The 1,153,433-nt window shown below is 40.3% G+C and overlaps 4 protein-coding genes and 3 long non-coding RNA genes across 23 annotated transcripts; 4 read left to right on the forward strand and 3 right to left on the reverse strand.

Annotated features, from left to right (window-relative positions):
- Positions 1 to 218,853: 218,853 nt before the first annotated feature.
- On the reverse strand, positions 218,854 to 247,077 carry tmem183a (transmembrane protein 183A). Of its 2 annotated transcripts, none has more exons than XM_069941642.1 (8): positions 246,827 to 247,077; positions 245,224 to 245,313; positions 240,991 to 241,158; positions 239,506 to 239,662; positions 233,136 to 233,316; positions 229,803 to 229,883; positions 221,922 to 222,077; positions 218,854 to 221,346 (listed from the first exon to the last, which is right to left on the reverse strand). In XM_069941642.1, exons 1-8 carry the CDS (start codon positions 247,071 to 247,073, stop codon positions 221,161 to 221,163), a joined length of 1,266 nt encoding a protein of 421 aa, XP_069797743.1. In that variant the 5' UTR covers positions 247,074 to 247,077; the 3' UTR covers positions 218,854 to 221,160. The 2 variants fall into 2 exon arrangements, with proteins under 2 accessions (XP_069797743.1, XP_069797742.1); XM_069941641.1 differs by having other exon boundaries at positions 240,991 to 241,153; positions 246,827 to 246,916.
- ppfia4 (PTPRF interacting protein alpha 4) lies at positions 235,574 to 695,951 on the forward strand. Of its 12 annotated transcripts, XM_069941638.1 has the most exons (30): positions 251,286 to 251,738; positions 553,215 to 553,316; positions 563,315 to 563,479; positions 575,794 to 575,868; positions 598,597 to 598,713; positions 605,808 to 606,029; positions 610,264 to 610,410; positions 618,508 to 618,642; positions 625,755 to 625,838; positions 630,550 to 630,681; positions 636,947 to 637,009; positions 641,338 to 641,429; positions 642,392 to 642,533; positions 645,918 to 646,144; positions 646,475 to 646,715; positions 651,128 to 651,157; positions 655,432 to 655,571; positions 656,937 to 657,112; positions 664,136 to 664,229; positions 666,449 to 666,530; positions 670,148 to 670,348; positions 673,210 to 673,272; positions 676,273 to 676,299; positions 678,589 to 678,764; positions 681,859 to 681,956; positions 684,397 to 684,572; positions 684,660 to 684,728; positions 688,298 to 688,472; positions 690,804 to 690,898; positions 692,437 to 695,951. In XM_069941638.1, exons 1-29 carry the CDS (start codon positions 251,499 to 251,501, stop codon positions 690,860 to 690,862), a joined length of 3,750 nt encoding a protein of 1,249 aa, XP_069797739.1. In that variant the 5' UTR covers positions 251,286 to 251,498; the 3' UTR covers positions 690,863 to 690,898; positions 692,437 to 695,951. The 12 variants fall into 12 exon arrangements, with proteins under 12 accessions (XP_069797737.1, XP_069797739.1, XP_069797730.1 ...); XM_069941629.1 differs by lacking the exons at positions 673,210 to 673,272; positions 676,273 to 676,299 and adding an exon at positions 663,309 to 663,323; XM_069941630.1 differs by lacking the exons at positions 673,210 to 673,272; positions 676,273 to 676,299; positions 692,437 to 695,951 and adding exons at positions 663,309 to 663,323; positions 692,237 to 692,425.
- On the reverse strand, positions 261,635 to 270,396 carry LOC138765020 (uncharacterized). The gene is made up of 3 exons (XR_011358420.1): positions 270,141 to 270,396; positions 268,179 to 268,348; positions 261,635 to 262,592 (listed from the first exon to the last, which is right to left on the reverse strand). It is a non-coding gene; the product is annotated as an uncharacterized lncRNA (long non-coding RNA).
- Positions 270,325 to 272,895, forward strand: LOC138765021 (uncharacterized). The gene is made up of 2 exons (XR_011358421.1): positions 270,325 to 270,670; positions 272,654 to 272,895. It is a non-coding gene; the product is annotated as an uncharacterized lncRNA (long non-coding RNA).
- myog (myogenin) lies at positions 689,480 to 724,444 on the reverse strand. 4 transcript variants are annotated; one of them, XR_011358416.1, is made up of 5 exons: positions 723,006 to 724,444; positions 721,861 to 721,960; positions 717,545 to 717,685; positions 690,759 to 690,963; positions 689,480 to 689,569 (listed from the first exon to the last, which is right to left on the reverse strand). XR_011358416.1 is itself a non-coding variant. In XM_069941644.1 (3 exons), exons 1-3 carry the CDS (start codon positions 723,513 to 723,515, stop codon positions 717,561 to 717,563), a joined length of 735 nt encoding a protein of 244 aa, XP_069797745.1. In that variant the 5' UTR covers positions 723,516 to 724,444; the 3' UTR covers positions 715,190 to 717,560. The 4 variants fall into 4 exon arrangements, 2 of the variants coding, with proteins under 2 accessions (XP_069797745.1, XP_069797744.1); XM_069941644.1 differs by lacking the exons at positions 689,480 to 689,569; positions 690,759 to 690,963 and having other exon boundaries at positions 715,190 to 717,685; XM_069941643.1 differs by lacking the exons at positions 689,480 to 689,569; positions 690,759 to 690,963; positions 717,545 to 717,685 and adding an exon at positions 720,003 to 720,388.
- LOC138765019 (uncharacterized) lies at positions 722,418 to 750,081 on the forward strand. Of its 2 annotated transcripts, none has more exons than XR_011358418.1 (3): positions 722,418 to 725,265; positions 738,163 to 738,292; positions 748,631 to 750,081. It is a non-coding gene; the product is annotated as an uncharacterized lncRNA (long non-coding RNA). The 2 variants fall into 2 exon arrangements; XR_011358419.1 differs by having other exon boundaries at positions 722,420 to 724,056.
- A 307,924-nt stretch (positions 750,082 to 1,058,005) lies between these two features.
- On the forward strand, positions 1,058,006 to 1,121,198 carry LOC138765022 (adenosine receptor A1-like). The gene is made up of 2 exons (XM_069941646.1): positions 1,058,006 to 1,058,432; positions 1,119,955 to 1,121,198. Exons 1-2 carry the CDS (start codon positions 1,058,071 to 1,058,073, stop codon positions 1,120,610 to 1,120,612), a joined length of 1,020 nt encoding a protein of 339 aa, XP_069797747.1. The 5' UTR covers positions 1,058,006 to 1,058,070; the 3' UTR covers positions 1,120,613 to 1,121,198.
- Positions 1,121,199 to 1,153,433: the final 32,235 nt, after the last annotated feature.

Below are 1,153,433 nucleotides of genomic sequence, written 5' to 3' on the forward strand. Positions count from 1 at the left end.
CTTCTCGGATTGTCATGAATAGAACAAATTCCAATCCTAAAGCAAATGCTTTGTTGATTAAGTGAGTTTGAAAACTGATCATCAGCAGGTTGAATGAATCAATTTAACTTTGAAGTGACTTTAAGAGTCTTATGTCTTATTCCTGCTTTTTCTGTGCTTTAAGAAAATGCAGGGCAAAACTCCAAATTTTCCCAAAAAGGCATCTCGGAGTGCAGATACATTGGTAGCTGAAGGTGGTGTCGCATGTAGACAGGGTTGTAAAGAAAGCTTTTGGTATCTTAGCCTTTATAGATCAAAGTATTGATATAGGAGTTGGGATGTTAGGTTGAAGTTGTTTAAGACATTGGAATATTGTGTGCAGTTCTGGGTGCCTAACAACCGGAAGAATAGCAATAAGATTGAAAGAGTGCAGAGATTTACTAGAATGTTGCGGGGTCTTCAGGGGTTGAGTTACAGGGAAAGATTGGACAGGTTAAGACTTTATTCCTTGTAGTGAAGAAGAATGAGGGGAGATTTGATTGAGGTTTACAAGATTATGAGAGGTATGGACAGAGTGGACGTGAGTAGACTTTCTCCTCTTAGATTGGGGGAGATAAATACGAGAGGTCATAGTTTTAAGCTGATGGTGAAGTTCTTCACTCAGAGGGTTGTGGGAATGCGGAATGAGCTGCCATCTGATGTGGTGAATGTGGGCTCGATCTTGAGTTTTAAGAGTAAATTGAAGAGGTACATGGATGTGAGACTGGAGGGTTATGGAGGTTAGTGGGACTAGGGAGTTGATGGTTGGCACAGACTAGAAGGGCTGAACGGCCTGTTTTCTGTGCTGTAGCGTTCTATGGTTCTATGAACCAGAAATAAAAATCTTAGATCATATTTTTACACCTTGACACAAATTAAATACACTCCTGATCGTTTCACATTTGCCTTTGCTTGGAATTAGTTTGAAATTTCATATGTTTATTTAGCGGAAATGATTAAAGAAATGCTTTCAATCTGATCAAAAGATGCTGGATTTAACCCAATGAGAGTTTGAGATGGAAATTATAAAAATCATCTTCTCAAAATCTGAAATGAAAACAGGAAGTTGGAAATGCTCAATTAGCTACTCCCTCTGGGTATGTGTTTTCCAAGAAGATCTGGAAAGGACTCCCTGCTCACCCCCATCTCTCATCTTTCCTCCAGCTCTCCACCCACTTTCTTCTACATTCACAGAGCCATGACCCCCCCCCCCCCCCCCGCCCCCTGATATTTGCTGTTGTGCCCTCCCTCCCTTATCCACTTATTAACTCTTGCCTGTGGGACTGTGCTCCTCACCCTACATCCCTTCCCCCAGTCATTTTGTTCAGGCACCTGCCTATATTTTGTTCATACATTTATGAAGGCCTCAAGCCTGAACTGTTGATTATGTATCTTTATCTTTGCTATATAAAGTACACTGTTTGACCAGCCGAGTTTCTCCAGTATTGTTTTTACTTTCATCAAGATGTCTGCAGACTTCCGTATTTTACTCCTGGAAAGGAATGCAATGGTTCTTGCTGAGGTTTATTTGGAGTAATTGTGTTAGACCGGACCCTGTGTTCTGCAGAGTGTTCCCAGGGATGCATTAACAGATGCTGAAAGATCACAAACTCAGTTGAAGATACTATTTAGCAGGCAAGGCTACCGGCCACCATTTATGTTAACCTTCTATAAGAGCTCTATGGACATCATCCTGGCCGACTGTATCACAGTGCGGTATAGTTTCTGCAGAGAAATGGATCTGAGGTTAATTCACAGGACCATAAAAGTGGAAGTGAGGATCACTGGCATCTCCCTCCCCCCCCCATCCCCATCCTCAGCCATCGACGTGATCTACTAGGATCATAGACTGAAGAGGGCCGCAAAATCATTGAGGACCCCTTCCACCATGCACATAGCATCTTTCAAACTGGATTGATCTTCCATAGCAACAACCTAAAGTCAAGTTAAATCAAATCAAGTCAAGTTTATGACCATCTGATTATACAAGTACCACCCAACGAAACAGCATTCTTCGGTCCTCGGTGCAAAACACGCAGACATACAATCAGACTTAACTCACATACAAACAATATACAAATCATCTATACAAATAAATATTGTTTCATGAATATATGGTTAGTGTGAGCAGTTCCTTTGATTACTCAGTATTCTCACTGCCCATGGGAAGAAACTGTTTCTCTACCTGGTGGTGCTGGGTCTGATACTCCTGTATCTCTTCCTCTACAGGAGCAGCTGAAAGATGCTATGTGCATGGTGGAAGGGGTCCTCAATGATTTTGCATGCCCTCTTCAGTCTACGATCCTAGTAGATCACGTTGATGGGTGGGGATGGGGATGGGGGTGGGGGTAGGGGGTGAGGGAAATGCCAGTGATCCTCGCTTCCACTTTTATGGTCCTGTGAATTAACCTCTGATCCATTTCTCTGCAGAAACCATACTGCACTGTGATACATCCAGCCAGGATGATCTCCATAGAGCTCTTATGGAAGGTTAACATAAATGGTGGCCGGTAGCCTTGCCTGTTTCAGTCTTCTCAAGACATGCAGTCATTATTCTGCCTTCCTGTCAAGTCAGGAGATGTTGAGTGTCTACGATAGGTCACTAGTTACATGAAGGCCAAGGAACTTGGTGCTCTCCACTCTCTCTACTACAGAATTGTTAATGTGTAGTGGATGGTAGTCCTTCCTGGTCCTTCTGAAGTCCATGATTATCTCCTTCATCTTGTCCACATTGAGCATCAGGTTGTTAGTCTCACACCATTTCACAAGGTTTTCCACCTCTTCTCTGTGGTGTGACTCATCATTGTTGGTGGTGAGGCCGACGACTTTTGTGGCATCTGAAAGTGACGACTCTGTGGGAGCTGGACCTGGTGATGCAGTTGTGGGTCAGTAGTGTGAACAGATGTAAGCCATAGGCTGGCACTTTCCTTTTAGTTCACAGTTCCCTACATTCACCTGACCTCTTCTATCAATCTCCTCATTTCAGTGTGGCTTCAGAGTTTATGCTCATGCATTTCATCAACACTGCAGAGCAATTGAGGCACTGACCTTTGATTCTTTTGTCATTTTTCTTACAGAAGCAAATGAACCCTCCAGTGCATCTTTGGTGCATGAGAGGAAACTGGAGCACCTGCCCCAAGCTCACTCAATCATGGCCAATTGACAGAACCCAGGTCCCTGGAGCAGTAATCGCTGCACCACCAATCCGACGTTGGGCTATGCTGTTCATTCCAAGGTGCTGATGTTGGTGCAGCATGGGGATGGTCACAGTACAAGGTCCTCCTACCAGTGAACACTGAGGGGGTGGGTCCTTTGTTCAATGTTTGGAAACATATTGGAGCTAAAATGTTGACATAATGTTTGCATAATGTAAGTATTCATACAGTGAATGAAGACAATACAACATCCCACATGAAATAATTACATGGAAAAATATATTTTTTTGTCTGTAGAGAGTTTATCTGTTCTCCCAGAGCCTGCGTGGGTTTCCTCCCACCATTCATAGCATAGGGATTGTAGGTCAATTGGGTGTAATTGGGCAGCAAGGGCCTGTTACCGTTCTGTATGTCTGAATTTTTTTTAAATATGAGTAGTGGCAGCATTTGTTTGTTAGTTACTGAACTGATATGTTTTCCTCCATTGTATAGCCCAGGGGTGGCCAAACCATGGCTCACGAGCCACATGTGGCTCTTTGACATGTAATGTGCAGCTCGCGGCAATACCTTACATGCCATTGCTTAACGATAGTTTTAGTGGGTGTGGCTTGCAATCGCGTGGTTGCTACGGCTCTCAAACATTGAAATTTATGGTATGCGGCTCTTATGTTAAGCAAGTTTGGCCACCCCTGGTATAGCCCTTACCAGTTACTGTATATATGAGGCTGGCCCACCCACTAATGACTCATACCTTATGTCTCCTCCTCTTTTGCCCTGGCCATAAAGGTCACTTTACCTACCCCTTTCCGGCAGTCCTATACCCGGATCCAGGCCAGCCAAAGTCTTGTGTGCATTAAAGCAATAGAGCCTAGCAGTTACATCAGAGAAACTGCTTAAATAGAGCTGGGTAAAACTGGCAGCAAACACACTTGCATTCATTTACAATAGCTTATCAGAACGTCATTCTATTTGGACTAGATTTAAATTTCTTGATAAAATACTTGAAGGTCAAGGTGGAAAAATCTATATTTTGTAATACAATTTTTTTGCAGTTCAAAATCCTAAATATACAATTTCCACCTTTTAGGCTAGATAAAAAGACCAAACCCTGTACAGACTGAGATTAATTATAGATGTGCTTTATCAAACTAAAGCAGCTTTTTTTTTGCTGTTTAAATGCTGTAATATGTGTCTTGATAATTTAGTCAAATGAAACCAAAATATAATTAAAGTTAATATTTTGTATAGAATCCTGTCCTCATTAAATAGTGTAAAAGTTAATTTCCAAAGGTGAATAATGTAGGAGCGGTAATAGGACAATGTATATTTACATAGGTGGGAGAAATGGACATTAATTTATGAGGGCATATAGATTTGCAAGTGCCTTGTAATTAATTCCCAGTCAATAGCACAAGTGCTAAATATTAGTGGCCAGAATAATTCCCAGAGAGAGGTCAAGAAGAACACAGTGTATATAAGTTCATGCAGAACATCAACAGATATGCCTAGGTGTGTAATATTTGTTCATTTAAAGTGCCCCTTCAAAAGCACTCAAATTTAAATTACTGGATACTTCCCTGACTGGCTGTCCCAAAAATTCAATTCCATTTGAAGTCTGTGAAACTAGCATTTTGATAGTAGAGTAAAATCTTTGGTATCTGGAGTTCAAACAAGTAACAAAAAAAGGAAGGAAAAAAAAATAGATAAATAAATAACCAGAATAAATACTAGCTATTTGAATAAAGTTTCAATAAAGTTGCATTTGAATAAAATGGTGGTGTCCTGGATGAAGAGCCGACTGGTGCATATCACTACTGGTTGACTCTTGCAAAGTGTCTCCCTATCCCTGCCTGGTAAGAGTCTTTATCTATATTAGTAAGGTTTTATCTGTGAACATGGGGGATGGGGGATTAATTATGACAATGGCATGATTAGTGTAGCAGCTAGCGCAATTGCTGTGACAGTGCTAGTGACCCAGGTTCAAATTTAAATTTAAATTTTGTAAGTTACGGGAATTACAAGTGAACTTTACATAATTAAGGTCTACAAAACTGATTTTTTTTTCAGATTATTTTGCACTGTCTTTGTCATTTGAACTTTATATTCTTAATGCAGATATATTTGTTAGGCATTGTAAGAGAGTTGAAGTCAACTGGAAAATTTGCATATCTGGTATTGCCTGTACATGCCAGAGATGGGATTTTACTGCACCTATAACTAGAGGTGCTTCAGAAAAGGTTCTCCCCATTGATTCCTAAAATGCCTGATGTGGAAATGTTATGTAAATCAGTTCTATATTCATCAGAGATGAATGAAGATTTCAGATCTATTGTCAGAGTACATATATGACATCACATACAACCCTGAGGTTCCTTTTTTGGACGCCGCAGAATTACCACTAATTGGTAGTGCAAAAACTAAACTGTACACAGTGTAAACAAGTAAACAAATAAAAGAACTGTTAACAGATAACAAATGTAAACAAACTGAGTGTGCAATACAGAGAGATCAAAGGAAATCAATAAAGTGCACTAGTAAGAGCCCTTAAATGAGTCTATGATTGATTTTGATGTTGAGGATTCTGATGGTGGAGGGGTAGCTGCTGTTCCTGAACCTGGTAATGTGAGTCTTGTGGCACCTATACCTCTTTCCTGATGGCAGCAGTAAGAACAGAGAGTGTTCTGGGTGATGTGGTTCCTTGATGATTGCTGTTGCTCTCTGATGCCAGTGTTCCCTGTAGGTGTACTCAACAGTGGGGAGGCTTTTGACTGTGATGTTCTGGGCTGTGTCCACTTCCTTTTGGAGGCCTTTACACTCAGGGGTATTGGTGTTCCCAGACCAGACCATGATGAAGCATGAAAAAAATGACTAATTGGAAATACTAGACTGAAGGGGATTGACAGATTAAATTTTTGGGAGATCTAGAGCCTGGAAAGGGCTTTGGCAAATACTAGAGCGCCAAGGATGCCCCCCAAAGTTCCTCAACATGGTTATCCAACTGCACGAAAACCAACAAGGTCGGGTCAGATACAGCAATGAGCTCTCTGAACCCTTCTCCATTAACAATGGCGTGAAGCAAGGCTGCGTTCTCGCACCAACCCTCTCTTCAAAGCCATGAAAGACCTCAACAATGATGACGCTGTTTACATCCGGTACCGCACGGATGGCAGTCTCTTCAATCTGAAGCGCCTGCAAGCTCACACCAAGACACAAGAGCAACTTGTCTGTGAACTACTCTTTGCAGACGATGCCGCTTTAGTTGCTCATTCAGAGCCAGCTCTTCAGCGCTTGACGACCTGTTTTGCGGAAACTGCCAAAATGTTTGGCCTGGAAGTCAGCCTGAAGAAAACTGAGGTCCTCCATCAGCCAGCTCCCCACCATGACTACCAGCCCCCCCACATCTCCATCGGGCACACTGAACTCAAAACGGTCAACCAGTTTACCTATCTCGGCTGCACCATTTCATCGGATGCAAGGATCGACAACGAGATAGACAACAGACTCATCAAGGCAAATAGCGCCTTTGGAAGACTACACAAAAGAGTCTGGAAAAACAATCAACTGAAAAACCTCACAAAGATTAGCGTATACAGAGCCGTTGTCATACCCACATTCTTGTTCGGCTCTGAATCATGGGTCCTTTACCGACATCACCTATGGCTCCTAGAACGCTTCCACCAGCGTTGTCTCCGCTCCATCCTCAAGATTCATTGGAGCGACTTCATCCCCAACATCGAAGTACTTGAGATGGCAGAGGCTGACAGCATTGAATCCACGCGGCTGAAGATCAAACTGCGCTGGGTAGGTCACGTCTCCAGAATGGAGGACTATCGCCTTCCCAAGATCGTGTTAATATGGCGAGGTCTCCACTGGCCACCGAGACAGAGGTGCACCAAAGAAGAGGTACAAGGACTGCCTAAAGAAATCTCTTGGTGCTTGCCACATTGACCACCGCCAGTGGGCTGATATCGCCTCAAACCGTGCATCTTGGCGCCTCACAGTTCGGCGGGTAGCAACCTCCTTTGAAGAAGACCGCAGAGCCTACCTCACTGACAAAAGGCAAAGGAGGAAAAACCCAACACCCAACCCCAACCAACCAATTTTCCCCTGCAACCGCTGCAACCGTGTCTGCCTGTCCCGCATCGGACTGGTCAGCCACAAACGAGCCTGCAGCTGACGAGGACATTACCCCTCCATAAATCTTCGTCCGCGAAGCCAAGCCAAAGAAAAAGAATTTTCTCCCCATTTAAAAAAAAATCATTTTTTTTCTACCAAGGTGCATGACCATATACTTCCCGACATTATATTTCATTTGCTATTTCTCTGACCATTCTCCTAATCTAAATCCTTCTTCAGCCTTCATGCTGCCTCTAGACTACCTACTCCTCACCTATCTTTTGACCTAGATTAACTGAGGAAGCCTCCAAAAAACAGCAAACTATTTCTTATCCAGCCTTAATCAGTTTTAGATTTAAAGGTCATTATTCTCATTATTCTGTATTTCATGGATTCTGTAATTAATCTGTGCTTACATGGATTGAGAATTCTGTCATCTTTTACACTTGACTACAGTTTTAACTTTGGAAATCCTGGTAATGGCATAAATCTTCTTTTAGTGTCTCTTGTCAGGGAAGGAGACATCCATTCCCATTCTGATTCCAGAAATGCAGGCATCCACTTTCCTCTACAGAGCAATGAACTAAATGCAAAATAATTCATTCAATCACTGAATGGATCAGACTTTCAGCACTTGAGGAACAAATAATTGCCTTGAATAAAATCAATTGATGTGGAGTAGAACTGAAAACAATAGACAATACCTTCAAATCTATTATTTATAAATTCAATTCTTTCTTCTTCTTTGGCTTGGCTTCGCGGACGAAGATTTATGGAGGGGGTAAAAGTCCACGTCAGCTGCAGGCTCGTTTGTGGCTGACAAGTCCGATGCGGGACAGGCAGACACGGTTGCAGCGGCTGCAGGGGAAAATTGGTTGGTTGTTGAGAAAAGCACTGATACATTGTTAAAGCAGTGTGCAAAATGGTTAAGCACTAGTTTATGAGAGTTTGCAGATTTTGTAAGGATCATATTTTTAGGATGAAGGTCATTTACAATTGTTTGAATCTGGAATTGGTCAGTGAGGGGTGATTCACACCTCAGAAAGGATCACCGGAGGACAGAGAGATATTAATGTGAGGCAATGATGGATTCCTACTGAGGTTAATGAACCTTTAATGCTGTCAAATGAAGCATTCAAACTCTATGTTTGCCAAGTTTTTAAAAATTTGAGTAAGAGATTGATTAGTACTAGGTGAGAGTCAGCAGAAAGGACCTACATGATGGTAGTACCAATGAGCAAAGAGGATTCCAAATGCAAGGAAAACCATGATATTTATTCTTTTAATTTGTGTCTTACATTCAAGAATCAAGGTTCTTGTGTACTAATAAACAAATTGGTAATAACATACAAAATTCAGGCCTTAAAGGCACACAAAGAGCATCCCCAACAATATGAGAAAAAGAATCAAAAGAAATTCCCTTCACAGACATTGGGTGTCCAAGGGTTCGCCACCAGCGCTGCAGCTCCACTGCCTCCTGTTCAATCCATTGGCGAATCCAAGCTCCATGATCTTACCCTCCCTTTGGGAGCCCTTGTTCTCAGCACCCTTCAAATCTCGGTCCTGACACCCGATTCCCACAAGCTGGTATCCTGCTGCTCGCAGGCTGTGTGGGTCCTTCAGCTGCTGAGCCCCTCGCTGGTCTGCTGCTGTGGTCACCCCCCCAAGCTTCTCCTTCTCAGTGGAGGGTGTTTCCCTCTCAAGGGCCCTGCGCCAGTCCGCTGATCTCCCCATGTCCACAACCCTCTGCCAAGCATGGATATCACCCTCTTGGACACAGATCTCTGTGGTTTTCAAGATGTTAAAGAAAAACACTGTTTTTTCCCATTAAAGTGTGTACAGGGCAGTTGGCACTATGACCAGGTATGAGGATCCACTGTGGAGTGCTGTGTCCCCATTCCACTCTCTCCTGGGTCTGCACCAGTAGCCATGCTGCAGTTTCAGCACCAGGATCGACACACTTGTCACAAAAAAACCCGGCAAAGTTACAATGCATAAATAAGTGTCCAAGAAGAAAATATAAAATGGGTAGTGTGTGCATTATGGTTAATAGCACTTCATATCCCTAAGCACACTGTTTGTTGGTTATTAGATATTCACAATTGAAAATGATGGTGTAATTGGTAGAAAAAAACCCTCCTGCAAAGGGCTAAAGGGTCATGATTTGATTCAAAAATACATTAGAGTGGAAGAAGAAGGAACTCGATGAACTCTTGTTGGCCAATAAATTACACAGGCATGAGTAGGTTACACCAGTTTAATTGTAAAAAAAAAGTTTAAAAAAATTAAAAATAATTGCATAGTCCTCTGTCCTTACAGATAGTAGAGTGGTGGGGAGAAGGGGTTAGGGGATGGGGAGGTAGATGGGATAGGATGGTGGATGAGATAGGATGGTGGATAAGGGATATCTGGAACCCAAAGATTCCCCTGTTTATTAGGTTGGGACATAAGGAGGTAGGGATCTGTTCAGGTGTCTGAAGAATAAAACTTAACTTAGAAACTTTATAATAACATTGGATAATAATTTAAAATAGATGAGAAATTTACACAGGCAACATTTTTAATATTTCACCCTTCCCTTCTAATCTCTGTTCAAGATAGCGCTAAATATTTAGTTGTGTATCTTCTAATTTCCTTCTGCTTGAATGATCTTGGAATTCTTTAATCGAGTACAAATTCTTTCAGAGTATTTAAAGTTCAAATTTATTGTCAGAGAGAACATATAACCCTGAGATTCTTTTTCCTGTGGGCCAGCAAAATTTCGACTTATTGGTAAATGTAAACTGTACTCAAGAAGAAAATTGTGTATACAAAAGAGAGAAATGTAAACAAATAAAGAAATATAATCAAATTGACTGGGCAAAAATGAAAAAAAAAAGTTATAAATTATGTGCAAAGTAGGTGTCCTTAAATGAGTCTCTGATTGAATATGATTTGGAGACCAATGGTAGAAGGATAGCAATTGTTCCTGAATCTGGTGGTGGGAGTCTTGTGGCACCTATACCTCTTTCCTGATCGCATCAGCAAGAACAGCCCATTTTCTGGGTGGTGTAGATACTTAATGATTGCTGCTGCTCTCTGATGGTAGCATTCTATGTAGATTGTCACAGAGATGCGGAGAGTTTTGACTGGATTGCACTGGGATGTGTGCACTGCCTTTTGCAGGGCTTTCTGCTCATAAGTATTGGTGCCCTATACTAGGTTGTGATGCAGCCAGTCAGCACACTTTCCACGACACATCTGTAGAAGTTTACCAAGGTTTCCAATGTCATATCAAACCTCTACAATCTCCCGAGGAAGTAGCTTTCTTCACAATGACTTTATTATGAGTTCAGGAAAGTTCCTCTGAAATAGTGACTCCCAGGAATTTAAATTTGCTCACCTCTCCATCTCTGATTCCCCAATGATCACTGGATCATACACCATTGGTTTTCCATTTCTGAAGTCTACAATTAGCTCTCTCTCCCTCCTGAAAACTGACTCATTGCCCCCTTTTCATTCAACCCATTTCTGAGGCTTCATCAACAAACTAATAAATGGTGTTGCTGTCGTACTGAGCCAAATGGTTATAGGTATAAAGCGAGTAGAGATAAATCCACAGCCCTGTGGTGCTCTAGCACTGATTTCTGATGGAGATTGTAGAGATGATGTTCTTACCAACCTGCACTGATTGGGGTCTGGAGGTGAGGAAGTCAAGGATCCAATTACACAGTGCTGATTTGAGGCTCAGGTCTTGGTGTTTGCTGATTCGTTTTGAGGGGAACATGGCATTGAATGCCAAACTGTAGTCGCTAAAGAGCATCCTGTTGTATGCATCATTGCTGTCCAGGTGCTCCAGGGTTTTGCGAAGAGCTAGTGAGATGGCATCTGCCATAGTTTCATTGCTGTGGCCAGCAAATTAGAAATTGGAACAGATCCACGTCACCGCTCAGACAGAAGCTGATATGCTTCACCACCAGCCTCTCAAAGCACTTCATCACTGACAGTAATCCCTCCCAAAGTGCTAGGAATAGGATTTGTTGTAAAAACACAATGCTGGAGAAACTCTGCAGGTCAAACAATGTACTTTATATAGCAAAGGTAAAGATACATAACCAACGTTTCGGGCTTGAGGCCTTCATCAAACCCTGAGCAAAATGAAGGCAGGTGTCCAAACAAAATGGTTGGGGGGGGCAAGGGGCATGAGGAAGAGCACAATCCCACAGGCAGGAGGTAATAGGTGGATAAGGGAGGGATGGCAAACCAGCAAACAAAAGAAAGGGGGGATAGCTCTGTGAATGGAGAGGGAAAGGGGTGGAGAGCTGGAAGAAAGAAGACAGAGGGAATGGGAGGGAAGGGAGAATGGGGAGCAGGCTAGCAAAAACTGGAGAAGTTATGCCATCTATTGAAGACTATGTGATGCAATTGTGTTATTATTATAAATCTTTAGGAAAATTACTGTATGCATATTTCTTAGAAAAGGCTTTGTGGGTGGACAGGGACATACAACAGACACTTGCACACACAAACCATTTTGAAAGTCAAAATGTCTGCTAAATCATTGTTGACTCCAGCTATGTAAACAGCCATAAAGCCTGAAATGATTTTCCATTGAAATGTTGAAAACAATGCCATTTACTCAGAGAAGACCCAATGTACACAAAGCAGACTTTTCTGTCAATAATCTCTGTAGACACAAAACCATCTGCTTGTGACCTAGACAGACAACTCTGAAGCATTTTCTCATTAACTTATGGAAGAGAAGAACTTCAAATAAAATTAGCAGTGAGGTCATGTCATGTGATTAAAGACACTTCAAGGAGACAACTTTAATATAACACTAGTTTTCATCTGAGGTCAGAAATGCAGTTGCCTCCAATTCGAGAGGTACTGTTCTTGTTGTATGGGAGATAGATAAAATCACTGGTAAGCAAGAACCACTTTAGCCGTCTCTTTGAAAAGAGGACAGTTCCACCATGTCCATTTTTACATGGCGACATCATGAAATCCTTGACGGGGCTTGTGAAATCATCATGGAAGAAAACACAAGTTCTGAAACCTCCCTGGAAGTGTGGGAAATCATTTGTATGAAGAAGCAATTTTCTGAACGTAACGCTACAAGAAATTTGTGAGTTTTGAGAAGTCTGATGCCTCACACCTACTCCAGAATTACTTTTGAGCAACAATTTAAAGAATCTGAGTTTCAACACAAAACTGACAGAACTTTAAAAATTGATTCATTTTATAATCATGACTAAACTGTAATGGTTTATGGGACCCCCCCCCATACACACACACACACACACACACACACACACACACATTTGTGCATAGTGGGTTTATGTTTAGAGTTAAGTAAGAAGTGTTATGTTCTTAATAGTTATTAATCAAAATCATTGTTTTGAAGGTACCATTATCTTGGTAAATTTCTATTGCTGCTGGTTTAGGTCATCACAGAGTGCCAAGACTGAAAATTAAGTTCTGTACCTCCAATTAATGTTAACATTGACTTCTCCAGTTTCTGCTAGCCTACTCCTCTTCTTTCTTCCCTCCCATTCCCTCTGTCTTCTTTCGTCCAGCTCTCTGCCCCCTTCCCTCTCCATTCACAGAGCCACCCCTCTTCCCTCTGTTTTGCTGGTGTGCCCTCCCTCCTTAATCCACCTATTACCTCCTGCCTGCTCCTCCCGTTCCTCCCTCTCTCCATTTTGTTCGGGTGCCCGAATAAAATTTTGTCATCCCTCGATGAAGGGCTCAAGCCTGAAACATTGGTTATGTATCTACATTAAGAACACTGTTTGGGCTACTGAGTTTCTCCAGCCTTGTGTTTTACTTCCTCAGGATTCACTGTGATGATTCGAAGGGCTGGAAACACTTGTACCAGCAGGTCTAATTGTATGCTCTGGAGCCACAAGGTATGATAGACTGAAGAATCAGTCTTGAGCAGTTTGCATGAGTTAAAACATGCTTTACATGGACTAGAATCTTGCCTCCTCCTGAGAACAGTGTAACATTTTTTGATTATTTTGTCCTGAGGAAATGTTTCGAGGCTTTCTCTGGAATCCTTTTAATGACTGACAGCCAGCCAATGTTTCATGTCGATCACTCATCATATATGTACCGAAGTGATGCGTTGCAATCAAAATGGATCTAACAATAAACTGTATTCTAAAACAAACGAATAACTTAAAACTGTTGCATGGTAGGGACTAATTCTGTATTATATTGGGTAGACATTGACAGATTAATGAAATAGCACTCCATTTTTCATCTCCACTGATTTTACTTTTTTTGACCTCAAGAGCTTGCTGTTGACTTTCACCTATTGAACACTATCACATCATGTCAAAACCTACCCCAATATGTTTTTAAAGACCATTCTTTAAGAGGACAGATAAGATAAAACATATTTAATGTTCAGTGGAACATTCGTATTCAGCATTTGTTTGGCCGTAGCAAGCAAGCAAGCTGCCATTGTAGCTCTTCCTAGAAGAAAGCCATGAATGCAGATTAAACTGAGAGGACATATAGGTCCAATGCTTTCAACTGTTTTATAAGTTAATACAACAATCAGACAATGCTCATGCAGTTCTCTAATCCTCATAGTCAAGGACAAAATCCTTCCCACTGTTATAGTTTCAATGTATTTCTGCTGCACACAGACATAGATCTCACATTAAGTAAACGTGAACTGGCTAATATTTTCCAATCAAATTCTGAGTACCCGATTATTTACCCGATTTAGTAACTCTACTTCGACAAAATAAGTGCAACAGAAGAAATCGTGAATCGGGAGTTCAGAGAATGCCTATAAAATTTGGACCTCTCCTGCATCGGATCAGCGGCCCAGTGCAGGTATTGGTCCTGGCAACTAACAAGAGGGGCAGAAGGCTAGCACCAAACTCGGCCTCTACTAAGACAGCAGAGAAAGACAACAGTTTGCAGTTATGACATGTAAATGAATGCATATGATGTTGATTGATGTTGTGGTGATATGGCCACCAGCCTACTGCAGGGGGCGATCTCTGTACCTGCAAGAAGACCACCTAAGTGGCTGACTTCACCTGGCCGGCTGAATATAAACCTGAGCTGGCCCCTCCTGAGCCAGTCACATGGGGAGCCATCAAGGCTTGAACTGGTGTTCAGACTTTTACTGGAATAAAGCCTGTTGTACAGTTTTTTTTGAGTTTTGTGCTTGCTCGCTGCTACCTCAGCGCACCACAGTTGTTTTGCAGTGTTTGTGTTGTAGTAACCATTTTATTTGGAAGTGGCTCTCTTTGTTTCACACTAAGAATGATCCTCAGCCACAGTGAGGAACCATGATTTCCAAAACCACAGCCTGAAGCTTCAGGTTAACACACTGACCCTGCAACCCCATCTCCAACTGACCTTCATTTTAGAGCAAGACTCCCTCAGAAAAAATGAGGAGGGAATTGTCAAGAACAATAATCTGTTCTACTGGCAAACCTGATTGCGCTAACAACATGAAAATAACTTTGGAAGTTTGCATGATACAATTATTTTGGCTTACATTTACCTTTGAAAATGTTTTCTTGCAGGTTGGTCTCTGCAGGCCAACAAAATAAAAAGCTCCATTAATGGCCTAAAGGTTGAATGCGCATCCTATACCTAGCCATAAGTTTATTATGTTAACCTCAAAGAGCACAAGTGAGTAATTGTACAGTTAAAGAGCGAAACATGAAAGTCTGCAGATGCTTTGATTGTACTAAAAACACAAAGGCTTTTGGTTCGGATGCCTGTCTATTTTCACTCATACCTTGAGGAAGGGCTCAAGCCTGATACGTCAGAAATATATCTTTACCTCCTATGGATGCTGCGAGACTGGCTGAGTTGCTCCAGCATCTCTATGAATTGAACAGTAATTGCAAGTTTATTTACATCTGGCCACAATCTCTTTCTTTCAGTCATAAAGTAATCATTGATGATTATATCATTGGTGTGAGATTTCTTACAGAAAGGCTTGAGGCCTTTGAAATCAAACCAAGCACAGCCACCCAGTGATGCCAGGATTTTGGCAGCCTGTGGTGTAGCCACGTTGTAGATCCTACCACTTGTGTCATGGTCACAGAGGGTCTTTTCTGGTCCATTATGATCCAACCCATTAATGTGGATCAACATCCCCAAAGATGCATCATACACCACCGTCAAGGATGCTCTCCAGATGTACATTTAACTGAAACAATCTCTGCTTCTGGATGTACAATGTTTATGGCAGAGAAGGGTCATTGTCCACTGTGTATTTAGACCACAATCAACATAACTTGAACAAATTGCCCTTTGTAGATGGCACATGTCCTTCATCACAACAGTTTCAGAGCAGATCAGATTCTCTTTATTGTCATGTAACTAAACAGAAATGTAATATTACATGAATTTGCATTTGGTCTGCCATAAGGCAAAGAATCACCAAAAACATTGCCTGGTGCCCCTTACAGTACCAGAGAAAGATAAGCAGAAGAGAGTCTGCCCAGAGTCACAGAGTGTCCATGGATTTGTCTCCTGTATTGCTGTATCCCCTGCAGCCGCACAAGATTCGAATTCAGTTAAAAGCCATTGGCAACATGAACTCAACTGCAAACTTCCAACATGATGAGGAAGCTTTCAGCACCCAGGGCCCTACTGGAGCCTTCCTTCCCCTCAGCATCCTCACAAATTCCGGCTCCAATACTGGGTTCCCATGAGCCCGACTCAAGAAGCCAGCAGCCTGCCCAATCAGAAGCCCCCGATCTGGTGTGGGTCCTTTAGCTGCTGAGCTGCACGTTGGTCCACCACTGTGGCCATTGACCTTAGGGTGGTCTCCTCTGCTTCTCCTTCTCAACAGGGTGAGTTCTCCCCATTATAGGTGCCCTTTAACGGACCATTTAAAGCCTGTATGGAACTGTAAGCAGTGGGATTGGGCAGTAGGACCCCCGACAGGAGAGCACTGCTGGAGCCGCTTTAATGGCATAGGTTGTTGCTGGTGCAGACCGAGGAGAGTGGGAATCGGAGAGGCTGAGCGGCTGAAGGACCCACACAGGCTGCGCCCTTTTCTGGTGGCTTGAGTTTGAAGGCTTTACATAAGCCATGGCCCGCTGGTGACTGGCTCATGAGATCCAGGTATTGGAATCAGGATTTAAGAGGGTGCTGAGGACAATAAGGGCTCCAAAAGGGCCTTTGGTTTCCTGATTGTATGGAAGGTTTGGATTTGGAGTTTGGGTTGCTGATGGTATGAACTGGAGTCAGTGCAGCTGCAGAGGCCGCATGAGCGCTGGAGGAGACTCGGTGACTCTGAAGGGACTCTCTTTCTCTTCTGATTCTCCTATTGTTAGGGGAACTTGACAATGCTTTATTTCCTTAAGGCAGATAAAAGTTGAAGTACTGTATATCATGAATATTACATTCTTATGTACTATTACATGACAATAAAAGTAATGTTTGAAGACCTGTGTCAAGGTAATATATTCAATAAATTATTAGACTGGTAATCCTGTGACCTGGATTAAAAATCTGGAGACACTAGTCCAAAACTCACCATCAAAACAGATATTTCAAAGTTTGTATTTCAATAACACTGGACAATAATTTTTTTTCAAAAGATTGCTTCCAGAAAATCAATTTAAGATAATGATAGACAACTTCAAGCTGAACACAAAGCTAATTTCAGATTTGTTGTATCGCGTAGGAAGTTGGAGAAATATTAAATTAACTTTTATTGAATTTAGCAGATTTAATCACATAATGATGCTGACACTGACCTGAAAATATTTTCCTGTTCTACTTGGCATCTGATGCCTCTCTTGCCAGAGTCCAACAGCAGTTGGCCAGCATTTTTTTTGAATATTTGATTTAAAAATTTTCCAAACATGTATGATCAAATTCAACCTATTAATACAAAATACAAACAAGTAGCAATCTAAAATGACATAGATGGGGCTTGTGAAATCATCATGGAAGAAAACACAAGTTCTGAAACCTCCCTGGAAGAGTGGGAAATCATTTGTATGAAGAAGCAATTCTCTGAACATAACACTACCAGAAATTTGTAAGTTTTGAGAAGTCTGATGCCTCCCACCTACTCCAGAATTACTTTTGAGCAACAATTTAAAGAATCTGAGTTTCAACACAAAACTGACAGAACTTTAAAAATTGATTCATTTTATAATCATGACTAAACTGTAATGGTTTATGGGAACCCCCCCCCCCCACACACACACACACACACACACACACACACACGCACACACTCACACACGCACACACACACACAAACACACACTGATTTTGTCTATCTCCCATCTCCCCCCGCCCCCCCCCCCCCCCCCCCGCCCAGAATAATCAGTATGAGAATAAAATGTAGTTATACAGAAGGAAAAAAAAGAAGAAACCTTCAGGATTGCACAGAGGAATATCTTCCAATTGAATCTTAAAAATGTTTAATGAAATAGCCTCAACCACTGCATAGAGAATTCCACAGATTCATGACTCTCCGGGAAAAAACAGCTTTTCCTCGTCTCTGTCTTAAATTTACTCCCCTGAATCTTGAGACTGTGTCCCCTCATTCTGGTCTCGGACTAGTCAGGAAATCGCTGAAATAATCAAGTTGTCAGTTAGTAAAAGGTTCAGCAGTAGGTAAGTTAGGCTTGGGAAAAGGACTGCACTGGGCTATCAAGGCACAAGATTTGATTTTCAAACTGTGGGCAATATAGATGGACAGGAGCATGGTGATAATGGATACAGGGTCTCAGTTCTACTGGGGGGAAAAAATACTTTTGGTCAAGATACCAATTCATATGGGGGGGGGGGGGGGAGCTATTGCAGGTGCAATCTGACCTATGTAGCTTTAGAACCTGACAAAACTTGTGCCAGAATAACAACCTGTTAGTTGAGGAACAAGGGACAAGAAATTGCTCCTGGGGCATAATTGAAGCAGAGTGTTAGCTCCAAACAATAGGAAAAGGGAAATGGTAAAGGAAAAAAAATAGCCGTGAGGCAATTTTTAAAATAGTTGGCAGTGGCACCCCAACTTATCTTTGTTTTTTTAAGTATGATGGATGGGGCTAAAATATTGCAGGAGTAGGGGTTGGTGTTGAACCATTGTGAAGACAACTCTCCTCCCTCCCTATTTACAGGGAGAATAATGAGGGGTATAGACTGTGCGAAGTGCCTTCGCGTTCACAAAATATGCTCGAGACAAAAGTTGAGAACAAAGAATATTTATTTATATTTACAACATTGCAAGGTTGGGTACTCTCCCCTTACCTCGGGAAAGTACCCCGAGGGCGGGAAGCCTCTTTGTTTTTATACAATTTTCACTTCACTTCCCCTTACATTTGTCTTACGTTTGTCCTTCTTGGATTGGTTTGGCACTTTTCCCTATTCGTCTGACTCTTGACTGACTCCAACTTTCTCTTATCCCGTGCTCACACCTCCTTTCCCCACCCCCTATTAAACAAGCTCTTTGTGTGTGCGTGCATATTTCTATGTCTGCTTAAATTTCTCTGCTATCTTGTTTACTCTGTTCTGCTTTTTCATGCTCCATTTTACACAAAGAACATTTTAGCTTTTTCCTTGCTTTTTTTCTTTCTACCTTCTATAACTGTTTCAGAACTCCTACCATTAAAATAATAACTGTTTGTAAACTCCTACATAGACAGAGTGGACAACTGCTAATTTTTCCCAGGATAGCAATGGCCAATGTTATGTTGTAGACCAGCAGCAATGGAAAATCAGCAAGGCGTTGTTATTTTTTCTTTTAAAACACTATATTTATTAAAAACTACTAATAGATATAACAAATTAGTAAATTAGTCAAATCGTGTGTGTGTGTGTGTGTGTGTGTGTGTGTGTGTGTGTGTGTGTGTGTGTGTGTGTGTGTGGACCATTACAGCTTAGGCTCTATTCTGGAAAATAATTCCAAAGTTCAGTCCTAGAAATCCATTGTTGGAACATAGACTTTTAAACGGATGCACAGAAGTAATCACAAAGGAGATGGGAAAGACGGAGTGACCAGACTGCCAAAAATTCACAAATCTTCATTGAGTTTCTTCTAGAGAAATATCCTTTTATATGAATGGTTGTCACAACTCTCTCTTTCCTTGCAGAGGGGAAACAAAGCATGTGACTTCTATGATGTTTCCAAATCCCAGGGACAGGTCACGGTGGGCTTCAATAATTCCCTTGTCAGGGAGAATCAGCCGAATTGTCCATAATCACACAAAGTAATTCCTGTTCAGTTCGATAAGATGGCTGGTGGTCATAAAGTGCTGTTCCTTCAGTGTTTCTCTCACCACCTGTGTCCCTGGAAAGAGCACCTAATGTCCTTTCTCCTCTGCAAAGTAGTGAATTTGAGTACAGCCTGCACTCGTTCTTAAAATGATTCACTAAATGAAACTGGAGCTTGTAATACCAATAATAGAGGATATATGTTTAAGGTGCGTAAAGTTTAGGGGAGATATCAGAGAAAGTTTATTTTTACAGAGAGTGGTGGGTGCCTGCCAGGTGTAGTGGTTGCAGATGATATAATAGAGATATTTAGGAGTCTCAGATTGGCATATGGATGTAAGTGTGTGTGTGTGTGTGTGTGTGTGTGTGTGTGTGTGTGTGTGTGTGTGTGTGTGTGTGTGTGTGTGTGTGTGTGTGTGTGTGTGTGTGTGTGTGTGTGTGTGTGTGTGTGTGAGTGTGAGGGGGGGGGTTAATGGACTGAGGGAAGGAAGGGTTAGATAGATCATGGAATAGTTGTACTTCAGTCAGTACAACATTATGGGCTGAAGGGCCAGTATGTTCTGATAAGGAATGTTTTTTTTATATATTTTTATTAATTATATCATTTTTTTTAGAGATAGTTCATACTCTAAACTGATCTAAATTTTTTTTTATGATATATTTTTATTCTGCAATATTATTGTTTAATATCTCTGTATTAATTTGTTATTTACTATGTATTTTTCATATCTCTTTGAACTGTATGTGTTTATAAATTATAATAATAATAAAAAGATTGGAAAAGAAAGAAAAGGAATGTGTTTATGACTGCAATGCAAAAAAATCTGCTGGTTTCTTTTTGAGACAGTTCCTCCAGGGTGAAGCTACAATCTATTACAGGAAAAGGTGAACAATTGGATACCAAAATCACCTCACTCACTGACAGCTTTTCAATAAACTGGCTGTTGATGTTACAAATGCAAATAATTAGATGTCAGAGAATTGAGTACTGTAATGCGAATTGTCTGACCAGACCTGACCTTTGATGTGCCAGTGTTAACCATTGATGTACCTCAGAGCCAAAAGGCAATTTTCTATAATGGACATGAGGAAACAGTTGGGATATTTTAAATATATGTATTTAGTGACTTTTTTTATAGAAGAATTAACAAAATGTATGCATTCTAGTCACTGAAATGCAGAAGATTGAGAATACCCCATTCTAACACAACACACATAACTCCTCTGCCAGCAGAAAATCTCCGACAAAATAAACATTTGCCCTGCTCCCAGGGGCAACCTTTCAGAGAGAATCCAATGTATAATTGCATAAATTGCTTGGCCCATTTCAATTATTCAGTAATTAAATTTGTAATAAAGTGAATATACCTCTGCTCATTGAAACAGCCTTTGGGCAAATTTACTTTCACTAGGAAACAAACCACAAGAGACTAAACAATGGGTCTGATTAAATTTTCTAGTTGCATTGTTGATTTGGATGAGAGCATTTCTGATCCTGGCTTATAGGCCACAATGACAGAAATCCTGAAAGTAGAAACTGACCCTGTTCATTCAATCAGTTAGCGCTTTGACAAAACAACTGCTTACTCCTTCAATTGGATTTATGCAAATTTGATAAGAATCTACATTGATTAAAAATGCAGCCATTTCATATATTACTATATGAGACAGGTTAAAGACCTTACTGGTTTAATATTGGCAAAGACTATGAAGGAAATATATATCTTCAAAGGATTCAGGTTAGGTCTGCAATAATATTCGCTGAAATTAGGTCAGCAACAAACGAAATATTATGTCTACATCCAATTAATCTCAAATCAAAACCGAGCAAACTGAATTTGTGTTGATGTAAATTTTATACATTAATGACAATCAGCCAATGTAGCTGTTTGACCATTGAGACAGAGAACATATTAAATCACATCTTGTCATACAAGTATTCCGGGACATTGGGATTGGATTAAAATATGAAATCTGCAGACACCGTGTTTGAAATAAAAACACAGAATGCTGGAGAAGCTCAGCAGGTCAAACAGTGTCCTTTAGATGTCAAAGATAAAGATACAAAACCTGAGCCCTTCATCAAGGCCTGAAAAAAATGTAGGCAGGCATCCGAACAAAATGATGGAGGTGGGGAGGGACGGGGAGGAGCACAGTCCCGCAGGAAGGAGGGAATAGGTGGATGAGGGCACACCAGAAAACGGTGAGGGAAATGACTCTATGAATGGAGAGGGAAGGAGGTGGAGAATGGGGAGTAGGCTTGCAGAAACCAGAGAGGCCGTTGACAGATATTGATCATTCCTGTTCTCTTGAAAATGCTGAATTTTAGTTATGATGTACTGTAACTAATAAAATAATCAAGATTGGATATGAGAAAAGCAAATTCTACTCTCTTAAAATACACAGACAATTGTAATTTGATTTTTATTTAGTGTTTGGTGGCTTTCTTGAAGCACCCTAAAAATTCATCAAAATACAGTATTGTCTTAATGCTGGAATGACAATAGCTGATATGTTGAAAGAAAGGTGCTATAAAAGTGCAGATGGCTTGCACGTCGGGAAGACTGGTCCATTGTTTTCAGGAAAGTTTTTCTCGAACATTACGTAGATGCTACTATTTGAGAGGGAACAATATTGAATCTCCAATTAAGAAACGAGGCTGGGCAAATGACAGAAGTGTCAATGGGGGAAACACCTTGGGACCCGTAACCATAATTCTATTAGTTTTAAAATGGCTATGGTGAAGGATAAGACTGGTCCACAAATTAAAATCCTAAAGTGGAGCAAGGCTAATTTTGATGACATTGGATAGGAACTTGCAGAGGTTGTTTGGGATTTTTGCAGGTAAAAAGGTGTTTGGTAAGTGGGAGGCTTTTAAAAATGAGGTAGGGAGAGTTCAAAGATTACATGTTAGATTGATGGGCAAGGCTGGCAGGATTAGTGAACCCTGGGTGATGTAGGATACTGAAGTGCTGGTGAGGAAAAAAGAGTGTGTCACTCATAGGCAGCTGGGATCAAGTGAATCACTTGAGAAGTGCAACAGAGGTAGGAGTACACTTAAGGGGGAATCCAGGAGGATTCCAATAAATCCTACAAGTATAAGCAAAAGGGAAATTATAGCAAAATTGGGTTCCTATAAGAATCCATGTGGATCCATGTGTGTGGTGCCACTGGAGATGGGTGAGGTATAAATTAATATTTCTCATCTATATATTCTGTGGAGAAGGTCAAAGAAGCAAAGGAATTAAGGGAAATGAATAGTGATGTCTTGGAGCTCATCCACAGCTCAAAAGAAGAATGCTGGTGGTTTTAAAGCATATTAAGGAGAATAAAGTCCTGGAACCGATCAAGTGCATCCAAGGACATTGTGGTAAACGAGGGGAGAAAATGCTTAGTTTTTGTCATGGGTGAGGTACCAAAGACTGGAGGGTGTCTAATGTACTTTTATTTAATAAAGGCTACAAGGACAATCCATGAACCTACAGGCTGGGGAGTCTAATATTGATGGTGGAAAAGTTACTGGAGGAAATTCTGAGGGAAGAAGGTCTATCAGCATTTGGGATGGAAAGGACTGACTAACAGCAGCTAGCTTGACTTTCTGCATGGGAAATCTTGTCTGATTAATTTGATTGCATTTTTTTTTGAAAAGGTAATAAAGAGGATTGACAAAGGCAAGGAGCTAGTTTTGTCTACATGAATTTTAGCATGACCTTTGACAAGTTCCCACCTGGTAGGCTAGTCCAGATGGTTAGATGCATGGGATATGGAATGAGTTACCCAATTTGATTCATGGCTCATTATTTCTTGAAAGTGGCTTGCTTTCAGAGGCCAGGGCATTGAGTAAAGGAGCTAGGATATCATGTCTCATCTGCACAGGATATTAATGAGACATCACGGAATATTGTTCGTTGTTCTGGTTGGCCAGCTATATGAGAAGGTGTCATTAAATGGGAAGCGTGCAGAAAAAATTCACAAGGATGTCACTGGGACTGAAGAGGTTGAGTTATATGAAAAGGCTGAATAGGCTTTTTTCTTGGAGCATTGGTGGCCACGTGATGACCTCAAAGAGGTATATAAAGTATAAATTCAAGAGAAACATAGAAAAAGTGAATAATGTATTTTATTACAAAGTTGGGTAATTTAAAACTAGAGGACAGAGGTGTACAATGAAAGGGGGAAAGACCAGAGGGTGGTGGGTATATGGAATGAGATGACAGAGGAAGCTATGGATGGAGTTAGATACACTTAAGAAATTTAAAATACATTTAGGTAAATACATGGATAGGAAAGGTCTGGAGGGATATGGGCCAAGTGCAGGCAGATAGGATGAGATCATGAATTGGGCCAAAAAGACTATTTCCATCATGTATTGTTATCTTCTTCTTTCTTCTTTGGCTTGGCTTCGCGGACGAAGATTTATGGAGGGGGTAAAAAGTCCACGTCAGCTGCAGGCTCGTTTGTGGCTGACAAGTCCGATGCGGGACAGGCAGACACGATTGCAGCGGTTGCAGGGGAAAATTGGTTGGTTGGGGTTGGGTGTTGGGTTTTTCCTCCTTTGCCTTTTGTCAGTGAGGTGGGCTCTGCGGTCTTCTTCAAAGGAGGTTGCTGCCCGCCAAACTGTGAGGCGCCAAGATGCACGGTTTGAGACGTTATCAGCCCACTGGCGGTGGTCAATGTGGCAGGCACCAAGAGATTTCTTTAGGCAGTCCTTGTACCTCTTCTTTGGTGCACCTCTGTCACGGTGGCCAGTGGAGAGCTCGCCATATAACACGATCTTGGGAAGGCGATGGTCCTCCATTCTGGAGACGTGACCCATCCAGCGCAGCTCTATAAACACCCTGTGATAAATTGCCAGATAACGCATCCATCATAATGTTTACTCTGAATAAAATATATTCCAAAATATTAGGAAATTTATTCCAGTGTTCTTATATTTCCATAAGATCTGTGCATTCCAAGTCAGCCTCGGTTTATCTTTTCATCCATTTCCATCACTGCCACATGCCTTTAGAGCTAGACTCACGTGGTTCTAGAACCTTTAATATTCTGGCTCAGTAAGAGAAGATCCATTGAAAATGACTTACTCCTTATGAAAAATTAATTCAAGATGGAGAAAGATTTGGATTGTGGGATTTTAATGATGAATAAAGACAATAAGCATGTAATCTCAAGATCCATTAATTTACAGCATACATTTCTGTACTTCTATGCAAGCAAGATCGGGGTGTTCAAAAGTGCTTTTAATCAGAAGTAATGGTAAAGGTATTTTATAAGTTGGAGTTGATTAAAAACCTTACTGTCTATTTCTTCACTACAAAAACCAGATGTTAGAAGCTATTGATGGGCTGAGGAGAAAATGCATTCATTGCTCTTAGTGTCAATGGAGCCCACACCCACTTGGATCAGTAGGTATGATAATACATTTCTCTTTATTAATGAAGAAATATACTTTGAATCCCATAAATTTTTTGTTGATGGTGTGAATATTTTGTTGAGGTAACTGCCCCTATTACAATGTGTCATTGCATATATCTGGTTATGCTCCATGCATAAGTATTTTTACATTTATTGATATAGAGCTGGAAGTAAATTTGTGCACTCATCTAAATATTAAGTCAAGGTCTATCAACATTTCAGTACCCAGTTAGTGGAACGCAAGGCAAGATATAAAAAAACATGAACGCAACTATAGTAACATTGTTGTGGGAATTACCGCAGCAAGGAAGTGCAGTACAAAACGGTTAAGTTATAAACAGTACCAAAATAATAAATCTACAAGACCAGCAATCCTAAGCCCCAGACTAATGACCCAGAGATGAATGTTCAAATTCCAACAAGTGCATTTGAGAATTTTTAGTTCAGTTAATTAAATATATGTAATCAAATGAAGTAGGTGTCGATGATATGTATAAAATTCCAGACCTGCAACAATATGGTTGACTCTTAACTGCACCCTGTTATGGCACTCGGTTAAGGAGTGATAAATACTGGCCAAGCCAACGATCCCCACATCTCGAGAGGATAAAAGTAAACCCAGCTGGTATAGGCAGATCTCATCCTACTGTGTTCCACAATGTACGTTTCTTTCAACTTTTTCTTTGTCAAAACTAGACGCCACTGGTTCCTTTTGAACATGAGTGACTATTGCAGTTTTATTGAATATTTCATGAGAAGGTGTACAACTTTCAGTTTCTGAACTATTTTCATGCATCACTACTGGTTTTACTAAACCATTAGCTTCCCATTCTGCTCTGTGGAGACATCAAGTGCTGAATTTACAGAAGATATATGTGAATACATTTATTCTGCATTGTGCTTCTGCTTGAGATGTACACTGGAAAGGGTGTTTGGATCTTCATGCCGAGAAGGGCAGAGACAGATAAAAATTTCCACTCGCCTACTTGTTTTATTTTCGGTTTTATATAATAGGTCTTCAGACTGGCTAAATTGTCGATACCTTTCACAATAAAACACTTTAAAAAGGAGATGCAGTCATGTAATTGTCCCTTCTACCCACCTTCAAAGACATTTACAATAACTCTCCTCATATTCCCTCCAACACCCCCACCTCTCAGATTTCAATCCTCAGCTCCTCACCAGGATCAATTTCCAGTGGCCATTTCACAGCCAACCCACATGTTTTTTTTTCTGGAAATGTGGAGGAACCTTCTGGAAACTCAGTCCCTGAGAGAAGGTGGAAGATCCACACAAACGATACAGGGTCAGGTTTGCACCCAAGTCACAGTGCTGACTTTTCTTTCAGTCATTATGTACCATGTGTCATGTACCATGGCTATGAATCCTCCAGTTCTGCCCCATAAAGCATTGCTGTGTTCCATCTCCTGCTACCTTTTCATTTATTCCTATTGGGTCCTCTCCACCTCTTCTTCTTTAAGATGATCCTTAAGTTCCAACATTTTTAATCAGCTTATTGACACAAAATCTATGCTTCATTGGCTCTCTGACAGACTTTGACAAAATTCCCAGAGGCGTTATTTACGTGCAAAGTATTTGTAAACTAAAATGGTTGTGCTCAGTTTGGCAAGAATACTGAAATAATTTGGAATACTGTGGGCAAGCCAAAAGTTCTTTCAGGAATAAGTTATCCCTCAGCGAATAGAAGATACTTTTTGCATTCATATTTATCTGGTGGCATACAAGAAAGAGGAGCAGAAGTACGTCATTTGGCCCGTAAAGCTGCCTCCGTCATTTAATAAGATCATGCCTGATCTGATGATAGGCTGATCTCGAGGTACCTGCCATTTTCCCCAATATCCATTAATTCCCCAGCTTTGCAAAAATCTATCCAATCTTGTCTTAAATATGTTTACTGAGGTAGCCTCCACTTCTTCCATAGATTCACCACTCTCTGGGAAAAGCAGTTCCTCCTCATCTCCATCCTAAACCCTGACTCTGGAGGATATGTCCCCTATTCTTTCTCTCACCTACCAGTGGGAAAAAACTTACCTTCCTCCATCGCATCTATTCCTTCCATAATTTTATATGTATCTGTAAGACCTCCTCTCATTCTTCTGAATTCCAGTGAGTATAGTCCCAGACGATTTAATCTCTCTTCGTAGACTAACCCCTTCATCTCTGGAATCAATCTAGTGAACCTCATCTGGATTGCCTCCAAGGCCGGTACATTCTTCCTCGTCAGGATACCAGAACTCTATGCAGTACTCCAAATACTGCTTCACCAATACCCTGTACTGTTGCAACATTACCTTTCTGCCCCTAAACTCAAGCAATGAAAGTCAACATTTCAATTACCTTCCTGATAGCTGCTACATAATTTATAAAATATCAAATATAGAAGGGGATATAGCTTTATCTTATCAGATGTCATTAAGCATGAATTCTTGAATTGGCTTCCTTTTATACATATTTCCCAACACATTGCTTCATTTCACATGGATTACATTAATAGTTATTTTCTCCATTTCACCTATTTTTTTTAATCATTAATTTTTACATTTGATGCCTTTGTGGTGAACATGAGTACAGATCTAAAATTATTATTCCAAATCCTTCAGAAGAAAAACTTTGCCAAAATTTCATGACCGTTCGTGTTTGAAATTTGGTTTGTGTTCCACGGATTCAAGTCACTTGAAGGGATAAGCAAAATTAAAGGTGGAGCGTAAAGCAAATTTTGCCCTATAATCATTTAGATTTCTCATCGGTTATCATACTTTCAAGTATAAAAGGAAATTTATATTTTCAGCCTGCCTTTATCATTGTGAATTAATTCAATTGAAACACCTTTACGGAAGAAGAAAAATTTTCAAACACGATCTGCCTTGAAGGTCCACTTTCTTTAGACTCCTGATCCACAGGCCCAATCCTCCTTGTCTGGGTGGATTTCCTCCAGGTGCTCCACTCTCCTCCCACCAAAAACGTTCAGGGGTTGTAAGTTAATTGGTGTATTTGGTGGGAACTTGTTACAATGCTGTATGTCTAAGTTCAATTTTTAAAAAAATCTTCCCATTCACAGCTCTCCTCATTGACTTGAACTTGGATCCTCCCCCATATTCCCCAGCAAGGACCTTTATCCTCCAAGTCACACAGAACCAACAATGGTCCCGCGCTGTTCATTTTCTTGATGGAATATGTTTCTGGCCCCGCTGAAATTTAATAGCAAGGTCTCTGTGACTGACATTGTTGTTTGTAGTCTAGTAAAACTCCCCTTTGGGTGTAGAATAAACCCTGAACCTGTACATTATAAAAGGTGATCTGGCAGTTAAGCTTAACATATTGGATTGAAATGAGGAGAATTTTCTGCAAATTCAGCAAAGCTCTGGAATTCATTTTCCTGGAAGATTGTAGACATTCTTTTCATGACTGCATTCAAAATGGAGTAGATGGGTTTTGAGATATTGGAGAAATCATGCGATAAAGCAGGAAAATGGCGTTGAGTTAAAAATGATGATATGCTGCCCCTGGTTTAAAGGGTTGAATGGCCTTCTCTTCCTCCGACCTCTTGTACTTGTGCAGTAAGTGCCGCTCACTGGATACAGTCAAATGAACCAAGTCAATTTGCTTTACAATTTGACAATATAAATTGAACAGTGAATGATATGATTGATAATAGATTTCAAAGGTTGTTAGAAGGTTCATAAACCATGATTGTAAGGTTAAGCACACGTACTTGGAAGGGATGAAAAATTATACAGCTGCAGTTTATGCCCATCAAAATGGTTCAATAAATTCTATTGAACTGTTTAAAGTGTTCAAGAAATAACTGATATAACATAAAATCACAGCATACTCATAAAAGTAATAAGGTTCATGGGTGTATTTAAATAAAGAAAGGCTTCCACAAGTCCAGGGAAAGTTGAAAAGCCACAGCCAGGAAATGCAATAAAAAGGTACAAAAATAAAATGAAAGAGCTCCCCTGAAATGTGCTGTAATGCACACAACTTGCAAAGAGATTCAAAGGCATCGTCAAAGCCTTCAATGCATTAAAAAGCGAGTTCAATGGCAGAATGCAGGTTCATTGGTGTAACAATCAGGAAATGGCAGTCAGAGTCAAAAACCTCAAAATTGGAGCTTCTTTTTATTAATATTCCTATTGTGTATATTTTAAGGCGCCTCTATCAATGACATCAATGTGTGTGACATTCATCTCTGCCTTGCCATGAGTAAGTGAGAAAGTACAACCCATTACCTTGAATTTTTGCTCTCAGTAAATGGAGAGAAGAGATGTGAATTAAAAGCTCCCAACAGGGATATTGATGCTATTTGCATATAACCAGCCTCGCCTTCCACTGAATGTATCTGCAAAACACACACGGGGTTTGACAGTGCTTTATTACAAACTTTGAAGATCAAAGAGGCAACTTTGAAGTTACCTCAATCTATTTCTGAAAGAAAATGACGTCTGCATCATAGTAGCGTATAACAATCCAATCTGTCGGTGAGATTGGAGGATAGGGGCATGGGACCACACGCATCTCTTTGTCTGCTACTTTGGAGACTGCTAAGTTTCTGTCTCAACTCCCCTGGGCTTGTAGCAGCAAACTTCGAACAGCTGCAGGCAGCTATCATTGGGAACCATGGGGACTGGATTTAACAAAATGCAAATCACCCCACTGATTCTTTTAAAGGTGAATTTCCAATTTTTTTTGATCCTTTGCTTGGACATCAGGGCTAAGTGCAGCACCAATTTAGTCCTCAACACAAGATTTAAATCCAATTTCTTGGCTATTGAATCAGAGTTTCATGACACAGATGGAGCTATTCTGACCACATTATCTCTCAGTGCAACAATCAAATTAATCTATTGCCCCACTCATTTATTTCTTTGTGAATCATTAGTTATCTCCCCATCCCCCAACTCAGGTATCAAATTCCACATTACTACTCAATACAGAAAATAAGTTATTTATAAGCAACTCACATGATCTCGTCTTTATCCATCTCCACTGTATTTGTTCCATTAACTAATGGGAACTACTTTTCTTTTTAAACCTTATCTAAACTTGCCATAACCTTGTACATCTTCTTTTACATCTCTCTTCAACCTCCTTTGTTACAGAAAGAACATCCTCAGCATCTCCAACCTAATCTCATCCCAGAAATTTATTTTGGTAATCTCCTTGGCACTCGCTTAAGGACCTTCACATCCAACCTAAAGTGCGGGGTCCTCAAGAAGTGCTGTATAGATTCAACATAGCGGATCTGCCCATTCTGCTAGTCTATCTATGCCCTATTTTTGTCAATTGGTTCTATCCTCATTGTTTGTTCCTCTTCCAAATTTGATAATCTCGGCAAATTTTGAAATCTGGAGCTGTATCCCCAAATCCAGATTATTAGCAAAAATAAAACACACTGATCACTGCATTCACAACACTGCTGTCTACCACACTCAATCTGAAAATCAAACATTTGCTGAGATCCACTGCATTCTATCATTAAGCCTTTTAAAAAAAAAATTGGGTTGATATTCATCTCCTATTCCTTGAGCCTTGGTTTAGTTGACTAACCTTTCATGTAGTACTTATTCAGAATCCATATGGACATCATCTACTGCATGTCTCTTATTATCCTTGGAAAAAAATGGGTCATTAGTATTTGACCGGATAGAAGATGAAAAGTAATAATACATACCAGTAAGATTTATGAAAGACAAAACTCTAGGTTTCTACTTAAAAATAATAAAAGAAATGGATAAGTATTGCAATATATTTATCAGCATTTTCTAAAGATCACTAGATTCAGGAGTTGTGGATTGGAACATTGTTAATGCCACTCCATTGTTTAAGAAGGAAATTTAAGATTGCAACTGCATAAGGGCAATTGAGGGGATCATTTTGGAATCATTTATTGGAAACAGCCACAGTATTTGGATGTATGAGCAGGAGAGAAGGGAGAAGGGAAGGAGAAAGGAAGGGCAGGGGAGAGGAAGTTTTAATTATCTAATTCAAGTTAAGAGTAGATGTCTAGCAAGATAACATAGTTGGTCAATATGGATGGTATTTGATACTGTTTTCAACAAGAAATTAAGAGGAAAAATCAAGAATAGAGATAAAGAACATGTAGGCTTCTGTCAGATTTCAGATTCATATTTCAGTTTTTTCAGGTTAAAGATTTATTGTCAGAGTACATCATATAAAACCTTGAGATTTTTTTTTTGCAGGCATGGCAGAATTTTGGTAGAGCCAAAAAACTGTACACAGCATATACATGTAAACAAATAAAGAAATGGAAACAGGTAATGAATGTAAACAAATTCACTGTTCAATACAGAGAGAAAAAAGAAAACCAATAAAGTGCACGAGTCCTTAAATGAGTCTCTGATTGAGTTTGTCATTGAGTCTGATGGTGGAGGGGCAGCAAATGCTGCTGAACCTGGTGGCATGAGTCTTGTGGCACCGATACCTCTTTCCTGATGGTAGCAGCGAGAACAGAGCGTGCGCTGGATAGTGTGGGTCTTTGATGATGGCTGCTGCCCTCCGATGGCAGTGTTCCCTGTAAATGTTCTCAATAATGGGGAGTATTTTGCCTGTGATGTCCTGGGCTGTGTCCACTACTTTTTATAAAACTAGGGACAGCGTGTAGGTAAATAAATCTCTTTTGTTTAACGTGATCAATTGTGTTCATTGGGTCCCTTTCCACTCTTTCCATCATTGGAACCAACCAAACATATCATAGGCAATTTGAGCAAATGGAACAAACCATTCATAATTTTTACTTAAGCTAATTTCAAAAGTACCATTTAAAATGCATCTGTTATTTTGTGTAAAGGCAGATCAGACTTGGTAGTAAGCAAATATAACATAACTAAACCATATGTCAAAATAATCATCCATTTAACAGGAATGCTGCTATTTGTGAGATGACTTGAGCCATTAGGAATTAAAACCTTTCATTTCCATGTTGAAAGGTATGCCACAGGATAGGTCTTTCAATTCACTTGAAGACCATAATCATCATTCAAAGCTTATCCATCTTAAAATTCATGCAGATCTGAATGTCCAATGAGAGATAGATAGAGAGAGAGAGAGAGAGAGAGAAAGAGTACTAAGATTGGTAGGGATGGGTTGAATTAGGTGAGGTGTTCTGGGTGGATGGAGTCAGGTGGGGAAGGGGAATGGAGAGTTTCTAGACAGAGGCTGGTGGGTGATGTGGAAGCAGAGAAGGGGGAAAATGGGCAAATGGAACCAGGTGTAGGGAGGGGAGGAGAAAGGTAGAGACTATGACTGGAAGGTGATAAGTGGAAACAGAGAAGGGAGGAGTGATGGGCAGATGGAACCAGGTGTGGGGAGGGGAGAGGGGAGAGGCTGGAAGGTGATAAGTGGAAACAGCCAAGGGAGGAATGATGGGCAGATGGGACTAGATGGGAGACGGTTAAAAAGGGAGAAAAAAGTCAGGTAAAAAGGTGGATGGGAAGACAGATGGAACCCAGTAGGAAAAAGAGAGGGGGAAGTTTAGAGATGGAAATCACTAGGCAATAGGGAAGGACCTTCCCCAAGGGATGAAGTAATATTAATAAACTAGTGATCACCATGAAAGTTTAAACATCCTGTCTAATATTTTAAGAACAAAAATGGTTGGTTTTCTTGCCCTTTCAAAATATACATTTTTTGTAGCTTCAATGTTCATGAAGGAGTTTAAAGCAGGAATCACAATACGTAGCTATTGTGAACAATTTCGACACACCAGAGACCAGACAGAACAAGAAGGTCAATCCCAGGCACTGGAGCTATGGGAACATGGAAAATAAGAGTCCCAGTGAAGTTCAAAGAATGATTGAAAACAGAGCATCAGTGGATAAAAGGGTTGCAGGGTAGAGTGTTCAAGTGAGATGAAGTGTAGTGCATGTGACAGGTGCTTTCAGTGAGTTTAAAAGTAGCATGAAAGTCATTCCAATAAGTAAAGAAGTGCAGGGGACAGGCCCAGTTAAGTAGCAGGGAAGCATGAAACTGAGCTGTAGGTTAAACAAGGTCTTTGTTTAAACAAAGAGTCAGGGAATTAAAAGCATTCATTCAGGGTAAGGGATATATGTCTTATTTAAATAGTAAAGGCATTTTAAGTCTGTCCTTTATCTATACATTAAGGTAATTTAATTGAGGCATGCTATGGACCTTTGCTGTAGCAACACACATCCTATGCCATATTGGAACTCCTGGACGCTTCCTTTGTCCTGGACAATTACAGGTAGCATCAATTGGAGGAACTTGAGCTCCAGATTTCGGAGAGCTTGATATCGCTGATATTCATCTGTGAAGCTAAGGTTTTCATGGATAACACATTCCAGGTGTAGTCATCCTTTGACCCAAGATAGCATAGAGAGGGCAGAAAAGAGTGACCAAACAGATAAATTTTTAAAAAATAGGGAAGCATTTCAGAAGGCCACAGAGGGCACCTGGTCTCTACAATTCCAAGTACATATAGGGAGAGGTTTTCACTGGACCACTTCACCAAAGATATCTCTACTGTATAGGGATCAAGGAGAAAGATTATAAAAATTGTTAGGAAAATTCTATAGTTAGTGAAACACCTGTGGTTGCAGGGGAAATTTCGGGATGGTATGTTGTCTCTTTGATACTGGACGTAAACATAGGAACATAGGAACATAGGAAGTAGGAACAGGAGTAGGCCAAAAATGGCCCATCGAGCCTGCTCCGCCATTCAATACGATCATGGCTGATCTAATTTATGACCTAATTCCACCTACCTGCCTTCTCCCCATATTCCATAATTCCTCTATCATGTAAAAATTTATCTAACCGAATTTTAAATATGTTTAATGAAGCAGTCTCAACCACTTCCCTGGTTAGAGAATTCCAAACATTCACCACTCTCTGGGAAAAACTATTTTTCCTCATCTCTGTCCTAAATCTACTCCCCCAAATCTTGAGACTGTGTCCTCTCGTTTTAGTTTACCCAGCCAGCTCAAAAAACCTTCCTACATCTACCTATCCATACTCTTCATAATCCTATATGTTTCTATAAGATCTCCTCTCATTCTTCTGAACTAGAGCGAATACAATCCTAGACGATTTAATCTTTCATCATAAGTCAACCCCTTCGTCCCAGGGATCAACCTAATAAACCTCCTCTGGACTGTCTCCAAACCCAGTATATCCTTCCTCAAATATGGAGACCAGAACTGGACACAGTACTCCAGGTGAGGTCTCACCAGTACCTTATACAGTTGCAACATTACCTCCCTACTCCTGAATTCAATTCCTCTAGCGATGAAAGCCAACATTCCATTTGCCTTCTTAATAACCTGCTGCACCTCCAACCTAACTTTTTGCGATTCATGCACAAGCACTCCCAAGTCCCTCTGCACAACAGCATGCTGTAGTTTTTCACCCTTTAAATAATATTCAGTTCTTTTATTTTTCTTGCCAAAGTGGATAACCTCACACTTACGTACTCCATCCACCAGACCTTTCCCCATTCATCCAGTTTAACTATATCCCACTGCAGACTCTCCACATCCTCATTACAATTTGCTCTTCCACTAAAGATATTACTAAGTGGTTGCAGGAAATTTTGGAGATGGAGAGTTAACAGCCATATTTTGTAATCTTTTTCAGTGGCAATTATTTAACCAAACAAGGAAAGATGCATCTTAAAATGGTTTTTAAGAAGTTAAGCAAGATATTAAGAAATACAGTCTCAAAAGGAACAAATTTCTAATTGCATCATCTGGAACAAAGCCAGTGAGTATAGAAATAGGAAGACTGAATAGGGGCTCCTCTACTTACGATGAGGTTACATTCTAAAAACCCTATTATAAGTGGAAAAACCATAAGTCGAAAATGAATTCCTCATCTACTGAACATCATAACCTAGCCTACCGTTAACGTACACAGCTGAAAGAACACTGGGCCTGAAGAATGTTTGAAGCATTGAACTAAACTTATTTGCTGGATGGTGAGGATGGTGGTGATGCTAAAGCAACAGGGTCATCGATTTCTTTCTCTTCTAATGTTCTGGAGAGCAGCTCGTAGAACGCACTGCATCATCGACACATCAAATTTTGATTGGACAGTTTGTTTCTTCTTTTCATTGTAAAGTTTCTCTGTAGCAGGCAAGAGCATCCTGTATCTGCCTGTCAGCTCTTGCAAATCTCTTGTAATTGACTTCCATTTCTTCAAATTCTGCACATCACTATTAACAGTAGAAAATGCCTCAGCCGGTCTCTGCTGTGAACTTTATTGGTGCATCGGGTATAACTTCCGCTTTCTCTGCCTCAATTTCTTTATTTCTTGCTTCCTTCAGTTCGATCAACTCCTCATTGGAAAGCTCTTCAGCCTCAATGCCAACAAGCTCATGAACATCCTCTCTCTTCATCCATTTCCAATTCTAGCTGTTTCCCAAGCACCAATATCTTGCCATGTACTATTTTGTCAGCAGTAGAATCTTTGTTTTTTTTTTGTTTTTTTTTTTTTAATTTTTATTTTTCACACCATAAATCACATTAGCCATGATATACACTTTTTCTTTTTCACACATATACAGTGACTTTTTCTCCCCCCCTCCTCCCTCCTCCCAGGCCACCCCCCCACCCCCCGCCCCATCCATTTTAGGTATACAATCTAGGTTGCATTAAACCAATCAGACAATGTTGTCATTCAACAAAAATACACCAGAAATTCTACTGAGTCCATTCTTTTCTTTCCTTCTCCTTCCATCAACTTAGGTAATGTTTGTCCCCGGTAGGTTTTCGCTATTGTATTTAATGTAAGGCTCCCATACTTGTTCGAATATTTCAATATTATTTCTTAAACTATATGTTATTTTTTCTAATGGAATACATTTATTCATTTCTATATACCATTGTTGTATTTTCAAATTATCTTCCAATTTCCAGGTTGACATAATACATTTTTTTGCTACGGCTAGGGCTATCTTAACCAATCTTTTTTGTGCATCCTCCAAATCAATTCCAAATTCTTTGTTTTTTATGTTACTTAGGAGAAAGATCTCTGGATTCTTTGGTCTATTGTTTTCTGTTATTTTATTTAATATCTGATTGAGATCATCCCAAAATTTTTCTACTCTCTCACATGTCCAGATTGCATGAATTGTTGTTCCCATTTCTTTTTTACATCGAAAACATCTATCAGATACTGTTGGGTCCCATTGATTTAACTTTTGCGGTGTAATGTATAGTCTGTGTAACCAATTATATTGTATCATACGTAGCCTCGTATTTATTAAAGCATTTGAAAGTGCTCTCAAATGTCTTAAAAACTTTCTGCATTGGTTTGTGACTTGTAAAAAAACCCACTTTCAACACAATGTCAGTTGTTCACAGTCGTTCACGTGATCACTACAGAGACTGCAAGTGTGGTTGAGTCAGCATCACAAGAGGGCGCTGTCCTGGGTAAACTTGTACCTCTCACTTTGTTCGTTTTAGATTGGTCACCAGTGTTTGAGTTACCGAAAGAAAATAGACACACACACTGAGAGCAGTTCAGTTTATACAAATGTTTATTACAAATTCAAAAGCTGATTTCACACTACAATATGCAAGCTCTTCCCAACTATACTTATCAACGCTTGGACTGGTCCCAACTGCCGAAGCGAGGCAATGACTGCACACTTGTAGTTGGTTGTCAGGGCGCCGGTAGCAGCTTCTCCACCTCCCCTGACCGGGACGTTGGCTGGACTCCAGAAGTTCTTCTTCTTGCTGAGAGATGTTGCCACCTCTCGGAGAGTCTCAAACTTCAGCAGCGGGACCACGGCTTATATTACCCAAAAACTGCTTACCTAAGTATCTATTCCCAGCACAGCAAGAAAGATAAGCGAGCAAGCTTCATGCTAGGCTTCTAACAAATAACATAATTTTCAGCTTATCACTTTGAATACAATGGTTTATTTTGCATCAAGGCTAGGCCTCTGACAGTTTGTGACAAAACAAGCAGGAAGATTTAACGTTCTTGGTACACAGACGTCCTTTCGTCAGATAACAGCATCTCTGGCCCCTTGGTGGAATTTAGCTTATGTCTGCTGATTCTAAAACACAAGCAGGTTCTCAGCCTTGCAGAACCCAGAGCTGCAAGTTTAAAAAAACAGGTTAGAATCATCCATTACAGGTGGCATACCACATATCACAAGTGCGGGAACAGATCAAAATTCAAAATTTGAAGTACAGATTCTACTGATCGAAACTTTGAAAAATTGTAAGTTAGGCCATCATAAGTCAAGGAGCATCTATGTAAATAAATGCAGAAAGAAGGGTTTCAAATATCCATGGCATCAGAACCAGTTCTTTTGAAGGTGAGGTCTGTACATACCAGATGGATTGCAGCTCAACAAAATAGGGATGATTGATTTGTGCAATCATGAGGGGGTAGAAGTATAAACTGATTTGAACACAGATAGTTTGGAATGATAAAAAGAAAAAGATATAAAAAGCATTGGGTAAAGATAAATAGCAACAAAGGAAGAAATAGAAAGTTTTTAGACTGGATCAGACAAAGAAAGACCACAAGGAGGTCACAGATCACTTACAGTTAGTTAATGCATGTAAATGAAAAAAAAAATGTATTGAACTGCAGACATAATTAAGGGATTATAATATCATAACAGATATCTGGTTAAAAATAGAAATAATAATTTCTAAGTACTCATGTTTACAAGGTGTTCAAGCAAAATTGGGAAGGGAAGAATAGAAAGAATGTGTCCGTACTGACCAAGGAAATATGAAAATGCTTGTGAGAGGGTGAGAGAAAAATGTGAAAAAATAAGCAATATCTATAAAAGTTAAGGCAGAATAGAGGTGTGATTTCACAGCTGGGATTCTTCAGAGTTGTTATTAACTCTCTAAATATGGATTGGGACAACATAATTCCAACAGGGGTTAACAAAACGAATGCAGAGAAGCAACATTTTCAGAATGTGTTTCAGGAATTTAATAGATTGAATGTCAGGCCCAATGAAGTTGATAGCATTGCTGGATATGTTGTTTGAGAAATGATGCAGGACAAGTGGTGTAAACGTCAATGAGGTTACAGGGAACAATGATCACAATACCATAATATTAGGGTAGCTATAGAAAGGGATATAGACTATTCCAAGGTGAAAAAATAATCAACTGAAAGGGCCCAATAAGACTGGGTCATTAAAGAACAATTATAATCAAACAATGAGGGTCTTTAAGATGGAAAATTTTCACTTAGAACAAGGATACATCCCCATGTGAGAAGAATAGGGAACAAAAGTTAGCAGGTCCCTGGAGTAGCATAAAATAGGGACTCGAGCAGTGCAAGGCAGAAGACAGATCCCAGATTGATAACATAAAGTTCACAGGGAAGTTCAAGAAGGAAATGCAAGTGGAAAATTCAGAGCTTGAAAAAAGACTGGCAGCCAACAGGAAAGGGGATCCCAAAGTATTTTTGCAGGCATGTGAACAGATAAATGGTTGTGCAAGGAAAGAAGAGACTGATTAGAGACTAAAGAGAAAATTTCTCTTGTAGGCAGAATACATAGGTGTAGAGCGCGTCGAAAGAACCAAAGACTTGTTGATCCAAACCAAGGCTTTTATTAACTAAAAGACTGGAGCATATCACAAGTAGGTTGACCAGTCCAGAATGACCTGGTCTGGCTAGGAGCAATCCTTTAAGACCTGCCAGCAGGTGTGGCTATGCCACTCTCATCCTGCACCACAATCTGTACATATACACATTGGTGATAGAATCTGTACTATCACAACAGGTGAAGTAATTAAAGAAAAATGGATGAAAGTGAGTGGAAGTTTAACACATCGTCATAACCATGGTTCTTTCCTCTCTGTATTTCCTTGACCTTTCTGAAATATATCTTCCCCCATTAAAAACTGACCCAAGAGGATCCTTTAGAATATCTCTGGACATCCATTATTGAATGTAGCAGCTCACTCCAGCCATGTTTAATGAGGCTAGTACGGGCTTCTCATTCTACCTCCTACTCATTACCTTGCTTTCAAATGCTCCTTGCCTGAAATTAAAACCCCTCCCTCCAGTGTTAGTCACCCAACAAAGTTTAGGCATTCGACACAGAGTTGGCACCCTTCTACCTTTTAATGCAGGAGTGTCACATTTTTCTGTTTCCCTCCCTGGTCATCTTGCGAGCTCTCAATGTGTGATTAATGCTAATTGGCAATTGGAAGTGCCGGGGTGGGGGGCAATGGGATGGCTTGAAATCTGCCTGTGTTCATTTCATGGAAAAAAGGCCAAGAACTGCACCAATGATGAGGGTCCCAGTTCGAATCCCCTGAGGGTCCCAGTTCGAATCCCCTGAGGGTCCCAATCCCACGTACAACTCATATTCAGACATCATTCAGCAGTTAAGAAAGGCCTCTTCATTAACTGGAAAAACCATCAAAACAAATCTCCCAGCGAGTGCTGATTGTAAATTTGACATTACAAGGTGGAGTTTAAGAAAAACAACATCAAACTAATTGTAGATGCCAGCCTGCTGAGTACGCACGCTGTGTGTTAAGGACATCCACTGGTTTTCTTTTAAACTCCTTTTGTTACTTATTTCCTGGATGCTCAGAGCTGCCTTCTAAAATGATTAAAGCATAAATGATGCATGAGCTATATAAAAAAAAATGCAACTTCTATCATCCTGTGTTGGGCATTAATGCAGGGCTGAAAACTGGCACACCAGGAACAAAAATAAACTGAGAAATCACGAATAGCCAAGTAATGCTAACAACACATACCCCTGATAATTTGCCTTTTTTATTCTTGGTTTCATTTATTTCATAATACTACTCCAAGCAGCATTGGGAATTCTCAATGGTTCAGCATTCAATTCTTCAGGTGATGCTTGCACAATCTCTTTCCCCTCCCCAGGGTTCCACTTCCCACACTCACTGTATATTTACAGAAATGCTATTACAATACATAGTCATATGGTAGAGAAATAGGTCCCTCAGCCCATCTTGTCCATGCAGACCTCTCTGGACCATCCACACAAATCCCATTTGCCTGCACAAGGATATTTGTCCCTCGATGCCTCTTGACTATTTAAGTGTTTGTCTAAATGTCTATTTGATTCCATCATCTCTAGCAACATGTTCTAGATGTCCACCTTTTTAATCTCCTCCCACTTTCTTTAAACTTATGCTTTGTTTTTGATAGCCCAAATATGGGAAAGAAACACTGACTGTCTCCCATAATCTGATATGCTGCCATCATGTCGCCCCTCAACTATTTTTACCCCAGGGAAAATAACCCCTGCTAATCCAATCTCTTTCTGTAACTAAAATCCTCCAATCCTGGTAAATCTCCTCTGTGGTCTCTCCAATGAAATCACATGTTTTAAATAATGTTTGGCCACAGTACTCCAAGTGTTTCGTAAAGTTGCGACATCGCACCCAACTTTCCTATGCTATGCCCTGACAAAGCTAAGCATGCCATATATAAATTCTTCACCATCTTATCCATCTGCGTTGTCACATTAAGGGAACTATGGTCTTGAACCTTTCTCAGTACTTTACCATTTACCCAAAATGTGTCACCTAAGGTCTTTTTTAAATTGAATTAAAAGTGCATTTGGGTACTATCAAAATAGTACTGGAAAATCAGTCAGTCTTCAAAATCCCAAGCATTTCAGAATGTCTGAATTTTAATGTAATTTTTATGAATACAATTCATCATAATCCCTCATCTTATATCACACCTCAATGAGCACAGCAACTCAATATCACTATAGAGTTAAACAAGGAAGTCTGCATTTAGTTACAGAAAGAGATTGGATTAGCAGGGCTTGTTTTCCCTGGAGTGAAAATAGTTGAGGGGCGACATGATGGCAGTATATAAGATTATGGGAGACATAGTTAAGATAGACAGTCGGAGTCTCTTTCCCATGTAGCAAATATATGTAACCGATGTTTTGGGCCTAAGTTCTGCATCAAGGTATGAGCAAAATGCAGGAAGACACCTGAATAAAATTGTGTGTGCGTGAGGAGGGGTGGGGCATTATATAAATATTATAAATAATATAAAATATTATAATAAATATAGATAAATATTAAATAAAATACTACCTTACAAAGAGCATTAATAGGCAGAAAATTAAATGCCTCCTCAGACTGTGAAGCCTACATCTCTTGTGTGTCCTCTAGGCCCAATGTCCATTTTTGAGAAGTACGTCACAGATTTAAATTTTGTTTTTAACGTCTAAAAATTGAGACTTGTCATGTCGATCTGTATATCGTAATTATGTATGTGTCGATAAACTTTCATCATCCATTCCTATCTCAATCTTGACCTTTGCCACTGGGGATAATGTTCAGAGCAATGTGTTTAGATGCCAAGGTTTCAGGGAGAAATTCTGAAAGTGACAACTTAAATTTATATATTAAAAAATGAAGGAATAAATGGAATGTTGGTATGGAGAAATGAACCCAACTCTGGTGGTGATGCTTTTTAATCAATATATCTGGAAACAATGGCTTGGATTCAACTTAAGATTCCATCTAAGAAGAAATCGGTTGACTGGATTCTTCAGGGAGTTCAGCCTTTATATCTGTGAACATGTCTTTGATGTTGCATTGGCTCCTGTTTTCACACTTTGCAACTTACCTTTACAAACTACTGTTCTGCAATTCTTCAATTGTGATCAATTCTATCGAGAACAGATTCACCATCGTGCATCATTTAAGCATTTTCATATACATTTCTTGTTGTGATCATGTTGAATCATCTAAAGCACCAGCAAAACTGTAAGATCCAGCCCATGAATATTTTAAAATTTATTTTCAATTCTATGGTCTTGGAGAACTTCACCAAAATCTCATTTTGGATTCTCAACTTTCATCCTAAGGTGTTGCCTGGGCAATCTCCATGACTGTGACCAGATCATTCTCATTTACAAGTTTCAGTGTGAAAATTGTGCTTCACAGCATTTATTTGAATCTCCATGTGTTAATCTAGATAGGGAATCTCCAATTTGATGAAGGAAGGATATTGGCTTTGGAGGGAGATTTACTCAGACTCCAAGAATTAAATAATGAGGAGAGATCATTCAAATTTAATTTAATTTCAATTTAGGCACACAGTGGCGTCACAGACTCTTCCTGCCCACGAGCACATCCTGCCCAAACATCCCAATCAAAGTCAGTATATTTTGAAGGATAGGAAACCAGAGCACCCCAAGGAAACCCACGCAGACACAAGGAGAACATACAAACTCCTTATATACAGTGCCAGATTAAAAACGGGTCGCTGGCGCTGTAATAGAGTTGCTCTAACCCCTATGCCCTTATCACAGTATTTTCTGAAATTCAGAAGGGTTAAGGGTAGATTTGACATTGTGGTTAAGGGTGACTGCATTCACTATTTTCATTTATTGAGTTCTTTTGGTCAGAGGGCTCAAGCAAAATATTAGTCCCAGGACTATTAAGTACAAAATTGGATGCTAAAAAGTTGAAATTTATTCCAACAAATGGCGACTGGTTCTGGTGTGATTGTTAATCTTAAAACAAATACAGATTGATTTATTTTGACAAGGAAAAGTATGCACAAATACAGGTGTGTGGCATTAGATAACTTGCTGAATGGCAGAACAAATTTGAGGGATTAAACAAATTGCTGGTCCATACCATCTTCCTACCCTGTGCTCACCACAGATCCTTAAATAAGACAGTAGTGTTCAAAACATTTGCTCTTAATATACATCTTTATACATTTAAATTTTGAGATCTTTTGCCATAACTATATCGCATGAGTAGACATTCGGTTTGTTGCCACAAACACATAGAAGATGATGATGATGTTTGTGGTGAATGATTTCATAAACGTTCATGAAGAATGAAACTTGAATAGAACATTAGAGAAACAGTGGTTTGTTTTCCGTCAATTAAATTGACAATTTACAGTTTTGTAGTGCAATGCTGGAATCTCTATGTTAACGCTCGATGTGTCAAATATTTAAATAATGCGCTCCCCATATTCCCAGTGTTTTCCACTAAATGGATTTATCTTAGGAAATTAAGCTAATTTGGCAAGAGTCAGATACACAAATCAACTAATTATGATCGACCAATTATACAAATCCAAATGCTCAAATAAAACTTGAGCATCCCTCCCTCAATGACACTAATGTACCTATCAAAGAATCCAAATCCGAATTTATTGTCGTGAACATGTGTCATAAAATTGGTTGCTTTGTGGCAGCACTGCAGGTGCAAAAATTGCTGTAAATTATAATTTTAAATAAATAAATGAGTGCAAAAGAAGAGAGAAAGTGAGGAAGTGTCTGTGGTTCATCGTCCATTCAGAAATCTGATGGTGGAGGGGAGAAAAGCCATTTTTGTAACATTGGATGTTCGGCTTCAGGTTCCTGTTTTTCCTCCCTGATTGTAGCAGTGAGAAGATGGCACGGTGAGGGTCCTTGATGATAGAGGCTGCTTTATTGAGACAACACTTCTCGTAGATGTCATCAATGGAGTGAAGATCATGATAGTGCTGGCTAAGTTCACAAATCTCTATAACCTGAAGAAATTTTCAAGAGTTATTGGTGATGTACCAAATCTCCTCAAACTCTTAATGTAGTATAGCTGCTGGTGAGCCTTCTTCTTGATTGCATCAACATAAAGGACCCAGGATAGATCTTCAGAGATGTTGACACCCTTTCCACTGATGACTCCTCGTTGAGGACTGGTTTGTGTTCTCCTGGTTTCCCCTTCCTCAAGTCAACAATCAGGTCCTTAGGTTTGCTAACGTTGAGTACAAGGTTGTTGTTGTGACACCTCTCAACTAGTTGATCTATCTCATTCCTTGTCACTTATTTATTGTCATCTCTGATTCTGCCGACAACCATGGGTGCCATTGTCATCAAATTTGTAGGTAACTTTTCATCACAGAATTATGGGAGAGAATAGAGCAGTGGGCTAAGAACACATCCTTTTTTTAAATTTTTAAAAATTTTTCACACTATGAACCATACTGACCAAAACACACACAAACATTTCCCTCTTGAATATACACAGTGTCATTTTCTCCCCTTTTCCCCCCTCCCTTCCCTCCCTTCCCTCCCTCCTTCACCCCTTCCCCACCCACTCAACGTTCAACATATATGATATATTAAACCCATTTAACAACGTCATCACACAATAAAAATAAACAAGAAATTTGTGTCATCTACTTTTACATACTGGGTCAGTTCATTTCGTCTTCTTCTCCTTCTGTCATTTTAGGTGGTGGAGGTCTGCGGTAGGACTTCTCTGTTGTGTTCCATGTACAGTTCCCAAATTTGTTTGAATACTGTGATGTTATTTCTTAAATTATATGTTATTTTTTCCAATGGAATACATTTATTAATTTCTATGTACCATTGCTGTATTCTCAGGTTATCTTCTAATTTCCAGGTTGACATAATACATTTTTTTGCTACAGCTAAGCCGATAAATCTTTTTTGTGCTTCAACCAAATCGAGTCCAAGTTCTTAACTTCTTATATTACTTAGAAGAAAGATTTCTGGATTTTTTGGTATGTTGCTTTTTGTGATTTTATTTAATACCTGGTTCAGATCTTCCCAAAACGTTTCCACTTTCTCACATGCCCCAATTGCACGTACTGTTGTTCCCGTTTCCTTCTTACAGCAAAAACATCTGTCTGATACTGTTGGGTCCCATTTATTTAACTTTTGGGGCGTGGTGTATAGCCTGTGTAACCAATTATATTGTATAATGCGTAACCTCGTGTTTATTGTATTTCTCATAGTTCCAGAGCTTTTCCCGTGTTTCATTCTTTATCTTTATGTTTAGATCTTGTTCCCATTTTTGTTTGGGTTTACAGCTTGTTTCCTCGTTCTCTTTCTCTTGCAGTTTGATGTACATGTTTGTTATAAATCTTTCAATTATCATTGTGTCTGTAATCACATATTCAAAATTGCTTCCTTCTGGTAACCTCAGACTGTTTCCCAATTTGTCCTTCAAGTAGGTTTTCAGTTGGTGGTATGCAAACATTGTACCGTGAGTTATACCATATTTGCACTTCATTTGTTCAAAAGATAATAATTTATTTCCCGAAAAACAATTTTCTATTCTTTTGATCCCCTTTCTCTCCCATTCTCTAAAGGAAAGGTTATCTATTGTGGAGGGGAGTTTGCGTCAATATTAATTTTGGTAGTTGATAATTTGTTTTTTTTCCTTTCTACGTGAATCTTCTTCCAAGTGTTGAGCAGATGGTGCAGTACTGGTGAATTCCCATATTGCACCAGCTTTTCATCCCACAAGAACGCATCCTTGAGGTGCACCTGTGTCAATTATCAGTGAAGAGATGATGTTACCGATTCTCACTGACCGTGATCTTCTGATGAAGTCAAGAGACGAATTACAGATGGAGGATCAAGGCCCACGTTTTGAAGCTTTCTGACCAGAACTGATGATGGTATTGAAATTTGACGTTTAATTCAATGAAAAACAGCCTGATGTGCATATTGCTGTTGTCTAGGTGATCCAGGACTGAGTGGAGAGCCAGTGAGATTTCATCTGCTGTGGAGTGATTGTGGTGCTAGACGAATTAGTTAATTTTACTAGTTAATTTTGGAGATGATCAACCTCTTAAAGCCTTTCATCAGTGTACATGTAGTGCTATTGGGCAATAGTCATTGAGGAAGCTCTCACTCTTCTTGTGCACCTGTATTATTGATGCCCTTTTGAGGGCAGTTTTCCAAAATGAGATTTTGGTCAAGATTCCATTCAGAAACATGTGCAGATTTCTGCATGTAATGAACAGGTACGCAAATTGGGTGTGACATGTATAGAGAGAGAAAATAGGAAATGGCAGGCATTTTGTCAGCTCAGCACATTTTTAAAAAAATGAGCACTGCACCCCTGGTTATGGTGACTTTTCTCAGTGGTTTTAAACAAATCAACAGAGCCATAACTTCCTCAAAATGCATCTGTTCCCTTAGATCAAGTTAACTAGCAGCACCAACAATGCTCAAATGTATGTATTTCTTTAACAAAATTATTCAAGTTTAAGCTTCATTCTTGGTGCAAGAATACAAGTGAATTGAGCAGTAAAATTGGTCAGTCATTTATTATGCACTATTTCACTTTTTGCATACTCCAGCACAAATAAAGGAAATGAACTTGACAACACAGCTGAAAATACTTTACTTTTCCACACAGAGCTTGAAACTTCAATAACTGGAATTTACATTAAAATATGACTGTTAACTATCTACAATTTTTCTTTTGCTGCAGTATGATTTTTAGCACTTGTATTCTTGCACCAAGAATGAAGCTTAAACTTGAATAATTTTGTTAAAGAAATACATACATTTGAGCATTGTTGGTGCTGCTAGTTAACTTGATCTAAGGGAACAGATGCATTTTGAGGAAGTTATGGCTCTGTTGATTTGTTTAAAACCACTGAGAAAAGTCACCATAACCAGGGGTGCAGTGCTCATTTTTTTTTTAAATGTGCTGAGCTGACAAAATGCCTGCCATTTCCTATTTTCTCTCTCTATACATGTCACACCCAATTTGCTTACCTGTTCATTACATGAATGGGGCAAGGAAGTTACCCAGTACATCTGGTCCTGGTGTCATCTGCTGATCTGTGGTGCCGCAGCCTTGATGTGACATTCAGCTCAGGATTCCACGGAACTAGAGGAATCCCGTGTGGTTTAGCAGACATAAGTGCTGATACATAATTTATGAGAATTGCTATTATCAAGTGACTGAATCCCCTCTCACATCAGTACTAAAAGGAATCACTTGTGACTGTTCAGAAATGGGCGCATATCTTGGGAGATGCTGCGTCCACAGTCCTCCTCTGAAGGCATTTATTACAGAGAAAGAAGAAAACTTAAACCTTTTATAGAGATGATATTGCAGCTTCTCTATAATTAGGCGGTATTTGAGCAGGGCACTAGTTTTTATCGAGGGCGCACATTTCATTTAGCAGGGATTTATTCATACTTTGAGGTTCAGAAGTTTGAGAACCTTTCAAGAACGTTGTTGTGAACTTACAGCACTGCAAATGGTTTATTAGTAGGAAAATGTGGATAATTAATGTTTGTGGTTGTTAAGGTAATTTCTCCAAATTTCCCCTCGAGCTTTTTTTGTACCAGGTTGCTCTTTCAGTTGATGCAGTGACCTTATGCTCCACTGGATCAATTTGTCTACATAAACAATTGTGGTAGTGCATTTCTGTAAACAATCCGACAGTCAACCAAGTTCATGCAACGTGTTATACATTAGAGCTTTGAAGAGAGTTTTTTCAACAGACGTTCATAGGTTTTTCTGCCACTCCCAGATCTTGTTTCATCTTTCATTGCTTTTTCAAAATGAAAACACAGTGCCTCATAATTTTGCCACGCTCCTGAAACTGTTAGAAATGAGCTATAGCTGCCTACCCTAGTGCCCAGAACACGACCTATTTTGAAAATTTGTTGTTCAAGTTGAGAGGCACATTCAGACAGTTTATTTTGGTTTAGGTGAGCTACTGTAAACAGTACAATTTGTCCATAAATGATTAAAAAAATGATCAATTCCATGAACTTCTCTCATGAATCACCTACTGCAAGTTCTAATCTGTGATTAAGACAATGCCAAATTATCACCATCAGTGGTGAAATCACTTGTGTATGTAAACACCATGACCTTATATTTTCGACCCTGCTCTCACTGGCCAACTTGTGACTCCTCGCTTTTATTCCCCGTAAAGGCTGTCATGCCACAACCCTGTCACCCAACTCAAGGAAAGGATGCTGTCCCTGTCTCGCTAATAAAAAGTCTTCAGTTCCTGTTACTTCAGTTTTTTGGTTAACTGATTGTGTATCAACATCAAGGTAACATTCCTTGAGAATTGTAGCATCAACAGATTTGACACCAAATATCACGCTCGCCCTATCACTAGCAAATGCTACAAGGTTCTGTTTCAAGCAAGAGTCATCAAACCTTTGGTTATTGAGACAGTTCAATAGATGTTTAGCAATAGTTGCAGCTTTCTGATCAGACAGTTCAATTAGATCGAAAAACATAAAATGGGGATCACCTTCCTTATCACTTTCACATTTCAAATAAACTATCAGGGCAGTCTTCATGCTCAGGCTTGTTGATTCATCAATAAGAACAGAAATTTTGCCATTCATCTGCTTGATACCCTAGAATTTTTTTTTCATATTAATGGCTATGTGACTAATCATCTCTGTAGCACAAGTGTGGGAATGCAGTCCAATTTCAATACCATTTTTGTTTTGAAGTTCCAGTAAGCCAAAGTGATCAGAGTATGGCCTGTCATTCTGAGCTAAATAATATGTACAATGAAAAATTGAACCAGTTGCCTTTAGCTGTGAAGAATTCATAGTGTCATGTAATTTTCCAAGAGCATCTTCACTAGCTGTATTTTCAACACGTAGAGCTGCAGTGTGAGCACTTGATAGCTTGTGATCAAGTATTTTTTTTTCTGAGAGACTTCAAGCGTGTACTTCGATCAGCTCTTTAATAGGATACCTGGTACATCTGCCATTCATTTGACAACCTCAATCACTTAGAAGTGAAAAGTGTCAGCGATTGCTTATGTCTGCACATACTTTACACCCTACTTTATCATCCTTGAAGTCTAACCAGGGATAAGTTTCCTTTTTTTCCCCCCCACATTTCTTCAGTCTAAACTCCTGAACAGGGATACGAGCCTGACTTTGAAGCACCTTTACTTTCAGAACTGCATTTGGACCCGGTTAGAAAATTTGAACTGGAGGCAAGTGAAACTCAGCTTTTGTCACTCTTTTACTGTTGTCACCGTCAGTCTCTTGTACGTTATTCTTGTTACATTCCTCAGCTATGAAAGAGAGAAGTTAACGTTGTTTGCTTAGAAGCCATAAGGTTGTTCGTGAGAAAAATTTACTTTTGTATTATTGAGTAATCCACGGACCACCAGCCACCACCGATGAGGCCTTATTAGTGCAACTGAGTCAGAGCAGACAGCAGGGCCCACAGCTCTTAGAATTGCTCATAAACAAGTATAAAAATAACAGAAATAAAGCAAATAAGTTTTTTTTTACACTTTAAGCCACCTTAATTGGAAACAATAAAAAAAAGTCTAATGACCTATTGCTAAAGCCACAAATATTGCTGAATATTAGTATCAAGAGCAACTCTGCCTTGTACAGTTTCTCTCGCAGAAATGGTTGGACAGGAAGTGTACCTGTGAGTGTCGATACTCAATATCCCCACACTTGTCGGTTATTACATGGTTTATACCAGTATAAATCCTATTGAATCTTTAAATATATAAAAAGTTAAAGAGGCCTGAATCTTTACATAAATTATTATATTATCTATATAAATAAAAAATACCATATCTCGGAAATGACAAATATTAACAGGGGAGGGGAGCAACCATTTGGGAGATTTGAAAGTGTGTTTTGCCTCGTTCATTGCCTCACTAAATTAATCATTTTCCTATCAACGCTAAGAGAAAAAGAGCCTCTTTTCAATCAACTATAGTTGGTGGAGCTAGGCCAAGCCATCGTTCTGCTATTAATGATAGCTGAAATGGTGTAAAACCAATTTATAGCCTTGACATTTTTTTTCCCCAAAAACTAAATTTATCCAGGTGTAGAAGAGAATTTTGAATGATTACATTCATAAAAATCAGGCCGAAGAGAAGCAAGTCACAAATTCCTTGCTTAATATTTTTCCTACGTGGGATCCATCAGTCCTCACTGGAAAGAGCAGAAAAATGCATACATTTGTGTATTTCCTAGGCTCCTTGGCTTGAGTGAGGAGGAATTTCACCAGCTCCAGGATTTCTTCAAAAATTATCAAGCATCTTGAGTTATTCATGATATGTTATTCCCCTGCCAGCCACCACCTATCCCAACACCTGCTTCTGTGAAATCCCCTGTATTTAACATACAGCCGCTGTTAAATTCCCCACTAGTTTAAAATTCCCTGGTGGTTTATTTTGCCTTTTTTATTTACAGCACTGCACTCCTGACCATAACTCAAGTTATTCTGAATACAACTTGAACATTTCCCATCTCAGTCTGGCTAATTTCAGATGAATTGCACCAACACTTCTGGTACAACCTCAGGAAATCTCCAAGTTCCTTTTTAAGGCTGTGCTCAGTACAGGAACTGAGTCAACCATTAAAAGTAGATGTCATGCATCATTAACCCTTAACCCAAAGATATTAACTGAATGACAGAATATACAGTATATGAATGTTAATTACCAATTCTTTCTACAAATGATTGATTGATAACTGACAGGTTTATCAGCAGCTTTCAGCCATTGGCTTCTCTTTTTTTGAATATTTTATTTAATACTCCATACATGCAATTATTATAATATACATTTATCAAAAAGAACAAATTAATTGAATACATGATGGTTTTCAGCCCATCACATATTCCTTCCATCCCACCCTGTAAAGAAAATTGAAAAATTGAAAAAAAATGAAAAAAGAAAAACAAAAAAAAAACAAAGAATCTTGGATTGCAGAGAGATGCCGTGCAGCGCAACTTATCCCTTCTAACATATAGAGGAGGATTCTGCAGGATCAGAGGGGTTAAAAGATATAACTATAATTTAATCCCATTACTTGAGTATACGGACACCAAATTTGTAAAAACATAGAATATTTATTTCTGAGATTATTCAAACTTTGAATTTCATCATGCCACTGTGGCAAAGTTAAAGATGTGTCTGATTTTCAAGTAATTGCAATACATTTTCTTACAATTGCTAATGCTAATTTAACACATTTCAATTGATAAATTGACAATTTCAATTTAGGAACTGTACCTTCAATATTTCCTAATAAAAACAGATCAGGATTTAATGGAAAAGTAACTACTGTAACATGCTGTATAAAATTACTTATAGAAACCCAAAAGGGTCTCACATTTGGGCAAGACCATGTTGAATGTATGAAAGATCCTACATCCTCACCACATCCAAAACATTGAAAAAACACACAAATGCTGGAGAAACTCAGCAGGTCAAACAGTGCCTTTATGTAGCAAAGGTAAAGATAAATCATCAACGTTTCAGGCTGGAGACCTTTATCATGGTTTGGGGAAACATGAAAGTTGTCTGAACAAAAGGGGGAAGGGGGATGGTGAGGTGAGAGATAATAGGTGGAAGGGAGACAACACTGAAGGAAGAGGAGGAGTCTAGGCTAGGTGGAGAGAGAAAAGAAGTGGGATCTGGAATAACTAGTTAAAGGCGGTGGGAGGGGGAAGGCAAGCTGATGTGGAATGCAGTTAAGTCAGTGTTCATGCCCTGGGGTTGGAGAGTGGTCAGACGAAAAACGAGGTGTTATTCCTCCAATCTGCAGGTGGTCAGTGTGGGGTAATGTGAAAGGCCATGGATAGATATGTGAGCTTGTGGGAGTGTGATTCAGAATTGAAATGATTGACTACAGGGAGGTTGCTTTTGTTGTGGACGGAAAGGAGGTGCTGGGCGAAATGATCTCCTAATCTGCGACCGGTCTATCTGATGTAAAGAAGGCCACCAAATGGAGTAAATGAGTTCTTTGGAGGTACAGGTGTAATGTTGCTTAATCTGAAAGCTCTGTTTGGAACCTTGGACCTCAAACTTCATTTACTGCATCCGGTGCAGCTACTGTCAAAGACATAATTTCACTTTTATCGGAATTTATTTTATAACTTAAAACTTTTCCATATTCTTCAATTTGGGCATATAATCTATGTAAATATGATTCAGGTTTAATCAAATATAATAAAACCATCTGCAAAGAAACTAATTTTATGTTCTTCTTTACCTACCCTAAAACCCTTAATTTGTAAATCTGAGCAAATCATCTGGGCAAGCGGTTCTATAAAGCTGGTGACAAACAACATCCTTGTCTACTTGATCTTGTTAAATTAAGTGGCATAGATTCCTGTCTATTTGTTTCTACTTTAGCTTTAGGACTATTATATAAAGCTTTAACCCATTTAAAAAAAAATCAAAATCCAAACTTTTCTAATATTTGAAACAAAAAAAATCCCATTCTAATCTATCAAATGCCTTCTTTGCATCCAAATCCACTGCAACATTCAAGTCACTTTTTTGTGCTAATCGAATTGTGCTAATTAATCTAGCTGCATTTTCTGATGATTGCCTTTTTTTAAAAAAACAAATCCAGTCGATCCCTATTAATTAATTTGTGTAACAAGCCATTATTTCTACTTGCCAAAACATTTGCTTCTATTTTATAATCTACATTTAATAATGAAATAGGCCTATACAATGAAGGTTTCAATGGATCTCTGTCTTTTTTAGGGATCATATTAATTATCACCATCAAAAATGATTCTGTAAGACTATAAATTTGCAATGTTTGATCCAATACTTGTATGAATATAGGAATTAATAATTCCTTAAATTTTTTATAAAATTCAGATGGTAAACCATCTTTTCCTGGAGATTTATTATTATGCAAAGAATTTATTGCTTCTCTTACTTCAACCTCAGTAAATGATGCATCAAGTTCAATTTGTTCTTCTAAACTTAATCTAGGCAAAATGATCTGTGAAAAATAATCATTTATTTAGTTTAATCTTCTAAAGATTCCAAAGTATAATAATTCATATAAAAATTCCTAAAAGATTCATTTGTTTCTTGAGGTTTATGTAATTACATTAGTATACTTTTTTTATTGCATTAATTATTCTAGGTTTGCTCTGCTTTTAACTGCCAAGCAAAAATTTCATGCAATCTGTCACCCAATTCATAATAACTTTGCCTCATCCTAATAACTTTATCTGTCCTATAAATGAACAATATATTATAAAGAAGTTTTTTATTAATCAATTGTCTTCAAAAACTGACCTTTGAAGATCTTTATCTAAAACTATAATTTATTTTTCTAATTGGTCTACTTCTTTCATATAACCTTTAATTTTAGATGTAAAACTTACAATTTGCCCTTGCAAATATGCTTTTAAAGCATCCCATGTAATAAATGTATCATTTATAGAATTCAAATGTGTATCAAAATATTTTAATATGATTTCAAACAAAATCACAAAAATCTTTCCTTTTCAACAGCAAAGAATTTAATCTCCAACTATATATCAACTTCTCTTTATCAGGCATTTCCATAATTCCATAACAGCAAATAAGCAGATAAAATCCTTGGCTTATAAACCACTTCAAGAATCCTAGCTTGTATTGAGCCAAAATCAAAAATAAATCAATTCTAGAATAAAAATCAAACCTACTGGAATAAAATGAATAATCTTTTTCTCTAGGATGAATTCTTCTCTATACATCAATCAAATTCAAATCTCTCATCAAACCCAATATAGCTTTAGCTGGTTTTGTTCTTGCTACTACTCAAGTAGATCTATCTAACAAAGGATATAAATATAAAAATTAAAATCTCCTCCTATTAAAATGTTTTCATGTGCCTCTGCTAAATTCAAAAAAGTATCTTGAATAAATTTCTCATCATCAATATTTGGAAAGTACAAATTCAAATATGTCCACATTTCCAAAAATATTTGACAATGTATCATTACATTTCTATCTGCAGGGTCTGTAATAATATCATGAATCTTAGCAGGAAGATTTTTTTTTAAATCAAAATTCCTACCCCTTGTGCTTTAGAATTAAATGAAGAAGACATCACATATCCTACCCAATCTCTTTATAATTTCAAATGTTCTTTTTTCGTTAAAAAAAGCTTCTTGTAAAAAAACTATATCTAGTTCCAATTTTTAAAATATATGTTAACACTTTCTTTTTATTACCCTTTTAGTCCATTAACATTAAAATTTACAAACATAATTACTTCACTCATGAAACCAAATATACAAGAGATATATAGATAACTGTACTCATAATAATACAAGGGAAAACCCTCCCAACAAGTGTTGTCTAAAACCACAGCATTTCCCTCCATTTTATGGATTGTGACCAAGGTCACAAACACACACATAATCACGCAGAAATCAACACTCCCCACTCTCTTGGTATATTCATTTTATTTAATTCAATTGATATAAAAATACAAAGGAAGAAATAAATCACCAAATTCAAAATAAAGGTTAAAAGAAGAACTGATTCATTGCATCATGTCCATGGCAATCAAAGGTTGAAATTGAGGAAGACTCCAAACATATTCTTCACTGTGCAAAATTTGTAAAAGATATATTCTATTGTCCTGAAACAAAGATCTTCAAAGTAAATTGGTATAGTAGAACAAACTTGTAATCTTTCTCATATAACATCTTCTTAGCAGTATTAAATTCTTTCCTACTCTTCAACAAATTCTCACTAAAATCAGGGTAAAACAAAATCCTATTTCCTTCCTATAAGAAAGTACCTTGCTGTTCCTTCACTCTTTTCACAGCCAAATTCAAAGCCATCTCTCTATCTTAATAACGCAGAAACTTTATTAATATTATCAAGGTTTCGGATTTGGAGAGGGTTTAGTTCTTAGGGCTCTATCAGCTCTCTCAATAATTTTGAGAATAAGATTGAAATTTTCTCCAAATATTTTAGGAATCCAATCATGAAAAGAAAAGCAACATCTGGGCCTTCTTTCCCTTCTGACAGATCCACAATTTTAATATTATTTCTTCTGCTAAAATTCTCCAAGATATCTACTTTATCAGAAAGATTTTCATTTACTGTAATTAAATCAGTAGTTGTATCTTCCACATTAATCAACCTGTTTTTAAACACATTGTACATCATCTTGCACTTTTGTAATTGTTTATTCCATTTTCTCTAATTTCCTTTTCATTTTATTTACTACATCCAACATTTTATTTCTTCTTTCAACTTTAATTTCAGCCTTAATCTCAGATTTAACTTCCTATCACCCTTCCTTCATTTTCCCCTTTCATTGCTTTAAATTGTTCTATTAACATTATAGTTAAGTCCTTTTTTTAAAATATAAAATCCAAATTTATTTTCCTCTACTTCCTCTTTTGTTTCACTTCTTCAGCTAAAGAACCTCCTCTTGAGCCCGATTCTTCCACCTTCTCGCAGAGGTCGAAGTCCCCGACATTTCTCCAAAGGACTGCTGCACTCCCAGTAGTGCTTTGGGTTTGGATACATGCACAATACACGCGCGGGTTTTCCACCGGCGCCATCTCTCCACACCAACAGTGGGGAGGCGCCGACAGAAGTCACCTCCAGCAGCATACCAGGTTGGGAGGCAGAACAAAGTCCAGGTAGGCCCCAAATCTTTTTTCTTCTTGTCTTCTCGACAGGTTCCCAATGTCGTCAGTATGACATTTTCTCTTTTTTTTGGAGACATCGTAAATGTAAAGGGAAGAGGTTTAGATAGACTTTTAAAATATTTTAAGGTTAAAACAGCACTTGTTTAAAACTTTTTTTGTTAATTTCCCAAGGAGCCTACTTATCGATCCTATGGCAAGCCTTTTGCTTCTCAATAAATTTATAAAAACTACAAGAAATCTTTCTGTGATTTGAAAGTGAAATATAAATATTTTAGCTATGACTAGAAATTTATGCTGAATAACTGAAAGTTAATGAGCAAGAATTTGCTGCAACAGCTAAAAGTTAATGGATAAGGAGAACCTTATGGCTTGAACTATCTGATAGACTTGTCCCTGGGCATTTAACTTCAAAGTAGGTGGTTGAATGTGCAAATTGACGACAGGGGATCTGGGACCTTTTATGGGGCATCCTCTTCACTAATAAGATCTGAGGACCAGAACATTAACTCAGCAAGAATGGGCAGGAGAAATGAAGTGAAAGGATTGAATTCAATGGCATCAGGTGCAGAAAGAGAAATGTAGAGAGGGAAATAAAAATTGAGGAAAACAGACCAAGCATAAAGAAAAGGAACACCGAAAAGAAAGGAAAAAACAAATGTTAAAATTACAACATTTCTACACACTGAATAAATTAAACTCCACACATACAATAATTTAATTTTCTCTTGCAGAATCTTTGGTGAGCAATACCCTCAATATTATTATGAAAGTGTATTTTCTTTTTAATAATTAATATCACTTCATTTTTTTGGTACAATTAATGGTCAACAATTAAACAAATATAGAACATTATTTTTTTTCTAAAAAGTGAATATTAATTAAAGAGGAAGTTGCTATTTTTTTTCCCCAGGTCAACATTAGAACAGTAAAATTTGAAGATCAACTTTATCACTTCCACATTGAACCATGACTCAAGAAAATGCCACACTTAACTATATTTCCTGCTGTTATCAGATTTAATGGATTTCTCACTGGCAATAGATGATGTCTGTGCATCGCTTTTAACTTGTCTTTTCTATAATCCTTGCATTTTTCGTACTTTTCTCTACACCTTGCACTGTTCGACTTATTGCAGCACTACCCCTACACGGAGGTCTTGTATGTTTATTTGTTATTACTGCACTATCTGCTGTAGGAGTCCACCTGCCTGGATAGCATGCCAAAGAATGTTTTTTTTTGCAATAAACAAACCATTCAATAATACTGACAACCATTCGCTTTAATTGGGCAACAACGTTTGGTTCATTGCCACTGCAAGTGTGGTACCAGTAATATCCACAATATGAAAATCAGTTTTTAAAAACTTCCCCAAAACAAGGAGATTGTAACATTGCAATGACTTCTTAAAATTCCATAGGTAATAAATCTTAACTACATGAAAAAGACTGCAGACTAAATTCAACACCCTTAGAGAAATATTGGCGCAGCGAGTGTCAGTCACAATGCCGACTAAAATTTCAAATAGGACATGGAACAAAAAAAACCTAGTTGTACTTCCTTTACATTAGCACAAAAATAATATCCCCCCCCTCCCACCCATCAATTTTGTTGTCGTGTTGACAACCCCCCAGAATGGACACAGATATTCTCTGTAAATATGATCCATTGGGACGGATTTTTAGAAAATGCAGAAACTAAAACTGGATCATAAGACTTGAAAATGAATTGGAAGGTAATTCTTGAAAAGACCATCTTTAAATGCCAAGTTGGAAAATAACCATACATGCCAAACACCACAAGTTCCAGGAAAATAAAGCAAAAGTAACTTGAACAAATTAAGATCAAGACAGTTGTCATGTAATGCCTGTTTCCACCCATAAAAATATCAACTGGGCTTAAAGCTCATTAGACCACCTTAGAATGGTTTCAGACGAATCAGGGATTAAACAGGAAAGACTGCAGATGCTCTGATTGTAGAGCCAAAGTTCTGGAGAAATTGTGTAAAGGAGTAAAGCCAACATTTCGACCCGGAGCCCTTTGTCATGGTATGAGCAAATAGTAGGCAGGCATCTGAATAAAAAGATGGGGAGGAGCAGAGCGGAAAGAGGAGGGGACAGGGGAAGACTGCAATCTACTATGCAAGAGGTCATAGGTAGATATGTGTGGGAGGGTAGAAGAGATTGAAGCTAAGAAGTGATGGGGAGGGGTGAGCTCTCTGATAGATCAGGAAAGGGGAGCTGGATGAAAGGAAACAGAGAAATAGGGAGGGGTTTATTGGAAACAGGAGCAGTTGATGTTAATGCCATCTGGTTGGTGATGTCCTGGGTAAACTTATACCTCTCGTTTTGTTCGTTTTAGACAGTGTTTGAGGCTACCGAAAGAAAATAGACACATACACCGAGAGCAGTTCAGTTTATACAAGTCTTTATTACTAAATCTAAAGCTGAATTCACACAACAATATACAAGCCCTTCCCAATTATACTTATCAACGCCTGGACTGGTCCCAACTGCCGAAGCGAGGCAATGACTGCGCACTTGTAGTAGGTTGTCGGGGCGCCGGTAGCAGCTTCTCCACCTCCCTCGACCAGGACGTTAGCTGGACTCTTGAAGTTCTTCTTCTTGCTGAGAGATGTTGCCACCTCTTGGAGAGTCTTGGGACCATGGCTTATATTACCCAAAAGTTGTTTACTTCAGATCTTATCTCTTTGAACAAATGATTTAATTAACTTCAAGGTCTCCTGACAGTCTGTGACCAACAAAAGAAAACTCCATCTCTGGGCCTCATGGCGGAAGTTGGATAATGTCTACTGATTCATATGCATCCCTGGGTCCCATAGTGTAAATTAGATAATGTCTGATTCAGCATCCTGGGCCCATGGAATTTAGGTGTGTCTACTAAATATGCATCCTGGGCCTCATGGTGTAAATTGGATTATGTCTGCTGATTCTAAAAAACAAGCAGGTTCTCAGCCTTGCAGCTGCAGAAGTAAAAAGCAGTTTAAATCTTCCATTACAGGCGCGTGTACAGGGTCACATTGCATTCTATTCATTTTTATTTACTTTGAATTTAACAGGTACAACTTACAGACAATGGAGGCCTGACAGGACCACTTCAGAATTGATTGAATTTTGTTCAAAGACCTCCCAAAGTCCACAGGATATATTATAAATAACATTGATGCAACACTTACTGGTGGAGATACTCATTCTATGGTTCCCTCTGAGATGAAATAATTGCTAGCACTCCATTACTGGAGGCCTCAAGAAAGGGATGGGTTAGGAAGATCAGCATCCTCAGGATCAGAGGCAAATGTATGTATAATCGGTGAACACCAATTCACAAAACATCTTTAGAAATGTCACATTGTTCCTGGTCCTGCCCTTTGAGTATTTATTCACAGGGATAGGCTTTCAACCTCATATGGCATCCTGCACATATGTTCCAGCCACGGTTTTGTGCTTGGACTCTTCTTTCTTAAGGTCGAGGCAATGGTTACTCTCAGTTTCCTGATGACTGGAGCACACCAGGCAACGGCAGATCCATGCCATGCTTCTAATCTAATTTTCTGAGATATACATTCAGCACAGTAACCAGGCCTTTTGGTCCATGAGCCCTTAGTACCCAATTACACCCAATTGACCTACCGCCCCTGGTACATGTTGAACGGTGGGAAGAAAACAGAGGACCTGGAGGAAACCCATGCAAACACGGGAAGAATACACCAACTCCTTACAGACAGCGTGGGGTTTAAACCCTGGTCCCGATCACTGGCACTGTAACAGCATGGCACTAAGCAGTACACTAATTGGATTCTCACCTCAGCATTGGAAAGGTCACCAGGGCTCACTCTTCATGAAGGAAACACCTTCATCTCCTGCTAAACTTGTTCTGCTGGAGGAACTCAATGGGTCAAGCTGAGTCAGTGGGATAAAAATTGTCGGCATTTGGAGCTGAAACACTCTAGTGAGACTGAGTAGATTTTGAGAAGTCCGTGTAAAGAGGACAGGATGTGTGGGGTTAAATTTCTCCCCACCCCCCTCCCCCCTGTATGGGACGGGTGAATCAGGTGGAGATGAAACTTGGTGGATGGAGGCAGAAGATTGGCAGATGCCAGAGAATATAATAATAGAATGCTCCCACCAGGAGAGTCGGGGATGGGGTGCGTAGCATCTGGGAAATGTTGCACATTGGGAAGGCTGTGGAATCTTGAGCAGATTCAAGACGCATGCCTTCACGTGAGGTTTGGCCTCTTAGCGCTGGTCATTTTAGTTAATAAATCTACTTGTTTAAGAATTCAAGTTTAAGGTGATAAAAGGAACATCACAAGGGGGAAGGAGAAAAAATAGGGGTCAGGTGGAGGAGGATGAGAATTAGAAGGAAAATGCTGCCAGTTCTACAATTTGATGGGAAGAGAAGGTGAGAAAGAGAGACCAGATGGAATTGAAGAAGGTGGAGGCTGAGAAAAAGAACAATTTAGGAAGGTAGGGATGGAGGGAAGAGATGAGAATGGTGGGGGTGGTGGAAATAGGGAAGTGCAGAAGACGACGACCAAAAAACACATTGGATTATTGCAATTTAATAATCTGTGGCAATTGGGAAGCTTTCCAGAATGATCTTTTAAGTTTACAAGATTGAATATCTATGCTTTTACAGCACCACCAATTGGGGTTCAAATCTAGTGTTATCTGTAAACAGTTTGTACATTCTCCCCATGTCTGTGTGGTTTTCCTTCGTTGCTTCGGTTTCATCTAACCTTTCAAACCACCAATTAGGGTATTTGGGTGGCATGTAGGCCAGAAAGGCTTGTTACCCTAGTGTTTAAAATTAAAATCAGGAAAGGCATCACAGATCAATAACCTAAGACCAGCTGAGTTCTTCCAAAATATTGATATGATTTTACTACAATCACAGTGAATGCAGACTTTCACATTTCATTTAATGGGGAGAAAACACATGTGACTATTTGAGCACACACACACACACACACACACACACACACACACACACACACACACACACACACACACACACACACACACAAAACTGAGCAGGTCCATTCTCTGCATTTTGCTCTGTGGAATGTTGCCTGACCTGCTGACAGTTTTAAGCATCTTCTGCTTTCATTTCAGATTTTTGGACTGCAAAACTTTTGGCATTCCTGTATTTTCCAGCTGGTTTTATTACTCTGTTCCTTGAACATGAGAAGAGAAAAGCAAAAAAAAAAATGGATTGTTGTTTCTTTCACATTAAATTGTATCTGCAACATGCTGATGTTATGAACTTGGCACCCTTCCCCAGTCAGGGGTGTAACTTGCTTTCCCCATCTTCTGTTCTATCTGTTGGACATGGTCTGTAATCTATTCCAGAAGAGTTTTGTTTCTTGGAGCTTCCATTGATTTGCCATGCTGTAATTGGAATGAATCTTGATGGTCTAAATAGATTTTAAATACCAATTATCTAAGAACAGCAGGTTCCCACTGAAGACTAGCATTTTATAATTAATTTACAAAGGATCCTTTCATCCACTTTATTAAGTTGGATCCCCTGCAAACAACACTTAAATAGAAAAAAAATAACTTCAGTTATGTAGCATTTGTTTCTGATAAATTAACAAGCACAAAGCATAGATTTCTTTTTAAGGCTGAGGGTAAAAAAAAAGCCCCAAACCAGAAAATGTTTCAGAAGTGCACAACAGTGAGAATTGCACATGAGAATTATTGTCATAAATGCAATGGTCTTTGGGAGACAGACTTTATAAAACTGCCAAAAGTTACTGAATCTTAAATAGGAAGCAGAGTTCAAATTTATAGACCAGCCATTCTCAACAAGGACCCTACCTCCAAGCAGCCCCACCCATCCCCCTCCCCAGGGGGATTTAAGTAAAGGCTTTGCTTTCATTTCACCTCACGTAATATTAATATTTTTTGTTATGTAGTTGGCAGGAGAGAAGTATGGAAGAATCCAAAACTTGACTGGTTCACAGGGAAGGGGGCCTTTGGGTAGAGTACTAAGTGGGGGGGCATTGCCAACTAAAGGTTGAGAATGGCTGGTATAGACAGTAGTCAGAGCTCAGTGATAGCACCTCTGCCCTAGTCACAAACTATTCAGTTGTCACGTTATTACATTGGCCTGACATTTCCTTCTTGGGCACTAGCTGAGTGTTAGTCTGAAAATACAGGATTCAATTATGCCTAAATATCTTCCCAAAACTTGAGAAAATAGACAAATCAGCATTGCTTCTCAAACTGGAGGCCTGTGATTAACGGTATGCCAAAGGGATCAGTGCTGGGACCACTGTTGTTTGTGGTCTACATCAATGATCATGTGGTAAATTAGATCAGCAGGTTTGCAGATGACACAAGATTGGAGGCCTTGTGGACTGCAAGGAAGGTTTTCAAAGCTTGCAGAGGGATCTAGACCAGCTGGAAAAATGGAATGAAAAATGACAGATGGAATTTAATGCAGACATGAGTTGTGTTGCATTTTGGAAGGACAAACCAAGGTAGGACATACACGGTAAATCGTAGGACATTGAAGAGTGTGATAGAACAGAGAGATCTGGAAATATAGATACATAATTCTCTGAAAGTGGCATCACAGGTAAATAGGGTTATAAAGAGAGCTTTTGGCCTTCAAAAATTAAAGTATTGAGTACAGGAGTTGGGATGTTATGGTAACATTAAGACATTGGTGAAACCAGATATGGAGTATTGTGTGAAGTTTTGGTCACCTTGTTGCAGGAAAGATATCAATAAGATTGAAAGAGTGCAAAGAAGATTTACGAGGATGTTGTCAGGATTTCATGAACTGAGTAACAGGGAAAGGTTAGACAGGTTAAAATTTTATTCTCTGGAGCGTACAAAAATGAGGGGAGATTTGATAGAGGTATACAAAAGTTATGAGGGCCTTAGACAGAGTAAATGCAATGTAGTATTACGTGACAATAATGGAACCTTAATCTTTACACCAGCATCTACAGACTTTCTAGTTTAATGACATATTTCATTTCCACCTCAGTTTTGTTTATGTCTGCTTCTCTGGCAAAATCAACTTGTTCTCAACTGTTTATAAAGTTTTAACCAGTCAGATTAAAAGGTACAACACAGTTAAATCTCAAAAGCACATTTAAACCATAAGATATTTGTTTGATTCCCTTGGATTCTACTACTTCTATAAAAGATGCAACTTCACAAGCTAGAGGTTACCCAAGGAATTGACAAATTGAAACCATGGAGTCTGAATTACTTGGAACGGATCCAGGTGTCTAACAACTGCAAATTGATCAATTCAACCTCTAAAAGCATGGCATCTGGTAAACAGCAAATGGCAGATCCAATTTGCGATTCACTGATGTTTGCAAAAGTGACATAAAAGCATTCAGAATTGACCACAGCACCTGGCAGAAGTAGATGGCAAAGTGACCAGTTGGCAGAAGGGAGGGCCACAGATCAGCAAAGAAAATAATGGCCTACAAGTAGAGGTAGGGTGATCTTCAAGAAGGCACACTTGCAATATTTATTTGACACAGTTTATATCTATTTCTTTAACTGAGCTTTTAGTCATTTGTGGAGTAAAACACGAAAGTCTGCAGACAGTGTGATTTGAAGTAAAAACAATGCTGGAGAAACTCAGCAGGTCAGTGCACTTTCTTTAGCAAAGATGAAAGAAACCCAACATTTTGGGCTTGAGCTCATTTGCTACATAACATCTCCTGATGTGGTTCAATTTTAAAATCTGTATGAATGCAATCTTGTGTGACAATTTGAAGACATGTCCTCATTCCCCCTCTTTGAATCTATTCCTTCAACTTGCTGCCATAAGTGACCCTCAGTGCAGTATACTGTTTTATACCATTCCTGTGAAGCTTTTTGGTAATATTTACTACATTAGAGGCTCAATGTCAACACATTGTTGTTTTAACTATTTTGATGGTTGCACAGGGGCAAATGAAAAACTTGAACTGTGTCTCATCTGATGAAAAGAAAATTGAGGAACAAATTTTAAAAAAAAATATGTTGGCATTGTAGAATATTTCCCATAGTTAAAAAATTCAATAAATTTGGAATAAAATCAGCTTGCACCAAAATGAATCACATATAAAAGGGCAACAACATGATTATGATGGTATAATACACAAGATGGTTAGCTCAAAGGTGTTGAAAGCTAAATAAAAAACTTCCCATGGCCATAAAGTGGAGATATTTAAAACCATCCTCAAATGAGTGTGTGATAGTACAGATTCGATCACCAATGTGTCTATGTACAGAGGGTAGTGTACGATGACTGTAATTGGCTGAGAGCGTAGCCACACCTACTGGCAGGTCTTAAAGGATTGCTCCGAGACAGACCAGGTCATTCTGGACTGGTCGACCTACTTGTGATATGCTCCAGTCTTTCAGTTAATAAAACCCTTGGTTTGGATCAACAAGTCTTTGGTTCACACCTACTGGCAGGTCTTAAAGGATTGCTCCTAGCCAGACCAGGTCATTCTGGACTGGTCGACCTACTTGGGATAGGCTCCAGTCTTTCCGTTAATAAAAGCCTTGGTTTGGATCAACAAGTTTTTGGTTCACACCTTCTGACAGGTCTTAAAGGATTGCTCCTAGCCAGACCAGTCATTCTGGACTGGTCGACCTACTTGGGATAGGCTCCAGTCTTTCCGTTAATAAAAGCCTTGGTTTGGATCAACAAGTCTTTGGTTCACACCTACTGGCAGGTCTTAAAGGATTGCTCCTAGCCAGACCAGGTCATTCTGGACTGGTCGACCTACTTGGGATAGGCTCCAGTCTTTTAGTTAATAAAAGCCTTGGTTTGGATCAACAAGTTTTTGGGTCTTTCGACACGCACTACAGAATGAAAACATCAAATTACATTTCAATGCCTAGGTTGGATGTTTTTTAAAAAAAAATCATTCAGATGAAAAAGTCTCAAAAACTTCAATAAGGCAATGACTTGCCAACCATCTATCTGCCTTGAAGGATGGCATTTTGTACCTTCATCCCAGTTGAGGATCACCTGATGGGCTCAGGGGAACCAGGCTGATCTGTAGCCTCGGGCATTGGGCTCTGAGCATGAAGAAAGTTGCTAGCTTCTGTTTCCACTTCTCAATCATCAGAACTTTCTACTCCTCCTTGCCCTTTCTATTGAGGGTCTGAGTCCAGAGGTCTCAATCCTGATGGCAATCTCCCAACTGTCGATGACTATGATTTACTCTCTCTCTCTCTCTCTCTCTCTCTCTCTCTCTCTCTCTCTCTCTCTCTCTCGAGGAGTTTTTACATTTTCCTGTATCTGCATGGGTTTCATCCAGATGCTCGGGTTTCCTCCCACCCTCCCACATACGGGGATTGGTGGTTAATTGGTGCATTTGGGGGGGCATGGGCTCATGGCCAGAAGGGTCTGTTATCATGCTGTATGTCTCAAAATTTGCAACGCTACAATATACTTGTGTGTCAGGCAACAACTTTCATTCATTCAATTGTCAATACCTGCAACATCACTTATAGCAGAGATAAAAATTGATTAAAAAAATAGTGGCAGTGCCAGAGCCGCTGTAACGGCAGAACTGCCGCAGGGAGCGGAGGTACGATGCTTTCGTGGGGTCTGACCGTCCAGTCAACTGTCGACAGCCCATTAAAAGGAGCCGATGGCAGTTTTATTTAAAGTCCCGCAACCACTGGGTCTGCACCCAAGATGGCGATGCCTCTGATCGGCACCAGCCACAAGGGGGTTGCAGGCTCCAGGGCATCAGAAAATGGGGAGACCACCCCCCCCATCTGAGAAGTAGAAGCAGGGGAGATGACCCATGGGATGGTGAGCAAGGCGACAGACCAGTGAGGGGGGCTCTGCGGCCGAAAGACCAATGCGTGCGGAGGGCTGCTGGCGACTTGAGATAAGGAACCCACAGAGGATGTGGGCTGCTGTTGGAGGACTCGCGCCGGGCTGCGGACTGCTGGAGACTGGCTTGAAATTAGCTGAAACGGTAAAGATAAAGGTCCCATTATCCAGGATATTGGAACCAGGATGCGAAGGGGTGCAAAAGGGTTCCTGACTGTGTCAGAGGTTCGGATCTGGAACTTGGGTTGCCATTGGTTTGGACTTTATTGCGAGGCTGTGGAAGTCCTGAAGCTTAATCTACAGACACTTGGTGACTCTAGGGGACTCTCTTTTGCTTCTCTTTCTCGGACTGTAAGATGCACCAGGAAATTTCTGCTAATGGTGAATCTGTCTGCCTTACAGCAGGCAAAAGCAATATGACACTGTTTTATAGAAGCATCCAAGCCAGGACCACCAGAGTGAGGAACAGCTTCTTCCCACAAGCAGTGAGAATGCTGAACAACCAAAGGAACTGATCACACTAACCCTCTGAAGCTCTCATAATTATGAAACTAATATATACTTGTCCTGGAATATGTATTGTTTGTTTGCATGCATGATATATCTGGTTGTGTGTCTACAGGTTTTACACTGAGGACCAGAAATGCTGTTTCTTTAGGTTGTACTTGTGGAATTGGACAATTGTAAAATTGATGACTTGGCATGAAGAGTGAAAAAAAGTGAGGAAGAGCCAATAGGTGACGGAAAGTGGGTGGAGATATAGGTAGAGAGAGAAAGAGACCACTGGGAAGATGGGTGGGATAGGTACGTAAGTTGTGGAGGAAATAATTTGGTTTTGTGTTAACCTGTTCTCTTTGCTCAAGGCCCTGGCAAAGACTTAAAACACACAAACTTTTCACTCAGGGCAATTGAGTTACCAGCAACATTGAAGCCTAAGGCAGAGCTCATTGCTGATGGCTTCATAACTCATTAGCTACAGGCATTCCTGAAAGACGGTGACACCATGCCAATATCGGTCCTCAGAAGAGTGACTTTGGCAGAGTTGGCAAGTCCCTTTGTGCACAGTAAGCCATAGTTCATGTTCACATGCCAGAGTCTAATATGAAAACATGACAATTCACTCACTCCAATCTGTGTGTTTTCAAACGTTTGTTAAATGCAGGAAATGGAGGTGATGCAGGTAAGAGTGGAGTTGATGGTGGTAGAGGGGAAGTCATACCTTTGGAAGAAGGAGGATATTTTGGATGATCTGGATTGGAACACCTCATCTTGGGAACAGATGCAATGGAGACATTGAGAGAAAAGAATAGAATCCTTGCAGAGGACTTGGTGTGAATAAGTGTATTGGAGGTAGGTGTGGGAGTTGGTAGATTTGTACAAAATGTCTGGAGACAGGGAGAGATCTAGAATGGGTAGAAGGAGTCATATGGTGGAGGGGCAGCAACTGTTCCTGGACCTGGTGATACCAGTCTTATGGCACCAATTCCTCTTTCCTAATAGCAGCAGAGAGAAAGAGCATGTCCTGGGTGGTGTATTACCTTGATGATTGCTGCTGTTCTCCGACAGCAGCGTTCCATGTAGATTTTCTCAGTTATGGGGAGAGTGTTTCCTCTGATGTACTGGACTGTGTCCACTACCTTCTCCAGGGCTTTTACACTCCAAGGTATTGCAGCCCCCATAGCAGACTGTGATAAAGCTGGTTAGAACACTTTCCACTACACATCTGTATAAGTTATCCAAGGTTTCTGAAGTCATACAGAAGTAGAGACACTAACGTGCTTTCTTCCTGATGACGTTAGGGTGTTGGATCCAGGAACGTTCCTCCGAGATGGTGACTCCCAGAAATCTGAATTTGCTCACTCTTTCCAACTCTGATCTCCCAATGATTATTGGATCATACACCTCTGGTTTTCCCTTCCTAACGTCCACAATCAGTGTGTTTGTATTGATCTGCACAATAAAACATCAGGCAAATACAACCAAACCATTAACAACATTCCAAAAAAAAATGAATATGCAGAAGTGAGGAGCTCCAAAAAAAGCTATAAACATTTTTCTTGCTCTACATATCTCTGCAGGATGAATTGACGAAGGAAAAAGTGACAGAAATGCTGTCACAAAATTGAAGTGTGCCTCGGTATGAAGCAATTGTAATGTCCCTCTTGATTAAGTTTTAGGGATGTGGCTGTATATTATGCTTTACTCACTTGTTCAAAGGCAATAAAAGATAAATAGCAAATCTGTGCTGAATTCTGTAAAGTCCAAAAGCAAAAAGCTACATTAAAATATTTTTAAGTAGTAGTTACACAAACCACTGGATTAATAAAAAAAATTATTTTACATTTAACATCATCAATCACCTAATTGTAACTGAAATTTATCCATCAAATATGTGGTAAAGTTGGATTCCACAGAAAATTCAGTTTGTGGAGTAACATGATTCTGAGAGTTGTGGATTGAATTTTACCTTCCTAATAGGCATTTTTTTTAAAAAATATATACAAATTAGGCATTTTGTTCAGTCTAAATTCTCTATTTTTCCTCAAATTCCCAATACCAATGTTCTTGATTTATTTTTTTATTCAACATTTTCCCATGGTGGATCGATAGCAATTATCCATAGTAATTTGATGGACCTAAGAATATGTTCAGGGATGGGAATCAACAATGGATGGGAACAAGATTTGAATACACCAATTGAGATAACATGCTTGATCTGATTAATAATACTTCATTTTGGGCACAACATTGTTTAATACAATTTAAAGTTGTACATGGAATATACATGTCCAAAGTTAGATTATCTCATTTTTATCCTGATATTGATCCACTATGTGACAAATATAAAATTTTTGAGGCCTCTCTGATTTATACGTTTTGGGAGTGTCCAGAACCAAAAGAATATTGGGAACAATTCTTTAAAACTGTATCAGAGATTTTCTTAGTATTAAATTAGAATAGTGTCCTTTTATTGCTTTGTTTGGTTATTCTCAAGAAGGGAGGATTTCCTTGAATTCAACTCAAAATAGTAGCTTTTACTTTATTGTTGGCCAGATGAGCAATTTTGATAAGATGGAAAGGCAACAGAGCACCATTGTATGCAATAGTTACAGATGTTATGCCCTGCTTGAGTTTGAATAAAATTAGATGCAAGGTTGATTAAAGAGATTAAGGTTGAATTTGACAAGATACAGGGCCCATTCGTGGGCTATTATCATAATTTGATTACTTAGGCCAGGGTGCTCTGGGGGTTTTCCATCTGATTTCTCTTTGGCTTGGCTTCGCGGACGAAGATTTATGGAGGGGGTAAAAAGTCCACGTCAGCTGCAGGCTCGTTTGTGGCTGACAGGTCCGATGCGGGACAGGCAGACACGATTGCAGCGGTTGCAAGGGAAAATTGGTTGGTTGGGGTTGGGTGTTGGGTTTTTCCTCCTTTGCCTTTTGTCAGTGAGGTGGGCTCTGCGGTCTTCTTCAAAGGAGGTTGCTGCCCGCCAAACTGTGAGGCGCCAAGATGCACGGTTTGAGGCGTTATCAGCCCACTGGCGGTGGTCAATGTGGCAGGCACCAAGAGATTTCTTTAGGCAGTCCTTGTACCTTTTCTTTGGTGCACCTCTGTCACGGTGGCCAGTGGAGAGCTCACCATATAACACGATCTTGGGAAGGCGATGGTCCTCCATTCTGGAGACGTGACCCATCCAGCGCAGCTGGATCTTCAGCAGCGTGGACTCGATGCTGTCGACCTCTGCCATCTCGAGTACTTTGACGTTAGGGGTGTAAGCGCTCCAATGGATGTTGAGGATTGAGCGGAGACAACGCTGGTGGAAGCGTTCTAGGAGCCGTAGGTGGTGCCGGTAGAGGACCCATGATTCGGAGCCGAACAGGAGTGTGGGTATGACAACGGCTCTGTATACGCTTATCTTTGTGAGGTTTTTCAGTTGGTTGTTTTTCCAGACTCTTTTGTGTAGTCTTCCAAAGGCGAGTCTGTTGTCTATCTCATTGTCGATCCTTGCATCTGATGAAATGGTGCAGCCGAGATAGGTAAACTGGTTGACCGTTTTGAGTTTTGTGTGCCCGATGGAGATGTGGGGGGGCTGGTAGTCATGGTGGGGAGCTGGCTGATTTTCCATCTGATATCAGAGAGCTGATACTCGATTCTTTACAATTTATTTGCTGGGGACTATGTTTAGTGAGAAGGATTAGATTAGTATGGGATTTTTTCTTTTGTTCTTAATTACTAGAAGAGATCAGTCTGTTTAAATAATCACAATGTATATCTCAGTGTTAGAATATGAGGTGAAATTCTCATAAGGATATTTCACTTTTCTTGAGAATTATATAAGACAATGTATAATATGTGACATATTCTGTATTATATAAAGCTCTACAATTAATTAATATCCAAAGAATATATACAGGTAACACCTCTCTATCATATTAATAAAAATATTTTAAAAAGAAACGAGTTGTGGATTGAACTGCTTTTAGAACTGGAATGATATCAGATGTGCCATTTGTTACTTAAATGCAGTAGCTGGCCATTCAACCCAAGAAGTCCTTGCCTTTTTCCAATAGAATAGTTCCCATCAATCGCATTCCTTCCTCTTTATTCTCTGTTACCCAACAACTTATTCTTTCCTACATGGTCTTATTCTTTTTTAATCACTTATCTTAAGTAAGACCTAATTTACAATGGCCTGTTAATTTACCAGCACATTTTTGTGATGTGGAACAGAACGCAATCACCAAAGGAGACACCTACAGTCACAGGGAGAACACGCAACCTCCGCTGAGTCACTCTCCAAGGCAATGATTGAAAAGGCAAAAATAAAAAGCATCGGATTCTCCAAAGGAACTTAATTCTCCAGTTTTTTTTTAATGCATGGGGTATGTCTCAAAATAAAAGGGAAGATCATTAGATTTGCACAAAAGAAGTTAGATCTACTATTTCATCCAAAAACGTACCCTTGTTATATACACAAACTCATTAAACCAATGTTTAATAGCATAATTCCTATACCACATTACAAAACTCTATGAATAAAGTGATTGTCAAATATTAAAACATTGACAAATATGGTGCAAATATGGAAACTTCCATCATGAAATGGTCAGTATAGAACACGCAAAATATTTTAGTGTAATACTACTATAGCACCATCGACCTGGGCTCTTATCCAGGGCTGTCTATAAGGGGTTTGTAGTTTGTATACCCCCACCCCCCCCCCCCCCCGTGTCTGCATGGGTTTTCTCCCACCCTTCAAAATGTGTGGGTTTGTTGGTCATTTGGGGTATTTGAGTAGCATAGGCTCATGGGCCAGAAGGGGCTGTTATCATGCTGTATGTATGTCTAACTAAAATGTCTAAATACTGTATTTAAAGATTACAAAGTTGCATGTGGAGAGTTGCCTTCAAACGTTTTGTAACTACTATGCACTCAATTGACAGCCAAGACGTCAAGTGTCCAAATAGGGTTTGAAGTTACCAATTACTTCAGTGGTGAGTGTTACCCATATGGCCAAGGCTGACACATACGTCTTTTTCGGCTGTTAATCTGATTAGCAGAGATACATAGCAAAGTAGCACCCCCATGAGTGTATTTGGTTGCTCAAATAGTGAGCAACCATAATAATGCGTGAAGTAGGAGCACAAGTAGACATTTTAGCCTTTTAAGTCTGCTCCATAATTCAGTTAGATCACGGCTGATCCCAAGCGTGCCTTTTTTTTCTACCCATGCCTGCATCCTTTGTCCCCTTTAATATCCAGAAATCAAGCACTCATGGTTTTGAGTGCAATCAATGACTGATCTCTCTTGGGTAGAGAATTCCAAAGATTCACCAACCTCTCATGAAGAAATTTCTCCTTATTTCAGTCCTGGAGACGGTAACCTCTCATTCTTTACTTCTCAGCCAGGGAGAATATCAACTGTTGACTCCTCTAACAATTTTGCACATTTCATTCAGATCATCTCAGTCTTCTCAACTATATAGCAAGAGTCACAGACAGTTGCAGAATATTTCATGAAAACAACATGGCACTGAAATATATTTTTTCCATACTGTTAATTCTTGATTTGGATCCTGAACCTCACTTTGAGAGGGCATATTCCTCAACCTTAGCATGCATGCTTGTACAGTTCTCCCAGCATTAGGACCGGGCATTGGAACCCTTCAGAGGAGCACAGTGTTCTCTGGTCTCCCAGATCTGCACCAGCACAACCATTTTTTTTTTGTTTAGAAAATGCTTTATTTTCCCCAGAAAGAACCATGATGCAAATTGTTTGGTATCAATACTATAATATGGATGATACCAACAAATTGTTGGTGCCATGCAAATACTCCTCCAGAGAGGAAATCTGCAGTAAAGCTCTGAAAATCTGGCACTCAGTTGTTCAGAGATTCCAAGAGTTCAGCAATTGGATCATTCATTAGTTCGGTGGGTGAGACCAGATACAAAATGGGAGTAGAGTATAGACTAAGATCCAGGGATCAAGCAGGGCCAAATTCCAGACTATGGGTCAGATATACAGCCAGAACAGGGATTAGGGTCCAGTTCACCAGGAGCTTGAAATAGGAGTAGGTTTGCCTGCTGAATAATTACAAGCTTCCTTTAAACTCACTGGTTTTATCAAAATAAATTATTATACTTCTGTGTAACATGATAAAAAAAATTAAAAATAAAGTGTTGTGGGGCATTATAAGGAGTAACATGGAAAATCGATTAACCTGGCAGTACCAAAGTCCCAAGGGTGCAAGATTACCAAAATTTTACTGTTTCTAGATTCCATCCAATGAATTAAGCTAGTATTTATCTCCCTTCATGGTGGTGAAACTGTCACAATAACCAAACACTTTGACACTACTGGCCAAAGCAAATTCTCCAAGAACACGGGTGCATTTTTTTTTTGTTATTCCTGGCAAAGGGTTCAGGTCAGAAACATTCATTACCCTTTATTTCCTATGGATGTTGCAATGATCTGCTGAGGCACATTTCTGTATTGCACTTGACACCATCATCTGCAGATTTTCATGTTTAACTTCAACCACATTAGATACTGACCGAGAGCAACATTGAGTGGTCATTAGATTTAGTTTTCTACCTGCAAATTGTTGAACCTGATTGCAATCAAATCTGGTCTACCATCCACAAGTCTGAGTGACCTGATGCTGTTGCATCAAAAAAAAAAATCAGCGAGTATACAAATAAGGAGATTATTTTCAAAATAAAAACACAAAACGCTGGAAAAACTCAGCTGGTCAAATAGTGCCCTTTATGCAGCAAAGATTTAAAACTGCATCGACAATGTTTCAGGCTTGATCTCTTTATCAAGAGATGGAAGAATGTCCGCAGGCATCCGAACAAAAGTGTGGGGGTGGGTCTGGGGTGGGTGGGGGGAGAGAAAGCAAAGGCAGGAAGGGATAGGTGGAGAAGGGAGTGAGGAGACAGCAGCATTTAGGGAGAGGAGGGATGGCTGGGTGAGTGGAGGGGGAAGGGAGGGAGGAGAACTGGAAAAATGGGAAAGGGGAAGGGGAAAAAGGATGAGCAGGTTAGCAGAAAGAAGGTCGATGTTAATGCCATCTGGCTGCAGAGTGCCCAGACAGAAAATAAGGTGTTGTTCCTCCAGTCTGGGTGAGATAGTACATTAGTTTGAGATCAGGGTACAGATTGGGTGTGAAGTGGATGAAGTTGACAACCTCATCACGGGGGTATGATGCACTCCTGATATAGTTGTCGATATACCAGAGGAAGAGTTGAGGGGTCTTGTCCAAGTAGTGCAGAATGGATTGCTCCACGAAACCCACAAACAGGCATACGAGCATGGTTGTGTGACCCAGAATTGAAATGGTTGGCTACTGGAAGGTCTCTGTTACAGTAGTGGAGGGAGCGGAGGTGCTCAGCCAAAGCGATCTCCCAATTTGCGACCTATCTCTCTGACATAGAGAAGGCCATAAAGGAAGCACGGATGCAGGAAATCTGTCTTGCGCATACACAAGTGAAGTTTGGCTTCAGTTGAAAGGTCTGTTTGGGGCCCCAGACTATGATGAGGGAGTAGGTGTGGATGCTAGTATTGCATCTCCTGCAGCCACATGGGAAGGTGCCGGGGGCAAGGGGCGGGTGCAGGATGAGTGTACAAGGGAATCACAGATTGAGCAGTCACTGCAGCAGGCAAGGAGGGGAGCAAAAGGGAAAATGTGTCTGGTGGTGTGATCCTGTAGTAATTGCCGGAAATTGCAAAGGATAATGTGTTGGAAGCGGTGGCTGGTGAGGTGATAGGTGAGGATGAGGGGCATTCTATGTTTTCTACATTTGGGGGCAGAGGGGACCAGGGCAGACGAGAGGGAAATGGAGGAGATGAGGGTGAGGTCAGATGGTGGTGGAGGAAAGCCACATTTGTGGAAGACAGCAGACATTTCAAAAAACCAGGAAGACCTCGTCCTGAGAACAGATGTGGTGGAGGTGGAGAAATTGAGAGAAGGGGATAGAAACCTTGCAGGGGACATGGAGTGAGGGTGTAGTCGAGGTAGTTGTGGGAGTTAGAGGGTTTGTAATACATGTTGGTGGGAAGCTTGTCTCCCGAGATGGAGAGAGATCCAGGAAGCAGAGAGTATTGTCAGAGATGGAACAGGGGAGTTTGAGATCAAGGTAGAAATTGGCCGTGAAGTGGATGAAGTTGACAACCTCATCACGGGGGCATGAGGCACTCCCGATGTAGTCATCGATGTACCAGAGGAAGAGTTGAGGGGTCTTGCCTGAGTAGTGCAGAATGGATTGCTCCACGAAACCCACAAACAGGTAGGTGTAGCTGGGACCCATGAGGGTAGCCATGGCTACTTTAATGATTTTCAAATGCCAGTAAGCACAATTTTGTAATAGAAGTATACAAAAGCTGTAATATGTCATCAAATATAATGATATTTATGATACAATTTCCCCTTTAACAAAACACATGGTTCTGTTGGATGCGCACAAAATAATAATGGCTTTCAGCTGAAGGATGGTGTTGACAAGCCACTTAGCTAGGCCATTAAAAGATTCAATATAGAGTGAATGAGTAGACAGATAAGCACTCATCATTAAAAACAGATCTTTAATACATTAAACATGACCTTGGTCTTGTTCTAATTCTTTCTGCAGCACTTTACAATTACAGGAAATTGATGCCACATGTTGGATTTTGGGAAATACAAGCAACTAACTTTGAAATTTGTCTAATACAGTATTTTTGATACCAGACACAACAGATAAGCAGGGTAACTTGCAGCTAAATTAATTTCTTCTTGCTTTTGATCTATTGCAAGTATAAGAAGCAACATTCTATGTTTTGAGATACTGCAGAATAGGTTTTATAATGGATGCAAATAATTTTTTGATATCCATTTGTAATACTTTCCAAAGGTCAAAAAGAATGATTCCCTCATCAGCATATTTCTGATACACTAATAATCACGAAAGCAGTGATTTGATGTCTATCAATGTTGAAATAACACATTGATTATCAAGGATCAATTCTAAAAATCTAAAAGATAGAACTGTCCATTGTTACTTTAAGCAAGAAATATTCTTTGCAACAGGAAGCAAATAAAAACTGCTAGAGAATTTCAATGCATCAAGCAAGTTACTCTGCTTATCTGTTGTGTCTGGTATCAAACAGGGCCTGTGGGGAGGAAGGAATGGTTGACGGTTTGGGTCGAGACTAATGCATTGTCTCCAGCCTTTTGTTCTTTGTTCCAGATTCCAGGATCTGCAGACTCTTGTGTTGCAATAATCTTGCAGCACATTCCTTATGCATTCATTTGCATGTGCACATCTTAACCAATTAGAAAACTGAAAACAATAAATACAATCTTGCCAGTATTAAAAAAAGTCACATGTCTTACTTTATGGCCTTTCCATCACCCATCTCCAACATTAATAATTAAAAGACTCACAATGCACAAATAATTTGATTGGTCTGAAAACAGTGGCCCATATTCTCTGGTTCACAGTGAAGTGACAGAACACTCTGCAGAAAGATCCAATGATCTTTTCATCCTTCTTAGCCACAGAGGAGGTGGTGGAAGATTGGAGAATGGCAAGTGTGGTCCCCTTGTTTAAAAAAGGCAATAGAGAGAATCCTGGAAATAAGAAATCAGCGAGTCTTACATCAGCAGTGTGCATAATAATGGAGAGGATTCTTAAGGATACGGTTTATGAGGACTTGGAGAAGCACAGTCTTCTCAGGGATAGTCAGCATTGGCTTTATGAGAGGAAGATCATCTCATGGGCCTAAATGAGTCTTTAAGGAGATTACAAAAGAAATTAATGGAAGTAGGGCGGAAGATCTGGTGTGTATGAATTTTAGAAAGGCATTTGACAAAGTCCCCCATGAGAGTCTTGTTCAGAAAGCCATGAGGGTTGGAATCAATGGAACCTTGGCTGTGTGGATTCGGAATGGCTTTCCTATAGAAAGCAGATAGTAGTGGATGAAAGGCTCAGTAAGTTTGAGGATATGAAAGTTGGAGAACTTGTGGACAGGGCTGAGGGTTGTTGTAGATTACAGAATGCAGAGCTGGGCAAGAAAATCACAGATGGGGTTCCACCTGATGTGTGATGTGATGCATCTTGGAAGATCAAATCTGAAGGCGGAGTACAGGGTTAATGGTCAGATACTTAACAGTGTGGAAGAACTATTATGGTGCTGGACCTCATAAGTTGAGAGATTGAGTTTGGGAATCGAAAGGTCATGTTGGGACTCTACAAATCCCTGCTGAGACCACATGGAGCATTGTGTTCAGTTCTGGTTGCATCATTATAGGAAGGATGTGGAAGGTATGGAGATGGTGCAGGGAAGATTCACCAAAATGTTGCCGGGAATGGAAAAATAGTCTTATGAGGCAAGGTTAGCAGAGCTAGGACTATTCTCTCAGGAGTGAAGGATGAGAGGGATACAAGATTATGAGAGGCATAGATAAGATAGACAGTCAGCACTTTTCCAGGACAGGAAAGGGAAACGCCAGAGGACACAAGAACAAAATGGTGTGGTGATAATACAACCAGCCTACTGCAGGGGGCGATCTTTGTACCCGCAGGATGACCAGTTAAGTGGCCGACTCCACCTGGCCAGCTGTCAAGCAGCCAACCTGAATATAAACCTGAGCCGACCCCTCCTGAGCCAGTCACATGGGGAACCACCAAGGCATGAACTCGTGTTCAGACTTTTACTAGAATATAACCTGTTTTACCGTCTTCTGAGTTTGCACTTGCTCGCTGCTACCTCAGCACACCACAGAAGGGAGGAAAGTTTAAGGGAGACATCAGAGGTAAAAAAATATTTTTTTTTAAATAAATGCAGAGTTGTAGGTGTATACAATGCCTTTCCAGTGGGTGTGAGTGGAGGCCTGACCATCAGGGGCATTTAAGAGACTCTTAGTCAGGCACAAGGTTAGAATAAAAATAGATGGTTACAAAGTAGGAAGGGTATTTTTGGTAGGAATATATAGTTCAGCAATAACATCAAGGCCCAAATGGCCTGTACTGTTCCATGTTCTTCGTTTTTCCATAGATAGCTACTGTCGGCTATTAGTTCAAGGGAAACCCTAGATGATCACTGCCATTGAAGGACACTGCAAAAAGCCTGAAAGTGATGCCTGATTGTAGATCACCTCTGTGAAAGCAAAATTCATGCTATGGAGGTCTTTTCTTCTTAATCAGTTTAAAAATTGTCACAGATGTAAAACCAGAACATTTTCAGAAAATATTGTATGGGGAAAAAATAAGTCTTGGACCATGCAGACAGGATTAAGAAAGAGGTTAAATATCATAGTTCTTTTAAACAATAAATAATTTTAAAATAACTATAATTTAAAATATTTATCAGAGGGATTATAATCCACAAACATAAACTATTTTTTAAAAACAGCCAATATCAGACTCAGGTTTATTTTCAGAGTACATCACATACAAACCTGAGATTCTTTCTTCCCACAGGTGAAGCAGAATTACCACCAATCGGTAGTACAACAAAAAGTACTCAATGTACACCAGCAAATATGTAATGTAAATGAACTGTCTATGTAATACCGAGAGAAAAAAAATCAATGAGGTGCAAAAGTAAGAATCCATAAATAAGTCCCCGATTTAGTTTGTTATTGAGGAGCCTGATGGTGGAGGGATAGCAGCTGTTCCTCAACCTGGTGGTGCAATTCTTGTGGCATTTATACAGGTACACGATCCTTTATCTGGAACCCTTGGGGGACAGTGTGTTCCGGATTTTTGAAAGCCCGCCAGTCCCTCGGCCGTCGTCTCCAGCCCCGACCGCCCGCCAGTCCCTCGGCCGTCGTCTCCAGCCCCGACCGCCCGCCAGTCCCTCGGCCGTCGTCTCCAGCCCCGACCGCCCGCCAGTCCCTCGGCCGTCGTCTCCAGCCCCGACCGCCCGCCAGTCCCTCGGCCGTCGTCTCCAGCCCCGACCGCCCGCCAGTCCCTCGGCCGTCGTCTCCAGCCCCGACCGCCCGCCAGTCCCTCGGCCGTCGTCTCCAGCCCCGACCGCCCGCCAGTCCCTCGGCCGTCGTCTCCAGCCCCGACCGCCCGCCAGTCCCTCGGCCGTCGTCTCCAGCCCCGACCGCCCGCCAGTCCCTCGGCCGTCGTCTCCAGCCCCGACCACCCGCCAGTCCCTCGGCCGTCGTACCGCCAGTCCCCACTTGCTGGATTTTAGATATCTGGATAAAAGATTATGTCCCTGTACCTCTTTCCAGATGGTAGCAGTGAGAACAGGGAATGTGCTGGGTGATGTGGGAAGAGGGAACAGACCATGTGCTGGGTGAAATTAATCCTTGATGATTGTTATTGCTCTTCAACAGCAGCTTTCCCTGTAGATGTTCTTGAGGAGGGTTTTGTCTGTGATATCCTGGGCTGTGTCCACTACCTTTTGCAGGTATTTAACCTATTGGTGTCTCCATACCAGACCATGATGCAGCCAATCAACACAGTTTCCACCACACAGCTGTAGAAATTTGCCAGGGTTTCTGATGTCACATGTTGGAAGCAAGGGGTTAAGTAATCATAGAAAATATGCCTATGTACTATTCATTATGTATTCATTAATCCAGTACTATGTAACAATTTACTATTTACTTCAAGTATACTGTTTAAGGGAAATAGGAATGCAATTAAGTAACAGCCACAGTATGTAGCAAAGTTGGCTGAGTATAGTACGTGCAGAATTTGCTGTCTCCAAAACAAAAGAGAGAAAATGTATGAACCAATCTAGGAGGAATGCTAAGACATGAGGAGGTGTTGAGTAGAACAGAAGACTATGGCCAGATGAGAACAAAGAAATAATTAGAAATATATGGGGTATGAATTGATTTCTGATCAAGCCAACAGGATATTCTGGCCTTGAGGATTAAGATGGGAGATCTACACCCTAGATAACTGCAGAGCAGGAAATTGCTTGAGATAAATCTTAGGCAAGGAATCTAGCAAAGAAAGCCAACTTTTGTTCAGTGTAATAATGTTGATTTATATAAACAGAAGAGACTGGAGAGTAGGAGTCAGTCTTGGGGAATAGCACTGAGCAGGTGACCTATGAACTAACGACTGAACCTGAGCTCTGTTAATTTTATTCTTGTGCTGTGTAATAAACTGATTGTTGAAACGAATACCTTCTTCTATCACTTCATTCAATGAGCATGCTGGACTCAGACGACACATAGACTAAATTGAAGGTAGGGTAAAGCCAGAGTCCGACACATACTAAACCTCCACAAATTCCTGAAGAATTAGAGCCGCTGACATTCTTTCTTCGCGATGCCATTGGTGTGTTGGATCCAGGAAAGATCCTCAGAGATAGTGACTCCCAAAAACAAATTTTCTCATCCTCTCCATTTCTGATTCCCCATTGATCACTGGATAGCTTCTGGAGATTATACGGGTGATCGCTGCAACACATCACAGCCCACTTTGAAGATTCAACTCATTAATGGCAATTTATGAATTTCTTTGCTTATCATTTAACAACCAGAACATCTGGACCAGGTTCAGTTGCTGGTGACCTCAGTGCCTGGACACAGCTCATGAGAGTCTTGTCAAAAAGTGTTCCAAATGTGGCTAGCCCTGATGATTCCCCATTGTATATTCAGCGAATTCTTGATGACTACAGAATTCATCATGTTCTCCAATTCTGTTTGCAACTTTTCATGGATTGAATGCATGTTTCTACACAGTTCTTGTTTCACCAGTGGCTATATATTATCTGAATTATGAAGCAATCCCAGCAAGGTCTGTCCCAAATGTATCTCGTATTAATAACCAATTATTCACCATCAATACACATTATCCACACCAAGTTTACTATTCTCTATCAGCATACCTTCAAAGGCACGAGTGGGGAACTTAAACAAGAAAGTCTGCAGATGCTGGGGTCAAGTGCAGTTGGGTGGGGAAGAGTGCATTCAAAGATTACAATACTACATTTGGGTCATCTTCCTGCCAATATTTTCCGTTCTTTTGTGAAAAAAATGGCACAAGATGCACATTTTCACAAGTGCACATTTTACATGTGTATGTGACATTTCACACAGCAGTTCGAGAATGAAATAAACGTAATGCACACATGCACTTCAAACCTCCTTCTGGTCTCTTGCCAATTCATTATGTTCCTGACACTTGTTAGAATAAGAAAACAGACAGATGTCCCAAATTTACAAGGATTAAATGAAAGCTCCCAGTGAGAATGCAAATCAGATTGTGTCAATCAAGGCTTACCCAAGAGTCAATGGTGTGGGTCAGCATTGTGTTCATTTGCACCAGCTGTATTGTTGAGCACAGTAGGTGATAACCCTTTGTTGTGTTCAGAATAGGTTTGACAGCCAGCCGCAGGCGCACCCAGCCAGCCGCAGGCGCACCCAGCCAGCCGCAGGCGCACCCAGCCAGCCGCAGGCGCACCCAGCCAGCCGCAGGCGCACCCAGCCAGCCGCAGGCGCACCCAGCCAGCCGCAGGCGCACCCAGCCAGCCGCAGGCGCACCCAGCCAGCCAAAAAAAAACCTGCTGAACAATCTCAACTCCCGATTGTGAACTGAAGTTTAAACCTACTGAGCCCACCACCCATAGGCAGGGTATACCAACTAACAAGTATATACACAAGAAACTTGTTCCTCCATCGGCCATGGTTCAGGATCTGGTTGGGCAGTCACCCAACCAAGGCTCACAGCCTAGACGTCAGCAATGGTCTTGAGGGAGAAGCAAAATGAAAACCAGTGGTTCCACATGGTGGGCTTTTCCCATCTATTTGACCAGCAAGGACCAATCACACAAGAGCCTCACCTGTGGGCAAATTTAACCAATTATGGGCACCTGGAGGACTAATCACACATCAGCTGTGAGGACCAATGATGCAGCAACCTCACAGGTGGGTGGATCTCACCCATCTAACGTGGGTCTCATGGCCCTCCTATTACACTCCTTGACTTGGTATTGGCAATGCTGTGGGCCAGAACCTCAGCCAACAGTGAACAGTAATTTACCTTTCATTTCTTAGACTTTCAACTACTATTATTTTACCAATGCATAAATGGCTTCCTTGAACTTTTGCTGCCCATCCTCTTTGTATCTTCGTGTAGTTAGCATTTCCTTAAAGTAAAAACATTAGGAATTTCAGTTACAGTATTCCCGGCACTTAGATCCCCGTAAAACTTTCTGGCATCTTTTGTCCCTCGTCCATCTACTTACTATTTCCAGGTTGTCGATTTGATAATCAACACATTTAAGCTTGTTGGAACTTTACTGATGTCCTCCTGAACAGTTTCAAGACAACATTAGGGCTCGTGATGGTTCACAGGGGAGTTTCCAACCTCAAAATGTGACAGTAAGGATCTTGCAGGCACTCGAGATGCTCCTGGATAAGATGGGGATAAGTGTACCTCTTGCAGAAAAGACTGAAGACATAGCTGGGGTGTGATTCATTCTTTTGAGTGTGAGTGTATAATGCAATTAAGCTATTCATGACAGATTCCACAGTGCATCAATGGCTATGTAATCAGTTAAAAGAGTCCGAGTGTGCAGCTAATTATTTAAATAAACTCTGATGCTTCAGGAAGCTTTGTGTATGATTGCATTAATTTTGCTGAAATATAATATCACATTTAACACATTTTATAATTCTTAAAGATTAGTCTTCTGTAACTTCCTTCTAAAATCAAAATAGTGTGGTGTTATAGCTCTGTGAATTAAATCTTGGATAACAGCCTGATAGTTCTCTACACCATCTTTGTGGCTTATGTGTTCCCTGGTGCTTAATAATTAGAATATAATCCTCAAAGTAGCCTGACCATAGCATTATTCAACAGAGTGCACTGACATATGCTTGTAAAGATTTGGAAATCTAATGCAGCCTTCAATTTATTGCTGGTCAGCATTGAGATTCTACAACAAAGGTCAAAGCACAACACTGGGACAAGTAGCATTGTCACCAATTCTGTATCTTTTTCTGTTATTCTCTGGTGAACAGTAATCTACTCTTTTTTTAAAGTTTCGGTTACTATTATTTTGCCAGACTTTAATCAACTTCCAAATGGACTTGGACTGCCCACTGTATTTGTATCTTCAGGTAGTCTGCAGACAAGTCCAGCATTTACTTGAATTAAAAGCAACAGGCATTTCATTTCCAGTATTTCCAGTGCTTTGATTCCCAGTTTGTCTTATCCCTTGTACAATTGTTTTCACATTGATTTGAAGATTACAACAGTGAAGCTGATGGGAACCTTGAAGTGTTCTCAACAAGAGGCTCACGATGGTTCACATGGGAGTTTCCAATCTCAAAATGTAGGTGTTAGACAAATGACAGAAAGAATCACGTTTCGCAACATTAAATCTTTGACAGTGACACAAAGATTTCATTTCTCTTCCCATTATATATAATCTGTGCATGTCTCTACAATGTTGAAGATGGCAAATACTTCATCAGCACATATTGTTAACTCCGTATCCACCCAAGGCTACGTTTAATGTTGGGCCAGTCTGCTGATTGGTAAACACTATTCCTTCCTCAACACCAAGCTAACTGCATCCATCAATAATACGAAGCACATTAAAAAAATAATGGGTCTTTCTGTGAACCATTCCCTCTATTGATGCTCCAGTTTGTTCTTTCAAAAGCTGGATTGCTTTGTTGTTAAAATCTAGAGCAAACCTTTAGTGCAATTATTGAGGACTGGCAGTTCAATTGCACGTTGAATAGAAGAAACAAGTTTTTAAAAAAAAAATCAATATCCAAAAAAAAGTTGAAACCAGAACTGAGGAAGAAATGCTGGAAACACTCCGTAGGCTAGGCTGCATCCATAGAGAGAATAAAAACTATTTAATCTTTCATATTGATTATCTTTCATCAAACAACTGATACTGCCTGATCTTGTCTGGAGGGCATTAGGAATGAAACCTTTAACAGAAACAATAAACAATTCATTCAAAAAGACCATTATGCCACAAAGCACCTTTCAAAGTACAGTATGTTTCCACATATCCGAAAATCCATTAACCAAAAAGTTCTATTAACTGAACAAACCCCCCCCCCCGCCCCTCCCCACCAGTACTGACATAATGACACAAGTTGAAAATAATTTATTACCCTATTTGCCCAGGAGGGGCTCTGATGGTACCAGTTTGGTAACAAAAGAGCTCAGAATCAGGCGGGAAAACAGACGCTAGACGACTGGATGTCGGCTCAGAGAAGCAGGCTGGAATCTCGAGCTATCAGTGAGTAACTGGAGGAAGTCAGTGGGTCAGGCAGAACATGGGGAGAAATTAAAATGCCAATTGTCCTCTTTTCAGGCAACTCCCTCCATTTCTTCTTTACCCTCCACTGTACTTGGTTCTCTGCTGTCATGGCTTCATCAAGGAGAGCAGCCACCCGACTGGAGCAGGGACCTCGGGATCTGGTGGGGAGGTGTTGAGGATCAGCCTCCCGGCTGAGGATGTTGAGGATCAGCCTCCCGGGCTGGAACAGGAACCCTGGGATCTGGTGGGGAGGTGTTGAGGATCAGCCTCCCGGCTGAGGATGTTGAGGATCAGCCTCCCGGGCTGGAGCAGGGACCTCGGGATCTGGTGGGGAGGTGTTGAGGATCAGCCTCCCGGCTGAGGATGTTGAGGATCAGCCTCCCGGGCTGGAGCAGGAACCCTGGGATCTGGTGGGGAGGTGTTGAGGATCAGCCTCCCGGCTGAGGATGTTGAGGATCAGCCTCCCGGGCTGGAGCAGGGACCTCGGGATCTGGTGGGGAGGTGTTGAGGATCAGCCTCCCGGCTGAGGATGTTGAGGATCAGCCTCCCGGGCTGGAGCAGGGACCTCGGGATCTGGTGGGGAGGTGTTGAGGATCAGCGGCTGAGGTAGGGAGGTGACGGCTAATTCTACTATGCTGTTTTGGGGTTTTTTCAGTTTTGCTCCGTTAACCAAAAAAAAATCCAATAACTGAAAACCATCTGGTCCCAAGCTTTTCTGATATGGGGGAAAATGTACTGTATTGAGTTTTACAATTGGTTCCCTTCATAAATTAAACAATCTGCAACTTTAACATCCTGTGAAGTGTTTTTCACAGATATTCAAGTTTAAGAAAAATCTTAACGACATGCCTCATTCAGCACATGATTTGATTCAGGTTTGGCTTTCTGTCTTTGAAAAAATTTGCCTAAATTTCAAGAACAAAATTGTTGAAAAATCTCAATTCTATTGAACTGACAAAATTCAAGTCCTATAGAAATATATAGCTTGATCTTTACATCCTTCAACTTTTAGAGGAGGTATTAAATTGAACATTTCAGGAAATCTTTAAGGTGAATTTAGATGCTTTGAATAGAACAAACAAAATAGCCATAATTTATCAACTAACTCAAAAATATTAATAATATAATCAAAATACTTCCAGTGGAAGAAAAATAAACCAAAAGAGGCCTCAAAATATGGCACAGACATTGTTTATTTTGGTGTCACATGCATGAAAATTGATTCCTTACCCCCCCCCCCCCCCCTCCAACCCCGAGTGGAATGCAATTGAGAATATTTCCTGGTGGAATAATCCCACTCGGGAAATTATATATCAGATGTACATTAAATGAAGATATTCCTCAAGCAACAAGGAAATCAGTGATATCGTTGCTAGTAATATATCTGGGACACTCCCGTAATAACCAAGTTTTAGTAGCTGTACTCGAATGTGTGGCAGGGTTCTGTTCACACCGCTTCTGCTTCTAGGCCCTTAATTCTCTGGTGCCAACTACGTGACCTTTTCATTGGCCGCTGCTCTGATCCCTGATCTAACACCCTGCCAGTACTCACTCCTAATTAAATCCCCCATTATCTCATCCGACAAGGAGGCGCTTCACCAGACTCTATCTTGATTGGAGAGATTGGACAAACGTGGGTTGTTTTCTTTGGAGCATCTGAAGCTAAGTTGCAATCTGACAGAACTCCCACCCCCCAGAGTGAAAATGTCAAAAACTGGGGGGCCTGAACTTAAGGTGAAAGGGAGAAAGTTTAAAGGAGATTTAGAAAACAAAATATATTTTTGCACAGTGAAATGCGCCTATGAGAGGAGATGGTAGAAGTTTAAAATAGTTTTTAAAAAAGCAGCATTTAACAGACATCAGACAGGGAATGGAGGGATATGGTCCATGTGTAGGCAGATGAGATTAGTTTAGATTGGCATTATGACCAGTGAAGACAGGGTGGGTCAAAAGACCTGTTCCTTTGCTGTTCTGCTTCATGTTTTAATGTCCTAAGGTGTCAACCACATCAACTTTACCCAACTCAGGTCCTAAATGGTTCCTCAAAATCCATTTAACTGCCACCATTCCACCATGAAGAGATTCACTAGGTTAATTCCAGAGGTGAGGGGGGTTGCCTATAAGAAGAAATAGAGTCCTGTGGGACTGTACTCACTGCAATTCAGGTAAGAGCAGATCGTAAAGAAACAAAAATTATGAAAGAGATAGATAAGATGGAAAGTGGTTTCCACTTGTAGTTGAGACATAGCATCAAACTGGTTGCCTTTTTGTTGGTTATGTAGAGCATTCCTTGATAAAAGCTTACACAGGAAAGGCTCCTCAACTCTTCTTCCATTACATTGATGACTACATCCAGGATGAGTTTGTCAACTTTATTGACTTTGCTGCTAACTTTCACCCTGACGTCAAATTCACTTGGTCAATTTCTGGAAAAAAAAAACCTCTCTTGTTCTCTCTGTCACCATTTGGGCAACAAACCTTCCACAGACATGTTCTACAAACCCATAGTTACCTCTTCACACTCTGTCCCCTGTAAGGATTCTATTCCTTTCTCTCATTTCCTCAGCCTCTGTTGCATTTGCATTTGCTCCCAGGATGAGATCTTCCTTTGCAGAACATCCAAGATGTCCTCCTTCCTCTCAAAATGTGGCTTCTACTCTCCTGCCCTTACCTGCTTCTCCTATTTCTCCCCCTACATCTTCCCTGGACTACTCTGCCCTGAGATGCAACAAAGACAGTCTTCCCCTGGTCCTCAACTACCATCCCAGCAGCCTCCACATCCAACATATATTATCCTCTGCAATTAATTCCCCCCCCTTCAAAGTGATCCCACCGCCAAACAGGTTTTCCTTTCCTCTCTGCGGTGGTCACTCCATCCAGGTCTCCCTCATTCACTCATCCTTTCCCCTCTCTACCTACCCCTGTGACTGCAAGGAATGCTGCACTTGCACCCACACCTTCACCCTCACCATTTTTTTTTTTTACGGAGATGGCAATAGTCTCACAATTTTCACTCATAGCTTTCTGGGTTTCATAATGGAATTATTTTTTTCACGGCGCTGTATTTCACACAAGTGATGGGAAGGAATTTACGAGCCATCTTGAATAATTTTCTTACTTTTTGATTGAATTTTGATGGTTTGCGGATTAGGTCCTTCAGTTCTTTTTCTGAACACTACTCAATTAAATATTGCAGTTCTGGTTCACTGTCAATTTTTCACTACTCTTGATAAGATTAACTAGAGATATTTTTGAATATCCACTTTGCCAGAAGATTAATTTCAAAATTCTACTTAATGTTGGTTACCCTTTAATTCCAAGGGAGATTATGTGACCCACTGGGCTTCACTTGCACTTTAGTGCCATCTTATTTAGATGACACAAAACTTAGTTTGATATTTAATGAACAATTAGATTCATAATGAGATTCATAATGACAATGAGATAGACAACAGACTCGCCAAGGCAAATAGCGCCTTTGGAAGACTACACAAAAGAGTCTGGAAAAACAACCAACTGAAAAACCTCACAAAGATAAGCGTATACAGAGCCGTTGTCATACCCACACTCCTGTTCGGCTCCGAATCATGGGTCCTCTACCGGCACCACCTACGGCTCCTAGAACGCTTCCACCAGCGTTGTCTCCGCTCCATCCTCAACATCCATTGGAGCGCTTACATCCCTAATGTCGAAGTACTCGAGATGGCAGAGGTCGACAGCATCGAGTCCACGCTGCTGAAGATCCAGCTGCGCTGGATGGGTCACGTCTCCAGAATGGAGGACCATCGCCTTCCCAAGATCGTGTTATATGGCGAGCTCTCCACTGGCCACCGTGACAGAGGTGCACCAAAGAAAAGGTACAAGGACTGCCTAAAGAAATCTCTTGGTGCCTGCCACATTGACCACCGCCAGTGGGCTGATAACGCCTCAAACCGTGCATCTTGGCGCCTCACAGTTTGGCGGGCAACAACCTCCTTTGAAGAAGACCGCAGAGCCTACCTCACTGACAAAAGGCAAAGGAGGAAAAACCCAACACCCAACCCCAACCAACCAATTTTCCCCTGCAACCGCTGCAATCGTGTCTGCCTGTCCCGCATCGGACTTGTCAGCCACAAACGAGCCTGCAGCTGACGTGGACTTTTTACCCCCTCCATAAACCTTCGTCCGCGAAGCCAAGCCAAAGAAGGAGATTCATAATGAACTCTGAAACATTTAATTATTATATTTGTGTCATAACTTAAGCAACTGAATTTTTTTTAAATTAGAGAAAATACTCAAATTTCGCAATCAGCGAGGATCGGCGACAACAGCTCCTCCACAATAATCTTCAACCCTGGTTCTCTGTACAGATGTTCTATAATCCTTTTCCAGGGAAAAATAAAGGCATCGTTGTTATGGTGCTGCTCATTCAGAGACACTGCACTGCTCCTCAGGGTCCTACTGCCCTGTCTCAGTACAGATTTTAAACGACTGGTTAAAGGAGCCAACAGTGTTATTTTTTTTTTAATCCAATAACCACAGAGGTCTGAGCCAGACGCGAGGGGCTGCAGACTCCAGGGGACCAGTGAATCAGCACAGGACACCAAAAACAGGAGGAACACCTGAGAAAGAGAAGCATAGGAGACAACCGCGCAGAGGACTCGCACGGGGCTCAGTGGATGAAGGACACACACAGGTTATGAGCTGATGGTGACTTGCATTTGAAGGACCCACACAGACTGTGGATTGCTTGAGATTGGCAATGGGGACCAGTCTATACTGTGGGATAAAAGAGTTGCTGAGTGCAAGAAGGGCTTCCAAAGGGCCTCAGGTATACTAATCATGTTGGAGGTTTAGACCTGGAGCTCGGGTTGCCAAGGGATAGAATAGGGATCTGTGCAAGGCTGCAAATGCTGCAGCAGCACTGGGGGCTCATCCACTGGAGGGACTTCTTTTTTGCTTTTCTTCCACTTACTGTAAGGAACACCATTCAATGCTAATGGCAGCTCTTTGTTTGCCTTACAGCAAGCAAAAGGAAACTTCGAGTAATGCTACATTATTTTGTATTCCTCAAGATTCCATTTATTGTCATGTAAAAATACAGAAAATGTAATATTACAAGAAATTTTCTTTTGGCCTGCTGCAAAGCAGTCACCATTAGCATGGCCCATTTCCCATTACAGTACACCTCACTGACAAAAGGCAAAGGAGGAAAAACCCAACACCCAACCCCAACCAACCAATTTTCCCCTGCAGCCGCTGCAACCGTGTCTGCCTGTCCCGCATCGGACTTGTCAGCCACAAACGAGCCTGCAGCTGACGTGGACTTTTACCCCCTCCATAAATCTTCGTCCACGAAGCCAAGCCAAAGACATGAAGGAGAAGGAAATGAGAGTCCCTTCAGAGTCACTGAGTGGAGGCAAACCCTCCAGCACTTGCACAGCCTCTGCAGCTACACAGACCCCTGTTCGATCCATTGGCAACCCAAGCTCCAGATCCAATCCTCCAATATGATCAGAAAGCCTGCAGCATCCAGGTCCTTTGGGAGCCCTTCTTGCCTATCGCACCATGTCAAAATCCAGTGCTGATACCTGGTTCTCATGAGCCAGTCACCAGCAACCTACAGCCCGTGTGGGTCCACCAACCTCAGGTTGCCAGCAGCCTACAGCCTCTGTGGATCCTTCAGCCTCTGAACCCCTCACTGGTCTGCTACCATGGCCACCTTCCTGTAGGGTTGTCTTTTATTCTTCTAATTCTCAAGGTTGGGGGGGGGTTCCTCCCCACTTTTGGTCTCCTCACGGCTGCTACCCACCACAGGCACTGCCATCTTGGGCACAGGTCCCGCAGATGTAGGATTTTAATTAAAAACACTGTCGGCTTCTTTAACAGGCCATTTAAAGCCTGTACGGAGCCATCAGCATTTGAACCATGTGATTGGACCCTGTGGGGCAGCGCAGTGTCTCTGCATCCCCACTCTCCCGGGTCCACACCAGCGGCAGGGCTGCCGTTACTGCAGCTCTAGCCATTTTTGTTTACATGACAATAAAAGGATTCTTGAATCTTATACAATTATGACTGTGTTGTCAAATACTTTTCTTACTGCAGCTCCAAGCTTGCAGAAAACCAGATTGCAAACAATGATGAGATGGAATACAGGAAGATCACTAATGGTGAAATAGTGTCAGGACAACAACATCTCCCTCAGTGTCAACAAAATAAAGGATTTCTTTATCAGCTTCCGAGAGCAGGTGGTCCACGCTACCAATATGTATCAATGGTGCTAAGGCAGAGAATTGTAGAGAGATTTAAGTTGTAAATGACATTAACAATTTGGCTTGGTCTAATTCCATTGGTACAGTATCCATCACATCTGCTTCTTTAGAACCCTAAATAAATTCTACATATCCCCAATGTCTCTGAACCATTTTTTTTATATATATATAGATGTATCAGGGAATCCTGTCCAGATACAGAAGAGTTCAGTACAGGAACAACTCTGCCCAAGATTGCAAATTACAGAGAGTTGTGAATGCAGGTCAGGCCATCATGAAAACCATTCTCCCCTCCATCAACTCTGTGGTCACTTCACACTGCCTTGGGAAAGCAGCCAACATATTTAAAGATTAATTTCACCTCAGTCTCACTCTGTTCTCCCCCTTCCATCAGTCAGTGGATACACGAGCTTGAAAACATACCACCAAATTCAAGAATACTTCCTTCTCCACTTTTATCAGACAATTGAATACATTCATGAGTAAAATTCCCTTGAACTTTTTAAAACCAAACTTTTCCTCCGAAACACTGTATTCAGCATGACCTGCTGTACACAAGGATAGGTCAACTTGCCTAGATAAGAGTGAAAAACTTTGATTTGGGAGCTATCTTGGTGTACATGACAAACGCTAGAAAAATTGATGGAAGAGTTTAAAATCAAACTCAATATTAACAGTTTTTTTTGAAAACACACATTTTATAAATGCACCATTTGCAAGAGGAAATGAAGATAACAAATTGGCTTTTAAACTAGTGTAACTTTTAGGGAGATTGAACTTGACGATGGAGTGCCTACAGTGCAATACTCACACGACTCTTGGACATTTACACTATTCCTCAACAAATGAAGTGTATGGTTTAATTACTATGTGGCAAGCACCAAAAATAAAAACAGCAGTTACACTGTTAAAAAAATGACTGGGCAGCATTTTTGCTTCAAGTCATTTATTGCTAATTTTAACAAAAGCTGTTTAAGCCTGATGTCCTAGACTGGAGACTTGCTCCCACCAGCATTAATGGTTACATGTAGAATAATTAACTGCAATAAGTAGAAGGAAATGCCAAAAGGTTTCCAACTCCACTGTGCTAATTACACATTGTGCAGTTTGGTGTCTCTACAGCAGAAACATCTGTGCAATATTTTGTCTTCAGGGGAAGACTATTGCATTCAAATTGTTCTGCCAAAATTCTCAAAACAAATCTGTTTAGAGATTGTTCTGCCTTACTGTTTTTACAGAAGCATTAACATTATTTAAATTTAATAAAATTGAAATATGTTATGCAAATCTAAAAATCTCTCTGATTGGGGAGATATGAAGCATTTTGTTTCTACTTCCAATATCTGCAAGTGTTATTATTTTCCAAACATGTTTAGTTTTGGCCGAATTGACTGTTTTTATTTCTATGGCTGAACACGTTGGTTTTAAAGAAATCACTTCATCTGTATTGCCATTTTTTTTGCTTCATTATCTGCCTTTTCTTTTGATAAAGGATGAAGGATGGCCGGGAAAGTTTCGACCAAGGAATACTGATTGGATGTAATCTTTACTGCGTGCAATCAGTATGGATCAGCAGACTTCACGAGCTCCTGTATATCCTTTCTTTCTGTCACCCTGTGCCCCTCCTGCTTCCACCACACGCTCTAACTCCTTGTGCTTTTCCTCAAATTAAACTGAGGAGGGACACAATGCACATCCACTCATGCCTCCACAACATGGACAACTATTTCTCAGAGATTTACTACAATTTTAGTACATTTTTCCGAAGGCTGAAAGAGCTCAAAACAAAATTTGCATTACCAGGCATCATCTTCTTTCCCCTTGCATGCTTTGCTCTCTTTGTAATGAGTAGTAAAACATGAAGAACATGAAGAAATGGATGTCCAGTACCTTAAATCAAGAAATTATCAACCATCTTACAAGCACTTAATGATCTTTAATATATCACTGGCAAGGGATCCTTCTTGGCAGGTAGCGCCATTGGTATATTTTGAGTAATGCGATAATCTGCTTTAAAATAGAAATTGAACCTGCCCTTAACCTCACTGTTCTGTTATTTTGATACCATCAGCATACTTCAGACACCAAAAGATATGGCAGGTGGAACAGTGCAAATGGAAACCTACAATCCTTTCAGCTTGCTCTATTAAAATATACATCAACCATTTAACATCTGAAAGACAGACACTTTTTTTGCAGTTCCATGTCAAGGGGCACTGCTCTGAATTTCATTTCACTAATTGGGAACACATTAACAATGAGACCAATTTTCAGTTAGTCATCAAATTCCCCAGCCTTAATTTGGAGTGAACACATTTAACTGCCCCTCTGGTACTCAGCAGAGAGATTTTATTGTTAAGAATCTAAGTCCGTGAATGATAACATGCTGCCTATAAAATGCCGCAAGTTGAGGAGATTAAAATTCTTTAATCCACACAGGAGGTAATGCACTTTTAATTTTATGCCATTCTCACTAATGGTCTGGAAGCCATTTGTAACCACACTCTGAAGATCTACTGCATTACATAAATACATCCAGATGATAGCAAAATCTGAAGAAACATTAATAATACATTGTGTTATTATACAGAAAGATACCTCACATTGAAGTCAGAATAACCAGCGGTATATGACATTCAGACCATTTGTCTTCTGCAAAGCCTCACACAGTCATTAGAAATGAAATTAATGGAGATTAACACTGCTTGCCACCAATAGAAGGTCAGAAAGATAATGTAAAAGTGCACTTTCACAAGAACCTGAGATTAGTAAATGATAGATGAAGCTCATCTTGTATTAGAGAGCTAATAGCATCCATTAGAATATTATTACATAAAAACAAATCCAAAACTGATAAAATTTTAATTCCTAAAATAGTGCGCCCCCCCCCCCCCACTTCCTCCCCTTTTGCTCATACCTTGATGAAGGGCTCAAGCCCAAAATGTTGATTATATAGACTGTTTGACCTTTTGAGTTTCTCCAGCATTGCATTTTTACTTCAAACATGGTGGCTGCAGACTTTCAGGTTTTATTTTAGCTTTAATTCCTATGTTTCTAAGCATTTCACCAGACCTATCTCATTACCATCCTAGGACTAATTGCTCATTGATGCTTAAGAGCTAACCTCAGATCTAGCCCTTTCCTCCAATTGATTGTTTCTCTCTCATACGCACAAAGGCCTATCACCAGCCTGAACCCAGTCCTGTCTTCAATCGAAACTCCTTGATATAACTCGATCAGAACAATTAAGGGAAAGTAAGCCCCAGTCATGGCCCAATTGATTGATCTTCCAAGACATGATTTCTAACCCTCTGCTGGCTTTTCATGTTGGATTTTTAAAATCTCTGTTGCTCTCTGATTTGGATCTGATGTTTCGACCACAAATCTTCTTGTGAAAATTCAAATAAAAGTACATGTGAAATAATTAATGTATTTTTTTTAAAAACTAGGCAGCTAAAATTAATAAAGATTAAAATGATGTTGAGTGCAAACAATATATGGGTAACTATTTTCATCTGGGCTTTAAAGATAAAACATAATGTGACATAATTGGGCCTTTGAAAAAAATGACCACATTGAAGACAAAATCTATTCTCACCAATTTATCGCACACAAAGCTCATCATCATGTAGTGCAATTGTTAGTAGGCTTTTAATCTTCTGTCACCGCGTGCCAGTTTTAAAAAAAGGATCAGCAGGGGAAATCTTTCACATAGCAATCGTTACGCAACTTGTCAGGCAATTAGCGCCCACCACTATATCAATGGCAAGGGAAACATTAGAGACATACTGTAAAACAAATTTAATGGATTCCACTTCTTGATTCTGTTCATTGGTTTTGTGAATTTGGGTGAGTGAGATGCTAGTTTAAGAGTGATTAAATGGCAGGGTGTGAAAAGCATATACTTATAGTTGTAAAGGTGCTGCTTATGCACTCAACATTCCAAAACCTTTTTCTCAATATGGATCACCATCCATACCCACAGCTAAGAAAAGTAATGGTCCTGCCATTACACTGGTCAACAATTTTATTCAATAGGTTTGCTTCCTGAAAAAAATTTGGAGATTAAGAGAGACATCCTCAAGCTAAACACAAAGATAATTTCAGATATGATGCATCATGTAGAAAGTTCTTTCTTTGGCTTGGCTTCGCGGGCGAAGATTTATGGAAGGGGTAAAAGTCCACGTCAGCTGCAGGCTCGTTTGTGGCTGACAAGTCCGATGCGGGACAGGCAGACACGGTTGCAGCGGCTGCAGGGGAAAATTGGTTGGTTGGGGCATTAAATGTTTTATTGAATTTAGTAGTTTAATCACTTAATGACGCTGACACATTGCATTAGTTTGACTGACCTAAAAATGTTATGCCACTGATTTTTATTTGTACTCAGCATCTGATGCCTCTCGTATCAGTGTCCAACAATAATTGGCCTGCATTGACAGATTCCAGTTGCCCTGATACTGTTTTTCCATGGTCTCAATGTACTGGTGAAACTTTTCACCATGTTCATCACTGACTGCACCAAGATCAGCAGGGAAGACGTCCAAGTGCAAATGCAGAAAATGTCTTTTCAATGACATGTTGCACTTTGTGGTTTTGTAGGCCTGAAGCACAATAGAAATATGGCAGGAAAACACAAAAATGGGCTACATTCAAATAATCCATAAAATCCACTTAAAAGTGTTCAGGAAGCAAAATCTTCATTGTCTAGAGTTATGTATATCCATGAAGTACTTTCTAGAACCTCCTGGACCTGCTAGTTAAAGGAGAGTCAGAAAATTGAGTCACATGGGGAACCAGCACAAAGTTTACCCATGAAATAGTTAGGAGATCTTAGAAACATCACACTCATAGCAATGCAGTCTCTCAAGGTTGTGAAAACCGTTTAAAATTTATGGAAAACAAAATTTATAAGTACATTTAATTTTAAAAAATGAAATAGAAACCTGGAATATATAAATATTATTAATTATTCATTGATCATTGTTACAAACTTCTTCTTCTTTGGCTTGGCTTCGCGGATGAAGATTTATGGAGGGGTAATGTCCACGTCAGCTGCAGGCTCGTTTGTGGCTGACAAGTCCGATGCGGGACAGGCAGACGCGGTTGCAGCGGTTGCAGGGGAAAATTGGTTGGTTGGGGTTGGGTGTTGGGTTTTTCCTCCTTTGACTTTTGTCAGTGAGGTGGGCTCTGCGGTCTTCTTCAAAGGAGGTTGCTGCCCGTCGAACTGTGAGGCGCCAAGATGCACGGTTTGAGGCGATATCAGCCCACTGGAGGTGGTCAATGTGGCAGGCACCAAGAGATTTCTTTAGGCAGTCCTTGTACCTCTTCTTTGGTGCACCTCTGTCATGGAGGCCAGTGGAGAGCTCACCATATAACACGATCTTGGGAAGGCGATGGTCCTCCATTCTGGAGACGTGACCTACCCAGCGCAGTTGGATCTTCAGCAGCGTGGATTCGATGCTGTCGGCCTCTGCCATCTCGAGTACTTCGATGTTGAAGATGAAGTCGCTCCAATGAATGTTGAGGATGGAGCGAAGACAACGCTGGTGGAAGCGTTCTAGGAGCCGTAGGTGATGCCGGTAGAGGACCCATGATTCGGAGCCGAACAGGAGTGTGGGTATGACAACGGCTCTGTATTCGCTAATCTTTGTGAGGTTTTTCAGTTGGTTGTTTTTCCAGACTCTTTTGTGTGGTTTTCCAAAGGCGCTATTTGCCTTGGCCAGTCTGTTGTCTATCTCGTTGTCGATCCTTGCATCCGATAAAATGGTGCAGCCGAGATAGGTAAACTGGTTGACCGTTTTGAGTTCAGTGTGCCCGATGGAGATGTGGGGGGGGGGGCTGGTAGTCATGGTGGGGAGCTGGCTCATGGAGGACCTCAGTTTTCTTCAGGCGACTTCCAGGCCGAACATTTTGGCAGTTTCCGCAAAACAGGACGTCAAGTGCTGAAGAGCTGGCTCTGAATGGGCAACTAAAGCGGCATCGTCTGCAAAGAGTAGTTCACGGATGAGTTTCTCTTGTGTCTTGGTGTGAGGTTGCAGGCGCCTCAGATTGAAGAGTCTGCCATCCGTGCGGTACCGGATGTAAACAGCGTCTTCATTGTTGAGGTCTTTCATGGCTTGGTTCAGCATCATGCTGAAGAAGATTGAAAATTGAACAAAAATTACCTTATTTTCAGCTCCATTCAAGTGAGAAATTTGTTTGTTCTCTGTGGCTGGACTCCACACATAATCAATTGAATGGTGAGGTCGGGTAGGAGATTCACCAGCTTGAATCCATCAGTAAGACGTGGACTTCCTAATTTCCACTTGCTTATGCTGAAGTGCTGACATTTTCATTGATAAATAACAGCTACTTTCTACAGAACCACCCACAAAACAGCAAAATCCAGGCTATGGTGATGCTATGGGCTACAGATGGAATTTAAAAAAGCAGATAGAAAGGACCTGATGGAGTCAGAGAGAAATACAGCACAGGAACAGACCCTGTGGCCCGCTACATCCACACTGACTCTCAACCACCCATTTGCACTCATCCTTTATTAATTCCATGAAACAATTGTCTTCCTGTTTTCTCATCAACTACTTCCAGAATACACACAGAATCTTGAACTGTGTGGAAGGAGTTTGTACAGTCTCACTGTAATCTATGTAGGTTTCCTCTGGATTCTCCAGTTTCCTCCCACATTCCAAGACGCACAGGGTTGGTTGGTTAATTGGTCACATGGGTGTATTTGGGCAATGCAGGAGTGTGGTTTGGAACGGCCTATTACTGTCCTTATGTCTAAAAAGATTTTTTAAATTGCACACAAGGGACTCACACCTGCCAACCTGCACTCTTTGAGATGTGGGAAGAAACTAAGGAATTCATGAGAAACCAATAGAGACACAGAGATTTATTGTCAGAGTGCGTACATGACATCACATACAACCTTGAGATTCTTTTTCCTGGGGATGAAGCAGAATTATTGGTTGTGCAAAATAATTGTACTCCACTTACACATGGAAACAAATATAAACAAACTGACTGTGCAATACAGAGATTTTCAAAAATCAATAAAGTGCAAAAGTAAGAGTCCTTAAGAGTCCCTGGTTGAGTTTGTTGTTGAGAAGTCGGATAGTGGAGGGGGAGCAGCTGTTCCTGAACCTGGTGGTGCAAGGTCTGTGGCACCTATACCTATTTCCTGATGGTAGCAGCAAGGACAGAGTGTATGCTGGGTGATCCTGTGTCATTGGAAAAGCTTACTGCCATCAGTCAATGTGTCTCTTTATGGCTTGTTCCGTGAGGTAAAGCAAAGCAAGCTAACCAAGAGTTTGAATGTAAAAGCATTAATGTTATTACCGCCAACATAAAGCCCTCCCCCCAAAAAAAGTGGAATGAATGAACGTTGAACATTTAAACTGCCAAAATCTCTGAGATGTTCTGCATTAGACATCTTTTAAGCAAACAATTTTTGTCCAGAAATTACTCCACCACAGGGGAAAAAAAAGCATTAAATGACAATGCAAAATGGTCAGATCCATGGTTTCATGTGAACATGGGCTAAACTCTCAAAAAGCTTCGCTGCAAATGTTTTACAACAATCACAAACACATATTTAAATATGACCTTTTCCTTCGTATCATAGTCTTCTGAAAAAAAATACAACTGAAAGCAATAAAGGAAGATTAGGACATCTAGAATGAAATTCAACTGTAAATAGAATGGAATATTAACAAACAATCTGACTGTCTTACTGAACAGAACACCTAAGTATCAGTCATAAAAATAAAGAAATCATTGTGTCCCTAGGCACAATATTTATCTTCCCAGTTCATCCAATGTTTTAGACTGCACCATTTTCAGTATCAATCTATTTCTCAGTCCATTACCCTCTCTAATATTGTGCTTATTTTCTCAAGTGCTCTGCACACAATCAATTGAGATAAAAAGAGACACTCCTGTGTTGAGCCAGGACAACAGAGGTGTCACCTCTGTCATTTGTTCATGTGATCTGGATCTATTAAATCTACTGACTTAACAGGGGGATAATCAGGTGGGATTGTATTGTGTCAATGAAGACATGCTGGCACATGAAGAGTGGTCAGCCAGAGGTTCAAAGTTAGCCTCAGATTTCAGATTTATTGCCAAATTACCTACATGACACCACATACAACTCTGAGAATCTTTTTTTTCCTTCGGGTGAGGCAGAATTATCACTTATTGGTAGTGCAAAAAAACTGTACTCAATTAACACATAAACAATAAAGAAATGTCAATAAATTGACCATGCAATACAGAGAGACAAAAAAATCAATGAGGTGCAAAAGTAAGAATCCTTAAACGAGTCCCTAATTGAGTTTGTTGTTGAAGAGTCTGATGGTGGAGGAGAGGTAGCTGTTCCTGAACCTGGTGGTGTGTATCTTGTGGCACCTACACCTCTTTACTAATGGTAGGAGGGTTTTTGCCTGTGATGTCCAAGGCTGTGACCACTACATTTAGCTGGTGTTATGTACCAGACCAGCAGGAAAAGAAATCTATCAAGACAATGGTCTGTGGTGTCTGTGTGTGTCCCTGTTTGTTCCAGCCCATGAAGTCGCTTACTAAGAAATATATAATATATATATAACATTATATACCTAAAGATTAATATTAGTACAAATCCATCACAGCTGCCACTCAGGAGTATTGGTGCCCCCATACCAGACCATGATGCAACCAGTCAGGGTTTTTGATGTCATACTACACTTCCTGAGGAAGAGGAGATGTTGAAGTGCTTTCTTCATGATGCCATTAGTGTGTTGGGTCCAGGAAAGATCTCCAAGATAGTGACTCCAAAGAACATAAATTTGCTCACCCTCTTGCTATGGTTGGGCAATTCCATTTACACTTGACTCTATCAATTAAATGGGCCACCTTTGCGTTGTAATTTTACCAATCATTTATTCTACTATAATCCTTTAATTACTTAAAATTCTTAGGTAGCTTTTGGCTTAATTTTAGAGCACCTTGATTTGATTTGGAAGTAAAAGGTATTCGACAATAAAGAATAAGGTGAGAATTTTATTTTAATGCTCTGTATCTATAAATATTAGAATTATGGGATGCCTCACTGTAATGCACTTACAATTAAAATGATTCTTTATTAGTTCTAGAGTTTAAATATTATGAGGAATACTAATGAAGATTTCTTCTCGATGTTTCCTCCTTGGTTAAATCTGATGGCCATAATTTTATAGACCATTTCACTTTTTAAGATCTGACTTTTCCCAGATGGAGATTTCTGCTACTGCGAATCAAGCATGAGGATGAAACAATCTCCTTGAATTTAAATAGATGCATCTTCAGTGAATGATAACCAGAGAATTCCTGGTTAGATGTGTCCATCACTCCATTAGCAGAATGTATGGCAATATGGGCAGTAAATGTAATACCCATGTCCATTATGGCTAAAGGAATCAAGGGGTATGGGGAGAGAGCAGGAATAAGGCAAGTCACGATCAGCCATGACCATATTTAACAGTGGTGCCTGCTTGAAGGGCTGAATGGCCTCACCCTGCACCCATTTTCTATGGTTTCTATGATATTGAAGGCAAACCATTTTGTAAAGCATCCTTTAGAATAGTAAAGAAGACAATGCGATCGGCAGTGTGGCAATTGCAGGTTTGCTGTCATTCTCAGATGGATGGTTGACTCTGTTTCCTCTAAGAAGTGGGATCTCTTGTGCCCAGCGGGATCTATTAGTTGCTATTCCAACTTGCAAAAGTGAAGGCCTTTTCTAGATAAATGAATTTTCCACAAGGTGAGTCTTCTTTTCACATCAGGTAATTTGTTTTGCCAAATGATTGTAAAGGGAATTGCCTTTTGTTGGAGGATAATTTATCACTAGGATTCTCTGCTGGAAAATTATCCTGGAGTGGAGATCAATGGGGATATTTAAAGAGGAATTAAATAAATGTTTAACAGATGAGGTAATTGATGACAATATAGAACTGGCAAAGAAAAGGAGATAAAGCTTGCACCGATCAGCCAGGATCATGTTGAAAGAGGGGCTAAGTGTCTATTCCTGCTCCTATTCCAATTGTGAGCCAGGAAATAGAGCGCTCTAACCCATCTGTTGCATGCACCTATCAGCTCTGTGGAAATATTTGATATTCACCCATTAGACTTTTCTTCCACACACTGCTGTTAATCAGCATTGACAGACTTACATTGCCATGTCTCATCTGCCAAGACATTGGGTTAGAAAATTAATAGTCCTCACAGATTACTTTAGTTTTACAGTGACCTAACAAATAAAGCTGAGTAATCCTATCAATTGTTGCACTGTTATCCCACATAATTGCGATTCTACCAAATGAGACCTTCAATGGTAAGTCTGCAGTTTCTATAAAATTTAAGTCAAGTAAAAATAATTTATTTCCAGATCATTTCCTTTTTTAAGAATTAACTCCCTCTGATTAATCAATTGATTAAACTTCTCTCAAACTTTCGGATTATAGTAATACACATCTATAATTTTCTTACTTCATTCCAAAACTGAGAAGGATTAAGGTCTAAGTTAGTCAGACAATTCTTCAGACTAATGAGCTACAATTTTGCTTTCCAAATTGCTCTGAAGTAAACCTTCATGTGTTGAACTAGGTGTTTGGATCTTGTGTGGAAGAATACATCAGTGATACACACATGAAGGAAAGTTGTTCCGTGTCTGAAGAATGGTACGTAAAGTAAGTAAGCATAGAGTGATACATATAAGTCGAGGCAAGCTGTTGTGTACAAATGCATGGAAACATGTTAGTTGAAGAAATCCCTGGAGGAGCAAAGGAATTGGATCATAATACATAAAGTGCTTCAGGCTATTACTCAAGGAAATAAGGTCGTAGGAATCAAAAGGCAAATTACTGCAGGTGCTGAAATTTGAGCAAATAACAAAAAATGCTGAGCATACTCGACACACTGTTCCCTGCTCTGCTGACTGTTACCAGCATTTTTTCCCTCCAATATCTCTTCTGGTTAGGATCTAAGACTTGTCCTATTGAAATGCATTGAAACTTGTAGCACTGACATCCCCTGAAGGAAAGGCAAGTTACTTTCTCTTGACACTCTGTCTGGATTAGATGCCTGCAAGATAAATGGGCAAATGGCAATACTTGCATTGTATTTATTATAAGTGGTAACAACGGGAACCACTTGTATCCATTTATGCATTAAAACTGAACTAATGTTCCGGTTAGGAAGATATTCTGGGAGATAATGCTGTCCACAATAACAATAAATAACAATAAATTCACATCTTCATATTTGGATGGATAGTTCAGAATCACATTTGCAATGAGGAGCTGGAGGGAATCATCAGGTCCGGCAACATCTGAGGAGACAAATGGACAGTCCATATTTTGGGTTGGGATCCTTTGCCAAGACTCGAAATATTGACTCCCCATTTTTCTCCATGGATGCTGCCTGTCTTACGATGGTACAGATGCTGCAGAGAAATAGATCAGAGGTCAATCACAGGACCATATTGAGGACCCCTTCCATTCTGCAGACAGCATATTTCAACTGCTTCTGTTGGGAAAGAGATACCGGAGTATCAGAGACAGCACCATTAGGCTGAGGAACACCTTTTTCCCATGGGCAGTGAGAATGCTGAACGACCAAAGGAATTGCTCACACTAACCATCCAAGACTCTCATATTCATGAAACAATATTTATTTGTATCGATGAAATACTTGTCCAGCATATGTATTGGTTGCCTGTATATGTTACGTCTGGTTGCACCCCAAGGACTGGAAAATGCTGTTTTGTCCGGTTGTACTTGTATAATCAGGTGTCACTAAACTTGACTTGCTGAGTCCCTCCAGTTCATCATTAGAAGGACAGCTTATTTTTCTTAGCTTCAATAGTTGGTGGCTTATGAATCCCTGTAATTTAAAATCTTACCTGCTGGGTTAATCGGAGGTTTACTTCAGACTCACTGTTCTAGGCCAAACTTTCTGCAGTACGCAGAGATAGCCGGCCAGCATAGGAGCCACAAATTCTCAGAAGGTAAAGTGAGAATTTAGAGACTGGAGTCAAGCCATTTCATTATTTATTTTTAGATCCTGATGGCTGATACAGATTGAGATGCACACATTTAGATGTTGACGTAAATCACATTTGATGAAGGAACACCAAGACGTAGAAATCTGACCATACAATCATATAGGCCAGGAACAAGAGTGGACCTGAAACACGAAAGTCTGCAGATGCTGTGATCATAATCAAAACATAGAAATGCTGGAGGGACTCAGCTGGTCTCACAGTGACCATAGAAGGTAAAAATATATTACATACCAGTGTTCCTGGCCTGAGCCCTTCCTCAAGGTATGAGTGGGCCTCTCAACTCTGCAGCTACTTCCATCATTCACTAAATCCATCACCAATTTCACAGAGACTTCAGTTCTGCTTCTATTGGAATAACTGCCAGTGATAGCACCAAATGTGACAAAAATGTTCTTCCATGTTTTTTTTTGTGTCTCACTGTTAGATCATTATAATGGCTTCCTCTGTGATGGCTGATTAAACTGTAAGCTTGAATGGATCACATCTAGTATTTAAAAAAAGTCAATCCACATCATTCAGGACATGCTCTATTCTTGCTGCTGCCATCAAGAAGAAGGTACAGGTGCCACAGGATTCATACCACCAGGTTCAGGAATAGTTGCTACCCCCTCAGCTATCAGACTCCTGAACAACAGATTAATTCATACACTTTATTGATTTTTTTTCTCTCTATATCAATAAGATTGAAAGAGTGCAGAGAAAATCCACAAAGATGTTGTCAAGACTGGAAGAGCTGAGTTACAGGGAACAGTTGAATAAGTCAGAACTTTATTCCCTGGAACGTCGGAGAATGAGAGAGGGGTTTTGATAGATGTGAGGAGTATAGATAGGGTCATTGCAAGCAGGTTTTGTCCATTGAGGTTGGGTGAGATGGGAATTAGAGGACAAGGATTAAGGATGAAAGATGAAATGTTTAAGGGAGCATTTGGAGAAATTTCTTCACTCAGAGGGTGGTGAAAGTGTGGAATGGGTTGGATTTCAGTGTTTAGGAGAAGATTGACAAGGTACATGGATGGGAGAGGAATTGTCTGGATGCAGGTGGATAGGACTAGGTGGAATAATAGTTTGGTACATAGATGGGCTGAAGAGCTTGTTTCTGTGATGTAGTGTTCTATGATTCTCTTCATAGAGAGGCCACCAAATCTCTCGGAGAGAGACACAAAGCAGAAAGGCTTGACACTGCAGTGGCAGAATATTCTCTGATGCATTGACTTAGATTATGTAGTTATAATAAATATATAAAGTTAAAGGTAAAGGTTCCATTATTGCCATGTAATACTACATTTAGAAGGTAACAGAGAGTTACCACTTTGTCCAGCGCCCCTCACAGAAACCTACTGCACCTGGTGTTCCTGGGTGGTCTCCCCTCCAAATACTGCTTAGCTTCTCACATCAGATAATCTGAGGTGTATTCAGTCTAATAGGATAAATGTTCAAGTCCATTTCATCAGTAAGCTTTGAGATTACTTGCAGGATGTGTTCATTTTGTGTTCAGTTCTGGTCACCTCATTACAAGAAGGTTGTGGAAGCTATGGAGAGGGTGCAGAGGAGATTTACCAAGACATTATCTGGATTGGAAAATAAGTCTTATGAGGCAAGGCTAGCCGAGCTGGGATTTCTTTTTGGAATGTAGAGGGATGAGAGGAAACAATAGAGGTCTACAAGATTATAAGAGGCGTAGATAGGGTGGACAGCCAGTACGTGTTTCCCAGGGCAGGAAAAGCAAACACCAGAGGACAAAGTATGTACAAAGTGAAGGGAGGAAAGTTTAGAGGAGACATTAGGGATAAGATTTTTACACAGAGAGTTGTGAGTCAATTCCTGCCCTGTGATTTAACCAGCAGGAGCCCTACAATGTTCTGGAGAAAGCCTGCAGTGTACATCGTACTGGAAAAATTAGTTGACCGTCATCCACTCTACTGCACGACCAACTACCTGGACTGTTTCCATGGATGGTGGTGGAGGCTGAACCATTAGGAGCATTTAAGAGACTCTTAGATAGGCACATGGATGGAAGAAAAATAGGTTACAGGGTATGGAGGAATATATGGGTTGGTACCACATCGAGGACCGAAGGGCTGTGTTCTAAGTTCTATGTCCTATGAAGGTTTCCAACATAAATCAAATTAAAACACATTTTCATATTGCATTTGTTTACCTGTGTGGTGATACAGGCATTAAACTGTCTGCACTCCTACCAGCCGACTGCAGGGTGCAGTCACTGTACCTGCATGTCAGCAACCTGGGAGGATGGTCCCACCTGCCTGCTGTCAATGTATAAAAACTCGAGCTGGCCCCTTTGGGGACAGTCAGGCATGTGGAGCCAGCAGTATACTGGACTTGGTGAGTTAAAGCCTGTTGTACAGTCTGTGGAATTTGTCTCAAAATTATTTGTTCAGCAGCGCTCACTCCTGTAAAATGTGAAGAGTCATGCTTGTTAAACTTGTGGCAAAGGAAAGAACATATTTTCACAACTTCTGTTTCAGAAATTCACTTAATAGTCAATCAGAATGCAGTCCCTTAGTATGAGATCCTTTTATGGCCCCTTTAAAAGAAGCACAGAAGATCTTCATCCTCAGTGCACACTGAAATGAGATGCTCCCAAGGACTATTTGTGATAAAATATGTTACATACTTGTAAAATATTAATCACCCTGTCTTGCAGCATCAGTTAACAGTTGGTAAAGTCTATTGTCCTCTATAACTAATTTTGGAAAATGACATCAAGTCACTTCAGTGTATCAGTTGTTAAAGAGACCAAAAAGAAACAGAGTTAGTGAAGTGTGAGCAATGGGTCAGTTTCTTTTCTCTGAATGATTATATTTGAAAAATACCAGAACTTGAATTGCAAGGGAACAACACAACGGATTGACAAATTGTTACAGAATTGAACTTTATCTTCCTCTCCACAAAGAAGAAGGCATTCTGTTAATGACTCAATCAAGATGACATCTTTTGGGGTTAAACACTGTCAATCCCCTTTCTTGAAATGACTAAATTACATTTAATGGACACAAAAAAATGCTCTCATACTTCAGGACTCAATGTCAAATTCAACAATTACAGATGACTCACTTTTCTGGTTGAAGCTGATCACCTTGTAATAGGACAACCTTTTTTTTTAATAACATTAACTCGGTTTTTGTCTCTCCCCTGACACTGCCTGATCTGTGCATTTCCAGTATTCTTTTTTTGTTATCGGGTTCAACAACATTTCTGAGGTCCATTTCATGCCCCTTGTTTTCTCTATATCTAACTGCCGAAAGTTTGGAATCACTTCACAAACCTTTGTCCGATCATTCCTTACCCCACCTGCTCTATGAATTAAAACTTACTTGTTGTCCCAGTTTTGGTAAAAGGGTCTTTGACCTGAAATATTCATTCAGTTTCTCTTTCCACAGATGTTGCATGATCTGTTGATGCTTTCCACGAGATCCCGTATTTATAGCTGAATGCCCCACGTGATTCTACTTCATTAAATGGTAATAATTAGGAGGTGTTGGAAACTGCACCACAGTTATGTTTTTCAGGCTGCGATGTCAGGATATCATGGAAAAAAATCAGAATAATTACTGCCCGTGTGATCATTCACACTGGGCGCCTTTTTAGACTGCAACAGTCCAGGTAGTTGGTCGTGCAGTAGAGTGGACGACAGTCAACTAATTTTTCCAGTACGATGTACACTGCAGGCTTTCTCCAGAACATTGTAGGGCTCCTGCTGGTTAAATCGCAGGGCAGGAATTGACTCAAAATTCCTGCACATTCCTTTTAAGACGGCCCGTGTAGCGGCAAAAACCATGTGTGAACATAAGCCCTGATGTTGCCCGAAAATCTCTATTAAAGTTGGATCAAATATTTGTTACAACTTTATACATTACTTAGCATTAATAAATCAGTGTTTAATCTCACAAGCCCAAGTTAAAGTGATGCAATTAGGTAAGCCACAAACTTCTCATGAGGTATTGGCCAAAATCACATGCAAAGCAATTTAAAGCACATTCAAATGTTTTGTTTTACTCACATGGAAATCGAGAATGAGCTACAATGTGAATTCTAGGAAAAAGTAAAGGCAGATTTTTAGTTATGCTGGATGATTTGGATGATTTATTTATCAATATTTTGGACAGGCTTTTTAAGAACATATTATTTGAACATTACTCTAATGCTGTCTTCTAGTATATAGTTTTCAATGACCCTGTAATGAGTATAGGTATACTGGACATGACCAGAGACTGAAAGTATTTAGAGAAGCATCTTTCAAAGATATATAGGGAAGATGAGGAATGGAAGAAAGTGTAGCTTCTAGAATATTGAGTAAACAAAGTGAGGAAGAATTCGGTAGGTCAGGAAACATCACAAAGTGGGCAGGTGAATGTTTTGGGTTGGGACCCTTTTTTGAGACTAAGGTGGGAAAATGGAAAGCATAAAAGAGAGGAGTGATGGGGTGGGGATAGACAGCTAGATCCTAGGATGCTTGATTTTAAGTTCTTGGGAGTCACTATCTCGGAGGACCTTTCCTGGACCCAACACAGCAACACACCAATGGCATGGGTACAAGAGGCAGTCACCAATGTCGTGGAAAGAAGTTAGGGAGTTGTACTGGAGCAGGTTCAGAACAGGGGATGCTCCACACATCTGACATAAAGGCTCATTTGTGTGCTCATGGACGCCCCCTAGATTTGAGAAAATAGGAGGAATTAGTTGTTGAAGGGAGAGAACAGCTGATTGGATCTGTGTTCAAGGAAGAAGCATAAGATCTTGATGGGGAATGGAATTGTGCAGAGATTGCGTATCCATGGTGTAGGGGTGGGAGGGGGCAGGGAATTGGAAGTTTCCAAAAAGATGAACGGCATACAAGATACCACAGCTGTAGGTAGGGAAGAACTGGAGAAGTGGGGGTGGGGGAGGAGACAAGTTCAGGGGGAGCAGCAAGTGAGAATCAATGGGTCTGGTCAGACAGGGTAGTCCTGCTTGTGAACCTTGTGTAGGAGAGAGATACTTGCAATAGTAGATTGCATAACTGTGATGAGATTGAAGCTGTAGCAAGAGGATTGAAGAAGATATGAGTTCTGTAATGGTATAGGAGATAATGTTCCAAAGATAGCTGATGGGCTCCTGGTCCAGTGTAAATACAAGGAGGTGTCCGAGACCTGCAAGGAAGAGGTCAGTCTGACATCCCATCCCTTGTCTGTGGGTTTAATGATTACGTCAGGGTTGGTTTGGTGCGAATAGAGAGCTGCGTGCTTGGGGTAGGGGTGGGAACCAAGATTAGAGTAGGTGAGGGGATGGAGAAGTCCAGGCAGTCATTATTTCATCAACAATTAGAAATGAAAAGGTGGAGAATAGGAAACTGACTAGATTGGGGTTGTCCAAGAGGATGTGTTGGAGACATAAGAATCAGAATCAGGATTATTGTCATGAACATGTGTAACAGCTTCAATCTCATCGCAGTTACCCAATCTATAATTGCAAAGTTGCTTTAAATTACAGTTCCATAAATACATGATTTAAAAATAAATAATGAGTGTGAAAAAGACAAAAATGAGGTTGTGTCCATAGATTCATTGTTCATTCAGAAATCTGATGGCGGAGGGGAAGAAGCTGTTTTTATAATGTTGGGTGTGGGTCTTCCTGATGGTAGCAGTGAGAAAAGAGCATGGCCAGGGAGGTGAAGGATCTTGATGATGCAGACTGCTTTCTTGAGACATTGCTTCTTAAAGATATCCTTAATGGAGTGATAATGCCCGTGATGGCATTGGTGGAGTTTGCACGACTCTGTAGCCTGTTCCTGTCCTGTGCATTGACACCTCCATACCAGACAGCAATGCAACTTGTCAGAATGCCCTCCACGGTACACCTGTAGAAATTTGCAAGACTCTTTGATGTCGTAGAAAATCTCCTCCAACTCCTAACAAAATGTCGCTGCTGATGTGCCTATTTCATGACTGCATGACATTAGTCGGAGCAGTGGGGTGAAGGAGGGGGGAGGGGGGATCAGGATTGCCTGTCAGATAAACAGGTACGTAGGAGGAGGTGGTAGAAGCAGAGCTCAGTATCAATGCCGACATGGCATTGTAGAAATGCAAGCACAGTGGTCCAAAAGGGAGACAAACAGAACCTGTTGCAGGAACTCTGTCGATCAAGCAGCGTTGGTGGGAGAAAAGGAATGATCAGTGTTTTGGGTCGGAATCGCTTTCTCCCGCCGATGATGTTCAACCCGCTGAGTTCCTCCAGCAGAGAGTGTTTTGCTCCAAATTTTAACATCTGCAATCTCTCCCGTATCTCCAGGAAAGTGAGATCTTTGCTGAGTTACTGATCATTCCTACAGAATATGCAGACATGCTTTTGGCAAACATCTGTCAGCAATTCAGTCAGCCAATATTTCTGCATTTGAAAATAGAAGCACCAAGTAAATATTCTCGACATCATTGCATTCTGCTCAGTATGAAATTATGGTCATTTTTTAAAATAGGACATTCTGTCCATTTAAGTATATGATTCAGGGAGCAAACAGACACTGTAAATCAAATTATTGCTAATTGCTTTCTCAGACGCAGCTGATGTTAGAGTTTAAGAGTCATCAAAGTCTTTGTTAGCAGTTCTGTTGGATACAAAAGAGTCCAGGAGTCTTGTCTAAATCATACTGCAAATGATAGCTGCATACTGCATGGACAATCTTTGATCCATTAATCTCGGATTTAATAATGGAGTGAGCTAAGTAAAAATGGAATACACAATTCTCTGCTAAACATTTGATAATCAGTTCTACAGTCAGGGACCCTAGATGTGGCTTTATTCTTTTTAACTTTTTTTTTGCAAGATATTCATCTATTGAAATGGCACCATTGAAAGGGCCAATACACAAACCTTCAATTTAAATTTCAGATCTATTGTCAGAGTCCATACATGACATCACATACCACCCTGAGATTCATTTTCTGTAGGCAAGGCAGAATTACCACTTATTGATAGTGCAAACAAACACATCTAAACAAATAAAGAACTATAAACAGAAAATGAATGTCAACAAGCTGACTGTGCAATACAGAAAGAATAAAATAGTAATAAAGTGTACAAACTAGAGTCTTTAAATGAGTCCCTGATTGAGTTTGTTCTTGAGGAGTCTAATTGTGGAGGAATAGCAGCTGTTCTTGAACCTGGTGGTATGAGTCTTGTGACACCTAGACCTCTTTCCTGATGGCAGCAGTGAGAACAGAGCGTGTGCTGGGTGGTGTGGATCCTTGATGATTGATACTGCTCTCTGATGGCAGGTGTTCCCTGTAGATGTTCTCATTGGTGGAGAGTTCTCATTAGTCACAGAGCCCTGTGATGTCCTGGGCTGTCCACTAACTTTTGGTGAGTTTTACACTCAGGGTTATTGGTGTTCCTATACCAGACTGTGATGCAGTCAGTCAGCCCACTTTCCACCACACATCTGTAGAAATTTGCCAGGGTTTCTTGTGTTACACCAAGTCGCCTCAAACTCCTGATAGAGACTCTGAAGTGCTTTCTTCATGATGCTATTAGTGTATTGGATCCGGGAAAGTTCCTCCGAGATAGCGACTCTCAAGAATTTAAATTTCCTTACCCTCTTCACGTCTGATCATGCAATGGTCACTGGATTGTACACCTCTGGCTTTCCCTTCCTGAAGTCAACAATGAGCTCTTTAGTTTTGATGATATTGAGTGTAAGGTTGTTGTTGATACACCATCCAGCCAAGATTTCAATCTCCCTCCTTATGCTGACTCATTGCCTTTCTTTATGCAACCCACTAGTGTGGTATGGTTGGCAAATTTGTAGATGGTGTTAATATATTACCAAGGCACACAGTTGTAGGTGTAAAGTGAGTAGCAGAGGGGACTAAGAGTGCAGTGGTGCTCTGGTACTGATGGAGATTGTGGTTCTCACCAATCCTCACTGATTGAGGTAAGGAAATCCATAATCCAATTACACAATGGGGTGTTGAGTCCCAGGTCTTGGAGTTTGTTGATCAGTTTTGAGATGATGATGGTGTTAAATGCTGAACTATAGTCAATAAAGAGCATCCTGATGAATACACCTTTACTGTCCAAGTGTTCCAGGGCTTTGTGTAGAACAAGTGAGATGGCATCCATCATAGACCTGGTGCTACGATAGGCAAACTGAAAAGTATTCATGTCACTACTGAGACAGGAACTGATATGCTTCAACACCAGCCCTTCAAAACACTTCATCACTGTTGATGTAAGTGCTACTGGTTGATAATCATTAAGGCAGGTTACTACATTCTTCTTGGGAACCGGTATGATTGAAACAGATGGGTACCATGCCTGACGGCGGGAGATATTGAAAGTATCTGTGAATACATCAGTGAGTTGGTCAGCACAGATTTTTAATTGCAAGTGCACCATTCAGTCCTCTTTCAATATTACCAGTAATCGATCAAGATTAATAATCCAGACCGACTAATTGAAATACATGCTCACCTCAGAAAGACAGCAGAGGCAAGTTTGATAAGTTAGTTATCAAAGGTCATCATACTGTTTGTCTATTGACAGTTATCTCATTAAGCAGCTTGTCAAAAATGAAGAGGAAGGGAGAGAAGGGGAATTAGAATCAAAACAAATCAATCCATCTTAAAATCAAATGATACGAGAACCAATTAATCAATTTGGATTGATGAGCACTCCTAGAAATCTCACTGCCTTCAAGTTATTACTCCACTAATGTAAAACACAGACATGGAGAAATATCTCAGCATAATAGCTCATCAAATACTGGAATAAAAAATAAATATGCCTTTGACAAGCTGGCATGGTTAGCCTAAGGGGTGGCACTGTTAGCCTAGGGGGTGCGTGCTTAGTGCAATGTTATTACAGCACCAGTGACCTGGGTTCAAATCTGAGGGTGTATGTAAGAAGATTGTCTGCTCTCCCAGTAACCTATGTAGGTTTCCTCCGTGTGCTCCAGCTTCCTCCCATCCTTCTATAACATAAGGAGTTTGTAGGTTATTTTTAAAAAATATTTTATTTAGAATTTTAAATCATATAACATTGATTATAATATATTGATATTGGTTAAATAAACCCCTCCCCCAACCTCCCTTAACCACCCCACTAACACCCTCCCTCCTCCCTTACCCACCTACAAAGAAAGAAAGGAGATCTTCAATAAAAACTATCATAATCATTTTTTTTTTAGCTGTGGAAGCAGAGATAGCCACTGAAGCGGATTAAGAGGTCAAATTTCAATACCAAGAATTTTTAAATATGGGCTCCATACTTATACAAAAAAAAAATTCTCTCTCAAGTTATACGTTATCTTTTCTAATGGAATACAAGATTTCATTTCAATGTGCTATCTATTCATACTTAAAACCAAATTAGATTTCCATGCAATAGCTAGACATTTTTTTTTAGACACAGCCAAAGCCAAAAGTAAAAATTCAATTTGATACATTGGCAAGGCTGTCCTTTATCTCCTGCATTGTTTGTTTTAGTAATTGAACCATTGGCACAATTAATAACACAAGATGTTGATATCAAAGGGATTAAAGAGGAATATAAACTTAGTCTTTCTGCAGATGCTGTATTAATTTATATAACAGATCCGGAAAATTTTTCAGTTTCATTATATAAAAAATCACCAGACTATGTGGAGCAACATCAGGTTATAAAATTAATTGGGATAAAAAGTAAAGTTTATGCCATTAGTAGAAGGAAATTATGATCGTTTGTACTGTCACCGTATAATATTAAATTAATTATTTTCTTCATTGATGTGGGGAGAAAAGTTGGGATGGTTTAAAGAAAGCAAAATAAATTGAAATCAAAAGGGTTTTGGATGTCTCCTTAATGTTTAAAAGGATCACGGAGTATGGAGAGTCTGTATGATGAGCCACGATCGTATTGTATGTAAGAAGATTGTCTGTTCTCCCAGTAACCTATGTAGGTTTCCTCCGTGTGCTCCAGCTTCCTCCCATCCTTCTATAACATATGGAGTTTGTAGGTTATTTTTTAAAAATATTTTATTTAGAATTTTAAATCATATAACATTGATTATAATATATTGATATTATAATTAGCAGCATCGAAGCTAAATGGGCTTCTCCTGCTCCTATTTCCTATGTCTTTTGAAATAATTTGATGATCAATCTTCAATTTCCTGAAGCTTCCAATTGAAATGATTTCACTTCATGGTGTGAAAGGCAATTGTCTATTACAGTAAACATCCTAAAATCCAGACTGCTTGGAGAGTGGGTTGGTCTGATTTTCTAGATTTTCGGGAAGAACAGCTGTGGTGCTTATGCAATGCATGCCCACACGCGCAAAAGCCAAGAGCTGTAAAGAAACCCAATGCTGGAGAAACTCAGCAGGTCAAACAGTGTATTTTATGCAGCAAAGAGAAAGGTACATAGCCAACGTTTCAAGCTTGTGTCCTTCATCAAGGTAAGGACCAAGATATCAGGGACTCATTTAAGCCATCTTACTTTTGCCCTATTTTTCTTTCTGTATCACACAGTCAGGTTGTTTACATTTCTTTATTTGTTTACGTGTAGGCTCAGTTTTTTTGGACACTACCAATGAGTGGTGATTCTGCCTCGCTGGCAGAAGAAAAGAATCTCAGGCTTGTATGTGATGTCATGTATGCACTCTGACAATAAATCTGAGTTTCGATCCAACTGAGCTTCAATCTCTAGAATACTTTAGAGAACAGCTAACCGGTGCACAATGGAGTACAAGTTCAATCTCTGCCGCCCACGCTAATTGCGTGTAATTAATGGAATTGAATTTTGGCATCAAAGTTCATTGTGACATCACATGGCAACATTTCCCATTCTGAGCATGCAATTGGTGTGTTTCTAAGCCAACTACTTGAGTATCTGGATTAATATACAGACAAGTAGATTAATGAATAAGAGACATTTGTGAACTATTCACTGTTTTTTTGTCAAATTATTTCTGCTTCAAGATTTATTTTTAAACTAAATCAAAATTCTTAAATTACATCAATTGATATTTTCCATGGCTTTTTTTTATTTTGAGTAGAATAAGCATTGCACAGCCTTTCAGAGAGACACTCAGAATCCAAAGCAATTCAGAGCAAAGGAAAGAGAGAGAGACTTGGCAATCTCCCTGCTGATGGAGTGATGGAAAATGGGATTTTGACATTCTCGTTCAACTCTTCATTTAGGATGGTCCGCAGCAGATAATCAACCTTAATGGGAAATTAGTTGGCAATTTGACTTAAGTGATTATATAATGAATAAAAGGTTAGAGCTGAGGCAGATTAAATAGCTCAAATCCCCCAAAAAAATCATACTTTCTTTAAGTTTGATGCCCAGGTTAGAAACACATTTTGACATTTAAAATTAAATGAATAATTTTACTTGGCAACAACAGAGTAAAGACTAAAAAAAAAATTACCTTAAACGCAAGAAAATAGGAGCATAAGAAGGGCATCCAGAACCTCATCTATCATGTCTTTCCCCTCCCAGACCTTCCATGTCCATTTCACAAAGTCCTGAATTCCCTGATCTTTCAAAGCATGGTCTACCTCCTGTTACAATACCTTCAATGATCTTACCTGTACAGACTTTGGGGTAGAGAATTTCAGGGATTCACTACTTGTTGCAAGAAATTGCCATACGCTTGAGTCTTAAATGACAACTCCCTTATCTGGTAATTATATACCCTTGTTTGAAACACTGGCACTTTTCAAACATCTCACCATCTACCCCCATCATGTCCCCTTGCAATCTTATATGTTTCTATAAGTTCACACCTCATTCCTCCAAACATTGAAAAAACTGAGATACAACTTTTTAATTGTCTATGATGAGTCAATCCTCTATTTGGCTAGCTTTTGCCATTAAAATTTAGATTCATCTTAATAAACATTGATAAATTCAAAATGGAAAGAAACATTTGGTGTTCGTTGTTTTAAAACTGTAAATTCAAAGTTAAAATTAAACCTCTTAACAATTAAAAAAACATGTAATCCAATCCCCATTATAATTTAATCAGAAACATGATCCTAAATTTGACAGCAAAATCTTATTTAACAGCATAAATTTGATTCATGTGTTGTTTCTGTGGCAATTCACTTGAAATTATTTCTTTGGGTTATGGCTGGTTATAATCTCCTGAATTATCACAACACAAACATGTTAAGTAACACGTACTCGTGAATGGATTCAAGGTTATATCTTAATTTTAGGATTGAAACAATTTTACAACTCTTGCTTCATTTGTGAACACTAGTTACCATTCTTGGCTGGATATTAAATGTCATGATAGTCCCATTACTTATTTTGCTAAAAGATGGCAAACATGGGGGTAGGGTGGGGAATTTAAAGTAAATGTGTGGAACATTTTCTTTCCACACAGAGGTGGTACCTATCTGCAATGGTCTGCTATTAGTGGTGGAATCAAATACAACAGAAGCATTTAAGAAGCTTCTAGATAGATGCATGAATATGCAGGGTATTGAGAGTGTGCAGACTGAAGAAATTTTGTTTAATATGGCTTCATGTTTGGTGCAGACATCGTGGACCATTCGTGTGCTGTACGGTTCTATGTTCTAAAATGTCAGGTATTTCTACAATTTTTTATTGACAGAGGTCACTTTTGCTATTAAAAAATCACCAGGTTCAAGCACCACAAGAGGAGAAAGGATATAATCTAAGCCGATATATCAGTTCAGTAATGGATTGTTGGAGATTGAAAAACCAGCAGATATAGAGAGAGGAACCCTTGACACAAGGAAACAAGTGAAAACAGAGTATTTTTAGCATAGAAACAGACCACTCAGAGACATTAGTATGTACTTTCAAGCAGGGAAAACACCAGTCTGTAAAGGCAGAGGATCTTCACCCTTATGGCTAAAGATGTACCTTTCTGAATGTGCCGTGGCTGGCTCCAAGGCGCCAATTCCAACCCTTCTCAGGGAAGGATAATTGGCGAGTGCTGCGCTCCTCCGCCAAACCCGAATGTACAGCCACTGCAAGCAGCTGTTTAGATGCAAGCTGATGATGCCGTCAGTCCCCATCTCCCCATTCACCCCTCTCCCTCCATGACCCCCATCAAGGCAGGGGGCCAGCGGGGCAGTGGGAACCATCAGGGGGTGGCCAGTGAGGGCTGAGACAGCCACACCGGGCCTTCTAGGCCACTCTCTGTGGTTCAAAACAAGGCAGTGCAATTGCCGTCTTCCCTACCCATAATCCTCCACACATCTGGAACTGTTCTGGGAACCACAGAGCAACTATAAGGTGCCTCTGGATATGAATGGGATGCTGGAGCAGCCTTTCATGGCTGCTGTCTGAAAGGCAAGTTTTAAATTTTCAATCCACTCTTGTAGCCGGCCTCCAGGTGGAGGCCTGACATGAAATGGCCTAGTGTTTTATGCTCTACATGAGCCCCATCCCCCCTCTCCTTCAGCATTTAGAAGAGAGTTTTGATCTTCCTCAGTCAACCAGAAATGCCAGGTTAGATGATAATTTAGTTCATACTGTTTGTTCTTGACATTGAAACAATGATTGCACTCAAAAATAGTTCATTGGCTTTCAGGAATGCTTGCAGAATGTTTGTCGATTACAATGCTTACAACAGATTTGCAAAATGAGTACCACAATGGATTTTTCTTAGAATGCACAGAGTGTGAGGTGCTTGCAAATACAACTGGCTTACATACTGGGTTGTGAAAATACTCCCTGAGGTAAGTGCTCACTACTACAGAGGTTATATTTCATGTAGAAATTCTAATACATCTGGGGCAAGTAATTAAAAAGATTTTGGAAGATAAGGAAGTCACTATGCTGAATCATCAATATTATATTGCAGCACGTATGTGAAGGAGAACTGTTAATTATGTTTAAATGCCAATATCTATAGTGAGAGGAAATTAGTTCCCAAGCTTAATTTACTTGGAAAGAACAAAGTCAGTTTGAAGCAGGGAGACTTTGTAGTATTATTGTACTCATTACAGCTCATTTCCAAACACAAATAAAGCATCTGTAATATTTGATGCTGAACAATTTAAATTGGTTGCACACAGATGAATTTATGTTATATATAGCACAGTAGACACTTCAGCCCACGATGTTGTGCTGACCTAGGTAAACCTACTCCAAAACAATCTATTTTTCCCTAATTCACACCCACAACCCTCTTATATCCGTGTTTATCTAAAAGTCCCATCGCCACCCCCAACTATATACTCCCACCATTTTCTGTGCAAACTACTTACGAATTATATACTCCCACCATTCTCCATCCAAACTACTCTCCTAGACTTTCTTCCTCTCACCTTAAACAGATGTCCTCTGATATTTGCTATTGTCACCCTGGATAAAACGGTGCAGGCTGTTCAGGTGACTCGCATGGATCCATGCTGACTACCTCCAATCAGTCCCTGATTATCCAAATGTACGTAGATTCTGACCCTCAGAATTCCCTCCAGCAATTTTTTAACCACTGATGTCAAGCCCAATGGTTTACAGTTGCCTGGTTTGTCTTTGTAATCCTGTTTAAATAATGTGACAACATTGGCTACTCTCCTGGCTCGTCACCTGGGGCCAAAGATGATGCACATGATGCAAAGGCCCTCATGATTTCTTCTCTAAATTCCCACAAGGTGGCTGACTCAGTTAAGATTGTGGTCAGTAGTGTGAGAGAGGAGTAAAACTAATATGAAAATATGAGAGATGAAGGAGATGAAGAAAACTAGTATGGATATATGTGTAATGAATAAAGCCAGTATGAATAGGATAAGGATAGATAATAGAATGTAGGAAGTAAAGTTAGTCTGAATAAGATAAGGGTCTTCTAGCCTTAGACAGAATTAGCAAGTTCTGCATATAAGAAGGTTGTAGCCCTGAGAGTCCGGAAGGTGTGAATTAGAACAAAGACAAGTTTGTGAATAAGGACAATGACATGATGGGACACCTACAGGATACCCCCTGGTCCTCCAAGTTCACAGAAACAGCACGTAGACAGACAGGATTGCCTAATGCCAAACTCATCCAGGAGGCAGAAGAATGTAAGGGGGAGGGTACTTCTATACTGAAATAAACTATATAAAATTTGGGTGAGCCCCAGTATGTGTGTGTATTCCCAGGGTAAGGGGAAGTACCCAACTTTGCACTGTTGTATAATAAATGTTCTTTGTTCTCAATTTTTGTCTCGAGCGAATTCTGTGAAGGCACTTCTGTTTCTCACAAATGGGGGTCGTCTGGGATCCCACTCCCTCCGCTGACAGAGTGCCCGACGACGAGGGTAGGTGCACCCTGCTGATTCAGCTGGACTCACAGACAGCGGGTGACTTGTCAGTGGATGAAGCGAGTGATATCCGAGAAGAGGCATTGAGAACAAACGACAGGAGGACGTTAAGGAAGCGCGCTAGGAATAGCTACTGGATCCCGGTAAGAGGAATTTTACTTACCTTAGTATGAGAGGTGTGAGTAGCAATGGAAATAGTCCTAAGGAAGGACGGGACAATCAGATAACTAAGCAAAGTCCGTTAGGATTAATGCTATCTGATTGGGGTGCGGGGAAAACCCGTGGGAAAGACAAACAGACCATGGTCAGGTATTGCTGTCTGGAATGGGTTAAAAAGCCCGATAAAAGGGAATTCGGTATATTGGCCAAAGTTCAGATCCGAAGATGACTGGATGTGTCAGGCATTGAACATCTGGCTCTATCAAAATCAAAGAGATAATATTGAGAGCAGAGAATATGCAGCCTAGCCTGCTGGCTCAGTGGATTGGTTGATCAACTGGTTTTGAATGAAAAGGAATGTAAGGACAAGAAGGATGAGGAACCTTTTGTCCCTGAAACACAAAGATGGGATGTGTTACATTCCCTTCCTCCACCTTATGCTCCTCCTATGCCGGCTCCTATCTTTCCCCTCTCTCCTATGCTCTACCCTTCTTCACCTTCCCCTCCTCCCCCACAGCTAAAGAAAGGAGAAGAAAGTAGGGGTGGTATGATGACCTGTTCACAAAGTACTAGATTACCACCTCAATTGACAAGAGAGGGAGGAGACTTTGATTCAAAACAGTGTGAGACCCTCCGAGAGGGAAGGGCAGAACCCTTTGATTCATTTCCCGGAGAGCAGGCATCTAGATATTATAAAGGAGAGGATAAGCCAGAAATTAACTGGATGAGACCTTTACGGGAAGTTTCCATGCGAGGGGGTCTCGGTTTCGTAAATGTGCCCCTGACTAGTACGGAGGTGCGTAATTTTAAGAGAGAATGCCCAATAAACAGAAAGGAAAGGCTAAGATTTTGATGCAGGCAGTCAAGGAAGTAATGGAGGGACAGCAAGGAAAGGGTAGGGGCTGTGTGCCAGCTCCTGGACATTGGGAGGAGCTCCAGGAGTGGGAGAGTAGAGACCAGAGCAGGGGCAAGGGTAGAGGGACCTCGTGGTAATCCCGGTAGGAATTGGGAAACAGGAGCATTAGTTTGCTACCATTGTAAAAAGGAGGGACATTTTAAGAGAGAATGCCCAATGCGAGCCAGGGAGACGTGATCTTATGCACTGATGTGTTGGAATATAGGGGTTAATTAATCATAGAAAATATGTAGAATATATGCTTATGTACTATTCATTTTGTATACATGAATCCAGTACTATGTAACAATTTAATATTTACCTCATGGTGAAGGGAAAGAGTAATGTAAGTAAGGGGCAGCCACACAGTATGTAGCAAAGTTGGCTGATTACAGTAGGTTTAGAATTGCCTGCTCCCAAAATACAAAAGAGAGGATATGAAACAATTTAGTAGGAAGGTTAAGGCAAAAGGAGGTGTTGATTAGCACAAACAAACAGAATCCTGACAGAGACTGTCAGAAACAAAGAGAATGGAATCAGTAAGAAGCTAAAGACAGAAGGAGGTGTTTAGTAGAACAGAAGAATATGGCCAGATGAGAACAAAGAAATAATTAGAAATATCTGGGGTATGAATTGATTTCTGATCAAACAACAGGATATTCTGACCTTGAGGATTAAGATGGGAGTTCTACACCCCAGATAACTGCAGAGCAGGAAATTACTTGTGATAAATCTTATGCAAGAAATCTAGCAAAGAAAGCCAACTTTTGATCTGTATGATAATGAAATCTAGCAAAGGAAGCCAACTTTTGTTCATTATGATAAGGTTGAGCTATATAAACTGTAGAGACTGGACAGTAGAGGTCAGTCACTGTGCAGGTGACCTATGAACTAACGACTGAACCAGAGCTCTGTTAAGCTTTATTCTTGTGCTGTGTAATAAACTGATTGTTGAACCGAATACCTTCTCCTATCACTTCATTTAATGAACTTGCTGGACTCAGACGACACATAGACTAAATTAAGGGTAGGGTAAAGCCAGAGTCCGACAGATGGAAGCAGATTATGAATAGGGGGGGGGGGTCATGGTTCTCAGTCAATACACACCGTGGGGCTGCACAGAGAACCGTTGGTAAATTTAAGCATAGAACCCCACAGTGACAAGATGACCTTTTTAGTAGATTCTGGGGCAGCCCGGTCTAGTATTTTACAAGATAGAGGGGACAGTGATGATTTCGGGAGTAGGAGGAAGAGATTTTACAGTCCCTGTATTAAGGGATGTAAGAATACAAATAGGAGAAAAGATAATAATAGAGGACATTCTACTGGTTCCCCAAGCTGGAGTTTGTTTGTTAGGACGAGATTTACAGGACCAATTGGCTATCAGCACCAGACCACAGGAATCAGGTATCAGGGTTCAATTGTATGTATTAAGCGAGGAAGATCGAGAACTAATAAATCCTGGAGTATGAGCAGAAATAGGCAATAGAGAAGTGTTAGATATTCCTCCCCTGCAAGTTACTTTAAAAGATTCTGAGCAAGTAATTAGATGAAAGCAGTATCCAATTCCGATGGCTGGCCGAAAGGGGCTGCAGCCAGTAATTGACCAGTTGGTGAAAGATGGTATACTCGAACCTTGTATGTCATCTTTTAATACCCCTACCCCTGAGGCGAACGACCAGTACATATCCAAATATTTAAAGGGACTTTCTGCCTCTCTATATGAATTAAAACGGAAGGGTTTATTAGCTCAAAACCCACCCCTGGAGCATCCTATTCATTTTATTAAATCTGGTGATTGGGTATATGTAAAAGCATGGCAAGATCACCAACTAAAACCTGTCTGGGACGGCCTCTATTGTGTACTTTTGATTACAGACACTGCAGTGCGAACGAAAGAAAAGGGGCGGACTCACATAGAACGAATTAAACAAGCTGCTGATCCACGGACTAAAGACATTGATAATCTGCCCTCCACCTGGCCTGCAGTCCTTCATCCTTCTGATCTGAAAGTTACACTACGCCGGGAAAAAGTGCTATAATGTTGTATTTACCATTTGCTGTTTTGTTTACTTGTTGATTCCCAATTTTTGGGAAATTACCAAATTGCTCACAATGTATTAAGTCCTCCTGGAATAGGGGCAGCAGAGGTGACAATTATTTACCTTTAGAATGCAGACAGGCCGCAGGTATAAAGTATAGTCATAGTGGGGTACCTTATTTAGTATGGGTTAATATAGGATCCCAACATGGACCAGGGGAACAGAATGGCCCTAGGGGAGTAGACTTGGTTTGTATTCTGGGCTCTACTCCAGCTCTACGCCCTGCTCCAGCTCCCTCAACAGCCCCTAAGGCTAGAGCTGGATGAGGCTCTCACCCTGGATGAGACATATAAGGCAATCGAACAACTGAAAAGTGGCAAAGCAGCAGGTATGGATGGAATCCCCCCAGAGGTCTGGAAGGCTGGCGGCAAAACTCTGCATGCCAAACTGCATGAGTTTTTCAAGCTTTGTTGGGACCAAGGAAAACTGCCTCAGGATCTTCGTGATGCCACCATCATCACCCTGTACAAAAACAAAGGCGAGAAATCAGACTGCTCAAACTACAGGGGAATCACGTTGCTCTCCATTGCAGGCAAAATCTTCGCTAGGATTCTACTAAATAGAATAATACCTAGTGTCGCCGAGAATATTCTCCCAGAATCACAGTGCGGCTTTCGCGCAAACAGAGGAACTACTGACATGGTCTTTGCCCTCAGACAGCTCCAAGAAAAGTGCAGAGAACAAAACAAAGGACTCTACATCACCTTTGTTGACCTCACCAAAGCCTTCGACACCGTGAGCAGGAAAGGGCTTTGGCAAATACTAGAGCGCATCGGATGTCCCCCAAAGTTCCTCAACATGATTATCCAACTGCACGAAAACCAACAAGGTCGGGTCAGATACAGCAATGAGCTCTCTGAACCCTTCACCATTAACAATGGCGTGAAGCAAGGCTGTGTTCTCGCACCAACCCTCTTTTCAATCTTCTTCAGCATGATGCTGAACCAAGCCATGAAAGACCCCAACAATGAAGACGCTGTTTACATCCGGTACCGCACGGATGGCAGTCTCTTCAATCTGAGGCGCCTGCAAGCTCACACCAAGACACAAGAGAAACTTGTCCGTGAACTACTCTTTGCAGACGATGCCGCTTTAGTTGCCCATTCAGAGCCAGCTCTTCAGCGCTTGACGTCCTGCTTTGCGGAAACTGCCAAAATGTTTGGCCTGGAAGTCAGCCTGAAGAAAACTGAGGTCCTCCATCAGCCAGCTCCCCACCATGACTACCAGCCCCCCCACATCTCCATTGGGCACACAAAACTCAAAACGGTCAACCAGTTTACCTATCTCGGCTGCACCATTTCATCAGATGCAAGGATCGACAATGAGATAGACAACAGACTCGCCAAGGCAAATAGCGCCTTTGGAAGACTACACAAAAGAGTCTGGAAAAACAACCAACTGAAAAACCTCACAAAGATAAGCGTATACAGAGCCGTTGTCATACCCACACTCCTGTTCGGCTCCGAATCATGGGTCCTCTACCGGCACCACCTACGGCTCCTAGAATGCTTCCACCAGCGTTGTCTCCGCTCCATCCTCAACATCCATTGGAGCGCTTTCATCCCTAACGTCGAAGTACTCGAGATGGCAGAGGTCGACAGCATCGAGTCCACGCTGCTGAAGATCCAGCTGCGCTGGATGGGTCACGTCTCCAGAATGGAGGACCATCGCCTTCCCAAGATCGTGTTATATGGCGAGCTCTCCACTGGCCACCGTGACAGAGGTGCACCAAAGAAAAGGTACAAGGACTGCCTAAAGAAATCTCTTGGTGCCTGCCACATTGACCACCGCCAGTGGGCTGATAACGCCTCAAACCGTGCATCTTGGCGCCTCACAGTTTGGCGGGCAGCAACCTCCTTTGAAGAAGACCGCAGAGCCCACCTCACTGACAAAAGGCAAAGGAGGAAAAACCCAACACCCAACCCCAACCAACCAATTTTCCCCTGCAACCGCTGCAACCGTGTCTGCCTGTCCCGCATCGGACTTGTCAGCCACAAACGAGCCTGCAGCTGACGTGGACTCTTTACCCCCTCCATAAATCTTCGTCCGTGAAGCCAAGCCAAAGAAAGATATTAAAAAGAGTTTTAAAGAGATAGCACAAAGAAGGTGGTGGGACAATGACAGACAGAATGTTAGTCAGGATTGTACATGTAGCAGAGATAGAGTGAATACATATGCTAATGTTCACAGTCAGGCTGCAACTCACAGGTTCAGTGATACTTATGCTAATGTTCACAGACAGGCTGCAACTCACAGGTTAAGTGACAAGAAACACCCTTCCCCAACTTTGTCTCCTGTAAATCATCCTTTGCGTCACACAGACATTCGGAATGTTAAGAACCACCACTGTAAGGGGAGTTCCAGTTGTAAATGACGTAAGCTGCTCCAGAACACCACAGCTGCTTGGCATTTAAATCGTTTAATCAGACTCCAGCCTTGGAGATCATCACCGAACAAACAGTGATGGCCCTGAATTTATGGGCTGAAGAAAGACGACAGATACGAGCCACAGTTCAACAAAACCGCCTGGCTCTCGATTACTCGTTGGCTGCTGAAGGCAGCGTTTGTGAAAGACTGGTTAAGGACAATGCTCACAACGGTCAGGCGGTTAAAGACACTTCTTCAGGAGTTCGAAAATCTTCCCATGCCCAGGTTCAGACTTGGTAACCTTGGTCCGGTGTGGGATGGACTAGACTTTTTATTGGTAACTGGAGTCTGATACCCACAGCCCTTATAGCAGCTGGACTCACTATTCTGGCCATTATGGTGCTCCCCTGCCTAAAGACGTGTGCATTATTTAATTCAACGGACCCCTCATCAGAACACTATAACCCAAAGGATGTAGGTTTCCCAAATTCTGTCTGATGATGCTGAGACTGCAGTTCGTTTACTGACCCACTGGGAAAAAGACCAAGTTTACAAGTAATACATTCCAGTTGAGAATTCATGAAGCGTAGCTAAAAGAAAAGTGAGGATTGTGAGAGATGAGTAAAACTAATATGGAAATATGAGAGATGAAGGAGATGAAGAAAACTAGTATGGATATATGTGTAATGAATAAAGCCAGTATGAATAGGATAAGGATAGATAATAGATGGTAGGAAGTAAAGTTAGTCTGAATAGGATAAGGGTCTTCTAGCCTTAGACAGAATCAGCAAGTTCTGTATATGTAATTAGTAAGCCTTAGACAGAATGCCTGTCCCGCATCGGACTTGTCAGCCACAAACGAGCCTGCAGCTGACGTGGACTTTTACCCCCTCCATAAATCTTCATCCGCGAAGCCAAGCCAAAGAAAGAAAAGACAGAATTAGCAAGTTCAGCATATAAGAAGTTAGTAAGCCCTGAGAGTCGGGAAGGTGTGAATAAGGACAATGACATGATGGGACACCGACAGGATACCCCCTGGTCCTCCAATTTCACAGAAACAGCACGTAGGCAGATAGGATTGCCTAATGCCAAACTCATCCAGGAGGCAGAAGAATGTAAGGGGGAGGGTACTTCTATACTGAAATAAACTGTATAAAAGTTGGGAGAGCCCTAGTGTATGTGTGTATTCCCAGGGTAAGGGGAATCACCCAACTTTGCATTGTTGTATAATAAATGTTCTTTGTTCTCAATTTTTGTCTCGAGCAAATTCTGTGAAGGTACTTCTGTTTCTCATAGTAGTAATCTCCATCTCCCCTTACCATGGTAGAGATTCAGCAATAGTGATATGAAATGCCCAAATAAATTCAGTACAGATACCAGTTTACATATATTTAGACATGTTAGAGATGGTCAAAATCTCACTAGTGATGCATCTATTGGCATTAACCGGCCCATGCCTGAATATAGTCAAGATCCTGCCTATCATCAGTTTTTGATTTGACTCAGAATAATTTTCCAGCTGATAACACTTGTGTGAAGCATCTTTGAACAGTTTTTGCACTAAAAGCAAATTTCTGCAGTATTTTCAGCTGATGGTGATGTTCATCATCTGCGAAGTGATTAATGTCCAAATCAAAAATATTGAGATTGCATATTAAAGATGGTAATAGATAACACTAGACAATGAAGACTTTGCTTCCTGAACACTTTTGGATGTATTTTAAGGATTTTGGGCTGGTGGTCATGAAAATTATCTATTTTTGTTATTTCCAGTCATATTTAAAGTCTACCAAGCATATAAAACCATGAAATGCAACATCATTGAAAATTCATTTTCTGCATTCACACTTCTTCCCTGCTGATCTTGGTGCAGTCAGTGACTAACATAGTGAAAGGTTTCACCTGGATTTTTGTGACCATGGAAAAGCATTATTATGGCAACTGGAACTCATCAATACTGGTCAACTATTGTTGGACACTGACACGAGCGGCATCAGATGCTGAGTGCAAATGAAAATCAGCGGCAAAATATTTTTAGGTCAGTTGAACTAACACAATGTGTCAGCGTCGTTATGCAATTAAACATGCTAAATTCAATAAAATGCAAGTTACTGTTTCTCAAACATCCTACCTAATACAGCATATCTGAAATTATCACTGTGTTCAGCTTGAAGTTGTTTATCATAATCACCAACATTTTGTCATGAACCAAACCTTTTTTTGTCCAGTTTAACCAAAGTGTTTGCCAGGTAAAGACTCTCTATATTGTGATGTGCAAGATAAAGAGGTTGAATAGTTTTATTACATTTCACAATATCTGTGTGCGTTATGTTTGGGAAAGTATACGGTTCAGTGGGTTTACAGAGCGATGAATCTGGGCACAAGTGTTATATAATCAAAGGTAACTTTATTTAACACATGAGACAAATATCTAGGTTTCCGGCAGGTGGGGGGTGGGGGGGGGTGGAATCGTGTTGGATGTTGTGGTGAAGCATATTAACAAGTTTTTTCTTTTATTTGAGGTCTAAATAAACACATATGGTTATTATATTGATAACTTTTGCTGCCATGTTTGTTTCTATTTTATGGATACATTTATATTTTGTACCTTATGGTTTACATAAGGTTACACTGACTCAAGCATTTGGGGACATTTTTTAAAAAAGAATTCAATAAAACTTAAATCATAAAAACTCAGTGTAGCGTACACCTTACCTGCAACTCCTCCAGCAATGTCCAGTATTGACCTGGCATGGAGCAATGTCTGGAGTTTGGACCACAAGGCAGAGAGAAAAAAATGTGGTGTGCATTGATATTTTAAACTGTTCTGAGCTGGGTGTCTGGCCAATAATGATACTGAGTCATTTAAATAAGCCAGTGGTAAGGTGTGGCTGCCGTGGCTGCCGTCCAACCTTTAATTGGCAGGTGATGTGACTTCTGAATAAGTTTCAGACGGAGAGGTCACATGACCCTCCACAATCCACAATGTTTCAGACAGGAAGGACACAAGTTCCTCCACAATCCACATACAATAGGGTGTCAGTTTTGTAATACAATTTCAATAACAACATGCAACATATGCCTGGACACCTCTTTTGTGATTTTAATCCTGACGCATGGACCATTCCTGCCTCTAACGGAAAAATGATCACTCTTCCTAAGTATTTGATCATGCTTCTTGCTCAGTTTTCCAATTAAATACTCTGAGGTAGAAATTGTGTCAAGATGCTTGAACTTTAGGCCCTTTTCTCTTCCGTTAACTATTACTCTCCACTGGCCACCGTGACAGAGGTGCACCAAAGAAAAGGTACAAGGACTGCCTAAAGAAATCTCTTGGTGCCTGCCACATTGACCACCGCCAGTGGGCTGATAACGCCTCAAACCGTGCATCTTGGCGCCTCACAGTTTGGCGGGCAGCAACCTCCTTTGAAGAAGACAGCAGAGCCCACCTCACTGACAAAAGGCAAAGGAGGAAAAACCCAACACCCAACCCCAACCAACCAATTTTCCCCTGCAACCGCTGCAACCGTGTCTGCCTGTCCCGCATCGGACTTGTCAGCCACAAACGAGCCTGCAGCTGACGTGGACTTTTTACCCCCTCCATAAATCTTCGTCCGCGAAGCCAAGCCAAAGAAGGAACTATTACGCTTGATGATCTCTGCAGTGGAATCAAACAACATTGTAAAATGGAGACAAACTCTTCCAGTTAAAATGATGCTTGGTATGTGATGGTGTTTCTTTCAACATATACATAATGAATGAGAATTCAATTAAATTGCCTTTGCAGAGAGGAATGTTAAGGATATGCATGAATTAAAACCTGTTTGGAATAGAGATTCCATTGTCTTATATGGCTGGAGGCTATTTGGTGCATTTTTCAAAAAATGTTCCATAGATATCCTGAATAGATTGATGTCACCTGCTTCATATAGATCACATAAAACTAAGATACAAAAATAAACCAGCAAAAAACATTTTGCAATGCTTGGAGACATTACAAAGCAGGATGAACATGTGGCCCCCCATTCTCGGTTGATATTTATTCTCCCATAATTCATGAAACCAGTTTCAGATCATATGCAAATAAAATACACTCCATGCTTAAAAAAAGAATTTTCAAATACAAATCCCTGTGGCAAATTGAACTGCTGTGTGGAATGAGATCAATTTCCATCACAAATTATGCACTGGGTAAAAATAAAAGGCAGTGAAAAGAAAACAGAATCATCCATTGGCCAGTTAGAGAACAGACATCCATATTCATTGGAATTTGTATGTACTTGAACCTCCAAAAAAATCAGCTTTGGTAGGTAATATGTTGGTGTGAAGTTTTGCTTTTTGTTTGTTGTGCTTAAAGAGAAGTTCAGCAACGTATGGATTTGCCTTCTTTTGGATTTTTGAGCTGTTTGTCAACTAAATCAACCTCTTAAGTCAAGAAACCATTTTTAAAATTCTCTCTGTATTCTTGAATATGTTATAAACCATTAGTACCTATTTGTCCACCATTCAGAAACCTTGAAGTCAAATTGCAGGCTACCATGCAATACTTTTCTATGCGGCTGCAGAGTCTGTGGGACCGCTGGAGGTGAATCCACGGACATTCAATGACTCTGAAGGGTCTCTCTTTCTCCTATTGTTTGGTCTTCTCTTTCACCTATTGTAAGGACACTGAGCAATGCTCATAGAACATAGATAGAACATTACAGAACAGTACAGGTCCTTCGGCCCATGATGTTGGGCTGACCTATATATAATCTAAAAATAACTTAAAACCTCCCTATCTCATAACCCTCTATTTTTATTTCATCCATGTGTCTGTCTAAAAGTCTATTAAATGCCCTTATTGTTTTGGACTCCACCACCACCCCTGGTACTACATTCCAGGTACCCACAACACTGTGTAAAAAAAAAAAACCCTCATATCTCCCTTAAACCTTCCTCGCTTAATTTTGTACAGATGTCCTCTGGTGTTTGCTCATCGAGCCCTGGGAAAAAGGTGCTGGCTCTCTCCAAGCTTATGCCTCACCTCTCATCCTTTCCGCTCCAAAGAGAAACCTTGGCTCATAAGACATATTTTACAATCCGGGCAACATCCTGGTAAATCTCCTCTGAACCCTCTCCATAGTTTCCACATTCTTCCTGTAATGAGGTGACCTTATGCTGGACAAAAGTTAAAGTGTATCATGTATGTTACATTTTTTTTCATTTTTTTTATTTTTTACACAATAAACCATACTGACCAAAATACATACAGACATTTTTCTCTTGAATATATACAGTGTCATTTTCTCCCCTTTTCCCCCCCTCCCTTCCCTCCCTCCCTCTCCCCCTTCCCATTTATTCAAAGTTCAATCTATAAGATACATTAAATCCGTTAAACAATGTCGTCACTTAATAAAATAAACAAATTACATTTTTAATGTATTAAAAGGAACCTTATACCATGCCAAAAAAAATAACTTTGATCTCTATGCTGCCATTATAATTTCTGTCAATTCAACAGCCCTAAAGGGAGTATTTTAATTCAAGTTCTGTTCATGATGTAGCACAATTGCAGAAATCTGCATGCAAAGGTTACCAGCTGCATAAAAAAAATCACATGGTTCTACTCTGTTAATAATGATAATACTTCAGAACCCATACTTACTTGTAAATCCAAAGTGATCATTGAGGCACAAGTTGTATTCTCCTCAGGTCTTAAGAACCAATCTTATTTTGAAACCTTACCTCTGAATTGATCCTACTCTAAGCTTTTATTCAGATGATGGAAAATATAAAAAAGAACTAATGTCAAGAGTCCACAAGATTAAATCCAAATCCACTCAAAAAAATAATCTTAGATCCCAATCACATTCACTTTAAGATAATAAAATCTGCAATCTATTACTTGCACTGTTAACTGTGTAATTACAAAACAAAGTGTCATCAAGCAACAGACTCATTGGAACTGCAACTTAATTCTGCAGCTAAAACACCACATATGGACGTGGAGTCGCATTCCTCGAGCAAACACAAATGTTCCATATTTCTCTTAGCACCAACTTGAAACTTTAAAAATGCAACACCCCCACCACTGGCATGTATCATAAAGATCATTCTAAAATTAGATTAAAAAGGATCAAAAGATCGACAGAAACATAACTATTCTCCAGATGAAAGGCTTAGGGCCCAAAATGTCAATTGCCTTTTACTTTCTATGCATGCAACATGACCCGTTGAGTTTCTCCAGCATATTTTGGGCACTGATTTTAAAAATAGAAGATACTTGGATGCCCCTTTGATAAGCAGAACTCAATAGCTATTTTGCTTTAAGCAGTCAGCTGATATTTAATCTTATTGACCAAATTCATGTTCTATAACTTGATTCAGCCCATTCATCAACTGAATTAATGTCCTTGTTGGATACTGCAATTTTTTTTTTGGACACTGTTTACTGAAAATCTCCTTCTTCAGCCCCTACACTTAATTAACCATGGGAATATTTGATCTATTCTTTGTTTCAATAAGCATAGGGCTCATTTCCAAATAAATTGGTTGCTTAGAGAATAATATATTTCTGAGAGCAAAATACAGATATAGCAATTCAGAGAAAGTTGACCTCTTGCAAATTCAGCAGGACTTTCTACTTTAAGAAAATTCTTAAAGAAAAACCAACACTGATTAATTTGTGTTGGCTTTGGGACTTAAACAACTCAAATTTTGTTTCAAGAATACCTCAGCAGGTGTTAGTGGATCTTTCTCCGTCTTTGGTATTACTGTAATTATTGCTGTTTTGCATGAATCTGGCATGTTTTGTGTCTCTTCAATCTGGTTCATTACTTCCAGGAGAGGAGGAATTAATAAATCTTTAAATGTTTTATAGAATTCTATTGGGAGTCCATCCTCTCCCAGCGTTTTATTGTTCGGTAGTTTCTTTAATATATCCTGTATTTCCGCTATTTCAAATGATTTTATTAATTTATTTTGCTCCTCTTCTTGCAATTTCGGTAGTTCAATTTTAGCGAGAAATTCATCTATCTTGTCTTCTTTCCCTTCGTTTTCAGTTTGATATAGTTGCTCATAGAATTCCTTGAAGTTTTTATTGATCTCTGTTGGGTTATATGTAATTTGTTTGTCCTTTTTCCCTTGATGCCAATACCATTCTTTTAGTTTGTTCTGTCTTAAGCTGCCTAGCTAGTATTTTGCACGTTTTTTTTTTCTCCTAGCTCATAATACTTCTGTTTTGTCATCATTATGTTCTTTTCCACCTTGTATGTTTGTAGTTTTTTCATTTTTTTTTGTCCGCCAATTCTCTTCTTTTTGTTGTATCTTCCCTTATTGCTAATTCTTTTTCTGTACTTGCTTTTTCTTTTTCCAGCTGTTCTATTTCCCGATTGTAGTCCTTCTTCATCTTAGTTACATAACTTATTATCTGCCCTCTGATGAACACCTTCATTGAATCCCATAGTATAAATTTATTTTTCACTGATTCCATATTTTTTTCAAAGTACACTTTAATTTGTCACTCAATGAATTCTCTAAAATCCTGACTTTTAAGTAGCATGGAGTTTAATCTCCATCTATACGTTGTCGGTGGGATGTCCTCCAGCTCTATTGCTAATAACAGGGGTGAGTGATCTGATAACAATCTAGCTTTATATTCCGTTTTCCTAACTCTCCATTGGATGAGGACTGACAACAGGAACAGGTCTATCTTTGAGTATGTTTTATGTCTACCCGAATAATATGAGTATTCCTTCTCCTTTGGGTGTTGTCTCCTCCATATATCCAAAAGTTGCCTTTCCTGGATAAATTAAACCATAAATTTGGTTACTTTGTTCTTTCTGCTAGTCTTTTTTCCAGTTTTATCCATCTTTGAGTCCAAATTAAGGTTAAAGTCCCCTCCTATCAGTAAGTTCCCCTGCGTATCTGCAATCTTCAAAAAGATATCTTGCATAAATTTTTGATCCTCTTCATTACCATATAACCGTTTACAGCACGGAAACAGGCCATGTCGGCCCTTCAAGTCCGTAACGGTTCACTTGAACAACTCCACTAGCTCCTCCGCAAATGCCTGAGGAATTAGAGGCTTTCTTCGTGATGCCATTGGTTGGTGTGTTGGTTCCAGGAATACAAGTTTTATTTTGTACATTGCAATTACTGACTATTTTTGACATTCATGCGATGAACTCAATTAATTTCCTGCCATTATTTCCATTGCATGGGAAGTGATATACAGCACCAATGTGCCCAGAGTGAGTCTACTGATGGGGAAATAATTTGCAACGAATGATCAAATGCATTGAATCTGTTTCATATGCAGCTAAAAATGACATCAAGTGGCTATTCAGTCATCAGAGAAGTTCTGTATCTCCTTGTGGCATGAAAGGAGCCAACTTCAGCCAGTGCTGTGGATGGTCCAGATCACTTCAGGGTCCACAAGTTGAGACATCTGTGACTGGGTGATACCAGTGTAAGATACTTCAGTCTGTGCTGAGTGTAGCCAAGATTAGGAGTTGTCATGCTTTGAGGTGACATGAGGCCGAACGATACAAACGACACAAACTGTCACAGTTATGTCAATTTAAATCATGCTTTTCAGCATAAAGACTTTTCGACGCCCTTTTCTATTTGTAATAAAATGTGACACATTGATGATATCATCAGCTGAAGAAAAATTAGTTAAAAAAATGACATCAGTATTAGAGCGAATCATAATTGAGGATGTCCTGGCCAATTTCCTGAGGTATAGGACTTCAGCAATAAATAGGTATAAAAACTCAAAACTTAAAAAAAAAACACTCCTCGTGTGTGATTTACCCTTAAAAAATGAAAATAAATGGATGTAATTTGAAGATCTCTTTTTTTTTTTCGTTCATCTCCCAGAAAGTACATTTGCTCATTTACATGATGCCTGGTTTCTTTTGGATCTAGTAGTACAACAAAAGTTAGGCCATGTAATATGGTCCTTTCCTGGAAAAATTATATTAGGTGCATATACATTGAGTAAATTCCAAAATTCTGAATATATCTGACACTTTATCATTACATACCTCCCTGCTGGATCTATTATTTCCTCCTCTATTTTGATTGGTACATTTTTATTGATTAATATAGCTACTCCTCTGGCTTTTGAATTATATGATGCTGCCGTTACGTGCCCTACCCAATCTCTCCTTAATTTCTTGTGTTCCACTTCAGTTAGATGTGTTTCCTGCACGAATGCTTTATCAATTTTTTCTTTCTTCAGTAAATTTAACAGCCTCTTCCTTTTAATTTGGTTATGTATTCCATTAATATTTATAGTCATATAGTTCAACATGGCCATTTCATTCACCTAACAGAGAAATTCTTCAAGGAGCTAAAGAAAATAATAAGGAAATTCTTATGGAAAGGGGGGAAACCAGAGGATAGCAGTAGATAAATTAACAGAATGATACAAACAAGGGGGCTTACAGCTACCAAACTTTAAGAATTATTATAGAGCAGCACAATTAAGATACCTATCAGATTTTTATAAAACAAGGGAAAAACTAGATTGGGCCAGATTAGAGCTAGATAAAATAGGGGATAAGGTACCTGAACATATACTATATAAGTGGGATGAAAAGCTGGTTCAACATAGGAATTCACCAGTACTGCACCATCTGCTCAACATTTGGAAGAAGATTCACATGGAAAGGAATAAAACAAATTATCAACTACCAAAATTAATATTGATGTAAAATCAACTAATCCCTTTCACAATAGATAACCTTTCCTTTAGAGAATGGGAGAGAAAAGGGATCAAAAGAATAGAAAATTGTTTTTCGGGAAATAAATTATTATCTTTTGAACAAATGAAGGGACAAATATGGTATAACTCATGGTACAATGTTTGCATACCACCAACTGAAAACCTACTTGAAGGAAAAATTGGGAAGCAGGCTGAGGTTACCAGAAGGAAGCAATTTTGAATATGTGATTACAGACACAATGATAATTAAAAGATTTATAACAAACATGTACATCAAACTGCAAGGGAAAAAGAACGAGGAAACAAGCTGTAAACCCAAACAAAAATGGGAACAAGATCTAAACGTAAAGATAAAGAATGAAACATGGGAAAAGCTATGCTCTGGAACTATGAGAAATACGATAAACACGAGGTTATGCATGATACAATATAATTGGTTACACAAGCTATACACCACACTCCAAAAGTTAAATAAATGGGACCCAACAGTATCAGACAGATGTTTTCGCTGTAAGAAGGAAACGGGAACAACAGTACATGCAATTTGGGCATGTGAGAAAGTGGAAAAGTTTTGGGAAGATCTAAACCAGGTATTAAATAAAATCACAAAAAGCAACTACCAAAAAATCCAGAGATCTTTCTTCTAAGTAATATAAGAAGTAAAGAACTTGGACTCGATTTGGATGGAGCACAAAAAAGATTTATTATGATAGCCTTAGCTGTAACCAAAAATGTAATGTATTACATCAACCTGGAAATTAGAAGATAGCCTGAGAATACAGCAATGGTACATAGAAATTAATAAATGTATTCCATTGGAAAAAAAAACATATAATTTAAGAAAAAACATCACAGTATTCAAACAAATTTGGGAACCGTACATGGAACACAACAGAAAAGTCCTCCACCACCTCCACCACCTAAAATGACAGAAGGAGAAGACGAAATGAACTGACCCAGTATGTGAAAGTAGATGACACAAATTTCTTGTTTATTTTCAATGTGTGATGATATTGTTTAATGGGTTTAATGTATCATATAGGTTGAACATTGAGTGGGAGGGGAGGGGGGGGGTGAAGGAGGGAAGGAAGGGAGGGGGAAAAGGGGAGAAAATGACACTGTTTATATTCAAGAGGGAAATGTTTGTGTGTATTTTGGTCAGTATGGTTCATAGAGTGAAAAATTTAAAAAAAAATAAAAAAAGAATACCTCAGTAGAACTGAGCCTGTTTATTATGCAAGAGTTTGATATGAGGACAGTCCCTAAATGATCTTAGAATGGAACATCCTCCTTGCTGTGGCACCTCAGGGTGATGAGCTCATAAAGAAAGGCACACGAAGGCAGATTGACAGAGGCATGAACACACATATATGCATCTGACAAATTTAGATACACAATTACTTGTTTAAAAACTAAAAGAGTGAGTAAATTCTTCACATCAATACAATATTTAAATCCTTGTATATTATCTTTCTTTGGCTTGGCTTCGCGGACGAAGATTTATGGAGGGGGTAAAAAGTCTACGTCAGCTGCAGGCTCGTTTGTGGCTGACAAGTCCGATGCGGGACAGGCAGACACGGTTGCAGCGGTTGCAGGGGAAAATTGGTTGGTTGGGGTTGGGTGTTGGGTTTTTCCTCCTTTGCCTTTTGTCAGTGAGGTGGGCTCTGCGGTCTTCTTCAAAGGAGGTTGCTGCCCGCCAAACTGTGAGGCGCCAAGATGCACGGTTTGAGGCGTTATCAGCCCACTGGCAGTGGTCAATGTGGCAGGCACCAAGAGATTTCTTTAGGCAGTCCTTGTACCTTTTCTTTGGTGCACCTCTGTCACGGTGGCCAGTGGAGAGCTCGCCATATAACACGATCTTGGGAAGGCGATGGTCCTCCATTCTGGAGACGTGACCCATCCAGCGCAGCTGGATCTTCAGCAGCGTGGACTCGATGCTGTCGACCTCTGCCCTTTCATCCTTTTGGTTACTGTATTCTCAAAATAGTCTTGTTTAATTACAAAAGTAGAATGATTTACCTCTGATCCAGCAAGATGGCAGAACAGGAGATTAAAGAGTAGTAAAGTGACTATTTTACTTGTGTTCAAGTTAATGTTCCCAAGTATGTAATAACCTGTTTGGGTGCCAATTAGTTTTCTCTCCATAAAGGAATAAATTGCTAACTAACTAGTTGGCCTAATATCCCCTATTGAGGGTTATTGATTGCTGCAGGCACAAACACAAATATCAGCGAATGGCGTTTCCACTGTTAAAAAAAAGTTAACATACCAATTGAAGAATGGAATAGAGCAAATCAGAGCAAGGGGCAGCATGTTTTGCCATGGAACATATTGACAAAATGACTATAAAATAGTAATTTGTTGCATTTCACACCCACTAAAGTCAATTTTCTTATCTATAATGCTGAACTAAATTGTCTTAAGTGCACAAATTTCTAATGTTCTTTTGTTATCAGATTGTGTGATTTATCTCAAGAATTCCAAGATAACCCTGCTACATTCAAAAGCATATTATATTTATAACTGATTGAATAAAACACCATTTGAAGAAATACTCGCATTTTCCTATATTATTGCTGACATTTCCAATCACAGCTCTGAGAAACTTGAGGAATTTCTGTGCAATCAGAAATCCTAAGGTTGCATTCATTTTATTTTTCCTTTGATTTGTCTCTGAATGCATCCCTGATGCCCAATATGAGATCACAAGTTTGGTAAATTCATTTGGCCCTTTCAAACTGCTGTGTAAAATGTGGTTAACCAGGCACGGTCAGTGCCCCAGTTACACGGCAGTTTGAAAGATTCCAACTGGGACAACCCCGTCGGAACTCAACCGGGTCCCTGACCTACCTTGGAGGTAGTCAGGGAACCCAGTTAAACTTACCCAGGTCTCATCCACGGCCAATTTCAAAATGAAAATGGCCAATCCGCTTATTCCAGTGACATCAGCGCTTGTGTGTGTCACCAGGCAGCCAGCATCCAAACATCCGGCTGTACTTCCAGTGAGTACATGATGCGTCATTGCAGGGACGGGGTCCCCCTTAAACAGTCGGGTGGGCAATTTGAAAGCTGCTTCCAGCAACTTTGTCCCAGTAATCGCACCCAGGCTATTGCTTAACTTGGAGACCTACATGAATTACAACAACATTAATGAATTTCCTTCACGGCATATCATCCCTTGAAACTAGTTATTTCCTGGTATTTCCTGCAGGAAATTTGCATGATGTGAATTTGATACTGTAGAGTTCAATTCATCATTTTTTTTTAGAGATACAGCACAGTAATTCTGGCCCTTCTGGCCCATGACACCATGCCTCCCAAATTCATCAATTAATTTACAAACCATGTTTATTTTTGGGAGTGTGGGAGGAAACTGGAACAGCAGAAGGAAATCCACACATTCAGAGGGAGAATGTGCTGTATCCTCACAGATATCACTAGATTTGGTATCAATTTCACAAAATGTTTGGAATTAATTAAAATAAGGGCATTTTTTGAGAGATTTGGATATAGCACGGCATGGAAGGCACATGATATTCTGTCAAGTGGCATCCACTGGGACAAGGAAAACAATCCTTCTTTAGTAGAGAACTATTAATTTCTCAGATTTATCAGCAATAATTATTTAAAATGATTTTATCTTTCCTGATCTAGCAAGGCCACTAAAGATTTCAATTATGGAAATTAATTTTTGATATCAAATGATTTCAAATAATTTCAGATATATTGTCAGATTACATATATGACACCACATACAACCCTGAGATTCTTTTTACTGCAGGCGAGGCAGAATCACCATTTAATGGCAGTGCAAAAAAAAACTGTATGCAGTGTACACATGTAAACAAATATAAAGGAATGTAAACAAACGGACTGCGCAATACAGAGAATTGCAGAGAATACTGTGCAATCAAGGAGGCCAACTTTGATGGCTTTGTCCCAGAATCTGCAACTATTGCATGCCTCATTCTACTCTGATGCAATAATATTTCCATCAGCTTGAAGATTTGAGCTTGTTTTCTTACACCTTCCATAAGACAACTGAGCCACTTAATGGCATTCAGATCTTTGTATTCATAGATCTTCCATTATTCCATTCTTTCCAAATCCATACATTCTTCCACATTACCACCATCCCCTCCCTCATCTTTCAACTCATCATATCTGTTCCAATGATTAAGTCCAGCCAATATTATGCCATTTTACCCAGTGGAGTTCTCTAGGGTTCTGTTTTGGGAGGCTTGCTCTTTGTAATTTTTATGAATGACATCGATGAAAAAGTGGAAGGATTGGTCAATAAGTTTGCGAATGATACAAAGTTTGGAGGAGTTCTGGATAGTGTTGTCGTAGGATATAGACAGAATGCAGAGTTGGGCGGAAAAGTGGCAGATGGAGTTCAATCCGGATAAGTGTGAGGTGATGCATTTTGGAAGGTCAAACCTGAAGGCTGCCTACAGGCTTAATGGTCAAATACTTAACAGTGTGGAAGAACAAAGGGGCCATACTCCTCTCAAGGTTGTTGGTCAGATTGATAGACTAGTTAAGGCCTATGGGATGCTGAGCTTCATTAGTCAGGGGATTGCATTCAAGAGTTGAGAGGTCATGTTGCAGTTCTACAAATCTCTGGTGAGATATAGAACTTATAGGAAGGATGTGGAAGCTATGGAGAGGGTGCAGAAGAGATTGCCTGAATTGGAACACAAATCTTATGAGGCAAAGTTAGCAGAGCTAGAACTTTTCTCTTTGGAGCATAGAAGGCTTAATAGAGGTCTACAAGATTCTGAGAGGCATAGATAAGATAGACAACCAGCACCTATTCTCAGGACAGCTGCAGCAAACATCAGAGGACATCTGTACCAAGTGAAGGAAAAAATGTTTAGGAGAGGCATCAGGGGTATGTTTTTTCACACATAAAGTTGTGGGTGCCTGGGAATACCTTGCCAGGTATGGTGGTGGAGGCTGAAATATTAAGAAACTTCTAAACATGGAACAATGAAAAAGTAAGGGTTGAGGTCAGGAGGGTTTAGGTTTTTTTTTTGGTAGGTTGGCACAAGATTGTGCTGTAGTGTTCTATGTCCTATGTTTTCTAAGATTTTGGAACTGAATGAAAACAACTCCCTTTCTGTTGCACTTATGCCACTATACAATGGGATACAAGAATTTGAAGCCAATTAAACCACTCATGCAAAAAATTAGCTTAGTTGATGTATTGTTTCCACTTACACAGGGTCCAGTGGAAAAAGAAAACAATCAGAATGCCAGCGTCAAATGACATCATTTCACGTCGGGGATTGACGGCCTCTAACACTACTCATATCCCCGACGTCAGCTGACACTGGCATGCCAATTGAGCCAGTGACAAAACGACAGCTTGAAGTCACCCGTTTCCAGTTGAAGGTAGAACACTCCAATCCCCGGGGATGAGTATGTTCAGTGGAAACGCAGTCACTGACCCAGTTAAAAGTGGCCCAGTGGAAACAGCAGAAATGGCCTCTTATCCCAGGATACTGCACGGCCAATTAACTGGGATGCCAGTGAAAAAGGGGCTTCTATCTCCAGTCCTGTCCCTGCTCCTCACCCTCCCACTCTGCATCTTGAAACTCATCCAAGTTCACTTAACATCCAGTGCTGCCCTTATGTTTGATGCACTCCACCTCCGGTCCTGACAATAATCCAGAAACACCACAGGTTAGAAATAAAGTTATATGCCCCTCCTCCTCCCCACCACCTTTTGCAGTGTGAAGATCATAAAATTCATTGCTAGAGGAAGAGCAGAAACTGAGGGCTATGTAAGAAAGCCTGAAGACTACAGGAGCAAAAGAAAGGGAGGAGCTACCAGGCTAATACCCCATCCAAGCATCACTAACCTCACCTCACAGCTGCTCAGAGAAGGGAAGTTTTGTGGGAAGAGTCTCTGCAATGCTCTGCAAGAGATGCTTTTGCTTCTTGAGGACATCCCGCAATCTCAGTTGCCAATGAAAGCCACGTATCTATCCTCACAAACCTCACAGGCCAATAACCAAATGAAATTTAAAATCCATTAGGTTTGCAGGTCCACTTATACAGAGCACATAACATAAATGATTGAATGGGAGATCCCATTACTTCAATCGCTTGCTTAAACATCTCTAATTTCCTAATGAAACTGCTTTGTGCAGTTGAACCTGCATAAAGCACACTTTCCAGTGACGACCTCTGCATTGGCAATACCGGCATATCCTGTTCCATTGTGTGGAGATTCTGACTCCTGGAGGAGAGGGCAGTAGACTGCAGGATTCCCGAACACCCCCCCCCACCCCCCACCCCCCGCAGCAAACAATCTGTCTCTTGGTGTGTTGATTCCCGATTAGCAGTTGAGGGTCAAGAAATATCACCTAATCTAAAACAAAATCAGAAAATCCCAGGAGATCTCAGCCCTCGTTAAAAGAGTAGTGAAATACCGACTGGAGAAACTCAGCTGGTCTTAAAAGTGCACCTTATATAGCAAAGGTAAAAGTACATAACCAACATTTTGGGCTTGAGGCCTTCATCAAGGTTTGTTCCTTGACGAAAGACTCAAGCCCAAAATGCTGTTTATCTTTGGTCCATAAAGTACAGTGTTTGGACCTTGTGAGTTTCTCTAGGATTGTGTTTTTAAGATATTTCTCCCAGTCAGGTACCCTTCCTCAAACAGATGCTGCTTCACTGAGTTCTTCCGGCATTTTCTGTTTTTGTGCAAGGTTATTTTGAGTGAAAGTGGGAGTTGTCTTCCTCTTATCTGCAACAGTTTTCACCTCCATGGTCGTCTCAATGGGTGCTGCAGATGTACAGCTGCCTGTGGGGAGGCTGGTTTTAAGGGGTGATCCTTCAAATGCCAAGTGCTGCATTGATCATGAAAATGATCCCTATCCAGTGTAAGCATTTATTTCTGACTTCCAACTACTAACACTGTTTTATCTTGGATTCTGGTCAGCTTGGTGATGATTGTCACTTTGGTGTTAGTGCCAAATGTAATGACGTCTCATTGTGCCAAAAATAACTGCAATCCAATTCATCCTCACTCCATCCATCCTCACCTTCAGTGCACCCTCTCCTCCCCATGCACTCTCATTTCTGATCCCCCAGCCCTCCCAATCCATCCCCACCTCTGATCCCCCTCCTCATCCATCCCACCTCTGATCTCCTTCCCATTTGCTCCCATCAATAGTGCCCCTTCCTTCTCCATCTGTCCCCACCTTCAGTGCCCCTACCTTCCCTATACACTCTCAACTCCGATCTCCCACCCCTACTCATACATTCCCACCTCCAGTGACCCCTCCCTTACTTATGCACCCCTCCCCATCTGTCCCCACCTCCAGGGTCCCCTCTCTTCCTGTCACAACCTCCTGCGACCTCCATGACTCAGCACATCACAGGCAAAATTCTCTCCACCATCAAGAAAATCTATATGGAACACTGCCATCAGAGAGCAGCAGCAATCATCAAGGATCCACACTCCCTAGGTCATGGTCTGTTCTCACTGCTGCCATCAGGAAAGAGGTATATGTGCCACCAGACTCGAATCATCACTTTCTGGAACAGTTGCTACCCCTCCACCATCAGATTTCTAAACAACAAACTCAATCAGACACATATTTAAGGACTTTAACTTTGCACCTTATTTATTGCTGAATATATATATTTTTTGATATTGCACAGCCAGTTTGTTTACATTTCTCTCTTTTGTATACATATCTTTCCTTGAGTACAGTTTTGCTTTTGCACTACTGACAAGTAGGAATTCTGCCAGGCCCGCAGGGAAAAGAATCTCAGGGTTGTACGTGACAAAAAATGTGAAATTTAACTTTGATCTCTCCTCATCTGTCCCCTCCTCTCGTGGCCCCTCTCCTGCCCAAACATTCTCACCTCCAGTGTCCCCTCCCCTCCTGTCACTACCTCCAGTGACCCCTGTTCTCCCCATCTGTCCTCACTTTCAGTTCTGCTCCCCCGAGTTTTATTCCTTTCAGCCTTTTGTTTGCAATGGGAGAGAGCCATCTGTCGCATTAATATACTGCATAATAAAATAAGTACTTATAAATTAGCAATCAGCCATTCCTAATTGTTCTCCTTTCGTTCATTTATTTTTTACTGTTTGAAAGGTTACTAACCTGGAAATTAAATCAAACACTTTAGCATCTATTTGAAATGCAGATGTTAACAAGGTAAACGTGAAAAAAATTGACTTAATAAAAGGCGTACATTTACTTCAGGAATGAGAATTGGATAAAAAGTTGAGAAGAAAAGACTTGAAAAGAGCAGAGGAATGGGACAAATTGGACAGGAGTTATATGCCTTTCATTCCAAACTCTCAAATTCTACTATATAAGTGGTTACATATATGCTATCCTTTGTCTAATTGATTAAACAAATTGGCAAAGCCACAGTAAGTTATCACAATTAAAAGTTTGTGGATTTAAAAAAATATATTGCTTTATTAAAAAAATAGTATTGTTTCTCAATGGTTACAAAACAATAAATGAGACATGGGAAATACTGTACATAGATCATTAAAAGATCAGAAAATAATCTCAGTTAATTTTCCAGCTAAGGGAATACTAGCCTTCATTCTTCAATATGAGAGGGTTGAAGGGACACGATAACTCATAAAGGCTCAGACCTGGAGGTCTGCAACTGTCTGATGAAATATTGGCCTTAGAAGGAGTACAGCACAAATATAGCAGAATGAAACTTGATCACCAAGGTTTAAATTGCAAGAAGATGCAAACAAATTAGAGTTAAATTGCCTGAATGGCTAAGGGTCATTTGATGATGTCTAATAATATCATATCAGAGAGATGTTGTGGGACTTGAGGAACTGAGTCACAGGGAAAGTTAAACAACTTAGGACTTTATTCCCTAGACCTACACAATGAAGGCCCTTTCCACTGACAATAGGTGAGACAAGAATTAGAGGACATGGGTTCAGGGTGGAAGGTAAAATGTTTAAAGAGAACATTAGGTGGAACTTCTTCCGGCAGAGAGTTTTGATAGTGTGGAACAAGTGCCAGTGAAGTGGTGAGTGCCAGCTCGATTTTGACACCCAAGGAAAATTTGGATAGGAACATGGGTGGGAGAGGTATGGAGGGTTATGCTCCTAGAACAGGTCAATGGGATTAGGAAGAATAATAGTTCAGCAGAGACTAGATGGGCCCAAGGGTCAGTTTCTCTGCTGTAGTGTTCTTTGACAGAGGGAAAAAGAGAAACTATTTCTACTGTTCATGCAGTGACTGGGGACCAGGGGCACTGTCTTAAAATTACTGCCGGATCTTTCAGGGAAGAGATCAGTAAGACACCACAGGGTGGGATATATTGGAGGTCTTTATTACAAATGGTAATTAAGGCTAACTTGACTGATAGTTTTAAATCTGAGATTGATGAGTTTCTGTTAAGCATAGGCATTTGGGAATATGGCCAATGTATAAAATTCAATCACATATCAAACACAACATGGATCTCACCAATGATCTCAATAAAAGGGCTTGAAATGTTAAATTATCTCATTGTGCCCATGTGAATACTTTTACCTGGTTTGGTTTTATAAAAATAAGTAGATCCAGCCAATATTTAATATTCTTGGAGTGCTAATTACCCTCATTGCCTCTGGAATCCGTTTTATTTCAAAACACCACATTATTTGTCAATGTAACACATAAAAATGTTTCCGAAATCTGTGCATGTAACTGACATTAAAGAAGATGGTAAAAACACAAAAATGTGGGAGGACTTCAGCAAGTCTCATAACATCCATCGGAGGTAAAGCAATTTAACCAACATTTCAGGCCTGAGCTCTTAGTCAAGGAATAAGCAAAAAGCAGGCAGGTGCCTGAATAAAGAGATCGAGAGGAGGGAAGAAAGGGCAGGGAGAGGAGTACCCATCCATAGGCAAAAGGCGATAATTTGAAAGGGCAGGAGGAAAGGTGAGAATTGATCGGGGGAGGATGGTATGAATGCAGAGCTGGATGAAAGAAGAGATAGGGTAAAGGGGAGAAATGGTGGGGGGGGGGGAGGGCACAATGGAAACTGGAGGTCAATGTTAACGTCCAGATGGAATATGAGGTGTTGTTCCTCCAATTTGCCAATGGCTCCAGCCTGTCAGTGCACAAGACCAGAGACAGAGAATGAGATGGTAAACTTAAGTAGGTTATCTCTGGGAGGTCCCCGTGCTTGCATCAGACAGAGGGAAGATGCTCAATAAAGAGATCTATCGGTCAGCATCCAGCCCCTCCAATGCAGAGGAGACTGCAACGAGATCATAAGGTGCAGTACACGACCCCTGCATATTCACAAATTAAGTTTTGTTTCACTTGAAAGGACTGTTGGAGGCCCTGAATGGTGGTGAGAGAGGAGGTATGGGCGCAAGTAGAGCATTTCTTGTGGTCACAGGGGAAGGTGCCATAGGGAAGAACGGTGGGAAGGATGGACAAGGGAGCCACAGAAGGAGTGGTCCCTGCAGAAGGTGGAGAGGGGAAGATGTGCCTGGTGGTGGGACCACATAGTGGGTGGCAGAAATGATGCAGGACGATATATTGGATGCCAAGTCCAGCAGGATGGAAGGTGAGGACTAAGGGAATCCCATCCCTGCTGCATTTGGGGTGGAGGGGGCCAGGGGAGATAACCAGGTAATGGAGGATACGAGGATGAGGCTGTCCCTGTCCCTGCAGCACTTGGGAGGGTGGTGGGGGGGGGGGGTGGGGGAGGAGGGCCTGTTCCTGTCCCTGCTGAGAAAATAGAGGAGATAGATTCATTCAGCCCAACTCATTCCTGCTGACCAAATTGGTATTCTAAGCTAGTCCAATTTGCCTGCATTTGGTCCATCTCATTCAAAGCCTTTCTTATCCATATATCTTTCTAAATTATTTTTGAATCTCAACACTGTGGGTTCTATGGGTCACTCTGGAATTTTATTCTCTATATGGACCATCTTAATGCACTACAAAGTTGCCAGTACCTTCTCTCAAGTATAACTTAGATGGTCCAACTCATTTCCTTGGTCTCCGTGATCTTCTCTACCGTAAAAGCTGATGAGAAATAATCATTTGAAATCTCACCCAACTCCTACAGTTCATACAATGATGGCCATGTTGTCAAAAGGTCCTGTTACCTCCCTATCACAGATCATCAGAGCATTAAATGAAGAATTGAACAGTTAAAAACCCTCTGGAGTTTTTTTCCTGTCCTGAGTATTGGCACCTCCATACCAGACAGTGATGCAACCTGGTAGAATGCTCTTCACAATACATCTGTAGAGGTTTTTGAGAGTCTTTGGTGATGTACCAAATCTCCTCACCAAGTTTAGCCACTAGTGAGCCTTCTTCATGATTGCATCGACATGGAGGCTTTAGGACAGAGATGTTGTCACCCAGGAATTTGAAGTTCTTGACCCTCTCAACTAGTTGATCTATCACCCTCCTGTACTCAATTCCTGGAAAATACTTTTGTTAATGAACCAACTACTGAGCTCAATGACATGCCTCAGCTTGTTCTTCTCACCCTCCAATATTTACCTACTTAAAGTAAATGTCTGATACATTTTCAGTTAGTATTGCATGACCAACAGCATATGGCAGAGAAAGTCAAGTTGAAACCTACCCTTGAGCAACAAAATATCTTTGATAAGTTCTCCGACAATTTGTTTTTTAATAATCTTCAATATACATCCTCTCATTTCTGCCCTTTGAACCAATGTAATCAATCTACTGTGTTGGCTTTACCAGATACATTCTGAATCCTGAAGGTTGTGTGAGAGATGGTAAAATTGATCTAAAATTATGAACATGGAAGAAACTAAAGTTCATCAGTAAATGGCTGTAACCAGTACAAACAGGATGAACTTGGGGATTAGGATGCAGGAAAGCAGAGTCAGCACGATTAACATAAGAATCTTCTAGTCTTTGTGACAAGACCATAAGACTAAGATAAGGAGTGGTAAGGAACAATAGAATGTAGGAAGTTGAGGTAGTCTGGATCAGATAAGGGTCTCCTAGCCCTGGACAGAAGTACCAAGTCCTACATATCTAATTAGCTAACCATACACAGATTTATACATATGAAACTAGCCAAGCCTAGATAGAATGAGTTAACTCCGCGTACCAAGAGATTGTAGCGCCGAGAATCAGGAAGGTGTGAATAAGGACAATGACATGATGGGACACCCACAGGATACCCCCTGGTCCTCCAAGTGTACTGAAACTGCACGTAGGCAGGAAGGATTACCTATGCCAAACCCATCCAGGGGGCAGAAGAATGTAAGGGGGAGGGCACTCTGATACTGAAATTGACTGTATAAAAGTTGGGTGAGCCCCAGTATATGTGTGTATTCCCAGGGTAAGGGGAAGCACCCAACTTTGCATTGTTGTAGTAATAAATGCTCTTTGTTCTCAATTTTTGTCTCGAGCAATTTCTTTAAAGGTACTTTAATTTCTAACAGTTGGTAACAAGTCACCCATCAATCTTCTAAGCTTCCCAGCAAATAAACACATTTCTTGAGTTTTCCTTCATGAATGTCACCCTTCATTGTTGTAACTTCTGTTAAAACAGCAATAAATCCACAATTGTCCATTGTTTCATGAAGATTGAATGCGCCTAATGGAGGCCTTATACAAGTCCATCATTAACTTCTGTGCTTCAGTATTCTTGTAGAAGTTTCTCTTTACTATTATTTGATTTCTAAAATAATACATTTTTGTATATCAAATTGGATTTTGATGGTTTTAGGTATATGTCATGGAAATCTCAATATTCTGTATGAATGACAGCATTGAGGATACATACAAGAGGGAGATAGGTTATCTAGTTGAGTGGTGCCACAACATTAACCTTGCACTCAACGTTAGCAAAACCAAGGAGATGATTGTGAACTACAGGAGGAAATCAGGAGAACACGAATCAGTTCTCATCAAGGGGTTAGCAGTGGAGAGCATCAAGAACTTCAAATTCCTTTGTGTAAACATCTCTGGAGATCTGTCCTGGAGTCTCCACTCACAAAGAAGCCCCGCCAGCGGCTCGGCTTTGTGAGGAGTTTGAGGAGATTTGGTACGTCACCAAAGACTCTCGAAAACTTCTACAGGTAAACCATGGAGAGCATTCTGTCTTGTTGCCTCACTGTCTGGTATGGATGTGCCAATGCTCAGCACAGGAACAGACACCAGTGGGTTGTTAACTCGGCCTGCAACATCACAGGCACCAGTCTTCACTCCATCGAGTACATCTTCAAGAGGTGGTGCCTTAAGAAAGTGCCTTTATCCTCAAGGATCCCCATCACCCAGCTCATGTCCTCTTCACTCTGCTAACATTGGAAAAAAGGTACAGGGAGCCTGTAAACGAGCACTCAGTGGTGCAAGGTCAGATTGTTTCCCTCTGCCATCAGATTTCTGAATAAACAATTCAGGCACTATTTGTCTTTTTATTTTTCTTGCACTATCTTTATTTTGAAATGTGGTTTATAGAAATGTTAGCTGCCACAAAGCAACAAATTTCATGACATTTTCTTGACAATAAATTCTGATTCTGAATTCCTCAGGGCGCAAAGTTTTACATGGCACTCTGGTGCTTCTGAAGTCAGATGCAATGTTTGGTGAGTAAGGTGCAATATGTAAGTCAGTACTCCATAAGTCGATGCTTATTCCCAAAAACTGGATCATCTCTTCTGGTTTTGAAATGTCATTGGCCTCTTAAATGAGGACCATGCTTGCACAGCACTCAGTTCACTGAAACTATAATACTTAATGTCTTCTCAACTATTTGTTACTAATACAGTCTGCCATTGAGTTTTCTAGCTACATGTTCTGTGTTGCCTGCCTGAGGGAATATTTCATTTGAAATCCTTAACATGTCCCTTGTGCAGCGAGAGATTAGGAGATGCACGAAATTGGATGACCTCATCCTGGGAATTGTGCAGAACTCTTTTTGTTCCTCTTGCACTAGAAGCTTATTGGAGTCATAAGAATGGCACGATTACCACAGCAGATACGCTATTACAGTGCCAACGACCGGAGTTTGAATCCAGCACCGTCTGTAAGAAGTTTGTATGTGTTCCTCGTGTCTCCATGGGTTTCCTCCCACCTTCCAAAACATATGGAGGTTGTGATTTGATTTGGATATTTGGGAAGCACGGCCCTATGGACTGGAAGGGCCTGTTACTGTGCTGTATGTCTAAGGACATTCAGGAGGATCTTTCCTGGACCTCACCACATTGATAGTATCATGGAGAAAGCATGTCAGCGTCTCTACTTCCTCACAAGTTTGCAGAGGTTTGGAACGTCATTGAAAAACCTGACAAATTTCTGTAGCTGCGTGTAGTGATCATTACCTATACCACCGAGCATAAAGCCCTGCAAAATGTAGTGGACACAGCCCAAGACATCACAAGAAAAAAACCTCCGTACTATGGGGAACATCGACAGGGAGCGCTACTATCAGAGACCAGCAGGGTCCACACCACCCTGAAGTCACTCTATTCTTGCTGCTACCATCACAAAACTCACACCACTAGGTTCAGGAACGGCCGTTACCCTCCACTATCAGATTCCTCAACAATAAATCAATCAGGAACCCTTTTGCACTTTATTGATTGTGCAATATAGAGATATAGAGAAAAAAAAAGTCAGTCGGTTTACATTTATTTATTTGTTTACATGTATGCGTTGAGTACATTTTATTTTGCACTACCAATAAGTGGCACAGTTTGGCGGGCAGCAACCTCCTTTGAAGAAGACCGCAGAGCCCACCTCACTGACAAAAGGCAAAGGAGGAAAAACCCAACACCCAAACCCAACCAACCAATTTTCCCTTGCAACCGCTGCAATCGTGTCTGCCTGTCCCGCATCGGACTTGTCAGCCACAAACGAGCCTGCAGCTGACGTGGACTTTTTACCCCCTCCATAAATCTTCTTCCGCGAAGCCAAGCCAAAGAAGAAGACCAATAAGTGGCAATTGTGTCTCACCCTCAGGAATAAGAATCTCAGGGTTGTATATGATGTCACATATCTACTCTTGACAATAAATCTGAAATCTAAATCTAATCTACGTAAATTAAAAAAAAAGACTGCTAATGCCAGAATCTGAAAAAAGAAAGAACAAACTGCTGGAAGAACTCAGAGTAAAGCTGTGGAGGCAAAAGGATGTTTCAAGTTGAGTCCCTGAAGCAGGACTGAGTTTGGAGAGGGAAGATAGCTAGTATATAAAGAGGTGACAGGAAAGGGTGAGGCAGGTGTGGCAGGTGAATGGTGAAACCAGGCGAGGAAGGAGATGATGGGCAGATGGAACCAGATGAGGGGAGGGATGGAGTCATGAGAAGCACATCTATGAGAGAGGCTATTGACTCTAAAGACAAGGTGTGCTTATGCTGTGAGTACTCTAGAAGGTACTATCTGTTCATTTCCATCATTGGATCCTTTATTTATTTCAGAAAGGAACCATTGCTCAGTATAGCATGACACTTAACTTGATGGGATCTGTGCAGATCAACACTGTTTGTTTTGCCAAATGCTTGGTAATTTCCTCCTTTTTTTGCAATTGAGAGTGAGACTATTGCCAGTTTATTTTTTCCCTTGAACACATTATGAATCTTTATTTGTTAATGTTCCTGTGGAATACCATAAGACATTTATTGCATTAAAGGGACAAATTAAACAGATTTTTTTTGTTTTTGGAAAATATCCATGAATTTTGGGCTGCACATTTTGCCATTTGAAGTGGCTATAAATATTTGTATTAAATTGTGTGCCCATTAAATGGCTTTGGTTGAAGTAGATGACCTACACCTCTCGTGGGGCTCAGGAGACTGGAAAAAGACAAAAATGCAAAACCAGACATTTTCCCCCCTCTCCTTAGGGAGCAAATGACCATGATTTGTTCTTTTGTGAGAATGACCCAGGGATAAGAGGATGTGAGGAGTATTTGTTGGTTCCAAGCTTGTCTTTCCTGGACTTTCAAAGACTGAGCAGGGATCTTATTAAAACCTACTGAATGTTGAAAGGGGTAGAGAGAGTGGATGTGGAGAAGGTGATGTCTCTTTGCGGGAGTGCCTAGGGCCATAGGGCACATCCTCAGAAATAAATGGATGTCCTTTTGAATAGAGATAACGAGAAATTTCTTCAGCCAGAGTATGGTGAATCTGCAGAGATTTTTGCCATAGGCAGCTGTTGAGTCCAAGTCATTGGGAATATTTAAAGGAGAGGTTGATTAGTAAGGGTGTCAAAGGTTATGGGGAGGAGGCAAGAGAATAGAGTTGAGAAGAAAACTATATCAGCCATTATTCAAATGGTAGAGGAGACTCCATGGGCCGAGTGCTCTAATTTTGCTCCAATATCACCTGTCTCCTTCAGCAATATGATTTTACCAGATCAGTCTAGGAAGAGATGCTTTGGTATTTTGTTGTTCATCCCCAACGGTTGCTCACCCTAGGATTTTGTGTTCTCTGATCAGCTCCCAGGAATATACACAGAGATAAATATCAACCACCATTGAAAAAATGTCCTCTGGTGATGTTCCAATGCAAAATCCAATGACACACAGATTTCAGCTGCTGTAAAACCTCAATGTGTAAAGGGCATGGTCTAAATAAGGCACTCCCGTCATTATGTGGAGAGGCAGCAAAACTCAGGTAAAATACTTCTGATCATGGAAATTATACAAAAAGGAATATTTGTCAGACTGATATGATGTGAATCTTGTACCACCATCCAAAATTGTGACTGATAACATGACATTTGTACACTACAATTCTTCTGAATATCCATTTGGGAATAGATTTTTTTTCTTAACAACAATCTCTGAATGATTACATTTCTCTTCAGCTGTCACAGGGACTAGGTTTGTTTCAAATTTAAATTCCTTCCGTGCAGAACTTGAATTTTTAAATGTTCTACCAGTGCCAGAATTTCAGACTTTTGACGTTCAAGTTTCATTTTTGGATTGCAGCAGGTGGAAAGATATTCCACACTTCTTCAAGCTTTCTTGAGCCGGCAGAACAAATGAGCTTGTAAAATTCCCTCGGGATATCCATCTATTAAAATATTTTCTGGCTCTGATAGGATGCAGCTGTTATTATTAGCATAGAACTCCGACATGGTATCTTTCACTAATAATTAGCAATCAGGCCAAATGTTGCTCATCTGCTCAGTTCAAATAATAGTATTACAATATGATGGGAGAGGAAAATTACAAGTAGGTTTCCTTTCTATATCTTTGAAAATGAGCTTCAGTTATCTAAATGTCTAATGTACAAGAAGAGACATAGATTTTTAAAAGTGAGGTTGAAGAGGCTCACTGAACTTTAGAGGAGGAAGTCTGAGATTAAGGGTAGCCCGGTTAGCGTAGTAGTGTGGCACAGTTAGCTTAGCGGTCAGTGCGATGCTGTTACAGCGCCAGCAACCTAACTGTGTGTAAGATATTTGTACTCCCCAATATCTGTGTTGGTTTCCTCGGAGTGCTCCAGTTTCCGCCTACCCTTCAAAACATACCAAAGTTGTTGATTAATTAGGTGGCATGGGTTCGTGGCCTGATAGGGCCCCTGTTCCTGTGCTATATGTCTCAAAACTATTGAAGCCAGTGAATGTTGATTGATAGCTCAATGACATGTACATGTAAAGAAATTTTTAAAAAATTATTAGTGCATGTAATACAGAATAGGAGGTCAAGACCCACTTACATTTACTAAACAACACTTTCTTCCAGGAAATTAGTCTGATTCTGCTGTTCCTTTCAATTGTTTGTTCCTCCTCATGGAATGGAATCATACAATTCCACATGGTATTCAATGTCCTCAATATAGGAGGAAACAGAAAATAGATGCAAAATAAATTTCTAGCCGGGAGCCTTTTTTTTGTAGATGATGTTGGAATCTAGGGGTTAAAACAGTATGAAATAAATGATTAATCAATAAGTTTATTTGTACTGCATGAGTCAGGGAAAGAGGAATGTGGCTAAGTGGCTGTCACAGCATGGAGCAAAGTTGGCTGAACAAAATTGGCTGCTCCCAAGATACAGGGAGAGGATATGCATAAAACGATTTAGGAGGAATGCTCAACTGAAGGAGGTGGGAAGTAGCACAGGAGACACAGGCCAGATCAGAACAAAGAATGGCCCGCAAGAATCAAAGGGAATGGAAAACCAGTCTAGGAGGAAGATTAAGGCACGAGGAGGTGTTAAAGAGAACAGCAGAAATTGGCCAGACAGGGACCGAATGGTGATTAGAAATATCTGGGGATGAATTAATTTCAGATCTAAACAACAGGATAGTCTGGCCTGGAGGATTAACATGGGAATGCTACACCCCAGAAATCTGCAAAACAGGAGATGACTTGTGATAACCCTTATGCAAAAAGATCTAGCAGGGAAAACAACTTTTGTTCTGTGTGATAAGATTGACCTATATAAACTGTGCCAACTGGACAATAGGGGTCAGTCTCGGGGAGTAGCTCACTGGCAGGTGACCTATGAACTAACAGACTGACCCAGAGCTCTGTTAAGTTTTATTCTTGTGCTGTGCTGTGCTGTGTGGTGTAATAAACTGACTGTCGAACCGAATACCTTCTCCTATCACTTCATTCAACGAACGCGCTGGACTCAGTTCACACATAGACTAAATTAAGAATAAATAAATTAAAGCCAGAGTCCAACAATGATGACGTTATTTGTAAAATGCAAGTAGCAACTAAAAGCCTTCCTTTTAATCTGACATCCAGTAAGTTAGATGAATTCAAGGATTTACAATTCTAGAAATAAATTGCAGTAACTGGATGATTTTTGGCTTTGTTTACTATTACCTTATTCCAAATTTTCTCTTGCCCCCTGCTTTTCTAAAGGTATTATTTCTTTGCATTATTGTTTTTCTCTTTTACTTTCTGTCCGGCTCTCCAAAATTTATTTGCAGTATACAGGCAGGAATTGTTTCAAAGCAAGAGAGTAGTAAAACATGAAATTATCCAGACACAGTGATTGAAGTAAAAGCACAATGCTGGACAAGTAAAAATACTTCTTTTCTTTAAAATGGAGTTTCTCCATATATTTCAAAACAGCTGGGAGTACTTAAAAAACAAGATAAAATTGCTGTTCAGACAGGCTTCCAGTTTCAGAAGCAAACCACTGAACCTGGCCACAAATGCTACCCCAGTACATGCAAATGCCAGTTATGCAACGGTTTCATTCCTGAGATCTGTCCACAAGCTAATTTCTCTTTAAATCAGAAATGTCTGGTTTCTTTTGTAATCCATATCACATTGCTCTAAATACACTTGGTACAATTCTTTTATTCCCTTGATTAATCACTCTAACACTACTTATAATTAAACTAATGAATACATACACTGTATCACGTCATTAATGAATAAATAAAACTAGTTTGAACAATGCTTTAAAACTGTATGGGATAATTTGCATAAAGTCAAACCCTTTGTAACCTGGGAACCATTGTATTTGCTTTGTGCTGTTAGGTAACACAACATGTCAGTCAACTTTGAAACCTACTATTTCCCCAAAGGGAGAATGCATCTTCTGTGAAGTGAAATTTTTGAATTTAGAAGTAGTGGATGAACTAAAGTTTAACATATTTTACATAAGACCACAAGACATAGGAGCAGAAATAGGCTATTCAGCCCATCAAGTCAGCCCTGCCACTCAACCATGAGCTGATCCATTTTCTCACTTAGCCCCACTTTCTCCCTATAACCTTCGATGCCCTGGCTAATCACGAGCCTTTCAATATCTCCCTGTATCTTTTAATGAGCCTCCAAAAGCCATTTCAACATAATCAATCTTTCTTTGAAACCATCCAACATTCTTAGAAGAAATATTTCTCTGAGTCAACCCAGGTTTGATGCATTGTCCCCCTTGGATTTCATAAAAATGGGTTTGGGATTCAATACAATTTAACCACAATTTGAAATAATCTGCTGAAAATAACTTTGTTAGGTCAGGTTCATTATGAATGAACGGAAAGGGCAGGAAACTGCCCACCTAAATCATGTTCCTGATGAATGAACTTATACCGTATGACAGAGAGTGTACAGTGATATTAAAGGACCCATTTAGATTCTGTATGGACTCTTTAAATATCTGAACAGTGATGAACCAAGCCCAGCTTTTCACCATTTTAGTTCAGTAAGAAAACTGATTATTTTTACAATTATACTTGAACTCGTTAAAGCAGTGGTTCTCAACCTTTTTCTTTCCACTCACATGCCACTTTAAGTAATCCCTTTGCCATTATTGCCCTGCGATTAGTAAGGGATTGCTTAAGGTGGTATGTGAGTGGGAAGGTTGAGAATCACTGCTCTAGACCCAATAGTTACTGAAATATTTTTGCTTGAGAAGAAATGGTCATTGGCCCATTTCCTTTAGAGTTGTGAAACCTTGCACATAATGAGTCAATTAGGTACAGTGGTTTTCAAACTTTTTCATTCCACTCACATAACACCTTCAGCAATCCCTTACTATTCACAGAGCATTTATGGCATAGGGAATACTTAAAGTAGTATGTGAGGGAAAGAAAAAGGTTGAGAAACACTGCTTTGTTTAAACAAAAACCAAGGTTAACGGAAATCTTTGTATTCCCTTTAGCTACGGGTCAGATTCCAGAGGACAGGAGAATAACCATTTTAGTTTTTCTGTTTAAAATGGGCAATTAGGACAAAAAAAAAATCATCAGCTTGTTTGCCTTACATCAGTGATGGGGAAACTGCTAGAGAAGATTCTCAGGGTTAGGATCTACTAACATCAGGGAAAACGTAGATATTAAGAGTTGAACAAGTAAGTCTACTGCTGCTGTGGTCAAGTGCAACATGCTGGAAAAACTCAGCAAGTCACAAAGCATACCTGGGCTCTTTGTCAAGGTATGAAGAAAAGCTGGCGGATGCCTGAATTAAAAGGATAGTAAACATGAGGAACTTCATGTCTTACGAACGACTGAGTTTTTTTTAAAAAATTTTATTTTTCACACCATAAATCACATTAGCCATGATATACACTATTTCTTTTTCACACATATACAGTGACTTTTTCTCCCCCCCCCTTTCCTCCCAAACCACCCCCCCCACCCCCCCCCCCCCTCATCCATTTTAGGTATACAATCTAGGTTGCATTAAGCCAGTCAGACAATGTTGTCATTCAACAAAATTACACCAGAAATTCTACTGAGTCCATTCTTTTCTTTCCTTCTCCTTCCATCAACTTAGGTACTGTTTGTCCCCGGTAGGTTTTCGCTATTGTATTTAATGTAAGGCTCCTATACTTGTTCGAATATTTCAATATTATTTCTTAACCTATCTGTTATTTTTTCTAATGGAATACATTTATTCATTTAAATTTAGTAGTTTCTTCCTTTTAATTTGGTTATGTATTCCATTAATATTTAAAGACATATAGTTCAGCGTAGCCCTTTTATATTTTGTTTATCTTCTCTTTCCGTTTTTCCATCATTACCTTTCCTCCTTTTCCATTTCTGTTTTCTTATTTTCAACTCTTTATAAGATAACATTCCTACAACATCCAACATTTTCCTTATTCTCCTATTTCTATCTTATTTATCCCCAATCTCCCCTTCACCTCCTGAGTTGTCCTTTATCCCTTGTCGGACAACCACATCTCCCCTCTCCATTTGGATTTGCGAATCCACTCGCAAGCGTCAACTGATTTTGCAGTGACCGCTATTTCCCCCCACCCCGCCTCCCCCAGAAAAGATTTCACTTTTCATATGTCACAAAGGTCACTCTTTTAATTCCCTCCTTATTCTCTCTATTCCATTACCTTCCCTTATTAATTCTTGTCTATACTATCTATATTTTCCTCTAAGTACAGATACATTCATGTATGCTCATTGTCTCTATTCACTCTTATACCTCTTTACCGCATACATATCAATCGTGATCATTTTTACTCTCATTACCCGTCTTCATCCCTCAGTCTAATTTTGTCTTTACCCACATACATATCAATCGTGATCATTTTAACTCTCATTACCCGTCTTCCTCCCTCAGTCTATTTTTGTAATTGTTCTGCAAATTTTCGTGCTTCTTCTGGATCCGAGAATAGTCTGTTTTGTTGTCCTGGAATAAATATTTTCAATACCGCTGGATGCTTTAGTATAAATTTATACCCTTTCTTCCATAAAATCGCCTTTGCTGTATTGAACTCTTTTCTCTTCTTTAGGAGTTCTAAACTTATATCTGGATAAATGAAGATTTTTTGCCCTTTATACTCCAGTGGTTTGTTGCCCTCTCTTACTTTTTCCATTGTCTTCTCCAGTACCTTTTCTCTTGTAGTATATCTTAGGAATTTTACTACAATAGATCTTGGTTTTTGTTGTGGTTGTGGTTTAGAGGCCAATACTCTATGTGCCCTTTCTATTTCCATTTCTTGCTGTAGTTCTGGACATCCTAGGGTCTTAGGGATCCACTCTTTTATAAACTCCCTCATATTCTTGCCTTCTTCATCTTCCTTAAGGCCCACTATCTTTATGTTATTTCTTCTGTTATGGTTTTCCATTGTATCTATTTTTTGAGCTAGTAGTTCTTGTGTCTCTTTAGTTTTTTTATTAGATTCCTCCAATTTCTTTTTTAAGTCTTCTACCTCCATTTCTGCTGCTACTGCCCGCTCTTCCATCTTGTCCATTTTCTTTCCCATTTCTGTTAAGGTCATCTCCATTTTATTTATTTTCTCTTCTGTGTTGTTTATTCTTTTTCTTAAATCCTTAAATTCCTGTGTTTGCCATTCTTTAAATGACTCCATGTATCCTCTAACAAGAGCAAGTATATCCTTTACCTTGCCTTTCCCTTTATCTATTTCACTGTATTCTTCCTCTTCTTCTTCCTCTGGGATGGCCATCTGTTGTTTCTTTGGTGCCCTTTCCTCCTCTTCTTTCTTGTTTCTATTGTCTTCTGTGGTCTCTTCTTGCTGCAGGTGTTCTGCAGCTGTCGTTGCCGGCTGTGGAGATCGACTCCCCAGCTGGTCCCCCCTCCCGTCGCGCATGCGCGGTTGCGCACTTTTACTCGGCTCTGCGAGCCATTTTTGTAGTCCATTATTTACCGACCTGAGGGAGCGGGTTTCTCTCTCCGCAGCGGGCCTCTTCGGACAGGTAAGGCCTTCACCTTTTTCCTCCTTTGTCTTCTCTTCCTCTCTTCTTACCGTTGCTTTCGATTTTTCTTTTTTTGTCGCCATCTTCTTTCCACCTTTATACTCACTTTTCTGTAACTTTTATTTCTGTGCCTTTGTGTTTTCCTTTGTTTTTCCCGACTTTTCTGGAGAGGGCTGGAGTTCACCGTCCGGCCACTACTCCATCACGTGACTCCTCTCTCGAACGACTGAGTTTTTGAGGAGGCAACAAAGATGGTGGATGAGGGTAGGACAAGAAGGGCTCCCAAAGGGCCCTGGGCACGGGAGGCTTCCTCATCATGTCATCGGTTGGGATCTGGGCACAGGTAGCCAATGGTTTGAACTGAACTGGAGTCTTGTGTGGCTGCAGAGACTGCAGGAGCGATAGATGGGAATTTGTTGATGAGGACTTGAATAAAGATTTGACGAAGTTCCACTTGGCAAGATGATCCAGAAAATCATGGCATATGGGATCCATGGAAAATTGGCTTGAATGTAGAAGACAGGATGCTGATGGAGGAGTGTTATTCTGACTGTGGTGTTTTGCAAGAGTCAGTTCTGGGACTTCTGTTGTTTGTGATCTAACATAAATAATATACAGGGAGGGACAGAGAGTTAGAGGAATAGAGACAATGTGCAGTTTAAATTGGCATTGTGGGCAGCAGTTTTCAGTGGGTGAAGACTGTCCTATGTTCCAAATGTACAAAACCCTCACTAAAGCTCCCTTTAAACTTAAAAAAAATGACAAAGCCACTCCTCCCACAGCTAGGCTTAATAAAGAAATATCTAAATTGTATGTCTAATGACCTCAAGATGCCCCACAGTACTTCAAGTGTAGCATTAATAGGATAGAAGAAACAAATGGGAAATTTGTTTATTGCAACAGCCATTAATTATCTACATCATCTCATTTTTTACTGATTCTAATCAACGAATAAATATTGGTCCAAGTTCCACTACCATTCAAAAATAAGAGGGCAAGTGGAGCAGATGGGGACAAGCAAGTTACACTCAAACAGGCTTCAGAACCAAGGTTATTTCTGCAATGTGCTGGCAGAATCATAAGGATGAGTTCCAAGGCTGGATTACTGGTCACAGATCAAATCTGGGTTGGCACATCAGATGGAGAGTGGATGCAAAAGGAAAAGGCATAGAATGTGGAATCTTCAGTAAATCCACAGGTTTTCTTTGCAGTTGTTAGTTTGAAAATAAAGTTCCATACAATTTCTAGGACTTTCCATTTGTAACATACCAACATTTTACTAGCAATGTAGAACTGTCACAATCCATCAATCTCATCTTCAACTTTTCATTACAGTAAAGCTTCACCGACCATTTACATTCCTATTTGCTAAGCAAATATTTCTGAGGTACTGAGAGGAGAAATTGTTTTCTGCTTTGTTGTCTGATCAGATCAGGTGCTATTTATTGTCATATAATAAAACAGAAATGTAATATTACACAAAATTGCCTTTATTTACCATAAGGCAGACCCAGATTTACCATTAGCATTGCCTGACAGTACTAGAGAATGAGAAGCAAAAGGGAGTTCCCCGCCAGAGTCACTGGGTGCCTGTGGATTCGCCTCCAGCGCTCCCACAGCTTCTGTAGCCACACAAGACTCCAGTTCAGTTCAAACCATTTGCAACCTGAGCCCAGATCCAAGCTTCCAACACGATGAGGAAGCCTTCAGCAGCCAGGGGCCTTTGGGAGCCCTTCTTGCCTTCAGCACTCTCTCATATCCAGGTTCTGAGACCTGGTTCACATGAGCCAGTCTCCAGCAGCCCTCAGCCTAGTGTAAGTCTATTGACCTCAAGTTTCCAGCAGTCTATGTGGGTTCCTCTCCCACAAGTCACCGTCTGTGTGTGTCCTTCTGCCGCAGAGTCCCTTGCAGGACTGCCATTGTGGTCACTCTCCTTTGGGTTATTTCCTCTGCATCTTCTTCTCAGTGTGAGGGTGGAGAGGGGGGGATGCATTCTCCCCATTTCTGGTGACCTGCAGAAGTCCACTGCTCCCCAAAGTATGCAACTCTTCATGGTCGCTGACGAGCGCAGGCACCGCCATTTTGGGCAGAAGCACAGGATTTGAAATAACCACCATTGTCTCCTTTAACAGGCCATTTAATGCCTGGATGGAGCCATCAGCAGTAGGACTAGGCAGTAGGACACTGTGGTGGAGCACAGTGTCTCTGCTATCTGCTCTCCCGGGATCTATACTAGCAACAGTACTGCTATTACAGCAGCTTTAGCCATGGCACCAACAGAAAAGCTACAGCTACTGTTCTTCCTGCTGCTCTTAGCAAACCAGCTTTGTCCCTGTCTTGAAGGTCATCATCCCAATCGTCAGTGGATAACTGTTTTCCATTTCTTTGAAGAGAGCTGAGCAGTGAGAGGGAGTTCACGGACCTTTCTCTTTCCTTCAGAGCTTGTCAAACCGAGCAAAAACTCAGGCAGGGACAGATGCCCGAGAGTGTCAATCAAAGCAGAGGCGAGTTTCAAAACTGCACCAGTCCTCCTAGCAAGAATGCACTGATCTTGTTGAAACTCTTCCACTGTGCCTTCTAGCAAACTAAAGTATATTTGCATGTGTGGAAATCACTTAAACTTATCAGAAATAAAGGATTTTCAAAAATGAAGCTAAACATTTATAATCGTCACGAGTAATGAAGTAGGAATCTTGATTTTGATGATGAATAACAGATTATTAGGAAACTAAATGCTTTCCAAGGAACTGAGTTGTTTGGAAGCAGAACTGCAGAGCAAATAAAGCTTATATTACATTCATTAGTCGATATTACCCAAAGGCTAACATTCTTGACTTGATTTAATTTCATGCAAATATTTTTCAATTCCCACAGCTTCTTAGAAGTGTGGAACTCCACAGCTGCACTAAAAATTTTATAAAAATTCCTTGTTCATCACAGTTAATTCTTACCAATAGGATAATCCACTGGGATTCACCAGAAAAGGATAATAACCTTGAACTCTGGCCATTGGTGTACATTGAAGTCTCCTCCAGATGAACAAGTAGCTGTCCAGCTGAGACAGATGGTGTCATTGCAAGACCTAGACTTGATAATTAATTCATATTCTAATCACAAGATTTTATGAGTTATGTACTTACACTTGGAATTAATCAAAGGGGTATAAAGTATTTTCTCAAATGCACTGATGGTGTCAACCCAACTTGTCCACTGTGAGATTTTAAACTTTTATCTCCAATAAATTAGAACAGTGAAATTGTAACTTTCCAATTTAATGCTAACTGCAAAAATGCTGAAACCTTTGAGAATTCTGTTTCTATTTAATGGGGCTTATCAAAGTTTTTGTTTAATTTTCAATATGCTGCACTAAAAACCACAATATGGAAGAAGTTTTGCATACTAATTTATACAAGGTATTTCAGACATCAAATGTTTGCAAAATCCCTCATTTCTGTATGTAACTATAATTGAAAGATCAGTAGTAATGTTTTCCTACTCTTTTCCCATCATAAAAATAAAATCATTATCAACCACTAAAACTGGGAGGGAAGGGTGAAATATATTGTTAAATGGTAAAATAAACCGAATAGCCACTGGAGTTAATGGAGTCAGAATGGAGATTGGAAATAAGTCTACTGTGAAAATATTTCAATAAAGCTAAGTATCTCAAATTTTGTTTCATCTCCCTCTTAAAATTGACTGAGCAGGATTCCTGAATCTCTAGAAAGTTTGGAACTGAAGGCAAGTGGATTGATTTTTAAAAAAAATTTAGACATACAGCACGAAAACAGGCCCTTCATTGACCTGCAACCCTGGTACATTTTGAAGGTTGGGAGTAAGCTGGAGCACCTAGAGGAAACCCTAGCTGACACAGGGAGCAAATATAAACTCACAGACATCGCTGGATTTGAACCCTGGTTGCCGTAGCAGCATTACGCTAACTGTGCAGTCCTGAACTCTGTTACAGGTCTTAGAATAGCTATAAAGTTATTGAATCAAACAGAAACAGGTCCTTTAGTTCACTGAGTTGGTGCTGAACATTAATAGCCTATTGACATCAATCCCACTATATTTTATTCCCCCCCCCAACACTACATTCCCATAAGGTCCCCCAGATTCTCCCATCCATCTCTTTAAGATGAGCAATTTATAGTGCCCAATTCAACTACCAATCTGCAAATCCTTGGGATGCAATGGGTAAACCGGAGGAGCCAGGGAAAATTCAATGTGGTCACAGGGAAAAAATGCAAACTTCATATAGACAGCTGCCGAGGTCAAGATAGAACTCTGGTTTCTGGTGTTGAGAAGAGGCTGCTCTACAAAGAAAGCTAATGAACTGCACAAAGAAGAGACAAGTCATTTTTCAGCACTGTTTGCCACCAGGAGTGGCATCATTTCTCCCAGGTTACTCTGTTCTCTCCTTGTAATCAGAAGCCCCTGTCTTTGCCGGAGATTTCCCAGTCCTTTTTTTTTTTAAAAACCACAGAGAGCAGCGGGTGCCTGAAATGCATTGCCGGCAGGCATAATAGGGACATTTAAAACAGTTTTAGAGAGGCACATGGATGAAAGAAAAATAGAGGATTATTTAATTTTAATTTAGACATATAGCACAGTAAAAGGCCAACGAGACCGTGCAGCCCAGATACGCAAATTAACCTGCAATCCTGGTCTGTTTAGAAGAGTGGGAGGAAACCGGAGCACCTGAAGGAAACACAAGCAGGCATGGGAGAATGTATAAACTCCTTACAGACAGCACAGGATTTGAACCCTGGTCGTTGGCGCTATAATAGCATTGTGATAACCGTTACGCTAACCGAGGGAAGGTTTAGGTTTTTTGAGTAAAAACACAAAGCTGGAAAAACTCAGCAGTGTCCTTTATATAGCAAAGGTAAAATATCAAACCGACGTTTCAGGTTAGAGCCCTCTATAAACCTACTCAAAAAATAAGTAAAATCTTGTTAGAGGTCGGCACAACCTTGTCGACCTACGGGCCTGTACTGTGCTGTATATTCTATGTTCTATGTTTGTCCTAATTCACTTCTCAGCACAAAGTATCATCTCAACTTCTCCCCACTGTATTCTCAACTGCAGCAACACGAGACCCACATTCTCCAAGCCTGCAGCAAAGAACCAAGCCAACTTACAGAAGGAAAAATACTCAAAGAAAAATGTCCTCACTGCAGCATTTGGGAGAAGCCAGACTTTCTGGATTCGAAACCTCAGGCGTGTGGGCCATTATTAACATGTATAATCTGAATAAAATAAATCAACATTAAAAAGCAATCTGCCACCTCATCTCTATATTGCATCATTCCCTGTGTGCAATTGTTTGGTAGACCGAGTGGCAGTTGGAGCTGAATCTGATTTCCAGTCACCCTTTGGTTCTGGTCTTGTCTCCTGTTCCCAGGTAATGTTCATTATTTCCTGTGAGATGTAAATCTTTGAGCTACAGTGGAAATCACTGCCGAGGACAGCATTTCTGGTTGGGCGTAGCATGGTCTTTTTTTGGAAACTGATTAATCGCCTCAACAAAAAGTGGCAATAAATTAAAAACAATCTTTTCACATTTAATAGTGTACCTGCAATCTGGTGTCGCTGAAGTATTTGAATAAAAATTAGCTCATGAAGGATTAAGTGGAGAATTAATCATATCTGTTAATATGGATTGCAATTTAAGGTTTAAAAAGATTCAAGGCTTCATCTATCACTTATAGTCGATGAAGATAATAATTAAGAGAAACATGCAAAAATCAGAATGACAGAATAAGGATTTTTTTAATATACCCTTGATTAAATTTTGATCTGAAATGTTTAAATTTGCATTGAAATGCATTTTTTTTTCCCATTGCAAAGTTTGGGATATTAAAAGGAAGAGACAGAATAACAGCACTAAAAAAAAATGTATCCATCAGAGAATTTTAACTGGAATGAAATCTCAAAGGTTGAGGTGTGGAGTTCAAGTGAATTTTTTTGTGGTAGGGTGTTGGATGGATTCTTATGTTGGGAGCAACTAAATCCATTCACTTGAGGAAACAATGGGGGGGACAATCACACAAAGAAGGCTCCATGTTATGATATAAGACAGCCACATTCTAAAAACTCTAAAGATTAATTCTAGAACACTGATAAGGATACATAAATTCAAGCAGATCAATTTCAGTATAGTTACCTCGAACAGAGTAATAATTGTCTAAGTCCAAGAAACTGGGACTTCAAAAACATTGAGGTGTGGTCGGTGTGATGTGCAGTGAACAAAAGGAAAAAAACACACAGAAGCTGTGAGTGAGTTGAACCAACCAAATGACTTCACTGGAACTCTCCGAGAGCCTATCAGCACCACTCCCGTGATCTTTTTTGGCCCCTCCCACTGGGACCATTGTGATGTCAGCCCAGTGCGAGCCTGTTCCGCTGTGACCCGACTCACTTCGAGATCAATGCAGCCCACTACACATTTTGAGTGGAAGAGGATTTTATAAATGAATTCGGTCTTCCTTGCTCATTGGGATATGGTCACATAATGGTAAGTTTCTGGACTGGTCGCTGTGCGTCAGGGTCACGGATCTAAGAATACACATTCAAATCCAACCATGGAAGTTGCTGAATTTAAATTCAAGTCAATGAATATCATCTGGAAATAAGAAAATGTGTATTTATGATGCTGTTTAAAACCCTATCTGGTTCATTTTTGTGCTTCAGTGAAGGAACTCTCCCCATCTTGCTCTGCCTGTGATCCTTAGTTTGGGGCAAATTAATAGTAGCACTTTAAATTTAATCCAAATCCTCCTAACAAATAAAACAGACACTTCACAAGAATAAGGAGCCATGATATACCATCTGCTCTTTGGCTCACTCTTTATTGTTCTAGAACATTTTGTACAATACTGTTTACTCTAATAGATTGAGTGCAAATGATCAGTCAGAATTTTTTTTAATCTTCCTGGATGATCGCAGGACATTCAAACTTTGATATTATTTAATCTTAAACCCTGACAAGTATTAATCAACAGCAGATGTGCAAATTTATGCTATTAACTCACTGATATGCAAAGATGGGCATAATGAGGATTCAGAAATCACTTCATGCCAGCTTCAATCTTCATGCATAATTATTTGCTCAATATCTGCAGGCTTCAGCAACCACATAATACATCTTGTTTCCAATCAACCTCTGCAGCTTTAGAAAGGTCAGATAATCTCATAATTTTCTTCCAATGTTATCTCTGCTCTATTTTGGGTCATGGCAAGGGACTGGTCATTCTACAATGAATAATCTGGTTTCGCGGTTCAATATTTTAATCGAAAATCTGTTTATACGTGACATCGGCTGTCATTTTCAGATGGCATACGTGAGATTTTTTTTTCGGACCTCAGTGTTAATGTCTGCATTCTTGACTTTCGGCCACATCTTTTTTCAAGTTTAAAATCCATGAAACAGGTTCACATTCACCCATCTTACTTTATGATATAGAATCAGTCATCTCTGAGCATTCCAACATGTAGTTGTTGGAAATGAATGACCAATAGACCAAGAGATATAGGAGCAGAGGTAGGCCATTTGGCCCATCACATCTGCTCTGCCATTCCCACTCAACCTTTCTCCCTAACGTTTGATACCTCGACTATTCAGATACCCATCAATCTCTGCCTTAAATACCCTCAGTGACTTGGGCTTCCTCTCTCTGACACCTAGTACTCAGGCATCAGGCTATGCCTTGTCTCATGTATGTTAATTTCTGCACCCTTTGGAAATCTTTTTATAAGCACGGCAATTAATTAAAACCAAAATTTCCCTTGACTGGCGTGGGTTTTCCCTGAGAGCTCTGGTTTTCTCCCACCCTCCAAAAAAAAAAAACAGGGTTGGTAGATCAATTGGGCAGCATGGGTTTCATTGGCTAGAATAGCTTCGACCGTGTTGTAAATAAATTTATAAATTGGTCTCAGCTGGTACAGAGAGAGCATCTGGTTCTGAGCGCCTTACTTTTGGAAAGATGTGAAGGTTTTGGAGAGAAGAGGAAATTTACTAAAACAATTCTGGGGATGAGTTTCTTCCGAGGATGATGGGAACCAGACGGATCAAATTAGTGTTCTTCTTAGAAGAGGTGTAGCGAATCAATTGTGAAGATAGATAGAAATTGTTACCCATGGTGGGGTGGGAACATCATATTCTAAGTAGCACTGAATGAAGAATATTAACAAGAGAACCAGAAGTGACCTGAGAAATTATTTTTAAGTGGTTAGGTTCTGGAATTCATAACCAGTGGTAGAACTCAAGAAGCTTAAATTATAACATGGTTTGAGGATAATAGGCAAACCATTTAGGACTGAGATGAGGAGGAATTTATTTACCCAGAGGGTGGTGAATCTGTGGAATTCATTGCCACAGAGGGCAGTAGAGGCAGGTTCATTAAATATATTTAAGAGGGAATTAGATACATTTCTTCAGTACAAGGGTATTAAAGGTTACGGAGAGAAGGCGGGGACGGGGTACTGAACTTTAAGATCAGCCATGATCTCGTTGAATGGCGGAGCAGGCTCGAAGGGTCGAATGACCTACTCCTGCTCCTATCTTCTATGTTTCTATGTCTCTATGTAACATTCAGAGGGGAGCTGGTTAATTATCCAAAAAGAAAGTTGCAGGACCACAAAAAGAGACCAAATGAATGGGACCAGCTGGACTGTTCTTACAGACAGCTGGTTAGTACCAGACAGGCTGAAAGTCCTCGCCCATGTTACAACTCTTTGGTGATGCTGAGATCTGTCTCTGACATTTTGTTATTCATTTCCTCAGTTCAAAGACTCAACCCAAACATGATGCCATTTGATTGAAATGAAAATAGACAAAAAAATGATAATGAGGAAAATTCAGTAACTGTGAAGTTTAAGGTGACTCCATCAACAAGAACTAAATCTCTGTGGCACATTTTTTCTTCCTAATTGTTCACCACAGAGAAGTCCTGGAATTTAGATCGGGAATGAGAAGTGATTGGTGATTCCGCACCAAGTCAGATTGCTGTGTAAACTGAAGAGCGTTGGAAGGCAATATCATGATAATCCTCTTCCTGCAGATTTCACATGCCTTAGCTGTCCTGCATGAGTGATGGAGACATGACAGAGTTAAGAAAATTTAGATAACCAGAATTCCGAATAGAAGAAAGAATGAGAAGGAAAAGAAAAAAGATGGGGAAAAAAATGAAGAAAAGACTCACTGAGAGTGGTAGAGGGGAAAAGGCCAACCTGAGGCCTATTAAGACAGCACCAGGGGTGGCAGCAACAGCAGAGCCCCAGAATCTTCCTCAAGAAGAAGACATGCCCAGGAGGGAGAGACAGGATGTCCCTGATAAGGTTAGATTGCAAGGGGGCCGGGGGGGGGGGGTTAAGGCCACGACCGAAGTTGCAGGAAAGCTGTTGGGTGCACGAAATTCAGGTTCCTGAGGTTGGAGGAGCCAAGCCAAGGCAGAGTCAATGATGATGTGGATGGTGACGGGACCATTGTCAGGCACAGGAGATTCAGGGGCCGAGATCGGTGGAGCCAAGCTGAGGAGGAATTGACTGGAGCACTGACGGGTGCAGATGGTTCAGGGACACCAAGCCAAGGAGGAATCGCCAGCAGCACTGCCTGCGATGGGAGTGCTGTTGGGCACAGACAGTTTGGGACCTCAGGTCAAGGAAGCTGAGCCGAGGTAGAGTGGACAGCGATGCCAGCGGCAGTGGGAATGTTGTCGGGTGCTGACAGTTCAGGGACCCGAGGTTGGGGGAACTGAGTCGAGGCGAAGCGGGTGACAATGCTGGTGGCAGGTGGAGAGAAGGACTTTGAAGACACTGGTGGCAGGACAGGGGGCAATCAAAGAAATGTTGGATAACTTGACGGAAAGGGTATCGGAAATGGAAATGAGAATTGAGAGGGTGGAGGAAAGATTAGATAGGAGGGAGAAAAAATGGAGGCGAGAGAAAGGGATAGGGTAAAGATGTGGGAGAAGATAGGCACCTTATAAAACATCAGCAGGAAGAACACAGTCAAGATTGTGGGGATGAAGGAGGGGAGAGACACAGTGGAGTTCCTGAAAAAGTGGATTCCAGATTTACTGGGGAGGAAACTAATTGAAAACAACCTAGAAATATAATGGGCCCACTGGTCTCCCGGGGCCAAACCAATGGCCACACTCAATCCTGGTAAGGCTCCTTCACTACCAGGAGAGAGATAACATTTTAATGGGAGATGGTGGTGGTTACGAAGGCAACGCAGTTGGGGGGGGTGGAATATAAGGGATGGAAGGTTTTATTCTACCTGGATATAAGCATGGCACTATTGAAACACAAGTGGGGTTATCTCCAAAAATGCCTTTGACCCAGAACAACTTAATAACCTTGACTCTGGGTAATAACATTCTGGACACCTGGTGCTAAAAGGGGATCAGATGTATCGAGGATTGTTACAAGAGAAGGCAGCTCATGTCATTTGAGTAGTTGAGGAACAAATACTATTTATCTAATAGAAAATTCTACATCTATCTGAAAATAGTCCCAATTTTTCTCTAAAGATCTTATCTATGACTCTACCTAGAAATGTGTGTAAATTTATCTCCAAAATTATTTACTTATTCCTAACTAAGGGCTCGAAGCCAGGCTTACACAGGTTGAGGGAGAGATGAGAGTCGGACTTGGGCACCACAATCAATGAAGACTGGTGGCAAGACTTGTGTCTGGACAGCATGACTGGAGTCATCACTGCCAGATACAGGTTGGTACAGAACAATTTCTTGCACCAGCTGTACCTCACACCACAAAAATTACATAAATCAAAACCAGAAATTTCAGAAATGTGCTGTAGATGTGGTGTGGAAGTTGGAACCTTTGTCCACTCCACCTGGCTTTGAAGTGTATGGCGGTTTAATGAAAGTCCGACTCCCAACTAAATACCACATGATGGAATGTGGAAATGCAGAGTTGGATTCACCTGGAGAAACTCACAATCTAACGAAGAAAGATAACGCATTCGTTAAGTTGTGGCAACCTTACTTGGAATACATTGGCACACAGATTGATTAGTCCACCCCCTTAGAAATAGGGTTACTGTAGCAATCTGTCCCAGCAGAGAACTGAATGTGATCAAAGAAATGAGATATTGCACAGGCGACGTGTTTCTTTCAGTTTCATTTTCTTTAAACTTTCTTTTTAATTGAATGTAATTATATCAATGTAACTAATACAGAATCTATGTTATATGAATGATAAAAAAATATGGTTTGTTTGAATATTAAAATAAAATATTCAAAAAAAAACAAGAAATAGCAGGATTTAACCATAAGTGGCTGAATTTCCATTTTGAGAACAGGATTGTCAGATACCCTGTCAGATACTGATATTCTTTAATTCCCCAGTGTTTGAACATCAACAATAAATATAAACAATATCTGAACACACATTTCCTTCTGAGATAAGGATTTTGAATGATCTACTTCTTCCAATTAAAGCAATTTTTTAATCTGTCCTAAATTCACAATCTTATATCCCAATCTAGCAGAAAACAAAGCAATGTTTGCTAAAAACAGGATAGTCTGTAGACACCGTGATTGATGTAAAAACACAACGCTGGAGAAACGCAGCAGGTTATATAGCAAAGATAGATACGTAACCATCATTTCAGGCCTGAGCCCCTTCATTAAGGTATGAAATGATTACTAAAGGTACATATGTTCTCATGATCCCATTTATAAGACACAGGATCCCATTCTCCTTTTAACCACTTTCTCAATCTACTCTGCTGTTTCAACAATGCTCCTTGCTCAAGATTCTCTGTTCTCAGAAGTAATGATAAAGATAATTGCTCCATCTTGCTCCTTCAGTAGACTTTGCTGCAGCCATGAAGGCAATTATTTTCCTGGCTTGAGGCTTGTGGATTTGAGGAAACATTGTCGACTCAGGAGGAGAGAGATGTGATTGCTAACTTCTGGTCAATTATTGTGGCCGTCGTCTTTACACGCCTGATTAGTTAACCTTCCATTCAACCATGAACTCAAGGATATTGGTCGCCATGCCTTTTCTCAGTCCTGACTAAGATACAATCTGTGTACTGCCACTGACTAACATAAACTCAGGGTTGGCGCCAAGGGAGGCATCCACATGCATTGCACCCCTAAGCGAGCTGTTGTGCCCCCCCATAGGTTTGCAGCCATCGCTCGCCGTCAGACTGTCCCCGGCCCACACTCATGACACTAGCATGCGTCAAACGACACTAGCATGGATCAAGTGTCACTCGCCTCTAGCTTGGATGCTAGTGACTCTCCCAGCAATAAAAGCACCACTTTTGTTGGAGGGATGAAGGGCTATAATGTTCGTCAGCCCGCAACCCCCCCCCCCCCCACCCTGCTGAGTGAGTTTACGAGCAATGCACTGTGTCCACCCCAGTTATGCTAATGCCCCTCTAACACTTGGTCTGGTGCCGACCCTGCATAAACTGCCTTGTTTCAGAAACATTTCTAATGGAGCTGGAACGCTGGTATTATCTGACAACCTTCAAGTTTATAATGTAATGTGGTGATTAATGAAGCTCTGAGGATATTTGGGCTGAATGCGTTTTCCTGATGACCTCCTGCAATGCTAACCTTTTACAAACCACAACCTTCTTCGATTCTGACAGCAGTGACTGGAGGCACTGGCCATGCCCTGCAGTGAACACAGTTAAGCAAAGGTTCCTTTGTGTTGTCTTCAGGCAAATGTCATCTGAATCACCACATGAGATTGAGGTCTTAAAATCATTCCTCTGCACCGCTATTTTTAATTTAAATAATGAGTTGCTGGGGGAATTTAGTTACATTTTAGACTAATTATGAAGTGGCCTTCTAGTGCAATGCTGCATTGCCCTTGCTGCCTTACTCTCTCTTTCAGCTGCTCTAACACAATGTAAAATAGTAGTTAATTAAAATGATAAACAAAAATACTTTATTGGGCAAAGGGGTAAAATTGATATTATGGCTCTGCTTCAATTAACTCTCTCTAGAACTTTCTACATATATTGTTGACTGCACAGCAGATATGTGGCACAATCCTTAAAGTGTTGATGAGATGACTTGAGAGTTTATTGTCATATACACAAGTAATTAAAACCCCCAGTATATGGCACCTGTGGGGATTGGTAGATGCCAGATAAGTACATTTTCCAGTTACTTGAGACTTCCTCATGAATAATAAAGTTTAAAAGACAAAAGAAATATACTGTACTTATACTGAACAACTTCAGCATGAATATATAAACCTTAAAGCATTTTACTTTTAATCACATTCTTTGAAAACATTTAACCATTGTGACATCTACAGGCTCCTCCCCTTTCATGGAGCCATCTGAAAGATGAACAATGACATTATAGATAATTGACACCCTCTCCCCCAAGTTTACAGATTAAAGCCTCTGACCGAGGAAACTCTTACTAAACAGGGATAAGACACGATTGTTGTTTCACTCAACTTTATTCAAACCACTGTGATTCTGTGAATCACAGTGCGGCTTTCGCGCAAACAGAGGAACCACTGACATGGTCTTTGCCCTCAGACAGCTCCAAGAAAAGTGCAGAGAACAAAACAAAGGACACTACATCACCTTTGTTGACCTCACCAAAGCCTTCGACACCGTGAGCAGGAAAGGGCTTTGGCAAATACTAGAGCGCATCGGATGTCCCCCAAAGTTCCTCAACATGATTATCCAACTGCACGAAAACCAACAAGGTCGGGTCAGATACAGCAATGAGCTCTCTGAACCCTTCTCCATTAACAATGGCGTGAAGCAAGGCTGTGTTCTCGCACCAACCCTCTTTTCAATCTTCTTCAGCATGATGCTGAACCAAGCCATGAAAGACCCCAACAATGAAGACGCTGTTTACATCCGGTACCGCACGGATGGCAGTCTCTTCAATCTGAGGCGCCTGCAAGCTCACACCAAGACACAAGAGAAACTTGTCCGTGAACTACTCTTTGCAGATGATGCCGCTTTAGTTGCCCATTCAGAGCCAGCTCTTCAGCGCTTGACGTCCTGCTTTGCGGAAACTGCCAAAATGTTTGGCCTGGAAGTCAGCCTGAAGAAAACTGAGGTCCTCCATCAGCCAGCTCCCCACCATGACTACCAGCCCCCCCACATCTCCATCGGGCACACAAAACTCAAAACGGTCAACCAGTTTACCTATCTCGGCTGCACCATTTCATCAGATGCAAGGATCGACAATGAGATAGACAACAGACTCGCCAAGGCAAATAGCGCCTTTGGAAGACTACACAAAAGAGTCTGGAAAAACAACCAACTGAAAAACCTCACAAAGATAAGCGTATACAGAGCCGTTGTCATACCCACACTCCTGTTCGGCTCCGAATCATGGGTCCTCTACCGGCACCACCTACGGCTCCTAGAACGCTTCCACCAGCGTTGTCTCCGCTCCATCCTCAACATCCATTGGAGCGCTCACACCCCTAACGTCGAGGTACTCGAGATGGCAGAGGTCGACAGCATCGAGTCCACGCTGCTGAAGATCCAGCTGCGCTGGATGGGTCACGTCTCCAGAATGGAGGACCATCGCCTTCCCAAGATCGTATTATATGGCGAGCTCTCCACTGGCCACCGTGACAGAGGTGCACCAAAGAAAAGGTACAAGGACTGCCTAAAGAAATCTCTTGGTGCCTGCCACATTGACCACCGCCAGTGGGCTGATAACGCCTCAAACCGTGCATCTTGGCGCCTCACAGTTTGGCGGGCAGCAGCCTCCTTTGAAAAAGACCGCAGAGCCCACCTCACTGACAAAAGGCAAAGGAGGAAAAACCCAACACCCAACCCCAACCAACCAATTTTCCCTTGCAACCGCTGCAATCGTGTCTGCCTGTCCCGCATCGGACTGGTCAGCCACAAACGAGCCTGCAGCTGACGTGGACTTTTTACCCCCTCCATAAATCTTCGTCCGCGAAGCCAAGCCAAAGATTCAAACCACTGCTATGAGCAAAGCACGACCAAGGCTCTCCGCTGGCTGAACATTTGCTCCCATCTTCACCAAAGGTTTATGTATGACTTCAGAGAACTTTGCCAGTTTTAAACTTGTGCATTTTAAAAAATTTTCCTTGATTTTTTTTGCTGGTTGCTTGAGGCTGCTGGTGGCTTGAATTCCAGATACCAGGGGCTTTACTGTACCATGTACAGATGCAATTAAATTCAGCAATATTTGTCCATAAACCAATGACATTTATTATGTTCGGATTTAGATCATTCATACTTCCACAAGTTGTGCAAATGCCCTTCTGCTGTCAGTCAAAAATCTCTTCCTGATTCTTGCCAACGCCGTGTTAATGTAATGGATAAATATTTGGGAGAATTTTGGTAAGATTTAGAGTAAGGTTACATACATACATACACACATTTTAAAACAGATCTTATTTGAAAGACCAAGGAATTCATATTCAATAACATTACAGGATCTCTGGAGAATGTGAAGCACATTTCACAAGTAGGTGCTAATTGAAATGATGTCATGAAATGAATGGACTGGAGACACTCTGGCTTTTGGAAGCTCCATTCAAGGGTTTTGACAGTGCACAGAAAGGTCACTCCTGGGTTTTGTTTATCTAAGACAACATCTTGACCAAGGAGAAGAACTCCTGTTGTTTGCTGAAGAAGGTGGGGGTTTTTGCAAGTGAGAGAGTCACATGGTTTTTCTGGCAGTTGGAGAAAGAGAGAGAAACAAGTTAACAAACTCTCTCAGCTGGTATGGGTGACACTGAAAAAGAGCTGAACAGAACAAGCCAGGAAGAGCTGGTTGGTAGCAAAGTTCCAGAGCAGTGGATGGTCGTAAGTGCTATATGTCTGATGATTCTCTTGGATTAAGAGGAACAGAATGGAACAGATGGTAGCCTGAAGAAAGAGGTTACCATCTGGAGAACCCTGATGGGCCAAGTTTCATCGGCGAGACCTTGACGTGACTAATGGTGGTACCTCAGTTGTGGAAATCCTGGAACAACAAATCTCTCTCTGCAAACCCTACAAGAACCTTCCTGAGCGGTAAACATTTACCTTTCAAGTGTCAAAGCCTGGTGAACTTTATACATGTTAAATTCTGTGCACAGTATAAGAATTACCTGCAACCAGAGAACTTGGAAGAAGGAGAAGTGAGATTGAACTGTGAACCAAATTGAGATGGAATTAGGAGGTTTTTTTTTCTCTCTTTTTTTTTCTTTTTTTTTGGGGGGGGGTTTCTCTTTTCTCTCTCTTTTTTTAAGAGGATGATGTCACAGAAGATAAGTCAAAAATTGAGGATGTTGAATTAGATGAAGAGGAAGATGAGGGGAAAGGTGATAAGAAGAAAAAGAAGAAAATCAAGTACAAATACATTGAGGGAGAAGAGTTTAATAAAATTAAGTTAATTTCGATGGAGAATTTTGAAGATGATATAAATGAAGAATATGGAGAATTTTATAAGAGTTTGAACTTTTTTTTCTTTTTTATATAAGGGGAGGGGAAGGGAATAAAAAGTTTATCTGATTGTTTTTCTAAGGGATGTTTTTGTTCTCTCGATGAATTATAAAGGAAACTTGATATTAATGGAAATTCTGTATTTATGTATTATTAATTATGATTTTTTTGTATAACAGATATGTGGTTGATATATGATTTTGATATTTGAACTTAGTTTTAAAGTGGATTTCATTTGTTAAATACATGTATTATGTTTGATTTAAATATATGTTTAAGGGTATTATTTTAGTATTGATTTTTTTTGTTGTTAGTAATTTTTTTTGTTGTTAAGATTTATCCTTTTTTTGTAAGTGGGGTTTTTTCTATTTTATTTACAACATTGTTAAGTAATTCTTCACTCTTTATTTTGGGGGGGAGGGTTGAACTAATTTTAAATTAGACGATTAATGTTGTGTTATAATTATTGGGGGGGGTTAATTTGTGTAGTTTAATGATGTAGTATTCTAATTTTTATTATCTTATTTTTTATTATTTCTTTAAATGTAATTTTTATTTTATTCATGTCATAAAATTTTAAATAAAGTTTAAAAAAAAGAACTGTGAACCAAAGAACTTTTCTTCAATTTACACGCACATCATACACATGCGCTTAGAATTAGAAGGGGGTTAATTTGGGTTAGTTAAGTATAGAGATAAGTTAAAAGTTTGATTCTGTTTTCATGTTTAAAGTTGATTAAAAATAACTTTTGTTTTAAAACCACTTGTCTCGTTGAATGTCTATTGCTGCTGGTTTTGGGGTCCTTTGGGCTCGTAACACTAGCAAGAACTGCTTCATCACTCTTCAAGACCATGTGCAGCGCCTTCCAATGCCATCAATGATCTTCCACTAGCTGTGTCACTTGAGTAACATTGAGTAGGAGTCGTCCGACAAGTTTTGGTCGACAAATTTTGGTTTGGAATGAATAGTTGGTTGCAGAATATTTTGTTTTCCTTTGCAATCAAACAAATGTGAGCTATTTATTAATGGGAAACTGAAGTTGCATTTATCCCAAGGAGTTGTTCAGAAGTGCAGGCAGTAGAAGGGTGTCTACCTTGCATCCTCCTGCTTACCATACAGTTGGTGGCTAGAGTTCTGCCTCATAGACTCCAGGTCTTGGAGTTGTACAACACAGGAACAAGTCAAGCTACCCTAATCCCATTTGCCTGAGGAGTGCATCCTTCTTTGCCATGTCTCTAAGTGTATTTGTAAAAGCTTTTTAATCATATTGACTATCTTTCAGCAGAAGTACAATGAATCTTATTGCTTTCTTCCTTACAAGAGTCAGAGGCGGTATAGTCAAGGCAGCTATGGAAGGCAGTGGGTTTACTGTAAATTTAGATTGTCTTATTTACATCTCAGGACCACCAACATTCTAGCCTCTGAATCCAAACCTCGAAAATGAGTGTCAAGAAACATTCCTTGGTCCGAAAGGAAAACTTCACATTTTGAGATGAACTGTCCCCGTGCTGATATTGCAGCCCATACATAATAGCAAATGACTGCTCTGTTCCCTTTTGAGAATCAATGAATTAAAATAAAAATCAGAAGTTCAGATTACAGAAAAGGTTGTTTAGTCTATCAGAATTGTGGGATCAGAAGAGTGATACAATACTGGTTTTTCTAGAATACATCATCAATGTTTCCTTGATCCCCAAAATACAAGTTGAGCAATATTTGATATATTTTTAAAAATGCCAAACTACTTGCACTTCCATTGTCTCCCATCCCCAAGTACATTACCTTAGGCTTACTCACACCCTGCCCTCCATGCTCCCCACCCACTGATCTCCTCTTCATTGACCATGCCCCAATTCAAACCCCAGACTCTATTCACAATCTTCATTCCTCGATCCACATGTTCTCTGAACCTTCAGGTTCCGACTCACCAACCAAGCCCCAATCCGCAGCCCTTCTTAACTCCCAAGTCCTGATTTATGACCCCTCACCACCGCCCCCCACCCCACCACCCTTGTCCACCAGACCTCGAATCTGTCTGTAAATGAAAATATTTTTAAAAATTCTGACGCTGAAAATCTGAAATAAAAGCAAAAAATTCTGGAAGCGCTCATGGAATGAGAAATATTCAGGTTGAGGAACTTTCATCAGAGCTGAAACCCTCTGAATCCCCAACTGAGTATTCTCAAACCCTGATCACCCCTTTCTTAGATCCAATCCAATTGCCTAACTCCCAGCCACTGGGCCTCTCTCCTAGCTGAGGAAATTACTGTAATTCAAAATACTACCAGGAAATTATAATAACTTACCAAACAAGTTAATATTCAATATTATGGCACATTGATCACTAAAGCCATCTGGCGCAATGCACAGAGAGCAAATATAATGTTGGGTTGTCCAGCCAGAGCAATGTGCTAATCTGGCTTTGCTTGGCTAATGTTAGGTAAAAACATCATGAGCTGGGAATGTAGAGGGAGTCACCCAGTGCTGGGCCGTAACAAGATGCAGTTGTGACCTTGTACTCTCAAGATAAGAGTGGGGATGACAAATTGATGTGCAGGAAACTAGCAGAGAAGGATAGCAACAGTTTATTCATTGGACAATGTCATGATATGATAATTTACTAAGTATGTATCCTAAGGTATATAAAAAACACCACTTGCTGATAACAGCAGAATGCGCCTTCTCCAACTAACACTGTTAGTTGCAAGTGTTACAATCCGGCAATAAAGAACAAAGAACCTTGATTTCGACTCAGTCTGGTGTTTGACTCACTCATTCATGAACAAAGCAGACCTAACACTAATTATGTTGGCAATGCTTAAATGTCTTTCTCATGTGAAAGACAGAGATGGTACAATCAAGGGAAATCTGAATTATTGATTGGGCAGCTTGACTGATAGAAGAGTCTGGATTTTGACATGGGATAACAGATTGCTTAAAGGTGATTTTATTAAAATCTTCAGGGGTACAGGGAAGGTAAGTGCCAATATGTTTACCAGATTACAGATATTCTAAAAATGCCATAGACTTAAACCCATGAGAGGGATAAGATTTAATTACTTTCTGCAGAGATGTGCCAAATTGGTGGGATTGACTTATTAAACAATTCAGATTTGGAGAAGCATTTAAATAGAAGTCAAGTGACTGGATCAACTTGGAACCAGCCTGCTGCCCCGACACATTCAACCTATACTTTCAATCAGAGTCCTATCTCTAATAGTCATGACATTTGAAAACTATTCATACACATTTAGAATCACCTCAAACCACTGACAAACAATCCAAGGGCATTCAAATAAAAGTAACACAACTCAAGCATCTACAATGAATGGAGTCACTGATCCTGTGTAAGAGTTAGCCCTTCCTTATGTAAAGAAAGTACATTCTGTCTCTTCCTTCAGTGAGCCACTTTTCCACCATTGGTTTCAATCACGCATCCAGTGGTGAATCAGTCAAATGCATCAGTAGCTGACCCACTCTTGCTCTATTGAAATCTGAGGCAGGCCACGGAACAACCTTGGGAACAGCCCGCCACCAGTTACTGCAATTTGCCGCAATGTTCCCTTTCAATATTTTTGTCTGCTTTGATTGAAAATGATGATGGAAAGGACATTATTTTTCTGTTCAGGTAAAATATGAAGGTAAATAAGGACCTTTATTTGGGATTAGTATCTTTGATGAGGGGGATCAAAATTATATCAGAATTATTGAAATGTTGAACTAGGAAATAAATCCAATAATTTATGAATTGGGAACATTTAATAGTTTTATATTCAGAAGTTTCAGCAGAAATTTTTATTAAACAGACAATGCCGTTATCTTTACTCCTGAAAATGTGCCTGGACCAGATTCAACAAAAAGTGGGAATTGGATATACCTGAATAGTAAAAGTTCAAAAATCCAGATGCCAGAAACCGGGATCACCTGAGAACTCAGATTTCTCAAAAATACTTTTAAAATTTAGCAGGCTTTTGTGTGCATGCATAAGCATCGCAGATTCACAGAAGTTGCAGAAATTAATGAATAAATATTTATTTGTTTTCTTTGTATCTTGAATTTTATATGAAAAGATGTTTCATCAATAAACTATCAAAATGTAACTATTCATCTCTTCTATATTCTCCTTAAATTTAATTTTTTTTTTTAAAGTACTACCTGATAATCTGGAAGATCCAAAAGTTCGGATCTATCCAATCACCAAGCAGTCCGGATTTTAGAACTTTTACTGTTTGCTTGTAAAATGAAGTGTCCGCAGGGCTGTGAGGATAGAGCAGAGAAATGGACAAAGTGGATAACTTTTCCAAAGATGGAGTAGAGGTACTGAGGGCTAAATGACCTCAATTCATGCTCCAGCATTCAAGGGCTAAATTGGAAATCGTTTGAAAATGGGGCCCAAGGATCATAATGAACAATAAATAGGGAATCGTTAGACTTACTGCATGATGCACACAAAACAATCCCATAAATAACGAGGTCAGCAATCTGACAGTAATATGCACTCTGGGATCATACTGCCCAATTTTCTGAATGGCTGATCCCACTTCACACAAAGTAGCAATGATTAAATCCAGTATCCATCTCTTAAAGTGGAACTATATTCAGATGGAAAGAGTGGTGAAAAATTTTGGATGCCTTGAGAGCAAGACAGAAGAATGGACAGAACATCGGTGAGAACAGAAATCCATCCACCCGTCTTCTATTGTAACTCTAGAGGCATTTAATGTTTTAGACAGAGGGGGAAAAGTGCAGAGAACCAGAAAGGCCTTCTGGTTCATATTTAATTGTAGGAGTATACTCGAGAGCAAGTAAAAGCCTCCACCACCCACAAATCATCTGAAAGAAATAATCAACATATTGTTATGGACATGTAAATGCCTATTTTGAACCACTATCATTATCATGTATCTCCAATAGTTGACATATCTGAAGACCTGTTAACACAAATGAACAATGGGAAGGTGTGGCCAATTAAGAAGGATATGAAAAGCCAGGTAGCAAAGGTCAAACTGCAAAATGTATAATCCCCTCACAGGTACGGTCAAGATCAGTGAGTATTTCATTGAATTGCATCTCCTTCCATCTACATTAGTGGACAAATATTGCACACATCCTTAGTGATAGATCTACAATTTATTTCCATCTACCAGCAGTCCCATGGTACCTGCACACACTTACCTCCACTCAATATCTCTGGCTTATCTCTCACAGCCTCTATGCCAGGCACCAAAGACATTGCCACATTCATTCACACATTTTATCTCACAGGACAAGATGACACAGGATTGCTCCCAGCCTCAACAAACCAGCAAGAAGAACCAGCTGAATCTATATCCTAGAACATTAGGACTTTCCATATTCATCTGAAATTTGAAAAAGGTGACTGAAATTCACTGAAAAGTGTCATTCTCCCATATAAGAAACTCGGACTTAAGTTTAGGGACAATATTTCCATTCTTCTTCCAAAGCTAAAGTTAGGTGAGTTTCAATCTTAATTAATCAAAATATTCCATTTGTACTCCATAATAGTGTTTTAGACAAAGAAGGTCATTTTAATATTCTCTCAGGTAAATTATATAACAAGTTGGTTGTATTGGCAAATGTTTGTACTCCAAATGTCGATGAGCCAGCATTTTTTGATTTTTCTTTCAGATTTGTCTGACTTAAATCAATATTCATTGATTTTGCATGGGGATTTCAACTACTGTTTATATATGGTTTTAAATTGGTCATCTTTGACATCAACTACTCTCTAAATCTGCAGTTGTGATTTAATCTTTCTTATCTAATTTTGGTGTTTCAGACATTTGGCATTTTTTAAACCTAATAATAGAATATTTCTTCTCAAATATACATCGATCTTATTCTAGAATTGATTATTTTTTATTGATAATCAATTAATTTCTATGACTAAAACATGTGAATATCAAGGAATAGTTATATCTAATCATACTCATGTTATTTTTTAATTTTTTTGGTATACCCTCTATAAAAAGGCAGTGGAGATTTAATACCTTACTACTTGCAAATAAATAATTTTTAAGCTATATGGAGAAACTGTAACAATATTAATATTTGGGGAGAATTTATAAGATTTAGAGTAGGTCACATACATTCACACATTTTAAAACCTATCTTATTTGAAAGACTGAAGATTTCTGGAATGGAAGCACCTTTCACAAGTAGGTGTTAATTGAACAGAAGTGATAAAATGCTTGACCATTGTCTTGCTGGAGTCATGCTGTCTATCAGTACCTTTTCTGCAAAGTGTTTGCAGAAAGGTCAATTCTGGATTGTTTACCTATAACAAGGAGAAGAAGAAAGAACTGTTGGAGAAGGTGGAGGTTTTGCAAGACATGAGTCACATGCTCTCTTTGGAGTTTCAGTTGGAGAGAGAGAGAGAGAGAGGACACAAGTTCTCTCAAGGCTCTTATGTGTAGCCAATTGCCCCACATGTAAAGCTGCATGTTTAGGCAATATGCGGCTGTTTTGAAGCCACCTGAATGTGCAGGAGGTGTTCGAGGCGAGCTACGTAACTCTCCTCCGAGAGGGATAATCAGCTCAGCGGCTCCCCACCCACCTGAATGCAGCTGGCTGAAAGCGGATGTTAAAGGGTCAGGCTGCTGATCACAGCTGTCTCTGGGCAGGAGCCGGCCGTGTGCTCAGAGCCGCATCCTGTGCAGCTGTGTCCTTCAGGTGGCCAGTGTTGCACTTTAAACGCTGCCACCTGAACGGCAATTTAAAGGGCCGCTTCCGCTTCCTCAGGCGCATTCTTAGCGTAGAATGCACCTGAAAAAGCCTTCAGTGTGTGTGGGACACTGAACAGTGCAATCCAGGAAGAACTGATGAAAAGTTCCCAAAGCAGTGGATGGCTGGAAGTGCTATCTGTCTGACGTTTCTCTTGGAATAAGAGGAACAGAAGGTTCTCTGTCATAACCTGAAAGAAGAAAGTTACCATCTGAAAGACCCTGATGGGGCAAGTTTCATCAGCGAGACATTGAGGTGACTAATGGTGGTACCTCAGTTGTGGAAATCCTGGAACAACAAATCTCTCTCTGCAAACCCTACAAGAACCTTCCTGAGCGGTAAACATTTACCTTTCAAGCACCAAGCCTGGTGAACTTTATACATGTTAAATTCTGTGCACAGTATGGTGATTGCCTGCAAGAATTAGAAGGGGGTAATATGGGTTAATATAAAGTACAAGTATAGAGTTAAGTTAAGATTTGATTCTATTTTCATGTTTGAAGTTGATTAAAAATAACTTTTGTTTTGAATGTCCATTGCTGCTGGGTTTTGGGGTCCTTTGGGCTCGTTACAAAGCAAATACAATTCTTTTTACCATCAGCTCTTCTCCAATGGTATTGAATTTGATTGTGTGGGATACAATTAAATTCTATTTAAGAGGACAACTTATCTCATATCTTACCAATATTAAGAAGACCAATAAGGGAAAGTTGGAATTAATTAATCTGATCAAGCAAATTGATTTATTAGTGGCTCAAGATAAAAATCTAAATTTATACAAAAGAGTAGAACTTCTCACCACTTACCCCACTGAAAAGTAATTGTTAAGGAGTAGGAGCTATTTTTACATCCATGGAGAAAAAAAACTAGTAAATTATTGGATGAATAGTTACAAGGAAATTCAACTAAAAAGCAAATAAGTAATATTCAAAAGAAAGATGGTATAATGACTGCAGATCATTTTGAAATAATCGAGCCTTAAGGAATTTTAATCTAAACTCTACACTTCAGATTTTGATAATGATATTATATCTTTGGTGGATCTGTTAGATTGTTTAAATTTACCAACCATTCCACAGGATAAATGCATAAGTCTAGAAACACCTATCGTATATTTTAGCGTACAAGTCGACCGGCAGATTGTTCGACCCCCCCCCCCCCCACTTTTTTAAGCCTCATTTTAATGATTTTATGGTATATCCAGCATACAAATTGATCCCATTTTCAGGCTGTTTGGGCCTCCCAGCAATAACCTAATTTTTTTTTTTAAAAACACCCCAATCACCAAGTAACAAAGTTGTAAATTTCCACAAGCAAGTTAAAAAAAAGGAAGAGAAACCTCAGCCTTATTCTCCCGGCAGGAGCAGGAACTTTGGCAACCTCAGGCTCTTGGGTAGGAGCAGGGACCTCTGGCTCTATAACTGTAGAATGGGTTATGGCAGTGCCTGGTGGTGGGGAATAGCGGCACTGGAGGTGGGGTCATGCTTGCAGGGTCGCCTAATATGCTGAATTGGCGCTTCCAGGGTCAACTTATATGCCGAATCAGCATCAAACAGCTTTTGACCCAAATTTAAGGTCTCAAAAGTATATCCAGCATATGTCAACCTCCATGTTTTGAATGATATTTTTTAGGTTTTTATGACTTGATTTATATATGGTATTTCTCAAGAAATACTTAGATATTTCTTCATTGCAGTCTTTTAAAGCCCCAGGACCAGATGGGGCTTTATCCTGTTGAATTCTATAAATCTTTCTCCAACCTCACATAAGCTCTGTATTAGATGATTTATTTAGAGAGGGAAAACTTCCTTCCTCTTTTAATGAAGTAAGTATATCTCTTATTTTGAAAAAAGGGAAGAACCAACTGAGTGCACTTCTTATAGACCTATTTCATTACTTAATGTAGATTTGAAGACGTTATCCAAAGTTCTTGCTCGAGATTAGAGAATATCTTACCATTAGTAATTAATATTGTTCAGACTGGTTTGATTAAAAATTGGCATTCTTATTAAAATATACATTGATTATTGAATATTTTATCTTCCACTCCAATGACTATGTTCCCTCTTGGATGCTGAGAAAAGCATTTGATCGAGTGGAATGGGAATACATGTTTGCAACTCTAAAGAAATCCAATTTTGGTCCAATTTTTAATCGTGGATTAAACTATTAAATTTATGTCCTAGTGCTTCAATATTGTCAAATTTACAACAATCATCATTTTTTAGGCCACGTAAGAGAACTCGACAAGGCTGCCATTTAAGCCCTTTAGTTTTTGACCTGAGTGTGGAGCATTTAGCAGCTGCTCTGTGTGATAGTAGAGATTTTAGTGGTATAATTAGAAAAGGCTCTCCTCACTGACAAAAGGCAAAGGAGGAAAAACCCAACACCCAACCCCAACCAACCAATTTTCCCCTGCAGCCGCTGCAACCGTGTCTGCCTGTCCCGCATCGGACTTGTCAGCCACAAACGAGCCTGCAGCTGACGTGGACTTTTACCCCCTCCATAAATCTTCGTCCGCGAAGCCAAGCCAAAGAAGAAGAAGAATTAGAAAAGGAATTGAACTATTTGCCGATGATCTTTTGCTTCTTATTTCCAATCCTGAGATTTCTTTACCAATTATATTAACTTTGTTTGCTCAATTTAGTTTGTTTTCAGAGTATAAGATTAAATTTTCATAAGAGTGAATTATTACCTACAAAGACATCTTTAGCAATTTATGCTAATTTCCCTTTTAAAATAGTTAAAGACCAATTCAAATATCTGGGAATTACACTGACTAAAAGTTGTAAAAACTTACTGAAAGATAATTTTTCAGTATTTGCAAACCAGTCTAAAGAGTTATTATTGGGATGGTCACCCATGTGCATAACAATGACTGGGCGTATTAATGTAATTAAAATGAATATTTTACCTACATTTTTGTATCTGTTTCAATCTTTACCAATTTGAATTCCAGAACTTATTTTAATTCATTGGATTCGATTATTTCTTCACATATATGGCAAGGTAAAGCAACCCCATATAAACAAGGCCTATCTTCAAAAGACCAAAAGAAATGGGAGCTTATCTCTCCCAATTTAGATTTTATTAATGGGCAGTTAATATAAGAAACATTATTGCTATTTCAGATGATTATCCCCCTTGGGTAAAAATGGAACTGAGTCTTACAAAAAAATCTAGCTATGTTGGCAGTTTTAGACTCTTCCTTACCCTTTTCCTTTTTGAAATTTATGGGCAAACCGATAATGAGGCATAGACTGAGAATATGGGCACAATTTAGGAACATTTTTGGTTATTTTAATGTTTCTCTGGCTATCTCTATTGTAAAGAACCATCTTTTTCAATCTTCTATCTTGGATGCAGGTTTTTGGGAATGGGCTAGATTGAGAATAAAATGTTTTAAGGGTTTATATATTCGCGGCAATTTCATTTAATTTGAACAATTAACAGTCAAATTCAAACTTCGTAATAGGCATTTTCTTTTTGGATATCTACAAATTAGGCATTTTGTTCAGTCTAAATTCTCTAATTTTCCTTGAATTCTCAATACCAATGTTCTTGATTTATTTTTTTATTTAAAGGTGGATCGATAGCAATTCTTCATAGTAATTTGATGAACCTAAGAATATGTTCAGGGATAGGAATCAAGAATGAATGGGAACGAGATTTGAATACATCAATTTCAGATGAAAATTGGGATAACAAACTTGATCTGACTAATATTACTTTTTTTCTGTGCACGACATTGTTTAATACAATTGAAAGTTGTACAAAGTTGGATTATTTCTTTTTATCCTGATGTTGATCCACTATGTGACAAATGTAACATTTTTGAGGCCTCTCTGATTCATATGTTCTGAGAGTGTCCAGAATGACAAGAATATTGGGAACAAGTCTTTAAAACTCGAGCACAGATTCTGAGGATTAAATTAGAACTGTGTCCTTTTATTAATTTATTTGGTTATTCTCTAGGATTACCTTGAATTCAACTCAAAAAATAATACTAGCTTTTACTTTATTGACAGCCAAATGAGCAAAGATGGAAAGACAGCAGAGCACCAACTCGTATGCAATGGTTACAGGATGTTATGTTTGGAGAAAATGAGATATAATGTTAAAGAGATCAAAGTTGAATCTGGGGACCATTCATGGACTATTATCATAAGTTGATTACTTAGGCAGGGGTGCTCTGGGGGTTTTCTATCTGATGTCTGAGAGCTGATACTCAATTCTTTACAATTTATTTACTGGTGACCATGTTTAGTGGGAAGGGTTAGAGTAGTATAGGATTTTTTTCTTCTTTTCTTTTTAAAATAATTAGAAGAGATTGGTCTGTTTAGATAATCTCTCCCTCTAACTGAGGTTAACTTGTAGGGATGTAAAGATATGGATCGAAGAGCAACCTTCAGACCCCAGACAGAGTGTCTTGGAGCATCCAAACTTCTTAAATCTTGAAGTGTTTTCTAACCTCTTTTAATTCAACACATGAACATCAGTGGCAATTTCTCAATTTCCTGGATTGAGCATTCTTATCTCTTTCAAAGTAACTGTGATGTTTTGTTCTGTTTAACTACTTGGATTAAGATTTGATATCAATGAATAAAAGTGCTTATGGCAACCCAAAGCTTTTCTTTTGAAACAATTCTGAATTGTAAATGAAAGAGGAGAACTTGACAACAAAATATAGTTAGGCTTCTTAAATTACTCTGGACAATTAAATGCAAATAATATCAATTTGCTAAAGAGGCAATTAGATTTTTGGGAAGAACCCTAACAGAGACACTGGGCCCATTTCAATTCACTTATAGAAGCAATAGTTTCATATGCTATAGCCTTGTCCCTTCACTCTGTCCTGACCCACCTGAAGAATGATGCTTCATACATCAGGCTGCTATTCATCGACTTCAGCTCAGCGTTTAATACAATCATTCCCCAGAGACTGGTGGAGAAGTTGACCTTATGCAATCTGATGACAATAAACTTGACTTGAAAAAGAGAATGAGATGAGGTAACAAAGTGGTGATGAGATCTACATATGAGACAACAGTCAGGTTGTAACACTTTCATTTTTTTAAAAAAGATACAGCAGGTTAACAGGCCCTTCCAGTCCACGTTTGTCCTGCCTCATGCACCAATTAGCCTACAAACTGCATACATGTTTAGAGGGTGGAAAGAAAGCAGAACACCTGAAGGAAACCCATGCAACTCATGGGGAGAGCATTGAAAATCCTTACAGTGCCAGATTAAAAATTAGGTCACTGGTGGTATAATAGTATCGCACTAACCATGCCATATGGAAGCATGATTAGTGCTGTTGTAGGCGCCAAAGGAAAAACACAGGCACAATACTGTTTGGGGAAACACAGCTTTATTCCACTCACATAAAAATCTAGTTGACTGCTAGCTGTGCAGAGAGAGAGAGAGAGAGAGAGTACTAAGATTGGTAGGGACGGGTTGGGTGTAGGTTAATGAGGTATAAATTGGGCAGCACGGACTCATGGGCCGAAATAGTCTGTTACCTTGTCTAAATTTCTAAATGTCTAAATTTAAGATTTTAATTTAATTTAAAACCTGCTGCCTCACCTCTCCGGTGAACTGGGCTCATTCCTGACTTCTGATGCTTTCTGTGTGGAGTTTGATGCAATACGCAAATGTGCTAGAGAAACTCAGCAAGTCACATCGCATCCATGGGAAGTAAAAGGTAACCAGCATTTTGGCCCTAAGCTTCTGTCAGGAATTCCTGAGGAACAGCTCAAAACAAAGAGTTGGATCAAAAAAGGATAGAGAACTTGTACCGAAATCATTGCAACCTTTAGAACCACATCCTGACTGAGGAGTATGAGGATAAGTGAGTTTAAGAAATCACTATCAATAGCTACGTTGGTGTAGGTGTCTGAACACACATGTGCGATACTCATAATGTTTCCAAACATGTTGGAGAAATGCAGCAAGTCACACAGTATCAATGGGAAGTCAAGTGTAACTTATATTTCAGATATGAACCCTTTATCAGGCATAAGCAAAAACAGACCAGCAGCTGAATAAAAAGGTGGGTTGGGGGTGGGGGGTAAGATGAGAGGAGTGGAGGGAGGAAGGAGCAGGGTGCAGACCACAGCTAACAGATAGGAAGTCATATGTGGATATAGCTGGGAGGGTAGAAGACAAAGCTGAGGTGAGTGGGGGCTTTATAGGTTTCAGTCTAATAAATATTCTGTTCTCAAAACTTGTAAATGACAGAATATTTCAAAATTGCCAATGTGTGTTGAATGTGTGGGCTTCCTCAGAAATGTGCCAAATCTTTTATATTTTTATGTTCTTCCTGTGTCTGTGTGGGTTTTCTCCAGGTACTCAAGTTTCCTCTCACCCTTCAAAAATGTACAGGTTGTAGATTAATTGAATGGAATTGGGCAGCACAAGTTTATGGGCCGGAAGGGACTGTTACTGTGCAGTATGTTTACATTTAATATTTAAATTTAAAATTTATGCAATGCTCTATGTCCCATCTTCAATCAAATCACCAGCTCCCTCAAGTGGTAAACCAGGAAAATCTTTTTACCAAAAGTCTATAACAAAGTTCGGCGGGCAGCAACCTCCCTTGAAGAAGACCGCAGAGCCCACCTCACTGACAAAAGACAAAGGAGGAAAAACCCAACACCCAACCCCAACCCACTAATTTTCCCCTGCAACCGCTGCAACCGTGTCTGCCTGTCCCGCATTGGACTTGTCAGCCACAAACGAGCCTGCAGCTGACGTGGACATTTACCCCCTCTATAAATCTTCGTCCGCGAAGCCAAGCCAAAGAAATAACAAGGTTTATAATGTCAATATGAAACTAAGGAATTAAAGCACAAGCTGCTAGATGTCAAGTCATTTAATATGCAAATTAAATGCTAGAAGTTAATTTCAGCTTCATGAGACCAGATTTCAGATTTAATTCGTCCAGCGAAAGGCAAGTTAAAAGCATTCCAATCCTGGATTATACTGACCTAGCCCCAAGCTCTGAAGATTTTAAAAAAATGGACAAAGTTAGGTCTGCAGTTCATAGTTAGACAGGGTCAATAAATGTTACGAGTTTTGTCTCTACACCCTGCTATTTGAAACAAAAATCAAAAATATGACAGATAAAAAACAGAGAGGCTGGAAGTACTCAGTTGTTCAGGCCTCACCTGTGGAGAGAAAAACTGAGATCAAGTTTTAGGTCTAAGGCACTTTGTTAATTCTGATGATGTGGAGAATGACGTTCAACCTGAAATGTTATCTCTGTTTCTCTTCCCACAGATGGTCTTTTAAGTATTCCCAGCATCTTTTAGTATTTGAAGTTCTCAGTTACAGATCCCATCCATTTATCTAACTTTAAAAGGAATATTCTCAAATCACTCTTCTTATTGGCAATTTCAATGGTTACACATTGGCTAAATTACCAAATCAGTAGTTCAAAAGCAAGGATTAGCATTTCGGTGATCTGAGTTCATGTCCCACTGTAGCTTTTTGGGAATTTAAAATATAAATATGACTTGGAAGAAGCAAGTACACAGAACGTACTGTGACCAGGGAATGTCAACGTTTTTCATCATTGCTTACAGGTCCCTGAAGGACATTGGTGACAGCCTGGGTTTATGAAAAGTTTCACTCATTGGGACCATTCTTCAGACTGCATCGTGGGACAATCCAATTATGAATCAAACAGCTGAATTCCAGGGGAACATGAGAGCAACTGCTCTGGACATTGATGTACCTGGTTCATGGGACATTGGAACCCCTGGTAAAATGGAACTTAACAAGGATTAAATCATAAACAAACTGATGGGTGGAATTATGTTCACATAAAGATAGATGCAGTTGTAAAATGGGGGACAGCATCAAACAAAATTCACCAGACTCACAGGCGAAGGTTAGTGGCTGGTTATCCTGAGACAAATTATGTCCTGAAACCTATGCAAGAAAGAAGTCCGGGGTCTGATGAAATGTTCTCCATTTTCCCAGAAATGTGCTACCTCAAGCTCGGCAGCATTCAAGACAAAGCAGTTCCTTTGCTTTGTTCCCTTCTTCCATCCTGAATATTAATTCTCCTCCTCCTTGAATGCACAATAATTAATGTACTGTCACACTCACCTATGGTGTGCTGTCAGTCAGAAGCAAATACACAAAACCAAAAGACTGTACAACAGGCTTTATTCGACATAAACTTCCACAGAGCCAGCTGTGAGGAGAGCTGCTGTAAACTCAGTGTCTTCGAAGGGCTATCCCAGAGGATTACTGACACCTGACTGGGCGGGGCTTGGTCTATTTAGGTCAGCTGATTGACAGCCAGCCAGATGTTGTTTTGTCCCCGAGCTTTTCTGCAGGTACAGAGGTTGTCCCCTGCAGTAGGGAAGTGGTGTATTACCACACTACTACAACAGTACCCACAAATTCTGTCACTAAATAGGGGGAAAAAAGGCAGCAGGTATATGGAAACACAATGTTCAACGTAGGTTCCACATCATCCCTACCTGGGCCTACATTATTATCCATTCAAACTCACTGGTCATAATCCTAGAACTCCCAGCCAGCATCAGAAAAACTATAGCAGTTCAACCAGTTCACTCAAGGATGTTGCTGGTAATCCATTGATCCCAAGTGACTCCATTTTTTTTTCCTGGGACAACTTTTCAATCACTGCTTTTCTTTTTGAAGATATGCAAAATTCAGAATGGTCAGTGTGCATGGTGAGCAGCCATTTTCTTGTGCTTTGTAATTTAAGGTTAAAATATAGCATAAAACAGACTCATTCTACATGAATATACTTAAAGTGAATATATAAAAGGATTATGGTTAGAGATATGTATTTGCTTTGGCCATGTGATCCACTGAGTAGAACCCACACTTGCTGAAATTTCATTACATTTCTTTGATTAAAAGCACATCTGAGATCGGGGAACATTACAGGAAATCTTCACACAGAGAGTAGAGGGAGTGTGGAATGAGCTGCCAGTGGTGAAAGCACTGCAAAAGGTAGAGGACACGGCCCAGGATATGACAGACTGAGCCCTGTCTATCATTGAGAGCATCGAAAGAGAATGCTGCTGTCGGAGAGCCGCAGTAATCATCAAAGCTCCACACCACCCAGCACACACTCTGATCTCACTGCTATTATCAGGAAGGAGGTCTAGGTGCCACAAGACTCGCACTATCAGGTTCAGGAACAGCTGCTACCCCTCCACCATCAGACTCCTCAACAACCAACTCAATCAGGGATTCATAAAAGGACTCTTACTTTTGCACTTTAATGTACTTTCTCCCTCTGTATTGCAGTCAATTTGTTTACATTTTATTTGTTTACATGTATACATTGTACAATTTTATTTGCACTACCAATACGTGGCAATTCTGCCTCACTTGCAGGCAATAGAATCTCAGGATTGTATGTGATGTCATATATGTACTCTGTCGAGAAATCCGTACATAAGAATATCTGGACAGGTGCATGGATAGGAGGGGTATAGAGAGTTACGGACCGGGTGCAAGTCAGTGGGACTAGGCAGAATAGTTTGGCACAGAATAGGAGGGCTGAAGGGCCTGTTTGTGCTGTAGATTTCTATGAATACACACATTCCAGAAGAAAATCCTGTTAGTAGCAGCTGACTGGGTGGGAATTACAGAATTATAGATTTGATTGGAAATTTCAGCCTCCTTAAATTGAGCTGACTGTTGAGGGATGACAGGAGATTCAAATCCAACTAATCCAATAATTTAAATCCATTGTAGAGATGAAATCACCAGACATGCATTTGACTGATGAACGCACAAGATTGTAAACAGTAAAACTCGTCTGAGCATGAAACAAGTACAATTTATCAAGGTTTGTAAGAATGGGGTAACTCAACTAAAATACTGATAAAACAAAAAATGTGTTTGCTTTCTAAATACCTGCAATTATTGCGCATAAATCCTAATCTATTCATGATGCAAAAAACAACATCCAAACTGTTCTTTTTTTCCTTGTGTTTTCCATATACCCAGTATTTAAGGAAGAAATTCCCTCCTTAGCATTTGTTTTTTTTTATTTATTGAATTGAGACATATAGCACAGTAATTGGCAGTTTCAGCCCATGAGCCTGGGCCACACACACTCAATGGAGAGTGGGAGGAAACCCGAGCACCTGGAGGAAGCCCATGCAGACATAGGGAGAAGATACAAATTCTTTATAGGCAGCACGGGATTCAAACCTCGGCCCCATAAGCTGTTGCTGTAACAGCGTTGCTCTAAATGCTATGCTAACCATGGTGCCCACAACATATTAAACAGCACAAGTCAAAAAGCTACCTCAAAGCTCCAAAGTATCATAATTCAATTCTGCAAATCCCAAAAATTATTATTTGAAACAACATATTTGAATCATCCATTTCCTACTATATACCATTGTATGTTCTGAAAACTGGAATTATACAACATAAAACGCAATTTTAGTGATTCAAGCACTTTCATTGAATATTCAATTACTCTAGTTTAATGCTGGTGTAGGTTGAACGTGATACGAGTTAACATATTACGATAAATAGCTTTTCAAATAATTGGCAGTTATTATGTGGTACATGTTTAAAATCTTGACCCACAAAAGTGTCTTGATAACATAAACGAAGGAATTTTAATCTAAATTACAAGTTTGAGATAAAGCAGCAAGTTGGAAGTTGGATGATAAATGAACTTACAATAGCAAGCAAGAGGAAGGGAGCAATTAATTCTCTTTATAACCTTACTCTGTGAAGTACCCCAGGGATTGATTTTGGGGCCTTTATTAATGATCTTTATTATTTCATTTCTGCTTCTGGAACATTGTGTGGAAATTGGATGCTGTCACTTATAAGACAACAGTGGCTACATTTCAAAAGTACATCACTCATTTGAACTGCATCATGGCTTCCTAAGGTTATGAAAGAGACCCAAAAATGATGTCATTTATAGATTTTAAATAATTTAGACATTGTGAGATAGGCAGTGGGTTTCACTGAAGGAGTTGAAGAGAGCAAAGCTCAAGAATTAAAACTTGTGTTAATGGCAGGGGAACATACAAAGAATACAAATGGTTGAAGACTGGTGGGAGTTCAGGGAATTGATGACTAGGTGTCATTGGTATACTGAAAGAATTTCACCTATACACCAGACAATGCATTCAGACAGGGAGGTAGACACCTAGAATAAATTTGAATCAACCATGAAAATTAGGAAAACCAAAATCTGAAATGAAAACCGAATGCAACTTTAAAAAAAAATAAACAGAATGGGCTGTGTACAAATTGATAGACAAATAAAAAAAAGTATTGACCAATGTAACAACTTCAGGTTAGCTTGCTTTATCAAAGATGCCATTACGTGTAAACATGGACGGTATATGCAACAGGCAAGGCGAGTTCTTTTCTGTTGTTAGAATAAAGCAAATCCATTGTTTGAAGCTCTCATGTCCTGTGACGTTTCTTGCAAGTAGAATGTTCCAGGACTCCAATAATAACCAACTCCTCCTTGGGATACATCACACTCTCAATTCAATGTATTGGATTTGGCTACCCAAAATGCAATCTCGTCCATGTGGGGAGACCATGTGCAAACTGAATGATTACTTCCTGATCCAGTCTGGCCTATTGGCAAGCTTCCAGGCTGCTATTTTCAGCACATTTCTCTAGGTCCATCTTTTGCTTCTTCAGTAATCCCTGAGTTTCCCTCCTTTGCCTAGACCTATCAATTCTCTTGGCACAATCTCTCCTGCCTTTCACTTTATCATAGATGTTCCATTTTGTCCTTCCATCATCTCACTTTCCTTGTGTGTATATCTTTATTCCAATGTTCCCATCACTGATGACTCAGGTGGCAGTGATGAGGGAATTTCGCATGATTTAGACTGTTGAAGACCATAACCTGGCATCAATATTCATAAAACCACAACCATTAAATGGCAAAAGTTAAGGGCATTTGGTGCTCACAATATGGTCTCCTCTGTAATGAAAAACCCAAACACAGTTTGGTTGGCTGCTTTAAAGAACATCTCTTTTCAGTCTACACAGGTGACTTGGAGTTTCACCACTCATTTTATGCCTTTGTTATATTTATGCTGTAACCTAAAGGATAATATCTTCAGCCTCTGATATTATTCCAACAAAACCCAGTTTTAGCTGAGGGAATCATCGATTTTTGACAAAGCACCTTCAAGATAGTGAGTTAACAATTTCATGGAAACCTCATGTGGCGCATCTTTGTTTCACTTTGTCTCAGTTTTATTTTGCCAGTTTTAATTTTAATTTTAGATACATGGCAAGATAACAGGTCATTCTGGTCCACAGGCCCACCCCCGTGTCCAATTACTAACCTCAAACACCTTTGGAATGTGGGATGAAACTCATGCAAAACAGGGAGAACATACAAACTCTTCACAGACACCGTTGGATTCAAACCCAGGTCGCTGGCCCTGTAATAGTGTTGATCTAACCATTACACTAACTGTGCTGCCCATACATGACACATTTACACATATTCCCTCTGGCCTCTCCACCTCCCCTTTCTGGAAGTTTGCTTCTCACTTTTCCATTTCTCCTGAAGGAGCTTTTACCTTTCTCCCTGCTGATGCTTCATATTGTTTCCTCCTCTCTGTAGTTCTTTGCTCCAATATTCTCACTTTTATTTCCATTGGGCCCTCTAAGCTGTGCATACACATTTTGCGATCAGTGCACAAAGGAAATAGTGTGCACAAAAGTTAGTTACCTAAAATAATGTAGTGGCTAATGAAATAAATTCTTAACTAAATAAGTTACTTCATAAAATGCCATCATACTTGTATTATAGTAAAATATGTCAATACAGTTTTATTAGCCATGAGCAATAGGCTGTGCAAAAATTATCTTGACAATTTCAAGTTTGCATTTGCACAAGCTTTCAGTGCACATTCTTTTGTCACAGGAAAACAAAATTGGACCAAATAAGATTTTTGTGCCCACTGACTACTAAAAATTAGAAGGAACATTGCACACAACTTCTCTTCTTCTTCGGCTTGGCTTCGCGGACGAAGATTTATGGAGGGGGTAAATGTCCACGTCAGCTGCAGGCTCGTTTGTGGCTGACAAGTCCGATGCGGGACAGGCAGACACGGTTGCAGCGGAAAATTGTTTGGTTGGGGTTGGGTGTTGGGTTTTTCCTCCTTTGTCTTTTGTCAGTGAGGTGGGCTCTGCGGACTTCTTCAAAGGAGGTTGCTGCCCACCGAACTGTGAGGCGCCAAGATGTACGGTTTGAGGCGATCTCAGCCCACTGGCGGTGGTCAATGTGGCAGGCACCAAGACTGCCACAACTAATATCATTTGTTAAATACACCTTGCATAACTGTGGTGTTGTGAGTGAGGAAACCGGTTTGGTAGGTCTCAAAGGCAAGGACTCCGAGTACAGTTTTGATGGGGAAGTATTTTATTTACAGAAGGCAAGTGTGGGAAATGGTAACTGATGCAGTGCACACACACACACACATTTTACAGTAGCCATGGGAACAGCAGCCATGGGAAAGAAATAGCAGGCAATTAATAACGAACATGGGAAAATAGCATGGGGACAAAATACACACACATACAATGAACTGGTACATACAATGAAATGATCAAGGAAAAATCACTACAATGCCCCACCACCCTTTGATCCAGTGCAGACATGGTTCTATGCTACAAGGGACACTAATTAAACACTTCCAACCCTTTTAATAGTGCACATCTTACCAACAGTTTCTCCAGCACCCTTCCACATTTCTAGGCTTGGAGTGAAGCAGGGTGTCCCAAGCTGGAAGAGAGAGAAAAAAAAGCACATGACACATTTATAGTGCTGGAAGGACACGCCCAAATCATTTCCAGGGGGCCAATTGCTCAGTGCCAGGAGGGTTAATCCAATTACAACAGCCAATGGCCCAAGGCTAAATACATGCAGGGTGGAGAGTGCCGACCAGGTAATTTACATTGGACCAACAACAAGATGTGCAATGGGTGGGCGGAACCAAACCTTGATTGGCAGGTGGTGTGTCCTCTGACTAGATAGGGGGCAGTGCTGTCACAATGGACATTGCAAATATCTGGCGCATCTTGGCGTATCCAACAGTGCCAGGTTCAAACTTAGAGGAAAAAAATGTTTGTTCATCCAGAGGAGCTATTCTGGAAGGACATTGACCAAGCTCCAACTTATCATGCAGTAACTGTGTTATTATGGATATTCAAATTGTAATTCCATTGGAACTATCAATCCCTCCCTCCACCTTCTAACAATAATACTTGAGAAGTTTTGCCATTCATTAAACTCACAAAATGAGGAAATATTGGCACAGAATTTCTGGACAGTGACAAAGAACTTTGAACAAAGCTGCCACAAAGATATGGCAACATCTACAGCAAAAGGACATTTCCTTTTCTGTCACTGGTTCATAAAGTATAATTCATTAGAATGCGTTAAACTGCTTCAAACCCATCTCATTGCAAAATTCTTGTAGAAGGCAATTTTCAATTAGTGTTTTAAAGATGGTAGAAAGTACTCAAGAAAGATTGGTACAAATGTGTGATTGTACCAGTAGATGCAAATCTTCAATAAAATTCTTGAAAAAAGTCATAATTTCATTATGACTTACAATTTCTCAAAGGTTACAATTTCTCAAACTTCAAAATATTCACATTAATTCATCACATGCACATTCACAAAAATAAGATTTGGAATCAGTTTGTTTGTTGAATAGTATGGTTTAGCAACCTTAGAAGTACTTCCTTAGACCTATTTAAATGTATTAGATGTTCAGGGTAGTTTACAACAATCTGAAATTCATGGCAGTGATTTCTCTTGCGTTATAATGGGAACAAAATTAATCAACATAGATTGCTTGAAATGGGACCTCAATCAAATAAATCAAAAGTACGTTTAATTATAAATTCATTTTCAGTGTAGATAGATTTTGCTGGAACAGCCATACGGATGCAATGGTAAAACAACTCACAGGGATGCAAGATAAATAGTAATTTATAATTTAGAAACCAGGGCCTCAATTATGATGATGGATGGTATGATGGAACGGAAGATGGTTTCGTCTTGAAACCTTTTCACTTGCTGCTGTAAGTGGCCTGGCCCATCTATATTGTGCTTTGTGTTATTGACTTTGTTGAGGGCTTCATTTCCTTTGCATTCAATTGTAATTCTGTCAAATTAGGCGTGGCAATCAGATAGAGCAATGAGGTGAAAACTAATTTCAGAAGATATATTCAGTCTGAATCATGAGGTCATTCCATTTGGCTGAAATTATTTTCACATTGCTGCCCATACAGTATTGACATGTGAAACATAACATAACATAACAATTACAGCACGGAAACAGGCCATTAGGCCCTTCTAGTCTGCACCGAAACCAACACCCCTTTCTAGTCCCACCTCCCTGCACAATGCCCATAACCCTCCATCTTCTTCTCATCCATATACCTGTCCAACCTTTTCTTAAATAATACAATTGACTCCGCCGCCACTATTTCTCCCGGAAGCTCATTCCACACGGCTACCACTCTCTGAGTAAAGAAGTTCCCCCTCATGTTACCTCTAAACCTCTGCCCCTTAATTCTTAACTCATGTCCTCTTGTTTTAATCTTTCCTCCTCTTAACGGAAATAGTCTATCCACATCCACTCTGTCTATCCCTTTCATAATCTTAAATACCTCAATCAAATCCCCTCTCAACCTTCTACGCTCCAAAGAATAAAGACCTAATCTGTCCAATCTCTCCCTATACTCTAGATGCTTAAACCCAGGTAACGTTAGGCAGTCAGAAGGGCTATGCAAGGAGAAGGTCAAAGGCTGCTTGTTGCTAAGGAGCTGTGAACATGATCATAGCTCATTAAACGTCCATGCGTAAAGTCAAATAGGTTTCTAATTGATTAGTGGTAATATTCCATCCATTTATTTTAGGATTTTAAAGATTACCCATCATAACTCTAAGGGTATAAAGTGCATTTCCTTTAGGTAGAAGACTAGATGATTTTCAGTCTTTCAGCATCAAAGCTGCTGCAGATGGGATTCCCCAAGCCATTAGGACAAATAAGGTTACTGCCCTTATGAGTTATGTGGCCTTCTTCTGTGTCATTATGAGAAACAACCCCAATGTTTGCTCTCCATTTTATGTCTTCTGTATTATCATTTAGTGATTTGTGCATCTTGCACTCTAAGTGATCTTTTACTAAAATATTCTGACCATGCAACACTGAGAGGCTTCTCAAAGCCAATCACTGGAATTTTCTACACATAATTGAACTCTCACAGAGTCTGGGGATCCTGCCGCAACTCCAAAGCGAGAATACAGGCTGTGGTGATATGACCACTAGGTTACTGCACGGGACCATCTCTGTACCTGAAGGAGGACCACCTGGGGTCTGACTCCACCTGGCCAGCTATCAATCAGCCGACCTGAATATAAGCCTCAGCCGGCCCCTCCTGAGCCATTCACTTGGAAGCTACCACAGCTGAAACTGGGGTGTACAGACTTTTAGCAGAATAAAGCGTGTGGTACAGTCTTTTGTGTCCGCTTGCTGCTACCACGGTGTGTCACACAGGTACGTGGCTTTGGACCAAGAAAAACCTCATGGATTCTGAGATAGTCCCAGTTATATTTTAAAGATTCACCTTCTCTCCCCCATGTGCCAAGTATGAATAGACTGAAAGCAATGCAATGGTGAAATGATGTGAAATACATCAATTTAAACAAACTCCCTGAATACTATTCAAAGTTAATATATTATGTGAATTTCTGGCCAGTTTATATTGCTAGCCTGAGTTCCAGGAGGATAGAGGTGACTCACCATCATTGTACATTCCAAAACACATTCTGAGCTCAATTTTTGGCATTGTTTGTGCAGCTGCCAGGACTTTCTGTACACAGTAGCAGGCAGAGCGCCTCTGACTGTGATGGACATTCTGACATTGACATTCACCAAAAGGCATTGATGACTTGTAACAAACATAAAAGAACACGAAGAAGCAGAACTTAGCACACTCATTATTTGCTTATCATGGTTTAATGAAAGGCACAGGAAATCAAAGCACTTAATCTTATTGTTGCAAATTTGTTCTTTGGGTAACCTAGTTACATATATAGTTCAGCACAGAATTAAAAGATGGTCAATGAAGTACATTGTGATTGTAATTTTTCTTTTGTACAGAATGTTTTGAATAATATAGCTGTCAGGCAATGAATTATTAATGCTGGTAAAAAGGAATTCTCACAATGCCTTTTGTTAGTCTACGTTGATTGACTTCACAGAGCATCAGCAAACTTGTGCAGTAACCTTTCAGACAAATCAAATGCAAAATCGAAAAGGTATGAAATTTAACCCATTCGGAGAATTAAATAAAACAAAATTCATTAATCTCTGCTTTTGTTTGTAATGAAATTACAGTAAGAGTCCTAAAATCCGGTCTGCTCGGGGATTGGGTCGGTCCGGATTTATGGATTGTCCAGATTCTTGGGCAGTACTTAAAAAATTAAAATGTGAGGATAACAATGAAGAGACAAACAGGTAAATTTTGATAGTTTATTAAGGAAACATTTTATTCATAATAAAATACAAAGTATGAGAAAACAAATAAGTCATTTCTGCGACTTCTGTGCCTTGGTGCTACTCATGCATTCTCGCATGGACACAAAAGCCCACTAAATTTTGAGAGTTTTCAAGAGGTCTGTATGCTCAGGTGGTCCAGATTTCTGACATCTGGGTTTTTGGAACTTTTACAAGTTGAAATGGACTGCTAAAATAGATTATATCAAACTATACCATAAACACTGTTTTAATCTGTAATATAATCATTTAATACATTGTTCTGTTAACTACAAAGAAACATTTTACATTATTTAATTCAACAATGTTGCTAGTTCCATCTTGAAAAATAAAAATATTCATCTAATGTGCTGCTTGTCTCATAATCTGGTATTATTGGTAATATCGCAATAATTTGAAGGGCATCGGTGAGGCCTCATTTGGAGTGCAGTTCCATTTCCCTAGCTACAGGAAAGATGTTAAGTTGGAAAAGGTACATCATAGGATGTTGCCAGGAAAAGGCAGCTTGAGATAGAAGAAGAAATTGTATCAGCCAAGGTTGTTTTCTCTGAAATGTAGGAGGCTGAATCTTGAATCCACCTTGTTACCAACACCTATGTTAAGCCCTAACCTTAAATATGAAGCAGAAATATTCAGGTTTACACCACCATATCTCACTTTGAGCCAAAGACACTCTTTTACAACTTCCTTGGAATTTGCTATTCAACAAGAAAATGTTGCATTTTGCATGACGTTACACCTGATAGGTGACAGTTAGCATTCTATTGCATACAATATTCACAAGGGCGCATCACAGCTTTAATGCAAAATAGAAGCTCTTTCCAAAATTTAGATTGCGTACATGCATACAGGTACATGTTAATAGCCATGTTAGTCAAATTAACCATTGAACCAATGTCAGCAACAATATTTATGGTGTAAGAATAATCTCCCCGGTCAATGTCATAGTATGTTATACGAAGGATCAACTGAGTATGCAAGCCGTGTAACACATAGGAGACCATTGAAACGGTAATCAGGAGGACAATGGATTTTCTCTTCTGAGCCCTGAAATTAAGAGAATTTGTTGAGTTACTATTCCCCTTTGCTTTACAAGAGTTGTGCACCTTATTGCTCTGAACAATTAGCCTGAGTGTCAAGTGGAACAATGTAATCCAAGGCTGTTTGAAACCACACCAGACCATGTACAAAGAAATGTGGGATATTTTGTTTGTAAACGACAATGGGCGCCTCCTGTTGGAGCTCTGCGCAGAACAGCGGCTTGTCATTACAAACACCCTTTTTCAGCAGAGGGACAGCCTTAAGACCACCTGGATGCATCCCCGATCCAAACACTGGCACCTCCTGGACTACATCCTGGTGCGAGAAAGTGACAAACGAGATGTGCTCCACACCAGGGTCATGCCTAGCGCGGAATGCCACTCTGACCACCGGCTGGTTCGCTGCAAGCTCAACCTTCACTTCAAGCCAAAGCCCAGGAACAATAAAGCCCCCAGAAAGAGGTTCAATGTTGGAAACCTGCAGTCAGACGAAGCGAGAGGAAACTTCCAGGCAAACCTCAAAGCAAAGCTCGACGATGCAATCCGCCTCACGGACCCATCCCCTGAAACCCTCTGGGATCAGTTGAAGACTACCATACTGCAATCCACTGAAGAGGTACTGGGCTTCTCCTCCAGGAAAAACAAGGACTGGTTCGACGAAAACAGCCAGGAAATCCAGGAGCTGCTGGCAAAGAAGCGAGCTGCCCACCAGACTCACCTTACAAAGCCATCCTGTCCAGAGAAGAAACAAGCCTTCCGTCGCGCATGCAGCCATCTTCAGCGCAAACTCTGGGAGATCCAAAATGAGTGGTGGACTAGCCTCGTCAAGCGAACCCAGCTCAGCGCGGACATTGGCGACTTCAGGGGTTTCTACGAGGCTCTAAAGGCTGTGTATGGCCCCTCACCCCAAGTCCAAAGCCCGCTGCGCAGCTCAGATGGCAAAGTCCTCCTCAGCGACAAGATCTCCATCCTCAACCGATGGTCAGAACACTTCCAATCTCTTTTCAGTGCCAACCGCTCAGTCCAAGATTCCGCCCTGCTCCAGCTCCCTCAACAGCCCCTAAGGCTAGAGCTGGATGAGGTCCTCACCCAGGATGAGACATATAAGGCAATCGAACAACTGAAAAGTGGCAAAGCAGCAGGTATGGATGGAATCCCCCACAGAGGTCTGGAACGCTGGCGGCAAAACTCTGCATGTCAAACTGCATGAGTTTTTCAAGCTTTGTTGGGACCAAGGAAAACTGCCTCAGGACCTTCGTGATGCCACCATCATCACCCTGTACAAAAACAAAGGCGAGAAATCAGACTGCTCAAACTACAGGGGAATCACGCTGCTCTCCATTGCAGGCAAAATCTTCGCTAGGATTCAGTGCACATTCTTTTGTCACAGGAAAACAAAATTGGACAAAATAAGATTTTTGTGTACACTGACTACTAAAAATTAGAAGGAACATTGCACACAACTTCTCTTCTTCTTCTTCTTTGGCTTGGCTTCGCGGACAAAGATTTATGGAGGGGGTAAATGTCCACGTCAGCTGCAGGCTCGTTTGTGGCTGACAAGTCCGATGCGGGACAGGCAGACACGGTTGCAGCGGAAAATTGGTTGGTTGGGGTTGGGTGTTGGGTTTTTCCTCCTTTGCCTTTTGTCAGTGAGGTGGGCTCTGCGGTCTTCTTCAAAGGAGGTTGCTGCCCGCCGAACTGTGAGGCGCCAAGATGCACGGTTTGAGGCGATATCAGCCCACTGGCAGTGGTCAATGGGGCAGGCACCAAGAGATTTCTTTAGGCAGTCCTCGAGTATTACAATTAGGAAAAACACCAGCGTGTCTGCCACTGATATTGCCATTAAGTAGTAAGTGCTTGATTTGGAAATCATACAATGGCGTTGCCAGAGAACGAGGAATGTAATAAAGTTTGCTGCAAAATAAAAATAAAAATAAATTAACATTGCAGTGACCATTAATCAACGTTATTGCAGATGAATTTTCAAAATCTTTGTCAGTTTTTAAGGGATCAAATCAAACCACGCACTAGGGTTTTGAGTGTACAGTTTCGTCAAAAATCCTGTGAAAGGAAAAAAAAAGCATTCTATTGCCAAAGAGAGATTTCTTTGGATGAGATGTCAAATGCCATTGAGTTAATATCAATAATTCATAAGGACATAAACATCGTATGGCACTATTTTGCATAAGACTGTCCAATGCCCTGACCATCAAAAAAAGGATAGGCTGATCATTCACTTTGCTTTTTGTGGGATCTTGATATTTATAGAGGAACATGACTAATGTATTTGCATGGAAATGGAGTTAGTGAAACAAAATGATACCACTTATGCTATTAATAGTAAACTTGATGTGGCTTGATGTAAATAACTGTAAGAAAATCTTATGGCCAGGGTTATTTATTCCTCAATGAAAAATCTTCTGAGCACATTTTTCATGAAAATATAAGCATGCAGAATTATAATAATAATATGACAAAATTAAAGGGCTTTATCCAACACCAGCCAATGGTCTACGATACGATGCAACCTGAGAGTTTTTTGCCATAAAATTTCTCAGGGTGTTTTGCACCATCTTGAAATGCATTAAAAAAAAAATTGAATTAGATGTGTCGAATATTTGGCAGCTTTCTCCATAACAAAACTACTACATGTATAATTTATTTTTTAGATAAGTTTATCTTTGACGAAAATTATTGTTGATCAGATCTGTCTTTGATTTTGTAATTTAAAATTAAATTATTTTGAAGGCATCCCTCCTTAAAGATGGTATGATCAGAGGATATCAGTGGAAATCAAGTCCTCAAGAAACCAATCAATGAATGATACATTCTTCTTAGTTTTAACCCATCTTCTTCTTTAACAATCTTTCACAATGAAGGATATCTTCTCATCAAACTTATAGTATATATTTTTTAAGTAAAACAGTGTAAATGATGGAATGTATTTATGTCCAAATTACTTCAATGGCTTTAATATTTTTCGAACACTTTCCCTGCTGTAGCCTTTTGACCGGGCACTTAAATCAAAAGTATACTTTCAGATAATATTTTTTGCGTAATTGAACCATTTGATTAATGTAATTTATTTAATACCATAATTCTACACATTTGTATTAATAATTTATTACATCGTTGAGATAATTTTATCCAAAAATTACAGTCAGGTATCTCTGACTGTAGCATTTTCTGAGGAGTTGGTTTTGAAAGGGGTTATTCATTCAAACTGGCTTTAAAACTGTCTTTGGAATTCTGCTTTGATCTGCACAGTGCAATATTATTGCATATTTTTCACGTTTTTAATTGTGTCTTTTAGAATTAAAGGTGAAGACAAATTGTGACATGAGACACAATCAGAAATAGAATCACAAATTTGCAGATAAATATACTTGCACGATATCATATTACCATACGTTAGGTACTGTGCTCTCAAATCACTTTAACAAGCGTAAAATATATACAAATATACTCACATGGAATTCCAATCACAGCAAGAAGAGGATAGAACATTTTCTGCAGCATTATCATCCAATGTTCTCTATCCATTTTTAATTGTGAAGTTCCCCATCTCAGGAAGATATATTAACAATGGCTGAAGCCTGCTCACTTTAGACATTTGAAATAGATTTTATTGCTTTTTCTAATTTTTAATTTCTCCCTGCAAACATGGCAACACTAGCTTTAATTTAACATACATAAGTAGTAGTCAAAGCAGACTCCAATTGTTAATGATTAACAGGATAATTGTGAAGGTACACCACGTGATGCTAAATTTAATGACAATGTACTGACATCATGATTAAAATCACTCAAATTGGACCATTGCAAAATCCTCTAATTGCTGAATGTTCCTAGCAGCAGCTGGTGAAGTCATAAACTGGCTGGAATGTGTACTTCAACTTCCTTTAAGCTGACTTTGTTTTCCAGTCTCTTCTGCCATACAGGTATATTCCAGGTATTATTTTTTTTACAAAATTAAGTAAATTTATTCTGCAGGTAAACTACATTGGAATGTAACATTTTATGTGATCAAACACTATTGATCATATACCAGTTGATTTCCTGGAACATTTATCTGAGCCACAAATTTAACAGTCTTTCCTGAAATGAGGCCCTGCCTTACTGGTAAATCCCAGCATTTTGTACCAAATTTCCTAGGTGCAGAATTAGAGATCGCTTCGCTGAACACCTTCACTCTGTCTGCATCAGTGACAGGTATCTCCCAGTGGACAACCATTTCAATACCATGCCCCACTCCCATGCTCATGTTTGTCCATGGTTTCATGTTCTATACCTCCAAGACCACCAATAAATTGGAGGAACAACACGATTTTCCATCTGGGCACTCTCCAACTGGATGGCATTAACACTGACCTCCCATTTCTGTTAGCCTACTCTCTGCTCTCCTTCCATTCCCTATCCCTTTGTCTTCTTTTCTCCAGCTCCCCACCCCTCCCTCTCCACTCACAGAGCCAACCCTCCTCTCCCTGCTTGCTGGTGTGCCTTTCTTCCCTTATCCACTTATTACTTCCTGCCTTTGGGACTGTGCTCCTTTCCTTGCCCCTCCATTCTGTGATGTTTCTTCCATTGTAATAAACTTATATTTTATTATCCACTCATGACCTCTTGGGACACATCTATTTTGTGCATCTAATCCAAGGTGGGACATTCCATCTCTGACACCCTCTAGTGGTCAGGAGGATCACCAACTTCCAGTTGCCACATCCCCTTTCCTTAAGACATTCAATTCAGCAAGATCACACAGTAATGCAGTATTCATTTCAAATAAACACAAACATCTCACCTGGTTCCTTAACACCAGCAGCACCTCTACTTCCTGTGAAGGCTGAGGAAAGTTCATCTCCCGCCCTCCATCTTCACTACATTTTACAGAGGTGTATTGAGAGCATCCTATGCAACTGCATCACCGCCTGGTTTGGAAGTTGTACCTCCTTGGGACACAAGACTCTGCAGAGGATAATGAAGTCAACAGAAAAGATAATTGGGGGCTTTCTTCCTACCATGAGGGGCACCTACAACATTCAATGTCGGTGAAAGGCAGAAAACATTGTGAAGCACTCCAGACACCACTCATGTAAACTGCTCTCCCTTCTGCTGTCTGCTAGGATGTACCATAAAACTCAGGTTGTTATGTCCAGATTGGGAAACAGATTTTTTTCCCCAAGCCATCAGGCCACTGAATTCCCAGAACATTTGTGGATAGTGTACGTGGACTTTTACTTTATACATATTAATATTTAATATTCTAACTTATATTTATGTAAATATGCTCCATGGTCATGGAGAAACACTATCTCATCTTTACTGTGCTAGCATGGTATGAATGATAAGTAAAGTTGACTGGACTCTCTAGTCTCACTGTGTCACGTTGTGCCAGTGGACCTAAGCTTCTTGCTAACTTGTCATAGTTGGCTTTTTGTCTCCTTTGCAGACACTTTTGTTTCCATTTGACATCTTGTTTGGGTCTACAGAATAGGGAAGTATGGTGCATAGTCATCAGAACCTCAGCAGGTGACATGCCATATTCAAGTGGTAAAGCTTGGTAACTCAACAGAGCTAGATAGGGATCTGAGCTACTGTCTTGTGCTTTCTTGAACAGCTGTTTAACTATGTGGATTTCTTTCTCTGCTTTACCATTTGACCGGGGATGCAGAGGTTTTGAAGTCACATGTCAAAAATCATATTCTTCTGCAAAGTACTGGAATTCTCTACAATTGTAGCATGATCCATTTTTCCATTTTCACTGTAGATAATTTGAAGAATTCCATATCTTGCAAAGATCCATTTCATGTATCTGATCACACAGGCAGCAGACACGTTGGGAAGCAGTGCTATCTCAGGAAAGTTCAATAGATAATAAATAACCAGCATGTAATTCTTTCCATCCAGGTGGAAGATCAGTTCCAACTTTCTGCCATGGCTCCTCTGGTAAGTCAGTTATGATCATGGGTTTCTTTGGCTGCTTTGCATGATGTTTTAGACTGGTATTATAGTTTGAGTCCATTCTGTCGATATCAGTATTTATCTCTGGCCCTCCTCTTGCCTTTTTCCATTCTAAGCTGCCTCTCGTGCAATCTTTTCGGCATCTCTTGTCACAGTGACTGAGGAATGATAATTCTGCTCTGTCTGAGTAGAAGCTCATTGACAACACTCAGCTCTGCTCTGATGTTGTATTATTGCTGACATTCACCTCTAGGCCAACCTTCATTCAGATTCTTGATGACCTTCTGTAGAACTATGTCCTTTTCTATTTCAGCTGTGATCTGCTTGGATTTCATGTCAGATATGGAAAGAGCTTCAGTGATCAGATTCACATGGAGATTCACACCTGTCTCTGTGGAACTCTTTGTGTGATTCACTCTGAGTCATTGCCCTGGATAGACCATCAGCCAGCAGTTTCCCTGATGTGGACACCAATTTAAAGTCCATAATGTTGTAGCTTCAACATCAGTCTTTGGAATTGCAGTGACATATCATTGAAGTTTTTCTTGATTATGGCTATTAATGACTTGTGGACTGTCTCTGCCACAAATGTTGATTGACCATACACATAAGTAGAGGTGCTGTGGAATTTCTTGAGTCCATAGACCAGACCAAAACACTGTTTCTCTATCTGCACATATTGACATTCTGATGTGGTCATCGCCAATGATGCGTATGCAACTGGTCTCCAATCTTCTCCCACATCCTGAAGGAGAGCGTCCTCCCAGGCTGGAGCAGGGGCGTTGGGCTCCAGCAGGAGCGGGGATGTCGGGCACTGGCAGTAGCGGGAACTTTGAGCTCCCAGCAGCAGCGGGACCTTGGGCTCCCAGCATGAGCAGGGCCTCGATGGGGAGGTGTCAGTGATTGGCGGTGGCCAGCATTTTTTTGATGAGAATTAAACATTATTTTAATGGTTAAAACCCCTTCCCTTGTTGTCTGTTGTTGTTTAAACACGATTACAAGTTGCTACTGGACTGTTTTTTAAAAAAATGACAATTTCTCTGAAACAAACCATTTATCTGACTATTTTGGATAATTAGAGTTGTGCTGTACATTGTTTTGGAAAAGGTTTGGTATGAATTTACTAATGAAATTCATAATTCCCAGCTCTCTCAATATGCCTTTTTCCCTTTGGGTCTGTGCATCTCTAGAGTTGATTTCATCTTGCTCTTGTCTGGCTCCACACCTGCCTCCGACAGCTTATCACCCAGAAATGTGATTTCCTTCACCCCAAGCTGACATTTTGCTCTGTTTAGCTTTAATCCATACTTATGGATAAATTATAGCATTTTGATGAGCCTCTAATATTGCTCCTGTGTGGATCCACATAGGATCAAGTCATCCATGTACACACATACCCCATTTATGCCTCCATTGTCCTGTGGAACATTTTGGAGATGAGGAAATCCCAAAAGGCATCCTCAGACAGGAGTATTGGCCAAACAGTGAATTGAATGTATAGTGTTTTGTGCTATCATCATGCAGTTTTATTTGCCAGAAGCCCAGATGCATCCATTTTGGTGAAAAACTTTGCATCAGCCATCTCACTTGTACTTTCATCCTTGGTTGGAATCCGATAATGTTCTCTCTTTCTAATGGCATTCAAGTCTTTTTAGTCCATGCACACCGTTCTTCTTTTTGACACACACCATTGATTTCACCCATTCTGTGGGCTCCTCCACTTTCTTTTTGAGCCCAGTGATGTCGTTCAGTCAAGATCCTTCTTGAGCTTGTCTTTTAGTGGTGCTGGAACTCGCCTTGGGGCATGCACTACTGGCTGTGTGCCCTCTTTTAACCTCCTTTGATCACGGATCATTGAACCTTGCAGCAATCTAAAATTGCACGTTCTTGATTTCAACTTCAAATCTGTTAAAAAAATCAAAGCCCTCTGCCTGCAGCTGCATGTGTGATTGAAACACGTACCTCTTGAACCACTGATGATTAGTGTTCATCAAATACCTTAAAGATGAATGGTAAAACACCAAACTCCTTGAAGATGTCTGGAAATTGATCCAATATTTTCTCTACACTGTTCTGTGCATTGGTGCTGTTAATGCAGTATACTCTCTTGACTAGGCCAACCTTTTCACATGCTTTGTCACCAAGCAGTGATTCATGTCCATCTGGGACTACTGCAAACATGAGGCAGTGCTCTTTACCTTTAACTTTCACCTTGAGTTGACATGTGCCTTTCGTGTCAGTCTATTGTCCATTGTAGGCCTCGAGCTGAACAGAATTTGGTTGATGTGGGGCTTTATCTTCATTGCCTTGAAGTTGTGTTCACAGATCAAATTGGCCCTTGCTCAAAAGGAATATCTGCTCCATTTGCATGCAATGGCACTGTCCACTTGTTCAGCTCACAACTCTATTCACTCCTGGCTGTTCAGTGCCTGTTGGTTTGAAACCTTCCTGCACTACCAAACCATGAAGAATGTATCACTGAGGGTCGTTTCTTCTACACTGTGTACACTTTCACTTCCTGTTTTGTTTCCCTTTGGAAAAACATTGCTTTGCATAGTGATTCTGCCTTTTTCACTTGTTACAGACTTTTCCATAGTCTGGGTGTTGTTTGCTGCATGTTGAGTGCCACATCGTTTACAACTGAATGGCTTTCCATCTTTTTATGTGTGTGTCCAGACACTGTGGCTATGACTATGTCTTTGTTTGCATTGGCCCTTGCATTCTCACCATACTTTTTTGTGAGCTCAGAGCTAATCCACTGGCATGGCATAACTTCACAGCTCCGTCTCTCATAGCAACCTCTCTCACACTTTCTTGTCAATAATTCTGAATACGATTTGATCATGGATCATTGAATCTTGCAGCAGACATTCAACTTCAAATCCATTAAAAAAAAATCAAAGCTCTCTGCCTGCAGCTTCATGCATGATTGAAACATGTACCTCTTGAACACTGGTGATCAGTGTCCATCAAAATCTTGATAACCTGTCAAACATACCCTGTTCAGCTGCCTTGACAAAAACAAACGTGTTGGAAACCTCTAGTGCTTGAGGTCCCGCCACGGAAAGTAGCAGTGCAAACTTCCAGGCACATGCTTTGCTATTGAGTCCAATCATTGCTTGAATAACCGCCACTCATGGTTGACATTCCCAGTCCAATTCACAGCAGCAGGAGGCTTCACACTTTCTATTTCACTTGTTGATCCTCACTGATACCCACTCCTGGTACCATGTGATGTTTATTCCATTGTGATAAAGAAACTTGGGTTCTTTTCTATCACTTTTATTTTATTATCAGTTCACATTGATTTTGTGCACCTAACCCGAGGTGGGACATTCCATCTCCAAAGCCCTTTAGTGGTCAGCACGATCACCAACTCTCAATCACTACACCCCCTACCATTTTGTTCGGCACCTACCCACATTTGTTCATACCTTAATGAAGGGCTCAAGCCGGAAACATTGGTTATGTATCTTTATCTTTGCTACATAAAGTACAGTTTGACCAGCTGAATTTCCCCATTATTGTTTTAACTGCCTGTGTTTGCCCATCCTACAAATGCAAGGATATTTGGGATTCCTATGGAAGCATGGAAATCTCAAAATTGTTGGCCAATCTCCACCAGAGATTCGTAAGATGACCTCTGTGATATCACTTTAAAAGTTGTTATTGTATTGTTATTATCTCCCTCTAGTGGTCAGATGACATCAGGAAAATGAAATTAATTTGTGCAAAGGAATGATGTTCAAACAATTTTATTATCATTTGATTACTCCTTTTTTGCATTGTTGAATGATTCTGGTATAAGTATTGACAGAAGAATAACCAGGATCATTTTGGGGATAAGTCATAAATAATTCAATTTTGTGAGTGTTTTGTGGGTGTTTTCTCTGGACACTGAGAACAATTTGTTTTTGAATTGGCACTGATTTTAATTGTGCTAGTATCTTTGTCAAGGTGACTGCAAGAGGAATTTGGAATCCAAAATTATTTCAATAATTTAATCAAATCATACAATGAATATGTGAAAAGAATGGAATGGAATTTTTTTTCTACTGATCACGATATTTCAAAAGGGAAGAAGTCCTATAATTACATTTCAATTATGATTGCCTTCATAGCTGTGAAGAAATTGAGTAAAGGTTAATTTTGTTTAACTCAGTCTGCTGCACCAAACGACTGATCTTTGTTCTCTGCCAGGTCAACTTTCCAATTTCAAAGGTTGTCTTAGTGACAATGCTTGAAACGTCACTGCCTGCTGCAATTATTTTCTGCTCAACTGAGCAAAGTATCTTTTTTTTCCTAGAAAATGATTATTCACCAGAAATTTGGAGAGTGGACTTAAATCATTATTTTTCAGATTACAGTTTCACGGATTGCAGTCACAGGAGAGAAAAGCGTTACAAATGCCATCCCATTATTCTCTTGGATATAGCGTTAATAGGAATAAGAAATGAAAATCACACTTTATTTCCTTGTTAAAAATACAGAAACAGGAATTTCTTCAAAATGTGCAAGGTGCACCCTCAGCCCCATTCTCAGGTCCAGCCTGGCATTTTCACACATCGTCAGGACAAATTGCCACTTGAAATAATCTTGGTCCATACTGAAAATATTCCCTATCAAGGGATAGTATCTTAACAGTTAATACATAGGCCGAGTTGCAATTTAATCCAAGTTACAGCTATATTTCATTCCCATAGCACAAAAAAAAAACTGGTTTCCTGAGAAAAATATGTAAACTGTTGGTTGCAACATTCAGGTAGTATCTCATTGGCGGAGACATCGCCGCGACTGATCAGTCACGGCAACTCGGGCGACCAAAGCACGGCTTGCATTCTCACCAAGGCGACGCCTCCATCAGTCGCGGCGACTAATGTTGTCCGTGACTGGGGAGACGTCTTTGCGATCTCTCCTTGGCGTTGCCGCGACCTCTCCTCAGTCTCCTTGGTCTCCAGCAGGTCGTGGCGACATTGCAGAGAGGCTGCAGAGATGTCACAGAGAGGTCCCGGCGACACCGTGGAGAGGTCGCGGAGACGTCTCCCCAGTCGTGGACATTAGTCGCCGCAACTGATGGAGACGTCGCGGAGACCTACTGGAGACTGGAAAAAGTCTCCATAAAAATTGAACATGTTTGATTTTCCAACGACTCCCCGGAGACTCGAGTCGCCAGCAGGTCTCCACCTAGTCTCCAGGCCAGTGAGATAGGCCCTTTCCTATGCAAAGAAAGTTACTTAAATACTGTGGTAAATCTGTGTCATGCTGTCAATCTCTCAGTATGCTTAGTCTGCATTACTGGCATTGGACGTGGATTATCTCTACCACCAAGGGCACACCCCTTGACTATAACTGTTTACGGACCCATTATCATTCATTATTGTACTACTGAGTTTCTACTAATAAAAGCCATATGTGTTTAACTACACTGCATTTGATCTCTTCATTATCTGGCACATCAAATACAAATTTTGATATTCAAGCATGCTTCACTCATTGTCAGTATACAACTGTTAATTTTAATTATGCACTTTCATTTGCTCACATATTTGAGGATTATGTTTCTTGCTGCTTTTGACATCCTTTTGGAAAATAAGTTTCATTCACCAGCAAAAAATAAGGGAGGGAATTGATATATCCAGCGGTGGCAATTCAAATGCGTATACTTTCTTGACTGTAAAAGCATTCTGAGATGATCTAAGGCAGTTGGAAATGCTATACAAGTATAAATTCCTTCTTTGAGATAGAAAGAAGCAGGAATGCAAATGTTAAAAATCAGGATAAAGTTACAGACAAGGCCTTAAAAGTTAACATCAGAAAAATAGGATGGAGGGTGAAAGATGTTAATGTTATCACCAATTGAGAGTTTAAATTAGTTGATTATTTTTTATTTAAAAGTAAGATTATTAAGGAATTTGAATAAGGAACAGAGAGAAAATAACTTGACATGTCAGATAACTTTCTTAATTTCCTTTACAGCAAACTAGCAGGATATCACTAAATTTCAATCCCATTACACTCCCAAAGCCATCCAACTTATTTTACTTCAGTAATTGGAATCAATTCTCCCTCAACTGCTAACATTGGAAGAAAAACCCACAGTCTTACAAGCTGGGAATGAAGTATCTCCTATCCTGAAGTACTAAAGATATTACTTTTTAAATCCAGTTTTTAATGACCCAATTATTGTTTCCTTCTATCCATTCTGATATATTGTTGAGTACTGTCATGCTCCCTCTAACCTATATTTTAATGAATAAGACCTTTTTTTAGGTGTTTTTTTTCATTATTGTATTTTCTCATGGCAAGAATTAAATGGTTGAATATGTTTTATGCATTGCATCTCAGGGTCTGTACTGATGGAATTGCCCATATTAGATTTATGCAATGTAAAAAAAACTGGAGAATAGTCTATATATATATATATATATATTTTCTTTTAATAATGGTTAAATAATCAAATCTCACCTGTATTTGTTCAGTGCATATTCAGCAGTACTGAAAACTGAAAAATATGAAATATATTCAAGACAGTAATAGACTGCCACCTAGTGGCCATATCTGTAACAGTACAAAACATTTGCCTACAAATTGGATTTCAATTTATCTTTTAAGGTTTAGCACCAAAGCCAACTTAGGTTATTGGCTTAAAAAACCCCCAGCATCATTGCCAATAGCACCAGAGTGGTTTACATCCAGACAAATGATGCACATCATTTTGAAAAAGCACACTGCGCATGACAGCAGAAGAAGAGCATCCAATCCCACGGCTGCCATGAGAGAAAAGCTGTCGGAGAGAGATCCTGGATTTGGTGAAAAGCACTCAGACATTCTCACATATGACTTAAATACCAGAAGGGTGTTGGGATGTGCTGAAGGCTCATTAAGGTTGATATAAGAAAGCCCCCCACCCATCAAATAATGGATTTAAAAACTGAAAAACTGGCAAGAAACTGCCATTGGGGAAGAGATTCACCAATTTATAAGTGAGGTGGAGGAATTTATTGCAGCAGAGAGTGAAGAACCTGTGGAATTTGCTATTATGGCTGGCTGCAGAGGCCAGGTGTATTTAAGACAGTGATTGATAGGTATCTGTATAGACAACGTATCAAAGATTATTGTGAGAAGGCAGGAGAGTGGGGCTGAGTAAGAGAATGGAGCAGCTCATGATGGAATGGCCGACTCGATGGGCCGACACAGGTCTACTGCTCCGACATCTTGTGGCCTTATTGTGCTTGTTTCAGTGGAATTGGACCAGCAGTTAAGCAGGCAAGGGATTATGATTATGATGTGCACAACTTTACCTCCAGTCCAGAGTGGCCTGGAATGGAATGTGGGGAGCATCACCATGACTGAGTCACCAGATGTAGCTACGATAATTTTTTGTGTGCTCACATAGGACTAAAAGCTCTTTGGAGATATCACACTCCAATTCTGGCCCTGTGAGTCCTTGATTTTAATACCTGGACAAATAGCTGCCAATTCTTGCAATCATTCCCTAACTTTGTCAACCTCTCTCATGTACTAACACTCAACTAGAGATGTACTAATCATCAGCTTACATGTCAAAAGGTGTTAACAGCATTCTTAGAAAGCACAGGTGATCGGGATGGGGAGGCAGTTGGGAGGAGTGTTCAGCCATATTAAGATTTATTATAATTGCTAACTTTTCTGTTCTATACCACTGAATATTATCTTCTATTTTAGTTTGAAAATAAACCCACATATTATCTCCAATAGCTGAAAATTCTGGATATTTATGCTGTAGCAAACAAAAGCAATCAGATAGAGGTAAAGAGATAAACAGACTGAGAGAAGCACGACAGGCTGCAGATGCTGTGATTGGGGTAAAAACACCAAAATGCTGGAGGAACTCAGCTGGTTTATTCAGCATCTCGGATCTTTTTGACAAAAATATATTGCTGATGTTTCGGGCCTGAGAGAAAAAACAAAGCAGAAAAGGCAAGATTTAACAAAAAGACTCAGAATCCAGGCCAACAACAAAAAAATGTTCATTTGATATGATGAGGGTCTACGTGGAATTTATCATGTCTCTGCAGAATGAGACAGGCAATGGAAAGACAAGGGAGGAAGCAAAGGGGTGGGTGAAAGGGAAATTCGAATGAAAGCCAGAGAAGTCGCCATCACTGCTATTTGGTTGGAGGGTGCCCAGTTAGAAGATGAGGTGTTCCTCCAGTTTACAGGTGGCTTCAGTTTGGCAATCATGAGGCCATGGACAAACATGTAAGCAAGGGAATAGGGTGGAGAATTGAAATGGGTGGCCACTGGGAGATCCACATTATTGCTGTGGACAGAGCAAATGTACTCAACAAAGCAATCTCCCAGACTACTTCCAGTCTCTTTGATTTAGAGGAGACCACAGCGGGAGCACTGAGTGCAGTAGATGACCCCTGCAGATTCACAAGTGAAATTTTGCTTCACTTGGAACTATTTTCTCAACCAATGGCAGCGATATCCATGAGCCAATTTTAAAATGGCTTTCACATGCACTACAGATGAAATGTGAGGTGTTAGTCCTTCAATTTATGCATGTTTTCAGTCTGGCAGTGCATGAGGCTATGGACAGACATGTCAGCATGTGAATGCGGTGTGAAATTTTCTCTCTTTCCTTTTCCCTGTCCCCTTTTCTCCTGATCTACATTCATAGAGCCTTCCCCTCCTCATATTAATTCTCCCCTTTCCTCTCCTGTCCGATCTACGTCCAAATATCACTTTTTGATTTGATTTCAGATGTATTGCCAGAGTACATGCGTGACATAACATACCTTTTCCTGCAAATAAGGCAGAACCACCAATTATTGGGAGTGTAAAAAAAATGACTCAACGTATACATGTAAACAAATAAAGAAATGCAAGCAAACTGACTGTACAAAACACAGAGGAAAAAAGAAAATCAATAAAGTGCAAGAGTTTGTAGGTAACTCCCTGAATGAATTTGTCATTGAGGGATCTTATGGTGGAGGAGGTAGCCGTTGTTCCTGAACCAAGTGGTGTGAGTCTTGAGGCTCCTTCCTGATGGTAGCAGTAAGAACAGAGCGTGTTGGGTGGTGTGAATCCTTAATGATTGCTATGACTCTCCAATGGCAGCTTTCCCTGTAGATGTTCTCGATGGTGGGGAGGGTTTTGCCTGTGATGTCCTTGGGTGTGTCCACCATCTTTTGCAGGGTTTTACGCTCAAGGGTATTGGTGACCCCCATACCAGACTGAGATGTAGCCAGTCAGCACATTTTCCACCACACATCTGTAAAAATTTGCCAGGGTTTCTGATGCCTTAGAAAACCTTCACAAACTCCTAAGGAAGTAGACGGGCTTTTCTCACTATGCCACTTGTCTGTTGGGCCCATGAAAGATCCTCTGAGATAGAAACTCCCCAAAACTTAAATTGACTTACCTTCTTCACCTCCAATGATCACTGGATCGTACACCTTTGGATTACCCCTCCTGAAGTCAACAATCAGCTCCATATAACAATTACAGCACAGAAACAGGCCACCTCCACCCTGTGTCAAACCACTTTTTCTTGCCTAGACCCATGTCTATGGCCCTCCATACCGCTCCCATCCACGTACTTGTCCAAATTTCCCTTAAATGTTAAAATCGAGCCCGCACCTACCAATTCAACTGGTAGCTCATCCCACAATCCCACCACTCTCTGAGTGAAGTTCCCACTCATGTTTCCTCTAAACTTTTCCCCTTTCACCCTTAACCCATGTCTTGTTTAAATCTCACCCATCCTCAATGGAAAAAGCCTATCTACATTTATAATTTTAAATACCTCCATCAACTCACCCCTCATTCTTCTAATCTCCAGGGAATAGTCCTAACCTATTTTACATTTCCCTATAATTCAGTCCCTGAACTCCAGGCAACATCTAATAAATCTTCTCTGCACTCTCTCTCTTATTGATATCTTTCCTGTAGATAGTGATAAAACTGCAAACAATAACTCCAAAATTGGCCTCACTAATGTTATACAACTTTAACATAACATCCCAACTCTTGTACTTAATACTTTGATTTATGAAGGCCAATATGCCAAAAGCTTTCTTTCCAACCCGTGACACCACGTCAGGGAATTATGTATCTGTATTCTCAAGTTTCCTCTGTTCTACCTCACTCCTTAGTGTCCTTTTTTGGTTTGTCCTTCCAAAATGCAACACCTCACATGTGTTTGCATTAAATTTTATCTGCCATTTTTCAACCCATTTTATCAGGTGACCCAGATGCCTCTGCAAGCTTTGAAAACGTTCCTCATTACGCACAACTCCAAACTTTGAGTCATCTACAAATTTGCTGATCTATTTTACCATGCTCTCATCCAGATCACTGATAGAGACAACAAAAAAAAACAAAGATCCCAGCACCAATCCCTGAGGCACACCACAAATCATTGGGCCTCCAGTCCAAGAAGCAATCATCCACCTCTACTCTCAGGCTTCTCCCATCCACCTCTACTCTCAGGATTCTCCCATCCACCTCTACTCTCAGGCTTCTCCCATCCACCTCCACTCTCAGGCTTCTCCCATCCACCTCCACTCTCAGGCTTCTCCCATCCACCTCCACTCTCAGGTTTCTCCCATCCACCTCCACTCTCAGGCTTCTCCCATCCACCTCCACTCTCAGGCTTCTCCCATCCACCTCCACTCTCAGGCTTCTCCCATCCACCTCCACTCTCAGGCTTCTCCCATCCACCTCCACTCTCAGGCTTCTCCCATCCACCTCCACTCTCAGGCTTCTCCCATCCACCTCCACTCTCAGGCTTCTCCCATCCACCTCCACTCTCAGGCTTCTCCCATCCACCTCCACTCTCAGGCTTCTCCCATCCACCTCCACTCTCAGGCTTCTCCCATCCACCTCCACTCTCAGGCTTCTCCCATCCACCTCTACTCTCAGGCTTCTCCCATCCACCTCTACTCTCAGGCTTCTCCCATCCACCTCCACTCTCAGGCTTCTCCCATCCACCTCTACTCTCAGGCTTCTCCCATCCACCTCCACTCTCAGGCTTCTCCCATCCACCTCCACTCTCAGGCTTCTCCCATCCACCTCCACTCTCAGGCTTCTCCCATCCACCTCTACTCTCAGGCTTCTCCCATCCACCTCTACTCTCAGGCTTCTCCCATCCACCTCTACTCTCAGGCTTCTCCCATCCACCTCTACTCTCAGGCTTCTCCCATCCACCTCTACTCTCAGGCTTCTCCCATCCACCTCTACTCTCAGGCTTCTCCCATCCACCTCTACTCTCAGGCTTCTCCCATCCACCTCTACTCTCAGGCTTCTCCCATCCACCTCTACTCTCAGGCTTCTCCCATCCACCTCTACTCTCAGGCTTCTCCCATCCACCTCTACTCTCAGGCTTCTCCCATCCACCTCTACTCTCAGGCTTCTCCCATCCACCTCTACTCTCAGGCTTCTCCCATCCACCTCTACTCTCAGGCTTCTCCCATCCACCTCTACTCTCAGGCTTCTCCCATCCACCTCTACTCTCAGGCTTCTCCCATCCACCTCTACTCTCAGGCTTCTCCCATCCACCTCTACTCTCAGGCTTCTCCCATCCACCTCTACTCTCAGGCTTCTCCCATCCACCTCTACTCTCAGGCTTCTCCCATCCACCACTACTCTCAGGCTTCTCCCATCCACCTCTACTCTCAGGCTTCTCCCATCCACCTCTACTCTCAGGCTTCTCCCATCCACCTCTACTCTCAGGCTTCTCCCATCCACCTCTACTCTCAGGCTTCTCCCATCCACCTCTACTCTCAGGCTTCTCCCATCCACCTCTACTCTCAGGCTTCTCCCATCCACCTCTACTCTCAGGCTTCTCCCATCCACCTCTACTCTCAGGCTTCTCCCATCCACCTCTACTCTCAGGCTTCTCCCATCCACCTCTACTCTCAGGCTTCTCCCATCCACCTCTACTCTCAGGCTTCTCCCATCCACCTCTACTCTCAGGCTTCTCCCATCCAGCCATTGTTGAATCCAGCTCACTACCACCTAAATACCTAGTGCTTGAACCTTCCTGACTAACCTCCCACGTGGAACCATGTCAACGGTTTTACTAAAATTCATGTAGATAACTTTCATCAAATTTCCAGGTAACCTCCTCAAAAAAACTAAGATTGGTTAAACACGATCATTGAGTATCCATAAACAGTCCCTAGCTATCCAAATAATTGTATATCCGATCTCTTAGAGAACCTTCCAATAATTTACCTACTACTGACGACAAGCACACTGGCCTATAATTGCCAGGGTTACTTTTGGGGCCTTGTTTAAACAACGGAACAACACAAGTTACCCTCAAATCTTCCAGCACCACACCTGGACTATAATTTCTGTCAGAGCCCCTGCGATTTCTACACCAGCCTCCCTCAAGGTTGCTGGAGTGCCATTCAGCCAGATTTTCAATCTCCCTTCTATATGGTGACTCATCACCCTTTTTTCTACAGCACACCACTATGAATTTGTAGATGGCGGTGTTGTTGCATTGAGTCACGCAGTCATCAGTGTGCAGCAAGTAGAGCAGGAGGCCAACCTTCTGCTGTTGGTTTATGATTATCCCCCTCGTCTTTCTTTCCTTCTCCCCACTTATTTCAAACACCTGTCTATTTTTTTTTACTCACACCTCAAAAAAAAAGGGCTCAGGCCCAAAACGTTGGTAATATATTCCCCCCCCCCCCCCCCCCCCCATGGACACTGTGAGACCTGCTGAGTACCTCCACCAATTCTATGTTTTCACTACAATCAGAGCATCAGCTGACTTCCATGGTTCACTCGTGTAAATAGGTGGTCAATGTGGACTGTGCTGCATCTATTTGAGTCTACAAGAGCAAAATGGCTTCTAGACCTCTTGGGTAAGTTTAGCAAATACACACATATACACTTAAATAAACCAGTGACAAACGAGAATGGAGCATACAGGAGATCGATCAGCTCATTGAGTGGTGTCACAATAACCTTGTGCTCAATGTTAGGAAAACCAAGGATATGATTCTGGTCTTCAGGAGGAAGTCAGGGGAAACACAAACCAGTTCTTGAGGGGTCAGCAGTGGAGGGGGGGGTCAAGAACTTCAAATTCCTGGGTGTCAAAATCTCCAAGGATCTGTCCTGGAGCCTCCATGTTGATGCAATCACAAAGAAGGATCACCAGCAGGTGCACTTGGTGTTTGTGGAGATTCAGTCTATCACCAAAGACTCTCAAAAACTTCTACAGGTGTACAATGGAGAACATTCTGCTTGGTTATATCGATGTCTGGAATGCAGGTGCCAAAGCTCACAACAGGAAAACAAAACTCCAGAGGATTGTTAACTTGGCCTGCGACATTACGGGCTCCAGTCTTCACTCCATCGAGGACAAGAAGAGGCAGTGTCTTATGAAAGCAGCCTCTATTCTCAAGGACCCCTCTCAGCCAGGTCATGCCCTCTTCACCCTGCTACCATCAGGAAAATGTTCAGGATCCTGAAGACAAGCACTCAGCAGCACAAGGACAGCTTTTTCCCTTCTACGATCAGATTCCTGAATGAACCAAACAGTTCCTGATTTTGTCTATTTGTTGCACTAGTTTTATTTTAAAACATGGTTTATATAAATGAACCATAAACATGACCTCACTTACTCCTTTTTTTGTTACGCACAACAGGGTATTTATTTATATTGAAATGTAATTTATCTTAATATTTGCGCTCAGATGCTGGTGGAAAACAAATTTTTTGACATATTCATGATAAATTCTGAAATTCTCAAGCAGCTCTCCAAACTTCTCTTTCGACAGCATGAGGACACATTTTTTGGAATCCAACAATGCCAATCATCCTCCCACATCCTGACCCATTGCTCAGATGGACAAAGATTGATTTTGGGCACTTGCCAGTGCACTAATATCCAAGTCCAACATTCTCCTGAAACACCCATCAGTATTTTCTTTCAGCAGTTTGATTATACATTCAATGCTCGTCAAGGCAAAAGTTGAAAATGTAATAATCTACTATTATTATACATCTTGAGTAACTTGGTTGTGAATTGTTGTCAACATAAAATATGATTGCTCTTCATTTTTATTGTTGCACGTTTAATCACTGATGCTGCATTCTAGAGAAAGGAATGCAAAATATGTTTAACTTGGGTATCATTTTATTAAAATATTACATATTAATGATCAATAATTTTTTAAATTTTGCCTCTTTTGGAAGGGACATTAGAGTTTACAACTTTTATAAATTATTTACAAGAACTAAAATATTGTAGCAACTGTGTTGCTGTGCAATGTAGTCGAGTCAAAGTTTTTTCCCAGTCACACGCAGCTTTTTAAAACTCCGTGCGTTCCAAATGACATCATCGCTTTGTGACATCATGACGTCACTTGGAACCTCCCAAGCCAGTTCAATTGAGCCGCTACAATATCAATATTTCTGAACTAAAGTATGGATTGTCTTGCCTGGATAGCACACAAAAAATAACTTTTCATTGTGTATTTGTACACACAATAAACAATTCATTTTTTCCACTTTTGTCCTTCTGAGAACCCCAGACTATAATTCTAGCGATTATAAAGTCAGTGGTTTAGTTACAATTTCTGGAATTATTTCCCTAAAATGCTGCCAAATTGCACTTGGATGCAAGGTTTCACATTTTATTGTATATATTTGTGTGAATAAAAACATCCCTTCGCTTATCTCCAGAATAAAAAAAATCGTAATTTAAACCAAATTCTTCAGTAAAATGTTGAATCTTTCTTGATTTGCTGGTCCTTCCTTCAGTTTCCCATTGTGCCAAGGAACAGTGAAAAGTTATTTTGTGTGCTATTATACAAGTCTATCATTACCCAAGTTCAGCAGAATGAAACAGTGCTAGACATAGTTTCAGTGAGATATCAATTTAAACAGGTGTGAGAGCAACATTGGTGTCAGGCATGTTCAATAATGTGATGGCAGCAGGGGAGAAAAAAAAAAGTCCTTTAATCTGGTGGTGGAGGATTTCTCTCTTGAAACTTCCTGATAGAGAAGAAAGAGGAGCGTGATTGGAGATGAATGAATCCCTTTAAAACGTTGGCTTTTTTTTTCTGAGGCTTCAGGGGGTATTGATGGAGAGAAGGGAGGATTGTGAGATGGTCTGAGCTCCTTTCAACATTGTCATTTTAGCAATTAATTGATGCAATTTGAAGTCAAGAAATATTTTACAACATCAGATGCTCTTGCATACCTTTATTGAGGTCTGAAACTCTAAAAAGTGCCATTCAAAAGATGATTCACTTAGCAAATACATTGGTCCATAAAATTTATCTTCTACATTTTAAAATAAACATTCTAATTGCCAATGAACGAAACATTCTTGAGGTGAATGTGGGGAACCATACTTATAACTTGTCAACCTACATTAAGTTCAATACTTAGTTACGTAGTTCATTTGCAGTAACCATGGTAGAATACAGTAATTTTGAACAATTCAAGGATTTCTGGCTTGTTGCAGGAACATGTTCAATAGCAATGAAATTTCAGATTACATCATGTGAATAAATCCACATATTTTGCTTATTCAGTGGTACTTTAAATATTCAATCTCATCAAATAAATCAGCTTCAAAATAGGCCATTAACATAACTTTGCAGATTTCAATTTTAAAATCACATCGTAACATGGCAACATATTTAGTTGTAGTTGATGGTGCAGCTACGTTTCCTCTGATACGTGTTTACCTCCAACTGCACATATATTAACTCGCACACAATGGACCAATTCTATCAGAAAATTAAAGTAAAATTCAAAAGCAAATTATTAGCAAATATTATGATTCACTATTTATAATTTTTCCTTTTGAGAACACAGATGGTGAAATCATCAACTTATGTCCAGTGTCTTTGAACCTAACAGGAAACATTTACCGTATTTGATGGCATATAGGACTCCCCTCTGCCCACCCCCACACGCACACACAAAAAGAAAATTGCCTCAAAAACCACCCTGGGTCCTATATACAAAGGTGACATTTTGGTGCCACCATTTTGCAAGCTGGTGACAGGAGGAAAGTGCTCAAACTTCTCACCCGTGCTTTCCAGAGTCGCCGCCACTCACTTCTCCCATTAAGAAGGCTCCCTCCCTTCACTGGCTGGCTCCCATAGAGCTTTGAGGGGAGCGCTGGGCCTCAGTGATCAAGCTTTGTTCAACAAGCATAGCTGCTGAAAAGATTAAATGAGGCGCGGTGGTAGTGAGCGAGTGGCTTAGGCTGAGGTGCAGTACTCCCCTCAAAGCACTGTGGGAGGGAGCGAGCAACGGGACCTCCATGCAAACTGAATGAGATACATAGACAATTTTTTTTCCTGAAATCTCACACTAAATATGGGGGGGTCGGGATCTTGTATGTCATCATTACTGTTGTACTTCAGTAGCATACTTAACATTTGATGGAAAACCTATTTAGTTCAGTTTTCTGTAAGTTACCAGGGAGATATAAGGATTTAATAAACATCACAAAATTGAATGATAACTCAGTACTTTATTCCAATATCAGATGATCTTCAATAACTCTTCAAATTAGTAAGTTATCAACAGACCTCCATCATAGTGACAAAATAAAGCTTTCCACTTATGAAAACTTTGATAAACATTTTCCTGCCTTCTTTTGTGTCCTGCAAAGGAAGCTTCATGAAATTAAAAAAAAAACTCAAAGCTAATCATCTGAGAGGTAACAAAGTTCAGGAAATTTGCATAATTGGAATACACAATCTGGACATGACATTGTTCAAGAGATGCCGATTCTCACAACAGTCAACATTCCTAGATAATAATCTCATTCATATCTAAAGATGATTACACCAATATTACCTACAATTTTTCATGTACCAACTGTATGGTACACGCATCAGTGATTAATCAGTTCCATTTAAAAAAGATACAATAGCAAGCTAGGATTTTCACATCATGTCAATTTTGATCTACAGACGTTTTAATCCCAATGAAAAATTGTACATTTTATTTACTTTTACATTTCATAGTTAACATGAAATGGCATATCATTTTCCATTTAAAATTTGAACACATGTACTTGTAAATTAATGTAATAGATGATAAAATTCAAACCAGATAAACACATCTAAAGGATTACTTGAACTTTTATCAAAAAGTGTAAAAGTCATAGAATTCCTGTTTCCCATAGGTAGAAAATATGCAGTCTTCTTAAGCTCAGTTGTAAATGCATGAATTATTCGTACGTACAGCAACACTTTAGGACTGATGATCGACAAATTCTTAAATCCAAAGTCACTTTACCATGTTGCGTGCACATATTTGAAAAATATTTTTGTGAAAACTCGAACACAAAGTGCTTCAAGTAAAATAGTTATGAAAGAGAAAAATCAAAATCTTTTCACACATTCATTGAAGTGCCTATACTGGAATGAACAGTGCCCCGTGAGCTTCGTATGGAAGCAAAATTTGTCATTCAACCTAAAGAGACTACCCTGCACTGCATAAAATCTGTATTACAGCAGTATCTTGTCGAATCATCAGACTCTACTACTAACTTTCTTCATATTCTACTTGAACAGTTTTTTTTTGCTCAGCAAATTAAGAATTGATCTGAGATTGAATTTATTTTTCTAATTTCCTTAGCATGTAAGCATTTCAAGATCATTCAATAAAATGCTCAACCTCCCACTGGATTAAGGTTTTTGAAGGAGTCAGACAGCATGTTAAAACTATTGAAGACCAATTGAAACCGAATCAAGATCCACATTTCCCATATTCAAAAACTGCACGACATTGAGGGACAAGTCTGAAGCTGAAACTTTCTTGCATTGTGTACAACCGACAGGGTTTCCTCACATAGCTAGAAGGCGTCCTTAAAAACAATCTATTTAATGGATGAAGAAAGCTATAGGCAATCTCATTTACAAAAATAGAACAGAATGATTTTACCAAATTCCTATCAGGATATTGGAAACGTTGATGAACTACGTTTTCTGAAGGTTCAAAAATGGTCAAGATGCATTCGCTAGGTAAGGGTTAAGATTTACCAACATACAGTTCAAAATCCAGCACCTACAAGTTTTTTGCTGATTAAGATTATTCTGTGCATTTCCAAGGTCAACATGTCCAACTGGCAATCAATATCCCACCAACAAATTACACAAAACTAAACAGTGGGTACAGAATAAAGAAAAATGGAAACTTTAAGAACAATGTTCCATAGAAATGTTTTCTTTGTATTAATTTCTGGCTCTAAACTTTTCCAATGATTTAAGATGATCACAGTGTCGTATGACTTTTACCATTGAGAAATGTGTGGAACAGTCATGAAGAACTAGTTCTACTTTGCGCAAAAAATTGGTTTTAAGAGCAATTAATTTTATTTGTTACCATTGACATCAAGTAAAAACACTAAACACGACATGAGTGCATCATAAGTGACAGCTGCACTCTGTATACAATTTCCTATTCCTTGTACATCACTGCAAGTATTTAACAGTTTCATACTGTCCAAGCAAGTGAAAAAAAAATCAACCCCTGCCACAACAGGCATTCTGCAAAATATATGTATAAAATAATGAAAAACATGTAAAGTTGAACTTTAAGTTACTTCCCGGAGATTAGTTTTTCCTGATTCTAAGATCTGGTGTTAACACTTCAGCTGCAGATATCTTTGACGTACAAGAATCACAAAGTTCTACATTCCATAAGTCACTCCTCTATAAACTGCACTCATTCGCCATACTGAACATGCAATTCAATTTAGTGACTAATTATTGCACCACAGTTTTAAATTGTTTTAAAGGGAAATAGTATTAAATACTGGCAGAAAATGGATACTGTGGATGCCACCAGTCTAGTAAACGCACACTATGCACAGGATCTAAGATAACTTGGAGTCCTTGGTCCTTTTTAGGCTTCTTCCCTTGTGGAAGTGGGGAATCTTGAAACAGCATTCTGACACGATGGTGCCTCATATCAGTGCTCACATTTATTGTAAACTGTAAAAAAAAACATTTTAACCTAAACAAAGTCTGAACATGTATTAGTCAATTAAATACTTCAACTCTAATCTTGTAAGATAACACACAAAATATGCAATACCAAATAAAAGACAATATTCAATTAATCTGATGGAGGTTATGAAGTTAAATAAAGTCAGAGGCTGGAATTTGGACCTTTGTTCTCGAACAAAAAAGCCTCATCAGAAGTCTACGCCTCCTAAATTAAAAAAATAAATAAATAATATGGAATATGATGCTAAATAATGAACAAGATTATTTGTGAAAGTCTTCTACAAGATAATTATCATTATATTTTTCTACCAATTTGAATACTTCAACTCCATAATTTATGAAGTACCTGTAATACTATCATTTTTTTCCTATTCCTGCAACAAGAACACCTTAGTGACAAATATTTAGACTAGACATTTAAAACAGATTTTCACTTTAAAGTCTTGTAGATGGTGTTGTTCCGAGGTCAAGAAAGAAAGCAGTACGAGTTTAAACCACTTAAATCATGCACGCTATTTAATATTGGTATATACATATAGGACATTTAAATTAAATCTTACCAAAGCCAATGTCATTCCCATAACCACAGGAGTGAAGATGAAATTGAAAGTGGTGATCTGCAACAAGTAGCAGTCTTGATCAGGGTTCTTATGCACTTGTTCATACTGTCTTGGAAATTGAAGTCCACTTCGACAGCCATTCTTCAACTTGGGAAACTGATGGATACAGTTGCACAAATTACTTAAAATAGAACTACTTGCTGAAATGCAGTGGAAATGGTTTAACAGCAAATATGGAAGGCACAACTTGGAAAGCAAGAATTTTGACCAGGAATTGGAAAGATTTGCTGAAGGGATATTTATGAATCTTTTTTAAAACAGTTTATCCCTTAGTTTTCCTCATTATTACGTTGTAAAGTATATTAACTATATATCAATTTTTAAAATTTTTTAAAGGATTTATAGTCGGAATTTTAATAGTTCTGTCGGGAGAGGTGTCATCCCACGTGTCCCACCTACACCATCACACCACGCCCCCAGTGTAAACATTGCTGTGCTAGAAATCAACAGGTATAACTCTACTACTGAAGAACTTGGGCCTAGCTTTGAGATGGAGCCTGGAGATTAGATTTCAGCTCAGCCAAGACTGCAACAGCAGTCCCTCAGTAAGACTCACTTGACTCCAGAGCCGACTCCATGCAGCATCATGGAAGATGGCGCTTGAAGATTTCATCCTCTAGATTATGAAGATCAATAGCACATGCGCGAGGTTTCGCACATGTGCGCTACATCGACTTACTACAACAATTTACTGGTATGAAAGAAGAAATGTCGTTAATTAAGTCAGATGTGGCAAAATGTGTGAAGCTGCTGAATAAAGTACAAATTTAAGAAAATTGAAGAAGATTTTCATGATTGTAAAGATGACGTGGATCAATGTAAAAAGATGGGACGGACGGAGGATTCGTTTACTGGATGGGAAATTCAGAGGAATGATTTACTGAAGAAGATTGATGCTTTGGAGAATCAAAGTCAAAGGAATAATACTAAGATGGTTGGTCTTCCGGAAGATTTTGAGGTTCTTGATCCGGTTCACTTTTTTCAAAAGTGGATTCCTGAAGTTTTGGGGAAAGAATATTTCCCAAATGGTTTGGAATTGGATAGAGCTCATAGAGTGATAAGAAGAAAACCTCTTCCTGGCCAAGCACCACGCTCTATTCTGAGTAGATGTTTGTGTTATCGAGATAGAGAATTGATTTTAAGAGATGAAGTTCAGAATGTGAGAAGTAATCAAGATCCCTTGGTAGTTAAGAATAATAGTTTTCTTTTATGCTGATTTGAGTGAAGCTGTCATTAAATGTCGTAAAGAGTTCAATTCTGCCAAAAACATTTTGTGGAAGAAAGGATATAAATTTACTTTTTGATATCCTGCCATCCTTAAAGTTTTTTTATGGGAGACTTTCAATCTTAAGTCTTTAGAGATAATGCTGAAGTTCTTACATTTGCGAATTCTTTACCTGATAACCAACAGAAAAAAAAATCAAGAAAGTCTTTTCCAACAGTCCACACCAGCTCAGGAGGAGAAGAATGGTATACCAGAGAGGGGATCTCAACAGTTGGTTGAAATTGATATAGATGATGATCAAGTTACTTTTTGTTCTGTTCGGGAGGGGTGGTTTGGCTTACTGCTCCTTGCAAAGTCATTGGCCACTTTGTGGCATTGGTCACTCCCATACAATTGAGGGAGGTAATATTGTAGTACAGTATTGTTTTAATTTCATTTCCTTAATTTATCATTTTTTTCTTTTTTAAAATGTATGGGTTTTTTCCTTTTCTTTCTTGAGATTGTTTTTTTTGTGTATTTGGCATGGAGAGGAGTATTATCATGTGTGGTAAGGAGGTTTTCGATATAAATTGAAATGATGGCTAATTTAAATTTTGCTACTTTTAACGTTAATGGGCTCAATAATACTATTTAGAGACAAAATATTGGCCTAAATTAAAAAGTTGAAGGTTGATGTTGCTTTTTTGCAAGAAGCACATTTAACTGAGAATGAACATCAGAAATTGAAGAGACTGGGTTGGTCAAGTTATTAGCTTCTTTGTTTAATTCTAAAGCAAGAGGCATAGGCATTTTGATTAATAAAAGTTATTTTTTAAATTGAAATCGATTACTGAGTCAGTTGGTACTTTTAGTTGCTAATTGTAAATTTATTTTTCTGAATCATGGACTTTGATGAATATTTATGCTCCCAATGATGAGAAATTTATGTTGGACTCTTCTTAATTTGAATCAAGCATATGAAAAAGTTATAGTTGGAGGTGTCTATAATTGTTGTTTAGACCCATTGTTAGATAAATCTCTAATTACAGTAATTAGGACAAAAAAGACAAGACAATTAATGATGTTTTATTAATTTTGACATAACTCTTATTCCAGAATAGATTTGGTTTTGCTATCAGCACAGTTGCAAGGTTGTGTATGATCAGCTGAATATAAGAGTAGACTCTTTTGTGTAGTCTTCCAAAGGCGCTATTTGCCTTGGCGAGTCTGTTGTCTATCTCGTTGTCGATCCTTGCATCTGATGAAATGGTGTAGCCGAGATAGGTAAACTGGTTGACCGTTTTGAGTTTTGTGTGCCCGCTGGAGATGTGGGGGGGGGGGGGGTGCTGGTAGTCATCATGGTGGGGAGCTGGCTGATGGAGGACCTCAGTTTTCTTCAGGCTGACTTCCAGGCCAAACATTTTGGCAGTTTCCACAAAACAGGACGTCAAGCGCTGAAGAGCTGGCTCTGAATGGGCAACTAAAGCGGCATCGTCTGCAAAGAGTAGTTCACGGACAAGTTGCTCTTGTGTCTTGGTGTGAGCTTGCAGGCGCCTCAGATTGAAGAGATTGCCATCCGTGCGGTACCGGATGTAAACAGCGTCTTCATTGTTGAGGTCTTTCTTGGCTTGGTTCAGCATCATGTTGAAGAAGATTGAAAAGAGGGTTGGTGAAACCTCACAAAGCTTATACAGAGCCGTTGTCATACTCACACTCCTGTTCGGCTCTGAATCATGGGTCCTCTACCGGCATCACCTACAGCTCCTAGAATGCTTCCACCAGCGTTGTCTCCGCTCCATCCTCAACATTCATTGGAGCGACTTCATCCCTAACATCGAAGTACTCGAGATGGCAGAGGCCGACAGCATCGAATCCACACTGTTGAAGATCCAACTGCGCTGGGTAGGTCACATCTCCAGAATGGAGGACCATCGCCTTCCCAAGATCGTGTTATATGGCGAGCTCTCCACTGGCCATCGTGTCAGAGGTGCACCAAAGAAGAGGTACAAGGACTGCCTAAAGAAATCTCTTGGTGCCTGCCACATTGACCACCGCCAGTGGGCTGATATCGCCTCAAACCGTGCATCTTGCGCCTCACAGTTCGGCGGGCAGCAACCTCCTTTGAAGAAGACCGCAGAGCCCACCTCACTGACAAAAGACAAAGGAGGAAAAACCCAACACCCAACCCCAACCAACAAATTTTCCCCTGCAACCGTGTCTTGCTGTCCCGCATCGGACTTGTCAGCCACAAACGAGCCTGCAGCTGACGTGGACATTTACCCCTCCATAAATCTTCGTCCGTGAAGCCAAGCCAAAGAAAAATAAGAGTAGAACTTTGTCTGATCATTCATTATTATTAATAACATGTACAAGCTCAGAGAGGATTGATACTACATAGAGATGGAGATTTAATTCATCATTATTAAAAAATGTGTTTGATCTCTTATAAAATTTAAAAATTGACATCGGTTTTTGAAAATAAATATGGACTCAGTTAATAGTAAATTTGTTTTATGGGATGCTTTAAAAGCATATTTTTTAATTTTACTACTAAAATTAAGAAACATGTAGTTGAAGTCAATAAATTAGAGAAGAAGAGAGATTTTAGAAAAAAGGACTTCCTGCTGAATTCAATGGAGGTTAAGAAAACACGTTTGATTAATATGAAATTATGGTATAATTCATTACAAATTTACAAGTTTGAGAAGTTATTGCAGAGAAGTAAACAGTGATATTATGAATTAGGTGAAAGAGTTCATAAGGTTTTAGCATGGGAATTAAAAACAGGACAAGTTTCAAGAACAATAAATGCTATCAGGAAAGATTCAATGATTATATATAAACCTCAGGAGCTTAATGATGTGTTTAGGGAATCTTATGCAAAATTATATACATCTGAAGTAGAGGAAGATGAAGCTAAAATTGATTATTTTTTATTTGACCTTAATTTACCTTCTTTGAGTAGTATAGATATTAAAGATTTGGATGCTCCTTTTACTTCTAGAGAGGTAATAGATCCACTTCGATCTAATGCCAAATGGGAAGTCTCCAGGGCATGATAGCTTTACTTCTGAATTTTATAAAAAATTTCAAGACATTAATTCCATTATTGATTGACATATTGAAACAGGTGACAGAGGTTCATTCTTTTTCTCAGGCAATTATTAGTTATTCCTTTTAAAAAAAAAAATCGGGATCCGTTGCAAGCAAGGTCTTATAGACCAATTTCGTTTCTGAATGTTGATTAAAAGGTTGTAACAAAGGCTCTAGCTAATAGATTGGCAAAATATTTCCCAGATTTAATTTATTTGGATCAGCATGGATTTATTAAAAAATCACTATTCGGCAGATAAAACTGTGAAATTGATTTCTTTGATTAACATTTCACGGGAGGAATCCAACCTACCAATGGTTATTTCATTGGATGCAGAGAAGGCTTTTGATAGAGTGGTGTGGAATTTTTTATTTAAAGTTTTGGAGAAATTTAAATTTGGTCCAACATTTATTGGTTGGTTTAAGGCTTTATATTTAAATCCTATTGCTAGAGTTATGACAAATGGAAAGTTATCTTCACCTTTTACGTTGAATAGATCAACTAGACAAGGATGCCCTTTGTCGCCAGCTCTTTTTGCATTAGTTATTGAACCTTTGGCTCAGATGATTACACAAGATGGTAATATTAAAGGTATTAAAGTGAAATCTGATGAATTTAAAATTAATTTGTTTGCGGATGATGTTTTAATATACTTAATAGAACCTCAGAATTCTTTGAAGCTGTTACATGACTGACTGGAACATTATGGTGAAATATCAGGCTATAAAATTGATTGGGGAAAAAAGTGAGATTATGCGATTATTGGCAATGGATTATTCTTTTTGTAAACATATTGTTAAATTTAAATGGTCGGATCAAAGTATTTAGGCAATAAGGTAGATAGTAATTATAGTCATTTATATGAATTAATTTACCATTACTTTGTAAAATTAAAAATGACTTGAATTGATGGAAAGATTTACCGATTACATTAATAGGAAGAGTTAATTGTATTAAAATGAATATTTTTTCTAGGATTCAATATTTATTTCAATCTATTACTTGTAAGATTCCCTCAATTTTTTTTTATATAAAAGGATTTGAACTCCATGGTGAGAAAATTTTCATGGAAGGATGAAATGGTTAGGGTACCTTTACAAAAATTAACGTGGAAATATGAAATAGGAGGTTTACAATTTCCGAGTTTTCAAAATTATTATGTTGCGGCACTGTTGAAACTTATTAGTAGAATGCTTGATTTGGAAAAGTCATTGATATGGGCTAATATTGAATTATCTCAAATTGGTGAGAAGAGGATGGATTAGTTTATTTATTGAGTAATTATAATTTATCTGTTTTGAAACATTTAATGGAACTATGGTATAAAATAAATGAAGTTATTGGTACTCAAGGGAAGATTTCAAGTAAAATTCCTTTGTATCAAAATAAGCTTTTTCCCTTTACACTTAATAATCAACATTTGAAATTATGGGATTAAAAAGGTATTAAACTTGTCCAAGATTGTTATGAAGCAGGTTATTTTATTTCTTTTCAAAGAATGAAAGAGAAATATGACATCTTCAAATACTCTTTTTTCTTATTAACAAATTAAAGCTTTATGATTGGATGATTTTAGACATACTTTACAGTTACCTAGATGATCCAAGTTTGAAATTTTATTTAGAAGGTGGTAAAAAGGGATTTATATCGGAGATTTATTCTTTATTACAGAATAAAATGCCCAAGTTGGATTTGCATAAATCTAGGTTGAAATGGGAAAAAAGATTTAGGAATACTTATTCATCAAGATGATTGGATGAATTTATGCAAGGTTAGTACAACTAAAATTCTAAATGTAAGTTATCGGTTAGTTCATTATAATTTTGTTCATCAGTTATAAGAAAAAATTGAGATACAATTTAATTTCTTCAGATTTATGTTTTCGATACGAGAAGGAAGTAGGTTCTTATTTACATTCTACTTAGTCATGTGAAACAGTAACACCTTTTTGGAATAGTCAAGGAATTTTTTAGAAGTTATTTTGAAAATGAAATTTTCATTAGATTCTTTAGTGTTTTTCTTGAGAAACATTAAGAGGTTGAGTTTAGAATTAAGATTAAATAAATTTCAAATTGCATTTTTGAGATTAGCATTAGCTGTAGCCAGAAAATGTTTAGCAATTACTTGGAAAAATGAGACGGATTTGAGTATACAGAGATAGCATATAGAATTGAGGTCTTGTATTCTGTTAGAGAAAATAACATATAATCTATGTGATAATTATTTTTTCTATCGTAAAACATGGAGCCTTATTTGAATTATATGGGTTTGAGTTTTTGAACCCCCCCAGCTGCACGGTGGTGGTGTTTCTCTAATCCATGGAAATTAATTGATGAATTTTGTTATTATGGCTAATCTCCTCTTTTACTTTCTTTGTGGGGGTAAGTTAGTACGGGATGAGGTTGGGTGAGTCAGGGAGGGGGGGGGGGGTTGTTTGTATTAAATATACCATGTATGTTTTTCCCCTCAAGTTTTATCTATTGTTTTTTTTTGAAAATATGTATCATGGTGTTAATATATAATATTAATATTTACACCTTGAGGATAGCGATATTTTGTGGGATTTAATATTTATGTTCTATCAAAGCTTCATTCCAATTCCTTGTCAAAATTCTGTTATCAAGTTTGCAGATGACAATAGCAGTTGGCCTCGTCAACAACAATGACAGAGGCGGAAATTCTCGTGAAATGGCACAAGGGTAACAACCAGAGTCTCAACATAGACAAGACAAAGGAAATGGTCATGGACTTCAGGAGGACCAGGAACAACCACCTTCCTCTACACATTGATGACTGTAGTGGAGAGCACCAAGTTTCTTGGAGTTCACTTAACTAGTGAACCATCATTGGACATTCAATATCTCACCTGTCAGGAAGGTGCAACACCAACTGCACTTCCTGAGAAGACTGATGCAGTCAAGGCTACAGGCCACCATTATGTCAACCTTTTCATAGGATCTCCACCGAGAGCATTCTAGCCAGCTGCATCAGTGTAACACAGATGTTACAGAAAAATGGATTGGAGGTCAATCTACAGGACCACAAGAGTGGCAGAGAGAATCAATGGAGTCTTCTTCCCCCCCCCACCCCCCCCTCCATCAACGTGGTCTACCAAGATCATTTTCTGAAGAGTCTACACAAAATCATTGAGGACCCCTTCCACCCTGCACACAGCAGTGGGGAAGAGATACAAGAGTAACAGAGCCAGCCACACCAGGTTGAGGAACAGCTTCTTCCTACAGGCAGTGAGAACACTGAACGACCAAAGGAACCACTCACACTCACCATCTGAGATTCTTGTATGCACAAAACATATTTACTTGTATAGATGAAGTACTTGTACTGAACATATATTGTTTGACTGTATGTGTGTGTAATGCCTGACTGTGTGTCTGCATATTTTCCACCGAGGACCAGGGAAAGTTTCATCGGGTTGTACTTGTACAATCAGATGACAATAAACTGGAAAACATCTGTAAAATTGCTACTGCTGGTACATTGAGAAAACATTAGGAGTGCACACCTGCTTTTTGAATTTGTAGTTGAATTCCCATCTTTGGTCTGATCGGTTTCCACTTCTTTTTTTGCACCAATACAGCAAGCACTAGAAACAAAAAATTAGGTCCAGTGGTCAAATATTCAGTCTCACACTTTAGCTAAAATAAACAGCAGTGGCATTAGAGCTGCTGCAACAGCATCACTGCCACTGGAGAGAGGGAAGAAGAGAGTTTTCCTCCGCAGAATTCTACTACCGACAGTCTGTACAGCCCATGAAAGCAACTGATTGCTTTTTATTTCAGAATCCTGTGCACTGGTCCAGAACACAGAAAATTGGAAGCCCCCCCCCAACATTTTGAGAAGGAGAAGCAGAGAAAATAATGGCACGGGGTGGCAACCACAGGGCAGACCAGGGACTTTGCAGCTGAACAACACAGGCAGTAGGCTGTCAGTCACTTGAGGCAAGGGGCCCATGAAGGCTGTCGACTGCTGGCGACTTGTGGTTAAAGGACTCACACCAGGCTGCTGGAGACTAGCTGAAGGGGAACTGGATGAGAGAGGGTGCTGTGGGTGGGAGAAGCTCCCGAGAGGCCTTGAGGATGGAAGGCTTTCCTGATCGTGTCAGAGGTTTGGATCGGAGTTCAGGTTGACAAGGGTTTTGATTGAAGTCTGTATGGCCACAGAGGCTATGGGAGGACTAGAGACGGATCCACGGACACTCAGTGGCCCTGAAGGGACTCTGTCTGTAAGGGGCTCTGGGGAATTTCTGCTGATGGCAAATCTTTGTTTGCCTTATGGCAGACTCATTGCAATTCTGTCATATCATATCTGTTTTATTACATGACAATAAAATTATCTTGAATCTACTTATGAAATTCCATAAACTATGAAAGAAACTGGAGAGTAAACATAGGGAAAAATTACAATTTTAGTAACGAGACAATGCTTTGCCTGTAAGATTTATCATACACCAAAAACAAAGCACTTAAGTTACTGCATTAATTTTATTTCATTAACCAAGTATTATCTCAGATATCTAAAAAGCTGTCTGAAGACAAGCAATTATAACATATTTGAACAATCCACCAGCTATAGAAAAAACACCCAGTGCAATTCCATCATGTGGCAGGCAGATAATTTAAATCGGTAGTAGGTTTCTAAACAGTTAACCTCCTCGAGTTTGTACAGTGCTAATTGAATGAGAGAGATGCTTAAAACTTTCACTGCTTCATACACATTAGATTCTGGTGGCCATTGCTTCCATACTAAAATAAGGTAAAAAAGAAGAGAATGAGCTGATTACTACACGGCAGTTCACAAATTACAGAAGAGTGTAAAATGCAGGAAGGTGTTCAAACTGAACAGGTTAAGACTGAATGGTTGGAACACAGTCTTTGTGTTGAGGTTTGTAAGTATCTCAAAGTTCCTCACAGTAATACGAGGAGGGAGAGAAGCAAAACTAGATGTTGAGTGAACAAGTCGGGAAGACAGAGTGAACAAGTCGGGAAGACAGAGTGAACAAGTCGGGAAGACAGAGTGAACAAGTCGGGAAGACAGAGTGAACAAGTCGGGAAGACAGAGTGAACAAGTCGGGAAGACAGAGTGAACAAGTCGGGAAGACAGAGTGAACAAGTCGGGAAGACAGAGTGAACAAGTCGGGAAGACAGAGTGAACAAGTCGGGAAGACAGAGTGAACAAGTCGGGAAGACAGAGTGAACAAGTCGGGAAGACAGAGTGAACAAGTCGGGAAGACAGAGTGAACAAGTCGGGAAGACAGAGTGAACAAGTCGGGAAGACAGAGTGAACAAGTCGGGAAGACAGAGTGAACAAGTCGGGAAGACAGAGTGAACAAGTCGGGAAGACAGAGTGAACAAGTCGGGAAGACAGAGTGAACAAGTCGGGAAGACAGAGTGAACAAGTCGGGAAGACAGAGTGAACAAGTCGGGAAGACAGAGTGAACAAGTCGGGAAGACAGAGTGAACAAGTCGGGAAGACAGAGTGAACAAAGGGTGGGATAAAATGTTATACTGACTGGCTCAGCACAAGTAACCAAGACTCAATCCTGTTCTCAGGTGCTAGGCTGAATTTGCCTATGAATGTGAGGGTTTTCTCATTCATCCCAATTTCATCCCACACCCAAAAGATTTGCCTAAAGGTTAATATGTTATAAATTTCTCCAGAAGGTGTAAGGTAAAACATCATGAGATGGGAATGTGTAAGGAGTTACCCTGTACAGGGCTGTAACAAGATGTGAATGCATCCTTGTACTTACAAGATAAGAGAGACATTGATGGATTGAGAGGCAGGAAGCTAGCAGGGAAAGGATAGCAACAGTTTTAGTCATTGGACAAGTAATGATATGATGATGTTCTAAGCACGTATCCAAGGGTATAAAAAATCACCATTTTGCTGATAACGGCAGAATGCATTCTCCGACTAACATGGTTAGTTGCAAGTGTTACAATCCGGTAATAAAGAACAAAGAACCCTGATTTCGACTCAGTCTGGTGTTTGTCTCACTCATTCATGAACAAAGCAGACCTAACAAAGGTCAGTGGCAAGAAAACCTGAGAGGAGTAGATCAGCATAGAATAGGTTACAGAGAAACAAGTGAGGGACACCAATGGATGGGGTTGTTCAGATCCCATGTAGACGATATCCTGAATTGCCTTCAACTATATGAAATATACAGAAAAAGTTTTATTCTTTTGTTTGTGCTTCATCCTTTTAAAGTACAGAACCTGGGGAATAAATGTGATTACTGAGGGCCCAAGTAGACATGTACGAGAGTGTTCACAATTGAAACACAACTTAAAAGAAAGCTAGAAAAGGCAGCAGAACATTGCTGGTGACGGGGTGAAATTGGACAAGACAGACAGAAGTGAAATAGATGGCAGCATAACTGTATCAGATAAGGAATTAACCACAGTCCATTTATTTTTTTTTGGTACTTGACAAGTGTCTCTGTGCTGCAGTCTCATTCAGTTAGGACTGAAGTGAGAAATTTCTTCACCCAGAGGTTACTGAATTTATTTTGCCCTACAGAGCTTACATTGAAGACAAAGGCCAATAAATTTTTGGATACAAGGGAATCAAGGGATATAATTCAGCAAAGTGGCAGATGGAAAACATTAGCCATGAATGATTGAGCAGGCGCAAAGGATCAAACTCTTATTCCCACTTTTACATTTTGATGTAGAAAGACTGGGAAATGTGCATTCCACAATTTTTGTGCTACACTAATCCTGTCAAGAATAAACTTGGGGTTAGTTATTGTACTTAAAAATTTGTTTTACTTATTTAATCAAATTTTCTAGTCCAAATAATGAAAAATACAGAATATTAACCTTCCACTTACACTGCAATTCTGTAATGTGGTTGGGGTTGACTCAGGAATTGCTGGTTTCTCTAACAGACGAGAACGAAAAGGCTCATACATGTGGTACAAAGAACGAATCACACAGGCACGCAGCGAACTCAACCTTCCCATTACCTCACGTTGTAAACGTTCAGGCAAGAACACATCTGAACAGTAATACCTACAAAATTAAGCAGGAGAATGGATCAGGCAAGAGCAAGACAAATGCATGTAAAAAATAATGATGATTTGGGTAAATTTAAGATGAGACTTGAAGACACACAACATGGTAGATGCACAAAAGTTATTGAAAGTTAATAGCATTCCAAGATATTAATTACTTATAGCTTTAGAGTTCAATTCAGTTACTATATTAAACTTATCATCCCTTATTTTCACAAGAAACCAAACTAAAACTATCTGAGAATTACCAAATCCAAACTTTTACACAACTGAAAATAATAGTTAATTAAATAGTTATTGTAATAAATATTACAAATGACAAAATCCAAATTGCTACATGTAACAGGTTTAACTGAACACTAAAAATTTGGACAAGAGCAAAGTACACATTCATTATCTATGCATTGCTCATTGATCACAGGGACACTGGGTTTGATCATATTCAACCTAATCTGATTTTCTACAGCCAGCCACGATTCACAATGTTCAAGACCTCAATTTCAAAATCTTCACCTTTGTGGTAACCTGGCTTCTACTTCTGACCCACAGATGTTTCAGCACCTCAACAGCTTGATCTTCAAAGCCACATGCCACTACTTTTAAATGCATCTGACAGAGTCAGGCACAGTTGTGTTTGTATTAGAACATATTTTTTACTGAAGTAAGCAACCATATTCGAATAACTGGGGGTGAAATATGGCTAAGGATCTAGATGTGCAAACCATCCAGCTCTTCAACTCAGAACAATTCTGGAAATATCACTGGAAATTTCCAGTATGCAATGGCAAATCCAGGGTTTGCATGCTTAATAGTTCAGGTAGATCTGCTGAAGCTAGTTTTGTGGCATTCTCACTAAAATAACCAAGCTTCAAACCCCAGTTTGTCAATGAGGAATTAATTGGACTTGTATAAGCACACTGTGATTAAAGGAATGGGATTCTCAAAGACAGAAATATCTAGGGTAGGTATACACAAACTTATGGGAATAAGTAAAATAATCAGACAACATGATGGTGTGTATTTGTTTGAATCTAATTGTCCTCTTCTTGGAGGCTATGGCCTCTCTGGTGACAAAATTTGCAACATGTCAAGTGATAACCATAGTTTCAAAAATATGGATTTTTGGCCCCAAAAGCTATTGGAAATATTAATCACCGCTGGAGTGAATCCGTTCACCAAACTCTCAAAATGCCAATGAATGTGGAATTTTTCCCTTGAAAACTAATTTTCATGTAATAATGGTCAAAAGACCAAATAAGATGACATGACTATGGACTAATTTACTGACACAAGAGCAAAAAAAGCCACCTTTGGACTCAACCCAGAGACACTATTAAGAAGAAGACTATAAAATCAATTGTGGCAGAAGGGGAATTACAAAAGTAACATTATAGAATGGCAGTTTTTGAGCAATTATAAATAAGTAAGGGAACTATAGATGACCATCCATACAGACAGAAATAGAGTGATCACCTATGTGAAATAAAAGCATTCAACCACACACACGTGAACAGAACCTAAAGTTAAATAAAAACAATGCTGGAGAAACTCTGCAGCTCAAACAATGTACTTTATATAGCAAAAATAAAGATACATAACCAATGTTTCAGGCTTGAGCCCTTCATCAAGGTATGATAAAACTATAGGCAGCTGCCTGAATAAAATGGCTGGGGTGGGGCAGGAAGAAGAGAGGAGAACCGACACCGACCCACAGGCAAGAGGTAATAAATAGGTGGTGTTGGAACCAAGGGGTTAAGTAATCATGGAAAATATGCCTATGTACTATTCATTATGTATTCATTAATCCATTACTATGTAACAATTTACTATTTACTTCAATTATACTGTTTTAAGGGAAATATTAATGCAATTAAGTAATAGCCACAGTATGTAGAAAAGTTGGCTGATTATAGTATGTGTAGAATTTGCTGCCTCCAAATACAAAGAGAGAAAATACTTTCTTCCCCAAGGTTACACTAAAACAACAGAATGTTCTGGCCTTGGAGATTAAGACGGGAGGGCTACACCATAGATAATTGCAGAGCAGGAAATTGCTTGGGATAAATCTTGGGCAGGGAGCCTATCAAAGAAAGCCAACTTTTGTTCAGTGTAATAATGTTGATCTATATAAACAGAAGAGACTGGACAGGAGGAGTCAGTCTTGGGGAGTAGCTCACCGAGCAGGTGACCTATGAACTAACGACTGAACCAGAGCTCTTAAGCTTTATTCTTGTGCTATGTAATAAACTGATTGTGAAACCGAATACCTTCTCCTATCACTTAATTCAACGAGCACACTGGACCCAGACGACACATAGACCAAATTGAGGGGAGGGTAAAGCCAGAGTCCGACAATTTGGTGACCCCGACGTGATGAAGATAGAGAAGTGACAGAAGAGAAAGAGATGAAACAACGGTCGATTGTGGTGTGGTGATAACAAGTGGCCATTCAACAAAAGGAGGTAAGCAGACGGCTGTTTAAACAAAGTTCTGCTATTGGCAATGATAAAATTGTGTGTTGTCACCACTCTGCAAAAGTCCTAGTAGAAGTCAATGAATAAAGCTTAGAGAAAACAGGGGTTAGAGTCCCCTGGAGAAAAATCCGGGAGTAAGGGTCCCCTGGAGAAAAATCCGGGAGTAAGGGTCCCCTGGAGAAAAATCCGGGGGTAAGGGTCCCCTGGAGAAAAATCCGGGGGTAAGGGTCCCCTGGAGAAAAATCCGGGGGTAAGGGTCCCCTGGAGAAAAATCCGGGGGTAAGGGTCCCCTGGAGAAAAATCCGGGGGTAAGGGTCCCCTGGAGAAAAATCCGGGGGTAAGGGTCCCCTGGAGAAAAATCCGGGGGTAAGGGTCCCCTGGAGAAAAATCCGGGGGTAAGGGTCCCCTGGAGAAAAATCCGGGGGTAAGGGTCCCCTGGAGAAAACCCGGGGGTAAGGGTCCCCTGGAGAATACCCGGGGGTTAGGGTCCCCTGGAGAATACCCGGGGGTTAGGGTCCCCTGGAGAATACCCGGGGGTTAGGGTCCCCTGGAGAATACCCGGGGGTTAGGGTCCCCTGGAGAATACCCGGGGGTTAGGGTCCCCTGGAGAATACCCGGGGGTTAGGGTCCCCTGGAGAATACCCGGGGGTTAGGGTCCCCTGGAGAATACCCGGGGGTTAGGGTCCCCTGGAGAATACCCGGGGGTTAGGGTCCCCTGGAGAATACCCGGGGGTTAGGGTCCCCTGGAGAATACCCGGGGGTTAGGGTCCCCTGGAGAATACCCGGGGGTTAGGGTCCCCTGGAGAATACCCGGGGGTTAGGGTCCCCTGGAGAATACCCGGGGGTTAGGGTCCCCTGGAGAATACCCGGGGGTTAGGGTCCCCTGGAGAATACCCGGGGGTTAGGGTCCCCTGGAGAATACCCGGGGGTTAGGGTCCCCTGGAGAATACCCGGGGGTTAGGGTCCCCTGGAGAATACCCGGGGGTTAGGGTCCCCTGGAGAATACCCGGGGGTTAGGGTCCCCTGGAGAATACCCGGGGGTTAGGGTCCCCTGGAGAATACCCGGGGGTTAGGGTCCCCTGGAGAATACCCGGGGGTTAGGGTCCCCTGGAGAATACCCGGGGGTTAGGGTCCCCTGGAGAATACCCGGGGGTTAGGGTCCCCTGGAGAATACCCGGGGGTTAGGGTCCCCTGGAGAATACCCGGGGGTTAGGGTCCCCTGGAGAATACCCGGGGGTTAGGGTCCCCTGGAGAATACCCGGGGGTTAGGGTCCCCTGGAGAATACCCGGGGGTTAGGGTCCCCTGGAGAATACCCGGGGGTTAGGGTCCCCTGGAGAATACCCGGGGGTTAGGGTCCCCTGGAGAATACCCGGGGGTTAGGGTCCCCTGGAGAATACCCGGGGGTTAGGGTCCCCTGGAGAATACCCGGGGGTTAGGGTCCCCTGGAGAATACCCGGGGGTTAGGGTCCCCTGGAGAATACCCGGGGGTTAGGGTCCCCTGGAGAATACCCGGGGGTTAGGGTCCCCTGGAGAATACCCGGGGGTTAGGGTCCCCTGGAGAATACCCGGGGGTTAGGGTCCCCTGGAGAATACCCGGGGGTTAGGGTCCCCTGGAGAATACCCGGGGGGTTAGTGTCCCCTGGAGAATACCCGGGGGTTAGAGTCCCCTGGAGAAAAATGGGGGTTAGAGTCCCCCTAGAGGAATAGGGGTTAGATTCCCCTTGTAGAGACATAGACATAAAAGTTAAAGTTCTTCGCCATTTAGTTAACATACTGTATAAGAGTTATTTTTTTGAGTATTGTATGAGTTATTTGTTTGAGTATTGTATAAGAGTTATTTGTTTGAGTATTGTATAAGAGTTATTTGTTTGAGTATTGTATAAGAGTTATTTGTTTGAGTATTGTATAAGAGTTATTAGTTTGAGTATTGTATAAGAGTTATTTGTTTGAGTATTGTATAAGAGTTATTTGTTTGAGTATTGTATAAGAGTTATTTGTTTGAGTATTGTATAAGAGTTATTTGTTTGAGTATTGTATAAGAGTTATTTGTTTGAGTATTGTATAAGAGTTATTTGTTTGAGTATTGTGCTGAGTTTTCCTTTTGTGTTTATAACGAAGTGTGAAGGTTCAAGGTAGGTTGACGTGTGGCGAAATTCTACCAGGTGAGAGACTCATTGAATTACGAGGTCTGAAGGGAAAAAGATAGGAACAAAAGATGGAAGGAGAATTTGGGGATGAATTTCAGGAGTATGGGGGATGTGAATGGATTCCTCCATCTGTGAACCAGCAGTGGGAAAAAAACAAGGAGTCAATTGGTGGGAGGACTGCGAAAGGGGGAGGAAGGAAAGATTATGAAACAGTATGATAAGATATGGAGGAAGTGGGGGGAAGAGAGGATTACAGGCTAACAGACAAGAGGTCACATAGGTGATCATGGGAGGGTGTAAGATTAAAAAAAAAGTTGAGGTGAAAGGATGAGAGGGTAGTTCTCTGGAGAGGGAAAGGGTGGGGAGCTGGAGGAAAGGAGATAGGGGATAGAAAGAGAGAGACTCATGGGTTTTACGGGAACTGGAGGTCTGTGTTAATGCGGTCTAGTTGGAGAGTGCCCAGGTGGAATTTTAGGTGTTCTTCCTCCAATTTACAGGTACCCTCAGTTTGGCACTGCACAAGGACATGGATAGACATATGGATGTGGGAATGGTGTGTGGAATTTAAATGGTTGGCCACTGAGAAGTCCGTGTTATTGCATTGGACAGAAAGAAGGTGTTCAATTAGACAGTCTGCATCCAGTCCCTCCGACATGGAGGACTCAACTTGACGACTGGATGCAGTGGATGACTCCTGCCAATTCACAAGTGAAATGTGGTTTCACTTGGAAGCAACGTCCCCTCTAATTTTTAGTAGTCTGTCCTTAAAAATCGTGTGATGTGCAATTTTTTTTCCTGTGACAAAAGAATGTGCGCACTGTATGCTTGTGTAAATGTAAACTTGAAATTGTTTCAAAATAATTTTAGCATAGCCCATCTGTAACTAACCTTTTGTGTGCACAGCTGAGAGTGCTTAGAAGGACTATTTGGACCCCCATATGAATTAAGATGGGTGGCCTCAGGGATTTTGAATGCATGAAGAACATCAAAGTAATTCAGTTCATGACAAAAGAATATAAACAACTGTTTTAAAGGTAGGATAATTGGTTTAAATAATTTGTGACTGAATTGAATCAGGATTTGAAATTTGCCTTGGATAAACTATTCACAAAGATCATTTGCTTCCAAGGACAATCATAAAAGAGTTGTGGTATCAAGGGTGCAAAAAGAAAGTGTAAAGATCATGATAATACCTTCAGTTTTGCCATAAATCAATCCAAAGAAATTAGGGCTTATCATCTTGTCCCTCACCCGAAGCCAAAACAAAAGGTGAATGAGGGAACCTGGGGAAATGATAGAGTGCAGGGACTGGCATTTACTCCAACTGCACTTTGATTGCAACCCAAATCACTAAAGTATGATTTTCAAACATGAACTGAAGGAGATAATGTTCAGTTGAACTTGTACATTTCTTGGCCTGCAGTGACTGGTTAAGCTCACTATGTGTGCACACTTCATTTGCCAAAATGGATCCCTAATACATCTATAATAAATTTTATCTTCAGGATCAGCACTTCTAAGCTGGCAATAATTCACAGATAAAACAAGTATTCATAGAAACTCACCTCTTGTATAATCTGGTCCAAAAAGCAGCTGTACAGGTAACAGCCCAAGCATTTTTACAAATTAGAGCAAACTTAACAACATCTTCAGGACGTATGTAAGATGCTAGAAATAACCAAATATCTATTGGGTACTGCTGTCCACAGTCTTCTGCATCCTCTATTGTAAAAGGGAGAAAGAGAGCCAATTTTAGCAAGTATAATAAGCCACAATTAATAAAATTCATTCTGTCCTGGATTACAAAGTTGCTGTTCTGATAACCAATCACAAAATTACCAATTGTGACTGTTAGTAGGATACTTTGCATCACATCAAAAATCACTCCCATTCATTTACATTTTTCTGAAGTACACAAGAAATTCAAGCTTGACACTGGAATTGTAGGCCAAATAGAATGGATGGAAAATCTACTTTATGCACTTTATTAGTACCTTCAAATTCCTGGGAATCTATATATTAGAAGTCCTCTCCTGGAGTCAGCACACTGAGCCAACCATGAAGACACATCAATAAATATACTTTCTAAGAAGTCTGAGATTTGGCACGTTGTCGAATACTCGAACAAACATCTACAGCTCCACTGTGGAAAGTATACAGCCTGGTTTGGTAATTCAAGTACCTAGGAATGCAGAAGGCTTCAGAAGACAGCAAACATAGCCAGGTCCATCAAGGGCTCCGACTTCCCCTCCAGCAGCCAACAAAGGACCCTTATCGCTAGGGTCAAAACCTCTTCTCAATGTTACCTTCAGGTAGAAGTTATACAAGCCTCAAGATCAGCACCACCAGATCAACGACACTTTCTTTCCAACTTGAATTTCTGCCAGTTTTCATTACCATGGACTGCTCTGACACCAAAAAAGGACCGTCTCCACTATTGTAATGCTACTTTCCTTTCTTGCACCATGACAACAACAGTGAATATTTCTCATCTTTTGTACTTATTATCTCTTTTCAATTTAATATATGGTATTGCAGTTTAAGTAGCTGACTGCTGCAAGCAAGAATTTTGGATCAAATGTACATTGTACAATGCATATAGCAATAAACTGATTTCTCATTATTTTTTAAAATATCAAAGATACAGATAAGGTACAAGAATGAAATATTAGAATCGTACAATTAATCAAAAGTATAACTGTACTTTTGTATTTTCCCATTTTATTAGGAGAAGAAAAAATGCAAAATAATAGTATATAAATAAAAAGTTTGCCCCATATATTAATCCATTTCATCATTACTCAAAGAATGCTGAATGCAAGATTGACTCAACAGGAAGATGACCAATTCCAATTTTCAATTATAAAATTCACACAATGTACAAAATACCCTAAAGGTTTTCGATGATGGTCAAATTGACAACTCATTTTGAACAGTAACAGACCACATGCACCACAATTTAAAGTGGCCAAAGAAATTGTACTGTGATTACAAATCATGCAAAGGGTTCTTAAGAGATATTCATTTTCTATTTTAGAGGCAAGCCTTACCTTGTTCTCTTTTACTTTTCCTTTTCCTCGAAACCTTCAACTCATTTGAGTGGCCATCAGCATCTACTTCATCACTGCTGTCACAATCCAAATGGTCCACAGTGACAGAGGAAAGAGCTTCTTCTGTTACAGGGATTTGAGATGCCTCCAAACCACACAGCAACTTTACTAAGACAAAATAGGAAGTTAAAGTTAGTGGTTTGCATATCTACGGCATTCTAATTCCAAGGGAGTATTATGTATTTCTTAGTAATGAGATATTTAAAAAAAAAAATTAAGTGATAGAACCAAAGTTTCAGGAGTCTGTAAAGAAAATGCTAAATACAACTTCAAAGTTAAGTAAACAAATATCCACCTTGTATATATCAAGTTCAATCTGAAGAGCACAAAACTGAGCTCCATTCCATACAACTCCAGAAAAATGTTAACTGCATTTGATAATGAGAGGTAATGAAAGGAAACCGAAGAATGCAAATAAAATAGATAGCAATCATTGATCCTTGACCCTCACACTTATTCCAACAGCTGAAGAGATTCAGATCGGTGGGTGCATCGTTTCACTAATCTTACATCATGCAAATCAAGGGGCTTGTAGAATTATAATTTATCAGTTACAATTAGTTTCTTTATTTTCTTACATGCATCTTTGTTCTGAGATCATACACGCATATGCGATCTTCCCAGTAGAAATTCTGTTCATCTATGAGACTAGATCCAATAGCCTTTATTTCAGACATGCATCTGAGCTTTGTACCACATTGACAATGGAAGAATTGCCATAATCAATATTACAAAAAGAGTTCGATAATCAAGGGAAAGGATGTTTTACATACCAGTCTATGCCATATAACTACAGTAAAACTCCTGGTATCCAGCAGCTATTTTCCAGTTGCTTGAGACTTACAATACCTAACTAAAACTCTTTCATTAAGAATAAACAGTTTAAAAGACAAAAATACAATACTGTACTTACACTGAACAAACTTCGCTTGCACGAATATATGAACCTTAAACATTTTACTTTATTTTCAGTCATTCTTTGAAAACATTTAACCACCACTGCATCTGCAGGTTCCTTCACGGAGCCACCCGAAAATGAACAATAGCATTATAGATAATTAAACCCACTCCCAAGTTTACAGATAAAGCCTCTGACCGGGGCAACTCTTAATAAGAGGAACAAGGAGACACTTCAAGAGAGTCACCCCAACAGTGAACGTCATCAACTAGTCCTTCATTGTTGGCGATGTCATTGCTGCTTCACACTACTTTATAGTTCAGAGAACATTTATAATTTTAAAAGTGTGAATTTTTTTCATATTATTTTATTCTTATTTATTTTAATTTTGAAAATGAACTTGCCTTATTTCTTTTGCTGGTTGCTTGAATTCTGGATACCAGGGGTTTTACTGCACTCAAGTCATCATCCCATGAATTCTTAAATCAAGAGGTCACCTCCACAACAGCACTGGAAGCAATTTTTTGGTTCAAGAATTATCCCTAATAATGTTCAAAGTATTGCAAGTAGCCTGATGCTAGAGCTACAGGTGCATTGGCAGAAATTGTTTACATTTCTACATTCTCCAATACTGATGGATGAAAACAGTGTTGTCAATGAGATCAGTGGGGGCTAGCAATGGACAATAGCTATTCCTCCTGTTGTATGCCCAGACGGTACCTTTGGTCACCACCAAACCACAAAGATTGTCTGGAAAGTGCTGCTATTTCAAACAAACGCATTCTAACTAAGTTTTTCATCAGAGGAGTACATCACACATTTTAATACACAAAATTGCTGGTTAAACTTGTTAGGTCATGTAGCAACGACATAACCAACGTTTTGGGCCTGAGCCCTTCGTCAAGGTATGTGCAAAAAGCAGACAGGGACCTGAAGTACAGGCCCACAGGCAAGAGGGCATGAGAAAAATAAAGTCTGGAAAGTGATATCTCTGAATGGAGAGGAAAGGGGGTGGGGATCTGGAGGAGACAGAAGGATAGGGAAAGAGAGAGAGACAGGGGTCTAATGTAAATTGGAGAAGTTAATGTTAATGCCATCTGGTTGGACAGTGCCCAGACGGAACATTACATGTAGTTCTGACACGTAGATCTCAATTTGTAATGGAAATTGCAATAGTCAGTGTTGTTCTGCAGGGATTGATTTTGGGATATCTTGTATAGCATGATTAATAACTTTCCAAAAAAGTTCAGTGTTATGGAAAACTGCACTGTTCAAAGCATTATTACAATGTACTTTCATGTAATAAATTCCAATCCAGTAATTATTTATTCTTTTATCTAGCACTCTTCTGCAAACATGTACATAAAATATTTAAAAGGGATATACAAAACTGAAAAATGACAAAGATCTTTATTGGCAATAAGTGAACATTGTTTATTTACTAAAATATTTCTCTAATGTAGTTTGTACTTCTTTAGTCTTTTTTCATCATGCAAATCTTTATATTATTAAGAGACAATTTTATCTTGGCTACTCGAGTCAAAGAGGCATGGGGCGGAAGAGCAGAGGGGAGTGGGGTCCTCCGTCTCAATTAAGGGATCAGCTCTTTGGGGCAGGATGATAAAATCACCCGGCGGCGTATAAAGATCGCCACCTCTGACCTCAGCTGCATGGTCTATCTGCTGACTCGGAGCCCGCGGATGGGATAGGGTGTGAAGATGACTGAGCCAAGAAGCATGTCTGCGAGGTTCGCTGCGAGGTGGTGGCACAAATGTGAAGGGGTGGAGGGTGATCTACCAAGTGGAAAAAGCAAAGACTTCACTTAATTTGGACGTCATGCTCAACAGGCACATGGGCTGAAAGGCCTCTTCCTTTCTTGTCCTCTTTCATGTACTGCAAGTACAGGTTGCTTCTTCTTAGGTTATGAGTTGGCAAGTTCCTCCATCAGGAAGGAGGTACAGGAGTCTGAAGACAACATCCAATGGTACAAAAACAGTTTCTTCCCATCTGCCGTTGGATTTCTGAATGGACATTGAACCACAGACACCAGCCTTTTCTTCTTTTTGCACTTATTTATTTATTTTTTTAAAGTGTAATTTATAGCAATATTTGCACCTGTAATGCTGCCCCAAAACAATGAATTTTGTTACATATTCATGACAATAAATTCAAATTCTGAAGTTTTGTTAGAAAAAAGTGAAGAGGGAATGGTCATCTGGTACATAGTACAGTATTCAGAACTTAATGGAATGGAAACTCGAATAGTCAGCAATTTTTTTGGGGAGGAAATAAATAAATAAAATTGAATGGATAGGGCTGGGCGGATAGACCCAGCAGGGGAGTGCATCGACTTCATTGGACATACGCAGGTTCACCAGCTGAACTGGCAATGAGCACACATTCTTTTTCTTGTCACCAAGGCGAGTTGGGTTGTGCCAAGACACTTGTGTAGAGGTAAGTCGAGTTCTGCCGAGGACCTGACTGGGACGCTTGCGTGGAGATGAGTCAAGTTGTGCAGAGGGCTCTTCTGGGACATTTGCATGGGCGTGTTTGGTAGTCAGTGCGAGGAAAGTGGTAGAGTGCGTCTAGGGCATGATCAGGACACTCAAGTCGGAGCCAGCGGGATGGGGATAGGATGTGGAGGGGGAAGTTTCAATAAAATTCCGTTGGAAATGAAATGATGGCACCAGGACGAAGAGCCAGTTGATCCTGCTCGCCGCTGAGACTTTTTGCCCCAACTGTCTTCCTATCCCTGCTTGGAATGTTTTTATTTTTATTAGTATTAGGTATATTAGTAAGGCTTTATATTTAATCTTGGTGTAGGGATTAATTATGATGGCAGCATGGTAAGTGCAACACTGTTACATCACCAGTGACCAGGGTTCGAATTTAAATTTTGTAAGTTAAAGTGAACTTTACATAATTGAAGACTACAATACTGATTGTTTTTCAGATTACATTATGCACTATCTTTTGTCTTTTAAATGGTGCATTCTTAATGCAGGTGTTTAGTTAGACATTGAAGAGTAAGTTTCAACTAGGTAAATTCATAGGTGCCAGATCATGGGGATTTTACTGTATACTCATTCAGCTTAGCTGGAAAGTGAGACATTAAATGGATAAAACAATGAAACAGAATTAAAATGCATGTAGAATAACATTAAACAGAAGATGGAATTGTAACAAACAGCACCGCAAAGCCTGGTAGGAAACCTACGACTATGCATCAGAAAGTTTAATCAATTTGAAATGTGAAAAATAATTCTAAAGCAGACCTTCTTTTTGAATTGCATTTGCTACAGCTTTCTTTACTCTACCAGTCTTCACAATAGCTGGGTCAGAATCGGCATAATCTGCCACGGTAACTGAAAAGTAAAACAGTGAAACATTTAATAAAACTCAGTTTTGTAAAGTAAGAAAAAAATAAACATATACTTCTTTGCTGTCACCACAGTTGAACATTTTTAAATTCTACCAGAAACTCTCATTTCAGCTTTCTATGAAGAATACCTGAAGTTATCAGAACCAAATCTTAATTGTTTTTCATGCACTACATTACACTAGATTTGGAAATTTTGATTTACCCATTCTTTTCATACAGCATCTTCAGAAAGATAAAGTTACTGCTGCATAATTTTACTAAGTTAACCTGCTCCAGATAGAACAGTGACTCCAGTGAAAATTAATTGGAATTCTAGAGCTGAAAATTGCAATGCTAGCTTTCAATAACGTGCCTCATTTTTTTTCTTAATTAAAAAAAATACATCCCCCATTTAAAATGTTATCCATTAAGCCCCATAGGTGCCAGATCATGGGGATTTTACTGTATAGTCATTCAGTTTAGCTAGAAAGTGAGACATTAAGTGAGAAAGATAATTAAGATAAAAACAAACTGACAGAGTAAATGAACAAAATAACTTAAATGTAGGCAGAACAGCTGGTAGTTGTCTGACAGCTCCAGTAACCCAGCTTCAATCCTGATCCCCAACACTTCAATGGGTTTGAAATGTGGGCTACCCCAGGTGCTTTATCTTCCTCCCCGTCCCAACGATGGGCAGGTTGTTAGATCGTTTGGCTCGCTTGTGTAGGGGAGTGAGAGAATACATAACGAATCAATTTGGAATGATTAAAACAGCAGTGTTCAAACTTTTTCTTTCCACCTTAAGCAATCCCTCATTAATCACAGAACACTTATGGCATAGGGACTACTTAAAGGGGTATGCGAATCAGTTACAGGGGAAATTGCAGAGAATGAAATTGGTCTGTGAATCAGCAAACTCATTGAACTAAGATGACTTCATTTGTTGTCATAAGGGAAATACATGAACATCTGGAATGCCTCATTCATTCACAAGGATGGAAAGGCTGAACATCTTCCGTGACGGCGCAACTTTCACAAAACACCATCCATCCACCTGTGTAAATATTAAACCTCATTTCTTATCAATGAATACAAACTTTATTTTACTACGAGCCACAGAAACTGCTTAATGGGTTGGGAGGGAAGAAAAGGCCATTGACCAAAAAAAAAAATCCATGAACTTTCTGATTCATGGAAACCGGGAGGAACGTCGACCCCCCCCCCCCACCCCACACGATACGGCCCATTGGGGACCAGGACACGGCTCCAGCCAGAATCCCTCTCGGCGGACGTGGCGTTGAAAAGGAATGTTTTGTTATTTAGCCTTCAATTCCAAAAGATGTTCATCAGGAATTGTCCAGACGCAGTCCCGCTCACAGGACACAATCTGAACCGTCCAACTTCGCGTGAACTGACTCGCTCAGGGGGGGCTCAGCTCCCAGACCGACAGCGACAAGAGGGGACCAACCATCCCGGGCGAGGCGGCGATGGGAAGTTGGGCTGCCGGACGCTTTTACCTGCCTCAGAAGAGATGTTCCCCCGGTATTTCAGCCGTTTTCTGTTCCCTTTCTTTGGCATTGCGGCGGAGGCGACAACACGGAGCCAAAACGCATTAACGAGAGCCCTTCCATGTTGCAAGGCCAACAGGAAAAGCGAGAAGGGAGGAGAAAATGATTCCGTGAGTGAAAGGCAACCCTCCGGGATCTTCAGCCATATTGGAAGTGAAGCTCCCATCATCCCCAGCGCCCGAGGCAGAGCGCGCATGCGCAGGAAACGAGCGTGGCGGGTTGGAAACGTTCAGCAGGTCAGGCAGCATCTGTGGAATGAAAAACCTGAAGGTCGAAGGTCTTGGTTGGCATTTAAAGTTCCCAGTTTGGGCATGTTATAGATAGAGAATTTGGGTTAAAAAGGGTTTAAGTTAAAATGTGATGATTAGTCCTAAAAGGGGGCTAACCACTGGAGTTTAGCTGGAAAATGTTACAACAGACTTGCAACAGATTTAACTCCAGAGAGACATGCAGGAGCCAAGGATTGATAAAGAGTGAGAAACAGAATTTGGTGTGAGCAGAGGTCATGAATGATCGTGGTGTGCGTGACTAACAGTAATCAGGATGATTCTGCAAAAACTAACCAATTAAAGCAGTGTAGTGGAGATGCCGAAGCACGAGCAAATTGTATAAAAAACAACGCACTGTATGTATCGGGGCTTGACTTGGCGAGAAGCCGGTTGAGTCCAACTCTGCAGACTTGTGAATAAAGCTTGTCGTGTCACCGATCTTAAAGAGACTCATTTGTGAGAATTTGTGTTTCTGACAGGCATATATGGATTTTAAAATGTACTAATCAAAGGAGGAAAAACCCAACAGCCAACTCCAACCCACCAATTTTCCCCTGCAACCGTGTCTGCCTGTCCCGCATCGGACTTGTCAGCCACAAACGAGCCTGCAGCAGACGTGGACGTTACCCCTCCATAAATCTTCGTCCGCGAAGCCAAGCCAAAGAAAAGAAAGAATCAAATTTACAGTGGTTGAGGAGATTGGCCATGTCACCAAAGACTTGAAATCTTTACAGGGGGGTGGGGGGAGCATTCAGGTACGGAGATGCCAGAGAGTTGTTTGCTCAGCAGGTGCCATCAGTCTTCACTCCACCAAGCTCATCTACAAGCCTCTATCCTCGAGGACCCGAGACTATGCCCTCTTCGCACCGCTAACATCAGGAAGGGGCCTGAAGACGGGCACCCCACTCCACAAGGACCGCTTCTTCCTCTAAGCCAGTGATTCCCAACCTTTTACTTTCCACTCACCTACCACTTTAAGTATTCCCTGTGCCATAAGTGTTCTGTGATGAGTAAGGGATTGCTCAAGGGGGTAGGTGAGTGGGAAGGGAAGTTTGAGAATCACTGCTCTAGATCCAATTATTGCTGAAATATTTTGCTTGAGAAAAATTGTCATTGGCCCATTTCCTTTGGAGTTATGAAACTGTACAATAACGAATCAATTTGGAATGATTAAAACAGTGGTTTTCAAACTTTTTCTTTCCACCCACAAACCACCTTAAGCAATCCCTTATTAATCACAGAACACTTATGGCAATTGTGCTCCTCTAAAATTTCAAGCAGATAGCCTTGCTCTCCTCAACTTTCTGAGTAATGAGGAGATGTTGTTGGGTATAGGATAGGTCATCCGTAATATGCATTCCAAGAAATTTTGTGCTCTCTACTCTCTCCTCGATGGAGGCATTTATGTGTAGTGGTGAAGGGGTCATCCTGGGAGAAGAGAATGAGTCAGATTGGCCAAAACTCATTAGAATTTGGAGAAAGAGGGATACAAGAGTTTGCCAGGTTATATGCTGAGGGGCTGTTTTCTTTGGACCAGGCAATGTGGTCTCAGGGTAAGGAATTTTTAACTTAAAGAGGGAAGAAAGTGTGTTTATTCAGAAAGCTGTAAATCTTTGGAATTCTCTGTGAGCGTACAGTGAATTTTCAGTGTTTCAGTATATTTAATGTCAATACTGTCGATTCTTTGATAGTAAGAGACATGATGATTGGATTTTAAAACGGATTCTGAAATAGAATATAATAATGTGTTATAATGTTGAATGAAGCCATTCAGCTGATCGAAATTTGCTAGTTCTGAGAAGAGCAAACCTATTGGACTCCTCTCCCTACTTTTTCCTGTTGCTCTTCAAGTTATTATTGTTACTTTAATGAAATAAAATTAATAAAATTATGAGAGGCATTAAATGTGTAGCTATTCAGAATGTTTTTCCCTGGTTAATAAATGTCATGTACTAGAGGACAAACATTTTAGGGGAGGGAGGGGTGTTATATATGAATTGTGGAAGAACACATGGCCTCTCTGGAACACTGTGGATTGCAGAGAGACATGTGACCTCTGTGTCTGAAACTTGTTTGGAAGTTGTATCACCTGCTAATCAAGGTTGGACTCTGTTCCCCCATTAGTGCACACCTCACTGTTGGCTCATTTAAATGACTCAGTGTCATCATTGACCATGCTCAGAACATATAAAACATCAATGTATAGCACAGTTCTTTCTCTCTCCCTCTTGGTCCAAGTACCCGACGTTGCACCATGCCAAGCTGCTACTGTGGAAATCGCTGGAGGAGTCATGGGTAAGGTGCGCATTATATTTAAGTTGAACCATAGTGTTGTGTTGGATCATTGCTTGAAGAGAGCTGAACCCTTCTTGGTATAGGGAATCAGGACTATGTTTGAAAGTCCCTGTCTGTGGTGTGTACACATGTGGGAGCATGTAGAAGATAGATGGCCACTGGTATTGGAGTCCAACCTAGGTTTGATGTGAATGTCTCTGTGGTTATTTAGTAGTAGAGTAATTAAGTATCATTTGATGCCTCCCCCTGTTTGTCTCCTGTGTGTTCAATAAAGTGACCTTTAATTGTAACTCTCGTGTCCAGACTCATCTGTTAACCCACCGAACCTGATACCTTTCCAAACACAACAAGGGGTTGGGGGAATTGGAAGGGAAATGTGCAGGGCAATTTCTTTTCCACATTTAGTGGAAGGTGTCTGGAATAGGCTGCCAGGAGTAGTGATGGAAGCAGATACTATTATAATAGTAGGGGTTAGAGGTATGTACATCATATGCAAACAGCTTGGGCATCATATTTGGCACAGACCATGGATGAAGATGGGGTAGTTTAAATGGAAACCAGAGAAGTCTGATTTTTGAACTGGTTTCTGTTTTTAACCCCCCCCCCCACACATCTTTGTTCTCCTTTTCTCTCTCTCTCTCTCTCTTTCTTCCATTTTCCATCTGTCTCCTTTCACAGAGGCAAAATCAATTCTCACATTTCCTCTTATCATATCTAATTAAAACATTTTCTTTCTTGGTCTGCACTCCTCTCTCCCCCATTTTCTCTCTTAATCTCTCTTTAATTAAATTGCCAGTTTGCTTTTTGCTTATACCTCAAAGAAGGGCTCAGGCCCCAGACATTGCAAGATCAACTTGAGTTTCTACAGGATTTACTGTGTGTTTTTACTCTGTTCTCAAGTACCCATCCAATTCCCTTTTGAAGGTACTGGTTGATGGGCTTGACAGCAACCACTTTCTGTCATTCATATCAAATATTAACATTTGGCCCTCTGATTCTGCTAATGGAAATAACTTCCCTCTCTTTGCCCGATCAAAGCCAGGTGTGATTTGCACACGTTGATCGAATTTCTGTTTCCAGCAAAGGCTGAGGAAAATTCGTCTCCCACCCTTCATCCTCTACAGAAGATGTATTAAGAGCACCCTGTGCAACTGCATTGTCACCTGGTTTGGAAGCGGTACCACCTCGGATCTCAAGACCCTGGAGAGGGTAGTGAAGTCAGCAGAAAAGATCACTGGGGGCTCCTTTCCTACCATGAAGGACATCTACAACACTCTGTTCGGGCGAAAGGCAATAAACATTGTGAAGGACTCCACACACCCCTCATATATACTGTTCTCCCTTCTGCACTTGGGCCCTTCTATCCAGATTGCGCAAATCCCCCCCCCCCAAGCCATCCCTGAATTTCCTGAACAGACGTGGACGGGATACAGTGGACTTTTACTGTATATGTCTGAATATTTTAATGTGTTTAACTTTTTATGTAAATATGGTCCTGGAGAAATGTTATCTCGCCTTTACCGTGCAATGGTACGAACGATAAATAAAGGTGCCTTGACTTGAATCATGGGCAAATTTACATTTGGGGGGGGGAATAAAGAAGACAGCCACAAATACTATTTAACTGGTTTGATTCAATTTATGTGTTGTTTAACCCTATTGATGTCATGCTTCCAGTTGGCAAGCCAACTTCAGCCCTCCAAATCAATGTTCATTCACTTGTCTTGGGGAGAAGTGTTTGACCTGCGCAGAAGACGGGGCTGGTGACGCACCCGGGGAGTGGGGATCAGCGAGGGCGCAGGCGCGTGGGCAGAGGCTGGGCGCAGGCGCAGTGAGCCGTTGGTGCCGGCAGCAGAGTGGAGGAGCGCGGGTCCCGGTGACCGGAGTGACTGGGGGTGGGAGAAGCGGCCTTGCGGATAACGGGGGAGGCGGGGAGAAGCGGCCTTGCGGATAACGGGGGAGGGGAGGATGAATTCACGTCGAGACCCCCTCCCCTGGGTTTGTGATCCTGTCCATTGAACCGAGTCCCCTTCTTGGTTTCCGAGCGGCTCCGGAGGATGATGTGCGAGGTGATGCCCACCATCAGCGAGGATACCCTCAGCCAGAGGGGCTCGCAGAACGGATCGGAGGACGCCAACTTCGAGCAGCTGATGGTGAACATGCTGGACGAGCGGGACAAGTTGATGGAGACCCTGCGGGAGACGCAGGAAACTTTGTCCGTCGCTCAGGAGCGGATGCAAGAGGTCGCTCACGAAAGGGATCTGCTGCAGCGCCAGCTGAATTCGGCTCTGCCCCAGGTAATGGCACCGGGTCTGCCTCTCCACGCGAATGGAATAAAGCGCACACACTTGGCCCGCTTCAGCCCTGGGACACAAAGCGGAGTTATCCGCTTCGCCGGGGATGCTCGCTCGGATCGGAAGGGAACTCCAGTCATTTATCAGAATTTATTGCCTCGCTATTTTGCGGCAAACTTGCCTATGAATCCCATGACAAAATAAATAGCATAAGGGGAGGGGGCTAAAAGACCAAGTAAGGGTCTGTCTACGGCTCATTTTCCACTCCGAGCTATTAATCTGCAATTATATAAGTGGTCTGGTGTTGCACCCATTGCTGCTCAATCTTGTCTCATAATTTGGGTGTTGATTGATCTTTAAAGCAGTGGTTACTTTTTTAAGATTTATTTTGCTCAATGGAATGCGGTTTCTGGGTTAATGATGCAAGTGATCCCGATTCCTCCCCCCCCCCCTCTCTCTGAAAGGGAATTTAACGAGGTTTCAATGAATGTTGCACCTGCGCTCAGGTAAATGGATGAGGGGCTGAGACGTAAAGGTGATTGAAGGTGTTAAATACCTGGCTGAGATCATGCTTGAACGCCACCACCAGGGGGCGGAATCTTGCAACCAGAACGGATTTATTTCAGATTACGAATAACTGGTTTACTTGCAATTAATTTTTGTATATACTGTGCAGAATATATTTTAACCTGTGGATTTTTTAAAATAAAAAAAAAACCTCTTCGTTGCGAAGTGATTACTGCATTTGTGATTCCAAAGTAATCCAGGACCATCCTATTGATCAAACTGCAGTGTCATTTTTGTATCTAATCTTGAAACCTTTTCTGTGCAATTGCAGACGGTAATGGAACCTAGTATCTCGTATTCAGATTATTTTAATCTGGGTTCAGTCTGATCGTGATTTTTGTATTTCTGAATAATTTATTTTTCAATGTTTATTGAAAGCAAAATTAATTTTAATGTTGCGTTGGAGTAGCATATTTACAACGAATTCCTGATAATAGAGCAGCAGCCCGTACAACTGCTGTGAAAACTTGCAATAAAATTGAAGTACTTTCACAATATATGCAGTCAAGAAAAAAAAATTGTTGGGGGCTGTCAGTGATTATATAACAAATTTCTGATATGTGGAAGCAATATGCTGCATCCTAAAGTCTATTATTGGTGGGTACTTTTTATCCCCCCTTTAATTTTTGTCTTTGTAATGGACGTTTTATGTTTTCACTGAACTCTTTTGGGGATGAGTATAAATGAAAAGTATACTGAAACTCTTATAACCTCAAAATGTTTAGAAAGCAGAACATGATTTCTCCAAATGACAATACCTCTTAAATAATATAGGCTATTATGAAATGAATAAAGTCATAAAAGGCTAAATTGACTCCGTATGAATGGGCAAGTGGGAATGGATAATGTGTCCTAAAGAAAATGAAAATAATTGGGAAGAGAAGTAAAGATCTGGAGGACGATGAATGACCTCACTAATCAACGGTTCCTCCTTCATAAACAAATCAAAGATTATAAAAGTAACTCAGAGTCCCCACAGTATTTGAAAATTGGAATTCAAAGTTATAAACTGACCAGACTGGGCTCTGTGACACAGCAAAAGGTAAATAGGTCAGTGACATCGAAGACAGGCAGGATTTTGATGGAATGCTCTTGTTGCTTGAGGCCTGAAGACTAAAAATATTTGTCTTTCGTGACAAAGAAAGTTTGGTGACTATTTGACTACAAGACTTGAGACATGTCTCTAGGTTACTAGATATATACAACAGTAGGTGGTAGTTAATGTGGAACAAACTTTGCTCATCCAGCTAAACAAATGAGTACAAAATTGTATCTGGGAAAAGAATCTCAGGGTTGTATATGATGTCATGTATGTACTCTGACAATAAATCTGGTATGTAAAGCAAAAGAGGTGCTCCAACTACAGGATTAGATATTGAAGAAAATCAAACATAATTTCAAATTTTTTTTGTATTGTTTGATCTGGAGACTTGATGCATGTGGCAGACAGTTCTGCATCAAGATTTCAGTGCAACTACAATTATATTGTTAATTGTGAACTTGTCTAATTTGAAAATGTTTGTTGCATCTAATTGCTTAAAAATTTCAAGTGTTAGAAAATGTTTGGATTTGGGGATATGAGGGAAGATTGAACTGCCATTTTGTCTATTTAATTTTTTATCTTTACAATTTTAAACCATATTTGTGGCTGTGATATACAAAATTAGAATGTTCTTTCAAAAATTTAAAAAGTAAATGGGTACAAATTTAAAATGCACTACAAAGCTAATTGGAATAGTTATGAGATTTGACTTGCGTATAAGATAATTGTGTATTGCAGGCAGAAGTGATGCCATTTCAAGAATTTGGCAGAGGAAATGATAAACAAAATCTTTAATTCCATTATATTAATTGTAAAGTAATACATATGCTACAAAATAGGAACATAATTCTGCTTTTGGAAGTACCTAGTTTTGACTACAATACAGTAGTTTGGATCGCTATGAAGTGAAGCTATTGGATGATAATCTCATATAAAGGAAATGTAGCAATGTTGCATGTTAGTTTATTTTTAATTGTTAAAATTATCCTGAGTTTTGATTTCATATTTTTAGTACCAGGAAAGGATATCGATAAAAGGAAAATAAGACAATTGTTAAAATAATATAATTGAAGTATTCTGAGTGCTTAACAGGATAGATGATGTTTCTTCTTACTGGGATGGGTAGAATAGCCTTCTTGAAGTGTTAAAATAAGGTTTTGGGTATTTAGAGCAGAGGTAAGAAGAAATTTCTTCACCTAGGGGTTGGTAAATCATTAGAATTATTTTAAATCCTACAAGGCTCTGTTCAAGCATTTTCAAATGGGTTAGTGCAGAAAATTGAGGTAAACGATAAGCCCTGATCTTACTGAATGGTGGAACAGCACAATGGCTAACTCATTCTATATCTGATAAATTAAATAATACTAAAGTGTGTTCATCATATGGCACAGAATATCACGTGGCAAACACATAGGAATCCTTGTTTTCCACACTCTCACAAAGTGAGTTGCTTAGTAAATCAAATCTTGGTGGAAGAATGTGATTGTGTTAATGGCGCAGCATTATTTAGATGTAAACCAGCCAGAAAATTAACAGGATTGGGGTTTTTATAATCATTCATCTACCAATCTTGCTGGTTGATTTGTACTACATAGATTTGTTTTGAATTTAGCTTCTTTGAATAGCCAGGAAATCATTGTTTGTCAGTTTCTTCTCGTGATGTCATTTAGCTCCTTGTTCAGACTGGAGTAGCCATTAAAATACAATTAGATGAACAAGGTAAGGATATCTTATTTCAAGGAAGTTCAAGTTGAACAGATTTGTGTTGATCAAAGGAAATGATGCAGTTTTGGTTATTTACTATCAGCATAATTACTGCAAAGAAGTAAAATTAAACTTCTAATACACTGAAGATCACCTGATGTTGCATTGATCTGAGTTTCCATCTTGACGTCCAACCATTGACTATTCCAGGCGAAATTGCAGGTTAAGGAAGTTTGTAAACACTAAGCTCTAGATTTACCATCCTAAATCTCCACCTTTCTTTTCCTCCATTAAGATGCCGCATAAAATCTAACTGATACAATCACAAAGAAGGCTTGCCAACAGCTATACTTTGTGGGGTGTCTGAAGAGGTTTGGCATGTCACCGAAGACTCTCGTAAACTTCTACAGGTGAACCATGGAGAGCATTCTGGCTGGTTGCATCATTGCCTGATATGGAGCTGCCAGCTCTCAGGACAATACTAAACTCCGGAGTGTGGTTAACTTGGCCTGCAACATGAGGTGGAGTCTTAAAAAAGCAACCTCTATCCTCAAAAACCCCCACCACCCAGGCCATGCCCTCTTCACTCTGCTACCATCAGGTAAAAGGTACAGGAGCCTAAAGACGAGCACTCAGCAGCGCAAGGACAGCTTCTTCCCCGCTGCCATCAGATTCCTGAATGATCAATGAATCAAAGACACTGCCTTATTTTTCGTGCACTATTATTTTTTGTAGTAGTCGTAAGATGGTTACAATGTATATGTTTGCACTCTGACGTTGCTGCAAAACACCGAATTTCATGACTTGTTCATGTCAATACATCATGATTCTGATGAAGACTTTGATCATTTGTCTTCCCAAATTTAGTTTGTAAACTTCTGTAAATTACTTCGTTTTTAATTTTTTTATTTATATTTTATCAAAATGAAGGATGCATAATCTATCGTTAAGATTCAAGCCTTTGGTGACCAATCTGAACCTCCAAAGTCGAAAACAATTAAAACAAAATGCTCTGTAGACTTTAATAAATTATCTTGACATTCCTCAACCTCGTGACCTGTAGGGATCATAATGTGAATATTACAAAGTGAATGCACATTTTGTAAACAGCACAATTTAAGTTTCTAGCTCTTTCAATTAGGGAGTGTTGGGTAGTGCAGACAAGGAGTTCATTCGGATAATGCATGTACTTGATATCTTGCAAGAGGCCACTGGGGCATTTTGTTGTTTAGCCGTGAACTGAGTAATGTCTTTGATGGGTCCCTAAGGAGTTTCTTGCCTTTGAAATATTTCAATAGTTTGATTGCAAAGATTTAGGAATTTCTCTCAAATCTTTCTTTGAATGGTCAGGGAAAAAGTTAAAAGTGTACTGAAGTTTTGATGTTAAAATGTGTATCCATTGGGAAGCGATCTGTGCAGTTTCAGATCAGTTCTTTGGACGTGCAATGATTAGAAGAGTGAAATATTTTTTAAATAATTGTTCAGATTTTTTCCCCTATGTTCATTGAAGGTGCTGCATGGGGAAAACTGGCAAGAAATTCAAATTAACTCAATTTCTAACCGTTGGCTGCTAATCTTGCACTTAATGGGTCATTTGTGAATTAGATGATTTTATTCTGTGTAGCAACCAGAACAGACATTACTGGCTGGGTTTGAAATTGAATTTTGCCAATTGGATACATCCCCAATCTATTGTTGTAATGTTGCTTGAAAATGAATGAAGGAAACAATTTTCAATAGTCTTTGCCATTACTTTGATTTCCCTTAGCTGAGCAGACCATGCTGAATACAGAATTTGGGAATGATCCAATTATGAGGTTAACTGTCCTTTCCAGTGTGCTTGGGGTAATTGGCTCATATGGGTGAATTATTCTTTGTTGCTCACTGGTCCAAAAAAGATGTGATCAAGATTATCTAGTCTTTGGTTTTGTCAAATTGTAATTTCATTTAGGTTACCCTTGAAATTGTAGATTTATGTATAAATAACGCTATTAGAAGAAAGTAGACTGAAGAAATGAATGGACTGATGAAAGGTAAAGGTTAACCAAGAGAATTATGGGGGAAAATTGTGGGAGGTGCAGAGAAGCAAAATCAACAATGCTAATATTTTAAACAGCAAAGACATGAGTGTTATGGGTTGTGTATATGTTTTTTGAAAGATAGATAAGGCTGTTGATATGAACCCTGACCTTTGATTTTATGAAAATAGATGCGCAAAAATAAATAATAAAATTTTATTCAACAATTATTAGGATCCTACATAGAATAATGTGACCAAATCGGGGTATCTCCTTTTTGTGAAGGTTTTAAGATGATGGAAAAGCTATCAAGATTATTCATCAGCATGGCATCCAACACAAAAGAGTTAATTTACTTGATGGAGAAGTAAGCAAAACCAGAAAAACTGGGAATTACTTCATTCACCTTAAAAGTGTCAATAAAATTGTTCTGCAGCTGACGTGGACTTTTACCCCCTCCATAAATCTTCGTCCGCGAAGCCAAGCCAAAGAATGATTGGTTGAACAAATAAAATCTGACATTGCAAGAGGATTGGCAATAAAGATTGGAGTTTAAAAATAAAGTAACAAGTAGAGTAAGGAAAAATTACTTCATGAAAAGAGATGTGAAAGTCTGGAACAATTCTGGAATAATTGATGACAAAAGATGAAATTAAAAAAAAAATCTTGAGCTAAATATAAGTGAAATAGTGTTTAGAATGATGGGAGGACTAGGGCTAATTTGATAGCCCCTTTGGATAGAAGTTTGACCTCTTTAATAAAGATAAATGTTCTGCTAACTTTTCTGTTCTCATGCATTTATGATTTTTACTGCTGAGGACAAAATCCCTTTACTTTCACATTCCTGCTTTGTCATGATACTGGTCTTTATTATTGGATTTAAAGAATGACACCAGTTTTTAATTGAATTCCTTATTATTCACACTCAATAGACAATAGACAATAGGAGCTGGAGTAGGGCATTTGGCCCGTCGGGCCAGCACCGCCATTTTAGATCATGGCTGTTATCTGCTTCAATCTTGCCTTTTAACCATGGTGTTTGCATCCTGAGATGTGAACTTGATCAAAAACATTGATATTCACATCTACTTTTGCCTTTCACTTAGTTTTATGTCATGGATTGGGAAATGGCTATTTCCAATCACAATGCTTTTATTTAAAAAAAATACATGCGCAGACCTTCCCTTAATTGCTCTGTTAGGGACATCCTCAAGACACTGATTGTGAGGCAAATAATGGGAATTTGTAAAACAGGGTCAAGAGTTGATTGTTCAAAAGCCCTTTGCTGTGGTACTGATAATGTCAGTAGCAAGGTTTTTTTCCCCCCAATAATTTTTGTGATGCAAATGTATGGTTTTCCTAATGTGGTAAACTTTTGAAAATGAATTGTACATCATCAGTTTTCTCACGATTACTTTATTGTCCATGGATGGAAATGAAGTCTATTTTAAACCTTTTTTTAAATTCCATTTTGATCTTAAAAACAGTACATCTCTCTACACTCTGCCTCCATTTATGAATTAAATTTAATGCATTTTCATTTTTTTGTCCCCTTTGATCCCTCCAAAACTTACCATTCTTTTATCAATTCTATCATTTTCCTTATAAGTGGTCTTGTAAAGTCTTTGTTTTCATTTTAACTATTTTGGCTGTGAATTTGATATATCATGTGTGTCTTTCATGCCTCCTTTTATATTGGCTCTAACTCCATCTACTTTCCAATGGCATGGACTTTTTTTATTTAAAAATGCACCAACTTGTTTCTTGACCACATTTACTTAACCAATCATGTCTTTTAGAGGTATGTACTTGGATTTGTATCAGACTGATATATTGAATCCTTCTTGTTTATAGTTTTTAATTTTTGTGCTATCAAAATTTGTCTAATTCCAGATTCATTCATATTAATATCATACTTTTTTTATTGTTGCTCATTACCCTTCCCAAAATTTAGTTTGCCCAAATCTGTGTTCTGTTGCTTTATGCTGCTTGTCCTCCAAGCTTCTCTCATCCTGATCTCTCAGGGGGAGGCTTGTAGTCTTCTAACCTTTGGAGTTGGTTAGTTGTACTTGAAGAGCTTCCACTACAGGGACACAATCTTTTATCCGGACATCTAAAATCCAGAAAGCTCAAAAATCTGGTAAGTGGGGAGAAAGGCGGCCGGCACCTAGGGGAGGCAGCCAAAGGACCGGTGGTTGGGGGAGACGTTCGGGCGACTGGAAGGGGGTGGAGGTGGATACGGCATCACAATTCGGGTGGGTTTTCTGAAATCCGGAAAAATCAGAAATTTGGAACACACTGTCCCCAAAGGTTACGAATAAAGGATAGTGTACCTGTACTTGATTGTAAAATTCTTTGTACTTCCTGCCTTGATATGATATTTTATGACCATCAGTAGGTCAAATGAGTTTGTAAAGAAAAAATGAAATTGGTTGTTTTAGTTGGGGGAAAACATTTCAGTGGTTATTACAGAGAGATGTTAATGTTCTGGTGCATAATCACGAAAGTCTGCATGTGCTGAGATTGTAGTTAAAAAGAAACACCTAACTCTGTCTCGCAGTGTCCACAGGTGGTAAAGAGATATTACTGATGTGTTGGGACTGAACCTTGCTTCAAGGTATAAGCAAAAAGCAGGCATGATCTTAATTAAAGACTATAGAGAAAGGGGAAGAATGGGAGGACAAGGAGTCCAAAACAACAGCCAAAGTTGTTAATTGGATATGCTAAGAGGAAAGGTGAGAATTGATTGTGGCTCTGAAAGGAGACAGAGGGAAGAGAGAAGGAAAGACAGAACGAGAAGGAAAGGAAAGGGGGGGGGGGGGTTTACTTAATGGAAATGAGGTTGATGTTAATGACATCTGGTTGGAGAGTGCCCAGATAGAAGATGAGGTGTTGTTCCACCAATTTCAGGTGGCCTCAATCTGGAAGTGCATGACACCATGGACAGACATGTCAGCAAGGGAATGGGATGGGGAATTGAAATGGGCGATGACTGGAAAATCCATGCTATTGTGGCGGACAGAGCCAAAGTTGTATTCGGTGTTGAAAGTAATTAATGAAAGCTAACAATATTATCATTAATTGTGAAAGCAATTGAATACAAAGACAAAGGAGGTTATGCATTATTGAGATTGCATCTGGAATATTGATCTCTATGTTTAAGGAAAGATATGACAATATTGAAACCTTTCAGTGAAAATGCATTGGGAAAATGGTGTTTTGTTTTTGAATAAGATTGGATGGGTTAGCCTTGTATGTGCTAAGTTTAAAAGAGTGACATGAGCCTCAGAATATGCATGATCATGGATGGGGGGTGGGGGGTGAATCTTGATGAGATGGATGTGGTAAGGAACAGGCTCACTGAGAATGAGGGCTTACAAATGTAAGACAGAAAAGGTGATTTTTTTTTCTCTCTCTCTCTCTCTCTCTCTCTCTGTGGGTTATGAATATTTTAAACATCCTTCCTTGAAGAGTGATGGAAGCAGCATTTTTGAATATTTTTAAGGCAGAGTTTGGTAAATATTGGGGTAAAAGGTAACCGAAGGAAACATGTAAATCAGAGCATCCATAATTAATAAATGATGAAGCATTCATGTGAGCCACAGCTCTCTACGTCTAATTTGTATGAACGTATTGGATTCACTCTTCCATTCCCGATTTCCTTTTCTGTTCTACTGGAGCTAAAGCCGAGTAAAGTAATTAATGCAAATGCTTATTACATAGCTAGATGTATGAGGTGGCTATGGTTCATAACGTTCCTGATGAGTTGGTGCTCATCACACTAGTTTTGCATTTTATTTGCAGGTCTCTCGTTGCACGTTGTTCATGTTGTAGGCATATTTGGTCCTCTCAAACCAATTTCTGGAATATAATGTGCTATTTTTAAAATAAGGCAATTTGGGCACCAACTCGCCAAAACATTGAAGAGAACCGGTGCGGACTTGAAAGGCCGACATGGCCTGTTTCTGCTCCGTAAATGGTTATATGGTTATGGTTAAGGCAAGATTTAAAAAAAAAACTTTGTCAGAGATGAAAGTAGGTTAACAATTTCTCTATACTCTATGAAGGTGGTTATTCAAATCGCGTGGTAAGTTACTATGTAAAGATTTGTATGGAATGTACAGCCTTAAAATGTTGTAAAATTCCATATTTGAACAATGAATACTAACTAAATGATGCTTTAATTGATGGGCTGCATCAGTCTTTTGAACAAATCATTTTGCCACCTGGTGGGGCTGCAGAGCATATTCAACACAACTCTGCATAACTGCTGTCCATGCATTTGAGAACAAAATAGCTGTGACCCCTGCAATATGGGGGGGGGGGGGGGGGGTGGGAGGGAAGGGTGCGGGGTGGGTGGCAGGCAGGAGGGGGAGGTTGTGTTGCTAGAAAATAGTTCATTTCACTTTTTTTTTGTTTGGCCAAGTTGAGTCATCTGCACGTGTCAAGAAATGCATATAGAAAGAAAATGTTCTACTTTTTCCCACTTGAATTGCATTAGGGCTAATATTATTCTGTGCTTCAGATTTCCAGGCTGTGATTTGTGAATTCTGTAAGGGTGTAGTTCCATTACGACTGACCATAATAGGGAAGATCATTAATTTCCAGGTCCATCACACTTGAATTGCTGACGGTGTGCACAGAAAAGATTCTCGTGTTTTTTTTTCCCCTCTTGTAGTAATTTGAACAGTGAATATTATCGATCTTTTAAATTTATTGTCTCTTTCTGTACTGAGGTAATTTAATATATACGAATGCAGTTGTTTTTAAAACAAAAGTACCTGTTTGGCTGCACTGAGCAAGAATTTTGGAGCATCTGTACAATTATTTTAGAGATACAGCATGGTCACAGGCTTTCTGGCCACGTAAGCCAGATTACACCCATGTGACCACTCAGCATTCTAACTCGTCCATCTTTGAAATATGGGAGGAAACTGGAGCACCCACTGGAAACCCATGCTCTACAAACTCCTTATAGCAGCGGATTCCAACCCAAGTCACTGGTGTTGTAATAGCATTGCATTAACAATGTATTTCGATTAACTCATTATTCATGATTCACATTCAAATTAATTTATGTGATGCGAGTCTCACTGGCCATACCAGCATTTATCTGTTGATCAGGTCCCTGCACATCTTCATAAATTTGCTGTGCATACCCATTCTGTACTAGCAGGCAAAACCTGATTCTTGCTTATTTAGTTTTCCTTGCATTCCATTCGAATTGCATTTTTCTATCCCACTGAGAATATAGATAATTTCACACAGATTTATTGATCTGCTGCAAGACTTGACAGTCATCTTGGATATTTGGAAACTCCTGTTTTAGCTATGAACATTTTCTTGGTTTCTCCGTGTTAAAGCCTGACTCCACAAATGTTTGCCAATTTGTCTGATACAATTTTTCTGTCAGTGGCACTTTGTTTTGAATGCAGCTTGTCCTCCTTTCATTGCATATTTCTTTAATGGGATTATTACTGCTCACTAATATTGACGAGTTAAGGAGTCAGTGAGCAATAAGGAATGCTGTAAATGATAAATATTAGAAACCAGTTAGACCAGCAACGAGGACATCAATGACAGTGCTCTTCATAATGTTTGCGACAAAGACACTTTTCCTTCATTTGCCCCTATGCTCCACAGTTTTACATTTGTAATTCGACAATCCACATGTAATTAAAGTGCACATTCCAGATTTTATTCAAGGTTATTTCTGTACATTTTAGTTTGACCCTGTAGATTTACAGTACATCCCTTGCATGAAATAACTGCTTGAAGTCCGTGATTCATAAATGTCACCAGGTGCTGTATCTTCTCTGGTCATGCTCTGCCAGGCCTCCACTGCAGCTGTACTTGGAATACCGTGTTCAATTCTGTTTCCAACCCTCCTCCCATTACAGGAGGGATATAGATGCTTTGCATGAGGTTTGGAAAAAGTTTACCAGGATGATACCTGGTTTAGAAGGTACGAGTTATGGAGTTTGGATGAAGTTGTTTTTTTTCTCTGGAGCATAGGAGTCTGAGGGGTGAACTGATAGTTTTATGAGATCACGAGAAGCTTTATAGGGTGAAACACAAAAGCCTGCAGACTCTACAATTGTAATAAAAACATAGAAATGCTGGAAGATCTTGGCGGATCTCACAGTGTAAGGGCTCAGGCCCCAGACATTGGTCATATATTTTTACTTCCTATGCATGCTGTGAGACCAACTGAGTTCCTCCAGTATTTCTGTGGCATTTATAGGGTGGACAGTCAAAATCTTTTCCCCGGGGTAAAAGCATCACACACGAGGATATTCATTTAAGCTGAGGCAGAGGAAGTTTAACAGAGATGGGTGGGGCAAAGATTTGTGCAGTGGTTGGTGCCTGGAATGAGCTCCCACGAGTAGTGGTGAAAGCAGATGCAATAGTAGTATTTATGGCTTCCAGATAGACACACGAATATGAAGCTAACGGAAGGATCTCTGTTGTGAACAAGAAGAAGAGTTTTGGTTGGGTGTGATTTGGACACCACATTAGGCCCAGACACATAAGCTGAAGGTCCTGTACCTGAGCTGTACTGTTCTATAATTTATCAGACACCATGGTTTCTGGGATGTGGGAGAAAGTCCACATGGTTAAAGAAAGAACACGCAAACTCCATAAATAGCTATGAAGCAGCAGCATTCCCTCTAAAGGTCTTACTCCCTTACTGTTAAATTGGATAATTCCCTTCCCTGCTCCATCCCTTCCTCCCTCCATCTTCTCTGAAAACTTTTTCCCTCTATCATTATGAAAGTATTCAACCTGAAGCATTAACTGTTTTTCTTAAAAGGCCTGGCAGAGCATGACCAGAGAAGATACAGCACCTGGTGACATTTATGAATCACAGATTTCAAGCAGTTATTTCATGCAAATGTTACATGATCTGAATGCTTCCAGCATTTCTGTTTTTAGATTTCCAGCATCTGTTTTCTTTAGTTTTCCATTGGTTTCTCTCTTGTCCTGAAGATGAATCTCGAGAATTTTGAGTCTACAAGATTAAATTTTCAACTGTGTAGTACTTTCCTTCTCTCTTGTGCTTTGTGCAGGGTTATTGATTTAAATTTTTAGCAAGGTGGAAAACGTCTGTTCTGCACAAGTGATTAATCCTTCATTTGCTTTTCACCTTTTGTCAGCGTTAATGAATGATGGGATAATATACAGGTACACAATCCTTTATCCAGACATCTAAAATCCAGAAAGCTCCAAAATCCGGCAAGCAGCGAGCAAGGGGGAGAGACTGGCAGCGTGACTCAGGCGGGCGAGGGGGGTGGGGAGACCAGCAGCGCGAGAAGGGCGAGTGAGGGGGAAGACCAGCAGCGCAAGTTGGGCTGGCGGGGGAGGGGGGGGTGGGGGAGACGGCAGGGCGACTGGAAGGGGGTGGGGGTGGATACGGTAGCATAATTCGGGTGGACTTTAATCTTGCTTTCCGAAATCTGGAAAAGTCCAAAATTTGGAACACATTGTTCCCCCAAGTGTTCTGGATAAAGGATTGTGTAACTATTACAAAAATATCACAAAATTGATTATTGTTACTAAGGATTTCAGGGAGAAAAAAATTCTTTGACTTCGTCCTGCAGATGTAGAGGAGGTAACAGATAATCCTGCAGATTAGATTGGACAATGTATGTGTAAAGCTCTTTTTGTACTTCTTACCTTGCTCCTCCTTCCCCAGGCAGAAGAAGGACAGAGTCTTTCTCTGGTCCTCACTTTCCACCCACAAGCCTCTACATCTAACATATTAGCCTCTGACTCTTCCACCAATTTCCCCTGTCTTCACCTATTTGCTTTTTGGAGGGATAAATCTCTGACTCCACCCTGCCACCTCTTGTAGCACTTTGTGCTGTTACTTCAGTAAGTGCCCAACATTCTCTCTTACCTCTAACCAAGGCCACAAATAAACTTTCCAGGTGAGACAGAGTTTTTCATGCATATCATCTAGTTTACTCCATTCTGTGCACCTAGTATGGCCTCCTCCACATTTGCAAGACCAAATGCAGATGGGGTGTCTGTCTTGCTGGGGTCTGAACTTGATCTTCTTGTAGTGAACCATTTTAATACTCCCCACCATCAATTATCAGGGTGGACTAAATGCAAATTTGAGGAATGACACATCATGTTCCTCCTGGACAGCCTACCATGTGAAGGCATGGAATAGACTACATAAATTCAAGCGGATCATTTTATGATCTAGCATTCTGCAGTGTTTATTCTCATTTACCCATGAAGATCAGAGCAATTAAATTAAGTTTTGGTCTTCAACTTTTGTTGCTGCACAATCATTGAAAAATGTTTTGTTCTATGAGAAAGATTTAGAAATACTCAACAGGCATTGATAATGAGAAATATTTGACCTTTGGTCTGGAGAAGGAAGGAAGCAATGCTGGAGAAATTCTGGTCACTCAGTGTTCACAGGTAAAAATGTTCAGTCAGCATTTTGGGTCAAGACCCTTTATCGAGATTAAAGAAAGAAGGGGTAATATCAATTTGATAAAGGAGAGTAGAGGAGAGAACAAAAAGAAAGGCTTGTTTTAGGCAGAACTCAAGAGTTGGAAAGGATAAGGGTGTAATCAAAAAAAGATGGTAATGGGATAAGTAAAGAAACAAAACTTTCATTTGTAGTAGGTGTATATGGAAGAAAATTGATTTGAAATTGTAAAAGGAAAATGATTCAAGCTCAGGAAATTATCAAAAATTGTTGATCTTGGAGTCTGGAAGGCTCTAATATGCCCATTTGGGAGATGCTGTTTCTCAGCCTTTGAGTTTTATTGGACAGGATAAGAGACCAATTTCTCCCAAGGGTGATGGTCTGCGATGAGCAAACAATCAACTTCATCAATAGAAACTCAAAGCCTTGCTAGATTTTTCTCACAAATTAGTTGTGCAGTTTCATATTATTGGTTTGATAATTTTAAAAATTCATAAATTGACTTTTTCCACATGGCATTTTGAACTTTGTCAAGTGACAAAATGTACATTGAGCATTAATTTCAGAGTGGTGTTTCACTGCATCAGGTCCTTGTCTCTGGTGGACAATTTTGTTGGATGCTGACTTAACCATATAACCATTTACGGAGCAGAAACAGGCCATGTTGGCCTTTCGAGTCCGCACCGGTTCACTGATTTTGTGCGCCCTCTTCAGGCATTGGTCCCGGTAGATCCTCATTCAATAACGATGGACGAATTCAATGCAGGTGGAATCAGTCGTAGAAATTCTTTGGCTTATCTTTGCTATATTTCTAGAAAAAATGCTGGTTTGGATGGTCACAATGGATTAAATATGGGAATACTAAAAACTTGCACAGCATTGGGAAGAAAAAAAAGTTTGTGTCCCCATCCAGATTAGGTTAGTGATTGTGTCCATGTCCAATGCCAGTATGGACGCAACTAGTTCACATGTGTCGTAGCCTCTATAGTTTTGCATAACCTCCTTCAAGGTTGACTTAGCGAAATTAAAAATTTTCTCTTCTGGAGAGAGGGAAAAATATTATCCTCGGGTGGCCAAACTGCAGCTTGTGAGCCACAAGCGGCTCTTTGACATAGAATGTGTGACTCGTGGAAATATGTTGGCTGAGACTGGAATTGTATGAGTTTCTGCTCACAATTATAGTTTTAATGCTTGTGGCTTGTGATTATGTGATTGTTGCGGCTCTCAAACATATAAAGTTTATCGTATGTGGCACTTAAATTAAGTAAGTTTGGCAACCCCTGTATTATGCAATATCAATACATTAATACTTTGTTCTATTTATTACATGCACTATTATGGGGAATTAAATGGAGTTTGCAAGCTTCAATGACATGACTTGATGTATATATAACCAAACATTAATATGATAAAAGGAAATTCAAGCCACGAATTATAAGCACCAAACAATCTAAATCTGTAGTAGCCTTTCTTCTCTCATGAATCATGAGAGGCTCTCTGTGGATGTCACAATTTTCACAGGCAACAGTCACTAAGGAATATTTTTGCATTTGCCAACTTATGAAATTCACTTTCCTTTAAATGAATAAAGCAAACAATCAGTAATACTGCATCATTCATTGACAATTGAAGTTTACACACACACACACATACTTATCTCATCTATGTCACTTGTCTCAGAGCTTTTTGTGTCGATGATCAGACTTTCGTTTTCATAATTTTTCCGTTTCTTACCACATTCATTCTTCGTGCATTTTTGAAATATCCATCTTAAGGATGAATGTTGATGGGAACATTTTGCGTTAAATACATTGGCTTGTCCTGCTTGTTTTCCATTTTATTTCAGAATAAAGTCTTTGAAGTAAAGGCACAGAAAAGATTCACAAGGATGACGTTGGGACTGGAGGGCTTGAATTATAAAGAGAAACTAAATAGGCTGGAATTGTTCTCCCTGGAGCAGAGAGGGCTGAGGGATAATTTGGGGTTGACAGAATCACAGAAAAGAAAGATTGAGTCTTTTTACTAGGATTAGAGGGTCTAAAACTAAAGGATACAATTTTAAGGCAAGGGGGAAATATTTAAAGGGAATGGCAATTTGTTTTCACCTGCAAGTGCGGGTATATGGATTGAGATGCCAGAGGAAGTGGAAGAGGTGGTAACTTTTAATCTCTCTGCCTGTCTTAATTCTATATTATGCAATAATGCTGCTTTTACTGAATAAATTCTTAATATGAGGTGCAAAGGTCCAGTATATCTTGCATGGATTGCATTATATTGGTATGCGGAACATTTCTTTTCATGGAAAATCACCAGTGTGATTTCAGATGCTCATGTCGCTGCAGGTTGTAGAAGTAAATGCGTAATGGGTGAAAAGCTTCAATGAGATAAGAAATTGTTGCAAGCTTGACAGTTTCTCAGTAGTGTACATGAGAAGCTGCAAAGCACAAAGTGAAAAAGTGCTTGCCTATTTGTTCTAAACATGTGCATTCTTCAAGAAAAAGTGTAGTTGAAGTAGAACAATGATCATCTTGGCTGCTTCCAAATATTATTTGTGTATCAATGATTTTGCATATATCTTTAATGACATTTACACAAGGAATGGAGGAATTACGTTTAGTATAGAAGTCTGAATTCAGGTGGAAGACAAAGTATCACAAAATTACCTGTCTCCTGCTGTTCTCCGCACCTCCAATGAGACGTCGCGGCGCCACACCTCCGCACGCATGCGCCCTCAGCTTGCTGTGGGTGCGGCCGCTGATGATTGGGCGGAGCCGTGCGCTCCCGAGGGTTGATGGGAGTGACAGCGGGTGGGGAGGGGAGTGACGTTGCACACCTAAAAAAAAAATAGAAAAAAATAAAATAAAAACAAAGAAGTCTGAATTCAGTGGCATCAGCTGTATCTTTTTTTTTTAAATTTCAGTTGCCAGTATTGAATTTGGTGGAACATTTTGCTGCTTTAGAAAAACTTCTCTAGAACTGGTTGGTTACTGACAGTGTGAAGTTGTAACATTGGCCGTAATTTTGTGCTTGGTGACAAAAGAACATGATTTGTCATTTATTGTATTTAATGGAAATTATATTTAATGCCAACTGACTGAATGGGAATTTTGATTTTTAGCTTGTGATCTCTCAGAATCTGACCAGAAGATGTCTGGCACATGTGAAGAGGGAAAGCAATAGTTTGGTTGTTTAATCAAATAAGCTTGAAGAATCCTGACTGAAATAAACAATTTTAAGAGATGAATCAGAATTCATTGTAAAAATCATGCAGAAAAACTATAAAAGTAAGAAAATGAAAAATAGACATTAAAAAAAACAGTAACTATACAGAAGGAGCTTAATCTTAGTTGCCTGAAAGTTACAACAAATCAGACCAGTAAAATTTCACTCAAATCTAAATGTGCCATTTTTAACTCTTCTGTTTTAGCAGGTTGAAAGAGCAATTTCACAACCTGATTTGAGATTTTTGGTGTCAAGTCCTTCAACAAAGTGCAAATAAAGGGGAGCACTGGAGGAGCAGGGTAACTCAGATAGCAGTTTTCTTATTTCTGTTTTATCTGTTTGTGTGTGGACTCCTGAAGTTTCTGTCCAATTTATTGCATTAGAAAAATTGAGTATCAATAGGCCTTGTAGTGCAGAATCCCAGCTAATATCTTGATTAACAGAAAATGAATTGGCAACACATTGGACACCCACGAAGCCCTTTGTGGATAATGGTTAATGCTACGTTCTATGTAAGTGAAAATTGAACTTATCAGTATCTTAATTTGGAAGCACAGATTAAAATCTTAGCTCATTCAAATAAATATTCGCAAATGACTGTTCTTAGACGGTATTAATTTTGATGTAAGATCATTTTTCTCTCCACAGGACCACTGGATGTTATTGTTTTTGTATCTCTGATTCAGTGAACTAATTTCTTTATATAATGGAAAGAATTACCCTTTTTAAGATGGCATCCCCATATAATTGAATTGGCATTTACAGAATGTATTAGCATTTAAATTGACTTGAACTCTCTCAAGTAACTTTTAGTTCAAACAATAATGGAATATTTTGTTTGAATCTGGCTAACTATTTAATAATTTGATTCTGCAGGCAGCAGATGCATGTCAGGGTTTATGGAACATGGTGTACAAAGATGACCAAGCAAATGAACAAGGTACAGTTAATGAGGTCAATATGAAAAAAAATCAACTTTGTAAAACAAAGAATTTGAAAGAAAATTAAAATTAAAAATAGAAGGTAGATGAGCTCCTGGGACAGCATTTTTTTTTTCCACTAAGGGTTTGCTTTCTGAAAAACAATTGGGGATTATGATAAACAACTTCAAGCTGAACACTAAAATAATTCCAGATTTGCTGTATCAAGTTGGAAGTTGGAGAAACATTAAATTTTATTGAATTTGGCCTGTTTAATCGCATAATGAAGCTGAAACATGACGTTGGTTCAACTGACCTGATTTTTGTTTGTACTCAGCATCTGATGCCTCTCATGTCAGTGTCCAACAGTAGTTGGTCAGAATTTATGGCTTATAGTTGCCCTGATACTGCTTTTCCATGGTCACAATGTCCTGGTCAAACCTTTCACCATGTTTGCCAGCTGGATAAAAATTTTAAACTTGCCTGTTCATGGAGAAGCCCTAAAAGGCTGCTCCAGTGCTGCTTTTATGCAGAGCGTCGTCCAGAGCTGCTGTCGACAGGGTGACTGTTGCCGTGGTGCTACCCGTCATAAATATGCTGCAGAACAATGGCCATGTTCTCCACCCATAATCCTCCACGCAGCTGGGACTGCTCTGAATTTCCCACAATGGTTCCAGTTGCGTGAGGGATTATGGGTAGAGAAGACTGCCATTGTTCTGCTGCGTATTAAGTTGGTGGCACTGAAGTGGCCTGGTGAGGTGTCGGAGCAACTGCTGGGGCTCCTGTCCTGAGGGGGTCATGGAAGGAAAGGGGTGAGATGGGTTGCAGGCTGATTATATCATCACGGTGTCATCAGCCCACCCCTATCCAGCCACTTGCAGTGGCATTACATTCATGCAGGGTGGTGAAGCACAGCACTCCACTACTGACCCTCTCACCCCCCCCCCCCCAACCCCCAGCCTGAGAGGGATTGCAGTTGGCGCCTTGGAGCAGGCCAGGGTGCATTCATGAAGGTACGTCTCTTGTCGCAAGGGCGGAGAATCTCCACCTTTACATTTGGGTTTTTTTGACTGTATGAACGGGCCTATATACTGCACAATGGTCAGCAGGGCAGAAGTCCAAGTTCGAATGCAGAAAATAAATTTTCAATGACGTTGCACGTCATGGTTTTGTATGCTTGAAGAAGATTGTCAGACAGCTGGATGTAGTTTGATGCTCTGTAGTTGTCAAGAAAATTCTTGTACCCAGTTATAGCAAACCCCATCCTTGCGGGCTTGAACCAAATAGTTTTGTTTTTGACAAACCCAAGTCCCTGATTTGGTCATTTAATTCTGGCTGTGTTAATAGATGAGGATAACCAGCCATAAACGGTTCAATATCTGGATCAATGTTGTTTTCCACATCAGGTTGGTACATTGTGGCATCTTCATCTGCCTCATTTAGGCTCCATGCCTCTGGTGCCTTTGGAACTCGCAAACTGTCATCGTGCAACACTGGTCTCACGCTGAAGGCAGTTTGGGGTATTCAGTAGACTTATTTATTTTTGGGAGGGAAGCCAGATATATTGATCAGACAGAAGTAAAAGTCCATCACGTGATCCTTCTGCTCTCTCCATATCATTGGGACTGCAAATAGCTCTCAGGATGACTGCATGTTGCACAACAAATGTGAAGAGCCCAGGGTTTGTCTTGGACATGAATTTTACAACTCAAGTCGAGCTCATAGGCTTTCTTCAGGGCCTTTGAGCCTTATGCATATTTGCCACAGATGCAACAGCATCTATTGCAGCTGTTATTGACGTTGATACAACAAGTCTGCTGTATTAAATCTTCCTGAGGATAATAAATGCTATTGTTAAATACACTGGCTATACTATTGCCTGAAGGACATGCCCATCAACATGTGTTCAATCTATATCAATGTAATGCACTGTATCTATATGTGAGCTGCTTTTATAACACGTCTGCATCTATCCTGACTAAGCATAGCTGACCTAGCACCTGCACTGAGTACATTCCCAGGCATGCTTGGACTGACCAAAACAGTCAGAAAATATACCAGTAGACAAAATATGACAGGAAATCACAAAAATAGGTTATACCTAAAAATATTATCATGATTCTTGTCATCAGCAGAGCCCAAAATACATAAAATACACCCAAGTGTTCAGGAAGCAAAATCTTAATTGTCCAGTGAAATAGGTGTGTGTAATTAACACATAGTTCCTATTTTTTTTTAAAGTGAATCGATGAAATCTCACAGGGTTGCAAATCAATTCAGAGAGGTTCTGTGAGTGAATATTTATGGCTGCTATGAAATTAAAGATCACTCCTTCAAAACTTGGTTGTTCAAAATGGCTACTGTGACACTTTGATCTCACTTAACTATGCTTCTGGGCAATTGCATGGAAATAGATGCATCCATAATTGGGACCTGGGTTTTTATGATTAAATAAGAGAGTGCATCCTATGATGGGATATGTGTTAGAAATTGATTGTTCATGATTGGCCAATTCCCTGGATTTGAAATATTATTTGTTCTCAATGGAAAGCATTGTGAAGCTTAATGGGTACATTTGAGGAACCAAAGAAACTGAAAGCATTTGAACTAAACTTTAAACTATATAGGATTAATGCAGGTACCAAATACAAGATATAATAAATGAAAAAGTATGGTGAATTCAGTGGATGGTGATGATAATGAGAATCTTGGGTCACTTGTACTGGAAGAATTGATAAACTTAACACTGAGATAACCTGCTAATGGGAGACATGGTATTGCAGATGCTGAAAACTGGAGCAAAATACAAACTGTTGAAAGCCCAGCATTTCGACATGAAACATTTATTCCTTTGTTTCCTCATTTGCTGCTTGACCTGATGAGTTCTTTTGAGCAATTTATTAGATGCATGCTAACTATTAAGCTAAAACTGCCACAGATCTGCTGAACCCCACATATACTGTTTTACTAATCGAGGCTAAATATTTGCATTTTAGATTAGTTATTATGAATGGAATTTCGGAAGCAGAATAGAACACACAGCTACAACTGATCAGAGATGAATTTCCACGCAATAAACTATATGAAGATGTACAGAGTCATTGCCAAAATGAGCAAGACAAATTTAAAATGGCCTTGTGCATGAACGTAGCAGATATTAATTACTTTTTTGTTAGTATCTTTAAAAGGCGGGGTGATCATTAATCATTCCAAATAAAAACAAATTGAGCTGTCTGTATTTAGTGTTTTCTCCTCTGTATTTTATTTTAGTTAAAATGCATCAGATATAGTGTGATGCTGACAAGAATAAAAAATGATATTTACTCAATGAATTGGGGTATTTTTGGAATAAAACAAGCAGACCTGAATGGGGAATGTCTCTTGGCCCTCTAATTACTGACCTGCGAAATTTAAAATGGATTGGATGCTTCTGTTCAGGAAATCACTTTGAAATGGATTAGTTCTATGCTCTGGTGTTTCCATAATATAGAATGTTTTTGATTGTTGCAAGTGAAGTATTCTTCCCTTTCTGAATCTGTACTGCAAAGTTCAGCTACTCATTACCACAGTGGGTTGAGGCAATGTTTATTTATTGGGCATTTGTTGCTTGTAATGGAGTTTTCATTTATTCAAAGGTTACTCTGGATGTATCACAGACTTGGGATATAGTTCATTCTTCTATATTTGGAAGGTTGAGTCCAAAATTGATTTCAAATATATCTGTAAATTTTGTACAAAAAAAAAATGACTTCATGCCTTGGCTCAAGTCTTTGAATATGTGTATGTGTGGAAATTGAAATGTAATTGTTTCCATGACAACATGTGTGGTTGATTGGGTAGAATTTAACATTTTGATAATGTGGATTATAGCTTTTTCTAGTATCCAGAACTGCTAGCTGTTTGCGTGGGAAGGTGAAACATTTATCACTTAAAAGTAACCAAAATCCAAAGTGAGGAAGGATGTAGCATCTGTGAAAAATAGCACTGCTGCAGTCATCTTCACACCTTGTGTGCAACTGTTTCGTATGAAATGTTCATGGCTTTGCAATTTGGAAGATGCCCTCAGTCAATAATAAGCAGGAAACCAGCTGGATGTCCAGTATTCATGAAGGAGCATGTAATGATAACCCTAATGTTTTCCAAAATTGTCACATTGCCGCAGTACATTTTCAAGGAAATGACAGTTGTCTAAATGTTTTCTCGTTGTGTTAGGTACTTGAAGCATATTGATTAATTTAGCGATCTAAAAAATTGAGGCTGAAGTTAATTCTTGATGAAACTATATTTGTACTCAAGAGCCCATGCTTGTTGTCAAGGCAACATTGAGGCTCATCACATCACCATCATTCAAGAGCAAAAGCTTCAGCAATTTCAGCCAAATTGGATGTTTGATTAAACATACAAATAGAGAAGCTGTATTAGAGGATGTTAGCTTCAAGAAAATGACACCCGTCTGTATACCCAAACATTAAATGGCAAGTTTCTGTACTTGCATGGTAGATGTCAAATGAATGCAGCAAAGTAAAATCATACTATTGGAAATCTAAATATCCTTTGTCATCTGTTAAATTGTTTCACCAATCCAGCAATTTAGAACAACAGTCATTCATACAGTGTGGAAACGGGTCCTTTGGCCCAACTTTCCCACGCCAATCAAAATGTCCCTCCCACACAAGTACCACCTGCCTGTGTTTGGCCATATCCCTTTTTTTAAAAAAAAATGTGCTCCCCTCTTAGGATCCAGGAAAACCTCTCCCCCTCACCTTAAACCTTTGTCCTCGTTTTCAGATTCTCCAACTCTGGGCAAGAGACTCTGCATTTGCTCAATCTATTCTTTTCATGATTTTGTATCCCTCTATTAGATCACCCCTTGTGCTTCTGCTCACCAAGGAATAATGCCCTAGCCTATTCAACATCTCCTGATAGCTCAGGCCACCTGAGTCCTGGTAACATCCTTGTAAATTTTATCTGCACCCTCTCCAGTTTGAGATTTTTTTTTCTGGAGTACAATGAATAAAACTGAACACATTGCTTCAAAGGAGCCTCACCAATGTGCAGATCAACTGATAGAAGTCTTTATTAACTTCTTCAAAATGCTGTTGCAGCAGTCCATCATCACCCATGGGTTTCAAGAGAGCCAGAATTATCCCAGTACCAAAGTGGGTGACAGAGGCCTGAGTGACTATTGCCTAGTGGCACTGATCTCCACCATTATGAAAATCTTTGGGTGTCTAGTAATGGAATGCATCAAAATGTACCTCCCAGAGGTGGACCTGTTTCAATTCACCAACAGACATACTAATTTCCCTGATGATAGTCTGTCCCTCCACTTGGTCCTCAACCATCATATGCCATGCTGCTGTTCATAGACTTCATCTTGGAATTTAATACAATCGAATTCTAGAGGCTTGTGCAAAAGCTGTCTTCACAGGGGCTCAACTTCCCTCTCTGTAACTGGGTTCTTGAGTTCCCTAATGGAAAGACCACAGTCTGTCTGGGTTGGCAGCATAATGTTGAGCACCGTCACACTGAGCACAGGTGCACCTCAGGGCTACATGTTCAGCCCGCTCCTGTTCAGGTTACTGAACCCACGATTGCATCGTCAAATCCAGCTCCATCAGAGTCATCATTTTCAGATGACCCAATAGTAGTTGACTTCATCAGCAAAGACGATGAGTCACGCAACATAGAAGAGGTGGAATATAACGTGAAATGGTGCGCAAATAACAACCTGACTCTCATTGTGGCAAGATGAAGGAGATGATTGTGGACTTCAGGAGGACCAGGGATGACCACCTTCCACTACTCATCAATAACTGTGGTGGAGAGAATAGAGTGCTCCGAGTTTCTCATAGTCCACTCAAACAAGTGACCTATCCTGGATACAAAACATCTCCACACTTCCTAAGAAGACTCCGGCGGTCAAGGCTACCAGCCACCATTGTGTCAACTTTCTACTGGAGCTCTGTCAAGTGTGTCCTAGCCAGCTGCATCTGAGTGTAGTATGGTTGATGTCAAGCTACAGATAGGAAGTCGATCCATAAGACAAAGAAGCAGAAATAGGCTATTCAGCCCATCAGGTCTACCCTGACATTTAATCATGAGGTGATCCATTTTCTTACTGCCTGGCCTTCCCATAACCTTTGCCTGGCTAATCAAGAACCCATCAATCTCTGTCTTGAATACACTCTGTGATCTGGCCTCCACAACCAGATGTGGCAATAAATTTGACAAATTTACCACCCTGTGGCTGAACAAATTCCTATGCATCTCTGTCCTAAGCAGGTGGCTTTAATCCTGAAGTTGTGTCCTCTTGTCCTAGACTCTCACAGTATCATGAGAGCAGCAGAGAGGATCACTCCATCAATGTGATTTACCGGGATCATTTTCTAAAGAAGGCTCTTTAGGAGGACCCCTACCACCCCACACACCACATCTTCTAGCTATTGCCATTGGGAAAGAAATACAGGAATATCAGAACCAGAACCACCAACTTGAGAAATGCTTCTTTCCATGAATGACTGATAAACGTCTCATGCAAACCCTCTGTAACTCTTCTATTTATTTTACAATAAGATATATTTTAATATTTGTATATGCATACTTTGCATACGTACAATGAGTCTGTATGTGTGTTTGCAGTGTTTTGGACTGAGGACCGGAGAGCTCTGTTTTGTCAGGTTGTAGGTATACAATCAGATGATAAATAAACTTGAACACAACTTCCCAACTTAAATATTCAATACTCTGAAGGCCAATGTTCCAAAGCCGCCTTTGTCTATCCTATCCTCTTGTGAAGCCACTTTCAAGTGTCTGTGTAACTATACTTCCAGATCCCCTGCTGCATAACTCTCCTCAGATCCTTGCCCTTCATTGTTTTGGTTTACCCTCGTTATTACCTCCCAAAATGTAAAACTGCATATTTCTGTGTTAAATACTATCCACCATTCATCTCCCAAATATCCTGTAAAAATAAATGGGGAAAGACCAATCTGATGGTTGCAGTTTGTTGAAGATTGATCAGGAAGAAAAGATTAGGAATAAATACAGGGCCATCCATAATGCTTTGGGCATTATTTGGCCTTTTAATCGAACAATTCACATGAAATTAAAGTGAACATTCCAGATTTTATTCAAGATTATTTTAGTTCGACAATGTAGAAATTACAGCACTTTTCATGCATAGTCCCATCACTCATGGCACCATAATGTTTGGGACATTTGACTTCATAGGTCTTTGTGAGTACTCAGGTATATTTAATTGTTTGATGCAGGTATAAGAGAGCTAAGCTTGCTTCTTACCTTTGAAGTCTGCTGTTGCCATTTTTGAACCTGAGCAGAATTGTGTCAAAGAAGCCGTTATGAGGCTGAAAAACAAGAATACAACAGTAAGAGACATCACCCAAACCTTTGGATGACCAAAATCGACAGTTTGGAACATCGTTAAGAAAAAAGAGGATACCGGTGAGCTTAGTAATTTCAAAGCAACTGGTCGTTCAAGAAAGGCTCCCACTGCTGATGACAAGAATTTTTATCACAATGAAGGAAAATCTCCAAATTTATGTCCAAAAGATCAGAAACACTCTACAGGAGGCAGGTGGATGTGTAGATGACAACTGTCCACAGAAACCTTCATTAACAGAAATACAGAGGCTACACTGCAAGATGCAAACCACTAGTTATCCACAGAAAGGATGGCCAGATTACAATTTTCCAAGAAGCATTTAAAAGAGCTTGCAGAATTATGGAAAAAGATCTTGTGGACAGGTGAGAAAATGATTAGAGTAAAGAGCTGTAATGGAACTGTCCAAAATCCAAAGCCAAGGCTTGCATCTTGCCTTGTATCCTTTTAGATCTCTACCAAGTCACTTTTCATCCTTCTTAGCATCAAGGAGAAAAGGCCTCGCTCTGCTAACCTTGCTTCATAAGACATATTTTCCAATCTAGGTAACATCCTTGTAAATCTTATCTGCACCATCTCCATAGCTTCCATTTCTTTCCCAGGATCAGAACTCAACACAGTAAGTGAAATGTGGTCTCACCAGATATTTATCGAGTTGCAATATTATGTCACGACTCCTGAACTCAATCCCACAATAAATGAAGCCCAGCAAACTATAGGCCTTTTTAATTGACCTATCAACCTTTGCGGCGGCCTTAAGAGATCGATAGATTTGGAACCCAAGGTCCCTCTGTTCTTCCACACAGGCATCTTGCCATTAACCATGAACTCTGCATTCGGGTTTGACCTACCAAAATGCAGCATCTTACACTTATCTGGATTGAACTCCATTTGCCATTTTTTCGCCCAACCCTGCATCCTGTCTCGATCTCGTGACCTACGTCAGCCTTCAACTCTCTATCCACAGTACCTCCAACCTTTGTATCATCTGCAAACTTACTAACCCATCCGCTCCATTTCTTCATTCAAGTCATTGACAAAAAAAAAACAGGAGTCCTAAAACAGATCCCTGCGGAACTCCATGAGTCATTGACCTCCAGGCAGAATACTTTGTTCACTACTGCTCTCTGCTTTCTACAGGCAAACCAATTCTGTATTCATGCAGCCAAGGTTCGTTCCATGGATCCCATGCCTCATGACTTTCTGAACAAGTCTCTCAAAGGTGAACCTTGTCAAATGCCTTATCAAAATACATATCGACTATAGCGTACTAACATCATTAATTTCTTTTGCTACTTTCTCAAAAAAAATCTAATTAGACTCATGAGGCATGGCCTTCCATTCACAAAGCCATTCTGACTATCCTTGAAAAGACTGTACTTCTCTAAATGTTTGTAGATTCTCTCTGATAGTCTGCCCACCAATAATGCAAGATTCACAGGTCTATAATTCCTGGATTCACCATATTACCTTTTTTTAAACAAGGAGGTCATATTTGTCATTCTCTAATCCTCTGACACATTCCCCTATGGCCAAGGGGGGTTTCAAAAATCATTGCCAATGGCCCTCCAATCTCTTCCCTCCTTTCCCATTGCAACCTGGGGTTTATCTCGTTCATTCCTGGGAACTTATAAATCCTTTTTTTTTAAACTTTATTTAAGATTTTATAACATGAATAACATATAGGATTACATTAAAAAAAATTAAGAATAAAATAATAAAATTACAATACAGTATCAGTAATCTAAATAAACTATACCCTCCCCAATAATTATTACACATTAATAACCCAACTCAAATTAGTCCAACCCCCCACTTCCCCCCAAAATAAAGAGTGAAGAATTAATAAAGTTAATAATATATGTGAGAAAAAAGAACCCACTTACAAAAAAACCAAAAAAACAAAAACATAACCGATTAAAATACTAACAAAAAGAGAAGTAATTAATACTAAGATATCAGACTTAAAAAACATATTTAAATCAAACTTAAATGCATATATTTAACAAACAGAGTTAAGATGAAACATATATTTAACTCAAACTTAATATAAAAAATTAGTAAAGTTAGTAACATTGTCTATCAAAAATTCTTAAACAATAATCAATTCTTTAAAAAAAATTGTAGCATGAGAAAAAAAAGATGAAAAAAAACTTTCTCTATAGAGATAAACCTTCACCAAATATCAACTAACTTCACGTCTATCATCATATTAGTCACACAAACCACCATCTTAAAACAAAATTCAAACCTCATTAAGCATTGTACAATTCAATTTTAGTACTCTTCCACCATTTTTCCCTTTTACTCTTGAATAATTATCCAATAAAAGCTCCAATACCACATTTAAATATCCCCAATCATTACGTTAAAATTCAGATATCCAAATAATAAAAACACATCTGCAACGAAATCTATATCTTCAACAAATGGAGCATAAACCACAAACAAAATTCAAGCCTCATTAAGAATTGTACAATTCAATTTATAACTTTCACCATTATTCCCTTCGTTCTATAACTAAAATAGCAAAATAATATACACCAGAATTACCACTCCTTTCACCTTAAAGTTAAAGAAAAAATATAAAAAAAACTTATCCATCCCATTCATATTTAAATTTCAAATATTCCTTATCTACTGAATAAACTTTACAAAAAAAACACATCAATTTTTAGTTTTTTAAACAGTCAAATACTTTCTTATGCTTTTTTTTATAAACACAAAAAAAACCCTTCACTCTTTAATCTAATAATACAAAAAAAAAGAAAAAAAACGGGTAGGAAGTTAAAAATACCCCCTCCCGTCTAAACCGCGCAATGCGGTAACTCCCAAAAAAAAATGGGTGTGAGATAACTCACACGTAGCAGATGACTTTCAGGAAATAGTGCCTATCCAGTTCTCTCCCCCAACTCTCACTTCATCTTAAACTAACATCATCATTATTTAATATTCCTTTTTTTTAACAAAAACATTAGATAAAAAAAAGAACAACTCTTCTTTTAATCAGCTCCAACTGCCGAGTCACCATTACAACCATTCCTTCTTGGAGCACGGCTCTTTTCTTCCATCTCGTCTCCTTAGAGATTGTGGCGGACTATGTCTCTGTTGAAACTGAGTAATTGGCGGCTCTTGAGCAAATGCTATAGCTTCCTTTGGAGAATCAAAGAACTTTGGTTGGTAACCATCTTGAAAAACCTTCAAAACAGCTGGATATCTAAAGGTTGCCTTATAACCTTTCTTCCACAACAACTCTTTAGCAGAGTTGAATTCCCGTCGTCGGAACATAACTTCTTGACTCAAATCTGCATAGAAGAAAACTCGATTATTTTGAATCATCAAGGGTGATTTTCTCTGTTGTGCATTTCTAATAGCCACTCGTAAAATTATTTCTCTGTCGTAATAATTCAAGCAATGAACCAAAACAGGTCTTGGACTTTGACCTGAAATAGGTCTTCTACGCAAGGCTCTGTGAGCACGTTCCAGTATTATACCTTCCGGGAAATGTTCTTGACCCAGCACCTGCAGAATCCATTCAGTAAAAAATTTTCTTGGGTCTGGTCCCTCCATTCCTTCCGGCAAACCAATAATCTTTATATTGTTCCGTCTGGATTGGTTTTCCAAATAATCAATCTTTTTCACCAAATTTTTATTTTGAGTTTGTAAATCTTCGACCATTTTGGTCATATCTGAAACTTGATCTCGTATTTCGTCTATATCTTCTTCACACGAATTAAATTTATCTCTCACTTCAAGCTTAAAAGCTCCAAACTCAGCCATCTGTTGAGAATTTATTTCCATCAGAATATTAAACCTAGTACCAAGTTCAGTCATAATCTTAGATAATCCCTGCATTGTATAAGATAATTTAGATTCAAGATTCACAAGAATCTTTTCAATTGGAAGAGATTCTGGCTCAACAGATTCCTGCTTCTTCTGCATAACCAAAGGGTCTTCTGTTGCTTCCTTCATTCTGGTTGCCTTCCTTGTAGTATAGCTGCGTGTGGAAACCCCAGCCACAGCCTTTCCAGCAGTGACTGGAGGACGCTGGCCGGGATTTTCCCCAGTCCATAATGTATTAATTTCTCCCAGTACATCAAGTTGTATAGGTTCTTTTATCTCAAGAGGTGCAGTTTGCAGTGCCACCGCTACAGTTGACAAATGCCTTTCCCCAGCCGGTACTTCAACTGATGTTACTACAAGTGGTTCATTCATAACATTGCCGTCAGATGCTACTGCACATGTGCGAACCTGAGTAACTCTTTATTCTAAAGGCTGTTTGGCGCCCTCTTTAGAGGGCTCTACCGATGTAACATTGATCTTTACATCCGAAAGCTGTACCTCTCTCCTGGGATCCATTTCAGGCTGAGCCCCGGTGTCTTTCCTGTAGGTAGGCTCCAAAACTTGAACTTTTGGAAAATGTAGTTTTTTGATGATCTGTTGTCATTTTTTTTTTGCTCTTTTCCACCAATTGTACCATCATAAGTTAAATTAACAGCACTGAAGTTATCTAAACTTTTAAAGAATTTTAACGGGCATTTCTAGACAAAACAATAAGATAGAGTCAGGAGAGGACTGGAAGGCACGTCTGATCCTTACGCCATCTTGCCACGCCCCCCCGGAACTTATAAATCCTAATCTTTTTAAGAAGATCCAGCACTTCCTCTTTTTTAATCTCAACATGGTCCAGCAAATAAACTTGTTCTATTCTGACCTCACCTTGGCAAATACTGAAGCAAAGTATTCATTTAGGACTCCCCAACCTCCTCCACCTCTACGCACATGTCGCCTCCTTTGTCCTTAAATGGCCCTGTTCTTTGTGTAAGCATGGAACACCTTAGGGTTTTTTCCTTAATCCTACTTGCCCTCTTCTAGCACTTGTATGTCCTCTCTTAAGTTCCTTTCTGGCAACTGTATAATTCTCATGAGCCCTTCCTGTTTTATGTTGTCTTTGTTCTGTGAGTACATTCACAATAGAAATGAATTAATTCTTTTAATATATCCAGAAAAACAGATACTGCAGGAAAATAGATCAATGGGAACAAGAGTAGATCATTTGGCTATTTGAGCATGCCAAGGCATTCAATACTCTCACGGTTGATCTCAATATCATGTACCTACTCTCTCTCGTATTGCTTAATTACTGAAATCTCTCTGCTTCCTTAATATGTTCTTTGACTTGGGATCCACAGAATCAATGTTCTTTGAGTGAAGAAATGTTTCCTTAGTATGGGAAAAAAAAGGGAAAAAAAATGCCTTGTATCTTGAGATTGTGGATCTTTCTTTCCTCCACATCCCACCCAAATGCTGAATTATTCTGTGTTTCAATGGGAGATGTTTTTCTAAACTAGTGAATTCAGGAATTTGGATCTAATCACCCTATCTTGCCTTGCAGCTCCCACATTCCAGGATCAATCTACTAAACCTTTTGCATTCCCTTTGGGGGAAATGTTTTTTTTAGGTAAGGGGCCCAAAACTGTTCTCATTATTCAACATATAGTTTTGCAAGGCTTTTACAGTTATAAAATGCCCTGATTCCTGCACTCAAAACATCTTGCACTTGAAGCCAATGTACCATTTATCTCCTTAATATGGTGCACATTTGAATGTTTTTTTGTGTGGTGTGCAAGATAAACCTTTCCAAATCTTTCACCACTTAAATAATATTCTACCCCTGTTTGTGCATTTATCCAGATTATTCTACATTTGTCTACTCACTCAGCAGATCAAAATAGCCCTGAAGCCAATTTGCATTCTCCTTGCCTCCCAACCAAACTTTGTAACCTTTGTAACATTTGGAATTATACATTGTCTCCTTCATCCAGATCATTGACCTGCATTGTGTATAGATGGAGGTGAGGGATTATTCCCTGTAATACCCCACGAGTCACTACCTGCCACCCCAAAGAAGACATTTATTTCTACTATTATGAGCTACCATTTAATTTAGTGTGAGTATCACTTTAAGGGCTAGTACCGACTGCAACTATTCACAGCTCTGGAGAGACTGGGTGGCGGCAACGACTAGTACAGTCTGGACCCAACTTTGCTACTTTGGAGAGCAGGAACATTTGTTGCTTATTCCAAGAACACTGGTGGTGAGAGAGTCATGTGGGTGAAATATTGAAGAAACAGGACATTATTGATCACCAGCGAAATGGATAATTTGGCTGATTTTCTGTGTCGGGAATTATTGAACCTCATCTTGACCAAAGTAAAGGTCACTTTGAACTGTACCTGGGTTTTGGATGCATTATGGAATCATTTGTTTCGTTTCCCCCATGCAAGAAAAAAGGAGAGTCGTGACAACTCTTCATACGTAAGGATCTTTTCTCTGGAAGAAATCTGACAAGGATTCATGAGTTTTCGGGAGTCTGGTCACTCAATCTCTCCCACCTCCTTAGTGATTACTTCTGTGCATCAGTTTAGAAGCCTGTGTTTTGACAAGGGATTTCTAAGATTGAACTTTGGGGGATGACTTTCCAGAATTGTGCCCAAGCTGTAATGGTTTGGGTCGATCATGTACATACATTTGCAAATAGTTGGAGTTGAATTGACTGATGTGTTATATTATTAATAGTTTTTTTTTAGAAAGTGTTTTTAAAAGACAAATATAAGATTGCCTTGGTGAATTTCTATTGCTGCTGGTCTGTTTCCAGTCTGTCAACCAGTCAGTATTTTACCACCAGCCCAATGTGGTTGATTTTGCACATTATCTAATGTGGAGCTTTACTAAATGCGTTCTGGAAATCCTAATGCACTAGATCCACTGATTCTCCCTTGATCAAGAAGATCAGCCATGATTTTGAATGGCATGGTAGGGTTGAAGGACCAAGTACCGATTTCTGGTTTCTTTTAGTCACGTGTTACATGTAGGACCAGTGCATTTTTATGATCGTTCAGTGCTATAAACCTGAAATATTACTGAACCATATGAATTGAAGGATTACTTGATTTTTCTTTGAAGTCTCTTGCTTCAAACTTTTTTAGCAGTACCTTGGGGATCATGATTTTACTATATTACAATCAAAACAACGTAGAAATGGAAGGGTACTTTTAACCCACTGCATGCCCATACTGTGCCATTTGGGAACTTCAGAATGCTTGCTATATTTTATATAACCATAGTTGGTGGTGCCATCAGTGAGAAGAACTTGAGCTTGGGATATTTGGAGCTTGAGTAATGGCCACTATCACCATTTGTAGAACTCTTTTGTGAAAGGCAAGTTTTCATGTAGTAGTCAACTTTGCAGCTTCTGAGTCGAGAAAGATGGAAACTGGAAGACCGCCATTCAGATGAAAGTCAGGGAACTCCTGAGGATAATCTTGCATCTTCAATGTTATTGAATACTGATGGGGGATGAATGTTCCCTTGGAGAGGGCCACTGCAATGAAGTCCATAGACTAGCTCATAAACTAAGAGGCTTCCCAAATGCAACTTCTGCTTTTTCCACACTTCATTATGCATCTACCTTGCCTGCATATATATTACAAAAAGACAGTAATCCTCCTCTCTGCATCCATCTTGGTGAATTTCTGTTGCTGCTGGGTTTTGGGGTCCTCTGGACTTGTACCAGAGTTTGTACCTCGCTGGTTATTTTCTTGTCCATTTAGGGCAACGTGGTTAGCGTAGCTGTTAGCTCAATGCCTTTACAGTGCCAGCGATTGGGACCGGGGTTTGAATCCCACGCTGTCTGTATGGAGTTTGTGCTTTCTCCCTGAGTCTGCATGGGCTTTTCACAGGGGCTCCAGTTTCCTCTCACCATTGGAAATATACCAGGGGTATAGGTTAATTGGTGTAAATTGGGTGACATGGAGTCATGGCTGAAATGGCCTGTTGCCCTTCTGTTTGTCATTTAAAAAAAAGTCAGTGGAAAGTCTGACTGACTTAAATATGTTTATTTTAACATGAGAAGACATGAGGATGAATGTAGTGCATGGGACTGAGAAATAGCTGTAACAGAACCTCAGTGAGAGAGGGGCAGGACTAGGCTTAATGTTCCCGTTTGCAAATACAACCAAACCCCTGTTATCTGGAATCTAAGCAACAGGCAAAAATCTGTGAAAACTAAATGGTTAAAAATTACAGAAATGTAAAATTGGCACCTCTTGCCATTAGTTCGCCAATCACACAACATGCAATCTCAAGCACCCAGAAAATTCGCATATCTGGCATCTACCAATCCCCATAAGTGTCAGTTACCAGAGTTTTTACTATAATATAGATGAGCTGGAGATGAGAGAGTCGGTGTTGTGTTTTATTTACTGGGGAGAAAGACTCGGCAATAATGAGAGAGGATATTCTTGGAGATCGTCCAGTAAGGTTATATGGGTGGAGCTTAGAATGCAGGGGTGACATTTCATGGGATTGCATCATAGGCTTCGCTGTAGATAGCTGTAGGAATAGTTGTGATCATAAGTGATTTCAACTTCCCTCAAATTAACTGGGACTCTCATATTCCAAAGAACTTGGCTGAGGACTAATTTAATAAATATGTCGGAAAAAAATACTGAAGTAGATGGTCCATTTGGGGAAGGTACAATTCTGGATGTCTTCTTGGGAAATACAGCAGGGAAAGTGACTGAGGTGACAGTAGGGATGCACTTAGGACTAGTTTTCATAATTTCAGTAGCTTGGTAGAAGGTAGGACAAGCCAACAAGTGAACGTCTTCAATTGGAGGATGGCTAATTTTGATGGCATTGGATCAGAACTTGCAAAGACTGATTGGGAGAGACTGTTTGGAGGTAATGAGACATCTGGCAAGTGGGAAGCTTTTAAAGAGATTTTGGGAAAGTTCAGTGATAGCATGCTGCTGTTACTGTGAAGGTCAAGGCTGGCAAGATTAGGGATGACCAGAGTGTCCCATGCAAAGCAGCTGGACTAGACAACATACCTGACTGGGTGCTGAAGGACTGTGCGGTCCAGTGAACATCTTCAACATCTCACTGCAGCAGTCCACTATCCCTGCAGGATTCAAGGCAGCCACAGTGATCGCTGTTCAAGAGACCAAAGTTAACTTGACCTCTTCCTCCTAATGGCACTGATGTCTACTATCAGGAAGTGCTTTAAACAACTGGTAATGGAATGTATCAAAGCACACCTTCCAGCGACATTGAATCTGTTCCAGTTTGTCCACTGATGATACCACAGCCTGGACCCTCCACTCCATCCTGACTCACCTAGAGAACAATGCCTCTTAGGTCAGGCTGTTGTTCATTGACCTCAGCTCGGCGTTCAACATGATCATACTTCAGAGGATGGTGGATATACTGTCCTCGCTGTGACTCAACACCCCTCTCTGAAACTGGATTCTAGACCTTGATCGAAAGACCACACTGTCTGGGTTGGGGTAGCAAGACCTCAAGTCCCTTCACATTAAGCACCAGTGTGCCTCAAGGCGGTGTGCTTGGACACTGACTCATGACTGCGTTGCCAAATTTAGTTCAAATAGAATCAAAATTACAGATGAAACAACACTGGCAACAATGATACCTCAGCTGATAGAGAGGAACTTGGGCGGCTCATAAAATGATGCAAGAAACAACAACCTGAGTGTCAACATGGACAAGACAAAGGAGATTATTGTGGACTTCAGGAGGGCGAAGGACAACTATTTTCCATTATACATAAATGGTTTTGTTGTGGAGAGCACAAAGTTCTTTGGTGTGCATATGAAGGGGGACCTATCTTGGACCCACAACATCTTCCCATATGTAAAGAAGGTGAAGCAGAGCCTACACTTTCTAAGGACGTTGAGGAGGGAAAGTCTTCCAGCTCCTATCAAGACAACTTTTTAAACGAGCACAATGGAGAGAGTCCTGTCTGGGTGCATCATTGCGTGGTATGGTAGCTGATAATCATGGGACTGGAAGCCAATACAGAGGATCATCAAAGTGGCCAAGAATCTCCATTTCCTCCATGATCATTATTTACTGGTGCTTTTGGGCTCAAATAATTATATAAGACACTTTCCATCCAACAGACAGTGTCTTTGACCCACTACCATCATGAGGGAGGTAGAGGAGCATTAATGTCAGAAAATCCCAGGCTGGGAAATCCCTTTTGCAGGCTGCCAGATTGATGAACAGTCTCCTGTATCCAAGTAAATCATTCCAAAATATGTGAATATATTTATTTTAAATTACATCATTATGTATACATGATGGTGTATTGTACATGGACTGGAGAAACATTGTTTTGGTAGGTTGTATATGTACAATCGAATGATAATAAACAAACTTGAAAAAAAGCATATGTTAGTTCCAGACTGTCGAAATTTAGCAAATCCTTTAAGTAGTAGAGAAGATGAAAAATGGAATTAAGGAGGGCCTATGAAATGGCTCTGGCAGATAAGTTTAAGGAGAATTCGAAGAGATTATCCAAATATAACTAGGGAAGGAATAGGGCCCTTTAAGGATCAACACTGGTTGGTCTTTTAGTAGAAGATCATAAATATTTTTTTCCTGATAGTGACTTGTACTTGCAGATCTCTTGTGATTTCTATTCTTGGATATTAAAACATAATAAATAGAAACTAGAATGAGCATTGGACTACATGCACCTGCCCTGCTGTTCTGTAAGATTGTGGTTGATTTATCTTTTTAACTTTAATGTGACCTTACTGCATTATCTCCATATTTGTTAATACCCTGAATATCTAAAAATCTATCCATTTCTGCCTTGTGTGGATTTGATGATTGAACTTCCATAGATTCACAACCTTCTGATTGAGGAAATTCCTCCTCATTTGTCCAAAATAGCTGAATCCTAATTTTGAGATGGGGATTTCTCCTGGCTGGAGTGTTTAGATGAAATATCAGCTTAGACCCTACACTGTCATGACCTATGAAAGAAAGTTTAAGTCCATTCTATCTTGTGGCAAGCTTGTCCTTAATCTGGTGAGCCATCTCTTCACTCTCTCCCTGTGAACATCCTTTGGGTAAGGGACACCAGATCTTTATGAAATATTCCAGAATTAAGGCTTGGTAAACCCCTGTATAATTAGGGGAAAAAAGACACTTTTTAAAATTAACTCTACACCTGCATCTTTTGACTAGGCTCCAGTGTTGTAATGGAATTGTTGACTTTCAGAATTTCGGACTTGAGAACAGACCTGCTGAAAGAAAATAACAACCTGCTTGAAAAATGCAGGTCTGTTTGAGAAAATACCAGTGTGTGGCCTTGAGTCAGTAGAAGATTAGATAAATTGGGGATCTGTGCAACATATTAAGTGCTCATTGTGATAGGTAATTTTTTTCCCCCCAGGTGGTTAGCTTTGCCATATGATTGATAAATGTCTGTGGAGAGCAGGAACAAATGTTGGGCTCTTGTTTGTAATTTTAAGGATAAAAATATGGGCTGTAAGCCAGCCCATCAGATTTGTACTTGGACAGGATGCTAGTAGATACCCAAGTATTCTCAAGTTCATCAGACCAGCTATCATTTATGTAGTGTTCTTAATGGGCAAAACAAAGGATGTGAAGCTCATTGTGTAAATCATTGCATTTGGTTAATTTATTTCTATATTAGTTTATTGTACTTTTAGTGCATTTATATTTTGCAGTTCTACTAATTTTTATTCTATTTACTTGCAGTTAAGTCGTGCTTTAAACTTATTTATTTGCAATCTATATTTGTTTATTCTCTATAATTGATCTGTCGGTGCTGTTTTAAAAAAAAATGTGTGGCTGAGAACTGTTAAGCGACAAGTCAAAGAAGTCCAGTGGAAAATGCTGTTGACCTTTCAAAATCTAGTTTCTTTCTCTGGGCAAACCATGATATTTCGCCAGGCAAACATCTACACTTCATCTTCATAATCAAGCCAATAGGAAAATCCAGTGCTTGCTTGAAGTACCCCAGAAGAACAACGAAGATGAAGAAGAGAAGTAACATTATAATTGATTTTGTGGAAGATGATAATTTTGCCAACTTGGATTAGGAGCAATGGATCAGGACTAGGATGAAAAACATTGACCTTGGTTCCACTGAATGTGAAGGTAGAGGGGGAAATTTGTACCCCTGCATTCAGGGACCCTTTGGATATATCTGCCACATGACAGCAAAATAAGATCATTTGCATCTCATTGAAAGGGAATAGTGCCTTAACCAAAAGCTGTGAAGGAATCTTCGGGTTGGCAGTCCACTGAGGGCCTGATGGATGGTATTTAAGACTGGTGATCTAGAGCTTTGCAGGGAAACCAGGTACAACCTACAGAAGGCTATCTTAACAGCAAAGAAGCAATTTCAAGTGAAGTTAGAATAGATGTGTGCCAGCTATGGCAGGGCTTGCAGGCCATTGCTTCCTACAAGGCGAAACCTAACATCATAAATGGCTGCGATGCTTCACTCCCTGATGAGCTGAACACCCTTTATGCTTGCTTTGAAAAGGAGAAGTCAACTGTACCAGTAAGAATCCCTGCAGAAGATGGCAGCACTGTGATATCTGTTTCAAAGGGCAATGTCAGAACATCGTGAATGTCGCAAGATGTTAGGCCCTGACCAGCGTACCTGGCAGGAGACTGAAAATCTGTACCAACAAACTGACTGTTGATGGACATTTTCAATCACTCACTGCTGCAGTCAGAGGTTCCCAACTGCTTCAAAAGGGCACTAATCATACCATTGCCTCAATAAATATCACCCAGTAGCACTCACATCTATTGTAATTGAATGATTTGAGGGTTTTCTCATGGCCAGAATGAACATGTACCTTTATTAAAGAGCTGGACCCACTGCAGTTTGCCTATCACAATCCCACTGGCTCTCCACTCAGCCCTGGATAACCAGGGCAGCAGAAATACTGACATAAGGCTTCTTTTCGTTGATTTTAGGTCAGCTTTCAACTCCATTATCCACCTCAGTACTGGTCAGCAAGCTTCCAAACCTGGGCCTCTGGACCTCCCTCTGCAACTGGATTTTTGATTTCTTCATTGGAATACCACAGTTAGTGCGATCAATAACAACGTCTCCTCCTCAATGACAATCAACACAGGTGCACCTCAAGGATGTGTGCTTAGCCCACTGCTCTACTTTCTCTCCCATGACTATGTGGCTAGCCACAATTTAAATACCATCTCATAATTTCCCGATGACACCATGGTTGTCGGCAGAATCACAGTTGGCAATGAGGAAGAGTGCTGGAGTGAGATGGATCAGCTGCTTGTATAGTGTCACAACAACAATCTTGCCCTCAATGGAAGTAAAACTAGGAATTGATTGTGGAAGGGGAAGCCAGGAAAACACAAACCAGTCCTCATTGAGGGGTCAGCAGTGGAAAAGGGAAGAATTTCTGGGTGTCATCATCGCTGAAGATCTATCCTGGGACAGTCAAGTCAATGCAATCATGAAGAAGGACTGCCAGTGGCTATGTTTCAAGTGCAAAGTTTGAGACTTTGCAAATATCTACAGGTATACTGTGGAGAGCATTCTGACTGTTTGCATCACTGCCTGGTATGGAAGTGCCAAAGCGCAGGCAGCACCTTCATGGGTATTAGTATTCACTTCATTGAGGACATCTTTAAGAACCAGTGCCTCAAGAGACCAGATTCTATCATCATGGACCTACACCAACCAAGCCATGCCCTTTTCACACTGCTACCATCAGCAAGGAGGTCCAGGATCCTGACGACACACATTCAACATTACAAAAACAGCTTCCTCCCCTCCTTGGACAGTGAACCTCTGAACACTTTTTCTCCCAAACTTATTTATTTATTATTTATTTGTTCATTTAAATATTGAATTCACAGAATTCTAATTTATTGTCATTTTACGCCTTGTTTTGTGCAATCCTGCTGTCACAAAAGGACAAATTTCATGACCTGTTTGTGATAATAAAAGTGATTCTGATTCCATCACTGGATTTGAATGAATTGACAAGGTTTCCATAATGCCAGTGCATTCAGAAACCATTAAGAAATTAATGCAAGTTTTGATTGGAGTATTTGCTGCAAAAGTGAGTTATGTTATTATTGCCCTGTGTGTACAGTTGTAAGATCGAACAGGTGCAAAAAAAAAAGGCCAGGAATGGGAACAGGAGGATATGGAAACTCTCCTCCCCTCAGCCTGTCTGGCTCAACTTCCTTCCCCTTGGCCTATTCTTTGTCCTCCCTCCTTCACCTCAACCTGCCTGACTCACTTTCTTCTCCCTACCATTCTCATCTGATTTGGGACTGTACTAAGACTGTAGCTTTGGTGTCTTTGAAGCAATCCAAGTTATAGTGGTGATGTGATCCAAAGCTTGTTAAATATTGTAGTATAGGTTTAATACTGCATGATGTCTAATGTCATCGTTGCTTTTGGACTATTGTTAAATTGAATTACGCAGAGGCCCAGTGGATCTATTGGATGCTTATGAACTTTTCCCAAATTAACTCTTGATGAAAGTTTAGGCAGACATCCTGAATTCTTTCTATTTAAAACCGTGTGTGTATATATAAAAGCACAGAGTTTGAAAGCAGTTTCACCTCTTGTATTAAGCTGAAACTCAAACCGACAGCTAGAGTCTAACTTGAGAAACAAGGATATGCAGAAGGAAGAAACTGTGAGCACATTTAAACATAATGCAGGTACGAGCTGTTAAAACAAGTTTGTACATTAGGTAACTTTTATTCCAGAGAAGCTATTGCTCTTGTATGGCTTTTATGAATTTTTGTTTTGTTATAACAAATCTACTTGTATGTAATATTTTCAAATGTGCTTTCTGCTTGACTGCTTTGAGAAGTTAGTATGCAGTTTATCATTTGTGTTGTAGCTTGTGGTATTAAGAAAATTGTTCCTCTGAGACCAAGGCAACTTTTTGTAATAGCATAGTCATTTTTTAAAAAAATGGCATATCATGAAGTTTTCTGGCTGATCAAAATCCTCACCTAAAGAAGGAAATCTAAGGAGAGAGAAGTGATGCAAAAGTTAAAAAAAAAAACTGGTACAATACTGCTGAGTTGTTGTATAATGCTATTTAATTTAGGTTAGAATCATTTATAACCAAATATATATTTTCACACAATCCTCATTTTTCCGCTTTGTGAACAACCAGATAACCAGAAGAAAACCTTCTGATGTCATGGAAATATTCTCAGTATTATTTGCGGGTCAGTTGTGTACATTATCATTCTGCAGACTGCACTTGGTCCATAAGATGTTACAGTGAATGCTGAGCAGCCTGCACGTTCCTCTCCCTTTTGAACAAGTTCCCAAGTCTGTTCCTGATCATTGGGGGGGAAAAGCTTCCCAGTGTAAATGGTAGGACCTTTCATTCCCAGTTCAGCCATGTCCCATGATATTGAGGGCCTGGTCAAGAAAAATGAGGCATAAGTGAATTATAGATGAAATCATGTGACTCTTTGAATCAATAAAGAGAATGTAGGAGTGAATAAGGAAGGGATATGAGTGATTCCCATTATCAATCACTGAATCTGCACATTGAAGAGGAAAACATTCTCGAAATAATTGTTTGTTTTACAACTGGACACTTCGAATTTGTCATTTTCTACAGGTAATGCTATAAGTTCTGACAAACCAATTATTCATTGTCCTTTGAATCATCATTTTCCTCTCTAAATGCGATAAAGTCTTGGTAATATGAATAGTAATCCATAGATGATGGTAGTATCAAATAGAACATTAAGAGTACTTCTGTTATCAAAACTAACAGTTGGTCTAATGCTGTAAATTTCCATTGAGTTCAGAAAAGTTTTGGGCCATTTTATAAATGTGCAGAAACTTCTCATGGATCTGCCTAAAATTATTGACATTTTCTTCGGTGCAAATTGGAGATGTAATGGGGATTAAAAAGGGAATTATTTTAAGAGAACACAGAATACACATTTCAATTCAAGGGAACACTTTTGCATTGTTTAGCTGTTTCTGCAGATGTTTCTGTAGATTTATTAGTCTAATCACATAGATGCTGATTTGTTTTGGCAAACAATTGAATTGCATTTGGACTTGAATAATCAACAAAGTTTTTCCATATATGAATTTAAACGCAACTTAAGGCCTTAAATCTGGTGGATCAAAAAAATATGAGCATTTTAATTCATTTAATATTTTGTCCACTTAAATTGGTGCAAGTACTTAAAATGCACTTGATTTTTAGTGAATGAGTTTTAAAATGCAATTAATAATTAGGTAGGCTCTGTCTGGCGAAGGATCAGGCAGATAATCAGTATACATGTTAGAATATTTACTGCAGCTGTGCTTGTTGAGCTGTCAGCTGTGCCTTGTATTCAGCTTTCCAAGGGTGAGTCAGCCTTTCAGGAATGGCTGTAAATTATATTCATGCCATTGCTTGTTTGAATTTGGGTGTTTAAGATGACACAAAAATAAATTTTATTTCTGACAACTGGATAGTGAATTGGAATAAGTGCTGGAGTTTTTTTTTAACTTAAATCTCAATTTTGTGTTGTGGTTAAATTCCAAGTTCAATGGGAGAGGACCACCTGCAACCAAAATTCTTTCTTCCTGATGCGCATCTTAATATTTGGCTGAGAGGATGGGCTTTATTCAGCTGAAATCCTATCACATTGCAGCATGGGGAAAATAACGTAATTTGAAATGAAATTTTCAGTCATTGACCTTGTAATTTTGAATATAAAGCAAAACTTGAAAATATGCTGACAGCAAGAGCAAGCTGTCTTAAAAAAAGGTATATAAAATATTTAAATTAAAATGCACAGCAAATAAATCAGCTAAGTCTCACAGGATCCATAGGAGGTAAAAATGTAAACCATGGCAAAGGTGGTATGCTTTGGATCTTGGGCAGTTCCTTTCTGCCTCCACACTTTGCTCTTCCCATCACTCTGATGCAGGTTAATTTTGGTCTCATTTGTTCACAGGATCGTTTTCCAGAATTCTGCAGGCTTTTTAAAGTACTTTTTGGCAAACTGTAATCTGGCCATCCTTTCTGTACCGAACTGGTAGTTTGCATCTTACAGTGCAGCTTCTTTATTTCTGTTCGTGATGTCTTCTGTGGACAGTTGTCATTGACACACCTGCCTCCTGAAGAGTGTTTTTGGTGTGTCTGATGTATATCTGGGGATTTTTCTTCATTATGATGAGAATTAGTTTGTCGTTAGCAGTGGAGGTCTTCCTTGGAATGCCAGGCTCTTTGTGCTTACTGAGCTCACCAGTACGCTCTTTCTTCTTAATGATGTTCCAAACTGTTGATTTTTGGTAATCCAAGTTGTGAGTGATGTCTCTCACTGTTTTATTCTTGTTTTTTTTTAACCTCATAATGGCTTCTTTAACTTTCCTGGAACAACTTTGGTCCTCGTGTTGAAAAATGACTGTAAATGTGATCAAAAGCTTAGAAGCAAGCCTAGCTCTCTCAGACCTGTACCAATGAAGCAATTAAACATGGTCTGAGTACTCACAAATACATGTGAAGCCAAATGTTCCAAACATTTATGGTTTCTAGAAATGAGAGGACTATGTAAAAAAAAAAGTTCTGTAATTTCTACATGGTCAAGTCAAATTGTATACAAATAACCTTGAATAAAATCTGGAATATGCACTTGAATTTCATATAAATTGTTTGATTACAAATGAAAAACTGTGGAGCACAGGGTTAAATAAAGGGAAAAAAAAAGTCTTTGTCCCAAACTTTATAGATGGCACTCTATTATTGACGTTTTGGGCATGAGCCCGACGTATGCCCTGAAGAAGGGCTCAGGCCTGCAACATTGGTAATACAGGTCGAGTATCCCTTATCCAAAATGCTTGAGACCAGATGTTTTTCACTTTTTGTTTTTTTTTGTATTTTGGAACAACGAAACTAAGAAGCACAGTCGCATCAGCAGAATACCTGTATCAATGGTTAAACAACCACAGCAACCACCAACAACAGGCTTTTTGAGTGCTGACATAATGCCACAAGCAGCTAATTCATGTGAAATAACATTCAGTACTTAAAAAAAATCTCTACTTAATAAAAAAACCCACCACCGCCATCTCCAGTCCCCACACCTCCCTGCCAAGTCCCCGACATCTCCCTGCCTCCTGCGCCATTTCCTGACACCTCCTCGCCGCCGCCACCGGTCCCCAACTATGGTCCCTGCTCTAGGAGCCCGAGATGACTTCTTCCATGCGGATGGAACTGCAACCAATGCTGAAGACCTGACCTAGCTCCGTTTGGCATCTTCCTGGCCAGGGGCAAAGATTTTGTGTTTTTTTTTACTGTTATTGTAATCAAACTGGCGCCAACAGACCATCAAGCCCCATGTGGGCAAGTCGGGTGTGGAATTTTATTTCCACTTATGTCATCATGTGCTAAAAAAAAATCAGTTTTCGGATCTTCGGACAAGGGGTGCATGACCTGTATATGTTTACCTCCTATGGATGCTGTGAGATGGGCTGAGTCCGTCCAGCATTTACTGAGTGTTTTTACTACCATTACATTGTCTGTAAACTTTAGTGTTTCAATCCAATTTCTAAAAATTGTTTCAATCTAAATTATTCAGAGCTTATCAAATTGAGCATATCCATGCTGGAAAGTGAAAGATGACTTTGTGGCACCTGTTGTCTGAAGCAGGCATTCCCAAATCATGTTTGCATTAGAAAAGATACAGAAAAGAGCTCCCTCTAATGTGTTCAATGGTGCTTTCACCTTGCAAACTATTCATCGTACATGATAACTGCCCTTTTGTGACCACTGTTCATACAGTCTCTCTGATTGGATACTGGTTTAAAATTCCTCATGGTAAACTGAATAGTTTGTGTCATGGACAGAAGATCGCTAAGAGCTGGGAAACCCATTTCATAAGGACTCGTACAACTACCAGTATGAAGAGATTCCAATCTGGAAATACTCCATTTTAGTGCCAGATACATAGCTTCAAAATGATCTCTACTACTGTTAAGTCCAGCATAATGACACCTCCAAAACCCACTTCCCTTTCTGTATTCTTTGAGCATTAAAGGGGCTATTCCCTCCTTGATACTTGGGTGTGGTCTTTATTCACTGCCCCTTTTTTTTGTACTCACTGGATGCAACAGCTGTCCAATTAAAAGAGTCTTTGACACTGTCCAGGACGCTGCACACATTTACAAGTGAAATGTATTTTCAATTCAGTACAGTGTAGTTATTGTATCTGGAGAGATTGATGTTGAGTCAGCCCTGAAAGTGTGACCCTGGGTTAGGATCATCTGAAATTTTAATTACCTGGTCCACTCTCTCACTCTAACCATTCTGTTCACAATATTCAAATGAAGCTCAATATAGACTGAGGAAAATGGCTAAATTTTTAATTTTGGTCTTTTATAATTTTTGGAACTTTACTGTGGTCTCAGTAATTTTGTATTATAACTATAAATTCTATTTTTAGTTAGTGGTTATTTAGCTCAGCCGCTATTGGTTTCCTGGACCCATCTTTGGTTTCTGGTTTCCTTTTTATCTTGCACTTGCATCTCTTTTTCATTATATTCATTCCTTTCTGTCTTTGCAGACTTTTCCCTTTGATTTTTAATCTTCCTCTCACTTTTGTTTTGCCTTAAAACCCCTATCATAATTTCTAATCGAAGGTCCTCAGTTTGAAACAGCAGCCTGATTATTGCCTACTCACACGCTACCTGGTAATGTGAATACTGCTTGTATTTTCTTGTTTTATTTCAGCACTTGCAGGTGGCGAGGATTGTTTGGAACCTGTTGATGTAATTTGATTTTCTCTGTTGTTGGATGTGAATAATAGAAGGTAATCAAATTATTCAACAATAATTTGTGTCAACCCCTCAGTCTGCTGTGGCTACTGTTTGTCATTTGTATTTAAGTGCATAGTACTGTGGATTTAATGCATAATACAGAATTTAAATACTTTGAATAAAGTTCATTGAGTACCTGCTTTTAAAAAAAGGTTAAGTTGATTGAGTATTATTCTTTTTTTTCTTTGGCTTGGCTTCGCGGACGAAGATTTATGGAGGGGTAATGTCTACGTCAGCTGCAGGCTCATTTGTGGCTGACAAGTCCGATGTGGGACAGGCAGACACGGTTGCAGCGGTTGCAAGGGAAAATTGGTGGGTTGGGGTTGGGTGTTGGGTTTTTCCTCCTTTGTCTTTTGACAGTGAGGTGGGCTCTGCGGTCTTCTTCAAAGGAGGTTGCTGCCCGCCGAACTGTGAGGCGCCAAGATGCACGGTTGGAGGCGATATCAGCCCACTGGCGGTGGTCAATGTGGCAGGCACCAAGAGCTTTCTTTAGGCAGTCCTTGTACCTCTTCTTTGGTGCTCCTCTGTCTCGGTGGCCAGTGGAGAGCTCGCCATATAACACGATCTTGGGAAGGCGATGGTCCTCCATTCTGGAGACATGACCTACCCAGCGTAGTTGGATCTTCAGCAGCGTGGATTCGATGATGTCGGCCTCTGCCATCTCGAGTACTTCAATGTTGGAGATGAAGTCGCTCCAATGAATGTTGAGGATGGAGCGGAGATAACGCTGGTGGAAGCGTTCTAGGAGCCGTAGGTGATGCCGGTAGAGGACCCATGATTCGGAGCCGAACAGGAGTGTGGGTATGACAACGGCTCTGTATACGCTAATCTTTGTGAGGTTTTTCAGTTGGTTGTTTTTCCAGACTCTTTTGTGTAGTCTTCCAAAGGCGCTATTTGCTTTGGCGAGTCTGTTGTCTATCTCGTTGTCGATCCTTGCACCCGATGAAATGGTGCAGCCGAGATAGGTAAATTGGTTGACCATTTTGAGTTTTGTGTGCCCGATGAAGAAGTGGGGGGGCTGGTAGTCATGGTGGGGAGCTGGCTGATGGAGGACCTCAGTTTTCTTCAGGCTGACTTCCAGGCTAAACATTTTGGCAGCTTCCACAAAACAGGATGTCAAGCGCATTCAGAGCCAACTCTTCAGTGCTTGATGCTTGACACTTGAGTATTATTACTCTGTTGTTAATAACACTATTTTGTCTATTACCTTGGTCTGAATTATTTTTAAAAAGTTCCTTGCTATGGTTTTCTGGATTTCTATTTTGTAAAGTTGCAACTGATTCTTATTGAAGTATTTTAAAGGGATGATGAAAATCTGATTGAATTAAAAACATTTTTCACTGACTTCTGTCAATTTTAATTTGCTGATTGCAGACGGTGTCCTATATTTACAGATTAGGAAAATAACTTCACTAGGCCATTGCTTATTTTCTCTTTCTATTTTCAGGCGCTTGTGTAATAGAATGTAGTTGTAGACATTGAGATGTCAACTATTATCATTTTAATCATAAACGCTTTGTGTACCATGTGTATTGAGAATCCCCTTGGATAATGGATAATGAACATATTCTGAAATCAATAATAATTGGTGAAAAAGCTGGTGATTTTAATGTCAATGCATGAATCTTTTCAGCTTTTGTGAAATATGTCACACTTGAGTCCATTGGAAATAGAAATGTGGAACTCCGTTACTCAGCAATTATTTTATGTGTGATGTACAGTTATCGCTTTAGGGGAGAATTTTTTGTTGATTAAAGAAATATCCTGTAATGTTGGCCTGACTTGGCAATTATCGGTTTGGTGCTAACTGATACTAATTAATTTTGTTTTAATTTTTGACAGTATTATGCAAATACACAGCTTCTTGATAATCATCCATTTGAGTAAATCTTTGTTCCTTAACGGATACCTCAACCTTCAATATGTTATTTAAAATTTTCAGTGTCTCCAGTTTCTTTCTTTTGACTGTAATGAGATATTTAATTCATACTGCAAAGTAAGTCATAAAATTTATCTCTCCTTGTCACAGATGCAAATGGGAAAGAACAAACATGCTTTGGATAAAATGTTTTTGCTGAATGTGTGCAGATTATAGGTCTGAAATGGCAAAGCAAATTCATTTTATTTTGAAGGGTAAGAGAACTAGTCCATATAGTTTTATTCTTGCATGAAACTCAGAAATTCAGAAGACAAAATCAGTGGATTGCCATTTAAAATACTTCATTCTAACCTTGAAAAAAATTTGTTTGAGTAAATCTTTCTATAATGGTTCTTGTACCATATGAGTAAAGGAGTGGGCTTAGCACACATCCATGAGCTGCATCTGTGTTGATTGTCAATAAGGTGACATTGTTTCCAATTAATACGACTGTGGTCTTCCACTGAGGAAATGGGGGGGGGGGGGGGGTGCAGAGGCCCAGGGCGTTGAGCTTGTTGACCAGAACTGAAGGAATAATGGTATTGAAGGCAGAGCAGTCGTCATTGAGGAACTGCCATATATATGAGTTGTTGTTGTCCAGATGTTCCAAAGCTGAGTGGAGAGCCAGTGATATTCCATCTGTCATGGAGCGATTGTGCCAGTGGATCCAGGCCTTAGGTATGTGTCAATTCAGGCCATGACCAACCTCTCAAAGCATTTTGATGCGAGAGCTACTGGTCAATCGCCATTGAGGCAGCTCACTCTGATCTTCACTGAGCACTGAGATGATTGATGTCCTTTTAAATAGGCGGGAACCTCCAAATACAGCAGTAAGAAGTTGAAAGTGTCTTGTTAACACTCCTGGTATTTGGTTGGCACAGATTTTCAGTACCTTACCAGGGTACACTCTCAAATTATTTTCACCCTCAAATTATATTCTAATGTTGGCCTCAGAGACCGATATCACAGGGTCCTCAGCCCCTTTGGAAGGATTCTTGCAGGTACTGTTGAGTTCTCCTCAAAGCGCGCATAGAAGGTGTCAGGTCATCCAGTAGTGGAACATCGCAGCCATTTATGGTCTTCACCCTCGCTTTGTAGGATGTAATGGCCTGCAATCCATGCCATAGCTGGCCAATCTCTGTCTCTCGCTTACTCTGGAATTGTTTCTTTGTTGGTGAGATAGCCTTCCACAGGTCACACCTGGACTTCTGTGATAGTACAGATCTATCACCAATGTACATAGTGTATATAGTTACTGTATCTAGACTGTGCTTACAGCGATTGGCTGAGAGCTAAGCCACACCTATTGTTTGGGCCTTAAAGGGTTGTGTCCCTAGCCAGGTCGGATCATTCCGGACTGGTCGGCCACCTGTGAAGAGCTCCGGTCTTTTGCTAATAAAAGCCTTGGTTTGGATCAACAAGTCTTTGGTTCTTTCGACGAGCTCTACAATTTTATTAGCAAAAAAGAATTTTTTTTGAAAGGAATGGAGCGTTTAACTCGGCCAGAAAAACTTGATATCGACCCACAGTCAGCTACAGCCTTCAAAGCCTTTAAGTTCTGGCTGCTGAACTTTGAAAACTTCCTGAGATTCATTCAGGTAGAGGAGGATAACCAGCGTCTAACAGCATTGCTGTCTATGGTGTCCTTGAGAGTCTACGAGAACATCCAGGATGAGACCACTTACACCGCAGCCATAAAGGTACTGAAAGGACTGTATGATCAACCGGTGAACAGAGTTCATGCCCGGCTCGTGCTTGCGTCGAGGAAGCAACAGCCCGGCGAGTCCAGCAGGGCATATTTACAAGTATTAAAGGCATTGGGCAAGGACTGTAACTGTGTGGACAAAACTGCTGCCGAGATCACTAGCGACCTCATCCGGGATGCCTACGTGGCCGGGCTCCGATCGAACGAAGTGAGGCTGCGTTTGCTCGAGCAAGGGGTAGAAAAACTAGAGGACGTGGCCCGGATTGCAATCACAATGGAGGATGCAGCCTTAAAGTCCACCGAGCTCTCTAGGGACTGGACCCCACATTCTGATGTGAGTAGAGTGTCCTTCTACCCTACCCCTGACGGCCTGTCGGCTGCTGCTACCCTGCCCCGTGCGAACCCGAAATGTTATTTCTGCGGGAGGGACAAGCACAGCAGGTCCCAGTGCCCAGCAAGAAAAGCCAGGTGCCAGAAGTGCCTTAAAAACGGCCACTTTGCTGCAGTCTGTAGGTCTAAAATGGCCGCCAGCAAACACAGTGCCTCGTGTGAAGCTCAACCGCCACTATCCCATTCAAACTCTTCTTCCCCAGAGCTCTCGTCCAATGAGAGCGAGGGCTCCCCTGCACGGCAACGCCTGACGTCACGGAGACGCCGAACCCGGAAGGGGCAACCCACCGTCGCAACCATGGTGATGGCCTGCCTCTCGCCCCCGTGCGGAACACTTGACACTACCGCCGCTGCTGCCGCCGCCACAGCCACCCCCGGGGCCGACGCTACCGCCGCTGCTGCCGCCGCCGCCACGGACATCCCCGGGGCCGACGCTACCGCCGCTGCTGCCGCCGCCACGGACACCTCCGGGGCCGACGCTACAGTCGCTGCTGCCGCCGCCACGGACAGCCCCGGGGCTGACGCTACCGCCGCTGCTGCCGCCGCCACAGACACCCCCGGGGCCGACGCTACCGCCGCCGCAGCCACCCCCGCGGCCAACCAGGTGCTCACCCTAGCGTCCATCGCTGACGACCGCCAGGGCCCGACCGCCGATCGCGAGCAACTACAAACCCCACTACTTACCATTCACCCGCCACAACAGCACTTCCGGGAGGTTCTCCAACCTGCTCCTCGAGCGTTGACTACGTCATCCCGTTGCGTGACGTCATCCCGTTGCGTGACGTCATCGCGCAAAACTCGCCTGTCAACTGCTTCAATAACATTAAACCAGCAATGCTCTCATCCCCTCACCAGAGCAATGGAACTGATTAAAGTGCATGGACACTACACCAATTGCTTATTTGACTCTGGGTCAACTGACAGTTTTATCCAGCCAGATCTGGCCCTCCGTTGGGGACTTGACATTATCCCCACTACCCAGAGGATCTCATTAGCGACGAGGTCGCACTCGACTGGGATAAAGGGGTATTGCATCGCCACGCTGGAAGTACAGGGCGTGACGGTCACCCACTTTAAATTATTCGTCCTTCCCCAATTGTGCGCCCCAGTGTTGCTGGGATTAGACTTCCAGTGTCAGTTCCAAACGGTGTCCCTACACTTTGGGGGACCCCACGCCCCCCTCTCGGTCTGCCATCGCCCCACTCCCGAAGCACCCGAGCAACCCGCCCCTGTGCCCCGGGGCCAATCCTGCGGCCTTTCCACACTCCGGATTGCCCCGCCAGCACTCTTCGCAAACCTCACCCCTGGCTGGAAGCCTGTGGCCACCAAAAGTCGGCAATATAGTTACGAAAACAGGCAATTCATTAGGAGTGAGGTGCGTAGATTGCTGGATGAGGGCATCATCGAACCCAGTTCAAGCCCCTGGAGAGCCCAGGTGGTGGTTGTCAAGAATGGGGAAAAACTACGGATGGTGGTCGACTATAGCCAGACCATTAACCGCTTCACACTCCTGGATGCATACCCCCTGCCACGCATCACGGATGTGGTGAACCAGATCGCCCAGTACCGCATTTTCTCCACTATTGACCTACGTTCGGCCTACCACCAGCTCCCGATCCGCTGCGAGGACCGACCATTCACGGCCTTTGAAGCGAATGGGCGGCTATATCAATTTCTCAGGGTACCATTCGGGGTCACAAATGGTGTCGCGGTCTTCCAGCGGGAAATGGACAGGATGGTGGACCAGAACGGGCTAACCGCTACCTTCCCGTATCTGGACAATATCACCATCTGCGGCCACGACATGCAGGACCATGACGCCAACCTAGACAAATTTCTTCAAACTGCCCGTCAGCTAAACCTGACTTACAATTTGGACAAGTGTGTTTTCCGGACCACACGACTCGCTATTCTAGGTTGTGTGGTGGAAAACGGGATAGTCATGCCAGATCCTGACCGCATGCGTCCCTTAATGGACTTACCCCCCCCACATACCCAGAAAGCTCTCAAACGCTGCCTGGGCCTTTTCTCGTATTACGCCCAATGGGTTCCAAACTACGCCGACAAGGCACGTCCTCTTATCAAGACCACCTCTTTTCCCCTCTCGACCGAAGCCACAGCGGCTTTCGATCGAATCAAATCTGACATTGCTGCTGCGACGCTGCACGCGATCGATGAGTTTGTCCCGTTTCAAGTCGAGAGCGATGCATCCGACTTCGCCCTGGCAGCCACCTTGAACCAGGCCGGTCGGCCTGTAGCCTTCTTCTCCAGAACCCTCCAGGGTCCGGAGAGTAGACACTCCTCGATCGAGAAGGAGGCCCAGGCCATAGTTGAAGCGGTACATCGTTGGAGACATTACCTCGCTGGGAGGCGCTTTACACTGTTGACTGATCAACGCGCGGTCTCCTTCATGTTCAGCAACACCCAGCGTGGTAAGATAAAAAACGACAAAATCGCCAGATGGAGAATCGAACTCTCCACCTTTAACTATGACATCCTGTACCGGCCTGGTAAGCTCAACGACCCGCCTGACGCGCTCTCCAGGGGGACGTGCGCCAGCATACAGATGGACAGACTACGGAAACTCCATGAGGCGCTCTGTCATCCAGGGGTCACTAGGTTTGCTCACTTTGTCAAGGCGCGCAACTTACCCTACACAGTTGAGGAGATCCGCTCCATGACCCGAGCCTGTTCGGTGTGCGCCGAATGCAAGCCCCACTTCTTCCGTCCGGATAACTCCCACGTTATCAAAGCCACCCGCCCCTTCGAGCGTCTTAGCGTAGACTTTAAGGGACCCCTACCGTCGACCAACCGTAATACCTACATCCTTACGGCCATCGACGAATACTCCCGCTTCCCATTCGCTGTGGCCTGCCCAGACACCACTGCCACCTCAGTGATACAGGCCCTTCACAGTATTTTCACCATCTTCGGGTACCCCAATTCCATCCACAGTGATAGGGGGTCCTCATTCATGAGTGCAGAGCTGCAACAGTACCTTCTGGAGTGTGGTATTGCTTCAAGCAGGACCACGAGCTATAACCCACGCGGTAATGGCCAGGTCGAGAGGGAGAATGCCACCATATGGAGAGCGGTTACACTGGCTCTCCGGTCTAAAGGTCTCCCCACCTCTCACTGGCAGGAGGTTCTCACTAGTGCCTTACACTCCATCCGCTCCCTCCTATGTACTGCAACAAATGCCACCCCCCACGAAAGGATGTTCCTTTTCCCGAGGAAATCCGAATCGGGATGGCTCACCGTCCCTGGCCCCGTCCTTTTGCGACGCCACGTCCGGCACTCAAAGAACGACCCCTTGGTCGACCGAGTGACTCTACTCCACGCGAACCCACATTACGCATACGTGGAGTTCCCAGACGGGCGGGAGGACACTGTTTCGGTGCGGGACCTAGCTCAGGACGCGGTAGACCCAGCAAACCCCCCAACTCCTTATGCTCCAGGCCCCGTGCCGCAACAGAAGGACCAACAGCACCCCAATGACTCGGGCCACCCTGCCGACAAAACGACTGGGGAATTGAGCGACGGAGCAGTCGCACCCGATGAGCCCGCTGACGACACCACTCCAGCGACCCCAATCCCGGCACCACGGCGGTCACGCCGGATGGTCAGACCCCCTGACCGCTACAGTCCTTGACCTACCCCTTCCTTTTCATTTTCTCCCTCGTTTTTGTTTTTTTTTTCCCAGGGTCAATTCTCCAAGAAGGGATGAATGTGATAGTACAGATCTATCACCAATGTACATAGTGTATATAGTTACTGTATCTAGACTGTGCTTACAGCGATTGGCTGAGAGCTAAGCCACACCTATTGTTTGGGCCTTAAAGGGTTGTGTCCCTAGCCAGGTCGGATCATTCCGGACTGGTCGGCCACCTGTGAAGAGCTCCGGTCTTTTGCTAATAAAAGCCTTGGTTTGGATCAACAAGTCTTTGGTTCTTTCGACGAGCTCTACAACTTCTTGTTGAGATCTGGATCACTGGCTTAAAATGGCCATGTAGCCTATAACCTGTTTCTATGGTGCAACACTCACCTGAACTGCTTCCAACATTGTTGTGCTTTCAGAAAGTGATCACATCTGTGATGTACCATTCTCCCTGAACTGCTTCCCACATTGTTGTGCTTTCAGAAATCGATCACATCTGTGATGAACCATTCTCCAGGCAGATGCACTGAGTGGGATGCATCAAGCTGGGCATGTATCACTGGTTGCTGAGGTTCGATTTGTCATCATTGCAAGTGTTGCTGTGGAGCATTAGTTGCTTTGCCACCTGTTCAGCACATCTTTGATCATAAGTCAATCCAGCAGTGGTTTGCATGTGATATCCCCAAGTCCCTTGTGAAAATGGATTCTGTTAGAAACTATCAAAGTCATTTGGCAGAACTTCCAAGCAAGTGCCAAGATTTCGCTTGGTTCGTGGTGAGGCGGTACAGGAGAGTTAGCATAATGAAATTGAAAAGAACTGCAGATTCCAAAAATCAGAAATGAATACTCGAGCCCAGGTTTCAGTTTTGAGACCCATTGTCAAAGAATTTCAGATCTAAAATGTTGACACTGATTCAGTTTCTCTTGTGCTGCCTAGTTTGCTGAATGTTTCCAACATTTTATGCTTTTGTTCTTGATCTGTTGGATCCTTTTATGAAGGTAGTATTGGCACATATTTCCTCCCCCCCCCCCCAACACCCTCACCAATCCTGAAAAGGAATGTCGTGATCTTGTTGAAGTTCAGGCCAAACATCTCTGTCACAACTCTTTGGAGGGCACATTGATACAAACATCAGCTGATTCTGAAAGGTTTATCACGCTGGGAAAGATGGCCTTTTGTCTGCCCAAAATTTGTTGGACTTCCAGTTCAAAGAAGAGAATAACTAGTTAAAAATCACTTAGTGTTTGGTCATGGAAATTACATACCTATAAATCTATATGTAAACAGAATGCTTTGCATGTGCTGAGAAAGATATGACTATTATACAGCACATTATAATATTTTTTATAATCTGCATCCTAGGATTATTTTTTACACAATTTATTTTAAGAGCATGATATTAAAAAAAAAGTAATGACTGGGCCAAAAAAACAGCTTCAAATAGATTTAAGATTTACTGACAGAGTACATCCATGATGTCACGTACAACCCTGAGATTCTTTTTCTTGCAGGTGAGGCAGAAATGACCACTTATTGGTAGGGCAAAAAATGTACTCAACATACACATGTAAACAAATAAAGAAATGTAAACAAGCTGCAAACAATCAATGAATGAGTCCCTAATTGAGTTTGCTGTTGAGGGGAGTAGCAGCTATTTCTGAACATGGTGGTGCAAGTCTTGTGATACCAACCCTCTTTCCTGATGGTAGAACAGAGCGTGTGCCAGGTGATCTGGATCTTTGCAGCAGTGTTTCCTGTAGATGTTCTTAAGTGTGGTGAAGGTTTTGCATGTAATGTTCTGGGGTGTGTCCATGACAGGGAGTCCCCAGGTTACAAATAAGATCTGTTCCTATGTCTGTATTTGTCAAATTTGTAGATAAGTCGGAATGGGTACATCTGGTTCTTATTTAGCGTCAGTCAAATGTTTGTCTTAGTACTGTGTTTTTAAAAAAAATTAAAGAAACTGTTCTTAAACAACTTGGATAGTGAAAAAAGTGATCACAATTAAAAATTAATACTTACTCTTGTTCCACCAATGTGTTGCATGTCTGAAGGGGCATTCCTGAAGTAACATTATGTGCAAGTGTGAATTGGGGGCACAATTTGCTCACAAGTATGAGTTGTCCATAAGTCAGACGTTCATAACCCGGGGACTCCCTGTACCTTCTGCAGGGCTTTGCGGTCAAGGATATTGGTGTCCCCATACCGATAGTTCCAGTGTCGGTGCTGCACTCCTTCTGTCCGATTGCTTACAAGTCCTTCTTGGGCAAGGTGTAGTACCTATTTAGCCTCCCAATCAGGGTCATGTGAAGCCATGGATTACAGATGGTGGATGGTTTTTACAAGCAGATCCTATAAATTGGAATTTATAGTTGTAAAACTAATAATGCTCGGCAGATGAATCCCTATTACTCATTCCCAGTGGCCCCCAATGTCCTGGATTTCCCTGCGTGGGTAAGATGGCGTCGACCTCTTGGCGCGGCAAGATGGCCTCCCTCCTTCGTTCTCTGATGATGATGGTGCCGGGTTTGAATTTGAGTTGTGGCAAGATGGCTATTGAGCCTTTTCGCGCTGTTTCCTCACGGCCATTGCCACCCTCCATCGGCGTGTAGCGCAGTAAGTGGGCTCGAATGAATTGGAACAGATGGCTTGGGGCTGGAATCAGATCCAGGAGCGGTGCAGGCCACGGACTTCTCTGGGCTTCCCCTCGCGCAGCAAACCCTCACCCAATGCCCTTTCTTGCCATAGCTGGAATACACTGAGCCTTTACCCAGGCAACATGATGATGCTTGCCACAGAAAAAAAGCACTCCATAGCGTGGGAGTGCTCGCTAGCATGGGAAGTGGCAGCTATTAGGGCTGGGGTAGCGGGAGCAGCTGGTCCTCGGAAGGGATCAACTGGGTGAGTGAGCTCGCTGGCTTTGAGGTCGTTGTTCTCGAGCTTGGCCTGTTCCAATAAGTTCAACATGGTTAGCCAGGTCCTTCTTTCCTGACTCGAGCAGTCGCTGCATCATGTACCTCAAGTGGACCCCCACAACTAGAGTGTCCCAGATCTGTTCTTCCTCACGAACATGGGCGTAGCGGCTTCGTACCTGCACTTCTTGGCAAGCGTCCACAGATCCAGCAGGTAGTCATTGATCGTAGAGCTAGTCGATGCCTCACTAGGACCTCATTTTGCGACTTCAGGCACCTAGCCTTCAACACCTTGATGGCAGCATCATATGTAGTGCACTCCCTCATTCCTACCCTCAAAACGAGTGCGGACCTCTTGAGTTCATCGGTGTGTAAGACGTCTCTTGTCACATTCAGGTAGCCTGGAAGCAGTCTAGCCAGTATGTGAACTCCTCAGCTGCGTCGGGGACAGAGGGTTTATCAACAGCATTCCTGGCTTGAGAGGCACTTCCATTGTTTAGAGAATAAGCTAATAAAATTGTAGCGCGAATAAAAGCTCACGACTGGAGGGAGAACAAATGTTTTTATGAGCTTATAACTATTATGGGTAGGGTTTCACAGTAGCCTTTGGAAAGGTTCTGGGTTTAGGCAGGAAACCAGGGTTATATGCGAGCAGATGGGGGCGGAGCCAGCCGTCAGTGCTGTAGTCTATTTTTAGAGAAGAAGTCACAGTAATTTTTACAGTACACAAGTCTGGGATGTGTTGGGTGTTCAAAGAAATTTAGCATTGAAATAATGGAAATATTGCTGGGAATAAAAGGCATGTTGAGAGACCACAAGTTGCACCATGCGCAACTGCAGTGAGGCTCTTATCCTCTTATATTCAAATCCTCTTGTAATAACCTTTTGCTCTCTTAATCACTTGCCATGCTTTCACGTTGCCCTTTAGTGGTGAATAAGCACACCAGACCTCTTTGAAATGAACTCTACCCAATTTCTCACCATTTAACACATGTTCTGCTTTGCTATTATGAGTAGCAAAGTGAAAGACAATATTCCATTTCATCTGCCATTTTCTCACTCAATTTGTTGGAACCTCTAGAAGCCTCTTTAATCTTCTTCTGTGCCCATAATCCAACCTATTTTAGTTCATCAGAAAATTTGGTTATTTGCTCTTCTCAGCAAATCTCAGATGTAGATTGTGGATGGCCAGGGTTCACAGAACAATCTCGTGGAATCCTGTTGGTCACAACCCTTTATTCCCACATGGAGCTTTCTGACCGATGACCAACTTAGATAGTGTTGCTTGCAAATCTTCTCTTTTTAATTTTTAAAAACAATTGAAAACAAACGCAGCAAATAAACCTAGAGGGGTTTTAATCATTCTCTAAAAGCTTTCCTTTTTAAACTAAAAAAAATTTGAGAAAACTTTTCTCTATTCCACTTAAAATGGTCAATTAGTTGTCATCAGAAAAAAATAACAGACTAGAATTTTATGTCCCATGTTTCTTATTACTAAATGGCATCTTGCCATGCATCTTTGGATTTAACATTTGGAAATTAATTACATGGATGAGGAAACGTATCTTTTGTTTTATAGTATGGTAATGGAGTAACATGATGCTGTAAAAAGTGGTCAATGTTTTAAAGCAAGTTTCAAATTATATAACCAAGAGAAAGGATTTTCTTAAAGTTCAGTCATGTTGACTTTGAATCCCCAGCATTTAGGTATGATGTTTGGATAAACAGCCTGTGCTTCATACTAGTCAACTTCCTTGTCATCTGATTGCACAAGTGCAAACCTGATGAAGCAGTGTTCTCTGGACTCTGTGCAAACCACGCAGACACAACACACATATAGTCAAACAATACATATGCAGGCCAAGTATTCATATATACAACTAAATAAATAAGTATAGTTTCATAAATATACGAGTTGATGGTCAGTGTGAGCAGTTCCTTTGGTCGTTCAGCATTCTCTGTGTCCGTGGGAAGAAGCTGTTTCTTAGCCTGGCGGTGCTGGCTCTGATACTCCTGTACTCCTGTATCTCTTTCCTGATGGGAGTTGCAGAAAGATGCTGTGTGCGGGGTGAAAGTTGTCCTCAGTGATTTTGCGCACTCTCTTTAGACAATTATCCTGGTAGATTATGTCGATGAGAGGGAGACCCCAATGATATGCTCTTATGGTAAAGTGGATTGACCTCTGAACCATTTCTCTTCAGCAACCATTGTACTGCAGCTGGCCAGGACATCCTCAATTGAGCTCCTGTGGAAGGTTGACATGATGGTGGCCGTTAGCCTTACCTGCTTCCATCTTCTCAGGAAGTGCAATTGTTGTTGTGCTTTCCTGGCAAGTGAGGAGATTTTGTACGTCCATGATATGTCACTAGATAAGTGAACTTCAAGGAACTTGGTGCTCTTCACTCTCTCCACCAGAGTTATTGATGTGCAGTGGAGGGTGGTCATTCCTGGTCCTCATGAAGTCCACGATCATCTCTTTCATCTTGTCAACATTGAGACTCTGGCATCCACAATGAGATTTTCCCACCTCTTCTCTGTAATGCGACTCATCATTGTTGCTGATGAGGCCAACTACTGTTGATGACACTGTTGGAACTGCAAATGGCAATGCACTGGTGGGTCAGTAGCGAGAGCAGGAGCAGGAGCAGGCTGAGCACACGGACTTGAGGTGTAACAGTGCTTGAAGTACTGCTACTGACCCTGGAGAGATTGGTCTTTCCGTTAGGAAGTCCAGAATCCAGTTACAGGAAGGAGTGTTGACAGCATCAGTGCTGGAGGTGGGGGGAGGGGGGGTTCATTCACTGGCTTCATCCCCGAACCAAGGTCTTGTGCCCGCTCCCAACCACACATGGTGATGCACTGACCTGCAGGCCAAGCCTTTAGCACGAAATGCACAAACTTATACCTATTCTCTAAATGAATTTAAATGAAGAAGAAATAGGAAAGGAAAAATACTTATGATCGTGACGTTAGAAGGGAAGTTGCATTGTAATGCGTGCAATGTGCATGCGCACAGGATGTCATACCATGGTGCCAAATTTAACAGGGGTAGCGTGTGGAGGCAGGAAGGCACCACTGGCACCTCCTCCAACCGCTGAATGAGTTCTGGAGCAGAAGAGTGTGCCCCCAAGCAGTTACCCAATGCCCCCTATAAACACACACTCAGGCATCAACCCTGGGTGTTGAGTCCCAGCGACAGCCACTAGTCTCTAAGGAATGATCATATTAAATGTCAAGTTATAGCCAATGAACAGCAGCCTGGCTACTGTGAAGTTAAGGTAATACTGAAATTGGGTTTCCTGTGGCAGAACAACCTATTGATGGTATCTGCAGAAAATGCAAACTCTTGAATAAATTAGTAAAATGCTGGTGGATGCCCAGACAAGACAGAAATGCATCTCAGCAAAACCTTCAAAAAGAAGACAGTGGATGAAGAAGAAAAAAGAGAAAATATTACCTTTGCAAATGTTTGAAACTGGAAATCACTGGAATATAGGATGAAAACTTCCTTAATTTTTGACACCTTGTTGGCTTTAGTTTCATTACAATATACTCAAATAATCCTGATACAGTGGGTATTTTAAGTACCTTTGATTTGTTGGGATCAATTTCTAACAGGCCAAATTATGTGCATTTTATTCAGAAAGGCATATTGTTCAACAGGGTTTGTAGAACCCAGTTTCCATCGCATCTTCTCTATTAGATCATAAGATACAAAAGCCGAAGTAAACCATTCAACCTGTTGGGTCTGCCCTGCCATTCTATTATGAGCTGAATCATCCTCCCATTCAGCCCCCTTCCCTGCCTTCTCCCTATACCCTTTGATGCCTGATTATTCAGATACCTATCAATCTCTGTCTTAGATACACCCTAGCCTCAGTTGAAAAATCCTCCTACATTAATGATATTCCTATTAATTTTAAATACCTCAATCAAATCTCTACCAAATTTCACCTCATTTTTCTACAGTCCTGGGAATAAAGTCCTAACCTGTTTAACCTTTCCCTGTAACTCAGTTCCTGAAGTCCAGGCAACATCCTAGTAAATATTTTCTGTGCTCTTTCTATCTTGTTGATAGCTTACATGTAGTTAGGTGACCAAACCTACACACAATCCTCCAAATTTTGCCTCACCAATGTCTTCTACGACTTTACTGTAACAATCCTCAAGTTGTGTCCTTCAATCCTGAAGTTGTTCTTGAGTGATACTAGCTCTCTGGATCTATAATCCTCCTTCTTTAATGAATACAAGAAATGAGACTTGTGCAGCTTGAAATAAACTAAGGAATTTTTATTTTTACTCTGTCGTATTTCAGGTCTTCCTTTTAGATTTTGCCCAATTCTAATTAACTTCCAGATGAATCAGACTTTCAGTTTAATTACAATTGATTCTGGACAGTTCTTGTCTGCTCGAACATCTGTAACTTTGGTGATTTGGCGGGACAATGAAGCTTTATTTGATTTTTGATTAATAAAATTAGCATGAATTTTGACACTTGTGCAAGTAATGCTTGATGAAAGAGAGTTCTGAAAATGTGTAGTTTTTCTTTTCAAAGATCAGTTATTAAAAGATGTTAAATACTGTGAATTATTGTCCACAATAGGATGGTTAATGCAGAGTTAATCTTATTTTTTAAAAATTGACATTGCTTTGGTTATTTTATTGGGAACTGCATAGTATAGCCTTGATTTAAGCACTTGATTTGAGCACTGACATTTCATTGTTTGTATAATTACTGAACTTTTCATTTGTTTTATTTTTTGTAAGTAATAATGAACAAGGTGCATTTATCCATCTGTGTATGAGTGTGATAAAGGTTCATTATTGCTTCATTTGAATTTTTTCCTTTATTTAATCACTGAATAAAATGTCGAGAATGTCTTTGTAAAGTATTGATTAATTCATCTACAAATAAGAATGAAAAGTTCTTCACAAGTATGCCTTATGGCATTCTCAGCATTGGTGAGTGGCAGGGGAAGTAAGTTTCGTTGAAGTTTGTGTTAACCTTAGTCAAGGTATAATCATTGTAATGGAGAGAACAAGATTCTCTAGAAGAATCACAAGGTACAAATAGGCCGACAAATGAGAAAATACATTTGATTATTCTAAAAATGCAATATTACTTGTGCGAAATGTGGCTCTAAGTCATGAGTTATAAAACTATATGTCATGGAAGCAGATCCTTTGGTTCAACTTGCTCATTCTAAGTTATCCATTTAATAACTTGTTCACCTCCAATATGAAGTTTTTTTCCCTGTGTGAAGAAGGCACCACTCACACCCTTTTTAAATCTTTCATCTCTCACCTTAAGTCTACACTCTAGTTTTGGATTAGCCTAAATTCAGTCTTCTGGCATGTAGCTGATGTTGCAAATATTTCTGACAGAACTCCTGCAGGTTCCTTCCTTGCTTCCCACAGTGCCCAATGGCACACTTGATTGAGCTTCAGAGATTTATATATTTTAAGCACCACCTCTTCTGACTCTCTTTAAGACACCACAATTTGCTTCCCTGTTCCTGAACATCTGTCTTCCTCCATGCTAAATACAGGCAAGAAATATTAATTTAGGCCCTCATCCATCTCCCGAGGCTCCACATGCAAGCTGCCTCATTGATCTTTAAGGGGCCCAATTCTTTCCCAGTTTACTCTTTTGTCCTTGATATACCCATAGAATGTCTTTACATTCTCCTTTACCTTATCTTCCAGAACTATCATGTTCCTTCTTTGCTTTCTTGAGTATTCTCCAATACCCCTGCAGAAATAATTGGTGTAGGGAGCCAGATTACGATATCGTAGCTAGCTGCTACAACCTATGGCTCTGCGGAGCCTATAGCATAGGAGAGGTTACAGCCTTATGCAGGTTAGCTCAGGAAGAACACTGTTCTCAGAAAAAATTACACAAACCCCAGATGAGTGTAGTTAACACTGAACTTTATTGGACTCACAGCCTTGCTTTTATTCTCAAACTTAGGGGCGTGGTCAGAGCCCCCCTCAGCGCTGATTGGTTCATTTGTGATCCGCTTTCTTTGATAGGCCAGTTAGGCTCCTTTAGTGATGGCCAAATGGAGGGCAGCACCTCAGGCCTCGTGCCGCCAGCTGGATCGTCGCGTTTGTGAGGCACCCCGAGGGGGCTGCGAAGGGCCGCCATAATGTCTAGGAGGTATTTGAGAAAGCACAAATGGCCAGATTTGAAAAGCTGGATGGGGAAATAAAAGAAGTTAGTGATGCTTCATATGTTGTACAGACAGCACCTGCACTGGCCTCTCAGCAAAGGTGTAATATTTATGCATTTTTTCTCTCTCTGGTACTGAACATGGAAAGTATATTCATTTTTAAGGATCAAACTGAATCAGAATTGGAATGAGTGTCTCCCCTCTGGAAGTTTCACTTTTCCTCATCCCTCGCTGATTCTCATTCCACTTCTATCCTGATTAAGTTATGATGTCTGCATTCCACGCTGTAAGTGAATAACTGTACATGTTAGATATGTGCATTATTATGAATTGGGCTCAAAAAGACTAATTTAGTTTTGGTGCCACATGTAATTGGGAAGGTGTACTCAAGGTACAAAATTGACCCCATTTAAGTTGCTGTCATGGTTTCTCGTTCCTTTTTCAATCTCTATACTTTGTACTCTGATGGCAGACCACAAGTTCAATGTGTGTGCTTAAATCTTTGCTCTAAAGTGTCTCTGATCTAAAGTGTTTCTCTTTCTCTCCATCAATTCAGTTTGACCTGCTGTGTATTTCCAGCATTTTCTGCTTTTGTTTGCCTCAACCCTGCAAATTAAAACAGAAAACATTAGTATGTAAGCAGGTTGGCAGCATATGGGGGGGGGAAGTAAATGTAAGAACACCTCCACGGTCTCCATCAGTGCTGGTGCACTACAGGGTTGAGTTCTCTTCTTGCTCTACCCCAATGACTGTGTGGCTCGGAGCAACAATAACACCTATAAATTTGCTGAGACTACAGTAGTGGGTTGTATAAAAAGGGGTGATGAGTTGGCATATAGGAGAGATTGAAAACTTGGTGTAATGACAACAACTTTACACTTAATATCACCAAAACCAAAGAGATAATTGTGGACTTCAGGAAGGGAAAACAAAAGGAGGATGACCCAGAGATCATTGGGGGATCAGAGGTGGAGATGGCAAACAAGTTTAAATTCCTGGAAGTCGCTATCTCTGTTAACCTTTCCTGGACTCAGTACACACACGTCATCATGAAGAAAGCACGTCATCACCTCTACTGTCTCAGGAATTTGTAGAGGTTAGCGATGACATTAAAAATGTCAGCAAACTTCTACAGGTGTGTCGTGGCAAGTGTGCTTCACAGCTTGTTATGGGCGTACCAATACTTCTGAGCAGAAAGACCTGCAGATATAGCCCAGTACATCACAGGTAAATCTTTCCCAACCATTATTAAATTCTACATGGAATGATGCTGTCATAGAGCAGCAGAAGTCATCAAGGATCCACACCACCTAGGACATGTTCTCTTCTCATGCTGCCATCAGGAAGGAGGTATAAGGGCCACAAGACTCGTACCACCAGGTTTATGATCAGTTGCTACCCCTCCACCATCAGACTCCTAAACAACAAACTCAATCATATACTCACATAAGGGGGGCGTGGCAAGATGGCGTAGAGTCTAGATGTGTAATCTTGACCTCTCTGGCCGAACTTTTAAGTATCCGTTTTTAACCCTTTGTTTTCAAGTTTAAACTTTTAAAATTTCAGTCTGAAGTATTCAGGAACTGTTATGGCCATTAATGGTAAAAAGACTAAACCTCAACTGCAGAAGAAATTACATTTTCAAAATGTTGAAGATTTGGGGCCTAAACAGCTTGTTACAGCCTCAGGTTTAATTTCTTCAGTATCTAAATCACAAAGATTGCCTGTGGGAACTGTAAAAAAAAAAGACTACTACTCACCAAGAGAAGGACATCGCTGGAGTTACCCATTCTCAGGAGGAAGGAGCGTGTGCCCACAAAGTGGATCCCGATTCTGGCACCCTGCCGATTTTAACGGAGGGAGCACGCAGGAAGACGACTCCATTGTTAGAAACGACTCAGGCAATGTTCCACACTGAAGAGATCGATCTAATCCGTGAGTTTTTGAAACAACACCGAGCTGTGGGGGGAGAACAGCGGCGACCCCCTGAGGAAGTTGGGGTGCTGTCGCTGGAAGTCCAGACCCGCAGTAGAACTGTTAAATTGCCTGTTGTTGAGATGCAGCAGGAGCTACAGTTACCTGGTTCTGCCACTACGTCAGAGAAAGCAGGGCTGAGCTTTTCTGAGCAACAATATCAACAGTTAAATGCTGTCATTTAGCCTATAATGCAAGAGCTGGCTCAAATGAATGTTAATATGAGGTCAGAATTCACTACAGTTAAAGCATGTGTGGAAGCATCTTGTGAAGATTTAAAAAAAATTCAGACTGCTTTTTTGGAATGTAAACAGCAAGTGGCCTCTAATACAGAAAAAGTGTTGAAAGTTGAAAAATCCGTTATAGAACTGGGTGAACATGAAAAGGAGTTAGAGAGGAAAATAGACTATTTGGAGAATCAAAGTAGAAGGAATAATGTGAAAATTGTTGGTTTGACAGAAGGTATGGAAGGACAAGATCCTCTTCATTTTTTTAAAGAATGGATTCCACAAGTATTGGGGCAAGAATTTTTCTGTGGAGGCTTGGTATTGGAAAGAGCTCATAGAGCTTTAAGAAGAACACCTCTACCTGGTCAACCACCGAGACCTGTGATAATTCGACGTTTGAATTATTTGGACAGAGAAGCAATACTTCGTTTAGCAGTGCAAAATGCAAGACAATGACAGGCTCCGTTATCGATTCAGAATAGTCGAGTTTTTTTTTAAAATCCAGATTTGAGTCAAGACGTTATTCAGCGTCGGCGTCAATTTAATTCAGTTAAAGAAGTTTTGTGGTGTAAGGCTATAAGTCTACTTTTCGCTCTCCGGCAGTGTTGAAGGTGCTCTATGGAGAATTTCAATCTCGGTTTTTTGACAATGATCGTGAAGCAATGATTTTTGCTGATTCATTGCTGGATGTAAGAGGACAAAGACGTAGTCCACCATTGTCTCCTAAAGAAAAATCTGGGTGTTTTGGAAATGGAAGAAATGGTAAAAATGGGAGAAATGGGAATGGAAAGAGTCCAACTTCTCTGGAAATGGGGTCTCCAAGTTTGGAATCTCTTGGATGAATAGAAGAACTTACTTATTCTTATTTTACCTTGTATGTCATTATGATATTTTGATGTTATTTTTTGTTTGGCTGGGGAGGGGGAGATTGGTTCTAAGTTCTATTAGTCATCAGCCACTGGTGGGTGATCCACACCCAAGTTACTACCTTTTAGGTAGTTTTTTTTGTTTTTTTTTCCCTTTTTTCTTTTTTTTAAAATTTAGCCTTTAATTTGTGGGTTTTATTTCTCCTATTGGAGGGCCTATTTACATTGATTTGAGTTTTTATATAACAATATTATTAGTTCTTAGTAACATTAGTAGATATGTCAAAGTTGAGGTTTGCTACTTTTAATGTTCGAGGTTTAAACAGTCCGATTAAGTGTAAGCGCATTTTGGCGTATATTAAAAAAATGAAAATTGATGTTGCTTTTTTAAAAGAAACACATTTGCATGTCAAAGAAAGTATGAAATTGAAGAGGGATTGGGTAGGGCATGTATATTCTTCTTCATTTAATTCTAGGGCTAAAGGTGTAGCAATTTTGATACATAAGAATTTATCTTTTGAATTGCAATCAATGGAGGAAAAGGCAGGATGTATTCTTAAATTAAATTGTAAGATTTTTAGTGAATTTTGGACTTTACTTAATATTTATACCCCAAATGTAGATGATGAAATGTTTATTTCTGATGCATTTTTTTTAATCTGGGTCAGGCTACTGATAATGTTTTAGTTGGTGGTGATTTTAATTGTGTTTTGGAACCTTTATTAGATAAATTTTCGAAGAAAGTTAAGAAATCTAAAACGGCAGTTCAGGTTCAGGCATTGATGAAAGATCTTAATTTAGTGGATATTTGGAGACATCTTAATCCGACAGAGAAGGATTTCTCTTTTTATTCAACTAGACATGAATCGTTTTCAAGGATTGACTTTATATTTAGTATCGGCACATTTACAGGGCAAAATACAACAAGCGGAATATAAAAGTAGGTTGAGCTCAGATCATTCTTTGTTATACTTTACATATGCAACCTCTGAGAAAATTCAGGTGGCCGATCATTGGAGGTTTAATACAATGTTATTAAAAAATATGGAATTTATTGATTTTTTTGAAAAAACAAATTAATTTTTTTTGAAAGGAAATTCTAATTCTGTTCAAAGTAAGTTTGTATTATGGGATGCTATGAAAGCTTATTTGAGAGGACAAATAATTAGTTATACCTCTAAAATAAAAAAAAAGAATCGATTAAATCAGAGTCTTGAATTAAAGAAACGGATTAGTGAGTTAGAAAAGGAATTTCAGAAAGATGCTACAGAAGATCAGAAAATAGAATTGTCTAGGTTGAAACTGGAATATAACACTACAATCTTATCAATTTGATTGTATGATTAATAGGACTAAACAACAATATTATGAATGGGGAGAGAAAGCACATAAGGTATTAGCATGGCAATTAAAGAAAGAACAGGTTTCGAGGACTATTAATGCTGTCAGACGGAAAGCTAAAATTTTAGCGAATAGATTGGCTAAATTTTTACCTAAGCTGATTCATATGGATCAGACAGGTTTTATAAAGAATAGATACGCCTCAGATAATATTTTACGTGTGATTAGTTTGATTAATAGATTTCGACAATCTTCAGACCATCCAATGGTGATATCTTTAGATGCCGAAAAAGCATTTGATAGAGTTGAGTGGAATTTTCTGTTCAAAGTTTTGGAGAAATTCAAGTTTGGTCCTCTTTTTATTGGTTGGATTAAGGCTTTATATAGTAAACCGGTAGCTAGAGTACTGATGAATGGTTTGATTTCGGAACCATTTAAATTGACCCGATCTCCTTGTCAAGGTTGTCCTTTATCACCAGCTTTGTTTGCGTTAGTGATCGAACCTTTGGCACAGTTGATAAGACAAAATACACAGATACAAGGTATGAAAGTTTTAGATGAGGAATATAAAATTAATTTATTTGCCGATGATGTATTGGTGTATCTAACAAATCCAGCTCAATCACTTTTACATTTGAAGGAGTGCTTGATGCAATATGGATGTCTTTCTGGATATAAAATTAATTGGGGAAAAAAGTGAAATATTACCGGTGAGTGAAGGAGATTATTCAGCTTGTAAGAATATTCTTAATTTGAAATGGATCGAATTAGGTATTTGGGTATAATTCTGGATGTTAATTATCAATCTTTATATAAATTAAATTATGTTCTGTTAATTAAAAAAAAAGAAAACTGATTTGATTAAATGGAAAGATTTGCCTATTAATTTATTGGGTAGAATAAATACAATTAAGATGAATATCATATGCAATATTTATTTCAATCTATACCATATTTACTTGATAATATATTTTTTTGAGATTTTAATAAAATGGTTAGGGAGTTTTTATGGAGAGGTAAATTTTCGAGAGTAGCCTTGAATAAATTAACTTGGAAATATGAATTAGGGGGTCTACGTTTATCACATTTTTGAAATTATTATGAAGCAGCCCAATTTAAATTTATTAGTTCATTGATGGATTTGGAATGGCCCCCTAGTTGGGCTAAAATTGAGATGGCAAATATCTCTGAATTTGAAATACATCAATTTTTGTTTAGATGCAATGTAAATTTGTTACAGCAACATAATGTGCCTATATTAAAACATTTAATGAAGTTATGGACAAAGAAAATGAAAATGATAGGTTCTAGGGGTGAATTATCGGCCTTGACTCCATTGTATAATAATCAACTTATTTCTTTCTCAATACATAACCGAAGTTTATTACATTGGAGATTTAAAGGTGTGGAAAATTTGGGAGATTGTTTTAAAGAAGGTAAATTTTTATCTTTTGACCAGATGAGAGATAGTTATGGTATTAATAAGAACTCTTTGTTTCTTTATTATCAAATTCGATCTTTGGTGAAACATGTGTTTAGTAGAGAAATGATTTTACCTGAAATGACTAAATTTGAGACTTTTCTTATGAAGGTACCAGAGAAGGGTTATATTTCATTTATGTATCAAATATTACAGGATGGCATGGATAAAAAGGGTTGGGATAAATCTAAAGGTAAATGGGAAGTGGATATCGGTTTTATTTTTTCCAAGGATGATTGGTTAGATATTTGTTATGATAGTGTAACTAGATTGATAAATGCATGTTATGCAATGATTAATTATAATTTTTTACATCAATTATATTTAACACCTGAAAAATTAAAATAGTATGGTTTTCATGAATCAGATTGTGTTTTAGATGTGGTAACTTTGTTGGAACTTTTTTTGTGAGGTTTGGTCATGTATACAATCTTTTTGGAAGAAAGTTCATTTGTTTCTGGAATACCTGTATAAGATTAAAATACCTTAAGATCCGACAGTATTTTTATTGGGTAGTTTGCAACCTTTGAAAGGTTTGGGATTAGATAAGTTTCAACTTGCTTTTGTATATTTAGCTTTATCTGTAGCGAAAAAATGTATTGCTATGGACAGATACGAACATGATTGATATTAATAGATGGCATAATGAGATGAAATATTGTTTAATAATGGAAAAAATTATGTATGTTTTGTGTGATAACTATAATTTCTTTATTAACAAGTGGTTATATTCAGAATATTTACATTTTGACTTACACTGATTAGATCTTAATATGTATGCTTAATTTTTCCTTAATTTTTAAAAATTCTCTTTATGGCTCTCCTTAGGAGAGTTGGCTGAAGGGGGGGGGGTCTTTTTTGTTATATATGTTACTTATTATTTGTACTTTGAATGAATAAAGTTTTAAAAAAATATACTCATATAAGGATTCTTACTTTGTACATTGTTTATTATTTAATATTTATTTTCTGTATTGCAAAGTCAGTTTATTTGCACTTATCTTTGTTTACTTTTCTCTCTCTTTTGTGTACAATTTTTTTTTAGAACAATTTTTTTGACTACCAATAAGTAGAAATTCTGCCCTGCCCACAGGAAAAATAATCTCAGGGTTGTATTTGATGGCACATATGTACTCTGTCAATAAATCTGAACGTTGAACGTTAAAATTACAAGTTCAAGAAACTTCATCTTAACTAGGAATTGTAGAAAAGATGGGAAAGAGTTGGATAGAATAAAGAGATTATCCTGATATGATACAGTGAGGGTTGCTCATTTGATGTCGGTTTAGAGGATTAAAAGGGGATGCCAGCTGGTGGCTGATGGAGTAACATGTTTTTTTGTGTTGTTCTTGAACAACTAACCTTTCTCCCACTACCTAACAGTTAATTTAATCTGTAAAAGCTGTTCTTTCTAGGAATATTTTTTAAATTTCCCTCTAAATGGCAGACGTTCAAAGTGGAAGAACTGTTCCTGAACCAATGCAAGGGAAAATTGGAAGAAAAGGTTCCAACTCAGAAACTACAAAATCGGTTCAAGAATTCTCACAAGGTTGGAAGCTAAGATTGATAATTTGAACTTGTGTTACACATCACTGGATCAGAAGATTACAGTGTTTCAAGGGAGTTTTGAAGATTTAGAAAAACTATTATAATCTTTCAATGGACTATCCAGATCAGTTGGAGCATATTGACATTTTGGAAAAAAGAGTTGATGCTTATACAGAATAGCTTTGAGAGACTGAAACTGACTTGGAAAAATATCACCATAAAGCTATCGACCTAGATAGCAGAAACCGGAGAAAGAATTTACAGATTTTTGGACTTCTTGAAGGTATTGAAGCCTCTGACTCTATTAAATTCTTTACAGACATGCTGTTTGAGTTGTTTAAAGGAGTTTTAAATAAATCTCCTATTTTGGATCAGGCAAATCGTGCTCTGAGGTCAAAATCCCCGCCTGAAGTTAAACCTCTACCTGTTATTCTCTGCCTCCACTATTTTAAAACAAAGGAACGCAATATGAGAGAGGCTCACAGATGACGTATGCTGAAACTTCGTGATATCTCTATTCGTATTGTGGAAGATTACATCCTAAAAATCCTGGCAGAAAGAATGAAATTTAAAGAAGTCATGCCTAAGCTCTGTCAAAAACAACTTCACCCTTCTCTTTGTTTCGCTGCACTGCTGAAGATTTCCCCTAAGAATGGTCCCCCTAAATGGTTTACTACTCCAGATCAAGCATGGACGTTTCTGGAAGAAGGTGCATCAACTCCGCAGCAACTTATATGAACTCTTTTCTGGTTATGAGATGTCATCACTAAAGGTTTTTTTTGGATTTTTTCCTTTCTTTCTGTTTTGTTTTCTTTCTCTTTCTATATTCTTTTGTTAAAAAGTAATTGGGGATTTCTCCCTTTTTTAAATACACATTATATAGTTTAATTTTATAGGTTGCTACTTTTGGTTATTTTTCTAATTAATTAATGGTTGATATTGTACTGGGTTGGTAAAATGGCGATAATTTCCTCTTCAGCCTTGTAATTTCTCAACAGCTAATGTGCTGTTTGATGGCTTTTTACACAGAATTCTGTTTGTTTTGCCTATAAAAAATGGGAACAAACTTAACTTTGTAATTCCTGTTTGGAGCACTTCCAGCTGGAGATGGGGGTTAAGGGATGTGCTGGGGGGGGTCATGGGAGAGATGATGGTGGGGTTAGCTTTTTTATTCTGAGCAGCTTTGAGTGGTTGTGGAACTTATCACTTGTTTCTTTGTTATGCTTCATATTGTGCTTTATCGGCCTCTCTGGAGTGGGCCAGCTTTCATTTTTAACTTTATTAATCTTAATTTTAATATGGCTATAAATACATATAATTTTATTTGGAATTTCAATGGCCTTAATCATCCTATTAAGCAAAAAATGATATTAAATATGTTTAAAAGATTTCCTGCTGATGTTATCTTTGCGCAGGAGATGCACCTTGGTTAAAGAAAAAGAATATAATATCTTTTTAATTTTGGAAGTGTTTACAGTGCCACTCCCTTTCTCAAGCTAAAGTTAGAGGTGTCTCTTGATTTTTGATTCCAAAGTTCCATTTGTACACTTTAATACAATATCTGATGTGGCTGGAAAATTTGTAATAGATACTGGTTCATTGGAAAATAAGAAAGTGGTCATGGTTAATACAGTATATGCTCCTAATATCGACTGTCCTGAATTTTTTTAGAAGGGTTTTAATGCTATACTTAATTAGAATTAATATGAGCTGATTATGGGTCAAAATTTCAACTGTTGTTTAAATCCTTTGATTGACAGGTTCTCCGCCATTTAGATGCTTCCAAATAAATCAAATATTAACTCCTTCCTGCTGGAGTATGGTTAAGTTGATTTTCTGAGATTTTTACACCTGAAGGAAAAGGAATTTTCTTTATTTTCTCATGAATACCATAAATACTTTAAAATAGATTATTTTTTATTGATATGTAACTGGTGCCTTCGATAGGTAAATGTGAATATGACACAATTACTGTTTCTGATCATGCACCTTTAAAGCTTTTTCTTGAAATCTCTGGTGTCACTTCCAGAGTTCAACATTGGTGGTTCAATTTCACCCTCCTTCAAGATGAGAAATTCATTAGCTTTATTAAAGATCAGAACTCTTTATTTTTTTCAGAAAATTCTACTGAAGGAATGTCCTATCTGGTTATTTGGGATGCATTTAAAGCATTTTTACAAGGACAAATTATTTCTTATTCTGCTGGACTTAGTAAATGTACTAAAATTGAATTGACTGTTGTTATGGGCCTAGAGGACCCCAAAACCCAGCAGCAATAGAAATTCACCAAGACAAATGGTTACTTAATCAAAAGTTGTTTTTAATTATCTTTAAACGTGAAAACAGGATCAAACTTTAACTTGTTACTATTAGCTTAACATAACCCCCTTCTAATTCTAAGCGCACATGTATGTAATGTGTGCGTAAGTTCAGAAAAGTTCAGTCCAATCTCACTTCTCACTCCTCCAAGTTTGCTGGTATCAGGCAATTCTTATACTGTGCACAGAATTTAACAGTTATGAATTTCACCAGGCTTTGGTGCTTGAAAGGTAAATGGTTACTGCTCAGGAAGGTTTTTGTTGGTTTTCAGATAGAGATTTTTTTTGCTCATTGGACTCAAATTGGTTCTTTCTGATGAACCACTTCAGTGACTTGCCGAAGAAACTTGCCCCATCAGGGTTTTCCAGATGATAACCTCTTTCTTTCAGGTCACCACAGAGTTCCTCTTCTGTTTCTCTTATTTCAAGTTACATGTTTAACAACCAGCCATCTCCTCTTGTATGGACCACAAGGGCTTTGACCAGGCTGAACTAAGAATTTGCAACTCATCTTCAAAATGGGGATTTTCCACAAGCTTGCCAGCTTGTCATGTTCCAGTTCCAGCTGCTGCTCCTGCTGAACTGTAGAACTGAATTCTCTCTCTGTCTCTTTCTGTCTCCCTCTTTCTCTGTGAGAAAACCACATGACCTTCTTAGAACAGCCAACTGCTCTTAGACAGATTGCAGCACTGGACCCGATCTTCTGAGTCTGTTCATCTGTTGCTTTCCAAAACAATAATCCATTATTCCATGGCATGTCCAATTAACACCTACTTGTGAAGTCCTTATAGGCATCCTTCAAAGTTTTTGCAAAGGCACTGGGAGCCTGGACTGTCTGACTTGAGCAGAGCTCTGGCATTTTAAATGAGATCAATGTTGAAGTGTTTGTATCTTTTTGTGACCTACACTTAAAAAAATCCTGCCACTATTTATCTCTTATAAAACATATCTACATACATAATAAAAAATAACATAATCTGTCACACTGTACTCGCTGACAGAATTAAAGAGATCAGCAAATTATATTCTACGACACCAAGAATGGACATTTATTATGAAAGAGTAGATCTTCAAATTCTGCATGATTTATTAATTTACCATATCAAGAATCAACTACTTAGACTCAAAGCTCAATTTTATGTACTTGGAGAGAAATCAGGTAAGCTAACGCTAACCAACTGAAGACAAATTACAAAGATGTGTAAGAAGGATGGAAACTTTACTTTTGATGAAGCATTTCAGGAATTCTATTCCGATCTGTACAATCTGAATTTCCTGATCATTTTATTTCAATGGATAGAATTTTGCGACAATTTAATGTTCCCAAAATATCACCAGAAGATGAAAACTTTTTAGAAGCTCCAATTTCAGAGTTGGAAGTTTCCCAAGCTATTTCTTCTCTTCAATCTGGAAAGGCCCCAGGTCCGGATGGCTTTATGGTGGAATTTATTAAATCTTTTACTAATTTACTTGCCCCTCAACTATGGGATCTTGCTGGCAATTTTTTTTAATGAAGCATCAATTTCATTGATTCCTTTAAATAAAACTATCTGATTTAATATACTTCCTATAGGTCAGTATCTTTGCTGAATGTACATTTTAAAGTTCTTTCTAAGATTTTTGGCCTGAAGGTTGGAAAATACGCTTCCCTCTGTTCTATCTCAAGATCAGACTGGATTTATTAAAGACTGTTTTTCACATTTTAACATTCATAGATTATTGAACATTATTTATTCCCCTTCAGAAATAATTCCATAATGTGTCATTTCTCTATATCAGTGGTTTTCAAACTGCCCTCCTAAACTCCTATTTCACCTAAAGCAATCCCTTTGCCATAAGTGCTCCGTGATTGGCAATGGATTGCTTAAGGTGGTATGTGAGTGGGAAGGGAAGGTTGAGAATCATTGCTCTGGACCTAATTGTTACTGAAATATTTTGTTTGAGAAAAATTGTCATTGGCCCATTTCCTTTGGAGTTATGAAACCGTGCACATAATGCATCAATTAGGTACAATTAAAACAGTGGTTTTCAACCTTTTTCTTTCCACTCGCATACCACCTTAAGCACTCCCTTACTAATCACAGAGAACCTATGGCATAGGGAATACTTAAAGTGGTATGTAAGTGAAAAGAAAAAGGTTGAGAACCACTGCTCTAGACCTCCAAGGTTTCAATGGTTCTCTCATATTATGTCCTATTTAAGTTTAAAAAAAAATAGTTATCATGTATTTGATTCATTGGTGAAATTTGAAGCAATGTGGTGACCTTTTGTGTCTTATTTTCATTTGATGTAAATGTTTTTAATGTGATTAAATGTACTCACTCTTCCAGATGGAATATAGTCTTACTTTTGTGTTTGATTCACGGTATGAATCATAAAGCTACAAAATGTATGTAACCCTCAGGATAAGCTGCTCAGATTTCTTTGTTTTTTTTAAAAAATAGAGTAGGTGGAGTTTTTAAAATATATTTTTTTCATGCCTTTCCTGTCTTCATACAGTGCAGTAGAGGGGGGACAGAGTTTTTATTGTTTGATCTCAATATATGTAGATATCAGATATTTTCAGTTTTGTTTCCCTTTTCTTCATTGTTTGGTATTTATTATAAAAACAATTAAAATGATTGAAGAAGATGATTAAGAGAAGGAAACATGGTAAAACTATGTAATGCAGGTCAGAACTATTTCTGAAACTTGAAACTAAAAGGAAAATGCTAGAAATACCATGATCATCCTAGTTCTTGGTTGCTTGTGAACTCTTCAACATTGGTAATTCTGCTCAAATGTGATTCCCAAACTCCTGGATTCCTCTGGAAGAGCTAAAGGAGTTTACTTGTCCACTATAAATTTAATTGGTGTAACTCTTTTTTTTTTCTACGTGATCATTTCCAGTTTTAAGCGAGCACTGCATTTTTCCCCCCTCAGATTTGGTGAGTGAAGCGGTAGATATTTTTCAGCAGTATTGTGGTAACTTGCGATCCATAAAATATCTTCTCCAGCAAAAATAATTGGCATGCATGCACACTACTAAGAGTGATCATCTTTGGACTCCTTGTTATTTGGCACAAATTCTGGAGAGTTATTGTGATGTTTATTCATTTTGCAGGAGCTGGTGTGGCTGGCAAGGCTTGTCATGCTCGAAGAGTTGCTTGAATTTTCTTTGAATTTTCTTTGATGAATTGACATGGCAAAGTAGTTTTGGACATGAGCTCAAAATAGCTTACTGTTCCCTGTGCATTTAAGACAATCCCTAATTACAGATTGAACTGACCAGTTTGCTGGGCCATTTCAAAGGCCAGTTAAGAATCAAGCATGTTAGTTTTGTGTACACGTGTGTGGTTCTCATTTGTAGAGCTTCTTCTGCAACTCCATTCATTTGCTCCAGACCAAAGGTATGGAACTCGCAAAGGTCAACATTAAGCATGGGTTTGTGGGATACACAGAGCGAACAATGTTTTAATCCATCTTTATCTCCTTACCACAACAACCACATTTGTGCCTGAGGTGATTTGGCATGTGGTTGAAAACTATATCAAATTTCTACAGGTGCACTGTGAAAGCTATACTGACAGGCTAGTTTGGAATTCTACTACCCATACAAGGCTTTAATAGGTAACAAACGCAGCCAGGTCCATCACAGGCTTTGACTTCCATTTCATCGGGGCAGCACGGTTGTCGTAGCGGTAATCACAATGCCTTTACAGCACCAGTGATCGGGACCAGGGTTCGAATCCTTTGCTCTCTGTCAGGAGTTTGTATGTTCTCCCTGTAACTGCAAGGGTTTTCCCCAGGGGTTCCAATTTCCTCCCACCATTCGAAATATACTGGGAGTGTAGGTTAATTGGGTGTAAATTGAGGAGCAGAGTCTTGTGGGCAGAAATGGCCTGTTGATGTGCTGTATGTCTAAATTTAAAATAAAATTTATTTTTTTTAAAAAGTTGATTGCATTTATGTGAGGTACTATCTCAAAAAGGGTATCAACATCATAAGGGACCACCATCACTTTGGTCACAACCTCTTCTTCAGCCCTGAACCTCTAGGTTCAGGAAAACTTGCTTTCCAACAGATAGCAGGCTGTTGAAACTCCCCTTGTTGCACTAATTAGAGACTGTTCTAACACAAAAAATTGTTTGCACTATTGCTGTCACTTTTTTTGCATTGTGAATATATTTTCTTTGTTTTATGTATTTATAATTATACAAACTTTTTGTTGTTTGCAACATTTTTTCCAAAGTACCATTTTGGCTGCAACAAGCAAGAATTTTGATGCATCTGTACATTATACTCAAGCAGGACACAAAATTTCTATTACTTCTGCCAATCCCCATCCTACTCTCACTTTTACATAGTCCATTTTTGGCTCTTTTCCTCCCCTTACCTTTTAATCTTTCTTAATCTCCAATGGAAGGGAGATTGCAAGTTTATAGACTCACTCAGTTTTTGGACTACATCTCCTCTCATCTTGCCTCCAGATGTACCATATATTTTGGTGTACAAATCCACCTTCAGATAAGTTGAGTCTCCATTTTCAGCATAATTTTCATAGTTTTATCATTTATCAGGCGTACAAGTCAACCTCCCTGCCGCCACAAATTTTCTGCAAGGAATGTGCTATAGACTGGTGTTCGGGTCTCCCAGCAACAAACCAAACTTTGTGACAACACCCCAATCGCCGTAACAAATCTGTAAATTAAGCAAGCAAGTGTTTTAAAAAAAGTAAACAATAACCTCTGCTTCTGGCCAGGAAGATGCCAAACGGAGCTGGGTCCAAGCCTTCAGCATTGGCTGCAGATGGAGTCGGCGATTGCGACTCCATTTTCCACATCGGTTGCGGTGCCGTCCGCATCGAAGAAGTCGCCTCCCTGCCCAAGTGTACTCAGTTCAGGAACCACGGTTATGTGTCGGCTCCTGGCAGGAGCGGAGATCTTGACCTACTGGGCAGTATCAGGGACCTTGCGCTCTACAATTGTAAACTGGCTATGACAGTGGTGGAGAGATGTGGGGGAACAGCATTAGTGAGGTGCTTCTGGGTCATCTTGTACGCCGAATCTATGTCGAATGTTTTTTCTGAGTTGAATTTAAGGTCTCAGGTTTGTTTCTGGTGTATAAGTCGACCCCTGATTTTTCAGTGCTTGTACGCCGAAATATACGGTACTCTATTCTATTCTAGTTTCTCTGTGCATTGTATGCTGTTATGATGAGACTTTTTCTGCAGGTACATTTGAAATGGTTTCAATCTTCTTGAACTGCACCTTTTCATCTACTATAAGGGACACGAATCCCTGACAACATCTTGCACACCTGCTTTTATTTTCTCTTCTTTTGGACAGCAAGTATAATCCATTGGTCTTCATCTTACAGCCTTCTGGCCTTTGCATTCAACAAGTCATCCTTCAATATTTCTGCCAACTGTAACTAGATTCCACCACCAGACACATCAGCTGCTTTATCTCGTGTTTGAGCAATTCAAGGGGACCATCTCCTTTTTGACTCTATTGTCCACTAATTGGTTTCCATTAACCACTCCTCTTGCGTCACTCTCCCATGCAACCACAGGAGATGCAACATCTATCCTTTCACCTCTTCCCACTATCTGAGGATCCAAATCATCCTCCAAGTGAAAAATGTATTTCTGATAATCTCACCTACTGCATTCAATATTCATAATGTGACCTTCTCTACATTGCAGAATCAAATGCCGATTACTCAACAGTACGCCTGTGTGCTGTCCAGAGCAGTGAGGCCAAGCTTCTTGTTGCCTGCCCCTTTAGTTCTCCATCCAACTACGACCTGTCTGCAGTCCTGCACTGTTATAATGAGGCTCAACACAAGCTTGAAGAATGCCTGCTTGTTTTTCATCTGCATTAATTACAGTTTTCCAGACTCAATATTAAATTCCACCAACTCGCTTTCTCTGTCTATGTCAGAACTGGCTATTTCTGCTGCAAGTCATATTGGCTCTAATTGTTTTCCTCTTTCATAGGCATAGCTTGCTCTTTGTGGATATGGCACACCCTTTTATTTTGTAGCATTTAATATTTTGTATTATTGCTGTCCAGTTGTTCTCATTGGCTATTGTCTGGAGGACCTCTACAACTTATCCCCATGGCAGTTCTGGCCAGGCCCTTGTCGCTTCTAACCTGAGTGGCAGCTTCTACCTGACGGGCATCAATGAATAAGAGAGATTTAACAAGAATTTAGTAGTTTTGTCGTTACCGGTACGAAGGCTAGCTTTTAATTCCAGAATAATTTAATTACTTCGATTTAACTTCATCAGCTGCTGTCGTAAAATTTGAAATCCATTCTCTTGATCAATGGTTCAGACTGCTGGGTATGTATTGACACACATATTATAAACTGATAATATAGTGAAAAAAATCAGGTTTATCAATAATTAAAATAATGGTGCTAGTTGCTAAAGTTATTACAGAATATTTTTTTGGTTTTTTTGACTGTGGGTGAAGCCATTTGGGTTCCAATTTACTGCTGATATTAATGGTATGAAACCAAATAATTTCAGTTGAAATTTCACAGTCCAATAAAGTTGAGTTTCTTTCCATTACAATTATTTCAACATTTCATTCATGGGACAAATGTTTGAAGTTAAACAGGATAAAATTTGAGAAATGGCTGAATGCAATTGGGAAGTGCATTGAACCTTTGCAACATTTGGGTATACTAGCCTTTCACATGGGATCTATATTTAATTATGTTGTCATCAGGCAATGACAGTGTTACATGAGACTTTGTTGGTAAGTAACCAAGATGCATCTCAAGGTCATTTGTTTAACAGTTCTTAAAACTCTGCACAGTTTGTGCAAACACTATCAAGTCATTTCAACCAACTGAGTGCATTGAGTACTTTGTATTCGCCCTTAAGGAATTATTTATTTTTCTCTGTAAGCCTGAAAACAAATTCCTTTCTTGTAAATATTCAAGCCATTAGTTAGATCATAACCATGTCTGTTTTCAACTAAATTTGATATTTTCCTTTCATTTGCTTTTTCCCATCTGCACTGACCTTTGTAAAATGGATATTTGCAGTGAGCGTCTGAACTACACTTGTTCATAGATGCGTCTTAGTGTCTTCTAATCAAGGACTAGTAACCATAAAATTATGAAGTTGTCTATTGATAAGGGTCTGCATTAATTTTTATTTACATTCTGGTAGTTGGAATAAAATTATATAATTTTAAACTCATAATCACAATCAACCTTCATTTCACAAAGTTAATCAGTACCATGTCCATCATTGTTTCTTATTAGGCACCATACCTAACAATATGCATATTTTAAATAAAGTTGCCCTCTCCCTTTATTTTTTAATTTTTAGCTGTGATCTTAAAATAGTTGCCCAATAACTTCATGGAGAGCTCAAACAAAACATGCCTGTCTAGGTCCTTTGCATGACAATGCCCCTCCCCCCACCCCCCCCCCCCCCCCCCCCCACTCCCGTTTAGTAAACTTTCCTGATCACAATATGTGCATGGTAAGTAGTTTTTAACCAATCTAATTTTTTTGGAGGAGATTACCAGTAAACTTGACGAAGGAAAGGCTGTGGATGTTATCTACATGGACTTTAGTAAGGCATTTCACAAGTTCCACATGGGAGGTTAGTCAGGAAGGTTCGAACACTAGATATTCATGGTGAAGTAGTGAACTGGATTCAACAATGGCTGGATGAGAGAAGCCAGAGAATAGTGGAAGACGATTGCTTCTCAGACTGGAGGCCTGTGACTTGTGGTGTGCCTCAGGGTTGTTGCTGGGACCATTGTTGTTTGTCATCTGTATCAGTGATCTGGATGTAGTATGGTAAATTGGATCAGCAAGTTTGCAGATGACACTACGTTTGGAGGTGTTATGGACAACGAAGAAAGTTCTCAAAGCTTGCAGAGGGGTCTGGAGCAGCTGGAAAAATGGGCTGAAAAATGGCAGATGGAATTTAATCCAGGGAAGTGTGAGAAGAATTATTTTGGAAGGATAAACCTAGAAATGACATACACAGTGATTGGGGGGGGGGGGGGGCACTAAGGAGTGCAGTAGAACAGGGACCTGGGAATACAGATGCATAATTCCCTGAAAGTGGCAACACAGGTGGATAGGGCTGTAAAGAGAGCTTTTCACATATTGGACCATAAATCAAAGTATTGAGCATAGGTGCTGGGATGTTATGGTGAAGTTGTATACAACACGGGTGAGGCCAAATTTGGAGTATTGTGTACAGGTTTGGTCACGTAACTACAGGAAAGATATCAATAAGAGAGAAAGTGTGCAGAGAACATTTACTAGGATGTTTCCTGAATTTCAGAGTTACAGGGAAAAGTTAAACAGGTAACGACTTGGAGCAGAGAAGAATGAGGGGACATTTGAATGAGGTCTTTAAAATTATGAGGAGGATAGACAGAGTAAATGTAGATAGGCTTTTTTCCCCACTGAGGGTAGGCAAGGTACAAAGCAGAGGAGATGGGTTAAGAGTGAAAGGGGAAAGGCTTAGAGGGAAACATGAGGGGGAACTTCTTCACACAGAGAGTGGTGGGAGTGTGGAATGAGCTGACAGCTGAGATAGTGAATGCAGGCTCAATTTTAACATTTAAGAAAAATTTGAACAGGTACATGGATGGGAGAGGTATGGAGGGCCATGGACTGGATGCAGGTCAGTAGGATTTGGCAAAAAAATAAGGTTCACCACAAAATAGAAGGGCCCTGTTTCTGGGATGTGGTGTTCTTTAGCTGATTGCAAAGGACATGTGTCTTTTTAAAACATCACTTTCAATTTTGTTCAAGCCAGCAACAATCGTTTGAAAGTCCATGTGAACAGTAACTTAAATATCAGTTATCACGCATATTTGAATGGAGTATCTCATGTGGTTTGCGCTACATATAGCCTTTGCATAAGAATGTCTGCCTTCAATAAAGGGTATTCTATTGTTGGTTCTGCCTAGTTGTGAACCACATTCTTTACATTGCCAACATGTTTGAGATGCTGCTTGAGACAAATAGAAGACAAAGATCCAGTGTGGCAAAAATGTTCTGAGCCCTGATTCTGGTGGAGTATTGTTAAAGAATAGGTGAAAATGATGCAAGATGAGAACATATTGATCCAGGGAAGTCCAAATGGGAACTGGACACAGGGAAGACACCAGATCAGGCCATTAAGTTTTATCTTTGTAGACAAGCCAAATGAATGGGTAAGCAAAGGGCAGATGGGGTACCACAGTTACTATATTCTACATGTATCCTTACAGGGGAGAAAGCCCATTGAGGCTAGGGCAGATCAGAAAGCAGTGTCCCCATCACTTATATTTTTTGTAACTTATTCTCTCATTCATCAACATACTGCTGATTTTTCACCCGAACAAAGGCAATCACAAAGAAAATTGCCTCTTGAATTTGTACCATAATCCTGTTTCATGAATAGAAACTGGACGAAAATGATTACTCTTCATCAGAGACACAAGAAGAGGGTTTTGCTGATGAGTTATTTGTGCAGAGAACTCCGCACGTTAATTTGCCAACCCAGGAAACTTAAAAAAGTTGGTTTGTAACCTGAGGTTTAATGACCAGAAAACAGTGGGGCTCTGCCTAATTACGTTCTCACAAATGTGACCATTGCAAATTCTGCCTACTGGTGCTTTTTCATTCCAGCCACTGGTCTTGTGCTGCTTATTTTGTGATCAGTGGTGGCAGCACATAATAGAGCAAAATTGTATACAAGCTTCATCCAGAGCTACACCTGAGAATACCAAGTGTGTTAAAGCTGAGTTAAGTCGAAAAAGGCTTAAAATGTTCAAAGTAAGCAAGGAAAATACTCAAAAACTAATATTTGAAAATGGAGAGTGGTGCTACAAGAAAGGACACCTTTGAGAAGCAGGTTGATTATTCAGGTACTTTTTGGTGTAACAGCATTCTACTTCATCTGTTGAAAATGTTCTTTTTTTCAAATTGTAAGCTAAATTGAATGTGCACAATGTCGGAGATTTACGAGAAACGCTGGATAGATAATGCACAATTCTAAGTTTCTTAATGACCCCAGTGTAAGTGGTACTGAATAATTAATTGAGTTGTTCATGCATTGTAAATTATTCATGTACCCTGTTGGGATTACATGCTGTTTGTGAGTTATTCCAGATGTTTAAATGTTTCTCTTGTTCATGCTAAATTCATTTCAACATGAAGAAAGTGTTTATTTTTTGTGCCCATATTGCATTTTTTTTGATACTTTAGGTTTTATTTAAATTGTGTTGCAATTCCACAATGCTAGTGCCCAATGCAAGGGAAGCTATTTTTGTTATGTTTAAGAATATGGCAGTACTTTTTCCCCCTTACATCTTTAATATTTGTTTTGGCTTTTAGGTAAGAGGTGGTGTGATCAAGCCCAAAGGCAAAGACCACGACTTGAGCTGAGAGTGTGTTATTCTGTCAAAGGTGCTGACTTTCAAATTACCTATATCCTGTGTGTTCATCTGCAGATGGGTGTAAAATTCTCCTTGGCAATACATATTTGAAAAAATTGGGCAAGCATTCCCTAATTTCTGAGTCAAAATCAAGTTCTCAGGGAATCTGCTCGTCATCAGATTGTTTTCGTGGAACCCTTAAGCGTTTGGCTGCCATGTTTACTAAATATGCCAATGACCATTTAAAAGAAATCCTTCATGTGTAGCGGCAGTTACACTGCTCTTGAAAGAACACACACAACCAGATGGGTTGAGCTCAGTGAGCAGACTACTTTATTGCAGGCTGCTGAGCTGTACTTATACTCCCAGCCCGGACCTGGCTAAGAACTGCGCTGGAGGGCGCTGACGTCACCCGGGCGTCACATGGTCCCCCCAGCACGGGCTTCTGAGCCCCGTGCTGGGAGGAAGGGAACACCCCCGACGGCGCCATTTTAGCTGGCTGCCCTGCCACGTGGCTTACAAGCGGGGCCGGTTCGCCTGCTTAGTGGTGAGCTGCTACACATGAACTTTAAAATATATAGGGATGGCCAGAAACATTGTACAATTTGTTTTTTTTTCCCGTTTACAGCCGAGACAAACCATATGAAACTACACACCATCTTTCTTTAAGATTTAAGATGTAGAATTGACAAAGGTGATGATTGGATGGGTGTGGGGGTGGGGTGGGGCAGGGGAGGAGAGAAGAGAGGAAAACAATTGTCAGTGAAATGGAAATTATTCATGACTAGAGGGATTTGCTCAGCATTGAAATGCTTGGGTGGACTAATTGAGGTTGACATTTCTTGCAGATGACTTCTTGTTTTCGTGCATTTTTTGGGCCACAAATAATCCAGTGGAGAACAACATGAATAGATTAGTAATTTTTTTCAAAAGTATTGTACAGTTCAAATTTGCCATAATTTCATCCTTTATTTTTGCTTGGCTGGTTCCAAAACTAAATTGCCTGTATTTTGCTCACCACTGAATTTCAGCCATGCTATAGTTCATAAAAATGAGAAAAGAATTCAGTTGAAGAACATCTTTAACGTAATTTCACTGAACAGTTCTTTTAAAGGTTATATTTTCATTAAAGCATCAGTAATTTTTAATTAATATTCTATTCAAATTCTTTGCACATTTCTAATGTTGCTAAATTTATTTGTGATTAATGAGGTGTGACTGCAATATTATTGTGAGCAAGCAAACACAAAACACGAGAGAAGACTGTGCTACAGGCTTTAATCGACGTAAACTCAGTTGTCATAGCTCGATGGCTCCATGCATGCCTGACTGTCCTCTGCTGGCTCCACATGTCCAACTGATCCAGGAGGGGCCGGCTTGAGTCTATATACAGGTTGGTGATCGACAGCCAGCCAGGTGGGGCCAGCCTTCCTGGTTGCCTACCTGTAGGTACAGTGGTTGCCTCCCTGCAGTAGGCTGGTGGGAGCACAGCCAGTGTTGTGGTTGTATGACCACAATTATAAATATATTGCTTCATTTACAGAGCTTGGCATTGAGATGCTCTATCCCTACCAATGGGAAATGGTTTGTTTTCTGGTGAGTCAGCCATTGGAAATGAGTGGCAGAATCAATTTGAATATTTTTAGTTTTCAGTTATTCTCTTATTTCTTGGTTCCTTGGTTAAATGAAGGAATACCTTTTCTTTGGATGGGAACCATAATGTTCAAAATGTGTTGAAGCATATTAATATAATTCTAAATATTGCTTATATTCTAAATATTGTTACAGCCTTATACTACAAAATTAATGGACCTGATCTTCCATCCTGACAAGAATTGTAATGTCATGCATCTATAGGTGCTTGTTCGAGTGGTTATATTTGTCATGGGAATGTCATCTCCTGCCTTCCTTACAGTGCTGTTTTGGTGATCTGCTCAAAAAGTCCAAACAGGCCAATGTGATCTTATCTGGATGTCTCAGCTTTCCTACAGGCAATCCTGGACCCGAACCAATCATTGGGGATTGTTATGTTTTTGTTGGAATCCAATCATATAAATGGGAGCTTTTGAATCTGAAGTAAAAAGACACATCAAACATGGAACAATACAGCACAGTACAGGCCCTTCAGCCCTTGATCTTGTGCTGACCCATATGTTCCTTCCTTAAATAAAACTAGACCCTCCCTATCCCATAACTGTCTATTTTTCTTTTATTCATCTGTCTAAGAGTCTTAAATTCCCCCAGTGTTTCAGCCTCCACCACTATCCTTGGCAACTCTCTGTGTAAAAAAAGAAACTTGACCCTGATGTATCCCTTAAACTTCCCTCCCTTAACTTTGTACATACATCCTCTGGTCTTACCCTGGGAAATAGGTGCTGGTTGTCCACTCTTTCTATGCCTCTCATAATCTTGTAGATCTCTATCAAGTCTCCTCTCATCCTTCTAGGCTCTGAAGAGAAAAGTCCCGCTCGGCTAACCTTGCCTCATAAGACTTGTTTCACAATCCATGTAACATCCTGCTAAATCTCCTCTGCACCCTCTCCATGGCTTCCACATCCTTCCTATAATGAGGTGACCAGAACTGAACACAATATTCCATTGTGGTCTTACCAGAGATTTGTAGAGTTGTAACATGACTTCCCTGCTCCTGAATTTAATCTCCAATTAACGAATCCCAGCATCCTATAGACCTTCTTAATTATCTTATCAATCTTGAGGGATGTATGGATTTGAACCCTAAGGTCCCTCTGTTCATCCACATTCTTAAGTAACCCTGTACTCAGCCTTCTGGTTTGTCCTTCCAAAATGCATCACCTCACACTTATTCAAATTGAAATTCACTGTCACTTCTCTGCCCAACTCTGCATCCTGTCTATATCCTCTTGTAACCTTCGACAATCCACAACTCTTCCAACCTTGGTGTCATCCACAAACTTACTGACCTTTCATAAAATATTCATCCACCAGAAGTTTTCTCCATCTATACGTTGCCTGAATTGCAGAGTATTTCCAGATTTTTTGACCCATTAGTCCGGGCAAGCCACCATTTCTTTCAAAATTCCTAAATTCTCTCTCCACATCTCATAAACAACTGTATTTTCCTTTTAGTTTCATGAAAGCTCCTGTGGGTTATTGATCCACTGAATGATTCCCATGCAAACAGTGAATGGTTCATCCTATGCATCTTTCTCTTTTAAAGACATTGTTCTGTGTTGACATCAAAGTTGTATGTGGAGAAATCAGAGGATAACAATTATCATGGACTTAATGGGAAGGTTAACAGGAGAGTTTAGTAATTGCAATCCCATTGAGCTGATCAGTGAATGAGAGGTACTTGAAGATTATTGATTATAAATGATTTCACCAAAAACAGATGGGGGAGGAATGACAAGGTTCCACCATAATGTAGTCTCTTGAACTATACACAAGTAGACATAAATAGTGCTTTACGTCCAACGAAGGGCATGTGCGTGAACAACAGTCACTATTTCCATAATTAGAAAAATTATGCAAACAAAATTTGTTGCTAATTACTGTAGAGATGTCTGGATAGAATGAATTAAAGTAGAAAAAGAATCTTAAAAAAAATAGATAGCTGAAGACATGGTTGCTATTGTGGGCTAATTCAACCGGGGAAGCTTTGATTATTGGTTGAGCTTGTTCAGACGTGTAGTTACAGTGAGATTCAAAATTGTAAATCTTTTTCTGTTCAATGGAGAGGTACTGGGTACATATATTAGAACAAATAGATTATTTTTTATCTCTCCAATCCTTTTAAAATTTGAATGAGGTGACCAGATGAAAAGTCAAACTTTGTCAACACAGTACTGACATTTAATTGTTGTTTTAGCTACAGCATGTCTCTTTAGTGTTTGATATTTAAAGCAAGGTTGAGTCATCCAATTCTGTCTAACATTCTTCAAGCCACTACCAGCACTCCTGTAGAGCAGAGGGAGTGCTGCTTATAGAGAAACACCTCTGGCTCTGAGATTTAACAGCATGACACATTGAATGGAGGACTATTTCTGCAGGCTGCTGTGAGCCAACATGAAAAGAAATGCAGTATTCAGCTTACATATGCAAAAGCAGTTGTTCTGATGCATATTTTCAGCTGTTGTTTTGTTTGCCTGATGAGTGACAATCAAATTTAGTAATTGCAATTCATAATTTTCTCTTGGAATAAAATCCATTCATTCTTTTTGTGGAAGTTTGATGAGACAAACGATCAGTTTGTTTTAATGTCTGCCCTGTCCATTGAACAGAGGGAGAACTGAAATTTTGAATCACACTGTCATTGTGAAATTTGAAAATTTTCAGAAACTGGACTTCATTTGAAAACTATCCTGGTCAGCCACTTAGTGACACGCATGTAATTTTCCTGTGTTAGCGTACTTCCACTTTGGCTCTTTTCTTGGATTTTCATTGATGGTTTAAATGTGTCCAGGGTGTACGATATGAATAACAATTTTATGATCATCTTTCTTTAAGGAGCACGCTTACTTTTCTTCCATTAACCACCAGCATTCCCACCACTGCTCTCCATCCCTCAACAATGTAATTGTGTTTTTAATTATTTCAAGCTCAGTATTGATCTGATGGTAAGATATGTTATCTAGCCCATTTGGTCTCATTTCTCTTCAGATTATTTAATGTAAAGAATTTACTGCCTCTTGGTGCTCCTTTGAGAAATGAACCGGGGGTGGGGGGGGGGAGATGATAACTGAGGCAGAAGGTATGTCTCCCATTTGTTTGCTGCCTCCCAAAATTCAAGGTTAACGTAAGCATATTCAGATTTACCTGACTGATGTTGCAGTCGACTCTGTAACTTTCTACACCCTTTCAGAGACATGTCACAGGAATTTTGAATCATTGCCTAACAAGTCTTCAGCATCTCAGAGAATGAAGATATGTTCTCAAGATCTGGTGTACGTCAGTTTAATGACCACACCCTCTCCATGTACAACACGCTTGTTGGCATCAGATAATATAGTGGCTCACTCCTCAATACCGACAGATGCAGGTCATGTTTGATAATAATCTGATATGCTAATCTAGCATTTGATTGAAGAATCAGTGTATTTATGTTGGCATCTTTTTGGCAAAATTACCCTCAATTGTTCTTCTAGTTTAGGACCATGGCAATGTTGTTAAATATGAACAGATGCAATTTCCTCTAATGTTACTTTAGAATTGTAATTTATGATGACATTTAGCAGATGATTGGGCAGTGAACGAAAAATTAGTTACTTTGTTGGGTTATAATGTCGGCCAAGATGCAGCTGCTGTGTAGTGTAACATTTAAGTATTTTGTTTGCATCTGTTGAACACCCTGAAGTCTAAGAATTTGAAGTTCATCTGGGATAGCACATGCACACAGCAAAAAGATGACTGAGGTCTGGCACCCACCAGTTGCTAATGTGGATGTTATGGGCACAGTCCGTATTATTGACTCGACTTGAGTCCAATGGTATGGATCAGTACTCACAGCCCCAAATACAACTGTACTTATAATCTTCTAGTAAGGAAAAAGAATCAAATCCTCAGCACGATTAGATATGAATCTTAATGCACAGAGTGGAGATTTCAACCAACCTATCACGAAGGCCCAAAAGGACAACATTTACAGATACTTCCTTCAAGTTTTCTGCTGTTTGAAGAAATCCCTTTCGTAACACTTATTTGAAACTTTTTGTTGCAAGATGGCCCAGGCTGGAATAGAAACTCTCGTGACCATGAAATTGTTTTCCCTTTAGAAAAGGACATTCATCACTGTACATCTAAATTTCTATATGGGGAAATATTGGAAATGCAATCATTGTGATAGAGCCTGTGATGTCAAAAACAAAGAGATCAAAGATTGTTCACATTGTTTTGCTGGTGATGTTTGAATGAGAAATATTCACTTGGTTACTCGTGGATTTGCATGTTTATTTATGAGTTTTCCGTGAGTTTTAAATTGCACCTGAATCTATCACACAATCAATCAAATGACATGGAAAAGCTACTCTAGGTTTGTATTAGGAAGAGTTCACAATGAAGAAAATAAATATAGTCATACAACACAGAACAGGCCATTTGGCCCAACTTGTCCATGCTGATTGAATTTGCATTCTAGATGAGTTCCATTTGCCTGGATTTTGTCCACAAGTCCTTCCTATCCATATCTGAGCATCGGACATTGTAATTATACCTGTGTTTTTTTGCTTCCTCTGCAGCCTATTCCAGATATGGACCACTGCCTGACTGAAAGATTTGCTCCTTAGGTCCCTCAAGTTTCTCCCCTCTTACCTTAAACCTATGCCCTCTAATGTGAGAATCTTTTACCCTGGTTTTAGCGAGGAGTCGGGGGAGGGGGGGTGTTGGGAGGACTGAGCACTCACTTTATCCAGACCTTCAAGATTTTATAAACCCTGTACAAGGTTGCCCCTCAGCCCCCTACAATTTAGAGAATAAAGCCCAAGCCTATGCAGTCTCCCCCTACAGCTCAACCCCTCCATTGCCAGGAACATTCTGGAGAATCTCCTCTGCACACTTTCATCTTGGATCGTTCTTGTAGCTGGGCGACCAGATCTGGACACTGTACTCCAAGTGCAGCCTCGCCAATGCCTTTTGCAGCTGTATCGCGAGTTCCCAACTTTTGGATTCGGTACACTGTCCAATGAAGACAGAAGTGCCAAACACATTCTTAACCACCCCGTGCATATAGATCAGCATTTTCATAGAGAACTGCTCACCTGTACAACTAGGTCTCTCTGCAATACTCTCCAACTCCCTTCTATTGACTGCTCTGCAGTTTCTACTCTGGTTTGTCTTACCAAAGTGCAACATGTAACACTTGTCAAAATTAAATTCAATTTGCCACTCTTTGGTCCACCTTCCTAATTGGTCTAAATCATTATTGTAAATGGATATATCCTTCCTCATTGTGCATTACACTACCAATTTTAGTGTTATTTGCAAATTTACGAATCGTCATCCAAATTGTTAACGTACAGGAGTGGACCCAACCCCTGTTGCACACCAGTGGTCAAAGGCCTCCAATCAGAAAATCATTCCTCTGTGACTCCCCTGTACCTCCTTCCACTAATCTAATTTTAAATCCGACTGGCCAGTCATCTTGAACACCATGATGCCATCAAAGATCTTATTAATGTCCACATGTGCAAGATATGCCACCCTGGCACATCAAACCTAGTGGGAAATGAGTAAATAGTAGAGGTATTAAACATGGCTCCATTTTTGGGGGGGGGGGGAAAGCATATACAAGTGCTGAAGGCTATTCAAATAAATAAAAACTTGGCTTATTGGAGAATATATTAGCATGAATTGATTATTAGTTTAAGGCCAAAATAGAATAGGAATAAGTGGGTCCTTGTGGGTTGGGATGCTATATGAAACCTTGGCTCTTTAGCATATCAGAAAAGTGAATTTTATCTATGTTTTCTGATGATTCAAAGTTGTGTCCAAAAATAAGGGAAGAAGCAAAAAAAAAGCTGCAAATAAGAATGAACTGGATAGGTGAATGGAAGGAATCTGTCAGATGGAATAAATGAACAATAACAGTAGAAAGCAACTTAAAAAAAACTGCAGATACTGGAAATCTAAAATAGTCAGCTGACCTGTTGATAATTTACAGGATTTTAAAGAGCCCACCTCACTGACAAAAGACAAAGGAGGAAAAACCCAACACCCAACCCCAACCAACCAATTTTCCCCTGCAACCGCTGCATCCGTGCCTGCCTGTCCCGCATCGGACTTGTCAGTCACCAACGAGCCTGCAGCTGACGTGGACATACCCCTCCATAAATCTTCGTCCACGAAGCCAAGCCAAAGTAAAAGTTATATTCTAAAAGATCATTTCTGTTTACATGGTGAGAGAAGGAACTTTTTACAAGTGAATTAAAAATGTTAATATACAGGTCCAGCAAACAATTTGGAATGAACATAGAATTGTTTTAATCTTCAGGTAAAGGATATGGTTAAAAAAGAAAATTACTTAGATTCCTGAAATGGGCGAGTGGTGTACAGTGTACATTTTTGCCCTTGTATTCAAGGATGCATATTTAGTACAAGGGAAACTCTCAGTTTTGTTTGGTTAATTCCTGGGAAGAGTCATGGATCAAACTACAAATATTTTTCTTTGCTCAGAAACATGAGGGATGATGTAGTCACACTCAGTTGTGGATCTGGAGGTCAGAAGCCAAAACTTAATAAAGAGCTGACTAGTAGATGAGAAATTTCTTTGCTCAGAATTATATATTTTCAGAAATCTTCACTCCAGATTTTTTTTTGAGTACCAAAGTTGTTGAGTACATTTAAGTTGTTTTTTTTGGGGCACTTGGTCAGTTTCAATTGACGTAAACATTTTCATAAACATGAGTCGACACAACAGCAGGGCTCTCTTTGATATTTTTGTCAGGCCATTGTGGCCCAAGGTAGCTTTTCTGAGACCATCTTTCAACGATTGGCTCAGATTTTAAATCAATACATCAGCCCAGAGATGGTTTGATCTGCTCTGCATTAATAAGACTGATTCAGATTTATTGTCAGAGTATATACAGGACATAATGTACAACCCCAAGATTCTTTTACCAGCAGGTGAGCAGAATTAATATTTATTGGTAATGCAAAAAATCTGTACTCATCGTTCTCATAAAAACCAATAAAGGAATGTAAGCAAACTGTGCAATACAGAGAGGAAAAAAAAAATCAAGACTCCAAAATAAGAGCCGTTAAATGAGTCCCTGATTGAGTTTATTGTTGAGGAGTCTGATGGTGGAGGGGGAGCCGCTGTTCCTGAACCTGGTGTTCTTGTGGCACCAATACCACTTTTCTGACGGTAGCAGCAAAAGCAAAGTGTGTGCTGGGTGGGATGGATCCTTCATGATTGCGGTTGCTCTCCAGGGTTCCCTGTAGCTGTTCTCAGTGGTAATGAGGGCTTTGCTTATGGATATCTGGGGCTACGTGTCCACTACCCTTTTGCTGGGCTTTCCACTCAGGTGGTGCAGCTGATGAGCACACTTTCACCCACACATCTGTAGACATTTGGTGGGGTGACGTGGAAGGGGGTGGGGGAGAATATTGTGTCAAGCATGGTTTTTAGACTGTCGGCAGGTAACGGCACAATCAAGGAATTTTGCTGCTACATGGGCCGTCTGAAAATGAATGTGCAGGAAATTTGAGTCAATTCTTGCCCCGCGATTTATCCTGCAGGACCCCTACAACTTTTTGGAGGAAGCCTGCAGCGAAAATCCTTCCGGAAAAATTAGTTGACGGCCATCCACTCTACTGCACATCCAACCACCGGGACTGTTCCTCTCAGGTACTTGCAGTCTAAAAAGGTGCCCAGTGTGTATGACTACACAGGCAGAAATTATGCTGATTTTTTCCCCCACCATTGCACTCTTTAAAAACTATAAACAATTATTTTCCCCTCTGAATCCAAGAGCAAACTGTAGAAATAAAAGCTAAATGTGAAAGCTATCTTCATAACTAAAATCAAAGAGGGTGCACAAAATCAGTGTACCGGTGCAGACTCGAAAGGCCAACATGGCCTGTTTCCGCTCCGTAAATGGTTATATAGTTATATGGTTAAGAGGGTGGCCTGATGGGATCAGTTCTTTGACCACACTGCAACTGTGCTTGTAAATAAGTACTAGTATCCCTCGCTTCTTCAAACCTTCACTTTTACGAAGACCTACATTAATACCTTACAAAAGATTTTGTAGAAATGCTCTATGTTCGGATAGCGGGGAAAACCTGTACTGCTGGCTAACTGGCCTGGATGGAAGTCAGTTCTTCACTCATGGCCAAATGCAGCTAACATGAAGTTGAAATTCTCTATTCCTTATTCCAAAATGTCTGCAGGTATGTTATTTTCACTCTACAGTTAGCAGGCAAGAGAAGCTTTAGATCTTAAATACTTTGGGGAAATGAGAACAGTACCAAAAATATAAGGTAATACTTGCATGATCTCTTGTGTATACCTGCTACAATATAACTTCTGGTAAGCTCAGCACACTTTCCCAAAATTAAACAGATTTAACCTACTGTATATACTCATGCAAAAGTCTATCTCAGAAAAGGCAAACCTCTATTTTCAGCCAAATAATTTGGAATTTTCCATACATGTTGTGTAAATATCAATCCTAGTTCTTCACAGATAACAGATCAGCAATTGCAAGTACCTGTTCACAAATGTTACAATGAGGAAATGAATTATGTTAGGTTACAGATTCCTTAAGTTCATTATCGTCCAAGCACTATAATTACCGGTAGTGTAATTTGTGTTATTATCACAAAGTACATCCCACCACCATTTCTTATGTAAGCGAGACTATAGAAATTTACTTCTATAATAGTTGTATCTCAAATGGGTACCTAATACTTTAATTACCATAAAGTTATCAAAGCCTTAACACTTTGACTGCTTGTCTTTTGCAGATCTAAATAGTCACGGGTAGGGACACAGCTTGGCAGAAATTCATTAACATTATATTACCCTATTACTAAGTCCGTGCCATGTATATCACACTATCATTCCTTATAGATGGTAAGCGAGGATGATATGCATTTACAATTCTTCACTATGAATTGCTATTTCATTAACCTAAAATTATAGTAGTTAACACAAAGCTTTGTCTGCCTACTGTTTGCAGATGTCAACATAGGATAGCAGCTTGGCTGATTCAGTCAAAATTCATTAACATTTTATTATAACTGTCAGTTTCAGATTGTTAAAAATTTGTTAATACTGCTGATTTTAAAAAAAATTACTGCTTTGCTCTTGTTTCATGGCCTAACACAATTTTTGTTCCCCTTGCTTTGTGCAGGATTCGATTGTACATGCAGTTATTGTACATTTCTTTTGGCTACATTGATTGATGAGACTGTATGTGAGTCAAGTGTCTGATAACTTTTTTTTATAAGAACATTTTTGCTTAAAACACTAGTTTAAACATTGAGGAAAAATAAACATAGATGAGAAAACGGAAATGGAAGAAATTGGCGCGAAAATTAAAAAAAATTCATCAGGTCAAGGTAGCATCCAAACCTTCACAACTCAGCTGACCTCAGTTCTCATACAGGACTCATGGAATAACTGTAGTACAGTTGGTTTTAAAATTTAGCCGCCATTTTGAATAAAAATGATCTCCAGAAAAAAAAACAAATATACAACAGCATTTAAAGTGAAAGTTATTGAATTTTCTCAGAAGACTAATAACTGTGTGGCAGCATGAAAAACTTATGTTTCAGAGAAACATGTGACAGACTGGAGAAAGATATCAAAAAACTGTGAAAGGAAAGTGTGCTAATGGAGGTAAACCTAGCAAGTGGCTACATCTGGGAGGAAAAGAGTTGCTGAGTGAGTGATTGAAAATCATCAACATGGAAAATGGGTTATTTACGGTGCCACTCAAATTCATGCATGGAAGTAATCAAGGAAGGAAGGAAGGAATTTCGGATTTTAAGCAAGAACTGGATCACGCACTAGATTCATGAGGCGGTATGACTTAGCACTTCAGCAGAGAAGTGAGATTTCACAAAAGCTGCCTTCTGATCTTCTGCAGACATTAGTCATCGGCATATACAAACCTGGTTCCTGAAGAGTGTTTCTGATCTGTTGGACATGCGTTTGGGGAATTCTTCATTACGATAAGAATTCTTTGGTCATTAGCAGTGGAGATCTTCCTTGGAATACGGATCCCTTTGTGATTACTGAGCTCGCCAGTCTGATCTTTCTTCTTACTGATACCCCAAACTATTGATTTTGGTAATCCTAAGGTTTGGGTGATGTCTCTTTCTATTTTGTTCTTGTTTTTCACCTTCATAATGGCTCCTTTGTCTTTCATTGATACAACACATGTCCTCATGTTGGAAAAATAGCAAGTATAGACTCCAGAGGTGATCAACAGCTTAGAAGCAAGCCAAGTTCTCTTATATCAGCACCAATGAAGCAATTAAACATACCTGAGTACAAACACCCGTGAAGCCAAATGTCCCAAACATCATGGTGCCCTACAAATGAGGGGACTGTGTATAAAAAAAGTGCTCTAATTTCTACAGGGTCAAATCAAAATGTATACAAATAACCTTGAATAAAACCTGGAATTTACACTTTAATTACATGTGAATTGTTTGATTACAAACTTAAAACTGTGGAGCACAGGGCCAAATAAGAGGTGGGGGCGGGGGCGGAGGGGGGGGAAGTGCCTTTGTTCCAAGCATTATAGGGTGCACTGTAGGAGCAGAAGTCTGTTGAAATTAGGATGATAATGATGAGTAATGCCGTCAGACCCCTCACTGGTCATTGATGTGCTGAGAAAGTGTCAGGTCCGTCAGAGACTAGTCTGGACACATGATTTTGCTATCAAATGTTAATTTTATAACACACAACAATGAATAAAAGAGCATGGGAAAATTGTAACGGAATAAAATACATGCACAATTTATAAGAGTGTGGGGGAAAACACGCAAAATTTAATAAGATGTACGTGCACAATGTATAAAGGAGCGTAAGAAAATACACACACAATTTAATAAAACATACATGCACAATTTATAAAAGGGCATGGGAAAGTCTACTGCAAGTATGAAGGCCCATCAAGTCTGCTCCACCATTCCAATCATGAGCTGATCCATCCACCCACTCCGCTTCCTCTGCTTGTATCGGGAACATGGACAAAACACCTATTATTGTTGATATGCCAGAGAATCGAACTGCGAACCAAAGAAGAGAAAAATAAAACTATATTGGTGAAGGCCAATGAGACCTGAATCCAAGGCCATATTGGCCATGATCTTATTGAATGGGAGTGAAGGCCGGCAGTGCATAGTTCAAGCAATTCCTCAGCCAATGTCTGCTCCCCGTTCTTTTCTTTTTAAGAACACTGAAATTACTGCTCTTTGTCATTAAGATCTGTAAGCCTTATTCTGGTAAATTTTGACATCACTTTTTTCATATTCCATTATTACCATCGGCAATTATTTTTGTTTCTATTGGCATTATTTATTTTGATAATTTTCTTATGTTTTGTGGCTTGAGATGCACTGAATGCATTAAAAACAAAATGTAGTGAAGAAAATGATACCGTAGTCCCGATGATGAAAATGAAAAATAAAGCGTGTTCGGTATGTTCTTGTTTAGGTGCAGAATGTTGTGTTTCTTTAAATGGCTTTACCATTTTGATATTATCGATATAGTATTAAGCTGTATTGAATTATGGTAAGTAGAAATGAAAATAAAGCACGGATATACCAGTTACTATACAATAACATGCCTGTGAATTTGGAATTGATTTGGAGGATGCACAAAAAAGATTTGTTAAGATAGCTCTAGCCGTAGCAAAAAAATGTATTATGTCAACCTGGAAATTGGAAGATAATTTGAAAATACAACAATGGTATATAGAAATGAATAAATGTATTCCATTAGAAAAAATAACATATAGTTTAAGAAATAATATTGAAATATTCGAACAAATATGGGAGCCTTACATTAAATACAATAGCGAAAACCTACCGGGGACAATCATTACCTAAGTTAACGGAAGGAAAAGGAAATGAAAAGAATGGACTCAGTAGAATTTCTGGTGTATTTTTATTGAATGACAACATTGTCTGACTGGTTTAATGTATCCTAGATTTTATACCTTAAATGGACGGGAGGGGGGAGGTAGGGAGGGTGGGATGGGAGGAGGGGGGGGGGGAGAAAATGGCACTGTATATGTGTGAAAAGGAAAAAGTGTGTACCATGGTTAATGTGATTTATGGTGTGAAAAATTAAAAATTAAAAAAAAAACAAACCATGCCTGTGATAGACAATGACTTTAATCACAAATATGAAATTGTAGTTAAAGGTTTTTTTGATGCAAGCAGGTACGGTAAGGTTGTGGCCATTCACACAGCATTACAATAGGTGCCAGAAATGGTAATATACTGTAACTATGAGCTTTAAACAGATTTATCTAAGCTATTCTGTTGGGTGGGATGGATAAAAATAAAATATCAAGTGTAAAAAAAATATTTTTAAGAGACTTATTTATGACTTTTTTTAGTTGGTAGGGCATATGCTTTGATGTACAGACTCTGTATTATTACCTTAATTCATTGTGTTTTTGTTCTTTACTCGTTTAGAGATCTTTGGACTTCTGTTACTGAAACAGTATTTTAGATTCTAGTGTGAATTTCAGGCCCTCCAAAGTAGTATTAATGTAATTGTCGATCCCAGAAATTTAACATTAAAAAATGGTCAAAAAAAGTTTGTCTTTTACATGAGTATATATGGTACTTCTCTCTCTATCTCGGTCTGAAAATTCAACAGCCAGTGCTCTCATTGAATTTTCCAGATTTCTTCATCTTGAGCAACATGGAATTGTTTATTAACTATTCAGTTTTCTTCTTATTGTGCCAAAATTATCAGCCAAGTTCTCCCATGAGGCCTGAAGCACTTTATGTGACTTTCTCTTCTTTGTTGAAGATTCAAAGTTGGTGTACTTGCCCCTATCCTGCTGTGGTTAAACTGTCTCATCAAGGCAGTACAATCACAGAAGTGTAAAGTAAACATGCTCTTGGGAAAACATTGGGCAAACTGTATCAATCTGTGGTACACTTTTTTTCTCTGTAACTGAAGTCACACAATCTATCCCCTTAATCCTGCATCTGTTTTCTCTTCAGGTGAGATTGTCCTGACTTTAATCCACTATTCGATGGTATCTGGTGTATTTAAAGGGATGGTTTCTGTTCTTGATCATACACTTAGTTTCCCAAATTCTCTGACAGCCTTGGTCATATCGTTGGATCATCTTCCATATGGCTTCCACTGTCCATTGTTTTGCGTTGCCAAACAACTTAATTTACTTCACTCTTGGACAGATGCAATTTTCTCCATTAAATTCTGAGAAGACAAATATATATTCAGCTCTAGTTACAAACTGTGTGTACTTATCACAGATTGTCCCCTCATTTTGCTAGATTGATGTATCTGGTGTAACTCTGTGCTGAGCACTTCATTTCTATCTTTTCTGTCATCAACTGCAAACTATCTTTGTAACAAGACCCATTCTGTAAGATCTTTTATTATGATTAGGAATGGAATTAGAAGGTTCAAAACCCTCCATTCTCCTCTTCGTCTCTCAACTCCTCTGGGTTTGTTGCATTTGACTCAGGAGTGTAATTTGTTTTCCTGAAGCTCTCTCCTATTGTTTCAACAGAAAATATCAAAATGAGCTTTAGCAGGATTGCAGCAGCTCCAATTACTTAGAAAAACTTTTCTGAAGTGCAACTTGAAAGTGGACGAGAACATAGAACAGCACAGTACAAGCCCATAATGTTATGCCAACCTACAGGATATAAACCTACTCAAAACCTTCCTATATTACACTCTAAACCGTTCCTACCCCACACTCATAATCCTCTTATTTTTCTTGCATCCAGCCTGTCTGAGTCTTTTAAAAGTCACTATTGTACCAGCCTCCACCACCACCCTGGCATTGCATTCCAGGCACACACTACTTCTATGTAAGAAAAACTGATCTTGATGTGTCCCCTGAACTTTCCTCCGGTCGCCTTGTACAGATGCCCTTTAGTTATTCTTGATTAGAAACTATGTTAAAAATGTTTTCATGCCATCTGATCATTAAAACGTCTCATCTATGGCATTTACAACATGTTACTCCTGATTTCTTTTAAAACAATTTGTTTGCAAAAATTTTTAAAATGGGAATACTTTTATTGTGAAATGGGAAACAATGTTATTTAATGTAATTTGAGTTGAAGCTAAACTATTTGATATATGCTTTTTTACACAGAAATCCAGTGATATTTCCATATTGAAGACCTGCCAATAAGCCAGCTTTGCTTGTTCACACTGAAACAAACAAAGCCTGTATTTTTCTGGGTCAGTGTGGCTTTTTACATAGCAAACCGGCATTTCATGCACAGAAGGGGTGGGATGTGTAACTCAACAGTATCGGCATCTAGTGTCACTTATAAAATACTGTATTTGATGGCATGTTAGACCTGCTTGTCCTTCCCCAAAAAAAGCGCTAAAAAAATCCCCCCAGTCTTGTATGTGAGGTTGAAATTAGGATGATAATGGTGAGTAATGACGTCAGACCCCTCACTGGTCATTGTTGTGCTGAGAAAATGTCAGGTCCGTCAGAGACTAGTTTAGACACATGATTTTGCTATCAAATGTTAATTTTATAACACACAACAATGAATAGAAGAGCATGGGAAAATCGTAATGGAATAAAATATGTGCACAATTTATGTGGGGAAAAACACGCTGGGACGGAATGAGACAGCGGTATTATTATTAAAATGATTTTTCCTGTTGTCCTATTTGCATTTTTTTCCCCGTTTTAAATGCGTACCCATAAATACACTAAAACAAAATTACAGTACACACACACATCCTGACCCGGAATTGGTCCCGGAATGCCAGAAGTGCCTTTGACACTGCAGTCGTTCCAGAAATTTTACTAGGTCCCTTTATGGAAAAAAGATGGGACTGGAATGAACCCCCCCCCCCCCCGCCATTTTGTGTCTGTGCTTTTTACACTGCAGGCATTACCAGGAAAAAGGAGAAAATATCGCAGAACCAAAGGCAGTGTTAAAAGCATAATAGACATACAGCAGTGTAGGGCCAATTTGGCCCTACAAGTCCATGCCACCCAATTTACACCTCATTAACCTACATCCCATTATGTTTTTGAAGGTAAACTCTTGGCATTGTTATATAATTTGTATCTGGGCCATTTATAGCTCCCTTTGTACATGTGAAACACATTGCCAAAATTTTTTAACAAAACTAAATTTTGTTGACATCAAATTTAAACCAATGTCACTGTACTTGCTCTGTGTTAACTGTTTGAAGGTTAAGAGCCATAAAATGTCATGGATGCTGTTTTTGGAGAAGCAATAGCTATTCATCACCTCTTGAGAAAGCTGAGCATTGGAGCCCTGTCTCCACTTCACCCAACACAACAGTCAACATTTTAATCTAACCTTTTTCACTTGGGTTTTTCTTGCCCTTCTCTCTTTAACTTCTACCTTGAAATGTATTCAGAACACTACAATTGCCATGCTCTGCATGTCCGAGGCCAGCTTCATTGTATTTTCTATGCTACACACCCTCCCTTTAAAAAAAAACCTTCAGGTATATTTAACAATTCTTCTCCTCATTTTAAAGCTTATCTTGGTTTTGCTTTTCTTTCTCCAAATCTCCTGCACTTTTCTTCCGCACACATCATTCTTTCTTCTAGGATTTGGTTTGTTATTGCCCTCCATGATATTTCAGTACCTATTCTTTGTTTCTCAATAATTTCCTCATATTCTGTCTGTTTGCCCTCTTTCAGCAAAGATCTTAGCCTTCTGCATATACCATTTCCATTGTCTCTATGCTTCTCTGTGTCCTCCGAAAAAAATCACAGACCAGGTCAGGAATGTAAATTGCTCTCACCTCAATTGAATGTGTTAAACTGATAGTCCAATGTACTTGATGAGAGAGCAATGTGGAGCTGGAAAATGTATTCTAAGCTTAAACCAGCATGTGAATCACAAAATATTATGATAATGTCAAGTTATGAAATCTGGGATATGGGGGGGGATCTGCTCAATGACTTCCGAAAAAAGATAAATGTTGTGGAGTATTATTTCAGGCAGTGGCTGGTGAAGATGTGGGATCAGTTAAATGGAAAGTTTTACTAGTGAGACCACAGTTACTGTTCACCATCTGTTTCTGTTCATGATGAAATCATACACACCAATCGCTCTGCATTCTGCATCAGTGGTTCATTATTCAAAAATAGCACAGTATATTAAAAAAAAAATGAGGATGGCTTGTTATTTTTGTAAATGATCTCATTTCTCGAGTGTTGCTGACAATATGCAACATGTTCACTGAGAGGTAGTTTGTTAATAATGGGGTGGGATGAGATTGTAGATGGCAATTCAGCTCTGTACTGGCAACTGCACTATTTCATCTGCAACATGATAGAGCTGCCTGTTCATTGTATTCATTACTGTTAAGCAATGCTGTGACTTCAAGGGATAATTGAACTGGACCAGCCATAAATGCTGGAGGATCCCAGCAGGTCAGGCAGCATCCATGCAAGGCAATGGTTAGTCGACATTTTGGGCTGAAACATTTCAGCGGGAATAGCAAGAATCAGTCAGATGACCAAAGAAAAGAGTTGGTGGGGGGGGGGGTGGTGGAGGAAGAGGGTGGGGAGTGTAGGTTGACAGGTGATGGGTGAAGACAGGTGGGAAGGGTAAAGAACTGGAAAATTGAAGCTCCGAGGTGTTAGAAGAGAGGGAGAGGGCTGAGGAAGATGCACTCTGTTAGATGGAAGGAGCGGTAGAGGGTGGGGAGCTGGAGGAAAGAGGGTGTGGATGACAGGAGGAGAAAGAGGATGAGGAATAGGGTGAGAAATATAACAAAAAGCAAGGTTTGGGTGAGAAAAGAAGGAGGAAGCTTCTGGAAGTTGGAGGTGAATGTTGATGCCATCTGGTTGGAGACTCCCAAGATGGAACGCAAAGTGCTCCAATTTCCGTGCGGCCCCAGCCTGTCAGTAGAGTGGGCCAAGGACAGACATGTTGGTATCGGAAAGGGCAGTGGCCACTGGGAGATCCTAGATTTTGCAGCAGACTGAGCGAAGGTGCTCGGCAAAGTGATCTCCCCATGTAAAGGAGTCCATGCCAGGAGTACCGGATGCTCCAAATGAGTCCTACGGATTTGCAGGAGAAGTATTACCTCATTTGGAAGGTCTGCTTGGGACCCTGAATGGTGGTAATAATGTAGCTGTAGGGGCATGTATAGCACTTGGTACAGTCACAGGGATAAATGCCAGTGGAGGCGATCATTGGGAATGGGTGAGTGGACAAGTGAGTCGAAGAGTGAGCAATCTTAAGGGAGAGGAAAGATGTGGCTGGTGTCCATTGACCTATTCTGTGCAAGTTACACAAGAATTAGAGATCAAGTGTTAATCTGTTCTTAAAACACATTTTAAAGAGTTGTCTTAATTTTTATAAAATTTAAATTCTCTGAGAGATAAAACAAAATGTTGCTATAGCTAACACAACTGCATATTACTGGTAGGTAATGTTTTTCAGCATTTTGTGGTGGCTTTAATATGCTTTTGGAAGTCTTACCATTGTCTTGCCTGTGCTACTGGAATCTGAGATGCAAGGTATAGTCCATTGTATGTGGATCAGGTAAATCTTTGATGGCAATTTTGGGCAAAATCCTGTGTCAGACTTATCTAGCCCAATGAAATTGCATGGCAACTTTGTCTGGGATCTGATGCCTGTCCTGTTGTGCAGTGCTATTTCACACCTCAGTCCTGACTATAACTAACATTACTGAATACTGACAGCGTTATTAAATGTTACAAGGTTCCTTCATTGAAATGTAAAGATAGTACAATATCACATGGATTTTGCTTACAGCAGACAGATTCGCCATTGGCAGAAATTGCGTGAAGCGCCTCTTACAGTCAGCGAAAGAGAAGCAAAAGAGAGTTGGAGTCTCCGAGTGTCCATGGATTCACCTCCAATGCTGCCACAACACTTGCAGTCACATAGAGTCTGGTCTAAACCATCAGCAGCCCAAGTTCCAGATCCGAATCTCCTCACGATCAGGAAACCTTCAGCGCCCTTGGCACTCTTCTCATATTGTGGTTCCAATACCTGGTATGGTTTCAGTCAGTCTCCAGCTGTCCGCTGCCTGGTGTCAAACCCTCGACTCCAGTCGCTAGCTGCCTGCAGTCAACTGCAGCCCACAGCTTGCATGGGTTCCTCACTTTAGGTTGCCGACAGCCTGTGTGTTCTTCAGCCACAGAACCCCTCACTGGTCCGCCGTCATGGTCACTGTTAACTTGGATAATCTTCTCTGTTTCTCATCAAAGATTTTGGGGGAGGGGGTGTCCTCCCTGTTTTTTGGTATCCTGCATCTGTCCTCTCCTCCCCTGGGGTCTGCCAACCCCTGGGGTCTGCTGCTGATCATAGGCACCGCCACCTTGGGTGCAGACCCCACAGTCGCAGAATTTTTAAATAAAATCACTATTGATGAGCCATTTAAAGTCTATATGGAGCTAGCGGTAGTCAAACTGGGCAGATGGACACTGTGGGAGCACTGTATCTCCAATCCCTGCTCTGCACAGGTCCACACCAGTGGCAATGCTGCTCGCGCAGCATCTCCGCCAAATCCGCCATTGTTATGATGTATAGTAAGTCTTTCAACCAATATTTTTGTTTATTTCTCGGCCATAAAATAGTGTATTGATTCCATTATGAGCCACTCAACAGGAGGGAGTTATTCATCGGTGAAATAAAATAAATAATGACAATTCACAGCTGGTCAGTTAACATCAATGGAGAGATGTACAGGGTTAATGCTTCAGTCTGTATCCTTTCTTCAGAACCCACATTACATTGCTTTCATGTTTAATATTTGATTTATGTTCTTGTATATACCATATGCTAGAATCTTTTAGTTAAACTTTGCACTATTTTAACTATGTAACCTCTGTTTAATCAAAACAATCTTGCATTAAGATTACCTAGGATCTGAGAATGGTCTAGATTAGGTATTCAACCTTTCTTGGACTTGTGTATATAGACCAAAACCATGCCTCTTTTGAGCAATTCTCTGCCAAATTTAAATTACCAAATCAACATTTCTTAAACTCCTTAATGTTGAAGCTACCTCAAGTCTTAGATTTTAATCTTACCTGGGAAGTATATAATTTTTGACCAAATCAGAAAGTACTGCTTCCAGCCCTTTTTGAACTACTTTTAAGATTTAGATTTAGCAATAGTTCTTTATCTAACATTAAGAACGTTTGAGAACATGACTTTCAACAACTGTTTGCTGAAGATACATGGGGGTCTATTTTGAAAAATGTACATTCATCCGCTCTCTGTGCTGGACCTTCCTTATTACATTTTAAAGTAGTCCATAGGGCCCACTACTCCAAAGTCCAATTAGCTAAATTTTACCGCAATATATCCTCTAAATGTGATGTGACAACTCAGAAAGGTTCTTTATATCATATGTTCTGGCAATGTCCCTCGCTGTGTAACAACTGGAAAGAAGTATTTACTCTACTATCTTTAATTCTTGATATAAATCTCTCTCCAAGCCCTTTTATTGCTATTTTTTAAGACCAATGGGGTTAATTTTGACTCCATCTCAAAACCCATGTAATTGCTTTTGCTTCCCTGATTGCTAAGGGGCTCATTTTGCTGTGGTGGAAAGATGTTGTCCCTCCCACACAGACACAATTGTTACTGGATTTGATGGCATCCCTCTCTCTAGAGAAAATCAGGTGCTCAACTACTAAAACGAGTTTTTAAAAAAACAATCTCTTTAGGGTTCTTTTTCAATTATTTTCAAAATTTATTGATCAATTATTTTTGCTTTTTATTAAAAATCTTTCCATTTGTCTTTTTCTTTTGAATTATTAGTGTTGAAATTAGTAGTTAAGACCTGGCTTTGATTGTCTTCTTCTTTGGCTTGGCTTTGCGGACGAAGATTTATGGAGGGTTGTGTCCACGTCTTCTGCAGGCTCGTTGGTGACTGACAAGTCCAATGCGGGACAGGCAAGCACAGTTGTTGAAATTAGTAGTTAACACCTGGCTTTGATTGTAATCAATCAGATAATAGGTTGGAGTTCAAGGTTTTTTCTTTTTTCTTTTCATTTTTTATTGATAACATGGATCATATGCATCTTGTTTTACTGTTGTATACTATCTGTAATTTTAATTTATTTTACCTGAACTTTATATCATGTGTATCTATGTATTCGATTTTATTTTCTCAAAAACCAATTAAAAAAAATGAAAAAAATTACCTGGGATCTGGAAATTATTAATCTAATCCTTCGAGTAATATAATTATTGAATGGAAATCATTTCCAATGCCAAACACTTTCCTTTGGTATTAAATTAATTTTGCAGGGCTCACGGCTCTGAGTTAATGGTGCCCCCATACCAGGCCGTGATGCGGCCGGTCAGCACACTTTCCATTACACATCTGCCAAAGCTCTTTGCTGTAGGCCTGTTGTTTAAAAACTGTGCTTGCATTAGGTTCAACTCGATAAACCATTTTGATGAAAGTTTGCTGAATCTTGGTGTTTATTTGTTGAGCTTTTGCAGGATTTATGCTTTTATTTCAATTCCTTTTCTGATTATCCACCAATACAAGTTTGGCTTTTTTTTTGGATAGCCTGATCTTCCCAGAATTCCTGTAAAAATGTGGGGGAATTAGCTTACAGTTAACATCAAGCCACCTGGGATACAAAGATTGGTGGATGGGCAGATGAAATTTACTACCACAGGTGGCTCTGGAGGCCGTCAAATGTATTTAAGGCAGAGATGAATAAGTATTGAATAGTTTCAAAGGTTATGGGAAGAAGGCAGGGGAGTGGGGATAAGTGAGAGAATTGATCAGCTCATGATGGAATGGCAGAGCGGACTCGATGGGCTAAATGGCCTACTTCCTATATCTTATGACCTTATAACAAAGTTGGGGAGGGGAGGAACAAACCAAATAAAATCTAAGTGACCCTTTCTACTTTCTCAGAGTTTGAGCAAGTTTTGTATGATATTGAAAACATTGCAGAATTGTAAACTTGCACCTGTAAACATGTAGGTTCTGTTGCAACTGAGCAAGCTGAGCAGGAGTTCCTGGACTAGAGCAGCAAATTAATGCTGGTGAGACCATCGTACTCTTGGACATCCCATGGATCCAGCAGGAGCAGGAGTGCATGAGCTTCAATAGCTTCCCAGCACTTATACTTAGAATCACCCTTTTTAAACTGGTGAGGTTGGATGCATTTGTTTTGAATGCAAGGATTGGCTGTGAGGGTGAAGGATCAGTGCAAGGTAATTTACTTAATTTGTAATTGTATCTTACTAACTTAAATGTATTTAATTGACAACTTTTTAAAAAATTGATGTTTTCCATTATAATAATTTAATTTTCATGTTTATTTTAAAAATTTAAATATTTCTGAATGCCACCCTCTGATAATTTTGACAGCCAATCAGCCTTGGTGTGTGGTTTAACTTGTTTGTATATTGCATTCATTTACTATCAGAATGATCCAGGTGACTCTGTCTGGGTTGGATGTGAACATTGGGCTTTTTCATGAAAAAATCCTGGACGAAGTTTCAGTTTTTGAACTTGGAAAATTCTGTGTAAAACTGCCTGCATCATCTTTCCTTTGAGCCTCATACTAGTATAATAATGTTGGTTTGGCTCTCAACTTGCTGATCTCTTCATTCTGCACTGTGTTTTACCTGCTATTCCATGTATAAGTTGACCAGCTGGAGTGCTCTCAAAGCAAGCTTTCTCACTGTACCTTGGGACATGTGAAAATAAACTCAGACTTGATTCCCTGTTGTTATTGCTGAGGAATCTCAACACATGATGCACTGCTCGACTGCAAATACGGTAATGCAGCAGAGTTGAGAAGTCTCCTAACAAATGTCGTGCATCACATTAGGGAGTCATGAGGGAGAGCACGTCATTCCACCTTGGGAACTGCTAGCCACAGTCAGGTTGATTAGTCCCAATGTTTTACCAACCTCTTGTGGGTGAAATTAAGTACTGCAAGATTATACCTTTTTTTTGTGGAGTATTTCTCCCTCTCTATGTGGTCAGTCTTCCATTACCTTGCAGGTACTTTCTTTTGAGCTGGCTTATTAAACACTGTCCTATTTAAGCAGAATACTGTCTGATATGCCTGTGTTGTGCATGGAGCAGGAACCTTGTGTTTGTTGCATTTTGATTCCATTTTATTGAAATATTTATTTTGTCATTTTCCCCAATATGATTTCTTAATATGTCTACAATCTACAAATATAACCTAGGGATCTTCACAGTAAAGAATTCAGTAAAGAATTTGAGGTAGCTTTTCTCAGTAATGAATGATTTGACAGTTAACGGCTTTATGCTTAAGATTTCTGGCTTGAAATATTACAAAGGGTCGAATGGTACATTATGTTTGATGCATTATGGGGAATAATGTTTGAACACCGAAAAACAGTTCTGAATGATAGTGAAATCGCTGGGACGGACAGTTAGGATTAAGAATTCTTCTGGCAAAAGGTGACATAATTGTTGGCTACCTGCCAGTTGCCATGGTGACAATCTCAGGCTCACAGCTCATCTTTCACTGAAAGAAACTATCCGAGCCTCTTGCTGATGGAGTGAATGTTGTTTGAAAAACATTAGCACAGGCCGGACTGAAAATTTCTGAGCTGGGGTCATGGATATTTGGTGTCATTAAACAACCAAGATAATAAAACGAGTAGAAGGCAACCCTGGACAACTACATTGATAAATAGATAGAGTAGTGCGCATATTGGAGGGGGTGTTGTGCATTCATAGCCAAAGTGATGAGAAAAGTCATACATGCTAAATTCTTAAGAAGCTTGACAGGGGTAGATATGGCATTGAAATTTTCCCTGACTAGGATTTTGATGAGTACGATCTTGCATCAATTTCATTCTCCCGCCCCTGCCCCGCGCCCAGTCCTTCCCTACCTACATCTGCGATGAGATACTTTGCATGCCCTCCATCACTTCAACAACTTCCAATTCCCTGAACTCGACCGCCTCATTTTCACTATGGATGTCAAATCTCTATACACCTGCATCCCCCTTACTGAAGTCCTCAATGCCCTCTGGTTTCTTTCCCAACAGCAGACCCAACCACTACCTGCCTCTGCCTGGCAGAACTTGGTCTCAATAACTTCTTTGATTTATCCCACCTTCTCCAAGTCAAAGGGGTCCCAGCTATGCCTGTCTTTTCATTGGCTATGTAGAGCAATCCATGCTTCAAGGCTCCACAACTCTTCCTCCATTACATTGACAACTACAATAGGTGCATCCTCGTGCACCTATGATGAGCTTGTCAATTTTATCCACTTTGGTGCTAACTTTCACCCCAACCTCAAATTCACTTGATCCATCTCTGGGACATTCTTTTCTCAACCTCTTTGTTTCCATCTCAGGAGACAAACTTACTACAGACATTTTCGACAACCCACCAACTCCCACAATTACCTCGACGATATCTCTTCACGTCCTGTTCCCTGTAAGGATTCTATTCCTTTCTCTCAATTCCACTATCTTTGTTGCATCTGTTTCCAGGATGAGGTCTTCCATATTAGATAATCTGAGATGACCTCTTCAAACAACATGACTTCTATTCTACCACCATCAACTCAGCCCTTACCCGTATCGCCTTCATTTCCCGCACATCTTCCTTGTCTTCCTCTGCCCTGAGACATGAGTACAGGATTCCTTTTATTCTCAACTACCACCCAACCAGTGTCCATATGCAACATGTTATCTTCTGCAATTTCTGTCACCTACAACTTAATCCTACCAATAAACACTTCTTCCCTTCACTGCCTTCTGCAGGGGTCACTCCCTCCATGACTCCCTCATCCATTAATCCTTTCCTGTGACTACAAGAAGAGCTATTGTACCCACTCCTTGTCCCTCACCACCATTTTGGATCCCAAACAATCGTTCCAAATGAAGCAACACTTCAGTTGCGAATCTGTCATCTATTATATCTGGTGCTCCCGTTGGGATCTTCTCAACACTGGGGAAACTAGACGCAGACTGGAAGATCATTTCACCTAGCACCTTCACTCCATCCATACCAATGACGGAAATCTGCCAGTGGCCATCTATTTCATTTCCATGCCTGTCCCTAGCTGATAAGTCTGACCACTGCCTCATGCACTGCCAAACCAAGGCCACACGTAAATTGGAGGTAATTGACATCAACCCCTCCAATTTCCATGAGGTCACATCTGTCTTCTTTTTCCCCCATCTTTCTCTTCCCTTTCATCCAGTTCTGCATCCTTCCTGCTTCATTCAGAGAGCTATACCCTCCTCATCACTTCTCTGCTTTTTTTTTCTTGTGCCTTCCCACCCATATTCACCTCTTGCATGTGGGCTTGTGCTCCTCCCCCTGCCTGCCACTCCACAATATTGTTTGGGTGCCTGTCTGTAATTCGTGCATACCTTAATGAAGGGATCAGGCCTAAAATGTTGGTTATGTATCTTTATCATTGCAACATAAAGAATGGTGCATGACTTTCTGAGTTTCTCAAGTATTTTTGCGAAAATCCACCACTGGTTTAAAAAGAAATACCTCTGTTGTCTTCCTTAAACTTTCCTCTACTCACCTTGAACAGATGTCCTTTGTTATTTGCTATTTTTGTCCAGACAAAAAAGTACAGGCTGTCCACCCTACCTATGCCCCATGTAATCTATGTTCAGTACCTTTATTAAGTCACCTTTCATCCTTCATCGTACCAAAGAGAAAAGACATTGTGTGAGCACTGCTGTGCGAAGAATTCAGACACAAATTTCACAGGCTGTACAATAGGCTTTAGTCAGCTTAAACCTTTACACACCAGATCTTAGTACACTACTGGCTCCATTTCCTAACTGTTCCCAAAGGGGCTGGCTCGAGTCTTTATATGGGCTGGAGATTGACAGCTGGCAGGTGGGGCCAGCCTCCCAGGTTGCCCCCTGCAGTAGGCTGGTAGGAGTGCAGCCAGTGCAGTGGTTGTATCACCACACATTGTTTTGCCAACCTTACTTCATATGGCATGTTCTCTCATCCAGGCATCATCCAAGTCAATTTCCTTTGCAGCCTCTCAAAAGCAAATGCCTCTAACCTCCATTTACTGGTTCATATTAGAAAAAGTTATAGGGGGCTGGGGGGCATGTGATGAGCAAGTGTGTGAGAGCTGATATGATTGCTCCTCTGGCAGCCACTTTGGACCAGAGAGGTAATTGGGTTACTTCTGTGACAGTATAAGATAGAGCTACATTGGGTACTACCATGCTCGAGCTGTACTCACAAATGACATCTGAAACATTCACAGATGCTGGCCAACCCTCGGAGTTCTCCAGTTGTTTATTTTTTTCATATTACTTTGCTTCTTCTGACTGGAATGAGGGATCATTGTAGCTGAGATAGGAAGAGTTTGATGGGCCTGATGATCTTTCACTCAGTGATACATTTCTCTTCATGTATGAGGGATTAAGTGCGGGTCCTGCAGTACCCAGGGGTCAACCAACCTGTATCTGGTAAAATGGTCCCTTCCCACTGTTTCTACATGTGCTTGGTTTACAGCTCAGAAACACACAAAAGGCAGGGATGTTTTACTTCAAATTTCAAATTGATGTGAACCATGACAAGCAGCAAGGGACCCATTGCCCCCACCCCCTTCCCCCAGCCTGATGCACAGGTGTGTGAGGTTGAACATCACCAGCATTGACCTCACACCCACCCAGGTCATGTGATCTCCTGGGAGAGGCAAAAAACAGGGGGAAAAAAATCTGGGAATTTCCTCTCTGACCACTGGGGTGATCAAAACTAGTCCAGGACTTCACTCTGACCCTGGCAAAGCAGTGTATCGCAAGCCGTGCACACCTCTGCTTTGCTGATTCCACGCAGACGAAACATCTTCGAGTCTCATCTGAAGTAATCACCACCATGTTTATCGGTCCTTGTCCTTACAACTGGAACAACAACTGTCACAATTTTTGTTTGAATGTAATGGTTCCCCTCAATCCTGAGAGCTGAAACGTAAGCCACTAATGTTGTCTGAACAACAGAGTCAATGGAATTGGGGGGAGGAGGTGGGAGGTAGGGAAGTGGATTTAATGATCAGGATGCATCAATGGATCTTGCCTGCACAAAATCTCAAACCATTGTGTATTAAGGTGCTCTGAGAAGAACCTAATTTTCCCTCAATTATTGCCTGAACGGAAAAGTGACTGAAGGAAAGGCAAGACGTGCAGCTCATTCTCCCAGGATGCAGATGTTCCAGTTGCCATGGCTTGGGGAAGGGGGGGGGGAGGCAGGTCAGAAAGAAGGGAGGTTGCAATTTTGAAAAGGGACAAGGTATCAAATGTGCAAAAAGTTCTTGGGAGATCTTTGAGTGAAGGGAATAATCAGTTTAATGGGTCTACCTTATAGGCCAGGGGTGTCAAACTCAAATTCACGGAGTGCCAAAATTAAAAACTTGGACTAAGTCGAGGGCCGAACTAAATATTTATTGAAATTTTTCAACAACATCTGCATGTTTTCTCTTCTTTCAACATATGTAATGCTAAACTTTAGGATATAACTTTAGGAGGATAATGTTACAGGTCAGGAGTAGGTAGCTCAAGTTCACCCTTTGCTTGACCTGAGGGAAACATATTTGGTCCCTGTGGAGATGTAGTCAGCATTCACAGGCTGTGTCCATTTTGGCCTGCATCAGGACTCAGCATTTCCTGCTCACTCCTCAGGCTCTAGGCCTCTATTCACCCTCGACCCACCATCCCTCTACCTGACCAGTCCTTTACCCAACCTCTACTCACCCCTCACTCCACTCGCTCTGCCTCTACCCACCCCATTCTATACACGCCCCTCTACTGCCTCTCCCCTTAACCTGTTCCTCCCTCTACCCATCTCTCACCCTCTAATCACCCCTCCCCTACTCGCCCTGCCCCTCTCCTTTTACCTCTTCCCTATCCACCCCTCCTTCTACTCATCCCTCCCTCTAACTGCCCCTCACACCACCATAACTTCCCCTGTCCATTACTCCTCACCTACACCCTCTGCCCACCCCTGCTTACCCACCCACTCAGGCCCAGTGCACTGCCGATCAGCCTTTGCGGACAGCCACCATCTCTCTCTTCACGTGCAGGGCCGAACCAGCCGAACCTGGGGTTGCGCGGGTGCAAGCGCTGAAGGCCGTGGCGACCAGGAGAAGTGCGCTCGCAATGTGGAAGGGCCGTCCGGTGCCAGTCGCGCGGGGCTCGCGCTGCCCGGGGGCCGTGCGCAGCCTGCCATGCCTGTCGTGCCGACAGGAAATCACAGGCGCTCGCCAATCTGCCGCACCGCTCGACAGTTGGGAGAAGTGACTGGTTGTGCGGGGAGCCTTCCAACTGGCTTGCCGGCTGTGAACATCGACAGACTTCTCGTGTTACAATTTCTCGTGTTACAATGGGGAAGGATGTGCAATGAAGGGGGAGGATGGTGGGGGTGATATTACCAAAAAACAGCATCGGCTCTCGCTGCAGGGCGGGCCACCTCTAATGCATTTTTGAAATGATCTTGCGGGCCAAATATAATTATATGGCCCGCGGGCCAGAGTTTGACGTGTGTTATAGGCCCTCAAATAGAGAATAGGAATTGGAAGAGCAGATGCCAAAAGAAATTGCAAATAGCTGTAAGAATAATAGAGCAACATAACTGGGAGACGTTCACGATATTGACTGGGGCACGAAAGAACAAAGGGGTTGGATGAGGTCGAATTGGTCAATTTTCAATTAGAGGCCCTCCAGTGCCTTCCATCCCTCCAGAGCCCAGACATCTTGGCACTATCCAGGGCCCTTGATTGCTGGAGGCCCTCCATGGACCTGACTGCTGCAGGCACCCTCCACACCCCAACCACCACCCTCAGGCCCTGACCGCCACAGGAGATCTGGGGACCAGAGGCACTGATACTCTTGTGAGGTGGTGGCATCAAGGGATTTGGCTATATTGGAGACCTTGTGTGTTGCTGGAGCAGGGTGTAGGACTTGATGTCCTGTATAATTAGCCTGGGAGTGGGGTATGATGGATGGATTTAGGGCAGCATATTTTCAAACAAACAATATAAACTGCTGTCTGAAGAAGTCTAAAAGAGAGCTTGTTCAGTGACAAACCTCATGAGAAGATGAGAAATACACCAGACATCATCACTTTGGTTAATGTCAGCCTTGCCAGGATTGTTTTGTGGTATGATGGTCATTGGCAATTAAGTTGAAATAAAACAAGTACAACAAAATCAATTTGGCACCTGAGAAATGTAAGATTGAGGGAAATTTCAACAGCTCCATGCCACACAGTCATTTGCTTTCTATCAATGTTGGCTCTCCTTTGTGAATGATCAACCAACCTTTTGTGGTTCAAATCCATGTTGTTTTAAACTGCCACAACCTCCCCTCACTGAGGCTAATTGAGTGCTTCAAAAGGGGCTGGAGAATCTCAGCAAGTCATGCAGCATCTGTAAGGCCTTTTGTATAGGGATGGAGGTGTCCTGAGATTGGACATTCATGGTGAAAATAAGGTGGTTGAGTCCAGGGAACTGGAGTTGCTGAAATGATGGGAGCCAAATGAGATATCACGGATATAGGTTGGAAAGGTCTGGACTGTGGGCCCAAATGGATTTCAAGTATGATGAAACCAGTTCAATGGGGCAGGAGTACATGGAAACAATTAAAACAATATCAGAACAATTTGGAGTTTGGATCTTGGGTAGGAGATGGAACCAGGCAGTGTAGGGTTGGAAAACAATGAGGTTTGAGATAATGGGGAGGAAATTACCAGAAGTGATGAAGTCCGTGATGGTGCATGAGACAGTGGCTTGGTGTTTCTTGGTGGTATCCTGTTCAAGGGGAAAGTAAGAGGAGGTGTCTTGAGCGCCGCCATCTTCCCTCAACAAGTTAGAGGTCAGTGCGCCTGGCCACAGCAGTGTTATCCTTGTCTGGGTTTGATAGTGAGGTTGGGATTGGTGCAGAGAGAGTGGAGGGAAGTGCGTTCTGAGGAGATGAGATTAGAGTAAGGAAGGGGGAATGGTGAAGTCAAGGCCACAAGATGGCATAGTGGTTAGCGAAACACCTTTACAGCACCAGGGGTTGGGACCAGGGTTTGAAATCTGCACTGTCTGTAAGAGTTTGTACATTCTCCCCAAGTCTGCATGGGTTTTCCCCGGGGGATTTGGTTTCCTCCCACTGTTCGAAACGTATTTGGTGTAATCAATTGGGTGTAAATTAGCGAGCATGGACTAGTGGGCTAAAATGGCCTGTTTGCCATGCAGTATGTCAAATATACATATATAAAAGTAAATATTGTTTAATAGAGTCTCAGATGGTTAGTGTGAACAGTTCCTTTAGTCCTTCAGCATTGTTGCTGATCGTGGGAAGAAACTGTTTCTTAGCCTGGTGGCGCTGGCTCTGATACTTCTGCATTTCTTTCCCGATGGGAGTAGCTGAAAGATGCTGTGTGCAGGGTGGTAGGGGCCCCCACAATTTTGTGCGCCCTCGCCAGACATTTGTTGCAATGAAACCAGCGCAGATGTAGAGTTCGTAACATGACTGAGGCAATTATTTCAATGCAAATTGCATCTTGCTTTTGGTGTAGCGGTTATTGCAACACCTTTACAGCACCAGCAAGTGGGACCTGGGTTCGAATCCTGTGCTGTCTATAAGGAGTTTATATATTCTCCCTGTGTCTGCATGGATTTTCCCCAGGGGCTCCAGTTTCCTCCCACCATTCAAAACATACCAGGGCTGTAGGTTAATTGGTTGTAATTGGGCGGCATGGACTCGTGGGCTGAAATGACCTGTTACCATGGTGTATGCCTAAAATTTAAAAAAAATACAGCTAAGCTGTAGAGGGTGTGACATTTCTATTTTGCTCGTTGCAAGGAACCAGCAGGCAAAGTCAAGCAGGATGGACCTTTACTCGATGTCAGTTTCATTTCAGCTGTTAAAAAGCTTCCAAGTTCTTGGGTTCAAGTTTGGATCGGCTATTATTGGATTAGGTTTAGTCTGATTTTGCAACTGAAATTGGGAGTAATGTCACCCAAGTGGATTGACCTCATCCTATCAGTTTAGTCTCCAGGCACCATATTGATGGGAATCTTGCTGGCTGGAGGAATGGTGAGAAATTAATTGGTTGGAGCTTTTTAAATGATTTATTTTGGAGTAAATTTGCGAGAGGGACGAACAGGACTACGCGAATGAGATTATTGCTCCACTTGGAGCAAGGATAGCCTCAAGGCTGAAAACTTCTGAGACCAATAGGATATTTTGTAACACTATATGTCAAGAAGTGTTCATTTGTGGGAATTGTATTTCTGAGTAATTGATATTCAGCTGTAATTTGCATTTAAATAACACTGGTGTTCTCAGAATTAGGCCAAATTACTTAACCAGTCATTACCGAAGACTACTCGTGAATTTGCTTAGCGATTGTCTGTAGAAAGCCATGCAAACTTGTGAAATAATGCTGTCATATGTTCATGCTTGGGTAAACATAATATATTATTCCTTAAAAATGAACTAATTTTTAGTTTTACCCAAATAAATATTTAAAACAAAAGGTGCTTCAGGGCTCTGCATTTGCCTTGTGAATTCACTAGAGGGCATCCAAGATGGTATTATGAAAGATATTGCAATGTTGTCAACTATGTATCCTTTTAATTTATATTTAATCTTTTGCCTTTCTCATGTACTAAGTCCAAGGAATGAATGTGGCGCCGAATTGAGCTCGATACCACATTTTATTGTCTTTCTTCTGTTGATAATTGCTTTGAACTAAAGGGATTGTGTAGGTTTTGTTTTCCCTGGTTTCTCTTCTAAAGCCACATTTATTGCCGTTGAACAGGTGGTGTGATCCATTTGCTTATATTGCTGATGACTTTATGCTAACCATTGTTTGAGAATTCAAGCTAATGTAGCGGCAGCTACACTACTCCTGCAATAACACACACACAACCAGACGGGTTGAGCTCAGTGAGCAGATTGGTTTATTGCAGGCTGCTGGGCTCCACTTGTACTCCCAGCTCGGACCTGGCTGAAAATTGTGCTGGAGGGCGCTGACATTACCCGGGAGTCAAGTGGTCCCTCAGCGCGGGTTTCTGAGCCCCGTGCTGGAAGGAAGGGAAAACCCCCGACGGCACAATAATGGCCGGCTGCCCCGCTGTGTGGCTTACAAGTGGGGCCGGTTCGCCTGCCTCGTGGTAAGCTGCCACACAGCCCCCCCCAGAACCGGCGCCAATGTCCTTTTTCGCTGGGCGGCCTCGCTTCTTGGGCTGGGCAACGACCTCGGGCTCGGTGGGATCGAGGTGCGCTGGCTTCAGCTCGTCCATGGTAAACAGCTCCCACCTGCGCCAATGTCCAGCGTGAACGTCGAGCCAGAATGCTGTACAACCCTGTTCGGCCCCTCGTACGGTCACTGCAGAGGTGCCGCAGTCGGGCCCCACCGAACGAAAATGTACTCCATGGAAAGCAGTTCGCCGGGAACGTGAGATGGGCAGGTGCCATGCCTGGGCGGCGGTGGGGGTTTGAACAAGTCCAAGTGTGCCCTGAGGTGAGGAAGTAGTTTGTGCGGCGACCGCTGGGGATTGTGAGGTGTGTTGACGAACTCACCAGGTAGTGCCAGTGGCGCACCGTAGACCAGCTCAGCTAATGACGCCTGCAGATTTTCCTTGGGAGTGGAACAGATGCCCAGGAGCACCCAAGGCAGTTCGTCCGCCCAGTTGGGACCGGTGAGGCAGGCCATGAGCGCTGATTTAAGGTGGCAGTGCAGTCGTTCAACCAGTCTATTGGCCTGCGAGTGGTAAGCTGTGGTGCGGTGTAGCTGGATCCCAAATCTGTTGGCGAGGTGTGCCCAGAGCGCAGATGTGAACTGGATGCCCTGATCGCTGGTGAGGTGACCTGGGACGCTGAACCGGGCGATTCAACCATGCAACAGTGCTCGGCAGGAGGAGTCAGTGGAGGCGTCTGGCATCAGGATCACCTCAGACCAGAAAGTGGTGCGGTCCACCATTGTAAACTGATAACGGTTTACCAAGGAAACGGGTAAAGGCCCGACATTGTCGATGTGAATGTGGCTGAACCATTCCCAGACGTGCTCGAACTCCTGTACGGACACCCTGGTGTGCTGTGCACCTTGGATGTTTGGCAATGGGTGCATGTTCTGGTCCAGCCTGCGATCTGCTTCCGCAGCCCATGCCATACGAACCATTCTGCCACCATCCGGACCGTGGATCTGATGGACAAATGTGAAAGGTCATGGATGTGATGGAAGACCTGCCTGTGTCACTTCTGGGGAACCACTGGCTGTGGGTGCCCAAGGAGATATCGCACAGGATGGTGCCTTCGCTACTTGGAGTTGGGAGGTCTTGGAACCGCAGGCCCATGATGGTGGTCTTGAAGGCCCTCGTCTCCTAATCAGATTCCTGGTCCCGGGCAAGATGGTCAAAGTTGAGCACGGGCATCAGTGTACAGATGGCCAATCACGAGAGTGCATCGGCAACCACATTGACCTTCCCCGCCTTGTGCCGAAAGTTGGTGGTAAACTCCGACACGAAGTAGAGGTGACGCTGCTGGCGGGCCGACCAGGGATCCTTTGCCATCGCGAGCACCTGGGTGAGGGGTTTGTGGTCGGTGAAGATGGTAAAAGTCCTCCCCTCCAAAAAATAGTGGAAATGCCGCACCGCCAGGTACATGCCCAGTAATTCACAGTCGAAAGCACAATACTTGCACTCCAGTGGGCGGAGCAGGCGGCTGATGAATGCCACCGGCTTCCAATGTCCAGTCACCTGAGGCTTCAGGATGGTACCAACGGCTGTGGCAGAGGCATCGACTGAGAGTGCCATATGCAGGTCGATGTGCGGGTGGGCGAGCATGGTGGCCTTCGTGAGGGCATCCTTGGTGGCCTCGAATGCAGCACAGGCTTCTGGGTTCCAAGCGAGCGTGTTGTGTTTGGCCATGATGAGGGCAAATAGTGGCTGCATGATGTGTGCAGCTCCCGGGATGAAGCGGTTGTAAAAGTTGACAATACCCGTGAACTCCTGCAGCCCCTTGAGGCTGTCCGGGCATGGGAATTCCCTGATAGCAGCAATCTTTGCAGCGGCGGGATTGGCTCCTTCGGCCGTGATGGTATGGCCTAGGAACTTCAAAGACTCTTTCCTGAACTGGCACTTGGCCGGGTTGATGGTAAGGCCGAAGTCAGCCAGCCGGGAGAAAAGGGCACGTAGGTGGGCCTTGTGTTGCGCTCGAGCCTTGCTGGTGACGAGGATGTTGTCCAAATGAATAAAGACTAAATTCAAGTTCCTGCCCACAGAGTCCATGAGGCACTGGAAGGTCTGAGCGGCGTTCTTGAGCCTGAACGGCATGCGCAGGAATTCGAACAAGCCAAAGGGGGTGATGATGGCTGTTTTGGGTATGTCCTCAGGTTGCACTGGGATCTGGTGATATCCGCGCACCAAGTCAACCTTAGAGAAAACCCTCGCACCGTGCAGGTTGGCCGTAAAGTCTTGGATGTAAGGGATGGGGTAATGGTCAGGAACGGTTGCCTCATTGAGCCATCAATAGTCTCCGCAGGGACACCAACCACCTGAGGCTTTCGTGACCAGGTGGAGCGGTGAGGTCCATGGGCTGTCAGACCACCGAATGATCCCTAGCTCCAACAGGAGCTGGCGTGCCTTGGTGTGAACCGGTGGGCCCTGGGTGGGGATGTGGTGGAACACCCTATGGCGTGGCGAGGCAGCAGAGAACTGTGGCTTGAGGAGTGTCGAGAACTCGTCCAGGATTCACTGGAACTCGTCTCTGGGGCGTGCTGATCGTGGCCATCTGCAGTTGCTCCGAGCGGAGGCGTCGAGGTGAATGGCCTGGAAGATGTGGGCGTCCACCAGACACCTACCTCAAATGTCCACCAGAAGTCCGTGTGCTAGGAGGAAGTCTGCATCCAGGATGGCAGTTGGGAGGGATAAGACGGTGAACCTCCACGCGAAATTCCATTGGCCGATCTGGAAGTGGACTGTCTTGTCTCCATACGTCCGGATTGCTGTTGTGTTGGCCGCAGCGAGAGGAGGTCCACGAGGTCAGTTCCTGGACTTGACGGCCATGGCTGGGATGACGCTGATCTGGGCTCCAGTGTCAACGAGGAACCGCCGGCAGCTGACTGAGTCCTGCAGGTAGAGGAGGCTGTGTCATTGGCCATTCTCCACAGCCATTAACAGCAGCTGGCCTGGTTGTTTCCCTGGAACAAGCAGGGCTGACGACACTTCCGAACCTTGGCTACCGAGCGCTGGTTGTAGAAGCAGAGGCCTGGAGCGGATGCTGTGGCCTTGGTTATGTTTTTGGGGTCCCCTGCAGGGGCCGGGTGCTCTACTGCAGCGCTAAGGGTGGGCTTGGCGTGGTTGTGCCCCTGCCTCGTGACCTGCTGGACCACTGAGCCCTCCGGGAATTGTGTGAGCCATAGCTCTTGGGCCTTCTGGGTGACCTTCCTCGGGTCGGTGAAGCTCTCCTGAACTAGCAGTGGCCGGATGTCCTTGGGCATATGGTTGATGAAGATGCGCTCAAAAAGTGGGCAGTTGGTGTGCTCACCCATGAACGTGAGCATCTCATCCATCGGGGACCTGTTCCCCATGGCGTCGAGGTGCAGCATCCGAGCGGCACACTGGTGTCTGGATAATCCGAGGGACCCGGTAAGCACTCGCTTGATGGTCTTGTATTTGTCCTCAACAGGTGGGTGCTGGACAAGGTGCAGCACACGTCTGGTGGTGGCCTAGTCCAGGGCAGTGACCACATGGTAGAATTTGGTTGTGTCGGACAAAACGTTGCGGAGGTGAAACTGAGCCTCTGCGTGGCTGAACCAGGTCTCTGGCTCCTGAACCCAGAATTCAGGCACTTTCACGGCTATAGCGCTGATCCCAGGCTCACTCATGATGGGTTCAAAGATATTTGAACCAGTCGGGGTCACCAATTGCAGCGGCAGCTACACTGCTCCTGTAATAACACACACAACCAGACGGGTTGAGCTCAGTGAGCAGACTGGTTTATTGCAGGCTGCTGGGCTGCACTTATACTCCCAGCCCGGACCTGGCTGAAAACCGCGCTGGAGGGCGCTGACGTTACCCAGGCGTCATGTGGTTCCCACAGCGTGAGTTTATGAGCCCCGTGCTGGAAGATAGGGAAACCCCCGATGGCACAATTTTGGCTGGCTGCCCCGCCACGTGGCTTACAAGTGGGTCCAGTTCGCCTGCCTCGTGGTGAGCTGCCACACTAAAATTATTTTGCTCACCTTAAGGTATCTCTGTCGTTGGCCTCCGCAACTCTTTGTCTTACTGTGTTCCATATTCCAACCTCACTGGGTGAAATAAAAAGCAAAAAAAAAAGCATTTATTGTTTATTGTCACGTTTATTGTCATCTGATTGCACAAGCACAACTTGCCAAATGGCGTTTTCCAGTCTTCGGGGCAAAACACGCAGACACACAACCAGACTTACACACAGACAGACAAACAATACAAAGGAATATTTTTTCATGAATATGAGGGTCTCAGATGGTTAATGTGAGCAGTTTCTTTGGTCGCTCAGCATTCTCACTGCCCATGGGAAGAAGCTGTTCCTCTTCCAGCTGGTATTGGCTCTGATACTCCTGTATCTCTTACCCAGCATCCAGCAATTCTTGTCTGAAAAATGGAAAATTCTGGTTTTAGGGAGGAGAAGACTTATCTATGGAGAGATAAAAACAGATTTAATGTTACCGTTTAATGAAGAAGCAAACGTGTTTTAAGTTGCAGAGAGGTGCATGGATAGTGACATTAAAGGAGATGTCCATGTTGGGGTGGAGAGCAAGATTGATACAAATGCTCACATTACCGGAGGAAGATGAATACAGGCAGCAGAGACTGCAAAATAGGTGGTTGAACTGTGAAGTGCAAAAATCAGGAGATGCTGGAAATCTGAAAATACTCAGCCGATCAGGTTAATGTTTCAGCTGGGTGATTCCATCAGTACTAGTCAGTTCTGTCACAAGCAGATTATTTGAATTTGTTGAATTCAGTAATGAGTCAAAAGCTCTACAGCGAATGGTGTTTCTTTGGGACAATGTAGGATGAAAGACTGAGTTGGTCAGTGGATAAGGGGAGAGGGAAATGTGGTAGACAACTGGAAACTCATGACTGTCCTTGCAGACTGATGGGTAGAGTTCTGCAAAGTGGTCTCCAATCTGTGTTTTGGTTCTTTCATGAAGGGATAAGATTGAAGGCAGGGTGTTACATGGGAATGCACCATGATAAGGAAAGTGAGTGGTAGAGAGGAAAGTGAGAACCAAGAAGTCATGGAGGTGTGAAAGAATAAGTTTAACAAATATGTTTAATAAATGGGTTATTGAATCGGGTGAGAATATGCAGTAGTTGCCTTCTAACATAGGTGAGAATGCAACTGCCTTCTAACATGACCTTCCCTTTGGTGTTCTTCTTTGGCTTGGCTTCGCGGACGAAGATTTATGGAGGGGGTAAAAAAGTCCACGTCAGCTGCAGGCTCGTTTGTGGCTGACCAGTCCGATGCGGGACAGGCAGACACGATTGCAGCGGTTGCAAGGGAAAATTGGTTGGTTGGGGTTGGGTGTTGGGTTTTTCCTCCTTTGCCTTTTGTCAGTGAGGTGGGCTCTGCGGTCTTCTTCAAAGGAGGCTGCTGCCCGCCAAACTGTGAGGCGCCAAGATGCACGGTTTGAGGCGTTATCAGCCCACTGGCGGTGGTCAATGTGGCAGGCACCAAGAGATTTCTTTAGGCAGTCCTTGTACCTTTTCTTTGGTGCACCTCTGTCACGGTGGCCAGTGGAGAGCTCGCCATATAATACGATCTTGGGAAGGCGATGGTCCTCCATTCTGGAGACGTGACCCATCCAGCGCAGCTGGATCTTCAGCAGCGTGGACTCGATGCTGTCGACCTCTGCCATCTCGAGTACCTCGACGTTAGGGGTGTGAGCGCTCCAATGGATGTTGAGGATGGAGCGGAGACAACGCTGGTGGAAGCGTTCTAGGAGCCGTAGGTGGTGCCGGTAGAGGACCCATGATTCGGAGCCGAACAGGAGTGTGGGTATGACAACGGCTCTGTATACGCTTATCTTTGTGAGGTTTTTCAGTTGGTTGTTTTTCCAGACTCTTTTGTGTAGTCTTCCAAAGGCGCTATTTGCCTTGGCGAGTCTGTTGTCTATCTCATTGTCGATCCTTGCATCTGATGAAATGGTGTAATGAGATAGTAACTAACACCGAGAACATCCTAATTTTCCCAGCTTGTCTGCAGACACCACATGTAACATATCCTTGTAAAAACAGGAATTTCCAGCTGTGTGAAACTCATGTGAAGTTTGTTGTGTCTCACGCAGACCCCTGCTTGAAGTTGTATAGAAATGGGATCAATTATCTTTGAGTGCGGATCTGTGTGGAGAACGAGTTACTGAACTCTTTCTTTATGCCCTTCACTCCCGTTAGCATCAACAAGGCTGAATAAAGGAAACTGTCATACGCTTAATTGGTTCTACTGTTTATTTTATTACAGTGCGGGCTGACTTTCACAGAGGGGACTGTCCCTTCAGAATGGTAAGGAGGGGTGGGAAATGTTGGCTTGTTGATTGAATCTCATTGAAGTTGATGGATATTATGGAGATAGGTAGGAAGATGTGGAAAGCCCTATTCTCGCTTTGGATGTGATGAGAGGCCTGAAAGCAAAAGTGCAGCAAAATATGGAAAGGCAGACAGTGAAGGAGGACTACAATTTGGAAGCCACATTTCAGGAGAAAGGAAGAAGCACTGATAAAAATGTCTTGTCATCAGGACAGGTACAATGGAGTTGAAGAAGCTGGGAAAATATGATCGAGCCTTTACGTGAAGTGTGGAGGCAATGTCATGAAATTGGCTGCTGGGAATCAGATTCAGATTTCAGGTTTATTGTCAGTGTACGTGCATGACATCACATACAACCCTAAGATTCTTTTTCCTGTGCACGCAGAAGAATTAGCACTAATTGGTAGTGGGAAAAAAATCTATAGAGTATATACAAATAACAATTGTAAACAAACTGTGCAATACAGAGAAAATTAAAATGAAAACCAATAAATTGTGCATGTAAGAGTTCTTAAATGAGTCTCTGATTGAGTTTGTCATTGAAGAGTCTGATGGTGGAGGGGTAGCAGCTGTTCCTAACCTGGTGGTGTGAGTCTTGTGGCATCTATACCTCTTTCCTCATGTCAGTGTTCCCTGTAGATGTACTCAATAGTGGGGAGGGTTTTGTCTGTGATGTCTTGGGCTGTGTCCACTATCTTTTGGAGGGTTTTATGTTCAGGTATTGGTGTCCCCATACCATGATGCAACCAGTCAGTATACTTTGCACCACACCTTTGTAGAAATTTGCCAGGGTTTCTGGTGTCATACACCAAACCTCTGCCAACCCCTGAGGAATCCTTAGTCATGTTATGGATACTGGTTGCTAATTTGTTTCTTGAGTTAGAAAGTTGAGAAGAGGAAGGGAAGGATTAGGCATGAACCATGTGCAAGTGTAACAGGATAGAAATTGGCAGTAAAGGGAAAATTATTTTCAAGTTAATTGTTAAAGATATTTTTCCTGAATTCCCCAGTGTTCTGTGATTTTGAGCAAGAGAGAAAGGGAGGATATAACACAAAGATTTTGCTTCTCCAATACTCAGTGTTTACAGACCCTGCATTTGAAATGTTGGAGTTGCATTAACTTTTTAACGTGATGAAGGTTATTGAATGATAAGCCCATCCTATGGAAATGTGAGCTGAGTCACTGGCTGATCCTGCGACTTCCCATTTCCCATGTAAAAGGATGCTGTGTGAAACCTAATATTGTGCACTGCAGGAAGTCAGCAGTAACTGTGACCTTGACTGAGTTCTCTCACTGCTGTAAATTCTGCTGTTGAAAATGGAGTTGATGACAACTGGCGGTCTCAACTTCTTGGGTTTCTTCCTTCTGATGTGGTCTGTGGGGCTTTCTCACTGAGCAGTATAAAGACGTAAATAAAAGTTTGAATCTGCATCTGTAAACATGAAGGTGAGAGCATTCTGGCTGGTTGCATCACTGCCTGGTATGGAGATGCCAACTCTCAGGGCAAGAATAAACTCTAGAGAATTGTTAACTCAGCATGCGACATTACAGGCACCAGACTTCACTCCATCGAGGACATCTACCTGAGGCGGTGGCTTAAAAAAGCAGACTCTAACCTCAAAGATCCCCCCCACCACTCAGGCCACATCTTCTTCACTCTGCTACCATTGGGGTTACAGATGGTGGGGGGGGATTGAAAATTATTTAGTTTCTATTATTGCAAGTTAATTTGAAATGTATGAAAGATACTAATAAATACAATTTTCCAAAAAAAAACACTACACGGGTAGCTTCTTTTCCACTGCCATCAGATTCCTGAATAATAAATGAACCAAGGATATCGCCTTACTTTTCATGCGCTACTTTTTAAAAATTTATAGTAATGTTGTAAGATGGTTATAATATGAATATACGACGCTGCTACAAAACCCCGAATTTCATGGCTTGTTCATAACAATAAATTCTGATTCAGATGGTGTCAGGTCATTAAAAAAAAAACAATCAGGTTAGTATCTTCTTTTCTATCATTTGAGATCGGATAGCCTTGACCTGCTCAATTCCTACAAGAAATAACTCACAAATGTATAAGGAGTTGAGAAGCAGGGAGACTGCAGTCTTCCTTCCTTATAAACTGAGTATAAACCCTCAACAACATAAAAGGTAATTTTAGCAAGAAAAGGATGAAAGGGCCAGTTTCCATAAATTGAACATTATTCTGTTTCATAGACCAGGGTTTTTCTCTTGAAATTAGTCAATTATCTCATCAATGAGTGATTCATTTTGCAGTTGTATCGCGTTTACAAAACTCAAAAAATTTAAGCCCAACAGCCAGTACCTCACAAATTTCCTCTGATCATTATCCACAAGTTGTCTCCATATATTTAAGATAATTTCTTCTTTGAGACTTTACCTTGCTTTCCCTTTGAAGTACCTTTGCTGGTTGCTTAAACTTTACTTTGTGGAATTAAGTTCTGTATTCTAATTACTTTCTGGATAAAGATGTTTCTCCTAAATCTATTTTTTTTACCCCCTATGAATTGGTGCAGCAGCAAGAGGGAGCACCTCACATGGCAAAGGTCTGAGGAAGTGAGGGTGAGGAAGCCCCAGACGTTTCTTCCTTTGTGCCATAGATCTCCAAAGGTAGTTGATTAGATGTGTTGATTTCCTGAGCTAAATGGTTCATCTTGCCAAAAAGTGTAAACTCAGTGCAAAAGTACCTTTTGGAAACTGCAGATAATATGTTAAGGTAGTGAAATAGAATTTAACAACACTGAGAAGCTAATAGGTGCTTGGGTGTACAACCATTGCCAAAGAATCATTTTACACAGGATTTAGAAAGTTGTGGTTAACCTGGAGGTTTCATGGTTATTGTGCACCATACATGGTTATGGAATTAATGTACTTAAAATTTATACAATTTGAAAGAGAAATCTTTCATCTTGAGGTTAACTGCTTCTCTCTCTACATTTCAGAAATTTAGAAACAGTGGCCACATTGACAAGAATTCTTGGAACGTGCTTCTTTTAAATAACAAAAACTTGTTAATGCAATTTATGGTGTGGATTTTTTTAGCAGCTATGTAAAACTTTGGTTAGCCTCATTTGGAATATTGTGTGCATTTCTGGTCACTCCATTTTATCAAGAATACAGAGGCTTTGCAAAGGATGAAAGGGTACAGAAGAAATTTACCAGGATGCTGCCTGGATTAGAAGGTATGAGCAATGGGGAGTGATTGGACCATCATGGATCACTTTCTCTGGAGTGTCAGTGGCAGAGGGGATAGAAGTTCATGAGATGATGAGAGACATAGATTAGTAGATGATCAGGACATTTTTCACAGGGTAAAACAGCACTTACTAGAGTGCACATGTTTAAGGTGAGGGAGAGAAAGTTTAAAGGAGATGCAATATTTGGCACAGACAGAGGTAGGTGACTGGAACAGGCTGCCAGGGCTAGCGGTGGAAGCAGACGATATCATAGCATTCACGAGGCTTCTTGAAAAGCACATGATTGTGCTGGGTTATCTATCGTGCAAACAGCTGAGTTTTAGTTTAATTCGGGCATCATGTCGTGGACAGGAGTGCCTGTTCCTGTGCTGTACTGTTCTAGTTTATATTTTGGAATCCTTAATCACGGTTTCCTATAATATTTTGATTATGCTCTATATTTTTCTATGTGGTGAACTGCTGTATTTCTGATTACCTGATTCCGTCCTGTGACTGTACCTGTGGCCCCTTCCTCTTTTGACTTTGTATAAAGCCTCTAACACCCTGACCCTTCCCCAGAAAGCCCAGGTCACGACACAGGATGAGGTCCCTGTCCATTGTGAATAAAAGTGTGTCGATCAGTGACACAATCTCAGCCTCTCGAGTTATTTACTGTGCAACATTCTCTATTGACCCTTGCCTTGGAACATGCTTTTTTTTAAATAACAAAAACTTGCAAATGCAATTTAACATCCACAGTACAGCATTTCTTTATGTGGTGAGTGAGGAATCTGCTCGGGTAGAAACTTAAGACTGACCCTGCATGGCCACTTTAAAAGTAACCCCAGCCTAATTTCTTAGCTTACCAGATCATCTCTTTAAATGTCACAACCTCAAAGATGCCATTGATTTGTTTGAAGATGAAACCGAAACATCTTTAAAAAGCAGAGGACAATGTGGTTACATAAACATAGTTACTGATGTGGATAAAGTATCAAGCAGATACAGAACGACCTGGTTTGACATGAGCCCAAATGATTCATCAAAACATGCACTCAACTCAACATGGACCCAACATATTTAGTTGGGTAACCAGGTTCAATAAAGAAATTGGTCAGTTTTAATAAGCTTGTAGTGAACAAACACAGGTGCAGAATCAGAATCAGGATGTACTTCTTTAATCCGGCAACATTGGGATCTTGCCATTGCCGGGCCACAAAAAAAAATGCCACAATAGAGAAATCGGTCAGTTTTAAAAAGCTTGTAGTGAACAGACACAGGTGCAGAATCAGAATCAGGATGTACTTCTTTAATCCGGCAACATTGGGATCTTCCCATTGCCGGGCCACAAAAAAAAATGCCACAATAGAGAAATCGGTCAGTTTTAAAAAGCTTGTAGTGAACAGACACAGGTGCAGAATCAGAATCAGGATGTACTTCTTTAATCCGGCAACATTGGGATCTTCCCATTGCCGGGCCACAAAAAAAAATGCCACAATAGAGAAATCGGTCAGTTTTAAAAAGCTTGTAGTGAACAGACACAGGTGCAGAATCAGAATCAGGATGTACTTCTTTAATCCGGCAACATTGGGATCTTCCCATTGCCGGGCCACAAAAAAAAATGCCACAATAGAGAAATCGGTCAGTTTTAAAAAGCTTGTAGTGAACAGACACAGGTGCAGAATCAGAATCAGGATGTACTTCTTTAATCCGGCAACATTGGGATCTTGCCATTGCCGGACCACAAAAAAAAATGCCACAATAGAGAAATCGGTCAGTTTTAAAAAGCTTGTAGTGAACAAACACAGGTGCAGAATCAGAATCAGGATGTACTTCTTTAATCCGGCAACATTGGGATCTTGCCATTGCCGGGCCACAAAAAAAAATGCCACAATAGAGAAATCGGTCAGTTTTAAAAAGCTGTAGTGAACAAACACTGGTGCAGAATCAGAATCAGGATGTACTTCTTTAATCCGGCAACATTGGGATCTTGCCATTGCCGGGCCACAAAAAAAAATGCCACAATAGAGAAATCGGTCAGTTTTAAAAAGCTTGTAGTGAACAAACACAGGTGCAGAATCAGAATCAGGATGTACTTCTTTAATCCAGCAACATTGGGATCTTGCCATTGCCGGGCCACAAAACAAAATGCCAGATTTTGAGCTAAACACCCTTTTGTGTTTTGAGCTGCTTTTGATTTCACCAGTAGTTGGTGCTGAAGGATAAGATATTTGCTGCCATATAAGAATTGTCTGAAGCTGCTGCTAATAAACATACTTTTGTCAGTCCCTGGTCTCAGGCTCTCTGTGAATTACAAGGTATTGAGACAAGCTTAACATGAAGGACCATAGGTTATTTTTAGTTGTATAGAACATAAAACATAGAAGAGTACAATACAGGAACAGGCACTTTGTACCATGATGTCTGCTTTGAATACAATGCCAAATTCAACTTGATCTATTTTGCCTGCTGTGATCTACAGCCCTCTGTTTCCTGCATGTCGATGTCTATTTGTGATAATTTTTAAAAAAAAGTAATAATAGACCACTATTGATCAGTCCACTGGTGAGTCTTTAAAAATGTTAAATAAAATACTTTAAATTAGATAAAAATGTGTTTCTTACAGAGTTGCATATGACATGAAATTATTGCTCAGTCATTGCCAGGAGTAAGCCGTGGCATGTTAGGCCAAAAGCCAGGTGGGCCTTCTACCGAAAAAGGTTGAGAGCCACTGAATGGATCATGCTGTGAGATTCTGTAGCAGGGTCATCATGGCGACTGTTTGTGGCCAAATTCACAGCGCAGGGAAGTGATGGGTAAATCAGCCTAACCTGGTTCATCTGTGGCAATGAGATTGCCAACGGCTACCTAATTTCTGCTTCCATCAAATGATTTTGGGAGCTGTGGGTTCATGGTCCTGCATAGATATCCACTTGGTGCTTTGCTTGTTGTGTACTGCAAAGCCTTTTGGGGCATTTTTGAGAAAGATGCAATACAAAGTCCATCCTTTGTATTTGACAGTAACTTAGCAGTTTTAGTAAAACACAGAAGTCTGCAGACACCGTAATTGAAGTAAAAACACAATGTCGGAGAAACTCAGCAGGTCAGACTTTATGTAGCCAAGATGACGTTATTTTGGGTCTGAGCCCTTCATCAAGGCTTTCCTATATACATTTATCTTCTCTTTTGTCTCTCTGTGCTTTGGCTTTGAGAAACTCTATCCAAAATGATGACTATAACAATAAACCAACTTTGTACAAGGGAACAGTGCTATTAGAGATTATTGTTTGGACATTGCCGTTGGACCATTACTGGATAAAATTTTAGACCCAGCAATTGCTTCACAAATAGCTTTTGTCAAATAATAATATCCACTTGCTGATTGTGGTGTTCAGTTAGTTCCATTTGCCACCCCTAGGATAATGAAATGATTTTGATCTGCATGCATCAAGCTGTGGACAGCATTCAGCTTGACTGATTAAAAATGGCAAAAAAAAGACACTTTCAATGTGGGAATGACAGGCACACACTTTCAAAACGTTTTTAATCATCTGCCTTGGTATTCAACAGTATTTCTGCATCAAGTCTCCAACCAAGTACTACTTTTGATCAGGAAGTTAACTTGACTTAACAAATATAGAGAAGATCCAAGGCTGGGTATCTTTGAGAGTTTAACTATCACCTGATTCACAGTTCATGAAGCATGGTTGTGGAATGTGGTGCAATACTGTTCACCTTGCTTACATGGTGCAATTCTAGAAAGACTTGAAAATGGAGGCAATTAAGCACTCAATTTCAGCCTAAATATTCACACTCTCAACATTGGCTGCAGTGTATAATATCATCAACGATACTTCATCTTAACCTCCCAAATCCAAGATATCTATCACTAAGAAATGCAAGGGAAATAAATGCATGGGAAGATAGCCATTTGAAAACCCTTCAAGTCCACAAGACCAAAACTTGGAAATATTTCACCACTGGTACAAATATACAAAATGAGATTTGATAAGATTGTGGAATACCTTTGTGACATCTGCTTCAGTGAGTTTGGTAAGTGACTTTTTGAAGGCAGTCAGGAATAGGTAATGCCAGTAACATCCCGTGAATGAGTAATGGAAATTAAGACTAGTCAATAGTACTGAACGTGTAGTTTAACTCGTGTACTGTATATCTTAAGAGCTATTTCATTCTCTTTGTACTTTATTTCAGTACATTTCCCAGTGTTCTGTAGATCCAAAGTGTCTCACTATTTATTTGTGGGACATACTAAATGTCTGGTCCACAAAATAGCTCTTCAAATTCAATGAGCGGTTTTGATTATCTTCGTGGGTTCTTTGACAATCAGTATTTCCTGTCACCAGTGCTTTAAATGCTTCCATGTACTTATTAAATTTCATCTCCTGCTGTTTTATGCATTAGATCAGCTTGTTTAATTGGAAACATTAGGGATCCTAAAGAAATCACTGAGTCGTTGCAATCAGGATTAATCCATTCTTCTCAATATCATTTTGCCTGACAAGTAATATAGTAAGGAAATCTGCCTAGATGAATAGCTCTTTCAAAGAGCCAGAACTGTATAAAATGGTGTGTGGATTTTTATTGTTTCCATAGTTTATTTCCACCCCCTCCCCCCCCCCCCCCACTAAATCCATATCAACTGCCAGTTATGAGATTTTCAATATGTTGGGACTTGTTTTTAACATAGTATTAGTGATTATTATATTTGGTTTGAATTCAGATATAATTTGTAGTTCACTTATTCTCTCCATTGTTTTAAAAATAGATGATACATATCTTGCTTTCTACCTAGGAAGCTACCCCTAATTATGCAACTGATAAAAATACCCAATGTATTCTGTGGTCTTTAATTTGCACCACACTAAACTGTATTGAATTTAATTTTAATTTAGACATACAGAACAGTAATGAGCCTTTTCCGCCCATGAACCCATGCTACCCAATGATAGCAAATTGACCCACAACTCTTCCCCCACCCCCCACCACCCAGAACGTTTTGAATGGTGGGAGGAAATATGAGTCTCCAGGGAAAACCCATGCGGACACAGGAGAATGTACAAAATTCCTTACAGACAGCGCGGGATTCGAACCACGGTCCCGATTTCTAGTGCTTTAACAACGTTGTGCCACCCTGTAAATTGTTCTGGTTTGTCGAATGCAAAGAATGACCAGAAGATGCAGAAGATTCATCAAGAAGTTTTAAACTTTTATTTGCAAACAAAAGCTGTGGCGATCAAAATAAACTAGTCACTGACTACCCACACAACACAGCGCATAGCTTTTTAAAAAAATATTATAGTCTGACTTAATTACATTTCTGCACCCAATCATTCATAACCATATATCTTAACAGTATGGCATCCCTTGACTCGCCACAATTATTTTCCTCCCATTAATCTAATCATGTTTTGAACCAAGTTTTTCATCATATCCTGCTACCTGCCACCTTATCTTTACTCATTCATGAGTTTGTGAATCAGCTCATTCATTGTGCAATAGTGTAGTAAATACATACTAAATTGTTACATTTGTAGCAGAGTGTGAGTAAATTGTTATTTTGTAGCATAGTAAATATAATGTTGAATACATATAGTACATAGTAAATTGTTACTTAGTAATGGATTAATGAATACATAATAAATAGTACATGGTTCATGTGGTTTTCTTCCATTCAATATATATTTAATTTTCCTATGAAATGGATTTCTATGTGTGGCTGTCGGCGATGTCCCCTTGGAAATGAAACATCAGAAAAGAGTGAAGTTGTCCCATGGCTTTATGTTGGTGCTTGTGGAGGGACAACGCTGAGGCTGAAGGACCATTCAAATGGTCTATTGAAACAGCTGGTTAATGTTGCACAGTTTGAAAATAAACTTTATTTGCAATAAATTACCCACACGAAAACAAACAAAACCAAAGTCCTTTCAGATCCTGAGTGCAGTGACTACTTTCCTGTTTTCTTGTTGACGCTTAGAGAGCTAAGTGCCAGTCAGTCTGTGATACATTTCAGTCATTCTAAGATTCTGTTGTGTTTTCCAAAGATTTTATTTTGTACACACACATTTCTAAGAATTGAAGATGTTGGTAAATAATCTTCAAACTATGGCAATATTCCATAGATAAACAATTGAAGACGGTCTACGAAAAAAACCAACTGGCACTTTCCCCTCTTTAATGATGAATAACCAAACTAAAACTAATTCTATAACCACAGCCCTCATCCACATGCACACTGATAGCAGGTACAAAGACATATTTTAATCCTTACAATACCAGATGTATATTCTGGCACCTATACTTGTGTCATATGCATGCATTTACACCAAAGTACATTGAAAAATACATTCTCTATTTAGCAACCTTGCTACCACAGTGGAACTTTGTTGTTACTGCCCCCTCGGTGGTTGCAGAAATGAAATAGTTAATGTAGATTGTACTACACCTAAGAAAGCATCATGGTTTATTCTTGGATTGAGAACACTGTCACCTCTGACAAGGTCAGTGGGTTCAGAACTAATTTTGATAACCTCCACACAAAATGTAGACAGAATTAAGGTATTGTTCAAAGGAAGTGTGATGTTGGAAATGCTGTTGAAATTGAAGTTTAAAAAAGGCTCTTGGCTAGATGTATAGGGGAAGAGTTCTAAGAAGTCAATGCCACCAAAGTTAATGATATTATTCATATCAATGATGTTTGTGCAATTTTGCTGTTTATGCGTTAATCGTTGCTTTTGCATCTTCAAAAAAAAACTTAATTTCAGAAACAATTGATCAGCTATGGATCATTTAAGGAGGTCCTGTGACCTTTAAAGCTGTTCTGAAAATAATTTTAAGAAGTCACTGATTCACAACTATTCAAAAACAATAAAATTGTTGATCCAAATATTCAATATCCAATTAAGTGTTTTATGAAATGTCTAGAAGAATTCTCTTTTTCTTAATATCGATTAAGAATATTTTGAGAAAATTCTGTTTAGGTGCCACACTGTTAAGTATTCTCGAGCCTAATTTCACTCAGTAACAGCCCTGTTACAGTAGAAATCCGGACCACCCAAGAATCCAGACTTTTCAGATACACAGTAGCAACCATATTTAGTATGTAGTAAATGCACACAGTAGCGTGCATATTTACAAACTCATAATAATGGATCCTAAAGGAGATAAACTTTGTGGTGTAAAGAGATCGAATGGAAACAATGTTGGAAAGTTTCTCAGTTTATGATATTAAAAAAGTCTACTGCAGAAACATCTATGGAAATGGTTATTAAATTTGTGGAACAGAACCATAGCTTCACCCTTCAAGATGTCATCCCTGCGCACATTGTGCAAAATAATCTTGTCACAAAGAAATTACAAAGTCGTAAACAAGTAATATATGAAAGTATTTAAAGAAAGCAAAAGACACATCAAGCAGTGCAGCTTTTTTTCCTCCTTAAATTTGAATTTTAAAATAAGTTCCTGAGTGTCCGGAAACTCTGGACTGACCCAGTCCCTGAGAAGTCAGGATTTTTGGACTTCTACTGTACATTTGTACGATGTGAGCAAATAAGCAGGGTGATTATAATTGGACTTCTCTCATTCATGCACAGGTTTTGACAGACATAATGTAACAGCCAATCTTCATTTTGATTCAGCTAAGTATTCTAAGTCTGGGCGTGATGCAGAGATGATGAAAGAATAAAGTTTCCTGCAATGATCTGGGGAATGATGTGAATTCCAGAGATGATTCCGGTAGTGCATGAATAAGATACCAGTTAGGCCATGTAGCAGAAATTCACACTATTTTCCAGGGGTGTAAAAGTACAGGGTTAAGGCAAGACTGACTAGATTGTGTAACAGAATAAGTTAAAATAGTTGTTTAAAAAGCGGGAATAAGATTAAGTAGTTTAGGTCACTTTTCACAATCAAACATCACATTAGAGAGACAGAGACAGAAACAAAGAGAGAGAAAAGGGAAGATAAAAGCTGTTGCAGTCAGCGAAAGGCTGGCAAAGTGAAAAGCCTGCAAAAGACCCCATTTCAAGACGGTTTTGAGTTCCGAATTCAACCTATTTGAAGTCTCTGTCATGGCTGGTTGTCGCGTTTCTCCTGAAATAGGGGAAAATGGAAGAAGGCACGTTTCTTCGGAAAGACACTTTGGTTGCTGATTGAAGGAAATCAGTTTGCGTGTCCAATGAACAACGAACATCTCTCTGTACCCACCAAAGACTGGTACCAACTTAAGTTAAGGCACCAGAACCTGTTGAATGTAATGCCTGTTTAATTCTGTGCACAGTACAGAAAACTGCCTGATACTAGTGAAATTGGAGAAGTGAACAGTAAAAGACTGGAGAGTAAAAAAGAACTATCTTGAAGACACACACACACAAAATTGGGGGGGGGGGGGGTGTTAAGCTGAGTACTAATAGAGTTAAATTAAATAATTGATCTTATTATTGTGTATTAAGAAATTAAAACCAATTTTGTTTAAGTAACCATTGTCTTGGTGAATTTCAGTTGCTGCTAGTTTTAGAGTCCTTTGGGCTCGTAACAATTGTCCTTGTTTTCATTGTACTAAGGACATTGAAGGGATACTTAGGACATGAGAAGTAGGAGCAGGAGAAGGCCTACTGGTCCGCGCTCTATCCAACAATCATTGGAAACGATCTCCCTGCTTCTGTCTTATCTATTCCTTTCAAAATCCTATCTGCTCCCTTGGAAGAGATACAACAGTAGTATTTAAGAGCATCTTAATAGACACATGAATATGCAAGGAATAAATGGATATGTATCATGTGTAAGCAGCTCAGAGCTTAGGTTTTATTCGGTTATCATGTTCGACTTGGATATGTGTGCCAAAAGGCCTGCTCTTATGGTGCACTGTTCTCTGTTCATCCTTCTAGACTGCAATGATTATAGTCCTCGGCTACTCGATCTCTCCTCATAAATTGACCCCCTTCATTTTCAGATTCAACCCAGTGAACCTACTCAGCACAGTCTCCAAAGCCAGTCTATCATTTCTAAAGTAACGAGATCAGAACTGCATACGGAATTCCAGGTGTGACCTCACCAGACCCCCGTCAAGTTGCAGCAGAACCTCGGTGCTCTAAAACACAATATCTCCAGCAAAGATGGTCAATCCCCCATTAGCCTCTTGATTTCTTGCTGCACCTGCAAACCAACCTTTTGTGATTCCTGCAGTTTTCATTACTGAAGTCATAGTTTGACGTACCAATGTTGTATTCTGGCAGATCCTTGTCCGCTCACTTAGCTTATCTATCACTCTGCTAATTTTCTATGCGCAATCAACTTTTCCATTCAATTTGGCATCATCAACAAACTGAGATGTGCCTCATTTGGTGACCTCTTCCAAATCAGTGATGTAAATTGTGCAATATACATTGCAATTGTGCTGTTTAAATGAAACTGCAGAATTAAGAGAGGCCTAGTCAGAAGAAGCAGGAAGGACCAATTTGCCTGAGCAAGCAGGACAATAATGGGAGGTGCAAACTGTTAATTGATAGGCAGAAGTTGAGAAATTTGGTTTTTGCCCAAAAAGTAGTAGGCGCCTGGAACTTGCTCGTGAAAGTGTTCCGACATTAACGTAAACTACAGGCTGGATAGACATGATGCTTTTCTGTACTACATATTTCAATGATTCTTTGATGGGAAGGGAGGAGGGGTAATGACTTTCTACCACCTCAAGCCATAAATCTCAACTCCGGTTCAATGGCAAAGCTCTCGCAATGAAGTCCACTTAAATCCACTTTTTTGACTAGAACTCAAAAATTCAAGCCAAAAGTTTGATCTGAAGTGCTTTGTTTTTTTTGGATGGCACAGTAAATTGATGGGTTGGAGCTCATGAAATTGATCCATTTCTTGACATCACAAAGCCTTCCTATCAGGGCATTTCAGAAGTGTATGGAATTCTGTCTATTTTCTAAGAAAAGCAGCCAGCTTGCTTGACGCTTCTCCAAAGCCCTAGACATTCAGTCTTTCTATTACCATTGCATTATAGTTGAAGTGTCCAAAATACACTGCACTTAGCCACCAAGGTGACTCCCATAGTAATTCCCGAAACAGCAGTCCCTGCTTTTGACAAGGATCAGGGCAGCTGGTGGATGCAACTGTCAGAAGCTTTTCCTCCATGGTATTCGGTATATGAACATATGAATTGGGAACAGCAGTGGGCCATTCAGCTTGCTTTCATGCATAATGAGATTGTGGCCAACCTTAATGTAACGTCAACTCCACAGCTTCATCTGTCTACAGTAACCTTTCTCTCCCTCGCTTATCAAGGAACTATTTTCTCTATGTTAAAATATTCATTCCAAAGACTCACGAATCTATGAGAAAATAAATTTAATGTCATCTTTGACTTAAATCATTGAATTTTAAACAGCGATTCCTAGTTATAAATTCTCCCAGTAGAGAAAAGTTATTTCCAACTCTATCCTTTTAAAACCACTACTTGACTAAAATCCAAGTTATGAAGACTAAAAACTCCAAAATCTCTGCAGACATGTTGCAGTGTTGTTATCTTATGGCATCTGCTTTCAGTTGGACTAGTTGGTTTGCATAGTCCTTCAGTACCTAATTTGATACGTTGTCTGATCATGTTGCCTTGTGTGGCTTGTGATAGTACAGATCTATCACCAATGTATATAGTGTATATAGTTACAGTATCTAGACTGTGCTTACAGCGATTGGCTGAGAGCTTAGCCACGCCCACTGTCTGGGCCTTAAAGGGTTGTGTCCCTAGCCAGGTCGGATCATTCCGGACTGGTCGGCCACCTGTGAAGAGCTCCTGTCTTTTGCTAATAAAAGCCTTGGTTTGGATCAACAAGTCTTTGATTCTTTCGACGAGCTCTACATGGGTTCACCTTGAATTGGATTCTCCTCATCTCGGCTGCACCTATGCAAGAAGCCTGTCCTTCAGGGGGAGACAGAGCTTTCTTTGGCATCATTCTGTTCTTCATGTCGAATTGTGCGTAGAAGATATTCAGTCAGTCTGGAAGGGAGCTGTTGTCGTTGACAAATAACATTGAGTTTGATCTGTAATTGTTTTGATACCTTGGCACATGTGCCTCGTGTCGCCAGTGTCACACACAGCTGCCAATGGATTCTTCGTGGGTACCCACAATTTGCCCTCCGATTGCAAGGGAGAGTCCAGCCCTGGGCTTATCTTAGTGATGACTTGCCTCCTGTCCTGAAGGGCTCCATTTCAAGTTCTGGGAAGTGCATGGACCTCTGCATCCAACAATAGTTTCCTCTTAGCCATGGTTGCATTGCATTTGATCTCCAGTCATCCCTCAATGCACTTGCTAATGTAGCCTGTCGCTGAGCTTGTGTACTTGTCTATGTTTATGCGGCAATTGTAGCTGGCTGCCTCCCTGAAACAGCTCTAGTCCATGGACTCAAAGCAGACCTGTAGTGTTGCTGTGATTTCCCCCCACGTCCTGATCTCCCTGCAAACTAACTTTGCCATTTTGGCAACAGTCTGTTTGCTGGGGTTAACAGGATGGACATATGGTCAGAGTGTCCAAAGTGGAGGTGAGGGGCACCCTTGTTTGCATCAGGGATGATGGTGTGCACTTCATTCAGGGTGTGCTCTCTGGTGGCAAAGTGGACCTGCTGTTGAAACCGTGATAGAGCAGTTTTCAAATTGGTGCAGTTGTCGTCACCAGCAACAATCATGCAACCATCAGGGTGTGTCATCTGGGCTTCACAGATGGCACATTGAAGCTCCTTCATTGTTTCACGAAGGTGGAACGTAAACCACAGCAATCAGTGTGGCTGCGAATTCCCTGTGCAAGTAGAAAAGTCTGTATTTCACCATCAGGTACTCTATCTCTGCTGAGCAGAAGGTCTTTACAACAGAGACATTTATGCATCAATTCTCACTGATGTAAATAAACAGACCCCACCCCACGCCCACGTCGTCTTGCCAGAAGCAGCTGCATCACTCTCTGCCCTGAGGGAAATAAGGCCATCTAGGTGGATCGCTGATTCTGGAATCAAGTCCTGAAGCCACGTTTCTATAATCACCAGAGCACAGCATCCTTGCAGTTCGTTTTGGTTCTAACGCGATCACAGGTAATCCATTTTCTTGTCTCGCGATCTTACATTTGCGAGTAAGATAGTCGGAAGTGCAGGTCTGAACAGATTAACTCTAACTCCCATGCTGGCCCTCTTGCCACACTTCTGCCTTCTCGCACAGATGGCCTTCCTTGCCTCTCTGGTGAACTACTCTGCGGTTTACTGCAGACTGGAGCTTTTGCTTCAGCATATTAAAACTGCTCATTAACTTATCAGCTGATCATCTAGTTCAAAATTCCATGTTGTGTTCATATTTCCTTGAGTGCTTCATGATTGTAAATAAAATTTGTAGGCTAGGGGATTTGACTGTAAAATTGATCCGAATTGGCTGCTACAACCTCTTGTGCTGCCATTAAAAAAAAAAAAATCCTCATTGGGATTCAGCACATCTCTCTGTAACTGGATTCTGGACTTCCCAATGGCAAGACCACAGTCTGTCCGGGTTGACAGCAGGACGTTGAGCACCGTTACACTGAGCACTGGTGCACCTCAGGGCTGTGGCCAATAGACTCCAAGTTAAGCTTATGACTCATGACTGCATTGCCAGATCCAGCTCATGTTTACAGATGACACAACAGTCGCTGGCCTCCTCAACAATAACAATGAGTTGAAATACAGAGGTGGAAAATCTCATGAAATGGTGCGAGAATAACAACCTGAGTTTCAATGTGGACAAGACAATGGAGATGTCCATGGACTTCTGGAGGGTCAGAGATGACCACTCTCCACTACACATTAATAGCTCAGTAGTGGAGAGCACTAAGTTCCTCGGAGTCTACGTAAGAATTGACCTATCCTGCAAAATGACTTATCCCTCCCACCCATGGCTGTGATTTATGGTGACCATTGTTTTTTGAGGGCTCACAAAATCTGTGTGGGCCCTACCCCTCTCCACACACAGCATTTTCCAGCTAGTCCCATTGTGGAAAAGAATTAAAACCATAACCACCATAGCTTCTTCCCACAGGCAGAAAGACTGCTGAATGGCTGTTGAACTGCTAAAACAGCTCCCCAGGTGTCCACTATTTATAATAATATTTATTGTAATGTAGATTCTGTGTATATGTATTGTTTATATTTCCGTGTGATGTCTGTATGTGTGTCTGCATGTTTTGCACTGTGGACAGGAGAATGCTGTGTTGCCGGATTGTACTGATTGCAATCGGATGATAAATAGGCTTGATTAGCAGTAAGTCATCTTCTATTACACTTGCATCCTTCAGCTGAAAATTACTTTTTACACTTATTTTCCAGAAATGTGTGAAATCGGACATCGGAGGCCTCAGTTAACACCACAACCAATTCCTCATAACAATGAGATCTGAGAGAAAAAAAAATGAAAGAAAAGTTATGTAGAGGAGGAGAGGGAAGAAAGTGACTCCTGCTAAAATTATTGCTTTCCTGTGACAGAGGTTGCCATTATATCTTTGATCTTCGTTGCTTGTCTCATCATTCCAAAGAAACATTGATTTTCCATAATATGAAACCACATTGCCTTGTGCTTGCATCAAGAAATGTGAGTTGAAAAAAATAAATTTTTAAAAATTATTTATTATCTTTTCACATAAGTTTCATGAGGTGAATTTTTATTCCTTATTTCAGATTTTCTGCTGGCCATTGTGAATTCTGTAAGGGCTGTGATAATGTGGGGGTCACATGTACTTTATATCTAGTATGTCCCTTGGGCCTCCAACCTGATTCTCCTACCTCCTCGCCAATATAAGGGTAATTTTACAGTAGCTATTTAACCTACCATTGCATCTTTGGGATGGAGAAGGAAGCCAAGGTACCTGGGGAGATCTATGTGCATTCCCTTCACAGATTGCACTGGTGGAGATTGAGCTCCAAATGCTTGAACTGCAAGGCAGCAATACTACCTGCTTCATCATTCTGCTGCCAAAAAGCACCTCGGAAGTAATTTTAGTGGTTGAGATTTATCCCTGACATCCCCTGTTGATATTGCTTCAATTAGGAATGAATGGTCTTGATGGGCAAAATCTTAGTAGAAGCGTTTATGTCTCCAGGTGTAAATTTTATTCTTTTTTCAACCAATTTAAATCCTTTTCTGTGGTTATAATGCAAAAAAATCATCAGTAGTGATAGTAATGTATTACCTACTGTGTAATTATATCTTTGGGAAGGTTTACAGGAAGAAGAGCTACTGTTTTGCATTATTTGCTCGTGCAACTTATTTATGTTGACTTACATGCAATTTGCAACATGAAACAGAATATTTGGCTCAGCAGGTCACTGCTAATGTTTGTGCATAGATCTAAACAACGGTATTATGAATGGGGTGAGAAAGCACATAAGGTACTTGCATGGCAGTTAAAGAAAGAACAAGTATCAAGGGTTATTAATGCAGTCAGATGAAATTCGACTGTTACTTACAAACCTCGTGAGATTAATGACGAGTTTTACTCATTTTATAAGAAATTATATACTTCTGAGGAAAAACAAGAGAGTGGTTTGATTGACTCCTTTTTATTGGTGTTGAAATTACCAGTATTAGGAGAAGAAGACATATTGGAGCTGGAGGCTCCTTTTACTGATTTAGAAATTAAATCGGCTATGTGGGAAATGCTGAATGGAAAATCACCTGGTGATGATGGGTTTTCGGTTGAATTTTATAAGGTATTTTATGATGATTTATCTATAGTGTTTGGAGATGTGTTACATCAGATTAAGGAACATTATGATTTACCTGAATCATGCTTTAGTCCTTTAATTACTGTAATTCCTAAGAAAGATACAGATCCCTTAAAGGTGACTTCATATAGACCAATTTCTTTGTTGAATGTAGACTATAAAATAATAGCTAAAGTATTAGTGAATCGATTGGCTAAATTTTTACCTAAGTTGATACATGTTGATCAAACAGGTTTTATTAAGAATAGGTATGCTTCAGATAATATTCTTCGAGTGATTAGTTTGATTAATAAACATCGACAGTGCCCTGACCATCCGATGGTGATATCTCTTGATGCAGAAAAGGCTTTTGACAGAGTTGAGTGGAACTTTTTATTTGAAGTCTTAGAGAAATTTAAGTTTGGTCCTTCTTTTATTGGTTGGTTTAAAGCTTTATACAATAAACCAATAGCCAGGGTATTGACAAATGGTCAGATCTTGGAACCTTTTAAATTAACTCGTTCAACTCGACAACGTTGTTCTTTGTTTCCAGCTTTGTTTGTGTTAGTAATTGAACCTTTAGCACAGTTGATACGACAAAATACACAGATACAGGGTATGAGAGTTTTAGATGAGGAGTATAAAATTAATTCATTTACTGATGATGTACTGGTGTATTTAACAAACCCAGTTCAGTCACTTTTACACTTGAAGGAATGTTTAATACAATATGGATCTTTGTCTGGATATAAAGTTAACTGGGGAAAAAGTGAAATTTTACTTAGAGGTGAAGGAGATTATTCAGTTTATAAGAATATTATTAATTTGAAGTGGACTGATCGAATTAAATATTTGGGTATAAATGTGTATGCTGATTATCAATCTTCATATAAATTAAATTATGTACCATTAATGAAAAATATTAAAGCTGATTTGATTAAATGGAAGGATCTTCCAATAAATTTAATTGGAAGAATAAATACAATCAAAATGAATATTTTTCCACATAATACAATATTTGTTTCAGTCAATTCCACGTCTACCTAATAAGAATTTTTTTCGAGATTTAAATAAAATGGTTAGGGAATTTTTATGGAAGGGTATATTTCCGAGAGTAGTTTGGAAAATTAACCTGGAAATATGCATTGGAGGATTATGCTTACCACATTTTCAAAATTATTATGAGGCAGCTCAATTTAAATTTATTAGTTCATTAATGGATTTGGAACGGCCCCCTAGTTGGGCTAAAATTGAGATGGTGAATATTTCTGAATTTGAAACAAATCAATTTTTGTTTTGGTGGAGTTTAAATTTATTTCAACAATATAATGTGCCTATACTAAAACATTTAATGAAGTTATGGCTGAAGAAAAATAGAATGATAGGTTCTAAGGGTAAATTACTGAATTTAACACTGTTATATAATAACCAACTTATTCCTTTTTCAATGTATAATCAATATTTATTACATTGGAAATCTAAAGGTATAAAAAACTTGGGGGATTGTTTTAAATAAGGTAAATTTTTATCCTTTAATCAAATGAGGGAAGATTTTGGTATTAATGAGAATTCTTTATTCGTTTATTATCAACTTCAATCCTTAGTAAAACAAATATTTGGTAGAGATATGATTTTACCTGAATTGACTAAATTTGAATCTTTTCTTGAGACTGCACCAAAAAAGGGATATATTTCATTGATGTACCAAATATTACAGGAAAATATGGAAAAAAAAGGATGGAATAGATCTAAGATTAAATGGGAAAATGATATTTACTTTTTCTGAGGATGACTGGTTAGATATCTGTCATGATAGTGTTACTAGATTGATAAATGTTTGTTATGCAATGGTTAATTACAATTTTTTACATCAATTGTATTTAACACCTGAAAAGTTAAAAAAATATGCTTTTAGGGAATCAGATTCTTGTTTTCGGTATAGTAATTTGGTTGGAACTTTTTTTCATGCTTTTTTTTCAGTCTTTTTGGAAAGCAATTCAATTGTTTTTGGAACATTTGTATAAGATCAAAATACCTCTGGATCTGACAATATTTTTGTTGGGTGAGTTGAATCCTTTGAAAGATTTGGGATTAGATAAATTTCAGATTGCTTTTGTGCACTTAGCTTTATCTGTTGCAAAAAATGTATAGCAAGTACATGGAAAAATGCTAATGTGATTGATATTAATAGATGGCATAATGAGATGAAAACTTGTTTAGTAATGGAAAAAATTACATATGTTTTACATGATAATTATTCTTTTATTTTAATAAGTGGTCTTTATATTTAGAATATTTACATTTAGATTTACCTCAATTAGATTTCAGTTTTCTTTTCTCTTTCTTTGGCTCTCCTAAAGAGAGTTGGCTGAGAGGGGAAGGGGGGGTGTTCTTTTTTCTTTTTTTCTTTTTTTTATATATAAAGAATTTTTTTATCCATAGTGTGTATTTTTCTTATTGTATGTAATAACTATTGAACAAATAAATAAAGTTATGAGCTAATGTTTGTGCAAATCTCCCTTCACTCTATTTCATCTGACCCTATTGATACACTCTTCTATTACCATAAAACCATTTACCATGTTGTCTGGCAGAGTCTCTTAATATTTTCTTCCAGAAATTATGAAGGAATATTCTCCTGCATTCTTTACAATGACTTAACAGTTCTGAGCATTGAAATTTGGAATCACCTAAAGACACAAAACAAATTTTGCTTATTTTTTGCATTAGAGGGCAATGTACATCTGACCACATTATTGCTGCAGGCTTATTGCAGCCCTTTTCAATACAGGATCTCAAATCGGGGATGGAAGTGGGGAAAGGCTATTGGCGTCAATGTGAGAGATTTCTCTTGCTCAAGGACTTTATGGTGAGAAACATTGTCTCGGAAGTATAGATTCTAAAGAATACTGATACAGTTTTGAAAATTACCAATTTCATCGCTCTTATTTATGGTTGGGTGCTTCTCTTGCAGATCATAAGCTTGAACCTGACAGTTATTTACAGAACACAACTTTCCAAATATATTTTGTTTGTGAGGAGAGCTCCTCAAAGTTTGCAAATGTGATGATCAATATTGACCTTCACAATGTCCATCCTTCAGCTGACCCTGTTAAAAGTGGTGATATTCTCAGATGGCAGGTTTGTTAGCAAATGATAATAAACGGAATTGGTAATTGGGGAGATCCCCAGGGTTCTGACATGAAGGCACACGGCAATGACTCCATCTTTTCCTTCATTACATTCATGCCAATGGAGCCAGCCATTTCTTCTGATGGCTCACCAAGATTGCTCCCCAATTTATGACATTATTTTTCTGAAGTTCTGAATTGGACGCTGTCTTGTATTTAAGTCTGACATGTGTAAAAATCATATTCTACATTTAACCAAGGGCTCAGGCCCGAAACGTTGGCTCTTTTACTTCCTCTAGATGCTGTGAGATCTGCTAAGTTCCTGCAGCATGTTTTTACTTTAAATCATTTTGATCAACCACCTCTTGGCCACTTGAAACAATTAAACTAGCCTCTTCAGTTTTTCCTGATAATCATAGCAAGCAGTAGTACTCAAAGAAATCTTGTATGCCATGTCAAACAGATTTATGTCACTGGCCCAGCCCAGTTCCCCCACACATGTTCATACATTTTGATAACATAAGAGAAGCTTTTCTGTCTGTATTTTTGTAAACCAATGGCATGTGTCATCTCCTTCCTGAAAACAAATGGAGTGCACTTGAGGTGTGATAGACTGATTCCTTGGATGGGTTGGTGGAGATGATGGAATTGTGAGGAGAAATTGAACAAGAACGGATCTATCGTTCTTTGTTCCCCTAGACTGTATGTCAGAATAATAGGACAGAAATTCCTGGCTGTGAAATCACGCACAAGAAACCTGATCACTGAATAAGGGGCTGACCATTCATGACTAAAATGAGATATTATTTCTTTATTGAATGGATTATGACGCCTTTGAAATAGACTGCCTAGAGGGTTATAGCTGCTCAGTTGCTATGATTGCGGGATACAGGGAGTTGTGTTTTAGAAGAAAAATTAATTAGTTTGTTAAAAGTAGGTGTGAAGTTTTGATAACTCTAAAGTCAAGTTGACTGATTTTTTTAAAATCATGGCTGGATCAAACATCACAATATGATGCATTGGTTACTTATGTGCTGCTAGTGACAGGTTCTATGTGGAAGGAGGTATTTTGCTTTCAAGGTTCTGTTCTCACAGCAGACTGAGTTGCATATATCAGAAGGCCGAAATGTTCAGTGAGACCACAAAAAATGTAGTCCACAGGAATGGTCAAGTAACATTCGTGTATCTCTGTTTTCCCCTGTGTTTCTCTGTCTGACACTTGCATATCTCTTGACTTATTTTCCCTTGCCCTATGTTTCTCTCTCCTAGCATCTGTTCCTTACATTTTCTACTCATCTTCCCAACTTCTTTCCCCTTTCTTTCAATTCTATCCATAACATATTTCAACCCCCAAAGTGAGCAAAGTTGAATTCTTTGATTGCGGAATCAAGCAACGCTCCAAAAGAATTGAGATTTTATTTTTAAAATATGTATGTGATAAGATGGGGATGGAGACAGGGCGGGTGGGCTTCACCTAATGCTGACCATATTCAGTTTCATTGTTGCCAAGAACTTGTTGGCTCGAGAATCAAATTTTCATTATCTCTTCCTTCCAAAGCCCTCCTTCCTCCTCAATCATCCATGTCCTGACAATTGGATTCGATATCTGGTATGAATAATCTTACTGAATTTTACGATGAACTTTCCTTCCGATATCTGCATGCATTTTGCCAGAAACTGTTATTTGTTGGTGTGGGAAACCAACTCTGTGTTGTAAGTTTAATGGAATCATTATTGGACAGCTAATTGCAAACCATTTTTTATCCATGCGCCGTAAAGACCTATTTAAGACCAAAATGCAGTGACCTATCTATGCATTGCAGCGTAAAGCCTGTACAGGGAACAGATCTTGCAGCTGGCTGACTCTGGTAGATGCCTTAATTTATTATGCTTGGCCCAGTCCCTGGTGCACAATCTTGAAGCTTATTTTAATGCTCTGGCATATGGGAATGATTGTTTTAGGAGAACTGATTGATGAATATTGATGGATTTGATGGCAAATTCTTTTCCGTTTAAAATCTAAATTTTCCTCTCTCAGATAATTTTGTAGCGGAAGAGTTACTGGGTTAAAACAAATTTTTGTTTAGAATTTGCCCTTTCATATGGGAAATACTGTTATTCTACATATCTGGAGGTTTGAGTTGTATTTGTGCCATTAATAAACGAGACCGATGTGAAACTTTGCTTTTATCAGTATGGTTTCTCAGCAATTAAAGGATCATTGCGCAGATTGGATTTTCAGTCAGCCTGCTTAGTTTCCCCAAATTGAAGGATGATGTTCAAAATTATAAGCAGGTGGTAATATATGAGTAACATCCATTTTGTTGGACTCACCTTTGTGGGAAGATTATTATTTATAGACTCATTATACATGAAGTTGTCCCATCTCACATCATTTCACTCCATGATGCATGTTTCTCCATGTAATGACACTTGATGACACCTAAAATGCTGAATTAGTCTTGGGCTTAATTTTAACAAAATTATTCCAGTAAGTATAGGGAAGGGAGGTAACCATCATTAAATTCTTCTAAATCTGTCTTCTGCTTTTCTGGTAGCACAAGTGGTGGGGGGGGGGGGGGGGAGGTGGGGAACTAGAAGGAAGAGAGTAGCCACTGAATGATACAGCTTGGTAGGAGACTGTTGTATTCATTGGGCCTATATCAAATCAAGTTTATCATCATCTGACTGTACATATACAACCAGACTAAAGAGTGTCTCTCCGGATGATGGTGCGCATACATACACAGCACATAATAATCTCATGTATACATGAAGATATAATTTTAAATAAACGTGTATCTATAAATATTTTGGATTAATTTACTCAGTGATAGGATAAGACCAAAAGACCTAGTAGCGGAAATGGACTATTCAGCCCATCAAATCTGCCCCACCATTTAACCATGAGCTGATCCATTTTCCCACTCAGCCCCTCTGTCCGACCTTCTATCCTGGCTAATCAAGAACCTATCAGTCTCTGCCTTAAATACACACAATGACTGGCCTCCACAACAGCCTGTGGAAATAAATTCCACAGATTTACACCCTCAACATCTCTGTTCCAAGAGGACACCCTTCAATCCAAAAGTAGTGGCTTCTTGTCCTAGACTCTCCCACTATGGGAAGCAATCTTTATATATCTACTATGTGTTCATGCCTTTTAACATATGAAATGTTTCAATGAGATCACCCCTTATTCTCCAAAATTCCAATGAATATAAGCTAAGAGCTGTCCAATGCTCCCCACATGATAACCCTTTCATTCCTGGAATCATCCTTGTGAACCTCCTCTGAAACCTCCCAACGTCAGCACATCCTTTCTTAGATGAGAAACCCAGAACTGCTCACAATACTTCAGTTCATCGATCTCACAGAAGAAGTTATTTCCCAGCCTGGTAGTCCTGATTTTGATTCTCCTTTACCTCCTTCCTGATGGAAGTAGATGTACTGGATGGAAAGGGTCCCCTGTGATTCTTTGATTCTTTGAGCCCTATTTGAGCAACACTCTAGATGAATGTTGTTAGGAGAAGAAAGGGAGACCCCAGTGATCTCTGCTATTTTGATTATCCTCTGTATTGACTTCTGGACTGATGCTTTGCAGCTTCCATGCCATGTAATAATGCAACAGGATACTCTGAATTCTGCTCCTGCGAAAAGTTGTCAAGGTGGGGGATGGTCGCCTTACCTCTTCAGCCTTTGAATGAGATGTGCTATTATAATTCCACTCCATCACAAGCCTTTCCCCCTCCCCCCCTTTTTTTTACACCATATACATGTGGTTTTTATGGATCATTTAATCTGTCTTACTAAATGAATTTCTCAACTTTAATTAAATCTCAGAGAAACTGGAGGACAAAATAGAAATTATCCAGCATCATCCTTCTCTGGGAACCTGAACTGAGGGTTCAGCAATCATTTGAGTCAAGGTGTATGTAGCGCTCAAAATCTGCACTTCACTAGTTGGCAGTTGTCTGGTCCCATGTTGCCAATAGGCTTAGAAATTCTGCAGAAGCTGTAATTGTTGTCAAAACAACGCTAGAGGAATCAGCCAGTCTCGCAGTGTCCATGTGAGGTAAAATATTTTACCAAACGTGAGGAAGGGGTCAGGCCCAAAATAATTCTTAAAAGATATTTTGACAGATGTGTGGAAAGGAAGAGTTTAGAAGGATATTAACCAAATGCAAGGAATTGGGATTAACCAGAATGCCAACTTGGTCAGCATGGAAAAGGGCTTTACTCTGACATTCATGTTTGTTTGAACACCAATACCTTTCTAATATGACTTTCTACTTTCTACCAAATCAGATCTCCCCACATTCTTCTCATTCTGTTAACATGTTCCTATCCCTTGAACTTACTTTGCATCAACTTCATAGTCCACACTTCCATTGAATTTTATATAATAGGCAGACATGGATACATTACATTTGATTTCCCCCATCTAAATCACTATTCAGTCTGTCAATTAATTCTCAATCCACCACCATGCATTCTAATTTTGTTTCATGATTTCTTGTGTAATCTTTTATCCGAAATTCTGAAAACCAAAACCAAACATTTAATTTATTGCACTTACAGTCCATTTTCAGTTCTTTAGCTTAGTTTAAGGCAGTTTAAGTTTGAAGTTTTACTCTATGTTTTACTTTAAAGTACTGAGATTGTCCTCCAGCAGAATTTAAGCAACCCCGCTAAAAGGGTATTCGACAGAGGGAGCGGCTCAGGGGGAGCCACCTTGTGTATCTAGATTTGAAAAGAAAGCTTGGGTAGCTCCACCTTGTGTATCTAGATTTTGAAAAGAAAGCTTGGGTAGTTAAGTAAATTATCATAGCGAGATACCACAGGCCACAATTTCTGCACCTACCACAGCATCATTTACACTAGTTCCTACATTAATCCACTTTTTATTCTTTCCATTATTCCATTACCCTCATCCAGATTCTACCTGCACAGGTATTACAATAAAGCAATGGTTAATTAATCTACTAACCTACACGCACTTGGGATGTAGGAGGGAGCTGGAGGAAGCCCTTTCAGTCCAAAGAGCACCCAAGGCCAGGAATGTCTTCTGACACTGAGGCAACATCTGATAAAGCTGCACCTCTGTGCTACATAAATGGAACAGTATTATTAGTGATCAGTCGAAATTGAATACCTGCTCCTTTTTTGCTGAAGTGATCAGTTGTGATGTCCTGATGTTGATATGTCAATTGTCCTGTAATTGTTGTCATAGTTACCATAAATGTTTCAGTAAGAACTTCATGTTGACCTGTTATGCTGGTGAAAGTCTGAGTTTCACCATTCACGAGGGACCAGGGTTCAAATGGTAGCCGGTGCTGAATCAGGTTTATTTCCATTTGGTCTCTATTTACTCTGGCTTCCATCTTTCACATCTCCTTTCAAAACACCCCAATACACTTCTCAGCCTATGAAAGACTTTCAAAGTACATCCGGTGTGGCAATAGCAGTAATCTGGCAACCAATTTGTACAGAACAATGTGGCAGTGCATTAAGGGGCTTATGCTTACCACATTTTCAAAATTATTATGAGGCAGCTCAATTTAAATTTATTAGTTCATTAATGGATTTGGAACGGCCCCCTAGTTGGGCTAAAATTGAGATGGTGAATATTTCTGAATTTTAAATACGTCAATTTTTGTTTCAGTTGAATTTTAATTTATTACAACAATATAATATGCCTATATTAAAACATTTAATGAAGTTATGGATGAAGAAAAATAGAACAATAGGTTCTAAGGGTAAATTACTGACTTTAACACCATTTTCAATGTATAATCAATATTTATTACATTGGAAATCTAAAGATATAAAAACTTGGGGGATTGTTTTAAAGAAGGTCAATTTTTATCCTTTAATCAAATGAGAGAAGATTTTGGTATTAATGAGAATTCTTTATTCGTGTTTTATCAACTTCGATCTCTAGTAAAACAAATATTTGGTAGAGATATGATTTTACTTGAATTGACTAAATTTGAATCTTTCCTTGTGACTGCACCAAAAAAGAGATATATTTTATTGATGTACCAAATATTACAGGAAAGTATGGAATAAAAGGGATGGAATAGATCTAAGATTAAATGGGAAAGGGATATTAACTTTATTTTTTTGAGGATGACTGGTTAGATATCTGTCATGATAGTGTTACTAGATTGATAAATGTTGGTTATGCAATGGTTAATTACAATTTTTTACATCAATTGTATTTAACACCTGAAAAGTTTAAAAAATATGCTTTTAGGGAATCAGATTCTTTTTTTTTAAACTTTATTTAAGATTTTTATAACATGAATAAAATAGAAAGTTACAGTAAAAATTACAATACTATTGTAATAAAAATTACAATACTACATCGGCAGACTAAATAAACTAAACCCACCCCCAAATTAGTACACAACATTAATGACTTAGCTTAAAGTAGTCTAACCCCCCCAAAATAAAGAGTGAAAGAGTGAAGAGTTAATAAAATGAACAATAATTATATATATAAAAAAAAACCCTTACACAGAAAAAAGATAAAACATAACAAGTAAAGATACTAACATCAAAAAAAAGAAGAAAAAAAATTATCAATACTAAAATATCAAACTTAAAAACATATTTAAAGCAAACTTAAATGCATATATTTAGCAAACGGAGTCCACTTCAACCTATAAAAAGACATTCTATCCTGAATTGAAAAAGATATCTTTTCCATAGTCAAACAAGACTTCATCTCCAAATGCCACCTATCTAAAGTTAATATATTTCTGTCTTTCCAAGTAAGAGCTATACATTTCTTGGCCACAGCTAAAGCTAAATAGATAAAAGAAATCTGATAATCTTGTAGGCCCAAATCAATTAATGATTGCATATTCCCTAATAAAAATATACCAGGATCTAATACAAGACAAATATTATATAAACTATTAAATATAGATTGAATACCCTTCCAAAACTGTTGCAATCGATCACAAAACCAAACAGTATGCAAAAAAGTACTAGCCGTCTGGTCACAACGAAAACAGCAATCCGACTTATTAAGACCAAACTTTTTTAATTTCTCCGGTGTTAAATATAACTGATGTATAAAATTGTAATTGATCATCGCTAATCTAGCATTAACCAATTTCCTAATACTATTCTGACAAATTTCCATCCAAGCTTCTTCAGCTATTATAAAACCTAAATCTTTTTCCCATTTCGTGAATCAGATTCTTGTTTTTGGTGTGGTAATTTGGTTGGAACTTTTTTTCATGCTGTTTGGTTATGTGTACATATACAGTCTTTTTGGAAAGCAATTCAATTGTTTTTGGAACATTTGTATAAGGTCAAAATACCTCTGGATCTGACAATATTTTTGTTGGGTGAGCTGAATCCTTTGAAAGATTTGGGATTAGACAAATTTCAGATTGCTTTTGTGTATTTAGCTTTATCTGTTGCAAAAAAAAATGTATCGCAAGTACATGGAAAAACGCTAATATGATAGATGGCATAATGAGATGAAACTTGTTTCATAATGGAAAAAATCGTGTATGTTTTACATGATAATTATTTTTTTTTTCTTAATGTGGTCTTTATATTTAGAATATTTACATTTAGATTTACCTTGATTAGATTTTAGTAAATATAATTTCAGTTTTCTTTTCTCTTTCTTTGGCTCTCCTAAAGAGAGTTGGCTGAGAGGGGGAGGGGGGATTCTTTTTCTTTTCTTTTCTTCTTTTTTTATATAAATTTTTTTTCGTTCATAATATGTATTTTTTTATTGTATATAACTTTGTTGAACGAATAAATAAAGTTATGAAAAAAAAACCAAAAAACAATGTGCCAGTGACCAGATAATCTTAATTGTAGTGATAACTGGAGTAAGGATTGATCAAGACACTTGCCACTGCTCATCGGAAAGGTGTCAGGGGATCTTTTATATCCTCATAAGAGAGCAAATGAAGCTTTAATTTAATGCCTAAGAGAAATGCATTGTGTCTGACATACATTGGTCTCTCAGTAATAAGAGTTTTACTTTCATTTTGTGCTCTATTTCAGAAATGTGACATGAATCAATCACCTTCTGACATCAGATCATGAACTATCAACTGAGCTATAACTGACAAGACTCAGTAGAAAAGAAACAGAGTAGATTTCAGTTAAATTATTTTTGTGTTTAATTGTGTACATCTGTGGGACTAATATGTATTTTCACTAGAATATCATTTAAAGATATTAATTAGAAAATCACACAACCACAAGAGTACTACCAAAGAGTGCTATATTAATTTTGTGCAGTTGTCCACACAGCTCCATTGGTGAAAGGACTGTTTGTTTAATAAGTGAAATAATGCACAGGAACCTGATGTTGACGCAGAGAAATGATCTTCACTCACTTCTGAATCTCGTAGCTTCTATTACTTTTGCAAGCAATTACTTAGAAGTTAAAATGGCAATTCATATTGAATTTTCTCTGCATGAAATGATCTCTAAAGGTCACCAGCAATCAGTTGTGAGAAAATGATTATGATTGACACCACAGCAGGTGGTTAATTTTTTTCCAATCTTTATCATGGTGTTAGTCTGGAATGACTGAAGAGTTCCGAAAACTGATGCTGAAGTTTATTGTGGTACATTTACAATTGCAGGACAAGTTACTGTGTTTCATAGAATCAATCGATCACATCGATGCATCATTTTAGGTGAATTAAGCAGTGATATATTTTCCTAATTTTAAAGTTACCTTACATATCGTAACATTTGCTGGGAAGAATCAAGTACTTTAATGATGTGAAATGGAAAGGTGTCAAATTTGCTTCTGAGGAGGAATGACTTCCTCGATTGAAAATACTAACAGGAGAATATATCATAATTCTTTGGAATTTGCTGGAGTTATTCACAGTAAAATACATACCGAGGAAGTTTCTTTTCATCATTAAAGTGTGGTCCTGAAGAGCTTGGTCAGTTACAGATGACCACCAGTGAGAAACAATTCTGCAATTTAAGATAAAAGCCTCACAATTAATCACGAAAATCAAGTTGAATTATTTTAATGTTATTTACGTTTCTGACATCATTAGTAGTTAGAGACAAAACAAGTGAATTTTACTTTACTTTTGGGCATTAGGCATTTTTAGATCAATGTGTTGCTTTTGAAGAGGTGGAATGTGGATTATAAATCGAGAAGATGAAAAGTTTGAAAACATTAGTGGATTTGAAGGTGTGCAATGAATTTGTTAGATTAATGTGTAATGCAAGATTTTAGTTTTATAATTCAATAAGGGAAGTAATGGAGTCAACAACTTGAAGTTTCTGCAAACAAAATTAAAATTTGTTATCTTTCCAAACGAAGAAAATTTTCCTCAGGTCAGATTAGCTCACATTTCAATTAGATCACATTTCAATTAGATCACATTTCAATTAGATCACATTTTAATTAGATCACATTTCAATTTGAAGTAAAAGAATGAGGGATTCTTTTATACTCCAACGCACAACCTTTTTTCATATGTCATCTCATTTCCAGAATCCAATAAGTGGACCTTCCCTCTACCACCTTCACTTTCAGTATAGTCTCTGATTTTCCTTCCATATATTTTACCTTATCTGGAATGTTTCCAGCCTTTGCTTTTTGAGTAAAGACTAAATTTTTCAGTGTTCATCAAGTTTATTTATCATCATCGCCTCTGCAAATTAACTCATTGCCCTGCACATTATTGCACAAATCCCATGTGCATTTGAAGCATTCAATACAGATGGAACATGATCCAGTCCGGCTGCATCATGGCCTGGCACAGGGACACCAATACCCCGAGCATAAAGCCCTCCAAAAGGTAGTGGACACCGTCCAGGACATCACAGGCAAAACCCTCCCCACTACTCATGAATTCTACAGGGAACACTGCTGTCGGAGAGCAGCAGTAATCATCTAAGGATCCACACCACCCAGCACATGCTCTGTTCTCGCTGCTGCCCTCAGGAAGAGGGATAGGTGCTCCAAGACTCACATCACCAGGTTCAGGAACAGCTGCTAGCCCTCCCCCATCAGACTCCTCAACAACACTCAATTAGAGACTCATTTAAAGACTCGTAACTTGTGTACTTTATTGTTTTTTTTAAAGTTCGCTCTGTATTGCACAGTCACTTTGTTTATTTATCTGTTTACAGTTCTTTATCTGTTTACATGTGTACGATATGTGAAGTTTTATTTTGCACTTCCAATTCAGCCTCGCCAGCAGAAAAATACCAGGGTTGTATGTGATGTCATGTATGTTCTCTGACAAGAAATCTGAGAATCTGATAATATCTTTCATGCATTATCGCAAAGACAATATCAGTTCGTGGATGACTGAAAATGATTGCAGTTAATGAAAAGGATTGAAAATAATTCAGAGTAAATGCCTAAATACCAGTTAATTCCATTTATTGCTGAAGTTCACTTTGCTTTAAAAATGAAAGCATGGTACTTTTTTTTCTGTGCAATGGAATGAAAGGTTGCAGGTTGTTGAGAGAATTGGAACCAAAGTTAAAAGCTGAGATCATGTTTACTGTTGATGTATTTATAGAGCTGTTGATTTCTTCTCCACATTCACTTAACCCAATAAATTGTACTATGTACAATTAAAAATAATAAACTTTAATTGACAGCTGTGGGGGAAGTAGGTGTAGGCTGTTAAATGGTGTTCCGAGTCAGTTACATGGAGGCAGCAATTTTTGAAAGGAAGATTAGTTTCTGCAGTCTGACTTGAATCTTTGTGTCTGATGCTGGGGTCATTTGAATTTATAATTGGCTGATTGCATCAGCAAAAAAAAGTACAAATGGTTTTGATTAATTAAGTAGATGAAGATTGTAGGCTTTCCTTCGTAGTCACTTTCAGCTTCACAGAATTCCATGGACTCTGATTCTACACCACTATTGCACACCTTAAGCAAGAATTGCTCCAAAAAAAAATGCAGGAGTTAAAACAGTTTGGCTGTGGCAATGATTATTGGTCTGAATTATTGGTCACGGGGGATACTTTTATATTATTTGAAGTTTCAAGTATCTTGGCAATGCCTAAAGTAATAAAAATTCATTATTCTCAGAATATCATAAAATTAGAATCCTAGATTATGATCTTAAAAAACAGGAGCAAACTACTGGCAAACATGTATAGTTTCAAAAATTACCGAGGCCTTACTGCATATTTATTAGGGGGCATTGGTGAAACACAATGCACAATTTTTGGGTTTTCAAAAGAAGGAGATGTGTTCTTGGGTTGGTGGGTTTGTCAACTAAGGAGAGCTCGCGTTGGCCTGACCTCCATTTTCGAGAGCTGAGAAGAAATAAAAGGAAAAACCCAATTCTGGAGAAAGTCAGCAGGTCAAACAGAATACTTTATAGAGCAAGATTTTTTAAAAAGATCGTATGTAGGAAAGATGAGGAGGTCCTGTAAAGAGAGTTCAGGGGCTATGTTGAAGGACAACATCTCCACAGTTGTGATCTCAGGATTGCTACCTGTCCCACGTGCTAGTGAGGTTAGGAATAGGAGGATAATGCAGCTTAACACGTGGCTAAAGACATGGTGCAGGAGGGATCATTGGCCTCTCTTCCAGGGAAGGTGAGACCTGTTGTGATGGGACGGTTTGCTTCTGAGCTGGAAGGGGCTAATATCCTTGCAGGAAGGTTTGCTGGTGCTTCTCTGGTGGATTTAAACTAGATTTTTGGTGGATAGGAACCAGAGGGCCAGATCAGATAGAGAAGTGGAAGAGGGAAAAAATTATGTGAAAATTACATGCACTGTTAGAAGTCAATGGGTTGAATTTGGTGGAAATTTTCTGAAGTGCATCCATTTCAATTCAAGGAGTATTGTAGGAAAGGCAGGCGAGCTTAGAGCATGGATTGGAACGTGCAATTATGACATTGTGGCCATTAGTGAACCTTGGTTGCAGTAGGGGCAGGACTGGCAGGTCTTATTGGTTTAGACACGATAGAACAGTTTGGGGAGGGGGGATGAAAGGGGGAAGGGTGACATTGCTGATCAGGAAAATTATCACAGCTGTACTCAGGCAGAACAGACTAAAGGGCTTGTCTACTGAGGCTATATGGGTGGAGCTGAGCACTGATGTTCTGCAAGAAAGTGAAGATAAAATGAGCACATTCATGGGATTGTATTATAGACTGCCCAATAGTCAGCAAGAATTGGAGGAGCAAATCTGTAGAGAGAGATAGCAGACAGGAAACATAAGGTTGTGATAGTAGGAGATTTTAATTTTCCACATATTGACTGGGACTCCCATACTGTAAAAGGGCTGGTGGCTTGGAGTTTGTCAAATGTGTTCAAGAAAGTTTTCAAAATCAATATATAGACGTACCAACGAGAAAGAATGCAATACTGGATCTCCTTTTAAGAAACAAGACAGGACAGATGACAGAAGTATGTATAGGGGAACATTTTGGGGCCAGTGAATTATGGAGAAGGATAGGTCTGGATATTGGTTGAGATTCTAAATTGGAGAAAGGCTAATTTTGAGGAAATGAGAAAGGATCTAGAATATGTGGATTGGGATGTTATTTTCAGCCAAAGATGTGCGCAGTAAGTGGAGGATCTTCATAGGTGAAATTCTGAGAGTACAAAATTTGTAGGTCCTGTCAGGATTAAAGACAAAGTTAATAGTTGGAGGATATGGGGGATCTAGTTTGGAAAAGAGAGAGGTTTTGTAGCAGGTATAGGCATCACAGAGCAAATGAGGTACTTGAGTAATCTAAAAAATGTAAGAAAAACCTCAAGAAATAAATCAGGAAGGCAAAAGAAAGACATGAGTTTACTTTGGCAGACAATGTGAATGAAAATCCTAAGGGTTTCTACAGGTATATTAAGATCAAATGGATAATAAGGGTCAAAATGGGTCCCCTTGAAGGTCAGAGTGGTTGGCTTTGTACGAAGCCAAAAGGGATGGCAGAGATCTTTTTTTTTTCATCGGTATTCACTCAGGAAACAGGCACAGAGTCGTTGGAAGTAACAAAAACAAGCAGTGAGGTCATGGAACCTATATAGATTAAAGAGGAGGAAGTTCTTGCTGTCTTAAAGTAAATAAGGGTGAATAAATCCCCAGGGCCTGACATTCCCTTGGACCTTGAGGAAAGCTAGTGTATAAATTGCAGGGGCTCTGGCAGAAATATTTAAAAGGTCCTTATCCATGGGTGTGGTGCCAGAGAATTGGAGGGTATCTTGCATTGTTCCATTGTTTAGAAAAGGCTCCAAAATAAATTATAGACTAGTGAGCCTGATGTTAGTAGTAGGTAAATTATTGGAAGGTGTTCTAAGAGATCGGATATACAATTATTTGGAGAGCCACAAACTTACTATGGTAAGTCAACATGGCTTTGTACATGGTAGGCTGTGTTTAACCAATCTTCTTGAGTTTTTCAAGGGGATTTCAAGAATGTTGACAAAGGAAAGTCTACATGGCCTTTAACAAGGTCCCACATGGGAGGTTAGTCAGAAAGGTTCAGACACTAGGTATTTATGGTGAACTGGATTCAACAATGGCTGGATGGGAAAAGCCAGAGAGTAGTGGTGGATGATTGCTTCTCAGGCTGGAGGCCTGTGGCTAGTGGTGTGCCTCAGAGATCAGTGTTGTTGTTTGTCTTCAAAATGAATGATCTGGATAAGAGTGTGGTAAATTGGATCAGAAAGTTTGCAGATCACACTCTGAATGGAGGCATTGTGGACAGCGAAGAAGAATTTCAAAGCTTGCAGAGGGATCTGGAGCAGCTGGAAAAATAGGCTGAAAAATTGCAGATGGAATTTAATCCAGGCAAGTATGAGGTGTTGCATTTTTAAAGGACAAACCAAGAAAGGATGTACATGGCGAATGGTAGGGCACTGAGGAGTGTGGTAGAATGGCGGGGCCTGGGAATACATAATTTCCTGAAAGTGGTGTCACAGGTAGAAGGGGTTGTCAGGAAATCGTTTACATATTGGCCTTCATAAATCAAAGTATTGAGTACAAGAGCTGGGATGTTATGATAAAGGTGTATAAGACATTGGTGAAGCCAGATTTGGAGCATTGTGTGCAGCTTTGGTCACCTAACTATAGGAAAGATATCAATAAGATTGAAAGAGTGCAGAGAAGATTTACTTGGATGTTGCATAGACTTCAGGAATTGAGTTACAGGGAAAGGCTGGGACTTTATTCCTGGATTTGATAGAGGTATTTAAAATTATGAGGGGGATAGACCGAGTAAATGTAGAGGCTTTTTCCACTGAGGGTCAGTGAGATACAAACCAGAGGACATGGGAAAAGTTTAGGGGGAACTTCTTCACACAGAGAGCGACGGGAGCATGGAATGAGCTGCCAGCTGAGGTGGGAAATATGAGCTCAATTTTAACAATTAAGAAGAATTTTGACAGGTGCATGGATGGGAGAGGTAGGGAGGCTATGGCTGGGTGCAGGTCAGTGGAACTAGGCAAAAAACAATGTTTCGGCACAGACTAGAAGAACCAAAGGGGCCTTTTTCTGTGCTGTTGTGATCTATGGTTTCATACATAACCAATGTTTTGGGTTTGAGCCCTTCATCAAAGTACGAGAGGTTAAAAGGATAAATTAAAATTTCCAGGGTAGAGGCCAGGAGAATGGATTTCCAAGCTGAGAATGCAGAAGCATGAGTCATGGCCTTGACTTGTTGTGGCTTCCTCTGCATTGGAGAGACTGGATGAGCACCCCGGCTCTATATGCCACAATAGCATGGATCTCCCAGAGGCCACTCATTTCAATTCCCTGTCCCATTCCTTTGCTGGCATGTCTGTTCCCGGCATCATGCACTGCCAGACTGAGACCACCTGCAGAATGGAGGAAGAACACCTCATATTCCATCTGGACACCCTTCAACCAGATGGCATTAACATTTATTTCTCTTATTTTCGTTAACTATCCCCCCCCCCCCACTTTGCCCTGTCCCCTTTACCCCCAGCACACACTCGAACACTGTCTCCGTCTCTCTCTCTTCCCTTTGACAGAAACAAAATCAACTCTCACCTTTCCTCTTGTATCTAATTAACACCCTTTTGCCTGGTGGTCTGGACTTCTCCCCCTGCCAATCTTCAGTATTTTTTCAGATGCCTTCCTGTTTTTTTTTGTTGCTTATACCTCGATGAAGGGGCTCAGGCCCTAAATGTTGGGAATATATCTTTACCTCCTCTAGATGCTGCTATACCAGCTGAGTTCCTCCAGCATTTCTGTGTGTTTTTGGTACAATCAGCGTCTGCAGATTTTCATATTTCACAGATAGTTTTTTTTTCATTTGGAGTATCTTGAATTTTTGGCGATCTCTATCTCAGATGGCTTCAGAGGTTCAAACTTTGATTGATTTGAAAACAGTGAATAATAGATTTCGGTACATTGGAGGAATCATGGAAATATTGAGATGGGGAGGAAATGGAGTTCAGATACAAGATCAACGTGAACTTTTGAATCACGGGCCAGGGCTGAGCAGCTTAGTTATGCTTTTATTTCTTGGGTTCTCTGTGAAAGAAAGAACACTTAAAGACCATTGCATCAGCTCACCACTGACTTTACTGAAATAATGGGAATGCACATCCATCCTTTCAGTAAATTTAGCAATATCTCATGTAATTGTGGCTTGAAAATGCACAGATGTTCTTAAGATTGTAGAAAATGTTCCTGGATATTGTTTACGGTTTAGAAACTATTCACAAACAGAATCTGTCCAATATTGTATTTTGTTAAACTTTAAGTTGTATATGAACATCAGAGAAGATTTTGCATCATGCAATGGTAAAGGCATTTGATAAAGCTCACATCAAAAGTTGGTTAGCAAAATTGCGGTCCATGAAGTAAAAGGGTAATGAGCACCATTCATAGGAAATCGGTTTAAAGATGGAAAATGGAATGTTGGGTCAGGTGTTTTTTCAGACTCGAGGATAGAAAGCAGTGGGGTGCCCTGGGGGCATTGTTGTGTCATTTAAAAAATGTTTTTCGTAAAACATTTTTTTAGGTAGATTATTCTTTTATACCAAATATAATTAGCTGAGCATGTGAATGTTGGCTGAGAGACGATTCTGACATTGTATCATTTTTCCTGCCAAAGGAATTGGAAGATTTTGCTGCAACAGCTTTGGTGATGCATCCAGTGCTGCGTACTGTCAATTGCCAAACCATGCAACAAGTCAGAGATGACTGCAGTTCAGTGCACCATTAGTTTATGCTATGAATTTTTGATCATCCAGTGCTGTTTTTTTTCTTTTAGTTGCCTGAAGGCCAGTTTCACACATTCTAAATTTTGTCATAAATACAAAAAGATGGGAAGTGATCCACATTTTCCAGACTTCGTATGTTATGGGGGTGCAGCAATGGGGCCTGGCACTGTAGGTGAGGGTGGAGTGTGCCGTTGGCCAGGTTGGCAGGAGACTGTTGTAAAAATCTTGAAGGCCCACCCTTACTGAATGTAGCAAAGCGCATATGTAAGGAAGGTCAGTTTTCAGAGAGAGATATAAGATAATTTGTAAGTGACAGAAATAAACAAATTTACAGTGAGTGATCATTATTCAGAATGTACTGCCTGAAATGCAACAAACTTTCAAAATGGTAGAAGATGTATTTATTTGAGTAGAAATACGCATGACTGGGGGATAGGTTGTACTAATACCAGCAGGGTTGCTCTTTCGAAGAACCAACACAGATATGTGCTGAATGGCTTTTGATTATGTTAAAAGTTATCAATAGCAAGATTGTCATTGATAGCTCTTGAGACAGCAGTGAGTCTTTAAATACCTAATAGTTAAGTAAAAATATCTCCCCGTGGTCAGCTGTTATTATAGTCATTGTGGGATGCAACTAAACTTGCTGCTTCAGTTGAATGAATTTCGAAAGATTGATTTGCATCATTACAGCGCCTTTCAAAACCTCGAGATGAACCAGAATTATTCATAGAAAATAAAGTTGTGTGGTCACTATTAAAATTTCATTTGGATCCAGCCAGTTTGTGCCATTCTCCTGATAGGTTATTTTTGATATGGATGATAAAGCATTGGTCGGAGCAGCAGGGATAACTTCACTGATGTTTTTCAAAATAATGCAATGGGATCTTTTGTGTTCATCCGAGAGAGCAGAATTGACCTCTGTTTAATGTTTCACCAGAACTCAGCTCGTCGAGCATTTCCACGGCACAAGAATATCATTTGTGTTTTCAGTCTCTAGAGGGGGTTTGAGTTTGGAACTTTTAATTCTGCGCTCAGAGATTTACCATCCTGCCTGTATCTGACACAATGTATTGACATCAACTTAGAGCACAGCTCTATGAAATGGTTAAATCCGTACATCCACGCTGCTTAGTAACAGCTGGAGAATTTTACATTTAATGGATAGTAACACTAAAGTGGAAGGATTTAAAAAAAATGTAGCTAACAGATGAAAGCAGATTTGGAATTTAATTTTGGATCCGCTGCTTTCACATAATAGGTTACTGTTTATTAATATTATATCCCTCAAATATATGGAATGAGCAAACACTGGTACAGTTATATTTGTATATTATAAAGGGTTATATATTGTTTGCCATGATGCTTCTGGTTCTATCATTTGCAAATATTGTTGTTTGCCTATTCTGTACATTTAGCAACGTTTTGTCATTTAGGTTGGGGCAAAGCTGAGCAACACATTCGGAGCCCATGACCACTGTAAACCCAAGACATGCCTGACCCACATTTGATTGCTGATGTAAACAATAGTTGCTTGGTTGAAAGAATTCTGTCTCAGCAGGAACACTGAAAAAAAAATCACACCCATGTTCTCCTTTCACCCTTGACAGAAGAGGCTTCCTTTATCACTCGGTTTTTAAGCAAACTTTCTCAAACTCTTGAAGAGGGAAGTAAATATTCAAGGACTGGTATCATTGTCTAAGTCTACAGTAATCTTGTGCTATTTTTTTTTCCTTGGAGCTGTGCTTAGGATTTTAAATCGCATTGTGCTGATCCTTCTCTGTGCAATGAAGCAGAGAGCTGCTTCAGTGCTTTGCCAGTCATTGAATGAGCCTTTGTTTTCTTAAAAAAAATTTCACACTATGAACCATACTGACCAAAATACACACAAACATTTCCCTCTTGAATATACAGTCATTTTCTCCCCTTTTTCACCCCCCCTCCCCACCCACTCAACGTTCAACCTAGAATGAGCCTTTGTTGAAGGAGTAAATCACTGCTTCTGACTTGCTTAAACAATAGTTTATTGTACACCCAATTTAGTGCAGTATTTGCCCTTGTCGTGTTGGAGCTTCATGTTGTGTTTCTGGGGCCTTTAAAGTGATGGAGAACTACTTTCTCAGCGAAGCCTTTGAACTTTCAAGCTGTGATCTGATGGGTAACGACCGGAGTGATTGGTTTCGGGGCCAATTTAATCCTGTAAACTTCACAATGTTACTGGAGCAGCTTTTCAAGAACATTGAAAGAACTGGCCTCCAGCCATATTCGGGGTTGAATTAGAGTCCCGATAATAGGGACTAAACCCAGTCGTGACGATCTGAATCGCTCTCGCTGGTCCGCTTGGCTTCTTGACAGTTCGAAAGGCATGTGATTCCCAGTGGGAGCAGACGGGCAGTCCCTAGTGCTCTGTGACTGCTTCGCTGTGACATGCTCCCTCACGATCTCTGTCTCAGCTATAATTTCCTCATGTTTTGCATCAGCTGCCCCTTCAGTGAGGAACAGTTTCTCGCCGACAAGCCGGCTCCAGCTGAAGCTCACACCCGCTTGCGGGAGTTCAACTTACCCCGTTGCAAGTTGGAGAGAGCAGAACGATCTGGGCGAGATTCCCCACGTATTCCAGCAAGGAGGGATTACGCTTTGCCACCCTCTGCCACCGTGTGGATTTGTGGAGAGCTGTGGAGCCTTCGGCATGATTTTTTGCGACATGAACTCGGGGACTAACTCCATAAAAATTCAGCTGCAAAATGGAATTCGCTTCAGCACGTATCAGGTAAATCACTGTTCTCCTTCAAGGGGAGGTGGTGGTGGGGGGTCCTGGAGGAACATGTAGTGGAGAGAATGTATCAATTAGGTGCTTTGTTGGAAAGCCTTGACTGTGGGTTTCCTGATCCATTGCAGACTCGGTGATGAAGCTGCGAAAATAGCATTGAGCAGCTTTGCATTTTAGGAATTGTAAATCGCTGGGTTTCGCATACAAGGATGGTTTAAAGGGCAACTTTTCCTCATTGCAATCTTGTCCGTTTTGGCCTTGCAGAAGAAATTGTGTGATGCAGAACGCCGCATTTATTCCTATTCATTCAAAGTGTTGGACTTAAAACTATTCAGTCGTCGGATTGAACCCAGCAGAACTCATCGATTTTTAAAATAAGTTAAAACTCTTGCACTGTAAATAAATGCATAGATGAACTACACAAAGTTCAATCAACACATTTCATTGTTTTGGATTGTTCAACAATGATGTATTTGGGGACAAGTTATTTGGATATGGTACTCGGAAGAATTACTAAATATTTGACAACTGGGGTGCATTAATCTTAATTGATGTGATCTTTCTTTATCTGTTGTGTTTTTTTTTATATTTTGTTCCCTGGAAGCTCCCTTCAAGGAGAGCTTCAGGAGCTCTCCTGCAGTTCACTGCTGAAGTGGATTTGGTGGCAGCATTGCTTCAACAGTGATTTTTTTTTCCAGTTCAGAGCATGACAAAACTTAAAAATCACATCCACGTCGTAAAAAAAAAGGTTTTCTTGAAGATATCTTGCCCATGGGATGAACATAAATGTTATCAAGTTTAGTTCGTTGATGTGATTGGATTAAGTGAGACGAGAGCTGCAGAATTTGAAATACTTGTTCATGGCGTGGGACATAATTTAGGAACAGAACCTGTTGATTATAAAAATGTCACTCTACTGATGATATTTTCAAACAGAATAAGGACTGAATGGTGTTGATTTTTTTAAATGACATTGATGGATCAGGATAGATGTCCTGTAAATTATTAAACTCTGTATTCAGCTGTATTTGTGCTCAGATCTGCCAAGATTGTGATGTGCCATCTTGTCAAATGGTGTAATTGCAACCCATAATGCACTAATGAGCATCTAATGAATTTGATGTGCTCTTTTTGGGGGTGAGGCTGTCATCAGTTGCAGGATTGTTTTTGGAAAAACTTGACAATTGGAATATTTTAATTGGTCTTTACCTTTGTTCTGAAGTCATTTGTAGGTTCATACTGCAGAAGTCAGCTGTTTTGGGAAGGAATTTGCCATCAATTGAATTAAATATTGGTTTTGTATTTTGCATTCTTTACTGCTAGAGGGAGCATTTGTTTCTATGGGAAAAAAAAAACTAGTTGTAAAAGTTATCATTGATTTCCGTTTTTTAAAAAAAGAGTAAAATGAATAAAATTTATATAATATCAGAATCCAACAATCCAAAATGTTTTTAAAAGCACAAAGTCCTAAAATCCAAAATGTAATCCTAAAATCAAAGCTAATGAAATATAATTAATATTTGATGTCATTATTGTAAGAGTCACTTTTTGATGTATGAATAAAGGCTGGTTAACAGGATTGAACTGAAACTGTAGTTTAACAATTACATTTGATGCAAATCTATTTGACTTTTATTGGCAGTCTTTTGCAGAATGAATTTCATGGAGATTTTCCAATAACTGTGAAATCTTAGAAGCATTACACATGAGGAGTGACTCATCTCCAATAGATTTTTTTTCCTTAGGAGCATATAACTTCAGTCTTTTCAATCCTATATAATGGAAGTCTGTTTTTGCTGATATTTTTGACCTTATTTTCATGACTCATTGAAATTAAAAAAAAAGAATCCACAGAGAAGCAAGTTTGATTCTTGATCTCATTGAAATTTTAACTGGGTGGGGGGGGGGGCGGGGGAATGCAAAGAGAGTTCTGAATTACATTTAAAATAATAAAGCTATCTAGAAATGTAGGTTAAAGGTCGACAATAATGCTGTAAATAGAAACAAATCCAAAGTCTAAAGTGAAATGTCATTTTGTTTTTGCAGAGTTTAAATTTGTTGAGAAAATGTAAACAGGACCCTGTGCAATTGAATTTAAAGGTCAAGGAGTGGCAATGATAGTTGTATTAATAATTAGTGCAATAATCAGTGAAATGTACTGCTTAAATGAGAAGTAGTGGGTGGAGGAGAAGGGGGGGGTGGGTCGCTTGCAAGATTCATGTTAATTCTGTGGTGCTGGAGTAATAATGACTATTATGTTCTTGTAATATGAATAATTACCCAAATTAGAATAATAACAACCTAATATTACAAAAATATGAAACAAAAAAAATCAGAAAAATGATGGAAATATTTAACAGACCAGATAACAACTAAAAGGAGAAAAAGAATCAATATTTCAGACCATTGAATTTTCCTTCATCTGGTAAATTTTCTCCATTTTCATTTTTAATGTCCAAGTTGAACCATCTGCATTCTTTCTCTCTCCAAGGTGCTGGACATTATCATCAAAAAAATGTTTCTTATTGGTTCAAATCCAATATTTCCTGTGATTGAGGAGTTTTCTTATTTATTGGTAAACAATATCTCAAGAAATGAACTTGGTTAGTGACAAAGCCATAAACTTGCAATGTTTGCGGTGGAATGTCCCGGTACACAATACACATTTGAGTTACTTCCTGTTTATGTCAAATGGCAATGGCAGGGATGCATGAAAAAGTTAAACTTTTTTTAAAATTCAGTGTGTTTATTGGTTATACAATGACAGGTAATGAGTTGGAGATGTGCTGGGTTGCATGACTAATACCAGTTTAAGGTAGAACGTGTAATTTACTCAGGAGGCCATCGACTCAAAGAGCAGAGGAAATAATCTACAGCAACTTCTCCCAGTTAAAACAAGATAATTTCTTCATAAAATGAAGCAGGACTATGTTAAAATCACTCTGTTAGTTATGGCAATGCTTAATTGGCAAGGAGTTGATAAATAATTTCTACTCTGGTTGATAGTGTTTTGTGTGCGTGTATATCCATAGGTTTTTGTAATTTCTGCCTTTTTTCCACCATTAAATAATAGTGGCTAGTTTTTAAAGATTTTTTTTGTTAAAATTCTCTGTAATGAGCTTCTGGTGAAGAACCTGGTAGTTTTCCCACAGGGTGAATTAAATCATTCTAATGGAAATGAACTTGTCTATTGAAATGTCACTTAATTAGTGAAAGAGAAAAGCTAAAATTTGGCACAATATCTAATCAACATCTTTTTGCTGCAGGTTGAAATGAATTATTTTTGTTTTGAGGGTTCTTGGTAATGATGTACCATCATGGGAGTTCAATTGGACACCATCCCATCAACTATCACCAGTCTTCAATGAAATTTCAGATTATTTATTGACCGTTCTCTGCACTTAAATCAATTTATTAATATGATGAGTCAAATTCAACAAATTAAATGAAATTCAACAATTAATTACATGGTTCAAAAATAATCCTCCATTTTGTCCTTCCTCAAAATACCAAAACCTAAAACTCCAAAAGGTTTGGATCTTTAAATTACTAGAAATACAAAATAAGTTGCAACTAAAAAGTAAAATAATTCTTCATTGGGATTTAAGCCATTAGAAGGTGCACAACAGATAGTCATCAGATCCCACTTGATTGATCCCCCTGTAAATGTCAAAGTTTAGAAATAGCCTACTTCTGAAGAGGAATGGACATGTCATAACTTCACTTTTTAATGCTCATCGGAGAAATATTCTTTGAAACAGCTAATTGCAGATGGTGTATGAATTAGGTTTATTTTTGTACAAGCCTTGATCAATGGTGTTGGTTAGTGAGACCAGTATAAGTTCACAGGTCAATCTCATGCAGCAAAGATTAATTATCATTCATCAAACAAGCAGTATGCTTTAAATGATTTTTACAACATCAATTCCTGAAGAGCAGTACTGTTTTAACTGAGGATAATTTGGATTGAATGGTTTTGGATATTAAGGATTGTTTGTAAAGCTCAAAGATATTTAAGTCAAAATAAATGTCACACTGATAAATTTAAAGAAACTACCATGTGTGTTCAGTTTGTATTGTAGCTATTACTTTTATCATAAGACAAATCGCTTTTCCATTGGAGTTAAATCTATAGATTATGCTTCCAATTTTTGCAATGTTGCTGATGGAGAGACTGAAAAAATTTACCTCTAATCTATAATCAAATGTTAATTCTTTACAATGCCTGTAATGGATGGTGGAGCCACCAGACAGTAAAGGATCTAATCTCTGCTCTCCAATCGTGGTGTAGATATGACTGCTCCCTTCACATTTCTGGTCAGTGACAACTTTGAGAGTATTATGTGTTAATATTAATAATATTGAAAGAGAGGAATTGAATGCACATTTTGTTTGAGATGTGAATTGCATATATTTACATGCTATTGTGACAGTATATATATATATATATATAGGTGTGTTTTTGGGAGATAAATTGGGAAAGGTTTATGAGAGTAGATCACATACAAACACTTTAAAACAGATCTTTTTTAAATACTGGAGCTCTGCCCCATGGTAGATGTATCTGCTCCAGAGCTTTTGAAGAGTGCTCAAGACGCTTCACTAATGGATTGTTGTTTGTAAAAGGCAACAGATGAAAGAGCATGTTGGATCTGCTGCTGTCTGGGAGAGAACTTGCTGTTCTGAGAGAGTCATATGGTTTTGCAAGCAGAGAGAGTCAAACAGGCTTTCTTTTATACACACACACACACACACACACACACACACACACACACACACACACACACACACACACACACACACACACACACACACACACACACACACACACACACATATATATATGAGTCAAACTCACAAGTTTGTAAAATGCCCCATTTTGGAAGACTGCCTGGTCAAAGCCTTTGTGGTTCATGCAAGAGGAGAGGACTGTCTAATGTTTCACTTGGATTAAGAAACAAAAATGAACTATGTGGTAACCTGAAAGAAAGAGGTTATCATCTGGAGAACCCTGACAGGACAAGTTTTGTCAGCAAGACATGGAAGTGGCTAATTAAAAAGGAACAACAAATCTCTCTCTGAAAACTGACAAGAACCTTCCTGAGTGGTAACCATTTACCTTTCAAGCACCAAAGCCTGGTGAACTTTATAAATGTTAAATTCTGTGCACAGAGTAAGAATTGCCTGCAACCAGTGAACTTGGAGGAATGAGAAGTGAGATTGGACTGTGAACCAAAGAACTTTTCTGAACTCACACACACCTTACATACACATGCGCTTATAATTAGAAGGGGGTTAAGTCAATAGAGATAAGTTAAAGTTTGATTCTATTTTCATGTTTAAAGACAATTAAAAACAACTTTTGTTCAAGTATCCATTTGTCTTGGTGAATATGTATTGGTGCTGGGTTTTTGAGTTCTCTGGGCTCATAACAGTATGAGAGCCACAATCCATTCTTCAGCCAAGATGAGATGTTACCTAGCTTTTGCTATAGATGCACCAGATTTAATTTTTTTTTAATGACTGAAATAAAAGGGAAGTTACAAGTATTTATGTTGCTCATGAGTAAAATAGGAACAATTTGGTTGGGAGGAGTGGAAGTGGGTTTCAGCACATAGATTTTCAACATCGTGTCTAGTCTAGATTTGAATTGATGTTCAATTATCCATCTTGTGGCCTCGTACTGTGAGCTCGTCCTTGCAAGAATTACCAGGAGCGCTATGAAAATATTTCAAGCCAACTTGAAAAGGACAGACTCTCTGCTTTTTGATCAAATTGGAGAAGAGGCACTTTGGAAGATGGTGGCCACTTTGAATCTCTTTGGGGTTCTATGTATTTCTCCTCCCAAACAACCTCCCTCCTGTCTTGCTCAATACCTCTGCCCCATCTTTTATAGTGAGGCATGATTAGTCATGCAAGACCCACAGAATTGGAATTTACTCGAGAAGAGAGAGAACTGGTTACGTAGAATCGCAGGGAGATAAAACATGGAAACAGGCCCTTCAGCCCATTATCCACACTGACCATGTTGATCCTGTTTTATCTCCCCATGATCATTCTCATCAATTCCCCTCAGATTCTGCCCTCCCCTACACTATAGGGTCAATTTAGATTGGCCAACTAACCTACCCACCTGCACGTCTTTGGGATGTGCAAGGAAACTGAGGCTCCTGGAAGAGCCCCCCTCGGTCACAATGAGAACATGCAAACTCCACCCAGTTAGCATCCAGGCTTAGGAAAAAAACTGAGCCTTTTGCACTGTGAAGCAACAGCTCTATTAGTTGCACCACTTCAAATCTTATAATTTACAATGATAAGATGATGGGTAAAGTGTCAACTTTTTTCCATTGCCATAGTCGTAGTATCATACTGGGACAGCATCATTTGTGTAGCAGTTAGCATTACGCTGTGACAGCACCAGTGATCAGGACCAGGGTTTGAATCCCGCGCTGTCTGTTTGTATGTTTTCCCCGTGACCGCGTGGGTTTCCTCTAGGTGCTCTGGTTTCCTACCACCATTTAAAATGGGCCTGTGACTGTGCTGTATTTAAATTTAAAAAAAATTTAAAAGATATAGCACCGAAACAGACTCTTCATCCCACCAGTTCTGTGCTGATCTATTTTTCCACTAGTTCTCTGCTAATCCACGTTACTCTCCCCACATGCTCTCTAGATCGATGACTTTTCTACATCTGCAATTTACAGTGTCCAATTAATGTACCAGCACTCATCTCAAGGATATGTGAGGAAACGAGCACCAAGAACATTGAAAGTGCTGGAAATACTCTGCAAGTCAGGCTACATCTGTGGAGAGAGAAACTTTTTAGGCCATCAGAACTTGAACAAGGGTCTTCAACCTGAAGCATAACCTCTGTTTCTCTTCCCACGGATGAGGAATTTCTGATCTTATTTTAGATCTACAGCATCTAAAGTTGTTTTTGATTTTCATGCAAAGGAAATGCATGATATCATGGGGTGAGTGTGCAGAGTCCACCAGTGTGGACAGCAGCAGTGTCAGGACTAAACCTGGTCAAGTGGAGTTGTAAGGCAGCAGCTCCACTAGCTATGCTCTAGTGCTCATCTCCTGACACAAACCAAGCATGACGCCTGTGCTCTTGCGATTTTCATCAATGGTCAGCATCCTCAAGTATGCAAACAGGGCCTTCAGGCCAATTCGACAATGCCGATTAATTTGTTTGTGTAAGATTCAATTTACCTGTATTTGGCTCTTACCCTTCAGTCTTTATTATCCATGTTCCAGTCCTATTGTCTTTTAAAAGTCATAATTATACCCACCTCCACTTCCACTGGCAACTCATACCATATAAACATCATCTGTGTGGAAAATATGCCTATCAGTTTTTCTTAAAATGTTTCTGTTCCTTTCTCACCTTAATGCCCTTCAGAGTTATACTCCACTATTCTGAGGGTAAAATTATGACTTAACTATTTACCTATGCCCTTCATAACCTTCTGTACTTCAGGCTCTTTTGCTCCAGGGAAAAAAAAAGTTCTGTTCAGTCTCTCGCAGCTTTTTTTTGGTGCCCTTTCCCATCTACTGACATTTTTTTTAAATACCAGGGAGACCCGAACTGCACCCTGAAGGTTGCACATTTTAAGTCCACACCTAAATGAATTGTTTGCTCTTGTTTGTTCCAAATGTTCAAAGTGTTCTGCAATTAGAGGACTAATTTTATTACTTGTGGAAGAGATATGAGCAAGTGATGATTTGCTGGTTCCCTGAGGCTATGAGGCACGATCAAGGTTGAGGGCTTTGCAGCTTCGTTACCACCTCACTCTGAATGATTGTCATTCACCTGCCTTGGTGGGCAGGGTGGGCTTTGGTTGGTGACTGTTGATTGCTAATTATTTTATGAACAAATCCGTACAACAGTTCTCACCTACAATTACCTTCTAAATGTTGTGAAGGGGAATTTGGTAGGCTTATTTAACTTGAGTTTGCATGAATGTTGGATGTGCTGCCTTGATCATTGCTAATTAACTTTTTATTATCCCTTCTTTTGGATTTGATATCAATGGACAACACCATTTTTTCCTCCCAGGTTTGCTTTCTGGGAAAAAAAAGGGGGATTAGGATAGACAAAGATAATTTCAGATTTACTGTATCATCTCAAAAGTTGGAGAAACATTAAATTTTATTGAATTTAGCAGGCATAATTATGTAATGATGCTGACACATTGTGTTTGTTCAACTGACCAACAAATGTGAGGAGCCCAGGGTTTTTACAACCAATGTAGAGCTCATAGGCTTTCTTAATAAGTGCAGTGTGACGGACTATCTAGCGGTGGTTTGGGAGGAATTGTTAGAGCGGCTTGCACACACACATTTCAAAACACAGAATATTGGCAGAGAAGCAACATTTAGCAGCTTGCCCGGGAGAGCATGTGATCTTTGCAGGCAGACTCAGAATAGTTTTGCTCTCAGAGAGGGAGGGTGTGAAACAGAAAGAGAAGGAGTCACAGAAATCAGGTCCAGGGGGACAAGCTGGCAAACTTTGGAAGGCTGCCTGGTCAAAGGAGAAGACTGGCAGTTTGAAAGGTGACCTGAAAGAAAGAGGATCATCTGGAGAACCCTGAAGGGGGTAAGTTTCGTCAGCAAGACTGATTGAGAAGGTATCAGTTGCGGATGTCCTGGAAAAGGAATCTCGCTCTGAAAACCAGCAAGAACCCTCCTGAGTGGTAACCATTTGCCTGTTAAACATCAAAGCCTGGTGAACTTTGTTAATGCTAACTTCTGTGCACAGTACAAGAATTGCCTGCAACCAGTGAGATTGAACTATGATCCAAAGAACTTTTCTAATCTTAAATATACATTACACTCACCTGCGCTTAGTATTAGAGGGGGGATTAAGTAGTTAAGTAGGTTAAGTAATAAGTTGAAGTTTAATTCTGTTTTCTTGTTCGAATATAATTAAAAACTACATTTGTTTAAGTAACCCTGTGTTGTGGTGCATTTCTATTGCTGCTGGTTTTTGGGGTCCTCTGGACTCCGTAACAGCCGTCATGCTGCATCTTTGAGCCTTGAGTGTTTACTCGCCAGAAATGTAGCAGAATGTCTCGTGGCTGTTACAATGTTGATGAAATTTCTGCTGAATTGAATTTTCTTGAAGACAATATTATGTATGCTATTGCATGAAGAACATGCGCATCAACCTGCATTCAAACTCTATCAATGTAATGCACAGGATCTAGATATGTGAGCTGCTTTTATAGTCTGTCTGCCTCTCTCTTGACAAAGCATACTCAGAGTTGAGACAACATTTGAATAGCACCTGCACTGAGTGCATACCTAGGCATGCTTGTGCTTGGATTGACCAAACTGCTTGCTTTGTGGGCAATGTTCTAATTATCTGAAATGCTTGGGATCGGACCTATCTTGATTAAGCAGATTTTCTGGATATTCTGTAATTTTCTCTAAGCAGGCCAGTAACATCAAGAGAATACATGTATTGACTGTCGCCGATCCTCACACCTCCTCACCACTGTGGCCAATCCAGCCCAGGAGCCCAAGGTCCCAGCTCCTGCCTGGCAGCCTGAGGTCTCACCTCACCTGTAAGTGGTAGGAGACTGCACAGGGATTGTCCTCCAGCAGGATTTCAGTCTTCCTGCTGAAAGGGTATTTGACAGAGGGAGTGGGGAGAGAAGGTGGCTTGGGTGGGCAAGTGGAGAGCGAGGATGTCTTGGGCAAGTGAGTGGGGAGAGAGCGCGGCTTGGGTGAGTGTGGTATTCAGTTTCTGAGAATGCCTCAATGCAATTTACCACACAGTAACTCATGGCCATAAAAAATGGCAATTTATAAATAAATAATCAGTGCTATCCTTTCCTTCAATATGTAACCTGTGGACAAATATCTCTTTTGTAAAACTGATTCCTTGTAGCCCAACTTGAGCATGGTGGGTTTAAAAAAAGTCAACTTTTTTTCAAATTGTTACGTTGTGTCGCACCTAGGGTGGGGGTGAAATTATATTTGGAATTCTGGTTGATCGGTTTTCAGTTAATCGTAAGTATACTGTAGTAGACTCAGAATATGACAGGGAATCACAAAAACAGATTGTATCTAAAAGATGGTACGTGATAGGGAAATGTTAAGGTGATTTTTCATGATCAGCAGTCCAGCTCAAAAAAATGTTCAAGAAGTAAATTCTTCATTGTCCAGTGTAATCACTTCCAAATCTGACTTGCTTTCGTAGCTGAGGGGAAATTAAAAGCCATCCAGTACATGTAAGATGTGCCTAAACTGGTTGACATGAGCAGGTTATATTCTTTCATTCAAGAGCCAGTGAAGTAAATGGGGATTTTTATGTATGTGGTACTTGTTTCAAAGTTGTCAGTTTACTTAGGCAAAATATTTTTTTTGGTCTCCATTGGCCACAGTTTGGAGAAGTTGCATATCATAGGAAAGTCTTAACAATTTTGTTTTCCACTCTTACTCAAAACAGACATGCATATCCACAGCAAAACTAGGAATTATTCAAAGTTGTTTTTTAAAAAAAAATGGAATAAAAATGAAGAGATGGTGAAACCTTGGATGTATTCTAACTTTTAATTGAGAAAAAGAAAACTAATACTGAATACAATTTTCTCTCTATGCAACAGCCCTAGTCCTGTTGGAGCAACACATGGGCTTGAAGCAGTAAGCAGAGAATATATAGAGTTATGGAGCATGAAAAAGGTTTTTTTTTACCATCTTCTGCATGCTGCCCAGGTTATCGAACTGAACTAGTCCCATTTGCCCAAATTCTGCCCCATACCTCGACAAACCTTAAATCAATCTACCTCTACACCTTCCTCTGGTAGCTCATTCAATATATCCACCATCCTCTGTGGAAAAAGTTATCCCTCTGGCTCCTTTTTAAAACTTTTCTCTTTATACCCGTGCTCTCTCGTTTTTTGACTCCCTTTCCCTGGATAACCATTTACCTTATCGATGTGCCTGTTGATTTTGTTTCTCTCCATAAGGTCAATCCTTAACCTCCGACGTTTCAGGGGGAAATAACCCAGCCTTTTTCAACCTAACTCTCCAGTCCTGGTCACATCTTTGCAATTTCCTCTCTCTTTCCAGTTTAATACAGCCTTTGTGAAGTGGGTTGCCTTCTCACTCATTGCTGAACTGGTGAGAAACCCATTTCACAGGTTTATGATAATGCCTGTCTTTTCTTTTCATTTCATCTACCAGTTCCTGAATGTATGATGGCTAATTGTATTATTCAGGGAATGCTTGATGGAAATGTCAAGTAGTTCAAGCACTGCAAAGCATAATGACATTTGCATAAAGTATTTTTTATTGCTGAATCTTAGAGTATCCACCTCAATCCATTCAACTGTTTTTAGGAAAGATCCGGAATTTCTTTAATATATCAAAGAGCTTGTTATTTAAATTACTTCACCGAGTTATTACTTTATTTAACTCCTTTGGTGTATAAGAAGTACAAATTTCACAACTGATCTAAAATAAGTAGTCATTTTGCATAATCTGGTGCTTTTACTTTGAAGTTGGACTGTTCTGTTAGAGCACTTAAATGAAAAATTCATCCACAATTTAAAAAAAAAATTCCCAACTCCCAAAATACTACATGATTAGAGATGCTTTCAGATGGAATATAGAAGATTGCGACATGAAATTGTGTCTTGCTGAAGCAATTCAAAATTAATCCCACTCCTCCATGTATTCCTCGTGGACTTCTCCTGTGCTTCACTGGTTTGCGTTTGACTGAAAAGATGGAAGTGGTGTTATTTCGTTCCATGAGTCAAGCATGTGCAACAACCTGACAGGTTAGCAGATCAAAGAGCAAATAATATAGAGCTACGGAAGAATTTTTAAAAGAAGCATGAGTATTGAAATTAATTGCTGAGTATCCCAAAGTGATAAAAGAGACATGAGCTGAATGGCTCCATCGCATCATTCAATAATTTTATTTTCAAAGTTTGCAAGAAATTGTGAAGCTTTGGATTAAATTTAGAAAAAGTCCTGTTTCTGATCAGCAAGGTCAAGTGCGATATCCCCTCTCTCAACCATTTGGGCAATGCTTAGAACATGAGGTGATGGCCAATGCTTAGAACATGAGGTGATGGCCAATGCTTAGAACATGAGGTGATGGCCAATGCTTAGAACATGAGGTGATGGCCAATGCTTAGAACATGAGGTGATGGCCAATGCTTAGAACATGAGGTGATGGCCAATGCTTAGAACATGAGGTGATGGCCAATGCTTAGAACATGAGGTGATGGCCAATGCTTAGAACATGAGGTGTTGGCCAATGCTTAGAACATGAGGTGATGGCCAATGCTTAGAACATGAGGTGTTGGCCAATGCTTAGAACATGAGGTGATGGCCAATGCTTAGAACATGAGGTGATGGCCAATGCTTAGAACATGAGGTGATGGCCAATGCTTAGAACATGAGGTGATGGCCAATGCTTAGAACATGAGGTGATGGCCAATGCTTAGAACATGAGGTGTTGGCCAATGCTTAGAACATGAGGTGATGGCCAATGCTTAGAACATGAGGTGATGGCCAATGCTTAGAACATGAGGTGTTGGCCAATGCTAAGAACATGAGGTGATGGCCAATGCTTAGAACATGAGGTGATGGCCAATGCTTAGAATATGAGGTGATGGCCAATGCTTAGAGCATGAGGTGATGGCCAATGCTTAGATCATGAGGTGATGGCCAATGCTTAGAACATGAGGTGATAGCCAATGCTTAGAACATGAGGTGATGGGCAAATGTTTGTCTTGCCACATTCGTAGCACTTTGGGATATTTGTGAGTGTGTGCATTGCTCCAAAAACTGGTGAATTTAAATATTTACAGATGCCTCCCCCCCTTTGCAATATGGAGTGAGTTGGGGGGGGGGGAGGGGATGAATTGTTGCCTTCCCACAAAATAGTTGAAAATACAATTTTCTGTCCATTTTTATCTGGATATTTGAGAACTTTTATTCCTATATATATTCTGTGAGAGGGAAATTTATTCCTCATCTCAAATTTTTGAGTGGGAATTCTGTCAGAGCAATTTTATAATACTTCACAAGTAGATACAAGTCTCTGTGAAGCCTATGAACATGGCAAATAGAACTGCGGAGTTCCCTCTGGGTAGCAGTGAGATGCAGAAAAGGAAACGTCTTTTATTATTGATTGTGCAGAAGGTGGAGTTCTTGTGGAAGCTTGATAGTTGTGTGTCTGTTCATCATCTAATGGAAGATTATGATCATCCACCATGTATGATTTGAGGAAACTGAATAGTTGTTGCAGTTTTACAGTGAGAGTGATGACTACAGACTGGTGAATAAAAGGAAAGCTTTGCATAGAGCAAAAAAAAACACGTAGTTATTGACCGAGTGCTTATTGAGTGGGTGTGACAATGAAGAAGTGAACACATGCCACTGACTGGTCTGCTTGTAACGAAACAAACTCGAAAATTCCACAAAGAACTGAACCTTGAGGGTGAGTGTGAATATTCATATGGTTGGCTGCAAAAATTTAAAAAGCGTCACAGTATAAAATATCTTTAAAATCTGTGGTGAAAAAGCTTCTGCAGATTATGATGCAACTGAATGTTACATTGACAAATTTGCTGAAATGATACATGATCAAAAACTTAGCCCAGAGCAAATTTACAATGCAGATGAGACAGCTCTCTACCGGTGTTACCTACCTAGAAAAACATTAATAACCACAGATGAAATAAGCACCATCCGGTTTCATGGACGTTAAGGACAGGGTGACTGTTCTTAAGTGTGCAAATGCTGCAGGCATACACAGGTTAAGTTTAGCAGTGGTTGGAAGATGCCTGCACCCTCACTGCTTTAAAGGTGTAGCAAAGCTCTGTGAATTATTACACCAATAGGAAAGCATGGGTAATGTGAGAAATTTTTACTGATTGGTTCAATAACCACTTCGTACCGACTACATGAGCACCTTGTACAGAGGCTGGCCTGAAAGAAAACTGCAAAATTTTATTGCTCCTATACAATTGCTCTACATATCCCCCTGCTGAAGATCTTGTGAGAGATAATGTGTTCATCATTTATCTTCCCCCTAATGTTACGTCGTTAATACAGCCTTGCGACCAAGGAATTTTACACTCAATGAAGAGCAACTCCAGGGACCTTTTTCTGAACTGTGTGCTCAATGCAGTCAACAGAGGCGTATGCATTAAAGACTTCTTGAAAACTTTCACTCCAAAGGATGAACTTTCTGCACTTGTTAATGCATGGAGAACTGAAGCAACATTAAAATATGCTTGGCATAGACTTTAGCTGTCAACAACATTTTATGAAAATGAGCCTACAGGTGAAGACTTTGAAGGTTTTCATGTCAGTAATGAGAGGAAGATGATCACTAACCTCATTGCCTACGCCAGAAGTGTTGCAGTAGAAAATGTAAATACGCTGGAGGCACCTGACATCGAAGAAGTGGTGAACACTGACAATGAAGTGCCTGTTGTGCACTTCTTGAGTGATGGGGATATTGCTGAAATGGTGTTACGTACTGATAAGCATGAGGCTAGTAGTGATGAGGATGAAGACATTGTGCGCACAGGGGAAAAAATGCCAATTGATGATATGGTTAAAATGTGTGCTCAGTTAATGGGTGAGATGAAGCAACATTCATTTATCTGTGACCATGAGATTACGGCTGTTTATTCAATTAAAGAGGGTTGCTTAGACAGAAACCACTTTTAATTAAACAGATGACACTGTAAATAGTCTTTAAAAGAGTTCATTCTGGCGAGATGTTTGAGCTGTAACGTGTGTTTACTGCATTTGCACTGTTTGAGGTGTCTTTGCCAGTTTTATTTTGAAGTTTTAATTTAAAATAAAAAAAAAACATGCCAGTGATATTATGACCTCTCATGCTATCTAAATTCATTTAACACCCCACGCCCCTATTTTGTGCAATTTTGCACAATTTTGAACCATTGCCTTTTGCTTAAAGGGACTGCCATTTAAAAAGGATTCCAAAATCTGGAAGATTCTGAACAACAGCAGATTTCCGGTCCTGCAGATTCTGGATAAAATGTTAGATACCTGTATTTGGTTAATAGGTGGTTCCAGCACTGGCATTCTTCAACCCTTTCTCCACCTACTTTATGGTAAACTCATTTTGGATCTGACAAATTATATTTTCCTTGGTAAGTCCACACAAATAATTTTAAAATACCCAATGAAGTTTTCTGAAAATGCATACATGGTTAATTTCCTTCCTTACTCTACTGCTGAGCCAGCGTGATTGTCAGTGAAACAGGTTGAAGGAAGCTCCGTAAGTCGTACAACAGTGAATAAAAAAAAGAGAAAATCAAAAGGAAAGTTGCTGTGCTAAGCAAAGGGACCCCCTCCCCCCCCCCACTCTTTAACAAACCTATTCCACTTTGCTCCATGACATTCTGCAGTCCATGAGATGATTTTCAGTGCAATGTATTGATTATTGGGATCACTCTGCTAATGTATGTTGGAACATGATTCACTCTCTTGTTCAATCAAAAGTTGATCACATTTTGTGGGTTAATTGATTATATTGAGTTCTTGGAAAGAGTTGTAAATCTGGATTGGTAAATCAAAATAATCATTTAACTTTAGTAATAATGTAAACATGCCGGTTTTTGGCCTGAGAATATGGAGAACCTTGGACAGTTATTGACCTGTTGAGTTCCTCCAGGATTTTTTTTCTAAGATCGCTGTGTCTGCAGGCTTGTGTGTTTTAAGTCTAATCATTTAACTTGTTCAGTCAATTAAAAGTTTTCAATTAAGTCATCTGCCAGAGGAATCATGTCATTCTATATGTGGACTTAGTATGTGTAATAATAAAATCTATAAATTACTGTATATGAAGGCATATAAGACAAACCTTGAAAATTAAAAATGTCACCCTAAAACCAGGAGTCATAATGTATGCCATGTATAAAATCTGAACCTCAACAGCAAACTCTGTGCTCCTCCATGCCAAGTATAAAATACAAACCTGAACAGCAAAGTATCGGTGCTCCCCGCAGGGTCTATCCGCCCAGTCCTACTCCAGTCAACACTGTACTGGCTTTAAATAGCCTGTTAAAGGATCTGACGGTGGTGGATTATTTTAAAATGTGCTAATAAAATTTAAACCTTTACTGGGTAATTTGCTTTTAAAATATTGTAAATTAATATATTAAATACACCTAAGCACCATCACTTCCCTGGTTAGTAGTAAGTACCAGACTTGGGTTAGTCTTATACAGGAGTAGAGCTCAAAACCTACATTTTAGGTGAAAATTCAGAGGTCATCTTTTGCACGAACCATCTTGTACATGGGCAGGATTGTTTTGTGATTTGATGCTTATCAGCATTCAGAATTCCCCTTTTGTGTGTATAGTGCATTTAATCTTCCTTGATGTGAAGGTGCTCTGTTTATTCCGGATGAAAGGATTGTACAATCTCACATTTTGTAAGCTTAATAGTTAAACCTCGACCAAAAAAGATCGACCAAATTAGAAATGTTAAAACTTCCCAAGGCGTAAATTGAATTGCTAAGTTAAGCCACTATTGCTTTCCATTTCACCGTGGAGCAATGCCATGCAGAAGTTTACTTTGAACCAACATTAGCAACTAAAATTTGTTCTACCTCAATTGATCACAAAAATAATTGCACAAAATTGCCATTCTAGGGATGAAATCCTTCATTACATGGGATGAAAGAAGGATATTCCGGAAGTTGCCATGATTTTCTGCAGGATAACCCAAGAGAAGAATTTTAATTGCTTCATCACCCTCCCCCTACCACAGACAGGGATTAATATTGTTGAATATGAGATGAAACATGAATTTTTAGTAATAATATCCTCATCATTAAGCTGAATCGCATGCAGCTGAGCTGAGTGACTTGGTTGCCAGCTACGATGATGTTTTCAGCTTGGTTCAGCAGAGTGTTTCCTTATTGAAACTCCTCAGTGCATCTAAAAGTAGCAATGAGATTGGAGCTGAAGAGAGGAAAATGGTGATATCATTTTGGTTCCAAGGAGAGTCATCGTTGACTGATAACCCATGTGCATCTTAATAGCATTAAAACTAGAAATGATTTAAAATTGGGACTGGGACTCATTGCACATTATCCAAGATTCTAACGTCCACTTAACTCCCAGACGCACTGTCTTCTCTGCAATCAGCATGGTGTTGATTACCAAGTGTTTCACCAACCAGTCTCAATTTAACAGTTTAATGCAAGTCTTAACTTTTACAGTGTTGTATGGATTCGATCCTTCACTTGCTGTTTTCAAATCATTCACTTCAATCATTTTTATGTTCGTGGAAATTATTTGTTCAATCAAAACCAGAGTTTTTGGAAGAGTGATCATACTACAACTTCCAGCTTACCATTGTCTCCGTCGTATTTCTTGCCCCCAGGAATGTTTTCTGTGAATTTTTTTCCCCACTCCAACTGAACCTAGTCCATGTGGAGTGCACACTCAAACGTGGGACACATGGACTATTTGTGTGGTGTAAATTCACTGAAATTCCAGACAAGGGAATTTTAATAGTGGCATTTATTAAATTTATTGTTTTTCATGTATTGTTTAAATTGGCTTGATCCATAACTGGATCATATAAGTATCTGGAACCAACAGTATAATTACATGGGTTAAATTGAATCGGTGTGCTTTCTTTTCTCTTTTTGTTTGTCCAGTGGGTTTGCTGAACAGCCAGTTGAAATCTTCATTAACCCTGTCTTGCTGCAAATAGATTTTGCATTGTTATTGCAAATAACTCTATTAATGTTTTCTAAAGATGGCTTTCTCTACTTAATGTTGGTGCCAATAATGTGGTCCTATCCAAATCCATCCAATGACAAAGGCACATTCAAAAGAGAGGATGTGTAATCCACATCATTCCATACCATCATTCATTTATTGGAGTATTCCAGGTGCAGAATAATCTCCTGCGTTAATGTGTTGGAGCCCACATTACTGTAAACATACCATGAAGATGGTGATGGTATTTTGGCATGAGGACAGAATGTGTCTAGGGATTTCCCTAATTTCCTGCCTCTGGAAAGACTGGATGAAACCTCAGAGAGCACAGATATAATTCTTTCTGTCCACACTTGGTTGAGGAATTAGACAAATTCAGATGACTGCAATACCATTATTTCCTTTCCCCTGATTATCTTTTCATGGATATAAAAATGTTCTTTATCTTGAATTTTAAACAGTGCAGGGAAACAGATGCATGAGGCTACTGTTCATGCTACTGATCCATGACTGCATCACCAGATACAGCTCCAAAAGAGTCATCAGGTTTGCAGATGACATGACATGGCCTGATTAGCAACAATGATGAGTCACGTTACAGAGAAGAGGTAAAAAATATCATGATATGGTGTGGGAATAACAATCTGATTCTGTATGTGAACAGAACAAAGGAGATGATCGTGGACTTCAGGAGGATCAGGAATGACCACCCTCCGTTACACAGTAGTGGAGAGAGTAGAGAACAGCAAATTTCTTGAATTCTACGTTACAAGTAACCTATCGTGGACATCCAATATCTCTTCCCTCTTCAGGAAGCCACATCAGCAACTGCACTTCCTGAGAAGACTGAAGTGGGCAAGGTTACTGGCCACCATCATATCAACTTTCTCTCATGTTCTCCCACACCTCGTTGAAGGGGCACAAGCTCAATGTTGGTGTGTACCTTTACCTTCGTTACATAAAGGCACTCACTGTTTTATCTGCTGAGTTTCTCAAAGATTTGTGTATTTTTTCACTTAACCACGGAGTCAACAGTATCCTGTGTTTTACCCCCAACCTTCCACAGGAGCTCTGTTGAGAGCATCCTATCTGGCTGCCTCTCAGTGTGGTACAGTTGCTGTAGAGAAATGGAATGGAGGTTAACCCACAGGGCTATACGAGTGGCAGAGAAAATCACTGGGGTTTTCCCTCCACCCCGTCCAAGTGATCTACCGTGATCGTTGTCTGAAGAATGTGTAAAAAATCAATGAGGACTACTATTACCCCGCACACAGCATCTTTCAAGTACTCCTATCGGGAAAGAGTTACAGAAGCTGAGGAACAGCTTTTTTTCTATAGTCAACGAGAATACTGAACAACCAAAGGAACTGCTCACACTGACCATCTGAGATTCTAATATCTACTAAACATCATTTATTTATTTAAACATGTGTATATTTGTTCTGTGTATGCATTGTTTGTCTATATGTGTTATGCCTGGTTATGTGCCTGCATATTTTGCACTGAGGACTGGAGAATGCTGTTTCATCGGGTTGTACTTATGCAATCGGATGATAATAAACTTGAACTTAACCCATTTTAACTATCCCTAATAAATGTGAATAAACTGTGTATTTTAATAAGGTTTTGGTACATCCATGACCAAAGTTACGACAGGTTTATAACCAAGAGAACGTACTAAATAGGGTAGTAGAATCTTAAAATCCAAAGGCAAAATACGGTTTTCAAATTGATAAATAAATATTTCTTCTAAAAGGTAATTAAAACACCTGCTTAGAAGTAATGAAATTGAAGTAAAATAATGAGATCAATCTATCCCTCATTATTCATAGGCCAAGAATCTTTATTAAAGTTATTGGGGTTTCAGATCCTGTGCCATTTCCGACCAAGTGAAGGATCTGCGAGGCAATTGGTCCATTAAAAAAAAACACATGCACAGCTGGATTTCACTGATCTCTGTGGTGTTCAACAATGGAACGTGGAGGAAAATATCATTAATCCTGGATTAATTTAAGTCTGCAATTTTTTTTCTGTCAAATATGTCTGAATGTCAGAGATTCCTTGACCAAATGTTTGCTCCAGACAAGAAGATTTATTGTCTTGAAACTTCATTCAATTTTTCACCACTCAGATGCTGCCTGGACTGTTGGGAATTAGCACCCTTGTTTGAGGCTTTAGTTGCCCGGATAAATTTTGGGCGCGCATCTTGACCATTTGAGGAAACGAGATCTGAGAAGGGTTAAATAAACTAACGTAGAAAAGTTTGTTCAGAATTTAAAGGGAAAATTTTAGAGTAGATGCCAGTAGTTTGCCTTAATTTCACAAGAAAAAGGGGAGACATGGGTCCTGTGGAGCTTTAAGCCTGCTGCCCTATTCATTATGGTCAGATCTTCTACCCCCCCACCCTCCACCTACCATGTTATGTTTTTGCCTAGGTATGAGTCAGTCTGTGTAGTTGCCCCGCATCCAATGACTGCCTTTTCATCCATTTATAGTCAATTTGCTTTTGCTGACAATGACGTGCTGGGAGATGGGTTGTGTCCCATGGAGATTTGGTTGATCAGAATAATCAATGCACAAAGTGTTATGGTAATAATACGATAGAAAATCTTATTTAATTGAGAGAGGAGATCAATGGAATAGCCAAATGTTGCTGTGCATAAATCATGTTCTTGTTTTCAGTATTTGTGATGCAATTTCTGGAGCTTTTATCTGCTTAAGACCTGTTACAAAATGTGCTAAGTTTATTTTCACGAGAGGTGACAAAGTGAGAAAATGAGCTTAGCAGCAGAATTAATAATAGGAGTTGCCTGAGTCAACTGTTAACTCTTGGTTATTTTACACAGTGCACAGGATCTTTTCTTCAGCAGGTTATTTGGATCAATTGATGTCATTTCCCATCACGTACAAGGGGAATGTGCAAACAACTGCTCTGACTCCAATGTAGGTGATGGAGAATGAATTTTCCTTGTTCAAGTCCAACTAGTATTGGATGAATTTATATATAAAAAAAGTACAGCACAGGAGCAGGTATTCAGTCCAGAGTGTCTGCACTGACCATGGTGGCAAATTAAACTAAAATAATGAATATATCTCATCAGGTAACACACAGGAGACTGAAGCTGATGAAATATAAAGCTAAATTCCATCTGCTGGAGGAATTCACCAAATTAAATTGGCCTTCACCCTTGCAGTGGAGAAGACCCAGGACAGGCAGACCAATGTAGGAATGGGTGGGGGAGTTGGATAACATGCTCAGGTTGGTCATTGTGAACAGAGTGGAGACACTCTGTAAAACAGTCCCTAACTCAAAGTCCAAAGTAATCTAGAGTAACTACACCTCGTATTCTGCCGAGGCATTCTACAGTCCAGTTTTATGAATACAGAATTATCCAACCAGTTAATGAATCCCCTCTCTCTCCTTCTGTTCCCCTTAAGCTCTTCCTTTTTTTTTGTTCCCTTTCCCAACCAGCCCCTACCCATTTTCATCTTCCTTCCCTTTGGTTTCATTCAACTCCACCCTAATTTCTCTGCTACGATCTTGCACGCTCTCACCCCTTCTCTCGCTTCCACAATGTTCACCTTTTCTTCTTCTCCGATCTCAGTGCTGGGAAGCTTTGCCTTCTAATCAACCACTCCACCGCCCTGTGAGGATCATCTTCCTGCACCTGCACTTTTATTTTTTTTCTCTCGCTCTCTGCCAATCCTTTGCTTCTGTCTGCCATGTTTCACCTCATCTGGTTCACCCATCCCTCAGGGGCCCCTGTCCCACCCCTCTGACACTGATCTCTTTATATTGGCATCTCCCACATTTCTCCAGTCTCAAGAAAGAACTTTGGCTCCAAACGTCAACCATTCTCTTTCTCCCACTAATGCTGCTTGACCTGTTCAGTTCCTCCAGCAGATTGCATTCAGCTTTATGTCCTATCATGCACTGGGGACTTGTCCAACAATGCTTTTCAAAAGACTCAGTGCTCCCTCCTCCTTGATCTCAAAATGCCTGAGCATTTTGCCATTAATCTTGTGAAAGCCCGGACAAGAAATTACCTTTCTTTCAACCTAGGTTGCTATGCTAACCGTACTGCCCTAGAGATTTACAAATGCATCGCGGAAAGTGTGCTGACTGGCTACATCATGGCCTGATATGGTGTCACCAATACGTAGAGCAGAAAGCAGTGCAAAGGTAGTGGACAGAGCCCAATACATCATGGGCAAACTCTCCCCACGATTGAGAAAATCCATGCTGCTATCGGAGAACAACAGCAATCATTTGCCTTTGCATTGAACCAGAATGAGGCTTAAACTGGTCCATTGTGAACATAATATCTGCAAATGGCTTGTGTGACCTGTTGAAATGTGATCCTTTCTAATGATTGAATATCTCGCTGATGTACCAATTCTGTTTTGATGTAAAAAGGCCCTTGCACTTGTGAATTATTATGTTGTAGCCAAGTGAATTATTCATCAAAGGTCTAAACCTCAGTTTATATTGCAATCCTGTGGTAATTTTAAAATTAACATTGAAAATGTTTTGTGGCCAATTAAACCAATTATGAATCTGGAAGAATAAACAGTGCTGTGCAGAGAGAGTAATGACACAAGAATTTCTTTGAAAATCATTTAATTCCATAAATGGGGTCTTTTTCCCCAGGGAGCCTCTTCTAGAATGGATGAGAGGGCTGAGAATTAAAAGTGGCTTGAGGGGCAATATTTTCATTCAGAGGATAGTCTGTATCTATAATGAGCTGCCAGAAGAAATTATGGAATTGGGTATAATTGTGACATTCAAAGAAAAAAAATTGGATTGCTATAGCCCTTTTTCCACTGGCATCCCAGTTAATTGGCCGTGCAGTGTCCCGGCATAGGAAGCCGTTTGTGCTCCTTCAACTGGGACACTGACTGCTTTTCCACTGAGCAAACTTGTCCCCGGGGATCGGAGCGTCTACCCTGGAATGGATGGAAGTTGTCCTGTTTCCACTGGTTTAATTCACGTGTCAGCTGACTCTGGGGATATGAATAGTGGTACAGGCTGTCAATCTCTAGCATCATTTGACATCAGTATGCTGATTTTCTTTTCCCCACTAGGCCCTTAACCGGCTAATTCCCTATTAATTCCTGGGACAAGGTGCCAGTGGAAAAGGGGGTTATGATAGGAAGGATTTGGAAGGATAAGGCCCAACTTAGCAACGCTATTACCACACCAGTGATCCAGTTTTGAATCTGGTTTTGTTGGTAAAGTGTTTGTACATTCTCCCTTTGTCTGCATGGGTTTTTTTTTCGGGTGCTCCTGTTTTCTCCCACCCTCTAGAAGTATGGGGTTGTGGGTTAATTTGGGTGTAAATGGGTAGTATGGATATAAATGGCAGAAATTGGCTTCTCCCTGCTATCAATCACAGAAAGAGCTCTCTGCAGGACAACTCGCTTTCTGTTATGGAATTGTAGGAAATTGCAGTCAGTTCAATAAAAATAACTTTCAGTTCTTTAATGCTCCAGTTCTAGTCTAAAGAACTCCTGTCAAAGCATATTTTAGAGATCATTGCTCAGAATGCTATTTGATAGGCATGGATGAGTTGGGTTGAAGGGCTTGTTCCATACTGTATGACTGTACAGTGTTTGGAATAGATGCTTGGCATCATTTCCCAATAGGCACTTTGGTTAAAATAAATATTAAACTCCTGATGTTAAAATATCAATTCTTATTAGATACAAGAAGTAAGATTTTTTTTCCTTGGGGTATCTCATCACTCTTGTCTGTTTTCTGTGATAAGATTGGATTATACTGGTTTGTATCAATTCAAACATTTTATTCTCTCATTTCTGGTCCTCTTAACATTTTATCTCCTCACTCTATGGCCTTCAATCTGTTCCCTAGCTCACCATTATACTTTAATTTTTTAAAATTTTGTTTATATTGTACATACAGCATGGAGATGGGCCCAATTTGCCTACACTCCCATTATATTTTGAATGGTGGGAGGAAACCAGAGACCCCAGGGAAAATCCATGCAAACACAGGGAGAATGTGCAAACTCCAGCATGGGATTTAAACCCCTGACCCAATTGCTGGAGGTGTTACAGCAATGTGCTAATCATGTCACCCTTTGTGACTCAGTCTTTCTCTGTGATATTGGCATTATTCCTTTGTCCTTTGCATTTTATTTTCGATCTATATTATGGGCATTCCCCCTTTCAATTTATAAATTGGTAAATTGATTTGATAGTCAAAAAAGTTACTCAAACAAAAACAATGTGGCAAATAATTAGTCCTTGAAAAATTAAATGTTTTGCAATATTTGTTTAGGAACAGCCAGTGTTAAAGTTGAGTTCGAGGCCACAGAGGACAGTTGTCAAGTTCCACATAACTTCTCCGTATACTGTTGAAAAAGCTCACTACATTGCAAAAAAAAAATGTTTGAAAGCAGCTGTTAAATCCCACAAGAAAGTTTGGCTTCATTTGTGACTTCATTCTGGCTGAGAATCATCTCAAATTTAATAATTTTTGTGCATGATGAATGGCAGAATCACATCCTGGAAACTTAGATTTAGTGAAAGCATTATGAACAGTGCCATATTTTAACCAACCACCCTGCTATCAATCACAGAAAGCTCTCTGCAGGACAACTCGCTTTCTGTAATGGAATTGTAGGAAATTGCAGTCAGTTCAATAAAGATAGCTTTCAAAGAACCCTCAGTTCTTCAATGCTTCAGTTCTTCATTTTTTCCTAGTCTAAATAACTCCTGTCAAAGAATATTTTAGAGATCATTGTATTTTTACATATAAATTTACATGTCTTAGTTTTACTCCACATATTTTTAGTAAATCAGAATTGAACCTTAATTGTTTTTTTAAAAAACTGGAACAATAGAAAAGCAAAGTTTTAGAAATACGTTATCAAGTTAAATGACAGTTCACAATTTTGTATAGTGCTTTGCGGGCACCATCTTTATTGGATTTACCACCCAGCATAATCTGCCAAAACTGATGCCTTCACTCTAGAATTCCAATTCCATTTTAAGTGAATTGACTGTAATGCTAATGTGTTTATTGTCATGTACATTGTACAATGTATATATGCAATGAAGTTATCGCTGCTGCAGCCAATCAAGTATTTAAAAAATAAATAAACGGCAATAGTATGCATTAAATTACTATATGGATAATAAATACAAAAAAAAAGTATTCTCAGTTCCCATAGTGCAAGAAAAAGTGGCATTACTGTAGTGTAGACAGTCCTTTTGTAGTGTCGGAGTAGTTTATGATTAGCGTAACTAGAGGAGGTTCAAGACCCTGACAGTTGTTGGGGGAAAATAAATTGTTCTTGCTCATAGACATGCTGGACTACCTGAAGATGGCAATTAGAAGAGAGTGTGACCAGAGTTAGAGATCCTTTATGATGTTGGCTGCCTTCCTGAGAGAATCCCTCATTACAGATGTTTTTGATGAACGGGATGGACTTGGCGATGTTTGTTTGTTACCTGCTGCATTCCCAGGCACCCAAGTTACCAAACCTGCTCTAATGTAACCAATCCACAGTGCACTTATAGAAATTTAATAGTGCATTCAACATCATGCCAAATCTCCTCAGACTTTGAAAAAGATTTGATGTGCTGGCCACAAGAGATGTCTTCTGATATATGAACTAACAGGAAGTGAAAGGTTCTCACCCTCTCCACTTCTGTGATTGATAATTACTAACCCGTCTAATTCCTTTATGGCAACAAACTTGCACCTGAAATAATTTGGCCTTCCTTATTCCTGTGTGAGTACACTGAAAGTTGTGTTCTGGTGATACCATATCTATTCACTTTTTTCTTAGAAGGCTGCCGGTTCCATTTTCGAGTGTCTCCGACCTCGCTGTCTCCCTCTTCTCATGTTGCTCTCTTTTGCCAGTGTTTTGTTATATCGTTTTTGAAATTTTACATCAATGCTACAGCAGTCATTGTAAAACCAGTATTTGTACCTTGCTTCTCCTTGCCTAAGTGTAAGGTGCGCTGGGCAATTTCTGCCAATGGCAAATTATTGCCTGCTTAAGGCTGACTGAATTCAACTTCATGTATTATTACATGTTAGATTACAATAAAGGAATTTTGAAAAAAGTAGTTCTAAAATTACCGTACTTTTCTCACCACATAATTATGCATTTATGTTAGTACTTGTGAAGTCTGATTATTTTAAAGGACATCCTTCGTGGTTCCATAATTTGTCTTGAATATAATGAAAATGCGTTATTTGATATCTTCCTTTTTTCTGAGAACAGTGAAGCTACTATTTTAGATCAGTGTTGTTAGCCATTTTTTTGAAGCTCAGTAAAGAACAATTTAAGTTTATTGTCACTGCTCAAAAATGCAGTGATCGAAGTTGTTTTGCAAGCAACTGATGGTACACGAAGTAAGACACAGAACTGCATAGTTACAGAGAGATCAGTTGATGCACAGTGAAGCTAATGTAATGCCAATGCATTTACGCATGGATCCACTTGTGTTGGATCGTCCTAATCTGCGGGGGACTTTCTGAGCTAAGTCGCAACTGATTGAGGCTGCTCTGAAGATCAGGCTTCAATTGAACCCTATGCTAGGATTCTTATTTCTTCTCACTTTTCTCTTTTGTAGTTCCACAGAGCTTCTATGAGGCTGCAAAATTTCTTATGTTAACTTATCTGACCCTCTCCTCCTTTATATCCCTTTATGATAAATTCCAAGCCTATAACAAGTATATCATGGTTTGACTCAATTTCAAACTTTGTTTGATTACATTATATAATAGTTTCACTCTGCAAAACATTGGGTGAATACAATTTTTTTGGTAATATTTATCATTTTAAATATATTTAACAATCATACAAACCCTTCAGAGAACTCTTCCCTCCCCTTTATGTAAGTCCTATGAAACAGAGAAAGAGCAAAGAAAAAGAAACAAAAAATCATCCCTTTGTCAGTGCATTCAGCAAATCATTTGGAGACCTGATAATACCACAATGTTAAAATCTTCAGAGGTCTACAGGCTAGCCAGTAGCGATTGCAACCCTATGTTGGGACCAGTGAGATACCTATATGTTCTAAATAAGGCTGCAAGATTTTTATGAAGGTGTTGTACCCCTTCCTGAGATTGTATGTGACCTTTTCAAGTGGGATTCATCTCTGAAGACCACTTATCCATGAGGAGATGGGATTCAGACTTCCAAGTTACTGCTATGCATTTTCTGGCCACACACAAGGCAATTTCTATGAATTTAATTTGAGAAATGGCTAGCGATCTACCAACCCTGGTAAAGTTCCCCAGAAGACAAAGCTCTGGGCCTACTGAGAAGGTGACTCCTGTGATCTTAGTTAGGGTGTGGCAAAGGTCATACCAGAAGGGCCTCCCCTTTGTGCAAAGCCAGGTTGAAAGTAAGAAGGAACCAACCTCTATACCACAGCTAAAACTCATCTCTGATGACTCAGGTTTTTATTGACATGATTTCTGTGGTTGGGGTATAGCTGATGGAGAAACTGATTGAGAATTGACTGATATAGGGGCACAAATACCTCTGGAAAAGCCTTGTGAAAGATAGTGGACACAGCCCAGTGCATCACAGGAAAAGCTCTCCCCACCATTTAGAAAATCTACAGGGAATGCTGCATTTAGAGAGCAGCAGCAATCACCTAGGATCCACACCACCCAGCAAAATTAACCCTCCACCATCAGACTCCTCAACAGCAAACTCTATCAGAAACTTAATTAAGGGTTCTTACTTGGCACATTATTGAATATTTGTCTTCTGTGTTGCACAGTCTCTCATATGTATCTTTGCCTGAGTAGATTTTTTTTTTGCAGAACTAATAAGTAGAAATTCTGCCTGGCCTGCAGGAAAAAAAAAGAATCTCAGGGCCCCATGTGATGTCAAGTATATGCTCTGACAATAAATCTGAACTTTGAACAAGAAAGAATTTTTGGGCAATTGTTTGTAGAAAACAATTCACGAGCTTGAAAAATTCCATTAGAAACATTTCCACATTTTACAGTGTGTTCATGTTGTGAAGTGCATTGTTCTTTTAGATCCAGAGGCCATAAATAATTAAAAAATTGGAATTCTATTCATTGTAGTATGCTAGGAAATGTGCATTTGGTATACATTCTAAAATGAATATCCTTTTTCCTTAAATGGTCCATCGTATTTTAAGTGTAAAATTGTAGAACACCAAGAATACAAGCTCCAGGAAATGGCTGACATAAATTGTTATGAAGTATTTCCAGATAATTAACAATTCGAATGATGTTGTTTGAAAAGATATACATTGTCAGTTTGAAGAAATGATCTTGATGTATGTTCATAAATTAAAATTCTTGTGAATATTCCAAGATATTCACCTGCAAAATAGCCTGGTGTATATACAAGTTTGGGATATATCGGTAGTTTCTAGTCAAGTTTATTGTCATCTGATCGCACAAGGACAACCCAACATATAGGGCGAGTATTCATATATGCTAATAAATAAATATTGTTTTTATGAATATGAGAGTCTCGGATAGCTTGTGTGAGCAGTTTCTTTGGTCGTTCAGCTTTCTCAATGTGTTAAGTTTTTTTAAAATAACTGTGTTAAGTGGTTCACTCTTCAAAGCTCAAGCATTTATTGCATCTCTTCAGTTTAGTTGACATTTTGGTTGAAGTATTTGTTGAAATAATATCAGCTTCGATTCATGTAATTGGACAGTCATATTGCAGATTTGGCGGCTCTGAGATAAGAGAGACCAGAGGGCATTTCCTAATTTTTAGGAGATCTTCAGAACTATACTTTTTTTTATGCCATATCTGACTTCACTGACTGAGAAACAGATCAGAATTATCCCGAGCTTTAAAAATTGCAAATGAAACTAAATACAAAAGGAAGGAAACCATTCCACATGGAAATATGTCAAAGATATTTAGGAGTGTATGCACGATTCAAAATATTGTATGGATTTGAACTTGGTCAAATGTGTTCAATTATATAATTGTAAACAATATTTGTTGTAAAATTGCTGGGGCAATCTCAATCATGTACCTGCTTAAGCTTTTTTATACCACTTGAGACATCATTGCTTACTGTTTGGTGAATGGTGATTTGTTCTTTTAATTTTGGAAAGCTCCAACTGATTTTAAGTTAGGAAAAAGTACTGGGTAATTTCTACACTGTTCTGCACTAAATTAGAAGTAAACATGTAGATGACCTGAATGCAGAGGAGCAAAAAGTCCTGGAAGAGAAGGTCTCCATTCCTTTTGAGTTAACAGAGCAAGAAAACCAAATCTGAAGCGCACTGAAGTGGATTTGTGAAATGCAAGGATTGCACATTTAACCTTTCTGACCTTGTGTACAGAGAATGTAGACTATCTCAACCCCACTTGTCACATTCTGCAAGCATGCAAGGTGCCATCTGAAGTTGCTTCTGGGTAGAGGTAAACCATCTCAGATAATGTTTTTGCCTGATTAGAGTCCCAACTTTGGATTGTTACCAGGTTTGTGTTTGCATTGACTGTTAAAATGTGTTGTCCGTTGTGCTGAATTAAATTAAAGCCATTCTGTTCCTCTATCCAGTTACTGAAATGCAATGTATCAGAGGATGACCATCAGATCTTCTAAATTACATGAGAACAAGGGGATAATTATTGGTTGGGGTTTCTCTTTGAGAGTTGTGATCAATAAATGAGCAAATGGAAACAAGTTAAATTTTAAGTTTTTAAACTTTATTCAGGAATGACACGTCTGATCCAGGACCCTTAGCCCTCTTAATATTTAGAGTGCAAGTAGAAAAGGATCTAAGTTTGAGCTTTCATTTTTCAAAGTTGCTTTTAGTCATTTTTCATAGAGGAATTGTAGATTATGACAACACTTGCTCAAAGATTCCACCTACTCTCGAGTTTATTTAATAAGTGTAGGCATATCAAATGGAACACAGAATAGTACAGCAGGCCCTTTGGTCCTCGAAGTTGTGCTGACCCATATTATCCTTTAAAAAAATAAGTACTAACCCCTCCCTACCCCATAACCCTCTATTTTTCTTTCATCCATTTGTCTATCTAAGAGTCTCTTAAATGCCCCCTATGTTTAAAAAACTGCTTGCCCCTCCCTGATGTCTCCCCTAAACCTCCCTCCCTTAACTTTGTATGTGTGTCCTCTGGTGTTTGCTGATCCTGCCCTGGGAAACAGATGCTGGCTGTCCACCCTATCTATTTCTCTCATAGTCTTATAGACCTCGATCAAGTGGCCTTCATCCTTCTATACTCCAAAGAGAAAAGATCCAGCTCTGCTAATCTTGTCCTGGTAAATCTCCTTTGCACCCTCTCCATAGTTTCCACATCCTTCCTATAATGAGGTGACCAGAATTTTGGTCTTACCAGAGATTAGTAGAGTTGCAACATGACCTCTCTTCTCCTGTAAATGAAGCTCATTAGTCAACCATGTTGGTTATAGAAGTATGAATGCCCTATCGCTTACTATAATTAGTAAAGTTAATGCTGCAGAAGTTGTATAATTATTGGAAACTTAACTATCCTGAGAAAATAAGTTCAATTTCTGTTAGTTTTTGATGGATTTGTTTTGAGGTTATTTTTGGCAATTCCTTTAATTTAACTCTGCAGTGATCATTTTATGTCAGGTTGCTCATCTGAGTGTTACTGGTACCATGTAACCCAGTTCTTCCTGTTGGATGGTCCGTGACTAAACCAGCTCCCCCACCAGGTTTGTCTGGTGCAGAGGACCCTCTCATACGGTTAACGGTCATCTGGCAAACATGCTGTGAAGCACGTAAAGGGAATACCTTGGTCTGGCCATTCACTGCAACAGAACTTCTTGGACCTCACCATGCCACTGGATCTGGGAGGGAATATGGAGAGGGAGGATCTGGACCTAAATCCATTCACGCACATGCTGCTCATTTCTGAGGAGCAGGGATAATTTTATTCCGTAAATGATCAGACATCTTCCTGAAACCTCATCTAGTATTAGTGATTTGTCAGTACTGAGATACTTCAGATATTTAAATTAAATAATTATTTTAAAATGCACTTTTGTTAGCTTCTCTAGGCTGCTAAATTGTACCGTATTCTCTAAATGAAACTAAAAAATTGAAATGAAGGCATTAAGCATTTAATCTCTACTAACTGGATTCATGTACATAGCTTCACATGTTATTCAATTACAAGGTGTGCAGGCCACAGAGCTGTATTATTTTAATAGAATGATTGACGTCCTGTGTGGATTGAAGTTCAAGCATGTCGTTTAGCCCGTGAAATACTCATGAGAGGACATTCATTTGATGGTAAAATTCCAGATTTTTGGATTTGTGCTGTTTACAATTTCTACATTACAGCAATCAGCTTGGTTAATATGCAGCGCTTACCTTGAGAGAAATGCATTTGCTAATAAGAATGAATCTAGGTGCTGTAATTGCTTGCTTATTATGTTGCACGTGGTCTGTTGTTAAATATTGTGAGAATAGGCAGATTTTCAGTCACTCAGCGTTGTGATGTATTGTGATATTGAAAAGGTAAATGTTCCATTATTGTCACATAATACTTCATTTAGAATGTAACATACATGAAATTCTTTAATTTTTGTCTACCGTAAAGCAGACAGAGTTGCTACTTTGTCCAGATGACACTTTCCAATCTCTCGTATTTCCCAATTTCAAATCGTCATCTTCCAGGAAACGTAAGCGACGATATTTCAAATTACTACCTTATCACTCCAATAAACCAAACTTTGTATTTGCAGCTTTATGTAGTCTTTAATTAGTTGATATGAAAATCTTGACGCGAAGTTGCGCGAAATGTTTATAACGCTGAATTAACAAAGCATTCGATTATATTTAAAGATATAACTATGGAAGAAATGGTTAAAACTAATAAGATGACAAACTCGAAGTATTTCAAGAGCTTGCGCCTCCTCATGGTGCTCAGAGGCTGCACGGATATTACGACATATGATGTCATAGTAACTATGGTAACTCGACATACAACCATCTTTTTTAAAGGGATATTCATAAAATTAACTACAAATCAAAAACATAAGGTTTTAACCTTTACACTCCTCACAGAAACCGACAGCACCTGATGTTCCTAGGCAGTTTCCCTTCCAAGTACTGACCAGTCCTGAATTTTGCTTCTGAGATGAAGCAATTTCAGACATATTCAGGCTAGATACAATTTATATACAGTATTGTTTTGCTGTAATTGATTCAATGTTTATTGATAATTCAATGGTTATGATTTCAATGTGTTAGTTGTTGTTGAAATAAATGAAACGAATCCTATAACGCTAGAAAAATAATTAGCAATAATTATCAGGATGTTTGGTTCGACGCACTTGTCACCAATTATATTAGGAAAGTTATGGTGCCAGTTTGTTTCTTTGGAAGCTAAAGGGCAGTTTATGATGTTGAATTTAAGCGTGCAGTCTGTGGGAAATCTTCTTTCAAAATTAGAATGTTTGGATATCAATTAGATTGTACATCCAGCTCCGGTATAATGCGATTTAATCAACTTTCGGAACGCGGAGAAAGGGGTCGATAAAGCATCTGAGATTTCTGGGTTCTCAAATAGTAGCAATGAGGGGGAAAAAATAGAGGTTAAATTAAACCGTGATAGAATTCTGATTATTCCTTAACCCCTTCTTCTCATTGCTGCACCTGAAGACGGATGCAAAGGTCCTTGAAAAGATACAGGGGATACTTACAGGAGTACGTCCACAGTGAATGAGGATAACCTGGTATTCGACCTACAAGGATGTGGAAACCGGGACAAACATTGATTGGGAATAAAATTGAAAGGTCACTTGAGGGAAATAAGCTTGCAGAGCAATAGGGATTGAGCAGGAGAAAGTCACTCATTGTCTGCTCAGCAGAGAGCCAGCATACACTTCACAGACCCCTGAATCGTGCCCTGCTCGACAATGACTGGCAATTCAGATGCAGTCCTGCATTTTTTTTTAAACTATAAAGTCGGGTTTGATGGTTCTGTAAAATCCAAGATGACCTGTGTTTCAGGCTTTTAAGTCTTTATGCACCAAGTTCTGAATTTTATTGGTGTGCATCATTTCAGATTCAATTTATGATCATTGTAATAAAACAGTGTCATATCACATGAAATTGCTTTTGCCTGGCATAAGGCAGGCAGATTCGCCATCGGCAAAAATCGCCTGAAGCACCTCCTACAGTCGGAGAAAGCAAAGCAAAAGAGAGACCCCGCCCCTCCCCCCCCCACCTTTCCCCCAGAGTCACCGAGTGTCCATGGATTCCCCTCCAGCACCTCAGCCATACATAGGCCAAACCATTGGCAGCTCAAGCTCGATCCGAAGTTCCTCTCATCCCAGATCCGATACTAGAACCCCTACTCTATATTCATTGCTTTTCAGTGAGGAATTTTAAATGTAAGGTGATGTCAGAGTTAAAATGTAGGCGCTCAGCTTACTGCACCATTCATCCTTGTCCACTGTTTCTCAGGGGCTTTGCTGGTGAATCAAAATGTCTCATTAATTTTGGTGGATAAATTGAAAGTCAATTGGGTTTCTACGCTATTGTTAGAACTTAATTCCATTTCAACAGCCTGCTTGTTTCACTCGCCTACACTGCGTTCCTATATGACCACCATTTATTTAAAATTCCACTGTGAATATGGCATTGCGGAACCAGTCTTTGCAGTTTCCAACAATACCTGAAAGTCCGAAAGTGCACCACCAGGCCATTTATTTTCAAGCCCATCTCTCATTTCCATTGCTGCATCATTGATAACTGATTTCAGCTGATTAGGCCCAGGATTCTGAATTCCTTGCCTAAGTTCCCTCAATTCTCTAAGACCCTCCATATTATCACTTGGCTCTGGCTGTTGGACCAAGCATTTGATCGTTCATCATCCTAATTAACTTTTATGACTATGTCAGCTATTTTCTATTGATTCTGACAAAATCTTTGGTCTGCGACTCTACTGAAGAGTAAGTATATGGTAACTAGTTATGTGTCATCATCTCTGTGAAGCAAGCTAACTTTCTCAGAGTATCAACAATGACAGTTCAAAATGAATCCAAAGGTGCTCATGCTTGTACCAGCAGAAATGTCAACAGGGTCTGTTGAACTAACTAGGAGGAATTCTCAAGAAAACACACCTAAAAATATATAACTACAACATTACTTCGGCCCATCACAATTTAAAGGAATCATTCTCAGTAAAAATGCACAGCAAAATTTGAGACATTCAGAATGTTTTTGGGTTTTCAGACGTTACAAGAAATATGGAGTTTGCTTTCACGTGATGCAGTTGAAACTCTACACATGGATACGTCCCGGGGGACGGCACGATTAGCATAGTGGTTTAGTACAAAGCCTTTACAGTGCCTGGGACTGGGCTTCTAATTCTGCACTGTAAGGAGTTTGTACGATCACCTTTTGCTTGATTGGGTTCCGGATTCCACCCACTATTCAAAGTCCCGGGTGTCTAGGTTAATTGGGTGTAAATTGGGTGGCAAAGACTCATGGGCTGAGATGGTCTGTTGCCATGCTGTATGTCTAAACTTTTTTTTAAAAAGTTTGGTAAATACCAGAGAGAAAAGAATGGGTTTCATCAGCCAGGATTCAGGTGCTGACTGGGGCAAGGACCAGGGGTCGAGGAGTTGTGGAGTGTATATACTGATGGGAATAGGGGCCAGGTGTCGAGCAGGTGTGGTGGAGAATCGGTGTCCTGGCAGGCTGCATGTGCTGTTGGGAACTGGACCAAGGGTTGGGAAGGTGTGGTGGAGAGTAGGTGCCCCGACAAGCTGCAAGTGGAGCTGGGAACTTGGGCCAGGGGTCAAGAAGGTGTGGTGGAAAGGAGTTGTCCCGTCAGGCTGCAGGCGCTGGTGACTTTGGGGAGTCAGGGTGCATTGGAGTACAGGTAGCAGTTTACAGTTGCTTAGGCTTGGCGCCTGGGGCTGCAGACGACATAGGAGGAAGCAGTGTGGTCCTCAACAACTCATCTCTCTGAAGGAACTTCTCTCTTTTTCTCCTTCCATTACTGAAAAATAGCACTGATGCAAGATAACTCTTTGCTAACCTTTGACAAGCAAGCATTTCACTATCGTGGCACAAGTGATAATAAATAGATTCAGTGTTTTCCTTGAGATATTGAAGAGGTAATGTTGTTTTAAATTCTTTTTCATATCTTTGCTTCTAAACACTGAGTTTCTGAGGGTAATTAGCAAGGAAATAATTAGTAAATATGAGCTTTTTTGAAGAGATCCCAGGATTTCATGGAATCAATATTTGATTGCTACATTACTTAAAAAAAAACATCCAGGTTTTCAGTGACATGATCATCGATATTAGCAACAGAAAGAGTCTATATGGCAAGACATGACATTTTTCGATTTGTCTTGTTGATATTGTCATTGGTTTAGTGCCTTAAAGGTGAGATTTGAAAGAAAAGAAGCTCCATAATGTTTGGGACAGTCACATTTATTTTGTTTATTTGCCCCTGTGCTCTAACGTTTTAAATTTGTAATCAAACAATTCACATGATTAAAGTGCACATTTCAGACTTGATTAAAGGTCACTTGTATAAATTTTGGTTTGACCATTTAGAAATTACAGCATTTTTTATACATAGTTCCCTCATGTCAGGGCACAATAAATTTGAGACATTAGGCTTTGCAGGTGTTTGTGAGTACTCTGGTATGTTTAATTGTTTCATTGGTGCAGGTATAAGAGAGCTAGGCTTTCTTCTCAGCTTTGGATCACATATGGAATCTGTAGTTGCCATTTTCCTACATGAGGATCAGAGTTGTGCCAATAAAAATGAAATAAGCCATTACGAGTCTGAAAAACGAGAATAAAACAATGAGAGACATCGCCCAAACCTTAGGATTACCAAAATCAACTGTTTGCAACAGTGTACTGATGACCTCGGTAATCGCGACGGGAGTGGTCGGCCAAGGAAGATCTCCACAGCTGATGACAGAAGAATTCTCATCATAATGAAGAAAAATCCGTAAATGCCTGTTTAACAGATCAGAAACACTCTTCAGAAGGTGGTTGTGGATATGTTGATGAGTACTGTCTGCAGAAGATTTAATGAAAAGAAATATAGAGGCTACACTGCAAGATGCAAATCACTAGTTAGTTGCAGAAATAAGTATTTAAAAGAGCCTTCAGAATTCTGGAAAAATATATCGTGGACACATGAGACCATTCCAAGATAAACTTGTATTAGAGTGATAGCATGAGCAATGTTAGGAGGCTTAAAGGAACTGCCCTAGTTACAAAGTATACAACCTCATCTGTGAAACATGGTGGTGGGGGTATTATGGCCTGTGCATGTACGGCTACCACAGGTACTGGCACATTTAGCTTCATTGATGATGTAACTGCTGATGCAAAATGAATTCTGAGGTGTACTGAAGCATCTTATTGAGCAAATGCTTCGAAGTTCATTGGATGGAGCTTCATCCACGATCACACTTCGACAAGCCTAATCACCTGGCTGTACTCCTACTCCTGCCGTACAAGCAAAGTCTGAGAACCCAGAGCACTAGTGGTGAAGTATGGTCGAGGGAGGCAGAGGAGCATCTGCAAGACTGGTTTGAATTGGTGGACTGAAGCATATTCAAGAAATCATCCATAGACTTGAATGAATATGCAACAGGTGTTAGCGACTTTATCAAGCCCTGCGTGGATAAGTGGGTGCCCAGGTGCAAGTACCAGGTGTTCCCTAACCAGAAGCACTGGATGAATCTGAGAATCTGCAACCTGCAAAGGGTGAGAACAAGGGCACTTAAGGCTGGGGATTGAGATCTTTATAAGAAGTCCAGGTATGGCCTGCAGAAGTTTATATCCAAACAAAGTGGCAATTCCAAGGGAAACTAGAGACAGATACACATATGGTAGGGGGTGCAGGCCATTACAGCCCACAAAGTGAAGTAAAACTCTAGATGGCTGCGATGCTCCATTACTCGATGAGCTGAACAACTTATATAGCCTCTTTGAGAAGAACTAAACAATGCCTACTAGAATCCCTGAAAAGGCTGAGGTCCCTGTGATATTAAGGTCAGATGGTGACATCAGAACATCATTCAAGAGGGTGAACTCTTGCAAATGACAGGCCCTGATGGTGTACCTGGCAGGGTACTGAAAATTTACACCAACCAACTAGCTGGAGTGTTCCCAGACATTTTTAACCTCTCATTGTAGCAGTTAGAGGTGGTTCCCACCAGCTTCAAAAGGGCATCAATCATCACAGTACCCAAGAAAGGTTGTGTGGGCTGCCTCATCAGCGACCACCTAGTAGAACTAACATCTACTATGATGAATTGCTTTCTTCGAGAGGCTGGACATGGCCAGCTTAAAACTTACCTGAGTAAAGATCTGGACCCACTGCAATTCACCTATTGTCACAATCGCTCCACACAAATGCAATATTGCTAGCTCTCTAGTCAGCTCTGAATTACCTCAAACAGCAATAGACTACAGCTTGGCCTACAATACTATTATTCCCTCAGCTACAAATGTCAAGAAGCTACAAATTCTAGGCCTATGTACCCTGACTCTGCAGCTGGATCCTTGACTTTCTCTTTGGAAGACGTCAGTCAGAACAAATTGGAAACAACGTCTCCTCCTCACTGATCATCAACACAGGTGCACCCCAAGGATGTGTGCTTAACCCACTGGTCTATTCATTATGCATCCATGACTGTGTGGCCAGGTGCAATTTCAATGCAATCTACGTTTTCTATTGACACCACAGTTGTTGGCAGAATTACAAGTGGCAATGAGGAAGTGCACAGGAGAGTGAGAATTCAGCTCGTTGACTGGTGTAACGGCAGCAACTTTGCGCTCAACGTCAGCAAAACCAAGATGATCGTGGACTTCAGGATGAAGTCAGGGGAACGTCACCCAGTCATCATTGAGGTCTCAATAGTGGAGATGGTCAAGAACTTCAAATTCCTGGTTGTCAACATCTCCAAGGATCTGTCCTTGAGCCTCCACATTGATGCAATCACAAAGAAGGCTCGCCAGTGGCTATACATTGTGAAATGTTAGGCGGTTCGATGTGTCACTGAAGATTCTCATAAACCTCTACAGGTGGTGGAGAGCATTCTGGCTGGGTTCATCACTGCCTGGTATGGAGGTGCCATCTTTCAGGACAAGAATAAGCTCCAGAGGGACATCACAGGCAGCAGACTTCACTCCATTGAGGACATCTACATGAGGCAATGTCTTTTTAAAAAAAAGTAGCGTCTATCCTCAAGGCGATGCCCTCTTCACTCTGCTACCATCGGAGGGTGGGGGGGGGGGGGGGGGGAAGGTACTGGAGCCTAAAGATGAACTCTCAATGTCACAAGACAGCTTCTTCCCCTCTGCCATCAGATTCCTGAGTCCTTTTTGTGCATTATTATTTTTATTATTATTTTATTTTTTATAGTAATGTTGTAAGATGGACACTATGAAGCTGCCACAAAACACTGAATTTCATGACTTGTTCATGACACTAAACCCTAATTCTGATTCTGATCCTACAGCAAACTTACTGCTAAAGCAACAAAGGAGTTTTTCAAAGCAAAAAAAAAGTTGGAAAGTTCTTGAATGGCCAAGTCAGTCACCCAACCTAATCTAATTGAGCATGCCTTCCATATGCTGAAGAGAAATGTTAAGGGGACAAGCCCCAAAACAAGCCGGAGCTGAAGATGGCTGCAGAAGAGGCCTGGCAGCGCAACACAAGAGCAGATACTCAGTACCTGATGATATCGATAAATCACAGACTTCAAGCAGTCATTGCATACAAGGAATATTCAACAGAACTGAACGTGACTAATATACATCCCATTGCTCTGTCTCAAAATTATGGTGCCCTGAAATGAGGGGATTATGAATAAAGTGCTATAATTTCTAATGGTCAAACACAAATATCCTTAAATAAAATCTGTAATATGCACTTTAATTACATGTAAAATACTTATTTACAAATTTAAAACTGTGGAGCACCGGGGTAAATAAAAGAAAAAATGTCTGTCCCAAACTTTATGGAGGGCACTGTATTTGTTGACAGTATATACTAAATAAACGTTACTGATGAGCTTTTATCCAGTTACAAAATTGGTTCTGTTGTGAGAATTTTGGTAGTACATGACATTTGAGTACTACCTCCTGTTTATTAGTTTATGGAAAAGACTGTAATAACTAATAATGTTAATGCTGATGTTGGTTGTCATTAATTCTTAACAATTGTCCACCACAATGTAGACGCCAGGTCAGCTCCAAGTTTGTTACACACTCCAGATTTTCGGTGTTTCCTTTTTGTCCTGGTTGCTTTTTTTGCATTTGTGTTTTTATCCATAATTTGCTTTGGTAACAAAAGAGATTTAACCTTTATCCTCGCATAATCCAGTTTGATGTCCTTGGGTGCTGCTTATTTTCTGTTTCACTAAGTTTGTAATATTTTCAGCTCTCTATTCTGTAGAGAATGCAGAATTATTTTTATTCTTGCTGGAAGGTGGTCAAATTTCTTGTCATTTTGAGCTACTAATATAATCGATTCATCTTACAATGGAAAATGTGTCACCTAAAAGTTGGAGCAGAATGGAATTTGAAAAAAATGCTTCAAAGCTATGGCTCAGAGAGCACAATGGTTTTAAATTAAGGATTTCTGGATTGACTAATCAGATTTTAAAAAAATCTTCCAGCAAATTGCAGTGAGTGGGAGTTTGTTACCTGATGCATATTATGTCCATTGCAATTCTAATCACTTGTAGTAGTGCAGCCCTAGAGGATATTTGGCAAATTACTCAGAGATTTTCATTGGAACCGTAATTTATTTTGACTTGATCTTCATTGCAATCCTGGTGTTCTTTTCCCTTATTTATTTCCTCCACATACACATTCCTGTGTTTTGTGAAAGCCATCTTAAATTATGAAGTGCACTCCCTCTGCCGATCTGCTAAAGAAATTGATGATCTTAAAAATATTTTGAAAAGTTGCAACTTAAATGAGAAAATGGATCATTTTATATGTTTAGCAGGTGGCATTGCATTTAATAAATACCATGTTGGAAAATTGACCTCCATCTCCTTGCGTTTTGTTAATTTTTAAATGCAGGCTGTTATTGAAATACTTGGTAAGGCTTGGAAATGGACCATGTCTCACACTCATCCTTTCAGCAGTTTAAGACCAGCTGATGTAACCTACATGTAGAATCATGTCATCAGGTTTATAACATGCAAAATTTCCAATTGTGTTGAGTGTTTGAACAAGGCTCCAAGTTGTGATTTACACCTTTACATCAGGCTGCCATCCTCAACCAATCTGTTAAAGTGAGGCGCCAAGCCAAGGTGAGTAGCTCCAGCATATGCTTGTAATGGTTTCATGATCAGTGAACTAGTCATTTGCAGAGCAACTTCCTTTCTTAGTCTTATCTCTGCTATCCTTCATAGAATAAAAAAAAAACCACAAAGTGATAATGAACAGCGCAGGACAGTTACTGATTACTGCTAATGTTTCAGTTCCAACCAGGCTTGTAACCAAAAGCTTAGTGGCCTGGAGCCAATATTGGTTCCGCGGAGGCCAGTGAACTTGACCACGTAATGTCTTGCCACAGTATATTCAATTCCCTTTCATGGAACTATGCAGGATAATTCTGTTTTGCTTCATCTGTGGCTCAGGAATCAAAGATGAGAGGATGACTTATAAGCCATTTCCTGACAACATTGCAGGTCTGACGTCTATAATCCTGTAGTGATCCAAGTGAGGTCTCAGCTTCCTCTCTGTGACAATGAAATTCTGCAAATCGCTCTTTCACCTGCTGTTGTTTGTGATCTTTCTGTGTATAATTATTAGTGTTTTTGATATGGATTTAAACTTATTTGGAGTTCCCCCCTGATATACCTAATTCAAATCAGTTGAATTGAAATAAATAAATTCCAAATTATATTCTGATATTTTCTTTAATTTTAATGAAGAATCTGTACATACAAAAAGGGTACAATTTGATAAGATAGTATGGACAGATACATAAACTAAATAAGATTATTTATATCACTGACATGCATAAATTGTAAATCATACCCATAATTAATATTATAAATAGTATATACATTCTTTGGGGGAAAAAACTCTCATAATATAAAAAAGAAAATAGTAGAAGAGAAAAAGTTAAACCCCTTACCTAACTGCATTGCCAGATGCGATATATGACTGACATTAAAAGAAAAATGAAGTTTAAAAAAAAAGAAAAGATAAAAGTAAAAAAAAATTTAATTACATTGGAGTAAAATTATGAAATAAGATAGTGAGTCAAAAATGACTGCCCTCCCCCACCTCCAATAACTTCTGGAATCTTGTTCAATCAACAATTCAGATATAACTAATCTTTTCTATGTTGAAACAGGACACAATGTCACGTGACCATTGATCATGAGTGGGGGGGGGGAGGGGAAGCGCCCTTCAATTAAAGTAAAATCATACACATCATACAAAACAGAGGCAAAAAAAAATGGCGTGACTCTGAACCAAAAATAAAAAGAATCCTTCCCTCCTGTGGTACTGAAGGATTTTGTGTTAAATCTATATTAAACATTTTTGATGTGGAAAACCTCTCTCCAGAATTTTTCTAGACAAGAACAGATCCAGAACATATGAATTAATGATCTTACACCTGTCACAGCAGGGAGTCATATCAGAATAAAAGCGAGACAATTTAGCCTTGGACAAATGTGCTCTGTGTACCACTTTATGTGCTCGACATTGTCTATTACAATTCAAGGAGCTATTAACCAACTTAAGAATTGTGTTATTCTGAAATCTTCAGTGGCAAAAATACTAAATAAATATGACCAGAGTCTGTGTTTGATAAATGTGATTTCTAAGTTGTGGTGTTTTTTTTGATCATAGAAATGTTTTTTTTTTCCTGTTCAATTCTGTGTGACCATAGGAGAGTCCTATAATGAAACTGATTTGATTTCAAATCATACAGATGTTTGTGTTTTTGTTCCTGCTGTTATCAGGCTCCTGAATAAACCTCACACTGGGGCAGTTTCAAAATGATAAGTGTACATGACTAAATTGTTTAGTAGATGGCACTTCAGATTGTACCATGGGCATATTTCATGTTAATAATATAATCATGTTAAATTTTATGTTTGGAAAGCATGCCTGCTTTTCAAGACAGTCTTGTATAGGTTGCTCTACCTTCACTAGTATGCTGCATTGAAAAATACTTCCAGATTCCAGATTTATTGGTTACAATTACAGCATTCCAAAGACATCTGGTCTTGGACATGGATAGGAAGGGTTTAGATAGATATGGGCTACATCATTTATCATGGTGGTTCATGTCCCTCACTCAGCTCAGCCAGGGGTTTCCTTAACTATCAGGAAATGTTGGATCCCAGCAACATCTGTTGTCTTTGCAATTTTCATTACTGCCTTTATCTTTGCCAGGTCTGGTTTGAGTCTTTCTGTTGCAGCCATATGGTCCATAAATAATTCTATTACAGTTTATTCTTGAATCTCTGCATATTTTGGCACTTGTCCAATCATGCCTTTGCAAATTCATGTCCTCCTCAGCAACAGCTATCAGTTGTTATCTTTTTATGTTGAAAGCCCTTGAGGTTTTGTTGAAACTGTGTTTCCTACTATAGAAGACCTTCTATAATCTTCCTAAACCTCAGGTGAGAGGAATCTGCAGCATGGGATCAGGGCTTTTGCTTCAACGTATCCATCTGACTTCCAAGATGGAGATTGAAAGTGGTTAGAAATGGACTCCTCTTGTTGAACTCTGTGTCAAAATGCATTATTGACACCTGGTGTACTGAAGACTTTGTTTTCCTTTAATCCTGAAGGATATATTCAATAATCTTGATATGAGTGAGGTACTTCAAAAAAAGTCATTATTTATTAATATGAATCCAAACAGATCCTTAGCTTTGTTTAGAATATCTGCACATAGCGACTATGAAACCCAAGGGGAAAAAAAGTATCTGATTTCTGGCAGTCTCATTCTTTTAGGTTTTGCTTTCAGCTGTTCTTTGAAAACAAATGGAATAGGTCCTTGCACCTCCAACTGCTTTCTCTCATCGAGCTGTGTGTGGTAATAACCAGCTTTCCAGTTCATGAAACATGTAGAACTCTACAGCACAGTGCAGTCTCACTGACCCAATAACTGAGAATTTCCTGACTGCATAACCCTCCATTTTTATCAGTTCTATCTACCTATGTAATAGTCTCTCAAAATATCTTTTTGCACTTGCCTCCACCACCGTTGCCAGGAGCGCACTCACCATGCACCCACCACTGTGTTAAAGACTTAGCTCTTACATACTCCCAAGCACCTTAAAATGATGCCCCCTCCTGTTAACAATTTCAGTCCTGGAAAAAAACATCTGGACATCCACACAATCAAATCCTCCCATCACCTTGTACACTTCTATTAGGTCACCCCCTCATCCTCTGTTGTTCCAAGGGCCAAGTTTACTCAACCCACCTTCATAATGCATGCTATCCTATCCAATCCAGACAACATCCTTGTAAATCTCATCTGGACCCTCTCTATAGCATCTACGTCTTTGGTGTATTGAGGTGCCCAGACTGAACACAATATTCCTTCCAACACATCTTCCAATTCCTGCTGAGTGCAATAACAGTAGCTTATACTTTCCACAGGTTCTCTATTCTGAGTACTTGCTGGGCACCAGTTTTCTTTTGTGTAACAAATTCTGCTTTGTTCTTTCTATTCTTTGCGTTTTTCACTTCACCATGACTTGCCATGATCCCACAGTGATCTTGATTAAATTCACTCAACTGGCTGCATGTCAACCATGTTTTGATAGGTTTACATTGTCCTCCATTATATTTGGGACAAAAACAGTTTGCTGATTCTAGGCTTTTGATCAACAATGGAGACTGTAATTGCCATTTTCAACATGAAGACCAGAGTTGTACCAACAAAAGTCGAAGAAACCATTGAGGCTCTTAAACATGAATAAGAGTAAGAGACATTGCCCAAACTTTAGGATTACCAAAATCAATGTTTGAGACATCATCAAGAAGAAAGAGCATCTTGGAAAGCTCAGTGATTGCCAAGGGGCTGGTAGGCCAAGGGGGGGCTGGTAGGCCAAGGGGGGGGCTGGTAGGCCAAAGGGGGGCTGGTAGGCCAAGGGGGGGCTGGTAGGCCAAGGGGGGGCTGGTAGGCCAAGGGGGGGCTGGTAGGCCAAGGGGGGGCTGGTAGGCCAAGGGGGGGCTGGTAGGCCAAGGGGGGGGGGCTGGTAGACCAATGGGGGGCTGGTAGGCCAAGGGGGGGCTGGTAGGCCAAGGGGGGGGCTGGTAGGCCAAGGGGGGGGGGCTGGTAGGCCAAGGGGGGGGCTGGTAGGCCAAGGGGGGGCTGGTAGGCCAAGGGGGGGGGCTGGTAGGCCAAGGAAAACCTTCACTGCTGATGACAGAAGAATTCTCTTCATAATGATGAAAAATCCCCAAACGCTTGTCCAACAGATCAGAAGTGCTCTTCAGGGGGGCAGGTGTGGATGTGTCAACAACTATACTATCTTCAGAAGATTCATAAAAAGTAATGCAGAGGCTACACTGCAAGGTGCAAACCACTATTTAGCCACAGAAAGAGGATGGCCAGAGTTCAGTTTGTCTAGAAGTATTTAAAATAACCTGCAGAATTCTGGGGGAAAAAAAAATCTTGTAGACAGACGAGAGCAAGATTAATCTGGAGCAGAGTGATGCCAAGAGCGAGCGTGGAGTTGTAAAGAAAGTGCCCAAGATCCAAAAGATACCACATATGCCATGGTTTGCGTCTGTCATCGACAGTGGAAGTCTTCCATGGAATACCAGTCCCTTTGCAATTACTGACCTCTTCAGTATGCTCGCTCTTCTTACTGATATTCCAAACTGTTGATTTTGGTAATCAACCGAAATTTGGGTGATGCCTCTTATAGTTTTATTCTTGTTTTTCAGTCTCATAATGGCTTCTTTGTCTTTTATTGGCACAAATCTGGTTCCTATATTGAAAAATGGCAACAATAGACTCCAAAGGTCATCAAAAGCTTGGAAGCAATTAAACATCTCTGAGTAATCACAAAACCCTCATGAGGTGCCCTGAAATGAGGAGACCGACTGTTGTTGCTCTGTGTATAAGTGGCTGGCCCGCCCACTGATGACTCGACCCCCTGTAACCCCTCCCCGTCACCTGGCCATAAGGTCGATCTCCCTGCCCCTTCCATTCATTCAAGCACATGGATTGGGCCAGCCGAAATCGAACGTGTATTAAAGCCTGTTGTTCCTCACTCAGTCTTTGGAGTCATTGATGGTGCGTTTCAATGTGATTGGCTACAAACATGGCCCCTCTGTAGCAGATCCATCTTCTCTTGACCTCATTATATTTGTCATTCTCCTCCAGCAATCTTTGTGGCACTTCTTAAAAATGATTCCACATTCTATGCAAATCACAATTGGTTAAGACATGTTTAGATTTGTTTTATAATAGTTGCATTATCCTGTCACCAGGAGGATCTGTTTCCTTTTAATAAACTGCACCTTATCACATTTGGTGTGTACTCAATAAGTTTGTATGTCTGAGCTTATTACAAGTGTCTAATTTGGTGATTTTTCCATTTTGGCTACATCCATGACCTCCATGCTTGATGCTTGCAATCATTGCCATGTGGAGATGCTGCTTGGCACTTCATTAGAGCAGATGATTGCAGCGGAGATCTGCAGTTAGTCAAAGAAACGTAACCTTGTAAGACCTGGGACCTCCAGGAAGTCTGGTATGAAATTGATCACAGAATTGAATTGTTGGGTGTCAGGGTCTGAGGTTTCTAAAATTAAGTTAGAATCTTGATACAAGTACATTTCTCATCTGCCTCTCTCATCTGGTGCCTGTGATCAACTTTCGTTAGAGCACACAATATTTTCTTAAAAACAGTCGATTTTTATTTTGTTTTGAAACTAAGCACACACTGCTTCAATTCACTACATTGTTGCAGATAAATCTGAATGCCACACTAGCTTGGGATAAGATGTTGTTTTAGCTGAGAGGGAAATGAGTGTTCATTTGTTCCAAGTGGGTGTTATTAGATTCAAAGAAGCAAGTTGTGTAACTTTTTGTTATGGGAAAAGTCCAGGGGTATCATCGGTCAGTCAGATTCAAGTTCACATTAATTATCATCCGGCTGTATACATACAATCAGCTGAAACTGCATTTCCCCAGACTGCGGTACACACACACACAAAGATACGGTATAAAGTGAATATGCAAGTATATATAAATATTTGTGAACAATCTGCTCCATTACAGGCAACCAATCAATCAGCAAATAATTAATTTCTGATCAAACAACAGAAAATATTTTTAATTTCCTTTGCTTATGAGCTACCCTTTGTATGGTTTGGCATATTTGCTATGGCTTGGATTTTGCAGTAAGGCAAAGGGGTTTGAATGGTGCAAGTTAATGTATGAAAGAGAATCCCATAAGTTACAAACTGCTAAGAGTTGCTGGCTGACTTCAGGTGCCCTGCCATCTCCTCTTAATAAAAAAGGGTATCTCATCTGAAGCTCCCCTCAAGTTTGAAGTTACTGCCATATTCACAATAATTACTCCATTAAATAGAAACGCAAGTTAAAGTTGTCAATTTACTATATAAAGATCTGTTTTTAACCATGTCATAATTATCAACAACTGCCCATCAACACATCTTGTTAGGAAGTCTAATTTATCATTCCCATTTCCCAGTTTTCCTCTCTGGCATTCAATTTAATTCTCATTCCTCTGGAATTTGGGATTTCTGTTGCTTTCTCAATTCTGGAATCTCATTGGTTACAACCTGTTATCAGTTTTGCACCAAGGTCCCTGCTGCTCTGTATCTACTTAGAAAAAGCGTGGGCACATTTTTCTGAAAACATAAACACAAAACAAATCAGCCAATATGGGTCAGAATGCCATATTGACAAGGTATGTATGGCAACTTCTATTCGAGATATTTTATTCACAAGAAATGATGCAATGTATTTCTTGGAGTTTGTGGTTGGCGTTAGATTTAAATGTCAACATAATGTTTAAATATTGTAAACTATTTATTGCTCGACTGTCTGCTCTATCAATTTTGAAACAAATGTCTTACTGTTGGGTCATCAAATAATTTTTCTTGAACTATTCCTTGCCTTGTTCACATTTGAGAGATTTTTCCCCTTGGAAGTGGTTAAAAAGTACAATTTGAAAGTCTAGTCAGTGACTTCAGTTATATGATGTAGAAATTTAGATTTAGAACAGCAAGTGTCACTACTGAATTTTAAGTATTACATTTTGTGGCATACATGACAATAAATGAATCTTAAAACTTGGCGTATATATTTAACAAAAAAGAAATTCTGGAGGAACTGGGTAGATTTTGCCACCATTATAGGAGGTAAAGATATATAACCAATGTTTCAGACCTGAATCATTAGCTGTATATCTCCAGTGGACGCTGCGAGACTTTCCGAGTTCCTCCAGGATTTTTGCTGTATTTGCAGTGTCGGCAGATTTCCATGTTTCACTCTTGAAACTCATGGGCCCACAAAGCATTATTGAAACACTTTTTAGGTGGTCGCACAGTACATAGTGAGTAAGTTCGTCATCTTGCTTTAAGAATATGTTCAGCCTTATGAGTTACCTATGCAAAACATTACTGAAAATCAAAGAAATTGTTTGCACTTTCAGTTTGAATATAGATAATGCCAGTAGGATTGATTGAAGTACAAAGGCCCCTCTGATTCAGATATGTGGAATTTCTAGGGTATGAAGTTCCTAACAATAGTTAAAGTATCTGGACATATATATTAAATGTTGTCACAAAAAAAAATTCTCATCACATCTATTATAAATACAGAAAAAGAAAATTCTGCTTTTATATTTGGACAATCTTCCCCAATGTATTCCAAATCTGGTGATATAGCATAAATTAATTTACAGCAAACAAGTTTAGTTTGAAATTTGTGTGCTTGAACATCCAGCTGGAATAACTTAATTTTGGGAATTTACATGAAGACTGCATTTCACAGTGAAAGCATTTTTTTTTAAAGTTTTTTCAGATGAAACTGGAACGTGCATAATTTAGTTCAAGTAGAACAAATGCTGTGATGCATAAAACATGATGGACAAATGAAGTTTGGCTTTTCATTTGAAAAGGGCCCAAATCTTACATAGTTTGGTGATTTCAATGATGTTAAACTATCAACAAATTCACTTTTATTTCTCTTTCTTCATCTTTGGCTTGGCTTCGCGGTCAAAGATTTATGGAGGGGTAATGTCCACGTCAGCTGCAGGCTTGTTTGTGGCTGACAAGTCCAATGCGGGACAGGCAGACACGGTTGCAGCGGTTGCAGGGGAAAATTGGTTGGTTGGGGTTGGGTGTTGGGTTTTTCCTCCTTTGTCTTTTGTCAGTGAGGTGAGCTCTGCGGTCTTCTTCAAAGGAGGTTGCTGCCCGGTGAACTGTGAGGCGCCAAGATGCACGGTTGGAGCGAGATCAGCCCACTGGCGGTTGTCAATGTGGCAGGCACCAAGAGATTTCTTTAGGCAGTCCTTGTACCTCTTCTTTGGTGCACCTCTGTCTCGGTGGCCAGTGAGAGCTCGCCATATAACACGATCTTGGGAAGGCGATGGTCCTCCATTCTAGAAATGTGACCTACCCAGCGCAGTTGGATCTTCAGCAGAGTGGATTCGATGCTGTCGGCCTCTGCCATCTCGAGTACTTTGATGTTGGAGATGAAGTCGCTCCAATGAATGTTGAAGATGGAGCAGATGTCTCCGCTCCATCCTCAACATTCATTGACTTTTATTTCTATATTGATGCTATTGACACTTGTTTCCAATATAGAAGCTCAAAGTTTCTGTGAAATAGTCCAAGTTTGCAAGTTTCCAAAAGATAAATGTCCTTCTCAGGTCATTCTGTCCATGCATCAAGGGTTGTGGCATACAAAGTTCTAAATCTTACAAGAACATTAAAACAGATGTTGGTGTAGTGACAGCAGTGCCTCAGTTGTTAACACAGTCAGCCCCGAGTCATAATCACAGTCAGCCCTGAGTCAGAATCACACTCCACTTCTGTGAGCACGCAGTCAGGGCTGACTCAGATCTGTGTAAATCTAAGCCTGCTTGGAGATGAGTATTTCAGATGAGTATTTACAACTGAGACTGACCAAGAATGAGAGTCCTCACGGGAATATTCAAAAAAGTAGTTGGGAGTTCTGTCTAGTGATCTTCCTAATATTTGTCTCTCAGCTCACATCTAATTATGGATTGTTTTGTTAATATCATTGCTAAGTTTGTAGAACATTGCCTTGCACAAATTAGCTGTTTATCTCTTTGATTGCAGTGGGACTCATTTTAAATGCACTAAAAATTGTACATTTAGTGTTTTGGATAGTCTTCTGCTATTTCTTCTATTGTTAACCAAATCCATTAATTTCCAGGATGCCCTCTTACTTTTATCAACAAAGCTCAGCATCTGCATGAAAATACTTCGTGGTAGAATTACAAGAAGCTGAAATTGTGTCATTATTTAAACCAAATAAAATTGTCAGATTATTCCGATATCATTGGTAATGGTTAAGATCCTCGAGTGTCTGTTCTGAACCAAGAAAATGAATGATGTGACTGCTATAATTTTTTTAGGTTTATATCAATAGAAAAAGAGAAGATTTTGATTTTTTGGGATGGATTTGGGTAGAAAAGCATGATTTGATCACAGAATGACCAGAAAAATACTTTTTTGAGTTTCTACTCAGTTATTTTGTATATCACCAAACAAAGAAATTACCCAGACTGGGTAAATATTTGCAGGACTTAACAATTTAAAAAGCAATGTTTAATTAATACAAGTTTTTGACAAAAGAAAGGATTTTAGTCAGTCCAGCTCAATGCTCACAGGTCATATAATTTTTGATGTTACCTTAATGATTTTGCTGTAATGCACAGAACATGTGCTAATTGTATTTTACCTTAAATCTTTTCAGTTTTTTCAAATGTGCAGATTTATCTTGCAATTGCTTTGTCTGGAGTGTAGAACAAGCATCTGCAGTAGCTTGTCCTCTCACCGAGTTTGCAGTTTATACTGCAATCCATTCGATTGGCTGGGCTGCATAGCTATTAGGAATTGAGCACAAGTTCTATACAGATTGACAAATTCTGCTTTGTTTTTTTGATTCAATCTGAGGCGCCTGCAAGCTCACACCAAGACACAAGAGCAACTTGTCCGTGAACTACTCTTTGCAGATGATGCCGCTTTAGTTGCCCATTCAGAGCCAGCTCTCCAGCGCTTGACGTCCTGTTTTGCAGAAACTGCCAAAATGTTTAGCCTGGAAGTCAGCCTGAAGAAAACTGAGGTCCTCCATCAGCCAGCTCCCCACCATGACCACCAGCCCCCCCCCCCAACCCGACATCTCCATCGGGCACACCAAACTCAAAACGGTCAAGCAGTTTACCTACCTCGGCTGCACCATTTCATCTGATGCAAGGATCGACAAAGAGATAGACAACAGACTCGCCAAGGCAAATAGTGCCTTTGGAAGACTACACAAAAGAGTCTGGAAAAACAACCACCTGAAGAAACACAGAAAGATCAGCGTGTACAGAGCCATTCTCATACCCATGCTCCTGTTTGGCTCTGAATCATGGGTCCTCTACCGGAATCACCTACGGCTCCTAGAACGCTTCCATCAGCGCTGTCTCTGCTCCATCCTCAACATTCATTGGAATGACTTCATCACCAACATCAAAGTACTCGAACTGGCAGAGTCCGCAAGCATCGAATCCATGCTGCTGAAGACCCAACTGCGCTGGGTGGGTCACGTCTCCAGAATGGAGGACCATCGCCTTCCCAAGATCGTGTTCAATGGCGAGCTCTCCACTGGCCACCGAGACAGAGGTGCACCAAAGAAGAGGTACAAGGACTGCTTAAAGAAATCTCTTGGTGCCTGCCACATTGACCACCGCCAGTGGGCCGATATCGCCTCCAACCGTGCATCTTGGCGCCTCACAGTTCGTCGGGCAGCAACCTCCTTTGAAGAAGACCGCAGAGCCCACCTCACTGACAAAAGACAAAGGTGGAAAAACCCAACACCCAACCCCAACCAACCAATTTTCCCTTGCAACCGTGCCTGCCTGTCCCCCATCGGACTTGTCAGTCACCAACAAGCCTGCAGCTGACGTGGACATACCCCTCCATAAATCTTCATCCGCGAAGCCAAGCCAAAGAAAGAAAAAAAATTTTGGAGATCCAATTTCCATCCTCTAATTGCCAGTTTGTCTGTTTTAACTTTGTAGAATCATCAGGCACTTGTCTCGTGTCTTCAAGCTTGCAAACTCTTTTGGAATATTGCATGTTGCACCATCATCTATTTGGAACTGTTCCTCAATTACTTTGACACAGTAGCAAGAAACTGTGTTGGTGACTTGCTTTCCCCAAATCTGTTCACATTCCATTTTCCCATTGCCTGAGTTCAATGTCATGACTTGGATGTCTCTGACTGCAGCTCATTGAAACAGCATTTGGTTTACTGTGAACTGGCCGTGTCCTTTAATTATCATACTAATCTTCTGCTTCTTAGCTGTCTTCTAACCATTGCCTGAAAAGAGATTGATGTATTTATGAAATTTCTTCTTTTAAACTGGGTGTCTAACCTGCTGTTCATGCTTTTGGTCACTTGCACTTTCATTTATCCTTCCTTCTGTGCTTCAGTTTGACTAAGTGGGACAGAATTATGTTACCTTCTACTTAACTCCTCCGCTTTGACTTTTGACAGCTTGAGCCCCTGCAGAAACACTGGCAGGTTGAAGTCTGTTTTTCACAACAAGCGTTCCTTTGAACCTTCATCTTGAATTCAGCACACAAGCTTGTTTTTGATAACTGACTCCCTCAGATGTTCAGTGCTTCCTACATTTTAACACCATCAACTTCAATTCAGTTGAGAAGATGTGGAATATTTGCCTGTTGTTTTCTGAAAATATTGAATCAGTCCACTTTGATATTGCACAGACAGTTGCAATAATTCCCCACAGATTTTGAGGACCCCCTCCAGCATATGACTGAGAATTTCAGAAGTGCTCCCTTCTTCAGTGGGCATCCAGATACACCAGTACCTCCACCTTCATTGACCATTAGCACTCAAGATTGAGATCCTGCTTTTACTTCCATACATTTGGCAAGTTTATCCCAAAGTTCAGTTGCTGAGGCTATACCTGAAAGACAAAGTTGTAACTATGCGTTGTTTTGGCTATATCTATTTGAAGCATGTCCATTCACTCATCTGCATAAAACCACCTGCTGCATCAATGGGGATTATGTCTATCTATTAATGGTCACATGGCTGTTAATACCTTATTCCAATGGACAAGTGGAAACTTTCTTTTCCACTGTTTGCTTGGGCACTATTTCTAAAATGAAGTTATTGTTCTCCATAAAACTACAGTTTAAATTCTATTTAACATGTGGAAACCTCTTTCTGACATCACATCCAGCTGTGATAGGAACATAGGAAGTAGGAACAGGATTAGGACAAAAATGGCCCATCGAGCCTGCTCTGCCATTCAATACGATCATGGCTGATCTAATTTATGACCTAACTCCACCTACCTGCCTTCTCCCCATATCCCCTAATTCCTCTATCATGTAAAAATTTATCTAACCAAATTTTAAATATGTTTAATGAGGCAGCCTCAACCACTTCCCTGGTTAGAGAATTCCAAACATTCACTACTCTCTGGGGAAAAAACTATTTTTCCTCACCTCTGTCCTAAATCTACTCCCCCAAGTTTGGAGACTGTGTCCTCTCATTTTAGTTTCCCCGGCCAGCTCAAAAAACCTTCCTACATCTATCCTATCCATACCCTTCATAATCCTATATGTTTCTATAAGATCTCCTCTCATTCTTCTGAACTCGAGCGAGTTTACCTTGGCCACATTCACTATGTTATCAACATTTCATTCTTACTGTTGCTGTGTTAATACAAGATGACTGAATGTCTTTCAGAAATGTTCCTAATCATGAATGTATTGCAAAAAAAATTATTTTTCAGCCCATCCCAAAGCCTGCAAATTTGTGTAATTAAGAGAAGATCGTGAACCGTGATGAATTTGCTTCGGGAACCTCACTACTTTCATGGGAAAGCCATGCTTTTGGTGCATTGTTTTGTTTAAAAACCTAGAGCAAAGAATCTAAGAATCTTGATATGCACTTAGAATTCCTTAAAAATTTGTGCTTGTTCTGTCGCAAAAAATAGCAACCTATCTGAGCGTAAACTCCAGGCAAAAATCTGTGCTGTCAAAACATATTTGTTTCCCGTTTCGTAGTTTGTCCTTTTTTAGTGGTGATGCACTAATTTGTTCATGGCATGTTTGCTATTTCTAGGCATTCTGCTTTTAGCCTTCTGGTGAAGGTTGGCTGCTGCCGAATTCTGCTATTAATACAAACTGATTCTGAAGTTGCCTGCTATAAAGGGGCACAAGTAGACTTTTGTTTCCTTTCTTGAGCTGAGAGCACCACAAAAGCCTTCAAGCAATTTTTGAGCCAAAAAAATACCTCCAGAAATCCAGCAGCATTTTGACACCTGATCCTGACAAGAATCATGCAGGAATGGAAAACAAAAGACCACAGCAAACTTCTTGAGGATGTCAAATTATGTTATTAGTGTTGACGAACCACTTCAAGGATTATTTTCGTAGTAGCTTTGAACCGTGCACATCATTGGATGTGTTTCAAAATGAAAGTTTAGCAACAGTGGTAACGTTTCCTCTTGAGGAGTAATTTGCAACACCACACCCTATGATTTTATCCAAGTTAAAGAACCTTTATCCCCATACAAGATATTTGACTTTTTGTTTTTAATTATGAATTATAATTTCTATGTCAAAGCACACCAAGTAATTTAAAGACATAAGATGTGTTCAAATAAAAGCTAATTCTGTATTTCTGAACACATTTACGATATAAAGTACAAATGTGCTACAGAAATTCCGTACCCCGGAGCAAGCAAAGGCATTGTCTCGGACCGAAACCTCTGTTACCCTTTACTGCGTGACCTGTTGAGTTCATCCACCACATTTGGCAATTGGACTTGACCCCAGCATCTGCAGACGTTCTTGTTGAATTCCTTTCTGAATATGTATTTGTGAGTTTTCTGCATTGTGCAACACAAAATAGTACTGTTTCATAAAATATTAATATTATCAATATCTAACTAAAGCTTTTGTCCAAAGTTGTCACTTATTTGGATCAGAGCAGTCTAAAGAAATGAATGACAAAAGCCAAATGATTAATTTGTCCATTTGCTGAAACTAGGCTTAAAAAAGTTGAGACAGGTGGCTGATTGCTGCCTCAAGACCTGCATCAGAGACTATGACACAGTGGCCAAGTTAAGAGATTTCAGTTCTATTGTCTGAGGAGATACATACAACCCTGAGATCCTTTTGCTTAGGGGAGAGGCAGAATTACCACTTATTTGGTAATGCAAGAAATAAAAACTACACAGAATGTACACATGTAAACAAATAAATAAATGTCATCAAACTGTACAATACAGAGGGGAAAAACATCAATAAAGTGGAGTCCTTAAATAGGTCCCTGATTGAGTTTATTGTTGAAGTGGAGGGGGAGCAAACTGTTAATCTACTGGCTGGTTTCTGAATTCAAGCCTGACTGTAGTTGCTGAAGAATCTAATTTTAATAAATTTTAAGAAGAGAGTGTAGCAAATAATATAAAAATCCACCTGGTTCAGTAATGTTAATTCAGGGAGGAAAGGAAATCTGTCACGTGGCTCTGGCTGTCCCAAAAATATGGCTCCTGTTGTTTCAGCAGGAGTAGGATCTGAAATAGTGCAAGGAAGTTTGAGATGGAAAATAAATATTGGCCTGCCAGTAGCAATCAGATCTGGGAATGTACAGGCAATAAAATATCAGAATTCATTTGCTAGCCTATTGGTATCTTGGTGTACTTTTGGCAATGTTCCCTTGACTTAACCACATACAAGTTTGGGTTTTCTGTCCATTTTGAAATTATTCTTTCAATTCCTGAGTCAGAATGAGTGTTGCAAGTTTTGAACAAGATTGGTACCAAATGTTTTAAGATAATGGCAATTATAGTTTCTTCTTTTTTGGTTGGAGTTATCAATGAATATGAGATGGAGATTTGCATATGAAGAGTACACTGTTATAATGGATCAATTTTAAAACCATCATTACTGAAGAACTTGATAAACAGTTGGGTTATCTTTTTCCTGTACCTCTACACAGCAGAATCATTTATCTTGACCGTACTCTTGGATGAAGCTGGAGTTTGGAGAATTTTCTCGAAGGGTTAACTGGAAAAGAAAATCTCAAACTTGAGCAGGCCAGGTCCTTCCGAAAGTAAAAACACAAGATGCTGGAGAAACTCAGCTGGTCCAACTGTGTCCTTTATGTAGCAAAGGTAAAAAATACAGAACTGATGTTTCGGGCTTTAGCCCTTCATCAAGGTACGGAAGAATGTCGCAGATGTCCCAACAAAACTATGGCTGTGTGCGTGTGTTTGTGTGTGGGGGGGGGGGGGAACAAAGGCAGGAGATGATAGATGGAGAAGGGCGGGAGGGGACAGTAGTGATCAGGGGGAGGAGGGATAGCTGGGTGGGTGGAGGGGGAAGGGAGGGGGAGAACTGGAAAAGGGGAGAGGAATAAAAGGCAAGCAGGTTAGCAGAAAGCAGAGAAGCCGATGTTAATCCATCTGGCTAGAGAGTGCGCAGACGGGAAAAAAAAGTGTTCCTCCAATCTGTGAGTGGTCAGGGTGGGATAGTACATAAGACCATTGGCAGACATGTGAGTATGGGAGTGTGACTCCGAATTGAAATGGTTGACTACTGGGAGGTCGTAGTTTTAGGGGAGGGAGCAGAGATGCTTAGCAAAGCGATCTCCCTAAGCGACTCTTTCAAGGCCTGTCCAGGGCCTTGTGTACTATCCCACCCTGACTACCTGCAGATTAGAGGAACAACACCTTATTTTCCATCTGGGCATTTTCAACTAGATGGCGTTAACATAGACTTCTCTGCTTTCTGCTAACCTGCTTGCCTTTTTTCCCCTCCCCTTTCCAGTTTTTCCAGTTTTCCCCTCTCCTTTCACCCTCCACCCATCCAGCCATCCCTGATCATTGCTGTTCGCTCCTCCTGCCTTTTGCCCCCCCCCCCCCCCCCCCCCACATCCTTTTGTTTGGACACCTGTCAACATTCTTCCATAATTTGATGAAAGGCTCAAGCCTGAAACGTCAGTTATACATTTAGGACATTCTTTGATGAGCTGAATTTCTCTAGTATGTTGTGTCTTGACTTCAACCATGGCATCTACAGATTTTGTAATTTACTTTCAGGTCCTTCCTCAAGTCAGTCAGAGAAAATGGAACATAGTTTATGGAAGAAAAAGTAATTTCAGGTGGTTAAAATCCAATGCCACCTACATTAAATCTTGTGTACATTTAGTTTCTGTGGTCTATTTTGATGGACTTGAGTAATGAGGTGTTTGCAATACATCTTGATTTTCCTGAATGCAAGAAAATTATTTCAAAAACTGTGAAAAATGGGATTGCTGCATGGAAGGTGAAGAGAAGTAAAATTCACAAATTACAGCATTGTAACGTCAACATTCTAGATTATCTGATTCAATCTGAGATTTATTTGGAGAAGGGCATGTGTTGATGGCAAGGATTCATGTTTGGGTTTGGGAATATCATGAGTAAGATCTGTCCTCCCAATATTTTAGCAGAAAGAAGGGCAGAAGAATGAATAGAAAGGTGGAATTGCAAATTAATGAATCTGGATTAAGTGCATCCCTCTTCTCCTGTCTCCACTCCATTCTGTTAAACAGTCAGAGCAACTCTCGTGCCCCCCCCTCACTTAATTCCAAATCCCCCACCCTTTGAATTCCAGCACTCTTCTGCCAACCCAAGACTTAGTGTTTATTTTCATGAATTGAAACTACACTTTAAAATACAGCAAAGGAAATTATATACTTTGAATAACACAAATTACTGTAATGACCGAGTCATAATTTGAAATTCTAGGCTGAGGCAGCAGGCTATAATTAAATTGTCACACTGATAGGAACCAAAATCCTTTAGACCAAGTTGCATCAAGGAGTCTTGTGTGAAAGGATATTTAAGTGATGACAAGGTAGCAAATAACGTTATTTTGTTCAAATCCTATCCTCTCCTGGGGAAAGGGAAAAAAAAAACTAACAAATAATCCTTAATTGGTGATGTTTCCCGAGGTTAATATCAGAATGATCCTCATGGAGGATTAATAATCCTTAACTGGTGATGTTTCCCGAGGTTAATATCAGAATGATTCTCATGGAGGATTAATTGTGGATGAGTCAAATTAATTCTCTAGTTCAAACTGATCTTAAAATATTGTCACTTTTTGAGGAAGAGCAGGAAGTTTGAATCATCATTTGACTTAATTTAGATAATTTATAAATGTTTTAATCATTCAGACATACAGCACGGTAACAGGCCATTTAGGCTCCCCAAATTACACCCAATTAACCTACACCCCCAGTACATTTCAAATAGTGCGAGGAAACTGGAGCCACCAGGGTAAACCCACGCAGAGTCGGGGAGAACATACAAACTACTTACAGAGTGGGATTCTTGTCCTGATTGCTGGCACGGTAAAGGTGTTACGCTAACTGCGACACCAACCGTGCTGACTTGGGAGCAATAAATTTCACAATTAGCTGATCTGCTCATTGTACTTGTTGTTTTGTGGAATTTTTGTGGAAAAACAGTTGCATTCATTAAATTTCCAAGATTTGCCGTCAGGTGCTAGGTAAATTTATTTTCTTTGCATGTTCATAGTATGATTGGCTCTTCCATTTTTGTCTGATAAATCAACTCCTTAAAGAATAGTCTACTGAGTGTTTATGAAACCACACGGTGGACAAAGTGACGACTCTCTGTCTGCCTTACTCTGGACAAAAGTCAAAGAATTTCATGTATGTTACATTCTAAATGTAGTATTATGTGACCATAATGGGACCTTTATCTTTTTCACCTTTACAAAAGTGCTGGAGAAACTCAGCAGGTCACACAGCCTCCATAGGAAGTAAAGGGTAAGCATTGCTTCGAGCCTGAGCCCTTTGTCGAAGTATGAGAATAAGCAGGTCAGCACCTGAATAAAAAGGTGGGGGGGGGGAAGGGTGAGGAGCACAGGGTAAGAGGTTATTGGAGAATACAGGTGGGAGGGGAGAAGAATAAAAGGATGAGAAGTGATGTGGAGGGCAGTTCTTGGATAAGAGCGGGATAGGTTTGGGGAGCAGGAGAAAAGGAGATACTGGGATAGGGAAAGAGAGAAACTTGGGGGGGGGGGGTGGGTGGGGGGGGGGGGGGTGGGTGGGGTGGGGTTAACTGAAATTGGAGGTCATTGTTGGGTGAAGGTGGAGAGTGCCCAGAAGGAATATTAGTTATTGTTCCTTCAATTTACACAAAAAAACCCACAAAAGTGCTGGAGAAACTCAGCATGTCATGCAGCATGCAATAAAAACATGGCATTATATTGCACTAAACTGTGATTGTAATTCAAAGATCAATTAAATATTTAGACCATTCTTGGTTCTGCTTTGAATGATTGATGGAACCAGAAATCAGATTAAAATTGGATTGATTCAACATTAAGATGATTTCATTGAAGTTTCTGGGCATAATTTTGTTTGGTTATCAAACTCACTGAGGTTTACCTTTCTTGGCTGAACTGATTTCTGTCAAATCTAGAATTAAACATTTTTTTGGAAGACTGTACTGATGTGTTGGGTATTCTGTGGTACCTTTAAGTGCAATAGTGGGTCAAAGCAGGATTGTGATCTGTGTTTAGTTTTGCTGAAGCAGTTTGTGCAAGTAGAATTGTAGCATTGTCTTTGAGTACATGCTGCTCTATATTAGTGTCTAGACAACCATTAGTTTAATTTTTGTGAAACATGGAAGTCTGCAGATGCTGTGATTGTCATAAAAACACAGTAAATGATGGAAGAACTCAGCCAGAAAAATAAAAATTCTTCCACAGCATGACCACTTTACTGGGTATGAAATACAGAGAAAATAATGAATTTGTTTCCATTTTACAGAGACTAGTTATGATTAAGAAAATTATGAGCCAATGGTATCTTCTTATAGAACCTACTGCAACAAAACTTGTAGCACTTTAGAGATATGGCCAAATTAAATGTATACAATAAGTTATGCAGCCCTTTTGACAGACTAAAGCTGTTGTAGAGTACTGAGATGTTGAAATGGTAGTGAAGACAGCAAATATTGACAATTGGATTAGACAGGACATGCATGCGGTTAGAAAACCTAGACAGGCCTTTATGCTATTATCTCTGACAACATTTTGTGCTCTTCAGATGGCATTGCAATATTGAATTGACAAGAAACTTCCCACTGCACACTTGGATTTGAGTAACTACTGCAGCGAGGCTGACAACAGGGATGAGGTAAATTTAGTTGGCAACATCAGCTGTAGAACCGGGACGTCGCCCAAAATTCAGAACGACTAATCTTTATTTTAAAAAAATTCTATGGTTGCCATTTAACATCAGTTATCTCTTAGTCCCTGCTCATTTGCCACCTGGCCACTGGAGGCTCTTAGGGAATTTCCTGGAAGTCCAGGGTATTCCCATTTGCCTACTTGTATCCTCTTGCATTTTACTTGTCGAATTGCTTCACATTAGCAGCTGCTAGTGTAAAACGGTAATCAGATCGTCACTCCCATTAAATTGCAGCAGCAACTGGTGTTACATAAACATTGGACGAGTTTTCATAAGGACTTCATTGGAAAATAGTTCATCTCAAATTTATCTCAAAGGAAAAATTACATCGTGTTCATGTAACTCCTGCAAATACATCGTTTCATCTTTGCCAGTTTATTGTTGGGTTCCTAACCAGGCAGAATGAAAGCAGTATATCTTGATTTGAGACTCTCCTTCTGCGACATTATTAGCTCTCATTCCCAGACCAAAAATATATATTGCCTGCAGTTAGAATCATAGAATCACACTGCGCAGAAACAGGTCCTTTAGCTCAACTCTTTCATGTCGCTAATATACCTTCCTGAACTAGTCTCAATTGGCTGTATTTTTCCCATGTTCCCTTAACCCCTCCTTTCCATGAACCTGTCCAAATATCTTCTAATCGTACCTATCTCAACTACTTTCACTGGCAAGACATTTCACCATCCTGGTGAAAAGATTTCTCTTCGGATCTCCTTGAAATATTTCTCCTTGGCGTCTCTTTAAATCTTTCCCTTTTCTGCTTAATCCTTTCGCCTCCAGTCTGAAACATCTCCACCCAGGGAAATAGACAGTGACCATCCACCTTATGCATGCCCCTCATGGTTTTATAAACTTTTACATGGTCACCCCTCAGTATACTTCTCTCCAGGGAAATGTCGCAGTCTATCCAATCTCTCTCTATAACTCAAGCCCTCCAGTTCCATCAACATCCTTATGAATATTTTCTACACTTTCTCCAGCTTAATCGTTACCTTTCCTATAAATGATGACAAGAACTGCGTACAAACTCCAGATGCAACGTCACCAATGTTTTATACAGCTGTAACCAATGTTTTATACAGCTGTAACCAATGATTTATACAGCTGTAACCAATGTTTTATACAGCTGTAACCAATGATTTATACAGCTGTAACTAATGTTTTATACAGCTGTAACCAATGTTTTATACAGCTGTAACCAATGATTTATACAGCTGTAACCAATGTTTTATACAGCTGTAACCAATGTTTTATACAGCTGTAACCAATGTTTTATACAGCTGTAACCAATGTTTTATACAGCTGTAACCAATGTTTTATACAGCTGTAACCAATGTTTTATACAGCTGTAACCAATGATTTATACAGCTGTAACCAATGTTTTATACAGCTGTAACGTGGCACCTCAGCTCTTGTACTCAATGCCCTTTCTGCCTTAGTCTCAGTTCTGTGACAGTCCACAGGACTGTGCCATTTTTACTGTGTAATTCATGCTGCCCTGGTTAACTTGACAAAATGCAGCACATAACATAACAATTTACAGCACGGAAACAGGCCATTGGCCCTTCTAGTCTGCACCGAACCAAACACCCCTCTCTAGTCCCACCTCCCTGCACAATGCCCATAACCCTCCATCTTCTTCTCATCCATATACCTGTCCAACCTTTTCTTAAATAATACAATTGACTCCACCGCCACTATTTCTCCCGGAAGCTCATTCCACACGGCTACCACTCTCTGAGTAAAGAAGTTCCCCCTCATGTTACCTCTAAACCTCTGCCCCTTAATTCTTAACTCATGTCCTCTTGTTTTAATCTTTCCTCCTCTTAATGGAAATAGTCTATCCACATCCACTCTGTCTATCCCTTTCATAATCTTAAATACTTCTATCAAATCCCCTCTCAACCTTCTATGCTCACTTGTCCAAGTTAAATTCCACATTGCTGTAACTTAAGACAACCTTCTTCACTGTACCCCACACCACTAATATAGCTGACCTTAGCAAACTTTATCACCTACATGCTCATTCAAATATTTTATATGAAAAAACAACAGTGGATCCAGCACCATTCCCTGTGGCACATCACTGCTCACAGGTCTACAGTCTCAACATCACCCTCTGACTCTTTCCACATGGCTAGTTTTGTATCCAGTTCGCTTGGTCACCCAGGATCTTGTCAAAATGCTTGCTAAAGACTATATGGATGACATTTACTACCAAGCCCTCGTCAATCATCTTGGTCACCTCTTCCAAACACTTTAATTGGTGAAAGTTAAGGGTTATGGGGATAAGGCTGGAAAGGGGTACTGATAGTAGTGATCAGCCATGATCTGTAAAATGGCGGTGCTGGCTCGACGGGCCGAAGGGCCTACTCCAGCTCCTATTGTCTATTGTCTATTGAAATGTGAATTCCCAAGCATAAAGCCATGCTGATGATCCTAAATCAATCCTTGTCTTTCCAAATGCAACTTTCCCACCTCTGATGTTAGGTTTACTGACCTGTAATTCCCTGGCTTATCTTTCCAGATTTTCTTAATTAAGTAATTTATGGATAAAAAGAAATATTCATATTTATCATTGGTCATATTAGAACTAATGGCATTTCTGTTTAAGTGCCGTCCCTCTTTTTTTACCACAAATTTCGAGGCAGTTTATGTGTATCAAGAGCAAATTTTTCCGTTCTACAGTTGGATGTAAGTCAGTCAGTACATAGTGCAACATATTTCTGAAAATTAATTTAAATATATGCTTACTCTTCCCTAGTATTGCCACTTTTATTGGGAAATTTATTGATGTAGGTAATTATTTTCTATTATTGACCAGGATCATTGAAATAAAATAGCAAAGAAATTAATTGGTATGTACAACATGTACAATGCACACTGATCAGAAGTTATGATTAATTTTTGGCACAGGACACGCTGCAACATTAGAGACAAAAAGGCGAATGTAAAGACATTCTCTGTCTTTACATCGCTGCACTTTACCTCCTTAAAAGGTCCGAAGGCGGATGGAATACACTCCAGCTTCCATCCGCCTGGGGGGGTGGGGTACACTTAAAGGAGGAGTTTAGTTGCTCGTCCTCATCCATAAAATGAATGCCACTGCAAAGGGGAGGGCTGATGGCATCAAGCTGACGCTGTCAGCCTGAGACCCAGGAGCGTGAATTTAAAGAAAACCCATATGGATAATAGAGGCTATTACGTTGCGCAGGAGATCTGCCTGATTCCTAAGACTGGTTGGACGGATCTCCACTAGCGCACTTGCCTGCTGTTTGGTCACCATTGTCGAGTATAGGGTGCTTTAACTCCTCGCCGCAAAAGTTTGACATCACGGTGGCGGGTGTCGCTACTGCACCACTTGCCCAGCTTCCCTCCGTTCTGGAAACCGGCTCCCGACTCAGCTGTGCATAAAGGGACCGCAGCATAAAAGGTAAAATCACCTTTTTTTTCACTTGATATGGCTATAATGTGGGGTTTCACCATAAAAAAAGGCCTATTGCATGTACTGCAGAGAGATTAGTTGTGAAACTTGGAAGTTCTGTTCTGATTTCAGATGCAGGGAGCAGTTGCTGAAGTGGAGGTGATCAACTTTTCCTTGTTCCAGAGAAGCAAGTGTTTATTTCAGTGTGAGGAATGAAATTGCTGGTATTGAACAGCTGTTGTTCTATCACAAAAATGTTTCCCAACAAAAAAGGGCCGATGTCCAATATAAAAGCAGTAAATACTTTTTAATATCCTGGCAGAATAGTGGAGCAAATTTCAAGGTAACTTGCCCTTGCAACCTGACCAAATGAGCAGTAACTGCTTTAATATTTAGATCTATGTCCTTGTACTTCGGAGAGTCATCTGTGACACGTCTAAACATGCATCAGTTGCGATTACTTGCTTTAAAGTGCGAGTGTGGATTCGTAGAGAACATGGAGGGATTATGGAAGAAATCAAGAGGAACTCTGAAATTAGGCTCCAAAGCCAAATATTTTACAGGCTCATTTTAAAAAAATAAATGGCAAAAGTAGAATGAGATTTGGACACGAAGGGGTAAAAACACAATACAAGGTGGAAAAGAAGTTGATTTATAAATTTTGTTAAAGTGTTTCATGGAATTTGAACAGCAAACTCCAAGAGGTGGGCCTCAATACCCCACTGTGCAATTAGATTCTGAATTTCCTCACCTCCAGACCACAAACAGTGAGAACATCTCCTCCACAAATTTCCATCAGTCCCGGAGCACCACAGGGCTGCATTCTTAGCCTGCTGCTCTACTTGTGGTACATCTAGGATTGTGTAGCGCGGGACAACAATAACACTAGTTACAGATTTGCTGCTGATGCCATGGTAGTGGATGATGAGTCAGCACATGGGAGGGAGATTGAAAACTTGGCTGAATAGTGTACTAACAACAACCTTTGTATTCAATGTTAACAAATCCAAGGAGCTGATTGTGGACTTCAGGAAATGAAAGCCAGAGGTGTATGATCCCTTGAGCATTGGGGGAATCAGAGATGGAGAGGGTGAGGAAATTTAAATTCCTGAGAGTCACTATCATAGGGGACCTTTCCTGAACCCAACACACGAATGCCATCGCGAAGAAAGCACGTCAGCACCTCTACTTTCTCAGAGTTTGTGGAGGTTTAGTATGACATCAGAAACCTTGGCAAATTTTGACAGATGTTTAGTGGAAATGCATTGCGGCCTGGAATGGGGGCTCCAATATAGGTGTGAGCTGATACCAGTTACATTTACAAATGAGAAGATCATGGCTTCAATTCAACTTCAGATCTTGAGCGTAAAATCAAAACTGACGCATTGCTCTGCGATTGTGGGGGTGTTGCCCTTTTGATGAGACGTTTAATCAAGTTGTCTGCTCTTTTGGAGATATGAACAATCATGAGGCACTGTTTGTTAGATCAGCACAGTTGATGTATTGGTCAAAAATGATCTTTTAGCCATTAATATATGCTACTTATAAGAACTCAGTTTGTGTAGATTGGACTTTTTGTTTTGTATATTGCAATGGTAAATGTACTTCAGAAGTAGTCACTGGCTGTAAAGTGCTTTTGGAAACCCTGAGGTGATAAAAGGCACAATAGTCCTGTGTTTTTCTAGTCTGTGTAGGACAGTGGTTCTCAATCTTTTTTTTTCGCACTCACATACCACTAAAATAATCCCTTACTAATCACAGAGCACCTATGACATAGATAGGTGAGTAGTAAAAAAAACATTGAGAACTATTTAATTTCTAGAGGAGTGGGGAGGGGAGGCTCCATTTTGAGGCATGAACAGTTTAAAGAGCAGCATTAGTTTTTACATCTGCAAGCCAACTTGACCCACTTCAGTTTGTCTATCAGCCAAACAGATCCAAAGCAGATGCCATCTCCCTAGCTCTGGACTTGGCTCTAGAACACCTGGATGCCAAGGAAAAATATGTAAGATTACTGTCCATAGACTACAGCTCTGCCTTCCGCAAACTCTTTCCCAAACTTCAGGATTTTGGCCTCAGTGCATCCCTCTGCAATTGGATCCTTGCCTTCCTGTCCAACAGGCCAGTCAGTGAAGATGAGGAACAACATCTCTTCCACAATCACATTCCACACCAGTGCCCCTCAAGGATGCATGCACACTCCCCTGACATACTCCCTCTATGCGCACAACTGTACAGTTTGAAAACTATTCCAACTCCAACTTCAAAACTGATGATGACACCATGGTAGTGAGCTGCGTGTCAAATGATGTTGAGTGAACGGAAGAGAGATTGAATATCTAGTGGCATGAAGCCAAGAAAATAACCACTTTCTCAATCTCAATAAGACGAAGGAGATGATCACTGACTTTAGAAGAGAGGTCAGTGTCCAACCACTGTTCACATTTATGGTGCTGAAATCAAAGGAGTAGATACCTTCAAGTCCTTGGGAATAAATATCTCCAGTGACCTGTCATAGGTTAAGCACATCAATGTGATGATCAAGAAAATGCACCAACACCTCCACTTTCCGAGATAAAAAAAAGTTTGGTCTCCCCCCCACTCCCCACCCCACCCACCTTCACCCACCCTGTCCTTCAGGAAGCTCTACAGGGCCACCCTTTGATAGCATATTTACTGGTTTCATCTCAGTGTGGTTTGGGAGTGGCTCTGCACAAGATCGGAAGAATCTGCAGAGGTAGTGAATGCATCTCTGATACAACATAAAGTTCCCTCCCCTCCATAGACTCCATCGAGAATTTCCAATGCCAAGGAAAGGCAGCCAACAATCGGAAAGACTCATCATGCACTATTCTTCCTCATCACATTGGAGAGAAGGCTTTAAAAATAAGTAAACGTGGACTGTCTGGCTTATAGACAGTTTTATCCCTGCAGCCATAGGCTCCTTTGTGCTAATTGATCTTCCTTTTCAGTGCAATCGTTATAGTTTGTAAATTAAGTCCAATGCACAGCTTTGTATAATGTTGAAACCTGTTGATCTGTTCACAGAAGAACCCTTCTCATTGTACGAGGAATTTTGCGATAATTAAACTAAAACCAAACTCAATACCATAGGATCCTTGGTGCGAAGCTATTTTCAGATTTCTTCAGATTTGTATATTCCAGTAATACTCCACATTCCATCAACTGCCCCCAGATTCTACATTTTAAGGTCAATATTAAGGCTTTTGAAATGTGGGAGAAAATCCATGCGGTCACAGAGAATATGCAAACTCCACAGGGCTGGAGTTAAATCAGCATCTCAATGCTGTCCTCAAATTTGAAATGCCCCACTCACCTAAGCCTGCTATCTGAGTGCTGCAATGATGGAAGTCTTCTTGTGGCTTCATTGCTAGAATCCCGACACCCCTGACCTGGTGGATCTGCTGAGATTGTGTGATGTGATGATCCTCAGCATTGGCCTGCCAGAGTTTGGTCCACATGTGGGGGAAGCTATCAGCAAGTAGAAGGTGGTAATGAGGCATCTGCAGTGCCTTTGCCACAAAACTTTGGATCAGTAGTGACATGGGGACAAAAAGTTTGCGCTTGAGAAACAGGTGAGAGTACTCCAGGCATTCCTTGCTCGAAAAATTTGGCTTTGTTTCAACATGCACAGTCGGCAATTTCTTTTTTGGAAATCTGAGTAGTTTTGGCATGCAGCTTGCTTGTTGGTCTAGAAGGTGAGCTGGAAGGCCAGAGCACAAGCAAGCTGTACATCTAGGACCACGGTCCGGACTGTGGGCAGTGTGCGTGGCTGATGCTGGGGGTCGATCTGAAACGCTAGGGCATTAAGATCGCAGCTGGAGGAAGTGGCTGGAGTTGAGGTCTGCACTGTTTGAATAAATACTGCACTGTGTAAACTCGCCAGGTTCACTCGAAACATTCTGAATGTGTTCCTAAAAGTGAAATTCAAGTGTGTTTGTGTTGCAATGGCATCAGCATCCATCAGTTTGGAAACTCTGCTTATCTGGCACAACCAAAGTTCAAAGGGTGCCAGGTGACCGGAGTTTTACTGTTGACTGTATAATTCAAATTGTTTTACTCTGATATATTTGGATATAAATGTCATTGTTAATTTATTGAAGTCAATACTACCTCGAAGCCAGTAAATAGCCAAGCCAGTTTTGAATGTATTTTTCAATTAGGCAGCCTGACAAAAGCCACATTATTTAAAGTACAAAATGCATTTCTCCCCAGTGTCCATGTATCCATCATAAATCTGCCTATCCTCGTCCTATTCAAAGACATTTATTTCAATCTTTTGGATGAGATATTAGACTAAATTTACAAGAAAATGTGATCAAGTTTAACAGAGAACTGCCGGAATTATGATTTGCATGCGTCCCAAACAGGCCGACCAATTTTTGCCAGTCTTTTCTCAAATGCATTGAATTGTTGGAGAACCGAATTGAAGCAATTCCCACCCCCCACCCTTCATCATAGTACTGCATTGACAGGATCTGTGCCAAGTTGAACTTCACATAGCAGCAAGCTCTACTTACATTTGGATGGAGAGAAATGGCCTTAAAAGATCCAAACCTGTATCTTGGGCACTTAGCATTGTTATTGATTAATTTATTTTTTAAACTATTTTCAAACATTTTGCCAATTGTTTAGCTTCAATTAAATTTCTGTAAGTAAAGTCATTAATAATTTCTGGATTTTGTTGAAATTCAGAGACATCTGGCCAAGACTGGTCATTATAATTTAGTAGCCAAAGCTCAATCTTGGGTAATGTGTTTTCTGCTTAGGTCTCCTGCCACTCCGCCCACTTTGAGCAACAGATCTACTTGAGGTAAATTCATGCCTCCCATTCCTTGTCAGCAACTGCTCCCTCTAACCCTTTCCAACAGATGCAAAAGATCAAACAGCACTATTTAAAGGAGAGCAGAATCCTTATCAGTTTACTTCCTCAGTATGATTAGCTGTCGTCTTCTTGATGGATATGACCAATGATGTTTCTGGAGCTTCTCCAAAACAGATGTATGAAAGTAGCCATCTTTGAGAAAGAGAAAACCCTCTAAACAGACGAGTAGATCTTTGCAATAAGATTAATTGAATTTAACTTTTGAAGTCTGCATTTCTTCCACTGGACCATTACTGGATTTTAGTTTATTCATCTAAAATGTGCATAAATTGCTTCCCATGCACTCTAACATCAACCATGCCACAATTGCATTTAAATGGCTTAAATTCCTATATAGATATTCTGGCTGTATGAAATAAATGAAAGTTTGATTTTTCACTTATTTCCTGCTGAATTCAGGGCTGTGAATTATCTTCTTTTATCTCCATTATCTTCTTCCATCTGCTTTCCCATTTGAACATTGCTTGGATTGAAAAGGGGGAAACCAACATGATTAAAATGGTCTCCTGTGCCAGTTAAGAGACCATTGCCAATTACAGTGATGGATAACTAGACTGAGGATTAGTGGGACTAGTGAAATAGACTCCAAACTGTTGGTGATAATATCATCATTGTATTTTAAAAGAAAATATTCAGAAGAAGAATCCATTTTTCAGAGCTTTGGAAATTGTATTTTTTTTTAACATCCTCTTTGATTAGTGATAATGATCATTTCCAACACTTTTTACATGTCATAGATCTATCATTTCTCCAGACAAAGAGATGCATTACATTTTAGAACCTACTCTATTCTCAAGGAGCTACTTTTAGATTTTAATCATTGATTTAAAAAAAACATTTAATTAATAACAATGGGCGCACTGAGATCACACCAGCGTCAAATGAGGTAAGAGGCTTTAAAATTGGTATTAATAGTGTGGCTTGAAATCAGAATTTTGGGCGGAAGAATAGCCTAATCATTTGTGATTAATGAAAAAGATGCTTTCTACTCATCTGAGCAGGCAGGCAGAATTACAGCTCAGTACCTGCAAATTGGCAATAATGATGTTGCACCCCTAATACCGTACAAAATCATTAGATGAGGTGCTCAATTATTGTGACTGAAGCTTGAAACTGTGTGACCTCCACGGCAAAGATAAATGAATATATTTAATGATGGCATGGCCCTTCCAGGCATCATTAATTAGAAAGTTTTATCACCTTAAATCATTTGTACTAACACACGACTTGAATTGCAAGTCAACCTTGTCTTTTTGCCACAAGGCTCATTGCAGCAATATCTCCTGTTCACTCTTCTGTAACTCCACTGCTGTCTAAATTTCTTGAGGCATTATACTTGTCGAATAAAGCAGATACAACATCTGTCCATTCATGTTTTCCCAAATCAATACTGAAGGCCTTGAGCATATTTTCCATGTGACAACCACATTGCTGTAGACAAAACCCACAATACATGGGAAGCCTCAAGCATCCACTCCTACCTTAACACCAATATATTTATTCAAACAATAAATTGCCGTTTATAATAAATTGAATGAATCAATAGACCAAAATCAATGTCTTTCTTTCCTCGCTATTGGAAGTACAACAAACTCTGAAGCAGATATTTTAGAGTCACCAAGTACAACAGCATGGAAACAGGTCCTTTAATCAACCTTGTCCATGCAGATTAAGCTAGTCCCATTTGCCTATGTTTGGCCAATGTGCCTCCAAACTCTCTTTATCCATGTATCTGTCTAAATGTCTTCGGAACATTAAAATTGTCCCTGCTTCTATCACTTCCTCTACAGCTTGATCTATATACCCACCATCCTCTGTGTGAAGGCTGTGCCCCTCAGGTCCCCTTTAAATCTTTAACCTCTCATCTTAAATCCATGCCCTCCAATTTTAGATTCCACTCCCCTGAGAAAATGCCTACTTCCCTTATCTATGCGCCTAATGATTTTATGAGCATCTATAAGGTGCCCCCTTTACCTGTTACAGGGAGAATAGACCTAGCCTCTCCTTATAATTCAACCCTCATGAATTTTTACTGCACTGTTTCTAGTTTGATGTTATTTTCTTACAACAAGGTGACCAAAATTGCAACTCTAAGTGCAGTCTCTCCATTTTGTCTCGTGCAGTTGTGACATGATATCCCTGCTCCTGAACTCAATGCCCTGATCAATGTAGATGTTTAGCACACTTCCCTTCACCACCCTGCCGTCCTGAGTCACCACTTTCATGGAACGATGTTCCTATATCTCTAAGTCTCTTTGTTGAATAACAGTTCCCAGAACCCGACCATTCACCATGCAAGTCATGCCCTGATTTAACCTACCAACTCACACTTATTGGAGTTAAATTCCATCTGCCATTCTGTGGCCTACTTTTCTAGTTCATTCAAATGCTATTGTAATCTTAGATAACATTCTTCACGGTTCATGCTACACCATTATTTTAATTGTCCTCTACAAGCTCTCTAACCAGGTTAACTGCATTGTCATCCAAGTCATTAATATATGCCAAACCACAGTGGACCCAGCATGGCACTGGCAACCATATAACCATATAACCATTTACGGAGCAGAAACAGGCGATGTTGGCCTTTCGAGTCCGCACCGGTTCATTGATTTTGTGCGCCCTCTTCAGGCATTGGTCCCGTTAGATCTTCATTCAATAACGATGGACGAATTCAATGCAGGTGGAATCAGTCGTAGAAATGTTTGTGAAACGTGCAGTTCAATATTCCTTTTAATATTTTCTAAGTACCTGCTATCATTTTCTTAATTAATTCCATCTTTTCCTAATTACTGATCTGAAGTCATCTGGCCTAACATTCCCAGTTTTCCTACCTAATAGTGAAGTATTTTGTACCTTCTTTTCAGTGGGAACCCATCTAGAGTCTATGGTATTTGGATGGATGACAACCAGTACATCCAGTATCTATTGTATGCTTTTTGGTTCATCCATTACAATTTCGCTAGGTTGGGACTTTGTCATAGGCTTTCAATCAGAGTAGCAACTCTCCATGCCCTTCTAAGTCAATCCAATTGGCCAACTCCCCAGGAGCTCAGGCAATCTGACCATCCGAATCGGCCTACCATGTGGGACTTTGATTAAGTTGTTTTTTTAAAAAGATAACCAAGATGACTGATGAGAATAGGGAAGTAGATGTTATCTACATGAACGGTTCAAAGCTTTTATCAAATTTATGAGACACTATTTCCTAAACACAAAGCTATGCCGACTATCCCAAACCAGTCTTTTCCTCTTCAAATGCAAGTAGATCAAGTTTCTTGCATGACGTTGCTTAAGTGCCATTTCTTTACATCATCAAGAAGACAAAAAATTCTGCAGGATAAACTTGCTCAGACTTTTTTCCCCAAATGAAGCAGTAAGATAGATCCCTAAACACATTCCGATACCAACATTTCTGGTACCAACAGTTGATGCCCAGACCTAACTAGATTGGTCGCCGCATAAGTTGACAGGATAGTTAAGAAGGCCTATGGAATGCTTGGATTCATTAATTGGGGGGAGGGTGGTGAATTCAAGAGTAGAGAAGTCATGTTACAACTCTATAAATCTCTGATAAGACCACACTTAGATATTGTGTACATTTCTGGTCATCTCATTATAGGTAGGATGTGGAAGCTATGGAGAGGGTGCAGAGGAGATTTACCAGGATATTGCCTGGTTGGGAAACCAGTCTTATGAAGCAACATTAGCAGAGCTGGGACTTTTCTCTTTGGAGCATAGAAGGATGAGAGGAGAATTGATAGATCTCTACAAGATTATGAGAGGCATAGATAGGGTGGACAGCCAGCACCTGTTTCCTAGGGCAAGATCAGCAAACACGAGAGAACATATGTACAAACTTAAGGGAAGAAAGTTTAGGGGCGATATCAGTGTTAATTTTTTTACACAGAGTTGTGGAATGTCTTGCTGGTGGAAGATGAAACATGGGGGAGGCATTTAAGAGACTCTTAGACAAATGGATGAAAGGAAAAAAGAGGGTTATGGGGTAGGGAGAGTTTAGTACATTTTTTTCAAGAAAGGGATATATAGGTCAGCACAACTTTGAAGGTCGAAGGGCCTGTTTGTGCTGCATTGTTCAATGTCTAACCTTAGAGCTGAAATCAATCATCCCTGGGACCTTTCTGGTAATTTTTTCCTGCCACCATCTCTAGGACATTTTCATTCTTACTTTTTGGATTATATAATTCAGCTATGAGCTACTCATATTTTTATATAAAAGTTCAAAATAGCTTTCTTACTTTTCCAATCTTGAACTTTTCAATTTTTAAATCCCTGAAATTTTGTGATTCTAACTATTCTCAACATGTTCACTCATATTCAAATGTTTCTGCATACATACAAAAGGTGCTTCTGTTCCTGCATTTCCTTTAGAACAGTGTAATTTAATCTGTTAATTTTTTTTCTGAAATGTGTTTCTTCTCTTTTCTCTGTATTAACCACCACCCCTTTGTCCATTCAGCTGCTGTCTTTAATGAGCTTCTTTCTGGTTCGCCACACTTCAGTTTGATTATAAATTTGGTTATTTTTCTTGGTATACCTTCACACAAGACAAAAGTAAAATTATGTTTTTATGCATAACCAAAACACAAAATGCTGGAACCGCTGAACAGATCAGGCAGCAACAATAGACAGAAATGGCTGACATTTCAGGTCAATGACCCTTAGTCAGAGCCACAACAGTGTGAAAACAAGCAGGAATTGCTGCTTCACCTGGAAGGACTTCTTGGGTCTCTTAATGTGGGGGAAAAGGGAAAGTGTTGCATTCTCATGATCAATATTCCCTGCCATCTTTAGTCGTCAGTCTGCTAAAATCTTACGTTGTGCATTTTTTCCTGTCACAAATAAATACAAGTATAATTACATTCTATGAAATAACATATTTAGTTAAGATTTTATTCTCTACTTTGAACTACATTATTTTAGATAACTAATCTTTTGTGTGCACATTAATTTCCTTTGTGCGCCAATTGCATGCGCACAGCTTTGAGGGAACAGTGGTCATGACGGTGCAGGGAAATGCTGTGAAGTAAGGAGAAGGTTGGTAAGAATGGAAGGGAAAACGAGGGAATCTTAAAGGAAATGAAACCTTCAGAATGCTGAAAGGGGAAAGGAAGATGTGTTTGATAGTGGAATTTTGGTGAATGTGATAGAAGTTGCATCAAATGACCGTTTAAACCAGCTACTCTCAACCTTTTTTTGTGGCTATGCCCCCTCCCCCAAACTTGCTTAAAGTTTATAGGCCCCCTTCCCTGAGAAGCAGTCAAGTTTCAGTTGCCGCTGCACTTTCTTCCTACCAACTACATAATAAACATAAAAATTATTTGTGTTATGCGAGGTGAAAAAGCAAGCAAGGTATTTACTTAAATGGAAAAATCACAATGATGGAGAAACTCAGGAGGTCAAACAATCTACTTTATATAGTAAAGATAAAATAACCAATGTTTTGGGCGTGAGCACTTTATCAAGGTACATGACTTTCACTTAAATGGGCAGTGCCCCCAGGGGTGTCAATGGGTCCCCATTGAGAATGGTTGTATTAAACAATCAGCTTTTCGCCAATCACCACTTTGTGAAACCTGAAAATTAAATAACCAAAAAAAATCCATATCTTAAGTGTTAAGAGACATGCTAAATGTTATACCAAAGAAATCAGGAAAAACACAATTTCAAGAGATTGACATTGTTGGTAGGAGAATGTACCATGCCGAATAGTCCAGCAAAGTAAGTTTCTCAATATTGAAAAAATTAAGAAAGCAGCCAAATGCATCTGCACAACTCCTAATATGTAAAAAGTAATTTATTTCCAAGCCCATAAAACATATTAGCCATATTCAGGATGTCTGGACCCTCATTCCCGCACTATCAAATACATTTGCATAATTTAAACATCTGTGCTCTCAGGATTCTCAATTGACCTTGAACAAATGTCACAGGACCTAATCTTTCTAGCCATTAACCCATTATCATAATTGAAGAACATTGATTGGGACCAACTCCATAAGAAATTCCATCTTTTTGTTCAAATTGCAAGAAAACAGGGACTTGAGGTTGTACACAAAATTGATGGAGAGTGGCCTAAGATTCATCCTCCTTTATATATTTCATTTTCCAAGAATGATTAACAATTGCCTTTGGTTTGATGATAAACTGCATCACAATAATTCATGCACATTCACAGCACAGGAGCAATCTTGGAATTTTGATACAAAATATTTATCATTCTCACCATCGGTTGAATGAAGTGTTAAGAAAATTAGCAGCCCTTTTCCAATACAAATAAAGTATTTATGCTCTGCCAATATCAGCAAAATTCTGTTAATTTCTTCCTCATGCCTCACATTGAAACAATTTGGACAGGATATATCTTAAATATTTTAGAACTGGATATTTAAATCAATCAACAAGACTTATTTCAACATTATAACTAGATTTTAAGCAACATAAATTGGCGATATTCTGAACCAGCTGAAATAACTTCAATCATCTGGAAACACAAATGTTATATTAAATGAACAATAATTTGCTATTTTAAATACTTTTTGATTAGATTTCCTTTTGTGGCTAAATACAGATTAAACTATCAACTGCTCCTTTTGAGCACAGATGTGGGTTGTCTGTAAATACCAGGCTCTGCAATTTAGCAATAAAGACAGTGGTTTAATTATTTTTCTTTTCCACTTGTATTTTTGAAATTGGCAACAACTTGTTGAAAACAATCAGCTTAGAAGGGAGATTTGTTTTCAAATCAAACAAAGAAGGTAAATTCTTCTAGAAGGAAAATAGAGATTCTTTTTCATATTGTCTTTAGAATAAATCTACCTGTTCAATCAGTTTAAAGACCAAGAAATTCAGGAAGCATTGAACAGGCAGTTAAATTAAAAGGGAACATTCAACATTAAGTCAGACACAGAAAGAAGTTTTAAAAAGATGAAAAAAACTGAATCCTGAATAAGAGACCAAGTAATAGAAGTAAAATAAATTTGTTTAAAATATTACATTTATTAAAAAACTGCAAAAATCAATTATTTGAAGGAGGGGGGGCCTCCAAATGTTTTAATTGTTTACTTGAGCTGGGATTGGTGATGGTTCATAATTCCTCATGGTCCATCACTGACGTTGATATTTATTCATATATTCCACTGCTTTGTGCATGACTCAGCAATCTAAATCCCAATACATGGAGTTGGCTACAATTTCAGTTTGAGAATTTGATAACCACATAAGTTTGATGCTGCATCTTGGTGAGGCCTTTCACCTACGGCCTGGAGATGACTTTCTCAAGCTCACAGGGACCTACTGATTCCTGTTTTCAACCAAATGACTGCCAGTGAAACCTGCCATGAGCTTTAATTGCTTAAATTCCAAAGAAAAAAAACATACTTCCTAATTGGGTGGGGGGTGGGGGGAGGGGAATTTTTTGCCTATCCTTCAAATAATGAAAAGCAAAACTGTGTTAAGGATTCCTGATGCTGACGTCTTATATAATTGGAAAGAAATCCCTTCTGAAAATGGTTTGCAAATATTAATATTCTCCTGATGAAAGAGCATGGACCTGAAACATTATTCCTTTCCCATAGATGTCTTTAGTACTTCCAACATTCTCTGTTTCATTTCAGATTTCCATCTACAGCAATACTTTGCAGTTTTAACAAACACTAATAAAGTGATTCAAAGCTGCTTTGATGGATATTCAGGTTTTTCCTTGAGATTCAGATGGCTCAGCACCTTTACTGCTCCATCGATCTGGATTTGGGTTAGAATCCCACGCTGTCTGTTTATACGTTCTCACCGTGTCTGCGTGGGTTTTCCCCAGTGGCTCTGGTTTCCTCCCTCTGTTCAAAACGTTCTGGGGTTGTAGGTTAATTGTGTGTAAATTGGGTGGCATGGACTCGTGGGCTGGTCTGGCCTGTAACTGTGCTCTTTGTTTTTAAAAGAAATTCCATCACCATTTGGATGTAGAACCTTCCTAATATCATGGAAAGTTGATTAAACAGAAATATTCCTTTGTTGAGAAAACACATTAGAAAACCCATTTATCCTGATAGCCACGACTTTTATTAAGTGAACTAGAAAAGAAACTGACAATTTGTTTAATAATTTTTTCCTGGAAATTTAAGATCCATTTTTGGTTCATATAAGTGGTCATTGGGATTAATAACAGAATATGAATGAAGAGCATCACATAAAATGTAGGGGACAAGTCAAGATAAAAAGAAGTCAATAAAATTCTACTCTGCACTTAAGGAGACATAAAAGTGTAAGTGTAGCTAAACGGGTGGCCTGGTTTGCACAGAGCTACTTCAGCACCAGTGTCCCAGGTTCGAATCGGCGTTGTCTTTATATGTTCTGCTCATATCCGTATGGATTTCCTCCAGGTGCTCCAGTATCTTCCCATGCTCGAAAAACATATGGGGATTTATAGGTTAATTGGTGTATTTGGACCATGCGGGCTCTTGGGCCAGAAGGACCTGTTACCTTGCTGTATGTCTAATTTCTAAAATTCTAAATTTTTGAAATGTAATTTAATCTTATTACTGCTTGACCTGTACAGGGGTGTGATTACTTTTTTAAATCTCAGACCCAAAGTTGAATCATATCCTATCAAAGGTAAACAATTTTTTTTCTCCATTAGTTGAGAGATTTCTAGCCAAACCTATTTTAAGAATTACTAATCTGATTCTCTGAGAGCATAACCAATAACACAAAATCAATTCCAATTTCACACCAATTTGCACTAAGCTGTAGTTATCACTTGAATGTTCTTGATACGTGAACATAAAATTAAACAATGTTTCAGCCAGGGGTAAAATTCAAGGGGTTTCTATTTTAATCATGTGTGGCTTGATTCTCTAACACTACACTTCAGGTTTTCCAACTAACTAGATTTTTTTTTTAAAGTTTCAAAGAATTCACCCTGTGCTAATAGTGCAATGAAGTGACTGAAGAATCATAGGGAATTAAATTCTCACTGAAACAGTAAAAATAAAGAATTCAATTGCAGTTTAAACCTCGTATCTGGCATCTACGGGGATTAGTTTAGGCTGGATGAGTGAATTTTCTGGTTGCTTGAGACTATGTGTTGCATGGTTAGTGGGGGGGGGGGAAAAAAAGCCAGTGGTTGTCAATTTTAAACGTCTGTATTTTTTTTGCCTACTTATAGCCTGAATACGCCTGAGATTGTCTTATCTCGGAAGCTCAGGCCTGGTCAGTACTTGGAGGAGAGATCTCCTAGGAACACTAGGTCCTGTAGGTTTCTGTGAGGGGCAGTGGACAAAGTGACAACTCTCTGTCTGCCTTACGGTGGTCAAAAGTTGAAGCATTTGATATATGTTACATTCTAAACGTAGTATTACGTGACAATAATGACAGGTTGACATGATTTTTTTTTTGAGACTGCCGGATGCTTGAATTCTGAATTTGCAAGTTCCATTAAGTACATTATATTGAAGATTGACATTAACCACTTACACATATCCAAGACCAATTTGATATTCATTTTAAGGCCGATGCTTTATTGCTAATAACGAGCACAAATTCCTCATCAACAGTTTTTTTTGATCTGGGGATAGAATATAACTGGAAATGCTGTTATTTATTGTCCATCCCGGATTACCACTGTAAATAGATTTTTTCTTTAAATTCAGAGATACAGCGCGTTAACAGGCCCTTCTGATCCATGAGCTGATGCCACGCAATTACACCGATATGACCAATTTATCACTAACCCCATGCATTCTTTGAACGTGGAGGTAACTGGAGCACCCAGAGGAAACCCATGCAGCCACGGAGAACATATGAACTCCTTGCAGAGAGGGGCAAATTTGAATCTAAGTCACTGGTGCTGTAATAGTGTTGGCCCACTTGCCATGCTTACTGTGCCACATGAGCGACCAAAGAGATTTGCAGCTCATAACTGGCCTTGGATGAAGCTCTGTGGACCTTCAGAAGCAATGTATAGCCTTATAACTTATACCTTGTTTTCCCACAGTCTGCCATTATGACTACATCCAACAAGAGAAAAAGTAACCGCATACTCTTATTCTATACCACTACGTCAACAGCTTCCTGGGGACTTGCCATTGATCAGACAAGCCACATCAATGTTGTGGCTGTGAAGGAAACATGGCCTCCCTCGATACCCCAAAGCTTTCCACCAACTGCAAGGTAATCTTTCCACTTCCATGGATGAGTAGAGCTCAAAAAACCATTCAAGCAGCATGGCTTCATCATGAAACAAACAGCTCACTTATTCTGTCCCCCAACCATCATCGTAAGCGTTTTTCACTTCACTAATTATGCAGCATCAATAAAATGCACCTTGTCTTGACTAGTTCAACAGCAAACACCCCAGATCTGGGCACCTGTATTGCCAAGACAAACAAGGAACACCCCATCCCCTTCCAAATCGCATTTCATCCTGAGTTGGAAATAGCTTTCCATTTTTTTTCCATTGTCACTGGCATCAATCCAGGAATTTCACCCTGCACTGCTCACCCCTCCCAAAAAAAGTTCTCCAGAACTTCAGAACAAAGGGACTCATGGGATGACCTTCTCAAGGACAATATTCCAACTTATTCCAACATTGAAAATTACAGCATTTACATTGGGGAATCCACTTGACCAATCTGCATCAGATTTGCCCTCAAACATAGCAGAGAAAAATTACAAAGAACAAAATATTAGCACTTCAATTTTTTAAAAATATAATTGAGTCCAATTGTTTTTAAATGTTTTGTTTTGAGCATTCTTATGTTTTTATGCTGATTTATTCATGTTTAATTTTAAGTCCTTGACCAGCATTTATATGGTTTAGCAGCAATAATTTTTTTTTTAAATGTTTCTGACTAGCAGTAACATTCAAAAACATGTTTGGGTGTCCAATAGTATTTTCTCAGCATTTCTGTGGGACAGCTGGTGCAGAACCAATCATGTTGACCATATAATAGAATTTATGAGCACAAGGCCAGATGAAGCCTCAACTTTTCAGCAACTTCACTTAACAACTTAGAAGAGAGATGACGAGGTTAAATCAGAGATAAAAAGGAGTTTCTTTACCCAGAGCATGGTCAATGTGTGGAATTCATTGCTGTGGACAGCAGTGGAGGCCAAGTCAATGGGGATATTTGAGGCGGAGGTAGGGATCACGAAGGGAATCAAGGTTTATGGGAAGAAGGCAGGAGAATAGGGATGAAAAGGATTGTAAATCAGACAGGAAGGAATGGGGGGAAGATTCAAAAGGCCATGTGGCCGAATTCCACTTTTGTATCTTGTGGTCTTTACAACAGCGTAGCCACATTTATTGAGTGTAATTGTTGCTCACAAGTCAGTACCAAAATTAGACCATCCTGTTCGCCAAAGATATAAAGGCATTTGGATTAAAGGATAGAAGCTTGAAGAGCTAAGTCAGGGGTGTCAAACTCAAATTCACGGAGGGCCAACATTTTTTTAGTGTCTTTTCTTGATTGATTCAGAAATGTTTTACTCAAAGTTTGACATTACCAGTGTTCAGGATGTGCACTGCCTAATAAAGTCCTGGAGGTTTTCAGTACCCAGTTAGAGAACAAGCAATTGTCCATCATGGTGACGTGGGCTGAGGTGCATTTAAGACAGACAATGATGTTGTGTGTAATGTCTTCAAGGAAGATGGTAAGCAAATTTGTGGCTAACTGTACCGAGAAGAATGAAGGTTAATAATCTCCGCAAGTTTACTATTTGCACTGGCAAAAATTGAAATCCTGAGGTATGAGATAACAGGCTGCATAATGCAAGTCAAAAAGAGTAGTGATGAGAGGGGGGGGGGAAACTTGTGTTCATTGCAGAATGGAAATTAAGAGAAAGTCACAGCCACTGTTAAGATGGTCTTGAATTTGAACATAAGGTATTCCACATTATCATGGAGTATAAGGGCCAGAAATGAAGTCGTTAACAAACTGTTACTTTCTGGGGAAGTTCATATGATCCAAGCTACATCATCATGCTGTTATGAATAAACAGTTCCTTGCTAGTGCTAACAGAGGAACAGAAATGGAAGATTCACCAGACAGTGATGAATTCAAAATAATAGTTTTATTAAACTATTAATATCATGGCATTTCTTACTTGCCTCTAACTTAACTCTAAATTTAACCCCACTATGCGCAAATGTAAATGTGTGCGCGTGTGTTAAAGTCCAAATTATTTCCAAGAACGAACCCCATGTCCATATAACCATTTACAGAGCGGAAACAGGCCATGTTGGCCTTTTGAGTCCGCACCGGTTCACTGATTTTGTGCGCCCTCTTCAGGCATTGGTCCCGGTAGATCTTCATTCAATAACGATGGGCGAATTCAATGCAGGTGGAATCAAATAATAGCAAAACTATGAGCAAACAGATTGGCTGTCTGTGTACCAAAAATAGTAAAACTTGACGAAATTGGATTTTCCCCTCATGTTCCCCTTATAATTTTCCCCCTGCAATCTCAAACCATGGCCTCTGGTTTGAATATCCCCCACTCTTAATTTAAAAAGCCTATCCACGTTGACTCTCTCTGTTTCTTTTAAAATCTTGAACACCTCCATCAAATCCCCCCTCAATCTTCTATGCTCCAGAGAAAAAAGCCCCAGGCTGCTCAACCTTTCTCTGTCACTCAAACCCTGACATCCTGTCAACATTCTCGTGAACCTTCTCTGCACTCTCTCTATTTTGTTTATCACCTTCCTGTAATTTGGTAACCCAAACTGCACACAGACATGCTTTCCAGAAGGACAAAGCTGGCCAACTTTGGGAGGCTGTCTCGTCCAAGGAGAAGACTGGCAATCTGACAGGTGATTTGAAGTTTAATATTTGAATAATTAACCATCTATTTTTTTTCCAAATTTAAACAAGACATAATATCCCTTAGCCACTGTGCACGTGTAGGTGGAGTATTATCTTTCCATTTAATCAAAATTGCACTTCTGGCCATCAATGAAGTAAAAGATAAAACGCAGCTTTGCACTGAAGTTAGTAATACATCACCTTCTTGGAATGTTCCAATAAGAGCAATTCAATTCAAAATTGCCAATAATGATTGAAAAACTCGCTTCCACGTTTTTTATAATCGAGGGCAGGTTCAAAACATATGAATTAAGTAAGCATTACCTGTTTTACATTTATCACATTGGAGATTTACGTCCGAATTAAAATGAGACTATTTTAATTTAGACATATGTGCTGTGTGAACTACTTTAAATTGCAGCAGATAATGCCGTGCACAAAGGGACGTAGTGTTAATCAGTTTGAAAATAGAGTTCCAAACCTCATTGGACAGTGAAAAGTTTAAATCCTGTTCATAGGCATTCTTGATTAAAATATCTTTCTCTTTGTTGGTGAAGACCAGACAATTAATTTTATTAATACATTCTTAGGATAGCCTTTTTTATTTGTTTGTTTGTGTTTTATTTTAGATTAGGTGGGGTTTTATATTATAAAATGTATAAAATGTTTCTTTTTTTAGGAGATAAGAACATATTTGTTAATTGTGATTTAATGCAATATGTTATATGATGTCACATAGTGATATTTTTTCCATTGTTTATTATGTACTCCTATTCTCCTCTTGTATTGTTTACCTATAATATTAATAAAAAGAATGAAAAATTTTAATGAACAGGGCCTGTCTTAAATCAGCCAATTTGTCATAAATAAAAGGTACAGAAATCTAAGTAAAATGTTCTTTTTAATAGCATTAATATGACCAATCACAGAAATAGATAAAGGTGGCCATCTCATTAAGGATAATGTAAGATGTTTAAATAAAGTAGAAAAAATTACTTAAAAATATGTTTATAACTCTTTGTAATTGTAATACCAAGATAAGTCCATTGATCCCTCAGAATCTTGAAAGGAAAATTAAAATACTTTGGTATAGGAGAATTTAAGGGTAAAATTTCACTTATGCAGATTTAACTTATACCCTGAAAACTGACCAAATTGAGATAGCAAAGATAGTATGAATGGTAAAAATATATCTGGATTAGCTATGAAAAGCAAAAAAAAGTCATCTGCATATAAGGAAACTTTATGTTCAATACTTTTCCTGTAAATCCATAAAAAATTTCTCTGCTCATGAAAGGCAATTGCTAATGGTTCTAAAACCAAATCAAAAAGTAATGGACTTAAAGGACAGCCATAATGAGCACCTTGATGGAGATTAAAATGTTTTGACTGTTGTAGATTAGTAAGAATGGAAGCATTAGGACATAAATATAATAATTTAATCCATTTAATAATACATGGTCCAAAATTAATTTTTCCAGGATCGCAAATAAATAACCCACTCCACCCAGTCAAAAGCTTTCTCTGCATCTACTGAATGGACACATTCAGGGACAAGAGTGGTGGTGGGGTAAATATATATTCAATAAGCAATGTATATTAAAATAAGAATATTGATTTTTAATAAAACCAGTCTGATCTTCAGAAATAATTAATAGTAATATATTCTCCATTCTGTGGGCCAACATTTTAGCCAAAATCTTTGTAATCAACATTCAGTAAAGAAATTGGCTTATAAAGAACACTCAAGTGGATCTTTCCCCTTTTTGACAATAAGAGAAATGCAAGCTTCATTAAAAGATGATGGAATATTGTCCGGTTTAAATGATTCATTAAGTACAGAGCTTAAATGTGGCACAATGATTTAGAAAAAGATTTTTTAAAATTCCACATTTTACCCATCAGGACCTGGCGATTTACCAAACTCTAGTGAGGAAATCACAAGAAGTATTTCCTCTTGGGAAATAGGCTAATCCAGACATGTACAATTATTTAACAGAGCAAGGGAATATTTAGGCGGTCCAAAAAATCCATCATTAGGCTATTACCGTTATTAGATTCAGAAGTATACAATCTAAAATAAAATTCTCTTAATGTATCATTTATTTTTAGTGATCTAACAGTACTGTCATTCATTTGAATTTTTGTAATTTGTCCTTTAATTTTCTTTCAATTGGTTGGCTAAAAGCTTACCAGATTTTTCACTGTGAATGTAAAATTGACTTTTACTCCTTAAAAGTTGTGGTTCAATGGGATAAGTAGAAAGAACTCAAATTTAGTCTCAAATTCAACTCTCTTTTTATGTAATTCAGTGTTTTCAACTTGTGTGCATTGTAAATCAATTTGTTTAATCTGATTGATTAAATCTAATCTTTCTTTATTAATCTTCTTCCTTATACTAGCTGTATCAGAAATAATTTGCCCACCAAGATATGCTTTCATACTTTCCCAAAAGGTCAAGCTAGAAATTGTTGAAGAAGAATTTGTATTAAAGAAGAAATTAATTTGTTCCTCCATAAATTTCATAAAATCATTATCTGAAATAATGAATTACAGTAGTAAATTTGGGGGATGAATGATTAAGAAGAAGATCTAAGCAACAATTAAAGTCTCCACCCAATTCCAGAGAGTAAAGACTTAAATTCAGTAGATCTGAGAGAAAAAAAAAACTTACAAAAAACCCTGCTTTGTCAATTTTAGGGTCATAAACATTAGCAAAATCTACCATTTTATTATGTAGTTTGCCTGCAACGATAATGTATCGACCATATTTAACTGATATAATATTATAATGTACAAAAGGAATATTCTGATTGACTAAAATAGAAACTCCCGTAACTTTAGCATTAGAAGAGGAATGGAAACATTGCACTTTGCACTTTGACATAAGTCAGGAGTTCTCACTGTTTTGGATACAAGTTTATTGTAAAAAGACAATCTCAGGTTTTAGATGTTTGACAAGCTCAAACACTCTCCTGCATTTAATAGGGCTGTTCAAACCTTTAATGTTCTAAGAGATAACGATGATAGAATTAATGATAACTTTTAATTAATCTTATGGATATAATTTGACATGGTCCATCACCAACCTCCAAGGACCCACCTTGAATTCATGCGATAGCACAGCTTACACAAAATTTGAAACCTTAACAACCTTGCAAGCCCAACTCTTTAAACCCAAACAAATATCCTCCCTCCCGTACACCTCAACTCTGAAAGTTGCTGAATAAGGCAGTGACAGGCTCAAAAAAAATACATTTAAACTCCTTATGCTTCTGCTGAAGATTCTAAATATAGCTCCTTATTTTAAGAGAATAATTATTAATAAATTTTCTGAACAATGAAAAGCTGTACAAAAGAATACAACCAAAGTGAAAGAAAGAATTTGCAGTCAAGATACATAATGCATGTGCATGCATGTTAAATTCACATCCCCCTTTCCCACTCAGTAATAAAAGAAGAGAAACTGTACACAAATGTGTTAAATTCACAAACCTTACTAGACAATAACCGTTTAATATAATAGCAGACCACTGATATTAAAAAAAATACAGAGACCAACAGAACTTAGATGGTAGAGCAAATATCGAAAACCTATACATAATTAATTTAAGATTTCCTGCACTTAAAATGGACTATGCTCATGTACATTATTTTTAATGTTTTCCCTATTTTCCCACAGTCATGTAATAAACTAAGCTCAAAACACTGCTTGTGTTATTGTTAAGTGAATAACAAAAGCAGGAAATTTAAATCAACATTAATATATTTCATTTAAATCTCTCATGCCAAAAAAAATCTAAACTGAAGTAGAAAAAAATATAAAGAAAACACAAATTTTCTAAACCATATACCATATAAAAACATCACCCCATCCACTAACAAAGAAGAATAATACAACCAAACTTTCACCCAATCAAAATGAAAAACTTCAACAATAGGAAAAAAAATCAGACACCAACTAATAGTTCATAGGAGACTTGAAGGTGCCTCCTCCACCGATTTCAGAAATTCCTTGTGATCATTTCTGAAAATAATCTGAAGGTGAATTGGATACAAACTAAGTGGGTTTGAAATCTTTCTTATGCACTCAGGCGTGACATCTTTATATTCTCTCTTCATATTCATGACTTCATGGCAAAAATCTTCCATGAGTATAATTTGTTTCCCCTGGTAATGAAGATTTCTCCTCTGATGAGCATCAAGAATTACATGATCCTTTACTTGATATTGATTAAACCAGAGAATTACTGAACACGGGCCGTGTCCCGAAGTTGGCTTGGGAGCTAAGGAATGATTGCTCTGTCAAGATCAGGCTTAGTTTACTGATGATACAAAGATAGGAGGCATTGTGGACAGTGAGGAAGGTTATCAAAGCTTGCAAAGGGATCTGGACCAGCTTGGAGAATGGGCCAGAGAGTGGCATATGGAGTTTAATGGAGACAAACCAAGGTAGGAGATATACAGTAAATGATAAGGCACTAAGGAGTGTGGAGGAGCAGAGGGATCTAGAAGTACAGATATATTGTTCCCTGAAGTTTGCATCACACATGAACATGGTTGTAAAGAAAGATTTTGGAATCTTAGCCTTTATTAATCAAAGTACAGTATTGAGTATAGGAGTTGGGATGTTATGTTGAAATTGTTTAAGAAATTGGTAAGGCCAAACTTGGAATATTGTGTGTAGTTCTGGGCACTTAACTACAGGAAGAATATCAATAAGATTGAAAGAGTACAGGGAAGATTTATTAGAATGTTGCCAGTTCTTCAAGGGTTACAGGGAAAGATTGGACAGGTTAGGACTTTATTCCTTGAAGCGAAGAAGAATGAGGGGAGATTTGATTGAGGTTTACAAGATTGAGGTATAGACAGACTGAACATGAGCAGGCTTTTTCCACTTAGATTGAGGGAATATTAGGGGGAGATTTTCACTCAGAGAGCTGCCATCTGATGTGAATGCAAGCTTGGACATGTGCTTTAAGAGTAAATTGGATAGATATGAGAGGACTGGACGGTTATGGAGTGGGAGCAGTGAGATGATGGTCAGATTAGAGGGGCTGAATGGTCTATTTTCTGTACTGTAGTGTTCTATGATTCTAGTAGAGAAGAACTCCTTTCCAAACACTTCCAGAAGTAGATCTGAAAAGAAGTCAGTCAGCTGGCAGTTACCATATCTTCTTCTAAGCCCGATTCGTATATTTTGGCATCTCTTTTGAGGCTAATTGGAAGTTGTTGGCAAACAACTTCTAACTTGTCAATGCTATCATTACCTGTGTCCAAATCGACCTCCACAGATCCCAAGTACTCATCAATTGCAGATATCGACTGTAAAACCTTCAGATTTAATTTCTTGTTCACTCTCTTTTACAGTTTCAGTTATTTCCCATCTGTCTGCTGTTCCATATAGTAGCCAGTCGGGAGTCTCAGAACTTTGTGTTCTTAGAACTTAACAGACTCAAGCACAAGAGTCAAAGGAAAATCGAGGTGCAACCTATTCTGCCATGATATCACTTGCGTCAATGACGTTGAGCAGTGGTTCTCAACCTTTTTCTTTCCACTCACATACCACCTTAAGCAATTCCTTACTTAACACAGAGCATCCATGGCATAGGGAATACTTGAAGTGGTATGTGAGTGGAAGGAAAAAAGGTTGAAAAACCACTGATGTAAAGGTTAGGTTGCTCCATAAACCTATTTATTCTAGTTAAGAATCGAGCGAAGTTCAAGAAAAGGAAAGAACAGGCAAAGGCTGGAGCACCAACGCTATCATTCATAATTTGCAAAGGTTGTTGAAGAGATTATGAATACATTAGTAGTGATCTTTCAGTAATTACAAGTCTGGAATTAAAGGTCTAGAAAACAGGAAATGTCACTCCACTCTTTAAGAAGTTATAGTCCATGGCGTTGCAGGAAAGATACAAGCATGGATGGAAGATCAGCTGATTGGCAGAAGGCAAAGACTGGGAATAAAGGAGGCCTTTTCTGGCTTCCTGTCAGTGACTAGTGTTATTCTTCAGGGATAAGCGTTGGGACTGCTACATTTCATGATGCACTTCAATGATTTAGATGATGGAATTGATGGTTCTGTTGTCAAATTTGCAAATGATACCAAAAATAGGTGGAAGGGTGCTTGGTGCTGAGGAATTAGGGAGTCGTCAGAAGTAATTGGATAGGTTGGGAGAATGAGCAAAGTAGCAGCAGATGGAATGCAGTGTAGAAGAGTGTGTGGTTTGGTGGAAGGAATAAAGAAGGAGACTAATTTTCAGATGGGGAGAGAATGCAGAAAGCAGAGGTCCAAAGGAATTTAGGACCCTTAGTGTAAAATTCTCTAAAGGTTAACTCGCAGGTTGAGTCAGTAGAAAGGAAGGTGAATGCAGTGTTATCCTTCATTTTGAGAGGACTAAGATGTAATGCCAAGGCCTTACAAGGTGAGACCACATTTGGAGATTCGCATGCAGTTTTTGGCCCCCATATCTAAAGAAGACTATACTGGCTTTGGAAGGGATCCAGAGGAGGTGTACAAGAATGATCCCAGGGTGGAGAGGGTTAACATATGAGGAGCACTTGATGGCTTTGGGCTTGTACTTGCTGGATGTGGGGGGATCTCATTGAAACATTCTGAATATTGAAAGGGCTGGATAGAATGGATGTGGCGATGTTTGCAGTTAGGGAAACATCTAGGACCAGAGGGCACAGCCTCTGAATAAAAGGACATCCCTTTAACACATAAATGAGGTTTTTTTTTCAATTGGAGGACTGTGAATTGGTACAGTCCCTTGCCACAGATGGCTGTGGAGGCCATCATTTGAAGCAGAGGTTGATAGGTTGTTGATTAGTAAGGGCTTTAAAGGTTATAGTGAGAAGCCATGAGAATTGGGTTGAGAGGAAAAATACATTAGCCATGATTGAATGGCGGAGTGGGCTGAATGCTCTCATTCTGTCCCAAAGTCTTATGATCTAAATCTGCACTTACAAAATGCTCTCTGGATATAGACGACAGTACTATTATTTTCCATTGATTCCAGTGTTTGTAAAGTAGGACACACTTCCTCTGCATTAGATCTTTTTTACAAAGCTGGAAAGGAAAAGTGAAATTAGGCATATGAATAAATTGATCTATCAATAAGTATCAATGAAGTGAATCTAACAAGAAATCAGAAAAAGTTTAAAATTGAGTTTAAATTTCCAAGTTGGTTTAGACCATACAGCTTTATGGCTTTCGATAATTCATTAGGACTTTTATTGTGGCATGAAGTGTCATGCAGCATGGTTGGCCTACGGTTAGCCCAACCCCTTTGGAGCACCAGTGATTGGGACAGGGGTTTGAATCCTGCGGTGTCTGTATGGAGGTTGTAAGTTCTCCCCTTGTCTGTGTTGGTTTTCTCCTGGGGTGATTGCGGTTAATTGGGTGTAAACCGGACTGAAATGCTATACCTCTAAGTTTAAAAGAAAATTTAAAAAAATTAAGAGATTCCATGTACAATTTCTCACATCCCCATTAAAAAATGGAAATTGCTCAGAAACATGAAAGGGGTGACATGATTCGACCCAAATTCAAATATTTCCAGCAGAGCCTGGAATCATGTGGAGACCTTAATATCTTCATAATCCTGCTTTAGAACGGAAAGAAAATTCCTTTACTGTACTTTGATGTAAAATTAGTCTCCCGAGATGAGCTCACGTTAGCTTCTCAATTTCTGAGTTCAGCTGTTCATTTCTCAATCCAACTTATGCATTCATCAGTAGAAAATAGAACTAATCATTAACAGTGGATGGTGCAAAAATGTGTGAAGTCTGTTTTCCACCCCAATGATTTTTTTTAATTTAATCTCTTAATTTGCAGTATTCTGGGCAAAAGTACAAGAATCTTTTTTTTTTAAATCCTTGATGCTTGTGATTGGTAGATCATGACTCTAAAAAAAACCATGATGGGGGGTGGGTGGGTGGGGAGGGGTGGTGGGAGGACAGAAAAAGTTTGAAAGTAAATTGATGAGGATCTGGAAGAGAACAATGAAGTCACAGATTAGGAGTGACACCACTTCGCTTCTTGTATCAGAAATTTCTAGCAACAGGATTTTTAAAATTAATTGTCCTTTCTGCCATGAAGAAAAGATTAAATGAAAAAAGTCACTGATACGAAATGAAGGTAATTTATTCAATTTAATGTTAGTATGCCAACGATGCAGGCCCTTAACGCGGTCAAAAGTATGATCCATGTAACAGTCAACCCACTCCCCCACCCCCCCCTCCAAGTTTAACCTGGTCTAAAAACTCAAGTATTACGCCATTGTATCCTCTACAGTTGTGTCTCACAACTGAGAGTCATTTAAGTTAATACAATTCAATTCAAACTCTTATCTGCAGAGTTAAAAAATAATATTTACTTATTCATTTTCAAAACATCTCGGTAGATTTCAGGTCGCAACTGAATCACGAGAATGATTGTGACACAAAGATTAACAAATGTCACTCTTTCAGGGAAGTTGATGTGATTCCATGCCCAGAGCTAAGGGTCTACATATTACTCCTCTTGTCCTTTAAAAGCAGTGCCCCCCCCCCCCCCACTTGCTTTATGATTGGTATTCATAGGAAAACAGCAGCAGCACAGTGGGGCAGCCAGTACAGGCACTGTATCACAGGCCCAGTGGTTTAATCCTGTTCTTGGCCAGTGTCCATGTGGAGTTTGAACATTCTCTCTATGACCGTGTGAGTTTTCTGTGGGTGACCTCTTTTCCTCCTATTCCTCAAAGGTCACTGTAAAATATCCCTGGTGTAAAAGAGACTCTTGGAGTTTGCCAAGAATTCAGCCACTGAAGTTGGAATTTGAGGGTCAAACCCATCGGGACCATTGCCTGAAGAGGGCGCACAAAATCAGTGAACCGGTGCGGACTCGAAAGGCCAACATGGCCTGTTTCCGCTCCGTAAATGGTTATATGGTTATATTGGTGAGTGGCAGAATCTGGTGAGAGTTGAAAAGAATGTGGGGAGAATAAAAATAAATTTATGTAGGACTAAGAGTGTGGAGGTCACGGCACAACTTTATAAAGCTTTGGTTAGAATGTAGCTGTTCCCATTGCCACACTATTGGAGGGATGTGATTGCACTGGAGAGAGATTTAACTAAACTGCTGCCCTTGATGTATTTGGTGTGTCCTCTTTTGTACCGGTGAGACCAAACGCAGAGTAAGTGAATGCTTTGCTTTGTTGAGGAGAGACTGGATGTGCCTTGTTTATTATCCATGGAATGGAGGAGGCTGAGGGTGAAATTAAGAGAGATTTACAAACTTAAGAGCAGTATAGGTAGTGAGAACCATATGATACTTTTTTTCCCTTTAATGGAAACGAGCAAAACCAGAGTTTAAAATGGAGGGTTAACAGGTTAACAAACAATCTGAGAGTGGTTTTTTTCACCTAGATGACAACTTCCTTCTGGAATGCCCTGGAATGTAACTTCATGGATCTCCTGGTGCTCCCATTTCATCCTTTATGCCAAAGATGTGATGATTAGTAAGGTTTTTTTTAAATCAAAGACTTGTGGAGATCCAAGTGCAAGATGGCAGCCCAAACCATGACTGTTGCAGGATCCAGGGAAGTGGAGGACCAGTGGAGGACACCAGAGCAGGAGAACCTCCACCAATACCCACTCCATCAAACCACCCATCTTCCCCCCCCCCCCTCAGAAACCTTGATGAAGAGCCTACAAGGTAAGAAGACCACAACCATCAGCCACTGTAGGATTCGGCAGCCAAACATTTCACACAAGGATGCTGGAGACTGCTTGAGGAGGGTGTCGATAGTGAGCAAGTCTCCCAATGGACATTGGAACTTTAGAACCTGGGGCTGCAGAGGGTGGCTTAGATACCTTGAGTTCACTTTCATCACTGGAGTGGACAGTAGAACAAGCGGCTCTGGAGGTTGTGAGAATGCAGGAGGTGTGACATCTGAGAAAGCGCTGAGATACACTGTCTCTGAAAGGACTCTCTTTTGCTTCTCATTCTCATCTTTATAGTGGGTGTTCAACTTAGTGATTCCTTTTTCTGTGCCTTTACAGGGCAAACAATGGAAAACAAATCTTGTGTCTATGACATAAAGGAATCTTCAGTCTTGCTAATTATTCCTAGATTTCCAGTATCTACATTTTTTTTTTCAATCACTGTGTATTTTAGTGTCACATCCACATTAGTTATAACTTGAATCTAATCCTTGTGATGGTACCTTATTACTAGATCATAGGAATATGATGTGTTCATCACTATAATTTGCCATTTGCAACACAAAATAATTGGCATCCTCGATTAGGTCAATTTGATTTTTTGAAGAAATTGAAGATTTTAAATTATACATTTCCTTCCACGATCAGGGCTGAACAATTCCAGTTTTTTGCTGCATTCTTATTTTTACATCTGCCATCTCCACAACCAGGGTAAGGAACAAAGAACACAGTGAGTAACATGTGATTTGATTTGACTTTGACCTCATTTTAAAATATAATAATTGCAGTGGAGATTACAGAGCTATTAGACATATCGGTCTGATTACATTTAAAAAATCTGCTGTAATCAGATGATAATTTATTTTTAAATTCAGCATTGGTGCCTGATAGGCAGAGACTTTTCTAATAGGAGTTTGATTTAGATAAGCGAACTATTTTCATATGCACCAAAATACTTGAATTACTGTGTACAATTCTGGCCATCTCATTGCAAAAGGATGTGGAGGCGATGGAAAGAATACAAAAGAGATTGACCAAGATGTTGCTGAGATCAGAAGATATGAGCTAAAAGGAGAGATTGTGCAAACTTGTATTACCTTCTCATGAATGTCTGAGGCCTGATAGATTCAAGATTATTTTATTGTCATAAATCGAAACAGAAAATATAATATTACATGAAATTTACTTTAGTCTGTCGTAAGGCAAAGAAAGACTCATCATTAGTGTTGCCTGGATCTCCTGACAGAAAGAGAAGCAAACGAAAGTCCCTTCAGAGCCACTGAGTGTCCAATGTTGTTGCATCTTCTGCAGCTGCCTCTCTGTTCAATCCATTTGGCAACCTGAGCTCCAGCTCCAATACGATCAGGAAGCCTTCAACATCCAAGGCCCTTCGGGAGCCCTTCTTGCGCTCGGCATCCTCTCAAATCCCGGTTCTGATACTGGGTTCCGATGATCCAGTGTCCATCAGCCTGTGTAAGTCCTTCGCAAGCCGCCTTCAGTCTGTGAGGAGCCCTTCAGCCACTGTGCTCCTTGTTGGTCTACTGCCATGATCACTTTCCCTGCAGGGTCGTCTCTTCTGCTACTTCTAAATGGGGTGGGGGGGGTGTTTCTCCCCATTTTCTGGTGCCCTGCACTGGTTCTGATGCTCCCCAGAATCTGTAACCCCTTGAAGCTATTGCCAGCATGGGTATTGCCATCTTGGGCACAGACACCCGATTGCAGGTTTATAAAGTTATGAGAAGCATTGATAGGGTAGATGGTCCATATATTTTTCACAGAGTACAACTGTCAAACATTAGAAGACATGCATTTAAGATGTGAGAGAAAGTTTAAAGGAGATGCGTGGAGAGAGTTTTTGTTTTTACACCGGTAGTTGCAGGGGCCTGGAATAGGCTGCGAGGAGTAGTAGTGGAAGCAGAAAAGAGGCTTTTAGGTACAAACATAAATATGCATAGAATGGAGGGATATGGATCATGTGCAGGTAGAAGAGACTTAGATGACATTGTGAGCTGCAGGCCCTGTTCCTGTGCTATACAATTCTGAGTTCTAGGTATAGAGGCTACAAAAGGAAATTTGAAGATATTGTCAATCAAGAATTGCTTGAATATAAAATTAAACCCAACACAAGTCAAACAATCGAAACAATCTGAATTCATTTGCAGACAAGAAGACCTTGAGTGCAACTGTGAATTGAATGCAATAACAGTGCTGACTTTGGCATACAGGTACAACAAATTACATGACTAAGCGGTGTGGATAAATAGTATTTCCTTTACAGAATCAAAGCCAGGGGACAGATTTAAAGTTTTTTTTTTGAGAAAAATAGAAGTGAGAAAATTATAACATCTAGAGCTCACTTCGTGAATGGTGTGCTAGATGCAGATACCCTTACTTCATTTAAAAAGTTCATGATGAGCAGATACCCTTAAAAGATATAAAACATTTTTTTTTGGATGAGCATAAAAGGCTATAGACAAAGCAGTTGAATATGGGCTAAAACATTTTAGTTCGTTTCCTGCCAAAGTGAAGATGATAAGCTGAATGGCCTCCTTTCGTACTGTTAATTTCAGTAATGGTAGAATGATAATCAGTCCAAAAGTACATTCATAAAATTAAATATAATCAATGAAGTTATTAAAATAAATTTATCTTGTTTGTATTTTCTTTGATCTCTTCATCAGCTTGCAAAATATCTTTGCACTCAAAGTAATCGTCCAAATTTATTAAGAGCCTTGGGGCAGAATGGAACAGTGTAGTCTCTTTATGGTGGGGATCAGGACAATGCACAATATAAAAGAAAAACTACAATAGGGTCAGAAAGAGGCACAGAAATAAAAGGAAATATTAGCATCAGTATTCCCATTAAAAAGGGTGACCATTTCAAAGGAGGGCATGGTCATAGGTTTACTATATATATTAATGCAAACACACTCCATGTGTATGTATATATACATGTGTGTGTGTGTATATATATAGATATATACACACACACACATATATATATATATATATATGTGTGTGTGTGTCTGTATATATAGATATATAGGTATATAAATATATATATATATATATATATATATATATAGATATGTATGTATACATATAGAGAGAGAGATAGAGAGAGATATAGCCACCAACAGATCTTTCACTGCAGAAGGACAAGCTCGGAAGAATGAATCATTAAAAATGGGAATGTTGCTGGGAGGGAGAGAGGTTCAGGCAAAAACACTGGAACAACCAAAACAAAGGGCATGATAAACAAAAGTCAGAGGTTGCAGTTTTGAATCCAATATATTGATTTGCCATCCCATCATAATGAAGTAGCTCTTATCAAGGTTAAAATACGTTATTTGTGACAAACGTTTTTAAATTAAAAATTAACCCTGTGAGTGATTGATAAGGCAGCAATTTTTTTTAAATAAAAATCTTTGAAAGAATCTTAATGCATTGAATTTTTGTAGGAATATTGGGTTGGATTCATGGCCAGCAGAATTTGAATAGAAAAGAAATGACAAAAAAGGTCATGGAATTCAAAACGGCTGACCTGCTCAATTGAAAAGGAGTAAGTACAAAAAAAAACTCCACTGAGGAAGAAAACTCATCAAAATACTCAAAAGAGTAGAACTGTTGCTATCAGTGGGTGGATTAGAAACTAACTAGAAAGTTAATTTGTTTTCCTTTGCTACTTGTTGTATTGAAACAAGGCAGCACCAATGTAGAGCTTGTTGAAAGAATCAAAGACTTGTTGATCCAAACCAAGGCTTTTATTAGCAAAAGACAGGAGCTCTTCACAGTTGCCGACCAGTCCGGAATGATCCGACCTGGCTAGGGACACAACCCTTTAAGGCCCAAACAGTAGGCGTGGCTAAGCTCTCAGCCAATCGCTGTAAGCACAGTCTAGATACAGTAACTATATACACTATGTACATTGGTGATAGATCTGTACTATCACATTCACCCCTTCTTGGAGAACTGACCCTGGCAAAAAAAAACAAAAAAAACGAGGGAGAGAATGAAAGGAAGGGGTAGGTTAAGGACTGTAGTGGTCAGGGGGTCTGACCATCCGGCGTGACCGCCGTGGTGCCGGGATTGGGGTCGCTGGAGTGGTGTCGCCAGCGGGCTCATCGGGCGCGACTGCTCCTTTGCTCAATTCCCCAGTTGTGGTGTCGGCAGGGTGGCCCGGGTCGTTGGGGTGCTGTTGGTCCTTCTGTTGCGGCACGGGGCCTGTGGAATAAAGAGTTGGGGAAGGTTGGGTTGGGGGGTTTGCTGGGTCTACTGCGTCCTGAGCTATGTCCCGCACCGAAACAGTGTCCTCCCGCCCGTCTGGGAACTCAACGTAGGCGTAATGCGGGTTTGCGTGGAGTAGAGTCACTCAGTCGACCAAGGGGTCGTTCTTTGAGTGCCGGACGTGGCGTCGCAAAAGGACGGGGCCAGGGATGGTGAGCCATGCTGGTACAGTGGTTCCTGATTCGGATTTCCTCGGGAAAAGGAACATCCTTTCGTGGGGGGTGGCATTTGTTGCGGTATATAGGAGGGAGCGGATGGAATGTAAGGCATTAGTGAGAACCTCCTGCCAGTGAGAGGTGGGGAGACCTTTAGACCAGAGAGCCAGTGTAACCGCTCTCCATATGGTGGCATTCTCCCTCTCAACCTGGTCGTTACCACGTGGGTTATAGCTGGTGGTCCTGCTTGAAGCGATACCACACTCCAGAAGGTACAGTTGCAGCTCTGCGCTCATGAATGAGGACCCCCTATCACTGTGGATGGAATTGGGGTACCTGAAAATGGCGAAAATACTGTGAAGGGCCTGTATCACTGAGGTGGCTGTGGTGTCTGGGCAGGCCACAGCAAACGGGAAGTGGGAGTACTCGTCTATGGCTGTAAGGATGTAGTTATTACGGTTGGTCGACGATAGGGGCCCCTTAAAGTCTACGCTAAGATGCTCGAAGGGGCGGGTGGCTTTGATAACGTGGGAGTTATCCGGACGGAAGAAGTGGGGCTTGCATTCAGTGCACACCGAACAGGCTCGGGTCATGGAGCGGATCTCCTCGACTGTGTAGGGTAGAAGGGCACTCTACTCACATCAGAACGAGGGGTCCAGTCCCTAGAGAACTTGTTGGACTTTAAGGCTGCATCTTCCATTGTGATCGCAATCCGGGCCACGTCCTCTAGTTTTTCTACCCCTTGCTCGAGCAAGCACAGCCTCACTTCGTTCGATCGGAGCCCGGCCACATAGGCATCCTGGACGAGATTGTTTGTGATCTCGGCAGCAGTTTTGTCCACACAGTTACAGTCCTTGCCCAACGCCTTTAATACTTGTAAATATGCCCTGCTGGACTTGCCGGGCTGTTGCTTCCTCGACGCAAGCACGAGCCGGGCATGAACTCTGTTCACCGGTTGATCATACAGTTCTTTCAGTACCTTTATGACTGCGGTGTAAGTGGTCTCATCCTGGATGTTCTCGTAGACTCTCAAGGACACCATAGACAGCAATGCTGTTAGACGCTGGTTATCCTCCTCTACCCGAATGAATCTCAGGAAGTTTTCAAAGTTCATTAGCCAGAATTTAAAGGCTTTGAAGGCTGTAGATGACTGAGGGTCGATATCAAGTTTTTCTGGCCGAGTCAAGCGCTCCATCCCTTTCAAAAAATTCTTTTTTCTTTTTGCTAATAAAATTGAAGAGCTCGTCGAAAGAATCAAAGACTTGTTGATCCAAACTAAGGCTTTTATAGCAAAAGACAGGAGCTCTTCACAGGTGGCCGACCAGTCCAGAATGATCCGACCTGGCTAGGGACACAACCCTTTAAGGCCCAGACAGTAGGCATGGCTTAGCTCTCAGCCAATCGCTGTAAGCACAGTCTAGATACAGTAATTATATACACTATATACATTGGTGATAGATCTGTACTATCACAACCATATGTGCTTTTTACCATTTTATTTCTGCACACAAATGGGGAGAAAGGTGACCAATCAGAAGTCCAAGAATTTACCTGATGCTACACCATGCTGTAAGTCTTTAAAAAACTACAAAGCTAACTTCATTGGTGGTGAAGCAGCAATTGTCCTCTGGCTTTTAGCTGGCATCCTAAGGAGGGTAGGCATCCTGTCAAGTTTTCCATTGATTCTAAAGTTACAAAGTGAGATATTACATTAGTGTACAATATTTCACTTCTTTCTCCTATCTCCTTGATTCTCGTATGCAAATCCATGAGTAGAAACATTGAACTTGAGACAATGATGTTTTCACTGGAGTAAGACATCTTTGGGAACTAATAGAAAATCTTTATACAAAACATTTCATTGCTGACAGCCATCCGGATAATTTGAATACAAAAATGGGGGCAGTGGGAAATATTTGTTTATCGCTGTAAGTAGATAGAATATGAAAAACTCTGTTGGATCTGCTTAGAACAGCTGTTTGAAAACTCCCTTTTCATACATTTGCTATGAACTGCACTTGAATTTGCATTGTCTTGCCATTACCAAGTTGTTTTAAGTCCACTAAAATTGATATTGAACCCTTAAACCTCAGATCGTATGGAGGTAGCCTATAGTGTATAGTGATCAAAAGAAGACTCTTTCTATTTCATTCTACTGCTCTTTTTCAAGAAACCACTGAAATGTTAAAGATCAATCATTGTAGAAAGATTATTGTCTAGACTTTTTAAAATAAAGAAGCAGAATTATTTAAGAGAAATGGGTTCACAAATTTCTCACTGACCTCTTTCTCCTTGTGGTTGAATTTCAGTTGCTATTAATGCCATATGTTAGTGCCAGGGAAAATATTTAATAGCTAAATAATACATGCTGTGTACCATAACTTAACAGTAATTTCTTTTTTTAAACAAATAATTATTTTTGAGAAAAAAAATTATTTTAATGAAGCATGAGACTAGAAATTGCCAAGCATCTGTGCAGATTTCGTGGAAGCTGAAATTAAGTTGGGGATATTTAAGTCTTAATTATTAATATTAATCCATTGAAAGATCAGAAAGAATAATGCACCAGCTGGGACTGTCCTCCTCATGTCTCGGATTTGTTTTACACAAGCAGCAATTCCCAAATGGTACTGAAAATAGCGCAGGGCATGTTCGTGGAGACCATTCCCACTGATACACCTTTGATCTGCCAGCGTACTAATGTCAAACAGTCCACAACAGGAAAAGATATTTGCTGATGTATTCCTGTTCAGGGAGTTGGTACGTTGCTTAACTCTTTTAAAATACTATTTATTCTTAATGAAATGTGAAAATAGAGTGTCCTGACTAAATTGCTTGCTTTTAGTGATATTTATTTTTACTGGTTTCACATAAGATGTGCTGATTCTACACATTTAATTGACAACCACGAACATCCAATGCTATTTATTGTTGATTTAGGGAGCTATGCTTAAGAGTGAAATTGAAATTCACAACGACAGCTTTGACAGGAGAAATAATGATGTATGTTAGCTTGTGAGTACTTTCCACTTTGATGTCTCTTTTCTCACTTGTATTTTTCAAACTTAATGTTGAACAGTTCGTTCTTTGTGGTATGCTCCTGGCTTTCTTAAATAGAAATTGTTTTTCCTGATGCAGTATTGGAGTCCAAGGTTGAAACTTGGATATGGAAGTTAATACAGAGACAAGCAGATTTTCTTTCATCTTCTCTACCAGGCTATCATTAGTGTCCTAGTGCCTGGCGTAGGATGAAAGGGGAAAAAGTAGATGAGGTACTCATCTGCTGCTCAAGTTATCGATAAAATGGAAGCTTTTCAAAAGCATTTTTAAAGCAAGACTAGTCATAACTGGACCAGTATGTCTGTCTTATAACACAAATCATCATTTGTTTATAATGACCTCGTCTGACATTCTTCGTATTTTTATCCGATGAATTTTGATTTTTCTTCTTCTTGGTGAACCAGAAAGCCAAGCACGGATGGATATTACAAAAATTAACTTACTTTATATCACATTTTTAGCACGTATTTCATAAGAAAACCTCTTGAGTAGGTTATGCAACCCCAAGTGCCTGATCTGCTGTTCAATAAGATCATGGCTGACCTTTTGACAGCCACTTTCCTGAAATGACCCCATAATTCCTTCATTCCCTCATCATCCAAGATTGCAGACTTAGTTCACTCCTGAGCAGGCAGGCAGTGCAGAACTGAATAAGTGCTGCACTTTTAAGATATTAACTTTCAGATACAGATTCAAATCAAGACTGTACTCACTCAGGTGAATGTAAAAGAACCAGTGGCAGAATTTGGGATTTTTATTTTTAAAAAAATCAATATTTATACAATATCTTAATTCCTGCCAGTTAATAAATGTCACTCCTTGGAGGATTATGCACCACACTGATGAACCTCCAAGGTTTCTCAATGATAGTGTCAGTGATGTTCATGGGATTCTTTGCCGTGTGAAAATTGGTTGCCACATTTTCCTTTGTCCATTGATAATGCCTCTTCAAGATGCTTCATTGCATCTAAAAAGTGTTTGAGAATGTTCTCTGATAGTGGAATGCAGTTTATAAATATAAGTTAATACTTCATTAAAATATGAAACATTTTCAAATTATCATATGGTTCATTGAAATTTCTTCTTCTCAGTATGTTTTAACCTTTTCAAGAGTACTCGGAGGTGAAGTTCTTCAAAGGCTTCAGTGAGACCAGTGGCTCTCAATCTTTTTCCTCCACTCAGAGAACCACAAAGCACCTATGGCTTAGGATCCAAGTGGGGGGAAAGAAAAGGTTAAGAACCACTGAGTTGGACATTAGTTCCTTTTCTGCTTGTTGACCCTGCTTCACTAATTTTCCATTAATCTGAAAGTTAATTCAAAGGTATAATCTTAGCAGCTTCACAGTGTAAGTAGATTGTTAAGGATTTGTTTGAGTGCTTGAGTTCAATACTTTAAGCTTTTCTTTATACAGTTAACTTTTATTTTATTTTGATTTTAATGCTGCAAAAGAATGACGTGCAGTGTGATAGGCGTTGTGAGGAACCTTTGTTTAGTTCTCTTTCAGACTAAAACTGTGTTTTGTGTTGCTGATGTACAGCACTTCAGGGAATGGCATTCTCCCACTCTCCATAAAGCCAATCCCAAAAGTGCAATAGAGTTTGGAAGCCATCTTAATATATTGGAATACTTCCAACAGATGCCACCTCCAAGCTGTGATCTTCAAACAGAGTGAAGATTTGCCAGGAACAATACAACTGCTGGCTGAGTCTGTGAACAGCTGTTGTCCCACTTTTATGTTCAGAGTTACTTACAAATGTTTGCTGGATATTCTTTTGATAACTAAAATAGCCACTGGAATTAAAGTGTTTTTTTTTTAATGCAGATGCTGAAAATCTGAAATAAACACAGAAGTGCGAGAAGTGTTTAATAGATCAAATCAAGTCAAGTTTATTGTCATCAGATTGTACAAGTACAACATGTCAAAACAGCATTCTCCGGTCCCTTGTGAAACACTCAGGCACACAACCAGATGTAACACGCAACCAGATGTAACATGCAACCAGACATAACACGCAACCAGACGTAACACGCAACCAGACGTAACACGCAACCAGACGTAACATGCAACCAGACAAACAATATATATGCAGGACACATATTCATATATAAAATAAATAAATAGATAAGTAGACAGACAGATAAATAAATAACTGGGCAGATAAATAAATATTCATTCGTGGATATGAGAGTTTTGGATGGTTAGTGTGTGTAGTTCCTTTTGATCATTCAGCATTCTCACTGCCTGTGGCAAGAAGCTGTTCCTCAGCCTGATGGTGCTGTCTGTTACTCCTGTAGCTGAAAGATGCTGTGTGCGTGATTGAAGGAGTGCTCGATGATTTTTGTGCCCTCTTCAGTCAACGCTACCAGTCGATCACGTCGATGGGGGGGGGGAGGGGCAGAGGGAGACTCCAATGATCTTCTCCGCCATTCTTCTGGTCCTCGGAGAGACCTATGATCCAATTCTCTATGCCACCTCCACTGCACTGTGATGCAGGCGGTCAGGACGGTCTTGACCGAGCTCCTGTAGAAGGTTGATATAATGGTGGCCGGTAACCTTGCCCCACTTCAATCTTCTCAGAAAGTGCGGTCGCTGTGGCACCTTCCTGACAAGTGAGGAGATGTGTGTCTATGATAGGTCACTAATTAAATGAACTCCAAGGAACTTGGTTCTCTCCACCACAGAGTTGTCGATGTGTAGGGGAGGGTGGTCATTCCTAGCCCTCCTGAATCAGGTGAGTTAGGATCTGTGGAGAAAGCAACTGAATTAGCATTTCAAATCAAAGACCCTTGTAGGGGAAAAATGGTTTTAATTTGCAGGGAATGGATACAGAGCACAAAGAGAATATCTCCAATGAGGTCAGAATTGCTATGAGAATAAGCTGTAAGCAAGTGATGCCTACCATCATAAATTTTGTTCCTTCTTTACAATACAAATAAGAAAAGTTGCATAATTTATTTTATGGCTTGCACAAGCTACAGTTGGGAGGTTAAGCATAATCCTTAGAGGTAAATGCTCACATCTACAGCCATTGAGCTGCAGAGCAGGGTCTTAATCCAACTAGTCCATTGTGAACAATATCAACATTAAGGATAATTGCCAAAGTACACTAAGGGCACAGGACATACCTTCCCAAGGTCAGCAGTTTTAAATTCCAACATATCCCCTAGATTTCAATACATTTGTGAACCAAATGTGAAATTTAAAGTAATCTGAACTGAGAGTGCATTGTAGCCATGCAGAGACTGAGGCAACTATTAGGGTGTTGTGAATACTTCTCTTGGGAGGATTGGGTGGTAAGCTGCTACTTTGCAACGAGCAGACAGGTGGTATAGTCGAAGTTGAATCTGCCAGTTGATGTTGGTTTCCTTCCCCACAGGCTACACCATTGTTTATTATTCTGTTCTTCAAGAATTTTAACACAATATGCTTCTCACCTATTCCCTGACAAGGAATCAAGTACATTGTGCTACATTGGAATCAAAGAAAGACGTCTGGAGTTGGTAGGATCGAGTGCAGTATACAAAAGTGGTGGAGAAACTCAGCAGTCCACACAGCATCCACCATAAGCAAAAAAGGCACCCAATGTCTTGGGCCTGAGCCCTTAAAACGTCAACTGCCTTTTGTTGACAAAGGGTGATGAGTTTCTCCAGCACTTTTGTGTACTCCTTGGACAGTGCTCCTGGGTCTAGACCATTCAATTACCAATATCTCAATACAGAGCAAGAGCACAATGGTCACTGGTTGAAAAAGGTCAGAAGTTACAAAATGGTTGACCGGAATGGAAATTAAACCACTCTAAACTTCAGAAGTTAAATTTCATTTTCATTCTTGGTAGCCTAAATGAGAGATGATTAAGTTTATCCAACAATTGCACGCATGTTCAAATAACAAAAATACTGGAAGCTTCACTTTTTAATATTCTCACCCTGAATAATCATCTTTCATAACTTTGTGGTAAGCAACTGAATGTATAATTATCTGGTCAAGCATGCCTGTTGGCCGGTTGTACCTGTGGCCTCTCCCCACGGGCTCCTGTATAAAGGTGGCTGTTCCACAGCCCCCTGCAACTCAGTGCAAGACAGCAGATCAGTAAGGATATGCTATGTTCTCCAGTGAATTAAAGCCTATAGGTTTCTCCACAACAGATTGATGGTGTACAGCATGTTTAACTAAATATTTTGTAATGGTAGAGAGTAGTTTTTAAATTTTAATTTAGCCTTCAGAAATAACTCCGTCCTCCTGTATTTTTGTCTTCTTTGATAGCCGTTTAATGATTTTTATGTTGTAGGTTGCTAAGTTGTAAAATTCAGGTGGACCTGATATCTTTTTTTTGTAATCTACCACTTAAAAGGCTATGCTATCATTTTCTGGTGCACTCAATTATAGAGTTTGACTCTTTATACCCATTAATTCCAGGGTTTTAAGTTCACTGCTGTCCAATAAGCTGTGATTGATAGCTACAAAAGTACGACAAATGGGTAGTAGAGATGCCATAAAAGAGTAAATGTAAGGGATTGCTGTCTGAGGGCAAGGAAAGCTTTAGTTTTCCAGATTGAGTTTCACAGAAAATAACTACTATCCTGTTAAAAATAATGAGATAGTAAACAAATACTGCCCAGTAATTTTCCAAATGGTTTGACTATATTTTTTAAAATTAACACTGTGTCTTTCTTTCCCTTCTGATGACCAGTAACAATATTAAACTGTTCAGTTGCAATATCTCTGATGACTGCACACAGTTACTTTACATTCAATTAGTTTTTTTTAATGGTTTGATAATCATGTTTGAACCTCCAGTTGTTCTTTACTTGAAATAATTGGGTAGATGTGATGGTGTGATATGAAGGGGCAGGAAGAGGGAAAAACAAAATACCAAGGAATTGAAACCTTTGCCAATAATTCTATGTCTCTGTCCAAAAAAAAAAATTGCTTTGCTCTCTCAGTCATACAATTCTTGCTTTCTGGTGAATTGTAGCAAAGTTTAAGAATAAGAAACAGGCACTGAAATCAGATGTTCAGCACCAAGCTTGGATGCAGTTTCTGTCTTTTTAGTTGTTTGGCCAGATTATCATCTGGGGTCTTGCTGTGGTCCAGCTAAAAGGAGGCAAGGAAATCAGAGAATCAAACTGCAAAAAGTATAGGTGCTAAAAATAGAATATGCCAAAAGCACTCTGCAGGTCAGGCAGCACCTGGGCTAAGAGAAGCATTTAACTTTTTTCAGTTTATGATCCTTCATTGAAGCATCTTTGCAGAATAATTTCTGATATCTGCGATCATCAATTGAAAACTTAAAATGAAACCCTCTCATCTCAGACATGTGGCTTCATAAATTAGGGGTTGTGAAAGAGGACAAATTCATTGAGGGGATGGGGCAGAGGACTTGTGTCATTGAACCCACTTTTCCAAGTGATAAAATAGCTTTGTATCTGCCAGAGTCCAAAGTCCATTTCACACACCTGATCTTGTTTTATCTGATTCTTTGCTTCTGGTAATGGAATAGTGGATTGCCACCATCTATTTTCTCATTTGGAACCACGATCCATCACTATAGCAATGTGAAACTATCCCGATGCCAGTGCAATTTTCGGCAGATACTGCAAATAAAATCTTATGTAAGTCATTATCCCTTTAGTGCACCCACATACCACCTTAAGCAATCCCTTATGGGTAGATCACCTATAGCATAGGGAATATTTAAAGTGGTATGTGAGTGGAAAGAAAAAGGTTGAGAACCATTGCTTTAGCATATGGTAGCTATAACTACCACAGTATGTTGTAATTTTATACCTGATCATACTTCTGCACCCTTTATTTTATAGCTCGGCACAGAAGATTGTACAACTGCATTTATGTAAATCTTCAGGAATTCACATCACCCGCTTGGAATAGGGACAGAGCCTAGAAACTTGAAATGTTCATGATTTTTCCAGTGCTTGCAGAACAAATCTATGAATAGTAACTTAAAGTAACATTTCCATACAGTTAATTTATGAAACACACAACTTGGCCTAAATGTAAGGGTAATGCAGATTTACCAGAATGAATGAGGGCTTAAGGATGTAATTAAAAGCGCAGGTTGCATAGAATCGCTTTTTTTTTTCTTTCCTTGAACAAGGATAGTTAAGGAAGGAGATGTTTCAGGTGATTCAAGGATGTGAAAGACCAGATAATTTTATTTCCTGTGGTGTGGCATTCAGATCAAGAAGCACAACCTGGAAACTTGTGCGAAGATTTCTGTGACGTCAAGGGGTATGTCTTGACATAAGGGAAGATGTGTGGAGAAACACCAAACAGTGGTAAATGAAATTCAATAATTAGAGAAAATTCAAAAAAGATAATCTACATAATGACTATTATGATTAGGTAGGGTTTGGAACTGACTCCAGAAATACCTTTAGCATTTTACAGATCCAATGGGGTATTTAGTTTAGTACAGTTGCTAAATGATTTTTATATTCCTTTATATATTGTTAATATATTATGTTTTTTGTCATTGTAGCACTTTAAACCTTTCAACCAATCTGCTTCTCTTTATTTTCTTGTTATCAGCACACTGTCCTTTTCTCTTTCCAAAGTTGTGTGTCCAGATTTTGAAAGAGAAAAGAATCATGTTTTCATTGGAGTTTGTTGACAAGGAAAAAATTGAAAAGAAAACTGTTGTGCAAGTGGAAGAAAGCGTCGTCAGTTTTTGCCTCCAGATAAATAACTGATACAGAAGCTGCTCACTTTCAATGTTACGGCTTTTCAAATTCAAGATCATAACAAAAATATAAAGGGAAATATAATGACATGTAAAATTTAAGGATGTTGATAGTTTCTGCTTGTTTACTCTTTTTCTGGAAATGGATAGGTGGGGAGGAGAGGAAGGAAATGTGTAGTTAATATGCAAAAGAATCAAAAGAGTGTTGAAGGGTATTTGAATTATCTGTTGCACTGTTTGAAAACATTCTGGAACATTCTGAGAATTTTAATATATTCTTGAAAATAGAAACATTCCATGGTGACGAAGCAAGAATGAGGGAACTGGCATAGAAATGATTCATTGAGTCTCTGGTTCTTTTTCATACTCATTGATTTGATATTTAAGTGGCATTATGCCAGATGTATTTGGTGGATGGATTTCAAAGTTTACTTTGATCTGGGTTGCTACCTGTTGTGAGAATGGAAAAACTTGATGGCTGCTTCCAAGCTTTACTCAACTTAATTGTATAGTTACAGTCGAAAAATGAGAAATAAAAACTGCTTAGCTCATGCCACACATTCCACACAAGTGGATTTAAACTAATTTTTCGATACAATCTAAACAGTATGAAAACAAAGCTAATAGTACGGTAGTAGATAGACTTTAAAAAGACTTCAGCTAAAACCCGATTGGAGGAAGAAGCTGATTGGAACAAGAGAGGTCAGGTGACTTGAGAATCAACTAAATATAAACTGCAACCAGGATCAACTATATATGAAATGCAAGCTCTTTAACAAACTTTGTAATATTATACTATCATTGATTGGATAACTTGTGTAGCTGCGCTGGGTGGGTCACGTCTCCAGAATGGAGGACCATCGCCTTCCCAAGATCGTGTTATATGGCGAGCTCTCCACTGGCCACCGTGACAGAGGTGCACCAAAGAAAAGGTACAAGGACTGCCTAAAGAAATCTCTTGGTGCCTGCCGCATTGACCACCGCCAGTGGGCTGATATCGCCTCAAACCGTGCATCTTGGCACCTCACAGTTTGGCGGGCAGCAACCTCCTTTGAAGAAGACCGCAGAGCCCACCTCACTGACAAAAGGCAAAGGAGGAAAAACCCAACACCCAACCCCAACCAACCAATTTTCCCCTGCAACCGCTGCAACCGTGCCTGCCTGTCCCGCATCGGACTTGTCAGCCACAAACGAGCCTGCAGCTGACGTGGATATTTACCCCCTCCATAAATCTTCATCCGCGAAGCCAAGCCAAAGTAGCATTTTGTGGCTTATGATGTTTCACACATAATTTTATATCTGGGATATATGGTAACATTCAGCACTTTCCAGATGGCAACTTTTGTCTCACATGTGTCGCTAATATAAGTGAGGGAATGATCCTGATTTCACCATCACCTCATGCAGTTTATTTCAGTTTTCTCAACTCTTTTGACTTTTGACAGAATACTTTGTTGCCTTCATTTTCTTGTCATTATTTAAAAAGAAATATAAGCGCAAACAAGATTTCATTCATCGATAAGGTATACAAATACTCTGCATTGACACTGTGAATAATGGAGTCTTTTTTTTTAGCTCATCATTGATAATACAGTCATAGCACCACAATGAATGCTTCAGTTAGCATTCAAGGCTGTGTGTTTAATCAGGGCAAATTTTCCTGACTAATGATTCTTGTCTTAATGTATTCTGATGTATGGAAATGTAATGAATCATCATGGACCACTCAGGCAATTGGTATTGAAAAAACACAGTTTCGCATACAATATTAGTGTCTTTTGGATACTAGGGAAGTTACCTTTGAGACCATTTTGGAAGCCGTATCTTGCATGAATAAAAATAATCATATTAAAATATAGACGAAGTTAGTCGTTCAGCATTGTTGTCTATGGTAAATTGTTTTAACCATATTTTAACCTGTAGATTGAAACATATTGTAGAATATTCTCAGACTTAAATTATTTTGGTGTGTAGTCAGCTGATGATATAGAGAAATAAGAACGCCTAATTTTGTTTGCAGTGTGAGCCTTCTTGGATATGCCTAAAATTGTTTAAATCCATGTAGTTCAGTTTAGTTTAAAAATATGAATATTTTGGGGAAAAAAACTGAACAAATTTAGGAACCTGGAAGACTGTGTATTCACAATTAATTTCAAGTACAGATGAGTGACTTAAAAAGGTTCCTTTTATTGTCATGTAATAATACAAAAGTGTTATATACAGTACTTGCAGACTTCAACCTTTGCTTGCTGTAAAGACAAACAGTCTCCAAGAGCCCCTGATAAAAAGAGAATGAAAAGCAAATGAGAATCCCTTCAGAAACACTGAGTATCTATGGATTCTCCTGCAGCCTCCACAACCTCAATCTATTGGCAACTCAAGCTCCAGATACAAAACCTCTGATACAAATAGGAATCTTTCTGCACCTGAGGTCCTTTGAGAGTCCTCTTTACCCTGAGCACCCCGAATCCTGGTTCTGATACCTGGTTCCCATGAGCCAGTCTCCAGCAACCTACAGACTTGTGCGAGTCCTTGAACCTCGTCGGCAACAGCCCACAGCCTGTGTGGGTCCATCAGCCTCTGAGCCCCTCGCTGGTCCGCTGCCATGGTCACTGTCCTGTTGAGTCATCTCCCAGGATCTTCCTTCCCAACATTACCCCATTTCATGTGCCTCGTGCCATTACGCTGAAGTCTGCAGCCCCCTCATGGTACCAGGTGCTGCCATTTTGGGCACAAAAAATAAACACCATCAGCTCCACTAACAGGCTGCTTAAAGCCTGCATGGAGCTGTCGACATCACAACTAGCAGTTGGACCCTCTCCCGGGCAGCTCCAGCAGCACCACTTTTTTAATACCTAATTTAATTATAAATGCCTGTCCTTCAGTGAAATCATTTTCTATTTTTAGCTATCAATTACTCTTCAGTGAATGTAAGTGAAATGCTCCTTTGATTCACTGGTGGATACTCCACCAAAATGTGTTTGCAATCCTTTACAAACCACCTGGATAGACGTGGTTAACGTTTCATCATATAAGTATACTTTTCTATATACTTATTGTTGAATTATGAGCTAGTAAATGCTTTAACAGTTAACTATGGATCTCTGGAGAGGAAGATACAAAATAATGCAAGATAATTTTATGCCAATGCAACTTAGGACATCTCTTGGGAAGGGCTCAGCATCTGGATTTTCACGTGTACTATTGTAAAGCATCCGCCATGTCAATCCATCTTTGCCATATGAAACTACTTTGTAATGCAGAGTAATAAATGCGAAAGTTTAAGATTGGTGCACTTTGCCATTCATTTGCCAATTACGCAAACACAATCTCATGCAACTGGAAAATTCACTTATCCACCATCTACCAGTCCCAGAGTGCCAGGCATCAGGGATTTTTTTACTGTAATTAGATGTTTGCATTTAATAAAAAAAATTCTGTTGTTCTTTTGTCACAACTATTTCCCAAATATGCTTTATGTCTATTGCATATTTCATTCAAACTACAGCACAAGAAGCTACCATTAACCAGGCAAAATCTGAAAGTCTGAAATATCTTTGGCTTGGCTTCGCGGACGAAGATTTATGGAGGGGGTAAATGTCCACGTCAGCTGCAGGCTCGTTTGTGGCTGACAAGTCTGATGCGGGACAGGCAGACACGGTTGCAGCGGTTGCAGGGGAAAATTGGTTGGTTGGGGTTGGGTGTTGGGTTTTTCCTCCTTTGCCTTTTGTCAGTGAATATAATGCATGATAAATCTATAAAACTGATCCTCTAGGTTGTGATCTGTGGTGTGAAAATAATTCCAAGTGGATGCCATGATCTGATTCTCTGAATTTATCCAAAGCCACAGGAAGACAATTGTGGAATAAATTCAAGGACAAAAGCTGCCGTGACTTTAATCTCAGAAAATGTGCCAAAGATAAATCCTCAGAATCAGAATTACATTTTGGTTTATTCTGTCTGTCTCCTTATATTAGATGTAACAGTTGATAATCTGCATCATAGATTAATCCAGGAGACTCCTATCTTCTTAATTTAGAACTACTGAAGGGAGATCAAATGTAGCATCATTGGAAAGTTTAATTGGAGACCATGTCCTTAACCTGCATTGGTTAAATTATTTCCAACCTTGCAGCACAGCATAATTATATACATCCTTAAGGTTTCTCATGTACTATGTTTACAGCGGATGGTAGCAGCTTTCCATGTGCATGTGTTTTTTGTTCACTTGTATCACTGGCAAAAGCCGTGTTTGGTGCTTATTCTAGATTAGGCGAGGTTACCCATGTAGGATGAGGGATGCTGGAGACTGAAGTCAACTGACACACACCAAGCTGCGGACTGGTGGAGAAAGGCTAGAGATTGGCTGGAGGGATAACAGTTATCGGAACCAAGATGCAAGAGAGTGCCCAGGGGCTGAAGGCTTCCTGATCATGTTAGAGGTTCAGAGTGAAGGCTGTGTGGCTGCAGAGACTGCTGGAGGTGAGGCCATGGAAATTCAGTGACCTTGGAGGGGGACTGTCTTGTGCCTCCCTTGCTCTGGCTGTAAGAGATGCTGGACAATTTTTGCTGATAGCAAATCTTTGCCTTACTTTGGACTAAAGGAAATGTTGTGTAATATCACATTTCTTGTTTTATCAGATGACAATTTTTTTTAAAATCTTGAAATTTGAAGCGTAATATTGAGGAGCCTTCTTGAACCTCAGTTGTCATATTGATGAAATGCTCCCAAACTTTAAGGATTTTGGTCCAGCGATACACTTCAATCTTTTCTCCTTGCTCTCTTGAAAAGAAGGTACAGAAACATAAAACCCAGGTTCAAGATCAGTTTTTATCCAAATTCTGTAACCCTAACCAAAAACTCTGGGACCACATTGTTACAATGTTGAGCAGTATACCAAAGCCAGGATATTTAATGATTAAACAGGCACCAAGATGAAAGCATTAATGGTTTGGTTTCTCTCATCTCTTCAAGTAAAATGCAAGAGATAGCCACATACATTCTCAAATCTTATCAATTGAGTTTCAGAAGGAGAAAATGAACATGTAAATTCACTTATTGTATACTCTTGCAGGGCTATAATGTTATAGATCTGAATGTCCCACACATGATGACTGGTTTCTATGTAATGGGTTTTTATTCTCTGAAGGTTGGACAATGTTTGAACTTATGCTCATTGTACCCAAATAATTCCATAAACTGTAATTTTTGAATAATCCCTACCATCTACATGTACTGAAACCTCGAGCAATTAACTCTCCCCTTTTGGAATGTCTGCAGCTGCTCTGAGGCGTCATTGACCTTGGCTCCAGGAAGGCAACATTCCAGCCTCAAATTTTATTATACTACTGAAGAACATGTAAAATATGTTAATTCTATGTGAGTTTACTCACCATAGTAACAACTAATAGTCTGAAAAATCTATGACCAATGGCCACCAAAATGTCATGGCTGCCAGTACTTTTGTGTGGGAAGGGGGGGGGGGGGGGACATTGTTATTAATTTGAGTAATGACAGGTGGAGTTAGGGTGAATGTGGAGGGGGGAGTTTAAGTGGGAGATTGGGGTTGAGTCTGCATTCTCTGTCTCCCGTCTTCAAGGCACTGGTGGAAAAGCATCTACAATGCACACTGGAAGGATTTTTCATATGATATGACAGGTCTGAGATTTAGATGAAAGATTATTGAACTGAAACCTGACTTCTGTTTTTCTCTGAAGTTGGTGCCCAACACATATTTTCTGTTTTTATAGATCTTTAATATCTTAAATATAAATTGAATTTATTGATGGTGATGGAAAGCAATTCCAAACGCAATTCTATTTCTGATTTCTCCTGGAGCTGACTGACCCAGTCATACTATGCAGTCATACTAGAAACACGACGAAGGGTGCTTTCAGTTTAAATTCAGGATTTGCCTTCGCTAAGATGAAATAGTGACCTTCCAAGCATTTCATTTGTTTATATTTTTGGGTTGTCTTGACCCCCTGCCACAGGGTTGTTCTAGAGTTGATCTCTTTGAAACGTCAGCAAAGCATCTTCAAAGATGGCTTTGAAGTCCTCTCCCCAGAATATGTGACCTCTTCTTAATATGGTGTTTCACATCATTAATGCTGGTTCATTAACTGAGGAAGGGCCACAAATGCAAATGAGCAGGGGGTGTAAAAGAATCTCTATGGACTACTTGCCTTTGGATTGTAAAAGGAAATATTGGAGCTAAGTCTCAGTTTTATATTAATAAAATACATCATAATTGCTCACTTTTAGAGGCACCGTTTTCGTTTGAAGACTGCTCGAAGTTGTATTTAGTTTTTAGTTCCATACAAGGATAGATTATCCTGTTTGTGTGTGGCAAGATGATGTCTCTAACTGCTCCAAATGTTTGGTGATGCTTCACAGGAGACAGAGCTATCATCAAATGGATTAATGCTCTCAGTAGTAGCTCATTCTGCTGGGCCATTCACTAACTTCCTTCACACTTGCATTGTGCCAAGGACAGTGTGCAAATTAGTTTTGAAAATTTCCACGTATCATCAGGAAAATGTTGAGCACAGAGTTTGATTCTCTCATCACTGAGGTCGATCTGGGCAGTGCTCTGGAAGATCTGTAGAATAACGAAAGTAAAATGAATATTTCTTTTGATTAGCACTCAAAGCTATGTTCTACTTCTACTGTACCATTTGCAAGTTAATTGTATAAACAACTAAATTCCACTAATTTTATGACACAACTTTAGCTTACATGCAATAATAATGCAGGCAAAAGCAATGTATCTGTGGAATGATACAAAAGGATTATTGTTACCTGATTTCCATCCAGCAGCTAGAATATGAAAAAAAAAATCAAATGAATAAATAGAAAAAAAAGAATTAAAAGAAATATAAATGGCAAGAAGTGGAAAGACTAATTATGTCTTATGATTTCTGGTCATCTGAGAATTCTGGTAAAGTTAAGTTAAAGTTTTTATTTTAAGGTTATACCTCAGCTACTCTCTGTCCTGAGACCATCTTGGACTAGAAACCGTCCAACTAGACTGTCAAATTTCAGTTCTTAGAGCAGGAGTGGGCAACCTTTTTTTAAAATTCACATTCTACCCTAAGTATTTCCTATGCCATAAGTGCTCTGTGATTAGTAGGGGATTGCTTAAGGTGGTATGTGAGTGGAAAGGAAAAGGTTTGAAAACCTCATTTAATTGTACCGAATTGACTCGTTATGTGCACAGTTTCATAACTCCAAAGGAAATGGGCCACTGACAATTTTTCTCAAGCAAAATATTTCAGTAACAATTAGGTCTAGAACAGTGGTTCTCAACCTTCCCTTCTCACTCACATACCACCTTAAGCAATCCCCTAATAGCCTGAATATGCCTGGGATTGTCTGTTCTCGGAAGCTAAGCAGGCATGGGACTGGTTGATATTTGGAGGGGAGACCGCCTAGTAACACCAGGTGCCGTAGGTTTCTAAGAGGGGTGCTGGACAAAGTGGCAACACTCTGCCTTATGGCAGACAAAAGTTAAAGAATTAACTTTGTTATATTAAAATAGCATTATATGACAATAATGGAACCTTTACCTTTACCAATCACAGAGCACTTTTGACATTGGAAATACTGAAGGTGGAATGTGAGCTTTTTTTTAAAAAAAAGGTTGCCCACCCCTGTCTTGGAGCACAAGGCAGTCAGCCCCTCTTAAGAGTGGAACTTTTAATGTCAATGATGTTACGGAGCTGAATAAGTGAGAAGTGTGAGTTTTAATTCCCAGGAAAGGGGAAGAGATGGATAGGACAAAGAAAATGGTTGAGTTAGGGTGTTGGTGCAAATGCCATTGGTCCTATCCAAGATTAAATGATGAATGCTTATTAAATATACCTTAATTGTCTGGAGGAGATACAGTTAGCCTAAATGAGAAATTAAAGAAAATGAAATATCAAGCATACCAACCATCGAAAGAGAAAAAAGTGATGATCTTGCATCCAACTGAACAGTTCTGACACAAATTGGAAAAGCTGGTTATCTGAAATCGTTGAATTTAGTGTTGAGTACGGAGGTTGAGATGTGGCTGAACACAAGGTGAGATGCTGGCATTGTGACTCAATGGAAGAGTGTCAGATTCCAAAGGTCAAAATGATTGAAGACAAGTACAGAAACTGGCTCTTCAGCCCTTCATCCTAGCTGAACCTACTAGTCCCATTTTCGTGCATTTGGTTCACATCCCTCTAAAGCTCTCCTATCCATCTACCTGTCTGAATTACTTTTCAATGTTACAGTAATTTCCAACTTTTATGCAACTTTTATGCAACTGGAAACAAGGTCACACTTGCAAGTTGTGTTTTGCAACCTGGTCACCAATCAGCGTTTGATTTCTCCAGTGCAGAGGAAATCACATTTTAAGAACTAAATGCAATGGTCTAAATTGGAAGGAGTGCAAGTGAGTCATTACTTTATCTTGAGTGAATGTTTTGGGCCCTAGCTGGTGGGAAGGTCAAAAGTAATACATTTGATTGTGCAGCTCTTTTGGTTGCATGGGTAAGAATTTTGAGAACGAGAGCATTTGGCAGAGTGGAAATGGTAGACAAAGATTCATGGTAGGAATTCTCCCTCTGGAATGCTGAAGTGGAGAGGAGAAGAGAGCTGCATCTCATTGAAGAAAAAGATTAATGATCTAGATGATGGGGTGGTGAATTGGATTAGTAAATATGCAGACGATACTAAGAGAGGTGGAATAGTGGATAATGAAGAAGGTTTTCAAGGATTGCAGAGGGATTTGGGCTGCTTAGAAAAGTGGGCTGAAAAATGGCAGATGGAATTTAATGCTGATAAGTGTGAGGTGCTTCATTTTGGTAAGAAGAATCAGAATAGGACACACGTGGTAAATGGGAGAGCATTGAGGAATACAGAAGAGCAGAAAGATTTAGGAGTGACGGTACATCGTTCCCTGAAGGTAGAAACTCACGTGAATAGGGTGGTGAAGAAGGCTTTTAGTATGCTGGCCTTTATCAATCATTGCATGGAATATAGGAGTTGGGAGGTGATGTTGAGATTGTATAAGACGTTGGTGCGGCCTAATTTGGAGTTCTGTGTGCAGTTCTGGTCGCCTAATTATAGGAAGGATATAAACAGAGTGGAGAGAGTGCAGAGAAGGTTTACCAGAATGTTACCTGGGTTTAAGCATCTAGAGTATAGGGAGAGATTGGACAGATTAGGTCTTTATTCTTTGGAGCGTAGAAGGTTGAGAGGGGATTTGATAGAAGTATTTAAGATTCTGAAAGGGATAGACAGAGTGGATGTGGATAGACTATTTCCGTTAAGAGGAGGAAAGATTAAAACAAGAGGACATGAGTTAAGAATTAAGGGGCAGAGGTTTAGAGGTAACATGAGGGGGAATTTCTTTACTCAGAGAGTGGTAGCCGTGTGGAATGATCTTCCGGGAGAAATAGTGGCGGCGGAGTCAATTGTATTATTTAAGAAAAGGTTGGACAGGTATATGGATGAGAAGAAGATGGAGGGTTATGGGCATTTTGCAGGGAGGTGGGACTAGAAAGGGGTGTTGGGTTCGGTGCGGACTAGAAGGGCCTAATGGCCTGTTTCCGTGCTGTAATTGTTATGTTATATGTTAGAATACAGACGTTGAGATGGAAAGTGAGAACCTGTCCTCATTTTGAGTGAGAAGGGAGCAAGTAAGAACAGAAGTGTGAGAAGTTGAGTGAAGCTTCCTGAGTATCACCGACACTTGACTTTATATTTCCAGCAAATTCAGCTTTCTTGCTTTTCATTTACTGCATTCAGCGAGAACAGGTAAGAGGCCGGGAATAGTCAGAGGTGATGTCAGAAAGGGCCTCCCTATTTGAGGTACAAAAAGGATTCAGCAGGTAGGCACAGTTAAGGGCAGGTTATTTTTAGATGTTATATACAGTACAACTCCGATTATTCGAAATCAGATTCTCCAAAATCCTCATTTATCCAAAGAAATTGTTAAATTTCAGATAAATGAGGATGTCCAAAACAAATCAGAAATTCTCGTTTTATCCAAAATGTTTTCAGAGCTGATCTGACCAGGCTGCGGGCAGCAGTGCGGACCTCGGGCTGCTGAGTAGCATTGGGGACCTCGGTGATTGGCAGTGGCCAGGATTTTTTTTTTGGTGAGAATTAAACATTATTTTAATGCTTACAAAGCTTTCCCTTGTTGTTTGTTTTTGTTTAAACACTGTTACAAGTGATTTTCTGTTGCTATTGGGCTGTTTTTGAAAAATGACCAGTTCTCCAAAAAAAAACATTTATCTGACATAGTTCCGGTCCTGACCATTTTGCATAATCGGAGTTGTACTGTATTTTGTTCATCTAGTCATAGACAGTGAGAACGGCTGCCAAGGCAGGGGAATGCTTCTCTTGCAAAATGTGAGTCGTCAGGGAAGCCAGCAATATTCCTGACAACCTGCGAGAAGTGCATCCAGCTGTAGTTCCTGACAAACTGAGTTAATGAATTAATGGAGTTGTATGAACTCCAGATCATTCAGGAAGAGAGGAGGTGATAGACAGGAATTACAAGGACACTATCACACCTAGGAGGCAGGAGGAGGGTAGATGGGTGACAGTCAGGAGAGGGAAAAGGAACAGGCAGGAAATGCAGGGCACCCCTGTGGCCTTCTCCCTCAATAACATGTATACCATTTTGTATACCTTTGGGGATGGAGGGGGAATGACCTTCCAGGGTCAAGCCATGGAGATGAGGTCTCTGGCACGTCTGGTCCTGTGGCTAAGAAGGGAAGGGAGGAGAAGATCCGAGCTATAGTGATAGGGGATTCCATAGTTAGGGGGACAGATAAGAGGTTCTGTGGAAGAGATCACATATCCCGATGGTATGTTGCCTCCTGGTGCCAGCGTATGAGATATCTCAGATTGGGTTTACGGCATTCTCAGGAGGGTGGGTGAACAGCCAGATGTCGTAGTCCATGTAGGGATCAATGATGTGGGTAGGTAGGATGAGGAGATCCTGCAAGGAGAGTTCAGGGAGTTAGGTTCTAGGTTGAAGGTCAGAACGTCTAAGGTAGTGATCTCAGGATTGCTACCCATGCCATGTGCTAGTGAGGTTAGAAATAAATTGCTGTACACTAAAACACTGTGACAAGCAGTAAACAAACTGGTTTTCAATACATGCTGTGCTCTCCTGCTCTGTGCAATGCTTCACGAAGCCCCCTGGGATGTTACCTGTTGGAGATCAGTGGCAGCTCGTGTGAAGAGAAAAAGCCTGTTACAAGTGGCCGACCACAGCCTCTGTCCATGGTGCAAAAAAATGAACTGCAGGAGGAGCCCAGAGGGTCAGACAGAATTTGTGGAAGAAAAGGGATCTTATTGGGTTCAATAAGATAGAAAGAGTACAGAGAAGATTTATGGGATTTTTTTCCAGACTTGAGGAACTGAATTACAGGGTAAGGCTAAACAGGTTAGGACTTTATTCCCTGGAGCGTAGAAGAATGAGGGGAGATTTGATAGAGGTGTTTAACATTATGAGGGGGATAGACAGAGTAAATGTAGATAGGCTTTTCTACTGAAGGTAGGTGAGATACAAACCAGAGGACATGGATTAAGAGTGAAATGGGAAAGTTTTAGGGAGAACTTCTTCACACGGAGAGTGGTGGATATGGTATGATCTGCCAGCTGAAGTGATTAATGCAGATTCAATTTGAACATTTTTAAGAAGAATTTGGGCAGGTACATGGATGGGAGAGGTATAGAGGGCTATTGACTGGTTGCACGTCAGTGGAACTAGGCAAAAAAAAAGGCTTGTTACAGATTAGAAGGGCTGAAGAGGTCTGTTTCTGAGCTGTGATGTTCTATTTATATTGGGACCATAGCGAATTACGTGGTGTAGCTGCCACCTTCCCAGAGTTTTGACAGGTGTTATGTGTGGATCAAAATGAGCTTTGCCAGATGATGAGTAGAAAGTCAGGAACATGGAGAGTTTGATTTCCTGATCGTCAGTTCCCTTTTCCTGAAGGTTTTTGACAGCCATCAATAAGGAACTACATGCTTAACCTGTGATTCTGAACAGTCTCTGAAGTCTATTTCATAGTATGGGCATGTTGGTCTTCGGATCCCATTGTTGGCATTAATTAGAAGATTGATTTACATGGGGATGCAAGATTCTTTCAGAGATCCTTCTGGGGCCTTAAATGGTAAATTTTGGGGTTAATATTGAGCGGCATTTGCTTTAATTGACATGATGGGAAAGTCATAGTCCTACATGTTAGCATCAGAATGGAATGTGAATGCAGCAGTCGATTTGATTGGATACAGCAGTGTGCGTTGATCATGCTTTGTTTCTTTAAGTGGCTAAGAGCTTAGAACCTGTTAGCTGAGATATTGCTTCTCTGGAGCTCCCTGGCATGAAAATCGAAAGAACGTGATTGCTTGTTTGGTAAAGTTGCGTTGCATGAAAGAATCACCCACTCTGGCCTAATTACATAAATTAATAATGAAACATTGAGCTGCTGTTGGTGCCTGGGCTAATAAACTTTGTGTTCAATAAGCTACAATTGATGAACCAGAACTGCTCAATTATAGCTGTTTGAAGAAACATTTCTTTTTTTTAAAATTTTTTATTTTTCACACCATAAATCACAATAGCCATGATATACACTTTTTCTTTTTCACACATTTACAGTGACTTTTTCTACCCCCCCCCCCCCTCCTCCCAAGCCACCCCCCCACCCCCCCCTCTCATCCATTTTAGGTATACAATCTAGGTTGCATTAATTCAGTCAGACAATGTTGTCATTCAACAAAAATACACCAGAAATTCTACTGAGTCCATTCTTTTCTTTTCTTCTCCTTCCATCAACTTGGGTAATGTTTGTTCCCGGTAGGTTTTCGCTATTGTATTTAATGTAAGGCTCCCATACTTGTTCGAATATTTCAATATTATTTCTTAAACTATATGTTATTTTTTCTAATGGAATACATTTATTCATTTCTATATACCATTGTTGTATTTTCAAATTATCTTCCAATTTCCAGGTTGACATAATACATTTTTTTGCTACGGCTAGGGCTATCTTGACAAATCTTTTTTGTGCATCTTCCAAGTCAATTCCAAATTCTTTATTTTTTATGTTACTTAGGAGAAAGATCTCTGGATTCTTTGGTATATTGTTTTCTGTTATTTTATTTAATATCTGATTGAGATCATCCCAAAATTTTTCTACTCTCTCACATGTCCAGATTGCATGAATTGTTGTTCCCCTTTCTTTTTTACATCGAAAACATCTATCAGATACTGTTGGGTCCCATTTATTTAACTTTTGCGGTGTAATGTATAGTCTGTGTAACCAATTATATTGTATCATACGCAGCCTCGTATTTATTGTATTTCTCATCGTTCCAGAACATAATTTCTCCCATGTTTCCTTTTTTATCTTTATATTTAAATCTTGTTCCCATTTTTGTTTAGTTTTACCATTTGTTTCCTCCTTCTCCTTTTCTTGCAGTTTGATATACATATTTGTTATAAATCTTTTGATTAACATTGTATCTGTAATCACATATTCAAGGTTACTTCCCTCTGGTAAACTCAAATTGCTTCCTAATTTATCTTTCAAGTAGGATCTCAGTTGGTAATATGCCAGCGCTGTATCTCCAGTTATATTGTACTTATCTCTCATTTGTTCAAAGGATAAGAATCTACTTCCTGAAAAACAATTTTCTATTCTTTTAATCCCTTTTTTTTCCCATTTTCTAAAGGAAAGGTTGTCTATTGTAAAAGGGAGTAGCTTATTTTGCGTCAATATTAGTTTTGGTATTTGATAATTTGTTTTATTTCTTTCTATGTTTGAAGAAACATTTCTGAAATTTAACTTTGCAATGTTCCTGCTGCACTCTGTTAACTGTTGGACAGACCTCTACCAGCAAGAAGAACAAAGGCATCTAGCACATGGAAACACATTCATCTGTAGGCCCATCCATGACATATAATGTCCTCACTTGGAAATACAACACTGTTCCTTCATCACCCTGAGTGTAAATCTTGACACTTCTCACCCAATCTTGCTGTTGGAATGCTTTCACCAGAAGGACAGCAGCAGTTCAAGAATGTGGCTCGCTGCCATCTCAAGGGTCGTAACAGGTGGTCAATAATTAGAATCAGAATTTATTGTCATGAACAAGTCATGCTTTCAGGCAACATCATAATGCAAACATTCAGATAATTGAACTATCTTACAACAAATAAAAAAAATTAAAATTGTAGTGCACGGAAAGTAAGGCAGTATCTTTTGTTCATTTATTATTGAAGAACCTAATGGCAGCGAGGAAGAAATTGTCCTTGTGCTGCTGAGTGCTTGTCTTTAGGCTCCTGTACCTTTACCCCAATCATAGCAGAGTGAAGAGGGCATGGCCTGGGTGGTGGGGGTCTTTGAGGATAGAGACTGCTTTTTTAAGACACTGCCTCATGTGGATGTCCTTGATGGAGTGGAGTCTGGTGCCTACGATGCCGCAGTCCGAATTAACAAACTTCTGGAGTTTTTGCTTGTCCTGATATTTGGCGCCTCCATACGAGACAGTGATACGATCAGCCAGAAGTCTCTCCATGCTACACCTGTAGAAGATTTTGAGAGTGTTTTGTGACGTACCGAATCTTCTCAAGCACTTCACAAAGTATAGCCGCTGGCGAGCCTTCTTTGTGATTGAATCAATGTGGAGGCTCCAGGATAGATTCTGGGAGATGTTGACACCCAGGAATTTGAAGTCCGTGACCTTCTCCACCACTGATCCCTCATTGAGGTTGTGTTCCCCTGACTCCCTCCTGAATTTACAATTTCCATGTCTTGTACAGAGTTTTTTTTTAAAAAAGATCCTGCATTTGCTTCAGAGTGCTATGGATGCCCTGTTTGACTTATGACTGCCACACAATAAGTGGTTATGTGGATTAATCCAATTTATCCTAGCAATGCCATCATCATCATGGCCCATCCCTTCCCAAGTGAAGATGAACACGGTGCCTTGTAGCTCTTCTGTCCTCACAGAGCTTTTGTTCTGTTTTCCATGGAGCTTTAGGCACCATGTACCAGGGCAAGGACTGGGAGGCGAGTGCTTGTCCAGGACAAATGCCTTTCTCTGGGTCCCACGCCACTGGGCCTGGCGGAGTACGAGGCATGATAGCCAGAGTGACGTGGGATTGGCCAGCAGTGGTCTGTTCCAAGTCCTTGCTCGCTGGCCATTATCCTTATGGATCCTTCGCCCAGTGCTGCTGCAGACCGCTGGGGAAACTGTTTCCTACACTCTGTCACAGCTGCCAGCCCCTGCTACCAGACTGACATGTGCTATTTGCCCTTTCCAGGTACTGACGGCTGGGCTAGCCGAGCCCGGGGATTTGAAGTCAGAGTTACCTTCTCCTAACCTTTGCCTGAAGAGGCAAAACTTGCAAGGCAGCAATGCTAATACACTCTGTAATAAAGTGTACTGAAAATGCATTGGATGCACAAGCATCTAGCCCACTCAGAAGTGTTGCATGAAAAGTGCAGAGAGCCATGAGGTAGTCTGGAAATGGTTGTGATTACAATTCACTGTGGGATAGAACATAGAGCTGTTAAAATTAACCAAGGCAGAAAGATTAAACCATACTGGCCAGTCTTTCATTTTCAAATATCTAAAAATTCTGTGGAGAGAATGGTAATGGGCTGAGGCATACGGACTGAAGGCAGTTCAGGTACAGACTGGTTAGGGCTTTCTGAGGACTGTATTTGTCTCCATGCGAAGTCCTCCCTGACTGTAATTCCCCACAGCATTGTACATGGGCATTACCTCTTTCATCTGAGGTCAGGTTACAGCATTTAAAAAAATGTAATTTTGTTTTAATATGAATGATTTTAACTGTTACTGAGTAACATCTCATTACAAACATGTGACCCCATTTAAGTAACTGTGAGTTGTACTATACATTTTGGAATAAGCAACCAAAAAAAAGGCTAAATTCTGCAATTGTTGTCTGGTCTTGTTTGAAGTTGCTACCAATAAAGTAACTAAATGCAGATGTAATTTCCTTTTGTGTTGAATACACAATAGAGTTTTGAAAGGTGAAGCCTTTTACAATGGATGAAACTGGTGAGAATTCCCATCCCACAATTCTGAAGTAGTTTATTGCAGTAGGCGGGCTGATGGAATAATTACAAGTTTACAGCACTTTTTTTCAGGTGTAAAATGTTTCCATTCTTCTGCAATCCCTATCCCTTTTCCACCAAAGTGAAATTGCTTTTGCTATGGGCAAAACAGAATCTCAAAATGAAAAGGAGATTTACCTGTTTATTTGCTTTGCTTATTTTTCAAGTTCAAGTTTATTATCATTGTTTTGTACATGTAAAACCCGATGAAACAACGTCTCTCCAGTTATGATGTACACACAAAAAGTGCATAGTACAGTACACAGAACAAAAACAAACTGTACACAGTAAATAATGATCACATAAAATATCAAAATAAATGTATATAAATATTTGAGATTATTTTCCTGGTTATCGGACTGCTACCGGTTACGGTTGGTTCAGGGGGTTAGCTCTTGAGTTGTGACAACTAACTTCAGAATGCAGAAAGCAGCACCAACACATGTAGCCTTTTAGTCGATCTGATCAAAATCTTTTGACTCCATCAACTGCAAGCGATTGTGAGATATTCTCCTCAAATTTGACTCCCCTCACAATTTTGTTTCCCTTCTGCATTTGCAATCCCAACCACTGAGTTAGGATATATCCAATCTTAGGGCAGACGGGTATCATACAAAACTCTGTTATTCACTCAACACTTTTTACAAGTGCTCTTGCCAAAATATTTCACCCTAATTTCAACAGGTTTTCAGCTGGAGTGGAACTGAGCTGCAGAACAAATGGAAATCTATTAAATCTATGTCACTTCCACTTGTTACGAGCCCAAAGGACCCCAAAACCCAGCAGCAATAGATATTCACCATGACAAATGGTTACTTAAACAAAAGTTGCTTTTAATTTAGAAAAGTTCTTTGGTTCACAGTCCAATATCAGTTCGCATTCTTCCAAGTTCGCTGGTTGCAGGCAATTCTTATACTGTGCACCGAATTTAACATGTATAAAGTTCACCAGGCTTTGGTGCTCGAAAGTTAAATGGTTACCAGGAAGGTTCTTGTAGGTTTTGTAGAGAGAGATCTGTTGTTCCAGGATTTCCACAACTGAGGTACTTCCCTCAGTCACCTCAGTGTCCTGCTGATGAAACTTGCCCCATCATGGTTTTCCAGATGATAACCTCTTTCTTTCAGGTTACCATTGAGTTCCTTTCTGTTTCCCTTATTCCAAGCGAAACACCAGACAGCCAGTACTTACAGCCATCCTTCACTCTGGAGCTTCTATTTCTGTTCCAACAAGCTTCCCTGCTTCAGTTTCAGCAAGCCTCTCTGTCACACACTCTAGAACCAAGGTCAGCCCAACATTGGAATTTGAGAGAATGAGGTGGAGGGGATCTCACAGAAACATTTTGAATGTTAAAAGGCATGAACAGAGTTGATGTAGAAAGGTTGTTTCCCATGGTGGGAGAGTCTAGGACAAAAGGGCACAACTTCAGGATTAAAGGGTGTCCACTTAGAACAGAGATAATTAGGAATTTTTTCAGTCAGAGGGTGGTAAATCTGGAATTTGTTACCACAGGTGGAGTCAGGTCAATTTAAGGCAGAGATTGATAGATTCTTCTTTAGCCAGGACATCAAAGGTCATGGGAGAAGGTCTGGCTGTAAGGCTGAGTGGGAAAATAGATCAGCTCATGATTGAATGGTGAGCAGACTTGATGGGCTGAATGGCCTACTTCTGCTCCTCTGTCTTATGGTCTTTTGGTCTAACCTCGGTGGTGAAGCTGCAAAATGTACTTGATGTTCTGTGGTTGAGTTTCTAAAGACCACTGACTTGTTTTTGAGCAATATGAAAGAACAAACCTTAAACTTAACATCTGAAAAACAGAGGTCCTTTACCATCCCACACAAAATGTACAATGCTATTCTCCATCAAGAAAGTCTACTGCAGGATCCTAGAAAACATGGAGCACTTCCCTTGTCTTGAAAGACAGTTCTCAGTTAAGATGATACTTCCTGTGTACAAATGCAGCCTTTGTCCCTCTGTAGAAAAGGGGGGTTAGAAGATAAAGACCAGCTTAAAACATATGGGCTAATTGGTAGCAGTGATACTTGCTCTTCTATATGCTTTTGAGGCTTGAAACACTCACAGCAGGCATTGTAGAGATATTACTTGCAGTGTATCTGCCAAATCTTCCAAATCCACAGGCAGAATATAGGAACCAGTATCATCTTTCTCTCCCATTACCAGCATTCCAGCATCGGAGTCCTAATTACAAGTGATCAGTTCATTGGGCAGGTCACATTGCTCATCTGCCTAACAGTTCTGAAATAGACACTCTGTTTAAAATTCTGTCAGTCAAAGATTGTTAGGTGAAGAAACAAAATCATTTAAGATATTCATAAAATGTGCAACATCCCCACTTATTCCTGGGAATTCTTAGGCCATATCTGCTCAATATTTGGAATGCACTGACAACTTCTCTCCCTTAGGAGTGTGCAGAAGCTCCATGTAAATGGCAGAGAAGAGTTCTCCTCCCCCACCCCAGCCAATCAAGCATCACCTCAACCCCTCTGGCAGGCAGAGTTTCAGGTTTCCACTATTACCTTAGCATCGACAGACTGAATGGAAGCTACGCATCCTCAATCCAAAGATTAAGTAAGGACGTGACCACAGGATCCAACCACTGATTTGACTTAATTTTCCTGGAAAATTACCTGCAAGAAATGGGGGGAAAATCATTTTAGCTGGTTATGTTACATATTAGATGCTTTTAAGTGCAATTTCTTATGTGGTTTGAAATAAGATTACTCGTTCATTAGTTTTTGACCAGCCCCTTCAAGATTTGGAAAGTTTAGTATTCCAGTTTAAATAATGGATGATAAAGAACCATTTATTGTAAAAATGATTTTGGCAAGAATATGATTCAACTAGTCCAAGTCGTTTTAAATCAAGCAGGGCTTAATTCATTTTATAGTTGCACTATAAAAAGTATTCTGTCCAGACGTATCACAACTTGGCAAAGAGCTCTTCTGCCCAGGACTGCCGGAAACAGGAGAGAGTTGCGAACACAGCTCAGGCCACCACAGCAAACCAACCTTCCCTCCATCAACTCTGTTTCTTTCTCCCACTGGCTCAGGAAAGCCGTCAATACGTATTTTAAATGTTTCATCCCATCTCAGTCTCCCTTCTGTCAGACCGAAGATGCATGAGCAAAAACATAAGCCTTCAGATAGTTTCATTCTTGTGAAAGACAGACCTTTGAATGGTGAAAAGTTGACGTCCCTGCACTGTTTAAATGTCCTTTTCTCTGTAGTCTGCACTTTGTCCTCATAACATTAAATGCTGCTTTTTTTTTTGGATCACTATAACACAAAACCCTGCATTTTTTTTGTTTTGCCATTGCACTCTCATTAGCACGGTTAGCGTAGCCACTTGCGCAATGCTCTTACAGCACGCGCAACTCAGGTTGAAATCCGGGGCTGACTGTAAGGGGGTTGTACGTTCTCCCGATGTCTGCATGAGTTTCCTCTGGTGCTCCGACTTCCTCTCACTTAACCGAGGACATAAGTTAATTGTGGTAATTGGGCAGCATGGGCTCGTGAGATGGAAGGGCCTGTTACTGTGCTGTATGTCTAAATTAAAATTAAATTAAATTTAATTTTGAAACCTCCTGTATTTAAGTATGGGTGGATTTGCCTGGATAGGACGCAAAGCAAAGTTTTACACTGCACCTGGGTACATGTGACAATAAACAGAATCAATTCAAATTCAATTCAAGGAATGTTTTGAGGAAAACTTGTAAAATTTTGCTTGGTTCTGTTTAACTTTCAAAGCCAGGATGTAGATTTGTAAATGAATTGACAATTTTGAGTTAGATGGTCTTCGTGGGATTGTTAGCTTTTGACTAGTTAATACTGGAATATATTTCATGAAAAAAAAATATGGTTGTTATAATGTTGATGCTTAGTTTTTTTTATGAATTCTTCCACTTTTATTTATTTGAAACAGTTGCTGATCAGATAATATTCCTCTCTCGAAGCACTTTCCATTCTGAATTTCAACTAAAATACTAATTCTATGTTTTTTACTCTTGCCAAATCACAATTGTTGTTGCGCTAGTATAACTTCCACATATATAAAACTGATGCACTAAAATTCCCGAATCCTTCAAGTCCTCAGAAACTTATTTAATTTTGTCCAGCATTTGTGCAATGTAATTTCTGCACCCGCAGACATGAAAAGGCAGCCAATACATCAAATTTTAGTCATGATATTTGTAAAAATTTTTTGTCTAAAAACAGTTCCAGTTTGCACATGAAATTCTGAGTTCCCTGCATGTTAACAACAGTCAACATGGTTCCGGAGTACATAACAATTTTGAAGGAAATTGTTCCTGAAAGTGTGTGTACCTATGAAGTCTTCATTTCATAGCGGTCACTTTGACTGAACAATGTGCTCCTTTACAAGCCTTGTCATATGAAATAAACTCCACAACCATGTTATAAATGGGATTCTGTCTTCTGTGAGAAGTAACTTTCTCTTAAGTCTGACGCTGGCATTTCTGCTGATGTAAGAGAAAAGCAAAGAACCTGGCATGTGCATTAGCTGATGGAAAATGTCATACTTGGTGAGTTCTAACTCCAGTTCAATTTATTTTCATGGTTTATACTTCCTGTACAGCTGTAGAATCCTCTTAACACACAACCAATGTGATGCAGTGTTGGAACTCTGTTCCTACCCCTTAAACTTGTTCTACTTTAATTGGTTTGGTCAAACTGAATTGCTTGCTCAATTACTGTGGTTTCCAGTTGTTTGTTCATACTTTGGCATCAAGGTGGACAGTTTGCAGCCTCTTCAGCTCCTGGTGGCAATTGTGTTTGATCATGTGGAAAATGTATCAGGTCAGTTATACTTGAAATATTTTATTATTGAGTCTTTAAAATGCATCTCATAGTTGGCATAAGCTTGATGCAGCAGAAGCCCCTTCCATTGACTCAAAATAATTTCTATTAAGAAGAAAAGTAAATTATGGTCTCCACGGCTCACCAGTAAATATAACTGGAAACATTCTTAATGTAACAGCAAAATGCTTACTGTAAAAAATATATGTTCAGTATCAACAGATTTCCCCTCCCTTTTGTTTCTTCATTTACTTTCAACTGGATCTTTCAAGACCTTGCAAACAATTCCATGAATAATCAGAACCTGCTTAATTGGTAGCTTGAAATTTCTGTACAAAACTGTACAAAAATTGAACTATTGTTTGTGTGTCCCAGATAGTTGATTTTTATTGGAAACTCTATTTGGTCAGCACTGATACCATAAGAAATAGAGCAGGAGTAGGCCATCTGGCCCATCTAGCCTGCTCCACCATGCAACAAAATCATTGCTGGTCTGGCCATGGATTTAGCTCCACCTACCTTCCTTTTCCCCATGACCCTCAATCCCCCTACTAAGCAAAAAATCTATCTAACTAGGTCTTAAGTATATTTAATGAGGCATCCTCTACTGCTCCCTCATACAGATAATTCCACAGATTCATGAATCTTTGGGAAAAGCAATTCCTCTTCATCTCTGTCTTAATTCTGCTTCCTTGAATCTGGAGGCTATGTCTCCTGGTTCGATTCTTACCTCTGAGTGGAAACAATTTTCCTTATCTATCTCTTTTATATTTTTAAATATTTCTATAAGATTCCTTCTCATTTGTCTGAATTCCAGCAGGTGACTCAATCAGGAAAAGGAAGATGATGGGTTATCAATCAGCTGATCCACATTTTTTTTTAAAGAGTCTCTTTTATTCTTCTCCCACCTAAATGTATTTTTCTGCCCATTATCTACCATCATCACCACTATGGGTGGGTTCTGAAGCCATCATGGGAACTACAGACTGTTCCACAGGTATAACAGGAGAGTTTAATGTGCAAGATGGGTGGATAGTTTGTGAGGCAGTGCATTCCCTCTGTTGTTTATGCAGGATTATAGTCTGCTTCAGATGCTAGACTCAAGGTTCTTAATTAAAAAAAAATTAGATATACAGCACTCCAAATGGGCCCTACGAGTCCATGCCGTCCAATTGACACCCCATTAACCAACACCCTCGATGCGTTTTGAAGGGTGGGAGGAAACCAGAGCCCCTGGAGAAAATCCCCGCAGATTTCAAATACTCCCACTCCACGTTGTGTGATCCTCAACCAGTTATTCACAGGGTCAGTGAGAATGTTGCATTTCTGAAGGAAGTTTTGAGCATTTCCTCTGTCCTGCTGGTGATTCCTTCATGTGAATGAAGTGGAATGCCTGCCTCGACAGCGCACTGAAGTTGAGAAATTACACTTGCTTTAAGGAGGTAGCTTTTCAAATCCTACATTTGCCTTAATCTCTGGTTATTTGCCACAGCTCACACCTTGTTTATCAACATTACTCAATTCATATGCTATAAAGGGAGAAATTCAGGCTTAACTACTGGGATTAAATGCACTGTTGTTTCCTGATAGTTGGCTCTACTGACATGGAATTAAGCATTTGATTATTGCATACGCACATTTCACAATTGATGAGCAATGGCTGAAGGCCTAGTTGCATTTTTCCCTTAGCAACTGCATGAAAGAACACAAGGTTGGATCAGAACAAGATCTGAAAGACATGAAGAACCCCAAAGCAACTGAATATTACTCTCTTGTGCAAGCAGCCACTTGGAAGGATGGCAGTTTGCACAAGGCAGATTGTTAACAGGAAGTCACAAAAGATCCAGTTATTAGCTGTGATCAATCAGGCCCAGGAGAATAAATACACATGTCAGAGACATTCAGAAGCATTTCAAAAGCTTGACAAGTTTGAAAGATGGCAACGCTAGTGAAATGGCTCTGCCATCTGTTGCAGCTTTTCTCAGCAGTTTTATGGGGTACTTATTATGATCTGCCAATGCACCTTATTATGTCATGCTACATTGCTCAAATCCTGGATCAGCAGATGTAGCCTTCTGAATCCAAATAAGTGTGGGCACTGGGGATTCTGAACAGCAAGTGCATTTAGTGGATCTACTCAGGCTAGTTTTCCAACTGTGGCCCTAATAATGATTTATATACGTTTAGAAATCTTTTTTCTCTTTCTTTATAATGCTAGATATTTTTTTAAATCCTGATCTCATTTGCTCTTTCTCTGCCCATAACAACAGTTTGTACTTGAACTGTAATAATCCCAAATTGCTTATTGTGTTCAACATCCAAACAAAAATTGGACAAAGGGCCACTTAGGAGTTAATAAAGTCAAAGGATAGATTTTAAAGTCAACCTCAGATGGGGACTGAGGCAGTGAGATTTTTTTGGAGGAATGAAAGAGAGATTTCAGAGGTGAGGAAATGGACAATCAAAAACATAGCTACCAATTGAGAAGCAATTTCAGGTATCATGTCACTGAAGCATTGCATAATCTCTCCTCATTATTGATCCAATCAGGGGATATGTTTAAAATCTTAAATTGGTGAAGAACCAGCATCAAACACTTAATTAACAAGGAAGATGATTCTGGATTTAATGGGACATTTTTGATCTTGTAGATGAATAATATTTATTTCTTGACATGAAAATTGTCCACTATTCTGAAACCATAATTATGGATAATAAGGCACTGGGCTGTATTATATATTAAACTGATAGGAATAGATACAAGTAAAAATACAAATCTGGAGAAACACAGCAGGTCAAGCAGTGTCTGTTATGTAGCGAAGGGAAAATACATAACCCAAAATGTTGGTTATGTATTTTTACTTTTGCTATATAAAGGACACTGCTTGACCTGTTCATTTTCTCCAAGATTGTGTTTTTACTTCAACCATGGTGTCTACAGATTTTTGTGTTTTAGTTAGGAATAGATACAACATATACAAAATAAAAGCAGACATTAATTGGAGTACTCAGCAGTTCATGCATCATCTAGGGAGGGAGAAGTAGAAGCACTGCTTTATGACAATTAAGCCTGATGCTTTCACCACAGACGCTGCCTGACTTGAGAGGTATTTCCAGAATTTTCTATTTTTATTTCAGTGTTTCATCCTTGGAATTTTTTTTTTAGCTTTTTTGATTCAAGACGCTTTTGAAATGCAGTGTTAATGCACCTGAACAGGAAGTGACTACAGAAGTGCTCAACACCAGAAGAACTTGTGAAGAGATTCCATATGAAATCTTATTCGCTTTGAATTGTGTTGTTGCTAAAGTGAATGGCTTGATTATTCCATTCAGTCTGTTATCTTCTAAGCATTGCTTTAGAAAATGACACTTTTGGAGAGATCAGTTCTATGATTTAGATAAAATAAAAAGACATACATTGATTATTTTAATTTATTGATGTGATATAATTAAATAGCAGCTAACTTCTTCTCTGTCTCCATTTAATTCCCATGATCTAACCAGGTGAATGAACTATTTTACTTTATGCAAAGGCATTACTGAAACCTAAAGATTTGTTTCTAAAATCAACATATGAGCAACAAATAACAAAAAAAGAACAAATGCCGACTCAACAAGCAGCCATTTGTAGATTTGTTGCCCCGTCTTCAGCTGCAGTTTGAGTTAAGTGATGATATCTAAGTTCATTTGCAGACTTGATGACCTGAATGACGTAAGGATACAAGGAGTTTTAGAAAGAGGCTTTCATTTCCAGTAATCAAAGTTACTTCAGCAATAAAATAAACAGGGTAAATATTTTTTCTTGGGGCAACTAGAATATTTTGGCCGACTCGTGACAAAGTAAATTTGATTGAAAGTTTTATATTAGCTACAACTTTGTTGGAGACAGAGTTTGTGAATACAGAAATAATGAGTTAGGTTAGTTCCCAGTATATGTTCAGGTCTAATGAAGTGACTTTATTGAATGCAAGATTCAAAGTGAAAGTGCTGGAAGCATTCCGTGAATCGGAAAGCTCTGGAAAACAGAATTAACAGTTTGGGTCGAAGACCCTTCTTCATAACCAGGAAAGAGAGAAAATAAGTTACTGTATATGTCAGTGTATAAGGGTGTATCGGGTGTATAAGATGACCTCCAGAATTTCCACATAAAATATATTTTTTGAGCTATATTTGCTATATAAGACCACCCAAGTCTGGCAGTGACTGCTGAGAGCTTACTACCCCAAAGGTCCTTTATCAGTCATCCCAGTGACTAGTGGAGCGTGGCACTTAAGCCCACTACTAACCCACACAGTCTTGGTTATTTAAAATTTAGCCAATTCATTTCAAATAATGGCAAAATACTGTAAATTACCTACCATAATATGCATCAAATGTTCCTAACTGGTGTAACATAAACACTAGTGATGTAATTGTAGCACGATCAATGTCCACTCACAGACCCAAAATAAGGGCCAAAGGCCTTATTGATCTAAAGATCCAAACATGCCTGAACATGCTGCTGGCTCGTCCAAGGGCAGGTACGGGGGAGGAGCCTAGGGCTCTTGTCCTTTATTAGGGGTCTTATGGGGAGGGGCTATCAGTCCCGCAGGTGGGCCAGCCTGCCCAGCTCAGTGGGGAATGTGCCCACAATACCATGTTCCACCTCATTTACCCCTCCTTTTTAGATAGAGGCTGGCGGGGTGCTGAGTTGCACACTAATGCTCACAGGTTTGGTCTCTATGGCATTTTTACTTGTCATTGGGACCTCTGCAGTCCTGTTGATTGTGCCTCCTGCTCTGGTGGCCCAATGGCTCGATCACTGGTCTGGTTGTTTAGGGGCTGAACCATGTCAGTGTCTTCAAGGTCCATGGGAGTGTGGGGTTTTGTTAGTAACCAGGGAGGTGTGGTGGTACACCACCGTCCTACTGCAGGGGGAAACCTCTGTACCTGCATGAGTGTAAGGGGACAGGACAACACCTGGCTGGCTGCCAATCAGTCGGCCTGAATGGATCAAGCCCCACCCGGTCGGGTGTCAATCACCCTCCAGGATATAAGCCTGTGCCGGCCTCCCAAGGCCTCACACTGAGTTGCTGCAGCCACAGGTAGCCTGGCTCTGTGGAAGTTTTTGTGGATTAAAGCCTGTTGTTCAGTCTTTACCTTGTGTGTGTCTGATTCTGTCTAACAGCGCACCACAGGAGGGGAACCCTCAAGCTGAGGGAAATATTTGGGGGACCGTGCTGTGGGTGGGATCTCTATGTCCTCAACCCAGGTGGTCCCCGAGGCCGGCTGGTCACTGTCCAAGTGAATAGGGTTCACCTCTTGCACTGGGATTCCCAGGTCCTGAATGGACACTGTGACATCCCATCTGTCTGGGTACCGTACCAGCGCATACTGGGGGTTCGCATGCAGGAAGTGCACTTCTTCCACCAGTGAGTCTGCCTTATGGATCCTAATGTGCTTCCAGAGGAGCACCGGCCCAGGGGCCATCAGCCAGACTGGCAGCATGGTTCCTGATGCTGACCTCCAAGGGAAGGAGAACAATTTTTCATGGGACGTTACATTTGTAGCCTTATATGTAGGGACCTGGTGGTGTGCAGCACTTCCAGGAGTACCTCTTGCCACTGGGACACATTCATCCCTCTCCCCTTTAGGGCCAACAGGACTGCCCCTGCCCTCCAAATGGTGCCATTTTCCCTCTCTACCTGGCCATTCCCTTGGGGGTTGTAGCTATGCCCCTGGAGAGGAAGTAACGTCACAGCTCCTCACTTATGAACGCTGAACCCCGGTCACTATGCACGTACGTGTGGTACCCGAACATAGTGAATATGGTGTGGAATGCTTTAATGACCGTGACTGTGGTCATGTCTGGGTAGGGAATGGTGAATGGGAAGTGTGAGTATTCCTCCACAATGTTCAGGAAATAGCTGTCATTATAGGGAGGTGTTCAAAGGGGCGAGTGGTTTTGATGAGGTGGGCTCTCTCTGGCCTGTAAAATTGCGGCTTGCATTCTGCAATCGCGTGTCAGCGCACTGATTTCCTCCACCAAGTAGGGAAGGTTACGGGACCTCATGAAGTGGTAGATTCTTGTGACCCTGGGATAGCAGAGGCTATCGTGGAGGGTGTGCAGGTTCCTCTGGACCACGCGTCAGGGGGCTCATTGAGCATACTCAGCCGGTACAAGATCTTGTAATTATAGGTGGACAGCTCAATTCTCTCCACCACATGATCTTGTCATTCTTAATTTTGCCCTGCTGTTTGTTATTAAACATAAAGGCGACGGCTCTCTGGTCCGTCAGCAGGGTGAACAGCCTGCTGGCCAAGTAGTTCCTCCAGTGATGCACCACCTCCACTATAGCGTGTGCCTCCTTCTCCACAGTAGAATGCCTGCATCCGGGGCCCTGCAGGGTATGCAAAAAACATGCCACTGGTCGGCCTGCCTGTCTGGTTCAGTGTAGCGGCCAGGGTGAAGTCGAAGTAATCACTCTCCACTTGGAACGAGACCGACCCAGCCATGGCGTGCATTCCTGCCTTGGCAATTTCATCCCTGATTCTCTCGAAGGCTTTATGGGCCTCCGCCGTAGGGGTAAGGTCATGGTTTTCACCAGCGGTTGGGCCGTCAACATAGTTGGTAACCCATTGTGCATAACGCGAAAAGAGCCCCAGGCACCTTTTTAAAGCCTTGGGGTTCTGTGGTAGAGGTAATTCTAGGAGAGGGTACATGCACTCAAGGACGGGAGCAATCACACCATGCTCCACCCCAGGATCGCCAGCTGCTCTGTGCTGAACACGCAGTTCTTTTGGTTATATGTTAGGTTGAAGGCTTTCGCAGTGGCCAGGAGCCTCCGCAGGTTATTATCATGTTTTTTTCTGGTCATGGCCGCATATGGTGACATTATCCAAGTATGGGTAAGTGGCTTTTAACCTATTGTCATCCACCATGCAGTCTATTTCCCTTTGGAACACCGACACCTGTTTGTGAGGCTATAAGGGACCGTACAAATTGGTACAGTCTACTGTTGGCCTCAAATGCTGTGTAGGGCTGGTCCTTTGGGCAGATAGGAATTTGATAGTACACTGACTTGAGATCTATGGTCGAAAAGACCCTGTTATGCCCTCCCTCAGCAATCATTTCACCTCAAACTTAATGAATCCCCTATCTTCCGGGCTGTACCATCTACTCTTAGTGGCCACCAGCCTACAGTCTGGGGCGAGGTTTTTGATCAGTGGAGTGGGAGGGACCCATAGGGTGGCCAGGCTGCAAATAGGTAATGCTGCCCCACCTCCTGATGCGTGACTAGGCTATTCAAAAGAGGGGAATGGGACCTGGCTGAGAGCGGGAGATGGGGGCCATCAAACTGCATTGGCACCCCTTTTAACTAGCATTGGAAATCCAGTCCCAAAATGATGGGGCACAGAGAGGGGGCATCACCAACAGTCTGAAACTTTTGTATTTTGTCGCCCCTATGGTTAGGTTCATGTAGTACCTACTGCGGATTTCTGTTGCGAGGGGTTCGGAGGCTAGTGCTATCTGGCACTTCGCAGGGCACACAGTCAGGGAGTAGCATTCAGCGGTGCCCAGGTGTATGAAACACTCAGTGCTCCCCATGTCGAACAGGCAACCTGTGATGTGACCATTTACCTTTATGTCCATCATGGACCGTCCCAGCTAGTGTGGTTGACTCTGGTCCAAGATGATCGAGGCTAACATTGGTTCGTTGTCTGACCCACTGCTGCCGTGTCATTGAGTCGGTGGCCACCAAGATGACCGCCTGGGAGATCGTGAATATGGCTGCCCCCATGAATCACATGCAGTGGGATCCAAAAGGGAAGTGACGTCCCTCCTTGTCGTGATATGGGCCTGGAAGTTCAGTTCTCCACGACCGGAAGTGACGACTAGAGCTGCTTGAGCCACGGTGATGACACAGGTTGCGGGCCACATGCAGCGCTGCTCGCTGGGGGCTTAGATCGACAAACTCTTGCATAGCACCCTTTCCGTTGGCAGTTTGAGCAGGTCGCACTAGGTGCAGGACAATACTTTTGGGGATGCTTGCTCTGCCCACAGTAGTTGCACCTCGTTGTGGCGGCAGGGGCCCTGAATCCCAAGATAACGCTGCCCGTTCTACATATCCAAGGTCGTTTGGCCCATGGTGTAGGCCTTCACATTCTTTTGGGCTCTCCATGACCTGGGCCATCTGCACGACCTCCTGTAGGGACCAAGTGCCCTTCTCTAGGAGTCGTTTGCAGATTTGTTGGGAGCGGAACCCAGCAACCAGCCCGTTGCAAAACAATGCACCGGAGCAGTTCCAACAGCCATGAAAGTGCATCTCATTAATAATCAGGTTATTTAACAAAGCAGAGAAAGGTAAAGAGAAGAATTAATATCATGATCTCTTGGTAAACCTTACTGTCTTGAGGAGGAGTTTTCTAACTCATTTTCTGTAGAACAGTGTGTTTAATTAATCGCAATTATTGCTGTGAGTGGGAGTAGATAAATTTACATTGATATTGGAGCTGAGTATTTGCTGCAATATGGTTTTGATTTAAAATTTGTGTTTTGTATTTTTTCATGTCTCCACTCATTTTTAATGAATGCTGTATCTCAAAAGCGAACCTCAAGGATGAATGTTTAGCCACTGTTCTACTCATTATACACCCACGACTGTGTGACCAGGCACAATTCCAATGCCATTTACATGTTTGCTGATGACGCCACAGTTATCGGCAGAATCACAAACGGCAATGAAGAAGCGTACAAGAGGGAGATAGATCAGCTCATTGAATGGTGTAACGACTGCAACCATGCTCAATGTCAGCAAAACCCATTCCTCATCGAGGGCTCAGTCATGGAGAAGGTCAAGAACTTCAAATTTCTGAGCGTCAACATCTCTGAAGATGTCCTGGAGCCTCCACTGTTGATGCAATCACAAAGAAGGCTCGTCAGTGGCTATACTTTGTAAAGTGCCTGAGGAGATTAGGTATGTCACCAAAGATTCTTGTAAACTTCTACAGGTGTACTGTGGAGAGCATTCTGGTGGTTGCATCATTGCCTGGTATGGAGGCGCCAACTCTCAAGACAAGAATAAACTCCAGAGGGTTGTTAGCTTAGCCCGCAACATCACAGGCACCAGACTTCACTCCATCGTGAATATCTACATGAGGCTCTGTCTTAAAAAAGCAGCCTCTATCCTCAAAGATCCCCAACCACCCAGGCCATGCTTTCATCACTCTGCTCCCATTGGGGAAAAGGTACAAGAGCCTAAAGATGAGCCCTCAGCGGCATAAGGACAGCTTCTTCCCCACTGCCATCAGATTCCTGTGATCAATGAACCAAAGACACTGCCTTTACTTTTCATGCACCATTATTATTTTATTTTTTAAAGTAATTACGTAAGATGGTTATAATATGTATGTTTGCTCTATGATTCTGCCACAAAACACCGAATTTCATGACTTGTTCAAGACACTAAATTCTGATTCTGAGTGAAAATAATTATATTGAGGCCATTGCAAGTGTTTGTTTGCCAAGTGTCTTAATGATATGGGGAGCATCTGTTCAGCAACATTACTGAGATAATCTGATCAGTGGCAGTCTAGTGACTAACAGGCTTGGATTTATTTATCTGCACCTTGATTATTTTTGGACTGGTAAATTTCTGTATTTAGAACCTTTTACAAGTCCTAAAATAATCAGCCAATGGTGAGATAAATAGTCATTTTATTGCCAGCGATGAATTAAAATGTTATATTACCCCGTAGGTTAGGAAAGTTCACCAATTTGTCAAGACAAGGCAAATTGCATTTTTGAGGCAATTTGTCATGAAAGTAACATTTATCTCATTGTTCTGATTCTGCATTTCATTTACCTGCTCAGTTGATGAAAGACCCTTCTCTGTCACCTGATAATAAATGTTGGTATACTGAGATTATTTGAAAATACTATTACATTGCTGACCAACTATATATAAAAATCATATTGATTTCTGATCTTGTGCCCTTTATAGATGTGGACCACCTGTTTTGATACAGATTTACTCTCTTGGTTTATTTTCACTTTGATTCTGATGTAACTCTTGAGATTTGACGTTTTTTGACGTTGATCTACTCTGATACGTCTCTTGTTTCTTTTGTTGTATTCTGTGGCTGGCTGTTAAACCAATGAAGTGACATTCTTGATACTCTCTTCAGCAGCCAGCAAATATCCACTCTGCCTCATGTGATTCACAGCATAAGTGTATCATATATTGTTGTTTTATGTGTGTATTGACATCTTTCTTCATCTCCTCTTCACCCTCTGGGTAAACTAGATGTCGAAGGATGAATTATTGGTTTAAGACTGAGCCCTCAGTGCACCTTTGGCATGAATTTTGTTGATAAATGTTTAGCAAAATCACTGTGACATTCATCCATTTCAATGAGAGCAAGTCTCGATCTTCCATGAATGATGAAACACATTTGTTCAACTAACTGAGTGATGCTCGGTCTGCAGTCACCACGAGAGAATTGGTTGCCACATCCTGTGTCCTTAGACTGACATAGAATCCATAATCCACTGTTTTTAGTAGGGATTGTAAAATCAATATATTTAAGGCAAGGTTGGATAGATTTCTACATAATAAGGGAATTAGAAAATGTCAAGTGAAGATAAGTCTAAAATCAGATCAGCCATGATCCCATTGAATGCCGGAGCAGACTCGAGGGGTTGGATGACCGACTCCTGATCTATTCTTATGTTCTTCAAATTGAATTAAATTGTATATACCATGTGTACCGAGAAACAATGAAAATTTTGTTTTGTAAACTATCCAGGCAAATCAGTCTGTAATATTACACCCTGGATTTTTAATATAACATTTATGATTTTATTCTTGAACTATCTGTTGTATTATGTAGATCAGTGGTTCTCAACCTTTTTCTTTCCACTCACATCCCACTTTAAGTAATCCATGTGCCATCGGTGCTCTGTGATTAGTAAGGGATAGCTTAAGATGGGATGTGAGTGGGAAGGGAAGGTTGAGAGCCAATTGTTACTGAAATATTCTCTTGAGAAAAATTGTCATTGGCCCATTTCCTTTGGAGTTCTGAAATCATGCACATGAGTCAATGAGGTGCGATTAAAACAGTGGAGTTCAAACCTTTTCTTTCCTCCCGCATACCACCTTCAGCAATCCCTTACTCATCACAGAGAACCTACAGTACAGGGAATACTTAAAGTGGGATGTGAGTGGAAGGAAAAAGGTGCTCTACATAATACAACAGATAGTGCAAGAATAAAATCATAAATTTTATATAAAAATGCAGGGTATAATGTTACAGATTAAAAATAATACTTATATAGAGGAAGGCATCATCTTATGGGATGTGGTTGTGGGGAGGAAAGAGAAAGGAAAATCATTTTTAATTATTTCAATTTTGTTCATGTTTTTAACGGGAGGATGCAGTGGAGGATGCCTTTGAGTGCAAGAAACTGAGGTACGCTGAGCTTGCAACTGATGTGCAGTAAGGGTCTGACCGGTTGAATGAGGCTGCAGAGGATTTGTAGCCACATCGACATCAAGGTTACTCCAGGAGCTGGGAAAGCAAGGAAAGATACACGGACAAGCAGTCAAAGGTCTTTCCAGAGCTGCTGCAAAGGGTAGTCGGTGGCTCTGGAGGAGGAGAAAGGATATCATCCGGACCCCCGAGTGAGTCAATGGCATCATAGGGGTGAGCTCAGGATGCTGGGATTCACTGCTGAACCCTCCAGAGGTGTCATGGGTCTCTCAGCGAAACACTGAGGAAGGAGGGTGCCCACTTGATAACCAGAAGATGCCACCACTCACTTGGCTACCCGTAGAGTCTAGGCAGCAAGTCTCAGGAGTGCAATTAGATATTAACATCTAATCCTACATGCATACCTTCTTCTGTTTTTGGCTGATTTTATTTTCTGTTATTTAAAACAAATTAAATTTGGATGATGCTTTGCCAGATGTAAATGTTTTTTGGAGAGCTTCAATAATGTTTGAATTGCTGTTGTCCACTCTTGTTGACATGACCTTTGCATTCAACTGCCAGGAGGTGAATGAAGAACAAAATTATGCTTAAGAAATGTGTGCATTTCTTTTCATAAATAGACTGGGAAATAGTAGCTTTGAGATTATGACACTATCAAACAACATAAAGGTTTCAGTTCAAAACTGATCATAACCGTCAGTTAGCAAAATTAAATTCAATGTATCTGCTTTATGTCCAAGTGTGAAAAAAATTAAGTATGAAAGAAAGATCTGCCTGGTCTTGTCTGTCATTTTGTGTTTGATTGTAGGGTTGGTGAAATAAATTTAACATGTATTCATTTGCAAAAGGCCAATAAGTTCATCCTAATTGATGAACTTGTCATTATATACTTGGTCCATAATTAGGAATGCAAATCATTTCTCTGTCATAAAGCATTTAGTTTGTCTGACAAGGTATATTTTTGGGAATGGGGAGTTGTTTAGAAGCTGATTCTTGTTGTGGAAAATAATTTATCTTCATCCTGTTTTATTTCAATATTGTATGGTTCTGTGAAATATCCTTCTGTGAGATGCTTTGCATATTTTAAAATGTTTTTGAATTGAAGTTCAGAAATTGCTCTGTGCTGGTGACTAAGTCCCAATGATTCTTTTGACCGATCTCGGCATGAAGTTCCCTTACTGGCTGTGCAATGTCACATAAGAATTGGAATTTTAAAGTACGTTGTGGCTTTTGGCGTCAGTTCCTTCCACATTTGCACAGTAAAACCAAGGCGACTGGGACAGTTTAGTGAAACATTGTTGCCTCAGTTCCATGTAGCTGGAACTGTTGAATGTGAACCTGACTGAGAATTTCTCATTGTATGCTCCAGATTCTAAAGCAACAACTCTTAAAGAATGAAAACAAAGGCCCATTGTCATGGCTGTTCTTTTCAATCTAGAATCTGTATTGTCTGAATCATTGCATTCTGAATGGTAGCAAAAACATGGCACATTGGAGTCATTAACATTGCGTGTATGATACTGCTAATTAACCCTTTGGCGTACCACAGACATGTTTTTTATTGGCTTTGGAATTTTTGGATTCAGAAAAAAATTTCAAAATGATGTATGTATTCCAATATAATAGTAACTTTCCATTTTATTTGAGGAAACTGATTTTTTATTTGGCAGCCTTACCATATCTTTAAGGTTTCCTTTGTATTATCTCTTCCTGCTTTACTTTCATTTGAGTTTTTGAGAAGCTCATTAAAGTTCTTCAGTCTTGCCATGTTCAGCTGCATTTGCTGGATTGACAGTGATTGTTCCATGAAAGATGGTTGTCAAATGGGGTTATCCTTTGTTCTGCATCCTTTCTAGTTGACACCCTTGCTCTTGGTGATACACTGTATATGCTGGAGATTTGATCCTTTGAAAGCTGAAAGCTTTCTGCTCTGCTGTGTTGCTCTTCATATTTGGGCTCAGTTAGTGAACTGAAGAAGGTTGTAGTGAAAGATTACATCTAGGCTTCCTAATGGAAACACAGTCTGCCCAGGTTGGCAGCAGATCACTGAGCACCATCATTACTGAGCACTGGCGCACCTTGGGTCTGTGTACTCAGCCCACTCTCGTTCGCGTCATTGACCCACAACTGCAGTGCCTGATCCAGCTCCGACAGAGTCATCAAGTTTGCAGATGACATGACAGTGGTTGGCCTCATTGGCAACAACCACAGAGAAGAGGTGGAAATTCTCATGAACTGGTGTGAGAATAACAACCTGTGAACCAGATGAAGGTGATGATTGTGGACTTCAGGAGGACCAAGAATGATCACTCATCCGCCTGCCCCGCCCCTACATGTTGAGAGCTCGGTAGAGGAGAGAGTAGAAAGCTGCAAGTTCCTTGGAGTCCACTCAAGAAACGTGCTATCCTGGATACAAGACATTTCACTTGTCAGGAAGGGGGCAACAATGACTGCACTTCCTGAGAAAAATGAGGTGGGCAAGGTTACCAGCCACCATTCTGTCAACTTTTTATAGGAACTCTATTGAGAGCATCCTGGACGGCTGCATCACAGTGTGGCATGGTTGCTGTAGAGCATCAGATCGAAGGTCAATCCACAGGACCATAAGAGTGGTAGAGAGGATCACTGAGGTCTCCCTCCCTCCCATAGATGGGATTTACAGGGATCGTTGTCTAAGGAGGGCTTGTAAAATCAGTGAAGACCCCTACCATCCGCACACAGCATCTTTCAGCTACTTCCATCAGGAAAGAGAAGCAGAAGTATCAGAGCCAGAACCTGCCTCTTCCTTCAGGCATCGAGACTGCTGAATGACTGATAAACTGCTCATACAAACCCTGCATGACTTAACTATTTAACAAGAATCATCTATTTATTTTAATATTTGTATATAAATATTATACAAATATACTGTTTGTATGTGTTATATGTCTGTATGTGTGTTTGCAGCATGTCGCCCGAGGACCAGAAAGCGCTGTTTTGTCAGATTTTACTTGTACAATGGAATTGATATATAAACTTAAAACTTCTAAAGTGGTGCTTTGTGAACTCAGACTTCTTTGATTTCTCTTTGGAGCTCCAGTCCTAACAATTTCCACATTTGTTTTTGAGAATTGTAAACAGCAGCAAAAGCAGGGGTTTTGTTTTAATTTAAAAAAAACCCTGCCTTTCTTGTGTTTATATACTCCTTTCCCCTATACTTTGGCATAAACATTGTCTCTGACCATGAATGGTTTAACCAGGTGCTTTCCATTTTGCTCAGATTGAATGGAGGTCAGTATTTGGGTAAGGCAGGGTTTCCAATATCTTTCAACTATATAAATAAAAAAAGGAGTGGATTGTTGAGGCAAGCGCATTTTCTTTTGGAGGGAAAGAGCATGCTCCCCCCCCCCCCCCCCCACCACCCCCACCCCAAATTGCTTGGAGCATACAATCTGAACAGTTATAAAAAGAGGGCCAAGTTACTGTAATTCAGGATTTTATTGAATACAGTACTCCACCTTTTGAATTCTTACCAAACTCAGTCTCTATCTTTTACTTGTCTTTCAGGAATTTGCCGCACTAACAAAGGAATTGAATGCCTGCAGGGAACAACTTTTGGAGAAAGAGGAAGAAATCTCTGAACTGAAAGCAGAGAGGAACAACACCAGAGTGAGTAAACCAATCCCAGATCACAGGATCAACTGAAAGATTAATTGTTGCAAGGTTCAACTGAAGGTCATGGATAACAAAGAAGAAATCCAGCATCGTAGATGGTCCCTTTGTGTCTTTGTTCACCAAATTCATGACTCTGTATTGTCATTGTCACGAGTGGTCCATTAAACTTGAGCAAGGTTATTTCTTCCGCAAAGCAACCAGGCTATAGATGAGTAGGACGGTGGAGACCTCTCCCAGTTATTTTTCATTTTCCTGTTCTCTTCCAACATTGCCTCACACGTAGTATATCTCAGCAGCTGGAATCAAGCTGTTGGACTTGGTATGTTGGTATTCCAAATTGTAGTAAAGCTGTTGTATTGCCTCGTTGCAGTAAGGGTCTGTGGATATTAAGAATCCTTGGACATTTTTTTTCTCCAACAGTCACTCTGAGAGTGAGGCAAACTATGGCCAATTTTCAACTCAATCTCCACTCAACATGGCTTCCAGAAGGGTTAGCGTACTTATTGAGAACGGAGACATTTGGGCTTCTTCCCTGGCCCCTATTAACTCACAAACCTGAGCTCAGATTTCTCAAAACACACTGAACTAATCTGCAAATTTTACTATTCCAACTACTGATCAAAATGTAAATAGAAAACATCTCTTCAGGTGCTTCGGAAATGGCTTAATTCGTCTGTGGCTCCTAAAATAGAGGGATCTTACAAACACAATTGTTAAGGAAGTTTGGATGAAAATGACTCAGCAACTTGGTTTAAATTAATTTTTTTTTACAATGTAGCACCAACCATGACTGTGAAGATCAAAAAGGACTACCTATCTTTTGACCTGGTTAGAATTTATACAATGCAGCATACGAATACCTACTTGAATCAGATGTTCTCGGACATTGATTGACAATTGGCATAAGTCTTTATCTTATACCCTATTCCAGTACATGTTAATCTCTCCAGTTTTCTTCCATTTATTGAAATTAGGTGTTCCTCATGCAATTTATATGACCTGTGATGATATTACTTTCTAGCTCTGGGTATGGACAATGATTTTTGCTGACACCTTCACTCTTTAGCCTCTGACTTTTCTAAACTGAATACTTTATTAAGACGAGAATTCAGCCTGCTTGCTTCCAAAAAAAAAGGAGTTATTTTAAATCATCGAAATATAAAACAAAAGCAGATCCTTCTAGTCAAATGCACAGCTGGTCAAATAATCTATTAAAAAAATAGCTCACGATTTAAGTGCAAGACCCTTGTCCAACACACAGAAAATGAAAGATAACCAAAGAACTGTGTGGGTTGGAAGAGGACAAATTATCTGATATGGGCAAACAGTAGTTCATCAATCACAAGAGGCCAATTGATCTAATAATCTGCCGTTTAATTAACAAAGAGAACCCCATTGAATATAAAAATCCCTCTTTATTGAAAGAAAGCAAAGATTTGCATTGGCACAGGAGCTTCTAAAACCACTTAAGTTCGAAAAAGTATCTTAAACAATGGGAAGTTGTGTGCACATCAGGAATCCAGAAACAGTATTGTTAATGATGCAATTATATACTCTACCTCTTCCATTAATTGTCATCCAGAAAATCAGGTAGAACTTTTTATTTTTAATAATGCTGTTCTTTTTGAGGTGCACTTAAAGTTAGTTTCAACTTAATTTTTAATTTGAAAGATGGAAGTTTCAACATAGAGGCAACAATAAATGTTGAAGAGTGAGGCTAGATTCTTCTTCAGAACTCTGGCAAGGAGTCCCTGCTGAGTCAGAGGTAAGAGTGCGACCACTTAGCACAACAAGACATGAACAGCAGCTAATATTTATCGTGCTTGAATGTAACAATCCATTGCAAAGTGTATTATGCACATATTTGCAATTTTCAGGCAGATGATGAGGAAGGATTACCTCAAAGGGCAAAAGAGAGGACAAAGAGATTCGGGAGGGAATTCCTTGGCTTATGGCCTCGAAGTTAAAGGCATAGCTGGCAGTGAGGAATGTCAGAAGTGAACTGGACTCCAGAATTAGAGGAGTACTAAGATCTTAAACAAAATGTCGTATATGAGAAAAAAAATCTTTATTTTTAAAAATCAAGCAAAATATTGCTTTCTTGAAATAGATTTTTGTATATGCAGCGGGCCCAATCCCTCATCATCAGCCCAATATGTCAACAGAGCTTTCTGCTGCATTAAGCCACCATGTAGTGGTGTTTTTTTTAAAGTAAGGCAGCTGCTTCATCACTTTGACAAGCCGTTTGTACTATTTTAGACTGGGGCCTGCCCATCCTCTCGCCAGGTAAAACCTAAGGCCTGTGATATTCTTAGTCCCTCATCCAAATATCCAGAGTTCTGCAGCTTCTTGGATCACGTTAGCAGATTATTGAATTATAAATTTATACCAAAGAAGCTCAGTGATTGTAGTGGTGACACGTCTTTATTCTGAACCTAATCTTATAGTCAAATATAATGCCAGTTTGCAAACATTCCAATCAGACCAGACAGATTCCAAGGAGAGGAGTAGAGCTATAAAACAGATGGTTATGGGGACCATAGAACTCTACAGCACATAAATAGGCCCTTTGGCCCATCAGTACATAGTACTCCAAATGTAACCTCACCAATGTCTTCTACAGCTTCCACATAACATCCCACCTCCTGTACTCAATACTGTGATTTATGAAGGCCCGTTTGCCAAAAAGCTCTCTTCAAGACACTATCTACCTGTGACACCACTTTCAAGGAATTATTGATTTCTATTTCCAGATCCCTCTGTTCTACCACACTCCGCAGTGGCCTTTCATCCAATGTTTAAATCATACCTTGCTTTGTCTTCCCAAAGTGCAACAGTTCACACTTTAATTTAATTTAGTCATACAGCACGGTAACAGGCCATTTCGGCCCACTAGTCCGTGTTGCCCAATTTACACCCAATTAACCTACACCTCCAGTACGTTTTGAACAGTGGGAGTTCACTGGGACCCCAGGGAAAACCCATGCAGACATCAGGAGATCGTACCAACACCTTACAGAGAGCACAAGATTTGAATCTCTACCCCGATCTGTAACGGCGTTGTGCTAACCACTATGCCAACTGTGCCACTTTAATTGCATTAATTCCATCTGCCATTTTGCAGCCCATTTCTCTAGTTGGTCCAGAATCTACTACAAGATTTTAAAGCCTACTTTACTCTACAATACATCCCCAAACTGAGTAACGGACATCTGCAAATTTTCTAAGCCAATTTACCATATTATTATCCAGATTATTGATATGGACAACAAACAACAATGGACCCTGCACCAATCCCTGAGGCACACCTCTAGTCACCTCCAATAAGGGAGGTAATAATCTACTACCACTCTGGTTTCTCCCGCAAAACCAATTTACTACCTCACCCTGAGAACTGAAGGACTGAACTTTTTTGACCAACCTCTCACATGGACCCTTGTTAAGGCCTTATTAAAATTCATGTAGACAACATCTACTACCTTTCCTTCATCAATTTTTCTGGTAACTTCCTCAAAAAATCTAAGATTTATTAGACTAAGCCTACCATATACAAAGCCATGTTGATTATCCCTAATTAGCCCCTATCTATTCAAATAATTATATATCAGGTCTATCAATAACTTACCCACCAATGATATCAGGCTCACTGGCCTATAATAACCAAAATTATTCTTATAACCTCTCTTTAACAAGACCAAAGACAATGGTTATGATTTTGTTTAAGTTTAGATGAATACATTTTTGTTTATCCTTTATTATTTGATAGACAAGCATTAGTGACAAGTTCAAGACTGTAGAGTGATCAACAGAAGTAGTGGTGTTATGGAGTTGGGTATTGTCATTGTGCATGTGGACGGTATTGTCATGCATTCAGATAATGTTGCTCATGGGCAGGCCTGGTCGAGCAGTGTTAGGAAATAAGCCAAAGCCTCGACTATTGAGGAACACCTGCGGAAATGGTGCTAGAATGAGGAAGAAGAAGAAATGAGTGGTTAGAAGAACTTAGGAGATCAATGGATGAATCTTTGAATAGAAAGTTATAATCACAGATTTGAAGGGAAAGAGGCTTTGCACTGAAGAAGCACCTAAAGTCAGAGCCAGGAAGAGGGTTGGATGATCAGCATTTTAATGGAAGTATGGCTGAAGAAGGTATAACATGGAGGGCACAGTTAGAATAATGGTTAGCACAGTGCTCTTAGTGCTGACGACCTGGGTTTGAATCTGGCACTAAATTTAAATTTGAAACTCGGGGGCTAGATACATTTGGAGTGGGCAAAAAGAGAGGTAAGAGTAAATCTAGATAAATATTAGAAGTCAAAGAATGGGACTGGATGAGAACGTTGGAGATAAGCATTTGTAAACAAGTTACCAGAGTAAGAATCATGAAACAGAAATCCATCTTCAGAATCAGTTTGAAATGGGAGGAAAATAGGGAGTGAGATGAAGAGGAATCATTTTCAAAGTTTACTGACTTGGTGTGAAGTTCCATTTCTATTATTAATTTTGAAGCTCCTGCCTCTTTTAAAGATCTCTTCTTCCTATCCATAGCTTGTGTAGGCATTTTTGGTGTTTCAATCCAAATTTTATATGAAGACCGAAGCTTGAAAATCTTGCCAAATAATTGAAAATTAGAAAGAAATTACCTTCAATAAAATGGAAAGGAGAATTTATTCTTTTTGTCATCTACCAAATTTGAGTTGAATTCTGCTTCCTCTTGGTTATGAAAGGAGGAATAAAGGATTTGGTTGCAACTGTTAATTGTCAGTTAGTGGGGTGAACACATTGAAGTGGTTGGATAATGTTTGAGTACACAGCTGTTTCAATGTATCACCACCAGAGAATGTAAAATAGGCACTTGCACACATGCTAGTTTTGATATATGTTAGGTTCATCCATGTTCATTTCCTTCTCTTTCAACATTTCAAATACTATTTCATAAAAATTATATCACTCGAGCTGCCACATTTTTCATTCAGTTATTTAACATTTCATATTCCAACTATTAATTCGCCAAATGCAAACTTTGTATGATTAATTCTTAGATATATCAGCAAACTTCACTCATTATATTGATCCTTGTTCAAGACTGTATTATTTAACAGAACCTTTAAATTTATTTTACAATATATTTTTTTTAAAATTAGACATATTGCATGTTAACAGACCATTTCGGCCTATGAGTACGAGCAGCCCAATTTACACCCCATTAACCTACATCCCTGGTATGTTTTTGAATATTGGGAGGAAACTGGAGCCCACGGAGAAAACCCACGTGGACAAGGGGAGAACGTACAAACTCCTTACAGACAGTGCGAGATTCTGATCCTGATTACTGGCGTTGTAAAGGTGTGGCGCTAACCGCTATGCCAACCGTGCCGCCCCTATGCCTTTACCTTGTGAAAGATACCAGTCTCTATTCCCTTCTGGATATGAGTTCTATGGTTTTTTTTTTACATTTGGGAGAAATACACTTTTATGATTCGCCATTCAAAATGTTAAGCTAATTTTCCTTCCTCTTCAGCTGTCTCTGGCCCAACTCCCAGTCAAAGGGGGACAGCCTGCTTCCATCTGTCGTGACTTAGTACTTATTATTTCTGTCCCGACTGGATGTTTTAGACTGACAGTGAGTCAATCTACATTATTTTTGTTTTTACACTCCCGTCCTCTTCTCAATGAATTTTGTGATGATATTTTAAGAATATGAGATCAGTATGTAAATCATGGGCATAAATTTCCATTTGATGCATTGTATTAAGACATTTGTAGACTGCAACCTGTCATTCTGATCCTCAATTTCAACCATTTCTCACTCTCTGCTCTCAAACAAATTGTTTGGGCTCATTCCCTCACTTTTATTCTTTCATTAAACAGTGTGTCACTCCTGACCTTTTACCGTTCCTGATTTTTCTAACGATAAAATCTTTCTGCAAAAATAAGGAGATTTTTTTTTAAATTTAGTTCAGCAGACTGCAATTTATTACATCAGGAGCTATATTGTTGAATTGCATGTTTGGGAAATTAAATTGGAATCAGGCAGAAGTTGAAGCTTGATCCAGATTAAAAAGCAAGAAAACAATAATGGAGAGGTTCAGTTTAATCAGTTTATTTCTCTGGGCAGGCAATCAATGTTCTCTGGAATACATCCAGAGGTGTCATCGCCTCCATTTAGCCTCCTGCTATTAATTCTTTTCTGTACCATTCATCATAAGGATTCCTTCTCATAGCCTGTCTCCTCACCACTGCCCCTGCTTTGATAGAGTCATCACGTCCAAAGACGATGCAGCATGGAAGCAAGCCCAATTCCTCTTTATTGACTAAGTTTCCTATCTGAGCTGGCCCCATTTGCCTGCATTTGTCCCATATCCTTCTCATCATTTCCTATTCATGCATCTGAATGGTGAGAAATTAGCAATAAGGGAGGTGCAGTGAAACTTTGGTGTCACTGAGGTTTAGAATTACAGGCTCAGGATCCTTGGATTGGGTGAAGGGTAGTTAATTGATTGTGTTTTAATATAAATGTATTGATTGCTTCATCAATTGTATGAGGGAAGGAGTTAGAGAAATAAGTAAGGGGATGGGATTAACACATAGTGTGTGTGTGTGTGTGTGTGTGTGTGTGTGTGTGTGTGTGTGTGTGTGTGTGTGTGTGTGTGTGTGTGTGTGTGTGTGCACACGCGCGCAATATATATTATATATAAAGTTGAATTGTTTATGGTTTGTTGAGTCTGTAAAAATAAAAAATAAAATGTTCCAAAAAAAATTTAGAATTGCAGGTACAAATGGTGGTGAGTGGTTTTGATTCTAGAAGCAGGAAGTCTCACTGCGGTTACCAGTGCATAGGGCCAAGGCAAGGCCCCACCTTGAGTATAATGTTCAGTTTCAGTGACCTATTCCGAGGACTCTGAATCTGGGTCACTGGTGCTGTAATGGAGGTTGAAGTCACTTTTTCGCGAGCCTTGCCACCCGTGGCATCGGTATCATTCTTCCTGCATCTAATCTGTCTAGTCCTGTTGGAAATTTATGTGTCTCAATGAGATTTCTTCTCTTTCCTCCAAGTTTCAATGACTATGATCCTAGCCCAGCCAATTTTTCTTCATATGTCAGTCATGCCACTCTAGGAATCAGTCTGGAGATCCTTCGCTGCACCCTCTCAATAGCAAGAATGTCCGTCCACGGATCCATGTTTTATCTGGAGAGAGGATGGGCAGGCCACAGCCTAAAATAGTACAAATGGCTTCTCAAAGTGATGAAGCAGTTGCATGATATTTAAAAAAAAAAATAATGCTGGTGTTTGATGCAGCAGAAAGCTCTGTTGACATAATGGGCTGATAGTGCTACATATACAAAATTCTATTTCAAGAAAGCAATATTTTGTTTGATTTAAAAAAAAAATAGGCCCTTCAGGCCCACGAGCCCATGTTACCCAAATACCCCATGCAGACAGATGGAGAACACACAAACTCCTTACAGACAAGGCTGGATTCTTCCCACCCTTCAAAACAAATTAGGGTTGTAGATTAATTGGGGTATTTGGGCAATGCGGGCTTGTGGGTCTGAAGGGCCTGTCACCCTGCTGTATGTATAAATTTAAATTTATAAATCTATTAACAAGTCCAGAACAAGAGCTTACTGTCTTTATATATGGAGTCAGCTATTTAGGACTGAGATAAAGAGAAACTTTTTTCACTCAGATAATTGTGAATTTGTGGAACTCCCTACCACAGAAATTTGTTGAGGCCAGTACATTAGATGTATTCAAAAGGGAGTTGGATATGGCCCATGTGGCTAAAGGGATCAAGGGGTATGGAGGAGTAAGATACTGACATAGTATAATCAGCCATGATCGTATTGAATGGTGATGCAGACTCAAAGAGCTGAATGGCCTTCTCATGCACCTATTTTCTATGTGTCTATGTAAATGTAATTTTATCCACCACTACAACTTCCTCTGAAAGATTATTCCATATCTGCAACCCCTCCTGTATAGGGGGAAAAAAGTTGCCAAATCAGGTCCCTTTTGAATTTTTTTCCTTCTTGCCTTCAATCTTTCCCCTCGAGCTTTAGACTTCTCTATCCAGGGGAAAAGGCTATAATTATTCCTTTAGTTATGCCCCTCCTGATTGAATATATCTCTATAATATTACCCCTCAGCTTCCAGCGCTTCGGATAAAAAGTCCTAATCTATCTAATCTCCCCATATAAGTCAAGCCCTCCAGATATAGTAACATCCTTGTGAATCCTCTTTCACATTCTTTCAACCAGAACTGCTCTCAGTACTCTAAATGTGGCCTTACAAACAGCTTGTACAGCTGTAACGTGATGTCCCAACTCATGTATTCAGTTTTCTGACTTTTGAAGACAACTGTTCCAAATGCTCCTGAGACACCATGTCTATCTGCATCATCCCAAGGTCGCTCTGTTCTACAACATTTTCTAAAGCCTTACCATTTGTTGTATACTAGAATATTCTCCATGGGACTACAATTTGCCAGGACCCTCTGATCACCTTTTCTGCCTCTTGAATCTCACATTTTGATCACTCCATACTGTACCTATTGCTCTCTGTGTCTAAATTCTGGAAATCTAGCACTAGGCCATTACCTCTCCCTTTGCTTTTCTTGTATTCTATAAATATACCTTTTTTGACCAATTATTCATCATTCATTTTAATGGTACGAATCCAGGTGGAACTGCCAATATTTGCTTTGTGTCTTGAAGTTTTGGAATCCCATGCAAATATCTAGGTTGTAGACCTCTGCTTAACTGATCACCAAGCATTTCTCAATAGCATTCCTAGCAATACAGGAAGATCTTAGTCAAGCAGGATCTGTGAAAAGCAAAGAGAGGAATAAAACAGAGAAGTCTGCAGAAATAAAGAAACTAACATTTCAGACTTCAGCCCTTATGAGCAAAATGTAGGCAGGCGTCTGAACAAAATGGTGGGGTGGGGGGAGGGGTAGGGAGAGGAGCGCAGTCCCATGGGTAATAGTTGGTAAGAGAGGGAGAGCACATCAGTAAGCATTGGGAGGAGGGATGACTCTGTGAATGGAGAGGAAAGAAGACAAAGGGCTGGGGAAGGGAGGGAGAATGGAAAGTCGGCTAGCAGTAACTGGAGAAATCTATGTTAATGCCAACCAGTTGGAGAGTGCCCAGATGGAAAATTAAGTGTTGCTCCTCCAATTTGCATGTGGTCTTGGTTTGACAGTACACGAGGCCATTGACAGTACACGAGGCCATGAATATGTGGAACTCCATCTACACACAGGAGTGAAATTAGGTCAGGGACTCTTCTTCAGCATTGATAATATTAGACTCCTTGACTAGAGATAGATTTCAAACTTCTGTAGATTTTCCCCCACCTATCTGGACAATTTATTTCAACATCTATCTCTGTTCAATAATACAGGTTGAACCACTTTAATCCAGCGACGTCAGGACCTGGCCATTGCCAGGCCACAAAAAATGCTGAAAAACAGAAATTGACCCCAAAGGGAACCCTCTCTGTAAACAAATCAAAAGTAGAACAAAGCTGAAAACAGGAAATAATACTGTGGGACGGCACGGTTAGTGAAATGATTCCAGTGCCAGTGACTGGAACATTAGTACAAACTCCCTATAGGCAACACGGGATTTGAACCCAGATCCTGATCGCTTGCACTGTAAAGGTTGAATCTGCCACCATTAGTACAAACTCCTTACAGACAGTGTGGGACTTGAATCCTGATTGTGGTAGATTTCACCTTTACAGCTCCAGCAATCAAAACTGGGTTTCAAGTCCCATGCAGTCTGAAAGGAATTTATACTAACGGTGGCAGATTCAAAAACGTGCCAGATCATTGGAGATCCCAGACCACAGAGCGCAGGATAATAGAGGTTCAACCTGTACTTGCGTGAAACAACTGCAATTTTTGCCAAGATTGCCCAGCATATAAATGTGAACATTTAGTTACATTTGGAAGGTAAAGCCTAACTAACTTATGATTATTTGACAGCTCTTACTTGAACATCTGGAGTGCCTTGTTTCAAGACATGAACGATCCCTGCGAATGACTGTGGTCAAGCGACAATCACAGTCTCCATCAGGAGTTTCCAGTGAAGTTGAAGTTTTGAAGGCATTGAAATCATTGTTTGAACATCATAAAGCTTTGGATGAAAAGGTGAGAAGTAATAGTGGTCTAGGAACAAAAAAATCATGTCTGAAGATCAGGTTTGTCTCCCTGTCAATCAATCTACGAAAATTTGTGATAAATGGGAGTAGAAGATGAGCCTCCCATCTTTTGAAAGACACATTTAGAGATTTACTGGGACATGCTCTAAACATGAACTATTTTGGTTCATGAAGTGATGTACTGCATTCAAAATACTTGGGATGATGGTTCTTTCAAAGTACCGTTGACAAAAAAAAAAGCAACTAACTTGAATAAACATAAAATAATTGACAATTGCTGCATTAGTTTTGGTAAATATGTCCATATGCATGGATGAATGAACTTGACATTAAGTGAACATGTATTTAGTTGCATTTCTGAATGCATGGTTGCAATTATGAAGATTGAAAAATTGATTATTTGCTATTTGACAGATGCCAGCATCCATTGTGTTTCTTACTTTGCTACAGTTTTCACTTACCGTAATATAATCCATTGAGCTACAGTTAGCCAAAGGCAAAATGTATTATAAGAGCGAGAATAAACTGTAATACATTTAATTAAAATGGTTGCATTGAGTGTCTGTCTTAAATTAAGAGGATTTAATAATTGATTCCTCAGATTCCTTCCATTCATAAAGAATCACAATTGTATATTGGGGCTGCTTCTGGATAAACTTTTCAGAATCCAGTTTATTGTCATGAACATGTCACAAAATTTGTTGTTTTGTGGTAACAGTGTTGTATTACTGCAAACTATAATTGAAATTTTCTGGTTGTTAGTTTTTTTTTAAAAAAACCTTCACTCATCTAGAGCAGACAAGAGTTTGTGTCTGTCAAAATCTCTGTAGTTGACAACTGTGGCACTTTGGTTTTCCACCTAACCTGTCATGTGGCAAATTCCTGTTAAAGATGAATCCCAACCCACAATAAAGCTTTGTGAGGAATCTCACCAATCCACTGAGAATTTATACCAATCCAAAATTATCTAATCTCTCAAGCCTTGTGATCGGTTCAGATTCCACTGGTGTGACAATTCATTTTCATTGTTTGTTCCTCAGCCTAGCTTTAAAATGTTCACCCTTCCATGATGTTGAAGTTGTTGCACTTTGTGTAAACGAATGTAGAGAGCGCCATGCCACCTAAAAGCATGCACTTATTTTTCCTTCCTTGTTTGAAGGTTGGCCAGCAGGAAACCTTGTCTGTCAGTCCAAAGTGCATTATACATCTCTATTCTCAGTACTTCTCACATCACAAAATTTTCATTCATTATGTCTGGCTTTTTCTTTTCTCACTGAAGAAATCCAGAGAAAACCTACATTCATACCTTTCACAGAGCCTTGTTCTTTTATCCAGTTTTACCCTCAAAATCAGTTTCTGTCTGCAATTTATTCTTGCAAAGCTTTACATGGCTATGCAAAGGCATTTCTCCTCACTTCTTCATTTTAAATTGGTTACCCAATATTGCCTGATTTCTCTCTTAACTTTCTGTAAGTAAATAAAAAGAACTGAAATTTTCTCAGGCCATTTTCTGTGAAAATGGTCCTAATGTTTTTAGTCACTGCTTGTAACTGTGGTGTTTCATTCTCAGTATTAAATGGTAAATGTTGCTGTGGAAACTCTGAATTTCAGTGATTTTGTTGGAACTGAATTTCTTTAGTGGGATATGCTGCTGTATTATCTTTTAAGTTACTCTGACCAAGGTCAAATTTCTATTTGCAAGATCTAATATGATTCCTGAAACTTCACTGTATGCTCCAACGTTTTGTGGAGATTTATAATTATTTCATTACATTTATATCCCTATTTATACGACCTGAATGTTTTTAGATTTTATTTATGGTTTATCAACATGCACATCATAGCCTGTTCAGTGCTGCTATGTGAATTTCAGCTCTGCCATTTATTTGCATCTTTTAGTATCCAGATTTTTTTTGAATAGATTTGTTTCCCCAGGTCAGAAATTCCATTCAAAATTAACTTAGCACTGAATTGTGTGTCTGGTTTACAGTACTATTGTTCTCTTTTCATTTGCAATATTGAAAAGGTTGATGTACAGGCCATACCATCAGTTTGTCAAACATTTGGCTTATAAGTGTGCCAGCTAGCATTAAAATACACAGTATACACATTAAATTATATTGTTAATGAGTAGAGGAACAGTGGATTGGAGGTACAAAGATTATCCAATATGTTCCGCACAAATCCATAAATCTAAAAAATAGTCAACGAAATTCTCCGTTTTTCCTTTAGTATCAGAGTTAAGGATATTGGAAAGGTTGCAGATGGAAAATCACATGCAGTTTTGCACTTGATTTATATGAGGGAATTGAAGGCAATACAAGCATACATTCACACTGGTTCTATCAGGTTAAAGTGATTCTTAGTTTTGCAAAAGATTTGATAACAATTTTATAAACAAGAGCTGAAGAAGTTTAGGAATTGTCTAGAGGAGATCCTCAAGATTGAAGTGGTTATAATTGGGTGAATATTGCTTCCATTGTCAGATGACACCAGTTTAACACAAGCCATAAAAATAACTGAATGGCAGATGTTTCAGTCACAAATATTGAAGCATGGCCCATAAAGGGGAATGATTTGTAGAAAACAAGCACGGAATTGAAGAGGGAGTTTAAAGGATGCCATTATGACTAGCTGGCCTATTTGGCTAAGAGAACACAGTATTTTTCTGCAGTGTAAACTTCTGTGATTGTATTGCAGTAGACTTAAAAATCTGTGATTACAATAACTTCATTTAGTTCACCCTCTTTTACTTTCAATCTTCAAAAGGAATTCCCAAGTTCAAAGGTTTAAGAATGCACCAAAATTTTGCCTATCTATCTGCATCTTATAGAGCTAGAATATTTTTCATAAATATGGAAATTTAGTTTAAAGTGAAATTAAATAGATTGGAGTAATAAATTGGAATGTGGAAATCAATTCTTCAATGAAGGTTAACAAATCCCAGGTTCAGCTGTGGCTAATATACTGGCTCATTTAATGTAGGGATATACAATATATTGCTGCAATGTGAATGTTCCCATGATAATTACCAAATTGCGGTTTGGTGAGTTTGGGCTGTTACATACTCTGATGTTGACGTCAGATTTTTGAGTATATATTCCCAAAAGGTGAATTCATAATTTGCATATTTTTGTAGTAACCTGTGGTGGCCCAACTCACATAAAGAACATTAGGGTTTTGTTTAAATTAATGACTTCTTTATTTACTCTACATAAAGACGATGCAGAGGAAGTCCCCTGTCAATGACTGAGTATTTGAAAATTAATGGGTAAAATTGAAAATTCCAGGTTCAGCCTGGGTGAAAAATGAAAATGTCTCAGCTCCATCAATGGAGTTGTGGAGGAACGTGTATCAAACTTTAAATTCCTTGGTGTCCACGTTTGTGATGATCTCAGATGGTCCCTGAACTCCTCCATCCTGATCAAAAAGGCACAGCAGCGCCTTTATTTTCTGCGGAACATGAAGAAAGTACTCCTCCGTTCCAGGATATTGGTGCATTTTTACTGCTGTACCATTGAGAGCAGACTTCCCTATGGCATCTCAGTGTGGTATGGTAATTGTCCCATGTCGGACCGTGAAGCACTTCAGCCATTGATGAAAACTGCCCAGAAGATTATTGGCATTCAATTTCTCACCATTGAGAACATCTGTCAGGAACACTGTCTGGGCAGGGCGAAGATCACCATCAAGGATACATCACACTCAAACTATGGACTTTTTACTCTTCTCCCATCTGGTAGGTGCTACAGGAGCCTTCACTCTCGAACCAGCCGGCTCAAGAAGAACTTTCTTCCTGAGGCTGTGACCCTGCTGAACCTTAAATCCCAGCACTGAGTAGTTCTCCACTCACATTGTACTGTCAATACTTTTATAATTGTTTGCTGTTGAATACGCACAGTATTCATTTGCATGTAGTTATTTGTATATAGCATTTTTTTTTAACTTCTGGTTGGATGCTAATTGTATTTCATTGCCTTTGTATTTTACTTAGCACAATGATAATAAAGTTGAAACTCATCTAATATAAAAAAAAATGAAATGTGACACAGAAGAGAAAGTGTAGACTATAACTGATACCCATGTATAGAGACACAAGAGAATTTGGAGTTAAAAGATTGAATTGCTACTTGATGGGTCAGGCAGCATCTGTGGAAACCAAAAATGGTCCATAGAGCCAAAGAACATTACATGTAGAAAAAGGCCTCTTCGGCCCTTCTAGTCTGTGCCAAAGCATTTTTTTTTTCCTAGTCCCACTGACCTGCACCGTCCATAGCCCTCCATGCCTATCCCATCCATGTACCTGTCCAAAATGTTAAAATTGAGCCTGCATTCATCACTTAGAGCTGGAAGATCATTCTAAAACCTCACCACTCTCTGTGTGAAGAAGTTCTCCCTAAACCGTTCCCCTTTCACTCTTTTACCCATGTCCTCTGGTTTGTATCTCTCTTACCCTCCGTGGAAAAAGCCTATCTACATTAACTCTGAAAATCCCCCTTCATAATTTTGAACACCTCCATCAAATCTCCCCTCATTCTTCTACACTCCAGTGAATAAACTTCTAACCTGTTGAACCTTTCCCTGTAACTCGGTTTCTCAAGTCCAGACAACATCCTATTCAATCTTCTCTTCACTCTTTCTATCTTATTGAACCTAAATTGTCTGTGATCCCTTTGCCTTCACAGATGCAGTCTGAGTGCCCCCCACCCCCCCACTCCCCACCCCAGCTTCCTCCTGCAGCTCTTTTTTTTCCCACCATGGACAGAGGCTGTGGTCAGCCACTTGTAACATAAAAACAGTTTCTTCCCCACAACTATACCATATATTCTTACCAAAAAAAAATACTAAACAGGCTTTTCCCTTCACACGAGCTGCCACTGATCTCCAACAGTAGTATCCCAGGGGGCTTCCTGAAGCATTGCCACAGAGCAGGAGAGCACAGCATGTATTGAAAACCAGCTTGTTTGCTGCTTGTCACAGAGGTTTGTTGTGAGCAATCGGTGCTGTTATTATCCATTTTAGTTATCAGAGCTGATCAGTTCATTGGCAAAAAGAACAAACATCAATATGCATCTTCCTTTGTTCTGAATTTGTGATTATAAAAATTTCTCCATTATATTTTTTAATAGCTTTATTGATTTTAATAAAATATTCATACAAATCAAAAATCAATTCTGTAAGCTAGCATGGAAAGTTACATAAAATAAATAAGATATTCTGTATTTCACTAACATGCATATATTGTAAATCATATCAATAATTCATATTCTAAATAGTATTTACCATTTTTTAAAGAAAAAAATCTCTAATAGTACGATAAAAGGAGGAAAAAAGAAAATGGTTGAGGATAAAATCTCAAACCCCTTACCTAACCAACTTGCCAGATGCGATATATGACCGGCATTAAAAGAAAAATAAAGGTTAAAAAAATTAATATAAGGAACGTGGAAAAGATACAAGTCAAACAATTTAATAGCATTGGAGTAAAATGACAAAGTAAGATAGGGAGTCATAAATGACCCCCATAAATTCTGGAATCTTATACCTGAATTATTAATTGAATAATGAATCTTTTCCATTCTATTGATGTTGTTACTTTATTTTCTTCATTTGCTTCATGTTGATTACTTTATCTCCTGAGAGATTTTCACAACTTTATCGATATTTATGGTGTTGAAACTATCCCCAAAGGTCTCATTGTCATAAGCCCTTATTGATGGCTCTTGAAGTGTGTGAGCTATTTGCACTTACTTTTTAAATCAAACTATACATGGTGTTGCATTAAAGACTAGCACAGTTTATTTTCTGCATTTCTCATTCCAGCATCATGCCTGCAGTTACTTAGTCATATATGTTTCATAGCAAAACAATTCATATCTTGTGCATAATTTGACTTGTAGACTATTACAAATCATTTCATCCTTCCATTGTGCTGCAAGCATGTGTTGACAAGACGGTGCAGGAAATCTGGAACCTTTGCCAGCTTGCCTGTTAGTGCTGTTTAACCAAGTCACTTCATTACTAGGTGATTTTTAAGCTGCCTGACCAGTTGGATTGAGCAGGAGTGATGACGATTTGCATGAATCCATTGCAAATCTACTGTACTGGGGGACTTTGTGGACGTGGCAGTTGATGGAATTGCAAAAAGGGAGCTACTCTGCTCAAGGTCGGAAGAAGCTGCAGAAGGATGTGAATGTCGCTCAAATCATCACTTCCCTCCATGGACTCCATCACCATTTTCTACTGCTGAGGAGAGGCAGTCCAACCTGCTAACTCATCCTCCCCTCGACACACTCTCCTCTCCCTCCTCTTATGGGAGAGAAAGCTCAAGAGAGGGAACTGGTGCTCCAACAGGCTTAAAAACAGTTTCTTCCTCACACCCATACTATGTATTCCTACCAAAAAAAACTAAACCCTTCCTATCCCAAACCCTCTTTTTCATTCATCCATGTGCTTGCCTAAGAATCTCTCAAATGCCCCTAATGTTTCAGCCTCCACCACCATCACCTGTTACAAGGCATTCCAGGCATTCACATTTCTTGGTGTGGAAAACTTACTCCTGATGTCTCCCCTAAACTTTCTTCCCTTCATTTTGAACAGATTGACCATGCTTGTACCAATTGATCTTTTTCTCATTGTAACTCAATATCTGTAATTGTGATCTTGCCCTGCTACTTTATTCAATTGTATGAATGTTAGAATTTACCTGTTGTACTCCTGGCAGAAGAACCCTGTGACTACCAGGTATAATGTAACATCTCATCTTGAAGAAGCATTTATCCCTGCTTGACTGCACTTCCACTTCTGCCCATCTCCTGATAATCAGCCTCATCATGAAGCAAAGTTATATCTCACCTTTATTGCTGCCATTAACTGAGATGTCCATCCATCAACATATCTTTCTTTCTTCTTTGGCTTGGCTTCGCGGATGAAGATTTATGGAGGGGTAATGTCCACGTCAGCTGCAGGCTCGTTTGTGGCTGACAAATCCGATGCAGGACAGGCAGACACGGTTGCAAGGGAAAATTGGTGGGTTGGGGTTGGGTGTTGGGTTTTTCCTCCTTTGTCTTTTGTCAGTGAGGTGGGCTATGCGGTCTTCATCAAAGGAGGTTGCTGCCCACCGAACTGTGAGGCGCCAAGATGCACGGTTTGAGGCGATATCAGCCCATTGGCGGTGGTCAATGTGGCAGGCACCAAGAGATTTCTTTACGCAGTCCTTGTACCTCTTCTTTGGTGCACCTCTGTCTCAGTGGCCAGTGGAGAGCTTGCCATAGAACACGATCTTGGGAAGGCAATGGTCCTCCATTCTGGAGACGTGACCCACCCAGCGCAGTTGGATCTTCAGCAGCGTGGATTCGATGCTGTCGGCCTCTGCCATCTCGAGTATTTCGATGTTGGTGATGAAGTCGCTCCAATGAATGCATGAATCACCAACATCCATCGACATATAGGGAGAGAGAAAAGAGCAGAACTGTTGATTTTCCATCCATCTTAACTGAAAGAGGAAAGGGCCCTGATATTTGGTGGAACATTGGAGGAAGATGGGGTCCTCCTGGTGATCTGGTTCATTCAGCATTCAATTACATGGATTTGATCAACATCCAATATAACATGATACCTGCATAATGATGGAAAATTTTATACTGAATAACTGTAATTCTTGTTCTTAATCTCCCATAGGTCCTTCATGAATTTCATTGTAAGAAAAAAATATGGCAACTGCTCAGAACAGGTCATTCACTCTCTAAAGGTGCACTGTCACAAAGAATCTATTGGCACAGACACCCTGTCTTTGATGTGGCAGCAATGTGGGTTTTCATCATTGAGTTACATATCACAAATAAGAACAGAGGATGGAGAAGGGATATCAGAGGGTGTAGAATGGGGATAGATATCCTGTCTCGGACTGCTGACAAACAGGATGCCTTCTGAGTGGAGCAGCAAGGAATGTGTAATGAATTGGGAGGCATGCCAACTGCTCTGTTCATAACTTAAGTGTTTTGTTTAAATGGTGATGCAGACATTGTCATCATACAAATCTTCATCTGTGAATAAATGGCTACCTGTAAGGAGTAAATGCCTTGGTAGTTCCTCACCCCACAACCAATCCATAGCCTCCCACACCATTCATTACTTGCTTCTTCCACTTGCAGTCATTATCTGGATGGTTGATTTTGCCTTTACCGTGGTATAGATGGAACAGTCTTTGGCATATACCCCTGGTTGGGGCATCTTCACTTTTACCAGAGAGACGTGAAGAGCTTGCCTTATATTTCTAATCATTTGGGTGACCTCTATTGAAGTTGTAGGAAGAACAAAGAACGCAAACACACTTTACAAAAAAAAATGTTAAGCTTTAGTTAAAGTTGACCCATAAAAATGTTATTTTCCACCACTTTCTGCCATATTTGGTTCATTTCCATTTTCTTTCTACTTGCAATGAATGTTAAAGCATACATTGATGACAACTCGACTTGTATGAGGAGGAGGGGTGGCTGAGGGGGAGGAGTTGTGTGGGATGGGAAAAATTTGGTAGGTTCAAAGAGCATATGTCTGGATGCAAGCTGAACATAGAAAGGATCTTTATTAAAACACATGTAAGGGGATCGCAGCACACTCTCAATCACAAAATCACAGTACAGCCCAGTCACATCAGCCACTGGCAACTGTGTACAGACTTGTAACAGCTGAGGATTACTTTATGCTACCTGCCGTTCCTTGTCTAATATGGGCATGGCTATCTAACAGCCCTGATCCCTGTGCAGTGCCCACCTTTCTGACGACTCCTCCAGTGTTGTCCGCTGTTCATGACCTGGAGTAGAGCAGGGTTCATGTCAGGACCGAAGAGCAAGAGAGGAAGAGCTAATCCATGTGGTGGACTTAAGCTGGAGGATCTGGCCCAGGTAATCATTTGGTGATCAAAGGGGCCTGTGGTCAGGTGTGCTCCAATAGGAGGGCATAGTCAAATCTTGATTGGCAGGTGATGATGCAACTTCTGACTAGGTTCCAGACGGAAAGGTCACGTGACCCACCCCACAATCGACACTACAGGAGGTGAGTGACAGATGTTAACGAGTTCTTTGGGGGTAGAATGAGCGCTGTGGATAGAAAGGAACAAGTTTTTATTGCACACTTGAATTTCTAGAAGGTATTCAATAAAACACCACCTAAAGGATTTAAGATTCCATGGTGTTGTTGGTAAGTGCTAGCAAGGACAGAGGATTAGTTAACCAATAGAAGGCAGGGAGTTGTGATAAATGGGTATTACTTGTTGCCAATCAGTGGTGACTAGAGTGCCATAGGGGTCAGTGCTGGGCCTGCACCTTTTTTATGATTGAGAAAAGGGGAAAAAGAATAGTGTATCAAACTTTGCTGATGACGCTAAATTGAGTGGAAAAACAAATTATGCAAAGGCACATAGATTGGTTGAGTGAGTTGCAGATGGAGTACACTGTTGGCAAGTCCAAGGGCATTACACAAGTGAGTCCTTTGAAAAAATAATGATAGATCATCTTATTTAAAAAAAGGCGAATGATTGCAGTATACTATTGCGCAGAGGTACCTGGTAGACCTGGTGCATTAATCGCAAAAGGTTGGTGTGCAGGTGCGACAGATAACCAAGAAGACAAATGGAATGTTGGTTTTCATTGCTAGAGGGATTGAACAGGGAGATTTTGCTGCAACTGTACAGGGTCCTGGTGAGCCCACATCTGGAATACTGTGTGCACTTCTGAATTGAGGAAGGATGGACTGGCTGTGGAGGTGATGCAGAAGAGGTTCACCAGGATGATTCTAGAGATAAGGAGGTTATCCTATGAAGAGAGATTGAGTCACCTGAGATGAAATTCACTGGAATTCAGAAGAATAAGTAGGCAATCTATGTAAGCATATAAAATCATGAAATCGATAGATAAGAGAGAGACTGGAAAATTTCCACTTGGAGATGAGACTAGAAATAGGGGACATAGCCTCATAATTTAGAGGTGGGGGTGGTGTAGATTTAGGGTGGAGATGAGCAGGAGCTTCTCTTCCCAGAGAGAGTATGGAATTCTCTGCCCAAGGAAGCAGTAGAGACTGCCTCATTAAATATATTAAATGATACAGTTGGATCTATTTTTGCATAATAGAGGAATTAAGGATTATAGGAAAAATGGTGAGTCCATGTCCAGATCAGCCATGGTCTTATTAAACAGTGGAGCCAGCTTGATGGGCCAGAAGGCCGACTCCTGGTCTGATTTCTTATGTTCTTCCATTCCTATCTGTAAAAGGGATGCTAGGATGAATAGATCTTAAGTGAGTCTTGCTACAATGTAGAAATATGCATTATTTACTGGATGAGATCACTACTTCTCCTTTCCTCATTAGTCTGATAATATCAAATGCATGCTACAAGTCTAGACCTCACTATTGTAATAAAGCACAATTCCATCATTCTGGGAACCCTGACTGGTGCATTTCAAACCATGTCATCACGTCTCCTGTCTGCCAATGGTTTGCTCAAAGGCACATCTGACTTTATGAAGAGGTTTGCTGAATCACTCCTTGGCCGAATTGGTAGAGTGCCTTCAGTCACAGTTTGAAGAAATAAACCTTCACTCCAGGTGAAGTGTGCTGTTTTTTTTTCAAAATGCAGAGAGGGTGGCCCGCTCTCTGTGGGAGCTGCCCAAGATCCTTGGATGCACACACACGGAATGATTTTACTGTGATCATTTACCGCTTGACACTTTAATGAAGAGGAAGCTTGAGTGCTTTATTATGCTCCGAGTCCCTGTGATGGTAGTTTTTGCTGGAAAAAGTAATCGAAGACATCCTGTACCTTGGAGATCAGGCAGAGCAGCAAAACCTCAAATGATGCCTATTCTGATCGATGTGCTCAGCTTGAATGCTAAAGACAACAGTTTTGGAGCAGTTTCCTGAAAGCAGTCATTTGCAGCGAGTTTATCCTCTCTCTTCTCTTCTTTGGCTTGGCTTCGCGGACGAAGATTTATGGAGGGGTAATGTCCACGTCAGCTGCAGGCTCGTTTGTGGCTGACAAGTCCGATGCGGGACAGGCAGACACGGTTGCAGGGGAAAATTGGTTGGTTGGGGTTGGGTGTTGGGTTTTTCCTCCTTTGCCTTTTGTCAGTGAGGTGGGCTCTGCGGTCTTCTTCAAAGGAGGTTGCTGCCCGCCGAACTGTGAGGCGCCATGATGCATGGTTGGAGGCGATATCAGCCCACTGGCGGTGGTCAATGGGGCAGGCACCAAGAGATTTCTTTAGGCAGTCCTTGTACCTCTTCTTTGGTGCACCTCTGTCACGGTGGCCAGTGGAGAGCTCGCCGTATAATACGATCTTGGGAAGGCGATGGTCCTCCATTCTGGAGACGTGACCCACCCAGCGCAGCTGGATCTTCAGCACCGTGGACTCGATGCTGTCGGCCTCTGCCATCTCGAGTACTTCGATGTTAGGGATGAAGGCACTCCAATGAATGTTGAGGATGGAGCGGAGACAATGCTGGTGGAAGCGTTCTAGGAGCTGTAGGTGATGCCGGTAGAGGTCCCATGATTTGGAGCCGAACAGGAGTGTGGGTATGACATCGGCTCTGTATGTGCTTATCTTTGTGAGGTTTTTCAGTTGGTTGTTTTTCCAGACTCTTTTGTGTAGTCTTCCAAAGGCGCTATTTGCCTTGGCGAGTCTCTCTAATCTCACAGAAAATCCATGAAGTCCACTGCATCACCATTTATTCCCTTAACTCTGGATTTAAACTGACTATATTGTGGAACAAAGTTCCCAGCAGGTTCTCAGATTCGGGGTCAAATTTGTGGCAGCAGTGGAAGTGGAGATCCTTGTGCTTTGATTCATGGTCCGAATTGTATTGCACACTCTGTTCTGTGATATTTGTTCTCTGGTGTGATTTAAAATATCGGATTCAGTTTTGCATACATTCAGATTCTGGAAGCCTACTGAGGAATCACCGACAAAATCTGAGTGACAGTAGTTACTTCATCCACCTAATGGGAAATGGCCACTCACTGTGATATTCAGTGGAGCCATAGCTTTTTACAATAAATGCACAATAATGAATGAGGGCTAGATGTGTTTCTCCCTTTTAAATTGGCTCACAATTGCTTCTCACAAGTGTGTTGGGTAAATTGCTTTTGCTGGTTGAGGTTGGTGTGAAGTTGGGATCTGACATTCTTCAACCACAAGTTGTTACACTTACGTTCTTGGTTTAATTCTAACTCTTTTCATGTGTCCATTTGTGTCAATAAGGTGATGAACTATAAAGTGCTTTAAATTAATTTCCTATGGTTAATTTCTCAAGGTTCGTGAGCGGCTCCGAGTTGCCCTTGAGAGGGTATCAACACTGGAAGAACAATTATCTTCAGCCAACCAGGAGGTAAGACCAAATTTCTACAAAGTGTTACAAACTTGCTAGAGTTTTGAGTATTGGTGAAATACCTGAAATTTCTCTTTTTAATTGTTTGCTGTTTAGTTAGGGAAGGGATTGACCATCTGATGTACCTGCTTCACTCTTCCTTTTCTTTCTATTTAAATGGTGTGGACAATCATAATATTACCTATGGACAGTTTTGTATTAAAGGATTAATAATGATGCTTTAATGCGCTGCTACTGAAAGATATTTTGCTGGGATTCTCTTGCATTGCGGGATGATAATTTTGACCATCCATTGTGTGAGCTGTGCAGATGATGCTGTATTCCAATTGATAGTCTACCAGATTTTATGTATCTGTTATAGAATGCTATTTCTTAAACATATTCCCCTGGATTTTGCTATTGAATGGAATGTAACAGAGGTCATCATTGATCTAGAAAAAATGAACAGCTTACGAAGATTGAGTGGTGTCTGTGATGTGGTTTTCTCCCGATGTTGAGTATTAATGGAGGATGATCTCTGTGTGTTGTCACCAGACAGGCTGAACCACAAGCCTTTTTTTTCCCCCAACCAAAAAACAAGGAAATAAAAAGAGTACTGTTTTCATGTTCAAAGAATTACATTCAGATTAAGGAATCTAGTTGAAATTGAGGACTAAGCAACCATGTCCATGATCAGACCTTAAAGCACAATACAGAACATTTTTTTAATATTACCCAGAATTCATATGTAATCAGTTTTCCTTGAGAGTCTGAGATTATTGAATGTAAACATCACTTTAAACTCAGGTATGCTTGGTACATAGAGATACAACATTTTCATCAGTATGTAATGGTCTATGGAATGCAGATTACATAAAATTCTATGGAATATCAAAGTTGGAATCTGAAGCTACGCAATTGATTCTCATGGATTGTTAAAAATTGTTTATGATTTCATCACATTACTGAGACTGAGACCTCTCACTCCAGAGAAACATTATCTTGCATAGATCCCTTCTTAATACTTCATGTTTGCAGAAGGTATTGCCCTGCTTGGCTAAAGCCTCTCTGCTGGCTCCAAGGAGTCATCATCTCATTACTAAAATGCTGAACTTCAAATGAAAATTCTCCATCCTAGAAGAGTAGAATTGTATATAGTGCCCAGTATTGCTTATTTTCTAGTTTCTAACATTTAATCATTCTGGAATGGACTTAACTGGGATTAAGCTGTTATACTGTCTAACTCGTGCGTAGAGACTGCATGCATTGAAATATAATATTTTTGATTGCCGAATTTGGGATTTTGAGATTTTATTACATACTGTATTTGGCTATTATTTTGGAATCTTGGGCACTTTTATGGTGGTCTCTCTAATTGCAATCTGTCTTACTGTGGCCATGGATTTATCTTACTCTTGAAGTAAATGATAACTATCTCTTGTATTTGAGGAGCTTGAAGTGTGATAAATTACTCTGCTCGTTGGCTTTGTCACTTAACAGTAACTATAGTCATTCTGACATTAATCTCACTGCTTCGTTCAGGATTAAATGATGATGGTAGTTTGTTGATCTCTAATGAAGCAAATGACATGACCTAGAGTTGATCAGCGTATCATTACATTGTCAGTTTATATTTTGATCTGACCTTTCAGGAATGAATTTGGCATTCTGATTCGGAATTTGAAGCCAAAATCTGAAGATAACTTAATGTACTTAGCAGTCAAAGGACTGCTTTCTGTCAAATTAGAACAGACATTTCTGACCACAAGGGGGTAAAGAATTGTTCATAGCCAGTGTAGCTTTACAAAAAATGAAGCTATTAATTAAACCTTTTGAGCATGAGCCTTCATCACGAGTCCTTCGTTTTTTAATAAAAGAAACTGTTTTAAACATTGTGAAAGTTCATTGATTTGCAGTTTCCAAGGTGTGACTGTTAGGGAATAATCTCACCATTTCGTTCAACATCAACCATATCCAAAGGTGAAAATATGATTTTTGAGCGCAACACAACTTGATTTGCTTGGATCTGATGCAATAATGCCAATATATTTGTTTTTTTGTCTTGGCGATTTTTCTCAGCCTGATTGATGCAGATGGTCAGACTTTCCTCTTTTTGCAGAAAGTGTTTTATTTTATGTTAACGTTCTCTTTGGCATAAATGCATTTTGACAGCCGTAAACAAAACTCTGACAAGATGTTCCAGTACATTGTGGACATACAGTACAACATGTAACTCATCTAGAATAGTTAATCTTGTAGAATTAAGCAGATTTGTTGAATTGGTCCAGCCCTAAGTGTGAGAGATTAAACAAGCACAGCAAAGCAATGATGCCAGTGTGACTATACTGGCAGGACATCTAGAACAATGACAGTTTCTAGCTATGTTTTACAGCAAATTATTGATATCTTACACTCCAAAAAGTAACAGCATGAAGCTGTCTGATGTGTCTACAAAAGGAAGCCAGAAATGTATTTGTGCAGTTAATCCAATTTTGTCAATTGAAACAGTTTTAACATTGCATTGACTTAATATCCTTTGGTTAGTTTATCTCTGCAGTGTTTGCATGCAGTCAGTAGAACAGAAAAACCAACAGTTTTTACATGTTGTTGACTGTGTGATGAATAGACTCATTACACTTTGGATGAAATGTTGCTTGCTTCTTGCAAGTGATCTCACCTTGAACCTGCGTTCTCTTGCATTAGAGATATTCCAGAAAATGTTCACAAGGTTGATTACTGAGATGAAAGCTTTGTCGTCCAAGGAAAAGTTAAGTCAGTTGGGCTTATAGTCAGTTGAGGCTTAGCTGAGAGCTGATCGTATTAAAATATAAAATACTTAGTGGGCTTGACAGGTTAGATGCTGAGATAAATTTTCATGTGGAAATCCATAATGCTAGAACATTGTTCCAGAGTAATGGATTGCCCATTTAAGATGAAACTGAGGGACATTTCTTTGAGGGTTAGAAAGCTTTGGAATTCTCCACCCTGCAGTGCTGTGACTGAGTCATTTAATGTACTGAAAGTTGAGTTTGATTCTTTTAAAAAAAATTATTTAACTGTTTGCATCATTACAGGAAAAAATGTAATTAAATATCCATAGTCAAAGATACAAAAAAAATGTACTTTTATATTTTTCTCCCCATTCCCCCCTCCCACCCTTGAGTTTGATTCTTGGCACTGATGGGAAGTTGAGTGTTCTAGAGAAGAGGTAAGAACATGGAGTTGGGGACAAGGTCAAATCTTATGAAAGGTGGAGCAAGATTGAGGAACTGCAACCATCTAGTTATTTTGCTTATGTTGTAGGAACACTTCCAATCTCTTTTCAGTGCCAACCGCTCAGTCCAAGATTCCGCCCTGCTCCAGCTCCCTCAACAGCCCCTAAGGCTAGAGCTGGATGAGGTTCCCACCCTGGATGAGACATATAAGGCAATCGAACAACTGAAAAGTGGCAAAGCAGCAGGTATGGATGGAATCCCCCCAGAAGTTTGGAAGGCTGGCGGCAAAACTCTGCATGCCAAACTGCATGAGTTTTTCAAGCTTTGTTGGGACCAAGGTAAACTGCCTCAGGATCTTCGTGATGCCACCATCATTACCCTGTACAAAAACAAAGGCGAGAAATCAGACTGCTCAAACTACAGGGGAATCACGTTGCTCTCCATTGCAGGCAAAATCTTCGCTAGGATTCTACTAAATAGAATAATACCTAGTGTCGCCGAGAATATTCTCCCAGAATCACAGTGCGGCTTTCGCGCAAACAGAGGAACCACTGACATGGTCTTTGCCCTCAGACAGCTCCAAGAAAAGTGCAGAGAACAAAACAAAGGACTCTACATCACCTTTGTTGACCTCACCAAAGCCTTCGACACCGTGAGCAGGAAAGGGCTTTGGCAAATACTAGAGCGCATCGGATGTCCCCCAAAGTTCCTCAACATGATTATCCAACTGCACGAAAACCAACAAGGTCGGGTCAGATACAGAAATGAGCTCTCTGAACCCTTCTCCATTAACAATGGCGTGAAGCAAGGCTGTGTTCTCGCACCAACCCTCTTTTCAATCTTCTTCAGCATGATGCTGAACCAAGCCATGAAAGACCCCAACAATGAAGACGCTGTTTACATCCGGTACCGCACGGATGGCAGTCTCTTCAATCTGAGACGCCTGCAAGCTCACACCAAGACACAAGAGAAACTTGTCCGTGAACTACTCTTTGCAGATGATGCCGCTTTAGTTGCCCATTCAGAGCCAGCTCTTCAGCGCTTGACGTCCTGCTTTGCGGAAACTGCCAAAATGTTTGGCCTGGAAGTCAGCCTGAAGAAAACTGAGGTCCTCCATCAGCCAGCTCCCCACCATAACTACCAGCCCCCCCACATCTCCATCGGGCACACAAAACTCAAAACGGTCAACCAGTTTACCTATCTCGGCTGCACCATTTCATCAGATGCAAGGATCGACAATGAGATAGACAACAGACTCGCCAAGGCAAATAGCGCCTTTGGAAGACTACACAAAAGAGTCTGGAAAAACAACCAACTGAAAAACCTCACAAAGATAAGCGTATACAGAGCCGTTGTCATACCCACACTCCTGTTCGGCTCCGAATCATGGGTCCTCTACTGGCACCACCTACGGCTCCTAGAACGCTTCCACCAGCATTGTCTCTGCTCCATCCTCAACATCCATTGGAGCGCTTACACCCCTAACGTCGAAGTACTCGAGATGGCAGAGGTCGACAGCATCGAGTCCACGCTGCTGAAGATCCAGCTGCGCTGGATGGGTCACGTCTCCAGAATGGAGGACCATCGCCTTCCCAAGATCGTGTTATATGGCGAGCTCTCCACTGGCCACCGTGACAGAGGTGCACCAAAGAAAAGGTACAAGGACTGCCTAAAGAAATCTCTTGGTGTCTGCCACATTGACCACCGCCAGTGGGCTGATAACGCCTCAAACCGTGCATCTTGGCGCCTCACAGTTTGGCGGGCAGCAACTCCTTTGAAGAAGACCGCAGAGCCCACCTCACTGACAAAAGGCAAAGGAGGAAAAACCCAACACCCAACCCCAACCAACCAATTTTCCCTTGCAACCGCTGCAATCGTGTCTGCCTGTCCCGCATCGGACTTGTCAGCCACAAACGAGCCTGCAGCTGACGTGGACTTTTTACCCCCTCCATAAATCTTCGTCCGCGAAGCCAAGCCAAAGAAGAAAAAAAAGAAAAGGCTGAACATTGATTTTGCCTATTAATGAATGATCACTTTGCTCAATAAAGAGGTAGAAGGGATTAATGCTGGAAAAATGATCAGGTCATGCAGCATCCATGGGAAGGAAAGGCTAACCAAAGTTTCAGACCTGAGCCGCAGCTGACCAAGGGCCCAGCACATTTGTGCATTGCACTCATTCACTGCATCTATAAATGTTCTTGTTTAAAGGAAATCAATATTGCATTGCCATATTCATGACTGTAGTTATTCTCCACGTTGAGATTGATATGAACTATAATTAAACATACACATTACTTTATGCGCAAGGAGAAAACAAAATCTACTTGCGTTTAGCAGCAACACAATATTGGTTGAAGTTGTATTTCAATGAAGTGCCAACATCTTGGAGCAATGCTATCTCTGCAGTGCGTCATATTGAAGCTTGATCAGCTTGTAGCAGTGTGAAACCACAGGGCAATTTGACTCTCCAAGATGGGCTCTCAGCATTCGTCCAAACGTGGACAGGCTCTCTTCGCACTTAAGCTATACAGTGCGGTTTGTGTTGGAGCATAATCATGTATTTTTTTCACAGCGAAATAGAGAAGGTTAACTAGCCAGCTCCACATTGTGTGATATGAAAACATCTAATGCTGGAAGTTGAAGATCATGACCAAATTCAAACTCTAATAACATTTTATCTTCTCCAAATGCACAAAGCGAACTATTGAACTTGTGAATTAGCATTCAGTGGTGTTAGGTTTTTATATCCTTTCTGTGTTTATATTCTCAGGCAATTCTTCAATTTAAATTATCACCTGCAAAAATTTCCCTGGCCAATATAACCTTGAAAAACAGCCTTTCTCCCAATGTATGACTAATCAGAGAGTGATCTGTCATGAACAGATCTCGCCCACACATCTTCACAGAGCACTGAAAATTCTTGAATCCCAAAGCAATTTTGAAGTCATAAATGAAGTTTAAAACTTGGTACAACTTGTATGTTCAACAGAGAATGCTGGTCATTCATTCTAAGCTTGTGCTCTTGTCATGCCTGCACTGAATATTACTGTATTCACAGTTTTTGTCTTACAAAACAGGGAAGATCACATGATTCAACAGATCCGTGCTGGTGTTTGAGCTCCACATAAGCCTCCTCTTTCCTTTTTTTCCCCCCAATCTTGTCAGAATGTCTTTGCTGTCTTATCTCTGTCATATGCTTTTTTCAGTCACCCCGAGTCATAGTTGCACAGCAGGGAAGCGGGCCTTTCAGACCAACTAGCCCCTACCGGCCAATTTGTCTATCTAAGCTAGTCCCACTTGCCTGAATTTGGCCTCTCTAAACCTTTGCTATCCATATACCTGGCTAAATATTTTTTTGATCATTGGAATTCTAATTGCCTCTACCACTTCCTCTGGCAATTCATTCCACCTACCTACTGCCCTCTGTTAAAACATTGCTTGTTTTACCTTGGGGAGAAAGACTGTGAGCATTCATCTTAATTATCTCCTCATGATTTTAAAATGTGCAACAGTGTAGCCTGAGAGCAGGCCCTTCAATCTGCACATCTGTGCTGAACATGATGACCAAATCAAACTAAAATTTGGAAGGTTACATTTGATAGATTTAAATGTAGACGTTTAGCACAGTAACAGGCCCTTCCAGTCCACAAGCCCATGTCACCCAATTACACCAAATTAACCTACAACTCCAGTTCATTTTGAAGGGTGTGAAATAACCAGAGCACCTGGTGAAAACCCATACAGACACAGGAAGAGCATACAAACTCCTTACAGACAATGCTAGAGTTGAACCCCGGGCACTGGTGCTGTAACCATATTCCCTGGAACATAGGTGGCTAAGGGGTGAAATCACTATTCAGCATTCTTGTTGGACTTTTTGACGATTGCACCTATACCAGGCAGGAAATCTCAGTCCCGTGTACCGAGAACATGCTTGCTTTCATCTGGCACTGAGTTAAAAGTCAGGATGTCATGTTGCAGTTGTTTGGACCATTTATGTCCAGTGTGGTCACCACACCAGAAAAATGATGTGAACCCCTTACAGCGGAAGAGAAGGTTCAGCAGGATGTTGCCTGGATTTGGTGTATATAAGCAATAAGGAGAGGTTTGACAAACTTCGTTCATTTTCCCTGGGGCATCAGAGGCTGAAGGGAGAACTGATCGAGGCAAAAAAAAAGGGTGGAAATAAATAAAAAATACTATAGAAAGCAATAGTTTAACATGAGGGGGAAAAGTTTAAAAACAACTTACAAGGCAGGATATTTACACATAAAATGTGCTGCTGGGGTGTGTGGTGCAACCACTTTATTTAGATAGCCACATGAATAGCGAAAAATAATTGGATATGGGCCATTGCAGGCAGATGAGAATTATTCCTTTGGCTTTGTGGACAGCATAGACACAGTGGGCTGAATGGCCTGCAATACACAAAAGTGCTGGAGAAATTTAGCAGGTCATGCAGCATCTATAGGAAGGAGTGGAATGTTTCAGGCCTGAGACCTTTGTCAAACTGAATGACCTGTCCTATGCTGTACTGTTCTATGCCCCAGAAGGTTTGCCTTCACCATCTGTAAAAGCTCACATTTTCCCTGACACCCATCACACTTCCATTCAAATGATCAGCCCTTCATTAATTCTTGAAAATCATACTTGAATCCAATTTCATCACCATATTTAATGACATGGACAGTGGTGCATCAACACTGGAGCACCAATAAGTACCTGGGTAGATGTAAAGATGAGAACGCAGTTTGGAGCCCAGAAGTGGCTTGGCTTTGGGTGGGGAAGTACCGAGGCCCCAGTTCCAAAATGATAGTCAGAAAAGTTGCAAATGGTGCCTTGTCAGTTGTAATTGTTTAATTCTTATAAATAGACATTTTAACTGTTTAAAAAATGTCTTTGACATTTAGACACAGCTAAATTCTTAAAATTGAAGTAAATTATTAAGAGGCTGCATTTAAAAGTTGGTAAAAGTCTTTATCTTGCTGATCTCGCCTCCAACCGTGTATCTTGGCGCCTCACAGTTCGGCGGGCAGCAACCTCCTTTGAAGAAGACCGCAGAGCCCACCTCACTGACAAAAGACAAAGGAGGAAAAACCCAACACCCAACATCCATTTTTTAGATGGTGCAAAAATGCAATACAGGTGCACCCCACATAGAGAGGAACCTCTGGATGTATCCTGGATACATGCTTAGGAGCCTGAGCCTGATGCTTCACACTGAGTGGCCGAAGGCTAACTACAGCCAGCCTAGTATTTTCAGTAGGAAAATTATAGCGGGTGAGAACGAAAGAGGTGCCTCGGAACACCATGTCGATCTGCTAGTTCCAGAAAGCATGTGACTTGACCATGTGACCCTGCTTGTTAGCTGGTTTTATGAATGTTTGAAATGAATGTATTAATGATGGGTGTTTTATTTTTTACTAGCTCATATTGGTGCCCAGTAAGGAAGTCCAACACATAACTTTTCTTCCACTCAATGGCATATAGAAATATGCAAGGCACAGAATGAGTCAGTCTTTTTCCCAAGGTGGAAATATAAACTAGAGCACATAAGTTTATGGAAGCTGTTTGTTAACCAATATTGGTGCAGTGGATTGGATAGCATCCTGTTGAGCGTATTCTAGAAAATTGCAAGCCCACTTGTTGTTAAAAAATGTTGAACATTTTAGAATATTTTATCTTACTTCAAAAGAACTGTATTAGTCATTCCTCTATTATTATCAACCTCTGCAAAGACTTTGGCCGTATTTTTTTTAAACAATATCAAGTTTGTTGATTTTTAAAATCAGGATTTTTTTTCGGTGTTCTGATTACGATGCTGTACAGAGAAAGAAGAAACTGACTGGAACAGGTTGCTGTTAAAGGGAGACGATAGGAAAAGATTTCTAACATCATTTAAACATGGCATTATCTTCACAATAGAATGATTGGGTGGGACATGTCTCCAGAATGGAGGACCATCGCCTTCCCAAGATCGTGTTATATGGCGAGCTCTCCACTGGCCACCGTGACAGAGGTGCACCAAAGAAGAGGTACAAGGACTGCCTAAAGAAATCTCTTGGTGCCTGCCCCATTGACCACCGCCATTGGCTGATCTCGCCTCCAACCGTGCATCTTGGCAGCAACCTCCTTTGAAGAAGACCGCAGAGCCCATCTCACTGACAAAAGACAAAGGAGGAACCCAACCCCAACCCACCAATTTTCCCCTGCAACCGCTGCAACCGTGTCTGCCTGTCCCGCATCGGACTTGTCAGCCACAAACGAGCCTGCAGCTGACGTGGACATTTACCCCCCTCCATAAATCTTCGTCCGCGAAGCCAAGCCAAAGAAAGAAGAAGAATGATTAATGTAACCAATAGGCTCTGTCCAATAGAATATCTCCAGTAATATTTCTCTCCGGAGGACTGCATGTTTAGCCGGTGGTTGTGTTTGAGTCCTTCATTTCTCTCTTACTCCTACCTTTACAGAAGAGATTCATCCAACATCTCAAAAATGTGCCAGTGTCCGTATAGACACTGAAAGACCGGCTGAGTGCCTCCAACATCTTGGTGTGCAATCACAAACATTTGCAGCCTTTTGTGTTACACACAATAATTTTCCAAAATTCAATTTCAGGCTGAATTCTTGGCCCCTTCTGAAGATGAGGGCATATTTTTAATAACAAGCAGTGAGACATTATGGTATATTAGCCTCAACATTTAATGGAATGGTCATGATGGTACCAAAACATGGCAAAGTTATTATTAGCTACTGAACAGTTTTCTTTTTAAGTAAGAACAATGAAACTGCATGCAAAACCATTTTTACGCTGGTAACTTTGAAGAGGAAGACGTGTTAAATTGCAAAGAGGGGAACGTGACAGAGAAAGAGTATCTCTGTAATAGTATGGCGACAAAGAAAGTCTAAATGATGTGAGGCTTGAAAAGATAGAAGTGATGTTAATAGAAGCAAATGAATGAGAGCAGTAGAGAGAGAGAGAAAAAAAATGAGTAGCCCTGGAACTGTAGGATACAGAACATTGCAGTTGCTAGAAACCAGGGGAAATATTATTGATCAATATATTGCCTGACTCCACGCTCATTGATTGCTGCATTGTCCCATTCCTTTCTCGAATTTTCTCCAACGCCCTAATATCTGTTCTGTATTTTCAAAATGTTTTCCGTTACAATGGGTCGCCCCCCACCCCCAGCACCTCCTTTGCTTATAGGGCCCTCAATTGCTTTTGCTTCATTTCATGCACCTCTGTTTTCATACTTGCTTCTCCCTCCCGAAGCAATAATATACTGTGCCACATCTTCACCTACAATCCTATTAGCCATCACATTCTTTTTCTGTAATTTCCAACTCCAAGCAAGAATCCACTACTCTTTCTCCGCTGGGTCCACCATCACTTGCTTCATCCAGTTCTTCCAGTCTCTCAATGATCCCCTATCTCTACTATTTTTCCTTTTATGCAACTTAAAGCATGTTTTTACACCAACCTTTCCCAGTTGTGATGCAAGATCTTCAACCTGAAACATTAGCTCTGTCTAACCTACTGATTACTTGAAAATTTTATTGGCATATTCTTCATTCAAAGAGCTTGCAGTAGTCGCTTTCCATCCCCACTTGGCTTAACTGAGACACATTGTGTATGATGATGCCTTGATCAACTTACTCAAGTATTAGCAAGATAATTGGCCTTGTGGCATTGAACCACAATTTTCAGATTGCAAGGGAATGCTACAACAGACCAAGATGATCGTATTAATTGGTTTGAAAGAGGATTAGACAGAGAAACTCACATGATTAATTTGGTCATATTTTGTGAATCAAATATTATTTTGAAAATTCACCAAGATAAAAATCAATAAATACTTCATATCAAACCATTAATAATGTTCTGATGGGTGTAAACTGATGAAACAGAATTGTTTCAATTGTTGGTGTCTGCAATTTCAGAAATAGTTTCCTATTTCTGAGAAAGAGGGCCATTTTTCATAGATAACAAAGCAATAAAAAAGCTGAGGCAGAATATGCTAAAAAGATTGGAATTGTGCCACCTCAGCAGATATTAGATACATGTGGAGATATTTATCTTAATATAAAATATCAGCTGAATAGATTCAAACTGCTGTAGGTGAACTCCTGCTCTACCCCAATGGTGATAAGAGTACTGCTGTGTCCTGAATTTCCCTCATATTTCTTCAATTATTTTTGAAGATTTCAACAAATGTTAAGAAATGGATGTTTCGACTGTACAGTTTCTCAGCTGCAATTGCACCTAGAATGGTGTAAATCAAAATACCTATACTCAACAGATGATTATGGAATTTGATTTGAACATGAAAATCTTTTGTATGAAGTATTTTAAGGTCACAGATCATACAACAGGGAAACTAGCCCACCAGCCCCTCTGACGATTCCAAGCTCCAGTCACCATTTACAATAATCCTATTTTTGTTCTCTCCCAACATCGCTATCAACTCATCTAGATCTACAACTGGTCTCCACATTAATGGTAATTAACCTATCGCATTTTGGGAAGAAGAGTGTTTTTATAGGACGGTATGTGAGAAAAGAGAGTTAAGTAGAAGTTCAGTAATTATTGAGCTATGAGGAGCATTTCTGGCAAGTTAGCAAATCTGATCTATGTTCTCTATAAGAAAAATCTGTGGTCTTATGAGAAAAATAAAGGGTTAAGGGTTAGGGAGGGTTTAAGTACTTTTTTTAAGGAATATGTGGTCGGTAAAACATCGAGGGCCGAAGGGCCTATACTGTGCTATATTGATCTATGCTCTGTGTTCTGATCTGGATAAAAATATATTGGGGAAATTCAAATGCTTGGGCATAACGTACCATCTCTACACTCCTGCCAACTTTTCACATTGATTCATATATGATAGCTTTCCACCTGAAGCAATTTTGTTGTAACGATACTGTCTTCACTGTCTCCTTTTGGTTATGGTGGAGAACAAGGACATTAAGTTGAGTGGTTATTTTGGTGCAAAACACATTGCCACAATCAATAAGAGATGAATTACCTGATAATGAATTATGATGGTTGAAGTCCGCAGAGCCCACCTCACTGACAAAAGACAGAGGAGGAAAAACCCAACACCCAACCCCAACCAACCAATTTTCCCTTGCAACCGCTGCAACCGTGTCTGCCTGTCCCACATCGGACTTATCAGCCACAAACGAGCCTGCAGCTGACGTGGACATTACCCCTCCATAAATCTTCATCCGCGAAGCCAAGCCAAAGAAAGAAAGAAGGCTACTTCATTAAACATATTTCAGTTAGATAGATTTTTACATTAAAAAGGAATTAAGGGATATGGGGAAAAGGCAGGTAGGTGGAGTTGAGTCAATGATCAGATCAGCCATGATCTTATTGAATGGGGAGCAGGCTCGATGGGCCTGATGGGCCTACTCTTGCTCCTATTTCTTATGTTCTTATGATGTCGTATGAGGTGAATTGATGGGATAATTTGATTCTTGAAATAAAATTTTCTCAATTTTAGCAAAACCAAAGAGATGATGTGGATTTCAGGAGGAAATCAGGAGAACACGACCCAGTCCTCATCAAGGGGTCATCAGTGGACAGGCTCAAGAACTTCAAATTCCTGGATGTCATCCTATCCAAGGATCTGTTCCGTAACCTCCATGTCGATGCAATCACAAAGAAGGCTCGTCAGCCGCTATAATTTGTGAGGAGTTTGAGGAAATTTGGTATCTCACCAAAGATTTCTGAAAACTTCTATAGGTGTACAATGGAGAGCATTCTGGCGGGTTGTATCACTGTCTTGTGCAGAGGTGCCATTGGTCAAGACAAGAAAAATCTCTGGAGGATTGTTAATTCGGCCTGTGACATCACGGGCACCAGTCTTCACTCCATTGAGGACATCTACAAGAGGTAATGTCTTAAGAAAGTAGCCTCTATCCTCAAGGAGCCCCACCATCCAGGCCATGCCCTGTTCATTCCGCTACCATCAGGAAAAAGGTGCAGGAGCCTGAAGACCAGCACTCAATAGCACAAGGACAGTTTCTTACCCACTGCCATCAGATTCCTCAATGAACCATTGCCATACTTTGACTTTTTCTTGCACTCATTTTTATTTATTTTGTAAGGTGGTTATACAATTGCTTGCACTGTGATGCTGCCACAAAGCCATGAATTTCGTGACAAGTTCATGGCAATGAATTCTGATTGGAGAATTCTTTTACCTCTAACTAAATTGTAAGTGACTGACATATTTGCAAACCAATAATGCTCATGGTATAGATTTCCCACAATACTTCAGAGTAAATTATAAAGGGAATGGTTCTGGGAATTCCCTGCATTGTCAGGTTTCTCAATGACTCGCCATGTTTGGGATTATTTAGCAAACATTGAGTCGTTAAACTTGCTGGCCTAGCTTTGCTTATGTTGATTTACTTGGACTACTCTTTGATTTTGGAATCTCGCTCCATTTCCTCATCAATCACACTGATCAATTTGCCCAATGATTCAGGTCACCAGGAACAGTGAATGCTCATTTGTCAGGAGCAAAAGAAAGATTGCTGTCAGGTAATTTATTCCAAGCAAGTTTCTGTTTATTTCAAAATGTACTTTAATGCTAGAATTTTGAAATATATTTCCGTATTTATAGGTGATTTCAGTTTTTATTTTCCAATCTTTATTTTTCATTCTTTTTTTAAAGTTTTAATTGATTGCAATTTTTAAAAAAAAGTTTGCATTGATTTTATTTTTTTCAAGTTTCTGAATATTAGAGACTTTGAGAAAGGTTCCATGACCCTTGAGAGGTTAGACAGTTGGCAAAGCCTCAGTTCATTGCTAAGCTGGCTACAAAAGGCTCTTCTCCAACTGTTTGGCTGCCCTGGAACCCCTCTTGCCATAATATGATGACTCTCCTTGATGTCTAGTCCTGCTGTCAGGACCATTTCGGGTGGAAAATGGCATCAGAAGTGGTTGACAGCTGTCAGCAGTGGTGGTTGGCTCGTCATGGGCAGCATGTTCTGGCCAGTTGCACACAAATCCTGAAGTCAGCTGGGCCTTGAGTGAAAGTGGGAAAACTCGCTGCTGCATTATCAATTGAGTCAAACTGAAATAAACAAGAATAGATGAATCTTGCAGCCGATGACAATGTCATTGTGGTTCCAGGTAATGAGACATGGTGTAGGTAACAGGAAGGTGAAATTTCCTGCAGTTATACCATTAATCTTATGTATGGAAGTTTAACTTAAGAATGCAAAGTTACAATAGTACTAGCCTCGACATATTCCTCAGTGGTGCTAAAGATAAACTGTGGAAGGAAGCAGCTTTTGAATTATATCATTGGCTTTAATGGTTTAGTCCAGTGGTTCATTCCACTCTCATACCACTTTATGTCTTTCTTCTTCTTTGGCTTGGCTTCGTGGACGAAGATTAATGGAGGGGTAATGTCCACATCAGCTGCAGGCTCATTTGTGGCTGACAAGTCCGATGCGGGACAGGCAGGCACGGTTGCAGCGGTTGCAAGGGAAAATTGGTTGGTTGGGGTTGGGTGTTGGGTTTTTCCTCCTTTGTCTTTTGTCAGTGAGGTGGGCTCTGTGGTCTTCTTCAAAGAAGGTTGCTGCCCGCCGAACTGTGAGGCACCAAGATGCACAGTTGGAGGCGATATCAGCCCACTGGCGGTGGTCAATGTGGCAGGCACCAAGAGATTTCTTTAGGCAGTCCTTGTACCTCTTCTTTGGTGCACCTCTGTCTCGGTGGCCAGTGGAGAGCTCGCAATAGAACATGATCTTGGGAAGGCGATTGTCCTCCATTCTGGAGACGTGACCTACCCAGCGCAGTTGGATCTTTAGCAGCGTGGATTCGATGCTGTCGGCCTCTGCCATCTCGAGTACTTCGATGTTGGTGATGAAGTCACTCCAATGAATGTTGAGGATGGAGCAGAGACAATGCTGGTGGAAGCGTTCTAGGAGCCATCGACAATGAGATAGACAACAGACTCGCCAAGGCAAATAGTGCCTTTGGAAGACTACACAAAAGAGTCTGGAAAAACAACCAACTGAAAAACCTCACAAAGATTAGCATATACAGAGCTGTGGTCATACCCACACCATTTTATGTAATCCCTTACTAGCCACAGAGCACATATGGCAAGGGATTATTTAAGGTGGTATGTGAGTGAGGAAAAAAAATTGATAACCATTGGTTTGGACTGTATGGCTAAAACATTTGCTTTTTCCAACCCTGAACAAAAGCATTCTTTGACTCAAGAGTCAATGAACGAATGGAATCCAGGAATGTCAGATAGATGTTTCCATTTTAAACAAGAAATCGGAACAAGATTACACACAATTTGGTCATGTACAAAAGTAAAAAACTTTTTGGGAAGATTTAAACTTACTATTAAATAAAATTACAAAAAATAAGATGCCACAAGATCCAGAAATCTTCCTGTTAAACAACATCAAAGACAAAGAATTAGGCCTAAAATTAGACAGGACTCAAAAAAAAAAGATTTACTGTGGTTACACTGGCAACAGCAAAAAAAATGCTTAATGACAACTTGGAAAACTGAAGTAACCTTAAAAATACAACAATGGTCCATAGAAATGAACAAGTATATTCTATTTGAAAAAATTACCGACAATCTAAAAGACAAATATACTTTGAACAAATTTGGAAACCAAACATAGAGTGTACTAGAAACCATCAATTTCAGACCTCCACCTCTTAAAATGATAAATGACAAATATAAAAATATTTAAATACAATATTTAGGATGACACAACTTTTTTTTATTTTTCTTTTGTATTCTTTTATTGTTTATTTTTCTTCTTTCTTTTACTTTTGCTCTACGTTATAGGGGGTGGGGGGAGAAAAGAGGAAAAATGTCACTGTGTTTATTTTAATGATGAATGTTTGTATAAATTGTTCTTGTAGTAGTTCACAGTGAAATATCAAATAAACAAATTTTTAAAAAATTAACGGATCACAAAATTGGGACAATCAGTTTGCTCGTGGCACCCATGACAATTCTCAGACATTACTATCCACTTGGTCCCAAAATAATGTCATTTTATTTTCTTTTGAATGCAATTTTTTTAACTTTTGTTATTGTTCCCTGTTTCTGCTTGCTGACCTTTCTCAAATGTATACTCTCTACTAACCGACTCTCTGGTTGATGGGAGTTGTTTACTTTGTCATTGTGGAATGCTTTGATAATTGTAGAGGGCTGACTACCCTTCTGTTTTTCAATTTTTTTTTGCTGGCATCTTTATCACTTGTTTGCCAACCATTTTTGAAACCTCACCGCTGAGACAAAGAGTTGATGTTTATAGCTGTTCGCATTTATTGTCCCTTTTGAGAGATTTACAATCCTTATTGACTAGGAATGAGCATTTAACACTGTGGGTCACCATTTCAAATTCTTAGCTTAACTTCTCTGAACTAAAGATAAGCCGCAGGCCACCACTGCTCATTTTGACGTTCTTGAGGCTCTTTGGCTGCTTTTGATCTTTCATTTCTTCATGTTTTTTTTTATGGTGTGCATCAGTCAAGGTATGTAACACTGAAATCTAATGTTGAAAGAAGGAAGAGGTCAAGTATCAGAATTTAGGAAAAACTGATGGGGCAAAAGTTTGAGACAAGGTGGTAATCTGATGACTCTACTGCCCTAGGCATCTAACTACATACACAGTTAGCGTCAGGCAGCACGGTTAGTGCCGCTGTTAGCACAGCGCTATTACACCACCAGCAAATCAGGTTTGAATCTGGCGCTGTCATAGAAAAATAGGTGCAGGAGTAGGCCATTTGGCCCTTCAAGCCAAATATGATCATGGCTGATCAGTACCCGGTTCCTGCCTTCTCCCCATACTCCCTGATCCCTTTAGTCACAAGGGCCAAACCTAACCTACTCTTAATTATTGACAAGGAACCGGCCTCAACTACTTCCTGTGGCAAAGAATTCCACAGTCCCACCAATCTCTGAGAGAAGAAATATTTCCTCATCTTAGTCCTAAAAAACTTCCCCCTTATCCTTAAACTGTGACCCCTGGTTTTCCCCAGCACTGGAAACAACCTACCTGTGTCTAGTCTGTCTAATCCCTTAAAAATTTTATATGTTTCTATAAGATTCGCCCCCCCCCCCACCCTCAATCTTCTAAAGCCTAGTCTATCCAACCTGTCTGTAAGGAATTTGTGCATTCTCCCCATGTCTGTGTGGCTTTCCTCCAGTGCTCTGATTTCCTCCCAGCTTTCAAAAAATGTACAGGGATTGTAGATTAATTGGTATATCTGGGAGACGTGGGCTCGTGAGCCGGAAGGGCCTGCTACTGTGTTGTAAATCTATCAATAAATAAAATGTTTTGCAGTAGTCTCATGTGAATTGAAAGCTTTACAAATGTGCAGTGTGTTTTATGCATCACAAAACTAAACAATAATAATGTTACATTTATGTATAGCATTAGCCTATAATGGTCAGAAAATATCAAAGTAATAAAACAATTCTATTCTTCTTGTTTTTGGCCAAGCTCCTTGAAATTGAATGACTAAGACACCAATCCTGGGAAATTTTGATCTGTGCAAATTGATATTTTTGAATCCTTCCATACCAGTGACAAAAATGTAAATCATTGGTAATCAATTTAAATAACACCAAAGAATGTATTGGTTATTATGCAGCTTTATATCGCTTGACAAATATAGGAGAGGGAGAAATGCATTTTTTTAATTATTGGCACAAAACTATACTTCATAAGTAAATACATGAAGTGCAAAAGATTTCAGGACGTCAAAACAAATTCACTTTTGAGATTGTATATTGAATTATGCAACTTTAACTGAAAGTTCATGAATTTCTTGCCTGTGATACTAAATAAAAGTTTGTCTTGCACAGTTTTCTGAAGTGCAGCTATTTAATATTCATTAATATGTTTCAATAATTTATTGCATATTGGATCAGTATGAAATGGGGCTAATACTGTAAGGGTTAATTTGGTTAAATGTATTTTGAATGTCTTGTGAAATATTGTGGAAAGGCCATTTGAACGTGATGGGCAGGACACTTCCTTACTTTCAAGAAGGGTGCATGTTAATATTCATTAAAATAATATTTGGAAAACCAAAGTACAAATAATTTTTGAGGTAAGTTTAAATGTCACAGCTTTCATGTTTAGTTACTTTCAGCCCGCTAGAATGTTGATCACACCACTCAGTTTGGATATTTCGACCATTTTTACATTAATAGAAAAACAATTACATCTACAAGCATATAACTCAATACAAGCTGGTGTTAAGACAAATAAATGTCTAGTATTAGGCAGACAATGCAATATTTTTACAGATATTATTGTACAGTAAAATATAAGCCTTTCATCGATACTGTTGGTTAGTTACTCAGTGCGGTGGTATGTTTCCTCCATTGTATATAGTTATGGTTGGCTATTGTATATATGGAGCTGGCCTGCTCACTAATGACTCATACCCCATGTCTCCTCCCCTGTGGTCTTGGGCCATAAAGGTCGAGCCACTTCTCCCTTCCCTCCATTCCTATATCTGGATCCGGGCCAGCAAGGGTCTTCTCTACGTTAAAGCCTATTGGTCCTTCAGCCTAGTCTTGGTGGTTACTGATAGTCCACTGCACTCAGCATCATTTCTAAAGCAAAGGGTATATGGAAGTTGGCTTACATCCCTTTGAGCCTTCACTACCACTCATAAAAGTCACAGCTGATCCTGCACTTAATTGTCAGATTCCAGCAATTCCCCTTTAGTTTTCAGAAACAAAAATATGTATCTGGGCTTTGAATGTATCCAAAGACTGAGAGTCCCCAGTCCTCTCGAGAAATGCCAGATTCTTACCAGCACCAAGTTATGCCTTTCAAACTGCTTTATTTTGTTTGGACTTTCAAATAGTTTCCAGTATGTTTCTTACATGAACTTCATACAAGAACTAACGGGCTGTTTAAATGCAGAGGATAACACAACTGAGCTTCTCCCAAACCATTTGTTCATTATGATCTGCAGAAAACAAATATTTTTCAATCCGGATGACATAATAGCTTTCCTGGATTCAATATTTCACACAGAGACAATTTTATGTTCTCCATGACGGTAAAGATAAAGGTTCCATGATTGTCACGTTATAATGTAACATACATGAACTTTTTAAAACTTTTAGTCTACTGTAAGGCAGAGAGCCCCCTCACAGAGACTTAGCATCTGGTGTTCCTTGGCAGTCTCCCCTTCAAGTATTGACCAGTCCTGAGCCTGCTTAACTTCCGAAATCAGAGAATCTCGGGCATATTCTGGCTATTAGATGCTATGTGCATTTGAAAACAACGAAGTATTCCTGTAACCCTGGCCAAGATTGTGGCACTGATTCATTGGCCCACATAGCTTTGGAAGTTCATTGCCTGTGCTTCTCTCTCTGGTCTTGGAGGTTGCCAGATGGGTAACTTTTTTTTAAAATATAGTGATTAAACTGATGTAACATTGGAGCTCCAGTTCTATTTATTTCTCACAATCGTGCACTATATGGCACCAGTACCCTAGATATTACTTCAGCGCATTAACCATGGAGCCTCTCTATTTTACACATTTAATGATTCCCAAAGCCAACTTCCTGTTCCACCCAAGGGTTTGATAAAGCACTGAACAGCAGTTTCTATCATTCATGTTAAAATTAATTTCTGACAAAATCCTGTTAATTAACAACTCTTGAGAGTTAATCATGTTCATTACCTATCTGTTTCAGTGTGATTTGCAGTTCTGAAGGAAATTGTGGTGACTCGGAATCTAAACAGAATATTAAAATGATACAAGGCATGATTAGCTAATAAAGGAAGAACAATACTTTGTATTTTAACATTACACTGTAAAATATGTGGCATTCTGTTTTATATATACATAGATTTTTAAAAAGTGGTGTGTTTCTGGAAATTTCTCCAATTCATTAGGGATAGAGGAGGGAGGTGTTTGAGCCAGTCAAGCTGTGTAGGTTCTCCATGCGAGTTCTCTCTCTTGTCTCACTGCCTTCTCATTCCCCAGAGGCCTGCAGTTTTCTCCTCAAATCCACATCTCATTCCAAATATAGAATTTGCAAACCTATTCTACATAAACTTCACGAAGCCATAAGAATATGGATGACAACCAAAGAAGGATGCACCCGTCAAGCTTAAATACAAGGAAGCCCTTAGTTAGATTATCATTTTTGATAATCTGATAGGGAGGCGTGGTTATCTTAATGGCTAGCTCTTTGTTTTTTTTCAGTGACAAGCTAACTGGGTTTGAATCCGATGCTGTCTGTCGGGAGTTTGTATGTTCTCCCCATATCTGCGTTGGTTTCCTTCAGGTGCTATGGTTTTCTCTCACTCTCCAAAAGCGTACAGGGTTTGTAGTTTAATTGGGTGTCACAGGCTTGTGGGCTGGTAGGGCCTAATCCGTGCTGTATGTCCAAATTTTAAAAATAGATAAATAGGGTAATTTCATCCAGGAGTTGAGTGTGAATGTTAAACTGGGCCCTGGGACCTCTGGATTGCGTGACAATGTTCATTTGATGTTGAACTCTGACAACAGTTGGACGAGTATCTCAATCATTACCACAGCTGCTAGAGCTAGGCTTGGATACGGCATCATTCACTGATGAGACGGCTGCCAATATTAATTTTCAAACTGCATGACAAGAGGCAGATGTACAATTTTATCTGATACCTGTAAAGTTGTTTTCATCCACTTACCCCTCTGCATTTTCATGAACATAATTTGCAATGAAGACACAAGTTTTTATTCTGCCATGTCTTAAAGTAACACAGATGTAGACTGAAATTTCACTTTTGAAATTTGAACATACAATCTAAGGAGGCACTGAGGGAGTGCTGCACCATTAGCACCTAATCTACCAACCACAACAATAAACAGGCTTCATTCCGTACTCACAACCTAATGTTCTTGCAATATTTATCCCTCAATCAGCAGCTTTTATTTTTAAAAAAACAATGTCAGGCCTTTGAGCACCATATTGCTTATTGCAATTTAAAGTGGTCCATAGAATACATTTATCTAAAGCTAAATTAACTTGTTTTTATTCTGATATAAATCCTCTATTTAACAAATGTAAAATTGTGAATGCTATCCTAGTTCACACATTTTGGACTTCCCATAGTCTATAAAAATTTTGGAAAGATATTTTTCATACATTATCCATGATTTTCGAAGTTAAATTGGAACCTCGCCCTTTAATTACTCTCTTTGGATTGATGATGATGTTTTATTAACTTGATCTCAAAATCAAATTTTATCTTTGACTTCATTGATAGCCAGATGTGCAATATTGATCAAATGGAAGGATAACATTCCCTCTACCCATACGTAATGGTTAAATTATATTATGTCTTGTTTAAGTTTAGAAAAAGTTAGATATTCCATTGAAGATTCAAATACAAATTTCTTAAAGACATGGGGTCCTTTTGTGGACCATTAACATAATCTGGAGCTTTAAGACTGATCTAAACTTCGTTGCTGCATTGTCGGCTTCTGAATTGTCGTCACTTGATATCCACGTTAGATTTTTTTTCATCCGTTTTGACCAAAGGGTTTTTTTTTTCGTTTCTTTGTTTTTTGTTCCTTATGCAATTGTATCTTAAAATATAACTGTGTGGTTTAATTTTGCATAATTGTAAATTTCAATAAAATATTTTAAAAAGAAAGGGAAAAAAAAAACAGATTATTGGGTCATTATTGCAGTGATATTGGTGGAAACCCTGGATATAATTTTTCCTGCATGACTTCAGTGATTACACTGAAGCAATAGTTTACTGGCTGATTTGAAACAACCCAAGGTCATAAATATAAGTGCAGGCTTTCCTCATTTGTAGAAGAAAACAAAATATTTGTTCTCAAGTGGTATGAAAATGTTAGCCTGTGAGTTGAAGTGTCATCTCTCAACTGAATGGGGTTGAGGGCAATGAGAGCATTCCCTTGAGGGAGCATTGCAGCAGCCAGCCCCACAAGAATTATTGCGCTCTGTCAATACAGGGTAACATTTTGATGGGTTCTGTCACAAAAATGAGAGAGTACATGAGCTTTCACTTTCTTCTCACCTTTCCTTAAACCTAATATTTTTTATAACTTGAAGAACTGACCTGGACATGTGTCATCTGCACGCTCTGAAGATTGAAACAGCATCCAAGGAAATTCAGATATTGGGAATCATAATTTTCAACAACCACTGCTGGGTCGTTGGCAATTTCAACAGCCACTGCTGGGTCATTGGCAATTTCCTTGGATCAGGCAGATAATTTGAAGCCCACTTTTACATTTTACTAATCTTGCAAACAAAGATACTAAAAGATATTATTTCCTCTCTCGGTTGCATTTTCATTCTCACTGCCCAGGAGATTACTCTGATCTGAGAATTCTGTGTAGCGCCTGCTTTTTTAGCCAAGCTGAATTGTTGATTTCTCACATTTGTAATTCTCTGCCTGAAAATGAAGCAAAATTAGATTTGTATGGTGCCTTTATTATCTTTTCTTGCAAGGCTTCATTGTATTGTATTTTGAATAGATGACTGTACTGAGGCAGCAGACGACACACACACACAGGAAAACAGCTGTGAGTGAGGGTCCAGAAGACTTGCAAATCTCAGAGAGCACGGAAGCTGCTTTGAAGACAACGTGGAAGGTAGCTTATTTCATCAGTTGGTATTATCAATTTTGGTGCAATCTTTTGAGCAACCATATGAGGTGTGTACCTTTTCTCCAAAGTGGTTGTAAAACGTAGGCTCAGTAGCTTTCAGAATTGAGCAAAGATGATCTTATAATCAACTTGCTGGACAATAAATTGCATCAACCATTTTGAAGCAGACCCCAAGGCAAACTAGCTTTAAAAAAAATTGAGTTCTCTCATTATCTTGCAGAGATTTGTAAGAATGAGCCCATGAAAATTAATTATCACTGATAAGAACCCCCAGTTTTGAGTTCTATGGAAGCAATCTGTTTCTGAAGAGGAGACTCGCCAATCAATTTTAATTACTTTCAGTAGTAATCAATTCAGCAAAAATAGCATGGTAATTTAGAGAATAAATTATTTAATGATTAAAGTAAATAAAGGTTATTTTATATAAAGGACCTAAAAAATAGAAATTAATATCTTAGTCATTTTACATACTTTGGTGAAACTGTGGAGAGGATATAACAGTAAAAACACCAATATCACTTTTTTTTAAATAATCCCCTGTTCAAGACTTCCTTCCTTCACAGTAATTCTTTTGTCATGTAGTTCAATAACAAGGAGATAGAGGAAGCAGGGAAAAAAAAACCTCATCTTCTCCTCCTGGTCTATGGATGCTATGAAAACTCCCATTATGATGGGAGGTGAAACAGTGCACAATGTAAAGATAATGCGAAAGGGATTCTTGATCATTCCTTTTACTGCAATGCATTCTCCCTTCACTGGTACACTGAACGCTCCTAGGTATTTGTACAGTTGTTCATATACAAAATAAATTGGTAGGTCAAACAGCACCAGAAAAAAAAACAGATGGCTCATTAAAATTACCGTATGTGTTCGTAGAGCTATTTTTAAATGGTACGTAATGCAATAATGTACCAAATCAGCCACAATAGAACAGAACTGAACCATATGGCTCCTTAGGCAGTGTGGGCGGAATTGAAGTTTAACACTGTCAGTTATATCTTATTATGACAAGAAAAATGAACTGGTGCAGTTTTATCTCTTAATTTCCCAAGACAGCATCAACAATTTCAATACGTGAATGCTGCAGTTTTACAAGATCATGGAGCTCCACTTCTGCAATCGGGTCAGAATGAGCAAAAAAAGTGCCGAATATAAATGTCTAAAAAAAAATCACTGAATCTTCAGAATGAAATAATTTGAAATTACATGGGTTATTGGATGTGGTAGAGAGGAATGATCAGAAAAGGAAAGAATGTTCAAATAAATGTCTATTATCTCATTCTTTGGAAATATTGGACCATTTTTTTAATGCTGATATGTAGCATATTTGATACTTTTCTATTGTAGTTCCACACAATATATTTTCCCACAATTTATTTATTCTAAAATTAAGACTGTCTATTGTTAACAAACGTCAGAGCATTGAAAAGATGGCCTTCATTCTGCGAAGTTTCCATTTGATAAAACTCAATAGCAAGTAGTTTGAATTCACATGAAGCGAATGATTTTGATTCATTCCAGGACGCACACTTGAAGTGAAGTTGTTCACCAATTGCACTGAAAATTTGAGTTATGTTTTTTCCAAAGTAAAGAATTTGTGGTGTCAATGTGCGTATCGGAATCAGAATTTATTTTCATGAATCTTCAGTGCTTTAATTGCTGAATGGTTCACAGAGCTAGTTTTCAAAAAGAAATGTAGTTTATACTGTTCTACACTGAAATTAATAATAATATCAGGTCCTAAAATGACGAATTGCATACATCACATTAATATTAAGCTATTCAATTATTTAATACATATGATATATTACAAGTATGTGTATACATATATCTAGACATTTTACCTCAGATTTTGCTTTCCTCTTCTCCCCTATATTCTGTTTTGTATTCATTTTTATTCAGTTCTTTATATTAATTTTTTACATGATCCAAAAATTAGTCATTACGTGGTTTCACAATTTCATGGTTTCATTCCTCCACAACCTATCTGCATCATATTTCAGATGTGGGGAAACAGTCTATTGATCGAATGTCACACATAAATTGATTTTTTTTAGAAAAACCATCCTCTAAAATGCATGGATTCTGAAAAGCTCTGCGCTGACTTCACAAAAATAATGAGTTGAAATTTTGATAGGTGTAAGTGTTTTCTAACACAGAAGAGCATCTGGCAATGTGCAGTTTGTTATTTCTCCCACAGCAACACATTGCCTCAGTGAGTAAATTCTCCCGCAGTGCTTGGAGCACTTCTGGTCAGTTGCACCATGGAAGCTGTCATGGGATTAAAGACTTCCTTGTGATGTATTCAGTGAAGTTCATGATAAAGCAGAGCAGAATAGTTGAAGAAACAACTCATCCCTCAGTTATTCCTACAGATTTAGCAGCATTTCCACAATCTTGCACTCAGTCCTTTCCACTCGATTTCTTTTAGTATGCTCTTGTGTGATCCATTTTATTTTCCCTTTCCTTCTCCACTGTGGTGAATTTCTTCTGTTTTAATTGAACTCATTACCAGCTCATTCATTTTCAAATCCTTATCAAATGACAATCTAAAACACATTGTGAAATTGCTTCTGCCAGCTTTCCTTGAATCCCGTTGTGGAACAGTAATTGATAGACATTAGTACTATTTTATGGAGTTCAAACACTCTTTTATTAAAAATAGTTGAAAGACTTATTCATTAGATTAAAAAAAAATATAAATATCAGAAGAGACTTGGGATGATAGTTCAATTTATACAGGAGAAAAAAATCAAGTAAGGATCAAACAATAGAGAAGGAGGCCACACAAATCTTTGATTTACATCACCCTTTGCTAATAAAGCCAGCTTCTCAACGCAGGGGCGGCACCAGAACATATGTTATGGGGGGGCATTAGTGAGTTAGAAGGGGGCAGGATCAGACCTGTCGACAGGCGGGGGGGGTTTGGGGTGCTAGCAAAAGTCGACCTGTCATTGAGGCCGTCTCTCTGACATGGGATAGAAGGGCACGTTTTTTATTGCTTCAAGCGTCACTAGATGCTTAACGCACACTAGTGAAGTGGCTGGGGGCGGGTGATAAGTCGCTGGTGTGCGTCAACCCAGACGCTATAGACACAGGGGAGAGTCGGGGGGTGAGTCTGATGGCCAGGGATGGCCGTGACTATAGGGGGGCACAGCAACTCATTTAGGGGGACATAGATGACACCCTCAATGGAAACTCATAATGAGACCATATGAAAGAGGCCATTTGCATTCTCCCTCTCCATTGTTCCCCTTATTCCCTTCTACTCCTGGAACTAATTCTCTCTTACGCAAACCTATCAACTCACTTTTGATTCTTTTTACTGTCAACCTTTACTAATGGTAAATGAATTTAACAGCATATTTCTGGGGTGTTGAAAGAAACTAGAACATTTGGAGGAAACTCAGGTATTCATGGGGAGCATGTTCAAACTCTGCACAGGCAGCACCCAGGATGCCTGGAAATGTAAACCAGAGGCACCAAACTGCTGCCTCACCGTACTTTCCTAATCTTTTCCCATGGCCGGAAATGGACGCAATACTTAAATATACCTAATAGTCTTCATCAAATCGTACAGCGCAGATGAGGATCATTTTCACCCAGCTCATCCATGTCAACCATGATGCTAATTCCATAAGCATACATTTCATTTCTAGATAACTACCACCCCCTTGTGGGAAAAACATAGCCCTCAGATCTCCTTTAAATCTCTTCCCACTACTGTGCCTTCTAGTAAATCATTCCAAAGTAATTATATCTATATTTATATGTACAGTAAAATCCACATTATCCAGAATTAAATCAACCAGAATCTCAAACAACCAGCAAAAAAAAACCCAAAAGAAATAAATAAATCTAATAAATGAGACTGGGCAGACGGGCCCCACAGGAGAATGCTGAGACTTCGTTGGACACGCACAAGTTTGGCCTGCTGAACTGGCAATGCCCCTCAATATGAGTGCACTCTTTTTGCTCTCGCCACTTGCATGTAGGTGAGTCGGGTTGTCAGTGGGAGGAAAGTGTGCCGAGGGCCTGACCGGGACACTTGTGTGGAGATGAGTTGGGTTATAAGCGTGAGGAAGGTGTGCTGAGGGCTTGACATGGACACTTGTGTGGAGGTGAGCCAGGTTGTCTTGTGAAGATGGGAGCAAACATTCGGCCAGCAGAGTGCCCGGTTATCACCCACCCACAGCAGCTGTTTGAACAAGGTTTCAATAAAGTTGCATTGGAATGAAATGGTGGCACCCAGAATGAATAGCCAGCCATGCTGAATGACGCTGGGGTGATTATCCCAAAATGTCTCCCTATCCCTGCCTAGTGGGAATCTTTATTAGTGCTTTATCTATAAACTTGTTGGGGGGGGGGGGGTGGTGGTTAATTACGACGGCGGCTTGCATTACACTGTTACAGTGCCAGCAACTGGGGTTCGGATTTAAATTTTGTAATTTTAAATTACTTGATTAAAGTAATCTTTATATTATTAAAGACTACAATACTCATTTTTTTTTAAATTACTTAACATTTTTCACTGTCTTTTGTCTTTTAAATGGTGTGTATTCTTAATGCAGGTTTATCAGTTAGGTATTGGAAGAGTGTGTCTCAGGCAACCAGAATATTCTCATTTCTGGCATCTGCAATCCTCGTTGGGTGCTGGATAATGGGGTTTTACTGTGTGTATATATATATATATACCCCCTCCATAAATCTTCGTCCGCGAAGCCAAGCCAAAGAAAAAAAAATAATATATATTATATATATTTTTTTTTAATTTTTAAAATTACAGCTTTATATATACATTAAATAATAGCTTTATGTTAATACATGCCCTGTATTGTATGTGTGTTCACCCTCCTTTGTAGAAGCGCTGTTCCATCTGGTCATATAATGCACAGTCAGAGGATAATGAACTTAAACCTGAACTTGCTGTTGGAGTAGCTATGTAGTTCTGGTTGCCAGGCAATAAGTTGGGAAGAAAAGATTCACAAAGATGTTACCTGAATTGAATGCTTTGAGTTACAAGGAAAGGCTGAATAGACTGAGGCATTCCTTCCTGGAGCATAGGAGGCTGAGGGGTGACCTTGTAGAAGTATTTTAAATCATAAGGCACAAAGAATGTGTTGGAGGTGTAGCAGTATGAACAAGTCAGTAAACCAGCCCTTGTTTTCATTCTCTGCAGCTGGACCAAGTGAAGCGTGACCCAACTTAAAGAGAACTGAACTTCAGGTCAAAGTCCTCCCTCAGCCCAAACTGCCAAAAAACTGATGATTCACCTCCTTTGGAACCATCTTCCCTAACCTAAATGACTACATTTTAAAAACTAATGATTCAGTGACATCAAGTTGCATGTCTGGTGAAATGAGATCATGCACAATATTAATATTTATTATTACATTTCTACCTTAGCAGATTTCTCAATAAAGGTTCCTATTTTTGAAATCATTCGTTTTGATTCTGTTCATTTTTCTTTCGACGGGTATTAGTTGAAAAATGCAGAGGGAAGTTCAAGAAAGCAATGTTGATTCTATTTTTGAGTACATCGAGTTGCTGTCACTATAAATGAAAAAAATATCACGCAAAATAACTGGTTAAAATAGATTTTTAAGAAGGTGAAAAGCAATCCAAAAATGTCTTTGCAGTAATTTGCCAACACAAACCTAGAAATGTGTTTTTATCTTCATTTAACATCAACTATGTAAACCTATGGCATGGATAATGTTCACCTTTGTCATTTCAGAGATCTATTTCTGCACTTAGGCAAACTACGTGGATGCTGTAAATCTGAAATCATCTATTTATATCCTAATTCTGTAGCCCTGAGAGTTAGAATTAGCTGGGTTTTTGAACTATAAATGGTGTAAACAATCCGATTTTTAATTCCTTTCTTTGAATTTAAGCAACACCTCAACTAAACTTCAATCCTTTGTCAATGCCAATTAGACTATCATTGATCTACACCTGACTCTCACATGTAGAATGTATCTTTGTAAAATGCAAATTACTTACAGTATAATTTCAACATTGAATACAAAGTAACTTCATTAATTTGTTCTTGTGTGTCTCAACATGAAGGCTAAATAGGTGGTAAATGATTATTTCATTTTGAATGAACAACTTTGGTTCTTGAAATTGGTGACTAATTTTCATAAATACTTAAAGATTAATTAGCTACCCTGGTAAAAAAGTAGAATTACACTAATATTATTGTTTATTGGTTTTCATCTGTAATTGTCATTCTATTAGGTTAAATTCTTGCTCACTCATATTTAAGTTAATAACTCCTTGTTTCATCAGTAAAATTAAATTCTTGAACTGGTCAAGTTTCACAAATTACTTCCCAGACAGTTGAAACGTTGGGTTGGTCTCACCTCAGCAAATACTTGAATTCTCTTTAAAAGTTTTCTTTTTCTAAACTTCTGTGCTCTGAGAGCTTTATTCATCCCTCGAAGCATTATAACTGCTCATTGTCTGCTATGTTATTGATTCTTCAACTGCAATTACATTGAAAAATTGTTTAGAAACATTATTTATGAAATTTCTAATTAGTAGGCAGCCAGGAGACTGGATCAGAGAATTTTATCGAAAGAATCCTTTCCTGAACAGGGAACAAAAATCCTTTTTTCTTGTATTAATTTTGTACAAGTTTTGACTAATTGAGTTCTTTTACAGGCCATTGGTTACAAATTATATTTGCACATTTTGCTTCTGAATTGATTTGAACATACTTCTGATTACACATTATGTCATGCCATTGGTACCTTACCTCTTCATCTCTTGGAATTGAGGTGTTCAATTAGTGCAAAATGAGGTGGGACATTTATATGTTATCAATCTATTAGCCCTTTATAAACAATAATTTGGATCCAGCAGGATAGATCATTTTGAGTCCGCAAATATATTGTAATCAATCTCAATAAATACCATTTAAATATGCCCAAGTTGATTACTAACAGCACTTTTTAAAATGAATCTATATTTCACTTTAATGTTCAAAAGAGTATCTTCGAAATTATGACCTCCTGAATGCACATAGAACATTATGCCTGTAACGCCTGCTCTTTCACTTATTAACCTTGCAGAGACTTTCAAATGGTTCCATTGATCCCAATGATGAAGTTAGTCGGGTTGTGGAGATGCAGGATGTGCTGGAGAAACAAAACTTTGAAATGACACAGATGAAAGACCGCCTGTCCGCATTATCACCACGAGTAGCAGAGCTGGAAGAAGACCTGGATACAGCCAGGAAGGATCTAATCAGATCTGAAGAGATGAACAACAAGTACCAGAGAGACATCAGGGAGGTGAGATGTGAGCAAGCTCAAATGTCTTAAAATTACACCTTTTGAAAAAATTCTTGTTTTAACCTTTGCGGTAACCAAAAGTAAATATTTTCATTGGAAATCTATACAAACTGTACAAATTTTTAAATTAAGATGCTGTCATTTAAAAAAAATCATCTAGATACTCCATTATGATTTTTTTTCTTTTCAAATCTATTCACAATCTTACCATATCTATCAGAAGAATATTGTCCTCCTGGAGAAGTGAACAATAAAGCTCTTTGGCTTTTCAGTTCTGATCGTGTTCCAAACTGTGTGCTATTGTTCTCAGAGCATCAACTTTTCACCTGAATGTGTCCAGAATGAGCTGGCACCCACCATTTGAATGCCAAGCTAAAACAGACAGTATTGCCAACAAAGGGACGTGAACCGCTGAAATAAAAACGTGCTACTTCTTTATCTGAGTTCACTGGGTGTAGGGTGTGTATTATTTTATTGTGTTACGCTTGAACATTTATCTTAAATTTTCTTAAACTCACCGCACATTGAAAATAACGCGCATCAAAGCTTGAATGATGAACGATATCAGGTGAATAAGTCAATGCTTTTGAGAAAGTAATTTGATGAAGTCAAAGTTCTTATCTGACTGAGGAAACCCTTCCAAGTTCTTTGTAGGCTTTGAGGTGCTTCTCTTTTTTTCTGATGTGCTGCTAATACAGATTAACATGCAGCAAAGATGACAGTCCAATCCGAGACAAAGTACTAGTTATTCTGTATTGGAGATATAGAAACAAAAATTGGATCAAGTCATTCTGCTCTTCAACCCTGCTCCAATGTTCAGTATAGTCGCATTTGAGTCTCCATCTCAATATTAATCATACCAATGTGTCCTCTTTCCTCTGATCCCTTGAGACTATAAATCTATTTATCTCCTTAATTATTGTATTTTCACTGAATTGATCTCCACACTGTTCTATAAGGAGAATTTCACAAGTTCACATTTCTCCTCAACTCAGTTGTTCACTTTCATCCTGAGAAATTGTCGTATTGGGAAGAATCAATTTCAGTGGGTTCACAGGGAGACAATTCTGGACACAAGTGTTACAATTACACGTGACTTTTATTAACAGATGAGAGACAAACAGGGGAGAATGTTAAATGGTACTCGAATACTATTTCACTTAAGCAATGATGTAGACATTCACCTCGAACCTAGATTGGATTCTGACAATAGTGAACCTATACCTGACACGCTCACACACTACAAACAGGGACTCTTACACACACCCAGTTTGCCTCTCTGCAATTATTGATCTAATGCAATACTATGACTCAACTTCAGTATCATGCACACCTTACCTGTTCACATTAACGACCTGGTATGGAGTGATGTCTGGGGCTTGTGCCATGAGGTAGAGAGAAATAATGTGCTGAGCATTGGTGTAATATACAATGCTAATCTGTGCTTCTAGCTAATCTAGACCCAAGGTTATTTAAATTAGCTAATAGCAAGGTGTGCACTAATGGATCGCCAGAGTCAAACTTTGACTTACAGTTATGTGACTTCCAAATAAATTTCAATCAGGGAAGAGACGTGACCGCCCACAATACATTCATTCCAGACATGCGGGGAGGCCACATTTCCTCCACACACAAGTCATTGATCCATGGTTCTTAACCCCAGCAAGCCTTGGGAAACAGACTCCTTGTATTCTATCTGTCAGGCCATCAGAATTTTGTGCTTTTAAACTCAACCCCCTCCCTCTCTTTTAAACTCTAAATATCCAACGTTGACCAAATTTCTCTTCATACAACAGGCCCATCACCCAGGAATCAGTCACATGAATCTTAAGCAGATATAGAATTGCTAGAGAAACTCAGCAGATCAGACGGTGGAAATGGTCAGTTATCATTTCTAGTTTTAACCCTTTACTAGGACTCAGATAAAAAGGTGAAAATGCATTGAATTAATAGGAGGAGAGGGAAGGAAATTTGAACAGATGAAAAATAGTACAGGAATAGGTAAAGGAAAGAGGGAAATGGTGGGAAAAGATGGAAATTGTTCTTCTCTCTTTAACTTTTCTCTCTCCATCTTCCTAATGGTTTCTTCCTTTACCTGTTTCTCCACCTCCAACACATTCTGTCCTATACCCCATCACCTCTGAACCCTTTCCCAGATCTTTCGCTCTTTATTTATCTTATTTCATCTTTTATCTGAGTCTTGATAAAGGGTTCTAACCTATAATGTTGACTGATCCTCCAGCAGTTCTTTATCTGTTCAAGACTCCAGTATCGGCAGCTGTGTTTCTCTGATGAATCTTTCTCTTTGGCAGTGTTACATCATAGACCAACAATAATAGAAATTCACCAAGACAATGGTATCTTAAAACAATAGTTTTTATTAATAACAATTAATAAAATAACACTTTACTTAAATCTAAACAACTCTAATTATGAGAAAAAGTGTGTGTGTGTGTGTGTGTGTGTGTGTGTGTGTGTGTGTGTGTGTGTGTGCGTGTGTGTGTGTTACCCAAACCATTACAGCTTAGGCACAATTCTGAAAAATTAATTTAAAATTCAGTCTTAGAAAACTTGCGTTGAAACTCAGAACCTTTAAACTGATGTTCAAAAAAAATTATGAAGTAGGTGACACACTGTGTCATCAGGCTTCTCAAAACTCACAATTTCTTGTCGAGCTGGTTTCAGAGAAATTCCTTCAAATGAATGTTTTGTCACAACTCCCCTCTTCCTTGCATAGGAATTATGAAACTTGTGACTTCCACGACACTTTAATGGAATGGAATGACCGTTAGAATAGTTATGATTCAAATACAAGATTGATCCTGTTTCCTTTATCCAGACATCGGTCAATCAAAAATTACCATTACAATGGCCACAGTAGATCACTGCTCTCCTCTGACAAGGAGAAACAGCAGAAGGGACCATCTCTTCCAAAGTCACTTCATTTCTGTCTTTTCAGATGACTTTCTGATGAACTAAATGCAGTTTTTTTTTCAAGTGTCTCAATCACATGACTTGCTTGATCAATACTAGTTTTCAGTTTCAATTTCTCCAAAGCCTGAGTCATAAGAAGATGACTTTCTCTTCGAACAGATGTCTTCTTGAGTAAACATGCATTGTTATCTTCTTTCAATTGAGAACAATAACACTGTTTACAGGTTTGAATTAGGTGCCAGGCTGTCTGTTCAAAATGTTGTTATCTGTGAGTGCCTTTCCCTGTTCTAACCCACCAAAATATCTTTACTAAAAAAAATCAGAAGACTGCAACAGGCAGGTATATCCTTTCTTAGTTAAAGAGACCACAGCTGTGCATAATATTGCAGATGGAGTCATTGTACATGGGGTTAAATGGGATAACTTGACATTTATCAACACCTATTTGCTAACACACAGTCACCTTTAAGGTTCTTTGTATCTTCCTAACCATCCTACCTACTCTCATAATTTGTAAGTGTAAATTGTGGCATTTGGTTGCTTCTTTGTTGATAAATACCATGAACAACTGGGGTCCAAGGTTTGATCTCCTGGATATACCTCTTATCACACCTGCCATGCTGAGAAGTCCCATTAATCTCTACTCTCCATTTTCTGTCTGTCAACCAATTTTCAGAGCAAGCCAGTATGTTGATCTCATTCTGATGTGCTTTATTTTTTGCATACAAATTGACTGCGTCAAACTTTTTCAAAGAGCTTCTGAAAATTGACATAACCACAGCCACTGGTTCTCCCTCATCTTTCATATCAGTTGCGTCCTTAAAGAAGAATTCTACTTCCTTTCCATAAATGGCTTCGTCTAATCCCATGAATACTTTGCCATCACATTCTTCATAATCTGCTTGTATGTATACTTCATTATCATTCAAGCATTTCCCCTATTACAGATATAGGACGAGTGACTCCGAATTTTCTGTCTTCTCCCTGATTTCTCAAACAGTGAGATTATATTTGATATTCCATAATCAATTGGAGTCATTTCATAATCTATTAAATTTTAGAGGATAATAAACAATGCATCCACTATTTCCATTTAGTGCTCTGGATTAAGGATTAATAGTGAGTTCAGACCTTTGGAATACAAGAAGAGCAGCAGATCATTTAATTCTGCTTTGTATTAGCCTGAAATTCTTGTTTTGATTATCAAGGGTTTTGATAATCACAACCAAGCAAAAGGCTGACATGGTTAAACTCTGTATTCCACTGTTACATTGAACTCTATCTATTTTGTTTGCTCTAGGCAATGGCACAGAAGGAAGACATGGAGGAGAGGATTACCACACTTGAAAAACGTTATCTAGCTGCACAAAGAGAGTCAACGTCAGTGCATGATCTTAATGACAAACTTGAAAATGAGCTTGCAAATAAGGAGTCTCTGCACCGCCAGGTAACTTGCTTGTAGTGGAGAAATATATTAATGTGGATGAGTAAACTGTTTATTTGGCTTGTCAATTTTCAGCACCTTAACTGTCTTCAGCATCTTCTACAAATACAGCTTTAGATATAAAAATGGATTGCTACATGTTGTTACATTTGCCAAACACATGATAAGTAAACATTCACTGAATGTCAAGTTTAGTCATTTATTTGTGTTTACTTCCATCTCCCTTCATTGTAAACCATTATATTTCTTATCTCCAATCAGAGAACACCTTACTGTTTAATCTTAGTATTCAGATACAATATCTTTGGCAATTCCCTCATAATCAACATCCTGAGGGGGGGTGGGGGGGGGGTGGTCACTGTCACATTTGTGGCCCGAAATGTGAAGTTAATAAAACATTAAACACAAGTTTTATCATGTAAACTTCTCAGGGTCTTTATTCTCCCGTTTCCTTTGTTCTCCTGCTTGTGCTCTTATCTCCCTCTCATACCACGTGACTTCCGGTACATCTCATACATATTCATTATCACGACATCCCTCCTTTAATCAGAAATAAACTTTACCTTCACTTACCAATATCCCTCGGAAACCTACAAACATCGTAACTAATGGTAATACTATAACTCAACTACATAAAATTTACTTCCTTCAGCACTCATACATGCACTTTATGATATAAGATTAAAATACTGTCCCAAAGTTCTTATTAAAACTATGGCACAAAGTCTTCGTATCGTTTGGGCGCTTTCCGGTTTCGTTTCGGCCTGCCTGCGATATTGTCGTCGCTTCTCGGTTGTTCACTCTCAGCGTCGGAAATACTGCTCGCCACGGCTTCGGGTGTTTCTGGCACTCTAGTCACTTCATCAGGAGTGCTGGTAACTGCTTCTGGAACATCATCAGGTCTCTCAGTTTCAGCATCTCGTATTGGCCTTTCAACCTCTTCGCTCGATGTATCTCTGGACTGGTACCTTTTTACACCTGATACATTTCTCTTATACAGGACTCCAGTCGGAGACTTGACTGTCACCATACTGCCACTTCTGGATACGACAGTATAGGGTTGATGGTAATAAGGTGTGTCTAGCTTACCACCAGTTTCATGCCTCACTAGAACATTATCTCCTGGCATGATGTCTGAGTACTTGGCTCCACGTTTCGAATCTGTGTACAGCTTTGCTGCATCTTTCTTTTCAGCATCGTGGTCCCTCATCTCCTGGTCGTCTCGGATTTCCTTTATTTCTGGCATTTTTGTGCGGATTTTTCTCCCAAAAAATGCTTCTGCAGGACTTTTTCCAGTGGTTGCATGAGGCGTTGCTCGATAGACAGCCACATAAGATAGCAATGCTTCTCGCCAATTTTGTCCTTCTGCGTGTGCAATCCTCAATCGTTTTTCAATGGACTGATTTTGTCTCTCTACTTCTCCATTGGCTTGCGGCCATTTCGGAGTTACTTTATGATGGTGGATACCTGTGGTCCTCATGTATTCCGCAAATGTCTCTGAAATGAATTGTGGACCATTGTCAGAGTATAATGTAACAGGTGATCCATATCTTGCGAATATCTCTGCTGACGCTTGTATTGTTTTTTCAGTGGTTGTGGACTTCAACACCACGTACTCATAGTATCTGCTGTAGTAATCTATCACTACCATAATTGATTCACCCGTCGGTAAAGGTCCAAGAAAATCAACAGCTACGTCGATCCGTGGTCCTGTCGGGAGTTGCATACTCCGGATTGGTTCTGGCGGATTACTCCTACTTGTGATTTGACATCCGTGACAAGTTTTAACAAATTTCTCTGCGTCTTTATCACAACTTGGCCACCATACCTTGGTTCTGAGGTTTTGCTTGGTACCAACAATAACTAGGAGTCCTTCATGAGCTAAGGATACGATCTTCGGTCTCAATCTTTGCGGTATCACCAATCTGCAACCTCTTAATACACACTGTCCGACGCAACAAAGTTCGTCTCTAATAGGAATGTAAGCCTTGTGAGTACACTTGTCCCATTGTCCACTCTGTATGCATTCTCTTACTTCCCTGAGTTCTGGATCACGTTCGGATTCTCTCTCGACCTCCTTCGTAGTCACAGCTTTCGGTGTCGACTGAATAGCTACGAAGCGTACAAAGCTCTCTGTTTCTGTTCCCAATTCTGACTTGGATTGTGGACCACCATCCTTCACCAATCTGGACAGCGGATCTGCAATGTTTGCTTTCCCTGCAATGTGGATTACTTTATATTTGTAGGGTTGTAGTCTGAGTACCCATCTCTCTATTCTGGCACATGGTTTGGATCTAGGTGCATAGATCACCTCTAATGGCTTATGATCTGTGATGAGTTCAAATTCAATGCCGTATAAATATGCATGGAACCTCTCACAGGCCCATACAAGTCCGAGTGCTTCTTTCTCTGTCTGAGAGTATCTTCTTTCCACATCTGATAACGATCTGCTGGCATAGGTAATGATTCTTGGTCCTCCATCATGCATCTGGACCAACACGGCTCCTAAACCAACCTGGCTGGCATCCGCTATAACTTTGGTTGATGCCGCCGGATCGTAATATCCAAGAGTTTTTGCACCTGTCAGGCTTTGCTTCAGCGCTGTGAACGCTTTCTTCTGCTCAGATTCAAAATGAAATGGTACACCTTTCCTGGTTAGTTTCCTTAGTGGTTCTGCCACTGTAGCGAAATTAGGAATGAACTTTGCACAAAAATTGACCAATCCCAGGAAACTCCTCACCTCTGTTGCGTTCTGAGGTGTACGTGCCTCTGCAATAGCTTTCACCTTGGCCTCTGCAGGGTTTAGTCCTTCCCGTGTAAGTCTGTGTCCCGTGAAGTCCATTTCTGACACACTGAACTGGCACTTGTTTCCATTCACGGTAAGGCCTGCCTCCTGTAGTCTAGATAGTACACGCCTCAACCGTTTGTCATGCTCTTCCTTCGTTGGTGCATGGACTATGATTTCGTCAGAAATGTTGGCAACTCCAGGAATGCCTTGAATCACTCGATGGATTTCATACTGGTAGATCTCCGAAGCTGCATTAATTCCAAATGATAGTCTCTTGTAACGATACAATCCACAGTGAGTCACAAATGTTGTTACATCTCGGGAACCTGGATCCAGCTCTAATTGATGATAGCCCCATTTTAGATCAATTTTTGAGAATACCTTGCTGGTAGTTAGTTCTTGAAGTATTTCCTCCACTGTTGGTATAGGGTGTCGTTCTCTAATTATAGCTTCATTGGCCATTCTCATGTCAACACATAGTCTTATGTCACCCTTTGGTTTGGGCACAATCACTACGGGACTGACCCATTGTGTCGAATGTTCCACCGGTTCTATAATGTCTTCTTCGATCAATTCTTTAATTTTGGCTTCGACTTTCCCACGAAGTCCAAACGGAGTTTGGCTCATTGGTTGTGCCTTGGGTTTGACCGTTTCATCTACCGCTGGCTTCAATTGTTGACCTTTCAGCTTTCCTACTCCTTGGAAGACTGCGGGGAATTCTTGCTTCATATCCTCATATGACTGAATTGAATTGACACAAGCTCCAATATGAAGTATTGCCAGGTCTTGCGCTGTGCTTCTACTCAGCAATGGTTCTCCCCTCTCTTCTATGACCATAAACTCTGCTTCGGTGTACTTATCTCCAACTTCAACAGTTGGAGTAAAACATCCAATGGTCTGCAATGGCTTGGTTGCTGTGTATGGATACAGTTTCTTGGAACACTTCTTTGAGGTACAGATGATCTTTTTCCTTTTCAACTTCTCCCATAAATGTCGATCAATCACATTACTGTCATTGCCTGAGTCTACAGTGACCTGCACTGTCACTCCACCAATGATCACTGGGACCTTCTCATGACGTACATCATTCAACGTAAATTGGTAACAACTCTGTTCCTCCTGGGTATCATCATCGTCACCGTCTATCTGGCGAATGGTATCTTTCTTTCCAGGATACTTTCCTTTCCCCCAGGCTTTGCCTTTGGAAGTTGTACTCTTCCTCTTCTGGTCTGCATTGGACTTGCTTTTGCACTTCTTTGCAAAGTGGTCCTTACCTCCACACTTTTTGCAAACTTTGCCTTTGGCCGGGCAATATGGGTCTTTTCCAAAGTGTTCTCGGTTTCCACATCGATAACACTCCACGTCCTGTGTCGACGTATATCTTGGCTGGTTATGGCGATGTGAGAGCCTCTTAATTTGCTGGCTTGAGTTGTCTTTCAGGGTCATGGTATGAAATTGCCCTTCAACAGCCTCTAATGCAGCAGCAATGGTTAAAGCATCGGTGAGTTCCAACTCACTCTCTCTTTCCAGTAGACGTCTTCTGAGTTTATCTGATGTGCAGTATTGTACGACTTGATCCAATAAGTGGTTGTCCAAATCAGCTGGCATGTAATTGCATCCAACAGCTAGCTGGCGTAGTCTCGTCACGTACTGAGCAATTGTCTGGCCATTTTCTTGTCTCGTTCTCCGAAACAAATGGCGTTGAAATGTAGCATTCGGTGTCACTACATAGTGTGCATTTAATGCATCTACCCCTTTCCGGTACTCATCCTTTCTTCCAGTATTCAAAAGTGTCTTAAAAGTTTTCCAAACTGCAGGTCCAGCAGTGAAAAGAAGTAACGCCCTTCTCTGCGCTTTTTGTTCAACTGTACCGGTATCTAGAAATAGGCCACGACTGTTGGCATAGGATTCAAATTCTTCCAGCCATGCCTTCCATTTCACACTTACAGTGCTTGCATCACCCGTTGGGTCAAAATAAGCAATTTCACTATGTGTTAGAAAGTCACCGTCTGCCCCAGTTATGAGGAAATATTCCAGCCCCAAAAGTACTGAAGCAAAGAGAAAATTCTTATCACCTTGAAGTTGTCTGTAATCCTCTGTAATCTTGTTTAGTCTTTAATTTTCTTCAAGCTTCTTTCATCCTCGTCGCCAATGTCACATTTGTGGCCCGAAATGTGAAGTTAATAAAACATTAAACACAAGTTTTATCATGTAAACTTCTCAGGGTCTTTATTCTCCCGTTTCCTTTGTTCTCCTGCTTGTGCTCTTATCTCCCTCTCATACCACGTGACTTCCGGTACATCTCATACATATTCATTATCATGACAGTCACCATTGACCAAAAGCTCAAATAGGCCAGCCACATAAATACTGTAGCTTTCAGACCAGGTCAAAAGCTTATATCAACTTGCTTCTTGACATCCAAAACCTTGACACCACTTGCAAGCTACAAGTCAGGAGGAAGATCAGTGCAGCTCTAATAACATTCAAGAAGCCTGAGAATGTCCAACACAAAGAAGCTGGTCTGATTTGCATCTCATGCAGTATTAAAAATGTTAATTCCCTTCACCACTATACGATGTTCTCCAATTGCTCATGTCGGTTATTCTGATATGACCTCCAAAGTCTGTCACCAAGGAGTGCAAGGACAACAGGTGGACAGGCACACTATTAACCACAGGATCCTCAAATCCTGACATGAAAATGTATTGTCATTGCGAGACTACATTTACCCAGCTCACTGTCACCTTTTCTAGGGCAGTTGAGGATGGTCAATAAATGCTAGCCTTGTACGCACATCCTGATAAATACTGAACGAGTGGTTGGGTGACCTTCCTCAGCAATGACTGTACACAGGAGTGGGTTAGATTCATTCTGCCTCGAGACAAAATGCATATCTGTTACCCAATAACAATGCATAGTAATTTTGTACGTGATCCAATAAGCCTACCTCAGCAAATCGGTGGCCTTAATTTCTGTGACAGAAAGCTGACTAGTCAGCTGCATTTTAAGTTGAAATAAAATCTTGCCTATCATAACTATTCTGCTGGAATCTATATGATGAATAGAACAGCCAGCTTGGAAATGTTAAGTCAGTTGCGGAGAACATAACCTGATGTGACTCTAATTTACCCAAAGTCATTCAGTTACCATATCATTCAGTTGAATTTTCTTTTTTAACATTGGCAGATATATTTTCTGAACATTGTCCATTTTTATATGATGTTTACTAAAGGAGTGAATTGATATATGATTGCATGTTTGAATTTCAATTGTTCTTAGCATTTAGTGGAAGAAGCACTTTCACTTTATTTACTGGGGTCACTATTGTGTCCTGCTTGTTTTTGTTGAAGTTCTCACTATCGCCAGGAAACAATCTGTTTTCAGGCTGCTTTCAATACCTAAAACTGTACAAAAATTAAAAGCTGTGAGGCATGGAGGATTTCAACATCTTTGAAAATTATCTTGCATGTACATAGCAATTAGTAGCTATCATACATAAAGGTCAGAAATTAAGGTTATACTGTGTCAAATGATGATGGGAAAGTATGTAATATGTGATGGAATAGGTCTGTGCTGCTAAAATCACTTGGACGTACTCTTCTCTAATGCTCATGAGAGTTGAAAATGTATATATGATGTGTTGTGTTTGCTTCAGAGCTCAAGGCTCTATCAGCCTTATTTATTGCAACTTAGAAGACAAAATGCAGAACATAGCAACACTGAGGCACACTGCAGGATTTAATGCTTGTTGTTTCTCAATGTGTAATGAATTACCTTAAACAAATGTAGTCTTTACTAATGGTGATGAACTGCAGATAAAGCATAAATTCTACTTGCATGTGAACAACACAAGTTCATCCTGTTTTTGCTAACATTTTAAAAAATCTCAGATTTGGCTTAGGATACGCAGCCTGTTCATTTTGTAAACTTATGCAATGTTGACATAAGTTCTATCTGCGATCAGGTATTTTGTTTCCTTGGCAGGGATGTGACGGCATCTGGTATCCCCAAGTGATTTTCCACTTGAGCCCTGACCAGGCCTGGGTGCCACCCTGGAATGTAGTGTGATTATTGACTCATTGTTTCCCCCAGGGACCATTGTAAGAAGGGTCACTTTTGTTTACAACTTCAAATGATGGATATCAATGAAGGAGATGGAGCAGGTCAATTTAACAGGACTTGTGTTGAGAGTTCACCCGTGTAATTTTTTTTGCCAAAGATTAAGAGCTCAATCAGATTTTGGTGCAAAGATGATGGACCAGTGCTTCTCTGAGGACAACGGAAATATTGGAGTCAATTAGCCAAGTGCTAACAGGTTGATGCACATGACTGGTTAGTGATGTTGACATCCTCTTGAAAACAAGGTTTCTTTTCTTGTCACATCCTGGAGAGATAAATATTTCAGGAAATGCAAGGGAGAAATAAAGAAGGATCAAAAGATTTTATACAGGTGTGTGTGTGTGTGTGTGTGTGTGTGTGTGTGTGTGTGTGTGCGTGTGTGTGTGTGTGTGTGTGTGTGTGTGTGTGTGTGTGTGTGTGTGTGCGTGCATGTTTAGTACATACTGTGACAGAGTATAGATATGTTTTTGGGAGATAAATTGGGAAAGTTTTTTTTAGTGTAGGTCACATACAAACACTTTAAAACAGATCTTATTTAAGATACTGGAGCTCTGCTAATGCTAGACATGTCAGGGCCTCAGAGCCTTTGCAAAAGCTTAGGAGAGTGTCCAAGAGACTTCACTGATGGATGCCAACAAACCTGCCCCAATTTATCTCGCAAAAAAACATTCTGTCACAACACGCACACACACACACACACACACACACACACACACACACACACACACACACACACACACACACACACACACACACACACACACACACACACACACACACACACACACACAACTTCTGGAGCTGCTACTGCCTCACGGCTGTCCATGAGGATTTTACACACAGTCCCTCTGACTAGATGAGTTTTGTTCTGCATTACAAAGATCTGTGCAGTAATTAATCCTTATAATTTGTCCCTTGTGTGCAGGTGACTAATGTAACTTGAGGAGAGTTGATAATGGGGAGAATCAAATGAAATTAGTCCACCTCATCTAAATGGGATTAGTCCAAAAAGGTGTTTGACAGATGAGCCATAGGGGCTATATGATCCTGTGTGACTCTAAAATAAATATTTTAGTTTCATGTACAATCTTTAAAGATGGTCATTTGAATCTAATCCTTATTATATTGTGGAATAGTTTTGATATCTTAAAGTAGAAAGATTGTTCCTGCAACTTTTCTCTTTTGTAAAGAGCGAAGAAAAGAATCGACATATCCAGGAACTGCTGGAGCTGGCTGAGCAAAAACTGCAGCAGACGATGAGGAAGGCTGAGACTTTGCCTGAGGTGGAGGCTGAACTTGCTCAACGGGTTGCTGCCCTGACAAAGGTGGGTCTTATCAATGGCCTTCAAATGGAAGGAACAGACTATGAATATCGCCTGAACTGAATCCAGTCAGCTTCTTGGTTCATCAGTAGCACATTTAACATCCCCTTCAAAAGATTTTGGTCTTTGTTTAATCTTGGACCAATTGTGGAGAAATCATGTGAAGTACATCTGACTGAATGGACGTGGGCATGCAAAGTGGGCACAAGATTCTGCTGTAAGATGTGGGCCTGGACTTGGCATTAAGTGTTAAGGAAAGCATTCACCCATGTCCTCAAAGCAAGCTGCTCAGATGACTCCTGGAGTTTTCCTGCATCAAACCTTCCAAATAATTTTTTTGTTTTAATAAGATTCAAACCACCTCTTTTAAACTGGTTGTGATTAATACTGCATAACAGGATATGTGACATCTAACTATTTTTTACAGTGGCATCTTATCAGCCATTTACTCAGGATAGTACTTCACTGCTAATTTGTTATATCAATGGATTTTACTCACAGTTCTTGCTCAGAAGATCTGTCTTCACCAGTTGCAATTTTGAGCTTGATATCATTTTAATCATGGCACAAGTATTAAGTACAATGCGCTTTTGAAGTACACTTCAAAATAATACTTTAGAAATAAATCTCCTATTATCTCTTAGTTTTCTCAAATGGCTTTAGAAAGAGATGACATAGATGTAATCATTCACAATTTTTTGTTAACTTCCATTAATTCAGTGTGTAAGTGCCATTGGGACTTGCAAAATTGAAGAGTTGGGCAATGTTGCTGTTGTGGTCCATGTGCTGAATTTATTTCATCTCCAGCTTTTCATAATAAGGCAAGGGTTTTGTTCCTACACATGATGGTTCAAGTTTTCCAAAGTTTCACATACACCTTGAATCTCTGAAAAACCAATGGCAGACTTCCATTTGATTTCATCTAAAAGGTCAGATTACTGAGTTTCCCTGAGTGAGTAAGCTAAAAATTACATGTTGAATTGTGACGCACTGGTAAGACGCAAGCTTGTAGAGACAGATATAAATGGGAAGGTTGGTCAGTTCTTTGTTTGTGAAAGTCAGAAAAAGTTTTATTATGAAAAGGCCACTGACAGCCAGAGATACATCAAGGAAACATGCCCTTCAGCTCATCATGTCTGAGTCCACCATCAACCGTCTATTTACACTGATCCTACATTAAACCCATTTTTAATTCTCACCGCATTGCCATGAGCACCCTTCAGACTCATTTACCCCCACACAGAGACAATTTACAATGGCCAATTAACCTACCATCCCATATGTCTTTGCTGTGGGAGAAAGCTTGAATACTCAGGGGAACCTCACATCGTTACAGGAAACTTGCACATAAACAGTTCAGGGATTTAACCTGTTTCTCTTACACCATGAAACAGCAGCTCTATGAGCTGTCAATTGACATGTTGCAAAATTAACACAAAAAAATGCTAAATAAAACAATGTTTTCCCCTATCCTGAGAACGAACTCTCTCTCATCTTTTACATCTCCTCTCTTGTTCCACTTGCATTTAAACTTATCTGTACATCCCTTTTCCTTTAAGTTTGATGTGCTTAATATAATTTGTTCATTGTCAATTGGATATAAAAAAGGAAGAAACTTCATATTAAAAAAAGAAAGAAAATCAGTTTTAATGTCCTTTTCTCAAGCAAGTAACAAACTGTTACTCAAAGGTAGGTCACATTTCCATCATGCTGTTTGAAGGAAGAAATGATTGCCCCAGATGAATAATCTGATCCGTAATGCTGGTTGAAACTGTAGTTATTTGCAAAGGTTTCCTTGACAACTCTTTCAAGAGCTGAAACGCCCACGATTTGAATGACATGTCGACAACTGCATGGGAATGCTATCTCCTGCAATTTCCTTTCCAAGCACACTCTGGCTCGAACATATATTGCTGTTTCTTTATCGTCGCTGCATTACGCTGCAGTGTTACTTGATAGTGTTATGAGCATATCTTCTACACACAGACTGCAAATTTTCCAACAGCTTGCACTTATTCTCTTAAAGATAGCCAAGGTTGAGAGATGAATTCTGAGAATGCAAGTAATGCCCATATCCAAATAAATAATATTATAATAATATCATCCTGTGAAATGAACTGTCTCAAATTCACAGCTTACTCTTGTGGCAGAGTTGTTTTCCCCTGGTAGGAGAGTCAAATACAGGAGGGCAAAGCCTCAGGATTGAAGGGCGCTCATTAAAAACGGCGATGCAAAGGGATTTCTTTAGCCAGAGTGTGGTGAACCGCTGGAATTTGCTGCCATGGGTGGCTGTGGAGGTCAGATTGTTGGGTGATTAAAGGCAGAGGTTGATAGCTATCTGAATAATCAGGGTATCAAAGGTTATGGGGAGATGGCTGTGGCGTGGGGCTGAGTGGGAGAATGGATTCATTCAAGAAGGAATGGTGGAGCATACTCAAAGAGCCAAATGACCTACTACAGCCTTATGGTATTTTCTCAAAGATTGGCAGCTTTTCTAAACTCTGTTATTGTATTCTGCAAGAGCACAAGGCCTACACTCTGAAACATTTACATTGAGCATTCATTATTTGAATAATATTCATTTATCACCTTTTAATTTATTTTCAGTATGATTTCTATAACATGCTTGTTATATTTGTCTTCAAAAAATAATATTTAGTAGGTTGAATATTCCCAGGATAAGAGACTTCACACTCAGACCCAAATTTCCCAATCATTTTCCAAGGGTGATGATTTTCTAATTGGAACGTTATGGCTTTCTACACACCTGATGCTTCAGTGCTGATGGTATTGGAGGACACAAATTAAAATGTTGTCACTGTACTGTTAATTACTTCAATCAATGCATCTGCAAACATTTGTGTTTACTCTGTTAATTCAAACGTTCTTTCTCAAAATGGTACAGAGTTGATTGATTGAGGTGTCTTCACCTTTCCCTTTTCCTCCAGTCCAGAATGTTTCTAAGAAAAACATCTTCAAAGACAATTTATCCATTTATTACTTAATTGGAGTGAATATTTATATTAGAAATTATTTTAAGTAGATTTCATACAGCAGTATTCCTGGTTAGTATCATTAGTTTACTTCATTATTTTCTCTACCCTGCAACCAACTATTTGCACTGATCAATTTCTGATTAAATGTTTGATGATGTCTACAAAGTTATGTAGCACTTAGCAGGTTGGCCAGAATCTATGGAAGTGAGAAAAGGTAATGGTTTGACAAAGAATCCAACTGTGAACCCATTGATTTTCTCCTTCTTTCTATAGACACTGAGCTGAACATTTCCTTTATTTTTATTTAAGATTTCCGATACCTAGAATTTTAACTTTGCCAGTTTAGGGATATCCTTTTTTTTTGTCAATTAATTTTAGACATAAGTATGAGACTAAATTCATATAATTTGTCTGATTAAGCTGGACAGATTTTTTTGGAAAGATGGAAGAAGTTTTAGTCATTACTGCATAAAAATCACAAATCCAAAAATATTTAAAGTTGGATATATTGTGGTTGCTATAAATTTTAATTCTCAAAATGATTTTTCTCCTTCTTGCTCTCTCTCTCTCTCTCTCTCTATCTTTTTCTCAAGTTTTATTATTTGAGGTTATTAAGTTGTTGATGGATCATCAGCTTATAAATATTTCAGTCATGCAATGACTTAAATTTTGCATTGCTCCCTGTCTGATATGCAGAGGTTGTAATCTATGCAGAATTAAATTATCAGCACTTGCTAACTTCTCACCGACAGAGAATTTTATACCACTATGTTAGAAATTAAAGTACCTTTAAAGAAATTGCTCGAGACAAAAATTGAGAACAAAGAACATTTATTACTACAACAATGCAAAGTTGGGTGCTTCCCCTTACCCTGGGAATACACACATACACTGGGGCTCACCCAACTTTTATACAGTCAATTTCAGTATCAGAGTGCCCTCCCCCTTACATTCTTCTGCCCCCTGGATGGGTTTGGCATAGGTAATCCTTCCTGCCTACGTGCAGTTTCAGTACACTTGGAGAACCAGGGGGTATCCTGTGGGTGCCCCATCATGTCATTGTCCTTATTCACACCTTCCTGATTCTCTGGGCTACAGTCTCTTGATATGCAGAGTTGACTCTTTCTATCTAGGGTTGGCTAATTTCATATGTATAAATCTGTGTATGGTTAGCTAATTAGAAATGTATGACTTGGTACTTCTGTCCAGGGCTAGGAGACCCTTATCTGATCCAGACTACCTCAACTTCCTACATTCTATTGTACCTTACCATTCCTTATCTTAGTCCTATGGTCTTGTCACAAAGACTAGAAGATTCTTATGTTAATCGTGCTGACTCTGCTTTCCTGCATCCTAAGCCCCAAGCTTATCCTGTTTGAACTGGTTACAGCCATTTTACTGATGAACTTTAGTTTCTTCCATGTTCATAATTTTAGATCAATTTTCCCATCTCTCACAACTAGGATGACTGATGTTACTGTGGGAGGACAAAATGTATTGAGTAGTAGAGCTTGACAGTTTGAATACAGGCCCTTCAGCCCAAATCACCCATGTTTTCTACCCAAGTTCAAACAATAACCCCCGTAAATTTTTACTATTCATTTTCCTACCTAAAAGTCTTTTAATTGTTGCAGTTATACCTGCTCTTCTACTTCTGGCAGCTCATCTGCTTTCTTCTGGCAGATTTATTTGAAATATTTTCCCTTTCACCTTAAATTTTCCATCTAGTTTTAAGATTCGAGATTATTTCATTGTTATGTAATAAAACTGAAAATGTGATGCTTCGCAATCTGTTTTAGTTAACTGTCAGGCAGGCAAAGATTTGCTATAAGCAAAAATTGCCCAGTGCCCATTATAATCCGAGAAAGAGAAGCAAAAGAGATTCTGCCAGAGTCACTGAGTGTCCATGGATTTGCCTGCAATGCTCCCACGGCCTCTGCAATCACACAGCCTTCTGCCCAAACCATCAGCAACCCAAGCTCCAGATGCAAACCTCTGACATGATCAGGAAGCCTCCAATACTCTCGGCACCCTCTGGCATCCCGGTTCTGATTCCTGGTACCCCTTCAGCCAGTCTCGAGCCAGTCTCCGGCAGTCCACAGCCTAGTGTGAGTCCTTTCACTGCAGTCACCAGCAGCCCATAGCCTGCTTGGATTCCTCACTTTGAGTTACCAACAGTCGCACTGCCTGTGTGTTCTTCAGCCTCAGAGACTTTCATTGGTCTACCGCCAAGGACACCATCCTGTGGATTGTATCCTCTACTTCTCCTTTTCAAACTGGGCTGGTCTTGTTTTCCGGTGCTCTGGGCCAGTCTCTAGTTCCAAAGTGTCTGCAAACCCTTGTAGCCACTGATCTACATCGGCACTGCCATCTTTAATGGACCATTTAAAGCATGCATGCAGCCGACAGCAGTCAGACTGGGCAGTTGGACCCTTCAGGGGACTGCTGTCTCCGGTTCCTGGGCTCCACGGGTCTGTATAGCAGTAGTGTTGTCATTACAGCAACTCTGGCACCTATGCCATTACCCTCCCCTATCCCGGGAGAAAGACTGTGATTGTTTACCTTTTCCATGCCCCTCCTGATTTTATATCTCCATTTAAGGTTCCCCCTTAAACCCCTTTTCCACTGGCATCCCAGTACATTGGTCGTGTAATGTCCCTGGATAGGAAGCCCTTTGTGCTGTTTCCACTGAGTCACCCTTAACTGGGACAGTGACTGCGTTTCCACTGAGCACACTCATCTCTGGGAATTGGAGTGTTCTACCTTCAACTAGAAATGGGTGACTTTCTGCTGTCCCCTTTCCACTGGATTTATCAGCATGTTGGTGTCAGCAAATGCCAGGAATATGAGTAGGGGTAGAGGCGGTTAATCCCCAGTGTGAAATGACGTCATTTGACGCCGGCATCCGCACAATGTTCCTTTTCCACTGGACCCTGTCCCAGTAAATTCTCAGTTAATTCTTGAAACAAGGTGCCAGTGGAAAAGGGACTTTAGTCTCCTACACCCTGGAGAGAAAAATGTTTTTGAAGTACTGAGATGCAGTGGAATAATAATTTAAATTAGGATATGTGATAGACATAGCACGCTTGAAAGCCAACAGTTGTCAATGTTTTTCAATTCTGGGAGTAGGCAATGGCTCATTATTAGGACAATTGTTGACCTACAGTCAAAAGACTGATGATGATAGTTTGTCAACTCATCCATGACTATTGTATCACATATCATGTAGCCATCAGAACTGTAAATATTTGGATGGAGTGTAGGGTATGTTCTTTACCACTCCCACAACACTCAAATTTTTTCCAGAACACACAAAAGCAAATGGAGCAAATGTTGACTTAAATGCTTGTATTTTTATATTTCCACAACATTTTGCACACCACCCAGTTTCAATTGGACAGCCTCTGTTCCAAACTTAGTGCAGTAAATCAGACCCTGCACTGATGTAAATTTAGAGCTCGGAGCAGCTCCACACTAAGTGGAAAAGGTGAAACTAACAAATGTAGCCGGAGAGAGGGAGCACCCAAATAACTTTTATGGGATTAGATGTTAGAACTATTTATTTTTGCTCTCCACCAATCTTTTTGACTTGCTTTAATTTAAATGCAGATTTAGTGGGTAGGGAGGGAGGTGGGAAGGAGGGAGGGAAGGGAGGGGGGAAAAAGGGGAGAAAATGACACTGTGTATATTCACGAGGGAAATGTTTGTGTGTATTTTGGTTAATATGGTTCATAGTGTGAAAAATTTTAAAAAATTAAATGCAGATTCATTTGAACCGAAGTAAACAAGACGGTGGAGAATTAGAACAATACACAAAAATGCTGGAAAACTCAGCAAGTCACACAGCATCCACAGAAAGCAATAGGCAGTCAATGTCTTGGGGTTGGCCGCTTCATCAGGGATGCCATCAAAGGGCGCTTAGTGACAAGTGATTTAAAAACCATGAGATGGACATTCCTCTTCAGTGCATGTCACTTGGTTTTGAGTGGTGTCATGAACCCTGTCCGTCAAGGTCATTGGGTACCTCCAACCTCTGCAACTTCTGGCTTGTGCATTTCTGTCCAGATAAACTAGCCTTGTGAATGCAGAATGATTTTTTTTCCCCCCTTTTTCTTTTAGGCCGAAGAAAGACATGGGAGCATAGAAGAACGCTTAAGACAACTGGAGAGCCAACTGGAAGAAAAAAATCAAGAACTTGGACGTGTATGTTGTATATTATTGCTGAATGAAAATTGGGCTGTTGTTAACTGAAAATGCCTTGCAGGAATTTGTATTTAAATTATGATGCTTTCTTACATAGTAATCATTTGGCCACCTGCTTAGGTCAGTTTATTTTATTATTCAATTCATTTAGTTGATTATGAAAAATTGTGAAATAAATGAACTAACACATGCTTTCCCTCAAGTGCTTCATATTAAATATAAAGAAAACATCAGTGAGCTTCAGAAAATAGCTTGTAAGTCAGCACTATGGACACAAGGTTGTCGCAAGTAGACCTTATGTGTTTTACTATTTTTGAACATAGGATCTTGAGGAAATGGCAACAAATATGTAGGTTTGCAAAGGGGAATGGAGATAATACTGGTGGGCAGTCAGCACAAGGAGCTGTAAATCCCAGTCTCTTGAAAAATCATGTTGACAATTGCTTACAAAAAAGACCAGCAAAATAGGAATCCTTGGGAGTTTTCATATCAAATCAATTACACTGTTATTCCCTTAGGTGAGAACCATTTTGCAAGACCGTGACAATTTATAATTTATGTCATTTCAAACTTCCCTTTATCTCCGAACCTGTTGGGAGGAGACAGAGGAGTGAAAATTAAAAAGAAAATGAAGGAATTTCTTTAGACACCAAATATAAATCATGTCCTTAGTTGTATACATTAAAAGCTTAATATAGTGACTGCTCAAGAACCAAATTTCAGCAGTAGTTTCGACTCTCGTGTTTATTATATTACATGTTCAGCCCCTGCAGAGGATGAATTTACATTCCATATTCTCTATTTGAGACAGAAAAATGTAATCCAAAGACATAATTTTTAAAAATGTCATGTCGAACAAAGGTTGGATGACAGGTTTTCATTGATTTAGTACAAACGGCTAAAGCAGAGGATGAGTATTACTGGGGGTTACTTGAATAGAAACTGATTTAATGGGGAAGATTCCATTATGGGGGTAAGTGATGGAGTTCAGAGACTGGATGCAAAGTGCATCGGTTATCTTTCTTCAGCACTTCCATGTTCTCCTGAGATGAGTGATGAATCCAATGGCCTTAATCATCCTTCTAGATTGCCTCAGACTTTGACATGTGACCAAGCATGCAAAGTACAAAAAAGTCAGCTAACAGCTGTTGCGATTCAGCCTAATGTGTCTCAATAGCAGTGTGCAAATACATAGACTGTTGAACACTACAGCACAAAAACAGACCTTCCTGCCCATCTAGTCCATGCTGAACTAATATTCTGCCTAACCTCATTGATCTGCCTCGAGACCACTGCTCTCCAGACCCCTCCCATCCATGCACCTATCATTTTTTTTCATACACTCTTGTAGACTTATTGATATCTTTCCTGTAATTCAGTGATCAAAACTGCAAAAAAATAAACAACTTCACCATAACACGGCAACTCCTAAACTCAAATCTTTGATTTATGCAGTTCAACGTGTCAAAAGCTCTCTTTATGACCTGTGATGCTACTTTGAGGGAATTACGTACCTCTATGTCCAGATCCCTCTGTTCTATTGCACTCCTCGGTGCTCTACCATTTACCACGTATGTCCAACCTTGGTTAGTCCTTCCAAACTGCCACACTTCACACTTGTCCACATTACATTCCATCTGCCATTTTCAGCCTATTTTCCCACTCGTCCAGACCCTGCCGCAAGTTTGAGGAGGCACGATAAATAAAATGGTCGGGGTCTTTGCCCACTTCATGCTCTGGTTTCTTATTCTTTCATTCAATTCAAAAATTGATTTGACTAACCTTAAGTGTAAGTATTTTCAACATGGAGGAAAAAATCGTAAAAGTTCCACAGCTGGACTGGTTTCCTCATCTGAGACAAGAATGTCATTGGCTAATGTATTTATCTTCATGCTTTTTTCTTTATTTTAAAAAATATTTTTATTGGTATTTATATTATACATTATAAATACTTAAACAGTACAATTATATATTGTGCTATAAGATTAAAACAAAAGAAATTACTACAAAAAAGCTTTATATGATTTAAAAAATCCAGAGCTCAATCAAACTAACCACACAAAATGTTGCCACCATTTGTTCAACGGAATCAAAATTGTTTCAAATAAAGGGCATTTAAAACATTTAAAACCAAATCTATGCCAGTCATTAAAGACAGTATCTTGCAAAGAAGGTGGAAAAAGATGATTAGATATAAGGCTGGCAAGAGAAAATCTCTGAAATCCAAAAGATCTTCTAAATTATGCCCATATTCTCAAACTATGTTTAATTATCGGATTATCAGTTAGTTTATATAAAGAAGGCAGCAAAAAAAGACCTTAAGATTGTCACCATAAAAGTACTTTTAGTAAAATTTGGTTCCATTTCTTCCCATGAAGAGCGGTCAAAGAGATTAGCGAAGTGTAACAAAAGAACCAAATTTTGTATATTGACTGCTCAATAATAAAATCTAAAATTAGTCAATGCCAATCCACCATTCCTTCTAGTTTTTTTGAAAATAAGCTTTATTTAAGCGGGGACATTTTCCTTGCTGTATGAAGCAAATCAAATGAGTCAAAAGAGGATTTAGGAATGAAAATTGATATAGATTGGAAAAGATGTAAGGATTTAGGTAAAATGTTCATTTTTATAGCTTTGATGCAATGAATCATGGAAATAGATAAAGGTGATCATCTTGATAGCAATAATTTGACCTGATTTAATAAAGTAGAAAATTTTTCCTGAAAAAGATGTTTAGAATTCCTAGTAATTGTAATGCTAAGATAGGTAAATTGATCCTTCACAATCTTAAAAGGAAAATTAGCCTATCTTGGTAGAAAATGATTTAAAGGTAGAAGTTTTATCTTCATTCTTAAATGCAAACTAACATATTCATGTTAATACATGGATATTATAATGACATTAACCTTCCATACTATAAATAAAATTATATTATTTTGGGATTAGTATAATCTTGCCACCCTTCTGTTGAGGCATGTTAATTGTTGGATATGTCTATCTACAAAAATAAACTGTTGGGGTACAAATGCAAAACTCTTATTGAAATCGTGATTACATTATTTTATAAGTATTTGCTTTATGTGGCATTTTTATTACTAATATTATGTTACATCATTTTATTCTCTGCATTTGGCATCTTTTTTAGAAAGTTGTTTATAACCCAGTTGCTTGTCACATGGAAGCAATGGGGCATTTTCAATGAACTTCAAAAATAAACCAAAAATGTGAGAACACAGTGATTTAATTAATTTTCAAATTTGAATATAACCACTTCAAAATATAATCAGCTTTGGAGTAACTCAGACTGCTTTATTTAGCTGGTATTTGTTCAGCATTTCCCAGGCTCTTAAGAATTTGAATACCATATTGTTGATGTCGTTCCATCAACCAGTCACGGTTAGCGCAACGCCTTGACAGCACCAGCGATCAGGACTGGATTGGGGTGTCTGTAAGGAATTTGTACATTATCCCCATATCTGTGTGGGATTTCTCCAGGGGCTCTGGTTTCCTCCCACCATTCAAAAAAAATACTGTGGGGTATAGGTTTCATGGAGTGGCATGGGCTCGTGGGCTGAAATGCCCTGTTACCATGCTGTATGCCTAAATTTTTTTTAAAACTATAATATCTAGATTTCTGAGATATTCAAAATACTTTTATTGCTGTACAACTTCAGTGGTGGCCATTGAAAGGACCAAAAGGAGAAAGTTTTAGAATAAGTTCAGCTTGCTCAGGAGTTTGCAGAGGTTCAGAATGACATCACAAACCTTGGCAAAAAAAATTCTACATATGTTTAGTGGAAAGTGTGTTGACCCGCTGCATCACGGTCGTATGGAGGCGTCAATCCTCTGAGCAGAAAAGCCTGCAAAATGTAATGGAAACAGCCCAGTACATCACAGCACCATGGAGAAAATCTATATATTGAATGCTGCTGTCAGAGAACAGTGGCAATTAACAAGAATCCACATCACCAAAGACATGCTCTCTTCCCTCTGCTCCCATCAGGAAAGAGGTGTAGGTACGACAATACTCATGCCATTGGGTTCAGGAACAGCTGCTCCCCCTCCACCATTAGACTCCTCAACAAAAAACTCAATCAGAGACTCATTGAAGGGCTCTTATTTTGCACATTCTGAATATTCTAAATTTTTTTTCCTTTATTTACATTTCTCTCTTTTCTATACATATCTTTTTCTTGAGTACAGTTTGCTCTTCTGATAAGTAGAAATTCTGCCTGTCCACAGGAAGAGGAATATTCAGGCTTGTAATGTAGGTACTCTGACAATAAATTTGAACCTCGGCTTTTTGACATTGACTTTGAAAGAGATATTTGCTCTGCTCTTACAGTTCAATCCTACAAAAAATGTAGGATGCAAATGTAAAGAAACAGAGCAAATAGAATAAACACAAATGAATTTTTATTCTTCAAGTAGTAATCATCTGATGGTAAAACAACAAATAAATTAATAACTTTATTAGAACAATGGTATTAATTGTAAGTCTGCACTATGACGATTGTCATTGGACTAACAGCCCAAAGTCAGTGTTTGGACCCAGTCATGATACGTTGTGAAATTAATTCTCACAAATCAGATTATCTGTGGTCTTCACATTGGAGGAAACACCTAAAATCATTTTGAGGCAATACCTATCCAGTTAGTAGGTATATATCCATTGGAATTATATTAACAACAATCCCTTTGTTGATTGCAGGCTCGGCAACGAGAAAAGATGAACGAAGAACATAACAAGCGTTTATCGGACACTGTGGATCGACTGCTGTCGGAATCAAACGAGCGACTACAGCTTCACCTGAAGGAACGAATGGCTGCTCTTGAAGAAAAAGTATGTGGAGAAAAGCTCTGACACTGTTAGGTGTTTGGTGAACACAACATTGTTCCGAAATCTATATGTCAGTCATAGTGAAACTATGGCAAAAAAAAATCATACGGATAAGATTTATGATCACTTCGAACAGCAGGGACTGAGGTGCTGCCTTACAAATTGGGTTTTTGATTAAGGCAAGGTGGTAGATTTGGTCTATAACCTTGCCTGAAGGTAGGGACTTTAGAAAGGCTTTTGTCAAGGATCTGCGTGGTTAGAAAGTCAGGGCACCTGGGGTCCATGATGTTTTTGCAAACTGGATCCAAAATTAACCTGATGAGCAAGAGACTGGGAGTCCAGAGATGAAACACATGGGATGATGTAGAATGTTTGTTCTTTGTGAGAAGTCTAAATAAGTTGGATAACAGTATCTGTGGTCTGATCAGTAACTTTACTTATGATACAAAAACTGCTAGCATTGCAGATAGCAAAGATGGTTGCTTGACGGTGCTGAGGGGCATAGATCAGATGGAAAATTGATTGAAGTGGTGACAGGTGGAATTTAATTCAGGCAAGTGTGAGCTAAAGCATTTTGGGTAATGTAATACTAGCTGCCCATATGGCAAAGACTTTAGAAGGTTGATTCACAGAGGGAAATCAGGGTGCATGCACATAGCTTCCTGAAAAGGGTGAACAGATCAATCGGGAAATGAATAAAGCATTTTTACTTTGCTTGAGCACAGAGAATAAGAAAAACACTAAAGTGCTGGAGAAACACAGCAGACCATGTAGCATCCATAGGAAGCAACGATATATAACCGTCCAAGGCCCAAAATGCCAATTATATACCGTTGTCTCCTATGGATGCTGCAGGACCTGCTGAGTTCTTCCAGCATTTTTGTGTTTTTTGCTACAATCACTTGTGAGTTTCACTCCATTGAGTATAAGAATTGGGACATCATGTTAAAATGTACAAAACATTGGTTAAGCTATCTTTGTCTTTGGCTTGGCTTCGCGGACGAAGATTTATGGAGGGGGTAAAAGTCCACGTTAGCTGCAGGCTCGTTTGTGGCTGACCAGTCCGATGCGGGACAGGCAGACACGGTTGCAGCGGCTGCAGGGGAAAATTGGTTGGTTGGGGTTGGGTGTTGGGTTTTTCCTCCTTTGCCTTTTGTCAGTGAGGTGGGCTCTGCGGTCTTCTTCAAAGGAGGTTGCTGCCCGCCAAATTGTGAGGCGCCAAGATGCACGGTTTGAGGCAATATCAGCCCACTGGCGGTGGTCAATGTGGCAGGCACCAAGAGATTTCTTTAGGCAGTCCTTGTACCTTTTCTTTGGTGCACCTCTGTCACGGTGGCCAGTGGAGAGCTCGCCATATAACACGATCTTGGGAAGGCGATGGTCCTCCATTCTGGAGACGTGACCCACCCAGCGCAGCTGGATCTTCAGCAGCGTGGACTCGATGCTGTCGACCTCTGCCATCTCGAGTACTTCGACGTTAGGGATGAAAGCGCTCCAATGGATGCAGATATCTCTGCAGCTCTGGTAAGGGTGTGGTAACACATAAAAGCGTGCAGAAGTGATTCACAAAGCTGTTTCCTGGCATGATGGGGTTTCATTTGACAGGCCAGAATTGTTCTCAATGGAATGCGATTGACTGATGGTTGATCTTACGGAAAATCTTAAGATAGGATAGATAGTCTTTTTATAAGGGTAGAGAAGTGTAAAATTAGACTTAAGTTTAAGAAAAAAAATGGAGATATTTAAAGGAGATCTGAGGGGCAATTTTTTTTTCCACTGAGGGCATTTGGTTAATGCCAGAGGAGTGCAACCATAGAATTTAAAAACCATTTGGATAGGTACATGGATCGGAAAGCAATAGAGGGGTTTGAGCCAAACATAGGAAGATAGGATTAGCATCGATAGTCAGCATAGGTGAGACAATCTGAAGGGTTTGCTTCAGTGTAATGCAACTCAATGACCCTATCAAAGTAACTTTAAATTATAATTGGTGTTTCATGACTAAGGTTTCTAACAAAATCAGGACTGTTTAACTCTGGCAATTATTTACATTGGACAGCATCTGCTTTAGTTAATTAGGCACCATCTGCTTCATGCCTTCTTGCCATCACTTTAAATCTCATTGATGTGTATGACCTATTCCCAACTTAATTATAAACTAGGAAATGGTTTCCAATACAGCATTGGATATGGGTGAAATAGATTCCAGAATGTGATGGCCAGTTTAGTTGATGTACCTCTAAGGATAGAAATACATAGAATTCAGAGAAAATGGTGGGGGAAAGGCTCCATGAATCCTGCTATCAAATTCAGAAAAAGTGCAATAGAGTTGAAGTGCTTGAGGTACTTTGGCAACAGGCAGCAGACAGATGAAAGAACATAAGGAAAAATGTGTGAGTCTAGAGTGGAGAATGGTAGAGATGAGAGCAAATGATGACAGCAGATTATATGGTACAGGCTCCAATTAGAGATGTGTTAACAACTTTAAAGGGGAACTGGATCAATAACTGTCAAGTGGGATTTTGAAAGCAGTCCTTATTTATTCCCTCGGATTGGCATGGGAAAGACTTTGCCTGTTCTTCAGCAGTGGGCTGTCTTGTATCCAAAAAAAGACATGAATATCTCCCTTTCTAGATTTTCCAGCTTGTATTAAAAGTTAAAATCTATTTCACATTTGGGAGCCACTGGACCTCATGGCTGCAAATTACTTGAAATGTTGTTCACCTTTTTCTGTCACTTGGCCACAGCATAAGTCTGAATAGCACCATATGTTAAAAGAGCTGTTACAATCCAATTAATTTATGAATAGTGAAACACAATATGGAACTCTAATAGTCTTTGATTACTCTCTCTGCAGCTTAGTTATTTATTTTCCTTTTTAACTCTTACTTTCTCTTTCCATTTTTCAAGTCTGGTTACAATCCAGTTGTCTGTAATGTTCCTTTCTCTTGGGTGAAGTATTCATTCTCTCATTCATTTTGTGGCATATCCAAAGAATTAAAATAATAAGCATCATTGACTCCTAAAAAGTCTTGTTTTATAAATGTCTTTGGCTTGGCTTCGTGGACGAAGATTAATGGAGGGGTAATGTCCACGTCAGCTGCAGGCTCGTTTGTGGCTGACAAGTCCGATGCGGGACAGGCAGACACGGTTGCAGCGGTTGCAGGGGAAAATTGGTTGGTTGGGGTTGGGTGTTGGGTTTTTCCGCCTTTGTCTTTTGTCAGTGAAGTGGGCTCTACGGTCTTCTTCAAAGGAGGTTGCTGCCCGCCAAACTGCGAGGCGCCAAGATGCGTGGTTTGAGGCAATATCAGCCCACTGGCGGTGGTCAACGTGGCAGGCACCAAGAGATTTCTTTAGGCAGTCCTTGTACCTCTTCTTTGGTGCACCTCTGTCACGGTGACCAGTGGAGAGCTCACCATAGAACACGATCTTGGGAAGGCGATGGTCCTCCATTCTGGAGACGTGACCTACCCAGCGCAGTTGGATCTTCAGCAGCGTGGATTCGATGCTGTCGACCTCTGCCATCTCGAGTACTTCGACGTTGGAGATGAAGTCGCTCCAATGAATGTTGAGGATGGAGCGGAGACAATGCTGGTGGAAGCGTTCTAGGAGCCGTAGGTGATGCCGGTAGAGGACCCATGATTCGGAGCCGAACAGGAGTGTGGGTATGACAACGGCTCTGTATACGCTAATCTTTGTGAGGTAAAAGTCATGAGGAAAACCATACAGTAAGGCCATGTTTCTGATTATAATAACCCATGACTTAAGGTGTGCATAACGAGTAACATTGATATTGTACTTGGTTCTCAGTTATCTAACGTAAGACTTTTGGAAGAATGTTTAAAAACAAGATCATCTGGTCCCCTCTTTGATCACTGTTGAATGCAACATGTCCTGTCAGACATAACATGAGATTAATTACTTTTTAGTCTCTGTGTGAAAGGAATGATGACATACAGTTTCCAGGAAAAGAGTGCAAAACAGTGTTTTAAGCTTGCTCTTATGAAGTTCAATCAATAGGTCCATTGTAAATCTCATCTTTTGCAAGTAATTGTAATGTTGGTATAAATTATAACCCGACAATGACAGAGCTATCTCAGGAGATTAAGAGAAGGTATCATCTCTGCAAAAGCAAAGGTTTAGAATACCATAGTGGATGCTATAATGTCGGTTTCATTCTGGATGATTTCAGAGTTGCTGCCATATTCTCAGAGAGTTTAGAGAGTTGGGGAAATATGCTAAGATTTAAGGAGATGGTGGATGTGAAGATAGTATTGACACTCGTTGGAGTAGTCGGGTCATGAAGCAGATAATGCACAGGCATAGGAAGGATGGAATGCTGTGACAGAGTAGAAAAGGCGATCATTATAAAGACAAGGATAGGGAACCTCCCCATCAGTCAAATAAGAGCCCAAGGTTGTGAAAGTGTGTATTAACTCGACATGGAATGGAATGGAACTGGTGCTGTGGCCACAGAAGAAAGCTGCTGGCTACCTAATATTTAACTTGGAAAGCTAGATTCAAACCAGGACTAGGTGGTAGACAAAAACTATATATTTTGGTGTATAAGTCAACTGGCGTATAGTTTGACCCCTTCCCCCCCCCTCCTATTTCAGCCTCATTTTTAGGATTTTATGGTATATCCAGCATACAAGTCAACCCCAATTTTCTGGCTGCCTGAGATGCCCTGTTGACCAGCATATATGCTGACCCCTATGGATCACGTGGATTGATCTGCTGGACATTGGCTGGAAGTGATTGCTATCATGGATGGTCCATCGACACAGCGGAGCAGGGAATGAAAATATGGAGCGAACTTTAAGTTGAAAGTGATGGAAATGGCCAAGAAAGCCAACAACCACGCTGCTGCAAGAAAATTTGATGTGCATGAGAAGTTGGTATGAGTTTGGAGGAAGAAAGAAGAGGCTTTAAGAAACATACCAAATAGAGCAATGCTCTTTGAGAAAAGGCGTCACTCGTTGGCCAGAGTTGAAAACCACGTTGCAGAATGGGTATGTCAAAAGAGGCAAGATCACTACTTGGTCACCCAAAATAAAATAAGAACATTTGCACTGCGGTGGGCCAAGTCTCACCAAGACCTCAGTGATGATTGAGAGGCTACAGTCGGCTGATGCAATCATTTCATGAGCAGGAAAAATCCAAAAAACAAAAATTGTGCAAAAAGTGCCAAAAGATCTTGATCATAAAGCTATAAGTTTTCATCAGTTTATTATACAGAAATATTGGAAACATGGATGAAACCCCCTTGATTTTTGACATGATGGGCAAAAGAATAGGGGAATGAAAAGATATTAAAACTGTGCAGACCAGAAGTACAAGCCACAAAAGAACCAGGTTTACTGTGGTGTTATTGTCCGATAGGACAAAGATAAGACCCATGGTAATCTTCAAATGCAAAATTAAACCAAAAATGAAATTCCCTGCAAGTATTATTGTACATTTTCATGAAAAAGGATGGATGGATGAAAATGGTGTAGAACTATGGATAGACAATGTGTGGAACAGGTGGCCAGGCGGTTTATGCAAAGAACGGAGTTTGCTGGTCTGGTATATGTTTCGTAGCTACTTAACTGAGACACTAAAAGAATATTAGCCCTACATAATACTTACATGGTGGCTATCCTAGGTGGTTTGATATCTATATTGCAACCTCTCGATGTCTGCTGGAATGAACCAATCAAAGTCCAAGGGTTGACTTATACCCCAGATCAGTGCAGATTGGATTTTGAGCTGAATTTAAGGTCTCAAAAGTATATCCGGGGTATAAGTTGACCCCCATATTTTTAATGGATTTTTTGGGGGGTTTCACGACTTATATGCCAAAAGATACCATAGTTTCTTGATTTTTTTTCATCACTATGTTCAGAGGAGGGTGAGAAGGTGATTTGAAAATATTGTTAACTTAAAGTTTGATAATGGGAAAAGAGGGATAGTGTTTAAAAAAAATGTTGGTTAGATAGATCATCTTGATGACAATGATCTCTATGGGCCAATCATTTTAACGCTTGAAGGGATGGAGAATGGCATTGCCCTAGCTGATTAACCTGCATTATTAGCCATCATTTTTATGTTATGACTGTCAAGTAATTACAGTGAACTGTTCACAATTCAGAATGCTGCATGGTTCATTGCTGCATAGAGAATACTTTTAAATATCTTAGATTGATAACTCTCTGATTTTAAAAAGGCCAGAATATTCACCTTGACTACAAACAGTCATCTCACAAAACATTCTTACCCTTCCCAGAATACATTAATTCAAGAAGTGGAAAGTACAAGAAAACAACTTGAGGAATATCATCAGGACAAGGTATGAGGGTCAAGTGATTCTTCAGTCCCCTGTGTGTTGTGTCACTATTTGTCTCTCATACTCGCTGTACCTTATCCGGAGTTTGCCTTATAGAAGTCGAATTGTACTAACAGATGCTGCCTGCCAGTGTGGCACTGTGATGGGAAGTGGTCGTGTGGCTGAAAAAACATTGAGCAAGTTATTTTTTGCACATTCTCGGCATTCTTACTTTATTATCTTTATTACTTTATTATCTTTATTACTTTAATATCTTTATTACTTAATTACTTTATTATCTTTATTACTTTATTATCTTTATTACTTAATTATCTTTATTACTTAATTACTTTATTATCTTTATTACTTTATTATCTTTATTACTTAATTATTTTAATACTTTATTACTTCATTATCTTTATTACTTTATTATCTTTATTATCTTTATTATCTTTATTACTTTATTTCTTTATTACTTTATTACTTTATTATCTTTATTACTTTAATACTTTATTACTTAATTACTTTATTATCTTTATTACTTTATTTCTTTATTACTTTATTATCTTTATTACTTAATTATCTTTATTACTTAATTACTTTATTACTTTATTATCTTTATTACTTTATTATCTTTATTACTTAATTACTTTATTAACTTTATTACTTTATTATCTTTATTATCTTTATTACTTTATTTCTTTATTACTTTATTATCTTTATTACTTTAATACTTTATTACTTTATTATCTTTATTACTTTATTATCTTTATTACTTTATTACTTTATTACTTTATTATCTTTATTACTTTAATACTTTATTACTTTATTATCTTTATTACTTTAATATCTTTATTACTTTATTACTTTATTACTTTATTATCTTTATTACTTTAATACTTTATTACTTTATTATCTTTATTACTTTAATACTTTATTACTTTATTACTTTATTATCTTTATTACTTTATTACTTTATTATTTTATTATCTTTATTACTTTAATACTTTATTATCTTTATTACTTTATTATCACAATAAAATGCAATTTAACCCACCAATAGACTAACAATTCCTCAGCTGGGTTCAAAAATGTCAATTAAGCACTATTTTCAGGAAATCTTATGAACCCAATTGAAATGAACAATAATTGATCTTGCGTACAACTGGACAGAATAAAACATTTTGGCATAACAGATGTTTAACATAGTGGTTAGTGCAACACCATTTTAGTGCCAGTGACCCTGGTTCAAATCCGGCACTGTCTGTAAGGAGATTGTGCATTCTACCTGTGACCTGCATGATGTTTCCTCAGGATCTCCTGTTTTCTCTCACCCTCTAAAACATAACATGATTGTAAGTTAATTGAGTGAAGTTGGAGAGCACAGAATTGGCTTCTAATGTGTTGTAAATAAATAAAATTTTAAAAGTAATGTTAAAAGTCCTGTTTTGAATGTTTACATTGTTCGAATATTAAATCAACATTGAAACACATAACCTAGTCTTGAAAGCCATTAAGTATTATATTGCTTTCTAACAGCCCAGAAGTGCTTTAGATTGTTAATTACAGATAGATTTATAATTGTATATTCCCAGTGCAGTTGCTATTTACTTGGGCCTGATAGCACAATTCAGACTAACTTGGAACATCTAGCTCATTGGAATTCAGCCTGGATGCCTGACTACCTTGTGAAGTCATTTGATGCACAATCAATTACACAAAGACTGAAGTTATTGGAAACTGAAGGCTTTTATATCAAGAGATGGTCAGCATCCCTTGTGTTGATGGCTCTCACTGACCCGGACTCGAACTGGGGGAAGGCTTATGGCATGACAGCCTTTATGGGGGAGAAGCTAGAGGAGTCACAAGCCGACCAGTGAGAGCAGGGTCAAACATAAAATCTCATGTCATTTACATATAATAGTTGTTTCACCTCATCATTTTTTGGGGAAATCTCCCACGTTTCATTGAGATGACTTCTGCCTGCTGATTTATTCTGGCATTAACATTACAGCACCTGTCAGTGTTCGCTGAACTTCAGTAGTTTTCTTGGGGGAAACGATTGTGATGAAAGTTTTGAGAAAGTCACATAAAATAAAATGTTCCATACTTTTGTATATATCCATGTTCACTGACTTAGCTTACTTCAAACTTCCAAATGTGTGAACCTCAAAAGGAATGTTGCATGCAATTGCTTTTTATAATTCATTTATTTTTATCTTTGCATTTTCATTATAGAAATATGGCAAAACCTATCCATCTCTATTTCCTTCCTCAGCACTGTCCAGAAGCTACCCATTTAGCTTCCTTCTCCAACACTATTGGCTAAATTTAAACAAAACAAAATTGTTGGGATCAGAACTGAAATCTGCTTTTCAAAAGTTAATTTTGACTGTTCTTCTTTGGCTTGGCTTCGCAGACAAAGATTTATGGAGGGGTAAATGTCCACGTCAGCTGCAGGCTCGTTTGTGGCTGACAAGTCCGATGCGGGACAGGCAGACACGGTTGCAGCGGTTTCAGGGGAAAATTGGTTGGTTGGGGTTGGGTGTTGGGTTTTTCCTCCTTTGTCTTTTGCCAGTGAGGTGGGCTCTGCGGTCTTCTTCAAAGGAGGTTGCTGCCCGCCGAACTGTGAGGCGCCAAGATGCACGGTTTGAGGCGATATCAGCCCACTGGCAGTGGTCAATGTGGCAGGCACCAAGAGATTTCTTTAGGCAGTCCTTGTACCTCTTCTTTGGTGCACCTCTGTCATGGTGGCCAGTGGAGAGCTCGCCATATAACACTATCTTGGGAAGGCAATGGTCCTCCATTCTGTAGGATTTTGACTGTAGCATTGCAGTTAAAGCCTTTAGCTTCTCGACAGGATTGTTCCGCTATTGCTAGGAATCAAAAGCAGGCTGGTTTAAACAAAAGTTCATTGTACACTGATTGGTATATAATTACCACACTGAGACTGTGCAAAGATTAGTCAATTCATGTATTTTCATATTTCTACACTAACATCTCTTAGGACAACTGTTCTTGTGGCCTGTTCAATTATTTATCCTTACAGGCATCATAAATTATGTGTTGTCCTTGAAATGATTAACCTTCTTTATCCTAATACTCTTCCCCGTTCTTTCCTCATGCCTGCTGGTGCCTTTTGGGAGCAATTTTTTTTTTTACTCCCTCTTGAAAATATTCTGCAACTTGGCCTTCTCCACCATCTGACCTTCACCTTTTCAAGAAACATCTCCTCATCTTTACCTTCAATATTGTACCCTACACCTGGGACTGTAACTCTAAATTTTGGACACTCCTTACAGTACCCACAAGTCACTATCTGACACACCACTTATTGACCCTTTCTCACTCCTGACTGTCGATCAATGCACACTTAACACCCCAATACATTTCTTTTAATTTTGCACAGAAACCTTCAGTGTGGTGTTTGATCAAAAGCCTTCTGAAAACTCCAAAGCACCATGTTGTCTATTCTACAGTTAATTTTTTTTTAAACTTCCAGTTTGCATGATTTTCCTTTCATAAATCTATGATGACTTTCTAATTCTGTTGGTTGTTTCTTAATGTCCTGTTATCACACATTTTATAAAAGATTCTTTCATTTTCTCCGTGACTTATATTAGGCTGACGATTTTCTTGTTTTTCCCCTCCTTTTTTAAATAATGGAGTTGCATTTTCCATCAATTTTGGAGGAACCATTTCATAATTTATAATTTATTCTTTTAAATATTTTTATTAAGTTTGACATATAAACTTACAAACACAACTTTAAGGAAAACACATAACAAGTCATCATGTATACATTCAAGTACAAAAAAAAATTGATGGAACTACATTAATCCACATGAGAAACAAGTTATTGAATTAATCTATGATAACCATGTTGAAATCCATATTTACCAATTTAATTCAAATAAAAATTGATTAAAATAAATTAAAAAAAACACAAACCAATTCTGATCTACCAAAATATCTTGAGAGATGCAGATACTGTTGCTTCCTGTAGTATTTTAGAGAAGAATTATCATAAATATGATAAATGACGACTGGTGGAGATTGTCAGGGCCCAACCATCTATTAATTTTACATTCCATTAATTTGTCCATAACTCTTGTTTTCCAATTACAAATATCCTTTCATTTCCATCCATTAATCAATTTAATTGGACACCTACTCCTGTCACACTTGTGGAACGTTATTGGTGTACATAATTAGTTTACCATAAGCAAGCTACTTGGGAACTTATGGAAAGGTGAAGACAGCATTAAGATATCTGTTTAGTTACTCTGCCAATTCTTTGTTCTCTATTTATAAATTCTCCTGTTTTTGACTTGAAATCTTGTTTCACACAGGAGAGGCTGGCAAATGAAATAGGGAAGTTAAGGACAGAAGTGGAGCAGCTGAAATTAAAGACAGGAGCATTTGCAGAAAGTGTCCATCCACGGTAATTCCATCAACTTTTTAAACCTTGGACTTGGTCCTTTTCTTGTCAGTTTCTCTCCCTGACTCATTAAATCAGCATGAGCTAATACTTTCAATGCCAAGTGTTTCCATTTCCATTGTTAATATATATTTTAAATTCTACATTATATTCAATAGTTAATTAGTTCTTTTAGTAATGGATGGGATCAGTCAATTGCATTTAAAAAGCAGAATTTTTTTTCACAATTTCAAGGACTTGGATTTATTTCAATTAATGACAGTGACCAATGCTATAGAATAAAAGTGCTAAAAGAGGGAATATCTTTGCAGTTATCCAATTTGCAATGGAATTATATAACTCATTTTTTGTTGCCGGTTCTATTCCCCATCTGGAAAGACATAGTTCTTAGGGCCTCAGGCACATTGAATGAAAAGAGGAAAATTAGTGGAAAGAGTGAAACAGGCTATAGTTGAGAGTTTAGATTAATGGGAGGTATTCTCAGCCTTTTCTCTTTCACCCTCCCTCCTCTATTCACCTATGAATTCTGACCCGTTACTCTCCCCCTTCCTCCCTTCCCCCTCCCCCACCTGTTTTTGCTGAAACCTGATAAAGGTCTTAGGCCTGAAATGTTGGGTATCCTTTACTTATGAGGGATGCTGCGGGACCTGCTGAGTTCTCCAGCATGTTCATGCATTGCATTATATTCAAAATACTTCCGTTCAAGACATAATAGCAGACACCCAAAGGGCCTTTTGAGAAGATCAGAATGCATGAGCTTATGGGGCCATCAGAAAATGTTTTCAGTTTCCACTTATTATCTTGTTTCAGAATCATTGGATCCAACTCTATGAGATTAAGTATTTGAGAAAAAGGTCACCAGCGATTTGTACCCTCATAAACTAGATCTCATTCTTGTACATGTGTTTGATGGAGTTGAAACTGATGACATTAATTTACGAAAAGTAACCAGCGCTTCCTTTTAGAGGTCATGTGGGCAGTGCAACAGATTCGCGATACACGCTTAGTTCCGTGGTGGAGACACAGCCCGAACGTTATGGGACACCAGCAGTGCTGAGGCGAACACAAAAAGGGCGTTTCACCTCTTTGCGGGATGAACCTACCAAGGTAGGAGATGATTTATTATAATTAGCATTTCAACAGATTGGTTATTCTGTGCAAAAGTGTTGTTTAAAAATGTGGGTTTGTCCTTATGAAATTTTCAGGCTCAGACTGTTACTGGGAGATCCAGTAATAATGGTCTGGAAAAAGTCCCTGCCATCCTGGCATCTTGATTAAAATAACAAGGCTGTGCAGGAACAGCTGTTGTGTACTTGTTGCTTCCATCAAGGATAACATTGAAGTTCCACATCGTGTAAAGCACCAGGCTCTACAGGTTTTGACACCAAGTTCTTTTTTTAAAAAAAGGACAGATTTCTTGCATTTCTGCAGAATGACATCAATTTCATGCATAGGTAAGTGTAGTTAAACATAGTAGAGAAGAGAAAAGTGTTGGATCAGTTGAGGTGGTGGAGTTTTTGGAACAGCCTTACATATGGTAATTCGAGAGCCTAATTGTATAAGACGTAACTTGAGCAGCGAAAAAAAAAAGTTTACATGTTTGAACAATGAGAATATCAAATTTACAAGTACGGTCATTTAGAATGAGTGTGACATCATACGAGAACAAAAATGATAACCTGAATGACGAAACAAGGGAAAATTTTAAGGGGCTTTTGTGCAAATGGTTCCTTTTTGTGGGGGATGAATAACAGTTCAGAACATTGGTGATTGAAAGTTCTGCACAGAAAGATGGCAATTTTATCTGCACCTGCTAAAGATATTGTTCAGTATTCTGCTGTAGTGTAATAACAGACTACTTCTCGACACCATGTCCTTTAAGTATCCAAGTGGGTAGGGATACTATAATGAGTCGTGAAGCAGCAATTTAGTTAAAACAAAAATAAGCATAATACTGTTGTAAATCTAAAGTAAGAGGAAAGTTGCTGCAAATACTCAACATGGTCAAATGGTTAGTTTCACGTCAGAGGTCTTTTATCAGAGTTTTACTGACAGGTTTTCAACTTGAAATCTTAGCTCTCTCTTTGTGAATGCTTTCTGAGAGTTTCAAGAAAATGAGCTCCTCAGTTTAAATTTTGCATTTAAAAATGTGCAGCTGCTCCAGATCCATTTGTGTGTAATCAGGTTTATTTGTCAGAAAGAAACTCAAGGAACTCAGTGTCAAACTGTCTTACTGTTAGATAAAGAACTATTGCTAAAGCCAACGTTAGATAGATCATTATTTGGATACATCATCATGAATATTCAGGTACCTCAAGATGGATTGACTTAGAGATTAAATCCATTAAAAGACATTCTCTTATCTCAATATTTGGAGCACATTTGCCTTTTTCACTCTCCAAACTAACTAATAATTAGGTAGTTAGATATACATGGTGTATTTGGTTCCAATTTAGAAAGATTTTTGGTTATCATAGATTTTTATTAATTAGTCCAATTTATGTAATTCCTTTATTTTACTCTCAGTTTAAGACATTGGATATACTCAATTGTCTAGATTAGGTATTCAATCTTTTTTGGGCTTGTGTATAGACCAAAATGCCTCTTTTGAGCAATTACCTGCCAAATTTAAATGATCAAATCAACATTTCTTTAGCTATTTTCAGATTAGGAGTTTCTTAAGCTCCTTAAAGTTGAGGTTTCCCCAAAATTTAGATTTTAATCTTATCTGGGTCGTATTTAATTTTAGACCTAATCGGAAAGGACTGCTTTCAGCCCTTTATGAATTACTTTTAAGATTTAGCGATAGTTCTTTATCTAACATTAAGAAAGTTTGGGAACTTGACTTTCATTAAAAGGAATGCTGCAAGAACTCAAATTATAACCAAGGACTTTATTTTTCCTCAATTTCTTGAATTCAGCTGACTAATTTAGATGATTTAAGTGGCTCTGGTGTTGATCAACTAAAGACCTTCATGACCATACATTGGTGCAAATAAATAGTACACTTTATGACTCCTTTGGTCAGTCATGATTGTTTTGGAGGCCAATGACCCGATATTAATAAAGACAAGCATTGTTTCAGCATTTATGGTTCAATTAGTTTCAACATTTTCCTCACTTCGTATTCAATCTGATGACTGAAAGTGCAAGACAGTTCTTAGAGCATTTATCCTAAAGGAGTCCATAGCTTTTGCTGAGAAAATTTCTGCATTTTAATAATTAACTTGTATTTCAGGTATTTCATTTTATTCTATTTTAGCCTCGGGTATTTTGGGAAAATAATTTAGGCAGGCAGAATGCTAATGCAGGGAATCTTGAATGAGTATTTTCTTTCAGGAAAGTAGTCCAGCTTTTAACAATATTTTTCACTGTGTGTGCCACACTGCCATTGGCTGATTGCATAACCTGTCCAGTTTGACCCCTTCCTAATCTGAACAACTTGATTATCAAAGAATCCTGCATTCTAATGAAAGCATTAATGTTTCTCCTGAGACTGGTAGAAGAGGTTTACCAGAACATTGCTTGGTTTCAATACAAGTTATGAGAAGAGATTGGACAAAGCTGGATTGTTTTCTCTGGAGCGTAGGAGGCTAACAGGCAACCTGATAGAGGTGTAGGAGATATAGTGGACAGTCAGAATCTTTAGCCTAGGTCAAAAGTGTCACACACCAGATGATATGAATTTAAGGTAAGGGGGAGGAAGCTTAAGGGGGATGGGCAGGGCAAATCCACAGTTAACGGTCAATGTCTGGAACAGACTGTCAGGAGTAGAGGTGGAAACAGATACAACAGTAGGATTTAAGAGGCTTCTGGACATACACATGAATATGAGGGGAATGAAAAAATATCTATTCGGTACAAGCAGCAGAGGTTTACTTTGATTTGGACATCATGTTTGGCATGGATGTGGGCCAAGACTAAATTTCTGCAAGACTATGTTCAAGACAAGATTTATGACACCAGGCAACATTCGAATGAATCTGCACTTGTACTGTTGCCTCAACAGCATTTCTTTGACGTGGATCCCAAAAGTAGATAAACTTTGATCTTACTCCATTCATTAATCACCTGAGGTTTACATTTCAAATCCCCTGCTATTAAACTCAGTGTTCATTTGAAATGCTGTTTTTAGCATATTGGGTGCCTGAATTGCCTTCTGAACTGTACAACCTTCTATATCTATTTAATGCATGTGATTTTATTTTTAATCAAAATATATAATGTTAATTCTTATCAATACCCTCCAAAACTTGCTGATCTTCAAAACAATTAAATCCATTTTTATTTCATCTGTAAATGTGAACAGCACTCCTATATTTTTCCATAGCATCAAGGCCCCTGCATTTGGACAAGTACAATTGTAAATATTGCACTTTCACAGGGTAAGCTATTTCTGGTGAATTTAATGAATACATCTGATGTGCAGTAACAGAAGATGTGCACCAAGTAATTGCATTTGGTGACTGGCCACTTTTTTTGACTATCAAGATTCAAGCTCTCAATGAACAGGACTGGGAGTGCCCACAGAAAGCAAATGTTCTGACCAGCGCCACGCACGTTTTTGAAAGTGACGCAGAGATGTCTGATGTTGATGACGAGGATGGAGAGGCGATGTTCAGCTCAGCGGATCTGCTTTCACCCAGTGGGCACTCAGATGCTCAAACTCTGGCCATGATGTTACAAGAACAACTTGATGCGATTAATAAAGAAATCAGGTAGGATGAAATACTGTGCAGGATGACCTCTGAAAACCATTGTGGAGAATGTTTTATACCAGCAAATGGCTCATTTTCCTCAGATGTTTTCCAAATTAACATTTCTCTTTGTTTCTGCAACACATGGTTTGCTCTCTGAAGATGTTCTCTATCCTTAATATATCTTTCAGTAACTTGTTGCATGATATTATTGTTGCAGAAAAGAAACAAAACCCTACTTTTTAGACTATCAACTGCATTTATATAATGTGTTTTTTTAATATAACTCTGTAATAGCTAAATAATTATTGACCTATTAAGCCTGACATGACCAAATACTTCAATTGCCAGGATGATTCAAGAGGAGAAGGAATCCACTGAGCAGCGAGCTGAGGAGATTGAGTGCTGCGTGGGGAGTGGGAGCATGGACGGGCTAAATCTAACCCGTATTCGAACGGGGACCTCCATTCCAACATCTCTCACGGCCCTATCTCTCACCAGTTCTTCCCCACCTATCAGTGGGCGCTCCACACCCAAGCTTACTCCCCGCAGTTCTTCCCATGACTTGGACCGTATGGGTGTCATGACATTGGTGAGTGTCACACTGCATGGGAAAGGCAGAGCAAACAATATGGTTCTAAAGTTGTGCTGAATGGGAACTGAATGTGATCCTGATGCTTGCAAACATCATGGTAGTGTTTTCCGGAATTTATTCTTTGTGCAAAGGTCTAACTCAAATATTGTAAAAGACAGCCACCCCCCCAATGTGAAATCATGTTGCAAGGTACCAGATAGGAGGAAACAGAGAGGAAATAATTTTGTACTTTCCATTTCAAAAATTAATCTGGAATTAAATAAGCACATCATAATCACAGATCTTGATGTAGTCACGTAAGAAAATAATAAAATTTTGTCCAATTTTCTGGTTAATTTTCAACAATTAGCACCATAGAAAGCTACAGAGCAGCAAACGGGCCATTCGGCCCCTCTATTCTGCCAACCATATCTCTCGAGTCCCATTGGCCTGCTCCCATTCTATAAACCTCTAGGCCTCTCCCATTCATGTATCTATCCAATTTATTCTTAAAACGCATGATTGAGCCCGCATTCACCACATCAGGTGACAGCTCATTCCTCACTTCCACCATTCTCCGAGAGAAGAACTTCCCCAAAACCTTTCCACCTTCCCCTTAAAACTATGACCTCAAAGTGGAAAAAGTCTATTCGCATCCACTCTGAATGTACCCCTCAAAATCTTCTAAACCTCCATCAAATCTCCCCTCATTCTTCTTTACTCCAAGGAATAAAGTCCTAACCTGTTTAATCTTTCCCTATAACTCAACTCCTGAAGACCCAGCAACATCCTAGAAAATCTTCTCTGCACTCTTTCAATCTTATTGATATTCTTCCTGTAGTTAGGTGCCCAGAACTGCACACAATATTCCAAATTTTGCCTCACCAATGACTTAAACAACTTCAGCATAACCTTCCAACTCCTACACTTTGATTTATAAAGTCTAAGCTCCCAAAAGCTTTCTTTATAACCCTGTCCACATGTGCATCAACTTTAGGGATCAATGTATCTGTGTTCCCAGATCTCTCTGCTCCTCTGCACTCCTCAGTGCCCTATCATTAATTGTATATATCCCACCTTGGCTTGCTCTTCTAAAGTGCATCACCTCACACTTGTCTGCATCAAACTCCATCTGGCATTTTTTAGTCCATTCTCCTAGCTGGTCCAGATCCCTCTGCAAGCTTTGAAAATCTTCCTCGCTGTCCACAATGCCTGCTATCTTTTTGTCATCAGAAAACTTGCTGATCCAATTCACCACATTATCATCCAGACCATTGATATATACAACAAACAACAATGGTCCCAACACAGATCCCTGAGGCACATCACTAGTCATAGGCCTCCAGTCCGAGAAGCAGCCATCCACAACACCCTCTGTCTTCTCCCACACAACCAATTTTGAATCAAGTTTACAACCTCTCCTTGAATACCCAGTGCCTGAATCTTCTGAACTAACCTCTCATGTGGGACCTTGTCAAAGGCTTTACTAAAGTCCATGTAGTCCATGGAGGTTTAGAAGATTTTGAGGGGTATATTCAGAGTGGATGAGAATAGACTTTTTCCACTTAGAGGTCATAGTTTTAAGGGGAAGGTGGAAAGGTTTAGGGGAAGTTCTCTCGGCGAACAGTGGGTGGAATGAGCTGTCACTTGACATGGTGAATGCGGGCTCGATCATGTATTTTAAGAATAAATTGGATAGATACATGAATGGGAGAGGCCTAGAGGTTTATAGAATGGGAGCAGGCCAATGGGACTCGGGAGATTATGGTTGGCAGACTAGAGGGGCCGAATGGCCTGTTTTCTGCCCTACCCTCATCTACCTTCCTGGTAATTTCCTCAAAAAACTCGACAAGATTCGTTAAACATGACCTACCGTACAAAAATCCATGCTAACTATCCTTATCAGCCCATAACTATCCAAATACCTAAATATTCTGTCTCTCCGAACTCCCTCCATCAACTTACCCACCACTGACTCAGGCTCACTGGCCCATTATTACCTGGTTTATTTTTGGAGCCGTTTTTAAACAACAGAATAACAGGAGCTACCCTCTAATCCACTGGCACCTCACCCATGGCCATTTTGAAATGATCAGCCAGTGGCACCTGAAGCATCTACACTCGTCTCCCTCAAGGACGGAGGGAATATCATATCCACCTTTATTTGCTGCAAGGCAGCAAACATCTCTTCTTCCTTAATCTCCATCTGTTCCATGACTCTTCTGTTTCCCTTCCTTCCTTATGCATTATGCCAGTTTCCTGAGTAAATACTGATGCAAAAATAACTGTTTAAGATCTCCCCCATATATGACCACTCTGATCTCCGGGACCAGTTTTGTCCCTTACTATCCTTTTACTCTTAATATACTTACAGACCCCATTGGGTTTACCTTCATATTATCTGCCAGAGCATCCTCATGTCTTCTTTTCGGTTTTCTGATTTCATTCTTGAGTATTTTCTTGCTTTTTTTTGGTACTCTTCAAGTACCTCATTAGCTCCTCGTTGCCTATACTTGCTATACATCTTCCTCTTTTTCTTAACCAGATCACCAATATCCCTTGAAAACCAGGGTTCCCTATCCCTATTAACTTTGCCTTTAATCCTAACAGGAACATGCAAACTCTCCACTCTCAAAATTTTGCCCTTGAAGGCCTTCCACTTACCTAACGCACCCATGCCATAAAACAACACATTCCAATCCACTCTTTCTAGATCCTTTCTCATTTCCACAAAATTTGCTTAAATGACCATCTCCAATGAAATATTTTGAGCAATTTATTGTTGAAAGGTAATCTAATTATTCGGGAATCAAATAAAGACAAAATATTTTTTTCAGAGCAGCAACTGCACGAAACCTGGATTTGTTCATTGACATGCTTTAAGTTCTATTTGATGCACAAAAGTTTTGGAAGAATTCAGTAGGTCCCACTGTATCCATTGGAGGCAAAGATAGATACCTTGACAAAGGGCTCAGGCCTGAAATGTTGGTTATAGGCTGCAGGCACATGAGGACCAGATATCGGAACCGGGACTCGAGCGAATGCTGAGAGCAAGGAGGGCTCCTGAAAGTCTCTGGGTGCTGAAGGCTTCCTCCGACGTGTCAGATCTGGGCTCAGGTGGCCAATAGTTTGAACTGAACTGGAGTCTTGTGTGGGTGCAGAGGCTGCAGGAGCACTGGAGGTAAATCCACGGACACTCGGTGACTCTGAGGGGACTCTTTCTCTGACAGTAAGGGGTGCTAGGCAATGGTAATTCTAATGGCAAATCTCATGTAATATTACATTTCTGTTTTATTACAAGACAATAAATAGGATCTGGATCTGCATGAATCTTTGCTTCCCATGAACACTGGGAGCTGCTGTGTCACATTTGTAGATCAACTGCAGTCATGGCATCTGCAGACTTTCTTGTCTCACTCCATTGAATCCTATACCTGGTTCTCAAGTGCAGCACATGAACTCAAAGTAAATTATTTTTACTTGCTCTTGATCAAATTTTCTGATGTTTTAATGTCAGTTTCCTTGCTGATACGATGAGCACTTACTACTTGTGAAAGAAAATAAATTGAAAATATTGCAACTGCGTCCAGAAGTAACTGATAAATGATTTGAAAACCAAACCTTCACAAAACGGGTGCAGATGACAATTGTTTAAAGTTCAAGTTTGCATTTACTTATCCTCCAATTGCACGAGTGCGACCCAACGAAACAGCCTTCTCCAATTCTCAGTGCAAGACATGCAAACACACCACCAGACATTCGGACATGTGATACATATGCAGGACAAATATAAATGTATGAAAATAAATAAATATTGGTTAATAAATAGTAGTGTCTTGGATGGTCAGTGTGAGCAGTTCCTTGGGTCGTTCAGTGTTCTTACTGCCCATGGGAAGAAGCTGTTCCTCAGCCTGGTGGCACTGGCTCTGAAACTCCTGCATCTCTTTCTCAACGGGAGCAGCTGAAAGATGCTGCGTGCGTGATGGAAGGGGTCCTCAATGATTTTGGATCCCCTCTTCAGACAATTATACCTGTAGATCTTATTGATGGGAGGGGAGGGGTGGAATGGAGACCTGCTGGGATCCTTTCTGCCACTCGGCTCTGCCCTGCCTTTCTTACTTAGTGTTTTATGATATGGGGTTAAAAGCTGTATGTAAGTGCCAATAACTCAAAATGTTAGGGATCATTGTTGATTAATTGGGCAATTTTGCATATTGAAAATGTCTGAATGATGTGATTTTTTTTGTATCCTCAATCGTTTATTTCCTGAGTTGTATCAGACTTCACGACGTTATTTGCATTTTGCTTGTTGGTAACATTCAACTTGCAGTGCTTCCATTAGGTTAATATGAATAAGAGCTGATGTACATGTGATTTGCCTTCTTGACCTTATTGATTGTCTTTCTCTCTTTCCTGCAACCAACATTCAGCCTAGTGATTTAAGGAAGCACCGTCGGAAGGTAAATAGAACTGATGGGCATAATTATTAGGGGTGATGTTTATAAAGTGATACTTCTTTCATGGCGTGTTTCTTCTTTACTATAATTATTCTTCCTTTACCCATAACAAAGCTGTGGTTTTTCAAAAATCACCAGCAATTCAAGTGTTGATTCTTCATCCATGATACAAAGCAGCGTCCGATTCCATCCTCATATCCTCGTACTTCAGGATAGGAGTCAACAAGTAAGAACCAGTGCAAATGTTTCTGCCTTTCCTCAGCCTTGGGGATCCTGCAAAAGCTGCTGCACCGAACAATGAGGCTGGTTGAGATGAATTGATGCTGAGACAATGGTTCACTTCCTTGCTGTGTAAAGCTGACAGCTGATGCTACATAAAGGGATGGACCTCCCCCACTTTTTAGCTCACTTATTTTGTTTTTTTTATACAAATTTTAACTTTTAATTTTTTTGATTTAGACATACAACACGGTACCAGGCCCATGAGCCCGTGCCACCCAATACAAGCAATTGACCTACACCCCCGGTACGGTTTTGAACAGCGGGAGGAAACCAGAGCACCCAAAGGAAACTGACGCGGCAGACTTGGGGAATACATACAGTCAGTCGCTGGCGCTGTAACAGTGTTATGCTAGCTGCTACATCAACTGTGCCATTCTGCTTGGTGCCATGTCTATGTGAAAAATTATATTTCTTCTTTGCAATGAAAATTCCCTTCTGTATGCAAGAAAATAAAATATAGAACAGGGCAGTGTAGAAAGAGGCCCTGTGACCCACAATTTCCGTGCCAACCATGATCCAAATTAAACCGATTCCATCTGCCTCCACCTGATTGATATCCCTTCATTCCCCACACGTTCATTTACCTGCCTTAGACCTCTTTTTGGGATCCACTTCCACTACTGTGCCAGGCAGCGAGTTCTAGGCATCTACCACTATATTTTTTTAAAAACGCATCTTTGGCATTTCTCTTAAACTTTCCCCCTCTCACCTTGAAGCTAGGCACTTATCCTGGGTGCATTTGCAGATGGGCTGAATGGCCTACTCCTGTTCCTTTACCTTGTGATCTTAACCCTTGGAAAAGTACCCTGGGCTGCCCACCTTTTCATTCCCTCTCATAATTTTATCAGCTTCTATCAGGTCACCCTAATGTAGCTAAAATGGAAGGTACATTGACGTCATTGGTGTCATTGCCCGAGCTAAGCTGCAGCCACTCTCTTCCCCTTTTAATTATTCTGATTCCTCAAATCATTTTCCTTTTCTGTTTACACATTGATATCAAATCAATAGGCAGCAATCTCTTGAACCAATCACAAAATATTCATCTGACCAATGGATGGGTGTAGTTGAACAAGAAGATGGGGTTGTTTATTGACACTGTGCCCTGTAATTATGCCCTCAAAGTGGCTTGCAAAATCTGGGGCTTGCAGTTTCTCATCCTGTGTCTCATCATTTTACAAACTGAAGGAAAACGTGCTTTGCGCAATTGTGTCTGTGTTCTGAGAACAAATCTTTACCTTGCCACATAAACCTTAACCTTGCTCGATCACAAGAAGCAATATGTCTGAGCATGTGGGGAGCTACCTTTTATTTCATCTGTTTCTGCTATTGAAATGTACCAATTATTTTGAATAGTTCAGATAAAATATCTTTCATTCTTTTGATGTTATTATCAATCAAGCTTTAAAAATCCATATTAAATACATGCTCTTAACATCACCTTCATGGTACGGTTAATCACAATAATTAACTCTAAATTGTTGGTAACATGACACAGTTTTCTGGTCTAGAAAAAAAATAATAATTGTGAGCTAGATATCTGTTTCAAAGCTGCATTTTCATTCGGACACATATTTGTAATCTTTAAAGATGAGTCCTTAAATCATCCTTTGATTCAGAAGTTCAGCTAACTATATAAAGGTGATATCATTAATCTCTGATGTTATTGCATTCGAAGGTTTTTATATTTTGCTTTTCAGATGCTAACATACACTACATCTCTAAACTTTGTTTGCAGCTGGAAATACCCAGAATTTTCCATTTTCTTTCTTTGTAAATGTATGTAGATACAAATACGATTGAACTGAGCAAACCACAAATTGTGCTGAGGTTGAGATCCTTGTCATCAAAGCACCATCATCTAACAATGAATTTCTGTTTCATGCTAATTCTTTCCCACTCTGGTAATTATTTTGTGGTTTTTGGATAAATTTGTACTTGAGTATTTCAACCAGTCACTGACCTGAATTTTTCAATTGAAATCGTTGTGAAACTATCAAGCATCGATCATCATTCATTGTGAAATGGACAGCAACTTTGTGATTTCCATGCTTGTATTGTTTGATGCAGAAATTCTCTCAGTATACCAGTCCTGCTTACGGCTGTGCTGCTCTGCAACCTTCTGCACTCAGTCTCAAGAAATTACTTGAACTGATGAATACTTATGAATGAATCTTGCAGTAGAATGTCTTGTTAACATTACAGTTTACTGCATGAGGTTTACATGCATCGTATGTTTTTAAGCAATAATTCTTGCTTAGTTCTCAGGCATGAAATTTTTTTTCAAAATACAAGTTCTTAAACTCATATACTTTAATTTTGTAGGTCTATCTTCATTTTATAAATACATTACAATCTTCACGTGCTGTAAAATATTTAAATTATTAGCTAAAAATTCTCTCCTTTTTTCCTCCTGGTTCTCTGGATGAGAACTCTTTAGCCTGGTGAGCCCATGCCAATTTAACTTAAGAATACAAGACCAGAAGTAGATGTCAGCCCTCATGCCTGCTCTCAATTTAAAGCAACATGGCTGCCCTTTTAACTTTTCTTTCTTGCACTGATTCCATGCCTTGGGTCCTGTGATATCTAAAAAATTACCACTTCAAATGAAAAATGACAGCAAATGGAAAATGAATATGGCTTGTCAATGGTTTCAGTGCCAGCGACCTGGGTTTGAATCTGTCACTGTCTGTAAGGGGTTTGTATGTGCTTAAAGTGACCTGCATGGGTTTTCTTTGGGTGCTCTGGTTTCCTCCCACATGCCCAAAACATATGGGGTTGGTAGGTTAATTGGACATCACAGGTTTCATTGGCCGGAATGGGCTTCTGTCATGCCGTATTATTAAATTAAAACACATTAGTGATCTCTTAATCTTTATGGACCGCTTTCTTTCTCCAAGGCCAGCAGCCATGATCTTCACTTGACTGTTCACAACATCCAAGTCAATTCTTCTTCATTTGTAAACTTTATCTTTGAATGATGGGAGATCTTTTCCAATATTGTGGACTACACAGTTGAGTCCTTGCTACCCATGCAGTGTGTACTGATGAACCTTTCCAGCAAAATGCAGATGGAGTCATTAGTAAGATCCTTTTATTTGCCTTGCTGGAACTGTAGATCCTTCTTGAAGGATCAGCTGAAACCATGCTGGGTGAATCAGTCTGGACTTGATTAGCCTGAATAGATCAAATCATTATTTCATCTTGGGATTATTTCTCTTCCACATCTTTCCCCTACTCTTGAGTAACAAACTCTGTCAAAAAGTTAGTTGAAGGGAAGGCCAGAAGTACTCAATATAACCAAGGACAAATTTAGTACAGTTACATGCCCACCACTCTTCTCCACACACCATCTCCTTCCAAGGCTCTTTGCTGACAACAGGACACAAGAGAATGCTACATTGTTTGCTAATTATTCCACCATCCTGGAGAACATTACTTAAATCTTGATTCTCTTCATCCTCTCTCGTACTTCATTCATTCTATTGCTTTCCTGGATAATTTGTATTAGACTGCCATTTATACTGACCATCAAATCCTTGCCCCATTGCCTCAAAATCAAAGATATATGATTTGAATAAATCTGTCCTCATTCTCACCTCACATTTCCAGCTATGCACTAAGCCTGTATTCTCTGGTCCCATTTCCTATATTCTCCAACCCTGCTGTATTGGTGTCTATCCTTTCACTGAATGATATCATCTTGATAACTCTTCTCCTTGTTTTCACAATTCTCATCATTTCAGTTCTCTAACAGGCCATGTATTTTGAGGTGCTTTCTAATTTAAAACTGTTTTCAAGATGCAAGTTGTTGTTTTCCCTCCCCTTCCTCAGAAACCCGTCATTACATGATTTGACACTGTGCATTAGCTCATTAGTCTGTTTTAAGAGGTCCACCTTTCATCTAAAACTGTTGCTGTTAAATTAAGGGGTTTTTCTTCATCTGTACAATAGATTTTACCTGTGCACTTTGTTCATCTCTCAACGTGTTGCTTCAGTCTCCAGTTACAAGGGACGACAATCGTGAAGATAAAACAACAATTAGATGTGAAACATCACCTCCTTCTTCTCCGCGGACTGTGAGGCTGGAAAAGCTTGCGCACTCACTGCAGTCAACGAGTCAAGAAGAAGGACGAAGGTGAGTATAATTTCATTTTTTTTCTAAACGGTTCAAGTTGACTGAAATAGATGCATTTCAAAGTGCAGAGTAATTCTGAAGTTTGGAAGCTAAGAAAATTGTTTCTGATTTCTTCCAATTAGAGTTATGTAACTGGTTCTGTTACTAAAGTGGATTATCCATTTTACGAGAAGTTAAACCAATAATGAACTCTGATAAATTTCAAAAGCACAATTCTGATTCTTAATTGCTTAGTCCTAGTAGGGTGGCATTCACTCATTGTCTCTATCTGAACTCTGCTTCCTTTATAACTACTGAAAGTTACCAGTTTACCACATGGAAAGAACTTAAACAAATTAGGACTTTATTCCCTAAGAACAAGTAATTTTGTTCCCTTCATTTGGAACAAGGAACTGCTTCCGAATGTTAAAATTACGTTGTTTTTTTTTTATATAATTTGATAAAAAATTATCATGACTTAATTTATACCATAAATAAATTTTAAGATCAGCAATGTAAAAAGCTACACCTTTAACAGAGTGATATGTCACAAAGGCTTTAAGAGAGAACCTTTAGTTATTTTGTTAATCCCCCTGTGTTTATGTGTGAAGTGGTATGCCTCATCAGTTTTGAACTGACTTCTCGTTTGTGTGCATCTTGGCTTCCTTGTCTTACACTGGTTTAATCCTGTCCAGAAAGTCTAACACTTCTTACCTAGATCTCAAATACGGGAAAGAACAGGGATGTAAAAACTCCAAAACAGAATGCATCTTAAATATTCAACCCTGCGTTATGCAAATATGGTTGTCTGGACAGGATTCCAGAAAGTCATAATTTGTTTAGCCTTTCCCTTTAACAGTTCCTGAAGTCCCGCCAACATCCTTGTAAATCTTCTGTACACCCTTCCGATCTTATTGATAACTTTCCTGTCGTTTGCTGACCAAATCTGCACAGCTTTGTTGTCTATTTGTTCTGATCTCCCCACCAGTTTGTTCTCTGCTATCAAATCATTCATATTCATCTGAATTAAATGAATAGTTATGCTTCTCTATTCAAGATACAATGCAATCTGCCCTTATAATTTAATTCTGTTAGCTCTAGTACCTTTCTGATGATTCTGCTCTTTTGTCTCAAAAGCCAATCAGTCTTTTCTACACTGTAAGATTGATACTTCATCATTTGTTATCTTCACCTGATATTTCAACTGGCCCCTCAAGAAGATTTAAAGTATCTTTCCACAGGATTCCAGATTATGCAGTTGCAAACAGAATTAATATAACTTAACAGTAAACTCTGGATCTATAATTTTCTAAGATTGATTTCAGAGTCTTTAAAATTCATTAATGACCTCATTGTTCAATTGTTATTGTTATTGTTGACTTTCAGTGCATTGACGACAGCAGCGGAACTGGCGAGCAATCCCAGTAGCAACAATAGCAGCCAGGATTCGCTGCACAAAGCTTCAAAGAAGAAAGGCATCAAATCATCTATAGGCCGTTTGTTTGGCAAAAAGGAAAAAGTGCGGCTGGGCCAGCTCAGCAAGGAAATGGCATCAGTTCATGGTATGTCCACCTGGTTGTCAAAAATGGAACTAACACTGAAGTTCATTTAGTGCCATAATGGCTTGTGAATCTGATTAAAGATCAAGGTGGCAGTCATGTTCTGCTGGCCAAGTGCTCAGGTTGAACCAGCCAGATTTTGTACTTCTATTAAATGGTTATACACGATATCAGGTTTTTAATTTTTTTTAAAAATTTAAACATACAGCACAGTAACAGGCTCTTCCAGCCCACAGCCCATGCCGGCCAAATACCCCATTCAAACTATCTCCCCTGTACATTTTGAAGAGTGGGAGAAAACCCACGCAGACACAGGGAGAACTTACAAACTACTTATGGACAGTGTCGGATTTGAACTGTTTTGCTGGTGTTGTAATAGCGTTGTTAGCTATGCTAACAATGCAATGTCTGCCAGTTCTCAAGGTTTACAAGTTCATTGTTGTCATTTGGTTAATGTGGGGGGGTATGGGCAGAAATTTAAATTTGACTGCTTTTGGCATGGGGATTTAGACATTTTTAATAGGCATTGATTATGGAGAGAAGTGTTGTTCTTGCTCCTTCCTCTCTGAAGCAATAATTTAAGCAAGCTAAGGGGCAAATTAAAAAAAAATACAGGTACACAATCCTTTATCCGGGCATCTAAATTCTGGAAAGCTTCAAAATCTGGCATTTTTTTCCTGGTGCTGGTACAGCAGAGAGAGAGAGACAGTCAGCAGCGTGACTAGGTTGGGTGGGGGGGGGGGGGGGTGGGGTGGGAGAGACGGCAACGCGACTCGGGTGGGTGAGGATGTAGAGAAGCGGCAACACGACTTGGGCCGATGAGGGGAGAGAGAGACGGCAGTGCGACTTGGATGGGCGGGGGGAGGGGGGGGAGTGAGACAGCAGTGCAACTCGGGTGGGCGGGGGGAGAGAGATAGCAGCATGACTCGGGTGGGCATGGCAAGAGACGGCAGCACGACTCGGATGGGCGAGGGGGAGAGAGACACAAGCGCAACTAGAAGTGGGTGGATACGGCAGTACAAATCGGATGGGCTTAAATCTGGGGCAGCTGGCTTTCATTCTGAAATCTGGAAAAATCTGAAATTTAGAACACACTGCCCCCCATGGGATCCAGATAACAGATTGTGTACCTGTACCACACTTCCAGCTAATCCACTAATATGGAGTTACAATATATAACCTTTGTCAGGCCAAATGTAGCAAGAAAATGTTGGGTAGGGGTAGGTGAGTGACATTATTTTCTCAGATTTCCTATTCAATTAACTTAGGTAGCTAGAAATCCCAAATTATAAATGTCACGAGCATCAATAAACTGAGGGAAATGGAAATTATTTTAAAACTTTAGCAGAGTTTTACCCTCAAAGCCACAAATTAAATTACTTTTTGGCATTTAATCAAATCATTAATCAAACTACATAGTAAATTATTTCAATTTTGCATTTTTATCCTCCCCCACGACTAAGAAGTTATTATTTTTTTAAAGTTGGAAGTTTTTTTCTGTTTTTCTATTTGGCCTACGATGACAAATTTGGAATATATAAATGCTGACCATAATTTTAATAATTATGTTGTTCATCAGTTGTTTTTAGTGATTTATAATCAGACAAGGATGAAAGTTCCTTGGTGCTTCTGACAGGGGAGTTCATGGAATTCAACATGGTCTAAGAAAGGAGGATTGTGTTTAACAAACTGACTGAGGCAATAACTGGTAGATTAGATGGGGGAGAATATTGGATATGCTATATTGAAGGCCTTTGATGAGATCTTACAAAAGTGGCTAGCGAAATAGGTGCTAATTTGTGTTCAAGGATTAAAAATTGGTTGAGAGAATAAATAAAATGGGTTTCTATTGGGCGACAGGAGAGGTGACCAGTAGAAAGTCTAAGGAAATGATGCTTGACACTGAATACATTTCAGAAAGACCTGGATGCATGAGGCAAGGGAAGGAATAAAGCTCTTAGGTACAGGATCCATCATGATTGTGTTGAGCAAACAAATAACCTTCTCCCACTCTTGTTTTTCTGTATATGTGTTTCTATGTTGTGCAGCCTGATTGAACATTAAAATAGCAGGTGTGGTTTTTGATAGAAGATCAGAGAAAATGACCTGATGAAATGTCACGACATTCAAGAGTTGAAAAATTGTGGATTTTCACCTCATTCGTGTTAAGATCACAAGATATAGGAACAGAATTAGGCTCTTTGGCCCATCGAGTCTGCTCCACCATTCTAATCATGAGCTGATCCATCCACCCACTCAGCCCCAATCTGCAGCCTTTTCCCCATAACCCTTGATGCCCTAACTAATCAAATGCCTGTCGATTCCTGCCTTAAATACACCCACTTCCACTGTCACCTGTAGAAACAAGTTGCACAGACGCATCTGTTTTAAATTGACGCCCTTTTATCCTGAGATTATGCCGTCTTGTTCTAAAATCCCCTACCATGGGCAAAAAATCCTTACCACATCTACTCTGTCCAAGCCTTTCAGCATTCGAAAGGCATCTGAGGTCCCCACTCATCCTTCTGTACTCCATTTCATTCCTGGTATCATTCTAGTAAACCTTCTCTAAACCTCTCCAACGCCAGCACATCTTTTCTCAAATGCAAAACCCAAAACTCTACACCAAGTGAGGTTTCACCAGTGTTTTATAGAGTCTTAGCATTGCATCCCTGTTCTTGAATGCTATCCCTCTGGAAGTGAATGGCAATGTTGCATTCATCTTTTTCATCACTGACTCAAACTGGAGGACAACCTTTAGGGTATCCTGCACAAGGTGCATTTGCACCTTGGAATTTTGTATTTTCTCCCCATCTAAATAATAGTCTGCCCATCTTGTTCTTCTACCAAAGTGCACGACCGTACACTTTTCAACATTGTATTTCACCTGCCAGCTCTTTGCCCGTTCTTCTAATCTGTCCAAGTCTCTACAACCTTTTGGTATCCTCAGCAATCACTTCTCCTACCACCTATTTTGGTATCATCTGCTAATATAGACACAAAGCCATCTAATCCGTAATCCAATTTATATACAAAGTAAAGAGAAGTGACCTCAATACCGACCCTTGCAGAACACCACTGGTAACTGCTAGCCAACCAGAATAGGATTCCTTTATTCCTACTCTCTATTTGCCGATCATGTTGGGTATCCTTCCTGTAATTCCATGCACTCTCATCTTGTTTAGCAGCCTTATGTGTGACACCTTGTCAAAGGCCTTATGAAAGTCCAAATACACAATATCCACTGCACCTCTCCTGTCTGTCCTACTGGTGATCTCTTCAAAAAATTGCATTAGTTTTATCAGGCATGATTTTCCTTTAAGGAAACCATGCTGACCTGGGCCTAACTTTTCATGCACCTTCAGGTATTACGTAATCTTATCTACTCCAACAGCTTCCCAACCACTGACATCAGGGTAATAGGAGTATCATTTCTTTACAGCTGCCTCACTCCCTTCTTGAGCAGCGGAGTGACATTTGCAATTCTCCAGTCCAACTGAACCATCCCACATTCCAATGATTTCTGGAAGATTATTACCAATGCCTCTACAATTTCTACAACTATCTCCTTCTGAACCCAAGGGTTTCATTCACACTGGAAGACTTGTGTACTCTTAGACCCTTTAGCTTCCCAAGTACTTTCTCGCTTGTGATCTTGACCACACTCACTTCTCTTCCAAGAGAGCTATTAGAGTCCAATATGTGGTGAATGTCTTCACAGTGAAGACTGATCCAAAATATTCATTCAGTTCCTCTGCCTTGTCTCTAATTACAATTTCGCCAGCATCATTTCCTATTGGTCCGATGTCTATTTTGGTCATTCTTTTGCTCTTAATATATTTAAAAAAGCTTTTAGTATTCTCTTTGATATTACTTGCTAACACCTTTTCACAATTCATCTTTTCCTTCCTAATCACCTTAATTGTCTTCTATACATTTTTTAATGTTTCTCATCCTCTAACCTCCCACTTACTTTTGCTTCCTCGTTTGCTTTTACTTGAGCTTCAATTTCCCTCGTCAGACACAATTGTCTAATTTTTCCATTTACAGTTTTCTTTCTTTTTAGTATGTGCCTGTCCAGTACTTTCCTCATTGCTCTGCTGCCTTCCCCATTAGTGTGTTTTTTTTTTAATCGACTTTGGCCAGTTCCTCTTAAACAACTGTAATTTTCTTCACTCCACTGAGATGCCAACACATCGGGCTCTAGCCTCTCCTTTCCAAATTTCACAGTGAACTCAATCATATTGTGATCGCTGCCTCCTAATGGTTCTTTTACCTTAAACTCTCTAATCACCTCTGGTTCATTACACACTTCCCAATCCTGAAAAACCGATTCCCTGGTGGGCTCATCAACAAGCTGCTCCAAAAAGCCATCCTGTAGGCATTCCTCAAACTGTCCCCTGAGGGCCCATAACTTTCCCAATCTTCTTCTTTGGCTTGGCTTCGCGGACGAAGATTTATGGAGGGGGTAAATGTCCACGTCAGCTGCAGGCTCGTTTGTGGCTGACAAGTCCGATGCGGGACAGGCAGACACGGTTGCAGCGGTTGCAGGGGAAAATTGGTTGGTTAGGGTTGGGTGTTGGGTTTTTCCTCCTTTGCCTTTTGTCAGTGAGGTGGGCTCTGCGGTCTTCTTCAAAGGAGGTTGCTGCCCGCCGAACTGTGAGGCGCCAAGATGCACATTTTGAGGCAATATCAGCCCACTGGCGGTGGTCAATGTGGCAGGCACCAAGAGATTTCTTTAGGCAGTCCTTGTACCTTTTCTTTGGTGCACCTCTGTCACGGTGGCCAGTGGAGAGCTCGCCATATAACACGATCTTGGGAAGGCGATGGTCCTCCATTCTGGAGACGTGACCCACCCAGCGCAGCTGGATCTTCAGCAGCGTGGACTCGATGCTGTCGACCTCTGCCATCTCGAGTACTTCGACGTTAGGGATGAAAGCGCTCCAATGGATGTTGAGGATGGAGCGGAGACAACGCTGGTGGAAGCCTTCTAGGAGCCGTAGGTGATGCCGGTAGAGGACCCATGATTCGGAGCCGAACAGGAGTGTGGGTATGACAACGGCTCTGTATACGCTTATCTTTGTGAGGTTTTTCAGTTGGTTGTTTTTCCAGACTCTTTTGTGTAGTCTTCCAAAGGCGCTATTTGCCTTGGCGAGTCTGTTGTCTATCTCGTTGTCGATCCTTGCATCCGATGAAATGGTGCAGCCGAGATAGATAAGCTGGTTGACCGTTTTGAGTTTTGTGTGCCCGATGGAGATGTGGGGGGGGCTGGTAGTCATGGTGGGGAGTTAGCAGATGGAGGACCTCAGTTTTCTTCAGGCTGACTTCCAGGCCAAACATTTTGGCAGTTTCCGCAAAACAGGACGTCAAGCGCTGAAGAGCTGGCTCTGAATGGGCAACTAAAGCGGCATCGTCTGACAAGTTCACTGACAAGTTGCTCTTGTGTCTTGGTGTGAGCTTGCAGGCGCCTCAGATTGAAGAGACTGCCATCCGTGCGGTACCAGATGTAAACAGCGTCTTCATTGTTGAGGTCTTTCATGTTAAAATCCCCCATAATTATTGTAACATTGTCCTTCTGACATGCCTTATTTATTTCCAGTTGTATTTTGTAATCCACATCCCAGCTGCTGTTTGGGGACCTGTATATAAGTGCCATTGACACTCTAAATTTACAGTTTTTCTTTTCTACTCTCAACTAATTATGATAAATTGGAAAACACCTTGTGCATGGGATATTATAGGTTAGGTTTTAATACCCTTCCTGATTGATCAGATCACCAATACTCTCACAGTCTAGTCCCCACTTGGGAATATTAGTAAGGTTTTCCACTAACCATGGTGAGAGGCAGCACTTCCTTAATAGGGGAAAGAATATTATAGGGGAATTGTAAAAAAAGAATAAAGTGGTGCTGTGTCCACTTTATTCATTCTGACTACTGCAGCTTTACCCATCTTCTTGCTGTCTTCTAAAGTGTCATTTGCATTGGAATCAAACAGTCCACACAATGAGAGTGAGTGGGGAATCTTTGCACTGTAATATTTATAACAACAGCAGGCAAACACCGAAGATCACAACCTTTAGTGCACTCGTGAATAGTGATGTAATTTTAAAATGTTGGAATTTTAAAGTATTTTAAAAATAAATTGTTCACTTTGCATGCAAATAAATCCATTTATTTACTTCTCACACTTCTCACAGGATATGGATATTTTGGTAAGTAATGCCAATTTAATTCACCTATATTTTCCGTTTTCTGCATTTTTTCATAATAAATGTTAAATGTCCCACAGAGGACATATATTCGGGACACAAAAATGGAGATATAATGGGATAGTTTAAAAATTCATGTTTTTACAATTAGGATGTGATTATCTTTATGCAAGAATTTAAAAGGCCCACTAAAAGTATATTTAGAGGAAAGTTACTATACTTCAATTACATTACTCTAGTCAATCCATAGGAAGACTTGAGAAAATTTGGGCCTTTTATTTCTTCATATCTTCCTGTGTACAGTGTGCATCTAAATGTGAAAAAAAATCCACTTACCCTAGTGATTAATCACTCCCGATGTGACTCTGGAGTCACCTGCAAGAGGTGTGAAATCACATGGGCCACAAACATCTTGTTTTGCTTTCTAAGCCCCACAATGACCATGTGACCAAGAAAGGGCATATGCCAAATGTAACATTACTGGCCTGTCAACATCTTCCACTGCTGCAGTCCCAGTGCTTTTGTAATATTCTATATGGTACCTTTGTTCTTTGAGCCATCAAGTTGAAGTTTGACGTTTGTTTGGCGAGCAGTGCAGCAGGACTTCTCATACATAGTTCAACAAATGAAACACAGAAGTGCAGAGTTTCAGAGAGAGGGACCAGATGGTACAAAGCAAAGGCAACATTATTGAATTATAAATGTAATAAAGCTCCAGTGGATTTAAGAATTCCAATTACTTTTTCTTCAACTATAAGAACTTGAATTAAAGTTACAGCAATGTTTTCTGAATGTTCTCTTATTTTGTGAATTAGGTGGCATCTTGGATGCAGAAATGACCATTCAGGACTCCCTTACTTTGGGGAAACTAGGTACCCAAGCAGAGAGAGATCGAAGATTGAAGAAAAAGTAAGTTGATTATTGTTGCCATGTGATCATTTTAAATAAAACTTAATTAATATTCATATTTATTTATTTTCATTAAAAGCAAAATAATTTCATCTTGGGCACCTCACTGGAATTCGATGGGAGTTTATATAATGCACGACTTGTAAAATATGTTACATATTTTAACTTCATTGGATTAAATGTTCAGGATGGCTTGCAGTTCCTATTTTAACTTGTATGTGAATGAGAGAACCAATGTTTATTTATAGAGAATTTTAGAGCAGTTCCTAAAATTGAACAGTTATTGAATCCTATATATAAAAAATAGACACATGCCCTATCAACACATACAAAGAGAAAGAAAGATGGGCCAAAATTATCATTATGAATCAGTGCTGGGAAGGTAAGGTAACTAGGAAGGTAATTTTGATTTGCTTCAGTATGACCAGCCTTTTTTTTGGAGCCAATTATTTCCCTCAGCATTGGTCACGTCCTCAAATATGTTTTAATCTTTGAATAGTACTGTGGTACAGTTTTTCTGCAACACCTCATGTCTTTATCAATGTTTGGCGTACTTGAAAATGACATCTTATCTATATTTGGATTTTGTGCCTTGCTGTCCATAATTTTAATGCTTCTATAAATGTAACATATATTTTGGGAAAAGAACATCAAAATACTCAACAGGGGCAATTGTGATTGTGCTGTTTATAGAAAGTGTAAGACTGACAAAAATCACATGTCTGAACTTTAAAATTTGGAGTTCTGCACCTTCAGCAGTAGATGAACGGAAGTGGAAGGCTGCTACTGGATGACTCTTCGTCATTTAAATATTATTTACATTGCCATTAATACCTGAGTGCAAAACTCTGCCCTTGGCTCAGGTGAGCTTCGGATGAATGCTTTATACTGACAAAAACCTAGAACATTCCAAATCAGGAGTAGGTCCCACAGCATGATGCAGATCCCTTTAGTTCCTGTATATTCATGTGTCTTTCCAGAAGCCTCTTAAATGCTATGATGGTACTTGCTTCTACCATTATCGCTGGCAGCCTGTTCCAGGCCCCACTCTCTATGTTTAAAAAATAACTTGTGCCGCACACCCAAACTTCACCCCCACCCCAATCACGCCTTCCCTTGAACATACGTCCTCTAGCGTGTGATATTTTTACCCTGGGAATAAAGATTCTGACTGTCCACCCTATCAATGCCTCTCATAATTCTATAAACTATCATCCTCCAGCATTCCAAACGAAGCCACCCAAGTTTGTCCAAGCTCTCCTACAAGCTCAAACCCTCTAATCCAGGTACTATCCTGGTAAATTTCTCCTGTACCCTTTCCAAATCCCCCACATTCTCCTTCGAATAGGATGACCTGAATTAAATACTATCAATTCTGGAGTGTTTTATTTGTATTTTGTTAGTTCCAATTTCCATTCCCAAGGATTATTTCTAATCATTTTGAGCTATTGTTCCCATTTTAAATATGCATCAGAATTAAGATTAAGATTCCTGTCCATAATAAGTAAAGAAAAAAACATAATGCAAACTTGAAAACTAGTTATTGGACTGAGGTAGTCATGTAAGAACATCTGCAGATTTAATTTGCATTTTAAGGCCATGTGTTTTGTAACATATTTTCATGAGATGAGTTCTTAAACAACTCAGATTACCAGAGACATTAAAAGGATAGACTGGATAGTTACACGGAGAGGAGAGGACTGGAGGGGTATGGACCGGGTGCTGGTCAGTGGGACTAGGAGGGTGGGAATTTGTTACGGCATGGACTAGTAGGGCTGAACTGGCCTGTTCTGTGCTGTAAGTGGTTATATGGTTATATGGCTACGGACAAGGGCTTTGAAAGTATCAGCCAAGGAATCCCATCAGAACAGTACTGGGGCCCATGACCTCCTCTAGAGAAGAAATCTGGAGGTCTTGTTATCTCTCATGGCCCAATTAGCTCACCACATGTTTGTGCAACCGAGGCTTTGGTGAAATTTGTACAGCTGTAAAAAGTTGCTGCTAGTGTAAGACACACGAGCTGATGGTTTTTAATGCAACTGAATGCATTCACCTTATGGTTGCCTCGTCCAAACATTTAAAACTGAGAATGGGAATGAATTGTTACGATCTTTTCACTGTTCAGATATATCCAATTTGAATTAAATTCAACACTTTGCATTCTCTAGGTCATTAAGCAAAGAACCACAAAAGCTGAATTTAATGATAATTATTTCCAGGCATGAATTGCTGGAGGATGCTCGGCGGAAAGGTATGCCATTTGCACAATGGGACGGACCGACTGTGGTGTCATGGCTAGAGGTAAATGCCTTCAGATCTGGTAATCACCTTTTCAAGGAAAAATCACAAATGTACTACTGCTTCATATTTAGGATAGGAGTGGATTAGAGCGATGTAAAAACACAAAGCTGGTCAAGCAGTGTCCTTCATACAGCAAAAGTAAAAATACAGAACTGACATTTCAGCTTGAGCCCTTCATCAAGGTATGGGAAAATGTCAGCAGGTGTCCGAACAAAAGAGTAGGAGGTGGGGGGAAGGGGTGAGCAATGTAGGCTGAACACAGGCAGTGGGATTAGCCTTGGTAGATAAATCGATCAGCATGGACAAGTTGGGCAGAAGGGCCCGTAACTGAACTGTAAAACTGTGTTTCCTGTGTCTCAGTCCTCATTTACTTAGTTTAATTTTTACAGTCATAACCCAAGCTATGTCATATTATTTAATGGATCTCTAATAATTTAGTAATGCCTGTTTTCCTTGCTAGAACTTTGTAGCATCTTGAAAGATCTAGAAAGTACAGTAACTAAAAAAAATAATCCAGCTTTGATTTCCAATACACTACCAGATATTTATATTTTCTAAAATAATTTGACTTGAATATCTATAATAATAGTTACTCTTTCTATTTTTGATCAGTCCTCTTGTTTTTTTCTAAAGATCTATTCTTCCTCATTTAAATGTTGTCCCATGTTATAATCTTCAAACATGGAGACTGTTTCAATGTGGGTACCAATGCCACCCAGTTTTTAACCTTGCATAGTATTTTCACCATGTTATTTCTATGGTCTCACTGAGTTTTGCTATTTTCTTAATCTAAGCATTGGAAAGATTCATTGCCTTCAGTTCCCTCCACAGTCTCCACACTCCCAATTATAACCTCCTTTTCATTCCTCCCATGATCTCATTATGAATTGTACTATTTGCAATTTCTCAATCTTGGACCCAAATTTTATTTCATATTCCATATACAGTATGTTTCTCCATTATCAAAAAACCTTGGAACCAGACTTTTTTTGGTTAACTGGATTTTCCAGATAATGGAATAATGGCTTTAAGTAGCAAAAGCTAAATACTGGTATCAACAGTTAAACAACAACGACAAAAAACAACTGTTATGAGCCCAGAGGACCCCAAAACCCAGCAGTAACAGAAATTCAGCCAGACAAATGGTTGCTTAAACAAAAGTTGCTTTTAATTAAATTTAAACATGAAAACAGGATCAAACTTTAACATTACTATAACCTAACGTAACCCCCTTCTAATTTTACATGCACATGTATGTAATGTGTGTGTGTGTAAGTTTAGAAAAGTTTTTTGATTCACAGTCCACTCTCACTCCTCCAAGATCACTGGTTGCAGGCAATTCTTGTACTGTGCACAGAATTTAACATTTATGAAGTTCACCGGGCTTTGGTGCTTGAAAGGTAAATGGTTACCACTTGTCAGTTTTCAGAGAGAGATTTGTTGTTTGCTAATTCCTTCTACTCAGCCACATCAGTGTCTTGCTGAAGAAGCTTTCCCCTCAGGATTTTCCAGATGATAACCTCTTTCTTTCAGGTCACCACAGAGTTCCTTTGTGTTTCCCTTATTTCAAGAGAAACACTAGGCAGCCAGACCTCTCTTCTTGTATTGGCCACAAAGTCTTTGACCAGGCTGACCTAAGAATTCACAACCCATCTTCAAAATGGGGTTTTTCCCCAATCCCAGCTGCTACTGTTAACTCTAGCACTGTAGAACTAAATTCTCTCTCTCTCTCTCTCTCTCTCTCTCTCTCTCTCTCTCTCTCTCTCTCTGAGAAAAGCCTGTTTGACTCTCTCTGCTTGCAAAACCCTCTTAGAACAGCAAATTGCACAGAGCCTGTAGCTCTGAACCTAATCCTCCAAGTTCTTTCATTTGTTGCTTTTCAAAACAACAATCCATTAGTGAAGTCCCTTGGCCACTTCCCAAAGCTTTTGGAAAGGCACTCAGAGCTGGCCTGTCTGGCTTGAGCAGAGCGCCAATATTTTAAATGAGATCAGTTTTGAAGTGTTTGATTGTGGCCTACACTAAAAAAAAACCTGCCACAATTTATCTCCTTTAAAATATATCTATATACAATACAAAATACAATATCTGTCATACAACAGAAGGTTTTTCAAGCATGAAATAAAGTTTAATTCTTACCAATCAATGTGATCTCTGCTTACAAAATAAGATAAATGCAGATCCCTGACACCAGCCCTCCGCTGCCACTGATCCCCAACATCTCACCTCTGAGCCAACATCTGCAATTCAGCATCTGTCTCCCCGGCTGGTTCTGAGCTCTTTTGTTACCAAATTGGCGCCAACAGAGCCCAACATGGGCAAATCAGGTGATAATTTTATTTCAACTTGTGACATCGTATTGGCTCAGTAAAAAAAAAGTTTGGATAACAGAACTTTCCAGATAACAGAATTTCAGATATGGGGAAACGTACTGTATTTACAGCAAATATGTAATTATTATCCCTTTGCATTCCATGTTCCACTAACATCATTGTGCAAGATTTTAATCATCATGTGGCTCAATTATTTCAAGATTTTCCTTGTTATCCATTCATTGAAATAACCATATAACAATTACAGCACAGAAACAGGCTGGTTCAGTCCTTCGAGTCCATGCTGAGCACTTTCTCCTACCTAGTTCCAATGACCCACCCCTACCCCTTAACTTTCCATACCCCTCTCATCTATATACCTATCCAACTTTCCCTTAAATATTAAAATTTAGCCCATATCTACCACTTTGGCCTGAAGCTCATTCCACATTCCCACCACCCACTGAGTGAAGAAATTCCCCCTCATTTTCCCCCTATACTTTCCCCCACCCCCACTCTCAATGGAAAAAGCCTGTCCACATATACTCTAGCTATCCCATTTATAATTTTAAATACCTCTCTGAAATCATCCCTCAATCTTCTATGCTCCAGGGAGTAAAGTCCTAGCCTGTTTAACCTTTCCCTGTAACTCCAACCCTGAAACCCAGGCAACATTTTTGTAAATCTCTGCACTCTCTCCATTTTGTTAATATCCTTCCTATAATTTGGCGATTCAAAACTGCACACAATATTTCAAATTAGGATAAAGATGGAAACAACACTCATGTTCTGCTAACATACCCTTATTTAGATTAGAATATATTTCAAGAAAAGTTCTTACAATACATTTGCTTTCTTCTCTGTTGGCTAGAATTCATAGGCTTCTTGTCCTACAAGGTTGTCCTGCTCCCTGTTAATTCAGTAAACTCTCTGGAACTGAGGTCACTGAACATTGTGTCTATAACTCAACTGAAGAGAATTATTTGGTAAAAGACCTGTGGGAAATGCTGTACTTGGCAGCTAGCTTCAGGTAATTTGCTTTTACTGCCAATTGTACCCTGAAAATATCTGTCACCAAAGCCATCCGCCAGATCTTCACCATAATCAAGGTTGCAGTAGATTAGAAATAAACAAGAAAGTCTGGAAATGCTACAGTTGAGTACAATAAACAGAGTTGCTAGAAAAAACTCAGCAGATCACACATCATCCAAGATTTGTGTATTATAGAAGAATAGAAAGCAATTTGTTAAAGTACCCAGCATTTGAAAACGAGAAATAATTTAAATTTTCTGTAATACTAAACAGCTGTGGGTGGGAATGCCAGCCTGGTATGTGGCAGCCTGCCGAGCCAATGTGAAAAGTGGTGCTATCATGTCAGCTTTGTCTGATACCGAGATACAGCGGGAGATTGGCATCAGCAATCCCCTTCACCGATTGAAGCTCCGATTGGCAATACAGGAGATGGTGTCTTTAACGAGTCCATCAGCACCACCAACATCAAGAACGGTAAGATAAAAAATTTTGAACAGATCAAATAGAATGGGGAGAGTTAAAACTTTCTGCGTGTTTCCTACCTCCACAAGGTCATTAGAATCTGGAGTGTAGGGGGCTGAGGGGTAACCTGATAGAAGTATATAAAATCATAAGGAGGCGTTGAAACTTTTCCCCAAGGTTTAATGGAGACATGCAAGGCAATACCTTTTACACAGAATGTGATAAGTGACTGGAAAGGGCTGTCAGAGATAATGGTGGAAGCAGATACTATAGTAGCATGCAAGAGGCTTCTAGATAGACATATGAATATGAAGGGGATTGAGTGATATTTATCAGTGCAAGCAGCAGAAGTTCAACTTGATTTGGACATCATTTGTTTTTGCTCAGAATGATGGGCTGAAGAATCTACTGTATTATTCTAACTTCTAAAATGTCTGTGCTGACATCAGGAGAAGAAATAAGATTTGTGTGCGTTAAAGATTTTAAGATTTATAATAGCTGATTAAAGATTAACAAATCCAATTCCTGGCTGATAAAATTCCAAAGAATGTTTTGTAGTTTCTCATTTACTTAATTGAATTTAATGGAAACACTTTTCATTAATTAACCTCCTGTGACCAGAAAGCAATGTACCACAGTGATTTGGAAATGGTGATGGTGACCTGTACTGGTCTTCTCAATGAACAGTGATGATAGGATCTGTTTGCTTTGAGATAGTGGTAATGAAGAAATGAAAGATATTGGTTAACATAAACTCAAGGTAATTAATAATGAACGCCATGATCCAATGGACTTTTAGTTTTCTGTTGACATAATTATTCAATGCAGTGCAACATTGTATTATGTATTCTTGGTAGTTCAAAATATAGCAAATATTAAGTAACTTTCATAGTCAAGGAAACAATAAAGGAATCTGAAAGATTATGAAGTGAATTTACTGACGGCTTCAAAGGAGTTTTAATTAACCCACGTTCAACTTTCCTCTAGTACAATAAATAATTCAAGAACAAGGTTGCAATTCAATAAAAACTATTATAATTTAGTTATGACAAAGTAGTGACTTTAATTCTTTGAAACAGCTATATTCAAAATGCTTTAGGGAGGTGTAAATATTTCCTTATTTTCAATATTTTTACAGATAGACTGATGATAGATATATTTATTTACAAATGGAAATAAAACTGAATAGTGTTCTCAACTGATATTTACAGTTCTAGTATTGATAAAATATGGAGTTAATGGTGTGATCTTGGCTCAAATGCAACTTGGCAAGATGATGTAAAGTACAGTAGCCTGTGGTTCATGATGTTATCCTTCCATTGCACTGATTTTATCATGCACCTGGGTGCTCAACATGCTTCTATTTATTATACATTCAAAGGCTTTATCCTTGTATAATTATTATCACTAGAAAAATATAAATGATATCAAATACTTCAAAATTAATGACAATGAGTTCATTGCCATACACGTAATACGATGTTCATTTGCTAATGGATATCAACGCCTTTAAAGGAACCCTTCCATTCTGAGTTGTATGCTGAGTCTAAAAAGTCATGGTGCAATCCTCCTGCTGTATTGTCTGTTTAGATAATGTAGATAGAAGAGTAGTGTTCAAGTCCTGTGCACTCCTGCACTGTTATGTATTGTATGGATATGGTTGCCACTATATAATTTCTTTTGAAGTTCTTAAATATTCTCTGGCAAAACACAGCTTCTGAAAGTAATGTAGGCATTGGATGTGGACCGGCATTTATCCCAGCGTTGGAGAGAAAATAGATATGACCCTAATATCAGAGGTATATCAATTAAAGCAGCCATTCTCAGAGGGCCACATGCACATTTGGTGGTGGTGCGGGTGGGGTGGGGGGGAGAGCACAGACTGAAATCATAATTTTTTTTTAATGTAGTCAGTAGGATAAAAATATAGAAGAAGCCAATTAAACTTGACATTTTTCCACAGGGAAGGAGGCCCATAAACTTTCAGCTAGAACCCCAAAAAAAAGGGTTGAGAATGGCTGCATTTATTTAATGGAGGTGAATTTCTGAGCGAGACAAAAATGTTGTGGATTCTGATGAATTGCTTGTTACTTGGGCAACCGGATATACAAAGTAAAAATAAGTGTTTACCAGTGAGGTTTCGTTTCAAGGAAGAGGTCTGTTTGTACAAATAGATTTTTTTTTTTTGAAAACTGACTTCCAGTGTAATCTTAAAACCTGATTAAAGCTGAGAAGAGAAATAGGCAGAAGAAAGAGCACCTTACACTTGGGAGGTGATTCAATGTTCAGAAGTGTTGAAAGATCAAAAGAATAGAATGGAATGGCTTAAATTCCATTCACTGTTTTAAAAAAAACACTTTATGCTGCCTTAAAACTAGTGCTCTAATTTCCTCTTCAAAAATTCAGACATCCTGTTACTCTCAGCCAGTTCAAGTGGTTGAGTCAGACTCTCTCATTCCTTTTAATCTAGATATAAATGCGTTATCTTACCAAATTGCTCTGAAGAGCCTCCATTTCGTTGCTGTGGTAGAAGTCCTTTAACTGAAGGGGTCAGGGATCTGAGTGCATCATTCCAGGTTGGGGAAAGATGTATCTTCTGCAAGTAGATCATAAAAAGGATTTTTACCGTTGAAGTCTGCAAACCAAGTTCTGAAATGTTATTTTTCATATCATAGAGACTGAGTGTGAATGGGTCTTGAAAATGCTTTATTTGCAGAGTTTGAAGGTACCGGTATATATTATGATCGAGTCTACCTGTGGAAAGTGTGTTTTCGATGAACTATCTCTTGCTTTACATTACTCTTTCATGACGTGCTTTTCTCCTCTAAATTGCTCACTGGACTATCCTTGTGCTGTCTGGGCCTTTCACATAGTCCTCTGGAAATGTTTGGGTAACTCATGAGGAAATGGAAAACTTGGCAGCTTCTGCAAAAACGGTTAGTCTATCCTTATCCAACTTTGACAATCTGTGTGGAATACTGTGTCTGTGATCATTTTTACTTAACTCTTTTTCAAAATTCTAATCCTTTCTTCCTATTTGAAATTTATCACCAACAAGGAATGAATAATTACTTCTTGCTAGCATATATGTTGTTGGATGCTAACACAATTGTTAAGTGTTCCGTGAGTCTAATGTCCCGATATTTCAGTGGGAGTGCAGTGAATTTCAGAAATATGGAACGTGCCACTGATTCAGTGAGACTGTTTGCAAATATTATTCGATGGTATGGTAGGAGTGAATGCCAGATGTTTTCCTTACACCACAGAACTTCTCATTAAAAGCATTGTCATTAGTTATTGGTTGAGGAATGGTATGCCTTTTATCATAAAATGGTGAAGGGTTATGGTGCACAATATAGAGAAATAGATAACTGCACAAGAAAAGATGAAAGAGTCAATTGTTACCCCAGTTTATTCATAAAAAATAATTGAATAATTCAAAGCAAAGGTCTCCAAATAATGAATGTATTTGTGTAAAGTTGTGTGGATCGTGAAGAACTTGGTCTCTCAATGAGTTAAACACCATCTCTTTCACTTTGCTATTTGGAGAATTCCATTTGCTCCCATTGTGTTAAGCGACATCCTTGAATTTAGGAATGAATCCAGCTCAAGACGATGTGTTTACAAACGACAGTAGAGTCAAACAGCATTGAGATAGTCCACTCAGCCCACCACATCCATTCCATCCATTGGTTACCCATTAGCATGAATCCCATTTTCCAGAGTTTGGCCCAGAGCTTTCTATGCCAAAGTGATTCAAGGGGTCGCACCAATCTCACAAAAAAGTGTTCCAGGTACTCCTCACTCTCTAGGTGAAAAGGGTCCCCTGAGATTTCTTACTCCTTATCCAAAGCATGTGTCCTCTAGTTTTATCTGGCTTTGAAAAAGCAAAGTTTCCTTCAGTCGATCCTGTTGATGCCCCTCATAATGCCATAAACCTCAATGACATCCATTCTTAGCCTCCTCCTTTCTCAGAAAAACTGACTTTACTTCACCAGCCTCTCTTCATAAATATAGTGCTTCCTGCCAGACAATATCCCTGCCAGACAATATCCTGGTGAATTTTCCCTGCACCTTCCCCAACACGATCACATCCTTCCCATCTGCCTGATATAAGGGTGTTTTTAGCATTTGCTGTAAACTTGCAAAAGCTATTGGACACAGCCCAGGACATCACAGGCAAAATGCTCCCCACCCTCGAGAACATCTAGAGGGAGCGCTGCCATCAGAGAGCAGCAGCAATCATCAAGGATCCACATCACCCACCACATGCTCTGCTCTCACTGCTAGTCAGGAAAGAGGTATGGGTGCCACAAGACTCATACCACCAGATTCAGGAACAGCTGCTACCCCTCTGCGAATAGGCTCCTCAGCCACAAACTCGACCAAGGACTTTTACTTTTGCCCTTTATTTATTTATTTTTCTCTCTCTCTGCATTGCAGTTTGTTTACATTTCTTTATTTGTTTATATCTGTATATTGAGTACAGTTTTTTTTTGCACTGCCAATAAGTGGTAATTCTACCTCATGCATAGAAAAAAGAATCTCAGGGTTGTATGTGATGTCATGTATGTACTCTAACAAGAAATATGAAACCTCTATGATAGGCTGTCAACCAGTTGACCAACAATCAAGGAGGACACGTGTAGGAAAACGTATTGTGTCTTAGTTGCTGTTGCGAAGTTGGGATTTAAAGTGTGTGGCAGTTACTGAGTAAAAGGTTGTGTACTCTTAACAAACTCGAGCATCAATTTTATTTCAATGTTCTTAATTATAACATTATTGATTGTTTTAGTTCATTACCCAAATGACCACAGTTAAATAATTAAAATTGATTTTTGTTCAAAATGAGAGGGATGCATTTAAACAATCTAGCTTTCTGTGCAGCACTTGGCTGTTCGAAGATGCAATTTATATGATTGTGATTGCATGAGTAGCGGTAGTTTTACTACTTGCATATTTGTTTGCAGGCTCAGAGATTTCTGGTACATAAACATTATAGACTAAAGAAATAGAGGGACATTTACAGTGAGTGCTGCTTTAATCAAAGTGTTTAGTACTTGATACAAATTTCCAGTCATAGAATGTCAATTAATATATTTTAGCAACGTAACTTTTGTTCATTTTTTTTTTACGTTCTAATACCCATAGCAAATTAACTTTCTGAGTGAAGTGCCTGTATAAGGATCTCTATGGTAGAACTGAGCTATATTGGCAAATCAGATTAGTTTTAACAAAATAAATGTAACTAAAAACATCTGTACTGAAGTGAACTTCTTTTGCAATAATTAAAGCTACCTCTTTATAAGTTAGAATATACAGTTGGATATTTTGTATAGTTAAGTGATTTGAATTCTGCAGATATTGTTGTGTGCTGCTAACCAGCAATTCACCAGCCCTTTTGCTTTTTATCCTCAGCCAATATTTTATCCATGTAACAACTACCAGGTGTTTCGGTTATACAATTGTTGAATATCTGTGATACTATCAAAAGAGAGATACTTAGTGAAGGAATGCTGCCCTTACAACCCATTGTGTAACGGCAATTGGCTTGATTGTGTTTCTTTTATTGAAATATAGATGATTTCGTCCATCTAAGCAAATGCAGTTTTCTTTGTGAATTGCATTATATTTGTCATTTAACAGAGGTATCACAGTTTTATTTTTGGGGTGGCGGTGGAGGGGTAAGGAGTTTATCCAGTCAATTTCAACTGTGTGTACAGACCAAGTTCCTTTGTTATAATGAAATTTGAATTCCCAAACTGCTAAATCTTGTGTTCTACATTGATCTTATGATCTGTGAGACCAAAAAAAATGTTAATGAGGTGAAGTAATATTCTCACCTAGGATTTTTTTTAGGTATCGTGATTGAACTAATCAGTTGTCTTTTTCACTTTTTTCTGTTAATGCTTTTTACTAACTTGCTAACCTGTTAGGAAAATGAGGAAGGCAGTTGGGCTCAGGTGAGTGCACTAAATATTTAAGTAGATTTGAAGCTTACTAGTAACTATAATGCAGTATTGTAAGCAAATCCTTCTAAGTCAGCCATTCTCAATTGCACCCCACCCCCCAGGATCAAAGCACATTTAAGTAAAAGCCTTGTTTTCTTTTCACCTTGCATAACATAAATATTTTAGATTTTTTAAAATGTAGATGATAGGAGAGAATAAACCAAAACTTGACTGCTTCACAGGGAGTGGGCCCATAAACTTTGAGCAGAGTCCTAGCTGAAAAAAAAGCTTCAGAATGGCTGTTCCTTCAGAATTTTGACAATTCCATCCCCCACCCTTAACCTGAATCTCCAACTGCAAGATCCCAATTCCTGCTTCTTCAAATGCACCTTGCACATGCAACCTAAAGTCAAACTCATAACCTTCAGATTTTGAAGTATTAAAATACATGGGGCCCAAAAACACAGCAGAATTTTGCCGATCTTTTCTATTTATTAGTTTTTCACAATGGCATTGTCAATCAACTAGGGGAAAACAGAAAAGTTACTTGTATTTGGCTTCTGCTAGCAAATTAAATTGGAAGGTTGACAAAGATGTAATATTGCATTTTGAGTGAAAATATATATAATGGAACACCTTGCTGATAGTTCGTGTCAAACATTAAACATGAAGGATGAGTAGTTGGATTAGTGTTGCTGAGTTAGAATCTATGGATTAAAAGAGGGGACCAGCAGAAATGGGATGGATGAATGGTAAGGGGAGATGTGCATGTAATGCACTCACACTCCAGCCACAGAACACTGGAAAGATGCAGCGAGTCCAGTGGCATATACATGTGGAGGTGAAAGTTCACTTGTTGGGACCCTGCATCAGGATGCTGTTCATTGTCCTGATATGATGAAAGTTCTTGACCCAAAAGGCCAATTTACACCTTTTGACGCTTCAGATACTGCATGACCCTCCCCCCCCCCCCCCACCCCACCCCCAAGTTTCCAGCATTCTGGGTTTTTTATGTTTCAGATTCCACCCTCTTTTATCACACAGAGCCAGCCTATTACCAAAATTTTTTGAATCCTTCATGATCCTGTAAGAATTTCTACTGTGTAGCGGCACAGTTGGTATAGCGGTTAGCGCAATGCCTTTGCATTGCCCCCGATTGGGATTGGGGTTCAAATCCCACGCTGTCTACAAGGAGTTTATACATTCTCCATGTGTCTGCGTGGGTTTTCACTGGGGGCTCTGGTTTCCCCCCACCATTTGAAATGTACTGGGGGTGTAGGTTAATTCAGTGTAAATTGGGTGGCACAGATTCGTGGGCCAAAAGGGCCTGTTACCGTGCTGTATGCCTAATTTTTTACATTTTAATTTGCACTCTAGTGGCTTCTATTGTATTAATATCCTAGCTGGAGCTTTAAGGCTTCAAATACTTGAGCCATTTACCTTCATAAAATCTACGTTAAACTAAAAGTATGGGAGCAGTTGTTAGAGCTTGATATTTAGACTGAATTTATGTCCTTGCAGTCAGACCAATCATCTGCCTGCCTAAAATATTCAGTTCTCTTCTTTGACTAAGACCAACAGAAGGTACAACAAACAAGTTATCATTGTCCGTTCTGGGCTTTCCCATTGTACCAGAGTTTTCACTTGTCAGTTTTATTACATTTAGACAAAATCATACATTTTCCAGAAGACAAGCTGATTTGCATTAGTCGTAGTGGTTTGGACCATGTTTGTGATTTTGTTTTTAACCAATTAACTGCATCCAGGTTTGAAACCTTAGCTCAGGCCCTCTGGTTTAAATTAGAGTGAAACATTAGCATCTAGATTAGCAATACAAAAAAAGTGCTGGAGATACTCAGCAGGCCACATAGCATCCAATATTTTACTCCCCATGGATGCTTTCCAACTGCTGAGATTCTCTAGCACCCTGATGTATTGCCCTCGACCCCAGCATCTACAGGTTTTCTGGTTTAAGACTTTATTGGCAAAGCTTGTTGCTTCTATGTGAAAGTTCAATTACAAGGAATATTTCTCTTGACAAGCTTCTCCGCCCCAAGATTTTTGAATGTGGTTTTCTATCATTTAACACAAACATGAGCTATCTGGACACTGGCTTTTTCCCAAACCCTGCCTGTAAATAGGTTCTTGAACTGGAATTCTTCTTTAATCTGGTTATTGTTTATTCATTAGTTTGATCATAAGAATTTGTGTATACGAGTGAGAGGTTAGCCCCCTTTCTCAGATAAAAGATTAATGTGGCCTCATCATGAATGACCACTTCTGTATCATACCTCTTACCAGACTCTGGCTTATGGAGATATGAACCACGAGTGGATTGGTAATGAATGGCTTCCCAGCCTTGGATTGCCCCAATATCGCAGCTACTTTATGGAGTGCTTGGTGGATGCACGAATGCTTGACCATTTGACCAAGAAAGACCTGCGAATGCACCTGAAGATGGTTGACAGCTTTCATCGGTGAGCTGTTGTGCTTTGTGGTATAATTGCCAGAGTACTCATTAGAATTTGCAGTGGGAGAGTCAAACAAACTGGAACAAGCCCTTCACAATGTTCACATTGACCATCAGGTTTACTGGCCTTGTTACCCTCACTTGGTCTGTGGCGATTTCAGTGTTTGTCCAGGTGCTTCTTAAATGTTGTGAGTGTACCTGCCTACAGCACCCCTTCAGCAAGTGCATTTCAGGCTTCAACCACCCTCTGTTTTAAAAAAAAATCTTCCTCCGAACTCTTCATGCTCCTTACCTTAAGCTTGTGCCCTCTGGCTTTTGACAAATCTACAGAAGGAATTCTGACTATTTATCCTATCGTTGCCTCTCATTTTGTGTCCCCTTATAAGGTCCTCCCCAGACTCCTCTCCACCAGCCAAACAAACCCATCTCTCCTCCATCCCAGGTAACATTCTGGTAAATCTCCTCTGGACTCTCTCCAGTGGCATCACATCTTTCCTATAGTGTGACAAGAAGAATTGTAAACAACATTCTAGCTGTGTCCTAGCCAGTGTTATATCATTATATTCTTTACTCTTGTATTTCATGTCCCAGCTAAAGTAAAGCCAGGCATGCCATTTGCCTCCTTCACCATCTGTGGTGCTCCCTTCAGGGATTGTTGGACCTGCACACGAGATCCATTTGTTCCTCAGAACTCCACAGGAAGGAGCCTTGCAATTGAGTGATATCCTGGGCAACATGTAGTTAGTTTAAAGATGGGAAGGCAGAACATGATTACTTTGTTTCAAACATGTGCATGCCATTTTCTTCTTCCAATTGAATCCTTCCACGCAATGAAGGCTGATATATTTCTCTCCATATGCTGCAGTTTTTCGCTGTAATATCTGGTTACCAGCTTGAGGTTAGTAATAGGAGAGGGAGATGAGCTGATCTGTGCTTTTTTGACCCCAAACCAGTAAAACTCCCTGCTTGCTTGTTGAATTCTATTTAGTTTAATTGAAGAGGCGACCACAAAAACTAGAGAAAAATGAAGATTTTATTTAATATTGCAAATACGTTTTGAGCCTCACTCTGCCCAATTATTTGAGAATTACATTTTCTCCAACCATAATATTACCAGGAATAGTGGGTTTGAATTATAAGGAGGCTGGATAGGCTGTGATTTCTCCCCACCTCCCCCCCCCACCCACCCTGCCAGAGCACAGAAGACTGAGGCGGGACTTTATAGAGGTTTTATAAAAATCACAAGGCAAATAAATAAAATAATAGTTTTTGTTTCTTAAGGTAGGGCAAAATCAAAATGAGAGAGAAAGATTTAAAAACACAGCCGAGGGGTACTTTTTCACACAAAGGCTAGTGTATATGTGAAACTGGCTCCCAGAGGAAGTGGTAAAAGCAAGTGGAATTCTATTATTTTAAAAATATTTGGACAGATATATGGATCGGAAAGGTTTAGAGTGATAGAGGCTGAATGCAGGAAAGTGGGTCTAGTTGGGCTGAAGGGTTTGTTTCTGCACTGTTAAAATGCCGAATCTGTTCCTTGGGTGCTTCTGATTAAATAAATGTGTTTATCACTGACTTCAATGAAGTAGTCTCAGTCTTTGTGCCACATGAAGTAGCATAAGGAAGTTTTATTTGAAATTAATTAGAACACAATTTTACAACAATATTATTGCAGTTTTAAAGATGTAATAAAATATTGGGTGACAGAGATAGGCGTTACGGTTTAGCTCTACATTTATTACAATGCCAGCGACCCAGGTTCAAATGCGCTGTAGTCTGTATAATGTTTAAACGTTCTCTCCTTGTTCCTCCGGGTGCTCCAGTTTCCTCCCACGTTCCAAAGATGTACGGGGTTAGTTGGATAATTGGACACATGGGTGTAATAGTGCGGCACAGGCTTATTGGCCAGATGGACCTGATATTGTGCTGTATATCTAAATTTATAAATTTTTAAACCATCTCTATTGAGAAGAATGAAGCTTGTTGAAAGGGGATGGAAAGTTTATAGAGTTAATTATCATCAATTTATGAGAGAGTAGGATCCTTAATACTTTAAAGTCTTAAAAAGTATTACTCTTTTTGAAACCTAATTTAAGCTAATGAATATTTTGATATTCCCATCAAAAGATGCATTGTATTAGAATTGTCCATTTCACAAAGTGTTTTATCGTTGAGACCTCATTTTCACCATTCATCCCAGAAATTATTGCACGGTATTGCTTAATAACAGTATTAAATCCTTGTGTCCATGTGCAAATGTAAACTATACATCGATCTGCATTGCACCCAAGGGGTCAAAATTTAAACTTCTTCTTTCACTCTATTAAACATTGAAACGTGGAACTGAAATGTAGCTTTTAAAACAATTGATTCATGCACCTTTGGTGACGGGCGTACATTTATCCCTGTAAAGGAAGATTTCGGGACGGCACAATTAGCATAGCGGTTAGCGCCTGTGACCGAGGTTCGAATCCGGCACTGTCTGTAGGGGGCTCGTACGTTCTCCCCGTGTCTGCGTGGGTTTCCTCCGGGTGCTCTGGATTCCTCCCACCCTCCAAAAATGTACCGGGCTGTAAGTCAATTGGGTGTAATTAGGCGGCATGGGCTGAAAGGGCCTGTTATCTAAATTTACATTCTTTTTAAAAACTAAAATTTATGTTTTTAAAAAAATTAATTTTTTACGAGCTAATTTGATAACTATTGTAAATCCCAACTGATGGTGAACATCTGAAATTAAGCCTGAGGCAGCAATTTGTACAGTTTTTGATCCCAGCAACAACAATGAGATTAATGATCAACTAATGCATTTTATTGACAACACTGAGAGATGAATGTTGGCCATATCCTGTGTGATTGCTCCCGCTCTCTAAATAAATACAAGGAATATTCATATTTACGTTTTGGAACCGAGGTTTGTCATCTGATGCTATTTTTCTTTGAGAGCATTGCCTTCCTTCACTTTTATAGTGTCGGCCAAGATTGTCTCCCCAAGCTTTCTGGTTTAAGATTGAGAGGGTTACCACAGAGCTAGGAGTTAGTGGCATGTTATTAATCAAAGAGCTGTTTAACTGTTTCACTGAATGATGTATATCTTATTCCAGCACATGTTTGCATTATGGTATAATGTGTCTAAAGAGGCTAAACTATGACAGAAAGGATTTGGAGCGGAGGAGAGAAGAAAGCCAACTCGAAATTAAAGGTTAGTTTGCAAGGTATATTGGTGTCATTCAATTTCACTGTTTAAATCCAAAATTATGTTTGAAAGGAAAATGAACCCTGAAGTGTCATTTTAATGTCCTACGACTTGTTTGTACAAATGTATGCCACTGTTTATTTCAGTATTTTCTTCTGTTTTTCTCCCACATAATGATAAGGTTGAGCCCCATTTTATGATGAACATTCAGATTGCCTTTTGCACAGAATATTTGAGTGTTACCAAAAATTGACCAGCAGATCTTGTATGTGAAGTGGGTGTGAAGGAATTATTCAGTGCTACGCTCCTTTGACAGGGTGAATGTTTGAATTTGGTCCAGAACAGCAGATTATTTTGAACCTCTTGAACTGCACAGATGCTTGTGATTTGCCCTCAGCTCAGATGAACTGTGAAAGATGAAAAGATAAATACTTTGTCCAGATGAGCCGTACTTTCAGAATCTTCCTTTCGTACAAATCTTTTTTAATGAACTCTGCTCTGAATGACATTTTAATCCATTACTCAGTACTGCTTGATGAGACAATATATTAGAATCTACTGGATACATAAAATGCAATATACTGACCAAGTTGAATTAATCGATTGGAAGAACAATGTGGAATTTGCAGCAGTGCTTTTAGTTTGAAGCATTTCTTGCATGCATTCATAAAAAAATTAATTGCCAGTTTACCTCATTCTGAAGCCATCAAAATAGTGAGATTCAGTGCACAAAAGTAGGGGACAAACAGCAGGTTGTACAGCATTCATGGAAAGCAAAAAGCAGTTGGTGTTAATGGCCTCAGAAAAGAAGGTTGGGGGTGGGAGGGGGAAGGGGAGGAACACAAGCAAGCAGGTAATAGATGAGAGGGCAGAAGAGAAAGGAGCCAGGAGGAGGGGGGCAGAGGTCTGAGAAAGATGGCTTCTGATAGGAAAAGGGCTGCAGAATTGGAGAAAGTTATCATGCATTTGATGTTCAGAAAGCCCTCCACACAGAGACAAGATGCTTGATTCATCGTTTAATGCAGAACTAAAATGGTTCACCCACTAAAATGGTTCCCCCAGTACACCGTATATATGAGTGGCTATATCGTCACACCCAGTATGATGATGGCATATGCATGCAGGTGTATAAACATAACAGGAGTCAGACGAATGAAGAAATGCAAGAGTATGAGGAGGGTGAATCACTGGGAATTGGAGGTCAATATTTGAATCACCTGGTTGGAGATTGCCAATTTGTTCTTCCAATTCGTGTGTGGCCTCAATTTGGCATAAAACCATGGACAGACATGTCAGTGTTGCAATGGGGTGTGGAATTGTTTGGCCACAGGGTGGTCGTTACTGTTGCAGAGGACAGAGCAAAAGTGCTAAAGAAGCAATCTCCTAGTATGCATCCAGTCTTTCCAACATAGAGGAGGCTAAACCTGGAGTACTGGATGCAGTTAATGACCCCTCCAGATTCACAGGTAAAGTGTTGCTTTGTGAGGTTTCTCTTTTTGTCGTGATGAACTGTTTATGACTTTAATTGCGCAGTTAAATTATTGCCACAGGGTGAACTGTAAGTAACTGCAGGTAGCATTGATAACGTAGCTGAGTGTCAAACCTCCAAGTTATTTCTTCAAGATTTTTAAAATAATTTAATTAAAACATTTGGAAATGCAGATGAGAATGATTTGTGCATACATTTTTTCTTCCTAATTCACTGCAAAATCTGATGCTACCTTTTGATATGCGTGTCCAAATAGAATAATAACTCAAAGAAATATGGTTCTGTAATGGAATAGTACAAAATAGATGAATCGGTTCCTCAATAGACATAGATTAATAGAGTTATTATTCTATTTGGACACGCATATCAAAAGGTAGCATCAGATTTCGCAGTGAATGTAAATTATACTGAAATAATCCTCAGAACTGTACACTATTGAGAAGTTCTCTGTTGTCTTGCACACACGAATGCATGTAATATGGCTATTTTCAGGACTGAAACATTTGCCTCTAGGACAGTGGTTCTCAACCTTTTCCTTTCCACTCACATACTACTTTTAGGTATTCCCTATGCCATTGGTGCTCTGTGATTAGTAAGGGATTGCTTAAGGTGATATGTGGGTGGAAAGAAAAAGTTTGAAAACCACTGTTTTAATCATACCTAATTGACTCGTTATGTCCACAATTTCATAACTCTAAATGACAATTTTTCTCAAGCAAAATATTTCAGTAATGATTGGCTCTAGAGCAACGATTCTCATCCTTCCCTTCCCACTCACATGCCACCTTAAGCAATCCCTTATTAATCGCAGAGCATCGATGGCATAGGGATTACTTAAAAGTGACATGTAAGTGGAAAGAAAAAGATTGAGAACCACTGCTCTAAGACAAATCCTGGATGATGCATGTAACATTGTTTTAATGTTAATTAATTTGTTTCTGTTTGACTTTGGCCTAGATGTCTTGGTGTGGACAAACGACCAAGTCATGCACTGGGTGCAATCGATTGGACTTCGTGAGTGTGCAAACAACATAGCTGAAAGTGGAGTTCATGGAGCCTTGATAGCTCTTGATGAAAGTTTTGATTACAACAGTCTGGCATTACTGCTACAAATTCCTACACAAAATACTCAGGTAACCTCTTCATCGATGCTTTGCTTCTTGAACTTCTGAGTAATTGTTGAACAGAAAAATTAAATCTTAACTATAACCCTTTCATAGGCAAGGCAGGTCTTGGAACGGGAGTTCAACAACTTATTGGCCTTAGGAACTGAACGGAAGTTGGACGACGTGAGTATTGTCAGTCATTCGGGATTTCCCTAAGGGAAAAATTAGATGTCATGTTCACATTGTCTAGTCATTTTAAGCAGTTAGGCTCTGGTTGCCAAGTGCTGGATTTAAATAAGGGGAACCTTTCAGTCCATTAGAAAATGTTGTGTTTGAATGTGGGCTGATTTCCATGGCCCAGCCATACCCCTGTTCAACCTTTGCTTTCAAAGTGTTCTCTGCCCTTTCTATTGCCAAGTGTCATCAACCACAACACTTGCTGACAGTCTTCATTCCCTTTGTGGATGGTTCCATAAATTACATTTGCATCAGACCAACTTATCAAATTTGTTCCATATTCCACACAACATTCAATTTCATATTCCTTCTGTTACACAGAATTAAAATCCACTGGTGAAAAAAGATTGATTTTAATTAGATACAGGACAAGGGTTAATGAATTGAATGAATTGGATTCTTCTTTCTGAAAAGCTGGTTCAGGCAACCAAGGAACGATTCTTTGAGTCCTTTTATTTACTTGCTATTTCTTCACCATGTACATTCACAATTTGGAAGAGAGGACTGAGTGCAACATATTTAAGTTTGCTGATGACATTACATTGAATGGAAAGCAAATTGCGCTGAAGATGCAAAAGTCTTTAAAGCGACAAAGATGTGTTCATTGCTCTGGAGCTGCTTTGTCACTAAGATTGAGATCAGCTCTTGCCATTGAATGTCATTGGGATCTTAGGGAGTCGGCCCTTGAAAGTTATTGGGAGCATGAGAATGAAATTAATGCCCTTTTTTCCTTGCACATTGTAATATCACATTTCAAAATTGAAGGATATGAACTTTGAACTTCCTGTAGTCTAAACTAAATTCCTTGTTCTGATCCCTCTATTAGAGTTTTTTTTTTAAATTGAAAGTTAAACCTGTATTAGCAAAATGCTGTTTTTAAAACAACACTGAAGACTGCAGCTTCAGCAAACTGGGCGCAAAAAAAAATCATTGGGAATGGTGCAGAGTTACAACTTAAAATGTAAACCATCCATTTGCCTCCGAAGTGCTACTTGTGGTGCACTGAGGAAGCAGCAAGCAAGTACAAACTCAAAAGACTGTACAACAGGCTTTATTCCAATAAAAGTCTGAACACCAGTTCAAGCGGCTCCCTGTGTGACTGACTCAGGAGGGGTCAGCTCAGCTTTATATTCTGGTCGGTTGATTGACAGCCAGCCTGGTGGAGTCAGCCCCTAGGTGGTCTTCCTGCAAGTACAGAGATCGCCCCCTGCAGTAGGCTGGTGGTCATATCACCACGCTACTTGACCTGCTGAGTTCCTCCAGCAGTTTATTTTTTGCTTTACCTTTGAAGATGATCTGTTCTAAATTAAGAATTTCTATTTGCTTTGCGCTTCAATGATATGAAGGAGAGTGGACTGGTGCCCTCCGGGAGAATTGTGGAAGACAATTCTGTCCGAAGTGGTAGCATTCTCCATGTTGTGGAAAGAAATAAATAGTTATGGTGAGTGAAAGTTTTAAAGATGGGGTTCCTGTCATTAAAATGACCAATGTGTGTTCAAATTTAATATGGAATAGAATGTGAAACCTAGACAAGGAAATGATCTTGAATCCAAATAAGTTGCCGGAAAGATCACAGCAAAATGTTGCTTGCACACATTGTTGAAAGGAAGTTAATTGATGGGTAATATTAATCACAAGAGGCCTGGAAAATGACGTATCTCTGCACTAGAGCAGATATGGATTAGGGGAGAGTTAATAGAATGGACCATTACAAAAGAATTTAAGGATTAATATTTCTTGATAATATCTGGTGACCTGGTGAATGAGTACCAAAAGAAAATGGTCTCAAGGGTAAAACACAGAAGTCTGCAGACACCATGGTTGAAGTAAAAACCCCAATGCTGGAGAAACTCGGCAAGTCAGTGTCCTTTATAATAGCAAAGATAAAAATACTTAACTGACATTTCAGGCTTCAGCCCTTCATCAAGGTATGGTCTCAATATCTTGAAAGAATGCTTTTGCAAAGCATTCTCTGAATATGGAGTGGATTTTGAAAAATAACTATAAGGTCTAATAGCTGGGGAAGGTGTGTAGACAAGTGAGATAAAATTTGTAAAATCCAATAAGTAACAACATCTCCATCTGAGTTGCAAGAACAGGACAACTCCATCCCAGTCATTTCTCAATGATCAGTGACAAATGGAAAATACCCTGTATTGTGTGACTGTCCTGCCAATCAGAACTTATTAATAGACTCTACACTGATCCCTGATTTGAAGTCTCCAGAAACTGTCAGCTCAAGACCTCATTACAATCTTAGTTCCAGCATGAACAAAAATCAAGAGTTCCATGTGTGACTTGTTCATGGGATGGACTCTACCCTATTCAACAGACTTTGTTTGTGGTGTGCAACTGTGGTGATTAATTCTCCCCCAGCCCACCCCATGCCTGAGATGAGAACTTGCTTTGAAAATGGAAGACCTCAGGACCGTCAAAGGTAGCACAGTTAGTGTAACAGTTAGCGCAATTCTTATAGCACCAGCGATCAGGACTGGGGTTCAAATCCCATGCTGTCTATGAGGAGTTTGTATGGTTTCCCCATGTCTTCATGGGTTTCTCCCACCATTCAAATACGTACTATGGGTTGAATGCAATTGGGTGTAATTGGGGCAGCACGTGAGCCAATAGAGTCTATTACTGTGTTTTATGTCCAAATTTAAAATAAATGAATTCTGGCCATTTGGCTAAGGGCAGGAACAATTCTTCACCCTCTTGGTAAGTCCATCTCCTGAGAACCTTGAGAACTCAGCCAACCACAACTTGCACTCTTGTGGACTAAAATTGCACTCATACATTGCAAGCTAAATCTGACACCACCTATGTCCAGTTGCTTTTGCAATACGTATGACATGCTTGAAACAGCAAGCTAGACGTTCGGACAATGTGCTATTATTAAGAAGAGAGAAACAGACTACTTATGTTGGAATCTTGAGCAAACAATGAGCTGTTGGACAAGATTCATCGGTAAGAATGGTCAGTCATGTCCCTTTATCAAAATAAAAGTGATATTACATATATGAATAGGGAATGAGTATGGGGAGGTCCAATGGGTGATGGGGTTCAAGATAGGAGGGTGAGAGGAATAGATGACAATATAAATGTAGCAAAACTATACCCCTTTGGTGATTTTGACACAAAATCTCCAGAGATTAATGAGGACTTAACCAAGTGAAATTCAATCTTGGGAACTAGCAGGAGAGAAAGAGTGAAAAGATAGGGTAGGATTTTCTAGGAACGTACTTTAAAATCGTGAAGTATTCTTGTTCCTAAATCGATAGCCAAACTGCAGCTTGCGAGCCACATGCGGCTGTTTGACGTAGAATATGCGGCTTGTGGAAATATGTCGGCTGAGACAGGATTCGTATGAGCCGGTGCTCGCAATGGTAGTGTTAGTGGCGTGGCTTGCAATCACATGATTGTGGCAAACATCTGAAGTCTATCATATGTGTTAAGCAAGTTTGGCCACTCTTGATCTATTGCCAAACCTGTCACTGTTTCATTTCCGGTTATTACAGGGTGATGACAAAAGTTTCAGGCGCGCACCATCATGGCGAAAACGTTTTCGACCACGAGAGGTCCATGGTATTACCATGATGGCTGGGTCCACAGAAACACTACCTGCAGGTTTCAGGGTTACAGCAATGTCCACTCCAGCTCCATCAGTGCAGTCCAAGAAAATTCAACCAGAAGGTAAATTCTTGGGCATATTCAATCCTAATTGGCAGTCATCAATTCACATTGTAATTAAAATGTAGCAAATTACATAATTTCTGTCAGTCCCACATAGTTTTAAGGCAAAGTCAAAGGTCACAGCTACTAATAATGCATCTGTATGTGTCCTTAATATGTCTAACTTGTCTGTTAGCTATGTTGCATTAACATTATACTGAATGGCTTGAAACAGGCAGGACCCAGACTTCTCTCAATTGTTAAGCTCAAAGTACAATATTCCTTGTTGTATTGCTGAATGCTAATGGCAATAGAATTATAAACACTTTGCTTGAATATTAACATGTACAGGACTAGATCAAGGTTCCTTTTATTGTCACATAATAATACATAAAAATGTAATAAACATGATATATTTCAACTTTTACCTTCCTTAAGGCAGTGTCGTCATGAGTGTTGCTTTGTGCCCTTAACAATAAGGAAAAGAGCAGAAAAGGGTCCCGAAAGAGATAATGAATATCCATGGATTTGCCTCCAGTGTTCCCACAGCCTCTGGAGCCACACAGGCTGCTGTTCAATTAATTGGCAACCAGTCCATGCTTCCGATATGATCAGTAAGCCTTTAGCACCGAGGCACTTCAGGTGCCATTCTTGCCCTCATAACCCTGTTGAATCCCAGTTTCGATACTTGGTTCCCATGAGCCAGTCTCCAGCAGCCTGCAGCCTGTGTGGAGTCCTTTGACTGCAAGTTGCCAACTGCTAGCTGGCTGTGTGCATAGTCAGATTCCCTGTAGGGTTGTCTCCCATGCTTGTCCTTCTCAACTGAGATGTACTTCCAGTTTCTAATGCTGTATGTCAGTCCGCTGCCCCCTCCCCCCTCCCCACCACCCCCCCCCCCCCACAACGCAGAGTCTTCAACCCTTGTGGTCCACTGGCCAGCACAGGCACTGCCACCTTGGGCACAGATCTCCAAGGTTGTGGAATTTTAAAAAAACACCATCGGCTCCTTTTAACAGATGGTACGAGTCTGTTGGATTCATGTCCAGGCACTAGGATCCTGTGGAGCAGCACTGTGTCTGTACTTTCCCACAGCAGCACCACCATTTTTTTCGACATTCCTGAAAAAAAATTGCTAACTCTGGTTTCATACCTTAAATTAAAATTTCACATGGTGTACCTAACCAAGGGCAACTTGTATCTAGCTCAAAAGAAAACTTTTTGTTGAAGAACATGAAATATTTTTGATCAAATTAAATACTGAATATTCAAAGTCATAGAAGCCATGAGCCACTGATGGGCCACAGTGTGTCGCCATGTGGGTCTTTAAAAATGTTAAATAAAATGCCTTAAATTAGATAAAGATATGTTTCTTACAGACAGGGGTGCAGCACTGCTGGAGCTCACTGGAGCGCCACTCTGGCACCTCAGGGGGCAGCTCTGGCACCTAATGGGGCGGCTCCAACACCACCTTGTCGCCGTTTTTGGAGAACTCCTGCACCTTAAAAAAAAAAAAAAGCACTGCACCCTGCTTACAGAGCTGCCTTTGACTTGAAAATATTGATCAGTAATTGCCACAAGTGGGCCAAGGCAAGTTAGGTAGGTGGGCCTTTAAACTGAGAAAAGTTGAGAACCACTGGGACTAGAGCTTATTTACTCGATCATCAATGAAATGTATTTAAAAAGAGGTCCTCTGCAATAACCGGGTCCCTTAATGATATTGTGGGGTGTCTTGTAAGAGCAGATAGAAAGGAGGAGTGGGTTGACCGCGGAAGGTCTGCACCCTAGAGCGCCTTTTCCACTGGCATCCCAGTTAATTGGCTGACCAGTGTCCCGGCATAGGAAGCACTTTGTGCCGTTTCCACTGGGCCGCCCTTCACTGGGACACTAATTGCTTTTCCACTGAACGCACTCATCCCTGGGGACCTTCAAATGGACTTTCTGCTCTTCCTTTTCCACTGGTTCTATTAGCATGCCAGTGTCTGCAAACGCCGGGAATACGAGTAGAGGTAGAGGTAGTTAATCCCTGGTGTGAAATGACGTCATTTGACGCCGGCATTTGCACAATGTTCGTTTTCCACTCGACCCTGTCCCAGTAAATTCCCAGTTAATTCCTGGGACAGAGTGCCAGTAGAAAAAGGGCTAATGTCAATCAAAAGCCTGGACGCTGAGTGATCTTGGAAAGAAACAAACATGCATATACCATAAAAATATTTAAAAAAATTCAATTAAAGACCCTTGCCTGATGTTTGTTTGAAGGTTGGCTACTTCTGGTTGTGTTAATCTGCAGGAATGACTTGCTATACTTACTGCATGTTGTGTGAATTTTTTGTTGCTGTCTTGATGGAAACACAGTTGGTACATCAGGGACACAGAGGTTAGACACATCAACTGTACGCACATATTCCTGCTGACATCCAGATCAGTCATGGAGTCAGTGGTGATTACTGGTGAGTATGTGACCTTTACTTTCTGCTTTTCATGGTTACTAAGTCGAGGAACTTTGGGACAGTACCTGGAAAGTTACAAACAGAGAATGTTGAGAAGCATTGTTCCAAAATAATTCAAACTTATGGGGAGAATATTTTACAGATTTGTCTCATTGTTGCCTATTTTGAATTTTGAATATATCTATTTTTTTCAATCAATTTGACTTGATCCACGTATATTCGAAAAATTAGGTTTGCCATACTACAGATGACATAGTGATGTGACCAGCAATGGCTATTTAGTGTTACGAAACCGATGAAACTCTCACTTGAAAAGAGATCCAGAGTTACACCAGACCACATACTGAACTGAATAAGTAGTCAACACATAAAAAACATAGAAGATAGGAACAGGAGTAGGTCATTCGACCCTTCGAGCCTGCTCCGCCATTCAGTGAGATCATGGCTGATCTTAAAGTTCAGTACCCTGTCCCCGCCTTCTCTCCGTAACCTTTAATACCCTTATACTGAAGAAATAGATCTAATTCCCTCTTAAATATATTTAATGAACCTGCCTCTACTGCCCTCTGTGGCAATGAATTCCACAGATTCACCACCCTCTGGGTAAAGAAATTTCTCCTCATCTCGGTCCTAAATGGTTTGCCTATTATCCTCAAACCACGGCCCCGGGTTCTGGATTTTCCCATCATTGGAAACATCCCATCTGCATCCATTCTGTCCAGTCCTGCCAGAATTTTATATGTCTCTATGAGATCCCCTCTCAATCTTCTAAACTCCAGCGAGTGCAATCCCAATTTGAACACTGTATATCTCTCACCACCCAGATTACAGATCTTTTTCATAATTTCGCACCAGTCCACTTCCCTGGCCCAACCATTTTGTTCTGGCAGTGTTTGTATTTGTTGAGAAAAGGCTGTGATTTCAAATCATTTGAACCATCTCAAATTTGTCATCTGGACAAGTTTTGAGAACTGACGAGTTTTGAGAACTGTCGTGCACTCACCGTGTCAAATGAAAAAGCAGCCACGGTTTACAGGTTTGACAACTCGACTGGTAAATACGAAGCCGGCCACTTAATGAGTTTACTATTTCAACATTGATTTTAAATAAAATTCACAGTTTGCAGTATGTTATTTTAGCCAGCACCATCCTTTTGCCTCCTTTGCCTCCCATCCCACCATCTCAAAAGAGCACAGATGCCTTGCGTTGGCTATTTTGTTCATCACATTGTACCCGTTGGTGAGTTGCTCGGTCTGAGGTGAGAGTGTGAAGAGAACATAAAAATATCCAAGGCACTTTGTTCACTATCTCATGATTCTCTCATTGCATTGATGTCAGGTGGGAACAGAAATGAGCAAGACTAACTACTGAATATTCTCCAGATGTTTACATGTCAAGATAGCTGGCCATATGAGAGAAGCACTGGGGATCTGCTGTAGGAAAGCATCTCCTTGTAAGGAATAACATCTTAAGGCCAGGGAGGGAGAAAGCCATTTGTGAAAGAATCTAATTAATGATAGATCATTTGTTCCCTTCAGTGCATTCCCACTACTTGTATGGACACATGCTTGCTGCCTTTCGGGAATAATCCACCAAGTCTCTGTGAGATCAACAATGGAGGTCAAATGCTGTTGTACAAAAGTTAGAAAGGCATAGATGGCTTGAATGTATGTTGAATATGAATGGGCAGTAGATTACTTAAGTTATAAAAATATACTTACCTTATCATTTTTTTCATCTGGTAATGACTTCCTTTATGGGATTATCCTTTACAAAGCTGGTAGAGAATTTTAAGTTTTCATTTTTGAGATGTTTCATTGTAATATTGTTATAATCCAAGTTCGGTATGTAGTAAATTATGTCGACTTTTAACCTCCAGTCCACTTGTAGTTTCCTTGGTTGTAGTAATTTTTTCGAGTGTATCATATCTGCTGTATGTAAACGTATGGCCATGAAGTAATGCAAGTTTTTTCAATGTACATGTATGTAAATATGGCTGAGTGTAACAGCATTTTTTTAGATAATTTAATGGAATTTGAAGATGCAAATTCAACCTAAATGCTGTCTTAATAATTGATGTTGCTGCCATTTTTATCTCTCAAGGATATTTTGATCCACTTGATGAGCATTTATTCATTTTCAATGAATCGTATACAAATATGTGTCTACCATGCCAACTGTAGCACGATATGATAATTGAATGGCTTTATTCTGTTTATTTTTTTTCACTTATTGTGGAAATAGCAACTATTATATTGAGTCCTTTTTTTTCAGTAAAGCATTGATATTTCAATTGGCAGCAGTTCCAGCCTCCCAAAGTCTCTTGCTCAACTGAACATTTCAAAAAAAAGTTTTATCTCCTTATACAAACATCAATATTTTTCAAATTAGCCTTGTGGCTAGTTGCACAAGAGTTTGTTTCCTTCATTTTTTGGGGGACGCCTGAATCTTGCACATCATTTGCTGTGTTCTTTTCAGTTACTTCCTTAACTCTGAGTAGTTTTCTCTCTTCCCACTTTAATTTTTGATTGTACAGGACAGACCTGATCTGATACTGATCTTTTCAGAATGCAACTTCTGAGGTACCAAAACTGCACAGCAAACATTTTTAACCTCCAATGTTGATCATTCTGATCTCAAAAACAATAATAAGCTCTGATAGTTAATTCAACAATTCTTAACTATTTTGAAATGAGTGTCTTCTATTGCAAAGCCTTCACATGTTGAGAAAGTTGTAGCACCAAAAGAAAATGAATAGGATTTTGTCAGAAGAAAGTTAGTAGCATTTTATCAAAAGATGCCTTTTAATAGTTAAACCATTTCCTGATGTGATTCTCACTTTAAAATGTACACCTCTAAAACCAGAATCAAAGCATTTGGTCTTTTCCCCTATTTTTAGGTGGATGAAATGTGATAGATGCTGTTAAACTGGTTACACCCAGTTTACCTGGGACACAGGGAAATGATTTCTCAAATCAAAAAAACACAATCAGACTTAATCTCGCCGGATATTTCCGGAAGAATTTAGACCTGTTCTTTTAAAGTGACTAAGCACTGGCACTTTCCGTTCCATGAATCTTTATGAAGATCCCTTGAAAAATATTGATTATTAATAACTTTTAAGAAGATTAGCAAAATGTTAATCCTATTTTATAACATTAATTTTAATAAATTGATAAATATATATATAGTCCTTCAAAGGTGTTGAAATGAGCATCTTTTTAATTCAGCATTTTGTGGAAAACAGTCAAAATCTTTCTTGGACATGAGTGTTTTACGAATAAAATAATTAAATGTATTCACTTTAGCATTTTAATTCCCAAGTGCCACAAAAATAAAGTAACAATTTCTTTCTATTTAAAGAGTTCAGCTTTAGATGACATGCAGGGAATGTATAGGACCAGAGGATGAACTGACACTGAGCTCTAGTTATTTTTTATTTTGCCTATTAGGGGCAGCATTATGTATTAAAGTAAAAAAAATTAAGAATAGATAGTCATCAAATATTTATCTTTAGTATAGCTATGATATAACCCAAGATTTTATTGAATTTATCCAATATATTTTGGAAAATGTCATCAGAATCTTCTGAATGCACTTGTCTCCTGTCTAGCACATTTGAAAATGGTTTACAGTTCCTCATTTAAATGTGGAGAAAAGCATAATAAAAGTTTAAAATGCCTGAAAATAACTTATTCTAATTATGAAAAGACATTGAATAACTTTTTCCTCTGTATTTCATATTCAAAACAGCTTAATAGCTAGATTTGAATATTCTTCGTAAAATAGATGAAAATCTTGCTATTTTATGTTAATTGAACTAGTGTCTGTTTGTTTTTAAGCATTTTCCTTCTAAATACAGTAAAACCCTCAGTATTTGGCCCCTATGGGGATTGGTAGATGCCAGATAAGTGAATTTTCCGGTTACTTGGTATTGCATGTTGCGTGGATTGGCAAGCAAACTACCTGAGGAGCACCAATTTTAAACTTGCGTAGTTTAACCTATTTCTTTTCTGCAATCCTTTTGCCGGTTACTTGAATTCTGGATAATGGGGATTTTTGAGAAATATCTGCGCTCAAGCTTATGGAATTTATTGTTCGCCAAGTGCACCAAATTTGCATCATACTTGTTTTATGAACAGGTGCATTTATTTTAAGAGACGCCACATTTTTTGTGACATTGCACTTTCATTCACCCAACTGCTTTTTAGGCTCAATTATCTTTTAGAGTCCGTAGATTATGAATTAACAGCTCAGTAAGGATGTTGATTAAAGTTTACAAAGCAGCAAAGTTATGCAGAATAACTGGAGTGGGTCAACTGCTGTCTCACCAAAGTCCAATTTGCACCATTTGATAATGTTGCTAATAGCTTCACCCACTCGCACACATGTGCTATTTATACATTTTAAAATCTCTTTGATATCTCAATACATATTTTAATGGAAACTTGCTCCACGCTTCTGTCCTTAAATTATAACCATATTTAATCAAGTACATTTGAAAAAAAAATTAAGCACCATTCTTTCATTTGTACATTAAAATTTTCATAACATCTTATACTGATGGGCATTCCATTAAAATAGTATTTCCCTCTGCACTTCTCCCAGATCCCCCTTCTTTTTTTTTGTGCAATTTGGTTATTTATTTTACATTTTATTTCTGCCAAGCTTGCCTTGTCATGTGATAATCATCCTTCCATCACGTGTACTCATAGAAAGCAAAGGAAATTCATGGCTATGAAGTCATTAAAAAAAAATTAATGGATACAATTTGGCTGTACAGCATCCTGTGACTAATTGCCTGATTTCTGACAATGAACATCTCTTCTGAGTGTGCAATGGTGATGGTACAGATCTTGGTTGATGCATATCACCTCGTTTATACTAGGGTTAGGAGAGGAAGTGGTGGGAATGCTCAAAATAAATGTATTACAATGGTAGACCATTCATGTAATTTGATCTCTAGAAAGAAACTGTTATCTACTTATCTTTGAATCAAGTGCATGTGTATTTAAATTATAAATGTAAATATAAAACATTTGTATCTATCAAATGAATCTTTGAATGTTTGGATGTCCTCCATTTCATTAAACTATGACAGGGTAAGATGAGCTCAACCTTTAAATTAAGAGGATCTATTTAGAGATTATTCATTTTTTATTAGTATCAACAAATAAACATTTTTGGGTTTAAAAAAAATGTCATATCTTGCAGTTTACATGGACTAATACTGCCACTTCAATTTTGGTTGCTTGTTAAGGAATTATGTATTAAAAAAAGTAAAGGTTCCATTATTGTCACGTAATACTACATTTAGAATGTAACATATATGAAATTGTCTACCGTAAGGAAGACAGAGGGTCACCACTTTGTCCAGCGCCCCTCACAGGGATGAGGCCCCAGCAAGGAACAAACTCACAACCCCTGGCTTACAAGACCAGTGCTCTAACCACTGAACTATTGGAACCATTCAACATATACATAGTACTTAAAAAAGGCTGGGTTGTGAGCTTCACAGAAGTTCCTTTCAAATACAAATGTACTTTTATAAAATTGTTTCAAGTGCTATGGATTTTTTTGGATTAAATTACCAAGAATACTTGGAGATTTGCTTTGCGTTGTGACGCTATGTCACAATGTTGGTGTCCATGTAATATGATTGGTTCACAACGTCTCAGTGTAACATGTTAGTTGTTTTTGAGGAAATTAAATAAACGTTATTAAAGCTATTAAACAAGTGCCCATATTATACTGAAGGTGTATGAACATTCAAGGAGCATGCTATGACGTAGCTCATGGCAAATTCTCTTGAAATATTGGATCCTATCAGTCAAGACATAAAGTAAATCTTGGTGAGGCAGGGTTGGCGACATTGGAAAGGGAAATTCACATTGAAGGAATTGAGTGTGGCAGAATTTTTCTGATCTTCTGAGAGCTTTACTAATTGTTTTGTGACCGGACTGTTGAGGCTTTTTTTTCTCTCATTTGTCACACCTTAACACTCTAAGTGTATGTGAGTGCATGTTTCCATGGTCGCTTCCCTTGATCGTACATCTTCAGCTCATTGGTGCCATTCACTTCCTTGCTTATTTGATTTTCACCCTTTTCAAATGGGTAACAGAAGGAATATTCCTTGTTAAAACCTACAGAATTTTAGCTTAGTTTAGATTTTGGGGAGGGAGATTTATTTGACATATGAAAATATGTAATTTACAGTATTTGTTGCAGGTATAGCACCATGAAATAATAAAATGATACTTAAGAATACCATTTAAACTTTTTAACTCACTTGAAGGAGCAATGTGTGCCATGATGAGTTTAACATAAACAGCAATGTGTTGATCTAAATACTCCATTATTTAAAAAAAACCCTCCCTTTCTCCAGCATGACTTTGTGTTTGTATTTGCAGCCACAAACACTATGTTGGGGAATAGCAAAGCCAGGGAAGAGGTTGGTTTGATTAAAATTTAAACATGATTGTGAGTACAGAGTGTTGGGATAAACATTTGCAAATTCAACTCGCGGTGAAATAAATTAAGTCATGGTCTTTCGCAAAACTTTTATTTCCTTTTCTGGTAAACTTTTAAGTAGTCATCAATTGACGGTTCCCTTTTAAAGTACAAATATCTTTATCGTCTGTATGTGAAAAGTACTAATATGAAAGCCAACTTGTCCCAGAGTGCAGATGAGATCTCTGAGCTGTCTAATGTTGATAGCCATGAAGAGTAAACTCATACAATCTAACATGAAGCTGTTAAGAAGAAAGGCAATTTTGTTTGAACAATTGGCTTGCATCGAGATCTAAAGAAGGTGATGAGCTAGGCTTGGTGTAGATTTAATCTTAAAAATGCATGCCTGTGGTGAATGACAAGTATTTATGGAGAGCGCTGTTTCAGGCCAGAGTAATATTGAGAGCTCATTATTATGCATAATATTTCAGATGCAGATAAAAGTATTCACTGATAAGTTGAAAATTGAAACCTACAATTTTATGGCATTCACAGCCTTCATAAATTTATGGTGGACTGGTAATTCAGTCCAAAAGGAAAGTGGAAATGATTAATTAGTATTTTAAAGTAAAACGTGCTGATGAGGGCAAATAAAAACTAATCTCTGCAGTACAGTGTTGTTTGTTTTGGTCACTAAAAACCTGAACTTTATGTGCAGTCTTAAATATTCTGTTTACAGAAACAAAATCTCAGTACTTTAGTTCATGCAATAATGTGCTATCTTTTGCTTCACTGTACATATAACGTTCTATAAATATTTAAAACAAAACGCCTACTGTTTTCAGACTTTATTTTGTGTTCCACATTTAATGAGAAGTGACTAACAGTCATTAATGATGATACAGAGTTTTAAACATTTTACTTCTGTGCCATCATGAATAATTCATGCATCATTTTATAAAGTCATTTTATTGCTTTTTGAGATTAGTTCTGTCCAGGTTTAAAGTTTTGTTTCCAGCGTAAGTCCGGATGATTAGATCTGGAGTTGCTTCTCACATTGGGAATGACATGTTCATCTGTGTCTGACAATAGCTCTTCTTTTCTGTTGCTTCCGATAATTAAATGTAATTATTTGCTGGTTGGTTTTTGTAACCAACCAAGAACATAACATTGTGGTCTTTGCACTTGACATGCTCTTGTTTTGTACAGTATATTCAGATATTTTGTTTCTTTTGTCAAGGTATTATTTGTTGACATTAAAACTGAAGCAAGTATTTTCCACTGCCAATAAAAAAATTGCTAAAAATCACTGTGTTCTGTTTTATCCTTTTACTTGTGTGTAAATGTTGAATTACTTCAATCAAACCTTAAATCAGTAGTCAGAATACTATAAATTCTGTTTGCTTTGGTTCATTTTCCTCCTTGAAAATCTTGAATTAGAGGAAGTTCTGATGCAATCAGCACATTGTAATGAAGCAAGATGTATTTTTACTAACTCTTCCCTTGCATTTAGTTATATGGACAATTAAAACTATACATTACCGCACAGAAAACAGGCCATTTGGCCGTTCTAGTCTTTACCGAACTATTATTCGGCCGAGTCCCACTAACCTCCATCCAGTCCATAGTCCTCCATACCCCTCCCATCCATGTACCTGTCCAAACTTTTCTTAAATGTGAAAAATGACCCCACATTCACCACTTCAGCTGGCAGCTTGTTCCACACTCCCACTACTCTGTGTGTAAAGAAGTTCCGCCTAATGCTCCCCCTAAACTTTCACCCTTAAACCTCTGGCTTGTATCTCACTTAACCTCAATGGAAAAAGCCTACTCGCATTTACTTTATCTATTACCCCTTAAAATTTTGCATATCTCTATCAAATCTCCCCTCATTCTACAGAATAAAGTACTTCCCTGTTTAACTCAGTTCTTGAAGTCACTGCCACATCCCTAGTAAATCTTCTTTGCATAACAAGGACAAGATTCCTCTTGCCCTCACCTACCACCCCACCAGCTTTCACATCCTGCACATCCTCCTCTGCCATTTCTGCCACCTACTACATGATCCTACCTCTAGACACACGTTCCCCTCTCTGTCTTCCGCTGGGATCGCTCCCTCCAAGACTCCCTTGTCCACTTCTCCCTCCCCACCAATCGTCCCCTTGGGACCTACCCCTGAGACCACAGGAGATGCACCACTTACACCCATACCTCTTCCCTCAGAACCATTCAGGGCCCCAAACTGTCCTTTCAAGTGAAGCAACATTTCAATTGTGATTCTGCATGGATCATCTCCCACTGTGGACTCCTCGACATCACTTTGTTGAACACCTCGACTCTGTCCACTGCAATAGCATGGATCTCCCAGTGGCCATCCATTTCAATTCCCCATCCCATTCCCGTGCCAACATGTCTGTCCATGGCCTCGTACTGCCACACTGAGATCACCCGTACATTGGAGGAGCAGCACCTTATCTTCCGATTGGGCACCGTCCAACCAGGTGGCATTAATATTCACTTTTATGGCCTTCTTTAACCCCTCCCCATCAACTCTCTATTCCCTGTCTCCTTTCACACAGACGTGATAAATTCTACCCCGTCCCTTATCGCATCCAATTAACACCTTTTGCTGGTCTGGATTCCTCCCCCATTGTTTGAATTCTGAGACTTTCTGATACATCCTGGTTCTGCCTTTTCTGCTTTATCCTTGAAGAAGGGCTCGGGCCTGAAACATCGGCAATATATCTTTGTCTCCTATAGATGCTGAAAAGACCAGCTGAGTTCCTCCAGCATTTGCGACCAGAGATGTCTTCCACACTGATGAGCTCAAAGTCTGCACTTGTTTCCAGGATAGGAATGAAAGGGTATGCAGTCATCAGGGACTGCACTACATATGATGCTGCCATCGAGGCTTTGTATGTTTGGTACCTGAAGATGCAAAACGAGGAGCTAGTGGAGTTGTTCAAGTGAACCGGTACGGACTTGAAGGGCTGACATGGCCTCTTTCCGTGCTATAAACGGATATATGGTTATTCTGGTGTATTTACAATCTTGGTTTGTCCTTCCAAAATGCAACACCTCACACTTGCCTGCATTAAATTCCATCTACTAGTTTTCAACTCATTTTTCCAATTAGTCCAGATCTCTGCAAGCTTTGAAAGCTTTCCTCACTTTTCTCAATGCCTCTAGTGTTTGTTTTATCTGCAATTCTGTACTCCGATGCTACATTTAGTGCAATCCATCAACTCAAAAGGCAATAGGAGTTTTAAATACAGAAACAGGAATATGTGGTTCTCATCAGTCAACTTTAGACTTGAATGGAATTTTTGAGTGTTCTGCAGAGATTAAAAATGGGAAAGGAATGCCAAAGTCTGAAGTTCAGATATCAATCCTTTACAGGTAGATCCCTACTTTCGAATGGGTTCTGGGACTCGCATTGTAAGTCAAAACAATAGTGCCAATATCGCCCTCTACTGTTTTTTTAAATTTAAATTTAACTTAATACTGAAAACCTTTTATACAACACAATTTAAACAAAAAGAATTACAATGCACACAACCCTTTTTTTAAATTTAAATGTTATTTAAATGCTGAAAACCTTTATTATAACACCAAAAAAATTACAAAGCTGTGCCACATATTGCAAGTGAGGGGTAAATATCGTAACTTGAAACTGAAAGTACATGATTCAGACTAACGTATCTATGAAATATCTCAATATGTCAGGGTCTATCTGTATTTAACTCTAATATATTCTGGAACCTAAAAGATGGGTTCTTAATTCAAGCCATGATCTCACGCCACTGTCCACCAGATAATCATTCACACACACAGACCTTTCAGCAATTCCACCCACCCATAATGGGGATAATTTTCAGGAGAAAATTGAGTGTTAAAATGGAGGGAAAAATTAAAGGTGTGTACTCTACAACACTGCAAACCAAGTCTTAGAACTTTGATCTCCTCAACTCCACTGTGTGAGTGAGAGAGAGAACAGCCTCATTACTGCTCTCAGTGCCTCTCTGTAATTGGTTAACCATTGTGCGAGCACTGAAAATTTATTCATTTTGTTGCATTGATATGATCATTTTGGCCAATCAATGTTTTTTTTTCCCAGAAGGTCGTTGTGAGTTGCATTCTCGTATCGCTGAGTGACTTCCAAGGATACTTCAAAGAAAGTACGGTGGCTGTAGGTTGAAATTGGATGGCGTAGTCTGAGAGGGCCTGTGACAATGCTGTGTGTCTAAATTTTTAAAAATATATATATGCCAAGCACACTGAGTTGGATCATCTGACCCACTGACTAATAGCGCTGCAGGATCATATCAAACATGGGTCAGAAGAGGCTTGAGGTGCATGCCCATCACTGACCCACCTCTTTCCAAAATTACAGATCTCTTTGCCACAGCACCGAACTCCTATGGAACGTTATATCTCTTGGCATTTGCATCAGCAAACAGCCCTCCAATCTGCATATTTTAGCACATCTGGATAGCTGGGTGGCAGAAAGCATCTCGCTGAAAGAGGGCCTAGAAAGAAACAGTGGCTCACTGTGGTCCTCAAGGCATTGGGGAGTGTGGTGTCAATGGAGGTGATTTATTGCTGCTTCAACCAAAACAAAGTCTCTGTGTGTTCTGAGTGAGAGCATGTATTGTACTATGTGCCAGAGCTAATCTCTCTTCCACCTGTACTTGCTGTGAGTTCAGTGGTGACAAGCAAATGAATGTTTTGTATTTCAGCTTTGTAACATAACATGGTTGAGCTACGGATTAGTTTCCAGGAATGATAGTTTGCCAAAAGCTATTTATGAGACAGTTTTTTTTTAATATTCTCTTTTTCTGATGGCCTCATGAGAAAAAGTAAAATATACTAACAGTATATCATTATCATTCAAACTTTAAGTCTTGGGTTAGAATGTCATCACTCAGAACTTTTATTTTCAAGATTCCAGAGTTGTTCTGATTTATGAACATTAATGATAATTAGATTAAGAAAACAACTTTAAAACCATAGCAATCTAATCATACTATTGTTTGAGAATTATTTCCATGCATTGAATGGATACTCATTCTTATTTCCACAGGGCAAAATGGTGGCTTACTCTGGACAATGAAGATATTGCTTCCTGAACACTTTTGGGTGTATTTTATGGATTTTGGGCTGCTGATCACGAAAATCACCTTTAAAATTTCATATCACATATTGTTTTTTTTTTAAATATAACCTTTTTTTGTGATTTTCTGTTGTGTTTTTAACATGCTTCAAGCCGACAAGGACATGAAGTGCAACGTGCCATTGAAAATTTATTTTCTGCATTCGTGCTTGGACGTCTTCCCTGCTGATCCTAGTGCAGCCAGTGACGAACACGGTGAAAGGTTTCATCTGGACTTTGCGACCATGTGGTATTCGTCAATGTTGGCCGATTATTGTTGGACACTGACACAAGAGGCATCAGATGCTGAGTACAAACCAAAATCAGTGGCAAAACATTTTTAGGTCAGTTGAACTAATTCAATGTGGCAGCATTATTTTGCGATTGAACATTCTAAATTTAATAAAAGTTAATTTAATCTCTCTCCAACCTCCTATGTGATACAGCAAATTTGAAATTATCTTTATGTTCAGCTTGAAGTTGCCTATCAAAATGCCAATTTCTTTTAAGGAAGGAAATCTTTTGGGGAAAAAAAAGTTGTCCAGTGTTATGGGAAGGATAGCTGGTTTAGTGAATGGGGTAATCCTATATGAGTTGTGTTTACAACAGCTATAAATCATTTTAAAGCAGATACAGTGTATCCATTTATCAGTAAGGTGAGCTCCACTCAATCTCTGTTGCTAAGTTGATTGAATCACCTTTTAGTCACCTTGCTTAAAACATGCATTGCTTCAGTTCTAACAAACGCTAAAAAATATTATTTCAAAATTTGTCATTGCTGACCTATTTTTATTTCTATGCTGATCTGGCTAGGTTCCTGAATCATTTATTTCAAAAATCTATCATATTAATTAGCCAAAATATCAATGTCTTTGATGTTGCTCTAATGTGAGTATGGAACCTAATTGAATTAATTTAATTGATTGAATGGTTTACTGTTCCAAGGTACAGAGAAAATGTATGTCTACATTGCTATCCAGGCAAAACACGCCTTACTTAAATCAAATCCTGGAAATGTATTGTCAAGGAATGCCCTTAAAAGAGTCAAACTTGTTAACTATTGAGGGTAAATTATCAGATGGTAACTTCATTTTGAGGGCTTGAGTTAGACAGCATAGAAACAGACTCTTCAACCAACAACCACCCTTTTAACCTAATCCCATTTAACACCACTTGGTCCATAATCTACTGTAGAGTGTTATGAGACTCTCTGCCACCATTACCCTTTTGTCATAGTAGATAATCATCTTTGTCTGCCATCCAGTTCACAGCAGTAACAATGTAACTGAATGGCTTTTTTTTAATGTTTGCACCAAATGGCTGAATAAATGTAGGAATCTGATCTCAAATCTATGTTAAATTAATAGTTCTAAGATTACAGAACATGTTTACCTATGACCTAGTTAAGTTCATTGTTCAGAAGTGTCCACAATTATTAATCTCAAACTAATCACAAATATATTTAATCCTGTGGTGGTTGCTTTAAGAACAGAGGAGCTTTTTTTCTGCTTTTGTTTTGAGATTCCTCCAGTGCCCAGATTTTGCTAATAACCCCAGGTACTAAAAGTTGATGACGACCTCAATCCCCACCTACCATCACAAAGAGTGGCTACCAACGTCAGTTTCTAAAAAAAAGCAAAAATCCAATTTTGTCACATTAAATGTTCGTGTACATATTTATCACAAGAGCAGGAACTCTATTGAGAATAATGACATGTTGAATTGCTGATTTAATGTTTAGAGATGTTCAGTTTCTCCCAGGGATGGTGTCTTTATTTTTGTTAATTCATTATCGGACATGTCAATAGAATGCAAAATTTGTTGCCAGCTGCTAATTGCTCTTGAGTTGGTGGTGGTCATTTACAGTCTTCATCTGTTGCAGATGACCTTTGGTAAGGTGTTTGAGGATTGGTGAAAGTACCAAGTCAGGAGCATGACTTGAAAGCTGTTGATGCTCAAATAATCACGTAGCTCTTATCTTTGACAGTGGAAATTCTAAATTTGGGAAGCGCTGTCAGAATTGAAAAGTAAAGTGAATAGAGTGCATGTTGAAGCATATTGCAGTCACTTTATTGGTGGTGCAGGGAAGTAGCATTTTGGGTGTGAATTTGATACCAATCAAATTGCTTTCTTTATCCTGGCTGTAACAAGCTGATTGAGTGTTGAAGGACTGGACTCATCCAAGCAGGTGGAGCGTTGAAGGACTGGACTCATCCAAGCAGGTGGAGTGTTGAAGGACTGGACTCATCCAAGCAGGTGGAGCGTTGAAGGACTGGACTCATCCAAGCATCCTGACTTGTGCCTTGCATATTGTATAAAAAAACATGCTATGAGGAGGTGAGCCATTGGCTGCAAGGTATCGAGCCTATGCCCTGCTTATAAAGCCATGGTTAATATGCTGTTGGTCCAATTATCTTTTTTCCTCAAGGGTATTGGTGGGGAGGGACTTGCCAATGAAAATGTCATTAAACGATAGGTGGTTAGACACATTTTTGTTCGAGATGGTGACCACATGACACATTCAGCACAACATCTATTCACCAAATCAGTCCAAGTTGGACTACTGACTAATGTTGACTGCAGCCATAAGTTGCTATAGTTTCTGGGAAGGTGAAAATAGAACTGGACACTGCACCACCATCAGCGAACATCTCCATTTTGATCCCATGTTTGAAGGAAGGGGCTGAGATTGTTGGGTATGTCAATTTGCTGCAATGATTTTCTGAGGGTGAAATAGTTACCAATTACCAAAACTAGCTTCCTGCGGGAAAGTAGAGGAAATTTACTCATTAAAACTGTTAGTTTTAGTATGGCTTTTAGGTTGAAAACTGTGTGGCACCAAGCTTCAATTAATAGAGTTGTGAAGTCACGTAGTGACACAAGTTGAGTTCACGCTGACCATTAATCACCCATTTTACATTAATACTTAACTATTTTATTCTCTCTGCCACCTTGCCAAGCCCCCTAATTCTACCACTCACCTGCACACTTGAGGCAGGTTACAGTGGTCAATTAAATCCTTAGTCCATGTATCTGTAGGCCCTTTCATGCCAGGCCTCCACCTGGCTATAAGCCCGGATGGAAAATATAAACTTACCTTTCATGGAGGTGCCCTAAAAGCTGCTCCTGCATTGTATTTATGTTGAGTGGCACATTGCAGCGCCACCCAGAGCCAATGGAGCTGGGGCGACTGGTGCCATAGCACCGCCTGCCAAGTTAACATCATTCATTCGCGCCGACATGTAAAGAGCCCTATAGGGGATCATGGCGGTCCCAGAACAGGCAACACAGATGATTGCAGTGTTGGCAGCCAGTCTTAGTATCCAGGCAGAAATCCTGCACCCCATCATTAAGGCCATTAATACCATTAAATCCCGCTCCTACATCTCAGGCTGACAACATCACCGTGATATCATCAGCCCCCCTCTAACCAGCCGTTTGCAGTGGCATTACATTCATGCGAAGCGGTGGAGCACAGCGCTCCCCCGATTACCCTTCTCCAAGAGGGATCGCAGTCAGCACCTTGAAGCTGGCCAAGGCGCATTCAAGAAGAGTATCCCGATGTAAGGGCTTTTTCACTACACGAAAGGGCCTAATGATCAAGATAATGTACCTAATATTTTCTTGAAATGTTGGGTTTACCTAAACAATTAACAGTGAAAGATTCATCACCTCTTTATATTTCAAGGAGATAAGAATATCTCACCTCATTTGATTCAATGTATCTTTCGAAGATCTCCGTGTCTGACTGTATTTCAGTTGTCAGTGGTTCTGAAGCCGGGGGAAAGCCAAACAAGACAAGTATGCCTTCTTCTCTATTGAATGTAAGTGATTGTGTTGTTCGTGCCCATTTTATGTTCGCGGATTGTGTGGAGATGTATGTTACTTGTTTTGGTATTTTAATGCAATTAACTATAGATGCTAAATTCATCATAAGATAATGTTATTTTTACCTCGTAATGTTGAATAAATTATTTAATTTTTTAGATCTATGTAAATCTCAGTTTAATAAAATTAAAATGTGCCTGAAAGCTGAAGATTAAGAGGTAATAGAGCAATTCAAGGTATCTTCCTGGTTATCAAAGTGTTCACTGTTCAAAAGCCACCGCATTCACCTTTATACAATAGAATAAAGATCGACCATCTTTAAAATGGTGACTTATAAGCAGGCTTTGAAACTAAAGTGAAATAATGTTACTAGTGTAGCAATTCGCAAATATTTGTGCTCTTTATGACTGCTTTAGTACTTCTGGTTAGACAGTGAGAGTTTGAATTTATTCATTTTAAGACTTGTTACGGTAAAATCCCCATTATCTGTCATTCAATCAACTGGAAACAACCAACCAGCAAAAAATAAACTGAGGAAATAAATATATTTCTTAAAATAAATAAGGGTAAAAGTTTTAAATAAAAGTTTAAAATTTTAAAAGTAAATGTTCTCTGAAGCAACACACAATCCCTTGAAAGCAAATATTCAGCCATTGGAGCACCCCGGTCATGCCTCACCTGCAGCCGCTGTTTGAATAAAGTTTCGATAAAGTTGTGTTTGAATAAAATGGCGGCACTGCCGAGACCGCTCGCTGCTGGGGCAACTCTCCCAAATTGTCTCCCGATCCCTGCTGGTAAATGTCTCTATCTTTGTTTGTATAATTTGAAGTACATTAGTAAGGTTCGATCTGTAAAGTTGGGGGAGTGGGGAGGCACAGTTCGCATGATGACTCGTGCAGTGCTGGGATAGCACCAGCAACTCGGGGTCGAATTAAAAGGAAGGTGTGCGATGATCTGACCGGGTCACTTGCATGGAGGTGAGTCAGGGTGTCAGTGCGAGGAAGGTGCCTAACCAGGACATGGAGTTGAGTTGGGTTGCTCCGAGGTCCTGACCAGGACACTGGCATGGAGGTGATGCGGGTTGCACCAAGGGTCTGACTGGGACACCAGGATGAAAAGCCAGTTGATGCTGCCCGCTGCTAGGGCGACTCTCCCAAATTGTCTCCTTATCTCTGTCTGGTAAGAGTCTATATCTTTATTCGTATTAGGTATATTAGTCAGGCTTTATCTGTAAACTTTGGGGAGAGGGGATTAATTATGACAGCGACACAGTTAGTGTGCTGGCCAACATAATGCTATTACAGCTCCAGCAATCAAAGATCGAATTTAAAATTAAATTTAGGAAATCACGGGAATTACTCGATTAAAGTGAACTTTACATAATTAAATACTACAGTATTGATTTTTTTTTCAAATTACATTTTGCACTGCCTTTTGGCTGTTAAATGGTGTATACTTAATGCAAGGATCGACAATGAGATAGACAACAGACTCGCCAAGGCAAATAGCGCCTTTGGAAGACTACACAAAAGAGTCTGGAAAAACAACCAACTGAAAAACCTCACAAAGATAAGCGTATACAGAGCCGTTGTCATACCCACACTCCTGTTCGGCTCCGAATCATGGGTCCTCTACCGGCACCACCTACGGCTCCTAGAACGCTTCCACCAGCATTGTCTCCGCTCCATCCTCAACATCCATTGGAGCGCTTACACCCCTAACGTCGAAGTACTCGAGATGGCAGAGGTCGACAGCATCGAGTCCACGCTGCTGAAGATCCAGCTGCGCTGGATGGGTCACGTCTCCAGAATGGAGGACCATCGCCTTCCCAAGATCGTGTTATATGGCGAGCTCTCCACTGGCCACCGTGACAGAGGTGCACCAAAGAAAAGGTACAAGGACTGCCTAAAGAAATCTCTTGGTGCCTGCCACATTGACCACCGCCAGTGGGCTGATATCGCCTCAAACCGTACATCTTGGCGCCTCACAGTTTGGCGGGCAGCAACCTCCTTTGAAGAAGACCGCAGAGCCCACCTCACTGACAAAAGGCAAAGGAGGAAAAACCCAACACCCAACCCCAACCAACCAATTTTCCCTTGCAATCGCTGCAATCGTGTCTGCCTGTCCCGCATCGGACTTGTCAGCCACAAACGAGCCTGCAGCTGACGTGGACTTTTTACCCCCTCCATAAATCTTCGTCCGCGAAGCCAAGCCAAAGAAATTAATTAGGCATGGTCAGAGTGAGTCTCAGTCAACCGGAAAATTTGCATTTCCAGCATCCACAGTCTCAGGAGGTCCAGTTAATGTACTGAATTAACAGACTGCAGTATCAGTACAGTACTGATTTCCTGCCTCATGCAACAACAAATAACCCAGATCTAAAAACAGGTTGAGCTTTTGTGTCCCCTCTTCGAGCAAACTTGGAAATGAACATGAAATGTAAAAGAAAATAGAGCTGACAACCCCAGAAGCAAAGTTGGCGTGCTTATGCGAGATGATTTAAAATGAATACAGATCTTGTTGTTGGCCTTGATTTACCCAGTTCCCATGGAGCTGCTTTTGCAGTGATAGCCAGTTCAATGACAGAGCATGGGCACTGTATAAAAATATCTTGACAGAACTAATGTAATCACTGATTCCTTGGTTGGCAGGTTAATTCGTGTGACATGATTTTCTTTCTTGGTCGTTAAGGGAATGTGGATGTCATTCTTAGCGAGTCATTTATTCTCTTGCCTTGTGGGCTTTGAACTGTTTGCATCACTTTGTGGGCTTTGAATTGTTTGCATCACTTTGTTTAGGACTTTGTTTATTTAAAATTCAGCATCAATAGTGCATCTATTTCATCTGCTGCACTGTCTGCTCTTGAGGGAGGACTCCGTATTAAGCTGCAAATTCCAAGGTCCTGGATGTTAATGTTGCACAATTCTGTAGATGAATTGTCCCCCATGCTGAAGTCGTCGTCTGTGTCCTGCCTCAGTGATTACCGCGCTGTCGCACCCACATCCGTGGTCACGGTGTTTTGAGAGGCTCGTCATGGGGCACATCAAGCTCCTGCTGCTCCCGTCACTGGACCCCCCCCCCTGTACTTTGCACACAGATCCAACCTCTCTATGGACGGTGCCATCGCCGCCACCCTCCACCTAGCCCTCACCCACCTGGAAAGCAAGGACTCATATGTTCAAATGCTGTTTATTGACATCAATTTGGCATTCAACACACTCATACCTAAATTCCTGATAAGTTGAGCCTGCTGGGTCTAAACACCTCCCTCTGCAATTGGATTTTTGACTTCCTGTCAGGGAGACCTCAGGCAGTCCGGATCGGAAACAGCACCTCCAAGACTATTACACTGAGCATGGGGCTTCCCAGGGCTGTGGGCTTAGTCCACTGCAGTTCACTCTGCTGTGTTTAGCTGCATGACTGTGGAGCTAAACACAGCTCAAACCACATCATCGAGTTTGCTGATGACGCAACCATGGTGGGCCTGATTAGTAGGAGTGACGAGTCAGCATACAGAGATGAAGTGCCGTCACTAACAGACTGGTGCAGAGCCAACAACCTGTATCTGTATGTTGATTTCAGGAGGCCCAAGGCACCATGCTCCGCTGACCATTGATGGCTTCACTGATGAACTCATCAAGAGTATCTAGTTCCTTGGAGTGCACCTGGTGGAGAATCTCACCCGGTCCCTTAACACCAACTCCGGAGCCAAGAAAGCCCAGCAGTGCCTCTATTTCCTGCGAAGGCTGAGGAAAGTTCATCTCTCACCCTCCATCCTCACCACATTCTACAGAGGATGAATCGAGAGCATCCTACAGAACTGCATCACCGCCTGGTTTGGAAGCTGCGCCACCTCAGACTGAAAGACCCAGAGGATAGTGAAGTGAGCGGAAAAGATCATTCAAGGTTCTCTTCCTACCACGAGGGACATCTACGACACTCGATACAGGCGAAAGGCAATAAACATTGTGAATAACTCCACAAACCCCTCATGTAAACTGTTCCCCTTCTGCCATCTGGTAGGAGGTACCGTAGCACTCGGGCCCTTACGTCCAGACTGGGCAACAGGTTTCCCCCCCCCCTCCCCCAACCATCAGGCTCCTGAATTCCCAGAACATATGTGGACTTTCACTGTATATGTCTTAATATTTTAATGTATTTAACTTCTAAAATATTGATGTAAATATGCTCCATTGACCTGGAAAACATGCTATCTCGTTTTTACCATGCAAATATGATATGAATGATGAATAAAGGTGACTTAACTCGTTAAATATGCAAATGAAGCAGTACTTTGGAGAGGATAGTTAGGAGTCATCTGTATTATTACAACTCTGCTTCAACTATCAGCGAACCACGTTCGAATCCAGCACTGTCTGTAAGTTGTAATTAGTTTGTACATTCTCCCTATGTCTACATTGGTTTCCTCCTGGTGCTCTTGTTTCTTCCCACATACCAGAGACGTACAGGATAGTAGGTTAATTGGTCATATGGGTGTATTTGGGCAGCAAGGGCTTATGGGCGAGAAGGGCCTGTTATCAAGTTGCATCTCTAAATATTTTCCTCCCCCCCCCCCTCAAAACAAACGGGGGTTGTAGGTTAATTGGGATATTTGGGCGACACAGTTTCATAAGCTGGAAGGGACTGTTACCCTGCTGTATGCCTAAATTTAAAATTGGGCGGCGCAGGCTTGTGGGGCAGAAGGGCCTGTTAATGTGCTGTATGCATGTCTACCCATTGTCAAGCTAAAATTCAAGCAGAAATAAAAGTTGTAATTAACAAATTCAGCTGCACACATATACTACAAATTTCCTGCAGAGGGTGCTGCAGTTTAAAATAAAAGAGGTGGGAATAGTGGCCATCTCTGCTGATAAACCCCTGCAGCTGCACCAATAACTTTGAGCTGAATGGCAAACAGCAGTCCTGAATTGTTGAGAGATTTGTGTAACATGTTCTGAATGGAATGATGAAGATTTGGCCTCTAGAGAAGAGAAAGTTGTCACTGAGTACCTTGTTGTCATTGCACAGAGATTTTGTCAGTTTGCAGGCAGAGGCTTCTACTGAAAGACCATACAATTCAATGTTGTATCCTCCATGGGAGATCTGAGAGCAGTCGTAGCAGCCAGAAGATCTTTCAGTATATCCGACCATCTTTAACGCGCAAAAGATTCACATCAGAAGGTAACATATTCTGAAATGTTAAAGATGCAGTCACTCTGATAAGATTATTCTGTAGGCCTCCCAATAGCCTTTAGGAGGTGGAAGAACAGATATGCATAAAGATTAGGTAAATTTACAAAAGCAACCGGGTTGATGCAGTGTGGTGCTTTAATTTCCCCAGCATTGAATGGGAAATCCTTTGTGTCAGAGGCTTTGAATTGAATTGTGCAGGGTAAAGGAAGCAAAGAGGGTAATTATGGAAACTATAGTGATTCAAAAGAGCTTTTGAAGCATATTGAGGAGGTTAAGACTCCAGGTCCTGACAGGATTTTCCCCAGGACTCTGAGAAAGGTTAGTGAGGAAATAGCAGAGGTTCTGACAGTGGTTTTTCAAATGTCATTGGAGATGGGTATAGTGCCGGAGGATTGACATATTGCACATGTGGTTCCTTTATTTAAAAAGGGTTCGAGGAGCAAGCCTAGCAATTATAGGCCTGTAAATTTGACGTCTGAGGTAGGTAAATTAATCTTACAGATAGTATATATAAGTATCTGGAGAGACAGGCTCTGATCAGGAATACTCAACACGGATTTGTGTGTGGAAGGTCATGCTTGACCAATCTTGTTGAATTTTTTTGAAGACGTAACTAGGAATGTTGATGAGGGTAGAGCAGTGGATGTTGTCTATGTGGACTTCAGTAAGGCCTTCGATAGGGTTCCACATGGAAAGTTAGTTAGGAGGGTTTGGTCGTTTTGAGATAGTCAAATGGATTTAACAGTGGCTGGAAGGGAGATGCCAGAGAGTTGTAGTGGATAACTGTTTGTCAGGTTGGAGGCTGGTGACAAGTGGTGTGCCTCAGGAATCTGTATTGGGTCCATTGTTGTTTGTCATATACATTAATGACCTGGAGTTGTGGATAATGAAGAAGTTTTCAAAGATTGCAGAGGGATATGGAATACTAAGAAGAGTGGGCAGATGGAGTTTAATGCTGATTAAGTGTGAGGTGCTTCATTTTGGTAGGAGTAATCAAAACAGGACATGCATAGCAAATGGGAGAGCATTGAGGAATGCAGTGGAGCAGAAAGATCTAGGAATAACGGTGCATCGTTCCCTGAAGGTAGAATCTCATGGATAGGGTGGTGAAAAAGGCTTTTGGTATGCTGGCCTTTATAAATTAAAGCATAGAATACAGGAGTTGGGAAGTAATTTTGAGACTGTTCAATGCATTGGTGAGGCCAATTTAGAGTACTGTGTGCAGTTCTGGTCACTGGATTATAGGAAGGATATCAACAAGGTAGAAAGAGTGCAGAGAAGATTTACAAAAATGTTACCTGGGTTTCATAATCTAGATTACAAAGTAAAATTGAGGAAATTAAGTTTTTATTCTTTGGAGCCTAGAAGGTTGAGAGGGGATTTGATAGAGGTATTTAAGATTATGAGAGGAATAGATAGTTGATGTGGAAATGCTTTTTCCAATGAGAGTAGGAGAGATTGAAACAAAAGGTAATGAGTTAAGGGGCAAAAGTTTAAAAGTAACATGAGGGGGAGCGGTGGCTGTGTGGAATAAACTTCTGGGAGAAGTAGTGGTGGCGGGGTCAATTTTGTCATTTAAGGAAAAATTAGATAGGTATATGGATGGGAGGGGAATAGAGGGTTATGGGCAGGGTGCAGATAGGTGGGACTAGAGGAGAGTACTTAGTTTGGGGCAGAGTCGAAGGGCCAAAATGGCCTGTTTCCATGCTGTAATTGTTCTATGGTTATATGTTATATGGTTTTATATGTGTGAAGTTGGATGAAAGTTGGAGTATGCTTGCAGATTATATGGAGATTAGTTGAGTTGTGGACAGCAAAGAGGGCTCTCAACGAATATAACAGTATAGAAATAGCAAATGGAATTTAATCCAGACAAGTGTAAGATATTTGTTTGGTCAAGTGTAAGGGGAATGTATAAAGTTAATTGCATGGCTCCACTGGCATCAACAGAGGGGTGCGGGGGATGCGGACCACACCGGGTGACACCATCAGAGAGGGTGACATCAGAATGACTGTCTATAAAATTTTTGTGCAGTGTTTCAGCAGAAATTTATTATTTATCATCAAAATATCCCTGTAGTTATTTATAACAACAAAAACATTTTTTGTAAACCCAGCTTACATGTACCCCATATACCTACAAGGCTAAAACTCTATGCTAATTTACTTTTTGAACCTTCTAATGCCCCCCTCCCTTGCTCAGCACCACTGCCACCACCCCCTCTACCCCACTGCCACCCCCTCCCCCACTGGTTACCTGTAATGGATATATAATGAACACACTCCTGTTTCTTCTACACTCAGTACACTCGTAAACTGGGTCCAATGGTGGGGGAGGGGGTGGGCGTTGTGGTGCCATGAATTACCACACCGGGTGACACCACTGGTGTAAGAGACTGAGGAGTGAGCTGATAGAAGTATATAACATGAAAAGTTTGACATGCTGGAAGTCAGAATCTTTTCCCCAGGGTTAAAATGTCATACACCAGAGGGCATGTTTTTAGATGAGGAAGAGCAAGTTTAAGGAAGATGTGCAGGGCAAATATTTTTACCCAGAATGTAGTGGGTGTCTGGATCAGGCTTTCATGGGTAATGGTGGAAACAAGTACTATAGTCGTGTGTAAAAACACTTCTGGGTGGTTCTATAAATATGAATAGGATGGAAGCGCATCTGTCAAATGCAAGCAGCAGAGATTAATTTGATTTGGATATCATTTTTGGCACAGACTCCTAATCTGAAAAGTCTGTTCCTGTGCTGTATTTTTCCCTATTTTAAATTATTATCTACATTTAAATTATTGTGGAGAAAACAGTATTATTCAACTTTTATGTCTCATTTTTAAATTAAAAAAAAATTAGCACAGTAACAGGCCATTTCGGCCCACGAGTCTGTGCCGCCCAATTTATACCCAATTAATCTACAACCCCCTAATATGTTTCAGAAAGTGGGAGGAAATCAGAGCCCCTGGGGAAAACCAACGCAGACTCTGAGAGAACGCACAAACTCCTTGCAGAACAGCTTAGGATTCGAACCCCAATCCCATTCATTGGCGCTGTAAAGGCATTGCACTAAGAAATATGCCAACTGTGCTGCCCAGAAAATTAAAACTCATTTATTAAAAGAGTAAGGAATAAAAAAAACAGAAACTTATTTAAAAAACTCCAATGTCAATTTTCTTCTGAGAAAACAGACCTAACCAGAACAAATAAATGTTTAATGCTAAGGAGATTTAATGCTAACTAAACCATTCACTCACATATGAATGCATCCACTCTAACATTTCTAACTCATTTTTGAGCAACCAGTGGGTAGTTTCCTTAATTTCATTGGTTTCAGTGGTGAGTCTTCAGTGGTTACCTTCAGCAACAGCTTCTATATTTTTGTACTCTCTTGTGCAACTGGGGATGCCAGAAGTTGCCATCAAATTTGGCAAGCTAGAATGATGTGATTGACAACAAAATCCAGACTGATGACTTGGTAAAAGCACACCTTCATCAAAAATGAATGCCAAAAAAGTTGGATTGAGTTGGATGAACAATGGTAATGATTACAGGTACTTTGAAATGTAATCTAGTGACAAAATAAACCTGTGATGCTTATACCATCTATGGGCATTCAGAAATTCAGATTTATTTTCAGGGAACATACATGACAGACAACTCTGGGATTCTTTTCCTTGCAGGTGAGGCAGAATTACCACTTCCTTACAGATAGTCCAAAAATACTCAAGAAGGTGTAAACAAATGAAGAAATGCAAACAAACTGACTGCAATACAGAAATAATTAAGTGGAGAAGTACGAGTCCTTAAATGAGTCTCTGATTGAGTTTGTTGTTGAGGAGTCTGATGGTGGAGGGGGAGCAGCTGTTCCTGAACTTGGTGGTGCGAGGCTTTAGGTGGTGGAGATTTACAATTGCCTGATGCTCTGGAGCAGACATTTCTATATGGCATTGGCAATGAGGATACTTGTGGATGATTTGGTCCCACGGCATATTCAGTAAACATCTTCGCATTTGATGGAATGTAAGGTGAGTTCCATCCATTTTTTTTTAATAGGCAACTTGGTAGAAGCTGTTTCTGATCCATGTCTGCCTAATTACACCCAATGAACACACCAACCCCATACAATTTTGGTGAGGTGGGGGGAGGGGAGGGGAAATGATACCAGAGCACCCAGGGAAAACCTACACAGGTCACGGGAAGAACGTACAAACTCCTTTTGGACAATGCCGGATTTGAACCCAGCTCGGTGACATTGTAATAGCGCTGTGTTAAATGCTACACTAACTGTGCCATCCCATAGTTAATATAATGGCTGCAATATAGCCAGCAGCTGTTTCAGCTACACAAATTTTGCATGATCCCTGTATTCCACAATGCAGAATTTTTCCACAACCCAGTATATTAAAAAAAATATTTCCAAGAGGAACATAGATAAGTATCACCTAAGCTGGTTTAATGTATTCATTCACTGCATCCAAAGCAGTTTCTCAAATGTCACGATTCTTTTATAACCTACTTTCCAGAGGAAATTATCTGAAATCAACTGCAATAAAACAAGGTGATTTAAATGACCCTGCAGAAGTAAAATCCTCCCACATTAATATTCTGAAGATGCCAAGGCAAACATATGCATTAATTAAAAACAATGAGGAGGAACAATATTATTTTGGGTTTTTTTAATGTGCACCATAATATCTTTGTCAGACTAATGTAGTTATTAATTACTGACCATTTAATTCTCGATCCTGGTGAGTCGCTGTAAATTAACTGTTTAATTGCCAGGTTACTGAAGGGAAGTTTGCTGATGTTCGATCTAATTTTTGCAGCCACAATGCTTAAAAAGAGGACAGTTCACATTCAAAGGTCATTAAGTTCCACTTGATTTGGGAAGGTTCCCAGCACGATAAACGATAATGTGGTTTGTCATCAAACCTGGTCTGAATCAGCAAGTTGATTGGAAGAAGCAGGTTAGTTCATGCTGGTGAAAAATATCCTTCTCTTGTTAAAAAAAAGAATTTGAAACCAAATAGGATAAGTCAGGTCTCAATGTACCATTGATCCACATGTTCACTCACCATCTGTTAAGCAAAGCAGCTTGACAGTTCATGTCTAGTTTAATTTCTTTAAAATATTTTTTTTTTGTATCTGTGGAATGATTCAATAGATAGCAGACAACAAGGATAGTTTGTACAAGCACTGTGGCAAATTCCAAAGCTTTCTAAACAGCACCTTCCAAGTCACTGATCCTAACTCCAGAGGGCCCACCACAAGCACCTGAAGGTTTCCTTGTGAATCGCACGCTGTCCTATCTTGGAAACACATCCCAGCTTATTCATTAGTACTAGTTCAAAATGTTGGAACTCCACAATTAGCGCGATGACATGGTTGATGCAATGATTAGTGCAATGCGGTTACGGTGCCAGCACTGACTGTAAAAAGGTTGTATGTGCTCCCCATGTCTGCGAGGGTTTCCTCCAGGCACTCCAGTTTCCTCCCACCCTTCTAAAGGCATTGGGTTACAGGTTAATTGGGTGTAATTGGGCAGCTCAGGGTTGTGGACCAAAAGGGCTTGTTACCGTGCTGTATGTTTAAATTTAAATTTAAACCCAAAATCACCAAGGAGAAACAATGCCCATGGAGATAGCACAGTTCAAGTTTACACCTCACTGCCATCTTAACTTAGGATGGGAAATAAATGTTGGTGATTAATATTCTGCAAATAAAAGAACCCAAAATATTTTTCTTGTAAAGTGATAGAGTGAATTCAGTCTTGGTCTTGCTTCCATTGCCATTATCATGGGCCAGCTAACTCGTGCTTCTGTGACAGTGAAACCACCAGCTGTTGCCCTGAGCACAATATAAGCTTTCATAGAACTTAAATGACAGATATCAGAAATGTTGCAATTTTAAAGCCTTGACACATCTTCAATAGGATAGATAGAGCCAATATGTTTATCATAATATTCCTTTCCCATCTGTTTATTATCTTTTTAGAATTATTGATTTTTCTTTTCACTTACAGGAAGATACAAGTTTTCAAGCTGGTTCACTGGTGTCTCTTTTCTGGTCTTTGGATTGAGAAAATGCTGGAAATTGCAGATGTTGGAAGGCTGAAGTTAGAAACAAAACTTGCTGAAAATACTCATCAGGTAGATCAGTGTCTGTTGAGAAAGAAACAAAGTTAGCATGTCAGGTTAAAGGTGAATAATCTAAACTATTTACACTACTTCCCTCTGTCTTTGTGGTGCTGTAATAGGGAGCAAAAAGGATTATAAGCTTAAGGTGCTCCAGACACACAAAAGCTCATGGTTTATTTATTTAGTCTTCAGGAGTTCCATGAGATAAGAATTGTAGGGAAAGCTGACATGAGGGAAGAAGGATTTGATCATATCACTTTAGTCATTAAGGTGTGGTGTAGGCAATGAAGTGAAAATGTGGCTTTCACTTTAAAGGTAAAAGATTAAAGAATGAAGAAATTAATATTAGTAGATTATGTGTATCATAAGGCTGATAGCTGATAGTCCCCTCAACAGTTTGGATGAGGACAGGTGTGGTATTAAATAAACAACAGAAAAAACATGAAAGTCTGCAGACACTGCAATTGAAATCCACCAGGGCAAACAGTGCAATTTATATAGCAAAGATAAAGATAAATAACCAACGTTTTGGGCTTGAGCCCTTTATCAAGGTATTAAAATATGTAGGCAGGTGCCTGAACAAATTGGTGGTGGGAGGGGAAAGGGGAGGCTCACAGCCAGGCAATTATTGGTAGATAAGGGTGGGAGGGTACACCAGTAAATAGGTGGAGGGGAGAATGGCTCCGTGAATGGAGAATGTAGGAGTTAGGGAATGTAGGGAAAGAGAGGAAGTATGGAGAGTAGGCTAGCAGAAACTGGAGAAGTTGATGCTAATGCCATCCGGTTGGAGAGTGTTTCTCCACCAACTTATGGGTGCTCATGGTTTGACAGTACATGAGGCCACGAACAGACATGTCAGTGTGGAGAGAGGTGCAGAATTAAAATGGTTGGCCACTGGGAGATTCCCTTCGTTAATGCAGACAAAGTAAAGGTGCTCAGAGAAGCGATTTCCCAGACTGCTTCCAGTGTCTCTGAGATTGAGACACTTTTTTCATTTGTGAACCGTTATAAACCAGTAATCATCAGACATCAGTTGATTAAAGAAAATTATGCTGCTAATCCGTGAATGATGCATTTGCTTGTGTTTTTGTTAATTATAGTGTGGACCTTTGGTTTTGTCATTACTGAGGAGAGAAACTAGAGATATGAGGCAATTTGCAAATACCAATTCAAGGATGTATCCCTTCTAAGTCACAACCATCAATGTAATAATTTGCCTGTTCATTATTTGGAAGGATTGTGAACAAAGCTGACCTGGACCAAAGTCCTAACCTATTTAACCTTTCTTGTAAGTCAGTCATTATTAAGGATGGTAAATATCTATGCAAGGAAGATAAAGGTAAACAACAGTTGATTCACCATCACGCAATGAGCTGGAGAAAGCTAAAAGGACAAATTAAGTCTTAAAGTGGCAGCTATATTTTGAATATTTTAGCAAATTAAATCAAATAATTTTAGGAAATTAAATGAAATAATTGCATTATAAATCATTGAGAGCCATTGATTAAATGATCTCTGAGGTTGAGGAATAAAGCTGAGCTCATGGAAGAAAGAGTCCACACAGGAAGAACCACATGAAAGAACTGATGAGACCCTGAAGACAATGTCAGCTCTGTCTCATTGAAAAGAAGTCTGGTCCCTCCTAAAACGTAACCTCTTTTTATAAAACTGAGTAACCAAGTTGAAAGTTAAAGCCAGTTGTGAAGACACTACCAGGATTACAAAGGGACAAGGTATCTTTAAAGGGCAGAACATATTAAAGAGTTTTCAGGATCCATTAAATGATGATTTAATGTTTGAATTCATCTTTATTTCAAAATTAGAGAGCTTGAAGAAATTGAAATCTAAATTAATTTATCAAAGGCTTCATCAGTATTTGATCAAGGAAATAATTTAGATTGTTTTTATCTAAAATATCTTTGTACATTTGTGTAGAAATTGAAAACACTCACTGAAACAAAGTTCAAAGAACATCATTATTTGCAAGTTAAAACTTAAGCTATGGGTATCAACTGATAGTCAATATAATGAAACAACTACAATGTCTCAATGTGCTATATTGATGTAAATATTTGGATTTTTGAATCAGCTGAACGTTTGTAAGAGAAAGAACCCATGATGTGTACAAGTCTTGTTATGAGGGCAGGTCTAGAAGTATCAAATATGAACTATTTTCTGATTTTGATAGCGGACAAAAAAGTTATCTGCCTCCAAAACTAGTCGAGAAGCAGGCTCGGATAAACTTCAACAAATTAATTTGCATAATTTCATTAATGCAACAGTTAATTTATTTTATAATAACTTTATTGTAAAAAGCAAAATAATTTAGCAAAATATTCCAAATAACAAACTCACTCAAAAAAAATGAACAGTAAAAAGTATTTATATTTACATCAATTACTTCTGACTCTTTAGTTGTAGAAACACACATTGGTCATCAAGCGCTATGAAAAGCATTGGCCATTTTAACAGTTTTAAGAATAAGGAATGTTTTTTTTTCTAATAAAACAACCTTATGCACAACACACACCAAAGTGTACAAAAATAAAAACTGCTTCCATCATAAAAAAAGATGCATGGAAAGAGCAGCAACTTCATGTCAGTTTTGAGTGTTCTCCAAAGAGCTGCTTGGTGAATCCTCTGGTGTTATGTTATCCACTATAGAGGAGAGAGAGCGTAAGCTAGCACTTCCAGTGGACTGGGCCTTATTCACAGATAGTAAGTGATCTAAAAGAAAACAACACAGAGAAACAGTTGATGCAGAATTGCATTTGAGGTTCACTAATTTGAAATAATAGGTCATGAAAATTAAATTTCTGGCTTTGAGAATGTGAAAACAAAGGCTGCCGCATGGATCATATGAGTATTGCCAATTGGATAAAACTCAGAGAATCTATGACAAACAATGCAGCCTTTTTCTACCATTCTTGAAGCATTAACTTTTTCCATGATGTTTCAGTTTATATATTGAATGACACAAATGTTCCCCCAAACCATACTTTTCAGATCCGACCAGAATCATTGTATTAAAGACGGCCACTAAGAGGAATATAATCATTACTCAGCTTGTTATAACACACTTGTGCAGTGCCAACCTGCCCTAGTCACCTCCATTACATTTCAAACCTCATATCCAGCCCATTACTGAGGCTGCACATTTCCATAGGCAAAATACCCTTCATCCTGTGACCTACTGTGAACATTTCCATATTTTTGTCATATCTCAGTGTAACTTTTGCAAAGATCTGGTCCATTTTCCAAATTGCAATGCCATGCTCATTTCCTATCACATCCAAAATCCTGTTTCCTCTTCCCACTCCACTGGACCACCAGTTCCCAGTGTATTTCCTTCAATTTCTCTGTTGTTTCCAATGCTTGGGTCCACTCAACCTCTGCAACTATCGTTTCTCCCACTTCCAGCTCTCATCTTCTGATCTGAGTTTATTGAAATTTTACCTTCCTCCACTGATAGCAGTCCTTCCTAAACAATTACTTCTCTACATCTGCCATCTACAAAATCATTTTCAAGACATTTCTTTTCCACACCATTGTTTATTTCTCAGTGTATTGTGTGACATTGCCCTGTGAACTACATCATTTTGTTAATCCCACCGAAGCAAATCTCCGCTAAATACAAACACTTAGTTTCGAAACTGAATTTTCTTTAGCTGAACAAGTCCATGTTGTTCTTGCAGCAAGCTCACCTGTGTCAACACCTGCGCTTTTCTTCTAGGTCTGATATTAAACCATCTAAACTTCCCATGAGTATGATAGGCTTCATCAAAATTTCCTGGAACGGGTGAGTCAGCCTGAGGGGATGGAAACAGTTCATAGCCCATTCCACTGAAACTGCCTTCCCAATAGACAAGCCGAGCAATGATGCAATCCGTGCAGGTGGCCAACACCATCTGGTTGAACAATGTTCTTTGGCTTCTTCACAGAGTTTGGTATTACCTCTCAATATTGTGGTAGAGATGGTAATTAGATAAGACAAGACTGTAGATGGCAGATCTTCCAGGACCCACCTTGTACTGTGTCCTCCTTGTGGATAACTATATAGTTGTGGCTTTAATAAGCCATCATTCTAACAATCAAATAAGGCATTTACACTCCGACGGACGGCAAGGTGATGAATCTCAGAAGGTTGCGCCTTCTTCGTTTCAAGGCGCTTCAGGTGGCTGCTACTGAGGGTAACTTACCGCTGGACGTATTGTAGGGGGTGTTGCACTGATCGGAGGAGCAGCTCCATTCGGGACTGCAAGAGGCGCTGCTTGACCCGCACTCACTGGCCACGCCGACCTACAATTACAATGGGGGAGGGGGGGGGAGGAGAATGAACAAGAATTGGATTAACGAAGAGTATTTCTAGCAAAAGTCCAAACTGCCTGTCTCCACTGTTTTCCAAGCGCGCACTTCAACAACCCTTGAAGGGGGGGAGGGGGGTTTCAACAATTGTTCCCCCACCCCCCCCATACTTCTCTGCTTCAAGGACCTGACCTCAAGGGAGCAATGACCCTTTATCCTCTGCTTTACCTTGTTCAGCGCCGAGCTTTACAGTAAAACGTCCCTTCCCTGAACTGAAGGACATTGAGGGAAGTGCTGACGTTTATGGAGTGGCCACACTCAGCCCCTCTGTTTACCCATCCCATTTGTTAGCCCATTCAAGTGTTTATCTAAATCTCTCTCTCTCTGATCGCTTCGTCTGGGAGCGAGTTGCAGGGTTTGTGCGTTTTTTAAAAAAACCCAAATACTTAATTCTCAAATACCCTTAAAACTCTCTCATCTCCTGGTCACTCGTTTCCATTCTCGCCTCTGTTTCGTAAAAGTAAAGCTGGGGATTTTTTTTCAAACTGTTTGTTTCATGTGGCCCCTTTTACAGGGAAGGACATCCTTATCGATCTCGGTTGAAGTCTGTCTAGCTTCTGGGACATTTCCTTGACGCATTCAACGTGGGCAGCGACTTAATATGGTTTGGAGAATTTCTGCTATTATTGGCAAAATGTGTTAATAGGGCCCATGGAAGTTTCTCTCTCTCTCTCTCTGCAGGGTGTCCCCAATTAAAACAACGAAAACTATTTAAAAATACCAGACAAGTTGTCCTATTGGTCAGTGGAGCATCTTAATCGGTTTGGAGCTTCGTCAACCCCGCTCTAACAGCCACTGCGAGAATCACAGCAGCGACCAGCGAGAGGGCAAACGTTTAATCTTCGGAAATGCGCCGTTCAATCCCGAGCCAAGGTGGGCAAATGCCCATCCCATTGCCTGAGCCGACGGGGGCGCCCAGGTGAGGTGAGCTGAAGTGGTGGCCGCAGTCCATTCCCCGCCCTTCGCGCGGGATACTTGCCCCTTGACGCGTGTCACTGCCGCGGAAGTGCAACTTGTCTTGTTGGTTCAAAGTGCTGAGCAGAGCCTGGAGCCTCTCGATGTACTGGATGGCGCTGCGGAGGATTTCCACTTTGGGCAGTCTCTGATTGGGATTCAGCAAAGTACTTCGCTTCAAAGCCTCGAACGCCTCGTTCACTTTCTTCAGCCTCCGCTTCTCCCTCAGGGTAGCCGCCTTCCTCCTGTCCAGGGTCACGGATTTCCTCTTGCAGGTCTTGCACGCCCACAGCAAGCACTGGCCGTGACAGTCCTGCTGCTGCGGTGGGAGCGGCTGTGGGGGCAGCTCCGGCACAGGGTACACGTGCTCCTCCAAGCCAGCTTCCAGCGACCTGGCGTCGGTGCCCAAGCCTGGCCCCAGCCGATCTTGGTACACCGGCTGCTCGAATCCTTGCAGTCGAGAAGGGAAGAGATTCTCGTGGTCGAAAAACCGCTGGTCGGCAAAGTAGTAAGGATTGGTTTCGAATAGCTCCATGGCCAGCGAGGCGAGTCCTTTGTTTTTCCTCTCCCCTCTCGAGTTCTCGCCCAGCACCAACTGCACAGGACTTTGGCAGCGCCAACTGTTAAGACGGCATTTAAAGTCTCCGCTGGCATGAAATCACCGAGATATATATAGAAGGCGCAGAAATTCTATCCAACTCTTAGCTGTCGACGTGCATCAAACTTTCAGTCTGATTCCACCTATTCCCAGGAGTGTTGGGAGCGCGGACGAACTCACCGAAACTTCGGACAGATTGAGACGCGATCCAGTTCAAGCCGTGGCCAGCCAGGACAGGTCCGGGGAGTCGCCGGTGCTCCACGCCAAGGTCGACCACCGGGGTGCTTTCTGTCACCGCGGGCAGCAGCTCCAGCGGTCGGGTCTGGCCGTGCAGGGCGCTGCGTTAAAAAAAACCTCATGGAGAGATATTCCCGATAAACCTGCAGTAGCACCAACGTGGTTGAAGTAAATGCTGGAGCAACTGGGCAGTGTGTAGCAAACCAACCAACGTGTCGGGCTTGAGAGCCCCTTCATCAAGGTGTTAACCCTCAACCCTTCATAATACCCTTATTTACGTGGGGGACCGAGAATCGCTTGCAGCAAATGTGATCCTTGTTTCGAGGTCATAATGTCACCCATATGCGGGTGGGCTTTGTAGCACCCACAGTGAATGGAATCGTTGAGCAGGGACGGACGCGGCGAGAGTTTGAAATGCTCTCTGTGTTGAGGTCAAATCACCCCGCGTCCACTCTCACCCACAGCCTTCGCACCTTGTCAAAGTTCACAGAACGATTCTGGTGGCAGCATCGAATTTCCACATTGCTGCCGAACCCAGGATGGTCTTCATACACCCCAATCAAGAATCGTTTCTCTTTCAAAGCCTTTTGCGCTTCATTCCTGCCCAAGGATTAGATCCCTGTGATGCCTGGTGTCGAGTTAAACAGTGATGGATGATGGCGAATGTTAAAATAACACAAAGCTTCCATTGTTCCCCCCCCCCCCCCCATGAGTGTGTTGGGATCAGTCTGGGGCGGCTCACTCCAACTGTGACTGGGGGCATGGTGCAGGCGTGGTCCTGCACACATCTGACCATGCGAAATCCGTGCTCGCAGCGCAAGTGACCCCGCGTCGCGTTTGTAAATAGCGTTATTTCAACTCAAATCCATTTCTTTCCCGTTATTCCTTCGACCCATTTCCCTCAGGGCGCCAGGTGCAGTCGTTCAACTTTTGGAAAGTTTATAACTTTGGAGGAATCGTGTTATATGATTTTGAAACTGCAGCCCATAAGAGTATATTTTCCTTTCCAGTAAGAGGAGTCCCCCCCCCTCCCTGAAATATTCAAACGTGACAAGTCCCCAGAACTTGGTGTTTTCAACCCTAGGGTGTGTGGGGGATTGGGGGACCTTTTAGCCAAACGAACCGTGGGCAGAAGCTCTAGATTCAGAAGCTGCCGTTGTTATTTTAGTGATTAACATTGGCAAGAGAGAGAAGCCAGAACCTTTTAAATTGTATTATCAGTCACTATATCAGGAAACGGTATTTTAATTAATCATTTTTAAAAGCGTTTGAACTTAAGAAGATTATAACTGTATCTTGTGGGCTTCAGCCTCTGCTTGCAATTTCGCCATCAACATCTTTGAACTCATTGGGTGCAAAATATCTCGTCATGGGGATCATGCAGTCCTTGAACTGCAAGAAAAAAAATACTGAGACGGAATAAACCACTGAAGCAGCTGATTCCAAGAAGGTAACATGTGGTGGACATTAAATTTTTTGAGCAAGATATTGTAGTAGTTGGCAGGAGCATCTTTATTTATTTATATTTTTAATTTTTCACACTATGAACCATACTGACCAAAATACATACAGACATTTCCCTCTTGAATATACACAGTCTCATTTTCTCCCCTTTTCCCCCCTTCCCTTCCCTCCCTCCCTCACCCAGCAGGAGCATCTTTAAATGCAATGTCAACACAACTTTTGGAAGTATATTTGTGATTAATTTGTTAACAAATAGCAGTGACCTATCCGATTATTACAAATGTCACGCTAAACTTATATTGGGATTAATTAGGCCACGCTTACTTCATTGTGCAGTCCGAGACGTTATACTGAAAAAAAATGCAACCGAACCACATGGAGTGCAGTAATCTATTCCAAGGCAGATACCAAAATTGTAAGGTTGAACTTCTCAGGAAAAGATTATCTTCCTGAATATGTTTCCTCTTGAAAGGAGAAAAGGATCTCATAAAGGTCTTAAAAATAATAAAAGGTCTATGTTCATTGAGCAAAAATTCAATTTGGAAATTTGGGGGAAAAAAGCTCTTTATCCAAGGAGATAGCATATAGAATTATTGAGGCAAGAAGCATTTAGACTGAAAACTATATGAGAGAAAAGGGAAATGAGAATTTTAATGATGAAAAAAATGTTGTATATATATAATTACATTGGCCAAATTACTAATTTCTGAGCTATATGTTCCAAAGTTAGTGTAATGTATTGTAATCTAATCATAAAGTTTTGTAACTTTTTTATCAAATTTTTTACATCTTAGCATTTCACAAAGGAGCTTCACTACTAATCAGTTATTTTTGAAACAGTGTTCCTTTTATGCAGGCAATTTGCGTGCAGAACCACGTCACTAACAACCTCAGGACGAAATGACCAGTTTTCTCTGGTGTGGAGCAAGGAACATCTGTTGGCTTGGGTGTTGGGAGAGCTGCATGCTTTTTTTAAAAAAAAAACATTGTTAGATCATTTGTCCTCGCTGTTTAATTGTTACAGCTGCTAATATGGCATGAACTTTTTACACAGATAAATATGTTGCGTTAAAAGTTCATCCCATATTAGCAGCTGTAACAATCAATTTTGTAGAGAATCCAGCAGTGTTTGCAAGGTTGGTAAGATTATTAGCTTGTGCCACATTTTCCATGTTGTGCGATGCAGATCATTCAAGGTGAAGCACTGATTTGATCTGAATGTTGCTTGTTTGGATCTCAGCTAATGCAATGTTTTCAATATAATTAGTATCAAGAAGCCCCCTACATTCACTATGTAATGGATCATGGAGAATCACTTGTGTTTTTCACCCATGAGGAAGCTGAGCAGCCATTGGCTAAATCGTCTTGATGTCTATCGTCTGTAGATTTACATAGTTGTTAGCCAATCCGGTTCACCCGAGTGTTAGGTTCATCAGAGAGTACCAAAGAGAAGGAAGGTCCTGAAGGAAACTGAGTATTAAGTTTCCACGTACTCGAATTCTTTCCACATTTTTCAGTTAAGATTGGAATTCACACAACGTGTTCAACTTTATAAACAATTCCATTAATATGGGATGTTGAGAGCTTGTGTTTTATTTTCAGCATACTATCAATATATTTTGTACTGCAGCCAGTGGCTATATAATAAATCAAGATGTGCATTGCAAACAAGATAGACTATATATTGTTTGTTAAGGTTTCAAAGAGATAAAACATGAAACATAGCCTCATACAATCAAAATGCTTGAATACAAAATATGAACCCATTTCATGTTTATTTCTGAGTTTCACATTAATTTAATTTCACACAATGCAGTATTAATATATCCTGTCTGCATCTATAAATATATTTATAGCAACTGGACCAGACAGAGTCCCTGGACCTGTCCTCTGTGCCTACGCAGACAAACTGGCAGCTGCATTCACATATATCTTCATCCTCTCTCTTCAACAGGCTGAAGTACCCACCTTCTTCATGAAAGCCACTATTATCCTGGTGCCCAAGAAGAATGTAGTAATGTGACTGAATGACTGTCAGCCAGTGGCTCCAACATCTACCATCATGAAATGGTTGATCATGGGTCACACTAACTCAGGCCTACTGACCACCTTTGACCCACTCCAGTTCATGTACCAGTGAAATAGGTTAGTAGAGGATGCCATAAAGACTTAGGTGATTCAGCCCATCATGTTTGCTGTACAATTCAAATCATCGCTGATAGATTTTTCTTTTCAACTCCATTCTCCTGCCTTCTCCCCATAAACTTTGATTCCCCTTGTATTCAAGAACATTACCCTGTCAATGTCTGCTTTATATTTCAGATTTACTGTCAGAGTACATACATGATGTCACATCAAACCTTAAGATTCCTTTTCCTGTAGCCAGGCAGAGTTACGAATTATTGGTAGTCCCAAAAGAAACTGTACACAATGTGCACATGCAAACAAATGTAAACAATTGTGCAAAACAGAGAGGAGAGAAAACAAACAATAAAGTGCAAAAGTAAGAGTCCTATATTGTGTAGAAATTTGGCAGGGTTTCTGATGTCATACCAAACCTCTGCAAACTCCTGAGGAAGTAGAGGCACTGACGAGCATTCTTCATGATGCCATTAATGTATTGGGTCCAGGAAAGATCCTCTGAGATAGTGACTCCCAGAACTTTTTTGCATTTCCTCTCCCTCTGTACCTCTGATCCCCCAATGATCTCTGGATCATACACATCAGATGTTCTGCTCCTGAAGTCAATAATCAGCTCCTTGGTTTTGGTGACATTGAGTGCAAGGTTATTGTTGGTGCTCCATTCAGCCAAGTTTACAGTTGCCCTCCTGTATGGTGACTTATTGCCTTTCTTTATACAAACCACTACCATGCCATCATCAGAAAATGTGCAGTTGGTGTTGTTGTCATAGGTCTAAAGTAAGTAGAGCAGGAGGCTAAGAATGTAGCCTGTAGTGCTCTGGTACTGGTTTAGATTGTGGAGGTGATGTTCTTACCATTCCTCTCTGATTGTGGTCTGTAGGTGAGGAAAACGAAGATCCAATTACACAGCAGGGGTTTGAGTTCCATGTCTTGGAGTTTACTAATCATGACTTGACCTCCACAGTAAATTTTGGCAACAAATTCCACAGTTTCACAATATCTGGCTGAAGCAACTAATCATCCCTATTCTAAAGGGAGGTTCTTTATTCTGAGGGTATGCTCTCTGGTCCTAGACTCTCCCACTATTGGAAACATCTTCTCCATATCACTTTCTCCAGTTCTTTCAGTATTCAGTATGTTTTTGACGAGACCTCCCCCATCATCCTTCTGAACTTCAGTGAGTAAAGGCTGAGAGCCATCAAATGCTCCACAAATAGGATCATTCTCATAAAACTCTTCTGAACCCACCCCAATGCCAGAAAATCCCTCTTTATATATAGGGGTGAAACCTTTTGCAATACTGACCGATGCCTTTTAAAGCCTCAGCATTACACCTTCGCCTTTATAATCTAGTGCTCTTGAATTGATTACTAATGTTGGATTTGCCTTCCTTACGAATGACTCAACCTTCAAGTTAACCTCTTGAGAATCATTCATTGGGCCTTCTAGGTCACTTTGGAGCTCCATTTTCTAATTCTCTCCATATTTAGAAATAGACTACTTCTTTATTCTTTCACCAATGTGTATGAAGATACATTTCCCTGCTGTATTCCATCTGCCACTTTTTTCCCATTCCCCAAATTATCCAAGTCTCTCTGCAGACCCCCTACTTGCTCAACACTACCCATACTATCTTCACATCTTCCACAAATCTAGCTTCAGAGCCATCAATTCTGTCATTAAAATCATTTAGCTACAAGGTGAAAAACAGAAGACCCAACACTAACCCCTGCGGAACACCACTGGTCACTGGCAGCCAGCTAGAATGAGAATAGGCCCCCTTTATTTCCACTCTTTTCCTTCATTCAGTCAGCCAATCTTTCTTCCACGCTAGCACCTTTCTCTTAATACCATTTTCTTCCAGAAACTTCACATGTAGCACCTTATCAAAGACCCTCTGAGCATCCAAATAAACAACATGCACTGACTCTTCTTTGTCTGTCCTGCTCAATATTTCCTAAAATAATCCCAACAGATTTGTCAGGTAAGATCGCCCCTGAATGAAACCATGATGACTTTAGCATATTTTTTTAATCTAGCGCTTTCAAGTACCTCAAAATCTTATCCTCAATAATGGACTCAAAAATCTTGCCAACCATTGGTTAGGCTAACTAGCTTCTAATTTCCTGTTTTTTGCCTCTCCCCCTTCTTGAAGTGACAATTTCAATTTTCCAGTCCTCTGGAGGCATTCCAGAGTCTAGCAATTCCTGAAGGGGCACTGCTAATGCGTTCACAATCTCTTCAGCTGCCCGTTTCAGAAACCTGGGGTGTAGTCCATCAGGTCCAGGTGACTTAGACACTTTCAGTTCCTTCAGTTTCCCAAGCACCTTCTCCTTAGTAATATCAACTACACTAAATTATGCCCCCCACTCACGCAAATTTCTAGCACATCACTGGAGTTTTCCATAGTGAAGACTGATGCAAAATACCTGTTCAGTCTATCTGTCATTTCTTTGTTCCCCATTTCCACTTTTCCAGTGGTTCATTGTCCATTCTTGCCTCTCTTCTACTCAATATATCTTAAAAATTTGGTGTTCTCTTTTATGTTATTGGCCAGCTTACCTTCATATCTTTTCTTCCCTCATTGCTTTTTTTGTTGCCTCCTGTTTGTTTTTAAAAGCTGCCCAATCCTCTGGCTTACCGCTAATTTTTGCAATACCCTTTCTTTTGCTTTTATGCTGTTTTTAAACTTCCCCTGTCAGCCACAGTGGCCTCACCTTCCATTTAGAACACTTTTTCTTCCTCTTTGAGATGAAACAATCCTGAATCTTTTGAATTATTCCAGAAACTCCTGCCACTCTTGCTCTACTGTCTTCCTGCTGGAGTCCCCTTCTAGTCAATTTTGATCAGTTGCTTTCTCATGCCTTGGTAGTTACCTTAATTCAACTGTAATACAGACACATCTGATTTTAGCTTCTTCCTCTCAAACTGAAATGAACTCTATCATACTGTTATCACTGTCTCCTGATGGTTCTTTCACCTTAAGCTCCCTAATCATTTCCATTTCATTGGACAGCACCCCTCATCTGCTCGACCACAAACTATTCTAAAAAACCATTGGGATTCCGCAAATTCCTTCCCTTGAGATCCAGCACCTATCTGATTTTCCCAGTTGACCTGCATATCGAGGTCCCCGTGATTACTGCAGCATGAACTATTTTACATGCCTTCTCTAATTTCTGTTCTAATTTGCACCCTGCACCCTGGCTGCTACTTGAAGGCCTGTATGTAACTCCTGTTATGGTCTTTTTACCCTTGCAAGTGAGAAATTAACCTACTTATATTAAATCAATTCATTTTTTTGTTTTAGACAGAGGAACACATTGCACAGAGCAGGCTGTGGCTGAACACCTCCATGATCCTATTCTTTCAATAATCTTGCTGATATGTTCCTTGCCTCAGCAAAAGTCTTCTCCTTCTTTCTCACAATCTTCATCCAAAAAAACAATCTTTCTCAGCCATTATTGCTCCGTAGGACAGATAGTTCCACCACACATTGAGGATAGATTCCTTCTCCTCTCAGGATACAAATAGCCAACCTCTTGGAGTGTCCTCAATGCTTAATCTCTCCACCTGCTAGAACATTGTTGCAACAGTAGCCATTGCTGAGTTCTCACAAGGCCAGACATGTTTTTATTTTATATAAGTATTCTCCATACATAAGAGACCATTTGGCCCCTTGAGCCTATGTTGGCTTTCAAAGCATTGTGTGTGTGTGTGTGTGTGTGTGTGTGTGTGTGTGTGTGTGTGTGTGTGTGTGTTTGTGTGTGTGTGTGCATGCATGCATGTGAGTATCAGTTTCCTTCCCCCACCTTTATTATTTACCTGTAACATTCTTTCTTCTTTATTTTTCAATCTTAAAAAAAATCAGGTTGCATAGCTACATATGATATAATGTTCAGGTAAAGGATAAAATAGAATTACAGATAAATAAGATACATATGATCCATGTTACTGATAGAAAAAAGAAAGGGGCGGAAAAAAACTTCTACTACGAATCTAATTCCCAACCTGAGCGATTACTGGCAAAGTTGGGCATCGACTACTAATTTTGATCCTAATAGGTTCAAAAAAAAGGGAAAGAAAAAAAAGGACCCAAAATAGTTTGATCTAAAAAAATTTGAAAATAGTTGAAAAAAGAACCCCAAAGGGAAGAAAATTTAATACTCATTGTAATAGGTGAACACCTAATTTTCTCTAGAGAAATGGATGCCATCAAATCCAATAACCATTGTGTATGTGTGGGAGGGACAACATCTTCCCATCGCAGCAGAATGAGAATGAGTATTCATTCTCAAATGTCTATCAACTCTACTTTCATTCTCCTGCCACAAACTTACACCATGGGCAATTTTCGGCGGCCAGGAAGTCTTTGGGATGTGGGAGAAAAGTGAAGGACTGATAGGAAGCTAACACAGTCACAGAAAGTTCTTGTAAACTCAACACAGACAACACCCAAAGTTAGGACTGAACCCAGGTTGCTGAGGAATGTGTCAGCACCACCTGCTCACTGTGGTGCTTAATCAGTTCACTTCTTCTTATAAATTTCTGCAAGCTTAGGCTCAATTTGCTTCATTATTTGCATAGGATAACTCTTTCATACTTGGAATCAATATAGTAGGTTTTCACTGCTCTGGTTCAAAGACAAGATTAACCTTCCTTAAATAACATAGAGCAACTGCGTACTCAGCAGTTCAAATGCTGATTCACTAAAGTTTTCACTTGCAATAAAAGCCAATCCTATTTACTTTCTTAATTGCTTGCCATACTAATGATCTGGATCAGTATTTTGGTCCACTGGTTATCCATGGATTTGTTATGCATGATCCCTGTGGTAAGTAGAGGGATACTCAAGGTGGTCTTTGAGTGGAAAAAAAACATGTTAAGAACCACTGCTCTTGATTAAAGAAGCCAGTGAAAAGTATCAAACTTTTTTTAATGTTTCAGGCATGTGAACAGTGAATTCTCTCTAAACACCAACAACCAAATATTTAAATCTTCTGCTTTTCTACATTTCCTGCAAAAGTGCATATTGTGCCTCACCTTTTTCCCACTGGTTGGCCCCGTTGGAACGCTATTTCAAACTCTTTGTTTGCATCTTAGATCTTACCCTTCCACCAATCTTTATCCCATCAATGAAGCTTGATGCTTTACACAGAGTTCCTCCACCTAGGACATGAGTCTGTAGCACTAATCCTGGTGACAATAGTTAGTTTGGCAACTTGAAAATAACATGTTTATCCATGTTTTCTATCAGTGAACTCACTAACCATCTATCCCACCTAATATATTACCTTTAATAGCATGGCCCTTTTCTTGGCTAGAGAACCAAGACAGCAATTCACCTTCATCTTTATGTGCAGTTGGAGAAAACATTCTCACTAAAATAAGAACAATAACCTCTTGGCCCTTTAACCCTTGTAGCCTACGGCCTACCATGCAACTACTGAGAGGATCTGATAAGTGTTACTATTGGGACAGCATCTGCTCCAAGGATGATTAAAAACCCAATGGACAGAACCCTTTGCCTTTTAGTCATTCCCTTACATAATTTCACAACTACAGTAAAACCCCTGTTATCCAAAAATTAAGCAACTGGCAAAAAACAAACTTGAGGAAAATAAATAAATAGAAATAAATGAATAAATAAAAATGTAATGCAGGTGTGCTAGTTAGACATTGTAAGAGGGAAACTTAAGCAATGGGAAAACTCACTTATCCGGCATCATCAATTGTACCACGAGGTTTACAGTATATTGTAATTATATGGCACTACAATTAAACATAATAATATACAATAGGAATAAACAATCTTCCAACATGATTTGGGCAGTATTATTAATGCACATATTATTTATTAAGCTGTATTCATATTTTAGTATTTGGGTCCATGTAACATAATGACTGCAATAGACTTTTAAAAGAAACTGAAGTGTTTCTGGGCTGCATTGTAGCTGTAAAGTGACACTTCCCTTGGACAAAGAATGCTTGGATTTTCATTCCCAAAGTGTCAGACATCACTGCATGATAAATGATGTGCTTCTACATCACTTCTTGTCAAATTTCAATTTGTGGACATTGTTCAACACCTTGGTTTCTCCATTTTATTAATTACCGCATTGACTTCCATTTATTCCCCTGTCAAATCTCTCACCTTACTGCACATTGGCCATCAGAAAGCATTTGCAAGTGTTTTCCAGACCTCCATCTGGAAGAAGTGATATAAAAGCGGCTGTCATAATCCTGCTGTCACGTTCCCATCAGAAAGAATGTAGGATGAGTGTAGAAACCAATGGAATAGAAGTGGATTATTTGGAGCATTGAGCTATCTGCCCTCCAGCTAGATCATAGTTTAACTGTATTGATCACACCAGGAATTATGCTTGCATCTTGAATTTTGTTGTCACTGTTTCTGAGCACGACAATACTTGTCCAAAATATACATAATCTGAGTGTTCATTTCATTCATCTACTTCTGCCCAGTTGCTACTACAGTATGCGTAGTCAAAATATATGATGGCACCATATTTTATATGTCAAAATATGGCAAAGTTTCACCCAACTAATGACTTATGAGGAAAGATTGTGCAAATTGGGATTGTACTCGCTGGAGTTTAGAAGATTGAGAGGGGATCTTATAGAGACCTATAAAATTCTGGCAGGACTGGATAGAATGGATGCAGATGGGATGTTTCCAATGGTGGGAAAATCCAGAACCCGGGGCCATGGTTTGAGGATAATAGGCAAACCATTTAGGACCGAGATGAGGAGGAATTTCTTTACCCAGAGGGTGGTGAATCTGTGGAATTCATTGCCACAGAGGGCAGTAGCGCAGGTTCATTAAATATATTTAAGAGGGAATTAGTTCTATTTCTTCAGTATAAGGGAATTAAAGGTTACGGAGAGAAGGCGGGGACGGGGGGTACTGAACTTTAAGATCAGCCATGATCTCGTTGAATGGCGGAGCAGGCTCGAAGGGTCGAATGACCTACTCCTGCTCCTATCTTCTATGTTTCTATGTTTAATACTTTAAAAAGAATTAGTGTCAATTTCTGGCAAATATATCTGAAGGTTTAAATGAACACAGAACAGATTTCCAGAACAGGACATTTCACTTCAATGTTATAAATGGCACGAGAAAAGTAAGTTTGAAAATCGTTAATAGGAGAAGCATTTGAACAGAACCAGTTATATCCAAACTCAAAAGATGAAACTTTTGGGGTTTTTTTGAACAGCTGCCAAGCTCTCATGAGATAGTCTACTTCTACCCTCACTCACGGTCTTGTTTCTATATTGATGAGACCAATCCTAGTCTTGGGCAGAAATTTAGCTGATTATTTTGTCCTCGACTTAATCAGATACAAGCCACAAGAGGTTAGAAGGTTCTTCCCGAAATAACAGAGTGAACCATTGGATAACATTACTTTTCTATTTCAATGATTTTCTAAATTGATTTGATGTGGATTTATTTACATTGCTTTGTGAATCAAAGTCTTTTAATCACCTCTTTAATCACTGATTCATTCACCAATTATTGCTCACTATATTTGGATATTTGTAAAATCAAACAGAATATTTTTGGCTTTTTGCAGCACCATGTTAATCGCTCTGGTGAAAGGACATTCTTTGTGCTTATGTGCACACATCCTCCTTCTGTTAGGATTAACAAGAATTTGGAACTCTTTCATTATGGCATCAGTACAATATGAGATTTATCATTCTCTCCACTCTGATTTTAACAATTTGCAGATTGTAATACATAATTTAATTTTTAAAAAGCTAATACATTATATGCTAGCACATAAGATGGTAACTTTATCTTTAAAAATGTCACCCCAAAATGTAGAGCAAGCATAAAAACCAAGCCTTAATAGTGAAGTCTCAGCACTTCCCCGCAGACTCCCTCTGCCCAGTACGACTGCCATCGTCTCTGTACAGGCTTTGAACGGTGCTGAAAAAGGATTATTTTAAAATTTGATAATAAGATTTAAACCTTTACTGGGTAATTTGTTTTTATATATTGTGGCAGCATCACTCCACTGGTTCGTCAGGTTGGTAAAGGTCTATTGAGGCAATAAGACTTATGCAATGAGTATGGCTCAAAACCTTCATTTTAGGTGAATATTTGCAAGTCATCTTAAATGCTAGCATATGTGGTAACTAATTAAGAAAGGATATACTTTCATGGATGGAATTTGATTCGACAAGGTGCTTCTCTTCAGGGCAGATTCCACTGCTGGACTGATCTCCAATAATTTTAGAGTTGGTGCTGGAGTTTGCTTCCAAATTCCAGGGCTCTATGCGTAATAGGAATCGTTGCAAAGTGGGTTAGAATATTTCATATTATAAAATGGGAATAACTGGAACCTGAATGCTATATTGGAACTCCAAACTGAGTCCGGCTAACACCTTAGTGCTCAAAGGCATGCCAGAGGCAGCACAGAGATATCGAAAGATAATGAAGTGCTGACTTAGTGAAGCTGTCATACAGGATTCATGAATGTTTTAGCAGCATGAAACAGACAGTAGTACCACTGATTTAACGATTGTCACCTCCATTCACCTTTCACCTTCTCTTTTGTAAGCATCTGGCCATTTGATCACAGAGCGTATTGTTGCTGTTTCCGTTCTTTTGGCCCCCATATTAGCAGATCCCCAAGATGTCATTGGATGTCTCCGCTAAAATTAGGACTGGAACCTTAGCCTGTTTTCTTCCCTCTATCCTGGAGGGTGTAGGCACTTTGAAATCCCGTCTGTCTTTGCTACAGATACAAGTTCATTTATTACCATCTCAGGGTGAAAGATACAATGTTGAATTGCCAGTATTTTCTATTTTCTTTTGCAAAAGTCTAGAAACTGTAAAGTACAAAAAAAATTCGTGACACCTTGTGTGACGAACAGTTTCATAAATATTCCCATTTTAGATAGATTTAATGGAAAGATTCACTTCACTTAAAGGGTTTGTGAAATACACAAGTGCATTTTCAATGATTATTCAAAGCATACAGTGCTTCTGTTGTCTTATATATCACCTGTTGGTTGCAATTTAATCAGGAGCGATTTTGTAGCGTACCTACAGTAAATTTCCTGACACCCACTGCCATCAACAGAGCTTTACAGGCAGCCGGCACATGATGGAAGATGGCAGGTGCATGGCCAAATATTCCGACTCATTGATTTCAATTGTCAGAACCTGAGCAACGTTCTCTGAGAATCTCCGATTCTCAGCAACCTGGTGGTTTGGAAAGTCTACCCTTACATCAGACTTAAGTTCTTTTTATAATAGTCAATTTGGTTTTATTTTGGAACTCACGTTCAGTTATCTGTCTATCGCTTTAGCCAAGGAATTCAAGAAGAAATTCAAGTTCAAGTTCATTATCATTTGATTGCACAAGTACCACCTGACAAAACAGCAGGTCCTCGGTGTAAAACATGCAGGCACACAACCACAACTAGACATAACACACATACAGACAAACCATACATAAGCAGGACACGCACATTTGTGTGTGTGTGTGTGTGTGTGTGTGTGTGTGTGTGTGTGTGTGTGTGTGTGTGTGTGTGTGCGTGCGTGTGGGTGTTGATTCATAAACATTAGAGACTTGGATGGTCAGTGTGAGCAGTTCCTTTAGTCATTCAGCTTTCTCATTGCCCTTGGGAAGAAGCTATTTCTCTCAGCCTGGTGTCGCTGGCTCTGATACTCCTGGATCTCTTTCCCAATGTGAGTAGGTGAAAGATGCTGTGTGCAGGGGTTCTCAATGATTTTGCACAATCTCAGTAGATGGTGTCGATTGGGGGGGGTGAGGGGGGTGAGTAGGGAGGGAGGAAAAATCCAGTGATCCTCCCTGCTACTCTTATGGTCTTGAGCATTGACCTTACCACACTGTGATGCAGCCACCCAGGACATTCTCAAAAGAACTCCTTAAGAACGTTGACATGATGGTAGCTGGTAGCCTTGCCTGCTTCAGTCTTCTTGAGATGCAGTCCCTGTTGCACCTTCCTGACAAGTAGGGAGATGCTGTGACCCCACGATTTGTCACTCGTTAAATGGACTCCAAGAAACTTGGTTCTCTCTCTCTCTCCAAACTGTTAATGTGTAGTGGAGGGTGGTCATTCCTGATCCTCCTGAAGTCCACAATAATCTCCTTTCACATTGAGACTCAGGTTGTTATTCTCACACCCCACCACAAGATTTTCCACTTCCTCGCCATAGTGTGACTTATTGTTGCCAATGAGGCCAACAACTGTTGTGCCTTTTATCAACTTGGGACAGGAGCGGGCCGAGCACACAGCCCTGCGGTGCCCCTGTGCTCAGTGTAATGACATTGAATGTTCATCTACTGAGCCAAACAGACTGTGATCTTTCTGTTAGGAAGTCCAGAATCCAGTTACAGAGAGGAGTGTTGAGCACCAGCTTCTCCACTAACCTCTGGGGAATGATTTTATCAAAATCTTCCGAGGTGGCCTCTTTCACTGTTGCTCTGCAAGATGTTTGGGGTAAAAAGACTAAAGTTTGCAGCAACCGTGGTTGAAGTAAAAACACAATGCTGGAGTAACTCAGCAAATCAAATAATGTACTTTATATAGCAAGGATAAAAATACATAACTTATGTTTTGGGTATGGAAAAATGTCGGCAGGTGTCCGAATGAAAGGGTATGGGGATGGCGTGGTTATAAAGGCAAGTGGTGGCAGTTTGATGAGTTCTATTATGTAATTGTTTGCTCTGCGTTTTACTTGCAGGTGCTTTCACTGTTCAATAAGCGACCATGGCCCCAAGTCGGAATGGAATGTTTCTGAATCCTCACTTCCACAAGGATTGACAGAAGAGGGTCCGTACTTGGTTCAATCAACCAGCCAGAAAAACATGCAGGTGATTTTTAACACCAATCCATTAAAAAATAAAATTAAATTAAAAAAAAATAATAATAAAGGCAGGTGGTAATAGGTGGAGAATGGAGCGAGGACACAACAGCAAGTAAAGAAAGGAGGGATGGATAGCTGAATAGAGAGGGAAGGGGATGGACAGCTGACAGCAGGAAGGGAATGGAAAGAGAAACGGAGAGCAATTTAGCAGAAAGTCAATGATAATGCCAGCCTGCTGGAGAGTGCCAAGACAGAAAATCAGGTGTTGTTCCCCTAATTAATGGGTGGAATGCTATTTGGCTGGAGAGCGCCCAGATGGAAAATCAAGTGTTGTTCCTCCTATGCTCACACCATTATCAAGTCACAGGAACATTCAGCACAGAAACAGACCCTTTCAACTCACCTCACCCATTCCTTTTTGGGATGCCTATCCACACTAATTTTATTTCCTTGTATTCAGATAATATTCCTTTATGGCCTTTTGATCAAAGATACTTGTCGAAGCCCCTTTTAGATGCTGCAATTCTAACTGCTCTTCAGCATCCCTGTACTTAAACACTTCATAATTGAAGATTGTTCCTTAATATTCATGCTCTGTTTGTTTTATCTCTTTGGCTTGGCTTCGCGGACGAAGATTTATGGAGGGGGTAAAAAGTCCACGTCAGCTGCAGACTCGTTTGTGGCTGACAAGTCCGATGCGGGACAGGCAGACACGATTGCAGCGGTTGCAGGGGAAAATTGGTTGGTTGGGGATGGGTGTTGGGTTTTTCCTCCTTTGCCTTTTGTCAGTGAGGTAGGCTCTGCGGTCTTCTTCAAAGGAGGTTGCTGCCCGCCAAACTGTGAGGCGCCAAGATGCACGGTTTGAGGCGATATCAGCCCACTGGCGGTGGTCAATGTGGCAGGCACCAAGAGATTTCTTTAGGCAGTCCTTGTACCTTTTCTTTGGTGCACCTCTGTCACGGTGGCCAGTGGAGAGCTCGCCATATAACACGATCTTGGGAAGGCGATGGTCCTCCATTCTGGAGACGTGACCCATCCAGCGCAGCTGGATCTTCAGCAGCGTGGACTCAATGCTGTCGACCTCTGCCATCTCGAGTACTTCGACGTTAGGGATGTAAGCGCTCCAATGGATGTTGAGGATGGAGCGGAGACAACGCTGGTGGAAGCGTTCTAGGAGCCGTAGGTGGTGCCGGTAGAGGACCCATGATTCGGAGCCGAACAGGAGTGTGGGTATGACAACGGCTCTGTATACGCTTATCTTTGTGAGGTTTTTCAGTTGGTTGTTTTTCCAGACTCTTTTGTGTAGTCTTCCAAAGGCGCTATTTGCCTTGGCGAGTCTGTTGTCTATCTCATTGTCGATCCTTGCATCTGATGAAATGGTGCAGCCGAGATAGGTAAACTGGTTGACCGTTTTGAGTTTTGTGTGCCCGATGGAGGTGTGGGGGGGCTGGTAATCATGGTGGGGAGCTGGCTGATGGAGGACCTCAGTTTTCTTCAGGCTGACTTCCAGGCCAAACATTTTGGCAGTTTCCGCAAAGCAGGACGTCAAGCGCTGAAGAGCTGGCTCTGAATGGGCAACTAAAGCGGCATCGTCTGCAAAGAGTAGTTCACGGACAAGTTTCTCTTGTGTCTTGGTGTGAGCTTGCAGGCGCCTCAGATTGAAGAGACTGCCATCCGTGCGGTACCGGATGTAAACAGCGTCTTCATTGTTGGGGTCTTTCATGGCTTGGTTCAGCAAGCCATTGTTTTATCTACCACCTCTAAATTTGCAGATGTCACTAAGGTGGGATTCAGTGTTAGTTGTGAGGAAGAAGATTCCAAGAAGCTTCAGGGAGTCTAGGACAGAATAGAAGAATGTATAAATGTGTGGTAGATGCAGTAGAATGTGAGATTATCCAGTTTGGTGGTAATAACAGGAAGGCAGATTATTATTTGAATGATGAGGTTAGGAAAAGTGAATGTGCAACGAGACTTGGTTGTTAAGGTGCGTCAGCCATTAGAGGTTGGAATGCAAGTACGGCATGTACAACAAATAGCATGTTAGTGAGAGGTTTTGAATATAGAAGCAGTCAAGTCTTACTGCAGTTGTATGTAGTGCTAAATTCCGTAGTTCCATCCCTAAACCTTGAAACGTGACTCACTTTCCTCTTTGATGTCCTCTTGAAACCTATTTCAGTGACCATGTGTCATGAGAGTTGTTCATTTGACATTACTTTTTAAGCAACAAAAAGGTGAGAGAAATCAAAGTACTATAGACCAATTAGCCTGGCCGATAGTGGGGAAAATGGAGAAGACAGTTATTACAGAGGGCATTGCTGCAAATTTTAAGAATTATGACAAGATTAGACCAAACCAGGATGGATTTACAAAAGGCTTGACTCCAATAATTTTTTTTTTGTGTAACCAGTCAGGTGGGCAATGGTGAACCAGTTGATGTGGCATATTTGGACTTTCCAAAGGCTTTTGATAAGGTTCTGCACAAGAGATTGGTGTGTAACATGAAATAATGTGGTAAAGGAAGTAAAGTATTGATGAGGATACATAGATTGTTGGCAGGAAGGAAGCAAAGAGCTGTAATGAGTGGGTCCTATACAGGTTGGCATGCAATTTCTAGTGGGGTCCCCCGAAGGTTTAGTGCAGTGACCCCAGCTATTTACAACATTCATGGTCTATAAAGTGGTTTTCAAACTGTCCCCCAAACTCACACTCCACCTAAGCAATCCCTATGCTATAAATGCTCAGTGATTGGTAAGGGATTGCTTAAGGTGGGATGTGAGTGGGAAGGGAAGCTTGAGAACCACTGCTCCAGACCCAATGTTACTGAAACATTTTGCTTGAGAAAAATTGTCACTGGGCCCATTTCCTTTGGAGTTATGAAATCACGCACAAAACATTCAGTGTCAATGAGGTACGATTAAAACAGTGGTTTTTCAAACCTTTTGCTTCCCTTACTAATCCCTTACTAATCACAGAGCACTTACGGCATAGGAATTGCCTAAGGTGAAATGTGAGTTTAGGGGGAAAGTTTGAAAACCCCTGGTCCATTTGAAGGAGTTGTATGTAATATCTCAGAAGTTTGCAGATGTAACTAAGGTGGGTGTCAGTGAAGAAGATTCCAAGAGACTAGGACAGAATAGCAGAATGTGTGGTAGATGCAGTGGAATGGAGATAAATATGAGATTATCCACTTTGGTGGCAATAACAGGAAGACAGGTCTGAATGGTGAGAAAATGGAAGATGCAACAAGACCTGGTTATTAAGGTGCATCGGCCATGGAAGTTTGGAATGCAGGTAAAGCAGGTAGTGAAGAGAACATACAGCTTGGAGTTGTATAGGGGCCACACTTTAAGTACAGTATTGTTTAGTTTTGGTCTCCCTAACTTGGGGAAGGATATTCTTGGTATTGATGGGGAGCAGCAAAGGTTCACAGGACTAATGCTTGGAATGGCAGGGCTGATGATGTATGAAGAAAGACTTAAAATTTAGAAGAATGAGAGGACATCTCATTGAGATATATAAAATTCTGACAGGACTTTATATATAAATTTCAGCCGTGATCTGATTAAATGGCAGAGCAGACTCGATGGGCCATTTTTGGCCTACTCCTGTTCCTACTTCCTATGTTCCTATGCTCCTATGACTGGACAGGTTAGATGCACAAAGAATGTTCCCAATGGCAGAAAAGGACAGAACAAGGGGTCACAATCTTTCGATATGGTGTCAGCCATTTAGGACAGAGATTAAACTAAACTTCTTCATACAGAGAGCTATGAACTCCCTACAACAGAAAGTTGTTGAGGCCAATTAATTAGATATATAGAAAAGGGACTTGCATATGGCTCTTATGGACTAAGCAATCAAGGAGTATGGAGAGAAAGCGTGACTAAGGAACTGAAGTAGTATGATCATCCATGAACACTTTGAATGTTGGTGCAGTATTAAAAGGCTGAATAGCCTCACACCTCTTTTCTATAATTCAGCTCCATGCTGCTCAGAGAGCTTGTCTATTTTGCCATGTAATTTTTTTGTTGCTTTAACCTGACAATTTTCTGTGGGGGGAGTAATTAATAGCTGAAAAAAAAGGTTATTTTCCAGTACCTCGAGGAACATCATTGGATCTTCTCACATTCTGTGCCTTAGAAGAAAAAAGAATAAGGGATTATGGCAATAAACTTACTTTGAGGAGTAGGGAACATGTTGTGAGTTCTTCCTGCTGCTAGTTTTTTAATCGCACCATTTAAATCCCCGCTAGTGACATACAGCAGCAGACTTTGAGCAGCTGTGCACTGAATAACTTATTGTGAAGAAATGTCTAGAACGTGGCCACATTAGCCAAGGAATGCGTTGCCTCCATATCTCACTTTGCACTTAATGCCTAGAATAATAACAGTTTCTCTACTTACTAAGTACCAGAATGATCTTCTGTATTTGTTCCATGGGACAGGTGCTGCCATCATCAAGACAGTCTTAGTTCTTTTTGAGAAGCACTTTTAAACTTTTACCCTGATAGTGAATTAATCTTTTGATGAGATCTCAACTCCCAGGAAAAGATTTAGAAAATCATATGCAATTTGGCACTTGGAGTGTGCAAGCAATTGAACTCTGAGTTCCACGGTTCCGCGAGGGAGAAACTTTAAAGACCTCTTTTAAGAAATTCTTGGTTAGTTTACCAAATGTTAACAATGCCACATCTTTTGTCTCCCCCTTTCAGTGATAGTAACTTATTGAATTAATATTTTTTCTTCTAGTTATGTCGCTTAATACATAGAAAGAAAACTAACAGAAACTGCAAATATCCTGGAATTGAGGGAAAAATAATTAACTAATACTGGAAATGTGTAACAGCTCAACTAATTTCTGAAGGAAAATGACACTTAAGTGCTGTAGCTGGATGAAACTTTGTCCGGCTGGTAAAGGAAGGAGGACTTATACATGATATCATAGCAGCTCTTCTGCTTTTCCTCTCTTGAATTTCCACCGATATTTATTAAAATGTTTGTCATTAGGCAGCAGGTTTGGAACCATAGAACACTACCACACAAAAAAATAGGCCATTCAACCCTTCTAGTGTCTGCTGGAAACATCATGCACCTAGTCCCACTTACCTGCTCCCATTTCCATAACCCTCCAGAACTCTCCCATTCATGCATCTGTCCAATTTATTCTTAAAACTTAAGAGTGAGCCTACATTTACCACGTCAGATGAGAGCTTGTTCCACACTCTCACCACTCTGAGTGAAGAAGTTCCCCCTAATGTTTCCTAAACCTTTCCCCTTTCACCCGAAGGATTTATCTCTCCTAATCTAAGTGGAAAGAGCCTATTTGCATTTACTCTGTCTACACCTCTCAAAGTTTTGTAAACCTCTCTCAAATCTCCCCTCATTCTTCGACGCTCTAAGGAATAAAGTCCTAACCTGTTTAATCTTCCCCTGTAACTCAACTCTTGAAGACGTAACTCAACTCTTGACGACACAGCAGCATCCTATTAAATCTTCTCTGCACTCTTTCAATCCTTCCTGTAGTTTGGCAACCAGAACTGCACACAATACTCCACATTTGACCTCACCAGTGTCTTATACAACCTCACCATTACATCTCAACTCGTGTACTCATTACTTTGATTTATGGAGGCCAAGATTCCAAAACCTTTCTTCACAACTCTGTCTACCTGTGACAGTACTTTCAGGGAATTATGTATCTGAATTCCCAGATCCATTTGTTCCTCCACACTCCTTAGTGCCCTACCATTTATTATATATGTTTTACTTTGTTTTGTCCTTCCAAACTACAACACTTCACACTTTTCTGCATTAAATTCCATCTGCCATTTTCTGGCCCATTTTTCCAGATCTCTCTGCAAGTATTGAAAGCCTTCCTTGCTATCTACAATGCCTCCAATCTTAGTGTAATCAGCAAACTTGCTGATCTCATTTCCCACACTATCATGAAGAACAATGATATAGACAACAAACAACAATGGTCCCAGAACTGATCCCTGAGGCACAACCCTAATCGCAGGCCTCCAGTCTGAGAACCAATGTTCCACTACCACTCTCTTGTCTTCTCCCATTCAGCCAATTTCAAATCCAGTTTGCAATATCTCAAAGGATTCCTAGTGTCTGAACTTCTAGACTAACCTCCTGTGTGGGACCTGTCAAAGGCCTTGCTAAAGTCCATGTTCAGAACATCTACAGCCTTTCCTTCATCTACCTTTTTTGGTATCCTCTTCAAAAAAACTCTATAAGAATTGTTAAACATGGTCTCCCACACACAAAACCATGTTGACTATCCCTTAATCAGCCCTTGGCTGTCCAAATGATTGCATATCCAATCTCTCAGAATTCTATCCAATAATTTATCTATTGATATAAAGTCAAGCTGACAAAAATGTGATGTCATAGTTCTACAGATTTGGAATTAACATGCTTATTATTAGTTTGTTTTATTGATAGATGCTTATATTGAATTATTCAAGTTCTTTGCAGTCTCAAAATGCTGCAATGTGGTGTACACTATATTGATTCATATATTATAAATGTTCCTTCCATATATCATTCTTAGTGCTGGTTGATTTTTAGTCTTTTTTGCCTATAAAATAAAAATAGCATTTAATTTTAAATTTAAATTTTAAATTTGGACATATAGCACAGTTACAGGCCCTTTTGGCCCATGAGGCCATGCTGCCCAATCACACCCAACTGACCTATAACCTCTGGTGCGTTTTGGAGGGTGAGAGGAAATTGGAGCCCCTGGGGAAAACCTACGCAAACACAGGGAGAAGGTACAAACTCCTTACAGATGGCCCGGGATACGAACCCCTGTCCTGATCGCTGGCAATGTAACAGTGTTGTGCTAACCAATATGCTAAACATGCCACCCATAAATAAGAAAGGTCAACAAGGAGAATTCATTTCACCCAAGGTCCCTGTGTCAACGAGGAAGCGATGTGCACTGTCCTAAAGGTGAGGATGTCTGACAACATGGTTGCAACACACACTTGGACAGTGTGGGGATTAAATCCACAACTTTGGCATTATTAGCACCAAACTCTGTCCAGCTGAGCTACCACCCGCTATCGCAAACAATGGCATCAATCATAGGGAGAATACCTCCAAATGAGAAAGAGAAGCAGAGGAGATGACCCTACTGGACGGTAACCATGGTGTCACACTCAGGAAATGAGCTGTTGGCAATATGGGCTTCAGGAACCCACTAGGTCATGGGATGCTGGCAACTTGAGGTCAAAGGCCTCACTCCAGGGTGTGGACTGGTGGAGAATGACTTATGAGAACCACATATCAGAACCAGTATTCAAGAAGCTTGATGAGGGCAAGAAGGGCTCCCAAAGGGCTCTGGGTGCTGAAGGCTTCCTCATCGTGTTAGAGGTTTGGATCTGGACTCGGGTTGCTAATTGCTTGGAGAGAACTTGAGTCTTGTGTGGCTGGAGAGGCAACAGGAGCGCTGGAGACAAATCCATGGACATTTAGTGACTCTGCGGGGTCTCCCTTTTGCTTCCCTATCTCTGTGCCTTATGGCACACTAAAGGCATTTTTGTGTAATATTACATTACTGTTTTATTTCGTGACAATATAGAGTCTTTAGCATCAAGTAATGATGCAGCCCTTTTTCTTGAAATTGCATAATTATCCAGAGCCCTCAGTTTCCACACTTCCAATTCTATTGTCTGGTGAAGATGTTTGTTCTCTGTTCAATTATTCAGGAGAGGTAGAAACAATATATTTGCCCAGAGTTAACACATTCTTTTGTTCTTCCACCAATCCAGTCCATTGGGATTATTGATGATTTACCTCCAGTCCAATTTTGTGGGTTCTGAGATGACTTAGGTGGCCCATTTGGCAACTTCTGATGCTTTACAGATGGGGGAGGTGCTGGCAGATGGGAGAGAGTAATTTGTGAGGTGGGACATTCCTTCTGCCACGGATACAGGGCTTCTGTGTACTTCAGAGCCCCAGGGCCTTGAGGTAGTCAATAAAATCCCAAATGGCTCTTCTCCATTTTGATTGGTCGCAGGTCAGAGTTTTCCAGGAATCAGAGTGGACGTTGCTTTTCTGAAAGAAGATTTTGAGCACATGCTTGACTCTTTTCCTCTGCACACCTTGTAATCTTTTCCCACGAGAGAGTTCTACTTTGGGTACCTGTTGTGAACAATATGGTTTTGCCAATTTTAAATTATTATAGAGAAAACTAAATCAATTTAAAAGTTATTTTTTGTGCAATGAATAGGGTTAAAAATCTGAAACACCTGAATGGTGGCTCTAACTAGAATTGGTAATATCCATAATATTTGATCCCTGTAGCTTAGTCTTGGTTGACAATACATCACTAAAGCTTGGACACATATATCAGGAAAGAGGCAATACATCTATGTGATTCCTTCAGGTGAATGATGTCAAAAAAGATCAATGCTTTTGCCTTCAATAAATCAACACAAAAACACTACAAGGATCCACCATGGAGTTGTCAGACTAATGCAAGCTCTGTCCTGCATGGAAGAAGATACAATTTCATTTCCACTGTACTGTACTGCATTGCACTGAGAGCACAGCCAGAAGCAGAACATTAAAGGTTGCAAGCATCATTGTTTATTAGTTGTATGGTTCAAAGCAACAAATTGATGTTCAGTTAACTGTTGATTAACCTCTTTGCATTGTTTGCTGGAATGAAGCTAGAATTGAAGTTGCTATTTTATTTTGTCATTTGAGTTATGTCCTGTGGTTAGTCAAGAGTATTCATAAAAGACATTAGATAACAGCTCTAAGATGGCAGTGGCGTGAGCATCTTGCAGCGGCTGAGTCATGCACAACCAACAAACAGGTGAATTGGATAAATGGAGCATTGAAGAACATCTAGAATTCAACAATAGCACTGGGATACCTCTATGTGAAGTTCACGGTACTGCTATTGAACTTTCCTACCGCTGCAGAAGCGGGCCCTCCATTGCTCAGTGTCGAGTAGTGTCGGCGGCCGAGGGAATAGATGTGGTGTGAGGTGCAGTTGGCAGAGTTCAGGAAGTGGTGACAGAACGACCAGTTTTGGAGCTCAGAGAGACGGGAGTTGGGACTTTCATGCAGGCTCTCACAGAGAACTGTGGCTGTGAGGACAGGAGAACATTGTGGAGACCAATGGAGGAGTGTAATAGTGAGGTCAGTTGCAGCAGGCACTTCGGAGAGCTGTGTTGGAGGGAGTCAGTGGTAACATTAGTGGCTGTGGACACAATGTGGGGGTTTCCCTTTCTGGATAATTGCACAAAGTCGCTGTACTCTGTGGAACTCTGGGGTCAATCGACTGAATGTGTGTCTGTATTGGAAGTAGTGGTTGTTTAAGATCTTGCCTGCTACTGTTGTGGTATCAATCCTGTTGCATTATAGTCATTAGGCAGTAATGAGAGAGGTTATATGTTGATGGAGGTCCTTTGTGAATTTGGTGGTTGTTTTTGAGTCTGTTTGGTGTGTCCTTGCTGCAAGCGTGCTCAAGCTACCTGTGTATATCTACGGCAGCTTCATGGGCGGGTGAAATGGTTTGGACTTTGTTGTATGTTTTGTCTGGTGTTCACGGTTGCTGTTTTGCTTGCTTGTGTTGGTGGCACGTAGATTCGCAGTGGCTACCGTGGTTGGCTGAGTGGCGTGCAAGGGCAGTCTTGGTTAGTCTTGTTTATCTTATTTGTTAGATTGTTTTTGGTTGGGCCTTGTCTCGTGTTTATGGGTCCTGTTTTATGCTTTCAGTTTGGAGGTGACAATAAAAGTGACTCTGATAATAAGAGAAACTTAAGTTATAAGAGCAGGCCTGGGCCTTATCACACTCCATAACATAATGGCTGATTTATTCATAGCTTCAATTCAATTATCCCTCATAACTATTGACTGCCCTATTGTTGAAAAACCTGTTCATCTCACATGTTAAGTAGCTTCTGGGTAGAGAAATCCTAATTGTCCACAAACTCTGAGAGAGGAAATTTATCCTCACTTCCCATTTAAATTTATTCTAAAACTAAGCCCTCTCATTCTAGATATCCTTTGAGAAGAAACATCCTCTCATCACTGACCCTATCATCTCAGAAATTACTCCTGTGAACCTTCCCTAAATTGCCTTCAATGGAAATTTATCCCTCTTCCCATGCAGTATTGGTTCCATATTTGTAGTATTCTAGATGACTTCTTACCCAAGTTAACGTTTCTACGTGCCCCATTCAATGTTTTCAGTATTTTCTGTTTTTATTTCAGATTTCTAATATTTGATTGTTTTTCTTGGTCATTCATTAATATCCTGTATGGTTGTAGCAAGACTAACTAACTGGCCTTTGGTCTTCCTTCTTTCTTGAATCCAGACATTATCTTTGCAATTTCCAATCTGCTGGCACTTGCAAGAATCAAAGGATCTTTGGAACGCTGCAATTTAATGCATCCACTTCCACTGCGGCCACTTCTTTTAAGACACATGGATTCGGGCCATCAGTTCCTAGGGTTTGGCTGCCTTGAGTCCCATTACCTTGACAAGTACAGCGCAACTCTGATTATCCAAAATGGTCAGATTTCAGATAAACAATATTTTCAGATAACTGGTCATTTTTTAAAAGCAGCCCAGTAGCAACAGCAAATCACTTGTAACAGTGTTTAAACAACAAACAGGCTTTTTAAGCATGAAATTATGTTTAATTCTCACCAAAAAGCAACCTGAACAAAATAAGAAAAATCCAACACCAAAAACTCAAAATTCTACTCAAGAGGTTTTTCCAAAATTCCAAAATTTTTCAACCTGTGACTTCAATTTGACTCCAAAAAAAATTTGGATAACTGAGGATTTCTGATTGTTTTGGATACCCTCATTTATCCATGTGGTAAAACCACTATGATTTGTTGCTGCTGGCTGGACACGCCTCCTGAGACTGATCCTGCCCATAGCCCCTTGCGTGTGCTCCCCATTCCCTTCTGCCTCGATCAGTCAATGAGGTTAATGGCTGTTCCAGACTATAGTTAATAACAGGCTGATAGTTTCACAACTCCAGTTCTTTTGTGATTATTTTTTTTTAGTATATGTGCTGCCGAAGCGAGCACTTCTTTTGTGATTATTGATGGTGCATCAATCCGAAAATTTTCAGAGGAAAAAATGACTCCATTTCGGCTTCAAAATTTTTCGGATAAATGAGGATTTCTGATTTTTCTGAAATCCTCAATTATCTGAACTCTTTTTTTTAAGAGCCAAATGTACGTCACTTCCAGGTCGAAAAAGAAATTCGGACAACTGAGGATTTCGGATAATCCAATTTTGGATAATTGGAGTTGTACTGTACTTCTTGTTTTTTGAATAATTATTTTGCTTTTGCTTCCTGATTTTCGTATATTGTTGGAATGTTTTTGTTATCGACTGTTACTTTGAAGGAAGGTTAAAAAAAATTGTTCTAAGTCTGTTGTTTCAATTTTTCTCATGATCTTTGTATGTTGTTTCTTTTTCTGTTTGGTGTTAAGCTTAACTTCCTTATTTAGCTCGGGATCAACCATTCTTTCAATAGAATATTTCTCATTGGAACATAGTTTTTTAAAAAAATTACAAAGTATCTCCTTAGCTGGCAGAGGAAGTGATAAATTGTAATTTCCAAAGCAGGTACATGGATGGGAAAGGGTTATAGATCGAATGGGATGAGCATGTTTAGAATATCTGCCTTCTTATCGCAAGTATCATTTTATTCCTCTGCTTTGTGTATGGAATTTTATCAGGTGATTATTAAATTTGCAGTGTTCAGATTCATTCAAATTAATCTCATATTCTGCTTATTATACAGTTGGAAAATTCCAATAAACTCATTTGCTTCAATGTGACTGTTTCATAAGTCCTGTTAACTTTGATATATTGACATTAATTTTCACAGATACACTTGAATTATTTCTATTATTATCATCTCCAGTTTATCACAGAACAAATATTAACTAACCAGCTTGGAGTATCCAGGGCCACGTGTTTGACCTTTACAAAGACAGCTCATGTTACTTATTTTCCAGTTTGCAACCAAATAGCTTTGCAATTTACATTTACAGTATATATCCCTGTTTGATGCCATAGTTGTCCCACATATTTTCCATCTGAATATTGTGAGCTATAAATCTAAAGACAATTTTATAACATTGCAAAATCTTCCAAATTGACTTTCATTTTCTGCAACTAAATTTCTCCCTGTATATTTTTGATGCAAAAGAAATAACCATATTAGCAATAAAAAGAATCACTAACACCCACCAATCAGCACATCTTTGGAGACAGCAGAGAAACGGCTGTGATACTTCACTACCCAATAAGCTGAATACCATTTACGCCCGCTCTGAAAAGAAGAACTCAACGGTACCATTGACAACCCCTGCAGAAGCTGATGACACTGTGATATCTATCTCTGAGGCTAACATCCTTCAAGAGGGTGAACACTCGCAAGGCATCAGGACCTGATGGTGTAATTGGCAGGACACTGAAAATCTGTGCCAGCCAACAAACCAGAGTGCTCACAATTTTAATCTTTCATTGTTTCAGTCGGAGGTTCCCACCTTTTTCAAAAAGGCATCAAACATACTGGTGCCCAAGAAAATCAGAGTGAGCTGTCTCAATGACTACTGTTAGTAGTACAGGTACACAATCCTTTATCCAAACATCTAAAATCCGGAAAGCTCCAATAACTGGCATTTTTTTCCTGGTGTTGGTGGAGTGGAGGGAGAGAGAGAGAGAGAGAGAGAGAGAGAGAGAGAGAGCAGCGCGTATCGAGTGTGCAGGGGGGGTGGGTAGACGGCAGTATGACTTGAGTGGGCGAGGGGGAGAGAGACGCCAGAGCAACTCGAAGTGGGTGGATACGACAGCACAATTCGGGTGGGCTTAAATCTGGGGCAGCTGGCCTTTGTTCTGAAATCCGGAAAAATCCAAAATTCGGAACACACTGTCCCCCAAGGGTTCCGGATAAAGGATTGTGGACCTGAAGTAACTTCTACTGTGATGAAATGCTTTGAGATGTTGATCATAGCCAGAATTAACATGTACCTAAGTAAAGATCTGGATCCACTGCAATTTGCCTACCATCACAATTGCTCCACAGCAGATGCAATATCGTTAGCTCTTCACTCAGCTCCAGATCATCTGGACAACTGTAACACATACATTAGGCTACCTTTCATTAACTACAGCTCAGCTTTTAACACTGTCATACCCTCAGTACCAAAACCTGGACCTCTGCACCCATCCCTGCAACTGGATACTTGACTTCCTCATCAGAAGACCACAGGCTGTGTGGATTGGTAACAATGTCTCCTCCTCACTGGCATTCAACAGAGGTACACCTCAAGGATGTGTGCTTAACTCACTGCTCTACTTACTCTACACCCATGAATGTGTGGCTAGACCCAATTTGAATGCAATCTAGAAATTTGCCAATGACACCATGGTCATCGTCCGAATCACGGAGGATGATGAGGAAGTGTACAGGAGGGAGATAGTTCAGCTAGTTGAGTGGTGTCACTCAACATTTGCAAAGTGAAGGAGATGATTGTAGAATTAAGGAGGGGGAAATCAAGAGAACAAAGTTCCATAGATGTACTATGGAGAACATTCTGATTGGTTGCATCATTGTCTGGATGGGAAGTGCCAATCCACAAGACAGGAAAAGACTGCAGAGAATTGTTAACTCGGTCAGTGACTTCATGGGCATCAGTATTAACTCCATCAAAGCCATCTACATGAGGTAGTGTCTTAAGAAAGCAGCTTCTATACTCATCGACCCTCACCACCCAGGCCATACCCCCTTTACATAAGGAAGGAGGTACAGGATCCTGAAGACGAACACCCAGAGCCATAAAAAGCAGCTTCTTCCTTTCGCCCATCAGATTTCTGAATGGACAATGAACCACAGATCTTACTTTCACTTCTTTTTGCACTAATTTACTTATTTTTGAGTGTAATTTACAGCAATATTTACACCTGTGATGATGTCGCAAAACATTTTGTGACATGTGCATGACAATAAATTCTTATTCTGAAACTCACATGATCATATAGAGAATGTGAAAACTCCACACAGACAACACCAGTCATGAATTTAGATCACTGGAAGTGTGAGGCAACATGATGTTGCCCATATGTCCATTGAAATTTTCCTGGAAAAGATATAAGTGTTTATGCTACATAACAGGGAAGATAGTAAGATTTAGTGCAACATACGACTCACAACTTTGACAATATACAACTAACCACAACTAACCGTCATCACACTCAATACCAACCAAACAGGGGTGACCGTTGGACAGCAGCAACTGACCACTATGAAATAGGAAGCACAACATCTCCAAATGAAGTTTCAGTCATTTATATATAATGTATTTCTATCCAACAGATTTGGATAATCCAGTTTTAACTATTGAGGTGGTTCCATTGTGCTAGGTCTATAGCTGATCTCAGACTTGTCCTCACTGGATTTTATTGAATTTTCCGAGGAGTTTGACTGGGGTTTCTGCTTCCCAGTGAAAAAGGAAAATTACAGTATCTTTCATGCCATCATGACTGAGAGCACAATCAGGAAATTACCCCTGGCGGGATGATACTGGTCAGTATAACTTGCCGCCTCATCAATTTTGCATAAAGTATGTGAAGATTTTAATGCAACGTTAATATTTCATGCCATCCCCTAAGTGTACTGATGTGTTTTTATTTTCTGCTGATAAGCTCTCCTGAAGAAAAAGCACATGGGCTTATTTAATATTGTACATCACAACCGTGTCTTTGTTCAGATCTGATGTTTCATGGTGAATATTTGCAAGGAATTGATGATGGCAGATGGATTCTATTATCGTCCAATTTCTACAAATACAGGCTGATAGCAATCATGAATGAGGACGTGATGAATTTTCCAGTCACTCATGTGGGGTGTGGAATTGAAGATCTTCTTGCAAATACCAGTTGAGATCTGCTCGCCATTCACAAAACCAGGCTGGAGGGTATTCTGTCTGGGGGTTTGGCCTCCTTTTGGATTAAATTCTCAAGCAATTGAGAATCTCTTAAGTTTATGGTTTTGATTAAACTCAGCATATTGATCAGCCCACGCTCCTTGCTCACCCTGTCCAACCTCATGATGACTTGGGTTGGGAAGAGAAAGGTTTAAAATAAATAATTTCTCCCAAATTCAAAACTATTCTGGGCTTTCAGATGGTTGTTTTGGAGGATCTAAGGAACACGTTCTGAGATGGCAGGGCAATCTTCTGTTCATCACATTATAATAAAGTTGTGATTGCGTTTGAGAAAACACAAATAAGATTCACCAGGATGTTCCCTGGATTGGAAGGGTTTAGTTTTGGGAAGAAATTACATTGTTTATGCTTGTTTCCTTGGAATGAAGAAGGGTGAGGAGTGATCGAAGCTTATGAAGTGACAAAAGGCTCAGGTAGAGAGTAAATACTGATAGTCAAAATATTTTCTTAACTCTTGTGTTAGGGATATCACTAAAAAAGAGCATAGGTTTTAGGTGAGATGAAGGAATTTTAAAGGGGATTTGAGAGGTCATTGTTTTATACAAAGAGTTGAGTATATCTGAAATGCACAACCAAAGAATGTGGTGTGATCAGATAGAATCTGAATGTTTAAGAGGCATTAAGACAGCCTTTTAAATACGCAAGACAGAGAAGGATTAATGTTGGGGGGGTGGGGGCAAGACGTTTCTATGCTGTTCAACTCAGTGACTTTATGACTGTCACTTCATTTAGCTTATTAATTCTGGATCCTGCATTACAATTAGGAACCCAGTTTAAAATTTTACCACCATTGTGTTGCTTGCTTGGAGTTCAGAAACTTCTCCTGTGATGGCCTTTTTCTGCCCTGACTCTCATGAATACTGAGCACTAAATGGCTTTTTACCACCCCTAGGGCTGTGCGCTGCTGGTGACCATCCTGAAGAAGCCACCGTGGTCTCCTGTTGTTGTTCATCACCTTCTCCACAGGAGTTGGCCTGTCACTTTGACCAGCTGCCAGCCGTCCTAGACATTAGAGCCTCATCATTGTTTTGGCTTTTTGGTTATTTTTGACCTCTTCCCACTTTTCTTACAGTCCAACAAGTATCAGAACCTTTGTATGTGACTGGGGAACATCACACCGATGATAAATAAAATCTTGTTATCTTGGCACATTATTGGGCCAATATAAAGAGCAGTAGTCTGAAATTTTTCTAAAAAAAATAATTGTGATGTAGAAATCAGTTTCATAAACAAAATAGTAGAGATTTTCCCAGCTGTCACAGTGCTCAAGCAACTGAACAAGTGGTATCGTGCTGGGGTTTGGACTCTCTAACACTGGAAGTTTAACAAATCATCCAGCTCATATTCTGTGCCACACAGGCCAGTGTAACTTTAGTAGGGAATAGACAGAAGCTTTTACACTTTCACTGCAATGCCTCCATTTGAAGGACTGTTGCATTGAATGTCGAAACCATTCCTTGCTACGTTGATTTGTTCTTTATTCTAAAGTTGCACAGAAAATAATTGCTACTTGCAAAAATATTCAATGATTTACAAAATAAAGCTGATCGTGCAATCTTGATTCAATTATTTCAATTACGTACCAAAGATTGTTAAAAAAAACACAAATTTTCCAACGTGTAATTAGATCTGGGTAAGTGAATCTACCTGGTATTCTAAACATAATCTGGAGGGAAGGAAGAATTTGGTGAAATGATATCAAGTTCAATGTGAGATATATACTTGTGAATTTTTGGTTCCTTTTATTGTGTATCAGGATTAACTCCAAGAAAAGTTTGTGGCACAGCTGATGATCTGCATTTCCAGTAAGTATTTTATGGCGACACATTTAAAAAAAATAACTTTATTGCATTCTGCTGTTATTATAACTTCTGACGTTTAGTTTTTAATTATTAACCATGGGTCATGCTAATTGTCAATGGCCTGCATTTTGAGGTCAGCTGAGAAGGAATGGGAGCTATCAATCATTTACTGTCAGCTGCTCACATGGCCTTCTGAGTGGATGAACTGTGTCATCCAAATTAGTGCAATTCAGTCCAAAGGAGTTCTGTGGTAAGGGAAGAAGGCATGCCAAGTAACAATCAGACTCTGTAACCAATCTGATTATAGAGCCCTTACTGAAATGTAGAGTCTAAATCAGAAAGTATGAATTAGAAATCATTAATTCAATCAAATAAAGCAGAGAAAGCAAAGGCTGGGGGAAAAAAAAAGATTGGAGTACGAAAGAGGTAATAAATTAAAAAATTTAAAATATATACAATTCTAACTTCTTAAGGCTCCACACTTGTAAAATTTAATATTTTAATTCAGAGAGAATGTTCAGAACAATCAGGAGGAGGACTTCATATAAATCTACATGGACCAACTGAAAAATTTCCAAATATATTTATATATGTTATCATTGATAAATGCTGCCATTTTATCCCCTTACCTTGAATTCAATCCCAAAATATTGTTACCATGCAACCTGTGGAATAACAGGATTAAGTGAAAAGTAACCTTTCAATCTCTAATTTAAACTGGAATTTATGGAATGATTTGTTCCTTAAAATAATTAGAATTGACTGCCTGTTATTATTAATACTAAATCTGCTGAAAATGTCAATATGGAAATGTTTAAAATATGGGAATGTGAATTATTAGTCAAACATCCAGATTTGAGATTAATTAGGGCTGTTGTTAAATTTAATTTTTTTTTCAATTCTTTGAGTCTTTCATCCACACGAGAAAACGATACTTCATTTAAAACTTGTGTTGGATTTTAAAATGTAATTATATTTGCATGTATATTACTTATTAAAATGAGAGGCTTGTAGCTGAGAAACTACAGTATATGCTTCCTGAGTGACAAATTTCTGATTTATTCCTTTGCAATATTGCCTATCTTCAACCCAGCGTCAATTCATCGGCTACTGAAGCCAATGGGCCATCTCTTCCAAGGTTGATTATTCTAGAGTTAACAATGCAGTTGATGAATGACTTTGCCCTATCCCATTTCCATTGCCTTTTCCTGCAGCAATAGACATTTACCAAGACAAGTGGCTTTCAAAACAAAAGTTATTTTTAATCCACTTCAAACATGAAAATAGAATCAAACTTTAACTTAACTCCATTCTTATACTAACCCAAATAACCCCCTTCTAATTCTAAGCGCACGTGTATGTAATATGTGTGTAAATTCAAGAAAAGTTCTTTGGTTCACAGTTCAATCTCACTTCTCCTTCTTCCAAGTTCTCTGATTGCAGGCAACACCCTACTGTGCACAGAATTTAACATGTATAAAGTTCACCAGGCTTGGTGCTTGAAAGGTAAATGTTTACCGCACAGGAAGGTTCTTGTAAGGTTTGCAGAGAGATATTTGTTGCTCCAGGATTTCCACAACTGAGGTACCACCACTAGTCACCTCAGGGTCTCACTGATGAAACTTGCTCCATCAGATGGTAACCACAGAGTTCCATTCCTTCCTCTATTTCAAGAGAAACATCAGACAGATAGCACTTCCAGCCATCTACTGCTCTGGAACTTCATCAGTTTCAAACGGTTTTCCCTGGATTGCACTTTTCAGTTACTTGTCAGTGTCCCACACACTGACTGAGTGACTGACTGAACTGTTAACTCAACTCTCTCTCTTTTCCAACTCCAACTCCAAAGAGAGCATGTGGCTCATGTCTTGCAAAACCCCCACCTTCTCCAGCAAAACAACAGGGGTTCTTTCTTCTGCCCCCATCTGTTGTTAGATAAACAAAATCCAGGAGTGACCTTTCTATGAGCACTTTGCAGAAAGGGTACTGAGACAGCCTGACTCCAGCAAGACAATGGCCAAGCATTTTATGTCAGTTCAATTAACACCTACTTGTGAAAGGTGCTTCCATTCTCCAGAGATCTTCAGTATTTCTTCAGTCTTTCAAATAAGATCTGTTTTAAAATGTGTGAATGTACGTGACCTACTCAAAATCTTATAAATTCTCCCCAAATATTAACATTGTTACACTTACAAGAACACACAATAATATTTTGATTGAGGATCCTCCTTTGAAGAAGACCGCAGAGCCCACCTCACTGACAAAAGGCAAAGGAGGAAAAACCCAACACCCAACCCCAACCCACCAATTTTTCCCTGCAGCCGCTGCAACCGTGTCTGCCTGTCCCGCATCGGACTTGTCAGCCACAAACGAGCCTGCAGCTGACGTGGACTTTTACCCCCTCCATAAATCTTCGTCCGCGAAGCCAAGCCAAAGAAGAAAAGAAAGAAGGATAAGTTCTAGAATTCATAAAGCCAGAGAGAAGAGCTTTTGATTTACTTTCCTTGTAGATAAATATAGAGGATATGACAGGAAGCCTTTTCACCCAGATAACAGTAAGCATGTGGAGACTGCTTGAGAGAGCAGTTGAAACTATGTTATTGACAGCATTTAAGGAGTGTTTCAAGGAAATACTTAGGCATAGAGGGCTAAGGATCAAGTGCTGGGTGATGGGATTAATATGGAAGGGTGCCAACTGGTCATCATGGATGAGTTGGGCCAAATGGCCTATTTCCATGATTCTAAATGGAGAGCTAATTTTTGCCTGACATGGACTGGAAGGGAAGAATGGCTCCTGTACTTCATAGAATATTTCATTTATTCTAGGGAAACATAAGCTATGTGGCATAAGGAATCAAGTGCTGAGGGTACTGTGTTAATATTGATTTGGGCTCTAGTCATTAAGGTTTGCAGCCTCTGGACTGTTATGAGATGTGATATGACACTTGTGCAATCTCTGTATAATTCCTTGTGACAGAAGGACAGCTGCTGGTTGCAGGGTATGTGTTGCTATGACTGATTAATGTTGACCTGAATCGTCAGCATAGTGTGCCTGCCATTCATTTCCAGCATCTATCAGGTTTCGTTCTTCATCACATTCTTAAACGAACTGGATAATGCGAGATGCTTTGGTTGAAATGCCTAAATTAAAAGATTGCAGCAATAATCACAGTGCAATTATTGCTACAAAATAAACAAATCAGTGAAACTGAGGTAGTGTCTGTGGTTCATTGTTCAGAAATCTGATGACAGAGGGGAAGAAGCTGTCTTCGGGCTGTTGGGTGTTCATCTTCAGGCCTCCTGATGGTAGCAGTTTGAACAGGGCATGGCCAGGGTGGTGAGGATCCTTGAAGATAAAGGCTGCTTTCTTAAGACACTGCATTTTGTAGACTCGAGTCCACGCTGCTGAAGATCCAGCTGCGCTGGGTGGGTCACGTCTCCAGAATGGAGGACCATCGCCTTCCCAAGATCGTGTTCTATGGCGAGCTCTCCACTGGCCACCGTGACAGAGGTGCACCAAAGAAAAGGTACAAGGACTGCCTAAAGAAATCTCTTGGTGCCTGCCACATTGACCACCGCCAGTGGGCTGATATCGCCTCAAACCGTGCATCTTGGCGCCTCACAGTTTGGCGGGCGGCAACCTCCTTTGAAGAAGACCGCAGAGCCCACCTCACTGACAAAAGGCAAAGGAGGAAAAACCCAACACCCAACCCCAACCCACCAATTTTCCCCTGCAACCGCTGCAACCGTGTCCCGCATCGGACTTGTCAGCCACAAACGAGCCTGCAGCTGACGTGGACTTTTTACCCCCTCCATAAATCTTCGTCCGCGAAGCCAAGCCAAAGAAAATTTTGTAGATATCCTCAATGAATGGAGACTGATGCCTGTGACGGCACTGGCCGAGTTCACAAATCTCTGTCGCTTGTCCTGGGCATTGGCACCTCCATGCCAGAGAGTGATGCAACCATTAGAAATTTGCAAGAGTCTTTAGTGAAAAACCAAATCTCCTCAAAGTCCTCATGAAGTCTAGCTGCTGGTGGGCCTTCGACATGGAGGCTCAGGACGGATCCTCAGAGATGTTGATACCCAGAAACTTGAAGCTCTTAACCCTTTCCATTCCTGACCCCACTGATGAGGACTGCTTCATGTTTTCCAAATTTCCCCTTCCTGAAGTTCACAATCAACTTCTTGGTTTTGCTAACGTGCAAGGTGTTGTGACACCACTCGTGGATGATCTGTCTTGCTCCTCTACGCTACCCTATTATCATCTATGATTTCTGACAATGACTATGGCCTCATTGACAAATTGGTAGATGGCATTTGAATGGTGCCTAGCCACACTGTTTGTATACGTATATCAAGTAGAGCAATGGCTAAGCACACATCCTTGAGGTGTGCCTATGTTGATCATCAGTGAGGAGGAAACATTGTTTCTGATTTTTACTCACTTTGGTCTTCCGATGAGGAAGTCAAGGATACAGATGCAATTGTGCATATGTTGGTGTTTCTCCATTGTCTAAATATTTTCAATCCTGATTTAACACTGCTGCTGGAGTATCTTCAGAAATACATTTTCCCAAAGGAAAGTAAGGTCTGTCAATTGAAGTTAGTCTTGCCGATGAAGCCCATGAATGTATAAACGGTTATCACTGGATTTCAATTGGAACTGAAGCTTGGTGTTTTTTCCTTCCCTGGTATAGGAAGACTGCCACAATTTATCATTGAAATTGATTAACCCAGTACTGTTGAGCTGATGCCCATCTGTAGAGTTGACACTTTTACTCAATAAGCCGTCACATAACTAATATAAGAAAACACAAAAATATTTAATAGAGGCAGAAGTAGGTGATGGGGCCCAAAGAGAATCCTCCCTTCAATAATATCTTGCATGATCTCAATACTTACTGATTCCTTTTGTGTCCATAAACTGATCAAGGTCTGGAATATATTCAACAGCTAGCATTCACAGACAATGGAAATCCTAAGAAACTTTAAGTTCAGGGATTCCCTATCATATTCCCTTGTTCTATATATTACAACCGGAGGAATATCTGAATTTATATTATCGGTCTCCCATACTTTGATGAAGGGCTCAAACCTGAAATGTCTGTTATGTATTTTTATCTTTGCTATATAAAGGACATTGTTTGACCAGAGAAGTTTCTCCAGCATTATGTTTTTTTTCTTCAACCTGCAGACTTCCATGATTTTCTTTTTTTCCTCTCAGAACTAGATCACTTATTCTTTTTAAACTCCATTGAGTCTAAGCTACTCAGTATCGCTTCACTTCACATCATCTTCATTCCTGGAGTGAAACATAAAAGTGTCCAGGCACTGGGACTGTAGTCAGAAATGCTGGAAGAACTCAGCTAGTCTCATAGCATCCATCAGAGATAAAGACATATTCCTAACATTTCAGGCTTTTTTCATTTGTACCTTGAGGAAGGGATCAAGCCCAATATAAATAGGAAACGAAGGACGATATGTGGAGACCATATACCTGGAGCATCCAAACACCTTAATTTCTTAAATTATGGTAATACTCCATGTATGGGCCCGACATCTTATAAAAGTTGACCTTTACATCTTTAACATTATGTCTGATTTTTTTTCTAAACTTGGGTATGGGTAGGTGGGGTGCTTTCTTTCCATTTCATCAAGATCACCCATCGAGCTATCAATGAGGTAAAAGCTAAAATTCGCTTCTGAGATGGAGTCAGTCATATTTCCTCTTGAAAAAAGGCAAATAGATCAATTAAAGGGGAACAGTTCTAATTGGACCTTAAAAATGGTTGATAGTTTTTCCAAAAATATTCTTAACTGGGACAAGACCAGAGCATATGTATCAATGAAGCCTCAAAAATGTTACATTTATCACATTATGGATCAGAATAGAAGTGAGATAACATTTGAAACATATACTCTATTAATCACCTTGAATTGCAACAAAAAATGTTGCACACAAAATCAGGATTCATTAATCAAATGTAGAACAATATCCCACTCCTCATCTGGAAGTGACAAATCCAAATCATGCTCCCAATCCCTCTTGATCTTAACTAGAGAAACGGTTCTCAAATCCATCGAATCACTATAAATAATTGATATTGAGTCTCTATGGGAAAATTGAAAGTCAAAAAGTAAATCAAGAATGTTTGTTTCAGAAATCCAGGGAAAATTAGAAAGGTTGGACTGAGCATCTGACTTGTTGATATCTGAAAAAATGATATTGGATAATTTAATTTTTGCCCTCAATTGTTCAAAAGAAGCAAAATTATTAATCCCCAGTCTATACCACTAATCATAAACCTGCCTCTGACAAAAAAGGTTAAATAAATGATGACTGTCTCATCAAGTTGTTGCAATAATGATCAGAAATCCTTCTGCTACAAGGATTGGACATGCATCCTTCTCTCATTTTGAAACAGCTTGTCTTGTAAGAGAGAGTGAAGAATTTTGTGCATCCTTGATGAAGTGGTTGTTGCCGGCAGCATGTTTTCTCTATCTCTATGGTGTGAGACTTGAAACAGCAGTAAGATTGGGACGTAGGTAAAGCCTATGAATGTTAGACATGAGACCTAATTAATAGAAACTACTGGTTGCGGAATGAAGATTGTGTGATGAGTTGGCTGCATTCAAGACTTCAAGGTTCACGGTTCCTTTATTGACATGTATAGAAATTCCCAAAATTTGTTTACCCTGCAAATGCACATTAATATTCACCACTAGTCAGTCGGCCCTACCTAGAAGAGAAACAAATTGAGTATCCATGGATCCCACCACTTTCCCCCTATGCCACTGTTTCCTGCCTTCCCGTGACCTCCATAGCCACACAGCCTCCTTTCTGTTCCAGTGGTGAAGCCGAGCTTCCAGATTTCAGATTTATCGTCAGAGTACATACATGACATAACATACACCCATGATATTCCTTTTTTCTGTGGGCACAGCAGAATTGCCACTAATTGGTAGTGGGAACAATGAAATGTACACAGTATAAAAATGTAAACAAAGAACTGTAAACAAACTGACTGTGCAATACAGAAAGAACGAAAAGAACATCAATAAAATGCACAAGAGTCTTTAAATAAGTCCCTGATTGAGTTTATCGTTCAGAAGTTTGATGGTAGAGGGGTAGCAACAGTTCCTGAGACTCGTGGTGTGAGTCTTGGGGTACCTATCCATCTTTCCTGATGGCAGGAGCGAGAAGAGAGCGTGTGCTGGGTGGTGAGGGTCTTTGATGATTGCTGCTGGCCTCCAATGGCAGCGCTCCCTATAGATACCTGGAACTGCAGCCCCAATAAGATTAAGAAGCTGTTAACATCCAAGGTCCTTCGGAAGCCCTGCTCACCATTGGTACCCTCCCAAACCCTCGTCTTGATACCCGATTTTCAGACACTGTAAAGGTAAACAAACCAAATCGGAGTTGCAAGTGCAAGAGAATGAATTGCAGGGAAAAAAAAAATAAGGAAAGTGGAAAAGGACTCTTGAGATTTGACTGCTGGGAATCAGTCTAAAACTAAAGGCATAATTAATAAGTAAAAACAAAATACTGCTGCAATTTCCCAATGAATGGCATATAGAATGATAACTGTCATTATATCCAAAGGTATCAGAGTTGACTGATGGCTGTAAACATATAGAACACATTAAGAAGGGAACTTTAATGACAGAGGATTCATTTTTTTTATTCCTCCATGAGCTATGAGTGTCCATCACACTTTATAAAAATGTTTTTCTGCGGTTACAGTCAGTTTACCTTTCTTACCACCATTACTGTTCCCAATTCTGAGAAAACCTTGATATAAGGTGACTGGATGAAGGGGGCTAAAACAAATGGAGAGCAGGTAAACTGCAGTGAAGAAGGGGTGTTCCTGCAGTATCACCTCTGCAGGCAGGTCTGACCCTCATTTGATAACTAGAGAAAGTGGAGACGTCTCAACCAAAAGTAATAGCGCACCAGTACAATGAAAAGCTGTCTAAACAGCCATAATGTTGATCATTTGCTTGGTATTAAGACCGGGTACAAAGTTCAAAGTTCAGATTTATTGTTACATACAATCCTGCGATTCTTTTTCCTGACTGCCAGGCAGAATTACCACTTATTGACAGTGGGAAAAAAAGCTACTCAAGAAGATACACATGCAAAGAAAGAAATGTAAACAAATTGCAAATCAGAGAGAAAAAAGATCAATAACATGCAAAGTTAAGAAGCTTTAACGAGTCTCTGAGTTTGTTGTTAAGGAGTCTGAGTGTGGTGGGGTAGCAGCTATTCCTTAACCTGGTGGTATGAGCCTTGTGGCACCTATACCTTTCTCCTGATGCGAGATGTGATGTAGCAATGAGAAAAGAGCATATGTTGGATGGTGTGGATCCTTGATGATTGTTGCTCCTCTCCAATGGTAGTGTTCCCTAAAGGTGTTCTTGATGGTGGGGAGGGTTTTGCCTGTGATGTCCTGGGCTATGACCACTATCTTGTCAGGGCTTTGCCCACAGGGGTATTGGTTTCCCCAATCCAGGGCATGATGCAGCCAGTCAGCACACATCTTTAGAAATTAGCCAGGGTTTTTGATGTCATACCAAACATCTGCATATTCCTGAGGAAGTAGAGGTACTGACGTGCTTTTTTTCATGATGCCATTAGTGTGTTGAATACAACTGCATTCTCAAGTTTGCCTTATAAGTGATGCAATTTTTAAAGACAAGTAAATATGCATAATTAGAAAGTGTAATCTTAGAGTAAACCAGGATATTTCATTTAAACTAGAGGATCAATAAACAATGATTAATGTTGTTATTTAGATTTTGAAGTTAATATTCACTTAGAATAAAAACGATTGGTTTCTTTTCAAGTGGCATGAAGTTGAACTCAAGTGCAGCTGCGACTTGGGTACGACAAATAGTTATGAAGCTCCAAGGTGGCATCTCTGGAAAGCAGGCACATATGTAGGGTGCATTGCCCTGTAGGATATTGGTGAGTGCATTTGAGTTCATACAGTGAACATCTGTTGAAGTATGTAAAGCAGCCAGATCATGGAGCATTGACATTTTGTAGCGCAGTTCTTCAGTTAGTCCCCCATCTTGACACACACACTTGAACAGTTGCTCAGTAGCAGGAAGGAGCACCCCACAGTGTTTTTGATGGGATTACCCAATTAGCTGTTCGTTATTTTATTCTAGCTGTTGCTATTATTATATATGTTTACTACAAAGTTGTTTTAAGTTATAAAAGCCTCCAGGAAGTAATGTAGCAGCTGTTATAAGACACTTGCTGACTTCATTGCAAACTCACTTTTCTCTGAATGGATGCATTAGTATCTGTGATATCTGTCTCTGAGGACAGTGTCAGAACATCATTCAAGAAGGTGAATTCTCGCAAGGTGTCAGGCCCCAACAGCATACCTGCACCAACCAACTAGCCGGAGTGTTCACAAACATTTTCAACCTCTCATTGCTGCAGTCAGGGGTTCTCACTTGCTTCAGAGGGGCATCGATCATCCCGTTGCCCAAGAAGAATAGTGTGAACTGCCTCAATGACTATCGCCCAGTAGCACTAGCTTCTACTGTGATGAAATGCGTTGAGAGGCAGGTCATGGCTAGAATTAACACGTACCTAAGCAAAGGTCAGGACCCATTGTAATTGGCCTATCATCGCAATCGCTCCAGAGCAGAGGCAATATCGCTTGCTCTCCACTCAGTTGTGGATTTTCTTGTAAACAGCAACTCATACATACGGCTGCTCTTCATCGACTACAGCCTTCAACACCATTATTCCCTCAGTGCTGGTCAAGAAGCTACAAACTCTGGGCTCTGCACACCCCAGCCCCCTCCCGCAACTGGATCCTTGAGTTCCTCATTGGAAGACCACAGTCAGGACGAATTGGAAACGACATCTACTCCTCACTAATTATCAACACAAGCGCACCTCATGGATGTGTGCTTGGCCCATTGCTCTACTCATTATATACTCATGACTGTGTGGCCAGGTACAATTCCAATAATATCTACAAATTTGCCAATAACAGCACTGTTGACAACAGAATCACAAATGGCAATGAGGGAGTGTACAGGAAGGAGATAGATCAGCTCATTGAGTGGTGTCATACCAACAACCTTGAGCTCAATGTTAGCAAAACCAAGGAGATGATTGTGGGCTTTAGGAGGAAGTCAGGGGAACACAACCTAGTCCTCATTGAGGGCTCAGTAGTGAAGAGGTCAAGAACTTTAAACTCCTGGGTGTCAACATCTCCAAGGATCTGTCCCGGAGCCTCCTTGTTGATGCATTGATGAAGAAGTCTCACCAGTGGCTATATTTTGTGAAGTGATTGAGGAGATTTGATATGTCACTCTTGAAAACTGCTACAGGTGTACTGTGGAGAGCATACTGGCTGGTTGCATCACTGCCTGGTATGGAGGCGCCAACTCTCAGAATAAACTCCAGAGGGTTGTTAACTTGGCCTGTGACATCACAGGCAACAGCCTTCACTCCATTGAGGACATCTACATAAGGCGGTGTCTTAATAAAGCAACTTCTATCCTCAAAGGCCCCCCCCCCCCCCCGCCCCGCCACCCAGGCCTCTGCTACCATCGGGAAAAAGGTACAGGAGCCAAAGGATGAGCACTCAGCTGTTCAAGGACTGCTTCTTCCCCACCGCATCCGATTCCTGAATAATCATTGAACGAAAGCCACTTCCTTCCTTTTCATGCACTATTTTGTTTTTTTTTTAAATTTATTGTTGTAAAAGTGTTTACATGAATGTTATCATTATGTTGCTGCAGCAAAACACCAAATTTTGTCACAAACAATAAATTCTGATTCTGATTTTCTCCTTGGACTATAGTGTAATGGGAATGATGGATAGTCCACAGGCATGTGATGGAAAAGAGAAATAGAGGGTTACCTTGAAAGACTGAATTGTTCAAAGATGAGAAGAATTGAGATGAAGCATCATTGCCACTGTTCTGTTCATCCTACATAATTTTGCTATCTTCATTCAGAGTGAGCCACCTGATGGTCCACTAAGTCTGTTCCAACTATTGTGTTGATCCTACATTAATTCCACTTTTTATTTTGCGTGTCAACTCCCATCAGATTCTACCATTCACCTATGCACCAGGGACAATGTATGAGGGCCAAATAAACTACCAATGCATATATCTTCTGCTTGTGAGAGGAAACCCACGTGGTCTCAGAGAGAATGTGCAAACTCAATACTGACAGCACCCAAGGAGAGGACTGAACCCAGGTTTCTTGTGTGGCAAGATAGCGGCCTTCCTAAATGAGCCCCTGTGCATGAATGTTACAGCACGATGACGGGACAATGGATTCGCTTTGGTTTTCATGCTGCTCAGATGAAATTTGGTGCTGGCAAGGGGATGTATGTGAAATCAGAAGCAACCTGCACCATTTGGGAGCTTGTAACTTTAGCAAAGCTGTCTGACTGGTTACTGGCAGTAGAGAGTTCACTCCCTTTGAGGAGAGAGTTTGAACAATTCCTTTATCTAACAATAGAAATTAGACTTCAGCTTGTTTGGTATAGTCCAGCTGGGTCTATGGGCCTGTTACCATGCTGTAAAGACACTATGTTGCAAGCACTTCGCACCAGGTTCTTCATAGAGATTTATATTGAAAATTTGCATGTGAAAACCCAGATCCACTAATCTCTTGCTGAGAACCCTTTCTCCCTGAACTCCTTCCACTTTATTAGCATCTTGTGTGCTCTCCACTCTGTTTTATTTTTGGCAAAACTTTTGCAATTGATTTCAAGATGGAGTGCTAACTGTTTCTATTTCAAGTTATTGATAACACAAGCCAAATGATTCATAAGAAAACATTAGAGCACTAGTAGTTTTACAATTAATTGATTCTTCTTTCATCAATTGTTATCATCAGCCGGAGGGGGAAAAAAAATTGTTGAAGTGAAAGAAAAGCTGAAAGTGGCAAAGGATACCTGGTGGTTGACCCACTGATTGGCCTCCAGCTTCGATCACTTTAAAAAAAGTTGACTTCTCCAGATTCAACAAATGGAATTTCAAATCTTTGATAATGGGTCTAGGTTGAAACAGGTAGAGATGATGTAGTAAATCAAAAGCAAAGATTAATTTCATACATGAAATTTGCTTTGTAAAGGCCAATAAATTACAGGGGAAAGGAAAGCCTGAGGGCGGAAGCACTTAGCAAAATCAGTACTGTCTGATGATAGAGCTACTGACGTTCCATCATCAACATGTAATTGGAGATCACTATCCATTAGCTCTAATAGAGGGCCAATTATAAGACAATACAATCTCCTGGTCTGATAAATGCAAGGATAAAGGTATTATTTCCATTTACCCCTTTAAGAATATGCTTAAAAATCTATTTCTAATATTGAATTGTGATTCAAAATTAGGAAATTATATTAACTATTCAAAAAAATTCATCCAGGAATCACAAAGAGAAAGTGGTCCTCTTATTCTCTAGCATGGGTTCCCCACCGACCATCCTCCCCCTTTTCCTTGACAACATCCCCCCCCCCCCTCAACCTTCCCCTCCTCCAGAAATCCCCTGTTCACTTCAGTGAATTTTTGAACAGCTGCAGACAATCCAGATGACATACAGGCCAACCAACCTTGTTACATAGGGTTACATCAGAAGGCCTTTGCCTGCTGAACTGCCAACACAGGTGCAGCATGTCACACTTGGTGCCTAAAATCACCCAGCAGGCAACAGATGCACAAGAGGAGGGTCAGCACCCGCAGGACTTGGCAACAGTTAGAAACACAATGATTAACTAGTTATTTACCATAGTCAAGATTAATGCAGAAGAGCATGAGTTCTGCTTGACGCAGTTGAAATAAAACTTGGCTGGAAAATGCACTGACAAATCCAGGCAGTCATCAAAGATTATTAAGCTAACTTGTGTTTGGGCTAAAAACACAAAGGTCTGCAGATGCCATGATTGAAGTAAAAACACAAAGCTGGAGAAACTCAGCAGGGAAAACAATGCACTTTATACAGCAAAGCTAATATATTTTGAGTGGGTATATTTTTTTGGAGAAGGGAAAATTAGGAAAAGTTATGCATTTATTGTCATTACATCAAACACCTGTATTTCAATATGATTTTAGTTCATAACAAGTATGGAAATAATGAAAGGAAAGCATTTTAAAAAAAACCATAGTACTCCTTTAAAGGAAATGCACTAACTCCTATACTCTTTAATTGAGAAAAATTGGTTGAATTTAACAAGGGCATTACCGCCCTTTTGTTTTCTTAATCTTTTTATTGCTTTAAGTTTTGTTTAATCTGTCTGTTTTACTGCCATTGTTGAATTAACCTCAGGTGTTACTGAAGATGGTGTGAAACAGCTGAACTGACATGTGCAGAGAATTTATTGGCACAGTTGGTGTAGTGGTTAGCGCAACACCTTTTCAGTTCCAGAGATCAGGACCATGATTTGAATCCCGCATTATCTGTAAGGAGTTTGTATGCTCTTCCCATGTCTACGTGGGTTTTCACCAGGGGCTCTGGTTTCCTCCCATCATTCCAAACATACTGGTGTAGTTTAATTAGGTGTAAACTGGGCGGCACGGGCTCATGGGCCGAAAGGGCCTATTATCGTTTTGTATGTCTAAATTAAATTAAATTAATCTGAGAATTATTGTTTGGGCTTCAGAGATCATGTCATATCAAACCATACACGTTATCACTTCCCTTCAATGCTTTTGACTTCTGTACCCCTTTTATGGTTCACCCAATGCCACCGAAAATTATTTTAGCAATTAAATATTATTAGAAACAAAGACAGGTACAGGGAATTGTAATTTCTCACTTTTTAATCATGTGTCATAATCTAATATAATATAAATTAATATACTGATTATAAATAATGATCATATGTATTGTTTGTCTGTATGTGTGTTACGTCTGGTTTTGTGTCTGTGTTTTTTGCACTGAGGACTGAAGAATGCTATTTTGTCAGGTAAACTTGACTTATAAATATTTTCTAAAGGAAACTGAGGAAAATATCAGGATTCTAGACACCAAAGGTTAAATTATGAGGGAAAAATCTGCAATAAAAAGTTTCATGATAACTACTTAGTTTATAGGTGAAAAAGCATTATTATTTTATAGCCTAGTCCTCAGGTTTATATTCTTTATCTGTATGTGAGGGAATATTATTGCATTTACAGTATCTACTTCTGACCACTTTGTGAATACTATTCTTAGAAGCAGTTTACAAAATAAACTCTATCACTGCATCTTGCTACATGCAATGATCAAGAACTCGCCAGCAAGATTACCACCTGCTCCACCATCAAACGTCAACTCGTTCAAATTTATTGTTACAGTTAGCAAGATGTAACGATAGAGTTTATTTTGTGAGCAATCCAGCTCAGCTGCCTCTTGTGCGTCGCACAACAAGTAAGACGCAGTGCAGAGTTACAAAAATGAGTTGGTACAGAATAAAGGCCATATTGTTTTACTATTACGAGGTTCATTCAGAACCTAATAAAGGCAAAAAATGAAACTGCTACTGAATGTGGTGGTGACTGATCTCACGCTCATGAATCTTTTTCCCAATGGGAGGGGGGTGAAGAGTGTGCGGAAAAGATAGGATTAATCCTTTAAGTAGGCTGTTTTACCAAGGCAGTGAGAGGTATAGTTGGAGGTGTTGGAGAGGAAGGCCTGAGCTTCATTCACAGCTCCTTGCAGTCTCAACCAGAGCCCTTCCCGCGGTGCATCTGTGAAAGTTGTTAAGGGATGCAGGTGACATGTCAAATTCACTTTCTGAGGAAGTAGAGGTGCTGGTGCACTTTGAATGGGTTGATATGGGTTGGACCAGGTCAAGTCAGTGGAGTTTTTTATTCCTCAGAACTTAAAGAAGACCATTATTTTATCCTCATCACTGTTGGGTTCTGCTCCTCTTCCAGAAGTCTGTAACCAGTTAGTTGTTCAAAATTCAATGAGAGACTATCATGGTCAAGGCCATACAAACCAACCATCAATGACCATGTAATATTGTAGCAGAGACATTAAAGAAAAGGAGAGAGAAAAGATTAGCTCAGTGAAACAGTCAGAAACGTTGAAAGGTTGGGAGAAAAATTGCCTCGAAAACTTATGGCCTCTGAAAGGTCTATGAGAATAGCATCAATCAAGCAGACAATTGACCTTTGACCCTCTGCACTGAAAGGTCATGAGATTGCCTGGAATGGCTGGAGGAATGTGAGTTCTGGGATGGAAAGGGGGAGGTTGCAGAATCACTGAAAGATATGGTAGTGTCAGAATTGTCTGAATATTTCTGGCAGGTTGCGGAGTGGATAGTTTTAATATTGGGGATGTCAAAAGATGAAGCCAAATACTTTACCTACCTTGAGGAACTTTCAATTTGGCATCACACCGGTAAGACTACATTGGTCGGCTAATGATGTGTAACCCCCTCCTCCCCTTGGGGAATGTGATCAGGGGTGCAGTGCCACCCCACAAGGCTCCTGGAGCGGCCCCATGAGGTGCCGTAGCTAGCCCCTGAGGTGCTGGAGTGGCGCTCCGGTGAGCTCTGGCAGCACTGCACCCCTGAATGCGATTGATGTTCCCCCACAATCCTCCAGCAGGAGCACTGCACTGGGTATGAATCCCCAAATCCAACAGAGTCACAAAGATGACTCAGGCTGTGCCCACTGATTTTTCTATGCCAGAATAAAATCAATGTCATCTACAGTTTTTTTTAAAAAAAACCTAGTATCGGGCACCAATGGGGATTTATAGATGCCAGATAAGTTAATTTTCCGGTTGCTTGAGATTGCATGTTACGCGATTGGTGAACTAACGGTGAGGTGCATCAAATTTAAACTTCCATATTTTTAATGCATTTATTTTCTGCATTTTTTTTGGTGGTTGCTTGAGTTCCTGGCAGTTTTTGTTTTTGCTAATTATGTTTTCAGGTTTCTAAAGGGCAATGGGGTGGATATCAGGTTTAATCATTATTTGCCATCCTTGAGTGGACACCCGCAGATTTCTGAAATACATCTTCCCTGGTAATTGAAATGATAGAGCTGCCAAAATCTTCATATCAAAATTTGCAACAGGTTAAAAGCAGAAATATTTTCAACTTGAGCGGACTTCATGACTGGGGGAAAGAATTGTGGTCGCGAAAATGTGCTTCATAGTGTAATTTTTCTCATTACTTTCCAGTTGTTATTTTGTATTCAATGTCATTTATGAATGATCAGTGAGTATTATTTTAGCAGAACACATCCCTCTAGGAAATAAGGAAGCATATTCATTAATCACATGGATGATAATTAGCAATTGACATGAATATAAGAAATACGAGGAGGAGATGGCCATCTGGCTAATTGAGCCTGCTACTCTATTCAATAAAATCATTACAGATCTGGCCGAGAGAGCTCTGCCTACCTGCCTTTTCCCCATCACTTTTAATTTCCCTACTATCAAAAAACCTAACTATATATTTAATGAGGCAGCCTCGACTGTTTCCTTGGGCAGAGGAATCCACAGATGATGTTATATCTGGTGCAATATGATTTAAGCCAGATTTGGAAATACCTCCCCACCCATCCCTAAATCATCTGCATTATTTGAAAGGATAATGTTATGGTCAAGTGAAATGACCTCCAAATTGGTCCTTTTGCAACACCTGGCAGAAAAGCAAAGATGATTATTCCTTTGGGGTTCCAATGTTGAACAGAGGAAGAGACAGAGGTTAGGGTTTGTAAAGCAAAGCAATGCATGAGAGGTGGAATGGAGAGGTGTAGGGCAGAGGAGTGAAGGGCACAGACCAGGGAAATGTGTCCTTAAAGCCTCGTGAGGCTACATTTACCATAATGAGCAACAATGCCTATAAAGACTCCATTTGAACAAGGATATGGTGACAGTCACAGAGCCATTGGGGGCTATTTCGTTTCTCTGCAATCTTACCTATTACAACATAGAGTGAGGCTACTCATCTAGCTAGTTCCTTGCCTTTCAGAATAATCCTATCAATCACATTTTCTTTCTCTTTATATCCCTGTAATTCTTCCAATTTTTCTCTCTCTCATTAACATTAATTCCTTTGGCTATTTATTTGCACCAAGGGATAATCTCCAGTGGCCAATTAATCCATCAAGGAGTCCACGGTCCCCATTTACTTTCCCCAGGGTCTTCCCAGGCTGGAGATCAGAAACATCACAATATATGATATTCCACTGCATTAGTGAGTGAGAAGAAGCAAAACTATCAAACCATCTACTTTAGTAAAATGTTGCAGGCAGCACTTGCTCGGAGAGTAGTTAACATTGTAGACTTCATGAAGGTACAGTATTTTAGTTGGCTATGCCATTACCACAACACATTGCGCAGCCTCAAAATTTCATCACTTATGGACTTCTCAGCCTATGACTGTACACAGAAGATCCTTGATAATTAATGCATGACACCTAGGTGCCCACAATGGCCTCATGAACCAATTCTGCTGAGCTCTTTCATCTATCCAACTGGGGTTTCAATGGTGAGTTATTAAGTATATTCAAGACTAAGATCCAACAAATGGAAACTTTAGATAAGAAAGGAATATAGGCATTGGGTAAGACATTGGATGGATTAACCACAGCCTTTATCTGCTTTTAAACAAATAGTCATTTCCAGATGTCTGAAATTGAGTGTCATCAAGGGTTCTGATGGGCGATATGACTGGGTTTGAGAAGCTAACATCCATAGGGAACCGAGACCTTTATCACTTTTGATGGTAATATTACATAAGAGCAGAAATTACTGTGAATTCAGCTGAGGCAGAGATTTCATGTATGACCTTGACCCTCAGATATAGTTGGTGCATATTTATGCTGTGGTAAATCAAAACATTTATTCTTAATCTTTAGAAACTAATCTGTCTTTGGCAGGTTTGCATGGCCCAAAGAGTTACATTCAATTAACAATTGATTCAAAGACCAACATTATTTTCACATCATTAGTGAGAAAATGTATTAATTTTTCACATAATGCAAGTAAATGAGATGTTTTCTTTCCTATGTAATTGGCTATTGATTGTTTATTTATGGGCCCTGGAGGTAGAGGCAGTAGGTTATTTATGTTAAATTAAATAAAATGGATCAATCATGTAAATATGATATCAATTTATTTTAGTGCATTGATTTCACTTATTGTCTGAAAATTTTTTCAATAGGCAATGCAATCATCCAGCAACATTTCATATGATTATACATTTCACTTTGACGTGATTATTTGCAATTTAAATCATTCAATTAATTGGGATCAGAGGCCACCTTATTTTATTTTAAAAACTAAATGACAAGTAAGCTCGAAATACTCAGCGGGTCAAATCCGTCAGTACGAAAAAGGTGAAGTGAATATTTCAAGCTAACCACCTCGTGTCAGGATGGCTTTGACATCAAGATCCTCTCTACAGAATGTCCCCAAACATGGATGACCTCACTCCCACTTCCCCTCCTATTGACAGCTGATTACTCGGCCTAACTCATGTACATGACTGCCAATCCATCCTCCAGTTCCAGCGCTCATCCAGTATCTACTGCCAAGCCTCTTAAATTTATAGATCTCCTGTAGCCAGTCACTACCTTGTTGTCCACCAGTCAGCCATCATCCTAACTCCCCTTTATCAAATTGCACCAAGCAACTCCCTAACTCTCCCCTCCTCACTAAGGCAACTCCAAAGGATATGCTGCCCTTGTCCTGCCCCTGGAGTAACATGTACCGCCAGACTGAGACCACCCGCAAATTGAAGGAACAACACCTCATTTTCTATTGCATTAACATTGATCTCCACTTTCCGTTAACCTCCCCCCTTCTTCCCCTTGTCGCCTTTCCCTCAGATTTGTCTCTCTCTCTTCCTATTCCCCCCGTCTCCTTTCACAGAGCCAAAATCAATTCTGACCTTTTTTCTTATCATATCCAATTAACACCCTTTGACTGTTGGTCTGGATTTCTCCCCCGCCATACTTCAGTCTTTATTCAGATGCCTTCCTGTTTTTTTGCCCATACCTCGAAGAAGGGCTCAGGCCTGAAATGTGGGTAACATATCTGTACCTCCTTTAGATGCTGTGAGACCAGCTGAGTTCCACAAGCATTTCTGTGTGCTTTTCCAACAATCACAACATCTGCAGACTTTTGTGTTTCATTCCCTGGCCCTTGATTTACCTACACCTAAACCAAAATGTCTGCTGACAAAACACCTTGGTTCTGTAAGCTTTAATAATCTCACTTTTGAAATTTTCAATTGCCTTCTTGCCAAAACAAAGTTGGTGGGAGGGGGTGGTGGGAGTGTGTGTGTGTGGTGGTGGGGGGGGGGGTGGGGGGTGGTGTGGCGGATTGTGTTTTAGATTTATTCTATATTTCCCTGAAGGTGATCCTCACCTGTAAATTATCTTGTTATTTTAAGAACACATCTTCTTACTTCCTAGACTCCCATAATTGCTACATAATTGCAAGACTAGAACCAGATACTATACGAACATACTGTGTATGACAACACTGTACAAATAAGTCAGGAATAAAAGCAATGGGCGACACTGGTGCATACCATGCCCACCATAGAATGCACAGAAACAGGACCCTTGACCCATCTAATTTGTGCCAAACTATATTTCTGCCAAATTCCACTGCCCTGCATGTGGACCTTAGGCCTCCAGACCTCTCCCATTTAAGAACCTGCCCAAATTTTTTCTTAATTGTCAAAACTGAGCCATCATTCACCACTTCTGCTGGCAGGTCATTCCACACTCTCACCACTCCCTTTGTGAAGAAATTCCCCCAAATGTACCCTTTAAACATTTCACCTCTCACCCTAACCTATGTCCCCTAGTTCTTGTCTCACCTCACCACAGTGGATAAAGCCTGCTTGCATTTAGTCTATCTATACGCCTCATACAAATAACATTTCTCTTGGTTTCTCCACAGCAAAGATTGGGAAGTATTTTACCAATCTTTAGAAACTCCTGGAGGTCAGACTCTCAGCCCAATTCTCGTTTCCTCCCAATTAAACTAAAGGATGTTGCCCCTGATTAAGTAGGAAAGCACTTGTGATCGGTGTGAGCTTTGAGTTAATGGCACAATGAAAAAAATGGTGGCCTCTTTTAAATTATTTTCGGCAGCGGGTGATAAATACTGCTGTTCTGATCATATTCATAGACTTTTTATAGCCAGTTGCTGACAACAAAAACTAAAACTTGTCCAAGCCTGTAGTGGTTATATTTAGCCTTGTGAATGCTGCTGGAATCAATGCAACTGTACACTCTGTGGGTTGGGTTGTCGGAAAATATTCAATTTTATTTTAGAACTTGGTTTTAAATAAAACATTGTTGTGGTTCATTGAATATTTAAAGATGAAAGAAAAGCAGAGAGAAAAAAAACAAGGCTCGAGACTCTGCTTTCACCTTTAGTGATTTGAAGTTCATACTCTCTCTGAAGTTCAATGATGAAAGAAAGAACAGATCAAATACGTTCAAAAGTTGCATCTGAAAGATAACCCAACTGCTCCAAATTCATTGGTGCTTTAATATCCAAATATTACCTAATCTCATCAGAACACGTCATCTTAAAATGAGCATAATTAAGATACCCATCACGTTTGATGATATAAAACTAAGAAAACCTTAAACTGAAATAAATGCTGATTTTAACGTGATAAAAGAATTCTTTCTGTTCTTTTATATCAAAATCAAAAATTAATTGGTTTACCATCTGTTTAATTAATAGCATTTTCCACCTGATTATTCAGGATTTGAATGCTTCTTTGTGCACTTGGAAGGTTCTTACTGGAAGATTCACCAACTGTTCTTCTTTCATTTGGTTTGGGATATTACAATGGATTGGGACGTTACAACCTGCAGGAATCAGAGGGGTTACAAAGAAGGAAAGGAATGACACAGAGCAGGTGGGATGTGTGGTTACTTGCAACAATGAGCCTAGAATTCAAAGTAGGGAAAATCAAGATTGGGACAAATTATATTGATGGCACATCATAAATAATGTACAGTCAATATTCCAGTCCTACAGTGTAAGGCGTGATGATAGAGTGGTTAAGATGCTGTGCCTCTGTTCCGGGAAGTAATTACAAATGTTTAATTATGATCAAGAATTTATTATTTGTGAGGAGAATAATAGCAGAGAGGATTGGTTGAAAAGCCGAGATAAAATAATTTGAAGAGATCAGACAATGGAACTTTTGCAATAGGACCAGTTGTGGATTTGATAGCTCGAATGACGTCCTGTGCAGCAAAGGTTCTATGAGGGCATATGAGAAAATTTCAGAAATATTAAAGTGAAAACATGACTGCAACAATGATTGCAAAAATATGACAGAAAAGTGTGACTAAAATTATTAGGTTACATATTTTAGCAAAGGTACATAACATTTAAACAGATGATGTCTGAATCTGATCAACACAGCATCTCTTTGTTTCTAAAGACAGAATAAAAACAACACCAAAACAATATTTACCTGTTCTGTTTCTCCAAAACAGTGTTCCCTTATAGGCCACAGCTTAACAAATGGACTGCCACTGACTTGAAATGTAAAGTGGGTGCAGGTAGCCCTAGAGGATGACTCAGCTTTGGACCAAAAAGGCTCAGCTCAAGACTGTTCTGTGGGCTGCCTGGCTATGAGATACATAAAGGTTCTGAGTTGAGTCACATTGATTGGATCACAAATGTCATAATTCATGGATTGGGGAAGGCGAGAAGGTTATTTGGGAGATCAAGGCTATTGGATGAATCTCATAATGGAACAGGAAATTAAAGGATGGAAAGGGTCTTACAATGTTGGTTACTTGAGGAACCTTAGGACTTTGGATCATTAAGAAGAGCCAGGTTCCCTTGGGAATTTGAAGAGTTGGGGATTGTGTCAGAAGAATCAAAGGCATGAGGTCCCAACTTTGAGGATCAAGAGGCGGATGACAGATTTCAGATTTATTGTCAGAGTACATACATGACATCACATACAACACTGAGATTCTTTTTCCTATGAGTGAGGCAGAATTACCATTTCTTGATAATACAAAAAAACTGTACTCAACATATACATTAAAAAAAAATAAAGAACTGAAAACAAACTCTGCAATACAGGGGGGGGGGGGGAGTCAATAAAATGCCAAATTAAGAGCCCTCGAAAGAGTCCCTGATTGAGTTTATTGTTGAGGAGATTGATAGTGGAGAGATAGCAGCTGTTCGTGAACCTGGTGATGTGAATCTTGTGGCATCTCTACCTCTTTCCTGATGTTAACAGTGAGAACGGGGCATGTGCTAGGTGGTGTGGATCCTTGATGATTGCTGCTGCTCTCTGATGGTAGCATTCCCTGTAGATGTTCTAAATAATGGAGAGGGTTTTGCCTGTCATGTCCTGGTCTGTGTTCTTTACCTTTTGTAGGGCTTTATGCTCATCTCTATTGGTGTCCCAATACCAGGCTGTGATGCAGCCGGTCATACATTTCCACTACACATCTACAGAAATTTGCCAGGGATTCTGATATTATATGGCAAATTCTAGTGACAGGGTGAAAGAAAGTCTTTATAATGCTGGGGAAAGGCAGCGCAAGGAGGAAAGATAAGTGAAACACAAAAAGACTACAGACCCTGTGATTGTAGTAAAAACACCAGAATGCTGGAGGAACTCAGCACATCATACTGCTTTCAGAGAAGGTAAAGATATATAACCAGCATTTTGGTCCTGAGCCCTGCTTCAAGGAATGAGCAAGATAAGTAATGCTTATCATGTTTAATTGTCCCAGTGATGTCAGATAGCTCCAAAGACATTGGAATGATGTCATAGAAACAAGACCTAAAAAATAATCTGTCGAGTGCGTCGAAAGAACCAAAGACTTGTTGATCCAAACCAAGGCTTTTATTAACTAAAAGACTGGAGCATATCACAAGTAGGTCGACCAGTCCAGAATGACCTGGTCTGGCTAGGAGCAATCCTTTAAGATCTGCCAGTAGGTGTGGCTATGCTCTCAGCCAATCACAGTCATTGTACTGGTGATAGAATCTGTACAATCACATACTCATCATGAAAAAGTTCATTCTCATTCAGGATTTAAAAAAAACTATACTCAACATATACATATAAACAAATAAAGGACTGAAAACAAACTCTACAAATCAGAGTAGGGGGGGGGGGAGTCAATAAAATGCCAAATTAAGAGCCCTGAAATGAGTCCCTGATTGAGTTTATTGTTGAGGAGATTGATAGTGGAGAGAGAGCAATTGATTTTTTAGGCAATTTCCCATTGCAATTCTTCTTCCCAAAATCTCTCATTGCTGCAGTTGGAGGTTCCCATTTGCTTCAAAAGGGCATCAATCATATCAGTGGCCAAGAAGAACAGAGTAAGCTCCCTCAGTGACCATTGCCCATAGCATTCATATCTACTATGAGGTAATGCTTTGAGAGGTTGGTTGTAGCCAGAATTAACTCGTACAAACATAAGAATCTGAACCCACTGTAATTCACCTACCATCACAAGTGCTCCACAGCAGATGCAATCTCACTGGCTCTCCACTCAGCCCTGGATCACCTAGTCAAGACTAACACATACATCAGACTGGTTTTCATCAAATATAGGCCAGCTTTCAACACCATCATACCCTTAGTAATGGTCAACAAGCTTCAAAACCTGAGCACCTCAGCACCTCCCTCTACAAATGGGTCCTTGACTTCCTTATAGAATAACCACAGTCAGTACAACTTGGAAAAAATTTCTCCTCCCCTTGACAATCAACGCAGGCACAACTCAAGAATATGTGTTTAGCACAATGCTCTATTCGCTCAACACTATGACTGTATGGCCAGGGATAATTCAAATGCCATATGAATTTGGCAGTGACACCATGGTTGTCATTGAAATCACAGACAGCAATGAAGAAGCATACAGGAATGAGATAGATCAACTAGTTAAGTGGTGTCACAACAACAGCCTTGCACTCAACATTAGCAAAACTAAGGAACTGATTATGGACTTCAGGAGGGGGAAATCAGGAGAATACAAACCAGTTTTCATCAAGGGGTCAGCAGTGGAAAGGATTAAGAACATCAAATTCCTGGGTGTCAACATCTCTGAAGATCTATCCTGGGGCCACCATGACGATGCCAACATGAAGAATGCTCGTCAGTGGCAATATTTTGTGAGGAGATTTAGTATGTCACCAAAGACTCTTGGAAATTCCTACAGTTGTAACATGGAAAGCATTCTGACTGGCCACATCACTGTCTGAAATGGAGGAGCCAATGTACATGATAGGAAAAGACTACAGAGAGTTGTGAACTCAGCCAGCACCATCAGGTGCATCACTCCCCACTCCATTCAGGACATTTACAAAAGGCAGTACCTCAAGAAAGCAGCCTTTATCCTTTTTTTTGCTACAGCTAAGGCTATCATAATAAATCTTTTTTGTGCTCCATCCAAATCGAGTCCAAGTTCTTTACTTCTTATATTACTTAGAAGAAAGATCTCTGGATTTTTTGGTATGTTGCTTTTTGTGATTTTATTTAATACCTCGTTTAGATCTTCCCAAAACTTTTCCACTTTCTCACATGTCCAAATTGCATGTACTGTTGTTCCCGTTTCCTTTTTACAGCGAAAACATCTGTCTGATACTGTTGGGTCCCATTTATTTAACTTTTGGGGCGTGGTTTATAGCCTGTGTAACCAATTATATTGTATCATGCGTAACCTCATGTTTATTGTATTTCTTATAGTTCTGGAGCATAGCTTTTCCCATGTTTCATTCTTTATCTTGTTCCCATTTTTGTTTGGGTTTACAGCTTATTTCATCGTTCTCTTTCTCTTGCAGTTTGATGTACATGTTTGTTATAAATCTTTTAATTATCATTGTGTCTGTAATCACATATTCAAAACTGCTTCCTTCTGATAACCTCAGACTGCTTCCCAATTTGTCCTTCAAGTAGGTTTTCAGTTGGTGGTATGCAAACATTGTACTGTGAGTTATACCATATTTGTCCTTCATTTGTTCAAAAGATAATAATTTATTTCCCGAAAAACAATTTTCTATTATGTCAACCTGGAAATTAGAAGATACCCTGAGAATACAGCAATGGTACATAGAAATGAATAAATGTATTCCATTGAAAAAAATAACATATAATTTAAGAAATAACATCACAGTATTCGAACAAATTTTGGAACCGTACATGGAACACAACAGAGAGGTCCTACCACAGACCTCCACCACCTAAAATGACAGAAGGAGAAGAAGACGAAATGAACTGACCCAGTGTGTAAAAGTGGAAGACACAAATTTCTTGTTTATTTTCATTGTGGGATGACATTGTTAAATGGGTTTGATGTATTGTATATGTTGAACGTTGAGTGAGTGGGGAGGGGGTGTGAAGGAGGGAGGGAAGGGAGGGGGGAAAAAGGGGAGAAAATGACACTGCGTATATTCAAGAGGGAAATGTTTGTGTGTATTTTGGTCAGTATGGTTCATAGTGTGAAAAATTTTTAAAAATTTTTAGAAAGAAGGCAGCCTTTATCCTCAGGAACCCTCACCACTCAGGCCATGCCCTCTTCTCACTGCAAACATCAGGAAGGATTTACTGGAGTCTGAAAATAAACATCTCTTCTTCTTTGGCTTGGCTTCATGGACGAAGATTTATGGAGGGGTATGTCCACGTCTGCTGAAGGCTCGTTGGTGACTGACAAGTCCGATGTGGGACAGGCAAGCACGGTTGCAGCGGTTGCAAGGGAAAGTTGGTGGATTGGGGTTGGGTTTTTCCTCCTTTGTCTTTTGTCAGTGAGGTGGGCTCTGCGGTCTTCTTCAAAGGAGGTTGCTGCCCGCCGAACTGTGAGGCGCCAAGATGCACGGTTGGAGGCGAGATCAGCCCACTGGCGGTGGTCAATGGGGCGGGCACCAAGAGATTTCTTTAAGCAGTCCTTGTACCTCTTCTTTGGTGCACCTCTGTCTCGGAGGCCAGTGGAGAGCTCGCCATATATCACGATAAACAAACATCTAATGATACAAAAAGTGCTTTTTTCCCATTGTCATCAGATTTCTAAACAGACAAGAACCACAGACACTACATCACTTCCTATTCTTTTGTACTAATTTATTTATATTTTAAAAAATGTATTTGAGAGCAATAGTTGCACCTGTAATGCTGCCACAAGGCAACAAATTTTGCGACATGTCGTGACAACAAATTCAAAATGAACAACATCACCTTTCCCCATGCTACACATGGCCTGATATCTGCTTGTCCATTTGCTCTGATCTCTTTATATATTTTCATGCTCTTTTGGGTCCTCCTTACAATATCTTTCTCATTTAACATTATTATTTTTGCTTATCATTTATTATATTTGTTTATGTTATATATTATTAATTTAGAAGTAGCAACAGTATTAGCATTCCAATCTATAATCATTTTCAATATTGTATTTATCCCTCTCTGGAACATTTTCTTTATTAATGGGACTAAACTAAACTTCGCTGATGTCGAAGCAGGTGAAGATCGCAATCACTCCAGAAGATTCTTAGTGCGTCAGAGAGGGACAAGCATTTGGAGCTGTGTTTTTCTGCTTCGGCTGAGCGCCATAGAATGCCACTGGTACATTAGAAGCACATGATGCACATCGGGAATATCCCAAGGGTCAGCCAAATATTGCTCATCAACCAAACATATGATATGAAGAATGGCTTTTGGCAAGCTGAGCTCATTGATGTGTTAGTATGGAAATTCAGGACCAGCCAGAAATATTTAGTAACATGACAGATTAATATAAAGGGAAATAATTGTCATACTAGACGCTTCCATTTTATATCTTGGTTTCTGTGGACTGTTGTCCTGACTGGACTGATGACTGTCCATGAACCATATATTTAGCAATTAAACTCTGTGGCTTTTTAATTCTCAGACATATATGGATGCAGAGCCAGTGATTATTCTAATTAAAGAATGTCCTTGGATTAAATATTGTCTTATACTGCATGTCTAGATTCAATTAGACAAATGAGAAATATATGTAGAAATGTATATAGAAACATATATAGATAGATAGATATTGAGAGCTAAACTAATTGAGAACAAAATACAGGTTAACCCCGTTTTACGAATATTCGCTTTATGGAAAATTTGCTTTTACGCAGAAACCTATGTTTGCATTTACGAAAGGATTTTCACTTTTAAAAAAGCAGCAAGCCATTAGAGAGGCTATGTGTGCTCTCTGAGGCTGCACATGTACCCCAAGCAGCTTCTTCCCCGGGAACTATGATGAGAAGTTAATAGATAGATGATCCTCTTCTCTCTCTCTCTCTCTCTCTCTCTCTCTCTCTCTCTCTCTCTCTCTCTCTCTCTCTCTCTCTCGCTCTCTCTCTCTCTCTCTCTCTCTTACATCCCAGTCATCCTGTAGCTCATGGTGTCACCAACACCACCATCCCCAACCCACCCATGGACCGAGTGTACCGAACGTAGAAGAAGTAAGTGTGTGTTCCTTCTATGTCTGGGGTAGTATGATTTGGTAGGTTATTTTTTTGGGTGTGAAACGCTCAATAATCTTACTCATAGAAATTAATGGTAATCGCTTCTTCACTTTATGCCATTTTGGCTTACGAAAGGTTCCACGGGAATGCTCTAGTTTTGTAAAGCAGGGTATACCTGATACCTGTATACTGAACTAAAACTGGTTATAATTTGTTTATAATATTAAAATTTTCACAGTTTCCTCAAATGCTCTTCAGCAATTAGAAGATCAGAAAACAGAGAGGGGTAACTCTTTTTTGGTCTGCTGGAATACATGCCAAATTAAACTTTACAGTATCTCTGTACACTTGACAATAAACTAAAAGACTAAGAAATAGACATATTTATTTTATGATATGACAATTATCATGTAATGCTGCTGCTTTCATGTCAGTAACCAAAGCAAAGTTTCAGCGCTGTTAAACATCACTGAGAAATAATACTACCATCTAATATCCAATAAATTGCAATATTCCTTTGAGAATATAAAATGATAAGGTAACTTTTTTTCCTGGAGTCTGTCTTTAAAAGTAGAGGTTGATTTAGAGTTCCACTTGTTACACTTATACCAGACAATGTACATGCTATATTGTCAAACAGCCAATAGAACAATTCACTGTGCACCATCCTCTTGTTTGGATCTTCTTAGATTGTATCCTTTTTACACAGCAAGTAGGAGTATTTCAGGCACTGACCTGGAATGAGTCAAAAGTTGCCGCTCTTAATCTAAAATCATGGATCCTCCATTTGACACTTTAGAACTGTGGCTGAAGATGTCCACAAACAACAAACTTGTTTGTGCTGCCCTCTGGTATCACTGAGAGTGGTAGTGTTCATTCTCCCACATGTTAGACTTGGGGAACAACGTGACGTGGAAACGGTTCCTTTGGCACAATCCATCTATGTCAACAGTTTACATGAATCCTATGTTCCTGTTCACATCTCCATCAACTTGCCCCAATTCTGTTGTGCCAGGTGATTGACAAAGACCAACTGAGCTGCCAGCAGTAATCTTGGGCACGTGGAGGAAACAGAACAGGGAAAACCCATAGCCAGAGGGGGAATGTGCAAATTCCAAATAGACAGCACCCTAGGGGTGCATCATGCAACACAGTTAAATGTACCATGCCACCCAAGGCACCCTCTGCTCATAACTGTGATTATTTAAATGTCAACCTCACATCAAGACTAGATGCAGTAGGACTGCAGAGTATTGATCCATTTTGTTGGTTCTACAGTTGTTTTGCACTGTGAATGTTCTCCTGATTACTTAATTGCCAGTGGTCCATTATTTCCTAGCATGCTCCTCTGCACTCTGGATTATCACCTGATTGACTGGGGGTGCCATATTGAGCACTGTGTTGGGTGATAAATACATATTGTGGTGGCTAAAATGCTTTGTGGATGCTCTCCTTTGATCCACTGATATATCCTGATATATTAAGCATTATTGTAGAGCCACACAACCTGCAGACCAGGATTTGTCTATGCAAGGTCAATACAGTGGTTATACCCAACATCACCTACATGGACGGAGAGATTGGTGATATTGTTTCATTCCGTTCTGCAGGTTCTTCCCATTATCTAAGTCTTTCAGCTCAATAAATAGTGATGTAAACAAACCACTCTTGCTGATGAATTAGAGTCCCACCATTCTGCATTCTTGTCAACCCCAGTAGTTCGCTAATTTGTTTGTAGATACTAGTATACTGATTTGCTAGCTGAAGTTAGGAGGCAGATGGTAACCAGCAGTGAATTCCCTTACTTGTATGGAATCCATGCATTGAATTATAGAATCATAGAAAATTTGTGGCAGAAAGGAAGACCATTTGGTCCATGATGTCAGCTCTGGCTAAAAAAATGAACCACCTAATCTAATACCATTGTCTATAACCTTGTGATCTTCAAGCACACATCCAAGTATTTTTGTTAAAATTAAATTAGACTTTTTGTCACCACCACCACCCTTTTAGGAAATGAGTTCCAGATCCCTAAGTCAATCTGGATGAAAGATAGATTCCTCATCTACCTAATTACATAAAATCTCTCCTCCCCAGGTTTTTCCCCTTTGCTAAGGGAAGTAAGTCCTATTTACTCAATCTCAGTGAAATCACAGATTTTCTCTAATGTGATAATGTGAGTGATTGCCCATTTAGTATTGTACACAGTTCCAGCATAACCTTCCTGCTCTTTAGATAATCAAGGAAAACATCTCATCTGCCTTTTAAGCCATCTTATTGAATTGAAGATTGCAAGTAATACAAAATTAGTTCGGCAGTTGACAAGTGGAGGAAAGCAAGAGATTGCAGGAGGATACAGATGATCTAATCAGAATGGCAGGAAATGCAATTACCCCAAAGACATGTGAGATAATGCATTTGAGGTAACATGTATCAAGACAAGATAATAAATAGTAAGATATTGACAAGTTTCGAAGGACAAAGGGCCTTGGACTCAATGTTCACAGATCATTTAAAGGATTGCTACATTTAAGGATCTGTGGCTGTCCATTCCAAGATCCCTTTGCTCCTCCAGATTTCTCAGGACTCAACCATTTTCCTCCTGATGCCCTCACAAAATTCTTAAATTCTCTTTGAAACGTACCTGCAGAACTCGCCAAACTATTCACATTTTTCTGCAGCCCTAAGCTTTTTTCTTCACTGTCAATCTGCAAACTTCTAGTCTCCTACATTTTAGTAATTAATTTATAAAATTTCAGATTTCAGTTTTATTTTCAGAATATGACATCACATACGACCCTAATTCTTTCTCCTGCAGGCGAGGCAGAATGACCACTTATTGGTAGTGCCAAAAGAAACTGTACTCAATATACACATGTAAACAAATAAAGAAATGTAAACAAACTGGCTGCACAATACAGAGAGAGAAAAGAAAGGGCAAAATCAGAGTCCTTAAACGAGTCTCTGATTGAGTTGGTTGTTGAGGAGTCTGGTGGTGGAGATGGACACAAAGTGGCTGAGTACCAAGCACAGTGGAACCTCACTCATACTGCTCTCCAGTCAAAAAGCCAAACTATGTTCTTTTGCTTTCTGTCACTTAGCCAGGTTTGATTCCAATTTTCCACTTTTCCTTTTATACTTTTTGACCAGTTTTCAATTGTGACCATTTATCAAAAATCTTGCTTAACATCAATTTAGTCTACATCAAAAGCACTGCTCTCATCAAATTTTCAAATCAATCAAGTAAACATCATGGTTCAATTTCGAGTTCGTTTATTATGATCATATAATTGTAAGGTACAATGAGATGAAATGGCATTCATGAGACTTCATGGAGTTTAGTGTCCATGTGAAGACACAATGGGGCATTCTCTCCCACAATTACTATTTAAAATAGGTATTTCCTGTGAGTGGAAAGCTTACTCAGGGGCTGTGAAAGCTGCTTCAGGGATGTTGGTTGAAAATTCGATCCTGTGATTATGTCAATGCTTTCGTCTTGTCCAGTCTGTGGAATAGCTGTCACAATTTTGGAGCAAGTCCTCATTGTTTGTGTGTGCATTTGTTAGGATGCATGGGGCCTGGGTGTGCATTTATCATTTCTGCTGTATTAGTATACTTCTTGTATTCTTTCTGTAGCAGTTTGAAACAGTTAAGAGGATTTGCTAACTGAAATTCTGACCTGTTAAAAGTTACTCACATCATTCTTAATCCAGATTGGGAAGGGATAACAGGTTTCTCTCCCAAAATTGCATGTGTAATATTTTTATACATCTCATTGGCTATAGTTTTGGAAAGACAAGTTTATTTCCCTTTGTTTTATATCTACTTCTTTAATGTTCTAACTATTTTGTATCCAATTATGACAATTATGCAAACAAATCAAAATGGACAAACATTCACATCCAGTACCCTTCTCAACACACACCTCGACTCTCCATTGAGGGCATTTACATGAGGTGGTGTCTTAAAAAAGGAACCTCTATCGTCCAGCACCCCCGCCACCCGGGCCATGCCCTCTTCACTCTGCTACCATCAGGGAAAAGGAACAGGAGTCTAAAGACGAGCACTCAGCGGCACAAGGACAGGTTCTTCCCCGCTGCCAACAGATTCAATGAACCAAAGACACGGCCTTACTCTTCACGCACTATTATTGTAATTATTATTTTTTTTTTTTTAAAGTAATGTCATAAGATGGTTATAATATGTATGTTTGCTCTATGACGCAGCTGTAAAATATTGAATTTCATGACTTGTTCATGAAAATAAATCCCAATTCTGATTCTGACTATAAATGTGGCTGCAGGGTTCCCTTTCCTTGATGATCCCAACTTACTTCCTGCTTTTGGAAATTCTATTTCAAATGTTTCCACCATGGATTGAAATTTAGGACTTCTTTGTCCTTGTATAATCATTCTATATATAAACAGATCCAACTATTATGATCAATCACTAATGCATTGATTCTGGACAGAATTATTTCAAATTTAGGAAGTTCACTTCAGAAGTGAACTTAACCAGAAGGGAATCGTTCAGAATCACATCTTAATAAAGAAGATGTAAAACGCATGGCTTTAATTTTGAGAATGTGGAAAACGTCAGCTATTCACTCTAAGCAGGCAACAGGGACATATGGTCTATTCATTACTGAAACTCCTAAACAATGAAGTAATACAGCTAACAAGCAACTGCTGGGGCTTAAAGCCTGTGCAAAGAAGGGTTGGGCTGTGCATAGTTCCTTCAAGATCCTGGTAGGTCTTGTGTGGGTTGACAAATTGGTGCAGTTGGTCAAACCAGAGGAAATTACTTACTTCTTGCATAATGCTTTGATATAAACTGAAGCTGTTTTAATTGGTGGAATTAACTCCATATTATGCCGTATTTAGCATCATGTAAAATCAGGCAGATGACTATACATTGGCAATTAAATCCCATACAATGTTCCTTGCACTTCAGTGAAAAGATATTGCAATATATCCACCCATTCAACATGCAGTCTCTCAGAAAATTGCTGAGTCTTGACCTTTATATTAATTACCAGAAACTGATTTACTGCCAGTAAACAGATAACTTCATTCTTTTGATATCCAGCTTGATTTTGAATACAACAATTTTTATTAAAGGTGGTAAATTGCTTGCGACTCCCTTAGTATAATAAAAAAATATTTTTAAACCATTAAAATGACATTATATTCCTGAACACATTGTGATCTCCATAAAGACTGTCACCCGGAGTGTTCAGGAACTAAGTGAAATAAAACAGCTCTCCGATGGAGGTTGAATTTCCAGTGCACTCAGTGATCAAATCCTTGCTTGCTCAGGTTATTACAATATACTACTGAGCCGTGTATTGACAAGGAGGAGCATTTTACCTCTGAAATCAGGCAGCGATCCTTCAGCTAATAAAATGGTATACATTCAAAAATCGGACAATTTGCAAGTACATTCCAACCAATGTTCTGTTATAACTGAACATGAATCATTATTTAGTAATATTCGAGACTTGTTTTTTTCCAAAATAAAATCCATTCTAACCAGCAATCACCCTGCCATTATCAGGAGAGTTAATTAAAAAGAGCAAGTGTTCACTAATCCAGATTTCAAAGTAGGGAATTTCCTGGTAATTGTTCCTGAATTAATTAAAGTACATGAATAACAGTGAGTGGTGAATCCTTCAATTAGTTTTTTTTCCACAGTGATACCTTCATGAAGATAATCTAGAAATGATCAAACAACAGCAAAAAAACATAAAAAAGCTTTCAAGTCGCTATTTGTAACTTTCCTTCTAAGTATGTCAGTGGCTGATATGGTACATTTTAAAGATGGTATTAAAAATGTTTCTTGCTGACCTACATTATGTCATTAACAACATTAGATCACTGAATTCTAAAGCAATCTTATGGTGTGTGTTCCACAGAGATACAATGATAAGATGTAGACCTCATTCTGAGGAATCAGGAGGGACAGATCTCTTTTCCATAGCACAGGGCCTGACTTCAATTCAGTTTGCAGAAGGAAATATATGAAAATATACATTTTGAATTATTTAATCCTACATTTTCATACCACTGCCCTTTTTATATTACATTAAGTAGTCTGTTTCTAGTCATTACATTGTGCTTTACAAAGATAACTGGTTCAAATGTAATAAGCTCCCTTTAACTATTTCAAATATAACCCTCTTTCCCTTATCTGTAACTTAGTGCTTTATCTGCACTTTCATTATCTATCATATTAGTTCATTATGTAACAATCCCTTTCCTTTTTAAATTAATGGAACTGAAGGGGTGGAGTAGCAAAGGACTACTATGTCCAAATCCTTGCACCATCTACCCAGAGATGAGTTCAAATTTCACTATGACTATGGAGTAATTTAAATTCAAGAAATTTAAAATAAGAATCAGGAAAACTTTGGATTATCATAAAAATTCCTTGCTGCTCCAGCTCTAGTGTCATTCAGGGAAAGAAATCTACTATTCCTACTATCTCATTCACACCTGTCTCTAAATCTAACAATATAGGTAACATTTAAATCCCTGGGCGTCACTACTTCAGAGGATTGTTCCTGGACCCATCATACAGAACTAATGTTATCGTGAAGAAAGCACTTCAGCGCCTCAATTTCCTCTGGAGTTAGTGGAGGTGCGGTATGTTAGTGGAAACCCCAGCTGGCGCCAAGTGGGGGGGGGGGGGTAATTCGCAGGCATTGTCCCCCAAATGAGTTATTGTGCCCACCCCCACCTGCAGTGCTAGTGTCACTAGAGTCATGTGGTTTCGTCTCCATCCGATATAAGCATGCTTGTTTGTCTGTTACGTCGCAGGGAGGGGGAAGTGTGATGGTGGTGCACAGAGGAAATTCATGCCCCCCACCCCTGCTGAGTGAGTTTTAGAACATCAGTTTGTGCACTCCACCCCCCCAAACCCCCCAAAATTAGATGTTCTGATGCCGACTCTGGTGGAAATCTTGGCAAACTACAGAAGCTGAATCATGGTCTGGTATGGGGGCACCAGTATCTCTGAGCAGAAAGCCCTGTAAATGGCTCAATATATCACAGGAAAATCTCTTCCAATCATTGTGAACATGCCATTGGAGAGCAGCAGCGATAATCAAGAATGCACACCATCCAGGATATGCTCTATTCTCATGTTGCCATCAAGAAAGAGATATTAATGCACAGAACTTGTAAAACCAGTTTCAGAAACAGTTGCTAACCTTCTACCATCAGACTCCTCAACAACAAATTCAATTAAGAACTCGTACTTTACACATTATTTATTACTGAATAAGTATTTTCTGTATTGCAAAGTAGTTTGTTAACATTTCTTTCTTTGTTTACTGTGGTAAACCACTGTTATACAGTGATTGACTGGACACTCCTCTCGAGACCGATCCTACCCATTACCCCTTTGTTCCTTCTACGATCAGTCAATGAGGTTGGTTGTTACTCCAGTCTATAGTCAATAAAAGCCTATCAGTTTCACAACCTCTGTCTTTTGTGGTATTTAATGGTGCATCATTTACATTTCCCTCTTTTGTATACATATCTTTCTTCATGAGTACAGTTTATAGTTTCCGATAAGTAGAAGTTCTGCCTGACCTGCAGGGAAAAGAATCTCAGCATTGTGTGTATGTACCCTGACACTAAATTTGAACTTTGAATGTTTAGCAGCTCCAAGGCATTCAAATCAGTGAGCAACAAGTAATGGACAATAAGTTTCTTGCCAGCAACGCTCAAACCTGTGAATGAATAAATTGATAAAGTCCTTGTTGTTCACATCAATTTGTCTTACGTGCACTCCAGAATGCATCAGGTGTATCATGTTGTCTTACCTATGTCCACATACATATGTGAAATATAGTTTTAGTGGAATTATTCTACATATGCTTATATACAGTTTCTTTTATGTATTGCACTCAAAGAGGATTTGCACACATCACAGAGGTCAAAAATGAAGTTTTCATGGTTGTCCCAGAATGTAACACAGGGTTTCGATTTCAAGGTTAAAGAAACTATAGCCTCTAGAAATTTGAAATTACATTCATCATAGATACAGCATTAACAGAAAATGCTGGAGACATTTGGTTGGTTAGGCTGCATCTGTGGAACCTCAAATATATTTCATTAAAATAAACAAAATGTCTGACACAAAACTATTTTCCTCACTTTAGATGCTACCTGACTTGTTGAGTATTTCTAGCACTTTCTATTTAAGCAATCAAATAATGGATCATATTTGGGACACAAAGTATTTTAAAGGTAAAGGTAAATGTTCTATATTTGTCTCAGAATATTATATTTAGAATGTAACATACATGAAATTCTTTAACTTTTATCGACCGTAAGGCAGAGAGTTGCCTTTGTCCAGCATCCCTCACATTAATCCCCTTATTCATTAATACATCTCCCAATTTGATAGATTTGTGTTTTACAATTACTAAATGGTGTTGACAAGACATGAGATGATGAAGATATGGATACCATTCTCCAGGACCTCAATTATAGATCAATTTTATATAATTTAGCATTGTGTATATTTAAAAGTAAGATTACAGTAAAACCCCTGGTATCCAACATCTATGAGGATTGATAGATACCGGATAAGTTTATTTCCGTTGAGACCTTATTCTAATAGGGTGCAGGTGGGTGGGACTAGAGTAGAGTACTTTGTTCAGTGCGGACTAGAAGGGCTAAAATGGCCTGTTTCCGTGCTGTAAGTGTTATATGGTTATAAAACAGTTTAAAAGGCAAAAATACTATCCAATACTTACACTCAACAAACTTCACTTGCATGAATATATAAACCTTAAAGCACTTTATTTTCAGTCACATTCTTTAAAACCGCGCTGCATCTGCAGGTTCCTCCCGCTCCTTGGAACTGCCTGAAAGATGAACAATAGCATTATAGATAAACCTCTCCCCAAGTTTACAAATCGAACTGGAATGACTCTTCCTCAGCAGGGACAAGGAGACACTTTGGGAGAATCACCCAACAGTGAGTGGCATCAACCAGCTCTTCATCCTGTTTCACACAACATTATTGAAACAGCTGCTACAGGCAAACATGACCAAGACATTCTGCTGGCTGAATATTTGCTCTTATATTCACCAAAGTGTTTCGAGTTACTTCAAACAACATTTACTTTTTGAATTTTAAATGTGCATTTTTTTTTACCTCTTATTTTATTCTTTTTTTTATTTTTTAAATTTATTTTCCTTGATTTTTTTTGGAGGTTGCTTGAGGCTGCCGGTTGCTTGAATTCTGGATACCAGTGGGTTTTCTGTATTTAAATCTATGTTATATCAGACATAAGCCTATCAAAAATCAACTATTTATTCTGTCACAGATGCATATTGAATTTAATTTCTCCACTCCCTTCCAAAGTCAATTCAGCCATGAGGTGAGTTAGATCTATGTCGTGTTTCTATAACCTAAATAAAAGCAGAAAATTCTAAAAATCTATGTAGAACGTTAAGTTGAGCTGATGGTATTTCATTAGAACATTATGTTTTATTTTTATTCGGTTTTGCTGCTTCGTCTTCGCTTACCTCTCTCCCTTTGTGAAAGGTATTAACTTCAACCAAGTTGGTGTTCGATGGTTCATTGTTCCCTCACTGGAATTTTGCCGAAGCAACCACCCTTTGCTCTCTGGACTTTGGGATTCAAATGCCCATTTGTCAGACAGCCACCCCGATGCATTCTTCAACAAGGATTCAGAGGTTCAGAGGTGTCTAGACCACAGAATGGAATGTGAATCCTAGGGCATTTGAGTCACTTACTGTGATTACCTCTCAACACTAGGAACTGGGGTGTCTTGTTGGCAGGCCTTAATCATGTTCTAACTTTACAAACTGAGGTGTCAGTACAGCTGTGCTCAAGGTTATATTAATACAGTCACAAGAAAATTAGGGAACAGTAGAAGAGCAATTCAAATTTCCCTTTCTAGAAGAGCAAAAAACAATTTCATTTATTATATTGGACAATGAAGATTTTGCTTCGTCAACACTTTTGAGTGTATTTTATTGATTTTGGGCTGCTAATTAAGAAAATCACCTTAACATTTTCCTGTCATTTAGCATATTTTTAGATATAACCTATTTTTTGGTGATTTCCTGTCAAATTTTAAGTCTACTGGTATATTGTCCACAACGCAAGCTGTTTTGGTCAGTCCAAGCATTCATGGGAGCACCCTCCATGCGGGTGCTATGCAAATGATCTATTAGGCCTGGGCGTGCTTAGTCAGGATCGTTGCAGACAGGCTATAAAAGCAGCTCACATATCAGTTGTTGAGCATTACATTGATGTAGATTGAACACATGTTGATGCACAGGTTCTTCAGACAATGGCATAGTGAGTATACTTATCAATACTATTTATTGTCCTGGACTTGAACTTCTTCCCTGCTGATCTTGTTGTAGTCAGTGATGAACATGGTGAAAGGCTTCACCAGGATATTGCCACCATGAAAAAGCGGTATCAGCACAACTGGAATCCATCAATGCAGGCTGACTCATGTTGGACACTGACACAAGAGGCATCAGATGTTGAGTACAAACAAAAAATGCAGCAAAACATTTTTAGGTCAGTCAAACTAATTCAATGTGTTAGAATCATTATGCAATTAAACATGCTAAATTCAATAAAAGTTCATTTAATGTTTCTCCACCTTCTCATGTAATACAGTGAATCTGAAATTATCTTTGTGTTCAGCTTGAAGTTGTCTGTCATAATCCCCAATTTCTTTTGAGGAAGCAAACCTTTAGAAAAAAAATGTTGTCCAATATTATTGGGAAGGCTCAAGCCAATGAATGAATCTAATGGGAAATAGCAATGGAAGTGTCAGAGCTTGCTGAAATTGATCTGCTCAAGGACTGCATCTCCAAATTTATGCAAGGAGCACACAGGAAGCTGGACACCCACAGAATCAGAGGATTTGTGGCCAAAGGCAGAATTCAATGTCCCTTGGTCCTTAAACCTTCTGCTGATCAGAAGAACCTGCTTCTTATTTCCCCCATATAAATCTGTCATGATGTTGTATACTTTTGACTGATCTCTTCATAGTGGAGGAACATAGTCGTGAATAACTTCAGTATTTAAGTCTTTTAAATACATTATACAGTAAAACTCCTGTTGTCTGGAATTTAAGCGAGTGGCAGACTTAAGCAACCAGCAAAAAAAGATAGCAAAGAATAAATAAGTAAAAAATAGGGAAGTTTAACATCGGCACGCCACACCATTAGTTCACATATCAATGCAACATCAAGCAATCAGAAAATTAACTTATCCGGCATCAACCAATCCCCATAGTGCCGGACACTAGGGGTTTTACTGTAGTAAAATGTAAAATGTTTGCTTAATGTGTTTTCATATTGTTAATTATTTTAAATAAATATATAAAGCAAGTTTTGGATTGCTTGATTCTGAATAACTTTAAATGCCTTTGAGATATTCAGAAAGTCCAGGGATGCACTATAATCATTTGTTTATTTTTTTCCCTCCTTTTTGTGAGCAGAACTAGTGTTAGTTACTTTAAATAATGTTTTTTTCTTACCCCTCCGACACTTTTAGCAATATATTCTATTCCCTCACAACTGTGCCAAAATTTATTTGATGGTTTTCACAACAAGCGTGAGCCCCAATACACAGGAAAGATGGAAAATCTTGAGATATGGTGCGAGAATAACAACCTGAATCTCAACGTAGACAAGACAAAGGAGATGATCATCTACAACCCTCCATTGCACATCAATAACTCGGTAGTGGAAAGTGTAGAGAGCACCAAGTTTTCGGAGTCCACTTAACAACTCTCCTGGACACACAATATCTCCTCACCTGTCAGGAGGGTGCAACATGAAGCGGGCAAGACTACCGACCACATCATGTCAACCTTCTACAGGAGCTCTAACAAGAGTGTCCTGGTCAGTTGCATCACAGTGTGGTACAGTTGTTGCAGTAAAATGGATTGGAGGTCAATCCAAAGGATCATAAGAGTGGCAGAGAGGATCGCTGGAGTCCCCCTCCTCTCCATTGACAGGATCTAATAGGACCGTTGTCTGAAGAGGGCATGCAAAATCATTGAGGACCTCTTCTATCTGCACAAGCATCTTTCAACATAAGATATAGGAGTATCACAGCCAGCACCACCAGGCTGAGGAACAGTTTCTTCTCACGGTTAGTGAGAATGCTGAGCAACAAAATGAACTGCTCATGCAATCCGAGACTCTACTATTAATTAAACAAGATTTATTTATTTTTATATATTTGTCCTGCTTGTCTATATGTGAGCAACGACTGGTTATGTGTTTGCATGTTTTACACTGAGGACTGGAGAACGATGATTTGTCAGATTCTACTTGTGTAATCAGATGGCAAATAAACTTTGAACTTGAACTTGAACTTCACATGAAGTAAGTAATGTGGAACATTTCATTGTGTGAAAGGTGCAGCATAAATATGAATTAATGCTATTGTATGAAAGAACATCTGATAAAATAGAGATTATGAATGCTGATTTTTGCCGAACACCAGGTTTCAAATGAAGCTTTAGAACAAATAATTCCTTCTATTAAAATTTACTAAAACCATGCCTACTTTTTTAAAGATATATTCAAAGGCGAAGGTAGCCAAAATCTCAATAAATTCTGAAGAACCAATATTTTATTAGAATAACCTTAAAGGGAAAAAAACGATTTGATCATTTTGGTGCAATTTATAAATGAACAAGGAGCATCACCTAGTGGAGAGAGCAGACAGTCCCACAAAATATTTAATTTTTTGGGAGATGTTGGAAAGGAAGAATGCTGTTACTGTATATACTGATGTAAACGTTGCATTTTCTAGTCTATTCTTAATATTAATTTTATGGGGTTGACAATTTCATGGAGGGGCTGAAATTCACACTAGAATCCAAAATACCTTATCAGTAGCAGAAGTCCAAATGATCTCTAAGCAAATAAAGATCAAAAACACTGAATTGAAGTAATAATATGGAGTCTGCATTACAAAACATACGTTCCCCCAAATAACAAAAACTATGAGTAAATACAAAAACTTGCAGACTCCTGACTGAAGTAAAGGCATAAAGGGTTGGGGGGTGGGGGGGAGAACTGGGAAGAAAGGAAGAACTCAATGGAGGTGATGGGGGTTGAGTAAGGAGAGGAATGAGGAGATAGGGTAAGGAATGGTAGTGGGGGGGGGGGGGGAAATGAACCTGTGGAATCCAGCAATGGAGGTATCCAAGGTGTCAGCCTTGCGGAGGCTGAGAGAATCTGCATGGATGCTGGAATGGAGGTCGTCAGAAGCCACAGGCACTCCGGTCTGCATGTGGCCAGGACCCGGTGGGAAATCTGCATTGAAGGTATCGGGAGGTCTGCTCTGCTCTGTTGGCCTGAGGTGAGCGTTCGTAATGGAGGAGTCAGGAGCTCCAGCCTGTGGGTGGCCAAGGCCAAAGTGAGAGACTAAGGTCAACTTTTAGACGAGATATATGGAAAATTCCAGAGTTTTTTGGAGTTGACTTTTATATGAGTATATATGGTTATAGTTACCAGACAACAGTTGTAGCTTCTCATTCACTGGGGCTGTGGGACAGGTTTTTATCTAATATTTCAGATAAAAATCAACATATTATTCAAAGTTTGGGTGACTGCCCACATCTTGTTCATACCTTGATGAAGGGCTTAAGCCTAAAACATTGATTATGTATTTTTATCTTTGTTATATAAATAACATTGTTTGACCTGCTTAGTTTCTCCAGCCTTGTGTTTAACTCTAATTACTAAAAGTGTTGGAAAGGCTAAGAAAAAATATAGAACATTATTGAAAACATCTAAAACAGTCCACAAAAAGGAGAAAATATTTGTGTTTATGCTGCAAACCTCAAGAATCAAAGGAATTTTATAAAGACCCTTGCAAAAACCATAGATTTAAAGAAAGCTCCCTGCAATGAAGAGGCGGTTATGATTTGGGTAGGTTCTAACATTATGAAGACACTTCACTGTCACAGGCGGTCACAGGTCTGAGTGATCAGGTCCAATAGTGGTACTTGAATCATTGCTCATTTCTGACCAAATGAAGAGGAAGCTTCCTATGAGGTACTGAAAGGTTGATTGGCAGGTTACAAATGAATTCTTGAGCATAAAGGACAATTGCAATGGCATTGGGAGATGGAACACAGAGGAGATTCAGGGGGGTGTATATTTATGATATTTATATTTGGTTTAGGAAGTGGCCAAGGACAGAGATGGAAAAAGAACCAGAAGTGGCTCATTTTTTTGCCACAAAGCTAAAAAAGTGGATATGGCTTTATCAACACAACGTGACGTCACGTGATGTTGAGGAGGAAGGAGGTGGCCTCCCGAAACTCCCAGGTAATTATAAATAAAAGGAAACATGTTATTTTTTTTCCAGAAAATACAGTCTCATTTTGGAAAACATGACTGAAAATAGAATGACGCCACTGCAAAAGTTATAATCAATAATGGATATTAAATTGGTTGAGTTGACTCATAGTAAATGAACTATCCTGGATATAATCTAATTTTAGTGGGAACAAGTACAAGCGTGTTAATAAGCAGAATTTTCTATCAGTGTGTTTCATCACCAAGGCAACTGAAAGTGGATGATAAATGGTGTTAATTATGATTATAAATAATTTAATGAATAATTAATATATTGTGGCGCACATCTTCATGGTGAACCGGCCCCGCTTGAATCGCTACGTGGCGGGGCATCCATGGGGAAATGGCGTCGTCAGAGGTTTCTCTCTGAATCCATCATCCCTTCCAGCGCGCACCCTGGGCAGCGATTATGATGTCACAATGCACCAGGTGACTGAGCTCAGCTGCTCTTAAAGGGGCACGCTGAATTTGAATAAAATCTATTATTAATGACCCTCAACGTGGTAGTTGTGTCTCTCTCACTGCTCACACCGCCACAATATTCTATTAATTTAATATGATTTCTTACCTATTATGTTTTACTGCAACTTTTATGATATTTACATAGAAAGCATTCATATAAATTCAGATGCAATAAGAACTAGATCTTATTGAAATATATAACATATGCATACCATCGAGATCCACCTAAGATTTAAAAAATTTGAATGCTGATGTGTGGAAAAGATGTATTTGGTATTGTTGGTGAATTAAGCAAGCAAACACTAACCTCGGATAGATTTCTGGGTTTTTAATGTTTTAATTAATTTTACATTTTAAACTTTTTTTTTAATTACAGCCCGATAACACACTCTATTGGCCCACAAACCTGCACTGCCCAATTACAAGCAATTGGCCTACAACCCCGGTACATTTTGAATGGTGGGAGGAACCTGGAGCACCCAGAGTAAACCCACGCAGTCGTGGAGAGAGCATACAAACACCTTTCAGACAGCACAGGATTCGATCCCTGGACCCGGCCGCTGGTGCTGTAGCAGTGTCGTGCTAAACGCTACACGAACCGTGTTGCCATAACTTGTTTTTAGAAGAGCAATTAATGCTTTTTCTAACAAAAAGAAAAAAAAAATCAGCTTCAGTCATAGAGAAGGTATGTGCTTGAACTCAAATAACTGAAAGTTTAATTGCAAAAATAATGTCTGCTTCACCATTAAATCATGTTAAAAATGGGATAGTTGTGAACTAAACTGATCACAAAAAGTTGAATGCTGTCCAATTATCTGTTTAGTTTTAGAAATATTTTGATTACTTATTTCTGAAAGCAAATCTATTAATTCAGGTACTGATTGTTGGGTGAAAATTTTAAAATATGAATTTCAACCATTGTTTTAGACTCCTTTTCCCCCTGTCTTGTGACTGGCCTCTTTCTTTATTTGTCTTTCTGCATGTGACAAGCACAAAATCCGCCCACTCTCATTGACACTTCTTCAGTTCTAGGGTTGATCTCACGGGTTTCCTGATTGGCTAAGCAAAAATAGTTCTCCTCATTTCAGTCACAGTTTCTAGATACTGTTTCCTCTTTGTCATGCCATTGTCATGCCTTGTCTTCAGCAAGTTATAGCACTAAAGAATTTTTAAAAAATGTGAATTTGATGAAATTCACAGTATTTGATGAAAAGCAGATATCTGAATCTAAATACAGAGGTTTATTCAAGGACTAGGCTGCACCCACCATCATAGAATACAACTCTCATGTCAAATGAAACTCAGGATCTTGGTAAGTAGGGATACTTTGAGCATTTTCTTTCTAGAGTCCAGTTAATCTCTAAGAACATTGAACAATACAGCACAGGGAAAAGTACCTTCAGCCCACCATTTTCCACACTGAACATGATGCCAAATCAAGCTAAATGTTCGCTGGTTGTATATGGTGCATTTCCCTGTATTCTGTGCTTAGTCCTGTGTCTTGAACAGTCAGTATTTAGCTAGCACTAGTAATTATAGCCGGTGGGGGGGGGGGCTGGGCTGTTTGAAAGTCAAGATTTCGCTCATGTTTATAGACATAGTGCTTACGCAGGGAAGGTCACATGATATTTGATGAGTGAGAGTATTTTAAGGATATTAGGGTTTTATTTTTTTTGGATAAATTGTACAATTAAAATGATGCATTTAAATTCATCTTGGTATTAATAGGTAGATTATTTCATTGTGTCTGGTAAACCAGCTGTTGTGTTTTAGGTCCCATGTTAGAGGTTGTCAGCAAGTCTAAATAAGAAATGTAGTTTTTGTTTTGTTAGTAACTTTGGATAGCACGTGGAGTATGACCACCACTGAATGTGAAACCTGGGAATTTGAAGCGGGCGTCGAGATGAAAAGGCAGAGGATTAAGTGAGTATTAAAAGTTTTGTTTCTCTAAATTAGGGCATTGATTAAAATGAGTAATTGGGTATTTCTACCCTTGGGCAGTGGTGAATCTTCTATTCCAGGCAGCTGTGGAGAGGAGCCATTCAACTTACATTCAAAGTAAATACTGACAAAGATTTAAACTGTACAGGTGCTCTGGTCTCCTCGAACCATTCAAAAAGCACACTGGGGTTGTAGGTCAATTGGGTGGCGTGGGTCATGGGCTGAAAGGGCCTGTTATTGTGCTGTAGGTCTTAATCAATTCATACTGTTTTAACTATGGATCTGTCCTATTTATTCCTTAATAACCTTTCTTCATCCCAATTTTATTCGTTGATTGGCCAAAAATATACTTTTATATTGAGTTCTTTAATAATTAAATGTCTTGATCCTCCTTGCTTTACTGATTAATATTTTAAATTCTCCATTCTTTATATTCTCTCTCATTATTGGACTCCTCCCCTGTGCACTTAATGCCTTTGCCTTCAATTGTACTTTTCTGCATTTAGTTATCCAGGCTGCCACATAGTAATTTGTTTGCCCTTTCTTTTCAATTTACTGCACTCCAATGAAAACATTTTCATTCCAATATTCTACATTGTTTCTGTCAAAACTGTGGCCCAGTAATCTTATCCACTTTTATTCTTATCCTTCAAAATCAGTATTTTACCAATTTCTTCTTTGGCTTGGCTTCGCGGACGAAGATTTATGGAGGGGGTAAAAGTTCACGTCAGCTGCAGGCTCGTTTGTGGCTGACAAGTCCGATGCGGGACAGGCAGACACGGTTGCAGCGGTTGCAGGGGAAAATTGGTTGGTTGGGGTTGGGTGTTGGGTTTTTCCTCCTTTGCCTTTTGTCAGTGAGGTGGGCTCTGAGGTCTTCTTCAAAGGAGGTTGCTGCCCGCCGAACTGTGAGGCGCCAAGATGCACGGTTTGAGGCGATATCAGCCCACTGGCGGTGGTCAATGTGGCAGGCACCAAGAGATTTCTTTAGGCAGTCCTTGTACCTTTTCTTTGGTGCACCTCTGTCATGGTGGCCAGTGGAGAGCTCGCCATATAACACGATCTTGGGAAGGCGATGGTCCTCCATTCTGGAGACGTGACCCACCCAGCGCAGCTGGATCTTCAGCAGCGTGGACTCGATGCTGTCGACCTCTGCCATCTCGAGTACTTCGACGTTAGGGATGAATTGCCGAGTAGCAATACAATGGAAATTTAATATATATAATACAGGTACACGATCCTTTATCCAGAACCCTTGGGGGACGGTGTGTTCCGAATTTCGGATTTTTCCAGATTTCGGAAAGGGCATCCGAATTGTGCTGCCATATCCACCCCCACTCCCTTCCAGTCACCTGGACGTCTCCCCCAACCGCCAGTCCTTCGGCCGCCCAACCATCTTGCCCTGCTGCCTCCCCCGACCTAAAATCTGACCAAAGTTGTAGCCACAGCATGTTTTTAGTTGGTTCAGTTACATTTTTGGTCAATTCTAAAAGATCTGGATTTAAAAAAAAATAGATTTAGACAAACAGCGCAGTATCAGGGCCATTTCGGCTCCATGAGTCCGTGCCGCCCAATTTGCATCCCGTTAACTTACACCCCCAGAACGTTTTGAATGGTGGGAAAAACCAGAGCCCCCAGGGAAAACCCACGGAGACACGGGGAGAACGTACAAACTCCTTACAGACAGTGCAGGATTCAAAACCTGATCCAGTCCTAATTACTGATGCTGCAAAGGTAATGCACTAACCGCTATGCCAACCGTGCCACCCATCTCGATCTGACAAAGGTAATGCTGGGAAATTTCAAAAGGAAGTAACTAGAATTTCTCTTTTGGAGATGGTTGTTGTCATACACTTCTGTGCAATAAATGTTCTTTGCAACCTATCAACAAATTAAATTTAATCTCCATGCTGATTCATTGAAAATATTCAAAAAAAATCAATATCTGGAAAGGAATGCCTCCACCATCTTAATTTAGAACAGCTGACCCTTTCATTTGAGACACTGATATCTGGTTCTCAACATCCCGACCAGGGAAAACATCATTGCTTGGCATCATGTGTAAAATCCCATGTCTGCAGATGCTGTGATTGTCGTAAAACCCAGAATTGTTGGAAGAACTTAGCTGGTCTCACGGCGTCCAGGACAGAAAAGGAGGAGAGGAGAGAAAAAGTGAGAATTGATTGGGGGAGGGGATGGCAGCACTCTAAATGCAGAGTTGGAGAAAAGGAAGGAGAGGGAAAGGGGGAGAGAGAGGGACTGAGCTAAAGGAAAGGAGAAATAAGGGTAGGGGGAGGGAAGAGATGAGATAGGGGCTCACAGAAACCAGAAAAGTTGATGTTGATGCCTTCTGGTTGGAGAGTGCCCAGAGGAAATATGACATGTTGTTCCTTCAATTTCCAGGTGGTCTCAGTCTGGCAGAACATGAGACCATGGTCAGAAATGTCATCATGAGAATGGGGCTGGGCACTGAAATAGAGACCCTTGCTATTGTCGTGGACAGAATTGAGGTGCTCAATTAAGTTTTCTCCCAGCCTGTGTTCAGCCTCTCCGATGTAGAGGAGACCACAATAGGAGCACCGGATGCAGTAGATGACCCCTGCAGGTTCAGAAGAGAAGCACAGCTTCATTTGGAAAGGGTTGTTTAGGGTGCTGAATGGTGATGTGGGAAGTGGTGTGGGTGCAAGTGTAGCATTTCCTCTGGTGACAGGGGTAGGTCCCAAAGGGGTGATTGGTGGGAAGGGAGGAGTGGAAGACAGAGTCACTGAGGGAATGGTCCCTGCAGAAGGCGGAGAGAGGAAGAAATGTCTAGTGGTGGGATCTCTCTCTCTCTCCCCACTCCCCCTTTCCTCTGCCTCCTTTCTTCCAGTTCTGCAATTGCTGATCAATTGCTTACCCTGATCAATTCTCCCCTTTCCTCTCCTGTCCTCTTATCCATGTCCAATTATCACCTTTTGTCTACTGGCCTGTTCTCTTCCCCTGTCCTTTCATCCTTTCCCCCCCCCGCCTTTTTTTTTATTTAAGTGTCTGTCTGCTTTTTGCTCACACCTTGAAGAAGGGCTCAACCCCAAAATTTTACCTCCTTTGGAAGCTACGAGATCTGCTGAGTTCTTGTAGCATTTTTGTGTTTTTAATGCAAAGCTCCACAAGGATTTAGTCTGATTGAAATAGATTGTTTCCATTAAATTCAAGAGTGTTTACTAAATTAATCCTATGAAGTCATAGTTTCTGGAAAATACATGTAACTTAAGCTTTATGACTAACTTCAGTTGTTGACATCAATGTTTCCTCATATATGTGACCTCCTGAAGCTGAGGCTGTGTACAGAAGTGACATCGTGACTGAAGACCACAAAAATATGGTGTTACACAGAAACACTTTCAGGCAGTTCTGCTGGTTGGGCGCTGAAGGTATCTTGCCTGCTGCCTTAGCCATATCTAAAATACACTATCCTGTACTGCAAGCAATGTAGTAACCTTGGGATTCTGCATACTGAAATAATGCAGTAGCACACAATTTCCACTCCTTTGTTGGCTTACAAAGTTCATCTGCTGAGTGAACTGTAAACTAAGAATTCCTGATAGTAACTGAGATTTTACCTTTTGGATCACTTTTAATTTTTCTGATGCTGACAACATCTCCGTGGAACTAAATGGGCAACAATCAAGTAAATCGTTATGGGTAGCTGGAACTAAGTCTTTGGGACAGGACTTGTGTTAGATTTTGTGCTTGCTAGCTATAATTGGTGCAGTTAAATACAATTTGGCTTTGATAGGGATCCTAATTGTGGACGTCTCCCCTTGACAGAAGCCCTCATACTGCACGTAAATTGTCTGTTGAAGACACAAAGTGAAGGTTATTCGAGCATGATTAAATAGCTGTTTATGCACGAAGAAAGACAGCTGATTGGAATAAAAATGAGAAGGGCTTGTTGGAACTGTACCTTTGAATCAAAACCTGACTTCAGGGGTGCAGAGCAATGAAATACAAAAGCATACTTGACTCAATAACACACACCTGAGTTACAGTTCATTCATCGAAAAGGAAATAGAACTATTCTTGTCATAACTCAGTTACTTATAATTTCTATGGCTACAGTTAATACCAAAACTGGACTCATCTTTATCTCCAATTAATTTCAATTGTGATTGTTTCGAGAATCAACATTTCTTTCCATTTTGTAATTGTTATTAAACTTTACCACTTGATGGCAGCAGAATGCTGAGCAATTCAAGAACCAGCTCCGGAACCCATGCACACAAACCTTTAATAGTCTGGTTTCGCGGGTGATTTGTGACTCTCCAGTTGTATTGCAATCTTCCTGCGCAAGCTAACTATTCGATTTGACAACCTTGAAAGCAAAATTTATTGGAAGCAAATAAGAAAGGACGTGTTTAATTTGCACCAACTTTTCTTCAGTTCAAGGCAAGTTTAATACAGAACATTTATTTGATAACAGTGAAACACGGAAGACTGCAGATGCCGTGATTGTAATCAAAACACAGAAATGTTGGAGGAACTTGGCCGATGTCGCAGCGTCCATAGCAAATAAGGATATAACCAAGCTTTTGGGCCTGAGCCCTTTCTCTTTTTCTTTTTAATCTGTTTTTATTTTTTTTTATGCATTATGTTATACATTACAAAGAAAAAAAGGAATTAAGCTGAAAATACAATATCGCATATATGTGTGCTTTTTATTTATATATGTATATTAAGTTAAAACTGTAAACAGTATAACCTTGTCCCCCCTCCACTGGAATGGGTAAAAATAAAAAGAAAAACATCAAAAATATCATATTTTTTAAAAACCCCACTTTAATAAGGAAAAAACAGCAGAGGGATACATACATTTTGTAGTTTTTGGTTCATACGTAAATCAAAAAAAACAAACATAAAATTATATCTCATCTGGAACATTAGAAACATTTACAACAAATGAAAATAAGACATAAAAGGTCACCATGAATCTTCAAATTTCACCAGGGTCAAATACATGAGATCTAATTTTTTTTCTCGGCTTAGACAAGTCATGGTATTTAGTGGGAATAGCTGCAGAGCTCGAGAAACAACAGCTACCAGAGAAGAGTCAACTGCCAACTGTTTTTTATAAAACAATTGCACGCTTCATAAAGGGGAGTGAAGTTAGTGCGCTGCAGAGTCATTGTCTCTCTGGCAACATGTCAGTAGGGAAGCAATGGGCTTCGTCAACCCACGTGGGTCTGCAAACGTGGGCTTCTCCTGGGCAAAGAAGGGGAGTCCGCACCGTTCTGTGCCTGCTGCTTGGTGCGGCGATTCTGCCTGTCCTGCTGTGCGGCCGCTGGGTCTGCCACATCACCCCCCCCACCCCCCCCCAGAAACATTGCACAGCTGCAATGGCACAACTTTGGGTATTATAGGAGGGCATCTCCAGTGCTTGGGAGGTGGAACATGCACAGGTGAAAAACTCCAGGGGTTGCCAGTGACCGCTGATTTTCTGTTATAGGACCACCCTCACAATGTCCGATGTGTCCGATGTGTCCGACGTGAGCACAAGCACGGCAAGCATATGGGGGTGGGCACCTCTTTTGCCTTGTCAAATGCTTCTGTGTCTTTTGTAGTCCAGGGCAGTTTTTTAGGTTTGCCACTGAGGATGTGGAACAAGGGCTTCATGATCCTGGCAGCTGCTGGGATGAACCTGTTATAAAAGTTAACCATTCCCAGGAATTCTTGTAGCCCTTTAACTGTAGTGGGCTTTGGGAAGGCCCGAATGACTGATACCTTGTCTGGAAGAGGGTTCGCGCCTGCATTCAAAATCCTGTGACCCAAAAAGTCGATTGTATGTTTGCAAAATGCACACTTTTCAAGGTTGATAGAAAGGCCAAAATCTCAATGCCTCTGGAACAATTGTTGCAGGCGTTGTCTGTGCTCTTGTGTTGACTCACTGGCTACTAAGATGTCATTGAAGTAGATGAAAATGAAAGGAAAATCTCTCATGATGGTGTCCATTAAATGTTGGACGTCTGAGCTGCATTCTTAAGGCTGAAAGGTATCCTCAGAAACTCAAATAGACTAAATGGAGTAATAATGGCTGTTTTAGGGATGTTCTCTGGGTGGACAGGGATTTGGCAATAACATTTTACTAATTCTATCTTCAAGAAGATACGTTTACCATGGAGGTAAGCGGCAAATCTTGAATGTGTGGTATTGGATACCTATCCAGCACAGTTACACCATTGAGGCACTGATAATCTCCACTAGGTCTTAGGCCACTGGATGCTTTGGGCACCATATGGAGTTGCAATGCCCAAGCACTATCAGATCTTCGGATGATGCTTAGTTCCTCCATAGTTTTGAACTCTTTTTTTGGCCTATAGTAGCTGGTCAGGGGGAAGTCTGCGTGCCTTGAAATGTAGAGGAGGGCTGGTGGTGGTTATGTAGTGCTAAATTCCATGCCATGGAGAAACTAAATGGAAATCTGGTGTAAGTAGTTCAGGAAACTCTGCTAATAAGTTTCTAAAATCATCGGTGGCAAGTTTCCACTCGTAGCAATGTTGCCAGCCAATGACCTGAAAAAAGTGGGCATGTGTGGAATGTGGTGGCATGGTCCAAACGGCAACCTTTCACGTCTACCAGCAAGTCATATGCTTTCAGGAAGTCCGCTCCCAAAATGGGCTGTCCTATGGCCGCTAGTGAGAAAGTCCAGCAATAAGGTGTGTCACCTAATATCAGTTGTATCGACTTGGTACCATAACTGCTAATTGTAATGCCATTGATAGCATGCAAGTCGGTTTGAGGCACTCAAGATTCCCGCTCGTAAGAGGATGGCCGGAAGATACTAATCTGAGCTCTGATGTCAACTTGCAGTTTGCGTCCTGAGCATTGATCAGTGGCATATAACAGGCCGGTCTGGTCGCCATCCACCAACGCCATCAGTGGTGGTTGGTGTTGTTGTTTCCCTGGGAGTCAACCATGTAACTGCACGGTGGCACACAGCACCATGCATTCCTGCCCCACTTTCTGTGGTAGAAAATCACTGTTCACCAATGGCTTTTTCTTCATCAATAGCTTGTGGAGTGCCATAGAACTGGCAGCTGCATTGGCTTCGTTGTCCAAGGTGACCTGTTGAAACTTTGCCACGGGAAGCTGTGGTACCCTGTGAAGTCTGTTTGCCTCCCTCGCCATTTCCCTTGGCTTGGAGAAGTTAGCAGAAAGAGGGCAGCAGGACGATGTCACAAGGGAGCCATTCCAAGAAGGCTGACGAACATTAAGCAGTTGAAATGGCCGTCTGCTAATGCAAGCATTTCATTCGTCAGGTCTGACATCCTTCTGTCCCCCAAATCATTGAGTGGAGTAAGCGTGTGCCTCTTTCCAGGTCGGACATGCCAAAAGTCGTGAGGAGTTGTGTCTTAAAGCAATGATTTGATCCTCCTCGGGCGGGTTGTTGATAAAATCATCTACCTTGGCAGCAGAATCTTCATTTAATGAGGCGACTACATGCCTGAATTTGGTGGCTTCATTTGTTCTGTTCCTAATGTGGGACTGGGCCTCAGCCTCCTGGAACCATGGATATGGTCAGTTTCACAGCCTCCGTGTGCAGCGCAGTAGTGGCATCCATTCTGCAGGCTTTCTCACGATGTTTCACTGTTGGGGCTTAAAAGACATTGAGCACCTGTTGGGGTCACCAATTTTGTGGGACTAACTGCAGAGCTCAAGAAACAACAGCTACCAGAGAAGAGTCGACTACCAACTGGGTTTTATTTTAAACAATCGCTCGCCTCACAAAGGGGAGTGAAGTTAGTGCACTGCAGAGTCATTCCCTCTCTGGCAACATGCCAGCAGGGAAGCAACGCATTCTGTCAACCCACGCAAATACAGTCTTCTCCTGGACAAAGAAGGGGAGCCCGTATCATTCTGTGCCAGCCGCTTAGTGTGGTGATTCTGCCTGTCCAGCTGAATCATTGAAACTATGTTGGCGGTCTAGAGTCGTTTCATTTGAATAGGATAGTTTTAGCCAGCAATGTAGATAAGAACACAACCCATTGAACAGGTACAGGTTCAATAACAACAAAAAATGCAGTCATTGGTTGTAGCTCCACCTGGCGTATAGTTGAAAGGATATTTAAAAAATTCTTTCCAATCATTCTCTAAGGATGAACAAGACCAAAACATATTTCTCAGAATATGAATGGACAAGACAGGCTTTTGAATTTGTGAAAGAAAGGGGGAAGTATGGGGAGGAGAGGAGTCTAGACTCACAACAAAAGGTGTTAATAGGATATGATAAGAGAAAAGGTGAGAATTGATTTTAGGTCTGTGAAAGGAGAAAGGGGCGGAGGGGAAAGGGAAGGGGAGAGAGAGAGAGAAAGAGAGAGAGAGAGAGAGAGAGAGAGAGAGAGAGAGCTAGAGGAAAGGGGGAGTGGTGGTGGGGTGTTCACAGAAACCAGAGAAGTCGATAATGCCATCCATTTTGAGGATGCCCAGTTAGAAAATGAGGTATTGTTCCTCCAATTTGCGGGTGGCTTTGCTCTGGATGTGCAAGAAACCATGGATGGAGATATCAGCATAAGAATGTGGCGGGACATTGCAATGGGTGGCCACTGGGAGATCCATGCTATTTTGGCAGACAGAGCTGACATCACTCCCCTTTATGAGACGCACAATTTTTTAAAAATAAAAACCAGTTGGTAGTCGACTCTTCTCTGGTAGCTGTTGTTTTTTGAGCTCAGCAGTTAGTCCCACTAAATTGGTGACCCCGATGGGTGTTCATTGTCTTTTGAGCCCCAACAGTGAAACACCATGAGAAAGCCTGCAGAATGGATGGCATGACAGATTCAGTGAAGTGATCCTACTTGATGACACTATGCACATGAATTGGTTCCCTGAGGAGAAATCAGACAAAGATTTTCTTTGCACTTGAACCTTCTTTGCTAACATAATATTCCTCTAAGTGAAGTCAATGACAGGTCAACACACACACACATTCACAACTTCACTCATCTGAAAAATGACTGAGCATTTTCTCACAGAACATTTAGGTTTTACTAATTCAATTCTCAAGCTTCATCCTTGGTCCTCACTGAGGTCTGGGATTAGAAATAAAACATCACACAGACACACCCCTGAACTGCCTTTCCCATGAATGTCAAGGTTAAGGTCAGTCTCACGATTCTCAGCTTTTACTGTTGTCACTGATCTCTAACTCAGACCGAATGCTGCGGCTTGTTGCATTGGACAGGTCACTCAAACTCCACGTCTCAGATGGAGAAGACTTAATTGTTTTTTCCTTCCATTCACAGGAATGAGCCAAAATGACACAGGTGCGTTCTTGTATGACAGGAATCCTAAAGATGCAGACATTTATAGATGATCGAGAAAAACAAATGCTGCAGATGCTGGAATCTTGAGCAGACAAATAACGGCAGGGGGATTTCAGCAGGTCAGACAGCGTTCCACTTCAAGTTTATTATTTTCTGTGTGGATGATCACTTTTCGACCCTCTTCATCCAGGTCCAGTGCAGTGCTCTATTCTTCAGTAGGGCAGCACAGTTGGCATAGAGGTTAGTGCAGTGCCTTTACAGTGCCAGTGATCAGGACTGGGGTTCGAATCCTGCGCTGTCTGTAAGGAGTTGGTGGTTCGCTTCGTGTCTGCATGGCCTTTCCCTGGGGTCCATGGTTTCCTCCCATCATTCGAAATGGACCGGGGGTGTAGGTTAATTGGGTGTAAGTTGGGACCAATGGCCTGTTACTGTGCTGTATGTCTACATTTATTTTTTAAGAAGTGTAAATGTATTGTAAAGAATGGACGACTCAGACACTGTTTCCTAATGTATCTTTATTTTCATGCAAGTTTGGTGGGAGATCTGTCACCACCAACCCCCCTCCCATCCCCCGTAGAAGACAAAGGAGCTCCACAAACATACAAATGCATGGGTTTGTATATTCCCGCCACCACGTGGGTAGAAAAAGTTTGAAAACCGCTGTTTTAATCGTACCCAATTGATTCGTTATATCTACGATTTCATAACTCCAAAGAAAATGGGCCAATGACAATTTTTCTCAAGCAAAATATTTCAGTAACAATTAGGTGTAGAGCAGTGATTCTCAACCTTCTCTTCCCATCTATATACCACCTTAAAAATCCCTTACTAATCACAGAGCACCGATGGCATAGGGATTACTTAAAGTAGTATGTGAGTGGAAAGTAGAAGGTTGAGAACCACTGCAATAATGAAGTATGTTGAAACATCAAGTCATCAGACCTCTTTAAAACACACAAATTACCTCATGATCATGGTAACTAGACTAAATGACTACCACTGGGTGGTAGTCATTTAGTCTAGTTACTGCCACTCCCTCAGGCACCCAGCTGATGGTGGTTGCCTTGAATCCAGCAGGAACAATGGACTGCTGGTGTAGGTTATTAAAACCATAGAACATTACAGAATAGAAACAGGCCCTTTAGTTTTTCTAGTCTGTGCCAAACTATTTTACTGCCTGGTCGCACTAACGCACAGCCAGTCCATAGCCTTCCATACCCGTCCCACCCATGTACCTGTCCAAATTCTTCTTAAATGTTAAAATTGAGTCCACATGCACTTCTTCAGCAGGCAGCTTGTTCTGCACTCTGTGTGACTAAGTTCCCCCTAATGATCCCTTAAATCTTTGCCCTTTCACCCTCAACCCACATCCTTGGCTTTGTATCTCTCCCCTCAGTGGAAAAAGCCTACCTACATTTTCTCTGTCTCCCTTCATTCTTCTACAGTCCAGGGAATAAAGTCCTATCCTCAGATTTCAAGATTCAAAATATCGTCATTGTAATAAAACTGTCATATTACATAAAATTGCTTTTGCCTGCTGTAAGGCAGACAGATCCACCATTTGCAGAAATTGCCTATGGCGAATCTTACAGTCAGAGAAGCAAAAGAGAGTCCTATTTAACCTGTTCAACCTGTTTAACCATTCCCTGTAACTCAATTCCTGAAGTCCCGGCATCATCCTAGTAAATTTTCTCTGCACTCTTTCAATCTTATTGATATCTTTCCTGTAATTAGGTGACAACAACACTCCAAATTTGGCCTCACCAAAGTCTTATACAACTTCACCATAACATCCCAAATCCTATACTCAATACTTTGATTTATGAAGGCCAATATGCCAAAAGCTCTCTTTACAATGTTATTCACCTGTAACACCACTTTTAGGCAATTATGTATCTGTATTCCCAAATCCTTCTTTTCTACACTCCTCGATACCCTACCATTTACTGTGTATGTCCTTTCTTGGTTTGTCCTTCCAAAATGCAGCACCTCTCACTTGACTTCATTAAATTCCATCTATTGAAGTTGTCCGTTAGGATCTCAGTCAGTCCCTCAGCACCCATTCTGACTAGCTATGTTATCTGGTTCTGTAACTATACTGTAGGTTTTGTTTTAGACATACTTCACGGTAACAGGCCCTTTGGCTCAGGAGCCCATGCTGCTAAATGGCACCCAATTGACTGACAACGCTGGTACATTTTGAAGGGTTTGTGTGGGTTCGCCCTGCATAAGATTTTCCCTTCCTCTGCTGCGGCTATGCAGGGTGCCTGTTTCTGGGGGGGGGGGGGGGGGTGGATGGGGCTTTCTTTGGCTTCGTGTTATTTTCCGCATTGAACTGTGCGTAGAAGGTGTTCAGCCTGTCAGGAGGATGGAGGAGGGGGTAATTATCGCATATGGCAAGGTGTTAAAATCTTAACGGACCATGGTGAATTGTGGTCTGTTATGGCTTTAATACCTTGCCATATGGGGCTTGTGTCACCAGTGCTGCGCAATTGTCTGTGAATCTTCTGTGTGTGTCCCTGCTCTGTGGGTGGAAGTTTTTAGTCGGAACACTTTATTAGGACTAAGGTAAAATGGTAACGTTATGTATACAAAGGAGTAAAGATACTAGAGGAGAGCCCAAGAGGTTATAGGATAGAAGGTGTAAGAGATGGAGACAGATAGAGGAAGAAAGCATTAGGTGGAAGGGAGGGCTCAAAAAAAAATAGAGATCTCCCCTCCCTCCCCCTGCCCCCCCCCTTCCATCCATCCATTGATATAATTGATCAGGATCATTGAATGAACAGAGCATGCAAAGTTATTAAAGACCCCTTCCACTCTGCATGCTGCATCTTTCAGCTGCTCCAGTTATGGAAGAGATGCAGGAATATCCAAACTAGCACAACCAGGCTGAGGAACAGCTTCACCCCATGGGCAGTGAGAACGCTGAACGACCAAAGGAACTGCTCACACTAACCATCTGAGAAGCTCATATTCATGAAACAATATTTATTTACATATATGAATATTTGTCCTGCATATGTATTGTTTCACCTATCTCTCCCACCATTATAACTGGATGGTGCCAGACTCCTGTATTGTATATGCCAGTTTCAGAGCTGATATTGTCCAACCATCTTCACCACTTCATTATTATTGGGGTATTATTGGGGTAACTTGATCCCCTGAATATTTTTTTGTATCCTGCCCAATTTGCAAATGTAAGAGCTTAGCAGCAAAAATAGCATTTAATAGACCAAGCTAAAAAATCCCAACACTAATAGATTTGAACCAAGGCCTGCCAGCTAAAAAGTTGAAGCCAGTCAGAGACGCTGCATGGATGATCTATTTGAACTTTCTCCTGAGGTTCCCATTTTTATATGCTTGGGGCTAATATAATTCACTCCGATGAAGAGTTCTGACTTGAACTGTTGACAAAGGACAAAGCATCTGTCTCCATTGATGGGATGGAGGTTGAGAATGTTATAACCTTCAAGTTTCTGAGGCTCCATATTTCAGAAACTGCACATTAAATACTTAATTGAATTAAAAAGAATGATAGATATGAAAAAGATTAAAATAAAAACATCATTTTGGAGAAACTCAGCAGGTCAAATAGCCTATTATACATAGCAAAGATAAAGATACGTAACCAATGTTTCAGGCTTGAGCCCTTCATCTAGTTATGAGCAAAATGTAGGCAGGCACCTGAACAAAACGGCTAGCGCAACATTGTTACAGCACCAGGATCTGTGTTCGAATCCAGCGTTACCTGTAATGAGTTTGTACATTTTCCCCCATGTTTGTGTGGGTTCACTCTGGGTGATCCAGTTTCCTCCCACCCTTCAAAAATAAACGTATGGGGATTGTAGGTTAATTGGGTGTAATTGGGCGTCACAGGTTTGTGGGCTGGAAGGGCCTGTTGTCATGCTGTATATCTAAATTTAAATTTAATTTAATGTCAACACATCAAGGCAACTGTGAAAAAGGCACATCAATGTCTATACTCTCAAAGGATTCTGACGAGATTTGGCATGTGACGAATGCTCTCTCACAGATGCACTGTGGAAAGTGTACTAACTGGTTGCGTCGCAGCCTGGTTTGGGACTTTGATTGCCTAGGAATGCAGAAAGCTCCAGAAGGTAACAAACATAGTCAAGTCCATCACAGGATCTGGCTTCCATCCATCGAATACAGATGCATGAAGTGCTGACACAGGAATGAAGCTAACATCATGAAGAACCCCCAACCCCCTGGTCACAACCTCTTCTCACAGCTACCTTTGGGGGAAAGAAGTATAGATTCAAGAACAGCTTCTTTCCAACAGCTATCAAATTCTTGAACCTCCTCTTGTTACAATAATCATGGACACCTCTGACACCACAAAAGGGTAGTCTGCATTATTGCAAAGTCATTGTATTTTTGCACAAGAATAACAATGAATGCTTATTGTCTATGAAATTTCCATTTAAATTCTGTGCTGACATGTCTGTCCTTGGCCTCATGTACTGTCCAACCAAGACTGCCAGTAAATTGGAGGAGCATCACTTACTTTTCCATCTCCCTTCCTTCCCACTCCCTTTGTCTGCTTTCCTCCAGCATTCCAGCCCTTCCCTGTCCATTCACAGAGCCTTCCCCCCTCCCCGAGCTTGCTGGTGTGCCACCCCCCCTTTTTCACCTATCACCCCCAGCCAGTGGAACTGTGTTCCTCCCCCTGACACTCCCTCCTACCATTTTGTTCAGGTGCCTGCCTACATTTTGCTCATATCTTGATGAAGGGCTCAAGCCTGAAAGTTGTTTATGTATTTTATCTTTGCTATGTAAAGTAGGCTGTTTTGACCTGCTGAATTTTTCCAGCATTGTTTTTGTTTTAATGTTTGTTATCTTTCTTTTCTAGTATTTATCATTCTTTTTAATTCAATTAATTTTTAATATGCATTCACATGCACACACACACACGCACACACACCCACACATCCACCCGCACACCCACACACAAACACACACCCACACAGCCACCCACACACGCACACACACACCCACACACCCACCCACACACATACGCACACACACACACCCACACGCACACACATGCACACACACACCCCCACCCACCCACACACACACACACACAAACACACTCACACCCACACACCCACCCACCCACACCCACCTACACCCACACAGCCACCCACACACACACCCACCCACCCACCCACACACACACACACACCCACACCCACACACCCACCCACACACACACACCCACGCACCCACAGACGCACACACACCCACACACCCCCACACACACAGTTCATACATTGTATATGACGGGAACCTCATGATCATTCTTCCATTTATGCTGCTCAACCTGCTGGGATCCTCCAGCAAACAGATTAAGACATTGCTGAAGATGTTTTTCTGTGTAGTGCCCAAAGCTCAACGGACTTCTTTTGTTTCACCTGTGGATTGTTTACTGATGATTATACAAGGTTCAATTCCATTGTTGCTCAGTGTCCTCAGTGGTGCTTCTCACCAAAAGATGCTCACTGGTGCTCAGTTTGACATTTCTCCAGATCACAATCTCAGATTTCATTAAAACTCGGTTTCAAACATCGCCAAAATAAATGAAGTCCAAAGAAAAAGTGGCAACGTTCAAAAGTGTTAATGAGAATAAGGAGGGAATCTCTCCACTTGCTGGAAAAATACACAGTGGTTTGTAGGACTTCCATCTCAGCACTTTACTCGAAGTATTCCTTGGGTTTTATCTTGATCCAACCATCTGTGGTCCATTAATCAATTTAGTTCTTTCCTTCCTAAGACCAGAGTAGGGTTGATCGCTGATGACTGCTCTGTTTGGCTCAGATATGAAGAGTGCATCCAAGTATAAATACCAAGACAACATTCAGCCATGAGCTGATTTGAAGAGTCTGTAATGTCTATTTCCAACAGAGAAGGGGTGCTGTGAATTTCATTTACATTACCATTTTTGATTTCCCCTCCAGCAATATTGTGGGGATCGTCATTACATCATTTCACTTTTCTAGAAACTTAACTGGCCAATAATGCGGTTACAATAAAGATTAGGAAATTTTGTGGTGAAGGCCTCTTCTGCTTGCTGTCATAAATGTTGCCATTATCTATAAGAAATGAGACAAAATGTGATGAATAATAATAATTTAGGTATTACCTAAGATGAAGCAGCTCCCTTAAAGTCAGATCATCTTTATTTGCCGTTCATTGCGTAGTAAAGACAAGATAGCATTTCTCCAGGACCATGGAGCAGATTTACATAAATATAAGCTAAAATACAAGTCAAAATATTAAGACATATACAATAAAAGTCCACAATACACTGTCCACATATGTTCTGGGAATTCAGGAGCGCGATGGCTTGGGAGAAAAAAAAAGCTGTTGCCCAATCTGGATGTAAGGGCTTGAGTGCTAAGGTACCTCCTACCAGATGGCAGAAAGGACAAAAGTTTGCACTTTTACACCTTGACTGTCCATTAGTATTCCTTAAACATTCCATTCCTTCCTTGCCAATGTCAAAGGACTGCAATGTAATTGGGTCTCAGGGTGATCTGCAGAAAATTGCCAATTGTTTGTTTGAAGGTAGGTGCTGTTCAAATCTCTGACCTCTGAGACGAAGAAAACAGACTAATGAGATCCTCAAAGAACCTTTCCAAGTAACCCACCATTCTGATTTAAGAGACACATTTGTCCCTTTCTAAAAGGAATTATGAAGTGATAATAAATGGCTAATCATATCTTGAAACTGAAGAAATAAATAATGAATGTAAACGATCCAAGAAACTATTTCTTAGGCATTTATATTGATGACAAATTTCTAGTGTCAGCACCTGTTGTGGTCTGCGGCTGAATTATACTTTCTGCAGCCAGCTGCGAATTTGACAGCTGAGAATTTGAGGCTTGCAAATAAACGTTTCAGTGAGTTAATTGCCATTTTCATAAACCAGACCCTTATTAATACTGTCACCCATTTTAATTTAAAAATTCTGTGGAAAATTATGCATTATTTTCTGTCAATTACTTATGATTACAGGCCAGATATGTAAAGGAATAAAGGAACTTCTAATGGAATTACCAAGTTAAAAAAGCAGGACTTCCATGGTGGTAATCTCAATTACTACCAGTGCCACGTGCTGGTGAGGCAAAAAACAGGAAGCCATTCCAGTTTGATGTGGCATGGTACTTTGATGTGCTGGCTCTATTTGAGGTCCTCCAATATGTTGATGCCCAGGCAATTGAAAATCCTAATCCTCTCCTCTGCTGTCTTGCTAATGGGAACAGGGCTTGCTTCCTCTCCTTCCTAAATTCCTTGGTCTTGCTGACCTTAAGTCAAGATTGTAATTCTGACTTCATACAACTAGGAAATTGATCACCATCCTATATTCTGACTCATCATTATCCATTATTTGGCCAGCAACGGTGGTGTCATCAGTGAATTTATAGATTCCATCTAGGACAGTGAAACTTGTCAATGCAAATGTGGGTATTGAGGGAGCAGAGCAGGGGACTAGGCACAGCAAGGAAGTGGTGGCGTTACCATTCTGCACTGAATGGGGTCTGAGGATAAGGATGTTGAGGATCTAGTTGCAAAGAGAGGAACAGTGTTCCAGATGCCTGAATCTGATTATTAGTTTTGCTGTTATGACTGTGTTAAATCCTAAGCTGTCGTCACATTCCTCTTGTACCTTGATTATCAATATTGCCACTTGCACCACTACAAAATCATTTTTATGCTATAGATAAAATGCATGCCCTGAGGCATGAAAATGTATGTCTACATTTTCCATGTTGTTAACAAGCCATGCATTACTGTCTGAAATGTAATAATGAATTTGTAGAGGTGCCCTTTATTGACATGGAGGGTTTATCAGTCTCAGTGTGTCAGCTCTGGCAATACCTTCTGAAATGAATTGCAAAACTTCAACCTAACAAGAATGTATTGAATGCATTATTTGCCTCAGTGAGATTTTATTCCCCCAACTCCCTCATGGAAGTCTGTCTAAAATGTCAGGTTGCACCATTTCAGTTGGCCATATGCTGCCTGCTGTATGTATAATTAATCTCCAGATGTTAAACTCATCATGGCAAACAACTCTTTCCATTAGCAACACTGTAGACATTGATCGTGTGCAATATGTAAGCTGGCTTACTATAAATTGGCATCAAGATCAGTTATGAGATGAGAGGCCTGCAGAGATGTAGTGGGTGAATGTTAATCTCTTAATAAGTAAATATTTTACCTTTAAATGATCCTTTGCAGTTATTAATGTTGAGTCCATATCCTTAGTGTTAATGAAATGTTGGCCTTCCTTGATTTGAATGTTTGTGCCTGAGGGCAATCACTAAGACCATTGTGCTCCCAGCTAACCAAAGGGGAAGAGAAATATCCATTGCACTCATCAAGAATGGGCTTGAACGACAAGGTGCCACAGTGGTAGCAATGGTGTAAATACAAAATGTATGTAACAATGTACAATGATGGGAATATATGGACACGAGACTAAGGAAATGAAGGTGACAAGGGGCTCAGGCCCGAAACGTCGGTAATATATCTGTACCTCTTATGGACGTTGTGAAACCAGCTGGGTTCCTCCAGCCTTTCTTTGTGCCTATACTACAATAATTGTGTCTGCAGACTTTCATGTTTCACTTTTGTTTTATAAATAATGTATTGCGAATAAAATCTATTTTTGGAAAAATAGGTGTTTTTTGAAGGGGACAAGGCGATCTCACAATAGGTCCACTATTATTAAACAACTGTAAATTTTGACATTTTAGTACCAGATCTTTCTCTGAGCAGAAGACCATAATGGTAGAACAGCACTGGGAAAGAAGCCACTTTGGTGAATGATGGGCAATTAATTCTCATGGTTGGATATTGTACTAATGGTAAGTGGCAACGCAAATAGAAGATAAAATATCATGCATGAATGATCTCTTATTGAAATTAGATCAAGCCCTAATTAATCTATCTTTGCCACAAAGGAGCCTGCAGCTGACGTGGACATTACCCCTCCATAAATCTTCGTCCGCGAAGCCAAGCCAAAGAAGTTTTTTGAGCCTCATTGTACCATCATTCACTGAATACTAATTATTCTTGACATAAAAGGGTCTGACTCCCAGATTCTGGAACTCCCTTCTCCACAGCCCTATCCTCAAGGATAATCAGCAATGTTCCAGAAAGAAAATGAATAATTAAAAACAATTGTGTCAGATCATTTGAGACCATTGAAGAGAATCCAAGGATAAGGCCTGTCATTTCCTCTGAAAAATGGACAGTAGGGAATGATAAAACCTTCTTACTACAAATGGTTACTGTGCAGATAATAACAGTCAACAACAATTTTTCTCCCTGAACACTTTTGGGTGTATTTTATGGATTTTGGGCTACTAATCACGAAAATCACCTTAAAAATTTTCCTACCATGTACTACTTTTTAGATATAACCTGTTTTTGTGATTTCCTGTTATATTTTGAGGCCACTTCAAGCCGACCAAACCAGGAAGTGCAACGTGTTGAAAATTCATTTCCTGCATTCGCACTCGGACGTCTTCCCGGCTGATCTTGCTGCAGTCCGTGACAAACATGGTGAAAGGTTTCACCAGGACATTGCAACCATGGAAAGGCAGTATCAGGGCAACTAGGATCCATCAATGCCGGCCGACTATTGTTGCACGCTGACACGAGAGCATCAGATGCTGAGTACAAACGAAAATCAGCGGCAAAGCATTTTTAGCTAAGTTGAACTAACACAATGTGTCAGCGTCATTATTCAATTAAACCTGTTAAATTCAATCAAAGTTCATTTAATGATTCTCGAACTTCCTACCTGATGCAGCAAATCTGAAATTACCTTTGTGTTCAGTTCGAGGTTGTCTATCGTAATCCCCAAGGTTTTTTTTTCAGGAAGCAAACCTTTTGAAAGAAATTGTCCAGTGTAATTAATCGTAAATCTTAAAGTACCTGCAAATATATCCTTAAGAGTAGTATGGTTAGCAGGATTAGCACAGTGGTTTAGTGCAATGTTCTAACAGCACCAGTGACCCGGGATCGTATCCAACACTGTCTGTAAAGAATTAGTACATTCTCCCATGACTGTGTGGGTTTTCTCCAGGTACTCTGGTTCCCTCCCATCCTCAAAAAACTTATGGGATTATAGGTTGATTGGATGTATTTGGGTCGGAGGGGCTCGTGGACCAGAAGGGCATGTTACCAAGCTGTATCTCGAAGTTAAATTTTTTTTTAATTAATGAAAATCTATGAAATTAAAATCATTGTTCTTAACATTGACCTGTTGCTTTATCTTTTATTATGATGAGAAAAAAATACCTAGCATCAATGTTCTCATGAGTTGTTGCCTCACTCTCTGTTGGAAGGACACAGTTCAGTGCTTTGACTAGCCGCAGTGCAAAATGCAATCATCCACGTTCTGAGTTTCTCTATGCTGCGCTCTACCCACTGGTTCCATTTCATGTTGAATGTGTCATAAACTATTAGTAGAAAATTATCAAAATAAAGGATAACATTATATTTGAAGGAAATCAATCCCAATTTATTTAACAAATCCTAATGGCTTCTAATGGTCTAGCTTGCTAAACAGTTTTACTGGTCTCTCCATTTTGTCTCAGTATTCCTCCCATATTTACGTTACGGCTGTCGGTGGGCTACCCCCTTTCTTGGCAAGAAGAAGGTTTCTACATCAGCTTACTTGGAATGCTTTAACAGTGCCATGGACACACCAAGTTCTGACAGGTATTTTTCCAGTTGACGTTGGGAACACTGATAGTGAGGACTGGTGTGAATGGTGTCTGAGGAGATGTGGTGGGAGAAAGAATTTTGACGTCCTGAGGGAGGACAAGACTTTAAAGCACTGGAAGGTCAGTAGGACTTTCAATAGGTTCAGCAGAGAACAGTGTGCAAACTGCTCATGTTAATGCAATTGCTGCAATGTCCACCAGTTCCATGCGACCTAAACCAAATCTAGTGACTACTTTCTCCCTTTTTGCTGCAGAGAAGTTTAGACGTGGACATTTACCCCCTCCATAAATCTTCATCCGCGAAGCCAAGCCAAAGAAGAAGAAGAATATTAGAGAGTTGGTATGAGCAGTTCATCAGTCGTTCAACAGTCTCACTGTCCATGGGAAAAAGCTGTTTCCCAGCCTGATGGTTCTGGTTCTGATACTCCTGTTCCTCTTTCCTGATGGGTGTAGCTGGAAGATGCTGTGTGTGGGAGGCAGGGGTCCTCACCGATTTTATGAGCCATCTTCTGACAACAATCCCAGTAGATCACATCGATGGAGATGAACAAGATCCCAATGATCCTCTCTGTCACTCTTATGGCCCTGTAGATTGTCTTCGAATCTAATGCCCTGCAGCAACTGTACCACACTGTGATGCAGCTGGGCAGGATGATCTCGACAGAGCTCCTGTAGAAAGTTGACAGAATAATGGCTTCCTCAATCTTCTCAGGAAGTGCAGTTGCTGTGGTGCCTTCCTGACAAGTGAGATGTTGTGTGTCCAGGATAGGTGACTACTTAAGCACTTAAGTAGACTCAATGGAACTTGGTCCTCTCTACTCCCTCCACTACCACTGCTCTTCATTCTCCAATTTTTCTTGGCAAAATTCTACTCTTGTTCGTATTTTTGCTCATTTCTCCTGTTCATGAACTGTTGGGGATAGAATCTCTCTCTCTCTCTCTCTCTCTCTCTCTCTCTCTCTCTCTCTCTGTGATGTGGACAAAATCCATAGTTAGAGGGTTATAAGACATGCATGGTTTCTTCTCTGAGTGTCCAGAGTACACTTTAGACTGAAACATCATTTCAAGAAGAGAGCTTTTATTAAGAGCATCTTGTCCAGCTGCAGAGCATCAGATCAGAGGACAATCCACAGGACAATAAGAGAGGCAGCGTGGATCTCTAGGATCTCCCAAACCCACCATCGACAGGATTTACTGAGATCATTGTTTAAAGAGCACTTGCAAAATCAGTGAGGACCCCTACCATTCTGCACACAGCATTTTTCAGCTTCTCCCATTGGGAAAGAGATGCAGGATATTCAGAACCAAAAATAACAAGCTGGGAAACTGTCCTGGGTAAACTTGTACCTTTCACTTTGTTCGTTTTAGATTGGTCACAATGTTTGAGCTACCAAAAGAAAAAAAGACGCACACACCGAGAGCACTTCAGTTTATACAAATCTTTATTACAAATTCAAAAGCTGATTTCAAACTACAATATGCAAGCCCTTCCCAATTATACTTATCAACGCCTGGACTAGCCCCAACTGCCGAAGCGAGGCAATGACCGCACACTTGTAGTAGGTTGTCGGGGCGCCGGTAGCAGCTTCTCCACCTCCCCCGACCGGGACGTTAGCTGGACTCTAGAAGTTCTTCTTCTTGCTGAGAGATGTTTCCACCCCTCAGAGACCATGCCTTATATTACCCAAAAATTGTTTACTCATAGCCCATCACTCTGAATAAATGGTTTACTTATCTTCCAAGGTCTCCTGACAGTCTGCGACCAACAAAAGACAACTGCATCTCTGGGCCTCATGGTGTAAATTAGATTATGTCTACTGAATACATATGCATCCCTGGACCCCATGGTGGAATTTAGATGATGTGTCTACTAATTCATATGCATCCTGGGCCTCATGGTGGAATTTAGATTATGTCTTCTGATCCAACTGCATCCCTTCTTGCATAAGCTGGTCTAAATCCTCCATTACAGAAACAACTTCTTCCCACAGGCATGATACTGTTGAATGACCGATGATGAACTGCTCAGATAAACCCTTTGTGACTCAACTATTTATTTAACAATAATATTTTAATATTTGTGTACAGTACATATGTATTGCTTGTCTTTATGTGTAATTGCAGTGTGTTGCACGAAGACCAGAGAACACAGTTTCAGGTTGTACTTGTACAATCGGATGATAAATAAAGTTGAAGCTGAACTCCCGTGGCTGCTGCCGAGGGATGTGGTTTGGCTCTTAGAGGAGGAGGACAATTTTATTTGCAGACTGGTTGGTCACATGGGCTGAGAAAAGTCTCTGTCCCAACTCCAATCTGCCATGATTGCTGCTTTATTGTCATTTTGCCTGGCAAGTAAGTTGAGTTAAGCCATGTACAGGTTGCCTGTTGATGAATATGGACACCACTGTCTTATGAACAAGTGTTATTCTCTGAGTGCATGAGGGAAGGGAAGCATAATAGACAAGACTTATCTAATCCTGTTTTTTGCCAAAGGCATTTTTAGACCATCATTTCTAGTTGGAGCCAATATTCCCCGGGAAATAATTCCTAAAGAAGGGAATTAGATCCAGAATATCTAGTCTCGACATTGACTGATTATTTTTATCTTTACTTTTAAAAAAATATAGAATCTTATGAGACAATTCAGTCGTTGAAATATAGAATTCTAATCTCCACTATATTTAACTAAAGAGAGTAAAGTGTAAACATTAGTTAACATACACTGCACGATTTCTATCTTGTGACTTGGGTGGACAGTTTAAATTACTCATTGCACTTATCCATCTTTAGTTAATTAATTTTTGTTTTCTGACATTCTATACTTGTGGCTTTGGGAATGATGTGAACATTGAAAGATCAACTTATATGTCACTGCAAATATTAAGTGGGATTTGGAACATCAAAAGACATTCATCACCACCTACGGAACCAAAAGAGTGGTGCCTGATGTGAATAATTCGTTGCCACTGTTCCAAAATGAAAATAGTTGTCAGAAATACCCAAGTGCAGGCACTTCATTTTACTTTGCATTTCATTTTGTGACAGCAATGTGCTCAATGATCAGCATTGTACTCTTTGAAGTTGAAGGACGCCTGCAAATCAGTCTCACAGCAAGGTCTCACAAACAGCAAATTGATAATGACCATGTAATCATTTTCTAGTTGTGCTGGCTAAGAGGTAGAGTTTGAATTAGTTATTGGAGAGAGCATCAGTGGTGGAGGATAGTTTGAGGATTCCTGTAACTGCAGAGTAATTTGAATTGTCTCTCATGCTTGAACGATTCAAAGCATGGATCTGAATGGAGAATTTAAACAACTTATCATTGAACGAATGGTTGTTTCTTCAAATAAAATTGATTCTCTTATCTTGCCTTCATTAGGATGAAACAAATAAGAATGGTGAACATATATTACAAAACTTCCTGTATCTTGATTCTGAGTTAATAATTTTAAGGTCAGTTAGTGATCTGTTGGTATTTTGTTAATAGCAATTGTCTTCAAATAAATTATAACTTAAATACATTCCAAGTCATGTCTTACAAATGGCAGATATTGTGTTCTAAGAAATGATGTGGGAAAGTGATAATCTGTCACATGAATATCATTTTTCAATGTAAATTTCCAACTTCAACAGCCAAAGAATTAATGTGCAGCACAAAGAATTTTGGTATAATTATCATTCATCATATTAACTTTAATATCAGTTGAACTTTTATTTGTGAAAGGGCACATTTGCTTTCAGTAGAGAGAGAAAGAGTTGACATTGAACGAATTATTCTTTTCTTTGTTGTAGCACAAAGAATTCTAAAGTGTATAAACACACACTCTGCCAATATCCATTTTACACTTTGTCTGTTCTATTACATTTCTTGTCATCTCTGTCAGTTTTTAACTGGGTGACACTTCTTTCAAGTTGACTTCCATTTTATAGTGCTGCCAATTGTTTACTTTTAGCCTTGTATCACAGCATTGCTTCTACAATTGTTACCTCATTGAATCCTTCCCTCTCCTTTGCTCCATTCCATCTAGTAATTTCCTCTGCTTAGCCCCCATGTTCACACCTAGTACTCAGTTCAGTAAGTAGAGTGGCCATTCCAAAGGAGGACATGGTCATAGGTTACATATATTACTCTTAACAGTGTGCTTGCATTTGTTGGTTATTTTTTTGCAATACGGTTTAATTTTAACTGTACAGATGCCTAACATTTTATCCAGAATTCCGAAAAATGGAAACCTCCAAACACCAGCACCTTTTTGGTTAGATGTCATCTGCTCATCAAAGATGGAGTTTGGTGCCAAACATGACCTGACATGACCCTAGCTCAACTCTCGTGATTCCCATCATGTTCTGCTTCTTTATAAATGCCTCTAAATCGCCTATACTGATGTTGTCCAACATCACGGCACTTTCAGCTGGCCTGGCGATGGCTCAATGGCCATCATCACTACTCATTGTCCCTCGCGCTGCTGAAACCGAAGTACCAGCATCAGCGCAGGGGAACCGAGAAAGGGGCTGTTCTTCTGTACAATGGGGGTGGGGGAGGAGGAGAGAGAAAGAGAGAGACAGCAGCGCGATTCAGGCGGGTGAGGTGGGCGAGAGTTGGCAGGATGACTCGGGTTGGTGAGGGGGGGTTGAGAGATGGTAGTGTGACTTGAATGGGTGAGGGGGATGGAGAGATGGCAGCGTGACTTGGGTGGGTGAGAGGAGCAGAGACAGCAGCGCAACTTAGGCAGGCTGAAAGGGACGGAAATCAAAATGATTACAAAATCCTGAAGATTCCGAACAATGGCAAATGTCAGGTCCTTACCTTTTCTTTAATTATGCCTCCTAGAAGAATTTAGGATGTTTTTTTTAAGGGAGAAATGGCAAATCTAATTGTTTATGTGCCACAGCTATTTATTGGTTACTTGCCAAATACTGGAAAAAGATAGCTCATATTTTAACTAATAAGATGGCAAACTACAAAACTAATCTGTGTAAATTTACCTTTTTATTTTCCTATGTTGAGCAGAACCAAAAGGTTTCGGCTGTCATCCATCTGATATTGCTGTCGGAAAGAGGAGTGAAAATGATTTGGCCTGGGACTTGGCCATACAGACGTTGTGTATTTGTGGAGCTGAATTGTTTGACCTTTAACAAATAGAACTCCCTTCTTTTGTTCTAGGTAAATAATGAAGAGCTTTCTCCTTGATTCCCAAGAGCTGAATTTTATAATATATCCTAAAGGCAACGTTCACTCCAGAGATGTCAACTCATGTCATTCTGACTTTGACTGATGGTGGCCTTTAGGAGATACTCTGAATTTGGCTTTCAACCACGGGTGGCAAGGGGCATTTTCACCTTTTGAGCCAGATAGTGCTGGGAAGACCCAAACTAAGTGCAGTAGACTGTCAGGTATGATCCGACATCTCTCCACAATTTTGCATGCATTTCATCATACTAATTGTAAGGGCTCAGAGCAGAATTGAATGAACAAGGAAACATATCAGAGAATCAGGAGCAGGGCCTTTTCTCTCTTCTTGTCTGTTTAACTATTCAACAATATCCTGCCAATTCTGCACTGCACTAAACATTTGATTCCCTTCATATTGAAAGTGGAACCTTTTCACAGCAAGTCATCACAGTTAACACCTTTGGTCTGGCATCAGGGTCAGGGTTATGTCAGTGGAGGAGAGAGGGTGGAATCTTGACTTGGGGTTTAGACATGTTTAGACAGGATTAGACATGTTCTATGAAGCTTTATTTCTGCTATGTGTCTGCAGTACCCTTGATTAAAATGTGAACCTAATTCATTGGCATGGCTTGAAAGGACAATGTAAAGCAGACGGCAGTTTCTAAAGCAAAAAATAAGCTTGTGACTTGATTACTGAGAAACTAGGAAACAGCGGTGCTGAGGATGGAATTGACAGCAGGAGTTATGTCTCTGTTGAAGGTTGAGTGGCCCAGCAAGGTCTAATGGCATGGAAGAACAAAATTGATGGTTAAGGGAGAGCTGCCAGACTTATAGCCCTTTATTGATTTCAGGTATTTAAATATTATTTCTGATCTCAAAATTAAGTGAGAAAGTATGAAACACTTGAAATATTATGTTGCTGTGATAGTACAGATCTATCACCAATGTACATAGTGTATATAGTTACTGTATCTAGACTGTGCTTACAGCGATTGGCTGAGAGCTAAGCCACACCTATTGTTTGGGCCTTAAAGGGTTGTGTCCCTAGCCAGGTCGGATCATTCCGGACTGGTCGGCCACCTGTGAAGAGCTCCGGTCTTTTGCTAATAAAAGCCTTGGTTTGGATCAACAAGTCTTTGGTTCTTTCGACGAGCTCTACAATTTTATTAGCAAAAAGAATTTTTTTTTGAAAGGGATGGAGCGTTTAACTCGGCCAGAAAAACTTGATATCGACCCACAGTCAGCTACAGCCTTCAAAGCCTTTAACTTCTGGCTGCTGAACTATCAACTCACTTCTTCCCAGAGTCTTACTTTACTCTTGTGAATTCAGAACTTGGTGTTAAAACCATTTACTTGGCAGCAGCCAGAAAGATACAGTGTCAACTCCAAGTTGCCTTCCATACTTCACACCATATAGGATATAATGCTGGAATTCCCTATGTAATAGCACTTTGTGCCTTTCTTCAAGACATGGAATGCAGTGATTCTAGAATGGAGAAATTCTAAGAGAAATTCATAATGGGAAATCAGTGCTGGCCTTGTTAAGCCAGAAATGCATGAACATAAATTGCCCAGCTGTGTTCCATCTCCCCAAACACCCTGATCTTGACTGTATGAATAAAAGCCTTCTCAATCTGATGACAAAGTGAAATGCATATTATGTGTGGGTATAGCAGCTGTCTCAAACAACATTAATAAGTTTTGGTTGATGCAAAAGATGTGCAAAATTGCCACACAATTGGGCAATCTAGATCTCTGCGGTGACCACAAAAAGCAATCAAGTTGAACAATACCAAATATTCCTCAGTTTTACCATATTTTGCCTTTGTTTTGCATATTTACATTGATGAAGTTGCTAATATTTTGAGCGTGAGGAGAATGATCTTGGGTGTTTTGCTGTGATACCTTTCCTTCTGTTCTGAGTTTCTTCATAACTTTACATTTTGCTGTTTTAGTATCTCATTGCATGAGAATGCTACTTGACAAAGACCTTACATAGCGTCTTGGAAGATTATGATGCATTATAGCGGCAATTCAAGTGCAAGTTGTTGTTATTTTTGAGCTGAACATGGTGCTGCAAATAAAAGGTAGCAGGTTTATTATCACAGAAACGGTGAAATAGGTGAAACTGAAATGCGCTGCCCTCCCTAGTCAGCATTAGGAACAAACTGGTGAATAAAAATGCTGTCACATTCCATAATCAATATCGGTGAGCAGATTGAAATCTGATTGTGAAGAAATGTCAATCACTGGTGTTGATTTGCTGAATATTTGTGACAAGCTCTGTACTTCACTTGCGTTACTCACTACATCTGGATGATGTATCGTTTCACACTCATTTTGGTTTATTTTCTGGAAATCGGTTATCTTCAATATTTTAGAAGCTGATTGCTTATTCGAAATGATAGAAATAGGAATTATTTTCTAAGGACGATTCAATACTGCATTACCTAACAATTCAATGAATATCTGAAGAATCCTATTGTGTATTGTTATTATTTTCTTGGAGTGAATATCCATTTTGCTTATTAGAACTGAAACAAATAGATCCTTCAACTAGCCCGATCACTAAAACTCTGTTTTATTAGCGTTAATGTGAAATGTGCAATTCTGATCAAATCTGCTTTACTTCAAGTCAGTATTGAATCTGAAGCTCTTAGGTTTTTATTATTGTTCTACAATGAAGTTGTTCCAAGTAACTATTCCTCTTTACTATAAAGTAAAAACTCAAAGCTGGAGAAACTCATCTGGTCAAACTGTGTACTCTATGTAGCAAAGATAAAGATACATAACCAACATTTCGTGCTTGAGCCCTTCATCAAGGAATCAGCTTGACCAGCTGAAGCCTCTTTCACACTTGCCAGTGGTCCCAGGAATCGAACGCCAATCAGCTTTTAAAGTGGCAAGTGAGAAAGCAAAATCAGCTCAACGCCATTTTCAGATGACGTCATCTCACGTCGGGGATTTCCGGCCTCTACCCCAGTACAATCCCCCGCGTCTTCCGGAAATATTGTCAAGAAAACCTGCCTTTTCAATGACAGAAAATGTTGCAAGCAATACTCCAGCATCAGCTTTACAGGTCAGAAAAACAGATGAAGCTCCTGCCACAAGCTCGAATTCTGTATCCAACATTTCTCATTTAGTAAAGAAAGAGGTGAGTTTATTATTTGACCATTGATGTAGATTGGTGCGAGTTTTGCTGTGCCCTTATTACATTTTTATTTGGCATCAAGTTTCTCAGTTAAACAGTCTTATTTAATAATCACACCAAAGAAGCAAGCTTCCAGTTGCACATGGAAGTTGAAGTTAGTCGGGGAGTCACGTGATGGAGTAGTGGCCGGACGGTGAACTCCAGCCCTCTCCAGAAAAGTCGGGAAAAACAAAGGAAAACACAAAGGCACAGAAATAAAAGTTACAGAAAAGTGAGTATAAAGGTGGAAAGAAGATGGCGACAAAAAAAGAAAAATCGAAAGCAACGGTAAGAAGAGAGGAAGAGAAGACAAAGGAGGAAAAAGGTGAAGGCCTTACCTGTCCGAAGAGGCCCGCTGCGGAGAGAGAAACCCGCTCCCTCAGGTCGGTAAATAATGGACTACAAAAATGGCTCGCAGAGCCGAGTAAAAGTGCGCAATCGCGCATGCGCGATGCGAATGAAAAAAAACACACCGACGGGAGGGGGGACCAGCTGGGGAGTCGACCTCCACAGCCGGCAATGACAGCTGCAGAACACCTGCAGCAAGAAGAGACCACAGAAGACAATAGAAACAAGAAAGAAGAGGAGGAAAGGGCACCAAAGAAACAACAGATGGTCAACCCAGAGGAAGAAGAAGAGGAAGAGGAAGAGTACAGGGAAATAGAAGAAGAAAAGAAAGGCAAGGTAAAGGATATACTTGCTCTTATTAAAGGATACATGGAGTCATTTAAAGAATGGCTACAGAACACAGGAATTTAAGGATTTAAGAAAAAGAATAAACAACACAGAAGAGAAAATAAATAAAATGGAGATGACCTTAACAGAAATGGGAAAGAAAATGGACAAGATGGAAGAGCGGGCAGTAGCAGCAGAAATGGAGGTAGAAGACTTAAAAAAGAAATTGGAGAAATCTAATAAAAAAACTAAAGAGACACAAGAACTACTAGCTCAAAAAATAGATACAATGGAAAACCATAACAGAAGAAATAACATAAAGATAGTGGGCCTTAAGGAAGATGAAGAAGGCAAGAATATGAGGGAGTTTATAAAAGAGTGGATCCCTAAGACCCTAGGATGTTCAGAACTACAGCAAGAAATGGAAATAGAAAGGGCACATAGAGTATTGGCCTCTAAACCACAACCACAACAAAAACCAAGATCTATTGTAGTAAAATTCCTAAGATATACTACAAGAGAAAAGGTACTGGAGAAGACAATGGAAAAAGTAAGAGAGGGCAACAAACCACTGGAGTATAAAGGGCAAAAAATCTTCATTTATCCAGATATAAGTTTTGAACTCCTAAAGAAGAGAAAAGAGTTCAATACAGCAAAGGCGATTTTATGGAAGAAAGAGTATAAATTTATACTAAAGCATCCAGCGGTATTGAAAATATTTATTCCAGGACAACAAAACAGACTATTCTCGGATCCAGAAGAAGCACGAAAATTTGCAGAACAATTACAAAAATAGACTGAGGGAGGAAGACGGGTAATGAGAGTTAAAATGATCACGATTGATATGTATGTGGGTAAAGACAAAAATAGACTGAGGGATGAAGACGGGTAATGAGAGTAAAAATGATCACGATTGATATGTATGCGGGTAAAGAGGTATAAGAGTGAATAGAGACAATGAGCATACATGAATGTATCTGTACTTAGAGGAAAATATAGATAGTATAGACAAGAATTAATAAGGGAAGGTAATGGAATAGAGAGAATAAGGAGGGAATTAAAAGAGTGACCTTTGTGACATATGAAAAGTGAAATCTTTTCTGGGGGAGGCGGGGTGGGGGGAAATAGCGGTCACTGCAAAATCAGTTGACGCTTGCGAGTGGATTCGCAAATCCAAATGGAGAGGGGAGATGTGGTTGTCCGACAAGGGATAAAGGACAACTCAGGAGGTGAAGGGGAGATTGGGGATAAATAAGATAGAAATAGGAGAATAAGGAAAATGTTGGATGTTGTAGAAATGTTGTCTTATAAAGAGTTGAAAATAAGAAAACAGAAATGGAAAAGGAGGAAAGGTAATGATGGAAAAACGGAAAGAGAAGATAAACAAAATATAAAAGGGCTACGCTGAACTATATGTCTTTAAATATTAATGGAATACATAACCAAATTAAAAAGGAAGAAACTACTAAATTTAAATGAATAAATGTATTCCATTAGAAAAAATAACATATAGGTTAAGAAATAATATTGAAACATTCGAACAAGTATAGGAGCCTTACATTAAATACAATAGCGAAAACCTACCGGGGACAAACATTACCTAAGTTGATGGAAGGAGAAGGAAAGAAAAGAATGGACTCAGTAGAATTTCTGGTGTAATTTTGTTGAATGACAACATTGTCTGACTGGCTTAATGCAACCTAGATTGTATACCTAAAATGGATGAGAGGGGGGTGGGGTGGGGGGGGTGGCTTGGGAGGAGGGGGGCGGGAGAAAAAGTCACTGTATATGTGTGAAAAAGAAATAGTGTATATCATGGCTAATGTGATTTATGGTGTGAAAAATAAAAAAATTAAAAATAAAAGAAGTTGAAGTTAGTCAACACAATGGAACTATCCTGGAATGGCAATTTGGTTAGTTAGATGAGTTGGGCCAAAGGGCTTGTTCCGTACTGTATGATTAAAATGGACTGAAGCCCTGGCTTCAAACAAATTCAAACATAAGAATCATTCATATAATGAAGCTTGACAACTGAGGTTTGAGGAACCTTGGTTCCAGAGTGTAGATGCTGTATGTTCAATGGTTTTCAATTAGTTCTGATGTTATATCTACTCTTGCAAATTACTGAAGGTTCATTTTAGTGTCATGCAGTAATACATAAAAATAATCCCTTACTAATCACAGTGGATGAGGGAGGGGGTGGGGATGAGGGATTGGGGGTGGGGAGATGAGGGATTGGGGATGGGGAGGGGTGGGGAGATGAGGGATTGGGGATGAGGGAGAGGTGGGAAGATGAGGGATTGGGGATGAGGGAGGGTGGGAAGATGAGGGATTGGGGATGAGGGAGGGGTGGGAAGATGAGGGATTGGGGATGAGGGAGGGATGATAGAGGAGTTTTGGGGATGAGGGAGAGGGTAGGAGGGTGCCATTATAGTCAACTGTAGAAATATGAATAGTTTTGCAATTGTCTATTACAGCAAAACCGAGATCTGGATATGTTTATCAATGCATCAAAAAATTTCAACCTGAACATCACGTGGCGATGAGGGGGAGGTTTGAGCTAGTGGAGTTGTTCTAGTGAACCGGTGCGGACTTGAAAGGCTGACATGGCCTGTTTCCGCTCCGTAAATGGTTATATGGTTATATGGTCTGCAGACTCCGGCAATGAGATCAGGCAAGTGTGAAACTGGCTATTGCATTGCAGGCACTTCCTATTAAAGGTACAACAGGCCAAACGCCGGGGATAAACCCTTGCAAGTGTGAAAGCGTTCAGTGTTCCAGTTCAGAGTGGTCTAGTGTGAAAGGTCAAACCCCCATTCCTATCCCAGGACACTGAATGGCCAATTTACTGGGCTGCAAGTGTGAAAGGGGCTTGAGTTTCTCTAGCATTGTGTTTTTACTTCAACCCCAGTGTCTGCAAAGTTTTGTGTTTTACCTTCATCTTTTCTATATCTAGATTTTGTTGCCCACTTCTGGAATCTGATTCACTGCTGTCAAAATCCTCAATCCCTTAATGCATCATTGTGTGGGATTGCAACTGCAAAACGTCAGGCCAGAAGTCAAGTCACAGGTCTATTAAAACCAGCCTGGAAGATTACTAGGGTCTCCCTTTCCTCTACTGATGACATTCACCAGGAGTGTTGCCTAAATAGGACTCAAAGAACACTGGACAACAATTTTTTCAAAAGGTATGCTTCCTGAAAAAATATTGGGGATTATGATAGACAACTTCAAGGTGAACGCAAATAGGATTTCAAATTTGCGGTATCACGTGGGAAGTTGGAGAAACATTAAATTATTTTTATTGCATTTAGCATGTTTAATCACATAATGATACTGAGCCAAGTTCTTAGATTCTCAGGTTGACTGCACCTGTTGCACAACTAATGTGAGGCACCTAGGATTCTTTTTAGGCTTTCGTCATTAGTGCATGCAGCATCTTTGAGCCTTAAGCATATTACTTAGCACAGATGTAACAGAATGTATCTCCGCTGTTGCGACATTGATGAGACATTTTGGCTGTATTGAATCTTGCTGAAGGCAATAAATGGTATGGTCAAGTGCACTCACTGTGCTATTGCTTGAAGAACATGTGCATCAACATGCATTCAATCTATATCAATGTAATTCACAGCATCTGCATAGGTTAAATGATTGTATATCTATCTTGTCTAAGCATGACCAGGCCTAAGGCAACATGTGCATAGCACCTTAACTGAGTGCTTGCCCTTGCATGGATGGACTGACCAAAACAACTTGTTTTGTGGGCAATACAGGCAGTCTTCAACTTCCAACCTACGTGAGTTACATCTACCTACATATATGACTGAATTTATAAAAAAACTTTATTAAACTCCTGTACAAGTACATATTTCGTATTAAAAGTACTGTATACAGTGGTTCCCACTCCGTTTAAAAAATATATTTATGGTCTCATTTAATCATGTACGGAGGGCAAACCCAATTTACAACCAATCTGAGTTATGACCAATTTGTTGGTCTCAAGGACCATCGGTATACTAGTAGACTTAAAATATGACAGAAAATCACAAAAATCAATTATATCTAAAAACAGCATGTGATAGGAAAATAATATGGTGATTCTCATGATCAACAGCTGACTTCAGGTCAATCGTGGAGAATACTTTATAGTGGGCTATCTCGTTGACCGTGTCGGCTATTCAGGATAGCGGGGTAGATGTCCAGCTGGATGTACCATTTGATAGTCTGGCTATAGTCAATGACCATCCTTGGTTTGCTGCCCCCTTTTACAACCAGGACCTGGACTCTCCAAGGGCAGGTGCTGGGCTTCTGCCAGAAGCCGCCTCACCTCTGCCTTGATAAAGGTCCTGAGGCCACACAATAGCACTTGCTCTTGAGGCTATGGGCTTATAGTTTGGCATCAGGTAGTTGAAGAGGGATGGAGGGGGCACCGGTAGGGTGGAGAGGCTGCAGGTGGACTGGGAGCAGTCACTGGGTTTTGAGATGTGGACGGTGAGTGGGCCGAGTGGGCCACCGAAGTCAAGGGTGAAGCTTTGGAGGTGGCACTAGAAGCCCAGACCTAAGATGACAGGGGCACAGAGCTTGGGCATGACCAAGAGCCTGAACCCTTGATATGTTTCCCCACTGTCAGATCTGCTGAGCAGCACCCGAGTGCTGTGATAGAGCGGTCCTGGGCAACAAAGGCGATAGAGAAGTTCATGGGGTATACCTTTCATTTCAGCATCTGGGCCATGTTTGGGTTCTGGAAGCTCTCAGTACTGCCACGAACAAACAGGCATTTTGTTACCTTCCTGTTGACAGTGATGTCCATCGTTGAGTGCCCTAATCCATAGGGAATGCCCTTCTTTAGTGTGGTGGATGCTAAGACCATCTTGGGGTCCGAGTCACTGCTCCCCGATGGTTGTGGTGAATAATGGCCAGCAGCTTCCCTCTGGTGCATTGGGTGCGTGCGCGTATGTTGACCACGTTGATCCATTGGTGAGGTGAGCGAGTTGGGGAGGTTGGGGCCCAGTGGATGCACATGGCATCAGTGCACTTGGGTGACCCAACGTCTTCGCTGCGGGTGGAAGTTGGGTGGAGGATGATAGCAGCAGCCATGGTGAGCATACAGTGGTGGTGCGAGTGGGTGGCTGAACCATAAGTGATGTGGGGCCAAGTAATGGCGTTGCCCGGTTTTCGCACGTGGTGGTGGCCGGTGGGGGGGTGGGCCGCTCCCAGCCAATCATGGAGGGCCACAGCACTCCAGCAGGTCTAGAGAGGCACACCTTAGCGAAGTGGCCTCACCGCATTGGGAGCAATGCGAGTTCCTCGCTGGGCAACTCTTTTGGGAGTGCCTGTCTGACCCACACCGAGACCTGCATTATAGCGGTGGGTTGAGTCAGTGCAGTGATCATCTCCTCCCCGTATGGCCCGTCAGCGACAGCAGTCATTGGCATCAACCAGGCTGGAGATTGGGGGAGTCAGGCATCAAAAACTTCTACACGGTGGGCTGCAGCTTCCAGAGAGCGGGCTACTTTCATGATTCTAGTAAGGGTGGCAGTATTTTCTTCCAGCAGTCTCTGCCAGGTGGCCCTCATTTGCAACCCTCGCACAAAGGCATCTCGGATGATTCGCTCCACCTCCCCTTCAGTCATCTCAGTCTTGGTCAGGCACAGGCGAACTAGCTCATGCAGAGCCCACAGATAAGCGTTTGTTATCTCACCTGGCCACTGCACCCTGACGCTGAGCAGGTACCAGGTATAGAGCACATTCGACGGGGGCCTGTACGTGCTTTCCAGGATGGTCATCGCGGGTTCGTAGTCCAAGCAGTCTCTGACATCCAGGAAACCATTGGGTCTCAGTTTGGTGAAAAGTACCATGAGTCTCTTTTGGTTCATTTTAATCACCTCAGCCTGTCTGGATGATCACCTCAATCGCATGCTTCCAGATCTCGAAGTGCGCTGGGGCATCCAGGTGTTGGGAATCAATTTCCAGACTCCCGAGGTCTTTAAATTTTAAGTGGATTAAATTGTGGAGCACTGTGGTGCAGCAAGTAGACTCAAAATACAAGAGACTTTCTTTTTTTTCTTTGGCTTGGCTTCGCGGACGAAGATTTATGGAGGTGGTAAATATTCACGTCAGCTGCAGGCTCATTTGTGGCTGAGAAGTCCGATGCGGGACAGGCAGACACGGTTGCAGGGGGAAATTTGTTGGTTGGGATTGGGTATTGGGTTTTTCCTCCTTTGTCTTTTGTCAGTGAGGTGGGCTCTGCGGTCTTCTTCAAAGGAGGTTGCTGTCCGCTGAACTGTGAGGCGCCAAGATGCACGGTTTGAGGTGATATCAGCCCACTAGTGGTGGTCAATGTGGCAGGCACCAAGAGATTTCTTTAGGCAGTCCTTGTACCTCTTCTTTGGTGCACCTCTGACACGATGGCCAGTGGAGAGCTCACCATATAACACGATCTTGGGAAGGCGATGGTCCTCCATTCTGGAGACATGACCTACCCAGCGCAGTTGGATCTTCATCAGCGTGGATTCGATGCTGTCGGCCTCTGCCATCTCGAGTACTTCAATGTTAGGGATGAAGTCGCTCCAATGAATGTTGAGGATGGAGCGGAGACAACGCTGGTGGAAGCGTTCTAGGAACCGTAGGTGATGCCGGTAGAGGACCCATGATTCGGATCCGAACAGGAGTGTGGGTATGACAACGGCTCTGTATACACTTATCTTTGTGAGGTTTTTCAGCTGGTTGTTTTTCCAGACTCTTTTGTGTAGTCTTCCAAAGGCGCTATTTGCCTTGGCGAATCTGTTGTCTATCTCGTTGTCGATCCTTGCATCTGATGAAATGGTGCAGCTGAGATAGGTAAACTGGTTGACCATTTTGAGTTTTGTGTGCCCGATGGAGATGTTGGGGGGGGGGGCTGGTAGTCATGGTGGGGAGATGGCAGATGGAGGACCTCCGTTGTCTTCAGGCTGACTTCCAGGCCAAACATTTTGGCAGTTTCCGCAAAACAGGACGTCAAGCGCTGAAGAGCTGGCTCTGAATGGGCAACTAAAGCGGCATCTTCTGCAAAGAGTAGTTCACGGACAAGTTGCTCTTGTGTCTTGGTGTGAGCTTGCAGGCGCCTCAGATTGAAGAGACTGCCATTCGTGCGGTACTGGATGTAAACAGCGTCTTTATTGTTGAGGTCTTTCATGGCTTGGTTCAGCATCATGCTGAAGAAGATTGAAAAGAGGGTTGGTGCAAGAACACAGCCTTGCTTCACGCCATTGTTAATGGAGAAGGGTTCAGAGAGCTCATTGCTGTATCTGACCCGACCTTGTTGGTTTTCGTGCAGTTGGATAACCATGTTAAGGAACTTTGGGGGGCATCCGATGCGCTCTAGTATTTGCCAAAGCCCATTCCTGCTCACGGTGTTGAAGGCTTTGGTGAGGTCAACAAAGGTGATGTAGAGTCCTTTGTTTTGTTCTCTGCACTTTTCTTGGAGCTGTCTGAGGGCAAAGACCATGTCAGTAGTTCCTCTGTTTGCGCAAAAGCCGCACTGTGATTCTGGGAGAACATTCTCAGCGACACTAGGTATTATTCTATTTAGGAGAATCCTAGCGAAGATTTTGCCTGCAATGGAGAGCAGCGTGATTCCCCTGTAGTTTGAGCAGTCTGATTTCTCGCCTTTGTTTTTGTACAGGGTGATGATGATGGCATCACGAAGGTCCTGAGGCAGTTTTCCTTGGTCCCAACAAAGCTTGAAAACCTCATGCAGTTTGGCATGCAGTGTTTTGCCGCCAGCCTTCCAGACCTCTGGGGGGATTCCATCCATACCTGCTGCTTTGCCACTTTTCAGTTGTTCATTTGCCTTATATGTCTCTTCCCGGGTGAGGATCTCATCCAGCTCTAGCCTTAGGAGCTGTTGAGGGAGCTGGAGCAGGGCGAAATCTTGGACTGAGCGGTTGGCATTGAAAAGAGATTGGAAGTGTTCTGACCATCGGTTGAGGATGGAGATATTGTCGCTGAGGAGGACTTTGCCGTCTGAGCTGCGCAGCAGGCTTTGGACTTGGGGTGAGGGGCCGTACACAGCCTTTAGAGCCTCGTAAAAACCCCTGAAGTCACCAATGTCAATGTTGGAAACCTGCAGTCAGACGAAGTGAGAGGAAACTTCCAGGCAAACCTCAAAGCAAAGCTCGAGGATGCACTCCGCCTCATGGACTCGTCCCCTGAAACCCTCTGGGATCAGCTGAAGACTACCATACTGCAATCCACTGAAGAGGTACTGGGCTTCTCCTCCAGGAAAAACAAGGACTGGTTCGACGAAAACAGCCAGGAGAAACTGTACTGCAGGCTTTAATCCACTTAAACTCGGTTGTACACCGGTCGTAGTCTTGATGGCTCAACGTGTAACTGGCCCAGGAGGGCCGGCCAGGTCGAGTCAGCCTCCCAGATAGTCTTCCTGCAGGTGCAGAGATTTCCCCCTACAGTAGAATGGTAGGCACGCGGCCCAGGGCTGCAGTTGTATCACCACAGTATGTAACATTCTAAATGTAGTACTACATGACAATAATAGAACCTTTATCTTTTTATTCTTTGAAGGAAGGGAGATTAAATGAGACTGCAAATGTACTCTGAAGCTTCAGTAATCCTAAGAAGACTCTGAACTGACTTTCTGCCGCAGGCCTATGACTTTATCTTCAATTCGATCAGGATTTTAAACCCTCTGTCAAATATAAAATCTTGCCAGTATTTTCTACCTTCAATTTCAGTTTGACGATCAGTGGACAGAGGTTCATCTTGGCCTCTTGGTTATTTGTCAGCAAGCCTTATTTCGGGTCATTTGAATAGACAGTATGTGAAGAGTTCGGTGTAAGGGCTGATGAAATTTAATGTCAATCATGTAAGTAATGGCAGTTTGGTTGAGAAACTATTGGTTATGGAGCCAAATGCCAGTAAGAAATTTACATCTTTAGGAAGACAGGAAAAAATAGTCTGAGAATAAAATGACATTGAAGAATTGAATTAGACTCACGCCTCTTGATTTAGAACATAGTATAGAGAACATTAGAGCACAGTACAAGCTCTTCAGCCCACAACGCTGTGCTGACTGATAGAAACCTGATCAACAAGCTAAACCTTCACTACCACACACCTATAGCCCTCTATTTTCTTTCATCCATGCGCCTGTCTAAGAGTCTTTTAAATGTCTCTATTGTACCTGCTTCCAACACCATTCCTGGCAGTGCATTCCAGATACTCACTACCCTCTGTGTGTGTATGTTGGGGGGGGGGGGGTGGGGGGGGGGGGGAAGAAAAACTTTCCTCTCCTCTCCTTATGCAGGCATCTGCTGGTATTTGTTACTGTCGCCATGGAGTAAAAGGTACCAGCTGTCCACCCTACCTATGCCATTCATAATATTGTAAACCTACCGGCACCACCTACGGCTCCTAGAACGCTTCCACCAGCGTTGTCTCCGCTCCATCCTCAACATCCATTGGAGCGCTCACACCCCTAACGTCGAGGTACTCGAGATGGCAGAGGTCGACAGCATCGAGTCCACGCTGCTGAAGATCCAGCTGCGCTGGATGGGTCACGTCTCCAGAATGGAGGACCATCGCCTTCCCAAGATCGTATTATATGGCGAGCTCTCCACTGGCCACCGTGACAGAGGTGCACCAAAGAAAAGGTACAAGGACTGCCTAAAGAAATCTCTTGGTGCCTGCCACATTGACCACCGCCAGTGGGCTGATAACGCCTCAAACCGTGCATCTTGGCGCCTCACAGTTTGGCGGGCAGCAGCCTCCTTTGAAGAAGACCGCAGAGCCCACCTCACTGACAAAAGGCAAAGGAGGAAAAACCCAACACCCAACCCCAACCAACCAATTTTCCCTTGCAACCGCTGCAATCGTGTCTGCCTGTCCCGCATCGGACTGGTCAGCCACAAACGAGCCTGCAGCTGACGTGGACTTTTTACCCCCTCCATAAATCTTCGTCCGCGAAGCCAAGCCAAAGAAGAAACCTCTATTACCTCTCACCTTGCTGAGAAACCCAAAACTATTTTTCCTACCACCTTAAGGGTTTTGAAATAGGAAGTTCTTTATTTATCCAGTATTTTATTTGCTTTTCGTGGTCGTCTTAGCAAAATGAAACAAAACAGAACAAAGACAAAGCTACTCATTTATCATCCTTGTGTCTCTTCCCATAATTATAAACAATTTCTGGAGATGTTGGTGGCAGATTGAAGAGTTTAGTATTTTCAGCAACTGTTTATTTCTTGGACCATCCCTTTGAAGGTTGCGCTGTACTTATATCATCTGTCTGCTCTGAAAGAGGAAAGAAACACTTATGAATTTCCTTTGCATTTTTCAGTGTTGTGGCCTGTTCCTCTGGCTAACTGATGAAATATGAAATAAAATGAAGGACACTTTTGTGCATAGCTAATATATATCTGCAAACATTTACTGTAAATAGATCAGTCTCATCACGTAACTTGGCTGTGAATACTGACATGCTAATTGTTGATGGTCCCTGTATCCAAGTTTTTTTTTTAAAGAAAATATTTTTACACTGTGAATCATGTCAACTAAAATATGTACAAATGTTTCTCTTTAAATTTACGCAGTTTCTCCTTTTTCTCCCCCCTTTCCCTCCCTCCCCTCTACCCAACCCCCCAAAACCCATTAGTATTCAACATATCTTTCTTTGGCTTGGCTTCGCGGACGAAGATTTATGGAGGGGGTAAAATTCCACGTCAGCTGCAGGATCGATTGTGGCTGACAAGTCCGACGTGGGACAGGCAGACACGGTTGCAGCGGTTGCAGGGGAAAATTGGTTGGTTGGGGTTGGGTGTTGGGTTTTTCCTCCTTTGTCTTTTGTCAGTGAGGTGGGCTCTGCGGTCTTCTTCAAAGGAGGTTGCTGCCCGCCGAATTGTGAGGCGCCAAGATGCACGGTTGGAGGCGATATCAGCCCACTGGCGGTGGTCAATGTGGCAGGCACCAAGAGATTTCTTTAGGCAGTCCTTGTACCTCTTCTTTGGTGCACCTCTGTCACAGTGGCCAGTGGAGAGCTCGCCATATAACACGATCTTGGGAAGGCGATGGTCCTCCATTCTGGAGACGTGACCCACCCAGCGCAGCTGGATCTTCAGCAGCGTGGACTCGATGCTGTCGGCCTCTGCCATCTCGAGTACTTCGATGTTAGGGATGAAGTCGCTCCAATGAATGTTGAGGATGGAGCGGAGACAACGCTGGTGGAAGCGTTCTAGGAGCCGTAGGTGATGCTGGTAGAGGACCCATGATTCGGAGCCAAACAGGAGTGTGGGTATGACAACGGCTCTGTATACGCTTATCTTTGTGAGGTTTTTCAGTTGGTTGTTTTTCCAGACTCTTCCAAAGGCGCTATTTGCCTTGGCGAGTCTGTTGTCTATCTCGTTGTCGATCCTTGCATCTGATGAAATGGTGCAGCCGAGATAGGTAAACTGGTTGACCGTTTTGAGTTTTGTGTGCCCGATGGAGATGTGGGGTGGCTGGTAGTCATGGTGGGGAGATGGCTGATGGAGGACCTCCGTTGTCTTCAGGCTGACTTCCAAGCCAAACATTTTGGCAGTTTCCGCAAAACAGGACGTCAAGGGACAACACAATAAAACCATAAAACAATATCTTCTCACAAAGGAAAATAAACAAGAAAAATGCATCGACTATTTATTACACACTGAATCTAGTCGTTTTGTCTTCTTATCATATTCATTTTAGGGGATGGAGGTCGTAGGCAAGCTCTCTCTGATATGTTCCATGTATGGTTCCCAAATTTGTTCAAACATTGTGACTATGTTTTTTAAATTATATGTTATTTTTTCCAATGGAATACATTTATTCATTTCCGTGTACCATTGCTGTATACAGGCTCTCTTCCATTTTCCAAGTTGACATTATACATTTTTTTTGCTACTGCTAAGGCTATCATAATGAATTTTTTTGTGCTTTGTCCAATTTAAGGCCTAATTCTTTACTTCTTATGTTATTAAAAAAAAAAATATCTCTGGATTTATTTGGTTTGCTATTTTTTATAATTTTATTTAGCGTCTGGTTTAGTTCTTCCCAAAATGTATTCACCTTCGCACATGCCCAAGTTGCGTGTAATGTTGTTCCCATTTCCTTCCCACAGCGAAAACGTCTATCTGTTAATGTTGAGTCCCATTTTTAAAATTTTTGAGGAGTGATATATACCCTGTGTAACCAATAATACTGTATCATGCGTAACCTTGTGTTTACTGTATTCTTCATAGTTCCAGAACATAATTTTTCCCATACTTCATTTTTTATCTTTATGTTTAAATCCTTTATAGTTTATAGTTTATTTCATAATTTTCATTATCTTGCAGCTTAATGTACATGTTCGTTATAAATCTTTTATTTATCATTGTGTCTGTAATCACATATTCAAAGTTGCTTCCTTCAGGTAATCTCAAGTTATTTCCCAATTTATCCTTTAAGTAAGCTTTCAATTGATGATATGCAAATATTGTACCATGAGTTATTCCATATTTGTACTTCAACTGTTCAAACATTAATAAATTACTTCCCAAAAAACAATTTTCTATTCTTTGATTCTTTTTCTCTCCCATTCTCTAAAGGAAACGTTATCTATTGTGAAGGAATTAGCAGATATTGCGTCAATAATAATTTTGGTATTTGGTCATTCGTTTTTTTTCTTTCTAAGTGGATCTTCTTCCATGTATTGAGTAAATGATGCAATACTGGTGAGTTTTTATTTTGCACCAGTTTATCATCCCACTTATAAAGTATATGTTCCGGTACCTTCTCACCTATTCTATCTAGTTCTATCTTAGTCCAGTCTGGTTTTACCCTTGTTTGATAAATACCTTAATTGGGCAGCTCTATAATAATTACTAAAATTTGGTAACTGCAAACCACCTTGATTACATCTCTCTGTTAATTTATCTAACGCTACCCTTGGTTTCTTCCCTTTCCACAAGAATTCCCTATTGTTCACTTTAGTTTCATTTTAAAAAATTTTGTTAAGAGAATTGGTAACATTTGAAATAAGTATTGTATCCTTGGGAACACGTTCATTTTAATGCAGTTTACCCTCCCTATCAACCATAGCGGTTATTCTTTCCAATGTTCTAAGTCTTCCTGCAATTTCTTTATTAGTGGCTGATAATTTAGTTTGTACAAATGGCTTATGTTATTATCTAACCTGATCCCTAGGTATTGGATTGCTTGTGCTTACCATTTAAATGGTGATTCTTTTTAAAATTCTGTATAATCCACATTTCTCATTGGCATCACTTCACTTTTATTTATGTTGATCTTGTACCCCGATATTTCTCCATATTCCTTCAATTGCTTATGTAATTCTTTTATTGATAGCTCTGGTTCTGCTAAGTATACTATAATGTTGTCTGCAAATAAGATAATTTTATACTCCTTCTTCTTTATTATTATCCCTTTTATTTTATTTTCTATTCTTATCGGTTCTGCCAAAGGTTCTATTGCTAAGGTGAACAATGAGAGGGATAGTGGACATCCCTGTCTAATTGACCTACTTAATTTAAATTGATTTGATACATATCCGTTTACTGCTACTTTTGTCAATGGTCCATTATACAATGCTTTAATCCAATTTATATATTTTTCTGGTAGACTGAACTTCTGTAATACTTTGAATTTTGCTTCACTCTACTCTGTCAAAAGCTTTTTCTGCGTCTAAAGCAACAGCCACTGTTGGTTTCTTATTTCCTTGAACTGCATGAATTAAATTAATAAATTTACAGACATTGTCCGCTGTTCGTCTTTTCTTAATAAATCCAGTTTGATCTTGTTTTACTATTTTCATACACAATCAGCCAATCTGTTTGCTAATAATTTCGCTATTATCTTATAATCTGAGTTAAGTAAAGACATTGGCCTATATGATGCTGGTGTTAATGGATCCTACCTCGTCTTTGGTATTACTGTAATTATTGCTGTCTTACATGAATCTGGCAAGTTTTGTGTTTCATTACTTCCAGGAGAGGAGGAATTAATAACTCTTTAAATGTTTTATAAAATTCCATTGGAAATCCATCTTCTCCTGGTGTTTTATTGTTTGGCAGCTTTTTTTAATATATCTTGTACTTCCTCTATTTCAAATGGTTTTATTAGTTTGTTCTGTTCCTCTTCCTTCAATTTCAGCAGTTCAATTTTAGCTAAAAAGTCCTCTATTTTGTCATCTTTTCCCTCGTTCTCAGTTTGGTATAATTGTTCATAAAATTCCTTAAAATTTTTATTAAACTCTGTTGGGTCATATGTAATTTGTTTGTCCTTTTTCCTTGATGCCAATACCGTTCTTTTAGCTTGTTCTGTTTTAAGTTGCCAGGCTAATATTTTATGTTTTTTTCTCCCAGTTCGTAATACTTTTGTTTTGCTTTCATTATGTTCTTCTCCATCTTATACGTTTATAATGTTTCATATTTTATTTCTTTGTCCGCCAATTCTCTCCTTTTCGTTACATTATCCCTTTTTACTAATTCTTTTTCTGTACTTACTATCTCCCTTTCCAACTGTTCTATTTCCCGATTGTAATCCTTTTTCATCTTAGTCACATAACTTACTATCTGCCCTCCAATGAAGGCTTTCATTGCATCCCATAATATAAATTTATCTTTCACTGATCCTGTGTTTATTTCAAAATATGTTTTAATTTGGCGTTCAATAAACTCCCTAAATTTCTGCCTTTTAAGTAGCATGGAGTTTAACCTCCATCTATATATTCTTGGTGGGATGTCCTCTAGTTCTATTGCTAATAATAGGGGTGAATGATATGATAGTAGTCTAGCTTTATACTCAGTTTTCCTAACTCTCCCTTGAATATGGGCCGACAACAAAAACATATCAACCCTTGAGTAAGTTTTGTGCCTACTCGAATAATATGAAAATTCCTTCTCTCTTGGGTGTTTCCTCCTCCATATATAAGTATCATTTCCTGCTTTGTTTTGCTGCATATATTTGGCCACTTTATTCTTATTACCTGTCTTTTGTCCAGTTTTATCCAACATTGGGTCCAAATTAAGGTTAAAATCTTCTCCTATCAATATATTTCCTTGTGTGTCTGCAATCTTCAAAAAAAAATCCTGCATAAACTTTTGATCCTCCTCATTAGGTTCATATATATTGAGCAAATTCCAAAATTCTGACTATATCTGACATTTTATCATTACATACCTCCCTGCCGGATCTAATATTTCCTCCTCTATTTTAATTGGTACATTTTTGTTAATTAGTATGGCTATACCTCTAGCTTTTGAATTATAAGATGCTACAGCTATGTGTCCTACCCAGTCTCTCTTTAATTTGTTATGTTCCGCTTCAGTCAGATGTGTTTCCTGCACAAATGCTATATCTATTTTTTCCTTCTTCAATAAATTTAGTAGCCTCTTCCTTTTGATTTGGTTATGTATTCCATTAATGTTTATAGTCATATAGTTCAACACGGCCATCTTAAATCTTGCTTATATTTCTTTTCCACCTCTTCACCACCTCCATCCTTCTTTCCCCCATTTTCATCTCTTAGTTTTCTCTTATTAAACTTAATGTACGACAACACATTTAAGACATAAAGTACCCCTGCAGTTCCCACACCCACTAATACCTTAACCCCAAAAGTTCCCTACCTCTCTGAGTTGCCCCTTATTCCTTGCTGGGCAACCACAGCTCCCCTTTTCATTTGGATTGCGATCTTACTCGCAGCGTCAACTGATTTTGCAGTGGCAGTTCTTCCCTTTCCCCCCAGCCCTCCCCAGAAAACACTTTAAAAAAAACTACACATAACAAAGCTCTCTCTCTCTTTTTTCATTATGTTTTTCTCCACCTTATAAGTTTGCAATGTTTCGTAATTTTTTTTGTACACCAATTCTCTCCTTTTTATTATATCATCCCTTTTTACTAATTCCTTCCCTTCTATTTTACCTCTTTAGTTATTTACATATACATTGTTTTTACATCTTTATATATACTTTATTGCCATTCTACATTCTTATTACACCTCTTCATCTCTTCTTCTGTCCTGCAAATGTTTTGCGAATTCTAGTGCTTCCTTTGGATCCGAGAACAGTCTGTTTTGCTCCCCGGGTATAAATATTTTATATGGATGTCTTAACATGAATTTGTAACCTTTTTCCCATAAAATCGTTTTTGCTGTATTAAACTCCTTCCTCCTGTTTAAGAGTTCAAAACTTATGTTTAGGTAAAAAAATATTTTTTGACCCTTGTATTCCAATGGTTTATTATCTTCTCTAACTTTATTCCTTGCCCATTCCAGTATATTTTCTCTTGTCGTATATCTCAAAAATTTTACTAAGATGGATCTTGGTTTTTGATGTGTCTGTGGTTTCGGAGCTAGTGCTCTGTGAGCCCTTTCTATTTCCATTTCTTCCTGTATTTCTGTCATTCCCAGGACCTTCGGGATCCATCCTTTTATAAATTCCTTCATGTCTGTGCTTTCTTCACCCTTCTTCAGGCCCACTATTTTTATGTTGTTTCGTCTACTATAATTTTCCAACATATCAATTTTCTGAGATAACAACTCTTGCATCTCTTTAATTTTTTTGTCACTTTCTTCCAATTTTTCTCTTAAGTCATTTGCTTCCATTTCTACAGCTGTTACCCGCTCTTCCACATTCTCTACTCTTTTCCCTATTTCTGTCATTACCAGCTCTAACCTTTGCATTTTATCTTCTGTTATTTTCATTTTCCTTTTAATTGCATTAAATTCTAATGATAAAGATTCTTTTAATGACCTCATTTGTGCTTCAAAAAAACTTTATCTATATTCTGTGAATTAGTTTTTCCTTCAGTTTCTGTTTGTCCATCAGTTTTACCTATTTCTCTGTGAAGATCTTGGTCTTCTTCTTCCTCTTCTTCTGTGCCTGTACCTGTATTTGTGTCTTCTTCTTCTCTTCTTTGTGTTTTTCCTGTGGATCTGCTTGCATCTCTTTGTCGGGCCTCTTCTTGCTGGGTGTCTTGTTGCTGGTCCTTCCCTCTTGGGCTACTCCTCTGTTGCGCCTCCTGCCATTGCTCTTCTTGCCGGTCATCTCTCTGTCTCGCGCGACTCCTCGTGCATGCACAGTCGCACACTTTTGTTTGGCTCCAAGAGCTATTTTTACACTGGCATGTGAGTTGCGACTCCGCAGGGTAGGCACTGACCTCAGGGGTCGGGCGCTCTTCGCCACCACAGAGTCCTGTTCTTTTGTGCAGGTGAGGCCTTCTTCTTTCTTCTTCGGCAATTTTTCTATTTCTTTTATTCGAGTTGTTTTTATTTTTTCCTTCTTGGGTGCCATACTCTCTCTCTTCTCTGTAACTTTATCTTCTAATTCTTATATTTTATTTTTGTTGAGCTTTGTCTTTTTCTATCTTTTTTTCCTGGAGGGGGCTGGTTTTCCTGACTGGCCACTACTCCATCACGTGACTCCTCCCCCTGCATCCAAGTTCAACAACAAACCTCCAGCAATGGTATAATTTTTCAATGCAAAAAAAAAAGAATGTCTGAATACTCAGCAAGTTAGTTGTCATCTGTGGACAAAGAAAGAGAGTTAACATTTCAGGCCAATGACATTCCAACACAATTACCAACGGCCCACCTCACTGACAAAAGGCAAAGGAGGAAAAACCCAACACCCAACCCCAACCAACCAATTTTCCCCTGCAGCCGCTGCAACCGTGTCTGCCTGTCCCGCATCGGACTTGTCAGCCACAAACGAGCCTGCAGCTGACGTGGACTTTTACCCCCTCCATAAATCTTCGTCCGCGAAGCCAAGCCAAAGAAAAAAAATATAATTTTAGCAAAGGTTTATTCTTGACATTGTACTTGCTCTGTGTATTAACCAGATTCAACACTTTGTGCTTAATTGACACTTCAAAATAAATAATTATAAGAGATGTTAAAGTGGGCTGCTGATGTGCAGTGTAAATTAATGCAACTCAAACCTCAGCCAATGAAGAGTATTTGAACATTAAATTGTTTGATGTTTCAGTCTAACTCTGCTTATCTCCAAAATTGTTCAATTTGACCTTTTGTTTTCTCATTAGATTCATGTGAAAAGTAACATGTCCAATATCCCTACTCCTTACGGGGAGAAGGCAGGAGAATGGGGTTGAAAATGATAGTGGCTCAGCCATGAGACAATGGTGGGATGGATTCAAAAAGCTGAATGTCCCGATTATGCTCCTCTGTCTTAAGGAGTTGTGGAACACCACACAATTGGACGACCTCTTCCCACTTAACCACAACCCTACTGATATATGGCAATTTACCTTAATTTGGAGGAAAAGGTATTCTTTCATACTGCTGCTTCACAAGTGATAATTCGTTCTCCTTCCACAACATTTTCTCCTGTAATTTTCACTGAGTTCCTGACATTATTTACAGCTATTTATGCTTTCTTCTTGGCAACAGCAGATCTTATTATCCAATTTCACACTGGGCAGGCCGGGTTGTACTGCACACACTCAATGCTTTAAAAAAAAGCCAGATACCACTGATCTTCAGAAATCAACTGAAACTGCGACTTTCCTTGAAATAGCTTGAGATGTTTGCCAAAGTCAGGAGCCGTGATTATTCTTGAAGCAAAGTGATGAGAGCAAGAGTGGCACATCGAGAAGTTTAAATGATCTTCTCGTAAACTTTACATGTTTGCATGGATGTACCATTTTCGTGGCACTTCCTTTATGATCATTTCACTTCCAGCAGAAAGAAAACAGGTGTGTGGACAGATATATATGGAACCATATGAACTAGAATTGCAGACATATTTGATAAGGATGTATTATTTTATTACTTGGAGATCCTCCCAATTATTTAAACTGAAACTTTCCTTTATAATTTGTGTATATTCTTATCTTGTATAGTTTGATTGAGTTTATCTTAACCAACAGCATTGATTGATATCAGCAGAAACATTGCATTGTCAAATATACTGTATCTTTTAAATAACTGGGAGGGTGCCTCATGTAATAAAGTAATACACCCTAATAAACTGCATCTGCAGTCCCAATCTCGTGGGCCGGAGATGTCTTTATTCACACAGTTGTTTTCTCTCTGCAGATAGACTTTTTCGTTGTTTGGCCGTTGAAGAACTTTGTATTTGATCTTGGTGATAAGGAACAACCCAAATTAATCTCATATAGTCTGACATAATATTTAAGCAAAAAATAGCCAATTAATAATTCATCATGAAGATTTTAAAAAAATCTGGAAATACTTCTTGTAACATACATACAGATCTTCCTGTTAACTCTTTGGAAGCTGGCTAGTGCACAATAGGGAGATTTAAAAACTAGGGGTCACAGATTTAAAACAGAAATATAAGAGGATAGATGAAGAAGTGATTTTTTTTTCATCCAACATATATCCGGGTCTTAAACTCATTGGCTGAAAGGGTCGTAGAGACATAAATTCTCCACACAGCTGAAAAAAGTATGTGGCCTAGTAGGCCATTCTCTTTATACATAAAGTGGGATTAATTTGGGTCGTTCTTAACCTCTCTGTCGTGAGAAATAGGTATTTTCCACTTACTCTGCCTTGTCTTCTCATACTTTTATATGGTTCACATTAAGTCTCCCTCAACCAATTATGCTGTTACAGTGCCAACGACCAGGGTTTAAATCCCGTATTGTCTGTAAGGAATTTGTAAGTTCTCCCCGTGTCTGCGTGGGTTTGCTCTGGGTGCTTTGGTTTCCTCTAACCTTTCAAAATGTTCTGGGGTTGTAGGTCAATTGGGTGTAATTGGGCAACACGGACTCATGGGCTGAAAGGCCATGTTACCGTGCTGTATGTATGTCTAAATTTAAATTTTGTTCCAAAGAAGAGCACGGGCCTATTCATTACTTTCTCTATGCTACAATTTTCCAGTCCTCGAATCATTTTCATTAATCCTCTCCAAACCCTTGCCAAAGTAATCACATCTTTCCTGCAATGTGGCAACAGAAATAAAAATATGCAGAAATTCTTCTTCATTCACTTGCATCCAAATATTTTGGATAATTTGGCATTTCTAGGAATGGATGGATCATAATAAAACTACATTTAAGTGTGGTGACAAATTGAAGATTTCACTTGGATTTAATCTTACTCCTGAAGCATCTTCTCACCTGTGAGTCAGTACATTTACTGATCAAATCAACAAACCTATCAATTCACAAGTTGAATCAGGCTTTCCATCAGAGCCTGATGTATTAATTAATATATACCAACAAATTCATGGTGGAAGTAAGATTTTGAATGAATTTAAATGAAGCTTCCTACATTCTCCTTCAATTCAAATGAAAACTATTAACTGTAATGTATTTTGGGATTATCATCGGAGTGCTTGTAAATTCTTCTCCTTCTTTCTTCTTTGGCTTGACTTCGCGGACAAAGATTTATGGAGGGGTAATGTCCATGTCAGCTGCAGGCTCGTTTGTGGCTGACAAGTCCGATGCGGGACAGGCAGACACGGTTGCAGCGGTTGCAAGGGAAAATTGGTGGGTTGGGGTTGGGTGTTGGGTTTTACCTCCTTTGTCTTTTGTCAGTGAGGTGGGCTCTGCGTTCTTCTTCAAAGGAGGTTGCTGCCCGCCGAACTGTGAGGCGGCAAGATGCACGGTTTGAGGCGAGATCAGCCCACTGGCGGTGGTCAATGGGGCAGGCACCAAGAGATTTCTTTAGGCAGTCCTTGTACCTCTGTCTCGGTGGCCAGTGGAGAGCTCGCTTTAGAACACGATCTTGGGAAGGCGATGGTCCTCCATTCTGGAGACGTGACCTACCCAGCGCAATTGGATCTTCAGCAGCGTGGATTCGATGCTGTCGGCCTCTGCCATCTCGAGTACTTCGATGTTAGGGATGAAGTCGCTCCAATGAATGTTGAGGATGGAGCGGAGACAACGCTGGTGGAAGCGTTCTAGGAGCCGTAGGTGATGCCGGTAGAGGACCCATGATTCGGAGCCGAACAGGAGTGTGGGTATGACAACGGCTCTGTATACGCTTATCTTTGTGAGGTTTTTCAGTTGGTTGTTTTTCCAGACTCTTTTGTGTAGTCTTCCAAAGGCGCTATTTGCCTTGGCGAGTCTGTTGTCTATCTCGTTGTCGATCCTTGCATCTGATGAAATGGTGCAGCCGAGATAGGTAAACTGGTTGACCGTTTTGAGTTTTGTGTGCCCGATGGAGATGTGGGGGGGGGGGGGGGGTTGCTGGTAGTCATGGTGGGGAGATGGCTGATGGAGGAACTCACTTTTCTTCAGGCTGACTTCCAGGCCAAACATTTTGGCAGTTTCCGTCAAGCGCTGAAGAGCTGGCTCTGAATGGGCAACTAAAGTGGTATCGTCTGCAAAGAGTAGTTCATGGATAAGTTTCTCTTGTGTCTTGGTGTGAGCTTGCAGGTGCCTCAGATTGAAGAAATCACATTAATATTCACAGGATACCAGAAACTGCTAAACTAGCTGTATCCTTTAAACTATCAGCAAGTGTTATAGATAATTTGCTGCTGCCTTCACCCATGCTGATGTTATTAGGTTCTATTATCTAGATAACATTTATTACATTATGCATAAACATATCACCCTGCTCCTTGAAAACAATCAACAATTCTCACCCACTTGATCTTTTACATATGTCTGTCCCTGTTTGTCCTCTGTCTGCTAAAATTGAGATAACCAAATGTCAGTGTCATGCAAATTCAATAAACAAAGACAGTAATTATTGCTTAACTCTTGTTGACAGGCTGTCTTAGTTGCTTTGACCTTCTCAGTTACAACCTAGTCTCTAACGTTATATCAGTTTTCTAAACTGTAGAACATGCAATCTTTGGACTTAACCTAGTGTTGTTCTTCAGTCGATGTTCTGCTATAATCATAAAAAGAATAATCGTCACGAATATCCAATTTGATGTGATTGTTTGATAAACATATGGCAGATGCCATATCAAAGCCCTGGAACACCTGGACAGCAAAGATGCATACATCAGGATGCCCTTTATTGACTATAGTTCGGCATTCAACACCATCATCCCCTCAACCTTGGGAGTTAACACCCCACTGTGTAAATGGATCATGGATTTCATCTCCTCCAGACCACAATCAGTGAAGATTGGTAAGAAATTCTTCTCCACAATCTCCATCAGAGCCCTCTGCTCTACTCATTTTACACCTACGACTGTGCAGCTCAATACGACGTTAACACCATCTACAAGTTTGCCGACGATACAATAGTAGTGGGTTGTATAAAGGAAGGGATGAGTCACGTATAGGATGGAGATTTAAAGACTTGGCTGTCAACAACCTTGCACTCGACATCACCAAAATGAAGGTGCCAATTCCATTGGCAAGGGTTTGGAGAGGATTAATGAAAATGATTTGAGGACTGGAAAATTGTAGCATAGAGAAAGTAATGAATAGGCCCGTGCTCTTTCTTTGCAAGAAAATTTAAATTTAGACATACATACAGCACGGTAACAGGCCCTTTCAGCCCATGAGTCCATGTCACCCAATTACACCCAATTGACCTACAACCCCAGAACATTTTGAAAGGTTAGAGGAAACCGAAGCAAGCAGAGGAAACCCACGCAGACACGGGGAGAACTTAAGGAAAGGAAAGCAATCCAGTAATCACTGGGAGATCAGAGGTGGAGAGGGTGAGCAAATTTAGGTTCTTGGGAGTCACTATCTCAGAGGATCTTTCCTGGACCCAACACACCAATGGCATCGTAAAGAAAGCACATTAGCATGTCTACTTCTACAGGAGTTTGCCGTGGTTTGGTATGACACCAGTAACTCTGCAAATTTCTGCAGATGTGTGGTGGAAAGTGTGCTGACCAGCTGTATCATGGTCTGGTATGGGAACACCAATACCCCTGAGCATAAAGCCCTCCAAAAGGTAGTGGACGCACCCCAGGACATCACAGGAAAAAAAACTCTCCACTATTGAGTACATCTACAGGGAACGCTACCATCACAGATCAAGGATCCACACCACCCAGCCCACAGCCTGTTCTCACTGTGCTATCAGGAAAGAGGTGTAGGTGCCACAAGATTCATACCACCAGGTTCAGGAACAGCTGCTACCCCTCCACCACCAGACTCCTCAACAACAAATTCAATCAGAGACTCATTTAAGGACGTGCACTTTATTGATTTTTTAAAATCCTCTCTGTATTGCAGTTTGTTTACATTTGTTATCTGTTTACAGTTATTTTATTTGTTTATGCTGTGTACAGTTTATATTATTGTACTATCAATTAGTGGTAATTCTGCCACTCCCGCGGGTAAAAGGAATCTCAGGGTTGTACGTGATGTCATGTATGTACTCTGACAACAAATCTGAACTATGAACATCAACATTTTTGATATCAATTCTAATGCATGAAGAGTAAATTCACATTCTCCAAACTTGAACTATTTTACTGAGATCCATTACTGAGGCTTTGATATGTTCACTGGTGTATGCCTCCACACCTCACTTTCAATTGTTCACCTTTGCCTTGAGTCATTGTTTTTGACTTTAAATAGTATCTATTGAAACGCTTGTCTGTTAGGTTGGACCCAATTCAATTGTATGTGTCAATCGAGCTGTACTGTCAGCTCTGTCAAAGTAAAACCAGTAGGGGAACATGAGGATACACCACATTTAAGCATAGAAAGATACTGAAATACTTGTACTTTCAAGGCTTCTTTAACATACAGGTACAGATTTCTTTTAGACATGCAGCATGGTAACAGGCCCTTTCGGCCCACGGGCCTGTGCTAACCGAATGCGCCCAGCTAACGTGCAATTCCCCATACATTGTGAATGGTTGGAGGAAACCCATACAGACATGGGAAGAGCATACAAACTTCTTAACAGGGAGTGCCGGATTCGAACACAATTTGCTTAAGCTGACTGCTACGCTAACTGTGGTCGCCCTTGTGTTCCTCCCCCTTTCCCTCTCCCACCTTTTATTCTGCCATCTGGCTGATTTTCAGCACTCCTGAAGATGGGCTCAGATGACATTTACTTTCTATGATGCTGTGTGACCTGTTGAGTTTCTGCAGCACACTTGTGCGCTCCAGATTTTATTGTTACTTCAATGGAAGGTGAATAATACACTATCAATAAACTGTTTAGATACTGTCTGTCTGGAAGCTCCTCATTTACAAAGTGCAGTGTGAAAGTCATACTTTCATTATCTGTATCAGATGATTCTTGTGAAGATCTGTATATAATTTCAATCCTTGTAATTTTGTTTTGGTACCTGATGTTCAACTATACAATCATGTTGTGAGAATAAAAGTGAAAAAAATTGCATCCTGGAAGTTGCCATTGGTGACTATTTCTTTAAGATGCAGGATCATCAATGTGATCAGTAAAGAGAACAATGGAATTCCAAGCAGGAACAGAATCTATTTCTTCACACAGAAGATAATTGGTGGTTTGCCTTCTCAATTTGCATGTGGTTGTTGCTGGAGTAAATGAAGCATCTTTCATCACAGTGCATCTGCCATGCTGGAAGATTTTTTTTAATGCCAGCTTTACTGCTCTCTTCATATTGCAGTGGGAATGTGGACATTCACTGTTCAAAATGTGCCAATAGTGATCAAATATTCAGTTGTGAAATTCCATGTCTTGTTCCTCTTAAGTAGATGGTGTCCTGTTTTAAGCAGTATCTTTGGCGAAGCAGAACATATCTTAATATTTAATCATTTATGGACAGGGTCCAAGATCTGCCGTGTTGTCCAAATGGTAAAGCTTTTGAGATAGCATCATTTTCACCCTGAGAAACATGTTAGCAGTTGAACAAGAAAGTCTGCAGATGCTGGGGTCAAGGGCAATACACAAATGTCTCCAGAAACTCAGCAGGCTACCATGTTATCAATTGCCTTAAAATGTGTTGCATCACGTCTAGCTCCCATCACGCCTAGCTCAACTGAAATCACAGCAGGGGTGAAATGGAAAAGGAACATTCCACATTGTTGTGATAAAGTCAATTCAGTAATCTCTTCAAATAATGTAGATTATTCTTTGGAGTTGAAGTGACATAAAAGAAAAGCTAATAACATTGTGTTGGTAGAAAGATCCATACTCATCTATATTCTTTTTTGATTTCCTTATTTGATGGCATATGAGCCATGGGCATATACGACCCCCACTCCCATTTCAACAGGGAATATAAAGAATTTTTTTAGTGTATTTATGGGTTAGCATTTAATTTAATTGAAATATGTAGTTACAGTATAGCAGAGAGAAAAAACAGACAAAACATGCAACTAGGACAACAGGAAAAATCTTTCTAATAATAACATTGCTGTAATTTAGAAGAGAAAACAAAAGCAGCTTAGCTATAGCAGAAAAATATTTTATTAAAACAAACTTCTGCAGTTGGCCCCTGCACTGTTCCTGCTGCTCTGCTCCGTCCCGGTAGCCCACTGTTGGTCCCCACGCACGTCCTACTGCCCTGCTCTGTCACAGGATGGTGGGATCTGTGTGAGGACTGGTGGCGGGCTGTTGGGAGGGGAGCAGGGCAGTGGGATCTGTGTGGGGACTGGTGGCCGGTTGTTGTGGGGAGCGGGGCAGCGGGACCAGTGCGGGTACCAACAGCGGGCTGCCAAGAAAATCTCCCAACAGCCCGTCACTTGCCCTGACACTGATCCCCCCGACAGCCTTTCAGCAGTCTCCAACGATAGATGGTGGTGATGCTAGTGAGCCACACAGCAACAATGATCTCTGTCAGTGTAACTCACCACTATCACCCTAAATTCAACTTCGCATACACGACCCAGGGATATTTTTGAGGGGGAAAAAAGTGGGTCTTATATGCCATCAAATACAGTATTTAACTATTCTTGTGATATTTTTACATTCATTTTTCTGAAAAATTTGATCTAATCTCCTTGTAATCCTTTTGCTCTTGTGGGCAACAAGAATATATTGAGGATACATCCATAAAAGCAGGCAACATGTTAGCACAGAGAGAAAGAGAGGGGCAGGTGCAATGGAGTTGCAGTGTGCTGGTCTTCTATACCATTGGTGTGAAATTTACATGATCTTCCTGTGAACATAGGTTTCCTCCGGATGTTCTGGTTCCCCCTTAGAAGTACGGATTAATTGATAACTGACTCATGCATTAAAGAAGGACTCAGGCCCGAAACATCAGTTATATTTTTTTACTTCCCATGAATGCTGCAAGACCTGCTGAGTTCCTCCAGCATTTCTGTGTTTTAACTGATCACTGTAAACTAACTCTAGTATATAGGCGAGTTACGGAATCTGGTAAGAGTTAATGGGAATACGGGGAGAATGGGTTGCAGGGAAAATTTAGTAAGGGAATGGATCATTCTGTGTTGTCAACTTGATGGGCAAAAAAGGCCTCCTTCTATGTTATGTAAAAAATATGAATATATTAAATACCTGATTTCTAGTACCTGACCCAAACTGAAATTGTTTCATGTATATGAACCATTTTGGCAGATTAGATCATAAATATGCATTGGATGACAATTACTGCCATTGTCGTACTTTGTATGTGTGAATGCAATGTCACAGAGGATCAAGATCAAACCAGGTTCATTAAACATTGATTAAAATTTTAAATAATTAAATTTAAAATTTAAAATAGTTTATAAGATCAACTAATTGCAAATCAGGAAGAGATTACCTAGGGTGCAACAATTATGAATATATATGACAAATTTTTGAGCTTGAATTTAGAGAAAATGATTGGACTTTAGTAAGGTCGCATCTTGCCTGTGGATTTGCAAAGAGCAGCAGAAAAGGGATGGGTTTATACCTTCTTCTCAAAGGAAGTCAAGGGAGGAAGGTGCGGAGGGCTTTCAGTAGGAGACACTCTCAATCATTTGTCTGTCAGGGACAACACTCCAGCCTTCATTAAATATGAGTAATTCAGCTAAGTTATTCATCATGGCAATGACTCACCATGGCAACAGAGAGTTACCACTTTGCAATGGCAAGGGTCTGTGTCTCCACTGAGCATTCTTCTAATGGAGGTCATTGCCTTGGTCACCCTTGGATCTTTTCAGGTAAAGAAGTCTGATTTGACTTGATGTTTGCAGCTCAATTTTACAAACACAAAGAGAAAGGATTTCACTTCCTCTTGATGGGAGGCATCAAACCGTTCATTTATGGCATGGTTCTTCTTTGAGAATGGATATGTTTTTAAAGTTGGCACAGTTACAAGGAAGAGTTATAGATGCAGAGTATAAAGCTAGGATTTTATCTGATCATTCACCATTTTTGATGTCATGTTTAGTTTCTGTAAAGGAAAAATCATTTTATAGATGGAGATTTAATCCTATATTGTTGAAAAGGGTAGATTTTTGTGATTTTATAAGAAAACAAATTCAAGAATTTTCAGAAATTAATCTTAATTTAGTGGATAATAAATTTATTTTATGGGATGCTTTGAAAGCTTATTTAAGAGGTCAGATAATAACTTATTCAGCAAAAAAATAAGATTATACTAAACAATTGGATTATTTGGAAAAAGAGATAGGGCTTGGAAAGCTTACAGAGAGACGTGGACAGCTTAGGAGAATGGGCAAAGAAATGGCAGATGAGATATAATGTTGAGAAATGTACAGTTGTGCATTTTGGCCAAGGAAATAAACGGTCTGATTATTATTTGGATGGGGAGAAAATTCAAACCTCAGAAGTACAAAGGGACCTGGGGGTCCTCGTGCAGGATAACCTGCAAGTTGACCGCCAGGTTGGATCGGCGGTAAAGAAAAAGGCAAATGCTATGTTGGCATTTGTTTCAAAGGGGATTATGTATAAAAATAAAGAGGTGTTCATGAGATCTGTGGGGCACTGGTGAGACCTCATTTGGAGTACTGTGTGCAGTTTTGGGCCCCATATCTTAGAAAGGATATAGCAAATGTGGAGAGGGCACACAATAGGTTTAACAGAATGATTCCAGAAATGAGCATGATGATATATGAAGAACGCTTAGTGATTCTTGGAATCTATTCATTAGAATATAGAAGAATGGGTATTTGCAATGATATCTCAGAAGCCCCAGCTTCACCACAAATTATGCACACAAACATTCAAGAGCATAGGACCCTGCCAAAGGTAGTGGACGTAGCCCAGGACATCACAGGTAAAACCCTCCCCACCATCGACAACATTTACAGGGAGCACTGCTGTCAGAGAGCAGAAGCCATCATCAAGGATCCACATCACTTAGCCCAAGCTCTCTTCTTGCTGTTACCATCAGGAAAGAGGTATAGGTGCCACAAGACTCACACCTCCAGGTTCATGAACAACTGCTACCCCTCCACCATCAGGCTCCTCAACAACAAACTCAATCGGGGAATCATTTAAGAATTCTTACTTTTGTGCTTCATTCTTTGTTTTTCTCTGTATTCCACAGTTTGTTTGCTTACGTTTTATTTGTTTACAAGTATGTAGAGTACAGTTATTTTTGCACGACTGTATCAATAAATGGTAATTCTGCCTGCAATAAATGGTAATTCTGCCTGACCCACAGAATAAAGAATCTCAGGGGTGTATGTGATGTCATGTATGTACCCTGATGATAAATCTGAAATCTAAATATAAATCATCTAAACATGTTTGCATATCTATCAAATATCAAACATTGAAATAATAATTCTTTTGTATCCTCATTAGTGTTGTTGCCTAAAAGCTCCTTTGCACAGGCCCGAGGACAGGTCCACGTCCTCCCCCTCCACGTCCTCCCCCTCCACGTCCTCCCCCTCCACGTCCTCCCCCTCCACGTCCTCCCCCTCCACATCCTCCCCCTCCACGTCCTCCCCCTCAAAAGATGCTCACAAACTCAAGCTAGCATGCTGGAACATCAGAACCATGCTAGACAAGGCTGACAGCCACCGACCTGAACGTCGGTCTGCCCTCATTGCACATGAACTCCTCAGACTTGACATCGACATAGCCGCTCTCAGTGAAGTCCGCCTGGCAGATGTAGGCAGCCTCCATGAACGCGGCGCGGGCTACACACTCTACTGGTCTGGCAAGCCTTCGGATGAACGACGCCTATCTGGTGTAGGCTTCATGGTCAAGAGCTTTATTGCCTCCAAACTCGAAAACCTTCCGACAGGCCTCTCGGACCGAATCATGTCCATGCGACTCCCCCTTCAAAACACGCGTCACATCACCCTCATCAGTGTCTATGCTCCAACCCTCCAGGCGGAACCAGCAGAAAAGGACAAGTTCTACACCGACCTGCGCAACCTCAACCAACGCACCCCTACAGCCGACAAGGTTGTCATCCTGGGCGACTTCAACGCTCGTGTCGGCAAAGACTCAGAAACCTGGCCAGGAATCCTGGGCAAGCATGGCGTCGGCAAGTGCAACGACAATGGGCGCCTCCTGTTGGAGCTCTGTGCAGAACAGCGGCTTGTCATTACAAACACCCTTTTTCAGCAGAGGGACAGCCTTAAGATCACCTGGATGCATCCCCGATCCAAACACTGGCACCTCCTGGACTACATCCTGGTGCGAGAAAGTGACAAACGAGATGTGCTCCACACCAGGGTCATGCCTAGCGCAGAATGCCACACTGACCACCGGCTGGTTCGCTGCAAGCTCAACCTTCACTTCAAGCCAAAGCCCAGGAACAATAAAGCCCCCAGAAAGAGGTTCAATGTTGGAAACCTGCAGTCAGACGAAGCGAGAGGAAACTTCCAGGCAAACCTCAAAGCAAAGCTCGACGATGCAACCCGCCTCACGGACCCGTCCCCTGAAACCCTCTGGGATCAGTTGAAGACTACCATACTGCAATCCACTGAAGAGGTACTGGGCTTCTCCTCCAGGAAAAACAAGGAGTGGTTTGACGAAAACAGCCAGGAAATCCAGGAGCTGCTGGCAAAGAAGCGAGCTGCCCACTAGGCTCACCTTACAAAGCCGTCCTGTCCAGAGAAGAAACAAGCCTTCCGTCGCGCATGCAGCCATCTTCAGCGCAAACTCCGGGAGATCCAAAATGAGTGGTGGACTAGCCTCGCCAAACGAACCCAGCTCAGCGCGGACATTGGCGACTTCAGGGGTTTCTACGAGGCTCTAAAGGCTGTGTACGGCCCCTCACCCCAAGTCCAAAGCCCGCTGAGCAGCTTAGACGGCAAAGTCCTCCTCAGCGACAAGATCTCCATCCTCAACCGATGGTCAGAACACTTCCAATCTCTTTTCAGTGCCAACCGCTCAGTCCAAGATTCCGCCCTGCTCCAGCTCCCTCAACAGCCCCTAAGGCTAGAGCTGGATGAGGTTCCCACCCTGGATAAGACATATAAGGCAATCGAACAACTGAAAAGTGGCAAAGCAGCAGGTATGGATGGAATCCCCCCAGAAGTCTGGAAGGCTGGCGGCAAAACTCTGCATGCCAAACTGCATGAGTTTTTCAAGCTTCGTTGGGACCAAGGTAAACTGCCTCAGGATCTTCGTGATGCCATCATCATCACCCTATACAAAAACAAAGGCGAGAAATCAGACTGTTCAAACTACAGGGGAATCACGTTGCTCTCCATTGCAGGCAAAATCTTCGCTAGGATTCTACTAAATAGAATAATACCTAGTGTCGCCGAGAATATTCTCCCAGAATCACAGTGCGGCTTTCGCGCAAACAGAGGAACTACTGACATGGTCTTTGCCCTCAGACAGCTCCAAGAAAAGTGCAGAGAACAAAACAAAGGACTCTACATCACCTTTGTTGACCTCACCAAAGCCTTCGACACCGTGAGCAGGAAAGGGCTTTGGCAAATACTAGAGCGCATCGGATGTCCCCCAAAGTTCCTCAACATGATTATCCAACTGCACGAAAACCAACAAGGTCGGGTCAGATACAGCAATGAGCTCTCTGAACCCTTCTCCATTAACAATGGCGTGAAGCAAGGCTGTGTTCTCGCACCAACCCTCTTTTCAATCTTCTTCAGCATGATGCTGAACCAAGCCATGAAAGACCCCAACAATGAAGACGCTGTTTACATCCGGTACCGCACGGATGGCAGTCTCTTCAATCTGAGGCGCCTGCAAGCTCACACCAAGACACAAGAGAAACTTGTCCGTGAACTACTCTTTGCAGACGATGCCGCTTTAGTTGCCCATTCAGAGCCAGCTCTTCAGCGCTTGACGTCCTGCTTTGCGGAAACTGCCAAAATGTTTGGCCTGGAAGTCAGCCTGAAGAAAACTGAGGTCCTCCATCAGCCAGCTCCCCACCATGACTACCAGCCCCCCCACATCTCCATCGGGCACACAAAACTCAAAACGGTCAACCAGTTTACCTATCTCGGCTGCACCATTTCATCAGATGCAAGGATCGACAATGAGATAGACAACAGACTCGCCAAGGCAAATAGTGCCTTTGGAAGACTACACAAAAGAGTCTGGAAAAACAACCAACTGAAAAACCTCACAAAGATAAGCGTATACAGAGCCGTTGTCATACCCACACTCCTGTTCGGCTCCGAATCATGGGTCCTCTACCGGCACCACCTACGGCTCCTAGAACGCTTCCACCAGCGTAGTCTCCGCTCCATCCTCAACATCCATTGGAGCGCTTACATCCCTAACGTCGAAGTAGTCGAGATGGCAGAGGTCGACAGCATCGAGTCCACGCTGCTGAAGATCCAGCTGCGCTGGATGGGTCACGTCTCCAGAATGGAGGACCATCGCCTTCCCAAGATCGTGTTATATGGCGAGCTCTCCACTGGCCACCGTGACAGAGGTGCACCAAAGAAAAGGTACAAGGACTGCCTAAAGAAATCTCTTGGTGCCTGCCACATTGACCACCGCCAGTGGGCTGATAACGCCTCAAACCGTGCATCTTGGCGCCTCACAGTTTGGCGGGCAGCAACCTCCTTTGAAGAAGACCGCAGAGCCCACCTCACTGACAAAAGGCAAAGGAGGAAAAACCCAACACCCAACCCCAACCAACCAATTTTCCCCTGCAACTGCTGCAATCGTGTCTGCCTGTCCCGCATCGGACTTGTCAGCCACAAACGAGCCTGCAGCTGACGTGGACTTTTAACCCCCTCCATAAATCTTCGTCCGCGAAGCCAAGCCAAAGAAGAGTGTGTTGTTGCCTATGTATCAGGCATGACTACATGATCTTCCTCTGGTCAGCAACTGTCTGGAAGAGCTGGCAGTTTGAATGACAATGAAGGTGACACTTGGATTGGGAGCAGTGACAGCTCAACAAGTGTCAGCCCAAGAAAGAATTGCAGGTTCAAACGCTGTGGATCTGTAGTCACTCCTTTAAAGCAAGGAGCCTGAGAAGCTATGAAATCATCACAGCGCAGCTGACGGGGTGGGGGGCGGTGGGGACTGGTGGTGACACGACATCCTCAAATTCCCTTCAAACATCAGAATCGAGAGCTATGATGGTAGCAGTTTGAACATGAGATGTGTTAAGGTGATGTAAGTCAAAGCTTTAACTGCCACAGTCATAGGTTGGTTGATTACTACCTCCTAATGAGTCTGACACTTGCTCTCCCTCCTGCCTGTGAAATGTGGTATAAGTCTTGCAGCAATGTTAATTAGTTGCCTGTTCCCTCTATTATAGGAGTGACTACATTTCAAAGTTACTTCATGAGCTATACTTTCCTTAGGCTATTCTGAAAGGAAATGTGAATGGCATGATATAAATGTAATTATTTTTTCTTTTTTATGTGAGGATGAACGTACACATTGGGTATGACAGAGATTGTTGATTGGTCTGTGACAGGTGGGTGGTGAACTGAGCATCAGAAGCAATTTACAGTGCAAATGGAAGAATATGTCATTTGCAAGTGTATTCATTTAACATAACAGCTCGACATAATTCAAACTCATTCTTGAAAAGAGATTATATTCCAAGGGCTATAAATCTGGCTTTGATCTCCTTTCATATCCTTGTCACTTCTAAAAATCCATCTGTTTATTTAATTCTGAACCCCCCTGAGATTATTTCACATCATCCTCCCAAAATCTTGGGTTAAAGTAAGGAACAGTCAACAGCAACTTGGTAACAAGATAATAATGGTACCCGAGCCAGTTGCAAATAAACAACGGCCAAAGTTAATAGCTTCATTCTTTATAATGATGACCTGGAGAAAATTAACAACCACACCCATGACAGGGTGTGAGGCAAACAAACCGATAGCACACAAGAAGTGTAAAAGGAAAAGATTGATCCAGAGAATGCTGGATGAGAATGGGAAGAGAAATAGTTACTGGCCATTATAAGAACAAACTGGAAATGAGTGACAATCAAAGTTTTTTGACCTTTTGCCAATAACACCTCCACTCTTGACCTCAGTGAAGTGTTCATTAGAGCATATTCTGGGTTGACTGAGCTGTTGGGTGCACAGACTTGGAAAGAGGAAATTGTATGAACTGCAACCACAACAAAAAAAGAAACAACTTCCACAAAAGTGCTATGGAAACAGAATGACAATGAAAAAACTAACCTCATCCTTCTCCTCACATCAGAGCTGAACAAGAATGCTGTCAAACCTGGCTGATGGAAAGGTTACTTGTTTCGAACAAGAAGAAAAAAACAAGCAAGTAGTTCATTCGATCAGTGAATGGAAAGTAGACAGGATGTTTTCTTCCCAAGTTGGCTGTTATTGGTATGCATCAGTCATTCATTTCAACCCACTAGACATATGATGGGCATGTTCCTGAAAACCAATGTATCTCAAATGAAAAGCCACTGCCTATTGTACATTAAGAACTTGAAAGCTTTAGAATCACTTAAAGTTGTAATGCAAGATTATTTCACCATTTCTGTACAATAAATACAAATTACAACATTTTATTAAGAACATTTCTTTACTTACCTTGATAAATATCCAGCAGTTTGCCTTATGTAGGTAATTCCTCTGTCAACCAAATCTGGGTTTACCAAAGACTCTTGCAAATCTACAGGTGCAGCATGGCACTATGTGGTATTGAGGTGCCAAAATTGTGAACTTGGCCGGTGCCATCATGGGAATTAGTCTTCACTCCATTAAGGAGATCTGTAAGATGCAGTGTCTTAAGAACACAGCCTTTATCTTCAAGGATCCTCACCACCAAGGACGTGCCCTCTTCTAACTGCTACCATCAGAAAGGAGGTGCAGGAGCCTGAAGACGAACAGCACAAGGACAGCTTTTCTTCTCTGCCATCAGATTTCTCAATGCACAATGAACTACAGACACTACTTTACTTTGTCTTCTTTACATTAATTAATTTTTTTAAATATTGCAATACCAACAAAAGTAATGCTACTGCAAAACAATGAATTTCATGACATGTTCATGACAATGAATTTTGATTCTAAATTTTACTTGTTACAAATTTGGATAACAGACAATCAGTCAGAATGTGCACTGTTTTCTACCTTGCTGAGGCCAGTTGACAGCTCTCAGCCACCTCCTCCTACTTACCTCTTCCACAGGACCCCATCATAGCAGATCAAGCCACTCTTGTTATATAGAGAATTTAGGTTAAAATGACTTAAGTTAAAATGTGATGATTAATCATAAAAAGGGAAGCCAGAACGGACAGGGAGCTTACTAGCAGCCAAGGACAAAAGGTTCAGCTGGATATGTTTTTTTTTAAACCTATCTTTTCATGGTCATAGTGAGAGACATGCAGGAGACAAAAGATTGATAAGAAGGGTGAGAAACAGAATTTAGTGTATGTAGAGTTCGCAGCGTACGTAACGAACATGATAATTAAAAATGCAGTTATACTTAGAATGCTTTTGCAATACTAACCAATTAAAACAGTATTAATAAGAAGGGGAAGGGCAAACAATAAGGGTATAAAAATCAATGCACTGTATGTATCGGGGCTTAACTGGTGAGAAGCCAGTTGAGTCCAACTCTGCAGACTTGTAAATAAAGCTTGTCGTGTCATCAGTTTTAAAGAGACTCATGTGTGAGAAGTTTTATCTCTGACAAATGGGGGCTCGTCCGGGATCTACACTCCGGCCGTGAGGGGAGGCGAGAAGAGGGACATCGGAGGCGGTGCACCCCGCTGAGTTCAGCGGCTCCTAGTCCCTTGCTCGTCGCTTCGGGCGACTTGAGCGAGTGGTATCCGGACAAGGTGACACGACAAGACGGAGAGGAGAAGGGTGACGGTTCAATCCCCGGGAAGACACCGGTAAGTGACGACTTACGATTGTGGTGTGGGGATTGGGTAACAGGTGTAACGGGATAAACCTGTTTGGATAAAAAAAAACCTAACGTAATAGATCAGGTATAGAGCTTTTGTCGTGGCGTGAGGTCCCTGTCGTGGGACTCTAGGATAGACCCCAGGGAAACCTCGGCGGTAACCGAAGGAGGGACAGCACCTCCGACGAAGTGCCGAGAAGAGAGGGGTCAACCCCAGGGAAACCTCAGCGGTAACCGAAGGAGGGACAGTACCTCCGACGAGGCGTCTGAGAAGAAGGGAGTAGGGTCCAGAACGAGAGGGTCCTCAGCAACGATAAACAGATCTAGGTGGGAAAATGGGAGGATCAAAATCTAAGGGCTCGTCTGAAAATTCAGGACAATTCCTGGGAGTTCCCCTTGACAGCCCTTTGGGGAGAATGTTTGAAAATTGGGATAGTAAAAGATATCGAGACAAAAACAAGAAAAAGATGGTCCAATATTGTCTCCTTTGGTCGAAACAACCTATTAAAGGTTCCTCGGTCTGGTGGCTGAAATTTGGATCTGATGAGGATTGGGTTAGACAAGCATTAAACATATATGCAAATTCGAGACCAAAGGTGAATCAAGAAGAGTCAGCATATGCATTTTGTTGGGTTCCCTGGCCAGGATCCTTAACAAAATGTTTTAAATTGAGGGTAGCGGGAGAAAAGAAGTGGGAACCTTTGGACAACCTCCCCCCTCCTTATGTTCCCCCGGTGCCCACAGCGCCTGAGGGAAGCTCGCTGCTGGAGGGGAAAGGTTATGAATCTGATTGCCCCGAAAGGGGCCGGGAAAAAAAGAATGAATTAAGGGAGTCGGACCCTAAACTTCCACCGGTAAACCGACCCTGGACAAGATCCCAGACTGGTCCAGGACCATCAAAGTTTTCAATAAGCCTAAATCCCCTGAGGGAAGTTCCTATGGGAGGACCGGGAGGGGGAACAGGATATGTGAATGTTCCCCTAACTAGTACAGAGGTGCGGGGATTTAAGAAAGAAATGAAAAAGTTATTGGAAGATCCTATAGGACTGGCTGAACAGCTCGACCAATTCCTGGGACCAAACACATATACGTGGGAAGAGATGCAGGCAATAATGGGAACATTATTCTCACCCCAGGAGAGGCAGATGATTCGACGGGCTGCCCTCCTCATGTGGGAATATGAACAACCTGGGGACCCCAGACCCCATGAACAAAAATATCCCTTAAATGAACCCAGGTGGGACAAACGAACACCCGAGGGATTGGCAAGTATGAGACAATATAGAGAGTGGACAATTAAAGGGATACGGGAGGCTGTGCCAAAGGGTCACAATTTCACCAAGGCATTTGGGAACCACCAGGGGAAAGACGAGTCCCCTACTGATTTTTTGGAGAGGGTGAGAAAGAATGTCCAAAAGTATACGGGCGTGGACCCTAGTACACCAATGGGTGAACAGCTTATTCGAATTGAATTTGTTTCCAAATCATGGCAGGACATTAGAAAGAAACTAGAAAAGGAGGAGGACTGGAGCGAAAAACCCCTAAGTGACCTGTTAAAAAAGGCGCAAAAAGTATATGTGCAGAGAGAAGAAGAAGATCAAAAGAGGGCGACAAAGGTTATGGTACAGACTATCCGACAGATGAATGCCGAATCCAGAGGGGAAAGAAAACAAAACCTTCCTCTAAACAATCCAAGATATCCAAGAGAGGGAAGACCCCGGAGGTTCGTTAAGTGCTATTACTGCATTGAGGAAGGACACTTTAAGAGGGAATGCCCCTGATACAAGAGGGAATTGCATGCCCTCGAACTTATGGAAGAAGATTAGGGGGGTCAGGGGTTCCAAATGTTAGGGACCAAGTATAAGAGGGAACCCCTGGTAAAACTAAAAATTGGTCCCAAGGGAGAAGAGGTGGTGTTTATGGTGGACACAGGAGCGGAACGAAGTAGTGTAATAACTGTGCCAATCGGAACTGAACCTGTAAAAAGTAATTTGACAATTTCTGGGATAGAAGGGGCTCCCAGAGTGGTATCAATAATTCCCCAAGTAACAGTGAAACTGGAAGAAAGAGAAGGGGTACAAGACCTCTTGTTGTTACCGTCGGCTGGATTTAACCTCCTAGGAAGGGACTTACAGGCTCTCCTAGGTTTGGGTGCTCTCCCTGTGGATGGAGAAGTGCGAGTCCACCTCTGTGCTTTAAAGGAAGAGGATGAACGGCAGATTGACGAGAGAGTCTGGTATAAGGAGGGAAATCGAGGAGGTCTGGACATCCCACCTTTACATGTCACATTAATACCAGGTCATCAGCCGGTAAGGAAACGTCAGTATCCTATTTCTTTGGAAGGGAGAAAAGGGCTACAGCCGGTAATTGAGACTCTAATACGAGACGGACTATTAGAAGAATGTATGTCACCTTATAACACCCCTATACTCCCAGTGAAAAAGTCAGATGGATCCTATCGCCTAGTTCAGGATCTAAGAAGTTTGAATGCTATTGTTCAGACCCGCCACCCAGTGGTGCCTAATCCCTATACTATTATGAGTCGGATTCCCCCAGACCATGAGTGGTTTAGTGTTATCGACTTGAAGGATGGCTTCTGGACGTGTCCATTAGAAGAGGAAAGTAGAGATATGTTTGCGTTTGAATGGGAAAATCCATGGACAGGTAGACGGAGACAGCTTCGGTGGACTGTATTGCCCCAAGGGTTCACTGAATCTCCGAACCTGTTTGGACAAATGCTAGAACAAATCCTGGTGGACTATCCACAATCTGATGATTCCCAACTAATGCAGTATGTGGATGATTTACTATTATCAGGACCCAAGGAACAAGAAATGAGGGGAGATACAATTAGACTCTTGAATTATCTGGGGAAAAAGGGTCTACGGGTGTCCAGAAACAAGTTACAGTTCGTTGAGAGAACTGTGGTATATCTGGGACACCAGATAAGTAAAGGACAGAAACGGATTACCCCTGAACGGATTGCGGGAATCACTAGAATGCCATTACCCCGTAATAAGAAGGAAATAAGACAATTCCTGGGACTCTTAGGTTACTGTAGGTTATGGATAGAGGACTATTCAGCTTTGGTGAAGTTTATGTATGAAAAGCTGACAAATGAAAATGAATATCCATTGAAATGGACCCAGGAGGAGGAGGGATGGTTTGAGGACTTGAAGCATCGCCTGACACGAGCCCCAGTACTCACTCTGCCCTCTTTAAAACAGCCCTTCCAGCTATTTGTCACTCATAACCAAGGAACAGCTGTGGGAGTTTTAACACAGGAAAAAGGCGGTCAGCGACACCCAGTGGCTTTCCTTTCCAAAATGATGGACCCAGTGTCTCGCGGATGGCCGACGTGTATCCAGGGAGTAGCGGCTGCTGCTCTGTTGGTAGAGGAAGCACGTAAACTTACTTTTGGAGGAAAGATGACTGTGTACACCTCCCATTCTGTGAGTGTTTTATTAACACAAACTGCCCATCGATGGCTGACTGATTCTCGCATATTAAAGTATGAAACCATTTTAATGGTCGGAGAAGATCTACAGTTTGCAAAGATTAATAGCTGCAACCCAGCTCAGTTTTTATACGGCAGTGAAACAGAGAGAGAGGTGGAGCACGACTGTGTCGAGTTGACAGATCTTCAGACCAAGACCCGAGAAGACCTTTGCGATACTCCGCTGGGAGAAGGATATGAATTCTACATTGACGGCTCCGCCACATGTGTTGACGGAATGAGAAGAAGTGGGTATGCTATAATAGAAGGAAATACTTGGAAAGTATTAGAATCTACGAGACTACCCGGAAGCTGGTCAGCACAATCCTGTGAACTATATGCCTTGCAGAGAGCCCTCAGAATACTGGCAAAGAAAATTGGAACGATTTACACTGATTCCAAATACGCATACGGGGTAGTGCATACCTTTGGTAAGATCTGGAAGGAGCGTGGTCTAATTACATCAAGAGGAAAGGAATTGGCACACGAACAGATGATTACTCTGACTTTAGAAGCCTTGACATTACCCCAGGAAATAGCAGTGGTCTACATACCAAGCCATCAGAGGGGAGATACCCCGACAGCAATTGGAAACAGACTGGCTGATGAAGAAGCCAAAAGGGCAGCCATGCAACAAGAAGTCCGTTTGCTGACCTTAATCCCAATAAGGCAAGGCATAAAGAAGGCTCCCATTTTCACTGCTAAGGAAGAAAAGGACATGGATCAGCTGGGCGCAAGTCAGCTGCCTGATGGAACATGGAAGACACCAGATGGAAGAATGGTTCTAAATAAAGAAATAACTCGCAATATTTTAAAACACCTGCATCATCAGAGCCACTGGGGCACCCAAGCCTTATGTGACACAGTGCTTCGAGAATATGTGTGTAAGGGAATCTACACCTTGGCCCAACAGGAGGTGCAGAATTGTCACCTATGCACAAAAATTAATAAGAAGGTAATGAGGACAGGGACCATGGGAGGTCAACCATTAGCCATACGCCCTTTTCAACGTATCCAGATCGACTTCACAGAGTTACCTCAAGTTCAAAGATGGAAATATCTGTTGGTGATAATAGATCACTTTACCCGATGGGTGGAAGCCTTCCCAACAGTAAATGCTACAGCCTCTACAGTAGCTCGCCTCCTCCTAGAGCAGATAATCCCCAGATATGGTATAATGGATTCTATAGACTCAGACAGGGGTCCACATTATTCTTCAAAAATCCAGCAATTGATTTGTAATGCATTACAGGTCTCTTGGAAATTGCATACCCCTTGGCATCCACAAAGCTCAGGGAGGGTTGAACGTATGAATGGAACCCTAAAAATGCAATTGACAAAATTAATGGTGGAAACTAAAATGCCTTGGATAAAGTGTCTGCCCCTGGCTTTATTGAGAATTCGTACTGCCCCACGAAAAGATGTAGGGTTGTCCCCTTATGAAATGATGTTTGGGCTTCCCTTCTGGAGTACAGTTGAGGGGTGTCCCACCTTTGGGGAAGGGGATATATTTGTTAGGAACTATTTACAGGCACTGTCACGCTCTCTTGCAGATTTACGAAAGAGAGGACTATTGGCACAAACACCGCCTTTAGACTTTTCTTTACACAAAGTGGAACCAGGAGACTGGATTCTCATCAAGACCTGGAAAACTGAAAAACTCCAGCCCCAGTGGGAAGGTCCATACCAAGTTCTCTTAACTACAGAGGCTGCAGCACGAACAAGAGAGAAGGGGTGGACGCACGCATCCAGATTTAAGGGACCTGTAGAGGCGCCTCAGGACCCTGATACGAACTCAGATTGGACTTGTGTTCCTGGAGAAAAACCTCTTACCTTGCGATTTCGCAGAAAGACTTGATTCACAATGTTATTGTGATGTTCTTTGATTTTTCTTAGTTTGCCTATGTCTTTATCAGGTGTGAAATGTAAGAAATGCAGAGACACAGTGGTCCTGTTTCAGGACCACATTTGGGGAAGAAAGGAAGGTAATTTTATTTCCCCATACCTCAGTTCCTGAGAAATGCTGGGCAGAAAATACCACCCAACATCCATATACCCCTTGTGTGGAAAAATATGGGTCATTATATACAGATTCCTAATACCACTCCTTTCCCTCTTAATTGTTGGAAGGGTGACTCAGGCCCACCATGCCCTGATGGACTCTGGTTTTGCATACACCAGCGTACTGTTCCAATGAAAAGTTCCACTCCACACTCGAAAGTGCCTGCCCCTTTAAGACAGCCGGACTTAGTTCGAGTCCATCCAAATAACCATGAAAGTTTCGGTAATGCAGTTGGGGGAGATAACCTTTTTGTAGATCTTGCAACTAAAATTGCAGGAACTTTTAATGTAACCAATTGTTGGGTCTGCGGGGGTCCACGAATGTCAGAGCAATGGCCTTGGTGGGGGGAGCCCCTCAATTCATTGACCATGATTTCCCGAATTTGGACAACTAACCGAACGAGATCAAGAGAAACTTGGTCTCTCTCTAACGTCCCCTCTGGTTTTTATTGTCTCTCACGAACCGGCAAATACCCAGTAGGAAAAAGTCCCTGCAAGGCTGTATGGATTCGCATTTCGCCTGGTATTTTCACTTGGTTTCCTAAACCCCTGACTTGGTTCTTATCCACTGTTTTTAAAACTAATTGCCTACCCCTGTCTAATAGCAGTATTCAGTTTTGGAATTGTACCAGTTCCACCATCACAGGACCATACCAATCAAACCCCGTTCTTAAAAGAGTTTGGGAAACGGGGTATGGAGTATCCCCAAATGGATTATTCTGGGTATGTGGTAATAAAGCTTATACTCGTCTTCCCTCACAGTGGAGTGGAACTTGTTTCCTAGGAATAATCCGCCCAGAATTTTTCCTCCTACCCCACGATCACGGTCATAAATTAGGAGTAAAGGTTTTTGATACATTACACCGTCAGCCCCACTCTAGCACGGTACATTTGGGACAATGGGGAGATGATTGGCCTCCAGAACGCATAATTCAATATTATGGTCCCGCTACATGGGCTCAAGATGGATCCTGGGGTTATCGTACTCCTATTTATATGTTAAATCGCATTATTCGCTTACAAGCAGTCCTTGAAATTGTTACAAATCAAACAGCTCTAGCCCTGCAATTACTTGCATCCCAGCAAGGTCAAATGCGCTCTGCTATATATCAGAACCGTCTGGCCCTAGACTATCTCCTAGCCACGGAAGGAGGTGTATGTGGAAAGCTTAATTTGACTAACTGCTGCTTACAGATTGATGATAATGGCCAAGCCATTCGAAAAATCGCTGATAATATTCGTACTTTGTCCCATGTACCGGTTCAAACCTGGCATCCTTTTGCAAAATTAAATTGGATGGACAAATGGTTTGGAGGAACCTGGTGGCGTACCTTATTGTGGGTCATCGGAGGTATTTTATTCCTCCTACTTATTTTGCCCTGTATTATTCCCTGTCTACGCAGCCTGGTGATTTCCATGGTCCAACAAGCTATGCAACCAGGGGGACTGGGAGACCCCGTTAGAATTTTACTTCAGCACGAGATTAATGTATCATGAAACGTTTCTCTTCCCCAGGTTAAAATCGCCATTCATATCTATATATAATACACACATTTTAAAGAGAGAAAGGGGTGGATTGTTATATAGAGAATTTAGGTTAAAATGACTTAAGTTAAAATGTGATGATTAATCATAAAAAGGGAAGCCAGAACGGACAGGGAGCTTACTAGCAGCCAAGGACAAAAGGTTCAGCTGGATATGTTTTTTTTTAAACCTATCTTTTCATGGTCATAGTGAGAGACATGCAGGAGACAAAAGATTGATAAGAAGGGTGAGAAACAGAATTTAGTGTATGTAGAGTTCGCAGCGTACGTAACGAACATGATAATTAAAAATGCAGTTATACTTAGAATGCTTTTGCAATACTAACCAATTAAAACAGTATTAATAAGAAGGGGAAGGGCAAACAATAAGGGTATAAAAATCAATGCACTGTATGTATCGGGGCTTAACTGGTGAGAAGCCAGTTGAGTCCAACTCTGCAGACTTGTAAATAAAGCTTGTCGTGTCATCAGTTTTAAAGAGACTCATGTGTGAGAAGTTTTATTTCTGACAACTCTCTTCAACACCTCATGGTCATCTCTCTCCCACAGCATCCAACCTCAATGTTTCTCATCCCTGCACTGCCTGCTTCTACCTTTTATCCAAGATACATCAAGCCAATCATCCAGATAGACCCATTATTTCCACTTGATTTTGCCCACCGAACTAGTTTCGTCTTACCTTGATTCTATCTTTTCTCCCTGGTCCACTACTTCCCCACCTACATCCACAATACCTCACATGCCCTCCATCTCTTCAATGACTTAAAATTCCCTGAACTGGACTGCTTCATTTTTTTCTATGGATGTCCAATCCCTTTACACGTTTACCCCTCATATAGAAGGTCTCAAACCACTTCGTTTCCTTCTGGACAAGAGACCTGACGAGTCAGCCTCTACCACCACCCTTCTTCATGTGGCAAAACTTGTCCTCACTTTATCCAACTTTGACTCATCTCACTTCTTTCAAATCAAAGGAGTAGCCATAGGCACCCACTTGGGTCCCAGCTACACCTGTCTGTTTGTGGGCTTTTTGAACAATCCATGCTACAAGGCCCCTCTACTCTTCCTCTGCATTGGGGTTGCCTTGTGTACCCATAATGAGCTCATCAACTTCATTCACTTTGCTGCCAATTTCCACCCCAATCTCAAACTCACCTGGTCCATTTCCGACAACACTCTCCCCTTTCTGGATCTCTCTGTCTCCATCTCGGTAGATAAGCTTTCCACCGACATATTTTACAAACCCACCAACTCCCACAACTATATCGACTGCATCTCCTCACATTCAGTCCCCTGCATGGATTCTATTCACTTCTCACAATTTCTCTGTTGCATCTGTTCCCAAGATGAAGTTTTCCAGTCTAGATCATCTGAAATGTCATCACCCTCCACAAACGTGGCTTCCCCCACCATTAACTTAGCCTCACCCACATCTCCTTTATTTCCCACTCATCTGCAGTGGCCTCCTCACCCCCTAGATGCAACAAACACTCGATTCCCTTGTCCTTAACTACCACTCCTCATCCAACATAATATCTTGCAGAATTTTCAGAACTTATATCAAAATCCCATTACCAGACACATCTTCCCCTCTCTCCCCCTCTCTGCCATCCATAAGGATCGCTCCATCCATGACTCCCACGCTCACTCATCTCTCCCCTCCAATCAACCCCGGCATTTTCCCCTGTGGCTGCAGGAAGTGCCAACTTAAGACCACACCTCCTCTCTCACCACAGTTTGGGGTCCCAAACTGTCTTTCAAGTGAAGCAACACTTCATGTATATCTGCAGAAGAGATCTACTGCATCCAGTGCTCCCTTTGTGGCCTTCTCTATATTGGAGAAATTGGGTGCAACGTAGTTTCAATAAATAAATAAACATCATTTGCTTCAATAATTAACAAATGGTTCCTTTTAATCAATATTTATAATTGGAGCACACGCTGTGACTGATAAAACAGCTCTGAATAAAAGTAAAAACACAGAAATGCTGGAGGGATTCAACAGGTCTTGTGCTGTCCGTAGGAGGTGAAGACTGTGAACTCCAATGGACGCTGCTGAATTCCTTCAGAGTTTTTACTACAATCACAGTGCTGCGGACTTTCGTATATTATTCCAAAACCTCTGAATATTCAAACAGCTTTGCTGAGACAAAGTAATTCATATGGTTGGCCTAAAATCTTCTGAAGACAGAAAACCCAGACACTCAAAGGTAGTGACAACTGACTCTAGGTATATAAATATCCCAGTTACCGAAAGAGCAAGCATGCCTACAACCATATTTAATGTGCTAAGTGACAAAATTAAATCTATTTTGGAAGCTTCTTTCATCTCAGTTACAATGGCAAAAAATAACCGTAAAAGGTGTGTGGTTAACCATTGCTATGTATAATTGTCTGATTAGGCACAGCTATTGGCTAGTTGTACCTGTGGCTCCTCCCATCAGGCTCCTCTATAAAGGTGACTTCGACAACTGTGTAGGACAACTGAACAGTATGGAAGTGTTTGTGCTCTTAAGTGAATAAAAGCCTATTGGTTTCTCTACAATAGTCTTTCAAGTAATAGACGGTGCATCAAGATGCCTGAAGCCTGGTCTGATGTAAGCCAATTAATAACACCTAACAGTTGTTTAATGTTAATTGGCTTCCCTGTTGTGGACCAACAGTTTGTGGTCTGTAGAAAGTGTTGTTTCCTACAAATCTGTTCTTTAAATTTCAAAGCTGATTATTGCTTGTAATGTGCATTAGAGCAGGTTTTTGAAAACTGGTTTTAGTTGTGTTAATGGTTGCTGTATCCAGATAATTCCATAATGGTATGTTTATAATAATCCCCAACAAGGCACCTGAATTAATTAACTCATATCCTCACACTAAGAAGATTTTTATAATGCAGATAAATTAAAATCTTTTTTTCAAGATTGAATTTATTATCATTGTAATAAAACAGTGTCATATTAAATGAAATGCCTTTTTGCCCGCTGCAAGGCAAACAGATTTACCACTGGCAGGAATTGCTTAAGTGCCTCTTACAGTCGGAGAGAGAGAAGCAAAAGAGAGTCCCCCCAGGGTCACGGAGTGTCCGTAGATTCGCCTCCAGCGCTTCTGCAGCCCCCGCAGCCACACACAGTCCAGTCCAAATCGTGGGCAACCGGAGTTCCAGCTCTGCACCTCTGACGTGGTCAGGGACCCTCCATTGCCCTCAGCACCTCATGGCATCCCGGTTCTGATACCTTGTACCCCTTCCAGCCAGCTTGAGCCAGTCTCCAGCAGTCCACAGCCCGGCGCGAATCTCCCGACAGCAGTCTCCAGCAGTCCACAGCTTCCAAAAGTTCCTCACCACGAGTCGCCAGCAGCCCCCCGCATGCACTGGTCCCTCGGCCGCATCCTCACTCTGAGGGGCACATAGCTTCCTATAAAGCACCTTTTTTTGTGGCAATGGTTGGATAATTCAAGATCTTGTAATAGGCAAGATGTGATTGACGTAAAAACACAATGCTGGAGAAACTCAGCAGATCAACTGGTGCAGTACCTTTATCTTTGCTATACTGTTTGACCAGCTGAGTTTCTCCAGCATAGTGTTTTTAAACTAATGAAAATTTTATCACCAAAAGAGAAAGTTTTGCCAATCAAATTTCACAGGTGTGCGTTTGACTGCCTGATTGCTGTGATGAATAAAGGAACTTTTACATCTTTACAAACCTTAGTCTCCACAACAGCCTGATGTGGAGTTTCCTTTTTTAATTGTGGCTAAGGAAAGCTCAGGGAAGCCTTAGGCAACTTGTTGAGCCAGAACTCTCGCATCTTCTGAGTGATTATCAGAATCAGAATTTATTGTCATGAACAAGTCACAAAATTTGGTGTTTTGTGGCAGCATCAAAGTGCAAATGATCACATTATAACCATCATTGGACATTACTATTTAAAACAAAAGGTAAAAATAACAGTGCACAAAAAGTAAGGCAGTGTCTTTGGTTCATTGATCATTCAGGAGTCTGATGGCAGCGACGAAGAAGCTGTCCTTGTGCCGTTGAGTGATCGTCTTTAGGCTCCTTTACTTTTCTCCTAATCGTAGCAGAGTGAAGAGGGCATGGCCTGGGTAGTGGGAGTCATTGAGGAGAGATGCTGCTTTTTTAAGACACGACCTCATGTAGATGTCCTCGATGGAGTGAAGTCTGGTGCCTGTGATATCGCAGGCCGAGTTAACAACCCTCTGGAGTTTATTCTTGTCCAGAGATTTGGTGCCTCCATACCAGACAGTGAGGCAACCAGCCAGAATACTCTCCATGGTACACTTGTAGAAGTTTATGAGAGTCTTCAGTGACATATCAAATCTTCTCAGACACTTCACAAAGTATAGCCATTGGTGAGCCTTTTTTGTGATTGCGTCAATGTGGAGACAGATCCTCAGAGATATTGACAGCCAAATATTTGAAGTTCTCTCCATTACTGAGCCCTCGATGAGGACTGGGTCGTGTTCCCCTGACTTCCTTCTAAAGTCCACAATTCAGGTCCTTGGTTTTGCTGATATTGAGCGCAAGGTTGTTGCTGTTACACTATTCAACGAGCTGATCTATGCCATTTGTGATTCTGCCGACAACTATGGTGTCATCGGCAAACTTGTAGATGACCGTGAAAGGTCTGTCAAATGTTGAGTCCCGTTGAAAATAATCAAGAGTTAAAGAGAAGATAATACTTAAAGTTAACAAAATAGCTTGCATTTAACTATGAATAGGATTGACCACCTGTACAGAGTTTGGGAGAAGTGGATGTGGTTATTACATGAGTTACAATTAGGGGCCAAAATTGTTTAAAGTACAAAATGCCGAGCTGATATCAGTGTGTGAATTTCTAACTGTTCAGTGATTTCACATAACATTTTATGCCATGTTATTTACGGCGTTTGTATTTATATTATTTTCCATTATATTATTAGTGCCACTTGCTTAGTTTTAATCATTTCTTTTCAAAAGAATTCTGGACTGGGCTGCTTTATTAATCTAAACTAGTTAAATGGATGGGTTCAGGTTAAACTGAAATGTTATGTTTAAGATAAACTATCTGCACAGAGGAGAATGTTTATTTCTGGATGAACCCTGGAATTATTTAATGTATACATTACAATTTGAATCTGTACTTTGCATTAGATGTCACCTCTACTTTAAGGGAAATGGAATGAAGAGCTTGTTGTGCAACAGTTAGAGTACTGGCTAGCAGGGCCGGTGCCAAGGGGGGCATTCATGGGAATTTACCCCCCAAATGAGGTATTATGACCCCCCCCCCACCAGCGTCGCTACTGTTACCAGATGTCAGTAGCATCATTAATCTCCATGTGTTATACGCAGCGTGTTTGTCTGTTACGTTGGAGGGAGGGGGAATAGTGACAGCGGCAGCGCACGGAGCACATTCATGGTTGGTAGGTAGGTAGGCCCCCTCCCCTCCACTGAGCAAGTTTTCGAATGATAGATCGTGCCCCCCCCCCCCCCCCATTCACAGTTACCCTAATGATCCTGAATTAGTCTTGTCTGACGCCAACCCCAGTGGTCAGTAGAACACTGTTACGTTGTTAGCAACTGGGGTTTGAATCTGGTGCTGTCTGTAAGAAATTTGTACATTCTCCCCGTGTCTGCGTGGGTTTCCTCCAGGTGCTCCAGTTGCCTCCCACCGTTCAAAGCACACTGGCGTTTAGGTCAATGGAGTGTAATTGGGTGGCACAGGCTCGTGGGCCAGAAGGGCCTGTTATATCAAAATTTAAAATTTGTCAGAGCCAAGAAGTCACAGTTGCTGCACAGCTCAGAAACAGCCCCTTTGGCCCAAATCATCCATGCTAAAAGACATCCACCTAACCTAGACCCCTTTGCCTCTGTTTGGCCCAGGTGTGCGATGGCTGGTGAAGAATGACCTGTACTGTGTCGATTCCAACTACCCTCCCACCTCCATCAGTTTTCTGTTTCATGCTCACTCCATTTGCTTGATAGTTGATGGCAAGTCTATTTCTCCTCTGATTGGTTTATGCAGCATGCGTGTATCCAAATTATGTAACATGCATTGTACACTGAATTTCATGACTTGGTCATGACAATAGATTACGATTCTCATCTTGGCAAATCTTGAGATTTATCTTGGCTGTAAGACTGTCGCACCCAACACCCAACCCCAACCAACCAACCAATTTTCCCCTGCATCTGCTGCAACCGTGTCTGCCTGTCCCGCATCGGACTTGTCAGCCACAAACGAGCCTGCAGCTGACGTGGACTTTTTACCCCCTCCATAAATCTTCGTCCGCGAAGCCAAGCCAAAGAAGAAGAAGAAGAAGAAGACTGTCGCAGGTCGCAAAAGGATTGCTGCAAAGTGACAATGGTTTGCTCAACAAGATTCCTCATGGCAGCCCCTCAATCAGGACTGTGCAGAATTACTAGATATTGAGCTTTATGGCGTGCTGTGGTTGGTCATAACACCAATTTCTGATGGAGGGTTCATATCCCTTTATGTATGTTAATAGGCAAGTTCATATGAATTACATGCAATGGTTGCAATCATTGCCATTCCCAGTGTTCAGTCTACTTGCTTGCCTTCAGCAAAAGGAAGTGACGTTATGTTTTCCCTTTCTATAGTGAGCTTGAATGTGAATTCTTATGCAAGCTATCAAATGCTGCTTGCCTCTCTAGTAATAACCTGAAAGAAGTCAGACACAGCATGAATTATCTAATGATCACATTGTTGAGAATACTTTCCATCCATGCCTCAGCCACTGTTTCATAATTTAAGAAGGATTGTTTACACAAAAAATATTAATCACAGCAGAGCTTAATTTCACTCCTACAGCCAAAGGATGATGTCCAATGCATTAACAATTGTTTGGTTCAGGAAGGCAGTAATGATAAGGTGATTGGATGCCTGAGTTATAAATTTAATTGTCTCTATATTCAATCAGATAACAGATTAATGCCAGAGCAAATTTCATGTCTTTGTGTTTTTTTTAAACATAGATGAACTTTGGCACAGAGCAATAAAATGAAGAGAGACAAACCCTGCTAGTTAATTAGGTTGAAATAACAAACTAATGAATGAATTAGCAAGCCACACACACTCAAAAGACACAGGATAATAATTTCCTGAGGAACTAGCTGATCAATTGACTTAAAGTGAGGCCCTAAATGTGCAATACCAGATAGATCTTAGTGCAATCCAGGGAAAACACTTCCTCTTGGACTGAGGAATTAAATCACCTAACTCTGGAATGCAAGCAGTTCAAAGTAGATGCACAAATTTACTATTACCATATTTCAAGCAATGGACATCCATTTCATTAACAAATAAAAGTCTGTGTCTCTCCTATACTCACTTGGCCAATTACTGAATTGCACATTTAGGGCCTCACTTTAAGTCAAAAGTTTACACCTACAGATGTTTTAGTGGACAAAAGTAGTTATTTTAAATTTTTTAAGAATAAGTCTACAAATGGGACCAATGAACACCTCCAATAACATTCTTCATGTGTGAACGACAGTGCATTTGTATTTGTCTAATGCATCTAGATGATCAACTGCAATATCTTCTCTTCCTTTTTCTTCATCTTGACATCTACTGGGTTATCCTTGCTTCTTTTTTTGAGGAAGGGCCCTGATCTTAAACGTTGACTGATCATTCTCTCTATGGATGCTGCCTGACCTGTTGAGTTCCTCACTGTTTGTTCTCAATTCCAGCAATTCTTTCATTTACGATTGCCTTTAACTTATTTAACTGTGCCTCTCAATGGCATCTTCTGAATGCCCAACATCTGTTTTACCTATTTTCTGGTGCCTCCCAACTCTACCTATCCTTCTCTTCCATGGTTGCTAGTATGAATCTTTATCCAACCATTATTTTTTTCCTAAGTATTTGTAAACAGCAAAACATCTTGACTTTGGTGTTTACCATAATCTTCATTCCCTGCCCATGCACAAACAACTGATTGAGTTTGACCAAGATTGTTTGCAGTCTTGATACCATGTAAGACTCCAAGATAAGTTCAAAATTAACATCTTTCACCATCACTAAACCTGCCGACCTCAGGTGCATCACCTGACTCTGTCCCAACCTCACCCCAACTGGTCCAGAACATTTAATCACTTGCTGGAATAGACAGTTGCAACATGCATTGGCTGCCTTTATTTTCTAATCTCTGTGAATTTGTTGTTCAAAACTCTGCTACTTGTTTTTTAACACACTAACAATCAGTGCTGTGCTTGGTCCCAATTAATGAACTTTTCAATTTAAAAATGATCATCCATGTATTATCTTACATTTCCACATCTCTCTTAACTTGTCCATCCCTTTTACCTTCCCAGATATCTATATTCTTACAATTCTAGTCCTGATGACATCAAGAAGTCTTTTTGATATTCTTAATGTGTGTTGATAATCCTACGTATATGCCAACATTTATTGCAAGTCATAGGTGGTTCCAAAGCTTCAAAAGGCATCATAATTTTCATAATAGTGGTGTATTAGATGTTATAAGAAATGGACATCAATTATGAGAGATCTGCAAGAGCTGAAGAGCTGATACAGGATGTTCCTGCTTGCTACAGAGAAGTTTACAATGAAAATTAAGAAATAATCTGTTCAATAAAACATTGATATCTTCCTGAAGAAGCCTAAGCCTCTTTTTCAAGTCAAATCACTTATTGATTGTTCATACTATGCTTTCAAGGTAAAGATGAGATGTTTCTTCAGGACATGTAGTACATGTTTTATAAATATGTTTTATAATAAAAATTAAACACATTCTAATTCTAATTCTAAGCACATGTGTATGTAATGTGTGTAAGTTTAGAAAAGTTATTTTATTCATAGTCCAATCTCACTTCTCATTCCTCCAAGTTCATTGGTTGCAGACAATTCTTATACTGTGCACAGAATAAAACATTTATAAAGTTCACCAGGCTTTGGTGCTTGAAAGGTAAATGGTTACCGCTCAGGAAGGTTCTTGTTGGTTTTCAGAGAGAGATTTGTTGTTCCAGGACATCCACAACTGATTCCTTTTTAATCAGTCACTTCAGTGTCTTGCTGAAGAAATGTGTCCCCTCAGGGTTCTCCACATGATAACCTCTTTCTTTCAGGCCACCACAGAGTTCCTTTTTGTTTCTCTTCTTCCAAGTGAAACATTAGACAGCCGGTCCTCTCTTCTTGCATGAACCACAAGGGCTTTGACTAAGCACTCACAACCCGTCTTCCAAAATGGGGTTTTCCACAAACTGGCTTGCCGGTTTGTCTTGTTCCAGTCCAAGCTGCTGCTGCTGACTGTAACATTGTAGAACTGATCTCTGAGGCTCTCTCTCTCTCTCTCTCTCTCTCTCTCTCTCTCTCTCTCTCTCTCTCTCTCTCTCTCTCTCTCTCTCTCTCTCTTTCAGAAAGAAAGCCTGTTTGACTCTCTCTGCTTGCAAAACCACATTACCCTCGGCAAGTTCCACTCCAGATAGAATGCGGCTCCGACAAGTTCTTTCATCTGTTGCCGTTTTGTAAACAACAATCCATTAGTGAAGTCACTTGGGCACTCTCCAAAGATTCTGCAAAGGTTCTGGAGCTTATATGTCTAGCATTAGCAGAGCTCCAGTATTTTAAATAAGATCTGTTTTTAAGTGACCTACAGTAAAATTATCTCCAAAAACAAAAGCATCAGCACTATGGATGCAGTCACCCGAAATTCTTTATTTCCTCTGTTACCATTTTTTGATCTGTGCTGACAACTCTGAGGAGGGAAGCAGATTAAAAATATCTTTAAAAATCTTCTTTTGCACAGTGATGGTATTTCCAAAAATTATGTGCATAAAAAAGGATGCCATCCCCTTACTTGGGTCTAGCCCTTTCCTCACCCATAAAACATCACTGAAACCTAACACGCGGCACAGGAAAAAAAACCTGGAAAATGTATTTGATTCTCTAAGGCATAATAGCACCTGGTCTTTTCTGTCATCTATGCTTTTTAGACTGCAATGTTTGGAAAAAATGCTGAAAAAATTAACAATTATTGCCCGTGTGGTAATTCACATTGGTACCTTTTTTAGACTGCAAGTAACTGAGTGCAACAGTCCCGGGGGTTGGATGTGCAATAGAGTGGATGACTGTCATCAAATTTTTCTAGTACGATTTGCACTGCAGGCGTCCTCCAAAAAGTTGCAGGGGTCCTGCAGGATAAATCATGGGGCAGGAATTGATTCAAAACTCCTGCACATTCCTTTTTAGACTGCCCGTGTAACAGTAAAATTCCTTGATTGTGCCATTGCATGCCTGCAGTCTAAAAGCCATAATTATATCAGATCCTGCCCATTCCTTTTTTGGTCTCCACAGTCATAACTCACTAAGTAACCAGCATTGGAGATACTATAAAATAAATTAAGTTTTTGAAAAATAATGGAAAACCACTTCCCCTGTCCCCTCTATGAATTGACACAAGAAGCACGTAAAACTCCAGGTGAGGTGCATCTACAAGCATCCAGAACGTATTGATATAAATATAAAATTATAAAAAAGCATTGTTACCAGTAGTTAGAGCTTTATTTGTCCAAGGTGGCCATGCCAAATATTGGAGGTCACAGGTTTAAGTTGATATGGGAAATTTTAAAGGAGATTGTGAGGCACATTTTTTACAGAGAGAGTGATAAAGTACCTGTAATGTTTTACCAGGGGAGGTGATAGAAGCAGATATGATCATTCATTCAGGTGCCTTTCCGTTCGGCATTGGTGATCATGTCTCTCCATCTGTCATGATCTATGACCCTCCAAATTGTAGTTGTTGCCTCTTCTGTGAAAGCTCTATGTTTGAGCTGAACTGCAGTCAATGTTGTGTTTATGATTATACAAGGGAAAAATACTGAAGTAGTTTCCCAATGCCTTCTTCAGCTATCGTCTCCATACTGGACAGTCAATCAGCGGATTAATTTGCCCAGTGTTTTTAGTTTTAAGTCAAGTCAAGTCACCTTTTTTTATCATTCATACCACGCTCACACAGTCAAGACGAGATATCGTTTCTACAGGACCACGGAGCATATTTACATAAATATAAGTTAGAATAGAAGTTAAATACATTGAAATATTAAAATATTAAGACATATACAGTAAAAGTCCATGGTGCCCTATATTTTCTGGGAATTCAGGAGCCTGATGGTTGGGGGGAAAAACTGTTGCCCAATCTGGATGTAAGGGCCCGAGTGCTGTAGTACCTCCTACCAGATGGCAGAAGGGTGATCAGTTTACATGAGGGGTGTGTGGAGCCCTTCACAATGTTTATTGCCTTTTGCCTGTATCAAGTGTTGTAGATGTCCTTCATGGAAGGAAGACAGCCTCTAATTATCTTTTCTGCTGACTTCATTATCTCAGCATGGTATTTCAGTCCGAGGAGGTACAGCTTCCAAACCAGGCGATGATGCCTTTACACAGGATGCTCTTGATACATCCTCTGTAGAATGTTGTGAGGATGGAGGGTGGGAGATGAACTTTCCTCAGCCTTCGCCGGAAGTAGGGGCGCAGCTGGGCTATCTTGGCTATGGAGCTGGTGTTAAGGGACCTGGTGAGATGCTCCACCAGGTGCACTCCAAGGAACTTGATACACTTAACGACCTCAACACTGGAGCTGTCAATGGTCCGTGGAGTGTGGTCCCCCTGGGCCTTCCTGAGGTCGACAACCATCTATTTTGTTTTGTTAACATTCAGATACCGTTTGTTAACTGTGCACCAGTCCATTAGTGATTACACCTCATCTCTGTACGCTGACTCCTCATTCTTACTGATCAGGCCCACCACGGTCATCCGCGAACTGGAAGATGTGGTTTGAGCTGTGTTTAGCTGCACAGTCGTGGGTCAGCAGAGTGAACAGTGGTGGACTCAGCATGCAGCCCTGGGGGGCCCCGTGCTCAGTGTGATGGTCTCGGAGGTGCTGTTACCAATCTGGACTGCCTCTGGTCTCCCCAACAGGAAGTGAAGAATCCAATTGCAGAGGGAGGTATATAGACCCAGCAGGCTCAACTTCCTTAACTGAAGTCAATATACAGCATTTGAACACGCGAGTCCTTGTTTTTCAGCTGGGTGAAGACAGTGGTGACCTTAAATTCCAATTTGAGGAATCTTCTTGTAAAAACCATCCACCATTTGCAATTCATAGCTTCACATGACCCTGATTGGGAGGCTAAACAGGTACTACACCTTGCCTCAGAGTGATCTGTAGGCTATTGAACGGAAGGAACGCTTTACCCCTCCTTATGCTGATCAATTGCGCAGCACCGACACGCAGATATGATACCGACATTTAAAAAGACCTCAGGCAGACATGTGAACAGGTAGTGATAGAGGGAGACAGACCATTTTCGGGCAGTTGGAATTCAATTGGTATAATGGCTAGCACAAACATAGTGGGCTGAAAGGCCTTTTCCATGTTCACAAACAAGAACAGAACTTGCACATTTTACAAAGATAAAGATAAAAGCATGAAGCAAAAAAAAAAAATCTCTTAAATCTCAAGCTTAAGACTGCTCAGGTAAAAGCAGCAGGTAAACCCTTCTCCCAAAAGGAACATGCAATATACTTCTATTATATCTGTTTTAACAATGGTTATAACCATTTCCCTACAGACACTTGAATTTCTTACAACCAATCTTGGAAATGAAGATAAAAAAATTCACACAAAAGAAAATGATGTTGCAATTCACTGAAGCCGAAACCTCATGCCAGTAGATTGATCCAAAGAAAGAAACATCCTTTTAGTTTTTCAATTCACTAGTGACTGGACAGAGTTCAAGCTGTGATAAATGAGTGTATACAAAGCCTGAATGACATCACCTAACAGAATAATAACGATTGTGGTTAGATTCTGATGGAGATTGTCAGTTCCTGGGTAATTCTGGTGCACAAAACCCATTTGAAGCTCTTTTGAATTTGTTCAGATGTGGCTGAACGTAGACTCTGGGCTGCTTTATAACTGTATGCTAGGACTTGCAAACATAACACTAATCTTAGTGCCACAGACTTCTTCCAATGCCACCCCCAACCAGATTCCCTGACTTACTTGGTCCATACCAAGTCTTTCCCAGCTTAGGTCCTAGCCAGTGGTTCTCATCCTTTTTCTTTCCACTCACATACCACTTTAAGTATTCCCTATGCCAAAGGTGCTCTGTGATTAGTCAGGGATTGCTTAAGGTCAAATGTGGGAGGAAAGAAAAAGTTTGAAAACCACTGTTTTAATTGACTCCTTATGTGCACGGTTTCATAACTCCAAAGGAAATGGGCCAATGACAATTTTTCTCAAGCAAAATATTTCAATAACAATCGGCTCTCAACCTTCCCTTCACGCTCACCTACCACCTTAAGCGATCCCTTACCAATCACAGAGCACTTATGGCAAAGGGATTACTTAAAGTGATATGTGTGTGGAAAGAAAAAAGGTTGAGATCCACGTCCCTAGACTTTCTGAATTCTATTTGCGCAGTTAGTCAAAAGGATTCAATATCGCCACGAGACTCCTTGCCCAAATTGTTTTTTTTTGTGGGCATGCATTCCATTTTGTTACAAATTAGGTTTACATAATTGTCAGATGGTGCTCTTTTAGATGTGGGCGTGGTTTGTATGTTTCATGTTGTGGTTTGTGTTTAATAATGATTCAAGTTCAAGGCACAGAAAGCACAGCCACTTGAAACTTAAGTGTTGCCCAGTGTTACATATTCTGGTCTGCAAAATCAAGTTCTTTTAAATAAGATGACCATTACATTTTGCAATTTATTACATTTTGCCCTGTTTAAAGAATTTCAGAATAGATTAAATTAAAGTATTGTGAACATCTAGACTCACCTAATATTGATGAGAAGTTTGATTTTAATTAGAACTGACTCTTTACTGAGAATGTGTATTGGGCCTTAAACTGCTGCAGGAGTGAATCGAATTATAATCTGTAGTGATCTCTTGGTGCTACAGAGAACATTGGCAATAATTAACAATGAGCTTTTATTATCAAAAGAGGCCGACTGCTAATCTAGCTTTAATTAAAATGCTCAGAACTAAAATGGCTCCAAATCAGAGTGGTTGCATTACCTCCAAACCACCATTTACGTTGTCTCTGGTTTTCATGATCTGATGAATTTAATTTTCCTAACCGTGCCCTTGTCTAATTAAGTTCCATTCTCCATACACAGCAGAACTCTCATTTTTAAAGTTATTACCCCTGAGATTAAGAGTCCGTTAAGACGTGAGATTTTCAATAGAGAAAAGCTGCTTGCCAGAATTGAGGGAGGCATGCCTCCTTCAATACTCAGGAGTTTCCCCAAGTATCATAGCACTTACCGCTCTTTCTAATGATCGAGTCTTGGCAATGCTGGAAATAATTTCATTGTTTTCTTATTACACAAAGTTCTGGAATAGAATAAACAATCATGGAGGATGGAAACAGATATCATGAAAATAATGACAGATCGCTGAAATTTAAAGAAAGGTCAATAAGTTATAGAATGAAAATTTGTTATTTAGCACAAAAGTGATCGGTTGTGATAGAACAAAAATAATATCAATATTCCAATTTAGCTCTGGTCTCGTTCAAGTTCATTTATTTATCGTCTGACTGCACGATGTAATGGCATTCTCCGGTCCTCGGTGCGACAATGGAAGCACACCTACAGGCATAACATACATACAGGCAAGTGATGCATATGTACAGTACGTACATACAAAATTAAAATAAATAAATATTATTGTTAAATAAATAGTAGAGACATGAAGTGTTCATACAAGCAATTCATCAGTCATTCTGGAGTCTCACTGCTTGTGGGATGATACTCTTGGTGGCTCTGGCTCTGATATACTTCAACCTCTTTCCCAACAGGAGTAGCTGGAAGATGATGCATGCGGGATGATAGGAGCCCTCATTGATTTTGCGAGCCCTCTTTAGACAACAATCCCGTTAAATCATGTTAATGGAGGATGGGTGACCCCAGTGATTCTCTCTGCTGCTCTTATGGTCCAGTGTGTTGACCTCCAATCCAATTCTCTACAACAACAACACCACACTGATGCAACTGGCCCAGACGCTCTTGATAGAGCTCCAGTAGAATGTTGACAGGATGGTGGACTTAAGTCACCTCAGATTCTCAGGAAGTGCAGTCGCAGTTGAGCCTTCCTGACAAGTGAGGAGATGTTTGGTGTCCAGGATAGGTCACTTCTTAAGTGGACGCCGAGGAACATGATGCTCTCTACTCTCTCCACTAGCAAGCTATTAATGTGGAATGGACTGGTGGTCCTCACTCCTCCTCCTGAATTTCACAATTATCTCTTTTGCTTTGACAACGTTGAGACTCAGGTTGTTATTCTCACACCTTTTCATGACATTTTCCACCTCTTCCCCGCATTGCAACTTGTCATTGCTGCTCATGAGTTTAACTACTGTTGTGACATCTGCAAACTTGATGACTGTATTGGAGCTGGATCTGGCATTGCAGTCATGGGTTAGTAGTGGGAACAAGTGCAGGCTGAGCACACAGTCCTGTGTGATAGTACTCAACATTCTGCTCCCAACCCTGAGAGGCTGTGGTCCTTCTGTTAGGAGGTCCAGAATCCAGTTACAAAGAGAATGGTTGAGTCCCAGTGAGGGCAGATTCTCCGTGAATCTGATTGTATTCTTTTTCTTCTTCTTTGGCTTGGCTTCGCGGACGAAGATTTATGGAGGGGGTAAAAAGACCACGTCAGCTGCAGGCTCGTTTGTGGCTGACAAGTCCGATGCGGGACAGGCAGACACGGTTGCAGCGGTTGCAGGGGAAAATTGGTTGGTTGGGGTTGGGTGTTGGGTTTTTTTTGAGGGGGAGGACGTGGAGGGGGAGGACGTGGAGGGGGAGGACGTGGAGGGGGAGGACGTGGAGGGGGAGGACGTGGACTTGTCCTCGGGCCTGCGCAAAGGAGCTTTTAGGTGGAGTGCAGTGCGCGCAGTACTGGCCCCACCCTTTACACCCATGGTTCGTGTGCCGTGGCCGAGCAAGCTGGGACGTGGCAGCGAGGTCCTTGGGTCGTAGGTTTTATATCGGAGTGGCCTTCTCCTATGCAGGTTTCTTACCCAGGCTGGAGGGGCCTGCCTCCCCTCCTAGGTCGGTCCATATATTGTATTAAGTTGAAGTCAATAAACAGTAGCCTCTATGTGACACAGTGGGTTAATTAAATATATGCTTATAAAAGGATAGCTGTTAGGCTGCATGCATTTCACAGACACAGCCTTGCAAAGTCCGAGGGCAGGTGTAAACAGAAGGTTCTGGACTTTAGCAACTTGTACAAGCACACCCCAGAAACTGAAGAAATTGCAGAAAGTTGGGGCCATGTGTTTTATGTAAAGCCTGGAAATTGCAACATTTTCAAACTGAAGCAAAAAAGAACAGTGCCTGCCACATCAGGAGGGGAGGGGCAGAGAAGGACATAGAAGGAGTTAGCAGAAGGCAGTCTGAGAAAAGGCTGGACAGGAGAGGAAAGGCTCATTTTTCAAGACAGGGCAGAGTTCTGATATGGTAGCCTGAGTGCACTCTCTGTGGAAATCAGGAGTGGAGGGTAGTCTTCCCGATATGGTGAAGTGAAGAAGAACTGTGAGAAGAACCTGGAAAAAACTACCAGTTTCTTCTGGAAGACACTCCAGTTTGGGGTGTCCAACACGCAACAATCATCTCTCTCTAACTCTCCACAACTTTCCTGCCTGGTAATTCTAAGTAAAGTACTGAAGTTTGCTTGAATGTAATGACTGTTTGATTCTGTGCATAGGATTGAAGATTACTGGAAACTGTAGCCTTGAAAATGTGGATAATGGAAGATTGGCTAGTAAAAAGGACTTTCTTGAAAATACATTACACACACTTGTACTTAGATTAGGTTGGGGGGATTGTGTAAATAACTTAGTGTTGATAAATTAAGTGTTGATCTTGTTCTATACTCAGAATTAAACTAATTTTGTTTAAGGAACCATTGCTTTGGTGTATTTCTATTGCTGGCATATGGGGTTCACTGAACTCGTAAAATCTAGTATGAGCCATCATTCTGCACATGGGACACTTCAGAGTGGAAGACAAGGCTATGGCATAATCAGTGGAGTGGTTCAGTCTGTAGGCAAAAGGAAATGGGTACAGTGTCTCTGACAGGTCTACTTTGATGCATTATATCACTAGATGCTTGAAGCATTTCATAATGGAGGTCAGTGCCAGTGGACATTAATCATTGAGGCCTGTTATTGTTACCCTCTTTGGTACCTTTGGCACTGGGATAATGGTGGCTGTCTTGAAACCTTTGTAAGTGGTGGACTACTTCAATATGTCTGTAAGGTCCTCCATCAGTTGGTCTGCACAGTCCATTAGTCCTAACTGGATATGATGTCTGGTCCTGCTGCCTTCTGTATGTTCACCTTGGAAAGGCTTCTCCTCACCTTGGCAGTGGCTATGCAAGGGGCCCAAACATCAGGGGGAGACATTGCTTTCTTTGGTGTCAGCCTCCTGTTTTCATTGAATTGTGCATTCAGTCTGTCCGGAAGAGAGACATCATCATCTTTGACTTACAAAGTTGTCTTGTGATCTGTTAAAGTTTTGATCCTTTGCCACATGCTCCTCAATTCGCCAATGTCTCACATCTGACTATGGATCTTCTGTGCCTATGCATACTTTGCCTTCTGTGTTGCATGGGGGAATCTTTCTTTGGCTTGGCTTCGCGGACGAAGATTTATGGAGGGGGTAAAAAGTCCACGTCAGCTGCAGGCTCGTTTGTGGCTGACAAGTCCGATGCGGGACAGGCAGACACGATTGCAGCGGTTGCAGGGGAAAATTGGTGGGTTGGGGTTGGGTGTTGGGTTTTCCTCCTTTGCCTTTTGTCAGTGAGGTGGGCTCTGCGGTCTTCTTCAAAGGAGGTTGCTGCCCGCCAAACTGTGAGGCGCCAAGATGCACGGTTTGAGGCGTTATCAGCCCACTGGCGGTGGTCAATGTGGCAAGCACCAAGAGATTTCTTTAGGCAGTCCTTGTACCTTTTCTTTGGTGCACCTCTGTCACGGTGGCCAGTGGAGAGCTCGCCATATAACACGATCTTGGGAAGGCGATGGTCCTCCATTCTGGAGACGTGACCCATGCAGCCTTTGGATAATCATAGTACCATCTTGTCTCCAGTCCTGAAGGCAACATCATGAACTTTAAGAAGTACATGGACCTCTGTATCCAACTGTGGTTTCTGGTTAGCCCTGCTTGTGTATAGGAGTGTAGCCAGGTTTTAACATTGGGGGAGCGAGCTCATAAAAGGGGTGTTACAACCTTTGTTCTGTCAAAGCTGTTCACGTGTGTGTGTGCACGCATGTTTTGCAACCAGCACACAAAGAAAATGAATTTGCGCACATTCTCAATGCATGCCAAATCATTTTAAATTCATTATACATTCTGTTATTTACACAATCCCTCCTCCCATCCAAATCTAAGCACAAGTAAGTGTGTTTTCAAGAAAGTCCTTTATTACTGTCTTCCACTGTCCACGTTTTCAAGGCTGCAGTTTCCAGTAATCTTCAATCCTGTGCACAGAATCAAACAGTCAATACATTCAAGCAAACTTCAGTGCTTTACCAGGCAGGAGAGTTGTGGAGGGTAACAGAGAGATGGTTGTTGCTTGTTGGACACCCCAAACGAGTGTCTTCCAGAAGAAATGTCTTTCCAGTTTCTTCTCCCAGACGTTCTTCTCCTGTTCACCACACTGGTAAGACAACCCTCCAATTTTGATTTCAACAGAGAGTGCACTCAGGCTATCATATTAGAACTCTGCCTAGTCTTGAAAAAGGAAGCCTTTTCAGCAGGTTCCTCTTCTCAGACTGCCTCCTGCTGACTCTTTCCCTCTCGTTCTCTGCCCCCCTCCTCCTCATATTCCTGGCACTGTTATTTTTTTGGATTCAGTTTATAAATGTTGCAAATTCCAAGCTTTACAACAAACACATGGCCCTAACTCTCTGCAAATGTTTCATTTTCTGGGGTGTGCTTGCAAATGTTGCTAAAGCTCAGCACCTTCTGTTTACACGTGCCCTTGGACTTTGCAAGGCATTGTTCTGCCTGAAAAAATGCACGTAATCTAACAGCTAACCCAGTTCCAATCCCTTTTATAAGCATACATTTAATTAACCCATTCTGTCACAATGTATAACACGATAAAGTTATATGAATCAAATTGCAGCCCTTTCATTCGTTTATCTTTCATTTTCGTTATATTGGTACTTAAACAACTTCCGTGATTTTTTTGGTGTACAATAGTTTCGATAACAGCATGTAAATCATCAGATCGCAGCATATCTGATTCAATGTGCATGAATGCCAGATGACTATGTTTCTCAGAATCAGAATTTATTGTCATGAACGAGTCATGAAATTCAGTAGGTTGTTGCAGCGTCATAATGCAAACATTCATATAACTATCTTACGATAAAGAAATTAAAATAACAGTGCATGAAAAGTAAGGCAGTGTCTTTGGTTCATTGATTATTCAGGAATCTGATGGCAGCAGAGAAGAAGCTGTCATTTTGCCGTTGAGTGCTCGTTTTTAGGCTCCTGTACCTTTTCCCCGATGGTAGTGTAAGGGATACTGGAATGGGAGGAGTCAAGCAAGTGCTCATTAGAAATGAAGTATTATGGGTTAAATCAGGGTGAAGGGAAGCTGGAATGGGAGGAAGGGTTATAAAAGTATAATAAAAATAAGGATCTTCAAAACAGGATAGCAAGTAGATAGCTTTAGCAAGTCTTGGGGATTGATTAATGAGTAAAGAACAAAGACATGATATTTCCTGGCTAACAAGTTTGCAGGAAGGTACATAAACTGATAAGAAGTTAGAATCCACGTGGGCAGAATTACCTAATGCTAAACCAATCCAGGAGGCAGAGAATGTTAGCGGGAAGGTATCTCTGTACTGAAATGAAATGTATAAAAGTTGGGTCAGCCTCAGTATCTGTGTGTATTCCCAGGGTAAGGGGAAGCACCCAACTTTGCATTGTTGTAATAGTAAAATAAAAGTTCTTTGTTCTCAATTTTTGTCTCGAGCAAATTCTGTGAAGGTACTTCTGTTTCTCACAGTAGTATAGTGAAGAGGGCATGGCCTGGATGATGGGGGCCATTGAGGATAGAGGCTACTTTTCTAAGACACCGCCTCCATCCTTGATGGAGTGAAGTCTGGTGCCTGTGATGTCGCAGGCCGAGTTAACAATCCTCTGGAGTTTATTCTTGTCCTGAGAGTTGGCGCCTCCTTACCAGGCAGTGATGCAACCAGCCAGAAAGCTCTCCACAGTACACCTGTAGAAGTTTACGAGTCTTTGGTGACATACCGAATCTCCTCAGACACCTCACCAAGTATAGGCCACTGGCGATCTTTTTTTTTGCGATTGCATCAACGTGGAGAATCCAGGACAGATCTTCGGAGATGCTGACAGCCAGGAATTTGAAGTTTTTGACCCTTTCCACTACTGAACCATCAATGAGGACTGGGTTCTGTTCTCCTGACTTCTTCCTGAAGTCCACAATTCATCTCCTTGGTTTTGCTGTCATTGAGCGCAAGGTTTTTGTCCTTGCAGCATTCAATGGGTTGATCTATCAACATCCTGTACACTTCCTCATAGTCATTTGTGTCTGCCGATGACTGTTCTGGCAAGCTTGTAGATAGCATTGTGCCTGGCCACACAGTCATGAGGGTATGATGAGTAGAGCAGTGGGGTGCGCCCGTGTTGATAATCAGTGAGGAGGAAACATTGTTTCCAATTGATACTGACTGATGAGAAAGTCAAGGATCCAGAAGTGGGTACAGAGGCCTAGAATTTGGAGCATCTTGACCAACACTGAGGGAATAATGGTACTAAAGGCCAAGCTGTAGTCAATGGAGCAGCTGTATGCATGAATTGCTGTTTTTGAGGTGATCAAGAGCTGAGTGGAGAGCCAGTGATATTCCATCTGCTGTGGGGTGATTGTGACAGTAGGTGAATTGTAGTGGGTCCAGATCTTTGCTTAGTTACATGGTAATTCTTATCATGACCAGTCTCTGAAAGTTTTTTTTATCACAGTAGATGTTAGTGCTACTGAGCAGTAGTTGTTGAGGCTGCTCACACTACTCGTCTTGGGCACCGGGATGATTGATGCCCTTTTATCCGTGAACAGTCCGGCTAGTTGTTGACACAGATTTTCAGTACCCTGCCAAGTACACCGTCAGGGCCTGATGCCTTGTGAGGATTCACCCTCTTAAATGATGTTCTGACGTCGCCTTCGGAGACAGATATAACAGGGTCCTCTGCCTTTTCAGGGATTCTAGTATGTCTGCAATCATGGGGCTTATAACTTGAGATGGCAATGTGCAGTAGCAGTTGCAGGAGCTGTGATGCAAAAGGTTTAAATACTTAAAACATTGGAGTTTAGCCAGAGTGGGTTTTGATTCATTCAGTGGTTTGTTGCTGCATAGAGAAGTGATAGTTAACATTGGCATTACGATATAAACATCTAAAATATATTTACAACTTGGAATAGATATGACAATTCCTTCATGTGGAAATGGTCAGTCAAATAATGAATCCTAACCATTGTCTCAGCATAACAGTTATCTTCTTCGTTTCTATTTTGGCTATTTACTGAAGGCATCAAGCTGAAGTTAACATTGAGTCCATATCTCAGTTATTCACCCTCCCTTTCCTATCCCTCTGTCTCCTTTTCTCCAACTCTCCACCTCCTTCTGTCTCCATTGACAAAGCCATTACCCCCCCCCCCCACTGTTTTCTTTTGTGCCCTCCCTCTCTTGTCAACCTATTACCTCCTGCTTGGGTGTCTGTGCTCCTCCCCCGACCCCTCTCCCCTCACCATTTTATTCGGGCACCTGCCAACATTTTCTAATTCCTTGATGAAGGGCTCAAAACTGCCACAAAGTCTATGCAGCTTTATCTTTGCTATATAAAGTATGCCGTGTGACCTGCTGAGTTTCTCCAGCATTACGTTTTTACTTCAATCACTTGATCAACTTACATGTCTAGAATTATGGGGAGTTGAAATGTATGAATTTGGGTACAAGCCCTGGTGGTGATTTTCATTTGTACTCAACATCCTATGCGTGTCTTGTCAGTGTCCAACAATAGTCGCCCAAGCATTGATGGATTCCAGTTGCCCTGATGCTGATTTTCCATGGTCATAATGTCCTGGTGAAACCTTTCACCATGTTTGTCACTGACTGCAGCAAGATCAGCCGGGAAGACTTCCAAGTGCAAGGGCAGAAAATGAATTTTCAACGACATTTTGCATTGTTCTCCTGGTTGGCCAGGACAGAGTGACGCAACAAGACGATAGCATCATCTGTGGAATGGTTTTTGAATGAATTGAAATGGATCCCAGCATCTCTGGGAAGTGTATTTTGATGCATGATTGTTTAATGCATCAAAGACACCTGAAGCTACAAAATGGAACTATCTGTTAGCTATAGTCTAGACACATAGAATATGATTAATATGAAGCTGGATGTTAAAGACTACAAATCTGACATTCTTTAATCTATGTGAACAGAAGCATGTTTATTAACAGTATAATCCAGGCTTGTGAATAGAAGCAGTAATGCTATTTGTTGGGGCTGCTTTTAAGAGATTGGTAGGTCAAACTCGATTAATATTCCATTAAAAGTAAAATTAAGTTTTGATGTTAGCTCTCTGAATTGAATTAGTCCGTGTAACTCGCACAATTCAACATGTTTTACAAGTGCAATGATTTTGCATTTCACTTAGTGAAAGATGTCAACGACAAGAAACTGAAAAGGCAGATACAAGAGATGTCGATTCTGAACTCTGGAGCAAGAAGGAACTCAACAGGTTGGGTGGAGGGGAGTCAACATTTTGGGTTGCCATCTTATAACAATCCAGCTATTTCTTGAACCAAGTTATCAAGTTTTTCAATGTTTGAGATATTTTTTGTGTCACTCCAGCATTTTTTAAAAAAACATTGGGCAATCTACCATGATGGTTTGATGTATTCCAGGAAGAAGAGAAAACTTGGAACATTCAATAAAACCACATCAATGCTTTTCAGATTAGATGCATATTAGGCATTAGCAGAAAAAAAAAATTCTCTTCATTATAGCATCAGTTGCATCCTTCAATTTCCACATCTGGTGTTCACTGTCACTGAAATGGTCTCATGAGAAGAAGAGATTGTATCACATTTATTTTAGAATGATATGAAGGCAGGCATTATAGTTGTAATTGAGGCACACATAAACGCTGGAGGAACTCAGCTGCTCTCGCAGAATCCATAGGAGAGAAGGTTATTTTACCCATGAGTTGGGCCTGAGGTCGTCTTCAAGTATGAGCAGAAAACAGGAAGGCATCTGAAGAATGGCAAAGGGAGGAATCCAGACAAAGTCAAAAGGTGTTAATTGAATATGATCCTCTGCAGGTGTGGTGTCAGCATTTGTAACACTAAACATGATGTCATAAATGGGAAAACACAAAACAGATTTCTATTTAAACAAAACATGGAGTGACTTGTAGAACACAGGTCAACAAAATTTTTGGCAGGTTCTGGAAAGCACACAAAGTACTGGAGGAACTTAGTATAGCAGGCAGCATCTGTGGAAAGCAATGGACTGTCGAATCTGTTGCTCTCCACCAATTCTGCCTGACCTACTGAGTTTCTCCAGTACACCGTGTGTTGTTTATAGAACACTGGACGATTTCTTTTGGATGAATAAAATCCAAGGTGTCATGTCATCTCACACTTTTGTTGATCCTTTAATTAACTCTACTTGCATCAGTGACACTGACTTATCACTGTGATTTCAACTTTTTTTTATATGTTGTGGTAGTGACAAACTGTAACCACTTATATCCGTTAGATTTCTATCGTCAGTCATGTTGTTTCTCAGACATCTATATTAGCCAAAAAGAGTCATTTGACTCAGATCAGTGTAAAATTTGCGTAGGTTAGCTATCTCGTAAGACTTCATGTTTATTTTAATGGCTGCACTAAATGTATATCTGGTGCACCTGGAATAATGAGTGCCATAGCATATGGTGAAACATATTAAGATTAAGATGAAGGGCATGAATCACTGATACTGTTGTTCCTAATCTCCTCCCTTGAGCTCCAAGAGATGGGAACATTGTAGATTCACATTTTCATGTGTTTAGCCGCAGTTTAAGGATACAATTATATCCAAAGAGAGTTATATAAAGTTGTCATAAAAAGTAGCAATCTTGAGGTTTAGAAAATGAGAGATTCATTGGGAGTGCCCTTGGAACAGACGTAAAATTGAACTGTAAAAGTTTCAATATATAAAAATAAAAAAAAGATTAATGAAGACAACAGTCAGAAATAGAAGAATTTGTAAGGAAATAGGGAGCAAAAGAGATAACAGAATATATGACAGATATTGATTGAACCAGATAAAGTCAAAGTGGATTTCTGGAAGAGAAGTCTAATTTGAGAAAACGACTGATGTTTCAGATGATGTGCAGAATGGAGAAGGAACTGGTCATTATCTGGACCTAGTGTATTTGGATTTTCAGGAAGCCTCTGACTAATTGCCACCACTGTGGTTAAATTTAAAGCATTTGCAAGTTGGGGTAATTTACCAACATATAGTGAAAATTGGTTGAAAGAGAAAGTTGGAATAAATGGGTCTTTCTGGTGGTAGGCGGTGACTAGTGGGTACTTCGGGGATCAGTGGTTAGGTGCCAGCTGTTCAGGAAACATATCAGTGATTCACATGAGGGAGATGAATGTAACATTTCTAAGTTCCAGCAGTGACATGAACCTGGTAATTTTGAAAGTTGTGTAGAGGACCTCACTGCCGCGTCCCAGCTTGCTTGGCCACGGCACACGAACCATGGGTGTAAAGGGTGGGGCCAGTACTGCGCACACTGCACTCCACCTAAAAGCTCCTTTGCGCAGGCCCGAGGACAGGTCCACGTCCTCCCCCTCAAAAGACGCACACAAACTCATGCTGGAACATCAGAACCCTGCTCAACAAGGCTGACAGCCACCGACCTGAACGTCGGTCTGCCCTCATCGCACATGAACTCCTCAGTGCAACCGCTGCAACCGTGCCTGCCTGTCCCGCATCGGACTTGTCAGTCACCAACGAGCCTGCAGCAGACGTGGACATACCCCTCCATAAATCTTCGTCCGTGAAGCCAAGCCAAAGAAAGAAGAAGAAAGAGGATACAAATAGGCTTCAGGCAATATGAATGGATTGCCCAACATGACAGAAGCAGTATAAATCTGAAAGGTGTAAAGTTATCCCCATCATCAGAATGGACAGAAAGGCTATGTGTCCTTTCCTAACACTACCACCACGCCTCACCTTGTCAGATGGACGTATTTTAAACCTAAAAGCAACTGCTGCTAAATTAACTTGGGACCATGCATTGAAGTAATTGGAAACCATCTGTTTACCTGTCCTGATTTACTCCTTGCTTTAGGTCATCTGCAGATTAAGAAGTGCCATTGCCTTCGATTACCTTGAGCTTTGGGCAATCTGAATTGGTGAACAGATGATCCAGACTTACAGTTAAGGTCTGGGCTGTATGATCGTTTTCTTTTCTAATAAGCTAAAAAAAAAAAGACCAAATTGCTCACAGAATTAAGCCTGGAAGAAGATATGTACAAACTGATAAGAGAACACAAATCATAAATTGCTAGGTATGCTGGGATATTGGTGAGGCAGAAAGTAATTCACAACTCCAGTGACTCTGGTTCAGTCCTGATCTCTGGTGCAGTCTGCCTGGAGTTTGCTTTCTCTTCCTGTAACTATATGTTTATTTTCCTAGATCTTCTGTTTTTCTCCCATATCCAGAAACTTGCCAGTTAGTAGACTGCCATAGATTGCCTCTCATGTCAGTGTATAGTAAGGGAATCAAGAGGGGGATTTGATGGGGTTGTGAAAGAGAATAGTTGAGGAAAAATAAATTTGAAAATCTAGAGGGGAAATAAATTGAAAAATCTTTAATGGACTTGATGAGATTGTTCTGAGAGCCAGCAAAGAACTATTGGGCCTGACAGTGTTCTACTGTCATATGAAACATGAAGACTATGGCTTGATGGTTTGAAAGTCACATGGAGATGAAGTGAGTTATTGCATTTGAAGATTAATTGCGCTAGAAAAGTCAGTGAAGCATGCTGCATCGTGAGGAAAATGAAAGTAGATATGTTGTATTATTCAGTAAAATATCTCTGAAGAGTGCAGATAAGTAACCTTGTGTGTAAAGGACTGTACACAATGCTGTATGCAACCTTGGAACATGCTTTAAACTTCAGAGAGAGTTCACTGGATAAACTGATTGTAAAATGTTTACTGTTCAATGAGCTGGTACTTTTTATACGCTCCTTTATGATTGGCATGGATCTGCCCTGTGTTCATGTAGCTTCGTGAATATTAGCAGAAAGGTCCAGTAAATATTAAATGGAATAGGTTAATGATTATGTTTTTAATATTCAACTGGCATTTCCCAACAAAGTGGAGAATTGTCCAGGTTTGTCTCATTCACAACAAGGATACACCCAGGGGAAGTAAACTCATATCAGGCCAGGCTTGATGTCATGGCTCCCCCCCCCCCCCCATGAGTTATGGTGTCCTCCTCCCCCCACCCTCAGCATTAGCCTCACTATCATTATGCGGTTTCGTCTCCATATGATATAAGCAAACGTTGACTGTTACATCAGAGGGAGGGGAATGTGCGACGGTGGTGCACAGAAGAGGTTCATTGCAGGAATGGCATCTGCTCCCCTTCCCCCCCACTGAGTGAGTTTTTGAACGTCAATTTGTGCCCCCCATGGTTACCCTAATCCCCCCGACCCCTAATTAGGCTTGTTCTGATGCCAACCCTGTATCAGGCTTATCCCATCAACTTACTCCTGGTAACACAGTGTTATAAGCCAGATGACCCTCAATATGTGTTCGATTCCTTTATTATCATGTAATAAAAACAGCAATATTACACAGAATTTGCTCTAGTCTGTCCAAAGTGCTTCTTACAGTCTGAGAAAGAGAAGCAAAAGAAAGTCCCCTCAGGGTCATTGAGTGTTTGAGGATTTGCTCTAACATTTTCACAGCCCCGCAGTCACACGCAGTCCAAATGATCAGCAGCCTGAGCTCCAGATTTGAACCTCCAACATGATCAGGAAACTTTCCGTGCCCTCAGCACCCTCTTGTGTTTTGGTTCCAATACCTGGTACTCTCTTCAGCCAATCTCGAGCCAGTCTCCAGCTGTCCGCAGCCTGGTGTGAATCCCAGTCTCCAGCAGCTTTGCTTCTCCTTCTTAAACGAGGAATGTTCTTCACCATTTCTAGTGCCCTGCACCAGTCCTTCGCTTCTCTGGAGCCTGCCTGCTGATCAAAGGCACCTCCATCTTGGGCTGGACCCCACGGTCATGGGATTTTCAAAAAAACCATGATCAGCTCCATTAATCGGCCATTTAATGCCTATATGGAGCTGTTGGCAGTTGAATTGGGCAGTTGGCCTTGCAGGGAATGGATACCTGCTGTGTCTCCATTCCCCGCTCTCCACTGATGTTACATCAGCTCCTGCAGTGCTCCCATTGCACAGGAGGTTGAGATAATTGACCTTCAACAATCACAGTTATTTTTGTTTCTATGGATAACTTCACTCTTCATTCCTGGTTCTCATTGACTTCAGTTTTAGTGCAGCTCTCTAATGTGGTTTAGATTATATGGTACCTTTAGGCCAAATGCCAACCAAGTTATCACCCAACTTAGACCTATATGCCTGCATTCAACTAATATCTCACTAAACCTTTCTTATTCATGCATCTGTCTAAATGTTTTTCAAACATTACAATTTTACCTGCCTCTACTACTTGCTCTGGTAGCTCATTCCATGTATTCATTACTATCAGGGAATCTTTCCCCCTTTCCCCTGCTTCCCCTCTGACCTTACATCGATGCCCTCTAGTTTTAGATTCCCTTACTTAGTTTATATGTGCCATAGAACCATAGAAAGCTACAGCACAGAAACAGGCCACACTGTTCTTCTAATCTGTGCTTAATGATTATTTTGCCTTGAGTAAAATATGAAAGTCTGCAGATGCTGTGATTGTAGTTAAAACACAAAAATGCTAGAGGAGCGCACCAGGTCTCGCAGTGTCCATAGGAGATAAAGATATACTACTGATGTTTCAGGCCTCAGCCCTTCATCAAGGCCCAAAACGTCAGTAATATATGTATCCTATAGATGGTGCAAGATCTACTGAGTTCCTCCAGCATTTCTGTGTTTTTACTATTATTTTGCCTAGTCCCAATGACCTGCACCTAGACCCTACCCCTCCCATGCTCTTCGTGATTTTATGATCGGCTGTTATTGTTGAATTTGTTCCTGTCAGTATCATGGGGAAATCAGAACCTTAACGACCAGCCACAATAATACTGCAAATCTACGAGCATGTCTGGGGATAGGCATTTTGACCTCTTGAGACCTTTCCATCACTTTAATGCACACCAGGATTGTGATGAGATGTTCTTCACTAGACCTTGTGAACAACATTCATCACCTGAAACTTGGTCACCACATGTACTGCATCTGTAGGTTGGAGGCTTCCTCCATGACCCAACTTGCATGTGCCAGGGCTAATAAGAAGAATAATCAGATTAACACAAGGTTCGAGGGTGATTACAGTGAAATTGGTCTTGTCAGATTCGTTTACTGAACGAAGAGAGCAGGATCATCACAGGAAAACTTGAAAGTTTTGGAAGGGAAAATAAATGCTCTTTCCTTTCTTTGAAAACAGAACTAGACACAAGCTTAAATTTAATTTCAATAATTTAAATGAATAATTTCAGATTTTTTTGAGTTTTGCAAGAAATAAGGGGAGACAGGGATCCTGAAATTAAACAAAGTGAGCCAGCAAGTGATGTTCCCCACATTTCAGTGCATCTGTACAATGTATGTGACAATAAACTCATGTTCATATTCATACTGAATCCTTCATTTTCTTGCACAATGGCAAAGAATTCAGGGTATTGTTATTTATAACAAAGATTGAGCATTTCCACAAAGATCTTGGAGTCCACTCTCACAGGTGGATCTGGCGTCTTCCCCCTGAGCTGAAGACAGTATCATGGAAATCCTTGACAGACCCAAGAAAATCGAGAATGGAGAAGTTTGCAAAACATTACACTGGACGACATTTTTTTTTTGGAAAGGATTGTTTTCTGAAAACAAAAGGGATTATGATAAACAACTTCAGGCTGAACACAAAGATAATTTCAGGCTTACTGTATCATGTAGGAAGTTGGAGAAATATTAAATTAACCTTAATTGAATTTAACATGTTTAACTGGATGACGATGCCAACAGGTTACATTTTGCCGCTGACTTTTGTTTCGCATCTGATGCCAGTGTACATCTTTTCCGTGGTCGCAATGTCCTGGTTAAACCTTCCACCATGTTTGTCACTGACGGCAACAAGTTCAGCAGGGAAGAGGTCCAAGGGCCAATGCAGGAAATGAATTTTCAGTAACGTGCTGCACTTCATACTTTTATATGCTTGAAGTAGACTTAGAATATGACAGGAAATCACAAAAATAGGTTGTGTCTAAATAACAGGTCTTGATAGAAGGTTATTAAGATGATTTTTGTTATCAGCAGCCCAAAATCCATAAATGTGGCTGGTAGCAATCCCTCTCTCTCTTGTGCAGGTACTGCTGTACTTCTGCGCTCATGAATACAGCACCCCTGTCTGTGTGTATGTAGTTCGGGTACCCAAATATGCTGAAGGTGGGTTGGAGGCATTTTATAACATGGCTGCTGATACATCAGAACACGGGATTGCGAAGGGGAAACGGGAATATTCATCTATTACGTTTAGGAATTAGACATTTCTATTATTGGACGGGAGCGGGCCTTTAAAATCGAGGCTGAGGCGCTCAAAAGGTTTGGTAGCTTTTATCAGGGTGGCTTTGTCTGGCCAGTAAAATTGCGGTTTGCATTCTGCACAGATAGGGCAGCTCTTGTTCACGGACCTCACTTCCTCTACTGAAAATGAGAGGTTTTGGGTTTTAATGAAGTGAAACAGTCTAGTGACCCCCGGGTGGCCCAACTCATTGTGCAAGTTCTGCAACTGGGATGTGTGGTTAAGGATGGCACAAGTGCATCTGGACGGCGTGTCCGGGGGCTCGTTGAGTCTCCCGGGGCGGTATAGAATGTTGTAATTAAATGTAGACAATTCTATCCGCCAGCGCAGGATTTTGTCATTCTTAATTCTCTCCCTGTTCTGGTTATTGAACATAAAAGCCACAGACCGTTGGTCCATGATGAGGGCGAAGTGTTTGCACGCCAGATAATGTCGCCAGTGCTTTACTGCTTCCACAGTGGCTAAGGCCTCCTTCTCTACTGCTGAGTGTCTTACTTCCGACCCCTGTAGGATTCACGAGAAAAAAGCCACTGGTCATCCATCTTGGTTTAGGGTGGCTGCCACAGCCACATCGGATGCATCCGTTTCTACTTGAAACGGGATCAACCCATCTATGGACCGCATGGTAGCTTTAGCGATATGGTCCCTAATGTCCCTGAATGCTCTGGCGGCTGCTGGGCACAGTGGGAAGCAGGCTTTTATAAGTGGGCAGGCCCTGTCAGTGTAGTTGGGGATCCATTGGGCATAGTAAGTGAACAGCCCCAAACACCTTATTAGTGCTTTCAGCATGTGTGGCACTGGGAGGTCTAGGAGAGGGCGCATACGGGCTGGGTCTGGGCTAATTTCCCCCCGTTCTGCCCCATGTAGCCCAGGATTGGCAACTTCCTGGCGTTAAAGACGCATTTGTCCCTGTTGTATGTTAGGTTCCTTTCCTCATCTGCCTGGAAGAAGCGTTTTAAATTCGTGTCATGATCCACCTGAATATGGCCACAGATTGTCACGTTGTCTAAGTAGGTGAACACTGCTTTCAGTTGAAACTCATCTACTATTCGGTCCATTTCTCTCTGAAACAGGGACACTCCATTGGTGAAACCGAAGGGAAGTCGCAGAAATTGACACAGCCTGTCATGTGCCTCAAATGCCGTGTAAATGCGATCGCTGTTTCTAATGGGTGGTATGCTGTCTTCAGGTCTATGGTGGAGAACACCTTATACTGCGCAATGTTGTTGTCCATGTCTGCTATGCGTGGCAGGGGGTAGGCATCTAGTTGTGTAAATTTGTTGATTTTCTGGCTGTATTCCACTACCATGCGCAATTTTTCTCCTGACTTTACTACAACCACCTGGGCTCTCCAGGGTCTGGTGCTCTGTTCTATGATGCCCTCCTGTAGTAGCCTGCGGACCTCTGTCCTAATGAAGGCTCTGTCCCTCGGGCTGTACCTCCTGCTCTTTGTGGTTATTGGTGTGCATTCTGGGGTCAGGTGTGTGAACAGCGCAGGGGGTTTTATGTTCAGGTCAGACAGGCTGCAGTGTTGTTTCTTTGTAATGCGTAGTGGGGAGTGAGGCCCATTGTTCATTATTGTAATGCTTTCTAACTGGCACTGAAAATCTAACCCCAATAGTATCAGGGCACAGAGGTGAGGGAGTACTAGTAATATGAACCCTTCTTATTTTGTGTCCTTGATTTCTAGAGTAACCCTGCAAAACTGTTTTACCTCAGCCGCAAGACTGCTGGCTGCTAATAGGATCTGGTGCTCACTCGGGCATGTGGGGAGGGCAAGGAGGTTGACTAACCCCTGGTCAATAAAACTTTCAGTGCTTCCACTATCTTTTAAGCTATTTACCCTCACATCATTAATTTTGATGCACACAGTGGCGTCAGATAAATTGTGTGGACTCGCCTGATTTATGCGTAGGGATGCAAGTATGGCATGTCCTTCGTGTCTTTCCATCCGATAGTACTCGACGTCATATTCATCTCCTGAAGACTGTGTCCTCTGCTTTGTAACATTTGTCCAAGATGGCCGGCTACACATGGCATTCTTCTTCTTCTGTTTGTCTGTGGAGAAAGAAGAGCTTTCACAGGGACCTGTGAGTACTCCTTCAATTCTTTCTTGGTGCTTTCTAAAGCTTCTGCAATAGTCTCTGCTTCATCTAGCCCCACCGTTCCTTTCTCCAGCAATTGATGTCTTGTCTCAGTGGACCGTATGCCCGCAACAATTCTGTCTCTAATAAGGTCCTCCGCATACTCCTGAGCTGATACTGCTTTAAAATTGCAGCCTCTCGCCAGGTCTTTCAGAGAGAGTATAAAGTCTCTGGCAGACTCCCCTACTTGTTGTGACCTGGTCATGAGTCTGTACTGGGAGTGGAGTTCACTATGCCCCTTACTGTAAGGCCTCTGTAAAATGCTCATTGCCTCTTGGTAGGACCTGGCATCCTATATAAGGGAGTAAAGGTGGTCTCCCAGCTGGGCTAACAGCAGCATTAATAGCTCTTTATCCAATGCCTCAGCACCCTCCATGTAATTCAGAAAGCATCTCTGCCAGCGGCCGAGTGCATGCCAGCTCCGGGACTTCTGGGGTCGAGCTCCAGCCTGTCTGGTCGTAGCATATGGCTAAGCCGCAATCCCTGGTCCCTTAGGTGTAGCAAGGATGATTCCTGGGGTACTGGGAGCTCCTGGAAGAGCCTCGGTGGGGCTTGTGTCTGCTGGAGGAGTAACCTGGATGCTTGGGGTTGTTGGCTGAGTCTCTGGCTTTGGGACATTTGCAGCGGGCTTAGGGGGGATCCCAGTGGTAGCGTCAGGTCGCCGTGGTATTGGGGAAACTGCTGCTGGGGGAGTGACGGTAGCGGTATATGCTTTCCCTGGCTCTGGAGTGGTTGGGAATTCTGCACATGCGTGGCAATCGGGAGCACAACGTGTAGATCCTTCCACCCGCAATTGTAGTGGCCCCTTTCTGATAGGACTGGGGTTTAGGGTCGGCAGCGCCTGTACCGACGAACCCACGGGCAGGCAGGGCTCTTGGCCATTTCTTACCTGCCCTATCATACTTCCCTACATTCCACCACAATTCCAGTACAGCGGTTCCTCACCAACTCTGTCCTCGGAAGCACATGTGTGCTGGTCATCCCCGGATTCCATTCCTCAGGAAGAGTCTCCAGGTGGTCAGGAATGCACGTTGGAGCAGAAGCAGCTTCCATCCTAGTAGCTATCATATTAGTTTATTACATTGTACTGACAATAACCACACCAGCAGTGCGAGTATAATATAGCCATATTCAGCGCGGAAACAGGCCATGTCGGCCCTTCAAGTCCGCACCGGTTCACTTATACAACTCCACTAGCTCAACTCTCCCACTCTCCGCCCATAACCCTCCAACCCCCTCACCTCCATTTACCTTCTCTTAAATGACAGAAGGACCCTGCCACAACTATCTCTTTTGGAAGATCAATCCATTCTGCCACCACTTGCTGAGTGAAAAAGCATCCTCTAATATTTCTCCTAAAGTTTTGCCCCCTTACCCTTAACTCATGCCCTCTTGTTCCAACCTCCCCTGCCCTTGGGAAAGAGTCTAGTCCATCTATTCCTTTCATAATTTTAAATACCTCTATCAAGTCCCCCCTCAACCTTCTACACTCCAATAAATAACTATCAGCAAAAACATCTGCTGAAGTAGATAAAGGCCCTGAAACTCCAATAACAAGGACATTTTAAATAATAAAATTGCTAACACTGCTTGGTTTCTAATGGTGTCTTCAACTTCTGAATAATTTTGCAGACTTAAATCATCCAACATGTTCAACAATTTATCCAACAATTTTTTTTAAATATGTACAAAATTCAAATAAGACAGCTTTAATAAACTAATATGTACACGAAGAGGTCTTGTCTCTCTGCAAGACGAACCTGGAAGGCTAGACTGTAGCTCTGGACTGCTTTATATACATGGTCACCGGGATGACCCCTGGTGAATAAGTGCTGTAATTACATATCACCACAAGGTCAGTTGAACTAATGCAATGTGACTGCATCATTATGCAATTAAAATGCTAAATTCAATAAAGGTAAATTTATGTAATACAGCAAATCTAAAATTATCTTTATGTTCAGCTTGAAGTTGTCTAGCATAATTCACAATTTTTTTTTCAGGATGTAAACTTTTTGAACAAATTGTGGTTCAATAAAAATGGTACATGATAGGAAAATGTTAAGGTGATTTTCGTGATCACAAGTCCAAAATCCATAATATACACCCAAAAGTGTTCAGGGACCAAATTCTTCATTGTTCACTGTCATTAGCATTGATTTCCACTGGAAGGCTGGCTTCCTGCATATTGGCAAGGACCAGGGTGGAGCAAGGACTCTCCCGATTCAAGTGGCCGGTATAGCTGATAAGAGCAGTGTTAGTATCAGTGAGACCTAACTGAACTAGTTTTACCAGGGGTCCCTAAAGGCACTCTCGGAGAACTGCAGTGATGACGTGAGCTCACGTCTGGAATTCAACTTCTTGCTTCATGTTTGGACCAAGTTTCCAATGAGGTCTGAGTCATAGTCCTGTGAATTGGAAACTGGGCATCAATAACCTGATTACATTGAAGATTTTGCTTCATAAACACTTTTGGGTATATTTTATGGATTTTTGGCTGTTGATCATGAAAATCACCTTGATATTTTCCTATCATGCTCCATTTTTTTAGATATTTTATGATTTCCTGTCATATTTTGTCTACTCGTATATTGCCCACCTAGCAAACTGTTTTGGTTCGTCCAAGCATCTCTAAGCATTGCACTTAGCTCAGGTGCTATGCAAATGTTGTCTTATGTCTGGGCATGCTTGATCAGGATAGCTGCAGACATGCTTTAAAAGCAGCTCACGTATACAGCAGCTGAGCATTACATTGATAGAGATTGAATGCATGTTGTTGCATATGTTCTGCAGGCAATAGCACAGTGAATGTATTTAATAGCATTTATTGTCTTCAGGAATGTCTCGTCAGTATTGCAACAGCTGCAATACATTTTGTTACATTTGTGGTGAGTATGTGCTTAAGGATCAAAGACACAGCATGACTGTACTTATTAAGAAAGCCTATGAGCCCTACTACAGTTGTAAAATTACTGACCAAGACAATCCCTGGGCTCCTTAAATTTGTTGTGCAACATATGCAGTGAAGATGAGTGCCTGGCGAACTGATTAAACATAATACATTCAATAAAAGTTAATTTAATGTTTCTCCAACATTATACAGCAAATCTGAAATTATCTTTGGGCTCACCTTGAAGTTGTTTATCATAATCCCTAATTTTATTCAGGAAGCTAACCTTTTGGGGAAAAGAATCTATTGATCAGTGTTCTTAGTGGTGGACGCAGTTTATATGTATTGTTTACTGAAATCTCTCATTACCTTCCTGATGTTTGCGAGCAAACCGAAGGGTTGATAACGAAGCGCAATGAATTTATCCAGCTTTACATAACATATAACATACCATAACATAACAATTACAGCACGGAAACAGGCCATTAGGCCCTTCTAGTCCCCACCGAACCAAACACCCCTCTCTAGTCCCACCTCCCTGCACGATGCCCATAACCCTCCATCTTCTTCTCATCCATATACCTGTCCAACCTTTTCTTAAATAATACAATTGACTCCGCCGCCACTATTTCTCCCGGAAGCTCATTCCACACGGCTACCACTCTCTGAGTGAAACCAAGCTGGAACAGAACCAAGCTAGATAATTCTTCACCAAGTCGGGCAAATTTCAGTGGTGCAATTTTACAGAAGTAGGTTGGCCACAGTCACGGTTAGTGCTAAAATGGAACTGTCTGTTTTCACTGCTGGAAGTTTGTTCAGCTCCATAACCTTTGCTATATCCAATGTTCTCTGCCATTTCTTGATAGCATGTAGAGTCAATTAAATAGGATGAAGATTTACCACAGTGATGCTGAGAAACTCTGGAGAAAGCTGAGATGAATCACTTACTGACTGTACTTGGAAATGAATGCTTCAATCTTGTCTTCAGTACTCACATGGCTAAGTTCACCATCATTGGAGTCTGATAATAGGACATTAGTGACATCGATCTCACCTCCTTGTACTTCATTTAATTAGCATTTTGATTTACTTTCAGAAGTTCAAAGTTCAGATTTATTATCAGGGTACATACATGACATCTCATATAGTACTAAGATTCATTTTCCTATGGGCCAGGCAGAATTTCTATTTATCCGTAGTGTAAAAAAACAGTACTGAATAAAAGATATGTATACAAAAGAAAGAAATGGAAACAAAGAAAACAATGTAAACAAACTGACTAAGCAATACAGAAGATAAATATTCAATAGAGAGCTGCACTAAAACTGAAGTCAATGAGAACCAGGAATGAAGAGTCTTTAAATACGTCTCTGATTGAGTTTGTTGTTTAGCAGTCTGTTGGTGGAGGGGTAGCAACTGTTCCTGAACCAGGAACCTATACCTCGTTGCTGATGGCAGCAGTGAGAACAGCGCATGTCCTGGGTGGTGTGGATCCTTGATGTTTGCTCTCCAACAGCAGCATTCCGTGCCAATTTTCTTGATGGTGGGGAGAGTTTTTCGTGCGATGTACTGGACTGTGTCCAATCCCTCTTGCAGAAGTTTGCCAAACTTTTCAATGTCATACCAAACCTCTGCCAACTCCTGAAGAAGGAGAGGTTGACATGATTTATTCCCAATAATACTTGCGTGTTAGATAAAAGAAGAAATGACTCCCAGGAATTTAAATTTGCTCACCCTCTCCACTTCTTATCCCCCAGTGATCACTGGATCATACACCTGTGGTTTTCCCTTACTGAAGTCCACAGGGTAAGGTTGTTGTTAGTACACCATTCAGCCAAGTTATCAATCTCACTCTTGAATGTTGACTCATCACACCATTTTTTAAAAAAAAACCACTACTGTGGTATCACCAGCGAATTTGTAGATGGTGTTGTTGTCGTACCGAGCCACTCAGTCATAGGAATACAGAGAGTAGAGCAGGGGGCTAAGAATGCAGCCCTGTGGTGCTCCAGTCTTGATGGAGATTGTGGAGGAGATGTTTTCACCAATCCTCACTGATTGTGGTTTGGAGGTGAGGAAATCAAGGATCTAATTACACAGTGGGGTATCGAGGTTCAGATCTTGTAATTTGTTGATCAGTTTTGATGAAATGATGGTGTTGAATGCCGAACAGTAGGCAATAAAGAGCATCCTGATTTTTGCAACTTTGCTCTCCAGGTGTTCCAGGGCATATGCAGAGCCAGTGATATGCCATAGTCCTGTTGCTGTGGTAGATGAATTAGAATGGATCCATATCATCACTCAGACAGGAGATGATATGCTTCAGCAAGAGCTTCTCAAAACAGTTCCTCATTTGGAATGGCACTAGTCTGCAGTCATTTAAGCAGGTTAACACACTCTTCATGGGCACAGGTATGATTGAGGCTTGTTTCAAATAGATGGGTACGTGAATGAAATGTTGGAGACATTCGTGAATACATTGGAAAGTTGGTCAGCACAGGGTTTCACTACTCAGCCCGGTACACCCACATGGACCAGATGCTTTCCTTAGATTCACACTCTTGAAGGCAGCCTGCATGTCATCCTTGCATACTGACATAGGAGATATTGAGTTAACCTGGGAGTGAAGCTTTGCTGTCTCCTGTAGAGCGCGTTGAAAGAACCAAAGACTTGTTGATCCAACCTAAGGCTTTTATTAACTAAAAGACTGGAGCATATCACAAGAAGGTCGACCAGTCCAGAATGACCTGGTCTGGCTAGGAGCAATCCTTTAAGTCCTGCCAGTAGGTGTGGCTACGCTCTCAGCCTATCACAGTCATCCTACACTACAATCTGTTCATATACACATTGGTGATAGAATCTGTATTATCACATCTCCTACTGCACTTGATTTGGTTTTGGAGCAAGTTATGTCATTTAGGCCTTGCCACATCTGTTGGTTATCCTTCATTGTTTCCATTCTCATCTGGAATCTCCACTTTGCCAGGGCTATGGCTTTTCGTAGGTCGCACCTGATCCTTCTGTATGCTCTGGATCTCCGGACTTAATACCTGTGATCTGTCTCTTAAAAGTTTCTGGATATCATTGTTCATCAATGGCTCTGGTTGAGGAAAACTCTGAATAATTTATAGCTTTTTTGATAAAGTCTATAACGGTCCTGGCGTAATCATTTAGATCCTCCGCTGAATCGTTGAACACCTCCCATTCTGCTGACTTGAGCAAGTCCTGTAACCACTCTTCAGTCTCCCTGCAACCACCTTCTAACACTCCTGATGTCTGAAGCCTCTCGTTTTTAGGCTCTGTCTGCATGAAGGCAGAAGAAGCCAGATGATCTGACTTGCCAAATGCAAGTGTCTTGGGAAAGAATGGTAGGCCTTCCTTATATTGGTGTAGCTGTGATCAAGTGTGTTGAGACCTCTGGTCCAGCAGATTACTTGCTGTTGGTAATTGGGCAGAGCTTCCTTGAGACAGGCCTGGTTAAATTTACTGACTATGAGGGTGGACAACATCTTGCAGCTCCTCAAGTGTCTGCTTGTAGTGGGTATCGGGAGGGATATAAACTCAGGTGAGAATCACTGATGAGAACCCTCTGGGTACATAGAAGGGTCAGCATTGATTCAAAAATTCCTCTAAGGCAGTGGTCAACATGACCCAAAAATCCATGCATCAGTTGGTATTAACTAAAAAGCACACACTGCCCCCTGTCTCTTTCCCAGAATTGAAGTTCTGATTCAGATCGTGCATCCAGTGTGTTCTCTGTCAGCCAGGTATTGGTGAAGCAAATAACTGAGATTTGTCTCACCTGTCTCTGATAACACAACCTTGACCTGAGTTCTGTATTTGTGCATGGCATTTTAATGACCAACATTACTGTGTATGGATTCACTCCATCTTGTTTATCTTCATTCAGGAAGTTCTCAGTTCTTTCCTGTTAATGTGTGATGTGGATGAGCCAGCATTTGTTCCAGAGATTAATATCTCTGTTAAATATTGCAGCAGAATATAACCAGATTGGTGCAATGGGTGGAGGAAATTGTGTGATTTTGGTAGTGTTATGGTTAGTGCAATGTTATTGCAATGCCAGTGACCCAGGTTCAAATCTGGCGCTGCCTGTAAGGAGTTTGTACATTCTCCCCGTTTGTGTGTGGGCTTCCTCCAGGTGCTCTGGTTTCCTCCTGCATTGCAAAGGCGTACGGGAGTAGTAGGTCATTTATTAGGCCAGAAGGACCTAATACTGTGCTGTATCTGAAAAAAAAATGGAGAAGAAATATATAATAAAATGTATTGGTCTCAAAACAGTTTAAAATCTGAGAAACCTGACAGATTGTGTGAACAAATCATTGAAACTAATAGGGCAGTTTGAGAAAATAAGCATACACAATGTAGGACATTATTAATCGAGGCATAGAGTGGAAAAGCAGGGAACATCGGTCGAACCTTTGTAAAACACTAGTCTGGCCTCTGCTGGAATATTGTAAATAATTCTAGTTATGAGGAAATAATCTCAGCAATGAAGAAGCATACTGGAGAGAGAGATATCAGCTCGTTTAATGGTGTAATGACAACAATCTTGTGGTCAATGGTTGCAAAACCAAGGAGGTGATTGTGGACTTCTGGAGGAATGCTGGAGAGAGAGATATCAGCTCGTTTAATGGTGTAATGACAACAATCTTGTGGTCAATGGTTGCAAAACCAAGGAGGTGATTGTGGACTTCTGGAGGAAGTCACGGGTACACGACCCAGTCCTCATCGAGGGCTCAGTAGTTGAGACGGTCAAGAACTTCAAATTCCTGGGTGTCAACATCTCCGAGGATCAATGTGGAGGCTCACCAGCAGCTCTACTTGGCGAGGTGTCTGATGAGATTCAATGTGTCACAGAAGACTCTCATAAACTTCTACAGGTATACCATGAAGAGCGTTCTGCTGGTAACATCACTGCCTGTTGCGGAAGCGCCAACTCTCAGGACAAGAATAAACTCCGGAGGGTTGTTAACTCGGCTTGCGACATCACAGGCACCAGACTTCACTCCATCAAGGGTATTTACATGAGGCGGTGTCTTAAAAATGTAGCATCTAACCTCAAAGGCCTCCATCACCCAGGCCATGCCCTCTTCTACCATCGGGGGAAAGGTACAGGAGCCTAAAGACAAGCACTCAATATAGCACAAGGACAGCTTCTTCCCTGCTGCCATCAGATTCCTGAATAATCAACCAAAGACACTGCCTTACTTTTTGTGCACTGTTATTTTTTTTATATAGTAATGTTGTAAGATGGTTATAATATGAACATGATGATGCTTCTACAAAACACCAAATTTCATGACTTGTTCATGACAATAAATTCTGTTTCTGATTCTGAGTTACCACATTATTGAAAGATGTAAAAATAATTGAAGAGAATGGTTCCTGGGATGAGGGGCCTCAGTTACATGGATAAATGAGAGAAACTGGCACTGTTTTCTTTGGAGAATAGAAGGCTGAGGAGAAATTTGATAAAGAATATTTTAAAGAACTTAGAAGATAATACATTATAGCACAGTACAGGCCCTTCAGCCCATGTGGTGACTCAGATAAACCTACTCAAAAATCTAAACCTTCCTTACCTCATAACCACTATTGTTTTCTCCATTCATGAGCCTGTCTGAGTTTTAAAAGTCACTATTGTATCAGCCTCCACCAGCACGCCTGGCAATGCATTTCAGACACTCATTACTCTCTGTGTAAAAATCTTAACCCTGTCATCTCCCCTAAAATTTTCTCCCCTTACTTTGTATAGATGTTCTCTGATGTTTACTACTCTCATCCTTGATAGAAGGTGCTGGCTGTCCTCCCTATCTATACCTCTCATAATCTTGTAGGCCTCTGTTAAGTCACCTCTCATTTTTCGTCACTTCAAAGAGAAAAGCCCTAGCTCTACTCACCTTACGTTTTAAGTCCAATCCAGGCAATATCCTGGTAACATTGGGTGGCACAGTTGGTGTAGTGGTTAGCATAATGCCTTTAGACTGCCAGCTATCAGGACTGAGGTAATAATCCTACGCTGTCTGTAAAGAGTTTGTACATTCTTTCTGTGTCTGCATGGATATTCTCAAGGGGCTCCAGTTTCCTCCCACCATTCAAAACATACCAGAGATGTAAGTTAATTGGGTTTAAATTGACCGGCATGGACTAATAAGCCAAAATGGCCTGTTAGCATGCTGCATGTCTCAATTTAAATTTAAACTTAACTCTCCTTCTGCACCTTCTTCATAGTTTCCACATCCTTCATGTAATGAGGTGACCAGAACTGAACCTGAGTTTTACAGAGCAGCAATATTACCCCATGATTCTTGAACTCAGTCCCCTGAAGGCCAGCATACCATAAACCTTCTTTACTACCCTCCCAATCTCTGCTGCATACTTGAGAGATAACCATATAACCTTATAACCATTTACGGAGTGGAAACAGGCCATGTCGGCCTTTCAAATCCGCACCGGTTCACTAGAACAACTCCACTAGCTCAAACCTCCTGCTCACCGCCACGTGATGTTCAAGTTGAAATTTTTTGATGCATTGATAAACATATTGTATGGATTTCAACCCCACGGACCCTCTGTTCTTCCACACCATTAAAAATCTTGCCATTAACCATGTAAACCGCCTTCAAGTTTGACCTTACAAAGTCCATCACTTCAAACTTATCTGGATTGAACTCCATCTGCCACTTTTCCACCCATCTCTGCATCCTGTCTATATCCTGTTGTAACCTACGACAGTCTTCTATATTATCCACATACTTGGTGTCATCTGCAAACTTTCTGACCCATCCCTCTACTTCCTTATCCACGTCATTTATTTAAAAAATCACAAAGAGCAAGGTTCCCAGAACAGATTCCTGTGGAACTCCACTAGTCACTGACCTCCAGGCACAATATATTCTAACCACTTCTACCATCTGCTTTTTTGCAGGGAAGCCAACTCTGAATTGAGACAGGCAAGGTTCAATGGATCGCATGTATCATGACTTTCTGAAAGAGTTCACCATATGGGACCTTATTAAATAACTCACTGAAATCCATACACCACATCTACCTCTCTAACTTCACCAATTTCTTTTGTTACCTCCTGAAAAAAAATTAACCTGGTGAGGGACCATCTACCCCTCATGAAGCCTTGTGGTCTATCCCTGAGAAGACATGATGGGCTGAAAGGCCTTCTTCTATGATTCCATATTTCTATAATACAGTGGAACTCCTGGTATCTGGCAGTAGATGCTGGTTAAATGAATTTGTGTGATTGGCGAACTAATCACTAGGAGTGCCAATTAAACTTTTGTACTTTTTACCTATTTATTTTCTGTGATATTTTTTCCAGTTGCTTGAGGCCGCCAGTTGCTTGAATTCCGGTTAACGGGGATCTTACTGTTTAATTTGTAAGGTCTTGGCAATAGGAACTGAACTTAAATGATGTTACCTTTTGTAACATTATTTTGGATAAATAGTTCAAAGTGATGGGGATTCAGTGCAGTGGCATTTCTTACCAATTGAGGTTAACTAGTATAAGTGAAATGTACCAACAAGACTCTAGCCCAACACTAGTCAATGAATTCATCTGGAGGATTTCAGAATGGGACCTATAAACTGAAACTCGTAAGATCTTACAAGAAGCGAGAACAGTGGAACCAAAACATATATTAAAAAATGTTTTATGTGTATGGTAATTGAGTAATATATTATCATGAAAATATATTTTTCAATAAGTTGGTACAGCAATACCTCAGTTTGGAAAATAATTTTAAGTTTTACCTTGCAGCTATCTTTCTGCAGTATTTTATTAACTGCCCCAAGGGTTTTCCAATAGACTAATGGTGTAACACAGCCAGAACATCAATTTAGCTGTAATATAGAAGAAATTGTAAAACGTATATTAGAAATCATAAATGTCAAGAAACTTTTTTATAAGTAATTTCAATCAAGAGCTAGAAGTGGAAAGTCTGTTGTACAGCACCACATTATTATGTGGTGCATATAAGATCTTTGTTTGCAGGATGATCCTTAAATACAATCACATGCTTTGTGTGTACATGGAGCCCGCTATACTTCAACAATACTTGCATCATTTTGTACTGTGCATCCATGAGTTATGGCCAATTAGGACATGTAATTCAGAAATGGATTTTACCACAGAGCTTTTTAATCTGTCTCTGAATTATTGAAATGATCCCGTCATCGCTGGAGAGTGGATCAATGAAGAATCTTCCAATATGGACACTTTTGCTAAACCACATCCCTGATGTCTCTAAACACCCCACAGCTTTGGCCCCCACTGTTTCATTAATTCCTTGACCCTCCTCCAGATCTTTCCCTTCTCCCTATCTATTTCCCTGTCAACTTCAACCTTCTCCCCAATTTACTTCTGCCTATTACCCCTCTCATCTTCCCCTCTTCAAATCGTTTTAGTAGCCAAACCCCACTCCTCTGATCTTCACACCATTGAAAATAATCTCCTTCCAGAACTGCCTGTTGCTTTATTGCAAGACTGCATGGTGTCATCTCGTATGCACTTTACAATTTCAATCTGATTTTTAATAGAATCATCCAATTATAATACAAAGTAATTTATATGGCTTGGAAGTTCAGGACAATAAATGGCAGAAATCAAATTGATTTTTCTGTGATTGCCTCTGTTCACATAACCCTCTTCAACACAACCAATATGCAGCTGAGCTGATTGTATTCACTGTAAATAGTCCGAACAGTTTCTGAAATGTTGATTGATTTGTTATTTATATATTCTAAAATATCTGCTAGAATAAAGCTAAAATGATTAAAGTATTAGCACTTTTTCATTGAACATAATTAAATTAATGTAAGTCTTGTTGTTTTAATTGTTTCTCTCCCCGAATTCATCAGTAACATTGCAGTCTTATTCACAAAAAATTAGGATTCTGTGCACAGTTATAATAGTATGTCTGGAAAAATGCTGCTCTATTCCAAGTTCAATTCACTCTAAATGAAGTCAAACCACTCTTGGTAGAGGTAAGGTGCAAGGTTCCTTTTATGGTAAACTGTTATAAGCAGAACACTGACAAAACAGATGATACAGGTAAACTGTTATGAGCCAAACTGGTTTGTTCAGTAAATTACATCCAGTAAGAAGGGAAAAAGAAGAACAAAGATACAGAAATCTCACTCTCTGCAGGATGGTCTCTTCTTCAGATGTTTCCACTTGACTGCTCTCTCTCTCTTTCCATTTTTACATGTTTATTTTTCTATTTGAGATTACCAAATAGTCAGGAGTATATTGAGCTTTGCATTGTCAATAATTAAATTCAGGTCTCTTCTCTGAAATCCTGAATTTTTTAATCATATGATTTTTCACATCATCAATCCTGTATCTCAATGCCAATTCACCTTTTAGTTCAGAGTAGATATTAATAAATGTTTTGACATTTATGCAGTTCTGTGCTCCTTAATTAATATTTTTCCCCATTATCTACTTGCTTTGACTATATCTACTTGCTATAACCCTTGTTGATTAATTAATGTTCTGTTTTGAGAACCATTTTTCTTTAGAACTTTCCTTGTAGATTTAATTAATGTTTTTCCATTGGTTACCTTAATGTTATTTTAGCTCATTCCATCCTGGTACCCTGACCTTCAGAGCATGCAGGTTTCAAATACTGTATATTCCTGCACAGTGAAATACTGTACTGTGAAATAACATTGTTTTTGATTTAATACCTGGAGTCAAGTTTTGTGGACCAATTTTGAGGGTAAAATTTAGGGGGTCGACTATTATACGTATACTACTTTTTGACCACCGTAAGTACCTCCGTTGTTTTAGAAATCGGGAGCTTTGGTGGGCAGTTGTGTGGCTGTGACTGGGTGGTAAGTCCGTATTTGGGGCATTGAGAGCTCGAATGGGCGGTTAGCCATGGCATCGGGAGCTCAGATAGGAGGACGGCTGGGGTCTAGGCGAGAGTCTGCAGTTGGGGCTTCAAGAGCTCAGATGGGAGTGCAGGTGGGGCCAAAAATAGTGGGGGGGGATTGACTTTTACACGGTATCGATTATTACACGCATATATATGGTATTCTTTACTTCTCCACCCCATACCTCGTCAATATATATTGTAGTTTCTGGAAATCTTTTGAAATATTGCTTCATAACTATTAACGATTAATCACTACAATGTGTCAGCACATATTATTTGTTTAAGTTGCATCTTACAGCAATGAGAAAACAAATAAGGGTAAATATCTCTTAAAACTCAATGGGTTAACAAGCATTTTTGCAGATTATGGATTTGCTCAGAGTATGTGGAGAACGACGTCAAGGTCCTTATCACAATTCATCCCCAGCAGCAGTATAATAGAGGACCCTCTTATTTCCGAGCTGTTCCTGGGGATGTATGCAGAGACAGACATCCAGAGCTGCTGGAAGATCATCAACTCAGTGAAAAACACTCTTTGGTCTGTCTGAAACTTGTTGGTCTTCCAGCACAAGGAGATGTCAGTGAGCGAATCTTCCTGACTTTCATGTTCCAGGCTGCAGGGGTATGTGCTGAGGGATGCACTGAGGCTTGGTGCAACTAATATGAAGGCTTTGCGGGAAAGGATCACAGCTATGGCCCTTCTGCCACTGGGAAGTGAGGGGCCAAAACCGGAGGGGAAGCCCCACGAACAACGGAGAAGGGAGTAACTACAAGGGACCACATTACTGGCAACGGATCGACATTGCAAATTGGAGGATTAACATTACAATATACAGTAATGGAATGTATATTTCAATATGGCACTAAGAACGTGAAAAGACTTTGCATGATTTTCCTTTGTACATAGTTTTTTTTTATCGTGAATAAAGTTTATTTTTGGAACAAAAAAATGAAGGGGAAACTGCAGTAACTACTGCTGAATTCCATGGGAAGTTCAAACCGAGCAGGTTGGGAAGAAGGCTGGTGAAGGGCAACAAAAATGTCCGTGCCTCTCATATTTTCAACTCTGGCATATCATCATAAACCATGCCATTATATCATTGCATCTGATTCAACCAGAAACTCTTCTGTGGCTCCTCCCTCTCCACCTGAATCAAAGATTTTGTAACTCTGCTTTCTATCTAATTACAAATTCTAGATCTCACTGGTCATTGAAACAAAAACTTGGATTGAGGAGTCTTACAGCACAAACAGGCCCTTCGGCCCAACTAGACCATGACAACCAGTATGGTATTCTGGGCTAATTCCATTTGCCTGCACTTGGACCATAGCACTCCAAGCCCTTCATATCCATCAATCTGCCAAATAGTTTTGGAATATTGTTGCTGTGCTCACTGGTTCTGCAATGACCCCTGACAGCATAGTGGTCTCCCAACCATTGCTCAAGTAAGTTTACTGCTATTAATTATCCCTAGTGGCATTGTATCAAGTACATCTTGATGCCAACATCTATGCAGGCTGATTTAAAGAAAACACCAGATGACCTTATCAAAAATGGTTTAACCAGCATAAATGCCAGTGGCAAAGCTCTAAAAACTGTGTGCTGCAAGGTGAATGAAGAAACAATCAAATTCCTATTGTTCAGTTCCAGTAAATTTGCACTGACCCAAATCTACCACTACTACTCTTTAAACAGCAATTGCAGGTACTTCACCTATTCTTTGGCTTGGCTTCGCGGACGAAGATTTATGGAGGGGGTAAAAGTCCACGTCAGCTGCAGGCTCGTTTGTGGCTGACAAGTCCGATGCGGGACAGACAGACACGGTTGCAGCGGCTGCAGGGGAAAATTGGTTGGTTGGGGTTGGGTGTTGGGTTTTTCCTCCTTTGCCTTTTGTCAGTGAGGTGGGCTCTGCAGTCTTCTTCAAAGGAGGTTGCTGCCCGCCAAATTGTGAGGCGCCAAGATGCACGGTTTGAGGCGTTATCAGCCCACTGGCGGTGGTCAATGTGGCAGGCACCAAGAGATTTCTTTAGGCAGTCCTTGTACCTTTTCTTTGGTGCACCTCTGTCACGGTGGCCAGTGGAGAGCTCGCCATATAACACGATCTTGGAAAGGCGATGGTCCTCCATTCTGGAGACGTGACCCATCCAGCGCAGCTGGATCTTCAGCAGCGTGGACTCGATGCTGTCGACCTCTGCCATCTCGAGTACTTCGACGTTAGGGATGAAAGCGCTCCAATGGATGTTGAGGATGGAGCGGAGACAACGCTGGTGGAAGCGTTCTAGGAGCCGTAGGTGATGCCGGTAGAGGACCCATGATTCGGAGCCGAACAGGAGTGTGGGTATGACAACGGCTCTGTATACACTTATCTTTGTGAGGTTTTTCAGTTGGTTGTTTTTCCAGATTCTTTTGTGTAGTCTTCCAAAGGCGCTATTTGCCTTGGCGAGTCTGTTGTCTATCTCATTGTCGATCCTTGCATCTGATGAAATGGTGCAGCCAAGATAGGTAGACTGGTTGACCGTTTTGAGTTTTGTGTGCCCGATGGACTCCCCCTTCAAAACAAGCGTCACATCACCCTCATCAGTGTCTATGCTCCAACCCTCCAGGCGGAACCAGCAGAAAAGGACAAGTTCTACACCGACCTGCGCAACCTCATCCAACGCACCCCTACAGCCGACAAGGTTGTCATCCTGGGCGACTTCAACGCTCGTGTCGGCAAAGACTCAGAAACCTGGCCAGGAATCCTGGGCAAGCATGGCGTAGGCAAGTGCAACGACAATGGGCGCCTCCTGTTGGAGCTCTGCGCAGAACAGCAGCTTGTCATTACAAACACCCTTTTTCAGCAGAGGGACAGCCTTAAGACCACCTGGATGCATCCCCGATCCAAACACTGGCACCTCCTGGACTACATCCTGGTGCGAGAAAGTGACAAACGAGATGTGCTCCACACCAGGGTCATGCCTAGCGCGGAATGCCACACTGACCACTTCACCTATTACACTTTCTCTAATTCACGGACATTGCTGAGATTCTCAATCATCTGTGCATTTTATGGCTTGTAACCATGACATAAACAGGATCTTTTTTTTTCTTTTCTGGGCATATGTACTAACATTCCAGAGTTTTCCTAAACACAGCCCCAATCAATTAGTGCACATTGTGATTTCTCAAACTCATTCCACAGAAAATGTTGACAAAACAAAATCTTCAGTACGTGAAAATAAAGAAAAGACATATCCATCTCCATTTTAAACACTGGGCAGAAGGTTGAGAAAATAAGGTTTCAAATAAGGATTGTTGCCTCCTCCTTGTAGCTCTGTAGGTAAGAATCATTTTTATGTTGTGTTCACTCATTAAGCCATTCTAAAAATTTGGCCAGATATCCTTGAATATTTCAAAATGAGAACAGCAGAAGCAATCTTTTAAAAACAACTTTCAATCCTGGTCACAACTGTACCAAACGCTATTTAAGTCTGTGAAAAGTGAGATGCAGCTTGAGAGAGATTGAATACAAACCATGCACAGCCATCACAAACAACAATTTTAAATTTGTTGCAAAGAATTTAAATTAAATTCTTTTATAGTTTGAATGAGGTATCTCAAACTCTACTTTTGTAACAGAACGCTTCCATTTGTTATGAAATTCAATCAGAATGCAAACCACAGATTCAGAAATTGCTTTCCAGAGTTAACAGCGACGAAATGTTGCAAAATAATATGGTTCACTCTCTAGCAAACAATAAAACTAAAGTTAAATTATGCTGGCAACTGGGTAAGTCGACAAACTGACCCAACACACATCCAAACCTAACGATGGAAACCAATTACATTTAGTTCTTACAGCATAAATGCTGTGCCCTTTGGAGAGCAGTAGCAATCATCGAGGATCCACACCACCCAGCACACACTCTGTTCTCACTGCTGCCATCAGGAAAGAAGTGTGGGTGCCACAAAAACTTGCACCACCAGCCTCAGGAACAGCTGCTATCCCACCACCATCAATCTCCTCAACAACAAACTTCAAACAGTAATTCATGTAAGGACTCTTGTGCATTATTTTATTCTCTCTGTAATGCATAGTCAGTTTGTTTACATTCGTTACCTGTTTACTATTCTTTTTTTAAATATATATGTGATGTGTACAGATTGTTTTGTACTACCAGTAAGTGACAATTCTGCTTCGCCCACAGAAAAAGAATCTCCGGGTTCTATGTGATGTCATGTATGTACTCTGACAATAAATCGGAAATCTGAAAATTGGAAATCTGCAGGGAGGAGGTCCATTGATCCTCTTTTCCACTCTTATGGTCCTGTGGATTGACCTCTGATCCATTTCACTGCAGCAACTGTACCACACGGTGATGCAGCCAGCTGGGATGCTCTTGATAGAGCTCCTATAGAAGGTTGACATGATGGTGGCCGGGAGCCTTGCATCCTCAGTTTTCTCAGGAAGTGCAGTCTCTGGTGCACCTGCCTGACAAGTGAGGAGATATTGTGTGTCCACGATAGGTCGCTAGATAAGTGTACTTCAAGACTTTAGTGTTCCCTGCTCTCTCCACCACAGAGTTGTTGAAGTGTAGAGGAGGGTGGTCGTTCCTGGTCCTCGTGAAGCCATGATCATCTCCTTCATCTCGTCCACCTTGACATTCAGGTTGTTACTCTCGGCCCATATCACAAGATTTTCCACTTATGTTCTATAACGATACTTGACAATGTTGCTGATGAGGCCAACGACCGCTGTGTCACCTGCAATCATGATGACACTTGGAGCTGGATCTGGCGATGCAGACGTGGGTCAGAAGAGTGAGCAGGAGCGGGCTGAATGCACAGCGCTGACATGCACCAGTGCTCAGTGTGACGGTGCTAGACGTTCTTCTACCTTTGAATTTAAAATTCAATATTAAAGATACTTTTATTGCCATGTAATAAAAAAGATGTAATAATACACAAAATTACATTTAGTCTGCCATAAGGCAGACAAAGATAGATTATCAGCAGAAATTGCCTGTCATCCCTTGCAGTCAGAGAAAGAGAAACAAGAGAGTCCCTGCAGAGTTACCGAGTGTCTCCCATGCTCTCGTTGGCTCTGCAGCCACCCAGACATCAGTCCGAACCATTAGTAACCTGAGTTCTGCATCCAAATATCCAACACGATCACGAAGTCTTTAGTGCCTGAAGCAACTTGGAAGCCCATTCCGGCCTCGGCAACCTTTCGCATCCCGGTTCTGATACCCTGGGAGCCAGTCTGTTACCTGGTTGGAGTCTTCTGACCGCAAGTTCCCAACAGCCTGCCACCTGCATGGGATCCTCAGCTTGAGTCACCAACAGCCTGCTGCCTGTGCATTCTCCATGATCTTTTGAGAAAGCAAAAGAAGCATTCTCCAACTGACTTGTTGACTTACCTACTCTGAGGAAATTCTCACATTTAACTGCCTGGATTTCTTCTCAGACCAAACTTCATATTCCTCATCAGATGGTTCAGTAACCAAATTCCACCCTCACCACCACCTGCACTTCAATCACCCACACCTGGCCATGGATAGACCTGCCAATGTTCACTGTATTCTCTTCCCAGGCAAACTTTCCTCTCACTGTGTCATGGTGGTTGTACAGGAGAGTGATAGATCTGCTTGTTGAATGGTGTCATTTCAACAACCTTGCACTCAATGTCAGCAAAACCAGAGAGATGATTGGGGACTTCAGGAGGAAGTCAGGGGACCACGACCCAGTCCGTAGTGGAGAGGGTCAAGAACTTCAAATTCCTGGGTATCAACAACTCTGAGGATCTGTTCTGGAATCACAAAGAAGGCTCACCAATGGCTATTCTTGGTGAGGTGACTAAGGAGGTCCAGTATGTCACTATAGACTCTTGTAAACTGCTACAGGTGTACCTTGGAGAGAATTCTGGCTGGTTGCATCACTGCCTAGTATGGAGGCGTCAACTCTCAGGACAAGAATAAACTCCAGAGAGTTGTTAACTTGCCCTCTAACATTTCAGGCACCAGTCTTCACTCCATCGAGGACAACTACATGAGGTGGTGTCTCAAAAAAGCAGCCTCTATCCTCAAAGACCTCCACCACCCAGGCCACACTCTACTCACTCTGCTGTCTTTGGCTTGGCTTCGCGGACGAAGATTTATGGAGGGGGTAAATGTCCACGTCAGCTGCAGGCCCGTTTGTGGCTGACAAGTCCGATGCGGGACAGGCAGACACGGTTGCAGCGGTTGCAGGGGAAAATTTGTTGGTTGGGGTTGGGTGTTGGGTTTTTCCTCCTTTGCCTTTTGTCAGTGAGGTGGGCTCTGTGGTCTTCTTCAAAGGAGGTTGCTGCCCGCCGAACTGTGAGGCGCCAAGATGCACGGTTTGAGGCGATATCAGCCCACTGGCAGTGGTCAATGTGGCAGGCACCAAGAGATTTCTTTAGGCAGTCCTTGTACCTTTTCTTTGGTGCACCTCTGTCACGGTGGCCAGTGGAGAGCTCGCCATATAACACGATCTTGGGAAGGCGATGGCCCTCCATTCTGGAGACGTGACCCACCCAGCGCAGCTGGATCTTCAGCAGGGAAAAGGTACAGGAGCCTAAAGGAGCATTTTTATTGTCGCAGGAGTGCCAGTGGAGGTGCTGAGCCCTAAACCAATTCTTTGCATTGGTGTTTTTTCTTTCCAAGAACAGTGTCGATAAAATGCAAAGCTCTCTTTCCAGACCGGTTGGTTGTGTTTTTCAAATGACAGGACACTTGCTGTCAGTAAGGTTATAAAGATCCTCTTTTGCCCTAGCACACATATTTCTGGGGATGTACCATGAGTTCTGCAAATGAGGTACAAATGTATTAAAATTCCACGCTTCACAATAGCAATGGTGTATAACAATGAGAATTTCAACTCCTTGAAAAGGTAGCTGGTTTATTTTTTAAGCAAGCATTTATTTCTAAATGGAGCTCAGATAAACAATGCAATATTTATTTTATATCTGGCTCGCAAATATAAAAGGGCATGTCAGTAAGGGTTGGCAGGAATTTAAATTAACTCTGTCAACTACTTGTGCATAATCTTTAGCAGATCTCAGCCAAAAGGTGGAAATAGTACAGGACACATAGTTTCAGAGAGTTTATTACATGGAAGCACTGGAAGCATTGGGAGGGAAAGGAAACTTGAGTTTTGAGCTGCAGACAAAATATTTCAAGTACGAGAAATGAAAATACTTAAGGCTAAAATAGAGGAGCTAAGTCTGTTTTTGTATTTAATTGACAGTAGCTATGGATTCATTTAATGAAGGCTCAAAATTGTTCTTCAACCACTGATATTTCATGAAAGACAGAGAAAAGAATAGCATGCATTTATAATTGTCTAATTTGTCTTCAGTTAACCTATATTCATGAATGTTCCAGCAACATACAGCTGAAGTACCAACAGTTCTCAGAATTTCACTTGAAATTTGTTCTCGGAGAAGCTGGGTTTGCAAATTGGTGCATTAAAGTTTCAGATGCAAATAAGAATTTAAAGTGACAAGGATTGCTTTTTAAAAAAACTTCAAAATAGTCAATAATTAACAAAAGTGAGAACGACTGCATTTTAGCCCTATTAACAATGATTTTAAAGCTCATCATGAGACTCTAAAGCTCTGCACTTTGTAGCTAAATGAGGAAGGTCAGGCATGACCACTTAATAAACTTCTGTCAATGACCTGCTAGTTAGCCAGTCATCAGTCACTGCCTAGTGTATAATTCCAAGTGTCAGAATATTCTGAAGACTGCACAATATTACTTGTGTGAACACAGTGATGTTATTGGAATATCAATCAAACTTATTTAGCTACAAATTCTGCGGTTTCTTTGAAGCCAATAAAAGTTTTTATTTATAAGTTCATTTTAAATTAAGTTTGAATTAAAACATTTTGCATCTTTGGACTGGGAGAGTTCACGTTTCCTGAGTGGTATCACCATATTTCCGATTACAAATATCCATAAGAAACAGAAAGATTCCAAGAAAATGTTCGAGGCATCAAGCCAACAGATCCTTAGGAAGCATGGATAAGAAGCAATGCCTTCCCCTTGCTAGATAAAGACAGAAGCTACATGAAACTTTTATGTGACTGCTGCATTCCAGAAAATTATTCCCAATTTCCTCGAATGCAGTCTATGTGAAAAGATCATAACTGGAACTCATGACCGCAAGTCATATAACATATAATATAACTCATCCCCGTTCTGAGATTTTACCTCATTTAGTTATTTTCTCAGATTGCCTGCAGTCTAAACTGAACTGCAGGCCATCTGTGAACAACAGGCTTATGAATATGACATCCAGCCTCCTTAAATACCAAACTTCATGTATTCTGTCTAAACTCGTGGTGCGGTAGGGATATTTTGAGTTTTGGTCATTCCTGTGTGAATGGTGTGACAGATAATGTTCTATTTTATATTGTACATAGATATGTTTTAAAGGAGATAAATTTTGGCAGGTTTTTTTTTAGTGTAGGTCACATACAAACACTTCAAAACAGATCTCATTTAAAATTCTGGGGCTCTGCTCAAGCCAATCAGGCTGGTCCCGAGTGCCTTTGGAAAAGCTTTGGGGATGCCTATAGAGACTTCACTAATGGATTGTTGTTTTGGAAAGCAACATATGAAAGAACTCAGATGATTAGGTTCGGAGCTGCAGGCTATCTGAGTGCAGCTTGCTCTTCTAAGAGGGTCATGTGGTTTTGCAAGCAGAGAGAGTCAAACAGGCTATTTTCTCTGTGTGTGTGTGTGTGAGAGAGAGAGAGAGAGGGGGGGGGTGAGAGAGAGAGAATTCAGTTCTATAGTTCAGCAGCAGCAGCTGGGACTGGAACAGGACAAGCTGACAAGCTTGTGGAAAAACCCCATTTTGAAGATGGGATGTGAATTCTTAGTTCAGCTTGGTCAAAGCCCTTGTGGTCCATACAAGAGGAGAGGACTGGCTGCCTAATGTTTTACTTGAAATAAAAAAAAAACAAAAAGGAACTCTGTGGTGACCTGAAAGAAAGAGGTTATAATCTGGAAAACACTGATGGGGCAAGTTTCTTCGGCAAGACACTGACATGGCTGATTAGAAGGAATCAGTTGTGGGTGTCCAATGAGCAACAAATCTCTCTCTGAAAATCAACAAGACCCTTCCTGAGCGGTAACCATTTACCTTTCAAGCACCAAAGCCTGGTGAAGATTCAGAAATGGCAAATTCTGTGCACAGTATAAGAATTGCCTGCAACCAGTAAACTTGGAGGAATGAGAAGTGAGATTGGACTATGAATCAAAGAACTTCTCTGAACTAATATACACATTACATACATGTGCATTTAGAATGAGAAAGGGGTTATGTTAGGTTAAGTTAAAGTTTGATCCAGTTTTCATGTTTAAAGATGAATTTCTGTTGCTGCTGGGTTTTGGGGTTTTGGGGTCCTTTGGGCTTGTAACAACGGCCACTCCCAGAATGTAGGGAGACATTCAGTATGAAAAAATCATGCAAGTTTTATGTAAAAAAACAGCAGATATGAATTAAAATTGCCATTGACCCCTATATCCAAGTTATAATTTATTCTATCAGTTTAGACTAGCATTCACAACACAGTTAGAAATGTATCAGATGAATCTTAAGAATCTTACATCCTTAATCTGAAATTGATGCAATAAAGAAAATAATAGAGATACCATAATAACATTAAATGACATTCTTCCTGTAGGTAGATATATTCATGTCTTAATACCTTTTCCTGGGAGCAAATGTGATGGAGGCAAAAGATTCTGAGAAAGGAATAGATTCCTTACAAGGGTCAGAGTGTAAAAAGGTGTTATCAAGGTTAATGTGGGAGTTGGTAGCTTTTTAGAAAATATCTAAAGATGGAGACAGAAAGATTGAGAAAGATGAGAGTGTTGCCAGAGATGAACCAAGTGAATTTGAGGTCAGGGTGAAAGTTATCCACAAAGTGGATGAAGATGATAAGCTTCTTAGGGTGGAGGAGGCAGCACCAATGTAGTCTTTGATGTAGCAAAGGATGAGTTGAGGAGCTTTGCCTATGTAGGTTTGTAGCATGGATTGCTCACACAACCAACAAAAAGGCGGGCATAGCCAGGGCCCTTGCAGGAACCCATGGCTACTCCTTTGACTTGGAGAACTTGGGATGAGCCAAATCAGAAGTTATTGAGGATGAGAACAAGTTCTGTCCTCAATAAGATGGAGGAGGACTGATTGTGTCTGTTGTTGAGAAAGAAACAAAGGTATGGGAATGGTGGTGTATAAAGTTTGGACGTCATAGTGAAGACGGTTGAGTGCAGGGAACTCTAAATTGTTGAAGTAATGAAAGACATGTGAGGTGTTATGTATGCAGGTAGGAAGGGACTTGACCAGGGGGACAAAATGAAGATGAAACAATCTACAGGCATTGTGGTATCAAAATAAAATCCCCTGCTCAGAAGAAAAGGCAATTAAGTAACTAATTAATTAAATAATTAGATAATTAATTAATGCGATGTGCATGTAAATAACACAATCCTGTTTTGCTGCCTGGTTGGAAGCAACAGGTATGATTAAACACACATTGCTCTCCCTCCACTTATTTTCAAAAGCAATCCAACAAGTCTTTGATGAACTGTTTGTTATTCATTCCAGTTGATAGTGATTGTTGGCAGACATGTAATACACAGAACAGATGTTTTTGTTGGAGCACTTTGTTTGATATGCATTAATTGACTAAGCTATGTAATCTCACTGAGATTTATTTGGCTGCAAATGTTTTGAGGGCTTTGCAATTAATTCTGACCTTCAATGTTATCTACTTTCACTGTCTTCATGTATTCTGATCATAGCATCCAAGTAAATATGCCGGTGCTTCTACATTTTCCCTTCTCCACTGTCGATACCTAAATTCTTTTGAGCCGAATCTTTTCAATATTATTCCAATCTTCAATTTTGTGAGTTTACTTGTACAATGAGTGTCAGTTCTGTCATATATTACCTCTTGTTTAGGAGATGTAGACATAATATGACTGGCAGCCTGGCTTTAAGTGGAAGCACTCCTTCACCACATCAGACACCCTCTGATGCTTGCAACCATTCAACAGCCTGGTTAGTGTGCAGTCTGTATGAATTGAAGAGTCACTTGTCTTGTGATCAATGAGCGTGCATTTAACTTCCATCAAAACCCCAACCCACTTTTTGGCTGCTATTCGATTTTACTAATAGGATTCTTTTCCCATGAATAAATGTAAATTTTGGATCCTATTGTTCTCACTTTTTTCCCAGAAATATGTACAACTATACTTTTAACTATAGAGGTAACCAAAAGGTTAAAAGATAATCAGATTTTCAATTTTATTATAAAATCTAAAGACATACTTTTCTCATATTCTTTTTAAATATATTTTACTTTAGCATTCAGCTGCCTCTCCTCAACAGCTCAAATTACATTTGGTGAATGTTAATGGTGCATGATTCTACAAGAGAATATCACAAACCCAGCTGAAAGAAAAGAGGGTAAAAACAGAAGGTAGATCATCCAATATCTGTAAACAGAAACACAGCGGGATGTCAATCTTCATTTCAAATAAAAGGCATATATCAAGATCAATAACTCATGCATTCCCATCACAAACATATATATGCTCAACCAAGACTATGACTTTTTACCAGCTTGCTTCAAATTCTTTCCTTTCCCTAAGGGTTTTTATCACTATAAGGAAAACAAAATCAAGAATGCCTTTTGAAAGACAACACAAAAACATTTTACAGTCTAAGTAAAAGAGATCGGATAATGTGATGTTTTAAAAATTAAATGGTGGTATTATTTCAAATGAAAGCATCTATATTGCTGATTGGCTGAAAATTATTTTGTGTACACTGTGGGGAATCAAAGGTAATGTATATTTTGTTTCAAAGATCTCATAATGAAAAAACGATTCAAACTCACTAAGGTAATAGATAATTGCATCGCAGAATATGTGATTCTAAAGACTTTTGAATTCCAACAGTTTTAATGGATGTTGGTGAAGAAATTGCAGTGGCTTTAGCTAAAGCTTTCTCAATTCAGGAAATGTCTCTTGGGTTTTGAAAATTGGTATACAGAGATATAACTTCATTATGTTGGAGTGGTGTCAGAGAATGAAAGCTGAAAACTGGTGACCTGTTCATTTAACACAATAGTTTTCAAACCTTTTCTTTCCACTGACATACCACTTTAAGTAATCCCTATGCCATAAGTGCTCTGTGATTAGTAAGGGATTGCTTAAGGTGGTAGGTGAGCGTGAAGGGAAGGTTGAGAGCCGATTGTTATTGAAATATTTTGCTTGAGAAAAATTGTCATTGGCCCCTTTCCTTTAGAGTTATGAAACTGTGCACATAATGAGTCAATTAGGTACAATTAAAACAGTGGTTTTCAAACTTTTTCTTCTCACTTACATACCACTTTAAGTGATTCTTTACTAATCACAGCACACCTATGTCTTAGGGATTACTTAAGGTGTTATGTGAGTGGAAAGAAAAAATTTGTAAAACCACAGGTACATATTGTAGAGAAGTTATAGGAAGCACTGAGCACTTCAAGAAATGTGAGCTCAATGGAGAGAGATGTTGTAAATTTGTACATGGTAATCAAGTGACCACAATGGCACTTATCGAGGAAATAGCCAAAGCAGTAGGAGGGGATTGTTGATATGTGTTTCTTTCCTTCTTTGGCTTGGCTTCGCGGACGAAAATTTATGGAGGGGGTAAAAGTCCACGTCAGCTGCAGGCTCGTTTGTGGCTGACAAGTCCGATGCGGGACAGGCAGATATGTGTGATGTATAGTAAAACCACTGGTATCCAGCACCTACAGAAATTGGTAGAAGCCAGTTAAGTGAGTTTTTTAGTTGCTTGAGACTGCTTGTTGTGTAAATGGAGAACTAACAGCGAGGAATGCCAGTTTTAACCTTCCATATTTTTTTACCCATTTATATTCTGAGATATATTTGCTGGTTGCTTGAGGCTACTGGTTGCTCTAATTCCAGATGAAAGGGACTTTACTGTATACGGATTTCCAGAAGGCATCCTTTCAGTTTCAATATGAGGGGAGGTCACCTGAAATAAAAGCACACAGTGCTGCAAGCAAACCCTTGACCTCCTTTGCATTTTCCAAGTTCCCATATGACCAGATCATGAGCCACGTTTCCTCCCTCCTCCTTTCTTGTGCACGTTTCCTCCCTCCTCCTTTCTTGTGCACGTTTCCTCCCTCCTCCTTTCTTGTGCACGTTTCCTCCCTCCTCCTTTCTTGTGCACGTTTCCTCCCTCCTCCTTTCTTGTGCACGTTTCCTCCCTCCTCCTTTCTTGTGCACGTTTCCTCCCTCCTCCTTTCTTGTGCATGTTTCCTCCCTCCTCCTTTCTTGTGCACAGCTGTGACTGATTTCTTCATAACCCACTCTCTGCTCTTCTGTCCCCTCCCACCACTCCCTGTCCTATGACACCTCCCCATGTGACCAGAGGAAGTCCAACATTTGTCCATTCACTGCTTCCCATCGAGGTGAAGCAGCAAATTTCTTGTGCATCACTTTTAGTCTTGTTGACCGTATTCAGTCTTTATAATGTGGCTTCCTCTCTAGTGGAGATACCAAAGTTGGGGTTTGCATTGCTTTGTTCAGCACACAGGAGAGACCCTGAGCTTCTGGTTGCCTGCCATTTTAATTCATCATTACACACCCATGTTGACCTCTTGGTCTGTAGCCTCTTCTGTAATGAGGCACAATGTAACCCCAATACACTGCTGCAGCCTTCAGAAGTACTAAATTCTCCAACTTCATATAACTCGTTCTTTCTTTCTGTTTGTATTAGAACTAGCCATTTCTACATGCCATTCCTTTCTGACATTTGTGGTTATTTATAAATTCTGACCTGCTCATTACTTCCCAGTGGGCCAAACTTTACAGCATCACCCAGACTTCCCAACAATTGCAACACATTGCACAGACAAAGAAGTGTAACTGTTCATTCAGTGGTGATCCATCATATCACCCTATCACGGACATACCCTTTGTTCCACCCAATGTCCTCTCCCATCTTTATTACTTTGGCTAACTTGCTTTCTTTCATTCTCGCTGTTAATGAAGAGTAATTGACATTAGCTGGTTCATTTTGCCTCAGACATGGTTGACTTGCTGAGTTCTTCCAGCAGTTCTGTTTTTGTTTCAAATTCTTGACCTGGTTAGGATCTTTGCTAGACAGGAAATGATGTATAATATAAACAGATACATATTGAAGTGAAAGGACATGATTAGTGATATCCAATAAGTATCTCAGCTATTCACATTGTTTTGATTTGGTTGGATATCATATTTCAAGTAAAATATTAGGCAGTCAGTCCTCTCCTCTTGTATGGACCACAAGGCTTTTGACCAGGCTGAACTAAGAACTCACCACCCATCTTCAAAATGGGGTTTTTCCACAAGTTTGCCAGCTTGTCCTGTTCCAGTCCCAGCTCTCTCTCTCTGTCTCTGTCTCTCTCTCTCTCTCAGTCAGAGAAAACCACATGAACCTCTTAGAACAGCACTCTGTACTCAGACAGACTGCAGCACCTGACCTAATCTTCTGAGTGTGTTCATCTGATGGCTTTCCAAAACAATAATCCATTACTCCACAGCATGTCCAATTAACACCTACTTGTGAAGTCCTTATATGTATTCTTCAAAGTATTTGCAAAGGCATTCCTGGACTGTCTGGCTTAAGCAGCGCTCTGGCATTTTAAATGAGATCTGTTTTAAAGTGTTTGTATGTGACCTACACTAAAAAACCCGCCACAATTTATCTCCTTTAAAACATATCTATATACAATATAAAATATAACATAATCCATCACAGTGATCTGTGTAATGGTTATGTCCACTACTTCTGGGTCTGTTCACATGCAGCATGCAGCAACAAACATCACAGTGGCAATGTCTTAGAGAAATGAAGTTAAACAAGAAAATGTGCCAATTCTGCGGTAAAATCTGTTGAGTTTCTCCTAGTTTTAATTCTCATAAGAGAAAGAAAATCATGATAATTTTATTTTCTAGCAAGAATTTTGCATTTTTTCTTGTGATTTTCAAAATGGAATTGATGACCTGCATCAGTTATTGTATCGCAAATGCCAGAAGTCCAATTTTTGTGCATGAATATTAAGTAGAGGGAGGTAACTAGTGTCGAAATTCAGGTTATCATTAATTCATGGAGTCCAGCACAGGACCAAGGGGCTGATTACCCATGTCTCTTCACTGGTTCCTGCAATGTGATTTTGAAATCACTGTTAAAGTCTCCAAAATGCGGTTCATTTGCATGACCCTTGAAAACCAAATCATCCATCTAAAGAGTTGGTTTAATCTCAAATGATTTTTATTGAACTGTGATTTTCATTTGGGATACAGTTACTGAATACAAATGAGAAGCATGTTTCCAAATTGAGATGCCGTCTTTGTACAGCTCAATATTTTCAGTCAGACAGCCTGAAGTTAGTGTCTTAGCATGAGAATTTCAAAATTCTATTATTTATAGCTGTTATGTACCAGACAGTAGCAATAAAAAATGAGCCCAGACAGTGTTATATTTAAAATAATATTTTAAATTATTAATAAACAATAATATAACACTTTATCTAATTTATCTAAGTTATCTCAACTTATCCCCCAACTATGCGCAAATATACTTATGTGTGTGTGGAATATCCCAAGCCACCACAGCTCAAGGCATTATTTTCGAAAGGCTGTTCAAAGTTCAGTTTCAGAAATTCATGTTGACATTTAGGCTTAAAATTGATGTAACATACAGGCCTTAGATGGATGTGACACACAGGCCTTAGAGGATGCAACATGCAAGCTTTAGATGGATACGACACGCAGGGGTTTAGACGGACGTGAAACACAGGCCTTCGATGGATGCAACATGCAGGCCTTAGATGGATGCGACATGCAGGCTTTAGATGGATGAGAAGCAATTCATGAAGTGGGTGGGTGAGAATGGGGATCACAGAATGTTTATTAACTCACCAAACCCTTTTTGAGGTGCTTCCAGCAAAATGTCCTTTTTAGACAAGTGACAACCAAAACACCCCTCTTCTTTGGAGTAGGGGATGCAAAGCAAGTGATGCTCAAAAGCTTCCAAAACATTTTCCATGGGTCAGTCAAATTCAAGTAACGCTCACAATAGATACAATCCAAACTCAGAATTTCTTCTGCTTCCAGCACCCTTTCTATGGGTCAGCAGATCAAAGTGACCTTCACTTTTTGATCACAGAATGGTATTCTCATTCCCCTATAACCTGGAGAAATCAGACACTGTCAATCACCATATGAGGGCCACAGTCAGCACAGTATCCCTTCAAAGGGTGCTTCTCCAAGTACTGACTCCTCAAAATGGCCACACTCATTCCCATATAACATGGGGAAATCAGACAGATTATCTATAGCCACACATGAGGCCTCTTCAGTACTGTATTACTTCCAATATCACTGCTCCACAGCACTGCCTCTTCAAATCGGCCCCTGAGCAAAACTGAGCACTTAGTCTTTAATCTGTTCGTCACATGGTCTCTGCGCCTGCACTTCTTCTCTCTTCAGATCTATCCATTTTAGGAACATGCTGTCTTTAGTCTGCTGTCATTCCACAGTCACTCTCTGTTAAATTTGTTCTCTTAAAGTGACAGTCCCACACAATTGAAAATGAACTGGGAGCTTGTAATAATGACTGCGAGCTAATACTATAATTTTGATCAACTGCACAATCTTTTATCCAGAACCCTTGGGGGACAGTGTGTTCGAATTTTGGATTTTTCTGGATTTCAGATCAAAAGCCAGCTGCCCCAGATTTAAGTCCACCCGAATTGTGCTGCCCTATCCACCCCCTTCCAGTCACGCTGGCGTCTCTCCCTCCCGCCCGAGTCACGCTGCCGTCTCTTCCCCCTCATCTGCCCAAGTCGCGTTGTCGTTGCTCCCCCCCTTGCCCGCCCGAGTCATACTCCCGTCTCCCCTCACTCGCCCACCTGAGTCGCGCTCCCTTCTCTCTCTCTCTCTCTCTCTCTCTCTCTCTCTCTCTCTCTCTCTCTCTCTCTCTCTCTCTCTCTCTCTCTCTCTCTCTCTCTCTCTCTCTCTCTCTCTCTCTCTCACTCTGCTGTACCTGCACCAGGAAGAAAATGCCAGTTTTTGGAGCTTTCTGGATTTTAGTTGTCCAGATAAAGGATTGTGACCCTGTATAATAATATAAACATGTAACAATATGAATAATTATTATTAATGTTCAAGGTCAATGCAGATATGTTAATATGGAAAACCATCCACACTTGACCAACAACATTAGAAATAATATCTCCGTGGGAAGCTTAAGAGAGAAGTAACGTTCAACATCACAAAAATCTCAGAGGATTTGGGGAAATTCAAAAGCAAAATTAAAAATAAAATTAAAAAATCATATGATGCACTAAAGATCTTAATTAAGTTTATTGCAATGTCATAACTACGCAAATAATAGATGGATAATTCAGAGTTCAGCCTAAGAAACAACTTAAAAATGTCATCTATATTTTAAATCATACATCAGTGCAATGATTCTGAATGAATACTTTGTACCTGTACAAGCAGGGTAAAATACAGACGATAGAATTATAGGTGATGAAATGTTTCACAGGCCATTAATGGAAGGCAGAAAAGAAATAGGGAATGCAAAAAAATTCTGAAAGCAATTTTCCAACGATTTCAGGCTATATGGATGATCATAAGACATAGTATAGTGCACCATTTAACTCAGCCTTACAGCATAGTCTTCTCTGCATAACATTTGATGCCCTGGCTGATTTTAAAAAAAAACTATCAATCTCTGTCCTAAATACACCCAATGACCTGGCCTCCACAACCGTCTGTGGCAAAAATATTCATAGATTCACCACTGCCTGGCTAAATAAATTCCTCTGCATCAATGTTCTAAGTAATGCTGTTTTGCCCTCTTGTCCTAGACTCTCTCACCATGGGAAACATCTACATCTACTTTGTCATTATCTTTTTGACATTTGAAATGTTTCAACAAGATTTCCCTCATTCTCTTATTTTTCAATGAGTTCAGGCCAAGAACCAACAATTGTTCCTCATATTTCATTCCCAGAATCATTCCTGTGAACTTCCTCTGAACCCTTTCCAATGTTGCCTCATCCTTTCTTAAATGAGGAGCCCAAAACTGCTCATAATACTCCAAGTGAGTTCTCACCAGTGCTTCTGTAAATCCTCAATATCACATCCTGCACTTATATTCTATTCCTCTTGAAATGAAAGCCAGCATTGCATTTGCCTTCTTCACCACTGACTCAACCTAAATTCCTTTACATCTGAGAATTTTCTCCCTATTTAGAAAATATTCTGTCCACTTATTTCTCCTACCAAAGTATATGACTGTTCACTTTCTGACATGTAAGCATTATTCCATCAGCATTAACCTACATCCACATCTACATATTGCACCATGGTGTGGACCATTCAGTGACACATACCCTTCAGGTATTGTTTACAGTTTTGGCTCCCCTATTCTCTTAAGTCTCATGATTTCAAGTAAATTGGGGCTAGTGCAAATTTATCAGCGAGGTTGTTGGCAGGCAGCACATGTCAGAGAGACCCTCCCACCGCCTCCCCCCCCCCTTCCATTGTTCTTGGGTTTCTGCAACCATCTCAGCACTCCTCCACAGGCAGGGATTAATCAAGTTGTATTAATCAGAGTCAATCTAAACTAGACAATCCCGTACTTCCACATTTTTGTTCTGTTAATAATTTATTGAGAGTAATGTCTATTTTCGCTAAAAAACAAGGAATCGATGTTTCATAAAAGTGAAGTCAGTGCTCTTGCTAGGGTCTTATACATGAAGGGATAATGGAATAGAAATAAGGTGACCACATGGAGTTAGTTTCAAATGTAGCTTTCTTAAAGAATATTTTACTTTTGATGCAAAAATTAATCTAAATGAGAACAGAAAACATAAATGTAGCTATTGGTCTTCATGGGGGACAAATATCAAGTACATGATTTTGAAAGCAATTAATTTGTGGAAGTTATTGCAATCTATCATAAAGGGAACATTGTGATACTACCTGAGACAATTCGTGTCAAATAAATCGAAGTTAACATTGACTCATGCAAAGCTAAATAGACATTGAAATTCTTTTAAAACATGGTGCAGGAAGTCACTGGTGGGAATGGATTTTATCTACCAGTCTACAAAATATTTATTTAAAATAAATGTGTAAGACCTCCTGCTTTATGCTCTTACCTTGATGAAGGGCTCAATGTTGATTATGTATCTTTATCTCTGCTATAGAACAAACACTGTGTGACTTGCTGAGTTTTCCAGCATTTTTTTTTGTGTAAACATGTTATCCATAAGTTGTTATAACATTTATTTGAGGCTTAAGGTTGTAAACCCTTGCTGGGAAAAAAAAACATTTACATCCAAAGACAAGTAGTATATTGACCTTGAGAAAGATTTGAGTACAAAAGTAACTACAATTTACTCCAATAATACAAGGGCCATACGTGATCACATCTGGAAATATTGTGCACAGGCATGGACTCCTAACATGGAGAGGGCATATTGATGTCATACACATAACTATATCATGTGTGTGATCCAAATTCCTAGTTGCTGTCGCCAATCAGTTAATTAGTCGAAGAAAAGCTCAGAAAGTAAATTACCATTCAGAAACAGGTAATAAATTTAAATGATAGATCAATAGTAATAAATATTCACATTTTCAAAAATAAAAGTAGTGTTTCAATAGTGAAGACTGGTTATTTTGCAGTGCCAGAGTAGCTTATGACGAGGGGAGTATGAAAAAAAAATGCTCTTGATGTGCTGGACTTTAGGCTTCTGTACCTTCTACCCAAAGATTGCAGTGAGAAGATGCATCACAGTCTCAAGGTACAGGCTGGTCCTTCAGCATGGAGATGAGAAGAAAATTCTTCACTCAACGAGAATAAAGTTTTTGGAATTTTATACCAAGAGGACTGCAGAGGTTAAGTTGCTTGATATATTCAACACAGAGATTGCATATTTCTGGCTGCAAAAAGAATCAAAGGATATGAGGTTACATGAGGGAAGTGGCACTGAAGTTTACTGACCTTACTGAATGGCATTGGAGGGAATGGGGAACAGGTGGGTTGAAGGACTTACTGAATCTTTTATTTACAATGTTTTCATGTTCTCGATGGCTAACCAAGGAAAAGGAAGCAGCGTGCAGAGGATACCAGATACCAGAGACTGAAGGATCCATGCAGGCTGAGGGCTGTTGTCGAATTGTGGTCAAAGGACCCAATCAGGCTACTAGATGCTGGAGACTCGCTCATGAGAACTAGATATCAGAACCAGGATTTGAGATGCTACTGGATGCTGGAGATTCGCTCATGAGAACTAGATATCAGAACCAGGATTTGAGATGCTACTGGATGCTGGAGACTCGCTCATGAGAACTAGATATCAGAACCAGGATTTGAGATGCTACTGGATGCTAGAGACTCGCTCATGAGAACTAGATATCAGAACCAGGATTTGAGATGTTATTGAGGGTAAGAAGGGCACCTGAAGGGTCTTGGGCACTATTGGCCTCCAGATCGTTTCGGAGGTTTAAACTGGAGTCTGTGTAGCTGCAGAGACTGTAAGAGTGCTGGCATAGAATCCACGAACATTCAGTGTCTCTGAAGGCATTCTCTTTCTCCTATTGCCAGGGGCAATTCTCATGGCAACCCTTTGCCTTATGGCAGACCAAAGTTGAAGTGTATCATGTATATTACATTTCTAATTATGTGACAATTAAAGAAAACTTTGAGATGCCAACCATATAATCAAACTTTCACAGTAAAATGCGTGAAGTCACACAAGAGTCTTCTACTGGCCAGGGCTAATACCATAGCCATCTGCTTGAAGATGCAACAGAATATAGGGCAACTAAGCAGCTTGCCAGGCAGGGGAGGGGGAGAGGGAAGAGGAGGGGTGGGGACAAGATTCAAATAGACTTCCATAAGGCCTTAGGCAATCTCTGTACCCTAGTCAGTAGGATGAACTGATATAGAGCTTGTGCTGTAATTGCTCATCTGCAATGAGGAGCAGACCATTTCTAGAGATACAAGAGACCACAGATGCAGAGACCTTGGTCAAAAACAAGCTGCTCAGGCTAAAAAAAGTAGTGGGCACTTTGGGTTGGAGCCTTTCCTCAAGCCCTTGATGAGTCTCGATGAAGGGTTCCCACCCAAAACCTTGACCATTCTTTTTCTCCCATTGATGCTGATTGACCCAATGAGTTCAGCAAGCAGTTGCTTTTCATTCCATTCTGGCTCTTTCTCTCATCCCACAAGTAAAAAATGTCCTATGTATGATTTGTGATCTTGTAAAATGTTGCTTTGCATCTGTCACTAGAACGAGATACAGCTTTAATGGATGGACACAAGAAGTCGTTTATGAACAAATTAAAATATATGATAAATGTATTGTGTTCAGTAATGATACATAATGTAATTTCCATACTCTTGGCTACAAACTCATTTGATGCTAATTCATTGTACACTGAAGAAATAGATGAAAATATTTTACATCTTGCTGAGCCATACTATCAGCAGTAATGTTTTTCAATCAGGTAGACTGTAGGAACTAAAATCTCACAGGATCAATCTCAGGAATTCTGCTGTGATATGTTTATTATTAATATCATGTTAACATTAGAAACATTCTGAAATAGCAAGAAAACTCAAGATACTTGCCAATTGTTTGCCATCAAGCTCGGCAGCTATTGATTTTCCCCCGTCTTTGGGCTCATCAAATTGTTTCTACAGCATCCTTCAATTTTTGAGTGTGTGTCTAGTCAATTCAAGTTCTCATTCACTTATCAGACCATGAAATTTCAGAGGTATTAAGGCTTGATGGAATTGTGCATATGGAATTTTGTCTCAAGGAATTCAAACTTCCAAACATTAAATAATTAACGGAGAATAAACAATAAGAAACATTAATAAGAACATTGAGATAATTAGGTTTATAATATTACCTTTAAAAGTAATGATTTTTTTTTATTGTGAATGAACAAAATCAGGCAGGAAAAGTCAAAATGGTATCTTTATCATTCTGTTAAAAAGTTTAAAATTTATGAAACAAATTATCTAAAAAAGTGGTGCATGGGAGAACTGATTCATAGCCAAATTGGAATGTCTGGTTTAATATGTCAAATGCTATTAATTTTATGAACTTAAATTAAATTATTATTAATTTCTTGGAGAAGATAAACATTAATAGATCAATTTCAACAAGGATGACAAGTTAACTCTTAACTGGAGAGAGATAGTTCAAATAAATATTTTCAGCTTCTGGGAATTAGAACTCCATAATAATATGATAAAGATAAAGCTAAAGGTTCAATTATTGTCACATAATACTATATTTAGAATTCTTTAACTCTTGTCTGGCAGACAGAGTCACCACTTTGTCCAACATCCCTCACAGAAACCTTGTGTTCCTAGGCAGTCTCCCTTCCAAGTACGGACGGGAATTAGAACTCCATAATAATATGATAAAGATAAAGTTAAAGGTTCAATTATTGTCACATAATACTATATTTAGAATTCTTTAACTCTTGTCTGGCAGACAGAGTCACCACTTTGTCCAACATCCCTCACAGAAACCTTGTGTTCCTAGGCAGTCTCCCTTCCAAGTACGGACCAGGCCTGAACCTGCTTAGCTTCTGAGATCAGACAATCTCAGGCATATTCACACTAGAACCATAGACAGTTTATTCTGGCTGAATTAGTGGGAAAGGACATGTTTTGACTATTTGGAATTTGAAGTTGTTAGTACCATGAATAGGAAAATACCAAACAAATTTAAGGGGACATACTTCTGAAATGCCTCCATGGTAGATTGGGTTGAAAGCAAATATTTAACATTTAAACAATGTTAACAAATTACAACAATTATTCATTCCTGCCTGGCACATAGATAAGTCTTCTTAACCATGATTCAGGAGCAAAATAAGGCATTGTGTTTGATAGAAAGAAGCGAGACAAAATTACTGCAAAAGCAGCAGCTTGGTGGATTGTGAGCAGTTTTTAATTCAACAAAGAGTAACATTTATTAGGAGGGGGAAAGATGAAATACACGACAAATATAAGGTTTGGCATAACAAGTGCCCAAGAACGCAGAAGATTGCATCTACTATTTCCATGGATACCTCTCTGATTAGACTCTAGTGCAAATTATCAAGCCTTGAAACATGCATCATTTAAATGGCAAAATATGTTATCTGCCCGATGTAAGGCCACAAACCACGTTATATAAGTTCAAATAAAGGTGAGTAGTTTCGGGACCATCGCAGAGAGAGATGAGGAGCAAAGGATTCAAAGACCAAAGAGAGGCAAAACCAGGCTTGTGTTTGAAGCACAAAAGTCTGCAGACGCTGTAATTGTAGTAAAAAAACACAGAAATGCTGGAGGAGCTCGGCTGGACTTTTGTGTCTAAAAATAGCAAAGATATATTACCAACATTTTGGGCCTGAGCTCTTCAAGGAATAAGAAGAATGAGCCAGAAGCAGGAAGTCTCAGAATTCAGACAATGCTGGTTGGTGAAGGAATCCAGAACAACAAAAGATGTCAATTGGATATGATAAGGGATGAGGTAAGAATTTATCATGTTTGTGCAAAGGGAGACAGGGAAAAAGGAGAGAGACAGAGCTGGAGGGAGACGACACAGGAAAAAGTTGGTGGGGGAGAGGTATAACGAAAACCAGAAAGTCAATATTAAAGCCATCCAGTTGGAGGGTTCCCAGTCAGAAGATGAGATGTGTTCCTCCAATTTGTGGGTGCTATCAGTCTGGCAGTGCATGAGATCATGTCAGCAAGTGACAGGGACGGGGAATTAAAATGGGTGGCCACTGAGAGATTCACGTTATTGCAGCGTACAGAGTCAAGGTGCTCAACAAAGCGATCTCTCAGTCTGTATTCAGTCTCTCCGATGTAGAGGAGAACATAACGGGATAACTGGAAACAGTAGATGACCACTGCAGATTCACAAGTGAAATGTTGCTTCACTTTCAAGGACTCTTTAGCGCCCCAAATGGTGGTGATGGTGGAGGTGTGCACAAGTGGAGCATCTCCTGCAGTCACAAGGGTAGGCCCCAAAGGGACGATTGGTGGAGAGGGAGGAGTGGACAAGATAGTCATGGAAGGAGTCATCCCAGTGGAAGGTGGAGAGGGGAACATTTGTCTAGTGGTGGGATTATGTAGTAGGTGGCAGAAATGGCAGAGGAGGATGTGTTGGGTGTGGAGGCTGGTGGGGTGATAGGTGAGGACAACACAGGAGTAGGTCACAAGGGGATGATTGGTGAAGAGTAAGGAATGGACAAGGGAGTCAAGAGACATATCATGGGCTCGGACAGTGGGTAGTTTTGGGACCATTGTGGAAAGAGGAGGAGTGAAGGACTCAGAGAGCAGGGAGTTTTGGGACCAGGCTTGTGGTAAACAAATTTGAAAAGGGGGTGGAGGACAATTTAAATATTAAACAGAATGGTGATTGGTGGGAGTGAGTACTTCAGATAAGGGGCAGTGACAATTATAATGAAGGGAAGCTCAAGCAGAGTGGTCATTGTAGTTTGACCAGTGTATAAATAGTTTAGGGTAGGAGAGGGACATGAGACTTGGCCTTGAAAGGCTTCAAACAAGCTTGTTTCAAGGAGGCTAAAGCCAGGTAAGATTTTTTGCATGTATATAAAGAATAGGTAATGGAGACAGCAACTTTCATGCATCTATTGTTAGAATCACAGTGTAAACATTTAGATTTCAGATTTATTGTCAGAGTACATACAACCCTGAGGTTCTTTTTCCTGCAGGCCAGACAGAATTACCTTATTGGTTGTGCAAAAAAACTGTACACAATGTACACACATAAACAAATAAACTAATGTAAACAACTGACCGTGCAATACAGAGAAGACAAGAAAGCAAACAATAAAATTCAAAAGTAAGAGTCTTTAAATGAGTCCCTGATTGAGTTTGTTGTTGAGGAGTCTGATGGTGGAGGGGGAGCAGCTGTTCCTGAAGCTGGTGGTGTGAGTCTTGTGGAATCTATATCTCTTTCCTGATGGTAGCAGCGAGAACAGAGCGTGTGCTGGGTGGTGTGGATTCTTGATGATTTCTGCTGCTCTCTGACGGAAGCATCCCCATGGATGTTCTCAATGGCGGGGACGGTTTTTCCTGTGATGTCCTGGGCTGTGTCCATTACCTTTTGCAGGGCTTTGCACTGGGGTATTGGTGCCCCCCTACTAGACCATGAAGCAGCTGATCAGCACACTTTCCACCATCCATCTGTAGAAATGTTATACCAAACCTCTGCAAACTCCTGAGAAGTAAAGGTGCTGATGTACTTTCTTCACAATGCCATTAGCATGTTTGGTCCAGGAAAGGTCCTCCAAGATAGTCACTACCAAGAACTTAAATTTGCTCAACCTCCCTACCTCTGATTCTCCAATGATCATTGGATTGTGCACATCTGTTTTCCCTTTCTGAAGTCAACAATCAGTTTCTTGGTTTTGGTGAAACTCAACCAAGTTTTCAATCTCCCTCCTGTATGATGATTCATCACCTCTTTTTAAACAACCCACTACCGTGGTAATCATCAGTGAATTTGTAGATGGTGTTGTTGTCGTACCGAGCCACACGGTTATGGGTGTAAAGTGAGTAGAGCAGGGGGCTAAGAACGCCACCCTATGGTGCACCTGTACTGATGGAGTTGTGGAAGAGATGTTCTTACTAATACTCACTTAAGATTTTCACACAGCATTCCCGGTATTTTTCCATTATGAACAGCATCCGATATGCCCGCATTTGTCGTTCACTCTGGAATGACCAAAACTGGCAAATCTCCATTTCAGTCGACTGTGACTTAAAACATACGTGGGACATGCAGCTCCACTGCACTCGGCCCTCCTTCTCCTCAGCCTTGTACATTCCAGGTCTTCTGAAAGATATTAATCTAATACACATCCCCTGAGTTGCTCCTTTCCGTGTCTAACTCCATGTTGCAAACCTTTCCTTTCCTTCTATTTTACTTTAGCCTATCTTTTTATCATACCCTGTCTTTTTTTTCTCACCCTCCGCCAGTCCTTTTATTTGTATTTACTGAAACAACAGAAGTGTTAGGAATAAATGGTCTTTTCTTGCAAAGTGCTGTGGTCATAAACACAACGGTTTCAGCACCAGGGAAGATCTGAAGTCGGGACATCTTTCATGATATCAGCAAGACTGATAATACCTAGACGGTGGAACATCGACAAATGTCACACTCAAGCATTGTTGCTTCATCGAGTGAGGAACTGTCCTGGTAAGCTTTTAGGGTTTATTTAGCCAAATTACTAAATAAGTAGAGATAGAAATCACAGCCATTAATTCTGAAGCTGTGCCATCAGTTGGGACCATGACTTCCCAGAGGCGTTGAGAGTGAGGAGGGAAGGTGCCTTTAGACATATGAGCAGTATTTTGAATGCCAATAAAGCAAGGAGGTTGGATGGGGTTCAGATCCCTCGCTGACCAGTGTCATTAGTGAGACGTTCAGATGCTCTGCTCGTCTGAGGATTGCATACTTTACATTTCCTTTCTTTGTACTTTATCGATATGTCTCCTGATTGGGATATACCTTGTCTTCCTCTGTGCCCAACACATTGGTTCTGACCCTTGCCTGTCTGATGTCCCAATTAGTTGCACATTAAACTATTAACCATTTTTAACATTCTCCCTGGGCCAGGTGATGAGTGGTGGCATTCGAGACAAAGTCCCAGCAAATGAAACTTGCCACTTGCCAATCTGCATATATTAACCAAATGCAGTTAAACACATCGACATAAGGTTTACCTAATGGCAGTATCTAAAGAGATGGGACTGCATCGAGATCATCTGTGATGTCGTATTCATTAGCCGAGTTGGTCCCAGAATACCTGTAGTGCAGTTTACACTGCAGGCATTCTGGGAAAATTACAAGGGGTCAAGGTGAAAAAAGACGGAAATAGAATGGCACCACATTTCTGTTCCACGTTTTTTACACAGCACGTGTTCCGGAAACTCAGGAATAATTTCCAGGAACAAAGTAGCTGTGTAAAAAGCATTACTGATTGTGACAGGTAGGGCAGTGGAATGCTCTGAATGCAGGTTATGAGAAATCTAGGATAGCACAATTGTCCCCGTTGGCTACACCTGCAAGAGGTGCATTCAGCTGTAGCTCCTTGTAGACCAATTTAAGGAACTGGAACTGGAGCTGGAGTTGGATGAACTCGAGATCATTCAGGAGGCAGAGGGGGTGATAGACAGGAGTTACAAGGACACTATCACATCTAGGAGGCAGAAGGAGGGTAGATGGGTGACAGTCAGGAGAGGGAAAGGAGGCAGGCAGGCAGTGCAGGGCACCTCTGTGGATGCTCCCCTCAATAACAAGTTTACCATTTTGGATACTGTTGGGAGGGGCAACCTACTAGGGACAAGCCACACTCATCAGGTCTCTGGTGTGGAGTCTGGTCTGGTGTCTAAGAAGGGAAGAGAGGAGAAGAGGCAAGCTGTAGTGTTAGGGGATTCCATAGTTAGGGGAGAGATAAGAGGTTCTGAGGAAGGGATCAAGATTCTCAGATGGTATGTTGTCTCCCTAGTGCCAAGGTCCAAGATATCTCAGATCGATTTCTCAGAATTCTCAAGAGGGTAAGCAGCAAGATGTTGTGATCCATGTAGGGAACCATGATGTGGGTAGGAAGGGTTAAGGAGGTCCTGCAAGGACCTTGAGTTCAGGGAGTTAGCTGCTAAGTTGAAGGACATGGTTATGATCTCAGGATTGTTACTGATGCCACATGCTAGTGAGGTTAGAAATAGGAGGATAATGCAGCTTTACACATGACTAAAGATGGTGCAGGACGGAGGGCTTCAGGTTTCTGGATCATTGGGCTCTTTTCCAGGGAAAGTGAAACAGTTACAATAGGGTGGCTTCCAGCTGAACTAGAGGGGGACCAATAACCTGACAGGAAGGTTACTAGTGCTGCTCCGGGAGGTTTAAACGAGATTTGCCAGGGAGATGGCAGAGCAGATAGAGGAGTGAAAATTGCTTGTAATCTTTGAAGTCAATGGGTTGTACGTGGTGGAAATATTCTCAGGTGCATCTAATTCAATGCATGAAGTATTGTAGGAAAGGGAGATGATCTTAGAGGGTGGATTGGCACATGGAATTATAACATTGTGGCCATTAGTGAAACTTGGATGCAGGAGGGACAGGCCTGGCAGCTCAAAGTTCCAGGCTTTTGTTGCTTTAGAGAGGATAGAGTGGGAGAGGGGGAGGGGGAGGAATGAAAGCGGGATGAGTGGCATTGTACATCAGGGAAATATCACAGTTGTGCGCAAAAAGAACAGACAAGAAGGCTCGTCTACTGAGCACCTCAGCTCTGTCCATCGCAATAACATGGATCTCACAGTGGCCACCCACTTTGATTCTCCATCCCATTCCCTTGTTGACATGTCCAGCCATGATCTCATATACTGCCAGACTGAGACCACCTGTAAATTGGAGGAACAACACCTGACTGGGCACCCTCCAAGTATATGGGATTAATAATGACTCCTCTGGCTTTTGTTAAAATAGCCCCCCCCCCAATTCTTCCCCCGTCATTTCTCCATTCCCTGTCTCCTTTGGCACAGACATAATAAATTCTACCTAGTCCCATATCATATCCAATTAACACATTTTGTTGGTCTGGATTCTTCCCCTATTGTTTGAATATATCCTGGTTCTGCCTTTTCTGATTTTTCCTTGATGAAGGCCCGAAACATCGGTAAATGTTGAAGAATAGACCAGTGTTTTGGTGTATTTACTAAAATCACAGCATCTGCAGCCTATCATGTTTCACTCATCCACTGAGGTTATATGGGTGGAGCTGAGGAATGGGAAAGGTATGACCACACTCATGGGGTCGTATTATAGACTGCCCAAGAGTCAACAAGAATTGGAGGAGCAAATTCTCCAATTTTAGAGAGATAGCCGACAGCTGCAGAAAACATAAGGTGGTGAGAATAGAAGATTTTAATTTTTCACATCTTGATGGAGACTCCCATACTGCGAAAGGCGTGGATGGCTTGGAGTTTGTCAAATGTGGTCAGGAAAATATTTCTAAATCAATACATAGAGGTTCCAACTAGAGATCTCCTATTAGGGAATGAGACAGGACAGGTGACAGAGATGTGTATGGGAACATTTTGGTCCAGTGATTATAATCCTATTAGCTTCAAGTTAATTATGGAGAAGGATGGGTCTCAGCCTCAGGTTGAGATTCCAAATTGGAGACAGGGCAATTTTGAGGAAGTGGGATAGGATCTAGAATGTATGGATTTGATTAAGTTGTTTTCAGCCAAATGATGTGAAAGGTAATTGGGAGGACCCTCAAAGGTGAAATTTTGAGAGTGCAGAGTTGGTATGTTCTTGTCAGGTCTAAAAGCAAAGTTAACAGACATAGTTAATCTTAGTTTTCCAGGGATTTTGGGATATGGTTTGAAAAGTGTATAACAGGTATAGGCAACATGGAGCAAATGAGGCTCTTCAGGGGTATAAAAATGCAAGAAAAAACTCTTCAGGCGTATAAAAATGCAAGAAGACATGAGGTTGCTTTGGCAGACAATGTGAAAGAAATTCCAAAGGATTTCTACAGGTATATTAAGAGCAAAAGGATAGTAAGGGACAAAATTGGTCCCCTTGTGGATCAGAGTGGTCAGCTATGTATGGAGCCAAAAGCGATGGGGGAGATCTTAAATGATTTTTTTTGCATCAGTAAACACTCAAGAAACTGGCTCAGAGTCGTGGGAAGTAAGGAAACAAAAAGCAGTGAGGTCATGGAAGCAATACAGATTAAAGAGGAGGAGGTGCTTGCTGTCTTAGAGCGAATAAGGGTAGATAAATCCCCAGGGCTATTCCCATGGTCCTCAAGGAGGCTAGTGTAAAAATTGCAGGGGCTCTATGGCAGAAATATTTAAAATATCCTTAGCCACAGGAGTAATGCTGGATGATTGGAGGGTAGCTTATGTTCTGTTGTTTAAAAAAGGCTTCAAAAGTAACCCTGGAAATTATAGACCAGTGTGCCTGATGTTCAGTAGTAGATAAATTATTGAAAAGTATTCTAAGAGATCAAATATACAAGTATTTGGATAGACAGGGATTGATTAGGAATAGTCAACATGATGGGAAAGTTGATGAAGGAAAGGCTGTGGATGTTGTCTACATGGAGTTTAGTAAGAGCTATGACATAATCCCACATGGAAGGTTAGCCAGGAAGATTCAGACGCTTGGAATTCATGGTGAGGTAGTAAACTGGATTTGACATTAGCTAAACAGTAGAAGGCAGGGAGTGGTGGTGGATTATTGCTTATCAGACTGGAGACCTGTGATAGTGGTGTGCATCAGGGATTGATCTACATCAATGATCTGGCTGATAATATGGTAAATTGGATCAGCAAGTTTACATTTGACTTTAAGATTGGAGATATTGTGGCTAGCAAGGAATGCTTTCAAAGTTTGCAGAAGGAACTGGAGTAGCTAGAACAGTGGTTCCCAACCTTTTTCTTTCCACTTACATACCATCTTAAGTATTCCCTATGCCATAGGTGCTCTGTGATTAGTAAGGGATTGCTTAAGGTGGTATGTGGGTGGAAAGAAAAAGGTTGAAAACCACTGTTTTAATTGTACCCAATTGACTTGTTATGTGCACAGTTTCACAACTCCAAAGGAAATGGGCCAATGACAATTTGTCTTGAGCAAAATATTTCAGTACCAATTTGGTCTTGAGCAGTGATTCTCAACCTTCCCTTCCCACTCACATACCACCTTAAGCAATCCCTTAATAATCACAGAGCACCAATAGTATTGGGATTACTTAAAGTGGTATGTGAGTGGAAAGAAAAAGATTGGGAACCACTGAGCTAGAAGAATGGGCTGAAAAATGGCAGGTGGAATTTAATGCAGTTAAGTGTAAGGTGTTGCATTTTGAAAGGGCAAACAAAGAAGAACATGCACAGTAAATGGTAGGGCACTGAGGAGCATGGTAAAACAGAGGAAGATGGGAATACAAATATATAATTCTCTGTCACGGTAGATAGGTTTGTAAAGAGAGTTTTTTTTGCATATTGGTTTTGCATATTGAGTATGGAGGTTGAGATGTAATAGTAAAGTTGTATAAAATGTTGGTGAGGCCATATTTGGAGTATTGTGTGTAGTTTTGATCACCAAACTACAGGAAATATATCAATAAGATTGGAAGAGTGCAGAGAAGATTCAATAGGATGTTGCCTGGATTTCAAGAACTGAGTTACAGGGAAAAGTTGAACATGTTAGGACTTTATTCCCTATTTCCTGTAGCGTAGAATAATAAGGGGAAATTTGATAGAGGTATTTAAAATTATGAGGGGTATAAACAGAGCCATTTTTTAAAATTTAGACATACACTATGGTAAGAGGCACTTCCAGCCCACGAGCCCGTGCCGCTAATTGCACACAAATGACCTACAACTCCCAGTAAATTTCAAACAGTGGGAGGAAACTGGAGCCCCTGGAGGAAACCCACACAGACACAGGAACAATGTACAAACTCCTTACTGACAGTGTGGGATTCAAACCTCAGTCCTGATCACTGGTGCTGTTACACCATTATACTAACTGCTACTCTAATCGTGCCACTATAATTATAAGTAAGGTTTTTCCACTGAGGGTAGGTGAGAAACAAACCAGAGAACATGGGTTAAGGGGGAAAGGAGAAAGGTTTAGGGGAAACATACGGAGGAACGTCTTCACACAGAGGATGGTGGGAGGGTGGAATGAGTTGCCAGCTGGAGTGGTGAAAGCAGGGTCAATTTTAATATTAAAAAATAATTTGGACAGATTCATGGATGGGAAAGGTATGGAGGGCTATGAACTGGGTGCAGGTTAATGGGACTATGTTGAAAAATTGATCAGCACAGACTGGAAAGGTTGAACAGCCTGTTGTTGTGGTGCAATGTTCTATGGTCTCTGGTTCTATGTCGCAATTCAAAGAAATTTCATGGAATTTGGTTTCATTTGCCAAATACAAAATAAGTCACTGCAATTCCAAAATTGGCTTTTATTCTACTCAGTGATAGCACCTGAACTTAAAGAGTTTGGTGAATCTTAGTAATTTTTTTAAATTTGGAGCAGCAGCTTTCCTATCTCTGAGATAACTCATCCAATGCTCACTCCACCCACCTGTGGTATCTGTATAGATGAGTCTACACAAGAGATATTGAAAGGCAGTTTAATTCAGATTCAGATTTTAGATTTATTGTCAGAGTCCATACATGACATCACATACGACCCTGCGATTCCTTTTCCTGTAGGCGAGGCAGAATTAGTGCATAAAAAGTATACTGTACTCAACATACACATTTAAACCAATAAATCAGAGAGGAAAAATAAATCAATAAAGTGATTTAAATTAACCCCAGATTGAGTTTATTATTAAGGAATCTGATGGTAGAGGGGTAGCAGCTGTTCTTGAACCTGATGGTATGTGTTTTCCAGCACCTATACTCCTTCCTGATGGCAACAGCTGGACCAGAGTGTCTGGTGGGTGATGTGAATCCTTGGTGATTGCTGTTGCTCTCCGATGACAATGTTCCTGGATGATTGGGAGGGTTACTGTAAAGAGCTGAGAGAAAGGAAAAACTCATCTTCAAGACGAGGAATGTCCAGAGTAATCTGTGATGAGGTATAACCCTGGCTATGATTGTGAGTTTACTGTGATTAGCCCTTTAAAAACCATTGTTCTGGGAGCCTTAAACGTTGGTTCTTCTGAAACAGAATGACTGCTATTTGTTCCATCATTGGTTGAAATGTCTTTTGGACATTTGGGTGAATTTGATGTTGGTACTAAGATATCATCATCCATTGGAGCGCTCACACCCCTAACGTCGAGGTACTCGAGATGGCAGAGGTCGACAGCATCGAGTCCACGCTGCTGAAGATCCAGCTGCGCTGGGTAGGTCACGTCTCCAGAATGGAGGACCATCGCCTTCCCAAGATCGTGTTATATGGCGAGCTCTCCACTGGCCACCGTGACAGAGGTGCACCAAAGAAAAGGTACAAGGACTGCCTAAAGAAATCTCTTGGTGCCTGCCACATTGACCACCGCCAGTGGGCTGATAACGCCTCAAACCGTGCATCTTGGCGCCTCACAGTTTGGCGGGCAGCAGCCTCCTTTGAAGAAGACCGCAGAGCCCACCTCACTGACAAAAGGCAAAGGAGGAAAAACCCAACACCCAACCCCAACCAACCAATTTTCCCTTGCAACCGCTGCAATCGTGTCTGCCTGTCCCGCATCGGACTGGTCAGCCACAAACGAGCCTGCAGCTGACGTGGACTTTTTTACCCCCTCCATAAATCTTCGTCCGCGAAGCCAAGCCAAAGAAGAAGACTAAGATATCTGAAAACACATGTAAAATTATGTCATTGACTAATAAGATTTTCAGCTTTGCTTTTTTTTGATTTTGACATGAGGCAAGATACTTTCAGTTGAATTACTCTGTGTATCCCCACAGCTTGTTCAAACAAGTTTTTTTTGGATGTTTGGCTCCACTTTGCTTTCAAGTCCTACTATCAATTATTTAAGAAATTACATTTAAAAGATGGAAAAGATTGAACAGGGTTAATGTTTCTCTTTGGTGATTATGCAGATTGGACTCAGCATTATTCTAAGTGATCACTTCCATTATTTGAAGCAGCATGAATCATTCATACTACCTCATATCTGCTCAGCTACTTGTTTTAAACATTACAACTCATGAACCAATTTCCACTCTTCTCTTGACTCCTTTATTATGTTGATCAATATCAATGGCTGAATAACTTCTGCCTTGGTGCATTCTTCTAACACTCAGAAGCGCCTTTCAGACTTGCAAGTGGTCCCAGGAATCAACAGCCAATCGGCCTAAAAGAGGGTCTTCTTCTTTGGCTTGGCTTCGCGGATGAAGATTTATGGAAGGGTGTGTCCACGTCTGCTGCAGGCTCGTTGGTGACTGACAAGTCCGCTGCGGGACAGGCAGGCACGGTTGCAGTGGTTGCAAGGGAAAATTGGTGGGTTGGGGTTGGGTGTTGGGTTTTTCCTCCTTTGTCTTTTGTCAGTGAGGTGGGCTCTGCGGTCTCCTTCAAAGGAGGTTGCTGCCTGCTGAACTGTGAGGCGCCAAGATGCACGGTTGGAGGTGATATCAGCCCACTGGCGGGGGTCAATGTGGCAGGCACCAAGAGATTTCTTTAAGCAGTCCTTGTACCTCTTCTGTCTCGGTGGCCAGTGGAGAGCTCGCCATAGAACACGATCTTGGGAAGGCGATGGTCCTCCATTCTGGAGACGTGACCCACCCAGCGCAGTTGGGTCTTCAGCAGTATGGATTCGATGCTTGCGAACTCTGCCAGCTCGAGTAATTCGATGTTGGTGATGAAGTCATTCCAATGAATGTTGAGAATGGAGCGGAGCCAGCGCTGATGGAAGCGTTCTAGGATGATGATGATGCCGGTAGAGGACCCATGATTCGGAGCCAATCAACAGCCAATCTACAGCCAATCGGCCTAAAAGAGGGTCTAGTGTAAAAGTAAAATCATCCCAATGCCGGTCTCACACTAGGGACTGACAACCTAGACCCCTAGTACAAATCCCAACATCTGCAGATGCCAGCATTGCCATCAGGGAAGTGTGGAACAGGCAATTGCATTCTGGGATTGGAATGAGCCAAGTTTTTGTGTGAGTGCAGGAATGTGAAGGAAGAAAAGATTAAAATGAAGGTATGAACTTTGCTGGGGAAAATCGCAGTGGGAGAGAGAAGGAGAGGAAATAAATAGCAATTGCGGGCAATTTTTAAACCGTGTGGGAAAGTTGGTAGCGCTATAGAGCACAATTTATAAAGACTGTGGGAAAAAGTGATGGAGCTATAGCGGATCTGACTTCCCAGAATGCCAGGTGGCAGAGAAATCCCTTCAGGAGTGCTCTGTGCATGTAGCAGTATATACAGCCCTTTCTCCGCCGCAATAGCGCTACTCATTTTCGCACGCTGTTTACATTGTGCACGATAGCGCTACCAAGTTTCCCATTCTGTTTAAAAGTTGTCTGCTATTGCTATTTATTGCTAGCACTTTTCCACAGTCCCTTATAAAGGTTTATATAGGTCGGCACATCAATAACAGGGGCTGAAGGGCTCCTTCTGTGCTGTACATCAAGCTTAATTATGTTATAATTAGGTATGATTAATTTTGTTCAAATATATATCATAATACATTGATTAGGTTTTAGGGCATGTCCCACAGACCTCCCTTTGGAGAGAAAAGGAGAACTTCAGAGTAGAGATTTCATAGAATTTTTCAGTAGTCAGAAGTAAAACACAAAAATCTGTAGACAACACGGCTGAAGTAAAAACACAATGTTGGAGAAACTCAGCAAGTCGAACAGTGTCCTATATATAACAAAGGTAAAAATGCATAACCAATGTTTTAGGCTTGAGCCCTTCATCAAAGTGATACCTATGTTTTAATGTGCATGAGCTGTGTAACAATGTTGAGTGTCTGTTGGCTGGCATCTGTCGCTGATGCTTTTATGATGCTGCTTCACCTGCTGAGCTTCTCCAGCATTGTTGTTTTCACTTAAATCACTGCCTACAGATTTTCATGTTTTACTATGCAACCAGGAGTAAATCCAGAGTCGCAGTTGTCATAGCTTCATAGCACTGAAAATGGGTCTTGGCTCCAACAAAGAATCAATCTATACTAATTCCACCACCTGATCCATGACAATTCTAGTTCCTTTTTTACCTGTTGTGAATATTGCTGTTTCCATTACCCATCAGAGTAGTGAGCTCCACCCACTCATGCAATAATTTCCAAAAACAAAATGCTGCAGTTAATTGTTCTTGGTGGAATGTATTGTGTGAAGAGTTCATTGAAAACAATAAAAAAAATTAATTTACATTTACAATAGCCAAGTTATTGACAGGAATAAGACCATGGAAATCACAAGATATTTCTTGAAAAGGACCAGCACAGAATAGGCCATGTTGGTTGAATTGTAAACTTCTTTCCTGCGTGAGAATATCATTCTCAACACAGTAACTGCAGCCAGATGGAATAAATCTGCACCAGAATAGAGTAAATATTACGAATAAATTGTCAAACATTATTCCAAGAGTTGCTGCTGACCCCATGTTCCAGTATCTAGCAACTTTCCAGGAAGTCCGTGCCAAGCCGTTTTCCCCTGCTGTGTTAACCATATAACCATATAACCATTTACGGAGCAGAAACAGGCCATGTTGGCCTTTCGAGTCCGCACCGGTTCACTGATTTTGTGCGCCCTCTTCAAGCATTGGTCCCGGTAGATCTTCATTCAATAACGATGGGTGAATTCAATGCGAAGGTGACAATAAATGGATAAATAATCGAACCAATTTAAATTAAATAGGTCAACTTGGCAGAACTGATAAGAACAGAAAATAAAAGGAATATAAAATCAGTCTATTTGCAAATGATGTCATAGTATGCTTAACAGAAAATAGTTCACAATTTCCTGACTATACAACATCTCCCCTTCTCAATATAAATAAAAATTTAGTATCCTTTATCACTTTCTTTCCAGTGCAACTTAAGTAGCTGAACTTGTACACTAATTTATTTACACAAAATGTTTTAATTAGTTCTTATTGATATTGCGCTAGTTACGCCATCTTGTGGATTTGGCTATGACCGTTGGGCTCTGTGTTGCTGGTACACATGTAGGTGATATAGCTTGTTGGGCTTCACCTGACAACTATTGTGTTGATGTTTTGGTATTAGTGGTTGTGGTCTCTTCACTTGATACCTCACTTGATATTGGCGTTGCAGGCTTTGCTGGTATTAAAGCTTTGTACTTCTGGCGTTGGCCAGATGTGAATTCTGTTTCTCTTCAACTGATTGCCAGACAATCTATGATCTTGGTGTCTCAGCTTCTCTGATGGCCTTTACTGGGGTCCATGTTTTCAACATTAACTTTTGAATATGCACATGCTGCCCTCTGAAGAGTTCTGGCAAGTGTTGTTGTGCTCCCTACTGTAATAGGAATGCTATGCTATACTTTTCACTATTCCATCCTCTCCCTCTGATATTATGGCACCCTACTTCATGGCCACTTCCTTACAGTACAATGTGGTGATATGACCTGCTCACTACAGTGCTCTCCTCATTGTTGTTTCCTTCCACCAGGCAATGTTTCCTTTCTTCTCCCTCTGCATTTATGGTGCTTACTTGTTCTTAGTCTTCTCTTTTGCTTTCAACATGACTGAAGCCCCTTTCAACAATCAGGATTGTTTAAATCACATCCCAATGCCTTTAAATTTTCCGATTTCCTGCTCTCCACTGAATTCTCCAGCCTTGTGCGTGATCTAGCACCAATGTTCATGGTTCAGTAACAATCACTCCCTCTTCAATTTATGAAAGTTTTGTTCCCTGTGCATCTAACCTAGAAACATAGAAGATAGGAGCAGGAGTAGGTCATTCGACTCTTCGAGCCTGCTCAACCATTCAGCGAGATCATGGCTGATCTTAAAGTTCAATACCCCGTCCCCGCCTTCTCTCCGTAACCTTTAAAACCCTTATACGGAAGAAATAGATCTAATTCCCTCTTAAATAGATTTAATGAACCTGCCTCTACTGCCCTCTGTGGCAATGAATTCCACAGATTCACCACCCTCTGGGTATAGAAATTCCTCCTCATCTCGGTCCTAAATGGTTTGCCTATTATCCTCAAACCATGGCCCCGGGTTCTGGATTTTCCCATCATTGGAAACATCCCGTCTGCATCCACTCTGTCCAGTCCTGCCAGAATTTTATATGTCTCTATGAGATCCCCTCTCAATCTTCTAAACTCCAGCGAGTACAATCCCAATTTGCGCAATCTTTCCTCATAAGTCATTCCTGTCATTCCAGGTATCAGCCTGGTGAATCGCCTCTGCACTCCCTCCATTGCAAGAACATCCTTCCTTAGATAAGGTGACCAAAACTGCACACAATACTCCAGGTGGGGTCTCACCAAGGATATTTTCACTGCCATTTGTTTAATTCTCAAATATTTTAGGTTTTTTGGAACCAGCTCCCTCTTTGCCCATTTCCACAAAACCCATCACCACTTCATCAGAACCTCCATAAATATTAAGCTCTCATGTCCAAATACCTGTCTTTACTTCTTCTTTGTCTAACTTACAAGATTGGCTCCACAATAATTATTGGGACCAAAACATCTTCAATGTTTATCAAATTATTGATATAAATGCAGAAAACCAGATCAATACTTACATTAATATTAGTGCAGACCTTTATAGTTGATGAAATCATTTTTTTCTTAATAATTACTGCTGTTGTCGTGAGATGATGTCAATTCACTGAAAAGAAGATTGTGTTGAACCACAACTGTTTTAAATTGTGTACTTTCAGAGAAAAAAAAAACTTCCCTTTTCAGTTTGACTTTTTTGGCAAAAACTTGTCATTGGGATTGGCTTGCAGAACGATGCTGTCCCTCGCACGCTTACACAATGGTTATTGGATTTCTCTAGAGAAAATTAAGTGCTCAACTAATAAAACAAGTATTAATTTTTTTTCACTTTGGGGTTTGATTTTTATCAAAAATCTTTTCTTTTTTTTCTTCATTTTTCATATTTTGAACTATTAGTTTTCAAAGTAGTTGACGTCTGGCTTTGTTTGTAATCACTCAGATAATAGGTTGGTGTTATAAATTACATTAGTTATAGGTTTTTTATTCTACTTTTCCCCTTTTTTATTGGCAACATGAATCACATATATCTTGTTTACCTTTGTTTACTATCTGTAATTTTAGTTGACTTTTACCTGAACTTTATATCATAATTATCTATGTATTTGATATTATTATTTTCTCAAAAACCAATAAGAAGATTGAAAAAGAAATAAAGATCCTACCTCAGATAATCTAAATGCAACATGGAAACATCACAGGCAAAAATTATAAGCTGCAGTGAATAGAAAATCCCTCCCCCAACACCCCCTCCCACTCAAATACATACAAGCACCACATTGAAACACAAAATAAAATTGCAAGATTCCCATGGATTCAAGTAAAAAAGTCGAACCACAAACATAAAATTCCTCAGTGACAGATGCCCAGTAAGCATGCATTCAACATTGTCACACAACACATTAGAACATCGGTATGGGAATAGCTGTGTGAGAGATTATGTTATATTGTATATGTTTTAAAAAGGAGATATATTGTGCCAGGTTTTTTAGTGTAGGTCACAAACAGATACAAACACTTCAAAAAAGATCTCATTTAAAATGCCAGAGCTCTGCTCAAGTCAGACAGCCCAGGGTCTGAGTGCCTTTGCAAAAACTTTGAAGGATGCCTCTAAGGACTTTACAAGTAGGTGTTAATTGGACATGCTGTGGAGTAATGGATTATTGTTTTGGAAAGTAACAGATGAACAGACTGGAAGATTAGGTTCGGTGCCAGAGTCTATCTGAATACAGTTTGCTGTTCTAGAAAGTTCATGTGATTTTTGCAAGCAGAGAATGTCAAACAGCCTTTTCTCTCTGTGTGTGTGTGGCAAGCTTGTGGAAATACCCTATTTTGAAGATGAGTTGTGAGTTGTTAGTTCAGCCTGGTCAAAACCTTTGTGGTCCATACAAGTGGAGATGGCTGGCTGCATAATGTTTCACTTGAAATAAGGGAAACAAAAAGGAACTCTGTGGAGACATTAGCAAAAAAGGTAATCATCTGGAAAACCCTGATGGGGAAAGTTAGCAAGACCCTGAAGTGGCTGATCGGAAGGAATCAGTTTGTTTCCAATGAGCAACAAATTTCTCTCTGAAAACCGACAAGAACCTTCCTGAGTGATAACCATTTACCTTTCAAGCACCAAAACCTGATGAAATTCATAAATGTTAAATTCTGTGCATAGTATAAGAATTGCCTGATACTGGTGAACTTGCAGGAGTGAGAAGTGAGATTGGACTGTGAATTAAAGAACGTCTCTGAACTTATATACATATAAGATACACATGTGTTTAGAATTAGAAGGGGGTTCAGTAGGTGAAGTATAATTAAGAGTAACAAGTTAAAGTTTGATCCTGTTTTCATGTTTAAAAATAATTAAAAGCCACTTTTGTTTAAGTAACCATTTGTCTTGGTGAATGTCTATTGTTGCTGAGTTTTGGAGTCCTCTGGGCCTGTAACAGCTGATTTAACCCTTCAGTTCTTATCTGTCATGGCTGATCTAAATCTTAACTCCACTTATCTTTCTCACATCAGGGATATAAGTAATATTTCAATGCAGATCCAATACGTTAATTACCTGAAGGAAAGGAATGTCATTTGACTATGTGTGCCTATACTCATTGGAGTGCATTATTTCTTGGGAATTTAAAAGCGAAGTGGGCAGCGATTGATTGGAGTCCCAGCTACAGATAGCAAATCAAAAGAAGTGATGCTCAAGCAGAGTGGCCATTTTTGGAGCAGCCAGAGTGTGAGTGGCAAGTTGGGAGGCTTTGGCGAGCTGAGGTTGAGGACATAGTAAAGGTACAGGTGAGGTCAGGTAAGATCTTTTCATAGCAACCCACAGTAGTTAGTGGAGATGGTAGCTAGGGCAGTGGTGTTCTCCCTTGCAGGATGTGATCATCTGGGACAGCACAAATGACGACTACACCTGCAAGAGGTGCATCCAGCTAAAGCTCCTTACAGACCATGTTAAGGAACTGGAGTTTAACTGGATGAACACTGGATCATTCAGGATGCATATGGGGTCATAGACAAAAGCTCTAAGTAGACAGTCACATCTAAAAGGCAAGATGCAGGTACTTGGGTGTCTGTTGGGAGAGGGAAGGGAAATAGGCAGTCAATGCAGAACACCCTATGGCCAGTCCCATCAGCAACAAATATACATACCCCTATGGATCATGCTAAGGAGGTAACCTATCTGGGCAAGGCAACATCCAGACCAATAGCACTGTGGTTGGCTCTGAGCCTCATAGGGAAAGGGTGGTCAGGCCATCTTATAGTCTTTGAGAATTGATAGGGGAATAGACTGAAAGTAATAGAGTGGCAAAAGAAACTCCAGGGTAATATGTTGCCTTCCAAGTACTCAGATCCAGGATCCAGGAGTGATTGCAGAATATACTTAAGGGGGAGGGAATGCAGCTAGAAGTTACAGTACACATTGGCACCAATGACAGCGGCAGGAGTGTGGTGGGTGCCCTGCAAAATATGTTTAGGGACTAAACATTACCATTTCCAATGTGGTAATCCCTGGATTACCCCCTGTGACAAGTTCTATGGAAAGTCAGTACAGGAAGATACTTTTGGATTTAAATGCATGGGCATAAGAAATAAAATGGATGACCTTGTAGTACAGCTACAGATTGGCAGGTGTAATGTTGTGGCCATCACAAAGTCATGGCTAATATGTAGATGTCATTAGGAGCTGAATGTCCAAGTGCATCAAAACATGACTCAGAAGGGGTGGTCTGGCTCTGTTGCTAAGGAATAACATAAACTTATTAGAAAGAAGTGTCATAGGATCGGAAGATATAGAATTATTGTGAGTTGAGTTAAGAAATAACAGGGGTAAAAGGACATTGATGTACAGACCTCCAAACACTAACCAGGTTGGATATAGACAACAAGTTACAACAGCAAATAGAAAAGGTGTGTCAGAAGGGTAATGCTTTGGTAGTCATGAGTGATTTTACCATGCAAGTAGATTAGGAAACCCAGATTGGGGCTGGATCTAAAGAGAAAGAATTTGTAGAATGCCTATGAGATGGCTTCTTGTAGCTGAAGCAACCAGGGGAATGGCAATTCTGGATTGGGTATTGTGTAATGAACCAGAGTTGATAAGGGAGCTGAAGGAAAGGGAACCCTTAGGAGGCAGAGATCATAATATGATAGAATTTTCCCTGCAGTTTGAGATGGAGAAACTAAAATCCAAGGTGGCAGTATACAAGTGGAATAAACAGAAATACACTCTCAAAAGTTCATTGCAAAGGTGCACAAGCAGGGAGGATGGCAGAACTGCAATGGCTGGAGTTTCTGTGAGAAATAAGGAAAGTGCAGGGCAGATATATTAAAAAAGAAATATTTGAATGGAAATAATCCACAAATGTGGCTGACAAGAGAAGCCAAAGCTATAGTAAAAGTAAAAGAATAGGCATGCAAGGAAGCAAAAAAAAAATAGTGGGAAGATAGAGGACAGGGAAGTTTTTTTAAAGCATACAGAAGCCAATAAAGAAGCTTGAAACTTTGAGAGGAGGCTAGTAAATAATTTCAAAAAGGATAGTAAAAGATTTTTAAAGTATACTAAGAGTAAAAAAGATGCAAGAGTAGATTATAGGACTTGAAGAAAATGATGCTAGAGAAACTGTAATGGGACAAGGAAATATTTTACATCGCACTTCATTGTGACAATATATTGAACTTTCAAAGGTGTCTGGGAAGAGGGGTGAGTGCAGTCATGATCACTAGAGAGAATGTGCTTGGGAAGCTGGGAGGTCTACAGGTAGATAAGTCTTGCAGACCAGATAGAATTTGAAAGGAGTAGCTATAGAGATTGTGGAGGGATTAGTAATGATCTACCAAGAATCAATAGGTTCTGGCGTGGTTCCGGAGGACTGGAAAACTGCAAATGTCACTCTGCTCTTTAAAGAGGGAGAGGCAGCAGAAAGGAAATTATAAATTTAAATTATAATTTTTAAAATAAAATTTAGACATACAGGCTATTTTTGCCCATGAGCCTATTTACATCCGATTGGCCTAAACCCCTGGTATGTATTTGAATGGTGGGAGGAAACCGGAGCCCCTGGGGAAAACCCATGCAGACATGGGGAAAGTGTACAAACTACTTACAGACAGCGTGGGATTTGAACCCTCGTCCAGATCGCAGGCGCTGTAAAGGCATTGCACCGACTGTGCCGTCCTATAGACATGCTTGTCTAAAATTGGTGGTTGCGAAGTGTTGGAGTTGATTGTCAAGGATAAGGTTATGGAGGTGCATTACAAAATAGGCCAAAGTCAGCATGGTTTCCTTCAGGGAAAATCTTCCCTGACAAACCTGCAATTTTTTTTAGGAATCCACAAGCAAAGGGCTTGCAGTGGATGTTGTATATTTGGACTTTCAAAAGGCCTTTGACAAGGTGCCACATATGATACTGCTTTAACAAAATGGGTGCCCTTGGAATTACAGGAAAGATACTAGCATGGGTAGGGCATTTGCTGATCGGCAGGAAACAGAGAATGGGAATAAAGGCATCATATTCTGGTTGGCTACCAGTTACCAGTAGTATTCCTCAGGGGTCGGTGTTGGGGCTGCTTCTTTTTATGTTGTATATAAATGATTTGAATTATGGAATAAATGGCTCAGTGGCTAAGTTTACAGATGATACAAAGATTGGTGGAGGGGTATGTAGGGAGGTGGAATGGAGAACCTGCAGAAGGAATTGGATAGATTAGGAGAAAGGGCAATGAAATGGGGAACAAAAATGGAATGTTGGAAAGTGTACGATCTTGCACTTAGGTAGAAGGAATAATAGGGCAGACTATTATTTGGCTGTGAAGAAAATTTAAAATTAATGGTGCAAAGTTAATTGGGAGTCATTGTTCAGGATACCCTCAAGGTTGAGTCGGTGGTGAAGAAGGCAAATGCAATGTTGGCATTCATAAATAGAGGAATAGGATATAAGCGCAATGTTGAGGCATTGGTGAGAACTCACTTAGAATAAGGGGTACAGTGTTGGGCTCCTTATTTAAGAAAGGATGTGTGGGCGTTGGATAGGTTCAGAGGAAATTCACAAGAATGATTCCAGATTGATGGGATTAACATATGAGGAATGTTTGATGGCTATTGGACTGTACTCCTTAGAGTTCAGAAGAATGACAGGGAACTCATAGAGGCATTTAGAATGTTAAAAGTCCTGGACAGAGTAGATGTGGCAAAGATGTTTCCTTTAGATGGGAAGTCTAGGACAAGAGGGCACAACTTCAGGATTGAAAGGTGTCCATTTAAAATAAAGATGCGGAGGAATTTCTTTAGCCAGAGACTGGTGAACCTTTGGAAGTTCTTACCATAGCAGCTGCGGAGGCTAAACCTTTGAGTATATTTAGGGCAGAAATTGACAGGCATCTGAATAGTCATGATATCAAAAGTTATGGGGAGAAGGCAGGGGAGTTTAGCTAAGTGGTAGTATCGATCAGCTCATGATGGAGTGGCAGAATGAACTCTGTGGTCCAAATGGCCATCTTCTGCATCTATATCTTGTGCTCTTATGGAATGAGGGAAGGTCAATGCCTGATCTGCTATTTTGTAGCAAGAAGGAATTCATTAACTTGATGTACAGGCAACTTCAGCAAAATGATCATAATATGACCAATCTTTAAATTCAGACTCAAAGTGATCAGCTGAATCTAAAACTATGTTCTTAAATCTAAATAAACCTAAGCACCAAGTGTGCATTGGTAATGGCCATTTAAAAGAAGCAACGGCTGATAGAGAAGTAAGTAAATCATACTTTACAAGAAACATGTATTCCATCAAGCCATAAAACCCATCAGGCAAAGTAGTCCAGCCATGGAAAATGAAAAGTTAAAAGGCAAGATTAGATCAAGGCAAACGATTTACAAAGTTGAAAAAAAATGAGCCTGACAATTGGAAAGATTTTAAAATTCACCAAAGTAGGACAAAGACACCAATAATGAAAGGATAAACTAATGGTAGCATAAAAACAGTCTGTATAAGCTGTTAAAATTTCAAGATCAATTTCAAGTTTATTATCATCCGATTGTATGAGTACAACCCGATAGAACAGCAGCCTCCAGTCCTGGGTGCAAAACATGTGTGCACACAAACAGATACATCACACATGCAGAAAATCAATACATACCCAGGACAAATAAACATACATAAAAATAAATACATAAATGTTGTCGGTAAATATTAAAGACTCGGATGGTTCGTGTGAGCAGTTCCTTTGGTTGTTCAGCTTTCTCACTGCCCTGTGGATAGAAACTGTTCCTCAGTGATTTGGTGCTGGCTCTGGTACTCCTGTATCTCTTTCCCAATGGGAGTAGTTGAAAGATGCTGTGTGAGGGCTGGTAGGGGTCCTCAATGACTTTGCACGCCCTCTTCAAACAGCGATCCTGATAGATCACGTCGGTGGGAGATAAGAAGAGGAAATTATTAGTACAAGATAAATCATTTTTCCTGAAAGATCAAAAGAAGATAAATTATTTTGGGAAGTAAGGAAATGGCAGACACAACAAATATTTTGGGATTGTCCTCATGGAAGTTAAAAAATGAATAGAAAACACCAGATTAAAAGAGAACAAAGAGATGGAAGAAATCAGTATTACTGTTGTCAATGAGACTAAAAGGCCATAACTCCCCAGCTGTATCATAGGGTTTTACAAGAGGTAGTTTTGGAGATTGAATACACTGGCTCATCAAAAATTGGAAGACAGAAAATGTAAACCTATTGTTTAAGAAATACAGGAGTGCTCAAATAGGAAACTGCAGAGCAAGTGGCTTGATGTCAGTAGTAGGATAAATAACTGAATCCATCATTAATAATGATTTTACAAGCACTAGAGAGCTTGAGTTCCCTGAAGGGACTATATGAACTGGAAATGTTTTTTCCCGGAGCAAAGAAGGCTGACGGATCACTTTATCAATGCTTATATAAAGGGACTTGTGATCCAAAAGCAGATGTGAGGAGATGTTTGAGAGTGGACATTTAAGATGCTGACAGAGGGACGAATGTTGTGATAGCAGTTCTCAACTGGAGGCCTGAATAAGCTTGAGAGCTCAGGGAGCAATGCTCCACCTGAAGATCACAAAGGAGTAGCATATGTGATTGGTGTTTTGGATAGATGTCCTCACTGAAATTGGTCACCCTCTGTGAGGCTCAGCCCAGGAATGCAGCACAGGAAAAGGCAGGAACCACACTGCTAGTCAATGTGCATGATCTGCTGAGTTGCTCCATCTACTGTTGCATAAGACATATTTGATTGTCTATTCAAGAGGAATTAGGTAATGGTACACAAGGCCTATAGGGATCATAGGCTTCCAGGTGATGGACAACCTTTGAATGAAATAATTTTAGGTTGTAGGCACCCAAGTGAGTGATCAACCTCCTGGTTACAGTCATGAGCAAATTATTCCACATTGGCCTGATGGACAACTTAAAGACTATAACAAAGCAATGTACACTATTTTGCAACAAACACACATGTATCCAAGCAGTTGTGAAGAGTGTGATGCTTTAAAAACAGACTAACAATATGCTGAATTAATCCATTAATTCTTGGGACTTCTAAGTTGAATCCTCACTTTTTTTGCAGAGTGTGTATTGATAGTTGTGGTTTGTTGCAGTACACTAATCAACCTCAAAGTCGGAAAGGCACAAACCATGTTACCAGCGATTGAATGAGCAGCTGCAAGACAAAAAGGGAAGAAGCCTTATTTTAGCTGTGTTGTCCATGGGCTAATGTCAAATTTGAATCAATAACAGTAACCTTATTACCCCATTCATCAATAGCACATCCTACATTTGCTGACCATCAAAGCATCCGCTTTCCTACTGGGCAAAGCTAAAAGTCAAAGATGTTCTAAAGTGTACAGAGTGCAATATTGCATAGAAGTTTGCACACATTACCGTTTTCCATATCCTTGATCTTTGTCTTTCACTATTTGTCTGTAATGGTGGTCCTACACAACACACCTCAAGTGCTAATTGTGTGGCTGGTGAATAGTTACTGACCTCCAACAGAGGGGATTGCAGAGTGACATTGGGAGAATGATCTTTGGGCAGTCCTATGACTCAGATATCTGCCAGTGAAGTGCTTGGTGAAGTGGTTTAAGTGGTGGAGTACTGGTAATATGAGGGACTTGGTTTATGTTTTAATCCGGATTGAACATATGAGATTTTATGAATGTTAGGAACATGTCCAAATTGCTTGAGGTTGTTAGGAGTTGTCTGACAGGGTTGCCATGTTCCAAGCAGTGTGTGAGATCAATAATACATGTACGATATGACATGTATTCGCTGATGACGCACTGTGATTAATATTTTTTTTGGGAGTTTCATCATGGGGTTGAATGTCACATCTTTTTATGCCCACTGAATTTGCATGGGAATTACTTCCTGGCCTTTGCCGAGAAGACACATCTTTCTCTCTCTCTCTTCAGCTGTTTCACGAAGGGAATTATAAAATCTTGGAAATTCATACTCATCCATATACTACTTTGTCTGTTTAGGTTGTGCCACATAAAACCTAGCATGTTTAATAACTCCATTCATTTCCATAGAGATGGATAGCTTTGAGGAAATGACATAGGTTTAAAGTGATTTACATCTTATTTTTATTTACTTAATTAATATAAATGTATCCAATTGTTTTAAGTGTTTTTCCATAATATCCTGACTGACATGAAAAAGATTGCCTCATTTATTGTAGCCACGGAGCATATCCATTTCAAGAGATGTAGGTTGGCTTTAACTAATGCAGATTAGCCATAAATGGTGGCAGCCACATTCAGTGTTACTCCCCCAATGAGCTATGCAGTCAAAGAACAGGATAAACATACAAATGTGGAAAATATGGCACAAAGTTTACCTGCTGCATTGGAAAACAAAAGGCATCCACTTGGGGCCATTGAATTCAGCATGCTGTATTTGTCCATGACAGATTTTCTCCTTCATTCTGTTGACTTAATAGTCATGATTTAATATTCTTTTTGAGTGTTGGACCTTCTCATGCAAATATTGTCGTCTTTTCTGTCATCAAAGATTTATTATCTGAAGCTTTTCATTAATTAAGCTTATGAACAGAGCAAGATTGAGTGACAGTCCTTCTCAGAAACTGATCTCATAGCGTAAATTACTTGATGGAAAGTTCTCGTATTGGTGTCTGCTACTGACTTGAAAACACAGTACCCTGTATTTGATACTAAGTGGTTTAAAATGTGAAGCAACTCAATGGCCCCTTTTAAATTGCAAAACCAGTGTAGCCCTCCTGGGACCCGGGTGCAATTACTGGGACAAAGGTACTGGATTCACCTTTCAAATCGCAGGGGGATTGACCCATTAAATTGCCAACCCGATGATTTAAGGGGAATCCCGCCCCTGTGATGATGCGTTAAATAACACATTGCACGCACGGGAGCTATCAGCACTCAGTCTCCCCCACCCCCACCGTCAATCACTACCCCCCTCAGTCAGTCGCCATTCCATCAGTCGCCACCCCCACCGCCTCTCGCCCTGCGGCAATGACCTCTCTCCCTCCTACAGAAGCAACCTCTCCCCCCCATAGCAGTGACCTCTCTCTCTCTCTCTCTCTCTCTCTCTCATGGCGGACCCCCTCTCTACACCCCCCCCCCCCCGCGGCAGTCTTTCCCCCCAGGCCCCACAGCAGTGATATCTCTTCCCACCCCAGGCCCTGCGGTAGCAACCTTTCTCCCCCGCCCCCGATCATGCCCCCCCCCTCCCCCCACAGAAGCAGCACCTCAGCTAGGGGTTTCCCTGAAACGCTGGCATCAACAGAGTAACAGGGTCGGCCATTTACCCTTTCAAACCACCTGAGCAGAACGCCCAGGTAAGTTTTACTAGGTTTCCTGATCACCTGTGAGGTAGGTCAGGGATGCAGTTGGGATCTGACCGGGTTGACCCCGTTGGACCCTTTCAAATCACCATGTAACTGGGTTGCTAACCGTGCAAATTGCCCAGTTAACCCCATTTTACATGGCAGATTGAAAAGGCCTAATGGCTTAATCACTATATCTTGAGGTCCCAGATACTTCTTGACCAGAGAATCTGTTAATCGGTTAGATTTGTTTCTTTAAAAACCTCCTTTTGAGGAGATTTTAAGAAAAAAAGCAGATGCTGGAGTCAAGAGAAATGCACAAAGGTGCTGATGATGACTCAGGCCCAAAATGTTGGTTGCCTTTTACTTCCTTGAGATGCTGCATTTACCCTGCTCTTTTGTATATTTCTTTGGAGGAGACCATTCAGGGTAAAGCAAACCCAACAATGTCGGGACTTTCAGGCTTGGGGGTAAGAACCAATACTGTATCCCTTTGGTTAGTTGTCCCAAATTTCCTCAAGGTGCAAGATCTTCTGCTTTTATAACCGCAGAATTATTTTGACAACTGATTAACCTGATTGTATGAGCAACTGCTAAAATTATCAAGGAACTTGAATATTTGTGAATGATCCTGATATACATAGACATCAACAATAATTGAAAATGAAACACCAGATTAATGGTTTTAAGCTACTAAAATGCATAAAAATGGAAATAAAAGTAAAACAACTGAAAACATAAAAAGAATACATTTATAATAATATATCCCGGAGCTACAGTAACAGCAGCTCTGGCACTGTTGCGGAGCTGGGAGGAATGGGCAGTGGAAACACAATGCTTCCCCGCGAGGTCCTACTGCTAACAACTCCATACAGGCTTTAAATGGCCTGTTAAAGGAGCCAGCAGAGTTTCATTGAAAATACTACAACCGCAGGGTCTCGTGCCTTTGCATGGCTACCCCTTACCTGGGGTGGTTGCTGCTATTTGGCATACGCCGTCCCCTACCTGCACCATATTTCCCGTTTACAGGATCATCCCTCGCTTATGCATATGTCCCCTGTCCTTCGGCATAGACGTGCTCTCTCTGATGCTGAGATTTTCTTTGGTGCCTTGATCCCAGGTTATGGCGTTATTTGCATTTCCCAAGAGGTTCACAAGTTATATGATCTCATGAGCTCTATTGCCAATGAGACATCCTTCGCCCTTTTGTCTGTCAGTCAGGGCCTTAATGACCTTAATCACGAACTCTCTGCTGTCAGGACAGAATCGTATGGCCCTGGATTTTCTTTTAGCAAAACAGGGTGGCACGTGTGCCATTGTCAGTTCTGAATGTTGCTCGTACATTCCCGATGTATCCACTGATATTTCTGATATTCTTCAGCATGTTTCAAAATCTATTTGTGAGCTTTAGTGTCTGGGTATTGTGGCCCACAAGGATAGTTTGAGCCTTGGTTGGAATCCTTTTTCATGGTTAACTGGTACATTTGGGGGATTGGGCCACAATATTCTCCGTTGGTTCCTCGCATTATTGTTTATTTTTGTGCTTGTTATAGTTTTAGTTTCTCTTTTTCACTCCTTCTGTACTCAAATGCTTGTAAGGTCTCGTAAATGACAGGCTGTGACCAAGAGGTAGAATGTAATGGAGGATTTAGACCATGCTTTTGCTTAGGCAAGGCTGAGTATCAGTAACCAACTTTGAGAATAATGTAAGAATCAGGAGACATAAGCTAAATTCCACCATGGGGCCCAGAGATGCAGTTAACTGACAAAAAGACATCTGGTGCCAAGAATGTTTAATCTTCCTGCTTGTTAGCTGGTTGCTGTTTGAGATTGATGGGATTTTGTTGGTCGCAGACTGCCAAGCGAGATCTCGCAGCTAAGTAGATCATTGTATTCGAAGTGATAAGCTAGATGTCTTTAAGCTAAGTAAACCATTGTATTCAAGGTGATAAGCTAGAAAGTTGTGGTATTTGATAGAAGCCTAGGCATGCTCAGTTATCTTTTTTGCGCAGGGAATAGGTGCTTGGGTAAGCAATTTTTGGATAATATAAGCTGTGGTCCCGCTGCTGAAGTTTCAGGCTCCCTGAGGGGTGGAAACATCTCTCAGCAAGAAGAAGAACTTCTAGAGTCCAACCAACGTCCCGGTCGGTGGAGGTGGAAAAACTGCGACCGGCGCCCCGACAACCTACTACAAGTATACGGTCGTTGCCTCGCTTCGGCAGTTGGGACCAGTCCAGGTGTTGATAGGTATAATTGTGAAGGGCTTGCATATTGTAGTTTGAAATCAGCTTTGGACTTTGTAAGAAAGGTTTGTATAAACTGAACTGCTCTCGGCGTGTGTGTCTGTTTTCTTTCGGTAGCTCAAACACTGTGACCAATCTAAAATGAACAAAGTGAGAGGTACAAGTTTACCCAGGACAATACCATTGAAAGCTCATCACCAGACTGGAGTGGAGATGATAGAAGTAATCAGGAATGAGGAGATTTGGACCTCTGTTCCATCCATTCTGTCACAAGTTGCACGTCACTTCAATGTGTTGTTTTAATATGCAAAGAAAGGAAAGGCAAAACGTGTTGCATCTTATCCTTTTTCCAAATCTGATAAAAAGTTATTGAGGTGAATTGTTATGTATGTTTCTCTCTCAACTGATGCTGCATTTTGGACATTTTATTTTTATTTTGCAGAATTGTTAATATTTTTCCTTTTGTACATTTTTGTTTGCCAAAATTTGGTATGAAATTCATTAGGCTGATCATACTGATGGCTCTGGAGTAGAATGATTGATGGCCAAAGTACAACCCATTGAAATGGAATGTTCTGTCAGCCTGGAAGAGTTTAAAGTGCTCAGAACTTGCCAACAGAATTTATTTATGAACAATGACTTATGGGCTTTCAGTCTTTATACCCTTGTGTATTTTTTCTTATTTCATTATGCTAAGGCTGGAGAATTCTTAATTTTGTTCCCGTGCCCTACATTTCCTTTTTATCGTTTTTTACAATTAAAAATTAAAATAATTTTTAAAAATTCCTCATTTCATGTATTAATCTTTTAAAAAATAATTGTTTCCACGAGACATTGAAGTTAGGCATTTTTAGAATCAGAATCAGAAATAATTGTCATGAACATGTCAGGAAATTAGTTGTTTTGTGATGGCATCACAATGCAAACATTTTATATAAACCACCTTACAAAAAAATGGAAGAAAATATCAAAAGAAGGCATTGTCTGTATCCACTCACAACCACAGCGACCTCCCAGTGGCCAACCATTTCAATTCCGAGTCACACTCCTGCTCTCACATCTGTCCTTGGCCTTATGTACTACCCCACCCTGACTACCCGCAGATTGGAGGAACAACACCTTATTTTCCATCTGGGCACCCTCCAGCCAGATGGCATCAACATCATCTTTACTACCTTCCACTAAACCAGCTCACCTTTTCCTGTTTTTCCAGTTCCTCCATCCAGTCAATCATCTCTCCTCCCCTTCATTGCTGCTCTTCCCCTCCCTCCTTTCTCCACCTATAATCTCCTGCCTTCACCACACCCACCCCCCCATCCCCCACTTTTTTGTTTGGACGCCTGACGGCATTTTCTGATACTCTGTTGAAGGGCTTAACCCAGAAACGCCGGTTATGTATCTTTACCTTTGCTACATAAAGGACACTGTTTGGCCTGCTGAGCTTTTCCAGCATTTTGTGTTTTTTTACTTCAACTACAGTGTCCACAGAATTTTGTGATTTCCTTCTTTCTGAATATTCCAAGCAGATGCAATACATATTAAAATAAGATGGGAAGGCCCACCAAAAATTACTTTCCATTTTAGGAGAAGTAAAATATTCCATCTTATCTTGAAATGGAAGTTGATTATAGTAATCCAAGCCAATATTATGGTTATTCCATTATTCTGACTCAATAATATCTCACTCCATTGTTTGTTTTACAGATCTCACTTTAGGTCAAAAACTGGTGATTTCTTTATTACTCCAAATGAACTTTGTTGTGGTTACTTTAGAAAAATCCCAGCAGGAGTTTTGAACATTTACTGCAGAAAATTCAGCTACAATTGAATTGTTACAAATTCAATGATTAATAGGCAAGCTCACAATAATTATTTTGTTTTCATTAATTGTCTGGAGGCAGTTAATTAATGGTCTTGACAAGAAACAGTGTTCTGCAGCAGATACAATATATAACCATATAACAGTTTACAGCGCGGAAACAGGCCACATCGGCCCTTCGAGTCACTTGAACAACTCCACTAATTCCCCCCTCCCATTCTCCACCCATAACCCTCCAATCCCCTCATATCCAACCTTCTCTTAAATGACAGAAAGGACCCCATAACTATCTCCTCTGGAAGATCATTCCGTTCTGCCACCATTCTTTGAGTGAAGAAGCATCCTCTAACATTTCTCCTAAAGGTGTTGCACTTTTAAGAATATTAGGAATAGAACAGCATCTATCAAACTTGATTTTGTGTGGGAAATGTAAAGAAAATATAGCTGAAATATTTCATTTTTGCATCATTACAGTATTTCCGTGGAAAGGCATGCGTCAAGTCCAATGACTAATCTTATTTTGAGTGTGTAGGTCATTGAGGCATTGAATCGTGCAGCACGAAAATAGGCCACTTGGTCCATCATACCTAAATTAGTTCACTGAAAACACTGCTTAATTCATCTTTCTTCCCTGGTTTCCCCACTACAATATCTTTTTAAGACTAAATTCTTGTCTTAAACTTACTGTTAAATCTATAGTGACCAACCTTATGGGAAGTGCTTTCCAGGGTAACTGAGATAGTAAAAGTAGGAGAATAGCTATCATTTCTCCTTTTTCTACTCAGTTATAAAGCTGTGTGCTTTGATTACTGCCTCCACTCTCCTCCACTCTTGACTACTCTCCAAGACCCAGTGTTCTGGAGACAATTTCTCCCTAGTTACTCCATCGGAACCTTACACTGCAAATTCCTTTGCAGCAATGTGAAAGGATAATAGCTTCCTTCCTGCTAACTGTAAGCTGTCATCCATTGGATCAATAAGAGAAAGGTTATTTGTATCCTTTGTGGGGCTTTAATAGCTGTTCTAAAATTCTATGCCCAGAGACAGACAAAATACTCTTGCTGAGATCCAACTGCAGATCGTTTATACTTTCAACAGTTTGTCTACTTCTGTTGTCAGCTTCAAAGATTTGGGTATGTGAACTATTTGTGAATGGATCAGCGTAAATTTCTGTGCAGGGCATACTATTTATGTAGATATTGGAAACAACTGTTAAAAAAAAAGTGCTCAACTTATAATAGTAAAGGTGGTTGACTGGCAAACCCAGTTCCTCTGATAACAATGGACAGGGTTATGTAAACACAGCTAAAAAGAATCTTAGGAATCAAAGAGTAATTTGAGCATCAACACTGCTCAAAGACTTCAGAGAAAATGTTAAAGGTTAAAATAGTAATGATGGTGGAGTTGTCACAACCAAACACAAGAATGAAAAGTCTAACATTTCCTTGCGGCATTCATTTCCATTAATATTGCCGAATTCTCCTTCCACCACTATACTGGGAGTCATCTGACCAAACTTTATCCGTGACGATAAATTGACTGGGCTGGGTTGGCTCCCTTTGAAATGGAGCAGGCCAAGAGGAGACTAAAGTCATGTTTATAAAATGATTACAGGAAGAACAGGAAGGGGTAAAGGCAGTAAAAACAGGATGCAAAAAACAAATCGATCTCACATCAAATACTTGGTCAGACCTTAGATAAAGGCAAATGGTTGTGGTTGGTGAAGGTCACCGATGCCACCTAGCACAACAGAGTGCCAGGAGGTGTGACCTTCATTAACCTCAGGCCAGTGCCTCGACCAAACCATCTTCAGATTCTTCATTCATAACCTTTCTTCCATCATAAAATCAGAAGTGGAGATGTTTACTGATGATTGAATACTGTTTAACAGAATTTGCAATGTAAATGAAGTAATCAGTGCCTGCAGGCAACAAAGTCCTGACAATATTTAGACATCAGGACATTTCATGTCAGGCCTTCGCATGGAAGCTGTCTACAAGAGTGGATCTAAAACTTAAATCTTACCTTTCGGACAGTGGCTAGCCCTAAAAGGCTGCTCCTGTGTCACATTCATATTGTAGCGCCCTCCAGAGCAGAATGAGGCATCGCGACTGGTGCTGTAGCACCACCCATCATAAATACATGGCAAAACAACTGCTGTCTTCACTATCCATAATCCCCCCATGCAGCTGGAACTGCTCTGTGGTTCCTAGAACAGTTCCAGCTGGGGGGGAGTCACGTGATGGAGTAGTGGCTGGGAGGAGAATACCAGCCCTCTCCAGAAAAGAAGAAATAAAGTGAAGAAAATACAAAGTTCAAGAAACACAAAACACAACAAATAAAAGATAAAGTTGTGGAGAAAAGAAAGAAAATGGCACCCAAAAAGAAAAAAAGTAAAAACAATGGGGAAAAAAAGAAGAAAAGATGCTGGAAGAGAAAGGAGAAGGCCTTATCTGCATGAAGAATCAGGGAGCCGTCATGGAGAAAAGAGCTCGCTCCCCAAGGTTGGTGACGACCCCGCAGAGTCGCGACCTCCTGACTACTGGACTGCAAAAATCGCTGCACTGAGCCAAACAAAAGCACTCAACTGGACACACTAAGGAAAAAGAAAACACCAACAGGAGGGGGACCCAGCTGAGGAGCGAACTAACACAGCGTGACCAGCTGAGGGATACCCAACATCAGGGCTCTCAGCTGGAAGAAGAGGAAAGTGACAGGAAAGGGAGTGATAGGAAAGAAGAACAGCAACAGGAGGCCCAACAGATGACTAACCCCAGCAGAAGAGGACAAGAGCAAGAAGCCATGCAAGAAGACGCCCAGCATAGTGAGGCAAACAGCTCAACAAGAAAATCAGAAGAGACACAGATACAAGGAAGAGAAGTAGAAGATATAAACACAGGTGCAAACACAGAAGAAGAGGAAGAAGACCAAGCTCTTCACAGAGGAATAGAAGGTAAAATAGATGGACAGTATATAGATTTTTAAAAATTTCAAGAACAAATGAGAGCATTAAAAGAATGGTTGACATTAGAATTTAGTGAAATGAAAAGTACAGAAGAAAAAGTGAGTACAATAAAAGTGAGTATTTCATGACAGAAATAGGGAAAAGATTAGAAAATGTGGAATAATGAGAAACGGCTGTAGAAATGGAAGTGAATGACTTAAGAAATGGAAGTGAATGACTTAAGAAGAAAATTGGAAGACAGTGACAAAAAAGTTAAAGAGTCACAAGGGTTGTTAGCTCAGAAGATTGATATAATGAAAAACTATAGTAGGTCAAACAACAAAAAGATAGTGGGTCTAAAGAAAGATGAAGAAGGCACAAATATGAAAGAATTTATAAAAGAATGGATCCCAAAGGTCCTGGGAATGCCAGAAATATAGTAAGGAATGGAAATAGAAAGCGCACACAGAAAACTAGTCCCAAAACCACAGACACAACAAAAACCAAGATCCGTTTTTGTAAAATTTCTGAGATACACAAGAGAAAATATACTGAAGAGGGCAAGGAATAAAATTAGAGAAGACAAAAATCCATTGAAATACAAGGATCAAAAAATATTTTTTTTTTTTACCCAGACATAGGTTTTGAACTCCTAAAGAAGTGGAAGGAGTTTAACACAGCAAAATCAATCCTATGGAAAAAAATGCTATAAATTTATGTTAAGATATCCAGCTGTACTTAAAATATTTATCCCGGGGGAGCAAAACAGACTGTTCTTAGATCCAGAGAAAGCATGAGAATTTGCAGAACGCCTGCAGGACAGAAGGAGAGATGAAGAGATGTAACAAGAATGAGGAATGATGACAAACTACATATAAAGATGTAAAAGTAATGTATAAGTAAGAACTAAAGAAGGGAAAGAAAAGGGAAGAAAGGAAGTAAAGGGGAAAGAAAAGAGTGTGAGCTTTTCTGGAGGGGGTTGTGTGTGAGAGAATAACAGTCACTGCAAAATCAGATGATGCTTGCGAGCAAGTTAGCAAGTGGAGAGGGGAGTTGTGGTTGCCCAGCAAGGGACAAGAGGCAACTCAGAGAGGGGGGGGGGAAATTTGGGGTTAAGGGAATTTTAGATGTGGGAATTGTTGAGTCTTATATGTTTTAAAAGTGTTGTCATACTTTGAGTTAAAAAAGGGAAAACTGAGAGATGAAAATGGGGAAAAGGAAAGGGGGAAGGTGGTGGTGAGGAAGCAGAAATGAGGTGTAAACAGAATATGAGATGGCCATGTTGAACTATATGACTATAAATATCAATGGAATACATAACCAAATTAAACGAAAAAGGCTATTAAATTTCCTGAAAAAAGAAAAAAAAGACATAGCATTTGTGCAGGAAACTGAAGTGGAACATAATAAATTAAGGAGAGACTGGGTAGAGCACATAACGGCAGCATCATATAATTCAAAAGCCAGAGGTGTAGCTATATTAATAAATAAAAATGCACCAATCAATATAGAGCAGGAAATAATAGATCCAGCAGGGGGGTATGTAATGATAAAGTGTCAGATATATTCAGAATTCTGGAATTTGATCAATATATATGCACCTAATGAAGAAGATCAAAAGTTTATGCAAGATATTTTTTGAAGATTGTAGATACACAGGGGAATATATTGATAGGACAGGATTTTAACCTTAATTTGGACTCAATGTTGTATAAAACTGGACAAATGACTAGCAAAAAGAATAAAGTGGCCAAATTTATGGTTAAATCAATGCAGGAAATGCAACTTATGGATATATAGAGGAGGGAGGCCCCAAGGGAGAAGGAATACTCATATTATTCGAGTGGGCATAAAACGTACTGAAGGATTGATATGTTTTTGTTGTCGGCCCATATTCAAGGGAGAGTTAGGAAAACTGAATATAAAGCTAAATTTCTATCTGATCACTCACTCCTGTTATTAGCAATAGAACTGGAGGACATCCCACCAAGAACATATAGATGGAGATTAAAATCCATGCTACTTAAAAGACAGGAATTTAGAGAATTTATTGAATGCCAAATTAAAATGTACTTTGAAATAAATACGGAATCAGTGAAAGACAAATTTATATCATGGGATGCAATGAAAGCCTTCATTAGAGGGCAGATAATAAGTTATGTAACTAAGATGGAAAAAGAACTACAATCGGGAAATAGAACAGTTGGAAAAGGAGATAGTAAGTACAGAAAAGGAACTAGCAACAAGGGAAAATATAACAAAAAGAAGAGGATTGGCAGTCAAAAAATAAAATACGAAACATTACAAATGTGGAGAAGGACATAATGAAAATAAAGCAAAAGTATTGAGAGCTAGGAGAAAAAACACACAAAATATTAGCCTGGCAACTTAAAACAGAACAAGCTAAAAGAATGGTATTGGCATCAAGGAAAAAGGACAAACAAATTACATATAATCCAATGGAGATTAATGAGAATTTTAAGGAATTTTATGGACAATTGTACCAAACTGAGAACGAGGGGAAAGAAGACAAAATAGAAGAGTTTTTAGCTAAAATTGAACTGCCAAAATTGCAAGAAGAGGAGCAAAACAAGCTAATAAAACAATTTGAAATATAGGATATATTAAAAAACCTGGTGAACAATAAAATGCCTAGAGAGGATGGATTCCCAATAGAATTCTATAAAACATTTAAAGAGTTATTAAAAGAGAATAATAAGGAAATTCTTATAGAAAGGGGGGAACCAATGATAGCGTTAGATAAATTAATAGAGTGGTACAAACAAAGTGGTTTGCAGTTACCAAACTTTAAAAATTCTTATAGAACAGCACAGTTAAGGTATTTATCAGATTTTTATCAGACAAGGGTAAAACCAGATTGGACTAAGATAGAGCTAGATAAAATAGGGGAGAAGGTACCGGAACATATACTTTATAAGTGGGATGAAAAGCTGGTGCAATATAAAAGCTCACCAGTACTGCATCATTTTCTCAATATATGTAAGGAGATTCACTAAGAAAGGAAAAAAACAAATGACCAACTACCAAAATTATTATTGACGGAAAATCAACTAATCCTTTTTACAATAGATAACCTTTCCTTCAGAAAATGGGAGATAAAAGGAATTAAAAGAATAGAAAATTATTTTTTGGAGAACAATTTATTAACATTTGAACAAAGGAAGTACAAATATGGATTAACTCATGGTACAATATTTGCATACCATCATCTGAAAGCCTACTTAAAGGATAAATTGGGAAGCAGAGTGAGATTACCAGAAGGAAGCAGCTTTGAATATGTGATTACAGAAACAATGATAATAAAAAGATTTATAATGAACATGTACATCAAGATGCAAAAGAAGGAAAATGATGAAATAAGCTATAAACCCAAACAAAAGTGGGAAAAAGATTTAAACATAAAGATAAAAAAATGAAATATGGGAAAAGTTATGCTCTGGAACTATGAAAAATATAATAAACACAAGGTTATGCATGATACAGTAAAATAGGTTACACAGGTTATATATCACACCCCAAAAGTTAAAAAAATGGGATTCAATATTATCAGATATTTGTTTTTGTTGTAAGAAGGAAACGGGAACAACAGTACATGCAATATGGGTATGTGAGAAAGTGAAAAAGTTTTGGGAAGATCTAAATCAGGTATTAAATAAAATCACAAAAAGCAACATACCAAAAAATCCAGAGATCTTTCTTCTAAGTAATATAACAAGTAAAGAATTGGGCCTCAAACTGGATGAAGCGCAAAAAAGATTTATTATGATAGCCCTAGCTGTAGCAAAAGAAATGTATAATGTCAACTTGGAAATCAGAAGAGAGCCTGAGAGTACAGCAATGGTACATAGAAATGAATAAATGTATTCCATTGGAAAAAATAACATATAATTTAAAAAATAATTTGAACAAATTTGGGAACCGTTCATGGAACATGACAGAGAGGGCCTACATGGACCACCACTCCCTAAAATGATAAGAAGACAAAATGATTTGATCCAGTGTGTAAAAGTAGATGACACAATTTTCTTGTTTATTTTCATTGTGTGATGACATTGTTTAATGGTTTTATTGTATTGTATATGTAGAACGTTTAATGGGTTTGGAGGGGGGTGGGAAGGGGGTGGGAAGGTAGGGGGGAAAAAAGGGGAGAAAATGCCACTGTGTATATTTAAGAGAGAATTGTATGTATTTTGGTTGATATGGTTCACAGTGTGAAAAATAAAAAAATGAAAAAAAATGTACACAATAAACAAGTAAAGAAATGAATACAAACTGACTATGCAATACAGAGAGAGAGAAATAAAATCAATAAAGTGAAAAAGCAAGAAAAAAAAAGAACAGTTCCAGCTGCACAGGGGATTATGGGAGGGGAAGACGGCCATTGCTACGCTTTTGAGCCACAGAGAGCGGCCCTGAAGGCCATATCAGTCCGGTGAGGCTGTCACAGCTTGCACCGTCTGCCCCCCACTGGCCCTCACTGCCCCAACAGCTCCTGGTGACGCCTGCTGCCCCGAAGACACCCGCTGTCCCGCCGCCGATCCCTGGCCCGATCTCTCCCGCCCACTGTCCCTGCCTTGAGGGGATCAGGGAGGGAGAGTGGTGAGTAGGGAGATGGGTCACCAGCTGACGGCATCATCAGCCTGCCTCTAATAAGCTGCTTGCAGTGGCTGCACGTTAAGGACAGGCACCGGAGCGCAGCACTACGGCAATTATCCTTCCCCAAGAAGCGTTGGAACCCATGCCTCAGAGCCATTCATAAAGGTACGTCATTAAGCATAAGGGAAAAGAACCTCTGCCTTTACAGAAGGGTGTTTCCCCTGCTTGAAAGTACCTACTATCAGACATGTAACAGATCATGGGAGCCCTTTCCCCCATCTCTGTGTCTCTCTCTTCCCTCCCCACCCCTCTTTTCCCTTTTCCCTCTGACCCTTTCACAGAGCCAAAATCAATTCTCATCTTTCCTCTTACCATATCATTATTATCACCTTTTGTTGGTCTAGTCTCCCTGCCAGTCTGCAGAATTTATTCTGATGCATTCCTGTTCTTTGCTTATTCCTTGAAGAAGGGCTAGGCCCGAAATGTCAGTAATATAAATTTACCTCCTATGGATGTCACGAGATTGGCTGAGATCCCCCCAGCATTTCTGTAGCCACTTTCAGGCAGAATAGCTGGGAGAATGCGGCTCCGGAGCCGGCTGCGGGTGTGTGCGAAGCGACATTCAGGTGGCAGCGCTGAAGGTGCTATTCTGGCACCTGAATGGTCCACAGCGGGGAGAGGCACTGTCGACTGTGGCCATAGTCCTGCCCGCTTTCAGGTGCCTAGGGTGAGCGCTCAGAAGCGGAGAATACACCAACCCGAGGTGGGTTGGGTAAGTACTCCTCAGGTCAGGGTTCTCCACTTTCAGCTGAAAGTGGCTTGTGTGATTTTATGTAATGTCATGCTCATGTCACAAAAGGACCAGGTACTAATAATCTCCAAAAGGAGAGGGCCAATCCACATAATTGTGACTTTCCTTACAATAACCATTGGCGAATCTTCCACCATCAACCTACTGGTATATCAATTGGAAGCCACATTAAAAAGTGTGGCTACAAGATCAGAGGCTGAATATCGTGCAGTAAGGCGTTCATCTCCTTACTCTCAAAGGCTTGTCCTCCATTGAGTGAAACACAAAACTCTGGCAGATGCTGTGATCATAGCAAAAGCACACCAAAAATTATTTTCCTTTGCCACCAGCAGCGATAATTTGATAGCACCTCCCAAGCCAATGACGTCTACCTCCAAGAAGGACAAAGGCAGCATGGGAATACTCATCCAATTATCTCAGCATACTGTCTTTGAAATATATTACCTGTTCTTCACTGTTATTGAATTTAAACCCTGGGATATGCTTTCCAACAGCGCTAAGAGAGGACCCTCACCAGTTCAAGAAGGTGGCTCAACACCACTTTCTCAAGGACAGGTAGAGACAACCAAAAAATTCTTTGTTTGCAGATGACAAAAATGAACAGAAATGAATATAATAGGTAAAACAATTATGGTGGAATAGAGGAAAGAAACACTCACTGCACGGTGATTAAAGCAGAGGGCTTCTCATTTAAAAAAAAATAACTGGGTGGGAATATGATGGGGTTGAATGACATCCCCTTACAACAGAAATGCATAGGAATTTCTTCAGCCAAAGAGTGGTAAGTCTGAGGAAACACAATGCTGGAGAAACTCAGCCGGTTAAACAGTGTGCCTTATATAGCAAAGATAAAGATACATAACCAACATCATGGCCTTAAACCCTTCATCAAGGTATGGTCTGTAAAATAAGTTGCCACAGGCATTTGTGGAGGTCATGTCATTGGATGTATTAAAGACAGAGATTGACAGGTTTTTGTTTAGTCAGGGCATCAAAGGGTTATCGGGAGAAGGCTAGGCAGACTGGGCAGAAATAGCCTATTTCTGCTCCTACAGTATATGTTATGGTCTTATAGTATTGAATCTCAGGGTTGAATGTGATGTCATGTATGTACTCCAGCAACAAATCTGAAATCTGAATCTGTATTGCAACCTGTAGTCTGGAAACTGGAGCAAGTCTATTTTACTCTTCTTTGTCATACTGGATGGAGTCTTCTCCCATAATGATTTAAATGGCACAATTATAGTGATAGATCAGTTCTTTCAGTTTTACTTTGATCAAGGAACAACAGCAATTTCCAAGAAAAAAATCTAACGAAATGACAAATGGTTCATCTCTTTGCTTTTGGCTTCAAAGTTAGAATATTAGCTACAAAATTTTATTGCATGGCCCTGTTTAGATGATTGCAACATGATTGAAAATACAAGAATACATCAATTTCAGATGAAAATTGGGATAACGCACTTCATCTGATTAATAATACTTCATTCTGTACAGGACATTGTTTAATGCAATTATAAGTTGTACATGGAGTATATTTGCCCAATGTTAGATTATCTCGTTTCCATCCAGATGTTGATCCACTATGAACAAATGTAAAATTTTTGAGGCCTCTCTGATTCATATGTTCTAGGAGTGTCCAAAACCATAAGAATATTGGGGAACAATCTATCACAGATTCTTAGTATTAAATTAGAACCATGTCCTTTTATTGCTTTGTTTGGTTATTGTTTAGAAGGGAGGATTACCTCGAATTCAGCTCAAAAAAACCAGTAGCTCTTACTTCATGGTTGGCCAGACGAGCAATAAAATGGAAAGACAGCAGAGCACCAACTCATATGCAATGGTTACAGATGTTATGACCTGCTTGAAGAAAATCAGATACAATGTTAAAGAGATGAAGGCTGAATTTGGCAAGATATGGGGGCCATTCGTGAGCTATTATCATCATTTGATCACTTAGGCCGGGGTGCTCTGGGGGTTTTCTATCCATTGTCCAAGAGCCGATACTCGATTCTTTTCAATTTATTTGCTGGTGGCATGTTTTGTGGGAGTAATTAGATTAGTATGGTTTTTTTTTAATTTTTTTCTGCAACTGGAAGAGTTTGGTTTAGTTAGATACATCGCTCTATATTAGAACATGATGTGAAATTCTCATGAGAATTTTTTACTTTTTTAGAATTATATAAATCAATGTAGAGCTGATATGTGACTCATTCTGCATTGCATTATATATAAGCTATATAATAAATTAATATCTAAACAATATATACATCTTATACTTCTATCAAGTTAATAAAATATTCAAAAGAGAAAATATAATTCAAACAGAGTGAAACACAATAATAATCCTTTCTGGGTGGCTCTGTCGCCTTCGCACAGATATGCAGCAAGTAGTGCTGTTCCGTCACAATTCCAGTGATCCGGTTCAATCTGGAGCAGTCGGTGTGAAGCTCGTTCGTAGTCCCCGTAAGTGTATGGGTCAGTACAGACGCTACAGTTTCTTCTGACATGTCAAAGATATATGGGTTAGTTGGTGAATTGTTCATTTTAAGTTGTCTCTAATGTAACTAGTGGATTGTAGAACCTGGGAATGTTGGTGGGAAAATGGAGAAAAAAAAGTGGAATTAGTGTAAATGGATGTTGGACGGTCAGTGTGGAGAGTAGGTTGAAGGGCTTGTTTCTGTGCTGCATGTCTTTTGGAGTCATGAATCTTTCCTGACTTTTAAGCCGACGTCTTGATAATGCTTTGTTCATGAACCCATCGTTCATCACTCCATGGAGAATCATGCTTTCAAAGGCAGTATCTTACTGGACGTCATCTCACAACGTCATTCCTTTCCCTATTATAATGTTGACACCTCACACATTTATGGCTAACCTAATCAATCCAAGGCCCATCTTGTGACCTCTGTTATTGTGCCAAGGTAAGACTACACAATCACTTGTAGATCCTCCATTGCTTCATCTGTTAACACCCCACTAGCCATAATGGACCAAGTCTCACATGTAACAGAAGAATGATCCTGATCCTTTGCCCTCCTGATGGCCCAATCACCCAATTCTCTATTTCCTGTTGGTGGCTCATCCACCATCCATGCCCTGAACCTTTCACTCTGACTTCATTTTTGTACTACCTTTATCACTAAGCAACAGATATTCAACATAGCCATTTTCAAGATTCAAGATTCTTTTAATGTCATGTAAAAAAAAGAGAATGTAATATTAAATTTATTTTAGTTTACCATGAGGCAGACAAAGATTTTCCATAAGCAGAAATTGTTAAAATGGAGCCCACATTCACCATTTCAGCTGGCAGCTCATTCCACACTCCTGCCACTCTCTGTGTGAATAAATTCCTCCTGATGTTCCCCTGAATTTTCTCCTTTCATCCTCATGTCCTCTAGTTTGTAGCTCACCTAACCTCAGTCCAAAAAGGCTATTTTAATTTACTCTATCTGCACCTATCATAATTTTGTATCCCTCTATCAAATCAATCTAAATTTTCTACACTTCAGCGAAAAAAGGTCTTTACCTGTTTAACCTTTCCCTGTAACTTAGTTCCTCAAGTCCCGGCAACATCCCAGTAAATTTTCTCTTCACTCCTTCAATTTCCCATAGTTAAGTGACAAACTTAGACACAATGCTTTAGATTTGGCCTCACTGACATTTACATTAATATAACATTCCAACTTTCTCGACTCAATGCTTTGATTTATGAAAACCAATATGGCAAAATCTCTCTTTACAACCCTATCTACCCGTGATACCACTTTCAGGGAATTCTGTATCTAAATTCCCAGATCCCTCCATTCAACCACATTCCTCAATGACTTTACATTTACTTTGTATGTTCTACCTTGGTTTGTCCTTCCTAAATGCAACACCTCAGATATTTTTGCATTAAATTCCATCTGCCATTTTTCAACCCATTTTTCCGGCTGGTCCAGATCCCTCTGCAAGCTTTGAAAGATTCTCTTGCTGGCTACTTCATTTCCAGTCTTTGTGTCATCTGCAAAATTGCTGATCCAATTTACCATTGTTATCTAGATCATTGATATAGATGACAAACAACAATGGATCCAGCACTGATGCCTTATGCACACCATTTGTCACAGGCATCCAGTCAGAGAGGCAATCATCCATAACCATTCTCTGGCTTCTCCTATAAAACCAATGTTGAATCCAATTCACTACTTCAGCAGGAATACCAAGCAATTGAACTTACCTGACTAACCTCCTATGTGGGACCTTGTCAAAGGCCTTACTAAAGTCCATGTAGACAACATGCACAGCCTTTACTTCATCAACTTTCCTGGTAACGTCCTCGAAAAAAACTAAAATTTGTTAAATATGATCTATCATGCTCAAAACCATGTTGACTATCCTGACTCAGTCCCTGTCTATCCAAATACTTGTATATCCGATTTCTTAGAGCATCTTCAGATAACTTACTTACAACTGATGTCAGGCTTACCAGCCAATAATTTCCTTAGCCTTTTTTTAAACAATGGAATAACATGAGCTATCCTCCAATCATCCGGAACCTCACCTGTGACTAGAACAATTTTAAATATCTCGGCCAGAGCCACAGCAATTTCTACACTAGCCTCCCACAAGTTTCGAGGGAATGTCATGTTAGGTCCTGGGGATTTATCCACCTTTATTTTAAGGCAGCAATGACTTCCTCCTCTTAAATTTGTAGTTTCCATAACCTTACTGCTTGTTTGCCTTACTTCCTAAATTCTGCGCCAGTTGTCTGTCTTTTTAAAAGCCTCACTTAAGATCTCTCCCATCTCTCTGGCTCCATACATAGCTGACCAATCAGATCTACAAGAGGGCCAATGTTCCTATCCTTTTGCTCTTAATATACCTGTGGAAGCCCTTAGGATTTTCTTTCACCTTATCTGCCAAAGCAACCCCATGACTTCTTTTAGCCCTCCTGAATTCTCTTCAAGATTTTTTTCCTTCTTTTATACTCATTAAGTATTTCATTTGCTCCTTGTTGCTTATACCTGCTGTTCAACTTCTTAATCAGATCCCCAACATCCCTCAAAAACCAAGGTTCCTTGTGCCTTTAATTCTTACAGGAACATAAAATCCTGTATTCTCAAAATGTCACATTTACTAGAAAACAAACATAGTCCACTTCATGCTTTCTAAATCCTTTTTCATTTCCTCAAAGTTGGTACTTTTCCAATTTAGAATATCAACCCAAGAACCAGACTTATCCTTATCCATAATTATATTGAAACTAATGGGATTATGATCTCTGGATTCAAAGTGTTCTATTGATTTAGAAAACTTTCCAAGTCATTCACCTCATTTACAGTATTCGAGTCTCAATTAATATTTGGAAAGTTGAAATCATCTTCTATCACAACTTGATATTTCCTCAGCTCTCTGTTATCTCGCTCCTGGTGTTCTCATCCAATTCTCTCTGCCTATTGGGTGGTCTACAATACAACCCCATGAGTGGTTATATCTTTCCTGTTCCTCAGCTCCATCCATATAGCTCCAGTAGATGAGCCCTCAAGTCTATCCTGATTGAGCATAGCTGTGATATTTTCACAGATGAGCAATGCTGCTTCTCCCCCTTTCATCCCTCCCACTCTATCATGTCTGAAACAATAAACCATAGAAGAGTGAGCTGCCAGTCCTGCCCCTCCTGCAGCTAGGTTTCACTAATGATCACAATGTCATAATTCTACATGCCTATCTACGCTCTAAACTCATCTGCCATTCCAACATTGGAAAAAAGAAGCATACACAAGAGAGACTAAAGATTTACGTATAATAATCTTGCACTCAATGTCACCTAAAATAAGGAGCTGATTGTGGAAGGAAGGGAAGCTAATTAGGAAATGAAAACCAGAGGTGTTCAATCCCTTGATCATTGGGGGATGAGAGGTGGGAAGGGTGAGCAAATTTAAATGTGTGTCGGTCACTATCTTGCAGGACCTTTTCTGGACACAGCACACAAATCTAATTGTGACGAAAGCACATCTGAGCCTTTACTTTCTCAGGAGTTTGGTATGACATTGGAAAACTTGGCAAACCTCTTCAGATGTGTAGTAGAAAGTGTGCTAACCGATGGCATCATGTCTTGGTATATGGCACCAATACTTTTGAGCAGAAAAATAGTGGACACCATCCAGGATATGCTTTGTTCTCACTGCTGCCATCAGAAAAGAAGTTTAGGTGCCACAAGGCTTGTACCACTAGGTTCAGGAATAGCTGCACCATCAGATTTCTTACTAACAAACTCTATCAAGGACTCGTTTAAGGACTTATTTATGAGTGAATACAATAAAAATCCTCATTATCCAGAATACAAGCATCTGGCAGCCTCATGCAACTGACAAAAGAATTGCAGAAAATAAATAGATAAAAAATACGGATTTAAAATTGGTGCCAAGTCAGTTCAGCAATCACACAACACAAGCAACCGGAAAATTCACTTATCTGCCATCTACCAAACCCCATAGGTTCTGCATACCAAGGGTTTTTCTGTATTTAGTTTTTATTCCTTTGGTTTTACACAATTTGTTTACAATTGTTTCTTTTTTACATTTCTCTTGTGTACATATCTTTTCTTGAGTGCATTTTTTTGCACTCCTGATAAGTAGAAAGTCTTCCTGGCCTGCAGGGATAAGGATCTCAGGGTTGCATGTGATGTCATGTATGTGCTCTGACAATAAATCTGATCTTTGGCTTTGAACCTCACTACTGAATCCCCTACCACTACAGGTCACCTCTTCTCCTCCATCCATTTCTTAGCCACAGGGCCAGACTCTGTGCCAGAGACTTGATGCCAAGGCTTATCGTTGGTAGGTCATTGCTTTCAGCAGTATCCAAAATTAGATTTGTGATATTGAGAGGAACAGCCACAAGAGTACCCTGCACTGCCTGCTGGACGCTTTCCCTCTCCTGTGTGTCACCCAGCTCCGTTCCTCCTGTCTCCTAGATGTGATGGCTTCCCTGTAGCTCCTGTCAATCACCTCTCCACCCTCCCAAATGATCCAGAGTTCATCCAACTCCAGCTCCAGTTCCTTAACGCAGTTTGTAAAGAGTTGCATTTGGATGCACTTCGCACAGAAAAAGCCATCTGGGATAATGTTGGCTATCTACATTCTGCAAGAGGAGCAGAATTAATGGTACATAATTTAAATTATACAATGATTGAAAATTTGCATCAATCATTATCCCTAAGTATAATTTTATCAGTCCATCTAAATTTACTAATTTGTCTAGATTGATCATAATTTCCTTCAGAAATTGGTAGTATTTCACTTTTATCCCAATTCACTTTATATCCCACTCTCTATGAAAAAGAAAAGAAAAGCTAGAAAAAAAAACAGTCCTAACCTGTGCCTCCTAAATACATCCTTTTGTTCATCGACATGATTGTCTTCACCTTACGTCAACTCCCCTACTACCACCTCAGCCTTTTTGCTCACCAAAGCTTCTCAAGCTATATCCTCTAACTCATCACTCTGACACTGGACCTCTCAGCCACTCTAACACTTGGGAAAAGGATTGTTTTGCAGCCAAACTATGAAAGCAACCCAGCATTTAACAAATGAATTTGTAAAACAGATTTGTTTAAACACGAGAAAAGAGTTCAATAATGTGTCGTCAATTTGACCTTGTGTTCATTTTCTCATTGATTTTTCTTGTTTGTGATTAATATTTTATTCAGCTAAACAAGAAAATCTGCAGATCCTGGGGGTCAAGTGCAATACACAAAAGAGCTGGAGAAACTCAATAGGTCACATAAAATGTAACCAATGTTGCAGGCCTGAGCTCTTCAGCGAATTTTATTCAGTTCCATGCAAGGATCTGTACATATTTTATTTTAGCAGCAGTTACAGAGAGAAGAATTGAGAGGGGACAGAGCACAAAAAGTCTTGGCATGGCAATTGAAAGCTGAACAAGCTTCAAGGATTATTAATGCTGTGAGAAATTCAGTTACTTTTAAACCTCAGGAACTTAATGACCATTTTTTTGTCATTTTATCAGAAATTTTATGCTTCTGAGGGAGTGCGAGATGATGGTTCTATTGAAGCGTTTTTGTCAGAGTTAAATTTACCAATATTGAAGGAGGAGGATGTGAGAAAGTTAGATTCTCCTTTTACAGATTTAGAAATAAAGGATGTTATTCAACAAATGCCTAATGAGAAGTCACCAGGAGATGATGGGTTCACTGATGAATTTTAAAAAGTTTTTTTATGATGATCTGTCCTCTGTATTCATGGATGTTCTTAATCAGGTAACTCAGGAACAAGTTTTACCAGACTTGTGTTTGAGTGAAATAATAACAGTTATACCAAAAAAATACAGAGACCCTTTGAAGGTTTCTTCTTATCGACCAATTTCTTTATTAAATGTGGATTATAAAAGAATAGCAAAACTATTAGCAAATAGATTAGCAAAGTATTTACCACAATTAGTACATTCTGATCAGGCTGCCTTTATTAAAGATAGGTATGCTTCGGATAAAATTCTTAGAGTGGTTTCATTGATCAATTCTTCACGTCAGCAACCCAACCACCCCATAGGTATCATTAGATGTTGATAAAGCTTTTGATAGGGTCGAATGGAATTTTTTATTTAAGTTTTGGAGAAATATAAATTTGAACCTTTATTTATTGGTTGGGTGAAGGCATTATACAACAATCCTGTAGCAAGGGTGGTGACAAATGGTCAAACTTCTTTTTTTAAATTAATGCATTCAACTCGTCAAGGTTGTCCTTTGTCGCCAGCCCTATTTGTGTTGATCATTGAACTATTAGCTCAGGCTATCAGGCAGAATGAGAATATTACAGGATTGGACAGGATGAATATAAGATTAATTTATTTGCTGATGATGTTTTAATATATTTAACTAATCCAGATCAATCTTTAATTTATTTGCAAAATTGTTTAGTATTGTATGGTGAATTATCTGGATATAAAGTGAATTGGGATAAAAGTGAAATACTACCAATTTCTGAAGGAAATTATGATCAATCTAGACAAATTAGTAAATTTTGATGGACTGATAAAATTAAGTACTTAGGGATAATGATTGATGTAAATTTTCAATTATTGTATAATTTAAATTATGTACCATTAATGAGAAAGATTAAAGTGAATTTGATTAAATGGAAAGATTTACCTTTAACTTTAATCGGTCGAGTAAATTGTATAAAGATGAATATTTTTCCACGAATTCAATATTTGTTTCAATCGATTCCTTTTTCTCTTCTGAAATCATTTTTTCAAGATTTAAATAAAGTAGTTTGAGAATTTTTATGGAAAGGAAAATTAGCAAGAGTAGTGATTCATAAATTGACCTGGCAGTATGCTTTGGGAGGTTTGCAATTACCTATTTTTTAAAATTATTATGAAGTAGCTCAATTAAGATTTGTTAATCGTATATTAGATATTTCAAACCCTCCTACTTGGGCTAGGGTGGAATTCACTGCGATATTGGAACCTTGTTCCCATCAGTTTGCATTTAATGGAATACTGTCTTACTACAGAAATATAACGTACCAATTTTGAAATATTTATTAGAAATTTGGACTAAAAGGAATTTATTAATAGGATTAAAAGGTAGTTTATCAGTTCAAATGCCAATATATCAAAATAAATTGATTCATTTTCCATTGAATAATAGAGTTTTAGAAGATTGGTGGATTAAAGGAATAAAAAGATTGCAGGATTGTATTGAAGAAGGTAAATTTTTATCATTTAATCATCTTAAAGAGAAATTTGGGATTTTAGAGAATTCTCTGTTTGTTTATTATCAAATTAGGGCATTAGTGAAAGATAATTTTGGAAGAGAAATGAAAATTTCTAAGTTAACTAAATTTGAAGTTATGGTTTCATATTTTTCAGATAAAGGTTTCATATCAGAGATGTATGCATTATTACAAGATACAATGGTTAAAAAAATTTAGATACATCTAGGATTAAATGGGAGCATGATTTAAGTTGAGATTCATCAGGTGGATTGGGAAAATAGGTGTTATGATGGGTTAACTAAATTAATTAATGTAAGATAAAGTACGGTTAATTATATTTTTTTGCATCAGTTATGTTTAACCCCTGAAAAATTGAAAAAAAAAATATGAATTTAGTAATTCAGATCTGTGTTTTAGGTTTGGATTATGTGTTGGAACATTTCTACATTCTGTTTGGTTTTGTGATAAAATTAATCTTTTCTGGTTTAAAATTAGGAATTCCTTCAAAATTTATTTAAAATTCAATTTCCTTTAGATCAAAAAAATTTTTTTGTTAGGTTATTTTACTCCGTTAGTGGACTTGGGGTTGGATAAGTTTCAGACAGCGTTTATTCATCTAATATTGACAGTTGCTCGTAAATGTATTGCTATGTCTTGGAAAGATGAAGTGGAGTTAAGTGTAGTTCGATGGCATCATGAGTTGAAGTCATGTATCCATATGGAGAAAATAACATATAATTTACATAATAATTATGATTTTTTTTTGTTAAGATGTGGACACCATATATGAAGAATATGAATTTAGTAATATTGTAAATTACTGAATGCTTTCGTTTATTTTTAATGCTTCCCTTTCGGGATCTGTTGTGGGAGGAGGGAGGGGATGGGTTTGTTTTACTGTTTTATTATTAGACTACTTGTTCTGTAAAAATCTGCTTATTTTTATTGAAAATATTCTAAATAAAGTTAATAAAAAAAGAAAGAAATTGGGAATTATATTTCAACGTCATTGTTGAATGGATCTAACAATTATCGTTGCTCTTTTCCACTTTGTACATTTGAGTTATTTCATTGATTTACTCAAACTAAAGTGAGAATTTTATAGAAGTTTTGACTGATCTGATATTACAGCTGTTTCGATGTGGTCCCTTCAGAAAACCTAAAAGATTATTTTAGGTGTGTGCACTGCTAATACTGAAGCAATTGTAACCTGGGGACTAAACTTGTCTACTTAAGTCTAAACACACATGAACAGAGCTGATCTGACCTGTGGCAAGGTGGAACAGGATGTAATAAAACATCCATTAACATCCATTGGTTACACCAGTTTGTAATTAATCGCTGCAGCCATAATTAAGAACCTTTTAAAATAACACAAGTCATAGAGTCATAAAGTGTGGAAAGAGGCCCTTTGGCCCCAAACAGTTCTTCCAAGCAAAGCTATATTTCAGTTGTGAATCTGCAGAGGTCATCTACTGCATCCAATGCTCTGTTGTGGTCTCTTTTACATTGGAGAGACTGGGTGCAAACTGGGAGATTCTTTGTATAGCACCTTGGCTCTGTCCGCTACAATAACATGGATTTCCTTGTGGTCACCCATTTCAATTCCCCATCATAATTCCTTTGCTGATATGTCTGCTCATGATCTCAAGGACTGTGACCACCCGCACATTGGAGGAACAACTGGATGCCATTAACATCAACCTTTATGGCTTCCATTAAACCCCCTCCCTCTTTCTTCTTCTATCACTTTCCCCCAGCTCTGTCTCTCCCTTCCTTCCTCCCTCCCGCCCTCTCTCTCTTCCTTTTACCCTCTGTCTCCTTCCACAGAGTCAAAATCAATTCTCACTTCTCCTCTTTTCATATCCAATTAACACCTATTTTTGGCCTGCCCTCCTCCCCCAGCCAGACTCATCTTTATTCTGACTCCCTTCTGTTTTTTGCTTATTCCTTGAAGAAGGACTCAGGCCTGAAATGTCAGTAATATATCCTTACCTCCTACAGACTCTGCGAGACTGGCTGAGTTCACCTAGTATTTCTGTGTATTTTTACTACAATCACAGCATCTGCAGACTTTTATGTTTCACTCCTTTAACCCAACTTGGCCACACCGACTAAAATGTCCCACCTTCACTAGTCTCACCTGACTGCATTTGGCCCATATCCAGCTAAACCAAATCCTATCCATGTATCCATTCATTTCTTTTCTTCATATTTGAATGTTGAGACTCCCAAGATTAAACAGCCAAAGACTGATCAAAATGAAATTAATTTTATCTGTACTACTGGGGCAGGCTGTCACTGGTAAGCCCAATTCCCTGAGTGCTGTTTTAAAGAAGTCACATACCTTTGTGATTTTTACTAATTATTGAATTATATTGTAGCCAGCCTTGCAAGGCTCAGAAAGAAAAAAAGGAACATTCCCAAAGAAATTTTCCACTTCATTTTTTTTCTAATGTATACTAGGAGTGAAAATATAAATCCCTTTTATTGTCTGTGACTGATGTTCTGACTGGTAATTTCAATGGTTTGAAAACCCTGTGGCTTTGTGTAGCAAATAACCCATCTTCATATCAGATCTTGGTGATATGTATTTTGGGGAACATCTTCACATCTCAATGAATTCATTGATAGTTACAAGGGAGTGATCAGATGTGCTACAATGCCCCCAAACCAATAAGGCTGCAGTCATGGAGGCAGGATCTCATTGTCAACTTCTATCCTTTATTAACTTCCTGGTGAAACTGAACAATGAAGATTTTGCTTCCTGAACACTATAGGGTGCATTTTATCGCTTTTGGTCTGCTGATCTCTAAAATCACCTTAAAAGTTCCATATCGCGTACTGTTTTTTAGATATAACCTATTTTTTTGTGATTTTCTATCATATTTAAGTCTACTTCAAGCATATTTAAGTCTGCTGCAAGCATACATGAAATCCCACATGTTATTGAAAATTCATTTTTTGCAATCACACTTCCCCAGTGACGAACGTGGTGAAAGGTTTTGTACTGACAATAACCACACCAGCAGTGTGAGTATAAGACAGCTTTAATAAACTAATATGTACACTAAGAGGTCTTGTCTCTCTGCAAGACAAACCTGGAAGGCTAGACTGTAGCTCTGGACTGCTTTATATACAAGGTCACCGGGATGACCCCTGGTGACCTAGTGGTGTAATTACATATCACCACAGGTTTCACTAGGACATTGCGACCATGAAAAAGTGGTATCAGGGAAACTGGCTTTCATCGATGCTGGCCGACTCTTGTTGGATACGTTCACAAAAGACATCAGGTGCTGAGTACAAAGGAAAATCAGTGGCAAAACATTTTTAGGTCAGTTGAACTCACACAATATGTCAGCATCATTATGCGATTGAACATGCTATATTAATTTATATTGAATTTAATGTTTCTTCAACTTCCTACGTGTTACAGCAAATCTGAAATTATCTTTGTGTTCAGCTTGAATTTGTATACCTTAATCCCTAATATTTATTTCAGGAAGCAAATCTTTTGAAAAAATTGTTGTCCAGTGTTATCACCCAAATTTACTGAACTGAGTGAAGAAGACTGGAGGAAGCAGAATGTGTGAAAATGTTAAATGAGCCCTCCAGAAGATTTTATAAGGTGTCAAAGAATTAAAAAAAAAACAATTGTGGCCATGCTACAGAAAAAAGAGTCACTGGGCTTTCACAATTTACTGTTGATTCTATCAGGTCTGTTGCCGTCTAATTGAATTCTTTGATACCATAAAGCATCTGAAATTTCTCACTGTGAGGAATTTCACATGGCTGTGGGGAGGGTGGTGGGGGGGAACACAAATGCTGGAGAAACTCAGCAGGTCAAACTGCGCCTTTATGTAGCAAGGTGGTGGGGGGGGGGGGGAAACACACAAATGCTGGAGAAACTCAGCAGGACAAACAGTGCCTTTATGTAGCAAAGGTGAACATACATCACAGACATTTCAGGCTGGAGCCCTTCATCAAGGTGTGGGGCAACATGAGAGGTGTCCAGACAAAAGGGGAGGGTTGTGAGGGTGGGAGATGATAGGTGGAAAAGGGGTGGGGGACACTACAAGGGGGTGAGGGGGAAGGAGTCTAGGCTAGGTGGAGAGAGAAAGGAGTAGGAATTGGAAGAACTAGTTGAAGGGGGTGGGGGGGAGGGGAAAATGCAAACTGATTAGAGGAATGCAGTGAACTCCATGTTCATGCCCTAAGGTTGGAGAATGGCCAGAAGAGAAATGAGGTGTTGTTCCTCCAACCTGTCGGTGGTCAAGGTGCGGTACTGTGAAAGGCCATGGACAGACATGTGAGCTTGAGAGTGTGACTCAGAATTGAAAAGGTTGGCTACGGGGAGGTCGCTTTTGTTGCGGACGGAAAGGAGGTGCTGGGTGAAGCCATCTCCTAATCTGCGGCCGGTCTCTCTGATGTAGAGAAGGCCACGGAGGGTGCACCGGATGCAGTAAATGAATTCTTTGGAGGTACAGGTGAAGTGTTGCTTCACCTGAAAGATCTGTTTGGGGCCTCGGACCGTAGTGAGGGAGGAGGTGTGGGTGCAGGTATTACACCTCCTAAGACCACAGTGGAAGGTGCTGGAGGGGGGGGGGGTGATGGGTTGGGAGGGAAGAGTGCACAAGGGAGTCACTGAGGTAGTGGTCCCTACAGAAGGCTGAGAGGAGAGGAGAAGGAAAAATGTGCCTAGTGATGGGGCCCTGTAGTAAGTGCTGGAAATTCTGGCAGATAATGTGTTGGATGTGACACTGGTTGGGTTGTAGGTGAGGACGAGGGGGATTCTGTGTTTCTAGTGACAGGGGAGCTAGGGCAGATGAGCAGGGAATGGAGGAGATATGGGTGAGGACTAAGTTAATAGTGGTGGAGGGGAAGCTACATCTGTGGAAGAAGGCAGACATTCAGAGGCTCTGGACTGGAAGACCTCGTCTTGGGAGCAGATGTGGTAGAGATGGAGATATTGAGAGAAGGGGATAAAGTCCTTGGGGACAGGTTGTGAGAACAAGTATTCCAGGTAATTGTGGGAGTTAGAGGGTTTGTAATAAATGTCAATGGAGAGTCTGTCTCCAGAGATGGAGACCGAGAGATCCAGAAAAGGGAGAGTATCATCGGAGATAGACCAGGTGAGTTTGAGTTCCAGGTGGAAATTGGCCATGAAATTGATGAGCTCGTCATGGGTGCCTGAGGCTGCCCTGATGTAGTCGTCGAGGTACCGGAGGAAGAGTTGGGGGGCGGGGTCTTGCCAGTTTAGGCTTGTAGCATGCTTTGCTCTATAAAGTCCACAACAGGCAGGCATAGTGGGACCCATGGTTACTCCTTTAATCTGGAGGTAGTGGGATGAGTTAAATAAAATATTTTAAGGGTTAGGACGTTCTGCCAGGCGGAGAAGGGTGGTGGTGAAAGGTGACTGCTCAGGTCTGAGGTCCAGGAAAAAGCAAAGTGCTTTGAGGCCTTCTGTGTGGGGAATGGAGGGGTAAAGGGATTGGACATCCATCATGAAGATGAAGTGGTCCAGTTTGTGGAATCTGAAGTCTTGGAGAAGGTGGAGGGTGTGTGAGGTGCTACAGATGTAGGTGGGGAGGGATCGAACTAGGGGAAATAAGATGGAGTGAAGGTAGGATTAAATTAGTTCCATGGGGCAAGAGCAAGCTAAGACAATGGGTCTGCCCGGGTGGTTAGATTTGTGTATTTTGGGTAGAAGGTAGAAACGGGTGGTGCGAGGATAGGAGACAATGAGGTTGGTGGCTGTGGTGGGGGAGGTGCCCAGAGTCGATGAGGTGAGAGATGGTGTTGGAGATGGTGGCTTGATGGTGGGTCCTGTGGGAGGGTTTGAAGGGAGGAGGTGTCTGAGAGCTGTCAACTGGTCTCAGCAAAGTAGAGGTCAGTGCTCCAGACCACAGCAGCACCACCTTTGTCTACGGGTTTGATAGTGATGTTAGGGTTGCTGTGGAAAGAGTGGAGGGCAGAGCGTTCTGAGGAGGTGAGGTTGGAGTAAGAGAGGGGGGGGGTAGTGAAGTCAAGATGGTTAATATCCCGGTGGCAGTTGGAGATAAAAAAGGACAAGTGCAGGTAGCTGGCCAGAAGGAGGTCTCCAGGAGGAACATTGTTGGGGAAGTTCCTTATTTTTCATTCATCAGTTTAAAAATCTCAATCACATTTCAGGCTGCAGTTCTCCAGTGAAAATAATCCCTTATGGTATAGCTAACTCCAATACCCAGATAATGGTCTGGAAATTGCAGTAGCTTGCACGTAAGTGCAAGTTTCCTTGAACGTGTGAACAAATGGAGAAGCCATTGAGTTGTTGGGAGATATCCATTTGTTGTTCCATAACTACTCTCATCATGGAATTATATTTCCAATTTCAGATTTATTGTCAGGGTACATATATGACATCACATAACCCTGAGATTTTTTTTTCCTGCGAGTGAAGGCAGAGTTAGCACTTATTGGTCTTGCAAAAAAACTGAACTCAACATAGCCATGTAAACAGAAACTAAATGTAAGCAAACTGACTGTGCAATACAGAGAGAAAAAAAAATCAATAAAGTGTAAAAGTAAAAGTTCTCAAATGAGTCTGTGATTTAGTTTGTTGTAACTGAGTCTAATGGTGGAGGGGTAGCATATGTTCCTGAATCAGGTGGTGTGAATCCTGTGGTACATATACTTCTTTCCTGATAGCAGCAGTAAGAACAGAGAGTGTACTGGGTGGTGTGAATCCTTAATGATTGCAGGGTTCCATGTTGATGTTCTCAATGGTGGGGAGGGTTTAGGCTATGATGTCCTGGGCTGTGTCCACTACATTTGGCAAGGCTTTATTTCATGGGTATTTGTGTCCCCATACCAGATGGTCAGCTTACCTTCCACCATACATCGGCGGAAATCTGCGAATGTTTTCAATGTCATACTAAGCCTCCACAAACTCCTGAGGAAGTAGAGGTGCTGAGATGCTTTCTTCACGGTGCCATTAGTGTATTGGGTCCAGGAAAGATCTACCAAGATAGTGATTCCCAAGAACTTAAATTCCACCTGAGAATGTGAAGTGGGATAATTGTAGACTGTGAGTGATGGATGGATGGTTTGTATTTTAATCAATCTTTGTTGTCTATTTCTGTAGTTTTAGCTTTTTTTAGTGGATTTTTTAAAATTAGTTTTTATGTTTATTATGCAATGTTATTGCATATTTCTGAATGTCACAAACCTTCAGTGTTTTGGTCGGTTTGACAGCCCAAGGGAACAATTTATTGAGATGTCAAAGCTTTTCCGAGTATTTTCATGGCTTGGCTTTTCCAAATGCCCCAGGTAATAGGGTTGACTGACAGAAAAAGTTTCACTTATTAGCTTCAAATATGGACAGCTCATTGCTGATAACAATTTCTAGGCCTTTAGCTTTGTTGCCTTCTCTATCCCTTGCACGACATGCCATATTTAAAAATATTCCAAACACAATTACACCAATGCCTTGCACAGCCACTGTCTCAATAATGATGTAATGCAAAAAAAGTATTCATATTCTGCACTTAGAGTGTGTGTTCTGAGTGAAACTTAATATCCACACAGATTCTGAATAATGCACATTAGCAAAGAAACCCATTATGGATTTAGCCTTGTCGCAATAAAATCAGACTTGTACTAATCTTCATGTCTGACACTAATGAAAACATCAATACCATCGATGTGTTAGATTTCTAACTGCCATGTTTATTGTGACAAACACGTCAGGTGGTTTCCTTCACTTATTAACGATGCTGCCACATTTTGCATTTCACTCTCAACCTCTGGTGTTCATCCAATTTGCTGCTCTTAAGTTGCACTTCAATTTCATCTGAATGAGATCAACTTGCTCATCCCACGAGCTAACTACTTAAATCAAACTGTACACCATGTTGCATCAGAAATAACCAGATTTATTTATTTTTGCCATGTGTACTGTTGGCAGCAAAAAGCTTTGTTTTGGTGCCTTTTAAAGGCTATCAAAGAATGACTAATCATCCAAAAATGGCTTTGGCCTGGATGAGAGGACTTGAGTCTAAATGTTATCCAACTTCATCCACAGATAGATTCTAATCAGTGCTATGGCACAGAAACAGGCTCTTCAGCCCATTTAGTCTGTGCTGACTTCAAAAATCAATTCCTTCTAATCCTACTCCTAATGATGTTATTGTCTCATCTCCCAAATCTCTCTCTTTCCCTATCCCGCTGTTTCCATTCCTCAAGCTCTCTATCCCTCCCCCCTACTCCCCCTATCATTTCACAGCCTTATTTTTCTTCTACCCTCCCACTCATATTCACCTATGACCTGTTAGCCTCTACTCTTCCCACTGCCCTTTCCTCCTCCGTCTGCTCTGCTCTCACTCTGCCTTTTTATTCAGGCATTTACCTGATTTTTGCTCCTACCTTGATGAAGCCTCAGGCCCGAAACTTTGTTTGCCCTTTAATTCCCAAAGAGGCAACCAATCCCTGAGTTTCTGCAGCACTTTTACCACTACAATCACCGCGTCGCAGTCTTTCCTCTTTTAAAACCCCACCTAGAACCTTTTCCCAGTGTGACCCCCTTCTTTGGTCCCTCAATCATGTACACGCTGGTGCGCTTCATCACCTGTTCCAAAATTTGCACTGATTTGAAGATTATCCTGGTTCAAATCCACCTTTGTTTGACAACTGTGAGGATTCATGGATTCTTTGAACACTTGGGTGCTGGTTATTAATCCAGTTGCTTTTGCCAATCTGCCCTTTCCACAAGCCCAGCCTCACTCACACAACATCACTTTTAAATTTCTCCTATCTTGTCTTCCCCCCACTCCCAGTTCACTTTCCCACATTACCCCTACTGTCAGTTTTTTTTTACTCCATCACCATTAAATTGCTGATGTCTTTGTCTCAATGTCTTTCTGGCCCTTGAGTAGCTAAATTTGCATCTTCCCACCTTTCCACCTTTCAAACATAAAGACCAGTTCATAATCTTTTATCCTTTGAATCACATCCCCACCCTTAATATCCTTTGGGGAGGCATGGTTAGCGCCATGCTATTAGAGTGCCAGCGACTTGGGTTCGAATCCTGTGCTGTCTGTAAGAAGTTTGTATGATCTGCCCCTGCCAGCATGGGTTTCCTCTGGGTACTCCAGTTTCCACCCACCATCCAAAACATGGGGTTGTTAATTAATTTGCATGTTATTAGGTGGCGTGGGTATAAATGAGTCAGCTTCTATGAATAAAAATTTAAACATTTACTTTTTGAAATTCTTGAACATATATTCAAAACATTTCCATATTCATTTTCACACTGTTTGAGATTTCCCACTTAGGATTCCAGCCTGCATGTAAATGAGGACATTGAATAGTTATTCAAATTGTTCTTTGGGGTGGGTGGGGGGTTAGTTCACAGGTTTCATGATGTTCTTTCTTTGGCTTGGCTTCGCGGACGAAGATTTATGGAGGGGGTAAAAGTCCACGTCAGCTGCAGGCTCGTTTGTGGCTGACAAGTCCGATGTGGGACAGGCAGACACGGTTGCAGCGGCTGCAGGGGAAAATTGGTTGGTTGGGGTTGGGTGTTGGGTTTGGGTGTTGGGTTTTTCCTCCTTTGCCTTTTGCTGAACAAACCAGAAATTCTAGTACGAAAGTCATTGTCAAAGGTTTTATGCAAAGAATTGGTAAACTAAGGAAGGAAATTGCATCCATGTTTAAATATTTTCACAAAATGCAGAACAATATCACTAAAGACACCATTCTGTCCATGGAAACAGCTGACACGAGCATTCCAATGTCTCCATATCAACTTTTGCTTATGGAATGCTCTCAAAATACATGGAGATCAGATGTGGAATATAAATGAAAAGAAGCCTTGAAAAAACAAATATTCTAAAGCTCCTCTGGTTTCACAATGAATCACTGCATGCTAACCTCTTGCTTAAATACTGTCTTATAACATACTTTACTATTGATTATATTCTGGAAGGGCTGTTGAAGCATTGTACCATGGAGAGCATTCAATGCTCAGGCCAAAAAAAAACTCCAGAAATTTGTTAACGGCCTGTAACATCACGGGCACCAGTCTTCACTCCATTGAGGCCATCTACAAAAGGTGGTGTCTTAAGACAGCACCCTCAATCCTTAAGGACCCCAGGCCATGCCCTCTTCGCTCTGCTACCATTGGGGGAAAAAAAGTGCAGGTGCTCGAAGACGAGCTCTCAGTGACACAAGGACAGCTTCTCCCCTCTGCCATCAGATGCCTGAATGAACAATGAAACATAGGCATCACCTGACCTTATCATTTTCTTTTTCTTCCATTATTTATATTTATTTTGTAATGTGGTTCTATAAAGTGGGTTGTATAAAAAGAGTTGATGAGCCAGCATACAGGAGGGAGGTTGAAAACTTTGCCGAATGGGGCACCAACAATAACCTTACACTTACTGTCACAAAACCAAGGAGCTGATTGTTGACATCAAGAAGGGAAAACCAGAGGTGTACGATCCATTAATCATTGGGGGATCAGAGGTGGAGAGGTTGAGCAAATTTAAGTTCTTGGGAGTCACTATCTTTCCCGGAGCCAACATACGAATGGTATCATGAAGAAAGCACATCTTTACTTCCTCAAGAGTTTGCAGACGTTTGGTATGTCATTGGAAACCCTGGCAAATTTCTACAGATGCGTGGTGGAAAGTATGCTGGCTGGTTGCATCACAATCTGATATGGGGTCACCACCCCCCAAGTGTAAATCCCTCAGAAGGTTAGTGGACACAGCCAAGGACATCACAGGCAAAACCTTCCCCAACATTGAGGACCTCTATGGGGAACGCTGGCACCGGAGAGCAGCAGCAATTTTCAAGGATCCACATCACTCAGCACACGCTCTATTCTCGGGAACGAGGTCTAGGTGCCACAATGCTCGCACCACCGGGATCAGGAACAGCTGCGACCCCGACCCCTCCACCATCAGACGCCTCAACAACAAACTCAATCAGAGGCTCATTTAAGGGCTCGTACCTTTTCTCCTCATTGTCTTACTTCTGCTCAGTTGTTTACATTTGTTTATTTGTTTACACGAATACCTTGTGCACAGCTTTTTTTCTGCACTGCCTGGCCAGCTGGGAAAAGAATCTCAAGGTGGTATGTGATGCCATGACAATAAATATGAACTCTTAAATCTGAAATCTAAATGTTTGCGCTGCGCAGAAACAATGAATTTTGTGAAATGTTCATGACAATAGATTTTGATTCTGATTATTTCTGTCACATTCAAAAGGGCGTAAGAAGGAAACAAGAATGGCCTTGAGTTAAGTAAAAGTATTTTCCATGAAGTGAGAGATTCTGAGCCAACAGACCAATTGGTAAGTGGGAGTCACTGCATTGGGACCCTGTTGGCATAATCCAAGTCTGGAGTCTGAGAAAGCACTTGAGTTTGCTTTAGGAATAGTTCTACATTTGATGAATTTATTACAACAAGAGACATACCTGTCGATGGTAAAGTATTGACTGATGGTGAAATCGATTTCTGACAATGAATTTCAAAGTCAATTACTGTTCAAGGGACACAGAGTAGTATTCAGTCAGATTACGAGGTTGAAAATGTACATAGCATAGAGTGGTGCAATAACTGAAGCAATACATTACAATTCATACAAGGCATTGCTAGTACTGTGGTGATTCATTATGTGAAGGAAACAAGTGTTTCAGTTGAAAAGACTTTGCTGTTTTAGTGATATGCTGCCATGGATATAATGTAGTCTTGATAATACCTTACACCTGCTCTTGATATGTTAAAGCTACCACCCAATGAGCTGACCCTTTTATTTTTGTACCGTTTCACGTTCTTTATTCAAACAAACAAAGCAATGCTTTCTTTTGAACCTGAGAGAACCTTATACTAATTCTCGCCCACATGGAAGCCCCAACAAAGACTTAAAGTTCTTCGTGCATTGATATCTTCCAAGGACATGAGAAAATAGAAGTAGCAGAAGGCCCCTCTCACTTCTCCTCTTTTTGCAGTATACTCATGGATGATCTCTGTTGGCCTCAACTCCTCTCCTGTGCTGGATTACCGTAACCCTCAATCGCTGGTTCTTCAAAAATGTATCTTCATAACAATAAATACTTCTATTCACCTAACCTCCAGAACTATCTTGGGTAGGGAATCCAAGGACATCACGGAACTCCGCATGAAGAAACTTCTGTGTCCCTTGATTTTAAATCACTGGCCCTTATCTTGTGACAATGTTCCATTGCTCAAGATTCTCTGACTCTTGGAAACACCTTGACATCTACCCTATTGTGACCCCTTAAGAGCTAAGATACTTCAACAAGATCACTCCTTGTTCTTGTAAACTCTAAAAAAAAATGGAACCAAAGCGTTCAGATGATCTTGATTGGATTTTCTATGTAGAATCTGTGTAACACATATCTTCAGGCAAGAGGGAAGAATGTTACTGTGTACTTATCATAGCTGTCAATAACCTCCTGCATCCTGGCTACCAGAGGTCTGCTGGTTTAGTCCCATTGGACAGGTGTGTTGTGCCTAACAGCAGGAGAGAACTGACTAAGGTGACTGATGGATAGTTTGGATCATGCACCTTGACTAACTCTTACTAGGAGCATTCGATGTAATGTTCCATGGCTTTTACCCCATGACCTCAAAATGAACATTATTTGTTTCCTTTCCAAATTTAGCAATGGGTTGGCTTTGCATTATTAATGAGTGTGAGATTCTTGCACAGTGATGCAAGGCAATGATGATCTTGCCAACCACTTGCAGGACTCCTTGCTCCATATGGCAAAACTTTACAAACTATTTCCTGCCAACTTAATGAAGCTGATATGCTGTCTTATGTTATTAACAGAAGGTGTACAGCTATGAGTTGGCAAGTGCTCGTCCTTGCCTGATTCTTTCCTCCTTGTCCTGCATCAAACCTAAAATGCTTTCTTTGAGGAATGCTTAAAGACCCAGAGAATTAAAATGTTAACTAAAATGAAAAAAAAATTAGAGAAGTTAAATAACGGTTGCATTAGCAACAGATGAGATGTCAGAAGATTGGCTGGTGGCTAATGTGCCTTTATTTTAAAAAGGCTTCAAAGACAAGCCAAGGACCTACAGACCAGTGAATAAAATCAGTCATGGGTAAGTTACTGGAGAGGATTCTGAAAGACAAGGGATTCTGCGAGATGAGAAGACAAATGAACAGAAATAGACCATTCAGCCCAGTGAGCCTGGACCACCATTTAATCATGAACTAATCCATTTTCACCCTCAGCCCCACTGCTCAACCTTCTTCCCATAACCTTTCATGCCCCGGTTGAACAAGGAGATTTTAATCTCTGCCTTATCAACTGCCAACAGCAACAAATTCCACAGTTTTACTACCCTCTAGATGAAGAAATTCTTCCCCATTTATGTTCTACGAGGACACCCAACCCTAATGTCTTGCCTTTCCCACCATGGAAAAGAAAAAAAAAACTTTTCTACATCTACTCTGTCCATACCTTTCAACATTTGAAATGTTTCAATGAGATCCCTCCTCATTCTCCTAATTTCCCACAAGTACAGGCCAAGAGCTGTCAAACGCTCCTCATATGATAACCCTTTCATTCCCAGAATCATCCTTGTGAATCCTCTTTGAACCCCCTCCAATGACAGCTCATCCTTTTTTTAAATGAGGAGTCCAAAGCTCCTCACAATACTCTAAATAAGGTCTCTCCAGTTCCTTATAAAACCTTAACAGCACATCCCTGCAGAGAGATAAGACCTTCATGCATTTGAAAGGCAAAAGCCTGCTTATGGATTATGGCTTTATGGAAGGAAAATAGTGATTCATTTATTCAATTATGTTTTTTGAATAGGTGACTGAGAAAATTGATAAGGGTAAGTTAGTTGACCTTGTCTACGTGGATTCCATCAAAGACCTTGACAAGATCGCACATGGCAGGCTGGTTCACTAAGTTATATCACATGGAATTCAGGGTAAGCTAGCCAAATAGATATAAAAATGGCTTAGCAGTGGGTGAGGAAAGGCGATGGTAATTTCTAAAATTTAGACTTACAGCCATTTCAGCCCACGAGTCCGTGCCGGCCAATTTACACCCAATTTACCTACACCTCCAGTACATTTCGAATGGTGGCAGAAAACCGGAGCCCCTGGAAAAACCCACATAGACTCAAATAAAACCTACGAACCCCTTAAAGACAGCGCAGGATTTGAACTCCAGTCCTGATCTCTGGTGCTGTAAAGGCATTGCGCTTACTGCTACGCCAACCAGGGGAAGTGCTAAGGGGGGGCATTCATGGACATTTCTCCCCAAAACAAGGTATTGTGACCCCCCCCCATGAGTTATTGTGACTCCTCCACCAGCAGCACGTGTCTCTAGCCTCACTAGCAACATAAGCATCAATAGAAGCAGTGCGTTTGTCTGTTACGTCAAGCAATATAAGCAGTGCGTTTGTCTGTTACGTCAGAGGGAGGGGGAAATGTGATAGTGGCGGTGCACGGAGCATATTCATGGTAGGCAGGTAGGCACCACCAACCCACCCTCCCTGATGAGCGAGTTTTTGAACATCAGATTGTGCCCCCTGTAGTTACCCTGATACCAACCATCCCATGTAGAGGATTGCTTTTTAGATTGGAGGCATGTGACAAGCGAAGTGCCACAGAGATCATCATGTATCATTTATATGAAGAATATGGATAAAAGTGTAGGTGGCATGGAAAGTGTTCGCAGATCATATTGAAATTGGTGGTAGAGTGGATGGTGAAGTTTATCTAAGACCACAATAAGATCTTGGACTGAGTCAGTGGGCCACAGTATGGCAGATGAGGTTAAATTCAAGTAAGTGCCAGGTTTTGCATTTCGGTCAGTCAAACCAACTCAAGGCATAGACATACATGACAGACTCCTGAAGAAAGTTGTAGAATAGAAAGATCTAGAGTTACAAATACATAGTTTCCTGGAAACAGCAACACAATAGACAGAGTGGTGAAGAAAGTCTTGGGCATGCTTATTTTCTGCACTCATGACATTGAGTACATGAGAAGGGATGTCATGTAAAGACTGTACAACAGGTTGGAGCATTGTGTTCTGTTCTAGTCATCATGCAGTTGAATAGATGTCATTGAAACAGAAAGGATGCAATAAAGATTCATGAAGATATTACTGGGCCTGAAGGGTTTGAGTTGAAAGGAGAGACTGGATAGACTGAGTTTTTACCTGAAGCACGGTATGCGGAGAAGGCAGGGGAGTGGGGCTGAGTAAGAGAATGGATCAGCCCATGATGGAGTGGCGGAGTGGACTTGACAGGCCAAATGGCCTACTTCCACTCCATATAACCATATAACCATATAACCACTTACAGCACAGAACAGGCCAGTTCGGCCCTACTAGTCCATGCCGCAACAAATCCCCACCCTCCTAGTCCCACTCACCAGCACCCGGTCCATACCCCTCCAGTCCTCTCCTATCCATGTAACTATCCAGTCTTTCCTTAAATGTAACCAATGATCCCACCTCGACACATCTGTCGGAAGCTCATTCCACATCCCTACCACCCTTTGCGTAAAGAAATTTCCCCTCATGTTCCCCTTATAATTTACCCCCTTCAATCATAAACCATGCCCTCTCCCCCACTCTTAATTGAAAAAGCCTATCCACGTTTACTCTGTCTATCCCTTTTAAAATCTTAAACACCTCTATCAAGTTATTATGGTCTTATGTGACTGAGTGGTGACCTAATAGATGAATATACTGTAACAGAATGAGGAGTATAGATAAGGTGAATAATTATAGTCTTTTCCCCAACATAGAGCAGTCTAAATCCAGGGGGTATAGATTCAAGGTAAAATGAGAAAGATTTCAGAGACCCGAGTGGCTAATTTTTTTATCACATGGGGTGGTGCATAGGAAGAACAGGCTGCCAGAAGAAGATGTGGAAATGAATGCAATTATAACATTTCAAAGGCATGTGTACAGATCCATGAGCAGGAACAGTTTAGAAGAATATGGGCCAAATGCAGCCAAGTGCTGAATACTCGCACAGAATAGATCCGTGAGTGACTGTCAAAAGCTATGACTATATTCCCTGCAGTGAATGGGGTAGAGGTGTGATTCTTAAGAGGTTTGTAAAATCAAGCATGTTGTAATAAGGTGGCATGCCACAGTCTTTTGGCCAGAGAAGAGGTCTTAAAACTTAAGGTGAGAATGGAAAGATTTAAAGGGGTCCTGAGGGGCAAGTTTTTGGAATAGAGAACAAGCTTCCAGAGGATGTGGTTGGAGTGGGTACAATTACAATTTTTATAAGACAGGTACATAGATAGGGAAGGTTTAGAAAGAAGGGCAACAATTGGTGTAGCGGTTAGTGCAATACTTTTACAGCACCTGCGATCAGGACCAGTGTTCCCTATGTCTGCATGAGTTTTCCTCAGGAGCTCTGGTTTCCTCCCACTGTTAGAAATGTTCTGGGGTGTAAGTTGGGCAGCATGGACTCATGGGCCGAAATGGCCTGTTACTGTGCTATAGTTCAATGTGTCAAATGTAAGCGTAGTGTGGATTGTGGAGGGTCATATGACTTCTTTGGCTGCAACCGAGTGAGAAGTCACCTCACCTGCCCACCTGTGAGGCTGACATGCAATTTGTCCGAGCAGGTCACATGAATGGTCCCTGCATTAAAAAGCCATACATGGAACCTGCTTGGCCTTTTTTTCTGCTGCCACAAGATCTAGGCTGCTGGCCACGGGTGGGCATCGGAGGGCCAACTGCAATGGACTCGTCCCAGATCCAAAGCCATGGTCGATACTGGAAGCCAGGTTCATTTGATATACTTGTAATGACCTCAACAGTGAAGACGCTGTTTACATCCGGTACCGCACGGATGCAACCACGTAATCTGAGGCGCCTGTAAGCTCACACCAAGACACAAGAGAAACTTGACCGTGAACTACTCTTTGCAGATGATGCCGCTTTAGTTGCCCATTCAGAGCCAGCTCTTCAGCGCTTGACGTCCTGCTTTGCGGAAACTGCCAAAATGTTTGGCCTGGAAGTCAGCCTGAAGAAAACTGAGGTCCTCCATCAGCCAGCTCCCCACCATGACTACCAGCCCCCCCACATCTCCATCGGGCACACAAAACTCAAAACGGTCAACCAGTTTACCTATCTCGGCTGCACCATTTCATCAGATGCAAGGATCGACAATGAGATAGACAACAGACTCGCCAAGGCAAATAGCGCCTTTGGAAGACTACACAAAAGAGTCTGGAAAAACAACCAACTGAAAAACTTCACAAAGATAAGCGTATACAGAGCCGTTGTCATACCCACACTCCTGTTCGGCTCCGAATCATGGGTCCTCTACCGGCATCACCTACGGCTCCTAGAACGCTTCCACCAGCATTGTCTCCGCTCCATCCTCAACATCCATTGGAGTGCTTTCATCCCTAACGTCGAAGTACTCGAGATGGCAGAGGTCGACAGCATCGAGTCCACACTGCTGAAGATCCAACTGCGCTGGGTAGGTCACGTCTCCAGAATGGAGGACCATCGCCTTCCCAAGATCGTGTTATATGGTGAGCTCTCCACTGGCCACCGTGACAGAGGTGCACCAAAAAAAAGGTACAAGGACTGCCTAAAGAAATCTCTTGGTGCCTGCCACATTGACCACCGCCAGTGGGCTGATATCGCCTCAAACCATGCATCTTGGCGCCTCACAGTTTGGCCTCACAGTTTCTCCTTTGAAGAAGACCGCAGAGCCCACCTCACTGACAAAGGAGGAAAAACCCAACACCCAACCCCAACCAACCAATTTTCCCCTGCAACCGCTGCAACCGTGTCTGCCTGTCCCGCATCGGACTTGTCAGCCACAAACGAGCCTGCAGCTGACGTGGACTTTTACCCCCTCCATAAATCTTCGACCGCGAAGCCAAGCCAAAGAAGAAGAAGAATTAATTCACTGCTCATTAGTATGGATGGGCCTTGTGTGTTTAACAATTGGGAGTTGAGAATGTTCACCAGCATTTTATTTTCACCCGATGTGTAGTTATTTGTATATTATTCTGGGTTAGTCTGTGAATGTGTGCCCTTTTCTGAGTTCCCCTGGGCACAAGTAAAGATCACGTGTTGATAACACGTGTCCAACTTTGATTCTCTTTGAACCTATTGAACCTATTCTAAACACAACAGCAGCCAAATGGAATGAGTTAGATCAGCACCTTTGCTGGCATGAATGAGATGCTGCATAACTTCTAGCACTCTGAATCCTTAGGACACTAATGATTCATTCTAAAGTTGAAAACAAACACGGGGTTTATTTTTCTTTGTCCTTCACACTGATTTAATGTCTTTTTGTATTTGCTCTTTAGTTTGCATCATCTGATGACATGTAGATGATCTACCCTGGAGGTCATATTCTTTGGTGTGTTTTCATTTTGAAGGTGTTAAGTTCCTTGGAAAAATTCAAGACACAAATTGTTTACTAGCCTGTCAGGAGGAAAAGGACCATGATTGATTCTTTTCTTCTTTGGCTTGGCTTCGCGGACGAAGATTTATGGAGGGGTAATGTCCACGTCAGCTGCAGGCTCGTTTGTGGCTGACAAGTCCGATGCGGGACAGGCAGACACGGTTGCAGCGGTTGCAGGGGAAAATTGGTTGGTTGGGGTTGGGGGTTCGGTTTTTCCTCCTTTGTCTTACATCTGCATGAAATATGTTTTGCTTTCTAATTTAGACAATGATTGATAGAAATGAATTAATATAACATTAATCTTATATAATGTGTTCAGTAATGATGAAACTAAAGCACTCAGTATATTTTTACCATTGGAAAAAAATTTTCTGAGGTCAAATGTTAACAGTTCATTTGTTGGAATTACTTGAAAAGATGAATTTGAATTAATAATATAGTCTTTGTGGTTCTGATTTTATTATGTTCAGTATTTCTTGGATTCTCTTTCGTCATTGGTAGCGCAAACTACACAATATTAATCCACAATATATGAGCTCAGCAGTTATTGAGCAGTAAACTTATTCATACCAAAAACTATCTTATCAAAAGCTTCATTTAACTTAACATAAATAAACATAATTTAAATGTCTATCTAAGCGTGGCCAGAACTTATTGGAATCAAATCACTGATCATCTATCTATTTAAATGGAATGAACTTGCATTTATATAATCAAATAAGCCACACAATTTTTTTTTTGTCTTATGATGTGTTTAGATGGACCAGTAATTGATGCTCTTACTCCTTTGGTCACACTCATTCCACTGGGTTGTGATTCAGACCCTATTCTTGAGGTTTTAGCACAGAGTGCTATGACAGAGTTGATGCTATATTGCTAAAAATACTTACACAATTAAATATAAAGCATAAATGGTGAATAGCCCAGTGATTTCCGTAACATGAAGAATGAGGAAAACAAGGATTACACCAGAAATGAAATGTGAAATCAGTTCTGAAAGATTGGACCGGCAAGTTCTCTTTTCACTGGAAAAATGTGGTATGAAGGTGAATTGAAGCATTCCACATTCAGAAATGTTTTGATGGTGGAGGTGTTGGGAAGATGATTCCAATTTTGGTGGAGTTTGTAAATACAAGGCAGACTCATGGTAACAATGCCTTCATCCCTTTGCCCACGTAAACCAAATTGCCCTGCCCACACTAGTCCCGACTCACTTTCTCTCTCTCTCTCCCTCTCTCTATAGCCCATATCCCTCTAAACCCATTCCCTATTCATATATCTGTCCAAATGTTTCTTAAACATGGCAATAGTACCTAATATCACACTTATTATGAGTTAATTCTTGAAAAAAATTCTTTGATTATTTTATTTATATTTTCAAATCAACATAAAAACATTAAATTTATCAATTCCATAAAGAAACATAATCTTATCATTTGATGTTGATTTTGAGTAAGAAAAAAAGGAACAAGCCCTAACCCTCCATCCACCCAGAGGGAAAAAAGGAGAGAAATAGTCAATAGAATTGAAGAGAGAAAAGAAAAAAGAGACAAAACAAAGTAAAGTAAAAACACAAAATGGTTTCATTGGATTCATCAATCTCCTGCCAAGAGACAAATATCCAAACTTATTCGGAATCCCAGGCGGTTCCCGGATGCAGTGGGCCAAGAGCAGGGGTGGAGGGGGGCTTTGTTAAGAATATGCACCTATATGTTGAAGATAATGGACTCCAGATTTTCAGAAAAACAGTATTTTTTTCGTAAGGTTATAAGTAATTTTCTCCAGGGAATACAAGCATATATTTCTGCTTTCCAATGAGTCATATCTAAATGGCAATCAGTTTTTCAGATAACCGCTATACACTTTCTGGCCATCTGAAAAGTAGCCGGATAATAAAACTTGCTGGTATTTCTTGCGATAGTGATGAAGGGAGAATGAATAGTGGAGGATTCTGTGAAAGATAAACATCTGTATGGAACTGAAAGCCCAGTTACTGTGCTGTTAATATGTAATTCTATGCAATGTGGTTGATATGAAATCCACCACTCAATCAGTCAGACAATTCAGCAGTATTTCTATTTTTTATCTAGTTTATAGACCCATTTAGTTTTAATGTTAGAATAGTCACCAACATGTATCTTATGGTCATCAGGTTGAAATAGCTCAAATAAATGAGTTCAGTGCACCCATAACAATTCCCATAATAAATGTGTAATAGAAACACTCTCAATAATGACTTGGCAGACATTGTAAAATCAACATAATAAGCTTACCATCCCAGCACACAAAACCTCCATGTCATAAGGATAAATAAATTTATTTGACGACAACTGCAGATGGAGTGGGTCATGAACTGAAAATGTTTTATACATGTACACAGGTCTGAAAATGAGGGAAGGAATTGGTCTGGCTGAGTCTTTAAAGCTGTTGTTTTCATTTCAATAGATGAAGGCAGAAAAGGTGTGGTTGCTAAATCTGTATTGTTGAGCCACTCACATCTGGTCAATTATAGGTGTTTTTGGCAATCTGGTCAAGACATTGCATTGATTGTCATGGGGCTGGTCATGTTGTAATGATCATTGTCCTTCACTTATGTGGTCAAATTTAACATCACTTTTCGGGCGTATGTTCACTGATGAAATAAAATCAGAAAAAAGGTTGGAAACACTCAGTAGATAGGAAGAGAAACAGCATTCTCCGGATGAATGGTCATTGACTGAAATATTGTATTAATTCTATCTTTTGTTTCACAGGTGTTTAACCAAAATATTAAGTCCTGGAATAAGGACCAACAAGGTATTAGCCTTCCTAATTGCTTGATTCAGAATTCAGAATCAGAATTTTTGTTATCCCCATAAAAAATAATCCCCATTTTTTTTTTCTGGAAGCAAAACCTTCTAAAAAAAATTGTGTTGTCCAGTGCTATTGCACAATGGGTTCTAGAAAATGACTCGATTATGTCTGCCATTGTTTAGACATCAACCTGATACTGAGGGAGTGAAGTCTTTTATTTTATTTTATTTTTTTCTTTTCTTTTTTTTTTGTATTTTATTTTTTATCTTTTGCCCTGTTGCTGCGGAAACGCTGTTACAGGTGATATGCTGCTCGGCCGTTTCTAAAATGTCGTCTTTTATGATAGTAATTCATAATAATATGTGGCATACATAAAATAATATGCATGCAATCAATAGGACTCTGCAGCATTTATATAACTGCAGTTTTCAGAAAAGAAAAAAAAGAAAATGTAGTCAAATTTCTTGGAATATTGAGCTTTAATTACCTCCTTTTAGAACAGTGTATGGCATATAATAAAACCCCTGGTGTCTGGTCCCTATAGGAATTGGTCGATGCCAAATAAGTGAATTTTCTAGTTGATTGAGATTGTGTGTTGTGTGATTAGCCAATTAACGGCGAGGCAGACCAATTTTAAGCTTCTGTATTTTTTGCTTATTTATTTTCCAAGATTTTTTGCCAGTTGCTTGAGAGGACCAATTGCTTGAATTCCAGATATATGCGGTTTTAAAGGAAGATAGATAGAAGTAAATGGTCACATGGCTTTGGCAGCCACTGACAGTGTATTCCCTTCCCTGCAGTGAACCCAGTGTGCTGCTACAGCAGATAGATGATCTCAGTGAGAGTGCTCCTACTGGAACACAGATAGGGTTTTTAGCATGCAGGTAATGGCACAACCAATGAAATTTGCTGCAACATGGGCAGTCTAAAAAGGAAAGTGCAGGAATTTTTAGTCATTTCCTGCTCTGTGATTTATCTTGCAGGGCCCCTACTACTTTTCGGGGGAAGCCTGCAGTCTAAATCACACTGCAAAACTCACCTCCTGAATTCCACGTTGCTCCACGTAAAAGCACTGGGACGAACATGCACAAGAACTTAAGGCTTGCAATGTAAATGACCACAAAGTGAGTCATTAAGTTAATTTATGTTAAATTTTTCAACATTGCTGTCTAAAAAAACACTATTGTTTCTTGCTGAGAATTACTCCCTGAACCTTTTGTTCAAACGTCTTCAGTTTGAATTGTTAACTCTCTCCACTGTCGCTACCTGACAATATCCTGTGCTCCTCCCCCTGACCACCCCCCCCCCCCTCTGCCACCCCCTGTCATTTTATTCAGGCACCTGCCTGTATATTGATCATGCCTTGATGAAGACCTCATGCCTGAAATGTTGGTTATGTATCTTTATCTTTACAATATAAAGTGAGCCCACCTGCTGATTTTCTCCAGTGTTGTCTTTTTGCTACAATTACAGCATCTGCAGATATTAATTGAAGTTACTTATGTAACTATTGTCATGTAATTTAGTGAAACTGATTCTTTAACAAGCAATGTGTTTTCTCCAACTGATATTGTTATGAACCCAGAGGTCCCAAAAATGCAGCAGTAATAGATATTCACCAAAACAAATGGTAACTTAAACAAAAGTTGCTTTTAATTATCTTTAAACATGAAAATAAAATCAAATGTTAACTTATCTCTATCGACTTACTTAACCTAACTTAACCCCCTTCTAATTCTAAGTGCACGTGTATGTAATATGTGTGTACATTCAGAAAAGATCTTTGGTTCACAGTCCAATCTCACTTCTCATTCCTCTAAGTTCACTGGTTGCAGGAAATTCTTATATTGTACACAAAATTTAATATATATAAAGTTCACCAGGATTTGGTGCTTGCAAGGTAAATGGTTACCACTCAGGAAGGTTCTTATCGATTTTCAGAGAGATTTGTTGTTCCTTTTTAATCAGCCACTTCAGTGTCTTGCTGATGAAACTTGCCCCTTCAGGGTTCTCCAGATGATAACCTCTTTCTTTCAGGTCACCACAGAGTTCCTTTCTGTTTTACTTATTCCAAATGAAACATTAGACAGCCAGTCCTCTCCTCTTGCAAGAAGCACAAGGGCTTTGACAGGCCATCTTCCAAAAGGGGGCTTTCCATAAGCTTACCAGCTTGTCCTGTTCCAGTTCCAGCTGCTGTCTGCTGGCTGTAATACTGTACAAGTGATTTCTCTCTGAGAGAAAACCTGTTTGACTCTCTCTGCTTGCAAAACCACATGACCCTCCTAGAACCACAAGTTCTCTTCCAGACAATCTGCAGCTCCAGCAAAATCTTTCATCTGTTGCCTTTTGTAAACAACAATCCATTAGTGAAGTCTCTTGAGCACTCTTCAAAGCTTTTTCAAAAGCTCTGAGGTCCCGATATGTCTAGCATTGGGCAGAGCTTCAGTATTTCAAATAAGATCTAACAAACTTTTCCCAATTTATCTCCCAAAAACATATCTATATACTCTGTCACTCTATCAATAAGTTAGGTTTTGCATTGATATTTTCATGGCAAACCAGTTGCTTTCACCATTAATCATTTTGATAGGTGTAGCAGTAAACTGAAAACAATTCTTCTGAATAAGCTGACACATTCTAATAAAGCCATTATACTTACATTGCTTGATGTAATTATTTTTCAGCATTTGGTTTTCTTTAACATCCCTTCAAAGTTCTTCCAAATTGCTTTCAGATCAACATTGTATCATATTTTTGCAAAGCAATCTGGAAGAATTGGACTGAACTTATTTCATCTGTTCTTTATCAACGTCCACCATTGCTGCAGTGTAATTAAAGTAGATGACAAAATATCAAACCAGATTTGTTAATAATAGGTTGGATTGAAATTGAAATATTCTTAATTGCAGCGTTAATACTGCCCAGTGCACTTATCTCTCCCTTTTCATATCAGTTATATTGAATATGAGATTTGAAGTACCACATACATTGTTAAAAGCTAAATTAGCTGACAATTGGAACAATTTTCTCCAATGTAGACTGATGACACAATCCTATAAGAGAAAGCGTGATTATAAACCTGTTTGCTGCTGTGAAGCCGAGAAAGATAAAGAGCTACCTGGTGCAATCCATCTGTCTGACAGTGAGATCACTGTGGAAGAGGTGCAGGTGCTCTCTCCCATGAGATTATTCAAAAGATATGATGGCAATATATGGCTCCAGCAGTGATTCACCTCAAAGATGGAGCAGAAATCCCATGACCCAATGAGATCTCACAAGGTGAGTGCTCCTGCATTTTGAACTGTAACTAATGCTGTCTTAAAGACAGCTTATTGCAATATCCACATTTACCAATAAACATCAAGGAGCACACGAGCTCAGTGACTGGCTACAGCAGCAAGTGCATTGAGGATGTCACCGAGATCAATTGGTTCACAGTCAGGGCTAACCAGAAACCATGGATGGATGCAGAGGCCCAGGCACTTCTCAGACCTCATGATGCTGCCTTCAGGACAGGGGCTAGCACTAAGATCAGCCAAGACTGAACTCGCCCGTGCAATCTGGAAGGCAAAGCAGGGATACGCAGAGAAGATCCACAGACTGCTGTGTGACACCAGTGACACAAGGTGCATATGGCAAGGGATCTAGACAATAAAGGATTACAAGTCAACCTTGTGAATTAAAGACAATGATGCCTCCCTTCCAGCCAGACTGAACAACTGCTATACACAGTTTGATGAGTAGAACAGGATGACGCCGAAGGAAGCTCCATGTCCCACTGATGAATGAGCCCCTGCGTAACCATGGCCGAGGTGAGGAGAACCCTATTCAAGATGAACCCACACAAGGTGGTGGGACCAGACAACATAACTGGTCGGGTACTGAAGGACCACGCAGATCAATTGATGGAGGTCTTCACGGACATCTTCAGCACCTCACTGCAGCAGCCCACTCCTGTTCACACTACTGACCTATGACTTCATCAGCAGATTCAGCTCCAACAGTGTCCTCAAGTTTGCAGATGACACAGTAGCAACAATGATGAGTCACACTACCGAGTAGAGGTGGAAAATCTTGTCATAGAGCGGAAAAGTAACAACCTAAATCTCAATACGGACAAGATGAAGGAGGTGGTCATCCTGGTCCTCCTGAATTCCCTCTGTAGTGGAGGGAGTTGAGAGCATCTTGGAGTTCACTTTACTAGTGACCTGTCATGGACACACAACATCTCCTCACTTGTCAGGAAAGCTCAACAGCAACTATACTTCCTGAAAAGACTGAAGCTAGGAAACCTACTGGCCACCATCATACAGCCAGCCAGAACGATTATCTATCAAGAATGTACTGGCCGGCCGCTTCACAGTGTGGTATGGTTTCTGTAGAGAAATGAATCGTAGGTCAATACCCAAGACCACAAGTCCGGCTGAGAGGATTACTGGAGTCTCCCGTCCCCTTCATCGATCCACCTGATTTGTCTCTGAAGAGGATGCACAAAATCATTGAGGACCCCTTCACCTCGCACACAGCATCTTCAGGATAGAGATAGAGATGTATCAGAGCCAGCACCACCAGACTCTGTGTGTGTGTGTGTGTGTGTGTGAGTGTGTGTGAGTGTGTGTGTGAGTATGTGTGTATGTGTATGAGTGTGTGTGTGTGTGTGTGTGTGAGTGTGTGTGTGTGTGTGTGTGTGTGTGAGTGTGTGTGTGTGTGTGTGTGCATGTGTGTGCATGTTTGTGTTTCCACTATATATGAATACTTGTCCTGCATATGTATTGTTTGTCTCTATGTGTGTTGTATATATTTTGCTCCGAACACTGAGACAATGAACTTGACTCGACTATTAACTAATTCGTTGATAATCCAACGGTGAGAGACGTTGTTGCACTGGTCTTCGCCATTCCTTTCTGCCTCTCTGTCCTAAACATCTTAAATTCGACAGACATCACACACACACACACTCACACACACACACACACACACACACACACACACACACACACACACACACACACACACACACACACACACACACACACACACACACACACACGCACGCGCGCGCAACACATTCACATCAGACGCAACAACAGTATTGGTAATCGCTACACACCACAATCTATATAATATGCAAGAGAAAGATGCAACAACAGTACCTGCCACCCCTCGATCCGATGGAGGTACAACACCTCAATTCAACCACCCGGTCCTAATGCTGGTGGCTCCATAAAACTTTAAATGCCGAGTTAAAGGACCATAGATTGTTTGTCAGTAAAATCCTCCAATCTCAGAGGTCTATACCTAAGATTGTGGTGCCTGTGCTGGGCACCATACCATGAGGGGTTGCAGACTCCAGGGGAGCAACAATTTAATGTAATGTTACATGTTCAGTACTATTACATGACAACAAATCCTGGATCTTGAACTGTATCAAGGGAGCTACCACCCTCATTTATCCTTCTTGATATAGTTGATATTATCCTTTCTTACTTTAGCTTCATTAAAGGGTCCCATTTATACTCATAAAAGCTACCTGACCTCCTGGTTCTTATTGAGTATTTAAGAAAACAATCTAGTTTTGAGGCTGTGTTCTCCAAGTGCATATTCTTATCCTGATTTAGTTCATGTTTGTTTACATCTAATTCATGACAAATCACCTTGATCAGTAATCAAATAACACCGTTTAGCTAATGGAAACTATAAGCAGTAAAGGTAAAATTTGCAAAGGAAAAAAATTACAAATAGGCCTCAAATGATCCGTTCATTTCAATGGGAACATCTTATCTTCCATTTATGTGTTGCTCTTAACCACCACAATTCCCTTTTTGCTGCCTCCCACTTCATCCTATTATTGAACCCAACTTATGGCTGAGATGACATTGAGAACAGATGGGAGTGAATGTTATTGAGACAAACTCACATTTGGCACAGTACCAGGATATTGATGGATCTGTATATTGAGCCATCTGAATATATATAATCACAGAACCTGAGAACTGTAGAAAGGCTTTTCTAGACTCCGCCAAACTATTATTCTGCCTTCTCCCACTTAGGTACACCAAGTCCATCGCCTTCCATGCCCCTTCCATCCATGTAGCAGCCCATTTTTTCTTAAATGTTAAAATTGACCTCACGTTCACCACTTCTGGCAACTTGTTCCATGCTCCCACCACTCATTGTGTGAAGAAGTTCCTCTTGATGTTCCACCTAAACTTTTCCCCTTTCACCTTAACCCATGTCCTCAGGTTTGTATCTCAACAAACTTCAGTGGAAAAAACCTGCTTACATTCTACCCCTCATAATTTTGTATATCTCTATTAAATCTCCCCTCATTCATATTTCAGATTCATTTCAGATTTATTGTCAAGAATACATAGATGATATCACTAACAACCCTGAGATTCCTCTTCCTCCGGATGAGGCAGGATTACATTATTGGTGGTGCAAAACAAACTGTACATAGCATATATTGTACATGCAAACAAATAAAGAACTGTAAACAGATAATGAACATAAACAAACTGACTGAACAATATATTGTGGAGAGAATATTTTAAAAATCAATAAAGTGCACAAGCAAGAGTCCTTAAATGAGTCCCTGATTAAGTTTGTTGTTGAGGAGTCAGATGGTAGAGGAGAAGCAGCTCTTCCTGAATCTGATGGTGTGAGTCTTATGGCACCAATACCTCTTTCCTGATGGCAGCAGCGAGAACAGAGAGTGTGCTGGGTGGTGTGGATCCTTGATGATTGCTGCTGCTTTCCAATGGCAGTGTTCCATGTAGATATTCTCGATAGTGGGAAGCGTTTTTGCCTGTGATGTCCTGGGTTACATCCACTACCTTTATGAGGCTTTACATTCAGTGGTATTGGTGTCCCCATACTGGAATGTGATGCAGCCAGTCAGCACATTTTCCACCATTTGCCAGGGTTTCTGCTACTCTCCAGGGAATAAAGTCAAAACATGTTTAATCTTTCCCTGTAACTCAGTTCCTGATGCCTTAGCAACATCTTCACTGCACTCTTTTTGATATCTTTGCTGTAGTTAGTTGTCTAAAATTGCACACAATACTCAAAATTTTACCTCATCAATGTTTTATACAATTTTACCATAACATCCCAACTCCTATACCCATTACTTCAATTTATGAAGGCCAATATGCCAAAAGCTCTCTTTACAACTCTATCAAAGTTGTAAAGTTGGAACTTCCAAGTCAACCATCAATACTACAGTCTGGGCAGACTCGATGGGCTGAATAGCCTATTTCTGCTCCTATGTCTTATGGTCTTACATTATTGACCTTTATTGATAATAATTAAGAAAATCAGTATAGTTCAGTTATATTACATTTGGTTCTTCATCTTACTTTGTGACATAATGGATGATTTATTTTCATATTTCCCTATGGATGAGGAAAAGTTAATTTACATTTAACTGTAAGGATGAAAAAAGATGTAAAAGATATTATTATCAAACCTTAAAAGCATAAACCCCACCCCCATTCTCCTTCTCTTCCCCGTTCCTCTTTCTTTTTCTCTAGATCTCTAATGCCTTCCCTCTCCATTCACAGAGCCATTCACCCCCTGCTCACCACCCTCAACTCCGTTTGCTGGTGTGCCCTCTTTCCTTTATCCACCTATGACCTCCTGGTTGTGTTCTTCCCTCTGTTTCCCTCCCCACCCCCCCAACCGTTTGTTTGGGTATCTTCCTACATTCTGTTCATACCTTGATGAAGGATTGAATCCCGATTATCTTTGATTTATAAAGTATACTGTTTGACCTCCTGATTTTCTCTAGAATTGTGTTTTTTTTTTCCTTTCACATCATAAAGCAGTTTTATGCAGGATTCTCAATCATGAGTCAAGTCAAGTCATCTTTATTTATCATTCATACCATGCTCGCATGGTAAAGAGGAGATAATTTTTATCCAGGACCATGGAGAATATTTACATAAAAGATAAAGGTTCCATTATTGTCACATAATACTACATTTAGAATGTAACGTACATGAAATTCTTTACCTTGTCTATCATAACTAAGAAAGAAAGTCACCACTTTGTCCAGTGCTCCTCATAGAAATGAACCCTCAGTGAGGATCACGCCCATGATCCATACTAACTTTCCAATATTTGCTTACTCATCTATATTCAACTGATTATGTGCAAACAGCGGATGACAAAGTCGTTGACATTTATCAATTTTACCGAAAAATTCATTGAACTAAGCATTGGCTGTTGCTCATTGCCAACTGTTTAATGTCACTATAGTCCAATTTAGGTATTACAACATTTTGTCCTGCTATATCACTCTGGGTTGCCTTACAAAAGAACTCCATTTCATTTTAATTTACTTAAATTTCCTTGGACCTCTCCCTTCAATATTGAGGGGGCAGATTATCATTTACTATGAGCTGATATTGTGCCTGGTTATATACACATATGAATGCTGAGACATACAACGTTTGTCACATTTTTGTACACATTCCCAATGGTACATCTGCGAGAGATTTTTCAAACACTCAAGCAGAACACCTCTTTCTGGACTGATTTCAATTTTCTTTTCCAATATTTTTATCGAAATTGAAATTCCCCATAAAAATACAGAGTTCATAAGAATAAATATCAATAGGCAAAAAAATACACTACATTACTATGTAATCCACAGTACCCACATTCTTAATCAAACAAGTTATATTATAGTAATATTGTATTATTATAAAAAACAAAATCTAATCCCTCTACCAAAACAGAAGCTGTTTGGCAAAGAGAGAGAGAGGGAGGGAGAGAAAAACAAATCCCTGTCGCAGTAATAAATGACCTTATTAGCCAAAACCTCTGCATTAACACCATATAACCATATAACAATTAAAGCATGGAAACAGTCCAATTTGTCCTTCTAATCCACACTGATCCAAGTACCCTCCTCTAATCCCACCTACCAGCACCCTGCCCATATCCCTCATCCAACTCTTTCTTAAATGACAAAATTGACCCTGCCTCCACCACCTTTCCCGAAAGCCCATTCCACACAGTAACCACTCTCTGAGTAAAGAAGTTCCCCCTCATGTTACTCCTAAACCTTTGCTGGTAAACTCTCAACCCATGACCTCTTGTATCCATCTCTCCTACTCTCAATGGGATTTTAAAAGTAATTCAAAAAGGGTCCTCACAGTGTTTGAAAGTTTAAATTCAAATCGGATATTGAGCACCAAATCTCTAAATTTAAACATGATATAACGTCATGTAGGTGAAGCAATGTCCTTCCCTCTGAGAAATAAAAGCTAATGCATGCAAATCAGATCCAAACAAGGCAAAGGATTAGTCTTAAAAATTACTTTAAATAGCACAGAACATTAAGGTAACCTTGATTAGAGGGAGGGGTTAGATTAGATTACATTTAGTTTGTAATTTCAATACTTTCCTTGTACATATTTGCAAATTCACTAATTCACCCTTGGCCGATCTTTGTTCGACTCATATTCTTTGCCATTATTTGAACAATCTTTGGCTGTTTTGATTGTCAAGAGGATTTCCCCATTGTGCTTTCTAACACAATGAGGAACATACACACCATGATTTTTGATTTGATTGACTACCTGATCTTTTGAGTTGGATACTGAGGGTTTGTTTCCTTGATGAACTTTACCTTTGACTGAAAGTTATTTTACTTCCCACCATTGCTGCTGGTGTAAATGCTATTTTAGTCTCAGTCTTTATTCTTTTTATTGTCTTCAGTACTGTCTAGATTTCCTCTCTGTAGCTTACTGTGAAATCTCCTCTGTGAATATATTTCACCATGAAGTTGCCTTGATTGACTACCTAGGCTTTTGATGGACACTCTTGTTAGAAGACATCCTTCTACAACAGTAATTGGTATGATGTGCTTTGAATTCTGCTTTGAAATTCCAGCCTTCACGACCAATCAGACAATAAACTTCAATTGTTTTTGTACCTTGCATTGGACAAAATTCTGTTTTTTTATGTAATCCCCATAATTGTCACAATTTTGAATGGGAGGTCAAACTGGAGAAGATTATGTTCAATAACTTTTATTGAATTGCTCATCCATTAAACACATCACACATCTCTTGATTTGATCTCTTATCACACATCATATGATTTGAAAAGGTGCCAAAGTGCCAAGACAGATGTTGCAACTGGATAATGTGGTCCCTAACAGTCTTGCCTAAGCCACGTTCATAACTCCTCATAACTGAGGACATTTTTTGGACTGAAACAGTCCTATAACATTTGAACTAATTCTGAAAGTAAAACAAAGTAATTTTCTAGAGTATGACCAAATTTGCTAGTGTCATATGTCATTAAGACCCATTTCTTGCATTTCCATTTAGCATTGCTCCAAGCAGTCATATCCTTCCCATCAATACCAATTTCCTTGTTATTTTCTCAAAATAAAGTTTTCTTGTGTTTGTTACAAAGTAACAACCCTTTCAATTATTTTTGGGTCTAAAGGGACTTTGTTAGCACTAACACAGGAATAGCAATGGAAAATTCATGAGACAATAGTAAATTCAAAATAATATATTTTTTAAAATTCTTTGGCTTGGCTTCGCGGACGAAGATTTATGGAGGGGGTAAAAAAGTCCACGTCAGCTGCAGGCTCGTTTGTGGCTGACCAGTCCGATGCGGGACAGGCAGACACGATTGCAGCGGTTGCAAGGGAAAATTGGTTGGTTGGGGTTGGGTGTTGGGTTTTTCCTCCTTTGCCTTTTGTCAGTGAGGTGGGCTCTGCGGTCTTCTTCAAAGGAGGCTGCTGCCCGCCAAACTGTGAGGCGCCAAGATGCACGGTTTGAGGCGTTATCAGCCCACTGGCAGTGGTCAATGTGGCAGGCACCAAGAGATTTCTTTAGGCAGTCCTTGTACCTTTTCTTTGGTGCACCTCTGTCACGGTGGCCAGTGGAGAGCTCGCCATATAATACGATCTTGGGAAGGCGATGGTCCTCCATTCTGGAGACGTGACCCATCCAGCGCAGCTGGATCTTCAGCAGCGTGGACTCGATGCTGTCGACCTCTGCCATCTCGAGTACCTCGACGTTAGGGGTGTGAGCGCTCCAATGGATGTTGAGGATGGAGCGGAGACAACGCTGGTGGAAGCGTTCTAGGAGCCGTAGGTGGTGCCGGTAGAGGACCCATGATTCGGAGCCGAACAGGAGTGTGGGTATGACAACGGCTCTGTATACGCTTATCTTTGTGAGGTTTTTCAGTTGGTTGTTTTTCCAGACTCTTTTGTGTAGTCTTCCAAAGGCGCTATTTGCCTTGGCGAGTCTGTTGTCTATCTCATTGTCGATCCTTGCATCTGATGAAATGGTGCAGCCGAGATAGGTAAACTGGTTGACCGTTTTGAGTTTTGTGTGCCCGATGGAGATGTGGGGGGGCTGGTAGTCATGGTGGGGAGCTGGCTGATGGAGGACCTCAGTTTTCTTCAGGCTGACTTCCAGGCCAAAAATTTTGGCAGTTTCCGCAAAGCAGGACGTCAAGCGCTGAAGAGCTGGCTCTGAATGGGCAACTAAAGCGGCATCATCTGCAAAGAGTAGTTCACGGACAAGTTTCTCTTGTATCTTGGTGTGAGATTGCAGGCGCCTCACTGTTCCACAGATGAACTGTAAAGCTCCACACAGGATTATGTACTAATGGTATAGGTTTGGAAACTTGAATGCCCAGGAACACAGATGGCTGGAGAAAGTGGCAAGCCTAGCCACATCCATTAATACATCTATGTGTAATTTAATCATTGTTGCTGTATCTTACATACCTGTGTGGCTGCAGCAAGTAAGAATTTTGGTGCACTGTATGACAATGAATTATTATACTCATACTCTCCAATGCCTTCAAATTATTCAGCTTCAGTCTAATAATATCATGTCTGTTGACATACCCCAGAGTGTGAAAGGTTTTCCCACCTTTGCCATATGTATTTAGTTCACTGATTTATTAAACCATATACACCAATATTGTGAGCCGATCACCCTCACAGCTGAACCCATTGAGAACTGATTTCCTGTGCTTACGCACTCAAACCTTCTCTACCTTATTTGTTCTGGCTTCTCATGTAGTGATTGGCTGGCATTATCTCACATGCTCATACTCAGAACATAGAACACAAATAGTGCAGCACAGAAACAGACCCTTTGGCCCATGATGTCTGTGTCAAACATAATGCTCGATTTAAAGTAAATATATGCTCTTTGCACATGATCCTGATCCTACTATTACTGTATATGTATGTGTCTGTCTGGAAGTCTATTAAATGCTACAATCATATCTGCAGTCTTGCTGGCACTCATTCAAGGAAAAGCTCTGCAGCACTGCCAATGCCTCAAGCTGCCACCATCACCGCTTATATTGCGGCTTTCCAAGTTAGTCTTCTGGCTCAACATTTGCTTCTCTTATATCATGCAAGATGTCGATCACAGATCCTTGTGTCAGTTTGCAATGTGCATGTGCAGGCACTCATTGCTTGCCCTTACTTGGGATTATGTCCTTGATCATGGACAGATGTGGAGAACTGCCAGAATAGTTGCATCTTAATTCTTCAACTCTCCAACTGCATTCCTCATGTACGTCAGATTTTTACGCACACTGCAGACTTTGTGCATGCTGTTTGCTGCAGCCTGAAACTGCCTGCACTGTAGGCCAAACCTGCAAAATATTTCTAGATTAATCCCACACCTGACACCATCTGCCTGCACAAGCATGGTCCTCAGCATGTTATTATCATAATGACATGCTGAGCTGTCTTTGCAAGATAAGATAGTTGATCAACAACAGCAACTTTCAATATCACAGCAGGCAATGTATTGATATGTACTTAAAAATGATGCTGAGATGTATCATTTAGAGAATATTGGCCCCAGGATAGCTTATAACTTCAATTTGCTAGCAGTTCTGCAATTCCATGATTGTAGAGCCCAACATTTAGAACAAAAGTTCAATATATCATTTGCAAGTCATTCAATGGCTGGATTAATTGTTGGCCAGCGAGTTCTGTTTCTGGATTTGGTCAGTGCGATTGACACTGCTACTACCCTATCTCAAGCAGAATTTGACATTGTAATTGCCTGTTATTCAGAAATTAAAAGTTCAACTTCACAATTTGATTTAATTTTCATTATTCTATTCACTGGTGCAGATTGCTATTTGTAGAAGTAAAGGATGCCTTCCATTGCAGATCCACCAATGAGGGCACAAACCTCCAGTAGAGAAGTCAAAAGCCCAGCTATTCAATCAAGCCAACATCACAGAGGAAAGGCTTTCATGGTACAAAACTATGAAGAGGAAATCTGGCCAGTATTGAAGCCAGTAAAAACGATTGGAAAATAAATTAACATACAAGTATTCATTACACCACCATTGTGTACAATGGAAAGCAAAATGACTTTAAGCTAAAAGTAAATTAGTCCATCCATTTCAGCGTCAAACCAGCAGAAGATTGTTGAAATAGGGACAAGGATACAAATCTCACATGCAATCAGCTAATGATTCCAGTCTTTGTTCAAGATTCTGGAATATTGAAACATTAAATAAAGAAATATAAAAAAGAATGAAGGAACACCCCTCAAGTGGGTGAAAGAGGAGGGGAAAACAAAAGATGCCAGCATCTGGAGCTTTTGAGTTTCATGGTCAATGGAGAGTTTAATGAATTTGCAAAACATGCACAGGCAAAGTATTGATGATCTGGAGTGAAACATGAATGTCTGCAGATGCTGTGATTGAAGTAAAAACAATAAGATGCTGGGGGAGCTCAGCAGGTCTTGCAGCCTCCATAGGAGGTAAAGATATATTGATGTTTTGGGCTTGAGCCCTTCTTCAAGGTGTAGGAAGAAGCAGGTGATGCTTGAATAACAGAAATACTAGGGGGAGGAGTACAGACCAACAGACAAGGTGTTAATTGGATATGGCAAAGAGACCAAGCGAGAGGAAAGATGAGAATTGGTTGGGGGGATGGGGGTTTGGCTCCGTGAATGTTGAGGTAAAGGTAAAAGGTAAAGGCTGCATTATTGTCATGCAATACTACCTTTAGAATGAAACATGTATGAAATTCTTTAACTTTTGTTAAAGAGAGTCATCACTTTGTCCAGCATCCCTCACAGAAACCTACAGCACCTGCCAGTCTCCCCTCCAAGTTCTGACCAGGTCTGAGCCTGCTTAGCTTCTGAGATCAGACAATCTCAGGCATATAAAGACTATTGCTGAACAAAGGAGTCAGAGGGAAAAGTGAAGAGAGAGAGAGAAGCGGAGGCAGAACTAAAGGAAAGGAGACATGAGTGGGTGGGGGGGGGGGGGTTGGGGCTAACAGAAACTGGAGGTCAATGTTAATTCTATCCAGTTGGAGGGTGCCAGACAGAATATGAGGAGTTGTTCCTCCAATTTGCAGGTGGTCTCAGTCTGGCAGTGCATGGGACCATGAATAGACATGCTGACAAGAGAATGCGGTGAGGAATTGAAATGGGTGGCTACTGGGAGATATCCGCTATTGCAGTGGACAGAACTGAGGTGTTCAATGAAGCGATCTCCCAGTCTGTGTCCAGTCTCTCTGATGTAGAGGAGACCTTAATGGGAGTACCGGATTCAGTAGATGAAGATTTGGAGCCAGGTGTGTCATAATGATCAGCAAATACAACTACCAATGGTTGCAGGTGATTCTGCTAATTGGCCAACACACACTGAGGGATAACAACTTACTTAGAAAATTAAAAGCAGACCGGAATGAGGGCTTCAAAATCATATTTTGATGTACTTTTGGGAAAGTAGGCAGAAACAACCCCCTATCAGCAATCTCTATCAGTACCCCTATCAGTACCCCTTCTGATCACAGTCTTCTATCAACATTGGGATAAAATATGAATTAATTTGTGTATTTCAGGTACCAGCTAAAATACACCAACTAATAGTATGTATTTTCCTTCAGAACTAGCTGTTACTTGTTTCTTAACTACTGTGCTTTCATTCAGGAATCCTGGAGAAAGAATTTTATTTTTCATCTTTTGTGGCTTGTTTATTCAATTGATCAGCTCTTTCTTTTTGGTTAATGGGTAACGAAACCAGTCAACAGAAGGTACTTGTGAATGACTTCATCAGGAGTGGTTAAATCATACTCCAATAAAGTAAAACAGTTAAGCAGAACAAATATCTCCTCACCCTCTCATAGTGATTTAAGGTAAAGCCTCTGACTTTCCTATTTGAGATCTGAAATTATCATGAGAAAAAAATGGAAGCATCAAGTCATTTACCATCTACATGATGATCTTGATGGGGAATTATTTTTTTCCCTCAAAGGTGCTGAGCAATATTATTAAAAACAATCTCCTACCACCACTCCTCTCCACCTTCTGTATGGACAGCTTCCTCCATGACTCCCTCATCTACTCATCCCTTCCCACTAATCACCCCCTTGGCATCTACCCCCCTGACTGCAGAAGATGCTACACTTGCACCCACACCTCCTCCCTCACCACCAAACATGGCCCCAAGCAATCCTTCCAAGCAACACTTCACTTGTGAATCTGCAGGAGTTATCTACTGCATCCACTGGTCCTGTTGTGGCCTTTTATATCAGGGAGACTGGATAAGGAGATTGTTTTATTGAGTACCTTTGTCCAAAGCAATGGTAAGGAGCTCCCAGTGGTCAACCATTTCAATTCCATGCTCACTCCTGTGGCCTCATGTCCTGACAAACCAAAGCCACCCACAATTTGGAAGGAAACATCTAATATCCTGTCTGGGCACTTTCCAACTGAATGGCATACTGGAGGGAGAGTGAAAAATTGCACCAAAAACAACCTCTCCCTCAATGTTATCAAAACCAAGGAGCTGATTGTTGACTTCAGGAAGGGAAAACCAGAGGTGTATGATCTAGTGATCATTGGGGATCTGAGGTGGATCGACTAGGCTTATACTTTCTGGAATTTAAAAGATTGAGGGGGGGATCTTATAGAAACGTATAAAATTCTTAAGGGATTGGACAGGCATGATGCAGAAAGGTTGTTCCCGATGGTGGGGAAATCCAGATCCAAGGGTCATAGTTTAAGGATAAGGGAGAAGTCTTTTAGGACTGAGATGAGAGAAAAAAAAATCTCTCAGAGAGTGGTGAATCTGTGGAATCTTTACCACTGAAAGTGGTTGAAATCAGTTCCTTATCTATATTTAAGAGGGAATTAGACTTGGCCCTTATTGCTAAGGAGATTAGAGGGTATGGGGAGAAGGTAGATAGTGGGTACTGAGTAGATGATCAGCCATGATCATAATGAATGGTGGTGTAGGCTTGAAGGACCAAATGGCCTACTCCTACATCTATTTTCTATGTTTCTATGTTAAATTTAAGTTCTTGGGAATCACTATCTTGAAGGAGCTTTCCTTGATCTAACACACTAATGGCATTATGAAGAAAACATATCAATGCCTCTATTTCCTCAGGATTTTGCAGAGGTTTGGCATGACATACCATACCTTGGCAAATTTATACATATATGTGCTGGAAAGTGTGCTGACTGGCTGCATCACAGTCTCGTATGGGGCCACCAATGCTCCTGAGCTTAAAGCCCTGAAAAATATAGTGGTCACAGCCCAGAACCTCCCCACTATCGAGGAGATCTTTAGGGAATGCTGCCGTTGGATAGCAGCAGCAATCATCAAGAATCCACACGACCCAGCACACGATCTGTTCTCACTGCAACTATAAGGAAAGAGGTATCGGTGTCACAAGACTCACACCAGCCAGTTCAGGAACAGCTGCCACTCCTCCACAATCCGACTCCTCAACAACAAACTCAATCAGGGGTTTATTTACGACTCTTACTTTCACACTTTATTGATTTTTTTTCTCTCTCTCTGTTTTGCACAATCAGTTTATTTACATTTCTTTATTTATGTGTGTACGTTTGGTCAGTTTTCGTGGACTGTCATTAAATGGTAATTCTGCCTCACCTGCAGGAAGAAAAGGAATCTCAGCGTTGTATGTGATGATGTGTCCGTATTCTGACAATAAATCTGAAATCAAACATTGGCTTCTCTGGATTATGTGAGGCCACACCCCTGTCTCCCTCTCTTCCCCATCCCTTTCCTTTCCTCCCTCTCAATACCCTTCCCTCTTCATACAGAGAACTATCCCCTCCTCTATCACTTCTTAGCCTTTTTTCTCTTTAACCCTTCCATCTATATCCACTTAAAGCTCTTACCTGTGGGCATCTATATCCACTTTAACCCTTCCATCTATATCCACTTAAATCTCTTACCTGTGGGCATCTATATCCACTTTAACCCTTCCATCTATATCCACTTAAACCTCTTACCTGTGGGCATCTATATCCACTTTAACCCTTCCATCTATATCCACTTAAACCTCTTACCTGTGGGCATCTATATCCACTTTAACCCTTCCATCTATATCCACTTAAACCTCTTACCTGTGGGCATCTATATCCACTTTAACCCTTCCATCTATATCCACTTAAACCTCTTACCTGTGGGCATCTATATCCACTTTAACCCTTCCATCTATATCCACTTAAACCTCTTACCTGTGGGCATCTATATCCACTTTAACCCTTCCATCTATATCCACTTAAACCTCTTACCTGTGGGCATCTATATCCACTTTAACCCTTCCATCTATATCCACTTAAACCTCTTACCTGTGGGCATCTATATCCACTTTAACCCTTCCATCTATATCCACTTAAACCTCTCACCTGTCGGCATCTATATCCACTTTAACCCTTCCATCTATATCCACTTAAACCTCTTACCTGTGGGCATCTATATCCACTTTAACCCTTCCATCTATATCCATTTAAACCTCTTACCTGTGGGCATCTATATCCACTTTAACCCTTCCATCTATATCCACTTAAACCTCTTACCTGTGGGCATCTATATCCACTTTAACCCTTCCATCTATATCCACTTAAACCTCTTACCTGTGGGCATCTATATCCACTTTAACCCTTCCATCTATATCCACTTAAACCTCTTACCTGTGGGCATCTATATCCACTTTAACCCTTCCATCTATATCCACTTAAACCTCTTACCTGTGGGCATCTATATCCACTTTAACCCTTCCATCTATATCCATTTAAACCTCTTACCCGTGGGCATCTATATCCACTTTAACCATTCCATCTATATCCACTTAAACCTCTTACCTGTGGGCATCTATATCCACTTTAACCCTTCCATCTATATCCACTTAAACCTCTTACCTGTGGGCATCTACATCCACTTTAACCCTTCCATCTATATCCACTTAAACCTCTTACCTGTGGGCATCTATATCCACTTTAACCCTTCCATCTATATCCACTTAAACCTCTTACCTGTGGGCATCTATATCCACTTTAACCCTTCCATCTATATCCACTTAAACCTCTTACCTGTGGGCATCTATATCCACTTTAACCCTTCCATCTATATCCACTTAAACCTCTTACCTGTGGGCATCTATATCCACTTTAACCCTTCCATCTATATCCACTTAAACCTCTTACCTGTGGGCATCTATATCCACTTTAACCCTTCCATCTTTATCCACTTAAACCTCTTACCTGTGGGCATCTATATCCACTTTAACCCTTCCATCTATATCCACTTAAACCTCTTACCTGTGGGCATCTATATCCACTTTAACCCTTCCATCTTTATCCACTTAAACCTCTTACCTGTGGGCATCTATATCCACTTTAACCCTTCCATCTATATCCACTTAAACCTCTTACCTGTGGGCATCTATATGCCTCCCAGAGGCCGCCCATTTCAATTCTCCATCCCATTCCCTTGCTGACATGTCTGTCCATAGTCTCATGCACTGCCAAATTGAGACCACCTGCATATTGGAGGAACAGTACCTCATCTTCTGACTGGGTACCCTCCAGCCAAATAGCATTAATATTGACATCTGGCTTTTGTTAAACCACCCCCTCCACCTTATTCTTCTCCCCCCCTCCCCCACTGTCCCCTTTCCCTATCTCAGTCTCGCCATTCCTTCTCCTTTCGCACACACACGATATTTCTTACCTTGTCCCTTATTGTATCCAATTAACAAATTTTGTTGGTCTGGATACCTCCCCCAGCTAGCATTGTGTGCATTCTGAGACTTTCTGAGATTTCCTGCTTCTAACTGTTTCCTCGAAAGGCAAGAATCATAGGTAATATTACCTTTGACTCATGTGGGCACTGAAAATACCAGCTGAGTTCCTCCAGCATTTCGATGTGTTTTCACTACAATCAGAGCGTCTGCAGACATTCAGTTTCACCCTTGTCTCAGCACTTCACTGGATTGTCAGTCTGGAATACAACAATTTTATCCACACCAAATTGGGGAGGTAGTTAGTTTTGCTAAACATTACGAGTACATTCAGTGATTAATTTGGCTGCAAGTATTCAACACTTTGCTTGTAAATGTTTGCAAGTTCACTAAATCAAGCCTGTGTGTTTGTTAACTTTCCCTGGTTCTCTTGTCCCCATGACCTCTCTCTCTCTCTCTCTCTCTCTCTCTCTCTCTCTCTCTCTCTCATTCACAATATTCTCCAGTCTTCTCCCACTTCCAGCTGTCTATGGCTGTTTCCAGTGAATCCTGATTATGGACTTTTGCAATTAGTTTATCAACCCAGTTGCCACTCAAGTTTTCAATGTAGTTTGATGGTGAGAGCAACATGATCATGGATGATAATAAAATTCAAAGGACTTTCCCTTTCCGCCCCCGCCATGGGTTTGGTTCTTCACAGAATTTCATGAATCCACCTGCTCCCCATAAATATCAGGGCCCATATACTTGCTGTTGGAGTGTGGCTTGAAGATACAATGTTCCAATTGAGAGACCGTAGTACTACAGCTGAACAAAGATGTATCTAATATGTTTGGATAATGGGTCATATTTACAAATTGGAAAAGACTGAAGTGCCTGATGCAAAACCAACAAAAGACTATGTTTGGTTATTTAATTACTTTTTCCAATCTGTTCTTTATTTCTCAACATAAATATCAAAGGATTTTGCAATTTGATCTTCATTAAAACCTTTACTGAATTGAATTAGATTACAAATAATTCCAAAAATCCATTTACCATAGATCTGAACAATGTTAGAAGACAAATGAAGCAGATTCACCTGTAAGGTTTCTGCAGTTTATTCCACCACATGCTCACTTTGAAGTTAAAATTAAATTCACACCTAATTTGTTGCCAGTGGTTTGCAGCTGAACTCTAATGCTCAGACAATCCTTCCTGTCAGTCTTTTGCAACCATCTGTTCTATCCAGTATCTTTGGACTGACAGAGATTTAATGTTCAAAGGGTGAATCTTTGTTTCTGAATTTTCAGTTGATAAAAAGATGCCAATTTACAATGAACTCTAGTATGTGGATAATTCATATTCAGAATAAATGAGCCAAATAACAATAATGTGCCAGGGCACCACCATTTCTTCTGGAATTATTCAGAATACTCCTTGTTCTCATTATCTTGTAACATCCAGTTAATTAGTACTCTCTGAATTTTAGAACTCAAACACATTCTTGATTCTTCCATTTTTGTTTTATATATATATTTATTTCTCCCCACCCCACCCACAAATTATTCACATTAGAACTATAAACGACGGAGAACAGGCAAAGCCTTTTTGAATCCTTAGTGTCATACTCACATATGCATCCCATTTCTGTACATTATAACATTAATCCTTTGATTTGCTAACTTGCACTGTTGCCACTAATGTGGCCCCTTTTAGTTACTCCCCACTATGTTGTTTGAGGGGCTCCCCTCTGGTCTCAACCCTCAATGCCTGGTAGTGGGTCTTAAAATATACTTCTTCTTCACAAAGCCCTCATGTTAGGTGTGTAAAAAGTCAATGTGTCCCACAGCACCTACACTTGCAGCCTGGAATGTGCCAGATGATGTCATCCCTAACTGACATCTCACTGTTCTGGAAGACCAAGAAGTTTTGGGCATACCATAGAGCATTTTTCTCTAAGTTAACAATCTTCCAGTAGTTCTAGATGTCTTTCTCTGCTTGCATCCCTGGGAACAGCTTGAAATTATAGTGTTTTCTGCTACACTGCTGCTGGGAATGAACCATGATAAGCATCCTGGCATCCTTTTCCAAATATTTTTAGCAAATCCAAGAGGTGGATCACTGTCTCCATTCCATCGCAGTCATCTCGAGGGCACTATCCATTGTGGGGGATATTCCAGTCATACAGAAAATGACCTTTCCTGGACCCAACACACGAAGGTGTTTGCGGAGATTTGGTATGATATCGGGAACCTTAACAAATTTCTACAGATGCGTAGTGGAAAGTAGACTGACTGGCTGCATCACCCTGGTATGGGGAGATCAAAACCTCTGAGTGAAATGACCTGCAACAGGAAGTGGAAATAGCCGAGATCCTCACAGTTAAAACTCTTCCCACCTTCAAGAAAATGCCATAGGAGAGCAGCAGCAATGATCAAGATCCACATGACCCAGGACATGCTCTGATCTCATTGCTGCCATCAAGTAAAAGGTATAGGTGCCACAGGATTCATACCACCAGGTGCAGGAACACAAGAGATTCCAAAACAACAAACCCAATCAGAGACTATTTAAGATCTCTTACTTTGTACATTATTTATTATTGAATATTTATTTTCTCTATTGCAAAGCTTATGTGCACTTCCCTCGTTTATATTTCTCTCTTTTGTATACGTATCTTTTCTTGATTACAGCTTTTTATACTACTGTCAAGTAGAAATTCTGCCTGGCCTACAGACAAAGAATCTCAGGGTTGTATGTAATGTTATGAAAGTACTCTGACGATAAATCTGAACTTTGACCAGAAGAGCTCCTTTCACTCACAGCCAGACTGACCAAGTCCTGGTGCTTATTAGCAAGTTCTGGTGACAGTCTGTTCAGGGAGCCACCTCACTGTCCATTCCCCTCAGTGTCTGCCAGATTTTCTGTGCTGACCACTGCCTGATGGACTTGTGGTGAAAGACATTTGTCTGGAAAATTATCTTTTCCAAGAAGCTTACATAATGTGGGAATGCCCAATCAAGTGAAACATTTTTTTTGGCAAGGCTCGTCCTTTGTAATGCCTGGAACAGCTAGAATCTCAGCACATAACAGCATTTGGTGCCCTTGTAATTTAGTTCCATTTTTTGGCATAATGCAGCCACACACTTTTTCCAGAACATATTAGCTCCCACCCAAAATAAAACATCAGCTTCCTATATTGATCGGCCACCTTTGCTTCTCCCGACTGCCTCCTAACTTTATTCATAACTTCTCTGTGGAATTCTCGGTGGAATGAACCAATAGGGACTGCCTCATTAAATATATTTAGATAATTTTTGCATTGCAAGGGAATTAAGGGTTATTGAGAAAAGGCAGATTGGAGGAGCTGTCCATGGTTAGATCTTATTGAATGGCCTCCTTATGCTCCCATCTCCACGTTTTTATGTTCTCATAATTCTTACCTGTTGATTTTCCAGTTAATGAGTTAATCCCTCCTACCTTTCCTCACTATGTCACCACACATCTTGCCTTTCATCACACTCCCACAAAATCCATCAAAGGCATTTAACAAGTGATTAGAATTTCCTTCATGGTGATATTTTTCGTAGATGGTATAGAGAAGGTATTCAAAGCTTTGAGGATCTGTTCAATGATGGATATTTTGCATCATTTGAACACATTACTGATAAATTTAATTTGCACAAATCTCAATTCTTTAGATATTTGCAAGTCCAGCATTTTCTTGAATCACAAGTTTCTAATTTGCCAAGAGAGTTTGAATTAAATTTTGCAGGTGAGTTTTTTTCTTTAGCTTTATGCTTTCTCATAAAGGGTTAATATCTATTATTTATGAGAAATTGTTGTGTTTAAATCAGACTTCATTAGTTAAAATCAAAAATGTTTGGGAACAGGATTTAAATTTGACTATATCGGATATGGATTGGGGCACAATTCTTAAGTTGGTTAATAGCTCTTTGTTATGTGCTCGACATTGTCTATTACAATTCAAAGTGATACACAGTGCACGTTGGTCTAAGGCTAAATTGTCTCGCTTTTATTCTGATACAACTCCCTGCTGTGACAGGTGTAAGAACGGAGAAGCATCATTAATTCATATGTTCTGGACTTGTCCTAGTCTAGAAAAATACTGGAGAGAAGTTTTCCATACTTCATCAAAAATTTTCAATAAAGATTTAACTCAAAATCCTTTAGTGGCCCTTTTCGGCCCAACAAGAGGGAATGATTCTTCTTTATCTTTGGTTCAGAGTTGCACCTTTCTTTTTTGCCTCTCTTTTGACAAGGCATGCCATTTCACTTAAATGGAAGGACGCTGCCCGCCTGCTCATGATCAATGGCTGCGTGACATCATGTTCTGTCTGAACAGGGAAAAGATTTGTTATTAATAATTCCAGAAGTTATAAGGGTCATCTATGACTCACTATATTAGTTTATAATCTTACTCCAATGTAATTAAATTGTTTGACTTGTATCTTTTCCATGTTCCTTATATTAAATTTTTTAACCATTGCTTTTCTTTTAATACTGGTCATATATCGCATTTGGCAATGCAGTTAGGTAAGGGGGTTTGAGTTTTTCTCCTCTACTATTTTTTTCTTTCCTCCTTTTGTATAAAAGGTACAGGGTATATACTATTTAGAATATGAATTATGGATATGATTTGCAATTTATGTATGTTAGTGATATATGGATTATCTTATTTAGTTTATTAAACTGTCCATACTCTTATTGAATTGTACCCTTTTTGTTTGTATAAGTCCTTTATTAAAATTAATAAAAATATTTTAAAAAGTAAAAGCACTTCCTTCATAACATCAATCCCCTTTGCCTCCGAGATCCCTTCCTGTTTCCATAAGGACCTTGGTTACTTGTTTATATCATTAGATTGAGGAAATAAACTGCTATTTGATTATTCCATTTGTTTTCTCCCTCTCATTCACTCTTGTCAGTAACCTCCTTGAGCAATAATTCCTTGCTGTTGACCTGAAGATACATGCGTTCAAAATCACATGTACTTCCAGATTCAAGGATAGTTTCTTTCTTGCTGTTATCAGATTCTTAAGCAGTCCTCCCATTTGTAAAAGGTTATGCCTTACACCATTTAATCTATTTTCCCTTTAACACTACACTCCACACTTTTATTTTATATAGTACATAACAGTACCCTTTGCACTTTTGTTTTTTATTCTTGCATGACTTCCTGGGATAGAATGCAAAGCACTGCTTTTGATGTATCTCAGCACACATAACAATGAACAATAAACAAACAATTTCAATCACTTCTTCAACCTTCAATAGAATGTAGTGATTTAATAACTTACTTCATAAGGGTGAAAGGAAACCAGAGCACTTAGATCAGTGATTCTCTACCTTTTTCTTTCCACTCACATACCACTTTAAGCAATCCCTACGCCATAGGTGCTCTGTGATTAGTAAGGGATTACTCAAGGTGGTATGTGAGTGGGGGAAAAAGGTTGTGAACCACTGCTCCAGACCCAATTGTTACTGAAATATTTTGCTTGAGAAAAATTGTCATTGGCCCATTTCCTTTGGAGTTATGAAACCGTGCACATAACAAGTCAATTAGGTACGATTAAAACAGTGATTATCAACCTTTTTCTCTCCACCCACATACCACCTGAAGCAATCCCTTACTAATCACGGAACACCGATGGCATAGGGAATACATAGTGGTATGTGAGTGGAAAGAAAAAGGTTGAGAACCACTGCATTAGAATTTAAAATTTACCAATGGGAAATCGAGAATAAAGAAGTATTTTGCATTTGATTATGAATAAATATTACGATAGTCCTTGTAAGAAATTGGAATGTGGTAAAGGTGAGGTGAAGAAGTAGAAGAAGGAAGTTGTGGAACCTGGGAAATAAACAGGATCCAAGTACTAAAAGAGAAATCTTAAGAATGGAATTGTTGGCAAGTATTTGTTCAAAAATATTACCCTGACCTTCAAATTTGATTTCATGTTTTGAGCTTTTAAATCAGGATAACATCAAGTTCATGCACCTAAAGATGGATATACTGTTTTAATCACAAAAAAATACATTTTATTTTTTTAACATTGCACGTTAACATCTAATTGGTTATTGCATGATCTTGTAAATATAAAAATAGTTGCAAATGGTGGAATCTGAAATGTAGAGCCAGAAGAGCTCAGCAGATCAGCCAAAATCAGTGGAAAGAAAAAAAGCAGTTAAGATTTTAGGACAAAAAGATCTTTATAACAATCAGGAAAGAGAGAAGACAAGTTAGTTTTAAGTCACAAGGCCTTTTCAGATAGGGAAAAAGTCCAAATGTAAAACCAGAGAACCTCTCAGAGAGGGATCCGCCGATTGATCTGAATGTACAGTCGCACTAAGCGGCTGTTTAGGGGCGTGCTGATGATCCCGTCAGCCTGTGGCCCATCTCCCCACTCATCCCTCTCCTTCCAAGTCAGGGGTGGCCGGGCAACAGGAGCCCTCGGGGCAGTGGAAACTGTCAGCGGGGCCGTCGGGGGCAGCCGGTGCAGGCTGGAACAGCCACAACGGGCCACTTCGGCCTTCGGGCCACTCTCTGGGCTCAAAAAGTGGCGGAGCAAAAACCACCTTCCTTACCCATAATTCCCCACATAGCTGGAACTGTTCTGGGAACCACAGAGTGGTTCTAGCTGCCTGGGGATTATGGGTAGGGAAGATGGCCATTTTTATGATGGGTGGCGCTATGGCACCAATTGCCTCGCTTCTGTTGGATCCAGAGGGCGCTACGAGGTACCTCGGGATATGAATGAGACAGTGGAGTAGCCTTTTAGGGCGGCTGTCTGAAAAGTAAGTTCTTAGTTTTCTATCTGCTCCTGTAGCTGGCCTAAAGACCGAGGCCTGACATGAAATGGCCTACAGAGAGAGTGGATAAATCAAAAGGAATGAAACATGGAAGTCTGCAGAAAACATAGAAATGCTAGAGGAACTTGTTGGGATTAGGCTTTGTGCACCAGTGGCTTGCCATACACTGTAATGTGATGCATCATACTGTCAGAAACAAAGAGAATGGAAATCAGTAAGAAGCTAAGACAGAAGGAGGTGTTTAGTAGAACAGAAGAATATGGCCAGATGAGAACAAAGAAATAATTAGAAATACCTGGGGTATGAATTGATTTCTGATCAAAACAACAGGATATTCTGATCTTGAGGATTAAAAAAAGATGAGAGCTCTACACCCCAGATATCTGCAGAGCAGGAAATTACTTGTGATAAATCTTATGCAAGAAATCTAGCAAAGGAAGCCAACTTTTGTTCTGTGTGATAAGGTTGAGCTATATAAACTGTAGAGACTGGACAGTAGAGGTCAGTCTTGGGGAATAGCTCACTGTGCAGGTGACCTATGAACTAATGACTGAACCAGAGCTCTGTTAAGCTTTATTCTTATGCTGTGTAATAAATTGATTCTCCTATCACTTCATTTAACGAACACGCTGGACTCAGACGACACATAGACTAAATTAAGGGTAGGGTAAAGCCAGAGTCAGACAGATGGAAGCAGATTAGGAATAGGGGGGGGGTCACGGTTCTCAGTCAATACACTGTGGGGCTGCACGGAGAACCATTGGTAAATTTAAGCATAGAACCCCACAGTGACAAGATGACCTTTTTAGTAGATTCTGGGGCAGCCCGGTCTAGTATTTTACAACCACCAGAGGGTGTTAAGATAGAGGGGACAGTGATGATTTCGGGAGTAGGAGGAAGAGATTTTACGGTCCCTGTATTAAGGGATGTAAGAATACAAATGGGAGAAAAGATAATAATAGAGGATATTTTACTAGTTCCCCAAGCTGGAGTTTGTTTGTTAGGATGAGATTTACAGGACCAATTGGCTATCGGCACCAGACCACAGGAATCAAGTATCAGGGTTCAATTGTATGTATTAAGCGAGGAAGATCGAGAACTAATAAATCCTGGAGTATGGGCAGAAATAGGCAATAGAGAAGTGTTAGATATTCCTCCCCTGCAAGTTACTTTAAAAGATTCTGAACAAGTAATTAGACGAAAGCAGTATCCAATTCCGATGGCTGGCCAAAAGGGGCTGCAGCCTGTAATTGACCAGTTGGTGAAAGATGGTATACTTGAACCTTGTATGTCACCTTTTAATACCCCAATTTTACCTGTCCAAAAACCAGACGGTACCTATCGATTAGTGCAGGACTTGAGGGAGCTGAACAAAATTATTCTCACCTGTCACCCGGTTGTACCTAATCCCTATATGATAAGGGGTAAAATCGATCCACGTAGTAAATGGTTTAGGGTGATTGACCTCAAAGATGCTTTCTGGACCTGTCCGTTAGCAACAGAGAGCAGAGACATGTTTGCCTTTGAATGGGAAAATCCTTTTACTGGACGCAAGAATCAATATCGGTGGACGGTCCTTCCCCAGGGCTTTACAGAATCACCAAATTTATTCGGCCAGGTCTTAGAACAAATACTAGATGAGGCTCCTCGGAGAGAGAATTGTCAGTTGATACAATATGTTGATGATTTGTTAATTACGGGAAAAACATATGAATTAGCTAAACAGTATACTGTTGAACTTTTGAATTTTCTGGAGAATAAGGGTCTCAGGGTGGGCCAATCCAAATTACAATTTGTTCAATCAGAAGTTAAATACTTAGGTCATCTGGTAAGTCAGGGAACTAGGAAAGTAAGTCCAGAGAGGATACGTGGTATTCTACAGATCCCCCCCTCCCAAGAATGCCCAAGAACTTAGGAAATTCCTTGGTTTAGTGGGATACTGTAGAATCTGGATTGAAAATTATTCTAGCCTGGTCAGATTTCTCTATGATAAACTCATGATTCTAGGGGGCGAAGCTGTTGTCTGGACAGAGGAAGAGATTAAAGATTTTAACTTGGTGAAACTGTGCCTTATTAGTGCCCCAGTGTTGGCTTTACCCAACCTAAATAAGCCATTTGACCTATATACCAATGCGAAAGGAGGTGTAGCCACCAGAGTACTAACTCAAAAGAGGGCAGGCTGTAGACAGCCAGTTGCTTTCCTGTCAAAAGTTTTAGACCCTGTTTGTCGTGGTTGGCCAGAGTGTGTGCAAGCCATCGCAGCCAATGCTATTTTAGATGAGGAAGGACGAAAGATTATGTTTGGTGCCCCGATGATAGTTCACACCCCTCACACAGTCCGTAATATTCTCTTACAACGTGCTGGAAGGTGACTCACAGACTCTAGAATTTTAAAATATGAAGCGATCCTAATGGATAGGGATGATTTGACCCTGATTACGAATAAAGAACACAATCCAGCAGCTTTCTTGGTTTCTCCAAATTCTGACAATACCATAAATGAGTTAGAGCATGTATGTTTAGAGGTAATAGATTTACAGACCAAAATTAGAGAGGATTTAAGTGATGAGCCTTTACAGGAGGGTGAAAGGTGGTTTATTGATGGATCTTCTCGTTGCATTGATGGCACTCGCTATAGCGGGTATAGTGTAGTGGATGGGAAAGAAGGAGTGGTGATTGAAGCCGGTCACCTTCCTGGTCATTGGTCTGCACAATCTTGTGAATTGTATGCCCTCTGTAGAGCTCTCCAGGGTCTAGAGAACAAGGTGGGCACGATCTACACAGACTCAGGGTATGCCTTTGGTGTAGTGCACACCTTTGGGGAGATCTGGAAAGAGTGGGGAATGATAACTGGAAAAGGACAAAAGTTGATCCATGAAAACTTAATTTTCCAATCTCTAGATGCTCTTACATTACCTGAGGAAATAGCTGTAGTTCATGTACGGAGCCATCAAAGTGGTGACAGTCCTGAAGCACAGGAGAACAGACAGGCAGATGCAGCTGCCAAACAGGCTGCGCTCACGGAGAAAATAGACATGCAGCTGTTACTGCTCACCCCTGGAGTATCCTATTCATTCTATTAAACCTGGTGATTGGGTATATGTAAAAGCATGGCAATATCACCAACTAAAACCTGTCTGGGATGGCCCCTATTGTGTACTTTTGATTACTGACACTGCAGTGCAAACGAAAGAAAAGGGGTGGACTCAAATACAATGAATTAAACAAGCTGCTGATCCACGGACTAAAGACATTGATAATCTACCCTCCACCGGGCATGCAGTCCTTCATCCTTCTGATCTGAAAGTTACACTACGCCGGGAAAAAGTGCTGTAATGTTGTTTTTACCATTTACTGTATTGTTTACTTGTTGGTTCCCCGTTTTTGGGACATCCCTAAATTACTCACGATGTATTAAATCCTCCTGGAATAGGGGCAGCAGAGGTGACAATTATTTACCTTTAGAATGTAGACAGGGCATAGATATAAAGTATAGTCATAGTGGGGTATGGGTTAATATAGGATCCCAACATGGACCAGGGGAACAGAATGGCTCTAGAGGAGTAGATTTGATTTGTATTTTGGCCTCTACAGGTATTAAAGAGAGGAGTTTTAAAGGGATAGCACAAAGGAGATGGTGGGACAAAGACAGACAGAATGGTAGTCAGGATTGTACATGTAGCAGAGATAGAGTGAATACATATGCTAATGTTCACAGACAGGCTGCAACTCACAGGCTCAGTGATACTTATGCTAATGTTCGCAGACAAGTTGCAACTCACAGGTTAAGTGACAAGAAACACCCCTCCCCAACTTGGTCTCTTGTAAAGCATCCTTTGGGTCACACAGACATTCGGAATGTTAAAAAAAACCCACCACTGTAAGGGGAGTTCCAGCTGTAAATGAAGTAAGCTGCTCCAGAATACTAAAGCTGCTTGGCATTTAAATCGTTTAATCAGACTCCAGGCAGCCTTGGAGATCATCACTGAACAGATAGCAATGGCCCTGAATTTAGGGGCTGAAGAAAAACGACAGATATGAGCCACAGTTCAACAAAACCGCCTGGCTCTGGATTACTCGTTGGCTGCTGAAGGCAGCATTTGTGAAAGACTGGTTAATGACAATGCTCACAACGGTCAGGCGGTTAAAGACACTTCTTCAGGAGTTCGAAAATCTTCCCATGCCCAGGTTCAGATGGGGCAACCTTGGTCCGGTGTGGGATGAACTAGACTTTTTATTGGTAACTGGAGTCTGATACCCATAGCCCTTATAGCAGCTGGACTCGCTATTCTGGCCATTATGGTGCTCCCCTGCCTAAAGACGTGTGCAGTGTTTAATTCAACGGGCCCTTCGGCAGGTCACTACAACCCAAATGATGTATGCTTCCCAAACTCCGTCAGATGATGCTGAGGCCGCAGTTCGTTTACTCACTCGCTGGGAAAGGGACCAAGCTTAACAGAACACTACCGAATGGGGATTTACTAAGCGTAGCTAAAGAAAAAGGGTGGATTGTAAGGGATACTGGAATGTGAGGAGTCAAGCAAGTGCTCATTAGAAATGAAGTATTATGGGTTAAATCAGGGTGAAGAGATGCTGGAATGGGAGGAAGGGTTATAAAAGTATAATAAAATAAGTTTCTTCAAAACAGGATAGCAAGTAGATAGCTTTAGCAAGTCTTGGGGATTGATTAATGGGTAAAGAACAAAGACATGATATTTCCTGGCTAACAAGTTTGCAGGAAGGCACATAAACTGATAAGAAGTTAGAATCCACGTGGGCAGAATTACCTAATGCTAAACCAATCCAGGAGGCAGAAGAATGTTAGGGGGAAGGTATCTCTGTACTGAAATGAAATGTATAAAAGTTGGGTTAGCCTCAGTATCTGTGTGTATTCCCAGGGTAAGGGGAAGCACCCAACTTTGCATTGTTGTAATAGTATAATAAAAGTTCTTTGTTCTCAATTTTTGTCTCGAGCAAATTCTGTGAAGGTACTTCTGTTTCTCACAGTACCAATGGTGACCTCAGGGGTGACAATATGATAATAAAGGCTTGTCTTGTTTACCCCGCACCATGAAACATGGTGTCAGAGTGAAAGCTGAGCCAAAGAGTGGATTATTTCCATGTTTTGAAAGGGTTATCGGGACTGTAAGACTGCCAGTGCTCGAGATAAGGACATGAGGAGCAATTGTTCATTGGAAGGACAGAATTTTGTAAGTTTGAAATTGTGTATTTTAATGACAAAAGTGACCTGCTAGGGCGTGACTACGCTCCTGTAGATGATTGTTGCAGAATTTCAGTAGAGAAAGAAGTACTGATTGATAAGCCATGGCATCTCCACATTTTCCAATACCAACACCCATGGAAATGAATGGGGATATGAGAGGAAATTGGAATTTTGTTCCAGTCCCAGTAAGAGAACTATGAAATAGCAAGAAAGCTAGACAAGAAGTCAGATAATATTAGAGTAGCCACTTCATCTCTCCTGGGGAAAGAGTGCTGCAGTGTTTACACCACACTAGACATAATAAGTGAAGAAGAAAGGAAAAGTACAGAAATACTCAGAAAAGTTAAAGGAACATTTTGAACCTGCTATAACTGTCATATATGAGCAGTACGCTTTCAACACGTTATCAGCATGAAGATGAAACCATAGATCAGTATGGTGAGGAAAGGGGCTGAGTCGTGTGAGTTTGCAACGTTGAAATAAGAATTAATGGGACAGGATGGTGCTTGGCACAAAAGATCCAGCTGTGAGAGCCCGCTTACACTGCAGAAAGCAATCAACATGTGCAGGAGTCCAGAAGTCATGAAAGAGCAACTTAAGAGCCTAGAGGGCTCAGTGAGCAAGACAGAGAGAGTGCTTGCAGTGAATAATTATGGAAAACAGAAGATCACAAAGCACAGTGAGAATCATGGCCAGCCTAGGGTAAACAGCGTGGAAAATGTTAAAAGAACAATCATTTTACCAGAAAGTGTTTGTTTAGTAAGTCACAAGTGGTGAAGTTCATGGCACCAGAAGAGGAAACCAACCATGACAGTGAGGAATTGTGAGACACTGTGGAGCTTGTGAGCAGTGTAAACTTTCAAGGCCAGATTTGGATTATCCAAGCAGATGGGAGAGTGGACAAATCTCACTGTTGACCAATAAAGTGTCAGATAGACACTGGAGCCACTCTCAGTGTCATGAATTTTGCAGACATGTGTGAAGTGATGCAAAATGGAGATCCAGACTTGCAAACAAGTTTCAAGCCCTTCAAGCGAAGGACTCATGCAATCCCAGACAGACAGTGGATGAAAGTGGGAACACACCTATCCTTCTTCTTCTTCTTTGGCTTATCCACACTGAATGGAAAAGACTATTTGATCCCAGTTGATTACTACTCAGACTTCTGGGAAATAGATGGGATGGAGTCAATCACAAGTGCAGGTGTGATTGTGTGTCTCAATCACATTTCAGCCTCGGATCAATTACTGAGAGATTACACGCTTCACGGATGAGTGGGAAATATGACAAACATCATCCCCTCATCATCCGCAATCGAACAGCAAGCAGAGTCAGCTCTGAAGGTTGCCAAAATAATCATGAAGAAATATGCTCAGTCAGGAACAGATGTGCACAAGGCGATCCTCAAATGGAGAAATACTCCTACAGAAGGAATGCACAGCAGTCCACTGCAGAGATTAATAACACACCAGACACAGACAACATTACCAACTGCAACACAACTCCTGAAGCCAAAAGGTATGAAGGGAGAGAAAAACAGAAAGATAATCTCACAGTACGACAGGTTTCAACAAAGCAACTATGAGGACTGAAAGCGGGAGAAGCTGTCAGAGTCTTCAAAACTCATGGTAAAGAACATCTTGTGACAGCTTGAGTGTGTATGAAGAAAAGTGTCACCTTGGTCGTATTTGTTAAAAGTTGATATTGCCAAAATCGAAAGCACATCAGATCAACATGCGAAACAGCCCCAAAGGACCTAGACAGAACAGATAGGCCCGTTGATGGAGATGTGCATAAACAGGCAACTCCAACGACATCACGTGCAACACTGGCCATACCAGCGGCATCAGACACAACATTAGTAACTCCAGCAACAGGGCCCTACCACTGCCGCCACACCGAGTCAACATGCACATCGACGTTGCAACTCAAGTGTGTGATCAGCAACCACATCAGCCGTAGCAAACATGTTCAACAGCAACAACAATAACCACAGACTGTAGTAAGAGACCAGCGAGCTCCACCACGACCAGTTACAAGTCACGTGAGAACCATCAAACCACCATCGTGATAAAAGGATTTTGTAAAATACGGAAAGTCATAGCAAGGCGTTGAACTCATAAAAGAACAACAATAACATCAGTGAAATTATTAATTTTTATGGACTCTGGAGATTTAAAGACTTGAAAAAATGAATGATAATAGATGTTTACATTCATATCTCAATGTATAACTGGAAAAGATGCAAGCCACAATTAACAAATCAATTTTGGTTTTGAAAAAAAGTGAAGGGTGGGGGGGAGGCAGGGATGTTGGGATTAGGTTTTTTGCACTAGTGGCTTGCCATACATAAGCTGGAATGAGATGCAGCTTACCAGTATTGACTTTAGGGGGTCATGATATGATAATAAGGGCTTGCCATGGTGGCACCACACGAAACAGAACTCAGCCGGTCTCTCAGCATCCATAGGACCTAAAGAAAAGTTACTGGTGCTTCAGGCCTCAGCCCTTCCTGAAGGTGTGAGTGAAAAAACACTTATCTGAATTAAAGACTGGGGAAATAAAGGTGGAAGAATGGGAGAAGGATGTGAATTAAAAAAAAAAATTGGACATACAGCACGGTAACAAGCTCTTCCTGCCCACGTGCTGTGCCATACAAAATATCCCAATTAACCTACGAACCCTGTATATTTTGAAGTGAGGGAGTAAACCGGAGAACCCAGGGAAACCCATGCAGAATATACATACACCTTACAGACAGTCCCGGATTTGAGGTCACTGGCACTGTGATATCATTGCGCTATCTGCTTGTATGTGATACAACCACTGGACCGCATGCCCACCAGCCTACTGCAGGGGGTGACCTCGGTACCTGCAGAAAGACCACCTGGAAGGCTGACTCCGCCCGGCCATCTGTCAATCACCGACCTGTATATAGACTTCAGCCAGCCCCTCCCAGGCCAGTCACACAAGGTGCCATCGAGTCTACTACTGCCATGGCAAGGATGAGATGGTTTAGTTTAAGGAACTGTAAGTTGTTAAAGTGATGGATGGCATGTGAAGTATCCTGGATGTGAGAGGGGAGGAACTGGACCTGGGGGTCAAAAAAATACTTGAGGTAGGAAGATAGCAGTTTGGTGGACAGGAGTACATGCAAACAATTGATCTGCTGGGACAATTGGGTTTGTAGGAGATAGAAACAGCCAGTGCTGGGTTGGGAAAATCATCTTGGAGGCCCTGCTGGGGAGATGACTGGAAGGTATGAGTTCAGAGATGGTATGCGATATAGTGGTTTGATTAGTTTTGATGGGGTCTTGTTGAAGGAATAAGTAAGAGGAGATGTCTGAGAGTTGTGGTCATCTGGCTTCAGCCAGATAGAGGTCTGTGCACCAGATCACAATGGTACCACCCTTGTCTGCAGGTTTGATAGGAAGTTGGAAGAGAGTGCAGGGCCAGCTGTTCTAAGTGGGTGAGATTGAAATGAGTGAAGGGAGTGGTGAAGTCAATAGGCTTGATACCTTATCGGCAGTTGGAAATGTATAGATCCAGAGCAGGAAGAAGGCTGAAATGAGGTGTCCAGGAGGAGGAAGAAGGTTTCAAGCAGGAGAAGGGATCTATAGTGATGGGTGGAGAATCCTGGTTGCAGAAGTCGGCACAGTGAGATGGACCTGATGGAAGATGAGTTCAGCTTCATGGTCTATGCAGAACTCATTAAGGTGTGGCCATGAAGATGGGGATGAAGATGAGGTCTCTACTGAGGGCAGAGCATTTTGTCTCTAAGAGGGGAAAGTCGGGAAGGGGGATGGTGAAGACCAGGGTGGGGTTTGTGACAGATGCTCAGATCTCTAGGCCGTCGGAGCCAGGGTGGGAGTTTGCAACAGATGCCCTGTCCCTTAGGTTGCCAGGGCCAAGATGGAGGCCTGCATCCGAAGTTTGGTGCTGTGGGCCACTGGATATTTGGGGGCGTGAGAGTTCACGTACATCGCCAGAGATTTGGTCTTGTATCAGGATCCCGTTCTGTAGGCCGCCAAAGTGAACACTTCTAATAAAGCAGGGCATCATTACTCCTTACATTCACACATGGTGACCTTGTTTAATTTCCTCAGAAATTCTGAGTGACCCAATTTTCAAACTGATAAGAACCGTTCCTCTACTGAGCATTTTAACCAAGTTATACGGCTTTGCAAATTGGAATGTTTGGAAATTAAAATAATTCACTAATTTAATTCTGCACTTAATATATAACTGGGCCATGCATCTACCACCTGGTGAAGATGTCCCTCCACTATCTTGATTTGGAAATACGATAAATCCCATTATCTGGAATTCAAGCAACTAGCAAAAAAAAAGAGGAAAATAAAAAAAAAAGAATAATAGGTCGAAGATTGGCACAACTCACTGTTAGTTTCCCAATCCACGCCATCTCAAGCAACCGTAAAATTCACTCATCCGGCATCTATTAATCCCTATAAGTGTTTTACTGTACATTTCTCTTGCTTTATCATTACAAAGCCCCATCTCTGGAATTGCCTGCTTGTTAACAATCTAGTAGTACCTTCGGCAGAAGAACCGCATTGTCTTCTCGAGAGAGTTCAGAAATAGATATACATGCAGGCCTTGCAGTTACACTGTTACCCTGAATAAAATGAATAAAAATATCTAATCTTGAGGAAAACCAGAATGCTAAATTATTATTTTTTTTCTTCTAACTATTAACTGTGTTTATCTTATGCTGTTTAAACACATTAAAAACATTTCAGCTTATTTGCTTGGTTACCTGCTACACTTCTTAAAAATGGCCAGTGGACTAATTATATGTCACTTCCATTCTTTGTCCTTTTCTGACATTACAAATGACCCAATTTTGATGCTAAAGACACTTGCTCTTTCTCCTGAGCATTTTAATCAGGTTTTACGGTATGATTTGTGTACTGTTGCACAATTCCTTTCTTAGAGGATCTAACAAGAACTCTTCATCAGACAAAATAGTTTCTCCTGAGCATTTTAATCAGGTTTTACGGTATGATTTGTGTACTGTTGCACAATTCCTTTCTTAGAGGATCTAACAAGAACTCTTCATCAGACAAAATTAGTTTCTCTGGCAGTTTTTGTACGGATTAAACAATCTTTGGAATCGCTTCCACAAAATTCAGTAAACATTTCATCTTCAGTCTTGCCTTTTGTACTGAATTTCCTATTCAATGTTAAACTGTGTCAAAAGTTAAGTCTTATCTGTAATTATAGATTAACTACTATACTTGCAAATTTTATTGCTTTGTAGACACAGTTTTCATTTAACTCTTTGAATGTGCCTCTTATCTGCAGCAGACATGAGTGCCAGTAAAACTGTTTCCTGTTAGTTACCCAAGAAAATATTGGTCTTCCAAACCAAAGTGTATCCTTCAGCGTGGGCAGAAATGCAATGTTGACTCCTTACAAGGGCAACATGTTTGGTATTCTAGTGAAACAAGTTTTTTTTTGTGTGTGCGGGAAGGGAGATGATGGCGTGAGGGCAGGTTGAGGGGGATTTACTCTCATGGGAATGTGAAGTCTGCAACACCAGCAGCAAAATGGTAAAGCACTACATAGTGTGCATTCAGATGGGGGAGAGAACGCAGAACTACAGACCAATCACCCTGACATCAGTTGCAAGGAAGATACTAACATCTAATATTAAGGAAGTGGGTAACTATGAAACAGAAATCTGCAACAGCTCTTTGAGGTCTTACTGGCCAAACAGGTAGGGGAGAACTCAGCAAATGTGAAGTTTTTTTGATGGAAGTGCAAGAAATTATTAAACAAAATTCGAGCATGAGGGATTATACTGGTGTGGATCAAAGACTGGTTAATTGGGAGAAAGCAGAGAGTGCAATGAACAGGTAAAATGTTGTTAGTGCATTTTATATACTTCGGAACCCACAGCAAGTAAATTTCTCATTACTTCTGTTCATGTGACAATAAAATCTTCATTTATTAATTTTTTTAAAAAAAAGATATACTGTAGCGACTACTCCGGTAGAGCTACCAAATGAATGGATAGACAAAGATTAGTCAGCAAAGACTGTTTATTTGAGTTTGCTCCCTCCTTTTGTATCCCTCTTGGTCCGACCTCCACGGGACCACGGTGGGGGGGTGAAGGGTGGGTGATGTCACCATGTGTTTGCTGCCCATCTGCGGGACTGGCACGTTTAAAGTAAAAAGAGTGGTAGCACTGCATCCTCTCAGAAAAGGCATAACACTCAGCTTGCAGCACTGCATGCATATGGTTCATTGCTCAGGAAAGTGAGCAGCGACCAGGCCCGCGGCTCCACGCGTCCACTGGGTGAGCCGCCACGGCGACGGTTCACAATACTGCGCTGCGCACCAGCTTGGCCCGCTACAATACAACATATTAACAGACCCTTCTGGCTCACAAACCCGCACTGCCCAAATGCACCCATGTGACCAATTTACCAACAAACCCAGCATGTCTTAAGAAAATGAGAGGAAACCTACACAGATGCAGGGAGAATGTACAGACAGTGCTGGACTCGAACCCAAGTTGCTGGCTTTGAAATAGAGTAGCATGAGCCTTGCGGATAGTCTTGTCCTGCCTCTAATGCTCTTAGGGCATCAATTCCAATGTGGGAAGGACTCGAACTGCCACATGCAGACTGATCATTTCACTGCTTTGCACTGGTTCAGACCATCCTGCAGCCATCATCTCCTCACAAATACATGCAGGTAATTGCAAGAGTCATTTATATTAACTGGTTACAATAAAATGTGTGATTATCTATAATGCAGTGTATACAGTGGGATGATTGATTCACTTTCAATTGCAACAGGTTTCCAGGTAATGAAAGATTGTATAATGGTAGTTTGCACAACTTAGTTTCTAATGTAGAGAACCTCCTGCAGCATGTTTGGAATTATTGTCTCTGAAACATTCAATGTTTAAAGTTCCTTTTATTGCAACGTAATAATACATGATATACCGTATATACACGTTTAATAGTTAATATTGTGTAAAAGTGAACTCTCCTATTTTTGACCCCAGCCGCCCACTTATCAAAATTCTCGTGCCCCTAACAACACAGTCAAAAGTAGTATGCATGTAATTGTCGGCCCCTTAAATTTTATCCTAAAAAATGGTCCAGAAAATTTGACTATTACATACGTATGTACTTTAACTTTTGTCTATTACATGCATATATATTTCAACTTCTGTCTGCTGTAAGGCAAGAAGAAGTCTCGATGAGCATTGCCTGGCACCCCTAACAATAAGAGAAACAGAAGTAAAGGAGAATCCCTTCAGAGAAATGGAAATGTCTGTGGATTCACCTCCAGCACTCCTATAGCCTCTGCAGCTGCTCGGACTCCTGCTCTGGTTAATTGGGAGAAAGCAGAGAGTGCAATGAAAAAATGTTAAATAAAATACACAATATTAGATAAAGGTGTATTTCTTATGGACCTGCCTATAACTTGAAAAAATTGCTCAGTTATTGCCACTAGTGGGCCATGGTATGTTAGGCAGGAAGCCAGGTGAGGCTTAGACCTAAAAATGTTGAGAACCACTGCTCTAAACCATTTATATCTATGCACCTGCCAAAATGTCTGTTAAACTTTGTAATTGTATCTTACCCACTTCCCCTGGCAGCTCTTTCCATGCCTCCTTCTCAAGTCCTCTAAATTATTCACTTTTCTGCATAAATTGAGGCACTTTAGTTTTAGGCACCATTCAACCTTCTCTACGCCCCTCATCATTTTGGAAGACACAGCACCCTGCACTCCAGACTATATTGTTTTTCCTTAGAACTCAAACTCCTCTTGTCCCAGGACATCCTTGTGAATCTTTGCTGCACCCTTTCCAGCTTAGTGACATCCATTTGCAGCGGAGCGAGCAAAAATGCACAAAATACTCCAAACTTTTTTTCTAGACTCATTGCTCTGAATTTATTGTGCAAGAACAAGCTCAGCACAAGCCTCTTTGATTTGATCTAAAAGACTGAGTCAACTTTCATATGTTGAGTTCTCTGATAGCATAGTGTGACCATGAAGCATAAAATATTTATATTATGTTACTAATACCTGAGTAAACAAAACAGTAGCAGAATTTAAATTTAACACGAACAATGTTTTTTTTAAACTTGGTATTCTTGCAATATTAGGTGCATCAGATTGAAAAGTAAGCATTACTTAGTTTATTAGAATTTTACTTTCATTTCACTTTGCTAACCATTGTATTCATGCCAAGTAATAGTCATACTTCACCCCTTTTCTTCTTCGGCTTGGCTTCGTGGACGAAGATTTATGGAGGGGTATGTCCACGTCTGCTGCAGGCTCGTTGGTGACTGACAAGTCCGATGCGGGACAGGAAGGCACGGTTGCAGCGGTTGCAAGGGAAAATTGGTGGGTTGGGGTTGGGTGTTGGGTTTTTCCTCCTTTGTCTTTTGTCAGTGAGCTGGGGTCTGCGGTCTTCTTCAAAGGAGGTTGCTGCCCGCCGAACTGTGAGGCGCCAAGATGCACGCTTGGAGGCGAGATCAGCCCACTGGCGGTGGTCAATGTGGCAGGCACCAAGAGATTTCTTTAAGCAGTCCTTGTACCTCTTCTTTGGTGCACCTCTGTCTCGGTGGCCAGTGGAGAGCTCACCATAGAACACGATCTTGGGGAAGGCGATGGTCCTCCATTCTGGAGACATGACCCACCCAGCGCAGTTGGGTCTTCCTCAACCTACCTTATTGATAAATGCTCAAATGCAATTGTTTGAGGTGATAGCTGTGGCTCAGTGGTAGCACTTACACCTCCAAGAAAGAAAATCATAGGTGTAAATTCCACTTCAGAGACTTGAGCACAGGGTTTGTGGCAAAGGCAATGGTGTCTTCATGATTGTGTTACCTGGCAGTCAAATTTGCACCCAAGCATTGTAATAAGCCACGACGTCCCTGAATTGCTGATCATTTCAGTGGATTCCTTGTGTGCGTGAACCCTGCCTTTATGCACAGAAATAAATAATGGGAAAACTAAAAGTGAATGCCTGCATTTATAAAACTCTGCTTAGGTCGCAGTATACCATAGCCACCGTAATTCAGAGAGTGCGGGGCAGACTCAATACTGCTCCTGTGTTTTCTGGCCTCTTCTACAGGCCAGGAAAGTGATCGAGAAGAATAGCATCTAGCTTTGTGGTACATAGATGACTGGAGTTATTTTCCTTCGAGCAGAGAAAGTGATTCAAGATTCTGTTTTAAAGTTAAATGCACAAAATACATGAAATAGATTTTCCTTTGGTTGTCCATAAAGGCACAAGAGCCACTATTAATTCAGCACCACTAATGAAGAGAGGAAACGGAAGGAAAAGAGACTCCCATTGAGAGTCTGTGGATCCCAGCTACTCCTTCCAATGATGCCACTTCCTGCACTCTGTTGCCACACAACCTCCCGTCCTCCCCTGGGGTGAATCTAAATTCAGCACACCCAAATCACATCTCCTCAATCCCTGGCTCCGGATTCCCAAAGCGTTAAGAAATCATCAGGGCCCAAGGCCATTTGGAAACCTTGCTCGCTCGTCATCGACACGAATCTTGGTCCCAATATCTGGTTCGCAAGAGCTGGTTGCTGGTAGTCCATGACCAGTTGTGGGGCATTCCATCGCAAAAACCCTGAGCTTGAGCCTGGTCCAGCATTGTGGTTTCCCACTCTTTTGGGTCCTCTCCAAGACTTCACCTTCTCAGCGGGGTTAGGGGATGGGAGTTGTCTTGGTCTGATGTCCTGCAACGATCCGCTGCTTCCTCAGGCCCCACAACCTTTTATATCTGAACTGCCGAACGTGGTCTTTGATCCAGTCCTCCGAGGATGTTAATGGAAAAACCACTGTTTTATATCAACAAGTTAAATCTGCATTATGCCAGCAAGTGGCAGGGTGGGGCAGAGGGTCCCGACAGAGGAGCACTGAAAGGCCCTGACCCTGCTCTGCATTCCTCCATAGCATCCTACTGCCTGGTCTCCCCTCCTGATAGGATTAAATTGCTTGCAGAATGGGGCCAGAGCTGTTTTTTCCATCGATGTGGTCACAAGTCAGGTTTCAAGTTTGGCAGCCCAAACTTCAAGGGCTGCGGAATCCAAGGAAGCAACGGATTGATGCAGTGCAATCATATCAGGAAGACAATCCCACTCCCCCTCTGAGAAGGAGAAGCCTTGAGATGTCCAAAATGAGTGGCAATCAGAGGGCCGTTTTCAGGAAGCTGATAAGGGAACCTGTCTGTTATGGTTTTTAGATTGCAATGTCGGGGAAAATCGTGGAAAAGAATTAACATAATTACTTCCTGTGTGGGCGCCTTTTTAGACTGCAAGTACCTGAGTGCTTGGACGTGTAGTAGAGTGGATGACCGTCAATGGATTTTTCCGGAACGATATACACTGCAGGCTTCTTCCAAAAAGTTGTAAGTTGTGCTGCATGGTTCTACAATGAAACTGACAATAAGAGTTTTCACACACTCAAGCTGAAGTATACCTCTCTCTCCTCTGCTCTTGCTTTGAAATGGAAAATTATCTTTTTATGCAGAATTCAGTATGAATATTTTCTCTGTGTGTTAGCTATGAGTGCAGCTTCAAAGGAGTGTAAAATTCGGTAAGCGTGAGAATTAAAGGGGGTGTGGGTGATCTCATTTTAAAATTTAAGTGCCAGGTTAAAAAAAAATCAAGGTGAAGATTCTAAACAACTTCCATTGGCAGGAGCTGATAGGCAATGAAAGGGAAAGAGCAGGCAGACAAACGTGCATTTAAAGACATTGGATAAGAGGAAGGGCTTTGGTTTCCTGGGGCACTGGAACCACTTCAAGGATATGGGACGCCAGTTCAAAATGCACAGGTGCAGCTTAACAGGACTGGGAACAGTGTGATCAGAAATGTTTGGTGGTATGGCTGGGGAGGGTTTAAATGAGTAGGAGAATAGGAACCAGCATACAAAACCATAGAACCAGAGAACATTACAGTCCCTTTGACCCTTCTAGTCTGTGCCAAACCAATTTCTGCCCAGTCCCACTGAACTGCACCCAGTCCATAGCCCTCCATACCCTTCCCATTTAAGTACCTGTCCAAATTCAATAGCAGTAGAAAATAAAAAAAATAAAGCATACATAAGTAAAGGAATATTAAGTAGAAAATGAGAAAGATAAAGAAGACAGAAATGTTGGGGGAACTCAGCAGCATCCATAGGAGGTAAAGATAATTCACCGACATTTTGGGCCTGAGCCCTTCTTCAAGGAGTAGTCCATGAAGATATGAACTGGTAACAAGAGAAGACAAGATCTGCTTGCGAAATATCCATATAGAATACAGAACTTCGAAAATCTACAGCACAGTACAGGCCCTTCGACATAACAACTGCCCTGAATTTCCTTGTGACATAACTCTTCCTTCTTCTTCAGTCTTATATCTAATAGTCTCTTAAAAGATCCTATTGTACCTGCCTCTACCATCGTTGCCAAAAATGCTTTCCATGCACCACCACTCTCATCAACTGTAAAAGTATTCAAAGAATTTGTTGCTATTCCTCTTTGAAAACCCACAACCCTCTAAGAGAAAAGAAATACCTTCTACCTTCTCTCTGCTTTGACTGTGGGACTCCTTCACTTTCTAACCTGAGACCAGATTCTCTCACATGAGGAAACATTATCTTTGTACCCACACTAAGGTTGCATATGTTTCAAAGAGTCATAGAATTTATAGAGTTATACAGCATGGAGACAGATGCTTCAGCCTGATGTTATGCCATCCAAGAGGCTGAAAGATGCTAATAACATTTTCGGGCATTTGGCACATACCCCTCCATTCCTTCCCTATTCTTGCACCTGTCCCAGTGCATTTTAAATGCTATAATTGTACCTGCCTTGAACACCTCCTCAGGCAACTTGCTCCATTCACCTACCACACAATGTGAAAAAAATGTACCTTGGATCTCTTTTAAATATTTCCCCTCTCCCTTTAAATCAATTTTGTTGTTTTAAATACCCCTACCTTCATAAAAAAGACTGACAAATTAACTTATCAATCTTTATAAGATTACCCCTCAGCCTGTATTTCAGTGAGAAAAATCCCAGCCTAGTCAATTTCTCCTGATATCTAAAGCCATCCTTGCACTACCATTGTTGTGTTCAAAATAGGTTCAATGACAGGTGATTCAAAGAGAATCAAGGATGGACGTGTGTTATTAATAAACAGTAGTCTTTATTTATGCACAGGGTAATTCACAAAAAATAACTACACACTCACACACATATGTAAATACCAAGTACACAAATCAATGAAGGTTAAACTTCCATACTACTGTTATGGTCCATGGACTGATGTTTAGGACTATGGACTGTCATTATAAAGGATGGATTTCTGCTAAGAACTCTGTGCAACTTGTGGTACAGCTGAGTGCTGACTCACCAATTGCTTGGAACTTTTGAGAATAAAGGGAGAATCCAGCTGTGAATCAAAGAGTGGCAGAATGGCAGTTGGAGCGCTGTGTGAAATACACACATCTCACACTTCTCTCTCCAACATTCAATACGATGTCCTTTGTTATCAGCTAAAGAACTGAACTTGGACTTTGAATTTTGAAATTGAATTCTATGGACTTTGTTTTTTGGACTGAATTACTTGACTGACTGACCTGGGTTTTTTGGGATTTTTCCTCTTTGAATATTGGGCACAGACTCTAATGGTCAGGGTTTTTCACATACACACTGATAATAAATATATTATATCTGTATATTTGCTATAGATACTTGTAGTGGGGTTAATTCTGTTAAGACATTATATTGTTAATAGTCATTAATAAATATAGAGTTAAAATTTAACCCTTTGTTTTTTGTCTTCTGTTGTTGCTAGTTTGAGACACAACCATACCAACCAACCCTCTCTATCTCTTGCAGTCACAGCATACTAATAAACAGTAAATTAATTTAAACTAACAAGTATATCAAATGAATCTGATTTCCAGCATCTCCCATGGCTCAGGATCCAGGACAGGCCCATTATAGTCGGCTCTCTGGAGCTGCCTGAGGCCTGCATCTGGAGTTCAGTCATGGTCTCCATGCAGGAGCAAAAACATAAAGAAAACATCATGTGCTGCTTTTTCAATGCAGGGTTTGTCCACGTGACCTGCAAGGACCAATCGTGCATCACCCACACCTGTGGGCAGATAAAACAATTGATTGACACCTGGAGGACCAATCTCACATCAGCTGCAAGGGCTAATCACACATCAGCCTCACAGATGGGCATATCTAACCCTTGATTGGTGGTGAGGTCAGTTCAGATCTCAGGCTCGCTGGAGAGGTCGCATGATCCTCCCATTACAACCATATTCTTTTTTTAATTAAATAGTAGCTGATTTTGGCTATTTAAACTCATGCTTCCCCATATTACACACAAATTTATCTACAGCCCTGTACATTCTTGAAGGGTGGAGAAAACCCATACAGATACAGGAAGAATGTACAAACTCCTTAAAGATAGTGCCGGATTTGATCCTGGTTTGCTGGCACTGTTACAGTGTCCCACAAACCACTAGGTTAACCATGCTACCTATAAAGGAGTGATTAGAACTGTACACAATATTCCAGTCGTAACCTGAACAATGACAACCCAATTCTTCAGAAGGGCAGGACCTGGTTGAAGACTGACTTCAGAATTCAATTAGTTGATCAACATGGACAAGGTGAGCTGAAGGGTCCATTTGCATCCTGTACAACTCTATGACTCCAACATTGAAGCAGCTACTTTACGGAGAGCTATGTGAGGGCAAACAGTCACGTGGTGGTCAGTCAAAAAAGATTCAATTAACAACATCTCTGAAGAGTTTCAACATTGCCATGCACCACAGGAACAACAATGTCCCCACATAAAAACTACCGGTTTTCCCCTGGAATAGAGGAAGCAAAGAGAAAGGGGGATCTCAAGCATCAAGAAACACTGGTGCTGCAGAATCCCAATGTCTCTCTCACTTGTGGGAAAGGAACTTCTGAGTCCAGATTGGTCTAATCCCCCCTGTACAAATCATAATACTACAGACTTACTCAAGAACAAGTGACGAATAACAAAAAAAGGTTTTCAGCCAAACACTGTACATTACAGTGGACAACAATTTTTTTTCAAAAGGTTTGAATGCCAAAAAAAAATCTGGGGAATTATGATAGACATCTTTAAGCAGAACATAATTTCATTTTTGATTAGGAAAATTTACTTAGGAAATTGGAGAAACATTAAATTAATGTTTTATTGAATTTAGCATTAAGCATTACTCGCAACAAATGTAACAGAATGTATCACAGCTGTTGCGACAGTGACGAGACATTTCTTCTGTATTGAATCTTCCTAAAGACAATAAATGCTATTATTAAGTACACTCACTGTGCCATTGCCTGAAGAACATGTGCATCAATATGTGTTCATTCTGGTTTAATATCTCGAAAATGCCCCATTTGTCAAAATAAACTTATTCCATTTTCAATCAATAATCAATTTTTGAAGATTTGGAGACAGAGGGGTATAAAGAAGATTGAGGATTGTTTTGAGAATGGGAAATTTATAATGTTTGAATGAATGAAGGAGAAATTTAATGTACCTAATAGTACTTCATTTTGTTATTATTAGGTTAAACTTTGTCTCATTAAATATGTCAGAGTTTGACATTATCCAGTCAAAATGAATTGTAAGTACTGATTTGTAATAGAAATGTAAATAAATTTATTTCTGTAATGTATAATTGACTTCAAAGGAAAACTGCTAAAATTGGGGTGCATAAATTGAGATTTAAAATTTAAATACACGGTTAAATGAGAAAGAATGGATGGAATTATGTATGACTAAAATTGTAAATGCAAGATATGTGTTAGTCCAATATAATTTTATACATCAATTATATTTGACTCCTCAAAAATTAAATAGATTAAATTCAGCTATTTCAGATTTATGTTTTAGGTGTAGATGAGAGACCTCTTGCATTCTACTTGGCAATGCCCTAAAGTTGAGAAATTTTTGGTTATTAGAGGTGGGTAAATTTTTTGGAAAGAATTACGGGAAAGAATTCCCACAGGATCTGATGTTATTTTTATTGTGTAATATTGAGGTTATAAGATCTAAACTAAAATTAAATATGTATCAAGTTGTATTTGTCTGAATTGTTTTAGGAGTTTCTGGGAACTGTAATGCAATATTCTGGAAGTCAGATATAGATTTAGATATGGAAAGATGACATATTAGTTGATTAGAGAAGATTACCTTTAGTCTGCAAAATAAATTTCATCTGTTCTGGAAAATATGGCATCCTTATTTGAATTACAGGGAAAGGTTGTGCAGACTGGGGCTTTTTTCTCTGGAGCGTTGAAGATTGAGAGGGGACTTGATAGAGGTGTTTAAGATTTTAAAAGGGACAGACAGAGTAAACGTGGATAGGCTTTTTCAATTAAGAGTGGGGGAGATTCAAACTAGAGGGCATGGTTTAAGATTGAAGGGGGAAAATTATAAGGGGAACATGAGGGGAAATTGGGGATGTGGAATGAGCTTCCAACAGATGTGGTCGAGGCAGGATCATTGGTTACATTTAAGGAAAGACTAGATAGTTACATGGATAGGAGAGGACTGGAGGGGTATGGACCGGGTGCTGGTCAGTGGGACTAGGAGGGTGGGGATTTGTTACGGCATGGACTAGTAGGGCCGAACTGGCCTGTTCTGTGCTGTAAGTGGTTATATGGTTATTTATATAATGTGGGTATGTAAGTTTAAAGCTCTCTGAAGGCCTCACTTCTAGGTAATCCCCAATCAGAATATATGTTATAAATGTTTATCCTCTTGGTAGTCTCCATTTTCTTTCTTTTTTTTCTCTCTCTCTCTCTTTCCAATTCTCTTTTTTCTCTATTTCTTTTTATAAGGTTTTTGGTAGGGGGAGGGGAGGGAGGTGGGAGGGGGTGGAGTGCTTGATATAGAGGGTTTTCTCTTTTTTATATGCCACATGTAACTTTTTATATACAATTTTCAAATTTATGCAATGTAATTCATATTGAGATTTAAAATGATTAAATAAAATATTAAAAACAACATGTTCAATCTATGATCAATGGAATGCACAGCATCTGTATATGTAAGCTGCATTTATAGCCTGTCTGCATGCTCAGGCCTAAAACAACATTTGCATAGCACTTGCTTTGAGTATATGTCCAGGAATGCTTGGACTGACCAAAACAGCTTGCTTTGTGAGCAATATAGTAATAGATTTAAAACAATTGTTACAAGCACAGAGGACCCCAAAACCCAGCAGCAATAGATATTCACCAAGACAAATGGTTACTTAAACAAAAGTTACTTCTAATTATCTTTAAATATGAAAACAGAATCACAATTTAATTTATCACCATTAACTTAACTAACCTAACTTAACCCCCTTCTAATTCTAAGCGCACGTGTATGTAATGTGTGTTTAAGTTTAGAAAAGTTCTTTGATTCACAGTCCAATCTCACCTCACTCCTCCAAGTTTGCTGGTTGCCGGCAATTCTTATACTGTGTACAGAATTTAACATTTATAAAGTTCACCAGGCTTTGGTGCTTGAAAGATAGATGGTTACTGGCCAGGAAGGTTCTTGTCGGTTTTCAGAGAGAGATTTGTTGTTCCTGGTCACAAATTGATCCCTTTTATTCAGCCACTTCAGTGTCTTGCTGAAGGAACTTGCCCCATCAGGGTTCTCCAGATGATAACCTCTTTCTTTCAGGTCACCATAGAGTTCCTTTTTGTTTCACTTATTTCAAGTGAAACATTAGGTAGCCAGTCCTCTCACCTTGTATGGACCACAAGGGCTTTGACCAGGCTGAACAAAGCACTCACAACCCGTCTTCAAAATGGGGTTTTTCCACAAGCTTGCCAGCTTGTCCTATTCCAGTCCCAGCTGCTGTTGCTGACTTTGGAACTGCAGAATGGATCTCTCTCTCTCTCTCACTGAGAAAAAGCCTGTTTGACTCTCTCTGTTTGCAAAACCACATGACCCTCTTAGAAGACTAGACAGCTTGCAGCTCCGAACTACTCCTCCGATCTCTTTCATCTGTTCCTTTTCAAAACAACAATTAATTAATGAAGTCTCTTGGGCACTCCCCAAAGATTTTGCAAAAGCCCCCAGGAGCCGCCCTGTCTGGTTGGAGCACGGCTCCAGTATTTTAAATGAAATCTGTTCTGAAGTGTGACCTACACTGTTTGTATGTGACCTACACTAAAAAGCCTGCCCCAATTTATTTTCCCAAAACATATCTATATACAAAGCAAATGCAAAATAATCTGTCACACATTCCATCCATGGCCCTTTCCTTCGCCAGCGAAGATGAACACAATGCCTTGTAGCTTTTCAGCTTTAGGCACCGTGTGCCGGGGCAAGGACTTGGAGGTGAGCGCTCGCCCAGTACAAATGCCTCACTCTGGGTCCCACGCCACTGAGCCTGGCGGAGTGCGAGGCACGACTGCCAGAGTGCCTCGCAGTGGTCTGTTTCAAGACTGTGCTCGCTGGCCGTTGTCCTTATGGATCCTTCGCCCACCGAGTGTGCTGCTGCAGACCGCTGGGGAAACTGTTTCCTGCGCTCTGTCGCGGCTGCCAGCCCCTGCTGCCAGACTGACATGTGCTATTTGCCTAGAATTGGGCCCTTTCCAGGTACTGACGGCTGGGCGAGCCGAGCCAGGGGATTTGAAGTCAGAGTGGCCTTCTCCTATAGCCTTGGCCTGAAGAGCAAGGCAGCAGGTGGCACAGTACATGACAGGGAAATATTCAGGTGGTATTCATGATCCAGCATCCACAAAATACACCAGATGGTGTTCAGGAAGCAAAATCTTCGTTGACAAGTGTTTTATTAAATCTGCTAGATAAAAGGTGTAGTTTGTTGGAAAGATGACAGTGTTTTTATTGATTTGGAAAGCAGGCTAATGAGTACATGGTTTCTTGCTTCTTAAATCGGTGGCGGGGATCAGAATAAACCTTCTGCCCTCCTGCCTGCTCTTTTGATACGGGCTATTTTCTCCTTTTGGTGTATTGTAGTGTCGAATTCACCGGAATAGGTGAGGTGAAGGTTATTCGTCCTCTCCCTTCATTGCAGAAACGCCTCCCCCCTGCTGCAGCAACATGTGCAATGCCTCCCCCACCCTCCCCTCACTCAATGACGTGTGGTCAGAGTTCGTTGTGCGTTCAATCTCAGCGGAATAATTAACAGTGGATTCCGATCCAGGTTGCCACGAGGCAGAGGGCGAACACACACTCGCTGCTCTGATTTATTGCTCGACATTCTCCTTTTAAAAGCGGCCAGAGTTTGGATCTTCAACCATTATTTGTTGCAACAACTTACCAAACGGATTGAGATTGCCGACCAGGATGAACTGCTACTGGAATTCCACTGAGCAGTGTCCATTCCCATTTATTCAGCTTTTTCTTTATAAAAACAATAAAAGTCCATGCTGCGCCCTGAAAAGCAGTTAATTCTATTTAGAGCAACAGAAGTAGGGACTTTAAAATTTTTTTGATTTCAACTATGAAATGCTTGATAACCAGGGGACAACTACGTTCCCTCTCACACAACCACTTGCCTAATTATGGGTTCAACCCCATTTGAACCTATGACTCGAATGCTCCAAACATAATGATCGTTCGCACTCCTGGGCTGGACTTGCATTTCCTCTTCTTCCAGGACATGAATAGTGGCATTTGCAGTTTTATTCTGGACGGGTGGGTAGACAATATCATGCCTTGGGGATCCAGATAGTAAAACTGCAAAATATGTGGATGAAGTGAAAAAGACAGAAAAGTTGGAGAAACTCAGCAGGTCAGACAGGGTAAAACTCTGTATTTCTGCCACATTTGTTTGACCTGCGGAGTTTCTCCAGCGTTTTGTACTTTTTACGGATACAGATATTTCTTTCGCAGGGTCGAGGTTGCGAGGGTTGCTTCTCTAAACCAAAAACCATCTCACAACCCAGAGGCATCCACTAATTCATCGCGAACGCACCCAGCCCTCCACGCCTACGAGCACGCACACGACACACACATCGAGCCTGCCGGGGCACGGCTCTCTGCAGAGGAAGAACCTCTATTTACAGCATTTTAATTCTGAATATGCACGGAAGGGGCGGGGGAGTCGGCGAGAAGATATATATATTTTATCTATAACATACCTTGCGGAGAATGTTAAAGGGGTTGGCGAGGGATGGGTGACTGGTTTCCTTGGAGCTTGACGGTGAGAGCTGGGACCTGTCCAGTTCACAGGACGAGCCAGCAGGACGGGGTGCCAGCGTCCTCTTCGGTATGGCAGGGGCAGTGTGCAAGGCGAGTCCTTCTCCGCTGACTGACGACATGCAACGGACCCCATCATAACGGGCTCCCTTCAAGCGAATCTGGACCCAGGGGAGCGGAGGAAAAGACAACGCCCTCCCCCCACCCCCTGGCCGCAGATCCTTCCCGGCTTGGTACCTCTCCATCCAAACGCGGGCGGATGCGAGGATGACGACCGCTCGGGAAGGTGAGACCGGGGCCATCTCTTCCTCTCTGGCGATCTACATCGGGATGGAGGTGCTGATCGCGCTGACATCTGTCCTGGGCAATGTGCTGGTCTGCTGGGCAGTCAAAATCAACCGAGCTCTCAGGGAAACCACCTTCTGCTTCATCGTGTCGCTGGCCTTGGCTGACATCGCCGTGGGCATTCTGGTCATCCCCTTGGCCATCACCATCAGTATCGGGCTCCGGACCCACTTCTACAGCTGCCTCCTCTTCTCCTGCACTGTCCTGGTCCTGACCCAAAGCTCCATCCTGGCGCTTCTCGCTATCGCAATAGATCGCTATCTCCGAGTCAAGGTCCCCACGAGGTAATGTGCCGCTTCCTGTGATCATTTGTTGCTAAATAAGTGGAACGGAGAGCCCGTGTAGCCTCTGGCGTGCGGCTGAGACCCAAGGATGTGAGAAGTGCCAGGCTGAGGTGCTTCAAGGGCATTCGAGCCGGGGAGAGCGCGAATAGCGGTGGATTCTACGGTGGGATGTCTCAAGAGAGCAACTCTTCAAGCGCCGTGTTACTGACATTCCAGCACATTGGTTCAGCAATAGCGACTCACGGGGAATGAATGGCCTCTCGCCACTGTGGAATTCTCCTTCTACCTGGTGGCTGGCCCTCCCTCCGTCTCCTGTGTCGATGAGTATCATGCTATTGAAGAACCAATTTATGTTGTTATTTGTTTAAAAAAAAAGAGCCCTTGGGTTGTAGAGGAGGTTGCGCTTGCATGCTTCGAGGTGATTGGGCTGCCCTGAGCTGGCAATCAGCGCTGCGGATGATCAGGTTCGCGGTAAAGCACACAAGAGGAACTCAGGGGGTCCCGCAAGGTTAGCGGGCTCCAGTTGCCCTACAAGGGCGGGGTGGGACGGTCAGTTGTTTGTCGTTCCATTATGTACTGAATGGTACAAGGTTTTTGGAGTATATTTAAACGTCATCTATGTCCCCCGCCCCCCAGATTGTCCTCATGGATGTATCCCACCTGCGCTGATACCGTGATGGGACCCGGTCGCTGCCTTCCGCGCTGCTCATATCACAGCGCAGATCCGATGTCACGGGTCTCCCACCAACTTTTTAAAGCCTTTCCACTCGAAACGCGGGCACTGGCCATTTCTCCCCACCTGACCCTCCGGCAAGTCTTTGACGACTCAAGATTCCAGCACTCCCTGTGTTTCTGACATGTTAAAATTGCTGGAAGAACTTGCCTGGCGCCTATTGATACCCCCTCCCCTCACTCGGAGGGGCTCGGAGTTTGGGGAATGAGGCGCCGGCAAATTCAATTTTGATGAGGCAGAAACGAGAATATAGTATGATTTAGGCGTCGTTTTAAAATCGATTCTAGACTCGCCATCTCTGCTTAGGTTTGCTGGTGAGATTCCTGGCTTGTTTTGCCAAATGAACTGAAACTGATCTAATGGGCAGTCTGCTCTCTCAGTCATTGAAATTCTTTGAATCTGTTTCCCTTTGGAAAAGCAGATGATCTGAATGGTGCAAATATCCATAGAACCTTTTAGACCATTGTCATCTGCAAGGCCTTACTTGCTTCTGGATGAGAATCAGGGTTTAAGAAATCATTCCATTCCATCAAACAAATTCTTGGAAGAATCAGTTTCTTGGAAACTCAAAGTTCTGATGAAGCATTGATGCATGTCATCACTTTCGCCAATGACCTGGAGTAGCTTTTTATTCCTAAAACCGACACTCATTGATGAACCTGCTCCCCTAATTTGGAAGGATGGAATATCTCAGAAGAGATACAAATGATCATGTCAATACTATTTTTTTTACTCAGATTGCATCACATCCCTCTGTAAGAAAAATGCCACATGTGGCCTTCTACTCGATATTAATTAATTATTGTAGATAAATGCATTGCTGTAATTACATCTTATTACAATAATTTGCAGAAATTATTCTAAATATTGAGGTTCACACCTATTTTGGGGTCAATCCAAACGTAACTATTGATGACCTATTTTTCCTTGCCATGCAGTCGAAACTTAGCCCACAATATTTTGGTAATCATTTACTGTATTATATGATATAGCTAAATAAGGACTATAAGATAGTATATAAGAAATGATTGTTGGCTCTTGGGCTCTACTCATTGGAGTACAAAAGGATGAGGAGGACCTCATTGAGGCATTTTGAGGAGATGTGGCAAGGATGTTTAGGACAAGAGGGCATAAATTCAGGATTTAAAACAGAAATGTGGGAAAAAAATTCTTTAGTCAGAGGGTCATGAGTCTGGGGAACTTGCTGGCCCATGCAGCTGTGGGGTCATTGGGTGAGGTGAGGGAAGTGAGGTCATTGAGTGTATTTAAGGCAGAGATTGTCAGGTATTTGATTTGACAGGGCCCCAAGGGTTACGGGGAGAAAGCCGGGCGGGGAGTGGGACTGAGTGGGTGGGATGAATCAGTTCATGATTAAAATGGTGGAGCAGATTCAATGGGCTCCTATACCTTGCGATCATGAGAAGAAAAAATAATGAGTAAAACTCCTTTAATTTCAACGTGCTAGTTTGCAATCACCTCCAAGTCCTTGCCCCGCACACAGTGCCTAAAGCTGAAAAGCGACAAGGCACCGTGGTCATCTTCGCTGGTGAAGGGATGGGCCATGGATGGATGGGGAGTTTGTAAGATGAAAAAGAAGATGTCAAAGTGCTCTGCACGCCTTACCTCATATTATGCAACTTGATATACCTACGGTTTTGCATGTAGGGACCTAAGATGAAGTGTCACATTTTCGGTGTGGTGCAGTTAAAGGCTATGGCATAGAGTGCCTTGCTATTTACAGATGCATTGCAAAACACAACGTTTGTGAAGCTGAAATAGTCAGATCATTGAAATAGTTCTGAAGAGCAGGTTGTTGAGCTGAAACAAATATGAGCCACAGGATTGTAAATATAATATCACCAACTTCCACAGTAAATAGAAAAAAAATGAGAATTAAATGCTTAATATAGTAAATTCATGAAATATAATAATTTACCTCATTTTATGTAACACTGAATCTACACCATACAGTTTCCAGGCATGGGCGGGATTAATGGTGCAATTTCCTTACCTATTTATTCTGTTCACTTTATTTCAAAGTCTCTGCTTGCTTTTATAATAATAATTAATTGGATACAGTTGGCATATTCTATGTGCTCCCAACACAATCGTGGCCTCCAGTAGAGGAGCAGTTTTGGGGTATGTGTGCATGTGTAGTGAGGGTCTTAGTGGAATTAAAACTTTCAAGTTACAGTGACATTTCTGATTCAAGATGAAACATGCATAAATTCAGAACAGTAAAAATTCTGATTGTGAAGCTGTGCACTTCTCGAAGGGAGACACACACTCGTAGTTTCGTCGGGTTAAGCTCCGTGTTTTATTAGGGGCTCAGACTTGACTTTTATACTCGCCACATTCCCACCGTTTCCCCCTTTTACTCACGTCACAACTTGCATAACAGGTTTCCCTCATGCAGGCAGGTACCTTCTTAGATAACGATCCCTTTTTCCCTGCCGCTGTCCCTGACTGTTGGCTGTACACCAAGGCCAGCACCATTTTGACGTCGTTGGCCTTTAAGCTGCCCTTGCTATCCACCCGCCGGTTCGCTTGTTGGGGCCAGTGCCACTGCATTGGGCTGCTGGCCTTTAGTTGCGCTCGCCGCCTGGACTGCTGGATTGATCACCACAGTGGCATGCTGCTACATGGCCCCCAGAACTGGCGGTATTGCTCTTGGTGCCCTGAGGTAGTCTCTGCAGGCTTTGGTGGCCTGCCTCTCCAGCATGCTGCTGGTGTCTCGACCAGGCGCGTCAGGTCCAGGTGTGCCAGTTTTAGCCTGTCCGTGGTGAAGACCTCCATCTTGCCTCTGATCTCCAGCTTGAACGTGGCTCCATTGCTACAGATGACCCGGAACGGACCCTCTGCAGTGGTAGACCATGTGGATTCCTGCAAATTAAAACATACTCACAGACCCGTAGGTCTTTGGGTATGTGTCCATGCTTGGAAGGTGGAGTCAGGGCCAAGTTGCCGACTCTTTCCCTCAGCCTATGGAGGAAAGCTGCTGAGTCATCCTGCTGTCTGGCTGGGGATGGTAAGAATTCCCCTGGGACCACCAGTGGAACTCTGTAGACAAGGTGTTGAGTCCTCTTTGGGTGCCGTAAGGATCCCCAACATCGTCAACCCAGTTAGGTGCTTTGAGTCTTGTCATGAGTGCAGCCTTGAGGTGCCTGTGGAAGCGCTCCACCAACCCATTTGACTGTGGGTGGTAGACTACTGTGGGTGCATCTGGATGCCCCAAAGGCTGGTGAGGTCAGACCACAGGCTGGAGGTGAACTGGGCCCCTCTGTCAGATGTGATGTGAGTCAGAAACCTGAGTCAGGGTTCTGGCGCATAAAGTGGTGGACCATCGTGAATAGGTAGCGGAAACCTTGGGATACTGGTAATTGTCCTACTATGTCCATGTGGATCTGGTCGAATCTTCGCCCTGTGGGCTCAAAATACTGAGGTGGAGTCTTGGTATGCCGGTGTACCTTGGTTGTTTGGCACTGCCCACCTGCTGACCTGTTTCCGCAATCCATACCACACATATCTGTCGTGGTCCTCATGGACGAGTGAGAGAGTCCATAGATGGAATCAAAAACCTGCCATCTCCAAACTGCCGGGATGATAGGACTGACATGGCCAGTGACCATGTTGCACAAGAGGGTGATGTTACCTGTGCCGACTGGGATGTCTTGGAGCTGCGCTAAAAGTACCACTGATTGTTGGGATCGCCTCCTCTGCATGGCTGCTATTCTCTTAGTGGGTCTGCATGGGTTTGACTGCTGGCTTTAGTAACAAGCCCCACGGATGCCGAACACTCTCTTTTCTGTTTCCACAGAATGTCCGCTCAAGCTGCGACTTTCCGTTAGTCACTGAAGTCAGCATCTGCCAGGAGCGGTTGGACGTCCTTGGGCAGTTGCTCCGGGAATGCCTGCCTGAACATGATGCAGGGTTTGTGTTTGCCCAGGAGGACCAGTATCTCGTTCATGAGACCTGACAAGGGTCTGTCCCCTAGCCCATCCAGGTGGAGCCGACGTGGCCCTCTCTCATGCCATGAGAGCCCGATGGTCTTGATAAGCAAGTCTTTGAAGGCAAAGTATGTGCCTTCCGATTGGGTTTCCTGGATGAAGTTGGCCACCCGGCTTGCCATGTCCTGGTCCAGGGCCCTCACCACATGGTAGTACCAGCTGGACTCTGCTGTGATCTACTGGATCTGGAACAGTGCCTCAGCCTGGCCAAACCACACGCTTGCTTGATTCATCCAGAAGGTCGGCAGCTTGAGAGCTACTGTGGGCACTGCTGCTGGTTTGCTCATCGTTTGGTTTAGATGCCTTCTAAACCGTTGGGGGTCACTAATTGTAGTCACGCGCTACTCGAAGGAAGACACACACATGTAGTGTAGTCAGGTCAAGCTCTGCATTTTATTAGGGCCTCAGACTTTTTTACTTGCCACATTCCCACCATTTCCCCCTTTTACTCACATCATGACCTGCATAACAAAAGTGAGTTTTCCGCACGTGGGTACTTCCCTTCTTCCCCGCGTGCTGTCCCTGACTGTTGGCTGTGCAGCAAGGCCAGAACCATTTTGGGTTCGCTGGCCTTTAATCTGCCCTTGCCATCCGCCCGCCGGTTCGCTTGTTGGGGCGAGTGCCGCTGTGCGGGCTGCTGGCCTTCAATTGTGCTCGCCGCCTGGAGCGCCGGGTTGATTGATGCGGCAGCATGCCACTACAACTACAAGATTTTTAAAGTTCTGTTTAGAGTCAGTTAATGACCTTCAAGTAATAAGCCAAGACAAATATAAATGAAAATTGTGGTTTAGGACTTTGTGAGACATTTTAATTAATCCAGAATTTGGAGCAACTACACATTTGAATGGAAGGATATTTGGGATATCAATGCATGGATCAAACACAGAAATTCAAAACTTATCAAGAGATTCTGACTAATGTTACAAACCATGCGTAATGATCAGCAATGTTTAATTTCAAAACGCTAATTTTATTTCTTACTCTTGAACTATAGTCTTAACTCTTAAACTATGTGTGTATGTGTGTGTGTGTGTGTGTGTGTGTGTGTGTGTGTGTGTGTGTGTGTGTGTGTGTGTGTGTGTGTGTATGTGTGCGTGTGATATACATAAAGTTACTTCAAAGTTCAGTCTTTTGAATTCAGTGTTGAAGTGTAGGCCTTTGAAATTTGAGGCCCAGAATTAATGATGAACTGATGGGTAGACTGGAGTTGTCGCTTCTACAGACTCACGAATTCTCTTTGCGTTGCCTTTGAAGAAATGTCCATCCACATCAGCTGCGGTCATATCTCCTGGTCCTTTCGCTGGCAAGACTCAAACTGGGCCTCTTCTCAAGTAAGGAGACCAGAACTGCACACAATACTCCAGGGGCATCCCAAAACAGTACCACGTAAAATAGCTAGCAGGACCTCCCTGGTCTTAAGTTCGATACCTCAAGCAATGAAAACCAACATTCCATTTTCCTTCTTGATTACCTTTTGAACCTGGAACCAACCTTTTGTAATTCATACACAGTGGCTACTGCATTTTTTTTCACCATTTAAATAATAATCTGATCTTCCATTTCGCCTTCCAAAATGAATTACTTCACATTTACTATCTTTGCACCCCACCTGCCAGACACTTGCCCACTCCCTTGACCTGCCTCCGCAAGCACTCCGTCTTCTTGGCACAATTTTTCACTCGATTTTCCATCATCAGAAAATTTAGATATGTTACACCGAGTCCACTCTTCAAAATAATTAATGTATATTGTTAACAATCAAAGAAACCCCATTCATTCAAATTTTCTGGCTTCTATTGGTTAACCAATCCTCGAGATCCATAAGATCCATGCATCTTAATAGATAAGTCTTTTAAGCAGCATCTTATCAACCACCTCCTGGAATTCCAGGTCCACAACATCATCTGTTACCCTTTATCCACTGTGCTGGTTATAAGCTCAAACAATTCCAGTAAATTTGTCAAAAGGGCCTTTCCCTTCCTGAATCCATGTTGAGCATGGAACAAATTATATAGAGTTATCTTGCTAATGCTTGCTTTATGATAGTTTTATGAATTATCCTGATTAAAGACATTAAGCTAACTGCCCTATAATTGCCTATTTTATCTTCTTTTATAATTATTTTCTTCAGAGACAATTGTTAACTGTTTTAAATCTCTGATGGTTAGTAATTGGCTGACTGTCAAACTTGTCAGTGTTGTTTTGGGAGAGGAACTTCATAGAGGACGTTTGGACAAGAGGGAAAGGTTGCACTCAGACTGGAGGGGACCAACGTCTGGCAGGGATATTTGCTTCAGCTATTTCGGAGGGTTTAAATGAGTCTGGGAAGGGGAGGGGTGGGGTAGTGATGGCTGGCCCAAAGGCAGATGAGTTGAGGCAAATATAAAAGTTAAAGAAGGCTCACCAGCGGCTATATATTGTGAGGTGTCTGAGCAAATTTAGTGTGTCACCGAAGACTCTCATAAACTTCTTCAAGAATAGAGAGCATACTGCCTGATTGCAGGGATGGAGGCGCCAACTCTCAGGACAAGAATAAATTCCAGGGGGTTATTAACTCAGCCTGCGACATCGCAGGCACCATACTTCACTCCATCGAGGACACCAGGCGATGTCTTAAAAAAGCAGCCTCTAGCCTCAACGACCCCACCCAGGCCATGCCCCCTTCACTCTGCTACCATCAGGAGAAAGGTACAGAAACCTAAAATCAAGCCCTCAATGGCACAAAAACAGCTTCATCCCCACTGCTAGCAGATTCCTAAATAATCGATGAACCAAAGATACTGCCTTACTTTCATGCCCTATTATTTTTTTAATTTTTTATAGAATTGTTGTAAGATGGTTATAATATGAATGTTTGCTCTATGATGCTGGTGTAAAACACCAAATTTCATGACTTGTTCACGACAATAAATTCTGATTCTGATCCAGAGGTTGATCCAGAGGTAGATCAAGAACCCTGACAGGTAAGGCAGATGAACTTAGGGCACAGACCGGCAAAGAGTATGATATAACAGGTATTTCAGAAATGTCATTGAAAAATGGGTAGGCCTGGCAGCTCAGTGTTCTCTGTCACAGATGCTACAACTGCAATAAAAGGTGGAGATGAGAAGAGGTGGAAATTTGATAATAAAGAAAAATCAAGTCCACACTGAAAGAGATTATTCCTGGGGAAGCATGCAGTGAGGCTGCATGACATGTGAAGAGGGTGATCACTTTGAAAAGAATTACAGGAGACCCCTGCATTGTGTATGGTCATGGCTGTCCCATGACACCAGCTGCCAATCAAGGTTTGGCTCTGCCCCACATATCAGTGCACACCTGATCATTGGCCTCTTTCAGTACCCTTGTATTTGGCCTTGGGCTATTGGCCTTTGTAATCAATTAGACCTTGCTGGCACCAAGCCAATGGAACCCTGTAGATTACCTGGGCTGGACTCCCCAGCCTGCCAGTACTATAAAGGGAGCCACATTCGTTTGCCTCTTTGCTATCTGTGAGGGACCACCCTGCTTCACTGCAGGCTGAGAACCATAGAATGGCGCTGGAGAAATTGTTTGGTAAGTTGTGCACTGGTAAAGGGTTGGGAGGGGCTTAGTTGGTGTCCCAAATAGCATAGATCAATGCTGCACTGTCAAGGGGTGGTGGGTATCGTACTGTTTATTTTCCTTGATTGTACGTAACAGTACTGTTTACTCTAGTTCATAGTGTCAGTGCGCAAGTGTTCCCTTCTGTGAATTCCCCTGTGTGTGAATAAAGACCGCTGTTGATTGATTCCCTTTGAACACATCGAACATATTGTTGAACACAACAATCCTCAAAGTAGCCAGTGAGAATATGTAGGGAGATGTCAATAAGTGTAAAAATAATATGGTTGTAATAGTATTTGATTTTAACTTCCCTAATATTGACCAAGTCTGCCATAATGCTAAGGGAAAAGAAAAATTTGTTAAATGTGTCCAGGAAAGTTTTCTCAAGCAATATATAGATGGCCCTTCTAGAGAGAGGGCATTACTTGACAGAAAGTGATGCTGGGAAAGTTACTGCTGTGTCATGCACTTAGGGGTATTGACTTTAACTCCATTAGTTTTAAAATAGCAATGGAAATGGATAGGACTATCCATGTCCTAAATTAGGACAAGGCTAATATGATGGCATTAGCATTAATCTGCAATGGTTGATTGAGCTTTTTTAATGTCTTGATAAGTGGGAAGCCTTGAAAAGTGAGATAGGTAGAGTTAAGGGGCAGCATAATCCTGTTAGAATGAATGGCAAGGTTGTCAGGATGAAGGAAGTAAGAAGGGCTGCAAGGACAAACCAGGGAACTACAAACCAGTTAGCCTCAAATCAGTGATGGGAAACTTACTGAGGGGCGGGGGGGGGGGGGGTTCTGAGAAATGGGATCCATCTGCAGTTAGAAAGGCAAGGATTGATCAGTGATAGGGTGGTATATATTGTATGCATGGACTTCAGCAAGGTTTTTGACAAGGCTGCACAAGGGAGGTTGATCTGAAAGGTTAAATGACTGAGATCCAGACCTAGCCAAATGGTTACAAAATTAGCTTGGTGGAAGAAGTCATTTAAACCAAGGCAGAACCCAAACAGTGAATGATGAAGCCTGAAGAATGTTGGAGAACACAAAGGCCTGGGGACACAAGTACATAATTTCCTGAAAGTGGTGACCCGGTTAAACAGGGAGGTGATGAATGCATTTGCTGTGTTTGCCTTCATTAGTCGGGGCATTGTGGACGATAGTTGTAAGATCATATTATAGCGGAACAAGACTTTCATGAGACACTTGGAACATTACATACATTTCGGGTCACCGTATTATAGGAAGGATATGACTAATCTAAAGAGGGTATTTACATGTGTATGTTGTGTGCAGTTTTTTTTGCATTACCAATAAGTGGTAATTCTTCCTCACCTGCAGGAAGAATTGCAGGGTTGTATGTGATGTCATGTATGTACGCCGACAATAAATCTTCTGAAGTCTGAATAAGACTCACTGGGATATTGCCAGGGTTGGAGGACTTGAGTTGTAAGGAGAGACTGGATTTGCTGGGTTATTTTATCTAGAGCAAAGGAAGCTGGAGGTGATCTTACAGAGGTTTATGAAAGCAGGTCAAGCAGTATCTGTGGAAACAAAAGATGGAAGTCAACATTTTGAATCGAGACTCCGCGGCAGGAGCAGAGTAGTTACTTCTGTTCTGATTTCTTGAAACTTATTTCTTCTAGTTTCCACATAACTGCAAGCTACAAGCTGTTTTTTTTTCATTCATTAGTTTGACCTTGAATTGAACTGACCTCAATGGGTTATTATAGTTCATAAAACATAGGAAAAGAATTTTAGCTGTAGGATAAAAACTGCATTGAAAGTTTTGTTTTACTTGGCAGTTGTTGAAATGAATTGTGACAGTTTTGATTTAGCTCACAGTGGTTGTTAGTTTACAAAAGATGTCCTTTTTGCTTTACTAAATGGCACTAAATTAGTTGCACCCAGAGAGGTTAAGTAAACCAGACTGCATGCAAAACAGAATTGCACCACCATGCTGTTATAAATAGTCACAGAGGATTGGAATTGTCAAACATTACTAGGAAAATCTTTAGTTACAGTCTAATCCACGTCATCCAAGATAATGGGATAGAGTGCAGGCAAAACAACAATGGCTGCCCCGATTAAATAAAATTAATTATAATTAACCTCACAACTTGGAAAAAAAATGCAAGTTAATTGTGGTTGCATTGAACTGGGAAACAATTGCTGAATTTCATTCTACATTTTCAAATAGTGATTTTACATCATTTGTAACAACAAAGCCAAATGTGTAATGGTCACCTTATTATTTTTAATTTCGCCTTAAGAAATTTTCTTCTTCAATTGACCCATACAAGTCCTGGAGATCTGCATTTGTAAGTTTCACTTTTATGTAGTGTTCTTTTTTAAAGTAACTTTTAACCTTCACTAAACTTTAAAGTGTAAACTTCTAATGCACTTTGCAGTAATGGGAGATAACCCTGCCTACTTTTTATTTGCAATGTCACATGAAGGTAAGAACAAGCATTCACATGGTGCACTTGTAACCAGTTTTACAAGTTATTTCCATGATAGGTGGGCTAAACACGGCTACACTGATGAATACAGTAAAACTCCCGTTATCCAGAATTCAAGCAACTGGCAATCCCAAGCAGCTGTCAAAAAAATTGAGAAAAAATAAATAAAAATTAAAGTAAATAAAAATTTAAATAAATGTTAAAAGTTGTAAAAGTAAAGTTGCTCCAGCTTCCTCAACAACCCTTGAGGCTAGAGCTGGATGAGGTCCTTACCCGGGAAGAGACATATAAGGGAATTGAACAATTGAAAAGTGGCAAAGCAGCAGGTATGGATGGAATCCCCGCAGAGGTCTGGAAGGCAGGCGGCAAAGCCCTGCATACCAAACTGCATGAGTTTTTCATGCTCTGCTGGGACCAAGGAAAGCTGCCTCAGGACCTTCATGATGCCATCATCATCACCCTGTACAAAAACAAAGGCGAGAAATCAGACTGCTCAAACTACAGGGGAATCACACTGCTCTCCATTGCAGGCAAAATCTTCGCTAGGATTCTCCTTAATAGACTAATACCTAGTGTCGCCGAAAATGTCCTCCCAGAATCAAGGTGTAGCTTTCGCACAAACGGAGGAACTACTGACATGGTCTTTGCCCTCAGACAGCTCCAAGAAAAGTGCAGAGAACAAAACAAAGGACTCTACATCACATTTGTTGACCTCACCAAAGCCTTTGACACCGAGAGCAGGAAAGGGCTTTGGCAAATACTAGAGCGCCTCGGATTCCCCCCCCCCCCCCCCCCCCCCCCAAGTTCCTCAACATGGTTATCCAACTGCACGAAAACCAACAAGGTTGGGTCAGATACAGGAATGAGCTCTCTGAACCCTTCTCCATTGACAACGGCGTGAAGCAAGGCTGCGTCCTCGCACCAACCCTCTTTACTATCTTCTTCAGCATGATGCTGAAACAAGTCAATAAAGACCTCAACAATGAAGACGCTATTTACATCCGGTACCGCACGGATGGCAGTCTCTTCAATCTGAGGCGCCTGCAAGCTCACACCAAGACACAAGAGCAACGTGTCCGTGAACTATTCTTTGCAGACGATGCCACTTTAGTTGCCCATTCAGATCCAGCTCTCCAGCGCATGACGTCCTGTTTTGCAGAAACTGCCAAAATGTTTGGCCTGGAAGTCAGCCTGAAGAAAACTGAGGTCCTCCATCAGCCAGCTCCCCACCATGACGACCAGCCCCCCCACATCTCCATCGGGCACACTGAACTCAAAACGGTCAACCAGTTTACCTAACTCGACTGCACCATTTCATCTGATGCAAGGATCGACAAAGAGGTAGACAACAGACTCGTCAAGGCAAATAGCGCCTTTGGAAGACTACACAAAAGAGTCTGGAAAAACAAACACCTGAAGAAACACACAAAGATCAGCGAGTACAGAGCCGTTGTCATACCCATGCTCCTGTTCGGCTCTGAATCATGGGTCCTCTACCGGCATCACCTATGGCTCCTAGAACGCTTCCATCATCGCTGTCTCCGCTCCATCCTCAACATTCATTGAAATGACTTCATCACCAGCATTGAAATACTCAAGCTAGCAGAGTCCGCAAGCATCGAATCCATGCTGCTGAAGACCCAACTGCGCTGGGTGGGTCACGTCTCCAGAATGGAGGACCACCACCTTCCCAAGATCGTGTTATATGGCGAGCTCTCCACTGGCCACCGAGACAGAGGTGCACCAAAGAAAAGGTACAAGGACTGCTTAAAGAAATCTCTTGGTGTCTGCCACATTGACCACCGCCAGTGGGCTGATCTCGCCTCCAACTGTGCATCTGGGCGCCTCACAGTTCAGCGGGCAGCAACCTCCTTTGAAGAAGACCGCAGAGCCCACCTCACTGACAAAAGACAAAGGAGGAAAAACCCAACACCCAACCCCAACCAACCAATTTTCTCTTGCAACCGCTGCAACCGTGCCTTCCTGTCCTGCATTGGACTTGTCATTCACAAACAAGCCTGCAGCAGACGTGGACATACCCCTCCATAAATCCTCGTCCGCGAAGCCAAGCCAAAAAAAAAAGAAAAATCTGTAAACTTGGGGGAGTGGGGGAGTTAAGTATGATGGTGGCATGGTTAGTGTTGCGGTTAGCACAACACTGTTACAGCACTAATAACAAGCCCCAGGCTGGCAGGTTCATTAAAAAAAAACAATCACTGCAATTTATTTCGAGACTGACAGAAAAGTAGAGAATTATGCCATATCTGTTTGTGTATTAGTTAGACCACATTTGCACTGAAAAACCCTTCTGTGTGTTCCATGAAAAAGGGTTCAGGCCCAAAATGTCGGTAATATATCTTTGTCTCCAATGGACGCTGAAAGGCAATCTGAGATCCTCCAGAATTTCAGTGTATTTTTACCACAGTCACAGCATCTGCAGACTTTTGGGTTTCACTCAGTTCAGTTGATCCACTGCGAACTCTCTTCAAGGGGTATCTACCCTAAAGAAGTTCCCCTCCTCTCTTCAAAAGGAGTTGTGTGAGAGTCTTTCTCACTACCCTCATCTACACTCTCTGCTACTCTATGGTCATGTTCTCACCTAGACTTGGTTCAACAACCACGTGTCTTTCCTGGCTACTTACCTCCGCCACCATCTGGGGCCATGTGGATTCCAGCTATGGTTCCAAGCCTCCCAGTTTGGCCACCCATCAGGATCTCAGGTACCTGCACTGAATTGACTCCTACTCTCTTTGCTTCTCCTGCTGTATCTCACAGACTACCCTCAGCTCAATGTGCAGGTACCAACAGACCTTCACTCTCTCGCTACCAAAGCTCCATACCTCGCTTGCCATGATCTGCCACGGACCTCTCCTACACTTAATCCTCTGCCAGATACACACATTCAACTATTGATTCTACACACACCTGGCATTCATCAAGGATCAGAAGCTTGGTTCCCTAGAGATTGCCACCTCATTGACTTCCCACACAGGTTTCCACTCTGGCCCTGGCTCTCTCCCTCCACTTTTGGACTTTCCCCACACACACCTCCTTGAATACTTCTTGCCCTCCACCTCCTGATCCACCCCATCCTCCTCCCCTCCCCGACAACTTCCACCCCATTAAACCTCCCCTAACTCCGCCCTGCCCGAGCTTCATCATCCCCCTCTGACCTTACCGTCTTGGAGAGTGAAAGCTCTATCCTCAGTCGAGGCCTCACCTTCATCCCCCTTTGCCCACACCTCAATAGTCCTGTGCAGGCCTCGATGCTGAACTCTGTTCCCGTCAGCTCTGTCTCCTTGCCTACTTCCATAACTGTGATTCTCCTCCTCCCCATTTAGACCCCTTCTCTCACTTTAAACCTTCTTCCTCCTCCTGGACATCTCATTCCGATCTTCTGTCTGCTTCAGACCTTTATATTTCCAACTGTTACAGTGACCTGACATTTTTTTTAGATTCTGCTTATTCCTTGCAATGTCATCAATATATCTTTGTTTCATAGGGACGCTGAAAAGACCGGCTGAGTTCCTCTAGCATTTTGATGTGTTTTTACTACAATCACAGCATGTGCAGACTTTCGTGTTTCACACTGTTCGGGTTGCCACATAATAAAAAGAATATAGAGGCAGAGGAGAAAGCGCAGAAAAAATGATGCCTAAATTTGACGGGGGCAAATAACTTGAACCTGGCACTCTGTGGTGCTCTGCAGAGCAAACAAACAAGCATAAACAATGAAAGGCTGTGCTACAGGCTTTAAGGAGCTTAAAACTTGCACACATGGTCTGTATCCTTTCTGACTCTGCTCCCACCCAAGGGCCAGCATGAACCTTTATGGGGGTTATGTGGGACACTCATGCCAAAGGATTGAGGAAAAAAATATACTGCCATGTGTAGATGAGTAGGGAAGAGCTTCAACTAAATTATTGTGTGCAATTCTAGTTGTCGCATTATAGAGGTTTTGGAAAGGATACCGAAGAGATTAGCCAAGATCCAAGGAGCAACCTGGATTAGAATGTGTGTGACACAGCAGGAGGATGGTTGAACAGGAGTTGTTTTCCCTGGAATAAGACTGAAGGGGGACCTGATTGAAGTTTATCAAGTGATGATTTTAGATTTATTATCAGAGTACATACATGTCATCACATACAACCCTGAGATTCTTTTATCTGATAACCATTTATTAGTAGTACAAAAAAAAACTGTACTCAATGTACACCTGTAAACAAATAAAGAAATGTAAACAAACAGCAATACAGAGAGGGAGAAAAAACACAAAGTGCAAAAGAAAGTGTCCTCAAATGAATCCCTGATTGAGTTTCTTCTGGAGGAGTCTGATGGTGGAGGGGTACCAGCTGTTCCTGAACCTAGTGGTGTGAGTCATGTGGCACCTATACCTCTTCCCTGATGGCAGCAGCGAGAACAGAGTTTATGCCGGGTGATGAGAATCCTTGATAATTGCTGCTGGACTCTGGTGGCACTGTCACAATACGCAACTGTGCAGATGTTTGACAAGGTTTTTAATGTCTTACCAAACCTCCAGAATCTCCTGAGGAAGTGCTGACGTGCTTTCTTTATGATGAAATCAGACCGTTAGGTCCAGGAAAGATCCTCTGAAATAGTGACTCCTAAGAACTTAAATATGCTTAACCTTTCCATTTCTGATCCCCCAAAGATCACAGGATCGTAGACCACTGGTTTTCCCTTCCTGGTCAACAATCAGCTCCTTGATTTTATTGACATTCAGAGGTACAGATAAAGTAGATAGTCAGAATAGTTTTTCCAGAATAAAAATGTCAAATACCAAAGGATATGATACAACTGAAGCGTACATATATATGTATGTGAAGATGGAAATGGTTGGGCTGAATTGCCTGTTTCTTTGCTTTGTGTAATTCGATGAAGTTTTGATTTTTAAACTTTCTGTTGAGTGATGTAGCTATCTTAAGGACTCTCTCATGCTGGTATCTTAAATCAGCCAGCATATGTTGTGTCATCATAATAGAAGATATATGGCCAAATGCTGGTACAACCATTGGGACAATGCAATTCAATCACAAAACTGCAGTGCTCAAATGATGTTTATCAGCTTTTATTATCTTTCAAAATCACTACCTGTGGGCACAAAAGATTGTGATTTCAATGGGCTAATACGGCTGTGATAACAGCCTTAATTTTAACCAGATGTTGAACCATACCAATGCGGTTTGAAATGACATATTCTGGAGTTACTTTATTCCATCCACTTGCTGGTTGCTGTACTTTTAGCTGTGTCTTAGTTAGATTGCGATTCACAAGTGTTCTAGTCTGTTTCCAAATTATCATCATGGAACATTACTATATGGATCACTGCACACTGTAAACAATGCATATAAAGTATTTAAAATACATTTGTGTGCCTGCTGTGATCATTGCCCAACTTCTGTTAACTGAGTATAGCTACCAGTCCTTCAATATTTCAGTCTTCTGTAAATTGAAGAATTGATCTGCAGCTTTCAACTTAATTTGTTCATCTGGATGAGATCACAAGATGTAAAGCAGAGGTAGGCCAATCAGCCCATCCACATTTTTATTATAAGCTGATCTATCCTCCCATTCAGGCCCACTCTCCTTTTCCTTGTAACCCTTGATGCCCTGACTAATCAGATACCTGTCAATCTCTGCCTTAAATACACCCAACCACCTAACTTCCACAATCACCTGTGGGAACAAGTTCCACAGACTTACAACCCGTTGGCTAAAGAAATTTCTCCACATCTCTGTTTTAAATTGATGCCTTCTTGTCCTGGACTCCCCTTCCATACGAAACAACCTTGCCACATCTACTCTGTTCAGGCTTTTCAGGTCCCCCCTCATCCTTCTGTAGTCCAACGAGTACAGTCCAAGAGCCGACAAATTCCTCACATGCTAATCCTGTCATTTCAGTAAATCTTCTCTGAGCCCTCACCAGCATATCTTTCTCAACTAAGGCACTCAAAACTATGCACAGAACTCCAAATGAGGTCTCACCCATGCCCTATAGAGTCTCAACATTACATCCCTGCTCTTATATGCTATTCCTCTAGAAATGAATGGCAACATCGCATTTGGCTTCTTCACCACTGATTCATCCTGGAGGTAAACCTTGAGGTTATCCTGCAGGAGGACTCTCAAGTCCCTTTGCACTTCTGAATTTTGAATTTTCTCCCCATCTATATAATAGGCTGTCTGTCTATTTCTTCTACCAAAGTGTATGATCGTACACTTTCCACTGACACTTTCCAGTGTTACTGACAATATCAGGACTGCAGTTTTTTTTGCACCATCAGTCAGATGACTAATGACTCCAAGAAAGCTGTGACATGTCAAGGATGCATAGTAACCACCAATAAAAGTAACAGCCACTACATGTAACAGAATCTTCAGACCTGTTGTCTTTGATTATCGATTAATTATTCATAGTCGAATGGTGTTTTGGGAGAACAAACTGGAAGTCACAATTTAAAGAGTTTTTTTTTCCCCAGCCCCCTGCCATTTACAATGTTGATTACTCTGGTATCCACAGCAAACGAGTAATCCATAATAATAGTTAAGATATTGTTAAATCTGTGGGCCTGCAGCAATCTTGAAATTCTGTCCAAACACTCTGTCAGAGTGGGCAGGACTCATTTGAATACCTGTAGCACAATAATCTGATCTGAATGCATGGCTGGTGCACGAGTGCTATTTACAGTTTCCAGCCATCCTGTATCAAACAGGATTTTCTGTATTTGAACATAAAGTTGTCTGACCCATTTGACATTAACCTGGGTGTCATTTTCCCACAAATACAACATTTTTCCCATGATGACTGGTCATATCGTTACACAGTTTACCCCAATGACCGGGAGGAGCGCTGTGGAGACTGAAGATGAAGACTGTGTTCAACAACTCCAGTTATCTGCTCACTTCCTGGATCTTAAGCCACTTGAGAGCTCACTTGATGTTGAGTTCAGGCATGATCTAGGGTGTCTTCCAGCTCTGTGGAATCTATGATATTTATCCTGAATGGATCTGTTCATTCCTTTCTAATTCTCTTTCCATACCCTGATTTATGATTTTTTTTAAAATTTAACCTCCCAATATGTTTTCTTGCAATCAGTTTGCCTTATTAATTTTCCTTCTAATTAATCTTTACATTTTCTGAATCCCTCTAGGCTTCTGAAGTATTGATCACTCATAGTTTTTCTTTTCTTTGCCTTAGCTTACCATATACAGATAGACCCTGATTTATGATGCCCCAACTTAAGATATTTCAAGGTTACAATTGTCAGAAAGTTGGGGGGGGGGGGGGGGGGGAGAGATATGTCAGGAACTATCCAAGTAGATTTGCTTGGACTATCTCTGATACTTCTTTTCCCTTTCAGAATTTCTCTGCCTCCAATCATTTTTGTTATTTTGGTGGATGATTCCTGAAAGAATGTGCCTAAAGCTCTTCTGAACATCCTTTCTGAGATAAGGGACCCAAAACTGCACCCATTACTCCAAATGAGGTCTTACCAGTGCCTCATAAAGCCTCATTACTCTTATACACTATGCCTCTTGAAATGAATGCCAACATAGCATTCGATTTCTTTAGTGCCAATCCAACCTGGTGGTTAACCTTTAGGGATTCCTGCACGAGGACCCCCAAGTTCCTATGCACTTCCAAATTTTGAATTTTCCCCCATCTAAATAATAATCTACCTGTTTATTTCCTCTTCCAAAATGTACAACCGTACATTTCTAAACATCGGATCTCATCTGCCATTTCTTTGCCCGCTCTCCTAAACTGTTCAAGTCTCTCTGCCACCTTTTGGTTTCTTCAACATTTCCTGCTCCTCCACCTATCTCAGTTTCATCTGCAACTTTAGCCACAAAACCATTTAATTCATAATCTAAATCATCAATATACAGAGTAAAAAGAAACGGCCACAACACCGACCCCTGAGGAACACCACTAGTAACTGGCAACCAACCAGAACAGGATCCCTTTATTCCCACCCTTTGATTTCTGCCTGTCAGCCAATGCTCCACTCAATCTAATATCTTTCCTGTAATTCCATGGGCTCTCGTCTTATTAAGCAGCCTCTTATGTGGCACCTTATTGAAGGCCTTTCGAAAATCCAAATACACAAAATCTACAGCCTATCCCTGTGCATCCTTTTTGAGATTGCCTCAAAAAATTCAATAGGTTGGTTAACCATAATCTTCCCTTCATGAAGCCATGCTGGCTTGGACCTATCATGTAATGCAGCTTGAGGTATTCCATAACCTCGTCCTTGAGGATCGACTTCAATAACTTTCCAAATACTGATGTCAGACTAATAAGCCTGTAATTTTCTGCCTACTACCTTTCTTAAACAGCGGAACCACATTTGTGACCATCCAGTCCTCCGGGACCATACCAGACTCTATTGATTCCTGGAAAATCATTTTTAATGCCTCCACAATCTCTAAAGCCTCCTCCTTCAGAACCAGTGGGTGCACTTCATCTGGTCCAGGAGACTTGTCTATCTTTAGTCCATTTAGCTTACCAAACATTTTCTCTCTAGTAAATCTTGACTGTACTTAATTCTATTCCCTGCGACCACTGACTATCAGGTATATTGCTAATATCTTCCACAGTGAAGACTGATGCAAAATATTAATTTAGTTCTTCTGCTATCTGCTACCCATTATAATTTCACCAGCATTATTTTCAATCAGTTCTATATCTACCCATGACTCTTTTACTCTTCATACATTTAAAAAAAAATAAATTCTTGGCATCTTAGTAACTTTTTGAACGTCATTTGCCAAATTCTTTTCATAATTCACTTCCGTAATGGCTTTCTTCATTTCTTTCGGTTTTTACAAGTTTCCCACTAACTTTTGCTTCCTTTTATGACCTTCATTTTAGCCATAACCCCTCTTGTTAGCCACATTTCTGCCATTTTTCCATTCAGAATTTTCTTTTTTTTTTGGAATATATCTGTCCTGCACCTCTTTGGCTTGGCTTCGCGGACGAAGATTTATGGAGGGGGTAAATGTCCACGTCAGCTGCAGGCATGTTTGTGGCTGACAAGTCCGATGCGGGACAGGCAGACACGGTTGCAGTGGTTGCAGGGGAAAATTGGTTGGTTGGGGTTGGGTGTTGGGTTTTTCCTCCTTTGCCTTTTTTGTCAGTGAGGTGGGCTCTGCGGTCTTCTTCAAAGGAGGTTGCTGCCCGCCCAACTGTGAGGCGCCAAGATGCACGGTTTGAGGCGATATCAGCCCACTGGCGGTGGTCAATGTGGCAGGCACCAAGAGATTTCTTTAGGCAGTCCTTGTACCTTTTCTTTGGTGCATCTCTGTCACAGTGGCCAGTGGAGAGCTCGCCATATAACACGATCTTGGGAAGGCGATGGTCCTCCATTCTGGAGACGTGACCCACCCAGCGCAGCTGGATCTTCAGCAGTGTGGACTCGATGTTGTCGACCTCTGCCATTTCGAGTACTTCGACGTTAGGGATGAAAGCGCTCCAATGAATGTTGAGGATGGAGCGGAGACAACGCTGGTGGAAGCGTTCTAGGAGCCGTAGGTGATGCCGGTAGAGGACCCATGATTCGGAGCCGAACAGGAGTGTGGGTATGACAACGGCTCTGTATACGCTTATCTTTGTGAGGTTTTTCAGTTGGTTGTTTTTCCAGACTCTTTTGTGTAGTCTTCCAAAGGCACTATTTGCCTTGGCGAGTCTGTTGTCTATCTCGTTGTCGATCCTTGCATCTGATGAAATGGTGCAGCCGAGATAGGTAAACTGGTTGACCGTTTTGAGTTTTGTGTGCCCGATGGAGATGTGGGGGGGCTGGTAGTCATGGTGGGGAGCTGGCTGATGGAGGACCTCAGTTTTCTTCAGGCTGACTTCCAGGCCTGCACCTATTTCTTACAGAAATATCATCCAATTCTGCTCTGCTGACCCTCCATCTAACTTTTTTCCAGTCAACTTGACCAGTTCCTCTCTCATACCACTGTAATTTCTCTTGAAATATCTACTGAAAACTTTTTTTGTAATTCCACCAAATTTCCTGGAGCAGATTTCAGTGTTAAAGATCAGACAGTGCCTTACTTTATTTGTGCATATAGAATATTGGAAATTAATTTACACAACTCCATAGGAAACCACTGCTCTTGTGAAATTTTCTGCAAGCCTGAGAAATCTGTCACCCTATTTTTGATGGATTTTCTTTCTCCTTTGTATCATTTTTGGGCATAAAACTTTGTCAAATTAAGAGAGTGAAATTCATCTGTAAGGAGATTTACACACCACAAACTCAGAGTAATGGAGTTATCTCTCTTCTCTTTGGCTTGGCTTCGCGGACGAAGATTTATGGAGGGGGTAAAAAGTCCACGTCAGCTGCAGGCTCGTTTGTGGCTGACAAGTCCGATGCGGGACAGGCAGACACGGTTGCAGCGGTTGCAGGGGAAAATTGGTTGGTTGGGGTTGGGTGTTGGGTTTTTCCTCCTTTGCCTTTTGTCAGTGAGGTGGGCTCTGCGGTCTTCTTCAAAGGAGGTTGCTGCCCGCCAAACTGTGAGGCGCCAAGATGCACCGTTTGAGGCGTTATCAGCCCACTGGCGGTGGTCAATGTGGCAGGCACCAAGAGATTTCTTTAGGCAGTCCTTGTACCTTTTCTTTGGTGCACCTCTGTCACGGTGGCCAGTGGAGAGCTCGCCATATAACACGATCTTGGGAAGGCGATGGTCCTCCATTCTTCATCTATAAGGAGATTTACAAACCACAAACTCAGAGTAATGGAGTTATACAGCAAGGAAAAAGGCCTGTCACTCCTATTCATCTATGCCGACTATAACATTTCCTGAGCCAGTCCCATCTATCTGGATTTGGCCCGTATCCCTCTAAACCTTTCCCATCCATGTATCTGTCTAAATGTCATTTAAGAATTGTTGTAATTACACAAGATTCCTTACGTTCACATGCCACCGTGACAGTCAGTGAACTGAACGGTGAAACCTGAATAACCCCATTTCTTCTTTTTGAACTTTTTCCAGTTTAGTAAAGAAAAAAAAATCCTCTATACTTGCAAATATATTCAATGAGTACCTATTTGTTTATTTATTTATTTAATTGCAAGGAGTCAGGATAATTCCACTGAAAGGATGTTCGATACGCTGGGTAACAAGAATCTCCTTTTAGATCCCCCTTTCCTTTTGGTCAAAATGCTTGTCATTTACAATGGATTTTGTAGGCAGTGTGTTTGAGACTTAAGAAGGTTACTAAACCTCCCACGAACTAGGCTTTCTGGCACGTCAATGTGTTTGATCAATGGGTCAAAATTATCACTGAAGTCATTCATTTTTTCTAATATTATTAGTTATTGCTAAATACATACATTTTATTTAAACCATTCAGCGATTGTTTAATCATTTGTGTGAATTGCAAACAATTTGTTAAAATACATTATGTTCAGCATTGAAAAAAGGAAACAAAAATAATTGTAATTGTAGACACCTTGAACACTTTGTCCTGTAGCTCATTGCATACCATCCTCTGTGTGAAAAAACTTACACCTATGCCCTTTAGTTTTAGATGCCTCTACTCAGTGAAAGAGGATTGAAAATCCATCTTGTACATGACCTTTATGATTTTATAAATCTCTCTAATGTCCCCACTCACTCCCCTCCTTCACTCCAGGGAAAACAGTCCCAGCCTATCCGGTCTCTTCTTATAACTCAAGCCCTCATGTCCCACAATATCCTTGCAAATCTTTTCTGCTCCCTCTCCAGCTTAATCATGTCCTTTCTCTATTATGCTGACCAGAACTGCACACAGTAGTCCAGATGCAATATCACCAGCATCTTATAGAACATGATGACCCAACTCTTATATTCAATACCCCACCCAATGAAGCCAAGAATGCCATACACCTTCATGGACTTGTCTATCTGTGTCAACACTTTCAGGGAGGTATATACTTGTACACCTCAATCCTCTAACACTTCTCAGGGCCCTATATTTCACGGTGCATATCCTACCCTCGTTTAATTTTCCAAAGTGCATCACATCTGTCTATCCTTTGCCCATTTACACAATTAATCTTCAGTGTAATCATACAAATTGTTTTCTTTCTTTTTATTGAGTTTAACATACAAGCTTACATATAGAGTTTTAGAAAATAAAGTACATAACAAATCATTTGTATTTGTGTAAGCACACAAAAAATAAAAAAAATAGATGAAATTAAGTCAACAATTCCTTAATAAATGTAAGAAACAATCATTTGAATTGATCTATAAAACCATGTTACAACTGTTTGATGAGTAAAAAGTGGAAAAAAACTAAAAACTGCACCCACTCTACCCACTCCCTCTAATCAAAGTTACCTTATATAACAAATAAAAGCAAAAATGTAGATCAAATGATGACCCCCAGGCATCAGACAGTGAATCTCTGGAGCACACATTAACTCTTAATTTTTCCAATTGTAATAAGATTCTAAGAATTTTTTTGGTATCACTCAATAAGATTAAATTACTATTATTGGATTAGTCACCCTTATCTATAACAATGACAGGTCATATCAATTCAATTAAAATGGACAATTTACCTAAATTTCTGTATCTCTTTGAAGCGTAACTAATTTTTATTCTCAAACTTTTTTTTTTCATTTCTCTAGATTTGGTTATTTCTACTTATAGCCATGAATAGACAAAGCCCATCTTCAAAAGACTACAAGGAATGGAGGATTATCACTTCCATATTTTAGATTTTACTATTGGGCGATTAACATAGGCAATTTACTTTTTTGGATAAGTCAGTGAGTCACCCCTTCTGGGTAAAAATGGAACTGCAGTTCTTCAAAACAACTTCAACGTTGGCTATTGTAGGACCCTTTTTTTTACCATTTTTCTTCTCTATATTGACACATAATCCATTAATGAGAAATAGGTTGAGAATATGGGCTCAAATTAGGAATTTTTTGGGCTTGATGGTGTTTCCTTGGTTAGTCCTATTATAGATAACCATCTTTTCAGCATTCCTTGCTGGATGCAGGTTTCAATGAATGGCATAGATTGGGATCCAAAGTTTAAACGATCTCTTTATTTGAGATGATGTTACCTCTTTTGAACAATTATCAGCCATGTTTAATCTTTCTAACAGACATTTTTTTTTAAAGTTACGAATTAGACCAGTGGTTCTCAACCTTTATCTCTTCACATACCACTTTAAGTATTCCCTATGCCATAAATGCTCTGTGATTAGTAAGGGATTGCTTAAGGTGGTACGATTTTGGAAAGAAAACCGCTGTTTTGATTGTACCTAATTAATTCGATAAGTGCACGGTTTCATAACTCCAAAGGAAGTGGGTCAATGACAATTTTTCTCAAGCAAAATATTTCAGTAACAATTGGATCTAGAGCAGTGATTCTCAACTTTCCCTTCCCACTCACATCCCAACTTAAGCAATCCCTTACTATTCACAGAGCACAGATGGCATAGGGATTACTTAAAGTGGGATGTAAGTGGAAAGAAAAAAAGGTTGAAGACCACTGATTTTGACATTTTGTTCAGTCTAAGCTTTCTGATTTCCTGCAAATTTCAAATAGTAATAATATTCTTGATCTATTTTTTAACCTGTGGTTTTATTTTCATGGTGGATTGATATTGTGTATTTATAATAACTTATTGGATTTAAAATCAGTCTCCTTGGCTGCGATCAAGAGCAATTGGGAACGAGATTTGAGCATAACATTTTCAGATGAATGAGTGCATACTCATTCAGGGTCTCTACTCTCAGCTTGATTAGTGATTCCTCATTTTGTTCAAGGCACTACTTATTACAATTTAAGGTGGCTCACAGAAGTCATATGTCCAAACAAAATGGTTTTGAATTTGTAAATTCACTACTTCATAGTTTGGAAAAAATGCAAATCAAATCACCCACTGATTTTACAGATGGAATATGTTAATGAATTGCTCTTTGAATCACAATTTATTGTGTTGAACATGCAATCACAAAATTTACTGCAGTGTTACTGTGTATTACAGGTGCAAAAATTACTATAAATTACAGTTCCGTAAATACACAATTTAACAACATAAATAAATTAGTGAAAAAGTGAGGTAGCATCTGTGGTCCATTCAAAAATCTGATGGCAGAGGGGAAGAAGCTGTTTTTCTACCATTTGGTGTGTGCCTTTAAGCTCCTGTACATCCTTCCTGATGGTAACAGTGAGAGTCCTCGATCATAGAGACTTCTTTCTTGGGATACTGCCTCTTGTAGATTTCCTTAATGGAGTGAAGACTAATACCCATAATGGAGCTGACAGAGTTCATAACACTCTGTAGCCTGCATTGGCACCTCCATACCAGACCTGTCAGAATCTATGGGGAGCTGAATGAAATCTGATGGAAGCCTATCATCCACCCACTCCACAATTATATCTTGACAGTTTTTCTACCCTCAGTACATTACAATTATAAACATCAAACACTTCACTGCTGGTTTATTTGTATTTTGCTGGACACTCACAAGAGTGAACATTCCGGTAATGAGGAAAGGCAGCCCTTCAGATTTTTTTTAATGATCTGCCATTTAAATCAATTTAGATCAAAAATAACCTAAACAACAATAATATCTCTTATTCATCTCCTCCTTCATCCTCCCCCTCCAACCCTCGATCTGGTTAACGATCGGCTTCTGAAGGAGGGTTCCTGATCCAAGCAATTAACTAGTTTCTTTTACCACGGCTGCTGCTGGACTGGTAGCGTTTTCAGCATTTCTGTTTTTGTTTCAGATTCCATCATCCCTAATTGCATTTGCTTTCCAGCAACATATGTCATTGACACAGAAATGTTTTCAAAGAAAACAACGACTGGCACTGATCTACAAAAAAGAAATGTATGAGAAAGGAGTTCATCAGTGGCAGGACTTAATTAGTGTCTTAAAGAAGAAAAAGTGGTTTCAGAAAAGCCTAGACGGAATGCTAAATGAGCGGCATGTAGGTCAGTGCTCTAACCACTTTCATTCATTGAGAAACAAAAGGACCCTTGAACACTCTAGCGAATGAAGACAAGAGCTACGAAGCAGGAAAGAGTACCAAATGTGTAAATCTCTACGCTTCGTGCTTTAAATATTCAGATTACATGTATTACTTAAATGCTCCCATCCTCAAACACGAGTCTCATAGATCTTCAGACAGAAACTCTTGAGTCACAAACTCATGTTGTAAGAAGGCTTAAGACAAAACAGTTATATATAGTGGTGCATCATCATGTTATTGGTTGCCTAATTAATGGCTAGATATTTGTTTTCCATTTAAAAAGCTGTATAAATGTTCCAAATGAGCAAAACGATGAATCACTTGCCACACTGTGCATTACTCCATGCCCTAGACATAGATGCATGATAGAGTATAAATTCTAAAACTGGGAAAGAGTTACCCACCCCCCCCCCGCCACCAAAATAACTCAATAGAAATTCTTCAACATGTAAAAAAAAACTTATTAAAATGGTGCTACACATGTGGAACAATAGGAACAATTATGCAATTTTCCAGGAGTGTTAGCAATTACAAATCCCAAGTCTTGGTGCAAAGTCTTGGGCAAGAAGTTCCAATTTTGCTGCCTCTTCTCTCACCACAAAAGGACACTAACTCTACCAGGCTCTCATGGGAAACACTGAAAGATGCACCATCAATCACTCAGGAGACTATTGAGGAGAAACCAATAGGCTTTAATTCACTTGAGAGCAGAAGCGAGAGCAGAAGCAAGAGCAGAAGCGAGAGCAGAAGCAAGAGCAGAAGCGAGAGCAGAAGCATATTCTACTATTCAGCTACCCTGCACTGAGCTGCAGGGGGCTGTGGAACTGTCACCTTTATACAGGAGCCCGTGAGGGAGGGGCCACAGATACAACTGGCCAACGGGCAAGCTTGACCAGTTAATTATACATTACAGTGGTTTACACACTGGATCAAATGGTATTGGCTGTTTGCAGCAAAATTGACCTCAAGTGGTGTGTTAGCAACTTGGATGTGTGACAGGTGGCTTTAACAACATTTAGCACATCCACCTCCCAGATGGAGGATATGGTAGGAACCCTGGATTTTCTTTGGAGGTCTCTGACTTTCATTCTGACACCAGACATATCATTAACCAGAACATAAACCAATATCTCCCAGGACCATACAATGCATTCACAAGGTGTACTTCCATTAGGAGGCATAAATGATGAACTAGAAATGTAGAGAAGGTATGCCATTTGTGACTGTAAGTTACTGGAGTAAAATAAATGAGCATAAAAAAAGTGATATTTAAAGCTTTTAAGTTCATCAGGTTTCATTATAAAGTCAATTGCTCACAGAAACAATATAATTGCATTGAAGTATCTATTGAACCAGCAGCCAAAGAACTGAGCCATTAATTCAGAGAATTCAAGAACTGGGCCCGAAGAACTGGGCCATTAATTCAGAGAATTCAAGAACTGGACCATTAATCCAGAGAATTCAAGAACTGGGCCTGAAGAACTGGGCCATTAATTCAGAGAATTCAAGAACTGGGCCTGAAGAACTGGACCATTAATCCAGAGAATTCAAGAACTGGGCCTGAAGAACTGGACCATTAATTCAGAGACATGAGTTTGAATCCCAGTTAGTGAATTTAAATTAAAATAATTCAATAAACAACTAAAATTCAAAGTGAATCTCAGTAACCATGAAACTGCTGGAGTGCTGTGATATCTATTGAATCCACTGATATCATACACTGAAGGAAACTTGCTGAGTCTATTCTGTCTTGTCTAAATGTGATTGCATACTCACTCAGTCAGGGAGACAGGATGGACAGTAAACATGAGCAGTACCTGCAACATCCCCATTAAATTAATTGATTGTCTTCAATGACATGTTTGTTCATTGTCCACAGTTCTGCCCTTCAGTAAGACCTGTCAGGTAATGATGGTGCATCAGGTATTGCATTGCAAAGAAGCAGAATAAACTCCAATCACTAGCACCCTTGACCTTGTTTGGCATCATCAGTGTTATATTAATTTCATTCGATCAATTGCCAAGAACAATTTAGCTGAGAATTTCTCTATGGTAGGTACTACATGATATAATTTCAATTAAAAAAAAAGTATTAAGGAAAATCAATAGTCAGCTATGAGGTCTACAAAGCCTGTGATTTTCTTTCCAACAGCCTCATTCATCTGACTTAGTGAAGCACAAGGGAAATGGCCTTGTGGAGTGGCTACCACATATACTTGGCATGACTTACATCCCTGACTTGAAGATGGCATAGGAAATTTAAGCAGAAGCAGGCTGACAGACCACACGTTGTGCCTGCAGGAGGGGAGAGATCTGTGTGTGTGGTATCTTGTGCTGGGGACCACTTCAGTTAAATATTTTCCTCCTGTGCAGCTCTCAAATCCCCATAATCTTCCCCCAGCTGCATTTTTTTCCCTCCCTGGAAACTTGCCATTCTGATCCAGTATGATGCCCCACTCACGCGCTTACTGACCACTAAGCTGAAATCTGACCATCTACTAGCTCATCCACCAGATGATGTTACTGTCTACAACTAGGAGGCATGGGTTTAAGGTGGGAATGGGAAGATTTAAAGGAGACCCAGTGGGCAGGTTTTCCCCCTACAGAGGGTGATGGGAATATGGAACAAACTGCTAGAGGGATGGTAGAGCCAGATAAAATTATAAAAGTTGAAAGCATTTGGACAGGTTCATGGAAAGGAAAGGTTTAGAGGGACATGGTCAAAATGCTTGTAAATGGGACCAGCTAGAGAAAACACCTTGTTTGACATGGATGAGTTGGGTCGTTTTGTGGTGTAAAACCTTATAACTCTATCTGGTGGCCTACAACCCACCTACCATCAGTCCTTTGAGAATCACAAGATCTGCAGATGCTGGAATCTTGAGCAATCAACGAGAAGCAGGAGGGAGGGACACTGCACATCTCAATTAAAGATTTCAACCCAAAACATTCACTGTTTATTTCTCCCTATGAATCTTGTCTGACCTGCCTGTCCCTATGGCTTTATTTTATTTGTACCATTAATCTGTCACCCAATTTGCCCCACACTCCAATAACACTGGACAATGAAGGTATCACTTTCTAAACACTTTTGGTACTTTTTATGGATTTTGGGCTGGTGATCATGAAAATCACCTTAAAAATTTTCAATCACATACTGTTTTTTAAATATATAACCTATTTTTGTGAATTCCAGTCATATTTTTAAACATGCTTCAAGCAGACAAAACCATGAAATGTAGCATGTCACTGAAAATTCATTTTCTGCAATCGTACTTGGACTTTTTCCCTGCTGATCTTGGTGCAGTCAGTGGTGAACATGGTGAAAGGTTTCACCAGGACATTATGACCATGGAAAAGCAGGATCAGAGCAAATGGAATTCATCAATGGTGGGCGACTATTGTTGGACACTGACACTAGTGGCATCAGATGCTGAGTACAAATGAAAATCAGTGGCAAAACATTTTTACATCAGTTGAACTAATGCAGCATGCTCAATTCAATAAGAGTTAATTTAATATTTCTCCAACTTGCTATGTGATACAGCAAATCTGAAATTAGCTTTGTGTTCACTTTGAATTTCTTTATCGCAATCAATAATTTTCTTTCAGGAAGCAAACTTTTGGAAGAAAATTGTTGTCCAGTATAATCTGTCAGGTATATATTAAAACCCAAATAAATATTCTCCATGTGGCTACACAGATTTCTAGTAATCTATTTTGATGTGTATATTATTGGTATAAGTAAATGTAGGTACATGAGTCTGAATATATTTGAGGACTGTATGACTTTACCTGGTCAGTATCTGAAACAATGAAAAATACCCAGGGAAATGATCCTCCACCGGTAAATGAATCATTTATTGTAAAATTTTAGTCCTTTAAAATCTCTGGTATCTGGATTGTATTCACAAGAATAACAACAAACAACTACAGGAATGCAAGTGCTATGGTTTATTTTTATAGCAGTGTTATGTTGTCTGGAAGATATAGATCATTCATGGCAAAGTGACCACTTGGTGATTAGAGATGGAAGCCTCTGAAGTCTATTTGTCAGATATAAGAGAGCAATTCCTTCCTTATTTAGAAATTTCACAGTCATTTCATTAATATGTGTGAGAAAGTTGATATATTTTCTAGCGTGTATGAAATTATCAGCCATGACAACTTGCACCGTGGAGAATGGAATGATAAATGTCTGAAATGTTCCTATTTTCACACTCAGATTATATGAATTTTTGTATGCTCTATTTTTAATTTATTGCTTTTCATTTCTTTCTCAAGATCAAATGCAATGATGTAATTGAAAAGCAAATGCCCCTACAATCCTAGTGTGCTAATACTGATATGACAATAATGGGTGTACTGCAGTGCTTCAGATCTGAATGTTTTTGGGAACTGTAAGTGGGAATCTTACTTTATGTTGTGGTTGGACATAATCTTTATCTAGCTAATGATATCTAGAGTCTAACAGCACAGAAACAGGACTTTCAGCTCATTATGTCCAATACCAATTCCATTTGTCTGCATATAAATATAAAGATTGAATTTTCTAAGAATTATTTGACCTTGAAATTATCTGAGGAGGTACGGATGTCCAGTTAACTGCCTTTTGTGAATTGCAGATCTTGTATTCACTTGGCTGGGCAGTTTCCACCAAAAAACATAAAATGTATTCACCGCCATAGGGTTGACAATATCTGTATGCCAAGATATATGAAGTAAATTAGTATTATGACAAAAAAAATCTGTTTGGTGATGTTAGTTGAAGGATAGATACCATCCTTTGCAAACTCATCTATTCCTCCTTGATTAGTGGTATTAAATCTTTTACTGTGGGAGCAAATGGTGCTTGGTTTGCCAGTTACATGAAGTGGTTTTTCCTTGTGGGACGAGGAACCCACTCAGGCTCTGGGGCTGCTGGAGACTAGCCCATGAGAACCAGGTATTGGAGCCAGGATTCAAGGAGATACTGAGGGCAAGGAGGGCTTCTGAAGGGCTTCGGGGTGAAGGCTTCCTCATTGTGTTGGATGTTTGGATCTGGGGCTCATGTTGCTGGTGGTTTAAACTAAACTGAAATCTTGCGCAGCTGCAGAGGCTGCAGGAGCGCTAGAAGTGAATCCACAGACACTTGGTGTTTCTCGGGAGACTTTTGTTTGCTTCTCTTTCTCTGTTAAGGGGCGCCAGGCAATACTAATGACAAACATTTGTCTACGTTGTGGGAGACTAAAGGCAATTTCATGTAATATTATGTTTCTGCTTTATTACATGACAATAAATAGTATCTAATCTGATACTATTTAAATGCAAGATTAGTCATCAGCCTTCAGGAAGTGTGCGCTTAAATATGTGATCACCTTAGTGATGTCTTTCTACCTCCCGAGCTAATCTGGTGCCGAAAAATTACTCACCCCTTTTGCTCTTGTGCTTTGTAAAATTGCTCAGTCTATTGTTTTTGGGGAAAGTTTTTCCAAAATCCTTATAAATTATCTTGCAAATGACTTTAAGACGCAGCTCAGCTTTAAGCCACAGTCATTGTTCTCCAGTCTCGGAGTATTTAATTTTATCGTCATTTTGATCCATTTGTCCAATATTACTGAGCAGCTGATGCATTAATTGGCCATTGTAAATTATCCCTAGTATGAATGGATGGCAGGAGAAGCAGGAGATAGTTGTTGGCAATGTGAGGGATTTCTGGGAAAATAAGTTGCCAAAGTTGCCCAACAGAATGCTCTAGGACAGCCTTTCTCAATGGGGGCCATTTGCCCCACCCTCGGGGACCACAACATGTTTAAGTGGGGGCCATAGACTGAAAACATAATTTAAAAACAATTATATACCGCAGTTGGTTGCAAAGAAGTATGGAAGAAATTATCTAAATGTGACCGCTTCACAGGGAAGGGGGCCCATAAACTTTGAGCATATGGGGGTCATTGCCAAAAAAAAGTTTGAGATCAGGTTGCTCCAGGAGATGGCATTGGAATAGATGAGAAATCATGTGAGATACTATAAACAACTGTCACAGTATAGTCAGGGTCATGGAAGAAGACACCAATCAAGTGGGGTGCTTTAAATGTGTCGTCATATAACAATTTACAGTACGGAAATCGGCCATATCAGCCCTTCTAGTCTGCACCGATTTATGTGAAACTCTACTAGTTCCACCTACCCACTCCCATGCCCATAACCCTCTGACCCCCTATCATTCATGTACTCATCTATCCTCCTCTTAAATGACAGAACTGACCCTGCCACAACTACTTCTTCCGGTAGGTCATTCCACTCAGCCACCACTCTCTGAGTGAAGAAGCATCCTCTTATATTACTCCTAAAGTTTTGCCCCCTAACCCTTAACTTATGACCCCTTGTTCCAATCTCCCCTACCCTGAGGGGAAAGAGCCTATTCACATCTACTCTATCTATTCCCTTCATAATTTTAAATACCTCTATCAAATCCCCTCTCAACCTTCTACACTCCAATAAATAAAATCCCAGTCTACTCAAACTTTCTCCATATTCAAGTTACTGCAATCCAGTGACCTCCATTGACATTTTATTCCCCCAGCTAAATAGAGAGTATTATTTCATGCTGCTTTGATGTTTTCTAGATGGCAGAAAGATTTCCTAAGGGGTAGATCACTTCCCAAGTAGTGTACAGTCTTTGGGATTTTGGCTGATCTGGTCAAATTTCTGGGTAAGAGCAATCCCTTGGCCCCATCCATTTCCTAATCCACAGGATATTGGTTGAGGGGCCAGATAATGCCAGAGAGTGCTCTCACTTATTGGAGATGGTTAATGTGTGGCACTCTTACAACACCAATGTTTTTATTGGTAATCAGCACTCAGCTCAAAGCTGAACCAGATTTTTTGGGGTAGTTTATTATCTAAGGATTTATAAATGGAACTGAACCTAAGTATTCCACAAAGAGCATCACACCACTGATTTTTGTAAGAGAAGGGAAGCAATTTTTGATGTCATTGCAGATTAGGATATACTTGAACCATATTTTTCATTTGATTACTTGTTAAAAATTCACTGGAATTCACAACTCATTGTGAAAAACTCTAGAGCAGTGGTTCTTAACCTCTTTCTTTCCACTTACATACCTCTTTTAGTAATCCCTATGGCATAGGTTCCCTGTGATGAGTAAGGGATTGCTTAAGGTGTACGTGTGTGGAAAGAAAAAGTTTGAAAACCACTGTTTCAATCAATCATTGATTTGTTATGTGCACAGTTTCATAACTCCAATAACAATTTTTCTCAAGCAAAATATTTTAATAACAATTAGGTCTAGAGCAGTGATTCTCAACTTTCCTTTTCCAATCACATACCACCTTAAGCAATCCCTTACTAATCAAAGAGCACTGATGGCATAGGGATTATTTAAAGTGGTATGTTAGTGGGAAGAAAAAGTGTTCTGATCTGGTTTGTTTAAAAGTTTTTAAAATAATTTAGAGTTTTGACACAGTTACAGGCCTTTCTGGCTCATGATTCCATATCGCCCAAGTACACCCATGTGACTAATTAAGCTACAAACCCCGTACGTCTTTGGATTGTGAGAGGAAACCAGAGCACCCAGAGGAAACCTACAGACACAGGGAGAATGGACAAACTCCTGACAGACTGTGCTGGATTTTAACCTGGGTCACTGGTACTGTAATGAAGTTGTGGTAACCATGACACTAACCACGCTGTTTGTGGAATTACTCAGCTCCCCTCCAGCTAACCTCTCAACCTGTTTTGGACATATGGGACATTACTCATCGGAGTTCAGAAAGATGACAATGGATCTTCTGGAAAAATGTAAAATTATGAAAGGAATAAATAAAATAGAAGCAGGTCGGTTGTGTCCACGGCAGATGAGACGTAGCTTCAGAATGTGAGCAGTAGAATTAAGGCAGAGCTTGGAAGTCTCTGCCGAATGAACCAGTAGAGGCTGCCTCATTAAATCTATTTAATGCACAGATAAACGGATGTTTGAATCATAGGGGAATTAAAGGTGATGAGGAACAGGCAATGGAGCTGAGTCCATGGCCCTGATGAACCATGATCTTATTGAATGATGAAGCAGGCTCTATGGGCCAGATGGCTGACCCCTGCTCTTTTGCTCTTATGTTGGGGGAAGCACGGTTGGCATAGCATTTAGCGCAATGCCAGTGATCGGCACTCAGGTTTGAATCCCACGCTGTCTGTAAGGAGTTTATAAGTTCTCCCCATGTTTGCATGGGTTTTCCCCAGGAGCTCCGGTTTCCTCCCACCATTCAAAATGTTCTGGGGAAGGGAGGGGTTTAGGTAAATTGGGTGGCATGGGCTTGTGGGCCAAAATGTTACTGTGCTGTATGTCTAAATGTAAAATTTATGTACTCATAATACTGCAGATTTATTGACAATGGCTTATTTATAGAAGATTCTTTGGCCTTTCTTGCTGTATAAGTAGAGTGTGTCGATTTTATGATACTGTTAGAAGATGGAGAGATCTGCTATGCTACAGGATTCACGTCCCTTCAATGCAATGGCTCGACAATCAATGGAATTGTGTGTTTGGATCACAAAGCTCATATTATATTGGCTGACAGTGAGGTGGGCTCTGCGGTCTTCTTCAAAGGATGTCGCTGCCCGGCGAACTGTGAGGCACCAAGATGCACGGTTTGAGGCGATATCAGCCCACTGGCGATGGTCAACGTGGCAGGCACCAAGAGATTTCTTTAGGCAGTCCTTGTACCTCTTCTTTGGTGTGCCATTGGAGAGCTCGCCATATAACACGATCTTGGGAAGGCGATGGTCCTCCATTCTGGAGACGTGACCTACCCAGCGCAGTTGGATCTTCAGCATCGGGGATCCGATGCTGTCGACCTCTGCCATCTCGAGTACTTCGATGTTGGAGATGAAGTCGCTCCAATGAATGTTGAGGATGGAGTGGAGACAACGCTGGTGGAAGCGTTCTAGGAGCCGTAGGTGATGCCAGTAGAGGACCCATGATTCAGAGCTGAACAGGAGTGTGGGTATGACAACGGCTCTGTATATGCTAATCTTTGTGAGGTTTTTCAGTTGGTTGTTTTTCCAGACTCTTTTGAGTAGTCTTCCAAAGGCGCTATTTGCCTTGGCGAGTCTGTTGTCTATCTCGTTGTCGATCCTTGCATCCGAAGAAATGGTGCAGCCCAGATAGGTAAACTGGTTGACCGTTTTGAGTTTTGTGTGCCCGATGGAGATGTGGTGGGGGGGGGGGAGCTGGTAGTCATGGTGGGGAGCTGGCTGATGGAGGACCTCAGTTTTCTTCAGGCTGACTTCCAGGCCAAACATTTTGGCAGTTTCCTCAAAACAGGAAGTCAAGCGCTGAAGAGCTGGTTCTGAGTGGCAACTAAAGCGGCGACGTCTGCAAAGAGTAGTTCATGGACAAGTTGCTCTTGTGTCTTGATGTGAGCTTGCAGGTGCCTCAGATTGAAGAGACTGCCATCCGTGCGGTACCGGATGTAAACAGCGTCTTCATTGTTGAGGTTTTTCATGGCTTGTTTCAGCATCATGCTGAAGAAGATTGAAAAGAGGGTTGGTGCAAGAATGCAGCCTTGCTTCACGCTATTGTTAATGGAGAAGGGTTCAGAGAGCTCATTGCTGTATCTGACCCGACCTTGTTAATTTTTGTGCAGTTGGATAACCATGTTGAGGAACTTTGGGGGGCATCTGAGGCACTCTAGTATTTGCCAAAGCCCTTTCCTACTCACGGTGTCGAAGGCTTTGGTGAGGTCAACAAAGGTGATGTAGAATCCTTTGTTTTGTTCTCTGCACTTTTCTTGGAGCTGCCTGAGGGCAAAGACCATGTCAGTAGTTCCTCTGTTTGCGCAAAAGCCGCACTGTGATTCTGGGAGAACATTTTCGGCGACACTAGGTATTATTCTATTTAGGAGAATCCTAGCGAAGATTTTGCTTGCAATGGAGAGCAGCGTGATTCCCCTGTAGTTTGAGCAGTCTGATTTCTCGCCTTTGTTTTTGTACAGGGTGATGATGATGGCATCACCAAGGTTCTGAGGCAGCTTTCCTTGGTCCCAGCAGAGCTTGAAAAACTCATGCAATTTGGCATGCAGAGTTTTGCCGCCAGCCTTCCAGACCTCTGGGGGGATTCCATCCATACCTGCTGCTTTGCCACTTTTCAGTTGTTCAATTGCCTTATATGTCTCTTCCCGGGTGAGGACCTCATCCAGCTCTAGCCTTAAGGGCTGTTGAGGGAGCTGGAGCAGGGCGGATTCTTGGACTGAGCGGTTGGCACTGAAAAGAGATTGGAAGTGTTCTGACCATCGGTTGAGGATGGAGATCATGTCGCTGAGGAGGACTTTGCTGTCTGAGCTGCGCAGCAGGCTTTGGACTTGGGGTGAGGGACCATACACAGCCTTTAGAGCCTCGTAAAAACCCCTGAAGTCGCCAATGTCCGCGCTGAGCTGAGTTCGTTTGGCGAGGCTAGTCCACCACTCATTTTGGATCTCCAGGAGTTTGCGCTGAAGATGGATGCATGCGCGACGGAAGACTCGTTTCTTCTCTGGCCAGGACGGCTTTGCAAGGTGAGCCTGGTGGGCAGCTCGCTTCTTTGTCAGCAGCTCCTGGATTTCCTGGTTGTTTTCGTCGAACCAGTCCTTGTTTTCCTGGAGGAGAAGCCCAGTACCTCTTCAGTGGATTGCAGTATGGCAGTCTTCAGCTGATCCCAGAGGGTTTCAGGTGACGAGTCCGTGAGGGGGATTGCATCCTCGAGCTTTGTTTTGAGGTTTGCCTGGAAGTTTCCTCTCACTTCGTCTGACTGCAAGTTTCCAACATTGAACCTCTTTGTGGGGGCTTTACTGTTCCTGGATTTTGGCTGGAAGTGAAGGTTGAGCTTGCATCGAACCAGCCAGTGGTCAGTGTGGCATTCCGCGCTGGGCATGACCCTGGTGTGGAGCACATCTCGTTTGTCTCTTTCTCGCAGCAGGACGTAGTCCAGGAGGTGCCAGTGTTTGGATCGGGGATGCATCCAGGTGGTCTTAAGGCTGTCCCTCTGCTGAAAAAGGGTGTTTGTAATGACAAGCCGCTATTCTGCGCAGAGCTCCAACAGGAGGCGCCCGTTGTCGTTGCACTTGCCGACACCGTGCTTGCCCAGGATTCCTGGCCAGGTTTCTGAGTCTTTGCCGACGCGAGCGTTGAAGTCGCCAAGGATGACAACCTTGTCGGCTGTAGGGGTGCATTGAATGAGGTTGCGCAGATCAGTGTAGAACTTGTCCTTTTCTGCTGGTTCCGCCTGGAGGGTTGGAGCATAGACACTGATGAGGGTGATGCGACGCTTGTTTTGAAGGGGGAGTCGCATGGACATGATTCGGTGCTTCTGAGGCATAGACCACTGGGAATAGATCACCTCAAAACATATTGAACAGGTGCCACCAATTATGTCTCGAAAAAAAACCTTAAAATTCACTGGCTCAAGAAGAGTCCTACATCTGCATCCTCTTCCAGGCCTAACCTCCCCAGTCTAGATGTTTCAATGACCCGCAGCTGGATCCGATATGCAGACCATGTCATTTACGTACCTAAGCCAGATTCCTGAAATGGAAGTAAGGAGCTGCTGAGGAATTCAACGGGTCAGGCAGTGTCCATGGGTAGAAATGGTCAGCCAACAATTTGCTTCAGGACTCTTTATCAATCGAGTTACATTTTTAAATTTGACATCAGTTCGAATATCACTTTACAAACTGAAATCTTTTGATTTACTGTCATGTTTTATGTGCTCTTTCCTATAGCAATTTGACAAATTAATCAAATTGTGGAGAATTTACTCTTGGGCAGAAGTAGTGTTGTTTCCCATCATGGTTTAAAGAGAGTAGAACCTATTTCTAGTCCAATAGAGGAGATATAGCATCAAAGTTTTTGGCTGAAATGTAAAATTTTTAAAATCTTTAACAGATGATAACAATTGCTTATGTTATATTAGATAACGGTATTCCATCTGGGCATTAAGATGGACCAGATTTTGTTAGGGTCTAACAGAATCTGTTAGAACCTAATCTCTCTCTCTCTCTCTCTCTCTCTTCTCTCTCTCTCTCTCTCTCTCTCTCTCTCACACACACACACACACACACACACAGACACACACCCATCAGTCTGTTTTTTTCTTCTAATCAACTTTTATCCATCCATGACCTCTTGCCTGTGGCCTGTACTCCTCCCTCTTCCCCTTCTTCCATACCTTTCTATCGTATTTCCATTTTGAACCAAATTTGATAAGATTGTTGTTAAATATTCGTCTCCGCTTCCTAACACCCCCCTCCTCCCACCCCACCCCCCCCCCCCTCCCCCCCGACATCCTGTGACATTTGAGACATTGCCCTGCACTGTGCTTAACCTGCTCCTGGATATACTTATTTTAAACTTGATTGTTCCAGGCTTACTTTTTCTATCATTAGGTCATCTATACTTGCTGCTTTTGTCCTAATATGTACTGAGGCTGCCTGACCCATCACCCATATATGTCTAAAATGGTCTCTGATTCAGCAACAAAGCAGTTTTAAAATTCTTATCCTTGCCTGAACATCACTCTGTCGTTTCAAATCACCGTATCTTTGTAGTCTCCGTCAGCACCTCAAATATCTGAGCTATTTCTGACATTGGTGCCAGGCACCAATGTAATCTATTATCAAAAATTGGTGTCTGATAATCTCTATCTGATCATGGCCAAAGATAAATTTCTTCTTTCTTCTTCCCAATAGCCATCAACGTTATATTTCCCTTAAGATAATCTTGAATATTGTTCAGGATTATCCAGAGGCCGATTATTTTACAAGCACATAATGCTTTAAAGCTGGTAAAATGTAAATACTGATCTCATTTGACAAGAATGGAATTAATTTTTCTTTACATAGCCCTTGGTTGTTCCAATGGTCCCATTGACTGTTCTTCAGTGTTTCCACATTATTGATTTTTAAAAATAAATTTAAAGGTAACTTTGATTAGAGGGAGGGGTTAGACTGGATTTAATTTTAGTTTTTAGTTTTGTTTTCTTTTTTTTCCTTTATTTTATTCAAGCTATCTCAATAAACAGGTTTATATGTGCTTACTTGTGTACAAATTACACTGAAACCTCACTAGAATGCGATCCATTAATCCGCAGAATCGCTTATAGCTCGAGTGTCTGTGGACCCCAAACTTTGCAAATTTTGAAAGATAGAATGATGGAAAAAAGGATGGGTTTGATAAAAACAGAAATGACCTTGTTAAGATGTCCCCAGGCCAATCTGCGTCCACGTTATATATCACTTCGATCTGTAATGGCGGCTGTTTCTAAGTGGCCATTTTGAAGAAAGTTTTGGGGAAAAACTCAATTTTTCTGTAAAATAAGTTGTTTAAAATTCAGAATACCAATATTAAAAGAATGCGCTTGCTTTTTTTTATTGAAATTGTTAGTTACAGATAGTGGATCCTTTGAAAACTGGTAATATTTGGGTTTGATTATCCCTGGGCCCCTCAGACACACTGTTCCGCGACTCGGCTGCAACGCGGTATGAAATCTTGGACCCCAACTACCGCGTTCTAACAAGGTTTTACTGTAATTATTATGTAATTGTCATGCTTATATGTTAAACTCAATAAAAATATTTTAAAAAGAATAAGAATTACCCCTTGGTGAAAATTCAAAGCTTATAGTTAGGGTGTGAAGGGAAATATTCTTTGATTTTGTATGTTTCTAAGCAAAGCTCTACTTGACCCTTTTTGGTCTCACCTCTCCATATCAATGTGTCCTCTAACCCTTGAGTTGCCTTTGTTCCTGCAACTCTGGTTTATTGTACACCCAATCTCAATTGCAACAGTAACCTGAGGCCTTGCTTTCTGTCATCTGGGAATTACCTCCCTTAACCTCCCTCCATCTCTGTCCTGTGTAATTCTCTTCATGTCTCATTATCTGCTGTAATATTTTCTTCTTTGGTTTGGTTTCAATTTTTGTCTGATTACCTCCCCCTGAACCATTTTGATACACTTGCCTATATTAAAAGTGTAATGAAAAGACAATCTGTTGCATTTTTAAAAGCCAGCTCCTACTTATCTCCTTAGTTGGCCCATGATAATGGAGGCAGTGACAATGGCCCTTTCAAATTGCCTTTTAAAATGGGGTTAACTGGGCAAATTACTGGGATGAATACCAGGTACAGGGCTATTTGAAAGAGCTGAACCGAGCAAGCCTGGTCAAAATCCACCCAGCTCCCAGACCTACCTCAGAGATGGTCAGGGAACCCACTAAAACTTACCAGGGCATACTCCTCCACCGATTTGAAATGGCGAATGGCTCACTGGGTTAATTTAGTGATGTTTGCGCTTGCGTGCATCACAGGAATCCCTGGCTGGCTCAATGCAGAATCAATGGCCATCTTCCTTACCCATAATCCCCCACGCCACTGGAATCGCTCTGATGCCGGCAGAGTGGTTCCAGCGGCATGGGGTATTATGGGTAACAAAGACGGCCATTGCTCCTGCATTGAGCCATCAACGCGAACCGGAGTAGCACGTCGCAGCAGTACCCCACCCCACCACGATCGCGGTGGCAGCATGTCATGGCAGCACCCCTCCCTGTTTGTGTCAGAGCCCCCCCCCCACCCCCAGCTGCAGCAGCAACCCATCCCTGATTGCAGCAGTGGGACGTTGCCGCAGCACCCCCTACGATGGCGGCAGCGGCATGTTGTGGCAGCAACCCCCATTCGTGGAAGAACACCCCCTTCCCCCGATTGTGGGAGCACCCCTATTATTTTTTGGCTGGTTTTGGGGTGGTTTTTGTGCTCCCTTGGGGTTTAAATCATTTGGGTATCTGGCAACACTGCTCAGCAGCACTGCACCCCTGCTGCCAAGTTAGAAAGAGGAAGTTAGGTGGTGCAGGGGGTGACTGACGGCTGGGCGGACATTTAGGAGGACCTTGCTTTAAACAGAAAGAGAAATTTAAACCAAAAGGGAACAGCAACTTTAAACAGAAAGGGAACAGAAAGGGAACAGGAGACCTTCTGTAGGGCTGCCTGTCAATGTATAACACCTCACTCATGATGTCTTTGCAGGGGCAGGATCACCCTTAAATCTCCGGTTTATCGATTAGGCAGGTAGGCTAGACTCCTGTTTGATAGAAGCAGGTGGTACCAACTACCCAGGAAGGAGCTGTAGTTTGAAAAGGCCTAAAGTTTCTGTTCCTCTTTCTGTTTAAAGCAAAGTCCTCCTAAATGTCCAGCTTCCACCCTCGTCTGTCACCCACCCGCAACCCACCCCCCTCCCTCCAGGACACCCCCTGCACCACCTAACTTCCTCTATCTAATTTGGCAGCAGGGGTGCAGTACTGCCGAGCAGTGTTACCAGATACCCAAATGATTTAACTCTGTCTAAACACTACTACATGGTAATTTGCATAATCTACTGCTAACCAAAAAGCATCTGACAACAATCTGCCAAGTATTAACCATACAGAATATTTCAGCCTTCCAGACACCGAGGTCTGGATCACTTGACAAGCATTGATGCCATGTCATGTACAGTGGCAGTTCATGTACTTTGCAACCATAAGTTTAAAGTTTGTTCCTTTTGTGAAAACAGATACTGAAATGGGCCACAGCATGTTTTCATGTGGGTCTTTAAAAATGTAAAAAAAAAACTTTAATTTAGATAATGATGTGTTTTTGACAGAGCTGCTTTGACTTGAAAATATTGCTCAGTTGTTGCCACGAGTAGGTCGTGGCATGTTAGACAAGAAGCCAGGTGGACCTTAAATTGAAAAAAGGTTGAGAACCACTGGATAGCTGAATGATCTCACAATGGGGCAGAAGGAATGAGCTCTATACTGTCATAATAGGTCAGTCAAATGGTGTGAAAGTCAGAATTATTTACTAATTCAGATTCTGATGTTTATTGTATCACAATTTTTGTAATAATTTCTGTAATGGGGTGAAACTCAAAAGTCTGCAGACGCTGAGATTGTGGTAAAAATGGACAGAAATGCTGGAGGAGCCCAGCTAGTCTCGTTGCGTCCATAAGAAGTAAAAATATATTACTGAAGGTTCAGGCCTGAGCCCTTCTTTAAGGAATAAGCAAAGAACAGGAAGGATTAAGTTTGAAGATGGGTGGGGAGGAGCCCAGACCCACAAAAGGTATTAACTGGATATGATAAGAGGAGAGGTAAGAATTTATTTTGGTTCTGTGAAAGGAGACAGAGAGAAAAGAAGAGAGAGGGAGAGGAAGAGAGAGAGAGAGAGAGACATGGCTGGAGGAAAGGCAACAAGAGGAAGAAAAAAGTGGGGGAGGTGGTTTAATGGAAACCATTAATACCATCTGGTTGGAGGGTGCACAAATGGAAGATGAGGTATTATTCCTCCAATTTGTGGGTGGCCTCAGTCTGGCAGTACATGAAACCATGGACAAAGCATGTTAGCAAGGAAATGAGATGGCAAATTGAAATAGATGGCCTCTGGGAGATCCACGCTATTGCAGCAAACAGAGCTCAACAAAGTGATCTTGAGTTTGCACCCATACCAAATAGAGGGTAAACCTTTTATGTTGCTGTTCCCAGATGCAAGCATTTAGAACCATAGAATTATACTGCACAGATACAGTCCTTTGGCTGACCAAGTTGTCCATCTGAGTTAGTCCCATTCACATGAAATTGGTCCATATCCCCCTAAACTTAAACACCCCGACTAGACATGAGAAACATGCAGAGAAACGTAAAGACTGCAAAAGCTGGAATTTAGTGCAAATAATAAACTCCTGGAGGAAAACAGTGGGTCAGGCAGTAGGAGTTAAACAGGAAAGTCTGCAGATGCTGGGGACAAGTGCAACGCAAAAACATGCCGGAGAAACGCAGCAGATCACGCAGCAACCATAGGAATTAAAGGGTAAGCAACATCTCGGGCCTGGGCCCTTTTTTTCCAGGTACAAACAAAAACAGCGAGGTGTCTGAATTTAAAAAAAATGGAGGGTAGGGTGAGAGGAGAAAAGGGAGGTGCAAAGGCAAACAGGATAGAGGTCGCAGATGGATACAGGATGGAAGATAGAAGAGAAAAACAAACTGAGGAGAGAGGTGGAGAGGGTCATTCTCTGATAGGAGAGGTAAGGGAAGGGGTTGGGGGAGCTGGAGGAAAGGAGGTAGAGGGATAGAGATTGAGAGAGACTCTGGGGAGAGGGTTAACAGTAATTAGAGAAGTTGATGATAGTGTGGTTTGGTTGGAATATAAGGTGTTGTTCCTCCAATTCGCAGGTAGACTTGGTTTGGTAGTGCATAAGGTCTTGGGCAGACACGTTGATGTGGAATTAAAATAGTTAGCCACTAGGAGGTCCTTGTTTTTGCAGTGTATAGCGAAGCTGCTCAATGAAATAATCTCCTAGCCTGCGTCCAGTCTTTCCAATGTAGAGGATACCACAACGGGAGCACCGGATTTGGAGATGACCCCTGTATATTCAAAAGCCATAAGACCGTGACTCGAAGATGTTGCTAGGAGATGCTTAAAGAATATGTAAACAACATCTTGAAAGCCACAAGCAGATTTTGTTTGCACATATAAAATGCATTTTAACCCTTACAGAAGTAATCTCTCAGATATATAACCAATGTTTTGGGCTTGAGCCCTTCATCAAGGTATCTTTATCTTTGTTTATTTAAAGTACATTGTTGCTTCACTTGGAGCACTGAATGGTGGTGACGGAGGAGTGTAGGCGCAAGTGTCGCATTTCTTGCAGTCACAGGGATAGGTACCAAGGGGGTGCATAGTGGGAAGGGGATGAATGGTTGAGGGAGTCCAGAGGGAGTGGTCCCTTGAGAAATCTGTTGGCATCCATGGACAGAAATGGTCAGGCAACATTTCAGGTCGGGAACCTTTCTTGAGACTTTTATCAAGATCTCGAAACTTTCAGTGACCATTCCAGAGGTGCCACTTGACAGGCTGAGTTCTTCCAGTGGCTCACTGTTTGCGGAGGGAATCCTGTATGTGTCTGGTCTCTGATTCAGTGAAATAAAATCAATCAATTTCTTCAATGCATGCCAAAATCTCGATGCTCGGTGGTTCAATTTGTATTGTGCACAGGCAGTATGTGTGGTGGAAATGAAAATGTAGAAAATACAATAATAAGTCTTTCTTTCCTGTGATTTCTTGGTCAATCTGTACAGCAACTTTCTGAGGGGAATAAGAAAGGTATTGATTCATTCAATTGAAAATGACATTTCTTCTCATAAGCTAATAGCTTAGGTTGCAGAATTTCAGATCCAATATGTGATAAGCGAAGTATGTCTGGCAGGAACAGATGACTTTGAACTTGTAGCCCAGAAAATCAGAAGTCCAATCCTGTTTTATTGATAGTAAAACAGGAAAGTCTGCAGACACCGTGATTGAAGTAAAAACACAATGCTGGAGAAATTCAGCAGGTCAAACAGCGTACTTTATACAGTAAAAATGATACATAATGAACGTTTCGGGCTTGAGCCCTTCATTAAGGTATGAGCAAAATGTAAGCAATTGCTTGAACACAATTGTGGGGGTGGGAAGTGTGGGAGGGGAAGCTGGAGGAAAGAAGACAGAAGCATGGTGAAGAGAGGGAAAATGGGGAGTAGGCGAGCAGAGACCAGAGAAATTGATGTTAATGCCATCCTGTTGGACAGTGCCCAGATGGAAAATAAGGTATTGCTCCTCTAAATAAGCTTTGACAGTACATGAGGCCATGGACAGATTTGTCAATGTGGGAGTGGGGTGCAGAATTAAAATGGTTGGCCACTGGGGGATTCTTGTCACTGATGAGGATAGAATGAAGGTGCACAGTGAAGCTGTAGTGACTATTTTCCTTATTGGAGGATATCAGAATGTTGTTGTTGTCTATGACTCATTCAAACAAATCTGTACTAAAGTTGAGTTGTTTTCTAAAGTTTATTAAACATTGTTATTGTTATTATCAATTGCTATACATTGTTACAACCATTAAACATTGTTAGATGGTGCTAAAACTTTGTTAGATAGTTAAAACAGTTGTTAGAACTTTCTAATTCCTTACCATTTCATAAAACAAAGGAACTAAACTAACACATGTAATCTCTCTAACAAGCCATAAGACCTTGGCTCAAAGATGTTGCTAAGAGATGCTCAAAATATGTAAACAACATCTTGAAAGCCACAAACAGAATTTGCTTGCACGCATGAAATGCATTTTAACCCTTACAGAAGCAATCTCCCAGATATATAACCAATGTTTTGGGCTTGAGCCTTCATCAAGGTATCTTTATCTTTGTATTGTAGCATTGTGCTTTTATCTTTTTTTTTCAATGCTACTTCTGGGGTGAAAACTGTTTAATGCATTGATGGATAAAATCCCACCACTCCGAAAATCAGCAAGGTACTTGTGGTTGCACATGAGATAATAAGACATAAGAGCAAAGGAAGAAGTTAATTTTGTTTTAACAATATTTTTGGTGATTGATAATTTTTAATTCCTCTCTCAATATGAATTCTGTTCCATATTTTTAATATACACTTTAATACTGATATATTTTTCATTCCTTTAAACAACTCACTATTCCATTTATAGAAATTTGTTATTTTACAGAAGCATTATAGTCCAAATATTGCTATAAATTTCATCTCAAAAATAAATTATTATAGAAGTTAAAAAAGGACATAGGAGGAAAATGGCCATTCAGCCCATTGAGCCTGCCCTGCCATTTGATCATGAGCTGATACAATTTCCCACTCAGCCCCACTGCCCGGCCTTCTGCCTATAACCTTTGATTCCCTGCCTAATCAAGAACTTATCAATCTAAATATACCCAATGATTTTTCCTCCACAACCCCCGGTGGCAACAAATTCCATAGATTTACCACTCCACTCTTTGGCTAATAACGTTTCTTTGAATCTCTGTTCTAAATGGACGCATTTCAATTCTGAATTTGTGGTCTCTTTTATTAGACTCTCCAACCATGGAAAACAACCTTTCTGCATCTACCCTGTCCATGCCTTTCAACATTTGATATGTTTCAATGAGATTCCCCCCTCATTCTCCTCAATTCCAATGAGTACAGGCCAAGAGCTGTCAAACATTCCTCACATAATCCTTTCATTCGCGGAATCATCCTTGTGAACTTCCTCTGAATCCTCTCCAATGTCAGCACATCCTCTCTTAAATGAGGAACCAAGAACTGCTCACAATACTCCAAGCAAGGACTCACCAGTGCCTTATAAACCCTCAATATCACATCCCTGTTCTCATACCATTGCAAGGAAATTAAGTTCCAAAGAATGCTCATCATTAGAGCTTTCAGAACACATTTCTGCTCCATTGCTGCCTCTGTAGACCTAGAGTATTCCTTAATTTTGTTGCAGTGGGTTGAAGATTAACATGGTCATTGGCACCCATCCAACCACCATTATCACACAACAGAAAGAGCAGATATATTTTTCTTGAAATGATTCCAAAATATTTTGTTGCAATGATTCCAAATTGTCTTTCCTTCTTTTTTTAATTGGCTGATGGAAAGATGCAACATATTTATGCAAATAATTTATTTTCATGTAACTGCGAAGATGGTACACTGTGATATTTTTCATCAATCAAATTTTGTGATCTTAAGTCTTTGAAGAGAATATCTGTTCAGACAAGTTGGGGCACCAAATGGATTCAAGTGGTTAACCCATGGCCAAGTTCTTGATGATGCCCTCAGCTGGAATTGGCCAATAGAGCACCAGCTAACTTTAATGCATCCCTGGGGTCTTTGAGCTTTGTTAGTTTACAATATACACTGGAAATAGCAGGGTAGGGGAAAACTGTTTGGTTCTGATACAGAAATACTCGAGTATGCACGGTATCTAAAATCCAACCAAAACCTCATCTGGGAACCAGAAGAAGAGATGAGGGCTGGGTAGCATTCTGGAAATGAAAGAAAACCTTTGCAGGCAATATTTAGAGTGGGTCAAAAGTGATATAAATTTGTAAAGATTCTGATAGCTTTTGAACAGAATGATTGTTAACGCGAGTGTCCTGTTTCCATTGCAAAATTAAGATTATTTAGCAAGATTAGAGAAATCCACCAATACAGTAAAAGACTTAAAATCCAGTCTGCTCAGTGAATGGGTTGGTCCGGATTTTCCAGATTCTTGGGCAGTAATTTTAAAATTCACATTTAAGGAAGAATAAAGAAGAGATGAACTGGTAAATTTTGATAGTTTATTCATTAGCAAATACAGGATGCTTCATTTATCAAAACGAGCAGTTTTAAAGAAAAAAGAAAGTCAACACTTGACAAAAATATGAACAATTATTTACACTGCAAAAAAAAGCATGAAATTATGTTTAAAAATGAACACTGTAGAAGAAAATACTGTAAACAAATGAATTTCTTTGTGATAAGATCACCTGTATTAAGCATAGTCGCTTGTTGCCACTATGGATCTATGGCGCTCACACATGCACACACACATGCTCAAAATAGCCCCCTAACTTTTTTTTTTAAGTTTGAGGATCTGGATTCTTGGGTGTTCTGGATTTCTGGCATCCAGATTTTTGGACTTTTACTATATTCATCTTAGAATTCAGTGGTTCCCAACCTTTTACTTTCCACTCACATACCACTTTAAGTATTCCCTATGACATAAGTGATTAGTAAGGGATTCCTTAAGGTGGTATGTGGGTGGAAAGAAAAAGTTTGAAAACCACTGTTTTAATCATTCTAAATTGAATTGTTATGTGCACAGTTTCATAACTCCAAAGGAAATGGGCCAATGACAATTTTTCTCAAGCAAAATATTTCAGTAATAATTGGGTCTAGAGCAGTGATTCTCAACCTTCCCTTCCTACTCAAATATCACCTTAAGCATGTTGAAATAATGAGACCACACCTGAAGTTGTCAGCGAAGAGGAGCGTTTATTACCGTGTTATCAGGCTTAATATAGACATACAACATGTGACCTGGTGTCATGACATCTGAATTACTAATGATCTCATGACATAGCTACATGGTGCGGGCTTCTCAGTAGACCTAGGGGTGCTGCTGAGTCACTATACCTCATGGGTTTAGTGGCTAGTTGCCAGTAAATAGGAGCTGTTATGTCTAGCTGTCACAAGACAGGAGCTGTTAGCACTGGTTCTGCCCACTCCCTCCAAGCTTACTGCTACACTTGATTCTAATTCTGAAGGGTTTTTGGTGAAATACATCTGCATAATTTTCAAAATGTAAGGAGCTCAGCAGAGAAAATTTGCTTTCAGCTTGTCTGAAAGGAAAAGTTGCCACTGTGGCTCAGGTACACCACTGGGTGGATAATTTTACTGGGGCAACACGAAGACATTTTGAACACTCGATTTGGCAGGGCTACAAACAAGTAGCTGAAAAATATTTTCATTCCTGTATTAACATAATTTGCATTAATGAATATAAAGAGTTTAACAGAGCTTGTTAGTGTTTATTTTGCATTGATTAAGAACAAAATAACAATGTTTTCAGTCAATGACCATTCACTGTTGGAGTTGCAAATTCTAAACATTGAACATCAGTAAGAACATTATTCTTTAATTTTTACACTATCAAAATTCAATAGAACCATAGAATATTACAGCGCAGAAAACAATGTCTATGTCCTACCTTAGTTTGTCCTTCCAAAATCCAACACCTCACTTTTCTCCATTAAATTCCATCTGCCATTTTCTGGTCCATTTTTCCAGTTGGTCCGTTGGAAGCCTTCCTCGCTCTCCACAATGCCCTAATCTTAGTGTCATCAGTAAACTTGCTGATGCAATTTACCACATTATCATCCAGATCATTAATATAGACAACAAACAACAATAGTCCCAGCACCGATCCCTGAGGCACAACACTCATCACAGGCCTCCAGACTGGGAAGCAGTCATCCACTACCACTCTGTCTTCCTACATTCCACCAATTTCAAATCCAATTTCCAGCCTTTCCGGGGTACCTCATGTCTGATCTTTAAATTCTTGTGGTTTCAGCACAAGGTGAGAATAATTCAATGTCACGGGCAAAACAAAATTGTTTTTTTTTATGATCCTTAACAGGATGTAGATATTGAAGGAGTTGTCAGAAGGCAGTTAAAACTCCATCATATTGCCATAGCTTTGGAGTCACAAGATCAACTTATTTCCTCCTCTACTTGGCACTGACAAATCTAGTGTCTTCAAGGTTAGCATGACAAACTCTGGACTTTTATGACAGATTTAATTAAATTCCAATTTTATTTAAATCCACAACTGGTATGATAAGAATTTTAATTTATACTTTTGGATCCCTAGCCTGGAAACAGGTCCAGTATCCTATTTAGCACGATTGTTAGAAAAAATTACTCTTTCAAAGTACTTTTTCTTTACTCTAAATTTTTGAAACTTATTTAATTCTTATGAGGTATGAGTCTTCGAAAAAGGATTAAAAGGTGAGCTTTAATAAGCACAATATATTTTATTCAGAGTTTGAGATGTTATTGCAGACCCATTTATCAGACATCAATTTCCTGACCCATGAGACATTTGATGGAAGATTGTGGCATTTAGGTAGATAAGATTAGAAGGAACCTTTCAGGATGTGGATGTGTAATATATTCAGGGTTGGCGCCAAAATGAATGTGGGGGGGGGGGCACAGTACAACGCTCATAAACTTGCTCAGCGGGGGGGTGGGGGCATATGGGGGGCACGGCACCTCACGGGACCAATGCACTTGCACTGGCCCTGAATATTTTCATGCTTTGACAAAAATAATTACATAATGCACAAATGTCCTGGGGAAACTCAGCAGATCACACAGCATTCATAGGAGATGGAAGGTCACAAAAGCTTTGTGCCTGAGCCATTTGTCAGGAATAAGGAAGAAAGGTGGGGGAGGAGAGGAGGGAAAAAGGAAGAGGAAGGGGAAGGGGGGGGTGCACAGGCTAACAAGTAAGAGGTATTAAGTGATTCAGAAGAGGATGTAAGAAGAGGAAAAAGGTGATGTGTTTGGGGTTGAGGGCAGTCAGCTCTTTGATAGGATTCCTTGCCCCCCCCCCAACTTTTTATTCAATGACCTACATTTTTTTAAATTCTTGATGAAGGGCTGAGTTTCTCCAGCACACTTGTGTATTGCACTTGACCCCCGTATCTGCAAATATTCTTCTTTAAAAATGTACATAAGCTTATTTCATCTATGCATTTACCCTTTCTTTTTCTCACTTCAAGGTTCTAATTTATTTTTTTCTTTATCACTCAAGGTGACGAGTTAAGTAAATGAACATTATATTCATGGATAGCTACTCTTCTGGCTATCCATCCCATAGGATAATAATGGTTCCTTTCAGTCAGTTTGTGGGGTTTGATAGGATACCCCATTCCTCAGCAAAGAGCAACGTGTGTGTGAATGGATTTTAGGTGAATAGGGGATTGTACAGGTCCAGTCCCACCCTTGTTACATCCCCTTCTGGATCCAGCGGCATGGTGAGGTCCAAGATGGCTGGGGGAAGTTTTGTTGCAATAATTGGTCAGATCAAGCTTTGATGCAAGGGTTCTCCTTTCTGTTCTTCATGATACATGTTTGCCAGATGGCTGTTGACCCTACGAGAGGGTTTGTCTGCCTTTTGACAGGTCTTGCTTTTCATCCTTCAGGGTGCCTAGCCACACTCTGCAGCAGGCAAGCCTGGTGTGGCAGCCGATTTAGTCGCCGACCACAAGACCATGCGACAGGTTGTATTGGGTTACATGGTACTAGTAGCACTTAGATGAGTGACCTGGCCATAATTACTAATGTACTAATGAACAATGACAATCAATCTCACACAACTGTCATTACACACTCAGAAAGACAACTGCAGTTCAGGAGTGCAGGGAAGATTCATCAGGATGTTGCCTGTGATGGGACCTTTTAGTTATGAGGGTAGGCTGGATGGGATAGATTTGTTTTCCTTGGAGCAAGGGCAGCTGATGAGGAAATCTTTTAGGTGTATACAAAATTAGGAGGGGCATAGGTAAAAGGATTTATTTTTTACCCATGGAGGAGGTGTCTAAAACTAAGTAATATAGATTTAAGAAAATAAGATGAAAGGTTTAGATCTCGTGGTATCTTTTCACCCAGAAGGTGACCTGAATCTGAAACACATTGCCGGGCAGGGTTGGGTCAGATACACTTGTAAAATGCTAGTGTCTAGATGAACATTTCAATGCTAAGACATGGAAGGTTACAGACCAAGCAGTGGCAAATGAGGTAGCAGCCATGGGTACTTGATGGCCTGAATTTGTAAGGGTCGAGAGGTCTGTCTCTATGCTGTCTGACTCAACAAATTACAATGGATCGAATATCACAATGTTGTGTACCCTTCCCAAAACACAAATTATTTTGGTAAAAGAAGGGACAATTAAAAGCATTTCACTGAGCAAAATAAATAATATACTTTTCTGGATTTAAATGTTTATTATATCTGTTTATTGTTATGTCTGTTAAGTAATTATACTGTGAAGCAGTACATTTTACCAATTATAATGCAGTCATATGAACTGGTTAATCATTCACCTTTGCAGCATGTAGTCAATCGTTTTTTTTTAAGACTAACGACACAGCGAGTGCTGTATTCTGGAACAAAATCAGAAAAGATCACTTGAAGAAATCAACAGGTTAGGCAACATCTGACGAGGCAAAATGTGTAAGATGATAGTTGAGACCCTGCATCAGGTCATCCTGAATTACATTCCACACTATGAAACACTCACCCTGGAAATACTGAAACTGAAACCTAATAGAACTGAAGTAATTATTTGCAAACTGAAATGAATACATTTGGAATTAATATTGTAATATTAATATAAAGGATGATTAAAAATTCAGCCTTCTTTAAAATACTTGGCACAAAATTTTAATAGAATAAAATATTCCTTTGCCCCTTCACCACAATTTGAGATGAAAACTTAAGACATTATAATCAGAAGAAGACATGTTGTGAGTCTAATTGGAAATGTTCCATTCATTCGATCACATTTTGGAACTTGTCCAACTTTCTGATAGCAAAGTATCCATTTGCCTTATTAATCAAGCACTTATATTCTCTGATTGCACATGTACCAGGCAGTACCAGTGTCCTGATGTTATTGTTGATTTATGTGCATGTTATTACCAGGCTCAGACAGAATTCTGTTCTCCAGGTCACTAGGAAAACTGATGAACCACAAACGCTGTGGTGTTTCCTTCCACCACAGCCCTTGGAGCTCACTCTAAATAAAATTTGCCCAATACATCTGCTTTGAAGATTGAGAACCACTGGTTAAATCTATCCATGTCTCTTATAATTTTATAAATTTATATCAGGTCACCTTTCAACCTCAAACACGTCAGAGAAAGTTACCCAGGAAGGTTATATATCTTTACCTTGTAAGGACACCTCATGACCTGCTGAATTCCTCCAATGTTTTTGTGGTTTTATCGCATTCACAGCCATTTGCAGACTTTTGTGTTTCACTCTGATATATTATTTGTTTCTTTTCCCACAGATGCACTTTGACCTGTGGAAAATTTCCAACATTTATTTGTTCTTATCATGGTAATATTCTCAACTTGTATAACATTATTTGTAGGGAAGATGCTGAAAAATATTGTGGTAAGGTGTCTTATAATCACTGAAAGGTGCAAGTATTAGAGAGACTAAAGGTTTTCACAGTGAGCTCTTATTTTAATACTAACTGTGATTATTGCAGAGTGTCCTGGGTAAACTTGTACCTCTCACTTTGTTCGTTTTAGATTGGTCACAATGTTTGAGCTACCGAAAGAAAACAGAGACACACGGCGAGAGCAGTTCAGTTCATACAAACCTTTATTACTAAATCTAAAGCTGATTTCAAACTACAATATGCAAGCCCTTCCCAATTATACCTATCAATGCCTGGACTGGTCCCAACTGCCGAAGCGAGGCAACGACCGCACACTTGTAGTAGGTTGTCGGGGTGCCGGTAGCAGCTTCTCCACCTCCCCCGACCGGGACGTTGGTTGGACTCTAGAAGTTCTTCTTCTTGCTGAGAGATGTTTCCACCCCTCAGGGAGCCGGAAACTTCAGCAGCGGGACCACGGCTTCTATTACCCAAAAATTGCTTACCCAAGCACCTATTCCCTGCGCAAAAAAGATAACCGAGCATGCCTAGGCTTCTACCAAATACCACAACTTTCTAGCTTATCACTTTGAATACAATGGTTTACTTAGCTTAAAGACATCTAGCTTATCACTTCGAATACAATGATCTACTTAGCTGCGAGGTCTCGCTTGACAGTCTGCGACCAACGAAATCCGGTCAATCTCAAACAGCAACCAGCTAACAAGCAGGAAGATTAAACGTTCTTGGTACCAGATGTCTTTTTGTCAGATAACTGCATCTCTGGGCCTCATGGTGGAATTTAGCTTATGTCTGCTGAGACTCAAGCAGGTTACTGATACTCAGCCTTGCCTAAGCAAAAGCATGGTCTAAATCCTCCATTACACAGAGCAATGAAATTAGTGAATTGTGGCTCCTGAACATAACTTTAATCTTTATGTTTGGGAAGCCTTTGAGGAAACATTGCTTAGAAATTTAACCTGGGGATATATGTTGGAAAGAATTTGCAAAACAATGTGATTCAAGGTTTTGTTTTACTTTGTTTTTATACATGGAATAAATGTCCTTATTCTCAAATTGCTTTTTGCCTGTCATTTTGTTGAAATATTTCAGGAATCACAGATGTATGGACTTGTGAATCCTGACTTGTTTTCACAATCACATTACAAAATAGTTAGCAAGGTGGTAAGAAAACGGATGACAATATGAAAAGCTGCTAGCATCTGTCATTTTGAAGACAGTAGATTTCCTGCTGGGCAATTTCCACAGTGACAATAATTATTGCTCCATGATTAATTGTTACTGATGGGGCATATGACAAAACTGGTAAAAGAATCTTAATTTTAAAAATATATATATTTATAGAGGAAGCCAAGGAAAACACTTTTCTTTCACATATTCCCTTTTGATTACAATACATGCCTGAGATTACGAGTAGGATTTTTAAAGTGGTAGTCTGCCATAAGTGGAAGTCAATGCAGCCAACTCTCTTCAAACACTGAGTACCTATGACCTCTGTGGTGCATTAGTATGTATTAGTCCATTGGGAAAAGCCCCAGGTGTAGAATGTTTGTTTGTAAAGTGGGTTCCAGCCAACATTATAGCTAGAGTCGTGAATGGGGCTTGCTATCATAAGAAAGTACTTATTGAATCACCAATCCTGTGTAGGGTTCTTCCTGGGAACAGTTGGTAGATATAGTCTCTTGTTGTCAACACTTCTGCTACTTCTTGTCCTCCCTCTTTAGCAGACAGTATACAATGAACTCTTTATCGTCACCCCACCTTGTAAAGTAAGATGAGAAAATACACAGAATTGCTTTTTCAAAATTGATCTGAGTGTTGAGATTGTTACTGTTATTCTATCAGTTAATATACATAATTCATGGTAAAAATCCAAAACTACTGTCAAAATCACAGTGCTTTGTATATGCATAGGTGAAATTAAAATGATGTAAAAATACACTGTCTAAATATAGAGGCATTGAGTCTAATCAAAGAAGCCTTATAAATGCTGAGTAATTCATTTGAAGAATCCAATACTGCAAAATCAAACCTTCTGAAATAAAGTTAGCCATTCCCAATGGGGTCCCATCACATTTAAGGAGTGGGGGGGGGGGGGGTGAAGGGGGTCATGAACTGAAACCATAAAAATAGTTTTTATGCTTTAATGTAGTTGGAAGGAAAGAAATATGGAAAAACAACAATATCTAACTGCTTCACAGGGAAGGGGGCCCTTAAACTTTGAGCAGAGTCCTAAAGGGACTATAGACAAAACAAAGGTTGAGAATGGCTGAACTAAACAACTATTAGCATCAGCCAATATTTTCCCAGCACAAATAAAATGTTTAGTTGGAAACTATTTACTGTTTCCACCACCTACTACATGATGCCCACCACTAGACATGTACTCCCCTACTAGTTTCATCTGACCTTGACTCTATCATTACTCCCCTAGTCCAATCCCCCCCCCCCAACTACATACGCAACACCTCACATGCCCTCCATCTCCTCGACAACTTCATATTCCCAGAACTGGACTGCCTCATCTTCACGATGGATGTCCAATCCCTTTATACCTCTGTCCCCCACACAGTAAGTCTGAAAGCACTTTGCTTCTTCCTGGACCAAAGACCTGACCAGTCACCCTCAACCACCCCCCTCACTCTAAATAACTTCTCCTTTAACTCATCTCACTACCTCAAAATTAAAGGAGTAGCTAAGGGTCCCCGCAAGGGTCCCAGCTACCCCTGCCTATTTGTGGGCTTTGTGGAGCAATGTATGCTACAAGCCTACACAGGCAAGACCCCACAACTCTTCCTCCTGTTATCGATGACTACATTAGAGCTGCCTCATGTGATGAGCTTGTCAACTTCATCCATTTCACATCTTATTTCCACCCTGAACTCAAACTCACCTGGTACATCTCCAATAACACTCTCATAAATTGATGAAGGGCTCAGGCCCAAAATGTCGGTTTTGTATTTCTACCTTTGCTACATAAAAAAAAAACACTGTTTGATCTGCTTAGCTTCCCCAGCACTTTGTGTTTTTTTACTTTGATCACGGAATCTACAGATTTTTGTGATTTACTTCTTACACATGCCCCTCTCCACCTTCCACAGGGACGGCTCCCTCTACCACATCCTTGTCCACTTCTCCCTCCCAACTAATCATCTTTTTGGGATCTACCACTGTGACCAGAGAAGGTGCTCCACTTGTACCCACACCTTCTCCCTCAGCACCATATGTGGCCTCAAACAGTCCTTCCACGTAAAGCAACATTTCACTTGTGAATTTGCAGGAATCATCTACTGCATCCAATGCTCCTGCTGTGGTCTCCTCTACATTGAAGAGACTGGACACAGTATGTTATCTAGATCGACTAGACAAGGCTGTCCTTTGTCGTCAGCTCTATTTGCATTGGTTATTTAACCCTTGGCTCAGATGATTAGACAAGATAGCAATATTAAGGATATTAAGGTGAAAGGAGACACATAAAATAAATTTGTTTGCAGATGATGTTTTGATATATTTAACATAACCTGTGTTGTCTTTGGGGAGTCTGCATGATAGATTAGAGCAGTATGGTGAAGTGTTGGGATATAAAATTAATTGGGAAATGACTGAAATTATGCCTTTAGCTGAAGTAGATTATTCGCTTTGCAGGCATATTGTGAAATTTAAGTGGTCTGACCTAATTAAATATTTAGGTATTATCATAGACAGTAATTATAATCATTTATATGAACTGAATTACTTACCTTTATTGTCTAAAATTAAATATGATTTAAATCGATGGAAATATTTACCTATAACATTAATAGGATGTGTTAATTGTGTTAAAATGAATATCTTTCCCCGAATTCAATATCTTTTTCAATCTATCCTTTGCAAGATTCCTCAAAATGTTTTGTTTTTTTTAAATACTTTATTTAAAAGATAAGTAAAAAGTATAACATACAATCTAAATATTTAAACAAAATAATTTTACAAAGATTTATAGATAAAGAAAAACAAAACACAACAAACAAAAAATTTAAAAAAAAGAAAAAAAACCCATTCCCCACCCCAGCTATCTCCCTTAAGGGGAGCCAAAAATATAAATCATATATATATAAAAATTATATTTGTTGATAACAGTTCAAAATGCATCCAATTGCATATATTCAAAATATGGAGACCACTTATCAACAAAAGAAAAGAATAATTATCATGTAAATTATTTTTTTTCCATAACAATACAAGCTTTTAATTCATTATGTCAGCATATTATATTAATTTCTACATCATCTTTCCAAGTACTAGCAACACATTTAAGCGCTACCAATAACACCAAATGTACAAAAGCAATTTGAACTTTATCCAAACCCATTCCCCTTAATGAATACAAATCTCCCAACAAAAAAATCATTGGATCCAAAAGTAGTTTAAAATTATACAATTTTTCCAAAACTATTTTAATTTCTTGCCAAAGTGGTTGGACTTTCACTCAAGTCCAAACAGCATGTGAAAAAGTACCAGTACAAAAACCACATCTAAAGCAAGAATCCGAATTACTAAACCCATTTTTTTAAAACTTTTCCAGGGTCAAATACAATTGATGTAAAAAATTTAAATTGACCATACCATATCTTACATTAGTTAATTTAATTACATTGTCCTGACACATGTTCGCCCAATCATCTTCAGGAAAAGTAAACACTAAATCAGTCTCCCATTTAAGTTTTGATTTTTCCCAATCTGGTTTATCCATATTATCCTGTAATAAATTATACATAACTGAAACATAACCCTTCTTTGGTATAATAGAAGTCAAAGATTCAAATTTCGACAAAGTAGGTAAATACATCTCTCTCCCATAATTATCTTTTACCAAAGCCCTAAGCTGACAAAAGGCAAAGGAGGAAAAACCCAACACCAACCCCAACCAACCAATTTTCCCCTGCAGCCGCTGCAACTGTGTCTGCCTGTCCCGCATCGGACTTGTCAGCCACAAACGAGCCTGCAGCTGACGTGGACTTTTACCCCCTCCATAAATCTTCGTCCGCGAAGCCAAGCCAAAGAAAGAAGCTGATAATACACAAATAAAGAATTTAAAGGTATTTCAAATCGTTCTCTCAAATGGATAAAACAGTCCTGTATTGTCTTATACCTTTAGAATTCCAAATATTTATATCCCGACAATTCTCTAAATTTCAATAAACACTCCTGTAACTGTTTCAATGATCTCTCAGGCTCTGTCAAATATATCAACACATTGTCTGCAAATAGATTAATCTTATATTCTTCATCCTTAATCGTCATCTCTTTAATATCCTCATTTTGTCTAATAGCCTGTGCTAATGGTTCTATAGCCAATGCAAAAAGGGCTGGCGACAATGATCAACGAGTTAATCAAGTCAATTTAAAAAGTAAAGATGTCTATCCATTTGTCACCACCCTAGCAATCGGATTCATATATAAGGCCTTAACCCAACCAATAAAGAAAGGGCCAAATTTAAATTTCTCTAATACCTTTAATAAAAAGTCCCATTTAACCCTATCAAAAGCTTTTTCGGCATTTAGTGCAACTACCATAGGATGATTAGGTTGCCGCCAATATCCATTGATCAAAGTAAGCAATCAAAGTATATTATCTGAGGCATTTCTAATCTTAATAAAACCTGTTTGATCAATATGTACTAATTTTCGGCATATGCTGCTGCTACCTAGACGGTCTAAATTTGAAATTTCACTCGCTGATGGTGGTAAGAAAGGACTTATATCTGAGATGTATGCTTTATTGCAGAATAAAATGCTCAAGCCAGATGTTTATAAATCTAAATTAAAATGGGAAAAAGATTTGTCCATATCTATTTCTCATGAAGATTAGATGACTTTATGTGAGGACGGTATGATTAAAATTGTAAATGTAAGGTATAGATTGGTTCATTATAATTTTCTTCATCAGCTATAATGAACTCCAGAGAAATATAAGTTTATTTCTTCTGATTTATATTTTAGATGTTATAAGGAAGTTGGTTCTTTCTTACATTCTACTTGGTTATACGAGATAGTGAGACCTTTTTGGTATAGAATTAAGGAACTTTTAGAAGCTATTTTCAAATTTAAAATTTCACTTGATCCTTTGATATGTTCATTGGGCTATATTAAAAAAATGAGCTTGGAGTTAAAATTGAATAAAATTTTTTTGAGATTAACTTTAGCAGTAGCTAGGAATTGTTTGGCATTTTAAAATATGAGACAAATGTAAGTATTCCAAGCATGGCATTTGGAAATGAGGTCTTGTATTCTGTTGAAAAAGATAACATACAATTTATGTAATAATTATGCTTTTTTTTGTAAAAACCTGGAATATATACGGTGGAATCATTATTTTTTTTACTACATGCATTGGTGGTGGTGCCCCAAACCATGGCAAATAACTGAAAGGTGTTATGGTAATTAATCTCCTCCTTTTACTTTCTTCTTTTTTTTTCTTTTGGGGTAGTTAGAGGGGTGTTGGGAAGGTGAGGTGGGTTAGGGTAAGGGTGGGGGGGGTTGTAAAGGATAAAAATGCTATGTATTTGTTTGTATCTTTATTATATGATCTATTATGATTAGTAAATTAAATTTTCAAAAAAAAAGAGACTGGACACAGACTGGGAGAACACTTCGTTGAGGATCTTGTCTCTGACCGCCACAATAGTATGGATCTTCCAGTGACCACCCATTTCAATTTTCCATCCCATTCACTTGCTGGCATGTCTGTCCATGGTCTCATGTACTGCCAGACTGAGACCACCCGTAAATTGTAGGAACAGCTCTTCATCTTCCGACTGGGCACCCTCCAACCGGATGGCATTAATATTGATTTTTCTAGCTTTCGTCCCCCACCCCCTCCTTCCCCTGTCATCTTTCCTTTCTCTGCCTCCTTTCATACAGACATCATAACTTCTAACTAGCCCCTTAATTTAATTAACACCTTTTGTTGGCCTGGGTTCCTCCCCATTGTTTGAATTTTGAGACTTTCTGACATATCCTGCTTCTGCCTTATTCTAGAAGGGCTCAGGCCCAAAACGTCGGCAATGTACCTTTGTGTCCTTTAGATGCTAAAAAGACCAGCTGAGTTCCTCCAGCATTTCAGTGTGGTTTACTACAGTCACAGCGTCTGCAGCCGATTATTTCACTGTTTCAGTTCCACAACTTGCAACTTATTGACAGATCTAAGAACATGCACGCAACCATTTCTTTTTTTAGCAGTTTACAGAATACAGACACTTACATTAGAGGTGACCTCCATGATTTGTCTTGTGCTTGGATAAAAAAATTCCAAGCTTGATGGTAATGTGATTACTCTCTGAGTGTATCAGCTGTTTGCAGAAGAAAATACATTGTGAGATGAGCAACAGCAAGACTACAGAAGCGTCATGAGGACATTTATATCTTCAGAATTTTCAGTAACCTCTGTTAGTTACTGCCCAGTGATGACTGAGTATCTCTTGTGGGTGTGCATGCTGTGGGATCCTTAAAATGGAACATGGAACATGTGGAAGTGGAACATGGGAACACTGGGTTTGATCCTTTGACCTAATACTATCAAGCTTTTGAATACCCCATTTTCTGAAATTTATCTGTGTATTTCACTGTTTCTAATCAGTTTGAACTGGTTCTGCCATAAGTAAAATATTATTGTAGCTAGCTGAAATCTTATTTAGTGCCTATTGTATGCAAGTAAAAGGATAAATATGTAATTGCAGTATCTGTCTCATGTACAGTGGAAAAGATGCACTGATCACAGGTGTTCCTTGCCCAAACCAGCTTTGACCTTCTTACTGGCTGTAACAAATTGGCATCATTTGGACATCAGCACTCTGGGAGAGTCTTGACTGGTGAACTTCTGTTCAGTTCGACACATGGGATGATGCAGACGAGCTATAAGTTACAGTTTTAAATTAGAGAGAACTACTGAGTCAAATAGATTGCATAAGGTGTTTCAAGTGTTTTGTACCCAGTATTGTGTAAATCAATATTTGGAATTCAGTCATCTGCAAATATCAATGCAGTTTGATTCGATGAGCAATAATGTTGATTCTACAACTTTCATCTGAAAGATCAATTCACTGATCATTACTTAAATGTACTTTTTAAATTGAATTCAGAACAATGACTCTTGTTACATGCTGGGTGACTATTTAGGAATATTGGCAAGCTACTCTGAGCGGCTACTCGCTTCCTACAGACCAGGCAAGTGCTCCATTTCTTGGGCTTAGATGAGGTGCTTTGAAATCCATTTAAAAAGAATTGGATATCAACCAATTCATACCAGTGCATGTAACATTTTGGTTAGATCTCGATCAAAATGAAAGTTTGTGCTGTAAAATATAAATGATGCACAATCATTAACACAGAGACTGAAGGCTTTTGTTTACAAGAGATGGACAGCATTCCTTTGTTGGTCACCCACACTGACCCAGACTCGAACTTGGGGCAGGCTTGTGGCATAACAGGCTTTATGGGGAAGAAAGGGGGTAGAGTCACGAGCCAGCCAGTGAGAGCAGAGTCAACCAGAAAAGATCATGACATTTACATGTGCATGCAAATATATGCAATAGTGGTTTCACCACAGTAATATTTCCACACCCTATGAGAAAGTTAGAGATTTTCTTAGAGATGCCTACCATTAACTGAGGGCGTCTCGAGGTTCAGGTTTTATTAACTTTCTGAGGGGAAGCATTTGATTCAACTTCGTGCTTACTGAGATGAGATGACGAAAAAAGGGCCAGTATGCTTAGCGTAAAGGGGGGCATGGTCAGTGTAGCAGGCAGTGCAACACTGTTGCAGTGCCAGCTACAGGGGTTCGGATCCGGCACTGTCTGTAAGGAGTTCTCCCCATGTCTGCATGGGTTTCCTCCAGGCACTCTGCACAGGGGTTGAAGGCCAATTGGGTGTAATTGGGCGGCAGAAGGTTGTGGGATGAAACAGCTGTGTGTCTTAAATTTTTTAAAATACGTTTAAAAAAATGGTGGTGTTTGGAAATGTTCTTGCCTCGTGATCTTTACAGAGCATCAAAAGAATTGTATGCCCAAATTATCATACTAAAACCATTCTAAGAAAAAAAAAATTGGATTAAATTTAAGTCAACTGATCATTTCACGCAGTTCTCTTGTTTTTTCTTCTGCAGTTACAAGAATATTGTCACACAGAAACGGGCTGGAACTGCTGTGTTTCTATGCTGGGCCATATCTATGATAGTTGGTATGACTCCCATGTTCGGATGGAACAAGTATGCGGAAGCAACCCAAGGTGGCGTGAACTCCAGTCAAGTCAACAATATCATTGTCTGCCAATTTGAGACTGTAATCAGCATGGACTACATGGTCTACTTCAACTTCTTTGGCTGGGTGTTGCTCCCTCTTATACTGATTTTTGTGATCTATGTGGAAATATTTAATCTTATACGGAAACATCTCAGCAAAAATATCTCAATCAACAATTCTGATCCACGCAGGTACTTTGGGAAGGAACTAAAACTTGCCAAATCGTTAGCTCTTGTATTGTTCTTATTTGCAATGTGTTGGCTTCCTCTACACGTCATCAATTGCATTACGCTCTTTTGCCCCTCATGCAACAAACCAAGTATAGTACTGTACATTGCTATCATTCTAACCCACGCAAACTCTGCTGTAAACCCCATTGTGTATGCTTTCAAGATAAACAAGTTTCGAGTGACTTTTCTCCAGATATGGAACCATTTCATCTGCTGTAATAAGAAGCGCAACTCAAATAATTTAAGCAGGGAACAGTTAAGGGGTATAAGAGAACAAAGAAGTATTATGTAACTTATTTACATGGTAATTGGCCTGGATAATCAATAAGAGTGTTATCAAATGCTGATTTCCTTACATTACTATCAAGTGCATTCAAGGGCCATCAAAGTGTTCTGGTGAAACTCATCTGTTACCTGGTTTCCGAGCGAAGAATCTTCTTTACATCATTTAAAACATTTTCGGTGAAGCTTTTATGGTGTCTGTTCCTCCTCTGCTTCTCTTTCATATTGTCTCCACGTCACGGTCATGTGTTCCCAGGTTTGAAGAATGGGCTGATGATGGGCTGCTGGATGACCTGTTGAAGAGGATCAGGGCTACTGTAGTGACCATATGGAGGAGTGAGCCTTGTAGCAGCATGGAAATCAACTGAAATCAAAGCACTAAATGTATTGACAAAGACAGAAAATCTTAAGACCATTGCTGTGAATCACTTTAAGAGACCAACATCTGATAATATGCTCTACCAGCAAACAGATTTTATTAAATCATGTATTTTTTGAACACAATGATTCACCGTACCATTTTACACTGTAAGATATAACCAACAGGCCTTAATGTTAGTTGAAAATAAGTAAAACTATTGACGTTGTATTTTAAAGTGACATCTTAATCTTAGGCTGTGTTAGAAAACAAAAATCATTGTTTTTGACCTTAAATTTGCACTGACATTGGTGAATATTAGTTGAGTCATAATTATACATATATAAGTATGTATATTTATTGCAGAGTTTGTAAAATGCAGCGGTGAGTGTGATACTCATCTGTATTTATTTTCCGCCTTTACCTCATTCAGTTGCAGGAAACTCTTCAGACAAGTGCCCCGATAAGATCAATGGTTTAGATTACATACAGGATTGCTCACAAGGGCTATTCGTTTTCCCTAGGCCTAAAGTGTTAGTTATTATTTACTTCTTAGGAGTTTCTCTGGCAGGTTTGTTCATTGCAGCATTTAATGCCCATCCTTACTACCCCTTGGAAAGCTTATCAGGTTCTATCAGTTTGAAATTGGTGTGATGAAGGCAGGCAGAACTCAACATTAGGCAGGGAGACTTCTATAACATCCAGAATCAATATCAAGGCACAATTGTTTTCAAAAAAATTGACTTCCTTAAAAAAAAACAAGGATTATATGATAGACAACTTCAAGTTGAAGATAAAGATCATTTCAGATATTAGCTGTATCACATAGGAAGTTGGAGAAACATTAAATTAACTTTTATTGCATTTAGCAGGTTTAATCACATAATGATGCTGGCACATCACATTTCTTCACCTGGTCTAAAACTGTTTTGCTGCTCATTTTTATTAGTTCTCGAGTCAATGTCCAACAAGAGTCGGCCAGCATTGATGGATTCCAGTTGCCCTGATACCACTGTTCCATGGTCGCAATATATTGGTGAAACCTTTCACCATGTTCATCACTGACTGCACCAAGTTCAGCAGGGAAGGAGTCCTAAGTGCGAATGCAGAAGATGAATTTTCAATGACATCTTGCACTCATGGGTTTGATGCTTGAAGTAGACTTAAAATATGACAGGAAATCACAAAAATAAGTTATATCAAAAAAAAAAACATTTTTATGTTTGATTTTTGTGATCAGAAACCCCAAAATCCATAAAATACCCCTAAAAATGTTCAGGAAGCAAAATCTTTTTTGTCCAGTGTTATTCATTCTGATATTACAATTGAAAATATTTTAATTTGCTTTACACCTCCTAAAATCATTATCGGAACTTTATTACCATCTCTCCTTAGAAATCGATATTTTTCTTTGAGTTTCAGTTTCTCCATTTATGGCATTGCAACAAGAGTGAACACAATTGAGTAACTGCTCAGTAGAATCAGTGATAGCAAGTTTGACAGCAAGAGTTCCTTAAGTAAATAGTTACTTCTATATGGAAACTTTAAATTGTGGCGATAGTGAAATGAAAGTACAAAGGATGCCAGGAATCAGAGAGAAAAAAACACAAAATTGCCATATATGTAAATAAGGAAGATAACCATTTTATCTTGTAAAGAAAGAGCTAGTTAATGATCTATGTTATAAACAAGTGCCTTCCTCTTCACAGATGCTATCTGTTCAGTGAAGGAGTATATTGCTTCTGAAATGGAGTCCATTGAACGTTCGTTCTTGTGACACCTGACCATAAATCCTATCCTATTCCAAGTCTTTGGTTAATACTAAGAGACCAATGGCCATTCTGTCATAATTAGGATTTCTTTCCTCTCTCATTACTTTCTGTTAATTATATTCTGTTTATTTTTTCTTTCCCGTTATGAATTTGTGCCTCACTTGTTGCTGGTAAAACTAAAAGATAACTTGCAACAGTTCATTAACAAACACATCTCCTCGATAATTCAAAGGGAAAGGGAAAGGTAGCACAGGAGAAAATTTTCAGTTGTAACCCCGAGTTTATGCTCCATTGGCTGGTCTCAACAGGGGCAACATGAAGCTTCAGCATTTCCCTGTGTAAAAGAGACATAGTCTCTACTTCTGCTTATCATCCAGTGACTCATTTTAAAACACTGTCATCTACAGTTATTGAAAAAAAGGCTGAGGTTAGCTGTAAAAACCAAAAAATGCTGGAGGAACTCAGCAGGTCACACAGTCCATAGGAGGTAAAGATATATCACCAACATTCAGGCCTGAGGTCATCTTCAAGGTATGTATGAACAAAAAGCAAGCAGGCACCTGAATAAAAAGACTAGGGGAAAAGGGAAGAAGGGTCAGGAGGAGGACCACAGGCCTACAGGCAAAAGACCAGTATTGAACATAGATAGAAGGACACAAAAATGCTGGAGGAACTCAGCAGGTCTCACAGTCCATAGGAGGTAAAGATATATCACCAACATTCAGGCCTGAGGTCATCTTCAAGGTATGTATGAACAAAAAGCAAGCAGGCACCTGAATAAAAAGACTAGGGGAAAAGGGAAGAAGGGTCAGGAGGAGGACCACAGGCCTACAGGCAAAAGACCAGTATTGAACATAGATAGAAGGACACAAAAATGCTGGAGGAACTCAGCAGGTCTCACAGTCCATAGGAGGTAAAGATATATCACCAACATTCATGCCCGAGGTCATCTTCAAGGTATGTATGAACAAAAAGCAAGCAGGCACCTGAATAAAAAGACTAGGGGAAAAGGGAAGAGGGGTCAGGAGGAGGACCACAGGCCTACAGGAAAAAGACCAGTATTGAACATAGATAGAAGGACACAAAAATGCTGGAGGAACTCAGCAGGTCTCACAGGAGGTAAAGATATATCACCAATATTCAGGCCTGAGGTCATCTTCAAGGTATGTATGAACAAAAAGCAAGCAGGCACCTGAATAAAAAGACTAGGGGAAAAGGGAAGAAGGGTCAGGAGGAGGACCACAGGCCTACAGGCAAAAGACCAGTATTGAACATAGATAGAAGGACACAAAAATGCTGGAGGAACTCAGCAGGTCTCACAGCATCCAGAGGAGGTAAAAATATATTACTGATAGTTTGGGCCTGACCCACTTCTTCAAGGTGTGAGTAAAAAGCAGGCAGGTATCTGAATTACACCCTGTATTCCCTCTGAGGACCCTCCAACTGAATGACATCAACGTCTCTGGTTTTTATTAACCCCCCCCAATCCCACTCCCTCCCCTACCCTTTCCTCCTACGATCTTTCCCCATTACGTTTTTTACACAGCTGCTGTGTTCCAGGAAGCTATTCCCAGTTTCCTGGAATGCAGACCGCTAGTTCTTTTCATGGATCGCCTACAGTCTAAACTGAAATGCAGGTGATCTGCGAACAACAGGCTAATGAATAGGTATTCTGTCTAAACTCACGGTGTGATATGGAGATTTGGAGTTTTGGTCATCCCTGAGTGAACGGTTACTCCCGGAAAGTAGGGAGATACACAAGTTCTATGTAAAAAAAAACATACATATCTCCTTTCTCTAGCTCTGTCCCTCTTGTTTCCCTTTTCCCTCTCTCTCTCCTTTACCCAAGCTATGCATTCAAATAGCCAACACCACCCCCTCCCCCACCTTCCCCAATCAATTGTCACTTATCCTTTCTCCTGGCTTCCTTTCCATATCCAATTAACATCTTTTGCCTCTACTCCTCCCCCTGCCTTTTCTTTTAATTGAGCTGTTTGACCATACCTTGAAAAAGGGCTCAGACCTGCAACTTTGGTTATGTATTGACACCTTCTATGGACACAGCCAAGTTCCTTCAGCCTTTTTGTATTTTTTTTTACTATAATTACAGCATCTGCAGACTTATGTGTTTCACTCCTTGGCTTAACTGTGATGCCTTTGCACTGAGATAATGCTCCATTGTTTATAGAACAGTCTTCATGTGAAGAATATTTGAGACACAACACTGTTGTTGGTTCATAATACCTCAGGATACTCCAAGAAAGAAAGTTCAATTCAATTTAACACCTCGTTCCTAAGACAGGACGATAGGATTCCTTTAAGATAGGAATCATGAGGAGGGCATATGTTGAGGACAGATTTCTAATGAGGAATTATTGCTTTTAATACGCTTATCTTTAACAGTTCAATTCATTAAATCCAGATGATTTTATGTTTTTTTTAAATCAAATCGAGAAAGTACCAATGTATTTGAATTCGAAATAGAATATGTACAAACAATTTGCTTCATAGTGAAGGTGGAAAGTCTATATTGTGTCACTAACCAACTTAAAAGTAATTTATTGATGAATCTCCCTTTCAAATTCTATTGTGGCAGTTGGGCTTAATGAGGAATTAAAGTCAATGTCAGAAATAAAATGATTCTGTAACAGAAAATATTTGTGGTCCCCTTAAAACTAGTTATGATTGGTAGAGAAGTCTAGTGACATAGATGACTCTAATTGATATCCTCTGTATTGAATTCATGAATTTTGACATTTAATACATATGAATTTCATGATTTCCAGGACACTGGTACATCTGACGTTCCTGAAGATTAAGAGTTCTTATTAACCTTTTCAATCAAAAAGCCATCCGCTGGAGGAACTCAGTGGGTCAAGCACCAACTGTGCAAGAAAAAAAAAATGAGCAGCATCTCAGGCCAAAATCCGTTATCAAAACTGGGGACTTGCGTTAAAGGCGTTCGGCTCGACACATAGACCAGAATTTTTTTTTCTCTCTAACTGATGCTGCTTGGCCTACTGAATGCCTCCAGCAAACCGTGCTTCGCTTCAGATTCCAGCATTTGTCTCCAGCCATTTCAATAATTTTTAAAAACAAAATGGATAGAACACTGGCAGTCAGTCATTATGCCTGTCATTTTAACCTCCATAGAACTGGCAGTATGTGGAGGTTTGACTCAACTTGTTGAGATATTGACACTCAATATAAGAAAGGTGGTTGGTTAATGTGTGCATTTCCAGCAAAGCAAACAAATCTGAGTAAACCTCTTGAACAGTACATTGTTTCCTGGAGAAGTTATGTCAAGCAATGCTCATTATTATCTATTCCTGGACCAACAATGTTTTCAAAGCACTACAGTGATATTTAATTTTTTTTAAATTACATTTTACTTCTCTTCTTTGGCTTGGCTTTGCGAACGAAGATTAATGGAGGGGGTAAATGTCCACATCAGCTGCAAGCTCGTTTGTGGCTGACAAGTCCGATGCGGGACAGGCAGACATGGTTGCAGCGGTTGCAGGGGAAAATTGGTTGGTTGGGGTTGGGTGTTGGGTGTTTCCTCCTTTGCCTTTTGTCATACAGCACAGTAAAAAGGCAATTCCAGCCAGTTAAACTCTTGTAATCCAATTACACCCAAATTAACCTATAACTCCGTAAGTTTTGGATGGTGGGAGGAAAACGGAGCACCCAGAGGAAACTCACGCAGAAACGGGTAGAACATACAAACTCCTTAAAGATAGTGCTGGATTCTAACTCCACTTGCTGGCACTGTAATGGTGTCCTGCGAACCGCTATATTTAAAGGAGAAATATCCAGTTCAGCATTGGATAAATATGACGTAATTTTTTTTCCAATTTACCTGCCCTCCACTGGGCTCCAGTTGTCCCCCCCCCCCCCACCCTCAAAGATCCCTAGTCTGACTAACCTCAATCATAAAACCTGATCTCACACTGAGATTCTGATCTCCAGGCATTATCTCAATGAACCTGCATTCCCTCATCTCCAAGTTCCAGGCCTTGATATCCATTATCCCACTAATCTACATTCCCCTGCAATTGATGTTCTCCTCTACCTTGAGGGTTTTTAATCCTCTTGTTACATTTTTAGAATCAAGTTTTAATCAGAAAAAAATGAGAAGTAACACTGTATTTAGTCAAAAGGGGGAATAAAAACTTCACATGATTATGACAACCATAGCTTATAATAGCAGATAAGATGCAAGTGTGATTCCACAACTAATAATAAACAAATACAACCATTGTCATCAAATGTATACAAGGTCTCTCAGCTGCTCACAACATAAAATAAAAACTTTGAATTAGGTCTCTCTGGTACAATTAACTTGCATAAATTGCATTAGAATAAAAATTCATTGTGTGCTTCTCAATGTGGTGAAATAGAATGGATTGGTAACTGTTTCATTCTCTCCAAAAAAAATGTAATAATTGTGAAAAGGTCTTCAAACAATTGCTGAGCTGAGCTCTCCCTTTGTCACTGTTTTGAACATTTGTTGACAATTCAGCATATATCACAACTGAACCTTTAATTTCTTGCATTAGGTCAGGTGAATCTTTCTTTATTGTACATATAATTTCCATCTGAAACTGTTTTGTTAAAAAAAATTCCCTTAAGCACAATGGGAAAAGTGGCTCTGTACAAATAAAATATTGATATTTGTGAATGCAAATGTCAGAGTCTGATGTAACATTCATACTAAAGGTAACAGTAAATACCCCAATATATATTTACATTTTTATTAGAATAAGTAAAATGACAAACAGGTTTAGGTAGACAAAAAATATTAGGATTGCTAAGTTCCTGGGACGGCATGAGTTATATCCCAGGTTACTACAGGAAGTGAGGGAAGAGAATGCTGGAAAGTTAGCAATGATCTTTGCATCCTCTCTAGTCATGGGGATCCACGCTGCTGAAGATCCAGCTGCGCTGGATGGGTCACGTCTCCAGAATGGAGGACCATCGCCTTCCCAAGATCGTGTTATATGGCGAGCTCTCCACTGGCCACCGTGACAGAGGTGCACCAAAGAAAAGGTACAAGGACTGCCTAAAGAAATCTCTTGGTGCCTGCCACATTGACCACCGCCAGTGGGCTGATATCGCCTCAAACCGTGCATCTTGGCGCCTCACAGTTTGGCGGGCAGCAACCTCCTTTGAAGAAGACCGCAGAGCCCACCTCACTGACAAAAGGCAAAGGAGGAAAAACCCAACACCCAACCCCAACCAACCAATTTTCCCCTGCAACCGCTGCAATCGTGTCTGCCTGTCCCGCATCGGACTTGTCAGCCACAAACGAGTCTGCAGCTGACGTGGACTTTTTACCCCCTCCATAAATCTTCGTCCGCGAAGCCAAGCCAAAGAAAAAAAAAGTAATGGGGATTACTGGAGGATTGGAGAATGGCAAATATGGTCCCCTTGTTTTAAAAAGGTAATAGGTAGAATCCTGGAAATTAAAAATCAATGAGTCTTACATCAGTGGTGAGCAAACTGTTAGAGAGGGTTCTTAGGGACAGGATTTATGAGCAGTCGAGAAGTATGGTCTTCTCAGGAATAGTTGTCGTGGCTTTGTGAGGAGCTGGTCATGCAGAAGTAAAGTCTGTGTCTTCATTACAGGGAGATGCTGAACCTTGAGATGACTGGTAATTGAGTTTTTTTGAGAAAATTACAAATGAAATTGATGAAGATAGACTGATAGATCAAGTGCATATGGATTTTAGTAAGGCATTTGGCAAGGTCCCCATGGTAGACTTATTCAGAAAGTTATGAGGCATAGATAGGATAAATGCAACTTTGGCCATGTGGATTCAGATTTGGCTTGCCTGCGAAAGCAGAGGGTATTAGTAGATGGAATATATTCTACCAAAGTGACTAGAGGTGTTCCGCAGGGATCTGTTCTGAGACATACTTGTGATTTTTATAAATGACCTTGTCAAAGAAGTAGAGGGATGGGTTAGTAAGTTTGCAGATGACATGAAGGTTAGAGGTGTGATAGTTCAGAAGGTTGCTGTAGGTTACAACAGGATATAGACAGGATGCAGAGTTGGGCAGAAAAGTGGCAGATAGAGTTCAAATCAGCTAAGTGTGAAGTGAGGCATTTTGGAAAATCAAACAAAGTCAGACTACGTGGTTAATGGCAGGATTTTTAACATTGTGGAAGAACAGAGGGATCTTGGGGTTCATATCTGTAGATCTCTCAGGGTTCCTGCGCATGTTGATAGGTTATGGTATGCTGGGCTTCATTAGTTGGGGAATTGATTTCAAGAGTCTTGAGATAATGTTGCTGCTCTATAAAACTCTGGGTAGAACACACATTGAAGATTGTGTTCAATTCAAGTAATCTCATTACATGATGGATGTGGAAGCTATGGAAAGGGTGCAGAGGAAATTTACGAGGATGTCAGAATCAGAATTTATTGTCAACATGTGCCACAAAATTCTGTTTTGTCACAGCAATACAGGTGTAAAATTACTGTAAATTAAATTTTTAACTAGTGCAAAAAGAAATGAAAGATGAGATAGTTTTTCTGTAGTTCATTGTCCATTCAGAAATCTGATGGCAAGGGAAAGAAGCTGTTTTGTACCAATAATTGTCCGTCATCAGGCTCCTGAACCTCCTTCCTGATGGTAGCAGTGTGAGAAGAGGGCATGGCCTGGGTGGTGATGATCTTGGAGGATAGAGGCTGCTTTCTTGAGATGTCCTCTTGTAGATGTCCTTGATGGAGTAAAGACTGATGCCCATGATGGCACTAGCTGAGTTCACATCTCTCTGTAGTCTTTTTCTGTCCTGTGCATTGGCACCTCCACACTAGTGAAACAACCAGTCAGAATGTTCTCCATGGTACACCTGTAGAAATTTGTAAGTGTTTGGTGACTTACCAAATCTCCTTAAACTCTTCACAAGGTATAGCAGCTGTTGAGCCTTTAGAATTGCATTGACATGGAGGCTCCAGGATAGATATTCGGACACCTAGTACTTAACTATTTCCACCTCTGACTTCTCGATAAGGATTGGTTTGTGTTCTCCTAATTTTCTCCTCCTGAAGTTCATAATCAGGTCAAATATGATGCCAGAGTATAATATTAATGGCAAGACTCTTGGCAGTGTGGAGGATCAAAGGGATCTTGGGGACTGAGTCCATGGGATGCTCAAAGCAGCTGCGCAGGTTGATTCTGTGGTTAAGAAGGCATGAGATGTATTAGCTTTCATTAATCATGGAATTCAATTTAGGAGCTGAGAGGTAATGTTGCAGCTATATAGGTCAGAACCCACTTGGAGTACTGTGTTCAGTTCTGGTCACCACACTACCAAAAGGATGCAGAAGCCATAGAAAGGGTGCAGAGAAGATTTACAAGGATGTTGCCTGGATTAAGGAGCAGGCTTTATGAAAGCAAGTTGAGTGAACTCAGCCTTTTCTCCTTGGAGTGACGGAGGATGAGAGGTGACCTGACAGAGGTGTATGAGATGATGAGAGGCATTGATCATGCGGATACTCAGAGGCTTTCTCCCAGGGCTGAAATGATAGCCACAAACGGACACATGTTTAAGGTGCTGAGGAATAGGTGCAGAGGAGATGTCAGGGGTAAGTTTTTTTTTCACAGAGAGTGGTGGGTGAATTGAATGGGCTGCTGGCAATGGAGGTGGAGGCCGATACGATAGGGACTTTTGGAGACTTTTGGATAGGTACATGGAGCTTAGAAAAATAGAGGGTTATTGGTAAGCCTAGTAATTTCTAGGGTAGGGACATTTTCTCCACAACTTTGTGTGCCAAAGGGCCTGTATTGTGCTGTAGGTTTTCTATTTTGCTGATGTTGAGTGCAAGGTTGTGGTAACAACTTGCAACCAGCTTATCTGTCTCACTCCTTCCTGAATGCTTTCTCATTATGGTCTGTGATTCTGCTGAAGATGTGGTATCATTGACAAATTTGTAGATAGCAATGGAATTATGCCTAGCCACCCAGTCCTGGGTATAGAGCAAGAAGAGCAGTGGGCTAAGCGTGCCAGTGTTGAGGTGTGCCAGTGTTGCTTATCAGTGAGGAGGAGATGTTGTTTCCAGTTCATGATGACTGTGATCTTCTGGCGAAAAAGTCAAGAATCCAATGGCAGATTGGAGAATATGTCTTATGAGGCAAGGTTAAGAGAGCTAGGGCTTTTCTCTTTGGAGCAAAGGAGGATTAGAGGTAACTTAATAAAAGGTCTACAAGATTATGAGTTGCATGGATAGGGTAGACAGCTAGTACGGTCTTGGTGTTTGCTAAGGGCTAGACTATCAAACACCAGAGGACATCAGTACAAGGTGAGGGGAGAAAAGTTTAGGGAAGACATCAGGGATGTATTTTACACAGAGTATTGAGTGCCCAGAATGCATTGCCGGGGATGGTGAAGGAGCCTGGTACAATAGGGACATTTAATGGACTCTTGAACAGGCCCACGAATGCAATAAAAAAATAAAGGTTTATGGATGTGAGGTAGGGAAAATTTAGTTTGTTGAGTACATTTCAATGTTGTGGACTGAGGGGCCTGTGCTGCGCTGCAATGTTTTATGTTCTATGAATGAACGCCTAAACATTTTGTTGCCTCCATTCTCATTTTACAAATTTGGTATCATGATCTGCCCTTCCACTTTAATCATATCCCATTAGGTTTTGGATAAGCAAAGCTCAATCCAGTGGAACTAAGTTGCTCTCTGTTACAAATGAAATACTAGGATGACATCATCTTTTATCCTTAAATGCCCCTTGAGCAAATGATCAGGAGCTGCCTTCTTGTGTTACTGTAGTCCTTCCTTGATAGGGAGTTCCATGCTTTACATCTAGTGATGATGAAGGACCAGCAAAGTTTCCTAATTAGAAGAGAGTGCAATTTGGTGACAATGTGCAAGAGGTGGTGTTCCCATGCTCTTCTGTTCTTGTCCTCCTCACTTGTAAAGGTTGCAGGCTGGAGAGGTGTGATCTTTGTAGGGTAGGTGAGTAACTGCAGTGCATTTTGTAAATGATACATAGTACAGCCACTGTGCACAGGTGGTGTGGGAATTGCATGTTTAAGCTAGTGGACGGTATACTGATCAGATGGACTACGTGTCTGAGGATGTTGAGTAATTCAACACTCATAGATCTTAATGGCGTTGGGACTCAATGAGTCCTGGCATTAGCTCCAGATTTCAGATTTATTATCAGAGTACATACATGATAACACATACAACCCTGCGATTCTTGTTCCTGTGGTCGAGGCAGAATCACCACTTACTGGTAGTGGAAAAAAAACTGTACTTAACGAACACATGTAAACAAATAGATAAATGTAAACAAGCCGACTGGGCAAAACACAGAAAAAAAATAATAAAGTGTAAAAATAAGAGTACTTAAATGAGTCCCTGATTGTTGAGTGATAAAGCAATCTGATGCGTCTCAAAAACAAGGACTGTGAACAACGTTTGATAGCAAATGATTTTATTAACAAAAGACCAATGAGGGGAAAATAGTAATGGGAATAACACACATACAATTTATAGACGAGCGTGGGAAAATGATGAAGGGAATAACACATACACCATAGTTTATGGATGAGTGAGGGAAAGTAGCAACAGGAATAGCAGATGCAGGCACTATTTATTGACGAGCATGGGAAAATTGCACCAAAATAGAACACATATGTGCACAATTTATAGAAGACAATCTCAACAGCGATAAAATACATACATACACAATGAAGTAGGAGCACACAACAATCAAGCACTGTTCTCTCTAAGCTGTGCATGCGCACACGAGCACAAATGGTCTGTGTGTACACGCATAATGGAAATCAATGAGCACACATTTGTGTGCATGTGTGTATGCACGCAGTCTATTTTCTGCAAGGGTGCATGTGCGAGGGTCCATGTGCACAGCTTAGAGCGAAAACTGCAATTAAGTTAAAAAACAATACAATACCCACCACTCCTTGACTCAGTGCAGACACAGCTCTATGCTACTAAGAACACTAACTTAAATGTTCCCAAACCTATAACAATGCACATCCCACCAATGATTTCTCCAGCGCCATTCCACGGTACTTATCCTGGAGTGAAGCAGCGTGCTCCCTTGAAGATGGCAAAGAGGGTGAGCCAAGTGCAGGGGGTCCAGCCCAGGGATAAATGGTTCATTGCCAGCAAGGTTAAGTCAATTACAAAGGTCAATGACCCAAGCATAAAGAAACATATATTAGCCAATGGCAAGGTGTACTCTAATGGAGGGGGTGGGACCAAACCTTGATTGGCAGGTAGTAGGTCTTCCAACCAGGTCATGGGCACTGCTGTCCAGCCATGATCTATTACAATGCACTGATGGAGTTTATTGATGATGTGTCTATGGTGGCAGCAGTTCCTAAACCTGGTGGTGCAAGTCTCTCCGATGGCAGCATTTCCTGTAGATGTTCTTCATGATGGGGAGGGTTTTGCCTGTGTCCACTACTTTTGCAGGACCATGATGTAGCTGGTCAGCACACTTTCCATCACACATCTGTAAAAATCTGCCAGGGTTTCCAATGACACACCAAACCTCCGCAAACTCCTGAGGAAATAAAGACATGATGCGCTTTTTTAAATGATCCCATTAGTGTGTAGGGTCCAGGAAAGATCTTCAAAGATAGTTACTCCAAAGAACTTAAATTTGCTCAACCTCTCCACCTCTGATCAAATACCAAGGTAAGATAGTTGAACTCTGGCATTTCAAGAAATCTCATTGCCTGGCATTTTATGGCATGATTGTAACTTGATCCTTAGCAGTTCATTCCCTCTCTTGAACAATGTCAAAGTCTCGCAGATTGCAGACATGGCCAGCTTCATTTGCTGATGAACTGTGAATGGGATTAAACATTGTGCAGTCATCAATTAATATCCACACTTCTCATCTTCTGAGGAAGGAAAGAAATTCATGGAGTAACAGAAGATGATTGGGCTAGGTTTTGCGATCATTATTCCAAATAACTGATAAAAACATTAAAATTTCACAGCTGCTGTGAAAGGAAGTAAATTTGTATTTTTGGTTAACAAGGTTGATTGGTGTAATGTTGGAATAACCAATAATTTTCCCTCTGAATTATTGGACAAATCCAAAAATTCCAATTTATCCCATCTCCCTTTGTAACTATGGCCCACCATTCCAGACAGTGTCCACATGAATCTCTTCTGCACCGTTTCTGGTGCCACCACGTCATTTCTGTTAGGGCTCCCAAAGGGCTGATAGATTCCTAATCACTTCAGAGGTGAAAAAAATCAGGGGCTGAAGAGGGCAACAGATGCCTCAAGCTCACGTTCACTGCTGGACCAGCCAAGGGTTGTGTTATTACGGAGGTTCAAGTTTCCTTTTATTGCCACATGATAATCCATTAAAAATGTATTTTAACTTTTGCCTTCCGCAAAGCAAACAAAGAATCACCAATAGTTTGCCCAGCCAGTGGTGGATTAACTACCACTTGGGCCCCTAAGATGAACTTTTATCAGGCTCCCCTTGACCCTGCACCCCCCCTGCTGCCCCACCCTTGAATAGAATGAAGTGACAATAAATTACATAAAATAACATATTGTTATACCTTGCATAATGTACTTCATGTATAAGGAAGAAATTTCGTTGTAGCAACAACCCTTTCCAGAAATGCTTTCATGTAATCATGTTCTGACTGGTATTGTCAAGTAATCAAGCATGGTCTTCACTTGAAAACAGTTTGCAGTTAAAACAGAATCCCTTATCTGTGCTTGGAGAATAGCACAGCCAACTTCTCTTGATTTTCTCACCATTTGTAAAGGGGCGGTAAAACATGGACTCACTAAAGTAACATTTCTGTTTATTGTCTTATTTTATAGATTTCACAATACTGGCTTTATGTTCTAACAGGCATTGCTCCCTGTCGTTAACTATGCACATGTTAACACCAACTCGTGACGTTATAACGTCATTATAGTAAACACAATCTTACAGCTGCTGTACAAAGTCCTAAAAACATTACTTCTAATTGTTTATATGTTTAGAGCCTAATTTGATTTGTAATATTTGTAATATTTCAGATATGAAAAAAAATGCAAAGTAATGAAATGTCATCCAAAATACTCTCGTGTACACTCAATTGAAGCATTTTTTTTTTGCTCTTGGGGCCCCTCCCTTCAAGGCCCCTAGGTTTAAGCCTACTCAGTCTAATGGTTAACATGACACTGTGCCCGGTGCCACTGACTATATGAGAGAATGAGAAGCAAAAGAGAGCCCTTTTAGAGTCATTGAGTGTCCGTGGATTCACCTCCAGCGGTCCCACAGCCTCTACTGTCACACAAACACCCTTTCGATCACCAACAACCCAAACTCTGGAAATAAGCCTGCAGTGCCCAAGGCCCTCCAGGAGCCCTTCTTGCCTTCAGCACCCACTCGAATCCCAGCTTCGCATGAGCCAGTGTCCAGCAGCCCACAGCCTGTGCAAGACTCTCAACTGTAATTTGCCCACAGCCTGTGTGAGTCCCTCAGAAAGAACAAATTATGTCCTGAATGGTGTGGATCCTTGTCCCTGACATTCAGAAATAATCAAAAACATTTAAGAGCTATTAAAAGTCAATGGAAAAAAGAAAACATTAAAAAAATAATTAATTATTTTTAAAGTGAACACCGAAAGACATTTAATTAATCTCAATTAAAAAGGTGCTCTTCTTTTCTTTGTCTTGGCTTCGCAGACGAAGATTTATGGAGGGCTCGTTGGTGACTGACAAGTCCGATGCGGGACAGGCAGGAACGGTTGCAGCGATTGCAAGGGAAAATTGGTTGGTTGGGGTTGGGTGTTGGGTTTTACCTCCTTTGTCTTTTGTCAGTGAGGTGGGCTCTGCGGTCTTCTTCAAAGGAGGTTGCTGCCCGCCAAACTGTGAGGCGCCAAGATGCACGGTTGGAGGCGATATCAGCCCACTGGCGGTGGTCAATGTGGCAGGCACCAAGAGATTTCTTTAGGCAGTCCTTGTACCTTTTCTTTGGTGCACCTCTGTCACGGTGGCCAGTGGAGAGCTCGCCATATAACACGATCTTGGGAAGGCGATGGTCCTCCATTCTGAAGACGTGACCCACCCAGCGCAGCTGGATCTTCAGCAGCGTGGATTTGATGCTTGCGGACTCTGCCAGCTCGAGTACTTCGATGTTGGTGATGAAGTCACTCCAATGAATGTTGAGGATGAGGCGGAGACAGCACTGATGGAAACATTCTAGGAGCTGTAGGTGATGCCGGTAGAGGACCCATGATTCGGAGCCAAACAGTTGTGTGGGTATGACAACGGCTCTGTACATGCTGATCTTTGTGTGTTTTTCCAGGTGGTTGTTTTTCCAGACTCTTTTGTGTAGTCTTCCAAAGGCGCTATTTGCCTTGGCAAGTCTGTTGTCTATTTCACTGTCGATCCTTGCATCAGATGAAATGGTCCAGTCGAGGTAGGTATGGCATCACCTTCGTGATGCCATCATCATCACCCTGTACAAAAACAAGGGCGAGAAATCAGACTGCTCAAACTACAGGAGAATCACGCTGCTCTCTATTATAGGCAAAATCTTCGCTCGGATTCTCCTAAATAGAATAATACCTAGCGTCGCCGAAAATGTCCTCTCAGAATCACAGTGTGGCTTTTGCGCAAACTGACATGGTCTTTGCCCTCAGACAGCTCCAAGAAAAGTGCAGAGTACAAAACAAAGGACTCTACATCACCTTTGTTGACCTCATCAAAGCCTTCAACACCGTGAGCAGGAAAGGGCTTTGCAAATACTAGAGCGCCTCGGATGCCCCCCCCCCCCCAAGTTCCTCAACTTGGTTATCCAACTGCACAAAAACAAACAAGGTCGATTCAGATACAGCAATGGGCTCTCCGAACCCTTCTCCATTGACAATGGCGTGAAGCAAGGCTGCGTTCTCGCACCAACCCTCTTTTCAATCTTCTTCAACATGATGCTGAACCAAGCCATGAAAGACCCCAACAATGAAGATTCTGTTTACATCCAGTACCACACGGGTGGCAGTCTCTTCAATCTGAGGCGCCTGCAAGCTCACACCAAGACACAAGAGAAACTTGTCCGTGAACTACTCTTTGCAGACGATGCCGCTTTAGTTGCCCATTCAGAGCCAGCTCTTCAGCGCTTGACGTCCTGTTTTGCGGAAACTGCCAAAATGTTTGGCCTGGAAGTCAGCCTGAAGAAAACTGAGGTCCTCCATCAGCCAGCTCCCCACCATGACTACCAGCCCCCCCACATCTCCATCGGGCACACAAAACTCAAAACGGTCAAAAAGGTGCTCTACAAATTAGCTAATGACTCACTCTTAGAACCTCATCACATTTGTTCCCTATTGAAATAAATGGAACTGCTGTTCATTAACTAATTTGAACACATTGCACATTCAGCAAACCGATCAAGGAAACGAGTGGTGCAGAGGTGGTGATTAATAGTAAAACTAACTGAATGACATAAAAATAGGGAGCTGATTGGCCTAATCCTAATGCAATAATCTAATCAATGCCTGAAACATGTTTGAAATCATTATTGGATGAAACATGTCCACTTCAAATTGGTTAAGTAAAACTCTGACGGACAACATTTTTTTTCTCCAAGTAGGTTTGCTGCTTGAAAAAATTTGGGGGCGATAATAAACAACTTCAACCTGAACACAAAGATAAATCAGTTGACGCTTGCGAGCGGGTTCGCAATCCAAATGGAGAGGGGAGTTGTGGTTGCCCAGCAAGGGACAAGGGGCAACTCAGAGGGGGTGGGGGGAACATTTAGGGTTAAGGGAATTTTAGATGTGGGAATAGTGGAAATATTTTATGTTTTAGAAGTGTGTTCAAAAAAAGAAAACAGAAATGGATATGGGGAAAAGGTGATGGTGAGGAAGCAGAAATGAGAGGTAAACAAAGTATGAAATGGCCATGTTGAACTATATGACTTTAAATATTAACAGAATACATAACCAAATCAAAAGGAAGAGGCTGTTAAATTTACTGAAGAAAGAAAAAATTGATATAGCATTCGTGCAGGAAACACATCTAACTGAAGTGGAACATAATAAATTAAGGAGAGACTGGGTAGGACACGTAACGGCAGCATCATATAATTCAAAAGCCAGAGGAGTAGCTATATTAATAAATAGAGGAGGAAATAATAAAATGGAGGTATGTAATGATAAAGTGTCAGATCTATTCAGAATTTTGGAATTTACTCAATATATATGCACCTAATGAGGAGGATCAAAAATTTATGCAAGATATCTTTTTGAAGATTGTAGATATGCAAGGGAATATATTGATAGGAGGGGTCTTTAACCTTAATTTGGACTTAAAGATGGATAAAACTGGAAAAAAGACTAGCAGAAAGAACAAATTTATGGTTAAATCGATGCAGGAAATGCAACTTTTGGATATATGGAGGAGACAACACTCAAAGGAGAAGGAATACTCATATTATTCGAGTAGACATAAAACATACTCAAGGATTGGCCTGTTCCTATTGTCAGCCCACATCCAAGGGAGAGTAAGAAAAACGAAATATAAAGCTAGACTGTTATCGGATCACTCACCCCTGTTATTAGCAATAGAGCTGGAGGACATCCCACCGAGAACGTATAGATGGAGATTAAACTCCATGCTACTTAAAATACAGGATTTTAGAAATTCATTGAGCACCAAATTAAAATGTACTTTGAAATAAATATGGAATCAGTGAAAGATGAATTTATACTATGGGATGCAATGAAAGCGTTCATCAGAGGGCAGATAATAATTTATGTAACTAAGATGAAGAAGGACTACAATCGGGAAATAGAACAGCTGGAAAGGGAAATAGCAAGTACAGAAAACGAATTAGCAACAAGGGAAGAAACAACAAAAAGAAGAGAATTGACGGACAAAAAAATAAAATACGAAACACTACAAACGTACAAGGTGGAGAAAAACATAATGAAGATAAAGCAGAAGTATTATGAGCTAGGAGAAAAGACGCACAAAATACTAGCTTGGCAGCTTAAAACAGAACAAACTAAAAGAACGGTATTGGCATCAAGGAAAAAGGACAAACAAATTACATATAACCCAACGGAGATCAATGAAAACTTCAAAGAATTCTACAAGCAATTGTATCGAATTAAGAATGAAGGGAAAGAAGACAAAATAGATGAGTTTCTAGCTAAAATTGAACGACTGAAATTGCAAGAAGAGAAGCAAAACAAATTGATAAAATCATTTGAAATAGAGGAAATACAGGATATATTAAAAAAACTACCAAACAATAAAACGCCGGGAGAGGACGGCGTCCCAATAGAATTCTATAAAACATTTAAAGACTTATTAATTCCTCCTCTCCTGGAAGTAATGAACCAGATTGAAGAAACACAAAACATGTCAGATTCATGAAAAACAGCAATAATTACAGTAATACCAAAGACAGAGAAAGATCCACTAACACCAGCATCGTATAGACGAATAAGTCTACTTAACTCAGATTATAAGATAATAGCCAAACTATTAGCAAACAGATTGGCTGACTGTGTACCAAAAATAGTAAAACAAGATCAAACTGGAATTATTAAGAAAAGAAGAACAACGGACAATATCTGTAAGTTCATTAAATTAATCCATGCAGTACAAGGAAAGAAGACGCCAACAGTGGCGGTTGCCTTAGATGCAGAGAAAGCCTTTGACAGAGTAGAATGGAATTATTTATTCAAAGTACTACAGAGGTTCAACCTACCAGAGAAATATATTAATTAGATTAAAGCATTATATAAGGGACCATTGGCGAAGGTGTCAATAAATGGATATATATTAAACCAATTTAAATTAAGCAGGTCAACTAGGCAGGGATGTCCACTAACTCTCTCACTGTTCGCATTAGCTATAGAACCGTTGGCAGAACTGATAAGAATAGAAAATAAAATAAGATGGATAAAAATAAAAGAGAAGGAATATAAAATCAGTCTATTTGCAGATGACATCATACTATACTTAACAGAACCAGAATTATCAATAAAAGAATTACATAAGAAATTGAAGGAATATGGAGAAGTATCGGGATACAAGATCAATGCAAATAAAAGTGAAGTGATGCCAATGAATAATGCGGACATCACAAAGTTTAAGAAAGAATCACCATTTAAATGGCAAACACAAGCAATCTGATACCTAGGTATCCAACTAGATAATAATCTAGGCCATCTATACAAATTAAATTATCAGCCATTAATGAAGAAATTACAAGATGACTTACAACATTGGAAAGATTTACCACTAACACAGATAGGAAGGGTAAATTGCATTAAAATGAATATCTACCCAAGGATACAATACCTATTTCAAACGTTACCAATTCCCTTAACAGAGAAATTCTTCAATGAGCTAAAGAAAATAATAAGGAAATTCTTATGGAAAGGGGGAAACTGAGGATGGCGCTAGATAAATTAACAGAATGGTACAAATAAGGGGACTTACAGCTACCAAAGTTTAATAATTATTATAGAGCAGCACAATTAAGATGCTTATCAGATTTTTATCAAACAAGGGAAAAACCAGATTGGACCAGGATAGAGCTAGATAAAATAGGGAGAAGGTACCTGAACATGTACTATATAAGTGGGATGAAAAGCTGGTGCAACATAGGAATCCACCAGTACTGCACCATCTGCTCAAAATTTAGAAGATTCATGTAGAAAGGAAAAAAAACAAATTACCAACTACCAAAATTAATAATGATGCAAAATCAACTAATCCTTTTCACAACAGATAACATTCCCTTTAGAGAATGGTAGAGAAAAGGGATCAAAAGAATAGAAATTTTTTGGGGGGAAATAATTTATTATCTTTTGAACAAATGAAGTATAAATATGGTATAACTCACGATACAGTGTCTGCATACCACCAACTGAAAACCTATTTGAAGGACAAATTGGGAAGCAGGCTGAGGTTACCAGAAGGAAGCAGTTTTGAATACCTGATTACAGACACAATGATAATTAAAAGATTTATAACAAACATGTACATCAAACTGCAAGAGAAAGAGAATGATGAAATAATCTGTAAACCTAAACAAAAGTGGGAGCAAGATCTAAACATAAAGAGACAGAATGAAACATGGGAAAAGCTATGCTCCGGAACTATGAGAAATACAATAAACATGAGGTTACGCATGATACAATATAATTGGTTACACAGGCTATACACCATGCTCCAAAAGTTAAATAAATGGGACCCAACAGTATCAGACAGATGTTTTCGCTGTAAGAAGGAAACGGGAACAACAGTACATGCAATTTGGACATGTGAGAAAGTGGAAAGGTTTTGGGAAGATCTAAATCAGGTATTAAATAAAATCACAAAAAATAACATATCAAAAAATCCAGAGATCTTTCTTTTAAGTAATATAAGAAGTAAAGAAATTGGCCTCGATTTGGATGAAGCACAAAAAAGATTTATTATGATAGCCTTAGCTGTAGCAAAAAAATGTATAATGTCAACCTGGAAATCAGAAGATAGCCTGAGAATACAGCAATATAGAAATGAATAAATGTATTCCATTGGAAAAAAATAACATATAATTTAAGAAATAACATCACAGTATTCGAACAAATTTGGCAACCGTACATGGAACACAACAGAGAGGTCCTACCGCGGACCTCCACCACCTAAAATGACAGAATGAGAAGACGAAATGAACTGACCCAGTGTATAAAAGTAGATGACACAATTTTCTTGTTTATTTTCATTGTGTGATGACCTTGTTTAATGGGTTTAAAGTATTGTATATGCTGAACATTTAGTGGGTGGGGAGGGGGGTGTGAAGGAGGGAGGGAAGGGGGGAAAGAGGAGAAAATGACACTGTGTATATTCAAGAGGGAAATGTTTGTGTGTATTTTGTGGTTCGTAGTGTGAAAAATAAAAAAAAAATTAAAAAAAACCTAAACACAAAGATAATTTCAGATTTGCTGTATCATGTAGGAAGTTGGAGAAACATTAACCCTTTGGATTCAGTGTCCTGCTTTCAGTGACTGGTTTTATACCCAACCACTAGCTGGTTCATACTAATTTTCACACTGTAATTTACCCATGGAATCAACTAGAGCATATATTATGAAATGGTCAGAGTCCAAAGGATAAAACTAACTTGTTTAATTTAACATGTTTAATTGCATAATGATAATGACACATTGAATTAGTTCAACTGACTTAAAAATGTTTTGCCGCTGATTTTCATTTGATATCAGCATCTGATGCCAGTTACCCTGATAGCATTTTTTCATGATCTCAATGTCCTGGTGAAACCTTTCACCATGTTCATCACTGACTGCACCAAGATCAGCAGGGAAGACGTCCAAGTGTGAACGCTGAAAATGGATTTTCAACGACATATTGCACTTCATGGTTTTGTTTGCTTAAATTATGATAGATAATCACACAAATAGATCATAATCTAAAAATGGTATGTGATAGGACAATTTTCCTTCTTTTTAAATATTTTTAGTACAAAAACTTACCTACAAAATATTAAAGAAAGCACATAACAAGTTATCTTATACACATGGAAGTACAAAAAAAAAGAAAAAATCATGGATGGAACTATAATCACATCCACATAAGAAACAATTGAATTAATCTATGATAACCCACATTTGCCAAATTAAGCCAAATAATAAAATAGTAAAATGATAAAAAGAACACAAACAAAAACAAAATCTAATTTATCCTCTCTCTCTAATCAAGGTTACCTTGTTATAAAAATAAAGGGAAATTGTGGATCGGATAGCAGCCTCCAGACATCGGACAGAGAATCTCCAGAACATTCAAAATTCTTAATTCTTCCAGTCATGATAGTGTTCTATGAATGGGCCCCACATCTTTTCAAATTGAAACTTTCCTTCTTTAATGTAACCAATTTTCTCCAAACTTAAATATAACCACTGTGTATGGGTAGGTGAAAAGTCACCTTTCCATTTTAATAAAATTGCTTGTCTGGCTATCAGCACGGTAAAGGCTAAAACTTTCTCTTAAGATGCAGAAAGAAGTAGACCTGGCTCATGTGAAAAACCAAACAAAGGAATTAACAGATAAGATTCTATATTAATTTTATATATAAAATCATTGATAAAGTTTGGAAAATGTCTTTCCAAAATCTTTCTAAATTTGGGCACTCCCAAAACATATGGATCAGTGAAGGTTCAAAATTTTTACACTCCTCATAGTGGATTAATATCTGCATAAAAACAAGATAATTTAAGTTTGGTCATTTATATTCTATGTGCCACCTTAAATTTTAATAAGTAATGGCTTGTACAAAATGAGGAATCATTAATCAAGTCATGTTCAAATCTTGTTCCCAATCATTCTTAATCCCAGCCATTGAAGCTGTATTTAAATCTAATAAATTATTATAACTATATGATATTAATCCATCATGAAAAAAGTAAGTTAAAAATAGATCAAGAATACTAGCATTTGAGATTTGAGAAAAATCAGAAAGCTTGGACTGAACAATCTGATGAGAAAGTCAGGGATCCAGTTGCAAAGTGGGGTACAGAGGCCTAGAGTTTGTAGTTTCTTGACCAGCACTGAGGGTATAATGGTATTGAAGGCCGAGCTGCAGTCAATGAGGAGCAGCCGTATGCATCAATTGTTGTTTGAGGTGATCCATGACTGAGTGGAGAGCAAACGATATTGCATCTGCTGTCAAGCAATTGTGACGATATATGAATTGCAGTGGGTCCAGATCTTTGGTTAGGAACATGTTAATTCTGGCCATAACCAGCCTCTGCTGTCTGCAAATCCCATGAAGTTTAAATGGCCCGATCACTGGCTGTTTAAAGATCCCGCAGTGTTGTTGTTTTTGTACTTGCATGGGCTGCTCAAAACGAGGTCCCGCAGTGTTGTTGTTCTTGCATGGGCTGTTCAAAACAAGGGCCCGCAGTGTTGTTGTTGTACTTGTCTGAATGCCGGCTGTTTAAAGGTCCTTTGGCCAGATGGAGACTGCCGATTCTCCCAATTCCAGGGTCTGCCAACAGTTCTAGTACATCCATGTCGGGTAAGTTTGATTTTGCCTTTCAATTTTTTTTTGATTTTTAGAAGTTCTGAATGAACCAAGAATCGCCGCTGCAAGGCGCCATTTTGTAAATTCATCACAATTTCCCACAGTTTTACAACTCCAATCCATTTAAATTAGAATTTGATACATTTTCTTTTTAATCTCTGGGGACTTAGCTTAATTTGTAAGTCCACTGCTGGATGCGAATCATGTTGAGCCAGCCCAGTGCTTTGTAATGAACTTAAAGATGTCAAAGATTTTGTGCTCCACAATTTCCAAAGACCTTGTTGCTCAAGAAACAAGGCTTTGGCTCCCATGTCAATGTGTTCTGATCCTTAGCACCAAATGAGACAACCACCGGCCTTTGGGTTGGCATGGTTTCGCTGAGATGTCAAATGACATAACATGACCTTTACAGTAATATTGGGAGAGACTAATATCAGCCCTGGGTTGAGTTACCATACGAGAACTAGAAGCTACAATCATTTTGCACATGATTTTACTCTGTAGAGTCTATGATTCTGACAGAATTTGACACTACCCTCATTTCACGATCTGTAATTGTATAGAGGACATACACATATGAACTGATGAAGCAAATTACACTTTTCTGTGCTATAGGCTTATGAAAAGGTTGGTTTAATTCCCCATATTCTGCTACTTGATCAAGCAGTGAAGGAACTTTTGATCTACGAGCACAAAGTAGTCTACAGAATTAATTCAAGTCACTGCCCACTGCCTGTGGAATCAACTTTTTTAAAAAAAAAGACATCATTGTAATCTTTTGGACTTGTGAGAGGAGCTTGGGTAATGCTAGATGTGGAATAGTCACAATTCTGGATTCTTACAGATGCACAATTCTATCACTCCATCAATCGCCTTGAATCTAGAATGACATGGACTTAAGTCTCCATTTTTAAGATATTATTTAAAATAAATGAGCCTGCTTGTACTGAAGGCTAATGGTAGTTGGTGTATGTGCCAGTGTGTCCTGGATTTCTGCGATGTGCAAAACAAAAATGTTAAAAGTGTGTGTGCCTGGACTTAGCACCGAATACAAACACAGTTTCTATAATAAAGACTTTTAAGGACTGGAGTAAATACACAAAATTGTTAGAGGAACTCAGAATGTCCTGCATCATCCATAGGAGGCAAAAAAAAATGCAACGAATAATTTGGGCCTGAGCCTATTATCTCCTGTTTCCTTATCTCTATTATTTCCTGTCTCCTTATCTCTATTATCTCCCTGTCACTTCATCTTCAGTAGGTAGCACCTTATTGATTGTGTCCGACATCAATCTTCTCTCCTGGGTGGCTGCTGGGCACCTTTAGCTGAGAGCAGCAAGAGGCAATAATGACTTAGTGAAAGATTTTAAAAAATGCTGGAGGAACTCCGCAGATCAAACAGTGTACTTTATACAGCAAAGATAAAGACATAACCATTGTTTCTGGTTTCTTCAAGGTATCTAAATACCTAAATAAAATACACTGTTTGATCTGCTGAGTTTCACCACCTTTGTGCTTTTACTTCAAATCACATTGACCACCGCCAGTGGGCTGATATCGCCTCAAACCGCGCATCTTGGCACCTCACAGTTCAGTGGGCAGCAACCTCCTTTGAAGACCGCAGAGCTCACCTCACTGACAAAAGACAAAGGAGGAAAAACCCAACACCCAACCCCAACCAACCAATTTTCCCCTCCAACCGCTGCAACCGTGTCTGCCTGTCCCGCATCGGACTTGTCAGCCACAAACGAGCCTGCAGCTGACGTGGACATTTACCCCCTCCATAAATCTTCGTCCGCGAAGCCAAGCCAAAGAAGAAGACAGTATCTGCAGATGTTCATGTTTTACATAAAGCAGGAAGGTTTCAATCTTTGAGGGGGGGGGGGGGGGGAAGAAAAAAATTCAGCGAGTTATTTGAACTCCAATCTGGAGGTGACAATGCAGAAGACAAAGTAGAGAATTGAGCTGATTGGAAGCATTACTTTCTCATTCAGGAATGATCTAGGAATAGAGAGCAATAGAGATGAGTGTAGGCACTTCTTTTATGTAAACCAGATGGATCTTTGGTGACTGGCCAAGCCAATTATTTATAATTTCCACTGAAGAAAATCGGTTTTCAATGTAAGCCAACTGAAATGAGCTGTACCAGACAAGTGGCCTGGGTGAGAGAGACCAACACTTTTAAAAAGCAACAAATAGGCTGCTGGAGGAACAGCGAGTCAGGCACAAATGCACTGGAGAAACTCAGCAGGTCACGTAGCAGCCAGAGGAAGTTAACCAGCAGAATCCTGATGAAGGGCTCAGGCCTTGAATGGCTTTTATTTCCATGGATGCTGCATGAGCTGCTGAGTTTCTTCAGCACGTTTACACTAGACCCAAACATCTGCAAAGGTTCATGTTTAACTCATTAAGTCAGGCAGTATCTACAGAGCCAAAGGGATGGTCAACACCCTATATCATTAAAACCTAATTCTATATTTGTGCACTGTGTAGATGAACATTCCAGGGTTCACTGAAAAGGAAAATTTCCATCTTTAAAATCAAAATGATTTATTCCTGGGCATTATATCTGCAAAAAATAATTAAAATTTGAATGTAAATTTTTGTTGACCCACAACTAACTACCCTTTTTACAAGAAAATGTAGGATTACTTCATCTCTCTGCTTTAATAATTTGACCTTTTTCATAAATAATAAAGCATTCACAGGAGCAAGATCAGACAGTCCCTGTTATTTTGCTTCATTATTGGCACTTGAACTAACAATTAGTTCCTTTATATTATGAAGTTAATCTTTGTTGGTTTGGTTTTTTAAAGAAAGCATACATTATTCCACAGTTTAAATAAGCCACAGACGTAATTACAGAAGAGTTCAACTAAATGAACAAAATTATAGATTGCAATTTTAAAAATATAAATTTTCTTTCTAATTAAAGTTATAAACTGCATAATGTTTCTGCTTGGAGCAGTGTGTATAAGAGGGCACTGCAAATTGATAGTACAATTAAAATGCTTTTTTCATCTCTGTAAATATGTCCTAAAATTATTTGGAATTTTGTGTAAGTGTATTTTTTTCTGAAAGGGTCTGGGTACACTCTTCATTTTAATCAACACTGAAACTCATTTTCTAAAACAATTATCCTCCACATGGGAGTCTTTCCTACTATATTTTCATGCCCAGTAAAGTACACAATAATCAAAATGTGCTGCAGGATATTTTTTTTAAATGCTGGAAACACCAAGTAGGACAGGCAAGATCTGAGGAAAGGGAAACAAAATTAAGTTTTCAGGGTACAACCTCTTTGTAGGAACTGGCAAAGATAATTAAGTTGCAGAGAAACTGGGGAGAGATTAATAAAAACAAAGGGAATATCTGTGATAGGTAAGGGCCAGATTGCTTTGGAGATAAACTACATAGGTCTTCTGGTCCATTGGTTCTTCAGCAGTCAAGCTTCATAACACAGACAATAAATTACAGTGTGTTGCAAATAACAGGGCTATTGAGGAGGAGGGAGGTGCCCAGCAGATCAATGGATGGAGCACAACTGAGCCCATATCATCGATGGATGGCATATAGTGGAATTGTCTAGTTCTGATGCAGACAGGGAAAGTGAGTTACCTTAAACTGGTGAATTCATTAGAAAGCCTGCAACATTCCCAGATGGGAGATGATCTGCAGTTCCTCAAATTTATGATGGACCATGCAAGAGGCCACAAGCAGAGTGATGATGAATACAAGTGGCAGGCAATGGGAAGCTCGGAGTTGCCCTTGGAGACAAAAGGCAGGTGGTCTGCAAAGTGATGACACAAGCTGCACTTGGTTTCGCTAACCTTAAGGAGGCCACATTGTGAACACTCAGGAGATAGATGGAAGGGAGAGAAGAAAAGAACAAAAACTGAGAACTGATTTCTTACAACTCTCCACCCCTTTACCTCTCCATTCAAAGAGGTAAACCCCCCACCCCCATCACTCCTTTTCTTACCATCAGTTTCTTATTCCCAAATCTTGAAAATTAAATTCAGCCAGCTGCCTTTCTCCCTACATTTAGGGGTGACTGCCTCCCTGAAGCTCCAATCTATCACATCCTCTGCTTCCCAAATGTTCTTGAGTTCATCCAGCTCCAGTTCTCTAACTCAGTCTCCCAGGAGCTGCAGCTGGATGCACCTCTTGCAGGTGTAGTCATCAAAGACACTTGTTGTTGTCCCTGACTTCCCATACCCTGCAATCACTGAACTACCCTAACCTCTGGCTCCATAATTTAATTCTTCCAATGATCACAATTAAAGAACCTTACCTTATGAGGAGAAAGCCATACCCCACCCTGTCACTGGCCACTCTAGTGGTTGTCCCTCATTTATTACTCACTTCCTGTTAATTCAATTGCTTTCTAGCCCTAATCAATTGTCTCAATTAAACTCACCCTGAATCAACTAATCTCTCACTACCTCCACACAAAGTAATTAAAGTAAGTGGAAAAGAGCTTACCTTTTTCAACCTGGCGCCCGAACCCTGTTGATGTCACTTGCACCTGACAATTTTTCTATCACGTACCACTTTTTAGATATAACCTATTTTGTGATATTCTATCATATTTTACTAGTATATTGCCTTCAAAGCAAGCTGTTTTGGTCAGTCCAAGCATGCCTGGGCAGTGAAGGTGCTATGCAAATGTTGTCTAAGGCCTGGGCATGCTTAGTTAGGATAGATGCAGACATGCTATAAAACCAGCTCACGTATACAGATGCTGTGCATTACATTCATATAGATTGAACGCATGTTGATGCACATGTTCTTCAGGCAATAGCACAGTGAGTGCACTTACAATATCAATGATAATCTTCAGGAAGATTCCATGCAGCAGAAATTTCTCGTCAATGTTGCAACAGCTGCAATTCATTCAGTTTAATTTGTGGTGAGTATACGCTTAATGCTAAATTCAATAAAAGTCAATGTTTCTCCAGCTTCCTACGTGATGCAGCAAATCTGAAATTATCTTTGTGTTCAGCTTGATGTTGTCTATCATAATCCTCAATTTTGATTCAGCAAGCAACCTTCTGAAAAAAATTTGTTGTTTGTGAATCGATCACAACAAACTGAGAATTAGAATTTAATTTTCAAGATTGGGGAATAAGAAACTGATGGTTGAAAAAAAAGGAGACTGGGAATATGGTAAAATGACAAATGGTTTCTTAACGTCCATTAAGGAAGAAATGTGTACTTTATCCTGGTCTCAGCCCAACTCTGCTCACACAAGCCTTTGATCAACTACAAATTTCTTGACCTGAATTGAAGATGTAAAATTTTCAAAGGCAAACTAAGAATCAACGTTAACCAGGACTAGTTTAATGAGCTGAATAATGATACAAAGAAGATTGAAAAGCCTGCCTCTTCAATTCATGTTTGATAATTTCACCTTGTCTTTAATGCACACACTGAGAATGGAACCAGCAAGCAATGTGTTTACAACACAATCATAAAGGAAACAAGATGGCGGAGAATACCTGAGCAGAATATTAAGTGGAAGCTGTCAATTCATAAGACGTACAGAGGCTAACAATTACTGGGGTTTTAACCTAAACACAAACTGCTGGAGAACTTCAGCAAATCTGTGGGTTGCTGCTTGACCTCCCGAGTTCATTCAGGTCTATGGCGGATCCATCTCTCTGGCTCGACACCAAGCCTTTGAATAAATGGACATCAAAAATGCATACATTGCCTCGAGGAACTGCATTTAAAATTGTGAGCCCGTTAGCAGAGACTTTGATTGCTTTAATAAAGTTGAGGGAGCAGATTTGGAGGGGATAAAATGTCTGCCAAATCAGCTGAGTACACCTTTACATCTCATCACTTTTCACTTTGTCCGCAGTTACAGGGATCTCCCAGTGGCCAAGCACTATGGCTGCATGTACTGTCCCACCAAGACCACCCATAAATTGGAGGAACAACACTTAATTTTCCATCAGAGCAGTCTACAACCGGATGGTATTAATATAGACTTTTCTGATTTCTCCTCGCCTACTGTGGTGCACTCTTAGCCAGAATCAGACACACACAATGATAAAGACTGCACCCAGGCTTTAATCCACAAAGACTTCCACAGAGCCAGGCTGGCTGTGGCTGCAGCAACTCTGAGTGAAGCCTCGCGAGGCCAGAGCAAGCTTATGTCCTGCAGGGGGAATTGACACCAGACCGGGTGGGGCTTGATCCATTCAGGCCGACTGATTGACAGCCGGCCAGGTGTTGTCCTGTCCCCTTACACTCCTGCAGGTACAGAGGTTGCCCCCTGCAGTAGGCCGGTGGTGTACCACTACATTCACCCCCTTCTTTAAAATTGTCCCGGGGTTGGGGGGGGGGCAGTAACAAGGAATTGCACCCACTATGTACATACAATATTTACAGGTTGAGACGACTCGGCGGCCGCCGGGGCCTCTGTGATCGTCATAGGACTGGCTCCTGGTCACTGGTCAGAGGGGAAGTGGGGGGGCTGGCGGCAGGGGTGTGTGTGGCTGGTGTGCTGCTGTGCGGAGGGGTTGCCAGGGGAGCTGGGGTCGATGTATGCGGGTCGTATTGGATGGGTGGGGGGGGCGGGTTCATTTCCTAAGGCTGAAGCGGGTCCCTGGTGACCAAGGAGGCCCTGCATGCCCCATAGCTGCCTGGGGACGGGGATATATGCCCAGTAAGTGTCATCCTGGATTGGAGGGTGGCATGGTGTGGTGGGTACTCCTGCTGGTGCCAGGTCTCTGGTTGAGACGGTGTTCTCCCTGCCACTGTTGAACCTAACATAAGCGTAGTTATGGTTTGCATGAAGGAGGAAAACCTCCTCTACCAGGGCTTCGGCCTTGTGTGTCCGTACATACTTATGCAGAAGTACTGGTCCCGGGGACGTAAGCCATGCTGGGAGTGACATTCCAATCGCTGACCTCCTGGGGAATGAGAACAGGCATTCGTGAGGAGTCTCGTTGGTAGCCATGCACAGCAGTGACCGAATGGCATGGAGCGCCTCAGGCAGGGTGTCCTGCCAGTACTCAACGGCCTACCCTTTTGACCTGAGAGCCAGGAGGACTGCCTTCCAGACCACCCCATTCTCATGCTCCACTTGCCCGTTGCCACTCAGGTTATAGCTTGCCATTTGACTGGTTGCAATGCCCTTCGCCTTCAGGAACTGGCACAGCTCGTTGATCATGAAACTAGATCCCCAGTCGATGTGGATGAAGCCGGGGTAGCCAAACATGGTGAAAATCTGCCCCAAGGCCCTGATGATGTTGGCCCTGGAGGTGTCTGGACAAGGGATGGTGAAAGGGAAGCGTGAGTACTCGACAATACCTTGAGGAAGTAGACGTTTCGGTTTGTGGAAGGAAGGGGCCCTTTGAAGTCCATGCCGAGACACTCGAAAGGCCAAGTAGCCTTTACAACATGGGCCTGGGGGGTGCAGAAGAAGCGGGGTTTACACTCCACACAGACCCAACAGGCTTTGGTCATGTCCTTGATGTCCCTGATGGTGTTCGGATGATTTTGGGACTTAACGAAATGGTACAACCGGGTGACGCCCGGATGGCAGAGGGACTTGTGCAATGCCTGCAACCTCTCATCATGCATAGACATACAGGTGCAAGAGAAGGCATCAGGGGAGTCGTTAAACTTCCCGGGACAGTACTGGATGTCGTAGCTGTATGTTGCCAACTTGACTCTCCAGCGCAGGATCTTGTCATTCTTGATCTTGCTCTTGTGGGTAGTGTTAAACATGAGTGCCATGGCCCGCTGGTCTATGAGGAGCGTGAATCTCCTGCCGGCCAGGTAGTGGCACTAGTGGCGGACCACTTCCACAATCACCTGGGCCTCCTTTTCAATGGCTGAGTGCCCTAGCTTGGAGCCATGGAGGATCCTGTAGAAGAAGACGATGGGGCACCCCCCCCTTGGTTGAGGGTAGCAGCGAGAGCCACCTCGGAGGCAATGCTCTCCACCTGGAAGGGGGAGTCATCATCCACAGCCTGCATCTTGGTATCCGCGATGTCTTGCCTGATGTGGGTGAAGTCCGCCTGCGCCTCAGGTGGGAGGGGAAAAGTTGTGGCTTGGGCCAGTGGGCGGACCTTGTCCGAGAAGCGAGGGACCCACTGCGAGTAATAAGAGAACAGGCCCAGGCACCTGCGGAGGGTCTTTAGCGTGGTGGGGGGAGGGGTAACTCCATTAATGGGCGCATCCTTTCCAGATCTGGGCCATCAATTCCATGGGCCACGATGTACCTCAGGATGGTGAGGCGGGTGGTGCTGAACACATACTTCTCCTTGTTGTAAGTGAGATTCAGCTCCACAGCCATCTGGAGGAATTTTTCCAGGTTAGCTTCATGGACCTGCTGGTCACGGCCACAGATAGTGACGTTATCCAGATATGGGAACATCACCTTCAGCTTGTGCCGGTCTACCATGCAATCCATCTCCCACTGGAAGACGGAGACCCCCGTTCGTGACCCCAAAAGGAACCCAGTGAACTGGTACAGGCGCCCATCCGCCTCAAAGGCGGTGTAGGGCTTGTCCTTTGGGTGGATAGGGATTTGGTGATACGCCGACTTCAGGTCAATCGTGGAGAAAACCCGGTAGTGGGCTATCTCATTGACCATGTCGGCGATCCTCGGCAGTGGGTAGGCATCCAGCTGGGTGAACTGATTAATGGTCTGGCTGTAATCCACGACTTCCCCCTTTGACCACCAGGACTTGGGCTCTCCAAGGGCTTTTACTGGGTTCTGTAACGCCTTCCGCCAGGAGTCGCCGCACCTCCGCCTTGATGAAGTCCCTGTCTGCAGCACAATAGCACCTACTTCTGGCAGCGATCGGCTTGCTGCCTAGCGTAAGGTGTGGAAAGAGCACTGGTGGGGCGCAATGTGGAGAGGCTGCAGGTTGGCGGGGCTGGTAGGTTGGCATGCTGTGCAATGTGAGTGGAGGTTGGGGCCCCCCGAAGGCAAGGGTGACACTCTGCAGGTGGCACTGGAAATCCAGGCCCAGGAGGAGTGGTGCACAGAGTTTGGGCATGACCAGGAGCCTGAATCCCCTCCCACCATTATATCGACCGAGCAGCGCCCGAGGGTACCAATAGTCTTATCCATGGCGGCGAGGGCGATCGAGCAGGTGGTGGGGTGGATCTTTAACCTTAGGGAGTGGGCCATGCTCGGGTGAATGAAGCTCTCGGTGCTGCCACTGTCAAATAGGCACTTTGTTACCTGCCTGTTGACTCACACGTGCATCATTGAGTGCCCGAGATCATGGGGGATATCCCTGGTCAGCATGGTGACGGCCAGGACCGTCTTGGAGTTGGAGTCGTCACTATCCGGAGGGATGGGGAGTGTCGATAGGGAGTCCTGGTCATCGCCCGTGCTGACCACGTTGACATAGGTCATGAGGTGCAGCGTGCAGTAGCCAATGGCCTCCGGAGGTATGGGGAGTGTCGGTAGGATGGCCTGGTCATCGCCCGTGTTGACCACGTTGCCGTCGGTCGCTGGGTGTGGCGTGCGGCAGCCTGATGGCACCTGGAGGTGTGGGGAGCGTCGGTAGGGTGGACTGGATATCGATCCTTCTCAACATTGTCGGGGGCCCTCCGTGTTGGACACTGCCTGGTCCAAGATAGCGGTGGCACGTGGGGGGCTGCTGCAG

The sequence above is a fragment of the Narcine bancroftii genome, chromosome 5 (assembly GCF_036971445.1).
Source record: "Narcine bancroftii isolate sNarBan1 chromosome 5, sNarBan1.hap1, whole genome shotgun sequence".
Lineage (NCBI taxonomy): Eukaryota > Metazoa > Chordata > Chondrichthyes > Torpediniformes > Narcinidae > Narcine > Narcine bancroftii.

Bases quoted from the DNA above. Each gene is read 5' to 3' on its own strand.
- tmem183a (XM_069941642.1), bottom strand. From the start codon at position 247,073: ATGCGCGCTCTGCCTCGGGCGCTGGGGATGATGGGAGCTTCACTTCCA. The intron at 241,159-245,223 runs GTCTGCTTTAGA...ATTTTGTCTTAG, and splicing joins AAATGCAATTCAAAAAGAAG to TAAAGTTGCTGTGTGGTTTG. The intron at 233,317-239,505 runs GTGAGTTTCTAT...TTAATTTTGTAG, and splicing joins TGGACCAGATTATACAAGAG to GTATTACTGTTCAGATGTGT.
- ppfia4 (XM_069941638.1), top strand. From the start codon at position 251,499: ATGATGTGCGAGGTGATGCCCACCATCAGCGAGGATACCCTCAGCCAG. The intron at 563,480-575,793 runs GTGAGAAGTAAT...TAATTTCTCAAG, and splicing joins ATAAAGCTTTGGATGAAAAG to GTTCGTGAGCGGCTCCGAGT. The intron at 598,714-605,807 runs GTAGCTTATTTC...TTAACCTTGCAG, and splicing joins CTTTGAAGACAACGTGGAAG to AGACTTTCAAATGGTTCCAT.
- myog (XM_069941643.1), bottom strand. From the start codon at position 723,515: ATGGAGCTATTCGAAACCAATCCTTACTACTTTGCCGACCAGCGGTTT. The intron at 721,961-723,005 runs GCAAGTATCCCG...TTGTAATTGTAG, and splicing joins GCAGTGACACGCGTCAAGGG to GTCGGCGTGGCCAGTGAGTG. The intron at 720,389-721,860 runs GTAAGTTACCCT...GTTTTCTTTTAG, and splicing joins CCCCTACAATACGTCCAGCG to ATCACTTACTATCTGTGAAT.
- LOC138765022 (XM_069941646.1), top strand. From the start codon at position 1,058,071: ATGACGACCGCTCGGGAAGGTGAGACCGGGGCCATCTCTTCCTCTCTG. The intron at 1,058,433-1,119,954 runs GTAATGTGCCGC...TTTCTTCTGCAG, and splicing joins CGAGTCAAGGTCCCCACGAG to TTACAAGAATATTGTCACAC.